The 1109685-nt window shown below is 43.5% G+C and overlaps 2 protein-coding genes and 2 long non-coding RNA genes across 8 annotated transcripts in view; 2 read left to right on the top strand and 2 right to left on the bottom strand.

Moving 5' to 3' along the window:
• Positions 1 to 7610, top strand: part of LOC130360527 (interleukin-17F-like) — a 9575-nt gene extending 1965 nt beyond the window's left edge. Inside the window, exons 2-3 of the mRNA XM_056563043.1 lie at positions 1690 to 1853; positions 6987 to 7610. Of these exons, the coding sequence (XP_056419018.1) occupies positions 1789 to 1853; positions 6987 to 7224 (303 nt within the window). The 5' untranslated portion in view covers positions 1690 to 1788 and the 3' untranslated portion in view covers positions 7225 to 7610. The remainder of the gene's footprint in view (positions 1 to 1689; positions 1854 to 6986) is intronic.
• Positions 7611 to 141872: 134262 nt separating this feature from the next.
• On the top strand, positions 141873 to 849180 carry PKHD1 (PKHD1 ciliary IPT domain containing fibrocystin/polyductin). 5 transcript variants are annotated; one of them, XM_056564010.1, is made up of 65 exons: positions 141873 to 142120; positions 143364 to 143443; positions 145713 to 145790; positions 149057 to 149195; positions 150904 to 150991; positions 165059 to 165116; positions 171497 to 171575; positions 175907 to 175981; positions 176694 to 176758; positions 180452 to 180491; positions 181976 to 182046; positions 184408 to 184509; positions 185908 to 185997; positions 190053 to 190191; positions 193827 to 193941; positions 204219 to 204494; positions 204578 to 204667; positions 204751 to 204835; positions 207181 to 207314; positions 208529 to 208659; positions 209121 to 209290; positions 210063 to 210201; positions 210283 to 210437; positions 215458 to 215642; positions 217462 to 217584; positions 217854 to 217959; positions 223998 to 224276; positions 229631 to 229755; positions 236786 to 236921; positions 238746 to 238941; positions 244220 to 244287; positions 246966 to 248573; positions 252237 to 252383; positions 273388 to 273616; positions 294620 to 294770; positions 377570 to 377723; positions 428726 to 428938; positions 441889 to 442096; positions 444537 to 444691; positions 446057 to 446251; positions 446538 to 446663; positions 447691 to 447824; positions 455488 to 455600; positions 459479 to 459578; positions 468112 to 468246; positions 478547 to 478682; positions 478774 to 479023; positions 482184 to 482361; positions 500894 to 501089; positions 552985 to 553050; positions 553264 to 553386; positions 573244 to 573381; positions 600992 to 601105; positions 604131 to 604218; positions 606414 to 606568; positions 618141 to 618293; positions 619142 to 620020; positions 621847 to 622012; positions 626066 to 626217; positions 754677 to 755655; positions 804796 to 804931; positions 807112 to 807199; positions 811718 to 811825; positions 839781 to 839939; positions 849038 to 849180. In XM_056564010.1, exons 2-65 carry the CDS (start codon positions 143383 to 143385, stop codon positions 849070 to 849072), a joined length of 11565 nt encoding a protein of 3854 aa, XP_056419985.1. In that variant the 5' UTR covers positions 141873 to 142120; positions 143364 to 143382; the 3' UTR covers positions 849073 to 849180. The 5 variants fall into 5 exon arrangements, with proteins under 5 accessions (XP_056419985.1, XP_056419984.1, XP_056419989.1 ...); XM_056564009.1 differs by having other exon boundaries at positions 193809 to 193941; XM_056564011.1 differs by lacking the exons at positions 141873 to 142120; positions 143364 to 143443; positions 145713 to 145790 and adding an exon at positions 148248 to 148307 and having other exon boundaries at positions 193809 to 193941.
• On the bottom strand, positions 747859 to 766548 carry LOC130361247 (uncharacterized). Its single transcript, XR_008890920.1, has 3 exons — positions 766291 to 766548; positions 754730 to 754853; positions 747859 to 748553 (listed from the first exon to the last, which is right to left on the bottom strand). It is a non-coding gene; the product is annotated as an uncharacterized LOC130361247 (long non-coding RNA).
• On the bottom strand, positions 805929 to 814385 carry LOC130361248 (uncharacterized). The gene is made up of 4 exons (XR_008890921.1): positions 814312 to 814385; positions 813132 to 813201; positions 808071 to 808303; positions 805929 to 806116 (listed from the first exon to the last, which is right to left on the bottom strand). It is a non-coding gene; the product is annotated as an uncharacterized LOC130361248 (long non-coding RNA).
• Positions 849181 to 1109685: the final 260505 nt, after the last annotated feature.

Raw genomic sequence — 1109685 nt, 5'->3', positions numbered from 1 at the left:
CTGGGGAAAGAGCGAAGGGTAGGTAAGTACTGGGGAAAGAGCGAAGGGTAGGTTAGTACTGGGGACAGAGCGAAGGATAGGTAAGTACTGGGGACAGAGCGAAGGGTAGGTAAGTACTGGGGACAGAGCAAAGGGTAGGTAAGTACTGGGGACAGAGCGAAGGGTAGGTAAGTACTGGGGACAGAGCGAAGGGTAGGTAATTACTGGGGACAGAGCGAAGGGTAGGTAAGTACTGGGGACAGAGCGAAGGGTAGGTAAGTACTGGGGACAGAGCGAAGGGTAGGTTAAGTGCTGGTTGGGTATTATATCTATATATATATATATATATATATATATATATATATATATGTAGCCTTACCAAAGGATATCTAGAAAAAGTTAAAGGGGTACTCCGCTGAAAAAAAGTTTTTTTTTTAAACAACTGGTGCCAAAAAATGTAACAGATTTGTAAATGACTTCTACTTAAATCTCTTAACCCTCCCAGTATTTATCAGCTGCTGTATTGTCAAGAGGAAGTTCTTTTCTTTTTAAAGTTCTTTTCTGTCTGACCACAGTGCTCTCTGCCGACACCTCTGTCCATGTCAGGAACTGTCCAGAGCAGGATAAGTTTTCTGTGGGGATTTGCTCCTGCTCTGGACGGACAGTTCCTAAAATGGACAGAGGTGTCAGCAGAGAGCACTGTGGTCAGACAGAAAGGAAATTCAAAAAGAAAAGAACTTCCTGTGGAGCATACAGCAACTGATAAGTACTGGAAGGATTAAGATTTTTATATAGAAATCATTTACAAATCTGTTTCACTTTCTGGCACCAGTTGATTTAAAAAACATTATTTTTTTTCAGGGGAGTACCCCTTTAAGGCTATTGATTTAGATAGCTGTCGAATAAACAGCAATAGCTCCCGTTCCCCTCATATACATGCACACTCAACTTGGCTGTGTGTGCGTGTTTTCTGAATGGGCACAGGGGAGTAAGCTGTTGCCAGACTTCTCTGCTGTGGCTTATCTTAAAAAGAACAAAAGCATTGGGCAGTAGAACTCCTATGTGCCAATCCGCCCTCCCCCCGATACCTTGAGGGCCGGGAAGCTACCATATACATTTGGCTAGATGGTGCTGCTGTGCTTCCATCCTAGGAATTTAAAGGGGTTTTCAAGGAAAAAAACTTTTCTAAATATATTAACTGGCTCCAGAAAGTTAAACAAATTTGTGAATTACTTCTATTAAAAAATCTTAATCCTTACAATAATTATCAGCTGCTGAAATTGAGTCGTTCTTTTCTGTCTGAAAACAGTGCTCTCTGCTGACATCTGTGCTTGTCTGGGGAACTGCACAGAGTAGAAGAGGTTTGCTATGGGGATTTGCTTCTACTCTGGACAGTTCCCAAGACACGTGTCATCAAAGAGCACTTAGACAGAAAAGAACAACTCAACTTCAGCAGCTCACTTCTTTCATTTTCCAGAGGCCCTTTTTCAAAAATGAAAGAAGTGATCTGATTGGTTGCTATGGGCAACTGGGCAACGTTTCCCCCCCAATGTGTTCTTTTTTACACTTCTTTTGACTGTGTGAACGTCCCCTAACACAATGGCTGTCTGGGCATGCTGGGAATTGTAGTTTTAATATCTGAAAGTCCACAGTGTCGAGACCACTGGTCTGTAGCTCGTATCTGTGTTGATCCATAATTCTGTCTTTCAGCTCCATCTCTCTTTGCTGCTCCTTATTCTCGGGATTTCTCGTGGCAAAAAATGTCAATTTTCAAAAGAACTTATTCAGATCAGTCTCAACAGCAGCGATATGACGTTTATCAATTTTGCGCAAGACAACATGAGGCTGCGCTCCCTGTCTCCATGGAACTACAGGTAAGGCCCAGTCTCTAATTCTATATTGTAAGACCAATACCCCAATTGCCATCTTGCAGCTTCTCCATGTGTATTTTACAGTGTGTAAGACTCTGTACACACCTGCGAAAAAAACACAGAACAGTGCTAGATCCATTGTTTAACCCCTTAAAGGGGTACTCCGCCCCTAGACATCTTATCCCCTATCCAAAGGATAGGGGATAAGATGTCAAATCGCCACGGTCCTGCTGCTGGGGACCCCCGGGATCGCTGCTGCGGCACTGCGCTATCATTGCTGCACAGAGCGAGTTCACTCTACACATAATGACGGGCAATACAGGGGACGGAGCAGCGTGATGTCATGGCTCCGCCCCTCGTGACATCACGGTCCACCCCCTTAATGCAAGTCCATGGCAGGGGCATGACGACCACCACGCCCCCTCCCATAGACTCGTATTGAAGAGGTGGGCCATGACGTCACGAGGGGCGGAGCCGTGACATAACGATGCTCCGGCCCCTGCATTGCCCATCATTATGTGCAGAGCGAACTCGCTCTGTGCAGTAATGACAGCTGGGTGCCGCAGCGGCGATGCCGGGGGTCGCCAGCAGCGGAACCGCGGCGATCTGACATCTTATCCCCTATCCTTTGGATAGGGGATAAGATGTCTAGGGGCGGAGTACCCCTTTACGGACAAGGCCCATTTTGGCTTCCAGGACCCGACCAATTTTATTTTTGCATTTTCGTTTTTTCTAAAAATCATAACACTTTTATATTTCCATCCACAGACCCATTTGAGGGCTTGTTTTTTGCGTCACCAATTGTACTTTGTAATGACATCACTTATTTTACCATAAAATGTACGGCGCAACCAAACAAATACTATTTATGTGGCAAAATTGAAAAGAAAACCGCAATTTAGCAAATTTTGGAAGGTTTTGTTTTCACGCTGTACACTTCACGGTAAAAATGACATGTTTTCTTTATTCTGTGGGTCAATACAATTAAATTGATACCCATGTTATATGCTTTTCTATAATTGTATCACTTTAAAAAAATCTAAAACTATTTTAACAAAATTAGTATGTTTGAAATTGCCCTATTTTGACCACCTATAACTTTCTAATTTTTCCGTATGCGGTGCGGTATGAGGGCTAATTTTTTGCGCTGTGATCTGTAGTTTTTATCGGTACTACTTTTGCTTAGGTTTTACTTTCTATTAATTTTTTATTAATTTATTTTGGAATAAAATGTGACAAAAAAGCATAAATTTTCGAATTTAATTTTTTTACATTTACGCCGTTCACCGTATGGGATAATTAACAATATATTTTGACAGTTCAGACTTTTAAGCATGCGGCGATACCAAATATGTGCATTGATTTTTTTTTACACTTTTTGGGGGGTAAAATGGGAAAAACTGATTATTTAAATTTTTATTGGGGGAGGGGATTTTTAAAATGTTTTCACTTTTTTTTTTTACACTTTTTATGTCCCCATAGGGGACTATTTATAGCAATAATTTGATTGCTAATACTTTTCAATGCTATGCATAGGGCATAGCACTGATCAGGATGATCGGATCCCCATGGCAGCGCAGCGGGCGATCCGATCATCCATTTAAAGTACCGCACTGCCGCAGATGCCGTGATCTGTATTGATCATGGCATCTGAGGGGTTAATGGTGGAAATCCGCGCGATCACGGATGTCCGCCATTACCGGCGGGTCCCTCGCTGCTGATAGCAGCCGGAACCTGACATGCATGACACGAGCACCGGTCCAGTACTCGCGGTCATGGCAGAGCGTAAATGTACACCATGGTGCGTTAAGTACCACGGCACCATGACGTACATTTACTTCCATTGTCGTTAAAGAAGTACTTCGGTGGAAACAAAAATCACAAATCAACTGGTGGCAGAAAGTTATACAGATTTGTAAATTACTTTACTTTTACTTATCAGCTGCTGTATGCTCCAGAGGAAGTTGTGTAGTTTTTTGTTTCCAGTCTGACCACAGTGCTCTCTGCTGACATCTCTGTCCGTGTCAGGAACTATCCAGGGCAGGGGACATTTTCTATGGGGATTTGTTACTGCTCTGGACAGTTCCTGACAGAGACAGAGGTGTCAGCAGAGAGCACTGGAAACAACTACACAACTTCCTCTGTAGTATACAGCAGTACTGGAAGAATTAGGATTTTTATATAGAAGTAATTTACAAATCTGTTTAACTTTTTGGCACTATTTGATTTGAATACATTTGTTTTCCACCAGAGTACCCCTTTAAAAAAAAACATTGGCGCACTATGGATCCCCAGAGCCCTCTTCTGGTCAAGATAGGTGGTATACAGAGGAAAATATGTATACTTACCTTCCTTGCTCCTCTGCCGCCAACACTCTCACAAAGCCCCAGTGCATCTGCCCAGCCCTTCTGGAAATGGGGTTGGCACATGGACTTGCCCACTAAACAAATCAGTGACCACAGCAGTGTCCCGCCTTGGCCACTGCTTATAGACAATCCCTTCCCATATGCCCTATTAGTGCAAATGGACAACCTATAGAGGGGTCCTCTCCTTGGTACCTCTCAGAGTAAAGTGCTCACATAGCGTCCTAACTCTGGTGGACCTAGCCCATCCATTGGTGGCCCATATATTGGAATAGCTGGCATATTGATGGCACTGGAGGACACTGCAGCTAGAAGTGTTTGAAGGTTATGAAGCTGGGCCCGCAATGATCAGATGATCACCAGGCCGACTTCAATTTACCCTTTTTAAAGCATACACGTCATGATGTCCAGTGTTCAAAACTCCTGGGTAATCTCAAATCCCAAGACTGGTCCCGAGATGACGCGATCAGGAAACGTATGTCCGACATTCCCATACAACTCTATGGAAATACCGGATAAAGACCTCCTGATCCCGTCATCTCGGGACTTGTCTTGGGCTATAAGATTATCCAGGGGTTGTAAACAGCGGACATCATGACAGATACACTTCAGGTTTAGATGATCCCTAAACAGTCTTTGACTTTTGAATTGACTAGTATGGATTACACCAACATTGGGTTACATTGATTAATTCTCCAACCACCTCCAGAAGGAAGCTTGGACTCTGTCAACCTCGTTCTGACAGACACTCCCTTACCAGCCTAGCTGACATCCCATAATGCATTGCTGTCATGCTCTAGATTATGAGAGATGTAGCTTGTCTTCATGAAAATTTCATTCAGGACCTTCTACCATGTCCTACACCGGTGTTTCCCAAGTGCAGTCCCAAGGGTACTCTGCCCCAAATGATAGGGGATAAGATGTCTGATCTCTGTCTAGCACCCAGGGTTCGTTTAGAACGCTGGGTGTGGGCAGAGGGGGGTTGTGGCGTCATGGCCATACCCCTTGTGATGTCACGCCACGCCCCCTCAATGCAAGTCTATGGGAGGGGGCGTGGTGGCTGCCACGCCCCCTCCCATAGACTTGCATTGAGGGGCTGTGGTGTGACATCACAAGGGGGCGTGGTCTTGACATCACGACCCCCGTTGTCCACTCCAAGCATTTAAGTACCCCCCAATAGGTCATGTTTTTAGGATTTCCTTAGTTTTCACATTAGATCTAGTTTTGGTTCGTGCACAGTTATATCACCTGTGAAAGACTGAGGAAGACCTGTTGGAGCTTAGTGTTGAGCGCGAATATTCGAAATGCGAATTTTTACCGTGAATATCGGCACTTCGATTTCGCGAATATTTAGAATATAGTGATATATATTCATAATGACGGAAATGTTATTTTTTTTATGCAAATTTTTATGCAAATATCGGCACTTCCAGGCTGGACACTGATCCCTCCCTTCTTTTTGGTGAGATATATTTGCGCATGCGCACTATGTGAATTTCATTATGAATTTTCGCATGGAAAAAAAACAAACAAACATAGCGAATATGGAAATTTTGCGAACAAAGGACGAATATTCGTCCATATATTTGCGAAATATCACAAATTCGAATATGGCACCTACCACTCATCACTATTGGAGCTTGAGGACCGCGCTTGGAAAACACTGCCCTACACCATATCCTATATAAAAGGTGTGAAGACAATCAGGAACAGGCACAGACATTTTGGGGGGCAGAGACCCAACTAAAGCGTCCAGGAAAAAGGGGAATCTAAGGAGGAGACATCAAAAGGGCAGGGGCTCAAGCCTCCTTTCTAGTCTGTGTGCACGTCCCTGCAGACAATGAATTGGTTGGTGGTAAGACCCTTTAAAAGGGTACTCGGCTGCCCTGCTTCCGCAGCTCCGCTCCCCAGCGTCCGGAAGTTTGTTGTTCCGAACGCTGTGTGCGGGCTTCCATGTTCAGGGCCGCCCCTCGTGACGCCCGCCCCCTCAACGAAAGTCTATGAGAAGGGGGCGTGACAGAAAATCACCATTTGTGATGGGATTGGAGTAGATTTTCTTCTAGATAATAAGAGGGGTCAATCTAATCATCAGTGTTGAGCGCGAATATTCTCAATTCACATATTTATTGCGAATTTCGCATATTTGCAAATATGACGCATATAGCGCTATATATTCGCACTTACGAATATTCGTAATTTTTTTTCCCCACAGAACACATCCCAGTGATCTCATCCCTCTCTGTTTCCAGCTTGTGGTCTAAAGAATGCTGGAAATTATACGTTGTCCATTGTACGTTGAGATAGATAGATAGATAGATAGAAATTAGATAGATATGAGATAGATAGATATGATATAGATTATGAGATAGATAGATATGAGATAGATAGATAGATAGATAGATATGAGATAGATAGATATGAGATAGATAGATATGAGATAGATAGATAGATATGAGATAGATAGATAGATATGAGATAGATAGATAGATAGATATGAGATAGACAGATAGATAGATAGATATGAGATAGATAGATATGAGATAGATAGATATGAGATAGACAGATAGATCGATAGATAGATATGAGATGGATAGATATGAGATAGATAGATAGATATTAGATAGATAGAAAGATAATATGGATAGACAGATATTAGATAGATAGTTAATATAGATAGATAATATAGATAGATAGGTAGGTAGTTATCTACATGCGCATACGTGCATATGGCATATGCCGCTCATCACTACTTATCATGTCTTTTTTCCCCTAGACTGGATGAAGATGAAAACCGACATCCTCCTGTCATCGCTCACGCTATATGTCGCCATGACTGGTGCCTCGACCCAGAGGGCAACAAAGACCTCAGCAAGAACTCCATCCCCATCACACAGAATATGTTGGTCCTCCGTCGGGAGGTCACGGACTGCCAGCAGAGCTTCCGCCTGGAGAACCAGCTGGTTACTGTGGGCTGTACCTGTTCTACACCCAATGTTCAAGTTGTTACATAGACTACCTGGGACATCAATGCCAACAAGGATACCATGAAGTTTACTAAGAATTAGAAAAGAAATTACGGCCGACACTCATCATTGTCTTTAGACTGTTTTTTGTGTCTAGAAAAGGCGCAAAAAAGGCGCCAGCAGGGTTTATTTGGGCCTTTTGGTTTACACATTTTTGCTGATTTTGAGTTGCAATACACTGATTTTGGCAATACACATGATATGGAAGAGGTTTTTGATTTGCGCCTTTTTGCGAAAAGGCGCAAAAAAGGGGCAAAGCAACTGAAAAGTCTCTAAAACTACACTAGCCCAAACTTAGCTTAGATTTTTGGTGTTTGTGAAGAGAAAAAATTCAGAAAATGTGACCTGCACAAAATTTATCAAGTGCTCTGCGACCATTTAAAGGGGTACTCAGGTGAAAACCTTTTTTCTTTTAAATCAACTGGTGCCAGAAAGGTAAACATATTTGTAAATGACTTCTATTAAAAAATCTTAATCTTTCCAGTACTTATTAGCTGCTGAATGCTACAGAGGAAATTCCTTTCTTTTTGGAACACTGATGTCATCATGAGCACAGTGCTCTCTGCTGACATCTCTGTCCATTTTAGCAACCATGCATAGCAGATGTATTCTAAGGGCAGCATGGTGGCTCAGTGGTTAGTACTGCTGCCTTGGGTTCAAATCCCACTAAGGACAACAATAAATAAAGAGTTATTATTATTATTATAATGACGTCAGCAAAGAGCACTGTGCTCGTGATGTCATCAGAGAGAATTCCAAAAAGAAGAGAATTTCCTCTGTAGTATTCAGTAGCTAATAAGTACAGGAAGGATTACGATTTTTTAATAGAAGTAATTTACAAATCTGTTTAACTTTCTGGCACCAGTTGATTTAAAAGAAAAAAGGTTTTCACCGGAGTACCCCTTTAATAAATTTGGCGCTCCTACACATTACCAGCACACAAAAAAGTGTAGAAAAACGCTTCACTTACACCTACAATGATAAATGCCGGCCACAGGCCGGCATTTATCATTGTAGGTGTAAGTGAAGCCTTTTCTAGACACAAAAAAACAGTCTAAAGACAATGATAAATGTCGGGCTATGGGGGAGATTTATCAAAACCTGTCCAGAGGAAAAGTTGTCCAGTTGCCCATAGCAACCAATCAGATCGCTTCTTTCATTTTGCAGAGGCCTTGTTAAAAGTGAAAGAAGTGATCTGATTGGTTGCTATGGGCAACTGGGCAACTTTTCCTCTGCACAGGCTTTGATAAATCTCCCCCATATATATATATATATATGTCTAGATTTCTGTCCAAAATGTCCACCACTAACACCTCCACTAACAAGCGTAGAGCATTAACGAAAGTATTATCAGGGGAAAAGAGGGGCATTTTGCATTGCCTAAGATATTTATTTCTGTTTTAACTACTGTATTTTTCGCCCTATAGGACGCACCGGCGTATAAGACGCACCCAATTTATAGGTGCAAAATCTAAAAAAATAAAGATTTTGAACCCAATAGTGGTCTTCAACCTGCAGACCTCCAAATGTTGCAAAACTACAACTCCCAGCATGCCCGCTGTCCGGGCATGCTGGGAGTTGTAGTTTTGCAACATCTGGAGGTCCGCAGATTGAAGACCACTGCATAGGAGGTAATACTCACGTGTCCCCGCAGCTCCGGACCCGTCACCGCTGCCCTGAATGTCGCTCCATCGCTGTCGCCGTGTCCCCATCGCTCCGGAACGTCTCTGCTGCCGGCCGGGTATCCTCGCTCTCCGTCGCCGCCATCACGTCGTTGACGTGATGACGAGGAAGGAGAGCGCTGGCATACAGGGGATCCCTGAACGGAGAAGACACCGAGGAGGCAGGTAAGGTCCCTCCCGGTGTCCTGTAAGCACTAACCCGGCTATTCAGTCGGGCTGTTCGGGACTGCCGCGGTGAAATGGCGGCGGTCCCAAACAGCCCGACTGAACAGCCGGGTTAGTGTCACTTTCCCTTCAGACGTGGCGGTCAGCTTTGATCGCCGCGTCTGAAGGGTTAATACAGGGCATCACCGCGATCGGTGATGTCCTGTATTAGCCGCGGGTCCCGGCCGTTGATGGCCGCAGGGACCACCGCGATAGGGGTGTATTCGCCGTATAAGACGCACCGACTTTTTCCCCCCCAGTTTTGGGGAAGAAAAAGTGCGTCTTATACGGCGAAAAATACGGTAATAAAAATCTATACTGAATTTGTTTTCTGGTTGCATTTACTGTATCTTCTTTTCTCCATTTGGTTGTAAGGTGGGCGGGCAGTCAAGTGGATTGATTTATTGCAGCAACAGACACCTGATCATAAGAAAATGTCAACTAAAATATTTTATTCTCGCGCTTAAATTTCGAGGGGGGAAATTAACCCCTTAATGACCAAGCCCATTTTCCCCTCAAGGACCAGGCCAATTTTATTTTTGGCGTTTTCGTTTTTTTCCTCCTCGCCTTCTAAAATCCATAACTCCTTTATATTTCCATGTACAGACCCATATAAGGGCTTGTTTTTTGCGTGACCAATTGTACTTTGTAATGAAACCTCTCATTTTACCATCAAATGTACGGCGAACCCCCCAAAAAAAATTTTAGGGAGGAAATTTAAATGAAAACCAAAATTTTGCACATTTTGGAGGGTTTTGTTTTCACACTGTACACTGTACGGTAAAAATGACGTGTTTTTTATTCTGTGGGTCAATACGATTAAAATGATACCCATGGCTAGATATTTTTATATTGTTCTACCGCTTTAAAAAAAATCTAAAACTTTTTGTACAAAATCAGTAATCTAAAATCGCCCTATTTTGACCACCTATAGCTTTTTAATTTTTCCGTATATAGGGCGGTATGAGGGCTCATTTTTTGCGCCGTCATCGTTAATTTTTTTAGATACCATATTGGCATATATAAAACTTTTAGATAATTTTTTATTAAATGTGACAAAAAAGCAGCATTTGTGGACTTAAAAATTTTTTTTACGTTGACGCCATTCATCGTACGGGATCATAAACAATTTATTTTGATAGTTCGGACATTTACGCACGCAGCGATACCAAATATGTTTATTAAAAAAAATGTTTACGCTTTTTGGGGGTAAAATGGGAAAAACGGACAATTTTCATTTTTATTGGGGGAGAGGATTTTTCACTTTTTTTTTACTTTTTATTTTTAAATTTTTCACCTTTTTTTTAACACTTTTTATGTCCCCATAGGGGACTAACTATCCTAATCGTTTGATTGCTAATACTCTGCAGTGCTATGTATAGGACACAGCACTGCTCAGTATTATCGGTGATCTTCTGCTCTGGTCTGCTCGATCGCAGACCAGAGCAGAAGACCCCGGGAGATGGCCGGAGCTAGGTAAGGGGACCTCCGGCTGACATGCTGGATGATCGGATGCCCGCGGCAGCGCTGCGGGTGATCCGATCATCCAATCAAAGTGCCGCAATGCCGCAGATGCCGTGATCTGTATTGATCACGGCATCGGAGGGGTTAATGGCAGACATCCGCGCAATCGCGGATGTCGGCCATTACGGGCGGGTCCCCGGCTGCTGCTAGCAGCCGGAACCTGCCGTGTATGGCGCGAGCACTCTTCCGATGCTCGCGGTCATACACAGGACGTAAATGTACGTCCTGGGGCGGGAAGTCCCGCCAAACCAGGAAGTACATTTACGTCCGTGGTCGTTAAGGGGTTAAAGATACTAACTGAGAAGAGAGTATGTACCTTTGTCCCCATGGTAACACTCCCTGCTCATTTCCTCTGACAGTTTAGTATTTGTTGAAGGGGTACTCCAGTGGAAAAAAAAAATTGAAATCAACTGGTGCCAGAAAGTTAAACAGATTTGTAAATTACTTCTATTAAAAAATCTTAATCCTTCCAGTACTTAACAGCTGCTATATGATCCACAGGAAGTTCTTTTCTTTTTTGAATTTCCTTTCTGCCTGACCACATTGCTCTCTGCTGACTCCATTTTAGGAACTGTCCAGAATATGAGCAAATCCCCATAGCAAACGTATCCTGCTCTGGACAGTTCCTGACATGGACAGAGGTGTCAGCAGAGAGCAATGTGGTCAGACAGAAAGGAAATTCAAAATTAAAAGTACTTCCTTTGGAGGATATTGCAGCTGCTAAGTACTGGAAGGATTAAGATTTTTAATATAAGTAATTTACAAATCTGTTTAACTTTCTGGCACCAGTTGATTTAAAAAAGATGTTTTCCAGTGGAGTACCCCTGGAAAGAAACACCCAAGGCAATCTTACTGCTGAAAAAAGGAGTTGACATTGGACTTCACAAATCCCTCTATTCTGCTGCTCACTCATTCTGACATCCAATGCTAAAGAAGGGACATGTCCGTGGCAAGCATTGATCCCGCCCTCACTCACCCTGCATTCACTTCCTCCCTGAGTATGCTGTGCTGTGCTGGGTCTCTTCATCCAATCACTGCAGGCTGCTCTGTAACCCACTTCTCTGGGTTTTCAGACATCTGCTAGACAGGACAGGACTGAGAACAGAGGAGTGCTAGTCCATCCCTGGACTTTGGGGGGATTTTATCAAAGGATTTTGGGGGTTAGAAAAGTGGGTTAACTTATCGCAGGATCTGTGCTAAATTTGTGATTTTTTTCCTGCATCTGTTGGTTTTACCCAAGAAATCACTATGTGTTACGTCTCTGCTCTGAGCGGGAAAATATACTCAAGTCAGAAGAGATAGAGGCTTAGCAAGTTCTCTTCTGCCATCACTGGAGTCTTTGTGGGCTTCTGGCCTGAGCCAGTGCTGTATGGCTTATAGGTCAAAACCTTTTCGTCTTATGTCCTGTGATAGGGAATCTTAACACAGCCAATCCTGAGTAAAATGTATCAGCCAAGAACATGGTACAACAATGCAACAGGGATATCAACAGAAACAGCATAAAACAGTGCAAACATTCTGTGTAGACAACCGCTTTAACAGACAAGTCCTAAAAACACACCAAGTGGGACACTGCCCATGGTGTTTAAAAGTTTGGGGTTATGTAATTGGGGTTAGGTAGCTGGGATCAGAAATACCTACGATCCAAACTGTTGTAGTGGGATTTCAGCTGTACATTATGTGGTGCCACGCGTGGTGTAAGGAATACCTGGTCTATTTGTGACGCCAGGGCACCGTTAGCCTATACACGGTCCATGGTTGAAGACAGACGGGGGAGTAAAGGAGCCGACATCAAATTACGGATAACTGTCTTTACTGAGCAGGGTGCAGATGTTATTACACTGAAAATCCAAACCCCACAACTGGAAAGAATTCCAGATGGTGGTGTAAGACCCCTTTACAGTGCACCCTCCATTTTAAAACTTAACTTTATTGAATTGCTTTAAAAAAAAAATTCCAAATATCAAAATAATGAGGGAAAGGAGGTGGTTTTAAAAGCCCAGTGTTACGCCGAGCACTCCGGGTCCCCGCTCCTCCCCGGAGCGCTCGCAACATCCTCGCTACTGCAGCGCCCCGGTCAGATCCACTGACCGGGTGCGCTGCGATACCGCCTCCAGCCGGGATGCGATTCGCGATGCGGGTGGCGCCCGCTCGCGATGCGCACCCCGGCTCCCGTACCTGACTCGCTCTCCGTCGGTCCTGTCCCGGCGCGCGCGGCCCCGCTCCCTAGGGCGCGCGCGCGCCGGGTCTCTGCGATTTAAAGGGCCACTGATTGGCGCAGTTGTTTCTAATTAGTGTGTTCACCTGTGCACTCCCTATGTATACCTCACTTCCCCTGCACTCCCTCGCCGGATCTTGTTGCCATTGTGCCAGTGAAAGCGTTTCCTTGTGTGTTCCTAGCCTGTGTTCCAGACCTCCTGCCGTTGCCCCTGACTACGATCCTTGCTGCCTGCCCCGACCTTCTGCTACGTCCGACCTTGCTCTTGTCTACTCCCTTGTACCGCGCCTCTCTTCAGCAGTCAGAGAGGTTGAGCCGTTGCTAGTGGATACGACCTGGTTACTACCGCCGCTGCAAGACCATCCCGCTTTGCGGCGGGCTCTGGTGAATACCAGTAGTAACTTAGAACCGGTCCACTAGCACGGTCCACGCCAATCCCTCTCTGGCACAGAGGATCCACCTCCTGCCAGCCGAATCGTCACAGTAGATACGACCATGGATCCCGCTGAAGTTCCACTGCCAGTTGTCGCCGACCTCACCACGGTGGTCGCCCAGCAGTCGCAACAGATAGCGCAACAAGGCCACCAGCTGTCTCAACTGACCGTGATGCTACAGCAGCTACTACCACAGCTTCAGCAATCATCTCCTCCGCCAGCTCCTGCACCTCCTCCGCAGCGAGTGGCCGCTTCCGGCCTACGACTATCCTTGCCGGATAAATTTGATGGGGACTCTAAGTTTTGCCGTGGCTTCCTTTCACAATGTTCCCTGCACTTGGAGATGATGTCGGACCAGTTTCCTACTGAAAGGTCTAAGGTGGCTTTCGTAGTCAGCCTTCTGTCTGGGAAAGCTCTGTCATGGGCCACACCGCTCTGGGACCGCAATGACCCCGTCACTGCCTCTGTACACTCCTTCTTCTCGGAAATTCGAAGTGTCTTTGAGGAACCTGCCCGAGCCTCTTCTGCTGAGACTGCCCTGCTGAACCTGGTCCAGGGTAATTCTTCCGTTGGCGAGTACGCTATCCAATTCCGTACTCTTGCTTCCGAATTATCCTGGAATAATGAGGCCCTCTGCGCGACCTTTAAAAAAGGCCTAACCAGCAACATTAAAGATGTTCTGGCCGCACGAGAAATTCCTGCTAACCTGCATGAACTCATTCATCTAGCCACTCGCATTGACATGCGTTTTTCCGAAAGGCGTCAGGAGCTCCGCCAGGATATGGACTTTGTTCGCACGAGGTGTTTTTTCTCCCCGGCTCCTCTCTCCTCTGATCCTCTGCAATCCGTTCCTGTGCCTCCTGCCGTGGAGGCTATGCAAGTTGACCGGTCTCGCTTGACACCTCAAGAGAGAACACGACGCCGCATGGAGAATCTTTGCCTGTACTGTGCCGGTACCGAACACTTCCTGAAGGATTGTCCTATCCGTCCTCCCCGCCTGGAAAGACGTACGCTGACTCCGCACAAAGGTGAGACAGTTCTGGATGTCAACTCTGCTTCTCCACGCCTTACTGTGCCTGTGCGGATATCTGCCACTACCTTCTCTTTCTCTACTATGGCCTTCTTGGATTCCGGATCTGCAGGAAATTTTATTTTGGCCTCTCTCATCAACAGGTTCAACATCCCAGTGACCAGTCTCGCCAGACCCCTCTACATCAATTGTGTTAACAATGAAAGATTGGACTGTACCGTACGTTACCGCACAGAGCCCCTCCTAATGTGCATCGGACCTCATCACGAAAAAATTGAGTTTTTGGTCCTCTCCAATTGCACTTCCGAAATTCTCCTTGGACTACCGTGGCTTCAACGCCATTCCCCAACCCTTGATTGGTCCACAGGAGAGATCAAGAGCTGGGGTACTTCTTGTTTCAAGGACTGTCTTAAACCGGTTCCCAGTACTCCCTGCCGTGACCCTGTGGTTCCCCCTGTAACCGGTCTCCCTAAGGCTTATATGGACTATGCTGACGTATTTTGCAAAAAACAAGCTGAGACTTTACCTCCTCACAGGCCTTATGACTGTCCTATTGACCTCCTCCCGGGCACCACTCCACCCCGGGGCAGAATTTATCCTCTGTCCGCCCCAGAGACTCTTGCTATGTCCGAATACATCCAGGAAAATTTAACAAAGGGGTTTATCCGCAAATCCTCCTCTCCTGCCGGAGCTGGATTTTTCTTTGTGTCCAAAAAAGATGGCTCCCTACGTCCTTGCATTGATTACCGCGGACTTAATAAAATCACGGTAAAGAACCGCTACCCCCTACCTCTTATCTCAGAACTCTTTGATCGCCTTCAAGGTGCCCACATCTTTACCAAACTGGACTTAAGAGGTGCTTATAATCTCATCCGCATCAGGGAGGGGGACGAATGGAAAACTGCATTTAACACTAGAGATGGACACTTTGAGTATCTGGTCATGCCCTTTGGCCTGTGCAACGCCCCTGCCGTCTTCCAAGACTTTGTTAATGAAATTTTTCGTGATCTCTTATATTCCTGTGTTGTTGTGTATCTGGACGATATTCTGATTTTTTCTGCCAACTTAGAGGAACACCGCCAGCATGTCCGCATGGTTCTTCAGAGACTTCGAGACAATCAACTTTATGCCAAAATGGAGAAATGTCTGTTTGAATGTCAATCTCTTCCTTTCCTAGGATACTTGGTCTCTGGCCAGGGACTACAAATGGACCCAGATAAACTCTCTGCCGTCTTAGATTGGCCACGCCCCTCCGGACTCCGTGCTATCCAACGTTTTTTGGGGTTCGCCAATTATTACAGACAATTTATTCCTCATTTTTCCACTATTGTGGCTCCTATCGTGGCTTTAACCAAGAAGAATGCCAATCCTAAGTCCTGGTCTCCTCAAGCGGAAGACGCATTTAAACGGCTCAAGTCTGCCTTTTCTTCTGCTCCCGTGCTCTCCAGACCTGACCCATCTAAACCCTTCCTATTGGAGGTTGAGTGGGAGCTGGAGCGGTCCTTCTACAAAAAAATTCTTCCGGGCATGCTGTTACTTGTGGTTTTTTTTCTAGGACCTTCTCTCCGGCGGAGAGGAACTACTCCATCGGGGATTGAGAACTACTGGCCATTAAATTGGCACTTGAGGAATGGAGGCATCTGCTGGAGGGATCAAAATTTCCAGTTATCATTTACACCGACCACAAGAATCTCTCCTATCTCCAGTCTGCCCAACGGCTGAATCCTCGCCAGGCCAGGTGGTCTTTGTTCTTTGCCCGTTTTAACTTTGAAATTCATTTTCGCCCTGCCGACAAGAACATTAGGGCCGATGCCCTCTCTCGTTCCTCGGATGCCTCGGAAGTAGAGGTCTCTCCGCAACACATCATTCCTCCTGACTGTCTGATCTCCACTTCTCCAGCCTCCATCAGGCAAACTCCTCCAGGGAAGACCTTCGTTTCTCCACGCCAACGTCTTGAGATTCTCAGATGGGGTCACTCCTCCCACCTCGCTGGCCATGCGGGCATCAAAAAGTCCTTGCAACTCATCTCTCGCTTCTATTGGTGGCCGACTCTGGAGACGGATGTTGTTGATTTTGTGTGGGCCTGTACTGTCTGTGCCCGGGATAAGACTCCTCGCCAGAAGCCAACTGGTCTCCTTCACCCTCTGCCTGTCCCCGAACAGCCTTGGTCTCTGATTGGTATGGACTTTATTACAGACTTACCCCCATCCCGTGGCAACACTGTTGTTTGGGTGGTCGTTGATCGATTTTCCAAGATGGCACATTTTATTCCTCTTCCTGGTCTTCCTTCAGCGCCTCAGTTGGCAAAACAATTTTTTGTACACATTTTTCGTCTTCACGGTTTGCCCACGCAGATCGTCTCGGATAGAGGCGTCCAATTCGTGTCAAAATTCTGGAGGGCTCTCTGTAAACAACTCAAGATTAAATTAAACTTTTCTTCTGCTTATCATCCTCAATCCAATGGGCAAGTAGAAAGAATTAACCAGGTCCTGGGTGACTATTTACGGCATTTTGTTTCCTCCCGCCAGGATGACTGGGCAGATCTTCTACCATGGGCCGAATTCTCGTACAACTTCAGAGTCTCTGAATCTTCTTCTAAATCCCCATTTTTCGTGGTGTACGGCCGTCACCCTCTTCCCCCCCTCCCTACTCCCTTGCCCTCTGGTTTGCCCGCTGTGGATGAAGTGACTCGTGATCTTTCCACCATATGGAAAGAGACCCAAAATTCTCTTTTACAGGCTTCATCTCGCATGAAAAAGTTTGCCGATAAGAAAAGAAGAGCTCCCCCCATTTTTTCTCCCGGAGACAAGGTATGGCTCTCCGCTAAATATGTCCGCTTCCGTGTCCCCAGCTACAAACTGGGACCACGCTATCTTTGTCCTTTCAAAATCTTGTGCCAAATTAATCCTGTCTCTTACAAACTTCTTCTTCCTCCTTCTCTTCGTATTCCCAATGCCTTCCATGTCTCTCTCCTTAAACCACTCATTATCAACCGCTTCTCTCCCAAACTTGTTTCTCCCACTCCTGTTTCCGGTTCTTCTGACATCTTCTCCGTGAAGGAGATACTGGCCTCCAAGACGGTCAGAGGGAAAAAAATTTTTTTGGTTGATTGGGAGGGCTGTGGTCCTGAAGAGAGATCCTGGGAACCTGAGGACAACATCCTAGACAAAAGTCTGGTCCTCAGGTTCTCAGGCTCCAAGAAGAGGGGGAGACCCAAGGGGGGGGGTACTGTTACGCCGAGCACTCCGGGTCCCCGCTCCTCCCCGGAGCGCTCGCAACATCCTCGCTACTGCAGCGCCCCGGTCAGATCCACTGACCGGGTGCGCTGCGATACCGCTTCCAGCCGGGATGCGATTCGCGATGCGGGTGGCGCCCGCTCGCGATGCGCACCCCGGCTCCCGTACCTGACTCGCTCTCCGTCGGTCCTGTCCCGGCGCGCGCGGCCCCGCTCCCTAGGGCGCGCGCGCGCCGGGTCTCTGCGATTTAAAGGGCCACTGCGCCACTGATTGGCGCAGTTGTTTCTAATTAGTGTGTTCACCTGTGCACTCCCTATGTATACCTCACTTCCCCTGCACTCCCTCGCCGGATCTTGTTGCCATTGTGCCAGTGAAAGCGTTTCCTTGTGTGTTGCTAGCCTGTGTTCCAGACCTCCTGCCGTTGCCCCTGACTACGATCCTTGCTGCCTGCCCCGACCTTCTGCTACGTCCGACCTTGCTCTTGTCTACTCCCTTGTACCGCGCCTCTCTTCAGCAGTCAGAAAGGTTGAGCCGTTGCTAGTGGATACGACCTGGTTACTACCGCCGCTGCAAGACCATCCCGCTTTGCGGCGGGCTCTGGTGAATACCAGTAGTAACTTAGAACCGGTCCACTAGCATGGTCCACGCCAATCCCTCTCTGGCACAGAGGATCCACCTCCTGCCAGCCGAATCGTGACACCCAGCAGTTGTTGCCCTGCTCTATTGATAATAAATAGTGTTGCTCACGAATATTCACAATTCGAATTTTTTTCGCGAATATCGCATATTCCCGAATTCGCGAATATTCGCGAATATAGCACTATTTATTCGTAATTACGAATATTCGTTTTTTTTCACAGTACACATCACAGTGATCATCCCTCTCTGCTTCCAGCTTATGTGGTGTAAAGAAGGCTGTAATACTATTGTGTGAGACTGGCGTGTGAATTTTCGCATATATGAAAATTTGCATATGCGAATTGTCGCATGTGTTAATTTTTGTATATACAAATTTTCGCATATGCTAATTTTCGCACACGTAAATATTCGCATATGCGAAAATAAAACGAGAATATTACGAATATGCGAATATTCGCGAATATGACGAATATTCGTCCATATATTCGCGAATATTCGCGAATTCGAATATGGCCTATGCCGCTCAACACTAATAATAAATTGACATCCAACTGATTGTCTGTATATGGCCCTGTACCTGCAGTATTACAGGGTCACTAGATGAGGACACTGCTGATATTAAAACATATAGAACCTGCCTCCCTTACATGTTTTGTGATACCAGTCACGTCATCAGGGGTGTCTGAGGCATATGCCTCAGGCATATGGTAATGGCGGGATGTGTGGTGCAGGACAGATGTTATTACCCTGGGGCAGATGGTATTAACCCCTTGTGTTCATGATGCCAGGGCGTGGTTTAGCCTTAACCACCCGAAGGTATACCGCTGGATCCTGGGCTAGGCACGGAGCAATGAAGACACTGACGCGAAGTTACGGAAAACGGTAGCTTTACTGAGGGTAGACAGTTTTTACAGTCTATGCAGTACAGCTAGGGCCCAAGGAGGTGCCCAGTGAAACAGAGACCTCGCAGGTTTGCTGGGTCATGTAGTAGACAGGAGAATTTAGAGGCCACGCTGGATAGACAACAGACTTGACTTGACTGACAGGGCTGTGACTTTAGCTTACTGTGCACTTGACTTGTGGCTGCAGGACTTGACTCTTGAGGCCTACAATGCTCTGGACACACACTCTGAGATGTCTTGGCTGCACTGGACCTCAGGATCAAGAGCCAAGCTCAAAGAGAGAGCAGAGCTCAAAACGAGTGAGGCTAGTTCCACCCAGGGTTTATAAGGGGAGACTAGCATGGGGCCCATAAGTCAACTTTGGGGTCTGATGGTCACTAGTACCTCCTGGGTAACAATGACATGATAAATTTATTTACGATACAATACACTAAAATATACAATTTATATACATTGGGGATACAACTGCAAGGGGCTCTGGGGACACGGAGGGACACTGCCTGACAGGACAGGAAGGTACGGGGAAACACCATCCTGTACTGGGCTACCACAAAATCAACTGTGGTAGCAATTATTAGAAAATGTAACACATACAAGACCACTGATAATCTCCCTCGATCTGGGGCTCCACGCAAGATCCCACACCATGGTGTCAAAATGATCACAAGAACGGTGAGCAAAAATCTCAGAACCACATGGGGGGACCTAGTGAATGACCTACAGAGAGCTGCTTAAGCCAGTCCATGTCCAAGCCCATCTGAAGTTTGCTAGAGAGCATTTGGATGATCCAGAAGAGTATTGGGAGAATGTCGTATGGTCAGATGAAACCAAAGTAGAACTTTTGGCTAAAAACTCAACTCGTCGTGTTTGGAGGAGAAAGAATGCTGAGTTGCATCCAAAGAACACCATACCTACTGTGAAGCATGGGGGTGGAAACATCATGCTTTGGGGCTGTTTTTCAGCAAAGGGACCAGGACGACTGATCCGTGTAAAGGAAAGAATGAATGGGGCCATGTATCATGAGATTTTGAGTGAAAACCTCCTTCCATCAGCAAGGGCATTGAAGATGAAACGTGACTGGGTCTTTTAGTATGACACTGGTCCCAAAAACACCGCCTGGGCAACGAAGGAGTGGCTTCGTAATAAGCATTTCAAGGTCCTGGAGTGGCCTAGCCAGTCTCCAGATCTCAACCCCATAGAAAACCTTTGGAGGGAGTTGAAAGTTTGTGTTGCCCAGTGACAGCCCCAAAACATCACTGCTCTAGAGGAGATCTACATGGAGGAATGGGCAAAATACCAGCAACAGTGTAAAAACCTTGTGAAGACTCACAGAAAACGTTTGACCTCTGTCATTGCCAACAAAGGGTAAAAGGGTATATAACAAAGTGTTGAGATGAACTTTTGTTATTCACCAAATACTTATTTTCCACCATAATTTGCAAATAAATTCTTTTAAAATCAGACAACGTGATTTTATGGATTTTTTTCCATATGTCTCTCATAGTGATAGCTGTCACGCCCCCTCTCATAGGCTTGCATTGAGGGGAGGAGGCGTGACGTCACACGCCGCCGGCCCTGTGGTCGCCAGTAATCAGACCCGGAGCGAACACGCCGCTTGCAAGGGGGTGCCACGTGCAATATCACGGGGGTCCCCAGCGGCGGGACTCCCGTGATCAGGCATCTTATCCCCTATCCTTTGGATAGGGGATAAGATGTCTAAGCACCGGAGAACCCCTTTAAGTGGGAGAACTTGCACAATTGTTGGTGGCTGACTAAATACTTTTTTGCCCCACTGTATCAAAATCATAAAATAAAAAATAAAAAGAATTTTCAAAAACATTTGAACTTTTTAACAAAAAACTAAAACAAACATAAAAGTCTCAAACATTAAAATATAACGTTATTCTATCCCTCCATGAATGGCAAAAAATAAAATAAAATTCTAACATCAGATTTGCTGGTTTTTGGTTACCTCGCTTTGGCTGCCTTCACACTTAGTTTTTACATTACGGGTGCCGGATCCGGCTGGGGGAGGTGCAAACCAGGCTCTCCCGTACCCCAGCCGGACCAGCGCTGAACTCCATTTACTTTAATGAGCCGACCGAAGTCAAACGGTGACTCCGGTCGGCTCATTTTTGACCCGTATGCGGTTTCCTGACCGGACCTAAAACTGTAGTATACTGCGGTTTTAGGTCCGGTCACAAAACCAGATACGGGTCAAAAATTAGCTGACCAGAGTCACCGTTTGACTCCGGTCGGCTCATTAAAATAAATGGAGTTCAGCGCTGGTCCGGCTGGGGTACGGGAGAGACTGGTTTGCCCCTCTCCCAGCCCGATCCGACACCCGTAATTAAATATACTCCAGTGACCAGCTGGTGTAGAAATGTGTGTGAGCTTTTCCCCCTTGTTTTTTCACTATACAGGGGCATTCTGTCAGTTGTGCAAATTTATTAAGTGACTTGGGCAACATAACAAATTTTACACCACAGCTGGGAAAACCACAGACTTACACAGCACTACTAGTCTGCACTATTAATAATTAATAAGGTCGCAAAAAATACAAAAGGCACACAGTACATCCTGCCTGTTATCCTACATATGGGTCATTACAATGCTAATGTGTCCCCAGGTTAACTCGTCTAGACGGCTCTAATACACAGAGACTGCCAAGAGATAATGTACAGTGAGCACACTCAGGAGTACAGAGCATGTTTACTTTCTTATCGCGGTTACTGGCTGATTAGAAACAGAAGAACCTCATTTTAATGTATTACAGATAACTATGATTCTTGGGAAAATTTAGCATTTTGGAGATATAAAAAAAAATTTAAAAATTTAATTTAAAAAATGCATTTGCATGCATTCCAAAAAATTATGTTTACATAAAGCGTACCTGTCAGATCATACAAAAAAAACTAAGAAAGAAAGAATATGTTACGCAGTACCTAATCCTGACCATGTACATGTCCTCGTTATGCCTCTATCTCCTATGGTTTAAAAAAAATAAAAATCCCTCTTTTCATTAGCTCACAGTATTAGAAATCCTCCAGGGGAAGGGGGCGTGTCCCTCCCTTGTGGTGGTGGGAGGTGATTGGTGTGTGGTGGGAGGGGGTGTGTCCCTACTTGTGGTGGTGGGAGGTGATTGGTGTGTGGTGAGAGAAGGTGTGTCCCTCCCTTGTGGTGGTGGGAGGTGATTGGTGTGTGGTGGGAGGGAGCGTTTCCCTCCTTGTGGTGGTGGGAGGTGATTGGTGTGTGGTGAGAGGAGGCGTGTCCCTCCCTTGTGGTGGTGGGAGGTGATTGGTGTGTGGTGGGAGGGGGCGTGTCCCTTCTTGTGGTGGTGAGAGGTGATTGGTGTGTGGTGAGAGGAGGCGTGTCCCTCCCTTGTGGTGGTGGGAGGTGATTGGTGTGTCTACTCATGCAGCCTTGTCCATGTGTCATCTCTTATCTATGACTCATGGACAAGCTCCACCAAAAAAATTAACATGTTCATTCTTTTGGCAGAATACCACATGAAATATATTGTCACGTATAGGGACCATCAATGTCCACATTCTTGTGGACATTGATGGTCCTAGTCTAGTCATAGTTATAGTCTTCCCGACCCAGTTCCCAAGGCCCGCCACCCTTTTTTCCTGTTCTATTAAAATGGAATAATATTGGTTACTTTAATGTTTGAGGGCCTTGCAGGAGATATCCAGCCAAAAATGGCTAAAAAAACCACATTGAAAATCCTGCTGAGTCTGCAAAAAACTTCACACACTGGGCTTGTTTCCTGTGTGAGCTGCAGGGAGGGCTGCTGTGAGAGTGAGCAGTGAGGGGAGTGTGTTGCCCTCCAGCTAATCAGGGACACTCAAACTGGACAAACTTAAGCTATCAGCTCTCTGAGCTGATGAGAAGGGAGTGCCAAGTGTCCTCTGCTGTAGAAGATCTCCTGGACTTCCTGCCTGGAGAGAAACAGGGTATGTGCTCAGCAAAGATTACACTTTACATGGCAATGTTATGTAACTTTATCATGTTTAGCTACATAAAGGTAACTTCATTTGGCTGGAGTTCTCCATTACGGACTGGGTTATGGACTACAGGTCTAACAGTAGAAGTTCTGCATCCTGGAAGGGGATAAATGCTTGAAAGTTAGAGGGTATTCAGACTCCCCATTCTGAGCATGGCCTATGCCAACTGGTTAGGTAGCACAGTAGGTCCTGTTGAGTACTTTTATGTATGTATGCATGTTAAGTACTTATATGTATGTACAAGGTAACTCAACCTTTCATTTAGAGTCTTTCTAATCTGTAAGATGGTATTAAATGTGTATGTACGATATAACTAAACACAACGAATTAAAGGGAATCTGTCAGCTCTATCTCCTGCTCAAAGCTCCAGCCATGGGCATATGGCTGATAGAGAGATAAGAAAAATAATACTGGTCTCATAGCTGTTAGTCATTTGTAAAGTTATAAAATTATGTTTTCCTTCCAAGCTCAAGAGTTAGAGAGGCCGGGATGAGCTGCAATATGCACGCATCCTCCCTTCCCTAGCCCAACCTGCCCAGCATGATTGATGTATAAGGCTCAGTACTTGAAGTCAGGCAGAGAGAAATGGGGAGAGAGGTGGCATAAATGCTGCAGCCCAGCCCCATACGACTCTTGAGCTTAGAAGAAAAACGTGACTTCATAGCTTTGCAAATTAACATGTATCATTTGTTTTCACAATCTAGCCATGTCTGCAGCTTTGAGTGTGATATAGAGCTGACAGATTCCCTTTAAAGACGGGACCTTTAACAATGGAGTTAAGAAGTTTCCACCAGATGTGAATGTGAGTTTAGAACATGCCGAGACAAATAACAACACCTCCCGGGCTTTTTTGTATGTTTTGCCTCAGCTTCACCACATCAAAAGTATTGTGGCTTCACAGAAGATACAGAGAACCTCAGAATTAATGAAAAATGCTGAATCAGTTCCTGTGTTGTGAAAATTGCTCATTTGTTGAAAGTGACAATTTATCTAAAAAAAAAAAAAAAAAAAAAAAAAAAAAAGTATGGTTGTGATACTAATGTGGCTGGATGGTGAGATAGCAATAGATACTCAGCTGGCAGGTTGGCAGGTTTGTGACGACAGAAGTAGGGTAATGTATGATGAGGGTTGTAGTATCAGGTGGCAGGAGTGAAGCAACCCTGTAGATAGATGACAGTTCCCACTAACCACTACTTCAATTAAGCTGATATCCATATCAAGGTCCTGGGAAAATAATACCTCAAAAGCCAGGATTTATAGCTAACAGCTTGATCTTTACTTGTCAACACACCTGTAAACAGTTCTTGATATTCATTTGGTAGTTAAGCAGTACTTGGTAATATATCACTGTCACAGTCCTGGAGTAATTCGTCGGACCTGAGAATTGACACTATGTGACTTGTAGCCATCCTGAGATGTAAACTGATTCTCTGTCCTGGGGTACATATAAGACTCACAGTCTTACAGCTTTTTTGGCCTGGCTTGTTCTTTACTCCACCTTAACCCCTTAAGGACCAGGCCATTTTACACCTTAGGGACCAGAGCGTTTTTTGCAATTCTGACCACTGTCACTTTAAACATTAATAACTCTGGAATGCTTTTAGTTATCATTCTGATTCTGAGATTGTTTTTTCGTGACATATTCTACTTTAACTTAGTGGTAAAATTTTATGGTAACTTGCATCCTTTCTTGGTGAAAAATCCCAAAATTTGATGAAAAAAATGAAAATTTAGCATTTTTCTAACTTTGAAGCTCTCTGCTTTTAAGGAAAATGGATATTCAAAATAAAAAAATTTTGGGTTCACATATACAATATGTCTACTTTATGTTTCCATCATAAAATTTATGAGTTTTTACTTTTGGAAGACACCAGAGGGCTTCAAAGTTCAGCAGCAATTTGGACATTTTTCACAAAATTTTCAAACTCGCTATTTTTCATGGACCAGTTCAGGTTTGAAGTGGATTTGAAGGGTCTTCATATTAGAAATACCCCATAAATGACCCCATTAAAAAAACTACACCCCCAAAAGTATTCAAAATGACATTCAATAAGTGTATTAACCCTTTAGGTGTTTCACAGGAATAGCAGCAAAGTGAAGGAGAAAATTCACAATCTTCATTTTTTACACTCGCATGTTCTTGTAGACCCAATTTTTGAATTTTTGCAATTGGTAGAAAGGAGAAAATCTTTACTTGTAAGCACATATCTCATATGTCCATGTAAAGTGTTCGGCGGGCGCAGTAGAGGGCTCAGAAGGGGAGGAGCGACAAATGGTTTTTGGGGGGCATGTCACCTTTAGGAAGCCCCTATGGTGCCAGGACAGCAAAAAAAACACATGGCATACCATTTTGGAAACTAGACCCCTCGGGGAACGTAACAAGGGGTAAAGTGAACCTTAATACCCCACAGGTGATTCACGACTTTTGCATATGTAAAAAAAAAAATAAAAAAATGTTTTACCTAAAATGCTTGGTTTCCCAAAAATTTTACATTTTTAAAAAGGATAATAGCAGAAAATACCCCTCAAAATTTGAAGCCCAATTTCTCCCGATTCAGAAAACACCCCATATGGGGATGAAAAGTGCTCTGCTGGCGCACTACAGGTCTCAGAAGAGAAGGAGTCACATTTGGCTTTTTGAAAGCAAATTTTGCTCTGGGGGCATGCCGCATTTAGGAAGCCCCTATGGTGCCAGAACAGCAAAAAAAAAACACATGGTATACCATTTTGGAAACTAGACCCCTCGGGGAACGTAACAAGGGGTAATGTGAACCTTAATACCCTACAGGTATTTCACGACTTTTGCATATGTAAGAAAAAAAAACACATTTTTTTTTACCTAAAATGCTTGGTTCCCCAAAATTTTAACATTTTTTAAAAGGGTAATAGCAGAAAATACCCCCCCAAATTTGTGACACAATTTCTCCCGATTCAGAAAACACCCCATATGGGGGTGAGAAGTGCTCTGCTGGCGCACTACAGGTCTCAGAAGAGGAGGAGTCACATTAGGCTTTTTTTAAAGCAAATTTTGCTCTGGGGGCATGCCGCATTTAGGAAGCCCCTATGGTGCCAGGACAGCAAAAAAAAAACCCACATGGCATTATATTTTGGAAACTAGACCCCTCGGGGAACGTAACAAGGGGTAACGTGAACCTTAATACCCCACAGGTGATTCACAACTTTTGCATATGTAAAAAAAAAAAAATTTACCTAAAATGCTTGATTTCCCAAAAATTTTACATTTTTAAAAAGGGTAATAGCAGAAAATACCCCCCCAAATTTGTGACACAATTTCTCCCGAGTACGGCGATACCCCGTATGTGACCCTAAACTGTTGCCTTGAAATACGACAGGGCTCCAAAGTGAGAGCGCCATGCGCATTTGAGGCCTAAATTAGGGACTTGCATAGGGGTGGACATAGGGGTATTCTACGCCAGTGATTCCCAAACAGGGTGCCTCCAGCTGTTGTAAAACTCCCAGCATGCCTGGACAGTCAACGGCTATCTGGCACTACTGGGAGTAGTTGTTTTGCAACAGCTGGAGGCTCCGTTTTGGAAACAGTGGCGTACCAGATGTTTTTCATTTTTATTGGGGAGGGGGGCTGTGTAGGGGTATGTGTATATGTAGTGTTTTTGACTTTTTATTTTATTGTGTGTTAGTGTAGTGTAGTGTTTTTAGGGTACAGTCACACGGGTGGGGGTTCACAGTAGTTTCTCGCTGGCAGTTTGAGCTGCGGCAGAAAATTTGCCGCAGCTCGAACTTGCAGCCGGATACTTACTGTAATCCTCCGCCCATGTGAGTGTACCCTGTACGTTCACATTGGGGAGGGGGGAACATCCAGCTGTTGCAAAACTATAACTCCCAGCATGTAGGGTCTATAAGTGCATGCTGGGAGTTGTAGTTTTGCAACAGCTGGAGGCTCCGTTTTGGAATCAGTGGCGTACCAGACGTTTTTCATTTTTATTCGGGAGGGGGGCTGTGTAGGGGAATGTGTATATGTAGTGTTTTTTACTTTTTATTTTATTTTGTGGTAGTGTAGTGTTTTTAGGGTACAGTCGCACGGGCGGGGGGTTCACAGTAGTTTCTCGCTGGCAGTTTGAGCTGCAGCAGAAAATTTGACGCAGCTCAAACTTGCAGCCGGATACTTACTGTAATCCTCCGCCCATGTGAGTGTACCCTGTACGTTCACATTGGGGGGGGGGGGGAGAAACATCCAGCTGTTGCAAAACTACAACTCCCAGCATGTACGGTCTATCAGTGCATGCTGGGAGTTGTAGTTTTGCAACAGCTGGAGGCACACTGGTTGTGAAACACCGAGTTTGGTAACAAACTCAGTGTTTTGCAACCAGTGTGCCTTCAGCTGTTGCAAAAGCTACAACCCACCAGCATGTACGGACAGCGGAAGGGCATGCTGGGTGTTGTAGTTATGCAACAGCGGGAGGCATACTACTTTGGCTGGGGATGCTGGGGATTGTAGTTATGCAACAGCTGGAGACACACTGGTTTGCTACTTAACTCAGTGTGCCTTCAGCTGTTGCAAAACTACAACTCTCAGCAGTCACCGACAGCCAACGGGCATGCTGGGAGTTGTAGTTATGCAACCACCAGATGCACCACTACAACTCCCAGCATGCACTTTAGCTGATTGTGCAAGCTGGGAGTTGTAGTTATACAACAGCTGAAGGTACACTTTTCCATAGAAAAAATGTGCCTCCAGCTGTTGCAAAACCATAAGTCCCAGCATGCCCATAAGGGAATTCTGGGAGTTGTGGTGGTCTGCCTCCTCCTGTTGCATAACTACAGCTCCCAGCATGCCCTTTTTGCATGCTGGGAGCTGTTGCTAAGCAACAGCAGGAGGCTGTCACTCACCTCCTGCTGCTGCTGATCCACGCCGCGCAGGTCAGTCCCGCCGCCGCCGCCGTCGTTGCTCCTGGGGCCCCGTTCCCAACATTAATGCCGGGGATCGGGGTCCCCAGCACCCAGGGTGCACGTCCCGCACCCGCTCACGTCCTCCGGAAAAGGGGCGGAGCAGGTTGCGGGAGTGACACCCGCAGCAGGCGCCCTGATTGGCCGGCCGACGAATCAGGGCGATCGTGAGGTGGCACCAGTGCCACCTCACCCCTGCAGGCTCTGGCTGTTCGGGGCCGTCAGAGACGGCCCCGATCAGCCTGTAATTCTGGGTCACCGGGTCACTGGAGACCCGATTGACCCGGAATCGCCGCAGATCGCTGGACTGAATTGTCCAGCGATCTGCGGCCATCGCCGACATGGGGGGGCATAATGACCCCGCTGGGCGATATGCCGCGATGCCTGTTGAACGATTTCAGCAGGCATCGGGCACCGGCTCCCCTCCGGCTAGCGGCGGGGGGCCGGGAATGGACAGGACGTACTCCTACGTCCTCGGTTCTTAAGGACTCGGAAACGGGGGCGTAGGAGTACGTCCATTGTCCTTAAGGGGTTAAAGGGGTACTCCAGTGGAAAACTTTTTTTAAATTTTTTTTTTAAATGAACTGGTGCCAGAAAGTTAAACAGATTTGTAAATGACTTCTATTAAAAAATCTTAATCCTTTAAGTACTTTTTAGCAGCTGTTTGCTACAGAGGAAAATCTTTATTTTTTTAATTTCTTTTTTTGTCTTGTCCACAGTGCTCTATGCTAACACCTGATGCCCGTATCAGGAACTGTCCAGAGCGGGAGAAAATCCCCATAGCAAACCTATGCTACTCTGGACAGTTCCTAACACGGATAGAGGTATCAGCAGAGAGCACTGTGGACAACACAAAAAAGAAATTCAAAAAGTAAAGAATTTCCTCTGTAGCATACAGCTGTTAAAAAGTACTAAAATGACTAAGATTTTTTAATAGAAGTAATTTCCAAATCTGTTTAACTTTCTGGCACCAGTTCATTAAAAAACAAAAAAAGTTTTCCACCGGAGTACCCCTTTAAGGATAAGACTTTAAACTGAAGACTTTAGACTTTTCTAGACTCATGATGAAGATTTTGTACTAGACTTGTTTCTCCCTTGTAATGCGTTTTGACTTATAGGCTTACGGGTTTCTGCCCTGGCATGTTCCTCATGGTACTCTGGATGCACCTGTCCAAGGTAAGTTAGGATTTGGCAGAAGGCTGAACTAGAGTCCGATGGTTCTGTCGTTGCCTCCTACGCTACCGCTGTAGTGGGACGTGCTAGATTTGCAGCTTTGTGAATTGTTGAAGTGTAAGCAATCTCCCACTAAAGGTGTAAGAGCTGCAGGAGCACTTACTTTCACTTTCCAGGCCAAAGCCAGACTAACTCTAATATTAGCTTTTTTAGGTCCCTGCTCTGTCCCTGAGACCTGGGGTGGAGCTAGAACGGCCCTTTACCTCTATGTGGCTGAAGGGTTGAACTTGTGTCAAACTACTTGTTCTTGTACAGAAAGCAATGACTCCTGGGTAAAGAAAGGAGACACCCTAGTTGGGAAACACTGTTCTACGGGGCCGCAGAACATTTTCGAGTTCAGCGTTTTGGAAATGGCCCCTTAGTAGAATGGAGTGGTGCAATCATGGGGTCTGTTAAGCGCAAATGGCCGCCGGAGCTCTCTTACCTCCCCATGGCGTGCAGGATGGCCCAAATTCTTGTGCAGCATGAAGGACCAGGCTGCACAAGAAGTTCTACCTATCTAGATATAGGGGGAATATAGCTATATTGCCGCTTGCACCAACCATCTACAGCTACTGATGTGCTGCTCTACCTGTGCAGATGAAGGCGGTCAGCAAGCATCGAATCCTTGTTGTAGATAGCCCGGTTAGCTTTATACTTGTGATTAAAGTAGCGACTGGATGCGGTATGCAGAGTGAATAACCCGGCGGCGTTCCTCGTGCACAGGTCGCGCGCTCGGGAGATAGCGCACTGTAACAAATGTCTTGGATCTGTCGGATGATCGCTAGTACTGTTAGGCAGATGTTCTATATTGGCAGGCTCAATATCGCATATTTAGAATCGCTGGACGCGTTTCAAAACCATCCTCGGTTTTTTCTTCAGCAGCGGAACGTTCCGCTGCTGAAGAAAAAACCGAGGATGGTTTTGAAACGCGTCCAGCGATTCTAAATCGCACACTGATCTCTCATCCTGATCACAGGCGTGTATTAACACGCCTGTGATCAGCATTATCGGCGCTTGACTGCTCCTGCCTGGATCTCAGGCACGGAGCAGTCATTCGTCGATCGGACACCGAGGAGGCAGGTAAGAGCCCTCCCGGTGTCCGATCAGCTGTTCGGGACGCCGCGATTTCACCGCGGCGGTCCCGAACAGCCCGACTGAGCAGCCGGGATACTTTCAGTTTCACTTTAGAAGCGGCGGTCAGCTTTGACCGCCGCTTCTAAAGGGTTAATACCGCACATCGCCGCGATCGGCGATGTGTGGTATTAGCCGCGGGTCCCGGCCGTTGATTAGCGCCGGGACCCACGCGATATGATGCGGGATCGCGGCGCGATCCCGCTTCATATCGCGGGAGCCGGCGCAGGACGTAAATATACGGGGTTAAAGATCGATTTTAAGCGACTATCCACAAAGCGCTATATTGTATCACTATATCGGTGGAATGTAGTTGCCACTGGCTGGACAGATACAATACCAATTGACTAACCGTTATCTGCAGCTGCTACATTGTATCTGTTTTATTGAAGAGCTCTGAGAACAGGAATGAACATTTGTACTGTGCTTTTCTACAGGATTAGTAGATCGCTATATTGATCACACAGGCTCAAATCGCAGAATAATTTTACAGTTGTTATTTTTAGTTTATATTTAATTTTAGTTTTTAGTTGCTATTTTTATATTGGGATTATTATATATTTTACTGTGTATTAAATTAATTAGGGGAGTACAAGGGCCCTGTGCATTCCCTATTTAATTCATTTCTCATTCTATATTAATAAATACAAATTATTCTAAACCAGATATCTTTGACCTTTGAGCCCCATTTACTTTTAATATATGTAGATAGATCAATAGATAGACAGACAGATAGATACAGTGGGGATCAAAAGTTTGGGCACCCCAGGTAAAAATTTGTATTAATGTGCATAAAGAAGCCAAGGAAAGATGGAAAAATCTCCAAAAGGCATCAAATTACAGATTGGACATTCTTAAAATATGTCAACAAAAGTTAGATTTTATTTCCATCATTTACACTTTCAAAATAACAGAAAAAAATGGCGTCTGCAAAAGGTTGGGCATCCTGCAGAGTTAATATCTTGTACTGCCCCCTTTGGCAGGTATCACAGCTTGTAAACGCTTTTTGTAGCCAGCCAAGAGTCTTTCAATTCTTGTTTGAGATATCTTTGCTCATTATTCCTTACAAAAGTCTTCCAGTTCTTTGAGATTTCTGGGCTGTCTGTCACGCACTGCTCTTTTAAGGTCTATCCATAGATTTTCAATTATGTTGAGGTCAGGAGATTGTGAAGGCCATGGCAAAACCTTCAGTTTACGCCTTTTGATGTAATCCCCTGTGGATTTCGAGGTGTGTTTAGGATCATTATCCATTTGTAGAAGCCATCCTCTCTTTAACTTCAGCTTTTTCACAGATGGCATCAAGTTAGCATTCAAAATTTGCTGAAATTTTATTGAATCCATTTTTCCTTCTACTCGTGAGATGTTCCCTGTGCCACTGGCTGCAATACAACCCCAAAGCAGCCAGTGGCACAGGGAGTCCTTTTCATAAAATTCTGTTCCCCTTCTTCTCCAAACGTACCTTTGCTCATTCCGGCCAAAAAGATCAATTTTAACCTCATCGGTTCACAGAACTTGTTTCCAAAATGCATCAGGCTTTTCTATATGTTCATTTGCAAAGTTCAAACGCTGATTTTTGTGGTGAAGGCATAGAAGACGTTTTCTTCTGATGACTCTTCCATGAAGACCATATTTGTACAAGTATCTCTTTATAGTGGAATAGTGTACCACAACTCCAGTGTCTGCCAGATCTTTCTGGAGGGATTGTGCAGTCAAACGTGGGGTTTGAATTGTTTTTCTCACAATCCTGCGAGCTGTTCTGTCTGATATTTTTCTTGGTCTTCCAGATCTTGCTTTAACTTCAACTGTTCCTGATGACTGCCATTTCTATATTGATATCTGGAAACGTTTTGCTATTTTCTTATAGCCTTCTCCAGCTTTGTGAGCGTCAACTATTTTCAGTTTCAGATTTCTAGACAACTGCTTAGAAGAACCCATGGTGCTGATTGTTGGGGCAAGGTCAGATGAGTCTGGGCATTTAAAACCTTTGAGATTGACATCACCCGGTCTTCCCAGATAATGATTGAGAACAATCCATGACACTGTCATGTCTCAGCTTTGCAAAGGGGGCAATGAATGCTATAAATTCTGCAGGGTGCCTAAACTTTTGCAGATGCCATTTTTTTGTTTTCTGTTATTTTGAAAGTGTAAATGATGGAAATATAATCTAACTTTTGTTGACATATTATAAGAATGTCTAATCTGTAATTTGATGCCTTTTGGAGAATTTTCCATCTTTCCTTGGCTTCTTTATGCACATTAATACAAATTTTTACCTGGGGTGCCCAAACTTTTGATCCCCACTATAGATTTGAGATAGATAGATAGATATGAGATAGATATGAGATAGATAGATAGATAGATAGATATGTGATAGAGGGTGTGATGCAGGGCAGATGGAATTACCGTAGGGGCAGATGGCATTAACCCCTTGTGTTCGTGACACCAGGGCTTGGTTTATTCTCAATTCCACCCGAATGAATACCGCTAGATCCTGGACTATACAAGGGGGAGGGGGGCAATAATGACTCTGACGCCAAGTTACGGAACAACGGCAGCTTTGCTGAGTTAGACAGGTGGAATAGTCTATACAGCTTAGCCAGGCCCAAAGAGGTGACCAGTGACTTCAGAGACCTTAGGGCTTGCTGGGACTTGCAGTGAACTTGGACAATTTTGGTGCAGGCCACTCTCACTTGATATAAGATGACTTTAACTGACTTGACTGGGACTGACTATACCCCATTGTAGCTTACTTGTAGACTTGTGGCTGCTTGACTGACTTGAGGCCTCCTATGACTCCAGACACACTCCTAGGACTTGACCTCACTGCAACTCAGCATAAGCAGGAAGAGAGAGCGCAGAGGCTCCACCCAGGACTTATATGGGAGAGACTGTGAGGGGTCCCATAGGTCACCCTAAGTTCACATGGTCACTGATACCTCACTGGGTTACAATCACATGACAACTGTTCAGTCACATGACACTTTACAAGCATAATACACTGAATAACATATATGCAAATTAATATAGAAAGGGAACAGGTGCAGGGGGCCCAGGGGACACTGCAGAAGGCTGCCTGACAGGACAGCAAGAGTACAGGGGGTACAACTCCTGTACTGGGCCACCACAGATAGATAGATAATTAGATAGATAAACAGATATGAAATGGATAGAAAGATAGATATGAGATAGATAGATATGAGATAGATAGATAATTAGATATGAAATGGATAAATAGATAGATATTAGCTATATATGAGATAGATAGATAGATAGATAGATATGATATATATATATATATATATATATATATATATATATATATATATATGTATATATATATATGTATATATGATAGGTGAGATCAGAGGTGCGGAGGCACCAGTATCTATTACCAGTACGGTGTAGTAAAGATGAATGTGCAGGAAGTTACCAGAAAAGGTTTGTCTAGAAAGCTTTTACCGAAACTGCCGTGTAAGTGGGTCAAGTGGCTTTCCATTTCTCAATCACATAGTCACATCCTGCGGCTGGTTGTATACATTTGTGACATATCATAACCGTATTGGCCGTCCAGTCCGTGGAATCTGAGCCGCTGTGTTCCCTGTGGTTATAAGTGGGAGCCATCGGATGAATTATCGTGTTGGGCGGGAAAGACGTTACATTGCTTACGTAAGGAGAGAAGATTACAGAAATTCAGGTGGAAATATGAGCGCACGTCTGTGTCATGGACGGACATAATAGTTACTGCCTCTTGTTGGCATTTCTAGCTTTCAGTCACAGAGGTGGCACAGTATTGCCTGACATGGAGAGTGTGCGGCACAGGTTCCCTTTAAGAGGATGGTTGTGGCCTAAAGAGACAAGTCTGCTGAGCGTTCTCACATCTATGGGGGTTTAGTAATCTTGGTAGTTGCAAATCTCAGCTGAGACACACAATTTTAGTGGTTACCTTCACAAGAGACACTTCAACAACCACCATCACTAGTCATTTTTATTTCAGCACAGCTGCATCCATGTTATTATTACTGTAAATGGGTAATGTGATCACCCGCCTGACTCCCACAAGTTACTGTGCTTTAAGGGGTACTCCGGTATAAAACATTTTTTTAAATCAACTGGTTACTTCTTTAAAAAAAACTTAACCCTTCAAGTACTTATCAACTGCTGTATGCTCCACAGGAAGTTCTTTTCTTTTTGAATTTCTTTTCTGTCTGACCACAGTGCTCTCTGCTGACACCTCTGTCCATGTCAGGAACTGTCCAGAGCAGGAGCAAATCCCCATAGCAAACCTCTCCTGCTCTTGACAGTTCCCGACATAGACAGAGGTGTCAGCAGAGAGCACTGTGGTCAGACTGGAAAGAAATTCAAAAAGAAAAGGAGCATACAGAAGCTGATAAGTACTGGAAGAATTAAGATTTTTAAATACAAGTAATTTACAAATCTGTTTATCTTTCTGGCACCAGTTGATTTAAATAAATTGTTTTTCACTGGAGTACCCCTTTATGTTGTGTCAGAGAAAGTGGTCGGTCCTGGTTCAGCTGACTTTCTTTAAACTACATGTGGACATCATAACTTACCAGATCCATTCCTGGTAGCTCCAGGTCCCCCTCCCCACTAATATCTGTCTACTGCTGCTATCTCTATGGGATCAGGATATATAGTAGTTATACGCTTCCCCTCCAGCTCTACCTGTATACTGCTGCTATCTCTATGGGATAAGGATATATAGTAGTTTTACACCTCCGCTCCAGCTCTACCTGTATACTGCTGCTATCTATATGAAATCAGGATATTTATAAATTATATATCTCCCCTCTGGCTCTATCTGTATACTGTTGCTATCTCTATGGGATCAGGATATATAGTAGTTATACGCTTCCCCTCCAGCTCTACCTGTATACTGCTGCTATCTCTATGGGATAAGGATATATATTAGTTTTACACCTCCCCTCCAGCTCTACCTGTATACTGCTGCTATCTATATGAGATCAGGATATGTATAAATTATATATTTCCCCTCTGGCTCTACCGGTATACTGCTGCTATCTCTATGGGATAAGGATATATATTAGTTTTACACCTCCCCTCCAGCTCTACCTGTATACTGCTGCTATCTATATGAGATCAGGATATGTATAAATTATATATCTCCCCTCTGGCTCTATCTGTATACTGTTGCTATCTATATGGGATCAGGATATATAGTAGTTATACACCTCCCCTCCAGCTCTACCTGTATACTGCTGCTATCTATATGAGATCAGGATATGTATAAATTATATATCTCCCCTCTGGCTCTATCTGTATACTGTTGCTATCTCTATGGGATCAGGATATATAGTAGTTATACACCTCCTCTGGGCAAATGTTATTGCTGAAGTTTTTTTTTCTGTCATTTTACAAATATTATGGCAAAAATTTTAATATTTATTACTGCATTTGTGCAAAAAAAAATTCATTTCTACCATAATTTTTGAAAATTGCAGCAAAAACTGTCAAAATGCAGAACAACGGTGTCAAAAATTCACTTTCACCTCGTGGCAATAGTTCTCTAAAAAATCACTTTGAATAAGGAAATGCATCAAAACTGTAAATAAGTAAACTGCTTGAACCCACTTATAAGTCTAATGAGTTCTACCGGGTGAACTGCAGCACCAGCAGCCTAATATGCTGAACAGCAGCAGTGATCAAATGCCACACTATCATTTAGAGGATTCATGAGAAATGTAGGCAGCGTTACAGAATCACTTTAGTGATGGAATTGCAAACCAACATAGAGCCAGTCTCATGCCTGCTGCATTAGCTAAAACAGGTAAACATTAAGCATACACAAGAACCTCTACATTATTCTCTAATAGCCTATGCAGAACTATATAAGCAAAATAAATAAATACATTCATTAATTAAATTAAATTAAATTCTGGAATTCTTCTTTAAAGGTAAAACAATATTAACATAAATATACTGGTCTAAATTGATGGCCATATGTCTTTTATTTAACCATAATAACTATACAACTACATATTCCAATATTCAAACCTCAACTTAGTCTTGGGTCCTTGCTTCATTCACAGAAACCCCGCACTGGACTGTGTTACTTCACACAGAACCAAACTTGTTTCTCAGTTTATGTCCCCTATCTGGCTACTGCTATACTTTACTCTCAATATGTTAAAGGGGTACTCCGGTGGAAATTTATTTTTTTTTTTTAAATCAACTGATGCCAGAAAGTTAAACATATTTGTAAATTACTTCTATTTAGAAATCTTAATCCTTCCAGTACTTATCAGCTGCTGTGTAATCCTGTATGCTTTTTTTTTTTTGTATGTGATTTTATGGATTTTTTTTTCATTCTGTCTCTCATAGTTGAGGTATACCTATTGTCACGATGCCGGCTGGCAGGAGGTGGATCCTCTGTGCCAGAGAGGGATTGGCGTGGACCGTGCTAGTGGACCGGTTCTAAGTCACTACTGGTGTTCACCAGAGCCCGCCGCAAAGCGGGATGGTCTTGCTGCGGCGGTAGTGACCAGGTCGTATCCACTAGCAACGGCTCAACCTCTCTGACTGCTGAAGATAGGCGCGGTACAAGGGAGTAGACAGAAGCAAGGTCGGACGTAGCAGAAGGTCGGGGCAGGCAGCAAGAATCGTAGTCAATAAGGCAATAGCAGGAGGTCAAGTACACAGTATGGACAAACACAGTAACGCTTTCACTAGGCTCTAAGGCAACAAGATCCGGCAGGGGAGTGCAGGGGCAGTGATCAGATATAGTCTGGGAGCAGGTGGAAGCCAATTAAGCTAATTGGGCCAGGCACCAATCATTGGTGCACTGGCCCTTTAAGTCTCAGGGAGCTGGCGCGCGCGCGCCCTAGAGAGCGGAGCCGCGCGCGCCAGCACAAGACAGCAGGGGACCGGGACGGGTAAGTGACCTGGGATGCGATTCGCGAGCGGGCGCGTCCCGCTGTGCGAATCGCATCCCCGACGGCCATGACAGTGCAGCGCTCCCGGTCAGCGGGACCGACCGGGGCGCTGCGGAGAGAGAGACGTCGTAAGCGCTCCGGGGAGGAGCGGGGACCCGGAGCGCTAGGCGTAACACCTATGATGAATATTACAGGTCTCTCTCATCTTTTTAAGTGGGAGAACTTGCACAATTGGTGGCTGACTAAATATTTTTTTGCCCCCTGTATGCAAGCTGAAGGTAAATGGCCACCCTGCTCCCCATCTTTCCAGTCAGCACCAGCTTTCTCGGATCGGAGTCGCTCACTTTTCTCTTTCTTCTCCATCTGTCCTGGGTCATCATGAAGACGTCTCCCGACCACAACTCGTCTCCAGCGAATCTGCCAGACAAACATTTTAGGTTCCTTACTACAGCAAAATCCTCACCTCTATACAAACCGCCATGTATTACACCGCCCCATAAAGTATTAGACCCCCCCTGTGCTCCTGTATAGTATTAGGTCCCAACATTGTCCCCACACAACACTATACCCCCTCACATTGTCCCCATACATTGTAATGACCCCTCGCATTATAATGTCCCTGTACATCGCCCCCATATATAATAATGCCCCCTCCCCTTATAATGCCCCTCTACATAGCCCCCATATATAATAATGCCCCCTCACATTATAATGCCCCTCTACATTGCCCCCATATAAAATAATGCCCCCTCACATGGCTCCCATACATTATAATGCCCCTGTATATTGCCCCATATGTATAATGCCCCCTCCTATTATAATGCCCCTGAAAATTGCCCCCATGTATAATAATGACCCCTCACATGGCTCCCATACATTATAATGCCCCTGTACATTGCCCATATATAATAATGCCCCCTCACATTATTATGCCCCTGTAAATTTCCCCCATAGATAATAATGCCCCCTCACATTATTATGCCCCTGTAAATTGCCCCCATAGATAATAATGCCCCCTCACATTGCCTCCATATATTATAGTGCCCCATATATAATAATGCCCCCCTTACATTATAATTCCCCATACATTTCCCCAATATATAATAACGCCCCTCCACATTGCCCCCATACATTATAATGCCCCCTCACATGCCCCCCCATGCATAATATTGGCGCCCTAAGATGGACCTCATGCACAATATTTCCCCTTTACATGGCCCCCATGAGTAATAATGCCCCCTCACATGCCCCCCCAGGCATAATAATGCCCCTCACATGGCCCCCATGCAATAATGCCCCCTCACACAGCTCCATGGAAAAAACAAAAACACACCACTCACCTCTCGTTCGTTCCCCTGCAGCTCCTGCAGAGCCGCTGCCGCACAGGAAGCCCGGGGCTGGAGTGACAGAACGGAGATGCCGGCTCCTTCCTGTCACGTCAGGCGCCGCAGCTGAGCGCACGTTCAACACTGTGTGTGTCTTAAAGGTGCACTCAGTGTTGACAGTTGGGATCGCTCAAGGATTCGGGACAGGTGTCCTTGATCCGTGGGCGACCTCCCACCCCCCCTCAGGTGCTGGCCCGATTGCAGGGGGTGCGTAGAGGCCCGCAGGTGAAGGGTTCTGCACATGCAGTGACCGTGCCAGCACCAGTCCCAGCATGTGGCAGCCCTAGGACCCCAGGCCTCCCTGGGTGCCCGGGCCCCTTACCGGTTGTACCCCCCCTGATGGCGGTCCTGTCTGTTACTTCTCTCAAAAAAGGCATCATTTTTGGAACGCTTGGAAAAATTCATGCCGCCTTCTTCACTTGCAAGACTAACAACCTGTTACTACTCCCAAAAAAGGGATAATTTTTTGCACGCTGGGATAAAGCCATGGCATCTCCCCATGCCTCTGTGTGCATATTAACGCCAGCAGGAATCTGACGGCAACCAGGGATACTTTATGCCACTTTATTTTGGTGTAAATAAGCCTAAAAACATGGGTGAGCTATAATAGGTAAACGTGTCACCATAACTGGGGTTTAGAGCTGTTAGGCAGATATAAACGTGTTTAGGGGCTTTTTTCATTGCCGGTTGGCGTCGAACCAAGCCTAACCGAACTCGATTTCCGAACTTTTCGAAGTTCGTTGAGTCTGGCGAAGACAGTAAGGGCAAGTTTTAGCCCAACAGACCGAATTATTTATTTATTTATGTATTTACTATTTATTATTTTTATTATTATGTATAACTTTTTTTTTTTTCAAATAGATTTTTCCATTGAAAAAAAAAACTGAAAAAACTGATAGAAAAATTGCATATAGAATTACATTGGCCCTCATTTACTAAGCTGTCGGGTTTGTCGGGTTTTTCTAAATTATTTTGGTGTATAGTGTCTGAGACATGTTTTAGACAGTGTGCGCCAGGAAAATCCAACAACCCGACCTATTTACTATTGAATTTACAGAAAATCCTGTGAATAAATGGCTGGAAATTTCAACCTAGAAAAAGCTACTCAGAAAATGTTCCCGAGGGAGGAATCCTACAAGTCTGAAACAACATTTCATACTAGCAAAAACCCTATACTCTTAGTAAATGAGGCCCATTAGGGGCATGTTTTAGCCCAACAGACAATAATTTATTTATTTATTTATTTATTTATGTACTAGCTGAGTACCCGGCGCTGCTCAGTTTTTCCTAACTAACCTTGTGGGGGAGGAAAAGCAATGAAGGAGGAAACTTTTGTCCTCATATCCCGTCCTCAAATCCTGACCCCATATCCCGTCCTCATATCCGACCTCATATTCCGTCCTCATATCTGACCTCATATCCCGTCCTTATATCAACCTCATATCCAGACCTCACGTCCCATCCCCATATCTTATCCTCATTTCTTATCCTCATATCCCGTCCTCATATCCCGACCTCGTATCCCATCCTCATTGCTAATCCTCATGTCCCGTTCTCATGTCCCATCCCCATATCTAATCCTCATTTCTTATCCTCATATCCCGTCCTCAGGTGGGGCTGAGTTGTGGTAAAGATTTTGTTAGCTTAAAATAAAATGGGTGTGGCTTAAAGGGTGGGCGTGTCTTTGCAAGATGGGGCCAGACTGACGCACTCGCCAAACGATGCAGAGCGAAGCTTGTGGAGAAAGGTACCAGAAGACCCATATACTTGTATGGGACTTGAAACAAAAAACCCATCCTTCACATAAGGGGGTAGGTTAGAGTTAATTTAACTTATATATATATATATATATATATATATATATATATATATTATTTTGTTTTGACATATAAGTAACATGTGACCAGTCGTTTGGAAGTTATGCTGGAACATACACATGTTGAGTTTTACACATATATATATATATATATGTCCGGGCATGCTGGGAGTTTTAGTTTTGCAACATCTGGAGAGCCATAGTTCGGAGACCATGGTTGTAAATCAATGTTTCCCAATCTGTGGCTCTCCCGCTGTTGCAAATGTACAAGTGCCATTTTGCTGATGCATGATGGGAATTGTAGTTTTGCAACATCTGAAGGCCCTCAGTTTGAAGACCACTGATTTAGACCAAAATGCAGTATCAACAGCTTTACATTCACTTCCAGACAGTGGAAGAGAGAGGTTGTGTCTGGTAACTATAAAAGAAAGTATACTAAGCGATTGTCTGAGCTAGTCATTGTGTGTCTGTATACAAGAGTGTGAAGTATACAAGTGAGTGTAAGTATAAAAGTGAGAGGGACTTATAATTAAGGGAGTTTAAATTTTTTTACTGTTAATTTTTGCAATCCCCACATCTAGTATGGCCTCCGTGTTGGAAAAGGCAGTCCGGTGTACATCTTGCACAATGTATGCAATCCTTGAACAGCAGTTTGAGGGTGCATATTGTTGTGCGAGATGTGTGCGAGTTGTTCATTTGGAAGCCCAGATCCTGGATCTAGAGGAGCAACTGGCAACACTGAGAAACATTGACAACTTGGTGAGGAGTCTCCTGCTGACTGAGCAAGTACTCTCTGGGGTAGATGTGGGGGAGGATAGTCGGACGGAGGTGCAGGACAGTCAGGTTAGCTGGGTTACAGTTAGAAAACGGGGTAAAGGGAAAAGTGTCAGGGAGGCTAGTGCTGAACTGGCACACCCCAACAAGTTTGCCCGGTTGGCAGATGAGGGGGATGCCATTTCAGAGCTTACTGTACTGCAGCAGGACTCTGCCTCTGACCGCCAGGGGGGTGTCTGCTCCAGTAAGGAAGGGAGGGAGGAGTGCAGGGAAGGCCAGACAAGTACTGGTAAAGGGGGAATCAATTATTAGGGGGACAGACAGGGCGATCTGTCACAAAGACCGGGATCGCCGAACAGTGTGTTGTCTTCCTGGCGCTCGAGTTCGGCACATCGCGGATCGGTGCTGGGTGGGACTGGAGAGGACCCAGTAGTCATGGTACATATCGGCACCAATGACAAAGTAAGAGGTAGGTGGAGTGTCCTTAAAAATGATTTCAGGGACTTAGGCCGCAAGCTTAAAGCAAGGACCTCCAAGGTAATATTTTCTGAAATACTACCAGTACCACGAGCCGCACCAGAGAGGCAGCGGGAGATCAGGGAGGTAAACAAGTGGCTCAGAAGCTGGTGTAGGAAGGAGGGGTTTGGGTTCATGGAGAACTGGGCTGACTTCGCTGTCGGATACCGGCTCTACCGTAGGGACGGGCTCCACCTCAATGGGGAGGGTGGAGCTGTGATTGGGGAAAAGATGGCTAGAAGGGTGGAGGAGTGTTTAAACTAGGGACTGGGGGGGAGGGAACCTACAACATAGAGGGAGAAGATGGTGTAGATAAATGGGGGACTTATTAATGTACCTGTTGGTGGAGCGGAGGGAGGGGTTAGAATAGTTAATAGGGATAGGCTTCATAGGAAGAAAAAACATACACCATTGAATTACATGATGACTAATGCCAGAAGTCTGACCAATAAAACAGAGGAACTGGAGGGGTTGATGTCTGAGGAGGATTATGACATAGTGGGTATAACAGAGACTTGGTTGGACGATACCTGTGACTGGGCGGTCAACATATAGGGTTATAGTCTATTCAGGAAGGATCGGACAAAACGGAAAGGGGGAGGAGTTTGTCTTTATGTTAAGTCAAGTCTGAAGGCCGCACTGCGGGAGGATATACGGGAGGGAAAAAGATAATGTGGAGACATTATGGGTAGAAATATATGGAGATAAAAATAAAAAAATTCCGATAGGGGTTTATTATAAGCCACCAAACATAATGGAAGAGGCAGAAGATCAATTACTGAGGCAAATAAACAAGGCAGCAAATCAAAGTGAGGTGATAATAATGGGGACTTTAACTATCCTGATATAAACTGGGAGACTGAGTCCTGTGAATCTCATAAAGGAAACCGGTTTCTGACTATAACTAAAGACAATTATCTGTCCCAAATGGTGCAGAACCCTACCAGAGGGGGCGCCCTACTAGACTTAATATTAACCAACAGATTTGATAGAGTAACTAATGTCTAAGTAGAAGGACACCGAGGAAATAGTGATCATAATATAATACATTATAACTTGTTCTTCAATAAGGGAATCTCTCGAGGGGCCACAAAAACAATGATCTTTAGGAAGGCAAAGTTTGATCAACTCAGAGAAGCCCTTAACAATATAAAATGGGATAATGTCCTCAAAGCCAAGAATACTGACACGAAAGGAGACTTTTAAAAATATCTTAAATTTTCACTGCAAGATGTATATACCTTATGGGAATAAAAGGGTCATAAATAAAAGAAAACCAATATGGATGAATAAAAATGTTAAGGGGGCAATAAATGACAAAAATAAAGCATTTAAACTACTATAGGTAAAGAGGAGAGACAGCACCGATCCAATCAGCATGTGCAGGTGATCATTCGGGAATGCCAACCCGGAAAGGCATACAGGAATTCAGGGTGGATACAGCACCAAATAGCTGAGGACTCAGGCTGGTAGATGGAACAAGACTTTATTTGCCATCCATGTGCAACGTTTCGGCAATAAACTGCCTTTTTCAAGCATATCAAACAAAGTGACAATGTGCATATATATAGGAATCACAACATGCTGTGATTGGTTACATAACAGGTGTTATACATACATCATTACAATCAATGGCCACATCCTATTGGCTAAACTGTGTTGTCATAGTGATTCAAATACACAAAAGATATAAATATAAAAAATATGATAAAACAGCCATCTAATACATATATAAGCTTCAGATGTGTTCACTGGGACTTCACTTACACTGATCCATGTCACCGATTGCATCTTCATCACATAGATCGCATGAAAAATCTTGCGTCCGTATGTGACAGCTTCGCTTGTAAACAACCAAACTGCGGCTGCGTGGCTCCACACCGTGTAGTTCCGATCAGCTGACCACTATAGGTCAGCTGATACAGGAGCGTCATAGATGCCCGGGATCAAAACAGTATGATCCGTGCAAGCGCCAACTGCCTGCGCATGCGTATTGCGTCTACATGAGTCACCACACATCAGTGAATCGGCCAGCGCATATCATATGCGCCCGCCGATACCCGAGGAGCACCTGACCAAAGACGCACCGCATAGTCTATAATGCATATGAGTCTGAATAGACTTCCATATATGCACTCATCAAGACAAATTTTCCTTAAACCTAGGCATCTATGTTATTAACAATAAAAAAGTATATCACAAGAAGATGCCATATTGAAACAAGGATCAGTGTAACACAGACTATATTCAAATCATAAGATCTACATTTATACAAAAAGGAAAACATTTTTCAGGAGTCCTCAGTGAATTCATCCTCAGCTGTAATCTTCATATAAGGTGATGATGAATAATAAGTGAAGTGAATCTAAAAAAAATACATAAAAAATATTAAAACATCATCATAGAGAGATATCCAAAAACCTCATGTTGTCACTTATAAAAATTAAATACACGGAACAGGTAGAAGAAAAAAGTAAAAAGAATTAGTGAAAGCAAAAAATGAAAAAAAGAAAAAAAGATAAATTAAAGACCCAAAAAAAAATAAATAAATAAATAAATATGTATAATATAAAAAAATAAATAAAAAAATGTATATGTAATGAAAAATAAATAAATTTATTATTTATTCATTTATTTTTCATTACATATACATTTTTTTATTTTTATATTATACATATTTATTTTTTATTTTATTTTTTTTGGGTCTTTAATTTATCTTTTTTTCTTTTTTTCATTTTTTGCTTTCACTAATTCTTTTTACTTTTTTCTTCTACCTGTTCCGTGTATTTAATTTTTATAAGTGACAACATGAGGTTTTTGGATATCTCTCTATGATGATATTTTAATATTTTTTATGTATTTTTTTTTAGATTCACTTCACTTATTATTCATCATCACCTTATATGAAGATTACAGCTGAGGATGAATTCACTGAGGACTCCTGAAAAATGTTTTCCTTTTTGTATAAATGTAGATCTTATGATTTGAATATAGTCTGTGTTACACTGATCCTTGTTTCAATATGGCATCTTCTTGTGATATACTTTTTTATTGTTAATAACATAGATGCCTAGGTTTAAGGAAAATTTGTCTTGATGAGTGCATATATGGAAGTCTATTCAGACTCATATGCATTATAGACTATGCGGTGCGTCTTTGGTCAGGTGCTCCTCGGGTATCGGCGGGCGCATATGATATGCGCTGGCCGATTCACTGATGTGTGGTGACTCATGTAGACGCACTACGCATGCGCAGGCAGTTGGCGCTTGCACGGATCATACTGTTTTGATCCCGGGCATCTATGACGCTCCTGCATCAGCTGACCTATAGTGGTCAGCTGATCGGAACTACACGGTGTGGAGCCACGCAGCCGCAGTTTGGTTGTTTACAAGCGAAGCTGTCACATACGGACGCAAGATTTTTCATGCGATCTATGTGATGAAGATGCAATCGGTGACATGGATCAGTGTAAGTGAAGTCCCAGTGAACACATCTGAAGCTTATATATGTATTAGATGGCTGTTTTATCATATTTTTTATATTTATATCTTTTGTGTATTTGAATCACTATGACAACACAGTTTAGCCAATAGGATGTGGCCATTGATTGTAATGATATATGTATAACACCTGTTATGTAACCAATCACAGCATGTTGTGATTCCTATATATATGCACATTGTCACTTTGTTTGATATGCTTGAAAAAGGCAGTTTATTGCCGAAACGTTGCACATGGATGGCAAATAAAGTCTTGTTCCATCTACCAGCCTGAGTCCTCAGCTATTTGGTGCTGTATCCACCCTGAATTCCTGTATTTAAACTACTAAAACAGGACGGCAGTGAAGAAGCATTAAAAAGCTATTGAGAAAAATGTAAAATATGTAAAAAACAGATAAAAGCCACAAAAATAGAGACAGAAAGACTCATTGCCAAGGAGTTTAAAACTAACCCCAAAATGTTCTTTAACTATATAAATATCAAAAAGGTCAAAAATGAAAGTGTTGGCCCTTTAAAAAACAATAAAGAAGAAATTATAGACGGGGATCAGGAAAAAGCAAATATACTAAACAAATTCTTCTCCACTGTATTCACCGAGGAAAATGAAATGTCAGATAAAATACAGTGTGATAAGGTAAACTCCCCAGTACAGGTCACATGTCTAACCCAGGAAGAAGTACAGGTCACCTACAAAAAATCTAAATAGACAAATCACCAGGTCCAGATGGCATTCACCCCCGTGTTCTAAAGGAATTAAGTAATGTAATAGACAGACCTCTAATTTTAATATTCAGGGACTCTATAGTAACAGGGACTGTTCCCCAGGACTGGCGCATGGCAAATGTGGTGCTAATATTTAAAAAGGGGTAAAAAGGTGATCCCGGGAATTATAGACCTGTTAGTTTAACCTCTGTTGTATGTAAATTTTTGAGGGTTTTCTAAGAGATGCTATTTTGGTATATCTTGATCAAAATAAATGTATGACCCCATATCAGGATGGATTTATTAGGGATCGGTCCTGTCATACTAACCTGATCAGCTTTTATGAGGAGGTGAGCTCCAGACTGGACCAGGGGCAATCGCTGGATGTCGTATATCTGGATTTTTCCAAAGCATTTGATACGGTGCCACATAAAAGATTGGTGCATAACATGAGAAGGATTGGGCTGGGGAGAATGTGTGTAAGTGGGTAAGTAACTGGCTCAGTAATAGGAAACAGAGGGTGGTTGTTAATGGTACTTAATCTGATTGGGTGACTGTTACTAGTGGGGTACCACAGGGGTTCGTCTTGGGTCCTGTTCAATTTAATATATTGATTAATGACCTTGTAGAGGGGTTGAATTGTAAAGTAGCAATCTTTGCAGATGATATTAAACTCTGTAAAGTGGTAAACACTATAGAGGACAGCGCACTGTTACAAATGGATCTGGATAGGTTGGAGGCTTGGGCTGGGAAGTAGCAGATGAGGTTCAACACTGATAAATCTAAGGTAATGCACATGGGGAGGAAAAATCCGGGCTGGGATTATGTATTAAATGGGAGAACACTTGGGACGACTGACAAGATAAAGGACTTGGGAGTCTTAGTTAACAGTAAATTTAGCTGTAGTGACCAGTGTCGGGCAGCTGCTACCAAGGCAAATAAAATCATGGGGGGCATCAATAGGGGCATAGATGTCCACGACAAGGAAATAATTCTACCGCTGTACAAATCACTAGTCAGATCACATATAGAATACTGTGTACAGTACTGGGCACCAGTGTACAAGAAAGATATAGTGGAGCTGGAGAGGGTTCAAGAGGGACAACCAGATTAATACGGGGAATGGGAGGACTACAGTACCCAGAAAGATTATTAGAATTAGGGTTATTTAGTTTAGAAAAAAGAAGGCTTAGGGGAGACCTAATAACAATGTATAAATATATCAGGGGACAGTACAGAGATCTCTCCCATGACCAATTTATACCCAGGACTGTATCTATAACAAGGGGGCATCCTCTACGTCTAGAGGAAAGAAGGTTTCTACACCAGCACAGACGAGGGTTCTTTACTGTAAGAGCAGTGAGACTGTGGAATTCTCTCCCGGAGGAGGTGGTCATGGTGAACTCTGTAAAATAATCTAAAAGGGGTCTGGATGCATTTTTGGAGAGTAAAAACATTGCTGGTTATGTATACTACATTTATAGGGACAGAATGTTGATCCAGGGATTTATTCTGATGCCATATTTGGAGTCGGGAAGGAATTTTTACCTCTAGTATGAGTTTTTTTTTTCCTTCCTCTGCATCAACTCAGTAGGGACTCATTAGGGTTATAGGTTGAACTTGATGGACTCTGGTCTTTTTTCAATCTTATGAACTATGTTACTATGTAAGGATGACCCCTGGTGGCAGAAACAGGTAGTGAAATATGTTAATAGTATGTGGGAACTGAGCTTTGCATCAAAGTAACAAAGCCTTACCGTATCCATTGGGCTCCAAATCATCTGTGCTGCTGTTTGCCCTTAATACACATTATAATAAAAGCCGTGCCATGGGGTACCACACTATGGGGAAGTGGTAGTTGGAAGGTTGTTGTTGACTTTCAGAACCCAATATGATAGGGATAGGGATCTATACATTAATGGGGGGATTGGATAGGAAACCCCAGGAAGATCTGATATCCCAGAGATCTGTGGGACAGCCACATAATTTCATCATTTGATAAATATGAGATAGATGATGATATGAGATAGATAAATAGGACAATAGATAGACAGGTAGATATGTGATAGATATGAGATAGATAGATAGATAGATATGAGATAGATAGATATGAGATAGATAGATATGAGATAGATAGATATGAGATAGATAGATATGAGATAGATAGATAGATAGATAGATATGAGATAGATAGATAGATATGAGATAGATAGATATGAGATAGATAGATAGATACATATGAGATAGATAGATAGGAGATAGATAGATAGATATGAGATAGATATGAGATAGATAGATGATAGATAGATAGATAGATAGATAGATATGAGATAGATAGATAGATATGAGATAGATAGATATGAGATAAATAGATAGATATGAGATAGATAGATAGATAGATAGATATGAGATAGATAGATATGAGATAGATATGAGATAGATATGAGATATATAGATAGATAGATATGAGATAGATAGACAGATAGATAGATAGATAGATATGAGATAGATAGATAGATATGAGATAGATAGATAGATAGATAGATAGATAGATAGATAGATAGATAGATAGATAGGCATTGTGTTGTGAGATGATGGAATAAACACCACACGTTTTTTGAACTATATTTTTTTGTGTGCTGCCATCTTTATCGATGGATCTACTTGGGATTCCCTGACCAGGAGTCTAATGATGTTGTGCACCTAACTACTAATTACATCTAAGCGGTTGTGCTGTTCCACTTGGATTTCTTTAGACAGATAAATAGATAGATATGAGATAGATAGACAGACATAGATAGATAGGTAGATATTAGATAAATAAATAGAAAGATATGATGGATAAATATGAGATAGATAGGTATGAGATAGATAGATGATAAATGATAGATAGATAGATAGATAGATATGAGATAGATAGATAGATAGATAGATATATATGAGATAGATAGATAGATAGATATGAGATAGATAGATAGATATGAGATAGATAGATATGAGATAGATATGAGATAGATAGATAGATAGATAGATATGTGATAGATAGATAGACAGACAGACAGATAGATAGATATGAGATAGATAGATAGATATGAGATAGATAGATATGAGATAGATAGATATGAGATAGATAGATAGATAGATAGATACATAGATAGATAGATAGATAGGAGATAGATGATAGATAGATAGATAGATAGATAGATAGACAGACAGATAGATAATCTCCAGATATGTCCAGTGACGAGAAATACTTTTGTCAAACTTTAGTCATCAAGGCGTCCCATTCCCCTCTTTGTATGTGTTACTTATATCTATAATCCCATATACAAAGAAAGGAGGAATGGCACTCACGGCTTACTGTAATTTCTTTCTTTTATTCTCCATAAAGTGCAGGTGCTTTAAAAAGGAATTTCACCCAGCCGGGTGTGGACGCCAGTGCGCGTGCTACAGGTAACAATTGTTTCGCTCTGGCTTGAGCTTCAACAGACCTTCCCTTTCCCATGCTCCTTCATTCCTTATAACACGTCATGAAGGATCCACGGGGCGGGGATTACAAGCACAATAGGTTTAAAAAACAGTGTAAAGTGCAAAAAACACATACATTTAAAACCAAAAACTAAGTAACTACAAAAATAATCCTAAATCAATCCTGTCATTTAATCCTCCTAATTCTTTACCGAATTCATTTGTTGTAAAACCTCCTTTGCAGTGTATGCATTAATTTGCACCTGCGGGAGATTTTATATAGGAAGCACTATTCGTGCACTAAATACACGTTTTCGGGAACACACCTGGTCAATAAAATCAGGAAAAGGTTCCCCAAGATTAATAGAACATATTAATTCGGCACACAATGGAGATGCAAGCGTCCTGAAATTTATGGGCATTAAAAGGTTAATTTGTACTCAAGGTAAAGATAATGAAAAAATCCTCCGCGAGATCGAAGCAAAGTGGATTTTGAAAACTGGTGCACAAGAATTAGGAGGATTAAATGACAGGATTGACTTAGGATTATTTTTGTAGTTACTTAGTTTTTGGTTTTAAATGTATGTGTTTTTTGCACTTTACACTGTTTTTTAAACCTATTGTGCTTGTAATCCCCGCCCCGTGGATCCTTCATGACGTGTTATAAGGAATGAAGGAGCATGGGAAAGGGAAGGTCTGTTGAAGCTCAAGCCAGAGCGAAACAATTGTTACCTGTAGCACGTGCACTGGCGTCCACACCCGGCTGGGTGAAATGCCTTTTTAAAGCACCTGCACTTTATGGAGAATAAAAGAAAGAAATTACAGTAAGCGGTGAGTGCCATTCCTCCTTTCTTTGTATATGGGATTCTGGATACTCTTCATTTTCATAAGGAATTGAGCACCACTAACTGTTATGGGACTGACCTGGTTCACATAGGAGTCACGGGAAGCTTGGCAGTGCCGGCCAGCTTTTTCTAATCTAAGTTGTGATTATCAGAACTTTGCTCTCTTTTGACCTGAGCACGCCTGAGAAAGCTTGTGATTTCAATAGAAACCGTGACTTACTGTTCACTTGAGAATGGAAATGGAAACTGCATTGCCGGTGCAGGATAAAGAAGAACCAGAGTCATCATTGCGAGCAGGTAGGCAGGACGCCAGTGCGTTTTTTAAACTTTGTAACACTAAAGATCCATGTCAATTCATGAGCACCAAAACACTTGAGTATAAAATCTCAAACCTTGCAGAAAAAGAGACGCGCCTCTTTTGGACTATAAATTCCCTGGAATCATATCAGGATTGCGAAAGGGTCCCAAGAGGACTTAGAGGTTATAAGGAAGCGTCCCAATTTGCAAATGATCCCACTTTTATGTTGAAATGGACAGAACTGCATAAATCTTATTCCCTTGGCATATTAAATCTAGTGTTAGAAAGAAACACTGAAGAATATAATCGAGTAACAGCTGAATTAAAAGCAGCCAAGTTGGAACTCAAGAAACGTGTGTCTGAACAAACCTATAACGATTTTATGAAAAAATTGGAAAAAAGATTAATAAATCTACAAAAGATATTAAAGGATACAAAAAGGGGTAAATTTTTGCGCGATCGCGAAGATTACGAAAGTGGCAATTTTTTTAAAAAAAGGAATGAAAATGTAAAAAAAGGAGGTAGAAATTTCTACAAAAAGAAAGGAAATAAAAATAAAAATAAAAAATTCTCTGACACCTGGACTACCGAATCTGACTCAAGTAGCTCAGAAGATTTGGAAAATAAAAGGATACAGAGAGAAGATAATGTGAATAAACCCCAAGGTCCATCAAAAAACGGGGAAGCAGAGAAAAATATACAAAAGAAAAAAGAAGGATACGGAGAGGAGGAAGGAAAAAGAAAAAGCTCCTTGAAACACAAAAGGAAGTGGGTCTCTTGGCAGCAGGATTAGAATATGGAGATCCGAGTCCCGGACTTATGGACAAGAACTCTGATTCTACCTCAAGGGACGCTGCAAGCGTAATAAATCTGTCTGGTATTGCATTGAAATCCGGAGTTGAATCGCTACTTAAAAAAGGCTTAAATTTTTGTTTGACATAAAAATTTGATTTTGAAGATTTTGAAATTGACCTGTTCCGAAGTATACGAAAATTAAACTTAAAGAGATTTTTTTCAGATAAAAATAAAGTAGAAAAAGAGGAAAAAAGGAGGGAGGGAGAGGTACCAACTGTGATAGGCCCTTTGGGCTTTAGTATTATGGGAGAGATAAATGATATAGAAAAGGAAGGTCTTAGAGCACTTCTAGATTTAATGGGTGAAGAATCAAATATTCTAGATAAAGAAGAGATCGACACTATTGAGATTGCAGAATTTAGAGGTGGAAATAAGTCAAGGTTCTCACCCCAGTTGACTCCTGGAGGGAACATTGATATTTTCCAACAAAAAGTATTAGCTGAAGTACGAGCTCTAATTTATCCCCGCGTCCCCCCTAATCTTGCCAAAGAAGAATTAGATGCCTTGAAATGGCTAAAGAATCATGACGAAATTATTATAAAGAAGGCAGATAAGGGGGGTAACGCGGTGATATTATCTAGAGATTACTATGAAAAAGAGGCATTGCGCCAATTAAATGATCCGATCACCTATACAAAATTAGAAAAAAATCCCATGAAAATACTGACATCTAAATTACAGTCTTTCTTACGAAAACAGGTAGAAATGGGAATTCTCTCAGAGAATTTGGCAAAACGGTTATTTCCCGAAACACCAAAAGAGGCCAATTGGTATTTTTTGCCGAAAATACATAAAACACTGGAGAACCCACCCGGGAGACCGATTGTCTCCGGGGTGGGGTCTCTAACGGAATCTCTATCGAAATATATGGATTGGTTACTTAGACCTTTATTACAGAATGTTCCTTCCCTCGTAAAAGACACCAATGATTTCCTCACTGCTCTGGATGGCATCCCCTGGCAGGATGATTTCCTAATAGTATCCATAGACGTGGAGAGTCTTTACACTAGGATCCCCCAGGGGCTGGCCGTCCAGTGCATTGAGGAAATCTTAGGAAAAGCAGGAAAAAGTGAAGCCTATATTAAATTTGTCGGAGAATCTCTTTCATTCATCTTAGGTAACAATGTATTTAAGTTTGGTAGCCAGTGGTACAGCCAAAACCGGGGGACCGCGATGGGGACCCCGGTAGCATGTACCCTGGCTAACCTTTTTCTTGCCTATTTTGAGGAAAAATATGTTTTTTGTTTGAGAAACCCATTTCTTAAATTTATACGTTGTTATTTTCGTTTTGTAGATGATGTTTTCCTACTTTGGAACGGGTCTGTGGAGGATTTCAAAGGGTTCATGTCCTTGTTAAATAACAATGACATGAACATGTTCTTCACATGTAAATGGAGTAAAGAGGAATTGGAGTTCCTGGATGTACGTGTGATAGCAAAAAATGGTATTCTGGAAACAGAAGGTTATAGAAAGGAAACAGCGTCAAATTCGTATTTACATTACCAGAGCTATCACCCAACCCATACCAGGAACGCAATCCCATATAGCCAATACTTACGATTAAGGAGGATTAACAGCTCGGATGAAACATTTGAGCAACAAGCCGAGACCCTAACGAAGCGCTTTTTGTTAAGGGGATACCCTCAGACCGTGTTAACTGAAGCATTAATTAGAGCTAGAAAATTAGATAGAAAAACTCTACTCCATAAAAAAACTAACAAACGAAAAATTAAAAATCCCGAAAATGACAGGTTCTGTTTCTCCTTTAAATATAGTCCAGTGGCAGAAATAATAAAAAGTGCAATTTTTTCTAATTGGCATTTAATTGAGAGAGACCCGCTTATGGGGAATGTTAGAAAAAATAAACCAATAGTTACTTTTAAACGTACAAAAAATCTAAAAGATGAATTAGTACGTAGCAAATATAAAGAAAAGGAAAGTAACAAAACATGGTTAGAAAAAAACGCAGTAGTCGGGAATCATAAGTGTGGACGATGCAATTGGTGCGCATATTTCCAACCAGGAAAATGCATCTCCATTGGTGGCCAAACAAAAAATATTACCGAATTCATTTGTTGTAAAACTTCCTTTGCAGTGTATGCATTAATTTGCACCTGCGGGAGATTTTATATAGGAAGCACTATTCGTGCACTAAATACACGTTTTCGGGAACACACCTGGTCAATAAAATCAGGAAAAGGTTCCCCAAGATTAATAGAACATATCAATTCGGCACACAATGGAGATGCAAGCGTCCTGAAATTTATGGGCATTAAAAGGTTAATTTGTACTCAAGGTAAAGATAATGAAAAAATCCTCCGCGAGATCGAAGCAAAGTGGATTTTGAAAACTGGTGCACAAGAATTAGGAGGATTAAATGACAGGATTGATTTAGGATTATTTTTGTAGTTACTTAGTTTTTGGTTTTAAATGTATGTGTTTTTTGCACTTTACACTGTTTTTTAAACCTATTGTGCTTGTAATCCCCGCCCCGTGGATCCTTCATGACGTGTTATAAGGAATGAAGGAGCATGGGAAAGGGAAGGTCTGTTGAAGCTCAAGCCAGAGCGAAACAATTGTTACCTGTAGCACGCGCACTGGCGTCCACACCCGGCTGGGTGAAATGCCTTTTTAAAGCACCTGCACTTTATGGAGAATAAAAGAAAGAAATTACAGTAAGCGGTGAGTGCCGTTCCTCCTTTCTTTGTATATGGGATTCTGGATACTCTTCATTTTCATAAGGAATTGAGCACCACTAACTGTTATGGGACTGACCTGGTTCACATAGGAGTCACGGGAAGCTTGGCAGTGCCGGCCAGCTTTTTCTAATCTAAGTTGTTACTTATATCTATGTAGGTATTTATGTGTCAGGCAGGACTAACAAAACAATGAAAACAAAGTGATAATAAATGGTGTGTTATGTCTGCCATCTAGTGGTAGAATACATTATTACTTCTAATCTGTGTTTCAACCTTGTCTGCAGGACACCCTTTTTTCACACCCACTCTCATTTATCATTCCCAATGTGTAAGAATTTTCTTCTACAACCAACAAAAATATTCACCACAAGCCCATATAATATATTTATTACATAATAAAAAAAATTATAATCATTTTGCAGCTATTGAAAAAAGAAAAAAAAAAAAAAGAAAAGAAAAACAGAATTATACCAGGTGCAATGAGAATGTAAACTGATATATTACAGCATTGTATCACTCGGGGAATCTAAATAATGTAAAAAATAAAAACATGTCACAAAAATATCAATAAACAAAATAAAACATAAAAACAAATAAAGTCATCACATTTCTCATCATCGAGTATCATGTAGGGGCATCATGGCGGTGAGGTGTCTGATGCTGCAGAGTTCAGCACTGCCATAGCTGGTTGAAGGGGACCAAACCTCCAGGGAATTCGGACTTGGTTCCGTTTGACCAGCCCTAGCAGCCTGTAGGGTCAAAGAGATTCCTTACATATTCTATAGATTCCTCCATAGAGACAACAAACCTGCAAAACAAAAAAACTTCTATCAGTGTAAAGTCATCGGTGGTCGTCTGTACGAAAACTGAAAAATAAAAAAATTGTAATTTCTAAGGAACAGACAAAGAGAATAAGGGAAAAAAGACTGGAAATAGAGGAAAAGATTTACAATAGAACAAAAAGGTAGGGAGAAAGATAACCAGATACTACATCAGAGATAATACATGTGTTATAGAAAGATAGAATTTTAAGTAGATATATGTTAGACAGACAGATAGATACAGTGGGGATCAAAAGTTTGGGCACCCCAGGTAAACATTTGTATTAATGTGCATAAAGAAGCCAAGGAAAGATGGAAAAATCTCCAAAAGGCATCAAATTACAGATTAGACATTCTTATAATATGTCAACAAAAGTCAGATTTTATTTCCATCATTTACACTTTCAAAATAACAGAAAACAAACAAAAAAAAAAAATGGCGTCTGGGCACCCTGCAGAAATTATAGCATGCACTGCCCACTTTGCAAAGCTGAGACCTGCCAGTGTCATGGATTGTTCTCAATTATCATCTGGGAAGACCAGGTGATGTCAATCTCAAAGGTTTTAAATGCCCAGACTCATCTGACCTTGCCCCAACAATCAGCACCATGGGTTCTTCTAAGCAGTTGTCTAGAAATCTGAAACTGAAAATAGTTGACGCTCACAAAGCTGGAGAAGGCTATAAGAAGATAGAAAAACGTTTTCAGATGTCAATATCCTCTGTTCGGAATGTAATTAAGAAATGGCAGTCATCAGGAACAGTGGAAGTTAAAGCAAGATCTGGAAGACCAAGAATAATATCAGACAGAACAGCTCGCAGGATTGTGAGAAAAACAATTCAAAACCCACGTTTGACTGCACAAAGATCTGCAGAAAGATCTGGCAGACACTGGAGTTGTGGTACACTATTCCACTATAAAGAGATACTTGTACAAATATGGTCTTCATGGAAGAGTCATCAGAAGAAAACCTCTTCTACGTCCTCACCACAAAAATCAGCGTTTGAACTTTGCAAATGAACATATAGACAAGCCTGATGCATTTTGGAAACAAGTTCTGTGGACCGATGAGGTTAAAATTTAACTTTTTGGCCAGAATGAGCAAAGGTACGTTTGGAGAAGAAGGGGAACAGAATTTAATGAAAATAACCTCTGTCCAACTGTTAAGCATGGGGGTGGATCAATCATGCTTTGGGGTTGTATTGCAGCCAGTGGCACAGGGATCATCTCACGAGTAGAAGGAAAAATGGATTCAATACAATTTCAGCAAATTTTGGATGCTAACTTGATGCCATCTGTGAAAAAGCTGAAGTTAAAGAGAGGATGGCTTCTACAAATGGATAATGATCCTAAACACACCTCGAAATCCATGGGGGATTACATCAAGAGGCGTAAACTGAAGGTTTTGCCATGGCCTTCACAATCTCCTGACCTCAACATAATGGAAAATCTATGGATAGACCTTAAAAGAGCAGTGCGTGACAGACAGCCCAGAAATCTCAAAGAACTGGAAGACTTTTGTAAGGAAGAATGGACAAAGATACCTCAAGCAAGAATTGAAAGACTCTTGGCTGGCTACAAAAAGCGTTTACAAGCTGTGATACTTGCCAAAGGGGGCAGTACAAGATATTAACTCTGCAGGGTGCCCAAACTTTTGCAGACGCCATTTTTTTGTTTTCTGTTATTTTGAAAGTGTAAATGATGGAAATAAAATGTAACTTTTGTTGACATATTTTAAGAATGTCTAATCTGTAATTTGGTGCCTTTTGGAGATTTTTCCATCTTTCTTTGGCTTCTTTATGCACATTAATACACATTTGTACCTGGGGTGCCCAAACTTTTGATCCCCACTGTAGATATGATATAGATAGATAGATAGATATAAGATAGATGGATAGATAGATAGATAAGAGATAGATAGATATGAGATAGATAGATAATGAGATAGATAGATAGATAGATAAGAGATAGATAGATATGAGATTGATAGATAAGAGATAGATAGAAAGATAAGAGATAGATAGATATGAGATAGATAAATAAGAGATATATATGAGATAGATAGATAAGAGGTAGATAGATATGAGATAGATAGACAATAGATAGATATGAGATAGATAGATAGATAGATAGATAAGAGATAGATAGATATGAGATAGATACATAAAAGATAGATAGATAGATAGATAAGAGATATATAGATATGAGATAGATAGATAGATAGATATGAGATAGATAGATAGATAGATAGATAGATAAGAGATAGATATGAGGTAGATAGATATATAGATAGATATGAGATAGATAGATAAGAGATAGATAGATAGATAGATATATAAGAGATAGATAGATATGAGATAGATAGATAGATAGATAGATAAGGGATAGATAGATATGAGATAGATAGATATGAGGTAGATAGATAGATAAGAGATAGATAGATGATAGATAGATATGAGGTAGATTGATAGATAGATAAGATATAGATAGAAAGATAGATATGAGATATGAGATAGATAGATATGAGATAGATTGATAAGTGATAGATAGATAGAAAGGCTTTGCCTGTCTCTTCGCACATGATCCTTGCGGTATACATTAGCATGTAGGTGCGGTATTTGTCATCCAGGCTCACATGGTCACAGTCAGAATGGAGTCACCTCACAGAGTCCTGAGAAAGACAAACCTCCTGCAGCTGCCCCTGGGGTCACAAGCTCCTGTATATATGGCCTATGTCTGTATCTGTATATGTCTTTCATCTGGGGCAAAGAATGTATATATGTATCTATATGTATGTATAGTATTTGTGTGTACAGTATGGGTATGTATGTATATATTTGTACTGCTGTATCTATCTATCTATCTCATATCTATCTATCTATCTATCTCATATCTATCTATCTCATATATCTATCTATCTATCTATCTATCTATCTCATATCTCATATCTATCTATCTATCTATCTAACTATCTCATATCTATCTCATATCTATCTATCTATCTCATATCTCATATCTATCTATCTCATATCTATCTATCTCATATCTATCTCATATCTATCTCATATCTATCTATCTATCTCATATCTCATATCTATCTATCTATCTATCTCATATCTATCTCATATCTATCTATCTCATATCTATCTATCTATCTCATATCTCATATCTATCTATCTATCTATCTATCTATCTATCTATCTATCTCATATCTCATATCTATCTATCTATCTATCTATCTATCTCATATCTATCTATCTATCTATCTCATATCTATCTATCTCATATCTCATATCTATCTCATATCTATCTATCTCATATCTCACATCTATCTCATATCTATCTATCGATCTATCTATCTATCTCATATCTATCTATCTCATATCTCATATCTATCTATCTATCTATCTCATATCTATCTATCTATCTATCTATCTATCTCATATCTATCTCATATCTATCTATCTATCTATCTATCTCATATCTATCTAACTATCTATCTATCTCTTTATCTCATATCTATCTATCTATCTCATATCTATCTATCTATCTATCTCATATCTATCTCATATCTATCTATCTATCTATCTATCTATCTATCTCATATCTATCTATCTATCTCTCATATCTATCTATCTATCTATCTATCTCATATCTATCTATCTATCTATCTATCTATCTCATATCTATCTATCTATCTCATATCTATCTATCTATCTATCTATTTATCTCATATCTATCTATCTATCTATCTATCTATCTATCTATCTCATATCTATCTCATATCTATCTATCTATATATCTATCTCATATCTATCTATCTATATATCTATCTCATATCTATCTATCTCATATCTATCTCATATCTATCTATATATCTATCTCATATCTATCTATCTATCTCATATCTATCTCATATCTATCTATCTATATATCTATCTATCTCATATCTATCTATCTATCTATCTCATATCTATCTATCTATCTATCCCCTATCTATCTATCTTTCTATCTATCTATCTATCTATCTATCTATCTATCTATCCATCTTTCTATCTATCTATCTCATATCTATCTATCTATCTATCTCCTATCTATCTATCTATCTATCTATCTATCTATCTCATATCTATCTCCTATCTATCTATCTATCTATCTATCTATCTATCTATCTATCTATCTCCTATCTATCTATCTATCTATCTATCTATCTATCTCCTATCTATCTATCTATCTATCTATCTATCTATCTATCTATCTATCTATGCTGACAGATACAGACCATTTGCTGCAGTCACTATGATCAAAAAACACAGAAGGGATGAAGAGGAGAACAACTGCAGAACAGCTCAGATGCTCTCTGGTCAGTCACCAAGTCTCTGCTCACACTGGGGTCGGGGGCCCCCCATACCACCAGGAGTGCACCCCACTATGCACTGAGCAAGCTCAATACTTTCCTTTTTTTTTTTTGCAATGATTCCCAACCTGGGCCTCTCCAGCTTTTGCAAAACTACAACTCACAGCAAGCCCTGACAGCCGCAGGCTGTCAGGGCATGCTGGGAGTTGTAGTTTTGCAACAGCCGGGAAGTCACAGGTTGTGCAACACTGCTTTAATGTTATAATTTCCCTTTTCCCTTCAAAAGATGCTTTCATTAACTCCACAGCACCTTCATAGTGGCCATTCACAGTACCTTCATATTGTTGTTCACCCAGCTTTCCCAGATTCCTGAATAGCAAATCCTCCCATGTATTCATTGATACACCCTCCACTTCTGTATTCCCCACTGCTATATAACTAGGAGGATATAATGCAGGTGGTAACTCCTTAGGCCATATTTGGTTGGTCACCTAGCTTTTCAAAGCTCCTGAACAGCACATCTACCATCGCACGCCGTGATACATCCTCCTACTTTTGTATTACTGTGTAACCGGGAGATGTGTCATTCTGGACCCTTAGTAAGACGGGTGACAAGGCCATAAAAGCGTCATAACCTATCCTATAGGTGATCACCAAGCTGTTCCGTAACCCAGAGCGGCAAATCTGCTCCTGTGATTCATTGACCATTTGCTATATTATTATAGAATAAGGAGGATATGCTGCTTAGGACTATTGGAAGAGGTCACCCAGCTTTCCCAGAAACAGATATGACAGACAGAAGGAGACGGCTCAAGGACTTAAACACAGGGGCGACTGACAGTCCCGACTGTGTCAAGTGACCTTCTGCTGGCGTCCATTACTGAGGCGCAGATCTTAGGCCGCACATTCCAAGTAGAACTAAGGGGGGGATCAGGTTTTGGATATTAGAGCGGGGCAGAGAAGAGAAGACAGCTGGAGGACTGACCTTTAACTACGTCCGCACTGACACACCAACTATTTCCTATGTCATGGAGGCCAAGCCAGGGGGAAGGGGGGCATCTGGGTCTAAATAATCATTACCGTATTTTTCGCCCTATAGGACGCTCCGGCAGATAAGACGCACCCCCCGATTTTAAATGAGGAAAATCTAGAATACAATGTAAAGTATAGGTCACAGTGATCTTCAACCTGCGGACCTCCAGATGTTGCAAAACTACAACTCCCAGCATGCCCGGACAGCCGTTGGCTGTCCGGGCATGCCGGGAGTTGTAGTTTTGCAACATCTGGAGGTCCGCAGGTTGAAGACCACTGGTATAGGAGGTAATACTCACCTGTCCCCGCCGCTCCGGACCGTCACCGCTCGTCCCCGCTGCCCTGGATGTCGCCCTCCATCGCTGTCGCCGCGTCCCCGTCGCTCCGGAACGTCTCAGCTACCCGGTATCCTCGCTCTCCGTCGCCACCATCACGTCGCTACGCACGCCGCTCCTATTGGATGACGGGGCGGCGTGCGTGACGACGTGATGACGACGATGGAGAGCGCCGGACATGCAGGGGATCCCGGCACCGAGGAGGCAGGTAAGGTCCCTCCCGGTGCAGCCGGGTTAGAGTCACTTTCCCTTCAGACACGGCGGTCAGCTTTGATGGCCGTGTCTGAAGGGTTAATACAGGGCATCACCGCGATCGGTGATGTCCTGTATTAGCCGCGGGTCCCGGCCGTTGATGGCCGCAGGGATCGCCGCGATAGGTGTGTGTTCGCCGTATAAGACGCACCTTTTGCCCCCCAGTTTTGGGGAAGAAAAAGTGCATCTTATACAGCGAAAAATACGGTAATATATATATGTATATATATATATATATATATATATATATATATATATGTGCACAGATCGGCATCAACTATGGTCGAGACAACTAGGCTGGAAAATATCGAAAATATTCAGGAAAAAAATCTACTCCTGGGAAAGCGTAAAGGAGGTCTGCACCTGCATATAACTTATCCTGCAGATAGGGGATAAGTGTTTGATCACGGGGGTCCCGACCACTGGGACCAGGGCCGGCTCTGCCTATAAGGAAAATGGGCAGCAGCCTAGAGCACACTCTTAATGGGGGCGCTGCTCTGTCCGCAGCAATAAAGTTAGCCAGCATCTGAAGTACCCGCCCATCCAGCTAAACCCTGCCACCCCGGTAGTAAGGAGATTACATGAGGAGGGGGTTTGTTACAGTGTGCCACCCCGGTAGTAAGGAGATTACATGAGGAGGAGGTTTGTTACAGTATGTGACCCTAGTAGTAAGGAGATTACATGAGGAGGGGGTTTGTTACAGTGTGCCACCCCGGTAGTAAGGAGATTACATGAGGAGGAGGTTTGTTACAGTATGTGACCCTAGTAGTAAGGAGATTACATGAGGAGGAGGTTTGTTACAGTGTGTCACCCCAGTAGTAAGGTGATTACATGAGGAGGGGGTTTGTTACAGTGTGTCACCACAGAAGGAAGGAGATTACATGAGGAGGAGGTTTGTTACAGTGTGTAACTACAGTAGGAATTAGATTACATGAGCCGGGGGTTTGTTACAGTGTGTCACCCCAGTAGGAAGGAGAGTAAATGAGGAGGAGGTTGTTAAAGTGTGTCACCCCAGTAGGAAGGAGAGTACATGAGGAGGAGGTTTGTTACAGTGTGTAACCACAGTAGGAAGGAGATTACATGAGGAAGGGGTTTGTTACAGTGTGTCACCCCAGTAGTAAGGAGATTACATGAGGAGGAGGTTTGTTACAGTGTGTCACCACAGAAGGAAGGAGATTACATGAGGAGGAGGTTTGTTACAGTGTGTAACTCTACAGTAGGAAGGAGAGTACATGAGGAGGAGCTTGTTACAGTGTGTCACTCCAGTAGGAAGGAGAGTACATGAGGAGGAGGTTGTTACAGTGTGTCACCCCAGTAGGAAGGAGAGTACATGAGGAGGGGGTTTGTTACAGTGTGTTACCACAGTTGTGTAACCACAGTAGGAAGGAGAGTACATGAGGAGGGGGTTTGTTACAGTGTGTCACCCCAGTAGGAAGGAAAGTACATGAGGAGGGGGTTTGTTACAGTGTGTAACCACAGTTGTGTAACCACAGTAGGAAGGAGAGTACATGAGGAGGGGGTTTGTTACAGTGTGTCACCCCAGTAGTAAGGAGATTACATGAGGAGGAGGTTTGTTACAGTGTGTCACCCCAGTAGTAAGGAGATTACATGAGGAGGAGATTTGTTACAGTGTGTAACTACAGTAGGAATTAGATTACATGAGCCGGGGGTTTGTTACAGTGTGTAACCACAGTAGGAAGGAGATTACATGAGGAGGAGGTTTGTTACAGTGTGTCACCCCAGTAGTAAGGAGATTACATGAGGAGGGGGTTTGTCACAGTGTGTCACCACAGTAGTAAGGAGATTACATGAGGAGGGGGTTTGTTACAGTGTGTCACCCCAGTAGTAAGGTAATTACATGAGGAGGGGGTTTGTTACAGTGTGTAAACACAGTATGAAGAAGAGTACATGAGGAGGGGGTTTGTGACAGTGTGTCACCCCAGTAGTAAGGTAATTACATGAGGAGGGGGTTTGTTACAGTGTGTAAACACAGTATGAAGAAGAGTACATGAGGAGGAGGCTTGTTACAGTGTGTCACCCCAGTAGTAAGGAGATTACATGATGATGAGGAGGTTTGATACAGTGTGTCACCCCAGTAGTAAGGAGATTACATGAGGAGGAGGTTTGTTACAGTGTGTCACCCCAGTAGTAAAGAGATTACATGAGGAGGAGGTTTGTTACAGTGTGTAAATAAAGCAGGAATTAGATTACATGAGCCGGGGGTTTCTTACAGTGTGTAACCACAGAAAGAAGGAGAGTACATGAGGAGGGGGTTTGTTACAGTGTGTCACCACAGTAGTGAGGAGATTACATGAGGAGGAGGTTTGTTACAGTGTGTCACCCCAGTAGTAATGAGATTACATGAGGAGGAGGTTTGTTACAGTGTGTCACCCCAGTAGTAAGGAGATTACATGAGGAGGGGGTTTGTTACAGTGTGTCACCCCAGTAGTAAGGTAATTACATGAGGAGGAGGTTTGTTACAGTGTGTCACCCCAGTAGTAAGGAGATTACATGAGGAGGCATGTCAAAGGGTGGGATCAAGGGGTGGCAGAAATCCTTTCACCAGGCCGTCTGGGACCCCCACAATCTCCTGTACGGGGCCCCGGCTGTGTCGCGGCTCTTACAGTGCAGGAGTCATGTCGGCAGTGCCGAGTCCCGGTATGGGAGAACACAGGGGTCCCAGTGGTCGGACCCCCTGCGATCAAACACCTAAGTTATATACCATTGCAGTACTCCTTTAAAGGGTCTCTCCAGTGGAAAACTTGTTTTTTTTAATCAACTGGTGGCATAAAGTTAAACAGATTTGTAAATTACTTCTATTAAAAAATCTTAATTCTTCCAGTACTTATTAGCTGCTGAATAATACAGAGGAAATTATTTTCTTTTTGGAACACAGAGCTCTCTGCTGACTTCTCTGTCCATTTTAGGAACTGTCCAGAGCAGCATATGTTTGCTGTGGGGATTTTCTCCTAGTTCTTAAAATGGACAGAGATGTCAGCAGAGAGCACTGTGTTCCAAAAAGAAAAAAATTTCCTCTGTAGTATTCAGCAGCTAATAAGTACTGGAAAGATTAAGATTTTTTAATAGAATAAATTTACAAATCTGTTTAACTTTCTGGCACCAGTTGATTTAAAAAAAATAAAAAAAAATAAAAGTTTTCCACTGGAGTACCCATTTAAGTATTGTTTTTCCTTGAAGCGGCACAGTTGGATGCATTGCTTTATGGGAAAAATATATGGAAATTAGTTCTCCTCTAGAAAGAAGAACATTTTCTTCTATTAGCCAAACCAAAGTCTTTTCTATCTAGAAAAAGCTGAAAGAAATCCATAATGGCCATCAAGACAGCTCACAACAAGTAATGACTCAGCTTTCCCAGGTTCCTTAAGGCAACGGAATATTCCAGGCACCGAAATCCATCGGCGCCAGGGCCTGTGCTGTCACTAGTTTTGCAGCACCCTACGGCTGGGTTCACACTGTGAGGGAGATTTATCAAAACCTGTGTAAAGGAAAAATGTTCCAGTTGCCCATAGCAACCAATCAGATCGCTTCTTTCATTGTTAAAAAAGCCTCTAAAGATTGGTTGCTATGGGCAACTAAGCCACTTTTCCTCTCCACAAGTTTTGATGAAGCTCCCCTTGTGTTTTTTGTTTTTCTTTTATGTGTGCGTTCACTTGTTTTGCGAATCAGGCAGCCGCATACAGTGGGATCATTTAACAACCTCCTCCTGCCGTATCCTTGCCGTACGCCATTGATTTCAATGAGCCGACTGGCGTCAGCGAGCATCTCCGGGAGGCTCCTCTTTTGACCATATCCGTTTTTCTGAAACGAGATGTGAATTCACCCTAACATCTACGTTTTTTACACTTAAAGGGGTAGTCCAGTTGTGAAAAACGTATCCCCTATCGTAAGAATAGGGGATAAGTTTCAGTTTGCGGGGGGTCCAACCGCTGAGGCCCCCCGCAATCTCTCTGTACGGGACCCCGACAGCCCGCGGGAAGGGGGCGTGCTGACCACCGAACGAAGCGGCGGCTGACACGCCCCCCTCAATACAACTCTATGGCAGAGCCGGAGCGCTGTCTTCGGCAATCTGCGGCCCTACCATAGCGATGTATTGAAGGGGTGTGTCGGCCGCCGCTTCGTACGGTGGTCAACACGCGCTATCTGGCCAGCGAGCCGGGGCCCCGTACAGAGAGATCGCAGGGGGCCCCAGTGGTCGGACTCCCCCGCGATCTGAACCTTATCCCCTATCCTTAGGATAGGGTATACATTTTTCACCACTGTACTACCCCTTTAAAAGGACAAAAAAAAAAAAAAAAAAAAAACCTATACATTAATTGAGAGTAAAAACCCATGACATACAGCAGCATCTGTTTCATATTGACTTACATTATACAAAAAAATAAAAAATAAAAAAGACGGGGTGCAAATTATACGTTTTTGTGGCATACACAAAAGCGTAGTTGACTAGGTTTTTACATACTGCAAGATTAAACGCGCTGTGACAGAAACGCGGTGTGAACCATGGCCTATATCTGTTGTTACCTGTTGTTAAGGGGGAGATTTATCAAAACCTGTCTAGAGGAAATGTTGCTGCGTCGCCCATAGCAACCAATCAGATCGCTTCTTTCATTTTTCACAGGCCATTTCAAAACTGAAAGAAGCGATCTGATTGGTTGCTATGGGCAACTCACCAACTTTTCCATCTTTGCCTAACATTTCTACAAAGCTGGGGTGACATCCCCCCTAAAGTAGTATTTCCTAACCAGGGCGCCTCCAGCTGTTGCAAAACTACAACTCTCAGCATGCCCGGACAGCCGAAGTACTACAATAACGTTTTTGTTACAATGTATCAGACATGACCTTGAAAAAAAAAAAAAAAAAAACTGTCTGTAGACAATGACTGGGGGGGGGGGGGGTGGGGGTGGGGGTGTCGTTGTGCAAGCACGTGCGTTGGGTACGTCCGGAGGGGCCAACATCTGCCGCAGCTCTCGTTGAAACCACACACTTCCTTACATTCCATAGCTATGTAACGTCATATGGGCATATAAAGAAGCATGTTATCTCAAAGAGAAAAGAGTCTTTGTCACTCCTGACCCTCTTGGCCCGATTCCTGCCATTGCCTCGTGTTGTCTCATGCATTATCCGGTATAAAATAACCATAAACAATACATAATCTGATGTAACATCCCCGGGGTGGGTTAATAATCAAATAGCTTCTATATAACGTGTATAGGCCTAAGAACACAAGGAGCATAATGAGGGAGATTTATCATAACTTTTGATGAGAAAAAATTGTCCAGTTGCCCATAGCAACCGATCAGATCGCTTCTTTCATTTTTGAAAAGGCCCTTTGGAAAATGATTGGTTGCTATGGGCAACCAGTCAACTTTTCCTCTGCACAGGTTTTGATATATCCCCCCCCCCCCCCCATATCTGTGTACATACTGACAAAGGGGGGTGCTGCTATGACAATCAGGCCCTGTAGAGGGAGACAGTGAGCTCTTCATGATAGGAAGCGCTCTACAGCATGCTGTAAAAATTGTCTTCCCGAGGGAAAGCACGGAATGGAACACATGCGTTGTTCTTATACGATTCTTTGGGTTCCCCTGGAGATAAGAGGCCATAGGTCCATGCACCAAATCTAAAACCTAGGCCTCCAAACTGGACCTCAAGCTGTGGCAAAACTACAACTCCCAGCATGCCCGGACAGCCGTTGGCTGTCCGGGCATGCTGGGAGTAGTAGTTTTGCAACAGCTGGAGAGTCTCAGTTTGGAGACCACTGGTCTGGACACATGTGTCTGATTCCATGAAACTCGCAGAAGGGGAAGACAGCAAAACGGTCAGCAATTGGATGCCCTCAATATCGGGCAAGCAGATCAAACGGGATCTTTGCATTTCGCCAAAGAATTGACATACGAGTGACTGCTCTGGGCTAAAGCCATGTTCACACAGTGCATTTTCGGTCATATTTGGAAGCGCAAAAAATATGGTAATTTTTTTTCTTCCTACAATGTAAGCCGTGATGGATGCTTTTCCATGGACTTTCATACAACACATTATTTTGGAATAATAATAATAATAATATTAATAATAATAATAATAATAATTAGAGATGAGCGAACTTACAGTACATTCGATTCGTCACGAACTTCTCGGCTCGGCAGTTGATAACTTTCCCTGCGTATATTAGTTCAGCCTTCAGGTGCTCCAGTGGGCTGGAAAAGGTGGATACAGTCCTAGGAGACTCTTTCCTAAAACTGTATCCACCTTTTCCAGCCCACCGGAGCACCGGAAAGCTGAACTAATTTATGCAGGAAAAGTCATCAACTGCCGAGCGGAGAAGTTCGTGACGAATCGAATTTACTGTAAGTTCGCTCATCTCTAATTATTATTCTTAAATAATAATTATTATTATTAATATTATTGTTGTTATTAATTATTATTATTATTATTACTACAATAATAATAATATTTTGTATACGGTTTGCTTTACACTGTGTGAACATGGCCCTAAGTAGCATAGGTATTTTTAACTGCTACTTTGTACTTATATTTGACCTATTGTTTTAGCCTCTAGCATCTATTGCCTTCTGTAAAAAAAATTTGGACAGCAGTGCAATTTTAGATCTCTAATAATTTATAGAATTATCTCCGGATTGCGGTAAAGCAAACAGTAACACATTCTAAAGCTACACAGAAAAAAAAACAAAAAAAACTCTTCTTCCCCTATAAGACTGAGAGTAGAGCGATGCTACAATGTAACAATGTAACGTACTAAAAATGATTAACTTGTAAAATGTAAAAAAAACAAAAACAAAACAAGAAACTAAAGCAAGTTGTGTTTTCTTCTTTTCTTTCCTTTTACTTGTTATTTATTTTAAGAATGTGGCTTTAGGGTCTATTCACACATACAGTATCCCGCTCATATTTGATGTGCAGGATTTGAAGCTGCAGATTTTTTTTGCTGCAGATTTCAATGTAAAGTAAATGACTGAACACAGCTTCAAATATGCACAGGATACTGTACATGTGAATCTACCCTTAAGCAACGTTCTCTAAGTAAATTTCACGTAAAATGTAAAACGGACAAAAGCAACATTCTGAAAGAAAACAAATAACATAAAATAGATGACATGTAAAAAAAAACAACAACAAAAAAACAAAGAAACTAAAAGTTCTCAAAATAAAAAATAAAAAATGTTAAATGTCAAAAAAACAAACAACAGAAAAGTCCTAAAAATAAATAACACATAAAGTGTAAAAAAGAACAAACAAAAGCAACATTCTAAATCATTAATATGTAAAATTTAAACTTACTAAACTAACAAAGATATATATATATATATATATATATATATATATATATATATATAAAATAATAATAATAATAATAATAACACTGTACATTTACCAGGAAAAGAAGAAAATACATCGAATGCAAATAGTTACCTGTATGAGGACGTCCCGTGCTCGGTGTCTCCTTCTTCTTCTTGTTGTCACCCATTTTCGAGAGCCTGACGTCTGTAAGCTGATAGTCTGCCATGTGTATGTTTTCTAGAATAAGGCCCTGTCATGTCGACTTGTCTAGCTGTGCTTTGCTAAAATCTTACTAAAATTACAATAAAAATAAATAAAAAAAAAAGTTAAAAAATTAAATAAAAGGAAAGTTAATGTAGAATTTTTCGTCTAGTTCTGGCTGTGTCCTTGCTGTCTGTGAGTGATCTGAAGACTGGACAGTGTCGGTGACACCTATCCCTTGCCCACTCTTCATCTAGCTGTAAGTCCTATTTAGCACTAGGCTGAGAAGCATCCCCCCCCTTGCTCGCTCTATGCCGGAGTCCTGGGTTATGCCCCTCTAAGGCCTGCATCCTCCCTTTTGTATTGCCAGTGACCACCCCCCCCAGGCCTCGCCTCACACCTGTCCGTGTCGCTTACAGTCCCAGGCCCTTCTTGTGCCTCCTGTCTATCTCAATCATGGGCCTGACAAGCCAGCGAGTGCTGTAAAATTACACCCCTTCAGCTGTCTCGCTGTATGACGGAATATCTCCTGTGTGTTGGCCTTTTTCAGATGGAGAGGGACAACCAAGCCTTTTGCCATTTATAGGAATAAAAAAGGGCAACTGAGGAGAGTTTAAATAAAAAAGAGGCCAAAGGGGATGTTGTCAAATTAAATTCAAAAACTCAGAGTTTAACATCGATACAGAAAACTCTAACAAAATAATTGGGATCTATTTTTATATTATATTATTTATAGTTTACAATCCGAAGCGGGACCAGAGAGGCAGGCCACAATAAAGGGGTCATATTGCTGCAATAAAGGGGGTCATTTGCCATATTAGACCACATGCATGTCCCTCTAGTATCAAGAACTGAGAGCCATATCATGAGAATTAGTTGACTTTTCCTAAAAGGGGTACTCCACTGGCCAACATTCGGAAGTGATTGTTCCGAATGCTGTTTTCGCGCTGCGTGGGGTCGGACACGCCCCGTGTGATGTCATGGTCACACCCCCTCAATGCAAGTCTATGGGAGGGGGCGTGACGCCCCCTCCCATAGACTTGCATTGAGGGGGCGTGGCCACGACATCACAATGGACGACCCCCACAGCGTGAAAACAGCGTTCGGAACATTTACTTCCGAACGTTGGCCACTTGAGTACCCCTTTAACATGACCGTTTTCCATTTGTTATCATAGGCGATCATTGGAGGTTCTAGTTGCCCAACTCTAGTGAAGACTTAGCTCAAAGTTTCCCAACCCAGTCCTAAAGGCCGCCAACAGTCCAGGATTTTAATTTTTCACTGTTCTATTCCAATGGAGTAAATGGAAACCCGGGAATGTTGGTGGGCTTTAAGGACTGGCTTGGTGACCACTGACCTAGGTGATGGAAAACATGGCAAAGGCTGAGGTTCCACAATGACTGTGCCCTTTAGACTACATGATGCTTAAATATAATCTTTATAGAGAATAAACAAAGGGCTACAAGGGTCAACTGGGCATAATGTGGGCATTGTCTCTTGTTAGTCTCCATATCCAGGGTGGTTTTTAGTGGCAGATGAATCGGGCACTGGGTTTTCTCTCCCCTGGTGGTTGCAAAGGGCATTCTAAGAGTGGAGAGTGTAAACTTTTTCTGCCTTGGGCCACTAGCGACATTACCATTAACCCCTTTAACTCTTTAGGTATTTTATGGCAGTATGAAGATGCGGACATGAAATTTATAGTGGTGTTAAAGGGGTACTCCACTGGAAATCAACTGGTTGCAGAAAGTTAAACAGATTTGTAAATTATGTCTATTAAAAAATCTAAATCCTTCCAGTACTTATCAGCTACTGTATGATCCACAGGAAGTTCTTTTATTTTTGAATTTCTTTCCAGTCTGACCACAGTGCTCTCTGCTGACACCTCTGTCCATGTCAGGAACTGTCCAGAGTAGAAACAAATCCCCATAGAAAACCTTTCCTGCTCTGGACAGTTCCCGACATGGACGAAGGTGTCAGCAGAGAGCACTGTTGTCAGACAGAAAAGGAAATTCAAAAAAGAAAAGAACTTCCTGTGGATCATACAGCAGCTGATAAGTACTGGAAGGATTAAGATTTTTCAATAGAAGTAATTTACAAAACTGTTTAACTTTCTGGCACCAGTTGATTTAAAAGAATGTTTTCCAGTTGAGTATCCCTTTAAAGGGATTGTTCTATGATAGGATTGGTGATAAGTATCTGATCGGTAGAGGTTTGACCAGTACAACCCCCACCAATCCCAAGAATGAGGGTCCTATTTCCCCAGCTTGAATGACTGGAGTGGCGTTTAAAAGTGTGTACTGCCATTCCATTTACTCTGTAAGGCCTGCCAGAGATAGCATGCTCAGCAGCATCACTGGTTTATTTAAGTAGGGGACACCAAACCCCATTGTGATCAATGGTGCCCAACCTTCACCAATTACTAGAGTGGAGATCCAGGGCTTGATAAATAATGTGTCTATTTTGGGATGGATACGGCTATATCTGTGTATCCAAATAATTCTGCCATACTATAGCCATATAATACTTCCCTGATAGCACACACAACTTTACGTCTGGTAGTTTTACATGGATACAGTGTGGGGGTATTATTTAGGCATTGCATTGTGTCATTATGTGGGCTCTGAATGGCAGTACTGTACTGACACTTATTGTACTGAACTTAAAATAAAAAATACGCTTTTTCTCACCTGCTCCCCATCACTGCTGTCCCCGTGGTGCCCAGTCATTTTGACGTGCATGAAATATGTGTTCAGCTAGTCAGCAGTGATAGTGGTAATCCACCATGGCCAGTGATTGGCTGATGTCGAAACGAAAGCAGAAAGTATTTCTCAGCCTGGACCGGGCAACGGGAAACAAGGGCAGGTAAGGAAAATTTTCATTTTTATATGTAAGCCAACTCGAGCCAATAACTAAACATTTTATGGGGCCTGACAACCAGGGGTCAAGTCCTGGGAAAAAAAGTGAGGGAACTCACTCAAGATTTCCACTCAAGGGCTGGTACTGCAGGACTCCTGCTAATGGGAATGGTGATCCTTCTGTGGAAAAAGCGCAGGAACTCCGTTCCCACACGTTCCTGCAGGACTTGAGCCCTGCTGACAACCCTTTTAGAATTGATAAAATTGATAATTTACTTGCCGCCTGGGGCCCTTTTAAAACGATTCCTGTTCATATCCATAGAACCTCAACATAGTCAGGAAAACCTCGGACTGGATTCAGATGACAGTGTCAGGTCATTGGAGTTGATGTCATCAGAGATGGTATGGCGGCATGCACATCACTTGGCAGCAATTGGCGCCATCAGGATTCGGGCACGGGGCTATGTATTCTCTGCAATTGGCCTCATCTATGCACAAATCACTTCAAAGTGTTTGAACCCTTTGCAGACTGACATATTTCATTCACTTTTAATTAGGCCTCATTTCATTTTTTTCTAATCAGGGTAGAAATAGAACTAAAAATATATATTTTTTTTCTTCATTACCTCAGTAAACAACATTTTAAACCAGGGTCTGGACAGGACTGAAACTTCTGCACCCCTCCCAGCGGCTGCAAGGCTATACAGCCTATTATAGAGGGAACTATAGCTGTCAGCATAAGACTCAATTGACGGTCAACTCATAACAGCCATTCTATCCAAGCCCACAGAAGTCTGTCATGGAGATGTCCAATGATTGCTCGCTTCACCTTGTGAAAAAAACATGATGGCTATAAATACAGGCTGCCCTCTTCCTTCCACAGGGCTTCAGTCACACTGCTCTAAAAATAGAGTCTGAAAAAAACAGATAGTGAAGGGCTGCGGGTTTGTTCTCGGTTAAATTTAGTTATGTTGGATCATGTCCAAAGAACTCCTTAGCTGCTAAGGGATCAGCCAGACCAAGAGGCCCCAAAAGTGTCAAGAGTTAAATTCTTATTAGTTGAATATCAATTGACCAAGTGCACTAAATGCTGGCACCATGTCCTTCATCAGGTACGGGGTGCAAAGTATGACCAGGTAGGTGTAGAGTTTAATACATAGATCTTTGTCCAGTTCAAGTAAAGGCTAAGCTGGTCACACATTAAAAAACTGTCAGCTGAACATTTATTTGGAGACAGTTATATCTCCTGACCTCCCCATATATATGAATGTTTGGCATGTTCATGTTTTCCCCATGGGCTTATCACTCCCAGAACAATAGGGTCGGGGGCGCCGAAAATCCAACCCGCCCGACCTTTTTCTCCACTGACATAATTTGCCGATGGAAAGTCAGGAGACCACCAAACACCATATACATTATATTCCAGTGGAGAGTCATGAGGCCACAATACACCTTAGGTATCATATGCCGGTGGAGAGTCGAGGGGGCCGCAACACACCTTAGACATCAAATGCCAGAGGAGAGTAATGAGGCCACAATACACCTTAGGCATCATATGCCGGTGGAGAGTCGAGGGGGCCGCCACACACCTTAGACATCAAATGCCGGAGGAGATTCATGAGGCCACAATACACCTTATACATCATGTGACGGTGAAGAGTTGAGAGCCCGCCATATACTGTAGACATCACATTCCAGTGGAGAGTCGAGAGGCTGCCACACACCTTAAACATCATATGCCAGTGGAGAATCGGGAGGTCATCAAACACCTTAGACATCATGTGATGGTAAAGAGTTGGGGGGACACCATACACTTTAGATGTCATATTCCAGTGAAGAGTCTGGAGACCACCATACACCTTCAACATCGTATGCCAGTGGAGAGTTGGAAGGCCGCCATACACCTTAGACCTCATCTGCTGGTGGAGAGTCAGAAAGTCACCATAAACCTTAGACATCATATGCCTGTGGAGAGTTGGATGGCCACCAACTTAGACATTATATCTCAGTAGGGAGACCACTCACCATGCTCTCCCTCTGTTAACGTGCCGCCATGGTGGTAGCACCCTCTTAACTGTGTTTGCCTTTTCTAGACATGGATACAGTCGAAAAACTATGGCGGAGAAGCGAGCAATGGCTCCCTGTTCCACCTTTCATTCTTATAAGCAAAAGAAGACTTTAGACCTCCATTCTACCAGATGTGTAGGATACAGGGGTGCTGAAATATGACTACATGGTGCCGTGTGCACCACACCAAGGTGACAGGAGGAAGGAGAGTGGTATTGATGATGCCAAAGTGTCTAAACAAACCGGCAGTGGGCTTGGATTCTGACACTCAAGGAAACACTCACTATTCATACAATGGTTCAGGAGCTATAGAAATAAAGGTCCGGCAGTCCAAAACCTTTACCTGTATTCTATAGAATGTACATCAAATTTTATGAAAACAAGGATTTCTGGTTGATCTGCTTTATTACAATCCACTACTTCCTGCATATTTATATCATGTCAGTAACATGAGAGTCACAGCCACCGAACTCATGTCACCTAGGTGTCAGTCCTCCTCTTGTTGATGTTGCACTTATTTAGAGAGAAGATGTAAAAAAGGAGAACAGAGTGGGAGATAGTGATGTCACTCCATATAGTGAGTAGGTAGAAAGATAGATAGATAGATAGATATAAATGGATATAGGCAGCACACCAAAATAGATGAAAAAAATCAAGTGCTTTATTCCAAGGAAAATTGACAACTTTTCAGCGATCTCACCGCCATTTTCAAATGGTTTATAAGTGATACAGGCGGGGTTAAATACATCCTCGGATAAGTGACATCATCAACATTTGCATATGATGTGACATCTGACATATTATAAACAAAGTATAAAATATACAAACCAATAAGTGAAAACATAATCAATACAGTGCATTCAATACAGTAGTGTTAAGTGTATACATTCCTGTATTCCGATCACCATTCACTCATAGGATCGGATAGTGATATGTACATACAGTTATGACAGTGACCGTGTAAACATAATAGTGAAATAAAGGGTTAAAAACATTACCAAATCAAGCAGTCTCGTTTGTTTAGCCGGCCTCTTAGCAAGCGCGCCATGATCCACAAGCCCTAGTCCCACATGGGACGCCGGGATCCACTTCCGGTGTCACCGGAGTTCAACCAATGATAGTAACGGCGTCCCTAGTAGTCATAGAGACGTCCCGGCTTGTCAGACCAGCAGTGACTTGCGCATCGCGGCCAAGCTCCTTGGCTCTCAGCGCATGCTCAGTGTATACATAAGTGATCACCAGCGCCATGTTAGCTCAGGGCAAATGAATAGTAAATCATGTAGTGAACTGCTGGAAAAGCACCTCACTCTATTACCAAATATATAATATAGATCTTTTTATTCCAATATTGTAACCCCGCACACATGCTAGAGAACAGTCAAGGGACCTGGACACTTGCCCTCTGTTATGTACTAGACAGATCTGGGTGCGACTTATGGAATACATAGGGCCCCAAAGTACGCTTATCCCTACCAGATTGGTAAAACCTCACCTCCTGGTTACCAGGATTTTCCATCAGACCATTATTGCCAATACAGAGGTATCCAACGGCAACCCATCAAACACGTGGCAATCATACCAGGGTACAACATTGGTGATAAATATATTTTAGAAAGCATAAGAAATAAGTGTCTTACGATAACCATAATGATGTAGGGGCGCCGTCACTATACAGTGGTCCCTCAACATACGATGGTAATTCGTTCCAAACGACCCATCGTTTGTCGAATCCATCGTATGTTGAGGGATCCGTGCAATGTAAAGTATAGGAAGCTGTACTCACCTGTCCCCGCCGCACCGCTCCCACTGCTGTTCCATGGGCTCCAGATGCTGTCCCGCTGCTCCGGTGTCTTCTTCGCGATCCTCCGGTGTCTTGCGCATGTTCTGCAGGGTCCGGGCCTCGCTTTCTGGTGACGTTATTACGCTGCTGCGTTGGCGCGGCGTGCGTAGTGATGTAATAACGACGCCGGAAAGCAAGGCCCGGACCCTGGAGAAGGTGCGCAAGACACCAGAGGATCGCGAAGTGGACCCGGAGCAGCGGGAATAGGTAAGCGAACCTGCCAGGGATGCTTAAACTGCTATCCGACAGCAGCTTAAGCATTTTAGCTGTCGGATAGCAGTTAATGCGATGGCCCCGACATATAAAAGCATCGTATGTCGATTTTATCATATGTCGGGGCCATCGTAGGTCGGGGGGTTACTGTACTGGTAAAAAAATAATAATTTAACAAAAAAATATAAACAAAATAAATATTGCGGATCCATATTGAGGTACTCGGTTCTTTTCTCCGGGTTGCTTGATTGTAACGTAGATGATTTGTACTTCAAAATTTCTGAAAATTAAGACGACATGTATTAATAAATAGTACCACTTATAAAGTACATAACCACACTGAACATGACCTTACACTAGGACCCCAACAACAATTATCTCATCATCATCTTTGGCGTAACTACAAATTCTACATTCAGACCATTTGGTTTGAGTGAATTGAGGTCATATATCCACCTCAATTCTCTTTTTTGTAGTGCGGAGACCCTATCCCCACCTCTCTTCAATGGTGGGATGTGATCCACCACCATACACTTCAAATCCTGTTCTCGATGTCCCGCTTCCAAAAATGCTTGGACACTGGTAAGTCGACTCTCCCTTTACGTATAGAATATCTATGTTGATTCAATCTTACTTTGAACTCACATTTTGTCTCTCCAATATAAATAAGTCCACAGGGACACCATAAAATGTAGACCACAAACTCACTTTCACAATTAAGATAGAATTTTATAGGATAGGATTTACCTGTCTGGGGGTGCGTGAATGTACTCCCCTTTTGAATGTACCTACAATTCACGCACCTCCTGCAGGGAAAGCATCCTTTGGCCTGTACTGAGACATATTTATGTGTTTGGATTTGTTTAGACACATCCGCTTTTACTAGTTCATCTTTTAGGTTTCTGGCCCTGCGATAGGACTTGAGGGGCATTTCCCTAAATTCAGGAATATTGGGGAAGCTTTCACTGATTAAGTGCCAATGTTTTTAATATTTTTGGGCAATCTGTCCTGATACTTAATTAAAAGTGGAAATAAATGGAATACGTGTTGTCTGATCCCTTTTAGTTCTGGGATTCCTCTGTCAGCTCCTTTCCTCATAAAGCCTCTGTTTTTGTCTCTTAACCAGAGTGGAGGGATAACCTCTGGCTATAAACTGTGTTGCCATTTTATTTACTGCCTGATCCAATTTCTCACTACTATCAACAATTCTGCTGGCACGTAGAAATTGGCTGTATGGTAGTGACTCAATCATCTGTCTAGGGTGGCAAGAGTTAAATTTCAGCAAGGTATTGCAATCAGTGGGCTTATAATATATGTCTGTAGAGAGTCTGTGGTCTACAATGGAAACTTCTGTGTCCAAAAATTGTACCCTATCTTGTGAATAGGTCAGGGTGAATTGTAGGTCCCTGTCAACACTATTCAGATATGTTTGAAATTCCACTAATTCCTCGCCCGTGCCATCCCAAATCAAGAAAATATCATCTATGTAGCGCCACCACCCCAGGCGGTGAGAGATCGCTGAAACGTTGTCAATTTTCCTTGGAATAAAGCACTTGATTTTTTTCATCTATTTTGGTGTGCTGCCTATATCCATTTATATTCAAAGAGGACCGGAGCACCGAGGTTCAAGGGCTTGCACCCAACCATCTGGATAGGAGGTGCCGCTTTATACGATAATTTAGATAGATATGAGATAGAAAGATAGATATGAGATAGATAGATAGATAGATATGAAATAGAAAGATAGATATGAGATAGATAGACATGAGATAGATAGAAAGAAAGATATGAGATAGATAGATATGTGGTGTCCCAGTACCGCATTCTATACGGTACTTATTTATGTATGGGTCCCCATAGCCAGAGTCCCTAGAACGTAGGGATCCCTGTCAGCCAGTCTACCCCTAGTCGCCTCTATTCTAGTTTATAATCAGTAATTTATTCATAGGTTAATGTAAATAGAATAATATGTGTAAATAAACGGTTAACTACTTGTTTCCATTAGCGTTGCAGGACCTGCGGGTCATGTGACTAGGTGAACTCTATGGTATTAGGCTTAAGGACCTTTGGAGGCCCTGTGACGTAAGCAATCCCATCACACCATGTAATGGTGAATGGCGGACGTTCGGACCAATCAGATTCGCCATGCCCCCTGCCCATATAAGGGAGTGGCGGCCATGTTTCTCTCTCTTACCTCGTGGGCTGTCAGGAGAGAAGGATCTGCGCAGCAATTATCGCAGTGAGTTAGGCCTGAGCCTTGCGGCAACGGCTGAACAATCTAATTATAGAGTTTATCACTTCCCAAACACTCTGCAGCATCACCGGACCTAATAACTCCCCTAAATCCGGACAGATCTGCAAAGATCTTCCTAAATTCAGAGACTGTATGTCTAGCTCAAGGTCCGCAACTACTGCCAGTCACTAAGCAACCTAAAGACTGTTTGTATGAGACTGTTACTGTGCCGTGGATATTGCAAGCACTTCAGTAAAAGTTATTCAAGTTCAAGTTCAAATCTCCTTGTGGACCTTCAGTTATTTTATGCACCTATCGTTACTGGGAAGGGCGGCGATAGGCCGGAACATTGATTCAGCATACCAGCCCTCAGCCTGGTGTCACAAACTCTAGGGTTAACATTAACCCCTTATATACCTATACAATACCACCACTACCATACACCCCCCCTCACTGATTAAGTGCCAATGTTTTTAAAATTTTTGGGCAATCTGTCCTGATACTTAATTAAAAGTGGAAATAAATGGAATACGTGTTGTCTGATCCCTTTTCGTTCTGGGATTCCTCTGTCAGCTCCTTTCCTCATAAAGCCTCTGTTTTTGTCTCTTAACCAGAGTGGAGGGATAACCTCTGGCTATAAACTGTGTTGCCATTTTATTTACTGCCTGATCCAATTTCTCACTACTATCAACAATTCTGCTGGCACGTAGAAATTGGCTGTATGGTAGTGACTCAATCATCTGTCTAGGGTGGCAAGAGTTAAATTTCAGCAAGGTATTGCAATCAGTGGGCTTATAATATATGTCTGTAGAGAGTCTGTGGTCTACAATGGAAACTTCTGTGTCCAAAAATTGTACCCTATCTTGTGAATTGGTCAGGGTGAATTGTAGGTCCCTGTCAACACTATTCAGATATGTTTGAAATTCCACTAATTCCTCGCCCGTGCCATCCCAAATCAAGAAAATATCATCTATGTAGCGCCACCACCCCAGGCGGTGAGAGATCGCTGAAACGTTGTCAATTTTCCTTGGAATAAAGCACTTGATTTTTTTCATCTATTTTGGTGTGCTGCCTATATCCATTTATATTCAAAGAGGACCGGAGCACCGAGGTTCAAGGGCTTGCACCCAACCATCTGGATAGGAGGTGCCGCTTTATACGATAATTTAGATAGATATGAGATAGAAAGATAGATATGAGATAGATAGATAGATAGATATGAAATAGAAAGATAGATATGAGATAGATAGACATGAGATAGATAGAAAGAAAGATATGAGATAGATAGATATGTGGTGTCCCAGTACCGCATTCTATACGGTACTTATTTATGTATGGGTCCCCATAGCCAGAGTCCCTAGAACGTAGGGATCCCTGTCAGCCAGTCTACCCCTAGTCGCCTCTATTCTAGTTTATAATCAGTAATTTATTCATAGGTTAATGTAAATAGAATAATATGTGTAAATAAACGGTTAACTACTTGTTTCCATTAGCGTTGCAGGACCTGCGGGTCATGTGACTAGGTGAACTCTATGGTATTAGGCTTAAGGACCTTTGGAGGCCCTGTGACGTAAGCAATCCCATCACACCATGTAATGGTGAATGGCGGACGTTCGGACCAATCAGATTCGCCATGCCCCCTGCCCATATAAGGGAGTGGCAGCCATGTTTCTCTCTCTTACCTCGTGGGCTGTCAGGAGAGAAGGATCTGCGCAGCAATTATCGCAGTGAGTTAGGCCTGAGCCTTGCGGCAACGGCTGAACAATCTAATTATAGAGTTTATCACTTCCCAAACACTCTGCAGCATCACCGGACCTAATAACTCCCCTAAATCCGGACAGATCTGCAAAGATCTTCCTAAATTCAGAGACTGTATGTCTAGCTCAAGGTCCGCAACTACTGCCAGTCACTAAGCAACCTAAAGACTGTTTGTATGAGACTGTTACTGTGCCGTGGATATTGCAAGCACTTCAGTAAAAGTTATTCAAGTTCAAGTTCAAATCTCCTTGTGGACCTTCAGTTATTTTATGCACCTATCGTTACTGGGAAGGGCGGCGATAGGCCGGAACATTGATTCAGCATACCAGCCCTCAGCCTGGTGTCACAAACTCTAGGGTTAACATTAACCCCTTATATACCTATACAATACCACCACTACCATACACCCCCCAAGGGCTACCACAAAGCCTTTTTGGCATTGCACGAACAGGATTCGGGTGTGTGCCTACTATTGCCACTAGTGGAAGTGTACTCCCCCCCAGAAAGCAAACTTTATTCATGTGTTGCTGTGTACAGGAACGGTGCTTGTGGTGCACCATACAAGGGGGCCAAGAGAAAAGTAAGGGGGGAGGCGAAGATTTGTCTACAGTTGAAATGTGTAAACTGCGCAATGAGTTCATGCTGCGATCCTCTGGTCCGGTCAGCACAGGCAGAACCAAACTGCGGCCGGAAAAGCGCGCAAAGAAAGCCCGCGCTGCGCCACGCCACGCCCCTGGGCGTGGATGCCAAGTTGCTGTATCCCAGCCGAAAGGGAACTCAGAGATGCAGCAGTCAATTCTGGAGGGACCGGAAGTCGGGGCTGCACCGATAGCGTCCTTCCTGCCCAGCGCCATTTTGGAGAAACATACTATAAAAGACGCCACGCAGAGCAACTTCTCCAGTCTGCAAAGAAAGCTGGACAATACAGACATGGCGAAGAGCAGCGTTTCACGTGGTCAAGTTGGCAAAATGGCGCCGGAAACACGGAAAGTTGTGGCAGTCGCAGCCCAATATTTTCAAGAGCTTGCTGACCGTCTGCAGCGGTTGTCATTAGATGAAGAGGGGGCCTGCAATCTTCCCCCACTGCCTGTTGATGACGACGATTGGCCAGAAACACCTCCAGCGAACAGTGCAGGGACACCTGGAGGTGCATCACCGGGGAGATTGTCCCCTCACCACAGGACCTGGGGCTCGTGGGCCGAGATCCCGTCGGAGGAGTCTGCTGTGAGTACCCCGCCAGAGGCGGCCTATTCTTCCTCCTCCAGCCCTGAGGTCATTCCTCGATCAAGCTTGCCAAGTGCACGACCGTGCTCACCAAAATTGCCGCAATGGGTTTTCAGAGATGAGCCGGAGCTGATCGTGTACATGCACAGAGTACTTCAACCGTTACCTGGGAAGACACTCCCACCAATCCCAAATGCAGAAAGGGAAAGGGCCCATCAAGAAGCCGAGCTGGCTGAATTGATGGAAAAGTTAAAGGCCTGACACAAGGAACTCTATGCTCCAAAGCACGTACACTTGCCTTATGAAGAAAGAGTGCGGTATCAAGAAAATACCAAAGAAATGGAGGCATTGTACATCCGCAAATGGGATCACCCCCAGAAGGGGAGGAGCCATTGGAAAGGAGAAGAGCAACTGTGACTAAGTTCAACAAGGTCAGAGGGTATGGGACACTCCTTGACTGCCACACTGGGCAGACCATCCTCGTAAACCGGCAAGCAGTGCAAAGGCCATATCTCCATAAGAAGTTCAACACCTTGGAGGTGGGTGAAATTGTGGAGTACACCCCTGTCCAGAGCCTTGGTGGAGAATGGGCTGCAGCGGTCACCAGACCAACAGCCCCAACACAGCTTCCTTTCAAATATTTCCCGTCAACGGATTGGGAGTCTGACCCCCTTCAACTTGAGGCCGACAAGGTCTGCTCCTAAAGCCTCCACCAGCATACCCAAGGAGGAGGAGCCTAAAGAGTCAAGTGCATCATCCTCAACGTACAGCAAAGAACCAAGTTCTTCATCTTCTTCATACCGTCGAGAGTAAAGTTCTGCACAGGGTGAAGAAAACAGGCCAAAGTTGCGGCCACCCAAGTCGGTACCTAGACCCTCTCGGAGCAGTGAGAGTTTGTCTAACCCTTGGGTACCCACAGATGTACCAAGGCCCTCTCGGAGCAGTGAGAGTTTGCCAATTCCTAAGGTACCAACGAAAGGGTCACGGGTTGCTCCTAATTTGGAGATGGTGCTCAAGCCCTAATGTCCCACTGTGATCCCGGCTAATGAGCCTATAACCCCTTCTCAAGCTGCCTTCCACAATTCCATTCTCACCAATGTGGTGTGGCAAAGCTATGTCAAGTCTGATCCTGCCCCTGATGTTGGCAGATATAGGGGAACCAAGAGAGGCACTACAAGAGTGAAGAAGAGCATCTTCTAAAGAAACTCTAAAGTAATGTCTTATTGTTTTTCTGTCTAACCATTTTGTCTTACAGGAACCAAGTTCAAGAAAAGTGCCTAGCAGGACTCTGCTAAGTTTGTTACAGTTTAAAGTTCAGCAATGTAACCACTAAGCTTGTATCTGACTATTAAGTCAAGAGACTCCTAGCCTGTAGGAGATTCATCAAGGACTGTACCCAGCTGAGTTGTGGTTAAGGCTGTGTTCACTTTTCAATTGAACTCCTAATGTAGGTGGACTGCTGATCCTTACACGCCAACTTGTATATTGTCTTGGACTCCTAGTGTAGGTGGACTGCTGATCCTTACACGCCTGCTTTGTGTATATACCACCAACTTCATAAGAACTCTTATGATAAATGTTGCACTTATCGGGTGAATGCACCTGAAATCTGTTGGAGTATTGATAAATGTATAGTAAATTTGTATAAGGTTCTGTACACAGAAGGATGTCCTGGTGTCTGTATACATAAATGGTAAGTAAGGTTTGTACATAGAAAATATAGTCCAATGTGTTACGCCGAGCGCTCCGGGTCCCTGCTCCTCCCCGGAGCGCTCACGGCGTCTCTCTCCCTGCAGCGCCCCGGTCGGTCCCGCTGACCGGGAGCACTGCACTGACATGGCCGTCCGGGATGCGATTCGCACAGCGGGACGCACCCGCTCGCGAATCGCATCCCAAGTCACTTACCCGTCCCGGTCCCCTGCTGTCATGTGCTGGCGCGCGCGGCTCCGCTCTCTAGGGCGCGCGCGTGCCGGCTCTCTGAGACTTAAAGGGCCAGTGCACCAATGATTGGTGCCTGGCCCAATTAGCTTAATTGGCTTCCACCTGCTCCCTGGCTATATCTGCTCTCTGCCCCTGCACTCCCTTGCCGGTTCTTGTTGCCTTGTGCCAGTGAAAGCGTTTAGTGTTGTCCAAAGCCTGTGTTACCTGAACTCCTGCTATCCACCTTGACTTCGAACCTTGCCGCCTGCCCCGACCTTCTGCTACGTCTGACCTTGCCTCTGCCTAGTCCTTCTGTCCCACGCCTTCTCAGCAGTCAGCGAGGTTGAGCCGTTGCTAGTGGATACGACCTGGTTGCTACTGCCGCAGCAAGACCATCCCGCTTTGCGGCGGGCTCTGGTGAACACCAGTAGCCTCTTAGAACCGGTCCACCAGCACGGTCCATGCCAATCCCTCGCTTACACAGAGGATCCACTACCTGTAAGCCGAATCGTGACACAATGTCTATGTACATTGAAAAAACTCAGAGTTGTACATGGAAAATATCGACGTACAGCACGTGTACACTCGATATTAAAATTATATATAATTTTTGTACATACAAATGTATAATAAGCTAAAGAGGTTTAGTAGTAACTCAATAGGGGACACCTCGGCTCCTCCGAGGGTAGTATTATTGCTGTCGCCCATCGCTAACACCTGTCTCAACCAAAAAGGATAGGGAGGATTCCCTTTCAAATAGTACTTGCACATAGTAGCCTAGATGACTCACTTAATGTACTACTTCAAAATTTCTCTAGTACATACACAAAAACAAAATAAATATCTCACTTCAGAAAACACTTAAAGGGTACCTCTCATCAAATAAACTTTTGATATATTTTAGATTAATGAATGTTGAATAACTTTCCAATAGCATGTTAATGAAAAATATGCTTCTTTCTATTGTATTTTTCCCGATCAGTCCTGTCAGCAAGCATTTCTGACTCATGCTGGAGTCCTAAACACTCAGAGCTGCCAGCCTGCTTTGTTCACAGCCAAACAGGCTGTGAACAAAGCAGGCTGGCAGCTCTGAGTGTTTTCCTTTGTGAACAAAGCAGACTGGCAGCTCGTAGTGTTTAGGACTCCAGCATGAGTCTGAAATGCTTGCTGCCAGGACTGGTAGGGAGACCCCTAGTGGTCATTTCTTCGAAGTGGAAAATTAAATCAAAATAAGCATATTTTTTAATAACATGCAATTGTAAAGTTATTCTGCATACATTAATCTATAATATATCAAAAGTTTTTTGATGAGAGGTACCCTTTAAGGAATTGTAGCATATTTATACCCAATTCCACACTTCTTCTCTTCTTTATTCATTGCGTGTGTGAGATGCTCTGCCTGGCCAGTAGGTGCTCTTGCTAATACAGAATTAAACACGGAATTTTAAGAATAACCTGGATAGGTTGTTTTGGAAGTGCTCTAGGGGTAAGTAGCGTGTAGTCGATAGACCATAGCAGCCACCCTTACTGTGACCTAGCTTCCGGCTAGCCAGTATACCCTACTAACTAACAAGTGACTTATTGTTTGGCGCATAGAATGTGTGAGATAATACAAGTGTCTAGTCAGCTTGATGCAAAAGGTAAATAGAGCTGTACTAATGTTTAGCTAGCCTTATGTACAGAAGTATGTACTAATGTTCAGTTTCGCCTCATCAAAATGTGTAGAGAGCTAATAAAAGTGTCTTAGGCAGCTACCTAATTGTCTAGGAAGACCTAATTGTCTAGGAAGACCTAATTGCCTAGTAAGCTTCAAAATGTATCATAAGTTTCATAGATAGCCTTCAAATGTCTAGATAGCATTCAAATGTCTAGATAGCATCAAAATGTGTTTAGTCTACTTAGGATGTAGAGCAAATGTTCAGATCATCCTGTTCTATAGCATCCTTTTCTAGTCCTAGTCCCTCTGTCTCAGGGGACAGATGTCGAGGCCGACTTATCTTTAGTAAGGGGGTTTGTGGTGTCCCAGTACCGCATTCTATACGGTACTTATTTATGTATGGGTCCCCATAGCCAGAGTCCCTAGGACGTAGGGATCCCTGTCAGCCAGTATACCCCTAGTCACCTCTATTCTAGTTTATAATCAGTAATTTATTCATAGGTTAATGTAAATAGAATAATATGTGTAAATAAACGGTTAATTACTTGTTTCCATTAGCGTTGCAGGACCTGCGGGTCATGTGACTAGGTGAACTCTATGGTATTAGGCTTAAGGACCTTTGGAGGCCCTGTGACGTAAGCAATCCCATTAAATCACGTAATGGTGAATGGCGGAAGTTCAGACCAATCAGATTCGCCACGCCCATATAAGGGAGCGGCGGCCATGTTTCTCTCTCTTACCTCGTGGGCTGTCATGAGAGAAGGATCTGCGCAGCAATTATCGCAGTGAGTTAGGCCTGAGCCTTGCGGCGACGGCTGAACAATCTAATTATAGAGTGTATCACTTCCCAAACACTCTGCAGCATCACCGGACCTAATAACTCCCCTAAATCCGGACGGATCTGCAAATCTCTTCCTAAATTCAGAGACTGTATGTCTAGCCTAAGATCCGCAACTACTGCCAGTCACTAAGCAACCTAAAGACTGTTTGTATGAGACTGTTACTGTGCCGTGGATATTGCAAGCACTTCAGTAAAAGTTATTCAAGTACAAGTTCAAATCTCCTTGTGGACCTTCAGTTATTTTATGCACCTATCGTTACTGGGAAGGGCGGCGATAGGCCGGAACATTGATTCAGCATACCAGCCCTCAGCCTGGCGTCACGAACTCTAGGGTTAGCATTAACTCCTTATATACCTATACCATACCACCACTACCATACACCCCCCAAGGGCTACCACAGATTGATAGATAGATATGAGATAGATAGAAAGATAGATAGATATGAGATAGATAGATGTTACGCTGAGCGCTCCGGGCCCCCTGCTGGCCTCGGAGCGCTCACAGCGTATGTCCCCAGGCAGCGCTCCGGCGTCTCGGCGTGTGCGTCCCTGCTCTCTAGGGCGCACGCGCGCTGGGACTCTTAGATTTAAAGGGCCAGTGCACCAGTGATTGGTGCCTGGCCCAAAATGGTTATTAAGGGTTAAGGTTTGTGTGCTGGTTGTACTTAATTAGGCATTCACCTGTGCACTGCCTATAAATACCTTCTCCTCCAACAGCCTCCTGCCGGATCCTTGTGCCTTGTGAAAGCATTCCCTGTTGTTCCAGTGTTACCCTGCCTGTTGTCGACCTGTTGCCCGTGACTACCGCCTTAGAACCTGTGCTGCCTGCCCTGACCATTGCTACGTCTGACTACGCTTCTGCCTATTCCTCCTGTACCGCGTCTATCTCAGCAACCAGAGGAGTTGAGTCGCTACCGGGTGGAACGACCTGGGGATTACCGCCGCAGCAAGACCATCCCGCTTTGCGGCGGGCTCTGGTGAAAACCAGTAATCCCTTAGACTCTGTTCCCCTGGTACAGCCCACGTCATCTCTCCTCTGGTCCAGTGGATCTACCTCCTGCCATCTGACCGGACCGTGACAATAGATAGATAGATAGCAAATAGATAAAGACAGCACTTCAATTGTCCAAAGTAGAAAAAGAAGATTGGGGTGCCCGCATTCCTGGAACCTGGGTCCACTGGTTCCTCAATCCAGAGAAATAAAGATGATGCAGCACTCAACAAGTATGCAAAAGGTGGTTGTTTGTTCCATCATGTGCAAAAACAACGTTTCGCCAGTCTCACACTGGCTTTCTCTAGTAACTGATAGTGACATTAGTGGGTTTAAATAGACCTCCCACAAGGTCATGTGACATAATTAGCATAGATAATTTACATTGATAAACAAAGTGTATGAGTGATCAAATGTGAATTTTGTTACCATCCCATAACATGTAGAACATCACAGTATATAGATGCACAAAACAGTGATCAAATGTCAAATATTCATCATTGTATCTATACAATATAGAAAGTGTTCATACAATATACGTGCAGCAGTGAATATCTTCCGGGGTCCCCGCCATGATGCCTGTGTGAAGGAACGCCGATCCAGCGTGGTATCCGAATTAATCGCGGTTATTAGCATCGCTTCCGGGTAAGGAGTGGGTAGCGACATCATAGAAGCGTCATTGCTACCATAGAAACCTCTCACCGTCACCAGCGCATGCGTAATAGACCTTTTTGGTGTAAGGGAGAAACTGCTCATGCGCACTGTGGGCCGCGTCCTTGGCAACAGATCCTTAACCTAATAGCGTAGTTCCAGGGAGTTGACAGCGGATCCGGTGGCAATGAGCATATCCCTCCTATGTTTGTGTATGGTAAGTAGTTTGACAGGACGTCACAGCTAGTAGGTATTGCGTGATGATATAGAAAATAGTTAAGATTCCCAGATGGAAGATAGGACAGTGGGATACCTGTTCTACCGCCATTGTCTTTAGCAACAGGTGTCCCTGAATAGGAAAGAAGAAGTAGAAATGAATGAGCATCCAATATCTATGCACACATACGGATGTCCAAGGCCTGGAAAGCGCTTCCATTGTGCAGTGTCGATGTGTATGAACCGACCGTATATCCCGTGAACCATCGCTCTGTAATGGAGCTGTCGGTGTGTATGGACCAATCCTACGCTCCAGACCACTGTGTGTGTACTGATACCAGCATAAATCCGCCCTGGGTAGCCAAACTGAAAAAAAGGAGATGTGAGTATCATGGTATACAGGATCACATTATTAGCTCCCACACACAGAAAACATGCATATCTGGGGCATAGACAACCCTGTCCAGTGTGTATTTGGGATAAATTAGGGGGGTGCTTATTAAGAGATGCTCATGGACGTGTGCATACTCAGCACCTAGTCAGGTGGCTGTTGTCGGGGGGGATCTGACTATAGCCTCTAACCGACTGTGAACCCCTTAGCCCACACACTTATGTCGACATGTGTCTATATAAAGCCCACATCCAAAAGAGCAATCATGCCGGAGCCCTGAGAATTGAGGAATGTGGTCGGTACAACACGGTTGGCCAAGTGCAAACGGTAAGGCTGATGGTACAGGAGAGAAAGATATAAGAGGAAAAAAAATGTCCTAAAAGTTGTGAATGTGATAGAAGAGTATTAGATAAAGAGCTCATGTTGTCGGACATAAATGAAAATGAATTACCGCATAATCGGAGGTAAGGAGGTCAATAGAATGAATACTGTGCAGTATATGAAATCCAATAGTAAAGATGATGTATGGCCCAAACCAATCTTTGGCATCATGGCAAGTACCTGGTGTATGAGTGGTCTAAAAACAAAGAGAGTAGAAAATATACACAATATATACAAAATTTGTGAAATACATCACTATCACCTATATCTCGGTGGAGCGACTAAGTATAGAGGGGCTAGGACAATCATCGTTTCAGCATTTTAGGGAGGACTGTGAACTCAACATTAAGTCCTTTAGGTTTCAAACAATCAAGGTTGTGTATCCATCTCAGTTCTCTGGTTTTTAGCATGGTAATACGGTCACCGCCCCTCGTTGGTGGGGGGATGTGATCGACTATCATGCCCCTAAGTTCGGATTCCATGTGCTTGGCTTCAGTGAAGTGTTTGGATACAGATAAATCCATACGTTTTTTCCGTATTGAATACCTGTGTTGATTTAAGCGGGTTGGAAAATCATTCTTTGTCTCCCCACATAAATCAATTTGCAGGGGCACCAAAGGATGTAAATGACATGGTTGCTTTCACAGTTCAGGTAAAAGTTAATGGGGTATTCTTTCTTAGTTTGTGGGTATATGGATGTATTGCCCTTGTTGATATACTTGTAACTAACGCATCTGAGAAATGGGAACCCTTTGATTTAACTGACATATATTTTAGTTTTTTTCTAGGCCCTGCGATGTCTGCTTTTACCAGGTGATCCCTAAGGTTGCCCCCAGATGCCCCCAGACAAAGCGACCAGCGAAAACGCGTTCGGGGTTGGTGAGATGTTCCTCTGTAGGGTGCATGACTGGTACTTTTATTTACATGTATGCTGCCTTTTGCTTTCAGTCTCCCCCTGCTTATCACTTAACCCTTGATCTAACATCAGTTCAACTGTAACCTCCATTCCCCATATTCTGTTTATTTCACTTATTCATTTGGAGTTGGTTACCCTAAAGAACTGATACAACTATTGTGATATGTAATTTCAAACCGATCCCTCGACCAGTATTCGGGACAGTCTCACCCCGCTTTTCAGTATGTGTTTATCTGATCACCACTGTATGCCTCTCGTGATTTTAGCTTGTAATTTTTTACTGACTGTTTAATAAAGATTGAATTTTTTGTATAATATTTTAGCTTTCTAGATAGATAGAGATAGATAGATAGATAGATAGAAGATAGATAGATAGATAGGTATAACATAGATAGATAGACAGACAGACAGACAGACAGACAGATAGATAGATAGATAGATAGATAGATAGATAGATATAAGATAGATAGATATAAGACAGATAGACAGATAGATATAAGATAGATAGATATAAGACAGATAGATAGATATCCTTTCTAAAGATTATAATGGTGTTACCGAAATGTTGCCAGTCTGTGTTGAAAAATAAAGCTATGGTGATTCTTCCTTTTAAATATATAGAACAATATAGATATGAGATAGATAAATAAATAGATAGATAGATATGTGATTGATTAGTTAGACAGATAGAGAGATATGAGATAGATATGAGATAGATATGAGATAGAGAGATGATGGATAAATATAAGATAGAGAGAAATACAAAATTAGACACAGATAGAATATTCCATAGCTAGATTTTAGAAAATTAGATAGATAGACAAATAGATAGATACAAGATAGATATATTGAATATCAGAAAGGTAGATATATATGAGATAGATAGACGGACAGACAGACAAACAGACAGATAGATAGATAAATAAAAAGGAATCCAGCAGCACTTCGGTATCAGGTAAATTAAATATGGTCTTTATTCATCCTGTGTATAAGCAGCTAAGTTTCCGCTGTCTTACACAGCCTTTATCAAGCATTATCAAGGCTTGATAATGGCTGTGTGAGACAGCCGAAATGTAGCTGATTGTACACAGCATGAATAAAGACCACATTTAATTCACCTGATAACGGAGTGCTGCTGGATTCCTTTTTACTCAGCTAATGTGAGCTTCTGACCCAGGCTTCTAACAGCTTGCATCTGCATGAAGACACTATGTAGGAGTGCAGCTAAGTAGACAGATAGGTAGGTAGATAAATAGATAAGATATAGATACAGTGGGGACCAAAAGTCTGGGCACCCCAGGTAAAAAGGCATCAAATTAAAGATTAGACATTCTTATAATATGTCAACAAAAGTTAGATTTTATTTCCATCATTTACACTTTCAAAATAACAAAAAACAAAAAAATGGCATCTGCAAAAGTTATGGCATGCACTGCCCCCTTTGCAAAGCTGAGACCTGCCAGTGTCATGGATTGTTCTCAATCATCATCTGGGAAGACCAGGTCATGTCAATCTCAAAGGTTTTAAATGCCCAGACTCATCTGACCTTGCCCCAACAATCAGCACCATGGGTTCTTCTAAGCAGTTGTCTAGAAATCTGAAACTGAAAATAGTTGACGCTCACAAAGCTGGAGAAGGCTATAAGAAGATAGAAAAACGTTTTCAGATGTCAATATCCTCTGTTCGGAATGTAATTAAGAAATGGCAGTCATCAGGAACAGTGGAAGTTGAAGTAAGAGCTGGAAGACCAAGAAAAATATCAGACAGAACAGCTTGCAGGATTGTGAGAAAAACTATTCAAAACCCATGTGACTGCACAATCCCTCCAGAAAGATCTGGCAGACACTGGAGTTGTGGTACACTATTCCACTATAAAGAGATACTTGTACAAATATGGTCTTCATGGAAGAGTCATCAGAAGAAAACCTCTTCTACGTCCTCACCACAAAAATCAGCATTTGAATTTTGCAAATGAACATATAGACAAGCCTGATGCATTTGGGAAACAAGTTCTGTGGACCCATGAGGTTAAAATTTAACTTTTTGGCCAGAATAAGCAAAGGTACGTTTGGAGAAGAAGGGGAACAGAATTTAATGAAAAGAACCTCTGTCCAACTGTTAAGCATGGGGGTGGATCAATCATGCTTTGGGGTTGTACTGCAGCCAGTGGCACAGGGAACATCTCACGAGTAGAAGGAACAATGGATTCAATAAAATTTCAGCAAATTTTGGATGCTAACTTGATGCCATCTGTGAAAAAGCTGAAGTTAAAGAGAGGATGGCTTCTACAAATGGATAATAATCCTAAACACACCTCGAAATCCACGGGGGATTACATCAAGAGGAGTAAACTGAAGGTTTTGCCATGGCTTTCACAATCTCCTGACCTCAACATAATTGAAAATCTATGGATAGACCTTAAAAGAGCAGTGCGTGACAGACAGCCCAGAAATCTCAAAGAACTGGAAGACTTTTGTAAGGAAGAATGGGCAAAGATACATCAAACAAGAATTGAAAGACTCTTGGCTGGCTACAAAAAGCGTTTACAAGCTGTGATACTTGCCAAAAGGGGCAGTACAAGATATTAACTCTGCAGGGTGCCCAAACTTTTGCAGACGCCATTTTTTTGTTTTCTGTTATTTTGAAAGTGTAAATGATGGAAATAAAATCTAACTTTTGTTGATATATTATAAGAATGTCTAATCTGTAATGTGATGCCTTTTGGAGATTTTTCCATCTTTCCTTGGTTTCTTTATGCACATTAATACAAATTTTTACCTGGGGTGTCCAAACTTTTGATCCCCACTGTAGATAGATAGATAGATATGAGATAGATAAATAGATATGAGATAGACAGATAGATAAATACATATGAGATAGACAGACAGAGAAATAGATATGAGATAGACAGATAGATAAATAGATACGAGATAGATAGATAACATATGTAATTTAGTTACAAGTGCCGCCCTTTGACCTACATTGTGGTATATGGTATACTTTTATATTGCCGGTTTGCCAATGTAATTCAACCAGCAGTCCTTTCCCCTCACATGTCTGGGATCGCCCTAGAACCTGCCAACGTTACTAACATCGTCCAACACTAGGGAACTGTTTTACCCCTTCCAGATTTTTGGGGGAAATAAATGAATCTGAAGCTTTCCCTTTAAATGTATGTGTTGCCCTCCTGCCTGCGCCGTATATATAACTTCTCCTTCAGGAGGCTTTACAAGGAGAAGGCTCATCCAGCCCCATTTGTTGTCTCCAGGAATGTGAAGCCCCCTCATTCCATACATGATACATCTGCGCGGTTGTAGGTTACACACATCCTGTCACTCATTGTAACAGACACACAATTCATACAATGGCTCTGGAGCCGTAGAACGGGGTAGGCCCGGCCCTCGGCCCTTTTGTACACCAACATGTATTACATAGAACGTTTCCACTTATTTTGCAAAACTACAACACCCAGCATGCCCGGACAGCCGTTGGCTGTCCGGGCATGCTGGGAGTTGTAGTTTTGCAATATCTTGTGGGCCACAGTTTGGACACCACTCCTTTATACATCATATAATGTCTCTATTGTATATCGGGCCTCATTCAGAGTCTGCATCCCTGGTGCACAGATGTGTTTGCTGGGGGCAGCTGCAGACGACGGGTCCTTCAGAAGGAAAGCTGGAGCGTGCGGACTGATGTCCATGTTGTTAACCCCTTACTGACCCAGGAAATTTCAATGTTAGCACCATCTTTATTTTTCCTAACCTCTGTATAAAAGCCGTAATCCTATTATCATTCTGTGGTGTCCCGGTACCGTATCCTATTCGGTACCTGCGTGTGTGGGTCCCCTTAGCCAGAGTCCCTAGGACGTCGGGGTTCACATTGTCTAGGTCACCTCTCATTCAGATAGTTATTGCACTAATAGTTTATTTAAGGAGCATGTAAATATGATATCAAAGTCTATAAATAGTTAATTACCTGTCTATAGCGTAGCAGGACCTGCGGGTCACGTGGTCAGGTGAATTCTATGGTATTTCTGCTTAAGGACCTTTGGAGGTCCCTGTGACGTAGTCAATCCCATCACACTGTGTAACAGTGAGTGACGGATGTTCGGACCAATCAGATTCACCCCGCCCCTGCCCATATAAGGGAGTGGCGGCCATTGTTCTCTCTTTTGTTCCCGGGCTGTCAAACGAGCAGGATCTGCGCAGCTGTCTATTGCAGTGAGTTAGGCCTGAGCCTTGCGGCAACAGCTGATATATTCTTGATCGCGAGTGTATCAATCCCTAAACACTCTGCAGAATCACCGGACCTTATCTATCCCCTAAATCTGGACAGATCTGCAATAATAAAAAATTAAAAAAATCTGCAATAATTACCCTAAATTCAGAGACTTAAATATCATTCAAGGTCCGCAACAACTGTCAGTCATTGAGATATATAGAGACTGTTTGCCTGAGACTGTTATTGTACCGCAATCATCTAATTAAAGTTCTTCAAGTTAAAGTTCAACTACTTTGTGGACCTTCAGTCATTTTATTACATGCACCTATCGTTACTGGGAAGGGCGGCAATAGGCCAGAGAATTACCTCAGCATACTAGCCCTCAGCCTGGCATCACGAACTATAGGGTTAACATTAACCCCTCATATACCGATACTATAATCCACTACCAACACTCCCCCAAGGGCTACCACATTTCCATCTGCAGAGCTGCATGGGGCTTGTTTTTTGCGGGATCAGTTGTACTTTGCACAGGAGACTGAGGATGGAGTGTGTAGGGGTGTGTGTGTGTGTGTGGGGGGGGGGCTTTTATTATACAAAATGCCTTTCTCTAATACTGAGACAAACTAGTGCACCAGATATCCAGATGTTGCAAAACTACAACTCCCAGCAAGCCCAGACAGCCAATGGCTTCTTGTGCATGCTGAGAGTTGTAGTTTTGCAACAGCTGAAGGGCTGTCCGGGCATGCTGGAGGAACATTGGAGCAGTCGCCCATACCAACCAATCAGATTCCAGCTTTCATTTAAAATAAAGGCCTCTGAAAAATGAAATGTGATTGGTTACTATGGGCGACTGCTCTATTGTTCTTCTGCACAAGGTTATATAAATCTCCCCCATTATTCTTGCCATGAAAAAGCAACAGAAACCTCCCATAGGAATGGAGACAAGCATTGGCGTGATGTTATTTACATGGGACTGTATATTGGTGGTATAGGAGTGATGTTATTTACATGGGACTGTATATTGGTGGTATAGGAGTGATGTTATTTACATGGAACTGTATATTGGTGGTATGGGAGTGATGCTATGTACATGGAACTGTATGTTAGTGGTATAGGAGTGATGTTATTTACATGGGACTGTATGTTGGTGGTATAGGAGTGATGTTATTTACATGGGACTGTATGTTGGTGGTAGGGGAGCATGAAGAGGACTTACAAGTCTAGGGGGAAAGAGGGTGGAGCAAAGGAATCGAGAGGAAGATTTATATAATATTCAGTGTACAACGTATAGCAGGGCTATATTTAGGTGGTAAAATGTGTACCTGTATTATATTCAGGGGGTACAGTGTGTGGCAATAATATATTTAAAGGGTACAGTGTGTGGCAGTATTATATACAGGGGTACAGTGGTTGTCAGGACTATATTCAGGGGGTACAGTGTGTGGCAGTACAATATTGAGAGGGTTCAGTGTGTGGCAGTATTATATTTAGGTATACAGTATATGGCAGTATTATATTCAGGGGGTACAGTGGGTGGCATTATTATACTCTTGGTAAAGTGTGTGGCATTATTACATTCAGGAGGTATGGTGTGTGGCATTAATATATTTAGAGAGTACAACGTGTGTCAGGGTTATATTTAGGGGTACAGTGGTTGGCAGTATTATATTCAGGGGTACAGTGGGTGGCAGTATTATATTCAGGGGGTTCAGTGAGTGGCAGTATTATATTCAGGGGGTACGGTGTGTGGCAATAATATATTAAGAGGGTGCAGTGCGTGGCAGGGTTATATTCAGGAGGTACAGTGGTTGGTAGTATTATATTCAGGGGTACAGTATTTGGCAGTATTATATTCAGAGGGTACAGTATTTGGCGGTATTCTATTCAGGGGTACATTGGTTGTCAGTATTATATTCAGGGGGTACAGTAATTGGCAGAAATCTAATGATTATTGTCTTTATACAGAGGATTTGGATCTGCTGACAAAGTAAGGAACCAATCATGTCCGGGCATTAGACTCTGCAGAGAAGATGGAGCTGGAAGAAGTCCTGGCATCTGGACCAGATGAGGAAGAAAAGGAAAGGCAACAGACGTAACTCTGGTCACTGATATTGTGTATTCTCCTGACTTTCCCAGCAGAGCTGTAGTCACTGATATCATTGTGTATTCTCCTGACTGTCCCATCAGAGCTGTAGTCACTTGTAAGTTCTGTAGTTATGATGGGTGACACTGTACTCCAATCTGTGGCTCTCCAGCTGTTGCAAAACTACAACTCCCATAAATCCTGAGGCTCTTCAGTCATGATGGGAGTTGCAGCTGTCCCACATCTGGAGAGCCACTTTAACCAAGGGGATTGGTGGGGGCCCCATCAGTCAGACCCCCACCGTAAAAATGGGATGCTTATTTTAAAATGCCTGGGCCTATTTTGGTCCCAGTCCGGCCCTGTCTGTAAGTCACCTAAATCACTGTGTGTTCTCCTGACTGTGTCCCATCTGCGCTGTAGTCACTGATATCTTTGTGCGGCTGAGGCTGAGTAAGGGGGTCGTCAGGAATTGGGAAAGCAGGTCGTCGGGGGGGGGGGGGGGGGTATGGTTAGGGGGGCCCAGGACAATTTTTCGCATCGGGGCCCTGTGGTTTCTAGCTACGCCCCTGTGGCCAGCCATATTGTGTCCTTAAAACAGTTCATAAGGCACCAGGCCTCCAGGATGGCCTCCCCATCGTGAACCTTAGGAAATAGACCATAAAGCACCAAACGGTGTGATAAGTTGTTCCTCGGTACCAAGGGGAAGATTAATAAAAACCTATCCAGAGGAAAAGTTGCTGAGTCGCCCATAGCAACCATTCAGATATCTTCTTTAATTTTTTAGGGGCCTTTCCAAAAATGAAAGAAGAAATCTGATTGGTTGCTATGGGCAACTCAGAAACTTTTCCTCTGGACAGGTTTTTTTTATAAATCTTCCCCCAAGTCTATAAGTACAAGTTCCAGGGCATTCAATAGATCCTGTGCAAAGGGGCACAAAGTGCCAAAAGATGTGCATAGATGTATCCTCCACATAGGGGCACCTGGGGCAGTACCTGGCTCTGCTCAGGCCCACGGGCATGCATGAATGACCTCAGAGACCGTCCTCCCTTGGCCATCCAGAAGGCCTCGAATCTTGTTGTAGGCAGCCGATCCGACCCCCTGAACACCTGTTTAATTTCACATAATGCGAGAGTTTAGATCTACACTCCTCAACATTAAAATTGCAACACTAAGAAGGAAAAGTGGCACAGAATTATGTGAATCACAGGATGGATAGACATGTTAATCATATGCAAAATAAAAAAAATAGAAACAAAACATTTAAATTGAATTTATTCAGTTTTGAGTGTCAAGTGCAGAAATACACACACTTACATGCCTTGGCTTGCTATTAATATGGTTATCAGTGGTTATTGAGGAATGTTCTGCCACGCTGAATGCACTTGGGCACGCAAATCCTCAAGATCCGCTGCTGGCAGCTCCCTGCACAATTGATGATCAATGATATCCTAGATGTGCTTAATGGGGGACAAGTCCTGGAGATGCTTCAGGCCATCGTAGCACGTTTAGGCCACACAGGTTGCTCCAAGTAGCACGAGAATCATGTGACCTGGCTTTGAAAGGTTAAAATATGGCTCCTGGGCCATTTAGGAGAAATGGCCATACCACTAGGTACATGATCAAGTCAATGCAATGGCGATTCATTAGCATACCCGTAATGAAGACCACAGGGACCCATCTACCATATATTGTACCACGCCATACCATAATCCCAGGAGTAGTACCAGCATTGTAGTGTCATAGTGTCATGGTATCATAGTTGCTAGCCACTAACACTGCCCCCAGAACCTTGCCATGGCATCCCTATATGTGTGGCCTCCTAGGATGCAGGTGTACTGTCGGCCATGTTGTTTATCACCCATTTTTCTGAGAAACAGCCCATAGGTGATAGCGTCACGATCAAGCTACGACTTGTCACGTTTACTTAGAACGTATGAGGTGACATTTTTGCAGGATATCTTTTTGTTGCTCCCAGTTGTTCCTCTAGAGGTTTAGACAGCTGCTGGTGAGTCAGGAAAGAGATGGGAGGGGGCTGGTTATGAAGACAGAGCACATCCCTTACAATACAATCCCCTGGGATAAAGTACAGGGGCCAGAGGTCACTCTAGGAGTAAAACAGGTGCACAGGAAGACAAAAGGAATAGTAACACTTTTTTGGGTGTAATATTCCAAGGCTAGCAACATCTTGTCCAGCTTTGATGAAAAAATGTATGAAGCCTGTAATTCAGGGCACATTGGGCACCTAGATGTTATATTTTATAGTATACTAGCTGAGTACCTGTGATGTCCCAGTACGGGATATGCATCCCACAGTCCTATCAGCTTGAGCCCCTGCACGTCCCCAGGGCTCACCTGCAGTGCTCCCCAATAAAGTGTATAGTTGTGTATTATGTGTAAAGGACCTTTGATATGGTTACATGGTGATTAGTCACATGATAATAGTTGTCACATGTTAAAGTCATATGTTTTGTTACCCAGAGAGCACCAGGTGACCAGATGACCCGCAGCTAGCCTATGGGCTACTTGCTCAGCCCCCCTTTATAAGAGGGGGAGGTAATACAATCTCTCTCTTAGATCCTGAGGTCAAGTCCTATCCAGACGTCTCAGAGCCAGTGTCCAGCACATCCTTAGAGCCAAGGAACGTGCTCTCAATTCACCCAAAGTGCAAGAAAAAGTGCAAACGTGTTACACTAAAAAAAACGTGCACAAAGGATGTGGTCTATCGCAAGCCCTTCTCCGACAGGAGAGAGGCCCCCCAACAAACCTTACCCTTCGCCTCCGGCCAAAAGGTACCTGCGAGGTTCCAGGTTCGACGTCCCTTTTCACCAAAGCTTCTAAGGGACTACAAATGCTCCCGGCATCCCCCTTGGCGTCAGCCAAGGTATCTGCCCGCAGAGCCGATAACGGTCAGTACCCTGCCCATGCAGGTGTACCCGGGGTTTTTGCAGGGAGGTGCGGAACCTAATGGCCACACACACCTCCCCTAGACCGCTAGGAGCGATACCCAGAAGGGCTACCGCATCCTAACAATCCTGTGGACACACGACACACAAAAAGTGACACAGTGACAAAATATAAATAAATAAGTGAATGTGTGCAGATATACTGCCCGGACCTATAAAAATTTCTATGATCCTAGCCAGAAGGCCGGGAATCAAGAGGTGAGCACCACAAGGTGAAGATTTCATGGTGCCAGTGCTTCCACTCAGTGAGCCAATACACCCAGTGAGTTTCGGCACCTTGAGGTCACCACTCCCCGAGGTACTAAAGTACCTCGGCTCTAAACCCTCTCAGCCTCATGGCGAGACCCAGAGGAAGCAGGTCACATCAGGACAGCCGTCGGACTGATTCCTCAGAACCAGCCCCGGAACGCCCTGGTACACCTGCCCCCTACCATGCAGCACCCATCCCTGCCAGCTCCCCACCGGTGCTGTGTGGACCACCGACATGAAACTGATAAGAACAGATACTACACTTGATTATAGTCAAAAGGCCGAGAAGCGATAAATTACAGCCACATGTCAGTAAGTCAAGTCATCTCTGTCTGCTGCCACTATCTTCAGTCAAGTCCATTATAGTCAGCGTTCAAAAAGTTCAATAGAGGTCGGCACAGCAAATAAGTGTTGGTGCCCGAGGACCAGGTACATATAATGTAAGAAAGAAAGGGTCCCGGCACTCAAGATTCTTGCTAATCTTTAAGTTTTATTCATGCAATTTGCATAGCATACATCACAGTACGCGTTACGGCTAAGCAGCCTTTTTCAACTGTTGAAAAAGGCTGCTGAGCCGTAACGCGTACTGTGATGTATGCTATGCAAATTGCATGAATAAAACTTAAAGATTAGCAAGAATCTTGAGTGCCAGGACCCTTTCTTTATTATAGTCAGTGTAGCTGTGCTAAAGTCTATCAAAGTCACTGCAAGTCCCAGGAAGCTGTGAGGTCCCCTGTGTTACTGGTCACCTCTCTGGGATCCTGGCCTAGCTGTAAAGACTGTACCATCTGTCTACCTCAGTAAAGCTACCGTTAACCCTAACCTGGCCTTGGACTCTTATTTGCCCTGCCTAACTAGGACTAGCGGTGCTACCGTTAAGGTGGTTATCGGTAAAACCACACCCTGGCGTCACAAACATTTAGGGGTTAATACCATCTGCCCCTGGGCTACAACATCTGCCCCATACACCCTAGCTTCACACCCCATGGCCCACCACATACCCATATCTCTTTATATCCCGTCCTCATATCCAGATCTCATATCTCCTCCTCATAGCCTGACCTCATATCCCATCCTCATATCTCAACCTCATATCATATCCAGACCTCATATCTTATCTTTATATCCCGTCCTCCTATCTCGTCCTCATATCCTGACCTTATATGTTATCTTCATATGCCGTCCTAATATCTCAACCTCATATCATATCCAGACCTCATATCTTATCTTTATATCCCGTCCTCCTATCTCGTCCTCATATCCTGACCTTATATGTTATCTTCATATCCCGTCATAATATCTCAACCGCATATCATATCCAGACCTCATATCTCGTCCTCATAGCCTGACCTCTTATCCCGTCCTCATATCTGACCTCTTATCCTGTCCTCATATCCCATCATCATATCTTTTCCTCATATCCCGACTTCATATCCTCGACCAAGCACTATACTCATATGCATGCTGTTGCCCCATTCACTTGAAGGACAAGGGCACTTTATTCTCATGATTGGAACCGGAAGAAGCGTGGATAACGCTAAACGGTGCTGTTGTTCCTGACAGCCGCTCCCAGTCTCCTTGCCAGGAGCAGCTCCCCCTCCCTGCACCCGGGTGTTTTTTGATATTGTTTCTTATGGAACTCTGAAGACGCTAATAAAGCATATCCAATTTTCTACGGCATGGTGAGTGCGGACATCATTTCCTTCTTCTATTGCGAGTATATTTTCTTATGTTGACACTTGGCAGTATATGTGGCATCACAGTCAATCACATTTGAAAGCCTCCCCTCGGATGATCCTTAACAAAGTCACTTGGAGAGCTCATTTATCAGTGTCATAAAATTAGCAAAAAATATGTTTCTTGATCTTGTAACAAGCTGTAAGAAGTGAATGATCTCAGACCTCTATATGATTAATACTGACAGGTTTCTGACTTTCTGGTACAGTGTGAATTATAACACAAGGGGAGAATAATTAGCAGAAAGTAATCAGACGATCCACCTGTCCCTGTTTTTGGAGGTTGGGCGGGTGAGGGGGTCGTGTGAGCAACATGTGGTCCAACCACAGTACAATCCAGAGATCCTATAAAACTAATGACTAATGATAGTCCTAAGGATTTTATACTTAGATCACAACTGGGTGCAACTTCATGGATAGAAAAATTCAAAAAGTTTCTGCAAGTGGCCTGCAAAGTGTGGTGGATCTGCATTGTATCCTACCCGACCTCTCCTGTCACCTGTCTGTACTCCGCAGGGGTCATCACACATGCTGGACAATGGGATTAGATTGTGACCACTTGGGTGGTCACCTAACGTTGCACGTAGTTTGGAAGATCTGACAGCCATATTGCTTATGACTTCTTATCTGACCGTAACTGTTTATAGGTGGCTGACAACCGAAATGGCCTCCATAACATTGGTTTCATGTAAGCACCATACAGGAGCTATTCTAATTGGCATATATTTCTGGGAAAGTTGGATGACTTGCCATCTCCTATGATGAATGCCACTCAGCCTTCCTAACTGGCCTGCCTAGTTGTTCTAAAAATAGATTCACCTAAAGCTAGCTGGCCTATTAGGTGCCTGGGAAAGCTGGGTAAAAGCCCATGTGAGAACAATATAGTCTACATGGTTGCATATTGGTTGCCACTGCAATAGAAGCTTTTTTTTCTCATGATGTGTACGATCAGCATTTCCATAACTGTATTTTAAACATTAAATAGGGTCACATGCTTTTTATGATGAAGCTTTTCTTTTGATGCTTTATAATATTTCTTTTATTTAGCTACTAGCTGAGCTGAACGTTATAGGAGTGGAAAAGCAACAATTACGCTGTATAGCCTGACCTCATATCCCATCCTCATATTCCGTCCTTATATCACGACCTCATATCCCGACCTCAATCCCAATCTCATATCCTGTCCTCGTATCCCATCCTCATATCCCAACCTCATATCCCGTCCTCATATCCTGATCTCATATCCCGTCCTCCCATCCCAACCTTATATCCCATCCCCATATCCTAACCTCATATCCCAACCTCATATCCTGTCCTCATATTCCATCCTCATATCCCATCCTCATATCCTGTCCTTATATCCTAACCTCATATCTCCTCCTCACATCCCAACCTTATATCCCATCCTTATATATCGACCTCATATCCTGACCTCATATCTCGTCCTCACATCCCAACCTTATATCCCATGCTTATATATCAACCTCATATCCTGTCCTTATGTCCTGACCTTATATCTTGTCCTCACATCCTGTCCTCACATGCCAACCTTATATCCCATCCTTATATATCGACTTCATATCCCAACCTCATATCCCATCCTCATATCCTAACCTCATATCCTGTCCTCATATTCCATCCTCATATCCTGTCCTTATATCCTAACCTCATATCTCCTCCTCACATCCCAACCTTATATCCCATCCTTATACATCGACCTCATATCCTGACCTCATATCTCGTCCTCACATCCCAACCTTATATCCCATGCTTATATATCAACCTCATATCCTGTCCTTATGTCCTGATCTTATATCTTGTCCTCACATCCTGTCCTCACATCCCAACCTTATATCCCATCCTTATATATCGACCTCATATCCTGACCTCATATCTCGTCCTCACATCCCAACCTTATATCCAATGCTTATATATCAACCTCATATCCTGTCTTTATGTCCTGACCTTATATCTTGTCCTCACATCCTGTCCTCACATCCCAACCTTATATCCCATCCTTATATATCGACTTCATATCCCAGCCTCATATGCCAACCTCATATCCTGACCTCATATCCTGTCCTTATATCCTGACCTCGTTCTCACATCCTATCCTCACATCCCGCCCTTATATCCGTCCTCATATCCCATCCCTATATATCGACCTCATATCCCAACCTCATAACTTAACCTCATATCCTGACCTCATATTCTCCTATCCTGGGAAATTAGGACGGCATATGAGGTCAGTATATAAGGACGGGATATGAGGAAGGTATACGAGAACAGGATCTGAGGTCGGGATATGACATGGAAGTAAACTTTTTGACAATATTGGTTGTCACGGGAACAAAACAGAAAGAACAAAAGAACAGACAGGCCGATCTAGGAGAAGAAAATCACGGTAGGATTGTTCTTTTTTTCAAGCGGAAGCTCTTTAATAACCCCAGTGAAATCTGGTAGATATAAATAGGTAATAACTTCCACTATATGGCCCACACATCTTGCCTTAACCTCTGGGAGACTCAGCAGGCAGCATGGGGAACGTCGTCCCAGGACATCCCGAGCATTAAGTGACCTCACTACTGTAACCAGATAACCCTTCAACCTGTTGTAAGCAGCTGGGGTCTGCAATAAATGTGACAATTAAGCAAATCTATTTACTGTGTGAAACAGAACACATATAGCCGGGCAGTGACACCCATGATGCTTGGCTGAAGAGATACTCAATGGAGTGATACCCCAATGCTGTAGTAGAGTAAAATTCATTTCCTGTCCTATCAGAGGGTAAAACTGATGTTTTGTCTACCATTCCTTACACTTTAGCTCTTCTTGTTCCGATCGGCTTTCTTATGGAAGCACAAGCCCACCTCAACTTTTCAGAAAGTAAGTGCATGGAGCAGTGCATGCCCAAACAGCCTTCAGACACAGTGACACTCTTGGTCTCTTATGATATTCCCTTAAAAGGGACTGAGCTGTAGTACCCGACATGGCCTAAGGACAAAAGTGTTGCTGTTTCCTAGGACTATACCCATGGCATAGGGATATACTGAGCCAGTACCAGATTTACGCAGAGGCGTAACTTAAGGCTCCTGAGCCCCAGTGCAAAATTTATTTTAGGGCCCCCACCTGCTGTTTACCAATAATAAGAAAAGATTTTTGTTATGATGTGTCTTTGGGGCCCCTCGGGCATTCAGGCCCAGGTGCGACTGCTACCTCTGCACCCCCTTAAGTTACACCACTGCTTATAGGTCCAAAATGCTTGATGTATTAGGACACCCCCTTGCTAATAAAGACATTATATTTTGATTTGGGAATTTGCATATTCATTTTCAATAGAAAACTGCTGTATTCTTGTAGTTACAGCAATGATCTTCTTAACCAGTAGTAAAATCAGGGTCCAAGTCACAACAGGCCTTACCTTCCCCTAATTCTAACAGGAGAGTTTCCCAATGTGGTAGCCTGGGGGATGTAGGGTATGGGGAGTGTAGCTGTGCGGGTATTAAAGGGTGCTTGTTAACCCTTGCTATTCGTGACGCCAGGGTGAAGGCTCCTCAATAATCAGTCACTTGGAGGCTCCGGGCGGAATTTTTTAGTCCAAAGCTTCCTAAGTGTAAGCCTAGCCTTAAGATGGTGGTCCTTATCTAAAGTTGTTTTTGGCTTTTGGCAGTGAGCACTATGGTCAGACTGGAAAGAACTAGACAGCTTCTGCTGGAGCATACCGCAGCTGATAAGTACTAGTACTAGGGTCAATATTTTTAAATGGAAGTAATTTACAAATCCGTTACTTGAAAACATATTTTTTCCACCGTAGTATCTCTTAAGCTCAGAGCTCAGCCTACCCCTCCCTGTGGAATTACCTTTGTAAAGGTCACAGAGCATGTCCAGTAATGTTCCCATTTCATGTGTCTATTGTTGCCTTTGTCCATGGGACTTGCTATAAAGCAGTGGTCTCTGTGAACCTCCAGATGTTGCAAAACAAAAACTCCCAGCATGCCCGGACAGCCAACGGCTGTCCGGCCATGCTGGGAGTTGTCGTTTTGCAACATCAGGATGTTAACAGTTTGGGAACCGCTGCTGTAAAGCTAGTGGTTAAAAACAGCTCAAGCAAGATGGCCAACCCCATTATATTGTACAACAAACAAACAAACAAAACCCTTAGATTAGAAAAAAGTTTTAGTATCTGTTTTTAATCAGTAAGAAAAATCCTAGATAATTCATTACTCTTAACATCAACAAATGTTATTATCAAATATACGCGAACATTTGTCCGTATGGCTTTGGGTATTTTGTTGTGATCTGTGGTGGGAAAGTCTGGCAGAGGTCTCAGTAGAATTCCATGTATTGCTGGAATGGCATACTGCGCATTCCTCCAGCCCTTCTTGCTCCATCACCTTCTCCATCCTTTGAACTTCGGCCTACACCGAAATCTCCATTATCGCTGGCCGGCATCTAAGTTGCTGTAACAGTTGTTATATATTTCCACGAAAGAAAGAAACGAGATATCCCGACCTGGATTATTGTATAGTCCACGGCAGGAATGTCACCACTGTATGTAGAGTCCAAAGGGCCATCCTGGAGAGGGGCTCTGCCCACCTGTCACCCACTCAGAAGAGGCCCCCTGATTATGTGCACAAAGTATATACCGTATTTTTCGCCATATAAGACGCTCCGGCACATAAGACGCACCTAATTTTAAAGGGTGAAAATCTAGAAAAAAAAAGATTCTGAACCAAATACAATGTAAAGTATAGGACAGTGATCTTCAACCTGCGGACCTCCAGATGTTGCAAAGCTACAACTCCAGGCATGCCCAAACACCCAAATTAGGGCTAGTTTTATATGGTGGGAAAACCAGGCCCTTGTTTCACGCAGGATTATTTTACAGTATATGGCGGTATTATTTGTGAATTGAAATGGGCAGAAACAAAAACTTGTTTATATGTTGTACATCTGGCAAAACATTACCCTTTCTAATATACTTCATAAAAATGTTTTATCTTAGGGGTCCCCATACCATCCAGAACATAATTAATCCTGTCTGGCTGCAGCATCATCTTTGTCCCAGCTGAAGCACAGGCAAGGACAAAGTCCAGGAAGTGAGGGAGGGACTAGCAATCCTCTGTACTCACTCCTGTCCTGTCAGGCTGGAGGATGGAAACACAGAGGAGGGGGTTACAGAACAGCCTACAGTGATTGGATGAAGAGACCCTGCACAGCAGACTCAGAAAGGAAGTGAATGCATGGTGAGTGAGGGTGAGAGCTCAGTGCTTACCTCGGAACCGCCCCTTCCTGAGCAATGAATATCAGAATGAGAGAACAGCAGAACAGAGCAGATTTGTGAGCCAAATACAGAAGCTAGACACATAGAAAAGACATCTAAAGAATCTGCATGACCTAGTGAGTAACATATAGAAGCATTATTTCTTTCTGCGATATCACAGCTTAGCTAAATTTAGTGTATTATAAGGCAATATTAGGTAGTCTCTGGAAGTTAGTATTATTTGGATACTGCACATAAATAATGCACTATATGATAGTTGTACATTGTCTGTATATGACAGTATTATTTTGGCACTATATAGCAGTATAACGTGGACTATAATTACAAGACTAAAATCTAAAAATGGCAAGTGGGGGTCTTACTTTGCTTGTTGTTGTGGTGCTGTTTTCTATTGGTTTTGGCTGTCTTCATTATTTTAATACATATCCATGTTATAGATAGAAATAAGAGCTGCCCTAATACCCCCTCCTCAATGTAATTATCAAAGAAGCCCCCTGGCCCTGTGTACAGTAACACAATCATACTCTTACATCCACACAAGAGAGTCCTGTGTAGATCCAGGCTGTGGCGTCACGCCCCCTCCCATAGACTTGCATTGAGGGGATGGGGTGTGACGTCACACAGGGGCGGAGTCGTGACGTCACAGACTTCTGTTCCGGTGGTCGGGTCTGGAGCAGAAACAGGTGGGTGCCGCATGCTATATTGCGGGGGTCCCCAGCGGAGGGACCCCCACGATCAGAAATCTTATCCCCTATCCTTTGGATAGGGGATAAGATGTCTAGGGGTGGAGTACCCCTTTAACTGGTCATCATAGTAGTTTCCTTCATGGAGCAAAAACCCAAAGACAACTACAACCTTTATTAAACTGGACAGGCACTTAAATAGTACTTTTTCCGATTTTTACTACCTCTCCCACACAAAAAAACCCCTCAAAGATACTTGTGGCTGGAACACTGTGGGTGTGGGCATCTTGGAGGCATCTAGGGTTGGCACTGTGGAATTAAATTGCGACTGGTACAAAGAATAAGGAACTGCTGTGTTAGGCTCTTTGAGGGCATCTCTTGATTACACTCGGGGATCCTTTGGATGGAGCTATGAAGCAGATCGATTACGGGAGGAAAGCCTGTTACATCCATATCCTCTGTATAGCTGCATGTCTAATGGGGGGGAGGCTTCAATAACTGTACGAGCTGTAATGAGGGGCATCATCAAGTTTCCCAACATTTATGAGCTTTTAATATGAAGGTAGATATGTGGTTATATATAATAAACCATGAGGAAGGCTACGTGATGATCAATGATAGAGCTGTGGCAGGTGTAATGGGGGCCTGATTCCTTTAGATTAATTGGGGGAGATTTATCAAAACCTGTCCAAAGGAAAAGTTGCCCAGTTGCCCATAACAGCCAATCAGATCGCTTCTTTCATTTTTAAAAAGGTCTCTGCAAAATGAAAGAAGCAATCTGATTGGTCGCTATGGACAACTGGGCAACTTTTCCTTTGCACAGGTTTTGATAAATCTCCCCCAATGTCACTGAAGCCGATGGCTTCATTTCCAGCTAAATATCCCCTTTGGGTCCTCTCCGCATCAATGGCAATGTGTTTTATCAGAGCACAGCTCCCGGCCAGCCTTATACCAGTTCAAATTTACAATCTACAGTTCTGGAGGAAATCTGTTCAAGTAGAACACAACATATGTCCTGGTATCCACATAATAATTGTGGGTTCTACCATAGTCCACATTGTGCCCAGAAGTCCTCACATACAGAATGGTCTTATTCTTTGGGATTCCACCTCTACAGGGACCTCTCTGAAGGCTACTCGACTTCTGGACCCTGACAGATTCTAGCTGCTGGCAATTTCCTTTGCTGTTATCTGGGCCTTATCCCTCATCAGGTCTTTCAGCTTAAAGGGGTACTCCACCCCTAGACATCCTATCCCCTATCCAAAGGATAGGGGATAAGATGTCTTATCGTGGAGGTCCCACCGCTGGGGACCCCCACGATCTCCCTGCTGCAACCACCCCCTGCAACGCCCCCTCAATGCAAGTCTATTGGAGGGGGCGTGACGGGCCGTCATGCCCCCTCCCATAGACTTGCATTGAGGGGGCGTGGCCGTGACATCATGAGCCTCCACCCACATCACCAGTAACCCGGCACGGAGTGAAGTTTGCTCCGTGTATGGGATGTCTGGGGTGCCGCAGCCGAGTTCGTGGGGGTCCCCAGCAGCGGGACCACCGCGATCAGACATCTTATTCCCTATCCTTTGCATAGGGGATAAGATGTCTAGGGGCAGAGGACCCCTTTAAGTTCCAGGGTATATGCACCTCAAACTGTTAAATGGCACCCAAACAGTGGACACCATGAAGACCCACTATGAAGTGACAACAGGGGTCCTAGGTCAACCAGTTTTTACCCTAAAAGTGAAAAAAGGAGTAGTGTACCTTCCTTTGTGAGCCAAAACAAGGAATAGTAACACCATCAAAGGCAGTGGCCCGCAGCTCTGAGGGCATGCAGACAGACCCATGAACAAACATTGAAAATATGAAACTTTTACCATAATTTAGCAGTATGTATCAATATACACAATCCAGAGGGTGATGTACACCGTGCCAGTGCACCCTCTTATAGAGCTATAACAATGACTGTTTTAATGGTTCCCAGCTTTCTCAGACTCCTGAGTGTAAAGGTGTCCTCTTCTGCATAACAAGACAGATTGGCCTACCAAATTTTTGCTAATTAAAATTTTTGGGAAGGGTCAAACAACAAAGAGAACACATACGATATAGTATATGGAGACCATATAGGCTGCACCATTCTGGTGCAGCCTATATGGTCTCCATATACTATATCGTACAGGACGCATGGGGGGGGCCCTATGTGGGTGACCTTTCTCCCAGCATGGAGGAATCCGAGTGTAAGCTCATCCTGTGGACAGTTGTTCTGCACTTCTTAATTGTCAGTGTCAGGAAGTGATTGTAAGGTCGAGCAGATGCCATCTCCTTCCTACTCGGCCCGTGCATCTTTGATCAGCTGTTCTGTACCTCTCTGTTTTACGCCTACTGTAACCCATCCCCAGCCTTAAAGAACAAATCTGAGATGTGCTATAAATAAACCGCCTCTAGCTCAATGTACAGGCCATTGCTTTAAATGGAGACGGCCTGTAGATATGGGCCGCGCTGTTTACATAACTGTAAAGAGGAAATACGTGCTATTTATAAAGGCTCGGAGCATGCCCGCAACGGCAACAAGACAATCGCTGCCATCTCTAGTGACCACGAACGAAGTAAAAACACCCATTCTGTAACAATAGAAGGCAAAACATAACTTCATATGCATCAGACAAGGGTGTACATAGAAATTGGGGTGGGGGGACAGGAGACCATGCTTGTGCCATCCCTACTGTCTCTTGATACCAGGAAGGTCCTATAACAGATGCTCCTTGATATGGGCTTTCATCCATAAGTTTCTTCATACCCGTTTGCCTTGTAAGACTCTGTTCACATATGCATTTTGACATCTGTCTAGAGAACCAAAAAAAATTTGAGCCAAAAAAACTACCCCAGTAGGTAACTGATCCCACGCTACTTACAAGAGCATAACAAAAGAAAAGAAATGCGTTGTAGAGATCAAACAATACTTTATTGAGTACACAAAATGCATTAAAAACCCATGAAAGGGATTCGAGAAAATACAATGAACATTATGATAATGGCCGCAATGGACCAGACTGAAGAAATGGTGGCTACCAATAGTATAAATATAATACACAGGAATGTATGTAAACAAATCCTTATTATTGGGACTAAACCCACATACAGGGATATAGCATGATAAAAAAGGTTACTCAGATGCTGAATAGATTATAGCAAAATATAAAACAACATATAAAAGACAGTGGGACAGAGTATACCTGGGTAACCAACACCCAACCCAACGTTTCGCTACTGCTTCATCCGGGGCGTTTGCATTTTGACATCTGTCTAGAGGTCACAACATTGTGCCAGTACAACGGACTGTGGTGGCATCAAACAGAACCCATAAACCTTATACTAAACAGCCCATCAAAGCAAAACCACTGTCCATCACCCTGAGTACACCGTCATCACAGTGAAACATGGTGGTGGTGGCATCATGCTGTGGGGAGGCTTTTCTTCAGCCGATACAGGGAAACTGGTCGGGAGGGATGGAAACATGGCTGTAATTGCAGTGTAATTGTGTTCTACCAAGTATTGGGGTGGGGGTTGGTTTGGAGTTGAATACTTATGCATCAGATGTCAACTTTTTTGTTAGCATTATTGTTTGTGTCACAATAAAAGATATTTTGCACTCAAAGTACTATACATATTGCGTTGATCAAATATTAAAAGTCTATTCAAGACCATTTGAATTTCACATAGTGAGGGCCTATTCACATGGCGGAATTTACGCCTCAAATGAAAGCCCAATACACTTCTATGGGATTCCGCACTCCCATTGAGACTTCCGAAATTCCACTTGTGGAATTCCGCAAGCGGAATTCCGCAAGTGGAATTTCAGAAGTCTCAATGGGAGTGCGGAATCCCATAGAAGTATATTGGGCTTTCATTTGAGGCAGAATTCTGCCATGTGAATAGGCCCTAACAGTAGCAAAATGGGCAAAAAGTCCAATGGGGTGAATACGTATGCAAGGAGCTGTATATATTCCATTCAGCAGTCCTTGCTAAGCACAGAGATGGCACAACCACTGACATCCCTGATATGATGAATCATGTCCGTGCCGCACACTTGTGGTTGATTTCAGACACACAACTCCTTTGTGTTCCGTTCCTTCAACAACAGGTGTGGACAGTGTGTAATGCTGCAGGGGTAATGGGGCGTCCCTGACAAACAATAATTGTATTTGCTTCACGTGTCGAGTTATTGTCATGTTTACTATGTAATCCATCGAGTGGTTACATAAGCCACATCAGTAGAAGGTCCTGTCAGCCTCTGCTCCGATAGAACTTATCATTTAAAGGGTCTCTCCACAGTAAGAACTAATGACCTATGGCAAGGATTGTAAGGGTTCCGTGACTCTGAGAATGAAAGCGACACTGATCTGTTTAGGATCCCCATAAGATCAGCCAGAGCAGAGGACAGCTGCAACAGGGTCTCTCCTTCTGGAGGACCAACATGTGGATACATTACACAGAGAGACCACTGATTTTATGAGACCTGTGTAATACTCTATTTCCCCTGTGGAGGTGCTGTAGAAATATTAAACAGTTGCTTTCTGATTCTTTCAAAAATTACGGCCAATGAATAAGAGTTTCAGATTATCATTAAGGAGCACTGTGGCTTCTTCAAGGTTTTTCCAACCCTTCAGACATACATTGGCCCAGATATATCAATTTGTTGGAGGACAATACAGTTTTGCCATTAGCAACCAATCATAGCTCAGCTTTCATTTCTCAATTTACTCTGGTAAAATAAAGCTGAGCTGTGATTGGCTTCACTGTGGGCAGGTCACCAGGATACCAGTTGTACTGTAGATATTAAGTAGAGTATTATTATTACTACTACTACGACTACTACTACTATTATTATTATTATTATTATTATTATAAATAACCTGATGGGTCACCAAGAATAATATAAAATACTGGGCCACCTAAGAACTTATCATACCCAAAACACCACCACGGAAGTTATTAAATTCGCTGGACACCAGAGATATGATTAAACATACTGGTCAACTACAGAACTTAAAATCACCAGAAAGTCAGGGTATTACTGTATACCTTAGGCATATACATACCTTGCCTGGCTCCAGTGTCACTTCCAACCTCGGTTTCCGTGTCTTTCCTTGTGTCAGGATAATGGCCCCGCACATTGCAGAGCAGTTCATCACTGAGTAACATAGCTGTCTGGCCTCTCAGGAGGTTACAGCACCGGGCCAGTCAGCTGTGGCATTGGTGCTCACACCTCCCAGCGGTGGGGAATTCGAACTCTGCAGCTGCGCTATGCTGTGCCGGTGATAGAGATTTTTCCTGTGTTCCTTATACCTGTGATACACCCTTCCTTATCTGTTCTGACCTTCTGTGATCTTACCTTTTGTCTGTGCCCTGACCATTTTCCTGTCTGCTAACTTGTTACTGTACCAATGTCTAGGTTTGACCTTTTGCCTGTTCTGACTTTGTTTTGCCTCTGATTTTGTACTTCGCTGCCCTCTTGGTTCTGACTCTTTGGCTTGTACCCTTTTATTCTTTGCCTGCAGATTTTGTACCGTTTTTGCCTGTGAGTTATTGACCTGGACTGTTTGGCCCCTCTTGACACTCCTGCACTTAGACAGTCACCCAGTTAGGGGCTGCTGTTTAGGGCAGATTGTTCAAGTAGGTAGGGACAGTGGTTGAAGCTAGATCTAGGTCTGCACTGATCTCTACCCCGGACATGAAACTGGGCCACTACAGAATTTATCATACCTATCAGACCATCAGGAATACTATTAAATCAATTGAGGAATCAGGGAGATGATAGCACATACTGGGCCTCTACAGGACTTATCATGACCAGACCACCAGGGATATTATTAAATCCATTAGATTACCAGGGATACGATTACATATACTAGGCCTCTACACATTTTTTCATACCCACCAGACCACCAGGGATATTTCACAGGGTAACTTTTACATTCATTTAGCAACCACTGATAAAACTATTATTCTACCAGGGATATTATTATATCTCCTAAAGTAATTTACAAATCTGTTTAACTTTCCGGCACCAGTTGATTTAAAAGAAAATGTTTTCCAGGGGAGTACCCCTTTAAGGCCCACCAACATTCTGTGTTTTTTCACTTTCACATTGGAATAGAACAGGGAAAATTTCAAATCCTGGAGCGTTGGTGGCCTTGAGGACTAGGTTGGGGACCTCTGATCTGGGGGGTTAAAGGGGTACTCTGCCTCCAGACATCTTATCCCCTATCCTTTGGATAGGGAATAAGATGTCTAGGGGTGGAGTACCCCTTTAAACAGCCAGAGTCTGGGCTGTCATGGATCTAAACTATTGCAGTTCACATAGCCGCGCTATTTCAGTGTCATAATTTTACTTAAAAAAGTACTTACCTCCCCCATAAGAAATGTATGGCATGGTGATGGAAGGAGTTAAAAAGGATTGTCTAAGATTCGGACAATTTCCAAAAAAAATGTAAAACCTATAAAACAGAAAAATACAAAAACACTGCCCTACTTTCTTATGTCAAAGGTTCAAGGCATTTTGGAAAAATGGCCGGTGTTTGTTATGACTTGTAGGCTCAATGGGATATTGTCTACTGATTCATTGTGTTCATGTGTTCAGTTTATACTGGACAGCAGTGCTTCACCTGTTCTCAGCAGCTGGCACCCAAAATGTTGTGTTTGTCACAGCGTATTCTGAATGTGGCTACAATGGTTTATACAGGAGATGTCACAGCAGCGTCACCTGCTCACGTGGAGAACAACTGTCCACACAACACAATCCCCTTGGGATTACCCAGACAATACTCTGCTTTAATGGGGCCGAGGGTTCAGACCTACAAACCTTAATATATGCAAGATTACTTGAACAGGTTCTCTGTTTTCACAGACCCCTTTTGTTAGGCGGGTCCCCTGAAAATAAGCTGTTCAAAATTTGTTAATCAGTTGTGATCGGCAGGGGAACTTGGCAGAAAGGGTTCAATTTTCCTGCAGTGCCACCACAGGTGAAGTAAAGCATTACACGACAATGTGAGACAGTTCATGGACAATACACCAGCTTTCATGCAGGACCTTTTGCTATTAAACATTGTTATGTTCTTATCATATTTCTGGAGGTTCTCGATGGGGTGGGAGAAAGTTTTTGGACTTATAAATGTATTTATAAATTTTTTATATTTTTTGGGTTGGGTGAAATAAAACCAGAGCACTCATCATTCTGCCACTTTTTGGGAGTTAAATCTTACTATATTTACTCTGCAGTAAAAATGACATGTTAATTTTGTTCTGTGGATCAGCGCAATTACACTGATACCCAATGTATATAGTTTATTCAAATAAAAAATACTTTAAAAATTGCTTTGCATTACTCTGTTCTGATCCCTTTTATTTTTCCATTTACTGAGCTGCGCAGGGTTTATTTCTTGGGAGGTGAATTGTAGTTTTTATTGTTACCATTTGGGGTAGATGGGACTATTTAACTGCTGATTAGCTCATGTTGAAGTAACATAGTAACCCTAATGAGTCCCTACTGAGTTGATATCAATCTAGAATCCATAACCTGTAATGTTATTAATCTCCAAAAATGTATCCAGACCCCTTTTAAATTATTTTACAGAGTTCACCATGACCACCTCCTCTGGCAGAGAGTTCCACAGTCTCACTGCTCTTACAGTAAAGAACCCTCATCTGTGCTGGTGTAGAAACCTTCTTTCCTCTAGACGTAGAGGATGCCCCCTTGTTATAGATACAGTCCTGGGTACAAATAGATCATGGGAGAGGTCACTGTACTGTCCCCTGATATATTTATACATAGTTATTAGGTCTCCTCTAAGCCTTCTTTTTTCTAAACTAAATAACCCTAATTCTGATAATATTTCTGGGTACTGTAGTCCTCCCATTCCCCATATTACCCTGGTTTCCCGTCTTTGAACCCTCTCCAGCTCCACTATATCTTTCTTGTACACTGGTGCCCAGTACTGTACACAGTATTTTATGGGTGGTCTGACTAGTGATTTGTACAGCGGTAGAATTATTTCCTTGTCCCTATTGATGCCCCCCATGATTTTATTTGACTTGGCAGCAGCTGCCTGACACTGGTCACTACAGCTAAATTTACTGTTAACTAAGACTCCCAAGTCCTTTTCCACGTCAGACGTCCCAAGTATTTTCCCATTTAATACATGATCCCAGCCCGGATTTTTCCTCCCCTTGTGCATTACTTTACATTTATCAGTGTTGAACCTCATCTGCCATTTCCCAGCCCAAACCTCCAACCTTTCCAGATCCATTTGTAACAGTGCCCTGTCCTCTATAGTGTTTACCGCATTACAGAGTTTAGTATCATCTGCAAAGATTGCAGCTTTACTATTCAACCCCTCTACAAGGTCATTAATTAATATATTAAATAGATCAGGACCCAAGACTGACCCCTGTGGTCCCCACTAGTAACAGTCACCCAATCAGAATAAGTACCATTAGTACCCTCTGTTTCCTATTACTGAGCCAGTTACTTACCCACTTAAACACATTCTCCCCCAGCCCGATCCATCTCATTTTATGCACCAACCTTTTATGTGGCACCTTATCAAATGCTTTGGAAAAATCCAGATATACGACATCCAGCGATTCCCCCTGGTCCAGTCTGGAGCTCACCTCCTCACAAAAGCTGATCAGGTTAGTTTGACAGGACCGATCCCTCATAAAGCCATGCTGATATTGAGTCATACATTCATTTTCATCAAGATACTCCAAAATAGCATCCCTTAGAAAAACCTCAAACAATTTACATACAATGGAGGTTAAACTAACAGGTCTATAATTCCCGGGAGTCACCTTTTGACCCCTTTTAAAATATTGGCACCACATTTGCTATGTGCAAGTCCTGGGGAATAGTCCCTGTTGCTAGAGAGTCCCTCAATGTTAAAAATAGGGTTCTGTCTATCACATTACTTAATTCCTTTAGAACACGGGGGTGAATGCTATCTGAACCTGGTGATTTGTCTATTTTGATTTTTTGTAGGCGGCACTGTACTTCTTCCTGGGCTTTTTTTTTCCATTTAAAACATGATAACACCAAGGAAGAAACATATAAAAAACAAGCTGACGAATTAACCAACAGATTAAGAGAAAGAGAATATCCCAGCGAATTAATAAGATAAAGTAGACAAAAAGCAGATCAAAAAGAAAGGATTTATTATGTGAAAAACTAAAGAGAACCCAGAAAAATGGTTTACTTTTGTGTTCAATAATTCTCCAATGAATAAAACAATAGAAGCTGCAATAAGGAGAAACTGGTACATCTTAGAGTCAGACGGAATATTAAAAAAACGTAGCAATGAGAAAACCAAGAATCACTTATAAAAAGTTGAGAATAGCACATAATAAGGAGCAGAATAGAAAAACTATATGGTTAGGAGATTTGTCCTCAAAAGGGAATCTAAAATGCAGGAGCTGCAACTTCTGCAGTTATAACATGGCTATCAGACATAAAAGAATAGGGTCCATCCATCATACAGTTAATGAATTAATAACCTGCAAATCCAAAAATATTGTGTATGCGATCCTCTGCCCATGCGGCTTCTATTACATTGGGAAGACGCATCGCCAGCTATTCGTGCGGATTAGGGAACATTTTTATTCCATCCGCACGGGTGAGCATGGAGCGCCCCATCTATTATCTCATGTGAGAGAGGCACACGAAAATAACCCTGAAGTTCTCCAGTTCGTAGGGCTCGAAAAAGTTGAACCTAAAGACGGAGAAAATACAGAGAAGATGCTTCTCAAAAGGGAATTGCGTTGAATCATTAGATCCAACGCGACGGGCCCTTTAGGGTTAAATGAAAAAGTAGACAGCAGTGTGCTTGTGATGGTTTCACCTGTACTCTGATGTTACTGATCACGTGTGTGGGTGGTCATTAACGGATATTACCTGCATTTATGGTGCATGTATCCAGGCTAGGTCGAATGGCCGGGAGAAGCACGAAACGGAGCTTGTCGCCTTTCTGTACCCCCCTGTGTATGTCCCCTCCCTATGAATAAATGTGAGTATTTTATCCAATAAAGAAGTTGAAAGATGCAAGATTGATGAGTCGCCAACTTTTCCTCTTTCTTGTCCACATGTGATAGAAGTACTACTGTTGCAACCAGAGCACGGCCACACGTCAGAACTGCAATATATACCCACACCCAAGATCCATCTCCTATTCACCTTGTAGTGCCGGGCTGTCTTGGATTTTCACTTTGTGAACCCAGCCTAAGATGCCAGTTAAGATGAGCCAACTTACAGGAGTAAACCAGTGCTAGTCTTGGGGATCTGCTATGTTTACAGAGCCTTCACAAAGCTCCATCAGTCATGAAGCCCTTTAAAAAAATAATTATTGGCTGCGCATCACCTGTTTACACAAAACAATGTACGGCCGAAAGCAATGATTTTATTAGCCGCACAAAAAATGTGGTCGTCATTGTTGCTATCAGGAACAATACTAGTCCTCTAAGAACTAGCATCTCCAACTATTTTCAAGTCCACCATCCAGACACAGATGGCCCCTTCATTACACCCCCGCCTCTTACTTTCATACTGTGGGGCAAAAAAGTATTTAGTCAGCCACAAATTGTGCAAGTTCTCCCACTTAAAAAGATGAGAGGCCTGTAATTTTCATCATAGATATACCTCAACTATGAGAGACAAAATGAGAAAAAAATCCATAAAATCACATTGTCTGATTTTTAAAGAATTTATTTGCAAATTATGGTGGAAAATCAGTATTTGGTCACCTACAAACAAGTAAGATTTCTGGCTCTCACAGACCTGTAACTTCTCCTTTTAGAGTCTTCTCTGTCCTCGACTTGTTACCTGTATTAATGGCTCCTGTTTGAACTTGTTATTAGTATAAAAGACACCTGTCCACAACCTCAAACAGTCACACTACAAACTCCCCTATGGCCAAGACCAAAGAGCTGTCGGAGGACACCAGAAACAAAATTGTAGAGCTGCACCAGGCTGGAAAGACTGAATCTGCAATAGGCAAGCAGCTTAGTGTGAAGAAATCAACTGTGGGAAGAAATAAATTACAGTGGTCCCTCAACATACGATGGTAATTCGTTCCAAACGACCCATCGTTTGTCGAATCCATCGTATGTTGAGGGATTCGTGCAATGTAAAAAGTGCATTTAATAATCACCTGTCCCCGCCGCTCCGGACCGCATCCTCACCGCTCCCGATGCTGTCCCAGGGGCTCCCGATGCTGTCCCGCTGCTCCGGCATCTTCTTCGGGATCCTCCGGCTTCTTCCGCATCTTCTCCGGGGTTCGGGCCTCGCTTTCTGGTGACGTTATTACGTTGCTGCGCCGGAACGGCATGCGCATGACGTAATAACGACGCCGGAAAGCGAGGCCCGGAAAGAGACTGAATCTGCAATAGGCAAGCAGCTTAGTGTGAAGAAATCAACTGTGGGAAGAAATAAATTACAGTGGTCCCTCAACATACGATGGTAATTCGTTCCAAACGACCCATCGTTTGTCGAATCCATCGTATGTTGAGGGATTCGTGCAATGTAAAAAGTGCATTTAATAATCACCTGTCCCCGCCGCTCCGGACCGCATCCTCACCGCTCCCGATGCTGTCCCAGGGGCTCCCGATGCTGTCCCGCTGCTCCGGCATCTTCTTCGGGATCCTCCGGCTTCTTCCGCATCTTCTCCGGGGTTCGGGCCTCGCTTTCTGGTGACGTTATTACGTTGCTGCGCCGGAACGGCATGCGCATGACGTAATAACGACGCCGGAAAGCGAGGCCCGGACCCCGGAGAAGATGCAGAAGATGCAGTAGGATCGCAAAGTGGACCCGGAGCAGCGGGGATAGGTAAGTGAACCTGTCTGGGATGCTTAAACTGCTATCCGACAGCAGCTTAAGCATTTTGCGCTGTCAGATAGCAGTTAATGTGATGGCCCCGACATACAATGCTGACATGCCTCTGAGAGGCCATCGTATGTCGATTTGATCATATGTCGGGGCCATCGCATGTGGGGGGGTTACTGTATTAGAAAATGGAAGACATACAAGACCAATGATAGTCTCCCTCGATCTGAGGCTCCATGAAGATCTCACCCATGGTGTCAAAATTATCACAAGAACAGTGAGCAGAAATCCCAGAACCACAAGGGTGGAACCTAGTGAATTACTTGCAGAGAGCTGGGACCAAAGTAACAAAGGCAACCCTCAGTAACGCACTACGCCGCCAGGGACTCAAATCATGCAGTGCCAGACTTGTCCCCCTGCTTAAGCCAGTACATGTCCGGGCCCGTCTAAAGCTTGCTAGTGAGCATTTGGATGATCCAGAAGAGGATTGGGAGAATGTCCACCAAAGTGGAACTTTTTGGTAAAAACTCAACTTGTCGTGTTTGGAGGAAAAAGAATGCTGAGTTGCATCCAAAGAACACCATAACCTACTGTGAAGCATGGGGATGAAAACATCATGCTTTGGGGCTGTTTTTCTGCTAAGGGACCAGGACGACTGATCAGCAATTGCATTGAAGATGAAACATGGCTGGGTCTTTCAGAATTATAATGATCCCAAACACACCGCCCGGGCAACGAAGGAGTGGCTTCGTAAGAAGCATTTCAAGGTCCTGGTGTGGCCAAGCCAGTCTCCAGATCTCAACCCCATCCGTGTTGCCCAGCGCCAGCCCCAAAAAATCACTGCTCTAGAGGAGATCTGCATGGAGGAATGGCAGCAACAGTGTGTGAAAACCTTGTGAAGACTTGCAGAAAATGTTTGACCTCATTGCTAACAAAAGGGTATATAACAAAGTATTGAGAGGATCCATTGGGAGACACAGAGACTGTGGGTATATGCTGCTGCCACTAGGAAGCTAACACGAGGCAACAAAAGAAAGTTGGCCATACCCAGCAGCGTAAACCCTGCCTACAGACTCTGAGCTATTAGTTTAGTCCCAAAGCAGTAGGAGAGGACCGACAGGGAGAGAAAAAACAGCAACTGTCCGAGAAAACCACAGACAAAAATTATCCAAACCAACCCTCGGACAGGCATTTGAACCAAGGACATGGAAATGGGTGGGTGTTGTGTCCCCCAATGGATCCTCCGAGAAAGAGATTTTACGGTAAGCATAAAAATCTACCTTTCACATTCGGTTCCATGGGGAGACACAGAGACCGTGGGATGTATCAAAGCAATCCCCAGGGTGGGAGAAAACTCTGGCAACTCAGTTGGAAGGCTGGACCTCGGCCGCCTGCAACACCTTGCGACCCAAACCAGCATCAGCGGATGCAAAGGTATGCACCTGGTAAAACATTGTAAAAGTGTGCAAAGACGACCAGGTGGCCGCCTTACAGATTTGCAAGTCCGAAGCCCAGGAGGCGCGACAGAAAGAGTGGAATGAACTGAGACCTGGAAAGAAGGAGTCTTCCCCTTGCAGTGGTAAGCTTCCGAGATGGAAGAACAGATCCACCGGGAAATGGTCGCCTCCGAAGCAGGAAGTCCCTTACGATAAGTGTTGAGCGGCATAGACCATATTCGAATTCGCGATATTTCGCGAATATATGGATGAATATTCGTCATATATTCGCTAAATTCGCATATTCGTAATATTCGCATTTAATTTTTGTATATGCGAAAATTCGCGTATGCGAAAATTAACATATGTGAAAATTTGCACGCCAGTCTCACACAGTAGTATTAGAGCCTTCTTACACCACACAAGCTGGAAGCAGAGAGGGATGATCACTGTGATGTGAACTGTGAAAAAAAACAAAAAACGAATATTCGTAATTACGAATATATAGTGCTATATTTGCGAATATTCGCGAATTCGCGAATATGCGATATTCGCAATTAAAATTTGCATTGCGAATATTCGCGAGCAACCCTACTTATGACGACCCTCAGTAAGCACAAAGAAAGAGTCACACTGGCAAAAGGAAGAAGTGACCGAAAGGTAAATCCGAACAGCCCATACCACATCAAGACCATGAAGCTAACGTTCCCTGGGATGGGACGGAGCTGGACAAAAGGACGGAAGGACGATATCCTCATTTAGGTGAAAGGTGGAGACCACCTTAAGCAAAAAGGACAGGACCGGACATAAAAGAACCTTGTCCTGGTGTAAAACCAGGTAGGGAGGACGGCAGGAGAGAGACGCCAGTTCCGAAACTCTCCTAATGGAAGTGACTGCAATGAGGAAGGCCACCTTCCAGGAAAGGATACGAAGAGAAAGGTTTGAAGGGAGTACCCTGCAAGGCACTGAGAACCAGATTCAGGCCCCACGGGGCTGAAAGGTGCGGATGTGAGGATCAGACGCCAGGGGACGCTGAAAGAGAATGGAGAGAACCGACACCTGACCTTTAAGAGAACTGAGAGCCAAGCGTTGTTCCAGCCCAGACTGTAAAAAGAAAAGAAGGTATGGGAGGGAGAACACAACTGGAGAAAAGGAGTGAGACTCACACCAACGTAAGTAGGACCGCCAAGTACGGTGATAAATCTTTGTAGATGAAGGCTTGCGCGCCTTGATCATTGTTCAGTTCACTTGAGGAGAGGACCCCATGGCTCTCAGAACCGCGGTCTCAACCGCTTGCCGTCAAATGCAGCGACAGTAAATTGGGGTGGCAAAGGGGACCCTGAGAGAGCTGGTCTGGACGAACAGGGAGGCACAATGCTACGTCATCCACTAGTCGAATCACGTCGGCGTACCACACTCGCCTGGGCCAGTCCGGAGCCACGAGAATGGCGGGAATGCCCTCTGCTTTGAGCTTCCTCAGGACCCTGGGAAGGAGAGGAAGAAGAGGGAAGAGATAGGGGAGGGCGAAGTGCGACCAGGGGATCACTAGGTATCTATGGCTAGAGCCAAGGGATCTGGGGATTTTGCGACAAAGTGAGGGACTTTCTGGTTGTGGTGGGACGCAAATAGGTTCACGTCCGGAGTGTCCCAGAGGTTGCAGATCTCCGCAAACACCTCTGGATGAAGAGACCACTCGCGGGGTCGGCTGAGGAGCGACTGAGGAAGTCCGCTTCCCAATTTTCCACCCCTGGAATGTGAATCACTGAGATGAAGGGAACCCTGAGTTCCGCCCAAAGAAGGATCCTGGATACCTCGGCCATCCGATCCCGGAAAACTCCCCACCAACTGCAATTACTGGCATCTGTCAAGATGACCTGCCAGTGGAGGGGCAGAAAAGATCAACCCTGTTGAAGAAGAGGGGGACCAAAGCCACCACAGGAGGGACTGGCAAGTCCTGGGAAGAAGAATGATCCTGTGATTGAGGGATAGCGAAGTCTTGTCCCACCAGGATAGAATGGCCATTTGCAGAGGTCGACAATGAAACTTGGTGAAGGGGACGGCTTCCATGGCCGCCACCATCTGATCCAGGACTTCCATGCAGAGCCGAATGGAAACTGGGACAGGACGATGGAGGAGGCGGACTCCTGATAACAGTGCACAGTGCTTGTCCGGGTGAAGCCTAATCCGGGCAGACCCCGTGTCGAACTGGAGTCCCAAGACGGTGAGAGACTGGGTGGGAACCAGGTTGGACTTGTCCCGATTGACCACACAGCCGAAACGGGACAAGGTCAGAAGAGTGAGATGGAGACTCTCCTGATTCTGGGCCCTTGTTGGAGCCTTGACCAGGAGGTCGTCCAAGTAGGGAATCACAGACACACCCCGGGCTCGCAGGATGGCAATCACCGCTGCCAAGACCTTGGTGAAAAACCCTTAGGGCCGTGGCCAGGCCAAAGGGAAGGGTGACCCGGAATCTAAGACATCCACGATCCCCCTAAAGCGATAGGAGTGAGGTGGCACGGGTGCCACCCCTCCTATCCCTGCTATTGGTGGTCTAGACGCGACCACCAATAGCAGATCTGGGGCGGAGGGGTTTACTTTCGTTTTCCCCATCCTGCCCACCCACAATAGGCAGGGCAGAACGGGGAAAATGAAGAGGAGCGGCGCCGGAGTCCACTTACCCCTCCGGAGGCTGCGGAGCGACGTCGATCTGCGGGCGGCGACGGAGATCTGCGGGCGGCGTGCGGCAGAAGAGGACGGCTCCCGGATGCGACGGAAGCCGGTGAGTAGTTGCCTAGCAACATCTAGAGGGCTACAGTCTGAGACGTCTATAGTGGTCTCTAGACTGTAGCCCTCCAGATGTTGCAAAACTACAACTCCCAGCATGCCCAGACAGCTGTTTGCTGTGTGGGCATGCTGGAATTTGTAGTTTTGCAACAGCTGGAGGTCTACAGTTTAGAGACCACTGCACAGTGATCTCTATACTGTCCTCTAGATCTTGCAAAACTACAACTCCTAGCATGCCCACACAGCTGTTTGCTGTTTGGGCATGCTGGGAGTTGTAGTTTTGCAACATCTGGAGGTCCACAGTTTGGAGATCACTGGTCAGTGGTCTCTAAATTGTAGCAGTCCAGGTGTTTCAAAACTACAAATTCCAGAATGCCCACACAGAAAACAGCTGTCTCGGCATTCTGGGAGTTGTAGTTGCGTACCTCCAGCTGTTGCATAACTACATCTCCCAGCATGCCCTTCTGTGATCAGTACATGCTGGGAATTGTAGTTTTGCAACAGCTGGAGGCACACTGGTTGGAAAATACTGAGTTAGGTAACAGAACGTAACTGAAGGTTTTCCAACCAGTGTGCCACCAGCTGATGCAAAACTACAACTCCCAGCATGTACTGACAGACCGTGCATGCTGGGAGTTGTAGTTGTGCAACAGCTGGAGGCTCACTGGTTGGAAAATACTGAGTTAGGTAACAGAACCTAACTGAAGGTTTTCCAACCAGTGTGCCTCAAGCTGTTGCAAAACTGCAACTCCCAGCATGCATGTCTGTCAGTACATGCTGGGAGTTGTAGTTTTGAAACAGCTGGAGGTTTGCCCCCCCCCATGTGAATATACAGGGTGCATTCACACGGGTAGGTTTACAGCAAGTTTCCTGCTTCAAGTATGAGCTGCAGCAAATTTTTCGCCGCAGCGCAAATTCCTAGCGAGAAACTCACCGTAACCCGCCAGTGTGAATGTACCCTAAAAACACTACACTACACTACACTAACACCTAATAAAGAGTAAAACACTACATATACACCCCTTACACTGCCCCCCCCCCCCCAATAAAAATGAAAAACATATTGTATGGCAGTGTTTCCAAAACGGAGCCTCCAGCTGTTGCAAAAAACAACTCACAGCATTTCCGGACAGCCACTGACTGTCCAGGCATGCTGGGAGTTTAGCAACAGCTGGAGGCACCCTGTTTGGGAATCACTGGCATAGAATACCCCTATGTCCACCCCTATGCAATCCCTAATTTAGTCCTCAAATGCGCATGGCGCTCTCTCACTTTGGAGCCCTGTCGTATTTCAAGGAAACAGTTTAGGGCCACATATGAGGTATCGCCGTACTCGGGAGAAATTGCACTACTAATTTTGGGGGCTTTTTCTCCTTTTACCCCTTATGAAAAGGAAAAGTTGGGGTCTACACCAGCCTGTTAGTGTAAAAAAAAAATCTTTTTACACTAACATGCTGGTGTTGCCCCATACTTTTTATTTTCACAAGAGGTAAAAGGAAAAAAAGACCCCCAAAATTTGTAACGCGATTTCTCCTGAGTACGGAAATACCCCATATGTGGGCGTAAAATGCTCTGCGGGCGCACAACAAGGCTCAGGAGTGAGAGCGCACTATGTACATTTGAGGCCGAAATTGCTGATTTGCACAGGGGTGGCTGATTTTACAGCGGTTCTGCCATAAACGCAAAAAAATAAATACCCACATGTGACCCCCATTTTGGAAACTACACCCCTGACGGAATGTAACAAGGGGTACAGTGAGCATTTATGCCCCACAAGTGTCTGACAGATTTTTGGAACAGTGATCCGTGAAAATGAAAAATGTAATTTTTTTGTTTGCACAGCCCACTGTTCCAAAGATCTGTCAAACGCCAGTAGGGTGTAAATGCTCACTGTACCCCTTATTACATTCCGTGAGGGGTGTAGTTTCCAAAATGGGGTCACATGTGGGGGAGTCCACTGTTCTGGCACCACGGGGGGCTTTGTAAATGCACATGGCCCCCGACTTCCATTCCAAACAAATGATCTCTCTAAAAGCTCAATGGCGCTCCTTCTCTTCTGAGCATTGTAGTTCGCTCACAGTGCACTTGACGTCCAAACATGGGGTATTTCCATACTCAGAAGAAATGGGGTTACAAATTTTGGGGGGCATTTTCTCCTATTATCCCTTGTAAAAAAGTAAAATTTGGGGAAAAACCAGCATTTTAGTGGAATTTTTTTTTTCATTTACACATCCATGGAGTGTTAAGGCTCACCGTACCCCTTGTTACGTTCCTTGAGGGGTGTCGTTTCCATAATAGTGTGCGATGTGGTTTTTTTTTTGCTGTCCTGGCAACATAGGGGCTTCCTAAATAGGACATGCCCCCCAAAAACCATTTCAGAAAAACTCACTCCTAAATCCCATTGTTGCTCCTTCGCTTTTGAGCCCCCAACTGCACCCGCCGAACACTTGACATACACATATGAGGTATTTTATTACTCAAGAGAAATTGGGTTACAAATTTTGAGAGGATTTTTTTCCTTTTACCCCTTGTAAAAATTCAAAAACTGGGTCTACAAGAACATGCGAGTGTATAAAATTAAGATTTTGAATTTTCTCCTTCACTTTGCTGCTATTCCTGTGAAACACCTAAAGGATTAACACACTTACTGAATCTCATTTTGAATACTTTGAGGGGTGCAGTTTTTATAATGGGGTCATTTATGGGGTATTTCTAACCAGAAGACCCTTCAAATCCACTTCAAACCTGAACTGGTCCCTGAAAATTTTTAAAAATGTTGCAAAAAATTGGAAAATTGCTACTGAACTTTGAAGCCCTCTGGTGTCTTCCAAAAGTAAAAACACATCAATTTTATGATGCAAACATAAAGTGGACATATTGTATATGTGAATCAATATATAATTTATTTGGAATATCCATATTCCTTATAAGTAGAGAGCTTCAAAGTTAGAAAAATGCAAAATTTTCAAATTTTTCATGACATTTTTTTTTTCACCAAGAAAGGATGCAAGTATCGCCGAAAATTTACCACTAACATAAAGTAGAATATGTCATGAAAAAACAATCTCGGAATCAAATTTATAAGTAAAAGCATCCCAGAGTTATTAATGCTTAAAGTGACAGTGGTCAGATTTGCAAAAAATGCTCCCGTCCTTAGGGTCATAATGGGCTCCGTCCCCAAGGGGTTAAAGGGCTGTTCCAGGCAAAACCTTTTTTTTAAATATATCAACTGGCTCCGGAAAGTGAAACAGATTTGTAAATTACTTCTATAAAAAAATCTTAATCTTTCCAATAGTTATTAGCTTCTGAAGTTTTCTGTCTAACTGCTCAATGATGATGTCAGGTCCCGGGAGCTGTGAATGATGGGAGAATATCCCCATAGGAACTGCACAGCTCCCGGGACGTGAGTCATCAGAGAGCAGTTAGACAGAAAACAACAACTCAACTTCAGAAGCTAATAACTATTGGAAGGATTAAGATTTTTTAATAGAAGTCATTTACAAATCTGTTTAACTTTCCAGAGCCAGTTGATATATAAAAAAAAGTTTGGGCCTGGAATACCCCTTTAAGTTGTTGGACGCATTGGCTAGGTCCTCTGGATCAGAGGCAGAACCTGACGCCTCATCTTACAGTTCCCCAGGAGAGTGGGAGCCGGTGGAGGCAGCCTTAGATGAAAGCAAAAAGGACCTGGCACGCAGACCTGGAGAATCAGGACGGCGACCAATAGAGTGACTCTTAGAGCAAGGGCATCCCGGGGCACCAGGGAAAAGGAGCAAGACCTATGAGGAGAGCACCTGTCCTGAGCTCCGGATTCCAGAGAGTAACCAGAGGAGAAAACCTTAGGGCGCTTTTGAGATTGCCCAAAATTATGATCAGGGGAGTGTAAGCGAGCCTCTCTGGAGGTCTGTCGTAAGGAAGACCTCTCCAAAGCCGTCACCATAGAACGGGAAGCCCGCGCCAGGTCTGAAATCAACCGACAGAGGGAGGAAACCCATTCCAGGGGGAGAGCAGAGCCCGCAAGTTCCGACAGAACATCCTGGGATGAAGGACCAGGGGGGGACAGGGCGCGCAGTGGTGCAGGCAGGACAGGTGGGTTCAGCAGAACCACAAGCATTTTAGTTTAGTTTAGGACCCGGACCCAAAGGTACAACCCCAGGCACTGACCGGTGACGAGAAGGGGTTGACAGTGCATAACTTGATGCCTGTGCCCCTTCTTTGCAAATGGGGAAACAGTGAGCGCTATGCTACAGACCTGTGTCTGCCTCCTACGGACACTAAGCTAAAACTGATAGCTCATAGTCTGTAGGCGGGGTATATCCTGCTGGGAGGGGCTGAATTTCTTTTGTTGCCTAGTGTCAGCCTACTAGTGGCAGCAGTATATACCCATGGTCTCTGTGTCCCCCAATGGAACAGAAAAAGAAATACTTATTTTCCACCATAATTTGCAAATATTTTCTTTAAAAATTAGACAATGTGATTTTATGGATTTTTTTCGCCTTATGTCTCTCATAGTTGAGGTATACCTATGATGAAAATTACAGGTCTCTCTCATCTTTTTAAGTGAGAGAACTTGCACAATTGGTGGCTGACTAAATACTTTACCTCTGTCCTCTCACAATACACCCCTTTCTCTTCATTACACACTCCTTTCTCTACCCAGACATTTCCAGGCACAGAATTAAATTTGGTTTCACTATGTCCATTATGTGTCCTGCCAGTGACAGCCAATTACCATACCCTTCACTTGCAGTGGAATTGTGAGTGAGAAACCAGGATTGCTAAGGACTGGATCCACTGGCCAGCGTTCCAAAGGCTGTGTGTGTGCTGTGGGGTCGGCCACGCCCCCTTGTGAGGTCACACCACGCTCCCTCAATGCAAGTTTACGCTCCCCCCACAGTGCGCATACAGAATTCAGAACTAAATGTTTCGAATGCTGGACAGTAGAGTACTGCTTTAACAATGAATTCATGTTGTATATGAGATCCAACTGTGATGTCCCAGTACGGGATATGTTCCTACAGTCCCGTCAGGTTGAGTCCCTGTACCCCCCATAATGTGAATAGGTTGTCTATTTAGTGCAAAGGACCTTTGATGTTGGTCACATGATTGATAGTCCCATGATAATGTTTGTCACATGTTTAAGTCATATGTCTGTTACCCAGAGAGCACCAGGTGACCAGGTGACCTACAGGTAGCCTATGGGCTCTTTGCACAGCCCCCCTTGATAAGAAAGCGAGTAGCTGCAATCACACTCTTTTCTCTCTTGTTTCACGTTCTGCTGAGGTCAAGTCCAGTCCAGATGTCTCAGGGTCAGTGTCCAGCACATCTGGAGACCTCAACGTAAATTGCAGCCACAAGTCAGTAAGTCAAGTCAACTTTATCATCTGTCATCATCTTCAGTCAAGTCAAGTCAATTGTAGTCAGTGGGGCCTGCACCTAAAGTCTCTCAAGTCACTGCAAGTCCCAGCAAGCTGCGAGGTCCCCTGCATTACTGGTCACCTCTCTGGGATCCTCGCCGAACTGTATAGACTGTAACACCTGCCTAACCTCAGTAAAGCTCCCGTTAACCTTAACCTGGCCTTGGACTATTATTTGCCCTGCTTAACCTAGGACTAGCGGTTCTACATTCGGGTGGTTAAACAGGCAAACCACGCCCTGGCGTCACAAAGACAAAAGGGTTAATACCTTCTACCCCTGGGCAATACCATCTGCCCCCTACACCTCACATCACACCCCGTGGCTCACCACACAACAACAGTCACTCATGGCGAGCACTTTAATCCTGCCTTTGCAGTAGAGTGCCTTTGTACAAGAATATAACAACTATAATACTGCCCCTATATACAAGAATATAACTACTATAATACTGCTCCTATATACAAGAATATAACTACTATAATATTGCTCCTATATACAAGAATATAACTACTATAATACTGTCCCTATATAAAAGAATATAACTACTATAATACTGCTCCTATATACAAGAATATAACTACTATAATACTGCCTCCTATATACAAGAATATAACTACTATAATACTGCCTCCTATATACAAGAATATAACTGCTATAATACTGCTCCTATATAAAAGAATATAGCTGCTATAATACTGCTCCTATATACAAGAATATAACTACTATAATACTGCCTCCTATATACAAGAATATAACTGCTATAATACTGCCCCTATGTACAAGAATATAACTACTATAATACTGCCTCCTATATACAAGAATATAACTGCTATAATACTGCTCCTATATACAAGAATATAACTACTATAATACTGCTCCTATGTACAAGAATATAACTACTATAATACTGCCTCTTTTATACAAGAATATAATTACTAAAATACTGCCTCCTATATATAAGAATATAACTACTATAATACTGCTCCTGTATACAAGAAAAAAACTACTATAATACTGCCTCCTATGTACAAGAATATAACTACTATAATACTATAATACTGCCCCCTATATACAAGAATATAACTACTATAATACTGCCTCCTATGTACAAGAATATAACCACTATAATACTATCTCCTATATACAAGAATATAATTACTTTAATACTGCCTCCTATATACAAGAATACAACTACTATAATACTGCACCTATGTACAAGAATATAACTACTATAATACTACCTCCTATGTACAAGAATATAACTACTATAATACTGCCTCCTATATACAAGAATATAACTACTATAATACTGCTCCCATATACAAGAATATAACTACTATAATACTGCCTCCTGTATACAAGAATATAACTACTATAATACTGATTCCTATGTACAAGAATATAACTACTATAATACTGATTCCTATGTACACGAATATAACTACTATAATACTGCTCCTATGTACAAGAATATAACTACTATAATACTGCTCCTATACACAAGAATATAACTACTATAATACTGCTCCTATATACAAGAATATAACTACTATAATACTGCTCCTATATACAAGAATATAACTACTATAATACTGCCCCTATGTACAAGAATATAACTACTATAATGCTGCCCCTATGTACAAGAATATTATTACTAAAATACTGCCTCCTATGTATAAGAATATAACTACTGTAATACTGCTCCTGTATACAAGAATATAACTACTATAATACTGCCCCTATATACAAGAATATAACTACTATAATACTGCTCCTATGTACAAGAATATAACTACTATAATACTGCTCCTATATACAAGAATATAACTACTATAATACTGTTCCTATATAGATGAATATAACTACTATTATACTGCTCCTATGTACAAGAATATAACTACTATAATACTGCTCCTATATACAAGAATATAACTACTATAATACTGCCTCCTATATACAAGAATATAACTACTATAATACTGCTCCTATATACAAGAATATAACTACTATAATACTGCTCCTATATACAAGAATATAACTACTATAATACTGCCTCCTATATACAAGAATATAACTACTATAATACTGCTCCTATATAGAAGAATATAACTGCTATAATACTGCTCCTATATACAAGAATATAACTACTATAATACTGCCTCCTATATACAACAATATAACTACTATAATACTGCCCCTATGTACAAGAATATAACTACTATAATACTGCTCCTATATACAAGAATATAACTAATATAATTTTGTACTTTTCTACATTTATACTATTGTGATATAAATCTTTTATACTTGTAACAAATCCTTTTTCATTACGAGTTGTTATTATTTTTTGTTTTTAATGTAACAGTTAGCACGCACCTGTTCCGGGTGCGTCACCCAGGGAGGTGTGCTCTTAGGGGTGACGCATCACGGAACAGGTAGGGTCTGAAGAAGCGTGATACGCACGCGCAACAGCTGTCACCCAGCTTTCCACTGATGAGCTAGTCCTACCTTCTGGCGTCCGTGCTCCATGTCTCTGCACCGTTGATAAGAAATAAAGAAAATTGCACCGTATTCTGGTGAGTGACGTCCCTCTCTTTCTCCTTTGTGCATACTTTTGTGAATGCTGCATCTTTAAGGGACTTGGAACCACACAGTTTACAGTGCCTGCCAGCACTTCATGGAACTGTAGCGGACAGACTCAGGAACCAGGGTACATACATCTTGCTGCTGAAGCACTAAGGGAGGAGCGCTATTCGGGGTAGAGGTGCCGACTATTCACTCTTGCTGAGTTATTTGCGATATTGCTTATTTCCACTAGTCTGAGCACACCCCTAACTCCCAGCTCGCAAGCCTCATACGCATACCATGGAATCCGAAGATTCGTCTGACAGTATACCAGAGGTGCCGGACGGTGCAGTAGGAGCCGGACGGAAGGATGCTAGGGACTTTTTTCATCAGTGTAATGTGAAGGACACGTTACAAGTCCTAAGTCTTAAGAATCTTGAATTTAAAGTACTTGCCTTGGCGGAAAAGGAAACACGGTTATTTTGGACAGTTAACTCACTACGGTCATACGTGGACTGCGAAAGGGTCCCGAGAGGCTTAAGAGCATATAAAGAACCCTCTCAATTCAGTGATGACCCTGAATTTGTCCACACCTGGAAAAACATCCATCAGGAATATTGCATGCAAATGTTAAGAGCCGTCATAGATAGGAACGAACAAGAATATACAAAAGTAACAGAAGAATTACTAAAGACAAAAACAGAACTCAGAACCCGCTTGGACGAAGAGCAATTTCATACTTTTTCCAAAAAAATGGAAAGAAAAATAGTGGCATTACAATCTATTATCAAGGATCAAAAAAAGGATAAATTTATTAGAGATCGTCTAGACTATGAATCTGAAAAAGTGTTTCCCGTAGGAGGTCCAAAAAAACAACGCCCGAGACGACCCAGAGGCGGACAAGCGAGACGTAGAACAACCGATTATTGGACCACTGAGTCCGATTCAAGTGGGAACGAAGATCAAAATAGAAAGTCTAGAAAGAACGATAGCGAAAAACAAAGAGCCTCAAAAGAAAATCAAGATAAAAATGATCAAGAAACCGCATCAAACACCAAAAAAATGGACTCTAACATTAAAAAAACAAGTGGCCCTTTAGGCGGAAAGCACGAAGGGGACCCAGAAGGAAAAGGAGAAGAGGACCTGGGTCGTCCCAAAAGGAACATCCAGAGGAACAAGAAAGTGTCTTGGAACAAGTAGAAGATGTCTGTTCAGTTATCAATCTTACGGACAGGCCACTCGACCAGGACACTATATCTCTGTTAAATAGAGGTCTCAACTACTGTATTACGGAGGACTTCAACATAGTGGACTTTGAAGTAGATCTATTTAAGTCCATCAGAAAATTAAATCTGAAAAAAATATTTGCTAATAAAAATACAGCTATTAGTCCACTAGAAGGGGAGATCCCAGCAGTAGTTGGCCCTCTCGGGTTTAGCGTCCTCAAAGACGCTACAACTAGCGAGCTCGAATGTCTCGACCATCTAATTGATTTGCAGGATACAGCCGAGGACCCCATAGTCACTGGGGAGCTGTCATTTGAGGACTTTAAGGGTGGGGTTAAATCCTCCTTTTGTCCTCAGGTGACACCGGGGAGTAATATCGATCTCTTTCATAATAATGTACTTCGTGAAGTTAAGTCCCTTATCTATAAAAAAGACCCCAGCAATTTGAGTGTGGGCGAGAGAAGAGCACTAGACTGTCTCAAGAAAAGAAATGATATCGTTATAAAAAAAGCCGATAAAGGCGGTAATGTGGTCGTTATGACCACAGGATATTATAAAAACGAAGCTCTGAGGCAGCTGGGCAATTCTCTCACCTACACCAAATTGCATACGAATCCTGTCCCTAAAATTAGAGAGAATCTACAGGGTCTACTTAGAAAAGCAGTTGAAAACAATATTATTTCTAAAAAACGTGCTGAAAAATTGATTCCTTTGTTTCCTTCTAGCCCGCGATGGTACTTCCTGCCGAAGGTACATAAGACCTTGGAAGCCCCTCCCGGGAGACCTATTGTCTCAGGAAGGGGCTCAGTCACAGAACCATTGTCCAAATATCTGGAGTGGTTACTGCGACCCCTTCTGCAGGAAGTGCCATCGCTGGTAAAGGACACCAACCAATTTCTTTTGTTTTTACAAGATTTAGTATGGTCAGATAATATGCTGCTAGCCTCTATAGATATAGAGAATCTCTATACTAGCATTCCACAAGATAAAGGGGTGGAATGCATCAGGGAGATCTTATCGCACTCCGGAAAGTCTGATAAAGTGACCCAATTTATTTGTGAGTCCTTGGCATTTATATTAAAAAATAATGCATTTCTGTTCGATGAAGTGTGGTACAGACAGATCGGGGGTGTGGCCATGGGCACCCCCGTGGCCTGTACATTTGCAAATCTGTACGTCGCCTCATTCGAGGAAAAACATGTGTTCACCACCTTCAATCCTTTCCTGAAGTTCGTCCGGTGCTATCTCAGATTTGTCGATGACGTGTTCATCGCCTGGGATGGCACCGCGGCGAACTTCAGGGAATTTGTAGAATACCTTAACGAAAAAAATGATATGAATCTTAGATTCACTTACAAAGTTGATTCGAAAAAAATTGAATTCTTAGATGTTCTTATCGAAACTGAAGGAGGGGAACTTCGTACATCAGGTTACAGGAAGCCCACAGCCTCTAATTCTCTGCTTCAGTTCTCGAGCTACCATCCTCAACACACAAAAACCGCTTTACCTTATGGACAATTTTTGCGTTTGAGACGCATTAATGATACCGATGAAAAATTTATTTCTCAAGCCGAAGAACTGAAGCAGAGGTTATTGGCTCGTGGTTACCCTTTATTTATCATTAATACAGCATTAAAAAAAGCCCTAGTACAGGATAGAAACAATTTACTTTCAATTAACAAAAACAAAAAAGCCAAAAAAGATATTAAAGTAAAATCCTCTGACAATCCAGCACCTAGGTTCTCCTTTTCCTTCAAATTTAGCCCCCTCGAAAAAGTTATAAGAAGAGCAGTACATAATAGTTGGTCCTTGATAAAAAGTGACACCGACCTTGGAAAACTGGTACATGATAGACCTCTTATCACATTCAAGCGGTGTAAAAACCTGAGAGATGCAGTCACCAGTAGTAACTTCTGTTCGAATCCAAAAACCTCTGACTGGCTCACAAAATCTGGCCCCACAGGGAACCACAAGTGTGGTACATGTATTTGGTGTCCCAATATGAAAATAGGAAAAAGCACCCTTATTGGTGGAGAAATTATACATGTTAACACCCTGATCACCTGTAGAACCCAGTGGGTTGTGTATGCGATGACCTGTTCATGTGGAAGGTTTTACATTGGTAGCACAAAACGTACCCTGAATACAAGATTTAGGGAACATGTTTATTCAGTTAAAACTAAAAAAGGTGCACCCCGTTTTATCGAACACATGAACAGTGAGCATAAAGGCATCTGTGATAACTTACTCTTTCAGGGACTCGAAGTTATCCGCAGCAAAGAAAATTCAGATAAAAGAAAACTTCTGTTACAAACAGAAGCCAAATGGATAATAAAACTTAATGCTGCCGGCAACCTAGGACTCAATGAAAGAGTGGACTACAGTGTCTTTTTGTAATTTATAATCCTGTGTTTCAGGTTAATGTACAACCCCTTTTTTCTTTATTCCTTTTTCCTCCCTTTCTTTTCCCATTTTCTCTCTTCATAGATACATTTTTATAGAGAGAATAATTTTTGTAATTCTTGTAATTTTTGTACTTTTCTACATTTATACTATTGTGATAGAAATCTTTTATACTTGTAACAAATCCTTTTTCATTACGAGTTGTTATTATTTTTTGTTTTTAATGTAACAGTTAGCACGCACCTGTTCCGGGTGCGTCACCCAGGGAGGTGTGCTCTTAGGGGTGACGCATCACGGAACAGGTAGGGTCTGAAGAAGCGTGATACGCACGCGCAACAGCTGTCACCCAGCTTTCCACTGATGAGCTAGTCCTACCTTCTGGCGTCCGTGCTCCATGTCTCTGCACCGTTGATAAGAAATAAAGAAAATTGCACCGTATTCTGGTGAGTGACGTCCCTCTCTTTCTCCTTTGTGCATAACTACTATAATACTGTTCCTATATAGATGAATATAACTACTATTATACTGCTCCTATATACAAGAATATAACTACTATAATACTGCTCCTATATACAAGAATATAACTACTATAATACTGCTCCTATATACAAGAATATAACTACTATAATACTGCTCCTATATACAAGAATATAACTACTATAATACTGCCCCTATATACAAGAATATAACTACTATAATACTTCTCCTATATACAAGAATATAACTACTATAATACTGCCTCCTATATACAAGAATATAACTACTATAATACTGCTCCTATATACAAGAATATAACTACTATAATACTGCCTCCTATATACAAGAATATAACTACTATAATACTGCCTCCTATATACAAGAATATAACTACTATAATACTGCTCCTATGTACAAGAATATAACTACTATAATACTGCTCCTATATACAAGAATATAACTACTATAATACTGCCTCCTATATACAAGAATATAACTACTATAATACTGCCTCCTATGTGCTGGAATATGGTTATGTTGTGTTTTTCTGTGCTGTTGGATCTGGATATTTTCGGCTTCCATGACAGGTGTTCTTTTTCAGGGGTCGTTCTATCTCCTTAATCCATTGTTAATTTCTTGACCAGCGGGTATGACTGCAGCACTTTCCGTGATCGTGACCAGATGGAGGTCATGTGAGGCGAGAATGTCAGCGCCAGGCATAACGCGGTTATTTGTAGATCATATTACAGGGATTACCATCTGACAAGACATGTGCCGGAGCGGCGTTCAGCCAGGAAACTAGGGGGGAGCCTTGCCATGCCTCCAGCTGTTGCAAAACTACAACTCCCAGCATGCCCGGACAGCCGAAGGCTGTCCGGGCATGCTGGGAGTTGTAGTTTTGCAACAGCTGGAGGCACACTGGTTGCGAAACACTGATGTGTGCGCATCTTCTAAATCAGTGTTCTCCAACCTGAGACCCTCCAGCACTGCAACTCCCAGCAAGCCCTAACCGATAAATGCTCGGAGATGTTAGTTTTGCAACAACTGGAGAGACACAAGTTTGGAAACATTGCCCTAAATTACAGAATAATAAGTCTACAGATATTTTAAAAGCAATAAAATAGTGCACCGCTGCCACCTGGTGGTCATTATTGATAATTGCTTTTCTTAAAGGAACAATGTACCTAAAAGCAAAGCTGAGGCTGTTTCACTGGAAGAGGCTATTTGTTAATTTGCAGACTAGTCTGACACTACTCCATCATGTTATGAAGGAGTGTTTGCCAAACAGTGTGCCTCTAGCTGTTGAAAAACTACAACTCCCAGCATGCCCAGACAGCCAACGGCTGCCTGGGCATGCTGGGAGTCGTAGTTTTGCAACAGCCGGAGGCACACTTGTTGGCAAACACTCCTTCAGAACATGATGGAGTAGTGTCAGACTACAGAAGTGTGCAACAGAGCCCCCGTAACAGTGCTAACCGGCAGCAGTGATCACATGACAGTCAGCCCGCAACATTGCGCCCATAACAGAACTAGTCTACTGCTGCACCATCAGAACATAAGAAGCTGGAAACAGAATCCCCATAACAGAGCCAGTCTGCATTGGTGCCCCCATTCTTGTGGGGACAATGTTGGGAACTTAACTATACAGGAGCCCAGGGGGGTCTAATACTTTATGGGGCGGTGTAATACATGGCGGTTTGTATAGAGGTGAGGATTTTGCTGTAGTAAGGCTGGAGACAAGTTGTGGTCGGGAGACGTCTTCGTGATGACCCAGGACAGATGGAGAAGAAAGAGAAAAGTGAGCGACTCCGATCCGAGAAGACGCCCCCTGTGAGAAGGGAACTAATCATTTATACGGTCTACAGCCCCTGTGTACAGCGCAGATCTTCTCCTCAATAGGGGTTATTGATCTTTTGCACAGTGGTTTTTATTCAATAACAATATAGCAGTATTAGATAGCGGTAATGGAAGTGGTCATGGTGTTGCGGAATTATAGGTTCCTTGTATAGTGGCGTTATTAGTAATACTGGTCTGTGTATAGTGGCTTTCATTTCGTTACAATATGGAGGTATTATTTAGTCACTGCAGAGTTAATATGTTGTCCTGGAGTGGCGATATTATTTTATGTTTCTAAACCTGATACTATGATAAAATCCTGCGTGTGCCGCAGTGAGGAGGGGGGGAGGAGGGATGGGGTGGCAGACTAAAAGCTGTGTAAGGGGCCCCAAATTTTCTGATGGCAGCCCTGACAATGCCCCTAGTGTTAAGCACGATTATTCGTAGTGCAAATTTTTATCTTGAATATCGTCACTTTGCGATTTCGCAAATATTTAGAATATAGTGCTATATATTTGTTATGCCGAATATTCTTTTGTTTTTTTTCACATGCAAATTTTTATGCAAATTTTCCATGCAAATTTTCGCATGGATAAAAAAAGTGAATAAACATAGCGAATATGCTCATTTCGCAAACATAGGACGAATATTCGTCAATATATTCTCTAAATATTGCAAATTCGAATATGGCCCCTGTTGCACATCACTAAGTGCCCCATAACAGAGCCAGCCTGTAACAATACCCCATAAAAGAGCCAGCCTGTAACAGTGCACCATAACAGAGCCAGCCTGTAACAGTACCCCATAACAGAGCCAGCCTGTAACAATGCCCCATAACAGAGCCAGCCTGTAACAGTACCCCATAACAGAGCCAGCCTGTAACAGTACCCCATAACAGAGCCAGCCTGTAACAGTGCACCATAACAGAGCCAGCCTGTAACAGTACCCCATAACAGAGCCAGCCAGCAACAGTACCCCATAACAGAGCCAGCCTGTAACAGTACCCCATAACAGAGCCAGCCTGTAACAGTACCCCATAACAGAGCCAGCCTGTAACAGTACCACATAACAGAGCCAGCCTGTAACAGTACCCCATAACAGAGCCAGCCTGTAACTGTACCCCATAACAGAGGCAACCTGTAACTGTACCCCATAACAGAGCCAGCCTGCAACAGTACCCCTTAACAGAGCCAGCCTGTAACAATACCCCATAACAGAGCCAGCCTGTAACAGTACCCCATAAAAGAGTCAGCATGCAACAGTGCCCCATAACAGAGTCAGCCTGTAACAGTGCCCCATAACAGAGCCAGTCTGTAACAGTACCCCATAACAGAGCCAGCCTGTAACAGTACCCCATAACAGAGCCAGCCTGTAACAGTACCCCATAACAGAGCCAGCCTGTAACAGTACCACATAACAGAGCCAGCCTGTAACAGTACCCCATAACAGAGCCAGCCTGTAACTGTACCCCATAACAGAGCCAACCTGTAACTGTACCCCATAACAGAGCCAGCCTGCAACAGTACCCCTTAACAGAGCCAGCCTGTAACAGTGCCCCATAACACAGCCAGCCTGTAACAGTACCCCATAACAGAGTCAGCCTGCAACAATGGCCCATAACAGAGTCAGCCTGTAACAGTGCCCCATAACAGAGCCAGTCTGTAACAGTTACCCTATAACAGAGCAAGCCTGTAGCAGTGCCCCATAACAGAGCCAGTCTGTAACAGTGCCCCATAACAGAGCCAGCATGTAAGAGTACCCCATAACAGAGCTAGCCTGTAACAGTGCCCCATAACACAGCCGGCCTGTAACAGTGCCCTATAACACAGCCAGTCTGTAACAATGCCCCATAACAGAGCAAGCCTGTAACAGTACCCCATAACAGAGCCAGACTGTAACAGTGCCCCATAACACAGCCAGCCTGTAACAGTACCCCATAACAGAGTCAGCCTGCAACAATGGCCCATAACAGAGCCAGCCTGCAACAATGCCCCATAACAGAGCAAGCCTGTAACAATTCCCCATAACAGAGCCAGTCTGTAACAGTACCCCATAACAGAGCCAGCCTGTAACAGTACCCCATAACAGAGCCAGCCTGTAACAGTACCCCATAACAGAGCCAGCCTGTAACAGTACCACATAACAGAGCCAGCCTGTAACAGTACCCCATAACAGAGCCAGCCTGTAACAGTACCCCATAACAGAGTCACACTTTTAACTGTACCCCATAACACAGCCAGCCTGTAACAGTACCCCATAACAGAGCCAGCCTGTAACTGTACCCCATAACAGAGTCACACTTTTAACTGTACCCCATAACACAGCCAGCCTGTAACAGTACCCCATAACAGAGCCAGCCTGTAACAATGTCCCATAACAGATCCAGTCTGTAACAATGCCCCATAACAGAGCCAGCCTGCAACAGTTACCCTATAACAGAGCCAGCCGATAACAATGCCCCATAACAGATCCAGTCTGTAACAGTTACCCCGTAACAGAGCCAGTCTGTAACAGTTACCCTATAACAGAGCCAGCCTATAACAATGCCCCATAACAGATCCAGTCTGTAACAGTTACCCCGTAACAGAGCCAGTCTGTAACAGTTACCCTATAACAGAGCAAGCCTGTAACAATGCCTCATAACAGAGCCAGTTATATCTGAAGAATCTAAGCCCAGCGTTCCCATAATAATGGACGCTCTAATCCGAGGCCACCCGCCTGTGAATGTTTAATAATCCCTGCAGGACAGAAGCGTCACCACTCGCCTCCTGCACAGATCTGAAAGGAACGTTCAGGTGAATGATTAAACCCCGGGTGCAGGTATGAGCAGGACTCTCAGGACACCAGCAGAAGGGTACGGTGTTATAGGAACCTAACACATTTACTGTGCGCACTGTATAACTGGACACTGGACCCAACACCGTCACCATGAGAAGACCACGCCAAGATATACCACACTAGGAAAGTAATAGTAGCCTGTAACTGTACCCCATAACAGAGCAAGCCTATAACAATACCTCATAACAGAGTCAGCATGTAACAGTGCCCCATAACAGAGCCAGTCTGCAACAGTTACCCATAACAGAGCCAGCCTGTAACAATGCCCCATAACAGAGCCAGTCTGTAACAATGCCCCATAACAGAGCCAGTCTGTAACAGTTACCCTATAACAGAGCCAGACTGTAACAATGCCCCATAACAGAGCCAGCCTGTAACAATGCCCCATAACAGAGCCAGCCTGTAACAGTACCCCATAACAGAGCCAGCCTGTAACAGTACCCCATAACAGAGCCAGCCTGTAACTGTACCCCATAACAAAGTCAACCTGTAACTGTACCCCATAACACAGCCAGCCTGTAACTGTACCCCATAACAGAGTCAGCCTGTAACAATGCCCCATAACAGAGCCAGCCTGTAACAGTACCCCATAACAAAGCCAACCTGTAACTGTTCCCCATAACAGAGCCAGCCTGTAACAGTACCCCATAACAGAGTCAGCCTGTAACAATGCCCCATAACAGAACCAGCCTGCAACAATTCCCCATAACAGAGCCAGCCTGTAACAATGCCCCATAACAGATCCAGTCTGTAACAATTCCCCATAACAGAGCCAGCCTGTAACAATGTTCCATAACAGATCCAGTCTGTAACAATGCAGCATAACAGAGCCAGCCTGCAACAGTTACCCTATAACAGAGCCAGCCTATAACAATGCCCCATAACAGATCCAGTCTGTAACAGTTACCCCGTAACAGAGCCAGTCTGTAACAGTTACCCTATAACAGAGCCAGCCTGTAACAATACCTCATAACAGAGCCAGCCTGTAACAGTGCCCCATAACAGAGCAAGCCTGTGACAGTGCCCCATAAAAGAGCCAGCCTGCAACAATTCACCATAACAGAGCCAGCCTGTAACAGTGCCCCATAACAGAGCAAGCCTGTGACAGTGCCCCATAACAGAGTCAGCCTGCAACAATTCACCATAACAGAGCCAGCCTGTAACAATGCCCCATAACAGAGCAAGCCTGTAACAATGCCCCATAACAGAGTCAGCCTGTAACAATGCCCCATAACAGAACCAGCCTGTAACAATTCCCCATAACAGAGCCAGCCTGTAACAATGCCCCATAACAGAGCCAGCCTGTAACAGCACCCCATAACAGACCCAGCCTGTAACAATGTTCCATAACAGATCCAGTCTGTAACAATGCCCCATAACAGAGTTAGTCTGTAACAGTTACCCTATAACAGAGCCAGCCTATAATAATGCCCCATAACAGATCCAGTCTGTAACAGTTACCCTGTAACAGAGCCAGTCTGTAACAGTTACCCTGTAACAGAGCCAGCCTGTAACAATTCCCCATTAAAGAGCCAGCCTGTAACAATTCCCCATAACAGAGCCAGCCTGTAACAATGCCTCATAACAGAGCAAGCTTATAACAGTGCCCCATAACACAGCCAGCCTGTAACAGTACCCCATAACAGAGCCAGCCTGTAATAATGCCTCATAACAGAGCCAGCCTGTAACAGTGCCCCATAACAGAGCAAGCCTATAACAGTGCCCCATAACACAGCCAGACTGTAACAGTACCCCATAACAGAGTCAGCCTGTAACAATGCCCCATAACAGAGTCAGCCTGTAACAATTCCCCATAACAGAGCCAGCCTGCAACAGTGTCCCATAACAGAGCCAGCCTGCAACAGTGCTCCATAACAGAGCCAGCCTGCAACAATGCCCCATAACAGAGCCAGCCTGCAACAGTTACCCTATAACAGAGCCAGCCTATAATAATGCCCCATAACAGAGCCAGCCTGTAACAGTTACCCTATAACAGAGCCAGCCTGTAACAATTCCCCATAACAGAGCCAGCCTGTAACAATGCCCCATAACAGAGCCAGCCTGTAACAATGCCCCATAACAGAGCCAGCCTGTAACAATGCCCCATAACAGAGCCAGCCTGTAACAATTCCCCATAACAGAGCCAGCCTATAACAATGCCCCATAACAGATCCAGTCTCTAACAATGCACCCTATAACAGATCCAGTCTGTAACAGTGCTCCATAACAGAGCCAGTCTGTAACAATGCCCCATAACAGAGCCAGTCTGTAACAATGCCCCATAACAGAGCAAACCTATAACAGTGCCCCATAACACAGCCAGCCTGTAACAAGACCCCATAACAGAGCCGGCCTGCAACAATGCCTCATAACAGAGCCAGCCTGTAACAATGCCCCATAACAGAGCCAGCCTGTAACAATGCCCCATAACAGAGCCAGCCTGTAACAATTCCCCATAACAGAGCCAGCCTATAACAATGCCCCATAACAGAGCCAGTCTCTAACAATGCACCCTTTAACAGATCCAGTCTGTAACAGTGCTCCATAACAGAGCCAGTCTGTAACAATGCCCCATAACAGAGCCAGTCTGTAACAATGCCCCATAACAGAGCAAACCTATAACAGTGCCCCATAACACAGCCAGCCTGTAACAGTACCCCATAACAGAGCCGGCCTGCAACAATGCCTCATAACAGAGCCAGCCTGTAACAATGCCCAACAACAGAGTCAGCCTGTGACAGTGCCCCATAACAGATCCAGTCTGTAATAATGCCCCATAACCGAGCCAGCCTGCAACAGTTACCCTATATCAGAACCAGCCTATAATAATGCCCCATAACAGATCCAGTCTGTAACAGTTACCCTATAACAGAGCCAGTCTGTAACAGTTACCCTATGACAGTCCAAGCCTATAACAATTCCCTATAACAGAGCCAGCCTGTAACAATGCCCCATAACAGAGCCAGTCTGTAACAGTTACCCCGTAACAGAGCCAGTCTGTAACAGTTACCCTATAACAGACCAAGCCTGTAACAATGCCTCATAACAGAGCCAGTTATATCTGAAGAATCTAAGCCCAGCGTTCCCATAATAATGGACGCTCTAATCCGAGGCCACCCGCCTGTGAATGTTTAATAATCCCTGCAGGACAGAAGCGTCACCACTCGCCTCCTGCACAGATCTGAAAGGAACGTTCAGGTGAATGATTAAACCCCGGGTGCAGGTATGAGCAGGACTCTCAGGACACCAGCAGAAGGGTACGGTGTTATAGGAACCTAACACATTTACTGTGCGCACTGTATAACTGGACACTGGACCCAACACCGTCACCATGAGAAGACCCCGCCAAGATATGCCAAGATAGGAAAGTAATATGGAGAACACATGACACTTCCTGGACTCCCATCATCTCCAATTCTTCAAAACCAGTGAGTATACATTATATCTACAGTCCCTGTCTACAGTCCTACTTATCTTAGTCTAACAGGTGCTGGATTATCAATGGTAAAAGACAGTTCAGCGCCCCTAAGTCAGTGGTCTCCAATCTGTGGACATCCAGCTGTTGCAAAATTACAACTCCCAGCATGCCATGAAGCCAACGGCTGTCCGGGCATGCTGGGAGTTGTAGTTTTGCAACAGCTGGAGGTTCACAGTTTGGAGACCTAGGCCCTAAAGGGTTGTCACCCAGCCATGATCCCAAAGTGAATTGATGAAAAGCAGGAAATCTGTAGCATATGAGGCAGCAAGCAAATGGGGACCACCTCTAACCATTTAACCCTTAAACATAATTTTAGAAGATGCATATATACAGTAAATAGTGCTGCCATACGATGCACAAATAATACAGTGCTCACCATTTAAACAGGTGTCATTTGAAGGCTATATATATATATATATATATATATATATATATATATATATATGTGTGTGTGTGTGTGTGTGTGTGTGTGTGCAGGGCTCAAGTCCTGCAGGAACACGTGGGAACTGAGTTCCTGCACTTTTTCCACAGCAGGAACACCATTCCCATTAGCAGAACCAGCATTTGAGTGGAAATCTTGGGTGAGTTCCCACACTTTTTTTTCCCAAGACTTGACCCCTGTGTGTGTATATATATATTACTGCCAAACAATGTACAAATAATATTGCACTCATATATATATATATATATATATATATATATATATATATATGTGTGTGTGTGTGTGTGTATAAATAATACTGCCAAACAATGCACAAATAATACCACCCTCAACACTTGTAGACCACTTTTACTGTCATTTCAGAGGCTGCATATATAAATAATGCTGCCATACAATACCTAAATAAGATCCCCTTTTTACTGTCCTATCAGAAATTACAGTACATATATAAATAATACTGCCAATGAATGCAAAAATAATACCGCCCTCATCATTTACAGACAGCTTTTAATGCAATTACAGTGGCCGCATTTATAAATAATGCTGCCAAACCTTGCACAAATAATACCGCCCTCACTATTTATACACAGCTTTTTCTGTCATTTCAGAGGCAGCATATATAAATAATGCCGCCATACGGTGCCTAAATAATAGCTCCTCTTTATAGACAGCTTTTACTGTCAGATGAGAGGCTACAGTACAAATATAATAGTACAGTACTGCCATACATTTTATTTTTCTATAATTTTAGGTGACTTCAGTATAAAAAAATGAAGAAGCGGCAGAGCTCAGTGATCTCTATGTTGGTTTCCCAGATGTTATTTGCTCTCGGTAAGTAATAGTGAAGTCTGTGATGGATGACGGGACCTGGTAAGGAGACTTATAATCAGGGCGTACCTACCATAGTGTCAGACCATGAGGCTGCTGTGGGGGCCCTGTCCTGGTCGGCCCTATTCCTTTTTCTATTGGTAAGAAAATGGGCAGAACTCCTCTCTACAGGGAACTGCATTGTCAGCAACATTTATGGACAGGGGTATTGGGCAATTGGCCATGGAAAGTAAGGGGGTAATAAACACCTGTATGTCCTGGTGGAGGGGGGGGGGGGATCAGATTGATCATTCCCATGATTTACCTAAACTCTAAAGAGTAATGTGCCAAGTTAACCCACAGAAGCCAATCTGCTATATTAGCTGGCAATGGTCCCAAAGTTACGGACAAAATAAAGAGATAAATAGATAAATATTAGATAGATATGAGAGATAGATATATAAGAGACAGATAGAAAGATATATAGATATGAGATAGATATGAGATAGATGATAGATAGATAAATAGATAGATAGGTAGGAGATAGATCGATAGATAGATAGATAGATAGATAGACAGATAGATATGAGATAGATAGATACATACATATGAGATAAATATGAGATAGATAGATAGATAAGAGATATATAGATAGATATAAGATAAATATGAGATAGATAGATATGAGATAGATAGATAGATAGATATGAGATAGATAGATAGATAGATAGATATGAGATAGATAGATAGATATGAGATAAATATGAGATAGATATATATGAGATAGATATGAGATAGATATATATGAGATAGATAGATATGAGATAGATAGATATGAGATAGATATGAGATAGATAGATATGAAATAGACAGATAGATAGATAGATGGATGATAGATAGATGATAGATAGATAGATAGATAGATAGATAGATAAATAGATAGATATGAGAGATAGGTAGTTATGAGATTAATATGCGATAGATAGATATGAGATAAATATGAGATAGATAGATATGAGATAGATATGAGATAGATAGATATGAAATAGACAGATATGAGATAGATAGATGATAGATAGATAGATAGATATGAGATAGATAGATAGATATGAGATAGATAGATAAATAAATATCAGCATGTTTTGTCCTTCTTTAAAAAAAAAACTGCCTTAGGGTACGTTCCCACACAGCGTATTTGGTGCTGCGTATTTTCCTACCCATTGACTTCAACAGAGAAAATAAAATACGCAGCAGCAAATACGCAGCAAATACGCCGTGTGGGAATGTACCCTTAAGAAGAGAATCTGGAGTCCCACAGACACATACATTCAATTTCTGTCCAATCCTGCCAAAAATAGGAAGATTTGGTCAAAGTCCATCTGATGTATCCGTCACCTTTAGAGATATTAGAGACTTGATGTCTCCGGTGTTTTGTTTAATAAAATATTTTGTCCTGTTTTGGTAATATCGGACCCTGATATCACAGCAGTCACAGGGGACAATATCTATAAGAAGCCAGTACTGCTCTGGGGATACTGTAGATAGTATTCATTGCTGTGTACTACACTGCCCAAAAACACAGGGAATCAATAGGTGACGGAGCAGGTGGACGACGTGGATCTCTGTTTAAGTAAAAGACTTCATGTATTTACCATTTTAGTTTCAAGAGTTCTGATATTTAAAATAAATAAATATATAAATAAATTTAAAATAAATAAAAATAATAACTCTTTATTTATATGGCAAACACAGATTCCCTGTCCCCATTGGGGCTCAAAATCTAAACCTATCAGCATATAGATAGATAGATATGAGATAGATAGATAGATAGATATGTAGATAGATGATAGATAGATAGATAGATATGAGATAGATAGATAGATAGATATGTAGATAGATGATAGATAGATAGATAGATATGAGATAGATAGATATATAGATAGATGATAGATAGATAAATGATAGATAGATAGATATATAGATAGATGATAGATAGATAGATAGATAGATAAATGATAGATAGATAGATATATAGATAGATGATAGATAGATAGATAGATAGATATGAGATAGATATGAGATAGATAGATATATAGATAGATGATAGATAGATAGAGAGATATATAGATAGATGATAGATAGATAAATGATAGATAGATAGATGATAGATAGATAGATAGATAGATAGATAGATAGATGATAGCTAGATATATTTTTGTAATAAAAATATTACATATATACTGTATTAAAAAGTAGATTTTGAGCGTTTGAATTTTTTTCTTTTTTCTTAAAGCTTATGGTGTGACCTACACTGCGTACCCTCTTGTGGGGAGCACTGCCGGGGGCACAGTGATTACCATCCTGTTTAATGGTAAGTGGGCTTATAGGTAATGCCATTTCCACCATGTAAACGGGTTACGATGCCAGTAGCCAGAGGGGTTTCTGAAAGCCTTTGGGCACTATTGCTAAATCTGAAATAGGGTCTATCCACACGGCAGAATTTCTGTTTGCAGAATTCCGCCTCAAATTAAAGGGGTACTCTGGTGGAAAACTTTATTTATTTATTTATTTTAATCAACTGTACCAGAAAGTTAAACAGATTTGTAAATGACTTCTATTAAAAAATCTTAATCCTTCCAGTACTTATTAGTTGCTGAATACTACAGAGGAAATTGTTTTCTTTTTGGAACACAGAGCTCTCTGCTGACATCACGAGCACAGTGCTCTCTGCTGACACCTCTGTCCATTTTAAGAACTGTCCAGAGTAGGAGAAAATCCCCATAGAAAACATATGCTGCTCTGGGCAGTTCCAAAAATGGACAGAGATGTCAGCAGAGAGCACTGTGCTCTTGATGTCAGCAGAGAGCACTGTGTTCCAAAAAGAAAATAATTTCCTCTGCAGTATTCAGCAGCTAATAAGTAGCAGCTTATAAAAAAAAAAAAAAAAAAAAAAAAAGTTTTCCACTGGAGTACCCTTTTAAAGCCCATAGATTTCTATGGGATTCCGCACACTCCCATTCACACTTCTGAATTTCTGCTTGCGGAATTCCGCTAGCGGAATTCCGCAAGCAGAAATTCAGAAGTGTGAATGGGAGTGCGGAATCCCATACAAGTCTATGGGGGAGATTTAGTAAAACCCGTCCAGAGGAAAAGTTTCTGAGTTGCCCATAGCAACCAATCAGATCTCTGCTTTCATTTTTCAGAGGCCTTTTCAAAAATGAAAGAAGCGATCTGATTGGTTGCTATGGGCAACTCGGCAACTTTTTCTCTAGAAAGGTTTTGATAAATCTCCCCCTATGGGCTTTAATTTGAGGCAGAAGTTTCATGCAAAGTTCATATTACTGGGGCCCTAATAGTTACAGCACTATCAATAGCCCTTGTATTGGTAACAATTGTAAATATATCAACTGCATCTAGGACTTCCGAAACCATTACTTTTCTTAGGCCTCTTTCACACTGTGAAATATCTCCGTTTAGGAACTTCCGTCGGAAGTTCCGTCACTATATCGGCGAAACCGGGCCGTTACAAAACCCCTGACGGCCGCGACTAAATTGCATTGCAGCCTATGGGGTTTTTATAACTGCCCGTTAGCACCCGCATATGCCCGTAATTCATTACGGGCGTTATATAGTGACGTGCATGCAGTAATTTTTCCGCCATGATGTCCCGTCACTATATAACGACCGTAATGAATTACGGGCATATGCGGGTGCAAACGGGCAGTTATAAAAACCCCATAGGCTGCAATGCAATTTAGTCGCGGCCGTCAGGGGTTTTGTAACGGCCGGGTTTCGCCGATATAGTGACGGAACTTCTGACGGAAGTTCCTAAACGGAACTATTTCACAGTGTGAAAGCAGCCTTAGAGTTCCGCTGTAAATAAAGCGCAGTCATTGCCTTTAATAAACTTTGCGTTTCAGTTCCTATGTATCATTAGAATAGTTGTTTCCTGTTAAATGAGACCATGAACACTGAATAGCAGTGTTTTCTAAAAAGCTTGCCAAACTACAACTCCCAGCATGCCTGGATAGCCAAATGGCAACACTAATTTATTTATTTATTTATTTAAATTTCTATTATGGCAAAGTAGTAAAAATGCCCATATAAATTGAGTATGGCTGTCATTGTACTGACCCGCCGAATAACGATTTAATGGCGTTAATTTATAATAGAAAAAAATGAAGGACAAAATCGTATTTTTCACAATTGATCAGCATAAAAAAAAAAAAAAAAGAGTCAGAAAAATTTACCAATAAGACAGATTAACCCCAAAATTTGGCATCAACAAGTACAATTTGTCCTGCAAAAAACAAGCCCTCCTATGGGTTTGTCAATGGAAAAATAAAAAAGTGATGACGCATGGAAGGCGACAACGACCAAATAAAAAAAAATAGCTTGATACCAGGGGAAGGGGTTAAAATAGGTTTTAATTTAAAGGGGTATTCCGACTAAAAGACATCTTAGACCCTATCCAAAGGATAGGGGATAAGATGTCTGATCGCGGGGGGCCTGCCGCTGGGACCCCCTGCGATCTCCGTGCAGCACCCACATTCTATGCGGGCCTGTTGCTCCAATATCGAAAACCTCTATGTTTCCAGGACTGGAGACATGATGTCATGCCACGCCCCCCCTCGTGATGTCACGTGTCACGCCACGCCCCCTCCATTCATGTCTATGGGAGGGGGCGTGGCGACCAGAGGTGTCTCCAGTCTTGGAAACACAGAGGTTTCCGAGACTGGAGCAGCAGCTCCACATAGAATGCGGTTGCTGCACAGAGTTTGCGAGGGGTCCCAGCAGCGGGACTCCCACGACCAGACATCTTTGGCCGGAATACCCCTTTAAAGTCTATCTGTCACCAATTTTAGGGCGTTATCAGCTGATGATATAGGTCTGTGGATCTTTTCCTAACTATAATTTTTTACTTCATAATTGGTTCTTTGTGCCATTTTTTCTTAGTAACATTCACTTTGGGGTTAATCTAAAAGGTCCTTATTCTCGGAATAGTCTAAGGACCTGTTCACACTACATAAATTCACACAGTGAAATTCTGATTGCAGCAGCCTCCTATTGATTTTTATAGGATCCCACTGCACCGTTCACACTGTGGAATTTCCACTATCTAGATTCTCCCGATAGAACAAACATTTTCCATGTTCCTGGGACTTTATTTTGCATGAGGCTTATTTCCCCGGTTAAATTCTGTTTAAAATAAGTGCCGATCCGTGAGTGGGCAAGCAGAATTCCACTCAGAGTGGGACTCCGACCAATTAGGTGACATCAAGGACACATTCGGGGGAGATTTATCAAAACCTGTCCAGAGGAAAAGTTGCTGAGTTGCCCATAGCAACCAATCAGATCACTTCTTTCATTTTTCAGAGGCCTAAAGGCCTCTGAAAAATGAAAGAAGCGATCTGATTGGTTGCTATGGGCAACTCAGCAACTTTTCCTCTGGACAGGTTTTGATAAATCTCCCCCATCATGTATTGGGCATCTATGATAGACTGTATTACCATGATGGACCCAGATGGAAAAGGGCTCATGGAATAGAGGCAGCTGAAGTATACAGCTAAAAATGTTGGATTGACTATGAGACGCCATCTTTTCTCACGCACCATGTCCTTCTCTTACAATAACCAGACAGCACCATGGACAACCAGCATCTGGTCTATATGGGATGCGGAGGCCATCTTGAGGTTCACATGACAAGTCCACAGAGGCCTCCAGTAACCTGTGACCTTCTCCTGTCTTACACGCCTCCTGTCCAATGTAAAACAAGGTATGTTACCTGAATGTATGAAAATAAACCTATATAATGTGACATGAACAAAATGGCAGGAGATTGTCATATGATAAAGTCCTAGAAGGAGATTTATAAAAGCTCCATTTTTTGCGTAAAAAAGTTGCATGTACTCGCGCACGTGCGACATTTCCATACACGCTGCGACTTTTTGATTTTTGCTTATTCCAAAGCACATTTCTGAAATCTGCTCACGTAATCATGCTCACGTGGTAATGTATTCATCAAATGCGATAGTCGTCATTTATGAAGAAAAAAAGTAGCATCTCCCTTTAAAAGTTGCATATGTATTCCAGGTCCAACCTGGCTTACAGAAAGTGCAAACGTCTGCAGAAAAGGACATTAACACTTTAACAACTGTTCTTGTTCTGCATCATGAAACAAAGCTACTACATTAATGTCAGTGTTGCTCGCGAATATTCGCAATGCGAATTTTATTCGCGAATATCGCATATTCGCAAATTTACGAATATTCGCGAATATAGCACTATATATTCGCAATTACGAATGTTGTTTTTTAATTTTTTTTGTTTTGTTTTTTCACAGTACAAATCACAGTGATCGCCCCTCTCTGCTTCCAGCTTGTGTGGTGTAAAGAAGGCTCTAATACTACTGTGTGAGACTGGCGTGCAAATTTTCGCATATTCGAATTTTCACATATGCTAATTTTTGTATATGCTAATTTTCCCATATGCGAATTTTTGCATATGCGAACTTTCGCATATACGAAAATATGCTGCGAATATATTACGAATATGCGAATTTAGCTAACATGACGAATATTCATCCATATATTCGCGAAATATTGCGAATTCGAATATGGCCTATGCCGCTCAACACTATTAATTATAGAAAAAAATGTATTAGATAGCTAATAACTCTATAAATTTTAAGGTTAAATATACTCACTGCACACCTTGTCACCAGATGCGGTACGCCCAATCCCCCCCCCCCCCCCCCCTCCCCGTCACTCTCTAGAAATGCTTTTGGTAATAAAGGGGAGATAAAGAACTTTGGCTATTAAAGGGGTACTCCGGCGCTAAGACATTTTATCCCCTATCCAAAGGATAGGGGATAAGATGCCTGATCACGGGGGTACCACCACTTGGGACCCCCCGTGATCTTCCACGCCGCACCCCGTTAGAATCAGCCCCCAGATCATGCTTTCTCCGGGTCTGATTACTGGCGATCACAGGGACCTAGCATAGTGATGTTACCATCCGCCCCCGTGTGATGTCAATCCCCGCCCCCTCAATGCAAGCCTATGGAGGGGGTGTGACAGCTGTGCAATGTGCCATGCCATGCCCCCTCAATGCAAATCTATGGGAGTGGGCATGACATCCCCTCCCATAGACTTCCATTGAGGGGGCGTGGGCATGATGTCATGAGGGGCGTGGCCGACCCCAGCAGCGCGAAAACAGCGTTCGACGGGTGGAGTACCCATTTAACAGGGCTGAGGTCCTGCAGAAACCCATGGGAACAGAGTTCCTGCACTTTTTCCACAGCAGGCACACTGTTCCCATTAGCAGGACTCCTACAGGACCGGCCCTTGAATGGAAATCTTGGGTGAGTTCCCACACTTTTTTTTTTCCAAGACTTGACCCCTGGTTATTAATATATCAGACTGTGTATATTTCTATGATACATGAATATATATATACAAACCAAACCACTCTCTTTCTGACAGACCAGTGCGGCATCAAGACGACTCCTATGAACTGCAAGTAATCTTTGATGGACAGCCGGTGGTCCAGACCACAAGGATCTCATATAAGGTAAAACGGATGACATCTGACTATTATTCGCTAAAATGATTTCCCTCATGACTATGAGGGAAATCATTGGTAATGTTTGAGGGTTTTGGGGAACCTATTGGATGCTACAGGTGGTGGAAGGAGGAGTATGTTAACCCAAAGCTACCATTACAACACCGTGCGGCTCTATCCAGGACTGGTGCAAGGATTTTTGCCACCCTAGGCAAAATCTAATTCTGCCGCCCCTCGACTCACCCCATTGGCTCCTCCCTTTTACATGCCCCCTTTAATGCAGGGGTGAGACATTAATTAACCTCCTCCTTATGTAATCACATTACAACAGGGGTGAATGGTTGTTATCAGGACCTGGAGGAGACAGTGTGCAATAACTTTCTTGCAGGGGACAGAGTGGCGCCCCCATCAAGAAGGCGCTCTGGGCGGCTGCCTATTTTGTCTATAGGTGGAGCTGGCCCTGGCTCTATCCATTATCACTGTGTATGCAAGTTAAGGGTCCAAATCTTTGTTCCATGGTCGTGGTCTCCCATGCTGTTTATTACCCAGTGTTCCAGTTCTTATTGCATAGTGCTGAAGTCCCTGGTGTGGTGCTACAATGGCGTCAAAGTCTGTAATATGTATGAGTTTAGTTCCACAATGTCAAGATTTCAAAGTTTTACAATCCCCACACACTGGTGTCCAGTAGTTTACAGCATCAATTTATGGTGCACAGTGGTGCTTGCTGTGTAATAATAGTTGCTGTATATTCTTGTCCATTGGGGTCAGTAGTGTATATTACAGTACTTACTCAAAGAGTAGAGCAGTGTTTTCCAAACAGTTTGGCTCCAGCTGTTGCAAAATGGCTGTCTGGGAATGCTGGGAGTTGTAGTTTTGCAACAACGGGAGGCACACAGTTGGATTACATTTTTATAGTAGTTACTGTATATTTTTGTATATAAAGGAGCAGTATTATAGTAGTTATATTCTTGTATATAGGAGGCAGTATTATAGTAGTTATATTCTTGTATATAGGAACAGTGTTATAGTAGTTATATTCTTGTATATAGGAGTCAGTATTATAGTAGTTATATTCTTGTATATAGGAGGCAGTATAATAGTCGTTATATTCTTGTACATAGGAGGCAGTATTATAGTATTTATATTCTTGTATATAGGAGCAGTATTATAGTATTTATATTCTTGTATAAAGGAGCAGTATTATAGTAGTTATATTCTTGTATATAGGAGCAGTATTATAGTAGTTATATTCGTGTACATAGGAGGAGTATTATAGTAGTCATATTCTTGTACATAGGAGGCAGTATTATAGTAGTTATATTCTTGTATATAGGAGCAGTATTATAGTAGTTATATTCTTGTATATAGGAGACAGTATTATAGTAGTTATATTCGTGTACATAGGAGGAGTATTATAGTAGTTATATTCTTGTATATAGGAGCAGTATTATAGTAGTTATATTCTTGTATATAGGAGAAGTATTATAGTAGTTTTATTCTTGTATATAGGAGGCAGTATTATAGTAGTTATATTCTTGTACATAGGTGGTAGTTTTATAATAGTTATTTTTCTTGTACATAGGAGGCAGTATTATAGTAGTTATATTCTTGTACATAGGAGCAGTATTATAGTAGTTATATTCTTGTAAATAGGAGCAGTATTATAGTAGTTATATTCTTGTATATAGGAGCAGTATTATAGTAGTTATATTCTTGTACATAGGAGCAGCATTTTATAGTATTATAGTTGTCAAATCCTTGCACATAGCCGAGATTTCCAAGGCCTTTTTATATGTTTGCGTTGTTTAACATCAGAACTTTTACTACTATCCCATGGCTGTCGATCAGACTAGTGCCTGTAGTTGCCCTATAAGAGCCCACCTCCGTAGCCGCCGCTTCCCCATGTGTTGCTTTTATTCTAATAATGGAGTAACTCTCTGAACAAGTGAGTCTCAAGTAATTAAAGTCCTTGACTCTCTCCTAGTGTTTAAGCAGATTGCCATTCATTCGCTATACGGCAGACTAGTAGCAGCAGCAGCAGCAGCAGCGACGCTTCCAGCCTAAACAACATTAGAGTCACTTTTGTTTAATGTGAAAAGTATTTGCATGCCATAAAGATCTTCTCAGAGCTCTGATTAAATATCGCCAGGGAATAAAGTTAATGAGTCACATTCCAGACTAAAAAGAGCACAATGTGCGGCTTTGTTTCGGCACTTGGCTCCTGCCAGCAGTTTGCAGTTTGCTGTAGGCAGTGACAAGTTTAAACAGCTCACAGAAAGTTTACCTGTCAGCTGGTGGTCACTGCTTATCTCCCTAATGCCTCCCCATTCTCCTGGATGCCACTGACCTCCCCCCTGCATAATCAGCAGCCGCAAAGTGAAGGGTTTCAGGCACGTTTCGATTTACCGTGCTAGAAAACTCCACAAGTTTCTGTTTATTTCTGCCTCTCAGAAAAAAAGCGGGAAAAAAATCTAAACAAAAACAAAACACAAAGGGGGAGATTTATCAAAGCTTGTCCAGAAGGGAAAGTTGCCAAGTTGCCCATAGCAACCAATCAGATCGCTTCTTTCATTTCTGAAAAGGCCTCTGAAGAACAAAAGAAGCCATCTGATTGGTTGCTATGGGCAACTCGGCAACTTTTCCTCCTGACAGACTTTGATAAATCTCCCCCTTTGGGGGAGATTTATCAAAGTCTGTCTGGAGGAAAAGTTGCTGAGTTGCCCATAGCAGCCAATCGGATCGCTTCCCTTTTCAAAAATGAAAGAAGCGATCTGATTGGTTGCTATGGGCAACTTGGCAACTTTCCTTCTGGACAGGTTTTTTAAATCTCCCCCAAATATATCACTTTATCCCCTTCAGGACGCAGCTAATTGTCATTTTTGCGTTTTAGTTTTTTTTTTTTTTTACTCCAGGATGTAACAACTTATCCCCTATCTTTTTTTTTTTTAAAGGGGTACTCCCTTTAAGGAGAGGGGATAAGATGCCTGATCGCGGGGGTCCCGCCGCTGGGGACCCCCGTGATCTTGCACACCGCACCCCGTTAAAATCAGTCCCCGGAGCATGTTCGCTCCAGGTCTTATTACTGTCGATCACGGGGCTGGAGCGTTGTGATGTCATGGCTTCGCCCCTGTGTGATGCCATGCTCCGCCTACTCAATGCAAGCCTATGGGAGGGGGCGTGGTGACCTCACATGGGGGCGGAGTCGTGACGTCACGCTCTTTCGCTCCATGTGTTCGGGATCCGAAGCCTCCAGTGTTGCCGGAAGCCATTGAGGTGGGTGCTGCAGCCGAGATCCCGGGGGTCCCCAGCAGCGGGACCCACGCGATCTGACATCTTATCCCCTATCCTTTGGATAGGGGATAAGATGTCAAGGGGTAGAGTACCCCTTTAAATCAACTGATGCCAGAAAGTGAAACAGATTTGTAAATTACTTCTATTTAAAAAAATCTTAATCCTTCCAGTACTTATTAGCAGCTGTATACTACAGAGGAAACCCTTTTCTTTTTGGATATCTTTTCTTGTACGACCACAGTGCTCTCTGCTGACACCTCTGTCCATGTCAGGAACTGTCCAGAGCAGGAGAAAATTTCCATAGCAAACATATGCTGCTCTGGAAAGTTCTTAAAATGGACAGTGTCAGCAGAGACTGTGGTTGTGACAGAAAAAAAAATCAAAAAAAGAAAACAACTTCCTGTGGAACATACAGCAGCTGATAAGTACTGGAAGGATTAGGATTTTTTTTAAATAGAAGTAATTTACAAATCTGTTTAATTCCTGGCATCAGTTGATTAAAAAAAAAAAAAAGTTTTCCACCGGAGTACCCCTTTAAGGATCTCATGCACGGCGCCCCAGCTCTCTGCACGAAAGGAGCCATTTCGACCACAGCGTGAAGCTGCTGCCAACACTCCCCCCATGCAGCTTTATGGCAGAGCAGCGCTCGTGCTCTCCTATAGAGCTGCATAGAGGGGACGTGCCAGCCGCTGCGTCGTGTGGTGGTCGACTAAAAGTAACGACCGACGAGGACAGCTAGGGGTCAAAAGCACAAAATAACCAAACCCCAGGGCTGAATACAATTGTTCGCACAAAAAACATGCCCTACTATAGCTATGTGGATGGAAAAATAACAGTTACTGTTTGACTCTTAAAGGAGAAGTCCCGCACAGAGTTATCCCCTATTTTAAGGATCTCCCGCACTGTGCTCCGGCTCTCTGCATGAATGGGGCGGGTCGACTACCACATAATAACCAAACCCCAGGCCCGAGGCTTGGGGTAAAAAAAACCTTATGTGGGGACCCACGGTGTATGGCGGGACCACGGGGTGTAGGTGGAGGGGCAAGATGCTATTAACCCCCAAGGCAAGGTGTTGTTAACCCCTAATGTTCGTGACGCCAGAGTGGTTTTTACACCAACGCTATCTCAGCTATTCCAATGGCTGGGCAGTGAAAGGAGAGTCCACAACCAAGTTCTGGTTTAAGGGAGGCTTTACTGAGTTAAGACAGATGTTATTATCTTCACAGCTAGGCCAGAGGGGGCCAGGAACACAAAAGGACCTCGCAGCTCACTGGGACCAATTAGACTGGTAATAGACTTTAAATAATTATCTTGAGGCTTGGCTTTAGACTGGACTTGACTACTAGTGACAGCAGACATAGAATGTAAAATTTAACTTTTATTTAATATTATTTAAAATTCAACTCCAAAGTGACGGTTAAAACTGGCACCAGTACAGGGTAATGAGTAAAATTCAATAATAGATCCGGAGACTTACGGTGTGAAACGGTATATGCGGTACTGAAGTTCACCGCTGATGACATGCCCTGTCTAGGTGTCCCTTTAAAACGTACTAAACATGCCGACCTCTAGGTGTCCCTTTAAAACGTACTAAACATGCCGACCTCTAGGTGTCCCTTTAAAACGTACTAAACATGCCGACCTCTAGGTGTCCCTTTAAAACATACACAACATGCCGACCTCAGGTCGGCATGTTGTGTATGTTTTAAAGGGACCCCCTAGACAGGGCATATCATCAGCGGTGAACTTCAGTACCACATATACCTTATTTTGGAGCGTTAGTCTCCGGATCTATTATTGACTATTACTCATTCCCCAGTCCTGGTGCTAGTTTTAACCATCATTTTGGAGTTAAATTTTAAATAATATTAACTAAAAGTTACAGTTTAGGGTTATAAATATATAGGGGTACGTGGGGTATGTGGTAGTGGACACGCCCCATTCATGCAGAAAGTCGGAGCACCGTGCGGGGAATCCTTAGGGTGCGTTCACACGTCGGAATTCAAGAGGAATTCGAGCAGAAAAAATTATGCCCGAAAAAACTAAATTTAATTTTGCACGGAATTCGTGCGAAATGCGCACGGAATGCGCGCGAAATTACGCACGGAAAGGGGGAAGAAGGAAGGGGAGGGTTTGTAGGAGGGTCAAATCGGCCATTTTATGATTTTGCTAGTCAGAAATTAGTTTCTTAATAATTAATATCATTAGTTTCGCTCATTTTTACCAGATTTTGGAAAGATAGCACTTTTTTCTGCTTCTATCTTGTCCTAAAATTGCTGACGAGTAAAAATTGGGTGGAGTGTGGGGTGGAGAATGGGTGTCATCCTTTTTCCATGGGCTGTCTCTTCTACATTTTTCCGCGAATTCCGCGTGGATTCCGTGCGGAAACGATCTCGGGCGTAAATTTTTTTTCCCATTGACTTCAATTGAATTCTGCTAGCGGATTCCGCTTGAAGAATGAACATGCTCTTTCTTCAAGCGGAACGGAATTCAGCGTCGGAATTCCGCTAGCGGAATTTACGCTGTGTGAACAGGACAGCGGAAATTACATTGCAGTCAATGGCAGAGGAGATGGCAATTTTTTTGGAGCGGATAATTCAAGAGGAATTATTTGAGTAAATTCCTCTTGAATTCCGACGTGTGAACAGGCCCTTAAGATAACTCTGTGTGGGACTTCTCCTTTAAGAGTCATACAGTTATTTTTCCATCGACAGAGCCATAGTAGGGTCGTTTTTTCTGTGCGACCAATTGTATTTTGTAACAACGCCTTTCATTTTACCATAAAATGTGCAGCAAAACGAAAACAAATATTATTCATAGGAAAAATGAAAAATAAAAAGAACACACTTTTACAACTTTTAAGGTTTTTTTTTCATTTTCATTTTTTTTCATTTTTTCCAATAAATAATATTTGTTTCACAGTGCACTCTATGTTAAAACTGATATAAAATCTTTGTTCTGAGGGTCAATACAATTAAAAGATACCCATATTTACATGCCAAATCTACTGTATTATTGTACTATTTTTTCCTTTTTATTTTTATCTACCTTTAAAAAAAAAAAAAAAAAAAATGCTTAAAATTGTTCTATTCTAACCCCTATACTGTAACTTTTTTTTATTTTTCCATATACAGGGCTGTATGAAGGTTTGTTACTTGCTCTGTGATCTGTAGTTTTCATCAGTACTATGCTTGTTTTTGTCATTTTTTATCCAATTATTTTTTTATTATTTGTAATGTGATGTGACCACAAATCTGCAGTTTCAGACTTTGGTATTGGTTTGCGTTTACGCCGTTCACCGTATCGGATCAATAATGTTATAACATAAAGGGGTACTCCGCCCCTAGACATCTTATCCTCTATCCAAAGGATAGGGGATAAAATGTCTGATCATGGGGGTCCCACGATCTCTCCTGCAGCACCCCTGTCATCTATTGCACAGAGCGAACCTTGCTCCGTGCCTGATGACGGGCGATACAGGGGCCAGAGTATCGTGATGTTACGGCTCCGCCCCCTCGTGAGATCCCGCCCTGCCCCCTCAATACAAGTCTATGGGAGTGGGCATGGTGAACATTACTCCGGCCCCTGTATGGCCCGTCATCAGGCATGGAGCAGTTTGCTCTGTGCAGGAGATGACATGGAGGTGCTGCAGGAGAGATCGTGGGGGTTCCGAGCAGCAGGACCCCCACAATCTCTCCTGCAGCACCCCCTGTCATCTTCTGCATGGAGCGAACCTTGCTCCGTGCCTGATTACGGGTGATACAGGGGCCGGAGTATTGTGATGTTACAGCCCCTGCCCTCTCAATACAAGTCTATGGGAGTGGGCATGGCGGCACATTACTCAGGCCCCTGTATCGCCCGTCATCAGGCACAGAGCAAAGTTTGCTCCGTGCAGGAGATGACATGGGGGTGCTGCAGGAGAGATCACAGGGGTTCTGAGCGGCAGGACACCCATGATCTCTCCAGCAGCACCCCCTGTCATTTTCTGCATGGAGCGAACCTTGCTCCGTGCCTTATTACAGGCGATACAGGGGCCGGAGTATTGTGATGTTACAGCCCCACCCCCTTGCGAGGTCATACCCCGCCCCCTCAATACAAGTCTATGGGAGGGGGCAAGGCGGCACGTTACTCCGGCCCCTCTATTGCCCGTCATCAGGCACGGAGCAAAGTTCACTCCGTGCAGGAGAGATCGCGGGGGTTCCCAGCGACAGGACACCCCCGATCAGAAATCTTATCCCCTATCCTTTGGTTTGGTGATAAGATGTCTAGAGGCGGAGTACCTGTGGTTTCTTCTTTATTGATAGGGAAACAGGATGCATACAAAGAATGACAGCAGCGGTGTACATGAACAGGTGATCGTGATTTCGTGCCTGTTGGCACTTCATCAGGTCATAGAACTAGGGTCCTATGAAATTGAATGAATGCTGTAAAGTGAGATCTTTTTTTCATGTATTTTGGAATTGTATGAATTTGAGAAATTATTAGGAAGTTATTAACACCTGGATAAATTCACTACTCGAAGGATATGTCATATTAGAAAAAATTTCCATAAAAAAAACTGAACTCCTGTATACCACATTGCTCAAAAAAATAAAGGGAGCACTAAGATAACACATCCTAGATCTGAATGAATGAACTAACCGTATTAAATACTTTCGTCTTTACATAGTTGAATGTGCTGACAACAAAATCACACAAAAATGATCAATGGAAATCAAATTTATCAACCCATGGAGGTCTGAATATGGAGTCACACTCAAAATCACAGTGGAAAACCACACTACAGGCTGATCCAACTTTATGTATGTTACGCCGAGCGCTCCGGGTCCCCGTTCCTCCCCGGAGCGCTCGCCTCATCTTCGTTGTTGCAGCGCCCCGGTCAGATCCACTGACCGGGTGCGCTGCGGTCCCGCCTTCAGCCGGGATGCGATTCGCGATGCGGATAGCGCCCGCTCGCGATGCGCACCCCGGCCCCCGTACCTGACTCGCTCTCCCTCGGTCCTGTCCCGGCGCGCGCGGCCCCGCTCCCTAGGGCGCGCGCGCGCCGGGTCTCTGCGATTTAAAGGGCCAGTGCACCAATGATGGTGCCTGGCCCAATCTTCCCAATTAGCTTAATTGGTTCCCACCTGTTTCCCTGGCTATATCTAGTCTCCTCCCTTGCACTCCCTTGCCGGATCTTGTTGCACTTGTGCCTAGTGAAAGCGTTCCCTTGTCTGTTCCTAGTCCGTGTTCCTGACCTCCTGCCGTTGCCCCTGACTACGATCCTTGCCGCCTGCCCCCGACCTTCTGCTACGTCCGACCTTGCTTCTGCCTACTCCCTTGTACCGCGCCTATCTTCAGCAGCCAGAGAGGTGAGCCGTTGCTAGTGGATACGACCTGGTCACTACCGCCGCAGCAAGACCATCCCGCTTTGCGGCGGGCTCTGGTGAAAACCTGTAGTGTCTTAGAACCGGTCCACTAGCACGGTCCTCGCTATCCCTCTCTGGCACAGAGGATCCACCTCCTGCCAGCCGGCATCGTGACAGTAGATCCGGCCATGGATCCCGCTGAAGTTCCTCTGCCAGTTGTCGCTGACCTCACCACGGTGGCCGCCCAGCAAGCCCGACAGATCGCCCTTCTAACCCGTCAGCTGTCGGAAATGTCCACCATTTCGCACCAACTTCAGTCGCAACTTCTCCAGCAATCTTCTCCTCCGCCAGCTCCTGCACCTCCTCCGCAGCGAGTGGCCACTCCTAGCCTCCGCCTGTCCTTGCCGGACAAATTTAATGGGGACTTTAAGTATTGCCGTGGCTTTCTTTCGCAATGTTCCCAGCACTTGGAGATGATGTCGGACCAGTTTTCTACTGAAAGGTCTAAGGTGGCTTTCGTGTTCTGCCTTCTGTCTGGAAAAGCCCTGTCATGGGCCGCACCGCTCTGGGACCGCAATGACCCCGTCACTGCCTCCGTACACTCCTTCTTCTCGGAAATTCGAAGTGTCTTTGAGGAACCTGCCCGAGCTTCTTCAGCCGAGATTGCCCTGCTGAACCTGGCCCAGGGTGTTTCTTCCGTTGGCGAGTACGCCATTCAGTTCCGTGCTCTTGCTTACGAGTTGTCCTGGAATAGTGAGATTCTCTGCGCGACCTTTAAAAAAGGCCTATCCAGCAACATTAAAGATGTTCTGGCCGCACGAGAGACTCCTGCTGACCTACATGAACTCATTCATCTAGCCACTCGCATTGACATGCGTTCTTCCGGATGGCGTCTGGAGCTCCGCCTGGATATGGACTTTGTTCGCACGAAGCGTTTTTTCTCCCCGGCTCCTCTCTCCTCTGGTCCTCTGCAATCTGTTCCTGTGCTTCCCGCCGCGGAGGCTATGCAAGTTGACCGGTCTCGCCTGACACCTCAAGAGAGGACACGACGCCGCATGGAGAATCTTTGCCTGTACTATGCCGGTACCAAACACTTCCTGAAGGATTGTCCTATCCGTCCTCCCCGCCTGGAAAGACGTACGCTGACTCCGCACGAAGGTGACACAGTTCTTGATGTCAACTCTGCTTCTCCACGCCTTACTGTGCCTGTGCGGATATCTGCCTCTACCTTCTCCTTCTCTACTATGCTCTTCTTGGATTCCGGATCTGCAGGAAAATTTTTTTTGGCCTCTCTCATCAACAGGTTCTACGTTCCTGTGACCAGTCTCGCCAGACCCCTCTACATCTATTGTTTTTACAATAAAAGATTGGACTGTCTCGTACGTTTCCACACAGAACCCCTCCTAATTTGCATCGGACCTCTTCACGGAAAAATTGAGTTTTTTTTCCTCAGGTTCTTTGGCCCCAAGAAGAGGGGGAGACCCAAGGGGGGGGGTACTGTTACGCCGAGCGCTCCGGGTCCCCGTTCCTCCCCGGAGCGCTCGCCTCATCTTCGTTGTTGCAGCGCCCCGGTCAGATCCACTGACCGGGTGCGCTGCGGTCCCGCCTTCAGCCGGGATGCGATTCGCGATGCGGATAGCGCCCGCTCGCGATGCGCACCCCGGCCCCCGTACCTGACTCGCTCTCCCTCGGTCCTGTCCCGGCGCGCGCGGCCCCGCTCCCTAGGGCGCGCGCGCGCCGGGTCTCTGCGATTTAAAGGGCCAGTGCACCAATGATGGTGCCTGGCCCAATCTTCCCAATTAGCTTAATTGGTTCCCACCTGTTTCCCTGGCTATATCTAGTCTCCTCCCTTGCACTCCCTTGCCGGATCTTGTTGCACTTGTGCCTAGTGAAAGCGTTCCCTTGTCTGTTCCTAGTCCGTGTTCCTGACCTCCTGCCGTTGCCCCTGACTACGATCCTTGCCGCCTGCCCCCGACCTTCTGCTACGTCCGACCTTGCTTCTGCCTACTCCCTTGTACCGCGCCTATCTTCAGCAGCCAGAGAGGTGAGCCGTTGCTAGTGGATACGACCTGGTCACTACCGCCGCAGCAAGACCATCCCGCTTTGCGGCGGGCTCTGGTGAAAACCTGTAGTGTCTTAGAACCGGTCCACTAGCACGGTCCTCGCTATCCCTCTCTGGCACAGAGGATCCACCTCCTGCCAGCCGGCATCGTGACAATGTAATGTCCTTAAAACAAGTCAAAATGAGGCTCAGTAGTGTGTGTGGTCTCCACGTGCCCGTATGACCTCCCTACAACGCCTGGGCATGCTCCTGATGAGGTGGCGGATGGTCTCCTGAGGGATGTCCTCCCAGACCTGGACTAAAGCATCCGTCAACTCCTGGACAGTCTGTGGTGCAACGTGGCGTTGGTGGATGGAGCGAGACATGATGTCCCAGATGTGCTCAATCGGATTCAGGTCTGGGGAACGGGCGGGCCAGTCCATAGCATCAATGCCTTCCTCCTGCAGGAACTGCTGACACACTCCAGCCACATGAGATCTAGCATTGTCTTGTATTAGAAGGAACCAACCACACCAGCATATGGTCTCACAAGGGGTTTGAGGATCTCATCTCGGTATTTAATGGCAGTCAGGCTACCTCTGGCAAGCACATGGAGAGCTGTGTGGCCCCCCAAGGAAATGCCACCCCACACCATTACTGACCAACCGCGGTCAAAACGGTCATGCTGGAGGATGTTGCAGGCAGCAGAACGTTCTCCACGGCGTCTCCAGCCTCTGTCATGTCTGCCACATGTGCTCAGTGGGAACCTGCTTTCATCTGTGAAGAGCGCAGGGCGCCAGTGGCAAATTTGCCAATCGTGGTGTGGTTCTCTGGCAAATGCCAAATGTCCTGCACGGTAAGCACCACCTCCACCTGTGGCTGTTGGACCCTCATACCACCCTCATGGAGTCTGTTCCTGACTGTTTGAGTGGACACATGCACATTTGTGGCCTGCTGGAGGTCATTTTGCAGGGCTCTGGCAGTGCTCCTCCTGCTCCTCCTTGCACTAAGGCAGAGGTAGCGGTCCTGCTGCTGGGTTGTTGCCCTCCTACGACCCCCTCCATGTCTCCTGATGTACTGGCCTGTCTCCTGGTAGTGCCTCCATGCTCTGGACACTACGCTGACAGACACAGCAAACCTTCTTGCCACAGCTCGCATTGATGTGCCATTCTGGATGAGCTGCACTACCTGAGCCACTTGTGTGGGTTGTAGACTCCGTCTCATGCTACCACTAGAGTGAAAACACCGCCTGTATTCAAAAGGGACCAAAACATCAGCCAGAAAGCATAGGAACTGAGAAGTGGTCTGTGGTTACCTGGCCTCTGGCATGCCTGATGAAACGGAGTTGCCGCAAAATGTGATGCATTATGGGTAATAAATCCTTCTAGTCTTTGAAGAGTCCCATTGCCTTGCTTGGTCCTGACCTTTCTCTGGAGGCGTGCTTGTTGGATTTCCTGTTTGCCAAGTCAGGAGCAGCTGTAGGGTCTCATTTGCTCCTTTGATCCACACTGATACCATAGTTGTATGTGGACAGTACAACCCCCTGTTGATGAGCGCCAGATATCTCTGTTTTTTAATATATGTTCTTCAAATGTTATCACACTACAGAGCGATTGTCCCCTCTGTTTTAGTTGAAAGATAATAATAGTAAAAATAATCTAGATAATAATAATAATTATTATTATAATAATAATCATCATCATCACCCATCATCAATAATAATAGTCTGGGCATGCTGGGAGTTGTAGTTTTGCAACAGCTGGGGGCACACTGGGTTTCAATTTTCAAAATAAACAGGGGCACACTGATTAGGAAAAATTATCTAGATAATAATAATAACAACAACAGCAACAGCAACAATAACAACAACAATAATAATAATAATTAAAAAAAGTAATGATATTAATGATAATAAATAATAATGATTTATTTTAAAATAAATTGAGTAAAAAAAAGGTATTGAGACGATTGAATGTCCCTTTTAGCTCTTACTGTTATTTGTCTACAAGATGTCAGAGAGTTTTATGTCCCCCCTGCAGAGATTAGACGCATCCCTTATAGTCTGGGATAGTGAATCTCTGGTGGTCTAGATTTGCATAGGGGTTAATGGTAACATTCCTGGAGGTTGACATTAAAGTGAAAAGTTAAAGGGAATCTGTCAGCGGTATTTGCTGCTAAGATCTGCAGACACTGTTGGATAGCTGGAAGGGCATAAAAGAAAATGGTACTTTTCCCGGATCTGACGGTGGTTGCTAAACTCAGCCAAGTGTCAAGGAGGTGGGGCCAAGTTGGTTATGTGTCACGGCTGGGCACGCCTCCTCGCTCACCTATAAGGTGTTTTATCACACGTTGAATTCCACAGGTGCACTGCATTTTCCAGAGGTTTTAATACATTTTGACTATTTGTGCAGTGAATACAAAATTGTTATAAAAATGATGCTACTGTGATTTCCACCATTGCGGCACGATAACACAATTTTTGCCACAATGTTGGGAAAATGATGGCAAAAACAGAGAAAAATGCAGCAAAAAAACTAACAAACGAAAAAAAAAGCAATGTGTACACAGCCTCAGGGGAGGTTTATAATTACTATAATATCCTGATGCAATAGTGATAGCAGCAGCAGTATGCAGATAGTGCTGGGAGGGGAGGTGTATAACTACTATATATACTGATCCCATAGAGATTGCAGCAGTATACAGATAGAACTGGAGGGGAGGAGTATAACAACTATAAATATTGTTCCAATAGAGACTGCTGCAGCAGAATACAGATAGATCTGGGAGGGGAGGTGTATAACTACTTTATATCTTGTTCCAATAGAGATCGCAGTAGCAGTATACAGATAGAGCTGAACAGAAGGTATATAACTACTATATATGCTGATCCCACAGAGATAACAGCAGTATATGGATAGAGCTGGAGGGGAGGTTTATAACTACTATATATCCTGATCCCATAGAGATAGCAGCAGCAGTATACAGATGGAACTGGAGGGGAGGTTCATAACTACTATATATCCTGATCCCACAGAGTTAGCAGCAGCAGTATACAGATGGAACTGGAGGGGAGGTTTATAACTACTAGATATCCTGATCCCATAGAGATAGCAGACCGATACATTGTTACAAACTACCAGAGTTTTATGGGCCCCTTCTGGTGATGTATTGAGCTCACTGAGCATTATTTCTTTCATATATGTCCCCAGATATATCCATATCCCCTGCTGTAATATGCGCCCACAGAAATACAGTATATTGTGCAGCCATATGTAACCCCAGAAGTATAATATGCTGCTGATGTTCTGTGTTGACTTCTGATATATCTTGATTTACTTGTCCGAATACATGTTTTAATAACTATTCTATTTTTCCCATTAATTGACTTTAATATAGTTCTCAACAGCCGAGACTCCAGAAATTCACAAAGTTGGTCCATCCTGTGGAGCTCCAGGTAATGTTTACACCACATTATGTTATGTTTTGGGGCTAAAATTTGGCAGCAATTGTTTAATGATTACCTCAAACAAAATAAATATTCTGGAAGGCTACATGTACCCGCATGGTACTAGCTGTGTGCATGGAGGCTGTATGACTCCAGGGCCCAGATTTAAAGGGGTACTCCGCAGCTTAGACATCTTATCCCCGCCGCACCCCGTTAAAATCAGTCCCCGGAGTGTGTTCACTCCGGGTCTGATTACTGTCGATCACGGGGCTGGAGGATTGTGACATCACGGATCCGCTCCCATGTGACGTCACGCTCCGCACCCTCAATGCAAGCCTATGGGAGGGGCTGTCGCGATCACACCCTATCGGTCCAGCCAAGACGCTAGAGAGAGTGTGATGGGTGCAAGGGTTAAGGCCACCAGACCTCTGGGTATACACTACTAGTCCTAGCAAGTCACCAAATTAACCCTTAGATAAACGTGTTTTACCAGAGCCTCCTTCAGAAAGGTGAGCTCATATATTTAGAGATCAAAGACCAGAGCTGATTAATTAAACATTTAATCTGATAAAAGGTATCACAGTGATAAATATATAAAAATACAGGAACAAATGACATACAGGTACAAAAATATATAAAAGAGTTTTGCAAGGCAAGTTCAGAAAACAAAAGATGAAGTTCTTACAGCATGATGGAATAGCCATCCTTGTGAGTTAGCTCTTGTCAGCTTTGGGCACAGCCTTGAAGACCCAACTTTGAGTCTAGCATTGTTTAAATATCATATCTGCTTTCTTGGGAGGGAGACTCCATTCCCCCCTCCCCTCTGATCCCACCAGGAGGGCATCTCTGTTCCTGGCCCTCTTATCTGGTTGATTATATGATGGGACCAGAGTGCCCCTTACATCCTGCTGCTTTAAAGGGCCTCTGACTTCAAAGGAGTTACAAACAAACAGCCAGACCCCCAATAAAATGCAATACACAAAAGGATACACCGTCTGAATGATCTCTCACCCATGTCTTGGATAATACATCACACACAGTTATAATTTATAATACACATATAGGATTTTAATAATCAGGCCTTGGGCCTGACAGGGGCGTGACAACTGTCAAGCCCCCTCCCATAGGCTTGCATTGAGAGGGTGGAGTGTGACGCATGGTGTTGTGTGCGCCAAACCCCCCCCCCCAAAAAAAAAACTACATTTTGGATTTGGACTCGAGAAGAGGGGGTGTTTTGCCTTTTTCTTTATAACAAAACCAGCAGATTTATGATCTAACCCAGGGGTTTCCAACCTTATTTAGCTTGGACAAACCTCAGAATTTTTGGAAACCAGTATGCAATTTGCCCCTTTATTAGCTTTCCCCTGTAAGTAGGAAATCCCTGTAGGTAGTTTGAACTCTGTAGGTAGGACCCCCTTTATGTAGCTTGCCCCTTTTATGTAGGACTCCCCTTTAGGTAGGCTGCCCCGTGTATGGAAGACCGCACTGTGGGTAGCTTTTCCCCTTTAATTAGCTTGCTCCCTGTAGTTAGCTTTCCCCCTTAGTTAGGATTCCATTTGGGTAGTTTGCCCTCTTTTATGTAGGGAACATTTTTCCTGTAGCTAGCTTTCCCTTGTAGGTAGCTTCCCCACTTTAGAAGTGACGTTCTTGGTGTGGTAGAGGGTGTGTGATGCAAAGGGCAGATGTAATTACCCTAGGGGCAGATGGCATTAACCCCTTGTATTCGTGACGCCAGGTTGTGGTTTATCCTCAATACCACCCGAAGGTATACCGCTGGATCCTGGGCTAGGCACAGGGGCAATAATGACTCCGATGCCAAGATACGGACAACGGTAGCTTTACTGAGGTTAGACAGGTGAAAAAGTCTATACAGCTCAGCCAGGGCCCACGGAGGTGACCAGTGACTCAGAGACCTTAAGGGATTGCTGGGACTTGTAGTAGATGGGGACAATTTAATGCAGGCCACGTTTACTTGACAAATGGTGATTGTGACTGACTTGACTGATGGCTGACAACACTGAGACTGTGGTTACTTGTAGCTGCTTGTGGCTGCAGACTGGACTTGAGGCCTCCTATGACTCTGGACACTCTCTTGGACTCGACTGCACTGGACCTCAGCAGGAAGCAAGAGAGTGCTAGCTCCTCCCAGGGCTTATATGGGGGAGACTAGCAGGGAGCCCATAGGCCACTCTTGGAATCACCTGGTCACTGATACCTCCTGGGTAACAATCACATGACAACTCACATGACAACCTTCTTAAAGTTATAACACCTTTTTATACATTTTATAATGCAACAAATGGTGAAACATATGTAGATGGGGGAGCAAGTGCAAGGGAGGCCCAGGGGACACTGCAGGAGGCTGCCTGACAGGGCAGCAAGGGAACGGGGTAACACCTCCCATACTGGGTCACCACATTGGCATCTAGTGGCTGCAGACGCTTACGTTGGAAGCCCTGTGCAATGATTATTATAATGTTTTCTCGGAGGAGAATTAGGAGACTCAGGGCTGGTGCAAGGATTTTTGTCACCCTAGGCAAAAGCTGATTTTGCTTCCCCTTGCCCCACCCATTGTCTCCACCTTTTGACACACCCCACCTTATTACTGGGTTGACACACTGTAACAAACCTCCTCCTCATGTAATCTCCTTACTACTAGGGTGACACACTGTAACAAACCTCCTCCTCATGTAATCTCCTTACTACTAGGGTGACACACTGTAACAAACCTCCTCCTCATGTAATCTCCTTACTACTGGGGTGACACACTGTAACAAGCCCCCTCCTCATGTAATCTCCTTACTACTGGGGTGACACACTGTAACAAGCCCCCTCCTCATGTAATCTCCTTACTACTGGGGTGACACACTGTAACAAACCTCCTCCTCATGTAATCTCCTTACTACTGGGGTGACACACTGTAACAAACCCAGGGGCGTACCTAGAGCATTTGGCACCCGGGACAGACCCTTTGTTTGCCCCCCCCCCATACACACAAGCACCCCCCCTTAATTACACCCCCTCCCTCCCCTCCCCCCAGGGGTGGACTGACAACACTCGGGCCCCCGGACCAAAAAAAAGGCAAGGGCCCCAGCTCGTCAATCTTCTGCCACGCTCCTATTCCACCCAAATCCCACACACAATAAATAAAAATGTATATATGTTAGAAACACTTTAACGTAGGTAAATTTCCATGACCAATAATACTGGTATAAAAGGAATAAATACTACAACACAATAACTGGATAATACTGACATATTGTACTGAATAAAACCACTATAAACAGACCAGTATACTATAAAGAATCTGTATACAATATAAGTGATTAATACAGGACCATATGGCGGTAGATATCAGCTGTGCACAGGATGTGTATACCATATAAGTGATTACAGTTACATTTTTGGACTCACAATTACGTCTTTTCTGATCAGCGGCGTCCTCTTTCCTTTTCTTCTCCGTCCGGATAAGACCGCCATGTGGATCTCTTAACATCTGCAGGAAAAACATGTCAGACTCTGAATATTTTCAGTGCCCTCCCCTCTTCTACACAATCTTCCCATCTATAGGCCCACAAACTGTAATAATGCCCTCCTTGGTGTCCTGCACAGTAGAAGGGCAGGTAGATAGGTAGCCAGGTAACCCCCTCTTTCCCATAGGTGTATGCAGAGCTACTCCCCCCTCTTTCCCATAGGTATATGCAGAGCTACACCCCCACCCCCTCTTTCCCATAGGTATATGCATAGCTACCCCCCTCTTTCCCATAGGTATATGCAGAGTTACACTCCCCCCCTCTTTCCCATAGGTATATGCAGAGCTACACCCCCCTCTTTCCCATAGGTATATGCAGGGTTACCCCCCCCCCCCTCATTCCCATAGGTATATGCAGAGCTACACCCCCTCTTTCCCATATGTATATGTGGAGCTACACCCCCCTTCCCCATAGGTATATGCAAAGCTACACCCCCCTCTTTCTTATAGGTATATGCAGAGCTACACCCCCCCTCTTTCCCATAGGTATATGCAGAGCTACACCCCACCCTCTTTCCCATAGGTATATGCAGAGCTACACCCCCCTCTTCCCCATAGGTATATGCACAGCTACACCCCCCCCTCTTCCCCATAGGTACATGCAGAGCTACAACCCCCCCTTCCCCATAGGTATATGCAGAGCGACACCCCCCTCTCCCTCCCTTTCCCATAGGTATATGCAGAGCACCCCCCCTCTCCCTCCCTTCCCTATTGGTATATGCAGAGCACCCCCTCTCCCCCCTTCCCTATAGGTATATGCAGAGCACCCCCCCCTCCCCCCTTCCCTATAGGTATATGCAGAGCACCCCCACTCTCCCTGCCTTCCCTATAGGTATATGCAGAGCACCCCACCCTCTCCCCCCCTTCCTTATAGGTTTATGCAGAGCACCCCCTCTCCCCCCTTCCCTATAGGTATATGCAGAGCACCCCCTCTCCCCGCCTTCCCTATAGGTATATGCAAAGCACCCCCCCTCTCCCCCCTTCCTTATAGGTATATGCAGGGCACCCCCCTCTCCCCCCTAAACTATAGGTATATGCAGAGCACCCCCCTCTCCCCCCTTCCCTATAGGTATATGCAGAGCACCCCCCCTCTCCCCCTTCTCTATAGGTATATGCAGAGCTACACCCCCCTCTCACTCCCTTTCCCATAGGTATATGCAGAGCACCCCCCTCTCCCCCCTTCCCTATAGGTATATGCAGAGCACCCCCCCTCCCATAGGTATATGCAGAGCACCCCCCCTCTCGCCCCCTTCTCTATAGGTACATGCAGAGCACCCCCCCTCTCCCCGCCTTCCCTATAGGTATATGCAGAACACCCCCCTCTCCCCCCTTCCCTATAGGTATATTCAGAGCACCCCCCCTCCCCCCTTCCCTATAGGTATATGCAGAGCAGCCCCCCTCTCCCCCATCCCCATAGGTATATGCAGAGCTACACCCCCCCTTTCCCCATAGGAATATGCAGAGCTACACCCCCCTCTTCCCCATAGGTACATGCAGAGCTAAAACTCCCCTTCCCCTAGGTATATGCAGAGCTACAACCCCCTCTCCCTCCCTTTCCCATAGGTATATGCAGAGCACCCCCCTCTCCCTCCCTTCCCTATAGGTATATGCAGAGCACCCCCCTCTCCCTCCCTTCAATATAGGTATATGCAGAGCACCCCCCCTCTCCCTCCCTTCCCTATAGGTATATGCAGAGCACCCCCTCTCCCCCCTTCCCTATAGGTATATGCAGAGCACCCCCTCTCCCCCCTTCCCTATAGGTATATGCAGAGCACCCCCCCCCCCTCCTTCACCATAGGTATAGGCAGGGTTAAAAAATAAAATAAAAAAGGATGCTCACCTGATATCCGCAGCGATCTCCTCAGCTGCAGGGCCCGCGTCTTCTCCCCTCCACAGTACAGGCACCGGATGAGTGATGTCTCCAGCGCCTGTACTGCGTGCTGCGTGGGGGCGGAGGTCACGTCTCCTCTGTGTAAGCCTTCCCCGTGTATCGCGCATACAGGAGAATGTAGCGCTGTCTGCTGGGGATCTGGGACAAGTGTCCCGGACCTCAGCAGCGGCGATGGGTCAGTCCGCCCCTGGCACCCCCCTTGAGAATGGCACCCGGGGCAGGGGGAGGCCCCCCCACCCCCCTTGGCACGCCACTGAACAAACCCCATCCTCATGTAATCACCTTACTACAGGGGTGACACACTGTAGCAAACCTCCTCCTCATGTAATCTCCTTACTACTGGGGTGACACACTGTAACAAACCCCCTCCCCATGTAATATCTTTACTACTGTGGTGACACATGTAATCTCCTTACTACTGGGGCAACACACTGTAACAAACCCCCTCCTCCTGAAATCTCCTTACTACTGGGGCGACACACTGTAACAAACCCCCTCCCCATCTAATATCTTTACTACTGTGGTGACACATGTAATCTCCTTACTACTGGGGCGACACACTGTAACAAACCCCCTCTCATGAAATCTCCTTACTACTGGGGTGACACACTGTAACAAACCCCATCCTCATGTAATCTTCTTACTACTGGGGTGACACACTGTAACAAACCCCCTCCTCATGTAATCTCCTTACTACTAGGGTGACACACTGTAACAAACCTCCTCCTCATGTAATCTCCTTACTACTGGGGTGATACACTGTAACAAACCTCCTCCACATGTATATCGCCTTACTACTGGGGTGACACACTGTAATAAACCCCATCCTCATGTAATCACCTTACTACTGGGGTGACTCATGGACCTTAATCTATTTGCTGATTTGCTGATATGTATAATGTTATCTATAATGTTATGTATAATGTTATGTATGTAAAGTTTTTTGCTTTACTGTTTATGTTGTAGGGAACATCATTGAACTGTCTGGGAGGATTATGACCAGCAACTATGAAGATTATGATTTTAATGTTGACTATATTGAAGGGTATGTACTGTGTGAGGGTCTCTACTCGTGGTTGTGGTGATGAACATTGCCTTGGACCAGTGTTTCCCAACCAAGGTGTCTCCAGCTGTTGCAAAACTACAACTCCCAGCATGCCCGGACAGCCGTTGGCTGTCCGGACATGCTGGAAGTTGTAGTTTTGCAACAGCTGGAGGCACCCTGGTTGGGAAACACTGCCTTGGACAAACAAAGCATCCTATGCCCCAACCTTATCGACATGAATTTATTTCGTTTTTTTTTATTCCACTTTTGTATAGGATGCAACATAACTGCTGATGTCATTTGGGTACATGATATCATCACTTGGTGGGATACTCATTGTGACCGAAATGCAGGCCGCACAGAATTAGGCCAAAAAGAATGATCATGTTCATTTTTTCCGGGGAAATTCTGCAGCAAAAATTCAGCAACACAATTACGGAATCCCATTGACGAGGAAGGCTGCAGCAAAGCAAATTCCACCCAAAATTTCCAATTGGAAATTGGCCCTAGAAGGTGGACCAGTGATGTAAGCAGGACAGTCGAGGGGCCCTGTTACAGATTTTGCATTGTTGGATGGATCCCTACTAGAAAGGGGTACTCCGGTGGAAAACAAATCTTTCCAAATTGACTGGTGCAAGAAAGATGAACAGATTTGTAAATTACTTCTATTAAAAAAACTCAATCCTTCCACTACTTATCAGCTGCTGTATACAACAGAGGAAATTGAGTTGTTCTTTCCAGTCTGACCACAGTGCTCTCTGCTGACACCTCTGTCCATGTCAGGAACTGTCCAGAGCAGGACCAGATCCCCATAGCAAACCTCTCCTGCCTAGACAGTTCCTGATATGGACAGAGGTGTCAGCAGAGAGCACTGTGGTCAGAATGAAAAGAACTACACAACTTCTAGTATAAAGCAGCTGATATGTACTAGAAGGATTAAGATTTTTAAATAGAAGTAATTTACAAATCTGTTTAAAGGGGTACTCCGGTTGGAAACGTTTTTTTTTTTTTTTTAATCAACTGGTGTCAAAAAGTTAAACAGATTTGTAAATTACTTCTATTAAAAAATCTTAATCCTTCCAGTACTTAATAGCTGCTGAATACTACAGAAGAAATTATTTGGAACGCAGAGCTCTCTGCTGACATCATGACCACAGTGCTCTCTGCTGACATCTCTGTCTATTTTAAGAACTGTCCAGAGTAGGAGAAAATCCCCATAGAAAACATATGCTGCTCTGGTCAGTTCCTAAAATGGACAGAGATGTCAGCAGAGAGCACTGAGTTCGTGATGTCAGCAGAGAGCTCAGTGTTCCAAAAAGAAAATAATTTTCTCTGTAGTATTCAGCAGCTAATAAGTACTGGAAGGATTAAGATTTTTTAATAGAAGTAATTTACAGATTTGTTTAACTTTCTGGCACCAGTTGATTAAAAAACATTTGTTTTCCACCTGAGTACCCCTATAATGATTTTAGGTCAGAATCTGCATCTCATACGGTTTTTACTTTAACATGAAGCACAGAACAGTTCCATAGTATCAGTAAAATTAGACCCTGGATTAATTTAGGCTGTACGTGTGGCGACCCAGGGAGCTGTCTGCTGGGACTAGAAGTGCTCCTAGTATGTAAATGGTGCTGCGAGTGATAAAGCAGTCCCAGTGTATCCCAGCCCTAGATGCACACAGCTTGGCCAATGGAGGGCAGCTTGTGTTGATGCCTCGGGGCTCGTCCCTATATACTGTGCACTGGTGGTGTTGGTCAGGATGCCCTTGGTGTAGTAATGAATGCAGTTAACCAGACACAGGGAGACAAGGAGATGGTGCAATGCAATTTTACTTGCTGCAAGGGTTACTGTAGCATGATGAGGAGAGGTGTTCATTGCAGTGTATAAGTGACTTGGGACATAATAACATAGTAACATAGTTCATAAGGTCGAGAAAAGACCAGAGTCCATCAAGTTCAACCTATAACCCTAATGAGTCCCTACTGAGTTGATCCAGAGGAAGGCAAAAAAACCCTCATACTAGAGGTAAAAATTCCTTCTCGACTCCAAATATGACATCAGAATAAATCCCTGGATCAACGTTCTGTCCCTATAGATCTAGTATATATAACCAGCAATGTTATTATTCTCCAAAAATTCATCCAGACCCCATAGATTGACTTGTTTTAGGAGTTTGGATTCAGCGATCGGACCTATCCCAGGACATGAATTGGTCCCTGATCAGAGTATAGCCTGACATGTTCCTTGACTCAGATATGTGACTAGACTTGTGACATACGTAAAGCCAATGTACTCACTGAAGCAGGGTCTTCTCAGGGGTGTAACTGAGGTAGTAGCTTCACTCTTGCACAGGATCTCATATCAACAGAGTTAAAGGGGTACTCAGGTGGAAAACATATTTTTTCAAACCAATTGGTGGCAGAAAGTTGAACAGATTTGTAAATTACTTCTTTATAAAAAATCTTAATTCTTTTAGTACTTATCAGCTGCTGTATGCTCCAGAGGAAGTTCTTTTTCTTTTTGAATTTCTTTCCAGTCTGACCACAGTGCTCTCTACTGACACCTCTGTCCATATCTGGAACTGTCCAGTTTAAAAGCAAATCCCCATAGCAAACCTATCCTGCTCTGGACAGTTCCTGACATGGACAGAGGTGGCAGCAAAGAGCACTGTGGTCAGACTGTAAAGAACTACCCCATTTCCTCTGGAACATACAACAGCTGTTAAGTACTGGAAGGATTAAGATTTTTACATAGAAGTAATTTACAAATCTGTTAAAATTTTTGGTACCAGTTGATTTAAAAAGAAAAATAAAAGTTTTTCACTGGAGTACCCCTTTAAATATACCGACACGTTCCAGCTGGTGTATACAAATGGCATCCCTTGACTTGGAGATCAGTACTGCTAACTGGACCAGGACAACGAGGCATGCAGCATCTGGTTATCTCTGTTTGCTATCAGGCACTTCGGTTCCAACCTTTCTCCTGAAAGCTCCCGCTTTTAGGTAGTGAACGCTGGACAGCAGAAGGAAAGTCTAGGTGTAGTACTGTACTGGGTCTCTCTCTCTCTCTCTGGTTTTCCACTCATACTGAACTCAAACTCTACTCATTCTAGAACCCAGCTAGGGACCTGACACCTTACTGGGTAAAACACAATAAATCGTATAATAGGATAAAAACATATTGATATAAAACACAAGCATTTATCCACCACCCAGGGCTAAAACTCTTTGTGGAACATGACAAATGGGCAGTGCCTGGCATTAAGAGGCACGGTCTATAAGGAGGAGCCCTCCCTGGAGGATTCCGTCAGAATTGACATTGTGCACTGTCCCATTGCAGTGCGGTTCCTGTCTTAGTCAGTTTTAAGAACAAACATGGTTATTCTTTTGGCAAAATCCAATTCCGGTTCATTTCCAAGTTCTGCTATAGAACTTCTGTCATGTGAACTGTGCAGCCAAATCCCATTGACAGCAATAGGAGGCTGCGGCGGAGGTCAAGGTGCAGGAAGGAGGAGGAGGGGAGCTGTGACCATTAGCTACTGTGAATGGGGGATCGTGTATTATCTGACCCCAGTTTCATAAGAAACATGTTACATGTAGGTGGGACTGGTCGACCATCTTATGTGTATAGAGGCTTATTTGACAGCAGATGTCATTTGAGATAAGAACAAGGCCGGTTCTCCCTATAGGCAAAATAGGCAGCTACCTAGAGCGCCCTCTTGATAGGGGTGCTGCTCTGCCTGCTGCAATAAAGTTAGCCAGTATCCGAAGCACCCACCCGACCAAAGCATCTCACCATCAAGCAGAACCCCACCACACTACCCTCACCCCACCTGTACTATAATAATCAGCTTTTTTCAGCTTGCTGGAAGAGCGCAGCACCCCTTCTGAGGCAGACAGGGGCGATCACTAAGGTCAGGTCTGTCCAACATCCTAACATCGCGCGTGCCTTTTTCTCAGGGAGATAAGCTACTGCCAGAGATGTCTGGCAGCAGCTTACTTCCCTTTTCCCCAATCCATGGTAAATACATGCATCCTTGGCAAAGCATTTATGTGTATGGGTGATCGGGAGAGATATCTCAGCTTACAGCCATCTAATGTATGTGGCTACCTTTAGACCAGTGTCCACCTTTAGACCAGTGTTTTTCAAGCAGGGTGCCTCCAGGTGTTGCAAAACTCCAACTCCCAGCATGCCTGGACAACCAAAGGCTGTCCAGGCATGCTGGGAGTTGTAGTTTTCAATAGCTGAATAATATAAGAACCTGCACCTGAACAGGCAGGTAAATATCTAATTGGAGTTTGACTTATTTTATTAATTATTTTTGCACACAGTCCTGTAATTCTGACATCTGAGCAAGACGGATGGAACTCAGTTTGCACGTTGGTTGACAAGATCTCCGTAAGCATGTGAGTCCTATTTCTTACTAAAGCCACTGTTTTGATCTAAATAAGGTGCAAAGTCTGTGCTGAATATTTTTCTTAATATACTTCTATAGCAATCTCAGTTTTATTCTAATAAAGGGCTCTAAAACTGCTGAATAGACTTAGGTTTAAAATATGGCATTCTAGCTGCCTGCAGCCACCACTAGATGGAGCAATGGAGCTAACTGAATACTGGTTACTGTACATGTGGCATTCTAGCTGCCTGCAGCCATCACTAGATGGAGCTATAGAACTTACTGCATACTGATTTCTGTAAATATGGCATTCTAGCTACCTGCAGCCACCATTAGATGGAGCTATAGAACTTACTGCATACTGATTACTGTAAATGAGGCATTCTAGCTGCCTGAAGCCACCACTAGATGGAGCAATGGAACTTACTACATACTGATTACTGTAAATGTGGCATTCTAGCTGCCTGCAGCCACCACTAGACGGAGATATAAAACTTACTACATATTGATTACGGTAAATGTGGCTTTATAGCTGCCTGCAGCCACCACTAGATGGAGCATTGGAGCTTACTACATACTGATTACTGTAAATGTGGCATTCTAGCTGCCTGCAGCCACCACTAGATGGAGCTATGGAGCTTACTGCATACAGATTACTGTATATACTTTATGTGAAATGTATACATGACATCCTGATTATGCACACTGTTCTCTTTTCATAGTTACCCCATACATGTAAAGGGTGACATTGGAAGACTCAGGTGTAAAACGGAGGGCAGTTACATTGGTGAGTAGTTACCCACATCAGGAGGTTACAATGTTCTTCTAGTCATCTTGGTCCTTCCTATGCCATTCATTCCTAAGGCCACGTGTATATGGATTTAATATCAATTGTTTTATAGCTAGTATGGATATTAGGCCACAGCTCATGATAAAGTTCCCAGCTAGATACCTGATTTACTGGAGAGCCTATGTAGGTACCACTTGGGTATTGACCTTGCCCATTTGTCTAATAACAATTTTCCTCCCCTCTTCTCCTTCACTCTTCTAATGTGAAGAACACTTAGGGGTCTGGCAATTTATCAATTTTTCCACCAGAAAACTGACATAAAAAAGAAAAAGAAAGGAATGGCCTGCACAAAAATGTGTGTTAACACCAGAAAACTGTCTTGAAAGCCTTGATAAATTCCCCTATTGACTCCTCCTCCATTCTTTTTCTTCTATTCGTTTCCATCTTTTATTACGTCTTATACTTCTTCCCCTACAACACTGGTGTCTAGGAAGCCATCATAGATGTTTCCAATTATTCTTGATGGTTCAGGGACGATCCTATGGCTGTGTTCACATATACTTGTAGTGGCCTAGTGGGTTGTATGCTGGGTTTGATGTGTCCCGTCCACAGTGCCAAGAGTGGTGTGGCAGTCCCATGTAACTCATCCCAGTGGTCTGTGTGCTGATGATAGTGGTTGGGATGCCCTTAATGTTTGTTGGGAGTCCAGATAACCAGACACACGGGTAAATGAGGAGAAGGTGCAACTTCAGGGGGTTATCCAGGTTTAATGACATTTTCACTATTGTACCTGTGATGCCAAGTTATGTCTTAAGTGCTTTACTTGCCTTATAAGTGTGGGTTGGATCGACCCCTTTTTGTGATTTCATGGTGTCCCCCCCCCAGGTTCAGCGTTTCTCCATTCTCTGGATGACTGTTGTCTCGAGCCTTTCCCAGGATCCGGTCTGGCTCGAGACAACAGCTGATCACAGGGGGCTTGGCTTATTCTTGCTTTTCCTGACAAGCCAGCCCCCTGACGTGTGCAGTCCATCTGTACGTGCCGCTGCTGTGATCAGCTGTTGTCTCTAGCTGAACAGGATCCTGGGAAAGGCTTGAGACAACAGTCATCCAGACACTGAAGAAATGCTTAACCTGGGACCATGAAATCACAAAAAGGGGTCAATCCAACACACACTTGTAATGCAAGTAAAGCACTTGAAGGGGTACTCCGCTTCTCAGTGTTTGGAACAAACTATTCTGAACGCTGGAGCTGACGCCGGAAGCTTGTGTTGTCATAGCCCCCTACCATAGACTTGTATTGAGGGGACGGGGTGTGACGTCATGAGGGGGTGGGGTTATGATGTCACGAGCTCCCGATGCTGACTCCAGCGTTCAGAACAGTTTGTTCCAAACGCTTAGCAGTGGAGTACGCCTTTAAAACATAACTTGGCATCACAGGCACAATAGTGAAAAGTTAATAAAACCTGGATAACCCCTTTAAGCAGCAGTTTATTTCACAATTCCCAGGCTGTAAACGCTGCAAAGGTTTCTAGGGCATGCAGAGTAGAGGTGTTTGTTACAATTAGAGATAAGTGAGCCAAGCCCGACAACCTGAATTTCAGGGTGGCCATGGATCGCAGAACTTTTGAACATTTCTTGGTTTGACTCACGTGAACTAGGAAATGTGCACGATAATAATATAAGTGATAAGGGACAAATGGCCTATTGGCGCCCAGAGGAAAGGAGGAAGTGTCGGCGCAGGGAGATGACGTCAGAGTAGACCAGGTTATACAATTATATGTTGGTTTATGTGTCAATCAACTCCCAGGCCAATAGGAGAGAGCAAAATGGGCAGGGACTGTCACTGCCGGTATTTTGAAGGGAGGGAGAAAGACAGACAGACAGCATGAGCTGAAGCCAGAGCAGAATCATCCTGAGAAATCCCCCCCCCCCCCCAAAAAAAAAAAACTTTTTGTATCACAAAAACCTCCAGAGCTGGTGGAGCACAAACCCTAATTTATACGATTCCACAGCAAAGTGAGCACAGCCTTAATCTGTGAGCTGATCTCAAGGACCTCCTGTCCCTTTCTGCAGAAGCTACATTGTGCACTACAAATCCCAGCCAGCATTGCTCAAGGCACATACAAATATCTGTACAGCTGAGGGCTGACCTGTAGGATAGCAGTACGTATTTAAGTTAAGTTGCTGGGAACACAGCATAGCCATGTAAAGTACCTAATTTTATATTTATGAGGTTTAATTGCGCATACAGTATATTTACCTGGTTGTAAGCTAACAGTGCAATAAAACTGTGTACATTTATAACATATTAGCCTTCTAAAGTGCCTGTATGTATATATATATATATACATACATATATATGACTTTGACTCATAGGGCACTCAAGCGCAACTTCAATATTGTACACGCTGGTGTAGCTGAGGTAATTTAAAGACTGTAGCATAGGATCCCATACCAACGGAGTTAGTCCTGCTGAGACACTTCCTGCTGGTGCATTCAGATGGGTATCCCTCAATTTGTAATCAGTCTCCTCCAACAGACAAGGACGTCAAGGCAAGAGATGCCTGGTTTTCCTTGTGTGCAATCAGGCACTTAAATAACTTCTCCGGAATGCTCCCTTAACTCTGTAGTGGACTCCCTGTCAGCGTGGAATAGGCTAGGTAAAAAAATGCTTGATTTTTCTAATTTATCTTTGTCCTATTCACCTAGTTACTGGCACACTCTCTTGAAACCATCTTAACCAAATCAGTTTATCTTAGTCTCATCTGACCACAGGACATGGTTCCAGTATTCCATGTCCTTATCCTGCTTGTCTTCAGCAAACCGTTTGCTAGCTTTCTTGTGCTTCTTCTTTAGAAGAGACCCGGGCAGACCAATGTAATGCAGTGTGCGGTGTGTGTTCTGAGCAGTGACAGACTGACCCCCTCCCCTTCAACCTCTGCAGCAATGCTGGCAGCACTCATACATCTATTTCCCAAAGATAACCTCTGGATATGATGCTGAGCATGTGCACTGAACTTCTTTGGTCAACTCTGAAACTGCTGTATGGTCTTGCCCACCGTGCTGCAGCTCAGTTTTAGGGTCTTTGCAATCTTCTTATAGCCTAGGCAATCTTTATGTAGAGCAACAATTCATTTTTTTCTTCAGTTCCTCAGGGAGATCTTTTCTATAAGGTGCCATGTTGAACTTTCAGTGTTCAGTATTAGAGAGTGCAAGAGCAATAACAGCAGAGTGTTCTGAGTCACACATGACCCCAGGTAGGAAAAAATGGCTAATTTGGCCCAATTTGGCCATTTCCACGTAGGGGTGTTCTCACCTTTGTTGCCAAGGTATAGCCATGAATGGCTGTGTATTGAGTTATTTTGAGGGATGACAAGATTAAACACTGTTAGGGTGTATTCACACCACATTTCTGTCATACGGGGACCGGATCCGGCTGGGAGAGGTGAAAGCCGGGTGCTCCAGTTTACCTGTCGGCTCATTTTTGTCCTGTATCCGGACTAAAAACTGTGGTAGGAAAAAGAAAAAATGGTAGAAACTGGTAGACACTTTCTATAGAAAGAGCACCTCTCTGGCATTGTTAATAATCTCCATTCAAGTTTATTGCAGATGTGGACAAGAAAGTCCTTTCTTCTTATCTTGGACAAGACATTTAATAATGTTTTTTTATTTTTATTTCTCTGGATACAGGTTCACAGAACATCACATTTTCCGTATTCAACAAAGGAAAGTATGTTAATACATTATAATGTTTTTTTTTTTTTTTCTTAAAGGGGTTATCCAGTGGGAGGGGGGATGCCCATTGTACATTATATAAAAAAATAAAATAATCCTGTACTTACCTCCAGCCCTGTCAGAAATAGTGACATCAGGGCCCATAGTGTAATACTGACAATCACTGGCTGACTTACCTCTAGGGACTATGGGGGAGATTTATCAAAACCTGTGTAGAGGTGTGGTGCAGTTTCCCATAGCAACCAATCAGATTGTTTCTTTCAATTTTTACAGGTCTCTTTAAAAATGAAAGAAGCAATCTGATTGGTTGCCATGGGCAAACAAGTGTTTCAGCGGGAGGCCCCCTTGTTTGAAAACACTGGCCTATACAATGCATTCAGAAGGTCTTTAGACCTACAAAAAAAAAAAATGTAAATGAAAAATGTCCCCCATTTTTGTGCAGTTAATACCCCATAATAATAAAATGATCACAGAACGATTGAAATCTTTGCTAATTCATTTAAAAGAGATAAGAAAATTTGCGGTCAACCTTTACTATGACACGTGACCTTCAGAGTATAAGCAAACTGTGTTTCTGATCCCCCTGTTAAAGGGGTTATCCAGGAAAAAACTTTTATTATATATCAACTGGCTCCAGAAAGTTAAACAGATTTGTAAATTACTTCTATAAAAAAATCTTAATCCTTTCAGTACTTATGAGCTTCTGAAGTTAAGGTTGTTCTTTTCTGTCTAAGTGCTCTCTGATGACACGTGTCTCGGGAACCGCCCAGTTTACAAGAGCTTTGCTATGGGAATTTTCTTCTAAACTGGGCGTTTCCCGAGACACATGTCATCAGAGAGCACTTAGACAGAAAAGAACAACCTTAACTTAAGAAGCTCATAAGTACTGAAAGGATTAAGATTTTTTAATAGAAGCAATTTACAAATCTGTTTAACTTTCTGGAACCAGTTTATAAAAAAAAGTTTTTTCCTGGAATACCCCTTTAATCATATCCATCAGCATTCCACCGAAAACAGGATGAACATGATGCTGTTTCCAGAAGCAGCGGACCCCATTCACTTCTATGGCCGATCTAAGCCCCCTCCCCCCTCCCCCCCCCCAAGTAACTCCTTTTTCGGATTTATGCGTTATTTCAAGAGCGCAAAAGCCCCCATTGTAAGTCTGCTTAAAATAGCAGATACACCCAGATGCTCACAGTAATGTGAGAACATTCTTTGCAAATGGCGGATGGGCCCTTGGAACAATTTGCTTTAGTGGACCTAAGGGGACCCTGGTCCAATGCTGCAACCCCCTCCATACTCACAACTTGTATTTTATATGACTCTTGTCTTGTTGTTGTTGTTGTTTTTTTGCTCAAATGTTCCTTTAGAAGGGCCCCTAAACCTCAGATATAATTGACCCATCTTTTTGTTGGGAAAAAGCAGGGACTCCATATCATATGCAGTGTCTAATTGCCATTGTGTGATCTTTGTTAACAGATCCATAGTGAGTAAAGAAGCCTGGAGCATCAGTGCCAAACAAGAACTGTTTCTATATCAGACATCCCCAGGTACAGACAAACAATTGTATAGCTAGCTCAAGAAAAGTCCAATTTCTGAGCCTCCATCCATGGAAGCAGGGATAGAAGCCGAGCCGTTTCCTCGGTAGTAAATGCACACAGGTAAGCAGAAGGTGTCAAGCTCCCAAATGAATATATAAAACTTATACTTTTAATAGTCCATATTAAAAAACGCTCAAAGATAAACACCCAATGTGAGTATAAAAACCCAAAACGCCGACACATTTCAGACCATAAGGTCCTTAATCATGGCAATGTTAGAAAATGTATACAGACCTTATATATCCTAAGCACGTGTATGGAGCTTAGGATATATAAGATCTGTATACATTTTCTAACATTGCCATGATTAAGGACCTTCTGGTCCGAAACGCGTCAGCGTATGGGGTTTTTATACTCACATTGTTTTTTTTTCTTTGACCATTTTTATGGACTATTACAAGAATAAGTTTTATATTTTGATTTGGGAGCTGGACACCTTCTGCTTACCTGAGTTCAATCCCAGGTACAGTCTATTCTTACGCTTTAGACAAGACTACTGTATATCATAGATCTCTGACTGTTGGTACATACAGATCTTTTAAATGTTTTTGGAAACTACTTTGTTTTTATTGGCTTGTATACTTAAAGTTAAAGTGTACCTGTCATTAACAAAAACTTTTTATACAATGTAGATAATACCATTATATGTATACAGTATGTGTAATATACATTGATTAATGTCCCTGCAGCAATTGCCGGTGTCTCTGTGAGGAGTCCAAATACAGGAAGTGAGGGCAGGACAAGCAAGGCTCTGTGCAAGCTCCTGGTTTGTCAATAATTTTGATGGGTGAGCCGAGGGCGTGTCACAGAGCCTCAGTGTACAGAGCCCTGCTTGTCCTCAGTGTACAGAGCCCTGCTTGTCCTTAGTGTACAGAGCCCTGCTTGTCCTCAGTGTACAGAGCCCTGCTTGTCCTCAGTGTACAGAGCCCTGCTTGTCCTCACTGTACAGAGCCCTGATTGTCCTCAGTGTACAGAGCCTGGCTTGTCCTCAGTGTACAGAGCCATGCTTGTCCTCAGTGTACACAGCCCTGCTTGTCCTCAGTGTACAGAGCCCTGCTTGTCATCAGTGTACAGAGCCCCGCTTGTCCTCAGTGTACAGATCCCTGCTTGTCCTCAGTGTACAGAGCCCTGCTTGTCCTCAGTGTACAGAGCCCTGCTTGTCCTCATTGTACAGATCCCTGCTTGTCCTCAGTGTACAGATCCCTTCTTGTCCTCAGTGTACAGAGCCCTTCTTGTCCTCAGTGTACAGAGCCCTGCTTGTCCTCAGTGTACAGAGCCCTGCTTGTCCTCAGTGTACAGAGCCCTGCTTGTCCTCAGTGTACAGAGCCCTGCTTGTCCTCAGTGTACAGATCCCTGCTTGTCCTCAGTGTACAGATCCCTGCTTGTCCTCAGTGTACAGAGCCCTTCTTGTCCTCAGTGTACAGAGCCCTTCTTGTCCTCAGTGTACAGAGCCCTTCTTGTCCTCAGTGTACAGAGCCCTGCTTGTCCTTAGTGTACAGAGCCCTGCTTGTCCTCAGTGTACAGAGACCTGCTTGTCCTCAGTGTACAGAGACCTGCTTGTCCTCAATGTACAGAGCCTTGCTTGCCCTCAGTGCACAGAGCCCTGCTTGTCCTCAGTGTACAGAGCCCTGCTTGTCCTCAGTGTACAGTGCCCTGCTTGTCCTCAGTGTACAGATCCCTGCTTGTCCTTAGTGTACAGATCCCTGCTTGTCCTCAGTGTACAGAGCCCTTCTTGTCCTCAGTGTACAGAGCTCTGCTTATCTGCTTGTATCTATCTATCTATCCATTTAAACAGGACTCAAGTCCTGCAGGAACGCATGAAAACGGAGTTCCTGCACTTTTTCCACAACAGGAACATTGGAGGAGATTTATCAAAACCTGTGCAAAGGAAAAGTTGCCCATAGCAACCAATTAGATTACTTCTTTTATTTTGCAGAGGCCTTGATAAAAATGAAAGAAGCGAGCTGATTGGTTGCTATGGGCAACTGGGCAACTTTTCCTCTGGACAGATTTGGATAAATCTCCCCCATTGTTCCTATTAGCTGGAGTCCTGCAGGACCAACCCTTGAGTGGAAATCTTGAGTGAGTTTCCACACTTTTTTTCCCAGGACTATTATCATTATCATATCTCAAAGCAAGTTGGAATGGATACATGTCTACACTCTCTTTTGTCCTACCAGGTATAGAACTGAACAGGTGGAGGCAATAGGAGCAGCCTCTATTTTTGTTTTTGCTATGAAGTCCCTCTTCTCTATAATTATCCATGGTTGAGATGTAGCATTTTGGATCAACTTTATGCTTTTGTTGTAGAAATCCAATACATATATCCAGATGTAGGAAGTGTAGGAGGTGGAACGGACATCACCATCAGGGGAGACTTCTTTACGCATCCTATAAAAGTCAACATTGCAGGTAAACAATTTTTCATTTAACCCATCCAGATACAGGTACGCCCTGGCATCCTGGTACTTAAGGACCCATGGCATACATGTACTCCCTGGTCCCTTTAACGGAGTTTAAACCGTTCTCACTAGCCGAGAACTGGTTAAACCCAGTGGGTCCCGGTTGCTACAGCAGCCAGGACCCATGGCTAATGTAGGGGCTGATGGGGCCAATGCCTTGCATTAACCCTTTCGACGCTGCTATCATGGCATCTAAAATGCAGGGTTAATGGTGCCGGTAGCTCAGTCTTAGTGCATGCACTATTTCTCCCATTACTATCTTCTGTCACAAAATAACGGCCATTATTAATAACGGGCTATAACGGGTTAAAAAGGATAATGTAAAAATCCCATAGACTATAATGTCATTTTCTAACGGCCGTATAGGATTTTGTAACTGCCGTTTTCCAGACGATTTTCAGATGGAACTTCGAACGGAACTTTTACTCTGAGTAATTTTGTAGTGTGAAAGAAGCCTTATAGTTGACAATGCATTTCCAAGCTGAATCCGCAGAAAGAATAGATATGACTATTCTTCCTATGGACGCCATAATCGGGATTTCACAGTGCAGCAGAATCCCATTAAAACCAATGGGACTCTTTTGCAAATTTACGAGCAGAATATTTCTGTGGGGTTCTGCTCGGAAATTCCGCCATGTGAACCTGGCCTAAGACCATCTCCAATCAGCTTGATGTTCCTGTGACTCCAATGTCACACATTAGACAGTGGCTTAAAGGGGTTATCCAGGAAAAAAAACTTTTATATATATATATATATATATATATATATATATATATATCAACTGGCTCCATAAAGTTAAACAAGTTAAACAGATTTGTAAATTACTTCAATTAAAAAATCTTATTCCTTTCAGTACTTAGGAGCTGCTGAAGTTGAGTTGTTCTTTTCTGACTAAGTGCTCTCTGATGACATCTGTCTCGGGAACTGTCCAGAGTAGAAGCAAATCCCCATAGCAAACCTCTTCTACTCTGTGCAGTTCCTGAGACAAGCAGAGATGTCAGCAGAGAGCACTGTTGCCAGACAGAAAAGAACAACTCAGCTTCAGCAGCTGATAATTATTGGAAGGATTAAGATTTTTAAATAGAAGTAATTTACAAATCTGTTTAACTTTTTGGAGCCAGTTGATAAATATATATATATATATATATAAAAAAAAAAGTTTTTTCCTGGAATACCCCTTTAAATCGTACCTGTCATCTGACTTAGATTTTTAGCGAATGTCCTGACTTAATGCCCCTCCGGTAGTAATGCCTTCCATGCACTTAGTAAACTTGTTTTTACATGTATTCTGCTGCTCACAGTCCCATCCTAACAAACCTATATTTTTCTATCTGTTCAATAAAACAGGAGACATCTGCAACATCAAATCCCTGTCCCCACAAGTCATAATATGTACTACTGCCCCTTATGGACAAAATGGTAACGCTCCATATCCAGGTACTGCATGGTTAGATTTTGTTTTCCTTTCTTTTTTCCCCTATATTAATAATTGTTAAACATCTTACATAAAAGTTAAAGCTGTGTAAACTGGATTCTGGTGATGACTATGGAGGACAAGTCACGTGAAAGCCTATAAAGCGCGCAGGTAGCAATAGTACACAGGCCATGTGGCTTGTGGTGCCCAAATATTGCACTTACACTAAATATTATGGTTATACTCTGACACAGTGTCATAATGGGGCTCAGTCCCCTTGAAATATCTGCAGCATTTATCTGATAATCTTTCTTTTCCTGATGGTGGTTTAGTAGTTTGAAGTTCATCCCCGTTCTATCTGTTGGGCCTATTCAGGCGGAATCCGATTGCAGCAGCCTCCCATTGATTTTCAGATGGATTCCGCTTCACCAATTACTCTGCGGAATTTCATTTCTTCAATGGGATAATTTTTTTTCCTGACTCTTATTTCCACAGTTAAATTCTGTGTGAAATAAACTACGATCCGCAAGAATGCAAGAGGAATCCGTCTCAGAGCAGAAATTCTGTAGGATTAACGGGCCTTTTTTGAGTGAAGAAGCAGAGCATCAATTTAAAAGGGTACTCTGCCCCTAGACATCTTATCCCCTACCCAAAGGATAGGGGATATGATGTCTGAACGCGGGGGTCCTGCCACTGGGGACTCCCGCGATCTCTGCTGCGGCACCCCAGACATCCAGTGCACGGAGCAAACTTTGCTCCATGCCCGATGACTGGCGATGCGGGGCGGAGGCTGATAACGTCAAGACCATGCCCCCTCAATGCAATGAAGCCCCACTCATGATGTCATGGCCATGCCCCCTCAATGCAAGTCTATGGAAGGGGGCGTGACAGATGACACGCCCCCTTCCATAGACTTGCATTGAGGGGGCGTGGCCGTGACATCACCAGCCCCCGGCATTGCACCCGACACTCTAAACGTACGCCGGGTGCAGCAAGAAGATTGAATAGGGGATAAGATGTTTAGAGGTGGAGTACCCCTTTAACCCCTAGATAATACAGGGCATACCTGTGTGCCCTGGAGCATTAAATTTCTATAAAGTGAGCGCACCAGTTGCGCTCACTTCATAGGTGGTGAGTCACTGCTATCAATAGACGGGAACTCACCGATAATGTCGAGCAGCAACGAACCCGCCACTGCCCGTTATTAAATGCACTCTGTCACTTAAAAAAAAACTTTTAGCATGTTGTAGAGACATGTCAAACGTTTTGATTGGTCGGGATCTGATTGTTCAGGCTGTGACCAATAGTTAGAACCAGCTGGGAGAAGAGCGCGCTTAGCGAGACAAACTTACAATGTACGTCTTTGGGGTTGTCTCTGTCAGCCACTCTTCTCTCCATGATCATTCAAACAGTTGGCCGGGGTCTGAATTCTGACTGATCAAAACTTTTGACATGTCTGTAGGACAGGTATAAAGCCTTTAGATGCCGTGATCTATGATGAACTCAGCATCTAAAAGAATGAACTGACAGGTGCCGTTTTTTTCTGTGCTCATTCATTTGTTCTGTTCTCATTGGACCCCCGCAATGCAATCATGGGGGTTGATGAGTAAAAATGGCAGTGGAGGTCCTGTTAAGCTCCTCCTGCTGCTGGATTATTGCTCCAATGATACAGCCTGGCAAAGCCAGGCTGTACCCACAGAGCTCCAATGACTCTGTACAATGCTAGGGGAACTTAAAGGGGTATTCCAGGAAAAAACTTTGTATTTTTTTTTTTTTTATTTAAACTGCCTCCAGAAAGTTAAACAAATTTGTAAATTACTTCTATTAAAAAATCTTAATCCTTTCAATAAGTATGAGCTGCTGAAGTTGAGTTGCTGTTTTCTGTCTGGCAACAGTGCTCTCTGCTGACATCTCTGTCTGTCTCGGGAACTGCACAGAGTAAAAGAGGTTTGCTATGGGGATTTGCTTCTAAACTGGGCAGTTCCCGAGACACGTGTCATCAGAGAGCAGTTAGGCAGAAAAGAATAACGCAACTTCAGCAGCTCATAAGTACTGAAAGGATTAAGATTTTTTAACAGAAGTAATTTACAAATCTGTTTAACTTTCTGGAGCCAGTTGATATATAAAAAAAAGTAACCCCTTTAAACAATGTAAAATTAATAAAATATATTGTTTTTTAAATGATATTAAAGCCCCTCTCCTAATATATTAAACCTGAAGATGGGGGTGGCTTTAATATAAATTAGGGGAGGGGCTTTAGTAGCCCCTCCCCTAATATATATTAAAACCACCCCCATCTTTTATCTTATAAAAAATAAACCTATTTGGTATCGCTGTGTGTCCAAAATCTTAAAATATAATGTTTATGATCCCACCTAGTGAAACATTTAAAAAAAAATACCAAATGCCAGAAATTCAGATTTTTGGTCACATCATAAATCAGAAAAATAATTAATATAAAGCCATCAAGAAGTCCCATCATAACAAAAATGGTATAAATAAAAACTATCACGGCACGGTTTAGGGGTCAGAATAGGGCGATTTTAAGCATACTGATTTTGTTTAAAAAATTATAATAGAAAAACTATATAAAATTTTTTTTATAATAGAAAAACTATATAAATTGGTATCATTTTAATCGTATTGACTCACAGAATAAAGATAACATGTCAGTTTTACCACAAAGGGCACTAAGTAAAAACAAAAACCCATAAGTTTAAAAATTGCTTTTTTCTTTTCATTTCCCCCCCCCCCCCCCACAAATATATATTTTTTTAATTTCTTAGTACATTAAATGGTAAAATGAAAGGTGTCATTGCAAAGTGCAATTGGTCACGCAAAAAAAAAAACAACAAGCCCTCATTTGGGTCTGTGGATGGCAAAATGAAGGCGTTATTGCGGAGATTTATTAAAACCTGTCCAGAGGAAAAATTGCTGAGTTGCCCATAGCAACCAATCAGATCGCTTCTTTCATTTTTGATAAAGCCTCTGAAAACTGAAAGCAGCGATCTGATTGGTTGCTATGGGCAACTCAGCAACTTTTCCTCTGGACAGGTTTTGATAAATCTCCCCCTATGTCTCTTAAAAGGTGAGAAGGGAAAAACGAAAATGCAAAAATAAAAATTGGCTGTGTCCTTAAAGGTGTGATCGCGGGGGTCCCGCTGCTGGGACTGAACAAATGCTGGGTTCCCGCGGCAGTGGTCGTGATGTCATGCCACGCCACCTACCATGCTTGGAGGGGGCGTGGTGTAACATTCAGAACTCAGAGATCGCGGGGGTCCCAGTGACGGGACCCCCGCGATCAGACATCTTATCTCCTATCCTTTGGATAGGGGATAAGATGTCTGGTGCTGGAATACAACTGAAAGGCAGTGGTAAACTGTGGCCCTCCAAATGTTGCAAAACTTCAACTCCCAGCATGCCCGGACAGCCGTTGGCTGTCCGGGCATGCTGGGAGTTGAAGTTTTGCAACATCTGCAGGGCCACAGTTTGAGACCACTACCTTAAATGGGCACTGTCACCAACTTTATTTTTTGATATGTTGTAGTACTTATGTACTACAACATATCTGTAATATACTTTTATTTATTTTTTTTTCATTAAAAAGGTTTAATTTACATTTAAAAACCGGCTACTGAAAAAGGACTGATTTTGGAGTGGCAATCAGTCCTTTTTCAGTTAGGCTGCACTCGCTCCCTGCCTGTCAATCAGACAGGCGGGAGCGAGCGCATTGGCTCCCCGGCCGCTGGCTGGGAGGCCACTCCTCCCGCACATCGCCGCGGCCGCCTCGTTGCCGCCGCTGTCCCTGCACACCCGCTGCCGGACTCTGCAGTAACTGCAAGTGTAATGAGGGAACGGGGTATGCGGGGCGGGGGGGAGGAGGGAACGGGCTAGTGCCGTAGCGGGGGGGGGGGGGGGGACGGACTAGCAAAAAAAAAAAATAGGATGGTGGGAGCTACCCTTTAAGGGGTGAAAGCATGGATGGTGAAGATGCAACAACTTTCAGGATCTCAAAAATTTTGCAAAACAAGGCTGGATTTTATTTGTATTATTAAGTGTATTTTGTGTCTTACTACAGGCAACAGAGGACTTCTGTATGAGATTTGGGTTGGATCACACACTATAGATATGGACAAGCCTCCTGTTCAACAACAATCAGTGGTTCCCAGTGCAAGCTCCCCATCAGATGTCTTTGTAGTTCCAGACCAGCCATTCAGGTATCGGAAAAAGCTGAATCTGATTCGCTAGTTGGCACCGTGTGGAAGGGTTCAGGTAACTGGATAATATATGTTACGGAGCTGGATGTGGATCCTCTAACCTGTGTGGCTGATGACTCGGACCGTATCGGGGAGCGGAGTCTAAGGTGCCGCTGGTCTTCATCAGAGCCCGCTGCAAGACAGGATGGGCTTGCTGCGGCAGGCGACACCCAGGTTGCTACCCCCAACACGGCTCGAACACACAGGTAGCTGGGCAAGGCGAAGTACCAAAGGATAAGGCAGTTGCGTAGTCAAACGTAGAAGAAGGTGAAGGTAGGCGGCAAAGGTGCAAAGTCAAATAATGTAGCAGGAAGGTCTGGATACACGGATAAGGCAAACAGGCAATATAGAATGCTTAATTTCAGGCTAGGGGCACTGAAGATCCGGCAGGGAAGTGGGGGAGGTGCAGGAACTTTATAATGTAGTGACAGGTGTGACAGTCATTATGGGCGTAATGGCCCTTTAAACCCTTTTAACTCTTTTCAGAGTTCCGGCGTGCGCACGCCCTAGGAGATGGGGATGCGCGCGCCGGAGCTGAGACACAGAGGAGGAGGCGGTAGCGGAGCATGGTGATTGACAGGCTGGGATTCGCATGCTGGCGTGTCCCGCAATGCGAATCCCAGCCCCGCCGGCAGACGGGGACACAAGGACTCTACGCTCACGGCCGGTGCTTGCGGACGGAGCGCAGAGTGTAGCAATATGCCAATAGCCGCATATGGCAAAAAGGGGGAGTCTGGCACGGAAACAAAAAAAAAGGAAATTGGCTGTGTTCTTGGGGGGGCAAAATGGGCCATGTCCATTATACAAGCTTCATCTAAGGTCACCAACTATGTTACCTCAGCTTTTGTAAATTTGGCAAAATTTAAAATGCATCAACATGCAATTGTTATATGAACACACAAGGTTTAAGGGGTACTATTTTATTTTATTTTATTTTTTCAAATCAACTGGTGCCAGAAAGTTAAACAGATTTGTAAATGATTTCTATAAAAAAAATCTTAATACTTCCAGTACTTATCAGCTGCTGTACGCTGCGGTGGAAGTTGTGTAGTTATTTTCTGTCTGGGCACAGTGCTCTCTGCTGACACCTCTGTCCATGTCAGGAACTGTCCAGAGTAGGAGCAAATCCCCATAGCAAAACTCTCCTGCTCTGGACAGTTTTTGACATGGACAGATATGTCAGCAGAGAGCACTGTGGTCAGATAGAAAATAACTGCACAATTTCCTCTGGAGCATACAGCAGCTGATAAGTACTGGAAGGATTACAATTTTCTAATAGAAGTCATTTACAAACCTGTTTAACTTTCTAGCACAAGTTGATTAAAAAAAAAAATAATAAAAAATGTTTTTCTGCCGGAGTACCCCTTTAAAGAATATTTATGTTGCAATCTAAAGAATAAAACTTGCCCAGTGAGACAAATGATAGTTCATAAAAAATATGAAAAAGGTCCAGCATCCAGAGTAGTTTATAAAAAAAAAAAAAAAAATGAGTTCAAAATACAAAGAAAAAAAAAGAAAAATCCCACCAACACATTTGCAGTCAGTAGGCTCTTATTCATGGCATAAGGAAGGGTCAAGGACCAGAAATGCGTTAATGTTTTTTTATTTTTTTTTCTGTTATTGTATTTTGTACTTTTTTTTTTTTAAGGAATTTGCCAGCTCCAAATCAGGTACAGAGCTTCAGACTTTGGCAGATACTGTAGGTGGTTAGAGAGATGCAATTAACTTCTGTAAAGTTATAAAAGTGCCTTTTTTCATAGCTTAGGAGTCAGACTGTGGGGGGGGGGATGTGCTGCAGCAGCGCCTCCCCCCTTCTTATCTTGACTGATTGACATACAAGTGTGGTGACCAACGGGTGTATGGCAGGTCCACGGGTGTAGCGGTGTGAGTGGTGGGAACAGATAGTATTAACCCCGGGGGCAAGCTGTCGTTAACCCCTAGTGTTCGTGACACCAGTGTGGTTTTAGGGTTCTGGAGCACCACACGCCTGGTTCCTCCGCTATCCCAGTTGCTAGTGGTGAAATGAGAGTCCACAACCAGTTATGAACTACATGCATAAAGATGGGCACCACTATATAGATAAGAAACGAGGTGCTATCAGTAACTATAACAAAGAGCTATAATCCAAAAGAAAAAAGCTAGCCACTATATAAGGATACACACCACAATTGTAGTGTAGAAAGGTATAGAATTTTTATTTTTTTTAATCACACAACAAAAGTACAGACATTTAAAACCACTTAAAAGCATCAGAAAACATGGTAGAGGATGATAATCCAAATAACCACCCAGAAGGACCTCACCGCTTGCTGGACCAATATACTTGTACATAACTTGACTCGAGATTGGACTTGACTTGATTATATGCAGGACTTGACTAGTTTCAGTGACAGCAGACATAGACTTGAGACTTACTGGAATGACTGTAGCCTTTGAGGTCTTCCAGATGCTGATCACTTGAACTGAGATCTCTGTACTGGCTGGTTCTCAGTAAAGGAAGAGTAGAGAAGAATTGTAATGGCCGCCCCTTTATATAGTGGGGGCTGGACTAAAGCCCATTGGTCAAACTCCGGGCCATAGGTTAAGCTGGTGCTCTCGGGGAGACCATGGGACAACAAATCATGTGACTGCATGACATAACATGTGACAAACTTACACAGGTCCTTTAGACCTCCCACATGTCATTTGTACTACCTATACATAAGGATACTGTCTACTCATTAAAGCAATACACACAACATTCTGGAAACAACAGGGGGAGACCCTGCAGGGGAGACAGGTCACTGAGGGTCTCAACCTGTCAGGGCCTAAGGGTAGTACATGACCCTGTCCTGTACTGGGACATCACACAAGGCTGGAAGCTGAGCCCTGTGCATCAATCATAAAGGGCAGAAGAGGTGGGGGAGCTAGATCCTTTGGTGACTCTTCCCCAGCTTTACTGTTTTTACAGTAAATAAGCTTTTTTCTAGCTTGGTTCATGATGGAGTCCACTTGTAATTTGTGGCAACCCGGGAGCTGTATGGCACGAGTCTTAGGGTATTCCACATTTCCTATAAAAATATTTTGATAAACAACAAATTGGACAACAATTTGTTGGTTACCAAACAACAATTAGTATTTTTAGCAAATTTGATTAACATTCCAAATATCATCTACCGTATTTTCTGTTCTATAGTATTTCTATAGGGGCAAGTCCTTACTGCTGTCCTCATTCCATTGGAGCTTTGGAACCATTTCACCAGCAGTTCTTGTTCAGTCCCATTTCATGAATCCCAACATATCCCACCAACAATATTCAACAATTTAGAGGACAACATGACTCCCTACAAATAGGAAGAGAAGGGGTTTCACTGTGGATAGGATCTTTGTATGAATGAGTAGGATTTTTTTAGTTTTATGTGGGACCACTAGATGTAGCCTTCTCATTATACATTCATCATAGACTTTATCCGACCTAGCTTGGTAGCTGCTCGGAATTCTGCAAAGTGTTGGTAAATACATCACAAACTACACTAAAATGATATAGTCGTTAGTAATGTGCTCCGATAGATATTTACAGCCTCTCTGTTTATATACAGTTTACATTTTATATACAGAGCAAGGTTGAGTGGATTCTTTGTATCTCCGGAGACCAACAACTACACATTTTGGTTACAAGCAGACAGTGAAGCTCAGCTCTTCATTAGCCCATCACAAGAGGAGGAAGTCAAGGTAAGATGGGAAGAACTATGATTATCAAACCTGGGTGCTAATAGTGTATTTTATTGTTTACTAAACATCAGTTTACAATTTACTGTATAGAACTATTCTATATAAAGAGGGGTCACTGTGTATATACATTACTTACCCTATACTGATTGTGAGCTACATCCTGTATTATACTCCAGAGCGGCATACACTATTCTGCTGGTGGGGTCACTGTGTACATACATTACATTACTTATCCTGTACTGATCCTGCGTTATATCCTGTATTATACTCCAGAGCTGTACTCACTATTCTGCTGGTGAGGTCACTGTGTACATACATTATATAACTTATCCTGTACTGATCCTGAGTTATATCCTGTATTATACTCCAGAGCTGTACTCACTATTCTGCTGGTGAGGTCACTGTGTACATACATTACATTACTTATCCTGTACTGATCCTGAGTTATATCCTGTATTATACTCCAGAGCTGTACACACCATTCTGCTGGTGAGGTCACTGTGTACATACATTACATTAGTTATCCTGTACTGATCCTGAGTTATATCCTGCATTATACTCCAGAGCTGTACTCACTATTCTGCTGGTGAGGTCACTGGGTACATACATTACATTACTTATCCTGTACTGATCCTAAGCTATATCCTGTATTATACTCCAGAGCTTTTCGAGGATTAAGGTACAGGTGTCGGCGCTACCTAGCTTAGGCTGTGGTTAACTTCCAGTGTGCAGTCACGGTCAGTGCATGGGAGAGACAAATGGGAGCTTCTGTGGGGTGCACTCAAAAGGATGATAGTCCTTGCAATATCAAGTATCATGTAGAAAAAGGAGGCACCCACCACTGTAGATGCTTGCTTCTTTATTTCATGTGCATGCGGTAAAAACAGTGAGATCGGGTAAGGACGCCAACTAGAAGTAGTGACAATATTGTTTCACACCATTCGGTGTATCATCAGATTACCCTAATGATACCCTGATGATACCCTGAGTCTGATGATACACCGGATGGTGTGAAACAATATTGTCACTACTTCTAGTTGGCGTCCTTACCTGACCTGACTGTTTTTACCGCATGCACAAGAAATGAAGAAGCAAGCATCTACAGTGGTGAGTGCCTCATTTTTCTACATGATACTTGATACTCCAGAGCTGTACTCGCTATTCTGCTGGTGGGGCCACTGTGTACATACATTACATTACTTATCCTGTACTGATCCTGAGTTATATCCTGTATTATACTCCAGAGCTGTACTCACTATTCTGCTGGTGGGGCCACTGTGTACATACATTACATTACTTATCCTGTACTGATCCTGAGTTATATCCTGTATTATACTCCAGAGCTGTACTCGCTATTCTGCTGGTGGGGCCACTGTGTACATACATTACATTACTTATCCTGTACTGATCCTGAGTTATATCCTGTATTTTACTCCAGAGCTGTACTCACTATTCTGCTGGTGAGGTCACTGTGTACATACATTACATTACTTATCCTGTACTGATCCTGAGTTATATCCGGTATTATACTCCAGAGCTGTACTCACTATTCTGCTGGTGAGGTCACTATGTATATACATTACATTACTTATCCTGTACTGATCCTGAGTTATATCCTGTAAATCTTTTATTAGAAAAATATAAATCATAACAAACACAGAACCAGCACAACTTTGCCATAATGGAAAACAACAAAATGAAATAACATAAACCCATACTTTTCAAGAACAAAAATCCTGCCTAAACGGCCAGCCCAGCTTTTCCTAAAAATACTAATACTACACCAAACATAACCAAACACACTCACATGCATGCATACCTAATGTGCAAAAACCAAAAATAAAATTGCATATTTAGCTTTAACAAAAAAAAAAAAAAAAAAAAAAAAAAAAAAAAAAAAATATATAAATATTATATATATTGCAAACATAAAACAACCCAAAAAAGTCCACAACAGATTAAAAAAAAAAAAAAAAGGTTCGACTGCCATCTATCACTACTATAAACACTATATAATACACAAACCAAGATATAAAACAAACAAAATTATAATATTTACTATATATACTATATACATACTATATACATATAACCTATATACACCTATAAATATACAGAAAACACACCTACAAATATAATAAAACAACCTACTCTAAACTGTCCCTTCACCCGCACCACCCACCCTCCTGTACATGGGTCAGAGTCCATAGAGTCCATAGTCCTCAATGTCCAGTCCATAACTGACCCATGCCAGGTCCACCAAAACAAACAACCACCACCACCCACAAAAACACCCTCCCAACCTAGAACTCCTCCCACCCAACTTTACCATAACCAGCTTTATAATATACAAAAACAAACAATACAAACCACTTTAGGCCCAAGTTCGGTGCCTGTAAGCCCTACATAACTTTAGCGTCTGAAAACAAAACAAAAAGCTATGGTGCACATGCATTAGCCCACCACCAGGAAGAAGGATGGCAATCCTGATACATACAAAATATTTACATTCTTTCCCTAACTGCACCCTACCTCTCACCCTACCATTATCCCTAAAAAATAAACTGACCCTACTATCACCTTAACCCTGTCCCTACATCACTGTCCCTAACCAAAACCAGGGTACTCTACCCAAAAGGTCTAGTACCTAGGGCACATCAAAACAAAACCCTCTCCATAGGAGAGAAGCCCTACTGGTACCAAGACTGCCATACTCCAAAGACCTGATCTTCCCGAGGTCACCGGTGATGTTCCTACAGACCTCCACCTCGGAGAGGACTTTCCGCTGTGTAGACACTAAACACCGTGCATTCCACGTGTAGTACCTAACCACTAAACTGACTAAGAATAAAGTGCCCCGATCACGGCCACCCAGGGTCCTGAATGCCCCATAAGCCCATTCCGGATAGGTAAGGCCGGCAAGTTGACTCCAGCCGATGGAAGCGCCCACCCGGTTGTAGACCCCTATATTAAAGGGACAATGAAGCAGGAAATGGTCCATGCTTTCCAGCATGTCCCCGCACTCTTCTCGGGGACACCCCCGGTCATCAGATCTCCTACACTTCAAATTGTCCCTCACATATAGCTTCCCCTGAAAGCAGCGCCAGGCCAAGTCCCAAAACTTCTGGGGGATCCTTTTCATGTTTAAAAGATACAACCCCACCCTCAGATCCCGACCTGGGCAGTCCCTGAGCGCCAGAGGCTTCTGGAAGTGGGTCAACAGAACCCGTTTGTCAAGGAACTGCCTTGACTGGGTCCTGATCTCCCACACTCCCAGACCCCACCGACGTATCGCCTTCAGAGTCGGGGTAGCGTAAGCCGGAAGGTATCCATGGGGCGTACGGAGGTCCTTCACTTGCCCTCCTGTCTCCCATTCCTGGAAGAAAGGCCGAAACCACTCCCTGCAGGAGAATACCCACGGAGGAGCCCTCTCTGACCAAAGGTTTGAGATGTTGGCTTTCAAGAAGGTGTTCGTTAAGAACACCACGGGGTTTACTATAGATAAACCCCCTAGTCTCCTCGTGCGGTACGTAACCTCCCTCTTGACTAGGTTCATCCTGTTCCCCCATAACAGATGGAAAAACAGGCTGTAGATCCTAGTATAGTAAGCCTCTGGCAAGATACATACACTGCCCAGATAGATAAACAAGGGAAGCAGGTACGATTTGATCAGGTGTACCCTTTCCCTGAGGGTCATAGACCAACCCTTCCACTGATTCACCTTCTGAGTGGCATCCTGGAGCTTACCATCCCAGTTTTTGGTGGGATAATCATCCTGGCCGAATGTGATGCCCAGAAGTTTTGCTGACTCTTGGGGCCCTGGAAGGGTGTCCGGGAGATCAAACGTGGGATCTCCCCCTCCCAGCCAGAGACTTTCACACTTATCCTGGTTGATCTTAGACCCGGATGCCTCCGAGTAGCGGTCCACTTCCGACATCACCACATCGACCTCCTCTCTCGAGGACACGAAGATGGTGACATCATCAGCGTACGCCACCACCCTCTGGGTGACATCCAGCTCCGCCAGACTCATCCCGACTCCCGCCAACGGCCCACAATCTACCCTCCGGATGAAGGGATCGATTGCGAACACGTATAAAAGCGGGCCCAAGGGACAACCCTGACGGACTCCGGACCCCACCTCAAAAGAGCGGCCAGACCAACCGTTCACCAGTGGGAAACTCTCTGCCCCTGCATACAAGATCTTAAGCCAATTAACAAAAGTACTCGGTAAGCCATATCTCAGGAGGACGGACCAGAGGTACTCGTGGTTCACCCGATCAAATGCTTTGGCCTGATCCAGGGACAGCAAGTACCCCTTCCAGAGACCTGCACTACTCCGCTCCACTGCCTCCCTGACACTAAGGACAGCACTTAAGGTGCTTCGGCCTGGAACAGAGCAGTGCTGGGCCCCCGAAAGGAGCCGGGGTGCAAACTTCGCCAGCCGATTAAACAGTATCTTGGCCAGAAGTTTCCTGTCCGCATTGAGAAGAGCTATGGGTCTCCAATTCTCAATACGGCTGGGATCTTTACCCTTTGAGAGAAGAATCAGGGCTGACCTCCTCATTGACTTCGGCAGAGTGCCCGAGGAGAGACACTCATTGAATACCTCAGTCAAGAGGGGAGCTAAAGACTCCTTAAAGGTCCTGTACCACTCGGATGTTAAGCCATCCGGACCTGGCGACTTCTTAGGGGCGAGCCCCTCGATCGCCAGTCTCACTTCCTCTTCCCTGATTTCTTCTGCCAAAACATCAAGAGAGGGGTCTACCCCTGGCTCAGGAATGGTTTCAGCCAGGAAAGCTGACATCCTGTCTCGATCTAGATCCTTCCTTCCCAAGAGGTGTGAGTAGAAGGATCTGACGACCTCCAAAATCCCTGATCTGGACCGATTCAGAGATCCCGTACTATCAATCAGTCCTGAGACCACTTTACTACTCACTGACATCTTACAGTTTCTGTAAGGGTCGGGCGAGCGGTACTTCCCGAAATCCCTCTCAAAAACCAAAGATGCGTGCCTATCGTACTGACACCTCATCAGCAAGGACTTCACTCTGGAGATATCCTCACGGCTACCTCCAGTCGAGACGAGAAGCTCGAGTTTCCTCCTCAGACCCTGATACAGGCGATACCTGTTCAGGGACCTGAGGCTCGAGAGCTGGCGGAAGAACCCCACAACCCGCTTCTTGAATATCTCCCACCACTCTGACTTACTACTACATAGGTCCAGTAAAGGTACCTGACTCTGAAGAAAATCCTCAAAGGACTGTCTTATCTCCGCTTCCTCCAGGAGGGACGAATTCAGCTTCCAATAACCTTTACCCATCCGGGGGGTCTCTGAAACATTCAAGGAAAAAGAAATCATACAGTGATCGGAGAACTCCACCTCAACCACGGACACTGCAGAAGAGACAGCTTCCTCCTTTAAATAAAACCTGTCTATTCTAGACCTGCAGCTACCTCGACGATAGGTGAAACCCGCGTGGCCTGAGGGGCTCCGGATGTGGGCATCCTCTAGGCGAGCTTCCCTAACTATACTATTGAGGGCTAGGCTAAGCCAACCGATCATTGGAGCCTCTCCTATCTTGGGATCTCGTGACAGTATTGAAATCCCCTCCAAAGATCACCTGTCGGCTTGTAAAAAGAAAGGGCTTAATCCTCATAAAGAGATCTTTTCGTCCCCACTTTGTTTGTGGGGCGTAGATGTTAATAAGCCGAAGCTCTTGCCCCTTCATGAGGACATCTAAGATCAGGCACCTCCCCATTTCTAACTCAATAACCCGTCTGCATTCAACAGGAGCGGTAAAAAGGACCGCCACCCCACTATACGGCTCAGCCGCAAGAGACCAGTGGGAGGGGCCGCGCCTCCACTCTCTCCTGGCTTTTACCAGGGAGGCTAGATCTGACAACCTGGTCTCCTGTAAAAAGAAAATGTCGGCATCAACACGGCCGAGAAAATCAAAGGCTGCGAATCTAGCCGTATCAGACTTTATGCTGGCACAGTTAATAGATGCCAGCGTCAATGGGGTGAGTGCCGCCATCATGGGTGATTGAGTTAGATGGCCCTAACCCCCATTATCTCTGTTTTTTCTTCACCCCCTCATCCCCAGATGAGGAGGCTTCTTTCTCTTTGGACCGTTTTTTGGATTCTGATTGGTCCATTTTTGAATCCCCATTTCCACCTGGCTCCGGTTTGGCCCCATCCCCTGAGGAAATTGCCCCATCAGGACAGGGCCCAGTTCCCCCCGGAGGCTCCCCCACTTCAGGCACCCCATCCTCGACCCCCCCCTCCATGGAGGGGGAGAAGATGTCATCAAGGACAGAGTACCGGTTAGACAGATCAATCAGAGGGGGGGCAGGTAAGCTTCCGCTTGGGACCTGGTCCATAGGACGAGGACTAGAGGGCTCCGACCTCTTCTTTCTCCCTTTACTGCCCTTTTTTTTTGGCCTCTCTTCACCTTCCTCATCCACACTTTCATAGTGGGAGGAATCGGAAAGATCGGCCTTGCTGCCCTCTTCTTTACAGATTCTCCCCATTTCCTCATCCAGCACATTCTCCCCCAGGGCCTCAGCAGTTTCAGGACTAACCTCTGGAGCAGGGCCAGAAGCTACCCCTGCCACATGGGAACTCTCCAGTTCCCTGCTCCTTCTCCGATTAGCCTCCCGCCTCAGCTTGGCGGGACTTTTCCTCTTCACTGACCCTGTTGCACCTTCTCCCGCACTCGTGCCCTCCCCAGCTGAGGCAACATTACTGCTCTCCCCAGCCAAGGTGACCGTCGCACGGGCAAAGGCGCTAGGACAACGGCTGAAAGGGTGTCCTAAGACACCACACAGATGACACCTGATCTGCCTACAGGATGCGGCAAGATGACCTACCCCACCACACAGAGCACAGACCTGCACGGTACAGGCTGCGCTAAAGTGAGTGGGGCTGCCACACCTGTGACAGACCTTGGGCTGCCCCTGGTAGAAAATTTGGATTCTGTCTCTCCCAAGAAAAGCAGCTGATGGGATGTGGGCAACAGTGCTCCCCGAACGCTTAAGTTTGACGGAAAACGTCCAGGCCCCAGACCAGATCCCATGTTCGTCATAGTTCTTTTTCGGCATGTCCGTCACATCACCATATCTGCTGAGCCAGGTCATGATGTCATAGCAAGATAGTGACTCGTTACGTGTCAATACAGTCACTTTCTTGGCCAGATTCTGACGGGATATCGCCTTTACGGCGAAATCCCGCCAGCCGGGCTCGCTTTTCACCACCTCATAGTTCGACCAGAAAAGTTCCAAACCCTCCGGTCGAACGAAGCTGATGTCAAACTCGGAAGTACCATAGGGGTGGATCAGGGCAAAGATGTCACTTGCCCTGAATTCCATCTGGAGGAGGAGCTCAACCACCTTACCCCGAGGCGGACACGCATCTTCGCCCCTCCACACCAAACGGACCACATTCCTACGGCCACTTTCCTGCCCGGATGTTGGGACGGACCAGACCACCTCCCCGTTTTGTTCTCGGAAGGCGTCTAAGCCATGTCTTTCTATCCAAAAAGACAGGTCAACCTCACCCCTCCCCTCTACATGGATTGACCTGTCTCCCCTACGTAGAGCCTCCAGGAGGCGCTGTTGCAATTGACCCCCAGAGCCAGATGGAGATGGAGATCCCCTGATCCCCCGGCAGTGACGCTGGCATAGCTTCTGGGAGAAGCAGCCACTACCGGGGGGGCAGTCGAACCAGAACCAGACCCCAAACCAGGACCCTTGTTCCTAATGTAAGCCTCAGCCATAACACCTCTCTTTTGCATACCACTACCACTCCTCACCTGTATTTCACAAACACCCCTCTCTTGCACCCCACTTGCACCCATCTCTTGCACCCCGCTTGCACCCCTCTCTTGCACCCCGCTTGCACCCCTCTCTTGCACTCCGCTCCCTTCATCCATACTGCTACTACAACTCCTCCCATGCACACTGCCATAACTCACATCCTGCACATTACCATTTTTATTCACATTTTTGCTCTCACTTTCACTCTTGCGTACACTCTCCCTTGATGTGTTACAGGCCGGGCTGGCTGGGTCTATTACTCCAGGTATAAGGGTTGCTGGCTTAATGATTGGAGCTGCACGGCTCTTCTGTCCAGTGTCTTTGGGCACAGACACAGACTCCGCCCCCATCATAGGTGGCCCCGCCCCATCGCACGCCGCCGATTTTGACGGGAGCTGTCCCTCCGGACGCACTCCCGCCCCGCCTACTGCGGCTGACGCGCAGGGAACCTCCTCCTTCACAGTGCCAGGATCGGTACCGACTGCATCACCTAGGGGACCGCCCCCTGAACCAACAAGGTCCGGTGCCCGAACACTCCCCCCCCTCACAGGGGAGTGCCCTGCAGTGCCAGGACCTGTACCGCCCCCCGAACAAGGGAATCTGCCACCATTTTCTGGTGCCTGGGCACCCTCCCCCCTCACAGGAGGGTGCCCTTTTTTTTCTATCGCACCCGCGGCCATTTTGGGTGCACTACTGTATCCCCCATGCTGGCCCCGCTCCACTACAGAAACGGGGTCTGGCAGGTTGGGGGACCCAGCATCCTGAATCGGCTTCTCAGCTGACTCAGACTGCTGGAAAGAAGAAAAGACAAACTTAACTTGTCCTTGCGTTTTCTTCCTCTTCCTGCCCTTCGCTTTTTTATTCTTCCTCTCCTCCTCTGGGCCTAAATCCTCTCCAAAAGAGAAGTTTTCCAGACGGGTGGGGGACTCCTGCATTACAATCGCCCGCAGGAGACCCCCATCTGCCAAGCCGCTGCCTTGACTGCAGTCACTGCCATCATCATTATCATCATCCTCACTGGAGGTAGGTAAGGCCACCTGAGCCGGGTTCACACGGTCTTCACTCAGGGTAAGTGGGGGGTCAGGGGTAGCAGTGGTGTCACGCACAGAATTAGTATCCATATCCCCCTCACTCACATCACCCTCCTCACCTCCTTCACCTTCCTCCATCTCCTCCTCCTCACTCTGGCAATCATCATCATCATCTCTAGAGACCGGCATACCAGAGAAACGAGCACCATGGACAAACTTCTCACGGAAAATTCCGGCACCTTCCACAATGTCAGACCTCATCCGCACAATCTCCTCCACTTTTTTCTTTAATGTTTTTACCTTAGCGGCAAATGCTGCCTTCTTGGCCCTGGATGACTGATCCACTTGGTAGCGGGCAAATTTTAAATCCGCTCTTATTCCTCTGAGCTGCTTCCCAAGCTCCTCATATTGAGCCATCTTGGCCTGCATTCTGGATGTGAATATTGCCAGGGATTCCCTTGGCCCCTTTACCCCCCATTGCTGGGGTTCTGGGGAAACTGAGGAAGATGCCTTTACTCCATTCCTCTGCCTGGATGAGCTTCTTGGCCTGGATGAACTTTTGCTAGAAGCTTTGCAGCTCCCAGCTGGGGATGGGGGAGGGGGCCCCACATTGCTGTGGGCCCTGGTCGATCTTCTGACCCCATCCTGGCTACTGGCCGTTGCATGTTCGCGCACACACCCCTCCGGCCTAGAACGGGGAGCGCAAAATGAAGTCCTGGATTCCCGGGGCTCCATAGCAGAGACCCCTACCCAGGAGTCTGCCACACACCTGGGGAGGGGCGGAAGAAAAGTCTGCTTCTCTGGAAGTTTGCTGGAAGTCACAGGAGCACAGACACACCCAACCTTACTCCAGAGCTGGACTCACTATTCTGCTGGTGGGGTCACTGTGTACATACATTACATTACTTATCCTGTACTGATCCTGAGTTATATCCTGTATTATACTCCAGAGCTGTACTCACTATTCTGCTGGTGGGGTCACTGTGTACATACATTACATTACTTATCCTGTACTGATCCTAAGTTATATCCTGTATTATACTCCAGAGCTGTACTCACTATTCTGCTGGTGAGGTCACTGTGTACATACATTACGTTACTTATCCTGTACTGATCTTGAGTTATAACTATATTATACTCCAGAGCTGTACTCCTTATTCGTCTTTCTCAGTTATACCACTTTTCTTACATCAAGTCAAGTTAAGAATGACTTATTTATGGTCTGGATCCAAGTGGAGCCTGTTATGATCTTTCTATGAAGCTGATAGAGTAGAAGATCACTGTTTTGGGTTATGGTTGTTTGATTGTCCATTAGACTCACCAGAAATTCCAATATGACACTAGAAAATGGACAACATTGTTAATTCTGCTCCTGCTTGACATTTGGCTGACATTGCCCCATATTGGGACCTGTTCATTGCACCATAGATTGAAGTTGCCTCCATACCGTATGGTGTCACCACATGGAATGACCACTGGGAACTGGATTGGGATGTTCACTGGAAGCAGAAGTCCCCCAAAATGGAACTTGTCCGAGGGAAAAAATATTACATTGAAATGTTACAACGTGGAACAGGGCAGAACTCCAACATGAAAATTGGGGTTCAGATCCACAATACGTGGTTAAACCCAGACGTTGTGAACACGTACCAGAGAGAGAAGCATCAGATTGTGGCTCAGGCATTCTGGGTTCCTGATATTCAGGTAAAAGTATCAGATAATATTTTCTTAAGTTTATGACATCACATTGTCACCATGCTGTATGAAGCCGTTGTTATATTCTTCAGAAGATGACTTTTGGTGGCTTCGGACAAGTCCGGTTTTGTTGGGGTAACGCATCCAGTAAAGTCATTGATACAAACAGCACGGCCGACCAGGTGAGTATAACCACCAGTCCTCTCCTGTTCTGAATACAATTACTGATAAGTTAACCTTTCCTCTTGTGTTCTTGGTTTGGTAGATGCAGACCACCATAGAGGACATGCTCTCCGCGCACTGTGATCATTCCCCTGAGGATATATTCCTGTACAGCGGCTTTGAAGAAGGTGAGACATGGACAGTGAGATGGGTCAGGGTCTGATGTGTCTATGGCTTTGTGACCACTTTATGATCACAGACACATTGACTTCTATGAGATGTGATCCTGAGCTGTTTATTCATATACAGTATACACACCAACTGGGATTAGTCAGGAGGGATTGAATTTTATTTCATAAAGCGGTGTAAATACTAGCCTTATTCTCCCCCCTCAGCCTCATATTCATGCCCCATGAGCCTAATTTACCCGCCATCCGCCTTATATTAATACCCCCTGAGCCTGATTTACCCTCCTCAGCTTCATATGTGGTGGCCCAGTACAGGAGTTGCACCCCTGTACCCTTGCTGCCCCGTCAGGCGGACTCTATTTCAGTGACCCCTCTGCCCCCCACCCCCTTTCACTTATGTTCCATAAATAGTACTAAGTGCCTATGTTATCTAATGTAATGTGTATATATTGTTTTGTGCCTTTAAATACTGTTGTCATGTATTATAACCAAGGAAGGTACCAGTGGTCATGCGACTTACAGGGTGACCTATGGGACCCCTCCAGAGTCTCCCCCATATAAACCCTGGGAGGAGCTTGTTCACTCTCTTCTCTTTGAGTCTTTGCTGAGATTCAGTACAGTCAAGTCCTGTGAGAGAGTGTCTGGTGTCCTGAGGAGGCCTAAAGCCTACCCCGCAGCCATTCATTCACAAGTCCACTGCCCCACAGGTGAACGTCAAAACCTAGCTACAAACGGAGGGAAGTCTGTCTAGTCTGATGCCCCCTCCCATAGACTTGCATTGAAGGGACGGGCGTGAAGTCACACGGGGGCGGAGTCCTGACATCACAGACTTCCGTTCCCGGAGTCGCGACTCAGACCTTCCAGCGGTTCCGGTGAAAAACCAGGTGGGTGCCGCATGCAATAATGTGGGGGTTTTGGAAATGAAGAAGGAGTCCATCTTTATTCAGTGAGAAGCATACAGTAAAAACACAATAGTCAGACATGTTTCAAGCGTGAACGCTCTTTCTCGGTCACCGAGGAAGAGCGTTCGCGCTTGAAACATGTCTGACTAGTGTGTTTTTACTGTGTGCTTCTCACTGAATAAAGCTGCCTTCACTGCAGTGCTGGACTCCTTCTTCATTTCCAGTATCCGGGGTGCCTGGCCGGGCACCGGTCCGTGCATAGCACGACACGGGAGGTGAGCTGGACTTTCTTTATTCCTTTGCAATAATGCGGGGGGCCCCAGCGGCGGGACCCCCACGATCAGACATCCAAAGGATAGGGGATAAGATGTCTAGGGTGGGAGTACCCCTTTAAGGAACATTATCAGTGGCAGAGTAGGATATGGTAGTATACAAAATTTTCAATTACAGAAGAAGTTAGGAAATGTATACTTAAATGGGCACTGTCATGAAGTAAAAAAAATGATATGTTGTAGTACTTAAGTACTACAACATATCTCTAATGTATTTTAATAAAAAAAAAGTGATTTTAAACAAGTTTAAAATCACTTTTAAATTCGGCCACTAGGGGTCGCCCTCCTTGTGGCCGAATGCATTCAGCAGTGACGTCACTACTGGATTTCGACTCATTTCAGCCTGGCAATGAGTCGAAATCCAGTCACTGCGGTGCTTGCTCCCGCCTGTCAATCAAACAGGCGAGAGCGAGCACGCTGATAGCTGGGGCTGCACTGCCCACTGTCAGGCTGCTCCACTAGCCTCGCGCGTGGCCCCGCCCCCGTTACCCTGTCCGGAGGCAGCGCGCACACTCATTGCTGCGCTGATCCTCCGGATGGGCAAGTCTGATCTGAGGTCTTATAAGGGGAGCGGAATGTCTTCTTTTTGGGCGGTTGGAGGGAGGGGGTTGTTGCACGGCTGGGTCTGGGGGTGATGGAGTTTGGGGGAGCGGAATGTCTTTTTTGGGCGGGCGGAGGGAGAAGGGTGGGGGGTGTTGCGCGGCGGGGCCTGGGGGAGCGGGATCTGTGGCAGCTGCGGCTGAGACTGTTTTTCACCACAGGGTGCCTACAGTTGTTTCCCCACTACAACTCCCAGCATGCCCTGACAGCCAATAGATGTCAGGGCAGGCTGGGAGTTGTAGTGGTGAAACAGCTGGAGGCACCCTGTATAGTTGAACTAAGGGCGGAAGTCAGGCCCCCCAGCAGGCGTCAGTGACGTCATGCCTGCCGGGGAAGTCTGCTTGGTAGTGAGCACACTACCAGGCAGAAAAAAAAAGCATTTTTTATATAGTAAAAAAAAAATGTAAAGGCAGGGATGTGGTTAGGGATAGATGGGCAATAGGCAGGGACAGAAAAAAAAAGGGATGGTGGGAGCTACCCTTTAATCATACTGTTTTTTTTGTGTCTTTAGGGATGAATATAACTGGTACAGAAGGAGAGCGTTCCTCATGGGCGGAGCCATATTGTGGGAGATACAGTGCCTACATGCCCCTATATATTCTGAAAGGGTCTCAAGCCAGATATGAATTAAGCATGTACCACCATGTAAGTAAGCTCACATCTTCTCAGGGTTTTATTGGCCCTCTAGAACCTGATCCCAAGGGATAAGCCATTAACCCATTGATATCTACACGTATATTATAGTCTCTTTTAAAGAGAGGTATCACCATTTATTTTCAAAGATTTTGAGGTCTTCTAAGGGCATTGCACATTTTACACTTTAAAATTGCTATATAATGCTGAAAGCCCTTACACATCAAATGCATGACTTAGTTTGCAATGACTTTTTAGTTATATTACATCTTATGCTCGGCTGACGTCCAAACCTTTATTCGGAGTTCTGCTGGCTTCCTTTTAACTTTCAAGATCAAATACATTTCTGGATCATTGAGTGTAGAGCACTAAGATGTAAAATAGGATCTAATCTAAGATGGTAGTGATATATTAGGAAGTAATGGGCAAAACCAATGCACTTTGTTATGTTTAATGGAAATGCGTTTCATTTACAAAGTAATGGCCTTGTACAGCGGGAAAAATAAGTATTCAACACATCAGAATTTTTCTAACTAAATACTGTTTCGATGAGACAACACTCCCTGCTAATTCCAGGTCTTTTTGAAGCTCCACAAGTGTCCTTGGATCTTGGAAAACTCTTCTGATTATTCTTCTCTCTCCTCACCTGGTGGAGACAAATTTATGGTGAAATGATTGTCTTTCCACTTCTGTATTGTGGCCCCAACAGTGCTCACTGGAACATTCAGAAGCTTAGAAATGCGCCTGTAACCAAAGTCATAGTTATAATTTACAACAATTAGGTTGTGAAGGTCTAGGGACAGCTCTTTGCTTTTACCCACCATGAGATGTGTCTTGTGTGACACTTAGGCAATGAGAACTTTCTGCCATCAGTTGAACCAGCTGATATTAATTTGCACTGACAAGGGGCTGGATTGACTTTTAATTACTAAAATAATTCAGCTGTCTCTTGGCTTTCCATGCTTTTTTGCACCTCCCTTTTTTTATGTGTTCAGTACTTTTTCCCTTTATTTTGCATTATTACATATAAAATAATTTCTGAGCTTTGGGATATTTGGCTACTGATACTGCGTTATGCTGTGTGCAGGTTCTAAGGTGGCAATGTCATTATACACAGTTTAAAAAAAACACCAAAGAATCCCTGAATCATGCTTCGCCCCTGAGGAACTGCATTTATTCTTTGAACATGGGCCAGTAAATATATTCCATTGACTTTTCTTTAACAGTTATGTTTTGCGTATAAGGGATATTTGGACGACTACTTGATGGTCTCATTGACATACCAGAACAGTTTTCTTAATACAGTGACTAAAAATCTTACTTGTCAATGGAAACAAAATGAAAACAGCCCAAAAGGGTAAGGAAGAAGAACATTTCTCTATAGCTTAAATAAAAAGTTTTAAAGTATTTATTTATTTATTCATTCATGTATGTATTGTTGTTTTTATTGAATTGTAAAATGTCATCCCAATCCAAGTGTTTGGGTACTGTAATATGGGCTGCCACAGTTACAAATGTGGATGAGCAATCTGCATTAATCTCTATGTACAATGCTCTCATGTAGCTGTAGCTCCGTATTGGGCACCTCCATTTGTATAAATGAAGGTGGTAAAAGGTTGTTTTTGCAACCATGTTTATGGGCCCACATAATAATTAGAAAGCATGTTTGCTTTTGGGCTTAGAAGCTTTAAGATCATCTGGCCATTACCCAAATCAGTAGGTGCCTTAGCACATGGACCCCCTGAGAACTTAAATGCCAGTGCCCCGACAACTTCAGTTTAGAATCCTCTTTCATTAACAGAATCCATTTTTTCTCAGCTGGAATTATAATTGTACTAATCTCTGGATATGCCTGGAAGATTCCTTGGAGGATGTACATAGAAAATCATTGATATATGTGAATGAGATTCTACTGCTGCAAACAGAAAGGGAAGAGAAGAATTGGTATTTTATTGATGAAATCATCATCTCAAATAGAAGCAGAACAGGTACGTATTTCGTCCACTTATCCTCAGGGAACGTTGTGATATTCACCCTCTAATACTTAATAAATAAATAGTTAACATTTCAGTGATAATTAAAATGTATCTAAAAAGTATTAGCAGACATAGCAGAGCTGAATGTGTCAGTTTTTTGCACCCTAAAGGGGTACTCCGGCGCTTAGACATCTTATCCCCTATCGAAAGGATAGGGGATAAGATGCCTGATCGCAGGGGTCCCGCCGCTGGGGACCCCCGTGATCTTGCATGCCGCACCCCGTTTAAAATCAGTCCCCGGAGCGTGTTCTGATTACTGTCGATCACGAGGCCGGGGCGTTGTGACGCCAAGGCTCCGCCCCGCTACCACGCCCTCTCCCATTGGCTTGCATTGAGGGGGCGGAGCGTGATGTCACACGGGGCGGAGCCTTGAGGTCACAACGCTCCGGCCTCGTGATCGACAGTAATCAGACCAGGGGCGAGCACGCTCTGGGGACTGATTTTAAACGGGGTGCGGCGTGCAAGATCACGGGGGTCCACAGCGGCAGGACCCCCGCAATCAGGCATCTTATCCCCTATTCTTTGCATAGGGGATAAGATGTCTAAGCACTGGAGTACTCCTTTAAGTTGAGAAGAGAAGATTTTAAGACCAATTGTGTGGTGAATGCTTTCCTCTTGATCTGTCACTGTACATTTTGGGATTTCTTTTATGGAGTGTATTTACATGTGTTTAGAATGTATTCATTTGCATGTTAAATTATGCAGCAATGTTTTCTTTGTTAAGTTCACCGTATAGATCCTAAACCAGCACGGCCTGGAGGTCATCATCTCATCAGCACAACTATTGCTGGAAGTTACCCGTTCTACAATCTGACTGCCCTAGTGGCTAATTGTGGAATCAATCTTCCATTAATAGAGTTATGGTAAGGTGATCTGATTTAATTCTTTAAGTATGGTTAATATTTCAGCCCATCGTAGTAAAGTAGTTCTTTTATTAAATGCAGTGAGGCCTCAATGGAATCCAGTGGAGATCATCACCATGTACAAATGCTAAGAACTGGAGGCGAAAATATACGTCTAGAAGTTACAAGATTACAAGCCGCAAGCCCACCAATTGGTGGCACATTTTCTGTCCATCTATCAGGCACTATCATACCAGGTAGAAATTTTTACACTTTTCCTCATGGTAGATGTGAATAAATGCCCAGTATTCCACCAAAGAATCAGAGCGTGAACACACACCACCGTAACTACAAGATCTATTTCCATATGGGTCTACCTAAGGACCTCACAGAGAATCTGCAGATCCTTCTGTAAATCGGGCACTTTCATTAGATGGGGAATAGGAGAGTACATTGTATTCCGATTACAGCTTCCTTTGCTTATGATTGGCCAAGAGAAATAACTGGACTTCCATTCACATCACTTCTACAGAAGTAGTAGGATAGGCCACATAATAGGTCACATCTGATTATAACACAAAGGTCAGCCAAGAGCACCCACTAGTTTTATTTTATTAATGCATAAATAAATTATCAATGGACAATTTAGACGAGTTCAGTAGGGAATGGCTAACTCAATGTGGTAATCGTTCTTCTTAATAACATGTAAGTGCCAGTGTTCTGTAATGCCTTCACATTATTGTTGAGTAAAAAATTGGATTTAACCATCATGCAAGGTTTTAGATTTCATCAGGATTCCCACCAGTGGTTTATACCTAGAAGCAACCCGTCTGCTGTTTATTTAAGCCAGTGGATGTTAGAGTGAAGGTTACATAGTTACATAGTTAGTATGGATGAAAAAAGACATACGTCCATCAAGTCCAACCAGGGAATTGAAGGGAAGGGTGTAAGGGGATAAGGGAAAGGGATGTAGTTTTATAATTCTGCATAAGCATTAATGTTATTTTGTTCCAGGAATGTATCTAACCCTGTTTTAAAGCTGTTAATTGTTCCTGCTGTGACCAGTTCCTGAGGTAGACCGTTCCATAAATTCACAGTCCTCACGGTAAAGAAGGCGTGTCGCCCCTTTAGACTAAACCTTTTCTTCTCCAGACGGAGGGAGTGCCCCCTCGTCCTTTGGGGGGGTTTAGCCTGGAACAGTTTTTCTCCATATTTTTTGTATGGCCCATTTATATACTTATATACGTTTATCATATTCCCCCTTAAACGTCTCTTCTAAAGACTAGACAATTGTAACTCCTTTAATCGCTCCTCATAGCTAAGATGATCCATGCCCCATATTAGTTTAGTCGCGCGTCTCTGCACCCTTTCCAGCTCCACAGTGTCACTTTATGAACAGGCGACCAAAACTGAACAGCATATTCCAGGTGAGGCCGTACCAATGCTTTATAAAGGGGGAGAATTATGTCCCTGTCCCTTGAGTCCATGCCTCTTTTTATACATGACAATATCCTGCCGGCTTTGGAAGCAGCAGCCTGACATTGCATGCTATTCTGTAGTCTGTGATCTACAAGTACACCCAGATCCTTCTCTACCAGTGACTCTGCCAGTTTAATCCCCCCTAAGACATACGATGCATGCAGGTTATTAGTACCCAGATGCATAACTTTACATTTATCCACATTGAACCTCATTTGCCAAGTGGATGCCCAGACACTAAGTCTATCCAAGTCATCTTGTAACCTATACACATCCTCTATAGACTGTACCGTGCTACAAAGCTTGGTGTCATCTGCAAACATAGAAACAGAGCTGTTAATACCATCCTCTATATCATTGATAAATAAATTAAACAACAGCGGGCCCAGTACTGAACCTTGGGGTACACCACTAATAACCGGGGACCAATCAGAGTATGAATCATTGACCACCACTCTCTGGGTACGATCCATGAGCCAGTGTTCAATCCAGTTACAAACTAAAGTTTCCAAACCCAAAGACCTTAACTTACCTGTCAGACGTCTATGAGGGACAGTATCAAACGCTTTAGCAAAATCCAGAAACACTATATCCACAGCCATTCCTCTGTCAAGGCTTCTACTCACCTCTTCATAAAAGCAAATTAGATTGGTTTGACAACTTCTATCCTTAGTAAACCCATGCTGGCTATCACTTATAATACAATTATCCCCTATATATTCATGTATGTACCGTATATACTCGAGTATAAGCCGAATTTTTCAGCACGATTTTTCGTGCTGAAAACACCCCCCTCGGCTTATACTCGAGTGAACTCTCCACCCGCAGTGGTCTTCAACCTGCGGACCTCCAGAGGTTTCAAAACTACAACTCCCAGCAAGCCCGGGCAGCCATCGGCTGTCCGGGCTTGCTGGGAGTTGTAGTTTTGAAACCTCCGGAGGTCCGCAGGTTGAAGACCACTGCGGCCTTCGACATCATCCAGCCCGCTCTCACCCCCTTTAGTTCTGTACAGTACTCGCCTCCGCTCGGCGCTGGTCCGGTGCTGCAGGACTGTCCGGAGAGGAGGTGGTCCGGTGGGATAGTGGTTCCGGGCTGCTATCTTCACCGGGGAGGCCTCTTCTAAGCGCTTCGGGCCTGGCCCCAGAATAGTCACGTTGCCTTGACAACGACGCAGAGGTACGTTCATTACCAACGTACTTCTGCGTTATCGTCAAGGCAACGCCTCTATTCTGGGCCCGAAGCGCGGAGAAGAGGCGCCCCCAGTGAAGATAGCAGCCCGGAACCACTATCCCACCGGGCGACCTCCTCTCCGGACAGCCCTGCAGCACCGGACCAGCGCCGAGCGGAGGCGAGTACTGTACAGAACTAAAGGGGGTGAGAGGGGGCTGGATGATGTCGAAGGCCGCAGTGGTCTTCAACCTGCGGACCTCCGGAGGTTTCAAAACTACAACTCCCAGCAAGCCCGTAGTTTTGAAACCTCTGGAGGTCCGCAGGTTGAAGACCACTGAGGGCGGATGATGACAAGAGGATGATGAAGGGGGTGTGTGGGATGATTACAAGGGGATGATGAAGGGGGGGGTGGGATGATGACAAGAGGATGATGAAGGGGTGGGGGTGTGGGATGATGAAGGGAGGGTGGGGATGATGACAAGGGGATGATGAAGGGGGGTGTGGGATGATGACAAGGGGATGATGAAGGGGGGTGGGGATGATGACAAGGGGATGATGAAGGGGGTGGGTGTGGGATGATGACAGGTGATGATGATGAGGGTCTGGATGATGACAGCCGGTGATGATGATGAGGATGTTAATGACGGGTCTGGATGATGATGTATTTCCCACCCTAGGCTTATACTCGAGTCAATAACTTTTCCTGGGATTTTGGGTTGAAATTAGGGGTCTCGGCTTATACTCGGGTCGGCTTATACTCGAGTATATACGGTAATCCTGTATAAGTCCTTCAAACAATTTACCCACAATGCACGTTAAACTTACCGGTGATAATGGCAAATGTGCTTCCTGTGCACCCTGTGAAGAAGTCTTGGATGAAACTTATTGAGGTGGTTTCAGCACCTCTTGTATAGAGTGTCTAGGAGCAATATTGATCCATTCGGGGTGATTGCGAAAGGGTACTTGGTAGGGTATAACAGACAGTATTATTGTGTATCAAGCCTATAATACAGTACAAGGTTCAGGTTCATTATACCAGCAAATTATGAGATGGAGGTGGACAACTATACATCAAAGTTCCTCTAGTACTAAATAAAGATATTAAAGGGGTTTTGCAGCAAAAAGTAACTTATCAACTATGCACCTCTCCCATGATCTCCTGAACGGGCTCCGGCTCGCTGAGAGGAGCATTTGCTGGGGACGCCACACATGCTTCATTCATTCTCTATGGGAGTACTGATGAGATCAGAGTGCTGCACGCGCTCCTCTCAGAGAGCCCTAGCCTGTTCAGGAGATTGCGGGGGGCCCAGTGATTGGAACCCCCCCCCCAATTAGACACTCTTTGAACCATTTGTGCCCATTATTGTGAAGAGTCCCTACATTATTGTATTCTAGCTGAGTACCTGGTGTTGCCCGTCTTCCTACCTAAACCTTGTGTGTGGGAGAGAAAAAGCAACAATGAGGCTCTGGTCCTCATATCATGATCTAATATCCCGTCCTCATGTCCCGACCTCATATCCTGTCCTCATATTCCTATCTCATATCCCATCCTCAGATCCCGACCTCATATTTCGTCCTCATGTCCCAATCTGATATCCTATCCCCTGCACTCACTATTCTCTGCACCTACCAGCTGGATGTTTAAACATGAGCAGGATGTTTTAAATGCAGAGTAGAAGATTGACCAGAAGTTCATTAGACAAAAACCACTGCCCCCCAAATGGGGGTTGGTTGAGCTTGATTTAACTCTGTGTATTTAGTTGACATACAAGTAACATGTTACAAGCTCCATTGAAATATCTCCAGTTATTTGGAAGCTATAATGGATCACACATACATACATACATACATACATACATACATACTTACACACATGTAGCTATATATATATATATATATATATATATATATATATATATATATATTGTGACAGTGTGGCAAGGAAAGGGTGCATTTCCCACACTGATCCTGCAGAAATCTCCACCTGTGGACTAATCAATGAGGCAGCAGAAAAGGGAAGGGTCCTTAAAAGCAAGAGAAACAGAATAATCTGGGCTCTCCCCTAGACAGAAGTGGCTGTTAGAGGTGGGAGACACCGTGTCCAGTGCCAGGCGGGCACAGCAAAGGCTGCTGAGGACACAAGCGTGGACTCCCGGAGTGAGAGACGCGGCTCCTGTAACATATAGTAGGTGGCTGTACGAATGGGACTTTATGTTCAAATGTGAACTGTGTCTTATAAGGCTGCAGGACTTATTGTGTTTAAACTGGCAGGGAAAAACCCATCAGTTATTAGTCAGGGCATGCTACATGTGTAGTGAGTGGCTAGACGGCCTAGGAGTTATTTTTATGTTTTGTTTATTTTGTTTATCCTGCACCCCGTTTAACCTGGCGAGGAGCCAGAATTGCAGAAAGGACTCGCTGTTTGCCGGTTTATTGTGGAAAAACGTGTCCTTTGGCTACGGCAAAGGACGATCCCAGAGTGAAACCCTTTACTATATATATATATATATATATATATATATATATATATACTTATGTGTGTGTTTATAGATTAGAAACGGGTTACTTCTACCATGTTAAATTTAAATTGATATCCTACAGATTATAATTAATGCTTCTGCCTTATAGGAATTCCAGTCCATATCTCTTCTAAACATCTCAGAGAATTACTTATCAACAATACAGATGACCTCACTCGTCCTTATGTCAGTGCCAGTGATTTTACCATTACCAAAGACGTAAACACTTGTCACAAAATTATTTGGACATGGACATGGAACAATATGACTGGAGATCTCCCGAATTTCCTTCAGGTATGAATTTCTTGTGGTATGCTACGCTTTTTTTTGCATAAATTGATTTTTTCTATGTTTTCAAAGGGAGACCTGCATGACTGGGGAAGTGGGGTTGGCTGACATTTGGGACTTATGAGCCCATTGTTGTAACTGTATAGGAGTATTGTAGCTGTATACTGGAGACAACATGTGGCTTGTTATAGCTAGAGCATTATGGTTGGCACCACAGCCCTGCCACTACCACCACTGAATATACGAATGTATGGCCAGGTCAAAAGTCCCTGTAATGGGAGAACTGTCATTGATAACTGTTGGCTGCCATGCTGAACAGATTTAGAGCAGATTTGGGGCAAAATCTGTTTGAAAGTTTTGAAAACAAATTTGACAAAAATAATAGAATTATGCACTTTGTCCAACAAGGTTTGGGCCAAAAAAGTGGGCATGGCTTTGCGTAAAAGGTGGCCTGGCTTAATTGCCCCAAAATTGCACAAACAAAAAAACTAAGCCAAATTAAAAAGGTGCAAACTAAAAGTAAACAGTCTTAAGATGTCTAGTCTAAGTTACGATTTAGGCGCTTTCTTATTTATTTCCCTTTTTTGGATGATTTTACAGCAATAACAATGATCAGAGAGGTGGAAAGATAAACCTTAAAGAGCTCCTTAAAGAGCAACTCCAATTTTGGCCCCTTCGCAGGATATGTGTTTAAAATTGCCGAACAACTTCATAGCCGGGACAGATTTATCAGGATACGGATTTACTAGAAGTCTAATGCAAGTCTATAGGCTTCTGGATAATCCATATACTAGTCACTTTAGCAGTGGGCAAATCTGGTACAAAGTTGCCAGCAATTTTAAACGCTTTAAGTCTTAAACACATTTCTATCCTAAAGATCGATTTTTATTTATATATTTTTTTCTCTCATAGTTTTTATATTTTTAGCTATTTGAAGCCTTTTCTTTTGCAGGGTGAGTTGTGTTTTTAAGGTATCCTTTTCTGATTCTATATGTTAGTATTAAATGTATATGATTTTTTTTTTAGGCGTTGTCCACCCTATTGTGAATGGTTCCATCGAGGAATCTGCAATCTGGTGGACTAGTCTATATTTGGTCTTGAGGGTATAATGGAAGACATGACCTATGTAATAGTAGAAAAAAGAGTGGTGACCAGCTCACCGCACAACGGTCTCCACTCACAGCTGCACGGATCCTATGTCCCCGATCCCGGACACTTCACATCTCCTAAAATGAAATACAGTCGGATCCAGCAGGTGCAGTTAAAAAGACTTCACATTTTATTCATCTCGTCCGAAACATCACAGAAATCTGAAGACAGCTGCAACACTAACACATTTCTGGTGCCTAGGCACCCTTATTCACAGCTTCATGACTAAGGGTGCCTAGACACCAGAAACACATCAGTGTTGTGGCTGTCTTGCGATTTCTGTGATGTTTCGGACACGATTAATAAAATATCAAGTCTTTTTAACTGCACCTGCTGGTTCCGACTGTTGTTTGTACTATAAGACATGACCTATGCCCTTTTAATGCCTTTCTCTGTAATCTTAGTTGTCACAGATGTGTAACATTAGGGAGTGCAGAGGCAGCAGTGATAACCCAAGCCCTGGTGCCTGTGCGGGCCTGAATAGTCCTTTTCTATGGAAAAAGACATCAGTATTATCCATGGCATTAATACAGTGCTTGGGGGACATGTTACAGAGTTTGCTTTGGGGCTTAAAGGCTATACATTACACCCCTGAGCAGTAATACAGTATGTATTGTTATGAATATGGAGTTAAATACATTCATTATTAATAAATGTGGTCCTTCTTAATACACAGGTCTATGCTGAGAATCTTACTGGCCTGCAACCTTCTATCATAACAAGGGTGGTCTATGATGGTGGTGTGTTTATATGGCCAGTATTTGGGGACATGCTCGCTTCATCAAACCTCCTGCCTCAGGTCAACAACACCATATTATTCTGTTATGTTTGCTTGATGTATTCTGCCTAGATTGTCATTGTTGTCTGTAGTTTTAAATAGGATTGCAAGTATGCCAATCTATTATCCGTAACTATGTACTTTCAATACAGTACTGTACTGTAGCACCTGGGCCGTATTCTCTTACAGACAGCAATATGATGACCCACAATGGTGTCTTCATGGCCTATTCTTTTGCCCTCTTTTGAGATCACTTTGTGATGTCAGTCTGATATAATGTCTCTCCACAGGTCATTGTCCATGTGAATGACATCCCTGCCCAATGCTCAGGTTCCTGTTCTTTCCAGCATCTTCTGAATGTAACTCCTGTAGTGAGGGATATTCAGTATACCTCAGGTACGCCTAATAAAATATTTCCTTTACTTCCTATGTACAAATATATAATTCATAAATCACTGATGCCTTATAGACAATACAGTATTATGGTTGGAATCTGTCATCAGTTTCATGCTGCCCATACCAAGGGAACGATGCAGGGGCAGGTTCCCTTATTACAATGGTGCATGAGTCCATCTATAATGCTGCATCAGTTCAATTAAAGAATAGTATTAAAACTAGTTAGGAATGGGGCACCGAGTCATCAGGGTATTCTCAGCTGGCTTCCCCTAACCCTGCTATACTTGATTGATATTGATATCAATACCAGCAGGTATAGAATACTGCTCCTATATACAGGACTACAACTACTATAATACTGTCTGTTACGTACCTGGATGCGGATGTCACGGAACAGGTAGTGGATCCTCTACCTGTGTGGCTGATGACTCGGACAGTATCGGGGAGTGGAGTCTAAGGTGTCGCTGGTCTTCACCAGAGCCAGCCGCAAAGCAGGATGGATTTGCTGTGGCAGGCGACACCCAGGTCGATACCTCCAATACGGCTCGACCACACAGGTAACCGGGCAAGGCGAGGTACAGGAGGATGAGACAGAGGCGTAGTCAACGTAGCAGAAGGTCAGGACAGGTGGCAAAGGTTCGTAGCAAAAAACGTAGCAGAAAAGGTCTGGGTACACGGGTATGGCAAACAGGCTATAGGGTACGCTTTCTCTCAGGCAATAGGCACTGAAGATCCGGCAGGGGTGTGTGGGAGGTGCAGGAACTTATAATGTGTTGTCAGGTGCACATACTAATTAAGAGCGCACTGGCCCTTTAAATTACAGAGCACCGCCACGCGCGCGCCCTAGGAGACGGGGACAAGCGTGGCAGAGCTCTGTGCCAGAAGCAGCAGAGCAGGGTAAGTGACGGGCTGGAACTCGCATGCGGGCGCATCCCGTGATGCGAATTCCGGCCTCACCAACAGACGGGGACCCCGGGACAATGCGCTCACGGCCGGATGTAGCGGCCGGAGCGCAGTGCGTGACAGTACCCCCCCCCCCTTTGGTCTCCCCCTCTTCCTACGGCTCAGAAACTTTTTAAGAAGATCTTGGACCAGATTATTGTCCTGAGGCTCCCAAGACCTTTCTTCAGGACCGAATCCTTCCCAATCCACGAGGAAGTAGCGTTTTCCTCTGACCAACTTGTAAGCAAGAATTTCTTTTACAGCAAAAACATCAGAGGTACCAGAGATGGAGGATGGCGTGATGTCTTCTCGAGAAAAACGTTTGTAGATGACAGGCTTCAAGAGGGAGACATGGAAGGAATTCGGGATCCGGAGAGAGGAAGGCAGATGGAGAGAATAAGCCACGGGATTAAGTAATTTTTTGACTTTTGACCCAAAAAACGTGGACCTAATTTGTAAGAGGGAACCTTAAAGCGGATGTACTTGGAGGACAACCAAACCTTTTCCGCAGGAGAGAACTCGGGAGGATGACATCTTTTCCTGTCTGCTTGAGACTTCATACGGTCCGTAGCAAGAAGAAGAGAATGGCGAGTCTTCTGCCAGATGGAGGCGAAATTTTGAACCAGTTCGTCAGCCATAGGCACTCCAGAAGAAGAGGAAGACAAGGGAAGAGGTGGGCGAGGGTGAAGGCCGAAGACCACAAAGAAGGGGGAGGTTGTAGTGGACTCAGAATTCCTATGGTTATAAGCAAATTCGGCCCAGGGTAATAAATCGGTCAAGTCATCATGACGAGCGGAGACAAAATGACGAAGATAGTGCCCCAGGACTTGATTCACCCTTTCTACTTGACCATTGGATTGAGGGTGGTAAGCCGAGGAGAAGTCCAATTTAACTTGGAGGCGAGAACAGAGGGCTTTCCAGAACTTGGAGACGAACTGGACCCCCCGATCGGAGACAATATGAGTAGGTAGTCCATGGAGACGGAAGATGTGAGTGAAGAATAGCTTGGCTAGCTGCGGTGCTGATGGCAACCCTGGAAAGGGCACAAAATGGGCCTTCTTAGAAAACCGGTCAACCACAACCCAAATGACCGTGTTGCCACTGGAAGATGGAAGGTCGGTGATAAAGTCCATTGCTATTTTGGTCCAGGGCAGCTTAGGAACTGGCAGAGGTTGAGGAAGACCAGCAGGCTTGGCACGAGGAATCTTGTCCCGGGCACAAACCGAACAAGAGCGGACGAAGTCAAAGACATCTTTTCTCAGAGTTGTCCACCAATACAGTCGGGAGATGAGTTGCAAGGATTTACGTATTCCGGCATGGCCGGCCAAAAGAGAGGAATGACCCCATTTCAAGATTCGGAGTCTTAGGCGGGGGGTAACAGGAGGCAGGTGCTGAAGAGTTGCTGGAGCTGCAGAAATGAGACGATCGGGAGGTATAATGTGTTGAGTATGTGGTTCTTGGTCTTGGACCTCAGGGAATCTGGATAGAGCGTCAGCCTGACAATTCTTCTCTGCAGGCCGAAAATAAATAAAAAAGTCAAATCTAGAGAAAAACAGAGACCAACGGGCCTGACGAGGATTGAGGCGATGAGCAGTCTGCAGATATAGCAAGTTCTTGTGGTAAGTATAAATGGTAAGTGGATGTACAGAACCCTCCAAGAGATGGCGCCATTCTTCCAAGGCCAACTTAATAGCCAAAAGCTCACGATCTCCAATTGTATAGTTTCTCTCTGCTGGTAAGAAGGTTTTGGAGAAGAAACCGCAGGTTACCGTTTTTCCCTTGGAAGATTTTTGAATCAAAATAGCGTTTGCACCGACCGAAGAAGCGTCCACTTCCAAAATAAATGGCTAGGCTGAGTCTTGTCTTGACCAGACAGGAGCAGAAGCAAAGGCATATTTTAACTGTTTAAAGGCTTCTTCGGCCTCTGGAGTCCAGACCTTAGGATTAGCCGCTTTCTTAGTAAGAGACACGATGGGAGCAACCAAGGTGGAGTAATGCGGAATAAATTGTCCATAATAATTGGCAAAGCCAAGGAAGCGCTGAATCGCTTTGAACCAGAAGGTCGAGGCCAATCCAGTACTGCGGACAACTTGTTAGGATCCATTTGCAGACCTTAACTGGAGACAATATACCATAGGAATGGAAGACTGGTCTTCTCAAAAGTACACTTTTCAAGTTTAGCATAGAGATAGATGATTGTCTCGGAGGCGCTGTAAAACTTGGCGGAGGTGGGAACGATGAGAATGTCATCTAAGTAGGCAGCAACACAGGAGTATAGGAGATCACGAAAAATGTAATTGACAGTCTCCTGGAAGACCGCCGGAGCAGTACAGAGTCCAAAAGGCATCACCAGATATTCAAAATGACCGTCCATTATGTCTTCCATTCGTCCCCTTTTCATATACGAATTAAATTATAGGCCCCACAAAGATCCAACTTGGAAAAGATTTTGGCCCCTCGCAGACAATCAAACAACTCAGTGATCAAAGGAAGTGGGTAGCGGTTCTTAACAGTGATCTTATTCAGGCCACAGTAGTTTATGCAAGGTCGTAGGGATCCATCCTTCTTTTCTACAATGAAGAAACCGGCTTCGGCAGGAGAGGAGGACTTCCTGATGAATCCCTTCTGTAGGTTTCCAGTATATACTTAGACATGGCCTGAGTTTCGGGTACAGATAAGGGGTAGATTCTGCCCCTGGGAGGTGTGGTGCCGGGCAGCAGGTTAATGGAACAATCGTAGGGGCGGTGTGGAGGTAACACCGGCTTGCTTTTCACTGAAGACATCAGCATAATTCAGTAGAAAGTAAGGCAAACAGGGCAGTGGGGGAGATGATGGTTCCAATTTGGTCACCCGTACGTGAATACAATGATTGTTGCAGTGCGGACTCCAGCAAAGGACTTCTCCGGTCTTCCAATCCAGCTGTGGAGCATGGAGCTGCAACCAAGGTAGAGCCAGTAAAAGAGAAGTACAGTGTGGAAGCACATAGAAGGACAAGTTCTCTCTGTGTGAGACTCCGACTTGCATTAACAGGGGTTCAGTGCGGTATAGCACAGTACAGTACAGTTTTTCTCCATTGACCGGGGAGATGAACAGCAGTTTCGGGAGGCGTAGAACTGTCAGGAGATACTTGTGCACTAGAGAGGCATCAATGAAGTTACCAACGGAGCCAGAGTCCAGGAAGGCCAAGAGTGAGAGGTTCACTTTAGAAGGAAGAAGAAGCTGAATCGTCATATTTAAGCGTGGAGAGGAGGAATTCACACCTAGGTTGGCCTCTCCCACAAACCCTAGGTGCAAGCGTTTCCCTGTGGCTGTGGACGTACAGGACAATCTTTGAGGAAATGATCGGCACTGGCGCAGTAGAGACACAAATTCTCAGCTCGGCGGCGAGTTCTTTCCTGCAGAGTCAGGCGAGTCCGATCCACCTGCATAGCCTCCACTGCGGGAGGCAAAGTAAAGGGATGCAGTGGTTGTTGGAAGACAGGTGCCAAGCGAGGAAAGCACTGAGGTCGTACTGATTCTCTTTCCTGACGTTGTTCCTCACGTCTCTCAGAGAAACGGATATCAATCCGGGATGCCAATTGTATCAGTTCATTCAGATTAGATGGCAACTCCCGGGCAGCGAGGACATCCTTTATCTGGCTAGATAATCCCCTCTTGAAAGTAGCACAGAGAGCTTCATTATTCCAAGATAACTTTGATGCCAGGGTCCGGAACCGGATGGCATACAGTGGAGTTGCCCTGGGAAAGACTCAGCAAAGCAGTCTCAGCAGAGGAAGCTCGGGCTGGTTCTTCAAAAACCGTGCGGAATTCCATCAGGAATGCCTGGAGATTAGTTGTGATAGCATCACTGCGATCCCATAGTGGAGTAGCCCAGGCCAAGGCCCTACCAGACAGGAGACTGATGACGAAGGCAACCTTTACTCGTTCAGTGGAGAACTGGTCCGTCATGAGTTCTATGCGCATGGAGCACTGTGTCACGAAACCCCGACAAGACTTGGGATCCCCCTCAAACTTCTCAGGAAGCAACAGATGGAGTTTCGAACTGGTGGCAACGGCTGCAGCAGGAGGCTGTACTGGAGCTGGAGGAGGTTGTGGCTGTGGTGGATTCTGCTGGGCTGATAGCAGCTGCTGCATCATGGCGGATAGCTGGTTAAGCTGCTCTGCCTGCTGGGCCAACTGCTGGGACTGAAGCGCCACGACAGATGCAAGATCTGAATCAGGCAGAGGAACCCCAGTTGGATTCATGGCCGGATCTTGCTGTCACGTACCTGGATGCGGATGTCACGCAGCAGGTAGTGGATCCTCTACCTGTGTGGCTGATGACTCGGACCATATCGGGGAGCGGAGTCTAAGGTGCCGCTGGTCTATACCAGAGCCCGCCGCAAAGCAGGATGGATTTGCTGTGGCAGGCGACACCCTTAATGCCAGAAGCAGCAGAGCAGGGTAAGTGACGAGCTGGGACTCGCATGCGGGCACGTCCGGTGATGCGAATCCCAGCCCCGCTGACAGACGGGAACCCCGGGACACTGCGCAGCACGTGACACTGTCCTATATACTGTTCTAAGAAAATAACTACTATAATATAACCTCCTATGTTCAAGAATATAACTACCATAATACTGCTCCTATATACAGGAATATAACTACTATAATACTGCTACTATATACAAGAATATAACTACTATAATACTGTCTCCTATATACAAGAATATAACTACTATAATACTGCCTCCTATGTACAAGAATATAACTACTATAATACTGCCTCCTATATACAAGAATATAACTACTATAATACTGTCTCCTATATACAAGAATATAACCACTATAATACTGCTCCTATATACAAGAATATAACTACTATAATACTGCCTCCTATATACAAGAATATAACTACTATAATACTACTCCTATATACAAGAATATAACTACTATAATACTGCTCCTATATACAAGAATATAGCTACTATAGTCCTGCCCCTTATTTACAATAATAAATCTACTACAGTATAATGCTGCCCTTTGTATACATTATATTATAACTATAAAATAATAGAAGCACAAAGAATGACATGCGGTTATTTTTGTTGGCACAGGTTTTGGATGTGACTTCATTGTCAGTATTTTAGGATCTGGATTTCCTAGAAATGTATTGGATCTGAAAATAAAGATAAATCAAACTGACTGTACTGTTACTGAGGCCAATGCCTCCAGCATAGTGTGCTGCATTGAAGAAGTTCTACCACTAGGGGAGCACCAAGTCTTTGTTCATGTGAAACCTCAAGGTTTTGCCATTGGTGGAAATGGCAGCAATATTTTTCTGCGTGTTACTCCCAAACTGTTTGCTGTCCTGCCGCCTGTCATTCCACAAACTGGTGAGTTTGGCTTTTCTAATACTGTCACCATACATCAAGGCAGATAGATATAAATAAATGCAGGGGGGCATGTTCTTATTCCCACAAATATTGTGTCTTAAAGGCGTTCTCCGGTGGAAAACTTTTTTTTTTTTTTTTTTTAAATCAACTGGTGCCAGAAAGTTAAACAGATTTGTAAATTACTTCTATTAAAAAATCTTAATCCTTCCAGTACTTATTAGCTGCTGAATTCTACAGAGGAAATAATTTTCTTTTTGGAACACAGTGCTCTCTGCTAACATCACAAGCACAGTGCTCTCTGCTGACATCTCTGTCCATTTAAGGAACTCTCCAGAGCAGCATATGTTTGCTATGGGGATTTTCTCCTTCTCTGGACCGTTCTTAAAATGGACAGAGATGTCAGCAGACAGCACTGTGCTCGTGATTCAGCAGAGAGCTCTGTGTTCCAAAAAGAAAATAATTTTTTTCTGTAGTATTCAGCAGCTAATAAGTACTGGAAAGATTAAGATTTTTTTTTTAATAGAAGTAATTTACAAATCTGGAAAAATTTTAATAGTGATACGTAGCTCTACAACATAAAAATGCACGAGGTTAACTGGATACCTCTCACCCAAAAGAGGAAAAAGGGAATTCATCATAAAAGGATAAAATGTGCCGGTCCTCAGTACATTAACTCATCAAAAAGTTACATGGTATCTGTCTGGTATCACCAAGAAAGGAAATAGATATAGTAATCCAATGAATAGATTTATTATATAAAAAACTCAGTATGTGAGAATTAGCAATAAAATACACTTAAAAAAATGATAATGGTGAGCCCCACGCAGGCACCAATGTAATAGTTAAAATTGATGCCACGAATACACATATAGATAAGTAATACAAGAATCAATATGACTCCATATGGCCACTAATCTACATAAAAGTTGAATAAATCACCATATCTAATGTCACTTGTAATAAAGTGACAACCTGCAACAAAGAAACAACCTGCAACAAAGAAACAACCTACAACAAAGAAACAACCTGCAACCAAGAAACAGCCTACAACAAAGAAACAACCTGCAACAAAGAAACAACCTGCAACAAAGAAACAACCTGCAACAAAGAAACAACCTGCAAATGAATATAAATGCAATATTGTTGATTTCAAATAGCTGTAGTATCCAATAGTGACCATAAGTTCTGTCCTGTAAATGAAAATGAGAAGATCGCGATCTTGATAAGTAATCCTATGTGGAGTTGTGGCCACACTCATATGTTGTCACTCTGCATGAATTAGAATAGTCTTAGATTGTCGTTCTGCCAATTGTATCCACTTTATGATAGTATTGCATATACACTGTATCAGTGTTGATATATCTGTCCCGTATGCTGCACACTCTGTGATTGCTGTATTGTTGCAGCACAATTACTGTAATAAAGTTGTCGTCACTTTCGTGCCACTCACCGCTCCTGGGACCTGGCTAGCTGTGTCACGCTCCAGCTGGGGCGGCGATGTGCGGCCGCGTCTCTTCCAGCGAGCTTCGGAGATCGCAGTTCTCGGCCGGTCAGCGTGGTTCCCAGTGGCGTCTGACGTCAGCAGTCAGCTGATTGCAAGTCAGCTGACTGTTTAGTTGTAAGTGCTCATCCTTTAAAATAGTTAAAGGAGTACTCTAAATCAACAAATTTAACTGCCATTAGCAATCATTTATCAAGTTATACAATAGTCTAAAGGACCTTCATAACCTATATAGCAAGCATACCGTGTTTTCACGTAATCCGGAAGTTCATCCTCTGACTGTGAGCTATGACGCTCGTTCCCCATGTCCTGGCCATCTGTCACCATCTTTGTAACGAAACGTCATCATTTCTGTGATCCTCCCCGCAGTCTGCCGGCCCCCACAAGCCCGAGTCGGTCCCTCTCCGTCTGAATATTCATAACCCCTCTCGTTTCCTCAGCCAGCATTTGCTCTGCTGAGGAAATGCCTCCCTAACCTTCCTCCTATCATGCTGCGAGTTGCGCGCCTGCGCACTCAGCAGCATCTTCGGACCGGGCATGTGATTACTTTCGTCCAGTAATAAAACTGATAGTTACGTCGGCGTAACTATCAGTTAGATTCACAAATCAACTTACACATAATGTAATGGGTAGAGAACAAGTTCCATGCGGATAGGGGTGGTGGTTAGGGAAAGGGGAGGCAGAGAGGGGCGTAGTGCTGAATATTATTTAGGGGTGGGGAGCTACAGTGAAGGAAGGCTTGAGACCAGAGGGACAGGCGATATGAATGCTGGGTAGCGTCAATCATGACGTCACTTTGAGACGTAGAGTACCCGGAAGTAAGAGAAATTATAGCGGGCTGTAACGGGAGAACCGCTGGACCGATTCGGGAGATCAGCACCTCTATTTAAAGGTATTTAGATACCCTATTCTATGGGGACATAGCACCATGTCCCCCTATTCTATGGGGACATGGTGCTATGTAATAAAGCGACAACCTGCACCATGGTGCTATATTTGGATGTCAGATCCCACTGAACTCTATTCACATTAAGCACCCTATCCCGGTGCGCTTTTCCTTTTCCTACATACAGCGCTTCAAGAAGACAACAATTGCCATATATCCACTTAGATCATTGACCGCCTGCTGACTAACTCTATTTAAACAAAAGGACTTTAAAGGAGTACTATGATATTGAAAAAAATTTCCCCATAGAATAGGGTATCTAAATACCATTAAATAGAGGTGCTGATCTCCCGAATCGGTCCAGCGGTTCTCCCGTTACAGCCCGCTATAATTTCTCTTACTTCCGGGTACTGTATGTCTCAAAGTGACGTCATGATTGACGCTACCCAGCATTCATATCGCCTGTCCCTCTGGTCTCAAGCCCTCCCTCACTGTAGCTCCCCACCCCTAATAATATTCAGCACTACGCCCCTCTCTGCCTCCCCTTTCCCTAACCACCACCCCCATCCGCATGGAACTTGTTCTCTACCCATTACATTATGCGTAAGTTGATTTGTGAATCTAACTGATAGTTACGCCGACGTAACTATCAGTTTTATTACTGGACGAAAGTAATCACATGCCCGGTCCGAAGATGCTGCTGAGTGCGCAGGAGCGCAACTCGCAGCATGATAGGAGGAAGGTTAGGGAGGCGTTTCCTCAGCAGAGCGAATGCCGGCTGAGGAAACGAGAGGGGTTATGAATATTCAGACGGGGAGGGACCGACTCGGGCTTGTGGGGGCCGGCAGACTGCGGGGAGGATCACAGAAATGATGACGTTTCGTTACAAAGATGGCGACAGATGGCCAGAACATGCGGAACGAGCGTCATAGCTCACAGTCAGAGGATGAACTTCCGGATTACGTGAAAACACGGTATGCTTGCTATATAGGTTATGAAGGTCATTTAGACTACTGTATAACTTGATAAATGATTGCTAATGGCAGTTACACTGGAGCGTGACACAGCTAGCCAGGTCCCAGGAGCGGTGAGTGGCACGAAAGTGCCGACAACTTTATTACAGTCATTACGCTGCAACAATACAGCAATCACAGAGTGTGCAGCATACGGGACAGATATATCAACACTGATACAGTGTATATGCAATACTATCATAAAGTGGATATAATTGGCAGAACGGCAACTAAAGGCTATTCTATCTGATGCAGAGTGACAACATATGAGTGTGGCCACAACTCCACATAGGATTACTTATCAAGATCGCAATCTTTTCATTTTCATTTACAGGACAAAACTTATGGTCACTATTGGATACTACAGCTATTTGAAATCAATAATATTGCATTTATATTCATTTGCAGGTTGTTTCTTTGCTGCAGGTTGTTTCTTTGCTGCAGGTTGTTTCTTTGTTGCAGGTTGTTTCTTTTTTTGCAGGTTGTTTCTTTGTTGTAGGTTGTTTCTTTGTTGCAGGTTGTTTCTTTGTTGCAGGTTTATTCTTTGTTGCAGGCTGCTTGTTGCAGGTTGTTTCTTTGTTGCAGGTTGTTTCTTTGCTGCAGGTTGTTTCTTTGTTGCAGGTTGTTTCTTTGTTGCAGGTTGTTTCTTTGTTGCAGGTTGTTTCTTTGCTGCAGGTTGTTTCTTTGTTGCAGGTTGTTTCTTTGTTGCAGGTTGTTTCTTTGTTGCAGGTTGTTTCTTTATTACAAGTGACATTAGATACATGGTGATTTATTCAACTTTTATGTAGATTAGTGGCCATATGGAGTCATATTGATTCTTGTATTACTGATTGTTGTATCTATATGTGTATTCGTGGCATCCGTTTTAATTATTACATTGGTGCCTGCGTGGGGCCCCACATAAGGCACACTATTATTATCATTTTTTTTTAAGTGTATTTTTTTGCTAATTCTCACATACTGAGTTTTTTTATATAATAAATCTATTCATTGGATTACTATATCTATTTCCTTTCTTGGTGATACCAGACAGATACCATATAACTTTTTGATGAGTTAATGTACTGAGGACTGGCACATTTTATAATTTACAAATCTGTTTAACTTTCTGGCATCAGTTGATTAAAAAAAAAAAAGGTTTTCCACCGGAGTACCCCTTTAAGAAACCATGATACTTTGCTACTGCTATTTTTTATTTTTTTTGTGATCATGACATGTAAATTAGTGCGCTAAATATATACCACTGGGTGGCGCTGTAGAGTATTGCTGTAGAGTATTGCTTCAAGTGAAGTGCTTTGTTTCATAATTAATACGGTTATAAAAAGACATATGTCCCTTTGTAAAGGGTTACTTCCTATTGACAGCACACCATGTGGTCAGTGTGGTATAAGTCTATTCACTTTTTTTTCTAGGGGGGGTTGGGGGGTTAAAGGGGTACTTTTCCCCTTGACATTTTATCCCCTATCCAAAGAATAGGGGATAAGATGTCTGATCCCGGGGTTCCCACCGCTGGTGGTGGAGCACCGGAAATTTGTGACGTCACGGCCATGCCCCGCTCGTGATGTCACAGCCACACCCCCTCAATGCAAGTCTATGGGAGGGGGCGTGATGGGCATCACGCCCCCTTCCCATAGACTTGCATTGAGGGGGCGTGGCTGTGATGTCACAAGCAGGGCGTGGCCGTGATGTCACAAGCCTCCACCCGCATCACCAGTCATCCGGCAAGGAACGAAGTTGGGTCCGTGCACAGGATGTCTGGGGTGCTGCAGCCGAGATCACGGGGGTCCCCAGCAGCAGGATCCCCGCGATCAGACTTCTTATCCCCTATCCTTTGGATAGGGGATAAGATGCTTAGGGGCGGAGTACCCCTTTAATGATTGATGTGGTCCATTCTAATAATAATTGCAAGTTTTGTACTTTTATAATTCTTCTTGTTGTATTTATCTTTATTTAGGAAGTAAACTGGTAACTCTGGAAGGTGTATCTCTTGATGGTGCAACAGCAGTGGCTTTTGGGTCTCAACTGTGTCCTGTTCATGCTAGTACTTCCACTACAATCACATGCATAGCACAGCCACAGGCATGTACATGAGGAATGATACCGTAGGGAATGTATTAACTAGATTTTTTTCCCCTACTTGGACCCATTTACTGAAACTGAATGTTCTTTTTTTTCTAATCTGTTTCTATTTTCTCATTGTAATTTTTTTTATTTTTGTTTTTTTGTACAATATTATTGGGGCTGAGATCTCTCTTGAACAGTTTTTAACAGCATTTAGTCATATGATTTACAGCAGAAACTATGGTCTATAGATGCAATAGACAGGGCCTATGCTAAATTGAAAACACTACTGGACATTCTCCGTGACCTTTTTAGAGATCATTCTACATTCTGCTGTATTTTTTACAACAAGCCCCATGAACATAGGCAACAGTAGACTGATGCTGTGCAATTCACATGAATGGAAAAGGTGTCCAGGTGTGCTTGCTGACCTTTTCAGAGGTCATTCTACAGGGAGGGGGAGGCTTATGTGTGAGCAACAGCTATTGTTTGCATCTTTGTGATCTGTATACTGGTGTCTACCTTTTCTGTAATCTTGTCTGTGATGATAAGGAGGAGAATGCTGGGAAATAATCTGTAAAGAACAGGAAGTCTTTTAAGCCTAGTGGCCAGAATAGAAACTACAGGATTTCAGGATAATTTTAAATATAGAATTAAGTAAAAGTAAAATTATAATGAAATACAAAAGTTACTAAAAATATTGTGAATTCGGGTAGAAAACAGACATGGTGCACATCTACAATCTTGTATAATGATCTGATTGCTTCTCAGCATAATATCAAAAACTAACAGGTTGTTCGTATACATTTTTGATCAAAAAGTACAAGCCCACTCGCCACGTCAAGGCCACCTATTTAGAGTGGGTCCCTAACGTCCCTAGCATAAAATGGCGTAGCACTGGGCGGCGACCACCACCGCCGCGACACCAGTGCCCACGGGGGGTAAACGACCCAACGGCAGAGCGGCCCCAATGCCACTCAAACCAGTCTATGGGCCGCACCTCCCCGCAGACACGGCGCCACGGCAGCAACGGACGCCGCACAGCACCACACCAGTGTGAACAAGGTGTAATAGCTCACTTACCATGCTCTCCCAGTCAGACTGGGAGGCTGCTAGGAAAGAAATGGCCCTAGCAATTCACCAACAATTCTCAAAACATATGTTTACACCACAACTTGATTTAAACGATAGGTCATTTTCTGATTACACATTCCCTTTAAAACCAGATTAAAGGGCTACTGTTACGCCGAGCGCTCCGGGTCCCCGCTCCTCCCCGGAGCGCTTGCAGCATCCTCTCATTCGCAGCGCCCCAGTCAGACCTGCTGACCGGGTGCGCTGCAATATCACTCCCAGCCGGGATGCGATTCGCGACTCGGGAGGCGCCCGCTCGCGATGCGCGTCCCGGCTCCCGTACCTGACCCGTTCCCCGTCTGTCTTGTCCCCGCTCTCGCGGCCCCACTCCTTAGGGCACGCGCGCGCCGGGTCTCTGCAATTTAAGGGGCCACTGCGCCACTGATTGGCGCAGCAGGCCTAATCAGTGTTATCACCTGTGCACTCCCTACTTATACCTCACTTCCCCTGCACTCACTCGCCGGATATTGTTGCCCTTGTGCCAGTGAAAGCGTTCCCTTGTGTTTTCCTAGCCTGTGTTCCAGACCTCCTGCCGTTGCCCCTGACTACGATCCTTGCTGCCTGCCCTGACCTTCTGCTACGTCCGACCTTGCTCTTGTCTACTCCCTTGTACCGCACCTATCTTCAGCAGTCAGAGAGGTTGAGCCGTTGCTGGTGGATACGACCTGGTTGCTACCGCCGCTGCAAGACCATCCCGCTTTGCGGCGGGCTCTGGTGAATACCAGTAGCAACTTAGAACCGGTCCACCAACACGGTCCACGCCAATCCCTCTCTGGCACAGAGGATCCACCTCCAGCCAGCCGAATCGTGACAGGTACTCTGCCCCTAGACATCTTATCCCCTATCTCAGCTGCGGCACCCCAGACATCTGGTGCACGGAGCGAACTTCGCTCAGTGCCGGATGACTGGTGATGCGGGGTGGAGGCTCGTGACATCACGGGCGCACACTGCTCGTGACATCACGGTCATGCCCCCTCAATGCAAGTTTATGGGAGGGGGCGTGATGGCCATCACGCCCCCTCCCATAGACTTACATTAAGGGGGCATGCTCATGACGTCACAAGCCTCTGGCCCTGAACCCGATGCTCTAAATGAATGATGGGTGCAACATGGAGATCGCGGGGGTCACCAGCGGCGGGACCCCCGTGATTAGACATCTTATCCCCTATCCTTTGGAGAGGGGATAAGATGTCTTGGGGTGGAGTTCACACATACAGGATCTGCTGCATATTTTGGGTAGCAAAATCAGCTGCGGAAAAACAGTAGCAAAATATGAGCAGACCCTGTACATGTGAACTTACCCTAACTATATATTTTATGTAATGGGGATGGAGGACCTACAGCAAATATAGGTTGCCATAACCTTACCATGTAACATGTGAAACATGAACTTTACATTCTGTGTTTACAACAGGTTTAGTAAGGTGTACAGAGTATTTAAGGGATGGAGTGTACTGAACTTGTAAAGAGTTGTCACCTATTCACTTATGTGATTTTAATGAGAACCTGGCTAGAGGTGGCGGGAGAAATCTTGCTGTGACACTTCTATCACATTAACTAGAGATGAACGAATTTTTGAAAAATTTGATTCGGTCAATCCGCCGAATTTTCCCAAAAAATTTGGTTCGGTCCGAATTTATTTGCGGTGAATTGCTATTAAAAATGGCTATTTCGGGGCTACAGAGAGCCTCAATAGGGGTGTAGAACACTTTGCCTTGTGGTAATACGCATTGGGAGTATGCTATTTTAGTGAAATAATACTGTTATTCAGTGGGACATGTAGATCACAGGCATCGCTATTAGAATCAATGCTGCACAGCGGCATAATGACAGAGCCTGGTAAATGGAATGAGCAAACTTTAAATCCTTTTTTGAGGACCCATTGGAGGGCAAGTCTGGTGCCAGCAGCCTCGGTAATTCCAGCTCCAATAGTGTATAATTGCTGCAGTGTATACGTTGCTGCAGTGAAAAAGCTCGCATCTTAAAATCGAGCTGGCAGTCCAGCTACCGCCTGTCCCAGTCCCTGCCTCTCAGCGCAACCCCATGCTCATGGCTGAGTGTCCACTTCAAAAGGGAGGGACTGCAGCCCCAGCAACTTGGAAAGGAGCACATTCAGCTTCTGTGCCGTTGGATTAGTGGGCACATAGTTCTAGAAGTTGCTGCAGTGAAAAAGCTCATACTTGTATCTTAAAATCGAGCTGCAAGGCCACCACGAGGCCAACTACCTCCTGTCCCAGCCCCTGCCTTTAACCCCCCATATGCCCATAACTGAGTGTCTCGGGTGCCCGAAGTGTTTGCTTTGAAAAAATACTGTCAAACTACAAGATCAATATAACAAGAAGATCACATGGCGGCACAATGAATGACAGAGCCTAGAGGTTGCAGCAGCGTGGGTAGACCATAGGGCTGCACTATGATAGAGCCTGGATATGGCAGCAGTATGAGGAGACCATATGGCAGCACAATGACAGTCTGGAGGTGGTGGCAGCCTATGTAGGCCACAGAGCGGCACAATTTTAGAGTAGTGTGTAAGTTTGTACTCTCTCTCAGTGGTGCAGGCCTGACCCGGGAGGGCTACTGGGTAGATCCTGGCAGTATGAAATGCTTGTCAAAAATATCAAGCCATGCACGTGTAAGTAAGCACGGCTGGTACTGCGAAACTGGTATCAAACTTTGAATGTCTAATCAGTTATGGTTTAATTTTCTCGCTCCAACTTGTTTCTTTGGATTCTTGTGGTAATTCCAGAGATAACATATGAGGACTAGCGATGATCGAATTTTATAAAAAATTTCATTTGTACCATTAGCAGAATTTTCAGCAAAATTTTGGGTCGATATGAATTTATTTGGGTCGAAAACATATAAAAAACTGACATAAGCCAGTGGAGACCAAATGGCAGCAGAATGACACAGCCTGGAGGTGGCGGCAGCATGTGGAGATAATATAGTGGCAGAATGACAGCCTGGAAGTGGCAGCAGCCTGACAAAACCATAGGGCCTCATAATTGAAAAGATTAAAGATATATTTTAAAATTTAAATTGAAGATTTTAAATAGATTAACATAAAAATACTTTCAACTTCGGGTGACTATGGCCCCCTCCGCACTAAACACCTGCTCTGATGGCACACTACTGGCCGGGCAGGACAGCTTTTCCAGTGCATACTCTGCTAGTTGCGGCCCCAAATCAAGTTTTGGCTACCCAGAAGTCCAGCGGTTCTTTAAAGTATGTTGGCAGGGTCATGTCAAGGTATGCCACCACCTGCTGGTTCAGGTTCTGCTCCAGGTGTACCTACTGCTGATGAGTTGCTTCACTATGCGGGTGAAGAAAGGTACTCATTAGCGACTGTAGACTCAGGCTGCTGCTGATGGAGCTGGTACTGCTCCTGCCACTCCAGCAGCCATGGCAGTAGAATGTGAGCGCAGAGGGCCTCCCAAGTCTGACCTGCGAGAGGATGGACGATGACGCAGATAGGCATCGGCCAACTGACTACGTAGGATGTCTTTGTAGTAGGTCAGTTTGTCCTCCCTCTCAGTGGGTGTAAAAAAAAGGCCCCCATTTTGTGCCGGTAGCAAGGGTCCAATAAGGTGGAGAGCCAGAAGTCATCCCGCTGCCGAATGGTGACAATTTGGCGGTCACTACGCAAGTGACTCGGAGGGACTCCCTGCCTCCATCTCCACTGCCTACTGCCACGGTGTGTCTGGGTCCTCTGTCTTGTCTTCCTCATCACCCTCTAGCACCTCCGGCTGCTCCTTCTCCTCCTCTCCTGTCAGATGACTATAAAAACCACCCATTTCACAAAACGTAAACTTTGCTCCACTGTCCCCCTCCTCCTCCTCTTCCAGTTCAGCCCCCACAGGGCTCATGTGGCCGTGAGATGTAGGCGCCACGACTCCAATGCCCTGACCAGCCATCATTTCCAACATGTGTTGTAGGAAATGAAGCAGTGGAATGACGTCATTCATCCCGTAATCCTGGCGACTGACTAATAAAGTGGCTACCTCAAAGGGCCTGAGGAAACGGCAGGTGTCACGTATGAGCTGCCACTGGTTCACATTGAAGTTACACAGGGGAGTACCCCATCCGCTTGGATCATCCGCTTTGACGTGTACGAGTGGCTAAAAGTGCATGCAAAGTTTCATTCCCATTGTTAGGATGTCTTGCAGATGGGGGAACACTTCAGGAACCGCTTGACAGCCAGATTGAACATGTGTGCCATGCAGGGCACATGGCTCAGGCTTCCTTGTCGCAGCGCAGACAAGATGTTCTTCCCGTTGTCGGTCACCATGGTACCCATTTCCATTTTAGTGAAGTAAGCCATGATTCGATTTCTTGATGAATGACACAGCCTGAAGGAGGCGGAAGCATGAGGAGACAATATAGTGGCTGAACGACACAGCCTGGAGGTGGCAGAAGCCTGACAAGACCATAGGGCCTCACAATTAGAGAGAAATAAAGATTAAAGATATATTTTAAAATTTAAATTGAAGATTTTAAATAGATTAACATAAAAATGTTTATGTAATGTGCTAGCAGCATGAGGAGAAAAAAATGTGGCAGAATGACCAAGCCTGGAGGTGGTAGCAGCAAGAGGAGACCATATAGTGACAGAATGACACAGCCTGGAGGTGGTGACAGCCTGACAAGACCATAGGGCCTCACAATTGAAAAGATTAAAGATATTTTTAAATTGCATGTGGCCAGGTTAACATCCTCCGGATACTTGATGAAAAACTGCCACACCATAGAGTAGCTGATTTTCCCTCCAAAAGTCCGCACTGACTGATTGCTACTGCTGCTGACTCCAGGGACCCCGACTCCAGTGACTTCTATGGGGAGGGAACAGCATAGGACAGAGGCAATTGTAGGACAGGGACTGCTCCCGGGACATGCCAACTGAGGGTTGTGTCTGAGGAATCCACCGACTGTTGACTGGGGGTGTCAGGTGTCACTTGTGATGAAGTGGATGACCTGCTGAGGTCCAATGCAGTTGTGCCTAGTGTGTGTCCCCGAAGTGTTGGAGGCCTCAAAGTCAAGTCCTGCAGCCACCATCAAGTCAAGTAAGCTAAAGTCACAGCTTTATGAGTCAAGTCAGTCCCTGTCATCTGTCAAGTCAGCGTGGTCTGCATTCAATTGTCCAGTCCTACTACAAGTCCCAGCAAGCCCTTAAGGTCTCTGCGTCACTGGTCACCTCCTTGGGCCTTGGCTGAGCTGTAAAGACTTTACCAACTGTCTACCCTCAGTAAAGATACCGTTGTCCATAACTTGGCATCAGAGTCTTTATTGCCCGGGGGCCTAGCCCAGGATCCAGCGGTATACCATCGGGTGGTTATAGGCTAAACCACGCTCTGGCGTCACGAATACAAGGGGTTAATGCCATCTGCCCCTAGGGTAACAACATCTGCCCTGCACCGCACACCCCGCCACCACACATTCTCCTCTTAACGCAAGGCCACAGTGGGAGGCACAAGGACCCCAGCAGTACAGGATATTTCAGAAAGGAGTATGTTGATCCTGTGAGGACCGGACTGCATGTGATGGGGCAGAGTCGTGAAGTGAAGAAAGGAATGGAGACAAGATAGAAATGATAGGCAGATAGTTATATAGTGGGAGGAGCAGGGGACCACAGCATCACAGAGTATTTCAGGAGGGGAATATCCTGATCTTGTCAGCGGCCACAGATAGTGACGGAGCAATGTAATGGACAACATACTCTGTATGAAGCATATCTCCTGCTCTTACCTCTTACGTCAGTGTTTCCCAACCAGGGTGCCTCCAGCTGTTGCAAAACTACAACTCCCAGCATGCCCGGACAGCCTTTGGCTGTCCGGGCATACTGGGAGTTGTAGTTTTGCAACACCTGGAGGCACCCTGGTTGGGAAACACCGTCTTACGTACTGTGTCCTTCTTTCTCCAGACTGACAACGTGTCCAAGAAGATCGTCAGAATTAAATTCGGGCAGGAATGGATGGCCTTACCCGATTCCATCTTGTTTGATCCTTCCCTCAATCCCCATATTTTATCCATTTCTCCAAACACAAGCAGCACAGCAGGTGATAGGAATCTTACTAAATGATTAATATTCCTTATCTAATTAATATTCATGATCTTGTTAATATTCATGAATTTGGTTGCAAACTGTTCCTACAGTGAAGATAGAAGACGGACTGGGATATCTTGTCTAAGATGGAACCTAATGCAGATAAATTCAATTTTCTTTCCATTTTAACCTCTGGGTTACCTGGGCAGACATTATCAGCTCTTAAAGGGGTATTTCGGCTTTACACATCTTATTTCCTATCCAGAGGATAGGGGGATAAGATGTATGATCGCGGGGGTCCCACCACTGGGGCAGTGGGACCCCCGCGATCATACAACTTATCCCCTATCCTTTGGATAGGGGATAAGATGTATAAAGCCGAAATACCCCTTTTAAAGGGGGTTTTACCACGAAGATAAATAGGTTTAAATTGATGCATTATGTAAAATGTAAAAGTATTTCCCAAATTCTTGAAATATATACATTTACTAATCCCCATGTACTGTCCTTGTTTTGCCCCGTTGCCCTTGGTTAAAACCATCTGAGAGCATCCATTGAAATGGTCGCACATGCTCAGTTCGGCTGCATAATGCTCGTTAGTCTCTTCTGCCTATCGTTGCCTGGCAACAGCAGGGTCACAGTTCACAGAGGAAACCAGGGAGTGATCAGATCCATGGGGGAGAAGAACAATACATGAATGTGGGTCATTTTACCCCTATAGAAAAAGAAGACACATATTTACCTATTTGTATGTGTTGCACATCTTATAATACAACTTTCCTACCAAGATTTCTTCGTGGGAAAAATCGTTGCAGTTAACTCCTTACATGCCGGGATCAAAACATGATCTCTGGTATGTAATGGGACTAAAGGGGTCTCTTACCTGGTCTTGAACCCGGCCTCCATGGCAGCTGGGGTCTTTGTGAAGGGCCCCAGGCCTGTCATGGATAAGTCTGTATAGGTTGCCTGTCAGCTTAAAGGGGTACTCCGCCCTTAGACATCTTATCCCCTATCCAAAGGATAGGGAATAAGATGTCTGATTGCGGCGGTCCCGCCACTGGGGACCCCCGCGATCTCCCTGTTGTGTCCAGCGTTCATTTAAAGCATCAGGTGCATCGTCAGAGGCTTGTGAAGTCACGGCCACGCCCCCTCAATGCAAGTCTATGGGAGGGGGCCTGACGGTCGTCACGCCCCCTCCCATAGACTTGCATTGAGGGGGCATGGCCGTGATGTCACAAGCGGGGTGTGACCGTGATGTCACGAGTCTCCTCCCTGCGTCGCCAGTCATCCGGCACAGAGCGAAGTTCGCTCCATGCACCGGATGTCTGGGGTGCCGCAGCCAAGATCGCGGGGGGTCCCTTTGGATAGGGGATAAGATGTCTAGGGGTGGAGTACCACTTAAAGGGTATGTTCACATAGCGGAATGTCCGCCCAGGGGCGGTGTAGTCCCATTTTACTGATGAAGGTTTCTAAGCTAGGACCCCCAATTTCTAAAGCAGTGGGCTCCAAACTGTAGACCTCTAGATGTTGCAAAACTACAACTCCCAGCATAACCAGACAGCCAAAGGCTGTCCACAGTTTGGAAACCATAGCAGTCCGAGCATGTTGAAAGTTGCAGTTTTGCAACATTAAGAGGTCCCCAGTTTTGACACCATGGCTGTCTGGGCTTGACGGGAGTCACAGTTTTGCAACATGTAGATGTCCACAGTTCGGAGACCACTGGTCTATAGCATACTCGATGGATATTCAATAAATGCAGGGCACCCCTGTAAGTTTTATTTTATTAGAACATGCCATAAATGATGCTCTTAACACTGTATTTTCATTATTCTTTCAGATAATGAGGTCATCTTCATCTACCTGTCACATTTTGAAGAGACACTTCATGTGACAATGGAGGTTACCGTACACATGGCGGTGGCCAGGATTGTAAATGTGACATCTGAAGGGATAGAAGTGATGCTGCCCGTACTTCCTGCTGGAATATATAATGTATCTGTTATAATGAACGGGATCGCACTTGCAGCTAATGGGTAAATACAACATTACTTTTCAACTAGAGCCTTCTATGAAGCTTGTTGGTCCAGTGACCGCTTAAGGTCTGACTGCTAAAATCTGTGAGCCCTGTACAATTACCTGCACATTTGGGGTATATATGGGTATAAGGGCACAATGGAATACTGATGTATACCATGGTGTACACATGCTGGGACCATTGCATCAATATAGACCCGATGTAGTCATTTAGCGATTATGTTTAGTCTCTTTCCAAGTGAAGTCAGCCACACTTTTGAATACTACAAAATAACATTGTATGCTTGGAAATTGACCATGCTTGAGAACCGCTGGAGGGACCCAAACGGAAAGGTAAAAATCAGGTTTGTGGCTAGTAGTAATAAAGTAGTAGTAAACGACGACGCATTTCGAGAGCACCCTCTCTTTTTCAAGTCATAGATATGACTTGAAAAAGAGGGCGGGCGTTCTTGAAACGCTTCGTCAATATTTATTAATAAAACCAATCATTTTTATTTTCATACGCTGTCCACGGTGAATTTTTCTACTAGCAGTGGGCACCTCCAACAAACCTGATTTTTACCTTTCATTCGGGTCCCTCCATCGGTTCTCAAGAATCTCCGAACCATTCCTCTGCTGGTGGATTGAGGTTCGAGGCAGCCACACTATCAACTAACTAATTTATGCTATAAAAGCTCTTAGCCCAACATCACCATGTACTTGAGCATTCAGCTGTGTATGTACCTGTGTTGCCTATGGTAACGGTACAAAGCAGCACCGCGTTTGTTCGCTTTTATCTCCCCATATAACTCTGGAAATTGACCAAACATAGTCACTCACAGATCCTGCATGTAGGCTACTTAACAGATGTAAACACAGCCTTATCTGCATTTATGCATTGATTTTTTATGTGGTCAGAATTGCTTTACAGTAAGATATCTAAAATGTCGCCTGATTGTTATATAACTTATAGACAAACAATCTACCTGGATAACACAAAAACTGTGCTGTTAATGTCTTTTATTGAGTAATCTGAGTAAACATCGATAGTCCAGGGAGAAAAAGTAACTGAATCATTTGGCATTTACTAGATTTTTGCATTGTGGTCAGAAGTTGTAGTAGACATGTTGCCTGTTTTTGTATAAATCTCAGTTATCAATCTAACTGAAGTAATAACACACAAACTGTTGTACTCTCTATGTTTTTATTTTTTTATTGAGCACATTGAGTAAACATCCACAGTGCAAAGAGAAAAGGAAACACCTTGACAAAAGGTGTTTCAGTAAAGGAGATGAGATTGGAAAAGTGGGGTTCAGAATTGCCACTTATTTTTTTTATTATTTTGTAGCTGTATACAGTATGATGATTATGTAATAGTGTCTGTGTTTGAAGTGGCTCTTCTCCCGGCTAAAAGTGGACCTGCCCAATGGGGGTGTGAATACGCACATAGGTAGATATCTGTGGAATTTGATGCTGTAGGAGATATGGATTCCCACTATGTCCACGTGTTAACATTGAAGAAGAGACTTATCACCAAATAATAATAATAATAATAACAATAATAAACTACTCCTGAATATTTTTATTATGTTTAACAACATAAGCAAAAATATAAAGGGTCTTTTTTATTACTGAATAATTAAAAGTGGAAGTTTGAGTGTTCACTTAAATTGACCCTTCTGCCAACTAGTGGTGTCTTAACATGGACGTTCAATGTTTAAACATTTTTGACTTGAAGCACTGGAGCTCTGTGTATAATTCTGACCATGTCATCTCTGTGAACAATTGGTGCCTCAGCTTGATGGCTAAGTAGTTAGTAGGTTTACTTGAAGCAATAGATTGATAGGATTCATAGGTTCAAAGCTAATCAGGTCTTCTCTGTGGATATGAGTTATGGTGACATGGTAGCTCAGTGGTTAGCAAAGTTGACAGAAATCATTGGAGCCCTGGGTTTAAATCTATCAAGTAAGGGTAGGTTCACACCACGATTTTCTATACAGTTTTTGGATACGTTTAAAAAAAAAAAAAAACGTATGCAACTGTACAGAAAACCGTGCCCATAGACTTTCCATTCAAAACCATATTGCATACGTTTGTCTCCGTTCTTCACACCACACGGTTTTTAACTTTTTTTTTTTCTGGACAGAAAACCGTGGCCTACCACGGTTTTTGGTCCAGGTGAAAAATCGTATTGACCCGTATACGTTTTTTTTTTTAAGCATGGGAGTCAATGGAAACCGTACAGAACTGTATGTGTGTACGGTTCCATCCAGTTTTTACCATACGGTTTTTGACTTTGCACAGTTTTTTTTTTCTTGGAATTTCAATCAAACAAGTGAAACTTTATTTATAATGGAGTGAAAAGTTCAAACATATGCGTTTTTTTTCTTAAAAAACGGATGCAACCGGACATCACTTTTCAAACGTATACAGTTTTCAAACGTATACAGAAAAAACTTTGTACACACGTTTTGATAAAGTTTAATCAGGTTTTGAGGAATCCGGTTTTCTATCAAAAACCTGAAAAAAAACTGTATTGCAAAAACGTGGTGTGAACCCAGCCTAAGAGTATGATGGCTCAGTGTTTATCTGGGTTCACATGAACCAACTGGGTTTCAGATTACAATTTATTGAGGACATCTGTGTAAGAACGTGAGCATTGAAATCCTGGGTTTAAATAGAATATAATAATAACAATAATTATTTATATAGCTCCAACTTTACAATTTTGAGGGTACAAAAACAGGACAAATATCAGACATTAAAATATGACAACTAATTGTTTAACCCCTTAAGGACGCAGGACGTAAATGTACGTCCTGGTGAGGTGGTACTTAACGCACCAGGACGTACATTTACGTCCTAAGCATAACCGCGGGCATCGGAGCGATGCCCGTTTCATGCGCGGCTGATCCCGGCTGCTGATCGCAGCCAGGGACCCGCCGGCAATGGCCGACGCCCGCGATCTCGCGGGCGTCCGCCATTAACCCCTCAGGTGCCGGGATCAATACAGATCCCGGCATCTGCGGCAGTTCGCGATTAAAATGAACGATCGGATCGCCCGCAGCGCTGCTGCGGGGATCCGATCATTCATAACGCCGCACGGAGGTCCCCTCTCCTTCCTCCGTGCGGCTCCCGACGTCTCCTGCTCTGGTCTGTGATCGAGCAGACCAGAGCAGAAGATGACCGACAATACTGATCTGTTCTATGTCCTATACATAGAACAGATCAGTATTAGCAATCATGGTATTGCTATGAATAGTCCCCTATGGGGACTATTCAAGTGTAAAAAAAAATAAAAAAAAATGTAAAAGTAAAAGTAAAAAAAAAGTGAAAAATCCCCTCCCCCAATAAAAAAGTAAAACATCCGTTTTTTCCTATTTTACCCCCAAAAAGCGTTAAAAACATTTTTTATAGACATATTTGGTATCGCCGCGTGCGTAAATGTCCGAAATATTAAAATAAAATGTTAATGATCCCGTACGGTGAACGGCGTGAACGAAAAAAAATTAAAAAAGTCCAAAATTCCTACTTTTTTAATACATTTTATTAAAAAAAAAATTATAAAAAAATTTATTAAAAGTTTTTTATATGCAAATGTGGTATCAAAAAAAAGTACAGATCATGGCGCAAAAAATGAGCCCCCATACCGCCGCTTATACGGAAAAATAAAAAAGTTATAGGTCATCAAAATAAAGGGATTATAAACGTACTAATTTGGTTAAAAAGTTTGTGATTTTTTTTAAGCGCAACAATAATATAAAAGTACATAATAATGGGTATCATTTTAATCGTATTGACCCTCAGAATAAAGAACACATGTCATTTTTACTAGAAATTGTACGGCGTGAAAACAAAACCTTCCAAAATTAGCAAAATTGCGTTTTTCGTTTTAATTTCCCCACAAAAATAGTATTTTTTTGGTTGCGCCATACATTTTATGATATAATGAGTGATGTCATTACAAAGGACAACTGGTCGCGCAAAAAACAAGCCCTCATACTAGTCTGTGGATGAAAATATAAAAGAGTTATGATTTTTAGAAGGCGAGGAGGAAAAAATAAAAACGTAAAAATTAAATTGTCTGAGTCCTTAAGGCCAAAATGGGCTGAGTCCTTAAGGGGTTAAACAATTACTGTTTGTAATAACATACAGTCTATCTCCATGGACCTGTGAGTATGGTGGGTCATTGTTACAAAATTGTTGACTTGAAGAATTGGAGTCCTGGATCAAACTTATTTCCTGACCCTCTCCATGGACCATGATGGTTTTACTAGAATTTAGTTCACACTAAACTAGGTGAACTTCACAGACAGTCCTAGCATGGAGGCTCACTGAATAGAAGGATTGAATAGATGGATGCCATCTCCCTGGACACGGGTCTGAAAAAGATGGCTTAGTGGTTACCAAGATTGTCTTGTAGCACTGAAGTTCTGGCTTTTAAAACCAAATCAGGACAACACTTTTATGGATTTTAACTAGGGTTCAGATACCCCATTGAAGGCTTACTTGTGGCTCCTTCAGCATGGTATAGGGCCTACTGGAAACATTGTTATGTTTCTGGAGGTTCTTCATCTGAACTTTTCCATGCACTTGTATGAGTTTTCATAGTTTCCTATGTGATTGACCTTAGAGTAGGTATTTCTAAGAAAAATAAATTTGATTGCAGACCCCGACTGGGACTGATATAATATAATCTAGATACAATAAAGGCCTGAGATAAATAATGGGAAATGAATATATCTATATGATCATTTTGCCCTTGCACAATAGTCATGGTAAGCCAACTCATGTACCTCAAAATAATAATCAGAGCGTTCCTTTAAGACACCTCAAACGTCACATGACCTCCGCCATGCCGCCTTTATACAATGTCACGAGTGCTATTTTTATTGTTGGGAAAAGGTTTTCGGAGCCTGCCGTATTTTCTTCTGAAAGCAACATTAACTCCAATTGAAATGGATCCATTGTATGTGTTGACCGTGTTATGTACCTTCAAGTTCATATGGACTTAGTGCGGGTGGGAGACTTTGATGACTTCAATTATCCTCTCTATCGTTCTATGAATAATTAGTGGAATTAATCAGCTTTGAAAAGCCGTTTGAGTCTGTGATGAAAGGAGTATCCCGTGGAACGCTGTTAGCATTGTTGCTGTTGGCAAGGGCGCTGTTTCTACAAGGTGCAATGTGACCTGCAGAAAAGTGACATCACGTATACAGGCGACAATTATCATTCATAGGCACCCGGTAAAGTTTACTGCGCAGAGAAGTTTCCATCAGCTCCCTTCATGTTTTTCAGGTTTCAGCCAATTATCCGCTATGTCCTGGAAATGTACAACCTGGAACCATGCTGTGGATCCTTTCTGGGTAATGATGTGTTTTCCAATTTTATTAATATTCAATATCTGTGGAAAATATGAGGCAAATAACAATCTCGCTGTGTAATGTTTATCTAAGTGAATAGGATGAGCTTAGCTTTTTTTTTTATATACGTGGTAGAAAGTGACATGACTTCCCCTTCATATTGAACACAACTATTTGGCATTTGTATGGTGCCTTAGCCCCACCCTTGAATAATCTGGCCACTCCTAATGAAATATTCTTTTTCATGCTAGGAGGATAATACTGACAAGACCCAATACTGTGCCACAGCTCCTGGTTTGTCTCATAGTTCACATTATACCTTCACATAATACCTTCCTGAAGAACTCTTAAAGGGGTACTCCACCCTAGAAATCTTATCCCCTATCCAAAGGATCTTGGTTGCGCCACCCCAGACATCTGGTGCACGGAGCGAACTTTGCTCCGTGGCAGATGACTGGCGATGCGGGGTGGAGGGTCGTGACATCACAGTCCTGCCCCGCTTGTGACATCACAGCCATGCCCCCTCAATGCAAGTCTATGGAAAGGAGCATGATGGATGTCACGCCCCCTCCCATAGACTTGCATTGAGGGGGCGTAGCCGTGATGTCACAAGCGGGGCGCAACCGTGACGTCACGAGCCTCCGGCGCTGAACACGATGCTCTAAATGAAGGCCGAGTGCAGCATGGAGATTCCGGAGGTCCCCAGAGGCTGGGCCATAGTGATCTGACATCTTATCCCCTATCCTTTGGATAGAGGATAAGATGTCTAGGGGCGGAGCACCACTTTAAGGTGCCTGTACACCTTAGACTAAATTCAGACAAATTTGCCAACACCGGCTATGTTCAGCCAACTATCTGAGGTGTTTGGCGGCCTCCCGACTCTCCATTGACAGATTATGTTGATGGAAAGAAGGGTCAGGTATGTTGCATTTTTACCACCATACCTTCATACCTTCTTGTTCTTGGAGAAATAGTACTTGCCAGAGCTGTCTTGCTGCGGCTTATGCCTCCCCTTCTCAGGAGACGTTTCATGTTTGGCCAAAAGTGTATGGGCACCTTTAGTTCCGTTTTCCTATTTTGGTTCCTGTTCACAGGAAGATTCACGTGGCTTCCTCTTTATGGCCTATAACATTCCCTAATTGGTCTCCACTACTACCACTTTGCCCTTATCGAGACCTCTGGGTAGATATCAAAAGATCCATATTCAGCAGTATCTCTCCCTACACTCTATGCACTTTAGACATTCGGAGATAAGCTAGTGACTGGATCACCCTCCTGTATGTATCCTTTCCTATTTATAAAATATGGATTTAGGGGAGATTTATCAAAACCTGTGCAGAGGAAAAGTTGACCAGTTGCCCATAGCAACCAATCAGATCGCTTCTTTCATTTCCCAGAGGCCTTTTTAAAAATGAAAGAAGCTATCTGATTGGTTGCTATGGGCAACTGGTAAACTTTTCCTCTGCACAGATTTTGATAAATGTCCCCCTTTATGCCTTTTGTCTCAACCCCATTCCTCATTGTCAGTAAGCTTTTGCGGGCAGGGCCCTCACTCCTTCTGCAAGTGCTACGGAATCTGTTGGCGCTATATAAATAAGATTATTTTTATTATAATAATAATAATAATAATAATAAATATTATTAATATTATGTGAAACTGGTTTTATACCCTTATCATATGTTAAATATTTAACTGTTATATTCCTGGAAATGTAGCTATAGGGTAGCAGAAGAGACAACACGCCGCTAATGCCCAAAAATACTCTGTCAAAGGAAAAACATACTACAATACTACAAATTGCACATGTTGGTAGGTTGGGGTTCATGTTATAGATTTTGCATTGGGGTCCAGGAGCTTTATGCCATATTCTACTTATTCCTTATTTATAGGGAATGTGTCTTCTAGATTTTGTTTCCCTTTAAAGAGCTGGATACTGAAACGTGTTCTTTTTTTTTAAAGTGTTTCTATTTTCTGGTTGCAATGTTTTTTTTTTATTATTATTATTAGGGCTGCCAACTTACCTGAGATGTTTTTAAAAGCATTTAGTGATATGCTGTACTGTAGAAACCATGGGCCATAGACAATAAAAGACTGGACCAGTCTCATTCACATGAATTGGAGACACTACTGGGCATGCTCTGTGACCTTTTCAGAGATCATTCTACACATAGGGGGAGGTTGATCTCTGTTGGGGATGGTGGTGGATCCAGTGTTATCTCTCTTTTGGTGTCACCTTTCACTGTACTCTTGTCTGTGCTTAGAAGAATGGCAATACTGGGAAATGATCTGTGCAGGACAGGAAGGCTAAGCTTAGTAAACATTTCATTGGCTTCTATAACAGCTAGCAGACTTGCAAATGCAGCTCTGCAGTATTATACAGCAGTAACTCTGAACTACTACAATATGAGTAATGAGAAGGATTTGTATTTAGAAGGGTTGTATAGGATTATATAAACATGGCCTGCTCAAACAGGCTCAACCCATGGAGACGTAAACCTGTCCATGGATTAAGCCTAGGATTGGAGCCAAAGCTGCAATACCACTCACAACCTGTGGATAGGTGTGGTGCTGTTGAGGGAAGAAGCAGCCATGTTTTTGTAATCTCGCACAACCCCTTTACTACCAAGATAAAACTGTCTTTCTCTACAGTATATGGGTGTAATCCTCTTCTCTGTTTTAGGTGGCACTGCCGTTACCATCTATGGTGAAGGATTTAGTGGTAACACATCCATTATTTCAGTATCTGTTGGGCAGGAACCATGTGCGCTGCTGAAGACAACACGTGAAATGATCATCTGTCAGACACTACCTTACAAGTTTCTTGATTCGAATGAAGTGACCATCAAGGTTCCTCTTCAAGTTTTAGTCGCAAACTTGACTGTCAAGAAAGTAACTTCTGATTCCCATATCACCGATGATGAGGACCTTACCTTTACTTATCACAGAGACTTCACACCCACTATCGCTAATCTAACTTGGGTTACACAAAACGGAAGTCTCTGGTTATTCCTTTTGGGAACCATTGGGACAGACTCAATTATTCTTTTCGAGAATGTTCAGTCTAAAGTAAAATATGAAATAAGCTACATAAACTTGCAGAAATTGGGCTTTGTAATTCCTCTTGATCACTTCTGTGTTGGAAACTACTATATAAAAGTATATCAGCCCAATCTTGGGTTTGCAAACATATCATCAGAAAAGAAGATGTTTGAGCTTGAACCTCAAGTGTCCTCCTTATCTCCTAGAGAAGGTCCATTGTGTGGTGGAACCATTCTTACTCTTTCAGGATCTTTCTATAATACCAACAATACTTTAATTCATGTGATGCTCTCCAGGGATTATGAATGCATTCTTCTGAGTGTTAGTAATGATATGATCATCTGTATTATCAAAGTCAATGGCAGCGTCAATCTATCAACCCCTGTGTCCATTCACGTATCAGTGATGGTCAATGAAATCTCTGGACTCTGTGGATCAAAGTGCACCTTGACTTTGGTTCCAGAACAGACTTCCACAGTTAATAGTGTTGTTCCAAGACTACAAAAAACGACCTATGTTCTCTATATTTCTGGTGAGAGGTTAAACAGCAACCTCCATATTGTGGTGGACAGTAGTCAAAGGTGTTACGTGGTATCTTGGAATGAAACATTGGTTATATGTCAACTAGAAGAAACAATTTCTCCCGGGACTCATTTAGTTAGTTTCCCTTTTGCAGGAGATGGATATTCCTGTCTGTCAATAAAACCATATAATTTTTCCATAAAACCTCAGATAGCAAAGTTTTATCCTAAGTATTTTGGTATCAATGGTGGTGGCTTATTGACCATAGTAGGGTTAGGACTTCAAGGTTGGAACACTATCCTAGTTGTTTTAGGAAATGGTCATTCTTGTAAGGTAACCACAGCGAATTATACTGTAGTCAGATGTGTGGTCCCACCAGAAAATGGAATCATGAACGTAACAATACAAGTGGATGATGTCACCTTTACCGTTGGAAATGTTGATCTCAGAGAACCATATACACCCATAGTCCATTCCGTTCTACAAAATGGCCTGACATTGAGCTTTGAAGTATCGAGGATCTCAGCTATAGACAATGTTGACTTCAGAGTTGGCAACTACAAGTGCACCAATGTTTCCGGAAATTCCTCATGGGTGAAGTGCTCTATCCCTCAACTTCCAGCTGGAAATTATGGTATAGAATTTCTTGATATCCAAAGAGGTTGGGCGAAGTCAAATATAACTGTGGCATATCCACTTCAGATTACCTCACTCAGGAATAACATTGGTGAGTAAAGATATATTAAGGGGTTTTCTGGGTTTTAACATTAATGTTTAAATGGTTTAAAATGCAAAAATGATGTGCTGTGAAATATCTACAGTGTGACGGTTCCTGCCATGTCCCACTCCAGTAGCCCCCCTGATCCTCTACCACTGCTTGCTGTCAAATTAGCATGATGAAGACGTATTGTCCATAACCACGTTGGGGTTTGTTCACACTATGGAATTAAAGTGTACCTGTTGTTTACGAAAACCTTTGATATAATGTAGATAATACTAATACACAGTATGTATATTAGTAATATGCATTGATTAAAAAAATTGTATAATCATGGATAAAAAAAAATGCTGTCCCTGCAGCTATTGCCTGTGAGATCAAATACAGGAAGCGAGGGAAGAACAAGCAGGGCTCTGTGCATGCTTCTGGCTTGTCAATCATCTTGCTGTGTGAACAGGGGGCGTGTCAAAGAGCCTCAATGCACAGAGCCCTGCTTTTCCTCAGTGTACAGAGCCCTGCTTGTCTTCAGTGTACAGAGCCCTGCTTGTCCTCAGTGTACAGAGCCCTGCTTGTCCTCAGTGTACAAAGCCCTGCTTGTCCTCAGTGTACAGAGCCCTGCTTGTCCTCAGTGTACAGAGCCCCGCTTGTCCTCAGTGTACAGAGCCCCTGCTTGTCCTCAGTGTATAGAGTCCTGCTTGTCCTCAGTGTACAAGCAGTGTACATGGCCTAAAGGTGCTGTCCAGTTAGGAAACCCATTATCATACAATCTTTTTGAAGGAATTCTGGGTCCCCTGTTCATGATTTTCATCTCCTCACCATAGTGGTCAATGGTTACAAAGGGTGTCTCTTGCTCCTGAGGACTTTTTCCTGTCCTGGATGCATTATATAGAGAACCCATTGATTTCCATGGTCACCAGACAATGCTTAATTTCACCTGTGGTGGCGCATCAAGAAAACTGAATACTTAGGCCATGTTCACATGTCGGAATTTCCGTGCAGTATTCCGCTTGGAACTCTGCATGGAAATTTCACTGCAGCAGATATTTGATTCTGCTGGGCTGTGCAAACGGCGGAATTTCCTTGCCAGATGTTTCTAGCAGGGAAATTCCAAATTTTGTATCCCCAGAAAGAATAAATGCATAGCTGTCTTTGAGACAGCGTATTCCCGTGTGTCTCCGGAATGTCTGCACAGAGATTTTCTGTGCATACATTCTGTAGTGTGAACACAGCCTTACTGCCAGAATTTCTCACAGATTACGGCTGATTGATGGGGGTCTCAGCAGTTTTTTCAAGGGAAAGGACTTGTCTATCAAGTAGGGATAAACCACAGGGGTCCCCAAGAAAAACGTAGAAAATCCCACGCATTAGATTAAAGCATAAACAAAAATGAAAAAAGGCGTGTACGGATCAATTTATAAAGCTTTATTGAGAAAACATACATAAAAACATACATTTAAAAAAATGATGACCCATGGTACACCATATGATGGAGAACATGGAGTGGAGACCCAGACAGGATACTGAAAAATATGGCAGTGGGCGCTCAATCAGCTTAAGGTAATACAAAGTGTAAAAGACAAAGTGCATATAAGATGTAGCATTAATTAAAGTGCTGGTATGCTGTAAATACAAGCATACGAAGAAGCCTCCGTGGCGAAACGTCGGGTTGTGGCAGTGTGGACACGCTCTCCTGTACCATCTGGTAATTATGTAATGCACTTTGCCTTGATGTTTGTGATGTTTATACACTTTGTCCCTATAATGGACCAGAGGTTTAAGGCTGTCTGCCTCCTGGTACAGGACTGTATTTACAGCATAGCAGCACTTAAATTAATGCTACATCTTATATGCACTTTGTCTTTTACACTTTGTATTACCTTAAGCTGATTGAGCGCCCACTGCCATATTTTTCAGTATCCTGTCTGGGTCTCCACTCCATGTTCTCCCTCATATGGTGTACCATGGGTCATCATTTTTTTAAATGTATGTTTTTATGTATGTTTTCTCAATAAAGCTTTATAAATTGATCCGTACACGCCTTTTTTCATTTTTGTTTATCAAGTAGGGATGATACACACAATTTGCATAACATAATGGGAAACTTACCTATCCCAAAATTATTCCATATTCCACGGTCTGTCTATATAGAACACATATCTATCAATTTTTAATGGCATTGTAATTTTTGATGTTTTCATTGTAAACGCAGAACATAACAGTAAGGTGTAATAGATAATTTATGAATAATCCCATGGGGTTTTCTTCTGCTGGACCTTTGGGTTTAACATTTTATTATTAAAGCCTTGGCCTAGTGGTGGATCCTTTGATTTCAGCTCTAGTTCCCTTAGGAACGCCGTTCTACCACAAATAGAACTTAGAAAGGATAGGGGGATAAGATGTCTAATCGAGGGGGTCCTGTAAAATTTGTTTTACAGGAAAATATATAAAGGACACCACGTAGGTGTACGTACAGTTTACACATATGAGAGGAGGACTATGCGCTCAGCTACAAACTGTATAAGGCTACAAAAACCAGTGTGTGGCTTTGGCTGGCCTTTCACAGTAAGTAGGCCCAAATTAGTTTAACAGGAAAAAAAGAAACCTACACCACCTATGTACGCACTTATGCACTTACACTTATGAGAGGACAATACGCAACCTGTATAAGGCACTGTAATCGTATAATGGCTTTTCGTGCTCACCATAACTAGCTTTAGAGTTGTTGTACACCCAACTGCAGCAGTGCAGAATCGCTGTGTAGTACAGCCCAATACAGTATTATTAGGCACTAATAGCAGGTGACAATGGCTTTAAGTGCTCAGCCAAACTGGCCCCTATAAGCTTTAGAGTTGCTGTACACCACTGCAGCAGTACAGAATCGCTGTGTAGTAGAGCCCAATACAGTATTATTAGGCACTAATAGCAGGTGACAATGGCTTTTAGTGCTCAGCCTAACTGGCCCCTATAAGCTTTAGAGTTGCTGTACACCACTGCAGCAGTACAGAATCGCTGTGTAGTAGAGCCCAATACAGTATTATTAGGCACTAATAGCAGGTGACAATGGCTTTTAGTGCTCAGCCTAACTGGCCCCTATAAGCTTTAGAGTTGTTGTACACCCCACTGCACCAGTAAAGAGTCACTGTTTATTTTGCCCAAAAGTGTACTTTCTCTCTCTTCCTTCCCTGTCAGTGCTTTTCTGCAGTGATTTGGGCTTGTGCTGAATCGCTGTTGTCAAGCTGTTTTTCTGTGCAACACACACAATGCTCTCTATCTGTCTCTGCAATGAAACGCTCTCTCTGAAATAAAACGATGTAATGGCTGGCCGCAAGATGGCTGCCGATTATGTAGGGCTGTGACATCACAGGGATGGCTGGCTGCTGATAGGCTTCATGCTGCATGTGATTCAGGGTCATCCCACTGACCCTTGTTCCCGCCTTCCCAGAGTTCCTTGCCCCATGTCCTCACATCTGGATCCACCATTTTAAATGCGCTGGAGCCTGAACCGGACTAAAGGGAGTTTAATGAAGCGATTCCATTCATCGAATTGCGGCACTATTTGGATTTGTTGCGAATAAAATTTTTCCTGAAATTTGTAACAAATTCGGATTCATCAGATTCGATTCACTCATCCATAATGAATGCCCCCCAATGTTCTTTTTTTCTTGCTTGCAGACTGCATGGAGGACAGGACTTTGCATATTTCTGGAACTGGCTTTTCCCCCGGAAACACCTTCGTCACTATCTGTGGTTCTCCCTGTACAGTGTCTGACAACTCGACGACAGCCACTGATCTCTACTGCTCCAACTGGAAACTAAACAGTAAGTTCATCAAATACTCACATATTGCAATGGACCCCAACATGGGTGGTGTACTGTACCTTCAACAAACGCACAACACTATATGTGTCCCAGAGGAAGTCTAGACCAAATTGTCTGCAGACTATTTATTTGGGTGGAAAGAACCTTTGCAGGGATTACATCTTTACAGATCTTGGAAACACGTGTTTAAAAGTTAATGAAATGATCAAGGAAAAGAGATTATTAATATTATTTTAGGATAGGAACAAACAAGCACAAATTCCTGTCCAAGGTGATTAGGGGTGCAGTTGTGTTATCAACACCCTAAAAAAAATGTGCCCCATCTTAATCTTTGTTAACCATTGGCCAGCATTCATAACGAAATGTTCCAAACGCTTTTTTTGCGCTGAGAGGGTGGGCCACACCCCTCGGGATGTCACAGCCACTCACCCTCAATGCAAGTCTATGGGAGGGGGCGTGGTTACCATAGACTTGCATTGAGGGGGCATGGCCGTTACATCACTAGGGGCATGGTCGATCCCCTCAGCGCGAAAACATTTAGTTCCGAATGCTTGCCAGTGGAGTACCCCTTTAAATAACTTTAAAGGCAAGAAAAAAATTGGAATGCACTCACCATCCAACAACGTTCTATTCAGTCATATGAAGGTGCAGGTTGGTGCGGCGGCAGGGGCAGGGGCAAACCGGGACAGGCTGTTTCACGCTGGACTGCGCTTCTTCAAGCCGGTGTACACCGGCTTGAAGAAGTGCAGTCCAGCGTGAAACAGCCTGTCCCGGTTTGCCTCTGCCACTGCACCGCCCGCACCTTCATATGACTGAATAAAACATTGTTGTATGGTGCGGTCCCATTTTTTTCTTGCCTTTAAAGACATTTTGGGTTGGGTATTGAGCGTCTGGCCTGGTAAATGTTGTGGATGGAATTGCACAAAGTTCTAAGCACACCTATCTGTGGGTGTGATGGCTGCACTTTGTCAACCTGCTAAGGCCTCTGGATGGAGTGTAACGGTGTTTTGTTTTTAGTGGCGGCTAAATCTGTTGGTGCCACATTCAGATGCATGTGTCCTCTATGTGGATGAGGAGACCTCTTGTTCCCTTCACCCTCAAACATGGTTAAGCCAGGCCCCTTATTGCAGTGACATAGCTTGGCCATATAGACAGAGATTGACCAAATGAGATGCTTTAACATGTTATAAATGGCTCTGCTATGTGAGAGGGTAGGTTGCATATTTTTTATTTTTGTATTTTTAATGGTTGGATATTTCCCCATTTCTGATCTCATGTCTTGGCTAATTCAAGTCTGAGAAAAGGATTGGTACGCGAGTCGTAGTGGTTTGTACATGATGGGAAATAACGCGACTCTGATTCTCTCCCATGGGAAAAAATAACATTGCTTTTTTACTGTGTTTGAACAATGAATTACGTGTTTGGGGTGAACAGCAGGAAACAAACGTCGGCGGCTGCCAAGTACAACACACGTTACACAAGGTTAATTAAAATCAGGTAACGTGATTAAAGGGGCATAAAAATCCCGAGTCTATTCAGACATTACACTATAGCAGTGTATTCCCACAGGACACACACTCAGGTTTATACCAGGATACATTCTACATTACATTACATACTTAGCAAGGTTCTTAAAGACACAGTACTAAAAAACTAAGTTGATAAACTCGTGGACAGTGCAGAAGAGATACAAGAAAATTTACCCTTTCAGCTCTGCTTTAAGACTTGTGCTGTCGGAGCTTTGGACAGTTTTCACACATTTGACATAAACAAGTAAAACCTGAATTGAAAATCAAAATCGTATTACACTTCCCCTCACCATACCCATATTTATCTGAATTTAAATACAGCGACCCCCCGACCTACAATGGCCCCGACATACAATCATTTCAACATACGATGGCCTCTCAGAGGCCATCGCATGTTGAAGGCAGTATCAACATACAATGCTTTTCTATGTCGGGGCCATCGCATAAACGGCTATCCGGCAGCGCAGACTGCTTCAGCTGCCACCAGATAGCCGTTTACGGTGCCCCGTGTGGTCCGCTGACGATCACTTACCTGTCCTCGGGGCTCCGATGCTTCCTCTTCTGGATCCCCTGCATCGTCGGCGCTCTCCATAGTCGTCATCACATCGCTGCGCACGCCGTCCCGTCATCCAATAGGAGCGGTGTGCGTAGCGACGTGATGGCGGCGACAGAGAGCGAGGATGCCGGGGAAGCAGAGGCCTTGCCGGAGCGGCGTGGACACCCCGGGGACGCGGCGACAGCGATGGACGGCGACATCCAGGGCAGCGGTGACGGTCCGAAGCGGCGGGGACACGTGAGTATAACTTCCTCTAACAGTGGTCTTCAACTTGCGGACCTACAGATGTTGCAAAATTACAACTCCCAGCATGCCCGGACAGCCGTTGGCGATCACTTACCTGTCCTAGGGGCTCCGGCGCGTCCTCTTCGGGATCCCCTGCATCGTCGGCGCTCCAATAGGAGTGGCGTGCATAGCGACGTGATGGCGGCGACGGAGAGCGAGGATGCCAGGGAAGCAGAGGCCTTGCCGGACCGTCGGGGACACCCCGGGGACGCGGCGACAGCGATGGAAGGCGACATCCAGGGCAGCGGTGACGGTCCGGAGCGGCGGGGACAGGTGAGTATAACCTCCAATACCAGTGGTCTTCAACCTGCGGACCACCAGATGGTGCAAAACTACAACTCCCAGCATGCCCGGACAGCTGTTGGCTGTCCGGGCATGCTGGGTGTTGTAGTTTTGCAACATCTGGAGGTCCGCAGTTTGTAGACCACTGTCTTATACTTTCCCTTGCACGGATCCCTCAACATACGATGGTTTCAACAAACGATGGTCCATTTGGAACGGATTACCATCGTATGTTGAGGGACCACTGTAATTAGCACATTATAAGTATGACACCAAGCTCTGTACACTCATAGGCATCGTCATGCAATTTTGCAGCAAAGTGTAACGCTTTGACAATGTGCATAAGCAAATCTTGCTAGTGGCTCAAAGTCTGACCCAAGAAGAGTCAAAAATGCACAACACCTTATAAAAATAAAAGGTCAGGAGGTGCAAAGTTCATACAAGTCACACATGCCTATGTAAACAGGCTCATATCACAAAATTGCCAAAAAATGAAGAGAGAACAAATCTCTTTAAATGGGCACTATCAGATTTGAAAACTGTTTTCTATGTTGTACATCTTGGCAAAACATTAACCTTTCTAATATACTTCATAAGAAATGGTATCTCCTTTTTATAAAAATCATGGCTTATTAAAAAAAAAGACCACTAGGGGTCCCCATACCAGCCAGAACATATTCCTGTCTGGCTACAGCATCATCTTTGTCCCAGCTGATGCACAGGCATGGACAAAGTCTAGGAATTTAAGACAGGACTAGCACTCCTCTGTGCTCACTCCTGTCCTATCAGACCGCAGCAAGAAAACAGAGAGGAGGGGGATACAGAACAGCCTGCAGTGATTGGATGAAGAGACTCAACACAGCACAGCAGACTCAGGGAGGGAGTGCATGCATGGTGAGTGAGGGCGGGTTGGCCCTTCCTGAGCAGTGGATATCAGAATGAGTGAGAAGCAGAACGGAGGGATTTGAGAAAAGCCAGACACATAAAAGAGACATGTCAGGAATCTGCATGACCTAGTGGGTAACATATATAAGCATTATTTTTTTTCTCTTATATGACAGCTACACTATAAACATGTGAGTTAAGGTGTTTGGCAGTGATTAGATCTGCAGCTGCTACTCTTCATAGGCCTTTATTAGAAAAAACATCCTGCCTATCAGATGGTAAGAGGGGTGATAGCATGAAGAAAAGTTTCTCTATTGCCCCTGAGGTTACAAGAGGCTTGTACAGGGGAATAAATTATGGTAACAGGCTGGGATGGGTAACATAGTAACATAGTTCATAAGGTTGAAAAAAGACCAGAGTCCATCAAGTTCAACCTATAACCCTAATGAGTCCCTGCTGAGTTGATCCAGAGGAAGGCAAAAAACCCTCATACTAGAGGTAAAAATTCCTTCCCGACTCCAAATATGTTATTATTCTCCAAAAATGCATCCAGACCCCTTTTGAATTCTTTTACAGAGTTCACCATGACACCTCCTCAGGCAGAGAATTCCATAGTCTCACTGCTCTTACAGTAAAGAACCCCCGTCTGTGCTGGAACTTTCTTTCCTCTAGACATAGAGGATGCCCCCTTGTTATAGATACAGTCCTGGGTATGAATAGATCATGGGAGAGATCTCTGTACGGCCCCCTGATATATTTATACATAGTTATTAGGTCTCCCCTAAACCTTTTTTCTAATGTAAATAACCCTAATTCTGATAATCTTTCTGGGTACTGTAGTCCTCCCATTCCCCATATTAGCCTGGTTGCCCGTCTTTGAACCCTCTCCAGCTCCACTGTATCTTTCTTGTACACTGGTGCCCAGTACTGTACACAGTATTCTATGTGTGGTCTGACTAGTGATTTGTACAGCCGTGAATTATTTCCTTGTCGTGGGCATCTATGCCCCTATTGATGCCCCCCATGATTTTATTTGCCTTGGCAGCAGCTGCCTGACACTGGTCACTACAGCTAAATTTACTGTTAACTAAGACTCCTAAGTCCTTTTCCATGTCAGTCATCCCAAGTGTTCTCCCATTTAATACATAATCCCAGCCCAGATTTTTCTTCCCCATGTGCATTACCTTACATTTATCAGTGTTGAACCTCATCTGCCACTTCTCAGCCCAAACCTCCAACCTATCCAGATCCATTTGTAATAGTGCACTGTCCTCTATTGTGTTAACCACTTTACAGAGTTTAGTATCATCTTTACTACCCGTCTACAAGATCATTAATATATATTTTAAATAGGACAGGGCCCAAGACTGACCCCTGTGGTCCCCACTAGTAACAGTCACCCAATCAGAATAAGTACCATTAATAACCACCCTCTGTTTCCTATCCCTCATAAAGCCATGCTGATATGGAGTCATACATTTATTTTTATCATGATATTCCAAAATAGCATCTCTTAGAAAACCCTCAAACAATTTACATACAACGGAGGTTAAACTAACAGGTCTATAATTCCCGGGGTCACCTTTTGTTCCCCTTTTAAATATTGGCACCACATTTGCCATGCACCAGCCCTGGGGAACAGCCCCTGTTACTATAGAGTCCCTGAATATTAAAAAAAGGGGTCTGTCTATTACAGAGAGGGGTAAGAGGGGTGATAACATGAGGAAAGGTTCCTGTGGTCCATGGGTTCATTTATAACTTATTAGGGATGAAGGGACTTCAGACAATTGACCCTGTGAAGAAATTCTTAAAGAGGTACTCTTTAAGAATTTTTTTTACTCACTTTATGCTAGAACGTTATACAGATTTGTAAATTACTTTTATATTAAAATCTTAATCCTTCCAGTACTTATCAGCTGTATGCTCCACAGGAAGTTGTGTAGTTATTTTCTGTCTGACCACAGTGCTCTCTGCTGACACCTCTGTCCATGTCAGGAACTGTCCAGACTAGGAGAGGTTTGTCCTTCTTTGGACAGTTCCTGACATGGACAGAGGTGTCAGTAGAGAGCACTGTGGTCAGACTGGAAAGAACTACACAACTTCCTGTGGAGCATACAGCAGCTCAGAAGTACTGGAAGGATTAATATTTTTAAATAGAAGTAATTTACAAATCTGTGTAATTTTTGGGCATCAGTTCATGTTAAAAAAAATATTTTTTCACTGGAATATCCCTTTAAATTTGTATTCTTATCTCAGTGGTTGGACCACGATGATCCGGAAATTAACGGAATGCACTGCACCTGCGTGGCCACTGCTCCATTGGCTGTCCGGGCATGCTGGGAGCTGTAGTTTTGCAACAGCTGGAGGCGCCTCAGTTGGGAAACACTGATTTAGAAGATAAAACAATTTTTGACACATACCGCCCCCCCCCCCCCCCCCCCATGGATAAAGGGCCTTATATAACTAAATCCTCCATACTTTTAGAAATACATCTCACTTTGTTATCCCCAGAACTATATAAACCCTAAACCCCATAAACCAGACCGTAATCTTCACGTTATCTATGAGTTATGGAGATAATGTTCAATATTATCATTTACCATCAGGTGGCAGTAAAGGAATGTCTTATTTTCACTCCAGTTGGTCTGCTGTACATTATCATTTTTAAGAAACAAAGTGGAACAAAAAATAAAATAAATTTTTTTTTGTGGAATTTTGTACAGAAATCTATATTTTGTACTGCTGGACGAGACAGGACGCGTATGCTTATTATTAGTAGCAGGCAGCTGCTGCATCGTGATGATGGGCATGCTCAAAATGCTGCGGGGACTGTGACTGTACCCATAGGATTAGGAGCGGGACGACGGTAACCGGTGATCTCTACCTTTTTAACCCTTTGAAAGCTGTGAGCAGGGACGCAATCAGGGCCCAAGCCTGCAGGTCTTCAGGGCTATCTGACCATAATCCCTGTTGGTAGGGCAGATTTAGGTATGCCGGGGCAACTGTTGTTAGTACACAGGATGATGATTTTTGTGTGGCGGTGGTCTTCTCAAAGAAAATCCCTGGGAGGTTTCCCTGTGTGCGTAGTTATATATGTACATACTGTATATATATATATACAGTGGTCCCTCAACATACGATGGTAATCTGATGGCCGTTGGCTGTCAGGGCATGCTGGGAGTTGTAGTTTTGCAACATCTGGAGGTCCGCAGGTTGAAGACCACTGGTATTGGAGGTTATACTCACCTGTCCCCGCCGCTCCGGACCGTCACCGCTCGTCACCGCTTCCTTGGATGTCGCCGTCCATCGCTGTCGCCGCGTCCCCGGGATGTCCCCGACGCTCCGGCAAGGCCTTTGCTTCCCAGCATCCTCGCTCTCCATCGCCATCACGTCGCTACGCACGCCGCTCCTATTGGAGTGCCGACGATGCAGGGGATCCCGAAGAGGACGCGCCGGAGCCCCGAGGTAAGTGATCGTCAGCGGACCACACGGGGCACCGTAAACTGCTATCCGGTGGCAGCTGAAGCAGTCTGTGCTGCCGGATAGCCGTTTATGCGATGGCCCCGACATACAAAAGCATTGTTGATGTTGATGCTGCCTTCAACATCAACTGCCTTGTTGAAATGATCGTATGTCGGGGACATCGTATGTCGGGGGGGTCACTGTACTGTATATATATTATTCCACAATTGAATAAAAAAACAATTAAAGCCTACCTGTCATATAACAATTAAAATTCTTCTATATGCTACTCACTATGTCATGTCTTTTTATGTGCATAGCTTTTGTATTTGGTTCATAAATCCCTCTGTTCTGCAGCTCACTCATTCTGACTTCCACTGCTCAGGAAGGGGCCTGTCCGAGGCAACACTGAGCCCGCCTTTACCCACCATGCATTCACTTCCTCCCTGATTTCGCTGTGCTGGGTCTTCTTATCCAGTCACTGCTGGCTGCTCTGTAACCCCCTCCTCTCTGTTTTCGTGCTGCAGTCTGATAGGACAGGAGTGAGCACAGTGCTAGTCATGTCTTTACTTTCTTATTAAAGGTTTTCGATTCGGACAGTGCCCATTGAAGTTGATTAAAAAATCCTTGAAAGATTGGTAGAAAAATATTACCCCCCCCCCCCCTTAAACCATTAACCACTTAAGCCACTATGATAAAGCTGTTTATTATAGATTCCATTACATAAAGACTTGTTATGTACAGGTACATCATGGTCATCTGACAGCTAGAGTCTCCCGCTACTAAAATGGGTGAGATCAGAGAAACTTCTTTTTGACCCATTAGATGCTGCAATCAATAGTAACTGAGATATCTAAGGAGCTTGACAGAGGGGACTTACAAAAGCCCAGGGCTGTATTTGCTATTAGGCACCCCTGGGCCTGTGCCTAGGGCGGCAGTGTTTAGGAGGGCATCACCTCAGAGAGAAAAAAAAAGAAATACTTTTCATGTAGCTGCTGTTGTAGTCTGGAGAAAATAAATCAATTGCCCTCTTTGGTTGAATCCACATGGGTGAGAACTGCTGTAAATTTTATCTGCAGATTTACAACCACAGTGGCTCATAATGTTGTGGATTTGGGATCTATTTCACCATTTTTTGTGTGGATAGGTGAATCTGCAAAAAAAAAAAAAACACATGCATATACACTGCTCAAAAAAATAAAGGGAACACTTTAAGTGGCTCCGGTGGAAAACTTTTTTTTTTTAAATCAACTGGTGCCAGAAAGTTAAACAGATTTGTAAATTACTTCTATTAAAAAAATCTTAATCCTTCCAGTACTTATTAGCTGCTGAATACTACAGAGGAAATTATTTTCTTTTTGGAACACAGTGCTCTCTGCTGACATCACGAGCACCGTGCTCTCTGCTGACATCTCTGTCCATTTTAAGAACTGTCCAGAGTAGGAGAAATTCCCCATAGCAAACATATGCCGCTCAGGACAGTTTCTAAAATGGACAGAGATGTCAGCAAAGAGCACTGCGTTCCAAAAAGAAAATTATTTCCTCTGCAGTATTCAGCAGCTAATAAGTACTGGAAGGATTAAGATTTTTTTTAATAGAAGTCATTTACAAATATTTTTATCTTTTTGGCACCAGTTGATTTAAAAAAAAAAAAGTTTTCCACCGGAGTACCCCTTTAAACAACACAATGTAACTCCAAGTCAATGACACTTCTGTGAAATCACACTGTCCACTCAGGAAGCAACACTGATTGACAATCAATTTCACATGCTGTTGTGCAAATGGAACAGACAACAGGTAAAGATTATAGTCAATTAGCAAGACACCCCCAATAAAGGAGTGGTTCTGCAGGTGGTGACCACAGACCACTTCTCAGTTTCTATGTTTCCTGTCTGATGTTTTGGTCACTCTTTTTTTATTTATTTTTTTATTCAATAAGTTTTTATTGTTTTCAAATCGTCATAAAGCAGAAATAACAGAAGTAACAGTTGTAAACACAGAAATACAAGCATGTCAACTAGCTGAACATATAACAGCCATATAAGGTCTAGTGCTTTTGGAGGCAACGCCCCCGGTTCAGTCTAGACAAACAGGTAAGAAAATAAACAAGGAATCGAATTAAGAGAAGCAATGGAAGAGATAACAAAACAAAAATAAGTTGATAGGATTTTAGGAAGCCACTATGCGACTCATTTGTATGCTAACCAGCTGTAGTATTGATCAGGAACAACCGACAGAAGCCAGTTACCATCAGTAGCAGCGCCAGTCCATCATTTCGAGGGTGTTGTAGGTTAGGCCAGAGGGAAGCAGGCTAACATGTAGCAAGTGTGGTAACTGCCTTGGGGTGTTGTGTAGGTGGGGTGCTGTTGTGTTGGTATATAAGGGGTTAATTTAACCCTTGTCACTCGTGACGCCAGGGTGAGGGTTAATACGCTGAGGTAAATCTTCGGCCTATAGCCAACCTTCCCAGAAATGATAGATGCGTGCATAAATGACTGAATGTCCACAGCAAAGATGAACTTGAACTTGCGTGAAACTCTACTGAGGTATTTACGGTACATCCAATTTAGGGGAGTATTTAGGTCCGGTGATCTTGCGGAGTTAACAGGGATTGAGGTAACTCACAGTTTTTGAGAGATGGCCGTTGCCGCAAGGCTTAGGCCTATTCACTGCTGATGACAGCTGCGCAGATCATCCTCATCAGCAGCGCAGAAACAAGAGAGAGATTAATGGCCGCCGCTCCCTTATATGGGCAGGGCCGTTTTGGATTGGTCCAATGTCAGCTGTCACTCACCGTTACAATGCATGGTGGGTGATCACCTGACTACCTCCAAAGGTCCTTAACTAGAAAACAATAGAGTTCTGCAACGCATCACGTGACCCGAAGGTCCTGCGACACTACAACAAGGTAAGTATACAATATATACATATTTACACTTAGAATTTGAATAATTTTAACTACTAAAGGGGTGACTAGGGGCTAACTATAGATGAGGACCCCACCGGTACCTAGGGACTCTGACTTTGGGGACCTCACCACAAGGTAACGGATGCAATCCGGTACCGAGACACCACACATGTATCAGTCATTCTTTTCACCCCTAAATATACACGCGAACGGGCGAGGGCAATGTGGGGTTGCAAGCCAACTCCCCCAACGCTTGAGAAAGGAGGGAAATTGGGAATGGGCAAAGGATCTCTGGTGGCCACACGTGAGATTCCCCATATTGACCACCTCTATTAAGTTGGGGACCTCCGGAGATCCGCTAGAAAATTTCCGCCTGAAGAAAGGGGTTGCTCTTTCTTCAGGCGGAAATCCTAGCGGAACACATAGCAGTCTATAGGAGACTGCAGTGTCCGCGCGGTCCTAGCATACGGAACTCGGAATCTCCGGGCGGAAATTTTCTGCCCGGAGATTCCGTAGTCTGAACCTAGCCTTACAAATATGTTTACTGTTATCGTAAATCCTTAATATTTGCAATGGCACATAAATACCCCTAGGTACTCATGCTGGGTCTAATGATAACCTAAGCTATCTTATAAAATGAGTAACCACTAGTGTTGAGCGGCATAGGCCATATTCGAATTCGCGAATATTCGCGAATATATGGATGAATAGTCGTCATATATTCGCTAAATTTGCATATTCGTAATATTCGCGTTTTATTTTCGCATATGCGAAAAATTGCGTATGCGGAAATTAGCATATACTAAAATTAGCATAAGCGAAAATTAGCATATGTGAAAATTAGCGTATGCAAATTTTCGCATATGCCCAAATTCGCACGCCAGTCTCACACAGTAGTATTAGAGCCTTCTTTACACCACACAAGCTGGAAGCAGAGAGGGATGATCACTGTGATGTGTACTGTGAAAAAAAAAATTAAATAAAAAAAAATTATTCGTAATTATGAATATATAGTGCTATATTCGCGAATAAAATTTGCATTGCGAATATTCACGAGCAACTCTAGTAACCACCCCAAAAAAGGGCAACCCACCCTCCACACTTGTCGTACTCTGCCCTATGTTCACAGAATAACTCAATATAAGCTGCAAAAGGAACGTACAGGATGAGGATCAGCGAATACAACTTACCGTATTTTTCGCCCTATAGGACGCACCGGCGTATAAGACGCACCCAATTTATAGGTGCAAAATCTAAAAAAATAAAGATTTTGAACCCAATAGTGGTCTTCAACTTACGGACCTCCAGATCTTGCAAAACTACAACTCCCAGCATGCCCGGACAGCCGTTGGCTCCGGGCATGCTGGGAGTTGTAGTTTTGCAACATCTGGAGGTCCGCAGATTGAAGACCACTGCAAAGGAGGTAATACTCACGTGTCCCCGCCGCTCCGGACCCGTCACCGCTGCCCTGGATGTCGCTCCCTCGCTGTCGCCATGTCCCCGTCGCTCCGGAACGTCTCTGCTGCCGGCCGGGTATCCTCGCTCTCCGTCGCCGCCATCACGTTGCTACGCACGCCGACGCACGTACGCGACGACGTGATGACGAGGAAGGAGAGCGCCGGCCATACAGGAGATCCCTGAACGGAGAAGACACCGAGGAGGCAGGTAAGGTCCCTCCCGGTGTCCTGTAAGCACTAACCCGGCTATTCAGTCGGGCTGTTCAGGACCGCCGCGGTGAAATCGCTGCGGTCCCGAACAGCCCGACTGAACAGCCGGGTTAGTGTCACTTTCCCTTCAGACGCGCCGGTCAGCTTTGATCACCGCGTCTGAAGGGTTAATACAGGGCATCACCGCGATCGGTGATGTCCTGTATTAGCCGCGGGTCCCGGCCGTTGATGGCCGCAGGGACCGCCGCGATAGGGGTGTATTCGCCGTATAAGACGCACCGACTTTTTCCCCCCAGTTTTGGGGAAGAAAAAGTGCGTCTTATACGGCGAAAAATACGGTATGTAATTCTTAACAAATCCTCGAGGTCAGTGGTCTCCAAACTGTGGACCTCTAGATGTTGCAAAAATACATCTCCCAGCATGCCCGGAGAGAAAATTAGTCAGAAGCAGTATGTAAAAGAGATTAAAAGGCTGCTAAAGGAGATCTGCCATTCATTTTGTTGTGATTTTTTCTTTTATTACGTACTCCAAAATCAATTCTGACTCCAGACTAGACCCCCAAGTCAATTCTGACAGAATTAAACAGCATTGGGAACTTCTAAAATCTGCTTTTTTTTTATTTCAATAACGATATTAAAAACAATGGTATAAACTCAGTCCAAAGGACCGAGGACAGTATGAAATGCCAACGTGTTTCTAGCTTGGACAGCTCTAAGTCTGAGGTAGTAGTGCGGTGAGGTTTTCTCTTTTGATTGCATACCCCAGAATTCATTTCAATTCCCAGACCATACCCCAAACCTAATCCAGGCCCTATGATTTATTAAAGAGTACATGTCATCAAACCATATTTTCTAAACTAACTCAGATTATATTATACGAACTACTCCTAACACCTTCCTTCCCTTAAAATTTTGTTTCCAAGTTTTAAAAAGCTCGGTATTATACCTTTCCCCTTGCTCACATTGTATGAGCTCCAGGCAGGAAAAAGTGGGTGTTCCCCAGCAGGCGCAACATCCCTGAAGCCTGCGAGTGCTGTGCCCCGCCATGCTCCGCACCCACTCCCTGAGTTTGGTCTCCTGCCAGGCCGGGAGGAGACCAAACTAACTGTTTGACTTGAAGCAAGGAACAGAACGCAGCCAACTAGTGGCCGTTTTTTCAATCACATCGAAAACATAACGGTCGAGAATTTTAACAGCAAGTAAATAGCAAAGTGTCTTATAATTATATAAGGAACAATATATTAAATGTTTAGTTTGTTGACAGGTGCTCTATAATGCTCCACTAGATCAGATCCTAAAATTAATTTAAACTCCAGATCATATCACAAAATTAATTCAGACCATAGATTGTACCCCAAAATAAATTCAGAGAGCAGACCAGATCACAAAATTCATTCAGGTCCAGATAAGGTCCAAAATTCAAGATTCAGACAGTACCCCCCCCCCCCATATTTTATGTGATCTCCGGTTCACGAGGTGTTCCCTCAAATACAAATATTCTTGATAAATACAGTGATCTCTCAACATACGATGGTAATTCGTTCCAAATGAACTATCGTTACTTGAATCCATGGTATGTTGAGGGATCCGTGCAATGGTAATATAGAATGTTATACTCACGTGTCCCCGCCGCTGCGGAGCGTCGCCGCTGCTCTGGTTCGTCACTCTCCATCTCCGTCATCACATCGCTGCGCACGCCGCTCCAATAGGATGACGGGACGGCGTGAGCGGTGACGTGATGACGACGAAGGAGAGCAATGGCCACGCAGCGGAGCATGAAGAGGACGGTCTGGAGCGGCACGGACAGGTGAGTGACACTCACCGGAACACAGCCGGGACACACTGATTGCCATGTGTGCTCCACATAGCTTTGTAGACATTAGTGTCGGCATTAAAGGGGTACTCCACTGGGAAACATATTTTTTTTTTAAATCAACTGGTGCCAGAAAGTTAAACACATTTGTAAATGACTTCTATTAAAAAATCTTAATCCTTCCAGTACTAATCAGCTGCTTTATGTTCCAGAGGAAGTTCTTTTGTTTTTGAATTTCTGTGGTCAGACAGAAAAGAAATAAAAAAAGAAAAGAACTTCCTCTGTAGTATACAGCAGCTGATTAGTACTGGAAGGGTTAAGATTTTTAAATAGAAGTCATTTACAAATCTGTTTAACTTTCTGGCACCAGTTGATTAAAAAAAAAAAAGTTTTCCAGGGGAGTACCCCTTTAAAGGAAATCTGTTATCAGTGTCACCTGGACTAAACCCTCGATACAGACAGGTAGTCCATCGGGTGCACCCCAGTCTGCCGCACAGGCGTTTTTGTTTTTTTTGTTGTTGTTGTTTGTTGCTGTTTTGAAATGATGCATGTAAATATTTCCTAATATTTCCATTAGATATTCATGTGTTGATAGGTCATTCTCCGGGGGAGGATCCTGCATGTGGATGTAACCACACTCACATGCAGAAACCAATGGCCGCAAGAAGTTACCAGTAAAAATTACCGCCAAAATTGTGCAGCCCTCAGCCCCTGCATATGGATATGGATTTGTCCTATGCTATTTCATGCTGCCCGTTGTATTAGATTAGTCCATCTGTGCTGGATTCTCTCCTTGCCCTGTAACAGTTTCCCTAGTTAGGTTACACTACCCACAGGAATAAGCCTGGTGGTGGCAATGTATACTTTGTTCCATCATTGCTAAATGACAGGTGCTTGATGCATCAGTGCACACGACATTGGGGATGACCATGGTGCTAACCTGTTCTTCATTCCCTCATTGCCACCCTGACCTATGCACATTTCACTGCCCATAGGGATAACCACAGTATCAACCGTTGCCAGATCTCACATAGCAGACACCTTCCAGGCAGGGCCGGCTCTGCCTTTAGGAAACATAGGCAGCCGCCTAGGGCACCCTCTTGATGGGGGCGTCGCTCTGCCCACTGCAATAAAGTTAGCCAGCATCCGAGCACCCACTCATCCGAAGCACCTACCCATCAAGCAAAACTCCCACCCCACTTGTATTATATAATCGGCATTTTTCAGCCTGCTGAAGGAGCGCAGCACCACATCTCAGGCAGACAGGGGCGATCACTATGGTCAGGTCCATCCACCATCCTGACATCGCGCGCCTCCATACATCAGTAGGAGCCAATGGGCGGGGTGGCAAAATTAGTTTTCGCTTAGGGGGGCAAAAATCCTTGCACCAGGCCTGCTTCCAGGTCAGTGTTTCCCAACCAGGGCGCCTCCAGCTGTTGCAAAACTACTACTCCCAGCATGACCGGACAGCCTTTGGCTGTCCGGGCATGCTGGGAGTTGTAGTTTTGCAACAGCTGGAGGCGCCCTGGTTAGGAAACACTATTCCAGGTACTTCCACCTTGTCTAAAATTGGTAAAATTCTAATGAACCTATATGTCAATAATAAGACATTGATTGGTATATTGATGAGAATGACACAAAGGAAACAATACTTCAAAGTATTTCCTATACAATAGCACCAGTGTTTTTAAATATTTTTTTTTTAAGACCATTATTATTATAGGGGGAGAATATTTTCCTAGGAAAACATCTCCATGCAATATTTATTAACGTGAACCTGCAAGCGTCATCGGCAGCTGGGCTCATGACAAAAGAATTATCAGTCAAGGAAATCTCCTGTCATCTCTGCAGCGTGCGATGATATGAAAAAGACCCCGGCTGCCAAAGAAAACGGAGCCGCGCGCTGCAGCAGTTATGCAAAATATCTCTAATCCCATTGTTTTCCAGCTGTCTGCGTCCCGACCACAAGAGGTCGGATTGTTCCCACTCCATCTGGACAGAAACGTCTCTGCAGGAGCCGAGGAAACTGTCAGGCGAGGGGGAGAGGGGCGCGAGTAAATAGCAGAACATACATAGTTACCTTCCCAAGCAGCCACGAAGTAAACATGAGATCACACAACTGGATGTGGAATCTTGGAATTTTTTTTATTTAACAGAAAAAAAAAAGAAAATCTGAAATGGAAGGCATGATATGATCATTTTAGACATTCTACAAAAAGAGAAGTCCCTGCCCGTAAGAGGTTACGCTCTACAAAAGAAAGGGCTCTGCCCATAAAAGCTTACACTCTACAGAAGAGAGGTCCCTGTCCGTAAGAGCTTACACTCTACAGGAGAGAGGACCCTGTCCGTAAGAGCTTACACTCTACAGGAGAGAGGACCCTGCCTATAAGAGCTTACACTCTACAGGAGAGAGGACCCTGCCTATAAGAGCTTACACTCTACAGGAGAGAGGTCCCTGTCTGTAAGAGCTTTCACTCTACAGGAGAGAGGACCCTGTATATAAGAGCTTACACTCTACAGGAGAGAGGACCCTGCCTATAAGAGCTTACACTCTACAGGAGAGAGGACCCTGCCCATAAGAGCTTACACTCTACAGGAGAGAGGTCCCTGTCTGTAAGAGCTTTCACTCTACAGGAGAGAGGACCCTGTATATAAGAGCTTACACTCTACAGGAGAGAGGACCCTGCCTATAAGAGCTTACACTCTACAGGAGAGAGGACCCTGCCCATAAGAGCTTACACTCTACAGGAGAGAGGACCCTGTACATACAAGCTTACACTCTACAGCAGAGAGGACCCTGCCCATAAGAGCTTACACTCTACAGGAGAGAGAACCCATAAGAGCTTACTCTACAGGAGAGAGGACTCTGCCCATAAGATCTTACACTCTACAGGAGAGAGGACACTGCCTATAAGAGCTTAAACTGTACAGGAGAGAGGACCCTGTACATAAGAGCTCACACTCTACAGGAGAGAGGACCCCGTACAGAAGAGATTACACACTACAGGAGAGAGGACCTTGTACATAAGAGCTTACACTTTACAGGAGTGAGGACCCTGTGCACAAGAGCTTACACTCTATAGGAGAGAGGACCCTGTCCAGAAGAGCTTACACTTTACAGGAGAGAGGACCCTGTACATATGAGCTTACACTCTACAGGAGAGAGGACCCTGCCCATAAGATCTTACACTCTACAGGAGAGAGGACCTTGTACATAAGAGCTTACACTCTACAGGAGAGAGGACCTGGACCATAAGAGCTTACACTCTACAGGAGAGAGGACCCTGCCCATAAGATCTTACACTCTACAGGAGAGAGAGGAACCTGTACATAAGAGCTTACACTCTACAGGAGAGAGGACCCTGTCCATAAGAGCTCACACTCTACAGGAGATAGGTCCCTGCCCATAAGAGCTTACACTCTACAGGAGAGAGGACCCTGTCCATAAGAGCTTACACTCTACAGGAGAGAGGACACTGCCCATAAGATCTTACACTCTACAGGAGAGAGAGGAACCTGTACATAAGAGCTTACACTCTACATGAGAGAGGACCCTGTCCATAAGAGCTCACACTCTACAGGAGATAGGTCCCTGCCCATAAGAGCTTACACTCTACAGGAGAGAGGACCCTGTCCATAAGAGCTTACACTCTACAGGAGAGAGGACCTTGTACATAAGAGCTTACACTCTACAGGAGAGAGGACCCTGTCCATAAGAGCTTACACTATACAGGAGAGAGGACCTTGTACATAAGAGCTTACACTCTAAAGGAGTGAGGACCCTGTACATTAGAGCTCACACTCTACAGGAGATAGGTCCCTGCCCATAAGAGCTTACACTCTACAGGAGAGAGGACCCTGTCCATAAGAGCTTACACTCTACAGGAGAGAGGACACTGCCCATAAGATCTTACACTCTACAGGAGAGAGAGGAACCTGTACATAAGAGCTTACACTCTACATGAGAGAGGACCCTGTCCATAAGAGCTCACACTCTACAGGAGATAGGTCCCTGCCCATAAGAGCTTACACTCTACAGGAGAGAGGACCCTGTCCATAAGAGCTTACACTCTACAGGAGAGAGGACCTTGTACATAAGAGCTTACACTCTACAGGAGAGAGGACCCTGTCCATAAGAGCTTACACTATACAGGAGAGAGGACCTTGTACATAAGAGCTTACACTCTAAAGGAGTGAGGACCCTGTACATTAGAGCTCACACTCTACAGGAGATAGGTCCCTGCCCATAAGAGCTTACACTCTACAGGAGAGAGGACACTGCCCATAAGATCTTACACTCTACAGGAGAGAGAGGAACCTGTACATAAGAGCTTACACTCTACATGAGAGAGGACCCTGTCCATAAGAGCTCACACTCTACAGGAGATAGGTCCCTGCCCATAAGAGCTTACACTCTACAGGAGAGAGGACCCTGTCCATAAGAGCTTACACTCTACAGGAGAGAGGACCTTGTACATAAGAGCTTACACTCTACAGGAGAGAGGACCCTGTCCATAAGAGCTTACACTACACAGGAGAGAGGACCTTGTACATAAGAGCTTACACTCTAAAGGAGTGAGGACCCTGTACATTAGAGCTTACACTTTACAGGAGAGAGGACCCTGCCCATAAGAGCTTACACTCTATAGGTGAGAATACCCTGTGCATAAGAGCTTACACTCTACAGGAGAGAGGACCCTGCCCATAAGAGCTTACACTCTACAGGAGAGAGGACACTGCCCATAAGAGCTTACACTCTACAGGAGAGATGTCCCTGCCCATAAGAGCTTACACTCTAAAGGAGTGAGGACCCTGTACATAAGAGCTTACACTCTACAGGAGAGATGACCCTGCCCATAAGAGCTTACACTCTATAGGTGAGAATACCCTGTGCATAAGAGCTTACACTCTACAGGAGAGAGGACCCTGCCCATAAGAGCTTATACTCTACAGGATAGAGGACCCCGTACATAACAGCTTACACTCTACTGGAGAGAGGACCCTGTCCAGAAGAGCTTACAATCTACAGGAGAGAGGACCCTGTCCATAAGAGCTTACACTCTACAGGAGAGAGGACACTGCCCATAAGAGCTTACACTCTACAGGAGAGATGTCCCTGCCCATAAGAGCTTACACTCTATTTGAGAGAGGACCCTGTCATAAGAGCTTACACTCTACAGGAGAGAGGTCCCTGCCCATAAGAGCTTACACTTTACAGGAGAGGGGTCCCTTCCGAGAAGAGCTTACACTCTACAGGAGAGAGGACCCTGTACATAAGAGCTTACACTCTACAGGAGAGAGGACACTGCCTATAAGAGCTTACACTCTACAGGAGAGAGGACCCTGCCCATAAGAGCTTACACACTACAGGAGAGAGGACCCTGCCCATAAGAGCTTACACTTTACAGAAGAGAGGACCCTGTCCATAAGAGCTTACACTCTACAGGAGAGAGGACCCTGCCCATAAGAGCTTACACACTACAGGAGATAGTTCCCTGCCCATAAGAGCTTACACTCTAAAGGAGAGAGGACCCTGTCCATAAGAGCTTACACTCTACAGGAGAGAGGACCCTGACCATAAGACCTTACACTCTACAGGAGAGAGGACCCTGTACATAAGAGTTTACACTCTACAGGAGAGAGGACCCTGTACATAAGAGCTTACACTCTAAAGGAGAGAGGACCCTGTCCATAAGAGCTTACACACTACAGGAGAGAGGACCCTGCCCATAAGAGCTTACACACCACAGGAGATAGTTCCCTGCCCATAAGAGCTTACACTCTACAGGAGAGAGGACCCTGTACATAAGAGTTTACACTCTACAGGAGAGAGGACCCTGTACATAAGAGCTTACACTCTACAGGAGAGAGGACCCTGTACATAAGAGCTTACACTCTACAGGAGAGAGGACCCTGTCCATAAGAGCTTACACTCTAAAGGAGAGAGGACCCTGTCCATAAGAGCTTACACTCTACAGGAGAGAGGACCCTGACCATAAGACCTTACACTCTACAGAAGAGAGGACCCTGTACATAAGAGCTTACACTCTACAGGAGAGAGGACCCTGTACATAAGAGCTTACACTCTACAGAAGAGAGGACCCTGTACATAAGAGCTTACACTCTACAGGAGAGAGGACCCTGTCCATAAGAGCTTACACTCTACAGGAGAGAGGACCCTGTCCATAAGAGCTTACACTCTACAGGAGAGAGGACCCTGTCCATAAGAGCTTACACTCCACAGTAGAGAGGAGTTAGGAGATGTAGTAGTAGTAAGACACTAACATGGTAAATAAAAGGTGGGGCCCCTGAAGCTTCAGCTTACACCTTTGCACATGGCTTTGCTTGCTAGAATAAAGCACTGGTTTGCAGACAGTAGTGTAGAGTTTCTCATTGGTACAGCTTTTGGCGAAACCCACTGAAAGGGTTTCCTATTTTTTTAAAGATTGCAAATCTCTCACAAGAGGGTTAATCTTATGGGAGAAGGGGGTAGGGCTCCTGTTGTAGCCAGTTGCCATACAGACGGATGGAGGTGCAGAATATTATGTGGTGACCCACCGGGTGAATGGCGGGACCACGGGTGTTGCGGTGTGAGTGGTGGGATCTGATGTTATTAACCCGGGGGTCAGATGGTATTAACTCCTATGTCTTCGTGACGCCAGTGTCGTTTTTGGGTTCTGGAACACCACACATTATCCCATGGGCTAGTAGTGAATGAAGAGTCCACAACCAGTTAAGGGTAAACGGAGGCTTTACTGAATAGAAGACAGGTGTAATTATCCTCACAGCTATGGCCAGAATTCCCAGAGAGGTGACCAGTACCCAGAGGACCTTGCAGCTTGCTGGACCAATACTTGTAATACACTTGACTTGTAATTAGACTTGACTTGACTATGTGCAGGACTTGACTGACTTCAGTGACAGCAGACATAGACTTGTAGACTTACTGGATAGACTTCAGCTTTGTGGTCTTCCAGATGCTGATCACTTGTCCTGAGATCACTGGTAGCTGCTTCAGCAAAGACTTGAAAGACTTGTTCTCAGAGCAGATGGTAGGGTCTAAGTGAGAGAATTGCAAATGGCCACCCCTTTATATAGTGGGGGTCTGGACTAAAGCCCATTGGTCAAGCTGTGGGTCATAGGTTAAGCTGGTGCTCTCTGGAAGTACATGTGACACAACAAATCATGTGACTGCATAACATAACATGTGACAGGCTTACTCACAGGTCCTTGAGACCTCCCACAGGTCCTTTATACTATCTTTACTATCTTTACACAGACAAGAGGGGGAGACCCTGCAGGGGAGCCCCCAGGTCACTGAGGGACTCAACCTGAAAGGGCCTACAGGTAGTACAGGACCACGTACCTGTACTGGGAAATTACAATTATATTATATTTTCCTCACAATTGTGATCACAATTACACTGATACAGAAACAGAAAAGTTTTTTATTTTGAAATCAATTTTTTGTTTTTTTGTTTTTTTTTTTGTTTAAGAAAAAAAGGTGTTTATGGCAAAAATTACAACTGAGAAGCCTTGCTGGGCACAGGGAGCAGGTGCAGCACAGATTCCATGTGAATATTTCATTAATCTGAATTATTTACTCTCACCTTGGCAGGTTCCTGGTCCTTCCTGTGTGACTTGATGTCTGAGGCTGGGGCACAGTGCCATGAGAAACGCAACACATTCATTCACTGTGATGTAACCATGCGTGTGGGAGCCCTACTGGTGACAAGATCTTTGGCTTATCTTCATGTTTGTCATTGTAACTGGGAGGATGAGGCCCGTTCTGTGCCAGCTGACAATGGAACAGGGCATGTAGCCCATATCACTGGACTCTTTATCAGGTATGAACCTGTTTGTTGCTGACAAAGGATGCAGTATTCTGGGCATTTCAGTGTAATCTGTCCTATCTTCCTTCATGCTGGGGGTAGACAACTGTGGGGTGAGAAGTTTTGTATCAATTGGGGTGCAATAACCTATGTATATATGTAACAACTACCTTAGATGTCAGTGCTCTGACTGCTGTAAATATATATTAAAAATGAAGGAGATATTACCTAGATTAAACTTAGATGGTTTGATTGGTGGAGGGGCAACCTTGACTGGTAGACATCCAACCTTGGTGGGTAAAGGTCCAGCCTTGGTCGGTAGAGATACAACCTTGATTGGTAGACATCCAACCTTGATTGGTAGACATCCAACCTTGATTGGTAGACATCCAACATTGATTGGTAGACATGCAACCTTGATTGGTAGACATCCAACCTTGATTGGTAGACATCCAACATTGATTGGTAGACATCCAACCTTGATTGGTAGACATCCAACCTTGATTGGTAGACATCCAACATTGATTGGTAGACATCCAACCTTGATTGGTAGACCTCCAACCTTGATTGGTAGACATCCAACCTTGATTGGTAGACATCCAACCTTGATTGGTAGACATCCGGCCTTGATTGGTAGACATCCGGCCTTGATTGGTAGACATCCGGCCTTGATTGGTAGACATCCGGCCTTGATTGGTAGACATCCGGCCTTGGTCGGTGGAGACCCAACTTTGATCAGTAGAAGTCCAGCCTTCAACCGCCCACTCATTTATAATCAGAACAAAGAAAGTGAAACTTAGTTGCAGTATTAGGCAAACGTTCACACTACGGAATTTCTGTCAAGAGACATTCTAAGTTCAGTAGGACCCCACAGACATACGTTGTCACCATTCACAGCAATGCATATCCTGTCGAAAGAATGAACACTGGAAAACTTTTTTTTTTAAATCAACTGGTGCCAGAAAGTTAAACAGATTTGTAAATTAGATTCAATAAAGAAAAACATAGGTGCACTCACCGCTTAGCAGAGACTACTGCATGTCGGAGTCCGGTACACAGGGAGATGGATCTCAGCAAAGGAGCAGGAAGTGTGGCGCTCGGAGGCTACGTCAGCAGTTTCGCACGTAAGAAGGCCGGAAGAAGCACGCACTTACGTGCGAAACTGCCGAAGTAGCCTCCGAGCGCCACATTTCCTGCACCTTCGCTGAGATCCATCTCCCCTTGTACTGGACCCCGACATGCAGTAGTCTCCGCTGAGCGGCGAGTGCACCTACGTTTTTCTATTTTGAATCTTTCCGATACTTGATGCTTGTATGTGTGCACCCCACAGAAGATATGAAGATAGGTACCGGGGTTTGACCGCAATCCAGTCCAGGTGATATATGCCCTCAGAGTGCTCTCCCCTTTCTTGTCTTTTAACATGTTAGATTTGTAAATTACTTCTATTATAAAAATCTTAATCCTTCCAGTACTTATCAGCTGCTGAATACTACAGAGGAAATTTGCTTCTTTTTGGAACACAGTGCTCTCTGCTGACAACCTGACCCCAGGGCTCTCTGCTGACATCTCTGTCCATTTTAGGAACTGTCCAGAGCAGCATATGTTTGCTATGGGGATTTTCTCCTACTCTGGACAGTTCTTAAAATGGACAGAGATGTCAGCAGAGAGCACTGTGTTCGTGATGTCAGCAGAGAGCTCTGTGTCCCGAAAAGAATTCCCTCAGTAGTATTCAGCAGCTAATAACTACTGGAAGGATTAAGATTTTTTTATAGAAGTAATTTACAAATCTGTTTACATTTCTGGCACCAGTTGATTTAAAAAAAAAAAAAAAAAAAGTTTTCCACCTTTAAGGTTAGTCTTTTGCAGTGATAATGAATTTATCAACTTAGACTTTTTTTTTTCAATAGTCTCAAAAATACACCAGCCCAGACATGGCTTTGCTTTTTGGTGTATGTGTAGAAAAGTCACAAAGTTTTGCACAGCAAAGTTGCAAAATGTTCGCAATGAATTAACCAGTGAAATTCCAGGAAATGTGACCTGCATAAAATGTATCAAACGCCCGGCAACCATTTAATAAATTTGGTGCACTTACACATTACCAGCACACAAAAAAGTGTACAAAAATACTTCACCTACAATGATGAATCCCCCCCCCTAAATGTTTTTGAAAATGTGTGCTGTGTCACTTTTTATTTTTTTAAATTTTTTTTTTTCTGGCGTAGTTGGTGTAGTTTACACAATACAAATTGGGAACCAGCTGGAAATTTTGGCACCATGGGTGGTTTAGGGAAATACCTTATCACTTTGTGATGCCAGGGCACCGTTATCCTATACACAGTCTGAGGTTGGAGACAGCTTCTCCTGGGCCACACACAGGGAGTAAAGGAACACACCGACGTCAGGTTACGGATAACTGTCTTTACTGAGCTGGATACAGATGGTATTATACAGAGAGTATGGTGCAGAGTGAGAGGATGCAGCTTAACCCTTTGGGAGCCCTGTTGCCTTGCTGGGACTTGAGGTGCTTTCACCAAATAAATTTATACTGACTTGGAAGATTTGTAGATTGATTCTGGTAGCCAGGGTTCTGTCAAGGTCTTGTTGCTTTCTCCGCCAGGGCATGCATTTCTACCGTACAGGTGATCCTTGCAGAAGGACCGGATAGAATCAATTTGATCTGGGTCTACCATTAAGCACACAGCACACCACACTTTACTCAGCAGTGAACTCGAGCAACTCCTCCCCCATTACACTATAAGGGGAAGAATTTAGGGGTTCCCATTGGCAGGCAAGGTCACATGGGGGTCACCTCTCCTCTGCTTAAAGGCACAGTAACATATAAATAACATATATGAGGATAACAGCAACAAAATCAACCATAAAAATGTATCACCTCTTAATAAAGTGCATAACATAATTAATATAATGTACCAAACAAAGAAACGTAGAAATGATGCACTCACCAGGTCTTGAGGTGTATCGCCAGCTCTTTATTTCATTTCAGCATACAGCGAGGAAAATTCGTACAGGGAGAGCAGACAGGTGGAACAAGGTGGGGGAACAAGGTGGGTGACGGTCCGTTATCATGGGGCCTGACGAAGCGCGCAAGCACAATAACGGACCGTCGCCCACCTTGTTCCCCCACCTTGTTCCACCTGTCCGCTCTCCTTGTACGAATTTTCCTCGCTGTATGCTGAAATGAAATAAAGAGCTGGCGATACACCTCAAGACCTGGTGAGTGCATCATTTCTACGTTTCTTTGTTTGGTTCACATCTTGGACTTTTATATGACAGCACCGGGAAGGTCTTCTTTGGCCGTGTTAAGCCTAGCGGAGTATTGTCTTTAGTGGAGTAGCAGTGCTGGGCACTTTCGATATTGGACTGTATAATTAATATAATGATCAGTCTTGCAGTGGGACCAACACCTATGCTGCTGGGCTGCCCAAAGCAGTCTGAAGCCACAGGACAGCCGCGGGTGCTGGGACACCTCAAAATCTGAAAGAAATCTGCCTGTGTTTGAACGGACCCTTAAAGTGATTGTATTTCTTGAATTTAACTTTTTGGGGGCTAGTAATCCTTAGGCCAGTGCCTTCACATGGGCATAATACAGCCACATTTTATTTAATCTTTATTAACACCGTGTATCCTGCCCCGACTGCTTTTCTGATTACCTGCACTGACAGCTGCCAGTATATGGACCATAATATGGACACAGAAATGCAGTTGATGTGGAGAGGGCCTAGGGCCGGGTTCATACAGCTGTAGAGTGCTGCCTCCCCAATCACAAGCTGCCAAAATCACATGTATTTTACCATGAATTTTGGTAGTATTTAAATGCCATTATTATCCTCTCTGTTTTTACAGGTGAAATATGTAAAAAGGAAAAACCTTTTTTTTACAGTTAAAAAGTGCCCGGCCACAGTACAACAAGTGCAGTTTGGCTGCAGGATAATTGCCCACAGTTGCGGAGTCTGGCAGGAATATGGCTGCCAGATACTGAGGTCATAAACCACAGCAGGATGTATACAGCTCCGTGGTCACAGTATATAGCCCCCCGCATTATTACGGGTTCTGTACGGCACCTTTGATCGGCAGCCAGCTCCCTCAGCCGGTTCCAGTAACAATTAGCGCCTGATACTGGAAGCAATTAATTACGGGCTGTAAGTGAGGGAATACGGGGCAGGCGGGATGTGCTGCAGCGAGGGTGGCCGGGCACTGAAAGGGTTACCGCGCAGTCATTAAATACTCCGATTCTAATTAAACGCCGGCTAACTCTAATTAGCCACAAACGAGAGTTAATTAAAACCAGTTAACCCTTTCAGCTGAGCACAGGGAACAATGCATATTGGGAGGGAGCCAGGGGGACGGTATAGTCCTGTCTGAACTGACAAGGGTTGGGAGGGTGGCAAAATTGGTGCGGGGGAGAACCAGACATTTTTTTTTTTAGTTGTTGTGCAGGTAGGAAGATAAACATAGTTTTTTTTTTTTCAGAGAAAGAGGCTACTTGGCACTGCAATGCAATGTATTCCCTTCGGCAGACACACTTCCAGGGATCCTTCTTAGAGGCGACAGGTGCCGTTTCACGCTACACAAGTGCTTCCGCTGGCCTTGCGTCACATCATTAGAGACGTAGTTAAATATCCCCGGGTCTAGGTAGTCATGGTAACCACACATAAACAAAACAGTGTTAATTTCAAAACCATCTCTAAAAACTAACAAACAGAGGGAAATATTATAACAATACACTAAGCTTGTTCCGTTCATTTAGTCCAAGTGGACTTGTTGCATCGAGTCGAATGCGCCCGTCATAATAGTGTGGATAAGCAAATGTGGTGTCCCGGTACAGGACCTTGTCCTGTCCCTGTGTAATGTCCCCTCAGCTAGAGTCCCTCCATTCCACAGGGCTCTCCTGCAAGGCTTTCCCCTTGGTCACCTCATATAAGTGTATTTTTTTATAATGTACAAATGTATTGGACATACCCAGGTCACAAAATATATGATAATGGTTGTATAGATGTTTAGGACCTTCCGGGGTCATGTGTTAATGTCATGTGATGCACTCAGGAGTTCTCTGGGTTCAGGACTTACAGGCTTTGCAACCAATGGGATTAGTCCAGCCCCCCTAGTATATAAGGGTCTGTAGTCGGTAAATTCTCTCTCTTTGTTCCGGACTATCAAGCAAGCACAATCAGCATATCTTCATTCATTTCAACTAGGCAAAAGATGAAAGGACCAGCAGCCACTAAAACCGTGAGTTATAAAGCTCTATCTACAAATCATGTGTGGCTACTATTCTACTCAAATCTTATAATTAGTAGCACAGTGGCCTGCTTAAAGCTAAAGACTATCCGTCCCAGCAAAGCCTGTGAGGAACCTGCATCCCGGTTACCTCAAGAGAAACTGTACAATTGTAAAGACTGTTGCATAAAAGTTAAGTAAAAGTTTCCAGTTATCTCAGAAATTCTGCTGTGGACATTCCGTTTATTATCCCCGCCCTTTGTGTGCCAGTTGGCAGCAGGACCTCTAATACTAAGCAAACCTCCCCCTGGCATCACGACAAGTAAGGGTTAATACCACCAGACCCTGTAATATCATTGCAACACCCCAGTCACCACACAAACATTGCTGCTAAGGAAGGAGCCAAGGTGGATCATAAGACTTGATGCAACAGGTCCACTTGGACTAAATGAACGGAACCACATTGATCTGTATGAGGAATCAAATGATTCCTCCTAAAAGTCCTCAAAAGGGACTAAAAGTGTAATATATATATATATATATATATATATATATATATATATATATGTATATATATATTTAAAAAAAAGTTTAAAAACACACACATTAACCCCTTCCTTATAAAAAATTTTAATCACTCCCATTTTTCCAAACTTCATATTACGGTGTCCATTTTAGGAAATTGTCAGTCGTCAGCTGTAACTCCGTTCCGAGTCAAGCGAAACAGCGCCCCGCCTCCTCCCTCCGACCAATCTCCCTCAGGTGTCAGCTGCAACTCCCTCCTCCATCATCCAAAACTCCCTCATCCGGAACTCTGTCATCCCTAAGACGAAAAACCTTCCTGCCGTGTAGCAGAGCGGAGTCAGTGTCTGCTCTTTGCTATGTGGGTCCTGCTGTATACGCTATTCAGTGTCGGCTCTGCTATACAGACTCTGTAGCACATGTAGTGTCTGTAGTACACTTGCAAGTTTCACAGTATCGACTCTTGTATACATGATGTGCAGCGTCGGCTCTGCTATGCGGCAGGAAGTTGCATCTGAGGGAGAATAGTCTGAGGGATGGCGGCGTTTTGGGCAAGGGAGTTTTGGATGAGGGAGTTTTGGCTGACGACTGACGGAGGATTGGTCCGAGGGAGGAGGCAGGATGCTGTTTCGCCTGACGGGGGACAGAGTTGTGGCTGACAACTGACAATGTCCTAAAATGGACGCCGTACCATATAAAAATATATAAACATAATAAAAATAAACATAGTGGTATCACGTGTAAATGTCTGAACTATAAAAATATATTGTTAATTAAATTGTATGGTCAATGGCGTACGCGTCAAAAAATTCCAAAGTCCAAAATTGCGTATTTTTGGTCACTTTTTCTAACATAAAAAATGAATAAAAAGCAATCAAAAAGTCTGATCAAAACAAAAATGGTACTGATAAAAACTTCAGATCACGGCACAAAATTTGAGCCCCCATACAGCCCCGTAGGTGAAAAAATAAGAAAGTTATAGGGGTCAGAAGATGACAATTGGGTTGATACCGCTCAGCTCCATGACAATACGCTTTGGGACTACTACTCTCATCTTAATCCACATTCAGTGTTTCTGTTGTTATCATACCAGTCCATGAAACAACCTTGTGGAAGCCTTTGTGTCAGGGCTATCAATTGGGACAGTGTGAAGCTACAGGGCCCAGTCTCCCTTTAAAAAAGGACTCTTGCAAACTCACTATTTCTGATTCCTACAGTGCCATTCCCCTCCAGCTCTATTTGTATACTGTTGCTATCTTTATGGGATCAGGATATATAATATTTATACATCTCCCCTCCAGCTATATAACTGTATACTGCTGCTGCTATTTAAATGAATCAGGATATAAAGTATATACCTCCCCTAGCTCTATCTGTATACTGCTTATATCTCTATGAGATCAGGATATATCATAGTTATATGTGGTGTCCCAGTACCGCATCCTATCCTGTACCTTTGTATATAAGTCCCCATAGCCAGAGTCCCTAGGACGTCAGGGTTCTTCTTAACTAGCCCGCCCCTAGTCACCTCTCATCTAGGTTTTAGTTATCTAATAATTCTTCAGGATTTTTATATATATATAGGATTGTACAAGTGTATATAAATGGTTAATTACCTATGCATAGCGTAACAGGACCGGTGAACTCTTGGTTTTATGCTTGAGGATCTTTGGAGGTCCCTGTGACGTTTATCTCCCATCACTCCTTGTAACGGTGAGTGACAGTTGATTGGACCAGTAAATACGTCCTTGCCCCTGACCATATAAGGGAGCGGCGGCCATTGCTCACTCTCTTTCCTCGTGGGCTGTTGATGGAGAAGGATCTGCGCTGTTGTCATCAGTGAGTTTAGGCCTGAGCCTTGCGGCGACGGCTGATATCTGCTAAATTGTGAGTGTGTCAATCCCTAAACACTCTGCAAGATCACCGGACCTTATCTATCCCCTAAATCCGGACGGATCTTCGCAATATTCCCTAATTCAGAAACTTTTATGAGGTCAAGGTCCGCAACAACTGTCAGTCATTGCACTAGATAGAGACTGTATTCCTGAGACTGTTGCTGTTCATTGGATGTACTGCAAGCATTTAAGTAAAATTATCCAAGTTCAAGTACCTTGTGGACCTTCAGTCATTTTATGCATGCACCTATCGTTACTGGGAAGGGCGGTGATAGGCCGGAGAAGTACCTCAGCATACTAGCCCTCAGCCTGGTGTCACGAACTATAGGGTTAACATTAACCCCTCATCTACCAAAACAACACCCCAACTACCATACACCCCCCAAGGGCTACCACAAAGCCTTTTTGGCGTTGCACGAACAGGATTCGGGTGTGTGCCTTCTACAGTCGCCACAAGTGAAAGTGTACTCCCCCCCAGAAAACAAACTTTATTCATGTGCTACAAACCGTGTTGCTGTGTACGGGAGTGGTGTCCGTGGTGCACCATACAAGGGGGCCACGAAAAAAGTAAGATGGGAGGCGAAGATTTATCTACAACTGAAATGTGTAAACTGCGCAATGAGTTCATGCTGCGATCTTTTGGTCCGGTCGGCACAGGCGGAGCCAAACTGCTGCCGGAAAAGCGCGCAAAGAAAGGCCGCGCTGTGCCCCTGGCCGTGGCCACCAAGTTGCTGTGTCACAGCCGAAAGGGAACTCAGAGATACAGGAGTCATTTCTGGAGGGACCGGAAGTCGGGGCTGCACCGATAGTGTCCTTTCTGCCGGGCGCCATTTTGGAGAAGCCCACTATAAAAGACGCCACGCACAGCGACCTCTTCAGTCTGCACGGAGAGCTGGAGAGTACAAACATGGCAGAGAGCAGCGTTCCACGTGGTGAAGTTGGCAAAATGGCGCCGGAAAAGCGGAAAGTTGTGGCTGTCGCAGCCTGACTTTTCCAAGAACTTGCTGACCGTCTGCAGCGGTTGTCATTAGACGAAGAGGGGGCCTGCAATCTTCCACCACTGCCTGATGATGACAATTGGCCAGAGACACCTCCAGCGGAGAGCGCAGGGACACCTGGAGGTGCATCACCAGTGAGATTGTCGCCTCACCACAGAACCTGGGGCTCATGGGCCGAGATCCCGTCGGTGGAGTCTGCTGGTACCCCGCCAGAGGCGGCCTATTCTTCCTCCTCCAGCCTTGAAGTCATACCTTGATCAAGCTTGCCAAGTGCACGACCGTGCTCACCAAAATTGCTGATTGAGTACATGCACAGTACTTCAACCATTACCTGGGAAGCCACTCCCACCAATCCCAACTGCAGAAAGGGAAAGGGCCCGTCAAGAATACCTAGGCCCTCTCGGAGCAATGAGAGTTTGCCTCCTGCACAGGTACCAACGTATGTACCAAGGCCCTCTTCTGACATGGAGAGTTTGCCTGCTTCCAGGGTACCAACGAAAGAGTCATGGGTCCATCCTAGTTTGGAGATGGTACTCAAGCCCTATTGCCCCACTTTGATCCCGGCTAGTAAGCCTATAACCCCTGCTAATGCTGCTTTTCACCACTCCATCCTCACCAATGTGGTGTGGCAAAGCTATGTCAATTCTAAACCTGCTCCTGATGTTGGCAGATACAGAGGAACCCAGAGAGGCACTAGAAGAGTAAAGAAGAATATTCTTTGAAGAGACTTTAAAGTAATGTCAGATTGTTTCTTGTGTTAACCACTTTTATTTTGCAGCAACCAAGTTCAAGAATTGTGCCTAGCAGGACTGTACTAAGATTGTTCCAGTTCAAAGTTCAGCAACGTAACCACTAAGCTTGTGCCTGACTATTAAGTCAAGAGACTCCTAGCCTGTAGGAGATTCATTAAGGACTGTACCCGACTGAGTTGTGGTTAAGGCCGTATTCACCTTTTCCCTTCCATGAACTCTTAGTGTAGGTGGACTGCTGACCCTTACACGCCACTTCGTATATTTCCCTTTAATTGGACTCCTAGTGTAGGTGGACTGTTGATCCTTACACGTCTATTTTATGTATATACCAGCAGCTTCATAAGAACTCTTATGCTAAATGTTGCACTTATCAGGTGAATGCGCCTGAACCATGTTGGAGTGTTCATAATTGTGTAAGTCTGTATAGCAATTATGTATATGGTTCTTGTACACAGGAAGGTATCCTCGTGTCTGTGTACATAAAAAAAATAGGTAAGGTTTGTACATAGAAAAATAGTCTAATGTCTATGTACATAAAAAGTGAGTCAGAGCTGTACACAGAAAATATCGACGTGCTGCACGTGTACACTCAACACTAAAAACATAAATAATTCTTGTACATACAAATGTATAGAATGCTAAAGGTGTTTAGTAGGAAACTCAACAGGTGACACCCCAGCTTCTCCGTGGGTAGTATTATTGTTGTCGCCCATCGCTAGCACCTGTCTCAACAAAAATAATAGGGAAGATTCCCCTTCAAATAGTACTTGCACACATAGTATCTAGATTACTCACTTAAATGTACAACCTCTAGTTTCTCTAGTACATACACCAAAGTAAATGTCTCACTTAAGAAAACACTTTAGGGATTGTAGCATATTGATACCCAATTCCTGCCACTGTTAGGTACACTTCTTGTTCTTCTTCTTTGCGTAGGGGCGGATCCAGAGTCTAGTCTCGGGAGGGGCACTATTAGACAATTTTGCGTTGGCCGACAGAAAATAAGGTGTTTCTTAAAGAACTTACAATATTATTAAATGTATCCAGTATAATAATCAAATATACCAATTGCCACATAATGGGAAAGCGCTAAAGATGTTTTTACAATTTAAAACTACAGCTCCCAGTATGACCTAAGTAGTGGTGAGGGGATGCTGGGAGTTGTTGTTTCACCCATCATTACTGCAAAACTTACAAGTGACTACAGCCCTGATGGGACAGTCAGGACAATACACAATGATATCAGTGACTACAGGTGGCATCTTCTCTATAGTCTTTCCTTATCTAACTCAGATGGTACATACCGCCAGGTCCAGCTAAATATTCTCGCTGCATAACTTGACGCCCAGACGGCTCTTCATTGTGTCAGCGGATTCTGATCCTCTATATGAAAACAAGTATTATTATAATACTGCCAAACACCATATCCTTTGAATATAATTCTGACACACTGTACCCTCAATATACTACAACTCACTTTACCCTTTGAATACAATACTGCCACACACTGTACCAACTGAATATAATACTGCCACACACTGTACCTCTGAATATAATACTGCCACACACTGTACCCACTGAATATAATACTGCCACACATTGTACCCACTGAATATAATACTGCCACACTCTGTACCCACTGAAAATACTGCTACACATTGTACCCACTGAATATAATACTGCCACACACTGTACCAACTGAATATAATACTGCCACACACTGTGCCCACTGAATATAATACTGCCACACACTGTACCCTTTGAATATAATACTACCACACACTGTACGCTCAAAATATCCCTCTGAATACAATACCGTGATGAATTGTGGCTAATGAAAACCGTACTACCCCAGAAATTCCTTATACTCTGTGCCCCTCATATATAGTATTAATGCCTCATCCTGTGCCCCCACATATAACTATGACCTGTCCTGGTCCCCCTCATAATAATAATGCCCTCTGTCCTCTGCCCCTACCATATAATGCCCCTAACATATAATGCCCCTGCAATGTTCCCCTCACATATAATGCCCCCCAATCCTGCTCCCTCAGGGGGCATTATAAGTGAGGGGAACATAACAGGGGGGCATTATAAGACAGGGCACATTATATGTTAGGGGCACATGACAGGGGGGCATTATATGTGAGGGGCACATGACAGGGGGTTCCTCACTTATAATGCCCCCCTATCATGTGCCCCTCACATAATGCCCCTGTAATGTTCCCCTCACATATAATGCCCCCTGTCCTGCCCCTTCAGGGTGCATTATAAGTAAGGGGCACATAACAGGGGGCATTATAAGTTGAAGTACATTATATGTTAACGGCCCAAGACAGGGGGGCATTATAAGTGAGGGGCCCAAGACAGGGGGGCATTATAAGTGAGGGCCTGTTATGTGCCCCTCACATATAATGCCCCCCTGTCATGTGCCCCTCACATTTAATGACCCCTGTCATGTGCCCCTCACATTTAATGACCCCTGTTATGTGCCCCTAACTTATAATGCCCCCTGTCATGTGCCCTTCACATTTAATGCCCCCTGTCATGTGCCCCTCACATTTAATGCCCCCTGTCATGTGCCCCTCACATTTAATGCCCCCTTTTATGTGCCCCTAACTTATAATGCCCCTTCATGTGCCCCTCACATATAATGCCCCCTGTCCTGCACCCTCAGGGGGCATTTTAAGTAAGGGGCACATGACAGGGGGCATTAAATGTGAGGGGCACATGACAGGGGGCATTAAATGTGAGGGGGACATGACAGGGGGCATTAAATGTGAGGGGCACATGACAGGGGGGCATTATACATGAGGAGCCCCCCTGTCATCTGCCCCTCACTTATAATACCCCCCTGTCATGTGCCCCTCACTTATAATGCCCCCTGTCATGTGCCCCTCACTTATAATGCCCCCCTGTCATGTGCCCCTCACTTATAATGCCCCCCTGTCTTGGGCTGCTAATATATAATGTGCTTCGACTTACAATGCCCCGTTATGTTCCCCTCACATATAATGCCCCCTGTCCTGCACCCTCAGGGGGCATTTTAAGTAAGGGACACATAAAAGGAGGGCATTATAAATCAGAGCACCTTATTTGTTAGTGGCACGTGACAGGGAGACATTACAAGTGAGGGGCACATGACAGGGGGGCATTATAAGTGAGGGGCACATAACGGGGCCCTGTCAGTCAGCCGAAAGTGGCCATTCCAATGTCCCCCGCAGGAAGCTCCGTGCAGGGTTCAGCACCCCCTTCCAGCAGACTGCAGGGGCCCTGTTCGGGAGATTGTAGGGGGTCCTAGCGCTCGGATCCCCCACAATCTATAACTTATCCCCTGTCTCGACATCTAAATAGGCTGTAAGTAAATGAAAAATAGATGCTGGCAGCAGTGGAATAGATATGATATAGATATATAGATAGATATGAGATAGATAGACAGACAGACAGACAGACAGACAGACAGACAGACAGACAGACAGACAGATAGATAGATAGATAGATAGATAGATAGATAGATATGAGGTAGAAAGATAGATAGCTAGATAGATAGATATTAGATAGGAGATAGATAGATAGATATATAGATAGGAGATAGATAGATAGATAGATAGATAGATAGATAGATAGATAGGAGATAGATAGATAGGAGATAGATAGATAGATAAATAGATAGAAGATAGATAGATAGGAGATAGATAGATAGATAGATAGATAGATAGATAGAAGATAGATAGATAGGAGATAGATAGATAGATAAATAGATAGATATGAGATAGTTAGATAAATACATAGATATGAGAGATAGATAGGAGATAGAAAGACAGGTAGATCAGTGTTCCCCAACCAGGGTGCCTCCAGCTGTTGTAAAACTACAACTCCCAGTATGCCCACAAAGCCAAATACATGCTGGGAGTTGTAGTTTTACTATAGTTAGAGGCCTCTGCTGAGAAACACTGATAAGAGTCCCCCTTTACCTGTCGCCCGAGCCTGACCCCCCCTCCCCCAAAGTTACTTGCCATGAAGGGCAGCATCAGGGTGGGCAGGGGGGGGGGGGGTCTGGAGGCATTGGGTGGGTGTCCGGGCCTGTGGTGGAGGTGCAGGAAACTCAACCCGGCCTGCAGGAAATACAGAGGAGTGAGAGGGGGAGGAGCTTATCTCTTCCCAGCCCCTGCACTGCACAGTGTAATGCCTGCAGACTGAATGATGCTGAGACCAGAGCATTCTCAGCACTGACAGGCAGCCCGCACGGCCTGCAGAGAATGGTGTCCTGCAGACAATGGTGTCCTGCAGAGAATGGTCCCCGGCGGTTCACACGCTGCAGGTGAGGGGACAGTGCAGCCGGGGCTGACAGCTCCCGCTCATCACTAATATAGTATCGGGAGAGGCAGCAATCTCGCCACTGTCTTTGCGTCTGTGAGATGCTCTGCCTGGCCAGTAGGTGCTCTTGCGAATATAGAATTAAACACGTACTTCTAAGAATAACCTAGTTAGGTTGTCTTGAAAGTGCTCTAGGGGTAAGTAGCATGTAGTCGATAGACTCTAGCAGCCAACCTTACTGTGACCTAGCTTCCGGCTAGCCAGTATAACCTTTCGTGTACTAACAGGTAACTTAATGTTGGCGAATAAAATGTGTGAGATAATAAAAATGTCTAGTCAGCTTGAAACTAAAAGTATAGAGAGCTGTACTAATGTTTAGTTAGCCTCATAAAAATGTGTAGAGAGCTAATAAAATGTCTTAGGAGCTAGCAACTACATGTCAGATAGCTGCCTAATTGTCTAGTAAGCTTTAAAGTGTATAGTAAGTTTAATAGAATGTTTAAGAAGCTAGAAACTAAAGGATAGATAGCTTCGTTAATGTCTAGATAGCATTTATGTCTAGATAGCACCAATTCTAGATAGATTTCTATTGTCTAGTCCAGATACTAGTAAGAGTATCAGAGAATGTAAATGTGTTTAATGTTTACTTAGGATGTATAGCAAATGCAAATTTATAGATCATCCTGTTCTAGTCCTAGTCCCTCTGTCTTAGGGGACAGGCGTCGAGGTCGACTTATTTTAAGTAAGGGGGTTTGTGGTGTCCCGGTACCGCATCCTATCTGGTACCTTTGTATATAAGTCCCCATAGCCAGAATCCCTAGGACGTCGGGGTTCTTCTTAACTAGCCCCCCCTAGTCACCTCTCATCTAGGTATTAGTTATCTAATAATTCTTCAGGATTTGTATATATATAGGATTGTACAAGTGTATATAAATGGTTAATTACCTATGCATAGCGTAACAGGACCTGCGGGTCACGTGACCGGGTGAACTCTATGGTTTTATGCTTGAGGACCTTTTGGAGGTCCCTGTGACGTTTATCTCCCATCACTCCTTGTAACGGTGAGTGACAGTTGATTGGACCAGTAAAAACGTCCCTGCCCCTGACCATATAAGAGAGCGGCGGCCATTGCTCACTCTCTTTCCTCGTGGGCTGTTGATGGAGAAGGATCTGCGCTGCTGTCGTCAGTGAGTTTAGGCCTGAGCCTTACGGCGACGGCTGATATCTGCTAAATTGTGAGTGTGTCAATCCCTAAACACTCTGCAAGATCACCGGACCTTATCTATCCCCTAAATCCAGACGGATCTTCGCAATATTCCCTAATTCAGAGACTTTTATGAGAAGTCAAGGTCCGCAACAACAGTCATTGCACTAGATAGAGACTGTATTCCTGAGACTGTTACTGTTCATTGGATGTACTGCAAGCATTTAAGTACAGTTATCCAAGTTCAAGTACCTTGTGGACCTTCAGTCATTTCATGCACCTATCGTTACTGGGAAGGGCGGCGATAGGCCGGAGAATTACCTCAGCATACTAGCCCTCAGCCTGGTGTCACGAACTATAGGATTAACATTAACCCCTCATCTACCGAAACAACACCCCAACTACCATACAACCCCCAAGGGCTACCACATATACACCTCCCCTGAGGCTGCATTCACACATTTGCAGTTTTAAATTTTTTTGCCATAATTTTCTCAAAATTGCAGCAAAAATGTTGCATTTTATTACAATTGTGCAAATCACCGTACATATTTGTCATTTTTACTGTACATTTGGAAAATCACAGTAAATAATGAAAATTGCTGGAAAAAACTCAATGTCCAAACACAGCGTAAAGACTTCAGGTCCTCATAAAACACCTCAATTGTGATTATAGGTTAACCCTTTAACAACCACGGATGTATATTTACGTCCGTTTCCGACTCCTGATCTATGAAGCATGTTCAGAAGCTGAGTGTGCTTCGTATCTGCTGGATCCCGGTTGCTATCAGCAACCAGGACCCGCAGCTAATGTCAAACATGGCCGATCGGGCTGATGTCCAGTATTAACCCTTTAGATACCGCGATCAAAGATGATAGAGGCATCTAAAACGGGAGAAATCAATGCCAGTTAGCTCAGTGGAGCTGTTCGGGACCACCGCGGTGTCCCGAACAGCCTTTGGCTGTCCGGGCATGCTGGGAGTTGTAGTTTTGCAACACTGCTGTAAAGTAATAGCCTATGAGTATGGTCTCTTTAAACACGTCCAGACTAAAGTGGTCGCTTCTGTAATGTACAAATCGGTGTAACAAACAGCTGGTTGCGTCCCTGCCACCGCACAAATATATCAGGAACTGTAATTTTGCGCAATTGTTTGCCACCCAACTTTCTCAGGACCAGATATCGATTCCAATCAGACCTTCTAAAGCAGTGGTCTCCAAACTGTGACCCTCCGGCTGTTGGCTGTCCGGGCATGCTGGGAGTTGTAGTTTTGCAACACAGTACTTTTGCAACACCGCTGTAAAGTGATATCTGAAATCTGCTGGAAACGAGAACTGTAATGTTGTGCAATTGTTTGCCACCCAGCTTTCCCAGGACCAGATATTGATTCAAATCAGACCTTCTAAAGCAGTGGTCTCCAAACCGCGCCCCTCCGGCTTTTGCAAAACTACAACTCCCAGCATAGGCATGCTGGGAGTTGTAGTTTTGCAACACAGTACTTTTGCAACACTGCTGTAAAGTGATATCTGGAATCTGCTGGAAACAAGAACTGTAATGGTGCGCAATTGTTTGCCACCCAGCTTTCCCAGGACCAGATATCGATTAAAATCAGACCTTCTAAAGCAGTGGTCTCCAAACCGTGCCCATCCGGCTGTTGCAAAACTACAACTCCCAGCAAACCCGGACAGCCGTTGGCTGTCCGGGCATGCTGGGAGTTGTAGTTTTGCAACACAGTACTTTTGCAACACCGCTGTAAAGTGATATCTGGAATCTGCTGGAAACAAGAACTGTAATGTTGCACAATTGTTTGCCACCCAGCTTTCCCAGGACCAGATATTGATTCAAATAAGACCTTCTAAAGCAGTGGTCTCCAAACCGCGCCCCTCGGGCTGTTGCAAAACTACAACTCCCAGAATACCCGGACGGCCGTTGGCTGTCCGGGCATGCTGGGAGTTGTAGTTTTGCAACACAGTACTTTTGCAACACCTCTGTAAAGTGATATCTGGAATCTGCTGGAAACAAGAACTGTAATGTTGCGCAATTGTTTGCCACCCAGCTTTCCCAGGACCAGATGTTGATTCAAATCAGACCTTCTAAAGCAGTGTTCTCCAAACCGCGCCCCTCCGGCTTTTGCAAAACTACAACTCCCAGCATAGGCATGCTGGGAGTTGTAGTTTTGCAACACAGTACTTTTGCAACACCGCTGTAAAATGATATCTGGAATCTGCTGGAAACAAGAACTGTACTGTTGCGCAATTGTTTGCCACCCAGCTTTCCCAGGACCAGATATTGATTCAAATCAGACCTTCTAAAGCAGTGGTCTCCAAACCGCGCCCCTCCGGCTGTTGCAAAACTACAACTCCCAGCATGCCCGGACAGCCGTTGGCTGTCCGAGCATGCTGGGAGTTGTAGTTCTGCAACACGGTACTTTCGCAACACCGCTGTAAAGTGATAGCCTGTGAATATGGACTCTTTGAACACGTCCAGACTGCAGCGGCCGCTCCTGTAATGTACAAATCATCAGAAATCTCAGTGTAACAAACAGCTGGTTGCGTCCCTGCCGCCGCACCGGGATATTTATCTCTCATTTCGTACACAACATCTGGTGACTGCCAATGGGGAAAAATCACAGGAGATGAAAAAGAGAGCAGGCACTTTAATGACAATTATTTATAAGGCAGGCGGCTGGATACTCTTATCATCCGCATGTTCACAAAGTCACCGAGTCCCGGGTAGGAACCATCAATCACCCGCCCTGGCATGTTACCGAGCAGATTTCTCTTCTGGACTGGGAAGGGATTTGCCGTAGCTGCCAGTGACTATTCCGCAGCGGATCCACGACCTGTATTAATTACTGATGAGGCGGTACAGAGCGAGCGCTGCCGTGAGGAGAGGTGAGCACCTCACCCGAGGCGATGGAGAGATCTGGACAGCAGGCAGAGAAACACCGCCATACGGATGTGTGCAGCCAGACTAATGAGCGACTACAGGCCGGTGACAAAAGTCTCCTGTCTGTCATCCGCAGGGGGGCAGTGCTATAGTACTCACATTCATGTACACGAAGAGCACTATTACAGTAGTCACATTCATGTACATAGGAGGCAGTAGTATAGTAGTTATATTCTTGTATATAGGAGCAGTATTATAGTAGTTATATTCTTGTACATAGGAGCAGTATTATAGTAGTTATATTCTTGTATATAGGAGCTGTATTATAGTAGGTATATTCTTGTATATAGGAGGCAGTATTATAGTAGTTATATTTTTGTATATTGGAGGCAGTATTATAGTAGTTATATTCTTGTATATAGGAGGTAGTATTATAGTAGTTATATTCTTGTAAATAGGAGACAGTATTATAGTGGTTATATTCTTGTACATAGGAGCATTATTATAGTAGTTATATTCTTGTACATAGGAGCAGTATTATAGTAGTTATATTCTTGTATATAGGAGACAGTATTATAGTAGTTATATTCTTATATATAGGAGGCAGTATTATAGTAGTTATATTCTTGTACATAGGAGGCAATATTATAGTAGTTATATTCTTGTATATAGGAGACATTATTATAGTGGTTATATTCTTGTACATAGGAGCAGTATTATAGTAGTTATATTCTTGTATATAGGGGCAGTATTATAGTAGTTATATTCTTGTATATATGGGCAGTATTATAGTAGTTATATTCTTGTATATAGGAGCGGTATTATAATTATTATATTCTTGTATATAGGAGCAGTATTATAGTAGTTATATTCTTGTATATAGGAGACAGTATTATAGTAGTTATATTCTTGTATATAGGGACAGTATTATAATAGTTATATTCTTGTATATAGGAGCAGTATTATAGTAGTTATATTCTTGTATATAGGGACAGTATTATAATAGTTATATTCTTGTATATAGGAGCAGTATTATAGCAGTTATATTCTTGTATATAGGAGCAGTATTATAGTAGTTATATTCTTTTACATAAGAGCAGTATTATAGTAGTTATATTCTTGTATATAGGAGCAGTATTATAGTAGTTATATTCTTGTATATAGGAGCAGTATTATAGTAGTTATATTCTTGTATATAGGAGCAGTATTATAGTAGTTATATTCTTGTACATAGGGGCAGTATTATAGTAGTTATATTCTTGTACATAGGGGCAATATTATAGTAGCTATATTCTTAAACACAGGAGGCAGTATTATAGTAGTTATATTCTTGTATATAGGAGCAGTATTATAGTAGTTATATTCTTGTATATAGGAGCAGTATTATAGTAGTGATATTCTTGTATATAGGAGCAGTATTATAGTAGTTATATTCTTTTACATAAGAGAAGTATTATAGTAGTTATATTCTTGTATATAGGAGCAGTATTATAGTAGTTATATTCTTGTATATAGGAGCAGTATTATAGTAGTTATATTCTTGTACATAGGAGCAGTATTATAGTAGTTATATTCTTGTATATAGGAGCAGTATTATAGGAGTTATATTCTTGTATATAGGAGCAGTATTATAGGAGTTATATTCTTGTACATAGGGACAGTATTATAGTAGTTATATTTTTGTATATAGGAGCAGTATTATAGAAGTTATCTTCTTGTATATAGGAGCAGTATTATAGTAGTTATATTCTAGTACATAGGAGGCAGTATTATAGTACTTATTTTCTTGTACCTAGGGGCAGTATTATAGTAGTTATATTATCATACATTAAGCAGTATTATAGTAAATATATTCTTGTATTTCTTTTCTAATAGTAGTGCCAGTCCCATAGCAATGCCTGAACCGTAGAGCTGGCCATGCTGCCTTTTATTTGGGTGGTCTTAGGCTTCTGTAAATATGATTGCACAGGAAAACTAGTGTAATGACATTATTAAATATCCCCTATAGCAGCGATCATACATTACTACGGTAGTTTGTCCCATCCAATGCCTATACAGTACAAGCAGTAGTGGCCTCAACACTGCCACCTACTGGTCACTGTGCTGCAATTAGCTATAATAAGACATAACGATAATTTGTAGACTTGTCAGGGGTCAGAATGTTCCTTTTCTGCTAAAGTAGTGTTTCCCAATGAGTGTGTCTCCAGCTGTTGCAAAACTACAACTCCCAGCATGCCCGGACAGCCTAAGGCTGTCCGGGCATGCTGTGAGTTGTAGTTTTTCAACAGCTGGAGGCACACTCATTGGGAAACACTACTTTAGTGCATTGTATCATGAGTTGTATTGTATCAAGAAATATAGATTGCCTGATACAGTATATATATTAAAATCACCACCCACCTCACACCTCCCACCATACTTAGCTAAAATGCAGCAATCCAAATATGTTCCTCTCTATCCCCCCACCCCCCTCCCTTCTCACTACACAGCATTAAAATCCTTATTTGGCAGAATAACTAGCACATATATCGAATCTGCTTATTCTGGGCTGTTAAGTAAGTTTAATTAAGTTACTAAGTTAATGTTGCACGCTATGCGCCGAGAATCTTATCGCAATAAACTGAGGAGAGGGAATAGGAATCCTAAATTGCCTCATTTTTTCACAGTTGGAATTGGGGGGACCAGTTTAGCCAGTTGCGTCGACGAAAGAATTTCCAATTTTCTCTCCTTCGCCCCGGAGGGATCCAGGTTATTCCGTTGCCGGCAAGAAAGAAAAGCTTAAACACTTGAACAATATTCCCGCAGTATTGATGACGTTTTTTTTAACGTTTTTTTTTCTCTCTCTCTTTTTCGGCACCGTATTACGCTTTCGGCCCTGTAATCTCTCAATTTGTATTTCTCCCAGGCTTCCCGACCTCGAAGCACGTGTTTCTAGTATGTGTGCGATCCTGGCTGATTTGCTAAACAGATAGGAATCGGTGGTAATATATTTTGCGCACATGTGCCGTACAGGGCCTGCAGATCAGCAAAAACAAATAAACGATAAAAGAATGGAAACAAAATTACCGAAATTTGCAAAGTTTGACAAATGGCGGCCTGTACTTGCCACAAGCTAATGGCTCGCAATGATTAATAAGAGCAAAAATAATTGCATTTCATTAAGATTGATGACACCCCGTCCACCCTCCCCTTTCCCTCGTTTCAGCCCTAAAGTGGAAGAAGATGAAGTTCTCATCTATAATGGCTCCTGTAGCATCGCTATGGCAACAGAGGCAGAGATGGAGTGCGAGGCGCCTAATCAGCCAATTACCGCGCAGATTACTGCGATACGGAAAAGCCGGCTCCAGAACACTCAGGTATAATCAAATCTTTTTTTACAGACTGATTCGAACAGTTTAAAAATTAAATTTGTAACAATGTGTAGGTTGTAAAAAAGAAAAAAAAAAAAGAATAACAATAATTTTTGCCGGGCCGCCGGTTAGGGTGATCTGTAACGCCAAACACGGTTGGATTTATTGGGCGACGGGAAGTAAAGAAGTTGTAGTTAAACATCTCGTTTGTGCGGTGAATAGATGAGGGGGATTGTGGAAACTTACTGGAAATGTTTTTGTTTCTTTTAATTAATTTGTGCTTTTTGTTGTATTGGAAGAATGTTTGATCATTGTATTACAATCTATGTGGGAGGAGGTCACGTCTGTCGTAGATGATACATTTATTAGAGGCCACCAATCAAGTTCCATGACAGGAGGCTGTGCATTATTCTTAGAGGTATCTAACTGGGCTTCTGCAGAATCAAATTTTTTTTCTAAATCTCTAAATAAAAGTAACCGCTACCCCTGCAAATTGAGCATGTGCAAAATATGGGGTATGGGTTTCATAGTATTGTAGCCCCCCCCCTCCCCCCCATACAGTGCCAGACTCGACAAGTCCCTCTACAGTGTATTCATTGTGTCCCATCTTACAATAAGCCATACAACCATAATGGGCTCCCCATACATTGCCAGCTGTCATATACATGCAATAAAGTATTAAATTAGTGTATAGTTCCAATAGTTTATTCTGGAGATATACAGTAAATTTCCTTTAATACGGCATCTAATAATCCAGAAAGCCTGATAATCCAGCACTTGTTTTCATAACACAACTGGAGTATAACGGGAGTATAACGGGAGTATAACTGGAGTATAACAGGAGTATAACAGGAGTATAACAGGAGTATAACTGTAGTAGAATTTCCAGAGACTGAAAACATGTGGGAAATTTACTTTTACTTTTTATCTAGAATATTTGATAATCCTGCACCCAGGAGGTCCAATTGATGCTGAATGTTTCTGTATAGATAGATAGAAAGAAAGAAATGTATGGCATAGATAGATAGATAGATAGATAGATAGATAGATAGATAAACATGAGATAGATAGGTAGATAGATAGATAGATAGATAAACATGAGATAGATATGAGATAGATAGATAGACAGATAGATAGATATGAGATAGATAGATATGAGACAGATAGATATGAGATAGATAGATATGAGACAGATAGATAGATAGATAGATAGATAGATAGATAGATAAGAAGAAAATGGAAGCAGCTCAACCCAAAAATAGAAAGAAGATGCCAGGTGCCAGCAGGTCATTGTCCCAGGTAACAGGTTAAATGTAGATACCAAGCAAAAAATTCTGCAGCACTCCAAATGCAGTGAAAAGATGGCGGATTTATTTTGCCCAACGGCATAGCAACGTTTCGGCTGCCCACTTGCTTGAGAAAGGCTGCAAGTGGGCAGCCGAAACGTTGGCATGCCGTTGGGCAAAATAAATCCACCATCTTTTCACTGCATTTGGAGTGCTGCAGAATTTTTTGCTAGATGGATGGATAGATAGATAGATAGATAGACAGATAAACATGAGATAGATAGATATGAGATAGATAGAGAGATAGATATGAGATAGATAGATAGACAGATAGAAGAACAGATTTGCTGCAGCACACAGGGTAGTGACAAGTGGTTTATTTCATTCCAATTGCTACGTTTCAACCGCACATGCGGCCTTTTTCAAGCACGCATGTGCGGTTGAAACGTAGCAATTGGAATGAAATAAACCACTTGTCACTACTCTGTGTGCTGCAGCAAATCTGTTCTTCTAGCGATACGGACCCGGGACCTGGGACCAGCCGCTGCGTGCACCTATCTTCACACTCCTTTGAGGTGCAGCCCACCCTGCTTTTTCTAGATAGACAGATAGATAGATATAAGATACGATAGATAGATAGATAGATATGAGATAGATAGATATGAGATAGATTGACAGATATGTGATAGATAGAAATGGGAGAGATAGATAGATAGATAGATAGATAGATAGATAGATACAGAGAGGAGATAAATGGATGATTAGATAGATAAAAAAAAAGATAAATTGGTAGATAGAATAAATAAGTAAAGCAATAAATAGATTGTAGATAGCTATGAGAGTAATAGATGAATAATAGACTAGTGGATAATGGACAGAAAAAAATAACAAAATATATTGTAGATTGATAGATAGATATGATAGATATGAGATAGATAGATATAGATAGATAGATATAAGATGATAGATAGATATGAGATAGATAGATAGATAGATAGACAGACATGAAATTGATAGATAGATAGATAGATAGATAGATAGATAGACATGAGATAGATAGATATAAGATAGATAGATAGATAAATATTAGATAGATATAAGTTGATAGATAAGATAGATAGATTGATATTAGATAGACTGATTGATAGATAGATAGATAGATAGATAGATAGATATGAGATAGATATGAGACAGATAGATAGATAGACATGAGATAGATAGGTATAAGATAGATAGATAGATATTAGATAGATATAAGTTGATAGATAGATAGATGGATAGATAGACATGAGATTGATAGATAGATGGATAGATATAAGATAGATAGATATATATTAGATAGACTGATAGATAGATAGATAGATATGAGATAGATAGATAGATAGTAGATAGATATGAGATAGATAGATATAGATAGATATGAGATAGATAGATAGTAGATAGATATGAGATAGATAGATATAGATAGATATGAGATAGATAGATAGATAGATAGATATGAGATAGATAGATAGATATGAGATAGATAGATAGATATGAGATAGATAGATAGATAGATAGATATGAGATAGATAGATAGATAGGAGATAGATAGATAGATAGATAGATATTAGATAGACTGATAGATAGATAGATATGAGATAGATATGAGATAGATAGATATGAGATAGATAGATAGATAGATATGAGATAGATAGATAGATATGAGATAGATAGATATATAGATATAAGATAGATAGATAGATATTAGATAGACTGATAGATAGATAGATAGATAGATAGATATGAGATAGATAGATAAATAGGTAGATAGATATATAGATATGAGATAGATAGATATGAGATAGATAGATAGATAGATAGATATGAGATAGATGGATGGATAGGTAGATAGATAGATATGAGATAGATGGATGGATAGGTAGATAGATAATAGACGATAGATAGAATGAAAGAACAACATACAGATAGCTAAATCCAGTAGATATGAGATAAATATAAGTGATCACCGTTGACCACTTGTTCTGATATAAATTGAGAAAACTGGACTTCTAGAAATCCTATAATTTTTCTTTAAATATATTTGCATCTGGACACACTATATCAAGGATAGATCAAGCAGTGTAGCTTTTGGAAGAAGCTGAGGGTGGAGAATCCCTTTAAATGTTTACTATTTGTGTGGAATCCCAGCCTGGGCTCCCACAGTCCTGCTGGGACCTGTAGTCTGTATTTGCTGTGGAGCCTTAGGTTATCCACCTCAGGTCTTCCGGTAGTTGCCTAGCTGCTCTATTCTGCTCATGGTGACGCTGCTCCTTGCCCCACTTGTTGGCGCAGTCCATCATCATCCCCCTTGGACATGACACGCTCCGCTCACCACCACAAACGATTTCATATCCTCCACGGCTGAGGTTTCCTCATCTGTCATGTAGGTCTTCAGAGTAGTAATGATTTTAGGTCTTCATTAATCACCTCAGGAGCATTATTCTACTTTCAGGAAAACTTAAGGGATACACAATAACAGTGTGTCTGAGTCAATAATATATTAGGAGGGAGCCGTCCAGATGGGGCAATAGTCCTTAATGCCAGTCCCTATAGACTATTAGGTTAATTACGGGGTCAATAAACACTGCAAATAATGGCTGTTTACTGCTGCAATTGTCACGCCATGGTGGCTATGCGCTAGATTGTAAGTTCTGTCTGCTACGTCCTACCACATACATGCTCAGATCTATGATGCTTGTGGCCATCACTTTTATATGTTGTCCAGGCAGGGCTTTAGTATGATCCAGTTGCTTGTCCCTTTAAACCAGTGGTCTCCAAACAGTGGCCCTCCAGCTGTTGCAGAACAACAACTCACAGCAAGCACGGACAGCCAACGGCATTCTGGGCATGCTGGGAGTTGGGGTTTTGCAACCTAAGGAGATCCAATGTTTGGAGACAACTGGTTTAAAGGGACCAGCAACTGGAACATACTAAAGCCCTGCCTGGACAACATATAAAAGTGATGGCCACAAGCATCATAGATCTGAGCATGTAGGTGGTAGGACGTAGCAGACACTTAGCTGACACCTCCTCCTCCACTAGACACCAGGGATTATATTATCTTTGACCTCATCTACAGTGAAACCTCTCCAAAAAAACCACCTTTTTGAGAAGACCATCTCATTATCCAGACCAGATTTTGTATCATGGATATTCAGTCCAACATAGCGGCCATTTTTTAAGAAGACCACTCCAATCAAACACCACTTCTCAGTGCAATTTTGGGTGGTCTTCTCATAGACACATTAGACTCCATGGAATATAACACGTCCGTTAGAGACACCAGGGAGCATAATACCCACAAAGTGGAGGATGAGAGGACGTGCTACATTCCCTGGAGGCTAATTTGTCTTTGAGAAGACCACCTAAAAGTGCATTGAGAAGTGGTCTTCTATGGGGGTCTTCTTAAAAAGAAGCATCATAAATCTGAGTACGTTGATGGTGCAAAGTAACAGACACCTAGGATTGCAACACCGATGTTCCTCCTCCTCCACTAGACACCAGGGAATATAATATCTATGACCTTATCTATAGAAAATACATCTAATACACCTCTTTGAGAAGACCATCTCATTATCAAGACCAGCTTTTGTATCATAGATATTCAGTCCACCATATTGGACATTTTTTGAGAAGACCACCCCCATAGGACACTACCGCTCAGTGCACTTTTGGGTGGAGTTTTTAAAGACAAATTAGATTTCAAGGAATGTAAATTGTCCACTAGAGACACCAGGGAGCATAATATCCACCAAGTGGAAGATGAGAGGACGTGCTACATTCCCTGGAGGCTAATTTGTCTTTGGGAAGACCACCTAAAAGTGCATTGAGAAGTGGTCTTCTATGGGGATGGTCTTCTTAAAAAAATCTGATACACTTTATGAAATATATCTTCTTCTTACCCCCAATCCCTATTCCTCCACTGCACAAGGAGGTACTACTAAATGCTCGATGGCAACACAAGCCTTTAAAACTTAAACACACCTAATTCTCCCAACATGTTTCGCTCCTTAGAGCTTCATCAGAGGTCTGGGCTAATGAGGCTAACCTAAGAAGATTGCTGGTCCCTTTAAACCTGTGGCCTCCAAACTGTGGACCTCCTTAGGTTGCAAAACCCCAACTCCCAGCATGCCCGGACAGCCGTTGGCCTTTGTGCACTTATAGTTTTCTGGTTGGACTGCAGCCACCAACAATAATACACCACTTAGAGGCCAGGAACATGTTGTGCTATTAGATCTTATAATTCTACAATAAAATGTTACGTTTTACGGTGGGGACTGTCTAACGGGGTATTAGTAATTCCTGGTTAGGGGTCTTGTGGTTTTGACAGTTTGTACCTTACCTTTATCTCCACTGGGGAATTATGTGTTTTTTTCCGAGAACACAGCCAACACTTCTACCCATTAAGTATTACCAAGCCCTCTTTTGAACCAAAAGGTTTTGCCACCAGACCACCAGGAATTAAATTGTTTTCATTTCTCATGAGCTGTAAACTATGACCCACATTAACCACAGTTTACACCCATTTTATGCATTAAACTGTTCCAAAAAAAGGTGCAAATTGTGGCTCGAGGCAAATTCACGCAGAAGTGACAAAAACGTGTGTGGACTCCAAGGAGGGATCATTTTAGTAGAATTTACTGTTCAAAGTTTGGCACAAATCTAGTCCCACATGTATTATGGTACAATATATTTTTATTATCAATTTGTTATCAAAATAAAAACAACAATACAAACAATCACAATTTCTTTTTTTTTTTTTTACATACAAACTAATAAGTTGGTATAAAATAAAAACATATCCATATCCTCTTTCATAGAAAAAAGGAGTGTTTTTACATCATAGTTATTAGACTTTATCATTCATAGAATATTTACTGGTTAATATCTTTTCGAGGAAAAATTAAGAGAGAAGAAGAGATAACAATACACATAGTAGACCGACAATGATATTTGGGTAACACACAAAGAGGCAAGGGACAGGAGAAGGGGTTTTAGAATATATTTATATATTATTTATTCCTCATATAGTAAATTAGACATAGATATAGAAAAGATTTTTCTGATTTTGAATTCCATTGTTAACACTGAGGACCCTGAATATGACCAGCCCCATACTTGCTGGACAGCCAGGAATATAACTGAGCCCTTTCTGAACTCATTGGGATTGAAAGGTTTTACCACTAGACTACCAGGGATAACACTTTCCTTCTTCCTTATGAGCTGTAAACTAAGTGGTAATGTGAGCATGCTCTTCAAGGAGGTGCAGTTTAAAGGGGTATTCCAGGAAAAAACTTTTTTTATATGTCAACTGGCTCCAGAAAGATAAACAGATTTTTAAATTACTTCTATTAAAAAATCTTAATCCTTCCAATAATTATCAGCTGCTGAAGTTGAGTTGTTTTCTCTGTCTGACAACAGTGCTCTCTGCTGACATTTCTGCTTGTCTTGGGAACTGCACAGAGTAGATGAGGTTTGCTATGGGGATTTGTTTCTACTCTGGACAGTTCCGGAGACAGGTGTCATCAGAGAGCACTTAGACAGAGAAGAACAACCCAACTTCAGCAGCTCATACGTACTGAAAGGATTAAGATTTTTTTTAATAGAAGTCATTTACAAATCTGTTTAACTTTCTTGAGCCAGTTGATACATATATATATATATATATATATATATATATATATAAAAAAGTTTTTTCCTGGATAACCCCTTTAATCCCTTAACGACGCAGGACGTATATTTACGTCCTGCGCCGGCTCCCGCGATATGAAGCGGGATCGCGTCGCGATCCCGCATCATATCGCGTCGGTCCCGGCGCTCATCAACGGCCGGGACCCGCGGCTAATATCACACATCGCCGATCGCGGCGATGTGCGATATTAACCCTTTAGAAGCGGCGGTCAGCTTTGAAAGTGAAAGTGAAAGTGACCCAGCTGCTCAGTCGGGCTGTTCCGAACAGCTGACAGGACACCGGGAGGGCCCTTACCTGCCTCCTCGGTGTCCGATCGGCGAATGACTGCTCCGTGCCTGACATCCAGGCAGGAGCAGTCAAGCGCCAATAACACTGATCACAGGCGTGTTAATACACGCCAGTGATCAGCATAGGAGATCAGTGTGTGCAGTGTTATAGGTCCCTATGGGACCTATAACACTGCAAAAAAAAATAAAAATAAAAAGTGTTAATAAAGGTCATTTAACCCCTTCCCTAATAAAAGTTTGAATCACCCCCCTTTTCCCATAAAAAAAATAAAACAGTGTAAAAAAAAATAAACATATGTGGTATCGCCGCGTGCGTAAATGTCCGAACTATAAAAATATATCATTAATTAAACCGCACGGTCAATGACGTACGCGCAAAAAAATTACAAAGTTAAAGTATAGAAACATGGCAACTGCTTCAAGCTACCTAGTTGTAGGGTTCTTGTTACAATATTGCATATACGCTTTGACAATGAACTCTATTCTTGCTGCCGCAAGATTTTTCTTTCTTTGTTATTTTTATTTTTCTATTTTACTGAATTGAAAATTGTATTGATAAAACGATAAATAAACAGTTAAATAAAAAAAAAAAATTAAAAAAAAAGCGCATTTTTGGTCACTTTTTATGCCATTAAAAATTAATAAAAAGTGATCAAAAAGTCCGATCAAAACAAAAATCATACAGATAAAAACTTCAGATCACGGCGCAAAAAATGAGTCCTCATACCGCCCTGTACGTGGAAAAATTAAAAAGTTATAGGGGTCAGAAGATGACATTTTTAAACGTAAAAATGTTCCTACATGTAGTTATGATTTTTTCCAGAAGTGCAACAAAATCAAACCTATATAAGTAGGGTATCATTTTAGCCATATGGACCTACAGAATAATGATAAGGTGTAATTAATTTTTACCGAAATATGCACTGCGTAGAAATGGAAGCCCCCAAAAATTACAAAATGGCGTTTTTTCTTCGATTTTGTCGCACAATTATTTTTTTTCCGTTTTGCCGTGCATTTTTGGGTAAAATGACTAATGTCACTGCAAAGTAGAATTGGTGACACAAAAAATAAGCCATAATATGGATTTTTAGGTGGAAAATTGAAAGGGTTATGATTTTTAAAAGGTAAGGAGGAAAAAACGAAAGTGCAAAAACGGAAAAACCCTGAGTCCTTAAGGGGTTAAGGAATGTTCGCTCTGTGGAATGGATGAGGAATCATTTTGGTCAGGAAACAGCAAATCTACCATGTTCTGCTTGGCACAGAATTTGGCGCAGTTTTAAATGTAGAATTTGAAGAGGATACCAGAAGAAGGATCAGGAAATGCTGTGGAGGTAGTTCAGCCACTTTTAGGTTTGCTACCACAGATGGATCCGGCTTCAAAAGTGTATTGTACAAATTTTGTTTATTGACATCATATAAAATAATAAAAATGGACTTAATAAAAGCAAGATGGGTTTCGGGAGTAAATTCTCCCTTTTTCAATTGGAGGATTAAGATGTCTATACATGCTAGTACTAGACAGATATAAATACACAAAAGTGGCACCAAATACAAGATGGGGGCATGTCTGTGATGTCATAGGGCATAAAAGCATTCAACTGCATTTTTATCAGTTTATTATTTATATATATATATATATATATACAAGAAACATGTAAATAACATGAACCATACAGTAGATAATACTAGATAAGTGCTAAGATTACCCTGTATCACTTACTGCATGTTTCATGTTATTTACATGTTTCCTGTATCTACATATATATATATATATATATATATATATATATATTTATATATATATTCCAACAAACAATGGCGCAGCACTCCACGGTAGCTCAAGCAAAAAATGTGCTTTTATTCATCACATGTTACCAGCAGCAACATTTCAGCATGCTTGAAAATGGCTCTAGTGTTGAGAAAAAATGTATGTATATATATATATATATATATATATATATATATATATCTATATATATATATATATATATATGTGTGTGTATATATTGTGTTGACTCGCTCTTGCAGATAGGTGCGGTTTAAGTATAGAGGCAAGGAAAGTTCAATGTTTTATTCACACTTGGCACACAGCAAACAGTCTTTAAATGCAGAAGAAAGGAAAACATAACAAAAGTCCACCTGTATTCCTTAGGTGTTTCTTCACACCTGAGTCCATGCCATGCGGCATCAAGCAAGTCTTTTCCAGGCCTCCAGGCAGACTGTTCACCAGCTTCCAAACTTGGAGCAAACTTAGGGAGGAACTCCACATTCAGCTCTCTCTGGCAGTGTGAGCTCCATCTAGCAAAATCCTCCTCAGCTGGTGAAGCAGGCTGCCTTTAACCCCTTAAGGACCCAGCCAATTTTGAGTGTAGGACCCGGCCGTTTTTTGCACATCTGACCACTGTCACTTTAAGCATTAATAACTCTGGGATGCTTTTACCTTTCATTCTGATTCCGAGACCGTTTTTTCGTGACATATTCTACTTTATGTTCGTGGTAAAATTTTGTCGATACTTGCATCATTTCTTGGGGAAAAATTCAAAAATATGCTGAAAAAGTGAAAATGTTGCATTTTTTTTTACTTTAAAGCTCTCTGCTTATAAGGAAAATGAATATTCCAAATAAATTATATATTGATTCACATATACAATATATCTATTTTATGTTTGCATAATAAAGTTGACATGTTTTTACTTTTGGAAGACATCAGAGGGCTTCAAGGTATAGCAGCAATTTTTCCAATTTTTCCCAAAATTTTCTAAATCGAAATTTTTCAGGGACCAGTTCAGTTTTGTAGTGGATTTGAAGGGCCTTCATATTAGGAATACCCCATAAATGACCCCATTATAAAAACTTCACCCCTCAAAGTATTCAAAATGACATTCAAAAGGTTTGTTAACCCTTTAGGTGTTTCACAGGAATAGCAGAGGAATGGGAGAAAATTCAAAATCTTAATTTTTTTACACTGGCATGTTCTTGTAGACCCAGTTTTTGAATTTTTACAAGGGGTAAAAGGAGAGAAATCTTCCTAAAATGTATAACCCAATTTCTCTCAAGTAAGGAAATACCTCATATGTGTATGTCAAGTGTTCGGCGGGTGAACTAGAGGGCTCAGAAGGGAAGGAGCGACAGTGGGATTTTGGAGAGTGAGTTTTTCTGAAATGGTTTTTGGGGGGCATGTCACATTTAAGAAGCCCCCCTGGTGCCAGAACAGCAAAAAAAATAAACCCACATGGCATACAATTTTGGAAACTACACCCCTCAAGGAACGTAACAAGGAATACAGTGAGCCTTAACACCCCACTGATGTTTGACGGCTTTTCGTTAAAGTTGGATGTGTAAATTATAATTTTTTCCACTAAAATACTAGTTTTCCCCCAAATTTTACATTTTTACAAGGGGTAATAGGAGAAAATGCCCTCCAAAATTTGTAACCCCATCTCTTCTGAGTATGGAAATACCCCATGTGTGGACGTCAAGTGCTCTGCTGGCGCACTACAAAGCTCTGAAGAGAAGGAGTCACATTTGGCTTTTGGTAAGCAAATATTGCTGAAATGGTTTATGGGTGGCATGTCACATTTAGTAAGCCCTTATTGTACCAGAACAACAAAAAAACCACATGGCATACTATTCTGGAAACTACAACCCTAAAGGCACGTAACAAGGGGTACATTGCGCCTTAACACCTCACAGGTGTTCAACGACTTTTTGTTAAAGTTGGATGTGTAAATGAAAAAAACAATTTTTTTTTCACTAAAATGCAGTTTTTTCCCAAAATTTGACATTTATACAAGGGGTAATAGGAGAAAATGACCCCCAAAATTTGTAACCCCATCTCTTCTGAGTGTGGAAATACCCCATGTGCGGACGTCAAGTGCTCTGCTGGCGAACTATAATGCTCAGAAGAGGAGGAGCGCCATTGGGCTTTTGTAAAGAAAATTTGTTTGAAATGGAAGTCAGGGGCCATGTGCGTTTACAAAGCCCCCCATGGTGCCAGAACAGTGGACCCCCCCACATGTGACCCCATTTTGGAAACTACACCCCTCACAGAATTTAATAAGGGGTGCAGTGAGTGCATGCTAGGAGTTGTAGTTTTGCAACATCTGGAAGGCTACAGTTTACATAATAAGGAGCCTTGGTGACACATATTGCCCATCCACCACGATGCCTTTCACCTTCTCACATACCCCCCCCCCTTGTTCAAGCCTGAGGGGGTGAACACTTGTGTAACAGTGGACTCGTGATAGGGCATCGGCATTGCCTAGCAAACGACCCGCTCTGTGTTCAACCTTGAACTTGAAATTCTGTAATGACAGAAACCACCTGGTGACCCTGGCATTTTTTTCCTTGGCCTGGCACATCCAAGGGGGGAATGATCCGTCATGAGACGAAACTTCCTGCCCATCAGATAATAGCGGAGAGACTCAAGTGCCCACTTAAAGGCCAGGCACTCTCTCTCCACTATACTATACCTGTTCTCTGCCGGGGTCAGTTTATGGCTAAGAAAGACAATGGGATGCTCTTCACCGTTGACTTCCTGGGAGAGTACAGCACCGAGACCTACCTCAGAAGTATCGGTCTGTACCACAAATTCCCTTTTGAAGTCTGGTGTCCCCAACACCGGAGACCCACATATGGCCGACTTCAAAGCAGAAAATGCCTGCTCAGCCTATTCGTTCCAGCGCACCATGACGAACTTGCATCCCTTCAGGAGGTCTGTTAAGGGCGCAGCCACCGTAGCAAAATGGGGGATGAATCTCATATAGTAACCCACCATTCCTAGGAACGACTTCACCTGTCGGGTAGTGACAGGTCGGGGCCAATTCCGGATGGCCTCTATTTTGTTTACCTGGGGTTTGACAACACCACGCCCAATGACATTCCCTAGGTATTTGGTCTCTTCCAACCCTATGGCACATTTATTGGGGTTAGCAGTTAAACTGGCCTCCCGACGGGAGTCTACTACTGCCTGTACTTTAGGAAGGTAGCTTTCCCAGACTGTACTGTGGATGATGATATCGTCCAGATAAGCTGAGGCATACCAACGATGTGGCCAAAGTACAATATCCATTAGCCTTTGAAACGTAGCGGGAGCACCATGTAAACCAAAGCGTAACACCTTGCACTGAAACAAACCTTCTGGTGTGACAAAGGCTGTTTTCTCTTTGGCAGCCTCCATCAAGGGCACCTGCCAGTACCCTTTGGTGAGGTCCAAAACAGAAAAATACTGAGCCTCCCCTAGCCTTTGAATAAGCTCATCAACTCGGGGCATGGGATATGCATCAAACTTGCGGGATATGCATCAAACATTACAGAACCGCAACGTACCATCTGGCTTGGGTATTTAGACTATCGGACTGGCTCACTCACTCTTTGATTCCTCGATGACATCCGGTTTAACATCTGCTGTACTTCTTCCGAGTTGGCTTGTCGCCGTGACTCAGGTACCCGGTATGGTTTCAACCGTATTTTTACCTGAGGTTCAATGACAATGTCATGGCGGATGACAGAAGTACGTCCAGGAAGGTCTGAGAACACATCGGTGTTCCTACTGACCAACTCCCTGGCCTCCTGAGTCTGTGCAGAGGAAAGGCTGTTAGCAATTTTCACTGTGGCAACTGCTTCCCTCGCCCCAGACTGAGGGACGGGAAACTCCACCCCTAACAAACCTGGCCGGAGGCTGTCATCTAACTAGTCTGCCTATCTTTCCAAAATGTCAACAAGTTTACATGGTACACTTGCTCTGGCTTACTTTGCCTTGGCTGGTGTACCCTGTACGTCACCTCCCCTACATTTTCTATCTCTTCGTAGGGACCCTGCCACCTAGCCAGAAATGTACTGTCGACAGTTGGTATCAGAACCAGAACACAATCTCCCGGGTTAAAATTCCAAACCCGAGCCTGGCGATTATAAACTCTGCTCTGAGCTCGCTGCGCTGCCTCCATATTTTCCCTAACTAAGGGTAACACTGTTTCCATCCGTTCCTGAAACTGAGTGACATACTGAACTACACTTTTGTGCTGAGTGGACTGTTGTTCCCACACCTCTTTAGCTATGTCTAACAGACCACTTGGACTTTCTACCAGGTTGTCCGTCTGCGGGTGTTACACGGAGGTCCGTAACTGTTTTACCTGCAGTACCTTACTGAGCTCTTTCATTACCTTTGACATAAACAGGTTGCCCTTGTCCGTCAATACCTCTTTAGGTAAGCCCACTCGGGAAAACAACTCCATTAGCTCCTAGCTATAAGTTTGGCCAAGGTATGTCGCAGAGGTAGCGCCTCGGGATACCGAGTCGCACAGTCCAGGACTACCAGGATGTATTGGTGCCCCCTAGCGGATTTTGGCAATGGGCCGACAAGATCCATAGCGATCCGTTCAAATGGTACCTCGATAATCAGGAGAGAGACCAGGGGACTACGGTAATGTGGCTGGGGGCTAGTGATTTGGCAGGTTGGGCAAGATTCATAATACTTTTCGACCTCTTTATACACACTGACCCAGGAAAAGCGCTGCAAAATTCGGTCCTGCGGTTTCTGCTGGACCAGGTGCTCCCCAGAATATGCTGATGGGCTAACTCTAACACCAGCCTTCGATATGCTTTAGGAACCACTAATTGTTCCACATTCTCACCCTGAATTTGGTTTACCCGGTACAGCATCCCTTGGTGGACCACAAAACGGGGATATACAGTTTTGGCTCCCTGTTGTTAGATAGAGTTGGGTCCTGGTGCTGTGCTGTAACAAAATTTTCGCCAACTCTGGCCCTGACGGCAGATCCTCCACCATCTCCTACCATTACCCTCAGTGGAGATGACACCTCCTCTTCCACCATAGTGGTAGTCACCCCAACTGCTGTTGTTTCTGACTTCGGTTCCCAGGGTTCCGGGGTCACCCCTTAGTAGGGCCAGTCTATTGTGGACACCCCTGCCTCACAGGTCTGGGGAACTCTTGTCTGGGCCACAGAGACTCGAACCCTGGAAAGTCTCTCCCAAATATTAATTCATATGGCAACTTTGTGGCAACGGCCACCTCATGACTCCTGCAGCCAGTTGCTGTTGGATGGATGATTGGATAGTCTTTTAAGTCAACGTGTATACATAATACTCCTGCCTGTCGTCCCGTGTACTCCATGGGCAGCACCATGTTGGACATCACTAGGGTTACCATACTTCCGGAATCAATTAATGCCTCCACAATACTACCTCCCTCTTTCACGTGGCAGAGGTGACCCGAGTCCCCTGCCCTGGGGACACTGGTGGCACACAGTCTCTGAACATACAGGGACAGGCGAAGGGCATAATTGGTGTCCATCGATTTTAGCCCTTATATGTCCCGGCTCCTGACACCCCCAACATAGCAACAGGGCGGGGCTTTTAGGGCTTTCTAGCCACCTGGGCAAGGGTGGGGACCTCCTGGGTTTAATCGCCCCCTCCCGCAGTTTTAGGGTGGCCTCATACCTTTCTACTAGGTCAGCCATCCCCAGTGCGTTGCTAGGGGACGCCTGGCCAATCCAGCTCTGGAGGGAATAAGGCCGAGCCCTCAAGAACATATCAGCCAAGAGACGGTCCAGCACGGCAATGGGACTCAATACCTCTGGCTGCAGCCATTTTTGCAGGCCTGGAAGGCTCAGCCATTTTATATTCCCACTGACGTACCCGCTGGGCCTGGACCCACACATTTACTCCCAGTCTTGCCAGGATCTTACCCTTGACGACATCATAGTCAGCAACTTGGTTGTCGGGCAAGTCAAAGTACGCCTGCTGGGGCCCAGATGTCAGGAATGGAGTGATGACCTCAGCCCACTGATCTCGGGGTAACTTTTCCCTCATGGCCCCTTTCTCAAAGACCGTCAGGTAGGTCTCAACATTGTCCGAAGGGGTCATCCTGGGGATCGCCATCCGCACAGCTTTCCGGGCATCAGGGGCGGCCCGGGTTGTCACTGCAGTTTGTAGCGCCATCACGTGCTGTAATAGCAGCTGGTTGGTTTCCTGCTGGGGCTTGTTGGACTCCCGCTGTTTCAAGTTGGCCTCCACAAGTGCTTTTACAACAGCCTCCATCTTGGCAAGTCTGCTGACACTGAATCACTGCAGACACTGGAGCACTGCTTTGCCTTAACTCACTGGAGAAACACACCCACCATACTGAGAGTCACTTATTGGCAGGTTTGTTGCCCCTAGCAACAACTCCAGCAGGTTCTCCCAGGCTTGGTTCTTGGCAACAGCGTACTGCAATTCAACTCCTGTCCTCACTGCATTCCCCGCATCCTCCACCAAATGTGATGACTCGCTCTTGCAGATAGGTGCGGTTACAGTATAGAGTCAAGGAAACAGCATTTTTCAAATCAAAGTTCAGTGTTTTATTCACACTTGGATATATTTACAATTTTTTCCACTTACGTGACCACTAATTCCTGGTATTACCATCCACCATTGTATTAACACTTAACTTTTATTGCCTCTTTATAATTAAAAATGCTCCACCATTTCACTCTCAATACGTGTTATTTACACTTGGCACACAGCAAACAGTCTTTAAATGCAGAACAAAGAAAAACGTAACAAAAGTCCACCTGTATTCCTTAGGTGTTTGTTCACACCTGAGTCCATGCCATGCGGCATCAAGCAAGTTTTTTCCAGGCCTCCAGGCAGGCTGTTCACCAGCTTCCAAACTTTGAGCAAACTTAGGGAAGAACTCCACATTCAGCTCTCTCTGGCAGTATGAGCTGCAACTAGCAAATCCCCCTCAGCTGGTGAAGCAGGCTGCCTTTAAGGCCAACAAAAGGCAGCCTGGATTGTGGGGAATGGCCTCCACCCAGCACTTGACCCCTCCCAGTAAGAGCCATCCCGGATTGGCCTTCCAGCCATACTACGGCTATAGTGTCAGTCTGCATCGCAGCACAGACACTGAATAATACCGGCTCTTACTTCACCAAGGCCAGGAGCCTTGGTGACACGTATCGCCCATCCACCATGATGCCTTTCACCTTCTCACAATATATATATATATATATAATCTACTGATAAAAATTTTGCTGAACGTTTTATGCCCTGTGACTTCACAGACATGCCCCCATCTTGTATTTTTTTGCCACTTTTGTGTATTTATATCTGTCTAGTACTAGCATGTATAGACATCTTTATCCTCTTGCAATTGAAAAAGGGAGAATTTACTCCCGAAACCTGTTTTGCTTTTATTAAGTCAGTTTTTATTATTTTATGTGATGTCAATAAACAACATTTGTACAATTCTCTTTTGAAGCCGGATTCATCTGTGGTAGCGCCTGTATAGCAGTATCTTTTTTGTTCTTTTTATCTGGATTTCCACTACTACGGTTCCCTGTCATAGGATACCATCTATTCTACTGCTGGCCTGCAAGCCTTAGATCTCCATGACTAAACCCTGTTTAGAGGAGATTTGCCTGAACCCAAGTACCTCCTAAGGTGAGAGACTACCCCGCAGAGGTCTCCGGTGGGTTTACGATAACCCGTGAGGATTACCTAAGGCGTTGCCCTCTTCTTTCTTTTTTCTGTTTTTATCATTTACTTTTAGGTTTCATCCGTGCGAAAATGTGTCCTACTGCAGGACATCGCTGTGGCCAGCAATTCGCTCAGCTGCAGTAGGACACATTGGGCCCGGGTGCATCGGAAGACGCTGCGGAGAACTGGAGTAGGACACCGGACCTAAAAGTTCCTAAAATTTACAGCAGAGGTCAGCAGAGAGCACTGTGGTCGTGACAGAAGAGAAATCCAAAAAGAAAAGCATTTCCTCTGTAGTATACAGCCCCTAAAAAGTACCTAATAGAAGTAATTTACAAATCTGTTTAACTTTCTGGCACCAGTTGATTTAAAAAAAAAGAAAAGTTTTCCTCCCGAGTACCCCTTTAACACTGCAACACTGAAAAGAAAGAAAGATTATATTATAAAGATTGGAATCTGCCCTGTTAAAGGGTTAATTACCTGGGTGATACAATCTAATTGCAGCTACAAACTTATTTGTAAATATTTTTTCTCTATTTTGCTTTACATTCATTTATTTATTTAATTTGTTTACTTATTTGATTCATTTTATTAACCTCTCTTTTTAATCATTACGTATTGTTTGCTTGTTTTGTTACTTTGTATCTATGTTTTTGTTTATATTGTATTGTTTGTTTTTGTTTGTATTATTTATTTTTTCATTTTGCCTTTGGAGTTGATGCCTTTTTTTATACTTACACACTTTTTAGAATTTTTTATTACACCTGCAGAAACCCCTAACATCACACATCGCTCACATTCAATAGTAAAAACAAAACATAAAGCCCCAAAAATTATTTATCGAACCCCCCCCCCCCCTCACTCCCCACCCCTGGCTACACATGGTTCATTGAGAGGCTATCAACATTAATCAAGGGGTTTACTCTTCACACATCTGCTTTGTCATTTCCCGACAGATTGTTTGTCTGAAAAGTAGCTGGAAATCCGTAGTAACAGTAGGATATACGCAAACAGTAAAGAGCAGCCTTAATGCGACTCACATTAGATTTGGAATAAAAGCCAATGATGCATTGAAAATCAGCACAGCTTCGAAAAAAGGGAAAAAAAATCCAAAACGACCATGAAGAAGAAGTCGGAAAAAAAAATATGGGAATATAAAAATATACATGAAGCCGGGCGCGCGAGATCCATTTAAGTGGTTATTCATTGTGCATCTGCATTTAAATTATAAGTCGTTTAAAGCAAATTGGAATTACAGCTAATCCATAGGGAATTATGACCGGGCGGGAAGCATGGGGACCGCGTGACTTAACCGGGTCATACGTGTTCCAGGTTCATTAGCCGGTTATTATTTTACCTTTTGTAGCTAAGTTTATTAGCACTAAAAAAAAAATCTCTCTAGGATCTCCGAAGTGCCACATTGTATCAGTCGTCTAGGTGAGGTAATTTAGCTTACCACCTGAAAAAAAAATTGCGCTGATTGTCTTTCCCATAGGACTTAATTAGCCGTATGTCACCGTGTGAAGAGGAGACATGGCAGAGCGCTCCTTCAGTGTACCTGTCCACGTCCACCCAGAGCTTTATAATGAGATGTCAATCGCTCCGACACTGATGGGGAGACTTAAAAACCTGCTGAAATGGCAGGAAGAGAAAACTCTTTTTTTTTCCCGTTTTACCCCGGATCAGTCTTTTTAGTTCAACTTCCTCTTCTTCAGAAAGTTTTTTTTTTTCCTTCTCTCCTATTTATAGTGAAGCTGGAGGCTTTGGCAGAGAATGAAGTTAAAGGTGGATAAATGTAAGGTTATGTGCTTGGGCCATTAGAAAGAGGGGTACTGGTGGACTTTAGTGATCAGTGCCAGGCAGTGACTGCCAAGTCTAAGAAAGTCATTAGATGAATCAAGAGAGGCATAGAGGCTCATGACAAGAACATATTGCCTATGTATAATCATTATTTAGACCACATATGGGGTATTGTGCCCAATTTGGGTACCTGTATACAGGGGCTTTGCTAGGTATCCAAAAGACCATGGTCTAGAGCCCATAGCCCAAACCATGCCCCAAACTACACCCTCAGTCACGCCCCTAATCACATCCTCATTTCCCCTCCAATCGCACCCAGCCTCCCCTTAAAGGGGTATTCCACTGCCCCAGTGTTCAGAACATTTTGTTCTGAATGCTGGGTGCAGTCTGCGGGGCTAGTGATGTCATAGCCACGCCCCTCGTGATGATACACCATGCCCCCTCAATGCAAGTCTATGGGAGGGGGCGTGGTGGGTGCCATCTCCCCTCCCATAGCCTTGCATTGAGGGGGCATGGCGTGACAGCATGATGGACGTGGCCATGATGTCACCAACCCCGCAGCCCGCACCCAACGTTCGTAACAAAATTTTCCCAACACTGGGTCAGTGGAATACCCCTTTAATATACTTACTACTACCAGCGGGAAGTCGCACAGTGTGGTTTCAGCAATCACACTCCTATCACCCTCAGATTTGATCATGTACATGTGGTTACCCAGTACAGGATGTTGTCTTGCCCGGTAAACATTGCATCCCACTACGTTGGGCCCACTACTCTATGGTAAATTGTATTTTGTGTTATGCTGCCATTTTGTGTTATGCAGTATTACTGTAACCTTTAGGGAAGTCATGCAAAGTAAAGCATGTGATCCTGATAGCCCAGTGGGATGCTCCCACCTCTCATCCTTATGTAGTGTCAGGGGGTAGGCGTTGTTGATTCTCAGTCTAGCTTCAGCTAGTGTGAGATGAGATATAGTGTGAAGAGGAGCTGGGAGAAGTCTATAATAATCTGAAGAGGCTTAAGGAGAAGTCTAAAATCTACAGCCACCCAATTTCTGAAAACCCCATCGCACAGGTATAGTCTCAAGCTTGGTGATAAGCTAGAAGCTCCAAAGGAATATTCTTCAGTCAGTCTAAAGTCAGCGTGGGTTGTCACAAGTCTAAAGCTAAATTATAAAGACTGCAGCAACCATAATATAGTCAAGCGGAAGTCCCAGCAAGGCAACAGGCTCCCAATGGTTACTCTGTATCTCCCCTGTTCTGATCTGTACTGTAAAGGATTTTATGAACATTCCTGCCTCAGTAAGATAGTTTTCCATAACCCTGCATCTGTGGTCATTATTGTTAGTGATGAGCGGCATATGCCATATTCGAATTTGCGATATCTCGCGAATATGAGGACGAATATTCGTCCCATATTCGTGAAATTCGAATATTCGTTATATTCGTGACGTTTTTTTGAATTGCGAAATTTCGCTATTGCGTATGCAAAATTTATAGCGAAATTTCGCTCGTCTGCGCATGCGCGCTATAACATCATGGGAGGGACATTGCTAAGCTCTGACAACTGTGCTTGCAGAACTCTCATTGGCTCACATGCATAAGTAGCGCAGAATTTCCACAAATATTTGCATTGCGAATATTCGTATTGCGAATATGCGCAATGCGAATATTCGCATGCCTCACAGTCTCATCCCTGGGTCTTTAATGAAATGATACAAGCATTGCATTTATCAGTCGAAGGAGATCCCTACAATGTGCTCAGTTTTTAAAACAGTTTGAAAAAAAGACGAATACCATCATACTTTTACTGACCAACTTTTGTATACTGAGACCAATGTTACCAGTATACAAGGAGGAATATTATCACCATACATATTACCATCTTATTGTTTCTGACCAAATCTGACGGAAATCTTTTTTCTGATTGGCGTTATACTCATTCCTTTTCTTCTCCGTCTTGCTCAGACCACCATGACCTCTTCTTCCAGCCAAAACTTCATCTTTTCAGCATCTTAAGGACAAACATCTTAAACGCCCTATTTCTCCATTGCCCTTCCCACCTCTACACAATCTTCCCATCTATAGGCCCGAACTGTTATAGTGTCCCCCCTTGATGTCCCGTACAGTAAAAGGGCAGGTAGGTAGGTAGCCAGGTAGGTAACTAACTAGGTTTTTATGTAGAAAGGTAGTTAGCTAGATAACCAGGTATTTAGTTAGGTAGCCAGGTATGTAGGCAAGTACTTACTTTAGGTAACCAGGTAGCTAGGTAGTTAGGTACCCAGGTAGCTAGGTAGTTAGATAACTAGTTAGGTAGCTAGCAATGTAGGTAGGTAAGAAAGCCAGGTAGTTAGTTACCCAGAAGTAGCCAGGTATGTTGGTAGGTAGCTGGGAAGCCAGGCATGTAAGAAGCTAGTTAGGTAGCCAGGTAGATAGGTAGTTTGTTAGCTAGTTAGCCAGGAATGTAGGCAGTTAGCTAGGTAGCTAGACAGTTATGTAACTAGGTAGCCATGTCAGTAGTTAAGCAGCTAGGTAGCTAGGTTTGTAGGTAGGTATCCAGATAAGGGAAAATTTTAGGTAGCCAGGCAGCCACAAATGTAGGTAGGTAGCTAGGTAAGTAGTCAGGTGTGTAGCTAAGTAGTTAGGTAGCCAGATGTAGCCAGGCATGTAGTTAGGTAGCCAGGTATGCAGGTAGGTAGACCAAATTATTTTGTCACCTTTTTATCCAAGGCAGTGATCCTTTTCTCTCCATAGAGCATGCACTGGTGAGCGCCATCAGTGTCATTGTGCCTACGCTGTGGAGTGTAAGCCGCAGGCAGCCCAGTGTTTCTTTCTGCAGAGAACTTGCTAAGCTCCATCCCCACTTCCTGTGCTTGATCTCGATCTCTCTGCTGCTAGAGATGAAATTCTCCAAACAGGCAGCGGCTTTCAAGGAAATGAGACACCTAGTGGCCAAGACTTTAGAGTTTATTTTTTTTTTTTTTTTTTTTTATTAGGGGTCTTTTTTTTTAGTAAATAAAATGATTTACAAATAAGTTAGAAATCACATAGACTATTCCATGGTGTGACCACAGGATCGGTGACAAGTATCCGATTCCAGTGGTTTGACGCCCCTCTATTGACAAGAACAAGGGCCCTTTGTTCAAGCCGAAAGGTATCTGAGCATGCATTTTGCCATTGCATTCTTATGATCAGTGATGGTCCCACTTGAATTCCTAGACACGGCTGTCTGGGCATGCTGGGAGTTTGCAGTTTTGCAACAGCTGGAGGCCCACCGTTTGCAGACCACTGGTCTAGACTAAGTATGATATCTATTGCCTATTTACTAGAGCACAATTTACATTATTCCATATTAAAAAACCTTATTGCAGTATTCCAGGCTTTAAAGTATTCCACCAGCCGCCTCCACTACACCATCAAAAAGGCTGTTAAAAAGATGCAGAGTGAAGATGGCTCGCGCCACCATGACCACAGGCAAAGTCAGGAGATAAATGGTTGACCCTGGTCTGTGTCAGGTTAGGATTGATGCCCCTATCAGGCCTCGCGCCTGGCCAATGATTTTTTTTTCTAAATTCTTTGATAGAACGTTTTATCTAGTCGCTGTCATGAGGGCAACAGGGCTCGAGGCATAAAAAAAAGAAAAAAAAAAGGTCATTCCGTGAGGACAATCTTTGCTGGACTAAATGAGAAAAGGGACCTTACAAAAGAAGAAAATAAGAAAAAAGGTAAAGATATAAAATAAATAAATAAATTTAAAAAAAAATTCAGTTGCAAGGTGTGTGAAAAAAAAAGATAAGTATATAAAAAATGTAAATAAATTTTTTTTTTTTTAAATCAGCTGCAAGGGGTCTGAAAAATCTAACTAAAAAAAGATAAATATATAAAAAATTAAAATAAATAAATTAAAAAAAATTCAGCTGCAAGGTGAATGAGAAATCAAACTAAAAAAAGATAAATATATAAAAAAAAAAAAAAAAAAAAAATAAATGAATAAAAAATTCAGCTGCAAGGTGAATGAGAAATCAAACTAAAAAAAAGATAAATATATAAAAATAAATAAAAAATAAATAAATAAATGAATAAAAAATTCAGCTGCAAGGTGTATGTATGGAGATAAAAAAAATTAAGAAAATTGCTTCATTTTTAAATTATTTATTTATTTTACTTAGCTTTGGGCTAATGTAAGAAATAAAAAAGAAAAAGAAAAAAATAAATGTAGCTTTTTTTTTGTTTCTTTTTCCTATTATTACAATTATGTTGTTAAAGTGGATATTTAGTCTTAACTATATCTTATCGGGAAATATTTAAGAAGTAATCGGATTCAATTAACCCCAGAGAGCTGTAATGTAGATTGAAATCCTGTTTTATAAGGAACGGGGGGGGGGGTTCTCCTCGGGGGGGATCAGACGCTCATCTTTTCTACGTCGGCATGGAAGAGATGAGATCACGTGACTGTCTTAGGTTAAGGTACAGAGTGACTTGGAGCCTGCAGGGGCGATAGATATTTTTTTTATTCATTTTTTTTATTCATTTATTTATTTTTTTGCATCAATCCCCTCTTTAATTATGACAGAGATTCTCGCTGACTTTATTAGCACTGAGGCAAAATAGAATAGAATAATAATAAAAAAAAATCTATAGCAATTTTCCGACATTTGTGCTCTAAATGCCCGATTACTTGATCCTATTTAATTTAATTCATTTAGTCAATAAGGAGGCCTTCAGTCTGGAATGAAAAGTTTTAATATTTCAGTCGTTCGCCAGGTTTTAGAAATCAGTTCTCATTTAAATCAGCGAAAATAAACAATGTCGAGGGAGGAAACGGAGCGAGATGTGACGTCCGGGCTTCGGGGGAATAATACATTTCCATTTTGCCTTTGAATTGTGGGGGTGATTATTAATTATAGCAGTTAGTTTTCTGACTTGTTATTGTTGTTATGTTGATTATTATTTTTCTAAGATGATTGTCATAGATCAGGTTCTTAAAGGGGTACTCCGGTGGAAACCAATTTTCCTTAAATCAACTGGTGCTAGAAAGTTATACAGATTTGTAAATGCCTTCTATTTATAAATCTTAATCCTTCCAGTACTTATCAGCTGCTGTATGCTCCACAGGAAGTTATTTTCTTTTTGAATTTCACTTCAGTCAGACCTCAGTGCTCTCTGCTGACACCTCTGTTCATGTCAGGAACTGTCCATAGCAGGATGTGGTTTGCTATAGGGATTTGCTCCAACTCTGGACAGTTCCTGATACAGACAGAGGTGTCAGCAGAGAGCACTGCAGTCAGAGAGAAAATAAATTCAAAAAGAAAAGAACTTCCTCTTTAGTATACAACAGCTGATAAGTACTGGAAGGATTAAGATTTTTCAATAGAAGTAATTTACAAATCTGTTTAGCTTTCTGGCACCAGTTGATAAGAAAAAAAAAAAATGTTTTCCACCGGAGTACCCCTTTAAGATACTGTGAGTTTTTCTCAGCTGAATCAGGGATGGGGGATGTAACACCTTGCAGGATGCACTGAGTGCCCCTTACAAAATGTGGTTGCTTTGGGGATCGGCTGAACGGCTTATGGCTCCTGCTCCCGGCATCCAGTGGAAATGGCTGATTTTGCCGTAAGAAGCTGCAATCAAGCCAGACATTTCCCCCTGAAGCAGCTACGGTAAGGAAAATGTAATAGTACATGGAAGCTCAAAACAAAGAGCAAACGTGAACAGAACCACCTTTATGTGTATGTCCCTATAAATTTTTTTTATATCACAGAAAATGATGCCAATATATGTTACTCACTAGGCCATATAGATATTTTGAATGTTTTTTTTTATGTGTCTAGCTTCTGTATTTTTTTCATAAATCCCCCTGTTCTGCTGCTCACACATTCTGACATCCTCTTCTTAGGAAGGGGCTTGTCCAAGACAAGCACTGAGCCCACTCTCACTCAGCATGCATTCACTTCCTCCCCGAGTCTGCTGTGCTTGATCTCTTCATCCAATCACTGCAGGCTGTTCTGTAATCCCTTCATCTCCATTTTGATGCTTCAGTCTGATAGGACAGGAGTGAGCACAGAGGAGTGCTAGTCCCACCTTCACTTCCTGGACTTTGTCCCAGTCTGTGCTTCAGCTGGGACATAGATTATGCTGTACCCAGACAGAAATATGTTCAGGATGATATGGGGACCCCTAGTGGTCTTTTTTTTTTTATTTATAAACCACGATTTCTATAAAAAAAAAAAACAGATACAATTTTTGAATTAAGTATATTAGAAAGGTTAATATTGTGCCAAGATATCTATATATATGAAACTCAACGTGTGTGTGCATGTATGTATGTATTTGTGTGTGTATATATGTATGTATGTATGTGTGTGTGTGAGTATGTTCCAGTATCACGTCCAAACGGCTAAAGATATTAACATGAAACTTGGCCACATGTTACTTATATGTCAAAAACAAACATAGGATAGGTGATTTAACCCTTACTTTCCCCCATTTGCCAGGGGCGGGGTTTATGTTTAAAGTCCCATACAAGTCCATGGGAAATATATGTTACTGCATAACTTCCAAACGGCTGGAGATATTTCGATAATACTTGGTCACATGTTACTTATATGTCCACTTAAAATATAGGATAGTTAATTTAACCCTTAACTACCCCCATTTGTGAGGGTCAGGGTTTTTGTTTAAAGTCCCATGCAAATCAATGGGATATGTATGTTCTCACATAACTTCCAGATGGCTGGAGATATTTCAATACCTGGTACACATATTACAGGTTGGGATATGAGGTCAGGATAAGAGGTCGTGATAGGAGGTCGGGATAGGAGGTCGAGATAGGAGGACGGGATAGGAGGACGGGATAGGAGGTCAAAATAGGAGGGCGGGATTGGAGGACGGGATAGGAGGTCGGGATAGGAGGACGGGATGGGAGGTCGGGATAGGAGGACGGGATGGGAGGTCAGGATATGAGGACGGGATATGGGGTTAGGATATGACAACAATATATGAGGTTGGGATATGAAGTCAAAAGCTTCCTCCTTTGTTTATTTTCCTCCGCAACAAGGATTAGAAATGAAAAACCGGGCAATGCCGGGTATTCAGCTAGTACAATATATAAATAGTTTTTGATTTTGACAGTGCCCATTTAGGGTTGTGTATGACACACAATTTATACAGAACTATGATAAGGCTGTTTGCACCAGGCCTGTATGTTTGCAGTCCATGCTTAGGGCTTTATTTGACCTTTTCTATCCACACATTAGGGATAGGCTGGGTAGAGATCTGAAGAATTTTACTATTAAATTCACATGCTGCTGTTTTGTTGCTGAAAATCAGTTCTATAGGTGTGAATGGGGTTATATCTGCAACAAGAGTATTTTCTAGAAAGCCCCATCCGCCTTGTGTGAATCAATCCTATAGACCTTTCTGCACCTGTCCGGTATCCTCTTAAAGGGGTACTCCACCCCTAGACATCTTATCCCTTATCCAAAGGATAGGGGATAAAATGTCTGATGGCGGGAGTCCCCCACGATCTCCCTGCTGCACTCGGTGTTTGTTTAGAGCATCGGTGCAGCGTCGGAGGCTCGTGATGTCACGGCCGTGCCCTCTCAATGCAAGTCTATGGGAGGGGGCATGACGGCCGTCATGCCCCCTCCCATAGACTTGCATTGAGAGGGCGTGGCCGTGATGTCACGAGCAGACCGTGATGTCATGAGCCTCCACCCCACATCGCCAGTCATCCGGCACGGAGCGAAGTTCGCTCTGTGCAGCAGATGTCTGGGGTGCTGCAGTCGAGATCGCGGGGGCCCCCAGCGGCGGGACCCCCGTGATCAAACATCTTATCCCCTATCCTTTGGATAGGAGATAAGATGTCTAGGGGCAGAGTACCCCTTTAAGATTTCTCACATAATCTGCATTGAGCTCCAAAAATATGATCAAAAATAAGTATTGTAGCTTTCTGTAGGACTCCAGACGTACACCATCACCTCAATGTTCTGCGATCTGGGTATATAGGAGGGTATTTATCATTGGTTTTACCCGTGTTTTTTTGCGGTATTTTGGTGCAATTGCCATGCGCCTTTCTTTTTTGTGACTTTTGAATGCAACTTTAGCATATGGTCATTTCTGCATTTTTACTTCATTTGCATGGTTCACAGCTATTTAAATGCAGCGGTCAGGAATTCACTACATACACCTTTCTATCTTTGGTGCATCAATGGCCTTAAAGGCCGCACTTTTGTCGCAAATCACCGCCAAGAGTTTTCTGACATTGCAAAGATACATACCGTCAGGTTCCAAGATAGATGCAATTGTTAACGTTCTGAAAGCATTTTATATCTGCTGATTCTCACCCCAGCATTGTTTGGGAAATCAACCCATTTTTAAATAATTTAAAGGGTATTACGGGCAAAAACATCTTATCCCCTATCGAAAGGATAGGGGATAAGATGTCTGATCGCGGGGGGGGCCGCTGCTGGGACCCCCCCGTGATCTCCCTGCAGCAGCCCGCATTCTATGCGTAGCTGCGTCTGAAGTTTTGGAAACCGCCGGGCTTCCGAGACGGGGATGTGACGTCACGCCGCGCCCCCTCCATTCATTTCTATGGGAGGGGGCATAATGGCCGCAACGCTCCCTCCCATAGACATGAATAGAGGGGGCGTGGAGTGACGTCACGTCCCCATCTCGGAAGCCCGGCGGTTTCCGAAACTTCAAACGCAGCTACGCATAGAATGCGAGCTGCTGCAGCGAGATCACGGGGGTCTCAGCATCAGGCTCCCTGCGATCTGACATCTTATCCTCTATCCTTTCGATAGGAGATAAGATGTTTTTGCCTGGAATACCCCTTTAATTTCTCCGAAAAAATAAGCAAAATCATACTATTGAAATAATGAGGACCTTTGGGGTGTCTGCTTCCTCTTAGCAATTTGACCGCTTTGGGCAAAGGAAGTCACAGAACTAGGACGAACGTGAGATTGCCTTTTTGCCCTAGTAGCCATCTAGTTTCCTTTTTAAAGGATAATTTTCGTTTCCTAAAAAATTAGCCACTAATATAAGGAAAAGGGATATAGGTACAATCACACGTGGCTGACCGCTTGCCCCACCACAATCCGATCTCTTAAAAGTCACCAACCTAAATCTGAGCAGACAAAACAAGCCAAAAAATATGAACAAGAAATCAAGGCACCTTACCGGATGCCTCAAGCCCCAAAAAAACATACAAGAAGCTAAAAAAACAAGACTTATGGTTTGGGCTGAACAAATTCAGCCCAGAGTAGAATATGGTGACCGTTCCTGATGAAAAAGCGCTGTGATATGTGGTGTTTGTTTTCCATTCGCGCCAAAATTATTAAAAGCCGTGCGCCAAATTCGGTGCATGTCTGTAAAAACAACACCTAAAAAAAATAAGGACTTAAAAGAGACCCAGGACAGCAGGTATTGATAAATCCCCCCCCCCATAGTTTCAGGTCTAAATATCTCCTATAGCCCAATCGTATATTCCACGCATTACGAAGAAAAAGAAATCAATGTGTCTCCAATGCTCTACAGTACGGAGTCTTCACACAATCTATATAATCTGGTCATGTGAGGGGAAATCAATTCTATGTAGAAATCCAGAATAATAAAGAAAGAAAGATGATATCACTTTACGGAAAAGTATGGAGGTCCCTGTACCTTTAGTTTAGTGAGGAGTGGGGTAACTTGGGGTCAATGGGGGAAAATTTATAAAAATCTGTGCAGAGGAAACGATGACCAGTTGCTCATAGCAACCAATCAGATTGCTTCTTTCATTTTGCTGAGGCCTTTTTAAAAATGAAAGAAGCAATCAGATTGGTTGCTATAGGCAACAGGTCAACTTTTCCTCTGTACAGATTTTGATTACTCATGCCCAATCTTTGGAATCTGGAATAACCTATCCCCCCTAATGGAAGCCATATATAGGAGGAGTGACTGTCCTCTCCAATGAAGTGTATGAGAAAGAGACAGGGGCGTAGCGGGGGCCCTCTGTTCCTTGCCTTGCGCATGGGTTAAATGGCCTCAATTGAGATCGGGCCTGTGGAAAAAGCATGATCGCGACCAACCTGACATGTGAAGGGCGATCTGGACGGAACTAGCACCAGAGCTAAGGATGGGGTGAGGTCTTCTTCTGAGGAGAGAGAGGACACTGTACACATCTGCAGCCTTTCTTGACAGGGTATGTACTGTCTTCTGAGCGGCCTGACTGCTGGTGCAACTCCGAACGCCGGTGTACCGGTCTGCCATCTGTGCTCTCCTCGGCTGCTGTAGTTTTGCTTTGGCTCTGCCGCCTGTAGGAGCATATACCTCCTAGGCCATTAAACTGTGGCCCTCAAGCGGCAGACAAGCTGTAGACAATGTAGACCCCTTTATACCTGTCATATCACAGAAAAAAAATATAATTCTTATATATGTTATTCGCTAAGTAATGCATGTGATTCATGTCATTTTATGTGTTTAGCTTCTCTATTTGGCTCACAAATCCCTCTGTTCTGCAGCTCACTCATTCTGACATCCGCTGCTCAGGATGAGCCTGCCCTCACTCACCTGTTTTTATGCTGTAGTCTGACAGGACAGGAGTGAGCACAGAGGAGTGCTAGTCCCACCCTCACTAACTAGACTTTGTCCCAGCCTGTATTTCAGCTGGGACAAAGATGATGCTGCAGCTGGACAAGATTATGTGCTGGATGGTACGGGGACCCCTAGTGGTCTTTTATTTTTTAGATGCCATAATTTCTATTAAAAAAATCACAAAAAGAGATAACATTTTTTATAAAGTATATAAGAAAGGTTAATGTTTTGCCAAGATGTACAACATATAAAGAATTTATATGTTAAACTTTATTTGAATTATGCTGGAAAATCCCTTTAGACAGTACTCTTTCACTAATATCCTAATAAGTCTCGGTACGTGGTCATGTCTGGAGCAGAGGAAACATCAGATGTACTTTTATAATGTCATGTAAAAACTGTGTCACCGCCATCCGACTGCACCGAGATGAACTGATAATTTGTACACTGTGCTTTTAAGCAGCACAATAACACTAAACGGCTTGGCTGCGGTGAAATGGGATTAGAGTCGTGACCGGGTTAGAGACCGCAGTTCATATTCTGCTATCTGATAAGAGACAACACTGCCGGAACATCGCAGAATGCAGTTTAGGGCACATTAACCCATTGCTTGCTTTAAGGAATTGAGTTATATGCGTTTAAAGGGGTTATCCAGTGAAAAACTATTTTTTTCATATCAACTGCTCCAGAAAGTTAAAAAGATTTTTTAATTATTTCCATAAAAATTTTTTTTATCCTACCAGTACTTATCAGCTGCTGAAGTTGAGTTGTACTTTTCTGTCTGACAACAGTGCTCTCTGCCGACACCTCTGTCTGTCTCAGGAACTGTCCAGAGTAGGAGTATGATGCCTGAGGAAGCTGCGCTTGCCCAGTGAAACGCGTTGCATCTTGGCTGAATAAAGCTTTTTACCTGAACCTATCCATCTGAATTGTCTCTGTCTTGGTCAGCACCATAGAATTCCCTGCCACAAACGAAGTTCACTGGATCGTACAGAGTAGGAGTAGGAACAGTTCCTGAGACAGACAGAGGTGTCAGCAGAGCACACTGTTCTCAGACAGGAAAGAACAACTCAATTTCAGCAGCTGATAAGTACAGGAAGGATTAATATTTTTATTTATAGAAGTAATTTATAAATCCGTTTAACTTTCTGGAGCCAGTTAACATGAAAAAAGAAGTTTTCCACTGGAATACCCCTTTAAGGTATAAAGTTCTATGGCAGTGTTTTCCAAACAGTGTGTCTCCAGCTGTTGCCAAACTATAACTCCCAGCATGCCCGGAAAGCATGTCTAGCAGTCCCCTATCTCTCACAAAAAGCTACACTACCTAATAGTAACCTCTGAGAGCCTATTTTGTATTGCAGTGGGGGACCTACCATGCAGGGGCGTTGCCAGGGGGGCTAATGGGGCTATAGCCCCTGATGTAACCCCAATAGCCCCAGGTCTCGGCACCACTGCTGCTGACTGTATTAAAGCGGCTGCGGCGCAATAACGTAGCGGTCGCTTCAAGGCAGAAAGCCTGCCAGCCAGCCCACGTCTGCCGAGGTACGTCGCGTAAGTGAGGATGTCAGTGATGTCACTCGTTTGGCTGCCGCCGGGGAAAAGAAGCACCACCAGGTGAGTGTGTCTGTGTTTGTGTATCTGTCTATGTGAGTGTGTGTGCGCCTGTCTGTCTGTGTGGGGGGAGGGATACTATGCTACCTAATGTGGAAAAAATGTTACCTAATGTGAAGAAACTGCTACCTAATGTGAGGAAACTATAACCTAATTCGGGGAATCTGCTAATTAATGTGGGGAAACTGCTATCTAATGTGGGAAACTATGCTACCTAGTGTGGGGAAACTATGCTACCTAATGTGAGGAAACTTCTACCTAATGTGGGGAACTATTCTACCTAATGTGGGGAAACTATACTACTTAATGTGGGGAAACTGCTACCTAATATAAGGAATCTATGCTACCTAATGTGGGAAAACTGTTACCTAATGTGGGAAGTCTATGCTACCTAATGTGGGAAAACTACTACCTAATGTGGGAAACTATGCTACCTAGTGTGGGGAAACTATGCTACCTAATGTGAGGAAACTGCTACCTAATGTGAGGAAACTGTTACCTAATTCGGGGAATCTGCTAATTAATGTGGGAAAACTGCTATCTAATGTGGGAAACTATGCTACCTAGTGTGGGGAAACTATGCTACCTAATGTGAGGAAACTTCTACCTAATGTGGGGAACTATTCTACCTAATGTGGGGAAACTATACTACTTAATGTGGGGAAACTGCTACCTAATATAGGGAATCTATGCTACCTAATGTGGGAAAACTGTTACCTAATGTGGGGAGTCTATGCTACCTAATGTGGGAAAACTACTACCTAATGTGGGAAACTATGCTACCTAGTGTGGGGAAACTATGCTACCTAATGTGAATAAACTGCTACCTAATGTGAGGAAACTGTTACCTAATTCGGGGAATCTGTTAATTAATGTGGGAAAACTGCTATCTAATGTGGGAAACTATGCTACCTAGTGTGGGGAAACTATGCTACCTAATGTGAGGAAACTTCTACCTAATGTGGGGAACTATCCTACCTAATGTGGGGAAACTATACTACCTAATGTGGGGAAACTGCTACCTAATATAGGGAATCTATGCTACCTAATGTGGGGAAACTGTTACCTAATGTGGGGAGTCTATGCTACCTAATGTGGGAAACTATGCTACCTAGTGTGGGGAAACTATGCTACCTAATGTGAGGAAACTGCTTCCTAATGTGGGGAAACTGCTTTTTAAAGTGGGGAAACTGCTACCTAATGTGGGGAATCTATGCTACCTAATGTGGGGAAACTGCTAACTAATGTGGGGAATATATGCTACCTAATGTGGGGAATATATGCTACCTAGTGTGCGGGAAACTATGCTACCTAATGTGATGAAACTGCTACCTAATGTGGGGAAACTGCTTTCTAATGTGGGGAAACTGCTATCTAATGTGGGGAATCTATGCTACCTAATGTGGGGAAACTGCTAGCTAATAAGGGAAACTATGCTACATAGTGTGGGGAAACTATGCTACCTAATGTGGGAAAACTGCTTCATAATGTGGGGAAACTCCTTCCTAATGTGGGGAAACTGCTTTCTAATGTGGGGAAACTAGGCTACCTAATGTGGGGAAAGTATGCTACTTAATTTGGGGAAACTGCTTCCTAATGTGGGGAAACTGCTACCTAATGCGGGGATTCTATGCTAGCTAATGTGGGGAATCTATGCTACCTAATGTGGGGAATCCATGCTTCCTAATGTGGGGAAATTGCTTCCTAATGTGGGGAAACTGCTTTCTAATGTGGGGAAACTGTTACCTAATGTTGAGATACTGCTACCTAATGTGAGGAAACTGCTACCTAATGTGGGGAAACTGCTTCCTAATGTGGGGAAACTGCTTTCTAATGTGGGGAAACTGCTTTCTAATGTGGGAAATTTATGCTACCTAATGTGGGAAAACTGCTACCTAATAAGGGAAACTATGCTACCTAGTGTGGGGAAACTATGCTACCTAATGTGAGGAAACTGCTACCTAACATGGGGAAACTATGCTACCTAATGTGGGTAAACTTCTTCCTAATGTTGGGAAACTGCTTTATAATGTGGGGAAACTGTGCTACCTAATGTGGGAAAACTGCTACCTAATGTGGGGCATATATGCTACCTAGTGTGCGGAAACTATGCTACCTAATGTGGGAAAACGGCTACCTAATGTGGGGAATATATGCTACCTAGTGTGCGGAAACTATGCTACCTAGTGTGCGGAAACTATGCTACCTAATGTGATGAAACTGCTACCTAATGTGGGGAAACTGCTTCCTAATGTGGGGAAACTGCTTTCTAATATAGGGAAATGGCTATCTAATGTGGGGAATCTATGCTACCTAATGTGGGGAAACTGCTTTCTAATGTGGGGAAACTGCTACCTAATGTGGGGAATATATGCTACCTAATGTGGGGAATATATGCTACCTAGTGTGAGGAAACGGCTACCTAATGTGGGGAAACTAGGCTACCTAATGTGGGGAAACTATGCTACCTAATGTGGGGAAACTGCTTCCTAATGTGGGGAAACTGCTTTCTAATGGGGGAAACTGCTACCTATTTTAGGGAATCTATGCTATCTAATGTGGGGAATCTATGCTACCTAATGTGGGAAAATTGCTACCTAATGTGGGAAACTATGCTACCTAGTGTGGGGGGAAACTAGGCTACCTAATGTGAGGAAACTGCTACCTAATGTGGGGAAGCTATGCTACATAATGTGGGGAAACTGCTTTCTAATGTGGGGAAACTGCTACCTAATGTGGGAAATATATGCTAACTAATGTGGGGGAATCTATGCTACCTTGTGTGGGGAAACTATGCTACCTATTGTGAGGAAACTGCTACCTAATGTGGGGAAACTATGCTACCTAATGTGGGGAAACTGCTTCCTAATGTGGGGAAACTGCTACCTAATGTGGGGAAACTATGTTACCTAATGTGGGAAAACTGCTTCCTAATGTGGGGAAACTGCTACCTAATGTGGGGAATCTATGCTACCTAATGTGGGGAATCTATGCTACCTAATGTGGGGAATCTATGCTACCTAATGTGGGGAATCTATACTACCTAGTGTGGGGAATCATGCTACCTAATGTGGGGAAACTGCTACCTACTGTGGGGAAACTGCTACCTAATGTGGGGAATCTATGCTACCTAATGTGGGGAAACTGCTACCTAATGTGGGAAAACTATGCTACTAATGTGGGGAAACTATGCTGCCTACCTAATGTGGAGAAACTATGCTGCCTACCTAGTGCGGGGAAACTATGCTGCCTATCTAATGTGGGGGAACTATGTTGTCTACCTAATGTGGGGAAACTATGCTGCCTACCTAATGTGGGTGAATTATGCTGCCTACATTGACCCACATGGTGAAGAGGTGGGGTAGAGGTGTTGGCCACACCACAACCCCACCACCATCTTATGTCCCTCTGTAGATGTAGGAAAACTACAACTCTCAGCTTGCCCAGACTGGGCTTGTTGGGAATTGAATTTTTGCAACATCTAGAGGCACCTTGGTTATAAAAAAAAACACTGCATTGAAAGGCTTCCAAGACAGTGTTCTAAAACCAGGGTGCCTCCAGGTGTTGCAAAACTACAACTCCCAGCATGCACAGAAAGCCAAAGGCAGTTGCAGTTTTGCGACAGCTTGAGGTACATTAGTTGGGGAACGCTGCCTTAGAAGCATTCCAAGACAGTGTATCAGAACCAGGGTGCCTCCGGGTGTTGCAAAACTTCAACTCCTAGCATGCCTGCACCCTGGTTGGGAAACACTCACCCACTGTCATACTGGGCTACCTAACTTATCTATATACATGTCTACCTAACTGCCTAGCTACATACCTGACTACCTACATACTTACCTAAAAAAAACTAGCTACCTAACTACCTGGCTAGTTACCTACCTACCTTACTTGGCTATTTGGCTACCTACAGTACGTGCCCATTTTTACTGTGCGGGACACCAAGGGGACATTTTTTATAGTATGGAGGCCTATAGATGGGGAGATTGTGTAGAGGAGGGCTCTGGCACTGGAGGGCACTGGAAAAATTAGGAGTCTAACATGTTTGTCCTACAGATGCCGAAGAGAAGAAGTTTTAGCTGGAAGAAGCCGTCATGTTGGTCTGATCGGAATAGAGAAGAAAAGCAAAGAGGACCCCGCTGATCAGAAAAGACACCATCTGTGAGTCCCTAGATGTAATTTTATGTCTCCGTTCATACATGCATATTTTCTACTGCAGATTTGCTTTAGTAGATTTTGCTGCCCACTACCTCTATGTGGTCCTGTTTATAATCACTTATATGATATACAGAGTTTGTGAACAGCTGGTATATACCTCTATATGGTCCTGTATATAATCACTTATATGGTATGCAGATCATGTGTTTAATTGGTATCTATTGTATCATTGTATGGCGGTATTATTTGTTCCCACTGGTAATACACAAAACTAGCAGTGTGCACCTGTGCACGTGTTTCATTTTGTTTGGAGATGCTGACAATTTTTTTTTTTTTTTTGTACTGGTATTATTGGTAATATTGGTCTTAGTTTTGGTTAAATATGGTCACTAACGGTATGGCGGTAATATGTATGGTGATAATTCTCCATGTATACTGGTATACTGTGCACGATTGGGTGTAAATGAGGGCATGGTTAGGGGCATGACTGGGGTGTGGTTAGGGCTGTGATTGGGTGTGGTTAGGAACATGGCCTGGTCTATGGGCTCTAGCCCCCGGACTTTTGCAGACCTAGCAATGCCCCTGCATGCATGTATCATTTGTTTCTAGTGTCTTGTTATGCCGCAGAATGCCCTTTGGGCCCCTATAAGAAATAAGTCCTAGCATATTTTGCTTCCTCTTTAACCCCATGGCAGTGTTTCTCAACCAGTGGGCCTTCAGCTGTTTTAAAACTACAACTCCCAGCATGCCCGGACAGCTGAAGGCTGGTAGATACCAGTTGTAGGGTGGTAGATACCAGTTGTAGGGTGGGTTCACACTACGGTTTGTCCCCACGGTTTCCGTGTACGGTTTCATATTTGAAACCATATGCAACCGTATCAGAAACCGTATCCATAGAGAATGCATTGGAAACCATATGTAACCTGAGGCATCAAGTTGCGTGCGGTTTGTTTGTAATACAGTCCCCCCCCCCCCTACTCTAAACCGTGTTCTACCACAGCTTTTGGTCCTGGTGAAAAACCGTATTGTAACCCTATACGGATTTTGTAACATGGAAGTCAATGAGAACCATAGAGAACCGTATGTGTCTATGGTTCAATCCGGTTTTCCCTATATGGTTTTTAACTTTGCACATGCACATATTCTAAATAGAACAATTGAAACTTTATTTAACCCCTTAGTGACTAAAGGTTTTTCTGTTTTTGCACTTTCTTTTTTCCTCCTTACCTTTAAAAAAATCATAATTCTTTAAATTTTGCACCTAAAAATCCACATGATGTCTTATTTTCTGTGCCACCAAATCTACATTGTAATGACATCAGTCATTTTACCCAAAAATCTATGGCGAAACGGCAAAAAAAAACATTTTGCGACAAAGTTTAAGAAAAAAAACCATTTTGTACATTTTGGGGACTTACGCTTCTACGCAGTAAATTTTTCGGTTTAGTTAACAATATAATTTTATAATTCGGACATTTCCGCATGCGGCGATACCACATATGTTTATTTTTATTTACACAGTTTTTTTTTTTTATGAGAAAAGGGGGATGATTCAAACTTTTATTAAGGAAGGGTTTATATGATCTTTATTAACTTTTTTTTTGCAGTGTTATAGCTCCCTCTAGTGTCTAACACACTGCACTAACTGATCTTTTACATCGATCTTTGTTATCTCATAGGATAACATTGATCAATGATTCTGCCTCTTGACTGCTCATGTCTGGATCTCAGGCAATGAGCAGTAATTCAGCGATTGGTGACGCAGGAGGAAGGTAAGGACCCTCCTTGTGACTGCCAGCTGTTTAGGACGCCTTGATTTCGCTGTGGGGGAGCAGCCGGGAGCTGTTTACTTTGACTTTAGACGCGTCGATTAACTTTGAACGCCGTGTCTAAAAGGTTAATAGCGCACGGCACCGTGATCAGTGCCGCGTGCTATTAGCCACAGGTCCCGCCATGGCCTCGTATTATAAGTGGGAGTGGACTCAGGGTGGTACAGGTATGTCCTGTATCCTTAAGGGGTTAAAAAAGAACAAAAATCTTAAAACCGGATTTGCTGTAATTGTTAAAAAACTTATGAAACCACACGCAACCGGACACAAAATTTTCAAACCGTATACGGGAACTTTTTAAACACATGGTTGCATACAGTTTGAGCCGGTTTTGAAGAATACGGTTTTGTGATAGCCCTTGGGGGGTATGGTGTAGTTGGGGTGTTGCTGTGTTGGAATATGAGGGGTTAATTTAACCCTTGTCAGTCGTGATGCCAGGGTGAGGGTTAATACGCTGAGGTAGTTGCTAGGCCTATCGCCACCCTTCCCAGAAACGATAGGTGCGTGCAGAAATAAATGATTTTCCACGGCAGGGCTGAACATGAACTTGCAGGAACTTTACTGATGAATTGCGGCACATTCAGTAACGGTAACAGTCTTAGTAACAGAGTCTATTATCAGCACGGCAGTGACTGACAGTTGCTTAGGACCGATAAGTTATCCTGAGATTAGTAGAATTAGGTTTTGCAGAGATCCGCTGGATTTAGGGGTCTGTTTAGGTCCAGTGATCTTGCGGAGTATTAAGGAATTGAAGTGACTCACAGTTTTGGAATGATGGCCGTTGCCGCAAGGCTTTGGCCTAGTGGTTGTCGATGACAGCTGCGCCGATCTGTCCTCATCAGCAGCCCACGAGGAAAGAAAAAGAATAATGGCTGCCACTCCCTTATATGGGCAGGGGCAGGGCCGTTTTGGATTGGTCCATGTCAGCTGTCACTCACCATTACAAAGCATGGTGGGTGATCACCTGACTACCTCCAAAGGTCCTTGAGTAAAAACCATAGAGTTCTGGAATGCATCCCGTGACCCGCAGGTCCTGCGACACTACAACAAGGTAAGTACACTTTATATACATATAGACAATTAGAATTTGAATAATTTTAATTATAAAAGGGGTGACTAAGGGCTAACTATAGATGAGGATCCCACTGGTACCTAGGGACTCTGACTTTGGGGACCTCACCACAAGGTAACGGATGCAATCCGGTACCGGGACGCCACAGTTTTGACTAAAAAACCTGATAGAAAACCATGGGGACAAACCTTGGTGTGAATCCACCCTTAGGAAGCCCTGTCCTGGGCCCTGTAGTGCTCCAGAAGTTGGGCTTATGTGAGCGCGTCTTGTGTCACCGCTACATGTGGGGTTTGACCTCTTAATTAATTTCCTTGATATTTAAGTAATCTTTTGTTTGACCTAGTTAAGCCAGCTGCAGCCAATTCTCAGGGGACACTTCTCTCTGTCTGTATTATTAATGATATCTTCCCTGATTGGGTCTCAGGTTACAGCCGGCGCTGCTGAGGGCCCACACCTCCTGTACTGGGGCTCATCTCCGTATGTACATGGATGTCCACTATGGAGACTTCACTGGGAAAGGGGTTCACAAAATCACAAATCTATGTACAGTATCTATCTATCTATCTATCTATCTCATATCTATCTATCTATCTATCTATCTATCATCTCATATTTATCTATCTATCTGTCTATCATCTCCTATTTAGCTATCTCATATCTATCTATCTGTCTCATATATATCTACCTATCTATCTATCTATCTAGCTATCTATCTATCTATCTATCTATCTATCTATCATCTCCTATCTATCTATCTCATATCTATCTATCTATCATCTATCTATCTATCTCATATCTATCTATCATCTCATATCTATCTAATATCTATCTGTCTATCTATCTCATATCTATCTATCTATCTATCTATCATCTCATATATATCTAATATCTATCTATCTATCTATCTATCTCATATCTATCTATCTATCTATCTATCATCTCATATTTATCTATCTATCTGTCTATCATCTCCTATTTATCTATCTCATATCTATCTATCTGTCTCATATCTATCTACCTATCTATCTATCTATCTATCTATCTAGCTATCTATCTATCTATCTATCTATCTATCATCTCCTATCTATCTATCTCATATCTATCTATCATCTATCTATCTCATATCTATCTATCATCTCATATCTATCTAATATCTATCTGTCTATCTATCTCATATCTATCTATCTATCTATCTATCATCTCATATATATCTAATATCTATCTATCTATCTATCTATCTATCTATCTATCTATCTATCTCATATCTATCTATCTATTATCTCATATATATCTTATATCTATCTATCTAGCAGCAAATAGGCAGCAGCAACTCCATTAAGGTGCAAAAGAAAAGTGTCTTTATTCACACAACGTGAGGTGACATTTTAGCTTGCTCACCAAGTCATTTTCAAGCAACAAGTGAGTGGACAAAGTGAGTATTTATGGCCACGCAGGACCAATAGAACAATGAATCAATCAATCAACATGATTAAAAAAAGTGTAAATATTTACATAAAAGTAAATAAAGTGACATGTGCATCATTGTCAGGAATATATAAATGACATTCAAATATTCAGAAGTGTGAAAACATATATAAAGAATCTCTCAAGAATTAATATTCCCAATATACATTAATGTTGTATATCTGTGACATCAATCTGTGTTAAATCAGATGGGGGGGGGGGGGGGGAGCAGAATCACTTACCACTTGCGTACTGTATACTGTCTTGCACGCGGATGCCGAGAGTCGGCGCTTCCGGTACGGAACCGTACAAGCCGGATGTGACCTCACTGGTGCCGGTCACGTGGTACAGATACTAGGCAATGCGTCTATGCAGACCGCCCATGCGCCATTATCAAATATCAAGTATCAGCATCATCTTGGAGAAGTTCATATCGTTACCAGCTATACAGCAATCTCCCAGTAAACGGTTCAGCACAAGGCATATCTGGGGTGCGGCATATTAGTGTAGCACACCCTTAAAGGGGTACTCCGCCCCTGGCATCTTATCCCCTATCCAAAGGATAGGGGATAAGATGTTAGATCGACACGGTCCCGCTGCTGGGGACCCCGGTGATCGCCGCTGCGGCACTGCGCTATCAGTACAGCACAGAGCGAGTTTGCTCTGTGCGTAATGACGGGCGATACAGGGGCTGGAGCAGCATGACGTCATGGCTCCGCCCCTCATGACATCACGGTCCGTCCCCTTAATGCAAGTCTATGGCAGGGGGCGTGATGACCGCCACGCCCCCTCCCATAGACTTGTATTGACGGGGGCGGGCCGTGACATCACGAGGGGTGGAGCCGTGACGTAACGATGCTCCGGCCCCTGTATTGCCCGTCATTACGTGCAGAGCGATCTCGCTCTGCGCAGCAATGATAGCGGGGTGCTGCAGCAGCGATCCCCGGGGTCCCCAGCAGCGGGACAGGGCGATCTGACATCTTATCCTCTATCCTTTGGATAGGGGATAAGATGTCTAGGGGCGGAGTACCCCTTTAAGCCTGTCCTGGCACCCAGCAGACATAACCATAGGCAACCACTCCTGGGTACACAGGGTGCCATTGTTTACTATGCGGAAAAGTACAGCATATATTACGTGCATGAAACCTTCACCAAACATTAGTGGAACACATTTAGTAACTGTACAGTTTGTTCTTCCGTGCTTGGCTCTAGGAAACGTGGAATAAAAACAGTGAGTGACCCTTCCCTTCTGCATTCCCATCTGGAAAAATAAACAAAAACAAGACAATTATTAAAATTTATCTACTCATATACATAATGAAAGCAACCGTACCTTATGCGTTATATATGTCTTGTGTTATCTTAAAGGGGTTCTCCACCATAGGGTGATTTTAGTACGTACCTGGCAGACAGTAATGTTGGGGTCTGCGCTTGTCTTGGGGCTAAATGGCTATGTTGTGAGATTACCATAATACTGTGGCTAGCTTTTTGTGAACTGGTATTTCCTGTTGGATTTTTCTTTTTTTTACTACAAATCCCATAATTCCATTTTCCTCCCTTCCACACATCAGCCACCCACCCATTGAAACACAAATGAGCTGTATCCATTCAAAAGACCTGTGGTTTTCAATCAGGATGCCTACAGCTGCTGCATTACTTGCAGATTGATCCCTCCACCAATTGAAGCAGACAGGCTCCCTGTCATCAGCTGACTAGTGATGTCAGGTCTCGGCCACATTGCAAGCTTGGAAAAATCCGAGACAACAGTCATTTTGTATGCTGTTAAAAATAAATATTGGGGTGAAAATCACATAAGAATTGTGAGAAAACCGTCACACTCAGATACAGACACTATATTATGAACTACACTAACTTTACAGCCCCTGTAGCAAAGTCAAATAAAAAAAAAATTCCAGGAATACCCCTTTAAAGTCATGTGGTTTTAATGTGTTGAGTTCATAAATCCACCACAATTCACGTAATTTGAGAATTGCAGTGCGATTCCCCCCTCTTTTTAATGGGGGCACATGATCTACAATAGTGAATGTCAGGTCTTTTTCACTGTGTCCTAGTTCGATGAAATAGTTTGGGACTGATAAGTCTGTTCGTTACTTTCTTATAGAATAACAATGTTGGTTTATTCTGTTTTTTTACCCTTAAGGTGGTCTCTCCCACGTAAAGCAAATTTTATATTAAAATGACAAAATCAGTGTCACAGGTAAGGTAAAAATTGGTCTTGTATCTTTTCTGGGTGCCTGGATGAATAAATTCCTTGCCCTTATGCGTTTATGAGCAGTTTATGCATGTGAGGCATGGAAAAGATCCCTTCCCAACTGTAGATAAAGTGCGTTGGGCAGGTTTTTTAATTGACATGTCCACTTTTACAATTTTGTTCTTCAGATTGGTTGTTCTCCTGAAGGACATCAGAGGAGGATTGGCAAACTCAGGGATGTGCTAATAGCAGCTTCCTAAGATATTCCAATGTTTTCTTATAATGGCAGTGACCTTATTGGGGGCTTCTGAATATGTCTTCACAAATGCTATACGTTTATCTTGTTTATTTGAATGTTTTTTAGTCAGTAATGTTGATCTTTTTAGTGGCAAAACTTTCTCTTTGCTTTCTTGAACCACCTTCTCTGGGTAGCCCCTTTTTTTGAAGTCATTCATCATTTTATTAAGAGCTGGCTCTACTCTATCTTCTATGCTAATAAGCCTCTTTGCTCGTCACCATTTGACTTGTTGGCAATGAACGGATCATGCTCCATGGATGGTGACTATTGTAGCGAAGTGTAGAATTACAATTTTTTTTGTGAAGATATCTGAGGCTAATTTTTGTCCACAAATGGAATTAGTAGTGTCTAGAAATTGGATGGAGCTATGTGAGGCCGTCAGGGTAAATTGGATCCCTGCTATCATAGAGTTTAACTGTGCATGAAAATGATTTAACTGTCCCATGGTGCCTGTCCATATCAAGAAGATATCATCAATGTATCTCCACCACTGCAGCACAAGGCCGAAGTGGGGAGATATATAGATGAATCTTTCTTCCATGTGTGTTACAAATAAGTTGGCATAGGTGGGCGCCACATTTGTCACCATGGCCGTCCCCACCTCATAGAATGTGTCATTGAATGTGAAATAGTTATTGGTTAAGACAGTCATTAAAAGATCAATTATGAATTGCTGTTTTGCCGGTGTATTGTCACCCTGGATCATTGACCTGACAGCCTGTACATCCCCATTGTGAGGGATGGAGATTTAAAGGCTGACCACATCAAATGAGACCAGAATGGCGCCCTCTGGAATCAACACATCATCAATTTTTGTCAAAAAATCTCCCATATCTCTTATATATGATTTTGCTGCATATACATAAGGCCAGAATATAGCATCCAGAAAAATTGAGATATGACTAGTTAAAGACTCCCAGGCAGACATGATAGGCCTACCTGGAGGATCGTGCAGAGTCCTGTGGATCTAGGGTAACAAATTTAGTTGTGGGGTCACTGGATGTTTTACAATTAAATAATCAATGTTTTATGAATTAAGTTTTTATCAAATGCATTTTTTTTACCAATGTTTCAATCCATCGCCCAATTTCCCACTTAGGGGCGGATGACAATTGCCTATATGTATGGCCATCATTTGCCTTCTGAATGTATTTAGATCGGTCCATGACCACAACCGTGCCCCCCTTGTCAGCGGGTTTCACCACCAGGTTGTGGTCATGGACTAATACATTCAGGGCAGCAATCTGTTCATGGGTCATGTTTGGATGAATTAGTGAGGTTACCGACTGTCTTAGTTTTTCTATATAATTCTTAACCAAAGCATGAAAAGCGTCAATAGCAGGACAAGATACATTAGGCATAAAATCACTTGCAATCTTAATGTTAGTATCAGACAAAGAAAAACCATCAAATGTGTCTGCCTTGTTGTTAGACTCAATCTGTGTTTGATTATTTTTATCAGAAAACCACAATTTAAATTTTAGTTTTCTGATAAATTGTTGTGTATCTAGCTCTAGCTGGAACCAGTCTGGATTGTAGTTGGACAAAAATTAAGTCCCTTGGATCACAATTGCGTTTGTGCCGGAGAAAGTGTGGTAGAAGAAATATTTACCACTAATTTTTCTTCTTTGTTGTCGCTGGTTTCACTTGAGGTGTGGCTTTGACTGTTTGTTGTTTCCCTCTGGTGCGCACTTGTCCTTCTGTGTCGCCGGCCTCCTCACCAGGTGAGTTTCCTGTAGATTGTTCCTGTATGCCTAAAAAATCAACATCATGTGTAGAAGCAGCATTAGAGTCACGGTAATTCATATTAATATTAGGCCCAACATTGTTATATATCTCTAGATTTTTTTTTTTTCTAATAGAGGGAGCATTCAAAGCACCCCAATGATACACTTTGCCATTAGAGTAATCATAATTGTCGTGTGCCCATTTTTGTTTTTTTGCATCTTCCTGTTCCAATCACTGTTTGGATAAAAAAGTATTTTGTTTCTCCAGAAGTTTGTCAAAGTCCCCAGACGATAGGGGAAAGTGTTTTACCCGAGGCGCTTGTGAAATAGAGTGGGAGGGGAAGAAAGGACTGGTATTTGCCATTGTGAACTGCAGAGAGTCGTTACCTGAAAGGGCTAACTTGGTCCGGTGTTTCCCATGCACACGAGTGGTCGCAGCTCCACCCCATCAGTCTCCAGCGGTGACGCCTCTTCAGTGCTGCGCGGAGGAACCAAAGAGCCGCCCTGTGTTGCATAGGGGAAGATTTTGCCGACCGGACCAAAACTGGAAATTCCCTGGGCGCAGCCATATTGAAAGCTCCGGCTGCTGCGCTCGTCTCTGCGGTTATCTGTCAAGCACCCACTGCAGCGCAGACTCTGCAAACACCAACGATTGTCAGTATTAAGTCTCCGGTGCCAGCAGCTGCCAGTATTAACCCGTTAATGTCCACAAGTCATGTCGCAAGACAGATTACAACCGGGTGCTTGCAAAATAGAGGGGAAGCATCCATTACAGTACCCCCATTAGTCAAGTCAAAGCTGCTACTGTGCTTTAGCAAGCATCTTAAAGGGGAATGCACCTAATTTCTCATAAAGCAACAGCGCACTCAAAAATCAACAGGATGTCAGAACCCAGCTCTCCAGATCAACCAGGAGGTCATCACCTGCCCCAACAGTCGGGACCTTGCCCGCCCTGCCTGCAGTCAACATCAACAGTCCTGGTGTTCCAGCATCTGCACTGGTATTCATAGGTAACCCTGTCCTCCCTACCTACAATGGAGACCCCTTGCCTTGAGGGATTTCGAAGAGAGGATCCAGAGTTTGTCTTTTTGTCTTTTTCCCTCCTAACCAACATGGGCAATTGCTCACAGGACAACTCCAGGGAGCAGCGTTAGAGGAAGTCCGCACCTGACCAGCCTCCGAGAAGGCGACTGTAGAGCAGATCTTTGAAGGACTGTACCAGGTATTTGAGTCATATTTCCCATCAGAGGTACGTTTCCGGCTGTATGAAAGGCGACAAAAGCCAGGTGTGACTTTGAGAGCATATGCTGTAGTTCTACAGAATGCCCTAGAGACTGTCCAAAAACTAGATGGTATAACTCCTGAGCAGGGCAACAAGGTGCTAATGGACAGATTTATTGATGTGGCTTATAATAAGTGGGACAAAGCCCAGCTGAGAATGTTAGCGGTCCAAAACCCCAACATGTCATTCCCTGCTTTCAAATGACTGGCTATCCAAGTGGTTGAGTCCGGGACTGAGTGAGAGAAAGTTTGCTTACCCCTTACACCCGTTCGAGAGGACATTGGAAAATGCAGAGCTGGGATTTAAACAGATTTCCCCTGAGGTTGAGGACCGCCCCTCAGGAAAACAGTCATCAGGTCCAATCCCCGAACGACTCTCAGGACTCTCACTTTATGTCGCCTCCTGCCCCTATGTAAAAATTGTTGTAGAAGGTGTACCGTTGGAGGCGTTGATAGATACAGGATCGCAAGTGTCTACTATACCTAAAAGTGTTCTCTATCAGCATTGGGATGCTAGTTTATTGTTTGAGCCTGATGATGTTAACTTTTGAGTAGTTGTTGGTAATTGGCAACCAGTCCTCAGACATCGATACTGGGAGCCAACTATTCAGTTAGGAAAGCATGTACTTACCGGCCAGGGAGTGATTGTAACTAATGTGACAGATAAGGGGTCTGCCGAGTTTATATTGGGCATGAACATTATCAACAATTGTTTTGCTGAAATATTAGATGCCTTGCATGCCTTTCTTCCCCATATGTCCCCTTCAGGCCAGCAGGCTGTGCAGCACCATTTGAAAGTCCTACAGGCGGAGCAGAAGTTTGCCAACAAGCAAGGGGAAATCTGCAGATTATGAGTACAAGACATCAGGTCAGTAACCTTACAAGCCAACACGGAGACCAACACGGAGGACAAGAGCAAGTAATTGTCCATGCCAGTCGCAACCTGCGAGGAGCAGAGAAGAACAATGCCAATTACAGCTTATTCAAGTGGAACTTCTCGCCCTGGCGATGGCTACTATTTGGCTGCCACTCCGTCTACTCGGACAATAACCTGTTGGCCCACCTAAACACTGCCAAGTTGGGTGCCATTGAATAGCGATGGGCTTCATGACTAGCCACTTACAGTTTCAAGTACAGAAACGGCAAGTCAAATGTCAATGCCGATGTACTGTCTCGGATGACCCTCGGCGAAGAACCACCTGTCGAAGATGGGTGGGAAGACGTGGAGATGCCCCCATTTTATCAGCGGTTGGTAAACGAGAATGTTGTGACTGCCCTCATGAACGGTGAACCCAGGTCCAAAAAGGTTAATGGAGATGTATCACGGAGAAAAAATGGACAGGTTTAGGTGCATAAATTAACGTTATATAACTTTGTAAATCACTTACATCACCCATGCTGCATGGAAAGTATGTTTTCACTGATTCTTTTGTCAGACAGGTAGCTCAGCAGTTCCGGTTTCTGGTGTCTTGCGACCCCCCCCCCCCATTCACCTCCGTTATACTGGGAGCCGTGACGTTACACATTCCCACAATACCTCACGTAGCCTTCAGTTCAGCTGCCCGCCCAGTGCACGGCCTCTGCCCGCCCCATCTGATAAATATTAATTTACCCCCCCCTCCCCTCCTACGTGGTTAACTGAGCAGCTTTGAATATGCAAGGGGTGGGGAAGGAGAGAAATGTGTGGGAGCGTAATTGAAATAATGAGGGGGTGGAGAAGTGAGGCAGTGTAGGCTGGGCTGGAGCAGTGATAGACACGCAAGGCACTGTGGGAACCGAAGTGCAGACCGGAAGACAGGGAGATACATGAAGCAGGATGTAACGGGATTTTTTTATTTTAAATTGGGGCATGGGATTTCTTCTTTAAGGAAGACCTATACACCTGGAAGACTCTTCAAGACGAAAGTCGAGTCATGGGGGATCTGTTGGATAACTTCTGGCAAAAAAGGTGCCAACCCATCTACGCCGGACCCAGTGTGACTACGAGTTGAAACGTCAGTGACGACAGAGGAAATTGCTGTTCTAAAGGAAAGGACTGTTATATCGAAATTCTTTGGATCCGGTCTCTGGTGATCGACTTCCTCAGATTCTGGTTACCGGAAGAGACGCGGCGATGGTCCTCAACGCATACCATGACCAGTCGGGACACTTTGGAGTCCATAAGACCGAAGCTGCTGGCGAAGATTCTATTGGATCAGAATGTGGAGTGACATTGAGAAATAGTGCCATGAATGTGCAGTCTGTAACATCACCAAGCATGTGCCCAAGGACGGAAGAGCACCCCTCCATTCCATCCAGAGTGAAAGGCCCCAGTGGCCACTTCCAGTCATCTGCCCTCCAGGACTGGGTGCCAAGGACGGTTGTGTTTAAGAGGGGAAGTTTGTTGTGGCCCAGTATGGGAGTTGTTACCACGTACCCTTGCTGCCCTGTCAGGCAGCCTCCCTGCAGTGTCCCCTGCCCCCCCTGCATCTTTTCTACTGTATATTATCCCCTATGTTATGTATATAAGAATGTTGTATCTTTAACCCCTTAAGGACTCAGGGTTTTTCCATTTTTGCACTTTCATTTTTTCCTCCTTACCTTTTAAAAATCATAACCCTTTCAGTTTTCCACCTAGAAAATCCATATTATGGCTTATTTTTTGCCTCACCAATTCTACTTTGCAGTTACATCAGTCATTTTACCCAAAAATTCACGACGAAACGGTAAAAAAAATCATTGTGCGTCAAAATCGAAGAAAAAACACCATTTTGTAACTTTTGGGGGCTTCCGTTTATACGCAGTGCATATTTGGTAAAAAATTACACCTTATAATTATTCTGTATGTCCATACGGTTAAAATGATCCCCTACTTATATAGGTTTGATTTTGTCGTACTTCTGGAAAAAATCATAACTACATGCAGGAAAATGTATACGTTTAAAATGTCCTTTTCTGACCCCTATAACTTTTTTATTTTTCCACTTACAGGGAGGTGTGAGGGCTCATTTTTTGCGCCGTGATCTGAAGTTTTTATCGGTACAATTTTTGTTTTCATCTGACTTTTTGATCACTTTTTATTCATTTTTTAATGGTATAAAAAGTGACCAAAATACGCTTTTTTGGAGTTTGGAATTGTTTTGCGCGTACGCCATTGACCGTGCGGTTTAATTAACAATATATTTTTATAGTTCAGACATTTACGCACGCGGCAATACCACATATGTTTTTTTTTATTTACACTGTTTTATTTTTTTTTATGGGTAAAGGGGGGTGATTCAAACTTTTATTAGGGAAGGGGTTAAATTACCTTTTCTTAACACTTTCTTTTTACTTTTTTTTTTGCAGTGTTATAGGTCCCATAAGTCCTATAACACTGCACACACTGATCTCCTATGCTGATCACTGGCGTGTATTAACACGCCTGTGATCAGCGTTATCGGCGCTTGACTGCTCCTGCCTGGATCTCAGGCACGGAGCAGTAATTCGTCGATCGAACACGAGGAGGCAGGTAAGGGCCCTCCCGGTGTCCTGCAAGCTGTTCGGGACGCCGCAATTTCACCGCGGTGGTCCCGAACAGCCCGACTGACTAGCCAGGATACTTTCACTTTCGCTTTAGAAGCGGCGGTCAGCTTTGACCACCACTTCTAAAGGGTTAATACCGCACATTGCCGCGATCGGCGATGTGTGGTATTAGCCGCGGGTCCCAGCCCGGCCGTTGATGAGCGTCGGTCCCGGCCGTTTGATGAGCGCCGGGACCGAAGTTAAGGGGTTAAGAAAGATTAACATGTGATCACCAGTTGTGAGTTGTGATGTGAGTTGTCATGTGATTGTTACCCAGGAGGTATCAGTGACCAGGTGACTTAAGGGTTACCAATGGGACCCCACCAGAGTCTCCCCCATAAAAGCCCTGGGAGGAGTCTCTTCTCTCTCTTAGTTCCCAAGTCTTTGCTGAGGTGCAGTCGAACCTAAGAATGTGTCTGGAGTCATAGGAGCCTCAAGTCAAGTCTGCAGCCACAAGCTAAAAGTCTACAAGGAAGCTAAAGTCACAGCTTAGTCTGTCTCCAGTCAAGTCAGTCACTGTCATCTATTGTCAAGTCAATGTGGCCTGCACTAAATTGTCCAAAACCACTGCAAGTCCCAGCAAGCCGTTAAGGTCTCTGTAGTCACTGGTCCCCTCCGTGGGCCCGGCTACACTGTATATACTGTACCATCTGTCACTCAGTAAAGCTACCATTGTCTATAGCTTAGCGTCAGATTCCTTATTGCCCCCGTGCCTAGCCCAGGATCCAGCAGTATACCTTCTGGTGGTATTGAGGATAAACCACGCCCTGGCTTCACGAATACAAGGGGTTAATGTCCTCTGCTCCTTGGGTAATTCCATCTGCCCTGCATCTCACATCCTCTACCACATATCTATCTATCTATCTCATATGGATCTATCTATCTCATATTTACCATTTATTTATCTATCTCTTAGCTGTTGTCTATCTATCTATTGATCTCATATCTATCTATCTATCTATCTATCTGTGCTGACCCCAAGTTGTTGGGTGACCAAGGGGCGTGAAGGGTGTAGGTGGATGGGGCAGATGGTATTGCCCAGGGGCAAGGTGTTATTAACCCCTAATGTTCATGATGCCAGAGTGGTTTTTGGGGATTGTTAACCACCTATACCTCCATTATCCCAAGGTTAGGCAGGGCAAGAAGAGTCCAAAACCAGGATATGGCTAACGGAGTCTTTACTGAGGTCAGACAGGTGTTACAGTCTGAGGCCAGCTAGGCCAGAATCCCAGAGAGTCAGCCAGTAACACGGAAAGGGCCCTGTAGCTTGCTTTGGGTTGCAGTACTTTTGGATCAGACTTCCATGCAGCCACTCTGACTATAATTGACTTGACTGGTAGCTTGACTTGGTTGTAGGTAGAGACAGTAGATATAGATGGCTGGACTTACTGACATTTGCAGGCTTGTGGCCTCCAGGTTTACTGGATGTTGGATCTGAGGTGTCTGTGCTTTGCTCTCCTCAGCAGAAAGAGAGTGATTGTAATGGCTGCCCCTCTTATAAAGGCGGGCTGAGCCAGAAGCCTATAGGTCAAGCTGCAGGTCATGTGTTTAACTGGTGCTCTCTGGGTAACATAACAAATCATGTGAACATAACATGTGATACCTGCAAAGGTCCTTAACATAACATGTGATACCTCCAAAGGTCCTTTATACACATAGTACATAACATTATACTGCTATACACAGTAACACTCACTTCAATACTGGGGAGAAACTGCAGGAGAGCCCCCAGAACACTGAGGGACTCAACCTGACAGGGCCTAAGATTTGTACAGGGTTATATCCTTTACTGGGACATTACATATCTATCTAATTCAATTCCAAAAGGAGAATCAGCACTGGATCACCTCTAGTACTATGCAACAGTATCCAATAGCTTGCCATAGTTATAATCCAAACTTTTTCCAACCAAAGATACAGCACCAGTTACGAGGTCCCGTATAATGCACGCTGAAATCTTTATTTTGCTCAGGAACACACGTGCAACATTTTGGCTTAGTAGCCATTTTCAAGCATGACAAATACACCCACAAAGCAATCTTATATATACATAGGATAAACAGGAGTGGTGCAAATACAGGTGATATACATTACATATAAGTCAGTGGAGCAGCCCACCATCCACGATAGGCTAAAAACAGTGATCATGTGACAGGCATGTGTCAAACATATTGTAAACACATATCAAAAGTGCTATATACGCTATTATATAAAGTGCATAACATTGGCCAATCGGACTATAAGAAAATGAGGAGTCCACATGTGAAAACAGTTACCGATCTAGGCTGTGAAGCCGATCAGATCACTTTGCAGCATCTCGTGGGTCCGCTGATCATAAACAATTCATCTGAGGCTGCGCAGGATGTGTCATCAGTATACGTCATCCCAATACATGCGCAGATCTCCTACCTATCGCCGTCTTTCAGACGATCTACAGTGGAGTAATGCGCGTGCGCAAACATTCTGCGCACATCTGCGGATCCCTGTAAGGGTGAGAAGACACCGCTTCCAGAGCGAGCGATGCGCATGCACAGGTAACCCGCGCGTCAGCATACACCCCCAACCCCAGGAATCTGTATATTTGTGGAACAAACAAAAAAAAAGGACATACTACTCATTGTATCAGACTCAGCAGACATTTAGAAATAACAGTTAAATTGAACTCATTATTAATAATACAACTGTGGAGTCCCCATTGAGATTTCTCTATCGATTGGTCCAATTCCAACAAAGTGATGTTAGTGCCTATAAAAAAGTAGAAAAAATCCATAAAAACCTTTTATATTAAAAGCACCTAATTGGTTACATAACAATATTCCATGAGATATATTCTATTATTTACTGTCTAGCAACAAGATGTAACTAAAATAAATGAAAAAAATAGAGAGAACAAAAGGGAAATGGAAAAAAAGAGAAAATAATCTATCTATCTATCTATCTGATATCTATCTATCTATCTCGTATCTATCTATCTCGTATCTATCTATCTCATATCTATCTATCTATCTCATATCTATCTATCTATCTCATATCCATCTCATATCTATCTATCTATCTCATATCTATCTCTATCTATCTATCTCATATCTATCTATCTATCTCATATCTATCTATCTCATATCTATCTATCTATCTATCTATCTCATATCTATCTATCTAATATCTATCTATATCATATCTATCTATCTCATATCTATCTATCTATCTAATATCTATCTATATCATATCTATCTATCTATCTATCTATCTCATATCTATCTATATCTATCTCATATCTATCTATCATCTCATATCTATCTATCTAATATCTATCTATATCATATCTATCTATCTATATCATATCTATCTATCTATCTCATATCTATCTATCTATCTATCTATCTCATATCTATCTATCTATCTCATATCTATCTATCTATCTATCTATCTATCTATCTATCTATCTATCTATCTCATATCTATCTATCTATCTATCTATCTATCTCATATCTATCTATCTATTTCACATCAATCTATCTATCTATCTATCTATCTATCTATCTATCTATCTATCTATCTATCTATCTCTGATCTATATTTCAAACCTTCCTCCACCTCTATCATCCTACCTGTACATTTCCTGTGATCTCTACTTGTAAGAACAGACGATTCCTTTCTTCCCCTTTGTGCTTCATGTCCATGAAATAACATAAAACTTCTATAATGCTCGGCTTAATATACTGCTCAAACCTCTGGTACCTAAAGATGTAAAGACTACGACCCCCATCGTACACCTAGTGGTGGTAGTCCCCATCCATGGAGTGATGAGGCGTGCAGGGTAAAATAATAGCCCCTGGCAGGTGACGTGTGGCAGGAGGCCGCGTGCAATGATTGAGAAGCAGCTTCATGGCCGCCTGAAGCCGGAGCTTGTCCATTGATTTATCATCAGCTGTGCAATACTAATCCTGTGCAGCAACGTGCGGATTCTCATAGGGGCAGAGGCCGCCAGCTCTCATACATTTAATAGGAGTAGAGGGGATGTAGACTGCAGATACACTGAGAGGGGTCAATGTGAGAAAGGTCATCAGCAAATCAATGGGGTCTACTGCACCGAATAACATGTACAGATTATCTGTAAAGGAGTTATCCAGGATTAGAAAAACAAAGAGGATTTCTTTCAATTAAACAGCGCCACCTCAGGTTGTGTGTGATATTGCAGCTCATTTCCATTGAAGCGAATGGAGTTGAGTTGTAATACCACACACAACCAGATTATAGGTGTGTCACTGTGTTTTGAAGGAATTAGCTTTGTTTTTCTATTCCTGGATAATCCCTTCAACACATAGAGATGTGGGCTCCACCTAAAAATCTGTAACATGGTAATGAAAGACCATCCTTACATTACATGGTGCCCTGTATGGTGCTATCTGTTGGTACGGCATTCCCTTACAGTGTACTGTCATACATTTAACCTCTTAAGGACCAGGCCATTTTACACCTTAAGGACCAGAGCGATTTTTGCAATTCTGACCACTGTCACTTTAAACATTAATAACTCTGGAATGCTTTTAGTTATCATTCTGATTCCGAGAATGTTTTTTCGTGACATATTCTACTTCAACTTAGTAGTAAAATTTTATGGCAACTTGCATCCTTTCTTGGTGAAAAATCCCCAAATTTGATGAAAAAAATGAAAATTTAGCATTTTTCTAACTTTGAAGCTCTCTGCTTGTAAGGAAAATGGATATTCAAAATAAAAAAAAATTTTGTTCACATAAACAATATGTCTACTTTATGTTTGCATCATGAAATTTATGAGTTTTTACTTTTGGAAGACACCAGAGGGCTTCAAATTTCAGCAGCAATTTTGAAAATTTTCACAAAATTTTCAAACTTGCTATTTTTCATGAACCAGTTCAGGTTTGAAGTGGATTTGAAGGGTCTTCATATTAGAAATACCCCATAAAAGACCCCATTATAAAAACTACACCCCCCAAAGTATTCAAAATGACATTCAGTAAGTGTATTAACCCTTTAGGTGTTTCACAGGAATAGCAGCAAAGAGAAGGAGAAAATTCAAAATCTTCATTTTTTACACTCGCATGTTCTTGTAGACCCAATTTTAGAATTTTTGCAAGGGGTAAAAAGGAGAACATTTTTACTTGTATTTGAAACCCAATTTCTCTCGAGTAAGCACATACCTCATATGTCCATGTTAATTGTTCGACGGGCGCAGTAGAGGGCTCAGAAGGGAAGGAGCGACAAATGGTTTTTGGAGGGCATGTCACCTTTAGGAAGCCCCTATGGTGCCAGGACAGCAAAAAAAAACACATGGCATACCATTTTGGAAACTAGACCCCTCGGGGAATGTAACAAGGGGTAAAGTGAACCTTAATACCCCACAGGTGATTCACGACTTTTGCATATGTAAAAAAAAAGATTTTTTACCTAAAATGCTTGGTTTCCCAAAAATTTTACATTTTTAAAAAAGATAATAGCAGAAAATACCCCCAAAATATCAAGCCCAATTTCTCCCGATTCAGAAAACACCCCATATGGGGGTGAAAATTGCTCTGCTGGTGCACTACAGGTCTCAGAAGCGAAGGAGTAACATTTGGCTTTTTGAAAGCAAATTTTGCTTTGGGGGCATGCCGCATTTAGGAAGCCTCTATGGTGCCAGAACAGCAAAAAAAATAAACACATGGCATACCATTTTGGAAACTATACCCCTCGGGGAACGTAACAAGGGGTAAAGTGAACCTTAATACCCTACAGGTGTTTCACGACTTTTGCATATGTAAAAAAAATATTTTTTTTTACCTAAAATGCTTGGTTTCCCAAAATTTTTTAATTTTTAAAAAGGGTAATAGCAGAAAATACCCCCCAAAATTTGAAGCCCAATTACTCCCGATTCAGAAAACACCCCATATGGGGATGAAAAGTGCTCTGCTGGCGCACAACAGGTCTCAGAAGAGAAGGAGTCACATTTGGCTTTTTGAAAGCAAATTTTGCTCTGGGGGCATGCCGCATTTAGGAAGCCCCTATGGTGCCAGAACAGCAAAAAAAAAAAACACATGGCATACCATTTTGGAAACTAGACCCCTCGGGGAACGTAACAAGGGGTAATGTGAACCTTAATACCCCACAGGTGATTCACGACTTTTGCATATGTAAAAAAAATTAAAAAAAATTTACCTAAAATGCTTGGTTTCCCAAAAATTTTACATTTTTAAAAAGGGTTTTTAAAGGGTAATAGCAGAAAATACCCCCCAAAATTTGTGCCATGCGCATTTGAGGCCTAAATTAGGGACTTGCATAGGGGTGGACATAGGGGTATTCTACGCCAGTGATTCCCAAACAGGGTGCCTCCAGCTGTTGCAAAACTCCCAGCATGCCTGGACAGTCAATGGCTGTCCGGCAATACTGGGAGTAGTTGTTTTGCAACAGCTGGAGGCTCCATTTTGGAAACAGTGGCGTACCAGACGTTTTTCATTTTTATTGGGGAGGGGAGGAGGGCTGTGTAGGGATATGTGTATATGTAGTGTTTTTTACTTTTTATTTTATTCTTTCGTAGTGTAGTGTTTTTAGGGTACAGTCGCACGGGCGGGGGTTCACAGTAGTTTCTCGCTGGCAGTTCGAGCTGCAGCAGAAAATTTGCCGCAGCTCAAACTTGCAGCCGGATACTTCCTGTAAACCTCCGCCCATGTGAGTGTACCCTGTACATTCACATTGGGGAGGGGGGAACATCCAGCTGTTGCAAAACTACAACTCCCAGCATGTACGGTCTATCAGTGCATGCTGGGAGTTGTAGTTTTGCAACAGCTGGAGGCTCAGTTTTGGAAACAGTGGCGTACCAGACGTTTTTCATTTTTATTGGGGAGGGGGGCTGTGTAGGGGTATGTGTATATGTAGTGTTTTTTTACTTTTAATTTTTTGGTAGTGTAGTGTAGTGTTTTTAGGGTACAGTCACACGGGCGGGGGTTCACAGTAATTTCTCACTGGCAGTTTGAGCTGCGGCAGAAAATTTGCAGCAGCTCAAACTTGCAGCCGGATACTTACTGTAAACCTCCGCCCATGTGAGTGTACCCTGTACATTCACATTGGGGGGGAGAAACATCCAGCTGTTGCAAAACTACAACTCCCAGCATGTATGGTCTATCAGTGCATGCTGGGAGTTGTAGTTTTGCAACAGCTGGAGGCACACTGGTTGTAAAACACCGAGTTTGGTAACAAACTCAGTGTTTTGCAACCAGTGTGCCTTCAGCTGTTGCAAAAGCTACAACCCCCAGCATGTACGGACAGCGGAAGGGCATGCTGGGTCTTGTAGTTATTTTAGCCAAACAACAGAAACGGCAAAACAATACGTGCCGTATGTAGGTCCCGGGGGTACCAATATATAGCCAAAAACAAAGAGACCCACAATACTAATATTATTTCAAAAAGTATAACAATCTTTATTAGACAATAAAAAACAATTTTAAAAATTAGTAAAAGGCAGAGGATGACCTTACGCAGGAGACAACAAGTGCCAGTGGACCTGGTATGGGTAATGTAGGCATTCAGTCAAGAGCATACATAATATAAGGCTGGCATAGCTGCATACTTATGATATCGTAACAATAGATATAATATCTAACATACATTGATGTAACATAGGGAGCAGCAATGCAATATAACAAACATAAATAGGATCCCAAGGTAGGTAATACCTAAAAAAGACTACCTGTCATATACCCAAAGGCCAAGAGCACCAAGCACCAACACCCCAACGCACGTTTCGCGTATGGGCTTCGTCAGGGGGCGGAGCGGAGCGGGTTGCGGGAGTGACACCCGCAGCAGGCGCCCTGATTGGTCAGCCGGGGAACCGGCCGACGAATCAGGGCGATCGTAGGGGACACCAGTGCCACCTCACCCCAGCTGGCTATGGCTGTTCTGACGGCCCCGATCAGCCAGTAATTCCGGGTCACCGGGTCACTGGAGACCCGATCGACCCGGAATCGCCGCAGATCGCTCGACTGAATTGTCCAGGGGGGCATAATGGGGGGCATAATGACCCCTCTGGGCGATATGCCGCGATGCCTGCTGAACGATTTCAGCAGGCATCGGGCACTGGCTCCCCTCCGGCTAGCGGCGGGGGGCCGGGAGTGGACAAGATGTACTCCTACGTCCATTGTCCTTAAGGGGTTAAACATATAATTTAGTGCCCAAAAATAGCGCTATTGTCAGCCAAAATATCACTTCCTAAGTAATATTGCTATACACTGCAAATATTATACACTGTACAGCGCCTAATCATCTTGTCATAGGTGCAGTATTATAGTAGTTATATTCTTGTATATAGGAGCAGTATTATAGTAGCTATATTCTTGTACATAGGTGCAGTATTATAGTAGTTATATTCTTGTATATAGGAGGCAGTATTATAGTAGTTATTGTTACGCCGAGCGCTCCGGGTCCCCGCTCCTCCCCGGAGCGCTCGCTTCTCTCTCGCTACCGCAGCGCTCCGGGCAGCTCCACTGACCCGGTGCGCTGCGATACCGTCTCCAGCCGGGATGCGATTCGCGATGCGGGTAGCGCCCGCTCGCGATGCGCATCCCGGCTCCCGTACCTGACTCGCTCTCCGTCTGTCCTGTCCCGGCGCGCGCGGCCCCGCTCCCTAGGGCGCGCGCGCGCCGGGTCTCTGCGATTTAAAGGGCCACTGCGCCGCTGATTGGCGCAGTGGTTCCAATTAGTGTGTTCACCTGTGCACTCCCTATTTATACCTCACTTCCCCTTCACTCCCTCGCCGGATCTTGTTGCCATTGTGCCAGTGAAAGCGTTTCCTTGTGTGTTCCTAGCCTGTGTTCCAGACCTCCTGCCGTTGCCCCCGACTACGATCCTTGCTGCCTGCCCCGACCTTCTGCTACGTCCGACCTTGCTTCTGTCTACTCCCTTGTACCGCGCCTATCTTCAGCAGTCAGAGAGGTTGAGCCGTTGCTAGTGGATACGACCTGGTCACTACCGCCGCAGCAAGACCATCCCGCTTTGCGGCGGGCTCTGGTGAAAACCAGTAGTGACTTAGAACCGATCCACTAGCACGGTCCACGCCAATCCCTCTCTGGCACAGAGGATCCACTACCTGCCAGCCGGCATCGTGACAGTTCTATTCTTGTATATAGGGGGTAGTATTATAGTAGTTATATTCTTGTACATAGAAGACAGTATTATAGCAGTTATATTCTTTGTACATTGGAACAGTATTATAGAAGTTACATTCTTGCATATAGGAGCATTATTATAGTAGTTATATTCTTGTATATAGGAGCACTGTTATAGTAGTTATATTCTTGTACATAGGAGCAGTATTATAGTAGTTATATTCTTGTATATAGGAGCAGTATTATAGTAGTTATATTCTTGTACATGGGAGGAGTATTATAGTAGTTATATTCTTGTACATAGGGGCAGTATTATAGTAGTTATATTCTTTTACATAGGAGCCAGTATTATAGTAGTTATATTCTTGTATATAGGAGCAGTATTATAGTAGTTATATTCTTGTATATAGGGGCAGTATTATAGTTGAAATTGTATACTTACCGTAATTTCTCTTTCTTCGAGACAGAAGGCAGCACAGAAGGAATAGGCCTGGCCTCTTTTATTCTTCCTAGGACCGCCCACCTAAAAAAAACTCCACAATAGTCAGCCAATGGCATGACAGCATACCTTATAATTAGTCACATCTCATACATTCAAACTGTGTAAATAACTAGACTCTTTTCTCTGATGCTTAATTGATTTTATTGGGTGGGTTATATGTGCTGCCTTCTGTCTCGAAGAAAGAGAAATTACGGTAAGTATACAATTTCAACTTTCTTCTTCGACTTCCGGCAGCACAGAAGGAATTCTCGCTAGCTTAGAGAACAGGGGTAGGGTTTATTGCTGAAATACTGCAGATAGTACCCCAGTGCTAAAGGCTGGATTCTCTGCTTGAAGATTAAGCCTGTAATGGTTGACAAAGGTGGAGGAGGTTGACCACGAGGCTGCATTGCATATATCTGTCAACGGTACTTGTGCTCTCTCCGCCCAAGAAGTAGCAGTGGCTCTGGTGGAATGAGCTCTGATTTGAAAGGGGGGTTCTTTGTTTTCCAACCTATAACACTCCAGTATTACTGACTTCAGCCATCTCGCCAAGGTGTCTTTAGCCGCTTTCTTTCCCTTCCTCATTCCAGAAAATTGAATAAATAGATTTTCATCAATTCTGAAAGATTTCACTCTTTGTAAATACACTAGCAGAGCAGATCTGACATCCAACGAGGAAGATTCGGATGGTAGAAAGGTAGGAAGGAAGATCTCTCTATTGATGTTCTCCATTGAAGCTACTTTTGGGATAAAAGATGGAATTGTACGGAGAAGAACTCCCCCCGGAGTGAACTTGGTGTAAGGGGGATATGCCGACAAGGCCTGCAATTCACCTAGTCTTTTAGCCGACGTGATGGCGACCAAAAAAAGAACCTTGTAGGATAGCCACTTTATTTCCGCTTCCTGTAATGGTTCAAAGGGAGGCAGGGAAAGTCTGGACAGCACTAGAGATAGGTCCCATGCAGAAACCGGAGGTTTTACTGTAGGTCTTAGATTCTTCAAAGCTTTGAAAAACCTAGCAATAAGGGGTTGTCCCATAAATTCTCCATCAGTATAAGCGTTGATGGCTGTGACATGAACACGAAGAGTATTAGGCTTCAAGCCCTTTAGAAATCCCTCTTGTAGAAACTGTAAAATAACAGATACAGAGATCTCTGTCAGCCCCTTCTCTTCTCTCCAGGAGCTAAACTTTTTCCAGAGCTTCGCATACAATAAGTTAGTAGAAGGTCTTCTAGCTGCTAGTAAGGTCTCTATTACTTCATCTGATAACCCTCTCTGTCTGAATTTTTCCCTCTCAAAATCCAGAGAGTCAGATGTAATCTGTCGAGATGTTGGTGATATAATCCGTTCTGCAGGAGGAGATCCTTCTCTAGCGGTAACTTCCAATATTCTCCCCTCGAGAGACGAAATAATAGAGGAAACCAGGCCCTCCGGGGCCAAAAGGGTGCGATTAGTAGAGCTGCCGGCTCGTCTATGATGATCTTGTTCAGAATCTTGTTGATTAATGGAATTGGAGGGAAGAGATAAACAAAGAGGTCTTTCCAGCTCATGGTGAAGGCATCCAGATGATCTGGAAGGTCTGTGCAATATCTTGAGCAAAACTTCAGAACCTTCTTGTTGCGTCTCGTGGCCATCAAGTCCCATACAGGTAACCCCCATTTGCGGGTTATCTGAGCAAAATACTTGGGATTCAGTTCCCATTCGTTGGGATCTAACTTCCGTCGGCTTAACCAGTCGGCTTGATAATTTAGAGACCCTTTTATGTGAGTCGCCATCAGAGAGATGCGATGATGTTCTGCCCAGGACATTATCCTGCTGCATTCTTTTTGTAGAGCTGTAGATCTTGTCCCCCCTTCTTTTTGGATGTAATACACCGAGACCAGATTGTCTGACTGAATCAGAACTGACGCGTTTGAAATCTGTGGAGAGAAATGCATTATGGCTAACCGGATCGCTTTCAGTTCTCTTAGGTTGGATGATAAATGAGACTCTTCTCTTGACCAAACTCCTTGAATCCATTGGGTTCCGAGGTGGGCCCCCCAACCCCATCTGGAGGCATCTGTAGTTATCACCACAGGGTTCTGAGGTTTGAAACTTTTCCCCATATTCAAGTTGTTCTTCTGCAGCCACCAACGTAACTTCAGTCGGGTGTGCCCTGACAATGAGATGGTGGAGTCCAGAGAATTGGGAACTCTGTCCCAAACTGTAAGGATTTCCCTCTGTAAATCCCTCATGTGTGCCCTGGCATAAGGCACTGCGTCTATTGCTGCAGTCATTAAACCCAGTGTCTGCATCGCTCTCCTGATGGATGTAGAGGGAGACTTTATCAGAGTCTTTACTTGAAAGATGATTTTGTCCTGTTTCTCCGCCGGAAGAAAGACTTTCTGACATACTGAATTGATTATCATGCCTAGGAAACGTTTTGTTTTTGTTGGTGAAAGTTCTGATTTCTGGGGATTGAGAATAAACCCAAGCCTGTTCAAGAGATTCAGAGCTGTCTGTAAGTGTTGTAGGAGGAGTTCCTGGGTGGTTGCAACAAGCAACCAATCGTCTAAATATGGTATTATTTGTATTCCTTGTAGTCTTAGGGTAGCTACGACTGTAACTGCGATCTTTGTAAATACCCTTGGGGCCGAAGTCAGGCCAAAGGGCATGGCCCGAAACTGGAAGTGGTGAATTCTTTGGTCTAGGAACACGGCAACTCTCAGAAATTTTCTGGATTTTTCTTCTATGGGGACATGCAAATAAGCGTCCATTAAGTCCAATGAAACCATCCAGTCGTGAGGCTGAATTAGATGAGTAGCGGACCTTACATTTTCCATGCGAAATTTTTCCTTTGCTAAATAGCGATTTAGGTATCGCAGATCTATGATTAATCTCCATTTGCCGTTTGATTTTGGAACGGGGAAGACGTGTGAGTAGACTCCGTAACCTTGCTGTTCTGGTGGAACAGGTTCTAGGGCTCTTTTGTTTAGAAAATCTCTGAGAAGAAGCTGAACAATTGAATTCGCTCTGTTGACGATGAACCTCTCGGGGGGTATCGACACAAAATTTAGACTGTAACCTTCTGCAATAATTCTTAGCACCCACTTGTCTGTAGTCATCTCCAGCCAGGCTGGAAAGAAATTCAGCAGCCTTGCTCCTACTGAACCTGACCCGAGGTAGTCAGAATTCTGTTTTTGGTTGCTTTTGATCCGGCTGTCTTCTCCTATTTTCTTGGAATCTTTTATTGTATCTTCTTTCTTGATACGGTCTTCTTTTAAAACCAGTCTTGCGAAATCTAAAGGGCTGGAACTGCTTCCGCTGTCTGGCGAAGGGAAACGCCAGAGCCTTCTCTCCTTTCTCTGCTTCCAGGATACTTTCCAGTTGTGATCCTACTAGAAAACCAGCTTCAAACGGTAGTGCACAGAAGTTAATTTTAGATGAGGCATCGCCTGGCCATGGCTTAAGGTAGATAGCCCTTCTGGCTGAATTTAATACTGCAAGGTTCTTCGCACATATTCTTGTCACGTCTAGGGGGAGATCACATGCGAAATCCGCCGCAGTCTTTAATGTATCAATTTCCTCCAAGAGATCAATTCTAGAAATTCCCTCCTGAATATTTCTTCCAAGTTGGCTCAGCCAGACTCGAATAGCCCGGGTTACAGGTACAGAAGCAAGGGATGCTTTCATTAAAGCAGCTGTATTACAGTAGGCACGTTTTATCAGAATATCTGTCTTCTTATCCATAGGATCCTTAAGTATAGAAGAATCCTCAGAGGGTAGCAGTGTTCTTCTAGATAACCTGGCTACAGGTCGATCCACTTTAGCAGGGTTCTCCCAGGATTCAGACTCAGATGGATCCAACTTATATACTGCTCTAAATCTAGAACCTAATTCCAGCCTACTGTCTGGTTTTTTAAATTCTTTCTCCACTATAGTTTTTAAGACTGGATGACCTGTCAAAACTTCAGAAGGTTTTTTGGGGAAATAGAAGAGACTCTCCTTATCTTCCCTGAACTTTTGCTTTGAAGATTCCATAATATCTTTTACTGCTCTAATTAATTTTCCCGCATTCTCCTTCTTGAAAAGAAAAAAATCTTCTGTAATAATCTCTTCAGAATCTGAGGAGTCAGACTGAGCTGAAGCGTTTTCTGATGAGGAAGAAGCAGAGGGTTCTGCTTTACGTTCTTCTTTCTTATTTTTCAGACTGACTCCTGAGCTAGAACTAAACTCAGACTTGAACCAAGAAAAAAAGCTTCTTGCATCCTCAAGGAAGGCAGAGGTTTCTTGTGGTTCAGTACATCTTTTACAAACTGTAGAAACTGAGCCTGATGGCAACGGATGAAGACAACTGATGCATAAAGACTTCCGTTTACTCGAAGATGGAGTCAAATGAGATCTGCATATTTCACATAAATCTCCAGATAATTCATCCGGCAGGGGCTGCTGGCAAGAGACACACTCCCTGTGTTTAGTCTTCATCTTCTTTTTCTTAGAGGAGGCGGGGCTTGACATCTAAAAATGTAATAGTACATAATATGAGCAACAGTCCGCACATAAGATCAGAGCGCTCAGCCCTGGCTACTGAGGAGCAGGTCATACCTTTGGAGCAGAGAAATCCGGCTGCCTGCACAGAAAGGCAAGGCACCGCCGTCTCTGCTCCGTTTAAATGCGCTTACCCGCCCGCAAACCAGAGACACGTCACATCCGGTTGCTCCACATCCGCTTCCGGTCTCCGCTGACTGCGCCTGATGCGCGTACTGCCATTCACAAGATGGCGCCCAAACCGGAAGTCCCATAGACGTCCATGCAAATGCCGGGATCGCACGTGAGACGCCTGGTATCCGCGGGAATGGACTGTATGACTGCCGACAATGGGGGAACCGTCACCCCAAGGCAGAACACCTCCTTTTTCACCATACCAGTGATAAGAAGGGAGAAACTTGCAGAAATCTAAAAAGACCTCCTCATATAACCCGGGTTTCCCGCATGGGTCAAAAGGGACTGCAAGACACCAGGTAGGCCAGGGTTACCCACATTGGCCCTCAGATCTGACTGGTGACACTGGTGTAATACAAAACATCAAGGGAATAACATCTAAAATAAAAAAGAAAATATGATTAATGGTGGGCAAAGGTGAATTAACACCTCTGTTATGAAGAAAAGAGGACAGAAAAAAACACAGTTTGAATGTATGAGATGTGACTAATTATAAGGTATGCTGTCATGCCATTGGCTGACTATTGTGGAGTTTTTTTTAGGTGGGCGGTCCTAGGAAGAATAAAAGAGGCCAGGCCTATTCCTTCTGTGCTGCCGGAAGTCGAAGAAGAAAGTAGTTATATTCTTGTATATAGGAGCAGTATTATAGTAGTTATATTCTTGTACATGGGAGGAGTATTATAGTAGTTATATTCTTGTACATAGGGGCAGTATTATAGTAGTTATATTCTTGTACATAGGAGCCAGTATTATAGTAGTTATATTCTTGTATATAGGAGCAGTATTATAGTAGTTATATTCTTGTACATAGGAGGAGTATTATAGTAGTTATATTCTTGTACATAGGAGGAGTATTATAGTAGTTATATTCTTGTACATAGGAGCCAGTATTATAGTAGTTATATTCTTGTATATAGGGGCAGTATTATAGTAGTTATATTCTTGTACATAGGAGCCAGTATTATAGTAGTTATGAATTAATGTATAATGATGAATTAATGTATAATGATCTGATTGCTTCTCAGCATAATATAAAAAACTAACAGGTTGTTAGTATACATTTTTGATCAAAAAGTACAAGCCCACTCGCCACGTCAAGGCCACCTATCCAGAGTGGGTCCCTAACGTCCCTAGCATAAAATGGCGCAGCACCGGGCGGCGACCACCACCAATTCACACTGTGATTCTATCCCCTCCTTTTTCTTTGTTTTAACATGTGCTGCACTCTTCCCCACCCCCTCAGCCCAACCCTATATAAGCAGTAGTTAGCTGCACATGGGCCATTTCTTTCCTAGCTGCCTCCCAGTCTGACTGGGAGAGTATGGTAAGTGAGCTATTGCATCCCTGTTCACACTGGTGTGGTGCTGTGCGGTGTCCGTTGCTGCCGTGGCGCTGTGTCTGCGGGGGGGTGCGGCTCATAGACTGGTTTGAGTGGCATTGGGGCTGCTCTGCCGGTGGGTCGCTCCCCCCTGTGGGCATTGGCGTCGCGGCGGTGGTGGTCGCCGCCCGGTGCTGCGCCATTTTATGCTAGGGACGTTAGGGACCCACTCTGGATAGGTGGCCTTGACGTGGCGAGTGGGCTTGTACTTTTTGATCAAAAATGTATACTAACAACCTGTTAGTTTTTGATATTATGCTGAGAAGCAATCAGATCATTATACAAGATTGTAGATGTGCACCATGTCTGCTTTTCTACCCGAATTCACACTGTGATTCTATCCCCTCCTTTTTCTTTGTTTTAACATGTGCTGCACTCTTCCCCACCCCCTCAGCCCAACCCTATATAAGCAGTAGTCAGCTGCACATGGGCCATTTCTTTCCTAGCTGCCTCCCAGTCTGACTGGGAGAGTATGGTAAGTGAGCTATTGCATCCCTGTTCACACTGGTGTGGTGCTGTGCGGTGTCCGTTGCTGCCGTGGCGCTGTGTCTGCGGGGGGGTGCGGCCCATAGACTGGTTTGAGTGGCATTGGGGCTGCTCTGCCGGTGGGTCGCTCCCCCCTGTGGGCATTGGCGTCGCGGCGGTGGTGGTCGCCGCCCGGTGCTGCGCCATTTTATGCTAGGGACGTTAGGGACCCACTCTGGATAGGTGGCCTTGACGTGGCGAGTGGGCTTGTACTTTTTGATCAAAAATGTATACTAACAACCTGTTAGTTTTTGATATTATGCTGAGAAGCAATCAGATCATTATACAAGATTGTAGATGTGCACCATGTCTGCTTTTCTACCCGAATTCACACTGTGATTCTATCCCCTCCTTTTTCTTTGTTTTAACATGTGCTGCACTCTTCCCCACCCCCTCAGCCCAACCCTATATAAGCAGTAGTTAGCTGCACATGGGCCATTTCTTTCCTAGCTGCCTCCCAGTCTGACTGGGAGAGTATGGTAAGTGAGCTATTGCATCCCTGTTCACACTGGTGTGGTGCTGTGCGGTGTCCGTTGCTGCCGTGGCGCTGTGTCTGCGGGGGGGTGCGGCTCATAGACTGGTTTGAGTGGCATTGGGGCTGCTCTGCCGGTGGGTCGCTCCCCCCTGTGGGCATTGGCGTCGCGGCGGTGGTGGTCGCCGCCTGGTGCTGCGCCATTTTATGCTAGGGACGTTAGGGACCCACTCTGGATAGGTGGCCTTGACGTGGCGAGTGGGCTTGTACTTTTTGATCAAAAATGTATACTAACAACCTGTTAGTTTTTGATATTATGCTGAGAAGCAATCAGATCATTATACAAGATTGTAGATGTGCACCATGTCTGCTTTTCTACCCGAATTCACATTATAGTAGTTATATTCTTGTACATAGGAGCAGTATTATAGTAGTTATATTCTTGTACATAGGAGGAGTATTATAGTAGTTATATTCTTGTACATAGGAGGAGTATTATAGTAGTTATATTCTTGTATATAGGAGCAGTATTATAGTAGTTATATTCTTGTATATAGGAGCAGTATTATAGTAGTTATATTCTTGTACATGGAAGGAGTATTATAGTAGTTATATTCTTGTACATAGGAGCAGTATTATAGTAGTTATATTCTTGTACATAGGAGCCAGTATTATAGTAGTTATATTCTTGTATATAGGAGCAGTATTATAGTAGTTATATTCTTGTATATAGGGGCAGTATTATAGTAGTTATATTCTTGTATATAGGAGCAGTATTATAGTAGTTATATTCTTGTACATGGGAGGAGTATTATAGTAGTTATATTCTTGTACATAGGGGCAGTATTATAGTAGTTATATTCTTGTACATAGGAGCCAGTATTATAGTAGTTATATTCTTGTATATAGGAGCAGTATTATAGTAGTTATATTCTTGTACATAGGAGGAGTGTTCCGCCGAGCGCTCCGGGTCCCCGCTCCTCCCCGGAGCGCTCGCAACATCCTCGCAATTGCAGCGCCCCGGTCAGACCTGGTGCGCTGCAATATCTCTCTCAGCCGGGATGCGATTCGCGATGCGGGAGGCGCCCGCTCGCGATGCGCAACCCGGCTCCCGTACCTGACCCGTTCCCCGTCGGTCTTGTCCCGGCGCGCGCGGCCCCGCTCCTTAGGGCGCGCGCGCGCCGGGTCTCTGCAATTTAAAGGGCCACTGCGCCACTGATTGGCGCAGCAGGCTTAATTAGTGTGTTCACCTGTGCACTCCCTACTTATACCTCACTTCCCCTGCACTCCCTCGCCGGATCTTGTTGCCATTGTGCCAGTGAAAGCGTTTCCTTGTGTGTTCCTAGCCTGTGTTCCAGACCTCCTGCCGTTGCCCCTGACTACGATCCTTGCTGCCTGCCCTGACCTTCTGCTACGTCCAACCTTGCTCTTGTCTACTCCCTTGTACCGTGCCTATCTTCAGCAGTCAGAGAGGTTGAGCCGTTGCTGGTGGATACGACCTGGTTGCTACCGCCGCTGCAAGACCATCCCGCTTTGCGGCGGGCTCTGGTGAATACCAGTAGCAACTTAGAACCGGTCCACCAACACGGTCCACGAAAATCCCTCTCTGGCACAGAGGATCCACCTCCAGCCAGCCGAATCGTGACAGTAGATCCGGCCATGGATCCCACTGAAGTCCCACTGCCAGTTGTCGCCGACCTCACCACGGTGGTCGCCCAGCAGTCGCAACAGATAGCGCAACAAGGCCACCAGCTGTCTCAACTGACCGTGATGCTACAGCAGCTACTACCACAACTCCAGCAACAATCTCCTCCGCCAGCTCCTGCACCTCCTCCGCAGCGAGTGGCCGCTTCCGGCCTACGATTATCCTTGCCGGATAAATTTGATGGGGACTCTAAGTTTTGCCGTGGCTTTCTTTCGCAATGTTCCCTGCACTTGGAGATGATGTCGGACCAGTTTCCTACTGAAAGGTCTAAGGTGGCTTTCGTAGTCAGCCTTCTGTCTGGGAAAGCTCTGTCATGGGCCACACCGCTCTGGGACCGCAATGACCCTGTCACTGCCTCTGTACACTCCTTCTTCGCGGAGATTCGAAGTGTCTTTGAGGAACCTGCCCGAGCCTCTTCTGCTGAGACTGCCCTGCTGAACCTGGTCCAGGGTAATTCTTCTGTTGGCAAGTACGCCATCCAATTCCGTACTCTTGCCTCCGAATTATCCTGGAATAATGAGGCCCTCTGCGCGACCTTTAAAAAAGGCCTATCCAGCAACATTAAAGATGTGCTGGCCGCACGAGAAATTCCTGCTAACCTGCATGAACTTATTCATCTGGCCACCCGCATTGACATGCATTTTTCCGAAAGGCGTCAGGAGCTCCGCCAGGATATGGACTTTGTTCGCACGAGGCGTTTTTTCTCCCCGGCTCCTCTCTCCTCTGGTCCTCTGCAATCCGTTCCTGTGCCTCCTGCCGTGGAGGCTATGCAAGTTGACCGGTCTCGCTTGACACCTCAAGAGAGGACACCGCCGCATGGAGAATCTGTGCCTGTACTGTGCCGGTACCGAACACTTCTTGAAGGATTGTCCTATCTGTCCTCCCCGCCTGGAAAGACGTACGCTGACTCCGCACAAAGGTGAGACAGTTCTTGATGTCAACTCTGCTTCTCCACGCCTTACTGTGCCTGTGCGGATATCTTCCTCTACCTTCTCCTTCTCTGCTATGGCCTTCTTGGATTCCGGATCTGCAGGAAATTTTATTTTGGCCTCTCTCTTCAACAGGCTCAACATCCCGGTGACCAGTCTCGCCAGACCCCTCTACATCAATTCTGTTAACAATGAAAGATTGGACTGTACCGTGTGTTACCGCACGGAACCTCTCCTAATGTGCATCGGACCTCATCACGAAAAAATTGAATTTTTGGTCCTCTCCAAATGCACTTCCGAAATTCTTCTTGGATTACCGTGGCTTCAACGCCATTCCCCAACCCTTGATTGGTCCACAGGAGAAATCAAGAACTGGGGTACTTCTTGTCTCAAGGACTGTCTTAAACCGGTTCCCAGTACTCCCTGCCGTGACCCTGTGGTTCCCCCTGTACCCGGTCTTCCTAAGGCTTATATGGACTATGCTGACGTGTTTTGCAAAAAGCAAGCTGAGACTTTACCTCCTCACAGGCCTTATGACTGTCCTATTGACCTCCTCCCGGGTACTACTCCACCCCGGGGCAGAATCTATCCTCTGTCTGCTCCATAGAGACTCTTGCCATGTCAGAGTACATCCAGGAAAATTTAAAAAAGGGGTTTATCCGCAAATCCTCCTCTCCTGCCGGAGCTGGATTTTTTTTTTTGTGTCCAAAAAAGATGGCTCCCTACGTCCTTGCATTGATTACCGCGGACTTAATAAAATCACGGTAAAAAAACGCTACCCCTTACCTCTTATCTCGGAACTCTTTGATCGCCTACAAGGTGCCCACATCTTTACCAAACTGGACTTAAGAGGTGCTTATAATCTCATCCGCATCAGGGAGGGGGACGAATGGAAGACTGCATTTAACACCAGAGATGGACACTTTGAGTATCTGGTCATGCCCTTTGGCCTGTGCAACGCCCCTGCCGTCTTCCAAGACTTTGTTAATGAAATTTTTCGTGATCTCTTATATTCCTGTGTTGTGGTTTATCTGGACGATATTCTGATTTTTTCTGCCAACTTAGAAGAACACCGCCAGCATGTCCGCATGGTTCTTCAGAGACTTCGAGACAATCAACTTTATGCCAAAATGGAGAAATGTCTCTTTGAATGTCAATCTCTTCCTTTCCTAGGATACTTGGTCTCTGGCCAGGGACTACAAATGGACCCAGATAAGCTAGCTGCTGTATTAGATTGGCCACGCCCCTCCAGACTCCGTGCTATCCAACATTTTTTGGGGTTCGCCAATTATTACAGACAATTTATTCCACACTTTTCCACTATTGTGGCTCCTATCGTGGCTTTATCCAAGAAAAATGCCAATCCCAAGTCCTGGTCTCCCCAAGCGGAAGACGCATTTAAACATCTCAAGTCTGCCTTTTCTTCTGCTCCCGTGCTCTCCAGACCTGACCCATCTAAACCCTTCCTATTGGAGGTAGATGCCTCCTCAGTGGGAGCTGCAGCTGTCCTTCTACAAAAAAATTCTTCCGGGCATGCTGTTACTTGTGGTTTTTTTTCTAGGACCTTCTCTCCGGCGGAGAGAAACTACTCCATCGGGGATCGAGAACTACTGGCCATTAAATTGGCGCTTGAGGAATGGAGGCATCTGCTGGAGGGATCAAAATTTCCAGTTATCATATACACTGATCACAAGAATCTCTCCTATCTCCAGTCTGCCCAACGGCTGAACCCTCGCCAGGCCAGGTGGTCGTTGTTCTTTGCCCGTTTTAACTTTGAAATTAATTTTCGCCCTGCCGACAAGAACATTAGGGCCGATGCCCTCTCTCGTTCCTCGGATGCCTCTGAAGTAGAGCTCTCTCCGCAACACATCATTCCTCCTGACTGTCTGATCTCCACTTCTCCAGCCTCCATCAGACAAACTCCTCCAGGGAAGACCTTCGTTTCTCCACGCCAGCGTCTCGGGATTCTCAAATGGGGACACTCCTCCCACCTCGCAGGCCATGCGGGCATCAAACAATCCTTGCAACTCATCTCTCGTTTTTATTGGTGGCCGACTCTGGAGACGGATGTTGTTGATTTTGTGCGGGCCTGTACTGTCTGTGCCCGGGATAAGACTCCTCGCCAGAAGCCTGCTGGCCTCCTTCATCCTCTGCCTGTCCCCGAACAGCCTTGGTCACTGATTGGTATGGACTTTATTACAGACTTACCCCCATCCCGTGGCAACACTGTTGTTTGGGTGGCCGTTGATCGATTTTCCAAGATGGCACATTTTATTCCTCTTCCTGGTCTTCCTTCAGCGCCTCAGTTGGCAAAGCAATTTTTTGTACACATTTTTCGCCTTCACGGTTTGCCCACGCAGATCGTCTCGGATAGAGGCGTCCAATTCGTGTCTAAATTCTGGAGGGCCCTCTGTAAACAGCTCAAGATTAAATTAAACTTCTCTTCTTCTTATCATCCCCAATCCAATGGGCAAGTAGAAAGAATTAATCAGGTCCTGGGTGACTATTTACGGCATTTTGTTTCCTCCCGCCAGGATGACTGGGCAGATCTTCTACCATGGGCCGAATTCTCATACAACTTCAGAATCTCCGAATCTTCTGCTAAGTCCCCATTTTTCGTGGTGTACGGCCGTCACCCTCTTCCCCCCCTCCCTACTCCCTTGCCCTCTGGTTTGCCCGCTGTGGATGAAGTGACTCGTGATCTTTCCACCATATGGAAAGAGACCCAAAATTCTCTTTTACAGGCTTCATCCCGGATGAAAAGATTTGCCGATAAGAAAAGAAGAACTCCCCCCATTTTTGCTCCCGGAGACAAGGTATGGCTCTCCGCTAAATATGTCCGCTTTCGTGTCCCCAGTTACAAACTGGGACCACGCTATCTTGGTCCTTTCAAAGTCTTGTGCCAGATTAACCCTGTCTCTTACAAACTCCTTCTTCCTCCTTCTCTTCGTATTCCCAATGCCTTCCATGTCTCTCTCCTTAAACCACTCATCATTAACCGCTTCTCTCCCAAACTTGTTTCTCCCACTACTGTTTCCGGTTCTTCTGACGTCTTCTCCGTGAAGGAGATCCTGGCCTCCAAGACGGTCAGAGGGAAAAAAAAATTTTGGGGTGGATTGGGAAGGCTGTGGCCCAGAAGAGAGATCCTGGGAACCTGAGGACAACATCCTAGACAAAAGTCTTATCCTCAGGTTCTCAGGCTCCAAGAAGAGGGGGAGACCCAAGGGGGGGGTACTGTTACGCCGAGCGCTCCGGGTCCCCGCTCCTCCACGGAGCGCTCGCAACATCCTTGCAATTGCAGCGCCCCGGTCAGACCTGCTGACCGGGTGCGCTGCAATATCTCTCTCAGCCGGGATGCGATTCGCGATGCGGGAGGCGCCCGCTCGCGATGCGCATCCCGGCTCCCGTACCTGACCCGTTCCCCGTCGGTCTTGTCCCGGCGCGCGCGGCCCCGCTCCTTAGGGCGCGCGCGCGCCGGGTCTCTGCAATTTAAAGGGCCACTGCGCCACTGATTGGCGCAGCAGGCTTAATTAGTGTGTTCACCTGTGCACTCCCTACTTATACCTCACTTCCCCTGCACTCCGTCGTCGGATCTTGTTGCCATTGTGCCAGTGAAAGCGTTTCCTTGTGTGTTCCTAGCCTGTGTTCCAGACCTCCTGCCGTTGCCCCTGACTACGATCCTTGCTGCCTGCCCTGACCTTCTGCTACGTCCGACCTTGCTCTTGTCTACTCCCTTGTACCGCGCCTATCTTCAGCAGTCAGAGAGGTTGAGCCGTTGCTGGTGGATACGACCTGGTTGCTACCGCCGCTGCAAGACCATCCCGCTTTGCGGCGGGCTCTGGTGAATACCAGTAGCAACTTAGAACCGGTCCACCAACACGGTCCACGCCAATCCCTCTCTGGCACAGAGGATCCACCTCCAGCCAGCCGAATCGTGACAAGGAGTATTATAGTAGTTATATTCTTGTACATAGGAGGAGTATTATAGTAGTTATATTCTTGTACATAGGAGGAGTATTATAGTAGTTATATTCTTGTACATAGGAGCCAGTATTATAGTAGTTATATTCTTGTATATAGGGGCAGTATTATAGTAGTTATATTCTTGTACATAGGAGGCAGTATTATAGTATTTATATTCTTGTATATAGGAGCAGTATTATAGTAGTTATATTCTTGTATATAGGAGGCAGTATTACAGTAGTTATATTCTTGTATATAGGAGACAGTTTAATAGAAGATATATTCTTGTACATAGGGGACAGTATTATAATAGTTATATTCTTGTACATAGGAACAGTATTATAGTAGTTATATTCTTGTACATAGGAGAAGTATTATGGTAGTTATATTCTTGTACATAGGAGCAGTATTATAGTAGTTACATTCTGGTGCATAGGAGGCAGTATTATAGAAGTTATATTTTAATACATGGGAGGCAATATTATAGTAGTTATATTCTTGTATATAGGAGTAGTATTATCGTAGTTATATTCTTGAACATAAGGGGCAGTATAATAAGTTGTTATATTTTGGTACCTAGGCGCAGGGTTATAGTATTTTTATTTTGATACATAGGGAACAGTACTGTTTTGTTTATATGCTTGTATATAGAGGGCAGTATTATGCTAGATACATTCTAGTACAAAGACGCAGTATTATAGTTTCTAATTTATTGTACACAGGGGGCAATATTGTAGTTATTATGTTAAGGAAAATAAAGGACAGTATTATAGTATTTATATTCTTCTACATCTGGGGCACTATTCATTGTAACAATGTTCCGATAGGTAAAATTCGGGTGAAATAGAAATACTTGTTTAATGCAATTCTTCTTCTTCTATTCCCGCATATAATGTAGCTATTTATTTGCTCACTCACTTACATAACACGACATTATCTTATGGTAAATATCTGGAAATACAGACAATAAAAGCACAAGAAAAATCTGATTTTTGGTGGCTGTAAGTGATGCCGCTACCTACCTAATTGCTTCTTTATTAGGAAAGTTGCTTGTTTCCCTGAGAGCGAAATGTAATTAAGTTTTGTTTATCTTGGTATCTTCCCTTATGCCCTCCAGGACGTAATTATTTTCATTGTTGTAAGAAGATGGTGGCCGAACATTAGCAATAATTAGAGCAGATGGCGGGAGGAAGAAAGACTTGTTATAAAAATAAAAGGGGCATCTACAGCCATGTATTGTGTTTCCCATCAACTTTGAGGGGAAGGGTGGTGGGGGGTGTACTTGTGTTTTTCAAGGGGCTACGGAGAACTCACACCGTGCTGTTCATCATGGAGATGAAGTGTTTGGAGTCACGGGTCCCTAACATCGGGGAATAATACACTACATTCCATCACGTGAAATGTTAACCTTGTCATACCGCCGGCTGGGGCCGCGAACACTTGTTTTTTGTTTGATGGTTAAATGGCAATCTGTCAAGGTTCTCCGCTGTGCTGCTAGCCTGCATGTGTCAGCGCAGCACCCTCCATTTTGCCAGTCACATCCCCACTAACCACACAAGCCAGAAAGGAATTCAATCTTTATTATTTTACCTTGAGGTTTGACAATATTGTGGTAACCACTGGAGAAAGTGATGAGGGCTATGCTTGGTGTAGTAGTCCCTGATGCATATGGCAATGTTCTTCTGTGACCCAACCACAACCATTTGTCAGTGAATCAGTTCCCATATACAATGTGCAGGAATTCCATTAAAGGGGTATTCCAGGCAAAAACTTTTTTATATATATATATATATCTCTCAACTGGCTCCAGAAAGTTAAACAGATTTGTAAATTACTTCTATTAAAAAATCTTAATCCTTTCAGTACTTATGAGCTTGTGAAGTTAAGGTTGTTCTTTTCTGTCTAAGTGCTCTCTGATGACACCTGTCTCGGTAAACGCCCAGTTTAGAAGAGGTTTGCTATGGGGATTTGCTTCTAAACTGGGCGTATCCTGAGGCAGGTGTCATCAGAGAAGACAGACAGAAAAGAACAACCTTAACTTCAGAAGCTCATAAGTACTGAAAGGATTAAGATTTTTTAATAGAAGTAATTTACAAATCTGTTTAACTTTCTGGAGCCAGTTGAGATATATAATATAATATAATATAATATAATATAATATAATATAATATAATATAATATAATATATATAATATAAAATATAAAATATAAAATATAAAATATAAAATATAAAATATAAAATATAAAATATAAAATATAAAATATAAAATATATATATTATATATTTTATATTATATATTATATATTTTATATTATATATTATATATTTTATATTATATATTATATATTATATATTTTATATTTTATATTATATATTTTATATTATATATTATATATTTTATATTATATATTATATATTTTATATTATATATTATATATTTTATATTATATATTATATATTTTATATTATATATTATATATTTTATATTATATATTATATATTATATATTTTATATTATATATTATATATTTTATATTATATATTATATATTATATATTTTATATTATATATTTTATATTATATATTTTATATTATATATTATATATTATATATTATATATTATATATTATATATTATATATTATATATTATATATTATATATTATATATTATATATTATATATTATATATTATATATTATATATTATATATTATATATTATATATTTTATATTATATATTATATATTTTATATTATATATTATATATTTTATATTATATATTATATATTATATATTATATATTATATATTTTATATTTTATATTATATATTTTATATTTTATATTATAATATATAATATAATATAATATAATATAATATAAAGTTTTTGCCTGGAATACCCCTTTAAACAACATCTGCAAATCAAATAAAATAAAGTTGTATTGAGATAGCTTGGTAGGTTAGGTAGGAATCAGAAGAATTAATATTTGGTCACTGTCCCTTTAATTAATGCTTTTGTAGCAGCTTTACTGAATCTAGCAATTTTGAGTTGTTTCCTGCCACGTGTACATGAGATGTCTTGTTTGGATGTCTGTGCTTTCTGATTCTCAGTCCAAAGTTACTAAAAATTTCATTTGAGGATCATCACAGGTTAGTTCACTGTGGTGCAAAATGTAGACTTTACTCACTCAGTGCTGGTCCTGTGACAGGACACTTGGAAAGGTGCATCCAGTGAAATTTTCATGACGTGGCAGCACTATCTCTAACTGAAGACCAATTAGTGCAATTTAGAAAGGCCCTTGCTCAGAAGTTTTATCTCTTGCAAAAGAAGAAGTTCTCCCTCTTGGGTTGTAGAACGTTCTCCTCACAGAGTGGACAGGAACAGGATTAGGAATGTTGACTTGATTGTAGACCTAGGTATAAGACGTGGCCTAGGTATAGCTATACTTAGCAAAAGCAGTGGCTAGATAATATAAACTTTGCTGGCTGACGAGAACTCTCAGGACCCAGACCTTCAAGTGGAATGTTTTTTGGCAAAGCAAAGGACCGACCTTTTTAAAATCCAGTATGCCCTATTCTCATTTAAGTATTTATAACATGTATGGGAATATTAAAGCTTTTCAAACATATTAGATATGTGTCGCTGAACAGCCAGACTTGATTGACCCCTAATGTTTATGGTGGCCTTTTAACTCTCCCCTAAAAGCAGATTTTGGGAAGACAGAGATCAGACATTTTTGATTCCTTCTGTTATTTGGGGAGAAAACACATGCATTCGCGAACGGGATTGAGAGAGACAACTGATGGCCAAATTTAGCTGACAGCTAACTTATGATTATGGCCAGTTTAACTCTATGTTCATGTGTTGGAATTTTTGTGGAATGTCCGCCAAGAAAACACAGGCTGACATTCCGCAAACCAGCAAGTGCCGGCAGAAGATGCCAGTGCTAGGACCACTCCAAAATGCACCATCTACATAGAAGGCAATGATTTTCCAAGTGGACTTCACTGAAAGAACTCAATGTCAATTGTTTCGGCAGAATTTGTAATTGACCTTTCCGGGGCAAACATGCATTGAAAGCAAAGGAACTCTGCTGTGACGGAATTTCCGAGCTTCATTTTTCGCCAGTTTCCGCTCGGAAATTCCTTCCTATGTATTTGATACTCCATTGGTATCAACAGTGACATATAAAGCTTATAGTGGTCATCCCATTAGGGCAACCCTTGAACATGTGGAGGTCAACGAGGGTCTCTAGAGGATCCTTCTCTATTAACCAGTATAGATAATAAGGCTAGGTTCATTGTGCTCCAACCTGGTAAGGGTCCATTTGGTTCTTTTTTTATACAACAAACTAACCCTGAATGGGTTGGAGGACAACTGACACCGCTGCGTCCCAATGGATCCCATTGACTTGAATGGAGTCCGTCTGGTGTCCGGTATTTTACAAGAGTGTGACCTTCTTAAACCCGTTTATCAACATAGTGTCAAAGGTGCCTCAATCCCCGTTGCTCAACACTTCCTGGTCTTCTCTTCCTCTACGTTTACACTAAAGAAGGTTTCACCATCATCACAGTCATGGGTTTTTTACTGTAAAAGCAGTGAGACTATGGAACTCTCACATGATGTTGTGATGTCTGACGCAATAAACAAGTTTTTTTTAGAGAGTAATAACATTACAGGTTATGGATACTAGATTTAGGGGGATAGAAAGTTGATCCAGGGATTTATTCTAATGCCATATTGGAGTCGGGAAGGGTTTTTTGCCTTTCTCTGGATCAAAACAGTAGGGTTTTAGGTTGAACTCGATGGACTCTTGTCTTTTTTACTATGTTCTCTTTATGCAAGGAAGTGCCCACTAAGCCAATCACTGCCTGAGGCTGGTCATTGACTGGTTGGGCAAACACTTCCTTGATGGAGACATCACTAAAAAGTGGTGAGCAAAGGGACCAGGCGCTGTTGAAACGACAGCAACAAGGGATCATGGCAGGTGAGTACTGTTTTTCCAGCACAAAAAAATAAAATAAAAAAAACACAACCCTTAAAAATAAATATTCTGGTTTCACTAAATCTAAAGTTATATAATATTTCAATATATTTCAACCTAATTTTTAGAGATGTTTCAAGGCCGCTGATTACAGACATGTAATATTATTGATGTATTATTATTATTATTTGTGTTATGTATTATTATATCATTATTATTTATAATTCCTTCAGTAAAAGAATAGGTAACCCTAGTCTAAGGTCAATGGATTGTGACAGATCCTATTAACTTTTATGGGATGTCAAAGTATACATTTTATTTTACAATTGTTCTTATCATTGGGGTCAGTGGGTGACAAACTTAAAATTGCTCTTTCTAATAAACTTGTTCACCAGTTGCCTATAGCAACCAATCAGATCGCTTCTTTAGTTATTAAAAATGTTTTGATACATTTTCCCCTGTGTGCCGTTTACAGGCAGAATTTAAAGGGGTACTCCACCTCTAGACATCTTATCCCCTATCCAAAGATGTCTGGGGACCCCCACGATCTCTCCTACAGCACCCCCGTATATCAGCAGCACGGAGCTATGTTTGCTCTGTGGTTGATGATGAGCAATACAGGTGCCGAGGTATCGTGATGGCCGGAGTATTGTGACGGATGCTGCAGGAGAGATCGCGGGGGTCCCCAGCAGCGGGACCCCCGCGATCAGACATCTTATCCCCTATCCTTTGGATAGGGGACAAGATGTCTAGGGGCGGAGTACCCCTTTAAGAACACACCTAAAGTAGGTCATAGGCATTACAACAGCACACCATGTGGTCACACATGGTATTACAAGTAAAATATATTTTAAAAAATGTTCATATGCAACAGAATAAGTATGCAGGAAAATGTTGTATGCAGCATGTACAGCATATTAAATGTTCTGCATGATATATCTGTGGTTGGTTTATTTGGTGCCTTAGCAACAGAGCAACTATAAAAAAAATAGTCTTGCACACACCGGTTCTGTTCTGCAAGTTTATGGATTAGGTGGTTTTACATTCCTTCATTGTGTGCGTGGGTATATCTGTGTACAGTGCAGAGGTAGCAGACTCACCCAAAGACCCCTCTGCCACATAAGAAGACACAAGGATTATATATCTTATGTTCCAAATTTTACATTACATACAAATTTTACATTTACATACTTCAAGTTCTGTATCAGGAGGAATTCTATAGTTTTGGCCATGGTTCAGAGGGTAGCACTGGTCCATAAGTGTGAACATGGGCATGCAAAATTTCTCCAGTGTCTTCTTACTCTCCACAAACATCATAAGCCAGGACAGAATTTTTGACACATGAACTACATGCATGCTAAAAAGGACTAAGAAATCTGATTGGTTGCTATAGGCAACTGCACCACGCTTCCTCTACACAGGTTTGGATAAATCTCCCCTGTGTGTTTGGTGTAAATTAGGCTGGACCAGGCAATACATTTATTGAATTATTTTGTATATCTTAGAAAATAGAAAACCTCTTCTCCAACAGTAACAGTGTCATGGGCTGGGTGGGGATCTTCAGTTTGATTAGCCCACTCTATACACAATAAGTGCCGCCTGTTATCTGTTGCTGACACCCGACATTAATGTGTGATGTATCCGGACATTTAACTCATTTAACTATATTGATGCCATGATCAATAGCACTTGTGGCTCAGGGGGGGCTGTTTTCGGCACATCCATTATATAATCACGGGGTACCGATTAGTTGTTATGCCCATTTTTAAGTCTCTATAGCTGCTATGACAAATCTGCTAGTGCAGCCTGTCATACTAGTGTGGTGAGCTATAATGGTGTGTTGTAATGTTAGAGTTGGAGTGCAGCAAACAGACATACAAGCACTCGTGACGCCAGGGTACCGTTAACTACCACGCTCCAAGGTAAAGCAGTTCTCCTGGGCCAGGCAATGGGCAATAAAAACACCAGGTTATGGAAAACCACTGAGGAATTTATTGAGGAAAATTCCAGGCAGATGTTATAACCATATCAGTACAGTCTTTCCACAGCAGGGTAGCACAGAGAGTTGCAGAGGTAGTCAGTAGTGAAATGGTTGGGCACACTGGGACTTGTAGTCTATTCCACTTTTATGCAACTGGACTTGACTGGATTGAATTACTGGAGACTTTAGACTTGAGACAACTGACACTGACTGGAGACTCACTACAGTGCATCCACGGAATTAGTTTACCAACAAGTTCTGACTTTAGACTTTTCGGACTGGAGCTGCCTGAGGCTTTCTACTCTGTTTCCTGACAACTTAGGACATTTCCTGGAATGGCGGAACACCTGTAGGTAGTATTGTTGCTCACTGATTAAATACAGTGGTTATTATTATTATTATTAGCTTACTGTTATGTTTTATCGCCATAACTGATTGCCTATTGATGCATGGTCCATTATAAAGAGAACATTTTTTTCACATCCAGCTTGTGCTGGGCGGTATACCGGTTCATACCGAATACCGAAATTTTTTTCCTGCACGTTAGTAATTTTTCCCATACCGCAATACCGGTTGGGCACTGGCCCCATTTCTGTAACTAATTTAATTTCCTCAGGACAGATCTCTGCTTGCTGTCAGTAAAGAACAACATAGACATTTAAACACAGCGCACCAGTAGCACACAGTGTTCCTTCTTTCAATTTTCTACATTGGATCAGTGCGGGGTACAAAATGTACAACAGGTACAGGGCAGGAGGTAACTAGATTTTCAATAGGGTCATGCCAAAATGTTTATCAGTCTTGGGTGTTCAGAGCTCGAGCTGAGAGAAGTCAGCACTCGCCACCAAGATGGTTTCATAATGTAGGACAGTGGTCTCCAAACTGTCGTCCTCCTGATGTTCCAAAACTACAACTCCCAGCATGCCCGGACAGACGTTGGCTGTCCGGGCATGCTGGGAGTTGTAGTTTTGCAACAGTTGAAGGTCTGCAGTTTGGAGACCACTGTTTTAGACCATAGGAGTCAATCCTGACGCCCCCCCCCCCCCTGCTGTTGCAGAACTACAACTCCCAGCATGTTGAGAGTTGTAGTTTTGCAACATCTGGTGGTCCACAATTTGGAGCATAGACCATAGGTGTCAAACCTGTGGCCTCCCAGCTGTTGCAAAGCTACAACTCCCTGCTTCCTGGGAGTTGTAGTTTTGCAACAGCTGAAGGACCACAGTTTGGAGACCACTGCTCTAGACCATAGGCATCAAACCTGCAGCCCTCCCAGCTGTTGCAAAACTACAACTCCCAGCATGCAGTTGGAGGTCTGCAGTTTGGAGACATGTCAAAAACTTGGCACAGAAGGGGCGTGCCCTCCACATGCGACTGTAGGAACTATTTGCACATGCACACAAAAGCGTAAATTGTTGCAGAAATCCACGCCTGCTAACATCTGGCTGAGATTTCTGCGACTCAGTAAATCCAAGGTGGGGATTTAAATAAGACCCGCATATGAAAACGCACCAATTGGTAAATCTCCCCTCAGAGGGTGGAGAAAAACATGGCTGCTTTCTTCCAGAAACAGCACCACACCTGTCTATAGGTTGTTTCTGGTACTGCACTTAAGGTTCACTAAAGCAGGACTGAAAGAGTACCTGTCATGATCTTGTAAAATTTTAAAATCCTCCCAGGTCACTGCCCCCATTATGATAACCCCCCCTCCCCCTGCCTTTATTTTTATTATTTTTTTAGTTTTCTACCTTGATATTGCTCTGTATTTTCTGCTCAGTCTCAGTCAGATTCACAGATCGGGAAGGGCCGTTCCTCAGCAGGCGTGACATCATCTGAAGCCATACAGGGGAGAACTTCCTCCCTCCCTCTGCTACACACAGCCCAGAGCAGTTCAGTGTGAAATGAGCTATGATTGGCTAAGGCTGAACACACCCCCTGCAGCATTTCCTGATTTCTGACTTCTGCCAGGCCAGCAGGAGTCCAAAGTCTGTGCAAGAGATGGGGAAAAATGTGCTCTGGACAAGTAGGGAGACACCTAGTGGCAGCTTTTTTAAACAGAAATAAAACATATAAAAATAAAAATAAAATAAAAATGTACATTAGAAAGATTTTTTTTATTTACCATAAGGAGTGCAATAGCAAAAAATTTGTTTTAACCCCTACAGGACCCATGACATACCGGTACATCTTGAGTCCGCTCCCATTCTATAATGCTGGGCCACGGCGTAGCGGGTCAGGCCCGGCCTCTAACAACAGCCGGGACCCGTGGCTAATAGCGCGCGGCACTGACCGTGGTTAATCCTTTAGACGTGGCGTCAAAGTTGAACGCCACGTCTAAAATTAAAGTAAACTAATGCCGGTTAGCTCAGGGAGCTGTTCGGGATCGCTGTGATTAAATCACGGCATCCCAAACAGCTTACAGGAGAGTTGGAGGGTCCCTACCTGCCTCCATGCTGTCCAATCGCAGAATGACTGCTCAGTGCCTGAGATCCAGGCATGAGCATTCAAGAGGCTGAATCATTGATCAATGGTTTCCTATGAGAAGCCATTGATCAATGTAAGAGATCAAAGTGTGCAGTGTTATAGCCCCCTATGGGAGCTATAACACTGCAAAAAAAAAGTGAAAAAAAGTGAATAAAGATCATTTAACCCCTTCCCAAATAAAGGTTTGAATCGCACCCTTTTCACATAAAAAAAAAAAAAATGTGTAAATAACAATAAACATATATGGTATCGCAGCGTGTGGAAATGTCCAAATTATAAAAATATATTGTTAATTAAACAATGGCGTACGCGCCAAAAATTTCCAAAGTCCAAAATAGTGCATTTTTGGTCACTTTTTATATCATGAAAAAATGAATAAAAAGTATAATAAGTCCTATCAATGCAAAAATGGTACCGCTAAAAACTTCAGAACACGGCGCAAAAACATTAGCCCTCATACTGCCCCATATGCGGAAAAATAAAAAAGTTATAGGGGTCAGAAGATGACAATTTTAAATGTATAAATTTTCCTGCATGTAGTTATGATTTTTCTCTGATGTACGACAAAATCAAACCTATATAAGTAGGGTATCATTTTAATCGTATGGACCTACAGAATAAAGAGAAGGTGTCATTTTTACCGAAAAATGTACTACGTAGAAACGGAAGCCCCCAAAATTTACAAAATGGTGTTTTTTTTCAATTTTGTCTCACAATGATTTTTTTTCCGTTTCGCCGTAGATTTTTGGGTAAAATGACTGATGTCATTACAAAGTAGAATTGGTGGCGCAAAAAATAAGCCATAATATGGATTTTTAGGTGCAAAATTGAAAGAGTTATGATTTTTTAAAGGTAAGGAGGAAAAAACGAAAATGCAAAAACGGAAAAAACCCCGGTCCTTAAGGGATTAAAGGGGTAATCCGTTGGAAAATGTTTTTTTTTTAAATCAACTGGTGTCAGAAAGTTAAACAGATTTGAAAATGACGTCTATTAAAAAAAACTTTACCCTTCCAGTACTTTCTAGCAGCTGCATGTTACAGAGGAAATTCTTCTCTTTTTGAATTTCTTTTATGTCTTGACCACAGTGCTCTCTGCTGACACCTCTGTCCTTGTCAGGAGCTGTCCAGAGCAGAATAGGTTTGCAATGGGGATTTTCTCCATCTCTGGACAGTTCCTGAGACGGGCATCAGGTGTCAGCAGAGAGCACTGTGGACAAGACAAAAAAGAAATTCAAAAAAGGAAAAAAAATTTCCTCTGTAGCATACAGCTGCTAAAAAGTACTGGAAGGGGAAATATATATATATATACATATATATATATATATTTTTTTTTATAGAAGTCAATTACAAATCTGTTCAACTTTCTGGCACCAGTTGATTTAAAAAAAATAAAAATAATAATAATAATAATATATATATATATATATATATATATATATATATATATATAATAATATATATATATATATATATATATATATATATATATATATATATATATATATATATTATATATTTCCCCCCCCACCGGAGTACCCCATTGAAGTCAGAATTGTTTTCCAAGAGCTGAATGTAACCAAATTTTTTTTTTCACAGCACGCAGAGATCTCGAAAATAGTGACGAATTTGAGGACTCATAAAATTAGATACATTGTTAAACTTTGTTTTGCAGATCACAACATTTTGGCGCAATCTTTGACAATATTGGTCCATGTTTTTTTCTCTTCCAGGTCGCCGCCTTTTACTTCTGCGGTTTGTGGTCGGAGAATTCCACCTGGCCTTCTGGTTCCCCACCACTAGATGGCGACAATGTCACAGTAGAGAGAGGCCGGACCCTTCTGCTGGATCATCGCACCAGTCTTCTCAACCTGCTTCATATCAAAGGTTTTTCGCTCTTTTTTTCCCCGTATTTCTTCGCTTTAAGAAGGAACCTTTTGAGGCTCCGTGTACTGATCCTATTCTGAGGATTTTCACAAGCCGCGGCTGCTGTTTCCTTTGCATCGCTGGACGGCTTTGCCCTGTTTATGAATAATATTGGTTTGAGGTGATTGATAATACTCCCATGCCGCAGATTAGAAATTCACTTTCGCTGCTTGAAAAATAGGATTTATTTGCCCTTAAAGTAAATAATTTACACAGGCGGGATGCAAATTGCATTAAGGGATAGGAGGTGAGGTGAGGATTGTCCTCGCCGCCTGCGTACGGGAGGAGAGATCGTTCCTCCACCGATTCCGAGCGAACGCTCTTAAAGGGGTACTCCACTGACGCAGTTCCAAATGCTGGGTACAGGCTGCGGGGGTCGTGTCGTCGCACCATGCCCCCTCAATGCAAGTCAATGGGAGGGGGCGTGACGTACGTCACGCCCCCTCCCATAGACTTGCATTGATGGGGTGTGACGTCACGAGGGGCGTGGCCGTGACGTGTCACCGCCCCCGCACGCAGCGTTCTGAACGCAGTGGAGTACCCCTTTAACCCCTTCCGGCCAGCAACCGCGATCGGCTCGGGATCACCGCCAGGATCGGGGACGACTCCCATGCCTTTAACCCTTTACATGCCATGGTCAGTAGTGACTTTAGGTTCTCAGTTCGTCACCCTCACCAAGTTCCACCATCCCTTTTTTTAGGCCTTACCTGCGACAATGGAATACAGAGGTGTAGGTGATATTTCTAAGCTACCTCCGTTGGTAAGTATCAGGATTTTGGTCATCTACATATGGTTTCATAGGGGGAGACTTATTTAAAAAAAAAAAAAAATGTCCAAAGGAAACGTTGCCCATAGCAACCAATCAGATCGCTGCTTTCATTTTCGAAAAGGCCTGTGGAAAATGAAAGAAGCGATCTGATTGGTTGCTATGGGCAACTCAGCAACTTTTCCTCTGGACAGGTTTTGATAAATCTCCCCCACCTTAATATAAGAGTAAGATGATTCAAGAACTTGGTCATTGATATCGTCACCACTTTATTAGGTACACCTTTCCCGTACCAGGTCAGACCCCCTTTCACCATCACTCTTGGTGACATTCTTTCTACAAAGCGCTGATAACATCCCTCAGAGATTTCCTCCATATGGACATAATGACATCACACAGTCTTCCATTGTCCAATTTTGGTGACCTGTGTGAATTATAGCCTCAGTTTTCAGTTTTTAGCTGACAAGAGTGCCACCCCCCCCCCCCCAACCTCCGATATGCTCCTTGCTGCGGTAACCCATCTGCTCCAAGGTTAAACATTCAGAGATGGTATTCTGTATACCTTGGTTGTAACCAGTGGTTATTTGACTTACTGTTGCCTTTCTGTCATCTCAAACCAGTCTGCCCAATCTCCTCTGACATAAACAAGGCATTTCTGTCGACACAACTGCCAGTCACTGGATATTTTCTTCTTTAGACCATTTAGACCAATGTCTATAGACCCTCAAGATGGTTGTGCATAGACATCCCAGCAGATCAGCAGTTTTTGAAATATTTCTGAAATGACCATGATGCTCGGTTTGAATTTAGCAAGTTGTCTTGACCACATCTGCATGCCGAAATGCATTGAGTTGCTGCTCTACGATTGGCTGATTAGTTATCTGTGTTAAAAAGCAATTAAACATGCATACCTGATAAAGTGGCCAGTGAGCATATGTCAATAGCATAATGTACATTAGGGTTTCAAATGAGAGGGCAGAACGGACCCATGTTAGGCTGGGTTCATACTGTGTTTTTGTCTCCGTTTACCTTTTTATCTTGCTCTATATCCAAAAATGGAGTCAAGTATGTTATTGTGTGCACCAAAAAACAAACAGAAAATACGTTGCAATCCATTTTTTCCCCTAATGTATGTCAATGGGAAACAGATTCCGCTTCCCCCCCCCCCCCATTTTAGGTGTATCACGTGTATTCTTTAAATGAAAATGTGACCCTGTATGTGATGGGCTGATGATGAGGGTTGTAGTCTCAGAGATGTCAGGTGGCCAGAGTGGTCTGTGTGTGCTCTCGGGTTGTTACTTTTTTAAAGGGGTACTCCACTGCTCCAGCGTTCGGAACATCCAGCTGCGGGGGTCTTGACATTATGGCCATGCCCCCGTGACATCACGTCATGCCCCCTCAATGCAAGTCTATGGGAGGGGGCGTGGCGGATGCCACGCCCCCTCCCATAGACTTGCATTGAGGGGGCATGGCCGTGACATGACGAACCATGCATCCTGCACCCAGCATTCGGAACAAAATGTTCCGAACGCTGAGGCAGTGGAGTACCCCTTTAAAGGGGTACTCCCGTGGAAAACTTTAAATTTTTTTTTTTATCAACTGGTGCTAGAAAGTCAAACAGATTTGTAAATTACTTCTATTAAAAAAAATCTTAATCCTTCCAGTACTTTTTAGGGGCTGTATACTACAGAGGAAATGCTTTTCTTTTTGGATTTCTCTGGTGTCACGAGCACAGTGCTCTCTGCTGACCTCTGCTGTCCATTTTAGGAACTGTCCACAGCAGGAGAATATCCCCATAGCAAACATATGCTGCTCTGGACAGTTCCTAAAATGGACACCAGAGGTCAGCAGAGAGCACTGTGGTTATGACAGAAGAGAAATCCAAAAATAAAATAATTTCCTCTGTAGTATACAGCCCCTAAAAGGTACTGGAAGGATTAAGAATTTTTTTTTTTAAATAGAAGTAATTTACAAGTCTGTTTAACTTTCTGGCACCAATTGATTTAAAAAAAAAAAGTTTTTAACGGGAGTACCCCTTTAAGCTAAGCTGTTCTCCTTAGGCTAAGTTTCCACTTGGGTTTTTTTCTGTCAGTTTTTGGAATACTTCCACTGCAGTTTTTGAGCCAAAGCCAGAAGTGTATTGAAAAGGAATAGGACATATAAAGGAAGGACTTACACTTCTCCTCCCTAAGGCTAGGTTCACACTGTGGAATTTCTATCCAGAATTTCTACCGGAGATCAAGCCGGCGGCACTAGGACCGCGCGGACTGCATTGCCGTCTCCATAGACGTCAATGCATTTCTGAACAGATCTCCCAAAAGATCCACCCAGAAATCCATTGCCGTCTATGGGGACAGCAATGCAGTCCGTGTGGTCTTAGTGCCGCCGGGTAAGTCTCCGGCAGAAATTCTGCCCAAAGATTCCTTAGTGTGAACCTAGCCTAATGGATCCACTTCTGACTTTGGCTCCAAAAATGCCAGAAAAAAAGTGGAAACTTGACTTAGCCTAAGGGTATGTTCACAAAGAGGAATTGGAGAGGAATTTCCACGAGTAATTCTGCTCGCTTTTTCCTCTCCTAATCATTCAGCAGTGAAAATCCCCATAGAGTTGTGTAGAATTTCTGCCCCTCAGTTCACACTGAGGAATTTCCTCAAGCAGAATTCTGACGAGGAAGTCTGTTCCGCTTGAAGAAAGAACATGTTCTTTCTTTCAGGCGGAATCAGCGTCTTAGGCTAGGTTCAGACTACGGTATCTCCGGGCAGAAAATTTCCGCCCGGAGATTCCGGGTTACGCCTGCGCCGTCTGAATTAGTCGGCGCTAGGACCGCGCGGACGCTGCAGTCTCCTATAGACTGCTATGTGTTCCGCCTGAAGAAAGAGCAACCCCTTTCTTCAGGCGGAAATTTTCTAGCGGATTTTTCATCCGGATTTTCCGCTTCACAAATTCCGAAGTGTGAATTTGTGAACGGAAAACCATTCACTACACTATGCAATATAGTAAGCGGAATTTCAGCCGGAAATTTCAAAGAGAAAATTCCGGCGGAAATTCTGTAGTCTGAACCTAGCCTTACTCCCATAAAGATCAATGTTAATTTTTTTTTTTTAGTCAGAATCATTTCCACGTGGAATTGGCGCGGAATTTCCGCATGAAAAAAAAAAAAAAGAGGATAATATACATATATATATATATATATATATATATATATATATATATATATATATACTCTTCTCCTCCTCTGCTTGAAATTTTCATTTCCGCCTGTGGAATTCCGCTCGAATTCCGCGCCAATTCCGCTCGAATTCCGCGCAAAATTCCGTGCAAAATCTCTGTGAGTTCTTTTGGAAAAGTAACAATATTTTGAGGCAGAAAATTTCTGCTTGATTTCCCCCAAAAAAACAACGGCAGATGTTACCGAACCACAGGAAACACTACATTACAATGTTACTTGGACTAGATACAGTTCTTGGTTGGTGTTGGGCGCAAATATTCGCATTTCGAATTTTTATTGCGAATATCACAAATTCGCGAATATTGTGAATATATTCACTCTATACGAAATTGCAAATATTTGCTTTTTTTCGCATATGCGCACATTTGCATATGCGAATGTACACACATGCGAATATTCGCTTCTACGCATATTCATATTTGTAAATATTTGCATATTCCTGTTTTCCAATTAGAATGATGGAAATAGACTTGTCAGAGGTTACGAACAACATCCCTAGCAACCAATAGTAAAGTTGCCCACCCCCCCTCACTGTTTTATTCCGCGAATATTCACATATGCGAATATTGGCATACAGTGGTCCCTCAAGATACAATATTAATTGCTTCTGGGACAACCATTGTATGTTGAAACCATTGTATGTTGAGACCAGAACTCTATGGAAACCTGGTAATTGGTTCTAAAGGCACCAAAATGTTGTCCAAAAAATAGGAAAAAGTGAGAATTAAAGAAAAATAAGTAGATAACTAATATAGATAAAGCAAAGTCCTTACATATAAAAGTAATAAAGATCTGCTGGGAGCTGTAAATCACTGTCTATGTCAGTGTTTCCGAAGCAGGGAGCCTCCAGCTGTTGCAAAACTACAACTCCCAGCATGCCCGGACAGCCAAAGGCTGTCCGGGCATGCTGGGAGTTGTAGTTTTGCAATCGCTGGGGGCTACCCTGCTTGGGAAACACTGGTCTATGTAGAGGAGAGGAGCTTCTTCGGGTTCCTGTACAGAACACGCAACGTCCTAAAAAAGTAACATGGAGTCGCCCTATCCTGGTGTCCAAAAGAGCAGGTAACTCTGGTACAGGTAAAGTGTACAGAACATGTAATACCTCCCTGTACTGTAGGGGGCGCTATCAGACATCAGTCAGTGCATACACTTCAGTAATACAGGTAAAGAGTAATACAGAACATGTAATACCTCCCTGTACTGTAGGGAGGTGCTATCAGACATCAGTCAGTGCATACGCTTCAGTAATACAGGTAAAGAGTAGTACAGAACATATATTACCTCCCTGTACTGTAGGGGGCGCTATCAGACATCAGTCAGTGCATACACTTCAGTAATACAGGTAAAGAGTAATACAGAGCATGTAATACCTCCCCGTACTGTAGGGGGCGCTACCAGACACCAGTCAGTGCATGAACTTCAGTAATACAGGTAAAGAGTAGTACAGAACATGTAATACCTCCCTGTACTGTAGGGGACGCTACCAGACACCAGTCAGTGCATACACTTCAGTAATACAGGTAAAGAGTAGTACAGAACATGTAATACCTCCCTGTACTGTAGGGGGCGCTACCAGACACCAGTCAGTGCATACGCTTCAGTAATACAGGTAAAGAGTAATACAGAGCATGTAATACCTCCCTGTACTGTAGGGAGGTGCTATCAGACATCAGTCAGTGCATACGCTTCAGTACTACAGGTGTTTTACCAGTGAAATGCCCTTTCTGATTGGTCAGATCTTCCAGCCATTGGCAAGTTTCACAGATCTGGACTGTCCGTAACATTGAATGTTGAGTCTGGTTTCAACTTACAATGGTCCAGAAAAGACCATTGTATGTTGAAACTATTTTATGTTGAGGCCATTGTAAGTTGAGGGATCACTGTATAACGAATACGCGAAATTCGGGAATATAGGACTGATATTCATCTATATGTTCGTGAAATATCGCAAATTTGAATATGGGCAATCACTATTCTTGGTCATAGACCTGATAACTTATGACAACACAGAATCTGATGACTATAGTCACTACCCCATGGACTTGGTGCGCTATACTAGCACTTGTAGTTCTACGTGAGGTCTTTGTTGCTGTACGTAGCTTGGGTATTGCACTAGCTGAGCTTCCTAAGTGATTGGGCAGACTGACGGGGTGAGCCGGGGGATACTATATAAACTTCCCTCCATTTCCGACTTTATGGTTGCTGTCACGCACCCGATGGCCTGCTATGGCCCAGGACCAGGACCTAGTGGATAATGGCAGTGAAGTCTGTGAGGTTCTTCCCCTCAATGTTACCCCTGCCTTCTTTACTTTTCTCTTCCAGTGTATTTCTTTGCAGCAGGGCTGGTGCAAGGATTTTTGCCACCCTAGGCAAAAGCTAATTTTGACGCCCCCTTGACTCTGCCCATTGGCCCGCTGTTTGACATGCCCCAATTTACTACTGGGAAGACACACCATAACAAGTCCCCTCCTCATGTAATTACCTTACTACTGGGGTGACACACTGTAACAAACCTCCTCTTTATGCTGCTGGCTGATCGAGTGGTTCTGATGCTGTTTGTCTAACTTTCTTAGGCAGAACGGTGCCCCCATTTAACAGGGCGCTCTAGATGGCTGCCTAGTTTGCCTATCGGCAGAGCCGGCCCTGCCTTGCAGGAGGATTTTCTAAGCAAAAAATACATGTATCTTGATGGTGGATAGGACTAGGAAATGGTGGCCTGACATTGGCTAATCCCAAGGCTCACTTTGTAGCAGTCTCCTCATAAGTAGTGTAGAGTGTGAATATTAAAAATGCGAATTTTTACAGCGAATATCAGCACTTTGCAATTTCGCAAATATTTAGAATATTGGTGATATATATTTGTAATGATGAACATTCGTTTTTTTTCATGCAAATTTATGTGAATATTTATGCTAATTTATGTGAATATTTATGCAAATATTTAGGCCAATATCGGCACTTCACTTCCAGACTGGACACTGATCTCTCCCTTCTTTTAGGTGAGATATAATTGCGCACTATGACAGACATTTATCAAGCGATTTAGTTACATTTTTTTTACTAAAAATGTTGCACAAATGTCGCACCTGCAACTACGCGATTTTTCGTGCGACATTTTGACTGGAAAGCGAGAAAAGCAAGTTTTCCAAAACTTAACTACGTAGTCATAATTTTAAAATGGACTACGGGTAGTCAGGTATTTATTAACTGCGACAGTCGCAACTGCGCAAAAGAAGTCGCAACAAGGTTAAAAATTGACTAAATTTACTCCAGCTCAAACATGGAGCAGAAAAAGCTACTACCAAAGTAAAAAAGGAAAAATTGCTTACGTGAAAGAAAATTATCAACAGGCTGAAAGCAGTTGATAAATAAGTCACACATAAGCAAAAAAAAAAGTAAAGAAAAAATTACTAAAATAAGGAATACATAAGCAAACATTGATAAATGTCCCTCTATGTGAATTTCATAACAAATTTTCGCATGAAAAAAAAGAACGAACATAGCGAATATGTGAATTTTGCGAACATAGGACGAACATTCACGAATTCAAATATGGCCCCTGCCGCTCATCACTAGTCATAAGGTAACAGGAGCTGCAAAGCTCTTCCAACCATGGTCAGAACCATCCAACTCTGACTAGAGGAAAAGCTCCTGCATCTATCCCAGGCAAAGAGGGTTGGAGCAGGACAATTGGCTAAGGGTTGGACACATGACCATATTCTGTGCTCCTAATATTGAAACATATCTTTGCAAAAGCAGTGCATCCTAACTTAGGCTGCATTAATACTTTGTTTTCACTGTACGGGTGCCGGATCCGGCTGGGGGAGGGGAAAACCGGGCTCTCCCATACCCCAGCCGGACCAGCGCTGAAACCCATTTACTTTAATGAGCCGACCGGAGTCAAGCGGTGACTCCGGTCGGCTCATTTTTGACCCGTATCCGGTTTCCTGACCGGACCGAAAACCGGGTAAAAAATGAGCCGACCGGAGTCACCGTTTGATTTCGGTCGACTCATTAAAGTAAATGGATTTCAGCGCTGGTCCGGCTGGGGTACAGGAGAGCCTGGTTTTCACCTTCCCCAGCCGGATCCGGCACCCGTACTGTGAAAACGAAGTGTGAATGCAGCCTTAGCCAAACTTAACCTTCTTCACGCCACAATAACCTAAGAGTGTGTCTAAGAAACATAATGCAATGTAAACATTACAGGAACATAGGCCCTCAACACCCTACAGATACTTTGTGCTGTCTATCAAACCTTGGTGCAAACCTGGTGCAGCCTGCACTGGGCCACCACAGAAACAAAACTTCAGTGTGAACCCAGCCATGAAGATGTATGACACCCACTATGTTGCAGATTCTTTATCCTTCCTTGGAATGTAGATATGAGAGATGAGAAACGGGCACATTTCATGTGGATAACCGTAACAGCCACAGTGCCCCCCCCCCCAAAAAAAATAGCCACAGATCTCCTATCATTGTGACAGGTACAATGCCCCCTTAATGGTGACAGCCACAGTATCCCAACAGTGACATAACAGCCACCAAAAGAGTAACGTACAATGGTCCAATACCAGCTATAGTACCGCTGCAACAGTCACAACTTAAAGGGGTACTCCACTGCCCCAGCGTCCGGAACATTTAGTTCAGAACGCTGGGTGCGGGGGTCGGGATGTAACAGCCATGTCCCTCATGACGTCACACCCCCTAAATGCAAGTGTATGGGAGGGGGCGTGATGTCCGTCACGCCCCCTCCCATAGACTTGCATTGAGGGGCGTGGTGTGACGTCACGAGTCACGACCCCCGCAGCCCGTATCCAGCATTCGGAACTAAATGTTCCGGACACTGGGGCAATGGAGTACCCCTTTAAAGGGCTTATCCTTTTTTATATATATCAACTGGCTCCAGAAAGTTAAACAGATTTGTAAATTATTTCTATTAAAAAAATCGTAATCCTTTAAGTACTTAAGAGCTGCTGAAGTTGAGTTGTCCTTTTCTGTCTAAGTGCTACCTGATGACACGTGTCTCGGGAACCGCCCAGTTTAGAAGCAAATCCCCATAGCAAACCTCTTATACTCTGTGCAGTTCCCGAGACAATGTCAGCAGAGAGCACTGTTATCAGACAGAAAAGAACAACTCAACTTCAGCAGCTGATAATTATTGAAAGGATTAAGATTTTTTAATAGAAGTAATTTATAAATCTGTTTAACTTTCTGGAGCCAGTTGATATAAGAAAAAAAGTTTTTTCCTGGATAACCCCTTAAGGACCAAGGACGTACCGGTACGTCCTTGGTCCTGCTCTTCTGATATAACGCGGGGTTACACAGTAACCCTGCGTCATATCACGGTGGGCCCGGCGTCATAGTGAAGCCGGGACCCGCCTCTAATAGCACGCAGCGCCGATCGCGGCGCCGCGCGCTATTAACCCTTTAGCCGCGCGCTCAGAGCTGAGCCGCGCGGCTAAAAGTGAAAGTTCCCGGCTAGCTCAGTCGGGCTGTTCGGGATAGCCGCGGCTAATCGCGGCATCCCAAACAGCTGACAGGACAGCGGGAGGGCCCCTACCTGCCTCCTCGCTGTCCGATCGCCGAATGACTGCTCAGTGCCTGAGATCCAGGCATGAGCAGTCATGCGGCAGAATCGTTGATCACTGGTTTCTTATGAGAAACCAGTGATCAACATAGAAGATCAGTGTGTGCAGTGTTATAGGTCCCTATGGGACCTATAACACTGCAAAAAAAAAGTGAAAAAAAAAGTGAATAAAGATCATTTAACTCCTCCCCTATTAAAAGTTTGAATCACCCCCCTTTCCAATAAAAAAAAAACGCAGTGTAAATAAAAATAAAAATAAACATATATGGTATTGCCGCGTGCGGAAATGTCCGTATTATAAAAATATAACATTAATTAAAACGCTCGGTCAATGGCGTGCGCGCAAAAAAAATCAATAAGTCCTATCAATGCAAAAATGGTACCTTTAAAAACTTCAGATCATGGCGCAAAAAATGAGCCCTCATACCGCCCCATACACGGAAAAATAAAAAAGTTATAGGGGTCAGAAGATGACAATTTTAAACGTATTAATTTTCCTGCATGTAGTTATGATTTTTTCCAGAAGTCCGACAAAATCAAACCTATATAAGTAGGGTATCATTTTAACCATATGGACCTACAGAATAATGACAAGGTGTCATTTTTACCGAAAAATTTACTACGTAGAAACGGAAGCCCCCAAAACTACAAAACAGGTTTTTTTTTTTCAATTTTGTCGCACAATGATTTTTGTTCCCGTTTCACCGTAGATTTTTGGGCAAAATGACTGATGTCATTACAAAGTAGAATTGGTGGCGCAAAAAATAAGCCATCATATGGATTTTTAGGTGCAAAATTGAAAGAGTTATGATTTTTTAAAGGCAAGGAGCAAAAAACGAAAATGCAAAAACGGAAAAACCCCCGGTCCTTAAGGGGTTAAGTGCTTCAGATACAGCCACAGCGCCCCATAATAGTCGCAGAGCTCAGGTAGCCAGAGTGACCCATAATAGTGAAAGCTATAGCCATAAGGCTGCCACCATAAGGCTGTGTTCTTACATGGTGCATACGCTGCAGATTTGTTGTGGATTTGTTGTAGATTTTGACTTCCCTATTGAAGTTGAATGGGAAAATCCACAGCAAACATGCAGAAAATTGTCCGCATTACTGCCCCATGTGTACTGACCCTTATAAGGTTGGATTCACACAAGCATATTATGAACAGCTGTCAGTTCAGGTCATTAGACCCGTAGTCAGCGCAGGACTTGCGGCTATAATACAGATGCAAAAATGCATCACTGTGTCAGCTTCAGAGGTTCAGCTTAAAAGGTCTGGTCCCTAGTGCACCAAATATAATACTGGTGTCTTCCTATGTGGGACAGTCACAGTGCCCCCATATATGACAGTGACAGTGCCCCCATATATGACAGTGACAGTGCCCCCATATATGACAGTGACAGTGCCCCCATATATGACAGTCACAGTGCCCCCATATATGACAGTGTCAGTGCCCCCATATATGACAGTGACAGTGCCCCCATATATGACAGTGACAGTGCCCCCATATATGACAGTGACAGTGCCCCCATATATAACAGTGACAGTGCCCCCATATATGACAGTGACAGTGCCCTCATATATGACAGTGACAGTGCCCCCATATATGACAGTGACAGTGCCCCCATATATGACAGTGACAGTGCCCCCATATATGACAGTGACAGTGCCCCCATATATGACAGTCACAGTGCCCCCATATATGACAGTCACAGTGCCCCCATATATGACAGTCACAGTGCCCCCATATATGACAGTCACAGTGCCCCCATATATGACAATGACTGTGCTCTCATATATGACAGTCACAGTGCCCCCATATATGACAGTGGCAGTGCCCCCATATATGACAGTGACAGTGCCCCCATATATGACAGTGACAGTGTCCCCATATATGACAGTGACAGTGCCCCCATATGTGACAGTGCCCCCATATATTACAGTGACAGTGCCCCCATATATGACAGTGACAGTGCTCTCATATATGACAGTGACAGTGCCCCCATATATGACAGTGCCCCCATATATGACTGTGACAGTGCCCCCATATATGACAGTGCCCCCATATATGACAGTGACAGTGCTCTCATATATGACAGTGACAGTGCCCCCATATATGACAGTGACAGTGCCCCCATATATGACAGTGACAGTGCTCCATATATGACAATGACAGTGCCCCCATATGACAGTCACAGTGCCCCCATATATGACAGTCACAGTACCCACATGACAATGCCCCCATATATGACAGTGACAGTGCCCCCATATATGACAGTGACAGTGCCCCCATATATGACAGTTACAGTGCCCTCATATATGACAGTCACAGTGCCCCCATATATGACAGTCACAGTGCCCCCATATATGACAGTCACAGTGCCCCCATATATGACAGTGACAGTGCCCCCATATATGACAGCGACAGTGCCCCCATATATGACAGCGACAGTGCCCCCATATATGACAGCGACAGTGCTCTCATATATGACAGTGACAGTGCCCCCATATATGACAGTGACAGTGCCCCCATATATGACAGTGACAGTGCCCCCATATATGACAGTGACAGTGCTCCATATATGACCGTCACAGTGCCCCATATATATGACAGTGTCAGTGCCCCCATATATGACAGTGACAGTGCCCCCATATATGACAGTCACAGTGCCCCCATATATGACAGTGACAGTGCTCCATATATGACAGTCACAGTGCCCCCATATATGACAGTGACAGTGCCCCCATATATGACAGTGACAGTGCTCCATATATGACAGTCACAGTGCCTCCATATATGACAGTGACAGTGCCCCCATATATGACAGTGACAGTGCCCCCATATATGACAGTGACAGTGCCCCCATATATGACAGTGACAGTGCTCCATATATGACAGTCACAGTGCCCCCATATATGACAGTGACAGTGCCCCCATATATGACAGTGACAGTGCTCCATATATGACAGTCACAGTGCCCCCATATATGACAGTGACAGTGCCCCCATATATGACAGTGACAGTGCCCCCATATATAACAGTGACAGTGCTCCATATATGACAGTCACAGTGCCCCCATATATGACAGTGACAGTGCCCCCATATATAACAGTCACAGTGCCCCCATATATGACAGTGACAGTGCCCCCATATATGACAGTGACAGTGCCCCCATATATAACAGTGACAGTGCCCCCATATATGACAGTGACAGTGCCCCCATATATGACAGTGACAGTGCCCCCATATATGACAGTGACAGTGCTCCATATATGACAGTCACAGTGCCCCCATATATGACAGTGACAGTGCTCCATATATGACAGTGACAGTGCCCCCATATATGACAGTGACAGTGCCCCCATATATGACAGTGCCCCCATATATGACAGTGACAGTGCTCCATATATGACAGTCACAGTGCCCCCATATATGACAGTCACAGTGCCCCCATATATGACAGTCACAGTGCCCCCATATATGACAGTGACAGTGCCCCCATATATGACAGTCACAGTGCCCCCATATATGACAGTCACAGTGCCCCCATATATGACAGCGACAGTGCCCCCAAATATGACAGTGACAGTGCCCCCATATATGACAGTGACAGTGCCCCCATATATGACAGTCACAGTGCCCCCATATATGACAGTGACAGTGCCCCCATATATGACAGTGACAGTGCCCCCATATGTGACAGTGCTCCATATATGACAGTCACAGTGCCCCCTATATATGACAGTGACAGTGCCCCCATATATGACAGTGACAGTGCCCCCATATATGACAGTGACAGTGCTCCATATATGACAGTGACAGTGCCCCCATATATGACAGTGACAGTGCCCCCATATATGACAGTGCCCTCATATATGACAGTCACAGTGCCCCCTATATATGACAGTGACAGTGCCCCCATATATGACAGTGACAGTGCCCCCATATATGACAGTGACAGTGCCCCCATATATGACAGTCACAGTGCCCCCATATATGACAGTGACAGTGCCCCCATATATGACAGTGACAGTGCTCCATATATGACAGTGACAGTGCCCCCTATATATGACAGTGACAGTGCCCCCATATATGACAGTGACAGTGCCCCCATATATGACAGTGACAGTGCCCCCATATATGACAGTGACAGTGCTCCATATATGACAGTCACAGTGCCCCCTATATATGACAGTGACAGTGCCCCCATATATGACAGTGACAGTGCCCCCATATATGACAGTGACAGTGCTCCATATATGACAGTGACAGTGCCCCCATATATGACAGTGACAGTGCCCCCATATATGACAGTGCCCTCATATATGACAGTCACAGTGCCCCCTATATATGACAGTGACAGTGCCCCCATATATGACAGTGACAGTGCCCCCATATATGACAGTGACAGTGCCCCCATACATGACAGTCACAGTGCCCCCATATATGACAGTGACAGTGCCCCCATATATGACAGTGACAGTGCTCCATATATAACAGTCACAGTGCCCCCATATATGACAGTGACAGTGCCCCCATATATGACAGTGACAGTGCCCCCTATATATGACAGTGACAGTGTCCCCATATATGACAGTGACAGTGCCCCCATATATGACAGTGACAGTGCCCCCATATATGACAGTGACAGTGCCCCCATATATGACAGTGACAGTGTCCCCATATATGACAGTGACAGTGCCCCCATATATGACAGTGACAGTGCCCCCATATATGACAGTGACAGTGCCCCCATATATGACAGTGACAGTGCCCCCATATATGACAGTGACAGTGCTCCATATATGACAGTCACAGTGCCCCCTATATATGACAGTGACAGTGCCCCCATATATGACAGTGACAGTGCCCCCATATATGACAGTGACAGTGCTCCATATATGACAGTGACAGTGCCCCCATATATGACAGTGACAGTGCCCCCATATATGACAGTGCCCTCATATATGACAGTCACAGTGCCCCCTATATATGACAGTGACAGTGCCCCCATATATGACAGTGACAGTGCCCCCATATATGACAGTGACAGTGCCCCCATACATGACAGTCACAGTGCCCCCATATATGACAGTGACAGTGCCCCCATATATGACAGTGACAGTGCTCCATATATAACAGTCACAGTGCCCCCATATATGACAGTGACAGTGCCCCCATATATGACAGTGACAGTGCCCCCTATATATGACAGTGACAGTGTCCCCATATATGACAGTGACAGTGCCCCCATATATGACAGTGACAGTGCCCCCATATATGACAGTGACAGTGCCCCCATATATGACAGTGACAGTGTCCCCATATATGACAGTGACAGTGCCCCCATATATGACAGTGACAGTGCCCCCATATATGACAGTGACAGTGCCCCCATACATGACAGTCACAGTGCCCCCATATATGACAGTGACAGTGCCCCCATATATGACAGTGACAGTGCTCCATATATAACAGTCACAGTGCCCCCATATATGACAGTGACAGTGCCCCCATATATGACAGTGACAGTGCCCCCTATATATGACAGTGACAGTGTCCCCATATATGACAGTGACAGTGCCCCCATATATGACAGTGACAGTGCCCCCATATATGACAGTGACAGTGCCCCCATATATGACAGTGACAGTGCCTTGGATGTTTCAGACCCTGCAATGCCTGCTGAGCTGTTCACACAGAGGCATATTCATAGTGTAGGGTCGTCCCAAAATAAGATCACCTTACGGTGGTGGGACGGTCCAAGCTATTTGGCCACCAAATTTGCAAGTTAAGTACCTCACTGTTTCATAATTAAATAATTTCATATTTTCATTTGTTACCCTACAGCTGTATAGCATTTCATGTTTTATCTATATACTCATGTTTTATCTATATCTTTGTGCTAGCAGTGTGCTGCTGTATTCTCCTGTTGCTATCTATCTATCTATATCATATCTATCCATCTCATATCTATTTATCTAATATCTATCTATCTATCTCATATCTATCTATCTCATATCTATCTATCTATCTCATATCTATCTATCTCATATCTATCTATCTATCTATCTATCCATCTCATATCTATTTATCTAATATCTATCTATCTATCTATCTATCTATCTATCTATCTCATATCTATCTACCTATCTATCTCAGCTTTGCTATAAATTCTGCAGGGTGCCCAAACTTTTGCAGACACCATTTTTTTGTTTTCCGCTATTTTGAAAGTGTAAATGATGGAAATAAAATCTAACTTTTGTTGATATATTATAAGAATGTCTAATCTGTAATTTGATGCCTTTTGGAGAATTTTCCATCTTTCCTTGGCTTCTTTATGCACATTAATACAAATTTTTACCTGGGGTGCCCAAACTTTTGATCCCCACTGTGTGTATATATATATGTTTATATATATATATATATATATATATATATATATATATGTATGTGTATATATATATATATATATATATATATATATATATATATATGAAATGTAATATGATGTATATAGTAAATGCATTCGGCTCTAAGCTCTGGGGGTGAAAACATATACCGCCATCAACAACGTCAAAGAAAAGTAAAAGGTGTTATACGGTTGAGTGATTTTATTTTATTGGAAATGGAACATACTTCCCTCTGTACAATTAATCTCTATGCCACATAGTGACTGCACACAAAGAAATTCACAATATAAATAAAAAAAAAAATAAGCCTTACAATGTATATATATATCTATATGTATGTATACATTACATCCGCAGTGTGACCCGGGGATACTACATAAAGTGTCATATAATTTGGGAATATGTATTATTGGAGAGATGTCAGGGAGATAATGTATATTCAATAACAGGCATCACAATGGACAGGGCAGGGACTCATTCACACTTTCTTCTGCTGCTTTGTGATGAATTGTTAAATGTATCATTCAATATTATAGCAAGTAATGCGTGTCCCCCCCAATATATTTACCGCCGCCATAACCCATTTACAGCTATATTGTCCAGCAACCATTTATAATCCTCCCCCCCCCCCCATCACTCCAAGCAACAAACTCAGCTCATGCGTTCAGGTTCCCCAGCTATTCCTGTCTCGCTGATGTTGTAAGCTTTTGTCTAATTTCAGCCGTATTCAGCCCTGAGGTGTTTTTGATTTATTCAGCAGTTTAATGGTTAAGAAAAGCAGACACGCTGCACGGAGAGCTCTGTGGGAAAATCCGGTTTTTAACTGCATTGGGGTTTTTTGTTTTTTGTTTTGCTCTTAAACAAATATTCAGGTAAAATAGTTGCAAATATTTAGAATTTCATGTACTTGAAATATGTAAAATGGAAAGAATTAGACTTTTTTTTTAATTCTGTTTTGTAAAAATAAAAAATTAAATAGAATGTGATCTAAAAAATTTTTTTTAAATAGTTTTAATAAGGTATTTACCGTATTTTTCGCCCTATAGGACGCACCGGCATATAAGACGCACCCAATTTTAAAGGTGCAAAATGTAGAAAAAAAAGATTTTGCACCCAACAGTGATCTTCAACCTGCAGACCTCCAGATGTTGCAAAACTACAACTCCCAGCATGCCCGGACAGCCGTTGGCTGTCCGGGCATGCTGGGAGTTGTAGTTTTGCAACATCTGGAGGTCCGCAAGTTGAAGACCACTGGTATAGGAGGTAATACTCACGTGTCCCCGCCCCTCCGGACTCGTCACCGCTGCCCTGGATGTCGCTCCATCGCTGTCACCGCGTTTCCGGGGTGTCCCCAACGCTCCGGACGTCGTCTTCCCCGGCGACCGTCATCACGTCGCTACGCACGCCACTCCTTTTGCATGACGGGACGGCGTGCGCGACGACGTGATGACGTCGAAGGAGAGCGCCGGCCATGCAGGGGATCCCAGCACGGAGCAGACACCGAGGAGGCAGGTAAGGTCCCTCCCGGTGTTCTGTAGGCTGTTCGGGACGCCGCGATTTCACCGCGGCGGTCCCGAACAGCCCGACTGAGCAGCCGAGTTAGTGTCACTTTGGCTTCAGACGTGGCGGTCAGCTTTGATCGCCGCGTCTGAAGAGTTAATACAGGGCATCACCACGATCGGTGATGTCCTGTATTAGCCACGGGTCCCGGCCGTTGATGGCCGCAAGGACCGACCCGATAGGTGTGTATTCGCCATATAAGACGCAGCAACTTTCCCCCCCCCAGTTTTGGGGAAGAAAAAGTGCGTCTTATACGGTGAAAAATACGGTAGTTGAAGAACAGCTTGTAATTTTTTCCCTATAAAACAGAAATCTAAATAAAATGCAATGAAAAAAATGTTTTAGTTAATGCCTCTCATTGTCTATGAATTAATTTATGTAGTTTTTTTTTAAACTTCTTTTTCTAGTCACTATATTTGAAAATATCACAATTTTCGTATTTGGTCCTTGAGAGCTTGTAATAGTCTGACAGTTCCTGTTACAAGTCAACATGTGCTGTGTACTGTATACGGAGTGTAGGGCAACGGTCAGCTCTTCATCATGGGCGAGTATGAAAAGGAAAGGTGGCCATACACTGGGCCGGCTCTGCCTATAGGCAAAATATGGAGAGGTTGAGGAAAAAACTAAGGAGGAGATGACAGCGCTCCATGCCTTTAACCTCTTAAGGTCCAGGCCATTTTTCATTTTTGCACTTTCGTTATTTCCTCTTAAAATCATAACACTTTAAATTTTGCACCTACAGACCCATATGAGGGCTTTTTTTTGTTCCACCAATATCACTTTATAATGACATGAATCATTTCACTACAAAACCTATGGTAAAACCAGAGAAAAAACTATTTGTGGGGCAAGAATAGAAAAAGAAATCCTTTTCTGTAACTTTTGGGGGCTTCCGATTCTAGGCAGTGCACTTTTTGGTAAATATGACACCATATCTTTATTCTGAAGGTCCATTTGGTTACAAGGATACAGAGAATAGAGGTAAGCCCTCCGGCTACCTCCACAGTGGATCAACCCCCGCGATCCACCCCACTGGACCACCAGGGACTGATTAAAGGTCCCTTTAGATGCTGCTGTCAACTTTGACAGCGGCAATCTAAAGGGTTAATAGCCACGGTGATTGCCGCATGTCGGCTATTACCGGCGGCCCCCAGCTACAAGAATCAACTGGGGGCTGATCGGTATGGCACAGGCTCGAGTCAGAAGCCCACGCCATACACTGCTTGCCGTTATAGGACGAGCTGGCTCGTCCTTAGATGGCAACTGGTTAAAGGTAAGTTGCAGAGGTGTATTCCATATGTAGAGGTATGTTACATATGGTAACATCCAGGTAGGTGGAGTGCTGGCCCGCAGTATAATTGACGGAAACCTTGGCAGAGGTCTGTAATCGTATGTGCTGAGAGACTGAGAAAAAATATAACTGCAGTGGTGCTTCCAACCAAGAAGATCTGGGATTCCAGTGGTAGGTAGTTTCAATGGCTCATTTATTGAAAACTTGATAAAACATACAAAAGAAAAGAAAAGAAATAAAAGAAACATGCTTGAAACGACAGGTCGTGGCAAGATGGAGGTTAATCTCCCTTTATCAATTGCCAGCAAAGAAGTCATATACATAAGAGATGGAGGACAAGCTATAAATACAATAAAAATGGGGGCCAAAGGAAGGTGAGTAGGTGGGGCGAATGATGTTATAATTAGCATATTGATAATGGATCTAAAAAAGACCTGTGAAAACAAAGACTACAAAATGCATAGATATACATTAAGGGGTGTAAATGCACTTTAAATTCAACTAAGAAGTCCGTAATTCTAATTCGGTGTGCTCTAAAAATGGGTATAGCCAATCAGGAGAGCTGGAAGCTATGTTAGCCAATCACAAATGAGGTACAAGGTGACGTATGATGTTGGCCGCAAACGACGTATGAGTCTATGGAGTAATTAAGCGATGCCGGGCGGCCAGTTCAGTCACGAGAAAATAGTTCATTCATTCCATTGGCTGCCTCAGATGAGGCGACCAATCAGAGAAGGGACGTATAGTTCAGTGTACTGTACGGTGGAATCCAGTGGCGGGACGGTGTTTGAAGAAGGGAGCCAATCAGATCATTCGCCCCACCTACTCACCTTGTCTTGGCGACCATTTTTATTGTATTAATAGCTTGTCCTCCACCTCTTATGTGTAGACTTCTTTGCTTGCAATTGATAAAGGGAGATTACCCTCCCGAAACGCGTCTTGCCACGACCTGTCGTTTCATGTATGTTTGTTTTATTTATTTTCCTTTATTTTGTATGTTTTATCAAGTTTTCACTAAGCAAGCTATTGAAACAACCTACTACTGGAATCGCAGATCTTCTTGGTTGGAAGCGCCGCTGCAGTTATATTTTTTCTCAGTCTCACAGCAAATAGGCAAAAAAGGCAGCTGCCTAAGGCACCCTCTTGAGGGGGGTGCTGCTCTGTCCGCTGCAAGAAACTTAGCCAGCCAGCATCTAAACCACCCGCTCACAGCCAGCACCACTCCCACCAAACCGACATCCTGACAGTGTGCACCCAATACCAACTCCCTGGAACCATAATAATTAGCATTCTTCAGTCTGCGAGAGGGGCGCAGGTCCGTCCAGCATCCTGACAGCGATTGCGTCTCAAAACATCCGTCTCTCTGCCACCCCCTCACCTCAATAATATGAAGATATTACATGAGGAGGGGGTTTGTTACAGTGTGTTACCCCAATAGTAAGGAGATTACATGGGGAGGGGGTTTGTGACAGTAGGGCGTCAATGGCGGGATCAAGGAGCGGCAATATTATCTTTTACTTAGGGTGGAAAAATTCTTGCACCAGTCCTGGCCACACACATAAAATAACAGTCAACCAAATGCTAGCTAAAGGAGACCTGTAACCATGAAAATGCTATATAATCGGGAGTTAAATCATGCCAGAGGAGTCTGACAGCGGCTTTAACCCCCCCCCCCCCTCTTTCCCCATTCCATGGGCAAACACAGTGTATATGTATATGGAGGGGATCAGGAAAGATAGCTGTAGGGAACCTTTCACCATGAAAATGCCATGACACGCCCCTTACTGAGCAGTGGATGTCAGAATGAGTGAGCAGCAGAACAGAGGAATTTGTGAGCTAAATACAAAAGATAGACACATAAAAAGACATGTAAAGCATCTGCATGACCTAGTGAGTAATATATTAAAGCATAGCAGTGAATGCAATTTTTCGGCTCACCCACAGTGGCCCCGGAACGCACGGACTGTGCAAGGCAGTACCACTTCATACAGGAACAAGGATTTGGGATGTCCAGCGCAATTGGCCGTTGTTACGCCGAGCGCTCCGGGTCCCCGCTCCTCCCCGAAGCGCTCGCAACATCCTCGCAACTGCAGCGCCCCGGTCAGATCTGCTGACCGGGTGCGCTGCGATACCTCTCCCAGCCGGGATGCGATTCGCGATGCGGGTGGCGCCCGCTCGCGATGCGCACCCCGGCTCCCGTACCTGACTCGCTCTCCGTCGGTCCTGTCCCGGCGCGCGCGGCCCCGCTCCTTAGGGCGCGCGCGCGCCGGGTCTCTGCGATTTAAAGGGCCACTGCGCCGTTGATTGGCGCAGTTGGCTTAATCAGTGTGTTCACCTGTGCACTCCCTATTTATACCTCACTTCCCCTGCACTCCCTCGCCGGATCTTGTTGCCATTGTGCCAGTGAAAGCGTTTCCTTGTGTGTTCCTAGCCTGTGTTCCAGACCTCCTGCCGTTGCCCCTGACTATGATCCTTGCTGCCTGCCCCGACCTTCTGCTACGTCCGACCTTGCTCTTGTCTACTCCCTTGTACCGCGCCTATCTTCAGCAGTCAGAGAGGTTGAGCCGTTGCTAGTGGATACGACCTGGTTACTACCGCCGCTGCAAGACCATCCCGCTTTGCGGCGGGCTCTGGTGAATACCAGTAGTAACTTAGAACCGGTCCACTAGCACGGTCCACGCCAATCCCTCTCTGGCACAGAGGAGCCACCTCCTGCCAGCCGAATCGTGACAGTAGATCCGGCCATGGATCCCGCTGAAGTTCCACTGCCAGCTGTCGCCGACCTCACCACGGTGGTTGCCCAGCAGTCGCAACAGATAGCGCAACAAGGCCACCAGCTGTCTCAACTGACCGTGATGCTACAGCAGCTACTACCACAGCTTCAGCAATCATCTCCTCCGCCAGCTCCTGCACCTCCTCCGCAGCGAGTGGCCGCTTCCGGCCTACGACTATCCTTGCCGGATAAATTTGATGGGGACTCTAAGTTTTGCCGTGGCTTTCTTTCACAATGTTCCCTGCCCTTGGAGATGATGTCGGACCAGTTTCCTACTGAAAGGTCTAAGGTGGCTTTCGTAGTCAGCCTTCTGTCTGGGAAAGCTCTGTCATGGGCCACACCGCTCTGGGACCGCAATGACCCCGTCACTGCCTCTGTACACTCCTTCTTCTCGGAAATTCGAAGTGTCTTTGAGGAACCTGCCCGAGCCTCTTCTGCTGAGACTGCCCTGCTGAACGTGGTCCAGGGTAATTCTTCCGTTGGCGAGTACGCCGTCCAATTCCGTACTCTTGCTTCCGAATTATCCTGGAATAATGAGGCCCTCTGCGCGACCTTTAAAAAAGGCCTATCCAGCAACATTAAAGATGTTCTGGCCGCACGAGAAATTCCTGCTAACCTGCATGAACTCATTCATCTAGCCACTCGCATTGACATGCGTTTTTCCGAAAGGCGTCAGGAGCTCCGCCAGGATATGGACTTTGTTCGCACGAGGCGTTTTTTCTCCCCGGCTCCTCTCTCCTCTGGTCCTCTGCAATCCGTTCCTGTGCCTCCCGCCGTGGAGGCTATGCAAGTTGACCGGTCTCGCTTGACACCTCAAGAGAGGACACGACGCCGCATGGAGAATCTTTGCCTGTACTGTGCCGGTACCGAACACTTCCTGAAGGATTGTCCTATCCGTCCTCCCCGCCTGGAAAGACGTACGCAGACTCCGCACAAAGGTGACACAGTTCTTGATGTCAACTCTGCTTCTCCACGCCTTACTGTGCCTGTGCGGATATCTGCCTCTACCTTCTCCTTCTCTACTATGGCCTTCTTGGATTCCGGATCTGCAGGAAATTTTATTTTGGCCTCTCTCATCAACAGGTTCAACATCCCGGTGACCAGTCTCGCCAGACCCCTCTACATCAATTGTGTTAACAATGAAAGATTGGACTGTACCGTGCGTTACCGCACGGAACCCCTCCTAATGTGCATCGGACCTCATCACGAAAAAATTGAGTTTTTGGTCCTCTCCAATTGCACTTCCGAAATTCTCCTTGGACTACCGTGGCTTCAACGCCATTCCCTAACCCTTGATTGGTCCACAGGAGAGATCAAGAGCTGGGGTACTTCTTGTTTCAAGGACTGTCTTAAACCGGTTCCCAGTACTCCCTGCCGTGACCCTGTGGTTCCCCCTGTAACCGGTCTCCCTAAGGCTTATATGGACTATGCTGACGTATTTTGCAAAAAGCAAGCTGAGACTTTACCTCCTCACAGGCCTTTTGACTGTCCTATTGACCTCCTCCCGGGCACTACTCCACCCCGGGGCAGAATTTATCCTCTGTCCGCCCCAGAGACTCTTGCTATGTCTGAATACATCCAGGAAAATTTAAAAAAGGGGTTTATCCGCAAATCCTCCTCTCCTGCCGGAGCTGGATTTTTCTTTGTGTCCAAAAAAGATGGCTCCCTACGTCCTTGCATTGACTACCGCGGACTTAATAAAATCACGGTAAAGAACCGCTACCCCCTACCTCTTATCTCAGAACTCTTTGATCGCCTTCAAGGTGCCCACATCTTTACCAAACTGGACTTAAGAGGTGCTTATAATCTCATCCGCATCAGGGAGGGGGACGAATGGAAAACCGCATTTAACACCAGAGATGGACACTTTGAGTATCTGGTCATGCCCTTTGGCCTGTGCAATGCCCCTGCCGTCTTCCAAGACTTTGTTAATTAAATTTTTCGTGATCTCTTATATTCCTGTGTTGTTGTGTATCTGGAAGATATTCTGATTTTTTCTGCCAACTTAGAAGAACACCGCCAGCATGTACGCATGGTTCTTCAGAGACTTCGAGACAATCAACTTTATGCCAAAATGGAGAAATGTCTGTTTGAATGTCAATCTCTTCCTTTCATAGGATACTTGGTCTCTGGCCAGGGACTACAAATGGACCCAGATAAACTCTCTGCCGTCTTAGATTGGCCACGCCCCTCCGGACTCCGTGCTATCTAACGTTTTTTGGGGTTAGCCAATTATTACAGACAATTTATTCCACATTTTTCCACTATTGTGGCTCCTATCGTGGCTTTAACCAAGAAGAATGCCAATCCTAAGTCCTGGTCTCCCCAAGCGGAAGACGCATTTAAACGGCTCAAGTCTGCCTTTTCTTCTGCTCCCGTGCTCTCCAGACCTGACCCATCTAAACCCTTCCTATTGGAGGTTGATGCCTCCTCAGTGGGAGCTGGAGCGGTCCTTCTACAAAAAAATTCTTCCGGGCATGCTGTTACTTGTGTTTTTTTTTCTAGGACCTTCTCTCCGGCGGAGAGGAACTACTCCATCGGGGATCGAGAACTACTGGCCATTAAATTGGCACTTGAGGAATGGAGGCATCTGCTGGAGGGATCAAAATTTCCAGTTATCATTTACACCGATCACAAGAATCTCTCCTATCTCCAGTCTGCCCAACGGCTGAATCCTCGCCAGGCCAGGTGGTCGTTGTTCTTTGCCCATTTTAACTTTGAAATTCATTTTCGACCTGCCGACAAGAACATTAGGGCCGATGCTCTCTCTCGTTCCTCGGATGCCTCGGAAGTAGAGGTTTCTCCGCAACACATCATTCCTCCTGACTGTCTGATCTCCACTTCTCCAGCCTCCATCAGGCAAACTCCTCCAGGGAAGACCTTCGTCTCTCCACGCCAATGTCTCGGGATTCTCAAATGGGGTCACTCCTCCCACCTCGCAGGCCATGCGGGCATCAAAAAGTCCTTGCAACTCATCTCTCGTTTCTATTGGTGGCCGACTCTGGAGACGCATGTTGTTGATTTTGTGTGGGCCTGTACTGTCTGTGCCCGGGATAAGACTCCTCGCCAGAAGCCTGCTGGTCTCCTTCATCCTCTGCCTGTCCCCGAACAGCCTTGGTCTCTGATTGGTATGGACTTTATTACTGACCTACCCCCATCCCGTGGCAACACTGTTGTTTGGGTGGTCGTTGATCGATTTTCCAAGATAGCACATTTTATTCCTCTTCCTGGTCTTCCTTCAGCGCCTCAGTTGGCAAAACAATTTTTTGTACACATTTTTCGTCTTCACGGTTTGCCCACGCAGATCGTCTCGGATAGAGGCGTCCAATTCGTGTCAAAATTCTGGAGGGCTCTCTGTAAACAACTCAAGATTAAATTAAACTTCTCTTCTGCTTATCATCCTCAATCCAATGGGCAAGTGGAAAGAATTAACCAGGTTCTGGGTGACTATTTACGGCATTTTGTTTCCTCCCGCCAGGATGACTGGGCAGATCTTCTACCATGGGCCGAATTCTCATACAACTTCAGAGTCTCTGAATCTTCCTCTAAATCCCCATTTTTCGTGGTGTACGGCCGTCACCCTCTTCCCCCCCTCCCTACTCCCTTGTCTTCTGGTTTGCCCGCTGTGGATGAAGTGACTCGTGATCTTTCCACCATATGGAAAGAGACCCAAAATTCTCTGTTACAGGCTTCATCTTGCATGAAAAGGTTTGCCGATAAGAAAAGAAGAACTCCCCCCATCTTTGCTCCCGGAGACAAGGTATGGCTCTCCGCTAAATATGTCCGCTTTCGTGTCCCCAGTTACAAACTGGGACCACGCTATCTTGGTCCTTTCAAAGTCTTGTGCCAGATTAATCCTGTCTCTTACAAACTCCTTCTTCCTCCTTCTCTTCGTATTCCCAATGCCTTCCATGTCTCTCTCCTTAAACCTCTCATCATCAACCGTTTCTCTCCCAAACTTGTTTCTCCCACTCCTGTTTCCGGCTCTTCTGACATCTTCTCCGTGAAGGAGATACTGGCCTCCAAGACGGTCAGAGGCAAAAAAAATTTTTGGGTTGATTGGGAAGGCTGTGGTCCAGAAGAGAGATCCTGGGAACCTGAGGACAACATCCTAGACAAAAGTCTGGTCCTCAGGTTCTCAGGCTCCAAGAAGAGGGGGAGACCCAAGGGGGGGGGTACTGTTACGCCGAGCGCTCCGGGTCCCCGCTCCTCCCCGGAGCGCTCGCAACATCCTCGCAACTGCAGCGCCCCGCTCATATCTGCTGACCGGGTGCGCTGCGATACCTCTCCCAGCCGGGATGCGATTCGCGATGCGGGTGGCGCCCGCTCGCGATGCGCACCCCGGCTCCCGTACCTGACTCGCTCTCCGTCGGTCCTGTCCCGGCGCGCGCGGCCCCGCTCCTTAGGGCACGCGCGCGCCGGGTCTCTGCGATTTAAAGGGCCACTGCGCCGTTGATTGGCGCAGTTGGCTTAATCAGTGTGTTCACCTGTGCACTCCCTATTTATACCTCACTTCCCCTGCACTCCCTCGCCGGATCTTGTTGCCATTGTGCCAGTGAAAGCGTTTCCTTGTGTGTTCCTAGTCTGTGTTCCAGACCTCCTGCCGTTGCCCCTGACTACGATCCTTGCTGCCTGCCCCGACCTTCTGCTACGTCCGACCTTGCTCTTGTCTACTCCCTTGTACCGCGCCTATCTTCAGCAGTCAGAGAGGTTGAGCCGTTGCTAGTGGATACGACCTGGTTACTACCGCCGCTGCAAGACCATCCCGCTTTGCGGCGGGCTCTGGTGAATACCAGTAGTAACTTAGAACCGGTCCACTAGCACGGTCCACGCCAATCCCTCTCTGGCACAGAGGATCCACCTCCTGCCAGCCGAATCGTGACAGCCGTGCAAAAATAGATTTCTTTATTGTTAAAAAGCCATAACAGGGGTCAGGGGCGTACCTAGAGCATTTGGCACCCGGGGCGGACCCTTTGTTTGGCACACCCTTCCCTGTAGGTATAGGCAGCAGAGTTAAACCCCCTTCCCAATAGGTATAGGAACAGAGTAAACCCCCCTTTCTCCTTAGGTATAGGTAGCAGAGTCCCCCCACCCCCTTTCCCCGTAGGTATAGGCAGAGTTTAAAAAACCCTCCCCCCCGTTTCCCATAGGTATAGGCAGAGTTAAACCCCTTTTTTCCCATAGGTTAAGGCAGATTCCCCCCTCCTCTTCCCAATTGGTATAGGCAGAGTTACCCCCCTCTTCCCCATTGGTATAGGAAGAGTTACCCCCCTCTTCCCCATTGGTATAGGCAGTTACCCACCCTTTCCTCCCCTTTCCCCATAGGTATAGGCAGAGTTACCTTCCCCCCCCCCCCCTCGTTCCCATAGGTATATGCAGGTACACCCCCCCCCCCCTTCCCATAGGCATATGCAGTTACACCCTCCCCCTCTTTCCCATAGGTATATGCAGTTACACCCCCCCTCTTTCCCATAGGTATATGCAGTTACACCCCCCCTTTCCCATAGGTATATGCAGATACACCCCCCTTTCCCATAGGTATTTGCCGTTACACCCCTCCTTTCCCACAGGTATATGCAGCTACACCCCCCTCTTTCCCATATGTATATGCTGCTACACCCCCCCTCTTCCCATAGGTATATGTAGAGTAACCCCCCTCCCCTTCCCCATAGGTATATGTAGAGTAACCCCCTCCCCTATAGGCATATGTAGAGTAACCCCCTCCCCTTCCCCATTGGTATATGTAGAGTAACCCCCCCTCCCCTTCCCCATAGGTATATGTAGAGTAACCCCCCCCTCCCCTTCCCCATTGGTATATGTAGAGTAAACCCCCCCTCCCCTTCCCCATAGGTATATGTAGAGTAACCCCCCCCGCCCCTTCCCCATAGGTATATGTAGAGTAACCCCCCTCCCCTTCCCCATAGGTATATGTAGAGAGCAACCCCCCCTCCCCTATAGGTATATGTAGAATAACCCCCTCCCCTATAGGTATATGTAGAGTAACCCCCCCTCCTCCTCTATAGGTATATATGTAGAGTAACCCCCCTCCCACATAGGTATATGTAGAGTAACCCCCCCTCCTCCCCTATAGGTATATATGTAGAGTAACCCCCTCCTTCCCCATATGTATATGTAGAGTAACACCCCCCCCTCCTCCTCTATAGGTATATGTAGAGCAACCCCCCCTCCTCCCCTATAGGTATATATGTAGAGTAACCCCCTCCTTCCCCATAGATATATGTAGAGAGTAACCCCCCCTCCCCTATAGGTATATGTAGAGTAACCCCCCCTCCTCCCCTATAGGTATATATGTAGAGTAACCCCCCTCCCACATAGGTATATGTAGAGTAACCCCCCCCTCCTCCCCTATAGGTATATATGTAGAGTAACCCCCTCCTTCCCCATATGTATATGTAGAGTAACCCCCCCCCTCCTCCTCTATAGGTATATGTAGAGCAACCCCCCCCTCCTCCCCTATAGGTATATATGTAGAGTAACCCCCTCCTTCCCCATATGTATATGTAGAGTAACCCCCCCCCCTCCTCCTCTATAGGTATATGTAGAGAGTAACCCCCCCCCTCCCCTATAGGTATATGTAGAGTAACCCCCTCCCCTTAGGTATATGTAGAGTAACCCCTCCCCTCCCCCAAAGGTATATGTAGAGTAACCCCCCTCTCCCCTTCCCCATAGGTATATGTAGAGTAACCCCCCCCTTCCACATAGGTATATGTAGGGGTCGTTCCCCCCCTGTGGGCATTGGCGTCGCGGCGGTGGTGGTCGCCGCCCGGTGCTGCGCCATTTTATGCTAGGGACGTTAGGGACCCACTCTGGATAGGTGACCTTGACGTGGCGAGTGGGCTTGTACTTTTTGATCAAAAATGTATACTAACAACCTGTTAGTTTTTGATATTATGCTGAGAAGCAATCAGATCATTATACAAGATTGTAGATGTGCACCATGTCTGTTTTTCTACCCGAATTCACACGGTGATTTCTATCCCCTCCTTTTTCTTTGTTTTAACATGTGCTGCACTCTTCCCCACCCCCTCAGCCCAACCCTATATAAGCAGTAGTTAGCTGCACATGGGCCATTTCTTTCCTAGCAGCCTCCCAGTCTGACTGGGAGAGCATGGTAAGTGAGCTATTACATCCCTGTTCACACTGGTGTGGTGCTGTGCGGTGTCCGTTGCTGCCGTGGCGCCGTGTCTGCGGGGGGTGCGGCCCATAGACTGGTTTGAGTGGAATTGGGGCCGCTCTGCCGGTGGGTCGTTCCTCCCCTGTGGGCATTGGCGTCGCGGCGGTGGTGGTCACCGCCCGGTGCTGCGCCATTTTATGCTAGGGACGTTAGGGACCCACTCTGGATAGGTGGCCTTGACGTGGCGAGTGGGCTTGTACTTTTTGATCAAAAATGTATACTAACAACCTGTTAGTTTTTGATATTATGCTGAGAAGCAATCAGATCATTATACAAGATTGTAGATGTGCACCATGTCTGTTTTTCTACCCGAATTCACATATGTAGAGTAATCCCCCCCCCCTCTCCCCTTCCCCATAGGCAGGGCTGTTTGAAGGAATTTGGGGGCCCCAAGCAAAATGGACATGGAGGCCCCCCCCCTTGATGTTCACGCACGTCATGCTCTAGGGCCAGCATCAGGACGTAGTAACGCCGGCCCTTGAATTTTGGGAGTGCGATGTGAGCGAATGTCAATACGAGGCCCCCACATTAGGTGCGGCAGTGTTCCCCCCACATTAGTTGCGGCAGTGTTCCCCCCACATTAGTTGCGGCAGTGTTCCCCCCACATTAGCTGCGGCAGTGTTCCCCCACATTAGGTGCGGCAGTGTTCCCCCCACATTAGGTGCGACAGTGTTCTGCCCACATTAGGTGCGGCAGTGTTCCCCCCACATTAGGCTGGCAGTGTTCCCCCCACATTAGGCTGGCAGTGTTCCCCAACATTAGGCTGGCAGTGTTCCCCCACATTAGGCTGGCAGTGTTCCCCACAGACATACAGCCTCCAGCCATATACTGTGTATGGCTGGAGGCTGTATGCCTGTGTACTGCCCCACTTCACTGCTCCGACCACTGCTCGGGACCGGGACCTGAGAAGCGGTGGTCGGAACACCGAAGATGACGTCCCGCTGGTCACTTACCAGGCTGGCCAGTGCACGTCTTCCGCCTCCTCGATGCTCCGGTCTTCTGCGCCTTCGTTGCTATGGGCGCACGCATGGGACGTCGGTGATGTCCCGGTGTGCGTTATCTCCCGGCAGCCCCTGCGTTTTTAAACTTAATGCTGGGCCACAGAGAGTTAACGGGGGCATCCCTGTGTCCCAAAAACATCTTTCAGGACACCAGGATGTCCTTAATAGTGATGAGGGGAATTGCCCCGTCGCTACAGGACAGACAAGCACCGGCTCTGCTTGGGGCCCTGGGCCAGCTCGAGGCCCCAAGCAATTGCTTGGTTTGCCTGTCCTGTAGCGACGGGCCTGCCCATAGGTATATGTAGAGTAACCCCCCCCCCCCCTTCCCCATAGGTATATGTAGAGTAACCCCCCCTCTCCCCTTCCCCATAGGTATATGTAGAGTAAACCCCCCCCCTTCCCCATAGGTATATGTAGAGTAACCCTCCCCCCCCCCCCCACTCCCCTTCCCCATAGGTGTATGCAGAGTTGAGAAAAAATAAAAATAAAAAAAGGATGCTAACCTTATATCCCACGCAGCGATCTCCTCAGCTGCAGGGCCGCGTCTTCTCCCCTCCACAGTACAGGCGCCGATGAGTGACATCACCAGTGCCTGTACTGCGTGCTGCGTGGGGGCGGAGGTCATGTCTCCCCTGTGTAGCTGCAGATGCGGCTCACACAGAGGGGACGCCTTCTCCTGTATGTGCGTGTATCCCGCATACAGGAGAATGTACCGCTGTCTGCTAGGGATCTGGGATGAGTGTTCCGGATCCTCAGTAGTGGTGGCGGCGGCGGCAGCGGGTCAGTCCGCCCCTGGCACCCCCCTTGTGAGTGGCACCCGGAGCGGGCCACCCCCCCCCCCTTAGTACGCCACTGACAGGGGTCAAAAGTAATGCGTTTCAGGCGTGTTAGCACCCTTAGTCGTACATGATATTAAAGCATACATTTATTTTCTGTGATATGACAGGAACAACTGCAACCATCTGGACAGCCACCAATGTCATATTTCATTTTACTGCAGTGACCACTGGGGGCGGCCTGGCTGGTCACAACTTCTCTTCAACAAAATCCACTGTTTTATGAGGGTGTGTCCATTTTTTGATAATGGCCATCTCCCATGAGGCAGTACCTAATTAGTCAAGTTTTTGTTGTCTAATGTATTTCTATTTGCTGATTATATATATATATATATAAATTATTTATTTATTTCACATTAAAATGGTGAGGGGACTTTTTCTCTGAGCTACTTTTAACAGCATTTAGTCATACACTTTACGGCAAGCCCCATGGACATATACATAATGAACATCTTTGTATGGGAGATGTTTGTAAGCATGCTCTGTGATCTGTACAGAGGTTATTTTACAGGAGAAGGGGAGGCTCCTATTGCAGTGTTTTCCAAACAGGGTGCCTCCAGCTATTGCAAAAACTCAACTCGGCTATCCAAGCATGCTGTGAGTTGTTAGTATTACAACAGCTGGAGGCACACTGATTGGAAAACACTGTCATATTGTTTTCACTGTCATATTGTTTTTATTTATACTGCTCAAAAAAAGGGAACACTAAGATAACACATCCTAGATCTGAATGAATGAACTAATCGTATGAAATACTTTCCTCTTTACATAGTTGAATGTGCTGGCAACAAAATCACATAAAAATTATCAATGGAAATCAAATTTATCAACCCATGGAGGTCTGGATATGGAGTCACACTCAAAATCAAAGTGGAAAACCCCACTACAGGCTGATCCAACTTTATGTAATGTCCTTAAAACAAGTCACAGTGAGGCTCAGTAGTGTGTGTGGCCTCCACGTGCCCGTATGACCTCCCTACAATGCCTGGGCATGATCCTGATGAGGTGGTGGATGGTCTCCTGAGGGATGTCCTACCAGACCTGGACTAAAGCATCTGCCAACTCCTGGACAGTCTGTGGTGCAACGTGACGTTGGTGGATGGAGCGAAACATGATGTCCCAGATGTGCTCAATCGGATTCAGGTCTGGGGAACGGGCATTCCAGTCCATAGCATCGATGCCTTCCTCCTGCAGGAACTGCTGACACACTCCAGCCACATGAGGTCTAGCATTGTCTTGCATTAGGAGGAACCCAGGGCCAACCGCACCAGCATATGGTCTCACAAGGGGTCTGAGGATCTCATCTCGGTACCTAATGGTAGTCAGGCTACCTCTGGCAAGCACATGGAGGGCTGTACGGTCCCCCCAAAGAAATGCCACCCCACACTATTACTAACCCACCGCCAAACCGGTCATGCTGGAGGATGTTGCAGGCAGCAAAACGTTCTCCACGATGTCTCCAGACTCTGTCACGTCTGTCACATGTGCTCAATGTGAACCTGCTCTCATCTGTGAAGAGCACTGGGTACCAGTGGCAAATTTGCCAATCTTGGTGTTCTCTGGCAAATGCCAAAAGTGATTCTCTCCCCATCTCCCCATCTATCTACTTGGTGCTGAAGACGGCCCCAAAGACTTTCCATAGGATCACTGGGGGGAGATTCATCAGAACCTGTCCAGAAGAAAAGTTTCTGAGTTGCCCATAGCAACCAATCAGATTGCTTCTTTCATTTTTGAAAAGGCTTCTGAAAGTGATCTGATTGTTTGTTATGGGCCACTTAGCACCTTTTCGTCTGGACAGGTTCTGATAACTCTCCCCCTATATCCTGCAGCAGGAGAGAGATATGCTGAGCACTTCTTCCTGCTCGTTCTAGGGAGCACTGAGGGTCTCAGCACCGAGAACCAAACTGATCAAAACGTTTGACCTACATTACCCAGTGACCCGATTACTAGTGTTGAGCGGCATAGGCCATATTCGAATTCGCAAATATTCGCGAATATATGGACGAATATTCGTCATATATTCGCTAAATTCGCATATTCGTAATATTCTCGTTTTATTTTCGCATATGCGAAAATTCGCGTATGCAAAAATTAACAGATGCGAAAATTAGCATATACTAAAATTAGCATAAGTGAACATTTGCATATGCGAAAATTAGCATATGCAAAAATTCGCACGCCAGTCTCACAGAGTAGTATTAGAACCTTCTTTACACCACACAAGCTGGAAGCAGAGAGGGATGATCACTGTGATGTGTACTGTGAAAAAAAAGAAAACCGAATATTCGTAATTATTCGATATTCGCGAATAAAATTTGCATTACGAATATTCGCGAGCAACACTAAAACTTTCTTTGCATTAGTCTTTATAAGTACAACTACTACTACTACATTGAGCAGAAGTCACTGACAAATAAATAAAAAAATTAAGTATTGCTTAGTTCTTGGCATCAACATATCCATTCTTGTACCTCAGTGTCCTGCATGGCACCGTACATGGTACACCAGATAAATAATTCACTTGTGTGTAGAAAGGAACATCTTTTTGGCAGTCGAGAAAGGTTCTTCATTCCAGATAAATTTTGGAGCGTATGACTATAGAGACGTGTATCCTGAGATTCATACTGCCGTTGGGAGCCCGTGTTATTGCATATACCTGTATACATGTTTCAGGGGCGGACAAACCATATGTGCAGCAGGTTCAACTGCACAAGGGCCCAGCAAGTAAGGGGGCCCACCGCCAGTGGCATAGCCATAGAGGTATCTGTACGCTGGGCCCGGGCCTTGAGAGGGAGCCCCCCCCCCCCGTTAGTGTAATTGTCACTTTAAGAGCAGAGGGGCTGGTGGGAGTAGACGTGCCCCGCACAGGCAGGAAGTCAGCTCCAAGTCCTCTGACCTGTCCCTGCATCAGGCCGCGCTTCATCTCCCCATGTGTAATGGAAGCGCAGGGGGAGAGAATGGAAAGAGGGGCAGGATGGGGGGAATGGAACGAGCAGGGGGGGGGTTAATGGAAGCAGGGGGGTTAAGGGAAGTGGGGATGTATGTGTAATGGAAGCATGGGGAGGGGGTTAATGGAAGCAGGGGGAGGGGGTTACTGGAAGCAGGGGGGGTTAATGGAAGCAGGGAGGGTAATGGAATGAGGGGCAGGATGGGGTGAATGAAAGAAGCAGGGGGGTTAATGGAAGCGCAGGGGGGGGAAGGAGGGGCAGGATGGGGTGAATGGAAGGAGCAGGAGGGGTTAATGGGTGCAGGGGGGTAGTGGAAGGAGGGTCAGGATGGGGAGAATGGAAGGAGCAGGGGGTAATGGAAGTAATGGAAGTGGGGGGTGAATGGAAGCAAGGGGGGGTGAATGGAAGCAGGGGCAGGAGGGGTGAATGGAAGAAAGAGCAGAGGGGTCAATGGAAGCAGTGAGGGGGGAATGGAAGCATGAGGGGGGTAATAGAAGTGGAGGGTGAATGGAAGGAGGGGCAGGAGGAGGTGAATGCAAGGAGCAGGGGGTTAATGGAAGCAGGGGGGGGGGGTTCCTGAACAATAGACATATGGGGGGGGGGGGGCAGGCACATTCTTTGCACAGGGGCCCTCTGCTGTCTGTGTCCGCCCCTGACATGTTTGTTATTAGAAAGATGGATATTTGTATGTCCTACCGTTGTTATTCCTGCTAGGAAACAAAAGAAAACACAACTGCTTGTGACTGGACGATGATGCTGTGAATAGTGGTAGAATTGTGTGGCCATTGGTCATTACATAGGGCTGCTGCAACATGATAGTGCACTATAATACAATCCTATATGGCTGACTTCCCTTTCATGTCTCACACATCTCTTCTGCTGCCGCCATCATCCTCTCCATACCAAATGGTTCTTTGGATCTTGTCCAGTTGTGTACGTGGTCTCTTCTACATCTTTAAGGAACCAGTCTATGTCAGCTGGTCAATATTTCTTTCTGCTCAGAGGTTCCTTATCTTTCCAGAGCAATTGTTGCTCTGGAGGATCCACTAAACCATTATTAGTTCTGGACTTTTCTTTTCAGTTTCCTAGTCACATTCCCAGAGTAGTGTTGCTCGCGAATATTCGCTTTTTTTTTTTTCACAGTACACATCACAGTGATCCCTGCATCCCTCTCTGCTCTTTGCATATGCGCATATTCGCGAATATTGAGCCATCCCTTTCTTTAATGGTATAGGGAACTAATGGGCTAGTGCAGTGGTCTCCAACCTGCAGACCTCCAGATGTTGCAAAACTACAATTCCAGCATGCACGGACAGCCAACAGCCAAACTTTGTTACAGGAGTAGGAAAAAGAAAAGTCATATTTCCCTATAACTACTTTAATATTGACCCTTATGTACGAGACTATATTCTTGTACATAGAGGGCGGTATTATAGTAGTTATATTCTTGTATATAAGAGCGGTATTATAGTAGTTATATTCTTGTACATAGGAGGCAGTATTATAGTAGTTATATTCTTGTACATAGGAGACAGTATTATAGTAGTTATATTCTTGTACATAGGAAGAGTATTATAGTAGTTATATTCTTGTACATAGAGGGCAGTATTATAGTAGTTATATTCTTGTATATAGGAGCAGAATTATAGTAGTTATATTCTTGTATATAGGAGCAGTATTATAGTAGTTATATTCTTGTACATAGAGGGCAATATTATAGTAGTTATATTCTTCTACATAGGGGGCAGTATTTAAGGAGTTATAACCCCTATAATACTGCCTCCTATGTACAAGAATATAACTACTATAATACTGCCTCCTATATACAGGAATATAACTACTATAATACCTCCTATATACAAGAATATAACTACTATAATACTGCTCCTATATACAAGAATATAACTACTATAATACTGCTCCTATATACAAGAATATAACTACTATAATACTGCCCCTATGTACAAGAATATAACTACTATAATACTGCTCCTATATACAAGAATATAACTACTATAATACTGCTCCTATATACAAGAATATAACTACTATAATACTGCTCCTATATACAGGAATATAACTACTACAATACCTCCTATATACAAGAATATAACTACTATAATACTGCTCCTATATAAAAGAATATAACTACTATAATACTGCTCCTATATACAAGAATATAACTACTATAATACTTCCTCCTATATACAAGAATATAACTACTATAATACTGCCTCCTATGTACAAGAATATAACTATTATAATACTGCTCCTATATACAAGAATATAGCTACTATAATACTGCCTCATATATACAAGAATATAACTACTATAATACTGCTCCTATATACAAGAATGTAACTACTATAATACTGCTTCCTATATACAAGAATATAACTACTATAGTACTGCTCCTATATACAAGAATATAACTACTATAATACTGCTCCTATATACAAGAATATAACTACTATAATACTGCTCCTATATACAAGAATAAAACTACTATAATACTACTCCTATATACAAGAATATAACTACTATAATACTGCTCCTATATACAAGAATATAACTACTATAATACTGCTCCTATATAGAAGAATATAACTATAATACTGCCTCCTATATACAAGAATATAACTACTATAATACTGCTCCTATATACAAGAATATAACTACTATAATACTGCTCCTATATACAAGAATATAACTACTATAATACTGCTCCTATATACAAGAATATAACTACTATAATACTGCTCCTATATACAAGAATATAACTACTATAATACTGCTCCTATATACAAGAATATAACTACTATAATACTGCTCCTATATACAAGAATATAACTACTATAATACTGCCTCCAATGTACAAGAATATAACTACTATAATACTGCTCCTATATACAAGAATATAAGTACTATGATACTGCTCCTATATATTCTTTATTTATTTCGGTGCAGCACATAGAAGCATATGTATACCTGACCTCTCTATAATATGTGGTAAGTGTTATTATATGCATAGAGATTTCGTATCTGTATTCATCAGTGTTAAATAATGAAGTAGTAACAATTAATGGGAATAATGGAAGGAGAAGTAATTCAAATTAAAATGGTAACACAAGGGAATCATCCAGTGAGGTTCTGATAATAAGAGATGCGCTTACAGCACTAGCAGGTGGTTTGGGTGGATTCTCATCTTTTTATTTGCACAGCTTTCTGTTGCTTCTATACACAGGATGTTTAATTTCTAGATATATTATATAGTACTACAGTCTGTCTAGTACAGTAGTCTGTCACAGTGGAGCACTGTATGTAGCGGGGAGAGGTCCCATTGCAAGGACCAAACTTGGCTCCCATTATGGTTCCAGGTTGTGCCCTCCAGGACAGCAGTGTCGGGTGTTTGATTCTTTATGTCTTTTCCAAACACTATTTTGCCAGCAGTGTAGAGATGGTTGTACAGTATATATTCTGGCCACCTAATAGAAGACATATTGGATTAAACAGGACTGGGCCTTAGCAGCTATGTTCTTCCCTGATGATATGGAAGCCCTTGGTCGGCCATGACACTTGCACAAACAAAAGTCATGTAGTTCAACGAAGAGAGATATGAAAACGTGACACTAACCACAATGTCATCAAAATCTTTCCCTATTTAATGTGCCATCACAGCATAAACAAAAGTTCACAAATAGCTGCCACGCCAAGGGAGGAGGTGCAGGGGTTAGACAGGCAACGGCTGTTTCGCATCAGATGACTCAAAACGGACGTTGCCTTTCTAACCCCTGCACCTCCTCCCTTGGCAGCTATTTCTGATCTTTTGTTTGTGCCGTGATGCCATGATAAACAGCGCAAGATCTTGATGCCATCGTGGTGATTGCCCTGTTTTCATATCTCTTCATTGGATTTGGTGTATCACTATATGCCACTTTGAACACAAAGCACCTGTAGTGCCTAGTCCCGCTTGTTGCCTGTGTTTTGGCAAATGTCATGTGGCACCACCCTGAAGTACCACGTTTGACTGATCTCTGCTCTCTAGCCTCAGTATAACCACCTGTAAGAATTCCATGGCCGTCTTATCACCTAGCGCATTCATCGCCTCTCGTTCTTCCATGTTAATCCTTCCTCTAATCGTCCCACATTCCGAATACATACTGTATTTCAGTGTTTACTGCAGCAATGTACATCATAACCAACGATTCATGAAGGAATGTAATTGAGCAAGATGATACATTTCCTTAACCAGCCCCCGCCTCCCGTTATTTAATCTTCTTCTTCCCATTTAAAATCTGTTAAACTGTCCGACATTTCCCCTGTAATCCATAATCTAGTTATAGCACGAGACAGACGCCTCTCTGATCATCTGCGGATTATTCGGATCGTTTCATGGAGAAGAAAAACTTTGTTACAGGAGTAGGAAAAAGAAAAGTGATATTTCCCTATAACTACTTTAATATTGACCCTATTGTACGAGACTATATTCTTGTACATAGAGGGCAGTATTATAGTAGTTATATTCTTGTACATAGGAACAGTATTATAGTAGTTATATTCTTGTATATAGGAGGCAGTATTATAGTAGTTATATTCTTGTATATAGGAGGCAGTATTATAGTAGTTATATTCTTGTATATAGGAGCAGTATTATAGTAGTTATATTCTTGTATATAGGAGCAGTATTATAGTAGTTATATTCTTGTATATAGGGGCAGTATTATAGTAGTTATATTCTTGTATATAGGAACAGTATTACAGTAGTTATATTCTTGTATATAGGAGGCAGTATTATAGTAGTTATATTTTTGTATATAGAAGGCAGTATTATAGTAGTTATATTCTTGTACATAGGAGCAGTATTATAGTAGTTATATTCTTGTATATAGGAACAGTATTACAGTAGTTATATTCTTGTATATAGGAGGCAGTATTATAGTAGTTATATTCTTGTATATAGGAGACAGTATTATAGTGGTTATATTCTTGTACATAGAGGGCACTATTATAGTAGTTATATTCTTGTATATAGGAGGCAGTATTATAGTAGTTATATTCTTGTATATAGGAGACAGTATTATAGTGGTTATATTCTTGTACATAGAGGGCAGTATTATAGTAGTTGTTTTCTTGTATACAGGAGCAGTATTATAGTAGTTATAGTCTTGTACACAGGGGGCAGTATTTAAGGAGTTATAACTACTATAATACTGCTCCTATGTACAAGAATATAACTACTATAATACTGCTCCTATGTACAAGAATATAACTACTATAATACTGCTCCTATATACAAGAATATAACTACTATAATACTGCCTCCTATGTACAAGTATATAACAACTATAATACTGATCCTATAAATACAAGAATATAACTACTATAATACTGCTCCTATGTACAAGAATATAACTACTATAATACTGCCTCATATGTACAAGTATATAACTACTATAATACTGATCCTATATATACAAGAATATAACTACTATAATATTGCTCCTACATACAAGAATATAACTACTATTATACTGCTCCTATGTACAAGAACATAACTACTATAATACTGCCTCCTATGTACAAGAATATAACTACTATAATACTGTATCCTATGTACAAGAATATAACTACTATAATACTGCTCCTATATACAAGAATATAACTACTATAATACTGCCTCCTATGTACAAGAATATAACTACTATAATACTGCTCCTATATATAAGAATATAACTACTATAATACTGCCTCTTATATACAAGAATATAACCACTATAATACTGCTCCTATATACAAGAATATAACTACTATAATACTGCTCCTATATATAAGAATATAACTACTATAATTCTGCCTCTTATATACAAGAATATAACTACTATAATACTGCCTCCTACAGTGGGGATCAAAAGTTTGGGCACCCCAGGTAAAAATTTGTATTAATGTGCATAAAGAAGCCAAGGAAAGATGGAAAAATTTCCAAAAGGCATCAAATTACAGATTAGACATTCTTCTAATGTGTCAACAAAAGTTAGAATTTATTTCCATCATTTACACTTTCAAAATAAAAGAAAACAAAAAAATGGCATCTGCAAAAGTTTGGGCACCCTGCAGAATTTATAGCATGCACTGCCCCCTTTGGCAAGTATCACAGCTTGTAAACGCTTTTTGTAGCCAGCCAAGGGTCTTTCAATTCTTGTTTGAGGTATCTTTGTCCATTCTTCCTTACAAAAGTCTTCCAATTCTTTAAGATTTCTGGGCTGTCTGTCACGCACTGCTCTTTCAAGGTCTATCCATAGATTTTCAACTATGTTGAGGTCAAGAGATTGTGAAGGCCATGGCAAAACCTTCAGTTTACGCCTCTTGATGTAATCCCCCGTGGATTTCGAGGTGTGTTTAGGATCATTATCCATTTGTAGAAGACATCCTCTCTTTAACTTCAGCTTTTTCACAGATGGCATCAAGTTGGCATACAAAATTTGCTGAAATTTTATTGAATCAATTTTTCCTTCTACTCGTGAGATGTTCCCTGTGCCACTGGCTTCAATACAACCCCAAAACATGATTGATCCACCCCCATGCTTAACAGTTGGACAGAGGTTCTTTTCATTAAATTCTGTTCCCTTTCTTCTCCAAATGTACCTTTGGTCATTCGGCCAAAAAGTTCAATTTTATCTTCGTCGGCCCACAGAACTTGTTTCCAAAATGCATCAGGCTTGTCTATATGTTCATTTGCAATGTTAAAATGCTGATTTTTGTGGTGAGGACGTAGAAGAGGTTTCTTCTGATGATTCTTCCATGGAGACCATATTTGTACAAGTATCTCTTTATAGTGGAATAGTGTACCACAACTCCAGTGTCTGCCAGATCTTTCTGGAGGGATTGTGCAGTCAAACGTGGGTTTTTGAATTGTTTTTCTCACAATCCTGCGAGCTGTTCTGTCTAATATTTTTCTTGGTTTTCCAGATCTTGCTTTAAATTCCACTGTTCCTGATGACTGCCATTTCTTAATTACATTCTGAACAGAGGATATTGACATCTGAAAATGTTTTGCTATCTTCTTATAGCCTTCTCCAGCTTTGTGAGCATCAACTATTTTTAGTTTCAGATTTCTAGACAACTGCTTAGAAGACCCATGGTGCTGATTGTTGGGGCAAGGTCAGATGAGTCTGGGCATTTAAGAGCTTTAAGATTGACATCACCTGGTCTTCCTAGATGATGACTAAGAACAATCCATGACACTGGCAGGTCTCAGCTTTGCAAAGGGGGCAGTGCATGCTATAAATTCTGCAGGGTGCCCAAACTTTTGCTGACACCATTTTTTTGTTTTCTGTTATTTTGAAAGTGTAAATGATGGAATTAAAATCTAACTTTTGTTGACATATTATAGGAATGTCTAATCTGCAATTTGATGCATTTTTGAGATTTTTCCATCTTTCCTTGGCTTCTTTATGCACATTAATACAAATTTTTACCTGGGGTGCCCAAACTTTTGATCCCCACTGTATATACAAGAATATAACTCCTATACTACTGCTCCTAGATACAAGAATATAACTGTTACGCCGAGCGCTCCGGGTCCCCGTTCCTCCCCGGAGCGCTCGCCTCATCCTCGTTGCTGCAGCGCCCCGGTCAGATCCACTGACCGGGTGCGCTGCGGTACCGCCTCCAGCCGGGATGCGATTCGCGATGCGGGTGGCGCCCGCTCGCGATGCGCACCCCGGTCCCCGTACCTGACTCGCTCTCCGTCGGTCCTGTCCCGGCGCGCGCGGCCCCGCTCCCTAGGGCGCGCGCGCGCCGGGTCTCTGCAATTTAAAGGGCCAGTGCACCAATGTTGGTGCCTGGCCCAATCTTCCCAATTACCAATTAGTGTGATCACCTGTGTACTTCCCTATATTACCTCACTTCCCCTGCACTCCCTGGCCGGATCTTGTTGCCTTAGTGCCTAGTGAAAGCGTTCCCTTGTCTGTTCCTAGCCCGTGTTCCTGACCTCCTGCCGTTGCCCCTGACTACGATCCTTGCTGCCTGCCTCGACCTTCTGCTACGTCCGACCTTGCTTCTGCCTACTCCCTTGTACCTCGCCTATCTTCAGTATCTTCAGCAGTCAGAGAGGTGAGCCGTTGCTAGTGGATACGACCTGGTCACTACCGCCGCAGCAAGACCATCCCGCTTTGCGGCGGGCTCTGGTGAAAACCTGTAGTGGCTTAGAACCGGTCCACTAGCGCGGTCCTCGCCAATCCCTCTCTGGCACAGAGGATCCACCTCCTGCCAGCCGGCATCGTGACAGTAGATCCGGCCATGGATCCCGCTGAAGATCCTACACTGGTCGCCCAGCTAGCCCTAAAGATCGCCCAACGAGATCAACAGCTGGCATACTTGACCTCCGAGGCACTGCGTATTCAGTCACAGATACAGCAGCTGCAGATACAGCAACAGCTACAGCTGCAACTACCATCTCCTCCGCCGGCTCCTGCAACTCCTCCGCAGCAACCGGCCGTTCCTAACCCCTGCTTGTCCCTGCCGGACAAATTTGGCGTAAAGATCGCCCAACGAGATCAACAGCTGGCATACTTGATCTCCGAGACACAGCGTCTTCAGTCACAGTTACAGCAGCTGCTGCCGCAGATACAGCAACTTCAGTCACAGCAGCTGCTGCCGCAGATACAGCAACTTCAGTCACAGCTACAGCTGCAACAACCATCTCCTCCGCCGGCTCCTGCAACTCCTCCGCAGCAACCGGCCGTTCTTAACCCCTGCTTGTCCCTGCCGGACAAGTTTGATGGGGACCGCAATGATTCTGCCACAGCCACAGTCCAGTCCTTCTTCGCTGAGGTCCGTGGTGTCTTCGAGGAGCCTGCCCGAGCTTCTTCTGCCGAGATTGCCCTGCTGAACCTGGAACAGGGTGTTTCTTCCATTGGCGAGTACGCCATTCAGTTCCGTGCTCTTGCTTACGAGTTGTCCTGGAATAGTGAGGTTCTCTGCGCGACCTTTAAAAAAGGCCTATCCAGCAACATTAAAGATGTTCTGGCCGCACGAGAGACTCCTGCTGACCTACATGAACTCATTCATCTTGCCACTCGCATTGACATGCGTTCTTCCGGATGGCGTCTGGAGCTCCGCCTGGATATGGACTTTGTTCGCACGAAGCGTTTTTTCTCCCCGGCTCCTCTCTCCTCTGGTCCTCTGCAATCCGTTCCTGTGCTTCCCGCCGCGGAGGCTATGCAAGTTGACCGGTCTCGCTTGACACCTCAAGAGAGGACACGACGCCGCATGGAGAATCTTTGCCTGTACTATGCCGGTACCGAACACTTCCTGAAGGATTGTCCTATCCGTCCTCCCCGCCTGGAAAGACGTACGCTGACTCCGCACAAAGGTGACACAGTTCTTGATGTCAACTCTGCTTCTCCACGCCTTACTGTGCCTGTGCGGATATCTGCCTCTACCTTCTCCTTCTCTACTATGGTCTCCTTGGATTCCGGATCTGCAGGAAAAATTTTTTTGGCCTCTCTTATCAACAGGTTCTACGTCCCTGTGACCAGTCTCGCCAGACCCCTCTACATCTATTGTATTAACAATAAAAGATTGGACTGTCTCATGCGTTTCCGCACAGAACCCCTCCTAATGTGCATCGGACCTCATCACGGAAAAATTGACTTTTTTTTCCTCAGGTTCTTTGGCCCCAAGAAGAGGGGGAGACCCAAGGGGGGGGGTACTGTTACGCCGAGCGCTCCGGGTCCCCGTTCCTCCCCGGAGCGCTCGCCTCATCCTCGTTGCTGCAGCGCCCCGGTCAGATCCACTGACCGGGTGCGCTGCGGTACCGCCTCCAGCCGGGATGCGATTCGCGATGCGGGTGGCGCCCGCTCGCGATGCGCACCCCGGTCCCCGTACCTGACTCGCTCTCCGTCGGTCCTGTCCCGGCGCGCGCGGCCCCGCTCCCTAGGGCGCGCGCGCGCCGGGTCTCTGCAATTTAAAGGGCCAGTGCACCAATGTTGGTGCCTGGCCCAATCTTCCCAATTACCAATTAGTGTGATCACCTGTGTACTTCCCTATATTACCTCACTTCCCCTGCACTCCCTGGCCGGATCTTGTTGCCTTAGTGCCTAGTGAAAGCGTTCCCTTGTCTGTTCCTAGCCCGTGTTCCTGACCTCCTGCCGTTGCCCCTGACTACGATCCTTGCTGCCTGCCTCGACCTTCTGCTACGTCCGACCTTGCTTCTGCCTACTCCCTTGTACCTCGCCTATCTTCAGTATCTTCAGCAGTCAGAGAGGTGAGCCGTTGCTAGTGGATACGACCTGGTCACTACCGCCGCAGCAAGACCATCCCGCTTTGCGGCGGGCTCTGGTGAAAACCTGTAGTGGCTTAGAACCGGTCCACTAGCGCGGTCCTCGCCAATCCCTCTCTGGCACAGAGGATCCACCTCCTGCCAGCCGGCATCGTGACAATAACTACTATAATACTGCTCCTATGTACAAGTATATAACTACTATAATACTGCACCTATATACAAGAATATATCTATTATAATACTGCCTCATATATACAAGAATATAACTACTATAACACTGCTCCTATATACAAGAATATAACTACTATAATACTGCCTCCTATATACAAGAATATAACTACTATAATACTGCTCCTATATACAAGAATATAATTACTATAATACTGCTCCTATATACAAGAATATAACTACTATAATACTGCTCCTACATACAAGAATATAATTACTATAATACTGCCTCCTATGTACAAGAATATAACTACAATAATACTGCTCCTATATACAAGAATATAACTACTATAATCAAATGAAAAAATTAGAAAAAATACATGAATGACAGTCACCTCTAAAATATTTCATCTTTATTTCACTTAATTAAAAACAGCTGAAACCTGGCAGATTAAAACAAAAAAACGCCACAACCGTACCTGGGTGTATGAAAACATTCACGGTCTTCCCACTTCCCTAGGTCAGGGGAAGCGGAAGCACCGATAAATGGTTCAGTTGACTTTCATACTCCTAGCCAAGGCTGTGGTGTTTTTTCGTCTTAGTCTCCTGGAATTCAGCGTTTTTTAATGAAGTGGAAGAAAGATGAAATATTTTAGAGGTGACTGTCATTCATGTCATTTCTCTAATTTTTTCTTTTGATTATAGTAGCTATATTCTTGTATATAGGGGCAGTATTATAGTAGCTATATTCCTGTATATGTGGTATGCCGGTGCGGAACACACCTGTCTTCCTGACCTGTCAGGTGGATGTCACCTATCGTGTCTGCTTAATGTGTTATAGCTCCCAAGTCTCTTAGAAGTTAAAGAACCCAAGTCAGTACAGTCTAAACATAATCAAGCAAACAAGAAGTCAGATAGTCAGCAAGGACTACAAGTCCCATTGTGTCCTGAAGCAACTGTGATCCCTGCAGAAAACTCCAGCAAACTTTGCCCTACTATATAAACTGTTCCTCTATGTTTTGGGTAAAAATTAGCATTTTCCGTAACCCGGCATCTGAGGTTGTTATTACCCCAGCATTTGGCCCAGGAAGTTACTAACCTTGGAGCATGGGGGTCAATGCTACCCTGGCATCACCAACTGTACTTTGTTATTGCCACACCGTACACATAGACATGGGGCAGCATTATTGAGCAATACAAATGAGGTCTACTGTTCAACTGAGATGGATTTACTCTGTGTGTATATTCTGTTATAACTTAAAAATCCCTTAATAGATTTTTATCAAAATTAACAAAATAATATATTAGCTAAGAGCAGGGATTGACAAATTTGCTTTGAATGTAGGAGCAATAAACAAAGTTAGGGGCCATGTTTTTTATTTTTTTGAACAACCTGCACAGTTTTTCAGTTTTTGTGGCATCAGCTGTAGTTGTTATCAGTACCACTTTTTAGCATTTTTTTCTGGAATGTGATCAAAAAGCAGCAATTTTCCAATTTAATTTATTTTTGCTTTCACCCTGTTTACTGTGCAGACTCAGGAATGGGGTTAGCGGTGGTGACATAGGGTGCTTTCCTCCTAATGTCTCCAAGAGGCATAGGATGCAGTATTATAGTAGTTATATTCTTGTATATAGGAGCAGTATTATAGTAGTTATATTCTTGTACATAGGAGCAGTATTATAGTAGTTATATTCTTGTATGTAGGAGGCAGTATTATAGTAGTTATATTCTTGTACATAGGAGCAGTATTATAGTAGTTATATTCTTCTATATGGGGGCAGTATTATAGTAGTTATATTCTTGTATATAGGAGCAATATTATAGTAGTTATATTCTTGTATATAGGAGCAGTATTATAGTAGTTATATTCTTGTATATAGGAGCAGAATTATAGTAGTTATATTCTTGTATATAGGATACAGTATTATAGTAGTTATATTCTTGTATATAGGAGCAGTATTATAGTAGTTATATTCTTCTATATGGGGGGCAGTATTATAGTAGTTATATTCTTGTATATAGGAGCAGTATTATAGTAGTTATATTCTTGTATATAGGAGGCAGTATTATAGTAGTTATATTCTTGTATATAGGAGCAGTATTATAGTAGTTATAATCTTGTTTCTAGGAGCAGTATTACAGTAGTTATATTCTTGTCCATAGGAGGCAACATTATAGTAGTTATATTCTCGTATATAGGAGCAGTATTATAGTAGTTTTATTCTTGTACATAGGATGTAGTATTATAGTAGTTATATTCTTGTACATAGGAGCAGTATTATAGTAGTTATATTCTTGTATATAGGAGGCAGTATTATAGTAGTTATATTCTTGTACATAGGAGGCAGTATTGTAGTAGTTATATTCTTGTACATAGGATGCAGTATTATAGTAGTTATATTCTTGTATATAGGAGCAGTATTATAGTAGTTATATTCTTGTACATAGGAGGCAGTATTATAATAGTTATATTCTTGTACATAGGAGGCAGTATTATAGTAGTTATATTCTTGTATATAGGAGCAGTATTGTAGTAGTTATATTCTTGTACATAGGAGGCAGTATTATAGTAGTTATATTCTTGAATATAGGAGACAGTATTATAGTAGTTATATTCCTGTACATAGGAGCAGGGCCAGATTAAGACTGCCTGGAAGATGGAACACTTCATTATGTTGCCCCCCCCCCCCCCGCCTTCTTTCCCGTGTTTTCCCCTGCTCATCATTCTCCCCCCCCCTCCTACTCATCATTCCCCGCCTGCTCATCATTCTTCCCCCCTGCTCATCATTCTCCCCCCCTGCTCATCATTCCCCCTGCTCATTATTACCCCCCTGCTCATTATTACCCCCCTGCTCATCATTACCCCCCCTGCTCATTACTACCCCCCCTGCTCATAATTAACCCCCCTGCTCATCATTAACCCCCCCTGCTCATCATTAACCCCCCTGCTCATCATTAACCCCCCTACTCATCATTAATCCCCCCTGCTCATCATTAACCCTCCCTGCTCATCATTAACCCCCCCTGCTCATCATTAACCCCCCCTGCTCATCATTAACCCCCCTGCTCATCATTAACCCCCCTGCCAATCATTAACCCCCCCCCCCCCTGCCAATCATTCCCCCCATCATTGCTCTCCCCTCCTCCAGCTTTTTCTATAGTTCATATTTCCTTACCTGGCCGAGCTTGGCAGGCTCAGGTGATGCGTCGGGTCTTGTGGGCTGTGACGAGTTAAGTTTCCTGCGGCTCCTCTGCACAGGGACGTCACTCGTCATTTCCTGCAGCGCTGGGGTGTAATGAAGAAAACTGTGCCCTGCAGGAAATGATGAGTGACGCCCCTGACGTCATGCAAAGGAGCCGCAGGAGACGTCACTCGTCACAGCCCACATGACCCGACGCATCACCTGAGCCTGCCGAGCGCGGCCAGGTAAGGAAATATGAAAAATAGGAAAAGCAGGAGAAGTCCGGGGCGGGCCCACAGGAGCCGCCGCTGGTCACTGTTTTAAAGTGGCCGCGGCCGGGCTATCGGGACCCGAAGCAGGTGCTCCATGAGCGCCAATGATGATCCGGCCCTGCATAGGAGACAGTATTATAGTAGTGATATTCTTGTTCATAGGGGAACATTATTTTTTTTGGTACGCTTTTTTTTGACAATGTTTTTATAGTATTATCATTGCTAAATAACCATATCTATAAGTAACTTGCTTTCAGAGAAAAAAAGTTACAATTTAATAACATTTAATCTTCACAACTAGTCAGAATATACACGATAATCAAGCGGTATAGCAACACTTCACATATCTGGTTGAGAGTGTTGCCGTACAGCTCTAGCCGTGTTTGTTTTCCTCCACGATAACAATAGTTGATAGATTTTTTTATATAAAATTATCTTAGGTTGCTTGTAGGACATTGCAGCATTTCTCACAGAGCTGTAGAAAACAATTTAAGGGTCAGTGGTAAAGGCTGGAGGCGTATTTGGTTTTGGCTTTTTAGAGACGGGGTCAAGTCCTCTGGAGCTGGAAGGATCTGCTCCTCTGTAAAGCCTCGGCCTTGTCTATTTATTCTAAGTTAAGTGCGCGGTTGTATGTTTGTAGAATTAGCGCGGATACGTCTTGTCTTTCTCCCTGACTTGTTTTCATAATGGGGCTTGTAAATTTACATATGACCATGTCCCCGTAATGCAATCTATCATCTGAGCCAACTGTGTTTTGGCAAGGCGGAAGGTTTTTGAAAATAAGTTCTTTATTGCTTTTTCGTGTCTTAGTTTCTTATTACATAACTATTGTATAGTGAAATCGCATATAGTAACACATTGCATACTTCCTTAAAGGGGTACTCCGGTGAAAAACTATTTTTTTTTTTTTAAATCAACTGGTGCCAGAAGGTTAAACAGATTTGTAAATTACTTCTGTTTAAAAATCTTAACCCTTCCAGTACTTATCGGCTTCTGTATGCTCCACAGGAAGTTCTTTTCTTTTTAAATGTATTTTCTGTCTGACCACAGTGCTCTCTGCTGACACCTCTGTCTGTCTCAGGAACTGTCCAGAGCAGGATAGGTTTGCTGTGGGGATTTGCTCCTGAAGACAATTACAGTCATGGCCGTAAATGTTGGCACCCCTGAAATTTTTCAAGAAAATGAAGTATTTCTCACAGAAAAGGATTGCAGTAACACATGTTTTGCTATAAACATGTTTATTCCCTTTGTGTGTATTGGAGTTAAACCAAAAATGGGAGGAAAAAAGCAAATTGGACATAATGTCACATCAAACTCCAAAAATGGGCTGGACAAAATTATTGGCACCCTTAACGTAATATTTGGTTGCACACCCTTTGGAAAAAATAACGGAAATCAGTGGTTTCCTATAACCATCAATAAGCTTCTTACACCTCTCAGCCGGAATGTTGGACCACTCTTCCTTTGCAAACTGCTCCAGGTCTCTCTTGTTGGAAGGCGCCTTTTCCCAACCGCAATTTTAAGATCTCTCCACAGGTGTTCAATGGGATTTAAATCTGGACTCATTGCTGCCACTTCAGAACTCTCCAGCGCTTTGTTGCCATCCATTTCTGGGGCTTTTTGATGTATGTTTGGGGTCATTGTCCTGCTGGAAGACCCAAGATCTGGGACACAAATCTAGCTTTCTGACACTGGGCTGTACAGTGTGACCCAAAATCCATTGGTAATCCTCAGATTTCATGATGCCTTGTACACATTCAAGGCACCCAGTGCCAGAGGCAGCAAAACAACCCCAAAACATCATTGACCTCCACCATATTTCCCTGTAGGTACTGTGTTCTTTTCTTTGTAGGCCTCATTCCATTTTCGGTAAATAGTAGAATGATGTGCTTTACCAAAAAGCTCTATCTTGGTCTCATCTGTCCGCAAGATGTTTTCCCAGAAGGATTTTGGTTACTCAAGTTCATCTTGGCAAAATGTAGTTTTGCTTTTTTATGTCTCTGTGTCAGCAGTGGGGTCCTCCTGGGTCTCCTCCATAGCGTTTTATTTCATTTAAATGTCGACGGATAGTTTGTGCTGACACTGATGCTCCCTGACAGCTTGAATATCTTTGGAACTTGTTTGGGGCTGCTTATCCACCATCCGGACTATCCTGCGTTGACACCTTTCATCAATTTTTCTCTTCCGTCCACGCCCAGGGAGATTAGCTACAGTGCCATGGGTGGCAAACTTTTTGATAATGTTGCGCACTGTGGACAAAGGCAAATCTAGATCTCTGGAGATGGACTTGTAATCTTGAGATTGTTGATATTTTTCCACAATTTTTGGTTCTAAAGTCCTCAGACAGTTCTCTTCTCCTCCTTCTGTTGTCCATGCTTAGTGTGGCACACACAGACATACAATGCAAATACTAAGTGAACTTTTATCCTTTTTATCTGTTTTCAGGTGTGATTTTTAGAATGCCCACACCTGTTACTTGCCCCAGGTGAGTTTAAAGGAGCATTACATACTTGAAACAATCTAATTTTTCCGCAATTTTTTCAGGGTGCCAATAATTTTGTCCGGCCCATTTTTGGAGATTGGTGACATTATGTCCAATTTGCTTTTTTTCTTCCCTTTTTGGTTTAGTTCCAACACCCACAAAGGGAATGAACACGTGTATAGCAAAACCTGTGTTACTGCAATCCTTTTCTGTGAGATTGACTTAAATTTCTTGAAAAATTTCAGGGTGCCAACCTTTACTGCCATTTCTGTATTTCTGGCTCATATACTTCCATTTAGGGAGCATTTGGGGACATTTATCAAAACCTGCAGCCTTTTAAGGCTGGGTTCACACTACGTTTTTTCCCATACGGGAGCGCATACGGCAGGGGGGAGCTAAAACCTCGCGCTCCCGTATGTCACCGTATGCGCTCCCGTATGTCATTCATTTCAATGAGCCGGCCGGAGTGAAACGTTCGGTCCGGTCGGCTCATTTTTGCGCCGTATGCGCTTTTACAACCGGACCTAAAACTGTGGTCAACCACGGTTTTAGGTCCGGTTGTAAAAGCGCATACGGCGCAAAAATGAGCCGACCGGACCGAACGTTTCACTCCGGCCGGCTCATTGAAATGAATGACGTACGGGAGCGCATACGGTGGCATACGGGAGCGCGAGGTTTTAGCTCCCTCCTGCCGTATGCGCTCCCGTATGGGACAAAACGTAGTGTGAACCCACCCTAATAAAGGAAAGAAGTGATCTGATTGGTTGCTATGGACTTTACCACTCTTCCCCTATACAGTTTTGATAAATCTCCCCTTTTGTCTTTAACCAGATTTAGGGAGTTTATAATAAGTAGTAGCCTTTGTGCCATGTCATATTAGCCGTACACTATAAACAACTATAAACTATAACAACTACACTATAAGCTCCTAAAGGCTGGTGAATATGTTTTTCATATTATATATATATTTTTTTTTCAGGTGGTAAACTAATATTAATAGGATCCGGATTCGTTCATCTCCAGGCCCATTATATACTCATCTCAGATGGAGGGGAACTTCAGGTGGGAACCTCCTCAAAACCATTTAAAGGAACTGCAAACATCACCCTGTACGGGAGCTCCTATTCAGCTCCATTATATCCATACGGAGTAAAGTTTCTAAGTGTTCGTAATGCATCTATTTCGATACATGGTGAGTCTGTATTTGTTTTATTCCTGTTTTCTTTACTGACTCACATTTGTTCAGACCTCCATTCCGGGTGTTCATGACCTTTTGGGTGAAAGGGGTATTCCAGCCATAGACATCTTATCCCCTATCCAAACAATAGAGGAAAATAAGTCTGATCGCGGGGGACCCGCCGGTGGTACCCCCTGCAATCTCCGTGCAGCACCTGCATGCTAGGCGGGGCTGCTGCTACAGTCTCGGAAACCTCTGTGTTTCAGGGACTGGAGACGTCTCACCACGCCCCCTCCATTCATGTCTATGGTAGTGGGCGTGATGGCCGCCACGCCCCCTCCTGCAGACATGAATGGAGGGGGCGTGGCGTGACATCATGAGGGGGGCGCGATGTCACGAGAGAGGCGTGGCGTGACGTCACTTTTCAGTCCTGGAAACACAGAGGTTTCCGAGACTGGAACAGCAGCCCCACATACAATGGGGATGCTGCGCGGAGATTGCGGGGGGTCCCAGCGGCAGCCCCCCGCGATCAGACATCTTATCCCTTATCCTTTGGATAGGGAATAAGATGTCTTTGACCAGAATACAATGCTTTGGTGATTTCTTTTCTTTTTTTATTTTGCTATTTATATTTTAAAATAATCCTGAAATTGTGCAGTTTCAGTTCTGACCACTAGGCGTAATAATAAGCTGAGACTTCCTGTTCTGTACAGATCATTTCCCAGCAGTCTCTTCCTTATCATCACAGACAGAAGTACAGTGAAAGGTGAGACCAGTGTACAGATAACAGAAGTATACATAGTAGATGTTGCTCACAAATCAGCCTCCCTTTCCCATGGATGGCCCTTTGAAATGGTCACAGAGCATGCCCATTCATATGAATAGGACAGCTTCAGTCTGTTGTTATCTATGGTCCATGGTTATCTAAAGCGTATCTCTAAACGCTGTTAAAAACAGTTCAGGCAAGATGGCAGCCCTCATAATAATGTAAATTCAGAATCTGCATCAAGATCCATGAAAATGTTTTTTTTTACTGCTTCCAGAGGCATTTACTATAAAAACCTTTGTGCCCAGAAAACACTTTTTAATTGACCAGTCAGCTCTCTTGTATTCCCCATGACATAACAATTTTCCCCATGACACAAGTGTCATTCCTCTGTTTTTCTACTGTAAAGTTTGACTAAATTGACAACTTTTCTTGTCAGTAGGGTGTGTCCTGATAGACAATGTGTGGTGACCCACGGTGTATGGCAGGACCACGGGGTGTAGAGCGGTAGGTGGTGGGGCCAGATGGTGTTAACCCCTAGTGTTCATGATGCCAGGATGTGGTTGTATGGTGTAGGGCACCGCCGACAACCAACCCAGAAATGGTATATATTAAATGAGTCCCAAGCAGGTTTTGATGCAACTGAAACTTTACTGAAGAATTCAGTGTAATGTTTCTTACAGATAGCCAACTTCCACAGAGGTGACCGGGACACAGGGAACCTCTCAGGCTTGCTTGGACTTATAGTAGTGATAATGATGATGATGCAGCCACTGTGCTACTGTTATCACTTTGATAGGGACAGTAGAGACTTGTAGATATTGAAGACTTATAGATTAGATAAGGCTGCAGACTTGTAGTCTTTGGCCTAGCTGGACTGGACTGAACTTGTACAGGACTTGTGCTCGCTTTAATGTCCACGAAGTGAAGAGAGAAGACCTAGACTGTTGAGACCCAATTAGCTCCTAGCAGGCTATAACTACCCCTCCCCCTTATTACAATAATTAATTAAATAATAACTGACACAACAATAACTAAAATAAATAACAATTTAACTGTAACAAAGACACCGATTGGCTTCTTGCCAACCCGAGAGGTGCTGCCACACTGTCCTGTGTGGAGGTCTACTGCAGGTTGACCCCGCTTTCACCGTCTTCTTACCGCCAAGCTGTGACTTACAATAAACAGAGATACAAAAAGGGAGGGAGGGAGGGCAAAACTCCAGGTCCTGGGCAGATTGAGGGGGGAAGGGAGACACCACAGCTATAAATACCCAGGGGAGGGCCCCTGAAAGCCCGGGAAACTATTAAACCCCTGATTGGTGCACTCCTTCCCCCCTCCCCCCCCCCACCCATGGGACATACCACTATAGTTACCGACAAGTCTTACAAGCGGGGGAGGGAGCTAAAAAACCTTGCCTGTATATTTCTTAACCCCTTAACTGCTCACCAGTCAGGGGGCAAGCTAGTCATCAGCTTTCCCCTCCAGTGTGGAGACTACAGCCCTTTATATATCAGGGGCTAGACTAAAGCCCATTGGTAGCTGGTTGCCTGTGGTTACCTGTGCCTCTGGAACACTGGGTATCAGGTGATCACATCTCACATGACATATCACATGACCATATCCCATGACCATAGGAAGGTCCTATACAGTTTAAACATCCTAATAACCTTTACACATAGCTTGTATTCACTGTACAATACCTGAAATAAACATACAGAATTAATGTACAATAGAAATCATAATAATGACCTAGGGGGATCCTGCAGGAGAGCCCTGTGGACTTGAGGGACTCTACCTGAGGGGACTTTAGGAAACTGTACAGAACCATGTTCTGTACCGGGACACGACAAATGTTAAAGTGTATAAGGAAACGCCCCGTTGACAAGGAGCATAATAACGCTTTTTATTTTCCAGGAGGGATAACAGAGTAGCAGCACAGTATAGTTCTAGGAACCAATACGGCAGTGTTTTTGTTGTTTTTTTTCCACTAAAACATGGAAAGACCGAAAACTTTCTAAAGGGAATGTATGGTATACATTTTTTTTCTGATTAGAGACAGATTCTAAATGATCTTTTTTTCCAATCTGTTTCTATCTTCTAATAGTAATTTTATGTCATTTACTTTTTTGTACACTATTACGGGGTCATCCCTTTTGTCTGAGTTGTTGTAAACCACATTCAGAGATGGGATTTTTACCAAGCCCCATAGACACAGGCGACAGTGGACTGGAGCTGTGCATTGACATGAATGGGAAACATTACTGGGCCTTCTCTGTGACCTTTAATGAGGTCATTCTACAGGGGAGGCAGGTGTAACCATAGGGAGTGCAGAGGTAGCAGTCACACCAGGGCTCTGGTGCCTGAAGGTGGCACCTCTGCCCAATAAGAATATACCAGTATTATAAGTGTCACATGGAAGACATTTTGCATTGGTGCCTAGAAGCTACAAGTTATACCTCTGGCTGAGTTGCTATTGTCTACTCTGTTATCTTTCACTGTAATGTGGGGAAAATCTCTTTAGGACAGCCTGCTCCTTATCATCACCCATAGCCTTATCATCATCCATAGCCTTAGGCGTAGTGGTGAGAATGGGAATTGCAATGTTTTTGGATTACTTTAAAATACAGATAAATAAAATGAAAAATTAATTTAAAAAAATTAAAAAGATTGTTGATTTAATAAATCATTTGTATTTTATTGACACATTCCCTGAACCTGCAGCCTTGGAGTTAATTTTTTTCTTCATCTTCCTAGTACTCGATAGAAATCCCAGCGGGTGAGCCCCCTGCCTGCTCCGACACTTCTCCGGCACAGACGTTCCTGGTTTCCAGCTTCTCTGGAATTCCACTCAATCTGAGAAATTTGTAGCAGCCCTCCCCCGTATCTGAATTAGATTACCACACCTATACAAACATTAGCGTTATCATTAACAGGAGAATTGCAGATCTTTAAACAATAGATTAGGCTAAGAGATACCAGATATTCCAGCAGTCCCTTGCATGCCGTGCCTGAGGAACAAAGGGCTAATTTGCCATATGAGCCTGTTAAAAAAAATAATAAATTCCCAAAATGTTTTTCTTCTCTGCACTGGGCCGATCCTCCCTGTTGGACTGCTACAATTAGAGATCATTGAAAACACTTGCGCCCGTCCCGTGGTTTCGCACTGAGGTAGTGAATAAGTCTAACAGAACGCCGGGCCGGATCTGCATCAAACGCAATCGTTCACCGCTGGTTCTCATTTCAGACCAATTTGGGTCGATGGCATTAGAACAAATTGGAAAGCATGTCCCGCTTTTTTTTTTTTAATATAATCCTATCTCAGTTCCCAATCGCAAAACAAACATGCTTTGAAATTCTCGGCCAGCTTGCCAAATAGCGCAATTTTTTTTTTTTTTTTTTGTGGAAAGTTGCAAATATTCCACAGCCATGCTTGATTTGAGAACGTTAAGCGAGCCGTGTCAGCTGTTGGCTTTGATATGTTAATGTGAGTTTATAAAATAATAAAGAAAAAAATTTTAGCAAAAAATCCAAAATTCTTCCTGGTTACTGGGGGTGGCCGTGTTGCTTTGGGAATTTTTATTTTTTTTTCATATTTTTTTTTTTTATGCCTACGGCTAAGTGTAGCCATGCTGCCAATCAGAGTGCGCCACCCGTAAAGCACACTGCCAATCAGGTGTCACTTTAAAGCAATGTTAGTCTTACAGGAAGGGAAATGGGGGAATAGCTGACAGTTTAATCACGGCCCCTGACTCCAGGATGGAGGACGGCTTATTGATTTATTTGGGAAAAGAAATTTATCACTGTCTCGGTCTGAGCTCCTCGTGTTTCCGCGGACGATAAGTGACAAGAGAACTCAGGGGCGAACGGTGATGTATCAATAGCAATTTCCAACGCTTCACGCAGGAACATGGACGCCACCCGGGAGAGCGGCAGGAGGGGCGATAATCTCTAAATATTACTGACAGGAGGCAAAAGAATTGCGTGTTTTAGATTTTATGGAAAAGTCGCAGCCAGATTCTATTCAACTGCTACTGGTATAAGATGGGAGGAAACCAATATGGCCCCATGCAGCATAAGACAGTGTATTCCCAAACTGGGTGCCTCCAGCTGTTGCAAAACTACAACTTCCAGCATGCCTGGACAGCCTTCGGCAAGGAAATTATCTTTTTACCCAGCTTTTCCTGTCCCCTGACAGAGGATTCTGAAAACTGGGCCGTGGTGACTTTTTCATTAATCTGTAATGGCAAAATTAACAATAGTTATTATTACCCAGCTTTACCTGGCTCCTGAAAGAGAGCCAGTTAGGTGCTGATGCATCCCCTTTTTTCCATATAACGAAATTTGCATATAGAAGTCTAGGAAAATAGGGTGACATTTATATCAAGAGCAGTAATGGCAGCATATTAGATATTACCCTAATTTCCCAGTCTACTTAAAGGGAAACTGTGGTCATTTTCATGCTGCCTGAACCAGGAGTCATCAGAGCAGTCCCCGGTGTCTTAATTCAGCCTTAATTCACAGATCTCTCCAACTTTTGATATAGAGAAAGATCTATGAGTCAAGGCCAGTGTCCAATTCCTCTTTCAGGTGACAGGGAAAGCTGGGTAAAAATGAACTTACTTAGGGATTGCCACCCATCTTTCCCAGACTACTTAGAGGTAAATCTGTTTAGTTATATAACATTGCAGGATAAAGCCATGTATCAGTATATTGGTAAATATCTGCTTTGTTATTGCAGTAGCCCAGGGAGGGCACAATTAAAATAGAGGAACATAGGAGCTGTTGGGAATGCTGAGGGTTGTAGTCCCTTAGTGGTCACATTGGCTGGATCGCTTACACTAGAACTCCCACATTCTTTCTGCCAGTGAAGGGGGAGGTCGCACTTGGGTTGGGTGGTATCTGTAGTACTTTGAGGCACTCCCTGTATGTGGGTCCTGGCTGACACTGTTTGGGGTGCCCTTGATAGTGATGTGCAAGAGAAGCCAGACACAAAGGGGTGACATTATAGCAAGGACGCACAACTCTATTTACAGAAGATCACTGGAAATACATCTTTCCTTAGTGGTATGGACCTGTGTTTCTTCTATTCCAGCCCTGGTTACCTGTCCTTTCTTCCTGGTGCAGGTAGTAAACTGGTGGCCTCACAGTACTTAGTTTCTTTCATGGCAGAGAGGCATGAGATTCAAGTCTGCTTGCCCCCCAGTACAGCACAGGGGCAGGGATGTTCATCTATTCGCCTCACATTGTGGTTTAGAGGTGTGGTGTCCCAGTCCCGCATCTAATGCGGTACCTATATGTTTGTGGGTCCCCATAGCCAGAGTCCCTAGGACGTAGGGATCCCTGTGATGTAGTTTACCCCTTGTCGCCTCTATCCTAGCTCATAGACTAGTAATTTATTTAAGGTTAATCTAAATAGGGTAATATATATGTAAATAAATGGTTAATTACCTGTTTCATAGCGTTGCAGGACCTGCGGGTCACGTGACTGAGTAAACTCTATGGTATTCTGCTTAAGGACCTTTGGAGGCCCTGTGACGTAAGCAATCCCATTACTCTCTGTAATGGTGAATGACAGGTGTTCGGACCAATCAGATTCACCCCGCCCCCTGCCCATAAAAGGGAGCGGCGGCCATGTTTTCGCTCTCTTGTTCCTGCGCCACCAAGCAGTAAGCATCTCTCTTGTTCCTGGGCAAGACCTGCGCAACCATTCTCGCAGTGAGTAAGGCCTGAGCCTTGCGGCGACGGCTAATTAATACTACAACTAGAGTGTATCAATTCCCAGACACTCTGCAGCATCACCGGACCTAATCATACCCCTAAATCCGGACGGATCTACAAATATCTACCCTAAATTCAGAGACTGTATAAATAGCAAGGTCCGCAACAACTGTCAGTCACTACGCAACTTAAAGGACTGTTTGTACAAGATTGTTACTGTGAATTGGATGCATCACAAGCACTTAAGTAAAGTTGTTCAAGTTCAAATTCAATCTCCTTGTGGACCTTCAGTCATTTCATGCACCTATCGTTTCTGGGAAGGGCGGCGATAGGCCGGAGCATAGCCTCAGCATAACAGCCCTCAGCGTCACGAACTCTAGGGTTAACATTAACCCCTGTGGTGTCCCGGTCCCGTATCTGATCCGGTACCTGTATGTTGTTGGGTCCCCATAGCCAGAGTCCCTAGGAAGTAGGGAGCCCTGTAGTATAGTTTGCCCCTAGTCGCCTCTATTACAGCTCAGATATGATAGAAGTCTATAAGGTTTTTGTAAATAGAGTTAAATATATGTAAATAGAGAGTTAATTACCTGTTTCCATAAGCGTTACAGGACCTGCGGGTCATGTGACTAGGTGAACTCTATGGTATTTGGCTTCAGGACCTTTGAGGCCCTGCTACGTCACCAATCTCATTGCACCATGTAATGGTGAACGGCAGATGTTCGGACCAATCAGATTCGTCCCGCCCCCTGCCCATATAAGGGAGCGGCGGCCATGCTTTCGCTCTCTTGTTCCTGGCTGCCAGTCAAGCAGCATCTCTCTTGTTCCTGCGCCACCAAAGGAGAAGCATCTGTATCACAGCTGTAGCAGTGAGTTAGGCCCGAGCCTTGCGGCAAGGTCCGGATCAATCGAAATCTAGAGTGTATCTATTCCCAAACACTCTGCAGCATCACCGGACCTAATAACTCCCCTAAATCCGGACGGATCTGCAAATCTCTCCCTAAATTTAAAGACTGTTTACTAATTCAAGGTCCGCAACCACTGCCAGTCACTAAGCAACCAAAGGACTGTTTGTATGAGACTGTTACTGTGCTGTGGATATTGCAAGTACTTCAGTAAAGTTGTTCAAGTTCAAGTTTAATCTCTTTGTGGACCTTCAGTCATTTCTTGCACCCATCGTTCCTGGGAAGGGTGGCGATAGGCCGGAACATTTATTCAGCATAATAGCCCTCAGCCTGGCATCACGAACTCATATACCGATACCATACCACCACTACCATACACCCCCCAAGGGCTGCCACAGAGGTATTGACACTCATTGCTTGTCTCACGAGTACTACAATTCCCAGCTGCAGGGTGCAGTTATGTTAATTTCACAATGTGGTAGCTATACTGCACTAGGCCTGGCTGGAAGCCCGTTTAGGTCTTATGGGGTTCTTGCTCAACTGTCCATCACAGGCTAAAATTCTCTCTTCTCTACTTCTGCATTCAGACTTAAGGGCAAGGCTTAGATTGTGTCTTTGACTCCTTAGCTGGAGTTCCTAACTCCATGCTATCTTGCTCTGCACTGCTTGCTCACTTATTGACTGCTTTTCCACTCTTCTAGCAAAATCCTGCAGTGGTACGTGCGTATTATCCCTTTACTGTCATGTGGTTCATAACACAGGTACAATTAAAGGAGTTATCCAGCATAAGGTAGCTTTAGTACAGATGTTTTGTGGTTCCTGAACATGTAGGTTGATAGATGATGGCTTTAGTACTTACCTGCAGGACAGTAATGGACATCCTTAGGAAGAATCTGTGCTTGTTTTGGGGCTGGTGTGGTGAGTCAACCATAATGCTGCTTCTTTCTTTTTGAGAAATGGCTATTTCCTGTTAGAGTTTCCAGCCTCCAACTACAAGACCCAGGTTTCCTTCTTTGTAAGTGTGAGGTCACATTTCGCCCTTGTTCACATCAATCACCCCACCCTTTGCAGCTCACCTGAGCTATGCGTGCAGTTTATGAATCTACAATTCCCTGCAGCCCTATAGAGAATGATCTCCCTCCTACTCAGCTCTTCCTATTGAAGCAGACAGGCTTCCTGTTATCACCTGACTAGTGAAGTAATGTCTGAGGCCGCACTGCAACCTGGGAAAAGCTGAGACAACATTCATTTTGTATGCTATTAAAAATAAAAATCAGGGCAAAAATCACATAAGAATTACAAGATCATCCATCAAACACAGGTACAGACACTATATTATGAACTACACTAACTTTACAACCCCTGTAGCATAGTCAAATAAAAAAAAATCCTGGAATAGCCCTTTAAGGCATGTTGCAGAATAAGACACATAGCATCAAACAGTGTAAACAGTACTAGTCATTACAGATTAATAAAGGCACATGCAGCGTCCAAACACAGTGAGCATCATTTACAAAAGGCTTCTCCAAGTAGATTTTGTAGGTTTTTTTTTGTGTCGCATGTGTCATGTGCCAGAATTTACGACAAAAGATCCAAAAAACCTTACTAACCCTACAAAGGGGCGTGACCATCAGGGAAAAGGTCTCCAGAAATAACCTACATTTTTTTAAAGAAACCTACATATTTACTAATGTTTCCAGATAAAATGGGGTGGATTTAAGCTCTGGAAAACCTAACAGCTCTGAGCAGGTGTAAAAGGAGCAAAATGTACAAAACCTGTCGGAAACAAAAACCCACAAAGAAAACTACACTCCACTCTTAGTAAATGAGGCCCAATGTATCTGTTAGGATCCATTACTAGGCAATCTAGGTCCAATCTTACAGCAAGGGCAGTTTTATTTACTCCCAAACATAGGTGTTAGGGCCCTTTAAAGAAATGTTGTGCCAAAATTAAATAAATCGTTTTTTGCTTTCCCATTTTTCATTTGTGAGGATGATTTTTTACTGATGCCGTAATGTGCAATAGAGCAGAGTCAGGCCGACAAGACGGAGAGAAACTTCTACCATTCAGAGAGCAATTAAGATCTGTCTTGTACATTATTTCTGCACCTCCCGGGATATGTAAATCCCGTTAAACTTCTTCATCTCTCCCCCCGCAATTTGCAGTGAACGTTAGAGAGACCTAAATATCCGAGTGGAACATGTTACAAATGAGAAAATATCGGCTTCTCAATTACTCACTCAGTGATCACTTCCCCAACTTTCTTACCAAGCTTTTAAAATTCTCCCTTCCTCGGGGTCGTATGTTTCTTCGGCAAATTGTCCAAAATTGGTCATAATCGGGCACATGCTCAATGTTGTGTAACAGACATCTTCCCATTAACAATAATGCGTAATTCAATTGACAGCGATGAAAATTTACCTAGCAATATGTTGCCGTTATAGCCAACTGCTCTTAGCATCTAAATGATCCTTTCAGTATGTCTTCAGATTCCTGCAGGCAAATATTCCTTGTCTCATTCAATAGCGCCATAGATTAAGTGGCAATAATGTAAAAATGGTGCCAGCTGTATGCGGGGGAACATGGAGGAAAAAAAAAAAGTGCTTGTGTGCGATACGTGACGGAACGCAGGTATGGGGGAGAGGGCTCCTCATTGTTCTCCTGGGGAAATGTCTGGCATACAACGGATATATTCTCGTGTCGGATTAAAGGAGACGTTATCTATGGGTGCAGACTTTTTGGCTTTCTATCGGCCTGTCCCTTGAGAAGGCCAGTGCTGGACCTTCAGGACTCGCATCAGATATTTGTAGCAGTGCTTCTTGGAGGGCATAGTGTCAGGGAAGCGGGATGAGTTTCAGATCGTGAGGGGGTGGGTTCGACCGTTGTGCCCCCTGCGAGCTCCCATAGAGGGCCCCGGCAGTCATCAGCAAGGGGGCATGTCCCACCACCGCATGACATGGCAGCCATCACACCTGCTCAATACATCTGTGTGGAGAGCCAAGGCGCAGCATTCGGCAGTCTCTGGCTCTACCATAGAGATGTATTGAGGGGGAGTGTCAGCCACAGCGTCATGCAGTGGTCAAAACGCGCTATTTCAGCAAAGAGCCATTGGCCCTGTACTGGAGATTGTGGGGGCCCCCAGCGGTTGGACCCCCATGCGATCTGAAATTCATCCCATATCCTTAGAATAGTGAATAAGTTTTCATATCCCAGAGTACTTCTTTAAATGTCCCAATTCTAGCTTTTTGAAATGTTGGCAAGTAAGCCAAACTCACATTTGTAGCCAATATTATAAATGACACATGGTACCTAGGGGCCCTGTGTTGTGGTAATCCTGCAGACTATACTATTTGTTGTAATACTGCTAATTACACCACTTGTTTTAATCTTGCTGACTGTCATGAACGGGGGGCAGGGAGAAGTGAGCCCGAAAGCTGTCCCTATAAACCACTCTCCCTGCCTACTTGCCCATCCGACCTAAATGACAGATCAACAACTTGGAGCCGATCCCTTCTTTGCGCTAAAGTGCATGGGCGAACAAGTCAACAAAACAAACAACTGTACAAAGTCGGGAAACAAGTCAGGAACATAAAAGAACCAACAAACAGGTATATATAAATACAAACAAGGCAGGATGTAGCATACTAACATACAGACCAGAAACCAGAATCAAGATTAACGGCAGATATGATAATATGAATAGTGTTGCTCGCGAATATTCGCAATTCGAATTTTATTCGCGAATATCGCATATTCGCGAATTAATTTGCAAATATTCGCGAATATAGCACTATATATTCGTAATCACGAATATTCTTTTTTTTTTTATTTCACAGTACACATCACAGTGATCATTCCTCTCTGCTTCCAGCTTGTGTGGTGTAAAGAAGGTTCTAATACTACTGTGTGAGACTGGCGTGGGAAATTTCGCATATGCGAAAATGTGCATATGTTAATTTTCGCATATGCGAATTTTCGGTTATGCAAATTTTTGTATATGCGAATTTTCGCATATGCTAATTTTTGTATATGCGCATTTCGGTTATGCTCATTTTTTATATGCTAATTTTTGCATTCGCGAATTTTGGCATACGCGAAAATAAACGTGAATATTACGAATTTAGCGAATATATGATGAATATTCGTCCATATATTCGCGAAATATCACAAATTCGAATATGGCCTATGCCGCTCAACACTAAATATGAACAAAACTGGATATAAGGATAAGTATACAGCAGACAAAACCAGAAGATGTAGGGGATAAACAGGTTATCTCAATGTCAGAACACTAAATGGGTCAGGAAATATAGAACCCTGTTCACACTGGACTCAGAACAAGGAACACAGTAGACACTCCACTTCAAGCATGGAGGGACATCAATGCCAAAGCCAAATAGGCTTTTAGCTAGTGGGCACTCTCCACCGAGTGATCAGGATACTGGCCTAGGAGGAAACAAAAATCTTAAATACATGCAAACACGGTTACAGACACAAGACTCACTCACTCATTGATATACGGAATAGCACAAGGCTCAGAATAGGATTCTATCCTCGGAGTTGCAAGATAACACGGTCAAAACAGGACTGACAAAATGCACAGTGTGAATATAGACTAAGGCAACACAAAGCAAATGCAAGACAAATATATAAAATACTAAAACCCAACAAATGTACTAAATCAAAGCAGGCTAAAATCTATATATTAAACAGGACAGATAACCAACCATGGTTAAAACTCAGGATATGTGCACAGAGACATAGTTAACATGATGTTTACATGATGCCAAAATGGCCAGAATACAGGTCTAATCACCAGCAGAGAGTTCCAGCAGAGCTAGGGTCTAAATAACCCCACCCGGGATGCCATAGGCTGAAAGCATGAACTCTTCCCAAACCAGGGAGAATCAACACAGAAACTGTTCAAAACAATGTCTGAACAGGACCCAAAGCAGAAAATACAAAATACAGAAAAACGGACGTTACACCGACTACACCATTTGTTGTGGTAATCCTGCTGACTATGTCAATTGTTGGTGTACGCCAATGGTTGTGGTTTTTGGGGATAAAAATGTGCAGTAGTGTACACAAAGATGGCTTCCAACCATGTGTATGAATGCAATGGTACATACTCTATGTTATGGCAGACTATCTATCCATCCCAGGCAATTTTGTGGTGATACTGCTGGTGCCTGTGTGGGACAGACAATAATAGTCTATGTGGGTCCTCTCCAGTCCTGCCAATAAGAAACCTCTCTATCTCAAAGCATGGGATTAAAATCCACTATGCCCCACCCATTTGCCCATTCTATTCCCATTCCCTGCTTCTGATTGTCCCAGAAAAACATGGTTTTGGGCTATGCTTACTGTAAAAAAGCAACTTTTTTTGTTTGAAATGAACCCTTCTAGAGCTGGGGACAGCTGTTTAGCCAGAAAATGACTCCTAAATGGGGAATTATGGGCACAAAAGTACAAAAGTACTTTATTTTTCATGTACATAATATTCTTCAGTGATTTTGCATTGGAGCACAGGCTTCAGGTTTAACCTCTAATTTATATTATATCGATCTTTTAGGATGGGTTCCAAAGTTCATTTCCACAAATCTGGCATATCCCGCCAAAGCCAACGACACAGAGCTGACTGTTATGGACCTTGTGGACTGGCGTATAGGGGATCAATTTGTCCTATGTGGTGCAAGTCTTTATGGCCCCAGAAAACAAGAGGAGGTCCTGAGCATTGTGAATATCAGCGGTACATGCATTTCTATCAGTCCTCCCCTGAGGTGAGTCTAAGAATGTCCACACATTATGCTGTTTATGGTGGTTTATGGGCTGATTCTTTTCTTAGATGGTGTTACAGTGTTTTAAGACATTATTGACTGTCTATAGGTACTATCAATGGTGTCATCCATGCTGCCTCCAGATGTGATCAATGTTTCAGGTTCAGGAAAAACATTAGTAGCGTGAAAAACCCTTGACTTAGGTAAGAGCCTACCTGGCACTGGAAGGTGGTGTTGGAGGGATATAGGGGAGTTGGGTTGAGATAATTTATGATGTAGAAAATCCAGTGACTGGATGATGATGTGGTGCCACAGGTGATGGTGGTGGAAATACCTGATCACTTCGTGACACCAGGGCACCATTATCCTATACACGGTCCAAGATTGGGGACAGCTTCTCCTGGGCCAGACATGGGGAGTAAATGAACACACCGACGTCAGGTTACGGATAACTGTCTTTACTGAGCTGGGTGCAGATGGTATTACACAAACAACTGGCTGTAGGTGAGAGAGTGCAGCGTAACCCCTTCACCAAACAGATGAATACTGACTTGTGAGACAGAAAGATTAATTCTGATAGGTAGGTTCCTGTCAAGGTACTGAAGCCATCTTCTGCAGGGGCATGAATTTCCCCCTTGCGAGTAACCCTTGCAGGATGACCAGTTGAGATAAGATTTGAAAAACACAGGAAGAGAGAAGTTCGGCACTGCTTACTTCTGCTCACTCAGGATACACTGTACAGAGTGCTATGTATTTGGAAACTGTCTCTTTGCTTCAGGGCGGTGCTCAGACGTGATGCAACAATGAAATCGGCAGCCGTTGTTTGGCACTAGTTCAGTGCTTTGTCGGGCCTCCGACGAAGCACTGAACTAGTGCGAAACAACGGCTGCTCACCCCCCCCCCGGATAGTCCACCCCCGATACTATGTGTATTTTGTGAATATGTTATTGCAATAAAAGTAAAAAAAGAAAAATTGGTGAATTGGTCGTTAACATTTTTCTTTTGAGATTAGATTTGAGCTAGGCCTCTCTTCAGAGCACACAACACACAGCACACCTGAACCCAACTGTGGCTCAGACTAAACTGAACTGAGGCAACTCCTCCCCCACTAGACTACATAGGGGAGACTTTAGGCATTCCCATTGGCAGGCAGGGTCACATGGGGTTCACTGCTCTCATTTAAGGGTACAGTAACACAGAAAAACATATATACATAAAACAACACTATAATTAATTTGAAAAAAATATCTTACTTTGCAATAGGATGTAAACATAATGAATATGACTATAAGTCAATGCAAATTCCAGACATAACAGAAGAGCGGCCACTCACCAGTAGTGTTGCTCGAGAATATTTGCAATGCAAATTTGATTCGCGAATATCACATATTCGCGAATTCGCTAATATTCGCGAATATAGCACTATATATTCGTAATTACGAATATTCGTTTTTTTTTTTTGTTTTTTTCACAGTACACATCACAGTGATCATCCCTCTCTGCTTCCAGCTTGTGTGGAGTAAAGAAGGTTCTAATACTACTGTGTGAGACTGGCGTGCATATTTTTGCATATGCGAAAATTAGCATATGATAATTTTCGCATATGCGAATTTTCGTTTATGTAAATTTTTGTATATGCTAATTTTCGCATATGTTAATTTTCGCATACGCAAATTTTCGCATATGCGAAAATAAAACGAGAATATTACGAATATGCAAATTTAGCGAATATATGACGAATATTCGTCCATAGAGTCGCTAATATTCGCGAATTCGAATATGTCCTATGCTGCTCAACACTACTCACCAGACTCCTTTAGTAAGGCTTTATTAAATGCTAGTGCAGGATAAAGGCAGGTGCATACAAGCGACATCCGTTTCGCACAGTAGGTGCTTCCTCCGGCAGTGTGAAGCACTTACTGTGCAAACGGACATCGCTTGTATACACCTGCCTTTAACCTGCACTAGCATTTAATAAAGCCTTACTAAAGGAGTGGTAGCCTTACTAAACCACTGGTGAGTGGCCGCTCTTCTGTTCCGTCTGGACTTTGCATTTACATGCACTATTGTGTACGGGCAGAGCACCACCAGTGAAGGCATTGCTTGTGAGCAGTCGCAACTGACCTGAAGGGACAACGGAGACAGCAGATTTCCTATGCAGCAGTAGTGCCAGCAGGACTTTTATTTGTGTGCATGACTATAAGTCACCTTGTGCTGCCAAGCTGCCCGAGACAGTCCAAAGCCACAGGATAGCTATCGGTGCAGGGACACCGCAATGATATCTCGTTATCATCTGGCCCTATAGACTTTCTTAGATGTCAAATCCACGGGTACAGTGAAAGTTTGTTCTACCACATAGTCCTTGGAGTTTTTGTGTTGAGTGTGTACTCAACATTTACTACTTAAAAATTTCGGTGAGCTTCTACTTTATTCCATATCATAGGTACTCCTACGATATACAAGATCAACTTGTCGAGGATGCGTATGTCTCTTTAAGGCCTAAGGCGGCTCTACTAAGCAGAGATATTACTATACAAGGCAACCTCACAGATGAATATGTCAGTCGTCACCAGCGATGTCAGGAGGCCGGAGTCTCAGGTAAAAGTTCCCTCACAGAAATTATCACAAAAATAGTGCAAGGTATTGCAAAAGAATTGGCCCAAAAAGTGACCTTTCTTGGGACCATTGAACTATGTACAGTGACCCCCTCAACCTACGATGGATCCGACATACGATCATTTCAACATACAATGGACTCTCAGAGGCAGCATCAACATACGATGCTTTTGTATGTCGGGGCCATCGCATAAACGGCTATCCGGCAGCGCAGACTGCTTCAGCTGCCACTGGATAGCCGTTTACGGTGCCCGTGTGGTCCGCTGATGATCACTTACCTGTCCTCGGGGCTCCGACGCGTCCTCTTTGGGATCCCCTGCATCGTCGGCGCTCTCCATCGTCGTCCTCACGTCGCTGCGCACGCCGTCCCGTCATCCAATAGGAGCGGCTTGCGTAGCGACGTGATGGCGGCGACGGAGAACGAGGATGCCGGGGGAAGCAGAGGCCTTACTGGAGCGTCGGGGACACCCCGGGGACGCGGCGACAGCGATTGAGGGCGACATCCAGGGCAGTGATGAAGGTCCGGAGTGGTGGGGACAGGTGAGTATAACCTCCAATACCAGTGGTCTTCAACCTGTGTACCTCCAGATGTCGCAAAACTACAACTCCCAGCATGCCCGGACAGCTAACGGCTGTCCGGGCATGCTGGGTGTTGTAGTTTTGCAACATCTGTAGGTCCGCAGGTTGTAGACCACTGTCCTATACTTTACATTGCACGGATCCCTCAACATACGATGGTTTCAACAAACGATGGTCCATTTGGAAGGATTGCCATCGTATGTTGAGGGACCACTGTAGAAGGGGGTATAGCAAAACCTTTCCCCCCATGTTAGTGGACCTTTTTAGAACAGAAGCAAATTGGCTATTTTGGCAATTCTTATGAGTCTATGGCTTGAAGAGGACCATGGAGAGATTTATCCAACCCATGTAGAGGAAGAGTGGTGCAGTTGCCCATAGCAACCAATCAGAGTCCTTCTTTCATTTTTAAAAAGGCCATGTTCCTTAAAGGAGTACTCTGCCCCTAGACATCTTATCCCCTTTCCAAAGCAAAACGTTCACGCCCCGCTCACGACGTCACGTCCACGCCCCCTCAATGCAAGTCTATGGGAGGGGGAGTGACAACCGTCAGGTCCCCTCCCATAGACGTCCCCGCATCACCAGTCATCCTTCACGGAGCCAAGTTCGTTCTGTGCACTGGATGTCTGGGGTGCCGCAGCCGAGATCACGGGGGTCCCAAGCAGCGGGACCCCCGCGATCAGACATCTTATCCCCTATCTTTTGTATAGGGGTGGAGTACCCCTTTAAATGACTAATCATACTCTTCATTATTCTTCATTCCTCCTTCAGATATAACAGAATGCCCCTATGGAAGAAGTGAGAAAACGCTTGGATCTCAGGATCTGGGGATGGTGTTTACCTCTCATGCCTTGAAGGATGAGCCAAGTTTGGTCCAAATCTCAGGAGTCCGCTTCTTGTACGCTGGCCAAGCCTTCACACAGTCACGCAGTGCCCTCAGTATTGTTGGCAATAGACCCATGTCTGGTAGGACGGAGTTGTGTTACATATTAATATCTATTTCTCTCATATCGTAGGAATTGCCTTTAACACATTACATTCAATGTTGAAAGCTGGTAGTGAATTCCTTGTATACTGTATTCTGTCCCATTACAGGAACACAGAACCAAAATAAATAGTTCACGGTGAGGGGAAAAGGTATACATTTCCCATTTGGGCTCAAAATCTATACATTACTGCAATAGGACGACTATATAACTTCTCCATCTGTCTTCCTCCATCATTAGGGTGTTATTCTCTGCCCCACTTGTAGGTTCCTATATACGGGGGAGTGTCGTGATGAACTCATTCGCTCGGGGTATCAGCCTCTCCGGAATTTCACACTTCACAGTGGAAGAAAATATATTGTACAATATTAAAGGTCACGGTGTGATTGTAGGTGAGTGGTTGGGACTGATGATCTATCTCCTATCTATCTATCTATCTATCTATCTCATATCTATCTATCTATCTATCTCATATCTATCTATCTATCTATCTATCTCATATCTATCTATCTATCTATCTATCTATCTATCTCATATCTATCTATCTCATATCTATCTATCTATCTATCTATCTCATATCTATCTATCTATCTATCTATCTCATATCTATCTATCTATCTATCTATCTATCTCATATCTATCTATCTATCTCATATCTATCTATCTATCTATCTATCTCATATCTATCTATCTATCTCATATCTATCTATCTCATATCTATCTATCTCATATCTATCTATCTATCTATCTATCTCATATTTATCTATCTATCTCATATCTCTCTATCTATCTATCTCATATCTATCTATCTCATATCTATCTATATATCTATCTATCTCATATCTATCTATCTCATATCTATCTATCTCATATCTATCTATCTATATCTATCTATCTCATATCTATCTATCTATATCTATCTATCTCATATCTATCTATCTATCTTTCTCATATTTATCTATATATCTCATATCTCTCTATCTATCTATCTCATATCTCTCTATCTATCTTTCTCATATCTATCTATCTCATATCTATCTATCTATCTATCTCATATCTATCTATCTATCTATATATTTATCTCACATTTATCTATCTATCTATCTCATATCTATCTATCTATCTCATATCTATCTATCTATCTATCTATCTCATATCTGTCTATCTCATATCTATCTATCTATCTCATATCTATCTATCTCATATCTATCTATCTATCTATCTATCTATCTATCTCATATCTGTCTATCTCATATCTATCTATCTATCTCATATCTATCTATCCATATATTTACTTATTAATTTATCTTTGTTTGTCCCATTCAGATAAATGGGACAAATTTATACTTTTGCAAAACAATCTGCAGTAAATCTTCACCATATAAACATACCCTAATATTGACTTTTACATATTTATAGGAGAACATTTAGAAAATGGCATCCAGGTGCGGAAGAATCTCCTGATAAGGATTTTGGGAACTGATGGTCTCTCAAACATTGAGACGTTGGCACCAGCCGCCATTTATATCAGGTCTCCTTCCAATGCCATTCAGGTGAGTATACATAGGTAAAATGTAATTGAACGTGTAATATATGAAAGCTTTTTTTTTCCAGTTTTTTTAAATGTTAATGGTTTTGTCAGTATAAGCCTTACCCAGCAGGTGACACCTGCCGGTTAAAGGGGTACTCCGGCGCCTAGACATCTTATCCCCTATCCAAAGGATAGGGGAGAAGATGCCTGATCGCGGGAGTCCCGCCGCTGGGGACCCCCGGGATCATGCACGCGGCACCCCGTTTGTAATCAGACCAGGAGCGTGGGCTTGCATTGAGGGGCGGAGCCTGACGTCACTCGGGGGTGGAGGCGTGACGTCACACGCCGCCGGCCCTGCAGTCGACCTTTATCAGTCCCGGAGCGAACACGCTCCTGGTCTGATTACAAACGGGGTGCCGCATGCATGATCCCGGGGGTCCCCAGCGGCGGGACTCCCGCGATCAGGCATCTTATCCCCTATCCTTTGGATAGGGGATAAGATGTCTAGGCACCGGAGTACCCCTTTAAGGCCAACATCAGAGATCACTCCAATGCCCATCATTTGAATGTTTAGATACTGCAATGATAAACCATTTTAGACCTATCATTGTTGATCTAGTGGTTCAACTGCCACCCCTGCAATGTAACTGCGGGGTGCCGACTGGTTGTCATGGTGGCCCGAGGGTTAGATAGGTCTCAGTGGCTACTGTGACAGATCTACTCATCCACCAGTTGGGCGTTGATTGCATAGATCAATGCAATTTATATGCATTGCAACAATCTATGATAGGAATTGAGAGATTTTTTATAAAAGTCCCCTAGGAGACCAGAAAAAAATATTTGTGAGGTGAAACTGACAACAAAAATGCATGTAAACTTTTTAAGTTTAATTTTATGTGTGTGGTGGTGGAGGAGGGGGGTTGTTCGTTTTTATGTAGTGCATTTTACAGTTAAATTCATTTGCAATTTGTTTTGCCATCTATGGAGGGTATTTTTGTTGTTTTTTTATTACATTTTTTTGTTACACTTTTAGTCCCCCTGGAGACTTGCATGCTTGGACAATATACATGCAAATGCCATTCTCATGATCTACTATTATAGTCTGCCTATGGTAGACTGAAATAGCAAATTCTACACTTCTACCATGGAGGAGGGAACCAATCAGCCTGCAACTGCGATAGGGGTGCCAGGGTGTAGGGGAGAGGTGGGTAGATCAAACACATGAGACACAACCTGCACCTGTCACATAACCACCTAGATGCCATGGTTGCTTTTGACCAAGACATCTAAAGCAGTGGTCTGTAAACTTTGGTCCTCCAACTGTTCCCGGCATGCTGGCAGTTTGATTTTGCCATATCTTTGCAGTTCTTAACTGTTTATCTAGCTTTTAGCCTTGTCCTGTTTGTTTTGTGATCTATCTGTACTTATGGTCAGTTTTATCCTGTCTAGTTTGCGTCTGTTACTTGAACTTGTATTCTGACTTTCTGACCTGTTTGGGTTTCGTACTCCACCACTGTATAGGTCCTGATCCATTGCTTTGTTTTCTTTGCCCATAGCCTTGGGTAATTTACTTCTGTTTAGCCTTGTTTGATCCTGAACCCTTTATTCTCATCTGTATATTGTCCTGACTTCAGTTACCTGTTCACTCATCTTCATTACTCTCATACCTGCCAGATTACTTTGGTCCTAAAACCGTTAGTCAGTACTCTATGTACCTGCCATAATATCTTCCTGATACCTGTTTGCATACTATTTTGCATGTCTGCTGTTATATATTACTCTGATTCCCTGTTTGTTTGTTCTTGCCCTTTCATCCTTTGTATCCTGACCTCTGTACAGTTCTGTTTCTTATTCTTGTGATGCCCCTACACCCTCTGTAATGCAGGGACCGCTATCTAGTTGTGGATCTTCTATTTAGGGCGGATACACAAGTAGAAAAGTGGTTCTGAGTAAGCTCAGGGTTACACTATTCCCTGCCCAATGTGACACAAACATGCCAAACCCTATGATAACATTATAAACATTATATTGTTGTCCTCTATTTGGCATCACAATACCCGACATGTCTACAGTCACTCCCCTGCACTGCACAAATCAAAATGTGTTAACCTAAGCCAACATTTCCACCTAGGAAAAAAATTCCCTAACAAAACAAGAGTATATGAGAGCAGCGCTCCACTCTCCATAGACACATATTTCCAGCAATGCCGAGTTCCCGTGAGTTTGTTCAGGTGAGATTTGATGCCGGTGTCAAGTTTTCCCCGGGCATTGAAAGATTAGTAATTTTCACCTGAAATGTAAGCGGCATAAAGCTCTATAATTCATTGAAATCAGGAACTAAATTGATTTCTACACAAATTCTCTGCTTGCCTAAACCTCCATCACTATGAGGGTGTCCGCCTATGTGAATGAGCTGATTTAATGAGAGGACTCATACAAAGTACAGTCCTCAAGTAGAAGTGCAATTTGGAAAATGGCATAAGGTAATTTTGGGGAGTGCGTTCCTGCCTAAAGCATGAGCGTTGATGTGGAAACAGACCGTGTAAATGACAAAGTTTGGTGAACTCATCGTCATTCCAAGCAGCCGTTATCTGCTCACCAAGGGCTATGCAGGTAATCAGCTGGAAAAAGCCTGCCGTGATTTAACCCTCTGGGTGCCAGGCCTCTTGCTGGGGACATCCCTATACAATGTTCCTTTCAAAATTCATCAACTTGCCTATCTCCGGATGCATACATGTTGTGGAGTCCTGCAAAATTAGTTTACTTTGGCACTAATATAATTAAGGGGGGTTACTCAATTAGGACTTCACTTGCCTGGGAATATGGACTTCAGAGATGGGGCCATGGAGTCAAGTCATCCATGTACTACAGGCAGTCAGCCACTTTTTGTCTCAGTAAAATCAACTGGAGGTCTTGAGAGTGGGACCAGTTCTTTCAGCTGACCGCCACAGCAGCACTTACACTCACTGGCCATAAGGTACACCTTGCTAGTACCAGGTTCAACGTCCTTCATTCTACCGATCATACTTTCTACGAGGTGCTGGAGACTTTCCACAGAGATTTTGCTCCATGTGCACTTGATGACATCACACAGTTCCTCCATATGGACATGATGACATCACACAGTTCCTCTATATGGACATGATGACATCACACAGTTCCTCCATATGGACATGATGACATCACACAGTTCCTCCATATGGACATGATGACATCACACAGTTCCTCCATATGGACATGATGACATCACACAGTTCCTCCATATGGACATGATGACATCACACAGCTCCTCCATATGGACATGATGACATCACAGAGTTCCTCCATATGGACATGATAACATCACACAGTCCCTCCATATGGACATGATTACATCACACAGTTCTCCCATATGGACATGATGACATCACATAGTTCCTCCATATGGACATGATGACATCACACAGTCCCTCCATATGGACATGATTACATCACACAGTCCCTCCATATGGACATGATGACATCACACAGTTCCTCCATATGGACATGATTACATCACACAGTCCCTCCATATGGATATGATGACATCACACAGTTCCTCCATATGGACATGATGACATCACACAGTTCCTCCATATGGATATGATTACATCACACAGTTCCTCCATATGGACATGATGACATCACACAGTTCCTCCATATGGACATGATGACATCACACAGTTCCTCCATATGGACATGATGACATCACACAGTTCCTCCATATGGACATGATGACATCACACAGTTCCTCCATATGGACATTATGACATCACACAGTTCCTCCATATGGACATGATGACATCACACAGTTCCTCCATATGGACATGATAGCATCACACAGTCCCTCCATATGGACAGGATGACATCACACAGTTCCTCCATATGGACATGATTACATCACACAGTCCCTCCATATGGACATGATGACATCACACAGTTCCTCCATATGGATATGATTATATCACACAGTTCCTCCATATGGACATGATGACATCACACAGTTCCTCCATATGGATATGATTACATCACACAGTTCCTCCATATGGACATGATGACATCACACAGTTCCTCCATATGGACATGATGACATCACACAGTTCCTCCATATGGACATGATGACATCACACAGTTCCTCCATATGGACATGATGACATCACACAGTTCCTCCATATGGACATTATGACATCACACAGTTCCTCCATATGGACATGATGACATCACAGAGTTCCTCCATATGGACATGATAACATCACACAGTCCCTCCATATGGACATGATTACATCACACAGTTCCTCCTTATGGACATGATGACATCACACAGTCCCTCCATATGGACATGATGACATCACACAGTTCCTCCATATGGATATGATTATATCACACAGGTCCTCTATATGGACATGATGACATCACACAGTTCCTCCATATGGACATGATGACATCACACAGTTCCTCCATATAGACATGATGACATCACACAGTCCCTCCATATGGACATGATGACATCACACAGTTCCTCCATATGAACATGATGACATCACACAGTTCCTCCATATGAACATAATGACATCACACAGTTCCTCCATATGGACATGATGACATCACACAGTTCCTCCATATGGACATGATGACATCACACAGTTCCTCCATATGGACATGATGACATCACACAGTTCCTCCATATGGACATGATGACATCACACAGTTCCTCCATATGGACATGATGACATCACACAGTTCCTCCATATGGATATGATTATATCACACAGTTCCTCTATATGGACATGATGACATCACACAGTTCCTCCATATGGACATGATGACATCACACAGTTCCTCCATATAGACATGATGACATCACACAGTCCCTCCATATGGACATGATGACATCACACAGTTCCTCCATATGGACATGATAGCATCACACAGTCCCTCCATATGGACAGGATGACATCACACAGTTCCTCCATATGGACATGATTACATCACACAGTCCCTCCATATGGACATGATGACATCACACAGTTCCTCCATATGGATATGATTATATCACACAGTTCCTCCATATGGACATGATGACATCACACAGTTCCTCCATATGGATATGATTACATCACACAGTTCCTCCATATGGACATGATGACATCACACAGTTCCTCCATATGGACATGATGACATCACACAGTTCCTCCATATGGACATGATGACATCACACAGTTCCTCCATATGGACATGATGACATCACACAGTTCCTCCATATGGACATTATGACATCACACAGTTCCTCCATATGGACATGATGACATCACAGAGTTCCTCCATATGGACATGATAACATCACACAGTCCCTCCATATGGACATGATTACATCACACAGTTCCTCCTTATGGACATGATGACATCACACAGTCCCTCCATATGGACATGATGACATCACACAGTTCCTCCATATGGATATGATTATATCACACAGTTCCTCTATATGGACATGATGACATCACACAGTTCCTCCATATGGACATGATGACATCACACAGTTCCTCCATATAGACATGATGACATCACACAGTCCCTCCATATGGACATGATGACATCACACAGTTCCTCCATATGAACATGATGACATCACACAGTTCCTCCATATGAACATAATGACATCACACAGTTCCTCCTTATGGACATGATGACATCACACAGTTCCTCCATATGGACATGATGACATCACACAGTTCCTCCATATGGACATGATGACATCACACAGTTCCTCCATATGGACATGATGACATCACACAGTTCCTCCATATGGACATGATGACATCACACAGTTCCTCCATATGGATATGATTATATCACACAGTTCCTCTATATGGACATGATGACATCACACAGTTCCTCCATATGGACATGATGACATCACACAGTTCCTCCATATAGACATGATGACATCACACAGTCCCTCCATATGGACATGATGACATCACACAGTTCCTCCATATGGACATGATGACATCACACAGTTCCTCCATATGAACATAATGACATCACACAGTTCCTCCATATGAACATAATGACATCACACAGTTCCTCCATATGGACATGATGACATCACACAGTTCCTCCATATGGACATGATGACATCACACAGTTCCTTTATATGCACATGATGACATCACACAGTTCCTCCATATGGACATGATGACATCACACAGTTCCTCCATATGGACATGATGACATCACACAGTTCCTCCATATGGACATGATGACATCACACAGTTCCTCTATATGGACATGATGACATCACACAGTTCCTCCATACGGACATGATGACATCACACAGTTCCTCCATATGGACATGATGGCATCACACAGTTCCCCAGTAGGCAAAATCTATAATACACTCCAGTCATTTCCTGAATATGTAAACCACTCTTTTTGTTATTCTTGTATGTTGGGTATTTTCATAGTGGTAATAAAAGTGGATTTTTAAGGGTGGGTCTTTAGTTAAGGGTATTGCTCCCCTAAGCCCCTCCCCCCCTAAAAAAAAGGGGATTGCTTGTTTATTGTTTATGTGTCTAGCTTCTGTATCTGGCTTATAAATTCTTCGGTTCTGCTGCTCACTCATTCTGACATCCACTGCTAAGGAAGGGGCATGTCTGAGGTAAGCACTGGGCCCGCCCTCACTCACCATGCATTCACTTCCTCCCTGAGTCTGCTGTGCTGGGTCTCTTCATCTAATCACTGTAGGCTGCTCTGTAATCCCCTCCTCTTTGTTTTCATGCTGAAGTCTGATAGAACAGGGGTGAGCACAGAGGAGTGCTAGTCCCGCCCTCACTTCCAGGACTTTATCCCACTCTAAGCTTCAGCTGGGACAAAGATGATGCTGGAGACAGACAGGATTATGTTCTGGATGGTATGGGGACCCCTAGTGGTCTTTTTTTTATAAGTCATGATTTCTATAAAAAGAGGATAAACTTTTTTGTGAATGATATTAGAAAGGTTACTGTTTTGCCAAGATGTAGTTAATAATTTTTTTTTATTATTCTGACAGTGCCCATTTAAATTAAGGCAAGAAAGTATTTGGAAACTTACCGCATATTTTTTGCCACAAATGGCGAAAATCATGATAAAAATTGCACATTTTACCACATTTATGCTAATTTTGTATATTGTGCAAAAATGTGCCATTTTTTTACAGTGGTTTGGGCACATTCCACACTGCTAATTAGCTGCAATGTGTGAACACAGCCTTACGATAGGTTCGGCTGATTGATAAATTTGGCTCATTTGTGTCTCCCAATCAGTGTTTCCCAACCAGTGTGTCTCCAGCTGTTGCAAAACTACAACTCCCAGCATGCCCGGACAGCCAAAGGCTCTCCGGGCTTGCTGGGAGTTGTAGTTTTGCAACACCGAAGCACACTGGTTTGGAAACACTTGTCTAGTTTAGGTTTAGACCCACCCTTAGTTGGCTTTTAAGTTTTCTTACTTTATACTAAAACTGTGTGGCAAAAACATTTTTGGCCGCATTTGTGGTGCAAGTCATGAAAGACTGTTTTTATGTTGCAAATTAAACCAGAATTCTGGCGCATTTTCAATATTAAATCTGCCCCATTGTTTCTATTGATGATGTAATTTGAAAAAAAAATTCTATTGTTTCTTATAATAAGGAAAACATGGTCTGTAGCTCTGGGTATGGATTTTTTTACCACCTCTCACCAGAAGGCCCTTCTCAAGCCCCCTTGGAAAGTTTTTGGAAAAACACAGCTGTTTCGTGTACGAGGTGAGTGACCATCCAGAGAGAGAGAGAGATTATCTTCTATATTGTATGGAGCACATAGTCACACACTAAGACAGTGAACAGACAATTCCCCAAAATAGTGGGTGAATCAAAGTAAATGCAATTGGCAAAGAAACCATGAAGAATGTCTCACCACAACAGTTTTTATCCAAATAGGGCACATAGGCATCATATAGGGGTTGTCTCACTCAAAATAGTGCCAATAGTGCACAAATGGAGTTCTTAAGAAATAGTGCAATACATTACCCCTAGAAATAATGCCATGCACAGCTCCCTTAAGTAATACCATAAATGTCACCTTGAAATAGCACCATACATTGCCCCCTGAAATAGTACCATACATTGCCCCCTGAAATAGTACCATACATTGCCCCCTGAAATAGTACAAAACACTGCCCCCTAAAATAATATCATACACTGCCCCCTGAAATAGTACCATACGCTGCCCCCTGAAATAGTGCCATTCTCTGCCCCCTGAAATAGTACCATACACTGCCCCTTGAAATACTACCATACACTGCCCCCTGAAATAGTGCCATTCTCTGCCCCCTGAAATAGTACCATACACTTCCCCTTGAAATAGTACCATACACTGCCCCCTGAAATACTACCATACACTGCCCCCTGAAATAGTGCCATTCTCTGTCTCCTGAAATTGTACCATACATTGCCCCTAAAATAGTACTAAACACTGCCCCCTAAAATAGTACCAAACACTGCCCCCTGAAGTAGTACCATACACTGCCCCTAAAATAATAACAAACACTGCCTTCTAAAATAGTACCATACACTGCCCCCTGAAGTAGTACCATACACTTCCCCCTAAAATAGTACCAAACACTGCCCCCTGAAATAGTACCATACACTGCCCCCTGAAGTAGTACCATACTCTGCCCCTGAAATAATACCAAGCACTGCCTTCTAAAATAGTACCATGCATTGCCCCCTGAAATACTACCATACACTGCCCCCTGAAATAGTACCAAACACTCCCCCCTAAATAATACCATACACTGCTCCTGAAATAGTTCCATTCACTGCCCCCTGAAATAGTGCCATTCTCTGCCTCCTGAAATTGTACCATACATTGCCCCTAAAATAGTACTAAACACTGCCCCCTAAAATAGTACCAAACACTGCCCCCTGAAATAGTACCATGCACTGCCCCTGAAATAATAACAAACACTGCCTTCTAAAATAGTACCATACACTGCCCCCTGAAGTAGTACCATACACTGCCCCCTTAAATAGTACCAAACACTGCCCCCTGAAATAGTACCACACACTGCCCCTGAAATAGTACCACACACTGCCCCTGAAATAGTACCATACACTGCCCCTGAAATAATACCAAGCACTGCCTTCTAAAATAATGCCATACACTGCCACATGAAATAGTACCAAACACTCCTCCCTAAATAATACCATACACTGCTCCTGAAATAGTACCATTCACTGCCCCCTAAAATATACCGTCCCCTGAAATAGTAACATACTAAACATTGCTCCTGAAATATAACCATACACTGCCTCCTGAAATTGTACCATACACTGCCCCAAAATAATGCCATACACTGCCCCCTGAAATAGTACCAAACACTGCCCCAAAATAATGCCATATACTGCACCCTGAAATAGTACCAAACACTGCCCCAAAATAATGCCATATACTGCACCCTGAAATAGTACCAAACACTGCCCCTGAAATAACACCATTTACGGCCCCTGAAATAGTTTCATACACTGCCCTGAAAAAGTGCCACACACTGCCCCATGAAATAGTGCCATACACTGCCCTGAAAAGTGCCATACACTGCCCCTGAAATAGTTTCATACACTGCCCTGAAATAGTACCAAACACTGCCCCATGAAATAGTACCATACACTGCCCTGAAAAGTGCCATACACTGCCCCTGAAATAATACCATTTACTGCCCCTGAAATAGTTTCATACACTGCCCTGAAATAATGCCTTACACTGCCCCCTGAAATAGTTCCATACACTGCCCTGAAATAGTGCCATATACTGCCCCATGAAATAGTACCATACACTGCCCTGAAAAAGTGCCATACACTGCCCCATGAAATACTGCCATACACTGCCCCATGAAATAGTGCCATACACTGCCCCATGAAATAGTGCCATACACTGCCCTGAAATAGTGCCATACACTGCCCTGAAATAGTACCATAAACTGCCCCATGAAATAGTGCCATACACTGCCCCATGAAATAGTGCCATACACTGCCCTATGAAATAGTACCATACACTGCCCCCTGAAATAGTACCATACACTGCCTCCTGAAATAGTACCATATACTGCCCCCTGAAATAGTACCAAACACTCCCTCCTAAATAATACCATACACTGCTCCTGAAATAGTACCATTCACTGCCCCCTAAAATATACTGTCCCCTGAAATAGTAACATACTATACATTGCTCCTGAAATATAACCATACACTGCCTCCTGAAATAGTACCATACACAGCCCCAAAATAATGCCATACACTGCCCCCTGAAATAGTACCAAACACTGCCCTGAATTAATACCATATACTGCCCCTGAAATAGTTTCATAAACTGCCCCAAAATAAGGCCTTACAAAGCCCCCTGAAATAGTACCAAACACTGCCCCATGAAATAGTGCCTTACACTGCCCCATGAAATAGTGCCATACACTGCCCCATGAAATAGTGCCTTACACTGCCCCATGAAATAGTGCCATACACTGCCCCTAAATAGATACCACACTCTGCCCCCAGGAATAGTGTCCTACATCGGCCCCAGAAATAATGCCATATGTTGCCCTCATAAATAGTTTCATATATTGCCTTCGGGTGTGTTCACACGTGCGTATTTTGGCTGCAGATCTATTGCAGATTTGCTGATGCAGATTTTGCTTCCCATTGAAGACAATGGGCAACAAAATCTGCAGCAGCAAAACTGCAGCAAAAAATACACACGTGTGATTGCTTCCTTAAGAAATACGTTCCCTAAAGTGCAATGTCACATAGAGGAGCTCAGAGCAGAGCGGTCCGGTCAACATGTCCCAAGATGTAGCTCAGAGGCAAGAAAATGCATCTTCTTGTCTAACGCTGCAGCTCAGACATAGGTTTTCTCTTTACATGTCTCACTAGTCCTGCCATTCCCAACAATGGGGTGCAGTACTGTACAGTTTGTGACATGGTAGCCATACTGCACCGAGCCTAGCCCCAAGCCTTCCTAGGTCCTAGTATGAATCTATGGGGTCCTTCTACAATTTTCAGTGGTGTCGCAGCAACACCTGAACCAGGTAAACAGGGCTGAACCGGCTCAACCCTACCTCTACTGTGATGGATTCATGATACCCTAATCTGTCAGTACATGTTATGCAGTAATATACAGCAGTTATAGTCTTTTAAAGGGGTACTCCGGCCCTAAGACATTTTATCCCCTGTGAGCACTGCAGGAAGCGCTAGAGGCTCCAAGTCTTATGCCTCCCGACCACGGGGACGGAGTATCGTGACTTCACAACTCCACCCCTGTGTGATGTCACGCCCCGCCCCCTCAATGCAAGTCTATGGGAGGGGGCGTCACGCCCCCTCCCATAGACTTGCATTGAGGGGGCGGGGCATGACATCATACGGGGCGGAGTCGTGACGTCACGATACTCCGTCCCGTGGTCGGAAGGCATAAGACTTTCTGCAGTGCTCACAGGTGGGTGCTGCATTGTAGATTGCGGGAGTCCCCAGCGGCGGGACCCCCATGATCAGACATCTTATCCCCTATCCATTGGATAGGGGATAAGATGTCCTAGGGCCGGAGTACCCCTTTAAGACCAATAACTCAATACCCTGACTTCTCTTTCCCCACACAGGTCTGGCTTTCGCCTGCACCCAGAATATCGCCCACCCACGGTTGACACCCCGACCACATTCCAAGACTTTACAGCCTGGAACAGCGGAGGTGGAGCTCAGGTACTGTACGATCAGCACCCCGCCTGTAAATCGCCTGTAAGTAGGCCATCCTTTAGTGTGACTGCCTGGCACGGGCTCCACAAAGCGCTAATGTTTACTGCAAATCTCCAAACGTCTTTAACAAATTGGCAGATATAAAAAAGAGGAGAAGAAGCAAGAAACGTTTCTTCGGGAAATCGCACAAAGAAATTAGGAAAATGGCATCTCTCCTAAATGGGGAAGATTAACATACTTTAGTGTAGCAAACAATCTGGTTAAATGCTCCTAATTCTCATTTCTAGCTACGCTTGCAGTTTAAACAAAAGAATGATTGGCTACAGTTCAGAACGGCATTAGGAAAGATTAGTAGAGGCTGGGGAAGATCCCAAATAGCCTGATATGAAGAGCGAGTCCTATACATTGCAGCCTGGCTTACCAGCGAGAAATCGGGGGGATATATTAATGGCAGGCTTATCATTTTATATGATCTCCCACAATGCCGTGCAGTGTTGTACAATTTATATCGTTCTCTTATGGTGGAAGCTTAGTGCTGTACATCCTAAACTTGACTTGAATGCTAATACTGCAGTGTAGACTGACACATACACAGGCAAAATAGTAGGAAAGAAATTGTATAGGTGATAGTTATTTTCCCTTTTAACCCCTTCCTGCAAATGGATGTATATTTACGTCCACTGTGGGCTCCCGCTGTGTGACGTGCCACACGCGCTCAGTAGCTGAGCGCTATCAGCAACCAGGACCCACGGTTAATGCCGGACATCACCGATCGGGCTAATGTTTGGCCAATTAGCCTTTAGACGCAGCAATCAAAGTTGACCGCGGCATCTAAAAGCGGTAAATCCTGTTCCCAGCTAGCTCAGTTGGATGATCGGGACTGCCATGGCGAAACCACGGCATCCAGATCAGATGAGAGGATGGTGAGAGGTCTCTTACCTTCCTCCCTGCCATCCAGTCGGTGCCTCAACCTTGCAGTCAGATATGCTAGGCTGAAGCAATGGAGCAATAATAACATTGATCAATGCTCTCCTATGGAGAAGCATTGATCAGTGTATGCAATCTAAAGATTGTATGTTAGAGTACGCTCACAAGCGCAGATTTTTGCAGCGTATTTAGCTGGGGATCCACTGGTGAAGACCCGCTCTATGCTGGCTTTACATGTGCCTGCTGGTAGCGGCAATACGCCACTACGAGCAGACACACTGCAGCGATGTGCGCAGCATACTCGCACATCGCGGCCGCTCTCTCTGCTCTGAGCTAGGCAGAGAGCTCCCGCGATGTGCGAGTATACTTCGACTCTCACATCGCAGTGTGCCTGCTTGTAGCGGCGTATTGCCACTACGAGCAGGCACGTGTAAAGCCAGCATAGAGCGGGCCTTCACCAGCGGATCTGCAGTGTAAAATATGTTGAAAATCCGCGCATGTAAACGTACCCTTATGGTCCCCTGTGGGTAAAAAAAAGTGACTAAAAAAAGTGTAAAAAAATAAATAAAAAAGTCATAGATATGCATTAACGCCTTCAAAGTTTAAATCACCCCTCTTTTTCCATTAAAAAATAAATAAAATAATTGATAAAAATGTAAATGTCCGAACTATTAAATGTAATGTTAATTAAACTGCACGGTCAAAGACGCAAGCGTAAAAAAAAAAAATTCCAAAGTTCAGAAATGCATATTTTTGGTCACTCCATATACTAGAAAAAAATGAATAAAACGCGATCAAAAGGTGCCATCAAAATAAAGTCCCAATAAAATCTATAGATCATGACACAAAAAATGAGCCCTCATACATATCAGAAGTGGCCAATTTTAGGAATGCTAACTTCAGTACAAAAAGTTCGAATTTTTTAAATTAGAAAATTTGTAAAATAAAATATACCCTATATAAATTGGGTATCATTTTAATCATATGAAAATACAGAATAAAGATAATGTGTCATTTTTACCGAAAGGTGCACTGGGTAGAAACGGAAGCCCCCAAAAGTTGCAAAATGGTGTTATTTGTTTTTCAATTTTGCCCTACAAATACTTTTTTGTTTGTTTAATGTGCATTTGGAGGTAAAATGAGTGATGTCTTTGCAAAGTACAATAGGTGACGCAAAAAAGAAGCCCTCATACTGGTCTTAAGAAGGCGGGGAGGAAAATCCAAAACCTCAAAAAAAAAAAAAAAGCCCAGTTCTGAAAGAGTTAAAGAAGCACTCTAAATTTTTATTTCATTATTTATTCTTGCTTATATGATGCCGCATAGGCTATTATTAGAGAATAATGTAGAGATTCTTGTGTATTCCTTGTGCTTACCTGTTTTAGCTGACATGAATTGCTAATGCTGCCTATATTTCCCATGAATCCTTTGGCTTTGCAAAGAGAGAGTGTGGAGTCTCATCACTACACCTGGTCATCTGACTAGGCTGGTAGAGCTGGAGTCCAGACTGGTAAACTGATTAGAACTGGGTTGAGGTCAGTTTACAGTATGTGCAGATTTGATTCAGTTTTTCATTCATCCTCCCACAATCCCATGCGTTGTTATATATTACTATATTATATATATATATATATAAGTGCAGAAGTAGCCTTTTGCCTTTTGTGAAGTGTGAATAAACAGTTTCCTGTGGAAGGGCAGGCTAAGATGGCATCTTTTAGTACATGTATGGTGTGGCAATAACAACTAACAATCTGTGACGCCAAGGTAGCGTTGACCTTCCTGCTGTCACGCCCCCTTCCCATAGACTTTCGTTGTGGAGGCCGATGTGACGTCACGCCCACCTGTGGGCGTGACGTCACGAGGGGGCGGCCTCGAACACGGAAGCCCGCACACAGCGTTCGGAGAAATAAACTTCCGGACGCTATGAGTGGAGCTCCGGAAGACAGGGCAGCGGAGAACCCCCTTAAACCCTTAGGGCACAATAAAGCATGAAATTGCATTGACAGTACATTACAAGGTAATAACTAACAAATTTAAACCTGAGTAGTGGGCCCCGAGCAGACACGATAGGTGACATCCACCTGACAGGTCAGGAAGATGGTGTGTTCCTCACCGGGACACCGCACTTATACACTTGAAAATTTGTAGTGCTGCTCTTCTTTGAACTTTTTGGATCCTTGGAGTCAGTATTTTTAAGCCTTGCATCCTTCACTTATCTGAAGTATTGTTCCTCTGCCTCCTTTCATTAGTTCTTGTTTCTACCAAAGTAGAAGGACACTGCATTATTGAAAGGCCTAGCAAGTTCAAAGGGGAGAGGTAGAAAAAAATATTTCTAATCTAGTGTCGGGGCCCATAGTAAAGATGGAAATTGGCCTTCAATTATAGTGCCAGGTTTTGCCACCCAGAACAGAAGGGTCTGTTGTTTATTTCTCCACACTGTTTCCTTGACTCTTGGACAACAAATAAGTTTGTCCTACCCCTGCTTGGGACAGTTTCCCACCTCCAGGGAACTTTACACTTCAATTTAGAGATATACCTTGAAGCTCCTTGGTCCTAATGCAAAAAATCAATGGCCATGTATGATACTGGTATCTTCTTATATTACAGCATATAATAGGGACTTGGTGCCACTTTGCATTCTCTGTGGCCCCTGGTCCCTATGTCCCTGGTTCCCCTGTAGAGGGTTGTCCTTCACACCAATAGAAGCTATGGGCATCCTCTGTTAATAGGCCCCTTAGCTGCCTCTATATTATGTTTTTTGGATAGTTTTAGACCGTGCAGGTTTCATATATAATAGGACCAGGACTGGTGTTAGTGCAGTTTCCCTCTTTTCTATAGAGTGAATAAGGCTGTATAACACTTACCGTATATATATACTCTAGTATAAGCCGAGTTTTTCAGCACGATTTTTCGTGCTGAAAACACCCCCCTCGGCTTATACTCGAGTGAACTTTCCGCCCTCAGTGGTCTTCAGCCTGCGGACCTCCAGAGGTTTCAAAACTACAACTCCCAGCAAGCCCGGGCAGCCATCGGCTGTCCAGGCTTGCTGGGAGTTGTAGTTTTGAAACCTCTGGAGGTCCACAGGTTGAAGACCACTGCGGCCTTCGACATCATCCAGCCCCCTCTCACCCCCTTTAGTTCTGTACAGTACTCACCTCCGTTCGGCGCTGGTCCGGTGCTGCAGGACTGTCCGGAGAGGAGGTCGTCTGGTGGGATAGTGGTTCCGGGCTGCCATCTTCACCGGGGAGGCCTATTCTAAGCGCTTCGGGCCCGGCCCCGGAATAGTTGCGTTGCCTTGACGACGACACAGAGGTACGTTCATTACCAACGTTCCTCTGCGTCATCGTCAAGGCAACGCCTCTATTCTGGGCCCGAAGAGGCCCCCCGGTGAAGATGGAAGCCCGGAACCAGTATCCCACCGGACGACCTCCTCACCGTACAGTCCTGCAGCAGCGGACCAGCGCCGAGCGGAGGCCCGGGCTTGCTGGGAGTTGTAGTTTTGAAACATCTGGAGGTCCTCAGGTTGAGAACCATGATGATGACATGTGGTGATGATAAGGGGATGATGAAGGGGGGGGGGGGTGGGATGAGGACAAGGGGATAATGAAGGGGGGATGATGACAGGGTGATGATGATGAGGGTGTTAATGACGGGGGTCTGGATGATGACAGGGGGGGATGATGTATTTCCCACCCTAGGCTTATACTCGAGTCAATAACTTTTCCTGGGATTTTGGGGTGAAATTAGGGGCCTCGGCTTATATTCGGGTCGGCTTATACACTGAGCACTTTGTCTAACAGCGCAGAGAATTGATCAGATGTTAAATTAAAGGGGTACTCCCGTGGAAAACTTTTTTTTTTTTTTTAATCAACTGGTGCCAGAAAGTTAAACAGATTTTTAAATTACTCCTATTAAAAAAATCTTAATCCTTCCAGTACTTTTAAGGGACTGTATACTACAGAGGAAATGCTTTTCTTTTTGGATTTCTCTTCTGTCACAACCGCAGTGCTCTCTGCTGACCTCTGCTGTCCATTTTAGGAACTGTCCAGAGCAGGAGAAAATCCTCATAGCAAACATATGCTGCTCTGGACAGTTCCTAAAATGGACAGCAGAGGTCAGCAGAGAGCACTGTTGTCGTGACAGAAGAAAAATTAAAAAAAAAAAGCATTTTCCTCTGTAGTATACAGCCCCTAATAAGTACTGGAAGGATTAAGATTTTTTAATAGAAGTAATTTAGAAATCTGTTTAACTTTCTGGCACCAGTTTATTTTTAAAAAAATACGTTTTTCAAGGGAGTACCTCTTTAAAGCTTTAGAATCCTCTGTCTCCTGTTCTATACGGGGGTTTTTATGGGCATTCTATGAGAATATTATTTAGGCTCTGTATTTCCGTTTAATGTGATTTTGATTGTTTTTTTTCTTTAAAGAATTAAAGGGGTATTCCAGGCAAAAACATTTTTTTTATATATCAACTGGCTCCGGAAAGTTAAACAGATTTGTAAATTACTTCTATGAAAAAATCTTAATCCTTCCAATAGTTATTAGCTTCTGAAGTTTACTAACTGCTCAATGATGATGTCACGTCCCGGGAGCTGTGCCTGATGGGAGAATATCCCCATAGGAGCTGGACAGCTCCCGGGACGTGAGTCATCAGAAAGCAGTTAGACAGAAAACAACAACTCAACTTCAGAAGCTGATAACTATTGGAAGGATTAAGATTTTTTAATAGAAGTAATTTACAAATCTGTTTAACTTTCCGGAGCCAGTTGATATATAAAAAAAAAGTTTTGGCCTGGAGCACCCCTTTAAGCAAAAGGAACATTTCAATAATGAAGTTGCAATGTAATATAGAACAAATTAGTATAAATTCGTCCATAAAAAGACAATGTTATTAATAATGCATGTGTTGTAAAACCGTTGCATTATATATAAACTTATGATCGTTTATGTCCTAACATCATTTAGCCTAAAGATACTAAATGTTTAACATAAAAAATTACCAATGTTAATCCGTATTTCCCATTTGTATGTAGTACCTCTTGACCTATGCCACCAGGAATACATCAGCCATCGACACTCAGCACCCACTATATGCTAAGAGGTCAATTTTTGGCAATTGCTGGGTGCACGGGGCCTTCTGGGTATGTTTGGAGTGAAGCTGGGAGCTAACCTGATGCATACACCGAATGTGTTCACACAATAAAGTATAATAAAGCTTTAGGCAGCAACATACTTACCATAAGGGAAGGCCACCTAACTGCTAGGAGGGATGCCTGATGCTCATTTCTCTCTCATTCTTGACAGTCACACCATTTACCTGCAGCTATCACTAGAGGGCGCTCACTGCACAAAGATTTTTAGGCCCTGTTCACACATTCAGGATCTGATGATTTGAGATCTGATTCCATGTAAAAATCCTCATAAACTTTACACTTACAACACTTAAGCTGCATTTTGTCTTCTGCTGTGATTTTCTGAATCCTTCAGTTGCGGTAAAATGTCACTGTTTTTGACACAATGTTGAAAAATCATGGCAAAAACTGAATGTGAACACAGCCTCAGGGGAGGTGTATACCTGCTATATATCCTGATCCCATAGAGATAGCAGCAGTATACAGATATGGCTGGAGGAGAGGTGTATAACGACTATATATCCTGATCATAAAGAAATAGCAGCAGTATACAGATAGAGCTGGAGGATATGTGTATAACTACTATATATCCTGATTCCACAGAGATAACATCAGCAATATACAGATAGAGCTGGAGGGGAGGTGTGTAACTACTATATATCCTGATCATAAAGAAATAGCAGCAGTATACAGATAGAGCTGGAGGAGATGTGTATAACTACTATATATCCTGATTCCACAGAGATAACATCAGCAATATACAGATAGAGCTGGAGGGGAGGTGTGTAACTACTATATATCCTGATCCCATAAAGATAGCAGCAGCAGTACACAGATAGAGCTGGGAGGGGAGCTGTATAGATACTATATATATATATATATGCTGATCACATAGAGATGGCAGCAGTATACAGATAGAGCTGAAGGGGAGGTGTGTAACAACCATATGTTCTGATCTCATAGAGATAGCAGCAGCTGTATACAGATAGAGCTGGGGGGGAGGTGTGTAACTACCATATATTTTGATCACCTAGAGATAGTAGCAGTATACAGATAGAGCTGGAGGGGAGTTGTGTAACTACTATATATTCTGATCTCATAGAGATAGCAGCAGCAGTATTTATATAGAGCTGGGAGGTGTATAGCTACAAATATCCTGATCCCATAGAGATAGTAGCAGTATACAGATAGAGCTGGGAGGTGTATAGCTACAAATATCCTGATCCCATAGAGATAGTAGCAGTATACAGATAGAGCTGGAGGGGAGGTGGGTAACTACTATATATTCTTATCTCATAAAGATAACATCAGTATTTATATAGCGCTGTGAGGTGTATATCCTGATCCCATAGAGATAGCAGCAGTATACAGAAAGAGCTAGAGGGAAGATGTATCACTACTATATATCCTAATTCCATAGAAGGAGCAGTATACAGATAGAGCAGGTAGGGTAGCTGTATAACTACTAAATATGCTGATCACATAGAGATAGCAGCAGTATACAGATAGAGCTGGAGGGGAGGTGGGTAACTGCTATATATTCTAATCTCATAAAGATAACAGCAGTATTTATATAGTGCTGGGAGGTGTATATCCTGATCCCATAGAGATAGCAGCAGTATACAGAAAGAGCTGGAGGGAAGATGTATCACTACTATATATCCTAATTCCATAGATGGAGCAGTATACAGATAGAGCAGGTAGGGTAGCTGTATAACTACTAAATATGCTGATCACATAGAGATAGCAGCAGTATACAGATAGAGCTGGATGAAAGGTGTATAACTGCTATATATATATATATATATATATATATATATACTGATCTCAGAGATAGCAGCAGCAGTATACAGATAGAGCTAAAGGGAAGGGGTCTGAGAGCCAGTAGTTTACAGGAAGTCAGCTGACCCAGGGCTGACATACCTCTGACACACATTCAGCAAGTAACTTTGTAAGAGTCAGACAAATAATCACATGACCCAGTTACAGAAACAAAACACATATATGCTGCAGCGTTGGAAAAAAAACAAAAAAACAAATGTCACAGTAGGACTAGTAATAGTAAATGTGCATCATATGGGCAAAAAAACAAACAAACCAATAAAATGGGGGGGGGGGTAAAAAAACAAAAACGGAGTGCTTCTTCAAGGCATCACTTATAATACAGCTTATCCCAGCGGTCTTCAAACTGTGGCCCTCCAGATGTTGCAAAACTACAACTCCCAGCATGCCCGGACAGCCAACGGCTGTCCGGGCATGCTGGGAGTTGTAGTTTTGCAACAGCTGTCCGGGCATGCTGGGAGTTGTAGTTTTGCAACATCTGGAGGGCCACAGTTTGAAGACCACTGGCTTATCCTGTTCCTCCTGGTTCCCGTCAGAACCTCAGTAATTCACTCCCACAGGCCGATCCGTAGAAGAGAGGGATTTTTTTTTTTAGGGTTTCTGTAAATGATCTTTCTATGTTACTTTTCTTTTGGTGTTTAGATCGCAAGATGTGGAAATGTTTCTTTTAAAGACTTCAAGATCTTTTCTTGCGAGGAATTTGGAATTAATATCAGCGAAAGCGCCGGGAATCCTGAAGTTTCTGGTAGTTTATTGCTTGGCCATTTTGATGGGGAGGTAAGTAATGAAATTTAATCTTTCCGTTCGGTTTCGAAGGCATAAATAACCTTTCGACAGCTCCTATATGACCATCCGGTCTGATACAAGATTGTCATACGGAGGGGGGGCTGGGAGGGGGGGGGGGGTAGAAGATTACCAAACTATAGCTTTAAGCTCTGGAAAACAAATTTTATGAAGTAAGATTTCTGCTTTCCCTTTAACTCATGTCTCAATCCTTGAGCATGTTTAATAACCGCCCAAAAAAAAAAAAAAAAAAAAAGGGATATTATGGGCCCCAACTAATAAAAACACCGTGTTTTGTGTCCCGGAGCATATAGGTGATGGCTTCAACTAGATTTCATTATTTCCCATACTCCGGGGATACGTACAATATACAAAGTCTTGGGGATAAGCATAGTGAGCTGAATGCACAATGTGCCTCTATATTATGGAGCGGGGCTGGGATAGTACCTGTTAAAGGGGTACTCCGGTGGGAAACTTTTTTTTTTTTAAAGGTTTAAAAGTAATATGAGGAAGTATTAATTTATTGAGAGAGTAGTGGATGCATGGAATAGCCTTCCTGCAGAAGTGGTCGCTGCAAATACAGTGAAGGAGTATAAACATGCATGGGATAAGCATAAGGCTATCCTTCTTATAAGATAGGGATAAGCATAAGGCTATCCTTCATATAAGAAAGGGATAAGCATAAGGCTATCCTTCATATAAGATAGGGATAGGTATAAGGCTATCCTTCATATAAGATAGGAATAGACATTAGGCTATCCTTCATATAAGATAGGAATAGACATAAGGCTATCCTTCATATAAGATAGGGATAGACATAAGGCTATCCTTCATATAAGATAGGGATAGGAATAAGGCTATCCTTCATATAAGATAGGGATAAGCATAAGGCTATCCTTCATATAAGATAGGGATAGGTATAAGGCTATCCTTCATATAAGATAGGGATAGGTATAAGGCTATCCTTCATATAAGATAGGGATAGGCATAAGGCTATCCTTCATATAAGATAGGGATAGGTATAAGGCTATCCTTCATATAAGATAGGGATAGGTATAAGGCTATCCTTCATATATGATAGGGATAGGTATAAGGCTGTCCTTCATATAAGATAGGGATAGGCATAAGGATATCCTTCATATAAGATAGGGATAGGCATAAGGCTATCCTCATATAAGATAGGGATAAGCATAAGGTTATCCTTCATATAAGATAGGGATAAGCATAAGGCTATCCTTCATATAAGATAGGGATAAGCATAAGGCTATTCTTCATATAAGTTAGGGATAGGCATAAGGATATTCTTCATATAAGATAGAGATAGGTATAAGGCTATCCTTCATATAAGATAGGGATAAGCATAAGGCTATCCTTCATATAAGATAGGTATAGGGATAGGCATAAGGCTATCCTTCATATAAGATAGGGATAAGCATAAGGCTATCCTTCATATAAGATAGGGATAGACATGAGGCTATCCTTCATATAAGATAGGGCCAGGGACTAGAGATGAGCGAACTTACAGTAAATTCGATTCGTCACGAACTTCTCGGCTCGGCAGTTGATGACTTATCCTGCATGAATTAGTTCAGCCTTCAGGTGCTCCGATGGGCTGGAAAAGGTGGATACAGTCCTGGGAAAGAGTCTCCTAGGACTGTATCCACCTTTTCCAGCCCACCGGAGCACCTGAATGCTGAACTAATTTATGCAGGAAAAGGCATCAACTGCCGAGCCGAGAAGTTCGTGACGAATCGAATTTACTGTAAGTTCGCTCAACTCTACAAGGGACTATTGATAGGATACAGATTATTGGGCAGACTAGATGCCGACACATTCTATGTTTCTATGTTTAAATCAACTAGTGCCAGAAAGTAAAACAGATTTGTAAATTACTTCTATTAAAAGAAATCTTAATCCTTCCAGTACTTATTAGCAGCTGAATACTACAGAGGAAATTATTTTCTTATTGGAACACAGAGCTCTCTGCTGGAATCACAAGCACAGTGCTCTCTGCCGACCCTTCTGGGTCTAGGAAACCATTAGGGGAGATGGGAATACCCCTTCAAGCTTTATATAGGACTGGACTATCCCTTTAAAGATGTACTCCACTGCCCCAGTTTTCGGAACATTTTGTTCTGAACGCTGGGTTTGGGCTGCAGTGGATCGTGACGTCACAGCCACGCCTCTTGTGATGTCACACACGCCCCCTGAATGCAAGTCTATGGAAGGGGGTGTGGCAGCCACTACGTCCCCTTCCATAAACTTGCATTGAAGGGGCATGCGTGACATCACAAGAGGCGTGACCATGACATCACGATCCACCGCAGCCCAAACCTAGCGTTCAGAACAAAATGTTCCGAAAACTGGGGCAGTGGAGTACATCTTTAAAGGGGCGTGGCCATAACGTCACGATCCGCCGCAGCCCAAACCCAGCGTTTGGAACAAAATGTTCCCAACGCTGGGGCATTGGAGTACATCTTTCATTTCCCAGGTGGCCAATGGGTGGGTCCAGGTTTCATGACATCACCCTACTCTAATAAGTTATGCGTTCTAAAGTGATGGATCCTTAAATGGGTACTCTGCCCCTAGACATCTTATCCCCTATCCAAAGGATAAGATGTCAGATTGCGGGGGTCCCGCCGCTGGGTACCCCCGGGATCTCGGTTGCAGCACCCACCTGTTGCGGCTTCCGGAAATGCTGGAGGCTTCGGCTCCCGACCACGGTGACGTGAGATCGTGACGTCACGACTCCACCCCCGTGTGATATCATGCCCCGCCCCTCAATGCCAGTCTATGGGAGGGGGCGTGACCCTGTCACATCTTATCCCCTATCCAAAGGATAAGATGTCAGATCGCAGGGGTCCCGTCGTTGGGGACCCCCGGGATCTCGGCTGCAGCACCCACCTGTTGCGGCTTCCGGAAATGCTGGAGGCTTCGGCTCCCGACCACGGTGACGTGAGATCGTGACGTCACGACTCCACCCCCGTGTGACATCATGCTCCGCCCCTCAATGCAAGTCTATGGGAGGGGGCGTGACGCTGTCACATCTTATCCTCTATCCAAAGGATAAGATGTCAGATCGCGGGGGTCCCGCCGCTGGGGACCCCCAGGATCTCGGCTGCAGCACCCACCTGTTGCGGCTTCCGGAAATGCTGGAGACTTCGGCTCCCAACCACAGCGACGTGAGATCGTGACGTCACGACTCCGCCCTGTGTGACATCATGCCCCGCCCCTCAATGCAAGTCTATGGGAGGGGGCGTGACAACGTCACGCCCCGTCCCATAGACTTGCATTGAGGGGGCGGGGCGTGGTGTCATGATCTCCCGTCACCGTGGTTGTGAGGCGTTAGGATGAGAGCCTCCAGTGCTGCCGGTAGCCGCAACAGGTGGGTGCTGCAGCCGAGATCCCGGGGGTCCCCAGCGGCGGGACCCCCGCGATCTGACATCTTTTCCTTTGGATAGTGCATAAGATGTATAGGGGCGGAGTACCCCTCTAGCAATGGCTATGGAGTGGAAGATGGGTCCTATGGGTCTTATGTTATTGAGGTCATGAAGGCCTCCTGGGGCATTTGCCCCTGCTCCATTCCTGGCCTGCAGCGGAGGAGTATCGCTCTGTAGACTCATGATTTATACATGTAATGCACTTCGGTGAACCGCTCTCACCCAGGTGTATTTTTAGTCTTCCTTCCGCTTGTTACCTGCTTTTCTAGGTCACTGTCTTTCCTTTTCTGAGGTTCTGTATGGATGAATTTTGCAAGAAGAGGCCCAGGGCTGGTTTTGCCATTGTTTAGCGAATGGTCGCGTCTAACAGAGGAAAACCAAGAATAGACCTTAGCCACGGATCCCGCAGTTAATATTCCTCTCGAATTTAGCAGCTCACTCGCGGAGCACGTCCCAGACCTTAGGGAAATGAGACATTTTGCTGCGAGTTTTGCCAGGGGTTCAATTATAATTGTTATTATCTTTGTTATCTCATAATAACATCCCCCGTGACATAATTTGCATCTTAATTTATGTAATGCGCCCATTAATAAGGATGTCTACTTTGCATCAATTAGGTGGCAGTGACATTCACGTTTGTGATTTCATCCGCTGAGGTAACACGACTTATTTTAAGATAAATATCTGGAATAAAAAAATAAAGTGCTGTAATGCGCAGACAACAGAAGCGAAATGTTGTGTACAGCTCTCACTTTCCACATTAACAGTAATAAAATTGTCAATGGAAACAGATTACTGGATGCTCTCAAAAAAGTGATCGAATTGACACCAAGCGATCTCTAGAACCGGGTTTACTAATCCTATCGGAAGGGAGGTGCTGTGTGTGCACGCTGCTTGCTGCTAAATTTATTACCTATGGGACTGATGAAGATAGCCAAGTACAGTGCACGGCAGCTCCATTTATTACCTATGGGACTGATGAAGATAGCGAAGTACAGTGCACTGCAGCTCCATTCATTACCTATGGGACTGATGAAGATAGCCAAGTACAATGCACTGCAGCTCCATTCATTACCTATGGGACTGATGAAGATAGCCAAGTACAGTGCACTGCAGCTCCATTCATTACCTATGGGACTGATGAAGATAGCCAAGTACAATGCACTGCAGCTCCATTCATTACCTATGGGACTGATGAAGATAGCCAAGTACAGTGCACTGCAGCTCCATTCATTACCTATGGGACTGATGAAGATAGCCAAGTACAGTGCATGGCAGCTCCATTCATTATCTATGGGACTGATGAAGATAGCCAAGTACAATGCACTGCAGCTCCATTCATTACCTATGGGACTGATGAAGATAGCCAAGTAAAATGCACTGCAGCTCCATTTATTACCTATGGGACTGATGAGGATAGCCAAGTACAGTGCACTGCAGCTCCATTCATTATCTATGGGACTGATGAAGATAGCCAAGTACAATGCACTGCAGCTCCATTCATTACCTATGGGACTGATGAAGATAGCCAAGTACAATGCACTGCAGATCCATTCATTACCTATGGGACTGATGAAGATAGCCAAGTACAATGCACTGCAGCTCCATTCATTACCTATGGGACTGATGAAGATAGCCAAGTACAATGCACTGCAGCTCCATTCATTACCTATGGGACTGATGAAGATAGCTAAGTACAATGCACTGCAGATCCATTTATTACCTATGGGACTGATGAAGATAGCCAAGTACAGTGCACTGCAGCTCCATTCATTACCTATGGGACTGATGAAGATAGCCAAGTACAATGCACTGCAGCTCCATTCATTACCTATGGGACTGATGAAGATAGCCAAGTCCAGTGCACTGCAGCTCCATTTATTACCAATAGGACTGATGAAGATAGCCAAGTACAGTGCACTGCAGCTCCATTCATTACCTATGGGACTGATGAAGATAGCCAAGTACAATGCACCGCAGCTCCATTCATTACCTATGGGACTGATGAAGATAGCCAAGTACATTGCACAGCAGCTCCATTCATTATCTATGGGACTGATGAAGATAGCCAAGTACAGTGCACTGCAGCTCCATTCATTACCTAAGGGACTGATGAAGATAGCCAAGTACAGTGCACTGCAGCTCCATTCATTACCTATGGGACTGATGAAGATAGCCAAGTACAATGCACTGCAGCTCCATTCATTACCTATGGGACTGATGAAGATAGCCAAGTACAGTGCACTGCAGCTCCATTCATTACCTATGGGACTGATGAAGATAGCCAAGTACAGTGCACTGCAGCTCCATTCATTACCTATGGAACCGCTGAAGATAGCCAAGTACAGTGCACTGCAGCTCCATTCATTACCTATGGGACTGATGAAGATAGCCAAGTACAATGCACTGCAGCTCCATTCATTACCTATGGGACTAATGAAGATAGCCAAGTACAATGCACTGCAGCTCCATTCATTACCTATGGGACTGATGAAGATAGCCAAGTACAGTGCACTGCAGCTCCATTCATTACCTATGGGACTGATGAAGATAGCCAAGTACAATGCACTGCAGCTCCATTCATTACCTATGGGACTGATGAAGATAGCCAAGTACAGTGCACTGCAGCTCCATTTGTTACCTATGGAACCGCTGAAGATAGCCAAGTACAATGCACTGCAGCTCCATTCATTACCTATGGGACTGATGAAGATAGCCAAGTACAGTGCACTGCAGCTCCATTCATTACCTATGGAACCGCTGAAGATAGCCAAGTACAGTGCACTGCAGCTCCATTCATTACCTATGGGACTGATGAAGATAGCCAAGTACAATGCACTGCAGCTCCATTCATTACCTATGGGACTAATGAAGATAGCCAAGTACAATGCACTGCAGCTCCATTCATTACCCATGGGACTGATGAAGATAGCCAAGTACAGTGCACTGCAGCTCCATTTATTACCTATGGGACTGATGAAGATAGCCAAGTACAATGCACTGCAGCTCCATTTATTACCTATGGGACTGATGAAGATAGCCAAGTACAGTGCACTGCAGCTCCATTCATTACCTATGGGACTGATGAAGATAGCCAAGTACAGTGCACTGCAGCTCCATTCATTACCTATGGGACTGATGAAGATAGCCAAGTACAGTGCACTGCAGCTCCATTTATTACCTATGGGACTGATGAAGATAGCCAAGTACAATGCACTGCAGCTCCATTCATTACCTATGGGACTGATGAAGATAGCCAAGTACATTGCACAGCAGCTCCATTCATTATCTATGGGACTGATGAAGATAGCCAAGTACAGTGCACTGCAGCTCCATTCATTACCTATGGGACTGATGAAGATAGCCAAGTACAATGCACTGCAGCTCCATTCATTACCTATGGAACCGCTGAAGATAGCCAAGTACAGTGCACTGCAGCTCCATTTATTACCTATGGGACTGATGAAGATAGCCAAGTACAGTGCACTGCAGCTCCATTCATTACCTATGGGACTGATGAAGATAGCCAAGTACAGTGCACCGCAGCTCCATTTGTTACCTATGGGACCGCTGAAGATAGCCAAGTACAATGCACTGCAGCTCCATTCATTACCTATGGGACTGATGAAGATAGCCAAGTACAGTGCACTGCAACTCCATTCATTACCTATGGAACCGCTGAAGATAGCCAAGTACAATGCACTGCAGCTCCATTCATTACCTATGGGACTAATGAAGATAGCCAAGCACAGTGCACTGTAGCTCCATTTGTTACCTATGGGACTAATGAAGATAGCCAAGTACAGTGCACTGTAGCTCCATTTGTTACCTATGGGACTGAGGAAGATAGCCAAGTACAATGCACTGCAGCTCCATTCATTACTTATGGGACTGATGAAGATAGCCAAGTACAATGCACTGCAGCTCCATTCATTACCTATGGGACTGATGAAGATAGCCAAGTACAATGCACTGCAGCTCCATTCATTACCTATGGAACCGCTGAAGATAGCCAAGTACAGTGCACGGCAGCTCCATTCATTACCTATGGGACTGATGAAGATAGCCAAGTACAATGCACTGCAGCTCCATTCATTACCTATGGGACTGCTGAAGGCCCCGTTCACACTACGGAATTCTCGCGGCTGAATTCCGCGAGCGGAGATTCCGCCTGGCGGCCACAGCCGAGGATACTTCAGCGCTAGGGTTGCGGGGCACTGAGCCGTCACCATTGACGGCTATGGTCCACTCGCAGATTCTGCACAAAGAATGAACATGTTCTTTCTTTGCGCGGAACACTTTCAGTGGCGGAAATGTCCGCCGCTGAAACTCCGCAATATGAACGGGTCTCGCGGAGACCCTTTCACACTAACGTTAAAGTTCACACCGCGGAATTGCGCCCCGGAATTCCGCCCGGAAATTCTGCGGCAATTCTGTAGTGTGAACGGGGCCGAAGATAGCCAAGTACAGTGCACTGCAGCTCCATTCATTACCTATGGGACTGATGAAGATAGCCAAGTACAATGCACTGCTGTTCTATTCATTACCTATGGGACTGATGAAGATAGCCAAGTACAATGCACTGCAGCTCCATTCATTACCTATGGGACTGATGAAGATAGCCAAGTACAATGCACTGCAGCTCCATTCATTACCTATGGGACTGATGAAGATAGCCAAGTACAATGCACTGCAGCTCCATTCATTACCTATGGGACTGATGAAGATAGCCAAATAAAATGCACTGCTGTTCTATTCATTAAGTTAGGGTAGGGTCATACTACCATACTACTCCTGTTAATCATTTTCGGTGGAATGCTGATGTATTCGGTTATTGGGCGTAGTGAATCCTATTGATTTCTATGGACAAATGGAGTCACCTAGTGATTCTTTGGGATGCATGAGCTATTTAAAATGTGCAGCACCCGCCGTTTTGAGTCTGCTGAAAATTGTGCATACGTCCCAAATGAAGTCACTAGGACACTCTGTTTGGCCATAGAAATCAATGGGATCCTCTGCTCCCGTAAACTGTATACATCTGCCTCTCTTTTTCGATGGAATGCCGATGGATATGATTAACGTGGACATTAACAAAGTATTAACCTACCCTAATGCAGATACAGATGTCACACAGTCCAATTAGCCTGTTCTCTACTGATGAGACTTACTGTGTTCAATACTTGTACTTTTACTCCTGGTTGCGGCACACTCGGTTGGACATAAGGGGAAAACTTTTCAACGATCCGACAGCAGTCCAGCACTAACTCTGACTGTAGATCACTGAAGAGTATATTGTTTGCAGAGGGGCTCTGGTTCAGCATTATTCTCCTCCGATGAAGACAAAACTCCTTCTTGGAGTTGAAGACTCAAAACACTTTATCCTTTACAGTGTAGACTGGAAATGGACAGTGACTTGCTTGTAGCTGGTTTTACATTAAACTGGATGATTTCACCTAAAAGTAACACTTTGGCCTAGATGTAGGTATGCCTAGAGGAAATTTTCGCACTCTGCTGGCTTGAGCCAGACTTTAACTAACTACACTGACTGATCTGCCCAGCATGAGCTGAGCTTGGAGACATGTGGCTCTGGCAAAAGCCTGATCCAGACTGGTTTTGGGTTCACCCCTCTCCTGGGAAAGGGGATAGGCTAGGGACTCTTTCCACAGCCTTCTCAAGGTTTCTATGCAAAACCATAGGCTATGGAGCATCATGTGACCAAGGCATCATTCATCTGATACAACAGTAATGCAAAATGTAACCCTTACACCCTTGTTTCACCAATGTGTTGGCTATTATTGTAATAAAATGCACAAAAACAGTTTTGCAACTAAACTCATTTGGTACTGGGAAACTACAAGATGATCCCTCTTGACTAATCAGCAGCTGCCATGCAGTGTTCACTAGCCTACTGCTCCCTATTGGGTATTTGGGTACTGTTCACATCTGTCCTGCACTTGGACCTGTTATTTCTACATTTGCTTAGTTAAAGAATGACAAAATAACCGTATTTTTTGCCGTATAAGACGCACTTTTTCTTCCCCAAAACTAGGGGGGGAAAAGTTGGTGCATCTTATATGGCAAAGACACATTTTGCCTGCATTAAAACCCTGTCATATCGCGGCGGTCCCTGCAGCCATCAACGGCCCAGACCCGCGGCTAATACAGGACATCACCGATCGCGGTGATGCCCTGTATTAACCCATCAGACGCGGAGATCAAAGCTGACCGCCGCATCTGTAGCGGAAGTGAAACTAAACCGGCTGCTCGGGCTGTTCGGGACCGCCACGGTGAAATTGTGGCGTCCCGAACAGCTTACAGAACACCGGGAGGGACCCTACCTGCCTCCGTGTCCGATCTGCTCCATGCCAGGAGCGCCTGCCATGCAGGTGATCTCCTTCGTCGTCATCACATCGTTGCGCACGCTGTCCCGTCATCCAATAGGAGCGGCGTGCGTAGCGGCAACGGAGAGCAAGGATCCCGGGCAGCAGAGACGTTTCCGGAGCGACGGGGACACCCCGGGGATGCGGCGACAGCGATGGAGGGCGACATCCAGGGCAGCGGTGACAAGGCTGTCCGGGCATGCCGGGAGTTGTAGTTTTGCAACATCTGGAGGTCCGCAGGTTGAAGATCACTATCCTATACTTTACATTGTATTTGGTTCAGAATCTTTTTTTTCTCGATTTTCCTCCTTTAAAATTGGTTGCGTCTTATATGCCGGAGCGTCTTATAAGGCGAAAAATACGGTAGATGACATTCTAAGAGAGGCAGAGCTTAGTTTATCTTGGTGACATTACAATTCCTTAGCAGTCTTGTTGACAGTTGATATAAGTTCTATGTCTCTTTCATTCATTCAGACAGGCGGTTGTATGACGTCCGGTATAGTTACTCCTAAAAGGTTCCAGGTGGTCATTACCAACACAACCTTCGTAAACTTTGACCGGCAGGAATGCCGCTCCATCAGTACCTGCTCAGGGTGCATTATGGGTCAAGGTAAATTGAAGAGGTTTATTTACTTTTTTCTGTTTATATAAAGTTTTTTTAAGAACTTTTTTAAGACTTCTTTTTTTTCCTTTTTATCTAGGTGGCTTCACAGTAAAAACACAAACCTTGAAGTTCCTGAACTCGCCTAGAAAGGTCTTTTTCCCGTATCCTCACTGTGCGCTGATGAACGACATTGATGGCTCAGTCTCAGGGTCAGAAGGGAGCCACCTGCTGGTTGACACTGGTATACTCCCGGATTCCTCCTGCCGGGCGGTGGATTACGTTAGTGGTGGGGCGTCTGGCCGCGTGTGTAAATCAGACGTAACATTTCACCGCATGTCCATTGCCCTGTAAGTAGTGACAGAAGCTTGGCATCACATAAACATGGAGGCTGATTTTTATGACCCTGCTAATACTTCAAAGTTCCTGTATAAAAAAAAAAAAGGCCAATGAAACAGGAACAGTGTGCGACAGGAGGTCAAAACTTCCAGACTTACTTTTCGAGAGTCACCTTGCAAAAATTCAACTCGTAAAAGTCACCTTACCTCCCAGTAAACGCGCCTGCTGCCAGAGAGAGCGGGATAATCCTTCACCAGTTATTTGTGTAGTAAAACAAAACATAGGGCCTTATATAATCCATTAAAACATGTATTCTCGTGTAAAATAAATGTATAACTGGGAAGCGGTGGCTGAAAATTGTGCAAATAAACACGAAACAGGATAGCAATTAAAACAAATAACATGAAATCTGTGCCTGCGCTACAAATTGCTGTGTAAATTCTAAAACCCCAGACCAAATCCCATTAATCCCACACTTCAAAAAGACAGGTAGAAAGGTAAATACAGTGAATACTCATTTTTTTGCCAAAACCTACACGAAAACCAGTGATAAATTCCCCCCAGTGAGGTTCCTCCTATATAGTTCTTATAGTAATATGCTAAAGTATTATTTTTTAAATATGCATAGCCACTGTGGTGCCCAACACTATGTGGTGCTCAACACTATACTTTCACATGCAAATTTATGCATGGAGCAAAAAGTGAACGAACATAGCGAATAAGCGAATTTCGTGAACATAGGACAAATAATCGTCAATATATTAGCTAAATATCGCAAATTCGAATATAGCCCCTGACGCTCATCACTAGTGCTCCATATAAACATTGTGAAGATATAGAAGTGACATGCCAGCTCAACCAAGGAGATCAGTAGAATGGAGAAGGTCAAATTGCCAAAGAGAATAGCGCCCTCTTACTGTTCTGTAAAGACATAAAAATCTAGAATTTTGGGACTGTAGACATCATGGTTTTTTTTTTTTAGCAGAACTTTGCCAGTTTTTTTCCCACTGAAAATGTCCTCTTGGGCAATGGCAACTTGTCCTGAAAAGTGAAATCGAACACAAGATGGCACTGCCCATGAGGAGCTTGGATAGAACTTAAGTCTGCCTATAGCAGCTTCTATTTACACTCTTAATACCAATTTCCCACACTGAAACATTGTAGTATTGAATCCTGAAGATTATTGCTTCCAGCCCACCACCTGACTGCAATATCTATAAACTATCCAATCATTTCTGTTTCCTGATAACCTGGCAAAACTTTTTTCATCCGCTGTTGGACCCTTCTGCCTTTTCTTCGCTTTCTATTTCATATTATCTTTGGATAATGGAATCAAGCCCAAATTGACCACGCCCACGAGGAACTGGGGCAGAGCTTTAATCTCCCCTCAGGGCTTCTTCTATGGTACATACACCTGTGATCTCAGCACTACTTCTAAAAAATGTAATTCTCCACTCTTTGCAGTTTTGTATCTGGAAGATCAATAAGCCATTTAATCCAGCTGACAATATTTGTTTCCTGATAATCATTAATAAACTTTTTTTTATTTTTTTAAATCAACTAGTGCCAGAAAGTTAAACAGATTTGTAAATTACTTCTATTAAAAAATCTTAATTCTTCTAGTACTTATTGGCTGCTGAATACTTCAGAGAAAATTATTTTCCTTTTGGAACACAGAGCTCTCTGCTGACATCACGAGCACAGTGCTCTCTGCTGACATCTCTGTCCATTTTAGGAACTGTTCAGAGCAGCATATGCTTGCTATGGGGATTTTCTCTTCTCTGCACACTTCTTAAAATGAACAGAGATGTCAGCAGAGAGCACTGTTTTCATGATGTAAGTAGAGAGCTCTTTGTTCCAAAACGAAAAAAAATTCCTCTGTAGTATTCAGCAGCTAATAAGTACTAGAAGGATTAAGATTTTTTAATAGAAGTAATTTACAAATCTGTTCAACTTTGTGGCACCAGTTGATTTAAAAAAAAAAGTTTTCCACTGGAGTACCTCTTTAAGACTAACTATGTAATTCTTTTGAGATACTGTAAAAGTTATTGAGATGACATGCTAGCCCTTTCAAGGATATCAATAGTGCCTTCTAATGATTTTCATTAGGACACTAAAACCCAGCATCTTGGGTCTGGAAGCATCATGGTTTGTTTGTTACCCACCAGCTTTTTTCTTCCCACTGTAATTTCCTCATGGGCAGCTTGTGTTGGAAAGTGGAATCCACTGACACTGCCCATGAGGAACTGGGCTAGAGTTTAACATCTTCTAGAGGCCTTTAACAGCCTCTGGTGTTACCTCTTCTGTACATACACCCTTGATAACAGTATACAATGTCCCACACCGAAATATTGTAGTTTCAGATCTGAAAGATTATTGGTTCTATCATACAACCTCACTATAATGTCTTTAAACTACTCAATAATATATGTTTCCTGATAATCAACTAGGCAGAACTTTTTAATCCACTTTTAGAACCTTTAAAGGGGTACTCCACTGGGAAACACTTTTTTTAAATCAACTGGTGCCAGAAAGTTAAACAGATTTGTAAATGACTTCTATTTAAAATTCTTTACTCTTCCAGTACTTATCAGCTGCCGTATATTTACAGAGGAAGTTCTTTTCTTTTAGAATTTCCTTTCTGCCTGACCACAGTTCTCTCTGCTGACACCTCTGTCCATTTTAGGAACTGTCCAGAGTAGGAGGAAATCCCCATGGCAAACCTATACTGCCCCGGACAGTTCCTGACATGGACCGAGATGTCAGCAGAGAGCACTGTGGTCAGACAGAAAGGACATTAAAATAGAAAAAAAACATCCTGTGGAGCATACAGCATCTGATAAGTACTGTAAGGGTTAATAGAAGTTATTTCCAAATCTATTTAACTTTCGGGCACCAGTTCATTAAAAAAAAAAAAAAATTCCAGTGGAGTACCCCTTTAACCAAGTTTCCTTTTTCCACTGCAATGTCTTTAAAAAATGAAAACCATCACAAGTTACCGCCCATGAGGAACTGGGAGAGAGCTAAACCGTTCCTACAGGCTTATTATAGCTTTAAGGGCTGCTTCTATGGTACATACAGAAATGATACATGCACCATTGGGATTGGGAAAAACTGCATTTAGCCCCATATAGCACTCCAATATGTCTTGTTCTATTGATCTGTTTTTAGAGAACAAGCCCCCGGTGTCAGCTACAACATCACTATCCAAAACAGCAGGAACCAGACGGGCACTGTGAATTATGTCCCGGACACTTTATCTAATCTGCATGGTTGGCAAGCCCTGCTGCTGGATAAAGAGACATACACCATTATATTCCATGTTCCCCATGTTAAAACCACCTTACAGGTAAGTAAATGAGCTGTCATACTGTTACATTCACGTTTTATACTGTTTATACTATACTATTATTTATCTTGTACTGATCCTGAGTTATATCCTGTATTTACTCCAGAGCTGTATTCACTATTCTGCTTGTGAGGTCACTGTGTACATACATTACATTACTTATCCTGTACTGATCCTGAGTTATATCCTGTATTATACTACAGAGCTGTATTCACTATTCTGCTGGTGAGGTCACTGTGTACATACATTACATTACTTATCCTGTACTGATCCTGAGTTATATCCTGTATTATACTCCAGAGCTGTACTCCCTATTCTGCTGGTGAGGTCACTGTGTACATACATTACATTACTTATCCTGTACTGATCCTGAGTTATATCATGTATTATACTTCAGAGCTGTAGTCACTATTCTGCTGGTGGGGTCACTGTGCACATACATTACATTACTTATCCTGTACTGATCCTGAGTTATAGTATTATACTCCAGAGCTGTACTCACTATTCTGCTGGTGAGATCACTGTGTACATACATTACATTACTTATCTTGTACTGATCCTGAGTTATATCCTGTATTATACTCCAGAGCTGTACTCACTATTCTGCTTGTGAGGTCACTGTGTACATACATTACATTACTTATCCTGTACTGATCCTGAGTTATATCCTGTATTATACTCCAGAGCTGTACTCACTATTCTGCTGGTGAGGTCACTGTGTACATACATTACATTACTTATCCTGTACTGATCCTGAGTTATATCCTGTATTATACTCCAGAGCTGTACTCACTATTCTGCTGGTGAGGTCACTGTGTACATACATTACATTACTTATCCTGTACTTATCTTAAGTTACATCCTGTATTAACACACATGTCGGGAAAGTTCTGACCAGCTTTTTATTGGTGAGAATTTTCAGCCATTTATTCACAGGATTTTGTGTGAATTCAATAATAAATAGGTTGGGTTATGAAAACGCCCCTTTTCAGGTCAACTCTGCCCTATTTTCGGGTATGTAGGTTTATTTTGTCACTTTGTGCCAAAAGTACAATAGTGAACGGCCCGTTGATATAATTGGAAAATGTGTAATTATTCATTTCTCCTGCAGTGGCGCTGCAGGGATACTGCACATTTGCTTTCCGGTTCCCCCACAGATTACAGCTGACCACTGGGGCGGCAGAAGTAATAGCTTATCTAAAGAGGACATCCCTTTAAACTGTACCAGTCCTTAAAAAAAAAAAACTTTTGACATCCAGGGAGACTAGTTAAAAGTTTTGACCGATCGGAGTGTCAGTGCTGAAACGTCCCTGATCTGGAGACGAAGCGGGGAAAAGCGCACTACAGGTACACTGTAAGGTCAGACTTTGCTGTGTCCTTAAAGGGTTGAAGCTAAATTGTAATTGACAACTTATGAAAACTAAAATGATGTCATAATTCACGGTGACCCGTCTTTCAACATTTTAGGATTAATTCTAAATCCCCCTGTCAAAGAGATTAAAGGGATCTCATTGTTTCTCCTCGTACCTTTTATAGTTATGGAGAATATAATAACATGTGACTTGTGTGATCTATTTGGTAACATGCTATATATAGTATATTGTGTAAGGGGTGAGAGGAGTCACAGTGTCAGGATCTCTATGCTGCACGCACGTATATACCGGTGTGCAGTTTAGGCCAGGTTCATGAAGTTTAAAGGGGTACTTCGGTCAAAAACAATTTTTTTTCATATCAACTGGCTCCAGAAAGTTAAACAGATTTGTAAATTACTTGTATTAAAAAAATCTTAATCCTACCAGTACTTAACAGCTGCTGAAGTTGAGTTGTTCTTTTCTGTCTGACCACAGTGCTCTCTGTTGACACCCCTGTCTGTCTCAGAAATTGTCCAGAGCAGGAGAGATTTGCTATGGGGATTTGCTTCTGCTCTGGACAGTTCCTGAAACAGACAGTGGTGTCAGCAGAGAGCACTGCTGTCAGACAGAAAAGAACAACTCAACTTCAGCAGCTGATAGATACTGGTAGAATTAAAGGGGTATTCCAGTAATGTTTTTATTTGACTGTGCTACAGGGGCTGTAAAGTTAGTGTAGTCCATAATATAGTGTCTGTACCTGTATGTGACGGTTTTCTCACAATTCTTCTGTGATTATCGCACCAATATTTATTTTTACCAGCATACAAAATGACTGTTGTCTCAGATTTTTCCCAGGTTGCAATGCGGCCGAGACCTGACTCCTTTGTCAGCTGATGACAGGGAGCCTGTCTGCTTCAATGGGTGGAGTGATCGCTTGGTGGGAGAGAGATCAATCTGCAACTAATGCAACAGCTGTAGGCAACCTGATTGAAAACCACAGGTCTTTTGAATGGATGCAGGTCATTTATGTTTCAATGGGTGGGGTGGCTGATGTGTGGGAGAGAGGAAAATGGAATTATAGGATTTGTAGTCAAAAAATAAAAACTCAAACAGGAAATAAAAAGCTAGTCACAGTGTTATGGTAATCTCACAACATAGCCATTTATCCCTAAGACAAGCGCTAATCCTTCCTACGCATGTCTATTACTGCCTGCCAGGTAAGTACTAAAATCACCTTATGGTAGATAACCCCTTTAATATTTTTTAATAGAAGTAATTTACAAATCTGTTTAACTTTCTGTAGCCAGTTGATATGAAAAAAATAAAAATAAAATAGCTTTTTACTGGAATACCCATTTTAAGTGTCCCTGTCACAGAGACATTTAAACATTTTGAATCAGTTGAGACAGTGCTGAGACCTTCACCGATTCGTCACTCCCTGCCTGACAGCTATCGACACAGATGACTGTCAGGCGGGGAGTGAAGTATCGATGGCTTAACAAAACCATAGACTGGGCCATCTTGTAAAACAGCCATCGAGCCAGGGAGTGAAGAGCACCAAATCGGTTGGGTTGTTGACCCAACACTGAGACATGTGACATGTCAAAAGTGATTTTGAATGACAGAAACACTTTAAACTTGCCATTTTACACTATTCACATCACTCCCATAGAGGTTAGTGGGAATTATTTAAACACTGTAGCACCACTAGCCATGCAGCTACTGTCCCTCGGGAGGGTAGCGTTTGCAAATCCCATTACTGTCTTTGAGAGTTGCACAAATTGCATAAAACGGCTGTCTGTTTTTGGCTTTCCAACCATTTCTGGAGACTGAACCTTAACCCCTTAAGGACCAAGGGTGTACAGGTACGCCTTTGCTCCCTGGTACTTAAGGACCAAGGGTGTACCTGTACGCCCGTGGGAATTTCGGTCCCTGCCGCGTGCCGGGCGGGGACTGGACGGGGGTGACTGCTGATATCGATCAGCAGGCAACCCGCGCAAATGCCCAGGGCGGTCATCAGATCCCTCCCCCCCCCCATGTCGGCGATCGGCGCAAATCGCAAGTGAATTCACACTTGTGATTTGCCCGATTCCGGGTCATTACGAGTCTATGGTGACCAGTGACCTGGAAAATAAGGGGGATCGCGGTTGTCCAAGACACCCACGATCCCCCTGAAGGGATAGGAGTGAGGTGGCAGGGGTGACACCCCTCCTATCCCTGCTATTGGTGGTCTAGATGCCACCACCAATAGCAGATCGGGGGCGGGGGGCTTAACTTTTGTTTTCCCCGCTCTGACCACCCACAATAGGCGGGGCAGGACGGGGAAACGAAGGGGACCGGCGCCGAAGATCCACTTACCCTGCGGACGAGGCTGCGGGCGATGATCAGTGTCGGAGATCGGCGCTGGTGGCATGTCGTGCAGCTGGCTCCCTGGATCCGACGGAAGCCGGTAAGTTGCTTAGCAACATCTAGGGGACTACAGTTTGAGAGTGGTCTCTACACTGTTGCCCTCCAGATGTTGCAAAACTACAACTCCCAGCATGCCCAGACAGCTGTCATGCTGGGATTTGTAGTTTTGCAACAGCTGGAGGGTCAGAGTTTGGAGATCACTGTGCGGTGAACTGTGGCCCTCTAGATTTTGCAAAACTACAACTCCCAGCATGCCCACATAGCAGTTTGTTGTCTGGGCATGCTGGCATTTGTAGTTTTGCAACATCTGGATGTCCACAGTTTGGAAATCACTATGCAGTGGTCTCTAAACTGTAGACCTCCAGATGTTGCAAAACTGCAAATCCCAGAATGCCCAAACAGCAAACAGCTGTAGTTGCGTACCTCTAGCTGTTGCATAACTACATCTCCCAGCATGCACTTTGACGATCAGTACATGCTGGGAGTTGTAGTTTTGCAACAGCTGGAGGCACACTGGTTGGAAAATACTGAGTTAGGTAACAGAACCTAACTGAAGGTTTTCCAACCAGTGTGCCTCCAGCTGTTGCAAAAGTACAACTCCAAGCATGCACGGTCTGTCAGTGCATACTGGGAGTTGTAGTTTTGCAACAGCTGGAGGAACCCTGGTTGGAAAACAATGGTCTAAATAAAAATACCCCAATAACAAACTAATGCGATGAAGAGTTTACATTATCCCTTTCTGTATTACCCGCCGTTTCTTTTCGTCTGTGAAGACAGTGGAAAACATTTTTTTTTCTATATTCGGTTAAATCTCCCATTTAGGTTCTGCACTTTTTATTTTTGAGGACATTGAGGGAGATTTATCAAAACCTGTATAAAGCAAAAGTTGACCAGTTACCCATAGCAACCAATCAGATTTTTTCTTTCATTTTTCAGAGGGCATTTCAAAACTGAAAGAAGCGATCTGATTGGTTGCTATGGGCGACTTGTCATTTTGTCCTTTACACAGGTTTCGATAAATCTCCCCCATTAACCCACTCAGTGTGGTCCACAATTAGAAAAATATGGCTGCTTTCTTTCAAAAACAGCGCCACACTTCTCCACAGGTGAAGCTCAGCCCTAATGGAACTGAGCCGCAATACTACACACAACCTGAGGATATGTGCGGTGCCATTTTTAGAAGAAAGCAGCCATGTTTTATCTATCTAGTATATCTATTTTAAGCAGATTGATTTCTAAGCTTGGCTTTCCTAAAGTGCAGTGATATTGTGTCGCCTCGATAGAGACTTTCCGGCTTATCAGATTAAAGGAATTTTACTGTATATACTTTATTCAAAATGATCTGTACACTGATAACCTGTACACCTGCAACCTCATAACAACACCCTATTATTTACCACATGTTCGATTGCCCGTAAAAACAATATATATGTATGCATTTTTTTTTTTACCTAGAAATAAAATGAAGATGTGGTGTCTGGGGTGTTGCAATGATATCATTGCAACATAGGCTTGCATTGAGGGGGCGGAGCCGTGACGTCACTATGCTCCGTCCCTGTGATCCGGGGGCTGATGTTAACGGGGTGCGGCGTGGAAGATCACGGGGGTCCCCAGCGGTGGGACCCCCGCGGTCAGGCATCTTATCCCCTATCCTTTGCAGAAAATCCTGTGCATCAAATCCTGAGCATCAAATCTGCATACGTGTGAACATACCCTAAAAGAAGAATTTTCTCATTTAAATTTAAGATTTATGGTAGCTAGTGCTACCATAAAAATGTTTAGGTAATGTCCCAACAGCATAAGGAGACCATAGGGCCTCACATTCCTTAAGATTAAAAGATGAATTTTCAAATTTAAATTGAAGATTTATGGTAGCTAATGCTACCATAAAAATGTTTGGATAATGTCCCAGCAGCATTAGGAGACCATATAGTGGCTGAATGTCACAGCTTGGAGGTGGCCAACGTATGAGAAGACCATATAGTGGCTGAATGGCACAGCCGTCTGGAGTTAGCGGCAGAATGAGGAGACCACATATGGCTGAATGACATAGCCTGGATGTGGCAGAAGCATGAGGAGAACATATTGTGGCTGAATGGCACAGCCTGGAGATGGCGGCAGCATGAGGAGAACATATAGTGGCTGAATGACAGCCTGGAGGTGGCTGGAGCATGAGGAGAACATATGGTGGCAGAATGAGACAGCCTGGAGGTGGCAGCAGCAGCATCAGGAGTCCTGAAAGTGACCCAGTGACAGAGTGGTGCGGTAGGTGGCTTTAACAGTACCCTGTGACGAAGATGGATGAAAAAAGGTCTAAAACCAAGGAATTTTTGTAACTGGGGAGCAGCGCCTTAAATCTCTTTGGCACTATCCATATTTGTGAAGTGTTGGTGTGGCACCATGGTCAATCTATTCTGAAGCATCAGGCATTGGTGGGTGGAAATCCTGGCTGATCCATGCCTGGCCGGGCAGGACAGCTTTTCCAGGGCAAACTCTGTTAGTTGCGGCCACAAATCAAGTTTGGCTGCCCAGATGTCCAGCGGATCTTCAAGGTGTGTTGCATGGGCATGTCAAGGTATGCCACCACCTGATGGTTTAGGTCTTGCTCAAGGTCTGCCTGCTGCTAATGAGTTGCTTCACTATGCAGGTGAAGAAAGCTACTCATCAGCGACTGTAGACTCAGGCTGCTGCTGATGGAGCTGGTACTGCTCCTGCCACCCCACCCTTGGAAGCCATGGCAGTGGAAGATGAACGCAGAGGGCCCCCCGAGTGAGACCTGCGAGAGGAAGGACGATGGCAAACTGACTACGTAGGATGTCTCTGTAGTAGGACAGTTTGTCCTCCCTCTTAGTGGGTGTAAAAAAGGCCCTCATTTTGTGCTGGAAGCGAGGGTCCAATAAGGTGGAGAGCCAGAAGTTATCCCGCTGCCGAATGCTGACAATTCGCTGTCACTACGCAAGCAACTGAGCATGCATCCTACCATTTGTGCAAGTGACTCGGAGGAACTCCCTGCCTCCATCTCCACTGCATACTGCCACGATGTGTCTGGGTCCTCTGTCTCGCCTTCCTCATAACCCTCTAGCTCCTCTGGCTGCTCCTGCTCCTCCTCTCAGATGACTAGAAAAACCGCCCATTTCGCGAAACCTAATCTGTGCTCCACTGTGCCCCTCCCCCTCCAGTTCAGCCCCCACAGGGCTCATGTGGCCGTGAGATATAGGTGCTAGGTCTCCAGTGCCCTGACCAGCCATTGTTTCCAACACGTGATATAGGAAATGAAGCAGTGGAATGACGTTGTTCATCCCGTAATCCCGGCGACTTATTATTAATGTGGCTTCCTCAAAGGGCCTGAGCAAACGGCAGGTGTCACGTATGAGCTGCCACTGGTTGACATTGAAGTTACACTGGGGTGTTCCCCTATCTGCTTGGATCACCAAGAAATCAGTGATGGCTTTTCTCTGTTTGTATAGTCGGTCCAACATATGGAGGGTTGAAATTCCAACGTGTGGCAACGTTGCAAATCAGACTATGTTGGGGAATACCGTTCTGACGCTGCAGCTCAAGGAGGGTGTGCTTTGTGGTGTACGAGTGGCTGAAGTGCATGCAAAGTTTCCATCCCATTGTTAGGATGTCTTGCAAATGGAACCGCTTGACAACCCGATTGAACACGTGCCATGCAGGGCGCAAGGCTCAGCCTTCCTTGTCGCAGCGCAGACAAGATGTTCTTCCTGTTGTCAGTCACCATGGTTCCCATTTCCAGTTTACGAGGAGTAAGCCATGCTCCGATTTCTGTATGAATGACTTTTAGCAGTTTTTTCCCTGTGTGACTACATTCGCCAAGGCAAACCATGTGTAGAACAGCGTGACACCGCCATGCCCTGCACACATGTTATGCTGAAGGGGCACTGAGACTTGTCTGTGCAGTGGAGGCTGAGGATACAGTGGAGGATGAGGAGGCGGAGTCGCACACAGGACCAACGGCCTGAGAGCGTGGAGGGGGAAGTGGCGTGACCTGTCCAAGTTTGTGTTGTGGCTGTGCAGGAACCACATTCACCCAGTGGGCCGTAAAGGACATGTATTGTCCCTGACCATAGTTACAGCTCCAAACGTGGGTGCTGCCGTGCACTTTGGTACACACCAACAGGCTCAAGGACTGGCCCACCTTCTCTTCCACAAAATTGTGCAGGGCTGGTACTGCCTTTTTCACAAAGAAATGACGGCCTGGGACTCTCCACCTTGGCTCGGCACAAGCCATCAGTTCTCGGAAAGGTGCAGAGTCCACCACTTGAAAAAGGAGGGACTGCAGCACCAGCAACTTGGACAGGAGCACATTCAGCTTCTGCACCATTGGATGAGTGGGCGCATACTGATGTCTCTTGGACATGGCTTTGCCAATGGATTGCTGGCAGAATGACTGACTCAAAGTAGGAGAAGTAAGAGCATCTGAAGTGACAGAAGATGGGTATGACGGCTGAGGTGGCACTGGATGATGCCACTGGGTGATGCAGCAGGTTGGACCACCACATTGGAGCCACGGTTCTTCTAGGCCGCTTTATGATAGCGAAGCATATGTTGACACAGTGCCGTGGTGCCAACATTGGGACCCTGGCCACTCTTCACCTTCTGCCAACACATCTTGCATGTGGCTATGTTAACCTCCTCCGGATACTTGATGAAAAACTGCCACATTGCCAAGTAGCTAATTTTCCCACCAACAGTCCACACTAATTGACTGCTACTGCCGCCAACTCCAGGAATCCCTATTCCACTACCTCCCAGGAAGTTAGGCTGCCCCGATGCAGGTGGTCTCCCCCAGGCACGTTTTGGCTCCAGAATTTTAACTTCTGCCACCATGCTGACTGCCAACCATGCAGCCACCTTGCTGACTCAACTGCTGGCTCACAGGCAACCTACAATCCTCTTCTCCTGATGATGATGAAGCCCCTTCTGCACCCGGCTCCCAATTGCAATCGGCTTCATCATTATCAACAAGTGTCTGCACGTCACTGATGTCCTCCTCAGGTTCTTCAACAGTGTCTGCTTCAGGACCCTGAACACTGGCAACACCACCTCCCACGTCCCTCTCCTCATCACTACTTGCCCGCCTAGCAGAGGAAGCGGCGGATGTTTCCTCAACTTCTTGGCTGGACAGTAGCCGCTGACTTTCCTCTATTAGATCATCCTCACTGAATAGTGGAGTTCCTCTGAGGGTTGTGTCTGAGGAACTCACCGACTGTTGACTGGGGGTGTCAGATGTCACTTGTGATGAATTGGATGATCGATGAAAGCAGATCTGCTGATCGAGATACGACCGCTAGCTGATACCGGGAGCTCAGGCCACTCGCTGCGACTCCTGCTGCCACTCGCCCCTAGTCTGCTGTGACCGCTGCCTGCACTTGAGGAATTTAGGCCTCTGCCACTCCTCTGTGCACGTGTATTGCTCTTCCCTGCCTGACATACTTAGTGCGGGAATACAATACGCTTCAATATGCTTCACTACGCTCAAAACAGTATTTGCCTAGAACAGCAGCAGGTGTGTACTTTTGGTTGGCCTTTTACAGTAACTAGGCGCTTAACACCTTAACGACGCAGGCCGTAAATGTACGTCCTGGTGAGGGGGTATTTAACGCACCAGGACATACATTTACGTCCTGTACATCACCGCGAGCATCGGATGCTCAGGTCATGCACGGCAGTTCCCGGCTGCTGATAGCAGCCAGGGACCTGCCGGTAATGGCGGACATCTGCTATCGCGCGGATGTCTGAAATTAACCCCTCAGATGCCGTGATCAATCCAGATCATGGCATCTGCGGGAGTGCGGTCAGAAAAATGCATCTGTAATGGCGAACGGAGGTCCCCTCACCTGCCTCCGATTGTCTCCCGGTGTCTTCTGCTCTGGTCTGAGATCGAGCAGACCAGAGCAGAAGATGACCGATTTGACTGATCAGCGTTATGCCATATGCATAGCACTGAACAGTATTAGCAATCAAATGATTGCTATAAATAGTCCCCTATGGGGACTATTAAAGTGTAAAAATAAAAGTAAAAAATTAAAGTAAAAACATTTGAAAAATCCCATCCCCCAATAAAAATTTCAATTGTCATTTTTTTCCCATTTTCCCCCCAAAAAGTGTAAACATTTTTCTTTAAAAAAACATATTTGCTATTGCTGTATGCGTAAATATTCTAACTATTAAAATATAATGTTAATTATCCTGTACGGTGAACGGCATGAACGTAAAAAAAAAATAAAGTTCTAAATTGCTGCTTTTTAAATTATGTTATTCCCAAAAAAACATATTACAGATCACAGTGCAAAAAACTGAGCCCTCATACCACCGCTTATGCGGAAAAAGGAAAAAGTTATAGGTCAGCAAAATACAGGGATTTTAAACACACTAATTTTGTTAAAAAGTTAGCGATTTTTGTTAAGCTGTTTATGTAATCATGGGTATCATTTTAATCATATTGACCCACAGAATAAAGAAGACATGTCTATTTTACCGCAAAGTATACAGCATGAAAACAAAACCTTCCAAAATTAGCAAAATTGCGGTTTTCTTATCAATTTCCCCACAAAAATAGTATTTTTTTTGGTTGTGCCATACATTTTATGGTAAAATGAGTGATATCATTGCAAAGGACAACTGGTTTTGCAAAAAAAACAGCCCTCATACTAGTCTGTGGAAGAAAATATAAAAGAGATATGATTTTTAGAAGGCAAGGAGGAAAAAACAAAAACGTAAAAATAAAATTGGGCTGAGTCCTTAAAGTGTTAAGACTTTATCAGGAACAATTGTCCGAGTCCTTAAGGGGTTAAGACTTTATCAGGAACAAAATGGTACAACACTTAGACGTATGTATGTGGTATGCACTTATCAGGGCAGTAGAATGCGCTCCACTACACAGTATTTGTCTAGAACTGAGGTTAGCTCAGTGGGCTGTTCGGGATAGCCGCGGCGAAATCGCGGCATTCCGAACAGCTTACAGGACAGCAGGAGGGTCCCTACCTGCCTCGTCGCTGTCCGATCGCCGAATGACTGCTCAGTGCCTGAGATCCAGACATGAGCAGTCAAGCGGCAGAATCATCGATCACTGGTTTCCTATGAGAAACCAGTGATCAATGATAAAGATCAGTGTGTGCAGTGTTATAGGTCCCTATGGGATAAGAATGATCAGTATAAGAGATCAGTGTGTGCAGTGTTATAGGTCCCTATGGGAGCTATAACACTGCAAAGAAAAAGTTTAAAAAAAAAAAAGTGAATAAAGATCATTTAACATCTTCCCTATTAAAAGTTTGAATCACCCCATTTTCCCATTAAAAAAAACTGTGTAATTAAAAATAAACATATATGGTATCGCCGCGTTCGGAAATGTCCGAATTATAAAAATATATCGTTAATTAAACCGCACGGTCAATGGCGTACGCGCAAAAAAATTCCAAAGTCCAAAATAGTGCATTTTTGGTCACTTTTTATATCATGAAAAAATTAATAAAAAGCGATCAATAAGTCCTATCAATGCAAAAATGGTACCGCTAAAAACTTCAGATCACCGCCTCATGTGCGCAAAAATAAAAGAGTTATAGGGGTCAGAAGATGACAATTTTAAACGTATTAATTTTCCTGCATGTAGTTAGGATTTTTTCCAGAAGTACGACAAAATCAAACCTTTATAAGTAGGGCATAATTTTAACCGTATGGACCTACAGAATAAAGATAAGGGGTAATTTTTACCGGAAAATGTACTACGTAGAAACGGAAGCCCCCAAAATTTACAAAACAGCGGGTTTTTTTTCAATTTTGTCTCACAATGATTTTATTTCCGTTTCGCCGTAGATTTTTGGGCAAAATGACTGACGTCATTACAAAGTAGAATTGGTGGCACAAAAAATTAGCCATCATTTGGATTTTTAGGTGCAAAATTGAAAGAGTTATGATTTTTTAAAGGCAAAGAGGAAAAAATGCTGGTGAGTACTTTTGCCTGGAATTTCACAGTATCTGGGCCCTTGAGAGTTTAACAGGTACAAAATAGTACACCATTTAGATGTAGGTATGTGGTATGCACTTATGAGGGAAGAAAAATGCTCTGCAGTATGCTTAAAAAAGTATTTAAGTACAACACCAGTCGGTAAGTACTTTTGCCTGGACTTTCACAGTATCTAGGACCTTGAGAGTTTAACATGTACAAAATAGTACACCACTTAGATGTAGGTATATGGTATGCACTTATGAGGGGAGAAAAATGTGTTGCAGTACACTTAAAAAAATATTTGAATAAAACACCAGCCGGTGAGTCCTTTTGCCTGGCCTTTCACAGTATCTAGGCCCTTGAGAGTTTAACAGGTACAACATAGTACACCACTTAGATGTAGATATGCATTTATGAGGGCAGAAAAAAGCGCTACAGTATGCTTAACCCCTTAAGGACACATGACACAAAATAGTACACAAAATAGTACACCACTTATATGTACGTATGTGGTATGCACTTATGTGGGCAGAAAAATGTGTTACGGTACGCTTAAAAAAGTATTTGAGTACAACTCCAGCCGGTGAGTCCTTTTGCCTGGCCTTTCACAGTATCTAGGCCCTTGAGAGTTTACCAGGTACAAAATAGTATATCACTTAGATGTAGGATGTGGTATGCACTTATGAGGGCAGAAAAATGTGCTACAGTATGCTTAAAAAACGTATTTGTGCACAACACCAACAGTAGACACCAGTGCTGCAGCAGAGTCGCTGTGTACTACACCTAAAATTGCACTTTCTCTCTCAATCTCACTCCCTTCCCTATCAGTGCTTCTAAGCAGGATTTGTGCTTGAGCTGAATCGCTGCTGTTCTTCTGTGCAACACACTGCTCTCTGTCCCTCTCTGTAATAGATCTCTGTAGACAGTGACTGGGAGGTGAATCGCCGCAGTAAGAATGCTTTTCTGTGAAAAACAAACTGCTCTCTGTCCCTCTGTGCAACAGAATGCTGACTTTACTAGGAGGTGAATCGCTGCTGGAAAAAGCTCAGCGCTGTCTGTCCCTATATATCTCTCTGCAGTGAAAGGATGAAGTGACTGGCCGCAATATGGCTGCCGATCATATAGGGCTGTGACATCACAGGGGTGACTGGCTGCTGAAAGGCTGCATCCTGCATGTGATTTAGGGGAGAAAGTGGGCGTGGTCCCGACAAAAGGTGCGTGGCCCCGACAGTTTTGAAAAATCCCAACATATTTACTAAGGTTTCCAAAGAAAATGTGGTGGATTTGAGCTGAGGAAACCCCAACAGATCAGAACAGTTGTACAAACAAAAAAAACAAAAAAAACGTAGGGAAAAGGAAACCTTAGTAAATACCTTGGGAAAATATCTGTCGGGAATCAAAACCCAGAAAGAAAATTACACAACACTCTTAGTAAATAAACCCCAATGTGTGTGTATGTATATATGTATGTGTGTATCTAAGTATGTATGTGTGTATGTGTATGCATGTATATATGTATGTATGTGTGTATGTTCCAGCATCAAGTCCAAATAGCTAAGATATGAACATGAAACTTGGCCACATGTTACTTATATGTCAACAACAAACATAGGATAGGTGATTTAACCCTTACTCACCCCATTTGCCAGGGTAGGGGTTTATTTTTAACGTCCCATAAAAGTCTATGGGAAATATATGTTACTGCATAACTTCCAAATGGCTAGAGATATTTCGATAATACTTGGTCACATGTTACTTATATGTCCACTTAAAATATGGGATAGTTAATTTAACCTTACCTTACTCCGCAAGCTCCGTTCTGCATTTCCTGGTGAATGTGCCAGTCCGGCTTGCATGCCACACCCCATCTCACAAAGACACACCCACATTTTAAGCCCCACCTCTTTTATTATCTACCCTTTTTGTGCATAGGTCTGGCTTGCAAATCACGCCCAGTCCCACAAAGCCACGTCCCCTTCTATTTTCAGTTTACAATATCTTCATTACAAATCATTCCTACCTGAGGACAGGATATGAGCATAGGACATAAGGACGGGATATGAGGTCAGGATATGAGGTGGGGATATGAGGATGGGATATGAGGATGGATATAAGGACTGTATATGAGGTGGGGATATCAGGTCGATATAGGCGGACAGAAAATGAGGTCAAGATAGGAGGTCGGGATATGAGGACGGGATATGAGGATAGGATAGGAGGTCGGGATAGGAGGTCGAGGTATGAGGTCGGGATATGAGGACGGGATATGAGGTTGAGATATGAGGACGGGATATGAGGAAAGGGATATGGAGACGGGATATGGGGACGGGATATGACAATAATATATGAGGATGGGATATGAAGTCAAAATCTTCCTCCTTTGTTGATTTTCCTCACCAACAAGGATTAGGAAGGAAAAACCGGGCAACGCCGGTCACTCAGCTAGTATATATATAAAACTCAATGGCGGAGATTAATCAAAACCTGTCCAGAGGAAAAGTTGCTGAGTTGCCCATAGCAACCAATCAGATCACTTCTTTCATTTTTCAGAGGCCTTTTCAAAAATGAAAGAAGTGATCTTATTGGTTGCTATGGGCAACTCAGCAACTTTTCCTCATGACAGGTTTTGATATATTTCCCCCAATGTCTGTATGTACGTTCCAACATCACATCCAAACAACTAAAGATATTAACATGGAATTTGGCACACATGTTTCAGCAAGAAACATAGGATCGGTGATTTAACCCTTACTCACCCCCATTTGCCAGGGGCGGGGTTTTTGTTTAAAGTCCCATACAAGTCTATGGGAAATATATTTTACTGCATAACTTCCAAACGGCTGGAAATATTTTGATAATTCTTGGTCACATGTCACTTATATGTCCACTTAAAATATAGGATAGTTCATTTAACCCTTAACTACTCCCATTTGTGAGGGTCAGGGTCTTTGTTTAAGGTCCCATGCAAATCTATGGGAAATGTATGTTCCCACATAACTTCAGTACAGCTGTAGATATTTCAATAATACCTGGTACACATATTACTTGTATGTCAAATAAAAAGATATGATAGTTAAATTAACACTTACATGAGGTCTGGATATGAGGTCGGGATATGAGGACAGGATTTGAGGACGGTATATGAGGACGGGAAACGAGGACGGGATATGAGGTTGAGATATGAGGACGGGATATAAGGACGAGATATGAGGACGGGATATGAGATCGGGATATGGGGACGGGATGTGAGGATGAGCTATGAGGACTGGCTATGAGGTTGGGATATGAGATCGGGATATGAGGTCGGGATATGAGGACGGGTTATGAGGATGGGATATGAGGTCGAGATAGGAAGATGGGATAGGAGGTCGGGATATGAGGTCGGGATATGAGGTTGAGATATGAGGATGGCATATGAGGACGGGATATGAGGAGTGGATATGAGGTTGAGATATGAGGACGGGATATGGAAAAGGAATATGGGGTTGGGATATGACAACAATATATGAGGATGGGATATGAAGTCAAAAGCTTCCTCCTTTCTTGATTTTCCTCCCCAACAAGGATTACTAAGGAAAAAACGGGCAACGCCGGGTACTCAGCTAGTAGTGATTTCTATCCCAGATAATATTATATTGATTATCATAGTTATTTCTATCCCAGATAATATTATACTGATTATTTTAGTGATATTAATCCCAGATAATATTATATTGATTATCATAGTGATATCTATCCCAGATAATATTATACTGATTTTCATAGTGATATCTATCCCAGATAATATTATACTGATTATTTTAGTGATATTAATCCCAGATAATATTATATTGATTATCATAGTGATATCTATCCCAGATAATATTATACTGATTATTATAGTGATATCTATCCCAGATAATATTATACTGATTTTCATAGTGATTCCTATCCCAGATAATAATATACTGATTATTATAGTGATTGCTATCCTAGGTAATGCTAATCATAACATTATCAGATTGGTTTTATAACATGTTAATGAGGCACAAGGGGGTAAAATCAGGGTAAAGAGTCCCTAGAGTCTCAGCAGCTTATTAGTTCCACTGATCCATGTTAGAACTTGTACTGGGGCCCTGGAATGTTACAAGTTGTTCATGTCTTTGGTGGAATTCTCCAAGGCCCATGCACAGTTCTCCGCCCAACTGCAGATTTAGAATGCTGGGGGTGGGCGGCAGGGGTCATGATGTCATGGCCACACCCCTCGTGATGTCACGCCACACCCCCTCAATGCAAGTCTATGGGAGGGGGCATGGCGACCATTATTCCCCCTCCTATAGACTTGCACTGAGGTGGCATGACATAAAGGCACAAGGGGCACGGCCATGACGTCACGACCCCACCGCCCGCTTCAAGCGTTCAGAACAAATTGTTCTGAACGCTGGGGCAGCGGAGTAACCCTTTAAGGCTTACGTTCCAATGCTCTAGGCCAGTCCAGCTGCAGTCTCCTCTCTCTGCATTCACCAGACGCCTGGACTTAGTGCTTGTCTCTATAAAGCTGACAGCAGGTCTTTTTCTGAGCGGGTGCTGTTCTCTGTGCGGCAGGCTCTCACAACTCTTAGCACAACTGTTCTCTGGCTTGTCTTCCTGTCATCTGAGGAGATCAGCAGGACCTATGTGATATCACAATGCGACCGGACTCTCCACCAGTGCTGAATCATCTCTCACAAAATGGCTGCTGATCATAAATCACCTAGTAACTTTTGCTGCAGTTCATTTGTGGGTTTAGTCCACCATCTACTGGGCATTTTTAGGTACTACAGCCCAAATAACAGAGTCCCACTTATTTTTCAAAACAAGCAGTAACAGGTTGGCATTATCAGGGTGGTAACAGCCTTTTTTTTTTTGCTCCTCCCCAACCTAAATAATGCAAGCCTGCTACTACCCAGTCCTAGAGCGTAAGAGAATAAGCAAAAAAGGGTTAGTACATTGAGAGGGTCATTGTCTTGTTGGAAGGATAACCTGCACCTGGTCTGTGGTCCAGAGCGCTCTGGATCAGGTTTTCATTAAGAATATCTCTGTACATCTACTTCTTGGAAAGAATGAGATTAAAAAGAAAAAGCATTACCTTATTTGACCACTAGGTGGCACAATGTTCCTCCATTAGGATGTCTGTTATCTTTTCTGAGAAGAGTAGTTTGTAGACTAGACTATGGCATGATGTTCATATGGAAATTTTATGTCTTCTATCTACACTGTAAATGGTATAACCACATGAAGAAAAGGTCTAGATCAGTGGTCTCTATACTGTGGACCTCCAGAAGTTGCAAAACTATTACTCCAAGAATGCCCAGACAGCCTTTGGCTGTCTCGCCCCCTGCCATAGACTTGCATTGAGGTGGCGGAGCTGTGACGTCACGATCACCGGCCCCGTCATCAGACCCGGAGCGGATGTTCGCCACGGGGCCTGATTAGAGCGGAGTGCTGCGTGCAAGATAACGGGGGTCCCCAGCGGCGAGACCCCACACGATCAGGCAACTTATCCCCTATCCTTTAGATAGGGGATAAGTTGTCAGCACGGTAGTACCCATTTAATATCAGTTTATTCCTTGAGGTCTGATTTCCATTATTTTTTTTAAATCAGATAAGTTTTATTAAAGGTCTTTCAAAGATTTTAAAACAACATACGTACAATAAACCCCCCCATCCACCCCACAAATGAACATTCCGTCTTACCCCTTTGCAGCACAAAACACACTTGTAGTAAACCAAAGGTTTTAGGAAACTTCTGTCCCAATGATTAGTCTCCCTCGCACCACACACTCAGAACTTCAACAAGCGGTACCTACAGGCGCTCCATCAAAACCACCAAAAGAGGGTAGAAAGAAAGATGTGAGTATGAGAAAGAATAGAGCCACATTCACAGATCTCCAGCATGCAGGCCAATCATAGTACGTCAAAGACAGACCGAGGATGTACAATCATCTAGGAATCATTCGATGGGGGGTCAAAGTGGTTTACCCAGGGTCCCCAGATACCATCAAACTTCCTGACAACTTTACGCTTAATATATATCCCATTCTCCAAGCGCACTTCTGCACTCTGATTTCCATTATTATTGCTTTTACATTCTTTTTTCGGCACTTTGGGTATAGTGCAACTCAATACCTCGGTCTGAACTTAGCATAATATTTTAGTGTGCAGCCCCCCATATTCTGTTTTATTTTAGATAGATAGTAGATAGATATTTAAAGGAAAACGGTCAACAGTTCACCCGCACTATAACCCGATTCACCGAATAAGAGACCAATGCAGGATCTCGGACTGCCATACCGACCTGCAGTCCGGAGCCCCGCTCCTCTGAAGGTCCCCCTCTTCCAGCGATGACTTACGCTTTGAGGCGGGTCCGCCGGCTAGATTTAAATATTCATAAGCGCCTGTTACATGAGCGCTCAGTAGGTGACCGTTTTCCTTTAAAGAATACCTGTCACCAAATAAAACTTTTAATCTATTGTTCTCTATGTAATTAGCAGACACTTTCCCATTCACTTGCTTTTAAAATTATCAACATAAATATGTTTACAATGTAATAGAAAAAAACAGCCACTAGGTGGCTCTTTTTTGTTCCCTGCCACAATTAATACAGTGAGTTTGGTCTTCCCCCTGGCCTGGCAGGAGACCAAACTCAGGAAGTGTTTCTCTGCACTGAGCTTGATTGACAGCTGCATAGAGCCTCACTGAAAGCTGCACAGAGCCTGAGGTCTTCTATTCATCACAGCGCTGATATCCTAATATCGGTCATTTTCCCCTCTTTCTTTCTCAGTATTCGACCACCTTCTATGATTTCGCTAATGGGCACCACCTCTATATACAGCACATTCAGCTGCCAAGTGTCCTTAATATTTCCATAACATGTGGATCCAGGGTCGGACGGCCTCACCAGTCTATCCCTTTGCCCACAGAAGACCATGCCTGTGACTGGTTCTATGACAGCAGCCGTGGCATACTGATCTACCTGGGTAACGTGACAATCATGTAATATTTAGTATTGTGTATATGCAGCACACTTCATGTTATTCATGTAACACACCTGGCACTGTATAGGTGATCAGGGGTTGGCACTGTATGGGTGATCAGGGGTTGGCACTGTATGGGTGATCAGGGGTTGGCACTGTATAGGTGATCAGGGGTTGGCACTGTATGGGTGATCAGGGGTTTGCACTGTATGGGTGATCAGGGTTTGGCACTGTATAGGTGATCAGGGATTGGCAGTGTATGGGTGATCAGGGGTTGGCGCTGTATGGGTGATCAGAGGTTGGCACTGTATGGGTGATCAGGGTTTGGCACTGTATGGGTGATCAGGGTTTGGCACTGTATGGGTGATCAGAGGTTGGTACTGTACGGGTGATCAGAGGTTGGCACTTAATGGGTGATCAGGGGTTTACACTGTATGGGTGATCAGGGTTTGGCACTGTATGGGTGATCAGGGATTGGCACTGCATGGGTGATCAGGGATTAGCACTGCATGGGTGATCAGGGCTTGGCATTGTATTGGTGATCAGGGGTTGGCACTGTATGGGTGATCAGGGGTTGGCACTGTATGAGTGATCAGAGGTTGGCACTGTATGGGTGATCAGGGGTTGGCACTGTATGGGTGATCAGGGGTTGGCACTGTATGGGTAATCAGGGGTTGGCACTGTATGGGTGATCAGGGTTTGGCACTGTATGGGTGATCAGGGGTTTGCACTGTATGGGTGATCAGGGGTTGGCACTGTATGGGTGATCAGGTTTTGGCACTGTATGGGTGATCAGGGGTTTGCACTGTATGGGTGATCAGGGGTTGGCACTGTATGGGTGATCAGGGTTTGGCACTGTATGGGTGATCAGGGGTTGGCACTGTATGGGTGATCAGGGATTGGCACTGTATGGGTGATCAGGGATTGGCACTGTATGGGTGATCAGGGATTGGCACTGTATGGGTGATCAGGGATTGGCACTGTATGGGTGATCAGGGGTTTGCACTGTATGGGTGATCTGGGGTTTGCACTGTATGGGTGATCAGGGTTTGGCACTGTATGGGTGATCAGGGGTTGGCACTGTATGGGTGATCAGGAGTTGGCACTGTATGGGTGATCAGGGATTGGCACTGTATAGGTGATCAGGGGTTGTCACATGTGTCTTGTCTGCCTGACTAGTGTATTGCTGTATAGGATATTAGTAGGTAATGCAGAAAATACACAGTGTCACACAGGATCAAATAATATCCTGTGCTCTGTGTAGAGTATACAAGAATGTTAACAGAGAAGAAGTCCTCTGTGTCAGCCTTCAGACCATGCTAATAGAACTACTATACCAGTGGTCTCCAAACTGCGGCCCTCCAGATGTTGCAAAGTACAATTTATTTAATTATTGTCACACTGCCCTCATCTATACCAGCATTAAAAAAGTAAATATATTGCTGAGGTTCCAATGCAGATCCAAAGCAGAAGTCAGGAGCCTCAGTACCTAATCCTGATCATGTATATATACTTGTTATGTGTCTAGCATCTATATTTCTCTCCCAAATAACTTCAATAAAGGCAGTAGCAGAAGCTGCACCAGGTCTCTGAATAACACAATAAAGTACTGCTGGGTGATGGTGAAGCAGGTAGGTAAACAGTTAAACCTTCGACTGTAATGGAGGTGCATAGGGATAAGAAATTAGAACAATGCATATTTCATAAAGTAGAAAGTCTCCAGCACTCACCATAAATATCGGCGTTTCAGTCTTCACTCATAGAAGCAAACAGAGGACCGGGAGTAACTGGTCAATAGTGTGGAGCGCCCCCTGCTGTTACTCCTGGTCCTCCGGCTTCTTCTATGAGTGAAGGCTGAGACGCCGATATTTACGGTGGGTGCTGAGAGTGCTGGAGACTTTCTATTGTATTATATATTTCTCTCGCAAATACCTTCTATTTGTTGTTCACTTGCTTTGTCATTCTGTGCTCTGAAGGGGGTGTGTTCTCATTGACTCATCTTCCTCCCTGAGTCTGCTGTGCTGCTTCTCTTCATCCAATCACTGCAGGCTGCTCTGTAATCCCCTCCTCTCTGTTTTTATGCTGTATTCTGATAGGACAGGAGTGAGCACAGAGGAATGCTAGTCCCACCCTCATTTACTGGACTTTGTCCAAGCTGAAGCACAGGCATGGACCTAGATGATGCTGCAGCTAAACAGGATTATGTTCTGGATGGTATGGGGACCCCTTGTTTTTTTTTACAAGCTCTAATTTCTATAAAAAGGAAGTAGATCAGCTCTTGCGGATTGAGCCTTTTAGGGTGCTCTTACACAGTGCAGTATCACTGCAATTTTGCTTACCATTTTTGAAGCCAAAACCAGATGTGAATTGTAATGAATTAGATAAAATAAAAAACAGATGCTTCTTCTACCTTTTTTTTTCTTTTTTAATCCATCTCACATGGGTAGTATGTTGAAAAAAAGAGTAGAAGTAGCATCTGTTCTTTATATTACCTGATTTATTATGATCTGCACTTGGTTTTGGCTTCATAACTGCATGGCAAACATCACTGTGTTAGGCTCCCATGCACACTACAGAAGTTGTGCTCGAAATTATTCCCAGCGAATTCCCCTTGTGGCAGCCTTAGGCTAGGTTCACACTACGGAATTTCTGATGGAGATCAAGCCGGCGGCACTAGGACCACGCGGAGTGCATTGCTGTCCGCATAGATGTCAATAGATTTCTGAGCAGATCTCCCAAAAGATCCACCCAGAAATGCATTGCCGTCTATGGGGACGGCAATGCAGTCCGTGCGGTCCTACTGCCGCGGGATAAATCTCCGGCAGAAATTCTGCCCAGAGATTCCGTAGTGTGAACCTAGCCTCAGAGTCTATTCAAACGGCAGAATTTCCACTTGCGGAATTCCGCCTCAAATTAAAGCCTATAGACATCTATGGGATTCCGCAAGTGGAGATTCAGAAGTATGAATAGGAGTGCAGAATCCCATAAAAGTCTATGGGCTTTAATTTGAGGTGGAATTCCGCAAGCGGAAATTCTGCCGTTTGAATAGGCCCTTACAATGGGATTCTGTACTAAAAAAGTGGTCCTAAACTATTAAAACGTGCACTGCAGGCACACTATTAAAGAGGTACTCTGGTGGGAAACAATTTTTTTATTACCAACTGGTGTCAGAAAATGATATAGATTTGTAAATCGCTTCTGTTTAAAAATCTTAATCCTTCCAGTACTTATCAGCTGCTGTAAGCTCCACAGGTTATTGGTTAGTACTTTTCTGTCTGACCACGGTGCTCTCTGCTGATACCAGAGCAGGAGAGGTTTGCTATGGGGATTTGCTTCTACTCTGGACAGTTCCCGAGACAGGTGTCATCAGAGAGCACTTCGACAGAAAAGAACAACTCAACTTCAGCAGCTCATAAGTACTGAAAGGATTAAGATGTTTTTTAATAGAAGTAATTTACAAATCTGTTTAACTTTCTGGAGCCAGTTGATATAGATAAAAAAAAAAAATAATTCCTGGATAACCCCTTTAATGGGATTCAGCTTCACCATCCACACGACGGGAATTTCCACAGTGGAAACACCTGCACAAAAAAGAATGGACATGGTGGATCCTTTCTGCACAATCTGCTCGGAAATGAATTTCTGTCTATGGAGACGGCAGTGACATTTCCAAGTGGCCCTAGCCCCGGCATGTTTTGCTGGTGCTTGCTGTCTGCAGGGGTGTCCATAGCCTTAGACGTCTCAATGATTGTGTAGATTTTCTAAATCATTCATTTGGCCCTTTGCTTACATCATTGTTGGCCGCACATGCCCAGTTTGAACACCAGTTTTTTTAAAGGGTGAAAGATCAGAGTGATCAGCTGACATGTAACTGATCGCTCCTTCATTGGCTCCTCATGGCGCAATAATTGGCCTATTCAGCTGATAATCCCCCCTTGTAAAAGACCCTTTAGGGTACGTTCACACGGGTGGATTACATGCAAAATTTCCGCAGCGTATTTACTGCAGAAAATCCGCAGTTGAATTTTGCTACCATTGACTTCAATGGGTCAGCAGAAAATTCGTAAAAGAGGCAGATTTGCAGATTTTCATTCGGACCCATTGAAGGCAATGGTAGCAAAATCCGCTGCAGAAATTCCGCAGGTAATCTGCCGTGTGAACGTACCCTTAGACCAGTGGGGCAAGTGATAGATCAGTGACACAGAGCTTCTGTCTGAAAACTCACCCTATAGAGCGGTCTTTCCCAACCAGTGTGCCTCCAGCTGTTGCAAAACTTCAACTCCTAGCATGCCCGGACAGCCGTTGGCTGTCCGGGCATGCTGGGAGTCGTAGTTTTGCAACAGCTGGAGGTACACTGATTAGTGAACATTGCTTTATATTTACACTACAGCCAAGTTTATGTAAAGCACATTGGGGGAGATTTATCAAAACCAGAGGAAGTGTTGCTAAGTTGCCCATAGCAACCAATCAGATCGCTTCTTTCACTTTGCAGAGGCCTTTTCAAAAATGAAAGAAGCGATCTGATTGGTTGCTATGGACAACTAGACAACTTTTCCTCTTGACGGGTTTTGATAAATCTCCCCCATTGACCTTTCAGCGTGTTTAGGAAAAACATACAAACTCCATACAAGGGGCCTGTGGTCAGATTTGAACCCAGGACCCTAGTGCTAACCACCGCGCCGCCATGCTAAATAAATTACGGTATTTATTAAATTTTTTTTTACATTTCTTTTTCTCCCAGTTTTCAGTTATTTTTAGTTACCTTAATGGTACGATACAATTAGTCGGCCAAAGTAATCCAGTTTTTACAAGCTTTGTAGAATTCTTCAGCTGCCACTCAACGAAAAAGCCCCAGGCCCTTGCATTACTACCCCCACCATGTGACTCAGTCTCCATGACTACTGGCTACATCTGCTGACACCCCGCTCACTATTTACTGCTTAATTAAGAATTTCACGGCTCAAACCTTTCTTTCCTTCTTCTTCTTCTGCCTTCAAGAACAAGAACTTAGTGTTGTAAAAAAAAAAAAAAAAAAATGTCAGCACATGGAAAAATGTTTTTTTTTTTTTGTCAAAGATCTGACAGCGCAAAAGACAGACAATAATAGTAAATGTAAAGCAAACAAATAAACATAAAATGAATAAATATACGAATAAATAAATCAAATAAAAATTGTATCTAATAAATAAATATAAAAAATAAACAAAAAACTAAATAAATATATAAATAAAATAAAAAATTTAATTAAATGATATATAAAATAAATGAATAAATATAAAATGTACAAATATATAAATAAATCAAAATAAAATTAAAGGAATAAATGGAAAATAAATTAGCAAATATAAAATGAATTCAAATATAAAATAAGAAAATATGTAAATAAATTAATAAAGTACAAATACAAAAAGGAATAAATATAAAATAGATAAATAAATAAAATATGAATGAATGAATGAATAAATAAATAAATGTAGAAATAAATAAAATAAAAAATGAATAAAAATTAAGAAATATATTATAAATATATTATAAATATTATAAAAATATATATAAAAATATATTATAAATATATGTGTATATATATATATATATATATATATATAAATAAAATAAAAATAAAATAAAATGGATAAATAGAAAATAAATGAGCAAGCAGAAAATTAATAAAAATATAAAATAAAATATGTAAATAAATATATAAATTCATAAAGTACAAATACAAAAAGGAATAAATATAAAAAAATAAACAGATAAATAAATAAAATATAAATGAATAAATAAATGCAGAAATAAATAAAATAAAAAATAAATAAAAATTAAGAAATATATTATAAATATTATAAAAATATCTATAAAATATATTATAAATATTATAAAAATATATATAAAAAAATTTAATATATATATTAGTAAAAAAATAAAATAAATAAATACATTTTGCTTTTAGCAAGCGAGATGCCACCCTTCAGTCAAAAATCATTAAATGGGGCAGGGATAATGAGCATGCAGGATATCAAAAGAGGGAATGTTAGCTCGAGCCGAGCAGAAGATGGCTGGAAGGGCCATCGCTAGCAGCCCGCAACTTCAAAAGCGCCACGGCCTGCCTTGTCAGCAGGCTTATAAAGCTTCATTTGTTCCCCCGTTTGACTTATGCAAAAAGGTCTGGTATGTTTTAGAGCCCCCATCTTGCAGACGCAAGTTGCCTCTCCCCGGTTTTGTGCGTCAGCAGATAGAGGCAGCTGGGCCCGAAAAACGACATCAGTCAAAGCGTATAATCACTTGACTCGATGTTAACAATAGTACTTGTAGGGGGGCGGCCGGGGGGAGGCGTAGATTACAATGGGAACACAATTATTGCAGCTGCTGGGAGGGCTATAATTCTTCATATAAAAAGCATGAGACCTCATGAGTGAGGAGAGGAGAGGTAGGGGGGGTAGGGGGGGATGAAGGTTTATTATTTATACTGTGACTTTTGGATGCACGGTGCCTTGCCGGTAGGGTGCCAGCAGCTGTTCGTGCTTCTACCTTCCCCAGTAATTGTACGTTCTGTCAGGGGGGTTAAGTTAGTTTTGACCCCGAGTCTTTATGTTGATGAAAGACGTTTTAAGGGATAACACTGTTAAAAAGTGGCAGGGGTGCATTAAACCGCAAACAAATGATTATAAATTCATATCAGATGCTACTTCATTCACAAGTGTGCTTGTAAATTCACACAGACATGCCTCAGATGGGGACGGAGAGAGTACAACAGAGTTATTCACGGAACACGAGCAGCTGAACACGGGGACTTGTTGCTTTTTTTTGTTATGCTTGAAATGGCCAATAAGAGCTGTCAATAGAAAAGGGCGATTTGGGATCCCTCTCTCTCTCGCCTTGGGGAAACGCTGTGTTTTCAGTCAAAGTGAAACTAAATATCAACAGATCAGAGAAAAAAAAATGTTCATGTTCAGTTCTGTCTACAGAGAATTCCAACAATCATTTAGAAAATGTATAAATAAATAAATGAATAGATAATAAAGGTATATAGTAAGGGAAATTAGATGACTGAAGCAGTAAATAAATGCGTAAATTAAAAAAAATCAATACATAAACTGCCTAAAAATAAATAGCTCACAATAACATCACAAATAGAAAAAAGGAAAACATAAATGACTAAAATGGTTCAATCAAGAGTAAAAATTATAAAAAAAAATGTATCAGTAAATAAAAATCACTAAAATACATATACAAATATAGGTAGATAGATAGATATGAGATAGATAATTAGGAGATAGATATGAGATAGATAGATAGATAGATAATTAGGAGATAGATAGATAGATAGATAGATATGAGATAGATAGATAGGAGATAGATAGATAGATATGAGAGAGAGAGAGATAGATAGATAGATAGATAGATAGATAGATATGAGATAGATATGAGAGAGAGATAGATAGATAGATAGATAGATAGATATGAGAGAGAGATAGATAGATGGATAGATAGATAGATATGAGATAGATGGATAGATAGATAGATATGAGATAGAAAGATAGATAGATATTAGATAAAGGCTTGAAAAAGGCCGCATGTGCGGTTGAAACGTAGCAATTGGAACAAAATAAACCACTTGACACTACTCTGTGTGCTGCAGCAAATCTGTTCTTCTAGCGATACGGACCCGGGACCTGGGACCAGCCGCTGCGTGCACCTATGTTCACACTTCTTTGAGGTGCAGCCCACCCTGCTTTTTCTAGATATTAGATAGATAGATATGAGATAGATAGATAGATAATAGATAAATATGAGATATATGGATAGATAGATAGATAGATAGATAGATAGATAGATAGCAACAGAACTAAAGTGCTGGCTGACTTATTCTTTGTCTAGATAGATAGATAGATAGATAGAGATATGAGAGAGATAGATAGATAGATAGATAGATATGAGATAGAAAGATAGATAGATAGATAGATATTAGATATAGATATGAGATAGAAAGATAGATAGATAGATATTAGATAGATAGATATGAGATAGATAGATATGAGATAGATAGATAGATAGATATGAGATAGATATGAGATAGATATGAGATAGAAAGATAGATAGATATTAGATAGATAGATATGAGATAGATAGATATGAGATAGATAGATAGATAATAGATACATAAATATGAGATATATGGATAGATAGATAGATAGATAGATAGATAGATAGATAGATAGATAGCAACAGAACTAAAGTGCTGCCTGACTTATTCTTTGTCTAGATAGATAGATATGAGATAGATATATATAGATAGATATGAGATATATATATATATATATATATATAGATATGAGATATAGATAGATAGATAGATAGATTTGCACAAACAAATAAGTAAATACAACAATGTAATAATAAAAAAAATGTGTTTTTATTTTATTAATTACTTATCTGGATTTTATTGCTATTTAAAATGTGTTCCATTTTTCCTTTTGTTATAATGAGGAGAAAGTGTTACATTTGTTATGCAAGTCATACAATGTCTTTGATTTTTTCACCCCCAAACTTCTGCATATACGGTAGATTTTCTTTTTTTCAGAATTGATTCTCCTCGATTCCACTTTGCCCTTTTTACTCCTTTATAATATCCCGTAATCTCACATTCTTCACAGCAGTAAACTAAGGACTTTGTCAAAAATCACAATCACAAGATTATTGTGGGAAAGGTTGTCATACAATTCTATGAACACTTTTATACAATATTTTGTGTGATTTATTTCTACATACATTTATTTATTAATACAATATGCTTTGGTTAAGTAAACTGTGCATATATAAAATTGGATTTTGGTTGAAAACTTGTTAAGATAGATAAATAGATAGATAGTTCTTAGATAGATAAAAAGATAGATAGATTTGAGATAGATAGATAGATAGATGGATAGATATGAGATAGATAGATAGATAGTTATTAGATATATAAAAAGATAGATAGATAGATATGAGATAGATATATATGAGATAGATAGATATGATATAGATAGATAGATATATTAGATAGATAGTTATTAGATATATAAAAAGATAAGATAGATATGAGATAGATATGAGGTAGATAGATAAAGATAAATATGAGAAAAATAGATATACAGGTAAAACCCAAAAAATTTGAATATTTTGCAAAAGTCCATTGTATTTCATTAATGCAACTTAAAAGGAAAGGAAGCATGAAGGGCTCCAAAATCTCCTGGTAGACGGATTTGGACCAACACCAGCAGATGACATGGCTTAGATGGTATCCCACCATCTTTATCAAGCATCATGCTTGATAAAGATGGTGTGATACCATCGAAACGTTGCACAACATGGGCCAATAAAGCTCACTTTTTTGCACCTTATGCTGTTTGGGTGTGCTGCGACTTTTTTGGAGTAGTTGTCGATGGACACGGTCTGCGACTGGGACCACAGTCATCGCTTGCACCCCTATCTACTCCCCATGACCTGTTGAGATTGTGCTGCCTATCTTGCATTTGTGAGACAGATAGATAGATAGATAAGCACAGATGGCAGAGATAGATGGTTTAAATAGATATATACGAAAAAGAAAGAAAAATAAAGAAAGAAAGATATAAATAAATGTAAAAGATAGATAAATAGATATTATGAAACAGATGTTTGAACAAATAGTTCTACTAACAGTCCTCCTATACACTCTTATACCACAGGAATGCTGTTGGTAAACCATCGCCAGGGAGATCTTCCTCTCACTGAAATACCTTTGGTTACCACCAGACCTAATGTATCTGTCTGAGGACGGGGCCCAGGTATTTCCAATGTGTTTTCTCTCAGTTATCATTCATTACGTTCCTCCAATTTTATGTCTTTTTTTTTTTTTTTTTTTACTTTTGGAGCATAGTTATTTGTAAAACAGTAGGGAACCCTGGAAAATTGTGAGCCCTGTCAAGCAAAGTAGTGTTTCTTCTTATTTTAAGTAAATTTGAGTAGCCGTATTAGTCCAGTGATGCAGATGCAAATCATAAAATGTTGCAGTATCTTGTAATAACCTTTTTTTATTGGACTAGCAGCATTTTGTAGAGACAAGCTTTCGGGATTCCCCCCTTTATCAAGTCCAAAGCAAATCTCAAAGATTTGCTTTGGACTTGATAAAGGGAGGAATCCCGAAAGCTTGTCTCTACAAAATGCTGCTAGTTCAATAAAAAAAAGGTATTACAAGATACTGCAACATTTTATGATTTGCATTCTTATTTTAATAAATAATTATCCATATTTATAATAAAAAAACAAACAAAAAAAACTACTACCAATAATAGAAATAATAGTTATTTCCATTAAAACACTAGATTATTTATTTCAAATTATTTTTCCCATCTTGTGATGGTAATATATTTTTTGTAATACTAAGTATGAACTTTTATTGAACGACAAACTTTTTGCGAGCTTCATGACATCATCTTACAATGCTGTAGCAGACCTTTACCACTAGAGGGAGCCAGAGTTTGACTTCTACACACTTTGCCTCTAGTCCTTTTGCCTGGAGCTATGAAAAATTTCGCCTGGGGCTACATAAAGTGAAGCTGAATGATATCGTTTAGCACTCGATTCCCCAGTAATCTGATAGACCCAGCATGATAACTGGGTGTTGTGACAGTAATGTGAATACGAGGGTCCGGGGTCTTCCCTGGCAGAGGAGAGTAGAGGGGGGGGGGGGGGGGTGTATGTAATCGCTTATTTGTCTCGTAATTATGTGGCCATTTGCCTTGTGTCATGTAATTGAATAAATAATAAATATTATAGATTTCATCATTTGTAAACAATACTTACATTTTAATTTAAATGTAAAATAGGTGTGGCTTAAAGGGGTACTCCGGTGGAAAACAATTATTTTCTTTTTTAACCAATTGGTGCTAGAAAGTTAAACAATGTGTAAATTACTTCTATATAAACATATTAATCCTTCCAGTACTTATCAGCTGCTGTATGCTCCACGGGAAGTTGTGTAATTATTTCCTGTCTGACCACTGTGTTCTCTGCTGACACATCTGTCCATGTCAGGAACTGTCCAGAGCAGGAGATGTTTGCTATGAAGATTTGCTCCTACTATGGACAGTTCCTGACATGAACAGAGGTGTCAGCAGAGAGCACTCTGGTCAGGCAGAAAAAAAACAACTTAAAGGGGTACTCCGGTGAAAACCTTTTTTCTTTTAAATCAACTGGTGGCAGAAAGTTAAACATATTTGTAAATGATTTCTATTCTGCTGCCTTGCAGTGCTGGGGACTTGGGTTCAAATCCCACTAAGGACAACAATAAATAAAGCGTTGTTATTATTATTATAATAATGTCAGCAGAGAGAACTGTGCTTGTGATGTCATCAGAGAGCATTCCAAAAAGAAAAGAATTTCCTCTGTAGTATTAAGCAGCTAATAAGTACAGGAAGGATTAAGATTTTTTTAATAGAAGTAATTTACAAATATGTTTAACTTTCTGCCACCAGTTGATTTAAAAGAAAAAAGGTTTTCCCCGGAGTACCCCTTTAACTTCCTCTGGAGCATACAGCAGCTCATACGTACTGGAAGGATTACATTTTTTTAAATAGAAGTAATTTACAAATCTGTTTAACTTTTTGGCACCAGTTAATTCTAAATTTTTTTTTTAAAAACCAGCCAATAAAGCCCTGTATAATGTGAAAGAAGGAAGTGGAAATGCCGTCACATGTTAAAACTCCAGATTTATTGCAGCCATAAAAACATCAGGAACAAGGTGAAGACAGTCAACATGCACAGTTGACGCGTTTCGGGTCGATGACTCTTTAACGAAACCTGCAGCATGCACGTAGCAGTGATACATTTATAGGAGGAGGAGTGAGAGGTGATAGAAACACCTGCAGGGGTATTAACCCCTTGTGATTCTTCACCAATCACTCACAAACCTCTTACATGCATATTCAGATAAACCTGAAAAAACGCACCATCTGAACTCTACTTACGAAAAACATAGGAAAAACATTTTTCGTATGAAAATCATTGCTAGAAAAACAAAAATAAAAACAGCCCTAATAATGTTAAAACAAATCAGTGCAGTTATTTAACCCTTTTGGTTGGAAGCAATCGAAGCGATATATATCAACAATGTTTCTCGATTTCTGAGTGCCTTCAACCTCGCCCTCTATAACTTGTTTATGGACTTTTTCAATGGCAAAGAAACACATATCGGAAACATGTTCGTGAATATCACAAAAATGTTGGGACACATTTGATACATTTACATTAAAGGGGTACTTCGCTGCTCAGCGTTTGGAACAAACTGTTCCGAACGCTGGAGCCTGCGCCGGGAGCTCATGATGTCATAGCCCCGCCCCCTTATGATGTCACGCCCCGCCCCACCCCCTCAATGCAAGTCTATGGGGGGGGGGGGGGGGGCGTGCCGTTGACAAACTTTTTTTTAATTTTTTTTTATCAACTTGTGCCAGAAAGTTAAACAGATTTGTAAATTACTTCTATTAATCCATTAAGGACTGAACCCTTTTTCACCTTAACCCCTTAAGGACGCAGGACGTAAATGTACGTCCTGGTGAGGTGGTACTTAACGCACCAGGACGTACATTTACGTCCTAAGCATAACCGCGGGCATCGGAGCGATGCCCGTGTCATGTGCGGCTGATCCCGGCTGCTGGTCGCAGCCAGGGACCCGCCGGCAATGGCTGACGCCCGAGATCTCGCGGGCGTCCGCCATTAACCCCTCAGGTGCCGGGATGAATATAGATCCCGGCATCTGCGGCAGTGCGCGATTTGAATGAATGATCGGATCGCCCGCAGCGCTGCTGCGGGGATCCGATCATTCATAACGCCGCACGGAGGTCCCCTCTCCTTCCTCCGTGCGGCTCCCGGCGTCTCCTGCTCTGGTCTGTGATCGAGCAGACCAGAGCAGGAGATGACCGAAAACACTGATCTGTTCTATGTCCTATACATAGAACAGATCAGTATTAGCAATCATGGTATAGACATATTTGGTATCGCCGCGTGCGTAAATGTCCGAACTATTAAAATAAAATGTTAAAGATCCCGTACGGTGAACGGCGTGAACGGAAAAAAAAAAAAGTCCAAAATTCCTACTTTTTTAATACATTTTATTAAAAAAATAATTATAAAAATGAATTAAAAGTTTTTTATATGCAAATGTGGTATAAAAAAAGTACAGATCATGGCACAAAAAATGAGCCCCCATACCGCCGCTTATACAGAAAAATAAAAAAGTTAGAGGTCATCAAAATAAAGGGATTATAAACGTACTAATTTGGTTAAAAAGTTTGTGATTTTTTTTAAGCGCAACAATAATATAAAAGTATGTAATAATGGGTATAATTTTAATCGTATTGACCCTCAGAATAAAGAACACACGTCATTTTTACCATAAATTGTACGGCGTGAAAACGAAACCTTCCAAAATTAGCAAAATTGCATTTTTCGTTTTAATTTCCCCACAAAAATAGTGTTTTTTGGTTGCGCCATACATTTTATGATATAATGAGTGATTTCATTACAAAGGACAACTGGTCGCGCAAAAAACAAGCCCTCATACTAGTCTGTGGATGAAAATATAAAAGAGTTATGATTTTTAGAAGGCGAGGAGGAAAAAATGAAAACGTAAAAATTCAATTGTCTGAGTCCTTAAGGCCAAAATGGGCTGAGTCCTTAAGGGGTTAAGGACTGAGCCCTTTTTCTAACTCTAAAACGCTTTTACCGAATATTCTGATTCTGAGATTGTTTTTTCGTGACATATTGTACTTTATTTTGGTGGAAAATTTTCGGCGTTACTTGCATCCTTTTTTGGTGGAAAAATCTCAAAATGTCATGAAAATTTTGAAAATTTAGCATTTTTCTAACTTTGAAGCTCTCTGCTTGTAAGGAAAATGGATATTCCAAATACATTTTATTTTTATTCACAAATACAATATGTCCACTTTATGTTGGCATCATAAAATGGACATATTTTTCCTTTTTGAAAAAATTAGAGGGCTTCAAAGTAGAGCAGCAATTTTCAAAAATGTCATGAAAATTGAAGGGACAGATGTTACAGAACTACAAATCCCAGCATTCCTGGGCAGTCCAGGCATGCTGAGAGTTATAGTTGGTCAACATATGGAGGGCTACCGTTTGGGCACCACTGTAACAGTGGTCACCAAACTGTGACCCTCCAGATGTTGCAAAACTACATCTCCCAGCATGCCCAGGCAGCCTTTGGCTGTTTGGGCATGCTGGGAGTTGCAGTCTGGCCTTCCTAGTGGTTGCCACAGTAAAGATCACATTACTTTCACTTTCATCTCTCCCCCCCCACCGTCAATTCCCTACCTGAGCCGTGATCTCCGGTGGATGTCTGCGATGATCGCCGGGCCCCACGCATCTGGTCCTCAGGTAAAGGCCTCCATCTCCCCCCCCCCCCCCCCATTCTGCCCGACATCCAGGGGTGGGCAGAACAGGGGGTTTCCATGGCAACCCCCTGTCCTGTGCTGCCATTGGTCAGAACTCAGTTCTGACTAATGGCAGAGGATAGGAGGAGATCGCAGCACTGCGACCTCACTCCTATCCCTCACGATGATCGGGGCTGTCACTGACAACTCCAATCATCCCTATTTTCCGGGTGATAGGGTCACCAGAAACCCGATCAGCCCGGAATTGGAGAAAATCGCATGTCTGAATTGACATGCGATTTTCTCCGGTCGCCGACATGGGGGGTCTCAGGACCCCCCTGGGCGATGTGCCGGGGTGCCTGCTGAATGATTTCAGCAGGCATCCCGATCCGGTCCCCAACCGGCTAGCGGCGGGGACCGGAATTCCCACGGGCGTATCCATACGCCCTGCGTCCTTAAGGACTCGGGATGCAGGGCGTATGGATACGCCCTGCTTCCTTAACAGGTTAAAAAATCTTAATCCTTCCAGTACTTATTAGCTGCTGAATACTACAAAGGAAATTATTTTCTTTTTGGAACACAGAGCTCTCTGCTGACATCATGACCACAGTGTATTCTGCTGACATCTCTGTCCATTTTAGGAACTGCCCAGAGCAGCATATCTTTGCTATGGGGATTTTCTCCTACTCTGGACAATTCTTAAAACTCAGCACAGAACGCATAGTCGTCTATGAGCTGCATCTTGTGCCGGCGCCCGCAGTCTCTGGAATGTCCGCCTGGAGATTTTGTGTGTGGACATTTTATAGTGTGAACATAGCCTGAGGCTTATGTTCATCTCTAAATCAATCTAAGGCGTTTTTCTATGTCTTACTATGTCAAAGAAGGTGTCTATCAGAAAACAAGTTCCCCCTCCTAGTTAAGGACTCAGAGTCTCTGTAAGGGTACGTTCACACTTGCGTATTTTCTGCTGCAGATCTGCTTCTGCAGATTTAACTGCCCATCAACTTCAATAGGGAACAAAATCTGCAGAAGCAGATCTGCAGCAGAAAATATGCAAGTGTGAATGCACCCTAAGGCAGTGTTTTTTTTTAAACAGTATGTCTTCAGCTGTAGCAAAACTACAACTCCCAGCATGCTTGGACATGGATTTTTGTCCTGTTATAATGCAGTAAAATGACAGACTCCGGGCAAAAACCCCAATGCCATTGAAGTCATCTAGTCTCGGGATTTGTTGTGCGGCAGACGGTCCAGCGCCATTTCCTAGTCTTAAAGGACATATGTCATACTTATACCCCTGCGAATAGAGGATAAGTTTTAGATCTCAGGGGTTCAAGCGCTGGGGACCCCCACAATCTCCTGTACGGAGCCTCAGACACCAACCCCCCGGCCACCCGCCCCTCCCATAGAGATATAGCATGGTGGGCCCTGTTTTGAATGGGGGTCATGATCTACCACTCCTGGGGAGAGGGGGAGAGCCGGAGCTTCATACAAGAGTTTGCGGGGGGACCAAGCACTCGGTACCTCCTTTAAACGCACTCTGTAAGGGAGGCCCCGAAGGAGCTTAGCCTTTCCTTTCTTCTACCTATTCAGAGCACATGCACGCTCAACTGAGCCAAATGTTCATGTGTATGGGGAGAACGGTCCCGAATAAAGTTGTATGGGTACATTAAAGGGGTATTCCAGGAAAAATATTTTTTTTTTCTTATATCAACTGGCACCAGAAAGTTAAACAGATTTGTTAATTACTTCTATTAAAAAATCTTAATCCTTTCAATAATTATCAGCTGCTGAAGTTGAGTTGTTCTTTTCTGTCTGGGAACAGTGCTCTTTGCTGACATCTCTGCTGGTCTCAGGAACTGCACAGATTAGAAGAGGTTTGCTATGGGGATTTGATTATAAATTGGGCGGTTCCCGAGACAGGTGTCATCAGAGAGCACTTAGAAAAGAACAACTCAACTTCAGCAGCTCATAAGTATTGAAAGGATTAAGATTTTTTTATAGAAGTAATTTACAAATCTGTTTAACTTTCTGGAGCCAGTTGATATATATAAAAAAGTTTTTTCCTGGATAACCCCTTTAAAGTTTACCTGTCATTTCAGGTGACTTTTCAGGATCAGCTGTCCTGTGCGTGTACATGAGGAGCAGCGCTGTTTATGGCCATTATATAACTTGTAAATTATATTTTTCTGCATTTTTCTGCTCTGCACGCTGCATCTATAATTTGCAGTTCTCCTAGAATTGATGGGCGTGGCTACCTCTTTCCCTTTCTATAGACTTGTATTGCTTGGCTTGCATGATACAGGACAAGACTAAGCTGGTTTTCAGAGGGGAAAACAGTCTTCCAGGATAGGAGGGGGAAAAGGAAAGAAGCTTGATAACAGAAGAAAGAAGCATTTTTGTCTAATGAGATATATTACATAGTTTCTTATATCTGCGAGTTTACGAGTGTCTGTCTCTGAATAGGTCTAATGGGGGTGTCCATGTTTGTAATTAAAGTGTAACTATAAACTTGTTGCGGCGACAGGATACAATACCAAACTCCCGGCATCTCCATAGCTCACTGCTAAAATGAGTTGTCTTTGAAATTACTGGAAGTCCCATAGACTTGTGTTTAATTTCCGGTAATTCCGCTGCTAAAGCACCTGCTCTACCAATTTGCCCAAAGCTCGATCGTGTATCCAGTTGCTGCAACAATTTGATAGTTTCCCTTTAAGTATAACTCTCTTAGTTAAAGGATCTTGTGGCCTGCTGGGAGTTGTAGTTTCTCTAGAGAGCTGCAGGTTGCGGTCTCGGTCTGGGCGCGGTTTGAGCGGCCTCCATACATGTGCGCTGAGAAATTACTTGATAGTTTGTTATAATCTATGTGATTCCTCACCTCCGGCTTTCTACATATTATCTCAATTATACAGATTACAGGGCGGCGGGTGCGGGGCTCAGATCTGCGGCCAGCGCTCACAAGACTTTCCTTATTGTTGTGGAACAGAATTGACCCTTCTGCTTTGTGCTTTGATTGTGTTTGTTTTCACAGTTCACATATAATTATTAGGCCGTCCGCACTGGGTTATGGGTCCTGTATAGATCTCATTACAGCAGAGATGGTCACATGACATATTCAAGGGTCATACAGTGCAGTCTTATCACAGCCTCTATAGGAGTATTATATATAAGTATTCTACACTGAACACCACCGCTATATTGTTACAGTAAAAGTAAAAGAGGAAGAATAATTTATGCAAAGTGTAATCAATAAGATATGCAATGAGTCCACAAGATAAGATGTTTACATAGGAGCAGTATTATAGTAGTTATATTCTTGTATATAGGAGCAGTATTATAGTAGTTATATTCTTGTATATAGGAGCAGTATTATAGTAGTTATATTCTTGTATATAGGAGCAGTATTATAGTAGTTATATTCTTGTATATAGGAGCAGTATTATAGTAGTTATATTCTTGTATATAGGAGCAGTATTATAGTAGTTATATTCTTGTGTATAGGAGGCAGTATTATAGTAGTTATATTCTTGTATATAGGAGCAGTATTATAGTAGTTATATTCTTGTATATAGGAGCAGTATTATAGTAGTTATATTCTTGTATATAGGAGCAGTATTATAGTAGTTATATTCTTGTATATAGGAGGTAGTATTATAGTAGTTATATTCCGGTACATAGGAGACAGTATTATAGTAGTTATATTCTTGTATATAGGAGCAGTATTATAGTAGTTATATTCTTATATATAGGAGCAGTATTATAGTGGTTTATTGTATATAGGAGGCAATTTTTATTAGTAAAAAACAAACAGAAATATTACAGTACACTCGACCAAAAATTATCAAAACAATATCAAATATTAAATATCATACACTTCCATTACAAAAGAAACAATAATGTTAACTTAGAAAAAGCCCATTGCTTTTATATGAGAAGAAAAGTAAATAAATGAACAACACAAAAGCATCATGAAGGTAAATATCATTCTATATACACGTTCCTCCATAATGTTTGGTTCTTCCTATTCCCCCTGACCTCCAAACACTTGATCCACCTCAGCTCTGACATGATCAGGTCTACTGCTCTCCTATCATGGAAGGGTTCATTATACATAGAGACTCGGGTCCTGGTGTGCCAATGATAGTATTTTATCACAGATATGATGATATATAAGGTCTCCCGGTCAATGTCACTTATACTAGATGTTACACCGTAAATTATTTCTGAGTATTTTAGGGTCTGTAGTCTCGGGATTCTTAGCTTGTTGGATATCGTCTGCCATATGTGTCGCCCTCCCCAGCACTCCGATATAAAATGTGTCATGGTCTCCTCCTCCTGACACCCTAGGGGACACTTCCGATCAGACACACTCAGGTATTTTAAATTCCCTCTTACGAACAGTTTCCCGTGTAAGGACAGCCAGGCAATATCATGGAATTTTTTCGGTAGCCTCACACTGTTAAGAAGCCTCAGACTGTCCCGTAAGATGGCAGATGTACAGTCCCTTAGTGCTGGCTGTAAACAGAAGAATGTACTGCACACCCTGACATATAGGTCCTTACGGGTCTTACTCTCAATATAGGACTTCTCAATGCGCCATCTCTTCAGACATCTGAGCCCGTATTCCAGGTACGGGGGGAGGTAGTCACGCGTCCATCTCCCCCTCTTGAGACTGCCGCCTCGCACCCAAGACTCTGCAAAAGGCAATATCCAGTCCCTGATACTATTCGCCCACAGAGAGCTGTTGTTTGAGTCCAGGCAACCAAAATTGACTTTTAGAAACATGGAGTCAAAGAACACCCTTGGATTCAGCATATCCAACCCACCCTCTCTCCTCTGTAGGTAGGTGATCCCTCTTTTTATTGGGTTCAACCTGTTCCCCCAAAACATTTGGAAGAACAGGCTAAAGAGCCGAGCGGAGAAACATTCTGGCAAAGGAAAAACGACAGAGACATACAAGAAGACGGGGACCAGGTAAGTCTTCAACATTTTAACCCTTTCTCTATAGGTCAGCCTCCAGTTCTTCCATCGCTGAACCTTTGCATTTCCGGCTTCCAACTTCTCTTCCCAATTTAGTCTGGCGTTATCGTCCCTCCCGAATTTGACCCCTAGGATTTTAATATAGGTGGAGGCTCTCACAAATAGGGGAAGATCAAAGTCTGGATCAGTATCTGATACCCAGAGAGCTTGACTCTTCTCTAGGTTGACCAGAGACCCTGAGGCCCCTGAGTAACTTCTGATGGCCGCAGACAACATCTCCACCTCACGAGGCTCAGATATCGCTACAGTCACATCATCCGCATAGGCAACAACACTCAGGGGCAGGCAGTGGGGGACCGGCACCCCCTGAAAACCACACTCCTCCAGTGACCTCAGAAATGGGTCTAAGGCAAATACATACAGCAGCGGACTCAGTGGGCAACCTTGTCTCACCCCCGCCTCAACCCTGAACGTGTCACCCTGCCAACCATTGATCAGAGGAAAGCTCTCGGCCTCACAATACAAAGTCTTCAGCCAATCGATGAATTGTCCCGGAATACCGTACTTTGACAAAGTGGCCCATAGATACTCATGATCTACTCTGTCAAAGGCTTTAGCCTGGTCAAGACTCACAACATATCTCCCACACCTCAGGGCTTTACATCTCTCAAACATCTCCCTTATGGAGATCACTGCCCCAGAGATGTTCCGCCCTTTTACTGTGCCATACTGACAGCCTGCCAACAGTGCCGGGGACAGACAAACTAACCTAGAAAACAGGATTTTTGCCAGAATCTTCCTGTCGACATTCAAGAGGGCAATTGGCCTCCAGTTCTTGATGTCACTCGGCTCTTTACCTTTAGACAGCAGAATCAGCGAGGACACTCTCATGGATGGAGGCATCAGGTGACTTTCTAGACAATTTGTGTAAACATCCACGAGGATTGGAGCCAAGAGGTCTCTGAATGTCTTATAGAATTCTGCTGTTATCCCATCCGGACCTGGTGCCTTCTTCAGATGTAACTTATCAATGGCCTCTTTGACCTCCGCCACCGTCAATTCTGCTGTCAAAGGAGAAAAGTCCAAATCATTAGTATCAGGGAGCGGAGTTGTCTCCAAGAATTGGGTCATCTTGTCTCTATCCAAAACCTTCCTCTGAAACAAGTCAGCATAGTACGATCTCACCACCCCCAGGATACCCTCCCGAGATTCCTGCAAAACACCCTGGGAGTCAGTGAGACCGGTGACAGATTTATTTGCCACCCGCTCCCGGCAATTCTCAAAGGGATCAGGAGACCCTAAGGACCCATAATCCCGTTCAAGAACCAGGGAGGTATACCTGCTGTACTGATACTGTCTTATCTCAGATTTCAGCCGGTCTATCCTTTGTTGGTCCCCACCCGCCGAATATAATGACTCCAATTCTTTGCGCAGCTTGAGATACTGGCCATACTTACTCCTCCCCTTTTTAAAGGACAGTCTCTTTAAGAGGGTTCTGATCTCATCCTTGACATCCTCCCACCAGGCGGCCATATCATCATAGAAGTCCACCCGCTCTAGCTGGCTCTGCATGAAGGAATAAACACATTTCTGGACATAGACATCCTCCAAGATACTGGAATTAAGCTTCCAGAGCCCCCTTCCAATATCTGGGCGCTTACTGACACCAAGGCAGAAAGCTAAGGCCATGTGATCCGAATAAGGGACAGTTCTCTCAGTCCTATCACTAATAAATTCTTCAGGTCCCACAAACGCCATATCTATTCTACTGCTCCTGTCAGAACATGTGTATGTTAGTTTCGGTTTCCTTCCACCCTGTGTGAAGACATCACTCAGACCGGCCTGCAATATGATGTTATTTAGGACCCTGGAGTCCCTGGCCACCGCTCTACCTGAGGACCTGTCACCCGATGTCCTAGTGACATTAAAATCCCCGGCCATGATTACAGGAACAGATGTGAATAGATATGGTTTTACCTCATTAAATAGCTGGACCCTTTCTGCCACTGTCTGTGGGCCATAGATATTTATGAGCCGGAGTCTTCTACCTTGGATGGTGACCTCCAGGATCAGACACCTTCCCATGACGACCTCTGTCATCCTATGTACAGTCACATCCCTGGTGGTAAACAGTATGGCCACCCCGGCATAAGGCTCCACAGCCAGTGACCAGAAAGAAGGACCAGACGTCCATTCCCTCTCAGCCTCACGTAAATACCCCGAAGAAGTCAGGCGCGTCTCCTGCATAAAGATGATATCTGTGTCTAGATCCCTAAGATGGTCATAGACTACGTGCCGTGTCCTCCTCACTTTAATACTGTTCACATTACTAGAAGTTACCCTTATAGTAAACCCAGCCATGATAAGAAAGAAGAGCAGAGACCCGATCCCCATTATCACAAGTCAGAATCTGAGTCCCGCTGTCCACCACCTGTCTCCATATCTGACTCTACCTGAGGTTTTACACTCGGGGGTTTCTTTTTTATTGGGGGTTGGTCCCTTGTGTCAACGTCACAGTCATCCTCTATTCTTTTCAATTCAGTGTCCAGATCTCCCTCAGACTCTGACAGGACCTCGTACCTGTTGGACACAACCATCACTCCTGCCCTGTTGTCAGCCCTTTTTTTCACACTTTGAACGATGCTGTTCTCCCCCTCAGGCCTGCGGGAGGACTTGTCTTTTTTCCTCCTTTTATTTTGCTGCATCCTATTCCCCTCAGACACAGAAGTGGACACCCCCGGCTGCTGCTGGTCTTGTGGCACAACCTCCATGTCCCCCTGTGTGCTCTCTGACTGCTGAGGTGTTGGTGCAGTGTTACTCACATCTGTCTGGACCTCCTGTCTGGTCAGTATAGGGTCTGATAACAAAGCCTCCTCCTCTACAGCCTCTGCCCCCGCCACAAGGTCCTCATCAGGAAGCTCCCGGCAGATGTTGTGCCAGGCATTGGGACAGTCCCGGTGAGGGTGACCGATCTCACCACATAGATTACATCTGATGTTGTGACAGTCGGCACTTACATGACCAGTCTCACCACACAGGTTACACTTTACCACGGTACAGGTGTTTGCCAGATGCCCAGGTTTACCACATTTAAAGCACTTTCTGGGCTGACCAGGGTAGAAACAAACGCCCTTCTCTCTACCAATAAAGAAGGAATTTGGCAGATGTTGGGTGATGTTCCCATGTTGGCGCAGCTTCACCAGGACCTTCCACCCTCCAGTCCAGATACCGTCATCATCTCTGTTCTTGGTGAGATCAGACACCAGGTCACAATGTCTGCGGAGCCACACCACAATGTCCTGGGGGGGAACAGCTTCATTCCAGAAGATGATATTGATGATGACGGTATCTGGCTTGGATATGGGAATAAAACTGAATTTACTCCATCCCTCTGCGTCTCTGAACCTAGGGAAGTTGGACCAGAACCTATCCAGATTAGACATTAGCTTAAAGCTGACATCATAGCCCTGTCTATCTGGTAGGTTTATTACCGCCAAGATGTCCGCTGGCACAAACCCCATCTGGTGGCACAGGAGCTCCCTCACCACAAACCTCCTATCCGGAAGGTCCTCCTTGGCACCTCTGTGCCGAAATCTCACCACGTTCCTCCTTTTAAATGCCTGGCCAGTGTAATTGGGGCTGGAGGTGAACGATGGAGCACCACGGCTCCAGGCATTTCTAGGAGGAACCTGGCGGGTAACTGTGTCCTGTCTTACAGGGTCGGGGTCTACTCTAGGGGGCCCTGCCACAGCTGCTGTACTTGTGGGTAAAGGGGGGAAATCCTGCACAGTATTGTGTACCACATCACCTGTCCCATCCACCTCTATATCATTATCAGACACAACACCCCACACAGATTGTGCACCCCCTCCAGCCACCGACCCCTCAAGAACATCACAGTCCGCACCCCCAGTCTGTGCCCCAACATCATCACAGTCCTCACCCCCAGTCCGTGCCCCAACATTAGAGCTCTGTTCCATCACCCCATCACCTTCATACACCGGCAAATGTCCACTGTCCTCCTGATGCACTGGGACTTCTGGGACTTGTAGTGCCTCTGCAGGTAAGTGAGTTGCAGACTCCAGAACAGCTGCAGGTCTCTGAGGTTGCTGCTCCTCGGGCTTATGAACATGCCGATCCTTGAAGGTGAAACTTGGGGGTTTTATAAGGGGTCTTGTCACCTGCTGGGGCTCATCTGGGGTGATGTCTGCTTCCACATCGGATCTAGGCTCTGCACCAAAACTCAGCTGGTACTGGGAAAAGCGTTCCTTGTTCCTATAGGATTCCGCTAAGGGTCCCATCCTCTCCAGTATAGAGTCCATCTCGCTCACTATGGTGGCCAGTTCTGTGCTCAGTGCATACAGTTTATCATCATGCATGGACTTGTACTGTGGGTTCGCAGTCCTTAGTTTGTATATACAGTCAATCTGCATTTGCAGCATTTGTTTTTGGTGCTTCAGCTCCTCCATCCTCCTCACCAGTGCAGGGATCTCCTCCGCCAGCTGTAGCTCTGGTGCCCGGGTGGTCTCTTTGCCCTGCTGGAGGGGTCTGGACAGTCTCTCAGGCTGGGTGAACACAGAGGAGCCTTGGCTGCTTGTATCTCCTGAGGCCCGGTCACATACATTAGGGTCTGGGGCAGGAACAGTTTTGCAAACACTTTCATATTTCTCCACAGATTTCCCAGGTGTCACCTCCATGGACTTGTCAGTATTTTGGCTCTTACCTCCAGCCTGGGATCTTGTGCGGCCTGAGCGGGTCATGCTGGAGACCACCTCTTGCTGCTGCAGGTTCTCCTGTAGTGTTTGTCTCTCCAGTGATGTCCTCCTCTGCCTCTGTGCTGGAGAGTGGAGCTGCACACCTGCTGCCTGTGATCCACTCTGCCCCAGCTCCTGTGCACCTCCATGGCCTCTGTTTGCAGACTTTGGAGTTCCCACAATGGATTCTGTCTTGAATTCAGTCATGTTACCATCACTCTGTACACCATGGCTGGCAGACTGTTTCACATCACATTCCTTAGACATACTTGCTGCTGCTGCTGCTGCTTTCTTTTCTTTACATACATCCATCGCTGTATTTTCCTTCTTTACAATGGCTGGACTTACATGCTCAGTATTCTTCTGTACTGCAATGACTTTAGGATTTACATCCACATTAGAAGAAGCCTGGGAGTTTTCCCCCAGTGTAGGCCGAGAAGCCTGGGCCTTGCTTGGGGAGCTTCCCCGCCCAGGGTGGCCCCGCCCTGGGCTTGCTCCAGACATGAGGAGAACCACAGACACACAACCTCACAGCTAGGAGGCAGTATTATAGTAGTTGTTACGCCGAGCGCTCCGGGTCCCCGTTCCTCCCCGGAGCGCTCGCCTCATCCTCGCTACTACAGCGCCCCGGTCAGATCCACTGACCCGGTGCGCTGCGATACCGCCTCCAGCCGGATTGCGATTCGCGATGCGGGTGGTGCCCGCTCGCGATGCGCACCCCGGCTCCCGTACCTGACTCGCTCTCCGTCGGTCCTGTCCCGGCGCGTGCGGCCCCGCTCCCTAGGGCGCGCGTGCGCCGGGTCTCTGCGATTTAAAGGGCCACTGCGCCGCTGATTGGCGCAGTGGTTCTAATTAGTGTGTTCACCTGTGCACTCCATGTATATACCTCACTTCCCCTGCACTCCCTGGCCGGATCTTGTTGCCCTTGTGCCTAGTGAAAGCGTTTCCTTGTGTGTTCCTAGCCTGTGTTCCAGACCTCCTGCCGTTGCCCCTGACTACGATCCTTGCTGCCTGCCCCGACCTTCTGCTACGTCCGACCTTGCTTCTGTCTACTCCCTTGTACCGCGCCTATCTTCAGCAGTCAGAGAGGTTGAGCCGTTGCTAGTGGATACGACCTGGTCACTACCGCCGCAGCAAGACCATCCCGCTTTGCGGCGGGCTCTGGTGAAAACCAGTAGTGACTTAGAACCGGTCCACTAGCACGGTCCACGCCAATCCCTCTCTGGCACAGAGGATCCACCTCCTGCCAGCCGGCATCGTGACAGTAGATCCGGCCATGGATTCCGCTGAGGTGCCGCTGTCAAGTCTTGCCGACATTTCCACGATGATCACCCAACGAAATCACCAGCTGGCATACTTGACCACCGTGACACAGCAACTGAAGTCACAGTTACAGCAGCTGCTGTCACTGACACAGCAGCTGCAACTGCAACAACCATCTCCTCCGCCGGCTCCTGCAACTCCTCCGCAGCGTCCGGCCGCTCCTAACCCCTGCTTGTCCCTGCCGGACAAATTTGATGGGGACTCTAGACTCTGCCGTGGTCTCCTTTCTGGAAAGGCCTTGTCTTGGGCCACACCGCTCTGGGACCGCAATGATCCTGCCACAGCCACAGTCCAGTCCTTCTTCGCTGAGGTCCGTGGTGTCTTCGAGGAGCCTGCCCGAGCTTCTTCTGCCGAGACTGCCCTGCTGAACCTGGCCCAGGGTGTTTCTTCCGTTGGCGAGTACGCCATTCAGTTCCGTGCTCTTGCTTCCGAGTTGTCCTGGAATAGTGAGGCCCTCTGCGCGACCTTTAAAAAAGGCCTATCCAGCAACATTAAAGATGTTCTGGCCGCACGAGAAACTCCTGCTAACCTACATGAACTCATTCATCTTGCCACTCACATTGACATGCGTTCTTCCGGATGGCGTCTGGAGCTCCGCCTGGATATGGACTTTGTTCGCACGGGGCGTTTTTTCCCCCCGGCTCCTCTCTCCTCTGGTCCTCTGCAATCCGTTCCTGTGCCTCCCGCCGTGGAGGCTATGCAGGTTGACCGGTCTCGCTTGACACCTCAAGAGAGGACACAACGCCGCATGGAGAATCTTTGCCTGTACTATGCCGGTACCGAACACTTTCTGAAGGATTGTCCTATCCGTCCTCCCCGCCTGGAAAGACGTACGCTGACTCCGCACAAAGGTGACACAGTTCTTGATGTCAACTCTGCTTCTCCACGCCTTACTGTGCCTGTGCGGATATCTGCCTCTACCTTCTCCTTCTCTACTATGGCCTTCTTGGATTCCGGATCTGCAGGAAATTTTTTTTGGCCTCTCTTATCAACAGGTTCAACGTCCCTGTGACCAGTCTCGCCAGACCCCTCTACATCAATTGTGTTAACAATGAAAGATTGGACTGTGCCGTGCGTTACCGCACGGAACCCCTCCTAATGTGCATCGGACCTCTTCACGAAAAAATTGAGTTTTTGGTCCTCAGGTTCTTTGGCCCCAAGAAGAGGGGGAGACCCAAGGGGGGGGTACTGTTACGCCGAGCGCTCCGGGTCCCCGTTCCTCCCCGGAGCGCTCGCCTCATCCTCGCTACTACAGCGCCCCGGTCAGATCCACTGACCGGGTGCGCTGCGGTACCGCCTCCAGCCGGGATGCGATTCGCGATGCGGGTGGTGCCCGCTCGCGATGCGCACCCCGGCTCCCGTACCTGACTCGCTCTCCGTCGGTCCTGTCCCGGCGCGCGCGGCCCCGCTCCCTAGGGCGCGCGCGCGCCGGGTCTCTGCGATTTAAAGGGCCACTGCGCCGCTGATTGGCGCAGTGGTTCTAATTAGTGTGTTCACCTGTGCACTCCATGTATATACCTCACTTCCCCTGCACTCCCTGGCCGGATCTTGTTGCCCTTGTGCCTAGTGAAAGCGTTTCCTTGTTTGTTCCTAGCCTGTGTTCCAGACCTCCTGCCGTTGCCCCTGACTACGATCCTTGCTGCCTGCCCCGACCTTCTGCTACGTCCGACCTTGCTTCTGTCTACTCCCTTGTACCTCGCCTATCTTCAGCAGTCAGAGAGGTTGAGCCGTTGCTAGTGGATACGACCTGGTCACTACCGCCGCAGCAAGACCATCCCGCTTTGCGGCTGGCTCTGGTGAAAACCAGTAGTGACTTAGAACCGGTCCACTAGCACGGTCCACGCCAATCCCTCTCTGGCACAGAGGATCCACCTCCTGCCAGCCGGCATCGTGACAGTAGTTATATTCTTATATATAGGAGCAGTATTATAGTAGTTATATTCTTGTACATAGGTGCAGTATTATAGTAGTTATATTCTTGTATATAGGAGCAGTATTATAGTAGTTACATTCTTGTATATAGGGACCAGTATTATAGTAGTTATATTCTTGTATATAGTAGCAGTATTATAGTAGTTATATTCTTGTATATAGGAGCAGTATTATAGTAGTTATATTCCTGTATATAGGAGCAGTATTATAGTAGTTATATTCTTGTATATAGGAGCAGTATTATAGTAGTTATATTCTTGTATATAGGAGCAGTATTATAGTAGTTATATTCTTGTATATAGGAGCAGTATTATAGTAGTTATATTCTTGTATATAGGGACCAGTATTATAGTAGTTATATTCTTGTATATAGGAGGCAGTATTATAGTATTTATATTCTTGTATATAGGAGGCAGTGTTATAGTAGTTATATTCTTGTATGTAGGAGCAGTATTATAGTAGTTATATTCTTGTATATATGAGCAGTATTATAGTAGTTATATTCTTGTACATAGGTGCAGTATTATAGTAGTTATATTCTTGTATATAGGAGCAGTATTATAGTAGTTATATTCTTGTACATAGGTGCAGTATTATAGTAGTTATATTCTTGTATATAGGAGCAGTATTATAGTAGTTATATTCTTGTATATAGGAGCAGTATTATAGTAGTTATATTCTTGTATATAGGGACCAGTATTATAGTAGTTATATTCTTGTATATAGGAGGCAGTATTATAGTAGTTATATTCTTGTATATAGGAGGCAGTGTTATAGTAGTTACATTCTTGTATATAGGAGCAGTATTATAGTAGTTATATTTTTGTATATAGGAGGCAGTATTATAGTAGTTATATTCTTGTATATAGGAGCAGTATTATAGTAGTTATATTCTTGTATATAGGAGGCAATTTTTATTGTGAAAACAAACAAAATTACAATTAACATAAATTCTTACAATGCAAACCAAAAATAACAAGCATTGTACACACAATGACTACTCAACTAGAGCATGTACAGAGTAATATTAAACTTAGAAAGTCCACATTTGCTGGAAAAGGAAAAACACAAAAAATGTAATAAAATAACATGACATCATCTGTGTTAAACCAAAGAGACATTCCTCCATAATTTCCCATTATTTTGGTTCCTCCGTATCTCTAATGATTTTACCCACTGGAGCTCGGACATGATCTGTCTTACTGCTGTGTTGTGATGGAATGGCTCATTGTGTATGGACACTCTAGTTCTCATGTGCCAATGGTAATATTTAATGATTGTTATAATTATGTACATTGTCCCCCTGTCTACAGTCCTGTTACTGGATGGTACAGCGTAGATGATGTCAGGATACGTCAGGTTCTGCAGTAATGGGATGTTCAGCTTACTGGACACTTCTTCCCATATCCTCCTCCCGGCCCTGCAGTCAGATATGAAATGCTCCATAGTCTCCTCCTGCTGACAACCCAGAGGACAGTTCCTATCTGAGACACTTAGATATTTCAGGTTACCCCTGACAAAGAGCCTCCCATGGAGCGACAGCCAAGCTATGTCAAAGAATTTTGCGGGGAGTCGTTTCCCATTGAGGAACTTTAGACTTTCTTGTAAAGTGCTGGTCACACAATCCCTCAAGGCAAGTGGAGAACAGAAGAAAGCCCTACAAACCCTTACGTATAGATCCTTCCTTGGCTTACTCTCTATATAGGACTTCTCAATGCGCCATCTCTTCAGACATCTGAGCCCGTATTCCAGGTACGGGGGGAGGTAGTCACGCGTCCATCTCCCCCTCTTGAGACTGCCGCCTCGCACCCAAGACTCTGCAAAAGGCAATATCCAGTCCTTGATACTATTCGCCCACAGGGAGCTGTTGTTTGAGTCCAGGCAACCAAAATTAACTTTTAGAAACATGGAGTCAAAGAACACCCTTGGATTCAGCATATCCAACCCACCCTCTCTCCTCTGTAGGTAGGTGACCCCTCTTTTTATCAGGTTCAACCTGTTCCCCCAGAACATTTGGAAGAACAGGCTAAAGAGCCGAGCAGAGAAAGATTCTGGCAAAGGAAAAACAACAGAGACATACAAAAAGACGGGGACCAGGTAAGTCTTCAACATTTTAACCCTTTCTCTATAGGTCAGCCTCCAGTTCTTCCATCGCTGAACCTTTGCATTTCCGGCTTCCAACTTCTCTTCCCAATTTAGTTTGGCGTTATCGTCCCTCCCGAATTTGACCCCTAGGATTTTAATATAGGAGGAGGCTCTCACAAATTGGGTCAGATCAAAATCTGGATCAGTATCTGATACCCAGAGAGCTTGACTCTTCTCAAGGTTGACCAGAGACCCTGAGGCCTCCGAGTAACTTCTGATGGCCGCAGACAACATCTCCACCTCACGAGGCTCAGATATCACTACAGTCACATCATCCGCGTAGGCAACAACACTCAGGGGTAGGCAGTGGGGGACCGGCACCCCCTGAAAACCACACTCCTGCAGTGACCTCAGAAACGGGTCTAATGCAAATACATACAGCAGCGGGCTCAGTGGGCAACCTTGTCTCACCCCCGCCTCAACCCTGAAGGTGTCACCCTGCCAACCATTGATCAGAGGAAAGCTCTCGGCCTCACAATACAAAGTCTTCAGCCAATCGATGAATTGTCCTGGAATACCGTACTTTGACAAAGTGGCCCATAGATACTCATGATCTACTCTGTCAAAGGCTTTAGCCTGGTCAAGACTCACAACATATCTCCCACACCTCAGGGCTTTACATCTCTCAAACATCTCCCTTATGGAGATCACTGCCCCAGAGATGTTCCGCCCTTTTACTGTGCCATACTGACAGCCTGCCAACAGTGCCGGGGACAGACAAACTAACCTAGAAAACAGGATTTTTGCCAGAATCTTCCTGTCGACATTCAAGAGGGCAATTGGCCTCCAGTTCTTGATGTCACTCGGCTCTTTACCTTTCGACAGCAGAATCAGCGAGGACACTCTCATGGATGGAGGCATCAGGTGACTTTCTAGACAATTTGTATAAACATCCACGAGGATTGGGGCCAAGAGGTCTCTGAATGTCTTATAGAATTCTGCTGTTATCCCATCCGGACCTGGTGCCTTCTTCACATGTAACTTATCAATGGCCTCTTTGACCTCCGCCACCGTCAATTCTGCTGTCAAAGGAGAAAAGTCCAAATCATTAGTATCAGGGAGCGGAGTTGTCTCCAAGAATTGGGTCATCTTGTCTCTATCCAAAACCTTCCTCTGAAACAAGTCAGCATAGTACGATCTCACCACCCCCAGGATACCCTCCCGAGATTCCTGCAAAACACCCTGGGAGTCAGTGAGACCGGTGACAGATTTATTTGCCACCCGCTCCCGGCAATTCTCAAAGGGATCAGGAGACCCTAAGGACCCATAATCCCTTTCAAGAACCAGGGAGGTATACCTGCTGTACTGATACTGCCTTATCTCAGATTTCAGCCGGTCTATCCTTTGTTGGTCCCCACCCGCCGAATATAGTGACTCCAATTCTTTCCGCAGCTTGAGATACTGGCCATACTTACTCTTCCCCTTTATAACTGACAGTCTCTTTAAGAGGGTTCTGATCTCATCCTTGACATCCTCCCACCAGTCGGCCATATCATCATAGAAGTCCACCCTCTCTAGTTGACCCTGTATAAGAGAGTGAACCTGTCTCTGCACAGAAGGATCCTCTAATAGACTGGAATTCAGTCTCCACAACCCTCTACCTGTCTCAGGACCCTGTGTGACACCCAGACAAAAATATAAGGCCAGATGGTCAGAATAAGGGACGATCTTCTCATCCTTCTCACCAATGGTCTCTGTGGGACTAACCAGAGCTAAATCTATACGACTACTTCTTCCACCACAGAAATAGGTACATTTTGGTTTCCGACCACCCTGCACAAACACATCTGACAACCCGGCCTGTAGAATGATGTTGTTTAAGACCTTGGAGTCTCGTGTTAGAGGTCTATTAGATGTTCTGTCACTAGATGTTCTGGAGGCATTAAAATCTCCAGCCAAGATGACGGGGACAGACGTGAAGAGATATGGCTTCACTTCATTATAAAGGTTAACCCTTTCAGTCACTGTCTGTGAACCATAGATATTAATGAGTCGGAGCCTTCTACCCCGAATAGTAACTTCTAGCATTAGGCACCTTCCCATCAATACCTCTGTCAGCCTATGTACAGTTACATCATTGGTGGTAAACAGGATAGAGACCCCGGCACTTGGTTCCACAGCCAGTGACCAAAAGGATGGACCAGACCGCCATTCACGCTCTGCCTCACGTAACAGTCCTTGAGTATTTAAACGTGTCTCCTGTAAGAAGAAGATGTCAGCATCAATAGACTTTAGATGGTCATATACGACATGTCTGGTCCTCCTCACTCTGACACTGTTCACATTACTGGAGAACACTTTAAGGGTAAAGTCGGCCATCATAACAAAGGAAAGCAGAAGAAGCAGAGATGTCACCCCCATCATCACAGATCTGAGTCCGAGCCCTCCTGCTGACCACCTGTTTCCATGTCCGATTCGGACAGACGTTTTGCTCGTGGGGGTCTCTTTTTTGTGGGGGGATCACCCTCTTGGTCTTCATTAAATTCATCTATCACTCTCTTTAGCTCCCTCTCCATCTCTTCCTCAACGTCTGACTCTGACAACACACTGTACCTATTTGTGATGGTCATGACACCTGACCCGGGGTCTACTTTCTTTTTGGAAGGTTTTTGGACAGTGGTCCATCCCTCCTCAGGCTTACGGCTGGTTTTGTCTTTCTTCCGTCTCTTCTGCGGATTTATTGATGCTGGGGCAGAAGAAGACATGGCCACAACCTGCTCAGTGACCTCCCTGTTCCCCTCAGTGGCTCCTGGCTGGGACTGGTCGGGCACTGTGTCACCAATATTGTCACCCATATTGTCACCGCTAGTGTCACCAATATTGTCACCCATATCGTCACCTCTAGTGTCACCCATGTTATGCTGAGGCTCAGGTTGTGTCACTGCTGACCCTGACACCAACGTCTCCTCCTCCAGGTCCTCTGCCCCCTCCAGCAGGTCCTCATCAGGGAAGTCCTTACAGATGTTATGCCAGGCGTCAGGACAGTCCCTGTGGGAGTGACCGGTCTTACCACAGAGGTTGCAGCGGATATTCTGGCAGGTGGCGCTGACATGGCCGATCTCCCCACATAAATTACACTTCACTAGGGTGCACACACTCGCGATATGACCGGTCTTCCCACACTTGAAGCATTTTCTGGGCTGACCTGCATAGAAACAAACCCCTTTCTCCCGGCCAATGAAGAAAGAATTGGGCAGATGTTGGGTTATGTTGTTTATCTGCCGTAACTTTACCAGGACCTTCCACCCGCCCGTCCATATGCCGTCCTCATCCCTGGTCTTAGTCAGGTCTGACATTAGGTCACAGTGTCTCTTTAACCACACAACAATATCCTGGGGGGGGACAGACTCGTTCCAGAATATAATGGTGACGTTTGCTGTGTCTGGTCTGGAGATGGGGACAAAGCTGAACTTATTCCAGCCATCAGCATCTCTCACCCGGGTGACATGGGCCCAGAAGCGATCCAGGTCAGACATGAGTTTGAAGCTGACGTCATAGCCCTGCCTGTCAGGAAGGTTTATCACTGCCAGGATGTTAGATGGCAGGAAGCCCATTTGGTGGCACAGAAGTTCACGGACCACAAACCTCCTGTCAGGCAGCTCCTCCTTGGCCCCTCTATGTCTGAACCTGACCACGTTCCTCCTCTTGAAAGCCTGACCTGTATAATTCACATTGGACATGAATGGTGACCCGCGGCTCCAGGCATTACCAGAGGAAGCGCCACTACTTCTACCCTCCTGCTGTACTTGGGGGCGCTGTGATGGCTGCTGACCAGCCGTACTAGGGGGGTCTGACACTTGTGTGACTAAAGGGGGGAAGTGTTGTGCATCAGACTGTACAGCCCCCTCCCCACCATCAACCTCTATACTCTGGGGGTCACAAGCCTCTGGAGGCTGAACTAATGGTGGACCTGACCCCAGAGATGACCCCAGATCCCACACAGACTGTGAAGCGCCCCCCTCTGCAGACACATTATCAGTAATATCACATACAGTCATATCAGTGCAGTCACTGGCAGTATGATCCTGCACTACAGAGCCCAGCAAGCCCTGCAGAGCCATGTCCTGTGAACTCTCTGCTGCACTGCTGCCTTCAGGTAAGAGTCCACAGTCCTGCTGCTCTCTACTGCCCCCAGGGGCTTGTGGTGACTGCACAACGGTTACAGAGTTACCTTCTGGTAGGAGTCCATAGTCCTGCTTCACCGTGCTGACTGCTGGGACTTGTGGTACCTCTGGAGGAGTCTCTGCAGGTCTCTGATGTTGCTGGACGCTTGCTTCTGCTTGTCTGTACAAATTTCCTTTTTCAAAAGGGAAGCTGGCTGGTCTGAGGAGTGGTCTTGCACAGGACTGCTGGATGTCCTCTTGTCTTGCACAGGACTGCTGGGTGTCCCCTGGTGAGGCTGAAGACTTAGGTGCAGCAGTAGATGACTTTGGCGCTGGTCTTTCCTTATATCCCTCAAATCGCTGCTGATTTCTGAAGGTCTCAGCGACTGGTCCCATCTGGTCCAATACGTCCTCCATGTCCTGCACAGTGTCAGCGAGCTGCACAGCGAGGGAGCTCAGCTTCTTATCATGTACAGCATGGTTATTGGGGTTTGCTGCCTTTAGCTTGTATATACAGTCTGTTTCTGCAGCTGTAACTTTGTCTTTTTTAAGGTCTCAAGTCTCTTTACCAGAGCTGGTATCTGCTCGGCCAAACACAGTTCAGGCGCCCGCTGAGTATTGGGGGGCCGTGCTGGTGGGGTACTCACAGAACTCTGCTTCTGAGGTGGGATCTGTCTCGGTGCTGTGGTCACTGCTACAGGGTCACAATCTCCAGACTGGGGACTGGGCCCCTGGTTCTTCTCAGTGACCGCACTTGTGGCCCCCTGAAGCCTTCCTGCTGTACTCCCTCTGGTCCCCTCTGGCGTGCTTGTAACTTTTGCGCTGCTCCCGCTCCCGTATCGTGTGCGGTCAGAACGTATCAGGACAGGCTGCTGCAGATTCTCCTGCATGGTCTGCTTCTCCAGGGATGTTCTCCTCTGTCTGACTGCAGGAGGGGTGGATTGCACACCTGCAGCCATTACCTTACTTGATGAAGTTTCTTTCCTCACTTCCACAGCTTTCTTCTCATCTGTGCTTCTTGCTGCACCAGAACTGACAACATTCTGAACATTTCTTACATCCAGAGAAACTTTAGGATTTTCATCCATGGATTGTGGTGTATGGGGATTAATTCCCAGAATAGGCCGAGAAGCCTGGGCCTTGCTTGGGGAGCTTCCCCACCCAGGGTGGCCCCGCCCCGGGCTTTCTCCAGACATCAGGAGAGCTACACACACACAACCTCTCAGCTAGGAGGCTGTATTATAGTAGTTATATTCTTGTATATAAGAGGCAGTGTTATAGTAGTTATATTCTTGTATGTAGGAGCAGTATTATAGTAGTTATATTCTTGTATATAGGAGCAGTATTATAGTAGTTATATTCTTGTATATAGGAGCAGTATTATAGTAGTTATATTCTTGTACATAGGAGCAGTATTATAGTAGTTATATTCTTGTATATAGGAGCAGTATTATAGTAGTTATATTCTTGTATTTAGGAATCAGTATTATAGTAGTTATATTCTTGTATATAGGAGCGGAGCAGTATTATAGTAGTTCTATTCTTGTATATAGGAGGCAGTATTATAGTAGTTATATTCTTGTACATAGGAGCAGTATTATAGTAGTTATATTCTTGTATATAGGAGCAGTATTATAGTAGTTATATTCTTGTACATAGGAGCAGTATTATAGTAGTTATATTCATGTATATAGGAGCAGTATTATAGTAGTTATATTCTTGTATATAGGAGCAGTATTATAGTAGTTATATTCTTGTATATAGGAGCAGTATTATAGTAGTTATATTCTGGTATATAGGAGCAGTATTATAGTAGATATATTCTTGTATATAGGAGCAGTATTATAGTAGTTATATTCTTGTATATAGGAGCAGTATTATAGTAGTTCTATTCTTATACATAGGAGTCGTCTTATAGTAGATATATTCTTGTATATAGGAGCAGTATTATAGTAGTTATATTCTTGTATATGGGAGCAGTATTATAGTAGTTATATTCTTGTATATAAAAGCAGTATTATAGTAGTTATATTCTTGCATATAGGAGCAGTATTATAGTAGTTCTATTCTTGTATATAGGAGTAGTATTATAGTAGTTATATTCTTGTATATAGGAGCAGTATTATAGTAGATATATTCTTGTATATAGGAGCAGTATTATAGTAGTTATATTCTTGTACATAGGAGCAGTATTATAGTAGTTATATTCTTGTATATGTTATGATTCGGCAGGCTGGATGTGGATCCTCTGTGTCAGCGAGGGATTGGCGTGGACCGTACCGGTGGACCGGTTCTAAGTTGCTACTGGTATTCACCAGAGCCCGCCGCAAAGCGGGATGGTCTTGCTGCGGCGGTAGCAACCAGGTCGTATCCACCGGTAACGGCTCAACCTCTCTGACTGCTGAGACAGGCGCGGTACAAAAGGACAAGGCAAGAGCAAGGTCGGACGTAGAAGAAGGTCAGGGCAGGCAGCAAGGGTCGTAGTCAGGGGAAACAGCAGAAAGTCTGGAACACAGGCTTGGGACATACACTAAACGCTTTCTCTGGCACAAGGCAACAAGATCCGGCAAGGAAGGAAAGGGGAAGTGAGGTTAAATAGACATGTGCACAGGTGGAAGCTAATCAGACTGATTGGGCCAGGCACCAATCATTGGTGCACTGGCCCAAATCTTAGAGAGCTGGCGTGCGCGCGCCCTAGAGAGCGGAGCCGCTATGCGAATCGCATCCCCGTCGTCAGTGTCAGTGCAGTGCTCCCGGTCAGCGGGTCTGACCGGGGCTCTGCAGAAAGGAGAACGCTGCGAGCGCTCCGGGGAGGAGCAGGGACCCGGAGCGATCGGAGTAACAGTATATAGGAGTAGTATTATAGCAGTTATATTCTTGTATATAGGAGCAGTACTATAGTAGCTATATTCTTGTATATAGGAGCAGTATTATAGTAGTTATATTCTTGTATATAGGAGCAGTACTATAGTAGATATATTCTTGTACATAGGAGCAGTATTATAGTAGTTCTATTCTTGTACATAGGAGCAGTATTATAGTAGTTCTATTCTTGTACATAGGAGTAGTATTATAGTAGTTATATTCTTGTATATAGGAGTAGTATTATAGTAGTTATATTCTTGTATATAGGAGCAGTATTATAGTAGTTATATTCTTGTATATAGGAGCAGTATTAGAGTAGATATATTCTTGTATATAGGAGCAGTATTATAGTAGTTATATTTTTGTATATAGGAGCAGTATTATAGTAGTTATATTCTTGTATATAGGAGCAGTATTATAGTAGTTATATTCTTGTACATAGGAGCAGTATTATAGTAGTTATATTCTTGTACATAGGAGCAGTATTATAGTAGTTATATTCTTGTATATAGGAGCAGTATTATAGTAGTTATATTCTTGTATATAGGAGCAGTATTATAGTAATTATATTCTTGTATATAGGAGCAATATTATAGTAGTTATATTCTTGTATATAGGAGCAGTATTATAGTAGTTATATTCTTGTACATAGGAGCAGTATTATAGGAGTTATAGTCTTGTATATACGAGCAGTATTATAGTATTTATATGTTTGTACAGAGGAGGCAGCACTCTAGACCCTGCTTACAACTTACTTCTTCACTGAATAGTTCCATATTGTAATTGAGGAATCACACAAATCTACAATCAGTGTATATTTCTGTTATTTGGTACCAACGGTTGGTATTATTCAGTCACCGCATGGCGCTAGGGTCAGTGTTATTCCCCATGTCCCTTATTCCGACAATTTGCTCCTGTTTTTTTTTTTCATTATTGTTTATTTATTTCATACATATCATTCAATGTATCAGCCAAAACCTATAGACCCCCCTAACAGAGATGACCTTAGTTCTACTCTCCGTGCGGTAGGACATGTTATATGAACAGGCATTAAGTAGTTAAGTCTGCCTCTTGCTCACACTTTTGCCTTTTATCTCCTTGCATTGTGGCGCTCACCTCTCCAGATATTCCGCGGGGCGATCGTTTGTATAAATTGAACATCAATCAATGCTAAAATATAATGGGATTCTACAGGAACACTTACAGCCATGATAAATATATGGGTTTAGTATGGGAAATCTCGGTCACAGGACACGGCTCTACCTCCCGGCTTGTTGGGTGAAAAGTCAAATTAAACAATAGGCACCAGGAGGCTTGTCCCAACAATTGCCCCTATACAGAAGACCTGGGGGCAAAATCCTCTGTGCTGTAGAATGTGTGCTTCATCCGGGAACATAAGCACCAACATGATATATTGTATCTTTGTGAAGCATTTAGTTCTTTTTTTTAGTGCTTGCAGACATTACCTCTATGTCCTCTGGATACTGTAGATCAGTCTTTCCGAAGCAGTGTGCCTCCAGCTGTTGAAAAACTTCAACTCCCAGCATGCTCGGACAGCCGAAGGCTGTCCGGGCATGCTAGGAGTTGTGGTTTTGCAACAGCTGAAGGCACCCTGCTTGGGAAACCCTGCTGTAGATTGTAAAGCCATTGAATGTATCATCAATAAATGGTGTATCAATTAACCCCTTTTGGACCAAATGTATTTTGGCATTAAGGATCGCAGGAATTTTCTAATTTTTTGCATCGCCACATCAAAATGCTTAAAGATGAGCGCATTTCTGAAAAATTCTATTCGGACGATTTGCCGATTTAAAAAAAAAATAAAAATTGATTCGATCCGAATATATTTGCGGCAAATTTTTTTAAGTAATGTATTTTAATATTGTGTTTAATAAAGTGTCTGTGTGTTTCACTTTTTTTTCTCTACTTTTTAATTTTTTTTAGGTAGTTCTACTGCTCCCAGCATGGAACAGACTGTTCCATGATGGGAGTAGTAGGACCTTTGTTAATAGACAGATTGCCCCGGGTGTCACTCCTGACACCACATGCGATTGTCCCATCTATTGCAGAGATGGAGCGGCTTTCTCCTGTGCTGGCATCTCTGCACTATACTCCGGCCGGCCAGTGATGTGAATAGAAGTCACATCACTTATTCATATTTCCCCCAGAGAGCTGTGATTGGCCAGATGGTTCCAGCCAATCACATCTCTCTGCGGGAAATATGAATAATAGTTATATATACGGCATATACTCATACTACAGTGTGACCAGAGAAGAGCGGTCGGCTGCATCTATACATTATACAGGACGATCGCAGCGGGTGTCAGGAGTGACACCCACTGTGATCTTTCCTTACATGCAGGTACTACTGCTTCCAACATGGAGCACACTCTGCTCCATGCTGGGAGCTGTAGTACCTGCATTAATAGACAATTCACAACAGGTGTCAGAAGTGACACCCGCTCCGATCTGTATATTGATGCAGGTACTACGGCTCCCAGCATGGAGCAGAGTGTGCTCCAAGTCGGGAGCAGTAGTACCTGCAGTTAAGGACAGATCACAGCGGTGTCACTCCTGACTGTCGTCCTATCTATTGCAGAGATGCAAGCGCAGGAGAAAGCCGCTCTCATCTATACATTATACAGGACGATCACAGCTGGTGTCACTAATGACAAAATTTGTTATTTTGAATTCAGTCAAAGTTCCGATTTGGTCCAAATCAAATTTTTCACGAAATTCGGAGCGAATTCGTCTTCGTCCGATTCACTCATCTCTAGAAATGCTCATTTCGAACTGCCTTTTTTTATGTTTTTTGAGTGGAATGGTGGAATAACAGCAATTCTGCCATTATTGTTTTGTAGTAAGTTATGAGTCAATAACATTGCGGTTTAACCCTTCAAAGACCAAGCCAATTTTGACCTTAAGGACCAGGGCAATTTTAGTTTTTGTACTTTCGTTTTTCCCTCCTCCCCTTCTAAAAATCATCACACTTTCAATTTTGCACCTACAGACCCATATAGGGGCTTGTTTTTTGTGCCACCATTTGTACTTTGTAATGATATCAATAATTTAGTAACAAAATTTACTGCAAAACTAAAAATATATATATTTGTGGGGTGAAATTGAAAAAAAAATTCACTTTTGTTACTTTTGGGGGCTTCTGTTTCTTTTTAGTAAAAATGACACCTTTATTCTGTAGGTCCATATGGTCACAGGGATTCCCAGTTTATGTAGGTTTTATTTTATTTTTATACTTAAAAAAAATTATAACTACATGCACCAAAATTAGTATGTTTAAAATTGTCATCTTCTGACCCCTATAACTTTTCTATTTTTCCACATACGGGCTCATTTTTTGTGCCATGACCTGTAGTTTTTATCGGTTCCAATTTATGTTTTGATGGGACTTTTTGATCGCTTTTTATTCGTTTTTTATGGTGTATGAAGTGACCAAAAATGCGCAATTTTGGAGTTTGGTATTTTTTTACGTGTACACCATGGACCGTGCGGTTTAGCTAACCTTATATTTTAATAGTTTGGGCATTTACACATGTGCCGGTACCACATATTACTATTTTTATTTTTAAAAATGGGAAAAGGGGGGGTGATTTAAACCTTAAATAGGGAAGGGGTTAATTCATTTTTATTCACTTTTTTATTTATACTTTGCTTTTTTTTATTTATTTTTTTAGCCCCCATAGGGGGCTATAACATGCAATCTTCTGATTGCATATACTGATCAATGCTATGCCATTGCATAGCATTGATCAGTGTTATCGGCGCCCTGCTGCTCTAGCCTGTAGCAGGCTTGGAGCAGCAGAGCGCCGATCGGACGAGGAGGAGGCAGGTGAGGACCCTCCTGGCGTTCACCCAGCTGATCGGGAGATAGCGATGCCGCCGCGGATGTCTCATCAGCTCCACTGAGCTACCGGCACCGTTAACCCCGCATTTTCTAAAGGGGTAATGCCCGATTGGCTGTGCCCGGCATTAGCCATGGGTCCTGGCTGCCCGTAGCAACCGGGACCCACCGGGTTTAACCCGTTCTCCGCTTGTGAGAACGGTTAAGACCCCTTTAATGGGAACAGTTAATGGGTACTTAAAGGGGTACTCCCGTGGAAAACTTTTTTTTTTTTAAATCAACTGGTGCCAGAAAGTTCAACAGATTTGTAAATTCCTTCAATTAAAAAATCTTAATCCTTCCAGTACTTATTAGCTGCTGAATACTACAGAGGAAATTATTTTCTTTCTGGAACACAGTGCTCTCTGCTGACATCACGAGCACAGTGCTCTCTGCTGATATTTCTGAACTGTCGAGAGTAGGAGAAAATCCCCATAGCAAACATGCTGCTCTGGACAGTTCCTAAAATGGACAGAGATGTCAACAGAGAGCACTGTGCTCGTGATGTCAGCAGAAAGCACTGTGTTCCAAAAAGAGAATAATTTCCTCTGTAGTATTCAGCTGCTAATAAGTACTGGAAGGATTAAGATTTTTTAATAGAAGTAATTTACAAAACTGTTTAACTTTCTGGCACCAGTTGATTTAAAAAAAAAAAAAAAAGGTTTTCCACCGGGGTACCCCTTTAATACCAGTGGTCTCCTAACTGTGTAGGTTTACATCATCTGGAGGTCCACAGTTTGGAGACCAATGGTGTAGAAAAACCGTATTGGACCACCCCAAACCCATCCAACCACTGTTCTATACAAATTCCCCGAACCATCGATCTATGGACCTTGAGTGAACGGAAAAGGGTTAAATCCCAAATTGTTTTTGCAAAGTTGACCGCATATCACTAGGATATGGCGCCAATGTCTTTAGTGTCCAGCGCCAGTTTTGGTTATGGCCAGAACAAAGGGGCAGTGGTACTAGGAAAGTGCTAGAACAGTATGGAAATGCATCCTCTCCATAGATGGCAATGCAATTCCGAGCAGATTCTGCTGAAAGAATGAACGTGTTGATTGGTTTTGGTGGGATCTGGAAGCTCTGTAGTGTGAATGGTGCAGCAATAGGAGGCTGCTGCACCGAATTTTCTACGGAGCAGAATTCAGCTTGGAAAACATGTAGTGTGAATGAGCCCTAAGGGCAGTGTTTCCCAAGCAGGGTGCCTGCAGTTGTTGCAAAACTACAACTCCCAGAATGCCCGGACAGCCTTTGGCTGTCCGGGCATGCTGGGAATTGTAGTTTTGCAACAGCTGGAGGCACCCTGCTTGGGAAACACTGCCTTTGGGTATGTTTTCATTACAGAATTTACATCCAGAATCCTGCTCACACATTCTGCACCAATTCTTTCTCCTGCTCTGTTCACACTAGGGAATTTATAGGGGGAAGTGTACCCCGCCAGAAGATAGAACATGTTCATTCTTCTGACAGAATTCGCAGGTAGAAGCCCCCTGACTAAGGCCGTGTTCACACTGCGGAATTTCCGACCAGAATTCAGCTTAGGAATTTCAGTCAAAAACGCCGCTGCATGAAGCTTAAAGGGGTACTACCGTGGAAAACTTTTTTTTTTCTTTTGGTGCCAGAAAGTTATACAGATTTGTAAATTACTTCTATTAAAAAATCCTACTCCTTCCGGTACTTTTTAGGGGCTGTATACTACAGTTCCTAAAATGGACAGCAGAGGACAGCAGACAGCACTGTGGTCATGACATAAGAGAAATCCAAAAAGATAAACATTTCCTCTGTAGTATACAGCCCCTAAAAAGTACTGGAAGGATTAAGATTTTTTTTAATATAAGTAATTTTACAAATCTGTTTTAACTTTCTGACACCAGTTGATTAAGAAAAAAAATTTTTCAACGGGAGTACCCCTTTAACATGCAGGTGAAGGAGTTTTCCGTGATCCCATTCGCACTGTGGAAATTTCTGATGGGAATTCCGACACAAAATTAAAATCAACAATTTCCTCCAGAACATTGATCCGTCTATGGGGATGGTAATGTCTGTGCGGTCCTAGTGATGACTGATTCAGTCGGCGCTGGCCACACTCGGAATCTCCATATGGATTTTTATCTGTCCGGAAATTCTAAAGTGTCAACCCGGCCTAAAAGTCAATGGGACCTTACATTTTTTGATGAAATCAGTTTGGAGCGGAACTGACGCAAAATTGAAAGGAATTGTCACTGCATTTCCAACTTACAAGTCAACATTTTCTGATGAGACCTCCTGATTTTCACATTGAAAATACTATTTTCAGTGTGGATTTCCGCTTCCATCCCGTTCCCTTTCCACGTCAATTAAAAGTTAAGCAGAAATTGTCTGAATGGCAGAATTTCCTGACATTCTCAGGTCCTCAGTGTGAACATCCATTATAGTCAATGAAATGCAGGAAATAAGAAAAGCCCATGTGCGCGAAAGTTCCCAGTGCCACAAGGAATTCTGGATCCACCAAATGGACAAGAGTTTCATATTTTATCCATATGCTTCAAATTTGTATCATAAGGGTGCGTTCACACGCTATTACTAGAAGCTGGTTTCCGCTGCGGGAAACCCGCTGCGAGTTACACTACCATTCATTTGAATGGGTCCGCGGACAGTCCGCAAATATGACACTATTGCGGACTGCCTGTGGACCCATTTAAACCAATGGTAGCGTAACTCGCAGCGGGATTGCCGCAGCGGAAACCGGCTGCTAGTTATAGCGTGTGAACGCACTCTTTAACAACCTCTTATAATAAGCATATCTGCCATTTAGGACTCTAGGAAAGCTGTTAGACCATATTGGCTGTCACACAGCTTTCCAAAAAGACATAACAAAGGAATAACTTAGCCACAAACCTGGCTTTACTGCTCCCTTCCTTTAGAGGTGCCGGGGTTCTCAGTAGGGAACCTTTTGTCCGTTTTGGGGGTCTACCCATCCTAATTGGTGTCATCAGCCCATTCTGATAGGTCTCATTGGTCCATTCTAATAGGTGTCACCGGCCCATCCTGATAGGTGTCACCAGCTCACCCTGATAGGTGTTATCAGCCCATCCTAATAGGTGTCACCGGTCCATCCTGATAGGTGTAATCGGCCCACCATAATTGGTGTCACCGGCCCATCCTAATAAGTGTCATCGGCCCACCCTAATAGGTGTCACCGGCCCATCCTGATAGGTGTCATCGACCCACCCTAATAGGTGTCATTGGCCCACCCTAATAGGTGTCATCGGCCCACCATTATAGGTGTCATTGGCCCATCCTAATAGGTGTCACCGGCCCATCCTGATAGGTGTCACCAGCCCATCAAGATAGGTGTCATCAGCCCATCCTAATAGGTGTCACTGACCCATCTTGATAGGTGTCATCGGCCCACCCTAATAGGTGTCACCGGCCCATCCTGATAGGTGTCATCGGCCCACCCTAATAGGTGTCACTGGCCCATCCTAATAAGTGTCATTGGTCCACACTAATAGGTGTCACCTGCCCATCCTGATAGGTGTCTTCTCCCCACCCTAATAGGTGTCAAACGCCTACCCTAATAGGTATCACTGGCCCATCCTGATAGGTGTCATTGGCCCATCCTGATCTTGGTATCATTGCCCCCTGGATTCCTTAATAATTAGGCGTTAGGTTAGCCGGTGCTGATTGTTTAATCATGACATTTTCACCGGGCAGATCGGCATATGCTCCTTACCAGCAAAAATGTAATTATCCGAAAGATTGAAGTCTTCATTATTTCCACTAATTTATTGAACTCTTAGAATTAATGAACCTTTAGACTTTGTTAATGTGCTCGATTACCATGGGAACCCTGGGAAAAAAAACTACACATTCACCAAAAAAAAGATGGATGAGGAATAAATGGGTCTTAAATTATGCAAAATATTAGTCCCGGGACTGCTGAGCGGTGGACAAGATGATGGATCCGGCGGTGGAGACTTTAGTCGACTATTGTCATAATAGGACTTTATCATTGTACTATGGTTTCAAGGGGGTTGTACAAGCATTGGAAATCAGCGCCACAGCTTTGCACTGGCTGTATGTGGAATTGCAGATCAGCTCCATTGGAGTGAATTATGCTGAGTTGCAGTACATTAAACAACCAGTGGTCAGGTGTGGCGCCATTTTTAGAAGAAAGTAGCCACATCTTTCTTATTCTGTACAACCGTATTAAAAGGTGGATGAAGTTTATTATTTGAAAGGGGATAATATGTGCCACCGCCACCTTCAGTAACCAGTTGCAATCTGTGGGTAAACCTGGCAGCAAGTACTTAGTTTCCCTGCAGCGCCTCCACAGGGGAAAAGAAGCATTGCACATTTCTCATTGAAATCAATAGAAAGTCCATGTTATGTAAGAATATATTTAGTCCTCCAAAGTGAGAGACTATGGCCGTGTTCACATGACAGAATTTCTGCACGGAATTCTGCTAAAATGTATTGCTCATACACTTTAATGGGATTCCGCATGGTCATTCACACAGCAGAATTTCTGCTGCGGAATGTTTTATGCGGAAATCCCGCTTTCCATGTTCAGGAAAAATATTCAGGTCTTAGATTTTTCCAGACTTTGGCTGCAGAATCCCATTGAAGTCAATTTAATTTGTGCCGAATTGGTCCGGAATTTTCGGAAACACGTTCAGAATACATGTATTCCATCTTTTTAACTGTGCTGTGGAATCATGCATAAAGTATCCGGATTCCGCACCGGAAAAAGATGCGGAATTTTGCACAAATGCGGATGAAGAAATTGATGCGGACATATGGAATTTCCGTCACGCGAAATTTCTGCATGGAATTTTGCATCAATTTATATCCAATGCACTTCAATGGCAATCCGCTGTCCCATTCACATGGCAGAATTTCTGCTGCAGAATTTCGGCTGCAGGAATTCCACTGAAGTGAATGGAAAATTAATTTCTGCGGAATCTACTGCAGAAATTCTGCCGTGTGAACATAGCCTTAGAGGTCATGTACTTAGGTGTGGCCATTGTGTACAGGCTCTAAAGTAACTCTGGCGGGGGGGAACGGGGTTGGCGGAGTTCAGAGACAAGATCTAGCCTAGCCTTTTAAAAGGGGTACTCTGGTGGAAAACTTTTTTTTTTTTTTTTTTAAATCAACTGGTGCCAGAAAGGTGACAGATTTGTAAATTACTTCTATTTAAAAATCTTAATCCTTCCAGTACTAATTAGCTGTTGAATACTACAGAGGAAATTGTTTTCTTTTTGGAACACAGAGCTCTCTGCTGACATCATGACCACAGTGCTTTCTGCTGACATCTCTGTCCATTTTAGGAACTGTCCAGAGTAGGAGAAAATCCCCATAGCATCCTTAAGGGGCTATATTAGAAAGTGCTATATCTTGGATTAAAGAGGCACTGTCATTGTTATAAACTTTTCATATATTGCAGGACTCATTATAATATGACATTTCACAATATACACCTGTTAAAAAATTTTTACATTTTCACCTGAAATTCAAGCTCAAAATAGCCACCACTAGGGGTCGCCTGTCTTTTAGCCAGACAGACTAGTCTAGATTTTACAGCATACTGGATACCGGCCGTAGAGCATACCGGTATCCAGTATAGGAGATTTCTATTGTGTATGCAAAACTACAGATAAAGGATGTGTGGACATACTGGGAGCTGCAGTTTTACAACAGCTGGAGGCAACACTGCTCTAACACAGTTATTTACAAACATTGCAGCTTCAGTTGTTACTAAACTACAACTCCCAGCATGCTGAAATAGTCAAAGTTTTCTCGGACTCCTGAATGACAAAGAAGTTGATCAGACATTCAGGAGTCTGTGAAAGATGAATGACACACACAGTGACAGCTATGCTGATTAGCATCCAGCTTTACTAGGAGAAAATAAAACAGATAGAACATGTATTCATAAAAATTGCTGTACTTTTATCTAAAAAATCCTTGCACTCATTTTATAAAGATCTATTCTTATATTTATACATTTTATCCTGTTATGAATTCACCATAATGTCTTCTGATTCCTGCAGGCAAGCTCCAAGTATCTTCCTCTGTGTAACATGACACAGCATAAAACCAGAGAGGAAAGGGTTAGAGAGTAGAGAGTACTGATTGGCTGACTGCCCAGGCTTACTCTTGTGAGGGAGACAGACAGACACGCCCCCTCCAGCCTGCACAATCAAAAAGTAACTCACCAGCAGATAAATGCTTATATCTCTGGATATATAGGTCCGAGACACATAAAAATTATATGCACATGATCAGGATTGGGTCCTGAGTAACATATCACTATTTTTTCTTTTTTTTTGCACTATGACAGGTACGCTTTAATCACAATTTTCTGATATCAGAGTGCTCCTTTAATATGAAGGTGAATTGTTATCTCGTGAGTCAGCCCTCCGCTTATATTGTAACAAATCCTCCGCTCTGAACTCCATGATCATTATGTAATCCCAGGGCCCGGCCTCTTCAGCCCGGCGGATCATTCATGATTTCACAGACTCCTGCAATAATCTTATTTGACATTCAAAGTGTTCTAAGATCTGCAAATTGTTATATGTTGAGTCATGTCTTTGATGCTGATCACAGTTTCTGGAGACATCAGATTCTCAAAAATCTATTAAGGATGAGGGCGGAGGGAGGACCAGACGGAGCAAATCATCTGCAGATGGCCGGACACTAGAAAAACTCATATCAAGAGCCGAATTATTATTATTAAAGTGGCTGAGATGATCCGGTTATTATTTTATGGTCCATTTGAACGGGTCATAGCAACGCTTTAAAGGGGTACTCCGGTGAAATCATTTTATTTTCTATTTTTTAAATCAACTAGTGCCAGAAAGTTAAACAGATTTGTAAATTACTTCTATTACAAAATCTTAATCCTTCCAGTACTTATCAGCTTCTGTATACTATCAAGGAAGTTCTTTTCTTTTTACATTTCTTTTCTTTCTGACCACAGTGCTCTCTGCTGACACCTCTGTCCATGTCAGGAACTGTCCAGAGCAGGAGCAAATCCCCATAGCAAACCTCTCCTGCTCTGGACAGTCCCTGACATGGACAGAGGTGTCAGCAGAGAGCACTGTGGACAAGACAGAAAATAAATTAAAAAATGTGGAGCATACAGCAGCTGATCAGTACTGGAAGGAATACGACTTTTAAATAGAAGTAATTTACAAATCTGTTTAACCCCTTAAGGACTCAAGGTTTTTCCGTTTTTGCACTTTCGTTTTTTCCTCCTTACCTTTTAAAAATCATTTTTGCATCGCCAATTCTACTTTGCAGTGACATTAGTCATTTTACCCAAAAATGCACGGCGGAACGGAAAAAAAATCATTGTGCAACAAAATCGAAGAAAAAATGCCATTTTGTAACTTTTGGGGGCTTCCGTTTCTACGCAGTGCATATTTTGGTAAAAATTACACCTTATCATTATTCTTTAGGTCCATACGGTTAAAATGATACCCTACTTATATAGGTTTGATTTTGTCGGACTTCTGGAAAAAATCATAACTACATGCAGGAAAATTTATACGTTTAAAAATGTCATCTTCTGACCCCTACAACTTTTTTTATTTTTCCATGTACAGGGCGGTATGAGGACTCATTTTTTGCGCCGTGATCTGAAGTTTTTATCGGTATGATTTTTGTTTTGATCGGACTTTTTGATCACTTTTTATTCATTTTTTAATGGTATAAAAAGTGACCAAAAATGCGCTTTTTTTGACTTTGGAATTTTTTTGCGCGTACACCATTGACCGTACGGTTTAATTAATGATATATTTTGATAGTTCGGACATCTACGCACGCGGCGATACCACATATGTTTATTAATTTATTTTTTTACACTGTTTTATTTTTTTATGGGAAAAGGGGGGTGATTCAAACTTTTATTAGGGAAGGGGTTAAATGACCTTTATTAACACTTTTTTTTTACTTTTTTTTTGCAGTGTTATAGGTCCCATAGGGACCTATAACACTGCACACACTGATCTCTCATCCTGATCACAGGCGTGTATTAACACGCCTGTGATCAGTGTTATCGGCGCTTGACTGCTCCTGCCTGGATCTCAGGCACTGAGCAGTCATTCGCCGATCGGACACCGAGGAGGCAGGGAGGGGCACTCCCGGTGTCCTGCCAGCTGTTCGGGACGCCGCGGTGAAATCCCGAACAGCCCGACTGAGCAGCCGGGTCACTTTCACTTTCGCTTTAGAAGCGGCGGTCAGCTTTGACCGCCACTTCTAAAGGGTTAATACCACACATCGCCGCGATCGGCGATGTGTGGTATTAGCCGCGGGTCCAGGCCGTTGATGAGCGTCGGGACCGACGCGATATGATGCGGGATCGCGGCGCGATCCCGCTTCATATGGCGGGAGCCGCCGCAGGACGTAAATATACGTCCTGCGTCGTTAAGGGGTTAAAGGGGATATCCAGGAAAAAACTTTTTTTTATAGATCAACTGGCTCCAGAAAGTTAAACAGATTTGTAAGTTACTTCTATTAAAACATCTTAATTCTTTCAGTACTTATGAGCTTCAGAAGTTAAGGTTGTTCTTTTCTGTCTAAATCCTCTCTGATGAAACGTGTCTCGGGAACTGCCCAGTTTAGAAGCAAATTCCCATAGCAAACATCTTCTAAACTGGGCGTTTCCCGAGACACGTGTCATCAGAGAGCACTTAGACAGAAAACAACAACCTTAACTTCAGAAGCTCATAAGTACTGAAAGGATTAAGATTTTTTAATAGAAGTAATTTACAAATCTGTTTAACTTTCTGGAGCCAGTTGATATATATATAAAAAAAGTTTTTTCCCTGGATAACCCCTTTAACTTTATGGCACCAGTTGATTAAAAAAATCAGTGCCACTAGAGTGCCACTTTAAAGCAGTGGTCTCAAACCGTGGTCCTCCAGATGTTGCAAAACTTCAACTCCCAGCATGGCTGTCCGGGCATGCTGGGGGTTGAAGTTTTGCAACATCTGGATCGCCACGGTTTAAGACCACTGCTTTAAAGGGACCTTCCATACGTGGCTACCATCACTTTGTAATTCTGTGCTTATTCCAAAAACAGCGCCACACCTGTCCAAAGGTTATGTCTGGCATTGCAGCTCAGTTTTTCTTTTAAATGGGCACTGTCAGATACAATGGGCACCGTCGCGCCCCCTCCCATAGACTTGCATTGAGGGGGCGGAGCGTGACGTCACACAGGACGGAGTCGTGACGTCACGATACTCCGTCCCCTTGGTCGGGAGGCATAAGACTTGGAGCCTCCAGCGCTTCCTGCAGTGCTCACAGGTGGGTGCTGCATACTAGATTGCAGGGGGTCCCCAGCGGCGGGACCCCCGCGATCAGACATCTTATCCTCTATCCTTTGGATTGGGGATAAGATGTCTTAGTGCCGGAGTACCCCTTTAAGTGGGATACTAGGGTGAAGGGTATTAATTTTGTCTATGAGGGGGATTACCCCAGCCCTACAATTTGCAGGAGGAGATCTGAAGACATGACCAACCTGTGTGTGTTAAAGGGGTACTCCACTGGAAAACTTTTTTTTTTTTAAATAAACTGGTGCCAGAGAGATAAACAGATTTGTGAATTACTTCTATTAAAAAAAATCTTAATTTTTCCAGTACTTTTTAGGGGCTAAATACTACAGAGGAAATGCTTTACTTTTTAGATTTCTCTGATGTCATGACTACAGTGCTCTCTGCTGACCTCTGCTGACCATTTTAGGAACTGTCCAGAGAAGGAGAAAATCCCCATTGCAAACATATGCTGCTCTGGACAGTTCCTAACATGTTCCTAAAATGGACAGCAGAGGTCAGCAGAGAGCACTGTGGTCATGACATCAGAGAAATCTAAAAAGTAAAGCATTTCCTCTGTAGAATTTAGCCCCTAAAAAGTACTGGAAGGATTAAGAATTTTTAATAGAAGTAATTTACAAACCTGTTTAACTTTCTGGCCCCAGTTGATTTAAAAAAAAAAAAAAAAAAGTTTTCCACGAAAGTACCCCTTTAACAACATTGAGTTGGGTGGTCACCCGTCTGGATTACTTTATAGGTTGTGAAATGTTAAGAAAGAACATTTTTAAACATGAAAATTGAAAACAGAACATGTCAAACTAAATCATCATAGATGCTGTTTGCAACTAAAGGTATTAAAAGTAAAATATAGATACTCCACAATGTAAAAGGGACATCTTTTCTTCTCTAAAACATTAGGGTCAATGCTGCATCTGTGAACATAAAGTAAGTCCCTCAGGATTTGACCCGTCTAAGTTCATACAAGAACAGTCATTTCTCATGGGGCATGAGGACTAATTCGCTCATGTGGGTCATTCCACTATGTGGTAGTCAAGACCATCAGAGGTGGCTCTAGACTTTTGGAGGTGAAACTCAAAATTCAAACATAAAGCCACAATATACATTGTATCCCCCCCATACAATGCCCTTATAATGGTGACCCCAGTTCTACACAGGCGCTGCAGAATGTTTGAGTGATCATAGTGCAGTTACATTTAGTGACTCACAGGGGGCGTCTTCTTTGAGTCATTCCCTTTTTTTTTCTTTTTCTTCTCTATCTGGTTCAGACCAGAATAATGACAGTTTTTTTTTTTTTAACCATGACTCAACTCTGCAGAATCAGCCAGAAATACTTGTTAGGCTATACACATTTTACAGCACATTCCTCAACTTTTGCCTACCCATAGTGCCCCAATTAATGCCTTCTTGGCAGCTTGTATACTATGAGTGAGTTGGTAAGTGTGTTGGGGGGGGGGGGGGGGGCAGTAGAGAAATTGGTTGGTGGTGGGTAGATAATTCCCCTACATTAAGTAGTTGCTTCCCTGGGTAGGTAATTCACCACTATTAAGTAGTTGCTTCCTGGGGTAGGTAATTCCCCCTATTATGTAGAAGCTCCAAGTAGGTAGGTAGGAAATCCCCCCTATCAGTTAAAATCCCCCAGTAGGTTGTTAGGTATAGTAGGTAGGAAATCCCCCTTATCAGGTAAAATCCCCCAGTAGGTAGTTAGGGGGGGATTTCCTACCTACTGTACCTAACTACCTACTAGGGGCTTTTACCTCATAGGGGGGATTTCCTACCTACTGTACCTATGAGGTAAAAGCCCATAGTAGGTAGTTAGGTACATTAGGTAGGAAATCCAACCTATCAGGTAAAATCCCCCAGTAGGTAGTTAGGTACAGTAGGTAAGGAATCCCCCCTATCAGGTAAAATCCCCCAAATAGGTAGTTAGGTACAGTAGGTAGGAAATTCCCCTATTAGGTAAAAGCCCCCAGTAGGTAGTTAGGTACAGTAGGTAGAGAATCCTCCCCTATTAGATAAAAACACCCAGTAGGTAGTTAGATACCACAGTTTGAGACCACTGGTATAGATGGACTGTGGACTTCAGAATCATGTCCTCTGGTGGGCCCACCAGTCTACAATTTCATGGCTCTCCGTGTTTGGCGTTTTATTGAATACGTGTTTTCTGTTGCAGTTGCAGGTGAAGGACAAGTAACCGTACAACTCAAAGCAGAAGAGATAAGCATCCAGACAACCCCAAGTGAGTACAAGGAGAAATATCTTACTGCTTGCAGCCACCATTAGGTGGAGCCGTGGAGCTCACTGAATACTGTTTTACTATTGAGGTCAAGGTATGATTAGTATGCAGTAAGCTTCTCCTAGTGGTGGGTAAAGGTAGTTCAGATTTTATAATGTTCTTCTATGTAAGTAGATTTGAAAAGCTGACTAAATGCTATTCATTATTCCTTGTCAGCACCCGCACCCCGTTCCGTTCTTAGATGGTCCTCTCCAGAGTCTTGGGCAGGGGTTGGCGAGGGCTGGGGAGGACACGGTTCCACCATACCCCAGGCAGGAGATGATGTTATCGTCCTACCCAGTAAGTATAAAACATGGAAAACAACAGCCCGACAAGAATCAATCTCAGCCCCGCGCGCTGTCTCTCTATTATGACTAGGAGTCTTCTTGGCTGTGGGCGTCCAGCTTTGCTGTTTAATTTACAAGCCACCCAGTCTCTGCCGCGATTCATCTGTAATATATTATCTCGCACATATGTAGGACGCTTGGAAATGAGCAATAAATTTGGGGGATATGAATCATATCTGTAAAGTAGTTGGCAAATCACTGCAAATCCCTCCCGGCTCTGGAGGAATTAAAGTAGAAAAAGCAAAATGTTTTATCTGATAAGTTACTTTTGTTATTCTCAGAAAATGGGCAAAATGTAATGAGGCCATCATTTCCAAGGGCAGGGCCGAACACGGGTCTCAGGGGGTGCCACAATGACTCAATCTGAGGCATCTGAAGCCTGAAACCAAGGGCAAGTTTCTACTTTGGTCACATTGAACCAGTGTTTCCCAACCAGTGTGGCTCAATATGTGGCAAAACTACAACTCTCAACAAATTCCAGACAGGTTTCTGTTTTTTTTGTCATCAGGGGCCATTTTGATTGTAACCTAGCTGTACCAGAAGTTGCTGAATATAAAATTCTTTAACAACATAACCATATATCAGTGTTTCCCAACCAGTGGGCCTCCAGCTATAACAAAACTATAACTTCCAACAAATTACAGACAGGTTTCTCTTTTTATGTCATCAGGGGGCTATTTTTGGTTGTCACCCAGTCCTCCCAGAAGCTGCTGAATATAATTTTTTTTAACAACATAACCATATCAGTGTTCCCCAACCAGTGTGCCTCCATCTGTTACAAAACTACAACTTCCAGCAAATTACAGACAGTTTTTTTTTGTCATCAGGGGCTATTTTGGTTGTCAACTACCTGTCCCAGAGGCTGCTGAATAGGATTTTTAACAACTTAACCATACATTATAACAGTATTTTCCTACCAGTATACCTCCAGCTGTTGCAAAATTACAACTCCCAACAAATAATTGACAGGTTTCTCTTGTCATCAGGGGCCATTTCTGTTGTCACCCAGCCCTTCCTAGAAGCTGCGGAATAGAATTCCTTGAACAACATAACCATACACTACAACCGTGTTTCCCAGCCAGTATTCCTCCAGCTTTTGCAAAACTACAACTCCAAGCATGCCCGGACAGCCGAAGGCTGTCCGGGCATGCTGGGAATTGTAGCTTTGCAACAGCTGGAAGCACTCTGGTTGGGAAACACTGCATTGCATTATAACTGTCATATATTCTCCCATTGCTCACAGGAACAGGTTCACAGCAAGCAGGTATTCCTTGTATTGCACTGCAGATGCTATTGGTATAATATGGACGCCATATGGCAGTTTTATTTTCATTTTTTTAAGAAATGTGTTACCTATTTTTTTCTTTTCTTACTAGAGGCAGATAGTTGTTTTTTTTACTACTTTGTTTCAATTTTTTATGTTATTTTTTTCACATTATTAAGGGGGTCAGCCATCTTGCCTGAGCTATTTTAAACATCAAAAATCGGTAAGATACAGCTCACCCTGTTGTGTGACTCCTCATACCCCAAATTCCAGGTGCACGAGATGGAAGGCACGGCCACTATGTTCAACAATTTAAAGGGGTTATCCAGGAAAAAACTTTTTATATATATATATATATATATATATATATATATATATATATATATATATCTCAACTGGCTCCAGAAAGTTAAACCGATTTGTAAATTACTTCTATTAAAAAATCTTAATCCTTTCAGTACTTATGAGCTTCTGAAGTTAAGGTTGTTCTTTTCTGTCTAAGTGCTCTCTCATGACACCTGTCTCGGGAACCGGCCAGTTTAGAAGAGGTTTGCTATGGGGATTTGCTTCTAAACTGGGCGGTTCCCGAGACACGTGTCATCAGAGAGCACTTAGATAGAAAAGAACAACCTTAACTTCAGAAGCTCATAAGTACTGAAAGGATTAAGATTTTTTAATAGAAGTAATTTACAAATCTGTTTAACTTTCTGGAGCCAGTTGATATATAAAAGTTTTTTCCTGGATAACCCCTTTAAGACAACAGAAAAGTCCCATATCACAGCATTGATCAGTGTTATCTGTGTTCCATTACTACAGGCTGCTGATGCTGCCTATATTAAGGGCGCGCAGAACGGGACCCTCTGCCCCTCCTCTCAACTGATCGGCACCCTGCCATTTTGCAGCGTTGGTCTCGATCAGCTCCCCGACCTAGCTGGGAATGTTTTTTACCCATTTTATGTCTAGTAAGGGAGAAAAAAACTGAGCAGAGCTTCCCATGGGTCAGTATGTATGAACTTTAAGATGATGTGCAGTGGCGGTGTAGCCTCCCGGAAATCGGTTTCTCGGAAACCTCCTGGCTGATCAAATAATGGAATTCCATAATAAGGGCAAAAAGTTGGGATCTTTTGGCTTGATTGGCGATATCCGGCATAAGCCATGAGTCCCCATTGTGGATAGCAACCAGAACCCACAATGTATGCAGCGTGCTCAGCTCCTAAGTGAGCTTCATACAATGGGAGCAGGACTAGGGCGCTTATTCATGCCCAATGACCTGAATGGGTTAATGTGATTTTGTTAGTCTATGGGAAAGTAGTTGTCTGTGCACAATGGGGGAGATTTATCAAAATCTGTCCAGAGAAAAAGTTGCCCAGTTACCCATAGCAACCAATCAGATCGCTTCTTTCATTTTTCACTGGTCTCTTTAAAAATGAAAGAAGCGATCTGATTGGTTGCCATGGGCAACTGCACTACTCTTCCTCTGCACAGTTTTTGATAAATCTCCCCCAATGTGTACAAAAATACGGAGACCTTTTTGCAGCTGCCTAAATAAGTGACATGTCAAGTGCCTGCTAAAATGGGGACGTATTTTTTTACATACTGGCCCTGATTTACTAAGAGTGTCGGGTTATTTTCGTAGTGTTTTTTTTTTTCCCCGACTACTTTTTCTCATACATATTTATCAATGTTTTGCACATGTCGGGAAAATTCTGTCGCATGATATTAAATTCTGTCGCACGGGGAAAAAAAAAGTGTCGCACAGGAAAAATAAAAGCAAATAAATAAAGCAAAGTAACTCTGCACCAGGACGTAACTTTACATTCATGGTCGTTAATGGCTTAATAATCAAAAAGTAATAAAGAAAATAAAGAAAAAAAAAGGGAAATGAAAGCCAAGATTTAAAGAGAAAAAAAAAAAGAGAGAAACTGCAAAAAAATAAAGAAAAACAATAAAGATTGTAATATAAAAAGCTACTAAGGGGACAAAGTAACAGGATTTTTTTTTTTAAACACATTTTTAACACATTCCCCACACCTCAAGGCAGTCGGGTTTTTAAGTTCAGTATTTCATTATTTTTCTGGCTTTTTTTTTTAAATACAACTGTCGGGTTTTCAGGAACATGTCGGGAACATGCCCCTAATTATGTAAACCACACCCCTTTAGTCGGGTTAAAAAAAATACTCAGAGTAATTAGAAAACCGTCAGGTTTTTACCAGTAAAATGTGTCGCACAAAGTGTTGCATAATCCGATAAAAAGAATCTGGAACATGTTAGTAAATCAGGGCCACTGTGTGCACAGACAACCACTTTCCCATAGACTTACATAGAGCACATTAAAGGGGTACCGTATATACTCGAGTATAAGCCGACCCGCGTATAAGCCGAGGCCCCTAATTTCACCCCAAAATCCCAGGAAAAGTTATTGACTCGAGTATAAGCCTAGGGTGGGAAATACATCATCCCCCCCTGTCATCATCCAGACCCCCGTCATTAACATCCTCATCATTATCACCCTATCATCATCCAGACCCTCATCATCATCACCTGTCATCATTCCCTTGTCATCATCCCACACATCCCCCCTTCATCATCCCCTTGTCATCATCCCACACATCCCCCCTTCATCATCCCCTTGTCATCATCCCCACCCCCCTTCATCATCCCCTTGTCATCATCCCACACACCCCCTTCATCATCCTCTTGTCATCATCCGCCCTCAGTGGTCTTCAACCTGCGGACCTCCAGAGGTTTCAAAACTACAACTCCCAGCAAGCCCGGGCAGCCATCGGCTGTCCGGGCTTGCTGGGAGTTGTAGTTTTGAAACCTCTGGAGGTCCGCAGGTTGAAGACCACTGCGGCCTTCGAAATCATCCAGCCCCCTCTCACCCCCTTTAGTTCTGTACTCACCTCCGGTCAGCGCTGGTTCGGTGCTGCAGGACTGTCCGGTGAGGAGGTCGTCCGGTGGGATAGTGGTTCCGGGCTGCTATCTTCACAGGGGGCCTCTTCTCTGCGCTTCGGGCCCAGAATAGAGGCGTTGCCTTGACCATGACGCAGAAGTACGTTAGTAATGAACGTACCTCTGCGTCGTCGTCAAGGCAACGTGACTATTCTGGGGCCGGGCCCGAAGCGCTTAGAAGAGGCCTCCCCGGTGAAGATAGCAGCCCGGAACCACTATCCCACCGGACCACCTCCTCTCCGGACAGTCCTGCGGCACCGGACCAGCGCCGAGCGGAGGCGAGTACTGTACAGAACTAAAGGGGGTGAGAGGGGGCTGGATGATGTCGAAGGCCGCAGTGGTCTTCAACCTGCGGACCTCCAGAGGTTTCAATACTACAACTCCCAGCAAGCCCGGACAGCCGATGGCTACCCGGGCTTGCTGGGAGTTGTAGTTTTGAAACCTCTGGAGGTCCGCAGGTTGAAGACCACTGCGGGTGGAGAGTTCACTCGAGTATAAGCCGAGGGGGGTGTTTTCAGCACGAAAAATCGTGCTGAAAAACTCGGCTTATACTCGAGTATATACGGTATTCCAGGAAAAAAAAAATTATATCAACTTCCTCCAGAAAGTTAAACAGATTTGTAAATTACTTCTATTAAAAAATCTTAATCCTTTCAATAATTATCAGCTGCTGAAGTTGAGTTGTTCTTTTCTTTCTGGTAACAGTGCTCTCTGCTGACATCTCTGCTTGTCTCAGGAACTGCACAAATCAGAATAGGTTTGCTATGGGGATTTGCTTCTACTCTGGACAGTTCCCGAGACAGGTGTCATCAGAGAGCACTTAGACAGAAAAGAACAACTCAACTTCAGTGGCTCATAAGTACTGAAAGGATTAAGATTTTTTAATAGAAGTAGTTTAAGAATCTGGAGCCAGTTGATACATAAAAAAAAGTTTTTTCCTGAAATGCCCCTTTAATATAAAAAATGTGGGCATAGTTTGCTCGCTATTCTAGGGAATACATTTGTACATAAAATACGGCTGAACATAGCCAAAATGTGAGCCAAGGGATTCCAAAACAAAAAAAAGGTGAAATTATTATATAAATTTTTTTTAAACTGCCTTTTAAAATGACATGTTAACTTTATGCTTCAGGACTACGATTACAGAAATACAAAATTTATATTGTTTGTGTTATGTCTTTTCTGTGTATGTCTACTTTTCAAAAAATAAAAATAGCTTTGCATCTCTTTATTCTATCCCATATACATTTTTTTTCTTTCTCCAGAGCTACCATTTTGGGGTAAATTAGATTTTGATTATTTTTTTATCCATGTTTTTTGGGAGGCAAGGTTACCCCAACACAAGCAATTCTCACATTAATTTTATATTTAAATAGTTCAGACATTTCTAGATGCGATTACATCAATTATGGATTTTTTTAAATGTTTGTTTTCACATAAATAACAGTGCCATACAGTGCCACCCCTGTACACTGCAAAAGTAATATACTCTACAATGACTTAGTAGCAGTCTTACAAAGAATAAATAACACCATGCAGAACTCAAATAATACCACCATACAGTGCGCAAACAATACCAATATACGGGGCATATTGTACTCTATGAGGATACAGGGCTCTAATAATGTCACCATACAGTGCTCAAGTAATACCGATATACAGTGCATATAGTGCTCTATAGAGCTTACAGTGCTCTAATAATACCAGTATACAGTGCTCTAATAATTCCAATATACAGTGCTCTAATAATACCAGCATACAGTGCTCTAATAATACCAATATACAGTGCATATAGTGCTCTATAGAGCTTACAGTGCTCTAATAATACCAATATACAGTGCTCTAATAATACCAGCATACAGTGCTCTAATAATACCAATATACAGTGCTCTAATAATACCAGCATACAGTGCTCTAATAATACAAATATACAGTGCTCTAATAATACCAGCATACAGTGCTCTAATAATACAAATATACAGTGCTCTAATAATACCAGCATACAGTGCTCTAATAATACAAATATACAGTGCTCTAATAATACCAGCATACAGTGCTCTAATAATACAAATATACAGTGCTCTAATAATACCAATATACAGTGCTCTATTAATGTCACCATACAGTGCTCAAATAATACCAATATACAGTGCATATAGTGCTCTATAGAGCTTACAGTGCTCTAATAATACCAATATACAGTGCTCTAATAATACAAATATACAGTACTCTAATAATACCAATATACAGTGCATATAGTGCTCTATAGAGCTTACAGTGCTCTAATAATACAAATATACAGTGCTCTAATAATACCAGCATACAGTGCTCTAATAATACCAATATACAGTGCATATAGTGCTCTATAGAGCTTACAGTGCTCTAATAATACAAATATACAGTGCTCTAATAATACCAATATACAGTGCTCTAATAATACCAGCATACAGTGCTCTAATAATACCAATATACAGTGCATATAGTGATCTATAGAGCTTACAGTGCTCTAATAATACCAGTATACAGTGCTCTAATAATAACAATATACAGTGCTCTAATAATAACAATATACAGTGCTCTAATAATAACAATATACAGTGCTCTAATAATACAAATATACAGTGCTCTAATAATACCAATATACAGTGCTCTAATAATGCCAGTATACAGTGCTCTAATAATAACAATATACAGTGCTCTAATAATACAAATATACAGTGCTCTAATAATACCAATATACAGTGCTCTAATAATACCAGTATACAGTACTCTAATAATAACAATATACAGTGCTCTAATAATACAAATATACAGTGCTCTAATAATACCAATATACAGTGCTCTAATAATACCAAATATACAGTGCTCTAATAATAACAATATACAGTGCTCTAATAATACAAATATACAGTGCTCTAATAATACCAATATACAGTGCTCTAATAATACCAATATACAGTGCTCTAATAATACCAATATACAGTGCTCTAATAATGCCAGTATACAGTGCTCTAATAATAACAATATACAGTGCTCTAATAATACAAATATACAGTGCTCTAATAATACCAATATACAGTGCTCTAATAATACCAGCATACAGTGCTCTAATAATACCAATATACAGTGTTCTAATAATACCAACATACAGTGCTCTAATAATACCAGCATACAGTGCTCTAATAATACCAATATACAGTGCTCTAATAATACCAATATACAGTGCTCTAATAATACCAATATACAGTGCTCTAATAATGTCACCATACAGTGCTCAAATAATACCAATATACAGTGCATATAGTGCTCTATAGAGCTTACAGTACTATAATAATACCAATATACAGTGCTCTAATAATACCAATATACAGTGCTCTAATAATGTCACCATACAGTGTTCAATTAATACCAATATACAGTGCATATAGTGCTCTATAGAGCATACAGTACTATAATAATACCAATATACAGTGCTCTAATAATACCAATATACAGTGTTCAAATAACACTCATATACAGTGCACAAATAATACTGCAAAAGTGCTCTAAAAATACCAATATACAATACTCAAATAATACCAATATACAGTGCTCTAATAATACCAATATACAGTGCTCTAATAATACCAATATATACTGCTTAAAATACCAAATATACAGTGCTCTTATAATATCAATATACAATGCTCTAATAATACCAATATATACTGCTTTAAATACCAAATATACAGTGCTCTAATAATACCAATATACAGTGCTCTAATAATACAAATATACAGTGTTATAATAATACCAATATACAGTGCTCTAATAATACAAATATACAGTGCTCTAATAATACCAATATACAGTGCTCTAATAATACCAATATACAGTGCTCTAATAATACCAATATATACTGCTTTAAATACCAAATATACAGTGCTCTAATAATACCAATATACAGTGCTCTAATAATACAAATATACAGTGCTCTAATAATACCAATATACAGTGCTCTAATAATACCAATATACAATGCTCTAATAATGTCACTTTATAGTGCTTATAAAATGTTAATATACCAAATGCACTAGTAGAATAGTAGTAAACCAACTGTCATACACCTCCCATCTCCATATCTCTGCATTACAGACAGGTTCATTTTTTTTATTTTTTTTTCCCCACAAAAGGCCCTTTTTATTGTAACCCAGCTTTCCCAGACAAATGAATGTTAACTGAAACACAGATTGCCACCCTACTCTCATTTTTAATAAAATAGTATAAGGGGTACATGACTTGTCAACCAGCTTTCCTGAATCCCTGATAGTAAACCATCTGTCATATATCTCCCATCTCCATATCTCTGCATTACAGACGGGTTTCTCTTTTTTTTTCCTCATCAGGGGCCATTTTTGTTGTCACTCAGCTTTTCCAGATAACTGAATGTTTAGTGACATACAGATTTTCACCTAGTCTCCTATTTAATTAAATCGTATATTGAGTGGTCAATCAGCTTTCCTGAACCCCCCCATAGTAAACAAACTGTCATACATTTCCACAGATGCATTACTGTGTATGACAGGTTTCTCTTTTTAATTTTTTTATCAGGACCATTTTGGTTGTCACCCAGCTTTCCCAGACAGATGATTGTTTAGTGACACTTAGATTACCAGCCTACTCTCCTTTTAAATTAAATAGTATATTGCTACATGAGTTGCCACCCATCTTTCCTAAACCTTTGATAGTAAACCAACTGTCAGACATATCCCATCTCCATATCTCTGCATTACAGACAGGTTTCTCTTTTTTTTCCTCATCAGGGGCCATTTTGGTTGTCATCTAGCTATCCCAAACAACTGATTATTTTAGTGACACACCAATTACCATCTTACTCTCCTTTTTAATTAAATAGCATATTGCTACATGAGTTGTCACCCAACTTTTCAGAACCCCTGATACTAAACCAACTGTCCCACTGCTCTCATCTTCATATCCCTGCATTACAGATAGGTTTCTCTCTCTTTTTTTTTTCTTTCATCAGGGGCCATTTTGGTTTTCACCCAGCTCTCCCAGACAACTGAATGTTTAGTGACACACAGATTGCTACCTTGCTCTCCTATTTAATTAGTGTATTGAGTTGTCATCCAGCTTTCCTGAAACCCTGACAGTACACAAACTTGTATTTATTCCCCTCTCAATATTTCTGCATTACAGACAGGTTTCTCTCTCTCTTAATTTTTTATATATTTATTTATTTTTTTACTTCTCATCAGGGGCCATTTTGGTTATCACCCAGCTTTCCCAGACAGCTGAATGTTTTGTGGCACACAGATTGTCACCTGCTCTCCCTTTTAAGTTAAGAGTATATTGCTACATGAGCTGTCACCTAGCTTTCCTAACCTTTAGTAGGAAACCAACTCTCATACATTCCCATCTCCAAATCTGTGCATTACAGACAGGTTTCTCTTTTTTTTTTCCCTCATCAGGGGCCATTTTGGTTGCCATCCAAGCTGCCGGATAGAATTTTAACAACATAACCACACACTCTATCAGTGTGTCCCAACCAGTGTGCCTCCAGCTGTTGCAAAACTACAACTCCCAGCATGCCCGGACAGCCAAAGGCTGTCCGGGCATGCTGGAAGTTGTAGTTTTGCATTATACTTATAAAATTTAATTGTAAATTTTTTTTTTCACTGATCTTTTTTTCCTCTTTCTGACTGGGCTGACAGATCCCAAACACTAAAGCGCAAATCTTCTCCCTCGTTCCACCCCCCCCCCCCCGTGCCCGCTCTCCCTACGCAGATAATGAAAAATATTATTACCGAAGCCCCCTAAATTGCCGAGATGTATTTCCAGATTTTTCAATATGACACATTTCTTACACCAGACGTATCGGCCGCAATGAAAATATGTTCTAATTCTGAGCGAAAAGGAATGTTGTTTTGAAGGGTATAGATATGATATCACGCCGCCTCGGGCGCTGCTTCCGTTTTTCTTTTTGTGTTGGAATTCACTCTGTTATTCATTTTGCGTTTTTCTTTGAACTTTCTCTGTTTGAAGAGATGAATGCCAAAGTGCTGCATCTTACATAATGGCTCCTCTGTTAGACCTGATTTCCATTGAATGGCGTGCTATGATGTTTTATATAGAAACGGCGCTGATCAAAGGCGCTCGTGTCTGTGTCGCAGTCATTAGCAACTTTTTCAAACTCCTCCACTTAGCATTCGCCGTGTACCTGAATTATCATATTAAAAAATGCTGCCGCCGCCACGGACGGCGATGCGCAATTTACAAAGTAAAATGAGTATATCTGTGTACGGATGTTTTTTTTTATTTTAGTATTTATGTAATGTATTTGAATTTTTTTTTTTTTTTTCAAATTTTGTAGTGTAAAATCTTGTTCCGTGTCACGGATGACAGGACGCGTTGCGTAGCGCAGAGATGTCAGGTGTCTCTTTGTATCTGTAGGTAATTAGGTGATAGGAAATGGAGGGGGGGAGAGGAGGGATCGGAAGTAAAGTTATAAATTCAGAGAGAAGCCGCCATTCTGTATTCTGGTAGACAAGTATATAGAAGAAATAGCCTCATATAAGCCAACAATTATATAGGGATATCTATCTATCTATCTATCTATCTAATATCTATCTAATATATATATCTATCTATCTATCTTTCTATTAATCTATCTTTATCTATCTATCCATCTCATATCTATCTATCGATCTCTTGTCTATCTATCTATCTATCTATCTATCTTTCTAATATATATCTGTCTTTCTATTAATCTATCTTTATCTATCTATCTCATATCTATCTATCTATCTTCTATCTATCTATCTATCTATCTATCTTCTATCTATCTATCTCATATCTATCTATCTATCTCATATCTATCTATATATCTATCTCATATCTATCTATCTATCTTTCTAATATATATCTGTCTTTCTATTAATCTATCTTTATCTATCTATCTTGTATCCTTCTCCTGTCTGTCTGTCTATCTATCTATCTCATATCTATCTATCTATCTTCTATCTATCTATCTATCTATCTATCTATCTATCTATCTAGACAAAGAATAAGTTAATAGTTTGGTATCAACTAAAGTGCTGGCTGACTTATTCTCTGTCTTTATTACACATACGGGGGAGTGGCTACCTCCATGTTGGCCTTGCACCCCACCCACCTCTATCAGGTGTGTATATAAGGTGTCTTGGATGTTCCAGATCCTGCCATGCTTACTGAACTGTTCACACAGAGGCATATTCACAGTGTAGGGTCCGTCCCAATGAGGCCACCTTATCGCGATGGGACGGTCCAAGCTATTTGACCGCCGGCGGAGACAAATTTGCGAGCTAAGTGCCTCACTATTTCATAGTTTCACATTTGCATCTATTACACCATAGCTGTATAGCTCTCCATGTTTTATCTGCATGTTCATGTTTCACCTATATCCTTGTGCTGGCAGTGTGCTGCTGCATTCTTCTATTGCTGTATATCTATCTATCTATCTTCTATCTATCTCATATCTATCTATCTCATAGCTATCTATATATCTATCTCATATCTATCTATCTATCTATCTCATATCTATCTATCTATCTATCTATCTTTTGTCTATCTATCTATCTACCTACCTCATATCTATCTATCTCCTGTCTGTCTATCTATCTTTCTATTAATCTATCTATCTTTCTATTTCATATCTATCTATCTATCTCATATCTATCTATATATCTATCTATTTATCTATCTCATATCTATCTATCTCTCTATCTCATATAAATCTATCTATCTATATATCTATTAATCTATCTTTATCTATCTATCTATTAATCTATCTTTATCTATCTATCTCATATCTATCTATCTATCTCATATCTATCTATATTTCTACCAATAATCTATCTTTATCTATCTATCTTCATCTATCTATCTATTTATCTATCTGCAAGCAAAAGTGTGTATAGTCCAGCTCACTCCCTCAGCCCGTTGCGCCAGGACCGGCGTGGGCAGCACCGACTGGAAACAACGAACAAAGGCAAAATGTCCAGCGCGGATGTGAGAAAACAGGATGTTTTATTCCAATAAAAGCTGCAAAGACCAGGAGAACATGACAAGGTGACGTGTTTCGGTCCTAAGACTGGACCTTAGTCATACATTTATCTATCTATCTGAGATTAAGAAGCGTCAGGGGCAGCATTATGCCTATGGCCACTGGAGGCTGGGAACATCTCTGCCTCTGGAGTATGTGGCAGTTTGGCAAGGAAAGGGTGTATTTCCCTTGCTATCTCTGCAGAATGCTCCACCTGTGGCCTGATTAATGAGGTATCAGGAAGGGAAAGTGTGTGTTTAAAAGGAAAAAGAGACAGAATAGTTGGGGCTCTCCCCTAGACAGAAGTGGCTGTTAGAGGGGGGAGACACCGTGTCCAGTGCCAGGCGGGCACAGCAAGGGCTGCTGAGGACACAAGCGTGGACTCCCGGAGTGAGAGACGTGGCTCCTGTAACATATAGCAGGTGGCTGTACGAATGGGACTTTATGTTCAAATGTGAACTGTGTCTTATAAGGCTGCAGGACTTATTGTGTTTAAACTGACAGGGAAAAGCCCATCAGTTATTAGTCAGGGCATGCTACATGTGTAGTGAGTGGCTAGACGGCCTAGGAGTTATTTTTATGTTTTGTTTATCCTGCATCCCGGTTAATAAACCTGGCGAGGAGCCAGAATTGCAGAAAGGACTCATTGTTTGCCGGTTTATTGTGGAAAAACGTGTCCTTTGGCTACGGCAAAGGACGATCCCAGAGTGAAACCCTTTACAATTGGTGGAGGATGCGGGCACACGTTGCTAGGAGCAACCAGTGGTCAAGTTGCAGTGGAGTTGTTGCCGGGAGCAACCAACTGTGCATGTTACAAGCGGAGCAGGACTGAGCCTGTGGTGAAGGCGTTGCTAGGGGCAACGGATCGCAACACGTTGGAATTGTTGCTAGGGGCAACGATCCTGCCGACAAGTGACTGTTGGTGTAGCAGGAGTGTCTGACAAGTGTGTCAAAGCAGCGGTGATCTGTGCAAGATTTTGTGCAAAGATGGGTCGACGTCGCAAGGCCGTTGCTAGGAGCAACCGACAAGGACGGCAACCGGATATCGCCAAGAGGCATGGAGTGGTGAGCACCTTAAAGAGATCAGCGGCAGCTCAGCAAGAAGATGTCTCCAACCTGTGTCTAAGTGCAAAATCATGTGAGGGTGGGGCGCACCTCATGAAGGCTGATGGGACTGTTCACACTCTGCAGGTTGGACTAAAAAAGTCTAGTGAACAGAAAAGGTTGAATGCCGGACTGGGAGAAAATATTGCAAAAGGCCATTTGCATGAGTTAGGTCACGTAGATATGAACTGTCCTGTCAATTCTGAACATGTGCAATGTGATATTGTATTGTGTGAAACATGCATGCCTATGTCTTCTGATGTAATGTGTACTGCTGCCAACTCAGACAGGACAAAAGAAAACCTGTGTGAGCTGGAAATAGAAGGTAAAAAGATGACGGTTTTGTTAGACCCTAGATGTGTAATAAGTCTGGTAAAGTCCAGCAGGAGAAAGCCAGACCCCACTATAATGTCTATGCAGGCTGGTATTTGGGGTTATAAAACGGTTAATGTCTGTATTTCTACTCCCTATGGTACTATAGGTCATAAGGTTGCAATAGAGCCCTCCTTGGAGTATGATGTAGTACTGGGGACGGATTTTCAATTTTTTCAGCAATTATGGGAAGACTGTCAGGTGACTAGAGCAGGAACACCTGATAGGCCCACAACACTTGACTTGCATCACACACTAGAGGAGAGTTACTCAGCAGAGGCTGAGGACGGGGAGTGTCAGCAGTTACTAGATGTAGGTCAGATAGGGGTCTGCCAGACTGCTGGGGGAGCTGAAGACCAGACCGTGAGTCAAGTCCAAGAGGATCCAGTGACTCAAGTGACAAGTGTGCCTCTGACTGAAACAGAATCTTCAGTGAAACCAGAAACGGATCAGGTACAGGAACATGGGTTCCATTCGCCAGCTGAAGATGAGCCCAAGGTGGGGCTAGAGTTGCACGGTCATCTGGAAGAGGTGACTGGAAAAGAAGCTACAGAGATGTCTGTGGATAATGCAGAAGTACTGAAGAGAGTACATGTGGAGCTGGGTGCTGCGCTTACTGTCACAGACAGAGTCCTGAGTGAAGGAGATGTGATGTCTGGACGAGAGATGGATCGTGACCAGGAAGGTCGAACCACTGGACCAGATGTTGTTGCAGACCCAGGAGCCCTAGACCTTTCTGCTGGGCAGCAGAGAGACAGTGTTGAAGTGAAAGAGAAGTCTGCCAGTGAGCAGAGAGACAGTCCAGAGAGACTGTCCAGGAACTACCCTGAAGCCCAAGTGGCCAAGACCCTTGAAAAGGGGGAGACTACTCCTAAAGGTGGAAAAGAGTCTGAACGAGTTTGCTTGAAGGAAGAGACAGGCCAAGCACAGGTGACTGTCAGAGGACAAGAGAATGTCACAAGGTCCAGCAGCGAGAGTAAGGAGACCGCTGTAAGTAAGAGATCTCGGAAAAAACGCGCTGGTCTTGGTAAAAAAAGGGAGCAGATCCAGAACCTTGAAGAAACCTTACAGATGGTTTCTGCTAAATTGTCTCAAAAGGAAGAAGTAGTTCATCACCTGACAGAGGAGAAAGAAAAAACGCTTGCAGACTTGAATAAAGAGCAGGAAGCAACGCTTCAGCTGCAGAAAGATATGGAGCGCCACAAAAGTGAGTTTGCGGCTCTGCAGGATGAACTGTCCCGCTCCCAGGGTCTTATGACCAGCAAGGAGAGAGAATTGGAGATTCTGGCCAAGCAGATCTCATTCAAGGATGAAGAAGTGAATGTCCTGTGTGGGGCATATCTGGCTCTACAAAGTGATCACAAGGCTAGGTTGGTAGCCATGGAAGAGCTGGAGAAGGAGAAAGTGGTAATGGCTCATAAGGTGCAGAGCCTGGAGGCACAGAACGAAACGCATATTAAGTCTCGCGCAGCTGCCTTGGATTCACTGGGTACTCGGCTCTCTGAACAAGAGGCTCAGCTAAAAGTCTATGAGCAGCAAGTGTCCAAGATGGCGCAACTGAATAAAGACAATGAGCAGATGAGAGAACAACTGCTGTCCCTGGAGGATACTGTCAAAAACTTGACAGAATTGCTGGAAAGTGAGAAGAAGAACTCTTCTAAGCTCAAGAGTGAGCAGCAGAAATGTTTAAAGCTGGAAGGGGACATGAAGGTCCTAAAAGAAAGCCGTGACCAAGTTATAGCAGAACTGGCTAACGAGAGGTTAAAAGTGTCTCAGATGGAAATTGAGGCCAAAGCCACAGCCGTCCGTGTAAAAGAAGAAAAACTGCTTGTGAGGCAAAAGCTACTGGAGACAGGGATGCTTTCTCTAAAAAAGGCGGAGTCTGAACAATGGACGCAAGAAACAGTAGAGTCTGAAGACCATGAGAAGAAGCCATATGAAAGGTCCTCTGAAGCTGATACTGAGGTGAAACCATATGGGAAGTCCTCTGAAGCTGCAGAGATATTAACATTGCATGGTGAAAATTCTGAGGCAGAGAAGTTCTCTGAGGTAGAAGTTAAACCAGAGATAACTGCAGAAGCTGCAAGTAAAGTCAGTGACACATCTGAAGGTGCAGGTGAAAAACTGGCTAAAGGAGCCAAGAGTTCTCAGCCTAAAAATGAGCCTGTGAAAACCGGTGTCCCTAAAGAAAGGGCTAATAAGAAAGCAGAGTCCTTAAAAAGAGGTCACTGTGATAGAAGACTGGGTCGTGGTGGAAACCCTGAGAGGCACTGGATTAGAAAACACTGGAAGAAAGTCCGCAGAAGTAGAATTTGGAGAAGAGTCCGTCTCAAGGAGAAGAGGGACAGGTACATTAAAGGGAAGCCTCCTGAAATTGTGGAGGATGACTTAGAAGACCTGCAAATGGGTGATACAGGCTCGGTTGGCCACCAGCAAAGTTTATGCAATGGTCATACCAGTGACAGAAGAAGACAATGGCCTAGAGCATCTGCCTTGTCCGCACCTAGAGTCCAGAGCACTGCACAGACCAAGATGAAGAACCTGGTGTTGGAAAGGTGTGACATGAATGGAGCTTTTTACAAGGAATTTGTCAAAGGTGACCAAAAGTCTTGTGCTCGGTGGCTGATGAAAGTGCGAATGAAAGAAGGGTGCACCATTGAAGTGGTGCAGATAAAATCTACTGATGAAGGAAGCCAAGTGCCTCAAAATCTGTTGGACGTAGTTGTTCAAGGAAAAGGAAAGGCAGTTGGACTCTGCCTTTTGAATACAAGTGCTCCTTCCCGGTGGTCTGAGCAGAGGGGGGGGGATATGTGGCAGTTTGGCAAGGAAAGGGTGTATTTCCCTTGCTATCTCTGCAGAATGCTCCACCTGTGGCCTGATTAATGAGGTATCAGGAAGGGAAAGTGTGTGTTTAAAAGGAAAAAGAGACAGAATAGTTGGGGCTCTCCCCTAGACAGAAGTGGCTGTTAGAGGGGGGAGACACCGTGTCCAGTGCCAGGCGGGCACAGCAAAGGCTGCTGAGGACACAAGCGTGGACTCCCGGAGTGAGAGACGTGGCTCCTGTAACATATAGCAGGTGGCTGTACGAATGGGACTTTATGTTCAAATGTGAACTGTGTCTTATAAGGCTGCAGGACTTTTTGTGTTTAAACTGACAGGGAAAAGCCCATCAGTTATTAGTCAGGGCATGCTACATGTGTAGTGAGTGGCTAGACGGCCTAGGAGTTATTTTTATGTTTTGTTTATCCTGCATCCCGGTTAATAAACCTGGCGAGGAGCCAGAATTGCAGAAAGGACTCATTGTTTGCCGGTTTATTGTGGAAAAACGTGTCCTTTGGCTACGGCAAAGGACGATCCCAGAGTGAAACCCTTTACAAGTATGAACAATGAGTAACATCACCATGGGCATTTGCGGCCTAGAAGCATTTTTTTTTCAGGGGATCCTTATCTATTGGGGGGTGGCAAACTACTTAAGGGGGCGGAGTTAAGAAGGCCTTACCAACAGGGGAGCAAACCTCTTAGGGTGGGTCCACACCACAATTTTGCTATACGGTTTCAGCATACGGTTTCATAAAAAAAAAGTATGCAACCTTACAGCAAACCGTGCCCATAGACTTCCCATTCAAAACCGTATGCACCATATTGTATACGGTTTTCTCCGTTTTTCAAACCATGCGTTTTTTTAACTTTTTTTTTCTGGACAGAAAACCGTGGCCTACCAAGGTTTTGGGTCCGGGTGAAAAACTGTATTAAACCGTATACGTTTTTTTTTTTAACATGGGAGTCAATGGAAACCGTACAGAACCGTATGTGTGTACGGTTCCATCCAGTTTTCACCATACGGTTTTTGACTTTCCAGAGTTTTTCTTTCTTGGCATTTCAATCAAACAAGTGAAACTTTATTCATAATGGAGTGAAAAGTTCAAAACGTATGCGTTTTTTTTTTTTGTAAAAAACTGATGCAACCGGACATCATTTTTCAAACCGTATACAGATAAAACTTTGTACACACGTTTTGATACAGTTTAGTCCTGATACAGGAACTGTATTACAAAAATATGGTGTGAACCCACCCTTACAGGGGGAAAACTATCTTGAGAGAGTCCTACCTACAGGGGGCAAACTATGTAAAGGGGGATCCTACCTACTGGACACAAACTTTACGGGGGTCCTCCCAACATAGGCAACCTACCTACAGAGGGAGTTCTGCTACAGAGGAGGACTGCATTCTGGGGAGCAAACTATCTTTAGGGAATAGCCAACCTACAGGGGGCAAACTACAGGGGGTAAACTACCTTAGTTGGAGGCTATTGACAGGGAGGAAAAACTACTTTGAGGAGAGATCCTACCTACAGGGGGCAAACTACTAACAAAGAAGCAAACTACCTTCAGTAAAGTCCTACCTACAAGGGGCAAACAACCTACAGGGGGAACTATTTAAGGGGTGTTCTTATCTGTAGTGGGGAATTATCTAAAAGAGGTTTCTACTTACTGGGGGCAAACTTCCTACTGGAAGAAGTTACCTACTGAGACACCAGAATACTGGGGGTTCTAGCTTACTAAGGGAACCTACATACATGGTGCACCTACCTAATGGGGAAAAATTCATACTGGAGAAACCTATCTACCTAATGAGGGGCACCAAACTACTCTTTCCCAAAAGACCTACCCACCTTTCCGCACCACTTACTTACCTACCCATTTTATTGTGCGTGACACCAAATGGCAGAATTATTACAGTTTGGGACACTATAGGTGGGGGAAAGGGAAGGAGGGTGCTTTAAAAATGGGGAGACTAAGAAATCATCATGTGGTCTTGGCAACATGGCATGCCTCAGATATATATGCAGCAATATGTGTAGGGTTCTTGGGCAGTTTACGGTATCCTGTAGCCTTTCTTTGAGGCTGTCCGGGCATGCTGGGAGTTGAAGTTTTGCAACATCTAGAGGGCCACAGTTTTAGACCATTGTTTTAAGACATCGGTGATCTGAAGAAGTCATGGTTTGGTGGTCAACACCAACACTGGTATTGCTGCATCTCAATACAAAGACACTTCCTAGAAAGACATCAATTGAGATGTTCCTCTCAAATCTTGGTCTAATCATTGTTGGCCTCCTACCAAAGCCTCATGAAGAGTTTCTGCTCTTGAACACCATGAAGGAAATTCATCAATCAGTTGAGTACATCACTTTTTTGGTGTAATAAAAAAGGTGCAAAGAGCTTTATTGATCATTCAGTCGTCATGAAAAGTCATACAATAAATTACAATCATACAAAGCATGACGGTGCAATATACAGTACAGGATTTCTAAGCTATACACCGTACCACATGTTACACTAACATTCCGCTCCATCACTCATTATAAAAGAAACAAAGTCAAACAACAATACATTACAATCTGTGATCGGGGAGAGGTGTGGGGTCTATGGGGGTTGGGAGGGGCGGATCACAAAGGCCAAACCACTCAGCAAACATATGGGGAGGTGGGGAAGAAGAGGGGCGTTAGTGCAAAGTTTATTGAAAGAGCTTGGGTGACCATTCAGTTGTCATTACAAATGATGCAATCATGGCAGGTTAGAGCACCCTCTTGATGGGGGTGCCGCTCTGCCCTCTGCAAGAAAGTAACCAGGCAGCATCTGAAGCACCCGCCCAGCCAGAACCACCACCCCCAGGAGGTGGTTTGTTACAGTGTGTCACCCCAGTAGTAAGGTGGGGCACGTCAATGGGCGGCGTCAAGGGGCGGCAAAATTAGCTTTTGCCTAGGGTGGCAAAAATGCTTGCACCAGCCCTGCATATAATGAATTGCAACCATACATAGCATGACAGTACAATATACAGCACAGGTTAGAGTAAAGGTTTTCTGTAAGCCCCGTTTTGTGCTAACTTATACATAGATTTTGACATACATTTTAAAGTGTGAGGCTCAGGGAAGATGCCCCAAACTTATTGAGAAGCTTGTGCCTTGGGAATTTTTGATAAACGGTGAACATCCTCTGTCACATTTTAGTAACATGGATTGTAATTTCTTCTTTCCTAGACAGAACCATAGTGGTTGACGTCGCCCTGCCTCCTCTCCGTGGTCTGTATGTATTAGGAACTCTGGAATTTCCAACAAACCTCAGCAATGAGTTTAGTGTTTCTTGTATCCTCATAGCAGGTGGACGGCTAAGTGTCGGTGAGTACATATTGTAGAGTAATATGAATTACTATCACAGATTATCTATATGTGACAATCCATAGACTATTTTGAGAGAAAATGAGTGACCGGGTTATTCAGATTTCTTATATATGGAATATTATCGGGGTAAAAACAATGTTTTCAAATCAACTGGTGCCAGAAAGTTATACAGATTTTTAAATTACTTCTATATAAAACTGTTAATCCTTCCAGTTAGATTTTATTTCCATCATTTACACTTTCAAAATAACAGAAAACAAAAAAATGGCATCTGCAAAAGTTTGGGCAAGTTAATATCTTGTACAGCCCCCTTTGGGAAGGCCCCCTTTGACAGCTTGTAAACACTTTTTGTAGCCAGCCAAGAGTCTTTCAATTCTTGTTTGAGGTATCTTTGCCTATTCTTCCTTTTAAGGTCTATCCATAGATTTTCAATTATGTTGAGGTCAGGAGATTGTGAAAGCCATGACAAAACCTTCAGTTTACGCCTCTTGATGCAATCCCCTGTGGATTTTGAGGTGTGTTTAGGATCATTGTCCATTTGTAGAAGCCATCCTCTCTTTAACTTCAGCTTTTTCACAGATGGCATCAAGTTAGAATCCAAAATTTGCTGAAATTTTATTGAATCAATTTTTCCTTCTACTCGTGAGATGTTCCCTGTGCCACTGGCTGCAATACAACCCCAAAGCATGATTGATCCACCCCCATTCTTAACAGTTGGACAGAGATTCTTTTCATTAAATTCTGTTCCCCTTCTTCTCCAAACGTACCTTTGCTCATTCCGGCCAAAAAAGTAAAATTTTAACCTCATCGGTCCACAGAACTTGTTTGCAAAATGCATCAGGCTTCTTTATATGTTCATTTGCAAAGTTCAAATGCTGATTTTTGTGGTGAGGACGTAGAAGAGGTTTTCTTATGATGACTCTTCCATGAAGACATATTTGTACAAGTAACTCTTTATAGTGGAATAGTGTACCACAACTCCAGTTTCTGCCAGATCTTTCTGGAGGGATTGTGCAGTCAAACGTGGGTTTTGAATTGTTTTTATCACAATCCTGCGACCTGTTCGGTCTGATATTTTTCTTGGTCTTCCAGATATTGCTTTAACTTCCACTGTTACTGATGACTGCCATTTCTTAATTACATTCCGAACAGACGATATTGACATCTGAAAACGTTATGCTATCTTCTTATAGCCTTCTCCAGCTTTGTGAGCGTCAACTATTTTCAGTTTCAGATTTCTAGACAACTGCTTAAAAGAACCCATGGTGCTGATTGTTGGGGCAAGGTCAGATGAGTCTGGGCATTTAAAACCTTTGAGATTGACATCACCTGGTCTTCCCAGATGATGATTGAGAACAATCCATGACAATGGCAGGTCTCAGCTTTGGAAAGGGGGCAGTGCATGCTATAATTTCTGCAGGGTGCCCAAACTTTTGCAGACGCCATTTTTTTGTTTTCTGTTATTTTGAAAGTGTAAATGATGGAAATAAAATCTAACTTTTGTTGACATATTATAAGAATGTCTAATCTGTAATTTGATGCCTTTTGGAGATTTTTCCATCTTTCCTTGACTTCTTTATGCACATTAATACACATTTTTACCTGGGGTGCCCAAACTTTTGATCCCCACTGTATTACCCCTATGACATTGTTGTCTATGGGAAATATTCACATTTTTTTTTATCTCCTACTGTGATCATACTGTAGAGCCTGAACCCCCCCCCCCTGTGTTTCCTGTTGCCACCATCTTTGTATATTCAGTGTGTGCACTTTTTAAAGATGATTTTATCTTGTATATCCTGATTTAGTGATAAAGACTATGGCCCAGATTTATCAAAGTTTGTAGAGATTATTTTCCTGTATATTTGGCGCAACTCCGCTTACTTGCAACTTTTTTTTTTTTACATCCCACAGCTCATGTTGACATCTTTCTCACGTAGATGTTTTTTCACTTTCCAGTGCACCCTGATTTATTAACTGCGACTGTCGCAGATCTAGGCGCATCTGATTATAAAGCTCCAGGAGTCTACACCAGCTTGAACCTTGCTTATGTTTCTGCTTTTCTGACTACCTGATCACAGATCACACTGATTTATATCCCCACCTTGTCTCCCACCCGCCCGCGCCATCTATCTGCTACCTGTTGCAAGACTACAACTCCCAGCATTCAATTACAGTGAGGGAATGCTGGGAGTTGTAGTCTTTTAGCAGGTAGCGGGCGGGAGATGTGCGGTGCGGGTAGGAGACAAGGGGGGGATGTTAATCAGTGCCCCCGTCATTAAGTGATGGTAGCGGGAATAGAATCAGATGGAGTTCGGGCCAGCCGGGGCTCCTTTTAACATACCTCGGCGCCGTGGAGATTTTGGAGTCCGTAATGTATTTTCACATTTCCCGCTGGGTCCCGTGATTAGCCAGGACCGAGCAGCCAATCACGGGACCCGCTGGGAAATTTGATCTTACAGTAGTACCTAGAAAAACTCTTAAGCTCCGTTGTATGTTAAAAGGAGCTTGGTCCGGCATCACTCTGCAGACGGGCTGGGAGATGTGCAGGAGCTGTGCCTGCCATCACTCAGTGGTGCGGTACATGCTGAAAGATGGCAGGGACAGCTCCTGCACATCTCCCAGCCAGCTGCGGGAGTCCCGGGTGACTGCAGAGATTACTGTCATTTCAGATTTCCCACTGGGTTCCGTTTCACGGGACCCGGGGGAAATATGAAATTACAGTGATTTTCTGATCACCACCGGCCAGGGAGCGGAGCACATTACCGCCCGCTTCCCTGGCTTGCATGACTACAAATCCCAGCATGTCCTTACTGTAAGGGCATGCTGGGAGTTGTAGTCCTGTAGCGGGGGGGGGGGTAGGTGACAAGCTTGTCACTCGCCCGTACATCTCCCGCACCACATGACTACTGCTCCCAGCATGTCCTTACTGTAAGGGCATGCTGGGAGTTGTGGTCGTGTGGCACGGAAGATGAGCGGGCGGGTGAAAATAAATGTATCACCCTATTTTTTTATTTCTTTTTTTTTTCTCATTTCAGATCCTTGTATCCTGTGGACTACTTCGGATTCGGTGGACTGCGTCGATGACCAGCGTTTTTTTCTTTCTGTTTAATGTTAATAAAATGGTTAACAAGGGCTTGTGGGGGAGTGTTTTTTGGAATAATTTTTTTTTAAACGTGTTTTTTTTATTTTTTTATTTACTTGACAGGATTAGTAGCGGAAGCTGTCTTATAGATGGAGTCCATTACTAAGCCTGGGCTTAGCGTTAGCCACAAAAACAGCTAGCGCTAACCCCCAATTATTACCCCAGTACCCACCGCCACAGGGGTGCCGGGAAGAGCAAGTACTAACAGGCCCGGAGTATCAAAAATGGTGCTCCTGGGCCTAGACGGTAACAGGCTGGTGTTATTTGGGCTGGAGAGGGCCAGTAACAATGGTCCTCGCCCACCCTGGTAACGTCAGGCTGTTGCTGCTTGGTTGGTATTTGACTGAAAATAAAAATATTTTTTTTTATATTTAATTATTCATGTAAAAAAAAAGCATAAGGTTCCACCTAATTTTATTCTCAGCCATATACCAACCAAACAGCAATAGCCTGATGTTACCAGGGTGGGCGAGGACCATTGTTACTGGCCCTCCCCAGCCTAAATAATGCCAGCCTGTTACCTCCTAGCCACAGGAGTGCTCTTTCCGGTGGGTACCAGGGTAATAATTGTGGGGTAGCACTTGCTTTTTTTTGTGGCTAACGCTAAGCCCCGGCTTAGTAAGGGGTTCCGTCTATAAGACAGCTTCCACTACTAAGCCTGTAAAGTAAAAAAAAGGAAAAAAAAACATGTTTAAAAAAACATTTATTCCAAAAAAACACTCCCCCAAAAGCCCTTGTTAACCATTTTATCAACATTAAACAAAAAAAACACTGGTCACCGTAGTCCTCCGAATCTAAAGTAATCCACAGGACACACAGATCTGAAATGAGAAGAAAAAAATATATATATAAAAAATGAGTTCATACATTTAGGGGAAAATAAGTGGTAAAAATTTTTTTTTTATAAACACATATATATAACACATATTTTCAAAGCGGCAAATTGGTGTTCTGAAGTCATTGATTGGTTTTTGCTTATGTGTGCTTAAAAAAAATGGTATTCAAAAGTGATTTATTGGTTTTTGCATATGTGAGCCAAATTTATCAACACCCTCGTGATAATATGATAAATATGTCCCGCATAAGCAAAACTAAAGCAAAAAAAAAAAAAATGCCTACAGAACTTGCTTACCAAAGTATCGATGATAAATGTTCCCCCATCACTTTTTGGCTATTTTGTGCTGCTGCAATTATAGTTCTTTGTGGGGTTTGTATTGGTGTTATTGCAAGGGGCAGCAACTACTGGGTCCTATACTTAATAGCGAGGGTTACTTAGGGTTACTTACCTTTGTGTGAACCTCCCTACCCTTCATGGCTACATGTTTTGCATTTGATTGGAGTGCTGCCCCAATTTCTGTAGTAAAGGGAAAGAGAAGTTGGGTTTTCCCATATAATGCTTCTCTTTTCCCAAGGATAAGTGGTTCTGAAAGTATCTGGTAGCCTCTTATCTCCCCCTATTTTTAATAATCCTGTATTAATGGGATTTAGAAGACATGATTTGAACTATGGTATGTTTTCTTTAGACAGATTGGTTCTAAAGAATATTACCAATGGATCAGCAGGTTCAACCATTCACATTACAGAATATATGCCTATATACCATATGTTGATAATATAGCATCATATTGACATTTTACTCTCTTATTAGCACCCACCTTTTGTCCCATGTCATTGCTAGATACAGTGTCCAGAGTCAAACACAGTGGGGGAGATTTATCAAAGTTGTCTATGTCCCGCATCAATATAGACCAAACTACAGAGACTATTGTGCGCCTAATTTATCAAAAGGCGCACGGCTCTTAATAAATTCTGTGCACAGACTTCGGGATCTATGCTTTAGGGTGCGTTCCCACAGGGCGTATACGCAGCTTATTTGACGCTGCGCAAAATGTATGGCAGCAGCGGGAAATACGCTGCGTATCCCTTGCTCACTATACACACAGGGCTTTCTGATGGCAGCCCTATGCGTGTAGTGAGTTTTGGAGGCGGGGCCGTGTGCCGGAGTGTCTGTGACACGCGGCTCCGCCTCCAAAACTCACTGCACACATAGGGCTGCCACCAGAAAGCCCTGTGTGTATAGTGAGCAAGGGATATGCAGCGTATTTCCCGCTGCTGCCATACATTTTGCGCAGCGTCAAATACGCTGCGTATACGCCCTGTGGGAACGCACCCTTAGACTGTATTTAATTTATGGTCTTATATTTCAGCGTACTTTCAGCCGATGCGACTTGTCGCTGAAAAGTCGCTTTTGATAAATTCAGCACCAATGCATTTTTCGGTCTAAAATAGACTAGAATGCATTATGTTCTAAAAATCCTCTAAAGCAAAAGTCGCAGAAAAGTCGCACATATTTAGACTGCAACTTTCTGTGTGACAAATTTAGAGAGGAAAAACCAGTCTAAATCCTTAAATCCTTTGATAAATATCCCCCAATGTCCCCATACTGAAGATAGATACAGTGCCCCATATAAGAGGCAGCCATAGTGCCCCATGACTGTGCCGGCCCCAATGATCCAACAACCACGGTGCATATGGTGGAGGGATTATGCTCATAACAGACAGTAGAGCATTGTTGCCATGGAATTAACACTGTATTCCCATATGTAACCAATACGAGGAAGCATTAGTTAGTATACCATCATGAATCCGGAGACCAAATTAGGTTGGTTCTGTCTGGGCCTCAAAAGTTCTCTAAAAAACTAAAACTTAAAGGGGTTATCCACCATAAGGTGATTTTAGTACATACCTGGCAGACAGCAATGGACATGCTTAGGAAGGATCTGCGCTTGTCTTGGGGCTAAATGGCTATGTTGTGAGATTACCATAATATTGTGGCTAGCTTTTTGACAACTGGTATTTCCTGCTTGACTTTCCTTTTTCTGACTACAAATCCCACAATTCCATTTCCTCCCTCCCACAAATCAGCCACCCCACCCATTGAAACATAAATAAGCTGCATCCATTTAAAAGACCTGTGGTTTTCAATCAGGGTGCCTACAGCTGTTGCATTAGTTGCAGACTGATCTCTCTCCCACCAAGCGATCGCTCCAGCCATTGAAGCAGACAGGCTCCCTGTCATCAGCTGACTAGTGAGTCAGGTCTCGGCCACATTGCAAGCTGGGAAAAATCTGAGACAACAGTCATTTTGTATGCTGTTAAAAATAAATGTTGGGGTGAAAATCACAGAAGAATTGTGAGAAAACCGTAACACACAGGTACAGACACTGTATTATGAACTACACTAACTTTACATCCCCTGTAGCATAGTCAAATAAAAAAAAATCCTGGAATACCCCTTTAAAATAAACTTAAACTAAAACTTTCCTACTGGGTTAGGGAAGTAACAACCTTTTTGACACTCATCAAACATTGTTCACAGTTGCTTTAGCTCCACAGTCCAATGGGGTGTAGTGGTGTACATAGAAAAGCAGGGGCCCCATTATTGGTGCCAGGTTTCACTACCCATGACAGTAGGGCTTGGTGTGGCTCTTGCCTTGAACCTATGGACAAGTCTCCACCTCTTTTTCTCTAACTATGCATTTCCTCTAAGTAGGGGATTCCTGCACAGGTTGTATCCAGAGATAGTCTGATTTATGGTATGGTATGCCCTTGTGTGCATAAATGGGACATGTAATTAGGCTCCCCTTACACATCATTTGCCATTTATGTTATAATTTCTAATGTGGGATTGGGGTACATGGGCCATCTCTGACATCAGGTGTGGGTCACCTACACCCACTGAACATAGCTGCCCCATAGCTACAAAATCAACATGGAACCACTCTTTGATGCTGATTCCTGAACATAATCCTGGAGGATTTGTGCCACAAAAAGTAATTTTTTGTTAATAGTTTTCTTTAGTTCATCTGTTGTCTTGCCCTGGGGAATTTTTTGAAAGATTTCTTCTCGATGTGCCATGAACCTGTAGAATTGCATGAAGCCTTAAAACTAATTTCTCTTATGTCACATTCGGTCTTGATAATTCCGCTCCCTGTCCATTATTATATTTTCAAGCTAACTCTATGGACATGTGTTAAATTGTAGTAAGGCAATTTTTCTTTCATGGCTGACTGTTCCAGACCCCCAAGTCAACACTCGGCCCCCATCTGTCCTTGTCCGTTGTTTAAGGCCCCAAGGGGAATTTTCCTTCCGGCCCATCTGTCCAAGTTCCACCACACCCTAAAGAAATCCTAACATAGTGCAGATAATGAGGTACGTTGGTAAACAACTTTAATAGAAATTGACATCCCTATTGGTGAATCCATACTTCAGCCTCGTAGCCCTTCTCCCATGGACGTGTTCGTTGCTGAACTTACCAATGAAACGCGGCAAACATATGACTTTATGACTTAGCATCAGATCCAGAAGGCTAGATGCTGTCTCATATCTCAATCATACAACTGCTGACATGAAAAGCCACAAGCTATATGAAATGGTTCAGACTAGCTTCAAGTGACAGGGGAACAATTTTTTTTATTTATTAATTTTTTTGTTGATTTGCCTAATTATGTTCAGATGGTTGCACAGATTATTCACAATGAACGGAGTTTGAGCAACAAAAATACCATAGTCATCTCAGGTATAACTAGAAAATGGTACGGTCCATCACAAAAAGTCAGGAGGTCCAAGTAGAAACAAAGGTATTTTTGAAAACAAATCTGATGCCAGCTAACAGAGATGATCACTTTTGACCAATGGAAACCTGCCACTCCCTACCATTGCTGTATTTCACAACCATTGGCCAAAAGAAATCTTACTTAGAGAATGCAAAAACATTTTTGTACATTTTTTTTTTTACCCAAAACAATCAGTTAACATGATTATGCTGAGTCATCAACATATAGAGGTCTAAGTGTTAAAAAGTCCAATTGTTTTAAATTATTATTTTTTTATCTGAGTGAAATAGGCAATTGGAATACATTTTTGTGTATTAGTATGACCTTCTTCCAACTCCATAAATTGTTTTCTATCAAGCCTAACGATACTCCTAAATGGACAATTTGCCATTGTCCATTTTCTTTTTTTTTTAGGATGTTCTAAAGGATCAGTTTAGGTTGCTTTCACACAATAGTGCTTAGGAGAAGGGGTGAAAAACACAGGGGGCGCTCCCTGATGAGGTGTATTCACTGGTGTGTACTAGGGTGACCACATTTCCTAACTGCCATTCAGGGACACTTACTTTCACAAGTGCATTTCGTCAAACTTATACTTGAGACTGGCATTGGGCATTATATGTGGAGGCACAAGACAGCCCCCCCGACATATGTCCCTGACTTATAATGCCCCCTGTCCTTTGCCCCTCACATATAATGCCCTGTGACCTGTGCCCCTCACATATAATGCCCCTTGAGGGGGCAGGACAGGGGGCATTATATGTGAGGGGCACAGGACATGGGGTATTATATATGAGGGGCACATGACAGAGGGGCATTATATATGAGGGGCACAGGACATGGGGCATTATATGAGAGGGGCATTATATGTGAGGGGCACATGACAGGGGGCATTATATGTGAGGGGCACAGGCCATGGGGCATTATATGTGGGGGGCACATGACAGGGGGGCATTATATGTTAGAGGCACATGACAGGGGGGCATTATATGTGAGGGGCACATGACAGGGGAGTATTATATGTGAGGGGCGCATGACAGGGGGGCATTATATGTGAGGGGCACAGGACAGGGGGTATTATAAGTGATGGGCACATGGGTATTATAAGTAAGCGGCAAATGTCAGGGGGGCATTATATGTGCATTATATGGGCACATGACAGGGGGGCCCCTGTCATGTGCCCCCACATATAATGCCCCCTGACATGTGCCCCTCACATATAATGCCCCCCTGACATGTGACCCTGACTTATAATGCCCCCCTGTCATGTGCCCCTCACATATAATGCCCCATGGCCTGTGCCCCTCACATATAATGCCCCCTGACATGTGCCCCTCACATATAATGCCCCCTGACATGTGACCCTGACTTATAATGCCCCCTGTCCTGTGCCCCTCACATATAATGCCCCATGGCCTGTGCCCCTCACATATAATGCCCCCCTGACATGTGCCCCTCACATATAATGCCCCCTGAGGGCACATGTCAGGGGGGCATTATATGTGAGGGGTACAGGACATGGGGTATTATATATGAGGGGCACATGACAGTGGGGGGTCCTGTCATGTGCCCCCACATATAATGCCCCCCTGACATGTGCCCCTCACTTATATTTTGCCCCTCTCACTTATAATTTGCTCCCCCCCTCCCCTTTCTCACGCCCGTCACCTTTCTCACACGCTGAGGCTGCTCCATTCCTGCAGTCAGTGAGAGCCGCGGGGACATGATCTCCGGGCGCCGGCGCGATGATGTGATGTCATTGCGCCGGCCTGCCGTGATTGGCTCTCACTGATTGCAGGAATGGAGCAGCCGGGGCTTGTAATAGAAAGGTGACGGGTGTGAGAAAGGGGATGGGTGAGCATGCTATAGTACACTAAGTACAGGAGGAGGGGCAACAATCTTGGGGGTGGGGGGGCAATTGCCCCGTTGCCCCCCCCTCCCTGGAGCCGCCATCCGCTGCTGTGCTGTGACTCAGCACAGCAGCGGTCGGCGGCTCACGGGCTCAGATCATTCCGGGACACTATATCGTCCCGGAATGAGGGTGACCGGGACCCGGGACAGACTCTCCAAATGCAGGATTGTCCCGGGCGATCCGGGACACGTGGTCACCCTAGTGTGTACCCTACACCACACCCAGGCGATGTACCATTCTAGGAGGTAGCTGTGCTGGACTGTGCTGCGCTTGAGAGGGTGGAGATACTTGAGGTTGCTGGCTGCTGCACTCTGATGCCCGATAGAGGACAATAGAAATTAAAATGAGAAAAAAATGGTTCGGCCAGGCGCAGCACCTCGCCGAACCGTTTTTTTTCCATTTTTATTTCAATTCATACGATAGTAGTATTGATACATTTTTAGGTTCATATTGTGGCTGTAACACCTTGACCTCCTGTGTGCTGACGGATCTCCTCTGTCAGTATAAGTTGAGATGCCGCCATAAAGGTATTTGAATGTATACCAGGAGTTCTATCAGGATCAGGGGCCCCAAGACATATACATCCTTCACCTCCCAAAAATATGTTGCAGACAGCATAGCTGCAAAACAACTTTTAGAACACAATTGGCTATGATTCCTTTTTTGCAGGCAGAACCAAGCCCTATACGAATGCCGATCTAGTAAGATAGGTACTCGATTAATAAGCCTAAGGGCTGAATGATTGTGCAGCCAGGGTTGGATGAACAATTGTTGGATCTATTGTGTGGCCCTTTACCTAGATGATTGTTGGCTACAGATGCTCTGTTTACACTTGGAAATGTGTGGCCAACCAACGATGATATTGAGACTTGCACAATCCCAGTGATTGGCCACGGAATGAGCACTTTCTCATTTATGGACTGATCTATGGGCCTTTTACACAGGGCGATTATCATCCTGTCCTCTAATAAAAGGCCCTTTAGATACACCATGTCATCAGTACACAGTCCCTTAATATTACTTTATCATGAAAACTTTAGCCATAGATACATCAGCCCTGCGGTGTCATGAACACTAATCTATATATAACAGTATATCTCTGAAAAATACTTATGCTTTTACCAAACAATAGCCCTGTACAAGGCCACAAAAAATACCTCCACACCAAGACCACATATATCTATTATAAAGACCAGTATAGCCAACAATATTACCATAAAGTGTCCATATAGTGGTCACATACCAGCACAATGCTATGCTGCCCCAATTAGTACTTCACCTGGTACTAGTGCTCCCCTTACTGCCATACACAAAAATAGTGGTTCTTTAGTGCTCCCTCTGTATCCCAGAAAGTAATAACCCCCCCCACGGGCACTTACAGAGTAGTAGTGACCCTTGTATGTCCCTCATAGTGATAGGGCACACTTAGTGCCCCCACTGAGTAATAATGGCCCTCAGTATTTGTGCCTTTTTAATGCCCCCACACAGAAATGGAATGCCTCTTAGTGCCCTCCACTCAATATTAGTTTGCCTTGCTTAGTATTGCTGCCTTCTTAATGCTGCCCACTCTGTATTTGTACCCCCTTAGCACCCCTCCCCACTTTCCTGGTATGATACAGTAGGTCAGTTTGCCCATGAATCAGGGAGGTTACAGTGATGATCTGCCCATATGTTCTATGGGAACATGTGGACATGGCAACCCCACCGCAGTGCCCTACAAACATAGTAACGGTGGGTTTGGCAAATTACACAAAACCATTAGATACCACCACAAACTCAGATTTAAGATAAGAAAATCAATTTATTTGAGCATATAAGAACGATGCTAACCTGACTAAACTATACAACCTCTACGTTACTTTGTTATTTTTGTTGGTGGCTACAGGTAGATAAGGAAGTGTTGTGAGATGGGAATATTTTTGTCAAAAGAAGAGTCTGAAATGTGCTGTATGATCCAGTCCTCATTCTTCTGCTTTCAATAAGGTTTTTTTTCTGTAGACCAGTATAGTGGGTCATATGTAAGGGCCTGTGGCATGTGCAAGACAAGGATACACAATGACAAGGGTCTAACTATAGGGGTACAGCGGAAAATCATAACGCTGTACATTTTGCACCTATAGACCCACATAAGGGCTTGTTTTTGTGTCAACAGTACTTTGTAATGACATAACTTGTTTTATAACAATCTGCGCAAAACAACAAAACGTATTTGTGGGGTGAAATAGAAAAAATGCCATATTGCTACTTTTTAAGGCTTCCTTTTCTATGCAGTGCACTTTTTGGTAAAAATGACACCTTATCTTTATTCTGTAGGTCCATATGGTTATAAAAATACCCAAGTTATATAGGTTTTATTTTATTTTACTACTTTAATAATTTATAACTACATGCACCAAAATTTGTATGTTTAAAATTGCCATATTCTGACCCCTAGAACTTTTTATTTTTCCGCTAACATGGCTGTATGAGGGCTAATTTTTTGTGCCGTGGTCTGTAGTTTTTATCGGTACTATTTTTGTTTTAATTGAACTTTTTGATTGCTTTTTATTCATTTTTTTATGGTAAATGAAGTGACCAAAAATGCAAAATTTTGGACTTTGGTATTTTTTTACGTGCACGTCATCGATCGTGCGGTTTAGCTAACCTTATATTTTATTAGCTCAGACATTTACACAGCGGTACCACATGATTATTTATATTTTTTATTACATTATTTTATTTAACTTCTTAGGGACTCAGCCTATTTTCACCTTAAGGACTCAGCCCTTTTTTGCAATTCTGACCACTGTCACTTTACAATTTAATAACTCTGGGATGATTTTACCGATTATTCTGATTCCGAGATAGCTTTTTCATGACATATTCTACTTTAACACAGTGGTGCATTTTTGTTGTTACTTGCATCCTTTCTGGGTGAAAAATCCCAAAATGTCATGAAAATTTAGAAAATTTAGCATTTTTCTAGCTTTGAAACTCTCTGCTTGAAAGGAAATTTAATATTCCAAATACATTTTATATTGATTCACAAATACAATATGTCTACTATATGTTGGAATCATAAAATAGACATATTTTTGCTTTTTGAAAAATTTAGAGGGCTTCAAAGTATAGCAGCAATTTTCAAAATTTTCACGAAAATTTCAAAATCTAAATTTTTCAGGGACCATTTAAGTTTGAAGTGGATTTGAGGGGCCTTTCTGTGAGAAATACCCCATAAATGACCCATTATAGAAATTACACCCCTCAAAGTATTCAAAAAGACATTCAGAAAGTTTGTTAACCCTTTAGGTGTTTCACAAGAATAACAGCAATGTGGGGGAGAAAAATCTAAATCTGCATTTTTTACACTAACATGTTCTTGTAACCCCATTTTTTTTACTTTTTTTAAAAGTGTTATTAGAAGAAAAAGCCCCCCAAAATTTGTAGCCCAATTTCTCTCGAGTATGGAAATACCTCATATGTTGACATAAAGTGCTCTGCGGGCTCACAACATGGCTCAAGAGGGAAAGAGCAACTGTGGGATTTTTTAAAGCAAATTTTGCTGTCATGGTTTTTGGGGGCCATGTTGCATTTAGGAAGCCCCCATGGTGCCAGAACAGCAAAAAAAAAACAAAAACCCACATGGCATACTATTTTGGAAACTACACCCCTCAAAGAACATAACAAGGGGTATAGTGAGCCTTAACACCTCACAGGTATTTGACGACTTTACGTTGAAGTTGGATGTGAAAATGGAAAATTTGATTTTTAACATTAAAATGATGGTGTTACCCCAAATTTTTCATTTTCACATGGTGTAATAGTAGAAAATGGACCCCAAAATTTGAAGCCCAATTTCTCCCGATTAAGAAAATGCCCCATATGTGGACGTTAAGTGCTCTGCTGGCGCACTACAGGTCTCAGAACAGAAGGAGCGCCATTTGGATTTTTGGAAAGAGAATTTTGCTGAAATTGAAGTCGGGGGCTATGTGCATTTACAAACCTCCCATGGTTCCAGAACAGCAGAAACACCCAACATGTGACACCTTTTTGGAAACTAGACCCCTCCAGGAACATAACAAGGGTTACAGTGAGTACTTACACCTCACAGGTTTTTTAAACAGTGGGCCGTGAAAGTGAAATCATTGATTTTTAAGACTGAATTGTTGGTTTTAACCAATTTTTTTTTAGTTTTACAAGTAGTAAGAGAAAAAAATCTTCACAAAATTTGTAGCCCAATTTCTCCAGAATAAGAAAATACCTCATATAAGGGGAAAAGCACTATGCGGGTGCAAAACAGGGCTTAGGAGTGAGACAACACCGATGAGATTTGAGGCCTAAAGTGGTGATTTGAACTGCAATGGTTGAGGTTCTGACGTAAAATCTAAAAAAAATAAAAACGGCAAGTGACCACAATTTTGAAATTACACCCCTCAAGGAAGGTAACAAGGGGTACAGTGAGTACTTACACCTCACAGGTTTTTTTAACAGTGGGCCGTAAATTGAAAAATTTTATTTTTTTACGCTAAAATGCTGGGGTTACCCAATTTTTTACATTTTCACAAGGGTTAATGGGAGAAATTGGGTTACAAATTTTGGAGGGTTTTTTCTCTTGACTATGGAAATACATCCACATATGGGGTAACATGCTGGACGGGTGCACAACAAGGCTCAGAAGTCATAGAGGTCACTTTGTATTTGTGGCCTATGGCATATCAGTAGCTGACGGTTACATACATTCAGAGGAAAATACAAAAATGAAACACCCACATGTGACACCATTACAGAAAGTACCCACCCTGAGGAATAGGTATAGGGCTAAAGAGGACATTTTGAATGCACGGGTGTTTCCTAAATTTATTTTCCAGGAATGGATGAAGGGTAGCTTTTGAAAATTGCAATTTTCAACCCATACTCTGCTTCATCTTTCTGGGAACAACTAACATGTGACTCTGAATTGTCGCCTGGAAATACAACAGAGCTCAGCGAGAACTCTTCGCATTTGAGGCCGATGTCTGTTACGGACCTAACAGTTACATACATTCAGAGGAAAATACAAGAAAGGAACACCCACATGGGAGCCTATTACAAACAGTACACCCCCTAGGGAAGGTGTATAGGGGTGAAGTGGAGATTTGGAACAGACGGGTGTTCCCTAAATTTATTTTCCAGGATTGGATGAAGTGTACAATGGGGGGGGGGGGGAGGATGAAAATTGCAATTTTATAACTGATATGCCAATTATATTTCCAGAATGATGACCCAGAGTATAGCCGAAAGTAAAAATTATGCCCGCCCCAAACCCTATGCTCTGAATCATCATTCTGGGAATGGCCATCCCTATTCTGTTACCTCAAATGCGCACCCCGCTCAGGTGGGGAGAGAGCGCTGCGCATTTGAGGCAACTGCAAATCCCCAATGCTGTTGACTTTGTGTCCCATGACCCATTTTTTGGGGGAGAAAAAAAAAAACATTATCAGGGGTATTGGAAAACAGTTTTTTTTTTTTTTTTTTTTTTTTTGGGGGGGGGGGGTTGTTTGGCTTTAAAATTTTGAAGACAATGTACTCTGGACTGGTACATTGAAGTCGAATTCTGGGGAATTAAAATCAGGGAAAAGGATTAAAATTTAGTGCTCCATGGAAGTGTGATACTCCCTGAAGCAATCCTTAATGCAGAGGCCAAGATGATCGGGGCAAGTGTCGCATTGAGTGGTGGTGTCCTTACGAATCCCCCTCTTGCGACACACTCTGCATTTTTTCTGGGATCGTCCCTTCTTTCCAGTGTGGGGGACCTCACCTGGAAAGTGTTGGCCGGGGACGATCCGGCGAACTGAAGTTCCAGAGGTGCTCTGACCCGCTCCTTGGCGGTCACCAAAGATGAGGGCCTTTAGAACTATCTCTTGGAATTCCAGAAATGTCTCTGTGTTGCCAGCGTACTGGGACAGTACAAAAGCATTGTACATGGCAACCTGTACCATGTAGACCGCAAATTTTTTGGACCATGACTGTGTTTTCCACATGGCATTATATGGTTTGAGGACTTGATCAGAAAGATCAACTCCCCCCATATACCGATTGTAGTCCAGGATACAATCGGGCTGGGGACCGGTCCCACGGTACCTCGCACAGAGACAGGGGTGCTGCCGTTCCCATGAATATGTCCTTATACCTGACCAGCAACAGGTTTTCATGGGAAAAGGCCCGGGACTCATTCCTGGGGATAGGAGTCTGCAGGGGTTAGGAAGGAAGGCCTCTTTGATTCTTCCGGAATGTCCCACAAGCTACCGGGGATCTGGCAGCAAGGGAGGTGAAGAAAGGGTTACTAGTTGTCACGATGCCGGCTGGCAGGAGGTGGATCCTCTGTGCCAGAGAGGGATTGGCGTGGACCGTGCTAGTGGACCGGTTCTAAGTCACTACTGGTATTCACCAGAGCCCGCCGCAAAGCGGGATGGTCTTGCTGCGGCGGTAGTGACCAGGTCGTATCCACTAGCAACGGCTCACCTCTCTGACTGCTGAAGATAGGCGCGGTACAAGGGAGTAGACAGAAGCAAGGTCGGACGTAGCAGAAGGTCGGGGCAGGCAGCAAGGATCGTAGTCAGGGGCAACGGCAGGAGGTCTGGAACACAGGCTAGGAACACACAAGGGAACGCTTTCACTAGGCACAAGGGCAACAAGATCCGGCGAGGGAATGCAGGGGAAGTGAGGTATACATAGGGAGTGCACAGGTGAAGACACTAATTGGAACCACTGCACCAATCAGTGGCGCAGTGGCCCTTTAAATCGCAGAGACCCGGCGCGCGCGTGCCCTAGGGAGCGGGGCCGCGCGCGCCGGGACAGGACCGAGGGAGAGCGAGTCAGGTACGGAAGCCGGGGTGCGCATCGCAAGCGGGCGCCACCCGCATCGCGAATCGCATCCCGGCTGGAGGCGGTATCGCAGCGCACCCGGTCAGTGGGTCTGACCGGGGCGCTGCCGTAGCGAGGATGTTGCGAGCGCTCCGGGGAGGAGCGGGGACCCGGAGCGCTCGGCGTAACAGTACCCCCCCCCTTGGGTCTCCCCCTCTTCTTAGAGCCTGAGAACCTGAGGACCAGACTTTTATCTAGGATATTGTCCTCAGGTTCCCAGGATCTCTCTTCAGGGCCACAGCCCTCCCAGTCCACTAAAAAAAAAGTTTTTCCTCTGACCTTTTTGGAGGCTAGTATCTCCTTTACGGGGAAGATGTCTGAAGAACCGGAGACAGGAGTAGGAGAAATAAGTTTGGGAGAGAAACGGTTGATGACGAGTGGTTTAAGAAGAGAGACATGAAAGGCATTAGGAATACGAAGAGAAGGAGGAAGAAGAAGTTTGTAAGAGACAGGATTAATTTGGCACAAGATCTTGAAAGGACCAAGATAGCGTGGTCCCAATTTGTAGCTGGGAACACGGAAGCGGACATATTTAGCGGAGAGCCATACCTTGTCTCCGGGAGAAAAAATGGGGGGAGCTCTTCTTTTCTTATCAGCAAACTTCTTCATGCGTGATGAAGCCTGTAAGAGAGAATTTTGGGTCTCTTTCCATATGGTGGAAAGATCACAAGTTATTTCATCCACAGCGGGCAAACCAGAGGGCAAGGGAGTAGGGAGGGGGGGAAGAGGGTGACGGCCGTACACCACGAAAAATGGGGATTTGGAAGAAGATTCAGAGACTCTGAAGTTGTACGAGAATTCGGCCCATGGAAGGAGATCTGCCCAGTCATCCTGGCGGGAGGAAACAAAATGCCGTAAATAATCACCCAGGACCTGGTTAATTCTTTCTACTTGCCCATTGGATTGAGGATGATAAGCAGAAGAAAAGTTTAATTTAATCTTGAGTTGTTTACAGAGAGCCCTCCAGAATTTTGACACGAATTGGACGCCTCTATCCGAGACGATCTGCGTGGGCAACCCGTGAAGACGAAAAATGTGTACAAAAAATTGTTTTGCCAACTGAGGCGCTGAAGGAAGACCAGGAAGAGGAATAAAATGTGCCATCTTGGAAAATCGATCAACGACCACCCAAACAACAGTGTTGCCACGGGATGGGGGTAAGTCTGTAATAAAGTCCATACCAATCAGAGACCAAGGCTGTTCGGGGACAGGCAGAGGATGAAGAAGACCAGCAGGCTTCTGGCGAGGAGTCTTATCCCGGGCACAGACAGTACAGGCCCGCACAAAATCAACAACATCCGTTTCCAGAGTCGGCCACCAATAGAAACGAGAGATGAGTTGCAAGGATTTCTTGATGCCCGCATGGCCTGCGAGATGGGAGGAGTGACCCCATTTGAGGATTCCGAGGCGTTGGCGTGGAGAAACGAAGGTCTTCCCTGGAGGAGTTTGCCTGATGGAGGCTGGAGAAGTGGAGATCAGGCAGTCAGGAGGAATGATGTGTTGCGGAGAGAGCTCTACTTCCGAGGCATCCGAGGAACGAGAGAGAGCATCGGCCCTAATGTTCTTATCGGCAGGGCGAAAGTGAATTTCAAAATTAAACCGGGCAAAGAACAGAGACCACCTGGCCTGGCGAGGGTTCAGCCGTTGGGCAGACTGAAGATAGGAGAGATTCTTGTGATCGGTGTAAATAATAACTGGAAATTTTGATCCCTCCAGCAGATGCCTCCATTCCTCAAGTGCTAATTTAATGGCCAGTAGCTCTCGATCCCCGATGGAGTAGTTCCTCTCCGCCGGAGAGAAGGTCCTAGAAAAAAAACCACAAGTAACAGCATGCCCAGAAGAATTTTTTTGTAGAAGAACTGCTCCAGCTCCTACTGAGGAGGCATCAACCTCCAATAGGAAGGGTTTAGATGGGTCAGGTCTGGAGAGCACGGGAGCAGAAGAAAAGGCAGACTTGAGCTGTTCAAAGGCGTCTTCCGCTTGAGGAGGCCATGACTTAGGATTGGCGTTCTTCTTGGTTAAAGCCACGATAGGAGCCACAATGGTGGAAAAATGTGGAATAAATTGTCTGTAATAATTGGCGAACCCCAAAAAACGTTGGATAGCACGGAGTCCGGAGGGGCGTGGCCAATCTAAGATGGCAGAGAGTTTGTCTGGGTCCATTTGTAGTCCCTGGCCAGAGACCAAGTATCCTAGGAAAGGAAGAGATTGACATTCAAACAGACATTTCTCCATTTTGGCATAAAGTTGGTTGTCTCGAAGTCTCTGAAGAACCATGCGGACATGCTGGCGGTGTTCTTCTAGGTTGGCAGAAAAAATCAGAATATCGTCCAGATACACAACAACACAGGAATATAAGAGATCACGAAAAATTTCATTAACAAAGTCTTGGAAGATGGCAGGGGCGTTGCACAGGCCAAAGGGCATGACCAGATACTCAAAGTGTCCATCTCTAGTGTTAAATGCCGTTTTCCATTCGTCCCCCTCCCTGATGCGGATGAGATTATAAGCACCTCTTAAGTCCAGTTTGGTAAAGATGTGGGCACCTTGGAGGCGATCAAAGAGTTCAGAGATAAGAGGTAGAGGGTAGCGGTTCTTTACCGTGATTTTATTAAGTCCGCGGTAGTCAATGCAAGGACGTAGGGAGCCATCTTTTTTGGACACAAAGAAAAATACAGCTCCGGCAGGAGAGGAGGATTTGCGGATAAAGCCCTGGGGCGGACAGAGGATAAATTCTGCCCCGGGGTGGAGTAGTGCCCGGGAGGAGGTCAATAGGACAGTCATAAGGCCTGTGAGGAGGTAGAGTCTCAGCTTGTTTTTTGCAAAACACATCAGCAAAGTCCATATAGGCCTTAAGGAGACCGGTTACAGGGGGAACCACAGGGTCACGGCAGGGAGTACTGGGAACCGGTTTAAGGCAGTCCTTGAAACAAGAGGTACCCCAGCTCTTGATCTCCCCCGTGGACCAATCCAGGGTTGGGGAATGGCGTTGGAGCCACGGTAGTCCAAGGAGAATTTCGGAAGTGCAATTGGGGAGGACCAAGAACTCAATTTTTTCTTGATGAGGTCCGATGCACATTAGAAGGGGCTCCGTGCGGTAACGTATGGTACAGTCCAATCTTTCATTGTTAACACAATTGATGTAGAGGGGCCTGGCGAGACTGGTTACCGGGATGTTGAACCTGTTGATGAGAGAGGCCAAAATAAAGTTTCCTGCAGATCCGGAATCCAAGAAGGCCATAGTAGAGAAGGAGAAGGTAGATGCAGATATCCGCACAGGCACAGTAAGACGTGGAGAAGCAGAGTAGACATCAAGGACTGTCTCACTTTTGTGCGGAGTCTGCGTGCGTCTTTCCAGGCGGGGAGGACGGATAGGACAATCCTTCAGGAAGTGTTCGGTACCGGCACAGTACAGGCAGAGATTCTCCATGCGGCGTTGTGTCCTCTCTTGAGGTGTCAGGCGAGACCGGTCAACTTGCATAGCCTCCACGGCGGGAGGCACAGGAACGGATTGCAGAGGACCAGAGGAGAGAGGAGCCGGGGAGAAAAAACGCCTTGTGCGAACAAAGTCCATATCCTGGCGGAGCTCCTGACGCCTTTCGGAAAAACGCATGTCAATGCGAGTGGCCAGATGAATGAGTTCATGTAGATTAGCAGGAATTTCTCGTGCGGCCAGAACATCTTTAATGTTGCTGGATAGGCCTTTTTTAAAGGTCGCGCAGAGGGCCTCATTATTCCAGGATAGTTCAGAAGCAAGAGTTCGGAATTGTATGGCGTACTCGCCAACGGAAGAATTAACCTGGACCAGGTTCAGCAGGGCAGTCTCAGCAGAGGAGGCTCGGGCAGGTTCCTCAAAGACACTACGAATTTCCGAGAAGAAGGAGTGTACAGAGGCAGTGACGGGGTCATTGCGGTCCCAGAGCGGTGTGGCCCATGACAGAGCTTTTCCAGACAGAAGGCTGACTACGAAAGCCACCTTAGACCTTTCAGTAGGAAACTGGTCCGACATAATCTCCAAGTGCAGAGAACATTGTGAAAGAAAGCCACGGCAAAACTTAGAGTCCCCATCAAATTTATCCGGCAAGGATAGTCGTAGGCCTGAAGCGGCCACTCGCTGCGGAGGAGGTGCAGGAGCTGGCGGAGGAGATGATTGCTGAAGCTGTGGTAGTAGCTGCTGTAGCATCACGGTCAGTTGAGACAGCTGGTGGCCTTGTTGCGCTATCTGTTGTGACTGCTGGGCGACCACCGTGGTGAGGTCAGCGACAACTGGCAGAGGTACTTCAGCGGGATCCATGGCCGGATCTACTGTCACGATGCCGGCTGGCAGGAGGTGGATCCTCTGTGCCAGAGAGGGATTGGCGTGGACCGTGCTAGTGGACCGGTTCTAAGTCACTACTGGTATTCACCAGAGCCCGCTGCAAAGCGGGATGGTCTTGCTGCGGCGGTAGTGACCAGGTCGTATCCACTAGCAACGGCTCACCTCTCTGACTGCTGAAGATAGGCGCGGTACAAGGGAGTAGACAGAAGCAAGGTCTGACGTAGCAGAAGGTCGGGGCAGGCAGCAAGGATCGTAGTCAGGGGCAACGGCAGGAGGTCTGGAACACAGGCTAGGAACACACAAGGGAACGCTTTCACTAGGCACAAGGGCAACAAGATCCGGCGAGGGAGTGCAGGGGAAGTGAGGTATACATAGGGAGTGCACAGGTGAAGACACTAATTGGAACCACTGCGCCAATCAGTGGCGCAGTGGCCCTTTAAATCGCAGAGACCCGGCGCGCGCGCGCCCTAGGAAGCGGGGCCGCGCGCGCTGGGACAGGACCGAGGGAGAGCGAGTCAGGTACGGAAGCCAGGGTGCGCATCGCGAGCGGGCGCCACCCGCATCGCGAATCGCATCCCGGCTGGAGGCGGTATCGCAGCGCACCCGGTCAGTGGGTCTGACCGGGGCGCTGCCGTAGCGAGGATGTTGCGAGCGCTCCGGGGAGGAGCGGGGACCCGGAGCGCTCGGCGTAACACTAGTATAAAAGTTATCCACATAAAGGTGGTAACCTTTATCTAGCAATGGGTGCAAAAGGCCCCAAACAGTTTTCCCGCTAACACCCAGAGTGGGGGAACAATCTGGGGGTTCAATGCGGGAATCTCGTCCCTCATACACCATAAACTTGCAAGTGTACCCTGAGGGCTTAGCTAAAAAGGAGCCCGGGTTTGCAGCGACGAACTGTTGGGCGTACAGATGCGTCTGCTCCACCATCAGTTTGACAAAGTCGTCACTGAAAAAAAAACTGAAATAGTCTATTTCAGTGAACCCGACGATGTCAATCTTGATTCCTGAGTCGCCAACAAACTCAGAAATCACAGGCTCATGGTCTGCTGGCTGAGTCCAGACAAGTTCGCCGGTACGGGGCACCAGGGAAACTTGGCCGGGGGGCTTGACTAGTATGAGCACCAGGGGGACTCATACCAGCATGGGGCACAGGGTCAAGAGCAGAGGAGGTTTGCGGACCCGCTTGGCGGCGTCTCCGCCGCCTTGGTGGCTCATCATCAGAACTAGATGATGAGGAGGACGAGGAAATTAGTGTTGCTCGTGAATATTCATAATGCGAATTTTATTCGCGAATATCGCATATTTGTGAATTTGCGAATATTTGCAAATATAGCACTATATATTCGTAATTACGAATATTATTTTTTTTATTTTTTTATCACAGTACACATCACAGTGATCACCCCTCTCTGCTTCCAGCTTGTGTGGTGTAAAGAAGGCATATGCGAAAATTTGCATATGCTAGTTTTCGCTTATGCTAATTTGTGTATATGCTAATTTTCGCATACGCGAATTTTCGCATATGCGAAAATAAAACGCGAATATTACAAATATGCAAATTTAGCGAATATATCACGAATATTCGTCCATATATTCGCGAATATTCGCGAATTCGAATATGGCCTATGCCGCTCAACACTAGAGGAAATAAGGAAGGTGGGGTCTTCCTCGTCCGCTGAGGCGCTTTCAGTGTCGGAGGCAAGTATGGCATATGCCTCCTCTGCTGAAAACGCCCTGCGGGCCATTTCCCTACTCTAATGGGGGGTGAAGTGTATAAATGTGTGTGGGGGGAAATTTTATTGCTGTGTGTGCTGCGTGTGGTGTGGTGCAATACTTTTTGCCCTAACCTAACTAAACCTAACAGAAAAAAACCCTAACAGAAAAAAATATAAACTAAAAAGGAAAAATAACTTAAAAAAATAAAAAAGACTTCTAGCACAAAAAAGCCCTGCACCAAAAAAAAGTGTTTGCCTAATCAGTGGTGTGCGCACTGATTAGCGCTTAGTGGCGGCAGGGAGCGCAGAAGTCAGTGGGGGTTCCGGCCACTCATCCCAGAACAGTGGCTGGTGGCACGTACAGACCCCCACTCAAAATACCCAAAAAATAAAATAAAAAAACGCTTAACCCCGAATAAATGCACCCACCTGAACCCCCAAAAAAACGCTGATCAGTGATAAATCACTGACAGCGGTGGGGAAGGCTGCACACAGAGGTATGGTCCGTCCACACAGCAAAGGCCTGCTACTGGTGGCACGGACCGCCTATTGGTGCAAAAAATAAAATAAAAAAAGAAGCTAATAACCCGAAAAAACGGCTGCACCACAAAAAAAAAACGCTGATCAGTACTACGGGACTGATCAGCGGCGGGTGGGCTTTAACTAACGGTGGCAGACCGCTCTTTTATGGCTAAGAGGGCCCAGACACACGTTTAGCAAAAAAAAAAAAAGTCTGCACCCAAAATAAAAAACTGGCGCAGACTGCAGTGACCCTGTAGGGCCCGGGTCACACAGCTAAAGGTGCTGCAGACCCTGGGACACCTACAGTATGTCCCTGCCTAATCTAAAGCTTTCCCTAATGCTGCTGTGCCAGGGGGGCACAGAACAATTCCAGGGGACACTTTTTTGCTCTGAGGGGACACACACAGGACGGAGCTCCGCTCTGATCAGCACCAGAAACAAAATGGTGCTGATCAGAGCGGAGTATCGTGCTCCTGCTCTCCTCCCCCTCCTCATACACTGTGATTGGAGCGGTCGCTACGGCCGCCCAATCACATCTGTACTGGGGGGGGGCAACACTGCTTCCTCCCAGTACAGCTCAGATGACCCAGATGACCCGGAAAGGCTGCAGATCGCCAGCTTGTCTTTGCCTGTGATCTGCGGCCATCGCCAATATGGAGGGTCCTCTGGACCTTCCTCGGCGTACCATTTCATCACCTCGTGCCATTTTATTCCCCCCTTGATCCTTCCAATGCCACTTCATTCCTCGCCCCTTGAATATCCTGTGCCAAATCATTTCCCCCTCTCTTACCCCCTGTGCAACATAATTTCCCCTTGACCCCCCCTGTGCCATTTAATCCCCCCTTTATTACCCTCTATGCAAATGCATTACCCCCCTCTTTACTACCCCATGAGCCATAAAATTTCCCCCTTTATCCACTTTGGCATTTCATTTCCCCTTTATCCTTCGGTGCCACTTTATTCCCCCTTTGCCCTGTGCCAAATCATCCCCCCTCACCACTTGGGCCCCTATTTGGTGTATTTTGCTCCCTATTAGGAGTATTTTGTCCCCTATTGGGTGTGTTCGCGTCCGCCATTGGGAGTGTCCCCTATTCGGAGCTTGCAAATACATAAAGTCTTATGGGACTCTGCCATGGAAAAAAAACTACTTTTCGCTATTGTTAGTCCCCTGTCAGGAGGTGTCCACTAAGGGAGATTTTACTGTATGTATATATATATATATATATATATATATATATATATATATATACAGTCTACGATTAAGCATTATTGCGAAACGCGTCAGACTTCCAGCTTTGTACTGCGATATCTTCAATAAAGCAACAAACAGTTTTTACCTGCAACCACTCTAGTGCCGAACCTCATTGTTCTTTATATATATATATATATATATATATATATATATATATATATATTATAACTGCATTTGGCAAAGAACAGAAAAAGCCTGCACGCTGCCGAAAACAACATGATACTTATTCCCCTCACACTCTACAAATTTCATTCCCATGCTAACCTCAAATTTGTTTTTCTTCCTAACAAGAAACATGTCTATCCCTCTCCTATTGAAATGGTGCGGAAAACGTCTCTTTTCACCCTATTTAGATGTCTGTAGTCTGTACCAGCAAACGAGATGTCTCGATATCATAAGAATTTTTTTTTCCACTTTTTACTCTTTTTCTATAGGAAATATTTTCGTATGTATTAAATATCACAAATTTTTTTTAAATGCTTTTCTTTTTTTTCCCTCCAAGTTTAAAGTTCATTTCCACCAACCCCCCCAACCCCCCCCCCCCCCACCCAAATATATTTATTTCCACGTCTGTTGTATAATGGATTTAATCCCTAACCAAAGGAATGCGAAAGTCTTGTGCTGGACTTTAAATAAATTCCCTCGGGGGAAACACTGTCCTACTTCTCTCTCCCAGCCGCCGCAGTATCTGTTTGGAACATGGCAATGTTAATAAAACTATAAACTAACATCATTGAGATTAAGGAAGTCATAATCATTTTTACTGTCAGGGCTGGCAATACCAACCCAAAGTTATTAGTTGAGTGAATTATAAAATGCACCAGATATATGATCTGCTCTCCTTCCTTCTTATGTACTCCATGAAACTATAATTAGTCATTTTTATTTGCTACGGAAATTATTACAAAGTCTCCACCGCCGACAAATCCCCCCCCCCCCCCTTACGTACCTCCGCTTCTCGTTTTTCTTTTTGTTTCCCCATTGTAGACAGAAAGCTACCGTATTAATATAGATTTGACAAGTTCGGAGCTTAAGTACAGATTTCAACATCCATTTATTTAAGTAGACGCCATTTTTCAACCCTGCATTCCACCCTCGTACAAGATGTTTATTTTTTGTCCTGCGGTTTCGAGCCCAAAGAGATGACATAATGTAAGTGTGATGATTTCTAAAAAAGAAAGAAAACTATTTTTTTTCTAAATTAGAATGAAGATTTATTGGCAACTATACGTGTGTGTGAGCATGCATATATTTGTAAATTCTCTTCTATGAAGTTTCTTTTTTATTCAGATTAATTATGTTATTTTATTCACTTTATTTTAAATATTATTTTTATGACATCTGTATTTTATGTTTTATTTGGGTTTTTTATTACATTATTTCAACAATATTTTACTTCTTATAATATTTTAATGTAATGAATTAATAATTTTAAACATATAGTTTATATTTTTTTAAGCTTTTTAGTCTACTTTAAATAATTTTAAATATGATTTTAATAAACCTTTTATGCTGTAATTTATTTAGTTGTGATGTTTTTTTTCATTATATTATGTTATTGTTATTTTTTATTATTACATTATTTATGTATTACATTATTTAATTTAAAAAGCAAGGGTTTAAACTAAATATGATTAGAAAGGTGACCTGGACAAACAGAAGTGAAGTTTTCATCAGCTTTGCAATTCACTTTCAGTTGGTAGCCTTCATCCACCTGACGGTATGTGGCCTTGTTCCTGCAAAGTATCCTGGACTATTTTTAGAATTTTTAAAAATTTCCTTTTTTTCTTACCTTTTGAGTTTTTTAACTCAATATTAAAACTGCCCTTTATTCAAACACATACATTTTTATGGGCATAATTTGGCACATATTGCAGATTAAAAATGACCCAAGACTGAATATATTGAAAATAGCCATTTTATGGATATAGCTTTTTCCATTGTATTTTGCTGAAAATGTTACCTGTGCAAATCTGCAGCATTTCTGTCCTGTGCTACCAATGAGCAGGGGACTGTGCTGCCAGACATCCTCATGCGGAGCCTTCCTATAGTGAAATAAACTCAGATCAGTAGAACCAATATTGTCTTGGTCGTTATTCAGATCCCAAAAAATTCAGCTGATTCATAGCTGTGTAAAGTTGACAGAAATAAATAATACAGAAATTAAGGTCATAAATAGTAAAAGCAAGAATTAGATTGCTTATACTGATCAATGTAATGTGAGGAGGCGAAACCGGATGTGATCCTTTAGGGCCAACAATAAAATAAAAAATAAATAGAACAATAAAATCTTAGCTTACTCAGCTTCATGTGAAATTGGTAAGGAAATCGTTGATAAAGTAACTTTTCGAAAGTGTAATTTTTTTCGTCTTTAGTTTGTATGCGGTAACATATTTCAAAGCCGTTTGCACAGTTTGTCTGAATTCCCTATATCAGGCCACTAGGGTCAATGTAACCGATTGTTTTGGGGTGTAGGTGACCCACCAAACTCATGGAGAACAAACTCCATTCATATCTTGTCCTTGGTCAGATTCCAACCAAAGACCCCAGTCCAGCAAGGACACACTGCTAGCCACAATGTCGCCCCTGGTTCTCTTTTAACTCAACCAACTAGTTTGGGTGTCAGCTTGTCGACAGGCTTTGTCACTACAGCTGAAAGTGCTTGATGTTCCATATAATAAGTTGGATAATGCATATTACTAGTGTGCCGCCAGCTTCTTCATCCTCTGAAATTGGCAGAAAATATAGTCATCGATTAATTTATTATTCTCTATTTACAGTGCAATTTTAGAAGGTGGTTAAAGGGGATTCTAGAAGACGAGACATTATATCCCATCTACGGGATCAATATGTAAAAAGTACAAAAGTATACCTAAGTTTCAGGGAAAAGATGGTCATACAAAGTATCTTTCAAACCCATTTTTTTCCCTAAAGCTGGTCATACATATAAAATAGCTGTAAAACGGAATGCTTGTTTAGTCTATGACCATATCTCTGGATACAACATACATGTGCATGCTTGACTTGGTTAGAGAGAGGGGTGTGAGACACCTCTAGTAGTGGCTTTTTTTCCCTTTTTTTTGGTCAACATCAGTAAATTGGTTCGATTGTATAGGGCTTGCTTAACACAGCGGAATGGCTCCTTAAACAAGTCAAAATATTCTGTAAAAAGAAAAAAAAAAATAATCCATGGGATATTTTTGAATTTCAAAAACAATAACATGAACTTTTTACTTGTTTCACAGGGACATCTCAACAACCTCTAGAACAAGAGCAGAGAATCCGGATTGTGCTCCGTACATCTACAGGGGTCCACTGCGATCGTCTCAATGGTCTCCACGTGTCTTCCGGAGTTATTGGTAATAGGAGACAAAAAATTCATTCCTAATCGACAGTCTGCTTGACAAAGCCAATATGGTAGCACTCAATGCCCGAATTACTGTTAGCCTGATGACTTGCAAGTATATTATAAACTATCTGCAAGGGCTCCTCTCCCTTTTTATGACAGGATAAAGCATATTTGAAAACTTATGCTCATGTTTTATTTAATTTTTTTTATATTGTATCTAGTCGTTGCCTGACTGTAGTTGTGTCATTTACATAATGATTGCATTAGGAAGCAAATGGGAGATTGGCTGAAAATAGCCCTTAAGCACTTACTCTATTTTAAACTGCTCTGCGTTGCCCCGGTGCCTGATTTCCTACACAGCAGATATGCAAATAAGAGCATAATATCACTTGCACATGTTTGCTTAAAGGGACATACATAAGTCTTGCAAATGTACACACCGCTATATTAATCCCATTGACCATGTGGAGGACCTAGCTTGACTGTCATGGGACTTTGGGTCAAGAGGCTGGAAGAACCCAATAACAGGAATTTGGACTTCAGGGGTTAATAACTTTTGGTATTGCTAAAAATCTGCTTGAAATTCGATGATTCCTACAGGTATGGTATAAATATTTTAGAAAGATAACTCTGTATTCAACTAAGTGACATCACCATCCCTGGGGCAGATATGAAAACCAGTCATGGGGAGTGGAAAATAATCTTCTCAATTATATTACTAAATAGGCAAGGATGTACATACCATTGTGGCCCACCATGCAGGGCTGTGGGGCCCTTGGAGAGAGGGACCCCATCACAGTTGTTACTTGTCACGTATGGGCAGGGAACAGTGAAGCCCTAACTCACCCAAAGCCACTGTCCCTACCTAATGTCTATCCTCCCTAAGTGACGGATCGACAAACATGATGACAAACCCTCCCTGCTTAGAGCTAGAGTAGCTTTGTCAAAATAATAAAATATAAAAACAATAGTAGTCGGTAAACAGCTGGAGGCACACAAACTAACAGATATATACTAAGACACACACACGGTCAGATCAATGTCAGTCTAGCCAAGGTCGGTACCAGGAAATAGTGGAGTTCAGGAACATAGAGCAAGAGAAGAGTCAAGGGAAATGCCAATGATCAATAAACAAGCAGGTATCCAGTAAACAGGAGGTGTCAGATAAGGTATAACCTTCCACAGACAATGAACTGATCACTCCTCCTAGCTAATATAGATAGGTGATCAGCGATACACCTTCCTGATAGGTAGCAGAACTGAGAACCACACCCAGATGACACAGGTGAACTCCCAGCAGCTCCAGCCCAACTAGAGTCATTTAACTCTTTGTGTTCAACCAGAGCAGAGCCAGACGTTACAGTACCATTTATTTTTTATTGGTAACAAACTGTGCAGAACTCCTCTCTTCAGGGAACTGCATTGTCAGCAAATTAATGGAGGGGGGTCTTGTCCAACGGGTCATGAAATGAAAAGGGGAAATAAACTTCAGACCCTTTTCTTCTGTGAGGAAAAACAGGTGCCATAAAAGGAGGTCATTTAGATATTTGCTATGAGGCCTCCCTTTATTCTATGCATGCCAGTATAAATAGGAGTCCTCCTCCAAACACTTTAGGCCCTGCCAAAGGCAATAACCCAAAGCTTCTGAGCGGCATTGCAAACAGGGCCCCTTACTTACCATGCCATCTATAACATTAGTCTATTCTGCCCCTATAGCTACACTCCTAAATACTAAAATATTTTTGTGAATTATAAAGGCCAAATTAAAGAGTTATTCTGTAGACTTAATTTTAAAACTAAATGAGTTCAGAATGGGATGATAAAAAAACAAACAACAAATAAACCTTGTACTCAACTGCTTCCCCCACTGGTACCTTTCCAACGCTGTTGGACTGACAACCGATTACCCACTTAGCCCATCATTCAGTAAGTTTTCTTTATTATGCCATGCTCTTTTGAGAACCCCTTTAAATTATTTTTTAAATATATATATATATATATATATGTATATATGTGTGTGTGTGTGTGTTAAAAAGTGTATGTATGTATATTTTAGCATAACTTCCCAATGGTTAGAGATATTTTGATTAGTACACAGTTTCCTTATATATCAAATAAAAATATAGTAGAGTTTGAGGATGTCGCGATGGCAACAATCTCTGCAGCTCGTGAGTAAAACATTACAGCCCGGACACTTAAATCATACTTTACAATGACGATGGTCCGGCGGCAGGATGTTTAAAACTCCTGGGCAATCTCTGCAGCCCCAGAGTAACTTTATCAGGAGATCTAACAGAAGTCCCATGCAAGTTTTAACTTGCATCTGTATAACCTGCATCTGTATAAACACTGAAGGGGCCACATTGCTTTGTGTACACACGAATGCCCCAGAGTATAAAGCAGATGATCCCCTATACATTTTTTTTCTTTATTAAAATAATTCTAAATAAACGTAGTTAACTATTTAGAAATATTTTCTGAATTGCTTAATTTTATGGCTGTGGTGATTTTATTTTATTTTTACTTTCCATTAATCCACTCTTTTAGTTTTAAGTTCTCTGTAATTCTGTTGCCTAATAGCCGATACGTATCATAATGGAAAACAGAAAACCAGTCACCAACTTCAGCCAAAATACAATAGAAAAATCTGTTTGCTAAAGGTACAAATTATCCAAGGAAGCCAGCGCTTAATGCAATATTTAAAATGGAAATTTGCCAGTATACAAGAAATATCACGTTAACTATTTGCAGATGTATTTATAAAATTTTATGAGTCGAGAAAATAAAAAAAGTTGGTCGCGTTTCTGCTGAAAAGCTCTTCACGTATATGCTATATTAGTATTAGGTGGTAAACAGTGTTGAAGTATTCTCCGGCCCATCTAATGATAATATCTATAATAACGGGGATAAAAGCATTTACAATTAAACACTGTACATCCCTAGTCTGTGACTCGAAGGGTCCGGGCTGTTTGCTCTAATATTTTACCAACAGCTGTTTTCCTCCTGAAACCATTATCTTTTTTTGCTTACCACAGGAGTTTACGGAAAGTTGCAGATTTATAGTGCTTATCCCAGCAGATCATGGACACGTCTCGGGGCAGACATTGCGCCGGGAAATGAAATGTAGGTTATAATGTTGAAAGTTTAAACACAGAATATCTGAACATGTCTTTACACCTGAACCAAAATGCAGTACCCTCCCAACCCCTCTAGGCTGAATTGTAAATTCTTATATATAGATGGCAATATTATAGTAGTAATATTTTTGTACATTGGGGCAGTATTATAGTATTTATATTCTTCTATATAGGAGACACTATTATAGTAGTTAGATTCTTGTATATAGGAGCAGTATTATAGTAGTTATATTCTTGTATATAGTAGCAGTATTATAGTATTTATATTCTTGTATATAGGAGACAATATTATAGTAGTAATATTGTTGTACATTGGAGCAGTATTATAGTAGTAATATTCTTGTTTAGAGGAGCAGTATTATAGTAGATATATTCTTGTATAAAGGGGCAGTATTATAGTAGTTATATTCTTGTATATAGGAGACAGTATTATAGTATTTATATTCTTGTATATAGGAGCAGTATTATAGTATTTATATTCTTGTATATAGGAGGCAGTATTATAGTATTTATATTCTTGTATATAGGAGACAATATTATAGTAGTAATATTGTTGTACATTGGAGCAGTATTATAGTAGTAATATTTTTGTACATTGGGGCAGTATTATAGTATTTATATTCTTGTATATAGGAGACACTATTATAGTAGTTAGATTCTTGTATATAGGAGCAGTATTATAGTAGTTATATTCTTGTATATAGTAGCAGTATTATAGTATTTATATTCTTGTATATAGGAGACAATATTATAGTAGTAATATTGTTGTACATTGGAGCAGTATTATAGTAGTAATATTCTTGTTTAGAGGAGCAGTATTATAGTAGATATATTCTTGTATAAAGGGGCAGTATTATAGTAGTTATATTCTTGTATATAGGAGACAGTATTATAGTATTTATATTCTTGTATATAGGAGCAGTATTATAGTATTTATATTCTTGTATATAGGAGCAGTATTATAGTAGTTATATTCTTGTATATAGGAGTAGTATTATAGTAGTTATATTCTTGTATATAGGAGCAGTATTATAGTAGTTATATTCTTGTACATAGGAGCAGTATTATAGTAATTATATTCTTGTAGATAGGAGGCAATATTATAGTAGTTATATTCATGTACATAAGGGGCATTATTATAGTAGTTATATTCTTGTAGATAGGAGGCAGTATTATCGTAGTTATGTTATTATACTGTACATAGGGGCAGTATCATAGTAGTTATATTCTTGTACATATGAGCATTATTATAATAGTTATATTCTTGTGCATAGGAGCAGTATTATAGTAGTTATATTCTTGTACATAGGAGCATTATTATAATAGTTATATTCTTGTGCATAGGAGCAATATTATAGTAGTTATATTCTTGTATATAGGGAACAGTATTCTAGTAGTTATATTCTTGTACATAGGAAGCAGTATTCTAGTAGTTATATTCTTGTAGATAGGAGGCAGTATCATGGTAGTTATATTCTTGTATATACAAGCAATATTATAGTAGTAATATTGTTGTACATAGGAGCAGTATTATAGTAGTTATATTCTTGTATATAGGGGCAGTATTATAGTAGTTATATTCTTGTACATAGGAGCAGTATTATAGTAGTTATATTCATGTATATAGGAGCAGTATTATAGTAGTTATATTCTTGTACATAGGGGCAATATTATAGTAGTTATATTCTTGTACATAAGAGGCAGTATTATAGTTCTTATATTCTTGTACATAAGAGAAGTATTATAGTAGTTATTGGAAACCGGAGTGATGGGGACCCGGCACTTGCAGGACTAGGGCAGTGTATAGGAGCAGGGAATGGTGTTTATGCAGACGAGGCAAAGTGTGGATGTTGGCGGTGCACCTCAGCATGAGCAACAAAGTGAAACAAAATAGAATCCAAACGGGGTTGCACTCACCATCCACGGACTTTATTCAACAGAGTGTAGGCATATACAGGCGGAGGCAGGGGCACACCGGGACAAGTTGGCAAGTTGTTTCGCGCTAGTTTGCACTTCTTCTGGCCGGAGTATGTCACAAATTGTGTGCCTTATAACACACAATTTTGTGTACACAAGGGGCAGTGTTTAGTATTTTATTGTTGTACTGTGGGAAACTATATTTAGAATTTTAGACCATTGTGTTATATTACATTGTAAGTTGACTTATATTTTATTTGGTAGGATTGCTTTAAATAATACCGTAGACTGGAGACCAGGAGATGAAGTTATTATAAGTTCATCATCTTATGAAGCTCATCAAGCTGAACTTTTTCACCTAAGAGATATATATGGAACAATTGTTCGGATCTGGGGCAGACTGAACTACTGGCACTCTGGTAAGACATATTTTTCCTATGACCATCAATTAGTAGATAATAAATCTACTGTAGCTTAGTAAGCACTGTCCTGTGATCCTGTTTCTGCAGTATGTAGAATGAAATTCTAAGGTTGTGTGCACCTTGTGAACATATTCACCTTCTACCTTTTGGCTATTACTGGTAAATGTAAAGCAAAAAACAAACAAAATGTGGGGTCACTTACCATTTAAATGTGCACTCTCATTAATACTAATTTTTGCAATTGCACTCTTTATGGTAAATAAAAAAATATTTCTGATGTACTTTGTTAAAAAAAAAATAACTTTTCTATTTGTGCTTAAAAAAGCTGCCACTAGGTGTCTCCCTACATGTTCAGAGCACATTTCCAGCCCCCCATCTCATGCACAGACTTCAGATTCCTGTTGGTCTGGCAGAAGTCCAAAATCAGGAAATGCTAAGGGGGGGGGGGGGGGGGGGTGTGCAGCCTTATCCAAACAGAGCTCATCTCACACACTGAACTGCTCTGGGCTGTGTGTAGCAGAGTAAGGGAGGAAGTTCTCCCCTATATTGCTTCAGATGATGTCACACCTGCTGGGGAATGCCCCTTCCCAGTCTGTGAATCTGAGCAGAAAATACTGAGCAATATCAAGGTAGAAAATGAAAAAATAAAAAATAAAGGCAGGGGGTGGTTTATCATGATGGGAGCAGTGAACAGGGAGGATTATAAAATTTAACAAGATCATGAGAAGTACTCTTTAATAAAGAAACAACAAGACACATCCCAGACTCAACATTACCATCCAGGCCAAAGAGAAAAGATCCAGAATAGAAGCATCAATGTGACACATCACAGAATCCTAGAAAACTGTGACACATGGACAGGATCAGGAACAGAAGCATCATTGGGCATACATGTACATTATGAAGAACAGAAATATCACTTAGGAACCATAAACAGGGTGAAGAACAGATGTATCACTGGAAACACATGGACAAAATTAGGACAGAAACAGCATCAGAGACAAGATGAAGAACAGAAGCATCACCCCAGAAACCTGGAAAGGGTCAAGAAAGGAAACATCATTTGGACACATGGATGGGTTCAAGAACAAAAACATCACTTGGGACACATGATAGTCTAAAGAACAGAATCATCAGTAGAAACAAGTGCAAATGACCAAGAATGGAAGCATCACTGGGAAATATGGAAATGGTGAAGAAAATAAATATCACTTGGAAAAATGATAGTCTGGAGAACAGAAGTATCAGTGGAAATGAGTGCAAATGACCAAGTTCAGAAGCATAACTGAGGAAATGTGGGCAGAATCAAGGACAGAGCCAAGAACTGATACATCATTGGAAAAACACATGGATGAAGCCAAGGACAGAAACATCTCTGGGGACACATAGACAGGACCAAGAATAAAGACATCACTAGGATTATATGGACACGACCAAGAAGAGAAACCTCACTGAACACACGTGAACAGTGCCTAGAGCAGAAACGTTGCTGGTAAATCCAAAGACGGAACACTTGGCACCACCCACGTTTCAAGTTGTCTGCTTTAGCCAACCTGACGGCAATCACACTGTATAAAATATCTGAGTGCTACTCCAGCCACTAAGGTAACAACAGCAAAACTGATATGCAACAAGAAGAAGAATGTGGCGAATGCACTCACCTGACAGTTGGACTTGCTTGATTCTTTTATTCAAATGTTGACATACGTGCATAGTAGAGTATGCGGGGGACGTTCACCCTGGCAACGGTGGCAGTTGCCAGAGTTCAGCGTTTCATCAGGCCCCTAAAAGAATCAAGCAAGTCCGGCTGTTAGGTGAGTGCATTCACCACATTCTTCTTCTTGTTGCATGGACAGAAAGATTACTCAGGACGTAAGAACAGGGCCAAGAAGAGACACATGCTAAGAACAAAAACATCCCTCGGGACACAAAGACAGGGCCAAAAACACATAAACAAGAACAATAATGGAAACAATACTGGAGCCACATGAACAGGACCAAGAAGAAAAACATCACTGGTGACACATGGAGTAAGTCAAGAAGAAATACTTCACTGGTGACACATAGCCAGGGCCAATGAGAAAAACATTACTGGTGAAATATAGCCAGGGCCAATGAGAGAAACATTACTGGTGACACATAGCCAGGGCCAATAAGAGAAACATCACTGGTGACACATAGCCAGGGCCAATGAGAGAAACATTACTGGTGAAATATAGCCAGGGCCAATGAGAGAAACATTACTGGTGACACATAGCCAGGGCCAATAAGAGAAACATCACTGGTGACACATAGCCAGGGCCAATGAGAGAAACATCACTGATGACACATAGACAGGGCCAAGAACAAAAACAGCACCAGGGACACATGGACAGAGCACATAGTGAAAATGGAAAACCCTTCACATAAGGATAAACCATGAATATGTAATTGACATCAACAGCCTGAACAACAGGCTATCCAACATAACCATTAGATGTCAAGTTAAAGGAACACCATGAGGACCACAACATGGACACAGCAACAGACATAGGAAGTCTTATTAATTTCTGTTTTCAATGTTGTATGACAAATACTCTGAAAACAATGAAATGTTCTATAGTTGCAACGTATCTTCTTCTACAGTCCCGATTTTTGCAGTGACCATTCCATAAACTAGACAAGTTAGACTAGACAAATTTTTGCAAACCTACCATAAAGTGATTGTTTTAGCGGTGGTCCCATGCAGTTTGGGGGACAGTGATTCTGACGGAGGATCAGAAATGAAGTTCTACTGGTCTATCTGTGTTAAAGGGGTACTCCGGTGAAAATCTTTTTTCTTTTAAATCAACTAGTGCCAGAAAGTTAAACAGATTTGTAAATTACTTCTATCAAAAAATCTTAATCCTTCCTGTACTTATTAGCTGCTGAATACTACAGAGGAAATGCTTTTCTTTTTGAAATCCTCTCTGATGACATCACGAGCACAGTGCTCTTTGCTGATGTCATTATAATAATAATACATCTTTATTTATTGTTATCCTTAGTGGGATTTGAACCCAAGGCCCCAGCACTGCAATGCACGGTTGCTAAAATGGACAGAGATGTCAGCAGAGAGCACTGTGCTCGTGATGTCATCAGTGTTCCAAAAATAAAGGAATTTCCTCTGTAGCATTCAGCAGCTAATAAGTACTGGAAGGATTAAGATTTTTTAATAGAAGTAATTTACAAATATGTTTAACTTTCTGGCACCAGTTGATTTAAAAGAAAAAAGGTTTTCACCGAAGTACCCCTTTAAGGATATGTATGTGTGTGTAAGAATGCAGAATATCAGAATATTTGGTTGCCCAAGTTTTTTTCTTCTTCCTTTTTACATAGAACTGGAGATTTACTATTTCAGTTTAAGTCAAAGAAAAAATTTACTTTTTTCCTGAATTTACCTCAAGTGTCACAGGCTAAGTGATAAATAATTTCACAGCATGCTCTGTGAGCTGAGCCTAGGCGGCTTCACCGGCCTGAAATAAATCTGGTAGCGAATATTATAAGGATTAAAAGTGGCCGTATCAGCTGGATTAAAACTTGTAAAAATCAATGCTCCTATTTCACTCTTGAGTGAGTCAGCCCTCACTATGATAATACCGCATATTAGGGAAACTCTCTTCTTCCTAATCATTTTCTGCTCGTCTTCTTAGAACTTTGTAGGTGACGCTGGGTAAAGTAGTACGTTTCTTTTGTACCAACAGACCTTAGTGCTTAAAGGAGTACTCCACCTAAAGATGCATTCCATTTACTTCAGCTTCCTTGTATGTCTATGTGTCCTAGGCTTGAGGACCTTCCCCTATGAGCTAGATGGAGAGCCGCTCTGGTGGACCCAAGCCATCCTTATACTGTGCTACATGGAGCAAATGGCACAAGCAGGGCCTAAAATTCTTAAAGGGGTTGTCTCACCAACAACACTCATAAGCATATTGTCTCTGACCGTTGGAATCCAAAGTCTAATGTGTGAGTAGAGCAGTGGTCACTCATTTACATTACTGCTCCATTCATTGCCTATGAGAAAGCCAAGTACTGAACTGTCCCATACGCCAGTGTTTCCCAACCAAGGTGTCTCCAGCTGTTGCAATGCTACAACTGCCAGCATGCCCAGACAGTCAAAGGTCCGGGCATGCTGGGAGTTGTAGTTTTGCAACAGCCGGAGGCACATTGGTTCGGAAACACTGCTTTATAGTGTATAGTGCCCTCCTTGTTTCTCTGTATGTTCCTCCATGCATAGTGTGCTGCTAAGTATGTCATTTCTGATTTATCTATAAAACCAGGAGTGCAGTGATATAGTTGGTGATTTCATACAATGATTAGCTACAGAGTTATAAAACTCATGTGAATTACACTGGCTGTCGTGCTATCTGCAGTTTCTCTATGAGATGTGCATTATTTCTGATCTCCATGTTTTCTGCTCATGAGAGCTAACAGGAAGTAACCTATCACAAGTAGACCTGCTGAAACTGCATCACATAAAAATATAATGAGGCCCTATAGTGGTGTTTCCCAGCTGTTTCAAAACTACTACACCCAGCATGCCTGTACAGCCGAAGGCTGTTCGGGCATACTGGAAATTATAGCTTTCCAACAGCTGGGGGCACACTAGTTGAGAAACACTGCTCTATGGTGTGATTTATGGGTGAGATTTAGCAAAACCTGTGCAGAGGAAAAGTTGCTGAGTTGCCCATAGCAACCAATCAGATCGCTTCTTTCATTTTTAACAAGGCCTCTGCAAAATAAAAGAAGTGATCAGTTTGGTTGCTATGGGCAACTTTTCCTCTGCACTGGTTTTGATAAATCTCTCCCATCATCACACTGATCTATCACTTGCCACAGTTAGATAGAGCTTAGTGCTTCAAAATAGATTTGTACTAGTTTATTCCAGTGCAAATTAATCTAAATGTTGATGTGTAAAATGTTGTACATCAGTAAATCTGGCCTTATGTCTGAATGACAAAAAGTGCAGTGATATAGTAGGTGATTCCATACAATAAGCTACAGAGTTATAAAACTCCTCAGATTTACACTGCCTGTCTCTGCTATTCTCAGATTCTCTAGGTTCACTTATGATATGCAGCTTTACACTAATCTCCCTACCTCCTATCACAAGTAGACCTGCTGAAGCTGCATCACATAAGAATATACTGCGGCTCTATAGCGATATTTTCCAATCAGTGCACCTCCAGCTGTTGCAAAACGACAACTCCCAGCATGCCTGGGCAGCCAAAGGCTCTCTAGACACACTGGGAGCTGTAGTTTAGTGTTGCTCACGTATATTCGCAATTCAAATTTTATTCGTGAATATTCGCGAATATAGCACTATTTATTCGAAATTACGAATATTCGTATTTTTTTTTTTTTTTCACAGTACACATCACAGTGATCATCCCTCTCTGCTTCCAGCTTGTGTGGTCTAAAGAAGGCTCTAATACTACTGTGTGAGACCGCCGGGCAAATATTCGTATATGCGAATATTCGCGAATATTGATGCCTCCCTTCTGCTGCTTCTATCAGGTTACACTGGTATACTTGCTATAAAGTGCATACATTTTCACATACGCAAATTTTCGTATATGGGAATTTTCGCATATGCGAATTTACGCATATGCGAAAAAACTTGAATATTACGAATATGCGAATTTAGCGAATATATGATGAATATTCGTCCATATATTCGCGAAATATTGCGAATTCGAATATGGCCTATGCCTCTTAACACTACTGTAGTTTTGCGACAGCTAGAGGCACAATAGTTGGGAAACACTGCTCTATAGTGTGTAGTCCCCTCCTTGTTGCTCTGTATGTTCCTCCATGGATAGAGTGCTACTAAATATGCAATTTTTGCTTTACCTACGAGTCCAGAAGTGCAGTGATATAGTTGGTGATTTCATACAATGATAAGCTACAGGGTTATAAAGCTTATCAGACTTTTCTCTTTGCAACAGCTGGAGGAATACTGGTTGGAAAACACTGCTCTGTAGTGTGAGTTTATGGACAGAAGCTCTATGTCACTATCATCTATCACTTAGAAACATAATAACATAGTTCATAAGGTTGAAAAAAGACCAGAGTCCATCAAGTTCAACCTATAACCCTAATAAGTTCCTACTGAGTTGATCCAGAGGAAGGCAAAAAAAAACGTCATACTAGAGGTAAAAATTACTTCCTGACTCCAAATATGGCATCAGAATAAATCCCTGGATCAACGTTCTGTCCATATAGATCAAGAATGCATAACCTGTAATGTTATTATGCGCCAAAAATGTATCCAGATCCCTTTTAAATTATTTTACCGAGTTAACCATGACCACCTCCTCAGGCAGAGAGTTCAACAGTCTCAGTGCTCTTACAGTAAAGAACCCCTGTCTGTGCTGGTGTAGAAACCTTCTTTCCTCTAAACGTAGAGGATGCCCCCTTGTTATAGATACAGTCCTGGGTATAAATTGGTCATGGGAGAGATCTCTGTACGGCCCCTAATATATTTATACATAGTTATTAGGTCACCCCCTAAGCCTTCTTTTTTCTAAACTAAATAACCCTAATTCTGATAATCTTTCTGGGTACTGTAGTCCTCCCATTCCCCGTATTACCCTGGTTGCCCGTCTTTGAACCCTCTACAGCTCCACTATATATTTCTTGTACACTGGTGCCCAGTACTGTACACAGTATTCTATGTGTGATCTGACTAGTGATTTGTACAGTGGTAGAATGATTTCCTTTTCCTGGGCATCTATGCCCCCCATGATTTTATTTGCCTTGGCAGCAGCTGCCCGACACTGGTTTCTACAGCCAAGTTTCCTGTTAACTTAGACTCCCAAGTACTTTTCTATGTCAATCATCCCAAGTGTTCTCCCATTTAAAATATAATCTCAGACCAGATTTTTCTTCCCCATGTGCGTTACCTTACATTTATCAGTGTTGAACCTCATCTGCCACTTCTCAGCCCAAACCTGCAACCTATCCAGATCCGTTTGTAACAGTGCACTGTCCTCTGTTGTGTTTACCGCTTTACAGAGTTTAGTATCATCTGAAAAGATTTGTACTTTACTATTCAACCCCTCTACAAGTTCATTAATGAATATATTAAATAGAAAAAGACCCAAGACTGACCACTGTGGTCCCCACTAGTAACAGTCACCCAATCAGAATAAGCACCATTAATAACAACCCTCTGTTTCCTATCACTGAGACAGTTACTTACCCACTTACACACATTCTCCCCCAGCCCCAATCCTTCTCATTTTATGCACCAATCTTCTATGTGGCACCGTATCAAATGCTTTGGAAAAATCCAGATATATGACATCCAGCGATTCCCCTCTGGTCCAGTCTGGAGCTCACCTCCTCATAAAAGCTGATCAGGTTAGTCTGACAGGACCGATCCCTCATAAAGCCATGCTGATCTGGAGTCATACATTTATTTTTATCAAGATACTCCAAAATAGCATTGCTTAGAAAACCCTCAAACTATTTACATACAATGGAGGTTAAACTAACAGGCCTATAATTCCGGGGTCACATTTTGACCCCTTTTTAAATATTTGCACCACTTTTGACATGCACCAGTCCTGGGGAACAGTCCCTGTTACTATATAGTCCCTGAATATTAAAATAGGGGTCTGTCTATTCGATTACTTAATTCCTTTGGAACACGGGGGTGAATGCCATCTGGACCTGGAGATATGTCTATTTTGATTTTTTGTTGGCGACACTGTACTTCTTCCTGGGTTAGACAGGTGACCTGTACTTCTTCCTGGGTTAGACAGGTGACCTGTACTGGGGAGATTACCTTATCTAGCTGTATTTCATCTGGCATTTCATTTTCCTTGGTGAATACCGTGGAGAAGAATTTGTTTAATATATTTGCTTTTTCCTGATCCCCATTTATAATTTCTTCTTTATCATTTTTTAAAGGGCCAAGACTTTCATTTTTAACCTTTTTGCTATTTATATAGTTAAATAACATGTTGGGGTTAGTTTTACTCTCTTTGGCAATGAGTCTTTTTGTATCTATTTTAGTTTTTTACTCATTTTACATTTTTCTCTATAGCTTTTTAATGCTTCCTCACTGCCGTCATGTTTTAGTAGTTTAAATGCTTTATTTTTGTCATTTATTGCCCCCTTAACATTCTTATTCATCCGTATTGGTTTTCTTTTATTTCTGACCCTTTTATTCCGTAAGGTATATATCTTACAGTGAGAATTTAAGATATTTTTAAAGTCTCCCATTTAGTGTCAGTATTCTTGCTTTTCAGGACATTATCCCATTTTATATTGTTAAGGGCTTCTCTGATCAAATTTTGCCTTCCTAAAGTTCATTGTTTTTGTGGCCCCTCGAGAGATTCCCTTATTGAAGAACAATTATAATGTATTATATTTTGATCACTATTTCCTAGGTGTCCTTCTACTTGCACATCAGTTACTCTGTCAGGTCTGTTGGTTAATATTAAGTCCAGTAGGGCGCCCCCTCTGGTTGGGTTCTGCACCATTTGGGACAGATAATTGTCTTTAGCTATAGTCAGAAACCGGTTTCCTTTATGAGATTCACAGGTCTCAGTCTCCCAGTTAGTTAATTAGTTAAATAGTTAAAGTCCCCCATTATTATCACATCATTATGATTTGCTGCCTTGTTTTTTTTGCCTCAGTAATTGATCTTCTGCCTCTTCCATTATGTTTGGTGGCTTATAATAAACCCCTATCAGAATTTTTTTTATTTGTATCTCCATATATTTCTACCCATAATGTCTCCACATTATCTTTCCCCTCCCGTATATCCTCCCGCAGTGCGGCCTTCAGACTCGATTTCACATAAAGACAAACTCCTCCCCCTTTCCGTTTTGTCCGATCCTTCATGAATAGATTATAACCTTGCATGTTGACCGCCCAGTCACAGCTATCGTCCAGCCAAGTCTCTGTTATACCCACTATGTCATAATCCTCCTCAGACATCAACCACTCCAGTACCTCTGTTTTATTGGTCAGACTTCTGGCATTAGTCATCATGCAATACAATGGTGTATGTTGTTTCTTCCTATGAAGCCTATCCCTATTAACGATTCTAACCCCTCCCTCCGCTCCACCCCCAGGTATATTACTAAGTCCCCCCTCTATATCTACACTATCTTCCCCCTCTACAGTGTAGGTTCCCTCCCCCAGTCCCTAGTTTAAACACTCCTCCACCCTTCTAGCCATCTTCTCCCCGAACACAGCTGCACCCTCCCCATTGAGGTGCAGCCCGTCCCTACGGTAGAGCTGGTATCTGACAGCGAAGTCGGCCCAGTTCTCCATGAACCCAAACCCCTCCTTCCTACACCAGCTTCTGAGCCACATGTTTACCTCCCTAATCTCCCGCTGCCTCTCTGTTGTGGCTCGTGGCACAGGGTACAAGTCCCTCACTCATAATGAATTTAGCGCAAGTGCGTCAATACATTTTTAACAATTTATTCCAGTGCAGATTATCTTAAGCAGTGTTTCCCAACAGGGTGCCTCCAGGTGTTGCAAAACTACAACTTCCAGCATGCCCGAACCCCCAGGGTACCTCCAGCTGTTGCAAAACTAACTCCCAGCATGCCCGGACTTGTAGTTTTGCAACAGCTGGAGGCACCCTGGTTGGGAAACTCAGATCTAAAGACTGGCGTGTATAATGTTGCACATTAGTAGATCTGGCCATATGTTTAGTGCCACAACTCCTCTCTCGACTGGCCCTATAGCAGTTATATGGTCTGCTTCCACGGTAGGAACCACTTCTCTCAACTCAGTACTCAACTACTCTGTAGCTAAAATATTACAACCCTGATAAAATGATCAGTGCCACATGACAAGAGTGATATCATGCATCCGCTGTCGATGCTTTTAAAGGGGTATTCCGGCTTTATACATCTTATCCCCTATCCAAAGGATAGGGGATAAGATGTATGAATGCAGCGGTCCCGCCTCTGGAGATCTCGGTGCAGCCCCCGGCATTCTGTGCCGAGCGCTGCCTCTGAGACGGGGACATGGCGTCACAGCCACACCCCCTAGTGATGTCACGCCACTCCCCCTCCATTTATGTGTATGACGGCGGGGGTCCCCAGCAGCGGGCCCCCTGCGATCATACATTTTATCCCCTATCCTTTGGATAAGGGATAAGATGTATAAAGCCAGAATACCCCTTCAATGTAGATTTTTGTAGAGTTCCCCTCTTAGTAATGCCCCTCAGTTGACCTTATTGAAGACGTGAGCTTCCTTCTCATCGTATGTCTTCGCCATGCACCACTGCTCCTCGATGGTCTGCCAGAGCACACTCCAAGGAGCACACCCATGGCTTCTTTTCAGAGTTGACTTTGAACACTAAAGGTCTGCTTAGGGATGCGGAATAAAGGAATTGCTGAAGTTAAATGTTCCCATAACAGGATTAATGGACATACAATTGCAGGATATCATCACTTGTATCTATGCATTTTGGTGGAAATACTGATTCAAAGGTCGTAGATACCATAGTGGCAGACCATGTGGCTGCTGTGGGGCCCTTGGGGAGAGGGGGGCCCATCCTGGTTGGTCTCATTCTTTTTTTGTTGGTAAGAAACTGTGCAGAACTCCTCTCTCCAAGCAACTGCATTGTTAGCAAATTCATGGAGGAAGATATTGACCAATGGGTCATGGAAAGCAAAGGGGAATAAACACCAGACCTTCCTGTCCTGGGGCAAGATGTCCTAATAGGAGGCCTGTTTTGAAATTTGCTATGGGTTCCCCTTTATTTTATGTACACCACTGTGGATTAGAGCCTACCTCTGAGCCCTTTTTAGGCATTGCCTATGGCATCACTCAAAGCTTCTGGGCCCCAATGCAAAAACTTTTCCAAGAAGAATGAGTAATGGGAAAACGGTGGGCCATGTTCACTGGGTTCTGGGTACCTTTGGGAGTTGAAGCAAGCCATTCGGCATTAGGCAGCCATCTTGTAGTTCTCACCCCTCGTCAATGAACAGCAAAAGTGCTGGCAGAGGCCTTTGAAAAGTCATGTATTAACCTACAGCAAAACTACCACCAATCGGTGGCATTAGAGATGTGGAACTTCTGATGGAGAGTTATTTTGCATACTTTTTTTTTCCCAAGGGTGCATTTTATGCCCTATAAAACTTTCTGAGCCAGCTTGGTCTCTCCAAGGAGAAACATAACTCCCTCAGACCAATCCAATGCCTTTCCCCCAGCCAGTCAACATCTTGAATTGTACTAACGAGGTGGAGTCTACCGATGAGTGACTCGAATGGATGAGATTCTGTCTTGGCTAATAATCCCTTGTCATGTTATAAGGCTTCTAAAAGGATCAAACACTAATTTACAGGGAAGCTATCTCCAATAGGTGTCACTAGAGAGCAGGTAGTTGAGCTACTTGTCACTGTAGAATGAATGGTTTATTTGGAGACATGCACATGCTATGTTATGATTGTGGTGTGTACTGGCTGCCAGGAGTATTTCGTCAGTATTCATGTGCTTTGTGTATGTAGAGGGTCATATGGTATACTACAGGTACATTTAATATTTCTGCTAAATGATATGGTAATATATTTTTCAGGTACTGTTCATTCGATTGAAGATACTTGGAGAATCCCATTATCGGCAGAGGTCGGCTTGTTGTCCCGCAATGTCCAGATTGACACTGACACACCCTGCTCTGGAAGAATTATGGTTGGCCACCATATTAATTATCTTGGGGAAGAATACACAGGCATGTGAAGAGCTCCTAAAATTTACCATGAAAATGTTTCCAGCATTTTTCCATTATTCTACTGAGCCTCACTGAAAGATAGCATTACAATAGCATTATCAGAAACAAAAAAAAAGCAAGAGTACTATTAAAAACTAACATAAGTAAATAAATAATGTAAAAAATAATTAAAGTTTCAATACAAAATGTTAATAATTTACAAAATAAATGTCAGGAAAACAAATAATTACAAAAAAAATTAATCAAAAAATCTATAAACAATCGTGTTATTGAAAAAATCTATATAAATAAATTGAAAAAAAAATTGGTTTGAATAAAAATATAAATAATTTACAAAATAATAAATAAATAATATTAAATAATAAATAAATAATTAAAACAAATAAATAATTAAAACAAATAATTATATTTTTTTAAAAAAGCAATGGTATCTGCCCCCGTGTGATGTCACTCCCCGCCCCCTCAATGCAAGTCTATGGAAGGGGGCATGAAGGCAGTCACGCCCCCTCCCATAGACTTGCATTGAGGGGGAGGGGTGTGATGTCACACGGGGGCAGAGTCGTGATTTCACGATACTCTGTCTTCGTGGTCGGGAGGCATAAGACTTGGAGTCTCCAGCGCTTCCTGCAGTGCTAACAGGTGAGTACTACATGCTAGATTGCGGGGGTACCCAGCGGCGGGACCCCCGCGATCAGACATCTTATCCCCTATCCTTTGGATAGGGGATAAGATGTCTTAGAGCTGGAGTACCCCTTTAAAGTGATCTGATTTGTTTATATAAAGCTTTTTCTTGTATTTTAGGGAGTTTTTTTGGGCAGTGAGTTGTAACAATGAGTTTCTCATTTCAGGGTCTCTAGAGCTTTCAAACATTGAAATTTCAAATTTTGGATCCTCATTGTTTCCATCAATACATTTTAACAACACCTTATGTAGTTCTTCTGTATCATCTTCGAGCATTCACCACAGTTGTGGAGGTGGTATAAGAGCAACCAACAGTACAAACATTTCACTCCATGCCAATGTATTATATAACAGTGTCGGACATGGGATTCATCTTGATGGTGGTAGCCACATTATTACAGATAACCTTCTCATCTTAATGAAGCAACCTAAAACCCAAGTGGAATGGGTAACAGGAATAAAGATGAATCCACCAAGCCACATCGTCTTGTCTGGTAATTCAGTGGCAGGATCTGAACGTATTGGTTATTACTTACAAGGTCAAAGATGTGACTCTAAGGAAAAATATTGGCTGGAGAATGTGGCCCATTCAAGCCTTCATGGAATTCATATCTACTGGGAAGATGGCTTGATGAATTGCACAAAAATATCTGGATTCCTGTCTTATAAGAACTATGACTATGGCCTTTTGTTTCATGTGGAAGGCAGTGCAGAGGTGGACAGTGTGGTCCTTGTAGACAATAGAGTCGGTCTTTTACCAATTATTTCCCAAGGGCCTATTTATCCATTTAATTCCATGAAACAATACTTCTTACTCCACAACTCTGTGATAGTCGCAACAAGCAAAGCTTTCGATTGCTTACGGGATAGAATCAACCCTTTGTCTGCCAATGTCACACAAAGGGACCGAGCCCCATCTTCTCCATATAAGGGACGAGTTGGCATTCTTTGGCCAGTGTTTACTGCAAAGCCTAGACAATGGCCTGACTTCCCGTGGCATATGCTAGCAAGTGATGGAACTGTCTCTGGTATAATGAAATTACAAGGTCAGTCAAGTTTCTTATTGGAGTAGGACACTAACTTCTCTAGACAATGAGTGTGCTCGTTTCCTCCAAAACATGGTGAGGAGATCATGGTTCATCTATGCTCCTGACCATCAACCCTGTGTTCTGTAATTGTTGGATAGATCTTCCTTTATGCCCTTTCTTGACCCAAGTATAACTCTTGAACAAAACTTGGGATATTAAGTTTTCACTCCTGGAGAAGTAAAATGGCTTTTTTTTCTATAAGGGTAAATAGTAGAGTTCTGAGAGTTCTGCTCGTACAAAGCAATTTTTTAACCAAAGATGATTAACATGCTGAAAGTCCCACCTTTCATTTTTGAAGAGGTTGTCTCTCCAGAGTCTTCCATGTGGTAGATAGAATGGCATACACCTGATCTTTGCATGTCCACCTCCTATTTTCTGGCTGTGGCCATCGAATGACTTGAGTCATCCGGAGAAGGAGCCACTCTCTGCTGTGGTTCAGAGAGGAGGGACCTGAAAGTGGGAGCCTTAAATAGGCACTGCCAGAATCAAAAACTTTTTATATTTTGACAAAACATTAATCTTTCTAATATAAGTTATATATATTATTTCTTAATGAAGAATGTATCTCCATTTTATAGAAATCATAGCATATATATATATATATATATATATATATATATAAAAAAAAAAACACTAGGGGTCCCCATACCATCCAGAATATAATCCTGTCCAGCTGCAGCATCATCTTTGTCCCAGCTGAAGCACAGGCCGCAACAAAGTCCAGGAAGTGAGGGAGGGACTAACACTCCTCTGTGCTCACTCCTGTCCCATCAGACTACAGCATGAAAACAGAGAGGAGGGAGTTACAGAGCAGCCTGTAGTGATTGGATGAAGAGAACCAGCATAGCACAGCAGACTCAGGGAGAAAGTAAATGTATGGTGAGTGAGGGTGGGCTCAGTGCTTGCCACGAACACGCCCCTTCTTGAGCAGTGGATGTCAGAATGAGTGAGCAGCAGTACAGAGGGATTTGTAAACCAAGTACAGAAGCTGCTATATGTGAAAATAGAAATGGAACATGCACTGGCGCACCCTGTGCCTTTATCTCGTGGCGGCAGGTATAAAAAGGTGTGTGTAATATAACTGCTCACCTTGATGTGTTGCGCTTCGGGTGCAACACCGTAGTCAGCCTTAAGTAGGGAGGAAGCAGCAGCAGCCTGTGTCTGTCCATGCCCAGCGTCCTGGGGCTGTCAATGTAGAGGTCCGCACACTCGGTGAGGTTGTAAAAAAAAAAGACACTTTTCTGGCGCTTGCTGGGTTAGGAGATAGAGTGAAATAATGCCAAAACTCCAGGTAGTGATGAACAGCGTTCTTTTATTGCAGCAAATAAGATTTTGACAACGTGTTTCGAGGGGGTCTGCACCCCTCTTCCTCAGGTCAGGGACAGGAAGAGGGGTGCAGACCCCCTCGAAACACATTGGCAATTACTTATTTGCTGCAATAAAAGAACACTGTTCATCACTACCTGGAATTTTGGCATCATTTCACTCCATCTCTTAACCCAGCAAGCGCCAGAAAAGTGTCATTTTTTCTACAACCTCACCGAGTGTGCTGACCTCTAAAATACAGAAGCTAAACACATAAAAAAGACATGTAAAGCATCTGCATGACCTAGTCAGGAACATATATAAGCATTTTTATTTTTCTGTGATGTGGCAGGTACACTTTATTACATCCTATGGACAGCAGCTGCCACCAAGAAAAAACACATTTTAAGGGATACTTTTGCAAATATTAACATCATTTTTAAATACTTATTTTTAAAAATTTGTGTTTATCGCATCAGATGTTACATTTTCTGGATTTAAGAAGAACTGCTATAGTGACGACTTTGACACTTGCATTATGTCTCATTCCGGAAAGACGGCAATAACCTGTCCAATAACAGCTGAGAGGATCAAGATGTCCGACGTAAGACCTGACCACATCTTCTACTTCCATTCACCAAACAGGTAACATTTTTTTCCCTAACTTTGCATGTGGCCCCTAGTACCCCCTTAAAGGGGTACTCTGGTGAAAAAAAAAAAAAAGAAAAAAAAAAATATATATATATATATTTATATATATATATATATATATATATATATTTTTTTTTTTTTATCAACTGGTGCCAGAAAGTTAAACAGATTTGTAAATTACTTCTATTACCACATCTTTACTCTTGCAGTACTTTTTAGCAGCTGTATGCTACGGAATTTCTTTTTTGTCTTGTCCACAGTGCTCTCTGCTGACACCTGATGCCCGTATCAGAAACTGTCCTGAGCAGTAGAAAATTCTCATAGCAAACCTATGCTACTCTGGACAGTTCCTGACACGGACAGAGGTGTCAGCAGAGAGCACTGTGGACTAGACAAAAAAGAAATTCAAAAAGCAAAGAATTACCTCTGTAGCATACAGCTGCTAATAACTACTGGAAGGATAAAGATTTTTTTTATACAAGCAATTTACAAATCTGTTTAACTTTCTGCCACCAGTTCATTTTTCAAGAAAAAAAAAAAAATTCCACCAGAGTACCCCTTAAACCTTTGCCTACTTCAGTACTACACTGGCGCCCATTGTGCCATCCTTCCACTTTGAAAAATACATGAAATAAAAAGTATGGGACGCAGATGACCTCAGATTATAACTGAGCAAAATTGCAATTTCACTGACAATTACGATGAAAGAAAATGTCCGCCAAGCACAAGATGACTTGAAATAACTTTCCTTCGTTTTACTTGGACCCTTTCCTTATTTCCTGTGAATGTTTTCGTCTTCTTTCATTGCAATTTTCTACATTTTATGCTGTATTTCTCCATTATGCTCATGTAAACATACAGTAACTATAGCAGAGCTGAATTTGTCACTGAACCGTTTCTTTAGTGCACCAAACTGTGGACCTCTAGCTGTTGCAAAACGACAACCCCCAGCATGCCCGGACAGCCGTTGGCTGTCCGAGCATGCTGGGAGTTGTCATTTTGCAACAGCTGGGGGTCCACAGTTTGGAGACCACTTCTATACATCTATGTCTTGGTTTTCTTCTTATGTCGGCCAGTCTTCTTCTTCTAGGTTCAGAAATGACTTCGAGCAGTTATGGAGATACTCAGTCTTCGAGATGCATCTTCTTTGTGCTCCTTTTTGTTCTCTCTGCTTCTTTTCTTAGGCTGCATTCACACCACGTTTTTGCAATACAGTTCCCGTATCAGTTTTTTGATGAAAAACGGATTCCTCACAACCGGACTTAGGCTGCATTCACATCTCGTTTTTACATTACGGGTGCCGGATCCGGCTGGGGGAGGGGCAAACCGGGCTCTCCCGTACCCCAGCCGGACCAGCGCTGAACAACCATTCACTTTAATGAGCTGACCGGAGTCAAACGGTGACTCCAGTCGGCTCATTTTTGACCCGTATGCGGTTTCCTGACCGGACCTAAAACTGTAGTATACTACGGTTTTAGGTCCAGTCACAAAACTGGATGCGGGTCGAAAATGAGGCGACCGGAGTCACCGTTTGACTCCGGTCGGCTCATTAAAGTGAATGGAGTTCAGCGCTGGTCCGGCTGGGGTACGGGAGAGCCCGGTTTGCCCCTCCCCCGTAATATAAAAAGGAGATGTGAATGCAGCCTAAACTGCACCAAATGTGTGTACACATTTTAACAAGTATACTGTTAAAAACCTTATGCGGTTTGAAGAATGATGTCCGGTTGCATTCGTCTTTTAAGAAAAAAACATATACGTTTTTAACTTTTCACTCCATTATGAATAAAGTTTCTCTTGTTTGATTGAAATTCCAAGAAAAAAAACTGTGCAAAGTAAAAAACCGTATGGTGAAAACTGGAGGGAACCGTATGCACATGCGGTTCTGTACGGTTCCCATTGATTCCCATGTTAAAAGAAAAAAAATGTATACGGTTTAATAAAGTTTTTCACCTGGACCAAAAACCGTGGTAGACTGCGGTTTTGGGTATGGGGAAAAAATGGACAAAACCGTAAAGGATGCAAAACGGAGACAACCTGATGCATCTTTTGGCATACGGTTTTCAATGGAGAGTCAATGCATACGGTTAACAATTAACAATACGGTTCCGTAAGGTTTTCACATTGAAAACGTATACGGGAACTGTATTGCAAAAACATGGTGTGAATGCAGCCTTACTTGAGAGCTGTCACCAAGGAACGTATCATAGCAATGACTTTAAGATACTTCAGTGAGTTTTTACGTAAATCTCCTGGCTTCGGCGCTGTACTCTCTGTCTGGACCACATTTCAGTTTAGCTGACACTCACTATCTGAGTGCCTGTCCTGATTCCCCAGATTTCTGCTGTTCCTGACCCATTGCCATTTTCCTGCTTCCAGTTTTCATGAAACAAAACTACAATTCAGACGTCCTGGCTGCTGACTTTTGACTTCATGACTTCATTGCCTGTGGCATCAGTTGTCTACTTAAAAGGGTACTCCGGTGGAAAACTTTTTTTTTTTAATCAACTGGTGCCAGAAAGTTAAACAGATTTGTAAATTACTTCTAATAAAAAATCTTAATCCTTCCAGTACTTATTAGCTGATGAATATTACAGAGGAAATTATTTTCTATTTGGAACACAGTGCTCTCTGCTGACATCACGAGCACAGTGCTCTCTGCTGACATCTCTGTCCATTTTAAGAACTTTCCAGAGTAGGAGAAAATCCTCATAGCAAATATATGCTGCTCTGGACAGTTGGACAGAGATGTCAGTAGAGAGCACTGTGCTTGTGATGTCAGCAGAGAGCACTGTGTTCCAAATAGAAAATAATTTCCTCTGTAGTATTCATCAGCTAATAAGTACTGGAAGGATTAAGATTTTTTAATAGAAGTAATTTACAAATCTGTTTAACTTTCTGGCACCAGTTGATTAAAAAAAAATAATAATAAAAAAAGTTTTCCACCGGAGTACCCCTTTAAGCCCCTTTTCCTGTCACTCACTCTCTGAGTGTCTATGTTTATAGTGCCTGCCCTGATTCTTTGACTCCTGCTTGTTCATGACCCATTGCAATTGTTCTGCTTCTAGTTTTAATGAAAGTACGATTGGGGTATCCTGGCTGCTGACTTCTCATTCTAACTGTGGCCTTGCCTATGACCTTGTCTTTCACCGTCTGGTTTGGGCTAGAGTAGACCTTTGTCTTTGCATAAACCTTACTTTGCTTGCTGGCTTTAGTAGAGGAGTTGTCACAAATCGGAGACCATCCTGGTGACTGGAAACTAGGGATGCTCAATGGTGGCTACACCCAATAGAAAGGTTAAAGAGTTGTGATTATTAGATTTTTTTTAGAACTGTGCATGGACAGGTAAGAAATAGAAAAATAACCTATACTTACCTATCTTGCTTCCTCACCATTGCCACCGTTCTCATGGAACCCCAGGTCCCACTGTGAAACACTTCAAGGATCGGGGTCAGCATATTCACTTGCCTGCTCCGTCAATCAATGTCTAAGATCGGACACCATTGTTGCTACTGATTCGCCGAAAAGACAATTACGTTTGCCAACCCCAAGCATAGAAGTGCTTCACAGTGGAACCAGGGGTTTAGTGATAAAGGCAAATGGGGAGCAAGGAAAGTAAGTATAGTTTATTTTTCTACCAGGGTCCACAGTTCTAAACAACAATCCTTGGAATACCTTTTTAAGAATGAAGATTTGGGCCAACAGCTGTTTCTTCTGACTCTACCATAAACATGCTCGCTTAGCTCAGTGTATGTTTATATAGGAAACCGCTACCAGATCCCCATGGGAATAGGCGTTCTATGAATTTCCAGGACTCCTAGTAGTAGCTTGACCTGGCTTTATATCTTATACATTTATTGTTACCTTTATGTTGTTATGTACATTAGTACAGAGCTGTAAGAACCATTAGTGTTTGACACTGGTACATGCATATGGTGGATCTTGTGATGCTACAGATCATCCAAGAACTCATAGGATACTATGTTGCACATCAAGGGACAAATGGCCACCAAACCGATTCGGCAATTACAAGGTCTCCTCATTTTACAGCAGCACCACCGTATGCCCATTATCTGCTGAATGTTCCGGAACACAAGCGGCGCTCTTCAAAGATCTGGATGGCAGTTTTTGGGGTCTTATTCCTCCAGTCACAGTCTTTCCCAAATCAGAACTTGATGCTGTACATCCCTGTTATAATGTTGGTAAGTAAATATTCTTGAGTACTGTACATGTATTAAAAGGTGTTTTCATAGGGGTATTCTGGAGGAACATTTTTATAAAGATTTAGGCTTAGGGTCCTGTAAAATAGAAAAAACATACTTACTTACTTACATGTTTTTTGTATATACTTACATGTATACTTACCTTCCTCCTGCACCCTCTCCTGTCCGTTCAGTAAGACAGGATATTGACACTGATGTTACTTGCTCCCACACCCCTATCTCTCCTTGTTGAGTGACGTTAGGGCCTCAGATTTTAGTGCTCAGCCCTGCTTTCAGATTGCACCTAGAAGCCAAGCCCCCAAAGTCACTCAAGCAGGAACAGAACGAGGAGGCACACGATGCAGCAGAATTTCAGCAGCTTGGTCCCACCTCCTTGACACTTGTGCAGGGTGTCTTTGAAGTTATCAGACGTCCATTAGCTGTGACCCTAGCATTCACTATCATCTACCCAATGCTGACTCCTTTTATGGACGATTCATTGTCTCAATGTGTTATCAGGATGCAATTCACAACCAGTGTGTGGACAAATTCAAGGGGTTGTTAGGCAAAAGAAGCAACCTGTGTATGTTCTCAAAAAGTATAATAATGCAACTTACTAATATAATGTTATTATCTAAACTGCACAGATCTTCTATCAGCTAAGCTGTCTCCATTGCAGCTGTAACATCACATCACACTCTCTGAATGCAGTCTACTCCCCCCTCCCCTCCTGTCTACTCAGGGGGAGACCATTGATATGAAAAGGGGAGCCCATATTACTGTTAATTATATTTAAATCAGAAGGAAGCCTTGCTCAGTCGCAGTAGTTTCTCTCAGACTCACTGCCATCTCATCTGAGAAAAGCTTACTTCTGTCTTAAAATCTAGTGAGCAGTAATAGGACCTATCCTCTTCACATCAATGGTTCCTTCCTGAGCAGACAGGAGGGGAAGGGGGATTAGACTGCATTTAGACAGTGTAACGTGATGTCACAGCTGCAATGTTTGTTGACCTAATGTTAGTACAGTCAACACATTGGCAGTGGAGAAGATGACATAGACACGCCATCATTGGAAAACAGTCAACATTGAGGAGCAATGAAGATGGTTCATGACTAAGTATCTGCCGAGAGTCCAACATCTCTGATAATCTGGCATTTCGCCTATCTGTGGTTTTTAAAGCATACGGCGGACTATCTCCCGGTACATCTGTATTTCAGGTTGCTATTTTAAGTCCTGTATTTCCTGACTTCCCTGCAGAAATCCATCGCTTTCTTGTCTGTAGCTTGAATAACTTCAAACAGCATTATTGGGATCTTACTTTTTTATTATTTTTTTTTCATCCTGAGCGTCTCCATTCTTCAGGACTGACAGGACGCCGGAGATACAGATACAACTGGAAGGCTGACAGAAAACGTGTCTGCCTGTATCTAAGCCTGAATATGCCATTTTCTTGTAGCCCGAGGGGAAATCTCATTTTCTTTCCTAGGCAATTATAGGCCTCAAAGACTGAAACTAGGTATATGTCTCTTTAATCTCTGCAGAAATTTATGTTCTCGCTTTCGACCGCTGATGTCCTGGGCTCCGCAGCCTTCTAATATAAAATACTGCCAGGAATCTGAAACACAAAAAAAATGACAAAAGCGGCAGAATATGGCTCCAAGACTGTTATTTCTCTGACGCCGAGGTTACATAGACTGTCTGTTTATGATACGGGAGATACCGCGTCTATTCCAAGGCAGAGTAATGACGCTATACCTGGGCTTTGTACTGTAAAAGGAAGAATAGGAATGTTCTGCTCTGTACAAATCTGGCCTTAATCTTTTTTGTAGCACAGGTTGAAGATAAATGCTGATCACAAGGGGAAATATCATTATCTATATAAAGTCTGCTGCAAAAGTATTCAACCCCTCAAAGAGTGAGTAGATTTTTCTCCAATTCAAATGAGACGCAGATTACAGAGAATATTCTTATTTTTTTTTTTTTAAACCAAAAACATTATTTGTTAGCTAGTTAGAAACTGAAAAGGGGTACTCCACCAAAAAACACGTTATCCCCTATTCAAAACAGCAGCTTGGAGCTTCCATGTCTATGAGAGGGGGCTTGACGGCCAGTACGTAGCTGTCACGCCTCCTCCCATAGACAGGGGACGTGGCGGCTGGGGTGCCGTACCAGAGATCGCGGCAGGCCCCCCCCCCCGCGATCGGACATCGTATCCTCTATCTTTTAGATAGGGGAGAAGATGTTTTTTCAACGAGTACCCCTTTAAAAAAGCACTATAGGTTTTTTGAAAAAACAAATTTGCCCATATCATGCACACTCACCAGCACTAGTCCTACAGCGCTATTTGTTTCATTCCAGCACAGCTGCATCCATGTGTATTATTACCATTATAGAGTCATTAGTCTGACCCACAGAAAATCACAGTCAAAGAAAGTGGTCAGTCCACAGTAGCTAATACAGGTAAGCACAGGGCATACACAAGAACCTCTGCATTGTTCTAGAATAATAACCTATGCTGCACTATATAAGAAAAAAAATTCAAGTTTGCACAAAAAAGCATATTGTGTTAAAACCTTATTTAATAGGGTATAGTGAATCAATTCAGTGTAAATCAAATTCTTGCCAAACACGTGTGGGATTCAGATGATTTTCCCTACTTAGTGTGGACTAGATGTTACAATTTAGCCGATTCACCGAAGCAGTGACTCTACACCATTGGGTAATACAGGGGTCAGTACTGGGTCAACTTCTTTTCAATATCTTTATCAATGACCTTGTAGAGGGAATTACAGAGTAGAATTTCTATATTTGCAGATTGCACTTAATTGAATAAGGTGATCATCACAGAGGATGATAACATAATATTACAGAGGGATCTGGGGAAGCTGGAGGTTTGGGCACAGTCATGGTAAATTAAGTTTAATGTGGATAAATGTAAGGTTATGTACTTGGGCCATAAAAACACAATGTAGAATTATGTGCTAAATAATAAAAGGTAATTATGTAAAACTATTACAGAAAACGACTTTTGGGTACTGGTGGACAGTAAATGCCCCTGCCTCCTACTGGAGGGGCGTTCGTGATGTTGGCGGACTCCTCCCCACCCTCCCTCTTTTTTCTTTTCTTCATTCATCCATTACAGGGTATGCCCACTAAAGGCGTGCCCTCCGTCGCAGTCATTGGGTACAAATATGACCGGTATGTTCAGTTTAAATGTCCTACATAACAGGTAGGTATGTACCGTTGTATTCACAAGCACGAATGTGAAGCCCCGAACACAAGTAACGTTACTGATCTGATTAAATTTAGTATAATACATACACAGCTTTTTGTACAACTTTAGACTCAGGAGAAACAGAATCTAGTCACTGTCACTTTAAAGGGGTACTCCACTCCTAGACATTTTATCCTCTATCCAAAGGATCGGGGATAAGATGTTTAATCGTGGGGGTCCCGCCGCTGGGACCACCGCTGGCTGCGGCACCAGAGGCTTGTGACATCATGGCCACGCCCCCTCAATGCAAGTCAATGGGAGGGGGCATGATGTCATGAGGCGGGCGTGGCTGTGACACCAGTGTCACATTGCTAGTCATTAGGCACGGAGGAAAGTTTGCTCCGTGCACAGGATGACTGGGGTGCAGCAGCAGAGATCGCGGGGGGTCCCAGCAGCGGGGCCCCTGCAATCAGACATCTTATCCCCTATCCTTTGGATAGGGGTTAAGATGTGTAGGGGCAGAGTAACCCTTTAAGTAAGACTTCTTATGAAGATTACACTATTGCAGACATATTAAAGGGGTATACTGCTGGAAAACATATATTTAACTGGTGCCAGAAAGTTAAACAGATTTGTAAATCACTTCTATTTAAAAATCTTAAAGGAGTACCCTGGTGCAGAGAACTCCTGCTCCATCCTGCCCGGGCTGCAAAAAAAATGAAAATAAACCCTCTCTCACCTTCCTGGGTTCCCACGAAGCGCCACTACAGCTGATCGGTCCTCCGGTCCATCTTCTTCATACTTCCGTGTGAGCGAAGCGTCACATGGCCGGCCGCTACAATGTTCTGCCATGGCCCATAATAGGCTGAGCTCCATGTGACGCTTCGTTCACATGGAAGTATGAAGAAGATGGACCGGAGGACCGATCAGCTGTAGTGGCGCTCCGCGGGAACCCAGGAAGGTAACAGATGTTTTTTTTTCATTTTTTTTGCAGCCCGGGCAGGACGGAGCAGGAGTATTCTGCACCAGAGTACTCCTTTAACTCTACAGTGCTTATCAGCTGCTGTATGCTCCACAGGAAGTTATGTAGTTCTTTTCTGTCCGACCACAGTGCTCTTTGCTGAGACCTCTTTCCATATCAGGAACTGTCCAGAGTAGGAGCAAATCCCCATAGCAAACCTATCCTGCTCTGGATAGTTCCTCACATGGACAGAGGTGTCAGCAGAGAGCACTGTGGTCAAATAGAAAAAGAAATGAAAAAAGAAATTAACTTCCTCTGGAGCATATGGCAGCTGATAAGTACTGGAAGGATTAAGATTTTTAAATAGTAGCAATTTACCAATCTGTTTACATTTCTGGCACCAAGTGATTTAAAAAAACAAACAAACAAAAAAAAAACATTTTGCACCGGAGTACCTCTTTAATTCAGCGCTTTGGCACATGAATGGGAAGATTTAAAGAAACTACCCGAACAAGGATCTAACAGAGGTGACCATGGAAAATGCAGATACGCAGACTGTAGAACTCCACTCCACTTACTTTTGTTGCAAACTCTGACACAATACTCACAAGTGTCTCCAGGTGACGTTCCCCTGACTAAACAGGTGGGCACTGGTCTGACCAGAGGGAAATACAGGATCCAGTGTGAAGAAGACAAAGGTCCTTGTACAACTTAATCTTGCAAACCCCTTGATGAAAAAGCTAAAGACTGTGGCAATAACCTTGGCTTATTCATTGGCATCAGTGCCTACATTGTGTCCTCATCTCTGGTATCTTGCCTCCATGATCATCATATGAAGTGGTTGTAGTCGTCACATAAGTGGAGTCAACACACTGGCAGTGTTGAAGTTGACATAAATGCACCATCATTGGGAAATAGTCTACATAGAGGAGCAATGAAGATGGGGCATCCAATGAAATGTTGCAGCACGCCAAGGGATTAGACATCAATTAGCCCCTTCCTGACCTATGATGTACCTATACGTCATGGGTCGGGTCTACGTCATAACCAGCAGAGCCCCACTGCTATCAGCAGCTGACATCTGCCAGTAATGACGGACAGTGCAGCATTTAAACATTAAATGTTGGTAATCGCTGGGGTCTAGGGCACCCATCTTCACCTCTGCGATATAATCGCTGGCTGCAGATGGGTTGCAGGAGAAGAACAGGGCTTGCATTGAGGGGGTGGAGCATGACGTCACATGGGGCGGAGACTAGACGTCACAACGCTCCGGCCCCGTGATCGGTAGTAATCATACCCGTAGCGAGTACGCTCCGAGGACTGATTATAACGGGGTGCGGCGTGCAAGATCACGGGGGTCCGCAGCGGCGGGACCCCCGCGATCAGGCATCTTATCCCCTATCCTTTGGATAGGGGATAAGATTTCTAAGCGCTGGAGTACCCCTTAAATGCAACTTTGTCAGTGAAAAAATAATGGGTCTTAAAATGTGAGGAACAAAACATTGTGAGACAAAAAAGAAAAAAGTCGTGAAAGGGTTCATGTGATATAATTTTTTTTCACTTATTTTTTCGTGCACGGCACATGTTTAATTAGTGTTTTCATAAAGTACAACATAGACCAGGTCCGAACTCCTAAGATCTATCTTTTTGTTTTCTTCTTCATATTCCACGTCAATAACCGTCTCCTCTAAAACATCCGTGACAATATCCGTAACATTATTCTTCAAAGTAACACGGCACCTCGGCTCTGACCTTTGCTACCGAATCCGAGATTTTCACTTAGATTTTGAGGTTCCTGGAGTCTTATTTTTATCTTCTTTCCCACATGAGGACGATCTTCAAAGGGTCCAAAATTAGACACAAGAAAATCTCTGAAAATTCTTTGCAGGGTCCTTGTAAGAAGAAATTGGAAGCATTTCATCATATTCTGCTCTTCCAAATATTAGCATTTAATGAGATACACATTTCCTTCATTTATTTTGAGTTTTCTCCAAGGTCGGCAAATACCAGAAACTCCAGTGTTATCGTAGGATAGGGATGTTATTGGTTTGTTTTCTTTTCATTCTTTCTGTTTTGATTTGGAGTTTTTTGGAAATCCGTCTGTTTTTGAACTGAAGGAGCCCCACTAATAAGATGGGACTCTGGGAGGAGGTAGAACAATCGTACAATATGTCTACAGATCTTCCAGAGATAGACAGCTGTTTTTCAAACAGGATATTAAAGGAGCCAGATTCCCAAGAACAACGGGATTTCATTCATGAATGTTTTACAGAAAGAATTTTGCTGGCTCACAGGGAACTGCGCTATGGTTCTCAGTGGGTTCGGTGGACGAGAGGAGTCAGAGATGTCACAATATTGTCTTCATTACTATCCCAGTGAGAACATGATCTCTGTAGTAAAGTCATTGCGAGAGGTCCGTTGTTTAAAAAGACAATCCGGACCTTAGATTTTTTGGATGTTCTAACCATGAGCTAATATGTATTCAGATTGGTAACATTATTGGTCTGAATGTAAAAGATTGAGGGGCTTGGGTCCTGCTTGACAATGTCCATACGAGATGGTAAAAACATGGCTTTGAGACATTCAGTGCTGAAGAAAGCCACACACTGAATCATATCTGGAAATGCTGCTGTGCATTATTTTGTGTATATCTATCTAACTATCTATCTATCAATCACATATCTATCTCATATCTATCTATCTATCTATCTCATATCTATCTATCTCATATCTATCTATCTATCTATCTCATATCTATCTATCTATCTCATATCTATCTATCTGTCTATCTATCTTATATCTATCTCATATCTATCTATCTATCTCATATCTATCTATTTATTCATCTATCTCATATCTATCTATCTCATATCTATCTATCTCATATCTATCTATCTCATATCTATCTATCTATCTCATATCTATCTATCTATCTCATATCTATCTATCATCTATCTCATATCTATCTCATATCTAACTATCTATCTCATATCTATCTATCTCATATCTATCTATCTCATATCTAACTATCTATCTCATATCTAACTATCTATCTCATATCTATCTATCTATCTATCTCATATCTATCTATCTAACTATCTCCATAGGCGTGCGCAACCTATTGCATTAGGGTGTGCACCCTAAAGCACAAACTCACTCCGCACACGCATGTGTGTGTATGTGTATGTGTGTGTGTGTGTATATATATATATATATATATATATATACATACATATACACACACACTCCTGCTTGCATAGTGTAGGAGGATTGGGCCAGTTTTAGGCTTAGAGTGGCCCTGGGCAAAATCAGAAGTGGGGTCCCAAAAGTCGTAATAGTGCACTAATCAGATTAGCACATTTTTGGTCACTTCAAATACCATAAAAAATATCTAAAAAGCAAAAAAATTAAAATGGTACCGATAAAAACTACAAATCACAGCGCTAAAACTGACCCTCATACATCCCCATATACAGAAAAATAAAAGTGCTATAGGGATCAGAATAGTACAATTTTATATTTTTGTATTCACATTAGGTTGGCAGCATAGTTCCCCCACATTAGGTTGGCAGTATAAATCTCCCACATTAGGATGGAAATATATTTCCCCCACATTAGGTTGGCAGTATAGTTCCCCCACATTAAGTGCAGTATAGTTCCCCCACATTAGGTGCAGTATAGTTCCCCCACATTAAGTGCAGTATAGTTCCCCCACATTAGGTTAGTAGTACAGTTCCCCCACATTAGGTGCAGTACAGTTCTCCCACATTAGGTTGGCAGTATAGTTCCCCCACATTAGGTTGGCAGTATAGTTCCCCCACATTAGGTGCAGTATAGTTCCCCCACATTAGGTTAGTAGTACAGTTCCCCCACATTAGGTGCAGTACAGTTCCCCCACATTAGGTGCAGTACAGTTCCCCCACATTAGGTGCAGTACAGTTCCCCCACATTAGGTGCAGTATAGTTCCTCCACATTAGGTGCAGTATAGTTCCCCCACATTAGGTGCAGTATAGTTCCCCCACATTAGGTGCAATATAGTTCCCCCACATTAGGTGCAGTACAGTTTCCCTACATTAGGTGCAATATAGTTCCCCCACATTAGGTGCAGTATAGTTCCCCCACATTAGGTGCAGTACAGTTCCCCCACATTAGATGCAATATAGTTCTCCCCACATTAGGTGCAATATAGTTCCCCCACATTAGGTGCAGTATAGTTCCCCCACATTAGGTTGGCAGTATAGTTCCCTCACATTAGGTACAGTATAGTTCCCCCAAATTAGGTTGGCAGTATAGTTCCCCCACATTAGGTACAGTATAGTTCCTCCACATTAGGTTGGCAATATAGTTCCCCCACATTAGGTACAGTATAGTTATAATTGTAGGGAGGAGGACAAGTCTAGAATTTACCATGAGGCTTACTGGACTAATTCTACCGCTGATCTTATATTTGCCAAGGGGTTCAATGGGCGGAGCCAAAGGGTTGTCAAAATTAGGTTTTGCCTAGAGTGTCAAAAATCCATGCACCAGCCCTCACTAGACCTCCCACTTGTGTGTATGTTTGCTGGTGTTTATAGGGAGGCATTTGATGTGGATTTGAAAAAAAAAATTGTAAGTTGAATGGTAAAACTCATGTTTTTCTTTACTTGGCAAACAGAAGAACACTTTTACTATAAGATGGGGGCACAGAGGGGGGAATATTCCAAATAGAATTTTTTTTTTTGCACCAGATTGGTTGAAAATGTGATGCGGCACCCAGCAAGCTTGGAGCAGCGTGCACGTTGTAGTTTTGGGTCTGCAGCTGACCCAAAACTAGGACTCCCAGCATGTTACACCATAATCTAAATTGTACTCCTATATAGTGCAAGATGTGTGGAGTTGTAGTTTTGGTCATCATAGATTGTATCAGGGCATGCTGGGAATTGTAGTTGGTAACTGCACCTCCCAGCATTTCATTCCTTCAAGGAATGCAATGCTGGGATTTGCAGTTACCAACTTCAATTCCCAGCATGCCCTGATACAATATATGGTGACCAAAACTACAACTCCAATTATGCTGCACTTTACTATAATATAGGTTATATGGTGCTACATGCTGGGGGGAGCTGTAGTTTTGGGTCAGCTGCAGAGATATAGGCTGGAATCTGGATCACGGAAATTTCTTGATCCAGATTCCAGCCTATATCTCTGCAGCTGAACCGAAACTACAGCTCCCCCCAGCATGTAGCACCATATAACCTATACTATAGTGCAACATAATGGGAGTTGTAATTTTGGGTCAGCTGCAAAACATAAGCTGTATCAGGGCATGCTGGGCATTACAGATAGTAACTGCAACTCCCAGCATGCCCTGATACAATCTTGGTCTGCTCTGCAGCTGTCCCAAAATTAATGCATTGCTTCCCCAGGACTCAGGAGTATAGTGCAACATAATGGGAGTTGTAGTTTTGGGTCAGCTGCAAAAGCATAGACTGTATCAGGCTGATGCAGCCTATGGTTTTGTCGCCGACCCAAAACTAATTTTGGGACAGCTTCAGAGCAGACCGAGATTGTATCAGGGCATGCTGGGAGTTGCAGTTAATACTAACTGTAATGCCCAGCATACCCTGACCACACCACACATGCCCAGGCTCACAGCTCAGGACTACATTCCCATCATGTATGATTGTGATTTTCTATTATATGTAGCCTACATATAATAGACAATCACACATGATGGGGATGTAGTCCTGAGTTGTGAGCCTACATATAATAGACAGTCACAATCATACATGATGGGGATGTAGTCCTGAGCTGTGAGCCCACATAATGTAGGCTCACAGTTCAGGACTACATCCCCATCATGTATGGCAGCAGGCCAGCAGCCACTTACCGGCACTTGCTGCTGCTGCAGGCCTCTCTCTCCTTAGCCGCCCTCTCCAGCAGCCCAGACTCCAGAGCTGGGGGCACTCTCCTGTGCGGGCTCTCCAGAAACAGTGCGCGCGTGCGTCATGACGTCATGTGCAGCCGTGCGCACTGACGCCTGACCCATCAGCCCTCGCGCTCTTAAAGCGGCCCCGGGTGGCATGTAAGGTCAGTCAGTGTAGGGATAATGTGTGTAGTAGCGGTTGCGGCGCCGAGCGGGGGGTGGTGGGGGGAGTGGTGTGTGGGTGGGGGGTCGGGCTGGTGATGTCGGCGATGTCCAGTGGGGCTGGGGTTTAGTAGTGAGAGAAAAAAAAAAAAGTCCTGTAGCAGCGGGCCGCGGCCGCGGTGATTAGGGTGTGCCTGTGCACACCCAGCACACCCCGTGCGCACGCCTATGTCTATCTCATATCTATCTATCTATCTAGACAAAGAATAAGTCAGCCAGCACTTTAGTTGATACCAAACTATTATATGGACCTGGCCTACAGGTGCACGCTACTAGGCTAGATATACAGCAACAGAAGAATACAGCAGCACACTGCAAGCACAAGGATATAGGTGAAACATGAACATGCAGATAAAACATGGAGAGCTATACAGCTATGGTGTAATAGATGCAAATGTGAAACTATGAAATAGTGAGGCACTTAGCTCGCAAATTTGTCTCCGCCGGCGGTCAAATAGCTTGGACCGTCCCACCGCGATAAGGTGGCCTCATTGGGACGGACCCTACACTGTGTATATGCCTCTGTGTGAACAGTTCAGTAAGCATGGCAGGGTCTGGAACATCCAAGACACCTTATATACACCTGATAGAGGTGGGTGGGGTGCAAGGCCAACATGGAGGTAGCCACTCCCCCGTATGTGCAATACAGACTGTATATCTAGCCTAGTAGCGTGCACCTGTAGGCCAGGTCCATATAATAGTTTGGTATCAACTAAAGTGCTGGCTGACTTATTCTTTGTCTGTATTGCACATACCGGGGGAGTGGCTACCTCCATGTTGGCCTTGCACCCCACCCACCTCTATCAGGTGTGTATATAAGGTGTCTTGGATGTTCCAGATCCTGCCATGCTTACTGAACTGTTCACACAGAGGCATATACACAGTGTAGGGTCCATCCCAAGGAGGCTACCTTATCCCGGTGGGACGGTCCAAGCTATTTGACCGCCGGCGGAGACAAATTTGCGAGCTAAGTGCCTCACTATCTCATAGTTTCACATTTGCATCTATTACACCATAGCTGTATAGCTCTCCATGTTTTAACTGCATTTTCATGTTTCACCTATATCCTTGTGCTGGCAATGTGCTGCTGCATTCTTCTGTTGCTGTATATCTATCTCATATCTATTATCTATCTCATATCTATTATCTATCTCATATCTATTATCTATCTCATATCTATCTCATATCTATCTATCTATCTATCATCTCTATCTCATATCTGTTATGATTTGGCAGGCTGGAGGTGGATCCTCTGTGTCAGCGAGGGATTGGCGTGGACCGTACCGGTGGACCGGTTCTAAGTTGCTACTGGTATTCACCAGAGTCTGCCGCTAAGCGGGATGGTCTTGCAGCAGCGGTAGCAACCAGGTCGTATCCACCGGTAACGGCTCAACCTCGCTGACTGCTGAGATAAGCATGGTACGAGGGATAAGGCAAGAGCAAGGTCGGACGTAGCAGAAGGTCAGGGCAGGCAGCAAGGATCATAGTCAGGGGCAACAGCAGGAGGTCTGGAACACAGGCTTTGGACATACAAGGAAAGGCTTTCTCTGGCACAAGGCAACAAGATCCGGCAAGGAAGTGCAGGGGAAGTGAGGTTATATGAGCAGGGAGCAGGTGGAGGCTAATTAGGCTGATTGGGCCAGGCACCAATCATTGGTGCACTGGCCCTTTAAATCTTAGAGAGCTGGCACGTGCGCGCCCTAGAGAGCGGAGCCGCGCGCGCCAGAACGTGACAGCCATGGACCGGGACAGGTAAGTGGCTTGGGATGCGATTCGCGAGCGGGCTCGTCCCGCTATGCGAATCGCATCCCCGTCGTCAGTGTCAGTGCAGCGCTCCCGGTCAGCGGGTCTGACCGGGGCGCTGCAGAGAGGAGAACACCGCGAGCGCTCCGGGGAGGTGCAGGGACCCGGAGCGCTCGGCGTAACAATATCTATGTCATATCTACCTACTGTATCTATCTATCTCATATCTATATATCTATCTATCTCATATCTATCTATCTCATATCTATCTATCTCATATCTATCTACCTACTGTATCTATTTATCTCATATCTATCTATCTATCTATCTCTCTATCTCTCTATCTCTCTATCTCTCTATCTCATATCTATCTATCTATCTCATATCTATCTATCTCATATCTATCTATCTATCTCATATCTATCTATTTATCTATCTATCTATCTATCTATCTCCTATCTATCTATCTCATATCTATCTATCTTTCTATCTATCTATCCATCCAAAAAACACAGCACTCCAAAAAAATCCAAAGAAAATTGTGTATTTATTCTATAATGTCAAGTCAGCAAGCAACCTTTCTTATCTCTACGGAGCCATTTTTAAGCTTAAGTGACACACAGTCTTAGGGGGTTTAAATACCCAACTCAGTTTTGGATGGATATCTAGGAAAAACCTTGATCCGTTTTTTTGAAGGCTGGCACCCGCTACATCATAACTTGGTTTGATAGTGCTGCATATTTTGTTTCTATATCTATCTATCTATATATCTATCTATCTATCTCATATCTATCTATCTACCTACCTCATATCTATCTATCTACTTAACTCATTTCTATCTATCTATCTCACATCTATCTATTTATCTATCTATCTATTCATCTCATATCTATGTCATATCTATCTATATATCTCATATCTATCTATCTATCTATCTATCTATCTCATATCTATCTATATATCTATCTATCTATCTATCCCATAGTAGTTGTTTTGAGCCTTCACTGCCCAGTTATGATGGAATATGAGGGTAGGGGCTGCGTTATGTAACTAAACATGTCACTATTCTGGAGTTTGCAACCACTGGGTGCCAAGCAGGGACGTAGCTATAGAGGGCACTGAGGTAACAGGCTCTGGTGCCTAAGGGGGCCTCAATCACACCTGCCCCATAAGAGACCAGTGTTATAATTGGCACATGGGACCCTATTGCAGATTTTGGGCCCAGAAGCTACAAGCCATGCTTCTGGTGACAGGTGCGGTGTAACCATATTTGCCGTCACCCGGGCCTCCTAAGTACAGACACAACCATTGTATCTTCTTCACATTAAACCAAACAAATTCCTATACAAACTCACATTGGAAAAATGTTCTCGGAAAGACTCTAGAAGGACATAATAATGGTTTGTAATTCACTGACACAAAAAGCTTTCATTCACTAACACCTCCCGGATATTTATATGATCTCTGCATTTAGAAAGAAAAAAAAAGTGGAAAAAAAGAAAAAACTACAAAACAGAAAAAAAAATTCTGTTGATCCATCTTCATAAATAGACAAAAGAAAACAATCCCGCAGCACTATCTAAAACAAATGGGGGATTGCTTCTGACGCAGCTCCACGCTGAGGCTCCAATCCCTGTGACATGTGACATAGAGAAAAGGTCACGTTGCCCGCATCGGCCCTGCCAGAGTCAAGTTAATTAATGCTTTGTGTTTTTTCTAATTCAAATGGATGGAGCTCCGGGCGAAGGGCTATTTGGAAATGCAGAACAATCCAACTTAGCACAGCCTGACAGATTGCGTGCTTCTTCATGCCCAGGGACAAAGAAGACGCTTTCACTAAAGTCAGAAGTCTGGAGGTTCCGGAATTATCATTATTATCATGATTATCTTTATTTACTACTTCTAGGCGACTTTGCTATTCATCTGTCTCTTTCTATCATGATATAGATAGTGATACAGTGCCTGTGAAAATTATTCACGCCTCCTATATGGACTATTGTATGATTTATCGTGAGAGGGATTTAATTGCATGAGTCTATAATGTCACCGTAAAAACAAATCTCTATGACAATTAATAAATGTATCCTAAACGAACCGCAAAACTATTCACACGCCCGATCTCTGGACAGATTTATAGCTGGGCATTATTCTTTCCATTATTTTAAGCTGCCATGAGAATTATTGCTATGGAATATATATATATATATATATATATGTATATATATATATATATATATATATATATATTTTTTTTTTTTATTTTAAATACTCACCTGCAGCTGATCCCCCCCCTGCCAATGTGGTGCCAATCCCCCTGACATTGTGGTGCTGATTCCCCTGCCATTGTGGTGCCGATCCCCCTACCATTGTGGTGCCGATCCCCTTGCCAGTGTGGTGCCGATCCCCCCTGCCGGTATGGTGTTAATCCCCTGCCAGTGTGGTGCCGATCCCCCTGCCATTGTGGTGCCGATCCCCCTGTCATTGTGGTGCCGATCCCCCCTGCCGGTATGGTGTTAATCCCCGGCCATTGTGGTGCTTATCCCCTTGCCAGTGTGGTGCCGATCCCCCCATGCCGGTATGGTGTTAATCCCCTGCCATTGTGGTGCCGATCCCCCTACCATTGTGGTGCCGATCCCCTTGCCAGTGTGGTGCCGATCCCCCCTGCCGGTATGGTGTTAATCCCCTGCCAGTGTGGTGCTGATCCCCCTGCCATTGTGGTGCCGATCCCCCCTGCCGGTATGGTGTTAATCCCCTGCCATTGTGGTGCCGATCCCCCTACCATTGTGGTGCCGATCCCCTTGCCAGTGTGGTGCTGATCCCCCTGCCATTGTGGTGCCGATCCCCCTGCCACTGTGGTGCCGATCCCCCCTGCCGTTATGGTGTTAATCCCCTGACAATGTGGTGCTGATCCCTCTCCCAGTATGATGCGGATCCCTACTGCTCAATGCTTTTGGTCTCATTACACAGGACATGTCCGCTCAGCCAATCATTGGGTAGGTCACTGCGGTGGACAGTGATTGGTTGAGAGGGTATTTCCTGTGTGTCAAGAGGAAAACAGGAAGCAATGACTAATGGGCACTGGCAGGGAAGCAGAGCAGGTGACTACTTTTTATTTTTTAATTCTACCCTGAGCATAATTAAATATAATAATTATCCAGAAAACTCCTTTAAACCCTTTATGGTTCTCTGACAAATAAGCCACCACCAGAGCTGTCTGCTTACTTATCCTTACTCAATAGGGAACATATAAACGTTTGGCCTGGCCACATTTTCATTTACAGGGGAAGGTTGGGAAAGTTCAGCCAACAGCAATGGAAAGTGTATGGCCACCTTAAAAGTCATTAGACTTAAGCCAATGTTCACTTTGTGCAGTCCTTTAGTTGGAAGAGCCACCAGACCATTTGTCCAGCCATCACAGGTTGTCCTAGAGACTCTAAAAACTCATCCTGATCATCTACAATCCATGAGAGAAACTTGTAGTGAGATGAGACACCTTCACCACAGGAGGAATTAAAGGGGCACTTCGCCCCTAGACGTCTTATCCCCTATCAAAAGGATAGGGGATAAGATGTCTTATCGCGGGGGTCCTGCTGCTGGGGAACCCCGCAATCTCGGCTGCGGTTCATGGAGCGAACTTTGCTCTCTGCCGGATGACTGGCGATGCGGGGCGAATATTCATATTTCCCACAGAGAGATGTGATTGGCCAGATGGTTCCAGCCAATCAAACTCTCTGTGGGAAATATGAATATATATATATATAAACGACAGTGCAGAGGACCATAGAAGAGCGGCGTGCCGCATCTATACATTATACAGGAGGATCACAGCTGCTGTCAGGAGTGACATCTGCTGTGATCTGTCTATTAATCCAGGTACTACAGCTCCCAGCATAGAGCAGAGTGTGCTCCATTTTGGGAGCTGTAGTACCTGCAGTTAAGGACAGATCACAGTGGGTCATCCCTTCATCCCTGAGATGTGGAGTGGCTTTCTCCTGCGCTCGCATCTCTGCTCTGTACTCCGGCCGGCCACTCACCATTCATATTTCCCTCAGAGAGCGGTGATTGGCTGCCACCATCCGGCCAATCCCCACTCTGGGTGGAAAATATGAATGAGGGATGCTCTATTCCCATCACTGGCCGGCCGGAGTATAGTGCAGACATGTGAGCGCTGTATAGAGCCGCTCCGCATCTCTGCTATATTATGGACGATCGCATCGGTTGTCAGGGGCGATCTGTCTATTAGTACAGGAACTACTACTCCCATACTACCTAAAAAATATTTTTTTTAAAAAGGGGAAAAAAAGTGAAAAAACCACACACACACTACATTTTTATTATTCTTAGCTACATTTTTAGTGCCCTGCCCGCACACATAAATTCATCCCTGTTTAAAAAATAATTAAAATGTTGTTATAAAAAATAAACATTTCGTTAAATAAATTTTTTTCCATCACTACGGCATCTTTTTTTTTTGGTACCCCAAATTTTTTTTAAAGAACGCCAAAGGGGCCAATACGCCAGAAAAAACATCAGAAGCAAGAAATTGCACTGGCGTTTTTTTCACACTCAAACAATGCAGGAAAAAGAAAACAAGTGGAAACTTAGCCTTTTTGGCTAGGAAGTGTTTTTCCTGGTCCACCTGGTGCTTTTTGTCCTTAAATGAGTTTAAGTATTTTGTAATTTTATTGTCTAATATTTTTGTTGAACAGATTTACAAGTAAAATTTCATGGGTACAGCCAGCTTTGTGCCATAATGCATATTTTGTGCCAAGGTTCTACAGATCACTGTGGAAACTCCAATCTGAAAAGGGCTATGTATTTAATTATTTTTTCTAGTGATGAGAGCCAGATACAATTGAACTTTTTTTACTGTTTCAAAATATTTTTCCGATTTTTTATTTTTGTAATTATTTTCTGTACATTATTATGGGGGCTGCTGTCTTGCCTGAGCTGTTTCAACAGCATTTAGAGATTTGCTTTACAGCAGGACCCATGAACATATGCAACAATAGACAGAAGCTGTCCCATTCAGAAAAAAGGGATGTTGATGACCTGTTCAGAGGTCATTCTACAGGGAGGGGGAGGCTGAGCTGTGAGCAACAGCTATGGTGTGTATGTCAGTTATCTATAAACTGTAAATATTTGTATTGCTTGTACACTAACAATAGTTGAGCCTATTTGTTTAGAACTCTGTGTGCTTAACTGTTTATCTTTAACATGCATGGGCCGTATTCCACCACTAAATGAAGTAGCCGTCCCGCCCCCTCCCATAGATGTGAGGGGAGAGGGCGTGGTATCAAGAGGGGTGTGGCTTGACATCACATCTCCTGCCCCCGGAAACCCAGCATTCTAAACATACGGTTTAGAATGCCAGGTGCTGCATGGAGATTGTGGGAGGTCCCAGCGGCGGACCCTCCTTTGGATAGGGGATAAGATGTTTAGGGGCGGAGTACCCCTTTAAGTCTGAGGAAGAGGCACCCTGAATGCCCTGAAATGTGTTACTAAATGGACCAATAAAAACCTTGATGGTTTGCACCATGTAGAAGTGTTTTTTCTACCGGGAAGGTATCTGTTCTAGTAGTATAATCGAGGTTTGGGGTAGCGGTTCTCGATACTCAGCTACATCCTCCTTGGTGTGCAAGTGCACAACTCTTCTGCGCCTTATTGAGGATTTATATATGGCGCTAAAGTTGTCGCCTGTTCACATTTCTGCTTTAGTAAATACTTCTGTTATCCATTATCCAAAAATTCTGTAAGTATCTGTTTAAACCTCTGTGCGGTTCCTCTGTTATCCCTCGTGGAAATGTATACCGACTTACTGTATTAAGCCACACCCGATAGTGTTGCCTCTGCTTAAAGGGGTACTCCATTGCCCCAGCGTTCTGAACATTTTGTTCCGAATGCTTGGAGTGGGCGGCAGGGGTCGTGACATCACTCCACGTCTCCCCCCCACAATGAAAGTCTATGGGAGGGGGCGTGGCGGCAGCCACGCCCCCTCCCATAGACTTTCATTGAGGGGGCGGGGCGTGACATGACATTCTAAACAAACGCCGGGTGCTGCACAGAGATCCAGCGGCGGGACTCCCGCGATCAGACATCTTATCCACTATCCTTTGGATAGGGGATAAGATGTCTAGGGGCGGAGTACCTCTTTAATGACCTTGTAGCCATCGGTGGTAGGATGGCACCGCTCCTTTCCATGGACAGACCATTGTTCTATAACAAAAGAGCAGAAATAAGGCAATTTTCCCTGTTATTATTGCATTGAACCGGGCTGATGTCCCGCGCGCCCCTTCAGTCTCCATAGCTTTGCATGAAACTGTCCGTATTTCAACTCCAAAGGCTTCGCGTCCTGTGACCCGTGTGAAACGTCTTTAGATATATTCGGATAAAGCCTTAACGTGACAGAAGATATTGTTTACTGCTAAACAAACATCCAGGACAGAGAGCGGCGAGCGCAGACAATGGAGCTCTATAAGTAACAATGACACCCAACACTCGCTGGTGGCAATGGCAACACTGATTCCGAGCCGCGGATCACAAAGAGATTGTCTATTTGAATATTCCAGCCGGGCTGCCGGGACGAGGCTTCTCCGCTGATTCATTCTGATCAATAGGCTTTGTCTTTTGAATAACATTGAGACTTTCGCACAAACCTATTGACTGTAACTGCACTTGACAAACATTGTTCCTTCCCTGACAAAGACAAGAGACTCAATAAGGAGAATTCAGAGTAGAGGAGATCGAGGGAAAAGTTCTGCAGGCCTTGATACACGTTCCTCACCATATTCATAGTGATATTGCTACCATCATAGAAGAGGTCAAAGGGGTACTCCGGTGGAAAACTATTTTAAAAATAAATAAATAAATTTTATGAACTGGTGCCAGAAAGTTAAACAGATTTGTAAATTACTTCAATCTTAATCCTTTCATTACTTATTAGCAGCTGTATGCTACAGAGGAAATTATTTTCTTTTTGAATTAATTTTTTTCTCGTCCACAGTGCTCTCTTCTGACACCTAATGCCCATATCAGGAACTGTCCAGTGCAGCATAGGTTTGCTATGGGGATTTTCTCCTGCTCTGGACAGTTCCTTATACGGGCATCAGGTGTCAGCAGAGAGAACTGTGGACAAAACAAAAAAGACATTCAAAAAGAAAAGAATTTCCTCTATAGCATACAGCTGCTTATAAGTTCTATTTTTTATTAGAAGCTATTTTAAATCTGTTTAACTTTCTGGCACCAATTGATTTAAAAAAAAAATTGTTTTCCACCGGAGTACCCCTTTAAAGGGGTACTCCCCTAGAAAACATTTATTTTTTTATCAACTGGTGCCAGAAAGATCTGTAAATTACTTCTTAACCCTTCCAGTAACTTATCAGCTTCCGTATGCACCACAGGAAGTTCTTTTCTTTTTTTAATTTCCTTTCTGTCTGACCACAATGCTCTCTGCTGACACCTCTGTCCATTTTAGCAGGAGAGATTTGCTATGGGGATTTGCTCCTGCTCTGGACAGTTCCTGACATGGACAGAGGTGTCAGCAGAGAGCACTGAGGTCAGACAGAAAATAAATTCAAAAATAACTTTCTCTGGAGCATACAGCAGCTAAAAAGTAATAAAAGGGTTAAAATGTTTTAATAGAAGTAATTTACAGATCTGTTTAACTTTCAGGCACCAGTTGATTTAAAAAAAAATATATATATATGTTTTCAGTGGGGTATTCCATGAAAAAAAATTACTTCATATCAACTGGCTCCAGAAAGTTAAACAAATTTGCAAATTACTTCTATTAAAAACTCTTAATCCTACCAGTACTAATCAGCTGCTGAAGTAAAGCTGTTCTTTTCTGTCTGACCACAGTGCTCTCTGCTGACACCTCTGTCCGTCTCAGAAACTGTTCAGAGCAGGAGAAGTTTTGCTATGGGGATTTGTTGTTACTCTGGACAGTTCATGAGACAGACAGAGGTGTTAGCAGAGAACACTGTGTTCAGACAGAAAAGAACAACTCAACTTCAGCAGCTGATGAGTACTGGTAGGATTATGATTTTTTAATAGAAGTGATTTACAAATCTACATAGTATGTAGAAGCATAAATTAATGTCCGGCACAGCACTGGCAAACAAGGGTTATATATTGAAGTGGTAGGAGTGCAGTGAGACCAACAAGGGTGCTAATACGGGGTGGAGGTAAGAAAGGCACAAATCGCTGTGGTATCAGAACAGTAGAAGAAAACTGCACTCATCCGTAAGCTGTGCACCAAGACTTTATTCCGTGAGGACCATGAACATGAACACAAGAAGCAGGAAACCAGCAGGAACGCCAAGGGCACACACACGTGTAGTTACAGCTGTTTCAAGGGACTCAGACTGTCTGACGAAGCGGGCTGAGTCCCGTGAAACAGCTGTAACTACACAAATGCAGCAAGAAATGCAATGTGTGAACACAGCCTCAGGAAAGGTGTATGACTACTGTATATATGTATAGAGAGAGTAGCAGTATGCAGAAGGAGCTGGGAGGGGAGGTGTATAACTTCTATATATCCTTATCCCATAGAGATAGCAGCAGCAGTATACAGATAGAGCTGGAGGGAGAGGAGGTGTATAGCTATTGTATATCCTGATCCCATAGGGAAAGCAGCAGCAGTATACAGATAGAGCTGAAGTGGAGGTGTAAATCTAGTATATATCCTGATCCCATAGAGACAGCAGAAGCCACAGCAGCAGTATACAGATGGAGCTGGAGGGTAGCTGTATAACTACTATATATTGTAGTTTTGCAACAGCTGGAGGCACCCTGGTTGGGATACATTGTATTAGAGGATTGTTTTATCAGAGACGTCTGACGGACTCTCTGCAGTGATCAGCTGACTACCACATGTCTGGATTCCGGTACCCCCCCCCCCTAATATGGCCTATGGACAGGGGAGTTCCACACTTATTTTTTATCCTCTGAATGTAATATAATAGAGAACATTGTATTTGTGATGTTTTACCTATGCCTCGTGCACAATACAATTTACGGATCTCGTAGGTCATCTTGACCACCACCTGGACCAACTTAGAGGAACAGCGGTGGCTGAAGGGATATCCTATATGATCTCTGAGACATCTGCATTCCAAGATCTAATGAGAATAAGATGGTGAAAGAATAACTTACATTCCTTCTAGGATTCGGACTTCTCCATCTGCGTGGGTTAATATTTGTGGTCAGGTTTGTCAGTCTAGGAAGGCGTTCCAAATCGGGGTATTGAGCGGTAAACCGAATATCTACAGCTTATAAAAGAGGAGCCACCCTACAAGATGAGTCAGGGTGCATGCACACCACGTTTTTGCTATACAGTTCCCGTATACAGTTTCAAGTTAAAAACCGTATGGAACCGTATAGAAAACCGTATGCATTGACTTAGCATTGTAAACCGTATGTCAAACGCATCATCCGGTTTCATCCGTTTAGCACCCTATACGGTATTGTCCGTTTTTTTTACCTGTACCCAAAACCGTAGTCTACCATCTTTTTTGGTCTGGGTGAAAAACTGTATTAAACCGTATACATTTTTTTTTTTTTAACATGGAAGTCAATGGGAACCTTACAGAACCGTGTGTGCTTACGGTTCCTTCCGATTTTCACCATACGGTTTTTTACTTTGCACAGTTTTTATTCTTGGAATTTCAGTCAAGCAAGTGAAACTTTATTCAAAATGGAGTGAAAAGTAAATGTTTTTTTCTTAAAAAAAATGGATGCAATTGGACATAATTTTCCAAACCATATACGGTTTTCAACTGTATATGGGTTGAAATTTGTACATACGTTTTGATACAGTTCAGTCCGGTTTTGAGGAATCCGTTTTTCATAAAAAAACTGATAGGAGAACTGTATTGCAAAAACGTGGTGTACATGCACCCTGAGTAGGATGATTCACATATATGTATGTACTGTAGATATCTGGAAATATCTGGAAATTCCGTACGTGAGAGTTGGACATCTTGTAGCACACTTAGGCTAGGTTCACACTGCGGAATCTCCGGGCAGAAAGTTTCCACCCGGACATTCCGAGTGTGGCCAGCGCCCACTGAATCAGTCGGCGCTAGGACCGTGCGGACACTGCAGTCTCCAATGGACTGCAATGTATTCCGTGAGTATTTCTGCCTGAAGAAAGAGCAATGCCATTCTTCAGGCAGAAATTTCCAAGCGGATTTTCCATTCACAAATTCCGCTTCACAAATTCTAAAGTGTGAATTTGTGAACGGAAACCCATTCAATACACTATACATTTTAGCAAGCAGAATTTCTGCCTGCAATTTCAAAGCGGAATTGCAGACAGAAATTTCGTAGTGTGAACCTAGCCTAAGGGAATATTCCCGCTTGCAGAATTTGAGGCGGAATTCCACATGCGGAAATTCTGCTGTGTGAATAGACCCTTTCAGGGGGTACTCCATATATTTTTTTTTTAATCACCTAGTGCCAAAAAGTTAAACAGATTAGTAAATTACTTCTATTTAGAAATCTTAATCCTTCCAGTACTTGTCAGCTGCTGTATGCTCTAGAGGAAGTTGTGTAGTTCTTTCCAGTCTGACCACAGTGCTCTTTGCTGACACCTCTGTCCATGTCAGAAATTAGTGTTGAGCATGCAATTTTTTATCGATAATATCGGCACTTCGCGATTTCGCGAATATTTTGAATATAGTGCTATATATTTGTAATGAGGAATACAGTGATCCCTCAACATACGATGGTAATTGGTTCCAAATTAACCATCGTTGGGTACCAAAAAAAAAATGCCAAAGGGGCCAAAAATTCAATTTCCACACAAATGAAGAAACGTCAGGAAAAACATTGAATGCAGGAAATTGCACTGGCGTTTTTTCAGGTGTCTTTTATTGCGTTTTTTTTTTTTTTTTTTCAAACCAGAAGGCGCAGGACAAAAAAACAAGTAGAAACTTAGTCTTAAAAATGAAAGAAGCAAACTGATCTTTGCCTCTGCACAGGTTTTGATAAATCTCCCCATTATATTTATATTTACCCTTAAATGGTCACTGTCAGATACAAAAACTTTTGATATGTTGTAAAGCATGTATAACCAATAGGTTATGCAATTGCTTTCATTAGAAATTTTTCAGTATTTCATATGGAAAAAGCCAGTCAAACAACTGCCCCCCCACCTGCTTGGACACATACTAGTCCTGCTGTGTCCATGTGTCATCACCTATGTCATGGACACACTTCCTTGATTGACAGCTGTGAGCGCAGGGCTCAGAGCTGGAGGAAAAATCCTCCCACTGTCAGCTTGTGTCCCGCTACTGTCAGTGAGGACAAGCTGGGAGTTGTAGTTTTGCTAATGCTAGGGGAGATGTGAGCAGACAGCATACTGAGGGAGGGGGCGGAGACCTGCACAGTGAGGCCACGCCTCCTCCCTTTGAGAGGAATTCAGACTAGTGAGCTAAATTAAAAGTGTAATAAAAAAACAAATAAAGATGCTAGACAAATAAAAATTAGATGTATCTGGTCAGGATTAGGTACTGAGTGATCTATTAAAAAAAAAGTTTTTTTGTTGGATCTGACGGGTACGCTTTAAGAGACTGGGGCTGACCTAAGATGGTTGCACCCTTCCATGGACCCCGTAGCAGCTATGGATTTTACCTATATGGTATATAGGCCACATGCCTCAAAGCTAAGGTCTACTGTCTATCACAGGCTTACCCTTGTGTGGTGGACCACCAGTGTATGGAGGGACCACGGGTGTTGTGGTGTGAGTGGTGGGATCAGATTGTATTTACCCTGGGGCTGGATGGAATTAACCCCTAGTGTTCATGATGCCAGTGTGGTTTTCAGGTTCCGGAACACCACACGCCCGGAATCTCCGCTATCCCAATTGCTAGAAGTGAAATGAGAGTCCACAACCAGTTATGGTCAAATGGAGGCTTTACTGAGTATGTGACAGATGGAATTATCTTCACAGCTAAGGCCAGAATTCCCAGAGAGGTACCAGAGAGCTTGCTGGACCAATATACTTGTAGTTAACTTGACTTGAGATTGGATTTGACTTGACTATGTGCAGGACTTGACTAGTTTCAGTGACAGCAGACACAGACTTGAGACTTACTGGGATGACTGTAGCTTTTTGGGTCTTCCAGATGCTGATCACTTGCACTGAGATCTCTGGTGGTTGCTGTGCTCAACAAAGACTTGATGCTTTCAGCAGCAGAGCTGGTAGCAAAGAGACAGAATTGTAATGGCCGCCCCTTTATATAGTGGGGGGCTAGACTAAAGCCTATTGGTCAAGCTGCAGGTCATAGGTTAAGCTGTTGTGATAACAAATCATGTGACTGCATAACATAACATGTGACAGCTTACACAGGTCCTTGAGACCTCCCACAGGTCCTCTATGCTACCTATACATAGGGATCCTGTCTAGGCATTAAAGTGATATACACAACATTATGGAACAACAGGGGGAGACCTGGAGGGGAGCCCCCAGGTCACTGAGGGGCTCAACCTGACAGGGCCTAAGGGTAATAAAGGACCATGTCCTGTACTGGGACATCACACTTGCAAACAGGAAATTATGTAACCCCTGTCTACTAAGTGTATGTACCATTCCCTTCAAACATGTTTTTATTAAAGTTAAATAGATATTACATCATTATATCTATGCAACAATTTTTCAAATTTTAAAAAGCAGTAAAGAAATCAAACAGAAGAAACTCAGGTATAGAATGCACTGCAGGCTCCAAGTCCACACGTTCTGAGTATCCGTACTCCGATGCTCCTGTAGTAGGGTAATCAGTTTTTCTTGATTCCCATTGAACCTCATTGACATTTCCTATATATCTAGCTAGCGCTCTCCAATAATTCATCTGTCAGCGGAGCGCACAATGCCTCCATTGTATAGAGTTCACCTTTTATTTGTGGCCCCTATGAGATGACCCTGTGACTGGCAATGAGCGATGCTCCCACGAGAGGACACAACATGTGATTTCTCAGTGACCAAGAAAAAAAAAAATACGCCGGGATCACTAGAAATTTGTCACGGTTATAACACTGGCTCTTACTGATTCAACCCAGAGACGTCTTATGACTCGCACATGACTTCCAAATATCTGACTTTATTAAGCTTTGGACTCTCTCTGATCTACTATATGAGGTTTTGTTTCCTTCCTAATTCCCAGCAAAGTCTGCAGTTATTGGAAGGAAATCGCGGTTTTAATTTTCAAAAGAAAAAAAAATTAATTGCTTAAAACAATCGACCCCAAAGGCCTGAGAAATCTGCCTGACAATTTGCATTAACTGCTGCACATTTTGCTATGAGCAGACACACTGCTCTTCCCCACTATAGCCCTGTGTTTGCAGCTTGGTTTGGGGGTGGGCTCGCGCGTCACAGTCACATGGCAAACTTGGCCCGCCTTCAAACCTTATTGCCCACACAGGGCTGCGGCGGAGAAGCCAAGCGCTATGTGTAACCCTACCCTTAGTCACACTATTGTTTAGAGAAGATAGATGAAGCTCACAGCTCAGCCTACCACTCCCTGTAGAATGACCTCTTCAAAAGTCACAAAGCATGCCCAGACACATTTCCTATTTATGTAAATGGGAAAGCTCCTGTATATTTATGCCATGGGGCCTGCTGTAAAGAATATAACTACCGTATTTTTCGCCGTATAAGACGCACTTTTTCTTCCCAAAAACTGGGGGGGGGGGGGAAAGTTGGTGCATCTTATACGGCGAATACACACACCTATCGGGTCGGTCCCTGCGGCCATCAGCGACCGGGACTCTCGGCCAATACAGGACATCACCGATCGCGGTGATGCCCTGTATTAACACTTCAGACACGATGATCAAAGCTGACCGCCGCATCTGAAGCGTAAGTGACACTAACCCGGCTGCTCAGTCGAGCTGTTCGGACAGCTTACAGGACACCGGGAGGGACCTTAGCTGCCTCCTCGGTGTCTGCTCCATGCCGGGATCCCCTGCATGGCCGGCGCTCTCCTTCGACGTCACCACGTCGTCGCGCACGCCGTCCCGTCATTCCATAGAAGCGGCGTGCGTAGCGACGTGATGACGGCGACTGAGAGCGTGGATCCCGGGGAAGAAGTGTCTGGAGCATCGGGGACACCACGGGGACGTGGCGACAGCGATGGAGCGACATCCAGGGCAGCGGTGACGGATCCGGAGCGGCGGGGACACGTGAGTATTACCTCCTACCAGTGGTCTTCAACCTACGGATGTCCAGATGTTGCAAAACTACAACTCCCAGCATGCCCGGACAGCCAACGGCTGTCCGGGCATGCTGGGAGTTGTAGTTTTGCAACATCTGGAGATCCGCAGGTTGAAGATCCCTGTTGGGTTCAGAATCTTTTTTTTCTAGATTTTGCACCATAAAAATTGGGTGTGTCTTATATGCCGGTGCGTCCTATAGGGTGAAAAATACAGTAAATGCTATTTAAACAGCTTAGGCAAGATGGCTGCCACCATTATAATTATAATAATAATAATTATGTCCTAAAAATAAAATAAAAAATGGGCAATCATGTTTCAACGTCTGTCTCTAATCAGAGAAAAAATCCAGGTAACACAATAAAGGGTTGGAGGGTTGACTTGAGGCATTTTGGCCCCAATGTAAAATCCATAAGATCCCCCTACCATGTGTCCATATAGCTAGACATGTCCATGTTATGAGATTTAGAAGCCTCTGGAATACAGAATTGTCAGAATAATTGTTATGCTTTCAGCTATGTATGAAGCTTTTTGTACTGTTGTGCTTATATTCTATATATATATATATATATATATATATATATATATATATATATATATATATATATGCATACACAGTATATATGTGTGTGTGTTTTTCATAGGTTAGATTTATAGGCCCAGAAGTTTTTCTGGGCTCTGCTGACCAATTCTATTAGCTACAAAGGTTCTTTGACATAGATCCCATTACAATAAGTGACCTTCTGCTGGGACCAAGAGCGATCAGCTATAATCTATGGGGTAATCTATGGGGTAATTTGGCAGCAAATGTTCAGTTTCTCTACAGCGCCGTCACAGGAAATATGAAGCGTTGCACCATGTCTGTTTAAAACAATGGGTTGTCTAAATAGTGCAGAACAGGACACGTGAGGGGCACTCCTTGTAACCTCTCTTCAATGGCGCAGCAATAGGTGTCTCAACAGGCCCCATACTGGATCCTCTATTTAATTGTACAGTGACCCCCCGACTTATGATGGCCCCGACATATGATCATTTCAACATATGATGGCCTCTCAGAGCCCATCGTATGTTGAAGGCAGCATCGACATATGATGCTGCTGTGTGTCGGGGCCATCGTACAAACAGCTATCTGACAGCGCTGACAACTTCAGCAACTGACAGATAGTTGTTTAATGATCCCCGTGTGCCCCGTTCTGCCTCCTGTTCCTCCCATGCTGTCCTGCTAACTCACACAGGCTTCCACTGCGAGCTCCGTGTAAGCCCCGCCCCCCAGTGCCGCCATAGCCAATAGCCTGCAGCATCTTGCTGCAGGCATCCAATGAGCTGCTGGCTGCCCTCCCCTTCCTTTCCTATAGAGCTGTAGTCGGCAGGATGGAAATGGAGGACATTCTGTCCCCCCTGAAGGTATTTAAAGAACTGTACAGTACTGTATGCGATGTCACACATCACATACAATACATATACACACTATACACCCCATACATCAATGTTTCCCTATCAGTGTGCCTCCAGCTTTTGCAAAACTATAACTCCCAGCATGCCCAGACAGTCAATGGCTGTACATGCAAGCTGGGAGTTGTAGTTGTGCAACAGCTGGAGGCACTCTGGTTTGTTAAACACTCCCCATACAATGGTCATCCCAGAACCAATTAGCAGTTTCCCATAGAGATATGTATTCAACATACAATGGTTCCGAGGCCCCAGAACCAATTACCATTTTTACATAGACATATGTACTCGACATATGATGGTTTCAACATATGATGGTTCTCCTGGAACCAATTAATATCATATGTTGAGGGACCACTGTATATGCGTCCATAAAGGGGTACTCCGCCCCTAGACATCTTATGCCCTTTCCAAACGATATGGGATAAGATGTGTGATCACAGGGGTCAGGCTGCTGGGATGTCACGCTTCGTCCCCTTTCTTCATGTCTATGGGAGGAGAGCCAATGAAAGGTTCTGATATATACCTCTAATGGAAGGTTCTGATGTATACTTCTAATGGAAGGTTCTGATATATACCTCTAATGGAAGGTTCTGATGTATACCTCTAATGGAAGGTTCTGATGTATACCTCTAATGGAAGGTTCTGATGTATACCTCTAATGGAAGGTTCTGATATATACCTCTAATGGAAGGTTCTGATGTATACCTCTAATGGAAGGTTCTGATATATACCTCCAATGGAAGGTTCTGATATATACCTCTAATGGAAGGTTCTGATATATTTCTCTAATGTAAGGTTCCGATATATACCTCTAATGGAAGTTTCTCAAATATACCTCTAATGGAAGGTTCTGACGTATACCTCCAATGAAAGGTTCTGATATATACCTCTAATGGAAGGCTCTGATGTATACCTCCAACGGAAGGTTCAGATGTATACCTCTAATGGATTATTCTGATGTATACCTCTTATGGAAGGTTCTGATGTATACCTCCAATAAAATGTTCTGATATATACCTCTAATGGATTGTTCTGATGTATACCTCTAATGGAAGGATCTGAGGTATACCTCTAATGGATGGATCTGATGTGTACCTCTAGAGATGAGCAAATTTTTGAAAAATTTGATTCGGACTATTCACTGAATTTTCTGAAAAAAATTGTTTCGGTCCGAATTTATTTGCGGCAAATTGCTATTAAAAACAACTATCTGTGGGCTACAGAGAGCCTCAATAGGGGTGTAGAACACTTTTTCTTCCCGTAACACACATAGGGTGTGGGCTGTGTTAGTGAAATTATACTGTTATTCAGTATGACATGTAGATTACGGGCATCGCTTTTAGAATCACTGCCGCAGAGCTTCTGGATGTGGCAGCAGGGTCGGGAGACCATATGGCGTCACAATTGAAGAGATTAAAGACATTGTAATTTTTATTTAATTTTATTTGAATTTACTTTAATTTTTTAATATCCTTTCTTGAGGACCCATTCTGGTGAGCATCGAGGCGAGCTACCACATGTTCCAGCCCCTGCCTCTCATTATCGCTCCAACCTGTTTCATTGGATTCTTTTGGTAATTCCGCAGGTAATATATTTCAATGACCAAAGGGCCTCACAATTTAAAAGATTGAAGAGATTTAAAACAAAATTTAATTGAAGATTTTGATTGGTTTAATGTCCCGGGTGCCTGAAGCGTTTACTTTGAACTAATACTGTATGACCACAAACCCAATATATCAAGGAGTCACATGGCGGCACAATGACAGAGCCTAGAGGAGACCGCAGCCTGACGAGACCATAGGGCCTTACAATTGAAAAGACTAAAGATATTTTGTAAAAATTAAATTGAAGATTTTATATAGATTAAAATTTTTGAAGTTTAATTTAATGTGCCAACAGCATGAGGAGACCATAAAGTGGCACAATGACACAGCCTGGAGGTGGCAGCAGCATGAGAAGACCATAATGTGGAAGAATGACACAGCCTGGAGGTGGCAACAGCCTGACGAGACCATAGAGCCCCACAATTGAAAACATTAAAGATATTTAGTAAAATTTTAATTGAAGATTTAAAATAGAATAAGATAAAGTTTAATTCAATGTGCCAGCAGCATGATGAGACCATAATGTGGCAGAATGACCCAGCCTGGAGGTGGCAACAGCCTGAGGAGACCATAGGGCCTCACAATTGAAAAGATTAAAGATTTTTAGTTAAGTTTAAATTAAAGATTTTATATAGATTAAAATTTTAGAAGTTTAACTTAATGTGCCAACAGCATGAGGAGACCATATGGTGGCACAACGACAGAGCCTGGAGGTGGCAGCATCAGCATGAGGAGACCATATAGCAGCACAATGAGAGAGCCTGGAGTTGGCAGCATCAGCATGAGGAGACCGTATGGCAACACAGTGAGAGAGCCTGGAAATGGCAGCATCCGCATGAGGAGACCATATGGCGGCACAATGACATAGCCTGGAGGTGGCAACATCAGCCTGAGAAGACCATATTACGGTTCAATGACAGAGCCTGGAGGTGGCAGCAGCAGCATGAGGGCCATGCCAACTGAGGGTTGAGTCTGAGGAACTCACCGACTGTTGACTGGGAGTGTCGGATGTCACTTGGGAGGAAGTGGATGACCGAGTGAACCAATCAATCACGGCTGCTGGGTTTCTGGTCGAGACACGACTGCTAGCTGACACCGGGAGCTCAGACCTCTCGCTGCTACTGCTGCTGCCACATACCCCTACTTTGCTGCGACCTTTGCCTGCGCCTGATGAATTTAGGCCTCTGCCACTCCTCTGTGTATGTCCTGGCACTTCTCTGCCTGACATACTTATATACCAGCTGAGTGCGTATATGTTACACTTATGAGAGGACAATCCGCTCCACTACGCTTAAAACTGTATTAGACTACAGAAACAAGTGTGTAGCTTTGTCTGGCCTTTCACAGTAACTAGGCCCAAATTAGTTTAACAGGAAAATATATAAAGGACACCAAGTAGGTGTACGTACAGTTTACACTTATGAGAGGTGGACAATATGCTCCACTACAAACTGTATAAGGCTACAGAAACAAGGGTGTAGCTTTGACTGGCCTTTCACAGTAGCTAGGCCCAAATTAGTTTTTCAGGAAAAAAAAACCTATGCACTATGCACTCCACTACAAACTGTATAAGGCTACAAAAACAAGTGTGTGGCTTTGGGTGCCATTTCACAGTAACTGGGCCAAAATTAGTTTTACAGGAAAATATATAAAGGATACCATGTAGGTGTAGGTAGAGTTTACACTTATGAGAGGTGGACATTATGTTCCGCTTAAAACTGTATTAGGCTACAAAAACAAGGGTGTAGCTTTGGTTGGCCTTTCACAGTAACTAGGCCCAAATTAATTTTACAGGATTGGCTGCTGTCAAGCTGTTTTTCTGTTCAACACACCCTGCTCTATCTCTCCCTGCAATGAAACGCTCTTTGAAATAAAATGCTGGAATGATTGGCCGCAAGATGGCTGCCGATTATATCGGGCTGTGACATCACAGGGGTGGCTGGCTGCTGATAGGCTGCATGCTGCATGTGATTCAGGGTCATGCCGCCTACCCGCCTTCCTGCCTTCCCAGAGTTCCTTGTGGATCCGCCATTTTAAATGCACTGGAGCCTGGACCACACTAAATGGAGTTTAACTCCTTAACGACGAAGGATGTATATTTACGTCCTCCGCCGCCTCCCGCGATATGCCGCGGGGTCACGCAGTAACCCCGCGGCATATCGGGTTGGTCCCGGCGGCTATCAACAGCCAGAACCCGCGGCTAATACAGGACATCACCGATCGTGGTAATGCCCTGTATTAAGCCTTCAGACGCAGCGATCAAAGCTGACCGCCGAGTCTGAAGCTAAAGTGAAAGTATCCCGGCTGCTCAGTCGGGCTGTTCAGGACCGCCGCGGTAAAATTGCGGCGTCCCGAACAGCTTACAGGACACCGGGAGGGACCTTACCTGCCTCCTTGTTGTCCAATCGGCGAATGACTGCTCCGTGCCTGAGATCCAGGCAGGAGCAGTCAAGCGCCGACAACACTGATCACAGGCGTGTTAATACACGCCAGAGATCAGCATAGGAGATCAGTGTGTGCAGTGTTATAGGTCCCTATGGGGGCTATAACACTGCAAAAAAAGTTAAAAAAAATGTGTTAATATAGATTATTTAACCCTTTCCCTAATAAAAGTTTGAATCACCCCCCTTTTCCCATTAAAAAAATAAAACAGTGTAAATAAAAATAAACATATGTGGTATCACCGCGTGCGTAAATGTCCGAACTATAACAATATATTGTTAATTAAACCGCATGGCGTACACGTAAAAAAATTCCAAAGTTCAAAAAAGCATATTTTTGGTCACTTTTTATACCATTAAAAAATGAATAAAAAGTGATCAAAAAGTCAGATAAAAACAAAAATGGTACCAATAAAAACTTCAGATCACAGCGCAAAAAATTAGCCCTCAGACCGCTTTGTACGTGGAAAAATAAAAAGTTATAGGGGTCAGAAGATGACATTTTTAAACGTATACATTTTCCTGCATGTAGTTATGATTTTTTCCAGAAGTACGACAAAATCAAACCTATATAAGTAGGGTATCATTTTAACCGTATGGACCTACAGAATAATGATAAGGTGTCATTTGTACCGAAATATGCACAGCGTAGAAACGGAAGCCCCCAAAAGTTGCAAAATTGCGTTTTTTCTTCGATTTTGTCGCACAATTATTTTTTTTCCGTTTTGCCGTGGATTTTTGGGTAAAATGACGAATGTCATTACAAAGTAGAATTGGTGATGCAAAAAATAAGCCACAACATAGATTTTTAGGTGGAAAATTGAAAGGGTTATGATTTTTAAAAGGTAAGGAGGAAAAAACGAAAATGCAAAAACTGAAAAACCCTGCGTCCTTAAGGGGTTAATGAAGCGATTCGTGCTATTCAATAGCGGTGATATTCATATCCGTTGTGAATAAAAATTTTCCTGAAATTCGTAACTAAATCAGATTGGTCAGATTTGATTCGCTCATCCCTATATACCTCTAATGGAAGGCTCTGATATATACCTCTAATGGAAGGTTCTTGTATACCTCTAATGGAAGGTTCTTGTATACCTCTAATGGAAGGTTCTTGTATACCTCTAATGGAAGGTTCTGATAAATACTTTCAATGGAAGATTTTCATGGATACCCCAAATGAAAGGCTCTGATCTCCAACGTAAGGTTGTTGATGTGAGCTGGTGGATGTTGGGGATGTTGCGCTTGGCCTTTTTGAGGAAGCCCCACAGATGCTCAATAGGGTTTAGGTCTGGAGACATGCTTGGCCAGTCCATCACCTTTACCATCAGTGGTGGTCTTTGTGGGTTTTGGGTTAGTTATCATGTTGGCATACTGCCCCGATTCTACATTTATAGTATATTAATTATCTCTACTTGTTCCCAGCAGAGACCAAGGACCTCCATTCTTGAGACTATTTAAATATCCCTGTGGCTAGACTCCACTGATGACACGTGGCATATGTAAGGGATATCAAAAGTAAATGACAAGTGTGGTATAACCTCTGTAATTGGCTATTTCAGCTGCTCTGTGATTGGAGGACAAGCCTTGTTGTCTTAAGTGAACCCCAGCTCACCACCTGAAGTGTCCCTACAGTATAATACAGTGTCACTGGGGTCACTGGGGTCCTGATAGGCAGCTGACCTCCTTTAGGTACATAGTGATGTGATCTATATCTGCAGAGTCACATATTGTTGGGTCATCCCCTCGCCTGCGTTATAAATAGAATCATATATCAGCGCACTGACACGTTTTCTGACTTTTATTAATGGCCAAAGTGCAGGCATACAATGGCTCATTCTATAGAACACATGACGTGTGGGCAATAAAAGGTTATTACTACATTTAGGAATAAGAGCCACATTGTTCCCCAAAGACCCTGCAGATGGTAGTCAGTATAAGTGTACGAATATTAGTGGTATCTATCTATCTATCTATCTATCTAAAAACAAAGTCCAGCAGCACTCACAGGATAAGGGGCAAAAAGTGATTTATTGACCCATGTGGTATCCAGATAATGCATGTACCTTATCCTGTGAGTGCCGCTGGACTTTGTCTTTGAATCTGCAACTGCGACTGTTTTCCTGCTGGCACCCTTGAATCCTCGTATAACCCTGCTCTGGTTGGGCTGCCTTCTATGTGTTGATTTGTATCTATCTATTTCTTTATCTATCTATCTATCTATCTATCTATCTATCTATCTATCTATCTATCTATCTATCTATCTATCTATCTATCTATCTACACTATCTCCAATAAGAGATAGGAGATATAGGAGTGGACTCATTTATGGGAGATACTGTATATAATGTGAGGGGTGGACTCACTTATGGGAGATACTGTATATATAATGTGAGGGGTGGACTCACTTATGGGAGATATTGTATATATAATGTGAGAGGTGGGCTCATTTATGGGAGATACTGTATATATAATGTGAGGGGTGGAATCACTTATGGGATATACTGTATATATAATGTGAGGGGTGGACTCACTTATGGGATATACTGTATATAATGTGAGGGGTGGAGTCACTTATGGGAGATACTGTATATATAATGTGAGGGGTGGACTCTCTTATGGGAGATACTGTATATAATGTGAGGGGTGGGCTCACTTATGGGATATACTGTATATAATGTGAGGGGTGGAGTCACTTATGGGAGATACTGTATATATAATGTGAGGGGTGGACTCTCTTATGGGAGATACTGTATATAATGTGAGGGGTGGGCTCACTTATGGGAGATACTGTATATATAATGTGAGGGGTGGACTCTCTTATGGGAGATACTGTATATAATGTGAGGGGTGGGCTCACTTATGGGAGATACTGTATATAATGTGAGGGGTGGACTCACTTATGGGATATACTGTATATAATGTGAGGGGTGGACTCATTTATGGGAGATACTGTATATAATGTGAGGGGTGGGCTCACTTATGGGAGATACTGTATATATAATGAGAGGGGTGGACTCACTTATGGGAGATATTGTATATATAATGTGAGAGGTGGGCTCATTTATGGGAGATACTGTATATAATGTGAGGGGTGGACTCACTTATGGGAGATACTGTATATATAATGTGAGGGGTGGACTCTCTTATGGGAGATACTGTATATAATGTGAGGGGTGGGCTCACTTATGGGAGATACTGTATATAATGTGAGAGGTGGACTCACTTATGGGATATACTGTATATAATGTGAGGGGTGGACTCATTTATGGGAGATACTGTATATAATGTGAGGGGTGGACTCACTTATGGGAGATACTGTATATATAATGTGAGGGGTGGACTCACTTATGGGAGATATTGTATATATAATGTGAGAGGTGGGCTCATTTATGGGAGATACTGTATATAATGTGAGGGGTGGACTCACTTATGGGAGATACTGTATATATAATGTGAGGGGTGGACTCTCTTATGGGAGATACTGTATATAATGTGAGGGGTGGGCTCACTTATGGGAGATACTGTATATAATGTGAGGGGTGGACTCACTTATGGGATATACTGTATATAATGTGAGGGGTGGAGTCACTTATGGGAGATACTGTATATAATGTGAGGGGTGGAGTCACTTATGGGATATACTGTATATATAATGTGAGGGGTGGACTCACTTATGGGATATACTGTATATAATGTGAGGGGTGGAGTCACTTATGGGATATACTGTATATAATGTGAGGGGTGGACTCACTTATGGGATATACTGTATATAATGTGAGGGGTGGACTCTCTTATGGGATATACTGTATATATAATGTGAGGGGTGGACTCACTTATGGGATATACTGTATATATAATGTGGGGGGTGGACTCACTTATGGGAGATACTGTATATAATGTGAGGGGTGGACTCACTTATGGGAGATACTGTATATAATGTGAGGGGTGGACTCACTTATGAGATATACTGTATATATAATGTGAGGGGGGGGCTCACTTATGGGATATACTGTATATATAATGTGAGGGGTGGACTCACTTATGGGATATACTGTATATATAATGTGAGGGGTGGAGTCACTTATGGGAGATACTGTATATATAATGTGAGGGGTGGACTCACTTATGGGATATACTGTATATAATGTGAGGGGTGGACTCACTTATGGTGGATACTGTATATATAATGTGCGGGGTGGACTCACTTATGGGAGATACTATATATATAATGTGAGGGGTGGAGTCACTTATGGGATATACTGTATATATAATGTGAGGGGTGGACTCACTTATGGGATATACTGTATATATAATGTGAGGGGTGGACTCACTTATGGGAGATACTGTATATATAATGTGAGGGGTGGACTCACTTATGGGATATACTGTATATATAATGTGAGGGGTGGACTCACTTATGGGATATACTGTATATATAATGTGAGGGGTGGAGTCACTTATGGGAGATACTGTATATAATGTGAGGGTTGGACTCACTTATGTGAGATTCTGTATATATAATGTGAGGGGTGGACTCACTTATGGGAGATACTGTATATATAATGTGAGGGGTGGACTCACTTATGGGGGATACTATATATAATGTGAGGGGTGGACTCACTTATGGGAGATACTGTATATATAATGTGAGGGGTGGACTCACTTATGGGAGATATTGTATATATAATGTGAGGGGTGGACTCACTTATGGGATATACTGTATATATAATGTGAGGGGTGGACTCACTTATGGGATATACTGTATATATAATGTGAGGGGTGGAGTCACTTATGGGAGATACTGTATATAATGTGAGGGTTGGACTCACTTATGTGAGATTCTGTATATATAATGTGAGGGGTGGACTCACTTATGGGAGATACTGTATATATAATGTGAGGGGTGGACTCACTTATGGGGGATACTATATATAATGTGAGGGGTGGACTCATTTATGAGAGATACTGTATATAATGTGAGGGGTGGACTCACTTATGGGGGATACTGTATATATAATGTGAGGGGTGGACTCACTTATGGGGGATACTATATATAATGTGAGGGGTGGACTCACTTATGAGAGATACTGTATATAATGTGAGGGGTGGAGTCACTTATGGGAGATACTGTATATATAATGTTAGGGGTGGACTCACTTATGGGAGATACTGTATATAATGTGAGGGGTGGACTCACTTATGGGAGATACTGTATATAATGTGAGGGGTGGACTCACTTATGGGAGATACTGTATATAATGTGAGGGGTGGACTCACTTATGGGAGATACTGTATATAATGTGAGGGGTGGACTCACTTATGGGATATACTGTATATATAATGTGAGGGGTGGACTCACTTATGGGATATACTGTATATATAATGTGAGGGGTGGACTCACTTATGGGAGATACTGTATATAATGTGAGGGGTGGAGTCACTTATGGGAGATACTGTATATATAATGTGAGGGGTGGAGTCACTTATGGGAGATACTGTATATATAATGTGAGGGGTGGAGTCACTTATGGGAGATACTGTATATAATGTGAGGGGTGGAGTCACTTATGGGAGATACTGTATATATAATGTGAGGGGTGGAGTCACTTATGGGATATACTGTATATATAATGTGAGGGGTGGACTCACTTATGGGAGATACTGTATTTATAATGTGAGGGGTGGACTCACTTATGGGATATACTGTATATATAAAGTGAGGGGTGGACTCACTTATGGGAGATACTGTATTTATAATGTGAGGGGTGGACTCACTTATGGGATATACTGTATATATAATGTGAGGGGTGGACTCACTTATGGGATATACTGTATATATAATGTGAGGGGTGGAGTCACTTATGGGAGATACTGTATATATAATGTGAGGGGTGGAATCACTTATGGGAGATACTGTATATAATGTGAGGGGTGGACTCACTTATGGGAGATACTGTATATAATGTGAGGGGTGGAGTCACTTATGGGAGATACTGTATATATAATGTGAGGGGTGGACTCACTTATAGGAGATACTGTATATAATGTGAGGGGTGGAGTCACTTATGGGAGATACTGTATATATAATGTGAGGGGTGGAATCACTTATGGGATATACTGTATATATAATGTGAGGGGTGGAGTCACTTATGGGAGATACTGTATATATAATGTGAGGGGTGGAATCACTTATGGGATATACTGTATATATAATGTGAGGGGTGGACTCACTTATGGTGGATACTGTATATAATGTGAGGGGTGGACTCACTTATAGGAGATACTGTATATAATGTGCGGGGTGGACTCACTTATGGGAGATACTGTATATATAATGTGAAGGGTGGACTCACTTATGGGAGATACTATATATATAATGTGAGGGGTGGAGTCACTTATGGGAGATACTGTATATATAATGTGAGGGGTGGACTCACTTATGGGATATACTGTATATAATGTGAGGGGTGGACTCACTTATGGTGGATACTGTATATATAATGTGCGGGGTGGACTCACTTATGGGAGATACTATATATATAATGTGAGGGGTGGACTCACTTATGGGAGATACTGTATATATAATGTGAGGGGTGGACTCACTTATGGGAGATACTGTATATATAATGTGAAGGGTGGACTCACTTATGGGAGATACTATATATATAATGTGAGGGGTGGACTCACTTATGGGAGATACTGTATATATAATGTGAGGGGTGGACTCACTTATGGGAGATATTGTATATATAATGTGAGGGGTGGACTCACCTATGGGATATACTGTATATATAATGTGAGGGGTGGACTCACTTATGGGATATACTGTATATATAATGTGAGGGGTGGAGTCACTTATGGGAGATACTGTATATAATGTGAGGGTTGGACTCACTTATGTGAGATTCTGTATATATAATGTGAGGGGTGGACTCACTTATGGGAGATACTGTATATATAATGTGAGGGGTGGACTCACTTATGGGGGATACTATATATAATGTGAGGGGTGGACTCATTTATGAGAGATACTGTATATAATGTGAGGGGTGGACTCACTTATGGGGGATACTGTATATATAATGTGAGGGGTGGACTCACTTATGGGGGATACTATATATAATGTGAGGGGTGGACTCACTTATGAGAGATACTGTATATAATGTGAGGGGTGGAGTCACTTATGGGAGATACTGTATATATAATGTGAGGGGTGGACTCACTTATGGGAGATACTGTATATAATGTGAGGGGTGGACTCACTTATGGGAGATACTGTATATAATGTGAGGGGTGGACTCACTTATGGGAGATACTGTATATAATGTGAGGGGTGGACTCACTTATGGGAGATACTGTATATAATGTGAGGGGTGGACTCACTTATGGGATATACTGTATATATAATGTGAGGGGTGGACTCACTTATGGGATATACTGTATATATAATGTGAGGGGTGGACTCACTTATGGGAGATACTGTATATAATGTGAGGGGTGGAGTCACTTATGGGAGATACTGTATATATAATGTGAGGGGTGGAGTCACTTATGGGAGATACTGTATATAATGTGAGGGGTGGAGTCACTTATGGGAGATACTGTATATATAATGTGAGGGGTGGAGTCACTTATGGGAGATACTGTATATATAATGTGAGGGGTGGACTCACTTATGGGAGATACTGTATATATAATGTGAGGGGTGGAGTCACTTATGGGATATACTGTATATATAATGTGAGGGGTGGACTCACTTATGGGATATACTGTATATATAATGTGAGGGGTGGACTCACTTATGGGAGATACTGTATATATAATGTGAGGGGTGGACTCACTTATGGGAGATACTGTATTTATAATGTGAGGGGTGGACTCACTTATGGGATATACTGTATATATAATGTGAGGGGTGGACTCACTTATGGGATATACTGTATATATAATGTGAGGGGTGGAGTCACTTATGGGAGATACTGTATATATAATGTGAGGGGTGGAATCACTTATGGGAGATACTGTATATAATGTGAGGGGTGGAGTCACTTATGGGAGATACTGTATATATAATGTGAGGGGTGGACTCACTTATAGGAGATACTGTATATAATGTGAGGGGTGGAGTCACTTATGGGAGATACTGTATATATAATGTGAGGGGTGGAATCACTTATGGGATATACTGTATATATAATGTGAGGGGTGGAGTCACTTATGGGAGATACTGTATATATAATGTGAGGGGTGGAATCACTTATGGGATATACTGTATATAATGTGAGGGGTGGACTCACTTATGGTGGATACTGTATATAATGTGAGGGGTGGACTCACTTATAGGAGATACTGTATATAATGTGAGGGGTGGACTCACTTATGGGAGATACTGTATATAATGTGAGGGGTGGAGTCACTTATGGGAGATACTGTATATATAATGTGAGGGGTGGAGTCACTTATGGGAGATACTATATATATAATGTGAGGGGTGGACTCACTTATGGGAGATACTGTATATATAATGTGAGGGGTGGACTCACTTGTGGGAGATACTGTATTTATAATGTGAGGGGTGGAGTCACTTGTGGGATATACTGTATATATAATGTGAGGGGTGGACTCACTTATGGGATATACTGTATATATAATGTGAGGGGTGGACTCACTTATGGGAGATACTGTATATAATGTGAGGGGTGGAGTCACTTATGGGAGATACTGTATATAGTGTGAGGGGTGGACTCACTTATGGGATATACTGTATATATAATGTGAGGGGTGGAGTCACTTATGGGAGATACTGTATATATAATGTGAGGGGTGGACTCACTTATGGGAGATACTGTATATAATGTGAGGGGTGGACTCACTTATGGGAGATACTGTATATAATGTGAGGGGTGGAGTCACTTATGGGAGATACTGTATATATAATGTGAGGGGTGGACTCACTTATAGGAGTTACTGTATATAATGTGAGGGGTGGAGTCACTTATGGGAGATACTGTATATATAATGTGAGGGGTGGAATCACTTATGGGATATACTGTATATATAATGTGAGGGGTGGAGTCACTTATGGGAGATACTGTATATATAATGTGAGGGGTGGAATCACTTATGGGATATACTGTATATAATGTGAGGGGTGGACTCACTTATGGTGGATACTGTATATAATGTGAGGGGTGGAGTCACTTATGGGAGATACTGTATATATAATGTGAGGGGTGGAATCACTTATGGGATATACTGTATATATAATGTGAGGGGTGGAATCACTTATGGGATATACTGTATATATAATGTGAAGGGTGGATTCACTTATGGGAGATACTGTATATATAATGTGAGGGGTGGAATCACTTATGGGATATACTGTATACAATGTGAGGGGTGGACTCACTTATGGTGGATACTGTATATATAATGTGAGGGGTGGACTCACTTATGGGAGATACTGTATATATAATGTGAGGGGTGGACTCACTTATGGGAGATACTGTATATATAATGTGAGGGGTGGACTCACTTATGGGATATACTGTATATAATGTGAGGGGTGGACTCACTTATGGGAGATACTGTATATATAATGTGAGGGGTGGACTCACTTATGGGAGATACTGTATATATAATGTGAGGGGTGGACTCACTTATGGGATATACTGTATATATAATGTGAGGGGTTGACTCACTTATGGGATATACTGTATATATAATGTGAGGTGTGGACTCACTTATGGGAGATACTGTATATATAATGTGAGGGGTGGAGTCACTTATGGGAGATACTGTATATAATGTGAGGGGTGGACTCACTTATGGGAGATACTGTATATAATGTGAGGGGTGGAGTCACTTATGGGTGATACTGTATATAATGTGAGGGGTGGACTCACTTATGGGAGATACTGTATATAATGTGAGGGGTGGAGTCACTTATGGGATATACTGTATATATAATGTGAGGGGTGGACTCACTTATGGGAGATACTGTATATATAATGTGAGGGGTGGACTCACTTCTGGGAGATACTGTATATACAATGTGAGGGGTGGAGTCACTTATGGGAGATACTGTATATATAATGTGAGGGGTGGAGTCACTTATGGGATATACTGTATATATAATGTGAGGGGGGACTAACTTATAGGAGATACTGTATATTATGTGAGGGGTGGACTCACGTATGGGAGATACTGTATATATAATGTGAGAGGTGGACTCACTTATGGGATATACTGTATATATAATGTGAGAGGTGGACTCAATTATGGGATATACTGTATATAATGTGAGGGGTGGAGTCACTTATGGGAGATACTGTATATATAATGTGAGGGGTGGAGTCACTTATGGGAGATACTGTATATATATATAATGTGAGGGATGGAGTCACTTATGGGATATACTGTATATATAATGTGAGGGGTGGACTCACTTATGGGATATACTGTATATATAATGTGAGGGGTGGAGTCACTTATGGGAGATACTGTATATATAATATGAGGGGTGGACTCTATTATGGGACATACTGTATATATAATGTGAGGGGTGGAATCACTTATGGGATATACTGTATATAATGTGAAGGGTGGACTCACTTATGGTGGATACTGTATATATAATGTGAGGGGTGGACTCACTTATGGGAGATACTATATATATAATGTGAGGGGTGGACTCACTTATGGGAGATACTGTATATATAATGTGAGGGGTGGACTTACTTATGGGATATACTGTATATATAATGTGAGGGGTGGACTCACTTATGGGAGATACTGTATATATAATGTGAGGGGTGGACTCACTTATGGGAGATACTGTATATATAATGTGAGGGGTGGACTCACTTATGGGATATACTGTATATATAATGTGAGGGGTGGACTCACTTATGGGAGATACTATTTATATAATGTGAGGGGTGGACTCACTTATGGGAGATACTGTATATATAATGTGAGGGGTGGAGTCACTTATGGGAGATACTGTATATATAATGTGAGGGGTGGACTCACTTATGGGATATACTGTATATATAATGTGAGGGGTGGACTCACTTATGTGAGATTCTGTATATAATGTGAGGGGTGGAGTCACTTATGGGAGATACTGTATATATAATGTGAGGGGTGGACTCACTTATGGGAGATACTATTTATATAATGTGAGGGGTGGACTCACTTATGGGATATACTGTATATATAATGTGAGGGGTGGACTCACTTATGGGATATACTGTATATAATGTGAGGGGTGGAGTCACTTATGGGAGATACTGTATATATAATGTGAGGGGTGGGCTCACTTATGGGAGATACTGTATATAATGTGAGGAGTGGACTCACTTATGGGAGATACTGTATATATAATGTGAGGGGTGGACTCACTTATGGGAGATACTATATATATAATGTGAGGGGTGGACTCACTTATGGGAGATACTGTATATATAATGTGAGGGGTGGACTTACTTATGGGATATACTGTATATAATGTGAGGGGTGGACTCACTTATGGGATATACTGTATATATAATGTGAGGGGTGGACTCACTTATGGGAGATACTGTATATATAATGTGAGGGGTGGAGTCACTTATGGGGGATACTGTATATATAATGTGAGGGGTGGAGTCACTTATGGGAGATACTGTATATATAATGTGAGGGGTGGAATCACTTATGGGATATACTGTATATAATGTGAGGGGTGGACTCACTTATAGTGGATACTGTATATATAATGTGAGGGGTGGACTCACTTATGGGAGATACTATTTATATAATTTGAGGGGTGGACTCACTTATGGGAGATACTGTATATATAATGTGAGGGGTGGAGTCACTTATGGGAGATACTGTATATATAATGTGAGGGGTGGACTCACTTATGTGAGATTCTGTATATAATGTGAGGGGTGGACTCGCTTATGGGAGAAACTGTATATATAATGTGAGGGGTGGACTCACTTATGGGAGATACTGTATATATAATGTGAGGGGTGGAGTCACTTATGGGATATACTGTATATAATGTGAGGGGTGGACTCACTTATGGTGGATACTGTGTATAATGTGAGGGGTGGACTCTCTTATGGGAGATACTGTAAATATAATGTTAGGGGTGGACTCACTTATGGGAGATACTGTATATATAATGTGAGTGGTGGACTCACTTATAGGAGATACTGTATATAATGTGAGGGGTGGACTCACTTATGGGATATACTGTATATAATGTGAGGGGTGGACTCACTTATGGGAGATACTGTATATATAATGTGAGGGGTGGACTCACTTATGGGAGATACTGTATATATAATGTGAGGAGTGGACTCACTTATGGGAGATACTGTATATAATGTGAGGGGTGGACTCACTTATGGGAGATACTGTATAAAATGTGAGGGGTGGAGTCACTTATGGGATATACTGTAGATATAATGTGAGGGGTGGACTCACTTATGGGGGATACTGTATATATAATGTGAGGGGTGGACTCGCTTATGGGATATACTGTATATAATGTGAGGGGTGGACTCACTTATGGGGGATACTATATATAATGTGAGGGGTGGACTCACTTATGGGAGATACTGTATATATAATGTGAGGGGTGGAGTCACTTATGGGAGATACTGTATATAATGTGAGGGGTGGACTCACTTATGGGAGATAATGTATATATAATGTGAGGGGTGGAGTCACTTATGGGAGATACTGTATATATAATGTGAGGGGTGGACTCACTTATGGGATATACTGTATATATAATGTGAGGGGTGGACTCACTTATGGGAGATACTGTATATATAATGTGAGGGGTGGACTCACTTATGGGAGATACTGTATATATAATGTGAGGGGTGGACTCACTTATGGGATATACCGTATATATAATGGGAGAGGTGGACTCACTTATGGGATATACTGTATATATAATGTGAGGGGTGGACTCACTTATGTGAGATTCTGTATATAATGTGAGGGGTGGACTCACTTATGGGATATACTGTATATATAATGTGAGGGGTGGACTCACTTATGGGATATACTGTATATAATGTGAGGGGTGGACTCACTTATGGTGGATACTGTATATATAATGTAAGGGGTGGACTCACTTATGGGAGATACTATTTATATAAGGTGAGGGGTGGACTCACTTATGGGAGATACTGTATATATAATGTGAGGGGTGGAGTCACTTATGGGAGATACTGTATATATAATGTGAGGGGTGGACTCACTTATGGGATATACTGTATATATAATGTGAGGGGTGGACTCACTTATGTGAGATTCTGTATATAATGTGAGGGGTGGACTCGCTTATGGGAGAAACTGTATATATAATGTGAGGGGTGGACTCACTTATGGGAGATACTGTATATAATGTAAGGGGTGGACTCACTTATGGGAGATACTGTATATATAATGTGAGAGGTGGACTCACTTATGGGATATACTATATATAATGTGTGGGGTGGACTCACTTATGAGAGATACTGTATATAATGTGAGGGGTGGACTCACTTATGGGGGATACTATATATAATGTGAGGGGTGGACTCTCTTATGGGAGATACTGTAAATATAATGTTAGGGGTGGACTCACTTATGGGAGATACTGTATATATAATGTGAGTGGTGGACTCACTTATAGGAGATACTGTATATAATGTGAGGGGTGGACTCACTTATGGGAGATACTGTATATAATGTGAGGGGTGGACTCACTTATGGGAGATACTGTATATATAATGTGAGGAGTGGACTCACTTATGGGAGATACTGTATATAATGTGAGGGGTGGACTCACTTATGGGAGATACTGTATATAATGTGAGGGGTGGAGTCACTTATGGGATATACTGTAGATATAATGTGAGGGGTGGACTCGCTTATGGGATATACTGTATATAATGTGAGGGGTGGACTCACTTATGGGGGATACTATATATAATGTGAGGGGTGGACTCACTTATGGGAGATACTGTATATATAATGTGAGGGGTGGAGTCACTTATGGGAGATACTGTATATATAATGTGAGGGGTGGACTCACTTATGGGAGATAATGTATATATAATGTGAGGGGTGGAGTCACTTATGGGAGATACTGTATATATAATGTGAGGGGTGGACTCACTTATGGGAGATACTGTATATATAATGTGAGGGGTGGACTCACTTATGGGATATACTGTATATATAATGTGAGGGGTGGAATCACTTATGGGATATACTGTATATATAATGTGAGGGGTGGACTCACTTATGTGAGATTCTGTATATAATGTGAGGGGTGGACTGGCTTATGGGAGAAACTGTATATATAATGTGAGGGGTGGACTCACTTATGGGGGATACTGTATATATAATGTGAGGGGTGGACTCACTTATGGGATATACTATATATAATGTGAGGGGTGGAGTCACTTATGGGAGATACTGTATATAATGTGAGGGGTGGACTCACTTATGGGAGATACTGTATATAATGTGAGGGGTGGACTCACTTATGGGAGATACTGTATATAATGTGAGGGGTGGACTCACTTGTGGGGGATACTATATATAATGTGAGGGGTGGAGTCACTTATGGGAGATACTGTATATAATGTGAGGGGTGGAATCACTTATGGGAGATACTGTATATATAATGTGAGGGGTGGAGTCACTTATGGTGGATACTGTATATATAATGTGAGGGGTGGACTCACTTATGGGAGATACTATTTATATAATGTGAGGGGTGGACTCACTTATGGGAGATACTGTATATATAATGTGAGGGGTGGAGTCACTTATGGGAGATACTGTATATATAATGTGAGGGGTGGACTCACTTATGGGATATACTGTATATATAATGTGAGGGGTGGACTCACTTATGGGATATACTGTATATATAATGTGAGGGGTGGACTCACTTATGTGAGATTCTGTATATAATGTGAGGGGTGGACTCGCTTATGGGAGAAACTGTATATATAATGTGAGGGGTGGAGTCACTTATGGGGGATACTGTATATAATGTGAGGGGTGGACTCACTTATGGTGGATACTGTATATATAATGTGAGGGGTGGACTCACTTATGGGAGAGACTATTTATATAATGTGAGGGGTGGACTCACTTATGGGAGATACTATTTATATAAGGTGAGGGGTGGACTAACTTATGGGAGATACTGTATATATAATGTGAGGGGTGGAGTCACTTATGGGAGATACTGTATATATAATGTGAGGGGTGGACTCACTTATGGGATATACTGTATATATAATGTGAGGGGTGGACTCACTTATGTGAGATTCTGTATATAATGTGAGGGGTGGACTCGCTTATGGGAGAAACTGTAGATATAATGTGAGGGGTGGAGTCACTTATGGGGGATACTGTATATATAATGTGAGGGGTGGACTCACTTATGGGAGATACTGTATATAATGTGAGGGGTGGACTCACTTATGGGGGATACTATATATAATGTGAGGAGTGGACTCACTTATGGGAGATACTGTATATAATGTGAGGGGAGGACTCACTTATGGGGGATACTATATATAATGTGAGGAGTGGACTCACTTATGGGAGATACTGTATATAATGTGAGGGGTGGACTCATTTATGGGAGATACTGTATATAATGTGAGGGGTGGAGTCACTTATGGGATATACTGTATATATAATGTAAGGGGTGGACTCACTTATGGGAGATACTGTATATAATGTGAGGGGTGGACTCGCTTATGGGAGATACTGTATATATAATGTGAGGGGTGGACTCACTTATGGGGGATACTGTATATTTAATGTGAGGGGTGGACTCACTTATGGGAGATACTGTATATATAATGTGAGGGGTGGACTCACTTATGGGAGATACTGTATATAATGTGAGGGGTGGACTCACTTATGGGGGATACTATATATAATGTGAGGGGTGGACTCACTTATGGGAGATACTGTATATAATGTGAGGGGTGGAGTCACTTATGGGATATACTGTATATAATGTGAGGGGTGGACTCACTTATGGGAGATACTGTATATATAATGTGAGGGGTGGACTCACTTATGGGGGATACTGTATATTTAATGTGAGGGGTGGACTCACTTATGGGAGATACTGTATATAATGTGAGGGGTGGACTCACTTATGGGGGATACTATATATAATGTGAGGGGTGGACTCACTTATGGGAGATACTGTATATAATGTGAGGGGTGGACTCACTTATGGGAGATAATGATATATAATGTGAGGGGTGGAGTCACTTATGGGATATACTGTATATATAATGTGAGGGGTGGACTCACTTATGGGAGATACTGTATATATAATGTGAGGGGTGGACTCACTTATGGGATATACTGTATATATAATGTGAGGGGTGGACTCACTTATGGGAGATACTGTATATATAATGCGAGGGGTGGACTCACTTATGGGAGATACTGTATATATAATGTGAGGGGTGGACTCACTTATGGGATATACTGTATATATAATGTGAGGGGTGGACTCACTTATGTGAGATTCTGTATATAATGTGAGGGGTGGAGTCACTTATGGGAGAAACTGTATATATAATGTGAGGGGTGGACTCACTTATGGGGGATACTGTATATATAATGTGAGGGGTGGACTCACTTATGGGATATACTATATATAATGTGAGGGGTGGACTCACTTATGAGAGATACTGTATATAATGTGAGGGGTGGACTCACTTATGGGGGATACTATATATAATGTGAGGGGTGGACTCACTTATGGGAGAAACTGTATATATAATGTGAGGGGTGGACTCACTTATGGGATATACTGTATATAATGTGAGGGGGGGACTCACGTATGGGAGATACTGTATATATAATGTGAGGGGTGGACTCACTTATGGGAGATACTGTATATAATGTGAGGGGTGGACTCACTTATGGGGGATACTGTATATATAATGTGAGGGGTGGAGTCACTTATGGGAGATACTGTATATATAATGTGAGGGGTGGACTCACTTATGGGAGATACTGTATATATAATGTGAGGGGTGGACTCACTTATGGGGGATACTGTATATATAATGTGAGGGGTGGACTCACTTATGGGGGATACTGTATATATAATGTGAGGGGTGGAGTCACTTATGGGAGATACTGTATATAATGTGAGGGGTGGACTCACTTATGGGAGATACTGTATATATAATGTGAGGGGTGGACTCACTTATGGGGGATACTGTATATATAATGTGAGGGGTGGAGTCACTTATGGGAGATACTGTATATAATGTGAGGGGTGGACTCACTTATGGGAGATACTGTATATATAATGTGAGGGGTGGACTCACTTATGGGAGATACTGTATATATAATGTGAGGGGTGGACTCACTTATGGGGGATACTGTATATATAATGTGAGGGGTGGACTCACTTATGGGGGATACTGTATATAAAATGTGAGGGGTGGACTCACTTATGGGATATACTGTATATATAATGTGAGGGGTGGACTCACTTATGGGAGATACTGTATATATAATGTGAGGGGTGGACTCACTTATGGGATATACTGTATATATAATGTGAGGGGTGGACTCACTTATGGGAGATACTGTATATATAATGTGAGGGGTGGACTCACTTATGGGATATACTGTATATATAATGTGAGGGGTGGAATCACTTATGGGATATACTGTATATAATGTGAGGGGTGGACTCACTTATGGGAGATACTGTATATAATGTGAGGGGTGGACTCACTTATGGGAGATACTGTATATAATGTGAGGGGTGGACTCACTTATGGGAGATACTGTATATAATGTGAGGGGTGGACTCACTTATAGGAGATACTGTATATATAATGTGAGGGGTGGAGTCACTTATGGGATATACTGTATATATAATGTGAGGGGTGGAGTCACTTATGGGAGATACTGTATATATAATGTGAGGTGTGGAGTCACTTATGGGATATACTGTATATATAATGTGAGGGGTGGAGTCACTTATGGGATATCCTGTATATATAATGTGAGGGGTGGACTCACTTATGGGATATACTGTATATAATGTGAGGGGTGGACTCACTTATAGGAGATACTGTGTATATAATGTGAGGGGTGGACTCACTTATGGGAGATACTGTATATATAATGTGAGGGGTGGACTCACTTATGGGAGATACTGTATATAACGTGAGGGGTGGAATCACTTATGGGAGATACTGTATATAATGTGAGGGGTGGACTCACTTATGGGAGATACTGTGTATATAATGTAAGGGGTGGACTCACTTATGGGAGATACTGTATATATAATGTGAGGGGTGGACTCACTTATGGGATATACTGTATATATAATGTGAGGGGTGGAATCACTTATGGGAGATACTGTATATAACGTGAGAGGTGGAATCACTTATGGGAGATACTGTATATAATGTGAGGGGTGGAGTCACTTATGGGAGATACTGTATATAATGTGAGGGGTGGAGTCACTTATGGGAGATACTGTATATAATGTGAGGGGTGGAGTCACTTATGGGAGATACTGTATATAATGTGAGGGGTGGGGTCACTTATGGGATATACTGTATATATAATGTGAGGGGTGGAATCACTTATGGGAGATACTGTATATATAATGTGAGGGGTGGAGTCACTTATGGTGGATACTGTATATATAATGTGAGTGGTGGACTCACTTATGGGAGATACTATTTATATAATGTGAGGGGTGGACTCACTTATGGGAGATACTGTATATATAATGTGAGGGGTGGAGTCACTTATGGGAGATACTGTATATATAATGTGAGGGGTGGACTCACTTATGGGATATACTGTATATATAATGTGAGGGGTGGACTCACTTATGGGATATACTGTATATATAATGTGAGGGGTGGACTCACTTATGTGAGATTCTGTATATAATGTGAGGGGTGGACTCACTTATGGGAGAAACTGTATATATAATGTGAGGGGTGGAGTCACTTATGGGGGATACTGTATATATAATGTGAGGGGTGGAGTCACTTATGGGGGATACTATATATATAATGTGAGGAGTGGACTCACTTATGGGAGATACTGTATATAATGTGAGGGGTGGACTCATTTATGGGAGATACTGTATATAATGTGAGGGGTGGAGTCACTTATGGGATATACTGTATATATAATGTAAGGGGTGGACTCACTTATGGGAGATACTGTATATAATGTGAGGGGTGGACTCGCTTATGGGAGATACTGTATATATAATGTGAGGGGTGGACTCACTTATGGGGGATACTGTATATTTAATGTGAGGGGTGGACTCACTTATGGGAGATACTGTATATAATGTGAGGGGTGGACTCACTTATGGGATATACTGTATATATAATGTGAGGGGTGGACTCACTTATGGGATATACTGTATATATAATGTGAGGGGTGGACTCACTTATGGGAGATACTGTATATATAATGTGAGGGGTGGACTCACTTATGGGAGATACTGTATATATAATGTGAGGAGTGGACTCACTTATGGGAGATACTGTATATAATGTGAGGGGTGGAGTCACTTATGGGATATACTGTATATAATGTGAGGGGTGGACTCACTTATGGGATATACTGTATATATAATGTGAGGAGTGGACTCACTTATGGGAGATACTGTATATAATGTGAGGGGTGGAGTCACTTATGGGATATACTGTATATAATGTGAGGGGTGGACTCACTTATGGGAGATACTATTTATATAATTTGAGGGGTGGACTCACTTATGGGAGATACTGTATATATAATGTGAGGGGTGGAGTCACTTATGGGAGATACTGTATATATAATGTGAGGGGTGGACTCACTTATGTGAGATTCTGTATATAATGTGAGGGGTGGACTCGCTTATGGGAGAAACTGTATATATAATGTGAGGGGTGGACTCACTTATGGGGGATACTATATATAATGTGAGGGGTGGACTCACTTATGGGAGATACTGTATATATAATGTGAGGGGTGGAGTCACTTATGGGATATACTGTATATAATGTGAGGGGTGGACTCACTTATGGTGGATACTGTGTATAATGTGAGGGGTGGACTCTCTTATGGGAGATACTGTAAATATAATGTTAGGGGTGGACTCACTTATGGGAGATACTGTATATATAATGTGAGTGGTGGACTCACTTATAGGAGATACTGTATATAATGTGAGGGGTGGACTCACTTATGGGATATACTGTATATAATGTGAGGGGTGGACTCACTTATGGGAGATACTGTATATATAATGTGAGGGGTGGACTCACTTATGGGAGATACTGTATATATAATGTGAGGAGTGGACTCACTTATGGGAGATACTGTATATAATGTGAGGGGTGGACTCACTTATGGGAGATACTGTATAAAATGTGAGGGGTGGAGTCACTTATGGGATATACTGTAGATATAATGTGAGGGGTGGACTCACTTATGGGGGATACTGTATATATAATGTGAGGGGTGGACTCGCTTATGGGATATACTGTATATAATGTGAGGGGTGGACTCACTTATGGGGGATACTATATATAATGTGAGGGGTGGACTCACTTATGGGAGATACTGTATATATAATGTGAGGGGTGGAGTCACTTATGGGAGATACTGTATATAATGTGAGGGGTGGACTCACTTATGGGAGATAATGTATATATAATGTGAGGGGTGGAGTCACTTATGGGAGATACTGTATATATAATGTGAGGGGTGGACTCACTTATGGGATATACTGTATATATAATGTGAGGGGTGGACTCACTTATGGGAGATACTGTATATATAATGTGAGGGGTGGACTCACTTATGGGAGATACTGTATATATAATGTGAGGGGTGGACTCACTTATGGGATATACCGTATATATAATGGGAGAGGTGGACTCACTTATGGGATATACTGTATATATAATGTGAGGGGTGGACTCACTTATGTGAGATTCTGTATATAATGTGAGGGGTGGACTCACTTATGGGATATACTGTATATATAATGTGAGGGGTGGACTCACTTATGGGATATACTGTATATAATGTGAGGGGTGGACTCACTTATGGTGGATACTGTATATATAATGTAAGGGGTGGACTCACTTATGGGAGATACTATTTATATAAGGTGAGGGGTGGACTCACTTATGGGAGATACTGTATATATAATGTGAGGGGTGGAGTCACTTATGGGAGATACTGTATATATAATGTGAGGGGTGGACTCACTTATGGGATATACTGTATATATAATGTGAGGGGTGGACTCACTTATGTGAGATTCTGTATATAATGTGAGGGGTGGACTCGCTTATGGGAGAAACTGTATATATAATGTGAGGGGTGGACTCACTTATGGGAGATACTGTATATAATGTAAGGGGTGGACTCACTTATGGGAGATACTGTATATATAATGTGAGAGGTGGACTCACTTATGGGATATACTATATATAATGTGTGGGGTGGACTCACTTATGAGAGATACTGTATATAATGTGAGGGGTGGACTCACTTATGGGGGATACTATATATAATGTGAGGGGTGGACTCTCTTATGGGAGATACTGTAAATATAATGTTAGGGGTGGACTCACTTATGGGAGATACTGTATATATAATGTGAGTGGTGGACTCACTTATAGGAGATACTGTATATAATGTGAGGGGTGGACTCACTTATGGGAGATACTGTATATAATGTGAGGGGTGGACTCACTTATGGGAGATACTGTATATATAATGTGAGGAGTGGACTCACTTATGGGAGATACTGTATATAATGTGAGGGGTGGACTCACTTATGGGAGATACTGTATATAATGTGAGGGGTGGAGTCACTTATGGGATATACTGTAGATATAATGTGAGGGGTGGACTCGCTTATGGGATATACTGTATATAATGTGAGGGGTGGACTCACTTATGGGGGATACTATATATAATGTGAGGGGTGGACTCACTTATGGGAGATACTGTATATATAATGTGAGGGGTGGAGTCACTTATGGGAGATACTGTATATATAATGTGAGGGGTGGACTCACTTATGGGAGATAATGTATATATAATGTGAGGGGTGGAGTCACTTATGGGAGATACTGTATATATAATGTGAGGGGTGGACTCACTTATGGGAGATACTGTATATATAATGTGAGGGGTGGACTCACTTATGGGATATACTGTATATATAATGTGAGGGGTGGAATCACTTATGGGATATACTGTATATATAATGTGAGGGGTGGACTCACTTATGTGAGATTCTGTATATAATGTGAGGGGTGGACTGGCTTATGGGAGAAACTGTATATATAATGTGAGGGGTGGACTCACTTATGGGGGATACTGTATATATAATGTGAGGGGTGGACTCACTTATGGGATATACTATATATAATGTGAGGGGTGGAGTCACTTATGGGAGATACTGTATATAATGTGAGGGGTGGACTCACTTATGGGAGATACTGTATATAATGTGAGGGGTGGACTCACTTATGGGAGATACTGTATATAATGTGAGGGGTGGACTCACTTGTGGGGGATACTATATATAATGTGAGGGGTGGAGTCACTTATGGGAGATACTGTATATAATGTGAGGGGTGGAATCACTTATGGGAGATACTGTATATATAATGTGAGGGGTGGAGTCACTTATGGTGGATACTGTATATATAATGTGAGGGGTGGACTCACTTATGGGAGATACTATTTATATAATGTGAGGGGTGGACTCACTTATGGGAGATACTGTATATATAATGTGAGGGGTGGAGTCACTTATGGGAGATACTGTATATATAATGTGAGGGGTGGACTCACTTATGGGATATACTGTATATATAATGTGAGGGGTGGACTCACTTATGGGATATACTGTATATATAATGTGAGGGGTGGACTCACTTATGTGAGATTCTGTATATAATGTGAGGGGTGGACTCGCTTATGGGAGAAACTGTATATATAATGTGAGGGGTGGAGTCACTTATGGGGGATACTGTATATAATGTGAGGGGTGGACTCACTTATGGTGGATACTGTATATATAATGTGAGGGGTGGACTCACTTATGGGAGAGACTATTTATATAATGTGAGGGGTGGACTCACTTATGGGAGATACTATTTATATAAGGTGAGGGGTGGACTCACTTATGGGAGATACTGTATATATAATGTGAGGGGTAGAGTCACTTATGGGAGATACTGTATATATAATGTGAGGGGTGGACTCACTTATGGGATATACTGTATATATAATGTGAGGGGTGGACTCACTTATGTGAGATTCTGTATATAATGTGAGGGGTGGACTCGCTTATGGGAGAAACTGTAGATATAATGTGAGGGGTGGAGTCACTTATGGGGGATACTGTATATATAATGTGAGGGGTGGACTCACTTATGGGAGATACTGTATATAATGTGAGGGGTGGACTCACTTATGGGGGATACTATATATAATGTGAGGAGTGGACTCACTTATGGGAGATACTGTATATAATGTGAGGGGAGGACTCACTTATGGGGGATACTATATATAATGTGAGGAGTGGACTCACTTATGGGAGATACTGTATATAATGTGAGGGGTGGACTCATTTATGGGAGATACTGTATATATTGTGAGGGGTGGAGTCACTTATGGGATATACTGTATATATAATGTAAGGGGTGGACTCACTTATGGGAGATACTGTATATAATGTGAGGGGTGGACTCGTTTATGGGAGATACTGTATATATAATGTGAGGGGTGGACTCACTTATGGGGGATACTGTATATTTAATGTGAGGGGTGGACTCACTTATGGGAGATACTGTATATATAATGTGAGGGGTGGACTCACTTATGGGAGATACTGTATATAATGTGAGGGGTGGACTCACTTATGGGGGATACTATATATAATGTGAGGGGTGGACTCACTTATGGGAGATACTGTATATAATGTGAGGGGTGGAGTCACTTATGGGATATACTGTATATAATGTGAGGGGTGGACTCACTTATGGGAGATACTGTATATATAATGTGAGGGGTGGACTCACTTATGGGGGATACTGTATATTTAATGTGAGGGGTGGACTCACTTATGGGAGATACTGTATATAATGTGAGGGGTGGACTCACTTATGGGGGATACTATATATAATGTGAGGGGTGGACTCACTTATGGGAGATACTGTATATAATGTGAGGGGTGGACTCACTTATGGGAGATAATGATATATAATGTGAGGGGTGGAGTCACTTATGGGATATACTGTATATATAATGTGAGGGGTGGACTCACTTATGGGAGATACTGTATATATAATGTGAGGGGTGGACTCACTTATGGGATATACTGTATATATAATGTGAGGGGTGGACTCACTTATGGGAGATACTGTATATATAATGCGAGGGGTGGACTCACTTATGGGAGATACTGTATATATAATGTGAGGGGTGGACTCACTTATGGGATATACTGTATATATAATGTGAGGGGTGGACTCACTTATGTGAGATTCTGTATATAATGTGAGGGGTGGAGTCACTTATGGGAGAAACTGTATATATAATGTGAGGGGTGGACTCACTTATGGGGGATACTGTATATATAATGTGAGGGGTGGACTCACTTATGGGATATACTATATATAATGTGAGGGGTGGACTCACTTATGAGAGATACTGTATATAATGTGAGGGGTGGACTCACTTATGGGGGATACTATATATAATGTGAGGGGTGGACTCACTTATGGGAGAAACTGTATATATAATGTGAGGGGTGGACTCACTTATGGGATATACTGTATATAATGTGAGGGGGGGACTCACGTATGGGAGATACTGTATATATAATGTGAGGGGTGGACTCACTTATGGGAGATACTGTATATAATGTGAGGGGTGGACTCACTTATGGGGGATACTGTATATATAATGTGAGGGGTGGAGTCACTTATGGGAGATACTGTATATATAATGTGAGGGGTGGACTCACTTATGGGAGATACTGTATATATAATGTGAGGGGTGGACTCACTTATGGGGGATACTGTATATATAATGTGAGGGGTGGACTCACTTATGGGGGATACTGTATATATAATGTGAGGGGTGGAGTCACTTATGGGAGATACTGTATATAATGTGAGGGGTGGACTCACTTATGGGAGATACTGTATATATAATGTGAGGGGTGGACTCACTTATGGGGGATACTGTATATATAATGTGAGGGGTGGAGTCACTTATGGGAGATACTGTATATAATGTGAGGGGTGGACTCACTTATGGGAGATACTGTATATATAATGTGAGGGGTGGACTCACTTATGGGAGATACTGTATATATAATGTGAGGGGTGGACTCACTTATGGGGGATACTGTATATATAATGTGAGGGGTGGACTCACTTATGGGGGATACTGTATATAAAATGTGAGGGGTGGACTCACTTATGGGATATACTGTATATATAATGTGAGGGGTGGACTCACTTATGGGAGATACTGTATATATAATGTGAGGGGTGGACTCACTTATGGGAGATAATGTATATATAATGTGAGGGGTGGACTCACTTATGGGAGATACTGTATATATAATGTGAGGGGTGGACTCACTTATGGGATATACTGTATATATAATGTGAGGGGTGGAATCACTTATGGGATATACTGTATATAATGTGAGGGGTGGACTCACTTATGGGAGATACTGTATATAATGTGAGGGGTGGACTCACTTATGGGAGATACTGTATATAATGTGAGGGGTGGACTCACTTATGGGAGATACTGTATATAATGTGAGGGGTGGACTCACTTATAGGAGATACTGTATATATAATGTGAGGGGTGGAGTCACTTATGGGATATACTGTATATATAATGTGAGGGGTGGAGTCACTTATGGGAGATACTGTATATATAATGTGAGGGGTGGAGTCACTTATGGGATATACTGTATATATAATGTGAGGGGTGGAGTCACTTATGGGATATCCTGTATATATAATGTGAGGGGTGGACTCACTTATGGGATATACTGTATATAATGTGAGGGGTGGACTCACTTATAGGAGATACTGTGTATATAATGTGAGGGGTGGACTCACTTATGGGAGATACTGTATATATAATGTGAGGGGTGGACTCACTTATGGGAGATACTGTATATAACGTGAGGGGTGGAATCACTTATGGGAGATACTGTATATAATGTGAGGGGTGGACTCACTTATGGGAGATACTGTGTATATAATGTAAGGGGTGGACTCACTTATGGGAGATACTGTATATATAATGTGAGGGGTGGACTCACTTATGGGATATACTGTATATATAATGTGAGGGGTGGAATCACTTATGGGAGATACTGTATATAACGTGAGAGGTGGAATCACTTATGGGAGATACTGTATATAATGTGAGGGGTGGAGTCACTTATGGGAGATACTGTATATAATGTGAGGGGTGGAGTCACTTATGGGAGATACTGTATATAATGTGAGGGGTGGAGTCACTTATGGGAGATACTGTATATAATGTGAGGGGTGGGGTCACTTATGGGATATACTGTATATATAATGTGAGGGGTGGAATCACTTATGGGAGATACTGTATATATAATGTGAGGGGTGGAGTCACTTATGGTGGATACTGTATATATAATGTGAGTGGTGGACTCACTTATGGGAGATACTATTTATATAATGTGAGGGGTGGACTCACTTATGGGAGATACTGTATATATAATGTGAGGGGTGGAGTCACTTATGGGAGATACTGTATATATAATGTGAGGGGTGGACTCACTTATGGGATATACTGTATATATAATGTGAGGGGTGGACTCACTTATGGGATATACTGTATATATAATGTGAGGGGTGGACTCACTTATGTGAGATTCTGTATATAATGTGAGGGGTGGACTCACTTATGGGAGAAACTGTATATATAATGTGAGGGGTGGAGTCACTTATGGGGGATACTGTATATATAATGTGAGGGGTGGAGTCACTTATGGGGGATACTATATATATAATGTGAGGAGTGGACTCACTTATGGGAGATACTGTATATAATGTGAGGGGTGGACTCATTTATGGGAGATACTGTATATAATGTGAGGGGTGGAGTCACTTATGGGATATACTGTATATATAATGTAAGGGGTGGACTCACTTATGGGAGATACTGTATATAATGTGAGGGGTGGACTCGCTTATGGGAGATACTGTATATATAATGTGAGGGGTGGACTCACTTATGGGGGATACTGTATATTTAATGTGAGGGGTGGACTCACTTATGGGAGATACTGTATATAATGTGAGGGGTGGACTCACTTATGGGATATACTGTATATAATGTGAGGGGTGGACTCACTTATGGGAGATACTGTATATATAATGTGAGGGGTGGACTCACTTATGGGAGATACTGTATATATAATGTGAGGAGTGGACTCACTTATGGGAGATACTGTATATAATGTGAGGGGTGGACTCACTTATGGGAGATACTGTATAAAATGTGAGGGGTGGAGTCACTTATGGGATATACTGTAGATATAATGTGAGGGGTGGACTCACTTATGGGGGATACTGTATATATAATGTGAGGGGTGGACTCGCTTATGGGATATACTGTATATAATGTGAGGGGTGGACTCACTTATGGGGGATACTATATATAATGTGAGGGGTGGACTCACTTATGGGAGATACTGTATATATAATGTGAGGGGTGGAGTCACTTATGGGAGATACTGTATATAATGTGAGGGGTGGACTCACTTATGGGAGATAATGTATATATAATGTGAGGGGTGGAGTCACTTATGGGAGATACTGTATATATAATGTGAGGGGTGGACTCACTTATGGGATATACTGTATATATAATGTGAGGGGTGGACTCACTTATGGGAGATACTGTATATATAATGTGAGGGGTGGACTCACTTATGGGAGATACTGTATATATAATGTGAGGGGTGGACTCACTTATGGGATATACCGTATATATAATGGGAGAGGTGGACTCACTTATGGGATATACTGTATATATAATGTGAGGGGTGGACTCACTTATGTGAGATTCTGTATATAATGTGAGGGGTGGACTCACTTATGGGATATACTGTATATATAATGTGAGGGGTGGACTCACTTATGGGATATACTGTATATAATGTGAGGGGTGGACTCACTTATGGTGGATACTGTATATATAATGTAAGGGGTGGACTCACTTATGGGAGATACTATTTATATAAGGTGAGGGGTGGACTCACTTATGGGAGATACTGTATATATAATGTGAGGGGTGGAGTCACTTATGGGAGATACTGTATATATAATGTGAGGGGTGGACTCACTTATGGGATATACTGTATATATAATGTGAGGGGTGGACTCACTTATGTGAGATTCTGTATATAATGTGAGGGGTGGACTCGCTTATGGGAGAAACTGTATATATAATGTGAGGGGTGGACTCACTTATGGGAGATACTGTATATAATGTAAGGGGTGGACTCACTTATGGGAGATACTGTATATATAATGTGAGAGGTGGACTCACTTATGGGATATACTATATATAATGTGTGGGGTGGACTCACTTATGAGAGATACTGTATATAATGTGAGGGGTGGACTCACTTATGGGGGATACTATATATAATGTGAGGGGTGGACTCTCTTATGGGAGATACTGTAAATATAATGTTAGGGGTGGACTCACTTATGGGAGATACTGTATATATAATGTGAGTGGTGGACTCACTTATAGGAGATACTGTATATAATGTGAGGGGTGGACTCACTTATGGGAGATACTGTATATAATGTGAGGGGTGGACTCACTTATGGGAGATACTGTATATATAATGTGAGGAGTGGACTCACTTATGGGAGATACTGTATATAATGTGAGGGGTGGACTCACTTATGGGAGATACTGTATATAATGTGAGGGGTGGAGTCACTTATGGGATATACTGTAGATATAATGTGAGGGGTGGACTCGCTTATGGGATATACTGTATATAATGTGAGGGGTGGACTCACTTATGGGGGATACTATATATAATGTGAGGGGTGGACTCACTTATGGGAGATACTGTATATATAATGTGAGGGGTGGAGTCACTTATGGGAGATACTGTATATATAATGTGAGGGGTGGACTCACTTATGGGAGATAATGTATATATAATGTGAGGGGTGGAGTCACTTATGGGAGATACTGTATATATAATGTGAGGGGTGGACTCACTTATGGGAGATACTGTATATATAATGTGAGGGGTGGACTCACTTATGGGATATACTGTATATATAATGTGAGGGGTGGAATCACTTATGGGATATACTGTATATATAATGTGAGGGGTGGACTCACTTATGTGAGATTCTGTATATAATGTGAGGGGTGGACTGGCTTATGGGAGAAACTGTATATATAATGTGAGGGGTGGACTCACTTATGGGGGATACTGTATATATAATGTGAGGGGTGGACTCACTTATGGGATATACTATATATAATGTGAGGGGTGGAGTCACTTATGGGAGATACTGTATATAATGTGAGGGGTGGACTCACTTATGGGAGATACTGTATATAATGTGAGGGGTGGACTCACTTATGGGAGATACTGTATATAATGTGAGGGGTGGACTCACTTGTGGGGGATACTATATATAATGTGAGGGGTGGAGTCACTTATGGGAGATACTGTATATAATGTGAGGGGTGGACTCACTTATGGGATATACTGTATATATAATGTGAGGGGTGGAATCACTTATGGGATATACTGTATATATAATGTGAGGGGTGGAGTCACTTATGGTGGATACTGTATATATAATGTGAGGGGTGGACTCACTTATGGGAGATACTATTTATATAATGTGAGGGGTGGACTCACTTATGGGAGATACTGTATATATAATGTGAGGGGTGGAGTCACTTATGGGAGATACTGTATATATAATGTGAGGGGTGGACTCACTTATGGGATATACTGTATATATAATGTGAGGGGTGGACTCACTTATGGGATATACTGTATATATAATGTGAGGGGTGGACTCACTTATGTGAGATTCTGTATATAATGTGAGGGGTGGACTCGCTTATGGGAGAAACTGTATATATAATGTGAGGGGTGGAGTCACTTATGGGGGATACTGTATATAATGTGAGGGGTGGACTCACTTATGGTGGATACTGTATATATAATGTGAGGGGTGGACTCACTTATGGGAGAGACTATTTATATAATGTGAGGGGTGGACTCACTTATGGGAGATACTATTTATATAAGGTGAGGGGTGGACTCACTTATGGGAGATACTGTATATATAATGTGAGGGGTGGAGTCACTTATGGGAGATACTGTATATATAATGTGAGGGGTGGACTCACTTATGGGATATACTGTATATATAATGTGAGGGGTGGACTCACTTATGTGAGATTCTGTATATAATGTGAGGGGTGGACTCGCTTATGGGAGAAACTGTATATATAATGTGAGGGGTGGAGTCACTTATGGGGGATACTGTATATATAATGTGAGGGGTGGACTCACTTATGGGAGATACTGTATATAATGTGAGGGGTGGACTCACTTATGGGGGATACTATATATAATGTGAGGAGTGGACTCACTTATGGGAGATACTGTATATAATGTGAGGGGAGGACTCACTTATGGGGGATACTATATATAATGTGAGGAGTGGACTCACTTATGGGAGATACTGTATATAATGTGAGGGGTGGACTCATTTATGGGAGATACTGTATATAATGTGAGGGGTGGAGTCACTTATGGGATATACTGTATATATAATGTAAGGGGTGGACTCACTTATGGGAGATACTGTATATAATGTGAGGGGTGGACTCGCTTATGGGAGATACTGTATATATAATGTGAGGGGTGGACTCACTTATGGGGGATACTGTATATTTAATGTGAGGGGTGGACTCACTTATGGGAGATACTGTATATATAATGTGAGGGGTGGACTCACTTATGGGAGATACTGTATATAATGTGAGGGGTGGACTCACTTATGGGGGATACTATATATAATGTGAGGGGTGGACTCACTTATGGGAGATACTGTATATAATGTGAGGGGTGGAGTCACTTATGGGATATACTGTATATAATGTGAGGGGTGGACTCACTTATGGGAGATACTGTATATATAATGTGAGGGGTGGACTCACTTATGGGGGATACTGTATATTTAATGTGAGGGGTGGACTCACTTATGGGAGATACTGTATATAATGTGAGGGGTGGACTCACTTATGGGGGATACTATATATAATGTGAGGGGTGGACTCACTTATGGGAGATACTGTATATAATGTGAGGGGTGGACTCACTTATGGGAGATAATGATATATAATGTGAGGGGTGGAGTCACTTATGGGATATACTGTATATATAATGTGAGGGGTGGACTCACTTATGGGAGATACTGTATATATAATGTGAGGGGTGGACTCACTTATGGGATATACTGTATATATAATGTGAGGGGTGGACTCACTTATGGGAGATACTGTATATATAATGCGAGGGGTGGACTCACTTATGGGAGATACTGTATATATAATGTGAGGGGTGGACTCACTTATGGGATATACTGTATATATAATGTGAGGGGTGGACTCACTTATGTGAGATTCTGTATATAATGTGAGGGGTGGAGTCACTTATGGGAGAAACTGTATATATAATGTGAGGGGTGGACTCACTTATGGGGGATACTGTATATATAATGTGAGGGGTGGACTCACTTATGGGATATACTATATATAATGTGAGGGGTGGACTCACTTATGGGAGAAACTGTATATATAATGTGAGGGGTGGACTCACTTATGGGATATACTGTATATAATGTGAGGGGGGGACTCACGTATGGGAGATACTGTATATATAATGTGAGGGGTGGACTCACTTATGGGAGATACTGTATATAATGTGAGGGGTGGACTCACTTATGGGGGATACTGTATATATAATGTGAGGGGTGGAGTCACTTATGGGAGATACTGTATATATAATGTGAGGGGTGGACTCACTTATGGGAGATACTGTATATATAATGTGAGGGGTGGACTCACTTATGGGGGATACTGTATATATAATGTGAGGGGTGGACTCACTTATGGGGGATACTGTATATATAATGTGAGGGGTGGAGTCACTTATGGGAGATACTGTATATAATGTGAGGGGTGGACTCACTTATGGGAGATACTGTATATATAATGTGAGGGGTGGACTCACTTATGGGGGATACTGTATATATAATGTGAGGGGTGGAGTCACTTATGGGAGATACTGTATATAATGTGAGGGGTGGACTCACTTATGGGAGATACTGTATATATAATGTGAGGGGTGGACTCACTTATGGGAGATACTGTATATATAATGTGAGGGGTGGACTCACTTATGGGGGATACTGTATATATAATGTGAGGGGTGGACTCACTTATGGGGGATACTGTATATAAAATGTGAGGGGTGGACTCACTTATGGGATATACTGTATATATAATGTGAGGGGTGGACTCACTTATGGGAGATACTGTATATATAATGTGAGGGGTGGACTCACTTATGGGATATACTGTATATATAATGTGAGGGGTGGACTCACTTATGGGAGATACTGTATATATAATGTGAGGGGTGGACTCACTTATGGGATATACTGTATATATAATGTGAGGGGTGGAATCACTTATGGGATATACTGTATATAATGTGAGGGGTGGACTCATTTATGGGAGATACTGTATATAATGTGAGGGGTGGACTCACTTATGGGAGATACTGTATATAATGTGAGGGGTGGACTCACTTATGGGAGATACTGTATATAATGTGAGGGGTGGACTCACTTATAGGAGATACTGTATATATAATGTGAGGGGTGGAGTCACTTATGGGATATACTGTATATATAATGTGAGGGGTGGAGTCACTTATGGGAGATACTGTATATATAATGTGAGGGGTGGAGTCACTTATGGGATATACTGTATATATAATGTGAGGGGTGGAGTCACTTATGGGATATCCTGTATATATAATGTGAGGGGTGGACTCACTTATGGGATGTACTGTATATAATGTGAGGGGTGGACTCACTTATAGGAGATACTGTGTATATAATGTGAGGGGTGGACTCACTTATGGGAGATACTGTATATATAATGTGAGGGGTGGACTCACTTATGGGAGATACTGTATATAACGTGAGGGGTGGAATCACTTATGGGAGATACTGTATATAATGTGAGGGGTGGACTCACTTATGGGAGATACTGTGTATATAATGTAAGGGGTGGACTCACTTATGGGAGATACTGTATATATAATGTGAGGGGTGGACTCACTTATGGGATATACTGTATATATAATGTGAGGGGTGGAATCACTTATGGGAGATACTGTATATAACGTGAGAGGTGGAATCACTTATGGGAGATACTGTATATAATGTGAGGGGTGGAGTCACTTATGGGAGATACTGTATATAATGTGAGGGGTGGAGTCACTTATGGGAGATACTGTATATAATGTGAGGGGTGGAGTCACTTATGGGAGATACTGTATATAATGTGAGGGGTGGGGTCACTTATGGGATATACTGTATATATAATGTGAGGGGTGGAATCACTTATGGGAGATACTGTATATATAATGTGAGGGGTGGAGTCACTTATGGTGGATACTGTATATATAATGTGAGTGGTGGACTCACTTATGGGAGATACTATTTATATAATGTGAGGGGTGGACTCACTTATGGGAGATACTGTATATATAATGTGAGGGGTGGAGTCACTTATGGGAGATACTGTATATATAATGTGAGGGGTGGACTCACTTATGGGATATACTGTATATATAATGTGAGGGGTGGACTCACTTATGGGATATACTGTATATATAATGTGAGGGGTGGACTCACTTATGTGAGATTCTGTATATAATGTGAGGGGTGGACTCACTTATGGGAGAAACTGTATATATAATGTGAGGGGTGGAGTCACTTATGGGGGATACTGTATATATAATGTGAGGGGTGGAGTCACTTATGGGGGATACTATATATATAATGTGAGGAGTGGACTCACTTATGGGAGATACTGTATATAATGTGAGGGGTGGACTCATTTATGGGAGATACTGTATATAATGTGAGGGGTGGAGTCACTTATGGGATATACTGTATATATAATGTAAGGGGTGGACTCACTTATGGGAGATACTGTATATAATGTGAGGGGTGGACTCGCTTATGGGAGATACTGTATATATAATGTGAGGGGTGGACTCACTTATGGGGGATACTGTATATTTAATGTGAGGGGTGGACTCACTTATGGGAGATACTGTATATAATGTGAGGGGTGGACTCACTTATGGGATATACTGTATATATAATGTGAGGGGTGGACTCACTTATGGGATAAACTGTATATATAATGTGAGGGGTGGACTCACTTATGGGAGATACTGTATATATAATGTGAGGGGTGGACTCACTTATGGGAGATACTGTATATATAATGTGAGGAGTGGACTCACTTATGGGAGATACTGTATATAATGTGAGGGGTGGAGTCACTTATGGGATATACTGTATATAATGTGAGGGGTGGACTCACTTATGGGATATACTGTATATATAATGTGAGGAGTGGACTCACTTATGGGAGATACTGTATATAATGTGAGGGGTGGAGTCACTTATGGGATATACTGTATATAATGTGAGGGGTGGACTCACTTATGGGAGATACTGTATATATAATGTGAGGGGTGGACTCACTTATGGGATATACTGTATATATAATGTGAGGGGTGGACTCACTTATGGGATATACTGTATATATAATGTGAGGGGTGGACTCACTTATGGGAGATACTGTATATATAATGTGAGGGGTGGAGTCACTTATGGGATATACTGAATATATAATGTGAGGGGTGGAGTCACTTATGGGAGATACTGTATATAATGTGAGGGGTGGACTCACTTATGTGAGATTCTGTATATAATGTGAGGGGTGGACTCGCTTATGGGAGAAACTGTATATATAATGTGAGGGGTGGAGTCACTTATGGGGGATACTGTATATAATGTGAGGGGTGGACTCACTTATGGTGGATACTGTATATATAATGTGAGGGGTGGACTCACTTATGGGAGAGACTATTTATATAATGTGAGGGGTGGACTCACTTATGGGAGATACTGTATATATAATGTGAGGGGTGGACTCACTTATGGGAGATACTGTATATAATGTGAGGGGTGGACTCACTTATGGGAGATACTGTATATATAATCTGAGGGGTGGACTCACTTATGGGAGATACTATTTATATAAGGTGAGGGGTGGACTCACTTATGGGAGATACTGTATATATAATGTGAGGGGTGGAGTCACTTATGGGAGATACTGTATATATAATGTGAGGGGTGGACTCACTTATGGGATATACTGTATATATAATGTGAGGGGTGGACTCACTTATGTGAGATTCTGTATATAATGTGAGGGGTGGACTCGCTTATGGGAGAAACTGTATATATAATGTGAGGGGTGGAGTCACTTATGGGAGATACTGTATATAATGTGAGGGGTGGACTCACTTATGGGGGATACTATATATAATGTGAGGAGTGGACTCACTTATGGGAGATACTGTATATAATGTGAGGGGAGGACTCACTTATGGGGGATACTATATATAATGTGAGGAGTGGACTCACTTATGGGAGATACTGTATATAATGTGAGGGGTGGACTCATTTATGGGAGATACTGTATATAATGTGAGGGGTGGACTCATTTATGGGAGATACTGTATATATAATGTGAGGGGTGGACTCACTTATGGGATATACTGTATATATAATGTAAGGGGTGGACTCACTTATGGGAGATACTGTATATAATGTGAGGGGTGGACTCGCTTATGGGAGATACTGTATATATAATGTGAGGGGTGGACTCACTTATGGGGGATACTGTATATTTAATGTGAGGGGTGGACTCACTTATGGGAGATACTGTATATATAATGTGAGGGGTGGACTCACTTATGGGAGATACTGTATATAATGTGAGGGGTGGACTCACTTATGGGGGATACTATATATAATGTGAGGGGTGGACTCACTTATGGGAGATACTGTATATAATGTGAGGGGTGGAGTCACTTATGGGATATACTGTATATAATGTGAGGGGTGGACTCACTTATGGGAGATACTGTATATATAATGTGAGGGGTGGACTCACTTATGGGGGATACTGTATATTTAATGTGAGGGGTGGACTCACTTATGGGAGATACTGTATATAATGTGAGGGGTGGACTCACTTATGGGGGATACTATATATAATGTGAGGGGTGGACTCACTTATGGGAGATACTGTATATAATGTGAGGGGTGGACTCACTTATGGGAGATAATGATATATAATGTGAGGGGTGGACTCACTTATGGGAGATACTGTATATATAATGTGAGGGGTGGACTCACTTATGGGATATACTGTATATATAATGTGAGGGGTGGACTCACTTATGGGATATACTGTATATATAATGTGAGGGGTGGACTCACTTATGGGAGATACTGTATATATAATGCGAGGGGTGGACTCACTTATGGGAGATACTGTATATATAATGTGAGGGGTGGACTCACTTATGGGATATACTGTATATATAATGTGAGGGGTGGACTCACTTATGTGAGATTCTGTATATAATGTGAGGGGTGGAGTCACTTATGGGAGAAACTGTATATATAATGTGAGGGGTGGACTCACTTATGGGGGATACTGTATATATAATGTGAGGGGTGGACTCACTTATGGGATATACTGTATATATAATGTGAGGGGTGGACTCACTTATGGGAGATACTGTATATATAATGTGAGGGGTGGACTCACTTATGGGAGATACTGTATATATAATGTGAGGGGTGGACTCACTTATGGGGGATACTGTATATATAATGTGAGGGGTGGACTCACTTATGGGATATACTATATATAATGTGAGGGGTGGACTCACTTATGAGAGATACTGTATATAATGTGAGGGGTGGACTCACTTATGGGGGATACTATATATAATGTGAGGGGTGGACTCACTTATGGGAGAAACTGTATATATAATGTGAGGGGTGGACTCACTTATGGGATATACTGTATATAATGTGAGGGGGGGACTCACGTATGGGAGATACTGTATATATAATGTGAGGGGTGGACTCACTTATGGGAGATACTGTATATATAATGTGAGGGGTGGACTCACTTATGGGGGATACTGTATATATAATGTGAGGGGTGGACTCACTTATGGGGGATACTGTATATAAAATGTGAGGGGTGGACTCACTTATGGGATATACTGTATATATAATGTGAGAGGTGGACTCACTTATGGGAGATACTGTATATATAATGTGAGGGGTGGACTCACTTATGGGATATACTGTATATATAATGTGAGGGGTGGACTCACTTATGGGAGATACTGTATATATAATGTGAGGGGTGGACTCACTTATGGGATATACTGTATATATAATGTGAGGGGTGGAATCACTTATGGGATATACTGTATATAATGTGAGGGGTGGAGTCACTTATGGGAGATACTGTATATAATGTGAGGGGTGGACTCACTTATGGGAGATACTGTATATAATGTGAGGGGTGGACTCACTTATGGGAGATACTGTATATAATGTGAGGGGTGGACTCACTTATAGGAGATACTGTATATATAATGTGAGGGGTGGAGTCACTTATGGGATATACTGTATATATAATGTGAGGGGTGGAGTCACTTATGGGAGATACTGTATATATAATGTGAGGGGTGGAGTCACTTATGGGATATACTGTATATATAATGTGAGGGGTGGAGTCACTTATGGGATATCCTGTATATATAATGTGAGGGGTGGACTCACTTATGGGATATACTGTATATAATGTGAGGGGTGGACTCACTTATAGGAGATACTGTGTATATAATGTGAGGGGTGGACTCACTTATGGGACATACTGTATATATAATGTGAGGGGTGGACTCACTTATGGGAGATACTGTATATAACGTGAGGGGTGGACTCACTTATGGGAGATACTGTGTATATAATGTAAGGGGTGGACTCACTTATGGGAGATACTGTATATAACGTGAGGGGTGGAATCACTTATGGGAGATACTGTATATAATGTGAGGGGTGGACTCACTTATGGGAGATACTATTTATATAATGTGAGGGGTGGACTCACTTATGGGATATACTGTATATATAATGTGAGGGGTGGACTCACTTATGTGAGATTCTGTATATAATGTGAGGGGTGGACTCACTTATGGGAGAAACTGTATATATAATGTGAGGGGTGGAGTCACTTATGGGGGATACTGTATATATAATGTGAGGGGTGGACTCACTTATGGGGGATACTATATATAATGTGAGGAGTGGACTCACTTATGGGAGATACTGTATATAATGTGAGGGGAGGACTCACTTATGGGAGATACTGTATATAATGTGAGGAGTGGACTCACTTATGGGAGATACTGTATATAATGTGAGGAGTGGACTCACTTATGGGAGATACTATATATAATGTGAGGAGTGGACTCACTTATGGGAGATACTGTATATAATATGAGGGGTGGACTCATTTATGGGAGATACTGTATATAATGTGAGGGGTGGAGTCACTTATGGGATATACTGTATATATAATGTAAGGGGTGGACTCACTTATGGGAGATACTGTATATAATGTGAGGGGTGGACTCGCTTATGGGAGATACTGTATATATAATGTGAGGGGTGGACTCACTTATGGGGGATACTGTATATTTAATGTGAGGGGTGGACTCACTTATGGGAGATACTGTATATAATGTGAGGGGTGGACTCACTTATGGGAGATACTGTATATATAATGTGAGGGGTGGACTCACTTATGGGAGATACTGTATATAATGTGAGGGGTGGACTCACTTATGGGAGATACTGTATATAATGTGAGGGGTGGAGTCACTTATGGGATATACTGTATATAATGTGAGGGGTGGACTCACTTATGGGAGATACTGTATATATAATGTGAGGGGTGGACTCACTTATGGGGGATACTGTATATTTAATGTGAGGGGTGGACTCACTTATGGGAGATACTGTATATAATGTGAGGGGTGGACTCACTTATGGGGGATACTATATATAATGTGAGGGGTGGACTCACTTATGGGAGATACTGTATATAATGTGAGGGGTGGACTCACTTATGGGAGATAATGATATATAATGTGAGGGGTGGACTCACTTATGGGAGATACTGTATATATAATGTGAGGGGTGGACTCACTTATGGGATATACTGTATATATAATGTGAGGGGTGGACTCACTTATGGGATATACTGTATATATAATGTGAGGGGTGGACTCATTTATGGGAGATACTGTATATATAATGCGAGGGGTGGACTCACTTATGGGAGATACTGTATATATAATGTGAGGGGTGGACTCACTTATGGGATATACTGTATATATAATGTGAGGGGTGGACTCACTTATGTGAGATTCTGTATATAATGTGAGGGGTGGAGTCACTTATGGGAGAAACTGTATATATAATGTGAGGGGTGGACTCACTTATGGGGGATACTGTATATATAATGTGAGGGGTGGACTCACTTATGGGATATACTATATATAATGTGAGGGGTGGACTCACTTATGAGAGATACTGTATATAATGTGAGGGGTGGACTCACTTATGGGGGATACTATATATAATGTAAGGGGTGGACTCACTTATGGGAGATACTGTATATAATGTGAGGGGTGGACTCACTTATGGGAGAAACTGTATATATAATGTGAGGGGTGGACTCACTTATGGGATATACTGTATATATAATGTGAGGGGTGGACTCACTTATGGGGGATACTGTATATATAATGTGAGGGGTGGACTCACTTATGGGGGATACTGTATATATAATGTGAGGGGTGGACTCACTTATGGGATATACTGTATATATAATGTGAGGGGTGGACTCACTTATGGGAGATACTGTATATATAATGTGAGGGGTGGACTCACTTATGGGATATACTGTATATAATGTGAGGGGTGGAGTCACTTATGGGATATACTGTATATAATGTGAGGGGTGGACTCACTTATGGGAGATACTGTATATAATGTGAGGGGTGGACTCACGTATGGGATATACTGTATATAATGTGATGGGTGGACTCACTTATGGGAGATACTGTATATATAATGTGAGGAGTGGACTCACTTATGGGAGATACTGTATATAATGTGAGGGATGGAGTCACTTATGGGAGATACTGTATATAATGTGAGGGGTGGACTCACTTATGGGATATACTATATATAATGTGAGGGGTGGACTCACTTATGGGATATACTATATATAATGTGAGGGGTGGACTCACTTATGGGAGATACTGTATATAATGTGAGGGGTGGACTCACTTATGGGAGATACTGTATATAATGTGAGGGGTGGAGTCACTTATGGGAGATACTGTATATATAATGTGAGGGGTGGACTCACTTATGGGATATACTGTATATATAATGTGAGGGGTGGACTCACTTATAGAAGATACTGTATATATAATGTGAGGGGTGGAGTCACTTATGGAATATACTGTATATATAATGTGAGGGGTGGAGTCACTTATGGGAGATACTGTATATATAATGTGAGGGGTGGAGTCACTTATGGGATATACTGTATATATAATGTGAGGGGTGGAGTCACTTATGGGATATCCTGTATATATAATGTGAGGGGTGGACTCACTTATGGGATATACTGTATATAATGTGAGGGGTGGACTCACTTATAGGAGATACTGTGTATATAATGTAAGGGGTGGACTCACTTATGGGAGATACTGTATATAATGTGAGGGGTGGACTCACTTATGGGAGATACTGTGTATATAATGTAAGGGGTGGACTCACTTATGGGAGATACTGTATATAACGTGAGGGGTGGAGTCACTTATGGGAGATACTGTATATAATGTGAGGGGTGGAGTCACTTATGGGAGATACTGTATATAATGTGAGGGGTGGAGTCACTTATGGGAGATACTGTATATAATGTGAGGGGTGGACTCACTTATGGGATATACTGTATATATAATGTGAGGGGTGGACTCACTTATGGGATATACTGTATATAATGTGAGGGGTGGACTCACTTATTGGAGATACTGTATATATAATGTGAGGGGTGGACTCACTTATGAGAGATACTGTATATATAATGTGAGGGGTGGACTCACTTATGGGAGATACTGTGTATATAATGTGAGGGGTGGAGTCACTTATGGGATATACTGTATATATAATGTGAGGCGTGGACTCACTTATGGGAGATACTGTATATATAATGTGAGGGGTGGACTCACCTATGGGAGATACTGTATATATAATGTGAGGGGTGGAGTCACTTATGGGATATACTGTATATATAATGTGAGGGGTGGACTCACTTATGGGATATACTGTATATAATGTGAGGGGTGGACTCACTTCTGGGATATACTGTATATATAATGTGAGGGGTGGACTCACTTATGGGAGATACTGTATATATAATGTGAGGGGTGGACTCACTTATGGGGGATACTATATATAATGTGAGGGGTGGACTCACTTATGGGATATACTGTATATAATTTGAGGGGTGGACTCACTTATGGGAGATACTGTATATATAATGTGAGGGGTGGACTCACTTATGGGAGATACTGTATATATAATGTGAGGGGTGGAGTCACTTATGGGATATACTGTATATATAATGTGAGGGGTGGAGTCACTTATGGGAGATACTGTATATAATGTGAGGGGTGGACTCACTTATGGGAGATACTGTATATAATGTGAGGGGTGAACTCACTTATAGGAGATACTGTATATATAATGTGAGGGGTGGACTCACTTATGGGAGATACTGTATATATAATGTGAGGGGTGGAGTCACTTATGGGAGATACTGTATATAATGTGAGGGGTGGAGTCACTTATGGGAGATACTGTATATAATGTGAGGGGTGGACTCACTTATGGGAGATACTGTATATAATGTGAGGGGTGGAGTCATTTATGGGAGATACTGTTTATATAATGAGAGGGGTGGACTCACTTATGGGAGATACTGTATATATAATGTGAGGGGTGGACTCACTTATGGGAGATACTGTATATATAATGTGAGGGGTGGACTCACTTATGGGGGATACTGTATATATAATGTGAGGGGTGGACTCATTTATGGGAGATACTGTATATATAATATGAGGGGTGGACTCACTTATGGAAGATACTGTATATATAATGTGAGGGGTGGAATCACTTATGGGAGATACTGTATATAATGTGAGGGGTGGACTCACTTATGGGAGATACTGTATATAATGTGAGGGGTGGACTCAATTATTGGGGATACTATATATAATGTGAGGGGTGGGGTCACTTATGGGATATACTGTATATATAATGTGAGGGGTGGACTCACTTATGGGAGATACTGTATATAATGTGAGGGGTGGACTCATTTATGGGAGATACTGTATATATAATGTGAGGGGTGGACTCACTTATGGGAGATACTGTATATAATGTGAGGGGTGGAGTCACTTATGGGATATACTGTATATAATGTGAGGGGTGGACTCACTTATGGGAGATACTGTATATAATGTGAGGGGTGGACTCACTTATGGGAGATACTGTATATATAATGTGAGGGGTGGAGTCACTTATAGGAGATACTGTATATATAATGTGAGGGGTGGAGTCACTTATGGGATATACTGTATATAATGTGAGGGGTGGACTCATTTATGGGAGATACTGTATATATAATGTGAGGGGTGGACACACTTATGGGAGATACTGTATATATAATGTGAGGGGTGGACTCACTTATGGGAGATACTGTATATAATGTGAGGGGTGGACTCACTTATGGGATATACTGTATATATAATGTGAGGGGTGGACTCACTTATGGGATATACTGTATATATAATGTGAGGGGTGGACTCACTTATGGGATATACTGTATATAATGTGAGGGGTGGACTCACTTATGTGAGATACTGTATATATAATGTGAGGGGTGAACTCACTTATGGGAGATACTGTATATAATGTGAGGGGTGGAGTCACTTATGGGAGATACTGTATATATAATGTGAGGGGTGGAATCACTTATGGGATATACTGTATATAATGTGAGGGGTGGACTCACTTATGGGAGATACTGTATATATAATGTGAGGGGTGGAGTCACTTATGGGAGATACTGTATATATAATGTGAGGGGTGGAGTCACTTATGGGAGATACTGTATATGTAATGTGAGGGGTGGACTCACTTATGGGAGATACTGTATATATAATGTGAGGGGTGGACTCACTTATGGGGGATACTATATATAATGTGAGGGGTGGACTCACTTATGGGAGATACTGTATATATAATGTGAGGGGTGGACTCACTTATGGGAGATACTGTATATATAATGTGAAGGGTGGACTCACTTATGGGAGATACTATATATATAATGTGAGGGGTGGACTCACTTATGGGATATACTGTATATATAATGTGAGGGGTGAACTCACTTATGAGAGATACTGTATATAATGTGATGGGTGGACTCACTTATGGGGGATACTGTATATATAATGTGAGGGGTGGACTCACTTATGGGGGATACTGTATATAATGTGAGGGGTGGACTCACTTATGAGAGATACTGTATATAATGTGAGGGGTGGACTCACTTATGGGAGATACTGTATATATAATGTGAGGGGTGGACTCACTTATGGAAGATACTGTATATATAATGTGAGGGGTGGACTCACTTATGGGATATACTGTATATATAATGTGAGGGGTGGAGTCACTTATGGGATATACTGTATATATAATGTGAGGGGTGGACTCACTTATGGGATATACTGTATATAATGTGAGGGGTGGAGTCACTTATGGGATATACTGTATATATAATGTGAGGGGTGGACTCACTTATGGGATATCCTGTATATATAATGTGAGGGGTGGAATCACTTATGGGATATACTGTATATAATGTGAGGGGTGGAGTCACTTATGGGATATACTGTATATAATGTGAGGGGTGGACTCACTTATGGGAGATACTGTATATATAATGTGACGGGTGGAGTCACTTTTGGGATATACTGTATATATAATGTGAGGGGGGACTCACTTATAGGAGATACTGTATATAATGTGAGGGGTGGACTCACTTATGGGATATACTGTATATATAATGTGAGGGGTGGACTCACTTATGGGAGATACTGTATATATAATGTGACGGGTGGAGTCACTTATGGGATATACTGTATATATAATGTGAGGGGGGACTCACTTATAGGAGATACTGTATATAATGTGAGGGGTGGACTCACTTATGGGATATAATGTATATATAATGTGAGGGGTGGACTCACTTATGGGATATACTGTATATATAATGTGAGGGGTGGAGTCACTTATGGGAGATACTGTATATATAATGTGAGGGGTGGAATCACTTATGGGATATACGGTATATAATGTGAGGGATGGACTCACTTATGGGATATACTGTATATATAATGTGAGGGGTGGAGTCACTTATGGGAGATACTGTATATATAATGTGAGGGGTGGACTCACTTATGGGATATACTGTATATATAATGTGAGGGGTGGACTCACTTATGGGATATACTGTATATAATGTGAGGGGTGGACTCACTTATGGGATATACTGTATATAATGTGAGGGGTGGAGTCACTTATGGGAGATACTGTGTATATAATGTGAGAGGTGGGCTCACTTATGGGAGATACTGTATATATAATGTGAGGGGTGGACTCACTTATGGGAGATACTGTATATATAATGTGAGGGGTGGACTCACTTATGGGAGATACTGTATATAATGTGAGGGGTGGACTCACTTATGGGATATACTGTATATATAATGTGAGGGGTGGAGTCACTTATGGGAGATACTGTATATATAATGTGAGGGGTGGACTCACTTATGGGATATACTGTATATATAATGTGAGGGGTGGACTCACTTATGGGATATACTGTATATAATGTGAGGGGTGGACTCACTTATGGGATATACTGTATATAATGTGAGGGGTGGACTCACTAATGGGAGATACTGTATATATAATGTGAGGGGTGGACTCACTTATGGGATATACTGTATATATAATGTGAGGGGTGGAGTCACTTATGGGATATACTGTATATATAATGTGAGGGGTGGACTCACCTATGGGAGATACTGTATATATAATGTGAGGGGTGGAGTCACTTATGGGATATACTGTATATATAATGTGAGGGGTGGAATCACTTATGGAATATACTATATAATGTGAGGGGTGGACTCACTTATGGGATATACTGTATATATTGTGAGGGGTGGAGTCACTTATGGGATATACTGTATATATAATGTGAGGGGTGGACTCACTTATGGGAGATACTGTATATATAATGTGACGGGTGGAGTCACTTTTGGGATATACTGTATATATAATGTGAGGGGTGACTCACTTATAGGAGATACTGTATATAATGTGAGGTGTGGACTCACTTATGGGATATACTGTATATATAATGTGAGGGGTGGAGTCACTTATGGGAGATACTGTATATATAATGTGAGGGGTGGAATCACTTATGGGATATACTGTATATAATGTGAGGGATGGACTCACTTATGGGATATACTGTATATATAATGTGAGGGGTGGAGTCACTTATGGGAGATACTGTATATATAATGTGAGGGGTGGAGTCACTTATGGGATATACTGTATATATAATGTGAGGGGTGGAATCACTTATGGGATATACGGTATATAATGTGAGGGATGGACTCACTTATGGGATATAGTGTATATATAATGTGAGGGGTGGAGTCACTTATGGGAGATACTGTATATATAATGTGAGGGGTGGACTCACTTATGGGATATACTGTATATATAATGTGAGGGGTGGACTCACTTATGGGATATACTGTATATAATGTGAGGGGTGGACTCACTTATGGGATATACTGTATATAATGTGAGGGGTGGAGTCACTTATGGGAGATACTGTGTATATAATGTGAGAGGTGGGCTCACTTATGGGAGATACTGTATATATAATGTGAGGGGTGGACTCACTTATGGGAGATACTGTATATATAATGTGAGGGGTGGACTCACTTATGGGAGATACTGTATATAATGTGAGGGGTGGACTCACTTATGGGATATACTGTATATATATTGTGAGGGGTGGAGTCACTTATGGGAGATACTGTATATATAATGTGAGGGGTGGACTCACTTATGGGATATACTGTATATATAATGTGAGGGGTGGACTCACTTATGGGATATACTGTATATAATGTGAGGGGTGGACTCACTTATGGGATATACTGTATATAATGTGAGGGGTGGACTCACTAATGGGAGATACTGTATATATAATGTGAGGGGTGGACTCACTTATGGGATATACTGTATATATAATGTGAGGGGTGGAGTCACTTATGGGATATACTGTATATATAATGTGAGGGGTGGACTCACCTATGGGAGATACTGTATATATAATGTGAGGGGTGGAGTCACTTATGGGATATACTGTATATATAATGTGAGGGGTGGAATCACTTATGGAATATACTATATAATGTGAGGGGTGGACTCACTTATGGGATATACTGTATATATTGTGAGGGGTGGAGTCACTTATGGGATATACTGTATATATAATGTGAGGGGTGGACTCACTTATGGGAGATACTGTATATATAATGTGACGGGTGGAGTCACTTTTGGGATATACTGTATATATAATGTGAGGGGTGACTCACTTATAGGAGATACTGTATATAATGTGAGGTGTGGACTCACTTATGGGATATACTGTATATATAATGTGAGGGGTGGAGTCACTTATGGGAGATACTGTATATATAATGTGAGGGGTGGAATCACTTATGGGATATACTGTATATAATGTGAGGGATGGACTCACTTATGGGATATACTGTATATATAATGTGAGGGGTGGAGTCACTTATGGGAGATACTGTATATATAATGTGAGGGGTGGACTCACTTATGGGATATACTGTATATATAATGTGAGGGGTGGACTCACTTATGGGATATACTGTATATATAATGTGAGGGGTGGAGTCACTTATGGGATATACTGTATATATAATGTGAGGGGGGACTCACTTATGGGATATACTGTATATAATGTGAGGGGTGGACTCACTTATGGGAGATACTGTATATATAATGTGAGGGGTGTACTCACTTATGGGATATACTGTATATATAATGTGAGGGGTGGACTCACTTATGGGAGATACTGTATATAATGTGAGGGGTGGACTCACTTATGGGATATACTGTATATATAATGTGAGGGGTGGACTCACTTATGGGATATACTGTATATATAATGTGAGGGGTGGAGTCACTTATGGGAGATACTGTATATATAATGTGAGGGGTGGACTCACTTATGGGATATACTGTATATATAATGTGAGGGGTGGACTCACTTATGGGATATACTGTATATAATGTGAGGGGTGGACTCACTTATGGGATATACTGTATATAATGTGAGGGGTGGACTCACTAATGGGAGATACTGTATATATAATGTGAGGGGTGGACTCACTTATGGGATATACTGTATATATAATGTGAGGGGTGGAGTCACTTATGGGATATACTGTATATATAATGTGAGGGGTGGAATCACTTATGGAATATACTATATAATGTGAGGGGTGGACTCACTTATGGGATATACTGTATATATAATGTGAGGGGTGGACTCACTTATGGGAGATACTGTATATAATGTGAGGGGTGGAGTCATTTATGGGAGATAATGTATATATAATGTGAGGGGTGGACTCACTTATGGGAGATACTGTATATATAATGTGAGGGGTGGACTCACTTATGGGAGATACTGTATATAATGTGAGGGGAGGACTCACTTATGGGAGATACTGTATATATAATGTGAGGGGTGGAGTCACTTATGGGAGATACTGTATATAATGTGAGGGGTGGACTCACTTATGGGAGATACTGTATATAATGTGAGGGGAGGACTCACTTATGGGAGATACTGTATATATAATGTGAGGGGTGGAGTCACTTATGGGGGATACTATATATAATGTGAGGGGTGGACTCACTTATGGGAGATACTGTATATAATATGAGGGGTGAACTCAATTATGGGAGATACTGTATATAATATGAGGGGTGGACTCACTTATGGGAGATACTGTATATAATATGAGGGGTGGACTCAATTATGGGAGATACTGTATATATAATGTGAGGGGTGGACTCACTTATAGGAGATACTGTATATATAATGTGAGGGGTGGACTCACTTATGGGAGATACTGTATATAATGTGAGGGGTGGACTCACTTATGGGAGATACTGTATATAATGTGAGGGGTGGACTCACTTATGGGAGATAATGTATATATAATGTGAGGGGTGGAGTCACTTATGGGAGATACTATATATATAATGTGAGGGGTGGACTCACTTATGGGAGATACTGTATATAATATGAGGGGTGGAATCACTTATGGGAGATACTGTATATTGTATGTATAATGTGAGGGGTGGAGTCACTTATGGGATATACTGTATATATAATGTGAGGGGTGGACTCACTTATGGGAGATACTGTATATATAATGTTAGGGGTGGAGTCACTTATGGGAGTTACTGTATATATAATGTGAGGGGTGGAGTCACTTATTGGAGATACTGTATATATAATGTGAGGGGTGGAATCACTTATGGGATATACTATATATAATGTGAGGGGTGGAGTCAATTATGGGAGATACTGTATATATAATGTGAGGGGTGGACTCACTTATGGAATATACTGTATATATAATGTGAGGGGTGGACTCACTTATGGGAGTTACTGTATATATAATGTGAGGGGTGGAGTCACTTATGGGGGATACTGTATATATAATGTGAGGTGTGGACTCAATTATGGGAGATACTGTATATATAATGTGAGGGGTGGACTCACTTATGGGAGATACTGTATATATAATGTGAGGGGTGGAGTCACTTATGGGATATACTGTATATATAATGTGAGGGGTGGACTCACTTATGGGATATACTATATATAATGTGAGGGGTGGACTCACTTATGGGAGATACTGTATATATAATGTGGGGGGTGGACTCACTTATGGAATATACTGTATATATAATGTGAGGGGTGGACTCACTTATGGGAGATACTGTATATAATGTGAGGGGTGGACTCACTTATGGGAGATACTGTATATATAATGTGAGGGGTGGAGTCACTTATGGGAGATACTGTATATATAATGTGAGGGGTGGAGTCACTTATGGGAGATACTGTATATAATGTGAGGGGTGGACTCACTTATGGGAGATACTGTATATATAATGTGAGGGGTGGACTCACTTATGGGAGATACTGTATATATAATGTGAGGGGTGGACTCACTTATGGGGGATACTGTATATATAATGTGAGGGGTGGACTCACTTATGGGATATACTGTATATAATGTGAGGGGTGGACTCACTTATGGGATATACTGTATATAATGTGAGGGGTGGACTCACTTATGGGAGATACTGTATATATAATGTGAGGGGTGGACTCACTTATGGGATATACTGTATATATAATGTGAGGGGTGGACTCACTTATGGGATATAGTGTATATATAATGTGAGGGGTGGAGTCACTTATGGGATATACTGTATATATAATGTGAGGGGTGGACTCACTTATGGGAGATACTGTATATATAATGTGAGGGGTGGAGTCACTTATGGGAGATACTGTATATAATGTGAGGGGTGGACTCACTTATGGGAGATACTGTATATATAATGTGAGGGGTGGAGTCACTTATGGTGGATACTGTATATATAATGTGAGGGGTGGACTCACTTATGGGAGATACTGTATATATAATGTGAGGGGTGGAGTCACTTATGGGAGATACTGTATATATAATGTGAGGGGTGGAGTCACTTATGGGAGATACTGTATATAATGTGAGGGGTGGACTCACTTATGGTGGATACTGTATATATAATGTGAGGGGTGGACTCACTTATGGGAGATACTGTATATATAATGTGAGGGGTGGAGTCACTTATGGGAGATACTGTATATATAATGTGAGGGGTGGAGTCACTTATGGGAGATACTGTATATAATGTGAGGGGTGGACTCACTTATGGGAGATACTGTATATATAATGTGAGGGGTGGACTCACTTATGGGAGATACTGTATATATAATGTGAGGGGTGGACTCACTTATGGGAGAGACTATTTATATAATGTGAGGGGTGGACTCACTTATGGGAGATACTGTATATATAATGTGAGGGATGGAGTCACTTATGGGAGATACTGTATATATAATGTGAGGGGTGGACTCACTTATGGGGGATACTGTATATATAATGTGAGGGGTGGAGTCACTTATGGGAGATACTGTATATAATGTGAGGGGTGGACTCACTTATGGGAGATACTGTATATATAATGTGAGGGGTGGACTCACTTATGGGGGATACTGTATATATAATGTGAGGGGTGGACTCACTTATGGGATATACTGTATATAATGTGAGGGGTGGACTCACTTATGGGATATACTGTATATAATGTGAGGGGTGGACTCACTTATGGGAGATACTGTATATATAATGTGAGGGGTGGACTCACTTATGGGAGATACTGTATATATAATGTGAGGGGTGGACTCACTTATGGGATATACTGTATATAATGTAAGGGGTGGAGTCACTTATGGGAGATACTGTAGATAATGTGAGGGGTGGAGTCACTTATGGGATATACTGTATATATAATGTGAGGGGTGGAGTCACTTATGGGATATACTGTATATATAATGTGAGGGGTGGAGTCACTTATGGGAGATACTGTATATATAATGTGAGGGGTGGACTCACTTATGGGAGATACTGTATCTATGTCATTTCTCAGTAGATATTTTAGTATGTATATATTTATCTTATTTATCATTTACAGTATATTTTTTCTTTCTTTTCCCTTTCTTCATCTTTTATCTATTTATTGTTCTGTCTATCATCAGACGTGTCTCTGCACACGATCAGAACATTCTTCTGCTGAAATGTTCTGTGCTGCTGTGGATATTGATAGTCTCATGGTAAGCACTTTATCCCAGTCTAGACACTGTCCGCCCCTGCTGTCCCCTTTTGTATACTGACCGCTGTCACATTGCTGGGAATGTCTCTGGCAGGGAGAAGGTTATATTTCGCAGACTGCGCCCACTGTAAGTTATATGAGGTCACAAGTTTCCATCTGTGATTGTGAAGGATTGGGCAGAAACCAGACCAAACAAACCCGACTTTAGCCAATTAAAAGTCGCTTTCATCCTCCTGACATAATAGATCCTAATAGAAAATATCAAGGAGGTGATTAGCGTTATTGCCGCTGATCTCCTTAACCTCCAAACAAATCTAGATGTCCAGATACAATTGCATATGATTCACATTTATTTTTCAAAGTCCCCCTGATCCTATTTAATACGTCGGCATTTTTGCCACCAGTAGCTAAGAAAATAGACTGGAATGAAGAGTAAATATTAGGTTTTCTTACAGTCTCTTTTATAGCCAAAGCTTATTAGGGCTTCTATAAGAAAGGGGCATTCCAGCCATATGGTCCTTCTATATGGCTCCTATAGGACCCATGTCAAATATCTATCTATCTCTCCAGAGGCGTAGCTTGTAGCTTCTGGGCCCGATGAATAATCTACAACAGGGCCTCATATGCCAATTATAATACTGGTCTCATATGGGGCAGATGTGCTTTAGGGCCCCCTAACGCACCAGGGCCCCGGTGCGACTGCTACCTCTGCTTCCTCTATAGCTATGCCCCTGTATCTATCTATCTCATATCTATCTATCTATCTATCTATCTATCTCATATCTATCTATCTATCTATCTCATATCTATCTATCTATCTATCTCATCTCTATCTATCTCATCTCTATCTATCTATTTCATATCTATCTCATCTCTATCTATCTATCTATCTATCTTTCTCATATCTATCTATCTATCTGTTTATCTATCTAGAAAAAAGGAATCCTCCGCAGCACACAAATTCTTGAAAACGTGAACATTTATTCCATCAAACAATGAGTGTAGTAAGGTTAGGGCCAGCCCTTCCATGGGATCCAGTGGGACCATTGGTTCCAGGCGGCACTTTTCAGGGCACTTTGCTGTCCCTTTTTTTTATGCCTCCTAGGTTCATGGTAGCTCCGGCCCTGCAACTGCGCCGCCGCTGCTCACTGTTCTAAAGTGGCACAAGTGACTTCCCTCCGCAGACCCACGCAGGAGAAAGTCAGTGAAGTCACTCGTCAAGCTGCCGCCGGAGAGAAGAAGCGCTGCGCAGGCCAGGTAAATGTGTTTCTGTGTGTGTGTCTGTGTTTGTGTCTGTGTGTGTATCTCTGTGTGTGTGTGTGTGTGTGTATCTGTGTGTGTGTGCGTATCTCTATGTGTGTGTGTCTGTGTGTGTATCTGTGTGTGTGTGCGTATCTCTATGTGTGTGTGTTTGTGTGTGTATCTGTGTGTGTGTGTGTCTGTGTGTGTCTCTATGTGTTTGTGTGTGTTTGTGTGTGTCACATACCGGCAGGACTGGTGGTCGATCCTCTGAACCAGAGAGGCGATGGCACGGGTTGTACCAGAGGACCGGTTCTAAGTGGTTACTGGTTTTCACCAGAGCCCGCCGCAAGGCGGGATGGACTTGTTGCGGCGGTAACCACCAGGTCGTGTCCTCCAGTAGCAACTCGACCTCTCTGGTAGCTGATATGGCGTGGTACACAGGGAGCAGGCAAGATCGTAGTCGGACGTAGCAGAGGTCAGGGCAGGCGGCAAGGGTTCACAGGCTAGTATACGGTAGCAAGGGGTTCGGCAACTGGCAAGGCAATAATCACAGTAGGGAATGCTTTCTCAGAGGTACAAGGCACAAAGATCCGGCAAGGGCAGGAAGGGGCAGGTGCCTTTTATTGGGAAATCACAGTGGGAGGTGAGGAACCAGCACACCAATTACCGGTGCGCTGGCCCTTTAAATTTACTGAAGCCGGCGCGCGCGCGCCGGGACCCAGGAGCAAGGAATGCCGCGCAAGGAGCAGGTGAGATGAACGGGGACGCGGCGCGTGAGCGAGATCCAGCCGCCACGCTAGCCGCATCCCTGCTACAGAGAGACCCTCGCTCCCGGTCAGTGCGTTTGACCGGGAGACGCCGGGACCGGCACGGAGGACAGAGGCAACGGGCGCTCCGGTCCGGAGGTGGAGACCGGAGTGCTCGCTGTGACAGTGTGTGTGTGTCTGTGTGTGTCGGAGGGGGACTATGCTTACCTAATTTGGGGAAACTGCTACCTAATGTGGGGAATCTATGCTACCTAATGTGGGGAAACTATGCTACCTAATGTGGGAAAATGTCTACCTAATGTGGTAAACTATACTACCTAATGTGGGGAAACTATGCTACATAATGTGGGAAACTGCTACCTAATGTGGTAAACTATACTACATAATGTGGGGGAAACTATACTACCTAGTGTGGGGATACTGCTACCTAATGTGGGGAATCTATGCTACCTAAAGTAGGGAAGCTATGCTACCTAATGTGGGGGGACTGCTGCCTACTGAATGCTGCAGATTAATGTGAGTTGCAGTGCAATTTTATGGTATAGTACTTTTTTTTGGGGGGAGTGGGCTCAGCATTTCACTCTTGGACCCAGGCAGCACAATGTCTTGGGCTGGCCCTGAGTAAAGCAACTTTGTAACCAGCTCTTCTGGTCTCTCTCAAGCTCAGTACAAATGGTTCACAACACACTATATAAGGATATCAATCAGATATATAAAGTGTTACACATATTCCAATCAAGTGTAAAGTTACACAAAATATAGTAATATAGTGACAAATTCAATACAGTGCATACATGTGACAATATCATAATATATAGTGTATATATATATATATATATATATATATATATATATATATAGTTGCAGTGTATTCATATCAACTCACCCCTTATAAACACCAATATTCTTCAATAAGATCCTGATTATGAATCAGGAACAACTGTGCACAATTAAAAACAGTATCATACAGTTCATCAGGGAGCGCTCACTCACCAGGTAAGGATAGTAATAATCATCAGTGGCATGTTTCATTACAACGTGCACAAGGCACCCGGAGTGCATCATGCAGGAAGATACTTACGGAAGAACACTCAGAACATCTCTGTAACCAGGACTGCACACAGGAGGTACAGATCTTGCGTCACCATATTGGAAAAGGGAATCTCCCATACATAGATGAAAACAAAACAAAACAAATTGAGGAACAAACAATAAAGTAGAGACACTTGTTCTGTATTAGCACATCCGGTCCGATCCGAATCATGGCTGCTTGAAGTGCACCCACACATATTTTGTATGAGTCGGTGTGTGACAGGGTCTGAACACAGGAACATTTAGGTGCCGAGCTCAGACAGCCCCACCAAAATCGGCATCACTCCCCAAGCACCATCTCTAAAATCACACCACTCACCCTTACGGCCAATAACATTTAGGGCATATTCACATTAAACCTACTTGGACTTAGTGTCTGTTACTATTCCAAAACAATTTTAAAAAATTTAACAAACTAATAAATAAAAAAGGTAAAATAAACAAAATAAAAAAAATAATAGAAAATAAATTCTCCCATATTTCCCGTCTCATTATGTGTGCACAAAAATAATTTGAGTAAATATAATTTTATTGTCAACTAGCTGAGTACTCGGCGTTGCCCGGTTTTTCCTTCCTAATCCTTGTTGGGGAGGAAAATAAACAAAGAAAGAAGCTTTTGACTTCATATCCCGTCCTCATTTATTGTTGCTATATCCCGTCCTCCTATCCCGACCTCCTATCCTGACCTCCTATCCCGACCTCCTATCCCGACCTCCTATCCTGACCTCCCATCCCGACCTCCTATCCCGACCTCCTATCCTGACCTCCCATCCCGACCTCCTATCCCGACCTCCTATCCTGACCTCCCATCCCGACCTCCTATCCCGACCTCCTATCTCAACCATAGAGAATGGGCTTAATGAGACCATAGAGAATGTTAAATAACACCTATTTTTCTTTTCCTTTTCTCTCTTCTTTTTTCTTTTTTGGCAACTTCTCTGTGGTCTCATGGTATCCCATTTTTTCATGTGGTCACCTCCACAACTGTATACCAACGATCCATTTTCCCCTTTCCCCCCCTTTTTTTACCGGATTACTCTAACTAAGTGCTAAGTATTAGTAAGTAGTAGTACACATTGAGTGTTTTTTATTTCAATAATTAGAGATCCTGTAATGCCAGTTCGGACTACTGGGGTGGTTCTGATTTTTTCCAGTATAAGATTGTTGTCATGCACCACTTTGTTCTATGTGACATATTTTTATAGATATATATTTATGTAAAAAAGTTTTATTTTAATTGATCCTCCAGCTATTATTATTATTATTATTATTATTATTATCTCTGTTTTACATATAGTTTTATATATATATATATATATATATATATATATATATATATATAAAATGTTTTTAATTTTTTTATATATAATTTCCTATATGTATGTATATAGATGTGTATGTGTGCGTGGACGTGTATATACACATGTGTTTATATATATGTGTATATATATATATATATATATATATATATATGTATATCTGTCATTTGTTACATCCTGACCATATATAGAAGGGGTTGCGTTAACATACATGTGTATGTATGCGTATTTTTCATGTCCCATACATTATGTGCGTTTTTTTCTTTCCCCTATTTTTTATTATTCTTTTTTCCTATTTTGTCTTTTTATTATAGTTTTATTAATTGTTTATTAATTGATTTTTTCCTTGATTAAGTGTTTAAATGTATTTTATGAGTATGTATGCTTACATTTGTATATTTGATGTGAAAATCTACTTTGTCAGGTAGTGTATATAAATCCCTCCCTGAGAAGTGTTTGTTATGCCTGATGAAACCGCGCAAGCGCGGTGAAACGCGTCGCATTGGATTAAATCTGTTCGCTACACACCTGGCTCTATTGTCTTCTCCTTGGTCAGCGCCGGTATTCCCATCTCTTCCGAAGTTCGCTTTATATCTCTCCGCTATTTCTGGGAAGGCTGCAGACCGGGATCATTATATCATACGCACATCTTGGTTGTGTGGGAGTGCACACAACCTGGCAGGGTGAGCCTTCACTTTTTCCCTCCCACACACCTGTGATCCCGTTGGTTCTTCACAAGGGCGCGCCTGTTTTTCTTTTTGTTTTACAGACCTCCTATCCCGACCTCCTATCTCGTCCTCCTATCCCGTCCTTATATTCCGTTCTCCTATCTCGAACTCCCACCCCAACCTCCTATCCCGACCTGTAATATATGTACCAGGTATTGAAATATCTCCAGCCGTTCGGAAGTTATGTGGGAACATACATTTCCCATTGATTTGCATCGGACTTTAAACAAAAACCCCGACCTCACAAATGGGGGTAGTTACGGGTTAAATTAACTATCCTATATTTCAAGTGGACATATAAATAGCATGTGATCAAGTATTATCGAAATATCTCCAGCCGTTTGGAAGTTATGCAGTAACATATATTTCCCATTGACTTGTATGGGACTTTAAACATAAGCCCCACCCCTGGCAAATGGGGGTGAGTAAGGGTTAAATTACCTATCCTATGTTTGTTGTAGACATATAAGTAACATGTGTGCCAAGTGTCATGTTAATATCTTTAGCCGTTTGGACGTGATGCTAGAACATACACACATACATACACACACACATACAGACAAACATACATAAATACATTGAGTTTTATATATATACTAGGAGGAAGATTTTGACTTTATATCCCGTCCTCATATATTGTTGTCACATCCCAACCCCTTATCCTGTCCTCACATCCCGACCTCCTATCCTGTCATCATATCTCAACCTTATATCCCATCCTCACATCCCGTCCTCATATCCCGTCCTCCTATCCCGACCTCCTATCCCGTCCTCCTATCTCGACCTCCTATCTCGACCTCCTATCTCGACCTCCTATCTCGACCTCCTATCCCAACCTCCTATCCCAACCTCCTATCCAATCCATTTAATCCCAACCTCCTATCTTGAACCTCCTATCCTGACCTCCTATCCCGTCCTCATATCCCGTGCTCCTATCTCGACCTCCTATCTTGACCTCCTATCCCGACCTCCTATCCCGTCCTCCTATCCAGTCCATCTATCCCAACCTCCTATCTCGACCTCCTATCTCGAAGTCCTATCCCGTCCTCCTATCCCGACCTCCTATCCTGTCCTCCTATCCCGTCCTCCTATCCCATCCTCCAATCATCCCATCCCGTCCTCCTATCCCGTCCTCCTATCCCGTCCTCCTATCCCGTCCTCCTATCTCGACCTCCTATCCCGACCTCCTATCCCGTCCTCCTATCCCGACCTCCTATCCCGTCCTCATATCCCGACCTCCTATCCCGACCTGTAATATGTGTACCAGGTATTGAAATATCTCCAGCCGTACGGAAGTTATGGGGGAAGATACATTTTCCATTGATTTGCATGGGACTTTACACAAAAACCCTGACCCTCACAAATGGGGGTAGTTAAGGGTTAAATTAACTATCCTATATTTTAAGTGGACATATAAGTAACATGTGATCAAGTATTATGGAAATATCTCCAGCCGTTTGGAAGTTATGCAGTAACATTTATTTCCCATAGACTTGTATGGGACTTTAAACATAAACTCCGCCCCTGCAAATTGGGGTGGGTAAGGGTTAAATCACCTATCCTATGTTTGTTGTTGACATATAAGTAACATGTGTGCCAAGTTTCATGTTAATATCTTTAGCCGTTTGGACGTGATGCTGGAACATACACACACATACATACATACATACATACATACATACACACACACACACACACACGTTGAGTTTTATATATATATATATATATATACTAGCTGAGTACCCGGCGTTGCCCGGTTTTTCCTTCCTCATCCTTGTTGGGGAGGAAAATCAGCAGAGGAGGAAGCTTTTGACTTCAAATGGGGGTGAGTAAGGGTTAAATTACCTATCCTATGTTTGTTGTTACATAGTTACATAGTTAGTATGGTTGAAAAAAGACATACGTCCATCAAGTCCAACCAGGGATTTGAAGGGAAGGGTGTAAGGGGATAAGGGAAAGGGATGTAGTTTTATAATTCTGCATAAGCATTAATGTTATTTTGTTCCAGGAATGTATCTAATCCTGTTTTAAAGTTGTTAATTGTTCCTGCTGTGACAAGTTCCTGAGGTAGACCGTTCCATAAATTCACAGTCCTCACGGTAAAGAAGGCGTGTCGCCCCTTTAGACTAAACCTTTTCTTCTCCAGATGGAGGGAGTGCCCCCTCGTCCTTTGGGGGGATTTAACCTGGAACAGTTTTTCTCCATATTTTTTGTATGGGCCATTAATATACTTATATACGTTTATCATATCCCCCCTTAAACGTCTCTTCTCAAGACTGAACAATTGTAACTCCTTTAATCGCTCCTCATAGCTAAGATGATCCATGCCCCATATTAGTTTAGTCGCGCGTCTCTGCACCCTTTCCAACTCCGCAGTGTCACTTTTATGAACAGGCGACCAAAACTGAACAGCATATTCCAGGTAAGGCCGTACCAATGATTTATAAAGGGGGAGTATTATGTCCCTGTCCCTTGAGTCCATGCCTCTTTTGATACATGACAATATCCTGCCGGCTTTGGAAGCAGCAGCCTGACATTGCATGCTATTCTGTAGTCTGTGATCTACAAGTACACCCAGATCCTTCTCTACCAGTGACTCTGCCAGTTTAATCCCCCCTAAGACATACGACGCATGCATGTTATTAGTACCCAGATGCATAACTTTACATTTATCCACATTGAACCTCATTTGCCAAGTGGATGCGCAGACACTTAGTCTATCCAAGTCATCTTGTAACTTATGCACATCCTCTATAGACTGTACTGTGCTACAAAGCTTGGTGTCATCTGCAAAGATAGAAACAGAGCTGTTAATGCCATCCTCTATATCATTGATAAATAAATTAAACAGCAGCGGGCCCAGTACTGAACCTTGGGGTACACCACTAATTACCGGGGACCAATCAGAGTACGAATCATTGACCACCACTCTCTGGGTACGATCCATGAGCCAGTGTTCAATCCAGTTACAAACTAAAGTTTCCAAGCCCAAGGACCTTAACTTACCTGTCAGACGTCTATGAGGGACAGTATCAAACGCTTTAGCAAAATCCAGAAACACTATATCCACAGCCATTCCTCTGTCAAGGCTTCCACTTACCTCTTCATAAAAGCAAATTAGATTGGTTTGACAATTTCTATCCTTAGTAAACCCATGCTGGTTATCACTTATAATACAATTATCCCCTATGTATTCCTGTATGTAATCCCTTATAAGTCCTTCAAACTATTTACCCACAATGCACGTTGGACTTACCGGTCTATAATTGCCTGGCGAAGACCTAGAGCCCTTCTTGAAGATTGGTACCACATTAGCCTTGCGCCAGTCCCTTGGCACAATACCAGACACCAGAGAATCTCTAAATATCATGAACAGGGGTACAGATATTACTGAACTTGCCTCTCTAAGAACTCTTGGGTGCAATCCATCCGGCCCTGGAGATTTGCTTACATTTACTTTACTTAACTTACCTTGTACCATCTCTACATTAAGCCAGTTCAGTACATTACATGATGTGTTACCAGCACTGACCTGGCCAATGTCAGCTCCTTTTTCCATAGTGTATACAGAACTAAAGAACCCATTCAGTAGCTCCACCTTCTCTTGATCGCCCGTGACAACCTCCCCATTATCATTATTAAGGGGTCCTACATGCTCTGTCCTTGTTTTTTTTGCATTTATATATCTAAAAAAATATTTAGGATTCGTTTTGCTTTCTTTGGCCACCTGTCTCTCATTTTGAATTTTTGCTGTTTTTATTACATTTTTACAGATTTTATTAAGCTCCTTGTACTGTTTAAATGTTATCGCTGACCCATCAGATTTGTATTTTTTGAAGGCTATTTTTTTGTTGTTTATTGCTCTTTTAACATCATTTGTCAGCCATGTAGGATTTAGTTTCAATCGTTTATATTTGTTCCCCTTTGGTATATATTTAGCTGTATAGTTATTTAGAGTTAATTTAAAGATGTCCCATTTACCTTCTGTATCAGTATTTGAGAACACCTCCCCCCAGTCTATGTCCTGTAGTGCAGATCTCAGCCCAGGGAAATTTGCCTTTTTAAAGTTATATGTTTTTGCTTTCCCCGTCTGTCTTTGTTTTCTACATTTTAAGTAAAAAAGTAACTATATTGTGGTCGCTATTACCAAGGTTTTCCCGCACAGTTACATTACCAACCAGCTCTGCGTTGTTGGAAATGATCAGATCCAACAAGGCATCACTTCTTGTTGGGTCCTCCACAAACTGGCCCATAAAATTATCCTGCAATAAATTTAGGAATTTTCTCCCCTTTGTAGTTTTAGCCAACCCCGGACCCCAATCTATATCTGGATAGTTAAAATCTCCCATTATTACCACTGTACCTGCCCGGTCGGCCCTCTCTATTTGTTTATGAAGCCGACCTTCTATCTCTTCAGTGATATTAGGGGGTCTGTAGATTACACCAAATATTATTTTTTCAGTATTTCCCTCCTTTTGTAATTCTACCCACAGTGATTCCACATCCTCAGAATCATCACACACTATGGCATCGTTCACACTGACTTTCATACCACTTCTAACATATAGACAGACTCCACCACCTTTTCTGTTCGTTCTATCCTTGCGAAACAATGTAAACCCCTGCAGATTGATAGCCCAGTCATGCGAGGAGTTCAGCCATGTCTCAGTGACCCCAACTATATCAATATGTTCCTCCAGTATCAAGGCCTCAAGCTCCCCCATTTTATTTGCTAGGCTTCTAGCATTTGTGAACATACACTTTACATTTCCATTAAGTTTTACACATATAGTCTCACTAATGGGATTTTCAGAGTTATTGGGGTTAATGTTATTATTTGAGTTATAAGGGCTAATTGTACTATTTAAGTTATTGGGGCTAATGGGATTTTTTGAGTTATTGGGTCTAATGTTATTATTTAAGTTATTGGGGCCAATGGGATTTTTTGCGTTATTGCGTCTAACGTTGTTATTTAAGTTATTGGGGCTAACGGTATTTCTTGAGTTAATGGGGCGTATTGTAGTTATTGAGGCTAATGGAATTTTTTGAATTATTGGGATTACAATTTTTCGGGCTACATTTATTTTTACAGCTGGTTTGTAACGCATGAATCTCCTTATCCACTGCTCTTAACCTCCCCCCACAGGACTCCTCTCCACCCACCATTATGTCCTGACCCCTCTCTAACCTATCCATCCCACTGTCTGCTTTCTTTGCTTTATTATCCTCCCTCCACTCACCTAGTTTAAATACTCAGCCACCCCTTCCTGGATTCTCTCCCACAGCACGGCAGACCCCCTTCCATTCAGGTGCAAATTATCCGTAGAATAGAGTTTGTACCCCAATCCGTAGAATAGAGTTTGTACCCCAAATCCGTAGAATAGAGTATGTACCCCAAATCGGTAGAATAGAGTTTGAACCCCAAAATGCTTATGCTTGTTGACATATAAGTAACATGTGTGCCAAGTTTCATGTTAACATACATGTGAACATACATACATACATACATACATACACACATACACACAAACACATACATACATACACACACACACATTGAGTTTTATATATATATATATATATATATACTAGCTGAGTACCCGGCGTTGCCCGGTTTTTCCTTCCTCATCCTTGTTGGGGAGGAAAATGAACAAAGGAGGAAGCTTTTTACTTCATATCCCGTCCTCACATATTGTTGTCATATCCCAACCCCTTATCCTGTCCTCACATCCCGACCTCCTATCCTGTCATCATATCTCAACCTTATATCCCATCCTCACATCCCGTCCTGATATCCCGTCCTCATATCTCGACCTCCTATCTCGACCTCCTATCTCGACCTCCTATCTCGACCTCCTATCCCGACCTCCTATCCCAACCTCCTATCCAATCCATCTAATCCCAACCTCCTATCTCGGACCTCCTATCCTGACCTCCTATCCCCTCCTTCTATCCCCTCCTCCTATCTCGACCTCCTATCCCAACCTCCTATCCCGACCTCCTATCCCGACCTCCTTTCCCGACCTCCTATCCCGACCTCCTATCCCGACCACCTTTCCCAACCTCATTTCCCGACCTTCTATCCTGACCTCCTATCCCGACCTCCTATCCCGACCTCCTATCTCGACCTCCTATCTCGACCTCCTATCTCGACCTCCTATTTCGACCTCCTATCTCAACCTCCTATCCCGACCTCCTATCCCGACCTCCTATCCCGACCTCCTATCCTGACCTCCCATCCCGACCTCCCATCCCGACCTCCTATCTCAACTTCCCATCCTGTCCTCATATCCCAACCTGTAATATGTGTACCAGTTATTGAAATATCTCCAGCCTAACGGAAGTTATGTGAGAACATACATTTCCCATTGATTTGCATGGGACATTAACAAAAACCCTGACCCTCACAAATGGGGGTAGTTAAGGGTTAAATTAACTATCCTATGTTTGTTGTTGACATATAAGTAACGTGTGTGCCAAGTTTCATGTTAATATCTTTGGAAGTTTTTGTGGAACATACATATATACACACATACACACATACATACATACATATATACATACACACACACGTTGAGTTTTATATATATAGATAGATTTATACATGTCAATTTATACATATATAATTATGTGTTTCTATAATGTTTCATCCGGGGAGTGAATCTCCCATTCTGTAACTGTAATAATCAATTGTACTGAATATACTGACATATCCGTGTTTCATATCTGGGCTGTCCCAGAATCGTCTCATCTCCCCACAACTCACGATGGTGTTTTAAATTCGAAATTTAAACCACAAGGTTTTAACGTATCATTATATTTTCTGTAACTTTACTCTTGATTGGATTATGTGGGGTTTGGGCATCACAGGTAAAAATTTGTATTAATGTGCATAAAGAAGCCAAGGAAAGATGGAAAAATTTCCAAAAGGTATCAAATTACAGATTAGACATTCTTATAATATATCAACAAAAGTTAGATTTTATTTCCATTATTTACACTTTCAAAATAACAAAAAACAAAACAATGGTGTCTGCAAAAGTTTGGGCACCCTGCAGAATTTATAGCATGCACTGCCCCCTTTGCAAAACTGAGACCTGCCAGTGTCATGGATTGTTCTCAATCATCATCTGGGAAGACCAGTTGATGTCAATCTCAAAGGTTTTAAATGCCCAGACTAATCTGACCTTGCCCCAACAATCAGCACCATGGGTTCTTCTAAGCAGTTGTCTAGAAATCTGAAACTGAAAATAGTTGACGCTCACAAAGCTGGAGAAGGTTATAAGAAGATAGCAAAATGTTTTTAGATGTCAATATCCTCTGTTCGGAATGTAATTAAGAAATGGCAGTCATCAGAAACAGTGGAAGTTAAAACAAGATCTGGAAGACCAAGAAAAAATATCAGACAGAGCAGCTCGCAGGATTGTGAGAAAAACAATTCAAAACCCACATTTGACTGCACAATCCCTCCAGAAAGATCTGGCAGACACTGGAGTTGTGGTACACTATTCCACTATAAAGAGATACTTGTACAAATATGGTCTTCATGGAAGAGTCATCAGAAGAAAACCTCTTCTACGTCCTCACCACAAAAATCAGCGTTTGAACTTTGCAAATGAACATATAGACAAGCCTTGTACATTTTGTAAACAAGTTTTGTGAACCGATGAGGTAAAAATTTAACTTTTTGGCCGGAATGAGCAAAGATATGTTTGGAGAAGAAGGGGAACAGAATTTAATGAACAGAACCTCTGTCCAACTGTTAAGCATGGGGGTGGATCAATCATGCTTTGGGGTTGTATTGCAGCCAGTGGCATGGGGAACATCTCACGAGTAGAAGGAAAAATGTATTCAATAAAATTTCAGCAAATTTTGGATGATAACTTGATGCCATCTGGGAAAAAGCTGAAGTTAAAGAGAGGATGACTTCTACAAATGGATAATGATCCTAAACACACCTTGAAATCCATGGGGGATTACATCAAGAGGCGTAAACTGAAGGTTTTGCCGTGGCCTTCACAATCTCCTGACCTTAACATAATTGAAAATCTATGGCTAGACCTTAAAGGAGCAGTGCATGACAGACAGTCCAGAGATCTAAAAGAACTGGAAGACTTTTGTAAGGAAGAATGGGCAAAGATACCTCAAACAAGAATTGAAAGACTCTTGGCTGGCTACAAAAAGTGTTTACAAGCTGTGATACTTGCCAAAGGGAGCAGTACAACATATTAACTCTGCAGGGGGCCCACACTTTTGCAGACGAGCTGGTTAAAACTTTGCTTTACTACACTCATTGTTTGATCGAATAAGCGTTCACGTTTTCACGGATTTGTGTGCTGCGGAGGATTTCTTTTTTCTGTTCATGTATGGACCCAGGCCTTTTCTCTGCGTGCACCAACATATGGACAAGCATAGTATCAAGATTGTGCTGTTTTTCTTCTATCTATCTATCTCATATCTATCTATCTATCTATCTATCTATCTGTCTGTCTGTCTGTCTATCTATATCATATCTATCTATCTCATATCTATCTGTCTGTCTATCTATCTCATATCTATCTATCTGTCTGTCTATCTATCTATCTATCTCATATCTATCTATCTATCTATCTATCTCATATGTATCTATCTATCTATCTATCTATCTAATATCTATCTATCTATCTATCTATCTCATATCTATCTATCTCATATGTATCTATCTATCTCATATCTATCTATCTATCCATCTATCTATCTATCTATCTCATATCTATCTATCTATCTATCTATCTAGGATTGGGCCCGCTTGCACCCACTTCACTGTGGACATTGATTGGTTGTGCTGCTCTTACTTCTATCTATCTATCTCATATGTATGTATCTATCTATCTATCTCATATCGTATCTATCTATCTATCTCATATCTATCTATTTATCTATCTAGCTAGCTCATATCTATTTATCTATCGAATATCTTTCTTGTATGTATATATATATATATATATATATATATATATATATATAGTATATATCCCATAAGTGAGTCCACACCTCACATTTTTTAAATATTTTCTTCTGTCTTTTCATGTGGCAACACTGAAAAAATGATACTAAGTGTAAAGTAGTGAGTTCATAGCCTGTATGACAGGGTTTTATGTTGTGTTTCCCCAAAATAACTCAACACACGGCTATTAATGGGGTACTCTGGTGGAAAACTATTTTTTTCAAATCAAATGGTTCCAGAAAGTTAAAAAGATTTGTAAATGACTTCCCAGTTAGCCATTTTCCCTCCCAGAAGTCATGTGACTTGTGAATGAGGAGCAGGAGTCCAATGTCCAAATTAGTACCAATGTGTCAACATTCTGTGTAGCCACCATTATATTACAGCACTGCTTTAAGCCTCTTGGACATGGAGTTCACCAGATCTTCACAGGTTGTCACTGGAGTCTTTAGGTGATGACATCACAGGGCTGGTGGATATTATAGACCTTGTGCTCCCCAACCTTCCCTTTGAAGATGCCCCACAGATGGGCCGTAGGGTTTAGGTCTGTAGACATGCTTGGCCAGTCCATCACTTTTACCCTCAGCTTCTTTAGTAAGGCAGTGGTGTCTTGGAGGTCTTTGGGGTCATTTTCATGTGTGAATACTCCCCTACAGTCCGGTCTCTGAAGGGAGGGGATCATGTTCTGCTTCAGTAGGTCACAGTACATGTTGGCATTCATGGTTCCCTCAATGGCCTGTAGCTCTCCAGTCCCAGCAGTATTAATGCAGCCCCAGACCATGACACTACACCTCCATGCTTGACTGTAGGTAAGACACTTGTCTTTGTCCTCCTCACCTGGTTGCCGCTTCACATGCTTGACACCATCTGTACCAAATAAGTTTATCTTGGTCTGATCGGACCACAGGACATGGTTTCAATAATCTACGTGTGCTGTCTCGGGGTACGGTGGTGAGGTGAATGGGGCAGGTGTTATTAACCCCTAAATGTTCGTGAGCCAGGACGTGGTTTTCCCGATAACCACCCCAATGGTAGTGCCGCTATCCCTAGGTTAGGCAGGGCAATAAAAGTCTAAGACCAGGTTATGGTTAACGATAGATTTACTGAGGTAGACAGATGGAAATAGTCTTTACAGCTAGGCCAGGATCCCAGAGAGGTGGCCAGTAACACAGAAGGACCTCACAGCTTGCTTTAGGACAGCCACGCTGACTATAATAGACTTGACTATAGACTTGACTGTAGGTAGTGACAGCAGACATAGATGACTTGAATTACTGGCATGTGGCTGTAGTTTAGGCTTTAGGCCTCCAGATGTGCTGGACACTGACTCTGAGACATCTGGTCTTTACTGTGCTTCAGGATCTAAGAGAGAGATTGTTATTGGCTGCCCCTTTTATAAAGGGGGGCTGAGCCTGAAGCCCATAGGTCAAGCTGCAGGTCACCTGGTTAGCTGGTGCTCTCTGGGTAACAAACACATCATGTGAACACTTTATCATGTGATTAACTCATAGGTCGTTAAAGGTCCTTTATACATAACACATTTAACACTATACATAATATATATTACTATGGAGGTGACACTGCAGGAGAATCCCTAGGACACAGAGGGACTCATCCTGATAGGGCCCAAGTACTGTACGGGACTATATCCCTTACTGGGACATCACATATGTCCTTAGTCTGCTTGTCTTCAGCAAACTGTTTGTAGGCTTTCTTGAGCACGTGGCTTTCATTTGTGGCTCGGTTTCCTTGTGCAGTCAGTGGGGGGCCGCAGTGGTCCGCTTGTCATCTCCCATCCTCTGGATAGGGAACAACATTTGAAGGTGGTAAAACCCCTCATAGAACTTATTGATAAGACCCTTTATGAGGCAAAGATGAGTTTGTCATTCAGCACCACGTACTCTAACAAAGTATATTAATATGGTTTTCCATAGGAATACACAGGGCTGGCTCTGCCTATAGGCAAAATAGGCAGCCACCTCTTGATGGGGGGCGCCGCTCTGCCGCAAGCAAGAAATTTAGACAACTAGCATCCAAACCACTCGTTCAAACAGCAGCATGATAAAGAGGTTTGTTACAGTGTGTCACCCCAGTTGTAAGGTGATGCATATCAAAGGGCGGGCCAATGGGCGGAGTCAAGGGGGCGGCAAAATTAGCTTTTGCCTAGGGTGGCAAAAATCCTTGCACCAGCCCTGGGACTACAGGTAAACCTACAACATTATTTTTAGAGATTTACCCCAGTGCACGCACAACGCCCAGACAACTTCAGCACTGCTACATCTGTATTCTCCACATTCATCCACTTGTAGTGCAACTTATTTGATTTATTGTTAAAGCGCCATGTCGACCCTCTGAGATACAGGGACCTGTTCAGATTTCACATCAATGTTTTAATAGCTGTAGCCGTCCAGTGTCCAAGAATTCCCATCTGCTGGTTATTAAAGACGGTTCCTGGGAACAGATAGGAGGCATTGTCTGGTCCGGTGAGGGAACATGGGAAGCGCCGGCAAATCCGGCATGTTACTGTTGTTCCAATTATCTCCTCCGAGCATGACGTCCACAATTAGGCGGCCTGCAACTAATTACTGTACCGAGAAGAGGTCCGGGATAGACACGTGCGTCCTGGTCAAGGCGGTCAACATTTCAGGTTTCGGGGGCCGTTTATTTTTTATTTCCTATTGTGTAGGCCAATACCATAGGAAATCTTTAAAGGGGCTCTCCGCTTTGGACAATCCCTACTTGTTAAAAGGGTCTTTTGAAGCAGATAACTAGTGACTTTGAGTGATCAGCTGTAATCTTTGAGGCAATCTAAGGTTCATATGATGCATTACAGCAGTGGTCTCCAAACTGTGACCCTCCTGCTGTTGCAAAACTACAACTCCAGGCATGGCCGGACAGCCAACGGCTGTCCGGGCATGCCTGGAGTTGTAGTTTTGCAACAGCTGGAGGGCCAGAGTTTGGAGGCCATTGCATTACAGTGTCCACATAGCAATGTTTTGTTTAACCCCTTGGGGACGAAACCCATTTTGACCTTAAGGACGGGACCAATTTTCGTTTTTGCACTTTCGCTTTTTTTCCTCCTCTGCTTCTAAAAATCATAAGGCTTTCAATTTTGCACCTACAGACCCATATAAGGGATTGTCACCAATTATACTTTGTAATGACATCACTTATTTTAATATTTTAACATAATCTGCAGCAAAACGAAAAAAAAAAAATTACTTATTTGTGAGGTTAAATGAAAACAAACACACACAAAAAAAAAACACCACTTTGTAACTTTTGGGGGCTTCTGTTGCTACACAGAGCACTTTTCGGTAAAAATGACACCTCATCTTTATTCTGTAGGTCCATACGGTTACAAAGATACCCAATTTATGTAGGTTTGATTTATTTTACTACTTTAAAAAATCATAACTACGTGCACCAAAATGAGTATGTTTACAATTGTCATCTTCTGACCCCTATAAATTTTTTATTTTTCTGTAGTTTTTATCGGTCCCATTTTTGTTTTGATGGGACTTTTTTATCGCTTTTTATAATTTTTTTTAATGGTATATGAAGTCACCAAAAATGCACAATTTTGGACTTTGGTATTTTTTTATCTGTACACCATTGGCTGTACTCTTATATTTTAATAGCTTGGAAATTTACGCATGCGGCGGTACCACATCTGATTTTTTTTTTTTTTTTTTTTTTAAATGGGAAAAGGGGGGGGGGGATTCAAACTTTTATTAGGAAGTGGTTAATTCACTTTCATAAACTTTTTTTTTTATACACTTTTTATTTGCCCCCATAGGGGCCATAGCATAGCATTGATCAGTGTTAGGCTGGGTTTCCACTAAGTTTTTTTGGGCAAAAACGCCAATAAAAATGCCCATTCTGCTGCATGGCGTAATTTTTTTGTGGAAAAACTCTGCAGCCAGATGTTAGCTGGAAGTCAATAGGGTACTGCAAAATGCCATATCCACTTAGTGTTTTTCAGTTTGGCATTTTATTCATTTATTTTTATTTTTTTTATCCTTTTGGTATTTTTCAGCTATTTCTTGCTCCCTGTCAGTATTTCAAAAACGACCTCTTGTTGAGACTTGGAGTTTTTTTGGGGTAAAATAGAAGTCTATGTGAGTGCATAAACTCCAAGAAAAACGCCATGTGGGTTTTAACTTTGGCATTTTTGCAGGCTTTTTTAAAGATACCTTTTAAAAAAAAAAATTGTAGGGTGCCATTCAAAAAAAAGTAGTGGTGGAAAAAATAGTATTTAACGAAATTTATATTTTTTCTAACAAAATGTTTATTAATTTTTAAACAGGGATCAATTTATGTGGGTGGGCAGGGAACTAAAAATGTAACCGACAATAATATTAATGTAGAAAGGGGCCATTTAAATGTAAAAATAATATATATTTTTTAAATACATTTTGTTAAAATTTTTAGTAGTAATTAGAGATGAGCTAACTTTTGATAAATTTGATTCGGCCGATTCGCCGAATTTTCCGAAAAAGTTCATTTTTATCCGAATTTTTTGGCGGCAAATCTATATTAAAAAAGGCTATTTCTAGCCTAGAGACAGCCTCAATAGGGGTATAGAACACTTTGCTGTGTTCTAAAACACATATGGAGTGTTCTGGGGTAGTGAAATAATTCTGTTATTCAGAATAACATGCAGATTACCGGCATCACTTTTAGAATCACTGCCGCACAGCAGCACAATTACAGAGCCTGGTGGTGGCATCAGTGTCAGGAGACCATATAGTGACTGAATGACACAGTGTGGACATGTTAGCAGCATGAGGACACCATATAGTGGCTGAATGACACAGCGTGGAGGTGTTGGCAGCATGAGGAGACCATATAGTGGCTGAATGGCACAGCGTGGAGGTGTTGGCAGCATGAGGAGACCATATAGTGGCTGAATGACACAGCGTGGAGGTGTTGACAGCATGAGGAGACCATATAGTGGATGAATGGCACAGCCCGGAGTTGCCAGCAGCATGAGTAGGCACTAGGCCTTCACAATCCCGAAGATTAAAAGATGAATTTAGAAATTTAAACCAAAGATTTTGGATAGCGGGTGCTACCTATGAGAAAATTTGAATTTCCCAGACCCAGGCCCGGCAGCGGCATCAGTAAACCATATATTGCCTGAATGACACAGCCTGGAGTTGGCTGATGCATGAGTATACATCAGGGCTTCACAATCCCCCCCCCCAAAAAAAAAAACAATTTTAGAAATTCTTGAAAAAGATTTAGGTTAGCGGGTGCTACCTATGAGAAAATTTGAAATTCCCAGACCAGGCCCCACAGCGGCATCAGTAACCCATATTTTGCCTGAATGACACAGCCTGGAGTTGGCTGATGCATGAGGAGACCATTGAAATGTCTGTTTTTTTATTTGAAATTTAAATCATACTTTGAGCGTCCCGGACCCCAGCGTGTGGGTACGAAGGACCAAATCCAACAAGCCCCCACAGCGGCATCAGTAAACCATATATTTCCTGAATGACACAGCCTGGAGTTGGCTGATGCATGAGTACACACCAGGGCTTCACAATCCCCCCCAAAAAACACAACAATTGTAGATATTTTTGAAAAAGATTTTGGATAGCGGGTGCTACCTATGAGAAAATGTGAAATTCCCAGACCCAGTCCCCACAGCGGCATCAATAAACCATATATTGGCTGAAAGACACAGCCTGGAGTTGGCTGATGCACGAGTACACAGCAGGGCTTCACAATCCCCCCCCAAAACACAACAATTTAAGAAATTTATGAAGAAGATTTTGGATAGCGGGTGCTACCTATGAGAAAATTTGAAATTCCCAGATCCAGGAACCACAGTGGCATCAGTAAACCATATATTGCCTGAATGACACAGCCTAGAGTTGGCTGATGCATGAGGAGACCATTGAAATGTCAGATTTTTTAATTTGAAATTTGAATCAAACTTTGAGTGTCCTGGACCCCAGTGTGTGGGTACGAAGGACCAAATCCAACAAGCCCCCACAGGGCTCATGTGGCCGTGAGATGTAGGCGCAACATCCCCATTGCCCTGACCGGCCATTGTTTCCAAGACTTTTCGCCAAGGCAAACCATGTGAAGAACAGCGTGACACCGCCGTGTCCTGCACACATGGTATGCTGAAGGGCCACTGAGACTTGTCCGGCCAGTGGAGGCTTAGAACATAGTGGAGGATGTGGAGGCGTAGTCGCACACTGTCACAGGACCAACGGGCTGACAGAGTGTAGCAGGAAGCAGCATGAGTACACACCAGGGCTTCACAATCCCTAAGAAAAAAAACAACCATTTTTTGAAATATTTGAAAAAGATTTTGGATAGCGGGTGCTACCTATGAGAAAATGTGAAATTCCCAGGCCCAGCAGCGCCAACATTAAACCATATATTGCCTGAATGACAAAGCCTGGAGTTGGCTGATGCATGGGTACACACCAGGGCTTGACTATCCTCCACCCAAAAACACAACAATTTAAGAAATTTATGAAGAAGATTTTGGATAGTGGGTGCTACCTATGAGAAAATATGAAATTCCCAGACCCAGGCCCCACAGCGGCATCAGTAACCAATATTTTGCCTGAATGACACAGCCTGGAGTTGGCTGATGCATGAGGAGACCATTGAAATGTCTGGGTTTTTTTTATTTGAAATTGAAATCAAACTTTGAGCGTCCCGGACCCCAGCGTGTGGGTACGAAGGATCAAATCCAACAAGCCCCCACAGCGGCATCAGTAAACCATATATTTCCTGAATGACACAGCCTGGAGTTGGCTGATGCATGAGTACACACCAGGGCTTCACAATCCCCCCAAAAAACAATTGTAGATATTTTTGAAAAAGATTTTTTATAGCGGGTGCTACCTATGAGAAAATGTGAAATTCCCAGACCCAGTCCCCGCAGCGGCATCAGTAAACCATATATTGCCTGAAGCCTGGAGTTGGCTGATGCATGAGGAGACCATTGAAATGTCTGATTTTTTAATTTGAAATATCAATCAAACTTTGAGTGTCCTGGGCCCCAGCGTGTGGGTACGAAGGACCAAATCCAACAAGCCCCCACAAGGCTCATGTGGCCGTGAGATGTAGGTGCAACGTCCTCATTGCCCTGACCGGCCATTGTTTCCAAGACTTTTCGCCAAGGCAAACCATGGGAAGAACAGCGTGACACCGCTGTGCCCTGCACACATGGTATGCTGAAGGGCCACTGAGACTTCTCCGGGCAGTGGAGGCTTAGGACACAGTGGAGGATGTGGAGGCGTAGTCGCACACTGTCACAGGACCAACGGGCTGACAGAGTGTAGCAGGAAGCAGCATGAGTACACACCAGGGCTTCACAATCCCTAAGAAAAAAACAACCATTTTTGAAATATTTGAAGAAGATATTGGATAGCGGGTGCTACCTTTGAGAAAATGAAATTCCCAGACCCAGGCCCAGCAGCGCCATCATTAAACCATATATTGCCTGAATGACACAGCCTGGAGTTGGCTGATGCACGAGTACACAGCAGGGTGTCACAATCCCCCCTAAAAAACACAACAATTTGAGAATTTTTTTTTTTTTAAATTGAATAGCGGGTGCTACCTAAGAGAAAATTTGAAATTCCCAAACCCAGGACCCAACGGCGGCATCAGTAAATCATATATTGCCTGAATGGCACAGCCTGGAGTTGGCTGATGCATGAGGAGACCATTGAAATGTCTAATTGTTAATTTGAAATTTAAATCAAACTTTGAGTGTCCCGGACCCCAGCGTATGGGTACAAAGGAGCAAATCCAACAAGCCCCCACAGGGCTCGTGTGGCCGTGAGATGTAGGCGCAACGTCTCCATGGCCCTGAGCGGCCCTTTTCTTTTTTTTTGTTTTTGTACCTTTGTTTAACCCCTTAAGGACGCAGGACGTAAATGTACGTCCTGGTGAGGTGGTACTTAACGCACCAGGACGTACATTTACGTCCTAAGCATAACCGCGGGCATCGGAGCGATGCCCGTGTCATGCGCGGCTGATCCCGGCTGCTGATCGCAGCCAGGGACCCGCCGGCAATGGCCGACGCCCGCGATCTCGCGGGCGTCCGCCATTAACCCCTCAGGTGCCGGGATCAATACAGATCCCGGCATCTGCGGCAGTTCGCGATTAAAATGAACGATCGGATCGCCCGCAGCGCTGCTGCGGGGATCCGATCATTCATAACGCCGCACGGAGGTCCCCTCACCTTCCTCCGTGCGGCTCCCGGCGTCTCCTGCTCTGGTCTGTGATCGAGCAGACCAGAGCAGGAGATGACCGATAATACTGATCTGTTCTATGTCCTATACATAGAACAGATCAGTATTAGCAATCATGGTATTGCTATGAATAGTCCCCTATGGGGACTATTCAAGTGTAAAAAAAAATGTAAAAAAATGTAAAAGTAAAAAAAAAGTGAAAAATCCCCTCCCCCAATAAAAAAGTAAAACGTCCGTTTTTTCCTATTTTACCCCCAAAAAGCGTAAAAAACATTTTTTATAGACATATTTGGTATCGACGCGTGCGTAAATGTCCGAACTATTAAAATAAAATGTTAATGATCCCGTACGGTGAACGGCGTGAACGAAAAAAATTTTAAAAAGTCCAAAATTCCTACTTTTTTAATACATTTTATTAAAAAAAAAAATTATAAAAAATGTATTAAAAGTTTTCTATATACAAATGTGGTATCAAAAAAAAGTACAGATCATGGCGCAAAAAATGAGCCCCCATCCCGCCGCTTATAAGGAAAAATAAAAAAGTTATAGGTCATCAAAATAAAGGGATTATAAACGTACTAATTTGGTTAAAAAGTTTGTGATTTTTTTTAAGCGCAACAATAATATAAAAGTATATAATAATGGGTATCATTTTAATCGTATTGACCCTCAGAATAAAGAACACATGTCATTTTTACCAGAAATACATTTCTACCAGAAAACAAAACCTTCCAAAATTAGCAAAATTGCGTTTTTCGTTTTAATTTCCCCACAAAAATAGTGTTTTTTGGTTGCGCCATACATTTTATGATATAATGAGTGATGTCATTACAAAGGACAACTGGTCGCGCAAAAAACAAGCCCTCATACTAGTCTGTGGATGAAAATATAAGAGTTATGATTTTTAGAAGGCGAGGAGGAAAAATTGAAAACGTAAAAATTAAATTGTCTGAGTCCTTAAGGCCAAAATGGGCTGAGTCCTTAAGGGGTTAAGAACAAGCGCATATCCAAGAGTCCAGAAGACTGTATAATGCAGGACGGTGGACCACAAAAAGACATTCTTCTCTAAAGTAATGTTTTCTGAATTAAAGAAGCAGAGTTCATCCATCTTCGTATTATTTTTGACAATTTTAATTAAAAAATCATACACAACAAGCGTTCACAGGTGTTATGGTTATTATTCTGGAAAATTCAAGTTTATTACTGAGAAAATTATCATAAAATTGGAAAAAAAAAGTACCCAAGAGGATTTAATAACCCCATACATTGCACCATAAATGTTGAAATTTTAATTAAGCATGTATGCATCTATTTCACAAATCGTAAAATTAAAGACCCAAGCCCAGAAGCATCATGAAGGCACATAGTTCCTGAAAGACACAGGAGCAGTCAGGAGTAGGCATCAGCAGTACCCAAGAGGCTTTCATAACCCCTTACACAGCATGATCAATCGCGAGATTGAGCAATAACAGGTGTGTGATGCCCTCAGATGTCTGGGGCTGCACGCGCGCTACACTGAATGGACCAGCTTGTGTCTATCCTTCATCGACAAGTGCGGGTAACCCGCTCAACCCCGTTCTTGATAGGTATCGGGGATTGCAATTATTTGCCATGAAAGAAGAATTCCAACTAAGTGCGGGTCATAAGCTCGGGTTCATTGAGTCCCTGGCCTTTGTACACACCGCCTGTCTCTACTACCAATTGGATGGTTTAGTGAAGTGCTCTGATCGGCCCTGGTGGGGTAGCCGACGGCCCTGGCAGAGCAACAAGAATTTAAAGATCATTGTTGAAATTAGCATTAAGCATGTATTAGCTACTGCTAAACTTCCAAAAATGAAAGGCCCATGGCCAGAAGCATCAGTGAGGCAAGAAGTTCCTGAAAGACACAGGATGAGTCAGGAGCAACCATTCGCAGTACCCAAAAGGGTTTCATAATCCCTTACATGTAAAGATCAATGTTGAAATTTGCATTAAGCATGTATTTAACTACTGCTAAACATCCCAAAATTAAAGGGCCAAGGCCTGAAGCATCTGTAAGGCAAGTAGTTCCTGAAAGACACAGGATTAGCCAGGAGCAGGCATTCGCAGTACCCAAGAGGGTTTCATAACCCCTTCACTAAAGATCAATGTTGAAATTTGCATTAAGCATGTATTTAGCTACTGCTAAACATCCAAAAATTAAAGGGCCAAGGCCCGAAGCATCTGTGAGGCAAGTAGTTCCTGAAAGACACAGGATTAGCCAGGAGCAGGCATTCGCAGTACCCAACAAGGTTTCCTAACCCCTTACATGTAAAGATCAATATTGAAATTTGCATTAAGCATGTATTTAGCTACTGCTAAACATCCAAAAATTAAAGGGCCAAGGCCCGAAGCATCTGTGAGGCAAGTAGTTCCTGAAAGACATAGGATTAGCCAGGAGCAGGCATTCGCAGTACCCAACAAGGTTTCCTAACCCCTTACATGTAAAGATCAATATTGAAATTTGCATTAAGCATGTATTTAGCTACTGCTAAACATCTAAAAATTAAAGGGCCAAGGCCAGAAGCATCTGTGAGGCAAGAAGTTCCTGAAAGACACAGGATGAGTTAGGAGCACGCCTTCGCAGTACCCAAGAGGGTTTCATAACCCCTTACATGTAAAGATCAATGTTGAAATTTGCATTAAGCATGTATTTAGCTACTGCTAAACATCCAAAAATTAAAGGGCAAAGGCCCGAAGAATCTGTGAGGCAAGTAGTTCCTGAAAGACACAGGATCAGCCAGGAGCAGGCATTCGCAGTACCCAAGAGGGTTTCATAACCCCTTACATGTAAAGATCAATGTTGAAATTTGCATTAAGCATGTATTTAGCTACTGCTAAACATCCAAAAATGTAAGGGCCAAGGCCCGAAGCATCTGTGAGGCTAGTAGTTCCTGAAAGACACAGGATGAGTCAGGAGCAGGCTTTTGCAGTACCAGCGAGGGTTTCATAACCCTAATTGATAATTCAAGAGGGTTTCATAACCATAATTGGGAAATGTTGGTGTAGCAGCATGGTCAATCTACTCTGAGGCATCTGGCATTGGTGGCTGGAAATCCTGGCTGATCCATCACTGATTCATCTTGACAAACGTCAGTCTCTCCACATTTTTTGTGGAGTTCGCCTTGGGGTGACTATGGCCCCGGCCACACTAAACACCCGCTCTGATGGCATACTACTGGACGGGCAGGACAGCTTTTCCAGGGCAAACTCTGCTAGTTGCAGCCATAAATCAAGTTTGGCTGCCCAGAAGTCCAGCGGATCTTCAATGGTTGTTGGCATGGCCATGTCAAGGTATGCCACCACCTAGCTGGTTCAGGTCCTGCTCCATGTCTACCTGCTGCTGATGAGTTACTTCACTTTGCGGGTGAAGAAAGCTACTCATCAGCCACTGTAGACTCAGGCTGCTGCTGATTCAGCTGGTACTGCTCCTGCCCCCCTCCCCAGCAGCCATGACAGTGGAAGGTGAGCGCAGAGGGCCCCCCAAGTCAGACCTGCGAGTGGATGGACCATGTGGCCGATAGGCATCGGCCAACTGACTACGTAGGTCAGTTTGTCCTCCCTCTCAGTGGGTGTAAAAAAGGCCCCCATTCTGGGACGGTAGCGAGGGTCCAATAAGGTGGAGATCCAGAAGTCATCACGCTGACGAATTTTGACAATTCGGGGGTCACTACGCAAGCAACTGAGCATGCATCGTGCCATTTGCGCCAGTGACTCGGAGGGACTACCTGCCTCCATCTCCACTGCATACTGCCACGGTGTGTCTGGGTCCTCTGTCTCGACTTCCTCATAACCCTCCAGCTCCTCTGGCTTCTCCTGCTCCTCCTCTCCTGTCCGATGACTAGAAACACCTGCCATGTCATCTAACCTAAACTGTGCTCCGTTCTGCCCCTCATCCTCCTCCTCCTCCAGTTCAGCCCCCACAGGGCTCATGTAGTCTTGAGATGTAGACGCAACGTGTCCATTGCCGTGACCGGCCATTGTTTCAATCATTTGTTGTAGGAAATGTAGGAGTGGAATAACGTCATTCATGGCGTAATCCAGGCGACTTAAAAATAATGTGGCTTCCTCAAAGGGCCTCAGCAAACGGCAGGTGTCACGTATGAGCTGCCACTGGTTCACATTGAAGTTACACAGGGGAGTAGTCCTCTCTGCTTGGATCATCAAGAAATCGGTGATGGCTTTTCTTTGTTCGTATAGTCTGTCCAACATATGGAGGGTGGAATTCCAAATTCACAAATGTCACAAATAAGACTATGTTGTGGGATACCGTTCTGACGCTGCAGCTCAAGGATGGTGTGCTTGGCGGTGTACGAGTGGCTGAAGTACATGCACAGTCCCCTTGCCATTTTCAGGATGTTTTGCAAATGGGATGAAGACTTGAGGAAGTGCTGGACAAACAGATTCAACATGTGTGACATGCAGGGCGCATGTTTCACACTTCCTTATTGCAGCGCGGACACGAGGTTCTTCCTATTGTCGGTCACCATGGTTCCCATTTCCAGATTTAGTGGAGTAAGCCATACTCGGATTTCTTTAAGAATGTATTTTAGAAGTTCCTCCCCTGTGTGACTCAGTTCGCTAAGGCAAACCATGTGAAGAACAGCTTGACACTGCCGTGCCCTACACACATGGTACGATGAAGGGCCACCGAGATTTGGACGTGCAGTGGAGACCGAGGACACGATGGAGGATGAGGAGGTGGCTTCGCACACTGTAACAGGAACAACTGCCTGAGAGCAAGAGCATGGAGGAGGAAGCGGTGTGACCTCTCCAAGTTGCTGTTGTAGCTGTGCAGGAACCACATTTACCCGTGGGCCGTATTGTCCCTGCCCGTAGTTACAGCTCCACACGTCGGCACTGCCGTGCACTTTTGAACACACAGACAGGCTCAAGGACTAGCCCACCTTCTGCTGATACTGCCTTGTTCGCAAAGAAATGACGGCTTGGGACCCTCCACCTTGGCTCAGCACAAGCCATCAATTCTCTGAAAGGTGCAGAGTCCACCACTTGAAAAGGGAGGGACTGCAGCACCAGCAACTTGGACAGGAGCACATTCAACTTCTGCGCCGTTGGATGAGTGTGCGCATACTGTTGTGTCTTGGACATGGCTTCGCCGATGGATTGTTGGCGGAATGACTGACTAAAAGCGGGAGAAGCAGGAGCATCTGGAGTGACAGAAGGAGGGTTTGACACACAGCTCCCTTCGGCTGAGGTGGTGGAGCCTTGGCTGGATGAAGGAGGGAGCGGATGGCCACTGGGTGATGCAGCAGGCTGGACCACTTCATCGGAGCCACGGTTCTTCCAGGCCACTTTATGGTGGCAAAGCATGTGTTGATGCAGGGCTGTGGTGCCTACATTGGGACCCTGGCCACGCTTCACCTTCTGCCGACAGATGTTGCATGTGGCTACGTGAACCTCCTCCGGAATCCTGTACTTCCACACCGCCGAGTAGCTGATTTTCCCACCTACAGTCCGCACTAATTGACTGCTACTGGCGCTGTTTTCAGGAACCCGTGTTTCACTACCTCCCGGAAAGGTAGGCTGCTGCGAAGCAGGTGGTCTCCCTTGGGCACGTTTGGCTCCTGAATTTCCACTTCTGCCACCACGCTGACTGCCAACCGTGCTGCCGCCTTGCTGCCTCAAGGGCAACCTGCAACTCTCTTCTCCTGATGATGATGAGGCCCCTTCTGCACCCGGCTCCCAATTGCGATCGGCTTCATCATCATCAACAGGTGTGTGCTCGTCACTGATGTCCTCCTCAGGTTCCCCAACAGTGTCTGCTTCAGGACCATGAACCCTTGCAACACCGCCTCCCATGTCACTCTCTGCATCACTACTTGGCCGCCTAGCGGAGCAAGCGGCGCATGTCTCCTCCCCTTCTTGGCTTTCCAGTAGCTGCTGACTGTCCTCTATTAGATCGTCCTCAGTAAATAGTGGAGCTGAACCCACAGCATAAGATACTACACTGGGAGAGGGAACAGCATAAGACAAAGGCAATGGGAGGACAGGGACTGCTCCCGGGCCATGCCAACTGAGGGTTGTGTCTGAGGAACCCACCGACTGTTGACTGGGGGTGTCAGATGTCACTTGTGATGATGTGGATGAGCGTGTTAACCAATCGACGACGGCAGAAGGGTTGCTGGTCGAGACACGACTGCTGGCTGATAACGGGAGCTCAGGCCTCTCGCTGCGACTCCTGCTGCCACTCGTCCCTAGGCTGCTGCCAACTCTGCCTGAAGTATTTAGGCCTCTGCCACTCCTCTGTGCATGTCCTGGCACTTCTCTGCCTGACATACTATAGTGCGTATATGAGGGTATTACAATACGCTACACTACTCTTTAAACAGTATTTGTCTAGAACAGCAGCAGGTGATAACTTATGGCTGTCCTTTTACAGTATGTAGGCTCTTGACAGGTACAAAATGGTACAATACTTTGATTTACGTATGCGGTATGCACTGATGAGGACAGTAATATGCGCAACTATACGCAGAAAAAAAATCTGTATTTTTGTAAAACACCAGCCGGTGAGTACTATTGTTTGGACTTTGACAGTGTGTAGCCCCTTGACAGATTAACAGGTACAAATTGGTACAATACTTGAATGTATGTATGTATGCGATATGCACTGATGAGGGCAATAATATGCGCAACAATACGCAGAAAAATAAGTATTTTTTAAAAACACCAGTAGGTGATTACTTTTGCCAGGAGTCAGGACTTTCCCTGTATCTAGACTTGTTACAGATACAGAATAGTAGACTGTTTGATGTAAGCACTCTGTCACACAATTCTGAGCAGCAGGAGATTTGTGGAGCAAAAAAAAATAATTGGGCTGAAAAACTAGCAGATAAAATGCTTCAGAAAGTTCAGGCAGCTTGGAGATCTGTATGAGGCAGCTGACAGCTATCTGCCCCTCTCTGCTGCAATGCTCAATAACGTGAATAGGAGGTTTAGCAATCAATGATCCTTCTCAGAGTAACAGCAAAGCACTCTGCACTCCTGCCTTTCCCTAATGCTGATGTGACTAGCAGTTGCAGTGTAACGCTGTGGTATGAGCTATTCACACACACGCAGTCCCGTCCTCTCTATCTGAGTGCATAGATGAAATGAAGAGAGGCAAGATGGCTGCCAATTATATAGGGCTTTGACATCACAGGGGTCAATGAATGCTGATAGGCTGCATCTCACAAGTGATTCAGGGTCAGCCCGCCTACCTTCATTCCCGCCAGTGGCGTAGCGTGGGTTGTCAGTACCCGTGGCAAGGCAAGTAATTTGTGGCAAATGTCAGGGGGGCATTATATGTGCATTATATGAGCACATGACAGGGGGCCTCTGTCATGTGCCCCCACATATATTGCCCCCTGACATGTGCCCCTCACATATAATGCCCCCCTGACATGTGACCCTGACTTATAATGTCCCCAGTCCTGTGCCCCTCACATATAATGCCCCATGTCCTGTGCCCCTCACATATAATGCCCCCCTGACATGTGCCCCTCACATATAATGCCCCCTGAGGGGGCAGGACAGGGGACATTATATGTGAAGGGCACATGTCAGGGGGGGCATTATATGTGAGGGGCACAGAACATGGGGTATTATGTATGAGGGGCACATGACAGGGGGGGGTCCTGTAATGTTCCCCCACATATAATACCCCCCTGACCTGTGCCCCTTACTCATCATTTGCCCCTCTCACTTATAATTTGCTCCCCCCTCCCCTTTCTCACGCTTGTAACCCTTCTCCCACGCTGTGGCTGCTCCATTCCTGCAGTCAGTGAGAGCCACGGGGAAGTGATCTCCGGGCGCCGGCGCGATGATGTGATGTCATCGCGCCGGCCTGCCATGATTTGCTCTCACTGACTGCAGGAATGGAGCAGCCGTGGCGTGTGATAGCAAGGTGACGGGCGTGAGAAAGGGGTGGTGGAGCGGGACAGCCGACAGCTCCCGCTCCACCATGCGATAGTTCAGGAAGAGGGGCAACAATCTCGGGCGGGGGGGGGGGGGGCAATTGCCCCGTTGCCCCCCCTGGATCCGCCACGGCTTCCACAGTGGGCGGCTATCCCGCGGCTCGGATAGGATTCGCACAGCCAGCACTGCAGAGAGAGCGAGTGAGCCAGGCAGGGGCAGAGAGCTGTGAGTGCGAGCGCGCCCCCCCCAGATGTTGCGCCCGGTGCGGCCGCCCCCCCCCCCCCTGCACCCCCCACGCTACGCCTCTGATTCCCGCCGCTGTTTCCCACCCTCCCATAATCCCCTGCCCCATGTACTCACATGTGCATCCGCCATTTTAGGTCTCCAATAGCCTGGACCGCTGTAAAATGAAGTTTAATGAAGAGATTTGCGTGATCGAATAGCGGCGATATTTGTATTCGTTGCAAATCGAATATTTCATGAAATTCGTAATGAATTTGGGATCGTCAGCTTCGATTCGCTCATCTCTATATATAATGTGAGGGGTGGACCAACTTAATTCTGGCATTGATGTAAGAAAACATAATGGGGTTGCCTAATTTGGATGGAAATGTTTAGTAAAAAGGATACAACTAGTACTATTAGTAGATCCAACTCCAAATTTATACTAGGCCCAAGTACTGGTAGAACTGACCACCTAAGCCTGAATTGTTTTGGACTTTTTAGATATGGTTGCACTGATCCTTCTTATAGTTTTCCTCTGTTCATCATAGAATGAAGCTATAAAACCTGGAAATTGACAGATGGTGGCAGAAGGGGCTTTTTGTCTCCCTGTAGACTGTATATTATATATATAGGTGCCACAGAATGTCCTAAGTGGACTTTTTTCTTTTTTTCTAGTAATATTTATGGCAGTGTTCCAGCTGTCTTTAGATTTAGCATTTCACAAAAAGCCTTGTGCTCATTTTTGAGTGATGTTCCGGAATTATTATCCCATTGATGATTATTGCTCCTAAGACATTTCATGGTTACAAAGCGATTTGTCAAAGACTAGATAAGATTTAATGAACCTATTTGATCAGATGCTACGGGCCCTTAGTGCACAATCAACGATAGGCCCCACCGACTACCGTGTGATATTTAGAGCATCAATGGCCTATAAGTCTCAACTGGTCTTTATTAAGGACACTTCTCCTTAAAGGGGTACTCCGCAGCTCAGCGTTTGGAACAAAATGTTCCGAATGCTTAGAGCCGGCGCAGCGAGCTTGTGACGTCATAGCCCTGCTCCTCATGATGTCACGTCCCTCCCTCTCAATGCAAGTCTATGGGAGGGGGCGTGACAGCCGTCACGCCCCCTCACATAGACTTGCATTGAGGGGGAGAGCGTGACGTCATGATGGGGCGGGGTTATGACTTCACAAGCTTCTGTTGCCGGCTCCAGCGTTGTTCCAAACACTGAGCAGCGGAGTACCCCTTTAAGTAGAAACATTACCTCTTTAGTTCCCCAATGATAGGCCACTGAGTAGCCAACCAATGCCCTGCTCTTTATTGTCAAGGGGCAATAACCCAGAAACAGATGGGTAACTCGTCTGCAGAAGGGTTTTCTTTCCTCCTGGAGAGATTTCTGGCTTGGCACACATTCCCAGTCAGGTCATAAGACTCTGAGTTGGAGTGAAACATTGACTTTTAAGGAAAAGCTACCTGAACAGGGGGGCGTGAGCGAGCTGCTTTACATATCCTTTCTTCCCAGAATTCAGACCGAAGCATCTTAAGTCTCCACACATCTTTATTACATTCTCCTTAAAGAGCAACATTACCCTTTAAAGGGGTACTCCGATGGAAATAAAAAAAATCAAATCAACTGGCTCCAGAAAGTTAAACAAATTTGTAAATTACTTCTATTAAAAAATCTTAACTCCTCCAGTGCTTATCAGCTGCTGTATGCTCCAGAGGAAGTTGAGTTGTTCTTTTCAGTCTGACCACAGTGCTCTCTGCTGCCACCTCTGTCCATGTCAGGAACTGTCCAGATTAGGAGCAAATCCCAATTGCAAACCTCTCCTGCTCTGAACAGTTTCTGACATGGACAGAGGTGTCAGCAGAGAGCACTGTGGTCAGACAGAAAAGAACAACTCAACTTCCTCTGTAGTATACAGCAGCTGATAAGTACTGGAAGGATTACGATTTTTTGATAGAAGCAATTTACAAATCTGTTTAACTTTCTGGCACCAATTAATTAGAATTTTTTTCCCCCTTTAAGTCCTATTTATAATACCGATGTCTTCTTATGGTGCAGAGAACCCCCTCAGGCACTAGGACCTGAATGTGACTGCTATTTTCACAAACACACATGAACACACATACATATACATAGTATTGCTCGCGAATATTCGCAATGCAAATTTTATTCGCGAATATCACATATTCGCGAATCTTCGCAAATATAGCACTATATATTCGCAATTACGAATATTTTTTTTTTTTCACAGTACACATCACAGTGATCACCCCTCTCTGCTTCCAGCTTGTGTGGTGTAAAGAAGGCTCTAATACTACTGTGTGAGACTGGCGTACAAATGTTCGCATATGCTAATTTTCGCATATGCTAATTTTTGTATATATGTGAATTTTCGCATATGCCAATTTTCTCATATGCTAATTTTCGTTTATGCTAATTTTCGCATATGCTAATATGCATTCGTCCATATATTTGCGAAATATCGCAAATTCGAATATAGCCTATGCTGCTCAACACTACATATACACAAGACATGTTACAGTAGTATAATACCTGCAAGAAGACAGTCCTTTTCTATATGTGCTCTTAGAGGGGCATTCTACCCATGACTCTACTCTGTTAGTTCCAGTAGGAAGCCACAAGCGAGAAATTACTTTAGGTCTGGTGGCCCGGCCTTTCTACTGTATGCATTATATGGTTGACCATTGTATTTTTTGAAAGTTAACTCCCCCCCTTTGTTTTAGATTTACAGTCTATTCATTACAGCTGAGGACTAGATATTAAGATGGAATATGAGGTTGGGATATGAGGTCAGGACATGAGGACAGGATATAAGGACGAGATATGAGGATAGGATACAAGGACGGGATATGAGGTTGGGATATGAGGTCGGGATATGAGGATAGGATATAAGGACGGGATATGAGGTTGGGATACGAGGATGGGTTATTAGGACAGGATATGAGGTCGGGATACGAGGATGGGTTATGAGGACAGGATATGAGGTCAGGATATGAAGTCAGAATATGAGGACAAGATAGGAGGTCTGGATATGAGGACAAGAGCGTCATTGTTGCATTTCCTCTTCCACAAGATTCCAGAAGCAAGACCGGGCAATTCCGGGTACTCAGCTAATTAAAAAATAAATACTGGATTTAAACCCAATATCATTTTCATTAATATAAACATAATAAATAAGAATAACAATAAATAAAAAAATAACTAATTTAGTGCAAATTTCTTTGTAAATCAAATATATATTATCAAGTAATATATTTGTATGTAAATTATGATTATTTTTTTTTACCCATCGGTGATGCATGGACAGCAACATTTCAATCTTTTCCTGGATTGAAACATTGTTATCGCTTTATGACAAATGAATAAATTCCTTACATTTGACTCCTGGAGTGCTGCCTCTTTACCTTTTGTATTGTTGGATTGATTTGATCATTTTTGGATAACCCCTTGGAATAAAAAGACACGTTACCATCACCCATCAGTTTGCCATAAAGCATTCCTCAGATCTACAGTAGTTTTCCCCGATTTGTACAGGAAGTTGTAAACACATACAGGAAGTAATTTGATTTGTTATGATAAGCCACTCCATTCAAAGCATAAAATTTGCCTAAACAGCCGGACAGTCCTCCCATCACACTTTTAGATTTGGCCATACTTATTTAACAATAACTTACAGATGATCCACCCTTGACTTGTTCCGGCAGCTGCAAACTATTTTATTCTTATTTCAGGCCTTTAGGGAATTTTATGTTTCCCATGAAGCTAAAATAATTCTAATTAAAAGGTAAATAAAATAAATAAATAAGATCCAAACATTTAGAGCCTGAGAGGCATTTTTTATTTTATTTTAGATCTGGGTATTTGTTTAAGAGCGACCATTTTTCTGTTTCTTCAGACCTTTCGATCAATGGAGAGAAAAAAAAAAGGAAAATTTATGTTGTCACATAATACAGGTTTATTTTACTTAATTCTTTCACTGCTTGTCGAGCAGTAACAAAATAATGTCTTTCTATTTTCTTCTCTCGTCAGTGCTGTAGGAGCACTTGTGGTGAGCGCACATTACCGCAAACTCTTATGATGCTTGCTGTCAAAGCCATTTATTTATGCAACTGCCTTGGAAAGGCCCGAGGCCTGTAAGCAGCCATGAAAGATTTCAGAGTCATGGTGTGGGGTCATGAGAGGGAAAAAAAAAGAAAAGCACAAAAAAAGTAAAAAAAAAAAAAAAAAAATCCTTGTGCTGGTTATGAGAAAGGATCTGACACAGGAAATAGTCACATATGGCTCTGATTTGTAACGTCCGGGACTTCCCTTTCAGATCTCATTATATCCACAGCTCAGAGCCGAGTGTGGCATTCGTTTCTTGTTCTCCTCGTCCAGTGAAATTACCGTGCAGCCCAAAACAGATGGTAGCGAGGTGATGGCTTCTTCACTTTATGGCGAGAGTCCGAAATTGCATTTGTACATGGCCCGGAAAAGCTGACAGTTTTAAAGCAGCCTGTGAACATCAATACGGCTCTGTTGTGTCCAAGAAATCACATGGGGGTCGGAAAAATAAAACCCACCACTACTGTACCATTCATTTTGTATTATATGGAAAAATTATGTTTTCCTGGTGTGTATTGGTAGTAAGATGTGTATATATATATTTTTATTTTTTTATTTATTATTTTATTTATTCTTTTATTATTATATTTATATTTTTTGTTTTATTATTTGATATATTAATTTACTTATTCTATTATTTGGAACTGGGTTTATTCATGTATTAAATTACTGTTTTAAATTATTATCATCATTGTCTCTTTATTTTTAAACTGAGTTTTACATTATTTTATAGATTTATTTGATTAATTATTCATTTTTATCATCATTATTTAAAAAAAAAATATTGGATTTATACTAGATTATTTGTTTGTTTATTTATTATATTATATTATTTTTTAATAAATATTAAAAAAAAAAATATTTGCCTTAAACTACACCTATGACTGCTGCTATTGTGCAGTTTTGAGTGTTCCTAAAAAAAAACTATTTTTATGACATTTTCAGGATTTAACCCCTTCCCTTTCTCGGGCCATTTTATCATTTTTGCATTTCTAAAAATCAGAACACTTTAAATTTTCCACCTAAAGACCCATATGACACTTGCATTTTGCACCACCACTTTTACTTTGTAATACCATTAATCATTTCAACACAAAATCTACCGCAAAACCATAAAAAAATATTTGTGGGGTGAAATTGTAAGAAAAAAAACACCATTTTGTTAATTTTGGGGGCTTCCGATTCTAGGCAGTGCACTGTTCAGTACAAATGACACCTGATCTTTATTCTGTAGGTCCATACGGTTACAAGGATACCTAAATTATATAGGTTTTGTTTTATTTTACTACTTTAAAAAAATGATAACTACATGCACCAAAATTAGTTTGTTTAAAATTGTCCAATTCTGACCCCTATAACTTTTTTATTTTTCCGTATACAGAGATGTATGAGGGCTCAATTTTTTGCACCATGATCTGAAGTTGTTATCGGGATCATTTTTATTTTAATGGTACCTTTTGATCGTGTTTTATTCATTTCTTTCTAGTATATGAAGTCACCAAAAATACGCATTTGTGGACTTTGGATTTTTTTTTACGCTTGCGCCTTTCACCGGGCGGTTTAATTAACATTATATTTTAATAGTTCGGACATTTACACATGTGGCAATACCACTTTTTTTATTTATTTTTTTATTTGAAAAATGGGAAAAGGGGGGTGATTTAAACTTTTACTAGGGAAGGGGTTAATACATATTTATTTACTTTTTTTTTTACACTTTTTTTTGGTCCCCATAGGGGACTATACCATGCAATCTTTAGATTGCATACACTGATCAATGCTTCACCATAGGAGAGCATTGATCACTGTTATCGGTGCTCCATTGCTTCAGCCTAGCAAAGCTGACTGAAAGCCTGGAGCACCAATCGGAAGGCAGGGAGGAAGGTAAGACAACTCTCTCTATCCTCTCAGCTGATCCGTATGGCACGGTTTTGCTGCAGCAGTCCCGATCAGCTCACTGAGTTACCCGGGAATGGAATCAAGCACTTTTAGATGCCGCAATCAACTTTGATTGATCGGCGATGTCAGGCATTAGCCGGGGGTTCTGGTTGCTGATAGCAACTGGGACCCACAGTGTATAATGCAAGCTTACCCGCTGAGCGCACGTCATACAGTGGGAGCCCGCAGTGGACTTACATATACGTTTATTTGCGGGAATGGGTTAAAGGTGTTTTTTTGTTTTTTTTTTACTTTTTTCATAGACTACTTTATGCTAAAAACTATTTTCAAGAAAAGAAAGACAACAAAAAAAAGTAACAATATGGTCTAGAAACCAAAACAGAGATCCCTGAACAACATCCTGCTCACTTTAGCGGCAAGTTCTACCAAATGAAAATGGTATATGTGTTTAAAGTCGGGTTTTTGCAGCGGTCAGGAATTTATATAAATGTGACTTTTTAAAAGGTGCAAAATTTGGCTCAAACCCTTTAAAAAAGCGCAAATCACCTCCAAAAAAATGGCATTGAAAACTCACATTACAAAAATTGGGTGAAATTACTCATTAATATAAGCAGATCACCTTGTTGTTGAAACATATATATATATATATATATATATATATATGTGTGTATATATGTATATATATATATATATATATATATATATATGTGTGTGTGTACAGGAGAATACAGCAGCACACTGCTAGCACAAAGATACAGATAAAACATGAAATGCTATATTGCTACAATGCAAAAAATGCAAAAATGAGGTACTTAGCTCACAATTTGGCTGCCAAATAGTTTGGACCATCCCACCACGATAAGGTGACCTCATTGGGATGGACCCTACACTGTGAATATGCCTCTGTGTAATCAGTTACCAGGCTTGCAAGGTCTGAGACATCCAGCACCTTATACAGCTCCTGATAGAGGTGGGTGGGGTGCAGGAGCCAACATGGAGGTAGCCACTCCTCCGTATGTATAACACAAACAAGGATAAGTTGGCCAGCACATACTGTATGCGCTGGCCAACTTATCCTTGTTTATATATATATATATATATATATATATATATTTCCTATACAATTACGTTTAACACACAAGGAATCACCTCTGAAAGAGCTTCCTGTAACACTCACCTGTAAGGTGGGTAAATTCACACATATTTCTGAAATTGCACCAAATTTATAGCCCGACTTGCGCCTTTTTGTAAATTTGGTGCAGTGAGTTAAACAGCCACCCATGAAAAAAAGGAATAAAAAATCACATACCACAGTCATTATTCGTAAATACCCCCCTTTATACCCACAAAGACCTAGAGGCTTGAATTCCTAATTTTTTTCCTGCATAGACCAAGACAAGTATGACCGGACAACTTGAATGTTTGCAGAATGGTTTTTCAGAAAAAATGTGTTTCTAAAGCCAAAACATCTACCCCCCCCCCATCTTCTAACATCTATTTCTTGCTTAATATTTCCATGTTTTGCATACAAAAATACAACAAAATACCATGGCCCAGATTTATCAAACTGTGTGAGAGAAAAAGTGATTTTCCCACCACAACCAATCACAGCTTAGCTTTCACTTTACCAGAGCTTGTTAGCTGAGCTGTGATTGGTTGTTGTGGGAAAATCCCTGTATTTTTCTCTCACACAGTTTGATAAATCTGGGCACATGTTCTTGGCGCGCTGAAAATTGTTTTTTAATTTGTTGTTTACCGTTTGACAAGAAAGGTCCATAGCTCCAAATGCGGAGACTTGGTTAGAAAACATGAATCTTTGGATTCAATTTTCTTAACATGAAACAGAATGTAGATCGTCTTGTTATTCTATCAAACATTTCAGCATTCATAGGTCACTTGGTTGAATTCGTTGGTTTTTATCCACTCTGACTGGTCTCTTTGAGGAGAAGCCCGGGGGCGATTTTGCTCCTGCCCTTCGCGTGCTACATTGAGTGTCTCTTCTTCACTCGCATTATGAGAGTCAGCTGTGAGCAGGCCGCGCTATTGTCTCTTTCTCTCGCAGACCTCTTACAAGAACCCCTGCTTGGAGGTTCATGATGAAGTAATCCGATTAGGCCTTTTTGCAGGGAAGAGTACATAGGGAGTTCCTTTTTTCAATGTGCTACTTAGCGGATAAATGTGTTTTGTGGGAAATTGCAAATGACATTATGATTACTAAGGCCAGTGTGGGTTTCATTTAAAAGTGATCAAAATCAACAGGCCGCAGAAAATTGGGATTGGCAGAAGAATATCCCAAGTGAGAGAATCTCTTTATGTAACTACCGAAAACGTGTTAACTGTTTCAGCAGCTGAAGGAGACTGAGCCAAGAAAATTCCTCCGGGAAATTGATGTAAGAGGTTGCAGGTACCTTAAACCGAAGACAAAGAAAAACAAATAGAATAGTCAACTTTATAAATTTTTTGTTTATTTATTTATTTATTTTTTTTCTCACATTTACTTCTTTCAAATTTTGCTTAAAAATTCTGCATGAATTTATAGCCAATACACTTCAATGGGATTCTGAAGAATTACTGCAGCAGGAATCCCATTTAGTAAGTTGGCTATAACTTCATAATGAAATTTTCGCGCAAAATTCCATGCAGAATTCTGCCATGTGAACATAGCCTTTGAGATTTAGGGTGCTCATACACCCTGCAGCTGAGTCACCACACGCAGTTTACCGCTAACAGTCATGTTATGGCGGCAAATAGTGGTAAACTGCATTCTGAACAGTGTACGTGCACCCTTAAAAGGGTATAGCCAACACAATAAACTGATGTGAATCAGACCCAATTATAAAAAAAAATAATATTAATAATAATAATAATAATTAGGTTATCCAAAAAAATGTCTATTCTTGTGTCCAAATGTATCCTTTTACTGTTGATTGCTTGTTGCTTAGGGTTACCGCCACCACTTCGATCTTGCAGTAATGGCTGTGGTTCTTGGGAGTGCACATTATAAAGCCTACAATGCGTAGACCTTAAAGGGGTATTCCAGGAAAAAACTTTTTTTTTTATATATCAACTGGCTCCAGAAAGTTAAACAGATTTGTAAATTACTTCTATTAAAAAATCTTACTCATTCCAATAATTATCAGCTGCTGAAGTTGAGTTGTTCTTTTCTGTCTGGCAACAGTGCTCTCTGCTGACATCTCTGCTTTTCTCGGGAACTGCACAGAGTAGAAGAGGTTTGCTATGGGGATTTGCTTCTACTCTGGACAGTTCCCGAGACAGGTGTCATCAGAGAGCACTTAGACAGAAAAGAACAACTCCACTTCAGCAGATCATAAGTACTGAAAGGATTAAGATTTTTTAATAGAAGTAATTTACAAATCTGTTTAACTCTCTGGAGCCAGTTGATTTATAAAAAAAAAAAAAAAAGTTTTTTTTCCTGGATTACCCCTTTAAGCTCTCACATCAGCATGTTCATCTGCCTCTCCTTCATTATCTTACCTATATTGCAGTTATCTATATATACTAGTACACAGGTAACTTCTGGTCACAAATATTTTTTATTGAACTGCTTTATTGTGCACCAGCTTAGCCTAGCACATTATTCTATTAGTATGGCACTATGCTAGTACCATTGCGTCCGATGCTATTAGCATAGCACACTTGGCTAATCTGGTGCATAGTAAAGCAGTCCTATAAAAAAAATGTATTCATGCCCACCTGAGCTGTGCCCCCTGTCAGCATTTTGTGTGTGTTGCACCATGTTGCGTATAACGGTTGCTACAAAAATAACATAGCATATTAAGCTTTGCACACACAATGCTGACCTACAGTAACAATGTACGCTATTTTGCATAACACTTTTCCAAGCAACATTGCTCCTTGCTCCTCGTCCTGGACTGTAATTGCTCCCCTCCCATAGACATGTGATGCTAGTCGATCAGCAGTGGGAGCATGCATGTTCAGACAAAAATGGGACTCATGACACCAGAGCAACGCTTGCCTGAACTGTTAGGCAGGCACAAGCTTCCCCCCTGCATCCAACACAGTAAAGGCCAAGCAGCATGGAGGAGAGAGGTAAAGGCTAACAATTGGAATATTCCTTTAAGCTGGCCATATACATCAAAGGAGTATTTTGACCCCCCCCCCCCCGACATGTTATGCCGTCTGATCGCGGGGGGGTCTGGTCGCTGGGAGCCGGTGTGAGGTGGTTTTTTGCGCCCCCGTAGATCCATGCGTCCGCTCCTCCCCCAGCTCTCCGAACATTTCTGAAGCTAGAGCTGGGGCAAGGGGAAGAAGGAGGTACACGCCCCCTCCCTCATCTCCCCTCCCTGAGCTCGACCGCTCGGCTGGACGCAGATCTCTACGGCACGCCCCCTCCTTGAGGACATAGATCACCAAGGCAGGTCCCCTCCCTCATCTCCCATCCCTGAGGAAATAGAGCAGTGCTCCCAATGAGCTCTTTGTGTAAAGGGGGACATACTGCATGGGCTAAAGGGGGACATTTAGCCCATGCAGTATGTCCCCCTTTAGCCCGTGCAGTATGTCCCCCTTTAGCCAGTGCAGTATGTCCCCCTTTAGCCCGTGCAGTATGTCCCCCTTTAGCCAGAGCAGTATGTCCCCCTTTAGCCCCTGCAGTATGTCCCCCTTTAGCCCGTGCAATATGTCCCCCTTTAGCCCGTACAGTATGTCCCCCTTTAGCCCGTGTAGTATGTCCCCTTTTACACTGGGTATGTCCTCATTGGGAGCACTGCTCTATGTCCTCAGCTCGGGGAGATGAGGGAGGGGACCTGCCATGGAGATTTACGTCCTCAGGGAGGGGAGATGAGGGAGGGGACCTGCCGTGGAGATTTACGTGCTCAGGGAGGGGAGATGAGGGAGGGGACCTGCCGTGGAGATCTATTCCCTCAGGGAGGGGGCGTGCCGTGGAGATCTGCGTCCAGCCGAGGTCAGGGAGGGGAGATGAGGAAGGGGGCGTGAACCTCCTCCCTCCCCTTGCTCGGCCCTCCCCCAGTTCTAGCTTCGGAAATGTTCAGAGAGCTGGGGGAGGAGCGGACGCATGGATCTACGGGGGCGCAAAAACCACCTCACACCGGAGCTGCGGTGTTCAGGAACGCAGGAGCCAGGGGCATAGACCCCATAGACATGAATGAAGGGGGCGTGATGGATCTGGCACGAAGCAAAAGTACACTCTGTGCATCAGATTACAGGTTGCCGCACCGGAGATCTCAGGGGGTCCCAGTGCCCGGACACCCTGTGATCAGACATGTTATCCCCTATACTCTGGATAGAGGATAACATGTCCTGGGGAGGAGTACCCCTTTAAGGTAATGTCGCCTGAATCTTCCAATTTTAATAGGACCGGTCTTACTTCTAAAGGCTCGTTCACACAGGTTCGCTCGTTCGCTCTGATATATAGAGCTCCGTTGTCGAAGGGGGATTCCAATGAAAACATTTTTTTTCATATCAACTGGCTCCAGAAAGTTAAACCGATTTGTAAATTACTTCTCTTAAAAAAAATCTTAATCCTTCCAGTACTTATCAGCTGCTAAAGTTGAGTTGTTCTTTTCTGTCTGACAACAGTGCTCTCTGCTGACACCCCTGTCTGTCTCAGGAATTGTTCGGAGCAGAAGAGGTTTTGCTCTGGAAATTTGCTCCTACTCTGGACAGTTCCTGAGACAGACAGACAGGTGTCAGCAGAGAGCACTGTTGTCATACAGAAAAGAACAACTCAACCTCAGAAGCTGATAAGTACTGGAAAGATTAAGATTTTTTAATAGTAGTCATTTACAAATCTGTTTAACTTTCTGGAGCCAGTTGATATGAGAATTATTTTTTTTTTTTACAGGAATACCCTTTTAAGACTGGAGCTAAGCGGAGAAAAAAAATACTGCATTTCCTCTGCTCAACTACTGTAAAATACCGGACACCCAAAGGACACCATTCAGAGAAAAATTATTGGGCAGTAAAAATTCAAAATGCTCGAGTTGCGAGTCCAAAATCCAAAATTAGATGGTCGGCAAGTCCTGTAGAACTGGACTGCTCGATCTATTGTTCTTAGGGAGATAAGTTGCCGCCAAAGGAGTCTAGCAGTGACTTTCTCCCCTATCTCCATTGAGAACACATGAGCACTTGGCAGAATGTTCATGGGTATGAGGTGATTGGGAAAAATACTTGTTGGCTAAACAATTTTTTTTTTAACCAAATGTTATGTGTATTGTCACATTTACACCTATCCCTACCGTCATTTGGTAAACACCAATTCATCCGGTCAAGATCCATTCCTGCCATGTTTTTAGTGAAATGCAATTTTTTTTATTTTTTTTTTTGTTGAGAAAACGAATTAGAAAAGATGGCAATTTTTCAAACCATAACTATTTACTTTTATGGTAAAAAAAAAGGAACAGTCAATACATCATTTTTTTTAATTTTTTTATCTTATTAAATGTAATAAAAAAAAGGACCAGAAGCAGAGTAAAACAAATTTGTAGGTTATTTATTACAAAACAAAAATTCTCCGGTGGTAGGGAGTAAAGCTGGCTAAAAACAAGAAGAACTTGTCACATGACAACTATTTCTCCCAACTACGCCATAAATAGGTCCACTCAGGTAGCAATTTCAATATAGGGATATGTCGGCACTTCCGTGGAATCTGCGGTGGTGCACGAGGTAGGGTAAAGCCACAGGTAGAAGAAAGATTATACCCAGCACTCACCAGTAATGAACAGTGAAGATTTATTATGCCATAGTGTAGTACAAGGACGGGTTTCGGCATGGGAGCCTTCCTCAGCTGTCTGCCTATAGGCAGACAGCTGAGGAAGGCTCCCACGCCGAAATGCGTCCTTGTACTACACTATGGCATAATGAATATTCACTGTTCATTACTGGTGAGTGCTGGGTATCATCTTTCTTCCACTCAGCTAGCAATGCCTCATCTCCCATGGAAATAGACAAACTACTCCAACATGCCCCATCCCTTACCCCCAACATCTGACATGTTAAATTGTTGTCCAATCTCACTGAAATAAGTGGTTTCGGTCTAGTTTTATGTAATGTGTATGGACATGACTCCGGACAACCTAAGCTGGATTCGGTCATGCCAATTTGAGGTCTCTAGCCTCTGAGGTGATGATTGATAGAAATGATTGATAGAAACCTTGTTGGTTCCTTTTTGGCTTGTATATGGATGACTGAGGTCAGAAAAACCCTCGGAAAGTGTCCCTACACATTAGAAGGTTTGTTGACCGAACAGCTATTCCTACTGATCCCCTAATACAAATGAGCCTACAAGTTTATTGCATGGGAAGAGGGGAGAAACAGTCTTTCAGACACCTTTGTTGGCCACTTATCTTCCCCCAAAACAATAGGATCAAACATGTTTGAGTCCAACAGTCTGCTCTTTCCATCCCCTGACATCTGCCATAAGGGGTAAGTTAGGACCGCCTCATACACATTACATTGGTGGCGGATCTTGCAGTAATTGCTGGGTTCGGCCAATATTATTCTAGTGTGTGTGGGCAACATAACTTGGCTTAAAGGGGTACTCCCCTGGAAAACATTTTTTTTATTTTGAAATCAACTGGTGCCAAAAAGTTAAACAGAACTTATCAGCTGCTGTATACTATGGAGGAAGTTCTTTTCTTTTTGAGTTTCCTTTCTTCCTGACTAGTGTTGCTCACGAATATTCGCAATTCGAATATTATTCGCGAATATTGCATATTCGCGAATTCGCGAATTTCGCGAATATAGCGCTATATATTCGTAATTACGAATATTCGTTTTTTTTTTTTTTTTTTTCACAGTACACATCACAGTGATCACCCCTCTCTGCTTCCAGCTTGTGTGGTGTAAAGAAGGCTGTAATACTACTGTGTGAGACTGGCGTGCGAAAATTCGCATATGCGAAAATTTGCATATGTGAATTTTCGCATATGCGAATGTTCACACATGATAATCTTGTATATGCTAATATTCACATATGTTAATTTTCGCATACACGAATATTCGCATATGCGAAAATAAAACGATAATATAACGAATATGCGAATATTCGCGAATATATGACGAATATTCGTCCATATATTCGCGAATATTCGCGAATTCGAATATGGCCTATGCCGCTCAACACTATTCCTGACCACAGTGCTCTCTGCTTACACCTCTGTCCATTTTAGGAACTGTCCAGAGCAGGATAGATTTGCTATGGGGATTTGCTCCTACTCTGGACAGTTTCTAAAATGGACAGAGGTGTCAGCAGAGAGCACTGTGGTCAGACAGAAAGGGAATTCAAAAAGAAAAAAAACTTCCTCTGTAGTATACAGCAGCTGATAAGTACTGGAAGGATTAGGATTTTTAAATAGAAGTTATTTACAAATATGTTTAACTTTCTGGCACCAGTTGATTTAAAAAACAAGTTTTCTAGTGGAGTATCCCTTTAAATGTCATTTAGGTCTACAGAGGTGGCATCAACATTAGTATTATGTATTATATTTTCTTCTAGAATGTTCTTAATATCTACATAATTCTTTTCTTCCCAGGGATTTACAAGAAGGATGATCTTTGCTCCTACAAATCAGAATCTCAGACTCACGTATGTCAACAGATCGACCACACAGTTGTCATCCTTGAAGTCCTCTCAGTCGTCACAGAGCCTATCTCTCCAGTCTTATCAGTCACCAGCAACTTCGTCCAAGTGTTTGTCAGTGGACAGAATCCTAAGAACGGGGACAAAACCGGCAACACTTTTTACTCTATCTTACCAGCAAAAAAAATTTCAAAGGTGTGTTTCGGTGGCCCAACTCCCAAGGCAATCCGACTCCGTCTCAATGGTGGTCAAAACTCTACCAGACTTATTTTGGCCCTGTTTTATGATGTCCCAAATAGTTTCTATATTGTGTGGAGGGGCAGGAAATACTCAACAAATTTCTATGACTCTGAGCCTAAACTCCAAAGCAGCGACCAAAGTTTTTTCAGTTTCCGAGATAATTTGTTGTACGTCATTCTTCAAGGAGATGAACCAGTTGAGATAGGGACCAATCTATCCATCCACTTATTTCTCTATGTTCCTTCAGAAACAAACAAAGACCTATACAACCAGCTACCAATGCTGCTGGCAACATTTTTAAGAGTTGCCCCATCTCAGGTAACAATAGTGCAGAGCTTACAAGGACAGGCGGAGACCTTAGAGGCCTTGATGGACAACCACTTTAAGCGTAAGCGGCACTGCCCTAGAGTACATGAAGAGAAACCTAGAGTTAAACGTCAGGCTGAACCAACTCTTAGAGGAGACCATGCTGGGAAAAAAAAAGAAAACCTTATAGACGTGCTCATTGTGGAGATACGTGACATTGTTACACAAGAAGAAAGTGCAATGGCTGCTGCTTTGACCTTCGATAACTTGCAGAAGATTGCAACTAATATTATTGGTGCTTTACAGACTGGAGAGCTTGAGAAGGTCATTCCTATGCATATTGATTCATTGATGGTGATTGAGCCAACTCCTTGGAATAACAGCAGGTACTCCTGAGTATATAGAAGATACATTGATATTTCCATACATCAAGATAATACAATCTGTGCTTCTTTAAAGGGTACTCCGGCCCTAGATATCTTATCCCCTATCCAAAGAATAGGGGATTAGGTGTTTGATTGTGGAGATCCCGCCACTGGGGATCTCCAGACATCCGGTGCACGGAGAGGACTTCGCTCCATGCCGGATCACTGGTAATGCGAGGCAGAGGCTCGTGATGTCACGGTCACCCCCCGCTCGTGACGTCACGGCCACGCCCCCCAATGCAAGTCTATGGGAGGGGGCATGACAACCGTCATGCCCCTTCCCATAGACTTGCATTGAGTGGGCATGGCCGTGATGTCATGAGCGGGGCGTGACCGTGATGTCACGAGCCTCCGGTGCTGCACCTGATGCTCTAAACGAACGTGGGGGGGACGGAACAGGGAGATCCTGGGAACCCCCTTGATCAGACATCATATCTCCTATCCTTTGGATAGGGGATAAGATGTCTAGGGGTGGAGTGCCCCTTTAATGCTCCAGGGTAACTAGCAGATCAGTGACATGCTATAAACACATCTATAACACTATCTATAACAGCATACAGTATATGCTTATACTCATATACCCTATGTTCTTCTTTGAACACCATTTGTAGTTTATATACATTCCATCAGTTATTTGTTACAAAAAAAAACTTTATTTACTTGTACATTCAGAAATCATAAATGTCTGTCTGCAGAATTGTGAGCACAGCTCTGAAGCATAATATAGGTTTTAACTGGGAATCAAGCAATGTAGTGTATTTACAGTACATATGGAATGTTTTCAGGCCTCCTCTGCCCAGTGTGAGGTCCAGAGCACTCTGAATCAGGTTTTCATTACTTTGCTCTATTCAGCTTTTCCCTCAACATTAACCAGTCTTCCTGTCCCAGCTGATAAACAACCTTCACAACACGATTCTGCCCCACCATACTTCACTGTAGGGAGGGTTGTCACGATTCGGCTGGCAGGAGGTGGATCCTCTGTGCCAGAGAGGGATTGGCGTGGACTGTGCTAGTGGACCGGTTCTAAGCTGCTACTGGTTTTCACCAGAGCCCGCCGCAAAGCGGGATGGTCTTGCAGCGGCGGTAGCAACCAGGTCGTATCCACTAGCAACGGCTCAACCTCTCTGACTGCTGAAGATAGGCGCGGTACAAGGGAGAAGACAAGAGCAAGGTCGGACGTAGCAGAAGGTCGGGGCAGGCAGCAAGGATCGTAGTCAGGGGCAACGGCAGGAGGTCTGGAACACAGGCTAGGAACACACTGGGAAACACTTTCACTGGCACGATGGCAACAAGATCCGGCAAGGAAGGGAAGGGGAAGTGAGGTTATATAGGGAAGTGCACAGGTGAATACACTAATTAAGCCAACTGCGCCAATCAGCGGCGCAGTGGCCCTTTAAATCGTAGAGACCCGGCGCGCGCGCGCCCTAAGGAGCGGGGCCGCGCGCGCCGGGACAGGACCGACGGAGAGCGAGTCAGGTACGGGAGCCGGGGTGCGCATCGCGAGCGGGCGCCACCCGCATCGCGAATCGCATCCCGGCTGGAAGAGGTATCGCAGCGCACCCGGTCAGCAGGTCTGACCGGGGCGCTGCGATTGCGAGGATGTTGCGAGCGCTCCGGGGAGGAGCGGGGACCCGGAGCGCTCGGCGTAACAGTACCCCCCCCCTTGGGTCTCCCCCTCTTCTTGGAGCCTGAGAACCTGAGGACCAGACTTTTGTCTATAATGTTGTCCTCAGGTTCCCAGGATCTCTCTTCAGGACCACAGCCCTCCCAATCTACCAAAAAAAATCTTTTTCCTCTGACCGTCTTGGAGGCCAGTATCTCCTTTACGGAGAAGATGTCAGAAGAACCGGAAACAGGAGTGGGAGAAACAAGTTTGGGAGAGAAACGGTTGATGATGAGTGGTTTAAGGAGAGAGACATGGAAGGCATTGGGAATACGAAGAGAAGGAGGAAGAAGGAGTTTGTAAGAGACAGGATTAATCTGGCACAAGACTTTGAAAGGACCAAGATAGCGTGGTCCCAGTTTGTAACTGGGGACACGAAAGCGGACATATTTAGCGGAGAGCCATATCTTGTCTCCGGGAGCAAAAATGGGGGGGGGGGTTCTTCTTTTCTTATCGGCAAACCTTTTCATGCGGGATGAAGCCTGTAAAAGAGAATTTTGGGTCTCTTTCCATATGGTGGAAAGATCACGAGTTACTTCATCCACAGCGGGCAAACCAGAGGGCAAGGGAGTAGGGAGGGGGGGAAGAGGGTGACGGCCGTACACCACGAAAAATGGGGACTTAGCAGAAGATTCAGAGACTCTGAAGTTGTATGAGAATTCGGCCCATGGTAGAAGATCTGCCCAGTCATCCTGGCGGGAGGAAACAAAATGCCGTAAATAGTCACCCAGGACCTGGTTAATTCTTTCTACTTGCCCATTGGATTGGGGATGATAAGAAGAAGAGAAGTTTAATTTAATCTTGAGCTGTTTACAGAGGGCCCTCCAGAATTTAGACACGAATTGGACGCCTCTATCCGAGACGATCTGCGTGGGCAAACCGTGAAGACGAAAAATGTGTACAAAAAATTGTTTTGCCAACTGAGGCGCTGAAGGAAGACCAGGAAGAGGAATAAAATGTGCCATCTTGGAAAATCGATCAACGACCACCCAAACAACAGTGTTGCCACGGGATGGGGGTAGGTCAGTAATAAAGTCCATACCAATCAGTGACCAAGGCTGTTCGGGGACAGGCAGAGGATGAAGGAGACCAGCAGGCTTCTGGCGAGGAGTCTTATCCCGGGCACAGACAGTACAGGCCCGCACAAAATCAACAACATCCGTCTCCAGAGTCGGCCACCAATAGAAACGAGAGATGAGTTGCAGGGACTTTTTGATGCCCCCATGGCCTGCGAGGTGGGAGGAGTGACCCCATCTGAGAATCCCGAGACGTTGGCGTGGAGAAACGAAGGTCTTCCCTGGAGGAGTTTGCCTGATGGAGGCTGGAGAAGTGGAGATCAGACAGTCAGGAGGAATGATGTGTTGCGGAGAGACCTCTGCTTCCGAGGCATCCGAGGAACGAGAGAGGGCATCGGCCCTAATGTTCTTGTCGGCAGGGTGAAAATGAATTTCAAAGTTAAAACGGGCAAAGAACAACGACCACCTGGCCTGGCGAGGGTTCAGCCGTTGGGCAGACTGGAGATAGGAGAGATTCTTGTGATCGGTGTAAATGATAACTGGAAATTTTGATCCCTCCAGCAGATGTCTCCATTCCTCAAGTGCCAATTTAATGGCCAGTAGTTCTCGATCCCCGATGGAGTAGTTTCTCTCCGCCGGAGAGAAGGTCCTAGAAAAAAAACCACAAGTAACAGAATGCCCGGAAGAATTTTTTTGTAGAAGGACCGCTCCAGCTCCCACTGAGGAGGCATCTACCTCCAATAGGAAGGGTTTAGATGGGTCAGGTCTGGAGAGCACGGGAGCAGAAGAAAAGGCAGACTTGAGCCGTTTAAATGCGTCTTCCGCTTGGGGAGACCAGGACTTGGGATTGGCATTTTTCTTGGTTAAAGCCACGATAGGAGCTACAATGGTGGAAAAGTGTGGAATAAATTGTCTGTAATAATTGGCGAACCCCAAAAAATGTTGGATAGCACGGAGTCCGGAGGGGCGTGGCCAATCCAAGACGGCAGAGAGTTTATCCGGGTCCATTTGTAATCCCTGGCCAGAGACCAAGTATCCTAGGAAAGGAAGAGATTGACATTCAAACAGACATTTCTCCATTTTGGCATAAAGTTGATTGTCTCGAAGTCTCTGAAGAACCATGCGGACATGCTGGCGGTGTTCTTCTAAGTTGGCAGAAAAAATCAGAATATCGTCCAGATACACAACAACACAGGAATATAAGAGATCACGAAAAATTTCATTAACAAAGTCTTGGAAGACGGCAGGGGCGTTGCACAGGCCAAAGGGCATGACCAGATACTCAAAGTGTCCATCTCTGGTGTTAAATGCAGTCTTCCATTCGTCCCCCTCCCTGATGCGGATGAGATTATAAGCACCTCTTAAGTCCAGTTTGGTAAAGATGTGGGCACCTTGAAGGCGATCAAAGAGTTCTGAGATAAGAGGTAGAGGGTAGCGGTTCTTTATCGTGATTTTATTAAGTCCGCGGTAATCAATGCAAGGACGTAGGGAGCCATCTTTTTTGGACACAAAAAAAAATCCAGCTCCGGCAGGAGAGGAGGATTTGCGGATAAACCCCTTTTTTAAATTCTCCTGGATGTATTCAGACATAGCAAGAGTCTCTGGAGCGGACAGAGGATAAATTCTGCCCCGGGGTGGAGTAGTGCCCGGGAGGAGGTCAATAGGACAGTCATAAGGCCTGTGAGGAGGTAAAGTCTCAGCTTGCTTTTTGCAAAATACGTCAGCATAGTCCATATAAGCCTTAGGGAGACCGGTTACAGGGGGAACCACAGGGTCACGGCAGGGAGTACTGGGAACCGGTTTAAGACAGTCCTTGAAACAAGAAGTACCCCAGCTCTTGATCTCTCCTGTGGACCAATCAAGGGTTGGGGAATGGCGTTGAAGCCACGGTAATCCAAGGAGAATTTCGGAAGTGCAATTGGAGAGGACCAAAAACTCAATTTTTTCGTGATGAGGTCCGATGCACATTAGGAGGGGTTCCGTGCGGTAACGCACGGTACAGTCCAATCTTTGATTGTTAACACAATTGATGTAGAGGGGTCTGGCGAGACTGGTCACCGGGATGTTGAACCTGTTGATGAGGGAGGCCAAAATAAAATTTCCTGCAGATCCGGAGTCCAAGAAGGCCATAGTAGAGAAGGAGAAGATGGAGGAAGATATCCGCACAGGCACAGTAAGGCGTGGAGAAGCAGAGTAGACATCAAGAACTGTCTCACCTTTGTGCGGAGTCAGCGTACGTCTTTCCAGGCGGGGAGGACGGATAGGACAATCCTTCAGGAAGTGTTCGGTACCGGCACAGTACAGGCACATATTCTCCATGCGGCGTCGTGTCCTCTCTTGAGGTGTCAAGCGAGACCGGTCAACTTGCATAGTCTCCACGGCGGGAGGCACAGGAACGGATTGCAGAGGACCAGAGGAGAGAGGAGCCGGGGAGAAAAAACGCCTCGTGCGAACAAAGTCCATATCCTGGCGGAGCTCCTGACGCCTTTCGGAAAAACGCATGTCAATGCGAGTGGCTAGATGAATAAGTTCATGCAGGTTAGCAGGAATTCCTCGTGCGGCCAGAACATCTTTAATGTTGCTGGATAGGCCTTTTTTAAAGGTCGCGCAGAGGGCCTCATTATTCCAAGATAATTCGGAAGCAAGAGTACGGAATTGGATGGCGTACTCGCCAACGGAAGAATTACCCTGGACCAGGTTCAGCAGGGCAGTCTCAGCAGAAGAGGCTCGGGCAGGTTCCTCAAAGACACTTCGAATCTCCGTGAAGAAGGAGTGTACAGAGGCAGTGATGGGGTCATTGCGGTCCCAGAGCGGTGTGGCCCATGACAGAGCTTTTCCAGACAGAAGGCTGACTACGAAAGCCACCTTAGACCTTTCAGTAGGAAACTGGTCCGACATCATCTCCAAGTGCAGGGAACATTGTGAAAGAAAGCCACGGCAAAACTTAGAGTCCCCATCAAATTTATCCGGCAAGGATAGTCGTAGGCCGGAAGCGGCCACTCGCTGCGGAGGAGGTGCAGGAGCTGGCGGAGGAGATGATTGCTGGAGCTGGGGTAGTAGCTGCTGTAGCATCACGGTCAGTTGAGACAGCTGGTGGCCTTGTTGCGCTATCTGTTGCGACTGCTGGGCGACCACCGTGGTGAGGTCGGCGACAACTGGCAGTGGAACTTCAGCGGGATCCTGGCCGGATCTACTGTCACGATTCGGCTGGCAGGAGGTGGATCCTCTGTGCCAGAGAGGGATTGGCGTGGACCGTGCTAGTGGACCGGTTCTAAGCTGCTACTGGTTTTCACCAGAGCCCGCCGCAAAGCGGGATGGTCTTGCAGCGGCGGTAGCAACCAGGTCGTATCCACTAGCAACAGCTCAACCTCTCTGACTGCTGAAGATAGGCGCGGTACAAGGGAGAAGACAAGAGCAAGGTCGGACGTAGCAGAAGGTCGGGGCAGGCAGCAAGGATCGTAGTCAGGGGCAACGGCAGGAGGTCTGGAACACAGGCTAGGAACACACTGGGAAACGCTTTCACTGGCACGATGGCAACAAGATCCGGCAAGGAAGGGAAGGGGAAGTGAGGTTATATAGGGAAGTGCACAGGTGAATACACTAATTAAGCCAACTGCGCCAATCAGCGGCGCAGTGGCCCTTTAAACCGTAGAGACCCGGCGCGCGCGCGCCCTAAGGAGCGGGGCTGCGCGCGCCGGGACAGGACCGACTGAGAGCGAGTCAGGTACGGGAGCCGGGGTGCGCATCGCGAGCGGGCGCCACCCGCATCGCGAATCGCATCCCGGCTGGAAGAGGTATCCCAGCGCACCCGGTCAGCAGGTCTGACCGGGGCGCTGCGATTGCGAGGATGTTGCGAGCGCTCCGGGGAGGAGCGGGGACCCGGAGCGCTCGGCGTAACAAGGGTATTGTGCAGGTGATGGACAGTGCCTGGTTTCCTCCAGACATGATGCTGCCCCCACCATGATCACTGTAGGGATGGTATTGGGCAGGTGATGGGCAGTGCTTGGTTTCCTCCAGACGTGATGCTGCCTCCACCATGATCACTGTAGGGATGGTATTGGGCAGGTGATGGGCAGTGCCTGGTTTCCTCCAGACATGATGCTGCCTCCACCATGATCACTGTAGGGATGGTATTGGGCAGGTGATGGGCAGTGCCTGGTTTCCTCCAGACAAGATTCTGTTCCCACCATACTTCACTGTAGAGGTGGTATTGGGCAGGTGATGGGCAGTGCCTACTTGCATCATGTCTGGAGGAAAGTAGGCACTGCCCATCACCTGCCAAATACCATCTCTACAGTGAATTATGGTATGATACTGCCCTCATCATACTTCACTGTAGGGATGATATTGGGCAGTGCCTGGTTTCCTCCAGACATAATGCTGTCCCCACCATGATCACTATAGAGATGGTATTGGGCAGGTCATGGGCAGTGCCTGGTTTCCTCCAGGCATGATGCTGCCCCCACCATACTTCACTGTAGGGATGGCATTGGGCAGGTGATGGGCAGTGCCTGGTTTCCTCCAGATATGATTCTGTCCCCACCATGCTTTACTGTAGAGATGGTATTGGGCAGGTGATGGGCAGTGCCTGGTTTCCTCCATACATGATGCTGCCCCCACCATGCTTGACTGTAAGGATGGTATTGGGCAGGTGATGGGCAGTGCCTGGTTTCCTCCAGACATGATTCTGTCCCCACCATGCTTCACTGTAGAGATGGTATTGGGCAGGTGATGGGCGGTACCTGGTTTCCTCCAGACATGATGCTGCCCTCACCATACTTCACTGTAGGGATGGTATTGGGCAGGTGATGGACAGTGCCTGGTTTCCTCCAGGCATGATACTGCCCCCAACATACTTCACTGTAGGGATGGTATTGGGCAGGTGATGGGCAGTACCTGGTTTCCTTCATACATGATGCTGCTCCACCATGATCACTGTAGGGATAGTATTGGGCAGGTGATGGGCAGTGCCTGGTTTCCTTCATACATGATGCTGCTCCACCATGATCACTGTAGGGATGGTATTGGGTAGGTGATGGGCAGTGCCTGGTTTCCTCCAGGCATGATGCTGCCCCCAACATACTTCACTGTAAGGATAGTATTGGGCAGGTGATGGGCAGTACCTGGTTTCCTCCATACATGATGCTGCCCCACCATTATCACTGTAGGGATGGTATTGGGTAGGTGATGGGCAGTGCCTGGTTTCCTCCAGGCATTACGCTTAGAATTGAGGCTAGAAAGTTCTTTGTTTCTTCGGACCAGGGAATCTTGTTTCTCACATTCTAAGAGTCCTTTAGGTGCTATTTTGCAGACTCCAGCCAGCTTTCAGGTGTCTTATACTGAGGAGAGATTTCTTTCTGGTCAATCTGTCTCAAAACCAAGAATGGTGGAGGCTGCAATGATGGTTGAACTTCTGGAAGTTTCTCCCATCTGCACACAGGATCTTTGGAGCTCAGTCAGAGTGACCATTGGGTTACATAGTTACATAGTTAGTACGGTCGAAAAAAGACATATGTCCATCAAGTTCAACCAGGGAATTAAGGGGTAGGGGTGTGGCGCGATATTGGGGAAGGGATGGGATTTTATATTTCTTCATAAGCATTAATGTTATTTTGTTCCAGGAATGTATCTAATCCTGTTTTAAAGCTGTTAATTTTTCCTGCTGTGACCAGTTCCTGAGGTAGACTGTTCCATAAGTTCACAGTTCTTGGTATCTCTCTTACTAAGGCTCTTCTCCCCTGACTACTTAGTTCAGTGGAGTGGATGAAGAGTCCTGGTTGTTCCAAACTACTTCCATTTAAGAATCACAGAGGCCTATAAGCACTTGGGAAATTTCAGTTTGGTTTCCTTCTCCACTTCAAAAACATACTGATAGGTGAATTTAGATTGTGAGCCCCAAAGGGCACAGGGACAGATTTGGGTGATGATAAGTTTTGTACAGTGCTATGGAATATAATGGCTCTATATACATAAAGGAAAAATGTATTATTGTACAGGGTGGGCCATTTATATGGATACACCTTAATAAAATGGGAATGGTTGGTGATATTAACTTCCTGTTTTTGGCACATTAGTATATGTGAGGGGGGAAACTTTTCAAGATGGGTGGTAACCATGGCGGCCATTTTGAAGTCGGCCATTTTGAATCCAACTTTTGTTTTTTCAATAGGAAGAGGGTCATGGGACACATCAAACTTATTGGGAATTTCACAAGAAAAACAATGATGTGCTTGGTTTTAACATAACTTTATTCTTTCATGATTTATTTACAAGTTTCTGACCACTTATAAAATGTATTCAATGTGCTGCTCATTGTGTTGGATTGTCAATGCCACCCTCTTCTCTCACTCTTCACACACTGATAGCAACACCGCAGGAGAAATGCTAGCACAGGCTTCCAGTATCCGTATACACTGCTATATACTACTATATACACCGCAGGAGAAATGCTAGCACAGGCTTCCAGTATCCGTAGTTTCAGGTGCTGCACATTTCGTATCTTCACAGCATAAACAATTGCCTTCAGATGACCCCAAAAATAAAAGTCTAAGGGGATCAGATCGTGAGACCTTGGGGGCCATTCAACTGGCCCACAACGACCAATCCATTTTCTAAGAAACTGTTCATCTAGGAATGCTCGGACCTCATGATGTTGTGGTCACCATCTTGCTGGAAAAACTCAGGGAACGTGCCAGCTTCAGTGCATAAAGAGGGAAACACATCATCATGTAGCAATTTCGCATATCCAGTGGCCTTGAGGTTTCCATTGATGAAGAATGGCCCCACTATCTTTGTACCCCATATACAACACCATACCATGATTTTTTGTGTTCCAACAGTCTTAGATGGATCTATCCAATGTGGGTTAGTGTCAGACCAATAGCAGTGGTTTTGTTTGTTAACTTCATCATTCACATAAAAGTTTGCCTCATCACTGAACAAAATTTTCAGCGTAAACTGAGGGTCCTGTTCCAATTTTTGTTTTGCCCATTCTGCAGCACCTGAAACTACGGATACTGGAAGCCTGTGCTAGCATTTCTCCTGCGGTGTTGCTATCAGTGTTTGAAGAGTGGGAGAAGAGGGTTGCATTGACAATCCAACACAATGGGCAGCACATTGAACACATTTTATAAGTGGTCAGAAACTTGTAAATAACTCATGAAAGAATAAAGTTACGTTAAAACCAAGCACATCATTGTTTTTCTTGTGAAATTCCCAATAGGTTTGATGTGTCACATGACCCTCTTCCTATTGAAAAAACAAAAGTTGGATTCAAAATGGCTGACTTCAAAATGGCCGCCATGGTCACCACCCAAACAGGAAGTTAATATCACCAACCATTCCCATTTTATTAAGGGGTATCCATATAAATGGCCCACCCTGTAGATATGAGCATCATGACCAGATTATAATGACAGCAGGTTGATGGAAACAGCCAAGCAGACAAGTTTTTTTTAGATCTAGAGGAATGGCCATCAACGAGAATAAATGATGGAGACACCATAGTTCTCCAAGTGGTCTAGGTTCCAACGCATGTGCCACTTGTTGAACTATGGGACCTCCACCACCTATTCTCATTAATGGCCATTCATCTTAATCTAAGGAAAATGTCTGCTTGGCTGTATCCATAACTAAGGCAATGACCAAGCAAATACACCTCCCCTATATGTGATTTAGGGATCAGGTGGGATTGGGTGCTCATTGATAGTATTCCACCCATGATGACCCTATAAGTTACACAAACACACAGAAGAATATCAGCAATACATTTCTTAGTGAATCGGTTGTGGTGTGGTTACGAGATCCCCAAAAATCTTTCATGCACTTGTAAATTACAACATGACTTACAGGTCTGTAAAACTCAGCACAGACTTCTTTTTTTTCGGTGGAAAATTTTCCAATTTCTTTTTTCCTCACCTCGTGTTTATTTTTCCTCCACATAAAGATATCCGTACGCCCTGGCTATGGTCCATCGGTGGCTTTCAACTCTTTCCTCATGTTAATCTCCACTTGACATAAAAGAAAACAAACAAAGGATGGATAATGGCTAATAACATGCGGTGTCAAATCTGTTACCATGATTCAGCTCGGCTGGCAGCAGCCACCAAACAGAGACTGGAAGTGTTAATAGTTCACTGGTTCCCTGCCAGGCGGCATGAAGAACATTCTTCTCAATGCTCCCAGTCTGGAAACCAGTGGAAAACACTTTATAAAATGAAAGTTCAGAGTAATAGCTGAAACTTAGGGCTTATGTGTAAGAATAGGTCAGGAGATGCCAGAATTAGAGGGCAGGATCATCATGATCCATAAAAGGCTTAATAGTGCTGTATATGCTATAGAGTGATATTGCAAAGAGATTTTTAGGATTGGCTTAGCTCTTAACCTTATTTGTTACCAGAATTGTATTCCTATCCTTGTTAGAGTAGAATGTGGAGATTACATATTTTCTTAGCTGTGGGAGGAGCTTTTTCTCTACTCAAGATCACCACCTGATGGGTAAGGCTCAGTTAACGTATACATTTTTCTTATTAACCAAAACAGATTTACACTATGAACTATAATACTGCTCCTATATACAAGAATGTAACTACTATAATACTGCTCCTATATACAAGAATATAACTACTATAATACTGCTCCTATATACAAGAATATAACTACTATAATACTGCTCCTATATACAAGAATATAACTACTATAATACTGTTCCTACGTACAAGAACTTAACTACTATAATACTGCCTCCTATGTACAAGAATATAACTACTATAATACTGCTCCTACATACAAGAATGAAACTACTAAAATACTGTTCCTACGTACAAGAACTTAACTACTATAATACTGCCTCCTATGTACAAAAATATAACTACTATAATACTGCTCCTATTTACAAGAATATAACTACTATAATACTGCTCCTATATACAAGAATATAACTACTATAATACTGCTCCTATATACAAGAAGATAACTACTATAATTTTGCTCCTATATACAAGAATATAACTACTATAATACTGCTCCTATATACAAGAATATAACTACTATAATACTGCTCCTATATACAGGAATATAACTACTATAATACTGCTCCTATATACAAGAATATAACTACTATAATACTGCCTCCTATATACAAGAATATAGCTACTATAATACTGCTCCAATGTACAAGAATATACCTACTATAATACTGCTTCTATATACAAGCCTATAACTATTATAATACTGCTCCTATATACAAGAATATAACTACTATAATACTGCTCCTATATACTAGAATATAACTACTATAATACTTCTCCTATATACAAGAATATAACTACTATAATACTGCTCCTATATACAAGAATATAACTACTATAATGTAGGTCAGTAGAAATGACGCTTCAGCACTCACCTATGTTTTAAATCCTTTATTTGGGCATCAAATCCAGAGATAACCGCTGGCCAGGGGTGGGGAGGGAGCGAGGATGGAGGAGGCGACTAGTTTCGCGGGTTAAACCGCTTCGTCTGGCCAGACGAAGCGGTTTAACCCGCGAAACTAGTCGCCTCCTCCATCCTCGCTCCCTCCCCACCCCTGGCCAGCGGTTATCTCTGGATTTGATGCCCAAATAAAGGATTTAAAACATAGGTGAGTGCTGAAGCGTCATTTCTACTGACCTACATTCCTGGATATTGTACATTTTCTGCTTCATTTTGTGCACCCCTATTTTTTCCTTGTACGACGGATATCACCTGTCCTTCCAGTGACTGCGCTGCAGGATTGCAGTGATACAGTGGTGCGGTCTCATCCTCCTCTCTACCACGAATACAATAACTACTATAATACTGCTCGTATGTACAAGATTATAACTACTATAATACTGCCTCCTATGTACAAGAATATAACTACTATAATACTACTACTATATACAAGAATATAACTACTATAATACTTCTCCTATATACTAGAATATAACTACTATAATACTGCTTCTATGTCCAAGAATACAACTAATATAATACTGCTCCTATATACAGGAATATAACTACTATAATACTGCTCCTATATACAGGAATATAACTACTATAATACTACCTCCTATATACTACAATATAACTACTATAATACTGCTTCTAAATACAAGAATATAACTACTATAATACTGACCCTATGTAAACAATATAACTACTATAATGCTGCTCCTATGTACAAGAATATACCTACTATAATACTGTTCCAATGTACAAGAATATAACTACTATAATACTGCTCCTATGTACAAGAATACAATTACTATAATACTGTCTCCTATATACAAGAACATAACTACTATAATACTGCTCCTATGCACAAGAATACAACTACTATAATACTGCACCTATATAAAAGGATATAACTACTATAATACTGCCTGCTATGTACAAGAATATAATTACGATAATACGTATCCCTATGTATAAATATATCACTACTATAATACTGTCTCCTTTGCACAAGACTATAACTACTATAATACTGCCCCCGATGTCCAAGAATATAACTACTATATGCATCGTATGTGCAAGAATATAACTACAATAATACTGCCCCTATGTAAAGAATATAACTACTATAGTACTGCTCCTATATACAAGAATATAACTACTATACTACTGCTCCTTTATACAAGAATATAACTACTATAATACTGCTCGTATATACAAGAATATAACTACTATAATACTGCCTCCTATGTGCAAGAATATAACTACTATAATACTGCCTCCTATGTACAAGAATATAACTACTATAAGGTAATCAAGTCAGCCAGAGAAAGCACCGTCCGGCGCGAAACTAGTCGTGTATGGCTTTTTTTCTCCTCCACGTCCTGTACCTGCTACACCGATCTTATGATCTGAAATAAACCTCCTGTGTTCCCGGCATTTGACAGTGGGTGAGTGTGGTATTAATTTCTTTATTTATATGGATTTATATGAACACTATATTGGTACCTGCACCTCCAGGTCAAGCCTGGATTATAAGTCCGTCTGCACAGACTCGCATTGCATGCTAAGAACCTTTCCTGTTACCAAGGGAGACCACACAATAGTGCCACTCATCTTGTTGGACTATATAACTACTATAATACTGCTCCTATATACAAGAATATAACTACTATTATACTTCCTTCTATGTTCAAGAATATAACTACTATAATACTGCCTCCTATTTACAAGAATATAACTACTATACTACTGCTCCTATGTACAAGAATATAACTACTATAATACTACTCCTATATACAAGAATATAACTACTATAATACTACTCCTATATACAAGAATATAACTACTATAATACTGCCTCCTATATACAAGAATATAACTACTATACTACTGCTCCTATATACAAGAATATAACTACTATAATACTGCTCCTATATACAAGAATATAACTACTATAATACTGCCTCCTATATACAAGAATATAACTACTATACTACTGCTCCTATATACAAGAATATAACTACCATAATACTGCTCCTATATACAAGAATATAGCTACTATAATACTGCCTCATATATACAGGAATATAACTACTATAATACTGTCTCCTATGTACAAGAATATAACTACTATAATACTGCCTCCTATGTTCAAGAATATAACTACTATGATATGTAGCAAGAAGAAAATAAGGCTTCAGCACTCACCCAGATCTATGAATACTCTTATTATCAGTACAACATCAGCATAATGGTCCGCTGGCCGGTGGTGAGGAGGGAGGGAGAAGATGCCACAGCCGAAGCTGCGGGGAAGCAGGCGACTAGTTTTGCGAAGATACCGCTTCTACTGGCCCCTGGCATCACGTACTACCACCACTCCTGCTAGTGGTCCTCACTACGGACTTTGAGTGCAATAGTGGTACGGTTCCTCTCTTGTCTACTATAACTACTATAATACTGCTCCCTATGTACAAGAATCTACTATCATGCCACCCTTTATGAATAAGAATATAATTACTATAATAGGTGTTATGTCCAGGCCCTGGAACCCCAGGGGTGTAAGAAGGCCCTTTGCTCTAAACGACAGTCGGGGGTGGGAGCTGTTATGGTTTTTATGGTTTAGTAGTTTAGTGTAATATTTTATACACTTATACAACCCACATAACACAAGCTGCGTTGAAGCAATGTCACAGTGGGCGCCGTCCTCCTCGCGGGGGGTGTATGGTGTTACTTGTGGATCGTTTGACATCAGTTGCCTTTTCCCCCCCGGGTAGAGTCACATTAGTGTCTGTAAATTGGATAACAATGGCGCAATGATAAATTCAGGTGGCCGCCAATAAGGTGTTTATCCTCTTGCTTTTATATTACAGCGGGGATGTAATGATGTTTCGCCTTCACTTTAGGTTACTGACGACCCCAGTGGGGCCACGCACAGGACCTTTACAAGGCTCTAACAGGATGTCAGGTTACGGGTGTCGCCACGGCAACGGACCAAGGAATCTAATCTCGTCTTCTAGGAACCCAATAAGACTTACATTGTGTAAGTGCGGCCATCATTGCTCCTCAGTAAGGCGAATCAATTAATGCTAATCCTTATCCCACCGTGATATATTGGGATCACTCGCATTGCAAGGAAAGGGGGGAACGGGGTCATAATTCACCCACAATGACGCCGCCCAGGCCGCCGCGGTATTAATTGGGTGTCCATATTAAATGGGAGGATGGTGAGGCGGCAGGAGAGGAGGCTGAATGAGCGACTCTCTTGGCTGTTATTGACCTATCGGGAGGAGACGGTGCCCTTTACCGTAACTTTTATCTATTGCGGTTTTCCCTTTCGCGTGTCAAGTTGATGTACGATTAAAAATTCATTTGGCGACCTTTCACCCCGACCGCGGATTAAGCAATTTCGCAGGGATGGCATCATTAACGGGGGGCCTCTGCGTTTAATGATGATTTCTCTAAAAGGCCACAGAGATTCCATTTTAAGCTAACAGATTTATTACACTATTATAACATATCGTAAAAAGGAAAAAAAATTGCGTTGTCAGCCAACGTTCGGTTTGGTAAAATTGGGAAAGGGGAGGGAGGGTTAACTCTGCAGAGGTTTCTGTTTTATGTTTTAATTCAGGTTATTGTGTAGAAGATCAATAACGTGAGGATTAAAGTTGAAAGGGGAAGGAGATGTAGCAGAGCTGGATTGTGCAGAATAAAATGATACAGAATAAGGTCATATCTTATGTAGACTGTATGGTGAGTTGTGCCAAATGACAAATCCTGATCTGCTACATGAGACAAACGCAACTCTGGGAGAAGTCATCAATCTACAGCACTGCTACATCCAACAAACACAGCACTGCTTTATCGTACAAACACCACTAAAACATTACAACAATAAATCTGTCACTTGTGACAAATCTAACAAAAACCACACCAATAAGTCCATAACTTGTGACAAACACAGTGCTGCTACATCTTTAAAAACAAAAAACACACAACGCTAATAAATTCATCTATCACGAGACAAACACAGTGCTGCTACATCTGACAAACACCACACTAATAAATGGATCTATCCCATGACAAACACAGTGCTGCTACATCTTTAAAAAAAACACACAACGCTAATAAATTCATCTATCACGAGACAAACACAGTGCTGCTACATCTGACAAACACCACACTAATAAATGGATCTATCCCATGACAAACACAGTGCTGCTACATCTTTAAAAAAAACACACAACGCTAATAAATTCATCTATCACGAGACAAACACAGTGCTGCTACATCTCACAAACACCACACTAATAAATGTATCTATCAAATGACAAACACAGTGCTGCTACATCTGACACAAAAAAACACACTAATAATAAATATACCATGTGACGAACACAGTACGAGTACATTTCGCAAGAAAATACACATTAATTAATTTTATCTATGAAATGTGAAAAATACAGTACTGCTATATCTGACACCCTAGTAGTACATCTGACAAACACCATACAGAGTTCTCTCATATGTGACAAACACGGCTCTGCTACAACTGACAAACACCCCAGTAATACATCTAAACACTACACTACTAAATATGACAAACATGGCTCTGCTACAACTGACAAGGGCACACGCTCACAACAGATTTCTCTGTCTGATAAATCAATCGTTAAAGGGGTACTCCGGTGAAAACCTTTTCTCTTTTAAATCAACTGGTGGCAGAAAGTTAAACATATTTGTAAATTACTTCTATTAAAAAAGCTTAATCCTTCCTGTATTTATTAGCTGCTGAATACTACAGAGGAAATTCTTTTCTTTTTTCGAATGCTCTCTGATGACATCACGATCACAGTTCTCTCTGCTGACGTTATTATAATAATAACCCTTTATTTATTGTTGTTGTTCTTAGTGGGATTTGAACCCAAGTCCCCAGCACTGCAAAGCAGCAGTGCTAACCACTGAGGCACCATGCTGCCCTTAGCATACATCTGCTATGCATGGTTGCTAAAATGGACAGAGATGTCATCAGAGAGCACTGTGCTCGTGATGTCATCAGTGTTCCAAAAAGAAAGGAATTTCCTCTGTAGCATTCAGCAGCTAATAAGTACTGGAAGGATTAAGATTTTTTAATAGAAGTAATTTACAAATATGTTTAACTTTCTTCCACCAGTTGATTTAAAAGAAAAAAGGTTTTCACTGGAGTACCCCTTTAACACGCGTCAGGGTATGGGTAGAGGGCACGTCATTGGATTTCTGACATGGATATTTACTCTGATTGACGCAGATTTTGCTGCAGTTTTGGACACAGATAAGACTCATCCGCGGACAATCCACAAGCTGGCTCCTTAAGAATTTTCTGTATGGAATCCACACATAAATGCAGCAAAAAAAGAAATTCCCTTTGATTTCAAAGGGATTCCGCCAAAGAAGTCAGCACATTATTAGACTGGACTTATATTGTTGCAGAAAGCAGAATTTCTGCTATCTGAATGCTACTGCGGAATTCCATTGAAAGCAATATGCACTAAATTACGGCAAAGTTTTCGACAGCATTCTTCCGTGAAATTCTGCATGGAAATTTTGCCGGGTGAACATGTCGTGCCACCGGGTGCAAGGAATACCTGATCACTTTGTGACGCCAGGGCACCGTTAGCCTATACAGGGTCAAGGTTCTCCTGGGCCACACACGGGGAGTATAGAAACACACCGACGTCAGGTTACAGATAACTGTCTTTACTGAGCAGGGTGCAGATGGTATTACACGCCAACAGTATGGTGCAAAGTGGAGAGGATGCAGTGTAACCTTTTGGGAGGCCCGTTGCCTTGCTGGGACTTATGGTGCAATTCACCCAATTGAATTAATACTGACTTGATATCAGACTGAAGATTTTCCAGGTCGCTAGGGTTCTGACGAGATCCTGTGACTTTCTCCGTCAGGGCTTGAATTTCCACTGTCCAGGGGATCACTTGCAGAATAGCTGGATAAGGCCTGAAATGAGATCTGTTCTGGACTTCCCACAGAGCTTCTCCACACACAACTCACTCTTTTACCCCACTTGAGCTCAGGTTTAGCACTAGGGATAGACTAGACTGGGGCAATTTAGGGGTTCCCATTAGACAGGCAGGATCGCATGGGTTTACACTGCTCATCACTCTTAAAGAGTTATTCCACTGCTAAACATCAAAATTATAGGGATAAGAAGTTTGATCGCGGGGACCCCACTGCTGGGCCGCACCATCCACCACGTTAACCTCAAGGTTTAACCCAGGTGAGAGTCCCATCATAGACCCTTACTACCTTCTCCTTCAGGACCAGCAGAATTACACGAGGCGCTGCCCTCATGTTTTTGTCTCTTTCTCCTTACAAGATTAGAAGGTATCCCCTCTCCACTGGATAGGGGAGAACTAACTGATCACTGAGACCCCTACCAATCATGAGGGTTGAGATCCTATGTCCTTGCATGTACGTTCTTGTCATCCCATTTGGGTGATCCCCACCCATCAGCTTGTTATCCCCTATACTCAAGAAAAGTTTAGATTTTGGAATAACCCCTTTAAAGGGGTACTCTGCTGCTAGACATGTTATCCCCTATCCCCAGCAGCCGGACCACCGTGATCTCTGCCGTGACACCCCAGTCATCCGGTGCACGGAGTGAACTCAACCACCACGCCCCCTTCATTCATCTCTATGGGACACGCCATGTCTATGGGACACGGCTGTCACACCTCCTCCCATAGACATGAATTGAGGGGGCGTGGTGTGACGTCTTGATTATGGAAGCCCCAGGCTTCCGTGACTGTAACACTGCAGTGCTGGCCCGGAGATCGCGGGGGGGTCCCCGGGGCCAGACTCCCTGCGATCAGTCATGTTATCCGCTATCCTTTGGATTTCAGTCCTCACGGTGTAGTGTGTTACCAATTGTTCTCTTGGTGACTATGGTCCCAGCTGTCTTGAGATCATTAACAAGATCCTCCCATGCAGTTCTGGGCTGATTCCTCATTGTTCTCATGATCATTGAGACTCCACGAGGTGAGATCTTACATGAAGCCCCCCGACCGAGGGAGATGGATGGTTATTTTGTGTTTCTGCCAGCGGACCAATAATTGGTCTTTGCCGGGCGCTGACCCTATAAAGTGACTGCACTTCCTCTTGACCCCTGCTGGATCTTTGTGCCTTATAGCCATTAAGAAAGCGTACCTTGCAGTGTCCTTTCTATACCATGTACCAGTAAGGTTTTTCTAGGTTTCCTGACCACGTACCTTGCCGCAAGCCCTGACCTTCCTGCCAGTCCCTGTCTCTGAATTTCCTTATTTATTGTATCATGCCTCACCTCAGCCGCCATTGTGGGTTAGTTTTACCTAGGAGTTCACCTGCCACAGCAAGTCCATCCCACTTTGCGGCGGGCTCTGGTGAAAACTCCGTCCTTTACAGTAAGATCCAGCCATGGATCCCACCAAGGTGCCTCTCCCAAGCGTTGCTGATCTCACCACCATCGTGGCCCAACAGTCTCAGCAGATTGCGCAACAGGCGCAACAATTGAACCAGTTATCCGCTATGATGCAGCAGCTCCTCTCCCCCCTGCAGCAGCAGCCGAAACCTGTCCCAATGCCTCCTGCAGTGTCTGCAGCTTCAGTGGCATCCTTCGATCCCAAGCTTCGATTGCCCTGCCATGAAAGTATGAAGGGGACCCAAAATTGTGCAGGGGGTTCGTGACCCAGTGCTCCATGCATGTGGAACTAATGGTCGACCAATTTCCTACTGAGTTTACCAAAGTGGCATTTGTGCTCAGTCTTCTCTCTGGGAAGGCTCTTGCCTGGGCAACCCCTCTTTGGGACAGAAGTGATCCAGTGGCAACCAACCTGCAAGCCTTCCTCTCGGAGTTCCGCAGCATCTTTGAAGAGCCAGCTCGGGCCTCCTCGGCCGAAACTGCTCTTCTGAACCTTCGCCAAGGGGACTCTTTTGTTGGTGATTACACGTTCCAGTTCCGCACTTTAGCCACTGAGCTGAACTGGAATGATTCGGCCCTATGCACCACTTTTAAAAAGGGCCTCTCCAGCAGGGTCAAGGATGCACTGGCTGCACGGGTCCTTCTGTCCTCCCTGAGTGAGCTTATTCTGTTGGTTACCTGCATCGATCGATGTGCACTTTGCTGAGAGGCAGGAAGAACTCCGCCAAGTACGCGAACCAGCCCGAACGCTTCGTATTCCCTGACTGCCCCCGATGTTCCAGTGGCCACCTCAACTTCCTATGCTGAGGATCCTATGCAGGTGGATCATCTCACTTGACCCAGCAGGAGAGGACTCGCCGACACAAAGAAAATTTGTGTCTTCATTGTGCCAGTCCAGAGCATTTCCACAGTAATTGCCCTCTACGACCTCGTTCGGGAAACACACGCACCTAGCACATGTGGGAAAGGCGTCTCTAGGTGTGAATACTCCCTCTCCTCAATTGACCATGCCGGTTCAACTTTCCACCTCTTCCGGATTCTCGTTTCATGCTTCAGCCTTTTTGGATCAAAAAAGAGAAAACAAACTTTCACTTACCTTACTACAGTCCCCCGGAGCTCCGCAACAGCTGAACGGTGGGCCGGGCTTTCTGCTTCCTACTTCCTTTAGCCCAGAACGTCACATGGCGCTTCAGCCTATCACCGGCCGCAGCGATGTCCGGCTTCTGCTGGTGATAGGCTGAAGCGCCGTGTGATGTCCCGGGCTAAGGGAATGGGGAAGTACACAGCCCGGCTGACTGACCAGCTGTTGCAGAGCTCTGGGGGAATGTAGGAAGGTAAGTGAAAGTTTGTTTTCTCTTTTTTTGCAGCCCGGGCAGGATGGAATAAGAATAGTCCGTACAGGACATCTGCTTTAATGCCTCCCTGGTCCATAAATACCATCTTCCGGTCACACACCTCGCTAAGCCATTATAAATTTCTTCTGTCAATGGGAATGCCTGAGCTACACGGTGCCATTTCTCACTGAACCACTAATGTTGCAAGTGGGAGTCTTGCACAAGGAGAGGATCAAGTCCTATGTGCTTCCCCACTGTTCTTCCTTGCTTGTTCTCGCTCTTCCCTGGCTGCAAGGTCACTCCCCGGTTCTTGACTGGCATTCTGGCGAAGTCTCTTGCTGGGGACAAGACTGTCTGACTTGCTGTCTGGCGACTCCACAACTGAAGTGTTCCATGCCTCCTTCTTCTCTGCTGGGTCTGCCTCTTCCATATCAGGACTTTGCAGATGTATTCTGTGAAAAACAGGCTGGAGTCTTCCCCCACATCACCCCTATGACTGTCCGACTGACCTCCAGCCTGGTTCCACGCCTCCGAGAGGAAGAATCTACCCTTTGTCAGCTCATAACACTAAAGCCATGGCAGAGTATAACAAGGAGAATCTCCAGAAGAGATTCATCTGGAAATCTTCTTCCCCTGCAGGTGCTGAATTTTTCTTTGTGGAGAGAAAAAGGATGTGTCTCTTCGGCCATGTATTGATTAACGGGGGCTCAATAAAATCACAATCATGAACCTGTACCCTCTTCCGTTGATTTGTGAACTTTTTGACCGCCTGCGGGGTGCCAAGGTCTTCTCCAAACTGGATCTAAGAGGAGCATATAATTTGATCAGAATACAGGAAGGAGATGTATGGAAGACTGCCTTTAATACCTGTGACAAGCATTTAGAGTACTTAGTGATACCATTTTGTCTCTGTAAGCCCCAGCCTTCTTCTAGGAATTCGTCAAGGATATCTTCCGGGACCTCCTTTATACTGGTGTTGTGGTGTATTTGGGCGACATCCTGATCTTCTCGCCTAACTTGGAAGTTTATTGCACTCATGTGTGCCAGGTACTGCGACGTCTTTGGTGTAATCGTCTCTACGCCAAACTCGAGAAATGTCTCTTTGAGAAGACTAGTCTACCGTTCCTTGGCTATATTGTTTCTAGCCAAGGCCTTCCGATGGACAAACTGTCTTCTGTTCTTAACTGGCCATGACCTTCTGGCTTGCGAGCTATACAGCGCTTCTTTGGATTTGTCAATTATTATCGACAGTTCATACCACACTTCTCTGCGTTGGTAGCACCGATTGTGGCACTCACCAAGAAGAATGGTAACCCAAAATCCTGGCCTGCTTAGGCTGAAGAAGCTTTTTCACGATTGAAGTCAGCTTTTGCTTCCGCACCTATTCTGACGAGACCCGACCCAGAAAAAACGTTCTTTCTTGTAGTGGATGCCTCCTCTGTAGGTGCCGGTGTGTGGTTCTGACCCAGAAGAATTCCAGGGGTAAAACGTTGACTTGTGGGTTCTTTTCCAAGATATTTTTTGCCAGCTGAGAGGAATTACAGCATTGGAGATCGGGAACTCTTGGCCATTTAGCTTGCCCTGGAAGAATGGAAAAAAGGATCTTCTCATCCCATCAATATTTACTCAGATCATAAAGTCTCCTCAGCGACCGATTGATTGAGGTTGCGCCAGTCGACCTTCAGCAAGTAATTTCGGTGAAGTTTTTTTGTGCCTTTCCACCTAAGACTTAAGAGTGTTGAACTGGGGACATTCTTCTTTGCTGGCCGGGCATCCTGGAGTACGGAAGTCTTTTCTGCTCATCTCCCGTCATTACTGGTGGCCGAACCTGGAACGTGATGTTACCGATTTTGTTCCTTCCTGCACTATCTGTGCCCGTGACAAGATTCCTCGCCTTAAGCCTGTGGGTCTTTTACAACCTTTGCTCATTCCGGAGTGTCCATGCACACATATTGCTATGGACTCCATCACAGATCTGCCGTCCTCCTCCAACAACACGTCATTTGGGTGGTCACGGATTGTTTCTCCAAAATGGCCCATTTTGTACCTCTGCCTGAACTTCTCACTGCCCCACAGCTGACGGATCAATTATTTCGGCATATTTTTTGCCTTCATGGATTGCCGTTGCAGATTGTCTCTGATCGAGGAGTCCAGTACGTCTCAAAATTTTGGCGGGCTCTCTGCTCTCGCCTCAAGGTCAAGTATCACCCACAGTCCAGATAAGAAAGTAAAGGTTCAGCTCACCATTAGCAGCATGCAGACCCAGATCACGATGAACTCAGCACACCTTCCAGCGGAAGCCACGGATTGAACAAGGGCCGTGATCCCAGGTACAACAGATGAGCACAAGAGAAAGGAAGAATTCTTCCTATGTTGAATTTTAATATGATACATTAAAGCTACAAATTTTTATCCAGTCTTGGGAGCCGGATCTTCCTTTCTCTTGTGCTCATATCACCCACAGACCAACGGCCAGGTAGAGAGGGTGAACTAAATTTTAGGGGATTGTCTCCGCCATTTTGCTTCTTCATGGCAGGACATTGGGCCAATCTGTTACCTTGGGCAGAGTTTTCCTATAACCACTGGGACTCTAAGGCTACAAGAACTTCTCCATTCTTCATTGTCTACGGTCGCCACTCTCTCCAACCTTTTCCGCTGCCCAATGCTTCTGGGTTACCTGCTGTTGATGATCAGATTCGAGACTTTATTGCTATTTGGCAAGTTCTTGCCTCCTCCCGCATGAAGTCTTTGGCCGATAAGAAGAGAAGGCCACCTCGGTCTTCTCTCCTGGGGACAAGGTCTGGCTGTCTGCCAAATATGTACATCTGAGGATACCCAGTTACAAACTGGGTCCTCAGTTCCTGGGTCCTTTTAAGATCTTGCACCGTATTAACTCAGTGTCATACAAGCTACACCAGCCACCATCTCTTCACATCCCGAACTCCTTCCGCGTCTCCCTTCTTAAGCCTCAGCCGCTTCTCCCAGGGGAATGTCACGCTCACTCCTGTGTCTGGTGCTCCTGACGTTTTTGAGGTAAAAGAGATTCTGGCCACCAAAACTGTCTGGGGGAAACGATTCTTCCTGGTGGACTGGAAAGGGTTCGGTCCTGAGGAAAGGTCGTGGGAACCAGAAGAGAACTTTCTAGATCGTGATCTCGTTCTGAGGTTCTTACGGCCTAAAAAAGAGGGCGACTCACAGCCCGTCTCCCTGTACAGCTTCAGGGATGGGCAGCGCTGAGGCCAGCATGCTCGGCTGTGGTTGCACTCAGTTAGCCGTGGTTACTTACCTCACCACGCTCCTGGCTTCTCTGCTTCCTCTGACTGCCGGCATGCGCATACCCGTTTCCTGGGGCGCATGCGCCGGCTCTCTGAAACTAAAAGGGCCAGCGCTTCGGTAATTAGTCCTTGCCGGGTGCTGATCCTATGAAGTGTCTGCACTTACTCTTAACCCCTGCTGGATCTTTGTGCCTTGTAGCCATTAAGAAAGCATACCTTGCAGTGTCCTGTCTATACCGTGTACCAGTACCGTTTTTCTATGTTTCCTGACCACGTACCTTGCCACCAGCCCTGACCTTCCTGCCAGTCCCTTTCCCTAAATGTCCTTATTTATTGTATCATACCTCACCTCAGCCACCACTGTGGGTTAGTTGTACCAGGGGTAGCGACCTGGGAGTTCGTCTGCCGCAGCAAGTTCATCGCGCTTTGGTGGGCTCTGGTGAAAACCAGCGGCTCCTTAGACTCCCTGGTGAGGCTTTCTGCAGTGGTACAGAGGATTCGCTACTCTGACCGTTACACTAATAATGGCAACAACTGTATAGACTTCTCCCCAAGATACTTAGCGATGGTCTTGAAGCCCATTCCAGCCTTGTGTAGTCTACAGGATCTTGTCCCTGACATCCTTGGACAGCTCTTTGGTCTTGATGGACCATGATGATGGAGAGTTGGGAATCTGACTGATTTCTTCTGTGGGCAGGTGTCTTTTATACAGGTAACAAACTGAGATTCGGAGTGTTCCTTTTAAGAGAATGCTCCTAATTTCAGCTTGTTATCTGTATATGAGACACCTGGGAGCAAAAATGTTGCTGATTGATCAATATTTCTTTTCTTCATTGTGCGAGACGGAACTAAAGAGATTCCCCCTGTTGCACTGGGGAAGACTTTACCAACCGGACCAAACAGGAAGTTCCCTGGGCGCAGCCATATTGAATTTCCCGCCGGCTGCTTCCAGCTCAGCGATATAACGACAAGCACCCCCTGCAGTGTAGACTCTGCACAAACCAACGATCCTCTGCAACAAGTCTCGAGCATCGGTGGCAGTTAGTGTTAACCCTCAGTGCCCAACGAAGTCCACGGGCACTTGCTGCATAGTGAGGAGAACGCTACCTGGAGTGTTCCTGTTAAGCAAGAGTTAAAACGATGCAGTCTATTGCCAAGCATCTTAAAGAGACAGCACACTGAAGCGATGGCGCACTCAAATCTTTTTAAAGCGACAGCGCACTCAAATCTTCTTAAAGCGACAGCGCACTCAAATCATCTTAAAGTGACAGCGCACTCAAGGAGATCGGCAAGATGTCAGCACCCAGCTCTCAAGGTCAACTCGGTGGAAGTGACCCTCCATCACCAGCAGCAGGAACATCTTCTACCCCAGCAGTTGGGATACTGCTGGTCCCGCTTGCAGTCCATGTCAACAATGTGGGTGTCCCAGCAACAGCCCCAGTATTTTTGGGGAATCCTGTCCTTCCTTTCTACAATGGAGACCCCTTCACCCTGAGGGATTTCAAGGAGAAGATTCAGAGTTTGTTTGTCTTTTACTCTTTTCCTCCTAATCAACAGGTGCAGCTGCTCACAGGACAACTACAAGGACCAGCACTTGAGGAAGTCTGCACCTGGCCTGCCTCAGAGAAGACAACGGTAGAGCAGATCTTCGAGGGGTTGTACCAGTTATTTGAGTCACATTCTCCGTCCGAGGTACGCCTTCGGTTGTATGAGAGACGGCAGAAGCCAGGTGAGACTCTCAGAGCTTATGCAGTGGCTTTACAAAATGCCCTAGAGACTGTTCAAAAGCTAGATGGCATCAGTCCCGATAAGGGTAACAAAGTATTGATGAACAGGTTCATTGATGTGGCTCACAATAAATGGGACAAAGCTCAGTTGAGGATGTTAGCCGTACAAAACCCCAATTTGTCCTTCCCTGCTTTTAAGAGACCGCCTATTCAAGTCATAGAGCCCGGGACTGAGTCTGAATTAAGCGGTGCCCCTATGCCAGAGCCCCTGGGTGCGGCAGGCAGCCCTATACCACCATCACCGGCTCCCGCCTCAGTGTCTTATACCCTATCAGCTGCCACAGCCTCAGAATTTGAGTGTCAAACAGGACATTGAACAGTTAGCTCAGGCTGTGAAGGAGCTTGCAAGTCGGGCCGCTCAGCCCAACCATGAGCCACCCCTACATAGGAGACCTGTAACTACTCCTGCCAAGTTAACCCCCGCAATAATCTGCCCAATAGGCCCCCAGGGACCCAAAGGCCCTTTTGTACCCACTGCAACAAATCTGGACATTGGAAAGTACAATGTTGGGATTTAAACAGCTTTCCCCAGCTTTCCCCAGACCGGCCCTCAGGAAAGCAGAGATCAGGTCCGAACCCAGAACAATCTAAGTCAGGACTCTCACATTATGTCACCCCTGCCCATATGTAAAGGTCACTGTAGAAGGTGTACAGTTGGAGGCGTTAATATATACGGAGTAACAAGTGTCCACTATATCTAAAGACATTTTTTACAATTACTGGAATGCTAATTTGATGTGTGAACCTGCCGATGTTGATTTCAGGGTAGTGGCAGGTAACTGGAAACCCACCATTCAACTGGGGAAACATGTACTCAGGGGACAGGGAGTGGTTGTAACTGATGTGTTTGACAAGGGGTCTGCAGAATTCATATTGGGGATGAATATTGTGAAACATTGTTTTACTGACATAGAAAATTCTTTGCATGCCTCTCTCCCCTACATGTCCCTATCAGGCCAACGGGTTGCACAGCACCACTTAAAGGTTCTCCAAATGTTGTTTTTTTTAGATTTTCAGTCTCTCACTGTTCTAATTAATCGACCATTAATAACCATTAATATTATAGACTGATCATTTTTTTGTCAGTGGGCAAATACTTTCTCATTCTCTGTATATTTTTACATCTTTCCATGTGCAGGGCATCTCTTGCCCCTCCACCCCAATTCTGCTCCAAGATCTGCAGCTTCTGACTATGTTATGGGCCCACCCCAACCCCTCTTTGTCTATTTAGATGACATCACTCTATGCTTTACATGTTATCTATATAACAATCAGTGGATCATCTCCTGCTCTTTATCATCCTATATTAGATCTTATTTCCAAAAATTACAAATTTTGATTTTCTTTTTCCATTTCGGTGATTAGCCCGGTGAGGAGACGTGCCTTTCACAATGCCGACTGTTCAATCATCCTGATTATGCATCCGGTAGCACTTTGTCTGATGGAAATCCTTTAACTTTCCCCGCTATTTATGACTTTTTAAAAGGCCAGCAGCAATTGATGGATACAATTGCATACAGTGCCTGTAATGCGTCTGGAGGAAAAAGTTACTATAGTGAATCATTACTGGTCCTTTCCAGTTATCCGCTGTTTTATGAGCTCATTGTCTGGCCTCATTTACAATTTACTCTAATTCATTACATCATAAATGACATTGATTTCCAACCATGGCTTTCGTCTATGGAGTGGGGCATGAAGCATTCTGGGTAATGGGCCTTTATTTTTCAGATTAGGGTGTTAATCTAAAATCAATTTACAAAAAAAGGGGAAAAAAAAGTTTTAAGAACACAGATGTGACTTTATTTTTGCCTGAAAGTGTTTGGCGCACAATATTGCTACAACAACACTGAGACTACTGTGATGATAACATATGGTTAGCTACTATGTATAAGCTCTAACATAATAGACAATCCTTCAATAAAGCTACAACAGCCCGGCTACACTGCACAATTAATCCTGTCCAGCTGAAGCACAGGCTGGGGCAAAGTCCAGGAAGTGAAGGCTGGACTAGCAATCCTCTGTGCTCACTCCTGTCCTTTCAGACTCCAGTCTGAAAACAGAGAGGAGGGGTTACGAAGCAGCCTGTAGTGATTGGATGAAGAGATCCAGCACAGAACAGCAGACTCAGGAAGGAAGTGAATGCATGGTGAGTGAGGGTGGGTTCAGTGCTTGCCTCGAAGACGCCCCGTCCTGAGCAGTGGATTTCAGAATGAGTGAGCAGCAGAACAGAGGAATTTGTGAGACAAATACAGAAGCTAGACACATAACATGTAGTAACACATGTAAGCGTAATTTTTTTTCCGGTGATATGACAGCTGCGTTTTAAGTGTTTACATAAGCAGATAAGCAGGGGCGTGCAATATACAGGGTAGGCTGGATCACTTGCTTTTCAATATCATATATATTCTATGCTCTTTAGGTTAAAATCCACAAACAAAGCCGGATTTACCTTTAGTACTCTCAAGTGTGTGCATTGTCAGATAAGCAGGGGCTTGCACTGTGCAGTTAGGCCCCTCCCCTGCATTTAGATTCTTTACTGACTGGGTTGACATCCACAAACTGAATTGGGTACATCACCCTACCCCTCCTTTTTTTCCTTTCAATACTTAATCGCCAAGTGCTCTTGCAGTGTACTCAGGAATCGCAGATGTCTGCTATGAGCTAACAAAGGCAGGGGCTCACTCTAGGGTTGGTCATCGGTGCATCCAGAGCGTAAAATGCGCTGCGGATCGGTTATGTGACCCTACCCTCAGGGTAGGGTCACACTTAATGAATCCACAGTGTATTTTACGCTGTGGACTCACCGATGACCAACCCTAGAGTGAGCCCCGGCCTGTGTCCGCTCGTAGCAGACATCTGCTTCTACAAGCACACACAGGGATCTGTGCGACTGTCGTAAACTGTGGGCACAGTTTACTCTCGGACCTCGCGGCTGCCTGTCTGTGAGTAAAAACTGCGCATGCACAGTTTACATTAGTTGCGCAGATCCCTGTGTATGCTTTTAGCAACAGATTTGATGGGTCAGGGTCTGACTGTTGAGACCCTGACCAATCATAAGAACAAGCCTGGTCTCATAGACACAGAGTGGGGACAGAAGCCGTGGGTGAAGGTGACAGTAGCTGTGCTCATGCCCCTTCTTAGAACATGCAGAAGTCTTTCCCCCAAAGAATCGGAGTACGGAACCTTTCTCTGAGGTTTGAATTAGTGTTGAGCGCGAATATTCAAATTGCTAATTTTTACCGCGAATATCGGCACTTCACGATTTTGAGAATATGACGATATATATTCGTAATGACAGATATTCTTTCTTTTTTCACAATACACCTCACAATGATAATGTAAAAAAGAAAATGTAAGTGATCATCCCTCCCTGCTTCCAGCTTGTGGTCCAAAGAAGGCCCCAATATTATTTACTGTGTGAGTCGGTGTGGAGCACCAATATTTTGTATTTGCGAATATGAGAATATTCGCAAATATCGGCACCTCCAGAGGATACTGATCCCTCCCTTCTTTAAGCTTGTTGGCCAATGAGAAGGATACAAATACAGGTGTCAGAGGTTAGCAACATCCCTAGCAACCAATAGGAAAGTTGCCCACAGATAGTTAGTTGAAAGATATAATCGCGCATGCGCACTATACGAATATAATTACGAATTTCGCTTGAAAAAAAAGTGAACGAATATGCGAAATTCGCAAACATAGGATGAATATTCGTCCATATATGTGCGAAATATCGCAAATTCGAATGTGGCCCCTACCACTCATCACTAGTTTGAATCACTCCTCCAGTCTGTTCCACTGTATCAAAATGCGTCTCAAAGAGCTTTCCCTGACGGTGTCTTAGCTTCTCTCCCTGCCATTACTCTCCACAGCTCAGCACAGTGGGACACAGATCGGGGATCCTGGAGAGGTGCTTCCAAGCTGTTCTTCGTAGTGCTCTAGTACAGCCTGCAGTCTCAGCACCACCTTAAAGGGGTACACCACCAAAAAACATTTTATCCCCTATCCAAAGCATGGGGGATAAGATGTCTGATTGTGGGGCTCCCATCGCTGAGGACCATTGCGATCTTGGGCGAGCAGTGGCAGCATCCGGAACACGGAAGCTTGGAGCTTCCACATTCGCGACGTCCTGCCACGCCCCCTCCTTTCATGTCTATGCAATGGGGTATGACAGCTAGTACGTAGCCATCACACCTCCTCCCACAGTCAGCCGATGTAAGTGAAATCTAGAGAGAGTGAGAAAGGCGCCTCATGTGCGGGATCAGTAGATCTTGCAGGTGGGGGTAGGGGACGGTAATTCCCAAGCCGCTTACCAAAGTTGGTTGTGCGCCCACACACAACAAGGTTAAGAGCAGAAGAGATATAGAAGAAGGTCCACTGCAGCCCTCCTGGGTGAGAGTAAAATCAAAACCGAATGACCAGGGAGTCAGGAGTTTGTCTGGCGCAGAGAGGAACCATCAGGCAGCCACGTAAAATCAATGAATTTATTAGATGCAACGTGTTTCGCTGCGCATGCGCAGCTTCATCAGGCATGACAAGGGAAGGCTGGTAACAGATATATATACCTCCAGGAATTAACCATTAGAGTACTTTTTGAAAGAGTTGTTACATAGAATTACATATCCACATATAAATGTGACAATGTATGAAAAATATATAAATAGATATAAATAAATATAAATAGGCAGACAAAAGTCACAAAAATAATAATAAAACAACAATATAAAAGCACAATGCAATCTTATAAACATATATATATATAATATAATTATCGCATGTGGTGTGAATATAACACCACAAGTGACTCAAGGAATCACACCGCTTAGTCACCGGTGCGGCATTCAACAACGCAAGTTGGATATTATTTCAAAAAATGTATATGATATAAAGAGATATAGACCTATAAGGTCTTATGTATGTTAAATCAAAAAAAAATTTAATTGTATATCGCTGCCTTATTAAATAAAAAATAAATAATAAACAGTGCGGTAAACCAAATCGCAACTGACCAGAAGGGAAAGTATGAACACTACTTGGAAAAAGTGAAAAAGATGAACTAGAATAACTAGTGCGGTATTGAATACAGCACCCGGCGAAAACGCAGGGTGTGAATATTCGTAAAGAGATCCAAATTTACAAACATTAAATAAAAAATACAGAAGTTTCTATATGCAGAAAGGAAGGGAAGAACAAAAAACGGAACTTGGATAATAAAACATAAGGAATAATAAATACACAGTGGGGCGCTCCAGGGTGAACAGCACAGAAGGAACGAAGAAAAAAATAGATCAAGGTATAATATTTTGGAAATTAATCCATAGGAAAAAATGGAAAATTTTTAAACCCTAATTTATCAGATTATTTAACTGTATCGATACATTCATTAAAACCTTGAGGGTGCAAAGTATGTAATTTGTGAATCCAAAAGGATTCACGATTATTTAATCTTTGTATTCTGTTAGGTAAATGAATGGGGATAGTTTCTAGAATAATTAATTTCAAAGTTTCAGTGTTTTTTTGATGATGAAGAGTGAAGTGTCGTGACAAACTATGCAACAAAAAACCATGTTTTATGTTCCATCTGTGCTTGTTCATCCTGGAGCGCACCGTTTGTGTCGTGCGGCCAACGTATTGGCGGTCGCAACCACAGGTTAATAGATAGATAGCAAACGTGGTGTCGCAATTTAGTGAATCTTTTATTTTAAATGTTTGTTGTGTGAAAAAGGAAGAAAAAGTATCAGTTTGGATGATCCATTCACAACAAAGGCAGCGACTTTTTTTTACAAGGGAAACAATATGGTTTAATGGAACAGGAATTCTGTGGTGTAAGATGTTCGGAAAATCTACTGGGGGCTAATAAATTGCTGAGATTTTTGGAACGTCTGTAGGTGACATAAGGAACTGGGGGAATTATTTGGTTTAGAATTTTATCATTTTGAATAATGGGCCAGTTTTTAGTTAGTATTTTTCTGATATTAGATGCCTCAATATTAAAATTCGTAACAAAGTTATATCTAAAGGGGTTATGAGGCTGATTGGAACTGGATTTTTTGGAAATAGATGTAACCAAATCAGAATGTTTTTTATCTTTCACCTAACCAAGGCATATATGAAGGTGTTATTCTAGTTCATCTTTTTCACTTTTTTCCAAGTAGTGTTCATACTTCCCCTTCTGGTCAGTTGCGATTTGGTTTACTGCACTGTTTATTATTTATTTAATAAGGCAGCGATATACAATTTTTTTATTTTTTTTGATTTAACATACATAAGACCTTATAGGTCTATATCTCTTTATATCATATACATTTTTTGAAATAATATCCAACTTGCGTTGTTGAATGCCGCACCGGTGACTAAGCGGTGTGATTCCTTGAGTCGCTTGTGGTGTTATATTCACACCACATGCGATAATTATATATATATATATATATATATATATATATATGTTTATAAGATTGCATTGTGCTTTAATATTGTTGTTTTATTATTCTTTTTGTGACTTTTGTTTGCCTATTTATATTTATTTATATCTATTTATATGTTTTTCATACATTGTCACATTTATATGTGGATATGTAATTCTATGTAACAACTCTTTCAAAAAGTACTCTAATGGTTAATTCCTGGAGGTATATATATCTGTTACCAGCCTTCCCTTGTCATGCCTGATGAAGCTGCGCATGCGCAGCGAAACGCGTTGCATCTAATAAATTCATTGATTTTACGTGGCTGCCAGATGGTTCCTCTCTGTGCCAGACAAACTCCTGACTCCCTGGTCATTCGGTTTGGATTTTACCTCCTCCCACAGACATGGATGGAGGTGGCGTGGCGGCTGTAGTCACCAGTCATCCGTCACGGAGCAGACTTTGCGCTGGGCACTGATGACTGGGACACCGTTTGGATAGGGGATAAGATATTTTTCGGCAGAGTACCCATGTAAGCCCAATATGATGCTATGACTGCAGGTGTTATCCAAGTTTGAATATTACACTTATTTCCATATGCACACTGCAGCAGAATCCCATTGAAATTAATGGGACACTGTCTCTGTGAAATTTCCAAGCAGAATATCCCCCCCCCCCCCCAAAATTTTGCTTGGAAATTCCACATGTAAACATAGGCTTATAAAAGACTGGAATAGCTTCTAATAATACAAAGGTACACTGCTCACAAAAACTTAAGGGAACTCTTAAACAACACAATGTAACTCCAAGTCAATGACAATTCTGTGAAATCCCACTGTCCACTCAGGAAGCAACACTGATTGCCAATCAATTTGACATGGAACAGACAACAGGTGGAAATGATAGGCAATTAGAAAAACACCCCAATAAAGGAGTGGTTCTGCAGGTGGTAACCACAGACCACTTCTCAGTCCCTATGCTTCCTGGCTGATGTTTTGGTCACTTTTGAATGCTGGCGGTGCTTTCACTCTAGTGGTAGCATGAGACAGAGTCTACTACCCACACAAGTGGCTCAGGTGGTGCAGCTCATCCAGGATGGCACATCAATGCGAGCTGTGGCAAGAAGGTTTGCTGTGTCTGTCAGCGTAGTGTCCAGAGCATGGAGGAGCTACCAGGAGACAGGCCAGTACATCAGGAGACCATAAGAGGGCAACAACCTGGCAGCAGGACCGCTACCTCCACCTTTGTGCAAGGAGGAGCAGGAGGAGCACTGCCAGAGCCCTGCAAAATTACCTCCAGCAGGCCACAAATGTGCATGTGTCCACTCAAACGGTCAGAAACAGACTTCATGAGGGTGGTATGAGGGCCCGACGTCCCCAGGTGGGGGTTGTGCTAACAGCCCAACACTGTGCAGGACGTTTGGCATTTGCCAGAGAATACCAAGATTGGCAAATTCACCACTGGCACCTTGTGCTCTTCACAGAAGAAAGCAGGTTCACCCTAATCACATGTGAAACGCTGTGGAGAATGTTCTGCTGCCTGCAACATCCTCCAGCATGACCAGTTTGGCGGTGGGTCAGTAATGGTGTGGGGTGGAATTTCTTTGGGGGGCCGCACAGCCCTACATGTGCTTGCCAGAGGTAGCCTGACTGCCATTAGGTACTGAGATCCTCAGACCCCTTATGAGACCATATGCTGGTGCAGTTGGCCCTGGGTTCCTCCTAATACAAGACAATGCTAGACCTCATGTGGCTGGAGTGGGTCAACAATTCCTGCAAGAGGAAGGCATTGATGCTATGGACTGGAATGCCCGTTCCCCAGTCCTGAATCCGATTGAGCACATCTGGGACATCATGTCTCGCTCCATCCATTAATGTCACGTTGCACCATAGACAGTCCAGGAGTTGGCGGATGCTTTAGTCCAGGTCTGGGAGGACATCCCTCAGGAAACCATCCGCCACCTCATCAGGAGCATGCCCAGGTGTTGTAGGGAGGTCATACGGGCACGTGGAGGCCACACACACTACTGAGCCTCATTTTCACTTGTTTTAAGGACATTACATAAAGTTGGATCAGTCTGTAGTGTGGTTTTCCACTGTGATTTTGAGTGTGACTCCATATCCAGACCTCCATGGGTTGATAAATTTGATTTCCATTGATAATTTTTGTGTGATTTTGTTGTCAGCGCATTCAACTATGTAAAGACGAAAGTATTTCATACGATTAGTTCATTCATTCAGATCTAGGATGTGTTATCTTAGTGTTCCCTTTTTTTCCTGAGCAGTGTATTTATCGTATTGCGCATTTCCTAGGTGATAAAATTGAACGCCATATCGTTTTTTTCTACGGTTTCAGTTTTTTCGAGGTTTGGGTCGCCACCCGGTTCTGTTTCCTTCAGCTTTCTTTACGTCGGAGTATTAACCTGGATAACTGTATGGGGGTGACACGTGGCGAGGAAGACGCTCATCCCCTCAATGAAGTTTTTCTTTTACGGAGGAACATTAGGATGACTTAAATAGAGCATGTAATGTCTGTGCCAGGCAGAGGAAACAACGGGGTGTAGTGTAGCTGTTGTCTAATAATGGCGCTCCCTGGGTGATCTGTAGGTATGTCTGGATCTGAATGGCACATTCCTGGCACCACCTGGGTAGTGATGTCATTAAGGAGCTGCGCAGGAAGTCGGTCATATTGCAGACCTGTCATGTGGAAAGAAGGCATGCTAAACCGAGAAGTATCGTTCTCTCACTGTGTTATTTCATCCAATATAAGATTGTAAATGCCACTATCTATGTAACATTGGATCAGCGGTCTTCAAACTGTAAACCTTCTGCTGTTGCAAAACTGCAACTCCCAGCATGCCCGGACAGCCAACGGCCAACGGCTGTCCGGGCATGCTGGGAGTTGTAGTTTTGCAACAGCTGGAGGTCCACAGTTTGGAGACTACTGCTCTAGACAGTACATTTACAGGTCAAATGCTGACCAATAGTTGTCTGGGCATGCTGGGAGTTGTAGTTTTGCAACAGCTGGAGGTCCACAGTTTGGAGACTACTGCTCTAGACAGTACATTTACAGGTCAAATGCTGACCAATAGCTGTCTGGGCATGCTGGGAGTTGTAGTTTTGCAACAGCTGGAGGTCCACAGTTTGGAGACTACTGCTCTAGACAGTACATTTACAGGTCAAATGCTGACCAATAGCTGCCTGGGCATGCTGGGAGTTGTAGTTTTTTAACATCTGAGGGGCTGTAGTTTGGAGACTACTGCTTTAGACCATAGGTGTCAAACCTGCGACCCCCAGCTGCTGTGTAGAACAACTCCCAGTATGCTGGGAGTTGTAGTTTTGCAACAGCTGGAGGTCCGCAGCATGGAGACCACTGCACTAGACAGTATACCTAGATAGGACGAGCGCTGGCCAATGACTGTCCGGGCATGCTGGGAATTGTAGTTTTGCAACAGATGAGGTTTCGCATTTTGGAGACCTCTACTCTGAGCCATAGGTGGCAAACCTGAGGCCCCTCCAGCTGTTGCAAAACTACAACTCCCAGCATGCTGGGAGTTGTAGTTTTTCAACGGTTAGAGGTCCACAGTTTGGAGACCACTGCAGAAGACAGTATATTTATAGGGTAAGCCTTGGCCAATGGCAGTCCAGGCATGTTGGGAGTTGTAGTTTTGCAACAGTTGGAGGTCCACAGTTTGGAGACCATTGCACTAGACAGTATATTTACAGGGCAAGTGTTGGCCAATGGCTGTCCGGACATGCTGGGAGTTGTAGTTTTGCAACAGTTGAATGACCATAGGTGTCGAATCTTTGGCCCTCCAGCTGCTGCAAAACTACAACTCCCAGCATGCTGAGAAAGAAATTGAGGGAGATTTATCAAAACCTGTGCAGAAGTGGAGCAGTTGCCCATAACAACCAATCAGATCACTTCTTTTATTTTTTAGAGGCCTTTTAAAAAATAAATGAAGCAATTTGATTGGTTTCTATGGGTACCTGCACCACTCTCTCTCTACACAGGTTTCGATAAATCTCCCCTATTGTAGCTACGTATGGTGGATCGGAATAAAACGATTATTTTTCTCCAGAATAACAAAAAGTTTAGAATAACAAATGAGGTTGAAAAACCAATGCAACGGAATGAAAAATATGTTAAAGGGGTACTCCGTCCAGAGATATCTTATTCCCTACCCGCCATGCCCCCTCCAATAGACTTGCATTGAAGGGGCAGGGCGTGATGTCACAAGGTGGTGGAGCCAGTAATTTGCCAGTAATTAGGTGCGAAGTTCGCTCCGTGCACTAGATGACAGGGGGTGCTGCAGGAGAGATCGTGGGGTCCCCAGCACAGGACCCCCACGATCAGACATCTTATCCCCTATCCTTTGTATAGGGAGTAAGATTTCTAGGGGCGGAGTACCCCTTTAAAGAAAATAAAATAAACAAAATTCTTTGTAATGTGAATAATGAAGAGTTCAAAATAACGAATGAGGTCGAAAAACAAACTAAAAAATGAAACTAAACAAACCGAACCAAATTTTTCCATTGTAAACATGTCTAGTCCTAAGAGCTCACTAACGCAGGTGTCCAAGACTTAAAGGGGTACTCCGCTACCCCTTTGTTTGGAACATTTTGTTCCGAATGCTTGAAGTAGGCAGCGGAGGGTCGTGACGTCACGCCACGGCCCCTCAATGCAAGTCTATGGGAGGGGGTGTGGTGCCCGCCATGCCCCCTCCTATCGACTTGCATTGAGGAACGTGGCGTGACGTCACAAAGGTCATGGCTGTGAAGTCCCGATCCCACCGCTCGCACCCAGAGATCGTCGGGGTCCCAGCGGCCGGACCCCCGCAATCAGACATCTTATCCTTTGGATAGGAGATAAGATGTCTAGAAGCGAAGTACCCCTTTAAGAGGTCAACAAGATGAATGTACAAAGGTACAAACAGCTGATGTTTCAGGGGAAAGCCATGGTTAGCCGATTTTTTCATGAAACTATAGTTTTACATTCTGGCCACTCAGAAGCATGGCCTACCATTTGGACGCCTAAAGAAGGATCCCAAGTCAAGAAACTTCACGTATGACATCTATATGGCCTACTAGGACAAAAATACTTCATGAAGCAACCCTGCTAAGACAGAGGCAGATGTAGAAATTGTTCCACAAGTGGGCATGAAAGGTACATGAGGGCCCCTGATTTTGTATTATAGTCTAGGAGCTCCATGTTATGCCTCTGTGGATGGATATGTGGAAGCCACGGGGTGTTAGGAAGTGTACCTGTTCACATCGTGACGCCAGGGCACCATTATCCTATACACGATCCGAGGTTGGAGGCAGCTTCTCCTGGGCCAGACACAATGAACAAGTAAACACACCGACGTCAGGTTATGGATATTAGCCTTTACTGAGCAGATGGAGGTGGAATTTCATAGACATTTGGTACGAGAGTGCAGCGTAATCCCTTTGGAGCCCTGTTGCCATTCTGAGACTTGTAGTAGTTGAATGAATGAATTCTGGTAGCTAGGGTCCTGCCAATATACTGTAGCTTTCACCGCAGGGGCATGAACTCCGCACACGCAAGTATTTTTACCAGGATAGCGATTAGGGTATAAGTAGGCCTCTCCTCAGAGCACACGACACACAGCACACCTGAGCCAAACTATTGCTTAGGAGTGTGGTAGGGCCTTGGGGGTGTAGTGTAGTTAGGGTGTTGCTTCAGTAGATGAGGGATTAATTTAACCCCTGTCACTCGTGACGCCAGGGTGAGGGTTAATACGCTGAGGTAAATCTTCGGCCTATCGCCAGCCTTCCCAGAAACGATAGGTACGTGCTTAAATGAATGAGGGTCCACAATAGAGTGAACTTGAACTTGTATAAACTTTACTGAGGTACTTGCGGTACATCCAATTAACAGCAACAGTCTTAGCAATACAGTCTCTATGTAGTACGGCAGTGATTGACAGATGCCGCGGACCATTAGCTTATCCAAGAGGTTATTAGAATTCAGGGTGATGCAGAGATCCGTCCAGATTTTGGGGTCTGTTTAGGTCCGGTGATCTTGCAGACTTAAGAGGGATTGAAATAACTCACAGTTCTGTAAGATGGCCGTTGCTGCAAGGCTTGGGCCTAATCACTGCTGACAACAGCTGCGCATATCCTCCTCTAACAGCAGCCCACGAGGAAAGAGCGAGATTAATGGCCGCCGCTCCCTTATATGGGCAGGGGCAGGGCCGTTTTGGATTGGTCCATGTCAGCTGTTACTCACCGTTACAATGCATGGTGGGCGATCACCTCACTTCCTCCAAAGGTCCTTGAACCATAAACCATAGAGTTTTGGAACGCATCACGTGACCCGCAGGTCCTGCGACACTAACAAGGTAAGTACACTTTATTTACATATTTACACATTAGATTTGAATAATTTTAACTATTAAAGGGGGGACAAGGGGCTAACTATAGATGAGGACCCCACCGGTACCTAGGGACTCTGACTTTGGGGACCTCACCAAAAGGTAACGGATGCAATCCGGTACCGGGACACCACAGGAGCTTTACTGGAACTAGACCAAACTAAAGACTGACTGACTCCTCCGCTGTACTTGACTATACAGGGTAGACTTTTGGGGTCTCATTGGCAGGCAGGGTCACATTGGGGTTCACTACAAGATCTCATGGGTAGCACTCTTAAAGGCACAATAACATATTAATCATATTTACTAGAGATGAGCACATTTAAAGAAAAAAAAATAGATTTGGCTGATTCGCCGAGTTTTCCCCAAAAATTTGGTTTGGTACGAATTTATTCGTTGTGAATCACTATTAAAAATGGCTATTTCTGTAGGGGTGTAGAACACTTTGCCTTGCCGTAACATGCATAGGGAGTGTGCTGTGTTAGTGAAGTAATACTGTTATTCAGTATGACATGCAGATTAGAGGTGTCGCTATTAGAATCACAGAGCGGTACAATGACAGAGCCTGGAGGGGGCATCAGTATGAGGAGACTATATGGAGGCAGAATGACACAGCGTGTAGGTGGCGGCAGCATGAGGAGACCATATAGTGGCTGAATGACCCAGCCTGGAGGTGGCAACAGCCTGACAAGACCACAGGGTCTTACAATTGAACAGAATAATTATATTTTTTAACATTTAAATTGAAGATTTCAAACAGATGAACCTAAAAAGTTTTATTTAATGTGCCAGCAGCATGAGGAGACCACATAGTGGCACAGTGACACAGCCTGGAGGTGGCAGCAGCATGAGGAGACCATATAGTGGCTGAATGACACAGCCTGGAGGTGGCGGAAGCATGAGGAGACCATATAGTTACATAGTTACATACATAGTTAGTACGGTCGAAAAAAGACATATGTCCATCAAGTTCAACCAGGGAATTAAGGGGTAGGGGTGTGGCGCGATATTGGGGAAGGGATGGGATTTTATATTTCTTCATAAGCATTAATGTTATTTTGTTCCAGGAATGTATCTAATCCTGTTTTAAAGCTGTTAATTGTTCCTGCTGTGACCAGTTCCTGAGGTAGACCGTTCCATAAATTCACAGTCCTCACGGTAAAGAAGGCGTGTCGCCCCTTGAGACTAAACTTTTTCTTCTCCAGACGGAGGGAGTGCCCCCTCGTCCTTTGGGGGGGTTTAACCTGGAACAGTTTTTCTCCATATTTTTTGTATGGGCCATTAATATACTTATATACGTTTATCATATCCCCCCTTAAACGTCTCTTCTCAAGACTAAACAATTGTAACTCCTTTAATCGCTCCTCATAGCTAAGATGATCCATGCCCCATATTAGTTTAGTCGCGCGTCTCTGCACCCTTTCCAACTCCGCAGTGTCCCTTTTATGGACAGGTGCCCAAAACTGAACAGCATATTCCAGGTGAGGCCGTACCAATGCTTTATAAAGGGGGAGTATTATGTCCCTGTCCCTCGAGTCCATGCCTCTTTTGATACATGACAATATCCTGCCGGCTTTGGAAGCAGCAGCCTGACATTGCATGCTATTCTGTAGTCTGTGATCTACAAGTACACCCAGATCCTTCTCTACCAGTGACTCTGACAGTTTAATCCCCCCTAAGACATACGATGCATGCAGGTTATTAGTACCCAGATGCATAACTTTACATTTATCCACATTGAACCTCATTTGCCAAGTGGATGCCCAGACACTTAGTCTATCCAAGTCATCTTGTAACTTATGCACATCCTCTATAGACTGTACCGTGCTACAAAGCTTGGTGTCATCTGCAAAGATAGAAACAGAGCTGTTAATACCATCCTCTATATCATTGATAAATAAATTAAACAACAGCGGGCCCAGTACTGAACCTTGGGGTACACCACTAATAACTGGGGACCAATCAGAGTACGAATCATTGACCACCACTCTCTGGGTACGATCCATGAGCCAGTGTTCAATCCAGTTACAAACTAAAATTTCCAAACCCAAAGACCTTAACTTACCTGTCAGACGTCTATGAGGGACAGTATCAAACGCTTTAGCAAAATCCAGAAACACTATATCCACAGCCATTCCTCTGTCAAGGCTTCTACTCACCTCTTCATAAAAGCAAATTAGATTGGTTTGACAACTTCTATCCTTAGTAAACCCATGCTGGCTATCACTTATAATACAATTATCCCCTATGTATTCCTGTATGTAATCCCTTATAAGTCCTTCAAACAATTTACCCACAATGCACGTTAGACTTACCGGTCTATAATTGCCTGGCGAAGACCTAGAGCCCTTCTTGAAGATTGGTACCACATTCGCCTTGCGCCAGTCCCTTGGCACAATACCAGACACCAGAGAATCTCTAAATATCATGAACAGGGGTACAGATATTACTGAACTTACCTCTCTAAGAACTCTTGGGTGTAGTCCATCCGGTCCTGGGGATTTGCTTACATTTATATCACTTAACTTACCTTGTACCATCTCTACATTAAGCCAGTTCAGTACATTACATGATGTGTTACCAGCACTGACCTGGCCAATGTCAGCTCCTTTTTCCATAGTGTATACAGAACTAAAGAACCCATTCAATAGCTCCGCCTTCTCTTGATCGCCTGTGACAACCTCCCCATTATCATTATTAAGGGGTCCTACATGCTCTGTCCTTGGTTTTTTTGCATTTATATATCTAAAAAAATATTTAGGATTAGTTTTGCTTTCTTTGGCCACCTGTCTCTCGTTTTGAATTTTTGCTGTTTTTATTACATTTTTACAGATTTTATTAAGCTCCTTGTACTGTTTAAATGTTATCGCTGACCCATCAGATTTGTATTTTATGAAGGCTATTTTTTTGTTGTTTATTGCTCTTTTAACATCATTTGTCAGCCATGTAGGATTTAGTTTTAATCGTTTATATTTGTTCCCCTTTGGTATATATTTAGCTGTATAGTTATTTAGAGTTGATTTAAAGATGTCCCATTTACCTTCTGTATCAGCATTTGACAACACCTCCCCGCAGTCTATGTCCTGTAGTGCAGCTCTCAGCCCAGGGAAATTTGCCTTTTTAAAGTTATATGTTTTTGCCTTCCCCGCCTGTCTTTGTTTTCTACATTTTAAGTCAAAAGTAACTATATTGTGGTCGCTATTACCAAGGTTTTCCCGCACAGTTACATTACCAACCAGCTCTGCGTTGTTGGAAATGATCAGATCCAACAAGGCATCACTTCTTGTTGGGTCCTCCACAAACTGGCCCAGAAAATTATCCTGCAATAAATTTAGGAATTGTCGCCCCTTTGTAGTTTTAGCCAACCCCGGACCCCAATCTATATCTGGATAGTTAAAATCTCCCATTATTACCACTGTACCTGCCCGGGCGGCCCTCTCTATTTGTTTATGAAGCTGAACTTCTATCTCTTCAGTGATATTAGGGGGTCTGTAGATTACCCCAAATATTATTTTTTCAGTATTTCCCTCCTTTTGTAATTCTACCCACAGTGACTCCACCTCCTCAAAATCATCACACACTATGGCATCGTTCACACTGACTTTCATACCACTTCTTACATACAGACAGACTCCACCACCTTTTCTGTTCATTCTATCCTTGCGAAACAATGTAAACCCCTGCAGATTGACAGCCCAGTCATGCGAGGAGTCCAGCCATGTCTCAGTGACCCCAACTATACATAGTGACTGAATAACACAGCCTGGAGGTGGCGGAAGCATGAGGAGACCATATAGTGGCTGAATGACACAGCCTGGAGTTGGTGGCAGCAAGAGGAGACCATATAGTGGCTGAATGGCCCAAATGGAGGTGGCAACAGCCTGACGAGACCACAAGGTCTTACAATTGAACAGAATAATTATATTTTTTAACATTTAAGTTGAAGATTTCAAACAGATGAACCTAAAAAGTTTTATTTAATGTGCCAGCAGCATGAGGAGACCACATAGCGGCACAGTGACACAGCCTGGAGGTGGCAGCAGCATGAGGAGACCATATAGTGGCTGAATGACACAGCCTGGAGGTGGCGGAAGCATGAGGAGACCATATAGTGACTGAATAGCACAGCCTGGAGGTGGCGGAAGCATGAGGAGACCATATAGTGGCTGAATGACACAGCCTGGAGTTGGTGGCAGCAAGAGGAGACCATATAGTGGCTGAATGGCCCAAATGGAGGTGGCAACAGCCTGACGAGACCACAGGGTCTTACAATTGAAAAGAATAATGATTTTGTTATTTTTCAACACTTAAATTGAAGATTTCAAACAGATGAACCTGTGTGACTTCATCTTTCTTTGCTGTATGTTAATTAAGTTTAGCACTATCCATATTTGTGAAGTGTTGGTGTGGCACCATGGTCAATATACTTTGATGCATCAGGTATTGGTGGGTGGAAATCCTGGCTGATCCATGCCTGATTCATCTGCACAAAGGTCAGTCTCTCCACATTTTCCATGGACAGACGAGTTCTCCTTGGGGTTACTATGGCCCCCGCCGCACTAAACACCTGCTCTGATGGCCGGGCAGGACAGCTTTTCCAGGGCAAACTCTACTGGTTGTGGTCACAAATCAAGTTTGTGGTGAGGGTGTGATGAGGGCAGATGGAATTACCCTAGGGGCAGATGGCATTAACCCTTTGTGTTCGTGACGCCAGGGCATGGTTTATCCTCTACACCACCTGAAGGTATAACGCGGGATCCTGGGCTAGGCAAGGGGGTAAATAATGTCTCCAACGCCAAGTTACAGAACAACGGAACAAAGTCAGACATATGCAACAGTCTATGCAGCTTGGCTAGGCCCAAGGAGGTCACCAGTGACTTCAGAGACCACAGGGCTTGCTGGGACTTATAGTGGACTTGGACAATTGGATGCAGGGCCACATTGACTTGAGACAGACTTGACTTGGACTGACTTGACTGAGACTATGACAGACTTCATCCCGCTTGTAGCTTACCAGGTTTTGACTTTCACCTGTGGGGCACTATACTTGTGGATCCGTGGCTGTGTGGTAGACTTTGGGCCTTCTTAAGACACCAGGCATTCTCTCAGGACTTGACCTCACTGTAGTTCAGCAAAGACTACAAAGAGGAAGCTCCACACAGAGCTTATATGGGGAGACTCTGGAGGAGTCCCATAGGTCACCCTGTAGGTCACATGGTCACTGGTAACTTCCTTGGTTGCAATCACATGACAACAGTACTTAAAGGCATACAACAATTATGTACATTGCATTAAATAACACATACATTATTTTACTATTCATGGCGCACAGGTGAAGGGGAGGCCCAGGGGTCACGGAATGGAGTCTGCCTGACAGGGCAGCAATGGTACAGGGGTGCAACTCCTGTACTGGGCCACCACAAGTATGGCTGCCCAGAAGTCTAGCGGATCTTCATAGTGTGTTGGCAGGGTCATGTCAAGGTATGCAACCACCTGCTGTTTCAGGTCCTGCTCCAGGTCTACCTGCTGCTGATGAGTTGCTTCACTATGCGGGTGAAGAAAGCTACTCATCAGCGACTGTAGACTCAGGCTGCTGCTGATGAAGCTGGTACTGCTCCTGTCACCCCACCCCTACCCAGCAGCCATGGCAGTAGAAGGTGAGTGCAGAGAGCTCCCCGAGTGAGACCTGCTAGAGTATGGATGATGGCCCAGATAGGCATCGGCCAACTGACTACGTAGGATGTCTCTGTAGTAGGTCAGTTTGTCCTTCCTCTCAGTGGGTGTAAAAAAAGGCCCCAATTTTGTGACAGTAGCGAGGGTCCAATAAGTTGGAGAGCTGAAGTCATCCCGCTGCCAAATGCTGACAATTCGGTGGTCACAACGCAAGCAAGTGGGCATGCATCGTGCCATTTGTGACTCGGAGGGACTCCCTGCCTTCATTTCCACTGCATACTGCCACAGTGTGTCTGGGTCCTCTTTCTTTTGTTACTCTTAACCCTCTAGCTACTCTGGCTGCTCCTGCTCCTCCTCTTCTGTAAGATGACTATAAAAAGCGCCCATTTCGTGAAGCCTAAACTGTGCTCTACTGTCCCCCTCCTCCTCCTCCTCCAGTGGCCGTATGAGCTCATGTCACGTATGAGCGGCCACTAGTTGACATTGAAGTTACACAGGGGAGTCCCCCTTTCTGCTTGGATCATCAAGAAATCAGTGATGGCTTTTCTCTGTTCGTATAGTCGGTCCAACATATGGAGGGTGGAATTCCAACGTGTGGAAACGTTGCAAATCAGAGTATGTTGGGGAATACCGTTCTGATGCTGCAGCTCAAGGAGTGTGTGCTTTGCGGTGTATAAGTGGCTGAAGTGCATGAAATGATTACTTGGCATTTTAAGGATGTCTTGCAGATGGGGGGAACACTTCAGGGACCGCTTGACAACCAGATTGAACATGTGTGCCATACAGGGCGCATGGCTCAGGCTTCCTTATCGCATTGCAGACAAGATGTTCTTCCCGTTGTCGGTCACCATGGTTCCCATTTCCAGTTTTCGTGGAGTAAGCCATGATTAGATTTCTTGATGAATTACTTTTAGTAGTTCCACCTCTGTGTGACTCCGTTTGCCAAGGAAAACCATGTGAAGAACAGCATGATACCGGCGTGCCCTGCATACATAGTATGCTGAAGGACCACTGAGACTTGTGCGGGCAGTGGAGGCTGAGGACACGGTGGAGGATGAGGAGGTGGAGTCCCATTCTGTCACAGGACCAATGGCCTGCGAGCATATAGGCGGAAGCGGCGTGACCTGTCCAAGTTGCTGTTGTAGCTGTGCAGGAACCACATTTACCCAGTGGGCCGTAAAGAACATGAATTGTCCCTGACCGTAGTTACAGCTCCACACGTCGGCGCTGCCGTGCACTTTGGTATACACAGACCGGCCCTGGGACTGGCCCACCTTCTGTTCCCCAAAATTGTGCAGGGCTGGTACTGCCTTCTTTGCAAAGAAATGACGGCTTGGTACTCTCCACCTCGGCTCAGCACAAGCCATCAGTTCTCTGAAAGGTGCAGAGTCCACCACTTGAAAAGGGAGGGACTGCAGCACCAGCAACTTGGACAGGAGCACATTTATCTTCTGCACCGTTGGATGAGTGGGCGCATAATGTTGTCCCTTGGACAAGGTTTCGCCGATGGATTGCTGGCCGAATGACTGACTCGATGTAGGAGGAGCAGGAGCATCTGGAACTACAGAAGATGGGAATGACAGACAGCTCCCCTCGGCTGAGGTGGTGGAGCCTTGGCTGGCTGAAACAGGGAGCAGTGTGGCACTGGATGATGCAGAAGGCTGGACCACCGCATCGGAGCCAAGGCTCTCCAAGGCCGTTTTATGGTGATGCTGCATATGTTGACACAGGGCCGCGGTGCCAACTCTTCACCTGGCCACGCTTCACCTTCTGCCGACACATCTTGCATGTGCCCAGGTTAACATCCTCCGGTTGCTTGATGAAAAACTGCCACACCACTGAGTAGCTGATTTTCCCCCTAACAGTCCGCACTGATTGACTACTACTGCCGCCGACTCCAGGAACCCCTGTTCCACTACCTTCCAGGAAGGTAGGCCGCCCCAAAGCAGGTGGTCTGCCCCGGGCACGTTTGGCTCCAGACTTCCCACTTCTGCTACCCATGCTGACTCCCAACCATGCTACCACCTTACTGGCTCAGCTGCTGCCTCACGGGCAACCTGCTACCCTCTTCTCCCGATGATGATGATGAAGCCCCTTCTGCACCCGGCTCCCAAGTGTGATCGGCTTCATCATCATCGAGTTGTGTCTACACGTTACTGATGTCCTACTTAGGTTCCTCAACAGTGTCTGCTTCAGGAGCCTGAACGCTCGCAACACCACCTCCCACACCACTCTCCTGATCACTACTTGCCCGCCTAGCGGAGGAAGCAGCAGATGTCTCCTCCTCTTCTTGTCTGGGCAGTAGCTGCTGACTGTCCTCTAGTAGATTGTCCTCAATAAATAGTGGAGCTGAACCCACAGCATAAGATACTTCTGTAGGGGAGGGAACAGCATAGGACAGAGGCAATGGGAGGACAGGGACTGCTCCCAGGCCATGCCAACTGTGGGTTGTGTCTGAGAAACCCCCTGACTGTTGACTGACATATGTCACTTGTAATGAAGCGGATGACCGAGGTAACCAATCAATGACGGCAGATGGGTTGCTGGTGGAGACATGACCACTAGCTGATATCGGGAGCTCCGGTCTCTCGCTGCAACTCCTGCTGCCACTCGCCCCTAGTCTGCTGCGACCACTGCCTGATGAATTTAGACCTCTGCCCCTCCTCTGTGCACGTCCTGACACTTCTCTGCCTGACATACTTATACACCAGCTGAGAGCGGATATGTTACACTTACGAGAGGAGGACAATACGCTCCACTACCCTTAGACTACATAAACAAGTGTGTAGCTTTGGCTGACCTTTCACAGTACCTAGACCCAAATTAGTTTAACAGGAAAATATATAAAGGACACCACATAGGTGTACGTACAGTTTAAACTTATGAGAGGAGGACTATGCACTCCTCTACAAACTGTATAAGGCTACAGAAACAAGTGGATATCTTTGGCTGGCCTTTCACAGAAACTAGGCCAAAATCAGTTTTTCAGGGAAAAAAAAACATACAACACGTAGTTGTACCTGCACTTTACACTTATTAGAGCTGGACAATGCGCTCTGCTTAAAACTGTATAAGGCTACAGAAACAAGGGTGTAGCTTTGGCTGGCCTTTCACAGTAACTAGGCCCAAATTAGTTTTTCAGGAAAAAAAAACTTAGACCGCGTAGGTGTACGTACAGTTTACACTTATGAGAGATGGACAATAAGCTCTGTTACGCAACCTGTATTAGGCACTGTAATCAGGTGACTATGGCTTTTCTTGCTTACCCTAACTGGCCCCTGTTAGCTTTACGGTTGTTGTACAACCAAGTGTTGCAGTACAGAATCACTGTGTAGTAGAGCCCAGTACAGTACTATTAGGCCCTAATAGCAGGTGACAATAGCTTTTACCAGTCTGCCTAACTGGCCCCTTTAAGCTTTAGAGTTGCTGTACTCCCCACTGCAGCAGTGGAGTCGCTGTGTATAACACCCAAAAGTATACTTTCTCTCTCTCTCTGTCAGTGCTTTTATGCCGTGATTTGGGCTTGTGTTGAATTGCTGCTGTAACGCTGTTTACCTGTTCAACGCACACAATGCTCTATCTCTCCCTCCAGTGAAACGCTCTCTCTGAAATAAAAGGCTCATGTGACTGGCCGCAAGATGACTGCCAATTATATTGGGCTGTGACATCACTGCGGTGACTGGCTGCTGATTGGCTGCATGCTGCATGTGATTCAGGGTCCTCCCACCTACCCACCTTCCCAGAGTTCCTTGCCCCATGTCCTCACATGTGCATCCACCATTTTATATGCCCTGGATCCTGGACCGCACTAAATGGAGTTTAATGAAGCGATTTGTGTAAATTGCAGTGATATTTGGATTCGTTGCGAGGCAAATTTTTCCTGAAATTCGTAACAAATTCTGATTCGACAGATTCGGTTCACTCATCCCTAATATTTACATTGAACAATAATAACATTAATTTAGGGAAATATATCACTCTGATATCATAACAAACACGTAATTATTTCAACAACAGTACTTTAGTTGGCCCAATACCTTGTGCTGCCAGGCTGCCCAAGACAGTCCAAAACCAAGGGACAGCCTCTGGTTCTGGGACACAACAGATATGCTTACAAGTCAACCAGTTTTTGCTTTGTTGCTAGTCCTAGTCCCTGAGAAGACAGAGAGGTCAGACTACCACATATTAGAGGTCCAGGGCTATAAATGACACATACTGAAGTTGTTGGGGAAGTAGAAACTTTACCTAAGCTGGCCATACAAGAACACTCATTTGGTCGACAGCTATCTCTCCCAATCTCCACATATCCACTAATTGCATATGTTCTCGCATAGGAGGGGATAAAGGCACTGCCCCTCTCTGAGAATGAAAGGATAGGACACTTAAAATCCAGCATGCCTGACCCTTCTTCCCCCAACATCTGCCTTTGGGGTAGAGCATTAGGAGACCACCATACATGCTACATAGTCCGTCAGTCCCACTGAAATCAACAGGTTCGGCCATCACTTGCCTAATGTTGTATGGCTGCTTTAGTGCCCACCAGTATCACACCATGCTCCTTTATATAGTATTACAAGAGTTCAGCTCTTTGGTTTCCACGTATTATATACCACTACTTCTTTTCTTGTAGATACAATAGCTCCTCAGGAAGCCGCAGTGCAGTCTATGTGAAGCCACACAGGATCCATATTGCAGTTCAGCCGGTGGGAGGGACGGCCGGAGCACCACTTCCTACACAACCTAAAGTCATCTTCTTGGATATAAAGGTGCAGTTCTCATTATTCTATAAGTTCATGTAATATCCTATTAATGTAGGTCTATCATTGTATTCTTTATTAGAAAAGATTTCTATGACATTTTACCTGATAAAGATGATCAATTGGGGGGGGGGGTCCAACCGGGGTTACTAGCACAGATGTGGCCATACACACATGGATGTTTATGCTAGTGTTGTTAGACAGTCAGGGCTGGCATCAGAATATTGGGTCCTCTTATACAGCTCAAGGCCTGGCAGGATGTCTGTATACTGCCCCGCTTCAGTGCTCCAACCACTCCGGTCCTGGGCCTATGGGCGATAGCAGTGAGTCCCAGGCCCGGAGAAGCACTGGTCGGAGGACCAATGGCAGCATGCTGTGCCTGTATTATTACCTTCCAGGCCAGCCCACACATCTGCGATGTCCCGAAGTGGAACACGCTTGTCCACCTGCCCTGTCTTCTCCCGCCCACCGCTCAGGTTTACAGGTTATGTGTGTTAAAATGTATTTTAATGCAAAGTAGTATATTTAATGTCTGTGTATTTTGTTGTTTCCAAGAAAGAGTTAATTTTGTCTGTGCAGGAGGATACACAGAGAACCACATGAGCACTTTGGCCAATCATGGCCTCCTGCCCTGCTCCCCCAGGTCTGTCTAGACGGGGAGAAGCTTGTCAGTTCAGTAGAGGAGAGTATGTGGAGATCCAGTCCAGACCTCTGGGTGGGACCTGTACCTCACCACATGAGGACAGGCCTAAGAGACCTAATTACTGCTACCATATTCATTCCTGAATGACATTACCCTTCTGCAGGATCCTGCCGACCAGGTTGTCCTTCAGTCAAGTCTGTCCTCGTCAATGGTGATGAGCGGAAGGGGCCATATTCAAATTCGCAATATTTCACAAATATATGGACGAATATTCGTCCTATGTTTGCGAAATTATTCGCTATGTTTGTTCCCTTTTTTTCATGCGAAAATTTTTAATGAAATTTGCATAGTGTGCATGCGCGTTTATATTTTTCACATAAAAGAAGGGAGGGATCAGTGTCCTCTGGAAGTGTCAATATTTGCGAATATGTGCATATTCGCATATACGAAATATTCATGCTCCAAACCAACTCACACAGTAAATAATATTGGAGCCTTCTTTGAACCACAAGCTGGAAGCAGGGAGGTATGGTCACTTGCTGTGATGTGTACTGTGAAGAATAAAAAAAAAGAATATTTGTCATTACGAATATATATTGCTATATTCTAAATATTCACGAATTTGCGAAGTGCCAATATTCATGGTAAAAATTTTGAATATGTGTGCTCAACACTACTTTTCAAGTTCAGAAAAAAGTCTGCTTTTGGGGAGAGGCGAGCTGACAGGCCCCATTAGCCAAAAGAGTGAAAGCCTCCGGCAGCTCCGGTCCATACAAATCCACCCTGGCGGTAATCCCTTAACACTGGATTCCACAAGTGAAGTGCAGAGTTTGTGATTGTCGGCTCCAAACTCAAGTTAAGCTTTTCTAAGTCAAGTCCCAATCAGCCAGTCTGTCTAAGGAGGACTAAAAGTCCTATAGTGCCAAGAAGCAATTGTGGTTCTCTGTTGCAGCCTTCAGCCAATATTGCACTAAAGTGAACTGTACAACATTGCAATTTCCTAAAGTAAAATTAAAAGTGGTTTCCCTAATCTTACATTTGTGGTATTTCCTACCCGTCACTTGGCACCAACAACCACTTATCCTTGTAGTGTGATGGTTAACACTTCTGGCATCACGAACTGTCGTCACAGTCACAACACCCATAGTCTACACAACACGCCACCCCTTAGTCACCACATATCTTCCTCACTGCAGCCTCCAGAAAGCCAAAGTGGCCACGGGCCCGTGACAAAATGACCAGGCCATTCCTGTGTCCTGGAAAAATCTTTCAAGACACAGGGATGTCCTGGTTATACTGGATGTGTTGGTGGGCGCAAGCGTTTTTGGTCGCTGCCTGTACCCCGATGGCGGCCCTGTAGGCAGTCCCTATCAACTAGACTGTCAGACATTTCTCAGCTGTGCCATTCAAATCTGGTTCAAATCTGATTTTTTTAATGCATTTCAGTAGAGAACCTATTCTAGGTCAAAGATACTTGTGGTGTCTTGAAGGAATGTGATGTCTATTTAAATGCTGTATTGATTCTATCCTGTGTTTCATTCATCAGGGAAATCGTATCGCAAATTTAGGACATTTCTCCAATCCCTGGAAAGTATCTGTCTACCTGAAGGACTCTTCAGGTGCTCCACTAAAAGGTATTGTATGTGAACTATATAGTCATATGGGATTTCTGGGATTGTAGATATACAGATATTTTTTAATGTTACTCAACAGCCCGACACTTTGTAAACTACCCTTCTTAACACTGCCTTCTTCTGAACCATTATAGGCATTGAGGCAGTGCAGTATAGTCCTTCAGGACGTAGCTTTGGGAATGTTATAGACTTTCTTTGTTTTTTTGTTTGGATCTAAATACATTTTTTTGCCCAATATATCAGAGGCCATAAATAAAACTGCAGGATTGAACTTTTTTTGTCCGAACAGAATCTAGCAAACTTTCTTGGTCTTTATACTAAACCAGTGGTGTATTTAGATTTTGTGCTACCCTAGGCATGAGTAAACTTATGCACCCCCCACGTAATATAAATTTGCCCGTCCCTACTTATTCATGACTTTTACTGTTTACGAATCACTACTTTCTTTGTAAACTCCACCTCTTCCTCTTTTCTCCCCACCTTGCGGGGGGGGGGGGGGGGGCTTGTTGGGTCGGGCTAGTCCGGGGGGTACCACTGTGCAGGGAAGCACTTCTCCAGGAGAGGGCAACCTCAACACATATAACTTAGTTGAATGGTCGCCTCACCCTTACACATCATCCTGGGGATCCAGGGCAAGTGTCCTGGATTTCCTGTTAGCAATTGAGTCCCAACATGGATTAAAATGGTCCAGTAGCCAAGACTGCCTTCATAAAAGACCACCCATGCCTCCCTTTTCCAACAGTAGATCAGAAAAGAAAAAAGTTTTGTCCTCACTGCCGCCCCCTGATAAAGTGTCGCCTTAGGCCTGGGCCTTGTTGGCCTAGTTATAAATTCACCACTGTACCAAACATTGAAGGTAAACATGCCTTACCTTGTTTTTGTACACATAACTTTTGGTAGAGACCCTCTAGAGCAAGGCCGACCCAGCATTCAGTACTTCTCCGTTCTTCCCATATGTATCGGTATCTCATTGTCTTTTACGATACAATTTCCAACACTAAATGAGTCCCGTGTAAGAGTTTCTTTTACATCCGCCTGTCATTTCCATTCCTTACACTTGCTACAATTACACCAGGATAATTGGTTAAGTATTCGAGGAGGAACCTGTAGAAGAAAAGCTAAATTTATCTTCTCTACAGAAAATTTTCCCCAAGGGAAGATTCTGGGAGTCTGTGTTTACTTTCACTACCTGCGAAAATAAAAAAGCATAAAAGAGAGAGAGATTTTTTTTGTTCTACTGCCGGAGCGAGTGCAGAGACGAAGCCTGAGCGAAGCATTAAAGCGCGTGAAGCAGAATAAGGCTCCTCGTGTACATACATCAAGAATATAGCGAGCGCATTATTTCTCATATCCGCGGTGCAACGCGCAGCTGTTGGCGTTCCTCACTTGGCATGAATTTTATGGTGACGAGCCCCCCCCCCCACCAACCGTATTATGACAAAGCTTTAAGAACAGCGAGTGGCATTTAAGGACAATTAGTTAACATGTAAACCATTCTCCAGAACAGAAGCCAAGAGACTTGATGAAGCGGAGTGAAGCCTTAAATTGACTTGCTTCTGTCTTAAATACTATCTTGCATCAAAAAGTCTTCATTAAGACTCTCACATAGATATAAAACCCCGAGATTTAGGAGCATGTGTTTGAGAAATCTGAAATGGTCTTTTGGGAAGAGCAGAACGTTCCTCCGGGGCTCATAAGCTCGGAATGACAATTTACTATGTATTTGAAATCAACAGTCTGATCTATAAAGCTCCCGCTATGGGTTGTTAAACGCTCGAGGTACTGGGGGCTGACTGTATGTAATGGCTGTCGGTGCACCGCTTACAAAAAACGATGCCACCGTTATGGGCGACTTGTCCTGAAAACAGGGAATAAGCACAGGAAAGAAGAAAAAAATCTGATTAATCAGCTTGCGCTTTAAATGAGGTTAAAGAGAAGTGGGGGAAGAGGCAGCGCTGTATCGGTATACACCATTATATAAATAATACTGTCTTCAAATTTAGAGGTGTCCATTGTGTGTTTCAAAATATAAGCCAGTTACAGAAGGTCCCAGTGGTTTTGTTTTATTTTCCTGCAGTGCCCCCACAGGGGATATAAAGTATTACACACTTCTATTGATATTGATCTATACATATAAACTCAAAGTATGTGTGTATACATGTGTATATATATGTTCTAGAATAACTTTGCAACAGCTGGAGATATTTCGATTTAACTTGGTAAACATCATTCTTATATGTCAAATAAACATATAGTAGAGTTTAGGGATGTCCCAATACCAACAAGCTCTGCAGGCCGAGTCAGACAGTTAAATCATACTTTACCATCATAGTTCCGGACGAATCATGCAAATCCTGATCATTTTCTGATCACATAATTAGTGGGCTGTGAAGATTGCCCAGGAGTTTTAAACATCCTGCTGCCGGACTAACCTTAAGGTAATGTATGATTTATCCGTAGGGGAGGAAGATGCAGAGAATAGTTAATGTGGGGGCATGGAGAGGGGATCGGACAGGCCAGGGAGAGAAGATTTAGGACAGACTAAGAGACGAGTGAGGGGGGAGAGAAGACATCAATGTGGGGCAGAAAGAGGGCATAGCAGCACTGCTGCAGTGAAAAGTGCAGGGAAGACAAGCAACCTATCACTACTGGGGCCTCAGAAGACTGGGAAAGCTGGGTGGCATGCAGTATGTGTGCCTCCCAGCTTTCCCAGTCTCCTGAAGAGATCCAATATAGCTGCTTTACCAGACAGATATTCTTTTAAGGAGAATTGGAATTCTGGGTGGCAGGCAGTTCACAATGCAGGACTTACAGTACTACTCCAGCTTTTTCTGTCTCCTGAAGAGATTATCTTTTTGGTGAAGCAGCCATATTGGAGACACGATGAGAAGTAGCAGATGTCACTTAGGGTCCAACCTCTGGAACCCGCCTATAATCTCCGCAGAGCTCCGGCCCCCTCCTTCAGAGATGGGCAGAAGTGAGTAGGCCATCACTCCTGCTTGTCTCTAAAGGTGGGGACCGGAGATCTCAGGAGTACGGTAATTGAGCTGTGAGAACTGGGTCCTGTGCAGGAGATTGCAGGGGGTCCCAGCTGTCAGACCCTCCTCAACCAGACACTTATCTTCTATCCTGTCGATGGGAATAAGTTGTGTTCCCTGAAGTACCCCTTTAATTCATTTTTGTCTTATATTTTACTGAGAGAGCCACATCTCTCCTCCACTTTACAACCCAATGTGTGGCTGTAAAACAACTGGCTGCAGCAGGAGCCTCTCCCCCCTCTTTTTTTTTGTACAGTAGGACAAAAAAGATAAATAAGCCTCTCCCCTTTGCTAAGCTCCTCCCCTGAGGTGTCCCTTTACCAAAAATGAACAAATGAGCAAGATATTAACCCCTGTGTTCTGTGGAGTTTGTTTCATTACCCTGCACATTTACTTACAGGGGGGAAAGTGCATATTCTAATACCATCTCCTGCCAATGAAGTATTACATGTGGTCACCTTAATATCTTTCATGTATGACTTGGTTGCACCAAGATGCCCAGGGCAGGAGACCCCTATTCTCCATAATGCCCATTTGCTCCTGCAGGGCCTATATAAGGAAGGTGATTAGGTGATGTGATACCTATTTAATGGGAGTATCAAGACCTATCAGCTTTTTGTTTATAGGTGAATTCCCCGACATGCTAGGAGTAGTAGTTATGCAACTGCTGGAGGCACACTGTTTGAGAAACAATGGCACAGTCCCTTAAATAATTGGTGGGGCAAGCTGTGTATAACAGGATTGCCCCCTGACTGGAAAGCAGTTAAGGGGTTAATGGTAGAACTGATAGTGGAGCACCCCTCCCCTACCTCTAATCTGCTTAGTAACCAGGGGTGGTAGGTCCCAAGGGTGGGGGTCAGGAGCACTCTATCAGGGTGCTGGGTTTTCCCCGGGTTTCATGGACTCCTCCCCTGGGTATTTATTGAGCTGTCTGCCTAACCTCCCCCTCTTTGCTGCCCTGGACCCAGGGTTTTGCCCTCCCTCCCTTTTTATTTATTTATCTTTTTGTCATGTTTGTATAAGTCACAGCTTGGCGGAAAGAAGATGGAGAAAGCGGGGTCAACCCGGGTTAGACCTGCATACAGGTCGGTGTGGCAGTACCTCTCGGGTTGGCAATAAGCCAACGTGCCTTGTTTACAGTTTTTGTTATTTATTATAGTTATATATTTATAAATAAAGCTGTGGCCGATTCCCACCCAAATATTTTAACTTTGGTTTCAGTTATTTTAAGTTAAGTACGGGTAATAGGGGAGGGTCAGTTACAGAAAACAGGAGGTAAGTGGGTCTCTACAGTCATAAAAGCACAGCTCAGACTTTTTTCTTTTATACCTGTCCTCCATTTATGATGTGGCTTTGTATTCAATAATTGCTACTAGAAGGTGTGAACACAGCATTAATGGAAGACAAAGACACAATGATGACCCCGACTGCGGGTCCTGTAACTGCGCTGTTCTTCAGTCGTCTCCCTTTACCGTTACAGGGGGCACCACGGTGCCGATAGAAGATGGATGGGGAAACTTTACAAACTTGGCCGTCTCAAGTTCTGGATCAAACTGGCACTTAATATTCAACGTTACATCACCGGCAGGTATTTATCTGCTCTCTCTTGTTACCATTCTCAGTGTCTTGCACCCGGTAATATCTTAGCCTTGTGGGCGCCTCCAGGATGAATATATTAATATATTTATTGTGTGAAAGCTCAACAGCAAACTAGTAGAAAAGAGGTTTCTTGATAAAAAAAAAATTATCTCATATTTTATTCCTTTGTTCTTTGTGCTGATAATTGTAAAATTATTTTAATTGAGTTTTACTATGTGATCTGAATATTGCATAAAATTAATAATGATAATGATATATATGAGATAGATGGATATGAGATAGATAGATATGAGAGGATAGATAGATAGATATGAGATAGATAGATAGATAGATAGATATGAGATAGATAGATAGATAGATATGAGATGATAGATAGATAGATATGAGATAGATAGATAGATATTAGATAGATAGATATGAGATAGATAGATAGATAGATAGATAGATATGAGATGATAGATAGATAGATAGATAGATATCCATAGGAAAAGAATGCAGCACACAAGAAGTCCAATAAAGTGCAGTATTTGTGTGAATAAAACACTTTTTCACCCTATTGGAGTGCTGTTGCCTTTTGGATACTTCTATATAGATAGTAGTGTTGAGCGTGAATATTAGCAATGTGAATATTTATCACGAATATCGCATATTTGCGAATTCGCGAATATTGAAAATATAGCGCTAAATATTCGCAATTATGAATATTCACATTTTTTTTTCAAAGTACACATCACAGTGATCATCCCTCCCTGCTTCCAGCTTGTGGTGTAAACAAGGCTCCAATACTGGCTACTGTGTCAGAATGGCGTGCGCTTAAGCAAATTTTCGCGCATATTGATCCCTCCCTTCTTTTAACTCTTTTATCACGAGATATTGTGCATGCGCATTTTATGGTGAATGCGCATGCTAATTTTATGGCACATAGTAAAAAAAAGGCCGTAAATATTGCAAATATGCGAATTTTGCGAATCTATGATGAATATTCCCATATATTCACGAAATATTGCAAATTCGAAAATGGCCTATGCCGCTCAACACTAGTAGATTCACAGATAGATATGAGATAGATATGAGATAGATAGATAGATATGAGATAGATAGATAGATATGAGATGATAGATAGATATGAGATAGATAGATAGATATGAGATAGATAGATAGATATGAGATAGATAGATAGATATGAGATGATAGATAGATTTGAGATAGATAGATAGATAGATAGATATGAGATAGATATATAATAGAATAGAAAAAAAAATAAAGCCCCTGTGCAAATAAATATGATGTCCTACCCTTTTTTTGTATACATCTCCTATGCAGAACCTATAGTCATACTGGTCTTCTTTTCTACTTTCTGTACATCTGTAGATAGATAGATAGATAGATATGAGATAGATAAATAGAATAGATAGATATGAGATAGATAGATATGAGATAGATAGATATGAGATAGATAGATAGATATGATATCGATAGATAGATAGATTGATATACATGCCTGGTTAACAGACAGTAATGTGCATCTTTGTCCATTTCTATTTATTTTATATTATTTTTATTTTTATTTTATTTTTATTTTATTTTATATTTTTTTTATATATTTTTTTATATATATTTTTTTTTATATATTTCTTTATATTTATTTAACTTTAATTTTCTTTCATTCTTAATTTTACTTTTACAATTATTCAATTTTCCTTATTTCACCTGTATTATTTATTTACTTATTTATTTATTCTTCATTTTCATTTCATTTATACTTCTTTATTTTTCTCTATTTCACTTATACTTTATTCTATTACTCCACACATTTTTTCTGTTGAATTTATCTTATTCCAATTTTTCTTATACCTGTTACTTCTAAGACTCTATTCTGACCTCTTTTGCGGCCATTGCGAACCGCACCTAGAGTCACATTGTTGGACATGCGCGCGGACACGTGACGCGGTGGAGGAGGATCATGTGACTTGGCGTGTCACGTGACCGCGCGCGCGGACGCCCATGCTGCATCGCTGGTTACACTGTATGCATGATCTGAATATAACATATAGGGTGAGTGCAACTGAACCATCCCGCCTCCCGTATTGCCATTAATTATGTAACACATGTTTGAACTTAATGATGCAATTACTGTATTATGATATTTTCGTCTGTAAAACGTGGCCTTTGTAAAGTTTTATTGTGTTTTTAACATACACGGTCCACTATGCACTTTATCATTATAGTGGTAGCTTTTACCCTATATCCTATTGCACTTTACATGGTATATACCTCTTAATTTTTTGATTAGTTACTTTATTGATTTGTTTGTGCATTTACATATATATAGCACCCATGTGATCACTGTTTGTTGCTTGAAAAAGGCTGCATTGGCAGCAGAAACGTTGCACTTTTTGTATTGATATGGAATAAACACCTTTTTTACACTCATAACCTTGAGTGCTGCAGCCTCTTCTTGGATGTGTTACCTACCTTGACCTAGGACCCTTTCACCGCTGCCTGCACCATCTACTATCCACTTGGGCGCTGCTCTACATTTTGTTTGCTAGATAGATAGATAGATAGATATGAGATGGATAGATAGATATGAGATAGATAGAAATGAGATAGATAGATATGAGATAGGTAGATAGATAGATATGAGATAGATAGATAGAAAGATATGAGATGGATAGATAGATATGAGAGAGATAGATAGATAAATAGATATTAGATAGATAGATAGTTAGATAGATAGATAGATAGATATGAGATAGATAGACATAATAGAATAGAAAATAAATTAAAGCACCTGTACAAATAAATATGATGTCCTACCCTTTTTTTGTATACATCTCCTATGCAGAACCTATAGTCATACTGGTCTTCTTTTCTACTTTCTGTACATCGATAGATAGATAGATAGATATAATAGAATAGAATAGAAATTAAAGCACCTGTACAAATAAATATGATGTCCTACCCTTTTTTTGTATACATCTCCTATGCAGAACATGTAGTCATACTGGTCTTCTTTTCTACTTTCTCTACATCTGTAGATAGATAGATAGATAGATAGATAGATAGGAGATAGATAGATAGATAGATAAGAGATAGATAGATAGATATGACATAGATAGATAGATATGAGATAGATAGATAGATAGATAGATAGAAAGATAATGAGATAGATAGATAGATAGATATAATAGAATAGAAATTAAAGCACCTGTACAAATAAATATGATGTCCTACCCTTTTTTTGTATACATCTCCTATGCAGAACCTATAGTCATACCGCTCTTCTTTTCTACTTTCTGTACATCAGTCAGAAAAAAGAGCAAACAATTGCATTTTTACATGGCTGCAGCATTGGACTACACAGAGCTTTTGTTTGTAGCCTGTGTGACCATGGTGATACATAGATCTGCATGGGGTATACATTTATTTTATTCATTTATTGTAGATGCAGTAAAGCAATGTAAACAAAAACCTGTGTATTATACTTGTGTACTCTACCAGTGGTCTCCAAACTGCGGCCCCCCCAGATGATGCAGAACTACAACTCCCAACATGCCCGGACAGCCGTCTGCTGTCCGGGCGTGCTGGGAGTTGTAGTTTTGCAACATGTGGAGGGCTGTAGCTTGGAGACCACTGTTCCCTACATACAGTAGCTTGTTGGATCCTCCCTTGGCCCAATGCGCCCACCTTTGTCATAGAAAAGACATAATTTATAGACAAGTCACACAACACACAACTCAGGAAGCAGAAGTCTATCTCCAGCTCTTGCCGTTACGTCGCAGTCCATATACAGTACAGACATGTGTACGCCAAGCTAAAATGCATGCAAATCCGCACAGACATCCTATAAATTGAGTTTTGGAAGTTACAATAACACGTATAAGCCTGTTATGGCCGCTGTTATTTTCTGCTTGTCTCCCCGCAAACAGCCGCGGCTTCCCTGGCTTTGATATTGTTGTATAACTAATTGTGTCTCTTGCGATACTGTACATCTCCTAGCTGGTAGTCCCCCTTCACGTAAAGAAAAGAGCCAGCCGCCCTCTGAAGCCCGGCACATGAGTCTAATTTTCCAATTATGTTCGTGTTACTTTGAAAACTGGTTTATTTCAACAAGTTCAATTTTACGGCTTCCTTACCAAATTATAGAGTGCCGGGGTCCAGAGTGTGCCGGGGAGTTTTTCTTGTAAAAGTGTAACATGCTATAAACAATGCTCGTAAATTCCACAGTTTTCCTCTTTATTAACATCCTTTTTCCTGATGATAAAACAGTTAAGTCGCCAGGGCTTCTTTTGCCCCGGAGGGGGTGTGAAAATTAAGATTTAGGGGTCCTGAACAGAAGCCACAATAGGAAGGTGTCTGCAGAGCTTTCAAACTGCCAGACATGGTTTTATGGCCGCTGTAAATATTATCAGCTCCTACAAAGCCCAGAGCCTCTTCGGTGATGTACGTGCCGAAATGCAACGCAACTGTCGTGATGGATTCCAGGTATGGTAGTCTGAGAAGGACAGAAGCCGAAGAGAAGGTTTGTGGGCTAAAAAGTCTTTGCGATTTGTCGAAGTTGTTCGGATATTTTAGACTTGGCTTGGAGTAACATAAAATTAAGGCAAGGGCTAAATGCCAACTTTGGTCACCTTACATCAAGTCTATAGCAACTGTAAATATTGTCAGCTCTTACAAAGCCCAGAGCCTCTTCGGTGATGTACAAGCCGAAATGCAACACAACCATCGTGATGGATTCCAGGTATGGTCGTCTGAAGAAGACAGAAGCAGAAGAGAAGATTTGTAGCCAAAAAAAAAAAAGTGTTCAGGATTTGTCAAAGTCGTACGATTAGTTAAGACTTGCCTTGGAGTAGCATAAAATTAAGGAAAGGGCTACATGCCAACTTTGGTCACATTACATCAAGTCTAAGGCAACTGTAAATATTATTAGCTCTTACAAAGTCCAGAGCCTCTTTTGTGATGTACAAGCTGAAATGCAACACAACCGTCGTGATGGATTCCAGGTATGGTCGTCTGAAGAAGACAGAAGCAGAAGAGAAGGTTTGTGACCAAGAAAAAAAAGTGTTCGGGATTTGCCAAAGTCTTTCGACTATGTTAGACTTGGCTGGAAGTAGTGTAAAATTAAAATATGGCAAGGGCAATATGTCAACTTTGGTCGTATTACATCAAGTCTAAGGCAACTGAAAATATTATAAACTCTTACACAGCCCAGAGCTTCTTCGGTGATGTACGTGCCGAAATGCAACGCAACTGTCGTAATGGATTCCAGGTATGTCACCTGAAGAGGACAGAAGCAGAAGAGAAGGTTTGTGGCCTTAAAAGCGTTTGTGATTTGTCGAAGTCGTTCGACTATTTTAGACTTGGCTTGGAGTAGCATAAAATTAAGGCAAGGGCTACACGACAACTTTGGTCCCATTAAATCAAGTCTAAGGCAACTGTAAATATTATCAGCTCTTACAAAGTCCATAGCCTCCTTGGTGATGTACAAGCCGAAATGCAACACAACCGTCATGATGGATTCCAGGCATGGTCATCTGAGAAGGACAGAAGCAGAATAGAAGGTTTGTGGCCTAAATAGTGTTCGTGATTTGTCGAAGTTGTTCGACTATTTTATACTTGGCTTGGTGTAGCGTAAAATTAAGGCAAGGGCTACATGCCAACTCTGGTCACGTTACATTAAGTCTGAGGCAACTGTAAATATTATCAGCTCTTACAAAGCCCAGAGCCTCTTCAGTGATGTATGTGCCGAAATGCAATGCAACCGTCGTGATGGGTTTGAAATATGGTCGTCTGAGGAGCAAAGAAGCCAAAGAGAAGGTTTGTGGCCAAAAAAAGTGTTCATTTTAGTGACTTTTTTAGACTTGGCTGTAAACAGTGTAAAATTAAGGCAAGGGCTACACGCCAACTTTGGTCATGTTACATCAAGTATAGAGCAACCGTCAGACATGGTTTTATGGTAGTTGTGAATATTATCAGCTTCTACAATCAGCTTCTGTGATTTACATGTGGAAATGCAACACAACTATAGTGATGGATTCCAGGTATGGTCACCTGAAGAGGACAGAAGCAAAAGAAAAGGTTTGTGGCCTAAAAAGTGTTTGGGATTTGTCAAAGTCGTTTGACTTTTTTAGACTTGGTTTGGAGTAGCATAAAATTAAGGCAAGAGCTGCACGACAATTTTTGGTCATGTTACATCAAGTCTAAGGCAACTGCCAGACATTGTTTTATGGCCGCTGTAAATATAATTAGCTTCTACAAAGCCCAGAGCCTCTCAGTGATTTACGTGCCGAAATGCAACACATCCGTTGTGATGGATTCCAGGTATGGTCGTCTGCGGAGGACAGAGAAGGCCAAAGAGAAAGTTTGTGGCCAAAATTTTTTGGGGATTTGTAGAAAACTTGCATTGGAATTGTTCGACTATTTTAGACTATTTAGTTGTAAAATTGAGGCAATGGCTACATGCCAATTTTGGTCTGTTACAGCAAAGCTCTTAATATTCAGCTTAATTATCAGCTCTTAATATTATCAGCTCTTTGTAGAACCTCTTCAGTTATGTACATCCTGAAATGTAACCCAAATAGTCATGATGGATTCAAGGTATGGTAGTCTGAGGAGGACAGAAGCTGAAGAGAAGGTTTGTGGACAAAAAAAAAGTGTTTGTGATTTGTCAAAGTCATTTTACTCTTTAAGACTTGGCTGGGAATAGCGTAAAATTAAGGCAAGGGCTACATGCCAACTTTGGTCACGTTATATCAAGTCTAAGACAAGTTGCACAACCAAAACATTTTCTCAATTTGTTTGCACTTTTTGTTTTTGTAAGAGCCCAGGTACGTGCACTATTACCTAAGTGCATAGAAAGTACACTAGGATGGAGTTGTCCTAAAGAAGAGGGGCCCACAAAAACCTTCCCTTTCCTTCTGGGTGAAAAGGCATTTGCAATGTCCAGGATTGATGCACCCCTTATGGGCAACCAAAACCGCTCCCGGCATTTACCTGGGCTCGCCCCAATATCAACTTGGGAGCACAAACCATTTGGAATCTCTGTAAAACAGAGATCAAGAGTTGCAGGGAGGGGGGGAACCCTATGGTAACACACAACTGGTCTAGACATCCAGGAACGACACCCAAAAGGGCATTGCACTTTGGAACATCCATGAGTGTCCATCACACTTAAAACGTGGACACACAGGGATATAAATATATAAAGTATAAATAGATAAGCTTCATATAAGAAGTAGCACGGCACTGCGGTATTGGTGGAAATAAACGTGTTGGATTTGCGTTGGTGTAGCTAGATGCTGCTGGTGGTGCTCTGACACAATGAGATATTCATATATTCCAAGAGAAGAGAAAGAAATCGGCAACTCACCATTCAGCTGGTATGTTCTTTTATTGAGGCATACTCACATGAATATAACAAAGGGAGAGGGTAGTGGGGGGATAGTGATATGCGACCGAGCTCCTGTTTCGCACACTAAGTGTGCTTCCTCCGGCCATGTCTATTCCTATCTGTGCTCCATATATATACACAGGTGAGTGCAATGATCATCCAATCACGTCTTCGGATCACAGTCATGTGTCCGACTGACGTGAATAGTGTGAAGGTGTGCTCTGACTAAAAACATGCTGATAGTTCAGTCCTATCGTTTAACCCTATGTTGCCTGTTGCGTGCGTCTTTAGTATCCATAGAGTTTCTGCACGCAATAGTTTTTGGTCGGTGCGCTCAAATTTACTTGATTTTACTCGCTCCAAACCCAAAAACCGCAGGACTTCTGCATTATTACCATGGGTTTCTTTTACGTGGGCTTGCAGACGTGATGCGCCTGGTCTCCCAGTACGTATTGCGTACATATGTTCTCTAATACGTATCTGGAGTTGGCGTTTTGTCTGCCCTATGTAAAAGAAATCGCAGGGACATAGGATAGCATAAATAACATTTTTGGTGCGACAGGTAATGAGGTCCTGTATTGTGTGTTGTACGGGTCCCAATCTTATATGTTTAGTTTCATGGCTATATTTGCATTGATTGCAATTTTTGCATTTATAATTACCTTTTGGTGTAATTTCATTTAGCCATGTCTTTTCTGATGGTTTTTTACTGTTTGTTCTGCCTTTATTAATAGTGTCTCCTATAGTGATGTTTCTTTTGTATGTTATACGGGGTTTTTGTTTAGCTATCTCTTTCAGATCTTCATCTGCCTCGATCAGAAACCAGTTTTTTCTGATTGCTCTTTCCACTGTGGAGTTCATTGGTGAGTTTTGGAATGCAAAAGTGAATCTTTCCTTTGTTACTATTTCTTTGTTTTGTGATTTTTTATCTTTTAGTAACTCTGCTCTATTTAGATTATCTGCTTTCTCTCTGCCTTTTTTAATGATATATTCTGGGTAGGCACGCTGTCTAAACCTGTTCTCTAATTCCTCTGCTTTCTTTTTAAAGGTGGTCTCATCACTATTATTACGTTTTAATCTGACAAATTGTCCATAGGGGATGTTATGTTTGACACTATGCTTATGTGAGCTGTTAAAGTGTAGCAGTGTATTCTTAGCTACAGGTTTTCTATAGCTTTCTGTAACTATAGTTCCATCCTTATTTATCAATTTCAAATCTAGAAATTCTAAACAATTTCCTCCATAGAGGCTGGTGAATTGCATGTTCACTGTGTTGTTATTTAGATAAGCGACAAATTGATTAAACTCTATTTCTGTCCCATGCCATGTAATTATGATGTCATCCACATATCTGTGGTATGATTTAATATGATGGAGAAATGGATTATCATTACTGTACACATATGTATTTTCAAAGATTCCCAGAAACAAGTTGGCATAAGTACAGGAGACCGGGGTGCCCATCGGGGTCCCGGTCTCCTGCTTGTACCACTGTTCCCCTGATAGGAATGTGTTGTTATTGAGAATAAGCGCTAAGCCTTCTGCAATGAACTCTATTATACTTTCTGACACTCCTGCCAGCTTTAATATTTCTCTGATAGCCTGTATACCCGCATTATGTGGGATACGGGTATACAGGCTAGTAACATCTATGGAGCATAGCTTGTAATCTTTTTCTATATGCATGCTGTTAAGGATCTGCAACAAATGTTTAGTGTCTTTTATGTGTGACAATAAAGATCCCTGTAAGGGATTAAGCATCCAGTCGAGGTACTGGGACAGGAACTCCGTCGCTGAGCCGATCCCGGCAACTATTGGCCTTCCTGGGGGTCGGCTCAGCGACTAAATAGATAAGCACTGTGTGATACAGCCCGGACATTCTTGTAGTGACCAGTAGCCAGAAGGCCAGAAAACTAGACGTGAGTGCCCAAATAGGGTGAAAGTGAAGTGCATGTGCCATCTCTCAGTGAAATTCCATTCTCAGTGAGTTCTAGTGTCGCTGGGTCACCACGCCTGGCTGCTTCTGCACATCAGCTCTCTCCCTGCCCACACCTAATAACCAGATCCGGATGCTCAGCTCGCCCCGAGGTGGCCATTGGGCTAGCCTCTGTGCACCTGAAGCTTCTACTCTGTGTGAAGATCTATTATGTCTCAGTAGTCTCACAACAAACCACTGGCGAGAATAGATATTACACGTGAGCTTGTCTTCGCATGACATCACATCTATGTTTGCAAAGTCATGCTCCAAAAAATAAAGGGAACACTGAGATATCACATCCTAGATCTGAATGAATGAACTAATCGGATTAAATACTTTTGTCTTTACATAGTTGAATGTGCATACAACAAAATCACACAAAAATTATCAATGGAAATCAAATTTATCAACACATGGAGGTCTTGATATGGAGTCACACTCACAATCAAAGTGGAAAACCGCACTACAGGCTGATCCAACTTTGATGTAATGTTCTTAAAGCAAGTCAAAATGAGGCTCAGTAGTGTGTGTGGCCTCCAAGTGCCCGTATGACCTCCCTACAATGCCTGGGCATGCTCCAGATGAGGTGGCCTGGACTAAACCATCCACCAACTCCTGGACAGTCTGGTGCAGCGTGGCATTGGTGGATGGAGCAAGATATGATGTCCCAGATGTGCTCAATGGGATTCAGATCTGGGGAACGGGCGAGCCAGTCCATAGCATCAATCCCTTCCTCTTGCAGGAACTGCTGGCACACTTCCAGGTCTAGCATTGTCTTGCATTAGGAGGAACCCAGGGCCAACCGCACCAGCATATGGTCTCTCAAGGGGTCTAAGGATCTCATCTCGGTATCTAATGGCAGTCAGGCTACCTATGGCAAGCACATGGAGTGCTGTGCGGCCCCCCAAAGAAATGCCACCCCAAACCATTACTGACCCACCATGCTGGAGGATGTTGCAGGCAGCAGAACGTTCTCCACGGCATCTCCAGACTCTTTCACGTCTGTCATATGTGTTCAGTGTGAACCTGCTTTCATCTGTGAAGAGCACAGGGCACCAGTGGCGAATTTGCCAATCTTGGTGTTCTCTGGTGAGTGCCAAACATCCTGCACAGTGTTGGGGTGTAAGCACAACCCCCACCTGTGGACGTTGGGCCCTCATACCACCCTCATGCCACTCTCTGGCAGTGCTCCTCCTGCTTGTCCTTGCACAAAGGTGGAGGTAGCAGTCCTGCTGCTGGGTTGTTGCCCTCATACAGCCTCCCTCATGTCTCCTGATGTACTGGCCTGTCTCCTGGTAGAGCCTCCATGCTCTGGACACTACGCTGATAGACACAACAAACCTTCTTGCCACAGCTTGCATTGACGTGCCATCCTGGATGAGCTGCACTATCTGAGCCACTTGTGTGGGTTGTAGACTCCGTCTCATGGTACCACTAGAGTGAAAACACCGCCAGCATTCAAAAATGATCAAAACATCAGCCAGGAAGCATAGGAACTACAGCATGTGAAATTGATTGTCAATCAGTGTTGCTTCCTGAGTGGACAGTGTGATTTCACAGAAGTGTCATTGACTTGGAGTTATATTGTGTTGTTTAAGTGTTCCCTTTATTTTTTTGAGCAGTGTATATTAAGATAAGTATGGAGAACCTGAGCCCACTTTGATCCTGGCTATTAGACCCCTATTTTTGTGCAAATAAATTTACAGTAGGGGTGCAGTCACATTACGGAATCTCCACCCATAAACATTTTGGGCGGTGATTCCTTCTGCAGCATGTGCTGCCCAAATCCATCACGCTAGGACCTACCACCATCACCAGTGACGGCAGTGGAATCCATGCGGAATTCCATTGAATGAATTAACTTGTTGTCAATTCACACCAATGTTTTCTTCATGCAGTGGAATTAAATCCAGCTCAGAAATTCTGTAGTGTGAATGGTCCCTAATAGGGCAGCCTGTACATTTATTAAGAGCTTTATTCAAAGTGAGAGGAAACTTCTGTACTGGTGACCTAAGCATGGGCGGAGCCTCATAATGAATATTCATGAGCAGCATTCATGGATAAGATATACAGATAACACTTAGAAGGATCAGAATGTAAATTATATCTTGGATCTTTGTTAAAAAAAAATAAAAAATTAAAAAAAGATGGCCCAGGGGTCATCAGTAAGCTGTTTTAGCTTATATTGAGGAAATCCATCTAGTTATATAGCAGTATTGGTGTAGGGCAGATATCATGATCGAGAATTTGAGCCCAAAGTCTCGGGCTTCTACCCACAGTATTATGACTCCATTCCTCTCCCATTCTGTGTGGGTGTAGAGATGTGACAGCCATTTAACCTTCTGGATGATGTGATTTTGTATTTTGTATGTGTCACGATGCCGGCTGGCAGGTAGTGGATCCTCTGTGCCAGAGAGGGATTGGCGTGGACCGTGCTAGTGGATCGGTTCTAAGTCACTACTGGTTTTCACCAGAGCCCGCCGCAAAGCGGGATGGTCTTGCTGCGGCGGTAGTGACCAGGTCGTATCCACTAGCAACGGCTCACCTCTCTGGCTGCTGAAGATAGGCGCGGTACAAGGGAGTAGACAGAAGCAAGGTCGGACGTAGCAGAAGGTCGGGGCAGGCAGCAAGGATCGTAGTCAGGGGCAACGGCAGGAGGTCTGGAACACAGGCTAGGAACACACAAGGAAACGCTTTCACTGGCACGATGGCAACAAGATCCGGCAAGGGAGTGCAGGGGAAGTGAGGTGATATAGGGAAGTGCACAGGTGATCAGACTAATTGGAACCACTGCGCCAATCAGCGGCGCAGTGGCCCTTTAAATCGCAAAGACCCGGCGCGCGCGCGCCCTAAGGAGCGGGGCCGCGCGCGCCGGGACAGGACCGACGGAGAGCGAGTCAGGTACGGGAGCCGGGGTGCGCATCGCGAGCGGGCGCTACCCGCATCGCGAATCGCATCCCGGCCGGAGGCAGTATCGCAGCGCCCCGGGTCAGTGGATCTGACCGGAGCGCTGCAGTGAGGAGAGTGTAGCGAGCGCTCCGGGGAGGAGCGGGGAGCCGGAGCGCTCGGCGTAACAGTACCCCCCCCCTTGGGTCTCCCCCTCTTCTTAGAGCCTGAGAACCTGAGGAGCAGACTTTTGTCTAGGATATTGTCCTCAGGTTCCCAGGATCTCTCTTCTGGACCACAACCCTCCCAATCCACCAAAAAAAAGGTTTTCCCTCTGACCTTTTTTGATGCCAGGATCTCTTTGACGGAGAAGATGTCCGAGGAGCCGGAAACAGGAGTGGGAGGAACAGATTTGGGAGAGAAACGGTTGATGATGAGTGGTTTAAGAAGAGAAACGTGAAAGGCATTAGGAATACGAAGAGAAGGAGGAAGAAGAAGTTTGTAAGAGACAGGATTAATCTGGCACAAAATTTTGAAAGGACCAAGATAGCGTGGTCCCAACTTGTAGCTAGGGACACGGAAGCGGACATATTTAGCGGAGAGCCATACCTTGTCTCCAGGGGAAAAAATGGGAGGAGCTCTTCTTTTCTTATCCGCGAACTTCTTCATGCGTGATGAAGCCTGTAAGAGAGAATTTTGGGTCTCTCTCCATATGATGGAAAGGTCACGAGAAATTTCATCCACAGCGGGCAGACCAGAGGGCAAGGGGGTAGGGAGGGGGGGAAGAGGGTGACGGCCGTACACCACGAAAAATGGGGATTTGGAGGAAGATTCAGAGACTCTGAAGTTATACGAGAATTCGGCCCATGGAAGGAGATCTGCCCAGTCATCCTGGCGGGAGGAAACAAAATGTCGTAAATAATCACCCAAGACCTGGTTAATTCTTTCTACTTGTCCATTGGATTGGGGATGATATGAAGAAGAAAAATTTAATTTAATCTTGAGTTGTTTACAGAGAGCCCTCCAGAATTTAGACACGAATTGGACGCCTCTATCCGAGACGATCTGCGTAGGCAACCCGTGAAGACGAAAAATGTGTACAAAAAATTGTTTAGCCAACTGAGGCGCTGAAGGAAGACCAGGAAGAGGGATGAAATGTGCCATTTTGGAGAATCGATCAACGACCACCCAAATAACAGTGTTGCCACGGGAAGGGGGTAAATCAGTAATAAAATCCATACCAATCAGAGACCAAGGCTGTTCGGGGACAGGCAGGGGATGAAGAAAACCAGCGGGCTTCTGGCGAGGAGTCTTATCCCGGGCACAGATAGTGCAGGCTCGCACAAAGTCCACAACATCCGTCTCCAAAGTCGGCCACCAATAGAAGCGGGAGATGAGTTGCACAGATTTCTTGATGCCCACATGACCTGCGAGATGGGAGGAGTGACCCCATTTGAGGATTCCGAGGCGTTGGCGTGGAGAAACAAAGGTCTTTCCTGGAGGAGTTTGCCTGATGGTGGCTGGAGAAGTGGAAATCAGGCAGTCAGGAGGAATGATGTGTTGCGGAGAGAGTTCAACTTCCGAAGCATCCGAGGAACGAGAGAGAGCATCGGCCCTAATGTTCTTATCGGCAGGCCGAAAGTGAATTTCAAAATTAAATCGGGCAAAGAACAGAGACCACCGGGCCTGGCGAGGATTCAGCCGTTGGGCAGACTGGAGGTAGGAGAGGTTCTTGTGATCGGTGTAAATAATAACTGGAAATCTTGATCCCTCCAGCAGATGCCTCCATTCCTCAAGTGCTAATTTGATGGCTAGAAGCTCTCGATCCCCGATGGAGTAGTTCCTCTCCGCGGGAGAGAAGGTCCTAGAAAAAAAACCACAAGTGACAGCATGCCCGGAAGAATTTTTTTGTAGAAGAACAGCTCCAGCTCCCACTGAGGAGGCATCAACCTCCAATAGGAAGGGTTTGGAAGGGTCAGGTCTGGAGAGCACGGGAGCCAAAGAAAAGGCAGACTTGAGTCGTTTAAAGGCGTCTTCTGCTTGAGGAGGCCAAGACTTGGGATCGGCATTTTTTTTGGTTAAAGCCACGATAGGGGCCACAACGGTAGAAAAATGTGGAATAAATTGCCTGTAATAATTGGCGAACCCCAAAAAGCGTTGGATAGCACGGAGTCCGGAGGGGCGTGGCCAATCTAAGACGGCAGAGAGTTTGTCTGGATCCATTTGTAGTCCCTGGCCAGAGACCAAGTATCCTAGAAAAGGAAGAGATTGGCATTCAAACAGACATTTCTCAATTTTGGCATAGAGTTGATTGTCACGAAGTCTCTGAAGAACCATGCGGACATGCTGGCGGTGTTCTTCTAGATTGGCAGAAAAAATCAGGATATCGTCCAGATATACAACAACACAGGAGTATAAAAGATCACGAAAAATTTCATTAACAAAGTCTTGGAAGACGGCAGGGGCGTTGCACAGGCCAAAGGGCATGACCAGATACTCAAAGTGTCCATCTCTGGTGTTAAATGCCGTTTTCCATTCATCCCCCTCTCTGATGCAGATGAGATTATAAGCACCTCTTAAGTCCAGTTTAGTAAAGATGTGGGCACCTTGGAGGCGATCAAAGAGTTCAGAGATGAGGGGTAGGGGGTAGCGGTTCTTAACCGTGATTTTATTAAGACCGCGGTAGTCAATGCAAGGACGTAGGGAGCCATCTTTTTTGGACACAAAGAAAAATCCGGCTCCGGCAGGAGAGGAGGATTTACGGATAAAGCCCTTTTTCAAATTTTCCTGGACGTATTCAGACATGGCAAGAGTCTCTGGGGCGGACAGAGGATAAATTCTGCCCCGGGGTGGAGTAGTGCCCGGGAGGAGGTCGATAGGACAATCATAAGGCCTGTGAGGAGGTAGAGTCTCAGCTTGTTTTTTGCAAAAAACATCCGCAAAGTCCATATAGGCCTTAGGGAGACCGGTTACTGGAGGAACCACAGAGTCACGGCAAGGGTTACTGGGAACCGGTTTTAGACAGTCCTTGGAACAAGAGGGCCCCCAACTCTTGATCTCCCCAGTGGACCAATCCAGGGTTGGAGAATGAAGTTGAAGCCAGGGAAGTCCAAGGAGAATTTCCGAAGTGCAATTGGGGAGGACCAAAAGTTCAATCCTCTCGTGATGAGATCCGATGCTCATTAGAAGGGGCTCCGTGCGGAAACGTATGGTACAGTCCAATCTTTCATTGTTTACACAATTGATGTAAAGGGGTCTGGCGAGACTGGTCACTGGGATGTTGAACCTGTTGACGAGAGAGGCCAAAATAAAATTTCCTGCAGATCCAGAGTCCAAGAAGGCCACAGTAGAGAAGGAGAAGGCAGAGGCAGACATCCGCACAGGCACAGTAAGACGTGGAGAAGCAGAGTAGACATCAAGGACTGTCTCACCTTTGTGCGGAGTCAGCGTACGTCTTTCCAGGCGGGGAGGACGGATAGGACAATCCCTCAGGAAGTGTTCGGTACTAGCACAGTACAGGCAGAGGTTCTCCATGCGGCGTCGTGTCCTCTCTTGAGGTGTCAGGCGAGACCGGTCGACCTGCATAGCCTCCACGGCGGGAGGCACAGGAACGGATTGCAGGGGACCAGAGGAGAGAGGAGCCGAGGAGAAGAAACGCCTCGTGCGAACAGAGTCCATATCTTGGCGGAGCTCCTGACGCCTTTCGGAAAAACGCATGTCAATGCGAGTGGCTAGGTGAATGAGTTCATGTAGATTAGCAGGAATTTCTCGTGCGGCCAGAACATCTTTAATGTTGCTGGATAGGCCTTTTTTAAAGGTCGCGCAGAGGGCCTCATTATTCCAGGATAATTCTGAAGCAAGAGTACGGAATTGTACGGCATACTCGCCAACGGAAGAATTACCCTGGACCAAGTTCAACAGGGCAGTCTCAGCAGAAGAGGCTCGGGCAGGTTCCTCAAAGACACTTCGGATTTCCGAGAAGAAGGAGTGTACAGAGGCAGTGACGGGGTCATTGCGGTCCCAGAGCGGTGTGGCCCAAGACAGGGCTTTTCCAGACAGAAGGCTGACTACGAAAGCCACCTTAGACCTTTCAGTGGGAAACTGGTCCGACATCATCTCCAGATGCAGGGAACATTGGGAAAGAAAGCCACGGCAAAACTTAGAGTCCCCATCAAATTTATCCGGCAAGGATAGGCGTAGACCAGGAGCGGCCACTCGCTGCGGAGGAGGTGCAGGAGCTGGCGGAGGAGATGATTGCTGAAGCTGTGGTAGTAACTGCTGTAGCATAACGGTCAGTTGAGACAGCTGTTGGCCTTGTTGCGCTATCTGTTGTGACTGCTGGGCGACCACCGTGGTGAGGTCAGCGACAACTGGCAGAGGAACTTCAGCGGGATCCATGGCCGGATCTACTGTCACGATGCCGGCTGGCAGGTAGTGGATCCTCTGTGCCAGAGAGGGATTGGCGTGGACCGTGCTAGTGGATCGGTTCTAAGTCACTACTGGTTTTCACCAGAGCCCGCCGCAAAGCGGGATGGTCTTGCTGCGGCGGTAGTGACCAGGTCGTATCCACTAGCAACGGCTCACCTCTCTGGCTGCTGAAGATAGGCGCGGTACAAGGGAGTAGACAGAAGCAAGGTCGGACGTAGCAGAAGGTCGGGGCAGGCAGCAAGGATCGTAGTCAGGGGCAACGGCAGGAGGTCTGGAACACAGGCTAGGAACACACAAGGAAACGCTTTCACTGGCACGATGGCAACAAGATCCGGCAAGGGAGTGCAGGGGAAGTGAGGTGATATAGGGAAGTGCACAGGTGATCAGACTAATTGGAACCACTGCGCCAATCAGCGGCGCAGTGGCCCTTTAAATCGCAAAGACCCGGCGCGCGCGCGCCCTAAGGAGCGGGGCCGCGCGCGCCGGGACAGGACCGACGGAGAGCGAGTCAGGTACGGGAGCCGGGGTGCGCATCGCGAGCGGGCGCTACCCGCATCGCGAATCGCATCCCGGCCGGAGGCAGTATCGCAGCGCCCCGGGTCAGTGGATCTGACCGGAGCGCTGCAGTGAGGAGAGTGTAGCGAGCGCTCCGGGGAGGAGCGGGGAGCCGGAGCGCTCGGCGTAACAGTATGTTATATATATTGTATAACTGTATATTGTCAATCAGAGGTGTCGCTTGAAGCATAAGGGGCCTTGTTGCAAAATTTATACCATGGCCGGCCTACTGTCATGTGCCATTCATAGCCCTAATGTGGGTGTCATACTTGTCAATGACTAAATGAGACAAGATAGGCTTTATTTGGAGTATGTATATATATATATATATATATATATATATATATATATATATATAAAATATATATATATATATATATATACATATATATTTATATATATATATATATATATATATATATATATATATACATATATAATACAAAAAAGAAGGTTGCAGCAGCACTCTTGGTCAAAAAAATTTGGTTCTTAGCGCACTTTTTGATCAAATCCTGTCCCCCATCCACCACACAGAGGTGGCCTCATTTCGGATGGGACCCTAACACTCATTTCACTCACCTCTGCTGGGCATATGGCCTCTGACTGGGTGACATGCTGGATCCACTATCAATTTAAAAACCTAACTCACTGCGATTACTGCTGTACAGGTCTTGCTTGCTTGACAGCCCACGAGGTAAGAGAGCTGTTGCTAGTTTAGCAACCCAGGAACAAGAGAGTGAAAAGATGGCCGCCACTTCCTTATATGGGCAGGGGGCGTGGCGAATCTGATTGGTCCGAATGTCTGCCATTCACCTTACATGGTGTGATGGCATTGCTTACGTCACAGGGCCTCCTAAGCTCCTTAAGCCAAATACCATAGAGTTCACCTTGTCACATGACCCGCAGGTCCTGCAAAGCTAATGGAAACAAGTAATTAACCATTTATCTACATATATGATGCTATTTACATTAACCTATGCATAAATTACTGATTATACATTAGAATAGAGGCGACTAGGGGTAGACTAGATTACAGGGATCCCTGCATCCTAGGGACTCTGGCTATGGGGACCCACAAATAAACAAGTACCGTATAGCATGCGGTACTGGGACACCACATATATATATATATATATATATATATATATATATATATATATAGCAACAGAATGTCTATATATATATATATATATATATATATATAATAAAGCATGAAGGCTGGTGGTGATGTAATGGTGTGGGAGGACATTTTCTTCGCTCACTTTGGTCCCCTTAGTAGCAATCGAGCCTGGTATTAACACGACAGCCTACCTGAGTATTGTTACTGACCATGTCCATCCGTTTATGACCACAGCTAGGAAATATAGAAAAAAATGTCATATAAAACAAGTCACTGGCATCAACAAATGGCGGAATATTGACACAGAGCAGTGAAGACTTGAGCTATATGCAGGAACAGCTTTATTTTTTTAAAAAACAGGACAATGAGATAACACCACTCAGCTATGTGGCACATACATCAAGAACTACAACCCTCATCACTGCCCTTATAATCACCAGACATGCACATTAGATTAAAGTTGGCTTCACATGCAAATCTGCTGGTCAACCATCTATTGTGTATAAGGAACTATCCCTTGGCAGCAGATGTTGTGAAAAGAGACATTGTGCATGTTGGACTTCAAACTCTCTTCTTTCCTCTCACCATTGAGCTCATGCAAACTGAGTGTACATACGTACGGAGGATCAGGTAAGAAAGTTGTCAGCCTATTGAGTATACTGAAATACCGCTGTGTCTGGTCCAGAAGTGAAGGTGCCACAGTGCTCTGCTGATTTGTGGTAGGAAGCAATATTAAAGGGGTTATCCAACATAAGGTGACTTTAGTAACTAAGTGTCATACAGTAATGGATATGCTTATGATCTGTGCTTGTGTTGCTGGTAAATGGCCATGTCCTGGGTTCCCCATTAAGCTGCTGGCTTGGTTTTGAGAACTTGCTACCTTTCGGTTTTTGTGTCCTCCCTCAGACTACAATCCCCAGGGTCCTTTGTTTCAAGGTGAAAGTTGAGTGATTTCCCACTGACACATCAGTTGCCACACCCATTGCAGCACGGTCATGCACCCTTTGATCACGTTTCTTGCCCGACATCACTTGACACCCAAGCTGTGGATCTGTGTGAAGATGAATGCACGCACATGTGTGCCGGTAATGTCATCAGGGGGCTGGCTTCACGCATAACAGAAAAGCAGCCAAGCCCCCTTTCAGTACTGACTGACTTCTGATGTATTGTCTCGGCCGCACAGCAAACTGGGAAAGGTTCGAGACATTACTAATTTTGTAGGCTGCAGCAAATGATCTTCCGGGGAAAAGAAAGACAAAGAAATACAATACCATCCACCAAACATAGGTAAGTGAATTATATTAGTAACTAGACTATCTTTGCTGCCCCTGTCTCACATGCAAAGAACAACCAATCCCAGAATACCTCTTTAAAGGGGTACTTAGACCCCCTAGACATCTTATCCCCTATGCAAAGTATAGGGGATGAGATGTCTGTTCGCAGGGGTCCCGCCGCTGAGGACCCCCTAGCGATCTCCCTGCTGCACCCAACGTTCGTTTAGAGCATCGAGTGCAGCGCCGGAAGCTCATGACATCATGGTTGCACCCCACTTGTGACGTCACGGCCACGCCCCCTATGGGAGGGGATGTCATGGTCAGTCATCCAGCACGGGGTGAAGTTTGCTTCGTGCTCCGGATGTCTGGGGTGCCGCAGCCGAGATCGCAGGGGTCCCCGCAGGACCCCCGCGACCAGATATCTTGTCCCCTTTTTTAAGTTAAAAAAAGAAACCTCTTTAACTCATATGTATCAAATCTCTGCATTGGCAGCCATTATTTCAGGAGACTAACAGATACGGACAGCGCTACAGAATATGTCAGTGCTAATAAAGCGCATTCACTTTTCACTCTTTCTAAGATATCTGTTACACACATGTTTTATTAATACACCTTGTAAAAAACACAGACAAACCTCCAGATGCAGCCGATAATTACATTTATTCCCCCGTCTAAATAGAGAACACATGTCAGAAGGAACATGCGCGGTGTTTAGGATTTCTGTGTATTGTTTGGCTCCTCCTGAGGCTTTCAAAACAATGTACCTCGAGAAAGGCCTTCATTCAATAACTCAAGGGGGTGTGAAATCGCTGGAACTGACAATTACACCGAATCCTTGGGGAGGCTCCGAAAACACTACTGGGCATATTGCGCGATTCCTTTCCCTGCCATTCAAAATAAAAAGGTGGATGTGTTCCCCGAGCATGGAAAATAATCATGAAATTCCCTATTTAACATGTATTATGGAGGAGCCGAAAACAGAATGCATTCATGAAATGTGTCGCATAAAAGGAGAGACGGATTTTATGATGTTTACACTCTGAAATAAAGGGGACTTGTCACCGGCTCATCGCTGTGATGTCCTAGCAAAGCCAAACTAATGGGCAAGATTGTAGTGGGCCACATAAAACAAGTGGTGGCCCTCCTCTTAGAAGATGAACATGTGGTCCATGGTTGCACAGTGATTCAGAGTGTTTTGACATGGGTTACCCTCTGGATAGGCCATCAATATTAGATCAGCTTGGGTCTGACTCCTGACAAACCCTCACCCACCCACACCACATTGATCAACTGTATAACGTTGCCCCAGTGCTTTTGGGAGCACCTCAACCTCTTCAATGTTTAGTAGTACTTGTATCAGCATCACTCATTCTTCATTAAAGGGGTAATGTTTCTCCTTGAAGAGAGCACTATAGAGACATGTGGAGTCTTATACACTCTTCATGTTCCACTTAGAATTCTGGGAAGAGTATATACAAAGCAGCTCTCTGATATCCCCTTTTGGGGGTAGTGTGAAACATTACCCCTTTGGTCCCACGACAATAGGTCTCTCTACACCCCTGTTGTTTACGACAGACAATAACCCTGAAACAGCTGGCTACAGATGCATAACTGTCCTTTCTGGAGAGAGTTAATGATTCGGCCTATTAAAGGGGTTCTCCCCTGGCAGACAGTAATGGACATGCTTAGGAAGGATCTGCGCTTGTCTTGGGGCTAAATGGCTATGTTGTGAGATTACCATAACACTGTGGCTAGCTTTTTGGGAACTGGTATTTCCTGTTTGAGTTTTCTTCTTTTGCCTACAAATCCCATAATTCCATTTTCCTCCCTCCCACACATCATCCACCCCAACTATTGAAACATAAATGAGCTGCATCCATTCAAAAGACCTGTGGTTTCCAATCAGGGTGCCTACAGCTGTTGCATTAGTTGCAGATTAATCTCTCTTCCACCAAGGGATCGCTCCACCCATTGAAGCAGACAGGCTCCCTGTCATCAGCTGACAAAGGAGTCAGGTCTCGGCTGCATTGAAACCTGGGAAAAATCTGAGACAACAGTCATTTTGTATGCTGTTAAAAATAAATATTGGGGTTAAAATCACATAAGAACTGTGAGAAAATCGGCACTTACAGGTAGAGACGCTATATTATGAACCACACTAACTTTACAGCCCCTGTAGCACAGTCAAATAAAAAAAAAATAAACCTTTAATTCCCAGTCATTTTCTAAGGCTTCTTAATGGAGTGAAACATTGACTTGCAGGGAAAGCTACCTCCTAAAGGTATTTTCACTCGGCAGATTTTTTGTAGAATGTCCTCCCGGAAAATTTCTGGCAGACATTCTGTAGACAATGGAACATGCCGGTGCTAGGACCGCTCAGAAACGCGCTGTCTCCATAGATGACAATACATGTCCGAACAGATTCCGCAGAAATAACTGATATGTCAATTCTTTTTGCAGAGGCCGTAAGTGAGACTCTGTTGCAATGGGATTTCTCAGCTTAATTCTCCATTGGATTCCACTCAGAAATTTTGCTGTGTGAACGAGGCCTAAAGCTGGTTTTAGAGCTTTTTTACCCTTATTGAACTGCATTAAAAACATTGGACAGTTCACATGTATAAAACGTGAATAAAATGCTCCCCAAAAGGTATGCTCTGTAAAGCTAAAACCAGTTACAACAAAAGCAATGAAAAAGCTTAAAGGGGTACTTAGACATCTTATCCCCTATCCAAAGGGGACCCCCGTGATCTTGCACGCGGCACCCCATTTGTAATCAGTCCCCGGAGCGTGTTCGCTCCGGGTCTGATTACGGACGACCACAGGGCCGTCACGCCTCCGCCCCTGTGTGACGTCACGCTCCACCCCTCAATGCAAGCCTATGTGAGGGGGCATGATAGCTGTCATTCCCCCCCCGTAGGCTTGCATTGAGGGGCAGTGCGTGACATAACACAGGGGCGGAGGTGTGACGTCACACGCCGTCGGCCCTGTGGTCGCCAGTAATCAGACCCGGAGCGAACACGCTCCGGGGACTGATTACAAACGGGGTGCCGCGTGCAAGATCACGGGGGTCCCCAGCGGCGAGACTCCCGCGATCAGGCATCTTATTCCCTATCCTTTGGATAGGGGATAAGATGTCTAAGCACCGGAGTACCCCTTAAAAAATTCCATTTAAATTTTAAAACAAACACATTTGGGGGCCTCAAAATTAACTAAAAACCCTTTGTGTGAACATAACCTTAGAAGTGTTGGAGAGACGTCCCAGGAAACCTTCAGTGGCTGTAAATATTAAGTGAGGGGGTCAAGGGTCCGTATGGGACAACCTGCTTTCTAGCCCCTCACTGGCTCTTTATGGGGAAATTTTAGTTTGTAAACATTTTGAGGTTCCCTGTAGATGACAAAAGGGGGAGAAAAACTGAAAGGAGCTTTGTAACCTGCCAGTCTGTTTTTTGAGAAATGTAAATAAGGTTTATGATCTGCGTCTTCTCTGCATGTCTGGTGGGTGAGATAAATATTGGCTAAACTGGAAAAATTCTGTGGGACTTGTCAACCATCTAATGTGTATGGGGTCTTCCTATTTATCCCCATGTTGCAGTACATTAAAGGTCACGCCCCCTCCCATAGGCTTGCATTGAGGGGGCGGAGCGTGATATCACACGGGGGCGAGGCCGTGACGTCACAATGCTCCGGCCCCGGGATCGCCAGTCATCAGACCTGGAGCGAACATGCTCCGGGGACTGATTGTAACGGGGTGCTGCGTGCCAGATCACGGGGGTCCCCAGCGGCAGGACCCCCGCGATCAGGCATCTTACCCCCTATCCTTTGGATAGGGGATAAGATATCTTAGCGCCGGAGTACCCTTTAAGATTGGACAGCTGGATTTCAATGGGCCCAATATTTCTCTCAGGTAGGTAAGCCACCGCCAAATCAACTGGTGCCAGAAAGTTAAACAGATTTGTAAATGACTTCTATATAAAAAAAAATATTTACCCTTCCAGTACTTATCAGATGCTGTATGCTCCAGAGGAAGTTGAGTTGTTCTTTTCTGTCTGACCACAGTGCTCTCTGCTGCCACCTCTGTCCGTGTCACGAACTGTCCAGAGCAGGAGAGGTTTGCTATGTGGATTTGCTTCTACTCTAGATACAGACAGAGGTGGCAGCAGAGAGCACTGGGGTCAGACAGAAAAGAACAACTCAACTTCCTCTGGAACATACAGTAGCTGATAAGTACTGGAAGGATTAAGATTTGTATATTGAAGTCATTTACAAATCTGTTTAACTTTCTAGAGACAGTGGATATGAAAAAAATAAAATAAAATAATAAGAATGTTTTCCACCGGAGTACCCCTTTAAGTCTCCAAAGCAGTGGAGGCCAATACCCTGTGTGTCCTCCCTGTAAATGAATAGAGCAATGTAATAATACGAGATTTACATCCTCTAAACCTCATCATGTTATTGTTCTGTGTGAAGGTCCCTGAAAACAATCTTCCTCTGAGAAATACAAAATTCGTTCTATTTTTTTTTTTCTGCTGTTTTCGCTTCTTTTTTTTTTTTTTTTTTTTTCCAACTTCAAAATGTTGGGTAATTACACATATTTTTGTCTTGGGAGACAGTTGTTGATGGTTCTAAGTCATTTCAATATTTGTAATCCAGCAGCAGCTTGTGCTTGAGGCTCCCCGCTTTATTCCTTTGGTAGATCAGAAAATATATCTGCTTTATTTGTATGTATCCTCAGGTTGAGATTCAGATCCAACGATACAATATTTCATGCTCAAAGACAATGCCGTATAAACATGCTCCATGTTGTGTCTTGAAAAGAAAAAGTTTGCACCAGAAAATGTTTAATTTGTCGGGGGGAAACTTTTTATTTTTTTGCTATATTGTTCTGACGTCCATTCAGCTCCTTATTATACCGCAGGAGATTTATATGGAGATGTCCGTGTAGTAAGGATTGTAATATACCGATAAGGGCTTCTGACTATGATTGGGGGTCAATTTGACTAGTTGTAGACTTGTCATATATGGTAGGAGGACAATTTAAGGCGTACCCATTAAGTAAAAAATAAAAAATAAATTATATATTATTAGTACCTACCTAATCCTGACCATGTACATGTAATTTTTCTGCCTCTATCGCCTATATTTATTATAAAAAAATACATCTTTTCATTAGCTCGCAGTGTTAGAAATCCTCTCGTGGAAGGGGGTGTGTCCCTCACTTGTGGTGGGAGGTGATTGGTGTGTGGTAGAAGGGGGCGTGTCCCTCCCTTGTGGTGGGAGGTGATTGGTGTGTGGTAGAAGGGGGCTTGTCACTACCTTGTGGTGGGAGGTGATTGGTGTGTGGTAGAAGGGGGCTTGTCCCTCCCTTGTGGTGGTGGGAGGTGATTGGTGTGTAGTGGAAGGGGGCGTGTCCCTCACTTGTGGTGGGAGGTGATTAATGTGTGGTAGAAGGGGGCGTGTCCCTCCCTTGTGGTGGTGGGAGGTGATTGGTGGGTAGTGGAAGGGGGCGTGTCCCTCCTTGTTGTGTTGGGAGGTGATTGGTGTGGTAGAACTGGGAGTGTCCCTCCCTTGTGGTGGGAGGTTATTGGTGTGTGGTAGAAGGGGGCTTGTCACTACCTTGTGGTGGGAGGTGATTGGTGTGTGGTAGAAGGGGGTGTCCCTCCCTTGTGGTGGGAGGTGATTGGTGTGTGGTAGAAGGGGGCATGTCCCTCCCTTGTGGTGGTGGGAGGTGATTGGTGTGTTGTAGAAGGGGGCGTGTTCCTCCCTTGTGGTGGTGGGAGGTGATTGGTGTGTAGTGGAAGCGGGCATGTCCCTCCTTGTGGTGTTGGCAGGCGATTGGTGTGTGGTAGAAGGGGGCGTGTTCCTCCCTTGTGGTGGTGGGAGGTGATTGGTGTGTGGTGGGAGGTGATTGGTGTGTCTGCTTATGCAGCCTTCTCCATTAGTCATATCTTGTCCATGACTCATGGACAAGCCTGATGCGGCAGCTGGACTGGTTAGTGTCCCAGTAGGCATGGGGACCCCTAGTGGTAGAATTTTCAGGAGCCATTTTCTTTATTAAATATTCAATATTTTTTAAACAGCTATACTACAAAGGTATTTAATGTTCATCAGTAACAGCATATAAAAGGTTTTTGGATCTTACAATGCCAATTTAACAGTCTTATATGGTAAATTCCCAAAACACCATGCATTTTAAGGCCGATAATCCCATTTTCTTCAAGTGGCTTATAAAACGTTGCATGGGAGGATGCCAATCTCACATTTCTCTGAAGGAGAAGACAGTGGTAACTGTGTGGGAGCCTAGGTAAGTATGGTTTTTTTGTTGTTGTTTTTTTAAGCATCTTCTGAGGCGGGTCCTACCTACAGGTGGCAAGCCAACTACCGGGGCTCCTACCTACAATGGGCAAACTACCTACAGGGAGAAAACTACCTATAGGGGGTCCTACCAAGAATGGGCACACTACCTACAGCAGGTCCTTTTTGCAGGGTAAAAAATACCTACAGGGGGAAAATTACAGGGGGTCCTACTTTAAGGGGAAAAGCTACATATGAAGGTGGTCAAACTACCTACAGAGGGTCCTACCTACAGGAGACAAGCTACCAATGCATATAGAGAAAATGGTTGGGCATATGGGAGCACAGAGGAAGAAGGCAGGAAAACTTGGAAAGCTTAATGTCGCCTTAATTGCGCAAAGGGACATATTTGCATACTAGCAATGGAGCCAGTAACTCAAAAATGTAAGTAGGTGATGCATTATTTTAGTCAGTTTCACCCACACTATTACCCTGTTTATTGGATTTAAATGCGAATGGATTTAAATGTGAATTGGATTTAAATGCGAATGTCTGTCAGTTTCCCTTAAGCCCCACCCAAAAACATCCCAAATTCCTGGCAACACCCCTGAGGACTGTTTGCAAGTGCTCTGTGGAAAACAATATGTATTGGATGAAACAGTCACAAGCTGCTGCAATGTAAAACCCTACTGAAAGAGCAAATATAGGCATCCTATACAATTGTATGCACATTAACTGATCCATATACCATATAGTAGGTGAGTGAGCCTGTGAAAAAGGCCTGTGAAAAATGAAAGAAGCAATCTGATTGGTTACTATGGGCAACTGCACCACTCTTCCTCTGCACAGGTTTTGATAAATCTCCCACTTTTATATTCCTAACAGTGTTAGATAGGTGTTTGGAGCTGTTAGGCAGTGTTATAAACGTGTTTAGGGGCTTATTTCATTGCCGGTTCGAGTCAAACCAAACTCGTGATTTCTGAAAAGTTTGGCAAGTCCGGCAAACCAAACTTTTCAAAAGTTCCCTCAACTCTAATTATGAATATTCTGACTTAAAGGGGTACTCCGGTGGAAATTATTATTTTTTTTAATCAACTGGTGCCAGAAAGTTAAACAGATTTGTAAATTACTTCTATTAAAAAAATCTTAATCCTTCCAGTACTTATAAGCTGCGGAATACTACAAAGGAAATTATTTTCTTTTTGGAACACAGAGCTCTCTGCTGACATCATGACCACAGTGCTCTCTGCTGACCTCTCTGTCCATTTTAAGTACTGTCCAGAGTGGGAGAAAATCCCCATAGCAAACAAATGCTGCTCTTGACAGTTCCTAAAATGGACAGAGATGTCAGCAGAGAGCACTGTGCTCGTGATGTCAGCAGAGAGCACTGTGTTCCAAAAAGAACATAATTTCCTCTGTAGTATTCAGCAGCTAATAAGTACTGGAAGGATTAAGATTTTTTTAATAAAAGTAATTTACAAATCTGTCGGTTATCCAGGAAAAAAACTTTTTTTAATGTATCCACTGGCTCCAGAAAGTTAAACAGATTTGTAAGTTACTTCTATTAAAAAATCTTCACTGTTTCAGTACTTATGAGCTTCTGAAGTTGAGTTGTTCTTTTCTGATGACACCTGTCTCGGGAAACTCCCAGTTTAGAAGCAAATCCCCATAGCAAACCTCTTCTACTCTGTGCCGTTCCCGAGACAAGCAGAGATGTCAGCAGAGAGCACTGTTGCCAGACAGAAAACAACAACTCAACTTCAGCAGCTGATAATTATTAGAAGGATTAAGATTTTTAAAAAAGAAGTAATTTACAAATCTGTTTAACTTTCTGGAGCCAGTTGATATAAAAAAAAGTCTTTTCCTGGAATACCCCTTTAACTTTCTGGCACCAGTTGATTTAAAAAAAAAAAAGTTTTCCACCGGAGTACCCCTTTAAGTGCGACCAGTATGTTTTTCTCTTTTCTATAAAAAAGTAAAATTTCTTTACCCTGTCTCTCATCTGTCTTCTCCATGCAGGGGTGGCACTGTCTGTCGAATCCAAAGAATTCCAAATTTCCGTTTCCCTTGGCCACGATAAAGAAAATATCTTCATGTTGGTCATCCTCAGCTCTGCAGCTTCCGCTATCGTGTTATTGCTTTTTGTTTGTTTTTTCTTTAAAAAGAAAAAGGTTGAACGTGAGTATCACAGCTTTATTGTTCTTTTGACCAAGTTCAGTTTTCACTTATGTGTCTTATATCGGTGCACGCGACTGTAAACTGGATAGTGCCAGGTAGCTGCTGCAAAGGCAAAATAAGAAATAAAAATACACATACAAAATTCTGTATAGATTTTTGGGCCCAAGTATTTAAAGGGGCAAGACATCTTATCATTTAGAGCGTCAGGTTCAGCGCCGGAGGCTCGTGATGTCATGGTCACGCCCTACTCGTGACGCCACGGCCACACCCCTTCAATGTAGGTCTATGGGAGGGGCCGTCACGCCCCCTCCCATAGACTTGCATTGAGGGGGCATGGTCGTGATGTCATGAGTGGGGCATGACCGTGACGTCACGAGCCTCCGCCCCGCATCGCCAGTCATCCAGCATGGAATGAAGTTCACTCCATGCACCGGATGTCTGGGGGGCTGCAGCCGAGATCGCTAGGTCCCCAGCAGCGGGTCCCCCGCGATCAGACATCTTATCCCCTATCCTTTGGATAGGGGATAAGATGTCTAGGGGCGGAGTACCCCTTTAATGGAACCAGATAGGGTTCAGAAATAGGCAAAGTGTCAAAGAATTTGACCGATTTACTTGTACAGGAACTGAGCCTTGTGAGAAAGTATTTAAATAAAATAAAGGATTTTGTGACTTTCTTCTCAAAAATGTACTCCTCATAAATACTTAACAAAAAAACACATATCCTGGCGCAAAATGTTTTAACGACAAACTTTTTCTATCAAGTCAGAAACGCATCTAATTGATCAGAAGTATTATATATTTATAAGCGCAGCGTAATCTGTAGGTACTATATAAATAAAATTATTATTATTTATTATGTATTTTTTTTAATCCTTCCCAAAATATAATTTTGTGCGGGCGCATGGATTACTCACATGGTTACTTTTCATTATGTTTTTCTTTTTTTTTTTGTACTTTATCTACTTCTGCTTCTGTCTTCCAAATGATAGGCTCAGGGGCATAATATAAGCTTTATTTTTGTTAATATTCACAAAATATGATCTCTTAAATGCAAAAAGAAAAACTTTCTCAGATTGTCCTAATTTATGCAATACTATTGATTTAGAAATTGTTCGGTATAATCAGCTGGGAAAGGAGCGGGTAAAACACATTTTAATTGGGAAATCTATAAACCTTATTACAAATGTGTAATATCCTCGGACCGATTGTGGACAGTTTCATCTTTGAAACCAACAAAGCGTAGTATCGGAAGAATGGATTAGGGTAGGTTCACACTACGTTCCTGTCGAAAATGGAATGCCGATGTATAATGTTAAAGGGGTTATCCAGGGAAAAACTTTTTTTTATACGGTATATCAACTGGCTCCAGAAAGTTAAACAGATTTGTAAATTACGTCTAATATAAAATCTTAATCCTTTCAGTACTTATGAGCTTCTGAAGTTAAGGTTGTTCTTTTCTGTCTAAGTACTCTCTGATGACATGTTTCTAGGGAACCGCCCAGTTTAGAAGATTAATTTACAAATCTGTTTAACTTTCTGGAGCCAGTTGATATATATAAAAAAGTTTTTTTTCCCCTGGAATACCCCTTTAATTATAACCCCATTGTATTCTATACCCAAGATGTATACACCTGATGACTGAGTCCGGGACCTCTGCACCATTTTAGGCGGACTCAGAAGCACGGAATGCTGAGCTTTTGAAACAGCGCATAGGTCCCAAACTGAGTCACTAGGTGACTCTGTTCGGCCATAGAATTCAATGGCTCCGCTCCCCCCATCACCATTCTGTTTATAGGGCACAAATGTAGTATAAACCTCAATCCACTGATAACATTTAGGATTTGTATTGGCAAAAAATAGTCAAATCTAGTCTAACTTAACAAGCGGTATTCCGGCTTTATACATTTTATCCCCCATCCAATGGATGTATGATCGCAGGGGTCCTGCCGCTGGGGACCCCCGCGATCTCGGTGCAGCCCCTGGCATTCTGTGCCAGACGCTGCTTACAAAATGGGGATGTGACGTCACGGCCAAGCCCCTAGTTACGTCACGCCCCCTCTATTCATGTGTATGGGAGGAGGCATGACGGTCGTCTCGCCCCCTCCCATAGACTTGAATGGAGGGGGCGTGGCATCACTAGGGGGCGTGGTCGTGACATCATGTCCCCGCCAGGGGCTGCACCGAGATCGCGGGGGTCCGCAGTGGCGGGACCGCTGTAATCATACATCTTATCCCTTATCCTTTGAATAGGGAGGGGTAAGATGTATAAAGCAGAAATACCCCTTTATAGTCCAGAGCTGCTTTACTGACCGTTCTGCACAGATCGCTGCGGAAAAACGCAACTGATGCTGAGCGGTACAATTGTACGATGCCCAGAAAGTTCCATGCACAGGCCCTTTTAACGATGAATGGGAGTTGAACGCAGAACTTGTTGGGCACCAAACTTTACTGCCTACAGGGGATCCCGAAGAGGACACGCCTGAGCCCCGAGGACAGGTAAGTGATCGTCAGCGGAGCACACGGGGCACCATAAACGGCTATCCGGTGGCAGCTGAAGCAGTCTACACTGCCGGATAGCCGTTTATGCGATGGCCCCGACATAAAAAAGCATCGTATGTTGATGCTGCCTCTGAGAGGCCATCGTATGTTGAAATGATCGTATGTCGGGGCCATCGTAGGTCGGGGGGTCACTGTATTTCATTGTCATACCCCATTAACATCAGTCATTGTATGCAGAGTGGATTCTTACTAGATGTCTACAAAGGTTAGCAATTAATGTTTAATTGGTGCATTGAAAAAATAAATACAATATTTTATATTGCCCCATTAATGGAGCTGTTGAAACCTTCACATCTCACATTTGTCAGTTAAAGGGGTACTCTACTGAAAAAAAAAAATAATAATCAGCTGGTGCCAGAAAGTTAAACAGATTTGTAAATTACTTCTATTAAAAAATCTTAATCCTTCCAGTACATATGAGCTGCTGTTATGATCCACTGAAAATTAGAATTTCCTTTCTGCCTGACCGCAGTGCTCTCTGCTGACACCGCTGTCCATTTTAGGAACTGTCCAGAGTAGTAGATGTTTTCTATGGGGATTTGCTCCTTCTCTGGACAGTTCCTAAAATGGACAGAGGTGTCAGCAGAGAGCACTGTGGTCAGGCAGAAAGGAAATTCAAATTTTCTGTGGATCATAACAGCAGCTCATATGTACTGGAAGGATTAAGATTTTTTAATTGAAGTAATTTACAAATTTGTTTAACTTTTTGGCACCGGTTGATTAAAAAAAAAAATGTTTTCCAGTGGAGTACCCCTTTAAATAATTGGCCCAGATTGGTTTTAGATTGAGCTTCCTTCGACCCAAGATTTTGAAGTCCATTCTGCACCTACACACAAAACATGATCTGTAAGTAGGGTTTCCCCTGGCCGGTATTTTACAGGCATAGCCGGTATTTTGGCCACCCTGCTGGTATTTTTTATATAAAAAATACCGGCAAGGCAATGGCCGGTGTTTATCCAACCAATCCTCCAACTCCCGGAATGTTGCACCATATACTATACCAGTGTTTCCCAACCAGAGCACCTTTAGCTGTTGCAAAACTACAATTCCCAGCATGCCTGGACAGCCAACGGCTGTCCGGGCATGCTGGGAGTTGTAGTTTTGCAACAGCTGTAGGCACCCCTGGTTGGGAAACACTAATCTATACTATATATATATATATATATATATATATATATATATATATTCTGGGAGTTGTAGTTTTGCAACAGATGTAGGCACCCCTGGTTGGGAAACACTGATCTATACTATATATATATATATATATATATATATATATATATATATATATGCCGGGAGTTGTAGTTTTCGTTTGGGGCAGCTGCTGTATCAGGGCATGCTGGGAGTTGTAGTTATTAACTAACTGCAACTCAAGAATGTAATGAATAAAAAAGCGATTAAAAAGTCACTTCCAAAGGATAGGGCATAAGATGTCTGATTGTGACCCCCACGATCTCTGTGCAGCACCTGGCGTTCCTCTAGAACGCTGGGTGCCAGCGGTGGGGGTCGTGACGCCACATGACATCACACCACGCCCCCTCAATGCAAGTCTATGGGAGGGGGTGTGGTGACTGCGGCACCCCCTCCCATAGACTTGCATTGAGGGACCATGGCAAGACATCATGAGGGGCCATGGCAGTGATGTCACAACTCTCCCCCGCAGCTTTTTCCAAGCATTCGGAACAAAATATTCCAAACACTGGGGCAACGGAGTACCCCTTTAAAGGGGTACTCCCGTGGAAATTTTTTTTTTAAATCAACTGGTGCCAGAAAGTTAAACAGATTTGTAAATCACTTCTACTAAAAAAAATCTTTACCCTTCCAGTACTTTTTAGAGGCTGTATACTAAAAAGAAATCCAAAAAAGAAATGTATTTCCTGTGATGTCATGACCACAGTGCTCTCTGCTGACCTCTGCTGCCCATATTAAGAACTGTCCAGAGTAGGAGAAAATCCCCATCGCAAACATATGCTGCTCTGGACAGTTCCTAAAAATGGACAGCAGAGGTCAGCAAAGAGCACTGTGGTCATGACATCAGAGGAAGCTCATTTCTTTTTTGGATTTCTCTTTAGTATACAGCCCCTAATAAGTACTGGAAGGATTAAGATTTTTTTAATAGAAGTGATTTACAAATCTGTTTAACTTTCTGGCACCAGTTCATTTAAAAAAAAAAAAAAAAAAAAGGTTTTTCACGGGAGTACCCCTTTAAGAGAAGTTTTCACTTATCAAGACCTTTTACCCTGAAAAACTGCTTGAAATATTTTTTGGGAATGATTCATTTTTCTTGACTTTTTTATGGTGGGCGGACGCCCAGTTTGCCGCACGTGCGTTGTTTGTGTTATGTTTCCGAATTAATTACCCGGCAAATAGAGATCCAAGTAAAGTTTTGTCTTATTTCAATTAGAATTCATCAGAAAGACATAAAGAAAGGAAATGCTACAATTTATATGTTTTGATACTTACCATACCACTCCTAAGATAGGATTCAGCTGTGTGTGCCCGAGGATACAGATCTGCTATAAATTCATTTTTATCTAATTTGTCTGAGATCTAAGCTTCCTGTAGAGGTCTGTGATCAAAGAAACTGATTCCGTCTGATGTTGGCTCTGACACGTAATGTGTGCTGACTTAGTTCTGTCTATAAACTCGCAGTGGGAGGCTGGGACTGTCCCCTGACACCTGAGCGCAGTGAACTTTCATTATACCCGGGGATGGCGATAGCTACAGTTCCCATCGGTCATACAACGTAATAATTAACAAGATGCCGGAACGTTGTAGTAATGGTCATTGTTGAGGAGATAAATGCTGAGGAATCAGATGGGGATCAATGCCGGCATCCACAATTCTAGCGATACAGACAGTATTAGGGCCCATGGACGCTACAGAAATTCTTCATCAGATCCGCGCTGGATGATGTGTCGGAAAGAAAAAACTTGTTGACTAATGGACTTGTCCAAGAAAATATCCCAAATAATAAATATGTTAATTGTCTTGTAGGCTGCATTATTGTCTTGTATTGTCTTGTATCAGGCTGCATTCACACCATGTTTTTGCAATGCAGTTCCCGTATACGTTTTCAATGTGAAAACCGTATGCATGGACTCCCCATTGAAAACCGTACGCCAAAAGATGTATCAGGTTGTGTCCATTTTGCTTCCTGTACGGTTTTGTCAGTTTTTTTCCCTGTACCCAAAACCGTAGCCTACGGGTGCATGCACACCACGTTTTTACTATCCAGTTCCCGTATACAGTTTTCCTTGAAAAACCGTACTAAAATGTATTGAAAATCAGATGTATTGACTTAACATTGCAAACCGTATTGCAAACGCATCATATTACGGTTATGTCCGTTTGGCGACTTTCACGGTTGCGCCCAGTTTTTCAGCCGTGTTCGCAACCGGAGTATACAGCGTTTTTAGGTCCCAGCCGGATACGTTTTTATTAACATGGAAGTCAATGAGAACCGGACTAAACGGTATGAGTGTACGGTTGCATCCGTTTTAATCCCTCTGTTTTTATTATTGCACATGCGCAATGCAAGCCGAAAACACTACCCAGCTTTTAGAATGTTCTTTCTGGAAAAACATTATTTAAAAACAAGGCGAACATTGACAGACGTATACGTTTTTTTAGGGTGGAAACGGACACAACCGAATTAAACCGTACATCACGATTCCAACCGGATACAGGTTGATCTATGTGCACACGGTTTAATACGGTTAAGTCCGGTTTTTGCCTATCCGTTTTTTACAAAAAACCTGATACGGGAACTGGATAGCAAAAACGTGGTGTGCATGCACCCACCACGGTTTTTGGTCTGGGTGAAAAACTGTATTAAACCGTATATGTATTTTTTTTAACATGGGAGTCAATGGGAACCGTACAGAACCGTATGTGCGTTCGGTTTCATCCGGTTTTCACCATATGGTTTTTGACTTTGCACAGTTTTTTTTCTTGGAATTTCAATCAAACAAGTGAAACTTTATTCACAATGGAGTGAAAAGTTAAAAACGTATTACATTTTTTTCTTAAAAAACGGATGCAACCGGACATCCTTTTTCAAACCGTATACGGTTTTTAACTGTATATGGGTTGAAATGTGTACACAGGTTTTGATACAGTTTAGTCAGGTTTTGAGGAATCCATTGTTCATCAAAAACCTGATACGGGAACTGTATTGCAAAAAATGTGGTGTGCATGCAGCCTTACAAGGATGAAACAACAGAAGATGTCTGGATAAGGGCCCATGGACGCTACAGAAATTCTTCATCAGATCCGCGCTGGATGATGTTTCGGAAAGAAAAGACTTGTTGACTAATGGACTTGTCCAAGGAAATATCCCAAATAATAAATACGTTGTAGGAATCCTGATCTGTGTCGAAAATTCTGATACAGAACTTCCATACTGAAAAGCACAACTCCATTGAGATCAATGGGATTCTGCTGCATGGGGATTCCGCTCTGAGTTAAATGGGTTCTCCGCCCCTAGCATCTTATCCCCTATCCAAGGGATAGAGGATAAGATGTCAGATCGTGGGGGTCCCGCCGCTGGGGATCCCCGGGATCTCCGCTGCAGCATCCTGCAAACTCGCTCTGTGCGTAATGATGAGCAATACACGGGCCGGAGCATCGTGACGTCACGGATCCGCCTCCTCGTGACATCATGGCCCGCCCCTCAATACAAGTCTATGGGAGGGGGCGTGGCAGCCATGGCTGCCATGCCCCCTCCCATAGACTTGTATTGAGGGGGTGGGCCTTGACATCACGGGGGGGCGGATCCGTGACATCACGATGCTCCGGCCCCTGTATTGCTCATCATTACGCACAGAGCGAGTTTGCTCTGTGCAGAAATGATAGCGTGGTGGTGCAGCGGAGATCCCGGGGATCCCCAGCGGCGGGACCCCCGCGATCTGACATCTTATCCTCTATCCTTTGGATAGGGGATAAGATGCTAGGGGCGGAGTACCCCTTTAAAGGGAAAAAAATGTTTTTAAATTAACCGGTGGCAGAAAGTTAAACAGATTTGTAAATGACTTCCATTTTAAAATCTTAATCCTTCCAGTACTTATCAGCTGCTGTATGCTCCACAGGAAGTTCTTTTCTTTTTGAATTTCTTTTCAATCTGACCACAGTGTTCTCTGTCCATGTCAAGAACTGTCCAGAGCAGGAGCAAATCCTCATAGCAAACCTCTCCTGCTCTGGACAGTTCCTGACATGGATAGAGGTGTCTGCAGAGAGCACTGTGGTCAGACAGAAAAGAAGTTCAAAAAGAAAAGATAAGATTTTAAGATTTTTTAATAGAAGTAATTTACAAATCTTGTATGGAGCAGAATCTACAAATCTGTTTAACTTTCTGCCACCAGTTTATAAAGAAAAAAAATGCTTTCCACTGGAATACCCCTTTAATTCTGAGCAAAATATCCAAAGTATACATGAACTGAATAACCAAGATGTGAATTTTCCATGCAATGAAGTATTTGTGCTAGGAATTTTCCATGTTGCTGTATGTCTTGTTCACGCTTTGACGTGGCCAGTAGAGATGAGCGAATTTACAGTAAATTTGATTCGTCACAAACTTCTCGGCTCGGCAGTTGATTACTTATCCTGCGTAAATTAGTTCAGCCTTCAGGTGCTCCGGTGGGCTGGAAAAGGTGGATACATTCCTAGGAAAGAGTCTCCTAGGACTGTATCCACCTTTTCCCGCCCACCGGAGCACCTGAAAGCTGAACTCATTTATGCAGGAAAAGTCATCATCAACTGCCGAGCCGAGAAGTTCGTGACGAATCAAATTTACTGTAAGTTCGCTCATCTCTAGTGGCCAGTGTATGAATTTCCAGGCTTTGAATTGTCCATGCTAAGAAATGTCCAGACTAGAAATTGTCCAGGCCACAAATTGTCCTTGCTAAGAGAAATTGTCCAGGCTAGAAAATGGCCAGGACGAAGTATTGTCTATGCCAAAATTTTACCAGGTCATGAATTGTCCGGGCTAAGAATTGTTTATGCTATGGATTGTCCAGTTCAGAAGTTGTCCATGCTAGGAGGAATTGTTCAGGTTACAATTTGTCCATGCTATGAATTGGTTATGAATTGTCAAGGCTAGGAGGGATTGTTCAGGTTATTAATTGTCTTTGCAAAAAAATTTCCAGGCTAGGAACTGAATATAGACACCATGATCTCGAGAATGGGGCCCAAGTCTCCTGTTGTAAATAACCAGCAGGTTGTGCATGTGTGAGGCTTCTCCATTTATTGTCTATGGGAGCATGGGGATAGCTGAGTACGGCGCATAGCTTTCCCTGGCACTACCAATGACATCCAGTGTAGCAGCCATATACATACATGATCTGACAGGAGATTCCCACAGGAGGCTCAGGTCTCCATCCTAGAGATCCTAGAGATCCCAGTGATCCGACACCGAAATAGGGCTGGAAGAGACTTTTAATCCAGGTTAGGCAATGACAATGTTTACAATTATTACCTGACTCGTGTGACCCACCAAGATTTTGAAATTATAATAAACTTTTTATTTTATTTTTTCATAGGAATAAAAGAAAACAGAAAGAAACCAAGAAGTTAAATACAAATATAACGATACATAAGAATGGAATCACATAGAAATTGATCTTCATGAGAAAATCCATTTGGTGAATTTTGGAATTTTTTCAAATGTATAAAAACTTCTGTGAACGACTTGTCTTGTATTTCTCTATTTTATGCCTACATCTTCCCTTGACAACCTTGGGCTGAATCTCCTTGCATGGCCCAATCCTCTAGATCTCAGGACCACTGAACCACTTTTTATCTATTTTTCATAATTCTGCTCTGAATGACGTTTTGCGGGTCAGCACGAAAACCTGTGTCAATATGTCCAGTTTTATGGCCTACGTTGTCATGGTGTCAAATGGTGTCTGGGTCACCCATAGTTGGATGTCCTATACACTCCATGCAGGTAAAAGGTCAGCAACCTGCACCCTGTAAAATGTCCCATTACTTGATTCCTTTAGACCGTCTATATTAGGACATTCTCTGTGTCTTCATGGAGAGGAATTCATTGTTGGCCTGACTTTTGGGGTCGTTGCAGTGTCTTGCTAGGAAAACATACACAAGTTCAGAAATTATTTAAGTTGTTGTGATAGCCTGGGGGAGTAGGGTATATGGGGTGTAGCTGTGCGGTGACTAAAGGGCGTCTGGTTAACCCTTGCTATTCGTGACGCCAGGGTGAGGGCTCCTCTGTAATGCTTGTCCTACCGCCACCCTTCCCAAGAGTGATAGGGAGGTATAGAATAATTGAATGTCCACAACCAGAGAGTTTGCTGAAAACAGTTGGAACTTTACCCAAGATTTTATGCAAACTTCACAACAGGAACAGTCTCTATACATGCAAATTCTCTTGGAGATTGGCAAAGGTTGGGACCTTAAACTATTTAGAGTTTTTAGGATGATATGCGCTGTTCCACTGGATTTAGGGGATTAGTTGCAGTCTAGTAGTAACGCTAGCTTTAGCGGGGATTAGTTTAGACCTCACAGTTTAGTCTGCTGAGGCTGGTAGGTTTTTCAGGCCTAGCATGTCTTTGCAAGTTGCGCAGATCCCTCCTGCTAGTCCGGCATCCACGAGAGCAGCAACCCAAGAGAGCGATAATTGGCTACAGCTCCCTTATATGGGCAGGGGCTGGACTAGAGCTAATTGGTCCAATACTTCTGTCAATCACCTTTACAAAGGGTTATGGGTAACATGTGACCGAAGGACCTCCAAAAGGTCCTCTAACATACCATAGAGAAATTAACATAGTCACATGACCGAAGGTCCTGCGACGCTAACAAGGTAAGTACTCTATATATTATCTTTAATACACACCTTATTAAATATATACACATATAAACACTATAGAATTAGAGTAGAAGGAGGCGACTAGGGGCTGTCCCACCTGGGGGACCCTACCTGAACGTAGTAACTCTGACTTTGGGGACCACCATACAAGGTTCGGTATGCAATACGGTACCGAGACACCACAGTGTAAACATTGAATCCGTCTAAAATACAAAATTGAATTTGTGGCCATGTTAGAGGTAGTGGGGATCAGGACACACTCGTTCTTTATAGTTTGGAACCTGCCATGTGTAGATCATTTAATTTTGGGCCTACAACTCCTATACAGACCTATGTGTCTTAGAGAGTACCAACCCTTTCATTGATCCACCACTCCTGATACCCATGAGGCTTTTCTTCACTGTACAGTTGCCTTCTTATCCTCTTACTTTTAAATTATCTTATTTAAATCTATTTCTCAGCTTGGTGATGACTGGTACCCTCCATTACATCTCCCTCATGCATCGTCAGCAATATAGAAATATCTTTATCGTGACAATATATCAATTTGTATTTAGGATAGGCTATCAATATCATACTGTTGTGGTCTGAACCTTGCACCCCTGATGATTAGCGGATTCAATTGGTTTGACCTACAATGAATTGCAATACCAGGCACTGCCACTACAAAATTTATGGAGCTGTTCCTGGTGAACAATAAAGAAAATATGCTACTTGCCAAAGCAGAAGGGTGTCAGTCCTAGGAGATGGGGTCTCACTGGGGCCTGTAATGTCTGCAGGGGTGGACCCCCAACCCTCAAAAAAATATTATAGACTGTGCTCTGGGCCATCAAGCATTGTCCACATTCTCAGTCCACCTCTGGATAGTGACCATAATGGTTGTCATCCAGCTTTCTCAGAAACATATAGTGAGTAGAATACCTGAATGAACCCTTTTCCCTTGGAGGGGTCACCATCTTGAAGAACCTTATGCAATTTACTTTTAGACTTTGATAATGTTTGTGGTTTGACGTCTCTCCCCGGCAATTAAAATACACAAAGCGTTTGTCACGGCACGGGCTCCACGCATTCGCCGAGTATATGGTGACTTTCCTCGCCCTTGTTCGTGTTCTTACAAATTATGACCCCAATTGCTTCAGTGAGAATTACCTAGAATATGGTATGACAGTGATAGAGGTTGATTTACAGTGCTGTAAATGAAGACACCATCAGGAGGCCCTAACCCCCCAAAAAAGATAAAAATGCTCAAGCTTAATGAACAGCTCCTTAGGCGCTTTCTTGAGGAGCTTATTTGCATGTCCCAGGTGGCAGCTTGCGTCCTCTGGATTCCACGTACCGCGCCGTGAATGGGATGTTGAATGCTGTGACATTGTCCTATGAATGAACATACAAGGGCTTTTCCATCTGCCTCCATAGCAGTACATCAATGACCGGTCTGCTTTCATAAAAATAGATGGGAAAAAAGTTTGATAGCTTATCATTTCACTGTTTCTTTCTCTTTGTATAAATATTATGTTCAGTCAAGTAATAATTGTAGAATTACATTTTTTTTTTCTAATTTTTACATTACATGTTTTTTTTTGCATATTTTTTAAACACTTCAACCTTAACCCCTTAAGGACCAGGCCATTTTACACCTTAGGACCAGAGCGTTTTTTGCACATCTGACCACTGTCACTTTAATAACTCTGGAATGCTATTAGTTATCATTCTGATTCCGAGATTGTTTTTTCGTGACATATTCTACTTTAACACAGTGGTAAAATTTTGTGGCAACTTGCATCATTTCTTGGTGAAAAATCCAAAAATTTGATGAAAGAAATGACAATTTAGAATTTTTCTAACTTTGAAGCTCTCTGCTTGTAAGGAAAATGGATATTCCAAATAATTTTCTTTGGATCACATATACAACAAGTCTACTTTATGTTTGCATCATAAAATTTGACGTGTTTTTACTTTTGGAAGACACCAGAGGGCTTCAAAGTTCATCAGCAATTTTCAAATTTTTCACAAAATTTTCAAACTCACTATTTTTCAGTGACCAGTTCAGTTTTGAAGTGGATTTGAAAGGTCTTCATATTAGAAATACCCCATAAATGACCCCAATATAAAAACTACACCCCCCAAAGTATTCAAAATGACATTCAGTAAGTGTTTTAACCCTTTAGGTGTTTCACAGGAATAGCAGCAAAGTGAAGGAGAAAATTCAAAATCTTCATTTTTTTTTGCATGTTCTTGTAGACCCAGTTTTTGAAATTTTTGAAAGGGGTAAAAGGAGACATTTTTTACTGGTATTTGTAGCCCAATTTCTCTCGAGTAAGCACATACCTCATATGTCTATGTAAAGTGTTCGGTGGGTGCAGTAGAGGGCTCAGAAGGGAAGGAGCGACAAGGGAATTTTGGAGAGAACATTTTTCTGAAATGGTTTTTGGGGGGCATGTCACCTTTAGGAAGCCCCTAGGGTGCCAAAACAGCAAAAAAAAAAAAAAAAAAAACGTACCAAGGAATTAAGTGAGCCTTAATAACCCACAGGTGTTTCATGACTTTTGCAAAGGTAAAAATAATAATAATTTTACATAAAATGCTTGTTTTCCCAAAAATTTTACATTTTTACAAAGGGTTAAAGCAGAAAATACCCCCCCAAAATTTGAAGCACAATTTCTCCCGATTCAGAAAACACCCCATGTGGGGGTGAAAAATGCTCTGCTAGCGCACTACAGGTCTCAGAAGAGGAGTAGTCACATTTGGCTTTTTGGAAGCAAATTTTGCTCTGGGGGCATGCCGCATTTAGGAAGCCCCTATGGTGCCAGGACAGCAAAAAAAAAAACACATGCATTATATTTTGGAAACTAGACCCCTTGGGGAACATAACAAGGGGTAAAGTGAACCTTAATACCCCACAGGGGTTTCACAACTTTTGCATATGTAAAAAAAAATACAAAATTTTACCGAAAATGCTTGGTTTCCCAAAAATTTTACATTTTTACAAAGGGTTAAAGCAGAAAATTCCCCCCAAAATTTGAAGCCCAATTTCTCCCGATTCAGAAAACACCCCATATGGGGGTGAGAAGTGCTCTGCTGGCGCACTACAGGTCTCAGATGCGGAGTAGTCACATTTGGCTTTTTGTAAGCAAATTTTGCTCTGGGGGCATGTTGCATTTAGGAAGCCCCTATGGTGCCAGGACAGCAAAAAAAAAAAAAAACACATGGCATTATATTTTGGAAACTAGACCCCTTGGGGAATGTAACAAGGGGTAAAGTAAGCCTTAATACCCCACAGGGATTCCATGACTTTTGCATATGTAAAAAAAAAAAAATATATCACTAAAATGTGGGTTTCCCCACAAATTTCACATTGTTGCAAGGGTTAATAGTAGAAAAGACCCCCCAAAATTTGTAACCCCATCTCTTCTGAGTATGTAAGTACCCCATAAGTGGACGTCAAGTGCACTACGAGCGAACGACAATGCTCAGAAGAGAAGGAGTCACATTTGCAAACTTTGCTGATATGGGGGGGACATGTCGCATTTAGGAAGCCCCTATGGTGCCAGTACAGCAAAATACCCCCCACATGTCATACCATTTTGGAAACTAGACCCCTTGAGGAATGTAACAAGGGGTAAAGTAAGCCTTAATACCCCACAGAGGTTTTGCCACTTTTGCATATGTAGAAAAAAAATAATTCTCACTAAAATGTGTGTTTCCCCTAAAATTTTACATTTTTACAAGGGTTAATAGCAGAAAAGACACCCCACAATTTGTAAATACATTTCTTTGGAGTAAGAACATACCTTATTTTTTGATGATTTAGGCTTGGCGGGTGCACAGCAGGTCTTGCTTGAGTGGGAGCGCAGTCAGGGACCTTTAGCTTGATATGGAGCCAGGATATGGGACCCCCCCTCAAGGAGCGCTAATGGGGGGAGCACTGAGCCCTAAAATAGGGGAACACTATGGGGGACAACGGGCCGTAACTGGGGTAGACAGGTGGGGTACAGAGGCCCCTAATATGGGGTACAGTGGGCCAGGAAATTATAAAACATAATAAAACAGGAAATGTTCCCAGAATGATGACCCAGAGTATAGCCAAAACTAAAAAAAATATGCCTGCCCCAAACCCTATGCTCTGAGTCATCATTCTGGGAATGTGATGTGTGTGGCCGTCCCTAACCTGTTGCCTCAAATGCGCACATGCTCAGGTGGAGAGAGAGCGCTGCACATTTGAGACAACATAAAAAGTCCCCGATGATAGTGACTCAGTGACCTATGACCCATTTTTGAAAAAACACCCCCAGAGGTCTTATCAGGTTTTGTTTTTTTTTTTCCAGGTTTTTTTGGGCAATTTAGTGATTTTATGGGGGTTACATTTTGGAATGTACTCTGGACTTGGTACATTGGTCAAATTATGGAAAATTCAAATGAAAAGGGAAAATGTAGTGCTCCATGGAAGTGTGATACTCCTTGAAGCAGCCTATGCAGAGGCCCGGATTATCTGGGCAAGTCTCGCATTGATATGTGGTGTCCTTGCGCATCCCCTTCCTGAAACACACTCTGCATTTTTTCTGGGTTCGTCCCTTCTTTCCAGTGGGGGGATCACACCTGGAAAGTGCTGGCCGGGGACGATCCTGGCGCCTATAACTCCAGACCCTTGGTAAGTCCGGCCTGATCTTTCCTGGTCGCCAAAGATCAGGAACCTTAGAACTTCTTCTTGGTACTGGAGGAATTTCCCTGTGTTGCCAGCGTACTGGGATAGTACAAAAGCGTTGTACATGGCAACCTGTACCAAGTAGACCGCAACTTTTTTGTACCATGCCCATGTTTTCCGCATGGCGTTGTATGGCTTGAGGACTTGATCTGAGAGATCAACTCCCCCCATATACCGATTGTAGTCCAGAATACAATCGGGCTTGAGGACCGGTCCCACGGTGCCTCGCACAGGGACAGGGGTGCTGCCATTCCCATGAATAGTGGTGAGCATAAGGACATCCCTCTTATCCTTATTCTTCACCAACAACAGGTTATAATGGGTCAGGGCATGGGACTCACGGGGGGGGGGGGGCAGGGAAGTGTGTATGTGGTGCTTGGTGTACTACTTTATATATAACGGTGTGTTATAATTGGGGGGGGGGGGGAAAGGCTGCTGCCAAAAAAAAAAAAAGGATGGTGCACGCAGCTCCCTGATCCCCTAATAGGACCCAGGGTCAGGGATCAGACCCAAATAGGACCCTTGGGGACCTATTAGGGGTCGGGGGGGGGTACTTCTTTCTTCTTTTTTAAAAAAATTTTAAAACTTTTTTAACTTTATCAGTCCTACCTGTCCCTATACACTGCTCTCCCTATTGTAACGGCTCCTGAGGGGCTCCGGCTTCGAGGGGGGGTCGACGGTCTTCTCCTCACTGCTGCACCCGCTGACTGAACACAGAGAGCGGGTACAGCAGCGGGAAGGAGCCGTTAACCCCTCCTTTGCCGCTCTGCTATTGGCTGGACGATCGCTGGCCAATAGCAGCATTGCTGGGGCGGTGACAGTATTGTCACCGCTCCCCAGCAATGGTAGGTGATTGGTGGTGTATTGTACACCACCGATCACCATTTATTTCCAGGTCATCGGGTCATCATTGACCCGATTGACCGGAATCACCGCAGATCACCCGCGCGATTTCTCGGACGATCTGCGGCGATCGTCGATATGTGGGGGTCCCGGGACCCCCCTCGGCGTTTGCCTGGGACGCCTGCTGAATGATTTCAGCAGGCGTCCGGTTTCGCAACCCACCCGTCGCGCGGTGGGATGCGAAATTTGCTGGGACGTATGAGTACGTCCCTGGTCCTTAAGACCCAGGGCGCAGGGACGTACTCATACGTCCGTGGTCCTTAAGGGGTTAAACACCTCAAGGGGTATTCCGGGTGTCCTCCCGGTGTCCTGTAAGCACTAACCCGGCTATTCAGTCGGGCTGTTCGGGACCGCCGCGGTGAAATCGCGGCGGTCCCGAACAGCCCGACTGAACAGACGGGTTAGTGTCACTTTCCCTTCAGACGTGGCGGTCAGCTTTGATCGCCGCATCTGAAGGGTTAATACAGGGCATCACCACGATCGGTGATGTCCTGTAATGTCCTGTAATCGGTGGGTCCCGGCCGTTGATGGCTGCAGGGACCGCCGCGATAGGGGTGTATTCGCCGTATAAGACGCACCGACTTTTTCCCCCCAGTTTTGGGGAAGAAAAAGTGCGTCTTATACGGCGAAAAATACGGTAGTCACATTAACAGAAATACTTGTTTTGGGCAATGCCTAATTGTAAGAAGGTCTCTTGAAATTAAAGGTATCTAAGGTTTTAAGCCAAACCCTATTGTTGTTAGAGCTAATCTAATCCTCCCTATAGACAACACATAAGTGCTCAGCCATGCCAAACATTTATGTGTATGGGGAGGTCTGGAGATAAGTTTGTTCAGCCAACAGTTATTAAAAATATATGGCCACCTTAAAGGGGTAGGGGATAAGATGTCTGCTCAGGGGGGGGGGGGTCCCTCTGCTGGGGCCCTCCGCCACCTCCCATAGCACCCGGGTTCTTGCGGCGGTCGTGACGTCATGGCTAGTGTTGGGGCAAATATTCGCATTTCAAATATTTATCACGAATATCGCGAATAGTGGAAATATATTCGCTATATATTCGAAATTACGAATATTCACTTTTTTCCGCATATGCGCATATTCGCATATGTGAATATTCACACACTAATTCTTTTCACTTGTAGGCCAATTAGAATGATGCAAATACACTTGTCAGAGGTTATCAACAACATCCCTAGCAACCAATAGTAAAGTTGCCCACCCCCTCACTGTTTTCTTCCTCGAATATGCGAATATAACGAATATGCAAAATTCGCAAATATAGGACGAATATTCGTCTATATATTTGCGAAATATTGCAAATTCGAATATGGGCAATGCCGCCCATCACTAGTCATGGCCATGGCCCCTCGTGCCGTCATGCTGTGCAATTCATGTCTATAAGTGGGGGCGTGATGTGACCTCATGAGGGGCCGTGATCGTGACCTCACGATCATGGTCTCTGGCTCCAAACATTCTGAACAAAATGTTCAGAATGCTGGAGCACCGGAGTACCACTTTAAGGTGAATACCAATCTGAAAACCATGGCTTTTACTGTCTGAAGAGAAACCTTGCAGTAAGGTTCTATTTTCCTACAGTGCCACCACAGGGGAAATAAAGTATTACACAGTACCCATTCAAATCAATGAGTTTTCTGTGTAAAACAGGACAGGACAAGTCCTCCAAAGAATGAGACACTCTCTCCAAAAGATGAGAATCTTAAAGGGGTACTCAGGCAAAAATATCTTATTCCCTATCTAAAGTATGTTTGATCCCCGGGCTGGCAGCGGCGGCATCCGGAACACGGAAGCTTGGTGCTTCCTTGTTCGTGATGCAACACCACGCCCCTTCCATACATGTCTGTGGAAGGGGATGTGATGACTGGTACGTAGCCATCACGCCTCCTCCCCTAGACATGAATTGAGGGGGTGTGACGGCTGCAATTGCCAGCCATCCGGCACGGAATGGAGTTCACTCCGTGAACGGATGACTTGGGTTCCACACTGGTCCCCAGCAGCGTCCCGCTGCTGGGGACCAGTGTGGAACCCCAGTCATCCGCGATCAAGACATCTTGATCTTGAAGATGTTTTTCACTGGAGTACCCCTTTAAACAGAGGACCTCTCAGATTTCCCCAGCAGGGTATGTATAATTTGTGTTTCTAAACTATACAACCCCTTTAAGATACTTTTATTATCCGGCTCAGCATATGTTTAAGGAGAATATACAGGGACAGTTCTATTTTCCTATAGTTAGAGCCAAGCGCTCAGATCCTCGGTGATTTTAGATGCAGGATACATATTTTTATTTTCCTGTAAGGTATAATTGGTTCTTTTTGATTGAGCGCACCATAAACATAACAGTGTAAATAAAAGAAGAGAACACCACAAGGAAATACTCAAGGAAAAAAACCATAAAAGAATGGATTGTTGCCGCAGCCCGGGAAATTACCCCCATAACTTGAGATCGCCCCACAGTAGTTTCCCACAGGGCGAGTAAATGGCGAAGAACTTTTCTACCTGACAATTTTTGTTTTATTGAATGGCTGCTTTACATCCTCCAAGTATAAAGGAACATTCCATGCCGAAATTTATGCAGATCATATGCAAAAGTAATATCATAGCGCCGCATACAAATGAGATGCAAACATTATGCAACAAACCTACTTGGAAATTCTCTGAAAACAGAATCATTCATATCAATATCTGTCAAGATTTTTAATTAATCCTTTAATATAAAATTCCTATAATGCTCCACATTGTGTTTACTGAATACATTAAAAAAACATTCTTCTTTTGACTCTACAAAAATGGAACCAGAAACCACCAAATGAACTTTATTCTACATTGTTATTTGCATTTGAAGGAACTGCGCCCATTTTATCATTCCGATCTTCATTTAGTCAGGACGGGAGTGTAGACCACCTGGGGGGGTCCACGTAGTCATCGAAGGAACAAAAAACAACATAAAAGCTTTTGGGAGTGTTGGCAATGGGAAGATGAGAACATTCGCTCTCAGTAGTCGGCTTCTAGGAAAATAGAGGGTTATTTAAGAGTCTCCATTGCCCATATAGCCACTGAAAGCATCAAGAAAAAAATTGTGGCAAATTTTGTAGGATAGGAAAATATTTACTTGGTCAACAACCTCCCCATTTTTTTATATTTTGCTTAAAGGGGTACTCCACACCTAGACATGTTATCTACCATCCAAAGGATAGGGGATAAGATGTCTGATGGCTGGGGAGGGGGGGCAGGCACTTTGGACCCCCACCCCGGCATTCTAAACATTATTTTCAGAATGCTGGGTTTTGGGCAGCCGTGGTCATGACGTCACGCTACTCCCCTTCCATTCTTGTCTATGTGAGGGGGCACGATGGCTTTCACGCCCCCCTCCTATAGACATCAGTGGAGGGGTGTGGCAGCGGCCAGACCCCCTGCAATCAGACATCTTATCCTTTGGATAAGGGATAAGATGTCTAGAGGTGGAGTACCCCTTTACGGCCTTATTTCTTCATTAAAGTTGAAATTGAGACAGCTTAGATCCCATGCACACTGAGGAAATTCCACAAGGGAATTCCTCTGTGGATCTTTGATCTGTTTACACTAGGGAAATAAGATGGAAAATGATGAGTAAAAGCTGAAATCCTCTACTTCAGAAATCAGTGCACACTAAGTAATGTATGGCAGATTCCAACATAATTTTCATGTAGATTCTGCCTCAAAATCTGCCTGGAATTCTGTGGAAATTAAAGCCCAATTGATATAAATTGAAAGTCCTGACAAAGTTGACATTTTCTTGAAGCAGAAAATTATCCTCCTCAGGATTTTCCATTGACATTGATGGGGAATTTCTCAATGTACAAGGCGTGTGTTCCATGGATGACTTCTTTAACATATACAATTTTATTGACCAATCTATCTCAGCATGTAACCATGGACATAGGAGATAAAAGTTACATATGTACCTGTGCAGTCTTCAGCACAGTCTCTGACATCTGAGTGACGTGGCCAGCTTGGCTAATGAGGAGACGCTCACGACTCCTAGCAGTGGGATATTTAAACTTCTGTTTCAGCCAGTGCCAGGGTTCCTATGTGACCTGACCTCTTGCCTGTTCTCTGACTTCGCTCCTGCCAACCGATTTTGTACTTGACTATTCTGTAGGTTTGACCCTCTCATGTCCTGACTTTGTATTGACTCTGATTTTGTACTGCGCTGTCCTCTTGGTTCTGACTATCTGGCTTGTCCCTGTTTATACTTTACCATCTTATTTGGTTATGTTTTGGTTCATGCATTGCTGACCTTTTCTGTTTGACATTTACTGAAGGAGGCAGTGATTCAGGCGAAATTAAGGTCTGCGCAGATCCCTACCCCAGATGCGACAATACATCCTGACTATGAAAGCCAATATCGTGATCCAGCAATTTGATTTTACTTTGAAGGAAAAATTGTTGTTTAACCCATTAAGGATGCAGCCCATTTTGACCTTAAGGGCGCAGCCGTTTTTTGCAAATCTGACCACTGTCACTTTAAGCATTAATAACTCTGGGATGCTTTAACTTATGAATTTGATTCAGAGATAGTTTTTATAATTTTTTTAACTTTGAAGTTCTCTGCTTGTAAGGAAATTGGACATTCCAAATACATTATATGTTGATACAATATGTCTAGCTTGTGTTTGCATCATAAAGCAGCAATTTTCCAATTTTTCATGAAAATTTAAAAATCTTAATTTTTCAGCATCCAGTTCAGTTTCAAAATGAATTTGAGGGTCTTTATGTTAGAAATACCCTATACTTGACCCCATTATGAAAACTAAACTGCACCCCTTAAGGTATTCAAAATGGCATTCAGAAAGTTTGTTAACCCTTTAGATGTTTCACAGGAATAGGTACAAAATGGAGGAGAAAATTCAAAATCTTAATTTTTTACACTAACGTTCTTATAGACCCATTTTTTCCCCATTTTTACAAGGGGTAATAGGTAAAAATGTCCCCCGAAATTTGTAACCCTATTTCTCTCCAGTAAGGAAAAGTTTGTTAACCCTTTGGTGTTTCACAGGCAGCAGCAAAATGGAGGAGAAAAATCTAAATCTCCATTTTTTACACTAACATGTTATTGTAGCCCCATTGTTTTCATTTTTACAAGGGGTAAAGGGTAAAAAGGCCCCCGAAAACTTGTAATTCATTTTCTCTCGAGTAAGGAAATACCTCATATTTGGATGTAAAGTGCTCTGTGGGTGCATTAGAGGGCTCAGAATGGAAGGAGCGACAATGGAATTTTGGAGAGCGAATTTTGCTGAAATGGTTTTTGGGGGCATGTCTCATTTAGGCAACCCCTATGGTGCCAGAACAGCCCAAAAAAATACCCACATGGCATACTATTTTGAAAACGACACCCCTCAAGGAATGTAAAAAGGGGTACAGTGAGCCTTAACACCCCACAGGTGTTTGATGAATTTTCGCTAAAGTTGGATGTGAAAATGAAAAATTTTATTTTTTTCACTAAAATGTTGGTGTTATGCCAAATTTGGAACACAATTTCTTCTAAATATGGAAATAAACCATATGTGGATGTAAAGTGCTCTGCTGGCGCACGACAATGTTCAGAAGAGGAGGAGCACCATTGAGCTTTTGGAGAGAGAATTTGGTTGGAATAGTGCTGCCAGAACATTGGACCCCCCCCACATGTGACCCCATTTTGGAAACTACACCCCTCACATAATTTAATAAGGGGTGCAGTGAGCATTTACACCACACTGGTGTTTGACAGATTTATTGAACAGTAAGCTGTGTAAATTTTATTTTTCATTTTCACAGACCACTTTTTCAAAAATCTGTCAGACACCTGTGTGGTGTAAATGCTCTCTGTACTCCTTATTACATTACGTGAGGGGTGTAGTTTGCAAAATGGAGTCACATATTAGGAGGTCCACTGTTCTGGTAGCATGGGGGCTTTGTAAACACACATGGCCTTCAGTTCCAGCCAAATTCTCTCTCCAAAAGCCCTATGGCGCTCCTTCTCTTCTGACCACTGTAGTTCACCAGCAGAGCACTTTACATCCACATATGAGGTATTTCCTTAATCAGAAGAAATCCGGTTACAAATTTTGGGGGGCTTTTTCTCCTATTATCCCTAAAAAAATGTTTAATTTCTGCGTCGAACTTTAACGAAAATTTGTCAAAAACCTGTTGGGTGTTAAAGCTCACTATACCCCTTGTTATGTTCCATGAGGGATGAAGTTTCCAAAAGGGGGTGATCTTTTTTTTTTTTTTGCGTTTATGTCAGAACCGCTGTAACTATCAGCCACCCTGTGCAAATCACCAATTTAGACCTCAAATGTACATAGTGCGCTCTCACTCCTGAGCCTTGTTGTGACCCCGCAGAGCATTTTACGTCCACATATGGGGTAGTTCTGTACTCAGGAGAAATTGTGTTATAGATTTTGGGGGTCTTTTTTCCTTTTACCTCTAATAAAAGTGAAAACTATGGAGCAACACCAGCATGTTAATTTAAAATATATAAAAAATTTCATAAGGAGTAAAGGGAGAAAAAGTCTCCCAAAATTTGTAACGCAATTTCTCCTGAGTATGGAAATACCCCATATGTGGCCCTAAACTGTTTCCTTGAAATACGATAGGGCTCCAAAGTGAGAGAGCTCCATGTGCATTTGAGGCCTAAATTAGGGATTTGCATAGGGACGGACACAGCAGTGTTCCCCAGACAGGGTGCCTCCAGCTGTTGCAAAACTCCCAGCATGCCTGGACAGTCAATGGCTGTCTGGCATTACTGGGAGTTATTTTGCAACAGCTGGATACTTTGTTTTGAAAACACTTCTGTGACGTTTTCATTTTTTATTGTAGTGTTTTACCTTCTGTTTTGTGTAGGTGTAGTTTAATGTAGTGTTTTTAGGGTACATTCACATGGGCTGGGGTCCACAGTGAGTTTCCTGCTGGGAGTTTGTGCTGTGGCGGAAAATTTGCTGCAGCTACCCTGTACATTCACATGGGGGGTGCGTGGGTGGTGCTAACCTCCAACTGTTGCAAAATTACAACTCCCAGCATGCACTGACAGACCATGCATGCTGGGAGTTGTAGTTATGCAAAAGCTGGAGGCACACTGGTTGGGAAACACTAAGTTAGGTAACTGACTACCGCAGTGTTTCCTCACCAGTTTACCTCCAGCTGTTGCAAAACTGCAACTCACAGCATGCATGGTCTGTCAGTGCATGCTGGGAGTTGTAGTTTTGCAACAGCTGGAGGCACAGACAGACAGTGTTTCCCAACCAGTGTGCCTCCAGTTGTTGCAAAACTACAACTCCCAGTATGCCCGGACAGCTGAAGGGCATGCTGGGAGTTGTAGTTTTGCAACATCTGGAAGTGCACAGTTTGGAGACCACTATACAGTGGTCTTCAAACTGTAGCCCTCCAGATGTTGCAAAACTACAACTCCCAGCATGCCCAGACAGCCTTTGGCTATCTGGACATGCTGGGAGTTGTAGTTGTGAAACTACAAGGCAGCAGTGAAGATCACTTATCAGATCTTCACTGCTGCCTCTGTCTCCACCACCGCCACCTGCATTCTGCTCCCGCCAGTCCTCCCCGCCTCCTCTGCCGCCATCCCAGCGCTATCTGCAGCCGGTAACCGCCGCCATCTTTACCCCACTCTGCCTGGACTTCCAGGGGTGGGCAGAGTGGGGATCCCAATTTTGATCCTCGCCCCTGCCAAGCGATTCGCCAGTCAGTCCTGACCGACAATCGCAGGGGACAGGAGGAGGTGGCACCCCTGCCACCTCGCTCCTATCCTTTAGGATGATCGGGGCTGTCTCAGTAAGCTCTGATCATCCCTATTTTCTGGGCGATCGGGTCACCAGAGACCTGATCAGCCCGGAAAAGCCGTGATTCGACAGTCAGAATTGACCCCCCTGGGCGATATGCCGGGAGGCGTCACCCCGTTCCGATCACCACGTCTGGAGACGCGGTGATCAAGGAACGCAGCGGCGTAAATGTAAGGGACATTTCGCAGTGCCGTACATTTACGGCGCTCATCGTTAAGAGGTTAAGGGCCTTGATAATCCTTATTATGGTGGCCCCAAGACTCCTGCTCCTCCTCACTATCATACCCATGGTGGGAAGGAGTTTGATGAACATTTCCATTCCATAACTTGCATTAAAAGAAACTACACTCACATCTTCCCATCATAATAAAGTCAGGACATGAGTGTAGACAACATGGGGTTCTAATTCACATAGTCATTGAAGGACATAAAAGTTTGAATCTAGACCTCATAGAAGACTTCTTGAAGGATTCATCATTTCAAACAACCTATATAAACATAGTTGAGCTCTGGTAGCCATACAGTTACGTCCTGGCTATGAAAGCCAATATCTTGGTCCAGCCAAAAACTTAAAGGGGTACTCCACCCCTAGACATCTTATCCCCTATCCAAAGGATAGGGGATAAGATATCTGATAGCGGGGGTTCCCGTCACTTGGGACCTCCGCAATATAGCATGCGGCCCCCACCTGTTTCTGCTTCGGAAGCGCTGTAGGGTCTGGGTCCCGACCACCGGAACGGAAGCCTGTGACGTCACGACTCTGTCCCCGTGTGACATCATGCCCTGTCCCCTCAATGCAAGTCTATGGGAGGGGGCGTGACGGCCGTCACGCCCCCTCCCATAGACTTGCATTGAGGGGACGGGGCATGACGTCACACGGGGACGGAGTCGTGACGTCACGGACTTCCGTTCCGGTGGGCTCTTCTAATCACTAGTATGGTGGTCCCAAGACTTCTGTCCCACCTCACTATCATATCCATGGTAAGGAGGAGTTTGTATGATGCACGCTCTACAGGAGTGATGGAAACAACTGAGAGAGCATTCTACTGCCGCTTTACACAACTGCTTTCGTATAGAGAGGAGAACCAAACAACTGGGGACCCCCATACTAGTAATCTGTGACCCTCCTAATAATTATCACTGATCCTGTGCATGATCAACTTTACAAGAAAATATATATATATTTTTTTATCATACTTTATATTTAAAAAAAGTCACGTCCACGTTCTCCGCCAAAATGGAAGCCATCGCCACGAGCGACCAACAGGTGAACGGTAAAGGTAATGTTCCCTTTCAGATGGAGCTTTCCGTTATTATATTAGATGAGCATTATCTGGACCACGGATCATAGAGAAAGACAAAAACAATTGTGTTGTGGTTAATGACAAAAAATGTAATACGAAAAGAGTATTAAGACGAGGTCGTAATCTCCGCTCCGTTATTGCCTGCACAAAACATTGAGCCGGATGATAACATTGCTTCCTAAAATGCGCTTTTTTTCTGAGGTCTGCTTTCCTTTTTGGATTAGAACACAGTTTGCATTTTCAATTTCCATTTACTAAACAGGAAAATATTTCACTGGGAGGGAATAGTATAAAGAGGAAACGATTCTCGGCTCGCCCGAGGCCCAGTGAGCACAGGATTTGATTTGCTGTGTTAGGCTGCAATCTGGATTGATACAGAGAGATGAGAGGGGTCTTTAATAAAATTTACATTTCATTTTCTTACTTGACACCAGTCTCTTGTCACTCACTGACTGGGGGAAGGGACTGACTCGCTTCAAATCATTGTTATTTCTGAAATAGGCTTGACAAAGCCAAAGAAAAAGAATTACTTTTTTTTTTTTTTTTTTTTCCTTATCAGAGAAAATAGTTTTTCTTTCGCAAAGTCGGTCTGTAAACTTTTTGGACATTTAGAACTCGAAACCGTAAGAAAAAAAAAAAAAAACTTAAAAAAATAAACAGTTTTGTCCTTCAGATTTCTTTTCTTTACGTTTTTATTTATTTATTTTTTCTTTTTTTTTAAATCTGCTTTTTGGGAGCCATGATTTTTTTTATTTTTTTTTATTTCTTTTAGTTGGATGAGAACACCATATAATGTAGAAAACTTTTATTATTATTATTACCATTTTATTTCTTTAGGTTTTGGGCAGTATACATGGCCTGTTATCTTTATTCCGTGAGTCCAGTCACTCATTGATGGTTAAATTGATACAACCCCTTTTTCTACTTTTTTTTTTTTTTTTTACAATAAAAGCATCTAAAAAAAAATGTTGTCCTCGCTTTTTTTTTGTAAGTTTATATAAAACAAACCATATGTTTTTTTTTTTTTTTACAAAAACACGGCTGTAAAATTGGGTAAAAATTACTTTGACTTATTAATAATGTGTTGCATGGAAATCTATGGAAAAGCTCCTAACAATACTGAACATTTTCATTATTTGATACCATTTTTGCTCGTACTATTTTAGAATATGTGAGGTTTTTTGAAAGATTTTTTTATTTCATTTTTCTGGGAGGCAAGATGGACAGCATTCCTTGCACTGTTTTAAATTTTTGGCATTTACCGAGCAGGTTATATAACACAAAATCCTTACTGATTTGGCAATATTAAGTATGTTTACTTTTCTTCTTGGAAAAATTGTCCTAAAAGCATCTACGGTAGTTAAATCTATAGATGCTATAAAAATGTGGCAGTAAAAAACTACTATACAGGAAAAATATTGCTCACCTGGTTACTAATTTATGAGACAACTTCTCCACCAGCAATTCTGTATAAACATACATACATATCAACCAAACCTTCTAAAGTGAAGATTACATGGCTGTATTATCTTTTAGAGCATTTCGTTTCTTATTATTACCTACTGCAGTGTGGACGGAAAGTGGACCCATGTGTATATGTATTTATATCCACTGGGGGTGTCCACAATATAATTTGAGAGATCTCTTAAATTTGTTTTTATTCTCTGATGCAATGAGTCAAACAGGTGTTCCCAAGCCCCTAAAGTGCTGAGGGTTGGAATGCCTCCTCTCTCCCCCAGTCATCCATACCCCTTCTTTATTGACAGTCAGCTTGAAGCCGAGCCCTGTTTCTAGATCTCATTCCTGTCACAAGTAGCACTGCAGGCAGACGTGCTGGCTGCAAGTGTGCTCCGGCCCCGTCCTCCCATGCTGCTTCTGCCGCCTTTTGCATAGTGGGTCGCGCCCGCATGCGAATGCCGGGCTCTCACTCTTCTCTTCTCCGCATCTCTGTCCCGTCCACTGTCCCCTGTTGTCGGCGTGCACAGCAGGGAACAGTGGACGGGACAGAGATACAGAGAGGAGAATGAGAGCCCGGCATTCGCATGCAGGCACGACCCGCAATGCAAAAGGTGGCAGAAGCAGCATGGGAGGACGGGGCTGGAGCATGCTCGCACTGGCTTCCTCAGATTTAACCCCTTAAGGACTCAGGGTTTTTCCGTTTTTGCACTTTCGTTTTTTCCTCCTTACCTTTTAAAAATCATAACCCTTTCAATTTTCCACCTAAAAATCCATATTATGGCTTATTTTTGGCGTCACCAATTCTACTTTGCAGTGACATCAGTGATTTTACCCAAAAATTCACAACAAAACGGAAAAAAATAATCATTGTGCGACAAAATCGAAGAAAAAACGCCATTTTGTAACTTTTGGGGGCTTCCGTTTCTACGAAGTGCATATTTCGGTAAAAATGACACCTTATCATTATTCTGTAGATCAATACGGTTAAAATTATACCCTACTTATATAGGTTTGATTTTGTCGCACTTCTGGAAAAAATCATAACTACATGCAGGAAAATTTATACGTTTAAAAATGTCCTCTTCTGACCCCTATAACTTTTTTATTTTTCCATATACAGGGCGGTATGAGGACTCATTTTTTGCGCCGTGATCTGAAGTTTTTATCGGTATGTTTTTTGTTTTGATCGGACTTTTTGATCACTTTTTATTCATTTTTTAATGGTATAAAAAGTGACCAAAATATACTTTTTTGGACTTTAGAATTTTTTTGCGCGTACGCCATTGACCGTGCGGTTTAATTAATGATATATTTTTATAGTTCGGACACTTACGCACGTGGCGATACCACATATGTTTATTTTTATTTACACTGTTTTATTTTTTTTATGGGAAAAGGGGGGTGATTCAAACTTTTATTAGGGAAGGGGTTAAATGACCTTTATTAACACTTTATTTTTACTTTTTTTTTGCAGTGTTATAGGTCCCATAGGGACCTATAACACTGCACACACTGATTTCTCATCCTGATCACAGGCGTGTATTAACACGCCTGTGATCAGTGTTATCGGCGCAGGACTGCTCCTGCCTGGATCTCCGGCACGGAGCAGTCATTCGTGGACACCGAGGAGGCAGGTAAGGGCCCTCCCGGTGTCCTGCAAGCTGTTCGGGACGTCGCGATTTCACTGCGGCGTTCCCGAACAGCCCGACTGACTAGCCGGGATACTTTTGCTTTAGAAGCGGCGGTCAGCTTTGACCGCCACTTCTAAAGGGTTAATACCGCACATCGCCGCGATCGGCGATGTGTGGTATTAGCTGCGGGTCCCGGCCGTTGATGAGCGCCGGGACTGACGCGATGCGATGCTTCATATAGCGGGAGCCAGCGTAGGACGTAAATATACGTCCTGCGTCGTTAAAGGGTTAAAGGGCCAGCGCACCATTGATTGGTGCTTGTCTGGTCCTGTGTCTATTTAACCCCCCTATTTCCTGTCCTTGCCGGATATTTGTTCTCACTAGCCCTAGAGAAAGTGTTCCATTTGTGTGTTAACAGTGTTCCTGACCTCTTGCTCTGTGACCTGACCACGCTCCTGTGCCGCATGCCCTTTGACATCCTAGCTTTGTTCCTGACCACGCTCCTGTGCCACCTGTCCAGACTACAAGTTTGCCTCATCTTACCTGTGCCACGTAACACCTCAGCAGCCTGTGTGGACAAGTTGTATCAGGGGTAGCGACCTGGATGCCGCCTGCCGCAGCAAGAACGTCCCACTTTGCGGAAGGCTCTGGTGAAAACCAGCGGCACTTTAGACTCTGCTCCCTGGTACGGCCCACACCATCATCCACGCAGGTTTTCAGCAGATTCACTCCTCCACTGCTGTTTCAATTCCTGTGCTGTGTCTCTTCACTACCTTCCCACGGACCTTAATAGAGACAAATATTGCTCACAAATAAGAATGGGGGAATTAATTTGACTCATCCCTTTTTACTATGTGGTATCTTTTTAAAGACATCTAAATACATCATACTGTGTGTGGTGCCATCTCAAGAGTTATCCAAGAAAATCTGCAGATTATCTAGAATCATTGGAGCCAAAACAAAAAAAAAAATTGTTTCTTGGTAAAAGAAAAAAAAATTAAAAGGATTGTCCGGTCAAAAGAGTTTTTCTAAAAAACTTGGTCTGGTTGCCTGCCTAAACATAAAAAAAACCTATAATCACCTTCCTTGGTCCACTTAGCCTCCAATATCACTGCTCTCGATCTCTGGTGAACTTATTTTCCTGGTACATCAGATTGCCACTCAGACAATCACTGACACCCATCAGAAAGTGAAGTTCCCTGGATGCCAGGTATAGAGATACTGGAGGATACGTGGACCAAGTGAGGTAAGTACATTTTTTTTTTTTTTAAGTAGCAAACCTGTCCATGTTTGTACCTGGGCAGACAACCTCTGTATGTACATGTAGCTGTGGCAGAAACTTTAGACCCCCTCAGGTGGAAGGTCCATTGTGGGCACTAGACCATAAATTCTTCCTTCAAATGGAAAGATGATTTGAAATTGTTGACAATCCAGAAGAGGTAAAATCATTAGAAAGTTTCTAAGAATTTAGGTGGTAGGTTCGGCATCAAATGTTCATGTGAGATTAAATAATTCCGTTTTAAAACTTCTCTTTAATGTATGGATCACTAGGCTAGATTTCAGAAAGTTATCTGGCGCAGTAAGACGAGGGCTCCAGGCATACAATGTACTCTGACCAAATTCAGGACTGTTGCCTACTCAACGGGGAGCAGTCAGCCGGCCCCGGGCTCTGTCATATATCAGAGATTGTTAAGTGACATCCTACTTGTCGTTAATGTTAAGTAATTCTTATGCACCAGGATACACAATATGACAGAACAGCTATATAAAAATATACCAAAAATGGATTAACATGCTCGAGTAATGCAGAAATCTTTATTATTTGACCGTTTCGAAGAATATATGCTGATCCTATCCATATCCTGTGCTTATATGTACATAAAGGGGCTGCGTCATCAAAACAACCTCTTTCCATGTGCCATGTTACCCCAGTGGCAGAAATTCATGGCCAGCAGGAGCTTGAATGTTATGCAAATACCAGCCGTGAATTGCTACAATGTTGAAACCGATCTGTAACACAAAAAATTGTATTGCACGATTAGGTTAGGTTTACATCAGCGTTCGGAGCTCTGTTCGCTGATGAAAAATCATAAAAAATAATGGGCATCTAATGGAACGCTGACAAAATAAATGGTATCTGTTGGGTTCCATTGGTGTCTGGTGTCACAACCTCCAGCCAAGCCCGGTTATCATTAATTGTAACGGACCTCCACAACATAGCCTTAGAGATGATATAAAAACAGTGAGGGGTTATTTATCAATAAAGGTCTTGGCTAGATCATTTTTGTTGTTTGTCTAGATGTGTTTTTTTTTTTGGGCGGTGCTGCTCAAAATGTATCATATTGTCGCAGTGACCATGATAAATTTCACGCAGATTTGCATCCAGATCATTTTCTACTGCTGCTTTTACTTCACGTCTACCCTGCTTCTGAGGAGCTGGTTTGTCTGGGTGTTTGGCTTTATTTGTTTTAGTTTTAATTTTAAGGCAAATTAATGTCTAAAAGAAAGTCTGCAAAGAGAGTCTCACATTTGAATAGTGGTTTACCTTGCCATAGGCCAGGGGGAAAAAAAAATATGTTATTGTTCGAGAGACGGAGGTTTTAGTTGAACAGTTTTTTTTTTTTTCTACCTTTCACTTTTTTAAATTTTGTTATCACTTTGTATGATATTTTTTTAAAGGGGTACTCCACTGAAAAAATTTTGTTTTTAAATCAACTGGTGCCAGAAAGTTAAACAGATTTGTAAATGACTTCTAATGCTTGGAACTACTTGGAACGCCTCCTCTCTCCCCCTCTCAGCTGATAAGTACTGGAAGGGTTAAGATTTTTAAATAGAAGTAATTTACAAATTTGTTTAACTTTCCCGCACCAGTTGATTTAATATCTCTCTCTCTCTCTCTCTCTCTCTCTCTCTCTCTCTCTCTCTCTCTCTCTCTCTCTCTCACACACACACACACACAATGATAAAAAACCCCTTTAGTTTTAATTTTGTATTCTGAAGTATTATTTTACAGTGGTATTTGTCATAAGACTGGGACTTTTTTCTTATTATGTTGAGGCCTTGCCATCAGTCTACACCCAATACCCTATAATAACAAAGTGAAAACAGAATAGGATGTTTAGGAATGTTTACAAATTTATTAAAAGAGAAAAGTAAAATTGGACATGGACATGAGCATTCAGACCTCTTGCTGTGACACTAAAAAATGTATCGCTGGCTCCTCCCATTTTCCTTGATTATCTCTGAGATGTTTCTCCACCTTGATTAGAGTCACCAGTGGTAAATTCAGCTGATTGGACAGGATTTGGCAAGAAGAAATAACAGAAAATCTCCAAATCCAGGTGCGTAAACCTTGTGGCTTCATCTCTAAGAAGACTGGAGGCCAGAATCCCTGCCAAAGAGGAGTACCCCTTTAAAGTGGTTCTCCTCCATAAGGTGATTTTAGTACGTACCTGGCAGACAGTAATGGACATGCTTAGGAAGGATCTGCGCTTATCTTGGAGATAAATGGCTATGCTGTGAGATTACCATAACACTGTGGCTAGCTTTTTGTGAACTGGTATTTCCTTTTTGAGTGTTGCTCTTTGCCTACAAATCCCATAATTCCATTTCCTCCCTCCCACACATCATTCACCCCACCCATTGAAACATAAATGAGCTGCATCTATTCAAAAGACCTGTGGTTTTCAATCAGGGTGCCTACAGCTGTTGCATTAGTTGCAGATTGATCTCTCTCCCACCAAGCGATCCCTCCACCCATTGAAGCAGACAGGCTCCCTGTCATCAGCTTACTAGTGATGTCAGGTCTAGGCCGCATTGCAAGCTGGGAAAAATCTGAGACAACAGTCATTTTGTATGCTGTTAAAAATAAATATTAGGGTGAAAATCACATAAGAATTGTGAGAAAACCGTACAGACATTATATTATGAACTATACTAACTTTACAGCCCCTGTAGCATAGTCATATAAAACAAATTCCTGGAATACCCCTTTAAGCATCTGAATACTTAAGACCCATAGGAGCCGTGTGTAGGACACGATGATGTACCTCAGTGACATCACTATTGATATACATCTTCCTACACTGTTCAGTGAGGTAGAAAGGACAGTCTCTGTTTGTCTTGTCTTGTCTTTATTTTACTGTATATACCTAGCCATGCCCAATGGGAAACAGAATAGGCATAATAATGGGAGGCCTTCAATATGGCTGACATGGACATAAAGGGGATGACTAGGAGATCGTTCGATACAATGGCTTTCTCACATTCTGAAGCAGGGGAAACATTTTATTGAAAACTGGAGGTAGCATATGACTCAAAATAAATTATTTATCTTAGACACTTAAGACATCTTTACCGTAACTATTGCACATCCCTGATTTAATTGAATATTTGGGGACTAGTTCCAAATGAGGTTGCCTTCTGCAGGACCTGTGGGGCCCTCAATTATGGGTACATTACTGTCTTATAGCTTGGACCCACTGGGGTATCCTTTGTTAGTCTGGTGGTCTAGTCCAACCATGACTGGATGTATGTATTGGAACACTAATACTGTATGATCAGTTGTGTATAGTTGCGCTTTGCTTTGCTTTTAGTGGTTAAAGGGGTTGTAGTTGACTGGCATATGCTTAGCTCCTAATATCACTGAAATATAGCTGATTTTGCAGTTTGAAGCAATGAATAAATAATATTTTTTGCTCCTTCTTACCAAAAGAAAAAAACAGATTTCTCTAAATCTGACTTTTTTTCCCGATTCGTTCTGAGCAAATCGAGCACAGGAACAGGGACTCCTAACAAAGGCACGAGTCCCTGTTTCTGTACACTCTCGGAACGGCAAAGTGCACTGTATACCTCACTGTTCGGTTAAAATTCACTGGGCTGGACATAGAACAATCCAGTGAATGTGTTGGGCCGCTCAGAGGTAACACCTTCCCAGTGTATGCTATACTGCTCAGTGAATGCACAGAAGCAGGGACTCCTGAATTTTGACAGAAGTCCCTGTTTCTGTACGAATTTGCTCATCAAATCTGAATTGAATCTAATGGCTTATTCGAGTAAATATTCCCAATATGAATTTCAGAAGATCTTTAGTGAAGATCACTCTTAAATGGGTACTCCGCCCTTAGAAAACGTATTCCCTATCCAAAGGATAGGGAATAAGACGTCTGATCGCGGGGGTCCCACAGCTGGCATTCATTTATAGCGTTGGGTGCATCGCCAGAGGTTAGTGGTGTCATGGCTACGCCCCCTTAATGCAAGTCTATGGGAGGGGCGTCACGCCCCCTCCCATAGACTTGCACTGAGGGGGCGTGGCTGTGACATCACCAGCCTCTGCCCCGCATCATCAGTCATCCAGCATGGAGCGAAGTTTCCTACGTGCACCGGATGTCTGGGGTGCCACAGCCGAGATTGCGGCGGTCCCCAGCGGCGGGACCCCTGTGATCAGACATCTTGTCCCCTAACCTTTGGATAGGGGATAAGATGTCTAGGAGCGAAGTACCCCTTTAAGATGCCCCTATACTTTAGACAAAAGTTGGCAGATCCTGAGGATTTTTTGTGGCTTTTACCTCCCCATTCCCCCATGACTCCTGTATGATGGCCTTGGGGAGAGAAGGTTGGGGATCCTATTTTTTTTTGGAGCGATAACCTCCTGCCAAAGCTGTCTGACAGTGGCTTACCCCTCCTAGCTGTGCTGAATTTTCATGGATATGGTGAGTCTGACATGCCCTCTGTGACCTCCAGTGGCCCCAGTAGGGTCCATAGACAAGTGTTATCTTCACAAGACAACCTGTTAAACATGTCTAAGGGCCATAAATCAGAACTTTTTGAACACACCAAAGCTGAATCGTCACTTAGGAGAACTAATATAAAAAGTTTGTTTCTAAGAGCAAAGTCTATTTGACGTCCTTTACCTTCATTACTGGTCGATCAATAATTAAGGATATCCAGATCTTTTATTCTTTCTCATGGACATTTTAAGAAAAGAAAAAGTAAAAAAATATATATATATAATAATATCTTGCTAAATAAATGCAGACTGGGTCTTGGCAAGTTGAATCCTAAATCAGTGCATTAAAACCTCTAACAAGTCTATCTGGTTTTTGAAATGACTGGGAGATGAAAGAGCCGAGTCTCATTTAAGGAAGCCCAGCGGAACCGTTCTGCATTTATATAACTGTTATCAAAAGCAATTCATTTGGAGATCAAATAGACTGACAGATAGGACAAACTAGAGATCACTTCAGCCTCGGGGCGAAGCGAGCCAAAAAAGACGGTCTTCTAGCACCTCCACTAATATTGGGTCTAGTCATTGCTCAACTATATTATATGACTTTCAGTGAATGATAATATGAAGTCCCCCCCCCCTCCCCCACCTTCCTGTCTCTCTCTCTCTCTCCAAACACTCAACAATCATCTGCAACCAGGGAGAGCGGGCGATGAGTGATGTGAGGTATTTTCGGTAATGTAATCTAGTATGCATAACATGGATTCTGTGGTTCCTTAACAAAAAAATAATCACATTGAGATGTAGATTTGATAATGCGCCACTTAGGGACAGTATGTCGGTCCCAACGTGACTGTTATCAGGGCTAACATATGCAAATAAGGAAGGCTGTCAGGGAGCTTGTATTTCCTCAAAGCAGAAAAAAAAAAAATCACGCCATACCTTGGACATGATCCGGGGAAAAATAGTGAAAGCTATCTGCATCAATTGTCAGCAGTGGGAAGGGGGCCGCGCAGCGACACTTTAGACATCAGGCTGATAGACTAGTCAAGGGATATTTGGAAAAACACCCCCCCCCCCCCCCCCCCCCCCCCATCTACCATTTCTCCTAATATATAATAATTGCATTAACACTATCTCAATGAACAAATGTTTTTCTTTTCTCATTTCCTGAATGTTCAAGGGGTTATCAAGGGTTTTAGAAATGTATATTGTGCTGGGGTAGGGAGAATATAGGGGGGGGGGGGGGACATACTTACCTAGCCCTGCTCCCCCGCAGCTTTTGTTTGCCTTCGTCCAGTCCCTGGTCTTCTGTCTACTTTCTGGGAGATGAACAGAACTGGCTCAGGGAGCCGGGGCCCCCTCTCATTTAAAGACAAACATAAGCTATAGGATGGGTCCTTTCTACCATTTTTATCAAAGCCCTGGATCTAGCATAAAACAACAGCTTCAAGACTGTAAATAACCATAGGTCAGATAATATCACTCCAATACCTAAATCTCAGTTTATCACCCACCATGATGGCAGCATAGGAACCCGAGGGAATTATCCAGTCCACCATGATGTCACCATAACAGGATGACTTGGCCTTTAAATTCCTCAGATCTCAATCCAATTGATCATCTGTGGGATGTGGTGGAAAAGGAGTCAGATCCATGGAGGCCGCACCTCACAACTTACAGGATCTACTGCCGATACAATAAGCCCCTTCAGATGTCTCCAGACCTGACTGGGTCAGAGCAGTTTTGGAGGTTTTAATGTAATGACTTATTGGTGTATATACCTTTATATATGCTACCATGCCATCTCCAGAATTGTGTATACTGCACTGTGCTGCCACTATAGAAGATGCATAGTAGAAAAAGATGTCACTAAATAGTAGCATAAATAGATCTAATCTTAAAAACAAGACCAAGACTAGGGAGAGACATAAGGGAGAGTGCCAGCCATCGGCAGAGGCAGTGCGATTGGCAAATGTTGGCGTAAAGCATGTCCCAGTTCTCACATGGGTATACCCTGCTGTATCTTCACATGTCAATCACATTGGGGACAACCCAAAACAATGGCAGGTTGACCCATTGCTCTGCCAACTTTGCAAGCTGTCGTTGTTGCTAGAGGGATTATGCCACCTGAGCTATAGATGAAAATGTGTGCTGTGTATTCCCAAAGGAAGATGGATTCCATGCCAAAGCCAATTTCCAGACAGTGGCCTCTCTGTTGCTATCCTGATACTTGTCTTTCCTTGTCCAGAATATAACTCTCAATTTACAGATACATGAATAGACAGCTGTATGTTTTATAGTTCTTATGGAGCTTTTTTAATCCATCAATGTACCAACAATGACAACAGTAATATCAGTAGCACCATCATTGACATCAATAACATTAATATCATAAGTAACGTCAATGACATCAGCACTATCAATGTTATCAATACCATTAGTATCATCAGTGACATCAGCATCATCAATGGCATCATTGACATCAGTAGTACCATCAATGACATCAATTGTGGTGTCCCAGCACCAAAGGCTGCCCTGTGGGCTAAAGATTGCCTCGGGCATCCTAGCTATCTAAGTGTTGAGCCCACTGCTCTATTGTCTAACCTGTAATAATGTGAAATATTGTGTCATGTTATGTGTTAATTTATGCTCTTTACCATTAGGGGTTTGTGGCAGAGTGACCAGGTGACCCTAATGCCCCAATGGAAGACCCTCAAACCTATACCTTATGTAGTGTACGGGGAGGAGAGTTCAGTGGTAGCCTAGTTCAGTGTATTCAGAAGGAGTGTGTCCAGCTAGCAAGCTAAGGAGAAGACTTGGGAGAAGAAGTCTACTAAATTCCACATCCATGCCAAATCTCAGGAAAAGGCCCTGTTGCTCTGATGAATTGTCCAAAGCCTGGCGGTAAGCAAAGCTATTAGGGAAAATCTCTATTTCAGTCAGTCAAGTTAAGTCGTTCAAGTCAGCGTGTGCTGCTAGCAAGGCTACAGGTTCCCCGAGTTCCACTCGGTCCATCCCTCTGTACAAGAGGCTGTATTGTTGAAGATCTGCTACTTTCAGCAAAGTAAAGACAGTTATCTGTAACCCGTCATCAGTGTATTTATTATCCCACGCCTGGCCCAGGAGAAGTTGACATTTCCTCGGACTGTGTAGGTTAACAGTGCCCTGGCATCACAAAGTGATACATCTAACTACCTCGAGTCGTGTACCACAATCTGTCTAACTCCCCGTGGCTGTCACAAACCAGACATCAGGGCTGGTGCAAGGATTTTTGCCAGCCCTAGGTGAAAGCTAATTTTGCCGCCCCTTCACCCCGCCCATTGGCTCCGCCCTTTGATATGCTCCACCTTACTACTGGGGTGACACACTGTAGCAAACCTCCTCCTCATGGGGCAGATGTATGCAGACGCACGCAATGTCAGGACCTGCCTGTCTGGCCTTGGCACTGCGCTCCTCCAGCAGGCTGAAGAATGCAGATTATTATGGTATGGGGCGCTCTAGGCGGCTGCCTTTTTTGCCTTTAGACAGAACCGGCCCTGTTAGACCTGATTTTATCTTGTCAGTAAGGTTTGGTTTCCAGGAAGGTTTTTTTCTGGTGTTTTTTGGAAAAACACCACTGCAGTTTTTGAGTCAAAGCCAGAAGTGTATTCAAATAAAATGGGAAATATAAAGGAAGGGCTTATACTTATAATTCCCACCAGATCCGCTTCTGGCTTTGGCTCAAAAACTGCATTGGCAGTTTTCCAAACAAAAAACACCAGAAAAAAACCTGTGTGGAAACCTGGCTTTATGGAGATGATGCAGTCAGTCTGTCTGATTTCACATTTACAGCCAATAAGTCACTGGGGCCAACAGCTGAAAATCGGGCCCACCAACCACTGTCTATGTGTCATCTGTTATAAGGGGATACTGAATGGCCCCTGCTGCCCCATATAATCCCACCCCCAACTGTAGTGTATTCTTTGCCTTTGTCCCAGTGATCTGCAGCACGGGTACCGGGACACTACAGCATCATTTTATTTATTAACTCATTAAGTCCTCTAGGCCTTATAATTAATACATACACAGCAACTAAGTAAAGAAACCACGGCTGGTCCGCTATAACATAACACTACCAACAAAATAGAACCAGATCATGTAAAATGGTTTTTATTAACACATATGCAAAAAATACATACAATAAAAATAATAAAAAGAGGATAGAATAAGGCACTACAATAGCAGTCACAGAAGATGGGAGCAGGCAAGTGGTGTAGCCCTACATGGAGTACAGGGAATAACTGGTGTACCATAGAAAGTACAAATGTAAACATGGAAGAGGTCACTGGATATTATTGAAAAATGTCTATAAACATATGGGTAACAAATAATGTAACAGTGACACATCAAAGAATGTCCTAAATGGGAAAGAGTACAATATACAGAGAGTAGCCAAGGGAGAAATGAATGAGACACCATAAAGTCCTCCTGCCATGCAGCCACACACCTACCTCCTCCTACCCCAACGTACGTTTCGCCTGTGCTTCGTCAGGGGCGTGCCTATCTGTGACTGCTATTGTAGTGCCTTATTTTATCCTCTTTTTATTATTTTTATTGTATGTATTTTTTGCATATGTGTTAATAAAAGTCCTCTAGGCCTTGTAGACCCATTGAAGTAAATGGTAGTAAAACTTGCAGCAGAATACATGCTGTGAGTTACTAACATGTGAACGTACCCTTGGTGTGTCATAACCCTTGAATATTGCCTACAATGATCTGAATTGCAAGACACATGCAGAAACAAATGCTCGGCAAACAAGAATGTAGGGAAAAAAAAGCTCCAAAAAGCAATAAAAAAAACATCCTGAACATTTGAGGCTTATTTTTCTTGCAAATACAGTCATATTTCTGAATCTTAAAATGTGCTGTGTGAACATAGCCTAAGGGACATTACCACTGCATGGAATTATCAGATAACCCATTAAAAAGAATGACCATAAATGGGGAAAAACGAGAAGGGGCGCATAGGTCACAGTGACACCCTGAGGCCTGGAGGGCACAAAGCCCCTGAGCACATGAAGAGCCCTGTTACAGATTTCACATTTGGGCCCTAGGGGGCCTCTGCGCCAATGTTAGTTTCTTTACCTGTGAAGACCTACAATACCTCACATGGAAATGTAATTTCCGGCCCGGCCAATGTCACGTCCTTAATTGCAGATAATTATCATGTGAAATATGGATCCGCTGACCCTGAAATGCTGCATCGATTTAGCCCCGGCGAATCTTTTTGCCGTTTACAGTCCTGGAGGTGCATTAAGTTCTCCTGTGGGGAAGTTTCCCCGAGACGTATGACCAAATTAGATGAAATACTAATTACGGTGAGATAAAAAGCTTCATCTTTGCCTCTTGTTGCCGTTGCCCCGAGAGACAGAACGCCCGGAAGGCTGTCTCATGCGTGACAAGAGTGAGCTGTCACATTTGAATAATATCCTGCATAGAGATAAACCTTTCCAATTCCACTTAGTTCACTTTTGCAAACAAGAAAATGATAACTAGGAGGTATGTTAATGGACGGATATGCAAATGAGGCCCCAGATTTAAATATTGCGGTAAAAAAAAGGGATCGCAGCTGCAGATTAGAGCAGATTTAAAGAGCAGCCTGTGAAAATATGCGCTGGCTTTATGGCGACGAAACGATGATATTTTTATATATATTTCACAGGGGGAAAAAATATTGAAGTGACTGAGGTTTTATTGTAAATAAGAATTTTGATGTAACGCGGTAGATTTATGCCAGACGGGAGATAATAGAGAACCAATGGGATGAGCAGGGTTCAGGTTCTGGGGACTCGGAATTTGAAATCGAAAATTACTTTTATTACTATTTTATTTTACCTATTTAATTTTTTTTGTTTGGGGGGGGGGGGGGGGCATTAAAAGAACTCTTTGAAATGACAGAGTAATGAGTAATTGTGGTGCCTTGGGGGGGGTGTATGGCAGTTGGGGTGTTGCTGTGAGGTATATCACGGTTATAATTAACTCTTGTCAGTCGTGACGCCAGGGTGAGGGTTAAATGCTGTATGGCTTGGCCTATCGCCACCCTTCCCAAGAGCGATAGGTAGATGCAGAATAAAGTATTGTCCACAACCAGAGCTTTGCTGAAAACTTGCGTAAACTTTACTGAAGATTTTCTGTAACATGCAAATACAGGAACAGTCTTTATAACAGAGTCTATATACAGCTTAGCTGAGATTGACGTATGGTTGGGACTTTTGTATGTTCCTTAGCTAAGTAGGATTTAGTATGTGCAGATCTGCTGGATTTAGGGCTATGTTTAGGTCCAGAGGTCTCGCTAGCATAAGCGGGGAAGTTGTAAGAAGTCACTGTTTTGTTTCAGGTCAAGGCCGGCGGGCTTTGGCCCAGTAGTTGTCTTTGCAAGTTGGGGAGGTCCTACCTCATTAAGTGTCAGCAACCCAAGAGCAGAAGAGATGCTGCTTGCTTGGCAGCGCAGGAACAAGAGAAGGGAGCGTCTATTGGCTGCAGCTCCCTTATATGGGCAGGGGCTGGCCGTTTTAGGATTGGTCGCCACTATCTGTCAATCAGCTTTACAAGGCACTGTGGGTATTACATCACCCGGAACCTCCAAAGGTCCTTTTACCTACCATAGAGACTAAACCACAGTCACATGACCATACAGTATTTGCATTTATTTTAGAAATATATTAACTATATGAGGGGTGACTAGGGGATGACTAAATAAGCAGAACCCCACAGTTACTAGGAACTCTGACTTTGGGGACCCCTAACCAAGGTACAGTATGCAATACGGTACCGGGATACCACATAATGTATGATAGATTTCCCCTTCTTATAAAGTCAAAGCCTTTCTTAAAGCAGCACTCATCATATTTTATCAATGTAACTGGGTCATGTGATCACCAGCCTAACTCTCCAAACCTTCTAGAGCCTAATGTGTCAAAACAGAATGTCAGTTCTGGGTTCTGACTTCCTGTGGAATACTGGATGATGTCATCACCTACCTGACCCAAACCACTAGCTCCATTAAACTATGGCAATCAGCTGTTAAGGCCCTGGCAAGCCATTTATTTTCCCATAAAGCAATGTGTTGTATAAAACCGAAATCACACTGAGATATAATAGGGTCCCAAAAACTTCCATGGGTGTCATATTAGGACTTTGTTAGGATAGATCTCCACTAATGCTCTGGTATAGGCAGAATGTAATAGGAGCGCAGCTCACTCGGATAGGTGGACACCAACTACAACCTCGGACAGGATAAATCGTGAGCTGCACTCGTTTGATTCTTTAGAATGTAATAGCAGATTGCTAGTTTGCATATGTATTGCAGCGTACTGTATCAGTGATCAAGTGCTTGCATGTTTAATTTATGTAGGGAGAATTTCCTTGTTTCAAAAATCCCCTAAATTAATGGGGTATTCCAGGATTTTTTTTTTTATTTGACTGTGCTACAGGGGCTGTAAAGTTAGTGTAGTTCATAATATAGTGTCTGTACCTGTGTGTGACGGTTTTCTCACAATTCTTCTGTGATTTTCACTCCAATATTTATTTTTGACAGCATACAAAATTACTGTTGTCTCAGATTTATCCCAGGTTGCAATGCGGCCGAGACCTGACTCACTAGTCGGCTGATGACAGGGAGCCTGTCTGCTTCAAAGGGTGGAGGGATCGCTTGGTGGGAGAGAGATCAATCTGCAACTAATGCAGCAGCTGTAGGCACCCTGAGTGAAAACAACAGGTCTTTTGAATGGATGCAGCTCATTTATGTTTCAATGGGTGGGGTGGCTGATGTGTGGGAGCGAGGAAAATGGAATTGTGGGATTTGTAGTGAAAAAAAGAAAAGTCAAACAGGAAATAAAATTTCACAAAAAGCTGGCCACAGTGTTATGGTAATCTCACAACATGGGCATTTAGCCATAAGACAAGCGCAGATCCTTCCTAAGCATGTCCATTACTGTCTGCCAGGTACGTACTAAAATCACCTTATGGTGGAGAACCCCTTTAGAAAAGAAACCCCCTCTTTTTCACACAAAAAAAAAAATCTTAGTTCCAAAAAATAAATGGAAAGGAGTATGAGAATATATACTGCAGGACAATATAGCATTGCATACCTATATGTTCCAATTCTCAAAATAACTGCCATGTCCTCTTAATACAAATGAGCAGTTGCTTGGTACCACTATTCCCAGAATGCAATGCTTTCCCCCCACCCAGAGCTGTTGCAGAACAGTGCTCTACAGAGCAGAACGCTCTGCTGTATTCATTCCCTGTCAGCTCCCCTGCTTGTTGCATTGCTCAGCACAAGGCAACATGCTATAGCCACATTTCATTATCCCTTAATGTCCCAATGAAGATATATGTGTATATGATTTTATGACAGGCAGCTGGTGATGTAGTTGTAGGAACTGGTTAGGGGTGATGGGAGCGGGGCTAGAGCTCAGAGACAAGAACCAGCTACACCTCCTGAGACAGTTTTTTTCCCAAAAAAGAGGTGTGGTGGCCCAGTATGGGAGGTGTTACCCCGTAACCTTGCTGCCCTGTCCGGCAGCCTCCCTTCAGTGTTCCCTGGGCCCCTTGTACTTGTTTCCCCCCTGTACATATGTTCTGCATTGTGATGTATTATAAAATGTAATGTTGCTTTAAGAGTTATACCATGTGATATGTCATGTGATTGTTACCCAGGAGGTACCAGTGTCCAGGTGATCCCAAGAGTGACCTATGGGCTCCCTGCTAGTCTCCCGAATATAAACCCTGGGTGGAGCTAGCTTGCTCTCTTTTGTCTTTGGAGATAAGTCTTTGCTGAGGTCAGTCTTGTCTAGTGTGTGTGTCCAGAGTGTTGGAGACCTCAAAGTCCAGTCCTGCAGCCACCATCAAGTCAAGTAAGATAAAGTCACAGCTTTATGAGTCAAGTCAAGTCAGTCCCTGTCATCTGTAGAGTCAGTGTGGTCTGCATTACATTGTCCAGTCCTACTACAAGTCTCAGCAAGCCCTTAAGGTCTCTGAGTCACTGGTCACCTCCGTGGGCCCTGGCTGAACTGTATAGACTTTACCATCTGCCTACCCTCAGTAAAGCTACCGTTGTCCGTAACTTGGCGTCGGAGTCATTATTGCCCCCGTGCCTAGCCCAGGATCCAGTGGTATACATTCGGGTATCGAGGATAAACTATGCCCTGGCGTCACAAATACAAGGGGTTAATGCCATCTGCCCCTAGGGTAACAACATCTGCCCTCATCACACCCCGATACCACAGAGGGAGGAGCTAGTAAGCTGCTGAGACAATGAGAGGGCTACACAACTTCTTGCCAGGGATGAATCACTCAAGTATGTTAACACTACTACAATTAGTGATAACACTGTATTAGTAAGTTATATATCTTGGGATTGTTTAATTACTGGGTATCACTGTTATCATACTCACCCACATAATAAATGTAATAAAGCATTTTTACTAAACAGCATAAAAACCAAACCCTCCAAAAATTGCAGGATCACGTTCATTTTTTATTTTTTTTATTTCAACCTAATAAAAACGTGATCTCAAATCGCTGGAAATGCTCAACCCCAAATGCAGTTGTGCATATATACTGGGGGAGCAGATCCTGCCCTTGTGGTCCATTGCTAGGGGCGATCCCCAGCATAAAATACATACAATGGAGGATGCCTGCAGCGGACTACAAGTGCCACAATGGCATCCTCCACCAGATAAACGGTGTGGACGTGTAACAATTAGAATAATACAATAGTACAGAAATTTTGGTGCACTACTGTGGTAGTAGTAGTGCACCTAAATTCTTATATTGTATTATTCTAATTGTTACACATCCACACCGTTTATCTGGTGGAGGATGCCATTGTAGCACTTGTAGTCCGCTGTAGGCATCCTGTCTAAATTTGTCGCACAGAAAGTCGCAGTCTAAATATGTGCGACTTTTCTGCGACTTTTGCTGTAGAGGATTTTTAGAACATGATGCATTCAAGTCTATTTTAGACAGAAATGCATTGGTGCTGAATTTATCAAGTGCGACTTTTGTGCGACAAGTCGCATCTGCCCAAAATCCGCTGAAATGTCAGACCATGTTGGAGCAGGTCTAAATGCAGTTTAAGCTGTAGACCCTGAAGTCTGAGCACAGAATTTATCAAGGGCTGTGAGACCTTTCATAAATTAGGAGCACAATAGACAGGACACTACCACATACGCTGGTCTATAAGCATACCCAGAATAGACTAGATTAGGAAATGTCCCCCATGTCTTTGTTGTTGTTGTTTAAATCTTATACTTGGAGGTTTATAAACTCCACATTTAATGCCTCGATCACTATTATAGGCAGCATCAAAGGGGTTACCCAGGAAAATTTTATATATATATATATATATATATATATATATATATATATATATATATATATATATATCTCAACTGGCTCCGGAAAGTTAAACAGATTTGTAAATCACTTCTATTAAAAAATATTAATCCTCCCAGTACTTATCAGCTGCTGAATTTACATAGTTCATAAGGTTGAAAAAAGACCAGAGTCCATCAAGTTCAACCTATAACCCTAATGAGTCAAACACCCTCATACTAGAGGTAAAAATTCCTTCCTGACTCCAAATATGGCATCAGAATAAATCCCTGGATCAATCTTCTGTCCCTATAAATCTAATATACATGACCAGCGATGTTATTACTCTCCAAAAATGCATCCAGACCCCTTTTGAACTCTTTTAAAGAGTTCCCCATGACCACCTCCTCAGGCAGAGAATTCCATAGTCTCACTGCTCTTACAGTAAAGAACCCCTGTCTGCGCTGGTGTAGAAACCTTCTTTCCTCTAAACGTAGAGGATGTCCCCTTGTTATAGATACAGTCCTGGGTATAAATAGATCATGGGAGAGATCTCTGTACTGTCCCCTGATATATTTATACATAGTTATTAGGTCACCCCCTAAGCCTTCTTTTTTCTAAACTAAATAACCCTAATTCTAATAATCTTTCTGGGTACTGTAGTCCTCCCATTCCCCGTATTATCCTGGTTGCCCGTCTTTGAACCCTCTCAAGTGCTCTCTGATGACACTTGTCTCAGGAACTGTCCAGAGTACAAGCAAATCCCCATAGCAAACCTCTTCTACTCTGTGCAGTTCCCGAGACAAGCAGAGATGTCAGCAGAGAGCAAGATTTTTTTATAGAAGTAATTTACAAATCTGGAGCCAGCTGATATAAAAAAAAAGTTTTTTAAGGTTTAAGGTTTTAAGGTCCACCTGTGAGGCCGGCAACAGATCAGCCAGCTTGGGTGGGGCTTATAGTCTGCCTACCTCCTCCCACTGTATGTGTGCACAGACACACTGGAGGATATCTGGGAGAAGGCTGTGAGTTGGCCTAGTTCTGCTGTAATTGTCCACTGGCCCCTGGTTTTGCTTATCATGCACAGGTAGGTTAGTGTTACGTCCCGTGCCACTTGAGGAACCTTGGCGTTGGTGTGCGGGCTCAGGTATGTCCTTCATATAAGGATATACCAGCGAATGTCTCAGTTTTGACATCCATCAGTTTTGAGAGTTAGCCAATGTCATTGTATACATCTACCACAGTAGAGCACCTACATTTATTTCAACCCACAAGTAATTTATTATTATTTTTTTTTAATGTTTTCTGGTTAAAATGAAGGATATCTCTAAAATTGGTCCTACAATTGGTCCTACAAAAAACAGAAGCTGAGGGGTTAGAAGAGCTGCATTTATTATTTTAATATAATGTGTCTTCATATCCTCTGTGTTCACCATACACAGTGCCTTACATCTGTGGTTATGCTAAGGAAGGCAGCCTTCTGCAGCTCAGTCCTATTCAAGTGATTGTGCCTGATCTGCAATACCAGGCACCACCACTTCCACATCTATAGGACTAAGTGGTGCATTAGTACTTTTTAGGGTATGCAGGGTTTATAGATCCTGTGTGTGACCCCCAAGGGCCGGTGTTGGAGGGGGGGGGGGGCAACCTGAGCCCCTGAAAAGTTTTAGGACAATACTAACACTACTGCATTTTGCTGCAATTTGCGCAAAATCGCAGCATTCTTGCTGCCATTTTGAGCAAATCACTGCAAAATACAGTAGTGTTAGTATAGCCCTAAAGCTGTCCGGGCTGCATAGAGCCCATAGACAACACTAACAGACTTACTATTGATCTGCTAGGACCTGTTGTGGTAGCCCTTGGGGGGTGTATAGTAGTGGGGATGTTGTATCGGTATATGAGGGGTTAATGCTAACCCTATGGTTCGTGACGCCAGGCTGAGGGTTAGTATGCTGAGGTAATTCTCCGGCCTATCGCCGCCCTTCCCAGTAACGATAGGTGCATGAAATAACTGAAGGTCCACAAGGAGATTTAACTTGAACTTGAACAACATTACTTAAGTGCTCACGGTACATCCAAGGCACAGTAACAGTCTAATATAACAGTCCTTATATTGCTCAGTGACTGACAGTTGTTGCGGACCTTGAGGTATTTAGAAAGTCTCTGAATTTAGGGTAGATATTGCAGATCCGTCCGGATTTAGGGGTTAAATTAGGTCCGGTGATGCTGCAGAGTGTCTGGGGATTGATACACTCTCGATTTAGTATTGATCAGCCGTCCCTGCAAGGCTCAGGCCTAACTCACTGCGAGAATAGCTGCACAGGTCCTTCTCGGTTGACAGCCCAGGAACAAGAGGGATGCTTACTGCTTGGCTGCGCAGGAACGAGAGAGATGCTTACTACTTGGCTGCGCGGGAATAAGAGAGAATAATGGCCGCCGCTCCCTTATATGGGCAGGGGCGGGGGGAATCTGATTGGTCCGAATACCTGTCATTCACTTGCATACGTCAGAGGGACGTCCACAGGTCCTCAAGCAGAAATACCATGGAGTTCACCTAGTCACATGACCCAAAGGTCCTGGTACGCTACGCGCAGGTAATTAACTATTCATTTACATTCATATAACCATATTTACATAAACCTTGCATAAGTTACTGGTTTACTAGCTGGAATAGAGGTGACAAGGGGTAGACTATACAACATGGACCCCTACGTCCTAGGGACTCTGGCTATGGGGACCCATACACATAAAGGGACCGCATAGGATGTGATACCGGGACACCACAAACCCCCTTACTTAAGATAAGTCAACCTCGACGTCTGTCCCCTGAGACAGAGGGACTAGGACTAGAACAGGATGCTATAAAACAGGATGATCTATACATCTGGTGTACATCCTAATTAAACTAAACACATTTACATTCTTTTGATACCTTTCCTAGTATCTGAATTAGGCAATAGAAATCTATCTAGACATTTCAATGCTATCTAGACATTTCAATGCTATTTAGACATTTTAATGCTATCTAGATATTAACAAAGCTATTTATCCTTTAGTTTCTAGCTTCCTAGACAACTTTATTAGACCTATTATACATTTTGAAGTTTACTAGACAATTAGGCAGCTATCTGACATGTAGTTGCTAGCTCCTAAGACACTTTATTAGCTCTCCATACAATTTTTATGAGGCTAAACTGAACATTAGCACAACTCTCTATACATGAGACTATCTAGACATTAGTACAGCTCTATTTACCTTTAGTTTCAAGCTTACTTAGACACTTTTATTATCTCACACATTTTATTTCTTTGCCAACCATAAGTTACCTGTAAGTACACATAAGGTTATACTGGCTAGCCGGAAGCTAGGTCACAGTAAGGGTGGCTGCTAGGGTCTATCGGCTACACTCTACTTATCCCTAGAGCACTTTCAAAACAACCTATCTAGATTATTCTTAGAATTACGTGTTTAATTCTATATTAGTAAGAGCACCTACTGGCCAGGCAGAGCATCTCGCACACACAATGAAAGAGAAAAATAAGTGTACCTAACAGTGGCAGGAACTGGGTATTAATATGCTACAATTCCTTAAGTGTTTTCTTAAGTGAGATATTTATTTTGATGTATGAACTAGAAAATTTTGAGGTAGTACATTTAAGTTAGTAATCTAGGGTACTATGTGTACAAGTACTATTTTAAGGGGAATCCTCCCTACTATTTTTGTTGAGACAGGTGCTAGCGATGGGTGACAGCAATAATACTACCCTCGGAGGAGCCGAGGTGTCCCCTGTTGAGTTATCTACTAAACACCTTTAGCATTGTATACATTTATATGTATAAGAATTAGTTATGTTTTTAGTGTTGCGTGTACACGTGCAGTGCGTCGATATTTTCTGTGTACAGCTTTAACTTACTTTTTATGTACATAGACATTAGACTATTTTCTCTATGTACAAACCTTTACTTACTACTTATGTACACAGACACGGGGATACCTTCCTGTGTACAGAACCATATACATATTTACTATACATTTATCAACACTCCAACATGTTTCAGGTGCATTCACCGGATAAGTGCAACATTTAGCATAAGCGTTCTTATGAAGTTGCTGGTATATACATAAAGCAGACCTGTAAAGATCAGTAGTCCACCTACACTAAGAGTCCAAAGAAAATATACAAAATGGCGTGTAAGGATTAGCAGTCCACCTACACTAGGAGTTCATAGGAAGGAAAAGGTAAACACGGCCTTAACCACAACTCAGCCGGGTACAGTCCTTAATGAATCTCCTACAGGCTAGGAGTCTCTTGACTTAATAGTCAGGCACAAGCTTAATGGTTACGTTGCTGAACTTTAAACTGAAACAACTTAGCACAGTCCTGCTAGGCACAATTCTTGAACTTGGTTGCTGTAAGACAAAATGGTTAGACAGAAAACAGTATTGTTACGCCTAGCGCTCCGGGTCCCCGCTCCTCCCCGGAGCGCTCACGGCGTCTCTCTCCCTGCAGCGCCCCGGTCAGTCCCGCTGACCGGGAGCGCTGCACTGTCATGGCCGTCGGGGATGCGATTCGCACAGCGGGACGCGCCCGCTCGCGAATCGCATCCCAGGTCACTTACCCGTCCCGGTCCCCTGCTGTCATGTGCTGGCGCGCGCGGCTCCGCTCTCTAGGGCGCGCGCGCGCCAGCTCTCTGAGACTTAAAGGGCCAGTGCACCAATGATTGGTGCCTGGCCCAATTAGCTTAATTGGCTTCCACCTGCTCCCTGGCTATATCTGATCTCCTCCCTTGCACTCCCTTGCCGGATCTTGTTGCCTTGTGCCAGTGAAAGCGTTTAGTGTGTCCAAAGCCTGTGTTACCTGAACTTCTGCTATCCATCCTGACTACGAACCTTGCCGCCTGCCCCCGACCTTCTGCTACGTCTGACCTTGCCTCTGCCTAGTCCTTCTGTCCCACGCCTTCTCAGCAGTCAGCGAGGTTGAGCCGTTGCTAGTGGATACGACCTGGTTGCTACTGCCGCAGCAAGACCATCCCGCTTTGCGGCGGGCTCTGGTGAAAACCAGTAGCCTCTTAGAACCGGTCCACTAGCACGGTCCACGCCTATCCCTCGCTGACACAACGGATCCACAACCCGTAAGCCGAATCGTGACAGTAGATCCGGCCATGGATCCCGCTGAGGTGCCACTGCCAAGTCTCGCTGACCTTACCACGGTGGTCGCTCAGCAATCGCAGCAGATTGCCCAACAAGGACAGCAGCTGTCGCAGTTGACCGCCACGTTACAGCAACTTCTGCCTCTGCTACAGCAGCAACCATCTCCTCCGTCAGCTCCTGCACCTCCTCCGCAGCGAGTGGCCGCCCCTAGCCTCCGCTTGTCCCTGCCGGACAAATTTGATGGGGACTCTAAACTCTGCCGTGGATTTTTGTCTCAGTGTTCCCTGCATATGGAGATGTTGTCGGACTTGTTTCCTACAGAACGGTCTAAGGTGGCGTTCGTAGTGAGCCTTCTTTCAGGAAAGGCCTTGTCTTGGGCCACACCGCTCTGGGACCGCAATGATCCTGCCACAGCCACAGTCCAGTCCTTCTTCGCTGAAGTCCGGAGTGTCTTCGAGGAGCCAGCCCGAGCTTCTTCTGCCGAGACTGCCCTGTTGAACCTGGTCCAGGGTAATTCTTCAGTGGGCGAGTACGCCATCCAATTTCGTACTCTTGCTTCCGAGTTATCATGGAATAACGAGGCTCTCTGCGCGACCTTTAAAAAAGGCCTATCCAGTCGCATCAAGGATGTGCTGGCCGCACGAGAGATTCCTGCCAACCTGCAAGAACTCATCCATTTGGCTACCCGCATTGACATGCGTTTTTCTGAGCGACACCAAGAGCTCCGCCAGGAAAAAGACTTTGATCTCTGGGCACCTCTCCCACAGCATCCTTTGCAGTCTACGCCTGGGCCTCCCGCCGAGGAGGCCATGCAAGTGGATCGGTCTCGCCTGACCCAGGAAGAGAGGAATCGCCGTAGGGAAGAAAATCTTTGTCTGTACTGTGCCAGTACTGAGCATTTCTTGGTGGATTGCCCTATCCGTCCTCCACGTCTGGGAAACGCACGCACGCACCCAGCTCACGTGGGTGTGGCATCTCTTGGTTCTAAGTCCGCTTCTCCACGTCTCACGGTGCCCGTGCGGATTTCTCCTTCAGCCAACTCCTCCCTCTCAGCCGTGGCCTGCTTGGACTCTGGTGCCTCTGGGAATTTTATTTTGGAGTCGTTTGTGAACAAATTCCGCATCCCGGTGACCCGTCTCGTCAAGCCGCTCTACATTTCCGCGGTCAATGGAGCCAGACTGGATTGCACCGTGCGTTACCGCACAGAACCCCTCCTGATGTGTATTGGACCCCACCACGAAAGGATTGAGCTCTTCGTTCTCCCCAACTGTACCTCTGAGGTCCTCCTCGGTCTGCCATGGCTCCGGCTTCATTCTCCCACCCTTGATTGGACCACCGGGGAGATCAAGAACTGGGACTCTGCTTGCCATCGGAAGTGCCTCTCCCTCCCTCCCAGTCCCGTCAGGCAAGCCTCTGTGTCTCCTCATGGCTCCCGTCCTTGTGTCACCCTGCCCCGTGCCAAGCTTCACCCTCTGCCCTCCCTCCCCATTCCAACTCCTGCTGTACTGCCTGCCGTTGAGGAAACCCTCCATTCTTTCCCGGTGTCCTCATCCCAGGGGGGGCAGTTACCGGACAAAAAAAAGGGGAGACCTAAGGGGGGGGGTACTGTTACGCCTAGCGCTCCGGGTCCCCGCTCCTCCCCGGAGCGCTCACGGCGTCTCTCTCCCTGCAGCGCCCCGGTCAGTCCCGCTGACCGGGAGCGCTGCACTGTCATGGCCGTCGGGGATGCGATTCGCACAGCGGGACGCGCCCGCTCGCGAATCGCATCCCAGGTCACTTACCTGTCCCGGTCCCCTGCTGTCATGTGCTGGCGCGCGCGGCTCCGCTCTCTAGGGCGCGCGCGCGCCAGCTCTCTGAGACTTAAAGGGCCAGTGCACCAATGATTGGTGCCTGGCCCAATTAGCTTAATTGGCTTCCACCTGCTCCCTGGCTATATCTGATCTCCTCCCTTGCACTCCCTTGCCGGATCATGTTGCCTTGTGCCAGTGAAAGCGTTTAGTGTGTCCAAAGCCTGTGTTACCTGAACTTCTGCTATCCATCCTGACTACGAACCTTGCCGCCTGCCCCCGACCTTCTGCTACGTCTGACCTTGCCTCTGCCTAGTCCTTCTGTCCCACGCCTTCTCAGCAGTCAGCGAGGTTGAGCCGTTGCTAGTGGATACGACCTGGTTGCTACTGCCGCAGCAAGACCATCCCGCTTTGCGGCGGGCTCTGGTGAAAACCAGTAGCCTCTTAGAACCGGTCCACTAGCACGGTCCACGCCTATCCCTCGCTGACACAGCGGATCCACAACCCGTAAGCCGAATCGTGACAAGTATGACATTACTTTAGAGTCTCTTTAGAAGATGTTCTTCTTTACTCTTGTAGTGCCTCTTCTGGTTCCTCTATATCTACCAACATCAGGGGCAGGATCAGACTTGACATAGCTTTGCCACACCACATTGGTGAGGATGGCAGCTTGGGAAGGGGTTATAGGCTTACTAGCCGGGATAACAGTGGGGCAATAGGGCTTGAGCACCATCTCCAAATTATGAGCAACCCATGACCCTTTTGTTGGTACCCTGGAAGCAGGCAAACTCTCCATGTCAGAAGAGGGCCTTGGTACATACGTTGGTACCTGTGCAGGAGGCAAACTCTCATTGCTCCGAGAGGGCCTAGGTATGGTCTTTGGTGCCCGCAATTTGGGCTTGCTTTCTTGAACTTGAGCAGGACTTGACTCTCGACGATCTGTAGAAAATGAAGAACTTGTCTCTTTGCTGTACATAGAAGATGGGGACTTGACTCTTTAAGCTCCTCCTCCTTGGGTATGCTGGTGGAGGCTTTAGGAGCAGACCTTGTCGGCCACAAGTTGAAGGGATCGAACTCCCAATCCTTTGACGGGAGATATTTGAAAGGAAGCTGTGTTGGGGCTGTTGGTCTGGTGACCGCTGCCTGCAACCCATTCTCCACAAAGGCTCTGGACAGGGGTGTACTCCACAATTTCACCCACCTCCAAGGTGTAGAATTTCTTATGGAGATATGGCCTTTGCACTGCTCGCCGGTTTACGAGGATGGTCTGCCCAGTGTGGCAGTAAAGGAGTGTCCCATAACCTCTGACCTTGTCGAACTTGGCCACAGTTGCTCTTCTTCTTTCTAATGGCTCCTCCCCTTCTCGGGGGTGATCCCATTTACGGATGTACAATGCCTCCATTTCTTTGGTATTTTCTTGATACCGCACTCTTTCTTCGTAAGGCAAATGCACGTGCTTGGGAGCATAGAGTTCTTTGTGTCGGGCCTTTAACTTTTCCATCAATTCAGCCAGCTCAGGCTTCTTGACGGGCCCTTTCCCTTTCTGCAGTTGGGATTGGTGGGAGTGGCTTCCCAGGTAATGGTTGAAGTACTCTGTGCATGTACTCGATCAGCTCTGGCTCATCTCCGAACACCCATTGCGGTAATTTTGGTGAGCACGGTCGTGCACTTGGCAAGCTTGGTCGAGGAATAACCTCTGGGCTGGAGGAGGAAGAATAGGCCCCCTCTGGCGGGGTACTCACAGCAGACTCCTCCGACGGGATTTCGGCCCACGAGCCCCAGGTTCTGAGGTGAGGGGACAATCTCATGGTGACGCACCTCCAGATGTCCCTGCACTGTTCGCTGGAGGTGTCTCTTGCCAATCGTCGTCATCATCAGGCAGTGGGGGAAGATTGCAGGCCCCCTCTTCGTCTAATGACAACCGTTGCAGACGGTCAGCAAGCTCTTGAAAAAGCTGCCACAACTTTCCGTGTTTCCGGCGCCATTTTGCCAACTTGACCACGTGGAATGCTGCTCTCCGTCATGTCTGTACTCTCCGGCTCTCTCTGCAGACTGAAGAGGTTGCTCTGCGTGGTGTCTTTTATAGTGGGCTTCTTCAAAATGGCGCTGGGCAGGAAGGACAATGTCGGTGCAGCCCCGACTTACGGTCCCTCCAGAAATGACTCCTGTATCTCTGAGTTCAATTTTGGCTGTGACACAGCAACTTGGTGACCACGCCCAGGGGCGAGGCGTGGGCAGCGCGGGCTTTCTTCGCACGCTTTTCCGGCAGCAGTTCGGCTCCGCCTGTGCCGACCAGACCAGAGGATCGCAGCATGAACTCATTGCGCAGTTTACACATTTTAGTTGTAACAGAATTTTCGCCTCCCCCCTTACTTTTCTCTTGGCCCCCTTGTGCGGCGCCCCACAAGCACCATTCCTGTACACAGCAACATGGTTTACAGCACATGAATAAAGTTATTTTTCTGGGGGGGAGTACACTTTCACTAATGGCGACTGTAGAAGGCACACACCCGTATCCTGTTCGTGCAACGCCAAAAAGGCTTTGTGGTAGCCCTTGGGGGGTGTAATAGTAGTGGGGATGTTGTATCGGTATATGAGGGGTTAATGCTAACCCTATAGTTCGTGACGCCAGGCTGAGGGCTAGTATGCTGAGGTAATTCTCCGGCCTATCGCCACCCTTCCCAGTAACGATAGGTGCATGAAATGACTGAAGGTCCACAAGGAGATTTAACTTGAACTTGAACAACTTTACTTAAGTGCTTACGGTACATCCAAGGCACAGTAACAGTCTCATACAAACAGTCCTTATATTGCTCAGTGACTGACAGTTGTTGCGGACCTTTTTTTGCATCATCAATTGTATTTTGTAAGAACAACTTACATTCTACCATAAAATATATGGCACAACCAAAAGAATATTATTGTGTGGATAAAATTGAAAAGGAAACTAGTGTTGAGCGGCATAGGCCATATTCGAATTCGCGAATATTCGCGAATATATGGACGAATATTTGCCATATATTCGCAAATATTCGCATATTCGTAATATTCTCGTTTTATTTTCGCATACGCGAATATTCGCGCATACGGAAATTAACATATGCGAAAATTAGCATAGAAAAAATTTACATAATTGAAAATTCGCATATGCGAAAATTCGCACGCCAGTCTCACAGAGTAGTATTAGAGCCTTCTTACACCACACAAGCTGGAAGCAGAAAGGGATGATCACTGTGATGTGTACTGTGAAAAAAAAAAATAATATTCGTAATTATGAATATATAGTGCTATATTCGCGAATATTCGCAAATTCGCGAATATGCGATATTCGCGAATAAAATTCGTATTGCGAATATTCGCGAACAACACTAAAGGAAACCACATTTTATCAAATTTTGGAGGATTTTAGTTTTTACGCAGTGAACTTTATGGTAAAACTGACAGATTCTCTTTATCCTGTAGGTCCATATGATTTAAATGATTCTCATATAATATGATGTTCTATTATTGTAGTGCTTTTAAAAAACTCAGACTTTTTAACAAAATAGGTTTGCAAAAACGCCCTCTACTGACCTTATAACTTTCTCTTTTTTCCATATTCAGAGCTGCATGAGGGCTCATTTTTTTGTGCCATGACCTGTAGTACAGTAAGGAGCACGAAGGTGGGCATTATTACACAGGAAGGGGCACAAAAGGGGCATTTGTACAGTGTGAGGAATTAAGAAGAAAACTGTGTAAATAATTAAATGAGCGCTGTTACTGACAAGCAGCACTGAGAAGATCAATGTTATAGTAAATATTTATTAATGACCTTGCAGAGGGGTTGAATAGTAAAGTAGCAATCTTAGCAGATGATACTAAACTCTGTAAAGCTGTAAACACTATAGAGGACAGTGCACTGTTAAAAATGGATCTGGATAGGTTGGAGGTTTGGGCTTGGAAGTGGCAGATGAGGTTCAACACTGATAAATGTAAGGTTATGCACATGGGGAAGAAAAATCCAGACTGGGGTTATGTATTAAATGGGAGAACGCTTGGGACAACTGATGTGGAAGGATTTATGAGTCTTAGTTAATAGTAAATTTAGCTGTAGTGACCAGTGTTGGGCAGCTGCTGCCAAGGCAAATAAAATAATGAGGGACATCAGTAGGGGCATAGATGTCCACGACAAGGAAATAATTCTACCACTGTACAAATCACTAGTCAGACCACATATAGAATACTGTGTACAGTACTGGTCAGACCACACATAGAATACTGTGTACAGTACTGGGCACCAGTGTACAAGAAAGATATAGTGGAGCTGGAGAGGGTTCAAAGACGGGCAACCAAAGTAATACGGGGAATGGGAGGACTACAGTACCCAGAAAGATTATCAGAATTGGGGTTATTTAGTTTAGAAAAAAGAAGGCTTAGGGGAGACCTAATAACTATGTATAAATATATCAGGGGACAGTACAGAGATCTCTCACATGATCTATTTATACCCAGGACTGTATCTATAACAAGGGGGCATCCTCTACGTCCTCTCTAGAAGGTTTCTACACCAGCACAGAGGGGGTTCTTTACTGTAAGAGCAGTGAGACTGTGGAATTCTCTGCCTGAGGAGGTGGTCATGGTGAACTCTTTAAAAGAGTTCAAAAAGGGTCTGGATGCATTTTTGGATGGTAATAACATCGCTGGTTATATATACTAGATTTTAGGGACAGAACGTTGATCCAGGGATTTATTCTGATGCCATATTTGTAGTCGGGAAGGAATTTTTACCTCTAGTATGAGTTTTTTTGCCTTCCTCTGGAAGGGAGGGACTCATTAGGGATATAGGTTGAACTTGATGGACTTTGTTTTTTTTCCAACTATTACTGATAGGTAGCACTGAGAAGATCACTGTTATAGTATATCTGGGCACTATTACTGATAGGCAGCACTGAGAAGGTCACTGTTATAGTATATGTGGGTGCTATTACTGATAGGCAGCACTGAGGAGATCACTGTTGTAGTAAATGTGGACACTATTACTGACAGGCAGCACTAAGAAGTTCACTGTTGTAGTATATGTGGACGCTGTTACTGACAGGCAGCACTGAGAAGATCACTGTTATAGTATATCTGGGCACTATTACTGACAGGCAGCACTGAAGAGATCATTGTTATAGTATATGTGGGTGCTATTACTGACAGGCAGCACTGAGAAGATCACTGTTATAGTATATGTGGGCACTATTACTGATAGGCAGCAATGAGAAGATCACTTATATAGTATATGTGGGCACTATTACTGATAGGCAGCACTGAGAAGATCACTGTTATAGTATATGTGAGCACTATTACTGACAGGCAGCAGTGAGAAGATCACTGGTATAGTATATGTGAGCGCTATTACTGACAGGCAGCACTGAGAAGAACAGTGTTATAGTATATGTGGGCGCTATTACTGACAGGTAGCACTGAGAAGATCACTGTTATAGTATATGTGGGCGCTATTACTGACAGGCAGCACTAAGAAGTTCACTGTTGTAGTATATGTGGACGCTGTTACTGACAGGCAGCACTGAGAAGATCACTGTTATAGTATATCTGGGCGCTATTACTGACAGTCAGCACTGAGGAGATCACTGTTACAGTATACGTGGGTGCTATTACTGACAGGCAGCACTGAGAAAATCACTGTTATAGTATATCTGGGCACTATTACTGACAGGCAGCACTGAGGAGATCCCTGTTATAGTATATGTGGGTGCTATTACTGATAGGCAGCACTGAGAAGATCACTGTTATAGTATATGTGGGCACTATTACTGATAGGCAGCACTGAGAAGATCACTGTTATAGTATATGTGGGCACTATTACTGATAGGCAGCACTGAGAAGATCACTGTTATAGTATATATGGTCGCTATTACTGACAGACAGCACTAAGAAGATCACTGTTATAGTGTATGTGATCACTATTACTGACAGGCAGCAGTGAGAAGATCACTGTTATAGTATATGTGAGCGCTATTACTGACAAGCAGCACTGAGAAGGTCACTGTTATAGTATATGTGGATGCTATTACTCATAGGCAGCACTGAGGAGATCACTGTTATAGTATATGTGGGCACTATTACTGACAGGCAGCACTAAGAAGATCACTGTTATAGCATATCTGGGCACTATTACTGACAGGCAGCACTGAGGAGATCACTGTTATAGTATATGTGGGCGCTATTACTGACAGGCAGCACTGAGGAGATCACTTTTATAGTCTATGTGGTCGCTATTACTAACAGGCAGCACTGAGAAGATCACTGTTAGAGTATATGTGGGCACTATTACTGACAGGCAGCACTGAGGAGATCACTGTTATAGTATATGTGGGTGCTATCACTCATAGGCAGCACTGAGAAGATCACTGTTATAGTATATGTGGTCGCTATTACAGCCAGGCAGCACTGAGAAGATCACTGTTATAGTATATGTGGGTGCAATTACTGACAGGCAGCACTGAGGAGATCACTGTTGTAGTATATGTGGGTGCTATTACTGACAGGCAGCACTGAGGAGATCACTGTTGTAGTATATGTGGGTGCTATTACTGACAGGCAGCACTGAGGAATTCACTGTTATAGTATATGTGGGCGCTATTACTGATAGGCAGCATTGCGAAGATCACTGTTTATCTGTGTGCGGGGACTATTACTGTATAAAGAACAAGGTGACAGTATTAGTTTAGGGCTACATGGCAAAAGTGGGTTGCACAGTCAAAGATCGCCATGTTGTTCTCCTGGAATCGTGCTGAATCTCAGCTAAGTAAATGTGGTCACACGAAGAAAAATCCAGCACAAATCAGTTCTTGCTCATTAGGTGGTTTATTAAACCCTTAAAACAGCATCATAAAATGTTTCCTGTGACCCTGTGACCATACATTTCATGTTGCTATTTTGCGCTGGATTTCTCTACGTGTGTCCTTACAAGTTGCTGTTGCTCCACAGCTTTCTGTGCACTTTGTTCTTGCAGAGGGGGGAGCTGAGCTGATTTATACTAAGTGGGGTCACGTTGCGAACCCCAAATTACCGCAGCCGCAAATTAATCCTGGATGGAATTGTTACGTTTCTCATGTTGTAGTCACAGCTATTTGGGGTTTGCAGCGCAACTCATTTACTTACATTAGCTGAGATGCAGCACAGTTCAGGGAGCGCAACACAGTGATCTGTTGTCATGCAATCTGGGGGCCCCATTTAAAATTTTTGCCCAGGGCCACACTTAGTCTAAAACCAGCCCTGTGTAATTGTCAGTTTGTGATGCCAGGGCACCGTTAACCTACACAGTCTTAGGATTAGATAGCTTCTCCTGGGCCAGGCACATGGTAATCAATACACCGATGCAAGGTTACGGATAACTGCCTTTACTTTGCTGCAGGTAACAGATCTTAAACAATACAGTCTCTAGTGCAGAGGGATGGGCAGAGCGGAACCCGGGAGCCTGTTGCTTTGCTTGGAGTTGTAGTTGCTGTTGAATGCCGCTTTAAAATTATTAGCAGCACACGCTGACTTGAAAGACTAAAAGGGCTACTTTGCCTGGAAAACACTCGTCTTCACTCCGACTAAATGGACTCACACTGAGCTCTGACCAGACACTGAACAGCTCCTCACCTCCCCTACACTACATAAGGGCTAGGTTTGGGGGGTCTCCCATTGGGGCATCAGGGTCACCTGGTCACTCTGCCACAAACCCTTAAAGGGGTTATCCAGGAAAAAAAACTTTTTTTTTTTTATATATCAACTGGCTCCAGAAAGTTAAACAGATTTGTAAATTGCTTCTATTAAAAAATCTTAATCCTTTCAGTACTTATGAGCTTCTGAAGTTAAGGTTGTTCTTTTCTGTCTAAGTGATCTCTGATGACACGTGTCTCGGGAACCGCCCAGCTTAGAAGAGGCTTACTATGGGGATTTGCTTCTAAACTGGGCGGTTCCCGAGACACGTGTCATCAGAGAGGATTTAGACAGAAAAGAACAACCTTAACTTCAGAAGCTCATAAGTACTGAAAGGATTAAGATTTTTTTAATAGAAGTAATTTACAAATCTGTTTAACTTTCTGGAGCAAGTTGATATATATATATAAGTTTTTTTTTCCTGGAATACCCCTTTAAAGGTACAGAGCATAAATTAACACAGAACATGACACAACAATATTTTACATTATTTCAGGTTAGAATAAAATATTTTTTTCAGCTTGTTTTTAGTTATCTTTTTTTTTAGGAAAGTATATAGTAACATTTTATTTAAACATTTTATTAATAATTAATTGGTTACGTTTTTATTAATCCTTTTCCGCGATGCCAGGGCCGGCAGGACAACATACGCTTATGGGTCCTTATTGAGGTTGGTGACTGTATGGCAATGTTATTGGATTCCTACACTCACCATACCATACATGTAATGCATCTTGTAGGAGTTACTTGCCACCCATGACAATTGGGTCCATTTCTAGCTTTTCTGGTGCCTGAGGTGACAACATAAATGGCTGAAAAACCACAAAGTTATAAGTAAAAAAAAGGTTTGCAGGTAGCAAATCTGGAGAGTATAAAAGTACTGGCAAAGTGTACTGTAAACCTCTATATAATAGTGAAATATTCAGTTACCAAATAATTGATGCATTCCCAGCCCGGACTAACCTGTTCCACACCTGTGTCTAGCCGTCATCTGCAGGTCCTGGATTCAATATAGAAGTTTCTAGGAAGTATGTTTTACAGCCGCTCCATGAAACGTGTCGCCCCTCAGGGACTCTGCAATCTACTATCTGATACTGATCATAATGTGGGAAGGGGTTAAAGGAATGTTTTACCAAAAGACATTTATCACCGATGTACAGGTTGAAGAATATTAAATTGGTGAGGGGTTTGATCAATGGGACCCCTGTAGAGTGCTATGGGTTAATGGGGTATTTGGGAATCAGAAAATAGTTTTTAAATAAAATGTTATATAACTTACGAAGGCTGGGTTAACATCACCTTTTCTCCCATACGGGAGCGCAAAGCGCTCCCGTATGGGAGAAAAGGTGATGTGAACCCAGCCTAATACAGTACTTTTACACATTGTACTGGCTTCAGCATGCTTTTGCTTGATTCATCCTTGACAGGAAGTTGTGTGGTCCTCTTATTGTCAGGGGGGGTGTTGTCTCAGCAACACCCTATCTCCTCTCTTTCTCCAGTGATATCTCAGGAAGTGTGTCTGGATCTTGTCTCTGAGCTACAGCCCCACCTCCTGAGTGACATCATCACCTCTGACCAGCTCCTACAGGATACATCATCCTCTCCCTGTCATATACATATATATATATCTTTATTAAGACATAAAGGAATAATGCAGTAGTATTACAGCATGCTGAATTGGGCTTAAAGGGAACCAATCATCAGATTTTACCCTATATAATGCGTGGCAAAGCTTTATATAGGGTAAAATTGTTGTCCTCACCATCCCCGGGGGACGCTCCTGCCCCAGGGATGGTGAAGATATGAAGTTATAAACTAATCACCGCCGCCGCCGTAAGTAGTCACCTGGGCGGGGAGCTCTTCTCACCTACTCCCGTTCTTCGGCCGGGAGCGACGCCCCCCTCCTCTTGATTGATGGGCCGCGTCATTGTTCCGCTCACTGAACAGACGGAGCAGAGCGATGACGCTGCCCATCAATCAAGCAGAGGGGGCGTCGCTCCCGGCCGAAGAACGGGAGTAGGTGAGAAGAGCTCCCCGCCCAGGTGACTACTTACGGCGGCGGCGGTGACTAGTTTATAACTTCATATCTTCACCATCCCTGGGGGGCAGTAGCGTCCCCCGGGGATGGTGAGGACAACAATTTTACCCTATATAAAGCTTTGCCAAGCATTATATAGGGTAAAATCTGATGATTGGTTCCCTTTAACAATGCCACAAGCAGAGGAGCAGACAGGAAATGAATACAGCAGCATTTGAAGACTTGCTGTGTACAGAGATAGTCTACTGTGTAGAGCAATGTTCTGCAGCAATTCTGGGAGGGCAGCTGACAGGAGTGCTGTAGGAGAGGAGTAGGCAGGGTGCGAGGACTGTGATGAGGAGCTGAGGGAAACCATTGTATTCTGGGAATTGTAGTACTGAGCAACTGCTCCACAAGGAAGTAGTGTTATTATCTTACATAGGAATAGATTTTTGGCTGTTCCAAAACTGTGGCAGACAGGTAAGCAAAGCTTTATGCTTCTGCAGCATTTTTCTTTTTTACATGATATCAGAATACCCCTTTAAATATACGCCCATCACTTCCAAACAGGTTAGCACGAATGCTTGACCATATCAACATGCAAAATCCTTGTGATTGGTTGAAGAATAAGTGCCAGGTGTCCCAGGGGGTATGACCCTTACCAATCTAATCTTTACCACCAATCTAATGTAATATTTTGGCTTGGAATACCCTTTGAAACTTTTTATTTTATTTTAATTGAAAACAAAAATTTCTGAACGGGGGAATAGTTTTTCCCCATTTTCAACCCCCTGTGATGTGTTCTGGAAGCGGCCTGTGACACGTGAGATGATCTATTGCGCATTTTATAGACGCTGTCACTTCATCCTCCACAATGCCTAAGCCCTTATGGCACAACCTGCGATAAAATGTAAAATGTTTGTTCTACATTGTTGCCAATCAACTCCAGCGAGTCATTTGCCTCGTATCCTAAGGGGGAGAAACAGCTATGGGGGGGGTTTATTCTTATTCTATATATCTACATTTCCCGAACATATCACTTATTAAAATCTGGTTGTTGTGACCACTGTCACTGCTACTGAAGTCTGCTTTATTTACTCCGAAATCTGATTTGTTTCATTTTATTACTGTGTTTGTGGAGTAACGGATATCAGATTCTGGAGGGTAGGGTTGCTATTTACCAGGAGGGAGAGATGACTCTGATTCGGTCTGCAGACCCGTTTTCAGTCCTGCTTTGCCCCGGGGCATCAGGGAAAAAAATAAAATTACTGGCAATAACTGCTTCAACTGCTTTGAATAACATATACAACTCAGAGAGCATAAAATTAGCATAAACATGGCAATTGCTCTCCACCGCGGATACAAATAAGCAGACTGAGGGCTCAGCTGCGGCCTAAGATCCAGAAACCTGGGAGACGGGAAATTGAATTTTTGTCAATTATCAGGACTTTTAATTATAAAGTGTTGCAGAAGGTAAAACAAGAAATAAACAAATAGAATATTCCGAATTTCTTTAAAGGGGTATTGCAGGATTTTTTTTTTTTTTTTTTTATTTGACTATGCTACAGAGGCTGTAAAGTTAGTGTACCGTATTTTACGCCCTATAGGACGCACCGGCGTATAAGACGCACCCAATTTATAGGTGCAAAATCAAAAAAAATAAAGATTTGGAACCCAATAGTGGTCTTCAACCTGCGGACCTCCAGATGTTGCAAAACTACAACTCCCAGCATGCACGGACAGCCGTTGGCTGTCCGGGCATGCTGGGAGTTGTAGTTTTGCAACATCTGGAGGTCCGCAGATTGAAGACCACTGCATAGGAGGTAATACTCACGTGTCCCCGCCGCTCCAGACCCGTCACCGCTGCCCTGGGTGTTGCTCCATCGCTGCCGCCGTGTCCCGCTCGCTCTGGAACGTCTCTGCTGCCGGCCGGGTATCCTCGCTCTCCGTCGCCGCCATCACGTCGTTACGCACGCCAATGCATGTCCGTGATGACGAGGAAGGAGAGCGCCGGCCATACAGGGGATCCCTGAATGGAGAAGACACCGAGGAGGCAGGTAAGGTCCCTCCCGGTGTCCTGTAAGCAGTAACCCAGCTATTCAGTTGTGGCTGTTCGGGACCGCCGCGGTGAAAACGCGGCGATCCCGAACAGCCCGACTGAACAGCCGGGTTAGTGTCACTTTCCCTTCAGACACGGCGGTCAGCTTTGATCGCCGCGTCCGAAGGGTTAATACAGGGCATCACCGCGATTGGTGATGTCCTGTATTAGCCGCGGGTCCCAGCCGTTGATGGCCACAGGGACCGCCGCGATAGGGGTGTATTCGCCGTATAAGACGCACCGACTTTTCCCCCCCAGTTTTGGGGAAGTAAAAGTGCGTCTTATACGGCGAAAAATACGGTAGTTCATAGTGTCTATACCTGTGTTTCATGGTTGTCTCCTAATTCCTCTCAGATTTTTGCCACAAAGTTTATTTTTAATAGCGTACAAATGAGTGTCGTCTCGGGTTTTCCCAGGTTGCAGTTTGGCCCAAGTCATCACATCAATGGGTGGAGCGACCACTGGGGAGGGGGGGGGGGGGAGATCATAATTAATTGTATTTTTGCTGGTCTTTTGCATGGGATGCAGCTCATTTGTGCTGCAATGGGTGGGATGACTGATGTGTGGGAGGGAAGAAAGTGACATTACACTTACAAACAAAGGATCATGGGACTTGTAGTTGAAAGGAGACAACTCCAACAGGAAATAGTCAGTTCACAAATAAATAGCCACAGCGTTATGGTAATCTCACAACACAGCTATACTTACAAACAAGGGATCCTGGGACTTGTAGTTGGAGGGAGGAAATAGCCAGTTCACATAAAGCTAGCCACAGTGTTCTGGTAATCTCACAACATGGCCATTTAGCTCCAAGACAAGCGCAGATCCTTCCTAAGCATGTCCATTACTGTCTGGCAAGTACTGTACATACTAAAAATCACTTTAAGCTTATAGAATGCAAGTGATGATTTTTTGCTCTGGGCAAAGTAACTTCATATTGTGGAGATACATTGTAATGGGGATAGGTGTTGCTGCCTCTGTGAGGATGCATGGATTCCTGATCCTAATTCTCTCTTTCAGCACTGAGTGCTGCCACTGTCTTAAAGGGGTACTGCACTGTCCTAGCGTTCGGAACATTTTGTTCCAAACACTTGAAGGAGGCGGCGGGTTAGTGACATCACGGCCACGCCCCCTCCCATAGACTTGCATTGAAGGGACATGGCGTGACTAGTGATGAGCGGCAGGGGCCATATTCGAATTCGCAATATTTCACGAATATATGGACAAATATTCGTCCTATGTTCTCAAAATTCGCATATTCGCTATGTTCATTTTTTCATGCGAAAATTCGTAATGAAATTCACATTATATAATAACAATATATAACAATATATTTGCATATTCACAGAAACGTAAAAAAATAATATTCATCATTACGAATATATATCACTATATTCTAAATATTTGCGAGAGAGTGAAGTGCCAATATTCGCAGTAAAAATTGGCATTTCCAATATTTGTGCTCAGCACTAGACTAAATGAACGGTGCTGCACAGAGATCACGGGGGTCCCAGCAGAGGGACCGCGATCAGATATCTTATCTCCTATCCTTTGGATAGGGGATAAGATTTCTAGGGGCGGAGGACCCCTTTAATGAGGATTTATGTTACAGGTGATGCCCATCGTATAATTTCCCGTGCCTAGGCCTTCAAAATGGGATCCTACTCTGAGATCACTCTGGGGGTGGCCTGGTTTCCCAAGTGGAATCTCTCAGCTTCTCCAATGTACTGATTCAAGTAAGATTACATAACACTTTCTCCACCTAACTATATATGACTTGTGTAGCACTCTAGAGAACAACCAAATTCCATTTCGTGTGTAACACTACAGGGCACTGCCATCTTTTCCCTTTGGCCTCTATGAGGCCTATGGTATAATACATGGTACTACTGATTCATGGCACTCTCATGCTTGCCCCTATTGCCTCTATAAAGCCTATGGAACACCATATGATGCTTCCAGCTTCTCCCTTCTGACAATGTTAGATCTATGTAACATTACACATAATGCTAAAACTAAAACACCTGAGTTACAATACATGGTACTACGTAGCGTCACTATTTTGCCTATGGTAAAGGCCTATGGTACACTACATGGTACTTCTAAATCATGGCACTCTCATGCTTGCCCATATTGCCTCTATAAAACCTATGTAGAACCTCATGTTAGTACCATCTTTTCTCTTTTGCCTCTATAAATTCTATGTAACACCACATGGCACTACCACCTCCTCCCTCCTGCCACTGTAAGGGTGCGTTCACACTACGGAAATCGCGAGCGGAATTCCGTGGTGTGAACATAACATTAGTGTGAATGGGTCTCCGCGAGACCCGTTCACACTGCGGGATTTCCGCTGTGGACAATTCCGCCACTGAAATTGTTCCGCGCAAAGAAAGAACATGTTCATTCTTTGCGCGGATTCCGAGATCACTGCATAACCGTCAATGGTGACGGCTCAGTGCCCCGCGGCCCTAGCGCCGAAGCAACAATGGTGGCGGCCGCCAGGCGGAATTCCCGCTCGCTACCAAGCTTCTTCATTGTGTCTCTGTATGGCCTATGTACACTACATGGCACTACTAGCTACTCTCTCCCGTCTCTATAAGGGCTATATAACATTACACATCTATACTAACCCCCCCTACCTAACACTATGAGACATGAATTACATTGCACCATTGCTCGCACCATTTTACCTATTTCGGGCGTTTTACGTAGTGTGTGTGCGGTACCGTGAAAAAGCTGCCAATAAAATGCCAGGTTTTCTGAACACAGTCTCTGGTCTCTGAAGAATACATTAATAATATCTCATATATCTCCTTACATGTGATTTGCATTAGCCCGCCTGAATTTTAAAAATTTTAAATGTTGACGTAAAATGGAAAAAGTCGCCAAACCGAAACCTTAAATATTTTCAAAGCAATGCAAGTGAGCTTTGAAAATGTATGGATAAAAAAAAAATGTGAATAATATTACTGCAACATACAGTAAATGACACAGTTTTTAGAATATGTCCTCCCCCCCCCCCCCCGTAACTAAAAATAATAGTGAATAGTGCAAAGATAGTGCCCCAAAAATGATAGCACTTATATAAGAAGCCCCAACAATAGTGCCATATGCAGTGCCCCAATAATACTGCCATATGCAGTGCCCCAAATTGTACTATATGCAGTGCCCCAACAATAGTGGCATATGTAGTGCTCCAAAATAGTGCCATAGGCAGTTCCCCAACAATAGTGCCATATACAATGCTATAATAATAGTGTCAAATGCTGTTCCCCGACAATAGTGCCATAAGCAATGCCCCTACAATAGTGCAATGTGCAGTACCCCAAAAGAAGTGCCATATGCAATTTCCCAACAATAGTGCCATATGCAGTGCCCCAAAAATAGTGAAATATGCAGTGCCCCAACAATAGTGGCATTTATACAGTCTCAAAGCTTGTGTCTTGTAAACATTACTACATATCAAGTGTACCCAAAAAATAGTGTTACGATCTCCCAGCACAGGACTGGGGCACAATAAGTTCTCTAGTTTCAGATCAGACGATCAGACGATATATCACATGCACACTTATTCGTCTATTCTAGTAACATGACGTGATCCAAAACGTTTCATTTCATCTATAAGAATCCCCACAACATAATGTATCCTTGAATTATTAATAGACTTGGAGTAGAAATGTAACGCTGTATAATTGTCTGTTACACTAATCAGATGCATTTTACAATTAGATTAAGTACAACAAGGACTTTACTTCATTTACTGTGCCGATTGGAAAATCAATTTTACTTGCTCTATAGATCAGAAGGGAGGCCGATGGTGAGAACATATCAGTCCGGGAACATTTCCCATGGCCGTAGATGATAACACCATCCTATACATCAGAGTGACGATACATTGATGACGTCTTTTTTTTTAGCTATTTCAAAGTTCTTCATAGGGGATTTCTATGAAAGAAAGTCTTGTTGTACATTTCTTATCCGTGTCCTATGGAAATTGGGTTGACTACAGAATTTACTGGGAAATTATCGATTTTAATTGGTTAAATTTGTTAATTGGTTAAATTCGATGATACCTTATTGACAAGGCTGAATTGTCTAAGAGAGAGTGTTTACATACCAGTGTGCCTTCAGCTGTTGCAAAACTACAAATCCCAGCATGCCCGGACAACCAAAGGCTGTAGTTGTTGTTTAGCTGGAGACACACTGGCTGAGAAACACTGGTCTAAGTTCTTATGGTGAACTCAATGAACGTATGACTTTATTTGACCATACTTACTATGTTACTATGTAATCAACTGTATTATGACTGCTTTCTTTAAAAACAGTGTCACACTTGTACACAGGTGACGTGTGGTATTACGGTTCACCCGTTTTTTTCACTCTAATGGAGAACTGCAGTACCTGACACAATCCATGAACTGGTGTGGTTCTGCTTTTTAACCCCTTAAGGACTCAGGGTTTTTCCGTTTTTGCATTTTCGTTTTTTCCTCCTTACCTTTAAAAAATCATAACTCTTTCAATTTTGCACCTAAAAATCCATATGATGGCTTATTTTTTGTGCCACCAATTCTACTTTGTAATGACATCAGTCATTTTACCCCAAAATCTACGGCGAAATGGAGAAAAAAATCATTGTGAGACAAAATAGAAAAAAAAAAATTTTGTAAATTTTGGGGGCTTCCATTTCTACACAGTACATTTTTTGGTAAAAATGACACCTTCTCTTTATTCTGTAGGTCCATACGGTTAAAATGATACCCTATTTATATAGGTTTGATTTTGTTGTACTTCTGGAAATAATCATAACTACATGCAGAAAAATTTATACTTTTAAAATTGTCGTCTTCTGACCCCTATAACTTTTGTATTCTTCTGCATATGGGGCGGTATGAGGGCTATTTTTTTGCGTCATGATCTGAAGTTTTTAGCGGTACCATTTTTGCATTGATAGGACTTATTGATCGCTTTTTATTCATTTTTTCATGATATAAAAAGTGACAGAAAATGCACTATTTTGTACTTTTTTCCGCGTACACCATTGACAGTGCGGTTTAATTAACGATATATTTTTATAATTCGGACATTTCTGCACGCGGTGATACCACATATGTTTATTTTTATTTACACTGGGTTTTTTAAAATGGGAAAAGGGGGGTGATTCAAACTTTTATTAGGGGAGGGGTTAAATTATGTTTATTCACTTTTTTTTTTCACTTTTTTTTTGCAGTGTTATAGCTCCCATAGGGACCTATAACACTGCACACACTGATCTTTTACATTGACCACTGGTTTCTCATAGGAAACCAGTGATCGCTGATTCTGCCGTTTGACTGCTCATGGCTGGATCTCAGTCACTGAGCAGTCATTCGGCGATCGGACAGCATGGAGGCAGGTAGGGACCCCCCAGCTGTCATGTAAGCTGTTCGGGATGCCACGATTTCGCCGTGGCGATCCCGAACAGCTCCCTGAGCTAACCGGCATTGTTTTACTTTCACTTTAGACGCGGTGTAAGGGGTTAAAGGGGTACTCTAGTGAAAAACAATGTATTTTAATCAACTGGTGCCAGAAAGTTAAACAGGTTTGTAAATTATTTCTATTTAAAAATCTTAATCCTTCCAGTATTTATCAGCTGCTGTATGCTCCACAGGAAGTTCTTTTCTTCTTAAATTTATTTTTTGTCTGACCACAGTGCTTTCTGCTGTCACCTCTGTTCATGCCAATAACTTTCCAGAGCAGGAGAGGTGGGGATTTGCTCCTACACTTGACAGTTCCCGAGACAGACAGAGATGCCAGCAGAGAGCACTGTGATCTGACAGAAAATACATTTTAAAAGAAAAGAACTTCTGTGTGGAGCATATAGCAGATGATAAGTACTTAAAGGATTAAGGTTTTTAGAAATAATTTAACAAATCTGTTTAACTTTCTGGCACCAGTTGATTTCATACTACCCTGAGTGTATCACAAGGGCCCTGTGATGACACTATAAGGCTAGTTGTGATGATATTTAGGGATGTGAATCGTATCTGACAAATCCGAATATGTTACGAATTTCAGGAAAAATTAGTTTTGCAACTAAACCGAATATCGCCGCGATTCGATTGCACAAATCACTTAATTAAACTCCATTTAATGCGGTCCACATGTCAGGAGGCAAGGAACTCTGGGAAGGCGGGAATATGCGTAGGCGGGATGACCCCGAATCACATGCAGCCTATCAGCAGCCAGCCACCCCTGTGATGTCACAGTCTTATATATTCGGCAGCCATCTTGAGTCCAGTCAAATCAGCGTTCTATTACAGAGAGGGACAGAAAGCGGTGCGTTTCACAGAAAAGCTTTTTTATAGCAGCGATTTACCTCAAGCCCAAATCCAGCCTAGAAGCAATTTTGGGTGTAGTACACAGTAACTGTGTGCTGCAGCACTGGTGTGTACAACAACTGAAAAGCTAATAGTAGCCAGCCAGTTAGGGTGAGCAGAGCACTAAAAGCCATAATCGCCTGCTATTAGTGCCTAATACAGGTTGCGTGGCGGAGCGTATTGTTTTCTATTAAGTGTAACCTGTGCGTACATAGGTGTGTACGATTTTGTTCCTGTTAAAGTCTTAAGGGCCTAGTTACTGTGAAAGGCCAGGCAAAAGTACACACCTGCTGCTGTTCTAGACAAATACTGTTTTAAGTGTAGTGGAGCGTATTGCACTACCCTCATAAGTGCATACCACGCAACGAAATCGCGGCATCCTGAACAGCTGGCAGACACAAGGAGGGTCCTTACCTTCCGCTTGCGTCGCCGAAAAATACAGTGCAAATAGAAATAAATATAAACATATGTGGTATTGCCACATGCAAAAATGTCCAAATTATAAAAATATATTGTTAATTAAACCACACGGTCAATGGCTTACGCGCAAAAAAGTCCAAAATAGCGTATTTTTTTTATATAATCAAAAAATGAAAAAAAAAGCGATCAAAAAGTCAGATCAATACAAATATGATACCAATAAAAACTTCAGACCACGGCACAAAAAGTGAGCCCTCATACTGCCTCGTACGTGGAAAAATAAAAAGGTTATAGGGGTCAGAAAATGACAATTCCAGGAGAACCATCATATGTTGAAACCATCATATGTCGAGAACATATGTCTATGTAAAAATGGTAATTGGTTCTGGGGCCTCGGAACCATTGTATGTTGAATACATATCTCTATGGGAAACTGCCAATTGGTTCTGGGATGACCATTGTATGTGGAGTGTATGGGGAGTGTTTAACAAACCAGGGTGCCTCCAACTGTTGCACAACTACAACTCCCAGCATGCATGTACAGCCATTGACTGTCTGGGCATGCTTAGAGTTATAGTTTTGCAACAGCTGGAGGCACACTGATAGGGAAACATTGATGTATGGGGTGTATAGTGTGTATATGTATTGTATGTGATGTGTGACATCGCATACAGTACTGTACAGTTCTTTAAATACCTTCAGGGGGGACAGAATGTCCTCCATTATGATCCTGCCGACTACAGCTCTATAGGAAAGGAAGGGGAGGGCAGCCAGCAGCTCATTGGATGCCTGCAGCAAGATGCTGCAGGCTATTGGCTATGGCGGCACTGGGGGGGCGGGGCTTACATGGAGCTCACAGTGGAAGCCTGGATGAGTTAGCAGGACAGCATGTGAGTAACAGGAGGCAGAACGGGGCACACGGGGCACATTAAACAACTATCTGTCATTTACTGAAGTTGTCAGTGCTGTCAGATAGCTGTTTTTATGATGGCCCCGACACACAGCAGCATCATATGTCGATGCTGCCTTCAATATACGATGGGCTCTGAGAGGCCATCATGTGTTGAAATGATCATATGTCGAGGCCATCATAAGTCGAGGGGTCACTGTATAAGCCGAGTTTTTCAGCATGAATTTTCGTGCTGAAAACACCCCCCCTCGGCTTATACTCGAGTGAACTCTCCGCCCTCAGTGGTCTTCAACCTGCGGACCTCCAGATGTTTTGAAACATCTGGAGGTCCGCAGGTTGAAGACCACTGTATCAGACATTGACAAGCGGTGATGATGAAGGGGTGGGGGGGGCTGATGACATGTGGTGATGATGAAGGGGGGGGTGTGATGATGACAAGGGGATGATGAAGGGGGGTGTGGGATGATGACAAGGGGATGATGAAGGGGGGTGGGATAATGACAAGGGGATGATGAAGGGGGGGGTGGGATAATGACAAGGGGATGATGAAGGGAGGGTGGGATAGTGACAAGGGGATGATGAAGGGGGTATGGGATGATAAGGGGATGATGACAGGCGGTGATGATGAAGGGGGGGTGGGATGATGACAAGCAGTGATGATGAAGGGGGGGTGGGATGATGACAGGCGGTGATGATGATGAAGGTGTTAATGACCGGGGTCTGGATGATGACAGGGGGGATGATGTTTTTCCCACCCTAGGCTTATAGTCGAGTCAATAACGTTTCCTGGATTTTTGGGGTGAAATTAGGGGCCTCGGCTTATATTCGGGTCGGCTTATACTCGAGTATATACGGTAATTTTAATCTTATGGACCTACAGAATAAAGAGAAGGTATAATTTTTTTACCAAAAAATGTACTGCATAGAAACGGAAGCTTCCAAAAGTTACAAAATGGCGTTTTTTCTTCAATTTTGACGCACAATGATTTTTTTTTCCATTTTGTCGTAGATTTTTGGGTAAAATTACTAAGTCATTACAAAGTAGAATTGGTGGTGCAAAAAATAAGCCATCATATGAATTTTTAGGGTCAAAATTTTAAGAATTATGACTTTTTAAAGGTAAGGAGGAAAAAACGAATGCGCAAAAACGGAAAAACTCTCAGTCATTAAGGGGTTTAAAATCTTCAATTAAAATTTTAAAATATATCTTTAATCTTTTCAATTGCTAGGTCCTATGGTCTTGTCAGGCTGCTGCCACCACCAGGCTTGGTAATTCTGACACATTTTGGTCTCCTCATGCTGGTGCCACCTCAATGCTGTGTCATTGTGCCGCCATGTGGTTTCCTCATGCTGCTGGTACATTACATAAAAATGTTTATGTTAATCTATTTAAAATCTTCAATTTAAATTTTAAAATATATATTTAATCTTTTCAATTGTGAAGCTCTCTGGCCTCCTTCAAGCTGTGTCATTCATCAAGAAATTGAATCATGGTTTACTCTATAAAAGCTGGAAATGCGAACCATGGTGACCTACAACGGGAAGAACATCTTGTGTGCGCTGTGTCAAGGATGTCTGAGCCCTGCATGGCACTGATGTTAAATCTGGTTGTCAAGCGGTTCCTGAAGTGTTCCCCCCCATCTGCAAAACATCCTAACAATGGAAAGGAAACTGTGTATGCACTTCAGCCACTCAAACACCGCAAAGCACACTCTCCTTGAGCTGCAGCATCAGAACGGTATCCCCCTACATAGTCTGATTTGCGACATTTCCACATGTTGGAATTCCACCCTCCATATGTTGGACCGACTATACGAACAGAGAATAGCCATCACCGATTTCTTGTTGATCCAAGCGGATAGGGGGACTCCCCTATTTAACTTCAATGTCAACCAGTGGCAGCTCATACGTGACACCTGACATTTGCTCAGGCCCTTTGAGGAAGCCAAATTATTAGTCAGTTGCCAGGATTACGGGATGTACTACGTCATTCCACTGCTTCATTTCCTTAAACACGTGTTGGAAACGATGGCTGGTCAGGGCACTGGAAACATGGCCCCTACATCTCGAGGCCACATGAGCCCTCTTGGGGTGAACTAGAGGAGGAGGGGGAGGGGGACAGTGGAGCACAGGCAAGATTTTGCAAAATGGGTGGTATTTATAGACATCTGACAGGAGAGGAGGAGCAGGAGCAGGCTGTGGAGCTACAGGGCGATGAGGAAGACGAGCCAGAGGACCCAGACACACTGTAGCCACATGGTCTCCTCATGCTGCTGGCACATTAAATGAAACTGTATCGTAATCTATTTTAAATCTTTAATTAAAATTTTTACAAAATATCTTACATTTTTTCAATTGTGAGGCCCTATGGTCTTGTTAGGCTGTTGCTACCTCCAGTACCTCCAGGCTGGGTAATTCTGCTACATTATGGTCTCCTAATGCTGCTGGCACATTAAATTAAACTTTATCTTAATCTATTTTAAATCTCCATTTAAAATTTTACAAAATATCTTTAATCTTTTCAATTTGTTAGGCCCTATGGTCTAGTCTGGCTGCCGCCACCTCAGGGCTCTGTCTTTGAGCTGACATGTGACTCCTTGTTAGATTGGGTTTTGTGGTCATACAATATTAGTTGAAAGTAAACACTTTGGGCACTGGGACATTAAAATTGTAAATCTAAACAAAATCTTAAATTAAAATTTGAAATAATCTCTTCAATCTTTTCAATTCTGAGGCCCTATGGTCGTCATCATATATTACCTGTGGAATTACCACAAGAATCCAATGAAAGAGGTTTGAGCGATAACAATGAACCACAACTTATTTAATGAAACATTCCACATTCCATTCCACTTTTTCACAGTTGGAGGGGGTGGGGGGGGGGGGTTGCTGAGAGGCAGGGGCTGGAACAGGTGGTAGCTCACCTCGCGGCGGACCGCCAGCTCGATGCTCACCAGAATGAGTCCTCAAAAAAGGATTTTTAAAAATGTAATTAAATTCAAATTAAATAAAAAAAATTACATTAAAAAATCTTTTTAATCTCTTCAATTGTGATGCCATATGGTCTCCCGACCCTGATGCCACATCCCGACGATCGGCGACAGTGATTCTAATAGCGATGCCTCTAATCTGCATAACAGTATTATTTCACTAACACAGCACACTCCCTATGCGTGTTACGACAAGGCAAAGTGTTCTACACCCCTATTGAGGCTCTCTGTAGTCCAGAAATAGCCGTTTTAAATAGCGTTTCGCTGTGAATAAATTCGGACCGAACCAAATTTTTTCGGAAAATTCGTCGAATCGTCCAAATCAAATTTTTCAAAAATTCTCTCATCTCTTTTGATATTATATGCATTTTATTTTTAATTAATATTTTATTTAATTGACAACAATCTAACCTTGAGTACCATATTTTGCATGACCGTTAGAATTTTATTATGACTTACAATTGATCTTGGTTTCCATTTACTTTTGAGTGCAAATTTTTTAAAACATATTCCATTTTATTTTATCATTTTTAGAGGACATTTTTCCTATCACTTAATTATATACATATATATATAGCCTTAAAGACTAGAATACCATTTGTTTTTAATTTACAAATCTGTTTAACGTTCTGGCACCAATAGATTAAAAAAAATTTAAATAAAGGTTTTTCACCGGAGTATCCCTTTAAGAAAATCAGTTATGTTTCCTAGTCCTTCTGAACAACCCTGAGTGATGAACAAGAAATTGAACATTAGTTAAAGAGAAAAGAAATTCAAATCAATTGTTGACAAAAAGTTATACAGATTTGTCAATTACTTTGTTTTCCTGTCTGACCACATTGCTCTCTTCTGCCACCTCTGTCCGTGTTGAAAACTGGAATTTCAAATCAATTGTTGACAAAAAGTTATACAGATTTGTCAATTACTTTTTTTCCAGTCTGACCACAGTGCTCTCTACTGCCACCTCTGTCCGTGTTGAAAACTGTCCTGATAATTTGCTATGGGGATTTGCTCCTACTCTGGACAGTTCCTGACATGGACAATGGTGGCAGCAGAGAGCACTATGGTCAGACTGGAATGACCTACACAACTTTGTCTGGAGAATACAGCAGCTGATAAGTATTGGAAGGATTAAGATTTTTTAATAGAAGCTATTTGCCAAATCTATTTAACTTTCTGCCACCCGTTAATTTATTAAAACATCTTTTTCTCCAGAGTACCCCTTTAGGATGGATGGATGATTTTTTTTTTCTTCATAACTTTTTTTTCTTTATTTTTTTATGATTCAGCGACTCTCCATTATACGGCTCAGCATATGTACACACACAATATACAGAGGTAATTCTATTTTCCTATAGTTAGAGCCAAGCGCTCAGCTCCTCGGTGATTTTAGATGCAGGATACATATTTTTATTCTCCTGTAAGGTATAATTGGTTCTTTTTGATTGAGCGCACCATAAACATAACAGTGTAAATAAAAGAAGAGAACACCACAAGGAAAAGACCGGAAAAGAACGTTTTGTCTCCGCAGTATGTCTCAGTGCTTCCCAACCAGGGTGCCTCCAGCTGTTGCAAAACTACAACTCCCAGCATGCTGGGAGTTGTAGTTTTGCAACAGCTGGAGGCACCCTGGTTGGGAAACACTGATTCGTACAGGATTCATGAAATCAGTCACAAGACGACAGATGACTTTAACTGTTTTCCTTTGACAACAGTGGGACAAATCCTTTATGGTTGCAGACGCAAAGAGTGGCACAATAAACTGGATGGTTGTAAGAACAGTCTTAAAGGGGTACTTCGGTGGAAAACATTTTTTTTTTATTTAAATAAACTGGTGCCAGAAAGTTAAACAGATATGTAAATGACTTCTATTAAAAAATCTTTACCCTTCCAGTACTTTTTAGTAGCTGTATACTACAGAGAAAATTCTTTTCTGTTTGATTATTTTTTTTTGTCTTGTCCACAGTGCTCTCTGCTGACACCTCTGTCTGTATCAGGAACTGTCCAGAGCAGGAGAAAATCCCCATAGCAAACCTGACAGTTCCTGACACGGAAAGAGGTATCATCTGGAAGGGTAAAGATTTTTTAATAGAAGTAATTTACAAATCTTTCTGGCACCAGTTGATTTAAAAAAAAAAAAAAATGTTTTCCACCGGAGTACCCCTTTAAAGGCACAGTACTTGAATGTTGATGCAACCCACTTTCTTCAGCCTGCCCTGACTATGTGCTACTTGCAGGGTTGCACCAGCCACTCAATATTGGTAGATGCTGCACAATGGGACATGCATAGAAGAAAAGGAGCCCTGTAGTAAATCTGGAGATAAGCCTCCTATTATGTCCTCCTATCAAGTCCCATCGTAATAACAGAATCAACACATGGAGCTCTTAGCACTGATGTGAACGAGGCCTTACTGACTGATATCCCATGGTTTTACTCTGGCTTTACACTAATGCTCGGCCTTGGCACTTCCTAAAGTCAGACTCTCAAGCGACCCCCACGCAGCTACTACCTAGGCAACTTGTCCCCTCAAACTAACCCTCAGCCATTCCTACAATGTACTGGCTACTCCAGCCTTCAGCCCATCGTCGTTCTTATGATGGACAAGCCTTGGCCTTCACTTGCCCATAGGCCATAGCAGGTTCTACAGTCACCCCAATGTGGTTTCACAGCGCACACTCACCTTCTAGTACCAAAACACTGGACTGTATAGTTTTCCTCTGGAATTATTATTAGGCTCTTCATGGGCCTACATCTGTAAACTGAAAGCCAGGTAAATGACCATACATACTACCCTGTAACTTTGGCCAGGGCATGGGAGTACTAGAGATTATCATGGTCCACCATCCTCATTTGTGGACAATGTTTACAGAGTGGCTGGAGCTTTAACTTGCGGCCACAAAGAGGGGGAATTGATCTGTACAATGGTTAGGTAGGTGGTAAGTGTCACAGTAACATCCACATGATACCAGGACCCAAGGTTTCCAGCGCATTACCCATCACACTGCCTCCACCAGCTTGTCTTCTTCATACAGTGTCTAGATATCCAACTTGCGGCCCTCCAGCTATTGCAAAACTACAACTCCCGGCCAGGGCTGCTGCAAGGATTTTTGCCATCCTAGGTAAAAGCTCATTTTGCCGCATCTTGACACCACCAATTGGCTCTGCCCTTTGACACACCCCACCTTACCACTGGGGTGACACACTGTAGAAAACCTCCTCCGCATGTATGGAGGTGCACACAATGTCAGGACATGCCTCTCTGGCCTCGGAGGTGGCACTGTGCTCATCCAGCAGGCTGAAGAAGGTAGATTATGGTACCGGGGGGGGGGGGGGGCTATGGGGTTGCGACAGTGGTGCTGGCTGGGCAGGTGTTTCGGTTGAGCGGCGGGTGCTTTGGATGCTGGCTGGCTAGTAACTTTCTTGCAGCGGGCAGAGTGGCACCCCCAGCAAGAGGGTGCTCTAGGCAGCTGCCTATTTTTCCTATAAGCAGAACTGGCCCTGCCACAGGTTGTCCTGGCATGTGGGGAGTTGTTGCTTTGCAACAGCTGGAAGTCAGTCGGTTAAAAACCAAGGCAATAGTGTGGTACGGTATGGCTGTCAATGGCCCATATGGCTGTCAATGGCCATGCTGAAACAAATCTAAAAATCTATAAAAATAACAAGTTCACATTTTTTCAGAGAAAGGAATACCGAATACGCCATATAAGCCAGTATGTAAAAGGATGATATGGCATGAGGGATAAGTTAGGAGAACATGGCATTATGATTTCCTTCTCATATCCTGTATATACTGTCCATGGAATGAAATTGCTGCTTAAAAAGCATTCAGCTTCCTTATGGCTCCTTACATTGTCTGCTGCCACCTACAGGCCGCACCTCACTATTACATTGTATGCAAACATAGGTTGGAAAAAGATAAGGTGAATGTTGATAGAAGTGTTATAATAGACTGCACAAAACATGAGATCATCATAAACAGATTAGACAATTACTTTATTTGGAACTTAATTTAATGCATAAAGGGGGTGCTCATAAATACAAGATGCTTGTTCGTTAATAAAGCAGCACAAAGTATGTCAGCACATCCTTATGTCGCTAGGTGACTGAGTTAAAAAGTGAAGTCTGCTCAGAGGGTCAAGATATGAAGAAGAGGGGGATTAAAGCTGGGACCACAGACATTGCATGTATTGAGATGAGGACAATCATTGGGCACTGACTATTGGGCAGGCGGCTCTCATTGTTAGGAAGGCAGCAGGATATTTATAGCCAACAACCCTTTCTTCTACAAGCCTGACAATGTTTCATTTGTATTCTGTTACTCCCAACATATTTCAGGACTATAGGAGTTGTTTTTGTGTTTAACATCCCCCATAGTGAGAAATTGCAAGTTGTAGGAACTGGAAAAGTAATGGGGAATGAGAAGTGGTATCTGCATTTAGTGAATACTTAAACTATACTCCTATGTACAAGAATATAACTATTATAATACCGCTCCTATGTACAAGAATATAACTACTATAATACTACCTCCTATATACAAGAATATAACTACAATAATACTGCTCCTATATACAAGAATATAACTACTATAATACTGCTCCTATATACAAGAATATAATACTATAATACTGCTCCTATATACAAGAATATAACTACTATAATACTGCCTACTATGTACAAGACTATAACTACTATAATACTGCCTCCTATGTACAAGAATATAACTACTATAATACTGCTCCTATATACAAGAATATAACTACTATAATACTGCTCCTATATACAAGAATATAACTACTATAATACTGCTCCTATATACAAGAATATAACTATTATAATACTGCTCCTATATACAAGAATATAACTATTATAATTCTGCTCCTATGTACAATAATATAACTATTATAATACTGCTCCTATATACAAGAATATAATTACTATAATACTGCTCCTATGTACAAGAATATAACTACTATAATACTGCCTCCTATGTACAAGAATATAACTACTATAATACTACTCCTAGATACAATAATATAACTACTATAATACTGCCTCTTATGTACAAGAATATAACTACAATAATACTGTCTCCTATATACAAGAATATAACTACTCTAATACTGCTCCTATGTTCAAGAATATAACTACTATGATATTGCCCCCTATATACGAGAATATAACTACTATAATACTGCTCCTATATACAAGAATATAACTACTATGATACTGCCCCCTATATACGAGAATATAACTACTATAATTCTGCTCCTATATACAAGAATATAACTACTATAATACTGCTCCTATAAACAAGAATATAACTACTATAATACTGCCCCCTATATATATGAGAATATAACTACTATGATACTGCTCCTATATACAAGAATATATCTACTATAATGCTGCCTCCTATGTACAAGAATGTAATTACTATGATACTGCCTCCTATATACAAGAATATAACTCCTATAGTACTGCTCATATATATAAAAATATAACTACTATAATACTGCCTCCTATGTACAAGACTATAACTACTATAATACTGCTCCTATATACAAGAATATAAATGCTATAATACTGCTCCTATATAAAGGAATATAACTACTATAATTCTGCCCCCTATGTACAAGAATATAACTACTTTAATACTGCCTCCTTTATACAAGACTATAACTACTATAATGCTGCCTCTATATGCAAGGAAATAATTACTATAATACTGCTCCTATGTACAAGAATATAACTACTATAATACTGCCTCATTTATGCAAGAATATAACTACTATAATACTGCTCCTATATACAAGAATATAACTACTATAATACTGCTGCTATATACAAGAATATAACTACTATAGTACTGATGCTATATATAAGAATATAACTACTATAATACTGCTCCTATATACAAGAATATAACTACTATAATACTGCTCCTATGTACAAGAATATAATTGCTTAAATACTGTTCCAATGTACAAGAATATAACTACTATAATACTTCTCCTATGTACAAGAATTAAACTCCTATAATACTGCTCCTATATACAAGAATATAACCACTATAATACTGCTCATGTATACAAGAATATAACTACTATAATACTTCTCATATGTACAAGAATTAAAGTACTATAATACTGCCTCTTATGCACAAGAATATAACTACTATCAAAAACTGCCCTCTATGTACAAGAATATAACATTTATAATACTGCCTCCTATGTACAAGATAACAACTACTATAATAGTGTTCCTATGTACAAGAATATGACTCCTATAATACTGCTCCTATGTACAAGAATATAACTACTATAATACTGGTTCCTATATACAAGAATATAACTACTATAATACTGCTCCTATGTACAAGAATATAACTACTATAATACTGCTCCTATATACAAGAATATAACTACTATAATACTGCTCCTATATACAAGAATATAACTCCTATAATACTGCTCCTATATACAAGAATATAACTACTATAATACTGCCTCCTATATACAAGAATATAAATACTATAATACTGCTCCTATATACAAGAATATAACTACTATAATACTGCTCCTATATACAAGAATATAACAACTATAATACTGCCTCCTATATACAAGAATTTAACTACTATAATACTGCCTCCTATATACAAGAATGTAACTACTATAATACTATTATACAGTACTTAGGATCTTTAGTGTTTAAAAAAAAGAAAAAGAAAAAATAGTATGCTTTTTCTCAAGAAATCCCATACAACAGGTGAACATTCATTGAAGAAACAATAGTAAGTCACATGATCACAGGTAGCGTCGGTTCTCCTTCAGGTGTGTAATACCTGTCAGATATTTGACGGTAACACCTGACATGTCTATCACTGCCCACAGAAGCTCCGCACACAAGTTAGTCTACCACCAGGTAATCCAGGCCCGGGGCTCATTGTAAAGATTGTGATCAGATTTGCTCAGTGAGCCATAACTACGCCAGTCAGGGCTGAGCCAACAACTCCCCGAAATAAAAATAAATACTCTGCCGCTACAGCTGTGCTTCACCGCTCCTGACTGTGCGGTATATAGGGGATGGTATCAGATTGTGTGTGCAACGTAAATGTAATGTTTGATGGCTTAGACCACATAGAGATTTCAAAGCTAAAAAATGTCATGTCATATTATTTCGTCGTGCAGCAGTTTGTGCTCCAGAGCTGCACATCTTAGTGTACCATAACTATTAAGGTACAGTGACCCCCCGACCTACGGTGGCCCCGAAATATGATCATTTCAACATGCGATGGCCTCTCAGAGGCCATCGCATGTTGAATGCAGCATCAACATACGATGCTTTTCTATGTCGGGGCCATCGCATAAATGGCTATCCGGCAGCGCTTACTGCTTCAGCTGCCATCGGATAGCCGTTTTACGGTGCCCTGTGTGGTCCGCTGAAGATCACTTACCTGTCCTCGGGGCTCTGGCGCGTCCTCTTCAGGATCCCCTGCATCGTCGGCGCTCTCCATCGCCGTCATCACGTCGCTGCGCACGCCGTCCCGTCATCCAATAGGAGCGACGTGCGTAGCGACGTGATGGCGGCGACAGAGAGCGCGGATGCCGGGGGAAGCAGAGGCCTTGCCGGAGCGTCGGGGACACCTCAGGGACGCGGCGACAGCGATGGAGGTTGACATCCAGGGCAGCGGTGACGAGCAGTGACGGTCCAGAGAGGCGGGGACAAATGAGTATAACCTCCTCTAATAGTGGTCTACAACCTGCGGACCTCCAGATGTTGCAAAACTACAACACCCAGCATGCCCGGACAGCCGTTGGCTGTCCGGGCATGCTGGGTGTTGTAGTTTTGCAACATCTGGAGGTCCGCAGGTTGTAGACCACTTTCCTATACTTTACATGCGATGGTTTCAACAAACGATGGTCCGTTTGGAACGGATTACCATCGTATGTTGAGGGAACACTGTATACTAAGATGTGCAGCTCTGGAGCACAAACTGCTGCACAATGTATTCATACATATTCAATATTCTACGCAAATTTGATGCGCAGGATTTTCTGCTGCAGATTTCAATGTAAACTAAATGACTGAATGCAGCTTCAAATCTTGCGCAGGATACTGTACATGTAAATAGACCCTTAAACAGAAAGTTGAAGTTAAAGGGGTACTCCGCCCCTAGGCATCTTATTCCCACATACAAAGGGGGTACCACCGCTGGAAACCCCGGCAATCTTGGCTGCGGCACCCAAGACATCCGGTGCAGGGAGCAAACTTCACACCGTACCGGATGACTGGCAGTGCGGGGTGGAGTCTTGGAGGCCATCATGCCCCCTCCCTTAGACTTGCATTGGGGGGCATGGCTCTGATGCCACGAGCGGGGCTCCGGCGCTGCACCTGATGCTCTAAACGAATTCCCAGTGCAGCAGGAAGATCACGGGGGTCCCCAGTGGCAGGACCCCCGCGATTAGACATCTTATCCCCTATCCTATGGATAGGGGATAAGATGTATAGGGGTGGAATACCCCTTAAAAGACACCTGTCTAGAAGCTCCTTGGTCTTCAAAGCCATTAACAGGGTCCCCCAACTTCCATGTGCTATTGGTAATACTGTTGTCTACTTATGGAGAAGTGGAGCATTTGGGTCCCCTCAGGTACCAGGTCTCAGGTGCAACTGCTACCTCTACACCCCCTATAGTTATTCCCTCATCACTAGTCATGGTGCCAAGTCTTCCCTGGTTTATTCTCCCGTTCCTTCTGGATCCCATCGAGGTGACAGTACAATAAGTACTAGGAATTTTGGCAAGAATATCACAATAATTCTCTGCTTCATTTGGTTATTATGCAAAGGGATGACCCTTTCTTAAAGAAACAGACAAATAATGTCCACATTTTCTTCAATACCTATATGTAGAAGCATGGCAAGTTCTCCTCTGAATCATCCAGAGGGTCATTGGAAAACTTCAGATGGGCCTGTAGATGGATTTTGGTCCTTTACAGAGTGTGTTACCAATTTGTTTTCTTGGTGACTATGGTCCCAGCGGCCTTGAGATTGTTGACAAGATCCTTCCGTGTAGTTTTGGGCCGATTCCTCACCATTTTCATGATTGAAACTTCACGAGGTGAGATCTTACATGAAGCCCCCGACCGAGGGAGATTGATAGTTATTTTGTGTGTCTTCCATTTGTGAATAATCGTATCGACTGTTGTAAACTTCTCACCAAGCTACTTTACGATGGTCTTGTAGCCCATTCCATCCTTGTGTAGGTCAACAATCTTTTCACTGACATCCTTGGACAGCTCTTTGGTTTTGGCCATGGTGGAGAGTTTGGACTCTGATTGATGGCTTCTGTGGACAGGTGTCTTTCATAACAATCTGAGATTAGGAGTGTTCCCTTTAAGAGAGTGCTCCTAATCTCATCTCCTTGGCCTGTACAAGAGACTTGCTGATTTGTTGGTTCAAGATGTTGTGACCTCTATGCCAAGAAAAAGGAGGAATATATTTAAAGGAGTTGTTTCTTAAAGGGAACCTGTGTCCATAAAAATGGTAATCAGTCTCTCGGCATCATGGTTTGCCAAGCAGATTGATAAATTCAGTATAACATGTAACTTATTGAACACAATATTTGCTACTGATTAGGACCGCCCACTGGACTCGAATGCCCAGAGATTTCAATCAATAAGTATCAGGTTTTTTTGAAAATTTCCCCCGCAAATTACTTATCAATCTTCTCAGCTCCACTTGTTCTATAATCTAGTCATGGCTGATCATGTAGGTTACCTTTAAAGGGGTATTCCAGCCATAGACATCTTATCCCCTATCCAAAGCATAGGGGATAAGATGTCTGATCGCAGTGGGGCCCGCCGCCGGCGGGCCCCCTGCGATCAGACATCTTACCCCTATTCTTTGGATAGGAGATAAGATGTCTATGGCCGGAATACCCTTTGACCCCTTAGCTCGAGGCTAAAGCGATCAGGATACAGATTTGCCGTAAGTCCTATAAACCTGCACGGGGCTTCAACCTGTATTTTGACCGGTCAAGTCTCTAGCTAGGAAGTTGCCGGGAGACTTAAACAGGTATCCTGCCGCCAGACCAACATCAGAGTTACGCTTTAACTCTGTGTAGTCCTTGGACAAAAAAAATAATAGTAAAATAAATAAATAAACGTTATTATTTGTAATGACTTTATAAAGCTTATAAAAAAAGTTATTAAATCTATACCAATACTAAAAAAATAAGTAAATAAATAAAAAAATTAATAAATGAATAAATAAACTTTATTATTTGTAATGACTTTATAAAGCTAAGAAAAAGTGATGAAATGTATACACATAGTAAAAAAGTAAAAATAAATAAATGAATAAAATAAATAAATAAATAAACAAATTCAAGCCATTAATACAGATTTGCCGTAAGTCCTATAAACCTGCACGGGGCTTCAACCTGTATTTTGACCGGTCAATTCTCTAGCTAGGAAGTTGTCGGGAGACTTAAACAGGTATCCTGCCGCCAGACCAACATCAGAGTTACGCTTTAACTTTGTGTAGTCCTTGGACAAATAAATAAATAAATAAATAAACTTTATTATTTGTAATGACTTTATAAAGCTTATAAAAAAAAAGTAATTAAATCTATACCAATACTAAAAAAATAAGTTAAAAAAATAAAAAATTAATAAATGAATAAATAAACTTTCTGATTTGTAATGACTTTATGAAGCTAATAAAAAGTGATTAAATGTATACACATAGTAAAAAAATAAAAATAAATAAATGAATAAAATAAATAAATAAATAAATAAATAAACAAATTCAAGCCATTAAAAGTTTATCAATTGAAATGAAGGCCTGGAGGGCTCAAACATTAGTCATATTTATAGAAAGCTCTTGGCTCATTCCCCTAATATGATCTAAGTAACATGTTAAGGCGGCCGTGCCGGGCTCGAACGCTTTATACCGGGCTGGAGCCTCTGCTTACTGTCAATGTCTTTGTGCTGTGACACATACTCGGCAGTGATTAGATTAACGCTGGCAAAGCCAATATGATCCTCGGCGCAGATTACCACTGTCAAACACAGTAATTACATTTATTCATTCCCATTTAGCTGAGTTTTTACAAGCAGAGCAAGGGGCCAAATAAGCAATAAACACAGACGCGAGAAATTAAAATGCTGATCTGTTTGCCGTGAAAACAATCAAATAATCATCTCTGGTTCCTCGGCTCATTCATCATCGGAGATGGCCGCGCACTGATGATATGAGCGCTCCCATCCTAATGCTATTACGTGTAAATCACTAACGCAAAATTACTCAGGCCCCATGCAATTTTACTAATAAATTTGGTAATTTCCCTAGTTTTGGCCATAACGATAACCTGGGTGAATTGCTGACTGTGCTTTATATATAATGTTTTCTTTTAATAATTTCATTGATTTATTTATGTTTTTTATTTTCTATTTTAAATGCTGGGTTCTCACCTGCGTTGGTTTGACGGACACGGTTTGGCTAATACATTTTTTAATTTCCTGGTGTTTTAGAAAAGCTGTAATGGTATCAGAATGACTGTACTTTATGTAATATTTTTTTTTTTTTTAATTCTTTTATTTGTTTATGCTTTATTTTTTGCTATTCGGTTGTCACCAGCATTGGTTGGATGGATCCAATTTAACTACTACAGTTGTTTATTTTCCCTGCTTTTTATTAAGACCGTAACATTGCCTGATTAATTTCTTTCTAAACTTTACTTAAAATGTTGTTTTGTTTTTTCAAATTATTATTTTCTTTATTAGTTATTTTAAATGTTTGCATTTGGGTTGGTTCTCACCTGCACTGGCTTGACGAATGCTCATTTATAATAAATTTGTTAATTTCCTGAAATTTTTATAAAATCTGTAATTATACCTGAATAAAATACCAAATGTACTTGTGATTTTATTTTATTAGTATTTATTGTAAACGATTTTAAATGTATTTTTTTTATTTAGTTATTTATTTTTCATATATATATATATATATATATATATATATATATATATATATATATATATATTTTTTTTTTTTTCTCCTGAGCTCAATTCACACCAGTGTTAGTGCTATGTTCACAAACCGTTTCTTTTGAGCTTTATTTCGGACATATTTCTGACTCAAGTTTAACATTTAGGCACACATTTTTCTTATGTAAAACTGATCCAACAAATAGATGTTGCAAACTTCAACTAGACAATCTATGAGCCTGAGTCACTATGATAAATGTATTTATTTATTATTCTGTTTAAAGGGGTACTCCGGTGGAATTTTTTTTTTAATCATTACTTCTATTAAAAAAATCTTAATCCTTCCAGTACTTATTAGCTGCTGAATACTACAGAGGAAATTCTTTTCTTTTTTGAACACAGTGCTCTCTGCTGACATCATGACCACAGTGCTCTCTGCTGACATCTTTAGGAACTGTCCAGAGCAGCATATGTTTTCTCTGGGTATTTTCTCCTACTCTGGACAGTTCTTAAAATGGACAGAGGTGTCAGCAGAGAGCACTGTGGTCATGATGTCAGCAGAGAGCTCTGTGTTCCAAAAAGAAAATAATTTCCTTTGTAGTATTCAGCAGCTAATAAGTACTGGAAGGATTAAGAATTTTTAATAGAAGTCATTTACAAATCTGTTTAACTTTCTGGCACCAGTTGGTTAAAAAAAAAAAAAAGGTTCTCCACCGGAGTACCCCTTTAACGATGCAGGACGTATATTTACGTCCTGCGCCGACTCCCGTGATATGAAGCGGGGTCGCGCTGCGACCCCGCATCACATCACGTCGGTCCCGGCGCTCATCAACGGCCGGGACCCGCGGCTAATACCACACATTGCCGATCGCGGCAATGTGCGGTATTAACCCTTTAGAAGCGGCGGTCAAAGCTGACCACCGCTTCTAAAGCGAAAGTGAAAGTGTCCCGGCTAGTGACATCCGGTGAAATCGCGGCGTCCCGCACAGCTTACAGGACACCGGGAGGGCCCTTACCTGCCTCCTCGGTGTCCGATCGACGAATGACTGCTCCGTGCCTGAGATCCAGGCAGGAGCAGTCAAGCGCCGATAACACTGATCACAGGCGTATTAATACACGCCTGTGATCTGTGTAAAAGATCAGTGTGTGCAGTGTTATAGGTCCCTATGGGAGCTATAACACTGCAAAAAAAAGAGTAAAAAAAAAGTGTTAATAAAGGTCATTTAACCCCTTCCCTAAGAAAAGTTTGAATCTCCCCCCTTTTACCATAAAAAAAATAAAACAGTGTAAATAAAAAATAAACATGTGGTATCGCCGAGTGCGTAAATGTCCGAACTATAACAATATATCATTAATTAAACCGCACGGTCAATGGCGTACGCGCAAAAAAATTCCAAAGTCCAAAAAGGTATATTTTGGTCACTTTTCATACCATTAAAAAATTTATAAAAAGTGATCAAAAAGTCCGATCAAAACAAAAATCATACTGTTAAAAACTTCAGATCACAGCGCAAAAAAGGAGTCCTCATACCGCCCTGTATGTGGAAAAATAAAAAAGTTATAGGGGTCAGAAGATGAAATTTTACTTACAAAAATTTACTACAAAATGTACTACAAAATTAAACCTATATAAGTAGGGGATCATTTTAACCGTATGGACCTAAAGAATGATGATAAGGTGTCATTTTTACCGAAATATGCATTGCATAGAAACTAAAGCCCCCAAAATTTACAAAATGACGTTTTTTCTTCGATTTTGTCGCACAATAATTTTTTTTCCCGATTCGCCATGAACGTTTGGGTAAAATGACTAATTTCACTGCAAAGTAGAATTAGTGACGCAAAAAATAAGCCATAATATGGATTTTTAGGTGGAAAATTGAAAGGGTTATGATTTTTAAAAGGTAAGGAGGAAAAAACGAAAGTGCAAAAACGGAAAAACCCTGAGTCCTTAAGGGGTTAAGTGTCACCTGGGCTTGGTACAAACCAGCAATGTTTTGACAGATTTTTTCATACAGCACTAAATGGCTAGTGCTCAGAGGAGAAGAATGGGGAGGGCCCGGGCCCCGGGATGTCCTAAGGATTTCTGATAGGGACAGCAAATTGTGAAAGATACACTCATCCAAGCTCTGACTCCACCCTACCTGGTGCCCACTCTCTGCCCCCTGCCTTCTGACTGCAGTGTCATTACATGTAGACAGAGAGGAGCAGGGGCCGGGCACACACGTTACAGACAGTAGTGTATGCTCATGGTCCTTCATTTGGACTTGAACTGGACACCACCCAAGTAGGGTGGTTGAGTGATTGTGGGTGCTAAGGAGGGGGGCACAGTCTGGATGGATGGGGAACATGCACACAGTGAAGATGGATGGGGGACATGGTTAGGAGGGGGGACATAGTATGGATGGATGGGGGGACATGGTGAGGGGATCACAGTGACAATGGATAAGGACATGATTAGGAGGGGACACAATGAAGATGATGGTGGACATGTTAGGAGGGAGGACATGGGGACTGAAAGGGGGCACAGTAACGATGAATGAGAGACATGGTTGGGAGCAAGGACACTGGATGGATGGGGACATGCTGATAAGGGGGGACATGGTATGGACACATGGCAACATGGTGGGGGGGAACATACAGTGAAGATGGATGGGGGACATAGCTGGAGGGGGGACACGGTATGGATGCAGAGGGGTATGCTGAGAAGGGGAACATGATATGGATTGATGGCGACATGGGAGGGGGGACACAGTGAAGACAAATGAAGGACATGATTAGGAAGGGGGACATGGATGGGAGGGGCCGGGCACACAAGTTACAGACGGAGGAGAAGCTCCCTGCCCCTCTTTCTCTAGTGTATGCTCATGGTGCTTCATTTGGACTTGAACTGGACACCAGCCAAGTAGGGCAGTTGAGTGGTTGTGGGTGCTAAGGAGGGGGGCACAGTCTGGATGGATGGGGAACATGCTGGGAGGGGCACACAGTGAAGATGGATGGGGGACATGGCTGGAGGGGGGGCACTGTCTGGACGAATAGGGGTATGCTGAGAAGGGGAACCTGATATGGATCGATGGCAACATGTGAGGGGGGGACATGGATGGGATGGCTGGGTGGGAATATGCTGAGGAGGAGTGAAACGGTATGAATGGATGGGGACATGGCGGGGGGGGGGACACAGTGAAGATGAATGAGGGACATGGTTAGTAGGGGGAGCACGGTATGGATGGATGGGAATATGCTGAGATGGGGAACATGATATGGATTGATGGTGACATGGTGAGGGGGGACACAGTGAAAATGGATGGGGGGCATGGTTAGGAAGGGGGACACTGAATGGATGTGCTGAGGAAGGAGGGGACACTGTGTGTAGAGATGGATAAAAGTTTTAAAATATGTACAGTCAGATTGTTATTTTGTTGTATTTGTGTGTATGTGGCATTAGGTTGTTGGTCGACCTCTTCCCTGAGACAGGAAACATCTGTGCCTGTGGGAGATGCCACTACTGTTGTAATTCATGTTTGAAAAATGTATAACCTGGACTGATGGCATTTTTGGGACTTTTCAGGTTTTTGGTTACTCCATCGTTTACTGTGACCTATTTGGGGTAAGGCTTTGCCTACACAGTGAATAAGATTGCTTGGTAGGAATAAAAAAATAAATAAAAAAAAACTCTCCTACATTAATGTTTTACAATATTTTTTTGCAAATTGTGTCCTATCTACATGTCTTGCTCAGGATAATACTTAATGGAGTGAGCAGATTCTTAGACCTGAACATTACAAGTTGTTGTTTTTGTGATTTTTCTTGTTGTTGCATGTGGAGGTTTTATATTAACAAATTCCGGAGTGTATTATAATTCTGTCAGAATTCTGTGCGGAATTTCCCAATATCCTGTAAGTTACAGATGCGCACATTGGCATGAAGATACATTCTTATACAGGGGAGCCTGACAGATTATCTTGTGTCAGAGAAAAGTCAATATTTCTTATGGTTTTTTGCCGCTTGATTCAATTTAACATTGAAGAATTGGTGAAAGAATATCTTATCATGTATTGTGTATAGTGATTGCTGTAAAATATATATATATATATATATATATATATATATATATATATATGTTGCTTATTAGTTATGTTCTCCAGTCATCACATTTTTTCTTGCTTAATAGCAGGTGAATTGAGTTCTATATCACAAAAGCAGATCTCTGTCCAGTATAAAGACTACCCCTGATTTTAGCCATCTACCCTCTATAAAGCTCAGTCCTGGATTCAGGGCGCCCCCAATATAAATACCACCCATGGATTTCACTTTTTTTTCCCCCTAAAGCATACCTGTCATATGGCAGTAAAAAAATAATGCTCATATATGTTAAGCACTGGGTCATGCAGATGCTGAAAGGGATACTCCACCCCTAGACATAAGCCTCTGGCGCTGCACCCGACACTCTCAACGAACGCCAGGTGCAGCAGGGAGATCGCAGGGGTCCCCAGCGGCGGGATCAGACATCTTATCCCCCATCCTTTGGATAGGGGATAAGATGTCTGGGGGCGGAGTAACCCTTTAAGACTGGGTTTACATATGTCTGGCGTCTGGCTCAGTAAACTCGCCGCTCCCAGCCTAAACTCACCGCAACTGATGCCACAACTGATGACAAAGGTGCGTCAATTGTCATCAGGTGTTTAGGATCCGGCGTTTTTTAATTGTGGATGCCAGACAGGGGAACACAGCAAGATGCGTTTCCCTGTCTGGCGCCCAAGTGGCATGTTTCACCGTCCAACTTGAGACGCCGGAATGAATGTAACATGTGCCATTCAAATAATTGGGATCAATTCTACAATTACCTTCCGGTGCTTTTTCTACAGTGTCAGAGGTAAATGCTTCTGAGCGACGTGCATGTGTGAAAGGGGTCTTACATGTCTTTTTTATGTGTCTAGCTTCTGTATTTGGCTAACAAATTCCTCCAATCTGCTGCTCACTCATTCTGACATCATTCTGAAAGGGGCGTGTCCGATGCCAGCACTGAGCCTGCCCTTACTCACCATGCATTCACTTTCTTCCTGAGCCTGCTGTGCTGTTTTATATGGTTCCATTCTCCATTTCTGAAACTTATGTACCATGTTTCATCTCATACCTTCAACCATAGCAAGCAGGAACTCTTTTCCTTACAGTATTTCTTCTGTGGGCCCAAACCAGACTGGCAAGTCTTCACTCCATACACATCAATGAGACCATGGCCCCATGACCCTGTCTAGTTCCCCAGTTGTCTTCCCTTTGGCCACTTTTACAAGGTGCCAACTAATACACACTGGGAACACCTCATCAGACCGGCCATCATAGAGATGACCTGACCCAGTTGTCCAGCCATCAAAATTTGGTCCCCGTCATGGTCACTCATATCCTTACGCTTTCCCGTTTTTCCTGCTTCCAGCACATGAACTTTAAGGGTGTGTTCACACGCTCTTTGTTTTTGCGGGTTTTCCGCAGCATATTAGAAAGGGGCGGGCTCTTCTCGGCTGTCCATAGCAGATTGTCCGCAGCGGAATTTATGCTGCGGAAAATCCGCCGCAAGCCCAATTGAAGTCAGTGGGGACTACGGCGGATTTTCCGCAGCGTAAATTCCGCTGCGGACAATCTGCTATGGACAGCCGAGAAGAGCCCGCCCCTTTCAAATATGCTGCGGAAAACCTGCAAAAACAAAGAGCGTGTGAACGCACCCTAAGAATTGGCATGTTGCCTAATATATACCACCCATCTGGAGGGTGCCATTTTAATTCAAAATGAAAGAAGGAATCTGATTGGTTGCTATGGGCAATAGGGCATCTTTTCCTCTGCACAGGTTTTGATTAATTTCCCCCATGAAGCCCAAAGCAGCGGGAGCGACCTTTTAGAGAACTTACATGCAGCCTACTGAGCAAGCAGAGCTGCAGTATAAAGCTTAGGAGAAGGGCAGATTGGCAGTATGGACCTTTAATGCAGTGTTTCTCAACCTGTTTGCCTCCAGCTATTGGAAAACTACAACTCCCGGCATGCTCGGACAGCCAACGGCTGTCCGAGCATGTTGGGAGTTGTAGTTTTCCAACAGCTGGTGGAACCCTGGTTGGGAAATACTGTCCCAATGAGATTGGAGGTGGACTTCAGAATACGTCAACACCCATTAAAAGTAAATAACACGTAGACCCAATGTATATACTTTTGCATAACCGTACGTGACCCTAAAAACAAGTCAGAGATAACCCCCCCAGTAACACTGCGCCTTTCCTCTTCTCTATTAAGTCACTGATCTGGTTTCTTCAGGGCTTGACGCACGATATCAAAGATGTTTTCTCTCAATAAACATTGACATAAGTGTAACAAACAGATATAGATAAGGAGCCCATGAAGAGTATTATAGGAGACAGTATCAGCGATATGCTTTATATTATCCTCCGCAGGCCGGTCCCTACAGGCCGCTAATAGGCGAATGGTTCCTCTATCCTCTATCATGTTTACTTAACCGTTACATTACGAGGATACCGTCATGTCTCACATATAGTAAACAGGTCTTAGAATATACGTAATAGACCAAAAAGCACAACAAAGTCTATCATATGGAGAGAATTGTCCTCAAGATAGGGGGCAAGATAGTTGTCCATGTGGTCATTGATGTGTTAGAGAAGCAATGGCCGGTGTAAGGACAGGGGATTACGAGTTAAATGGGCAATCTCATTAAAAGTAATCTTTGCTATTGCACTCCTTATGGTAAATAAAAAAATCTTTCTAATGTACTTTGTTTTAAAAAAAATTAAGTTTTCTATGTTTTGTGTTTAAAAAAGCTGCCACTAGGTGTCTCCCTACTTGTCCAGAGCACATTTTCCCCCAACTCTTGCACAAACTTTGGACTCCTGCTGTCCTGGCAGAAGTCCAAAATCAGGAAATGCTGAGGGGGGGGGGGGGTGTTCAGCCTTAGCCAATCATAGCTCATCTCCCACTGAACTGCTCTGGGCTGTGTGTAGCAGAGTGAAGGAGGAAGTTCTCCCCTGTATGGCTTCAGATGATGTCACGCCTACTGGGGAACGCCCCTTCCCAGTCTGTGAATCTGACTGAGCAGAAAATATAGAGCTGGGGGTGGTTTATCATGATGGGGGCAGTGACCTGGGAGGATTATAACATTTAACAAGATCAAGACAGGTACTCTTTAGAGGTTCAAAAGTAGGAAAGTAAAACACAATAGACTTGGTCCTCACAAGCAGGTAGAACGCCCAAAACACTGGACTTGATGGATGGTTGGTTGACATCTCATGTTGTGTTTCCACCCTGTCTCATGGTGAAGAAAGCCCTCACCCACTCACTGGTCCCTTACAGTACCGGTGACCACTCCTAGGCGAAGCACCTGGGGTCCTTCTGTGGTATCTCAGAACCAATGGCTGTCCTGTGGCTTCGGACTACTTTGGGCAGCTTGGCAGTGCAGATGTTGGGCCCACTAACAGACTTCTAATTATATTATTTATGTTTGCACTTTGTTGAGAGATTAATATATATTTTTAGCAATTATTTTGTTATTGTTATGCATCTGTATGTTAAATGTGTTACTGTACCCTTTAGAGAGAGCAGTGGACCCCATGTTACCCTGCCTGCCAATGGGAATCCCTAGATTCTCACCCATATAGTGTAGTGGGGGAGGAGTTTCCCCAGTGTAAGCTGAGCCATAGTGTGATAAAGGTGTGAGGTGTGTTGTGTGCTCTAAGGGAAGGCCTGGCTCAAATCTGCTTAATCCGGTCATTCTTCAAGGATCTCCCGTATGGTGGAAGTTCATGCCCCGCTGGAGAAGGCTACAATACCTTGACAGAACCCTGCCTAACAGGAATCATCTAACCGGCTTTCAAGTCAGTATTGATTCCTTTGGTGAAAGCACCACAAGTCCCAGCAAAGCAACAGGGCTTCCAAGGGGTTATGCTGCATCCTCTCACCCACAATTAACTGTCTGTGTCAAACCATCTGCATCCTGCTCAGGAAAGACAGTTATCCGTAACCTAACTTCGGTGTGTTCATTTACTCCCCATGTCTGGCCCAGGTGAAGCTGTCTCCAACCTCGGAACGTGTAACACCCTGTGGTACCACATTTATATGTCCTTACCAGAACAGCCACCCTCAGTCTCTCTTTGGGGACCTCTCCTGACTGAAGAATCTGTGGTCTCCACTCTCCCTTTTTGCCTGGCTGGGGCTGACACAGATGTTCTAATCCTGGTCCTTGGCAACTACACCGGCCTACATCCCACCCACCCTGCGCCTATCCTGCTCCTATCCTGCTCCTTGTAGTAACTGTGGACAATGAACTGTTCTAGGTGAATCCAAAGTCTCTGTATGCTCCCCAAATGTCTTGGCATGAGTATGTTCAATCTATAAATATATATACAAAACTTTCCGTGTGTATGTATGTGTGTATATGTTTGTTTCAGCATCACTTTCAAACAGCTGGAGATATTTTGATGACATTTGGTAGACATGTTACTTATATGTCCCCTAAAAATAGAGGTTTGTTTAATGAAAGGAGATCTATAGTGTACATTTTTTATAATCCCCTGTGCCCGTGTTGCAAAAAGCTACAAAACAAACTTTACCTCACCCTCCGACGTTCCCCCGCAATGCAATAGTTTGCCCCAACTTTGCAGTCTCTTTCAATGTTGGTCAAAATTGTAGTTAAAGGGGTATTCCAGGCCCAAAATTTTTTTTATATATCAACTGGCTCCGGAAAGTTAAACAGATTTGGAAATTACTTCTATTAAAAAATCTTAATCCTTCCAATATTTATTAGCTTCTGAAGTTGAGTTGTTGTTTTCTGTCTAACTGCTCTCTGATGACTCACGTCCCGGGAGCTGTGCAGCTCCTATGGGGATATTATCCCATCATGCACAGCTCCCGGGACGTGACATCATCATTGAGCAGTTAGACAGAAAACTTCAGAAGCTATTAACTATTGGAAGGATTAAGATTTTTTAATAGAAGTAATTTACAAATCTGTTTAACTTTCCGGAGCCAGTTGATATATATAAAAAAAGGTTTTGCCTGGAATATCCCTTTAACCCAGGAGAAACCAGAAAGTATTGCATATAGTGTTGAGCGTGAATATTCGAATAGCAAATTTCTTATAGAATATAGCGAAATATATATTCGTTATGCCGAATATTCGTTTTTTCTTTTTTCACAGTACACATCAATAATCATGTGCATGATTAAGGGGTTGTTCCCTGTAACGTAGTGCGGCAGGCTGGAGCTGAAGTATTCGTCATCTTACCTGTTTGGGATGTAAACCATCGTACCCCATGATATTTTTTTTGAATATGATTGAAAAAAAAAATATCTTATGTGACCAGAAAGAAATCATGCAAATAAACAAGAAATTAGAGATGAGCGAACTTACAGTAAATTTGATTCGTCACGAACTTCTCGGCTCGGCAGTTGATGACTTTTCCTGCATAAATTAGTTCAGCCTTCAGGAGCTTCGGTGGCTGGAAAAGGTGGATACAGTCCTAGGAAAGAGTCTCCTAGGACTGTATCCACCTTTTCCAGCCCATCGGAGCACCTGAAAGCTGAACTAATTTATGCAGGAAAACTCATTAACTGCCGAGCCGAGAAGTTCGTGACGAATCGAATTTACTGTAAGTTCGCTCATCTCTATAAGAAATCTGCAAGAAGACCTGACGGTGTGGTCATGAGTAATTTACTGAATGCATATTCATTCATGTAGATATGTGCTCGCCGCATGATATCCAGGTATATCTAACCAAGCTTGTATTAATGGTGAACAATAGCACCATTTACCTGTGATGGACTTGATACATGCCTAAAAATACATCTTATATACAAAAATATCCTGTTGCCATTAAAAGGGTACTCTCATAAAAAAAAAAATAATAATAATTATTAAATAAATTATGTAAAAAATATGTTTCTAATATATTTTATTAAAAAAAAAAAAATCATGTTATATGTGTTTTTTTTACATTTGTAAACCTGGCCACTAGGTGTCACCCTATATGGCTCAGGATTACTTCGCCATCCACCCCCCCCGCCCCCCCCAAGCCCCTCATGACATCACGGTCCATCCCCTTAATGCAAGTCTATGGCAGGGGGCGTGACGACCGCCACGCCCCCTTCCCATAGACTTGTATTGACGGGGGCGGACCGTGACATCACTAGGGGCGGAGCCGTGACATAACGATGCTCCGGCCCCTGTATTGCCCGTCATTACGTGCAGAGCGATCTCGCTCTGCGCAGTAATGATAGTAGGGTGCTGCAGCAGCGATCCCCGGGGTCCCCAGCAGCGGGACCCCGGCGATCTGACATCTTATCCCCTATCCTTTGGATAGGGGATAAGATGTCTAGGGGCGGAGTACCCCTTTAAATAACCCTAGATCTCCAAACTGTGGTTCTCAAGCTTATGCAAAACTACTACTCCTAGCCTGCCCAGACAGCCAACGGCTGTCTGGGCAGGCTAGGAGTTGTAGTTTTGCATCAGCGCGAGGTCTACAGTTTGAAGACCACGGCAATAGACCAACATTTTCCACGGAAACATATCCTTGAAGAAGGAGCTGAAGAGGCGTTTGATGGATGCAGATTTATCACCATAAATGGCTGACATTAAAATGCTATTAGGATACATTTCCATCAAATTAGTTTCCAGAATCTCTGGCGGGATCTTGCTGGGAGTTTTCGCGAGTGCTGTTGTCTAGTAATAAGACGCCCCCGGACGGTGGGGGTTGGGGGCAACTGTGCCGTCTTTATCATGTTCTAACAACCCCATAAAGATAACTTATGGTGAACATATGGGCCCTGGGTCACTCATTAGAGCCCTGATGAGGGCAATGAATTTGGTTCCGCTCCCAACAAATAAAAAAAGCAGCGAGGGGAGGTAAAATAATAAAGAAAAGCGTCAATACGAATCAGTAAAGACTCCTGATCACGACCGAGTCAATTATATCACTGGGAGATCAAACGCCGGACCCCTGTAGTATGTTAAATAGGACTAAATGAGGCCAAGCAGGCCAAATCGTGTTACAAATGCATCACCGTGGGCAGCTGGGACAGATAACCATTGATGTCATTGATAAAGGGAAGGCTTTATTAGAAAAGCTTGAACGTAGCCCCGAGGCAAGCTGCTGGCGATGGGACAAAAGGCTCCGCAGAAAGGACACAGGCGACCCGGGCTGCAGAGCCGAGACAAGGAAATGAGAATATCCATCCGATGTCTGCTCCGGGGAGACAGTCAAATGCTGGAATTAAGACGGCTGCTTAACCCCCTCATAGCCTGGGGCGCTGTAACTGTCCACTCACCCCGCAGCGAATGGAGGAAGTGTTCGTGTTAGAGGCCTTTTGTTAGAATCTTTTCTTTTGTTTGTTTATTTAGTTAGTTATTTTATTTATTCATTTATTTATGTCTTTTTTTATTTATTTATTTGTTTGTGTGTTTATTTATTAACTTTTTTATTTATTTATTTATTCATTTTATTTATTTAGACATTTTTTATTTATGTATTTTATTTATATATTTTATTTTATTTCTTTGCTCATTTTTTATGTACCGTATTTTTCGCCCTATAGGACGAATGTGCATAAGATGCACCCAATTTATAGGTGCAAAATCTAAAAAAAATTAAGATTTTGAACCCAATAGTGGTCTTCAACCTGCGGACCTCCAGATGTTGCAAAACTACAACTCCCAGCATGCCCGGACAGCCGTTGGCTGTCCGGGCATGCTGGGAGTTGTAGTTTTGCAACATCTGGAGGTCCGCAGATTGAAGACCACTGCATAGGAGGTAATACTCACGTGTCCCCGCCGCTCCGGACCCGTCACCGCTGCCCTGGATGTCGCTCCATCGCTGTCGCCGTGTCCCCGTCGCTCCGGAACGTCTCTGCTGCCGGCCGGGTATCCTCGTTCTCCGTCGCCGCCATCACGTCGTTACGCATGCCGACGCACGTACGCGACGACGTGATGACGAGGAAGGAGAGCGCCGGCCATACAGGGGATCCCTGAACGGAGAAGACACCGAGGAGGCAGGTAAGGTCCCTCCCCGGTGTCCTGTAAGCACTAACCCGACTATTCAGTCGGGCTGTTCGGGACCGCCGCTGTGAAATCGCGGCGGTCCCGAACAGCCCGACTGAACAGCCGGGTTAGTGTCACTTTCCCTTCAGACGCGGCGGTCAGCTTTGATCGCTGCATCTGAAGGGTTAATACAGGGCATCACCGCGATCGGTGATGTCCTGTATTAGCCGTGGGTCCCGGCCGTTGATGGCCGCAGGGACCCCCGCGATAGGGGTGTATTCGCCGTATAAGACGCACCGACTTTTCCCCCCCCAGTTTTGGGGAAGAAAAAGTGCATCTTATACGGCGAAAAATACGGTATTTATTTTTATTTATGTATTTTATTTCTTTATTTACTTATTAATTTTGTTATTTATTTAGTAAGTTAGTTATGTTTATTTACGTATTTTTTATTTATTTACTTATTGTATTTATTAATTAATTAATTTCTTTATTTAGTTATGTTATTATTTTAAATTTTTTTTCATTATTAGGGCATGCCAGTTTCTATCTTGTTTTACTTTGTACGTCCTACTAGCTACTACCCAAAGCAAACCTTAGATCCTACAGCAAAAAAGGTAGACTTCATAACGACAATCTCAAACAGAGATCCAGTGGTCCCTCAACATACGATGGTAATCCGTTCCAGATGAACCATCGTTTGTTGAATCCATTGTATGCCCTGGATGTCACCCTCCATCGCTGCTGCCGCGTCCCCGTGATGTCCCCGACACTCCGGACGTCTCTGCTTCCCCGGGATCATCGCTCTCACGTGACGACGATGGAGAGCGCCGGTGACGCAGGGAATCCCAAAGAGGAGCTCCAAGGACAGGTGAGAGACCATCACCGGAGCACACAGGGCACCGTAAATGGCTATCCACCGGCAGCTGAAGCAGTCTGCGCTGCAGGATAGCCATTTATGCGATGGCCCCGACATACAAAAGCATCGTATGTTGATGCTGCCTTCAACATGGGATGGCCTCTGAGAGGCCATCGCATGTTGAAATTATTGTATGTCGGGACCATCGTAGGTCGCCGAAGTTGCGGGGTTACTGTATAGGGAGAAATGTATCATTGTTGTCTTTGCAAACTGAATTTTGAAATCATTTTTTTTTTTTTGCTTTAGTTTTGCTTACTATCGCAGGGAGTTTGATAAATTTGGCGCAGATAATCCAAAAAGCAATACATCACTTCAGAAGACCATTTTGCATTTTTCCTCTCCTCTGCAACTTTATGCACAAAAAACATAGTTGCAACTTTTTGTGAGACTTTTATGAAAAGTGTTCTCCAAAGGCCCAAAGGCAGTTTTGTGAGCCAGATCTGACCTGGCTTTGACTTGCGACATTTTGAAGGGGTTGGAGTCTCTTTTTTTTTTTCTTATGCGACATCGAAGTGGTTGTGAATTCATTTTATGAAGTGCCAAAGTGAAAACTGAAAGTTGCTTAGGTAAGGCTGTTTGCTACTTAAAAAAATAAATAAAATAAAAATAAAAGGCGACATTTTGTGCGCCCGGAGTAAGCAAACAAAGAAAAAAAAAAAAAAAAAAAGCTCTAAATACAATGAGAAATATCCCCCATAGATTTTATTAAATACATATAAACAATATATTATAAAACACATACTGTAAAAATTCACAGAAAAAAACCCAATGTTCTTTCTATGCAATATATGTGTTTTATAATGTATTGTTTTTGATTGTTTTTGTGTACTTAAAGGGGTAGTCCATGAAAAAAAAAACTTTTTTTTTATATCAACTGGCTCCAGAAAGTTAAACAGATTTGTAAATTACTTCTATTAAAAAATCTTAATCCTTCCAATAATTATCAGCTGCTGAAGTTGAGTTGTTCTTTTCTGTCTGGCAACAGTGCTCTCTGCTGACATCTCTGCTTGTCTCTGGAAGTGCACAGAGTAGAAGAGGTTTGCTATGGGGATTTGCTTCTACTCTGGACAGTTCCCGAGACACGTGTCATCAGAGAGGTTAGACAGAAAAGAAAAGCTCAACTTCAGCAGCTCATAAGTACTGAAAGGATTAAGATTTTTTAATAGAAGTGATTTAAAAATCTGTTTAACTTTCTGGAGCCAGTTAATATTTAAAAAAAAGTTTTTTCCTGGATAACCCCTTTAATAAAAAACTATAGGGAAGCTTTATTAAATCCTGTGTAGAGGAAGAGTGGTTCAGTTGCCCATAGCAACCAATCAGATCACTTCTTTCATTTTTTGGAGGCCTTTTTAAAAATAAAAGAAGCAATCTTATTGGTTGCTATGGGCAACTGCACCTCTCCGGTACTCCCGTGAACAACAAATGTTTTCAAATCAACAGATGCCAGATAGTTAAACAGATTTGTAAATTATTTCTATTAAAAAATCTTAATCCTTTCAGTACTTTTCAGATGCTGTATGCCACAGAGAAAGTTGTATTTCTTTCTGGAGTTCTTTTCAGTCTGACCACAATGCTCTCTGCTGACACCTCTGTCCATATCAGAAACTATACAGAGTACAAGCAATATTCATAGCAAACCTCTCCTGTTCAGGACAGTTCCTGATATGTACAGAGGTGTCAGCAGAGAGCACAGTGGTCAGACAGAAAAGAACTCCAGTAAGAAATAAAACTTCCTCTGTAGTATACAGTAGCTGAAGTACTGGAAGGATTAAGATTTTTTTAATAGAAGTAATATACAAATCTGTTTAAAGGGGTACTCCGGCGAAAACCTTTTTTCTTTTAAATCAACTGGTGCCAGAAAGTTAAACAGATTTGTAAATTACTTCTATTAAAAAATCTTAATTCTTCCTGTACTTATTAGCTGCTGAATACTACAGAGGAAATTATTTTCTTTTTGCAATTCTCTCTGATGACATCACGAGCGCAGTGCTCTTTGCTGATGTCATAATAATGATAATAATAACTCTATATTTATTGTTGTCCTTAGTGGGATTTGAACCCAAGGCCCTAGCTCAGCAAGGCCGCAGTGATAACCACTGAGCCACCATGCTGCCCTTAGCATACATCTGCTATGCACGGTTGCTAAAATGGACAGAGATGTCAGCAGAGAGCACTGTGGTCGTGATGCCATCAGTGTTCCAAAAAGAAAGGAATTTCCTCTCTAGCATACAGCAGCTAATAAGTACTGGAAGGATTAAGATTTTTCAACAGAAGTCATTTACAAATATGTTTAACTTTCTGGCACCAGTTGATTTAAAAGAAAAAAGGTTTTCACCGGAGTACACCTTTAACTTTCTGGCACCAGTTGATTTGGAAAAAAAAGTTTTCCACCGGAGTACCCCTTTAATTTTTAAATGGGTTATCCGGGTTTAGGAAAACATATTCATCCAGGAGCAACTCCTTTCTTGTCCTCAGGCGGTGTGTGCTATTGCAGCTCAGTTCCATTGAAGACATAGGAAATAAATTGAAATACCACACACAACCAGAAGACAGGTGTGGCGCTGTTTTTGGAAGAAGACAGCTTTTTTTTTTTCTAATTCTGGATAACCCTATTGAAACAATTAAAAATATGATTAAGGGTCTATTCACACGTACAGTATTCTGCGCAGATTTAATGCGCAGGATTTCAAGTCATTCAGTTTACATTGAAATCTGCAGCAGAAAATCCTGCACATCAAATCTGCGCAGAATACTGTACGTGTGAATAGAACCTAAAGGGGCATTACAGGATTTTTTCTTTTTTTTTTATCTGACTATGCTACAGGGGCTGTAAAGTTAGTTTAGTTCATAATATAGTGTCTGTACCTGTGTTTAATGGTGGTCTCGCAGCTCTTCTGTGCCCCAATTTTTGCCCCAATGTTTATTTTTAGCAGCATACAAAATGAGCATCGTCTCAGGTTTTCCCAGGTTGCAGTGTGGCCCAAAACATTACATCACTAGTCACATGATCAGAAAGAGCCTGTCTTTGCTTCAGTTGGTGAAGTTATCGCTTTGTGGGAGGGAGATCATTCTGCAAGGAAATGTAGTTCTGCAACAGCTGGAGGCCCCCTGGTTACAAAACACTGGTCTATTGCATGGAAGGGAACACAGGTATGTTTCAATGAGTGGGGTGGCTGATGTATGGGAGCGAGAAAAGTGACCTCACACATAGGCTGCATTCACACTTTGTTTTTACATTACGGGTGCCAGATCCAGCTGGGGGAGGGGCAGACCGGGCTCTCCTGTATCCCAGCGCTGAAATCCATTTACAGTGACCCCCCGACCTACGATGGCCCCGACACACGATCATTTCAGCATACGATGGCCTCTCAGAGGCCATCGCATGTTGAAGGCAGCATCAACATACAATGCTTTTGTATGTCGGGGCCATCGCATAAACGGCTATCCATCAGCGCAGACTCCTTCTGATGCCACCGGATAGCCGTTTACGGTGCCCCGTGTGGTCCGCTGACGATCACTTACCTGTCCTCGGGGCTCCAGCGCGTCCTCTTCGGGATCCCCTGCATCGTCGGCGCTCTCCATCGTCGTCATCACGACGCTGCACACGCCGTCCTGTCATCCAATAGGAGCGGCGTGCGTAGCGACGTGATGGCGGCGACGGAGAGCGAGGATGCCGGGGAAGCAGAGGCCTTGCCGGAGCGTCAGGGACACCCCGGGGACGCAGCGACAGTGATGGAAGGGGACATTCAGGGCAGCGGTGACGAGCGGTGAGGGTCCGGAGTGGCGGGGACAGGTGAGTACAACTTCCTCTAACAGTGGTCTTCAACCTGCGGACCTCCAGATGTTGCAAAACTACAACTCCCAGCATGCCCGGACAGCCGTTGGCTGTCCGGGCATGCTGGGTGTTGTAGTTTTGCAACATCTAGAGGTCCGCAGGTTGTAGACCACTGTCCTATACTTTACATTGCACGGATCCCTCAACATACGATGGTTTCAACAAACAATGGTCTATTGTTATATGTTGAGGGACCACTGTACTTTAATGAGCCGACCAGAGTGAAACGGTGACTCCGGTCGGTTCATTTTTGACCCGTATCCAGTTTTGTGATCGGACCTAAAACCGTAGTATACTATGGTTTTAGGTCTGGTCAGAAAACCGCGTAAGGGTAAAAAATGAGCTGACCGGAGTCACCGTTTGACTCCGGTCGGCTCATTAAAGTAAATGGATTTCAGCGTGGGTCCGGCTGGGCTACGGGAGAGCCCGGTTTTCCCCTCCCCAGCCGGATCCCATAATGTAAAAACGAAGTGTGAATGCAGCCTTACAAACAAGGGATCCTGGGCATTGTAGTTGGAGGGAGGAAATAGCCAGTTCACATAAAGCTAGCCACAGTGTTATGGTAATCTGACAACATAGCCATTTAGCCCCAAGACAAGCGCAGATCCTTCCTAAGCATGTCCATTACTGTCTGCCAGGTACGCACTAAAATCACCTTATGGTGGAGAACCCCTTTAAAAAGAGGTAAAAGGCCTTAAATCTGATATCCCATGGTAGAGCACTCTAAAGGAACGGGACAGCATGAGATAATTTGGAAAGGGTGAAGATGGAGAATGAAGAATTTGCATAAAAACTTAGGAAGGAAGTAAACAAAGACTAGAAGAAAGTCGTGGTGGGGACAGTATTGTATGGGAGAATATTCGTAGCAGCCACTATGCAAAAACATACACTCTATTGTCTAGTAGTGCTATGGCCTGGCAGCTTTCCCCCATCAAGATGCTAGAAGTTATCCAGGATTAGAAAACACATAGCTGCTGTATTTGAACAACAGCGCCACACCTGTCCCCAGGCTATGTGCTGTATTACAACTCAAGCTCCATTCACTTCAATGTAACTGAGCTGCAATGCCACACAAGGGGGGACATGTATCAAAGATTTTACCCCTGTTTTGTGTGTATTTTTTTGCGCATAATTTGGCGCAAGCCCTTTTTTTGCGCATTTTTTTGTGTGCACGTTTTGGTAAAGCATGTTCTCCAGATGTGGTGATATGGGGTACCTTGGAGTGACATCTATAGTACACATGGATTTATTAACTGTGTACTTTTCCTTTACACCAAAAATTTTGCCGCAAGAGCTGTTTTTTTTTTTTGCGCAAATATAAGCCATCTTGGACTTAACGTAGCGAGATGCTCTAAATCATCGATTCTATTTTCCAAAGAGTGGATTGAGGAGATTACTATATTTACCCGCAATTTATGAAGCTCATTGCGCTTGATTGATAAATTTAGCGCTTCTGCTCATAATTTAGAATTCGGGAAAAGGGGTAAACTGCTTCTACCATACACAAATAATGATACATGTCCCCCAAAGAGTGGTGGTGTGTCTCTGTTTCTAACCATGGACAACCCCTTTAACATTCAGCCAATACAAATCACCAGTGTTTGAAATAGGAGGCCATGATCTTAGATGTATTTCCTATAGAAATGAATGCAAAGAGTTAAAAATGTGTGTTGGCGCCTCTCCATTCAGTTTGGGGTCTGGGGCCCCTCCTTTACAACATAGATGTAGGAACTTCTTGTAGTCCAGGTAGAAACATATTAGATTGACCCAACCTGAAGAACATATCGGCATTGGAGTTATAGGCTATATAGTAACTACAGTCTATAGACAATAATGAAAAATTGTTGATGATATAAAATAAGCTTGATTCAAGATCTCAATTTTGACTTTTTAATATTATTATTATTATTTTAATATATCACCAACATGTACCCCAGTGTATAAAGTCTGTGTCGGCTTAAAGTGCGGCCAATTCTTCACATCTGCCCTCCCAACACTTACCCAGGACTGGGGCCATTAATCATTGGGAAGTGCTGACACAAAAGCTTCTCAGACTGATGATGAATGGGTTAAAAGTAACTTTTCTCCTTAGAACTTCTCTGATCTTTGGTGACCCCCACCTAGAAATAAAATTAAATATCCAAATTGGGGTTATGACCCAAGTACTAAAACAACAGTGTAATGTAGCAGTAGAGCACATAGGTTTTAACCCAAGTTTAAAGACCCCAATTTATAGGGTATAGGCATTCTGGGAAACTGAATGTCTTTGTGCACAATCGCAAACCTTTAGAATCTGATGAAGACAAAATTGGTCTTTACATAATATTTTTCAAATTAAAAAGAAACAAGAAAAAAAGAGCAATTATAGGATTTTAGGCTTATACCTGGTGCACACAGTTGATATGTTATTATCACTACGTTAGGGTGTTTTATAACATAAGTCCTCATTAATAATGTGTCCTGTATAGACAGAGAATATAACATTGATAACATTATCTCCTATGTATATGAATGTAACTACTATAATACTGCCTCTCTGTACCAGAATATAACAACTCTAATACTGTTCCTATTTACAAAAATATAAGAAATATAATACTGCTCCTATATACAAGAATATAACTACTATAATACTGCTCCTATATACAAGAATATAACTACTATAATACTACCTCCTATGTACAATAATATTACTACTATAATACTGCTCCTATATACAAGAATATAACTACTATAATACTGCTCCTATATACAAGAATATAACTACTATAATACTGCTCCTATATACAAGAATAGAACTGCTATAATACTGCTCCTATGTACAAGAATATAACTACTATAATACTGCTCCTATGTACAAGAATATAACTACTATAATACTACCTCCTATGTACAAGAATATAACTACTATAATACTGCTCCTATGTACAAGAATATAACTACTATAATACTGCCTCCTATGTACAAGGATATAACTACTATAATACTGCTCCTATGTACAAGAATATAACTACTATAATACTACCTCCTATGCACAATAATATTACTACTATAATACTGCTCCTATATACAAGAATATAACTACTATAATACTGCTCCTATATACAAGAATATAACTGCTATAATACTGCTCCTATACACAAGAATATAAGTACTATAATGCTGCTCCTATATAAAAGAATATATCTACTATAATACTGCTCCTATATACCAGAATATAACTACTATAATACTGCTCCTATGTACAAGAATATAACTACATATGACTAAGGCCGATCTGTCATCATGCTGTGTTACTGCTGAATAAATATTTTTTGTATTGCTTGGAACCTGCACTGGACATCTCTTCATTTTTACAAGAATATAACTACTATAATACTACTACTATGTTCAAGATTATAACAACTATAATACTGCTCCTATGTATAAGAATATAACTACTATAATACTGCCTCCTATGTACAAGAATATAACTACTATAATACTGCCTCCTATGTGCAAGACTATAACTACTATAATACTGCCTCCTATATACAACAATATAACTACTATAATACTGCTCCCTATATACAAGAATATAAATACTATAATACTGTTCCTATGTACAAGAATATAACTACTATAATACTGCTCCTATATGCAAGAATTTGACTACTATAATACTGCTATTATATACAAGAATATAACTACTATAATATTGCTCCCTATATACAAGAATATAACTACTATAATACTGCTTCTATATACAAGAATATAACTACTATAATACTGCCTCCTATATACAAGAATATAACTACTATAATACTGCCTCCTATATACAAGAATATAACTACTATAATACTGCTCCTATATACAAGAATATAACTACTATAATACTGCCTCCTATATACAAGAATATAACTACTATAATACTGCTCCTATATACAAGAATATAACTACTATAATACTGCTCCTATATACTAGAATATAACTACTATAATACTGCTCCTATATGCAAGAATTTGACTACTATAATACTGCTATTATATACAAGAATATAACTACTATAATATTGCTCCCTATATACAAGAATATAACTACTATAATACTGCTTCTATATACAAGAATATAACTACTATAATACTGCCTCCTATATACAAGAATATAACTACTATAATACTGCCTCCTATATACAAGAATATAACTACTATAATACTGCTCCTATATACAAGAATATAACTACTATAATACTGCCTCCTATATACAAGAATATAACTACTATAATACTGCTCCTATGTACAAGAATATAACTACTATAATACTACCTCCTATGTACAATAATATTACTACTATAATACTGCTCCTATATACAAGAATATAACTACTATAATACTGCTCCTATATACAAGAATATAACTGCTATAATACTGCTCCTATATACAAGAATATAACTACTATAATACTGCTCCTATACACAAGAATATAAGTACTATAATGCTGCTCCTATATAAAAGAATATATCTACTATAATACTGCTCCTATATACCAGAATATAACTACTATAATACTGCTCCTATATACAAGAATATAACTACTATAATACTGCTCCTATATACAAGAATATAACTACTATAATACTGCTCCTATATACAAGAATATAACTACTATAATACTGCTCCTATATACAAGAATATAACTACTATAATACTGCTCCTATATACAAGAATATAACTACTATAATACTGCTCCTATATACAAGAATATAACTACTATAATATTGTCTCCTGTGTACAAGAATCTGATGTTGCTATGTACAAGAATATAACTATTTTAATGCTCTTCACTTTTGTACAAAAATGCTACAATATACTATAATACCGCCTCCTATGTACTAGTACTACAATAATGCCCCATTTGAATAAGATTGGATGACTCTTTTATGTCCCATATGGACAAGATCAGAAGAGGTAGCAGAGTTTTCACATCTTCAGGAAATTGCTCACTAATACATAACATCCTCCATTGTAAGTGCTGGGAGATTTTGCCCATTCAGTCCATAATTTGGTGGTAATGGGCACAAATGACTGTCATTTACTTATTTACAAAGAAATCAATGACCCCTTTCCTGAATAGCGTTTTAGTTAATGCCTGTAATTTTATCTGCAGGGTTTTGTAATGAAGTGCAGCAGACCTTGTGCGCTCGTGGACTTGTAAGGGTAAGCGCAGAGAGGAGATTATACCGTATTCTCTTCATCCATACACACGCTGTTTTCCTTCTGCCAAATATCTCGTAAGATCTTTTTTGGATGCAATAATTTAGGTAAAAAAAAAATGGAATGTCAAAAACTGGTCATATAAACATTTTTTAATGCTGCACAGATGTAGAAATGGGATGTCCACCAAATGGTTGCACTTTGCGTAGAAGATTCACGTATAACCGGCTCTTTCGTGTACTTGGCTATTCTCCTACTCATGATGGACCAGAACTATTATCATGGAGTAACTGACTTTCACAGACTTAAAGGGGTAGTCCGCTGCTCAGCATTTGGAACAAACTGTTCCGAACGCTGGAGCCCGTGCCAGGAGCTCGTGACATTGTAGCCCCGCCCCCTCATGATATCACGCCCCACCCCCTCAATGCAAGTCTATGGGAGGGGGCGTGACGGCTGCCACGCCCCCTCCCATAGACTTGCATTGAGGGGGTGGGGCATGATGCCATGAGGGGGCAATTAAAGGGGCTGAGCAGCGGAATGCCCCTTTAATTTTCATGTAAACTACTACTAGTCTGCTACCAAAATATGGTTCATGATGACTTTTACCATAATCAGGCTCCAACATGTACATGACTATTCTTCTCCTCAGGAAGAACCAGACCTATCACCATGGAGGAAATGACTACCATGTGACTTAAAGGGGTTATCCACCATAAGGTACATACCTGGCAGACAGTAATGGACATGCTTAGGAAGGATTTGTGTTTGTCTTGGGGCTAAATGGCTACTGCTTTCTTTTTTGTGAGCCATTTCCTGTTGGAGTTCCCTCCCTCCAACGACAAGTCCCAGGATCCCTTGCTTGTAAGTGTGAAGTCACTTTTCTTCCACACATTAACCACCCCACTCATTGAAACACACCTGGAACAATTCCCTGCAGCCCTGTGGAGAATGATATACCCCCCCCCCCCTCAACCAGCGGTCGCTCCACCTATTGAAGCAGGCAGGTTCCCTTTTCACACCTGACTAGTGATGTAATGTCTCGGGCCGCATTGCTACCTGGGAAAAGCCTGAGACAACACTTATTTTGTATGCTGCTAAAAATAAACATCGGGCCAAAGATCACATTGTGAGACCATCAGGAAACACAGGTACAGACACTATATTATGAACTACACTAACTTTACAGCCCCCATAGAACAGTCAAATAAAAAACATTCCTGAAATACGCTTTTAATTTTTCTCGACAGTAAAAACTTTCTACTAGTATGCTACCAAAATATGGTTCATCATAACTTTCACCATAACAGGCCACATTTTTTGGATTTGTACCGAGTTACCTTTTCAAGGGGTACTCCGCTGGAAAACTTTTCTTTGTTGTTTGTTTTTTGTTTTTTTTTTTATTAAGCGATGACAGAAAGTTAAAGAGATTTGTAAATCACTTCTTTTTACAAATCTTAATCCTTCCAGTACTTATCAGCTGCTTTATGTTCCAAAAGGAAATTCTTTTCTTTTTGAATTTCTTTTCTGTCTGACCACAGTGCTCTCTGATGACACCTCTGTCCTTGTCAGGAACTGTCCAGAGCAGGAGAGGTTTACTATAGGGATTTGCTTGTACTCTGGAAAGTTCCTAAAATGGGGCAGCGAGCACTGTGGTCTGACAGAAAAGAAATTCAAAAAGAAAAGAACTTCCTGTTGAGCATACAGCAGCTGATAATTACTGGAAGGGTTGACATTTTTAAATAGACGTAATTTACAAATCTGTTTAACTTTCCGGCACCAGTTGATTAAAAAAATATATTTTCCAGCGGAGTTACCCTTTAAGGTTGGTCACACACGCTGGCTGGAAGTTTTTTGATCATCAAACATCACCCACACTGACCCCCCCCCCCCCCCCCATCAACCTTAGCTTAGAGTACACTGATCCAGAGAGAGTGCTCGAGCAGGACCTGCCTACTCAGCCAATCACTGGCTGAATTGGGACACCGCTGTGACCAGTGACCAGCCGAGGACAGGGATGCAGACAAATGGGACCAGTGCAAGGTAAGTATAGCTTTTCCTATTATTTGTTGCAATATTTATCCAAGAGCAGATACTTAAAGGGGTACTCCTGTGGAAAACTTTTTTTTTTTTTTTTTTTTAAATCAACTGGTGCCAGAAAGTTAAACAGATTTGTAAATGACTTCTATTAAAAAATCTTATTCCTTCCAGTACTTTTTAGGGGCTGTATACTACAGAAGAAATGCTTTTCTTTTTGGATTTCTCTGATGTTGCGACCACAGTGCTCTCTGCTGACCTCTGCTGTCCATTTTTGGAACTGTCCCCATAGCAAACATATGCTGCTCTGGACAGTTCCTAAAATGGACAGCAGAGGTCAGCAGAGAGCACTGCGGTCGTGACATCCGAGAAATCCAAAAAGAAAAGCATTTCCTCTGTAGTAAACAGCCCATAAAATGTATTGGAAGGGTTAAGATTTTTTAATAGAAGTAATTTACAAATCTGTTTAACTTTCTGGCACCAGTTGATTTAAAAAAAAAAAAAGTTTTCCACAGGAGTACCCCTTTAAGGAAAGCCAAGTATACACATGAGTGATGGTCACCATGAAAGAGGGCTCATTAAGTAAACTCAAACCCCCTAAATCAGTGTTTTCCAACCAGGGTGCTTCCAGTTGTTGCAAAACTACAACTCCCAGCATACCCGGACAGCCTTCGGCTGTCCGGGTATGCTGGGTGTTGTAGTTTTGCAACAGCTGGAGGAACCCTGGTTAGGAAACACTGCTCTAAATTCTTAGATTTGTTCCAATGGTTGGCTGCTGCTCAGGGAAGAGGAGAGACTGTCATCTGTGATCCCCCTTCAGTGATTACACAGTATCTATGGAGTGAGTGGTCCCTAAACGGACCGATCCATTTTTTTCTTTCACATTTGGTTACATCTTGTTCATTGCAATATCTTGTGTGCCTGTATTTTTTTTCCCCTACACTCTGTCCCCTGATGAATCCCTCTTATTAGTTGTCTATCTATTTGGGGGGGAAACACGTTGGGATTTTGTGTTCATCATAATGTTTACTACATATTTTTGTAGGAAATGATCTAAGTATCTATTACAGGCAATATTGGGTTTAACCCCTTAAGGACGGAGCGTTTTTCTGTTTTTGCACTTTCGTTTTTTCTTCCTTACCTTTTAAAAATCATAACTCTTTCAATTTTTCACCTAAAAATCCATATTATGTCTTTTTTTTGCGCCACCAATTCTACTTTGCAATGACATCAGTCATTTTACCCCAAAAATCTACAGCGAAATGGGAAAAAAAATAATTGTGCGACAAAATGGAAGAAAAAATGCTATTTTGTAACTTTTGGGGGCTTCCGTTTCTACGCAGTGCATATTTCGGTAAAAATGACATCTGATCTTTATTCTGTGGGTCCATATGGTTAAAATGCTAATTTTTACAGCGAATATTGGCACTTCGTGATTTCACAAATATTTTGAATATAGTGATATAAATATTTGTAATGACGAATATTCATTTTTTTTTTGTGAATATGCGAATATATGCAAATATTCACAAATATGCAAATTGGCAGTTCGAACTGCAAAAAAAAAATTTGTAAATAATGACTGATACCCCAAAACCAGAGTGGTATAAATATCCCTTGGTGAAAAATTATGAAATATATACAGAGAGAAAATCACCAATTAGGCTCAAATAATCCAAAATAAATGTACTTAGAGAGAAAAATTGTACAAAAGTGCTGACTCATGGGGAGGGGAGGGGGGGTGATGATACAGGTGAGTGCCTATTCTGGAGACCCTACCTATCTAGATAGAAATCTCCTCAATCTAAGTGGGGATAGGGACAGGAAACAAATAGACAATACTGCGCATATAAATCAGTAGACCTCTCTTGCCAACGCGTTTCGCCCTTTGGGATGTCAGGGCTCATCAGGGAATGAGAGGATACCACATATATACATACAAGACATATGTTAGTATAGTAAATAACAGACCAACACTTAAATGATAAAGAAATAGATAAATAGTACAAATCGTGTCAATGGGTAAGTAGGTGTCTCAACTAGTCACAGTCAGTGCGGGGTCAATGTACACAAGAAAAGGGAGATATAATGCAATATGGAAACAATAGAAAATATACAACACTATTGTTCCTCAATAAATTTTTACATAAATGTTATTCCGCTTCCTAGGGAACATTTCATGAGTGCACAATCAATAAGACTACAGTGAATAAGACCCCCAGGGTTGTATTTATGGACCCACTATGGTGTCTCTATATATATATAGATCAGATAGACAGAACCGCCCTTGAGGAAAAACTGATTGACTGATCACTTGAAAGCAAGATGTAAACTGATGTGAATGCATGGTTAAAGGGGTACTCCGGCGCTAAGACATCTTATCCCCTATCCAAATGATAGGGGATAAGATGCCTGATCGCGGGGGTCCCGCCGCTGGGGACCCCCGTGATCTTCCATGCCGCACCCCATTAGAATCAGTCCCCAGAGCGTTTTCGCTCGGGGTCTGATTACTGGCGATCATGGGGACGGAGCAGAGTGATGTTACGGCTCCGCCCCCGTGTGACATTACACTCCGCCCCCTCAATGCAAGCCTATGGGAGCGGGTGTGACAGCTATCATGCCCCCTCCCATAGGCTTGCATTGAGGGGGCGGAGCGTGACATCACACGGGGGCAGAGCCAGGACGTCTCTATGCTCCGTCCCCGTGATCGCCAGTAATCAGACCCCGAGCGAGCATGCTCCGGGGGTTGATTCTAACGGGGTGCGGCATGGAAGATCACGGGGGTCCCCAGCAGCGGGACCCCCGCGATCAGACATCTTATCCCCTATCCTTGGGATAGTGGATAAGATGTCTTAGCGCCGGAGTACCCCTTTAAGTAATGCCTGCTGCCGATGGATCGATACTTGCTGCCAATAAGCCCTGAGACGCCGCTCTTCGTCATTTCGAGCCAGAGAACACTGATCCCTCCCTTCTTTTAGGTGAAAGTTATAATAGCGTATGTGCACTATGCAAATTTCATTACAAAATTTTCTATGGAAAAGAAAAAAGAACGAACATAGCGAATATGCAAATTTTGCGAATATAGGACGAATATTTGTACATATGTTCTCGAAATATCGCGAATTCGAGTCATAACTTGCTAGTTCATAACTACTCCTCACCTGGTTGCCGCCTCCCACGCTTGACATCATCAGAACCAAATATGTTTATCTTGTTCTCATTGGACCACAGGACTCGGTTCCAGTAATCCAGGTTAGTCTGCTTGTCTTCAGCAAACTGTTTACAGACTTTCTTGTGCTTTATCTTTAGAAGAGGCCTGAAAAAAGCTATGCAGACTAATTTGATGCAGTGTGCGATGTATGGTCTGAGCACTGACAGGCTGGCCCTTCATCCCTTTACCCTCTGCAGCAATGCTGGCAGCCCTCATACGTCTATTTTCCAAAGACAACCTCTGGATATGATGCTGAGCGTGTGCACTCATCTTCTTTGGTCAACTTCCAGTGACCAGTATTAGTGAGTTTGAGAGCGATAACACCAGATTTAAGGCACCTGCTCCTCATTCACACCTGAGACCTTTTAACGCTAATGAGTCTCATGACACCAGGAAGGGCCAAATTGGGGCCAATTTGGACATTTCCACTTAGGGGTGTACTCACTTATGTTGCCAAGGTTTAGACATTAATGGCTGTGTTGAGGGGACACAACATTAAAGGGGTACTCCAGTGAAAAACTTTTTTTTTTTTAATCAACTGGTGCCAGAAAGTTAAACAGATTTGTAAATGACTTGTATTAAAAAGTCTTAATCCTTCCTGTACTTATTAGCTGCTGAATAATACAGCGGAAATTCTTTTCTTTTTGAAACACAGAACTGTCTGCTGACATCACGAGCACAGTGCTCTCTGCTGACATCTCTGTCCATTTTATGAACTGTCCAGAACAGCATATGTTTGCTATGGGGATTTCCTTTTACCCTGGACAGTTCCTAAAAATGGACAAAGATGTCAGCAGAGAGCACTGTGCTCGTGATGTCAGCAGACAGTTCTGTGTTTCAAAAAGAAAGGAATTTCCACTGTATTCAGCAGCTAATAAGTACAGGAAGGATTAAGATTTTTTAATAGAAATAATTTACAAATCTGTTTAACTTTCTGGCACCAGTTGATTTAAAGAAAAAAAGTTTTTCACCGGAGTAACCCTTTAACGACGCATGACGTATATTTACGTCCTGCGCCGGCTCCCGTGATATGAAGCGGGGTCGCGCTGCGACCCCGCATCACATCGCGTCGGTCCCGGCGCTCATCAAAGGCCGGGACCCACGGCTAATACCACACATCGCCGATCGCGATGTGACCTATAACACTGCAAAAAAAAGTTTAGAAAGAGTGTTAATAAAGGTCATTTAACCCCTTCCCTAATAAAAGTTTGAATTACCCCGCTTTTCCCATAAAAAAAATAAAACAGTGTAAATAGAAATAAACATATGTGGTATCACCGCGTGCGTAAATGTCCGAACTATAAAAATATATTGTTAATTAAACCGCATGGTCAATGGCGTACACATAAAACAATTCCAAAGTCCAAAAAAGCGTATTTTGGTCACTTTTTATACCATTAAAAAATTTATAAAAAATGATCAAAAAGTCCGATCAAAACAAAAATCATACCGATAAAAACTTCAGATTACGGCGCAAAAAATTAGTACTCACACTGCCCCGTACGTGGAAAAATAAAAAGTTATAGGGGTCAGAAGATCACATTTTTAAACGTATAAATTTTCCTGCATGTAGTTATGATTTTTTCCAGAAGTGCGACAAAATCAAACCTATATAAGTAGGGTATCATTTTAACCGTATGGACCGTATGGACCTACAGAAGGTGATAAGGTGTCACTATTAACGAAATATGCACGGAAGCCCGGAAAACGGAAGCCCCCAAATTTACAAAATGGCGTTTTTTCTTCGATTTTGTCGCACAATGATTTTTTTTCCCATTTCGCCATGAATTTTTGGGTAAAATGACTAATATCACTGGAAAGTAGAATTGGTGACGCAAAAAATAGCCATAATATGGATTTTTAGGTGGAAAATTGAAAGGGTTATGATTTTTAAAAGGTAAGGAGGAAAAACCGAAAGTGCAAAAACGGAAAAACCCTGAGTCCTTAAGGGGTTAAACACTGTTATACAGGTTGTGCACTCACTACTTTACATTGTAGCAGAGGGTCATTTCTTCAGTCTTGTCACATGAAAATATAGCTAAATGTTTACAAAAAAAGTGAGGGGTGTGTTCACTTATGGGAGATACTGTATATGTCTGTAATAAGTGGAAACTACATGGCGGTATTAACTATTAAGTGTATTTCAGTTTTATTTGTGAACTACAATTCATGGTTGTATTACATGTTACTATATGTCCATATTAGGTGGGAACTATATGGCAGTTTAATCTTTTAAAGGGGTACTCCGCCCCTAAACATCTTATCCCCTATCCAAAATAAAGGGGATAAGATGTCCGATCACGGGGGTCCAGCCGCTGGGACCCCCTCGATCTCTGGTGTGGCACCCCGGTTATCTTGTATACGGAGCAAACTCCGGTCCATGCCAGTTGACGGGCGACCGCATTCATTTCTATGTAAGGAAGCCTGATGGCTACGTACTGGCCGTCACGCTCCCTCTCATAGACATCAATAGAGGGGGCGTGGCTTGATATCACGAACACGGAAGCTCCAAGTTTGCGCGATCTGAACGCCGCGGTCACAAGCCCGGAGATCCTTTGAGTAGGGGATAAGGTGTTTAGCAGCGAAGTGGCCCTTTAAGTGTATGTCTGTATTATTTGGAAACTATATGATTGTATTATCTGTAACTATATATCTGTTTTATGGGGGAACTAGTTTTATTGTAAAGGAAAATAATACATATTTTGGGGCAGTATATAATAGTGTATAATGAGGGCTAGGTATTATCTTGACAATATTTATGAAGAATCCTCAGTCCTACACCATGGTAATAATTTAGTTTTTTACCCCCCCCCCCCCCCCAAAAAAAAAATAGTTGTGCACCTTCATATGGTGGGATGGATAACACTAAGCAGATGCTAATTGTGTCTTCAGCCCGGTGTTAGGCATCAGCAAGTTAAATGAACAACAGTAGTTAAGGTTCTTAAATGAGGTTTTGTATAAGTACCATGAAGTTGTGGAGGAAGCATTAGCTCAAGGACACATTCATCATGGTGTAATTGATACACCCGCTAATGAGACGCGGTCTTGGAGGATTTAGATAAACCTGTGTTATGGGACTTACAGACGAAAGGGCTGAATGCGATGACACGTTCCCGCAGTCGTGAATGACAATGGCCTAAAAGAATTGGAATGCTGGGAGCCATCGTTATGCAAAAAATGTCACTGGTCTTCCTGTAGATCAGTGGTCTCAAACTGTGGCCCTTCAGATTTTGCAAAACTTCAACTCCCAGCATGCCCGGACAGCCAACGGCTGTCCGGGCATGCTGGGAGTTGAAGTTTTGCAACATCTCGAGAGCCACAGTCAGAGGCATAGCTTGTAGCTTCTGGGCCCCGATGCAAAATCTGGTACATGGCCCCATATGCCAATTATAATGCTAGTCTCTTATGGGGCCAATGTATTTTGGGTCCCCTTAGGTACCGGGGACCCGGTGTGACAGCTACCTTTGCTACCTCTACAGCTACGCCCCTGGCCACAGTTTGAAACCACTACTGTAGATAGAAGAAACAAGAGGTCATCACCTGCATAACCACTAAGCTTCTTTTTCAGGACCCACATTGGACAAGGCAACCTGCTAAGAATGCATTGAGATCCCATGCAATTAATCCAAAAGGTACACACAAAAAAAAAACATTAAAAAGTGAAAAATAGATGACAAGGTAATAAATCACTAGTTCTCTTTGCTGGTGCCACCCAAAAGAGTGCTAGATAGAAACAAAAGGTCAACACATCCATATTCGTCAAGCTTTTCTATGACATTGAGCCCCTGGAAGTGGAGTAAATCCTGGACTTGTCCGGGGGTATAAAGGTAGGGTGACATCTGACCTGCTCCTCTTTCTCTTACTCACCCTACCTTTTTTACCCCCCCCCTCTCCCCGGACAAGTCCAGCCTTTACTTCACTCCGAGGGACACAATTTGATGCAATGAGACCCCATCCGATTTATCCAAAAGGTACACAAAAAAATAATTAAAAAAAGTTAAAAAAAAATAGAAGACAAGGTAATAAACCACTAGTCTTCTTTTCTGGTGCCACCCAAAAGAGTGCTAGATAGAAACAAAAAGGTCAACACCTCCATATTCGTCAACTTTTTCTATGAAATTGAGTCCCTCAGAGTGGAGTAAAGGGTGAACTTGTCCAGGGGTAGAAGGTAAGGTGACATCTGACCTACTGCTCTTTCCCTTCCCTTACTCTTCCCACCCCCAGACAAGTTCAGCCTTTGCTCCACTCCGACGGATTCAATTTCGTAGAAAAACTTGACCAATATGGAGGTGTTGACCTTTTCTTTCTATCTAGCACTCTTTTGGGTGCCACTAGAAAAGAAGACTAGTGGTTTATTACCTGGTCATCTATTTTTTTACTTTTGTGTATTTTTTTGGGATAAATTGTATGGGGTCTCATAGCATCAAATTGAGTCCCTCGGAGTTTCTATCTAGCACTCTTTTTGGTGGCACCAAAAAAGAGGACTACTGGGGTTTTTGTGTTCCTGTTGGATATTTTACATGGTGCCTGAATGCATTCTTACCAGGTTGCCTTGTCCAATGTGGGTCCTGGCAAAAAGCTTGATGGTCCTGACCAGGGCTGTTGAGTTGTCAGGATGTTGTGGCCAGCACTGGCTAGAGCTGCAGTGTAATAGAGGAAAGTGGGGAATTAAACTTTTTTGGAAAAGTGGCATTCTGGATTCTTCTCCTACTCAACAACATCTGTAGCATGAGAATTGGAAGGCCACCATATACGCTGGATGCAGAGGCGTAACTTGTAGCTTCTGGGCCCATGTGCCAATTATAATACTGTTCTCTTATGGGGCCCCGGTGTGACTGCTACCTGTGCACCCACACATTTAATGTGCATATTGCCAGCCACCCAGCTTTTTTCCAGTGCTCTGAAGCTCCAGAAGTGATTGGCTGCTCATCCTTCCTGCACTGCCATGCCTCTCCATGCCCCCGCACCAATATTTTCTCTCACTCTTCTTTCAGTCCTCAATAAATCTATTGTCTGCATGAAAACATATTGGCCCTTTATTTACTAAGGCTTCTCCGAGTAGATTTTGTAGGGTTTTCTGTGTCATATGTGTGGTGCACCAGAATTTCCACAAAAAAATCCAAAAATTCCTACTTACTCTCCACTTTATTTAGTAAACATGAAAAGGGGTTTGTTTCCTAAAAACCCTACATTTTCTAAACAAACCTAAAAATGTACTAATATTCCCACATACATTGTGGTGGATTTGAGCTCTGGAAAACCTGACAGCTCAGAGCAGGTGTAAAGAGAGCAAAATGTAGGGAAAATGGCCAAATGCAAGATACAATAGTAAATACCATGGAAAAATTCCTGTTGGAAACAAAAATCTACAAAGAAAACTACACTCCACTCTAGAAGAGGTTCAATGTGTTCATTTCTAATGGAAAGTTAATTGCACCATTCGCTCAACATTTATAGCGGCCCCTATCAGTACTATAATCAGACAAGGAATATGTCTCTGATATAGCTTAAAGGAGTACTCCGGTGCAGAGTATTCCTGCTCCGTCCTGCCCGGGCTGCAAAAAAATGAAAATAAACCATCTCTCACCTTCCTGGGTTCCCGCGGAGCGCCACTACAGCTGCTCGGTCCTCCGGTCCATCCTCTTCATACTTCCGTGTGTAACGAAGCGTCACATGGCGCTCAGCCTATCGCCGGCCGCCGTGATATTCTGCCTCGGCCGGCGATAGGCTGAGCTCCATGTGACGCTTTGTTACACACGGAAGTATGAAGAGGATGGACCGGAGGACTCATCAGCTGTAGTGGCGCTCCGCGGGAACCCAGGAAGGTGAGAGATGGTTTATTTTCATTTTTTTGCAGCCCGGGAAGGACGGAGCAGGAATACTCTGCACCAGAGTACTCTTTTAATGAAACATTATTATTACAAAATATGTATATATATATATACACACAGTGGGGCAAAAAAGTTTTCAGTCAGCTACCAATTGTGCAAGTACTCCCACTTAAAAAGAGAAAAGAGAAAAATGAGAAAAAAAAAGAGAAAAAAAAGAGAAAAAAAATCCATAAAATCACATTGTCTGAGTTTTAACCCCTTCAGGACACAGGGCATACAGGTACGCCTTGACATCCTGGGACTTAAGGACACAGGGCGTACCTGTACACCCGTGGGAATTCCAGTCCCCACCGAAATCATTCAGCAGGCATCCCGTGACAACGCCTGGGGGGGGTCCTGAGAGCGGCCAATCAATTCCGAGATGGTACCTATCACCTTTTAGCAGCAGGAGTGAGGTGGCACTCACGAATAAGGACTCCTGCTGTGGGGGTGTCCCTAACGGCACCTGCTATTCCCCGATCCCGAAGGGCGAGAGCGGGTGCAGGGAGTAAGTACCTGAGTGAGGGCCCAGATTCCCGGCAGCGGGATCGGGGCCCCAGGAGCGGAGTCAGTGGCGGCGACAGGCAGGCAGGAGGATGAGCGCAGCAGCAGGAGGTAAGCCTAGCCTCCTGCTCTTGCTTAGCAGCAACTCCCAGCATGCACAAAAGGGCCTTAATACCCCACAGGGGATTGACAAACTTTCGTTAAATTGGGAAGCAAAAAAAAAAAAAAAAAAAATTTTCAATAAAATGCTGGTGTTATCCCAAACTTTTCATTTTCAAAAGGAGTAATAGGAGAAAATGCCCCCAAAATTTGTAACCTCATTTCTCTCGAGTAAGGAAATACCTCATATGTGGATGTAAAGTGCTCTGTGGGTGCACTAGAGGGCTCAGAAGGGAAGGAGCGACATTGTGCTTTTGGAGAGCAAATTTTGTTGAAATCGTTTTTGGGGGGCATGTCACATTTGGGAAGCCCTCATGATGCCAGAATAGTAAAAAAAAAAAAATCAAAAAATAACACATGGCATACTATTTTGGAAACTACAGCCCTCAGGGAACGTAACAAAGGATACAGTGAAACTTAACACCGCAACAGGTGATTGACAAACTTTCATTAAATTGGGAAGTAAAAATAAAAAAATATTTTTTTCCAATAAAATGCTGGTGTTACCCCAAATTTTTCATTTTCACAAAGGGTAATAGGAGAAAAAGCCCCCAAAAATTTGTAATCTCATTTCTTCTGAGTATGGAAATACCCCATATGTGGATGTAAAGTGCTCTCTGGGCAAACTACAATGCTCAGAAGAGAAGGAGCGCCATGAAGCTTTTGGAGAAAGAATTTGGTTGGAATGGAAGTTGGGGGCCATGGTGGAATGGAAGCCCCCCATGGTGCCAGAACAGTGGACCCCCCCATATGTGACCCCATTTTGGAAACTACACCCCTCACAGAATTTTATAAGGGGTGCAATGCGTTTGACAGATCTTTGGAACAATGGGCTGTGCAAATGAAAAATGTTATTTTTCATTTTTACGGACAACTGTTCAAAGAATCTGTCAGACACCTGTGGGGTGTAAATGCTCACTGTACCTCTTATTACATTCCGTGAGGGGTGCAGTTTCCAAAACTGGGTCACATGTGGGGGGGGGTCAACTGTTTTGGCATCATGGGGGCACATGGCCTTCAATTCCAGCCTAATTCTCTCTCAAAAAGCCCAATGGCGCCCCTTCTCTTCTGAGCATTGTAGTTCGCCCGCAGAGCACTTTACATCCACCTATGGGGTATTTCCATACTCAGTAGACATGGGGTTACAAATTTTGTGAATTTTTTATTTTTCCCCTTGTGAAAATGAAAAATTTGGGGGTCACATGTATGTATTTATTCTTTGCGTTCATGTCAGCACTGCTGTAATGATCAGCCACCTCTGTGCAAATCACCAATTTAGGCCTCAAATGTACATGGCTCTCTCTCACACCTGAGCCACGTAGTTCGTCCGCAGAGCATTTTGCACCCACATATGGGGTCAGGACCGGATGAAGAGCATCATGGGCCTGTTGCTGAGAATTTTTCTTAGCCTTTTTATGAAATGTATCACTCCTATTCTTATATAGTGATCCAGACACTGATGGTGGTACGGTATAACTCCTATCCTTATATAGTAGCTCCCCACATTAGGTGCAGTATAGTTCCCCCACATTAGGTGCAGTATAGCTCCCCACATTAGGTGCAGTATAGTTCCCCCACATTAGGTGCAGTATAGTTCCCCCCACATTAGGTGCAGTATAGTTCCCCCAAATTAGGTGCAGTATAGTTCCCCCCACATTAGGTTCAGTATAGTTCCCCCCACATTAGGTTCAGTATAGTTCTCCACATTAGGTGCAGTATAGTTCCCCCACATTAGGCGCAGTATAGTTCCCCACATTAGGTGCAGTATAGTTCCCCCACATTAGGTGCAGTATAGTTCCCCCACATTAGGTGCAGTATAGTTCCCCCACATTAGGTGCAGTATAGTTCCCCCACATTAGGTGCAGTATAGTTCCCCACATTAGGTGCAGTATAGTCCCCCACATTAGGTGCAGTATAGTTCCCCCACATTAGGTGCAGTATAGTTCCCCACATTAGGTGTAGTATAGCTCCCCACATTAGGTGCAGTATAGTTCCTCACATTAGGTGTAGTATAATTCCCCCACATTAGGTGCAGTATAGCACCCCACATTAGGTGCAGTATAGCTCCCCACATTAGGTGCAGTACAGTTCGCCCACAGACATACAGCCTCCAGCCATAGACAGTGTATGGCTGGAGGCTGCATGCCTGTGTACTGCCCCACTTCAGTGTTCCGACCACCACTCCTCCGGTCCGGGGTCAAAATCTACGGCTGTGGCCTACAGGCCATAGCAGTAGGTCGCGGGAACAGAGGAGTGGTGGTCGGAACACTGAAGATGACGTACAACATACAGGTAACTTACCATGCGTGTGCGCGCGTCCTCCTCCTCGCTGCTCCGCTCTGCTGTTGCCACGGACGCACAGAACGTCAGTGATGTCCCTGTGTGCGCTACCTCCCGGCAGCCTCTGTGTTTTTAAAGTTAACGCGGGGTCCGCCGCAGAGAGGTAACCGCCGGGACATCCTTGTGTCCTGAAAAGAACTTTAGGGACACAGGAATGTCCAGAATGTGATGGGGACCCCCTGCTCTGGTCAGGGCCAGAACGAGGCCCCAACCAGAACGAGGGTTGGTAGAGCCGCCTGTGGCTCTGACTGCCGGCCGCTGTGGCCTGCGAGAGTACAGAGTTGCGAGAGTAGAGAGGATTTATACTCTGTTCTCTCGCGGTCTTACAGCGCGGGCGGCTCCGCTCCTCGGCGGCCTTTTTGGTGGCTGGCTGGGCCTATTTTACTATAGGGGTCTGGAGCTTCAGCTCCATCAGTCCCTACGTTAATCCGGCCCTGTATGGGGAATTTCCGTACTCAGGAGAAATTGCGTTACAAATTTTGGGGGTCTTTTTCTCCTTTTATCTCTTGAGAAAATGATAAGTATGGTGCAACACCAGCATGTTAGTGTAAATGTTTTAATTTTTTTACAATAACAGGCTGGTATAGCCCCTAACTTTACCTTTTCATAAGGGGTAAAAGGAGAAAATCCCCCCAAAATTTGTAAGAAAATTTCTCCTGAGTACGGACATACCCCATATGTGGCCCTAAACTGTTGCCTTGAAATACGACAGGGCTCCTAAGTGAGAGAGCGCCATTAGCATTTGAGGCCTAAATGAGGAATTTGCAATAGGGGCGGACCCGGATACAAGGATGGGGCTTGTCTCCACCAAAACCCTATAGCAGTGTTTCCCAAACAGGGTGCCTCCAGCTGTTGCAAGACTCCCAGCCTGCCTGTCCGGCAATACTGGGAGTTGTTGTTTTGCAACAGCTGGAGGCTCCACTTAGGAAACACTGCCGGTATTATGAGACGTTTTTCATTTTTTATTGGGGCGGGAGGGGGGGACACTGTCAGGGGGTCTATATGTATTTGAAGATTTTTTACTTTTTATTATGTGTTAGTGCAGTGTAGTGTAGTGTTTTTAGGGTACATTCACACAGGCGGGGGTTCACAGTGAGTTTTCCGCTGGGAGTTTGAGCTGCTGCGGAAAATTTGCCGCAGCTCAAACATGTAGAAGGAAACTTACTGTAAACTCCTGCCCGTGTGAATGTACCCTGTATATTCACATGGAGGGGGGGGGGGGGAACCCCAAACCTTCAGCTGTGGCAAAATGACAACTCCCAGAATGCACTGACAGACCGTACATGCTGGGAGTTGTAGTTTTACAACAGCTGTAGGCACACTGGTGGGGAACCACTGAGTTAAGAAACAGACTCTAGCTCAGTGTTTCCCAACCAGTGTGCCTACAGCTGTTGCAAAACTATAATTCCCAGCATGGTCAGACAGTCAGGGATGCTGGACGTGTAGTTCTGCAATATATGGCCCTTCAGATGTTGCAGAACTACAACTCCCAGCATGCCTGGACAGTCTGGGTATGCTAGGAGTTGTAGTTATATAGCCAAAAACAAAGAGACCCACAATACTAATATTATTTCAAAAAGTATAACAATCTTTATTAGACAATAAAAAACAGTTTTAAAAAATTAGAAAAAGGCAGAGAATGACCTTAGGCAGGAAACAACAGGTGCCAGTGGACCTGGTATGGGCAATGTAGGTATTCAGTCAAGAGTATACATAATATAAGGCTGGCGTAGCTGCATGTTTATAATATCGTAACAATAGATATAATATCTAACATACATTGAGGTAACATAGGAAGCAGCAATGCAATACAACAGACATAAATAGGAAATACCTAAAAAAGACTACCTGTCATATACCCAAAGGCCAGGAGCACCAAGCACCAACACCCCAACGCACGTTTCGCGTATGGGCTTCGTCAGGGGGCGTGTCCTGATTCCCAAAAGAGGTAGGTATATAAGGGCTAGCATGCCCAATCAGTATCCGCAGATCATGGTGATGGACACTCGTCAGGGCCAATGATGATCCAGCCGATCCATAAGGTCAGACCAGATAGGATAAGTACAAACCGCCCAATTACCTGTAGGACGGAAAGAAGGAGTGTCTCTCCTCATGAGCCGGAAATCCGGCGCTAAAGAATGACGGCGCTTATGTTTCCGGCATCCCGTGGTGACGCACAAAACATGATCCATAGTAGGCAGGCCACACAAATATGGCGCCCGTCAGTGTGGGCATGGCTTCACAAAAATGGCCGAGCGATTAGTCGAGCGCATGCGCCCAGAAGGGAACGTAGGGGAGCCCATGCCATCGCGCACGCGTCGAATAGCGGCGCACGCGCGATAGGTGTGGGCTCCACAAAGATGGCGCCAGAACGGTGAGCGGAGACAATGAGGCTGTGAGTGGCGATGCTGGGAAGAGACGCTCGGAAGACCAGACAACCCATACAGGATAGCAGCATACATGATGATATATAGGGGAAGGTTAAAAAGGATTAACCTGTAAATAAATAAAGACCAGTAAATAAGAAATAGGGGAGATAAAAAGAAACCACCGACGTGAGAAAGTGTGTGAAAAAAAGGAAAATAAATGAAAATACTGTGAAGATACCTACCACCGAAAGATAAACACCTATAATGGACATAAAAATAAATAAATAGATGAATAAACAAAACACAAATAGTTATATAAAAAAGGGGGAGTGAGTATAAAAAATATATATAAAAAACATAATATGAATAAATTAAGAAAAAGGTGAATTAATAAAAATATAAATATAATGGGCTACATAAAAAGTGTGATAAAACGCACATGTACAGGTTTATTGAAGTGTGAATAAGCATACAAAAAGTGACAAGTGAAACAGACAAAATGACAAATGTGATCCAGGTAAATGGGGTTGAACACCCCGTGTAACAACCATGATAGCATACTACTACATAGTAATATAGGTGTGAAGGATGCGAATGTAAGGGCAATCGTATCAGACAATTAAGATGCAGAGTGCCATAAAGTGCCAAAAATGGTGTAAATACATGTGTGTGAATAGGTGACCAAAAATGGAAATAAAGAGTGACAACATGATAAATGCCAAATGAAAATGTGCAAAACTGAATAAAAAATTGTGATAAGAATATGTAATGAAAATAATTGATAATAGATATTGGTAATAATGATAGTAATTTATATGAACAATATCCCCTATAGTAAATAAAAAGTAAATAGATTCGTAAATAAATTCATTAATAAATAGATTAGACCCCAATATTAATCAAGCGTAGCTAAAAACTAAGCAAAGGTGAGTATACAAAAATTAGTGCTTGGTGGTATCGGCCTGTGGGTATATGACTAGAAGGACGAGTACATCATCATGACCTAGCGGAAAAAAGAAGAAAAAAGAAGAACAGAGAATATAAAATATAAAATATATATTTTCTAATTTTTTAAAACTGTTTTTTATTGTCTAATAAAGATTGTTATACTTTTTGAAATAATATTAGTATTGTGGGTCTCTTTGTTTTTGGCTATATATTGGTACCCCCGGGACCTACATACGGCACGTATTGTTTTGCCGTTTTTGTTGTTTGGCTAAATTGAGTTGTAGTTATGCAACAACTGGGGAAGAACAGTTTGGAGACCGCAAAGTAGTGGTCTCAAAACTGTAGCCCTCCAGATGTTGCAAAACTACAACTCCATGCATGCCCACACTGTCCAGGCATGCTGGGAGTTGTAGTTCTACAACATGTGAAGGGCCAGATATTGCAGAACTACATGCCCAGCATTCCTGACTGCCTGGGCATGCTGGGAATTGTAGTTTTGCAACATCTGGAGGGCTACAGTTTGCAACATCTGCTACTTCAGATGTTGCAAAATTACAACTCCCAGCATGCCCGGTCTGTCATTGCATGCTGACAGTTGTAGTTTAGCAACATCTGGAGGACCAAAGTTTAGAGACCACTACCCAGTGGTCAACAAACTGTGGCCCTCCAGATGTTGCAAAACTACAACTCCCAGCATGTCCAGACTGCCTTTGGCTGGGAGTTGTAGTTTTGCAACTTTTAGAAGGCCACAGTGAAGATCACTTACCGGCGTTCTTCACTGCAGCCTCCTCCACCGCTGCACTTTCTGGCCGCACTCCTCCTCCTCCATTCCGCTGCCACCACCACTCCGATGCCATCCGGTAAGCCGGCCTTGCTCCCCCCATCGCCGCTTGTGTTCCCCTCCGTTCTGCCCGGACTTCGGTCGGTGGGCAGAGCGGGGGAAATGAACTTTAAACCCCCGTCCCCATCTGCCATTGGTGGTCGTACTGACCGACCAATGGCAGGGGATAGGAGGAGGTGGCAGTACTGCCACCTTGCTCCTATCCTTTAGGATGGTCGGAGCTGTGTCTGACAGCTTTGATCATTCTTACTTTCTGGGCGATCGGGTCACCAGTGACCCGATTGGCCCAGAATCGCTGCAAATCGCCGGTCTGAATTGACCGGCAATTTGCGGCGATCACCAACATAGGAGGGGTCTCAGGACCCCCCTAGGCATTGCTCTAGGATGTCTGCTGATAGATATCAGTAGTCATCCTGGTCTGGTCCCTGTGGCTGGGACCAAAATTCCCACGGGCGTACAGGTACGTTCTCTGTCCTTAAGTACCAGGATGCGAGGGCGTACCTGTATGCCCTTCGTCCTCAACAGGTTAAAGTCCAATGCAAATCAATTTGAAATGCAATCCCACATAACTTCCGTACAGCTGGAGACATTTCAATAATACCTGGTACACATATTACTTATATGTCAAATACAAAGATATGATAGTTAAATTAACCCTTAGCTAGATTATATGGGACTTATTAGATTATATGGGACTTCCAGTACCTTACTCCACAAGCTCCGCTCTGCATCTCCTGGTGAATGTGTCAGTCCGGCTTGCAAGCCACACCCTATCTCACAAAGAGAGGAGGTCGGGATAGAAGGTCGGGATAGGAGGTCAAGATATGAGGATGGGATATGAGGTCGGGATATGAGGTCATGATAGGACAGGATAGGAGGTCAGGATAGGAGGATGGTATTTGAGGTCGGGATAGGAGGTGGGGATAGGAGGTGGGGATAGGAGGTGGGGATAGGAGATCGAGATAGGAGGTCAGGATATGAGGACGGTATATGAGGACAGGATAGGAAGTCTAGATAGGAGGATGGGATAAGAGGTCAGGATATAAGGTCGGGATATGATGACGGGATATGATATTGAGATATTAGGATGGGATATGAGGACAAGATATGAGGACGGGATATGAGGACGGGATATGAGGTTGAGATATGAGGACGGGATACGAGTTTGAGATATGAGGACGGGATAGGAGGACGCGATAGTAGACATGTGCAATTCGTTTCGTAACGAACACGGTACGAAACAAATTTTCCTGTTTTCAGATGTTCGTTATGAAAAGAATGCACGAAAAAAAATTTACAAAATCCCGAAAAAGCATACGAATACGAATATACAGTTAACGAATGCATTCGTTAACTAATGTATAATGAATATGCATGTTAACAAACAACGAATGCATTCGTTATCAGTATACCGAATGTCGGGGCCATGCATCAACTGCTATCCGGATAGCAGTTGAAGCAGCCCGGACAGGTTCACTCACCTTTCCGCGCTGCTCCGGGCCTTCCTCCGGTGGGTCCTGGGCTGGTCCGGGACCTTCATACGGGTCTCCCTCTGACATCGTCATGACGCCGTCGCGCACGCTGTCCCGTCATCCAATAGGAACGGCGTGCGGCAGACAACAGAGGAACGGAGAAGACCAGGAGAGCCCAGCAGAGCCCAGCGGAGTACCGAAGAGGACTAGGAGAGCCCAGCGGAGACCTGGGGACACCATCAGGAGCAGCGGGGACAAGTGAGTAGGACTTTACTTTTTTACATTGCACAAATCCCTCAACATACGAATTACCATCGTATGTTGAGGGATCACTAGACATGTGCAGAACCAAAAATCAGAATTAACTAATGCATTCGTTGTTTTTAACGAATGCATCCGTTTTTTAAACGAATGCATCCGAAAATGAAAAAAATAGGAGGTCGAGATATGAGGACGGGATATGAGGAAGGCATATGAGGATGGGATATGAGGTTGAGATATGAGGATGGGATATGAGGTGGAGATATGAGGACGGGATATGAGGTCGGGATATGGGGTTGGGATATGAGAACAATATATGAGGATGGGATATAAGGACAGGATATGAGGATGGGATATGAAGTCAAAATCTTCCTCCTTTGTTAATTTTCCTCCCCAACAAGGAAAAACCGGGCAATGCTGGGTACTCAGCTAGTGTGTATATATATACATGACAAATAAGCCACCCTCATCTATACATTACACAGGACGATGGCAGCGGGTGTCAGGAGTGACACCCTTGGTGACCTGTCTATTAGCACAGGTACTACTACTCCCATCATGGAATAGTCTGTTCCATGCTGGGAGCAGTAGTACTGCCTAAAAATTTTAAAAATATAGAAAAAAGTGAAACACACTTTATTAAACACAGTATTAAAATACATTACTAATAAAAATTTGCCACAAATTTATTCGGATCGAATCCAATTTTTTTGAAAAATTCGTACAATCAGCCGAATTGAATTTTTCAAATATTCACTCATCTCTAGTCCTATCTATTGCAGAGATGCGAGCGCAGGAGAAAGCCACTCTCATCTATACATTATACAGGACGATCGCAGCGGGTGTCACTAATGAAGAAATTTGTCATTTCAAGTCTAAGTTCAGATTCGTTCCGAATAGAATTTTTCATGAAATTTGCAACTAATTCGACTTTATCAGATTCAATTCGCTCATCTCTACCAATGATGAAAATGACAGGCCTCTCTCATCTTTTTAAGTGGGAGAACTTGCACAGTTGGTGGCTGACTAAATACTTTTTTGCCCCACTGTGTGTGTGTGTATATATATATATATATATATATATATATATATATAGGATAGCAACTACAACATTTTTTCATGATCCTCCTCCAAGATTCCAAGCTTTCAAGAACTAAGCCAACCTACAGGCTCAGAAAGTGCTTCCCGTGGCACATGAGAGGTTAAAGAAGTCCATTCCGTATACCACTGGGGAAGCGTCTATTGAATTTAGGGAATCTGTCATTGACACCAAGTTAGAGATGTGTACAGATGCTTAGAGTTACATCAATTTCAAGCCCCAGTGATAAACCCGGTAGGTGGTTGTGTCCATAGGGAGGTCTCTGTTCACATATCACATACAGGTTAGTGAAACTTCAGACCACCAGCCTCTCCGCAAGACACCGGGGCTGTGAAATGATATTAACTCTGCTTAATGGCCTGTAAATATGTCAGGACAATGCCACCTAGAGCCAGTAATGTCTGCCTCCTTGTGTGAAGTCTCGATGACTTAACCGCAGCACGCCCGAGTATAATTACTGCTAATGGGTTTCTTTATGCTCCGCGTACAAGTCACAACACACGGCGCTCAAAGGAGTGCGCCAGGAAAAGACGCTAGAGGAATATAATAGAGGCCGGATAATAACACAACTACCTGTCCGATGCGAGTGTGAATGGTCAGTGGTGGTGTCATCGATCACCAATTCTAGTGATGTCATCACTCTCCAATGCTAGTGATGTCATCACTCAGAGCAAAAGGAAAGGGTAAGTCTTACAGCTCACTGCTATACGATCATTGAAGTAATGAGCACAGAGACGCAGATCCTGGAAGAACAGGATGAATGGCAGAGCCATTTTCTCCGTTAAAGGAGTACTCCACCCCTAGACATCTTCTCTTCTATCCAAAGTATAGGGGATAAGATGTTTGATCTCGGCTGCTGCACCCTAGACATCCAGTGAACAGAGCAAACTTCTGACTGGCGATGCGGGGCAGAGGCTCTTGACGTCACGACCACACCCTGCTCGTGATGTCGCGGCCATGCCCCCTCAATGCAAGTCTATGGGAGGGGGCGTGACGGCCGTCACGCCCCCTCCCATAAACTTGCATTGAGGGAGCATTGCCGTGACATCACGAGCAGGCGTGACCGTGACATCACAAGCCTCCGGCGCTGCACCCAATGCTCTAAACAAATGTCGGGTACAGCAGGGAGATTGCGGGGTTCCCAGCGGTGGGACCCCCTGCGATCAGACATCTTATCCCCTATCCTTAGGATAGGGCATAAGATGTCTAGAGGCGGAGTACCCCTTTAAGAACAAGATGAACAAATGAACATGGTGTCCAGCTTCCAGGGCAAAAGTACTGTATGTTATAAGTCCAAAGTTTAATCAACCATCTTAAAAATCCCGAAAAACAAAACATAAAATCACCAAAAAACACAAAAAAACACACAAGGTGAGTGCTACGTTATTGTTACTACCTGCAACCTAAGCTGTTTTAACCAAGAAAACTGCGTTTTTTATTCAACTCATAAGGTATGGGTTACACCAGGATGCTAAAAATAAAACAACAGAGCCTCCTCCGAGCTCAGAGAAGCTGCGACGGCTCAGTTTCACGGCTAAACACCTCTTGGTTGCATCAAGGCCCAATACAATGACCCTAAGCACACAGCCAAGACAACACAGGAGCGGCTTTGGGACAAATCTGTGAATGTCCTCGAGTGGCCCAGACAGAGTCTGAACCCAATAGAACATCTCTGGAGAGACCTGAAAATGGCTTCCACCAACAGTCCCCATTCAACCTGACAGAGCCCGAGAGGATCTGCAGAGGAGAATGGCAGAAAATACCCAAATCCTGGTGTGTGAACCTTGTGGCCTTGTCCCTAGGAAGACTGGAGGCTGCCATCACTGTCAAAGGTGCAACTACATCATGAATTGGTATTTCTGATTACTTTCACATGTTGGAGATAACAAGTCTCTACACATTGATACAAAATTGCTCAAACGTGGAGCATTCCATAAATTTAGGGGCGGAACAGAACAACTTTCTGCATATTCGAAAGAAGCTCCACCCCTGAGGATGCACAGCAACATAACACAGGGTCACACATAGTTCAGAATAACTTTTTTCTGCTTAAAAAAAATAACATAAATCTTTATCCAGCACTGTAAAGAATCTATATCATGTTCATTTTCCACCATTCTTTCACATCAATTTCTTCAATTTCAACGTACCTGTTAGAAACATGATCTATAGGCTATTATTTCCCAGCTACTGATCCCTATGCTGTCATCCCGGTTACAATTCATTGTATATTTACCATTACAGATAAGCTAACACCATTGACGGGAAATTCCAAACCTGTCAAGTTGGAAAGTGCGAGAGGTTGAAATGTAATATTGTACAGGAAAGATTAAAAAGCGTCATATATGATCTTGGCTATAAGCCATATATATGGAAGGAGAAGGAGAGGGGGAAGAAATCTCATTTAATAGCTTTTTATTCATCTACCCACATAACCTCGCCGAGCTGATTTGACAAATTGTATTGAGAATAATGCGTTTTCATTCATTGGGTTTAATTTTAAAAGAAACAGCCCCCAAAGAAATAAAAATCAATTTAAGGCATGTTCCCAAATTATGTTAAAAGCATCAGATTGCCTTGTATTATTGCTACCGCTGTTTCATGAATAATCAAGCCATGCATGTCCTATTATAGGTATTCCCACATTATTTAAATCTAGTTATTGTTTTCGACGTGTCAGAATACAGTGTCGCTTCCGTTATCGTCTCCAGGCCAATGATAAAGAACTTTTTCCTTAGAAATTCTTTTTTTTTTTTCTTTCTAAAAGTTTCATCCATAAATGTATATGTCTTTGTCTTGTGTTAGAGGTGTACAAAAAGTAATGGTGAGCCCATCTGGGTGTTGGTTTGTACCAACAAGTCCCTTTTTTAGGGCCAGAACACCTATAATTTATAAAAGCAAAGGAGCCATCTTTTTGTGGAGATAGGGGCGCCCTGCATAGGTTGATAACACCCATAGAAGGAGACCACTAATGCTCTTACCCAATCTTACTATTACTTTTTATATATTATTATTTATTTGATATTTAAGGGACCATTTGTGGGGTCACACTGGCCTGCCAGAGTATCAGAGGATCCGCCAGTGGGCCCATGCTATGACACAATTATGGGTCCCAAAGCAGCAGAAGACATTTAGCGGTGACTTTTCAGCCGGTCACTTATCACTAGGATCTTATTTTCATGGAAAATCACAAATAACCTATTAGACCTAGTTGGCTGAGGGTGGAGTGGGGGCCGAACTACTATATGGGGGCAGTGTGGGGGCCTAATAACTATATAGGGGCAGTATGGGGGCCTAACTATTATATGGGGGCAGTGTGGGGGATTAACTACTATATGGGGCACAGGGGGGCTAACTACTAGATGGGGCAGTGTGGGGGATTAACTACTATATGGGTGCAATGGGGGGACTAGCTACTATATGGGGGCAGTGTGGGGGCCTAACTACTATATAGGGGCATTGTGGGGGCCTAAGTACAATATTTATAGCAGTGTGGGCGCCTAACTACTATATGGGGGCAATGGGGGGACTAGCTACTATATGTGGGAAGTGTGGGGCCTAACTACTATATAGGGGCAGTGTGGGGGCCTAAGTACTATATTTATAGCAGTGTGGGTGCCTAACTACTATGTGGGGGCAATGGGGGGACTAGCTGCTATATGTGGGCAGTGTGGGGCCTAACTACTATATAGGGGCAGTGTGGGGGCCTAAGTACAATATTTATAGCAGTGTGGGCGCCTAACTACTATATGGGGCAGTGTGAGGGCCTAACTACTAATTGGGGTAAGTGTGGGGGCCTAACTACTATATAGGGGCAGTGTGGGGGCCTAAGTACAATATTTATAGCAGTGTGGGTGCCTAACTACTATGTGGGGGCAATGGGGGGACTAGCTACTATATGTGGGCAGTGTGGGGCCTAACTACTATATAGGGGCAATGGGGGGACTAGCTACTATATGTGGGCAGTGTGGGGCCTAACTACTTTATAGGGGCAGTGTGGGGGCCTAAGTACAATATTTATAGCAGTGTGGGTGCCTAACTACTATATGGGGCAGTGTGGGGGCCTAACTACTAATTGGGGGAAGTGTGGGGGCCTAACTACTATATGGGGACAGTGTGGGGGGGGGGCCTAACTACTATAAAAGGGCAACATGGAGCCTAAATACTATATGGGGCAGTGTGGGGACCTAACTACTATATTGGGCAGTTGGGGGGGGGGGGGGTAACTACTATATGGGGCAGTACAGGGGCCTAACTACTATAGGCACTCTTATATAACTGATAAAATTGTATAGATTTTGCATATCACCCAGCTTTTCCAGAAGAACATGTAGCTAACAAAATGTCTAATGCACTTTTTAGATACTTGGTAGAAGAGAACAGAGATTATATAAATGGAAAAACAATAACAGAACTGTGATGGTGACCATTTGGTCATCCCCAGCTTTCCCAAAACCAGATGTTTTCTATGCAGTCATATTTGTTGTAAGCAAAGCAGCTGTATAGACATTACAAGGGAGGACAAGTCAAGGATCAACACTGTGCAAGGATTCCTTTTGCAGCCGTACTGCTCGTCACTCAGCTTTCCCAGGATCAGAAAATACTCAGTAATGTCGGATCTCACAATTAAGATAAACTTTAAAAGTCAGCAGAAGGCTGCAAAAACTATAGAAAGTAAATGGAAAAGAGTGTGGTTGTTGTAAAGACATTAAGGATGTACTTTGCCCCATACAGTGAGAAGTCTGAGCTTCTGGAACAAGCCTGTTGACAAAGCCCCAAGGTTACGTTGTGCGGTGGAGAAGTGCGGCTCTCAGTGTCGTAATAAAGCAGAGTGCTGGAGGCGTTACTGTCGAGTGTGTCTCTCCCCTACCGCTCGCCCAAGTCCTCCGAGTTCTGCCTCGATTGGTCTCATTATTGGGGCTTCTGCTACTTCTCTATTGCTTGAAGACAGTGATTTAATATCTCAGATATATAAGTAATACATAAGAAAAAGCAAGAGGACAATTCTGTCTATCTATCTATCTATCTATCTATCTCATATCTATCTATCTAATATCTATCTATCTGTCTCATATCTATCTATCTATCTATCCATCTCATATCTATCTATCTCATATCTATCTATCTATCTCTCTGATATCTATCTATCTATTTATCTCTTATCTATCTACCTATATCATATCTATCTATCTATCTCATATCTATATATCTCATATCTATCTATCTATCTATTTATCTCTTATCTATCTACCTATCTACCTATATCATATCTATCTATCTATCTATCTCATATCTATATATCTCATATATATCTATCTATCTCATATCTATCTACCTATCTATCTATCTCATATCTATCTCATATCTATCTATCTCATATCTATCTATCTCATATCTATCTACCTATCTATCTCAGCGTTTCCCAACCAGGATGCCTCCAGCTTTTGTATCGGCTGGAGGCACCCTGATTGGCAAACACTGATCTATCTCATATCTATCTAACTATCTAATAAAAAAAAAAAAGATAAAAAAGGATAAGTTGGCCAGCACATACTGATACTGATACACAACTATTGCATGGACTCGGCATACAGGTGCAGGCTGCTGGGCTAAATATACACAAGCAGGAGAATACAGCAGCACACTGCCAGCACAAAGATGTAGATGAGATATGAAATGCTATATTGCTGTAATGAAAAATGTACCTCATTGGGATGGACCCTACACTATGAATGTGCCTCTGAGCAGTCAGTTACAAGGCTTGTAAGGTCTGAGACATTCAGTGCCTTATAAAATGGGGGGGGGGGGGGGGTGCAGGAGGAGGGGGGAGTCGCTACTTCCATGTTGGTTCATGCACCCCACCCATTTTATAAGGTGCTGGATGTGTCAGACCTTGCAAGCCTTGTAACTGACTGCTCAGAGGCACATTCATAGTGTAGGGTCCGTCCCAATGAGGTCACCTTATCGTGGTGGGATGGTACACACTACTTGGCCAAATGCTAAGCGAAGCACCTCAATTTTTCATTTTTTATTACAGCAATATAGCATTTCATATTTAATCTATATCTTTGTGCTAGCAGTGTGCTGCTGTATTCTCCTGCTTGTATCTATCTGTCTATCTCCTATTTTTATATCTATCTCCTATTTATCTATCTATCTATCTATCTATCTATCTATCTGTACCAGAAGAGAAGAGAAGCTGCAGGGGACCAATGTGACAGGTGAGTCATTTTTTTTCCCATGTTGCCACATATAGGGACACACAGGGGCCTAACCAGTATATGGGGAACAGTGGGGCCTGCAGAAAGTGGCCTATATTATTTGGAGACACAGAGGGGGCCAAGCTATTATGTGGTGGCACAGAGGAGGCTAACTACTATATAGGGGCAGTGTTGGGGGCGTAACTACTATTTGGGAGCAATGTGAGGGGCCTAACTACTATATTGGATCAGTCTGGGGGTCCACATTACTAAATGGGGACAATAAGGGGGGCCTAACTCTTATATGGGTGGAATGATGGAGTCATAATTAGTGCTGAGCGGCATTGCCCATGTTCAAATTCGCAATATTTCACTAATAATTCACTAGAAGGAACATCCGGGTAAGCGGTTACCATGGACGCGGCGGCTGCGCATCCAATACACAGGAACCCGCTCGCAACCCGGAAATGCGACCGTATTATGCGCCTCTTGCTCTCCAGGAGAACGGATAACATAGCCTGCTACGGACATCATGGCACATCCCCGTGAGGTAATCACAAGCATCACTGACACCACCAATGAATTTGCACTACAAGAATCAGTGGCGATCTGGATTTGAAGCAATATGTAACAGATCGCTATTGCCTATGCACATTTCCATGTTTAGATATGTTGTTTTTTATATATATTTACTTTGTTACACTGGCCAATTGATTTAGGGGTATCATTTCTACGCCCTATTGTGTTGTGATATGCATTTCTGTTTTGTATATGTATCACATGACTGTATCACATGACTGTATGCAAATGCTTTTGTAATTGATCACATGACCCTGTGGGCGGACCCAAGGTGGTCCATATATACCTTCTGTTTGTCACTATTCCTCACTTGATAAAGCCGGTGTGAGACCAGTGAAACGTAGTCCTCTGCACGCTATGGAATAAATCTATTTGTTTTGACTGCAACAGTGGTGTGCTGCATTCTATTTCACCTATTTGGATTGAGGAACCGGTGGACCCAGGCTCCAATTATGCGAGCACCCCATACTGACTATTACCTGATTCTACTTGATGTGCTGCTTCTATTTGGATTTTTTATCTATCTATCTAACTATCTATCTATCTCATATCTATCTCATATCTATATATCTAATATCTATCTATCTATCTGCCTGTTGTACTGTTCACACAGAGGCTTATACACAGTGTAGGGTCCGTCCCAGAATGAGGTCACCTTACCGTGGTGGGACGGTCCACGCTATTTGGCGCCAAATTTGCAAGCTAAGTACCTCATAATTTCATAGTTTCTGTCACGATGCCGGCTGGCAGGAGGTGGATCCTCTGTGCCAGAGAGGAATTGGCGTGGACCGTGCTAGTGGACCGGTTCTAAGCTGCTACTGGTTTTCACCAGAGCCCGCCGCAAAGCGGGATGGTCTTGCAGCGGCGGTAGCAACCAGGTCGTATCCACTAGCAACGGCTAAACCTCTCTGACTGCTGAAGATAGGCGCGGTACAAGGGAGTAGACAAGAGCAAGGTCGGACGTAGCAGAAGGTCGGGGCAGGCAGCAAGAATCGTAGTCAATAAGGCAATAGCAGGGGGTCAAGTACACAGTATGGACTAACACAGTAACGCTTTCACTAGGCACTAAGGCAACAAGATCCGGCAGGGGAGTGCAGGGGCAGTGATCAGATATAGCCAGGGAGCAGGTGGAAGCCAATTAAGCTAATTGGGCCAGGCACCAATCATTGGTGCACTGGCCCTTTAAGTCTCAGAGAGCTGGCGCGCGCGCGCCCTAGAGAGCGGAGCCACGCGCGCCAGCACATGACAGCAGGGGACCGGGACGGGTAAGTGACTTGGGATGCGATTCGCGAGCGGGCGCGTCCCGCTATGCGAATCGCATCCCCGTCAGCAATGTCAGTGCAGCGCTCCCGGTCAGCGGGTCTGACCGGGGCGCTGCAGGGGGAGAAACACCGCGAGCGCTTCGGGAAGGAGCAGGGACCCGGAGCGCTCAGCGTAACAGTACCCCCCCCCCTTAGGTCTCCCCCTCTTTTTGTCGGGATGTCGCTCCACCTGGGACGAGGACATTGGGAGTGATTGTAGAGTCTCCTTCAGGGGGACAGTGAAGTCCTGGGCAGACCGGTCAGAAGGAGTGGGAATGGGGAGGGAGGGCAGAGGGTGAGGCTTGGCACAGTCCAGATAGGCCTTGGGGAGACCAGGCACAGGAGGGGACACGGAGGCCCGACGGACGGGGCCGGGAGCAGGCGTGAGGCATTTCTTGCGGCAAGCAGGACCCCAATTCTCGATCTCCCCGGTGGTCCAGTCAAGGGTGGGAGAATGGTGCTGGAGCCATGGCAGACCGAGAAGGACTTCAGATGTGCAGCCGGGCAGAACCAAGAATTCAATCTTTTCGAGATGTGGTCCAATGCTCATAAGCAGAGGCACTGTGCGAAAACGCACAGTGCAGTTCAACTTGACTCCGTTGACTGAAGCAATGTAGAGCGGATTGATGAGACGGATCACCGGGATGCAGTACCTATCAAGCAAAGAGGCCAGAATAAAATTTCCAGAGGAACCAGAGTCCAAGACGGCCACGGCAGAGAAGGAGGAGTCGGCAGAAGGAGAAATCCGTACGGGCACAGTGAGACATGGAGAAGCAGACTCCGTACCCAGAGACACCAGGCCCACATGAGCAGGTTGCGTGCGAGCATTTTCCAGACGAGGAGGACGAATCGGGCAATCCACCAAGAAATGTTCGGTACTAGCGCAGTAAAGACATAGATTCTTATCCCTACGGCGAGACCTCTCTTCAATAGTCAGGCGAGACCGATCTACTTGCATAGGCTCCTCGGCGGGAGGCACAGGGGTAGACTGCAAGGGATACCGTGAGAGAGGTGCCCAGGGATTAAGGTCTTTTTCCTGGCGGATTTCCTGGTGTCTTTCCGAAAAACGCATGTCAATGCGGGTGGCCAAATGGATAAGTTCATGCAGACTGGCAGGAATCTCTCGTGCGGCCAGCACATCTTTGATGTTACTGGATAGGCCTTTTTTAAAGGTCGCGCAGAGAGCCTCGTTGTTCCAAGATAATTCGGAAGCGAGAGTACGAAATCGGATGGCGTACTCGCCTACTGAAGAATTACCCTGGACCAGGTTCAGCAGGGCAGTCTCGGCAGAAGAAGCTCGGGCTGGTTCCTCGAAGACACTGCGAACCTCAGAGAAGAAGGAGTGTACAGTGGCGGTGACAGGGTCATCGGAGTCCCAGAGCGGTGTGGCCCAAGCCAAAGCCTTTCCAGACAGGAGACTAACCACGAAAGCCACCTTCGACCGTTCAGTAGGAAATTGGTCCGACAACATCTCCAAATGTAGGGAACATTGTGACAGGAAACCTCGGCAGAGTCTAGAGTCCCCATCAAATTTGTCCGGCAGGGACAAGCGGAGGCTAGGAGCGGCCACTCGCTGCGGAAGAGGTGCAGGAGCCGGCGGAGGAGATGGTTGTTGCTGCTGTAGCTGTGACTGAAATTGTGACTGAAGCTGCTGTAGCTGCGACTGGAGTTGCTGTGTCATGGTGGTCAAGTACGACAGCTGGTGATCTTGTTGGGCGATCTGTCGGGCTTGCTGGGCGACCAGCGTAGAGAGGTCAGAGACAACTGGCAGGGGAACCTCAGCGGGATCCATGGCCGGATCTACTGTCACGATGCCGGCTGGCAGGAGGTGGATCCTCTGTGCCAGAGAGGAATTGGCGTGGACCGTGCTAGTGGACCGGTTCTAAGCTGCTACTGGTTTTCACCAGAGCCCGCCGCGAAGCGGGATGGTCTTGCAGCGGCGGTAGCAACCAGGTCGTATCCACTAGCAACGGCTAAACCTCTCTGACTGCTGAAGATAGGCGCGGTACAAGGGAGTAGACAAGAGCAAGGTCGGACGTAGCAGAAGGTCGGGGCAGGCAGCAAGAATCGTAGTCAATAAGGCAATAGCAGGGGGTCAAGTACACAGTATGGACTAACACAGTAACGCTTTCACTAGGCACTAAGGCAACAAGATCCGGCAGGGGAGTGCAGGGGCAGTGATCAGATATAGCCAGGGAGCAGGTGGAAGCCAATTAAGCTAATTGGGCCAGGCACCAATCATTGGTGCACTGGCCCTTTAAGTCTCAGAGAGCTGGCGCCCTAGAGAGCGGAGCCACGCGCGCCAGCACATGACAGCAGGGGACCGGGACGGGTAAGTGACTTGGGATGCGATTCGCGAGCGGGCGCGTCCCGCTATGCGAATCGCATCCCCGTCAGCAATGTCAGTGCAGCGCTCCCGGTCAGCGGGTCTGACCGGGGCGCTGCAGGGGGAGAAACACCGCGAGCGCTTCGGGGAGGAGCAGGGACCCGGAGCGCTCAGCGTAACAGTTTCATATCTTAATTTATTGCATTACAGCTGCATAGCTTTTCATGTTCTATCTATATACTCATGTTTCATCTATATCTTTGTGCTAGCAGTGTGCTGCTGTATTCTCCTGTAGCTATCTATCTATCTATCTATCATCTATCTAATATCTATCTATCTATCTCATATCTATCTATCTATCTAATATCTATCTATCTCATATCTATCTATCTCATATCTATCATATATCTCATTTCTATCTATCTGTTTATTTATCTATCTAACTATCTCATATCTATCTATCTCTTATCTATCTATCTATCTATCTATATCTATCTATCTATCATCTATCTCATATCTATCTATCAATCATCTATCTCATATCTATCAATCATTAGTGATTGCAATTTAAAAAAAATCTGACCTGATTAATGTCATATTTTATTTTTTAAATACTTAAACATACTGTTATATACATTATTTATAGCATCTAGGGGGTCAGGTTGTTCATATATCTGTCTCCACATCTCCTGCAAAGACAATAAAATAAGAAATGAAATTTTAGCTGCCTGTAGCCACCACTAGGGGGAGCTCAAAAAAACATCTACAAATCTTCAATTAAAATGAAAAGTCTGCACCTAAAATACGTTTTATTTCCACTACATATGGTTGTACCTCAGGGAGGATTCATATGCTGAAGTTTTGTCTTATATATCTGAATGGAACTTGCAGAAATCCATGTGCTGAACGGACCACATGCAGAGGAATGGAAATTATTTTTAGCCACAGAGATTTCTGCAAAAAAATCTGCCATGTGTGAATCCACCCTTGGGCCTGAATGTTTCTCATTGCTGAATATAAACAAGCTTGTTTCTATTCACTGACAGGAAGCAGTTTTATTCTATAATAGTGAGGTTCTGAGGATCGCAGTGCATATGTATATATATATATATATATATATATATATATATATATATATACAGGACAGTGTTTCCCAAGCAGGGTGCCTCCAGCTGTGGCAAAACTACAACTCCCAGCATGCCCGGACAGCCAACGGCTGTCCGGGCATGCTGGGAGTTGTAGTTTTGCAACAGCTGGAGGCACCCTGCTCGGAAAACACTGACACAGGGGATCGCCCTCTACGTTTTTTGACCGGCCGCGCAGCCCAAACTTCGTGTCCCTTTTGAAGTTGCAGCATAAACATCTAAATTACCGTCTGGTTATAAAGCTTAACCCTAACCCCATGTGTAATAAACGCAGTAATCCCGCCGTGATATGAGAAGCTCTCCGAGCGATTAGATGAAATTACAGATGAAAACAGAGAAAATAAACGTATCGTCCGACTCTGGAGATAAAACTGCTCCGACCAGAACGTCATCAGAGAACACTTTATCCGTGGCAGGTAAAAATAAACAGGAGTAATAAGCCAATGGTCGGGGCTGAAACCCAACGTATTCACATGCCTGCCATTCCTTCTATCCTCATAGGAAGTGATCATCGGATGTAGGAGAAGACAGAGGAGCTGGAGAATATAGAAGAAGCAGAATACCTGTATATCTATCTATATATCTATCTATCTCATATCTATCTATCTCCTGTCTATCTATCTATCTCATATCTATCTATCTATCTCATATCTATCTATCTATCAATCTATCTCATATCTATCTATCTATCTATCTATCTATCTCATATCTATCTATCTCATATCTATCTCCTATCTATCTATCTATCTCTCTATCTATCTATCTGTCTATCTATCTATCTCATATCTATCTATCTATCTCATATCTAACTATCTATCTATCTCATATCTATCTATCTCCTATCTATCTATCTATCTAGCAATCCAAGGGAAGCAACACCCCAAAAAAACTGGTAGTATGGTGCACGCAGAACCGAACCCCGGTCAATGGTCCATATGTAGATAAATTAGTAGAAATCCGCAGCACACAAAATGATGAAAGTGCAAAAAAGTGAAATTTATTCCATATCTTGGTGAAAGTTACAGCGACGTTTCAACCAGCTCTCTTGCTTGAGAAAGACCAGGAGAGCTGGTTGAAACGTCGCTGTAACTTTCACCAAGATATGGAATAAATTTCCCTTTTTTGCACTTTCATTATTTTGTGTGCTGTGGATTTCTACTAATTTATCTATCTATCTCATATCTATCTATCTATCTCTCTCATATCTATCTATCAATCTATCTCATATTTATCTATCTCATATCTATCTATCTATCTCATATCTATCTATCTCCTATCTATCTCCTATCTATCTATCTATCTATCTATCTATCTATCTATCTATCTATCTATCTATCTATCTATCTATCTATCTCATATCTATCTATCTCATATCTATCTATCTCATATCTATCTTATATCTATCTATCTATCTATCTCATATCTATCTATCTATCTATCTATCTATCTCATATCTATCTATCTCATATCTATCTATCTATCTATCTCATATCTATCTATCTCATATCTATCTATCTATCTATCTATCTCATATCTATCTATCTATTTATCTATTTCTTTATCTCATATCTATCTATCTATCTCATATCTATCTATTTATCTATCTATCTATCTATCTATCTATCTCATATCTATCTATCAACAGTGGGGATCAAAAGTTTGGACACCCCAGGTAAACATTTGTATTAATGTGCATAAAATAGCAAAGGAAAGATGGAAAAATCTCCAAAATGCATCAAATTACAGATCAGACATTCTTATAATATGTCAACAAAAGTTAGATTTTATTTCCATCATTTACACTCAAAATAACAGAAAACAAAAAAATGGCATCTGCAAAAGTTTGGGCACCCTACAGAATTTATAGCATGCACTGCCCCCTTTGCAAAGCTGAGACCTGCCAGTGTCATGGATTGTTCTCAATCATCATCTGGGAAGACCAGGTGATGTCAATCTCAAAGGTTTTAAACGCCCAGACTCATCTGACCTTGCCCCAACAATCAGCACCATGGGTTCTTCTAAGCAGTTGTCTAGAAATCTGAAACTGAAAATAGTTGACGCTCACAAAGCTGGAGAAGGCTATAAGAAGATAGCAAAATGTTTTCACATTTCAATATCCTCTGTTCAGAATGTAATGAAGAAATGGCAGTCATCAGGAACAGTGGAAGTTAAAGCAAGATCTGGAAGACCAAGAAAAATATCAGACAGAACAGCTCTCAGGATTGTGAGAAAAACAATTCAAAACCCACGTTTGACTGCACAATCCCTCCAGAAAGATCTGGCAGACACTGGAGTTGTGGTACACTATTCCACTATAAAGAGATACTTGTGCAAATATGGTCTTCATGGAAGAGTCATCAGAAGAAAACCTCTTCTACATCCTCACCACAAAAATCATCATTTGAACTTTGCAAATGAACATATAGACAAGCCTGATGCATTTTGGAAACAAGTTATGTGGACCAATGAGGTTATAATTGAACTTTTTGGCCAGAATGAGCAAAGGTACGTTTGGAAAAGAAGGGGAACAGAATTTTATGAAAAGAACCTCTGTCCAACTGTTAAAGGGGTAGTCAGCCCCTGGCATCTTATCCCCTATCCAAAGGATAGGGGATAAGATGTAAGATCGCCGCAGTCCCGCTGCTGGGGAACCCGGGGATCGCCGCGGCGGCACCCCGCCATCATTACTGCACAGAGCGAGTTCGCTCTGTGCGTAATGACGGGCGATACAGGGGCCAGAGCAGCGTGACGTCATGGCTCCGCCCCTCATGACATCACGGCCCTTCCCCTTAATGCAAGTCTATGGCAGGGGGCGTGACAACCGCCACGCCCCCTCCCATAGACTTGTATTGCCGGTCGGGCAGAGCCGTGATGTAACGATGCTCCGGCCCCTGTATTGCCCGTCATTACGTGCAGAGCGATCTCGCTCTGAGCAGTAATGATAGCGGGGTGCTGCAGCAGCGTTCCCCGGGGTTCCCAGCAGCGGGACCCTGGCGATCTGACATCTTATCCCCTATCCTTTGGATAGGGGATAAGATGTCTAGGGGCGGAGTACCCCTTTAAGCATGGGGGAGGATCAACCATGCTTTGGGGTTGTATTGCAGCCAGTGGCACAGGGAACATCTCATGAGTCGAAGGAAAAATGGATTCAATAACATTTCAGCAAATTTTGGATGCTAACTTGATGCCATCTGTGAAAAAGCTGAAGTTAAAGAGAGGATGGCTTCTACAAATGGATAATGATCCTAAACACACCTCGAAATCCACGGGGGATTACATCAAGAGGCGTAAACTGAAGGTTTTGCCATGGCCTTCACAATCTCCTGACCTCAGCATAATTGAAAATCTATGGATAGACCTTAAAAGAGCAGTGCGTGACAGACAGCCCAGAAATCTCAAAGATCTGGAAGACTTTTGTAAGGAAGAATGGGCAAAGATACCTCAAACAAGAATTGAAAGACCCGTGGCTGGCTACAAAAAGCGTTTACAAGCTGTGATACTTGCCAAAGGGGGCAGTACAAGATATTAACTCTGCAGGGTGCCCACACTTTTGCAGATGCCATTTTTTTGTTTTCTGTTATTTTGAAAGTGTAAATGATGGAAATAAAATTAAACTTTTGTTGACATATTATAAGAATGTCTAATCTGTAATTTGATGCCTTTTGGAGATTTTTCCATGTTTCCTTGGCTTCTTTATGCACATTAATACACATTTTTACCTGGGGTGCCCAAACTTTTGATCCCCACTGTAGTCCAACATGATGGGAGTTGTAGTTTTCATGTGGGGCAGCTGCTGAGCCACAGGCTGTATCGGGGCATGCTGGGAGTTGTAGTTAGTAACTAACTGCAACGCCCGAATTTAATTTAAAAAAATAGCGCAAAAAACAAGCCTCATACAGACCCTTATAAGGAGAAATACAAAAGTTATAGGGGTCAGAATAGGACAAAATTCCCCCCCCCCCGCATATGTGTATCCTGTGATGTCACACATATATAATTAATTATGCAAATTAGCATGGACGGTATTTTTTTGCTAGAAAGGTGGCAACCCTACCCTCATGACATGGAGCAAAGGCCAGTGCCAGATCTCGCGCATGCGCTGTGCCTCGGTGGGACTGTCACATGGCTTCATGACCCTGCTGAGGGGCAACTCAGATCTGTGGTCAGGTGGGGCTATAGGAGTTGATGAGTGGTCCGGAGGAACTGAGTGAGGACATTTTCCTCGCTAATTCCATAGTGTGAACATACCCTTATTTTTTTCCTATTTTTGGAGAGATAATACAGAGAAAAAGTTTTGAACATTGACTGTCTGTTTGCAATACGAAAGTGAGGACTTATCCATCTGCATATTACAAATTCCTGAAGATCACCTTCTTAGGAGTCACTTTTATTGCATGTCAACTTGATATACTATAAGAGTTTTATTAAGCTTACTTACCGGCATGAAGAATGACAGGCGTCCGTGTTATTTACAAAAAGGTGGTCAAACTTTGAAAGGAGAAATAATCTGTGAGGAAATGTACTCAGCTTTTATTCCAATTTACAGTCATTTCAATCAGTTTGACCATTTGATATGAGCAAATTAATGCAGAACACATTCGGTCCAAATTTCCATCAAAAATCTGCAATTTGACTAATCAAAAGAAGCAAAGTAAAGGTAATGAACTGGCCAAGCATGTTTCCAGACCTGAACCCAATGGAGCATCTGTGGGGCATCCTCAAATGGAAGGTGGGGGAGCACAAGGTCTATAATATCCACCAGCTTTGTGATGTCATCACGTAAGTGTTACGCCGAGCGCTCCGGGTCCCCGCTCCTCCCCGGAGCGCCCACAGCGTTCTCCTATTCGCAGCGCCCCGGTCAGACCTGCCGACCGGGTGCGCTGCGATAATGTTCCCAGCTGGGATGCGATGCGCATCCCGACTCGCTTACCAGACCCGTTCCCCGTCTGTGCTGTCCCCCCGCGCGCGGCCCCGCTCCTTAGGGCGCACGCGTGCCGGGTCTTTGTGATTTAAAGGGCCGGTGCGCCACTGATTGGCGCATGAGGTTTTAATCAGTACCTTCACCTGTGCACTTCCCTACTTATACCTCACTTCCCCTGCACTCCCTTGCCGGATCTTGTTGCCATTGTGCCAGTGAAAGCGTTTCCTTGTGTGTTCCTAGCCTGTGTTCCAGACCTCCTGCCGTTGCCCCTGACTACGATCCTTGCTGCCTGCGCTGACCTTCTGCTACGTCCGACCTTGCTCTTGTCTACTCCCTTGTACCGCGCTTATCTCAGCAGTCAGAGAGGTTGAGCCGTTGCCGGTGGATACGACTTGGTTGCTACCGCCGCTGCAAGACCATCCCGCTTTGCGGCGGGCTCTGGTGAATACCAGTAGCAACTTAGAACCGGTCCACCGACACGGTCCACGCCAATCCCTCTCTGGCACAGAGGATCCACCTCCAGCCAGCCGAATCGTGACAGTAGATCCGGCCATGGATCCCGCTGAGGTCCCGCTGCCAGTTTTCGCTGACCTCACCACGGTGGTCGCCCAGCAGTCGCAACAGATAGCGCAACAAGGCCATCAGCTGTCTCAACTGACCGTGATGCTACAGCAGCTACTACCACAGCTTTAACAATCATCTCCTCCGCCAGCTCCTGCACCTCCTCCGCAGCGAGTGGCCACATCCAGCCTACGCTTATCTTTGCCGGACAAATTTGATGGGGACTCTAAATTTTGCCGTGGTTTTCTTTCACAATGTTCTCTGCATTTGGAGATGATGTCGGACCAGTTTCCAACTGAAAGGTCAAAGGTGGCTTTCGTAGTCAGCCTTCTGTCTGGGAAAGCCCTGTCACGGAGGTCAAGTATGCCAGCTGTTGATTTCGTTGGGCGATCTTTAGGGCTTGCTGGGCGACCAGTGTAGGGAGGTCGGTGACAACTGGCAGAGGAACTTCAGCGGGATCCATGGCCGGATCTACTGTCACGATGCCGGCTGGCAGGTAGTGGATCCTCTGTGCCAGAGAGGGATGGCCGAGCGCTCCGGGTCCCCGTTCCTCCCCGGAGCGCTCGCCTCATCCTCGTTGCTGCAGCGCCCCGGTCAGATCCACTGACCGGGTGCGCTGCGGTCCCGCCTCCAGCCGGGATGCGATTCGCGATGCGGGTGGCGCCCGCTCGCGATGCGCACCCCGGTCCCCGTACCTGACTCGCTCTCCCTCGGTCCTGTCCCGGCGCGCGCGTCCCCGCTCCCTAGGGCGCGCGCGGTCCTCGCCATCCCTCTCCATCCCACTAGCGCGGTCCTCGCCATCCCTCTCTGGCACAGAGGATCCACTACCTGCCAGCCGGCATCGTGACAGTAGATCCGGCCATGGATCCCGCTGAAGTTCCTCTGCCAGTTGTCACCGACCTCCCTACACTGGTCGCCCAGCAAGCCCTAAAGATCGCCCAACGAAATCAACAGCTGGCATACTTGACCTCCGTGACACTGCATCTTCAGTCACAGATACAGCAAATTCAGTCACAGCTACAGCTGCAACAACCATCTCTTCCGCCGGCTCCTGCAACTCCTCCGCAGCAACCGGCCGCTCCTAACCCCTGCTTGTCCCTGCCGGACAAATTTGATGGGGTCCGCAATGATCCTGCCACAGCCACAGTCCAGTCCTACTTCGCTGAGGTCCGTGGTGTCTTCGAGGAGCCTGCCCGAGCCTCTTCTGCCAAGACTGCCCTGCTGAACCTGGTCCAGGGTGTTTCTTCCGTTGGCAAGTACGCCATTCAGTTCCGTGCTCTTGCTTCCGAGTTGTCCTGGAATAGTGAGATTCTCTGCGCGACCTTTAAAAAAGGCCTATCCAGCAACATTAAAGATGTTCTGGCCGCACGAGAAACTCCTGCTAACCTGCATGAACTCATTCATCTTGCCACTCGCATTGACATGCGTTCTTCCGGATGGCGTCTGGAGCTCCGCCTGGATATGGACTTTGTTCGCACGAGGCGTTTTTTCTCCCCGGCTCCTCTCTCCTCTGGTCCTCTGCAATCCGTTCCTGTGCTTCCCGCCGCGGAGGCTATGCAAGTTGACCGGTCTCGCTTGACACCTCAAGAGAGGACACAACGCCGCATGGAGAATCTTTGCCTGTACTATGCCGGTACCGAACACTTCCTGAAGGATTGTCCTATCCGTCCTCCCCGCCTGGAAAGACGTACGCTGACTCCGCACAAAGGTGACACAGTTCTTGATGTCAACTCTGCTTCTCCACGCCTTACTGTGCCTGTGCGGATATCTGCCTCTACCTTCTCCTTCTCTACTATGGTCTTCTTGGATTCCGGATCTGCAGGAAAAATTTTTTTGGCCTCTCTTATCAACAGGTTCTACGTTCCCTGTGACCAGTTCCGCACAGAACCCCTCCTAATGTGCATCGGACCTCATCACGGAAAAATTGACTTTTTTTTCCTCAGGTTCTTTGGCCCCAAGAAGAGGGGGAGACCCAAGGGGGGGGGTACTGTTACGCCGAGCGCTCCGGGTCCCCGTTCCTCCCCGGAGCGCTCGCCTCATCCTCGTTGCTGCAGCGCCCCGGTCAGATCCACTGACCGGGTGCGCTGCGGTCCCGCCTCCAGCCGGGATGCGATTCGCGATGCGGGTGGCGCCCGCTCGCGATGCGCACCCCGGTCCCCGTACCTGACTCGCTCTCCCTCGGTCCTGTCCCGGCGCGCGCGTCCCCGCTCCCTAGGGCGCGCGCGCGCCGGGTCTCTGCGATTTAAAGGGCCAGTGCACCTATGATGGTGCCTGGCCCAATCTTCCAATTAGCTTAATTAGTTTCCACCTGTGCACTTCCCTATATCACCTCACTTCCCCTGCACTCCCTGGCCGGATCTTGTTGCACTTGTGCCTAGTGAAAGCGTTCCCTTGTTTGTTCCTAGCCCATGTTCCTGACCTCCTGCCGTTGCCCCTGACTACGATCCTTGCCGCCTGCCCCCGACCTTCTGCTACGTCCGACCTTGCTTCTGCCTACTCCCTTGTACCTCGCCTATCTTCAGCAGTCAGAGAGGTGAGCCGTTGCTAGTGGATACGACCTGGTCACTACCGCCGCAGCAAGACCATCCCGCTTTGCGGCGGGCTCTGGTGAAAACCTGTAGTGGCTTAGAACCGGTCCACTAGCGCGGTCCTCGCCATCCCTCTCTGGCACAGAGGATCCACTACCTGCCAGCCGGCATCGTGACACCTGTCATGGGCCACACCGCTCTGGGACCGCAATGATCCTGTCACTGCCTCTGTACACTCTTTCTTCACGGAGATTCGAAGTGTCTTCGAGGAACCTGCCCGAGCCTCTTCTGCCGAGACTGCCCTGCTGAACCTGGTCCAGGGTAATTCTTCTGTTGGCGAGTACGCCATCCAATTCCGTACTCTCGCCTCCGAATTGTCCTGGAATAACGAGGCCCTCTGCGCGACCTTTAAAAAAGGCCTATCCAGTAACATCAAAGATGTGCTGGCCGCACGAGAAACCCCTGCTAACCTGCATGAACTTATTCATCTTGCCACCCGCATTGACATGCGTTTTTCCGAAAGGCGTCAGGAGCTCCGCCAGGATATGGACTTTGTTCGCACGAGGCGGTTTCTCTCCCCGGCTCCTCTCTCCTCTGGTCCACTGCAATCCGTTCCTGTGCCTTCCGCCGTGGAGGCTATGCAAGTTGACCGGTCTCGCTTGACATCTTAAGAGAGGACACAACGCCGCATTGAGAACCTTTGCCTGTACTGTGCCAGTACCGAACATTTCTTGAAGGATTGTCCTATCCGACCTCCACGTCAGGAAAGACGCACGCTGACTCCGCACAAAAGTGAGACAGCTCTTGATGTGAACTCTGCTTCTCCACGTCTTACTGTGCCTGTGCGAATTTCTTCTTCTACCTTCTCCTTCTCAGCTATGGCCTTCTTGGATTCCGGATCTGCAGGAAATTTTATTTTGGCCTCTTTCATCAACAGGTTCAACATCCCGGTGACCAGTCTCGCCAGACCCCTCTACATCGCCTCTGTTAATAATGAAAGATTGGACTGTACTGTGCGTTACCGCACGGAACCCCTCTTTATGTGCATTGGACCCCATCACGAAAAAATTTAATTTCTGGTCCTCTCTAACTGCACTTCGGAAATTCTTCTTGGATTACCGTGGCTTCAACGCCTTTCCCCAACCCTCAATTGGACCACCGGGGAAATCAAGAACTGGGGTACTTCTTGCCACAAGGACTGTCTTTAGCCTGCTCCCTGTACTGTCAGTCAAGACCCTGTGGTTCCTTCGATATCTGGTCTCCCCAAGGCCTATCTGGGTTATGCTGATGTTTTTTGCAAGAAACAAGCAGAGACTTTGCCTCCTCACAGGCCTTATGACTGTCCTATTGACCTCCTCCCTGGTACTACTCCACCCCGGGGCAGAATCTATCCTCTGTCTGCTCCGGAAACACAAGCCATGTCGGAGTACATCCAAGAGAATTTAAAAAAGGGGTTTATCCGCAAGTCTTCCTCCCCTGCCGGAGCTGGATTTTTTTTGTTTCCAAAAAAGACGGCTCCCTACGCCCTTGCATTGATTACCGCGGACTTAATAAAATTACTGTAAAAAAACGCTATCCCCTACCTCTTATCTCGGAACTCTTTGATCGCCTACCAGGCACCCACATCTTTACCAAGCTGGACTTAAGAGGTGCATATAATCTCATCCGCATCAGGGAGGGGGACGAGTGGAAGACCGCATTTAACACCAGAGATGGACACTTTGAATATCTGGTTATGCCCTTTGGGCTTTGCAACTCCCCTGCCGTCTTCCAAGTCTTTGTAAATGAAATTTTTTGTGATCTTCTATATACCTGTGTTGTGGTTTACCTAGACGATATTCTGATTTTTTTCTGCTAACCTAGAAGAACACCGCCAGCATGTCCACATGGTTCTTCAGAGACTTCGGGACAATCAATTATATGGCAAAATGGAAAAATGTCTCTTTGAATGTCAATCTCTTCCCTTCCTAGGATACTTAGTCTCTGGCCAGGGACTACAAATGGACCCAGATAAACTATCAGCCGTATTGGATTGGCCACGCCCCTCCGGACTCCGTGCTATCCAACATTTTTGGGGGTTTGCCAATTATTACAGACAATTTATTCCGCACTTTTCCACTATTGTGGCTCCTATCATGGCCCTAACCAAGAAAAACGCCAACCCTAAGTCCTGGCCTCCTCAAGCGGAAGACGCATTCAATCATCTCAAGACTGCCTTTTCTTCTGCTCCCATACTCTCCAGACCTGATCCATCTAAGCCCTTCTCGCTGGAGGTAGACGCCTCCTCGGTGGGAGCTGGAGCAGTACTCCTACAAAAAAATTCTTCCGGGCATGCTGTTACTTGTGGTTTCTTTTCTAGGACCTTCTCTCCGGCGGAGAGAAACTATTCCATTGGTGATCGAGAACTACTGGCCATAAAATTGTCGCTTGAAGAATGGAGGCACCTGCTGGAGGGATCCAAATATCCAGTTATTATATACACTGATCACAAGAATCTCTCTTATCTTCAGTCTGTCCAACGGCTGAACCCTCGCCAGGCTAGGTGGTCGTTGTTCTTTGCCCGTTTTAACTTTGAAATTCATTTTCGCCCTGCTGACAAGAACATTAGGGCTGATGCCCTCTCTCGTTCATTGGATGCCTCTGAAGTGGAAGCTTCCCCGCAACACATTATTCCTCCAGACTGTCTGATCTCCACTTCTCCAGCTTCCATCAGACAAACTCCTCCAGGGAACACCTTCGTCTCTCCACGCCAGCGCCTCAGGATTCTCAAGTGGGGACACTCCTCGCACCTCGCAGGCCATGCTGGCATAAAAAAATCCATCCAGCTCATCTCTCGATTTTATTGGTGGCCTACCCTGGAAGCTGATGTTGTTGATTTCTTGTGGGCTTGTACAGTCTGTGCCCGGGACAAGACCCCTCGCCAGAAGCCTGCTGGTCTCCTCCATCCTCTGCCTGTTCCTGAACGACCATGGTCACAGATTGGTATGGACTTTATTACTGACTTACCTTTATCCCATGGCAACACAGTTATTTGGGTGGTCGTTGATTGATTCTCCAAGATGGCACATTTTATCCCTCTTCCAGGTCTTCCTTCTGCGCCTCAGTTGGCGAAACAATTTTTTATACACATTTTTCGCCTTCACGGGCTGCCCACGCATATCATCTCGGATAGAGGCGTTCAATTTGTGTCTAAATTCTGGAGGGCCCTCTGTAATCAGCTCAAAATCAAATTAAACTTCTCGTCTTCTTATCATCCCAAATCCAATGGGCAAGTAGAAAGAATTAATCAGGTCCTGGGTGACTATTTGCGACATTTTGTTTCCTCCCGCCATGATGACTGGGCAGATCTTCTACCATGGGCCGAATTCTCGTACAATTTCAGAGTCTCTGAATCTTCCGCTAAATCCCCATTCTTTGTGGTGTGCGGCCGTCACCCTCTTCCCCCCCTTCCCACTCCCATGCCCTCTGGTTTGCCTGCTGTTGATGAGGTGACTCGGGACTTCTCCACCATATGGAAAGAGACTCAAAATTCTCTCTTACAGGCCTCATTCCGGATGAAAAAACATGCCGATAGGAAAAGAAGAATTCCCCCCATTTTTTCTCCCTGAGACAAAGTATGGCTCTCCGCCAAGTATGTCCGCTTTCGTGTCCCCAGTTATAAACTGGGACCGCGTTATCTTGGTCCTTTCAAAATCAAGTGCCAAATCAACCCTGTCTCTTACAAACTCCTTCTTCCTCCTTCTCTCTGTATTCCTAATGGTTTCCATGTCTCTCTCCTTAAACCACTCATCCTTAACCGCTTCTCTCCCAAAGTTGTTTCTCCCACTCCAGTTTCCGGGTCCTCTGACGTTTTTTCGGTGAAAGAAATTCTGGCATCCAAGACGGTCAGAGGTAAAAAAAAATTTTGGGTTGATTGGGAGAATTGCGGCCCAGAGGAGAGATCATGGGAACCTGAGGACCACATCCTGGACAAGGATCTTATCCTCAAATTCTCAGGTTCCAAAAAGAGGGGGAGACCCAAGGGGGGGGGGGGGTACTGTTACGCCGAGCGCTCCAGGTCCCCGCTCCTACCCGGAGCGCTCACAGCGTTCTCCTATTCAAAGCGCCCCGGTCAGACCTGCCGACCGGGTGCGCTGCGATAATGTTCCCAGCTGGGATGCGATTCGCGATGCGGGACGCGCCCGCTCGCGATGCGCATCCCGACTCGCTTACCAGACCCGTTCCCCATCTGTGCTGTCCCGGCGCGTGCGGCCCCGCTCCTTAGGGCGCGCGTGCACCGGGTCTTTGCGATTTAAAGGGCCGGTGCGCCACTGTTTGGCGCATGAGGTTTTAATCAGTACCTTCACCTGTGCACTTCCCTACTTATACCTCACTTCCCCTGCACTCCCTTGCCGGATCTTGTTGCCATTGTGCCAGTGAAAGCGTTTCCTTGTGTGTTCCTAGCCTGTGTTCCAGACCTCCTGCCGTTGCCCCTGACTACAATCCTTGCTGCCTGCCCTGAACTTCTGCTACGTCCGACCTTGCTCTTATCTACTCCCTTGTACCGCGCTTATCTCAGCAGTCAGAGAGGTTGAGCCGTTGCCAGTGGATACGATCTGGTTGCTACCGCCGCTGCAAGACCATCCCGCTTTGCGGCGGGCTCTGGTGAATACCAGTAGCAACTTAGAACCGGTCCACCGACACGGTCCACGTCAATCCCTTTCTGGCACAGAGGATCCACCTCCAGCCAGCCGAATCGTGACAGTAAGGACTCCTGTGACAACATGGGAAGATCTGGTGAACTCAAGAAGTGTACCTGTCATTACCAAAAACATTTTATAAAATGTAGAAAATACTATTATATGTATATTTGTAATATACATTGGTTAAAAAATGTGTATATTTTTTGCGGGGAAAAAGTCTGTCCCTGCAGTTATTGCTTGTGTGTCTTTGTGAGTAGTCCAAATACAGGAAGTGAGGACAGGACAAGCAGGGCTCTGTACACTGAGGACAAGCAGGGCTCTGTACACTGAGGACAAGCAGGGCTCTGTACACTTAGTACAAGCAGGGCTCTGTACACTTAGTATAAGCAGGGCTCTGTACACTGAGGACATGCAGGGCTCTGTACACTGAGGACATGCAGGGCTCTGTACACTGAGGACAAGCAGGGCTCTATACACTGAGGACAAGCACGGCTCTGTACACTGAGGACAAGGTGGGTTCTGTACACGGAGGACAAGCAGGGCTCTGTACACTGAGGACATGCAGGGCTCTGTACACTGAGGACAAGCAGGGCTCTGTACACTGAGGACAAGCAGGGCTCTGAACACTGAGGATAAGGAGGGTTCTGTACATTGAGGACAAGCAAGGCTCTGTACACTGAGGACATGCAGGGCTCTGTACACTGAGGACAAGCAGGGCTCTGCACACTGAGGACAAGCAGGGCTCTGTACACTGAGGACAAGCAGGGCTCTGTACACTGAGGACAAGCACGGCTCTGTACATTGAGGACAAGCAGGGCTCTGTAGACACAGGACAAGCAGGGCTCTGTACACTGAGAACAAGCAGGGCTCTGTACACTGAGGACAAGCAGGGCTCTGTACACTGAGGACAAGCAGGGCTCTGTACACTTAGTACAAGCAGGGCTCTGTACACTTAGTATAAGCAGGGCTCTGTACACTGAGGACATGCAGGGCTCTGTACACTGAGGACATGCAGGGCTCTGTACACTGAGGACAAGCAGGGCTCTATACACTGAGGACAAGCACGGCTCTGTACACTGAGGACAAGGTGGGTTCTGTACACGGAGGACAAGCAGGGCTCTGTACACTGAGGACATGCAGGGCTCTGTACACTGAGGACAAGCAGGGCTCTGTACACTGAGGACAAGCAGGGCTCTGAACACTGAGGATAAGGAGGGTTCTGTACATTGAGGACAAGCAGGGCTCTGTACACTGAGGACATGCAGGGCTCTGTACACTGAGGACAAGCAGGGCTCTGTACACTGAGGACAAGCAGGGCTCTGTACACTGAGGACAAGCAGGGCTCTGTACACTGAGGACAAGCACGGCTCTGTACATTGAGGACAAGCAGGGCTCTGTAGACACAGGACAAGCAGGGCTCTGTACACTGAGAACAAGCAGGGCTCTGTACACTGAGGACAAGCAGGGCACTGTGCACTGAGGACAAGCAGGGCTCTGTACACTGAGGACAAGCAGGGCTCTGTACACTGAGGACAAGCAGGGCTCTGTACACTGAGGACAAGCACGGCTCTGTACACTGAGGACAAGGTGGGTTCTGTACACGGAGGACAAGCACGGCTCTGTACACTGAGGACAAGGTGGGTTCTGTACACGGAGGACAAGCAGGGCTCTGTACACTGAGGACATGCAGGGCTCTGTACACTGAGGACAAGCAGGGCTCTGTACACTGAGGACAAGCAGGGCTCTGAACACTGAGGATAAGGAGGGTTCTGTACATTGAGGACAAGCAGGGCTCTGTACACTGAGGACATGCAGGGCTCTGTACACTGAGGACAAGCAGGGCTCTGTACACTGAGGACAAGCAGGGCTCTGTACACTGAGGACAAGCAGGGCTCTGTACACTGAGGACAAGCACGGCTCTGTACATTGAGGACAAGCAGGGCTCTGTAGACACAGGACAAGCAGGGCTCTGTACACTGAGAACAAGCAGGGCTCTGTACACTGAGGACAAGCAGGGCACTGTGCACTGAGGACAAGCAGGGCTCTGTACACTGAGGACAAGCAGGGCTCTGTACACTGAGGACAAGCAGGGCTCTGTACACTGAGGACAAGCAAGGCTCTGTACACTGAGGACAAGCAGGGCTCTGTGCACTGAGGACAAGCAGGGATCTGTGTAGTGAGGCTCTGTTACATGCCCACAGGTCACACAGCAGGGTGATTGATAATTCCGAAGCCTGCACAGAGCCCCGCTTATCCACTCTCACTTCCTGTATTTGGACTCCTCACAGAGACAAACAGGTAATAACTGCAGGGACAGCATTTTTTCACCCAAAAAATATACACATTTTTTAATCAATGTATATTACAAATATATACAATGGTATTATCTACATTATAGAAAAAGTTTTTGCTAACGACGGCTGCAATTTAAGGCAGTGCCGGAAAATATTTGTTGCCATGCAAAATATTGACACAGTTGTGTGCGAGACAAAAGAATTTTACTCCGCCCCTTAGGTACTGCATTAGGTATAATATTGTGGCCCAGATTTATCATCAACCAATCACAGCTCAGCTTTGATTTTAACAGAGCTTTTTCAGAAATGAATGCTTATGCACGATTGGTTGCTATAGGCAAATTAATCCAGTTTTTTGTCACGGACGGATTGATACATATGGGCCTTTAATTTATGCCTAACACCTAAGGGGGTGAAGCGTAGGGTGGAGTATAAAATTAAAATATTCAAAAAACACCAAACAGGCAATTCATGCTCCACCCCTTAAGTATTGCATTAAAGGGGTACTCTGCTGCTCAGCATTTGGAACAAACTGTTACAAACACTGGAGCCGGCGCCGGGAGCTTGTAACGTCATAGCCCTGCCCCCTCATGATGTCATGCCCCAACCCCTCAATGCAATTCTATTGAAGGGGGCGTGGCAGCCATCACGCCCCCTCCCATAGACTAGCATTGAGGGGGTGGGGCGTAATGTCATGAGGGGGCAGGGCTATGACGTCACGAGCTCCCGGCGCCGGCTCTAAGCATTCGGAACATTTTGTTCAAAACACTGAGCAGCGGAGTACCCCTTTAAGCTTAAAGGGTTACTCCACTGAACACAACTTATCCCAGCTCTCGCACTGAACTTACCATTCAGCAGCTACTCTCCTGAGCGCTCTGGCTACCACTCTCGGAGACGCTCATGTGGCTAAACCGATGAACACACCAACATGAACAACTCCGAGGTTTGTGGCCATAATGTTCAGGGGAGAAGCTGATTGGCTGAGCGGTCCATCACTTTTTCTCATCTCCGTGGGTGCGGGCCAGCGCGCTCATGAGTATGGTAAGTTGTGCACGACAACACCTGGCCTCATACAGGAGATTGCGGTAGTCCAGGTTGTCAGACCCTCGCGATCAGGCACTCCCCAGAGTACCCCTTTAACACACTATAACAGTTGTAACTAGAGTGTTCCTTTAAAGTCACAATCATATCACCCGCCAGATCTGGGAATCTCGGTCTCTTTTACAGTCATCCACTGATAAAATCTTCTAAAAGCAAATGATGTAGCGTGAAGAATCCGATGCAGGGAATTAGTGGTGTTGTTGTACCAGCCGGTCGGTGACCAGCCCGGTGCCCACACACGTCCCTGACCATACGGTGAGCGGCAGAATATTTCTGAAGATTATTAGAGGTATTTGATGTCAGTTTTTACAGCTGTGAAGTTGTTACATGTCTTGACAGTTTTTCCTGTTTAGCTGTAGGCTCTGATTTTATGCCGCCTTATTGAACTTAATTTATGAACACTGTGTCACATATATATGAAAGGAATAGCTCCGGCGAGACCGGCCCACCTACATCATTTTAAGAAAATCAGATCTCCTTAATACCGCCAGCAGTCTGACATATTATTGCGAGACGTGAAGGGTCTGTCAGATTTACGCAGGCTGCAGTAATTGCTCTTTATGGGCTTGTTTAATACCCACCTTACTTGTAATACAGTTATATGGAGTTTTATGGCACTCAAATTGTGCCCTGCTGAATAGGTGCCATGCTGGCTCGGTATTTTTTATTGTGACATCGGATCTTAACAGATTAACAAAGAATATGGCACCGTTTCCTTTCCCCGGTGATCCCAGAAGCTCGGCTGTAAATAATTTTTTCTTTGCTAACGGCATCGATTCCTTGTACATTATAATGACGGTCATTTCTGTCCTCGGACTGCACAAAGAGCATATATCTTATTTTTATAGTCTTTTGCCGCATTATGTTCCATGTACTGATGTGAGGCTTACATGGTGAGATTATAGAAGGGATATTTCAACTCCTGACATTAAAATGAATATAATAATGCAAATTATTAACATTACATTGTTATATAGTAAAAGATAACTGCTGTAACACTGTTCTCTATGGACAAGAACATAACTATTACAATGTATGAACAAGAATATAACTACTATCATACTGTCACCTATGTATAAGAATATAACTACTATACTACTGCCTTCTATATACAAGAATATAACTGCTATAATACTGCCTCCTATATACAAGAATATAACTACTATAATAATGTCTCCTATACACAAGAATATAACTACTATCATACTGTCTCCTATGTATAAGAATATAACTACTATACTACTGACCCTGTGTAGAAGAATATAACTATTATAATACTCTCTCCTATGTACAAGAATATAACTACTATAATACTGCCTTCTATATACAAGAATATAACTGCTATAATACTGCCTCCTATATACAAGAATATAACTACTATAATAATGTCTCCTATATACAAGAATAGAACTGCTATAATACTGCCTCCTATATACAAGAATATAACTACTATCATACTGTCTCCTATGTATAAGAATATAACTACTATAATACTGCTCCTATGTACAAGAATATGACAATTATAATACTGCCTTCTATATACAAGAATATAACTGCTATAATACTGCCTCCTATATACAAGAATATAACTACTATAATAATGTCTCCTATATAGAAGAATATAACTAATATAATTCTGCTACTACATACAAGAATATAACTACCATAATACTGCTCCTATATACAAGAATAAAACGACCATAATACTGCTCCTATGTACAAGAATATAACTACTATAATACTGCTCCTATATACAAAAATATAACTACCATAATACTGCTCCTATATACAAGAATATAACTACTATAATACTGCCTCCTATGTATAAGAATATAACTTCTATAATACTGCTCCTATGTACAAGAATATAACTACTGTAAAACTGCCTAATATATACAAGGATATAACTACTATAATACTGCTCCTACATACAAGAATATAACTACTATAATACTGCCTCCTATATATAAGAATATAACTACTATAATACTGCTCCTATGTACAAGAATATAACTACTATTGTTATGATTCGGCAGGCTGGAGGTGGATCCTCTGTGTCAGAGAGGGATTGGCGTGGACCGTACCGGTGGACTGGTTCTAAGTTGCTACTGGTATTCACCAGAGCCCGCCGCAAAGCGGGATGGTCTTGCTGCGGCGGTAGCAACCAGGTCGTATCCACCGGTAACGGCTCAACCTCTCTGACAGCTGAGACAGCCGCGGTACAGAAGGACAAGGCAAGAGCAAGGTCGGACGTAGCAGAAGGTCAGGGCAGGCAGCTAGGGTCGTAGTCAGGGGCAACAGCAGAAGGTCTGGAACACAGGCTTGGGACATACACAAAACGCTTTCACTGGCACAAGGCAACAAGATCCGGCAATGCTGGGAAGGGGAAGTGAGGTTATAAGGGCGTGGAGCAGGTGGGAGCTAATTACACTGATTGGGCCAGGCACCAATTAGTGGTGCACTGGCCCTTTAAATCCTAGAGAGCTGGCGCACGCGCGCCCTAGAGAGCGGAGCCGCGCGCGCCAGGACGTGGCAGCCGGGGACCGGGACAGATAAGGAGATTGGGATGCGATCCGCGAGAGGGCACGTCCCGCTATGCGAATCGCATCCCCGCCGGCAGTGTCAGTGCAGCGCTCCTGATCAGCGGGTCTGACCGGGGCGCTGCAGAGAGGAGAACGCCGCGAGTGCTCCGGGGAGGAGCAGGGACCCGGAGCGCTCGGCGTAACAGTACCCCTCCCCCTTAGGTCTCCCCCTCTTTTTGTCTGTTTGTCCCTTCATAGAAGACGAGACCATTGGGAGTGACTCTTGAGTCTCCTTCCGGAAGAAAGAGAAGTCTTGGGAAACTTCATCAACGGCAGGCAATCCAGAAGAAGTGAAGGGGGGGCAGAGGGTGAAGCTTGCCACGGAGCAGTGTGTTACCAGGAAGGGGGCTATGAGAAGGCAAAATCTCAGCTTGCTTTTTGCCGAAAATATCCAGGTAAGCCTTGGGAGGGGCCGGTATGGGTGGAACCTCAGGAGTTAGACAAGTGGGAGCAGATGTGAGGCATCATTTGTGACAAGAGAGACCCCAATTTTTTATCTCCCCGGTGGTCCAGTCAAGGGTGGGAGAATGACGTTGGAGCCATGCCAGACCGAGGAGGACTTCAGAGGTGCAGTTGGGCAGAACAAAAAATTTAATTTTTTTCGTGATGCAGTCCAATGCTCATAAGCAGGGGTTCTGTGCGGTAACGCACAGTGCAGTCCAATTTTACTCCGTTGACAGAAGAAATGTAGAGCGGTTTGACGAGACGGGTCACTGGGATGCTGAACCTATTAACAAAAGAGGCCAAAATAAAATTCCCTGCAGAACCAGAGTCCAAGAAGGCCACAGCTGAGAAGGAGGAGTTGGCAGAAGGAGAAATCCGCACGGGCACAGTGAGACGTGGAGAAGCAGAATTCACACCAAGGGACGCCACTCCCATTTGAACAGGGTGCGTGCTTGCGTTTCCCAGACACGGAGGACGAATAGGGCAGTCCACTAGGAAATGTTCGGTACTAGCGCAGTACAGGCATAAGTTTTTATCTCTGCGACGAGACCTCTCTTCATGGGTCATGCGAGACCGATCCACTTGCATAGCCTCCTCGGCGGGAGGCACAGGGGTAGATTGCAAAGGATACTGGGAGAGAGGTGCCCAGAGATCAAGGTCCTTTTCCTGGTGTAGCTCCTGGTGTCTTTCAGAAAAACGCTTCTTGATGCGGGTAGCCAAAAGGATAAGTTCAGACAGGTTAGCTGGAATTTCTCGTGCGGCCAGTACATCTTTGATGTTGCTGGATAAGCCTTTCTTGAAGGTCGCTGTCACGATGCCGGCTGGCAGGTAGTGGATCCTCTGTGTCAGAGAGGGATGGCGAGGACCGCGCTAGTGGACCGGTTCTAAGCCACTACTGGTTTTCACCAGAGCCCGCCGCAAAGCGGGATGGTCTTGCTGCGGCGGTAGTGACCAGGTCGTATCCACTAGCAACGGGTCACCTCTCTGACTGCTGAAGATAGGCGAGGTACAAGGGAGTAGGCAGAAGCAAAGTCGGACGTAGCAGAAGGTCGGGGGCAGGCGGCAAGGTTCGTAGTCAGGGGAGATAGCAGAAGTTCTGGTACACAGGCTTTAAACACACAAAACGCTTTCACTAGGCACAAGGGCAACAAGATCCGGCAAGGAAGTGCATGGGAGGAGGTTAGATATAGTCAGGGACCAGGTGGAAGCCAATTAAGCTAATTGGGCCAGGCACCAATCATTGGTGCACTGGCCCTTTAAGTCTCAGGGAGCTGGCGCGCGCGCGCCCTAGAGAGCGGAGCCGCGCGCGCCAGCACATGACAGCAGGGGACGGGAACGGGTAAGTGACCTGGGATGCGATTCGCGAGCGGGCGCGTCCCGCTGTGCGAATCGCATCCCCAACGGCCATGACAGAGCAGCGCTCCCGGTCAGCGGGACTGACCGGGGAGCCGCAGGGAGAAAGACGCCGTGAGCGCTCCGGGGAGGAGCGGGGGCCCGGAGCGCTAGGCGTAACAGTACCCCCCCCCCTTAGGTCTCCCCTTCTCTTTGTCCGGTAACTGCCTCCCCTGGGATGAGGACACCGGGAAAGGATGGAGGGATTCCTCAACGGCAGGCAGAACAGCAGGAGTAGGAATGGGGAGAGAGGGCAGAGGGCGAGACCTGGCACGGGGCAGTGTGACACCAGGACGAGGGCCATGAGGGGACACAGAGGCTTGCCTGATGGGACTGGGAGGGGGGGAGAGGCATTTCCTGTGGCAGGCAGAGTCCTTAATGACCTTAAGGGGACCGGATACAGGAGGAACCACAGGATCACGGCAGGGAGTACTGGGAACCGGTTGAAGGCAGTCCTTGGAACAAGAGGGACCCCAACTCTTGATCTCCCCAGTGGACCAATCCAGGGTTGGGGAATGGTGTTGAAGCCAGGGTAGTCCAAGGAGAACTTCAGAAGTGCAATTAGGAAGGACAAAAAATACAATTTCCTCGTGATGAGGTCCGATGCACATTAGGAGGGGTTCCGTGCGGTAACGCACGGTGCAATCCAACCTGGCTCCGTTGACCGCGGAAATGTGGAGTGGCTTGGCAAGACGGGTCACCGGAATGCGGAATTTATTCACTAAGGACTCCCGAATAAAATTCCCAGAAGCTCCAGAGTCCAGGCAGGCCACGGCTGAGAGGGGAGAGCTGGCTGAAGTAGAAATCCGAACAGGCACCGTGAGACGTGAAGAAGCCGACTTAGCATCAAGAGACGCCACACCCACGAGAGCTGGGTGCGAGCGTGCGTTTCCCAGACGTGGAGGACGGATTGGGCAATCCACCAAAAAATGTTCAGTACTGGCACAGTACAGACAAAGATTCTCTTCCTTACGGCGATTCCTCTCTTCCAGGGTCAGGCGAGACCGATCCACTTGCATGGCCTCCTCGGCGGGAGGCCTAGGCGCAGATTGCAGTGGAGACTGTGGGAGAGGTGTCCAGAGATCTAAGTCTTTTTCCTGGCGGAGTTCTTGATGCCTCTCAGAAAAACGCATGTCAATGCGAGTGGCTAGATGAATGAGTTCATGCAGGTTAGCAGGAGTCTCTCGTGCGGCCAGAACATCTTTAATGTTGCTGGATAGGCCTTTTTTAAAGGTCGCGCAGAGAGCCTCATTATTCCAGGATAGTTCAGAAGCAAGAGTACGGAATTGTATGGCGTACTCGCCAACGGAAGAATTACCCTGGACCAGGTTCAGCAGGGCAGTCTCAGCAGAAGAGGCTCGGGCAGGCTCCTCAAAGACACTTCGAATTTCCGAGAAGAAGGAGTGTACAGAGGCAGTGACGGGGTCATTGCGGTCCCAGAGCGGTGTGGCCCATGACAGAGCTTTTCCAGACAGAAGGCTGACTACGAAAGCCACCTTAGACCTTTCAGTAGGAAACTGGTCCGACATCATCTCCAAGTGCAGAGAACATTGCGAAAGGAAGCCACGGCAAAACTTAGAGTCCCCATTAAATTTGTCCGGCAAGGACAGGCGGAGGCTAGGAGTGGCCACTCGCTGCGGAAGGGGTGCAGGAGCTGGCGGAGGAGATGATTGCTGCTGAAGTTGCGACACAATGGTGAATACTTCCGACAGCTGGTGGGTTAGATGGGCGATCTGTCGGGATTGCTGGGCGACCACCGTGGTGATATCAGAGATGTAAGGCAGAGGGACGTCAGCGGGATCCATGGCCGGATCTACTGTCACGATGCCGGCTGGCAGGTAGTGGATCCTCTGTGTCAGAGAGGGATGGCGAGGACCGCGCTAGTGGACCGGTTCTAAGCCACTACTGGTTTTCACCAGAGCCCGCCGCAAAGCGGGATGGTCTTGCTGCGGCGGTAGTGACCAGGTCGTATCCACTAGCAACGGGTCACCTCTCTGACTGCTGAAGATAGGCGAGGTACAAGGGAGTAGGCAGAAGCAAAGTCGGACGTAGCAGAAGGTCGGGGGCAGGCGGCAAGGTTCGTAGTCAGGGGAGATAGCAGAAGTTCTGGTACACAGGCTTTAAACACACAAAACGCTTTCACTAGGCACAAGGGCAACAAGATCCGGCAAGGAAGTGCATGGGAGGAGGTTAGATATAGTCAGGGACCAGGTGGAAGCCAATTAAGCTAATTGGGCCAGGCACCAATCATTGGTGCACTGGCCCTTTAAGTCTCAGGGAGCTGGCGCGCGCGCGCCCTAGAGAGCGGAGCCGCGCGCGCCAGCACATGACAGCAGGGGACGGGAACGGGTAAGTGACCTGGGATGCGATTCGCGAGCGGGCGCGTCCCGCTGTGCGAATCGCATCCCCAACGGCCATGACAGAGCAGCGCTCCCGGTCAGCGGGACTGACCGGGGAGCCGCAGGGAGAAAGACGCCGTGAGCGCTCCGGGGAGGAGCGGGGGCCCGGAGCGCTAGGCGTAACAGTCGCGCAGAGGGCCTCATAGTTCCAGGCTAGCTCTGAGGCAAGGGTACGAAACTGGATGGCGTATTCGCCTACGGAAGAAGTTCCTTGGACTAGGTTCAGCAAAGCAGTCTCGGCAGAGGAGGCCCGGGCTGGCTCCTCGAAGACACTACGGACTTCAGCGAAGAAGGACTGGACAGTGGCTGTGGCAGGATCATTGCGGTCCCAGAGTGGTGTGGCCCAAGACAAGGCCTTTCCAGACAGAAGACTAACTACGAAAGCCACCTTAGACCGTTCTTTAGGAAATTGATCCGATAACATCTCCAAATGTAGGGAACATTGAGACAGAAAACCACGGCAGAGTTTAGAGTCCCCATCAAATTTGTCCGGCAGGGACAAGCGGAGGCTAGGAGCGGGCACTCGCTGCGGAGGAGGTGCAGGAGCTGGAGGAGGAGGCGGTTGCTGAAACTGTGGCAGAAGTTCCTGCAGCATGGCGGTCAACTGCGACAGCTGCTGTTCTTGTTGGGCGATCTGTTGGGATTGCTGGGTGACCACCGTGGATAGGTCGGCGAGACTTGGCAGCGGCACCTCAGCGGGATCCATGGCCGGATCTACTGTTATGATTCGGCAGGCTGGAGGTGGATCCTCTGTGTCAGAGAGGGATTGGCGTGGACCGTACCGGTGGACCGGTTCTAAGTTGCTACTGGTATTCACCAGAGCCCGCCGCAAAGCGGGATGGTCTTGCTGCGGCGGTAGCAACCAGGTCGTATCCACCGGTAATGGCTCAACCTCTCTGACTGCTGAGACAGGCGCGGTAGAGAACGACAAGGCAAGAGCAAGGTCGGACGTAGCAGAAGGTCAGGGCAGGCAGCAAGGGTCGTAATCAGGGGCAACAGCAGAAGGTCTGGAACACAGGCTTGGGACATACACAAAACGCTTTCACTGGCACAAGGCAACAAGATCCGGCAATGCTGGGAAGGGGAAGTGAGGTTATAAAGGCGTGGAGCAGGTGGGAGCTAATTACACTGATTGGGCCAGGCACCAATTAGTGGTGCACTGGCCCTTTAAATCTTAGAGAGCTGGCGTACGCGCGCCCTAGAGAGCGGAGCCGCGCGCGCCAGGACGTGACAGCCGGGGACCGGGACAGGTAAGGAGATTGGGATGCGATCCGCTAGCGGGCGCGTCCCGCTATGCGAATCGCATCCCCGCCGGCAGTGACGGTGCAGCGCTCCCGGTCAGCGGGTCTGACCGGGGCGCTGCAGAGAGGAGAACGCCGCGAGCGCTCCGGGGAGGAGCGGGGACCCGGAGCGCTCGGCGTGACAACTATAATACTGCCCCTATATACAAAAATATAACTACTATAATACTGCTCCTATATACAAGAATATAACTACTATAATACTGCTCCTATATACAAGAATATAACTACTATAATACTGCTCCTGTATACAAGAATATAACTACTATAATACTGCTCCTATATACAAGAATATAACTACTATAATACTGCTCCTATGTACAAGAATATAACTACTATAATACTGCTCCTATATACAAGAATATAACTACTATAATACTGCCTCCTATGTACAAGAATATAACTACTTTCCATTTCCTCTCCAGACAGCATATAAGGGTTAATAGCTCCTTCCAGTTCATTCCAGGACTCTAGCAGAGAATTAACCTATCACAGGCCAGGCCTGGCAATAACCATTCATTAGAATCCCATCTAGGTTGTGTTTTTTTTCTGTCCTCCAGTTCTGGACAGGTGTCAGGTGTATACCTTGTATTGCTCACCAACTAGTATCTACATGTGCCCATACATCCATCCTCAGGGAAATACCTCAGAGTGGCCATCCAGTTGGGAAAAGGAGTGCTTCACTATCAGATCCAGGCCCTGTCATAAGTATATATTCACGGGGTGGTAGAGCCATTGTGGTAATGGCTGCTTTTCAGCTTCATTTGGATCCATGTCATACCGTAACTGGGCACCTGACTAGCTTTCTCATTAAAAAAGTCATTACCTAAGTATTACTGCTCATATATACACGAATACAACTACTATAATACTGCTCCTATATACAAGAATATAACTACTATAATACTGCTCCTATGTACAAGAATATAACTACTATAATTCTGCTCCTATGTACAAGAATATAACTACTATAATACTGTCTCCTATGCACATGAATATTACTACTATAATACTGCCTCCTATATACAAGAATATAACTACTATAATACTGCCTCCTATATACAAGAATATAACTACTATAATACTGCTCCTATATACAAGAATATAACTACTATAATACTGCCTCATATATACAAGAATATAACTACTATAATACTGCTCCTATATACAAGAATATAACTACTATAATACTGCTCCTATATACAAGAATATAACTACTATAATACTACCTCCTATATACAAGAATATAACTACTATAATACTGCCCTCTATGTATGATAATATAACTACTATAATACTGCTCCTATTTACAATAATACAACTACTAATAATTATATCGAGTCCAGTCCTCTAGAGACAGTAGACTATATATTTGGCTACTGAAGAATGAGACATAGTGTCTTGAAACGCATATATCCGTGTCTATCATTGCTAATTTTACAATATCAGCACATTTATATTATCTTCAAACCTATGGTTCCTGGCTTGACAGCGCTTCAGAACCCCAGTATTTGGACCTCTGTGAAAGAAATCACGTGCGCGATCCACCACGAGGACGCCAGTTCACACACAAATCCAGTGACTTGCCTCTATCTCCAGAGACTCTTTTGGCCGGACTCCTATCCATGCCCGCCTGCACCTTGCTGGGACCGCTGGATCATCTAAGGCCGGACGCTACACCGTGCCAGCTTCGAATATTACATCTGCCGTGAACATCTAATACGCCGGCTACAGTACTCGTGAGTAACCCTATATTGCGGACTGCAGGCATTATTCCTATTCCAGCAATCATATACTATCTCATTGCTGTGAACGCTATGGCAAAACTATTTCAACAGGATTTAAAGATATACTATTTTACCATTACAAACTTACTGCTACAAGGACATTACCACATCGGAACCATAGACTTAACATCTATATTCTCAGACTTTTCATCTAGTCATATTACCATAAAGCTGCTGATTGTACTGTTTTAATTTGAATTCTATTACTATTTTACGACATCTGGTGCAAGGGCCCTGCACGAATGTATGTTGTATCTATTGAATAAATGTCTATATTTTTAATATATGTATCCATCCTAATTCGGGTAGTTTAATCCATTTTTTACATATTTCCTCATTTTTCCATATATCCATTTACTGTATATTCCATTTTTTCCAACCTCATCTTTAATTTTCCACTCTTTCTGCTCCTTGTCCTTTTTCTCTTTTTTTCTTTCTTCTCTTTCTATCTACCCCTTTTTTCTTCTTCCATCTATACTGTCTCTAGAGGACTGGACTCAATATAATAATTATTTATTATATTTTTTTCTCTACGTACCCTTAGGTCTTTGGGATATAGACCTACCCAGTTAACCTCGGGCCAGTGGCTAAGTGAGCTACACAACTTTTTATTTCTTAATAATACAACTACTATAAGTGGAGCTAGGTAGGTTAAGTGGCACTGTGTATAAAGAGTCCCATATGTGTTACGCCGAGCGCTCCGGGTCCCTGCTCATCCCTGGAGCGCTCACAGCGTTCTCTTATTCACAGCGCCCCGGTCAGACCTGCCGACCGGGTGCGCTGCGATAATGTTCCCAGCCGGGATGCGATTCGCGATGCGGGACGCGCCCGCTCGCGATGCACATCTCGATTCCCTTACCAGACCCGTTCCCCGTCTGTGCTGTCCCGGCGCGCGCGGCCCCGCTCCTTAGGGCGCGCGCACGCCGGGTCTTTGCGACTGATTGGCGCATCAGGTTTTAATCAGTTCCTTCACCTGTGCACTTCCCTACTTATACCTCACTTCCCCTGCACTCCGTCGCCGGATCTTGTTGCCATTGTGCCAGTGAAAGCGTTTCCTTGTGTGTTCCTAGCCTGTGTTCCAGACCTCCTGCTGTTGCCCCTGACTACGATCCTTGCTGCCTGCCCTGACCTTCTGCTACGTCCGACCTTGCTCTTGTCTACTCCCTTGTACCGCGCTTATCTCAGCAGTCAGAGAGGTTGAGCCGTTGCCGGTGGATACGACCTGGTTGCTACCGCCACTGCAAGACCATCCCGCTTTGCGGCGGGCTCTGGTGAATACCAGTAGCACCTTAGAACCGGTCCACCGACACGGTCCACGCCAATCCCTCTCTGGCACAGAGGATCCACCTCCAGCCAAGCCGAATCGTGACAATATGTAGAATGACTTTAAATGTTCACGCCACCAGGAGACCAGGTATAAATGCAGGTGCTTGAAGGTGCTGGTCAAGTTAAGTACATTTTAAATCCATAGAAGATGTGAAAAAAATACAAGATGCTAAAACTTTATTAACCTGACATCTGGGATCCAGAGACAGGTGGAGGACATGGAGGAGGAAAGAAAAGTACTAGCCATCACGCCCCCTCCCATAGACTTGCATTGAGGGGGTGATGTCATGAGGGGGCGGGGCTATGATGTCACAATCTCTCGGCGCTGGCTCCAGTGTTCGGAAAAGTTTGTTCCAAACGATGAGCAGCGAAGTACCCCTTTAATGCTATTGCCTCCTATAGTAACCGTGTTTGTTTTGAGATTTTGGAAACAATAGGAACATTGTCCACATGCATGGTTCCTTGTTGGTAAAGTGTTGGATAACCAATTCATGCGATTTTTGAGCATTTTTTTCTTATTTTTATTTTTTGTCCTTTTGATCATGTCTCCTATCTTGTGGTTACGTTTGAATGTAAGGAGTGGTCTCTTCTTAGCCGCTGCAGTGAGGTCTTCGTCCTGCTCTAAAATATGCCAGTGCCAGGGTTTAGTTTAGAGGGTGTTTGAAAAAGCAATTCTGTTTTAGACTGAGTTTTTTCTGATGTTTTTCTGCACGTAATAAATCTTGCCTGTTTTATAATTCTGCTTTCTGATATGTTTGTTCCACGATGGAACTGGACCTCTAGCTGTTAGACGTTTTTTCAGTTCTTGGGCTTGTTGTTGATCATTTTGTTCTAATGTGTTAATTCTTTTAAGTCTAATGAATTGACTGTATGGTAGTCCCTTTTTTGGTGTGGAATGGATGAGAGCTTTTAAAATACAATAATGTGTTTCTGTCCATGGGTTTTCTGTATCCCGTTATTATTAACTGTTGATGTTGTATAGTAATTAATGTATCAAGAAACTCCAATCTGTCATCTCCGTATACAGATGTAAACAACATGTTACATGTATTAGAGGTATTGAGATAAAAAAAACTAAATCATTATTCATCTTTCGATTCAAAATTCATCTTTTGTCCCACTCCATATTACTATAACAACATCTATATATTTCATGATATAGCGGATGTGTGACAGATATGAGTTTCTGTCTGGAAATTTGTAAGCCTCCTCGAATGCAGCTAAAAAAAGTTTTGCAAATGTACATGAGGCCGGTGTACCCATTGCAGTACCAGTCAACTGGCGGTACCACTGGGTCTCATGTTTGAGCGTGTTATTAGATAGCACAAAATGGAGGGCATTTATGCTTAAAATGCACCTGTGATGGGGGAAGAAGTTCCTTGCTGGAACGAAACGGCGTTGCCTTGTCCCTCCTGCGTCTCACCCGAGAATCCCCCAACCTGCCCCGCACTTGTGTACCACTATGCAGTACCTATAATAAAGAAAAATCCTGCTTGACAAACTATAACGGGTGAGTGATCCGTCCTTTCACTTCTGCTTGAATGTTACATGTTACAATGCTCCTATATACAAGAATATAACTACTACAATACTGCTCCTATATACAAGAATATAACTACTATAATGCTGTCTCCTATATACAAGAATATAACTACTATAATACTGCCTCCTATATATACAAGAATATAACTACTATAATACTGCCTTCTATGTACAAGAATATAACTACTATAATAATGCTCCTATATTCAAGAATATAACTACTATAATACTGCCCCTATATACAAGAATATAACTACTATAATACTGCCTTCTATGTACAAGAATATAACTACTATAATACTGCTCCTATATACAAGAATATAACTACTATGATAATGTCTCCTATATACAAGAATATAACTACTATAATACTGCTCCTATATACAAGAATATAACTACTATAATACTGCTCCTATATACAAGAATATAACTACTATAATACTGCCTTCTATGTACAAGAATATAACTACTATAATACTGCTCCTATATACAAGAATATAACTACTATAATAATGTCTCCTATATACAAGAATATAACTACTATAATACTGCTCCTATATACAAGAATATAACTACTATAATACTGCTCCTATATACAAGAATATAACTACTATAATACTGCTCCTATATACAAGAATATAACTACTATAATACTGCTCCTATGTACAAGAATATGACTACTATAATACTGCTCCTATGTACAACAATATAACTACTATAATACGGCCTCCTATATACAAGAATATAACTACTATAATACTCTCTCCTATATACAAGAATATATCTACTACAATACTGTTCCTATGTACAAGAATATAACTTCTATAATACTACTCCTATGTACAAGAATATAACTACTGTAATCCTGCTCCTATATACAAGAATATAACTACTATAATACTGCTCCTATATACAAGAATATAACTACTATAATACTCTCTCCTATATACAAGAATATATCTACTACAATACTGTTCCTATGTACAAGAATATAACTTCTATAATACTACTCCTATGTACAAGAATATAACTACTGTAATCCTGCTCCTATATACAAGAATATAACTACTATAATACTGTTCCTAAGTACAAGAATATAACTACTTTAAGAGCATAGTAGAAGAAGTGGCACCGTGACGAGATATGTTGAATGTAAAATAGCTGTATGCTTAATTGCCACGAGGAGAATGGGTATGTTTAGCACATACTGGGGGGTGCAGGTTATATAAAGTACCTTGTAAATCCGTAGAGAGAAGTGAAAAAAAACGCACTCACCCACTGATGTTTGCTGCGACTTCAATAATCTTTATTCAACCGGGCATGTAGGTGTCCGGGACAGGGGGAGGATGTGGAGGAGACAAGAGGTATGCAACTAGTTTCGCTCCCATGTGGTGGCGCATCAGTTGGAAAAAGCTCCCTAGGAAGCGAAACTAGCTGCATACCTCTTGTCTCCTCCACTTCCTGCCCCTGTCCCAGACACCTACATGCCCGGTTGAATAAAGATCATTGAAGTCGCAGCATACATCAGTGGGTGAGTGCGTTTTTTTTTTTTACTTCTCTCTACGGATATATAACTCCTATAATACTGCTCCTATATACAAGAATATAACTACCATAATACTGTTCCCTATATACAAGAATATAACTACTATAATACTGCTCCTATGTACAAGAATAAAATGACTATAATACTGCACCTATGTACAAGAATACAATGACTATAATACTGCACCTATGTACAAGAATATAACTACTATAATACTGCTCCTATATACAAGACTATAACTACTATAATACTGCCTCCTATGTGCAAGAATATAACTACTATAATAGAGTGTAGAAGGAATAACGGGGACGTCACTCACCGGGATGCAGTACAAAACTTCTTTATTTCAACAGAGCAGACATAGGGGTAACACGGACATCCAGAGCCGCTGCTCCCTATATATACATATATACAAGAATATAACTACTATAATACTGCTCCTATGTACAAGAATATAACTACTGTAATACTGCACCTATGTACAAGAATATAACTACTATAATACTGCCTCCTATGTGCAAGAATATAACTACTATAATACTGCCTCCTATGTGCAAGAATATAACTACTATAATACTGCTCCTATATACAAGAATATAACTACTATAATACTGTCTCCTATATACAAGAATATAACTACTATAATACTGCCTCCTATGTACAAGAATATAACTACTATAATACTGCCTCCTATGTGCAAGAATATAACTACTATAATACTGCTCCTATATACAAGAATATAACTACTATAATACTGTCTCCTATATACAAGAATATAACTACTATAATACTGCTCCTATATACAAGAATATAACTACTATAATACTGCCCCGCCTACATGATTATAACTACTATAATATTGCTTCCTATGTACAATAATATAACTGGGATAAACATGTGCATGGTTTTGTTAGAAACAGAGTGATCTGTGTGCTCTTGCTACTGATATTGACCTCATGAGAGTTTCCCCTCCCATGGTACACAGCCATTTCTCATTTTCTCCATTTCAGGGGCGGGACCAAGGCTATTTAAATTTTTTTGCCAGTAGTGCACACATAGTTACTTCCTCGGTTACTTTTCTGGCCAATCATAGCACAGCACGTTCAGTACTTTTCTCTGCTATGTAATGATATGCTATGCTGGTGAAGGCTGGCATTGTCCTGGGCTGATGATTTGCAGAATGCAGTACTATAGATCAGTTTCCCAACCCAGTCCTCAAGGCACACCAACATTCCGTATTTTTTTTTCAGTTACTCCATTGGAAAAGAACAGGGAAAAATTAAAATCCTGGACTGTTGGTGTGCCTTGAGGACTGGGTTGGGAAACACTGCTATAGATAGCATGTGGGGTTAGAAGGGGGTTAATGATTCACTGGTTTTGAAAGGAGCTGTGAGCACATTACTAAGCATCTGATGATGATGATGTTAATGAGCACAAAGTAAAGGGAGATTACACTGATATAGGAAGTTTGCATTGATATTTCCACAAGAGACAGCTGCCCAGAACTATTTAAAGGAAAGCCTTGATTTACCTTTTCAGAAGAGTTTAAAAATTCTGTAACAGCAAGCTTTCAGTTACACATCCCAGGCTCTCTCCATCTCTCCTGCGCATAACACTACCTAAGCCCCACTACTACTTCCTGTAATTACGTCTTGATCTAGCTGTTACTAAAGAAAGAATTCCCCTAACAACAGGCAGTGGACAGCAGATTGCAGGGAAGGGAGACATCTGGTGGCCAAGACTTTTTTTTTAGAGGTAAGGAATAATTTTGGTAAATGAAGTGATTTAAAGACATGTTAGGAATCATAATCACATCAAATAAAGGGAAGTTGTTAGAAATGACTGTGACTATTATAGCCAACCTGGCCTTGGCACTCTTTGTCCACGAATGGCTAAATGTGCCTATGTTTACCTATTCTATAGGCGATAAACGTGCTGTTATGTGGTGACTTAATATGGCCATATAGTCTTCTAGAAGCATTGCTTTTATGCCAATTATTTTTACTTGGAATCCAACATATGCAATCAGGGGCAATGGGAGTAGAAAGTATTACCCCACAGACTTGTAGGGGGGCTTCATTATGGCTGTGTTTCAGGGTGTGTGGTGCCGTCACAGTAAGGGTCTATTCACAAGGCAGAATTTTCGCTTGCGGAATTCTGCCTCAAATTAAAGCCCATAGACTTTAATGGGATTCCGCACTCCTATTCACACTTCAGAATTTCCGCAAGCGGAAATTCTGAAGTGTGAGCGGGAGTACGGAATCCCATAGAAGTCTAGGGCTTTAAAGAAGTACTCCAATGGAAAACATTTTTTTTAATCAACTGGTACCAGATTTGTAAATTACTTCTATAAAAAAAAAAGTTAAACAGATTTGTAAATTACTTCTATAAAAAAAAATCGTAAATCCTTCCAGTACTTATGAGCTGCTGTATACTACAGAGTAAGTTATTTTCTTTTTAAATTACCTTTCTGTCTGACCACAGTGCTCTCTGCTGACACCTCTGTCCATTTTAGTAACTGTCCAGAAGCAGGATAGGTTTGCTATGGGGATTTGCTTGTACTCGGGACAGTTCCTGACATGGGCAGAGGTGTCAGCAGAGAGCAATGTGGTCAGACAGAAAGGAAATTCAAAAAGTATACAGCAGCTGATAAGTACTGGAAGGATTAAGATTTCTAAATAGAAGTCATTTGCAAATCTGTTTTATTTTCTGCCACCAGTTGGTTTAAAAAAAAAAAATGTTTTCCAGTGGAGTAACCTTTTAATTTGAGGCAAAAGTCCGCAAGCGGAAATTCTGCCATGTGAATAGACCCTTAGTGTATGAGCCCCGAGTCACTTGCCTAGAATCCCCATACAACGGCTCAGTAATACATGTTATGCAGTGATCCCTCAACTTACAATGGCCTCAACATACAATAGTTTCAACATACAATGGTCTTTTCTGGACCATTGTAACTTGAAACCAGACTCAACATACAATGTACAGACAGTCCAGATCTGTGATACCTGTCAATGGCCGGAAGATCTGACCAATCAGAAAGGGCATTTCACTGGTAAAACACCTGTATTACTGAAGTGTATGCACTGACTGATGTCTGATAGCGCCCCCTACAGTACAGGGAGGTATTACATGTTCTGTATTTCTCTTTACCTGTATTACTGAAGTGTATGCACTGACTGATGTCTGATAGCGCCCCCTACAGTACAGGGAGGTATTACATGTTCTGTATTACTCTTTACCTGTATTACTGAAGCGTATGCACTGACTGATTTCTGATAGCACCCCCTACAGTACAGGGAGGTATTACATGTTCTGTACACTTTACCTGTAACAGGGTTACCTGCTCTTTTGGACACCAGGATAGGGCGACTCCATGTTACTTTTTTAGGACATTGCGCGTTCTGTACAGGAACCCGAAGAAGCTCCTGTCCTCTACATTGACCAGTGTTTCCCAAGCAGGGTTCCCCCAGCTGTTGCAAAACTACAACTCCCAGCATGCCCGGACAGCCTTTGGCTGTCCGGGCATGCTGGGAGTTGTAGCTTTGCAACAGCTGGAGGCTCCCTGCTTGGGAAACACTGACATAGACAGTGATTTACAGCTCCCAGCAGATGTTTCTTACTTTTATATGTAGGGATTTGCTTTATCTATATTATTTATCTACTTATTTTTCTTTAATCCTCACTTTTTCCTATTTTTGGATGACATTTTGGTGGCCTTTAGAACCAATTACCAGGTTTCCATAGAGTTATGATCTCAACATACAATGGTTTCAACATACAATGGTTGTCCCAGAACCAATTAATATTGTAACTTGAGGGACCACTGTGTATATATGTGTATATATATATATATATATATATATATATATACTGTACATATGTCTTATGCAGCTTTGACTATTTTACTTTGATATCCTCTTTTGTAACTCATTTTCGAAAACTTGCGGTTGTGAAATTCTAATTCGACATCCCGTAAATGGTATTCAGAAGTCTTTTCCTATCGGGGGGGAGAGATAGATTATAATTTTTTTTTTTTTTTTTTTTTTGGGCAAGTAGTGTTTAATCTAAAATGTTGGGGTTTTAATCAGCTTGAACTATGGACTTTGTCTCCTTGTCGACCAAAAGCCACTAATCAATTTTTCTCTATCTTTTTCCTTTTTTTTTTTTTTTTCGTCTCTGTTTTTCTTACCCAAGGCGATGCCTTTTGTAAAAGGGTATTTATTTTTAATGGATTTTTTAATGAATTTTTCAGTCAACCTATTAATAATGCCATTAATTATGGCCATCTTGTATTAAAGTGAATACTGGCCTCTTAATCCTAACCCCCAGCTATTGGTTTGAAGCTAATCCAGGCTGGTGCTTGGCAGAGAGGTGGAGGCTGCGGCCAGGACGGGGACAAAAAAAAAAAACTGCTTGGGAACTTGACGGAGAAAAGAAAAAAAAAAGACAGAGCGGAGGGATAAAGAAAGAGAATGTATTTAGTCTATGAGTTGCCAGAGGGGGTGAAGTTTAAAGCCATATGATGTGTTAGCGTTATGGGGATAATCCGCGAGATACAGCGCGGTCTACAAGAACATCCCAGAAGATGGGATTGAGTCTCCTGCATGGGCTGGTCTGTTTGATAAACCCACAGGAGCAGGGCACCATCTTACCTGAGGCGGTTATGTCTGACTGCTGCTTCACTTCAATCTACTTAAAGGATCTACATAAAATGCTACCAGAGAGCCTCCCCCCCCCCCCCTCCTCCCAGCGCCGCGGAGATACTATTCTACTGAAAATGCTGCCAGAAATGAGCTATTGGGAAAAATAATAAAAATTATACACACAGTGTTTATGAGAGTGCGTTCTGAATTCGTCCCTCTATCGGCTATTTTTGCATTACATAGGGTACAGGTATTGCTTAAAAGGGAGTTTATGCCCTCACCAATGCCGTATTTTTCGCCCTATAGGATGCACCGGCATATAAGACGCACTTAATTTTAAAGGTGCAAAATCTAGAAAAAAAAAGATTCTGAACCCAACAGTGATCTTCAACCTGCGGACCTCCCAGATGTTGCAAAACTACAACTCCCAGCATGCCCGGACAGCCGTTGGCTGTCCGGGCATGCTGGGAATTGCAGTTTTGCAACATCTGGAGGTCCACAGGTTAAAGACCACTGGTATAGGAGGTAATACTCACGTGTCCCCGCTGCTCCGGACCCGTCACCGCTGCCCTGGATGTCGCTCCATCGCGCCCCCGTGGTGTCCCCGACCCTCTGGACGTCTTCTTCCCCGCGATCCACGCTCTCCGGACCCGTCATGCCGTCATCACGTCGCTGCATACGCCGCTCCTATTGGATGACGGGATGGCGTGCATGATGACGTCGAAGGAGAGCGCCGGCCATGCAGGGGATCCCGGCACGGAGCAGACACCGAGGAGGCAGGTAAGGTCCCTCCCGGTGTCCTGTAAGCTGTTTGGGACGCCGGGATTTCCCGAACAGCCCCACTGAGCAGCCGGGTTAGCTTCACTTTCCCTTCAGATGCGGCGGTCAGCTTTGATCGCCGTGTCTGAAGGGTTAATACAGGGCATCACCGCGTCCTGTATTAGCCGCGGGTCCCGGCCGTTGATGGCCGCAGGGACTGCCGCGATAAGTGTGTATTCGTCGTATAAGACGAACCAACTTTCCCCCCCTCCCAGTTTTGGTGAAGAAAAAGTGCATCTTATACGGCAAAAAATACGATATTCTTAATACAAACAAAAGCTAAAAAAAAATTAAGGAAAACATATCTACCGTTTGGTGCCTACAGCTCCAATGCAGAGTCATGTGTCTTTTCTGATTACAGACTGCTGACATACCCTGTGTAGTCTGATCCTGCATTCATGGGTTGCTCTTTTTCTCTTTTTGCCCCTTTGTTATTGTTTATAGAGTACACATAAAGGTTCACCGCTTAAGGGGTACTCCGGAGACCCTAACTTGTCCCCAAAGGATAGAGGATAAGTGTGTGATTGTGCAGGGTCAAGCAACAACTTTTAGGGATGCTCCCTCAAAGGGGTTAACACCAAAACTAGAAATTCCCCCTATTTAAAACTTCAATGTTTTATTAAATCACTTAGAATGAAACAAATAGAGAACAAATAAGTGTTTGATGAGTATTAAAAACACGACCCGTGCTCAGCTGGTTAACTCTGTGTGTCCACTGGTGTGTCAGACCTCCACTCCTAATATATAGCTTTTAGCTGTGGACATACACTTGTATATACGCTGGCATTATGGTCGCTATTTAAAATAAAGTGCTAGCCATCCGCCCCCCGACGTTTCATCAGCCCACACTGACTTTATCAAGGGTGTCCGGCTAATGGCCGCAAACACAGAATCTCATCCTTATATGTACTATGTCAGTGACGTTTTTAGTGAGCGCATTACTTTGGTCCAATCATGTCCCGCCACGTATGTGCCGGCTGTTTCTGCGGAATGACAGTCTCTCACGTGTTCTCACTATGTGTTGGCGTCATAGGGCATATATGTTATGCGCCGCTCATGCGTGAGAACTTAGAAACTATTCCTAATATATCCATTGCGCATGTGCTGCGCCTGCGCCAGGGCTTTGGTTTTTGCTTTTCCAAGTTGGTTATTTGCGCATGTCCCCACAGGTATGCGCATGGTTGCTGACTTAGAATTGTACAGCCATTCCGGATACTATCTCGCTTGCGCACTAATCCGGGTCATGTGCAGGGTCAGACTGGAAAACTATATGTATGAAAAATCTCGGCCATACACCTGCCCACTTAGTGCATGTTACCTCTCGGCAATAAATTAGGAAAATAATAGGTTGTCACTACCAAGGACTGAGGTGCCTTATAAAATATAGTCAAGCCTGGCCTATCCCGTTTCTGGGAATCCGGGACTTGAGAGGAGACCGCGCCTTCATATGCGGCGTCATGGGGACGGGCCTCTGATGACGTAAATAGGATGCGCCCCGGCCGCATGGAGACGCCAGCGTGTTTACCTGACACGCAGCTACCCCGGACACCGCTCCGGCACTCGCTGCCATTGCAGCGTTCTACGTACATTATCTCCTGAATGGCTCTAAATAAGTGAACTAAAAATTACTAATGCTTGGCTTCGGGTTGTTGTTTTTTTTATTATGTGGCTAGTTTGTCTATGTGCTCTATTAACTCTGTGAGAATGAGGTATTAAGTATGGGCATATTGTTGTTTGCAGTACCCGGCGCTCTCTTATCTCGCACGATCCAGCGGACAGTGAGTAGCTATTTGTCAATATGTGTTGAACAACCGTTGGGGTAAGTTATTCACTGGTTGCTAAGGGAGATGCCTATGTTTTTTCTGTCATTTCAGGATTGATCTAAGACTATGAGAAATGTCTCCACTGATCCCTGGACATAGTTGTTTAAACGGAGAGCCGGGTGTATATTGTTGCTATCAGTCTTTGATGTTTGACTTCTAACTAGGTGTCACTGTTGATAACCAGCCCCCCTATTTAAATAAAAAAGAGGGTGCATACAGTGACATCAACTAGTGTGATATATGACTCCAGAGCACTTGTCTATTGTATACCTAAATTCCCTAAAGAAGTGTAAGGGGTAATTCTGTATACCATACCCCTACATAGAAACGCGTTGGGATAAAGGGAATTTTTATTTATGTTGTGATAACAATTGGTATTGAGGAGCATACAATCACAGATTGGTGATGAATTGATTACAAATTACTGTCATACATCTAAGTAACTTGCGTCATAGTGGGCCTATAACCCCTATTTAAGCCGCAGCTTACGTGCTTTATGCACGATTGTTTTTTAACAATTTTTTGGTTTTCTATAATTGTTGGAATAATATTTTAAGTGATATAATTAAAAGTTATATTTTATAAGGCACCTCAGTCCTTGGTAGGGACAACCTATTATTTTCTGCAGGGTCAGACTGCTTAGACTAACCTCAACCATTCTCAATAGCACTTCTGCCTGCTCCTTCAGAGATTCGCTTATGTTACATCCCTCTCAGCCAATCACCAGCTGAAGAAAATGTCCCTCTCAGCTATTGATTGGATGAGCGGACTATCACTCCTGCTCTTCTCCAAAAAAAGGAGGCAGAAGTGGTCCAGGGACTGTTGAAGGAATAGTGTGGCGAAAAATAACTTATCCGTTATCTAAAGGATAGAGGATAAGTTATAGATCGCAGGGGGTTCAAGTGCTGGGACCCCCCAGCGATCTCCTGAATGGGTCCCGACAGTCTGCGGCCTTTCCGACCCCCACAGGAAGTGGGATACATGGAGGGGACGTGTTGGCCGGTGCTCCCTGTGGGGCCCCCTTCCAGCCAATTGTGGGGGCGCTGTTCAGGAGATCGCGGGAGGTCCAAGCGCTTGGACCCCCACGATCTATAATTTGTCACCTATCATTTGGATAGAGGATAAGTTATTTTTCACTACAGAACTCCTTTAAGTAATCAGGCCTAGTGCAGGAGATCGCAAGGGGTCCCAGTTGTCCCAGATCCCGCAGTGAGCGAGCGCCGCTTTCAACTGTTTGTGCACAATTTAAAGCTTCTCTCTGTGTAAGCTGCACCTCTGCCCCGATGATGACATCACTCATTGGCATATGCATTGTGGAGCGAGAAAAATGCGGGCAGCCTGTGTTGCAGAGAAGATTGCTGCATTGGATATAAGGTAAGCATAAGTATTTTTTCCCTCTCTTACAACTTGGCATATTGGGGGTGGCTTGCTCCCTTGCTAGCTTCTTTGCTGTCTACTTGGCTACCTGGCTTCCTACTTACCTACAAAGCTACATGCCTACCTAAATAGCTACCTTGCTAGCTACCTGGTTTAGCTACCTACCTAGCTGGCTACCTACCTACTTAGCTACCTACCTGGCTTCCTACCGGCCTACTTACCTACATAACTATCTACTTGGCTACCTGCCTAGTTACCTAAATAGCTACCTACCTGGCTACATGTGTACTTACCAAGCTACCTACCTGGCTAGCTTCTAGCTACCTATTTGGTTATCTGCTTACCTACATAGCTACATGTCTTTTTACATAGCTACCTGGCAACCTACATAGCTACCTACCTACATTGCTACCTACCTACTTACTTACCTACCTGGCTACCTACCTAAGTACCTACTTAGCTATCTACCTTACTGGCTATGTACCTACCTACCTAAACACCAATGTATTTATCTACTTGGAAGGAATGACTTCCCACCTAAGGATGTTATTATTTATGGGGGGGGGGGGCTACTTACCTGAGGTCATGCCTGCCTATTGGGGGGACTTTCCAGTAAGAGAACTATCTAATTAATGTGGGACATACCTACCTAATAGAGGATCTACTGTGAGAGATACCCCTACTTAATGGGGGATCTGCTAACGAACTCACTTTCATTATCCAGGGCACCATGGGGGGGGCATTATTACAGTCTGTAGGCCTACAAATGGAGAGAATATGTAGAATTGGGGAGGGCACTGGAAAAATGCAGAGTCTAACATGGTTGTCCTGCAGATGCTGAAGAGAAGAGTTTTGGCTGGAAGTCAAGTTGTCATGGTGGTCTGAGACCGACAGAGAAGAAAAGGAAAGAGGGTGACTACGATTAGAGAAGACATCAATTGTGGGTCACTTAACTGTATGTATATTACTGTGTGATGTGAGGGTTTTTTGGGGGGAGGGGAGCAGGGGAGCAAGGGGCACTATCAACATCTCTTCGTGTCAGATCAGGGGAGTGAAGAGAGGACCTGTGGCAGGAATGATGGAGTTGGGGGCCAGGTCTCTGTAGCGAAGTCTCAAAGTGTAGTGGTTGAAGGGTCTAATGCTAGAGAAGGAAGAGGGAACTGCATCAATGTAAGAGAGATTTACAACTTCTCCTATGTCAACTTTCCCCTCTTTCCCTGCACTAAAGAACTGTAGGTCAGCGAGACCACCTCAATTGTTCCAGACAATAAGTCAGCCAGTGAACCATTGAGCAGGGGCTTGTAGACCGCATGTTGCTCATCAGCCATCACTTGGCAGCCCCATTGTATGTCTTCACATACACAATAATCATCATACCCATCAAACAATATACATAGTGTCCATAGCTGAATAGTACAGAAGGTGAAGATGGATAATTGGGGATGTTCACACAATCTTAACCTCTTAGATTAGGCACATCCTTCAATCATGTTTCAGCTGCCATGAATTACATGACATAATGTTTTTGCTTGTTTAGGAGCTGTAAGCAGCACAACTGGTTGTCTTGTAATAATTTATATGAATGACTCCCCAGACACATAGCAAAATGCTTATGTTCTTCATGAGGCAGTCGAATCATAAAGGCTTTAATCCAGGTACCTCAGCCAGGACCATACAGTGCAGGCAATGATTTTAGAGTTGATATATAAATTGCCCTCCCATATGGGGTGCATGTAGGGATAATGGCCCCTTATAGTGCTTAGTGCCCCATAGGAACTCAGCTCAGGCTGAAATCTGTTATGTAATCACAAGTAGAACCCTAACTTTTCATGTTAATCAGTAGGGATGAGCGAATCGAATCTGACGAATCCAAATGCATTACGAAATTCAGGAAAAATTTGAATTGTAACAATTGACGTGATTCGATCGCACAATTTGCTTCATTAAACTCCATTTAGTGCGGTCCAGGCTCCAGGGGACGGGCATCTAAAATGGCGGATCAACATGTGAGGATTGAGAGTGAGATTGAGAGGGAAAGTGCAATTTTGGGTGTAGTACACAGCGACTGTGTGCTGCAGCACTGGTGTGTACAACAACTGAAAATCTAATAGTAGCCAGCCAGTTAGGGTGAGCAGAGCACTAAAAGCGTATTGTCCTCTATTAAGTGTAACCTATGCGTACATCTAAGTGGTGTACCATTTTGTTCCTGTTAATGTATTAAGAGCCTAGATACTGTGAAAGGCCAGCCAAAAGTACACACCGCCTGGTGTTGTAGACAAATACTGCTTTAAGCATAATGGAGCGCATTGTCCTCCCCTCATAAGTGCATACCACATACGTACATCTAAGTGGTGTACCATTTTGCTCCTGTAAAAGTCTTAAGAGCCTAGATACTGTGAAAGGCCAGCCAAAAGTACACACCTGCTGGTGTTGTAGACAAATAATGTTTTAAGCGTAGTGGAGCGTATTGTACCTCATATATGCACTAAGTATGTCCAGCAGAAAAGTGCCAGGATGTGCATAGAGGAGTAACAGAGGCCTAAATTGATCATTTCGCAGCAGACTAGGGGGGAGTGGCAGTAGGAGTCGCAGAGAGAGGCCTAAGCTCCCGGTATCAGCTATCGGTCGTGTCTCAACCAGCAAACCATCTGCCGTCATCCATTGGTTAACACAGTCATCCACTTCATCACAAGTGACATCTGACACCCACAGTCAACAGTCGGTGGGTTCCTCAGACACAACCCTCAGTTGGCATGGCCCAGGAGCAATCCTTGTCCTCCAATTGCCTCTGTCCTATGCTGTTCCCTCCCCCACAGAAGGATCTTATGCTGTGGGTTCAGCTCCACTATTTAGTGAGGATGATCTACTAGAGGACAGTCAGCAGCTACTGCCCAGCCAAGAACTGGAGGAGACATCCACTGCTTCCTCCGCTAGGCTGGCAAGTAATGAGGAGAGTGGCGTGAGAGGTGGTGTTTCCAGCGTTCAGGCTCCTGAAGCAGACACTATTGAGGAACTTGAGTAGGACATCAGTGATGTGCAGACACAACTCGATGATGATGAAGCCAATTGCACTTGGGAGCCGGGTGCAGAAGGGGCTTCATCATTATCAGGAGAAGAGGGTTGCAGGTTGCATGTGAGGCCGCAGTTGAGCCATCAAGATGGTAGCATGGTTGGCAGTCAGCATGGTGTCAGAAGTGGAAAGTCTGGAGCCAAACATGCCCGGGGTAGACCACCTGCTTCGAGGCAGCCTACCTTTCCGGGAGGTAGTGGAACCGGGGTTACTGGAGTAGGCAGCAGTAGCAGTCAATCAGTGCAGACTGATGGTGGGAAAATCAGCTACTCGGCGGTGTGGCAGTTTTTCATTAAGCATCAGGAGGATGTTAACCTGGCCACATGCAAGCTGTGTAGGCAGAAGGTGAAGCATGGCCAGGGTCCCAATGTTGGCACCATGGTCCTGCGTCAACATATGCAGCGTCACCATAAAACGGCCTGGGAAATGTGGCTCTGATGTGGTTGTCCTGCCTGCTGCATCACCCAGTGGCACGCCGCTCCGTGTTTCAGCTAGCCAAGGCTCCACCACCTCAGCCGAAGGGAGCTGTGTGTCATACCCTCCTTCTGTCGCTCCAGATGCTCCTGCTCCTCATACTTCGAGCCAGTCATTCGCCAGCAATCCTTCTGCGAAGCCATGTCCAAGAGACAACAGTATGCGCCCACTCATCCAACGGCACAGAAACTGAATGTGTTCCTGTCCAAGTTGCTGGTGATGCAGTCCCTCCCTTTTCAAGTGGTGGACTCTGCACCTTTAAGAGAACTGATGGCTTGTGCCGAGCTGAGATGGAGAGTCCAAAGCCATCATTTCTTTGCGAAGAAGGCAGTACCAGCCTTGCACAATTTTGTGGAACAGAAGGTGGGCCAGTCCTTGAGCCCGTTGGTGTGTACCAAAGTGCATGGCAGCGCTGACGTGTGGAGTTGTAACTACAGTAAGGGACAATACATGTCCTTTACAGCCCACTGGATAAATGTGGTTCCTGCGCAGCCACAACAGCAACGGCCCCGAGACGGTCAGAGACGGCCCCGATCAGCCAGTAGTTCCGGGTCACCGGGTCACTGGAGACCCGATTGACCCGGAATCGACTGAATTGTCCAGCGATCTGCGGCCATTGTCGACATGGGGGGGCATAATGACCCCCCTGGGCGATATGCCGGGATGCCTGCTGAACGATTTCAGCAGGCATCCGGCTCCGGTCCCCAACCGGCTAGCGGTGGGGACCGGAATTCCCACGGGCGTATGGATATGCCCTGCGTCCTTAAGGACTCGGAATGCAGGGCGTATCCATACGCCCTGCGTCCTGAAGAGGATAAATATATATATGGAGGCACCAAGAGGGGGGGTCAATAAATATACAGGGGGGCACAGAGGGGTGTACATATATATACAGGGGCACAGATAGGCACAAAGTGGGCACTATTATTGTGTGCAGCCATACATGAGGAGTCTGTAAAGAAGTGGGCATCGTGCTGGAGAAAGGCGCCTAAAATTTTGTCTGGCAGGTTCTTTGGAGACGAGTCTTCATGATGGTCTCTGATCAAAGTAGACGTAGCTTGTAAGTCAGTGAATGTAACTGTAATCCCTTATAATGGCTGCAGAGCTCTTGCTAGTATCGACATCTGTATAATCAGTATGTGGCACTATTGTTGAATTTTTAGGGAAGTTTGACAGTAACTAGATTAGGGTGTATTAGAATATAGCAGGGTGCAGTGCAGTAAAATACTGTGCAGCACAATGTCTGACTGCACTGCACTCTGCTTTAATCGAATTAGAAATATATAATTAGAAAATAAAATAAGATTAGGGACAGGCCCTGGGGACGGATTCAGTGGATGGGCCACGTGGTGGAAGGGGGGCCCAGGTCTTGAGCTGTGTAAGGGGCCCCGAAATTTCTTATGGCAGCCCTGCACATTATTAGTCAGTCGCAAGGATTACAGGATGAACAACGTCATTCCACTGCTTCATTTACTACAACACATGTTGGAAACGATGGCTGGTTAGGGCACTGGAGACGAGGCGCCTACATCTCACAGCCACATGAGCCCTGTGGGGGCTGAACTGGTGGAGGAGGGGGAGGGGAACAGTGGAGCACAGTTTAGGTTTTGTGAGATGGGCGGTTTTTCTATTCATCTGACAGGAGAGGAGGAGCAGGAGCTGCTAGAGGAGCTAGAAGGTTATGAGGAAGGCGAGACAGAGGAACCAGTCACATCGTGGCAGTATGCAGTGGAGGCTTTTAATATTATTCTTAGGATAAAATATATGTACCCAAATTTTTTTTAAATCAAACAAAAAGAAAGGTGTGCAAAAAACACCATGTGCCTCCTACCCCATCAAGTATTGATGTGATGCAAAGATCTCTAAAAGGTGAAAGGGAACAACATATGGTCCATTGTAAGCGGTGGGGGTAAAATCTTCCCCTGTAAGGTCCTAACTTTGCATTATTAATTCCCTTATTGGCAAGTGTTATTCACCCTAAAAAGGGCGGCCCCACACAGGAACCTCTCCCTATTTCCACCAACAAACACTGCCATTTCACAGGGTTTTCTGTGTGGGGCCGCCCTTTTTAGGGTGAGTAACACTTGCCAAGAAGGGAATTAATACTTTTTACCCCCACCTGCTACAATGGATAATACATTGTTCCCTTCCACCTTTTCGAGGAAAGTGTTACTTGTCTTAAAGAGGGCAGATTCACACAGGAACCTCTCCCTATTTCCACCTAAAAACCCTGGGAAATGGCAGTGTGTGCAGGTGGAAATTGGGAGAAGTTCCTGTGTGGGGCTGCCCTTTTTAGGGTAACACTTGCCATGAAGGGAATTAATAATGCGAGAGTAGGGCCTTACAGGGGAAGTTTTTACCCCCACCAGTTAGAATAAACCATACGTTGTTCCCTTCCACCTTTTAGAGGTCTTTGCATCGCATCAATACTTGGTGGTGTAGGTGGCACATGGTGTTTTTTGCACACCTTTCCTTTTGTTTGATTTAAAAAAAAGTAATTGGGTACATATATTTTATCCTAAGTATATTATTAAAAGTTAGCTTTTACGTAATGCATATCCTCAATACTTACTTGTGCACAAAAGAGACCATTTTCTTCTGCCTACCTGCCTCAGCTAATATACTGATCCTGCCACCGACCTGATGCCACACATCTGATGCCAAGTTCTCCTTTGTTCACCCACCTATGTCACCGGGTACTGGTATTGCCACCCACCGCCCCACTATGTCACCGGGTCACTTTCAGGACTCCTGATGCTGCTGCTGCCACCTTCAGGCTGTCTCATACTGTCACCATATGTTCTCTTCATGCCAGCTCCAGGCTGTCTCATTTTGGTCTCCTCATGCATCTGCCACCTCCAGGCTGTGTCATTCAACCACTATATGGTCTCCTCATGCTGCTGCCAACTCCAGGCTGTGTCATTCATCCACTATATGGTCTCCTCATGCTTCTGCCTCCTCAAGGCTGTGTGTGTCACTGTACCACCATGTGGTCTCCTCATGCTGCTGGCACATTAAATAAAACTTTTTAGGTTCATCTATTTGAAATCTTCAATTTAAATGTTAAAAAATATCTTTAATCTTTTCAATTGTGAGGTCCTATGGTCTTGTCAAGCTGTTGTCATCTCCAGGCTGGGTCATTCAGCCACTATATGGTCTCCTCACACTGATGCCACCTCCAGGCTCTGTCATTGTGCTGCTCTGCGTCAGTGATTCTAATAGGGATGCCTGTAATCTGCATGTCATACTGAATAACAATATTATTTCACTAACACAGCACACTCCCTATGCGTGTTGCAGCAAGGCAAAGTGTTCTACACCCCTATTGAGGCTCTCTGTAGGCCAGAAATAGCCGTTTTTAATACAGATTCGCTGCAAATAAATTCGGACCGAACCAAAGTCTTTTGGAAAATTCAGTCAATCGGCCGTATCGAATTTTTAAAAAATTTGCTCATCTCTATTAAGCAGTCCTGAATAGACTAACTATCATGACAGTCAACACTACCTTTGTTTTGTTGGCACGGTAACAAGGAAAGGGGGGTAAAAGTATTTTTATTTATACACTAGGTGGCTTTAAAACTTGTGCGTTCAAGAACAAATGCTAATAAATAAAAACTAAACGAGACCACACTCATCATTGAATGCCGTTTTATTCGGTCATGTAAAGTTGCGGGTGGTGGCTGGAGCAAACTGGAACAGGCTGTTCCACGTATGAGTGTGAAACAGCCTGTTCCAGTTTGCCCCTGTCTCCATCGCCGCTCCCGCCCGCACCTTTACATGACCGAATAAAACAGCGTTGGATGGTGAGTGCAGTCTCATTTCTACTTTGCTTCTTAGTCGTTATAACCTCTTGTGGGCGATGCACCTCCAAGACCAACTCCCTTTCGGGAGACCCCAGTCCTGTCCCTTGTTTGCAATTTATATATCCTAGCCCTGCCAGTTCTGGGCCATCACCTCTTCTATTTTACAAACTATTAAATACAAAATAGCACTTCACAGAAACCACAACCAACAAGAACAACCAACACCTGAGTTCAGATTAACCAATCTAAGGGTCACCACCCTACACAGGTCAACACTCCAACTACTCCTATACTCTGTCCTTCAACTGAACTCCACTTACATGGGTCAACCCACCAGGTTCATTCAGGCCTCAGCATTCCCATTTTTACACCCAGCACACCCCACTGGGTCCCAGCATCCATCCTTACCAGGTTTAAACCCAGTTTTCATAACACAGACGAGCCTTGGTGTCCTACAGCCTGAAATACTGAGCAGCCTGCAGCAAGTCCTGAAAGCTATAACAGTCCGCACAACTGGTCAGCTCACCGTCCTCTTCTGTGACACTTCACAGACCACTTCAGTTAAAGACTACCTCTCATGATCATGTAAAATTTTATAATCTTCCCAGTTCACTCCCCCATCATGATACTTCCCCCCCCCCCCCTGCCCGCCTTTATTTTTATTATGTTTTAGTTTTCTACCTTAATATTACTCTGTATTTTCTGCTCCGTCTGGGATAGGGGGTTCCCCAGCAGGCGTGACATCATCTGAAGCCACACAGGGGAGTTATCTGCTACATGCAGCCCAGAGCAGTTGAGTAAGTGAGTAGAGCTATGATTGGCTAAGGCTGCACACACACCTCTCAGCACTCCAGACTCCTGGTTTTGGACTTCTGCCAGGCCAGCAGGAGTCCAAAGTCAGTGCAAAAGATGGGAGAAAATGTGCTCTACACAATTAGGGAGACACCTAGTGGCAACTTTTTTAAACACAAACAAAACATAGAAAACTTTTTTTTTTTAAACAAAGTACATTAGAAAGATAAGGAGTGCAATAGAAAAAAAAATTTTAATGAGAGTGCCCATTTAACTCATCTTCTCCACAAAACAAACACTGCATCTTCTCCACAAACCTAATATCACTCTCACCACCTTGTTGTCCGCTGATTTTGTCAGTATTCATCCACTCCAGCCACTTAATGCAGCCAGGCTCCAATCAATCATACCAATACAGGCTTCCCACTACCACATTTTGGTAAAGCTTGTAATTCCTTTTTGTGCCAAAAACACTTTCACAGCTCTTCAACCAGGGTTGTGACATGAGGGTCACTACAGGCCCTCCCTATAGGTGTCAAGCAGTGTTGGCCAAAAGCTGTTGATTAGTGTTGCCTTGATACAAAATTGGGTTATTTACACTACACCGACGGGTTTTCGGTCTTAACAACCCTTAGTCAGTAAATTAAACCAATCCCCCCCCCCCCCCCGTCCCACCCACACACACACACACACCAAATTTTGTTGATGTAGCAGGGGAAAACAACTGATTGTATATACAAAGAAATATAGTCTTGTCTTCCTTAAATGCAAAGGGATATAAAATGAAACACAAAGTCCACGGCCTTGAAGAGTGGCTTCTCATTCTTCTCCAAATCAGGTTGTCTTCTGCTGCATCTTGGGGGCAGTTGTTGTGTATTGGGTTAAAGGGGTACTCCACCCCTAGACATCTTATCCCGTATTCAAAGGATAAGGGATAAGATGTCTGGCCGCGGAGGACCCCCACGATCTCCCTGCTGCACCCGGTGTTTGTTTAGAACATCGGGTGCAGCGCTGGAGGCTTGTGATGTCACAGTAACACTGCTCATGATGTTACAGCCACGCCCCCTCAATGCAAGTCTATGGGATGGGGTGTGGCGGCCGTCACGCCCCCTCCCATAGACTTGCATTAACCCCTTAAGGACCGGGGGGTTTTCCGTTTTTGCATTTTCGTTTTTTGCTCCTTGCCTTTAAAAAATCATAACTCTTTCAAATTTACACCTAAAAATCCATATGATGGCTTATTTTTTGCGTCACCAATTCTACTTTGTAATGACGTCATTCATTTTGCCCAAAAATCTATGGTGATGCGGGAAAAAAAATCATTGTGCGACAAAATTGAAAAAAAAACGCTGTTTTGTAACTTTTGGGGGCTTCCGTTTCTACGCAGTACATTTTTTGGTAAAAATGACACCTGATTTGTATTTTGTAGGTCCATACGATTAAAATGATACCCTACTTATATAGGTTTGATTTTGTCGGACTTCTGGAAAAAATCATAACTACATACAGGAAAATTAATACGTTTAAAATTGTCATCTTCTGACCCCTATAACTTTTTTATTTTTCCGTTTATGGGGCAGTATGAGGGCTAATTTTTTGCGCCGTGATCTGAAGTTTTTAACGGTACCATTTTTGCATTGATAGGACTTATTGATCACTTTTTATTCATTTTTAAATGATATAAAAAGTGACCAAAAATGCACTATTTTGGACTTTGGAATTTTTTTGCGCGCACGCCATTGACCGAGCGGTTTAATTAATGATATATTTTTATAATTCGGACATTTCCGCACGAGGTGATACCACATATGTTTATTTTTATTTTTATTTACACTGTGTTTTTTTTTTATTGGAAAAGGGGGGTGATTCAAACTTTTAATAGGGGAGGAGTTAAATGATCTTTATTCACTTTTTTTTTTCACTTTTTTTTTGCAGTGTTATAGCTCCCATAGGGAACTATAACACTGCACACACTGATCTTCTATGCTGATCATTGTTATCCCATAGGGACCTATAACACTGCACACACTGATCTTCTATGTTGATCACTGGTATCTCATAAGAAACCAGTGATCAACGATTCTGCCGGATGACTGCTCATGCCTGGATCTCAGGCACTGAGCAGTCATTCGGCGATCGGACAGCGAGGAGGCAGGAAGGGGCCCTCCCGCTGTCCTGTCAGCTGTTCGGGATGCCGCGATTAGCCGCGGCTATCCCGAACAGCTCGACTGAGCTAGTCGGGAACTTTCACTTTCACTTTTAGCCGCGCGGCTCAGCTCTGAGCGCGCGGCTAAAGGGTTAATAGCTCGCGGCGCCGCGATCGGCGCTGCGCGCTATTAGAGGCGGGTCCCGGCTTCACTATGACGCCGGGCCCGCCGTGATATGACGCGGGGTTACTGTGTAACCCCGCGTTATATCAGAAGAGCAGGACCAAGGACGTACCGGTACGTCCTTGGTCCTTAAGGGGTTAAGGAGGCATGGCCGTGATGTCACGAGCGGAGCGTGACCGTGACTTCACGAGCCTCCGCCCCGCATCGCCAGTCATCCGGTGAGGAGCAAAGTTCGCTCTGTGCACTAGATGTCTGGGGTGCCGCAGCCAAGATTGCGGGGGTCCCTAGCGGCGGGACCCCTGCGATCAGACATCTTATCCTCTATCCTTTGTATAGGGGATAAGATGTCTAGAGGCAAAGTACCCCTTTAAAGGTGTATTCCAGGCAAAACCTTTATATATATATATATATATATATATATATCAACTGGCTCCGGAAAGTTAAACAGATTTGTAAATTACTTCTATTAAAAAATCTTAATCCTTCCAATAGTTATTAGCTTCTGAAGTTTTCTGTCTTAATTGCTCAATGATGATGTCACGTCCCGGGAGCTGTGCATGATGGGAGAATATCCCCATAGGAACTGCACAGCTCCCGGGACGTGAGTCATCAGAGAGCAGTTAGACAGAAAACAACAACTCAACTTCAGAAGCTAATAACTATTGGAAGGCTGAAGATTTTTTAATAGAAGTAATTTACAAATCTGTTTAACTTTCCGGAGCCAGTTGATATATAAAAAAAAGTTTTGGCCTGGAGCACCCCTTTAAGTCCAGTTTGACCTTGTTTGATCGTCCAGGTTGACCTTGTAACACTTCATACTGTATATCAATATCTTTTTTCTAATTGTAAAACACATGATAAATAGCATTTATTTCAGAGGAGCACACACTGCTACGAAGTTCATGTAATTCTAGTGCTACAATTTAACAAATATTTGTACTAGTATTCCATTTAAATGATTTTCGTATCATTTCTTCAACTTAAACAACCTTTTTTTTCAAAAGAAAACAAAGGATAGAAATAAATTATAAATAAATAAATATGTAAAAAAAAATATAAAATAAATAAATAAATAAAATAAATAACTGCCAATAACATTGCCTACCTTATAAAAGCAATTATGTTTAGATATCAGATTCAGAATATATAAGTAGTGATAGAACAAATACCATTTTCAGGTCAGAGAAAAGGAGTTGTACCGTTAAACTTACCGGGGAAATATACATTTTAATTTTCTTCAAAATTCAGCTGAAATTGAAAAATTTGCATATATATAACATGATGTTAACAGCACAATAAAAATCACTTTATGAAGGATAGTACGCGGTGGCATTATGTGGGTCCCAGGCCCCCTTGGGGACTGCAAGGGTTAATGAAGTGGTCCAACTAGTTTGCCATCCATTTATCATGTACGAAGTAGTATGGCTACCAAATCAGCTAAATTATACCAAACATAATGATTCGGTTTAACCTATAAAAAATATAGGAAAAAATAATAATAAAAATTTAGATAAAAAAAAAGATTTAACCCTTTGTTGTCTTGAGATCTGCGGAAAATTCTACAATGAGTACTAATAAGCACATTTTATAGATATGTGCACTTAAGATCTGCAGTAGCATCTGCACTGAAAAAAAAAAAAACAATAATTGTATTTTTACTTTTAGAATGTATTTCTGCATTTTACAAATATTTATACCTAACAGGATTTTTAAATTAAAACTTTTAATGTACTATATTCTAGTAATTTTATTTTTCTCTATGACGACACCCTATACCAGTGTTTCCCAACCAGGGTGCCTCCAGCTGTTGCAAAACTACAACTCCCAGCATGCCCGGACAGCCTTCGGCTGTCCGGGCATGCTGGGAGTTGTAGTTTTGCAACAGCTGGAGGCACCCTGGTTGGGAAACACTGCCCTATACTGTTATCCGTTCCCCTCTATAGCTCTTGTTCTAAGCAAATAGTTAGTACGGTCGAAAAAAGACATATGTCCATCAAGTTCAACCAGGGAATTGAAGGGTAGGGGTTTGGCGCGATATTGGGGAAGGGATGGGATTTTATATTTCTTCATAAGCATTAATGTTATTTTGTTCCAGGAATGTATCTAATCCTGTTTTAAAGCTGTTAATTTTTCCTGCTGTGACCAGTTCCTGAGGTAGACTGTTCCATAAGTTCACAGTTCTCATGGTAAAGAAGTCGTGTCACCCCTTTAGACTAAACCTTTTCTTCTCCAGATGGAGGGAGTGCCCCCTCGTCTTTTGGGGGGGGTTTAACCTGGAACAGTTTTTCTCCATATTTTTGTATGGGCCATTAATATACTTATATACATTTATCATATCCCCCTTAAACGTCTCTTCTCAAGACTAAACAATTGTAACTCCTTTAATCGCTCCTCATAGCTAAGATGTTCCATGCCCCATATTAGTTTAGTCGCCCGTCTCTGCACCCTTTCCAGCATCTCTGACATTAGTAACACGTATCCTATATACAGTATACACTGGTCACTTTCTCTCGCTCCTTTGTTACAATATGTTGTATTGTTAACTGATCCTGCTCTTTCACTTTCCCACTTGTCTCTATTCTGCTCCGCCGTTCCATGCTCTTGTTACATACAGTCCGTAAGTAAAGGGCAGGTCACTTTCCAGGGCAAAATCAACACGTGCTACTGCCGATGCTGTTATCGTTTCTTTTATCTCAATGGCTAGAGGAATCTGATAGGAGAAAAATATACACACAAAGTAATGGGAGGAGATACAAAAGGTATTTTGATTCAATAGTAGTAAATAAACTTTAAAGGGGTTAGAATTGAAAACCAGAGCTAATTTCTTTCAAAAACAGCTCCACGTCTGTCCCCAGGTTGGGTGTGGTATTACAACCTGGCTTCATTCACTTCAATGGAACTGAACCTGGAAACAGACAGGGAGTGGTTTCTGAAAAAAAAAAATTAGTTCTGTTTTCTATTCCTGGATAAACCCTTTAAAGAAGTGCTTTTTTACCCATACGATGCACACTCGCCATCACTGGTCCTGCAGTGTCATCTGTTTTATTCAGACAAAGCTGCATCCATGCTTTCACTGTAACTGGGCCGTGTGATCACCAACCGGACCCACAGAAAATCACAGTGCTGAATGGAAGTGGTCAGTTCTGGGTCGGCTGACTTACTGTGAGCTATTGGAAGACATCTTCACCTATCAGATTCCTCCTGTTAGCTCCTAGGCCCCTCCCAGCTCTGTCGTATACTACTGCTGCTATCTCTATGGGATCAGGTATATATTAGTTTTACACCTCCCCTCCAAGCTCCATCTGTATACTGCTGCTTCTATTCCTATGGGATCAACATATATATTATACACTTCCCCTCCAGCTCTATCTGTATACTGCTGCTTCTATCCCTATGGGATCAGAACATATATTATACATTTCCACTCCAGCTGTATCTGTATACTGCTGCTTTTATCTCTGTGGGATTAGGTTATATAGTAGTCATACACCTTCTCTCCCAGCTATATCTGTATACTGCTGCTGTTATCTCTATGGGATCAGGATATATATAGTAGTTATGCACCTCCCCTCCAGATCTATCTGTATACTGCTGCTGCTATGTCTATATGATCAGGATATATAATAGTTATATACCTCCCCTGAGGATTTATTTACATATTGTATCTTTTGCTAAATTTTTTGCAATAATATCTCTATGGGATCAGGATATATAGTAGATTTACACCTCCCCTCCAAGTTTTACCTGTATACTGCTGCTATCTCTATCAGAAGATCTATCTGTATACTGCTGCTGCTATCTCGATAGGATCAGGATATATAGTAGTTATACACCTCCCCTGGGGATTTGTTGACATATTGTATGTTTTGCTACATTTTTGCAATGATTTTCCAAGAGTAACAGTAAAACTGGGGCCATTTTATCATAATTGTGCAAATCATGGTAAAAACAAAAACAGTTGAAATGCAGTAAAAAGTTGTAAAAAAATGCTGTTAAATTTGAGTCTAAAGAGTTTATAGGCGTGAAATCCAGCACCAATAGCCTAATTAGATAATCAAAGATAATAAGGTAGCCTAATAAAATAACCAGGTGCAGTGATCAAACACCACACCCTCAGACAGGAGATTCATAGGAAATGTAGGCAGCATATGGAAATCCTTTCAGTGATGAAATTGTATCTAGTATAGCTACATACCTATGCCAGCCACATCATCTAAAACAGGTAAGCACAAGGAATACACAAGAAACTCTACATTAGTTTGTAATAACAGCCTATGCTGCACTATTTAATATAACAATACCACAAAGTGGCAGCCAAAAAACAACGTAAGAGAATGTTTTCAGTAATCGTAGACCTGCCAAATTGTACGTTTCTGTGGTTGAGGTTGACAACGCTCTCTGGTACCTCCTTGGGTTATTCCCTCTTCCTTTCCAGATTCATTTTAATCAGTATAAGACATAATCAGCCTCATGAATCATCCTGCAGATATTACTGAGTTTGTTATTTCTTTAGGTAATGATAAAGGGGCTGGGTTATCCAATCCATTCCATGTCAGGTTTGGTAGACCAAGTGACTACTACTGGTGCCCTCTGGTCTGCAAGGAATTAGACCTTGAGGTTTAGTGAAAATTAGAAACTTTACTGGTAATTATTAGTCATTTGGAGGATTTTTCTTAAGTAGTTAAGTAGTAAAGGGGTACTCCGGTGGAAAACAAATGGTTTCAAATGATCCGGTGCCAGAAGGTTAAAGGGGTACTCCGGTGAAAACCTTTTTTCTTTTAAATCAACTGGTGGCAGAAAGTTAAATGTATTTGTAAATTACTTCTATTAAAAAAATCTTAATCCTTCCAGTACTTATTAGCTGCTGAATGCTACAGAGGAAATTCCTTTCTTTTTGGAACACTGATGGCATCACGAATACAGTGCTCTCTGCTGACATCTCTGTCCATTTTAGCAACCATGCATAGCAGATGTATGCTAAGGGCAGCATGGTCGCTCAGTGGTTAGCATTGCTGCCTTGCAGTGCCGGGGACTTGGGTTCAAATCCCACTAAGGACAACAATAAATTAAGCGTTATTATTATTATTATTATCATAACGTCAGCAGAGAGAACTGTGCTCGTGATGTCATCAGAGAGCATTCCAAAAAGAAAAGAATTTCCTCTGTAGTATTCAGCAGCTAATAAGTACAGGAAGGATTAAGATTTTTTTAATAGAAGTAATTTACAAATATGTTTAACTTTCTGCCACCAGTTGATTTAAAAGAAAAAAGGTTTTCACCGGAGTACCCCTTTAAACAGATTTGTAAATTACTTCTATTTAAAAACCTTAATCCTTCCAGTACTTATCAGCTGCTATATACTACAGAGGAAGTTGTGTAGTTCTTTCCAGTTCGACCACAGTGCTCTCTGCTGCCACATCTGTCCATGTCAGGAACTATCCAGAGCAGGAGAGGTTTGCTATGTAGATTTGCTGATTCTCCCGACAGTTCCTGGCAAAGACAGAGGTGTCAGCAGAGAGCACTGTGGTCAGACTGGAAAGAACTACAAAACGGATGAGCCTTTAAAGGGGTTATCAAGGAAAAAACTTTTATATATGTATATATATATATATATATATATATATATATATATATATATATATACAGTACAGACCAAAAGTTTGGACACACCTTCTCATTCAGAGTTTTCTTTATATTCATGACTATGAAAATTGTAGATTCACACTGAAGGCATCAAAACTATGAATTAACACATGTGGCATTATATACATAACAAAAAAGTGTGAAACAACTGAAAATATGTCATATTCTAGGTTCTAGCCCCCTTTTGCTTTGATTACTGCTTTGCACACTCTTGGAATTCTCTTGTTGAGCTTCAAGAGGTAGTCACCTAAAATGGTTTTCACTTCACAGGTGTGCTGGTGTGGAGGAGGAGGTGTGCTGGTGTGGAGGAGGAGGTGTGCTGGTGTGGAGGAGGAGGTGTGATGGTGTGGGGGGGGGGGGGGGGGAGGTGTGATGGTGTGGAGGGGCTTTGCTGGTGACACTGTTGGGGATTTATTCAAAATTGAAGGCATACTGAACCAGCATGGCTACCACAGCATCGTGCAGCGGCTGCTATTCCATCCGGTTTGCGTTTAGTTGGACCATCATTTATTTTTCAACAGGACAATGACCCCAAACACACCTCCAGGCTGTGAAAGGGCTATTTGACCAAGAAGGAGAGGGATGGGGTGCTGTGCCAGATGACCTGGCCTCCACAGTCAGCGGACCTGAACCCAATCGAGATGGTTTGGGGTGAGCTGGACCGCAGAGTGAAGGCAAAAAGGGCCAACAAGTGCTAAGCATCTCTGGGAACTCCTTCAAGACTGTTGGAAGACCATTTCAGGTGACTACCTCTGGAAGCTCATCAAGAGAATGCCAAGAGTGTGCAAAGCAGTAATCAAAGCAAAAGGTGGCTAGAACCTAGAATATGACATATTTTCACACTTTTTTGTTATGTATATAATTCCACATGTGTTAATTCATAGTTTTGATGCCTTCAGTGTGAATCTACAATTTTCATAGTCATTAAAATAAAGAAAACTATGAATGAGAAGGTGTTTCCAAACTTTTGGTCTGTACTGTATATATCAACTGGCTTCAGAAAGTTAAACAGATTTGTAAATTACTTCTATTAAAAAATATTAATCCTTTCAGTACTTATGAGCTGCTGAAGTTGAGTTGTTCTTTTCTGTCTAAGTGCTCTCTGATGACACCTTTCTCGGGAACCACCCAGTTTAGAAGCAAATCCCCATAGCAAACCTCTTCTATATAAGTTTTTTCCTGGAATACCCCTTTAATGTCATCCGTTTGCATCTGTTTCGTCAATCCGTTTTTTGATCAGTTTTTTCTTTTTTGGGTTTATTAACTGAATAATAACGGATACAAATGGATAAAATCAGTTTGCATCCGTTATTGTCCTTTTTTTTTTTAAAGTCCATCTTTATTTTTGACGGGAGAAGACGGGTCTAGATGGCCATGTGAACGCAGCCTTAGGCTGCATCTTCTAACATTTTACTTTAATTTTTTTTCCCAGCTGTGATCCAGAGCAGAGACATTTTGGAAAGACATATGTGGCCACAGAGATAATCAGGATGGCACTACCCACTGTCCCACACGGGTATTCAAATGAAAATGGACTCCCGCTTCACAAGGTAAGGGTGCGGACACTAACATGCAGTCCGGCGGCGGTGCTAGGAAGTATGAATAAACAGACTTCAATGATATGCAATGATACTAGACTAAAGGCATCACGCACTCACCGCAAAGTGATGGACTTGATGCTCCTACATGGACGACACCGATGGATCAGGTCTCAGAACATCCGTGGGCGCTGAGCGCCCACGGATGTTCTGAGACCTGATCCATTGGTGTCGTCCATGTAGGAGCGTCAAATATTGGAAAGAGCAGACCCTTTTCTGAAATTTACGTTTGAAAACCGTCCACTAGGGGTCTCCCTCCTAGTGGCCGGCTGCAGCCTGGCGTGACGTCAAGCCTGAATTCGGACCGATGCCGGCCGGGAAATTGGTCCGAATTCATTTAGGCTGCCCTCGCTCCCCGCCTGTCAATCAGACAGGCGGGAGTGAGCGATGATAACAGAAGAAGCGCGCATTGGCTCCCCTGCTCCCTGGCCTTGTGCGCCGGCCCCGCCTCCCGGCATTCCGTCGCTGCTGTCCTGCACTATGATATGTCGTCTTTGGGGGGAGCAGGTTGTGCGGCAGGGTTCGGGTAGGGGGGTTCGGGGGGGTTGGGTTCCGGTCAGGTTTCGCGTTGTGCCGCGGCGGCGGGGTTCGAGTTGCGTTGTGGCCATGGAAAGGTATTGTTTTTAACACAGGGTGCCTCCAGTTTTTTCCCCACTACAACTCCCAGCATGCCCTGACAGCCAATAGATGTCAGGGCAAACTGGGAGTTGTAGTGGTGAAACAGCTGGAGGCACCGTGTGTAGATGAACTAAGAGCGGAAGTCGCCCCCCCCCCCCCCCCCCCCAGCAGTCATCAGTGACATCGTGCCTGCTGGGGAAGTCTACCCGGTAGTGGGCACACTACCAGGCAGACAAAAGGCATTTTTAATATAATTTAAAAACAATTTAAGGCAGGGAGGGGGTTAGGGATAGATGGGAAATAGGAAAAAAAAAGGATGGTTGGAGCTACTCTTTAATCTTTCCGGTACTTATCAGCTGCTGTGTGCTCCACAGGAAGTTGTATTGTTCTTTCCTGTCTGACCACAGTGCTCTCTGCTGACACCTCTGTCCATGTCAGGAACTGTCCGGAGCAGGAGAGGTTTGCTATGGGGATTTTCTCCTACTCTGGACAGTTCCTGACATGGACAGAGGTGTCAGCAGAGAGCACTGTGGTCAGACAGAAAGGAAATTCAAAAAGAAAAGAACTTCCCCTGGAGCATATAGTAGCTGATAAGTACTGGTAGGGTTAAGATTTTTATATAGAAGTAATTTACAAATCTGTATAACTTTGATTTTGAAAAAAAAAAAAAATTCCACCGTAGTACCTCTTTAATACCAGCGTGTAATACTACATGTCCCCCGCGGTGGCGGCCAGTTAAAGAATCCAAATCAATGTCGATCAGTGAAACATTGATTTTCCAAAATGGAAATCAGTCTAATTCTATGGGAATGGTGCAGCCTGCAGATCAATTCCTCCATCTCCAGTTAGAGGATCAAAGCCGGGCGCAAAGAAAAAAACAATTAATGTGATGATTCATGAAAAAGTCCAATCTAGGACACCCCTCCCCCAGCTGAACGCTTCCCATCAAATGACTCCATGTCACTGTTTGTCAGCGTTTATTGTGAATGCCTGTATTGAAGCCGAGTCCCTGGACGCCTCCATCCTTCAACAATGACAAGCATTCAGCAGGAAGTAGGTAACACCCTACTTTAAGGTTAAGTTGTCCTTCAATCTTTTGTAACCAAGACAACTGTGGACAGGAACATTTCTGGTTATTTGTGGCATCACGTGGTTGTCATGTAGCTATGAGTGATGGGGTCTTGTGGATGTTTTAGTAACGTTCTTAAGAAAATTTAAATAATTGAATAAGAAGCGTTTTCTTATAATCTCTTAAAAAGGTGAAACTTTGACCATGACGTGTAATGATATATATATATATATATATATATATATATATATATATGTAGACAATTATCAAATGGTCCAGCATGGTTCTCGTACTTAAATGGTCACTGTCAGAAATATAAATGTTATACCATATTTTTCGCCGTATAAGACGCACTTTTTCTTCCCCAAAACTGTCTTATACAGCAAATACACATTAAAACCCTGTCCTATCGCGGCGGTCCCTGCGGCCATCAACGGCCGGGACCCGCGGCTAATACAGGACATCACCGATCGTGGTGATACCCTGTATTAACCCTTCAGACAAAGCTGACCACCGCGTCTGACGCGAAAGTGACACTAACCCGGCTGCTCAGGTGAAATCGAGGCGTCCCGAACAGCTTACAGGACACCGGGAGGGACCTTACCTGCCTCCTCGGTGTCTGCTCCGTGCCGGGATCCCCTGCATGGCCGGCGCTCTCCTTCGTCATCATTACATCGTCGCGCGCGCTGTCCCATCATCCAATAGGAATGGCGTGCGTAGCGACGTGATGGCGGCGACAGAGAGCGAGGATACCGGGCAGCAGAGACGTGGGGGACACGTGAGTACTACCTCCTATACCAGTGGTCTTCAACCTGCGGACCTCCAGATGTTGCACAACTACAACTCCTGGCATGCCCGGACAGCCAACGGCTGTCCGGGCATCCAGGGAGTTGTAGTTTTGCAACATCTGGAGCTCCGCAGGTTGAAGATCACTGTCCTATACTTTACATTGTATTCGGTTCAGAATCTTTTTTTTCTAGATTTTCCTCCTTTAAAATTGGGTGCGTCTTATATGGCGAAAAATACGGTATATGTTGTATATCTTGGCAAAACAATAAGTTTTTCTAATATACTTCTTTAAAGGGGTACTCCGGCCCTAATACATCTTATCTCCTATCCACTGGGGACCCCTGCAATCAGTCATTTAGCACCCACCTTTGGAGGCTCCGAGTATGAAGCGTGACGACCATGAGTCCTGAGTATCGTGACGTCACGACTCCAACCCCCGTGTGACATCACGTCCCGCCCCCTCAGTGCAAGTCTATGGGAGGGAGCAAATAAATCCGTACTGAAACATATTTTGGGGAAAACTCAGCGTATAGTCCGTATTGAATTGTTCAAAAAATCTCTAATCACAGTACAGGCAAGAAAGGGACACCCCCTCCCTTTGAGACAATTGAAAAGACATTGGGGGAGATTTATTAAAACCTGTACAAAGGAAAAGTTGCCCAGTTGCCCATAGCAACCAATCAGATCACTTCTTTCATTTTTCAGAGGCCTTTTCAAAAATGAAAGAAGTGAGCTGATTGGTTGCTATGGGCAACTGGGCAACTTTTCCTCTGGACAGGTTTTGATAAATCTCCCCCATTGAGCAGTGTTAATATGCAATTTTTTAGTGAAATATGGGTGATAGAGACATAAAAATTACAAAAAGTACATGATCAGGATTAGGTACTAAGTAACATATAACTGATTTGTTTTTGTTTTTTTGCGGGATCTGCTGACAGGTACGCTTTAAGAATTTTAAGTCTATTCCATTATATGAATACAAATCAGGACAAAGTAGACAAAAAGTTACAGATATGAAACAGATCCTTAATCATACTTAAATCCCAAAGGAACAACCCTTTCTAAACCCTTAAATATTAGTATGACTAAGGGTGTGTTTCACTTAATGGAATAAAGGTCAACTTAGCCAATCACTGGCCAACATGGACATTGTTATGGGCAGGGATTGGCTTTTCGGAAGGGTCTTGCTCCAAGTGCTCATCTCTGAAAACGATTGAAGAGAAGAATATTGTAGGATCGGAAAAAGAAGAACGGGAGCTGCAGTGTGACAAGCAGGAGAGCAGGGGTAGGTAAAGATAGGTAAGTATATATTTTTTAAATTATAATTATGTAATATAATTATCTTAATATTATCTTTTTGTGTATGTAATAAACGTACCATGCCCGGCTTCATTGCCTTGTCCATTACCTTCTCAGCGTGCCCGGCTGCTTCCTCGGTCATGCTGACAATGGCCCTGTGTGCCACAGGGCCATTTGTCAGTGAATGAAGCCCTGGACATTGCCAGGCCAATCAGCTGAGGCTCCGGTACTTATGTAAACTTGCTCTGTGTATTCAACTGAACCGGTGATAGAGGTTCTTCCCATCACTTACGCGCCTTGGACCCTGTGCCTGTTCATCCTTGCTGACCTTCCAGTGACTTAAAGGGGTACTCCGGTGAAAACCTTTTTTTCTTTTAAATCAACTGGTGGCAGAAAGTTAAACATATTTGTAAGTTACTTCTATTAAAACATCTTAACCCTTCCTGTACTTATTAGCTGCTGAATACTACAGAGGAAATTCTTTTCTTTTTGGAATGCTCTCTGATGACATCACGACCACAGTTCTCTCTGCTGACGTTATTATAAGAATAATAACGCTTTATTTATTGTTGTCCTTAGTGGAATTTGAACCCAAGTCCCCAGCATTGCAAGGCAGCAGTTCTAACCACTGAGCCACCATGCTGCCCTTAGCATACATCTGCTATGCATGATTGCTAAAATGGACAGAGATGTCAGCAGAGAGCACTGTGCTCGTGATGTCATCAGTGTTCCAAAAAGAAAGGAATTTTCTCTGTAGCATTCAGCAGCTAATAAGTACTGGAAGGATTAAGATTTTTTAATAGAAGTAATTTACAAATATGTTTAACTTTCTGCCAACAGTTGATTTAACCTCTTCAGGATGCAGGGCGTATGGATACGCCCTGCATTCCGAGTCCTTAAGGACGCAAGGCGTATCCATACGCCCGTGGGAATTCTGGTCCCCACCGCTAGCCAGTTGGGGACCGGAGCCGGATGCCTGCTGAAATCATTCAGCAGGCATCCCGGCATATCGCCCAGGGGGGTCATTATGCCTACCCATGTCGGCGATGGCCGCAGATCGCTGGACAATTCAGTCCAGCGATCTGCGGCGATTACGGGTCAATCGAGTCTCCAGTGACCCGGAATTACTGGCTGACCCCGAACAGCCAGAGCCAGCAGGGGTGAGGTGGCACTGGTGCCACTGGTGCCACCTCACGATCGCCCTGATTCGTTGGCCGGAAGACCCCGGGTGCTGAGGACCCCGATCCCCGGTGTCACTGTTGGGATCGGGGCCCCAGGAGCGACGGCCGCGGCGAGGGACTGTCCTGCGACGGAGCAGCAGCAGGAGGATAGTGACAGCCTCCTGCTGTTGCTTAGCAACAGCTCCCAGCATGCAAAATGGGCATGCTGGGAGCTGTAGTTATGCAACAGCAGGAGGCAGACCACCACAACTCCCAGCATTCCCTTATGGGCATGCTGGGACTTATGGTTTTGCAACAGCTGGAGGCACATTTTTTCTATGGAAAAGTGTACCTTCAGCTGTTGTATAACTACAACTCCCAGCTTGCACAATCAGCTAAAGTGCATGCTGGGAGTTGTAGTGGTGCATCTGCTGGTTGCATAACTACAACTCCCAGCATGCCCATTGGCTGTCGGTGACTGCTGAGAGTTTGAGTTTCACAACCAGTGTACCTTCAGCTGTTGCAAAACTACGAGTTTTTTTTTACCTAACTCAGTGTTTCACGACTGGTGTGCCTCCAGCTGTTGCAAACTACAACTCCCAGCAGTCACCTTACACCATGCACCGTACATGCTGGGAGTTGTAGTTTTGCAACAGCTGGAGGCACACTGGTTTTGAAACACTGAGTAAGGTCACAAACTCAGTGATACATAACCAGTGTGCCTACAGCTGTTGCAAAACTAAAACTGTCAGCATGTACAGTCTGTCAGCGCATGCTGGGAGTTGTAGTTTTGCAACAGCTGGATGTTACCCCCCCCCCCCCATGTGAATGTACAGGTTACACTCACATGGGCAAAGGTTTACAGTAAGTATTGGGCTGCAAGTTTGAGCTGTGGCAAATTTTCTGCCGCAGCTCAAACTGCCAGCGAGAAACTACTGTGAACCCCTGCCCGGGTGACTGTACCCTAAAAACACTACACTACACTAACACAAAATAAAATAAAATAAAAAGTAAAAAACACTACATATACACATACCCCTACACAGCCCCCCTCCCCAATAAAAATGAAACACGTCTGGTACTCCACGGTTTCCAAAACGGAGCCTCCAGCTGTTGCAAAACAACTACTCCCAGTATTACCAGACAGCCACTGACTGTCTAGGCATGCTGGGAGTTTTACAACAGCTGGATGCCCCCTGTTTGGGAATCACTGGCGTAGAATTCCCCTATGTCCAACCCTATGCAATCCCTAATTTAGGCCTCAAATGCGCATGGCGCTCTCACTTTGGAGCCCTGTCCTATTTCAAGGCAACAGTTTAGGGTCACATATGGGGTATCGCCGTACTCGGGAGAAATTGTGTTACAAATTTTGGGGGGTATTTTCTGCTTTTACCCTTTTTAAAAATGTAAAATTTTTGGGAAAAGAAGCATTTTAGGTAAAAAAAAATATTTTTTTTTACATATGCAAAAGTCGTGAAACGCCTGTGGGGTATTAAGGTTCACTTAACCCCTTGTTACGTTCCCTGAGGGGTCTAGTTTCCAAAATAGTATGCCATGTGAGTTTTTTTTGCTGTTCTTCTGGCGTTGCGACCGGGGTGCGGGGGGTGCGGCCCGCACCGGATGACACCATCCTGATGGGGTGACACCAGGTACGCCGCCGGTCCTCAGTTGCGCTGCCTGTCTCCATGCTAGCATCCCCCCACGGCCCCCACTTGCGCTGCCTCTGTAAGAGCATTCCCCCCCCCCCGGTCCTCACTTGTTGCGTCTCCGTACTAGCACCCCCCCCCCCCCCCGGCACCTGCACAGTGAACCGGCCTGCGCCCCCACGTCTTCTGTTGCGCCGGTCCGACGTCCCTCCACAGGGCCGGCGCAGGAGGACGTGACGTCACTCGCAGAGCGCCCAGAGAGAGGGAGCGCTGCGCTGGATGGGTGAGTGAGTGTGTGTCTGTCTCACTCTCTCTGTTTGTGTGTCTCTGTCTGTGTGTGACTGTGTGTGTGTGTGACTGTCTGTGTGTGTGTGACTCTCTGTGTGTGACTGTGTGTGTCTGTGAGTGTGTGTCTCTGTGTGTGTGACTGTGTGTGTCTGTGAGTGTGTGTCTCTGTGTGCGTGACTGTGTGTGTCTGTGAGTGTGTGTCTCTGTGTGTGTGACTGTGTGTGTCTGTCGCAATCTCTGTCTGTGTGTGACTCTCTGTCTTTGTGTGACTCTGTGTGTGTGTGTGTGATTGTGTGTGACTCTGTGTGTGTGATTGTGTGTGACTCTGTGTGTGTGTCTCTCTGTGAGTGTGTGTCTCTCTGACTGTGTGTGTGTGTGTCTCTCTCTCTCTCTCTATCTATCTGTGTGTGTGTGTCTCTGTGTTGTGTGTGTGTGTGTGTGTTTTTTGTGTGGGGGAGGGGGGGTTTGTTTGAACCAGTGATCTAATGTGGGGAGACTTTGACCTAATGTGGGGAGACTTTGACCTATTGTGGGGAACATGCAAGGAAACCTGCGGCCTAACGGGGGGAAACTACTACCAAATGTGGGGAATCTATGCTACCTAATGTGGGGAAACTGCTACCTTATGTTGGAAAACTGCTACCTAATGTGCGAAGGCTGCTACATAATGTGGGAAAACTGCTACCTAATGTGGGAAATCTGTGCTACCTAATGTGGGGAAACTGCTACCTAATGTGTGGAATCTGTGCTACCTAATGTGTGGAATTTGTGCTACCTAATGTGGGAAATCTGTGCTACTTAATGTGGGGAAATAACTACCTAATGTGGGGTAACTGGTACCAAATGTGGGGAATCTATGCTACCTAATGTGGGGGAACTGCTACCTACCTAATGTGGAGAACTGCTACCTACCTAATGTGGGGAACTGCTACCTACCTTAAGTGGGGGAACTGCTGCCTACCTAATGCTCCCCCCTGGCAGTAGCACCCTCATCATCCTCCAGCAACACCTCCCCAGTACTAGCACCCCCATCATCAACTAGCAACACCACCAGATTTATATTCAGAGGGTACAGTATGTGGCAGATTTATATTCAGAGGGCACAGTGTGTGGCGGTATATTCAGAGGGTACAGTATGTGGCAGATTTATATTCAGAGGGTACAGTATGTGGCAGATTTATATTCAGAGGGTACAGTATGTGGCAGATTTATATTCAGAGGGTACAGTATGTGGCAGATTTATATTCAGGGGTACAGTATGTGGCAGATTTATATTCAAAGTGTACAGTATGTGTTGGTATATTCAGAGTGTACAGTGTGTGACGGTATATTCAGAGGGTACAGTATGTGGCAGATTTATATTCAGAGTGTACAGTATGTGTTGGTATTCAGAATGTACAGTGTGTGGTATTATATTCAGTGGGTATGGTGTATGGAAGGTTTATAATCAAAGAGTATAGTGTATAGTAGTATTGTATTTAGAGGATACAGTGTCTGGCAGGTTTATAATAATTATTGTTTTCATATAGAGGATGAGAATGCGCTGACATAGTGAGGAGACGTCTGGGCGTCACATTCTGCAGAGAGAAGATTTAGCTGGACCAGGCGGTATGTTCCATCTGAATTAGATAAGGGAAGACTATAGAGAAGACGTCACCTGTAATCACTGATATCATTGTGTATTCTCCTCACTATAGAGAAGACGTCACCTGTAGTCACTGATATCATTGTGTATTCTCCTCACTATAGAGAAGACGTCACCTGTAGTCACTGATATCATTGTACATTCTCCTCTCTATGTCCTATCAGAGCTGTAGTCACTTGTCAGTTCTACAGTTATGATGAGTGAAACTACAACTCCCAGCATAACCTCACCACTGCATAAAGGGGTACTCTACTGGAAAAAAAATTTTTTTAATCAACTGGTGCTACAAAGTTAAACAGATTTATAAATTACTTCTACTTAAAAATCTTAATCCTTCCAGTACTTATTAGCTGCTGTATAAGTGATTCACAGGAAGTTCTTTTCTTTTTTAATTTATTTTCTGTCTGACCACAGTGCTCTGTGCTGACACCTCTGTCCATGTCAAGAACTCTCCATAGTAGGAGCAAATCCCCATTGCAAACCTCTCCTGCTCTGGACAGTTCCTAACATGGACAGACAGAGCATTGTGGACAGACTGGAAAGAACTACACAACTTCCTGTGGAGAATACAACAGCTTATAAGTACTGTAAGGATTAAGATTTTAAATAGAAGTAATTTAAAAATCTAGAAAGAACTCCGTCCGGCACCAAGGTATGGGGTAAAAAAGGCTTGTCTTTATTTATTCCACTGCAGGATACATACAGATCAAGATGTCTGACGCGTTTCGCCCTTTACAGGGCTTAATCGTGAGTCTACGATTAAGCCCTGTAAAGGGCGAAACGCGTCAGACATCTTGATCTGTATGTATCCTGCGGTGGAATAAATAAAGACAAGCCTTTTTTACCCCATACCTTGGTGCCGGACGGAGTTCTTTCTAGCATAAGGAGTTGCCGGAGGCGGTGCCGGCAGTCCACAGCACAGGTGTGAGAGGTGTCCAGCGCTGGTGAGAGCGGTATCCATATTCCATTAATTTAAAAATCTGTTTAACTTTCAAGCACCAGTTTATAGAAAAGAAAATGTTTTCCAGTGGAGTGCCCCTTTAAGTAATTCTGGGAGCTGTATATTTAAATGGTGAAAACTTCTTTAACACTTTCCCATTCTGTGGCAACTGGTATATCTGATTATTATACTGGAATTTCTCACAATGGGCTACAACAGTGGTGTCTGTCACAACAGGCTAAAAACTTACTGAGGGTGGAAAGGTATGGGGGTGACACCATTTTCTACCGCACCGGGTGACACCAACCCTAGCAACGCCACTGCATAGGGGCTTCCTAAATGCGGCATGCCCCCAGAGCAAAATTTGCTTTCAAAAAGCCAAATGTGACTCATTCTCTTCTGAGACCTGTAGTGCACCAGCAGAGCACTTTTCACCCCCATATGGAGTGTTTTCTGAATCTGGAGAAATTGGGCCTCAAATTTTGGGGGGTATTTTCTGCTTTAACCATTTTATTTTTTTATTTTTTTTTACATATGCAAAAGTCGGGAATCACCTGTGGGGTATTAAGGTTCACTTTACGCCTTGTTATGTTCCCCAAGGGGACTAGTTTCCAAAATGGTATGCCATGTGGGGTTTTTTGCTGTTCTGGCACCATAGGGGCTTCCTAAAGGTGACATGCCCCCCAAAAACCATTTGTCGCTCCTTCCCTTCTGAGCCCTCTACTGCGCCCGCCGAACAATTAACATAGGTATGTGCTTACTCGAGAAAAACTGGGTTTCAAATACAAGTAAACGTTTTCTCCTTTTTACCCCTTGCAAAAATTCAAAAATTGGGTCTACAAGAACATGCGAGTGTAAAAAATGAAGATTGTGAATTTTCTCCTTCACTTTTCTGCTATTCCTGTGAAACCCCTAAAGGGTTAAAACGCTGACTGAATGTAATTTTGAATACTTTGGGGGGTGCAGTTTTTATAATGGGGTAATTTATGGGGTATTTATAATATGAAGACCCTTCAAATCCACTTCAAACCTGAACTGGTCCCTGAAAAAAAGCGAGTTTCAAAATTTTGTGAAAAATTGGAAAATTGCTGCTGAACTTTGAAGCCCTCTGGTGTCTTCCAAAAGTAAAAACACGTCAATTTTATGATGCAAACATAAAGTAGACATATTGTATATGTGAATAATTTTTTTTTTATTTGGAATATCCATTTTGCTTACAAGCAGAGAGCTTCAAAGTTAGAAAAATGCTAAATTTTCAATTTTTCATCAAATTTGGGGATTTTTCACCAAGAAAGGATGCAAGATACCACAAAATTTTACCACTATGTTAAAGTAGAATATGTCACGAAAAAACAATCTCGGAATCAGAATGATAACTAAAAGCATCCCAGAGTTATTAATGTTTAAAGTGACAGTGGTCAGATTTGCAAAAAATGGCCGAGTCCTTAAGGTAAAAAAGGGCTCAGTCCTTAAGGGGTTAAAAGAAAAAAGGTTTTCACCGGAGTACCCCTTTAACCTTTGCCTCTTCTCTGACATTGACTTTACCTGTTAATTTTGTACTTTGCCACTGTTTAGGCTTGATCCATAGCCTGTAGTGATTCTTTCTTTGTCTTTGTGATTTTGTACTTTATCTTCCTGTGTTTTACCGACCGGGTTTGCCTGACTATTCTGACTACTCTTACGCCCCTGCATGAATTGCAGCGCAGGGACTGTCACCCAGTTGAGGGTGGATGGATCAGGCAAATAGATAGGGAAAAGGGTTTAGGGCAAGCAGTAGGTTGCACTCTTTTCTTACCCAGGATGTAACAATGCCCCTTTAATATAGTAAGCTTACCTGCTGTCCTGTGTATAACCAAATAACACATCATATTATCAGTCTGACATCACATGACACAATTGGCTTGGCTATATCTGTAGCTATAAAACTACAAAGATCTGTAGAATGGAGCTTGCAATGTTATGTTATCTTACCTGGCAAACCCTTAAATAACAATTTCCAGTCCCTATAAGGTGCCTTCAATAAAGATCCTAATTTCATAAACTATTTTAAAATGTTTTTTCGTTTTTTAATTTTTTTTTATCTCACATTTTAATTTGTCCATGGCGGAGATACATTTTCAATTTTTGAAAGTAAGGGGGAGCAAATCTTGCGGTGCCTTTCAGTATGTAAATCAGAAAACTGGTCTTCTGCTTCTTCCCCGGTCTTGTAATACTCGTCCCCTTTGGGTAAAATATTTTAGCTTTGATAATGATGTGAAATTTTCTTAAAGTCTAAGTTTGTGTGTGCCAACGGCAGCTGTCAAGCCTGGTGACAGACACAGACCTCCAGCTACATTGCCGTACGCCGGTAACAAAAAGAATTCCAACAATTGTAGCCCAATTTGGGGGATGTAATAGAAATACCCCTATCCTATAGTGCCTTGGTCTTTCTAATGATATGCAGAGTCTCCTGGTACTAGCAAATCATTAGCAGGTTTCCTTCTCAGAGGGCAAAAAGTTGACTTAAGTTATTACCATGCATGACACGAGATTTGGTGGATGGGATCTGATACTTTGAATAGTACTAGAGGACTGTGAAATTGATTGATACTTTAAATAGCTCCTTATTAGATCCTGTGAAATCCCTCTGTGGCATCTCTGGCGCACGTGTGCGAGAGCGAAGACTGAGCTGACTTGTGTATTCTATTGTGAAATTCTGGCAGGTACCGTGAAGAGCTAGGCCATTACAAAAAATATAAATTAGACCGGACAACCATGAACACTTGCAGAAAAATATAGAATTTTTGTTTTTATATTTGCTTCTTTAAATTAACTTTCAATTTTAGGTTACTTATAGGTCGTCTTTTGAGATATACAGTCTCTGGTCACTTTATTAGGTACCTGTTCAATAGCTTGTTAAGACAAATAGCTAATCAGACAATCGCAAAGCAATAACTCAATACATTTAGGCATGTAGATGTGGTCAAGACAACTTGCTTCAGTTCAAACTGTGCATCAAAATGAGAAGTAACGCGACATGGTTGTTAGTTCCAGATGGGTTGGTCTGAGTGTTTCAGAAACTGCTGATCTACTGGGATTTTATTTACACAAAACCATCTTCAGGGTTTATAGAGAATGGCCCAAAAAAGAAAAAGTATCCAGTAAGCAGCAGTTGTATGGACGTCAATGCCTTGGAAATGTCAAAGGAGAATAGACAGACTTGTTCAAGAGGATAGAAAGGCAACAGTTACTCAAATAACCACTGGTTACAACCAAGTTGTGCAGAACACTATCTCTAAATGCACAAACGTCCATCTTTTGAGCAGATGGGCTACAGCAGCAAAGACCACACCAAGTGCCAAACTGAGGCTACAATTAACACAGCCACCAAAATTGGATAAAAGACTGGAAGAACATTACCTGGTCTGTTGAGTCTTGATTCCCGCTGCAACATTCAGATGACAGGGTCAGAATATAGCATAAACTACATGAAAGCATGGATCCATCATGCCTTGTATCAGTGGTTCAGGCTTGTGGTGGTGTAATGGTGTGGGGGACATTTTCTTGGAACACTTTGGTCCCCTTAGTACCAATTGATCCTGGTATAAACACCACAGCCTACCTGAGTATTGTTGCTGACCATGTCCATCCCTGTATGACCACATTGGACCCATCTTCTGATGATACTTCCAGAAGGATAATGTCCCATGTCACATGACATCATCTCATACAGGACAATGAGGTCACATGACATCATCTCATACAATACAATGAGGTCACTGGACTCCAATGGCCACAACAGTCACCAGATCTCATAGATCCAATAGATCACCACTTGGATGTGGTGGAACTGGAGATTCTCATCATGGATGTGCAGCCGACAAATCTGCAACAACTATGTGATGTCATCATGTCCTTATGGAGGAACTGTGTGATGTCATCATGTCCATAATGAGGAACTGTGTGATGTCATCCTGTCCTTATGGAGGAACTGTGTGATGTCATCAAATCCATATGGAAGAACTGTGTGGTGTCATCATATTCATATGGAGGAATTGTGTGATGTCATCATGTCCATATGGAGGAACTGTGTGATGTCATCATGTCCATATGGAGGAACTGTGTGATGTAATCATGTCCATATGGAGGAACTGTGTGATGTCATCATGTCCATATGGAGGAACTGTGTGATGTCATCATGTCTATATGGAGGAACTATGTGATGTCATCATGTCCATAATGAGGAACTGTGTGATGTCGTCATGTCCTTATGGAGGAACTGTGTGATGTCATCATGTCCTTATGGAGGAACTGTGTGATGTCATCATATCCATAATGAGGAACTGTGTGATGTCATCATGTCCTTATGGAGGAACTGTGTGATGTCATCATATCCATATGGAGGAACTATGTGATGTCATCATGTCCATATGGAGGAACTGTGTGATGTCATCATGTCCATATGGAGGAACTGTGTGATGTCATCATGTCTATATAGAGGGAAATCTCTAGCAAGGTGTACCTAATAAAGTGGCCAGTGATTGTATATATGTTTTGCAAATGGTTGACTATTTTTACTACTATTGTATCACTGATAAAGGCCATATACATGTTGCGGTCATGTTGCCTTTTTTCCCCATAATTTTTTCATAACTGATTTAAATTCCAACTGTTTTTCTGCAGTTTCAGAAATATTGCAGTAAAATCTCATTCTAAACAAGAGCAAACTGCTTTGCACAAGTTTTCTAGTTTTAAAAGATGCAGATTTTGGCATGAGCCTGTGACACCTGGTGCAATTAAAACTTTGGGCAACAATGATAATAATGATAGTAATGCTTTAACTGTAAAAAGTAAAATTGGCTGTGTCCTTATGGGGTTAAAGAACAGTTTACATAACTGGCTGTCAAGAGCCGCCTAAAGGATTGCTGAATCGTCACGTAGCTCTTCACTTTCTATATTATTGGCTGCACACAACCAGTCTATATACCAACAAATGAGGATTTTTAGGCTGGCATGATCCAGATGAACAAATGTTTCTGTTTGTCTGAATCATGCCATACCAGTGCCTCGTTCCAGCAATGACCACATTCTCTCCTCTCTTTGGCCGTGGCGTACCTTGGTGCCGTGACGACTGTCCTGCAAGATGTATGGCCAATAGTCATGGAGTGACGTGCCTTGCAAATTAGGAGACATGGATGCCAGCCCAATCACCATAGGTTTTGGTGACCTGAGGTGGGCTATTTAAATTTTGTTCATTCCCCTATGTATTGCCTGTGATAGAGGTTAATTCCCTACACCAGCGTTCTATTTCCCTGTCTTCCTACAGGAAGACAGGGAAAAAGAATATGCTTCTAATTTATTGTGACCTGACCTTTGCTTGTGCTTTGACTATCCCTTTATCTACTGATTTTGTATTACATAACTATCTAGGTTTGACATATTACCTGTCCTAACGCTGCTCTTGCCTTGTGATTTTGTACCTTTTGCCTTGTGATTTTGTGTGGCCGACTTTGTCTGACTATTCTGACCAGTGTATGAACCATAGCCCAGTTGGGGTCAACGCCATTTAGGACATAGGGACAGTTTTTTTAGCAAATGTCAGGGCTGCACTGTTTCCTACCCCGTACGTGACAGTTTCTCGCTTTGGCCGATAACTCCAACAAAGTTCTTCATTAAGCTTATACTGTTCATGCAGGTACCATTACCCAGTCAGGGGTGCCGGCGTTTAGGGCAGATTGTCCAAGTAGGTAGGGTCAGTGGTTTAGGCAAGCATCAGGGCTGCACTGTTCCCTACCCCGGACATGACAATTTCTCGTTCTGTTTGGCCAATAATTTCAAAAAAGTTATTTATTTAGGATAAATCATTCAAATAGGTAGGGACAGTGGTTTGGGACGAGAAAGTATCTTGTTTTGCTTGGCCAATAACTTCAACAAAGTTTTTCATAAAGCTCATACATGGAAGCTCCCAGTGTATTTCTTAAATATACTCATAAGGCTCCATTCATCCAATGGAGGCCATAACAGTGTCCTGTTGGGCTGATATACATTGGTAAACAACCAATGTATAAAATATATAGAATGACATAGGCAACTTTTCTGTGTAAAGTTATGCCGTATGAAACGTACACCTGTATGCCTACACCAGAGCCTTTGGTCAGAGTTACACATCAGGCAATACTCTTTATTCTGGCAGGATTCCCGAATTTAACCCAAAGAAAAGAATTTACAACTTTTGGCAGGGAACGTTTTACGCCGATGTTAACACATTTCGAGTACAAAAGACGAGACCCTCTCCTCATTGAACTCCTGCGCCGACCCCCAGGAGCAAACAACGACCCCCATTGAGAAAGCCTAAAGTCAATATGATAATGGGCTCCACATTTTTACAAGATGGAAACCCAACACCCAGGTATAAGGCTTGAAAAAAAAATTCCCCCTTGTTTAAATGAAATGTAACTTAAGGGACCTACACACAGTTTCTTTTTTTGTCTTTTTTTTTTTTTGAAGTGCGCAGAGTTGACATTTTTCCCATACAGCGCTGGAGGTCGGAGGCTTAAATTCTATTTCCACCTATTTTAAATAAGATTATCCCTTTTCTTGGTATTAGCACTTGAAATGGGCTCAAATTCAAATTGCATGTACGGTTTTCGCTAAGCGCGTTGGGATTTAGAAACAGAAGCTAATATTCTGTTGACTTTGGTTTGATAGGACGGAGAACCAATCCCCCCCCCCCCGAGCCCCCACCACCCTACCGCTCTATTGATCTTTAATACTTTCCATATGAGGAGTTTTAAGCCAAGAGATGTTTTTCTTTACTGCATCTCGTTTATAGATACTACGTTCCAGAACAAGTTCACAACGCGTTGTTATAGGTTTGCACGCCTATTCTATAGGTCAGTGTTTGCCAATCAGTGAGCCTCCAGCTGTTGCAAAACTACAACTCCCAGCATAGGCATGCTGGGAGTTGTAGTTTTGCAACAGCTGGAGGCACACTTGTTGGGAGGAAACTTGCACTCCAGGTTTTGATTATTTTTTTTGCTTATATCATGCACACTCACCATCACTTGTCCTACATTGCCATCTGTTTTATTCCAGCACAGCTGCTTTAATGCATTTTATCATTTTATTACTGTAACTGGGTCATGTGATCACCAGTCTGACCTACAGAAAAGCACAGTGCTTAATGTGTCAGAGGAAGTGGTCAGTTCTGTGTCAGCTGACTATTTGTTAACTACAAGATGACAGCATCATCTACCAGATCCCTCCCATGTATAGCTGTATACTGCTGCTATCTCTATGGGATCAGGATATGTAGTAGTTATACACCTCCTCTCCAGCTCTATCTGTATACTGCTGCTATCTCTATGGGATCAGGATATATAGTAGTTATACACCTCCCCTCCAGCTCTATCTGATCTGTATACTGCTGCTGTTATCTCTACTGCATTAGGCTTTATAGTGGTTCTACACCACTCCCAAGGCTGTGTTTATACATTACATTTCTTGCTGCCAGTTTTTACCCTGATTTTCCCAAAGTCACTGCACTGTAAACATGTAAAAATGCAATTGCGCCACTCACTTTAAAAATAGGTAATTTTTCACAGTGATTCTGGAAAATACGTTTTTGTCACTGTGAACTGTAATGAAATCTTTTTTAAAACTATAGGGCGTGCATTGCAGCATTCTTTGGCCCTCATTTTAGGGCGTGATGCTTTGCCAATATCTTCTTGGGAAAATAGCCGTAGTCATTCACTGTTTTACACAAACCCCCGCATTATAGATGTGTCAATAAATAACAGAAATTTGGCCACTGGATACCCAAGAAAAAAAGGGGCGATCACCCCTGTGGGTGCAATCGTGGTGCCCATAGAGGTTTTCACATAGAAACTCTTATAACAAAAAAACAACTAAATAGAGTATTTAACAACCTGCCAGAAGAGAACATCTCACAGACTTATATTTATTGCATTTTTTTTTCTTCTTTTTTTTTTCTTTCAAGGGGGCAAATGCCCTTAAGGTGCATGAAATACCTGAAAGTACATTCAATGGAGATGTATATCTGTCACCTGGTGGAGACAGCATCTATTGTTGACTTTCTCCTAATCCACCCGAAGTGCCATTCCGGGAAATCAAATGCCACAAAGATTAAGTATCACTTTCTGCAGGAAAAAATGCTATAAACTGGGGGGGAGGGGGATTTCTTCATCAGTCGAATGAATTGTCGTCGAGATTTGGTTTTCGGCTCCAGAACTCTTCATTAATGCTGAAGAATTAAATGCGAGACTCCGGCTAATTAATTACGGTTTGATCGTTTTGACATCTCTAAATGATTCAGCCACGTACCTTGAAGCCTTGTCAACTCCAATGCATCTTTATGTTTTTTTGCCCGCAAACCCCCCGATGAAGACTAATGCTGCTCTCTCCAGTTTTCAATCACCTCTACAGAAGTCTTCCCCTGGCGATGTGCAAGGCCAGACCTAATTAATCGCTCATCTGCCCTCCGTTGTGTCTATACATCACGCTGGCAGTCGGAACTGCTGCCTGTTTTAAGGCTATTTCTTGAAAGAAACACTCATTTGTTTTTCAATAATTTAACCACAGGTGGTGATTTGCAATTAGAGAAGGCGATGAATCCAATTTTTGTGCCCCCCCTCCCTATTCTTGTTTACAGAATAAATAATAAAAAGTGAGATGGGAGATTCGATTTCGGACATTTACGAATTCCCATTGGGAAGAATGACATCTCCAACTTTTCCCAGTGATGGGTAATAGAGTTGGATTACGGTAACAGAAAAATGATGTGGAGCTGAGTGCAAGATTTGATGCAAGAAGAGAAAGGCTTTATTTCAACATTCACAGATTGTGCGCAAAGCAGGAAAGGGAAGGAAAAGAACAGGAGCTCCACGGAGCTTGTGGGTCTTACTGTCCCATTTCGCGGCTGAGCAGTGTAATGGGACCGCCGAACCCACAAGCTTTGCAGAGCTCCTGTTTTTTCTTTGTTTTTCCTGCTTTGAGCACAATCTGTGAATGTTGAAATAAAGCCTTTCTCTTCTTGCATCATATCAGGCTGAGTTGCAAAACGGGACCATTGGACCCACAAGCTCTCCGAGGAGCTCCTGTTCTTTTCCTTCTCTCCCCGATTTGTGCACCCTCTGTGAACGTTGAAATAAAGCCTTTCTCTTCTTGCATCATATCAGGGTTTTAATAGGGTGTGGAGGAAGAAGGAGAAGAGAGAAAATGGAGCAGTGGGTAGAGGAGGACAGTCCATCGGGAACAGTCAATGGTGCCAGAAACAAGGCAATGGTGCCAGAAATTAGGGCATTTGCGACTCACATACAGTGCCTGGTACAACAGGACTTATCTATTAACCAGACTAAGCCACCTAGGCAAGGGGGGGAGAGGAGGTATCCTTCCAGATCATCACCACAATCTTGCGTGGACAAGAAAAGCAGAAAACAGATCAGTAGATGCCTATGGGAACTAGAAACAACCCCATTAATAACACCCATCAGGCCCACCACAGGCATCAGAATAAAGGGAAGTCCAAGTTATCAGCTAAAAATCCCATCACTTCCCTCCAAAAGGGGGCAACAACAGGACAGTCCCAAACAGCAGTAGCATCGAAAACACACATCCGAAGGGGAAATACCTATACGCTTCAATTTAGCAGGGGTATAATACAGTCTAAGTACATATCTAGATTGAATCAACATATCTCTACTACTAACTACAATAGAGTAATAAGAACCCTCCACCTCCTTCCACTGACACACAGTCAAGTCCGGGATATCCATCACCCATTTATGATAAGCCAAGAAAGGACTAGGCCCCAATGACTGAAAAAGAGCATAGGACTGAGTAAGAGGTTTAGAAAGGTCCGTGGTGCCCAGGAGAAGTTCCACTTCATAAAATGCAGGAGTAAATGTCAAGGAGCCAAATTGCGCCTGAACCGTATGCAGAAGATAGGCATATGAAAGGCATTTCCAGGGATGCCATAACGTTAATTCATGTTCAAAAAGGTTAATAAAAATTGATCCTCTCCCAACAGGTGGACCACAAACTTGACTCCATGAGTCCCCCAGAAGCAGGCTTCCTGTAACCCATGCATGTGTGGAAAATGCACATTCCCCCACAAGGGTGCCCTAGGAGATACCTTGGGTTGCGGACCACACATTAGCAATTGTCTGAAGAGGAAGGAGAAAAGAAGGGTGAGTATGGTACCTGTAGAGTGAGTTGGTAAGAGCTTTGTAGGAACCCATAAGCGCATAAAGCAGTAGCAGAATTTGAAAGATCCAGGTCAATCCACCACACTGCATAAACCAGTTTGGAGGCAAAAAAATAGTTATAGACATCAGGGGCGGCTAGGCCACCATGCTGTTTAGGGGCCTGTAAGAGAGCCCGACCAAGTCTGGGAGGCTTGCCCTGAGGAGCTAAATGGAACAAATAAAGAAACTTAGGAAGGTAAATCATTTAAAATATGTTAATCCTGCCGGCTAGGGACAAGGGGAGCGAGGACTAGGCATTCAGTCTTTCCACAGTAGAGCTCAAAAGTAGTTCTAAATTCAGGGAAATATACTCCACAAGGGAAGCAGTAACCTCCACTCCAATATATTTAAAATGAGGAACCACCTGCAAACCCACTGGGAGAGCAGAGGGAACCCCAGGAGCAAGCACCATCAGGGAAGATTTAGCCCAGTTGATCCGCAAGCCCTAAATCGAGCCAAACTATGTTCACTATCTGTATCTCATGACTTTTATCTGAATAAATGGGACCCTGCACTGAAATATCCTCTGTTGCTTCTGCTTCTATTTCTATTGGACTCTTGGTGTTGCCGTACACCTGCCGTGCTGTGGATGGAATACACCTGTGGTGATCTGGCTTACCTTCTCTACTAAAACCGGTCAAGTATGTCAATTAAAGACAGGAGAGAAGCCTCTGCAACCGCCAAATACACTAAAGTATCATCAGCATACAAGGATACTTTTTCAACAATAGAACCCCTGGGAATACCACATATAGTGGGATCCGTCCGTATGGCTGTCGCTAAAGGTCATACCGCAAGCGCAAATAGGAAAGGGGACAGGGAACATCCCTGTCTCGTCTCACGACCTAGGGGAAAGGATGCAGATACATCCATATTTGTGTGAATGCGGGCTCTAGGGTTATCATATAACAGGTGGACCCAAGCCCAGAAACAACGACCAAACCCAAGGGTTCCCAGAATCTCCCAGAGATAGGGCCATACTACAGAATCAAAGGCTTTGTAGACATCTAAACTAAGCACCACTCCAGAAGGAAATCCTGCACATAAACAGAGACAAGAACAAAGGAAAAAGAACCCAAAGAACAGTGCAATACCACAAATCTCCCAAAGTGGTCACAAGCCAACTGGGAAACAACCAACGGCAAAGATTTAGTAAGCAACACAGAGACACCCCTAGCATAGTCAGAGTAAGAGGCATGATAACCCCGCGCTATCCAGGCCCTTTTAAGGGCAAGAACCTTTTGGCCTGTGATATGAGTCTTGCAGACATATAATATGAGGAGACTGACGTTTTACAAAGTCTAAGCATAAGGCCCTTTTCAATTTGGAGTTAAGCCCCCGCACATTCCAGCTAACAACTTTGAGAGTCCCCATCATTACAAGCAAGTAAGTGCAAAGGCAAGAAGGACCAAGGGAGGTTCAGAGCAAGTAAGGAGAGAGCACCGGGACGACACACACTGCACTCAACCAACATAAAAACAGACAGGGCACAAACAAAAAACACAAAAATAAATTTGAATAAGCATAAACGAAAAATTCCCCAAACTTCACTGTCTAGCACTAAACGGACAGAATAAAAACTATGCCCTAACACATTGCAGACCTACATCCTAAATACAACTACCACAGGGTGTTAGAAGAACGCCTAGTAAACGAAACACCAACACCAGAACCCTCCATCCACCCCACCATTAACACTAAGTTGGCCGGTAACTAAGGAAGATGACCCCAAGAGAACCAAAAGGAGAACCGTAACCTAGGGAGAATCACAGGCAAAACTAGCTCCCTAACCACTAACTAAGGGGCAAAGGAGGAGAGAGCAGTCCTGGGCAGGACAGTCAAGTACAGTTCATCCCGGAGGTCTGACAGGCAGGACCGCATCAACCCAGTGAAGAGCCTCAGTCGGAGATCTGAAGAATTTAGTGGAGGCCCCATCAACCACCCTCAGTCGAGCAGGATACAGCATCCAGTAGCGGTAGCCCTTTGCACATAGCTTTTACCAGACCTTAAAGAACTGAACCCACTGCTTGCTTAACTCCACGGAGAAGGATACTCTGCTTCCATCACAGTTGACATCCCCCTTGATTTGGACTGCACGGAAAACAGCATCCCTGTCCCTGAAGTGGAGAATTTTCACCAGGAAAGGGTGCGGAGGAGCACCAGGGGGAGGAGGCCGAGCTGGTACTCTGTGGGCCCATTCAATAGAAAAATGAGAGAAGGTATCCACTGGAAGAATCTCTTTCAGCCACGTTTCAAGGAACATCACATGGTCATTCCCTTCCAGCTTTTCAGGAAGGCCTATGAGGCGGTTATTATTGCACCATATGCGGTTCTCCATATCATCCATACGGCTCAAGACTCCCGTCACCTGGCAATGAAGAGAAGCAACTTGATCCGGCAAAGGATGAAGAGCATCCTCCATGGTAGAGACCCTGCGCTCCAGCTCCACATATCTTTTGAGTCTCATTTTGTAAGATAACAAACTCCTGCCGCAGTTCATCCACCTTGGACACCATAATCGTTTGACAGGAGGTAAAGGCAGCCAAAAGTTCAGAGAACTGTTGGTCCATTGTGGCAGCATCATATGCAGGCCTCTCAGGGGAATGTTGCTGTGGAGGAGTTGGAGACCCCACAAACAATGACAGCGGAGGATCAGGAGAGCCGCCCATTGGACGGCCCAGATTTGTAGAGAACTGGCTCAGCGCTTTCGCCGTCTGCAGAGAGACTTTAGCAGCAAGCGGGACCTGAGCATCGGGGTCCCGATGGGAGGGACCACAGGATCGGGAGGACCCATCATCAGAGGAGGCATCCTCATCAGAAGTCAGCTGAGAGGCTGCAGCATTTAGTTTGGATTTCTTACTTCTATTGCTACCACGGGGCCACCCATGGCTGACAGGGTCACACAGAGAGCAGGTAGAAGGTCACTAGGAACACAGTCCAATGAGCGCAGGTCACCCCAATCAGTAAAGCAGGCCCCAGCAAATGTGTAATGCAACACAAGTCCCAACAAGCCCAGATGCAGTCCACAAGGGTACTCACAGTCAGAGAGCAAGGCAGCAGGCAGTCCAGCTATAAATAAAGCAGAGGAGACCTCCTGAGGGGGGCACCGCTGGGTGCACTGCAGTACGTAGATAGCAGCAGGAATATGAGGCTAAATGGAGTGCTGGGTATTGGGTACACCACAACAGCAACCCAGACAGTCCCTTTATAATTCAAGGTAGCCTTTTTCTTTTGGAGGAGCAGTAATAGCCGATGTGTACTTTTGCTTGGCCTTTCACAGTATCTAGGCCCTTAAGACTTTAACAGGAACAAAATAGTATACCACTTAGATGTACGTATGTGGTATGCACTTATGAGGGGAGGAAAATGCGCTCTAGTACGCTTAAAAAAGTATTTGTGTACAAAACCAGCAGTACACCAGTGCTGCAGCACACAGTCGCTGTGTACTCAGCCCAAAATTGCACTCTCTCTCAATCTCACTGCCTTCCCTATCAGTGCTTCTAGGCAGGATTTGGGCTAGAGGTGAATCACTGCTGTTCTGTACAACACACTGTGCAACATATTGCTCTCTGTCCCTCTCTGTAATGGAACACTGTAGTGACTGGGAGGTGAATCTCTGCTGTAAAAAAGCTTTTCTGTGCAACACACACTGCTCTCTGTCCCTCTCTGTTACATAACACTGATGTGACTAGGAGGTGAATCACTGCTGGAAAAATGTTTTTCTGTGCAAAACACAGCGCTGTCTGTCCCTCTTTATCTCTCTGCAATAAAAGGCTGAAGTGACTGGCCGCAAGATGGCTACCGATTATATAGGGCTGTGACATCAAAGGGGTGACTGGCTGCTGAAAGGCTGCATGCTACATGTGATTCAGGGTCATCCCACCTACCCTTGTTCCCACCTTCCCAAGATTCCTTGCCCCATGTCCTCACATGTGGATCTGCCATTTTAGATGCCCTGGAGCCTGGACTGCACTAAATGGAGTTTAATGAAGTGATTCGTCAGATTCGTCAGATTCGATTCGCTCATCTCTAGTCACTATAGGAGAGACACAATGCATACACTTCTCTAGTTGTTACGATGTACACTTGTACGTTCATGTTTCTGGATCACATGCAGGCTAAGTACACAGTGTCACCACTAATGTATGTATATATTTGAGTAAACCACACAAGACAATAGGATGGGCACTATCAATCAGTCCACTATCAGAACAAAGGTGCAATGGCGTTCAGATGCGCGGAGCCAAAATAACGGGAGGTGCTCCAGCCTGTAAACAGTCCTAGTTCCAAAAAACGATCCACAAATAGAAAAGGCGAGTCACTCACCCAGCTGTACAGTTGTAATAGCCAACGGCGGACGATCCGTTTAGTCCATCGTACGGGAACGGGCAGAGATAGAACGAGGCAGGGGAGAGCTCAGACGCGGCCACGGACCGTTACACGCCCATTGGCGCTTCATCAGGCCGTAATACGGCCATTGTGAAACACCATTATTAGAAACAGCAAGACTCCAGCTGTTGCTTAGTTGCTCTTGTTTGGAAATGCTTGTTTATGGATGTTTGCCCAAAGGAAGGGGGCCATAAACGTACAAACCAATTTCCGTGTTTTTTTTTCCTTCTCATTTCAGATCCGGGTATGCAGAGGACATCTTCGGATTTGGTGGATTACGTCGATGACTAGTGTTTTTTTTTTTTTTGTAAATATTAATAAAATGGCTAACGAGGGCTTGTGGGGGAGTGTTTTTTGGATTAAAATTTTTTTTTAAGATTTTTTATTTTTATTTCCTTTACAGGCTTAGTAGTGAAAGTCGTCTTATAGGGGAATCCATTACTAAGCCGGGGCTTAGCGTTAGCCCCAAAAACAGCTAGCGCTAACCCCCAATTATTGGCGTTCAAAAATGGCGCTCCTGTGCCTAGGCAGTAATAGGCTTGCGTTATTTAGACTGGGGAGGTCCAGTAACAATGGTCCTTGCTCACCCTGGTAACATCAGGCTGTTGCTACAGGGAACCCTATGCATTTGTTTTGTTTTTTTCAAAAATAAAACAATAAAAAAAAAACGCATAGGGTTCCCGGTATTTTCATTATCAGCCAAATACTAACCAAGCAGCAACAGCCTGATGTGACCAGGGTGGGCAAGGACCATTGTTACTGGCCCTCCCCAGCCGAATTAACGCCAGCCAGTTACCGCCTGGGCACAGGAGCTTGGGGCACAGATCTTAACAACTGACTCTAGCATTGTTACATATTATATATCTCCTTTTTGGAGGGACTCCATTCCCCCCTCCCCTCTGGTCCCACCAGGGGGGGGGGGCATCTCTTATCTCATATATGGGACCAGAGACCCCTTACATCCTGCCACTTCAAAGAAACTCGTGACTTCAAAAAGAGGAAAATAGCAGACAGGCCCCAATTGACTGCAATACACAAAAACAAAGGATACACCGTCTGAATGACCCCTCACCCCCCAGGTCTTAGTTTATACATAGATGCAATTATAAAACATATGTATGTTTCCATAATCAGGACTTGGGCCTGACAGTATGGTACTTACAGAGTCGACTACAGGCACATTGGTTACCCAATGTCCTCTCACAACTACAGGCACGATGGTTACGCAATGTCCTGTCACGACTACAGGCATGATGGTTACGCAAGACCTGTCACGACTACAGGCACGATGGTTACGCAATGTCCTGTCACAATTATGGGCCAGATGGTTATGCTATGTCATGTCACAACTACGGGCATGATGGTTTTGCAATGTCCTGTCCCGACTACAGGCACGATGATTACGCAATGTCCTGTCACAACTAGGGGCAAGATGGTTATGCTATATCCTGTCACGACTACGGACATGATGGTTTTGCAATGTCCTGTCATGACTACAGGCATGATGATTACGCAATGTCCTGTCAGAACTAGGGGCAAGATGGTTATGCTATGTCCTGTCACGACTACAGGCATGATGGTTGCATAAGACTTGTCGCATTTTTGGGCAGCCGTCGGGTCTACGGCTGCAATTGGTCATGTTAGCATAGTTAAGTATACAGGTATGCAGGCTAGATGGCTTCACAGGGTTTGAGTAGTGCTACTATCGAGTAGTGTAAGAATTTTTCCTCAAGGAAACACTCAACTAATTCATCACAGTTTATCTGTTTCATTCTGTCACGCTTATCAATTAAGGTATGTCAGGATGGCACCAGGTGTTCATGGAAGCCATTATGTTACCTACCTACTCAATTGTATTTTGCCACTTAGATTTCAGGCTATTGAGGTGAAGCAGTCATCTACTTCTAGAGAAGGTATTCGGATCATCTTGTGTCAACACCATGTCTGTCACGATGCCGGCTGGCAGGAGGTGGATCCTCTGTGCCAGAGAGGGATTGGCGTGGACCGTGCTAGTGGACCGGTTCTAAGTCACTACTGGTGTTCACCAGAGCCCGCCGCAAAGCGGGATGGTCTTGCTGCGGCGGTAGTGACCAGGTCGTATCCACTAGCAACGGCTCAACCTCTCTGACTGCTGAAGATAGGCGCGGTACAAGGGAGTAGACAAAAGCAAGGTCGGACGTAGCAGAAGGTCGGGGCAGGCAGCAAGGATCGTAGTCAGTAAGGTAATAGCAGGAGGTCAAGTACACAGTAAGGACAACACAGTAACGCTTTCACTAGGCTCTAAGGCAACAAGATTCGGCAGGGGAGTGCAGGGGCAGAGGTCAGATATAGTCTGGGAGCAGGTGGAAGCCAATTAAGCTAATTGGGCCAGGCACCAATCATTGGTGCACTGGCCCTTTAAGTCTCAGGGAGCTGGCGCGCGCACGCCCTAGAGAGCGGAGCCGCGCGTGCCAGCACATGACAGCAGGGGACGGGAACGGGTAAGTGACCTGGGATGCGATTCGCGAGCGGGCGCGTCCCGCTGTGCGAATCGCATCCCCGACGGCCATGACAGTGCAGCGCTCCCGGTCAGCGGGACCGACCGGGGCGCTGCGGAGAGAGAGACGCCGTAAGCGCTCCGGGGAGGAGCGGGGACCCGGAGCGCTAGGCGTAACAATGTCATAGGGAATGTAAGGACCAGGTATTGGTAAGTAAGTAGCTTGTTGTTTATGAAGGTTTTGTGCGTATGCTCTTTGTACACAGAGTAAACCATGGTCACCCCTTTCTAGGTCCTCAATCAGGCTATTGCAGTTACACATTGTACTATGTCTGTCTAGTCATGATAGTCTCCTGATTAGATGGTTACACAAACACTGTCACGTCTACAGGCACGATGATTACGCAAAGTCCTGTCATGTCTGCAGGTCATTAGATTCCTTCTGTAGTTATGTTGCTACTAGGGACAGGCTGCAATCCTCTGAGTTTTGTATTACTTTATGTGTTCAGAATGCACGGGTGATGTATTACTTTCAGCTCCCGCTGGATTTTGGTTCATTGGAGCATGTCAGTATCACTTAAGAACTTTTCATAGGTAGATAAGGGTTCATGGTGCAGGTTCTAAGCTTTCTTTTTTAATGCTTTTCTAACTACCAGAAATTTAAAACATATATCTTAGCTAAAACATTGGGTTATAAACCTACTTCTCTTTCGGTGCATTCTTTCTTCGATTTGGTGCCGCTTCAGCAGCGTCACAGCACAAGGTTCCAGCGCATATCATCAAATAAATGGGTAGATGGAATTCGTCTTGTTAAGCGAGATATGTTCCGAATCTTCGGCTTAAAATGTCAGAGGAGCTTAAGTTTTGGCAATGTAATTAAATGTTTATTATACCTATTTGTCTTGCTCTTTGCCCTCTATAGGTCTGCCCTCGTTTGCCGTTATGGCACACTTTAGCTGCTTATTATGTTTGTGGTATTTATGTGTTATGGTAATGTGGTTACAGGTGAGTAGTCACGTTTTAAGCCCTGAGCACATATATGTGCGAAGGTTAATTGACTGAGTCACTTAACCTGTGTTTGTGGGAGGGGCGGTACTTGCGCTTAAAAGCCGCGGCTCCCTGTGTTCAGTGCGCCGCGGCTCTCGCGTTGTTTGGATTCCGTGACGTCAGACGCCGTGGGGAGTCTCTCCAGCCTCGTGTTCGTTCCTGTGCTCTGCTGTGCACGTCATTTCAGGTTAGTTCAGGTCCGGGGGAGTGACTGCAGGAGTCTGGGGGCTCGTGTCTCGTATGAGTCCCCCGTGCCCTGCCTTTAGCATGTTGATGTTGTTGTTCAGCAGCCGTAGCGGGCTGCTGAGCTACGTTGTGCGCTTCCGGCGCATGTCGGGGGGTTTCTTTTCAGATGTTTGGTGCTGGCTGGGGGAGGTGACAGCAGGGAGTTACCTTTCAGAGCATATGTCCTTCGGAGCTCCGCGGTATTCTCCCGTCCCGTTCCGCTGCCTTACGCATGCCGGCTTTCTTATTCGGTCACCAGTCTCAGCCGGCAGCCAGTTCGTTACACACCTCCTGCGGCTCAGCTCTGCATGTTGGGTGCTTGTTTGCATACTGTAGGTATTATAGTCTTGTAGTTCCAGGTGTTAGTCTTAGTGTCAGTACACGTTGTCTACTGGTCACGCTTCGTTAATGTGTCACAGATGTCCTGCGTTTGTTCCACAGTTGCCTCTCATATACCTAATCTGTTTCATATTCCATGTATTTTACACTGTTGCTTCTCGTATCTACACTTCGGCCGCATACATTGGTCCGTATTAGTCATGTTTTAACTCATGAGTCTGTTGCATACGCTGCTGATACACTACCATTATATGCTCCGCTATTGTCTGGTACTATAATTCTGTTCTCACATGGTCAATTTGCCTTCCGCTGTGGTATTTATTGCTTCATGATATTTATTGCTAGTCGTAGTTATTTACTTTGCTCGTTGTTTGGTACCGTTTTACTCTAACTTGTTGTGGTGGTGAATAAGGCGGTTGTTCCTAAATTAGTTTGCCTGGCTTGTAGCATGGTCTTCAATGTGCGCTGCTGTTCTGTTGTTCCTGTGCTCCTATGGTTACTCTTTTACCTGGTTAAGTGTTTTTTGTCATGTTACTAGCTAAATCCTTCGTCATAGACTCACCAAGCGCCTTGTAGGTGTTGATCCACACCTGTACCTGTTCAGTTATGTGGTGGGTTTACCTTTGCCCTTGTTCTTGTTTTCACTTTCTACCTCCTTCATTAGACTATCGTCTTACTAGCTCAGTAATGCTGTGTGGCTGTCTAGGCTCAAAGTTCATCTTTACGCTACTTCGCTGTCCTTGGCTCGGTCGTTTTTTAGGTAAAAGAGATAAAAGAGTATATTTGGAATTTTGCATATATGTATATAGGTGTTAATTTAAAAAAAAAAATAAATTTATGTTTATGCAAGTTGTTTTTTCTTCCCCCAACTCGCCCTTTGGGGCTCGGTTCGTGTCCTTTCCACCGACTCAACTCGTCTTTGGGTCCTCGTGTGGATCTGCCTTAGCCTGTGTGTTGTTAAGTTATATGCCTGTGTGTTTTATTCAGCAGTTGTCCACGCACGCTCTTGTGGCTTATACGTCTGCTGTCGTGAACTTCGTGTTGGCTTATCACCCTCAGTACAGGTATGTGCAGTCCATTTTTGGGTTAGTTACAGTAAACATTCTCTTCATACGGTTCTCCTTTAACTCGCAGTGTTCATTCTGGTGGTCTCGCCTCGCTTCAGCTTCTACGTTATTCCAGCCTTTCCACCGACTCAACTCGTCTTTGGGTCCTCGTGTGGATCTGCCTTAGCCTGTGTGTTGTTAAGTTATATGCCTGTGTGTTTATTCAGCAGTTGTCCACGCACGCTCTTGTGGCTTAAACGTCTGCTGTCGTGAACTTCGTGTTGGCTTACCACCCTCGGTACAGGTATGTGCAGTCCATTTTTTGGGTTAGTTATAGTAAACATTCTCTTCATACGGTTCTCCTTTGGCTCGCAGTGTTCATCCTGGTGGTCTCGCCTCGCTTCAGCTTCTACGTTGTTCCAGCGCCTGTTCGTGTCGAGATTGACCGTCATAACCCAGTTGTCAAGGTGCGGTCTGTTTTAGGCTTCAGGAAGCCCAGGTATTCATGTCTTAGTTCGTTACCCATCACGTCCTTGGGTGTACTCTTTATCCCCTGCTCATCACGTCTTTGGGCCAAGGGGTTCATTAGTCACGAGTAACTTTACGTGTCACGCTGTTAGCATGTGTCTAGTCACCACTCGGTACTCTTCACTTTCTAGTCTGATTCTGTGGTGGCAGTGGTTTTGATTTCCGGGTTAGTCTTGCTCTGACAGGTGTATTTCGTTTTTTTTTTGGTTGTTCCTTGGGTCAGGATTTGATTGTTGTATATCTAATTTTCAGAAATGTCTCACGCATCAGACATTGAAGATGCAGCTTCTGTTCTGGACAATGTCGCTAGAACATCGAATCTGGGTAGCGTCCCATCTCTTCGTAACTGGACTATTCCTAAACTGACGGCTGAACTCGCCCGCAAAGGCATCCCGTTCCCGGCTACTGCCCGCAAGGCGGAACTTTATCGTTTATTGGTCTCTGAGCACTCGGGACCCTGCGATCAAGCAGGCCCTAGCAGTGAAGAAGTGTCCATGCAGACACTCAATACGTCCATCTTGCAGTTGCATACGTTAATTAACTCGCTGTGCTCTAGAGTTGATACCTTGGAATGTAAGAGTTCGGAGGCTCCCGCTCCGGCCCCAGTGGTGGGTTTGACTTCGGCCATTCCACACACTTCCGTTCCCCCTCAGGTTTCTGCTACCCCGCAGGCTTCAGTATTACCGGTTGGACTTAATATGCTCGTGCCAAATGTCGCGCCAGCTCATTTTATCCCGACTAATCTGAAGAAGGACATTCTTGATGGTAAGGATGTTAATCTCGCTTCCTTGCTTATTGCGTCTCATGATGTTTCCGAGAACAAGACTATTGCTTGCGGTGAGGTGTCGGTCATTCTGAAAGCAAAAGATGTAAGGTTAAGTCGCAAGCTTACATTAGCTGAATTCAGTATGGCGTTCGCCATTTATCGTGACGTTTTATGCTCAGTCAAGCCAGAAAGACGTGAAGAGCTTGACATGTATCTGTACAAAGTCACAGAGTTAGCTCATAAATATGGTGGGTTCACGTTTTATGATTATCATAAGTCATTTTCAGCTAAGGCGGCGGCAGCTCTAGTGCAGTACAACTATACAGTTAATTGGGCGTTGGTTGACACCGAGATTTTCTGCAATCATTTTGCAGGTCTTAAAGCCCCCGTTTGCTCTCGGTGTCAGTCCATCGCCCATACCACAGAATGGTGCAATACTGTTAATTCCCCATCCGAGGTAAATCCCGGCACGTCTTCACCCACATTTCAGCCTAGGAATCAGAAACACTCGGGCTTGATTGACAAGTTAGGTAGGCCCATCAAGTATCTTGGTAAATCTCAAATTTGCAATAATTTCAATTTTGGGTCTTGCAATTATAACCAGTGTAGACTTTTACATGTCTGTGCATTCTGTTTCAGGGCCCATCCTAAGGCCAGTTGTCCACAGAAGTCGAAAGCATGACTAGCAGTGATAGACGTGTTGTGTTTAGAACATTTTCTTGCTGATCATCCAGATAGGTGTTTTGTTCAGTTTTTGATTAATGGATTCCGGTCAGGTTTCCACACAGGTTTCATTACTTTACCCTCTGCTACGTATGAGTGTGACAATTTACGTTCTGCTCTAAGGGACCCTAGGGCTGTAGATACCCTGATACAAGCTGAAATAGACAAGGGTTTTGTTATTGGTCCGTTTGATGAGCCCCCCTTTGACGTTTGGAGAGTTAGTCCATTGGGGTTGGTGGCTGGGAAATTCAGTAATAAACTTCGTTTAATTTATGATTTGTCCGCCCCTTACTCTGCACACACACCTAGTTTAAACTCTCTTATTCCCGCTGAAGAGTTCTCCCTGAAATATGCTTCCATAGATGAGGCAATAGCGGTCATCCTGAGCATGGGCGGTAACACGTGGCTGTCCAAGATCGATATTTCCAATGCCTTTAAGCTCCTGCCCATTATGCCTCAGCTATGGAAGTGGCACGGTATTAAATGGCGCGACAAGTATTATTTTGCTGTTAAGTTAACTTTTGGTTCCAGGAGTAGTCCTTGGTTATTTGATAAATTTGCGCAATCCCTACACTGGCTCCTGGAAAACAGGTTTGACTGTTCCCATGTCATCCACTACTTGGACGACTTTTTGTTTATTGAGCCAGGTAACGTGTGCCCCAGGGACTTGACAACCTCGTTAGCAGTATTCCAGCAACTGGCGGTTCCGGTGTCAGACAAAAAAGTTGAGGGCCCTTGCAAGTCACTGACTTTCTTAGGTATTGTTCTAGACACACAGGTCATGGAAGCCCGGTTACCGCTCGACAAGCTCTCACGTATTAGACAGGCCATGCATGATCTTGTCAATTCACTCCGGGTGACCAAGGTACAGCTGCAATCCATTCTCGGCATGCTGAACTTTGCCATGCGTGTAATTCCACAGGGTAGGAGTTTTCTTTCCAGGTTGTTAGACGCTATGAATTCTGTGCCTGGCCAAAGCGACGTAGTCATATTTGATAAACAAGCGATTGCCGATTTTGCTATGTGGCATACGTTTTTGACTAACTGGAATGGGGTATCCTTTTTCACCCCTGGTATCGATAATGCTTCTCCTTTAGTTTTTTCCGATGCTTCCTCCTCAGTGGGTTTTGCAGCCATTTGGGAGAATCATTGGTTGGCCAGTGCTTGGCCAATTGAGGTATTTCAGTCTCCGGGTTTTAGCAGGTCCTCAGCATTGTTTGAGTTGTACCCTATAGTTGCAGCTGCCAGTGTGTGGGGTCACCTATGGTTCAGGAAGTCAGTACTGTTTGTTTCTGATAATGAAGCTACGGTGTATATTCTGCTTAAAGGTAGATCCTCGTCCCCACAGGTCATGTCTTTGATGCGTAAACTGGTATGGTTATCTTTGTTACATAATTTTCACTTTTCTAGTGCTCATATAGATGGTGTTAGGAACACGGCTGCTGATGCACTGTCTAGGCTCAATTTTGCACTTTTCTTCCAGGTAATGCCAGAGGCCGATCCATCAGGATGCATGGTTCCAGCGTTCCACGATTTGATTTTGAATTAAATGCCTATTTGTCTGTAGGTCAGGACTTGATTAATAGTTCACTTTCCCGTAACACTCAGAAAGTTTACCGTACGGCCTTTAATCTGTTTACTAAGTTCTGTCAGTCTCACCCGCATAACGATGTCCTTTCAGTATCTTTTATTTTAGCCTTTATAGGGTTTTGCCACTCCTCCTTACGGCTAGCATATAACACCATAAAGATTTATTTAGCAGGCATACAACACTTTGTTACTTTGAAGTTCCCGGATCGGGTATCATTGTTTACCATGCATGCAGTTAAGGCTGCCCTTAAGGGGGTTGCCAAAAGTAGAGTACCAAAGCCGCCAGGCCGGCAGCCCATCTCGGGGTCGCTGTTTAGGGAGCTGGCAGATGCCCTGGATCACTCCCCGTTTGGTCTAGGTAATAGTTTAACGCTAAAAGAAGCCCTCTTCTTATGTTTCTATGGCTTTCTGAGGCCGGGCGAGTTCACGAGTAGAACTAGTACCGCTCCATTTCTCAAGTTGGGGCAATTGCAGCGAGCCACGGATCATTTCACTCTCGTTCTGAACGACACTAAGACATCGCTTCCCGGTCAGAAGGTGCACGTCAAATATTTTAAAACCTCTCACAAATGGTGTCCGGTCTTGGTCTTTAACTCGTTACTTGCTCTTCGTGTTCATGACAGTCCAGAATGTCCTTTGTTGTTGTTTAATAACATTGCTCTTACTTCCTCAGTTTTTGTTCGTTATTTACGTGTTTTAGTTAAGTCCTTAGGCCATGATGCTTCGGTCATATCCGGTCATTCTCTACGCATAGGGGCAGCCGCGTCTGCCTCTCGTCATGGTGTTCCTGCTCATGTTATCAGGAAGTTAGGTCGCTGGAAGTCCAGTGCGTACATACGTTATGTTCCAAACCCGAAATTGGAGATGCAGTGTGCTTTTGAATCGCTTGTGTTGTAATTACTAATAAAGCTTGTTCTGATTTCTGAGTTGCCTGTTTGGTGTGAGTTTTGCCCTCTTATTTTACAAGGTGTACCCTTACGCGGCAGTATATGGCACAGTTCAGACTGCCTAGCCATAGTTGAGTTAGTATTAAGTAGGTAGGCTCGCTATTTGTAGCCCCGAGCACAAGTGCGAAGGTTAATTGACTGAGTCACTTAACCTGTGTTTGTGGGAGGGGCAGTACTTGCGCTTAAAAGCCGCGGCTCCCTGTGTTCAGTGCGCCGCGGCTCTCGCGTTGTCCCACCCTGCCCTCCCTTCTTTTCTTTTACTTCTTCCAAGGTATGCCCTCTTATTTTACAAGGTGTACCCTTACGCGGCAGTATATGGCACAGTTCAGACTGCCTAGCCATAGTTGAGTTAGTATTAAGTAGGTAAACTCGCTATTTGTAGCCCCGAGCACAAATATATATATATATATATATATATATATACTGTATACTAAATATATAAAATACTATTGGTATAGAAAAATTCCCCCATTCCTCCTCTATGCATCCTGATAGTATTAACAAAGTTAATAAAAGAGGAATGCACTTATCTATACTAAGGGTAGGGTCACACGTACAGGATCTTCTGCATATTTGATGCGCACTCTTTCAAGCTGCAGATTTTAATGTAAACTAATTGACTGAACACATCTTCAAATCTGCAGCTTCAAATACTGTGCATCATATATGCAGAAGATTCTGTACATGTGACCCTACCCTAATAGTATTATACCTATATTTAAGGGGTGACAGAGGGGTGTACAAGGGTGACAGAGGGGTGTACAGGGGTGACAGAGGAGTATACAGGGGTAACAGAGGGGTGTACAGGGGTGACAGAGGAGTGTACATGGGTGACAAAGGGGTATACAGGGATGACAGAGGAGTGTACAGGGATGACAGTGGAGTGTACAGGGGTGACAGAGGAGTGTACAGGGGTGACAGAGGGGTGTACAGTGGTGACAGAGGAGTGTACAGGGGTGACAGAGGATTTTACAGGGATGACAGAGGGGTGTACAGGGGTGACAGGGGGTGTACAAGGGTGACAGAGGAGTGTACAGGGGTGACAGAGGAGTGTACAGGGATGATAGAGGGGTATACAGGGGTGACAGAGGGGTGTACAGGGGTGACAGAGGAATGTACATGGGTGACAGAGGGGTGTAATGGGGTGACAGAGGAGTGTACAGGGGTGACACAGGGGTATACAGAGGTGACAGAGGAGTGTACAGGGATGACAGATCGGTGTACAGGGGTGACAGAGGAGTGTACATGGGTGACAAAGGGGTATACAGGGATGACAGAGGAGTGTACAGGGATGACAGTGGAGTGTACAGGGGTGACAGAGGAGTGTACAGGGGTGACAGAGGGGTGTACAGTGGTGACAGAGGAGTGTACATGGGTGACAAAGGGGTATACAGGGATGACAGAGGAGTGTACAGGGATGACAGTGGAGTGTACAGGGGTGACAGGAGTGTACAGGGGTGACAGAGGGGTGTACAGTGGTGACAGAGGAGTGTACAGGGGTGACAGAGGATTGTACAGGGATGACAGAGGGGTGTACAGGGGTGACAGGGGGTGTACAAGGGTGACAGAGGAGTGTACAGGGGTGACAGAGGAGTGTACAGGGATGATAGAGGGGTATACAGGGGTGACATAGGGGTGTACAGGGGTGACAGAGGAATGTAAATGGGTGACAGAGGGGTGTAATGGGGTGACAGAGGAGTGTACAGGGGTGACACAGGGGTATACAGAGGTGACAGAGGAGTGTACAGGAATGACAGATCGGTGTACAGGGGTGACAAAGGAGTGTACAGGGATGTCAGATCGGTGTACAGGGGTGACAGAGGGGTGTACAGGAATGACAGATCGGTGTACAGGGGTGACAGAGGGGTGTACAGGGGTGACAGAGGAGTGGACAGGGATGACAGAGGAGTGTACATGGGTGACAGAGGAGTGTACATAGGTGACAGAGGAGTGTACAGGGGTGACAGAAGGGTGTACAGGGGTGACAGAAGGGTGTACAGGGGTGACAGTGGTTGACAAAGAGGTGTAGAGGGGAAGGAGTGCAGTACCTGAAGCTGAGTAGGCCTCTTTGGATCCCGGCTCCATGCTCAGCGGCGCCGGACCTGCTCTTTCCCCATCATTTTTCTGGGGGACCAGGGAAAATCGCCCGGACATATGGAGATCCCCATCCCAGAGCGTGTGCACCCTAGGCAAAAGCTAATTTTGCCACCCCCTGGACTACACCCTTTTGCACACCCCACCCTGTAACAAACCTCCTCCTCATGTAATCTCCTTACTACTGTGGTGACACACTGTAAAAAACCTCCTCCTCATGTAATCTCCTTACTACTGTGGTGACACACTGTAAAAAACCTCCTCCTCATGTAATCTCCTTACTACTGTGGTGACACACTGTAAAAAACCTCCTCCTCATGTAATCTCCTTACTACTGTGGTGACACACTGTAAAAAACCTCCTCCTCATGTAATCTCCTTACTACTGGGGTGACACACTGTAACAAACCTCCTCCTCATGTAATCACTTTACTACTAGGGTGACACACTGTAACAACCCTCCTTCTCATGTAATCTCTTTACTACTGGGGTGAAACACTGTAACAACCCTCTTTCTCATGTAATCTCCTTACTACTTGGGTGACACACTGTAACAAACCTCTTTCTCATGTAATCTCCTTACTACTGGGGTGACACACTGTAATAAATCCTCTACTCATGTCCTCCTTACTATGGGTGAAACACTGTAAGGGTACATTTAGACGAGCAGATCCACTGTGTATTTTACGATGTGGTTCCCCCGCTGAAGGACTGCTACATGGTGCCTTTAGATGTGCACCCCTGTACAATATGCCGCTTTGAGCAGGCACACTAAAGCAATGTGCAAGTCGCGCGCATGTCCGATGTACTCGCATACATCGCGCCCGCTCCCCCTGCTGCTTGAGCTAGGCCAAGAGCTGCTGCGATGTGCAAGTGTACTGCACATGCGCGCGGTGACTTGCACATCGCAGTGTGTCTGCTCATATCGGCGTATTGCTGCTCCGAGCAGGCACATCGAAAAGCACCATGTAGCGGCCCTTCAGCGGTGGAAGCGCAGTGTAAAATGCACTGTGGATCCGCTCGTCTGAACATACCCTTAAAAACCCTCTCTTCACGTAATTTCATTACTACTGGGGTTACAAACTGTAACAAACCTCCTCCTCGTGTAATCTCCTTACTGCTTTGGTGACATGGAGGTGCAGATTGCACACACAAGTCATCAGGTGCTTCATCAACCATCCTAAATGGCTGAGCTCCGCCTGCTCACATGATGGAGACATCATCACAGGTTCTTTATCCACAGGTCCTACAGCAAACAGTAAGTCCCAAGGAGGGGAATTTTTTTTTTTTTTTTTATAATATTGTTCTCACTGCAGTATCCCGGGGGGGGAGATTTTATCTACCTAGATGGGGGGCCCCGCTTCGCCACTGGATGGAGGTGCCAATGGGACTGGGCATGATGATACACATTTCCTAGCAATGCCCCTAAAAAGCTTTGATTTAGACCAGTGGTTCCCAGGCCAGTCCACGAGGCCCAACATTCCAAGTTTTGTTCGGTAAGATTTTAAAAAGACAGCGCTCCATGGTGTTATATCATCGGGACCCATGCACATAGGAGAAACTTGTGCTTACCAAAGATAGTTACACTCCGCTAAGTGTAACAATGGAGATAGCATGAACATAAAGGTGGCTGCAGCCAATCCATGTTAAATCCAAATAACACTCTCTGTAGTAAAATTCATCCAAAGCAACAACGGGAGTAGAATGGCGCTGAACACACAAACAGAATAAGAGAGTGTGATGTTTCTTTCAGTGACTCCATTGGAATAGAACAGGTCAAAATTCTAATTCTGGACTGTTGATAGGCCTTGAGGACTTGGTTGGGGACCATTGATATAGACCAGTGAAAAAATTATGGGAAGGAAATTCACCATTGTCCCCAGCTCGTCTCTGTCTGGCAATGGTCCCAGGTTCCCTAACCAAGAGCTTGGTGAGATTCTGTTTTTAGCAGATGAAACGGTGACTATAACTGAATGGTTTTGGAAGATAATGCACCTCAAATGAATCGGATCTTGTGGGTCCGACAGTCCTATTTCAAGGCTTTACTTTATATGATGCAAGAAGAGAGAGGCTTTATTTCAACGTCCACAGATGGCTGGTAGATGCGATATAGAGATTGCCTATCTCGCCCCTGCACCTACTCCCATGGCGTAACAGCCAGTCTGGTCTTCTGTATTATTTGTGATGCTACAATAAACCTACAACAATCAAGATGACATTGTGATCAGTGCCATGTTCTTCATATTTTCTTCTTTGGCATGTTTGTTTTACGAAGTATCAGCTATTGACATTGAGTACCCCAGAGTTTGGCTGGCGGTTTAACCGTATATTAGTTTTTCGTGATCATCAAGCTTAGATAATGGGGTACTGCAGCCGATATTTACTTTTCCCCTATTCACAGAATAGGGGATAAGTAGCTGATAGCTGGGGGTCTGACTGCTGGGACACTCTGCAATCTCCAGGACGGGACTCTGTCTTGCTCAGTGAGGAGCGCGTACCGTCTATCGCACCTGCTCCTCAGTCATTACCGGGGCCATTCCGGTGAATGCAGGTAACTTAACAATTAGTTGTTTCTTGTTTCCATTTCCGGACCAACGAGAATTTGCATACCCCTTAAGGTGCTGCCTTCAGACTACAGGAAAGGAAAATTTCAGGTAAGGTAAATTTTCCACTTATCCGGAGGAAAGGTACTAAAAGTTTGATAGGTTGGAATGAGACACCTGGTACCCCCTATGTTTATGTCGTATGTATTTGAAGTTGAGCATGTGCACTACACACCATCACTCCTTACAACTCCTCCTGGCAATGGATGTCTATGTAAAGGGGGGCTGGGAGGGGGGGGGGGGCTCTTTATTCTAGTGATGGTCCTCCACTGATCTTACATTTCTCTCTTATCCTGTGCACAAGTTAATGTTGTGGAAAATGTAATTGTTAGTAAAAAGACTTTCCTACCACAATCCTAATTTGACCCTCCTATATCTGTGAAGCCTATGTAAACAATGTAATGTGTATGTATACAGACAGAGCTGTTCCAGATTTACCCCCCCCCCCCCCCCCCCCTCTGGCCACATGAATGTCTCGAGTTGCTGCGTTCTCGCTGTTCTGCTGGGATACACTTACAAGGCACCAGGGCATTGCAGTTACAGAGGAAATGAACACGCTTGTTTATTTTGCACACACACGTAGTAAAATGTTAAGTCTTTTCCACTTGTTACATTACTTGTATTCCTCTTTATTGCATCCTACTCTTGATGTGCTGTAATATATTTACGAGAATATTAACTTTTATTTCCACAACCGCCATAGCCAATAGCTACGGTCACATTGCTGCCTGCGTATAAACGAATAAGACAGAATCTTCACCAGGCTCTAAAAGAGCAACTAAAGTCATATATGGAAATCAGCCATGTATACAGAGTTATACCGCAACCAGAAATAGGCGATAATAAAGTACATAGGAGGGAGAATTATAGTATACTAGCTGAGTACCCGGCGATGCCCGGTTTTTCCTATCTAATCCTTGTGGAGGAGGAAAAGTAACAAAGAAGGAAACTTTTTGTCCCCATATGATGTCCTGAAATCCTGACCCCATATTCCCTCCTCATATCCCATCCTCATATCCCATCCCCATATCCCATCCCCATATCTGACCTCATATCCCGACCCCATATCCTGCCCCCATATCCTATTCTCATATCCTGTCCACACATCCCATCCTCCTATCCCTACCTCATATCCCGACCTCTTAACCGTCCTCATATCCCATCCCAATATCCTGTTCTCATTTCTAATTCCCATTTCTAATCCTCATATCCCGTCCCCATATCCCGTCCTCTTATCTAATTCTCATTTCTAATCCTCATATCATGTCCTCAGGTGGGGCTGAGTTGTGATATAGATATAATAAACTGGAAATAAAAGGGGTGTGGCTTAAATGGTGGGCGTGTCTTTCCAAGATGGAGCATGGAATGCGGGGAGGGTGTGGCTTGCCAGCTGAACTGACGCATTCACCAGGAGATGCAGAGCATGTGGAGTAACGTACCAGAAGTTCCATATACTTGTATGGGACTTGAAACAAAATCCCCATCCTTCACATAAGGGGGTAGGTTAGGGTTAATTTAACTAATATATATTTTTATTTGACATATAAGTAACATGTGACCAAGTATTGTCGAAATATCTCCTGCCATACGGAAGTTATGCTGAAATATACATTCCCCATAGATTTTCATTGGACTTTAAACAAAATCCCTGACCCTTGCAAATGGGGGTAGGTTTTGGGTTAAATTAACTATCCTATATTTTTAGTGGACATATCAGTAACATGTGACCAAGTATTATTGAAATATCTTCAGCTGTTTGAAAGTTATACCGTAACATATATTTCACATAGACTTGTATGGGACTTTAAACAAAAACACTGACCCTTGCCAATAGGGGTGGGTAAGGGTTAAATTATCTATCCTATGTTTGTTGTTGACATATAAGTAACATGTGTGCCAAGATTTATCGAAATATCTTCAGCAATTTGGAAGTGATGCTGGAACATACACACAGTACATACTTTACATACACACATTGGCCCTGATTTACTATTGAAAAAGGGGCGTGGCCACAGGTAAAAGGGGGCGTGGGTGTCGAAAAGGGAGCGTGTCCCCGATATTTTCACAAAAAAAACAACATATTTACTAAGGTTTCCACAGAAAATGTAGTGGAATTGAGCTGAGGAAAACCAGACAGATCAGACACGTGCAAAAGAAGCAAAATGGAGGGAAAATGCAAAATGTAGGGAAACTTTAGATAAATACCAGGGAAAAAATTGTAGGGAATTAAAACCCACAAAGAAAACTATACTCTTAGTAAATCAGGGCCATTGAGTTTTATATATATACATATATATATACATATATATATATATATATATATATATATATATATACTGCTCAAAAAAATTAAGGGAGCACTTAAAGAGGCACTGTCATTATATACATTTATTTAAAAAAATTCAGTTTTACAAAAAAAAAAAAAAATTTATAAAAAAGCAGCCACTGGGGGTCATTTGTTTTTTCATGCAGACAGACCACTCTATATTTTGCAGCATACTGGATACTGACCGTAAAGTGTGTTGGTATCCAGTATAGGAGATCACCATTGCACCACTACAGCCTTCAGCTGTTCCTAAACTACAACTCCCATGATGGGAGTTGTAGTTTTACAACAGCTGGGGGTAGAATCTTTGTAAAACTCTGTTTTAGAGCTGTGTATTCTCCAGCTATGTATTCTCCAGCTCTGTGCCTCCAGCTCTTGCAAAACTACAGAAAAAGGATGTGTGGGCATGCTGGGAGTTTTAGTTTTGCAACAGCTAAAGGCAACACGCTCTAACACAGTGCTTTATAAACACTGCAGCTACAGCTGTTGCAATGCAAAACTACAATTCCCAGCATGTTTGAACAGCCAAAGCTTTCTCTGACTACTGAATGACAAAGAAGCTGATCAGACATTTAGGAGACTGTGAAAGCTGAATGACACACATAGTGACAGCTATGTTGATTAGCATCCAGCTTTACTAGGAACAGATAGAAAATGTATGAATAAAAACTACTGTACAGTGATTTGCAGACTGCCAGGCTGCTCCTAGACTCAGAGCAGATGAGTCATCACCGTGAGGGCGAGAGATGGACACACCCCCTCCACAAGGAAAGAACAAAAAGCAAGTAAGCAACATATAAATGCTATTTGTTAGGGATATATAGGTCCTAGACAAATAAAAATTATATGTACATGATCAGGATTAGGTACCGAGTAACATATAGCTTTTATTTTATTTTATTTTTTGCATTATGACAGGTACGCTTTAACCCCTTAAGGACCAGGCCATTTTACACCTTAGGACCGGAGCGTTTTTTGAACATCTGACCACTGTCACTTTAAACATTATGTTAAAACATATGTTTTTTCGTGACATATTCTACTTTATGTTATTGGTAAAATGTTGTCGATACTTGCATCGTTTCTTAGTGAAAAATTTCAAAATTTGCTGAAAAAATTGAAAATTTTGCATTTTTCTAACTTTGAAGCTCTCTGCTTGTAAGGAAAATGGATATTCCAAATAAAAAAAAATAATTATTCACAAATATAATATGTCTACTTTATGTTTGCATCATAAAATTGGCGTGATTTTACTTTTGGAAGACACCAGAGGGCTTCAAAGTTCAGCAGCAATTTTCCAATTTTTAACAAAATTTTCAAACTCACTATTTTTCAGGGACCAGTTCAGGTTTGAAGTGGATTTGAAGGGTCTTCATATTAGAATTACCCCACAAATGACCCCATTATCAAAACTGCGACCCCCAAAGTATTCAAAATGACATTCAGTCAGCGTTTTAACCCTTTAGGTGTTTCACAGGAATAGCAGCAAAGTGAAGGAGAAAATTCAACATCTTCATTTTTTACACTTGCCTGTTCTTGTAGACCCAATTTTTGAATTTTTACAAGGGGTAAAAAGAGAAAATGTATACTTGTATTTGTATCCCAATTTCTCTCGAGTAAGGACATACCTCATATGTCCATGAAAAGTGTTCGGCGGGCGCAGTAGAGGGCTCAGAATCGAAGGAGCGACAAGGGAATTTTGGAGAGTACGTTTTTCTGAAATGGTTTTTGGGGGGCATGTTGCATTTAGGAAGCCCCTATGGTGCCAGAACAGCAAAAAACCCTCACATGGCATACCATTTTGGAAACTAGACCCCTTGGGGAACGTAACAAGGGGTAAAGTGAGCCTTAATACCCCACAGGGGTTTCACGACTTTTGCATATGTAAAAAAATATATATATTTTTTCACTAAAATGTGTGTTTCCCCCCAAATTTCACATTTTTGCAAGGGTTAATAGCAGAAAATACCCCCCAAAATTTGTAACCCCATCTCTTCTGAGTATGAAGGTACCCCATAAGTGGACCTGAAGTGCACTACGGACGAACTACAATGCTCAGAAGAGAAGGAGTCATATTTGGCTTTTGGAGAGCAAATTTTGCTCGGGGGGCTTGTCGCATTTAGGAAGCCCCTATGGTGCCAGGACAGCAAAATAACCCCAACATGGCATACCATTTTGGAAATTAGACCCCTTGAGGAACGTAACAAGGGGTACAGTGAGCATTTACCCCCCACTGGTGTCTGTCAGAACTTTGGAACAGTGGGCTGTACAAAATTTTCAATTTGCATAGCCCACTGTTCCAAAGATCTGTCAGACACCAGTGGGGGGTAAATTCTCACTGCACCCCTCATTACATTCCGTGAGGGGTGTAGTTTCCGAAATGGGGTCACATGTGGGTTTTTTTTTTTGCGTTTGTCAAAACCGCTGTAACAATCAGCCACCCCTGTGCAAATCACCTCAAATGTACATTGTGCACTCTCCCTTCTGGGCCTTGTTGTGCGCCCCCAGAGAACTTTGCGCCCACTTATGGGGTATCTCCGTAGTCGGGAGAAATTGCATTACAAATTTTGGGGGGCGTTTTTTTCCTTTTACCTCTTGTCAAAATGAACAGTATAGGGCAACACCAGCGTGTTAGTGTAAAAAATTAATTTTTTTACACTAACATGCTGTTGTAGACCCCAACTTCACCTTTTCATAAGGGGTTAAAGGAGAAAAAGCCCCCCAAAATTTGTAACACAATTTCTCCCGAGTACGGCGATACCCCATATGTGACTCTATTATGTTGCCTTGAAATACGACAGGGCTCCAAAGTAAGAGCGCCATGCGCATTTGAGGCCTGAATTAGGGATTTGCATAGGGGTGGACATAGGGGTATTCTACGCCAGTGATTACCAAACAGGGTGCCTCCAGCTGTTGCAAAACTCCCAGCATGCTTGGACAGTCAACGGCTGTCCAGCAATACTGGGAGTTGTTGTTTTGCAGCAGCTGGAGGCTCCATTTTGGAGACAGTGGCGTACCGGACGTTTTTCATTTTTATTGGGAGGGGAGGGGGGCTGTGTAGGGGTATGTGTATATGTAGTGTTTTTTACTTTTTATTTTATGGTAGTGTAGTGTAGTGTAGTGTTTTTAGGGTACAGTCACACGGGCGGGGGGATTACAGTGAGTTTCCCGCTGCGAGTTTGAGCTGCCGCGCAAGATTTGCTGCATCGCAAACTTGCAGCCTGATACTCGCTGTAAGCCCCTGCCCATGTGAATGTACCCTGTACATTCACAGGGGGGGACCTCCAGCTGTTACAAAACTACAACTCCCAGCATGCACAGTTTATCAGTGCATGCTGGTAGTTATAGTTTTGCAACAGCTGGAGGCACACGGTTGGGAAACACTGAGTTAGGAAACAGACAATGTTTCCCAACCAGTGTGCCTCCAGTTGTTGCAAAACCACAACTCCCAGCATTCTCAGGCATGTTGGGAGTAGTAGTTCGGCAACATCTTTAGAGCCAGATGTTGCCGAACTACAACTCCCAGCATGCTGGGAGTTGTAGTTTTACAACATCTGGAGGACTACAGTTTGCAGACCACTAATACAGTGGTTCCCAATCTGTGCCCTTCCAGATGTTGCAAAACTACAACTCCCAGTATGCCAAAACTGTCCAGGCATGCTGGGAGTTGTAGTTCTGCAACATCTGAAGGGCCAGATGTTACAGAACTACAACTCCCAGCATGCCTGCACAGTAAGGGCATGCTGAGGATGTGTAGTTTTGCAACATCTGGAAGGGCACAGTGGTCTCCAAACTGTGGACCTCCAGATGTTGCAAAACTGCAACTCCCAGCATGCCCAGACGCCAAGGGCTGTCTGGGCATGCTGGGAGTTGTAGTATACAGAGTCCCATTACAGCAATACATGTCGCTTTACGGCGACGTGCAGTGCTGTAAAGGGCCCGACCGCGGCTGAAGATCTACTCACCTGTCGCCGCCGCCGCCATCTTCCTCGCCGGGATCCGGGTCTTCAGGGACGAGGTAAGTACCGGGGCCGGTCCCCAGCACTCCCCCGTCCCCCGCCGCGTCCTCCGGTCTTCCTCCCGTCCTCTCAGGACTTCAAGGGGCCGGGCAGGACGGGAGGAAGTAACCGCCCCCCCCCCTTGCGATTGGTCGGTTAGGTAACCGACGGATCGCAGGGGATCGGAGGAGGTGGCCGGCTTGCCACCTCGCTCCTAGGCTTCAGCATGGATCATGCGAAATTACCGGGCGGTCGGGTCCCAGAGACCCGATCAGCCCTGTATCGCCGCAGATCGCCCCCCTCGGCGTTTGCCCTGGATGCCTGCTGAAGGATTTCAGCAGGCATCCAGTTCCGATCTCTGCCCGACGAGCGTCAGAGACCGGAAATACAACAGGACGTTCTCTAACGTCCTTGGGCATTAAAGCCCAGGTAGTGGGGACGTTAGAGAACGTCCTATGTCCTTAACAGGTTAAACAACGCAATGTAACTCCAAGTCAATGACACTTCTGTGAAATCCCACTGTCCACTCAGGAAGCAACACTCATTGACAATCAATTTCACATGATGTTGTGCAAATGGAACAGACAACAGGTGGAAATTATAGGCAATTAGAAAGACACCCTCAATAAAACAGTGGTTCTGCAGGTGTGACCACAGACCACTTCTCAGTTCTTATGCTTCCTGGCTGATGTTTTGGTCACTTTTGAATGCTGGTGGTGCTTTCACTTTAGTGGTAGCATGAAACAGAGTCTACAACCTCAGGTAGTGAGCCATCAAGTGGCTCAGGTAGTGCAGCCCATCCAGGATGGCACGTCAATGTGAGTGGTGGCAAGAAGGTTTGCTGTGTCTGTCAGCATAGTGTCCAGAGCAAGGAGGCACTACCAGGAGACAGGCCAGTACATCAGGAGATGGGGAGGAGGCTGAAGGAGGGCAACAAGCCAGCAGCAGGACAGCTACCTCCGCCTTTGTGCAAGGAGTGCAAATAGGAGAAAAAGAAAGGGAGAGGATAGCGCATCATGTAATTCAGTGGAATAATCCCGGTCCACAACCCCAATGTCAGTGGTACTCACCTGGGGTACGGCTTGATATGTGCATATCACCCCTCCATGAGGGGTCAGATGATCTCGGGTTGCCGCCTGAAGGTTCCAGCCGGGTACTCGGTAAGAGGCCGGCAGAAATCTTGAGAATGGTGCAAAAAGTGCAAAAATGTGGTTTGCTGTGGCGCTGCCTTATGGAGATTGAATAAGGCAGCGCCACAGCAGACCACTTTTTTGTACTTTTTGCACCATTCTCAAACTTTGTGCAAGGAGGAGCAAAATGACCTCCAGCAGTCCACTCAAACGGTCAGAAACAGACTCCATGAGGGTGGTATGAGGGCCTGACATCCACAGGTGGGGGTTGTGCTTACAGCTCAACACTGTGGAGGACGTTTGGCATTTGCCAAAGAACACCAACATTGGCAAATTCGCCACTGGCGCCCTTTGCTCTTCACAGATTAAAGCAGGTTTACACTGAGCACATGTGACAGACTTGACAGAGTCTGGAGACATTGTGGAGAACATTCTGCTGCCTACAACATCCTCCAGCATAGCCGGTTTTCCGATGGGTCAGTAATGGTGAGGGGTGGCATTTCTTTCTTGGGCCACACAGCCCTCCATGTGCTTGCCAGAGGTAGCCTTCCTGCCATTAGGCACCGAGATGAGATCCTCAGACCCCTTGTGAGACCATATGCTGGTGCGGTTGGCCCTGGGTTCCTCCTAATGCAAGACAATGCTAGACCTCATGTGGCTGGAGTGTGTCAGAAGTTCCTGCAAGAGGAAGGCATTGATGCTATGGACTGGCTGCCCGTTCCCCAGACCTGAATCCGATTGAGCACATCTGGGACATCATGTCTCGCCCCATCCACCAACGCCACGTTGCACCACAGACTGTCCAGGAGTTGGCGGATGCTTTAGTCAAGGTCTGGGAGGACATCCCTCAGGAGACCATCCACCACCTCATCAGGAGCATGCCCAGGCGTTGTAGGGAGGTCATACGGGCACGTGGAGGCCACACACACTACTGAGCCTCATTGTGACTTGTTTTAAGGACATTACATAAAGTTGGATCAGCCTGTAGTGAGGTTTTCCACTTTGATTTTGAGTGTGACTCCATATCCAGACCTCCATGGGTTGATAAATTAGATTTCCAATGATAATTTTTGTGTGATTTTGTTGTCAGCACATTCAGCTATGTAAAGGTGAAAGTATTTCATACAATTAGTTAATTCTTTCATATCTAGGATGTGTTATCTTAGTGCTCCCTGTATTTTTTTGAGAATATATAATAGCTGGGGTAGGGATATCATTTTAATGAAGGGGATCCTGTCTCCCATTGAGAGAGGGCGCTTCTCTCAGACAGATATTTTTTTCTTTAGGTTTGAGAATAAAATGTAAATTAAAATGTAAATTTCCAAAAATATTCCTGGCTAAGAAATGTGTGTTGATTGCTTAATTATTTTATTTACCTGTGACCAATCCCTCCAAGAACAAAAAAAATAACATACAGATAAAATTCAAATGTAAATAAAATATTTATTTTATAATTGCAGAACGGTTTGGGCAAATATTAATGTAAATAGAAAATAAGACATTTAAAATTAAAATAAAAAAATAACCAAAATACAACTTCCCATATTTTTTTTTCCTACACCATTCTATGATAGTTAAAGGGGTACTCCGGCGCTAAGACATCTTATCCCCTATCCAAAGGATAGGGGATAAGATGCCTGATCGCGGGGGTCCTGCCGCTGGGGACCCCCGTGATCTTCCACGCCGCACCCCATTAGAATCAGCCCCCGGAGCATGCTCGCTCCGGGTCTGATTACTGGCGATCACGGGGACGGAGCATAGTGATGTCACGGCTCCGCCCCCTCAATGCAAACCTATGGAGGGGGAGTGAAAAAAAGCCCTCATATGGGTCTGTAGGTGCTAAATTGTAAGTCTTATGATTTTTTAGAAGGTGAGAAGGAAATAGCGAAAGTGGAAAAATGTCCCAGTCCTTAACCCCTTAAGGACTCAGGGTTTTTCCGTTTTTGCACTTTCGTTTTTTCCTCCTTACCTTTTAAAAATCATAACCTTTTCAATTTTCCACCTAAAAATCCATATTATGGCTTATTTTTTGCTTCACCAATTCTACTTTGCAGTGACATTAGTCATTTTACCCAAAAATGCACGGCGAAACGAAAAAAAAAATCATTGTGCGACAAAATCGAAAAAAAACGCCATTTTGTAACTTTTGGGGGCTTCCGTTTCTATGCAGTGCATATTTCGGTAAAATTACACCTTATCATTATTCTGTAGGTCCATACGGTTAAAATGATACCCTACTTATATAGGTTTGATTTTGTCAAACTTCTGGAAAAAATCATAACTACATGCAGGAAAATTTATACGTTTAAAAATGTCATCTTCTGACCCCTATAACTTTTTTATTTTTCCATGTACAGGGCGGTATGAGGACTCATTTTTTGTGCCGTGATCTGAAGTTTTTATTGGTATGATTTTTGTTTTGATCGGACTTTTTGATCACTTTTTATTCATTTTTTTAATGGTATAAAAAGAGACCAAAATACGCTTTTTTGACTTTGGAATTTTTTTGCGCGTACGCCATTGACCGTGCGGTTTAATTAATGATATATTTTTATAGTTCGGACATTTACGCACGCGGCGATACCACATATGTTTATTTATTTATTTTTTCACACTGTTTTATTTTTTTTATGGGAAAAGGGGGGTGATTCAAACTTTTATTAGGGAAGGGGTTAAATGACCTTTATTAACACTTTTTTTTTACATTTATTTTGCAGTGTTATAGGTCCCATAGGGACCTATAACACTGCACACACTGATCTCCTATGCTGATCACTGGCATGTATTAACACGCCTGTGATCAGCATTATCGGGGCTTGACTGCTCCTGCCTGGATCTCAGGCACGGAGCAGTCATTCGTCGATCGGACACCGAGGAGGTAGGTAAGGGCCTTCCCGGTGTCCTGTAAGCTGTTTGGGACGCCGCGATTTCACCACGGCGGTCCTGAACAGCCCGACTGAGCAGCCGGGTCACTTTCAGTTTCACTTTAGAAGCGGCGGTCAGCTTTGACCGCTGCTTCTAAAGGGTTAATACCGCACATCGCTGCGATCGGCGATGTGTGGTATTAGCCGCGGGTCCCGGCCGTTGATGAGTGCCGGGACCGACGCGATATGATGCAGGATCGCGGCGCGATCCCGCTTCATATCGCGGGAGCCGGCGCAGGGCGTAAATATACGTCCTGCGTCGTTAAGGGGTTAAAGGGGCACTCCGGTGAAAACCTTTTTTTTTTTTTTTTAATCAACTGGTGCCAGAAAGTTAAACAGTTTTGTAAATTACTTCTATTAAAAAATCTTAATCCTTCCTGTACTTATTAGCTGCTGAATACTACAGCGGAAATTCTTTTCTTTTTGAAACATGACCACAGTGTTCTCTGCTGACATCTCTGTCCATTTTAGGAACTGCCCAGAACAGCATATGTTTGCTATGGGGATTTCCTTTTACTCTGGCAGTTCCTAAAATGGACAGAGATGTCAGCAGAGAGCACTGTGCTCATGATGTCAGCAGACAGCTCTGTGTTTCAAACGGAAAAGAATTTCCACTGTAGTATTCAGCAGCTAATAAGTACAGGATGGATTAATATTTTTTAATAGAAGTAATTTACAAATCTGTATAACTTTCTGCCACCAGTTGATTTAACAAAAAAAAGTTTTTCACCGGAGTACCCCTTTAAGGGTTTAAACAAAAAATAAAATTTTTGTTTTTATGACCCTATAAAGCCCATATTTTACTAGTGATGAATGCGGGTTACCACCATCATCTTCCTCATCTCAGCTTTCTTAAAGGGGTACTCCCGTGGAAAACTTTTTTTTGTAAATCAACTGGTGCAAGAAAGTTGAACAGATTTGTAAATGACTTCTATTAAAAAATCTTAATCCTTCCAGTACTTTAGGGGCTGTATACTACAGAGGAAATGCTTTTCTTTTTGGATTTCTCTGATGTCACGGCCACAGTGCTCTCTGCTGACCTCTGCTGTCCATTTTAAGAACTGTCCAGAGCAGCATATGTTTGCTATGGGGATTTTCTCCTGCTCTGGACAGTTCCAAAAATGGACAGCAGAGGTCCACGGGAGTACCCCTTTAAGCCCAGTGGGTGGGATACCAGAAGAGTATGGTATATTTATTGCATCAATAGTCAGTGGTTCCGTCCGTATATGTTTATTCCACGACATACGCAGGTTAACCTCTGTCGGATTCATTTAAAAAAAAAATATTATTTCTAGTGAAGAAATTGTACTTGTCGTGTTCTAAGGTCCCAAGTGCTTCTTATTGTCACAAGGTCTGTTTGACTTTTCTTATGTTATGACAAAGCGTCTTGCTAAAAGACAATGCTCCGCCGCGGAGTGTGGAGGCCACCGCTCTCTGACAGATCCTGTCAGGCAGTCACTGGGCCGGCTCGCAGGTGTAAGGCTGACCTATTACTCTGAATGGAAAGTGACAGAAGGGATTTCTGCTGGAGATATGGAGTGCTGGTGGGAGAGCAGTGACGTCTGTGGGGTAGAACCAGCGCGCACAGATCTGTCACATGAGATAGCCAGGAAATGGATGAAAAGGTTTACATTGTGTCAATACCATTTTCATCCGGCTCGTCAGAATTCTGCCACCAAAAAAAAGTCAAAATTTTTATCAAGCAAACAACACAAGGTTTTATCAAAGAGGAATATTTTTGGAAATTTTAATTTTAAAATCATAACACCTTTGCAACAGATACTAGTAAAAATAATATAAAAAGATTTTTTTTAAAAAGTAAAAATAAAACAAAGAGCAACATAGTTTTTTCATCCAAATCACTCTACAATGATGAAATTAAAATATTCAGCTTAAATTTGAATTTTTTTCTGGATAGGTTTTTTTAAAATTATTTTTATTATTAAAAGTGTTTTGTCACCAGAGGAAAACAAAATCATTAAGCAATCAACACAAATTTCTCAGTAAAGAATATTTTTTTGAAAATTGAAAGTTTTGAAGTCAGTAACAATAAGGGTCTATTCACATGTACAGTATTCTGCGCAGATTTGATGCGCAGGATTTCAAGCTGTATTCAGTCAATTCTGGCAGAATACTGTACGTGTGAGTAGAACATAATAGTATAACTAGATAAACAATAATTTGAATAAATTGTAAAAAAAAATAATAACCAAAACGCAATCTTTCTACAATGATAAAATATTTCAATTTAACCATTTTTAGAATGGTCTAGGAAAAAAAAAACATATGGGAAGTTGTATTTTGGTTATTTTATTATTTTTATTTTAAATGTCTTATTTTCTATTTACATTAATATTTGCTCAAACCGTTCTACAATTATAAAATAAATATTTTACTTAAATTTTAATTTTATCTGTATGTAATTTTTTTTGTTCTTGGAGGGATTGGTCACCGGTAAATAAAATAATTAAGCAATCAACACACATTTCTTAACCAGGAATATTTTTGGAAATTTACATTTTAATTTACATTTTATTCTCAAACCTAAAGAAAAAAATATCTGTTTGAGAGAAGCGCCCTCTCTCAATGGGAGACAGGATCGCCTTAATTAAAATTGTATCTCTACCCCAGCTATTATATATTCTCAATGCATCCCCTACTTGGATCACTAACACCTGGTTTGATAGATTGGACTGCATTTTGGGGAAATTTTTATGGTGAAGGAAAGGGGTAAGGCTTAAAGGGGTACTCCGGTGAAAAACTTTTTTTTTTATATAGATCAACTGGTGCCAGAAAGTTAAACAGATTTGTAAATGACTTCTATTAAACAATCTTAATCCTTCCTGTACTTATTAGCTGTTGAATACCACAGTGGGAATTATTTTCTTTTTGGAACACAGTGCTCTCTGCTGACATCATGACCACAGTGCTCTCTGCTGACATCTCTGTCTATTTTATGAACTGTCCAGAAAAGCATATGTTTGCTATGGGGATTTCCTTTTTACTCTGGACAGTTCCTAAAATGGACAGAGATGTCAGCAGAGAGCACTGTGCTAATGATGTCAGCAGACAGCTCTGTGTTTCAAACAGAAAATAATTTCCACTGTAGTATTCAGCAGCTAATAAGTACAGGAAGGATTAAGATTTTTTAATAGAAGTAATTTACAAATCTGTTTAACTTTCTGGCACCAGTTGATTTAAAAAAAAAAAAAAAAGTTTTTCACCGGAGTGCCCCTTTAAATATACAGTCCTATGTTTACATGACAAAGATGGAGGGTTGAGCTTACCCAATTTTAAGTTGTATTTTAGTGCTCGAATTCTCACATTAATAAGGAAGCACCAATAGTTAAATACTGTTTAAAACGTACACATTGGCCGTCATTCATCATTGTAGGTATAAGTGAAGTATTTTTCTACACCTTTTTTTTTTGGGTGCTGGTGATGTGTAGGAGCACCGAATGTATTAAATGGTCACAGAGCACTTGATACATTGTGTGCAGGAAACATTTTCGGAAATATCTCTCTTCACATACACCAAAAAGCTAAGCTAAGTCTGGGCTGGTGTAGTTTTAAAGACTTTTTAGTGGCTTTGTGCCTTTTTTGCTCTTTTTCACAAAAACGTGCAGTTGATAAAACCCTTCCATATCATGTGTATTGCCAAAATCAGTGGATTGCAACTCAAAATCAGCAGAAATGTGTAAACCAAAAGGCGTAAAAAAAGGCACAAATAAACCCTGCTTGCACCTTTTTTGCACCTTTTCTAGACACAAAAAAACAGTCTAAAGACAATGATAAATGTTATAACTACAGTGGTCCCTCAACATACGATGGTAATTCGTTCCAAACGACCCATCGTTTGTCGAATCCATCGTATGTTGAGGGATCCGTGCAATGTAAAGTATAGGAAGCTGTACTCACCTGTCCCCGCCGCTCCGGACCAAGTCTTCACCGCTCCCGATGCTGTCCCAGGGGCTCCCGATGCTGTCCCGCTGCTCTGGTATCTTCTTCGCGATCCTCAGGCAGCGGGAATAGGTAAGCGAACCTGCCCGGGATGCTTAAACTGCTATCCGACAGCAGCTTAAGCATTTTGCGCTGTCGGATAGCAGTTAATGCGATGGCCCCGACATATAAAAGCATCGTATGTCGATTTTATCATATGTCGGGGCCATCGCATGTCGGGGGGTTACTGTATATAGATATTTTCTCCTTATTGGAGTCAGGTCACCCTAATGTGATCAATGGGAAGGGATTCACATAAATGGGGATTTTTTAGTAAAGCATGGTTATGGTTAAAACATTTACTCAGAGTTGACAGTTCACTTCATTGTACACCTATATGGCACAATTATAATTTGCAAGAGTTTGATAAGATTGGGCAAGAAGGGTTTTGGAAAAGAAGGGGTTTGATTGGTATAAATAATTTATATAAAGACGCTGTTATGAGAGAATATAGTGAGTTGCAGAGGGAATTTAAATTAGGGATAGAACCCAATCTGTGGTTGATACAGTTGGCACAGGCAGATGAAGCAATTGCTAACCGACACATATTACAAGTCACGGAAAACACTTTTATTGACTGGTTGATTAAGAGGGGGGGGAAAGGGTAAATAAGTGCATGGTCTATATTTATAAATACCTTAAGGAAGTGGTAGGTAGGGATGGAGGCCATAGAGTTAAAAAGAAGTGGGAAAGAGTAGGAATAGAATTAGAAACGGGTCAGTGCATAGAAGCATTTAAAAATATTAATAAGGTTATAACTAACACAAACTTTAGCATACTTCAATACATGTGTTTACATGATCTGTATCTCATGCACAAGAAGTTACTTAGGTTTAAATGTAGGAATGACTCTAAATAGAGATGAGCGAATCGAATCGGTCGAAGTCAAATCCATTCCGTATTTCCTGAAAAATTTGATTCGTACCGAATCCGAACTTAGACTTGATTTGAAATAACAAATTTCTTCATTAGCGACACCCCTGTGATTGTCCTGTATAATGTATAGATGCGAGCGGCTTTCTCTTGCGCTCATATCTCTGCAATAGATAGGACGATCGCAGTGGGTCTCCGGAATGACACCTGCTGTGATCTGTCCTTAACTGCAGTTACTACTGCTCCCAACATGGAGCACACTCTGCTCCATGCTGAGAGCTGTAGTACCTGCATTTATAGACAGATCTCAGCGGGTGTCACTTCTGACACCCGATGCGATCGCCCTGTATAATGTATAGATGCGGGCGGCTCTTCTCTGGTCCCACTGTAGTATGAGTATATGACGTATATATACCTATTATTCATATTTCCCGCTGAGAGCTGTGATTGGTTCCAGCCATCTGGGCAATCACAGCTCTCTGCAGGAAATATGAATAAGTGATGTGAATTCTATTCACATCATTGGCCGGCCGTAGTATAGTGCAGAGATGTGAGCGCAGGAGAAAGGACAATACCATTGTGTGTCAGGAGTGACACCCGGGATGATCTGTCTATTAGTACAGGTTCTGCAGCTCCCATCTGTTCCATGCTGGGAGTAGTAGTACTACCTAAAAAATTATTTACACTTTATTAAACACATTATTAAAATACATTACTAAAAAAAATAAAAAAAATAATTATAAAAAATATATTATTTTTACATTTAAATGGCCCCTTTCTACATTTTTATTATTGTCAGCTACATTTTTAGGTCCCTGCCCTCCCATATAAATTGATCCCTGTTTAAAAATTAACATTAACATTTTTTTTTTGTCTTTCAATCTTCGGGAGCAGGCAGGGACCAGAAAATTCAGTGCTCAATATTAAAAATAAATGAAGTGTGCATTTCATAATTTTTTTTTCTAGTATTTTTTCTAAATCATTATTTTTTTTTTAGTTTCCCTTTTCTTTTTTTAGCCCCATAATGGGGCTAAAAAAGTAAAGTGAAAATAAAAAAATATGATCGTCCTATCTAGATGTGAGAAAGCCGCCCGCATCTATACATTATACCGGACGATCGCAGCGGGTGTCAGGAGTGACACCTAGGGCGATCTATCTATTAGCACAGGTACTACTACTCCCATCATGGAACAGTCTGTTCCATGCTGGGAGTAGTAGTAGTACCAAAAAAAAAAAAATAATAATAATAATAATTTGCCAAGAATTTATTCGATTTATTTGAATCGTTTTTTTCATTATTTTTTTTATTCGGCTAATCGTCCGAATCAAATTTTTCTAAAATTCGCTCATCTCTAACTCAAAATGCCTGAGATGCAACTTAGAGGATGCCAACTTCTATCATAGGAGATTGGGATGTCAAGTAATCCAGAGATATTGGGAGAAAATATTTGCTGAGCTAGAGAAGAAAAGTAACATAATAGACACTTTTTTTCCCATCCTGTGGGGGAAGGGAGGGACTAGGGGAGGAGCTGCGATTATAATTATTTAACACGTTGTGTGTATGGATTATTTATGTTGGAATAAAATAAAACATTATGAATATCATTTCGCCCCTGTAACAGATACTAGTAATACAGACAGTAAATAGAAAAAACAACAACAAAAAATATATATAAATAATGTTTTTGCCTAATTTATTCTACAATGATGAAGTAAAAACATTTTACTTAAATTTAAGGGTACAGTCCCACATAGCTCTTATTCAGCGTATTCACACTGCGTATTCTCCAGTATGCTTGCACACAGGACTACCCGGCGGCAGCCCAGTATGTCCAGTGAGGTTTGAGGGCACTGCCCCACCCCCAAACTTCACTGAACACACAGGGCTGCTGCCGGGTAGCCCTGTGTGCATGCTGATCGGAGAATACGCATTATATTTTCTGCTGTGTAGCACATTTTGCGCAGCGTGAAATACGCTGCATTATCGCTATGTGGGACTGTACCCTCAATGTTATGTCGTCAGCAGTAACTCCATCAGGTGAAACAGCGGACCAAACCTGCGGACCAATCTCCATCAGGCGTCAGATGCAACTCCCTCCTCCGTCATCTGAAACTCCGTCGTCCAAAACTCCCTCATCCCTCAGACGAAAAACCTTCCTGCCATGTAGCAGAGCCGAGTCAGTGTCGGCTCTCTGCTATACGGGTTCTGCTGTACATGCTATTCAGTGTCGGCTCTGCTATACAGACTCTGTAGCACATGTAGTGTCTGTAGTACACGTGCAAGTTTCACAGTTTCGAACACATGCTGGGCAGCGTCGGCTCTGCAATGAGGCAGGAAGTTTTGTCTGAGGGAGAATCATCTAAGAGATGATGGTGTTTTGGACAAGGGAGTTGTGGCTGACGATTGACGGAAGATTGGTGAAAGGGAGGAGGCGGGACGCTGTTTCGCCTGACGGACAGGGTTACGTCACTGGAGAGATGAGTGATTTGCACAGTTGCACAGTTTTTTACCAAAAGAAAAAGGAATCAGACCAACCAGGAGAGGGCCCCATAGGAGCCGCATAGTCTGCCATTGTGGTACGCACAACCTTGGCCATACCCATAACACTTTTTCAGAGATAGGCACATCCCAGATGTTTGCAGAGATATGTACTTTTAGGACCCCATTACACAGTGCTGTATTAGGGGATTTATGGCTAAAGAATGATGGGAGTAAAGGGACACATGAACGGTCCAGTGACTGGCCAGGGGCCATTTGTGTGGCCCTGCCTGTAAGGCTCTTTATATGAGCATCAAACAACAAGATGGTTGCTTATCCTGTGGTAACTAGAGATGAGCAAACTTACATTAAATTTGATTCGTCACAAACTTCTCGGCTCGGCAGTTGATGACTTTTCCTGCGTAAATTAGTTCAGCCTTCAGGTGCTCCGGTGGGCTGGAAAAGGTGGATACACTCCTAGGAAAAAGTCTTCTAGGACTGTATCCACCTTTTCCAGCCCACCGGAGCACCGGAAAGCTGAACTAATTTATGCAGGAAAAGTCATCAACTGCCGAGCCGAGAAGTTCGGGACAAATCGAATTTACTGTAAGTTCGCTCATCTCTAGTGGTAACAGTTGGCCCATCAAAAAGGATATTTGTTTTGCTTGCTTAAAAAAAAAAAAAAAAAAAAAAAACATTTCCACACAGCAGGTTTTTTTGGGGGGAAAAATATCACCGCAGACAGATGTTAGCTGACATTAGGGATCTCTGAAGCACATTTTTGCTTGTGGCAGTTTTGGGCCCAGTGGCAGTTTTCCAAAATTGCAGCATGTTGAAACATGGCCTTTTTTTTAAACAAAATCCTGGCATTTCTCTCCCATAGAAGTCTATGGAAGCCCACAATGTGCGCCGTGCATCAGAATCCAATTGAAAACAATGGGACTCTGCTGCAAAGGAATTTCAAAGTAGAATATTTCCATCGGAATCCTCTTGAAAATTCTGCCGTAGTGTTCACTATTCAGAATCACTAACACATTTTTTTTTCTCTGCAACATGTAGACAGAATCCATTGTCCTTGTTCTACCTTGTCCTATGACCTACACAACTGAAGGTAGGAGAGGTATACTAGATGGAAAGACATTAGGAAGGTCAAAGTACTGTCGAAATTACCTACAGAGTTTCTTGACACTTAGTGACTTGGAAGATACAGTTTGTCCTTCGCTGCCTGTCTTGTCTTGTTAGGTGTCAGTCCGCTCTGGACATGTAATGTGGCCAGTCAGCTGTCAATCATGATTAGTCTTACAGAGGCAATGGAACTTACATTACATCTAATAGCAAAGTTTTGTCCTTAAAAGGGATTTTGATGTACCTAAAACAGTCACCCATACATTGAGGAGTATTTAAGACTGATGCATCTGGACACCTAGGAAATACTATTTATGGCTTCTTCAGTGACGACTGCGGGATATACTTTATATAGCTTTAGGTGTAGCAGACAAAGTTTGTCTGAAGAGCTATGATTTATAGACTAACGTACAGTGGATAAAATATTATCAGAAGTATTTTCTTTTAATGGAATATAATAATATTTTTTTTAAATATCAGCTACTATCTCTACTTATAATTTTAATAATAATAATAATAGTAAATTATAATACAATAAATAAATAGAAAAATAAATACATAAATAGTCTAATCTTTGCTCTCTGTTTGGCACCTCCACCAATCTGCTGATTGGCACATTTGCAGTGGAAAAATAGAAACAACTGTCTTTGGCCAGAGAAGTAAGTAAAAGGAAGTCCAGGTGTGAGCATTTCTGGCTCATACATCAACTAAGCTCCTGGCCCACCCCCTGAAATGGAGAGAATGATGGATTAAAAACTTTTCAAATTTTTTTTACTGCTAGAGAGTGCTGCATTTAACTTTTGCATTTTGTATTTTACTTCAATCAGGTGGACCTTATCCCTTTTCCTCTCTCCTTGCACCTGCACTTCAGTAACTTCAGTGGTAACTTTGTGTAACTGAGCTGAATGTGGATCCTCTAACCTGTGTGGCTGATGACTCGGACTGTCTTCACCAGAGCCCACCGCAAGGCAGGATGGGCTTGCTTTGCTGCGGCAGGCAAGAGTGTCGCTACCCTCAACATGGCTTGACCACACAGGTAGCTGGCGTAGTCAAACATAGCAGAAGGTCAAGGCAGGCGGCAAAAATGCGGAGTCTTATAATGTAGCGGAAGGTCTGGATACATGGGTAAGGATAACAGACTATAAGGGTCACTTAATCTCAGGCTAGGGGCACTGAAGATCTGTCAGGGAAGTGTGGGAGGTGCAGGGACTTTATAATGTAGTGTCAGGTGCAACAACTAATTATAGGCATACTGGCCCTTTAAATTTCAGAGCTCCGGCTCGCGCGTGCCCTAGGAGATGGGAACGCGTGCGCCGGGGCTGAGACACAGAGGAGGAGGTGGCAGAGGAGTATGGTGAGTGACGGGCTGGGATTCGCTTGCGGGAGCATCCCGCGATGCGAATCCCAGCCCCGCCGGCAGTCAGGGATTCAGGGACCATGCGCTCATGGCCGCTGCTTGAGGCCAGAGCGCAGTGTGTGACAGTACCCCCCCCCCTTTGGTCTCCCCTCTGTTTTTGAGGACAAGAACTTGTGGATAAGGTCATGGTCTAGAATGTTGTCCTGCGGCTCCCAAGATCTTTCCTTTGGGCCAAATCCTTCCCAGTCCACAAGGAAAAACTTGGAATCCAGAATTTCTTTGACGACATAGACATCGGAGGTACCAGAGATGGGAGTAGGAGTGATGTATTTTTTTAAAAAACGGTTATGGATAACTGGTTTTAAAAGAGATACATGAAAAGAATTCTGGATCCGGAGAGAGGAAGGCAGATGGAGAGAATAAGCCACAGGGTTTAAACGTTTTTTGATCTTGTAAGGACCCAAATAGCGAGGGCCCAGCTTATAACATGGTATCTTAAAGCGGATGAACTTGGAAGACAACCACACTTTGTTCTCCCCTGGAGAGAATTTGGGAGGATGGCGTCTTTTCTTGTCCACTTGCAATTTCATACAAGTGGCGACATGCAGAAGAGAGTAACAAGTCTTTTGCCAGATGGAGGCGAAATTCCGCACTTGTTCATCGGCCATGGGAACTCCAGAGGAAGTGGATAAGGGTAAAGGATAAAATCCATAGACCACAAAGAAGGGTGAAGATCCAGAGGATTCAGAATCCTTATGGTTGTAGGAAAATTCGGCCCAGGGTAGCAGATCAGCCCAGTCGTCTTGGTGAGTGGAAACAAAATGGCGGAGATAGTCACCCAAGACCTGGTTAACCCTTTCGACCTGTCCATTGGATTGAGGGTGGTAACCTGAAGATAAATCTAATTTAACTTGAAGGCGTGAACAGAGAGCCCTCCAAAACTTATGTTACGCCTAGCGCTCCGGGTCCCCGCTCCTCCCCGGAGCGCGTACGGCGTCTCTCTCTCCGCAGCGCCCCGGTCGGTCCCGCTGACCGGGAGCGCTGCACTGTCATGGCCGTCGGGGATGCGATTCGCACAGCGGGACGCGCCCGCTCGCGAATCGCATCCCAGTGCCTAGTGAAAGCGTTTTGTGTGTCCAAAGCCTGTGTACCAGAACTTCTGCTATCCACCCTGACTACGAACCTTGCCGCCTGCCCCCGACCTTCTGCTACGTCCGACCTTGCTTCTGTCTACTCCCTTGTACCGCGCCTATCTTCAGCAGTCAGAGAGGTTGAGCCGTTGCTAGTGGATACGACCTGGTCACTACCGCCGCAGCAAGACCATCCCGCTTTGCGGCGGGCTCTGGTGAAAACCAGTAGTGACTTAGAACCGGTCCACTAGCACGGTCCTCGCCAATCCCTCTCTGGCACAGAGGATCCACCTCCTGCCAGCCGGGATCGTGACAGTAGATCCGGCCATGGATCCCGCTGAGGTGCCGCTGCCAAGTCTCGCTGACCTTCCCACGGTGGTCGCTCTGCAATCGCAGCAGATCGCCCATCTAACCCACCAGCTGTCAGAAGTGTCCAACATGGTGCAGCAACTTCAGTCGCAACTTCTGCCTCTGCTACAGCAGCAACCATCTCCTCCGCCAGCTCCTGCACCCCTTCCGCAGCGAGTGGCCACTCCTAGCCTCCGCCTGTCCTTGCCGGACAAATTTAATGGGGACTCTAAGTTTTGCCGTGGCTTTCTTTCACAATGTTCCCTGCACTTGGAGATGATGTCGGACCAGTTTCCTACTGAAAGGTCTAAGGTGGCTTTCGTGGTCAGCCTTCTGTCTGGAAAAGCCCTGTCATCGGCCACACCGCTCTGGGACCGCAATGACCCCGTCACTGCCTCTGTACACTCCTTCTTCTCGGAAATTCGAAGTGTCTTTGAGGAACCTGCCCGAGCCTCTTCTGCTGAGACTGCCCTGCTGAACCTGGTCCAGGGTAATTCTTCCGTTGGCGAGTACGCCATACAATTCCGTACTCTTGCTTCTGAACTATCCTGGAATAATGAGGCCCTCTGCGCGACCTTTAAAAAAGGCCTATCCAGCAACATTAAAGATGTTCTGGCCGCACGAGAAACTCCTGCTAACCTGCATGAACTCATTCATCTAGCCACTCGCATTGACATGCGTTTTTCTGAGAGGCATCAAGAGCTCCGCCAGGAAAAGGACTTAGATCTCTGGACACCTCTCCCACAGTCTCCATTGCAATCTGCGCCTAGGCCTCCCGCCGAGGAGGCCATGCAAGTGGATCGGTCTCGCCTGACCCTGGAAGAGAGGAATCGCCATAAGGAAGAGAATCTTTGTCTGTACTGTGCCAGTACCGAACATTTTTTGGTGGATTGCCCTATCCGTCCTCCACGTCTGGGAAACGCACGCTCGCACCCAGCCCTCGTGGGTGTGGCGTCTCTTGATGCTAAGTCGGCTTCTCCACGTCTCACGGTGCCTGTACGGATTTCTCCTTCAGCCAGCTCTTCCCTCTCAGCCGTGGCCTGCCTGGACTCTGGTGCCTCTGGGAATTTTATTCGGGAGTCCTTGGTGAATAAATTCCGCATCCCGGTGACCCGTCTCGTCAAGCCACTCCACATTTCCGCGGTCAACGGAGCCAAGTTGGATTGCACCGTGCGTTACCGCACGGAGCCCCTCCTAATGTGCATCGGTACTCATCACGAAAAAATTGAGTTTTTGGTCCTCTCCAATTGCACTTCCGAAATTCTCCTTGGACTACCCTGGCTTCAACACCATTCCCCAACCCTGGATTGGTCCACAGGGGAGATCAAGAGCTGGGGCACCTCTTGCTTCAAGGACTGCCTTAAACCGGTTCCCAGTACTCCCTGCCGTGACTCTGTGGTTCCCCCTGTATCCGGTCTCCCTAAGGTCTTTATGGACTCTGCCTGCCTTAAGAAGTGCCTCTCCCCCCCTCCCAGTCCAGTCAGGCAAGCCTCGGTGCCTCCTCATGGCCCTCGTCCTGGTGTCACACTGCCCCGTGCCAGGCCTCGCCCTCTGCCCTCCCTCCCCATTCCCACTCCTGCTGTACTGCCTGCCGGTGGGGAATCCCTCCATCCTTTCCCGGTGTCCTCATCCCAGGGGAGGCAGTTACCGGACAAAGAGAAGGGGAGACCTAAGGGGGGGGGGTACTGTTACGCCTAGCGCTCCGGGTCCCCGCTCCTCCCCGGAGCGCGTACGGCGTCTCTCTCTCCGCAGCGCCCCGGTCGGTCCCGCTGACCGGGAGCGCTGCACTGTCATGGCCGTCGGGGATGCGATTCGCACAGCGGGACGCACCCGCTCGCGAATCGCATCCCAGGTCACTTACCCGTTCCCGTCCCCTGCTGTCATGTGCTGGCGCGCGCGGCTCCGCTCTCTAGGGCGCGCGCGCGCCAGCTCCCTGAGACTTAAAGGGCCAGTGCACCAATGATTGGTGCCTGGCCCAATTAGCTTAATTGGCTTCCACCTGCTCCCTGGCTATATCTGATCTCCTCCCTTGCACTCCCTTGCCGGATCTTGTTGCCCTTGTGCCTAGTGAAAGCGTTTTGTGTGTCCAAAGCCTGTGTACCAGAACTTCTGCTATCCACCCTGACTACGAACCTTGCCGCCTGCCCCCGACCTTCTGCTACGTCCGACCTTGCTTCTGTCTACTCCCTTGTACCGCGCCTATCTTCAGCAGTCAGAGAGGTTGAGCCGTTGCTAGTGGATACGACCTGGTCACTACCGCCGCAGCAAGACCATCCCGCTTTGCGGCGGGCTCTGGTGAAAACCAGTAGTGACTTAGAACCGGTCCACTAGCACGGTCCTCGCCAATCCCTCTCTGGCACAGAGGATCCACCTCCTGCCAGCCGGGATCGTGACAACTTAGAGACAAACTGGACTCGGAGACAATATGGGAGGGCAATCCATGCAGGCAGAAGATATGGCAGGAACACCTTGGCAAGCTGTAGTGCAGAGGGTAATCCCGGTAGAGGTGCAAAATGAGCCATTTTAGAGAATCGGTCCACAACAACCCAAATGACCGTATTTCCACCAGAAGAGGGGAGGTCAGTGATAAAGTCCAGTGCCATATCGGTCCAGGGCTGCTCTGGAACTGGTTAAGAATGTAGTAGACCAGCAAGCTTTGTCCCGGGCACAAACTGAACAAGATTGGACAAAATCAACGACATCCTGTTTTAGAATGGACCACCAATATTGTCAGGAGATGAGCTGTATGGACTTACGAATTCCAGCATGACCAGCCAGTAGAGAGCCATTTCAGGACTCAGAGTCTTAAACGGGGAGGTACATAAGTCTTCCCTGGTGGCAAGTGCTTAAGACACGCTGGCGCTGCTGAGATTAGACGATTAGGGGAAATAATATGTTAAGAATGGGATTCCAGGCCTTGAACATCGGAAGATCTGGACAAAGCGTCAGCACGAAGATTCTTCTCTGCAGGACGGAAGTGGATCAAGAAGTTAAATCTAGAGAAGAACAGAGACCAACGAGCCTGTCAGGGGTTGAGACGATGGGCAGACTGGAGATAGAGCAAGTTCTTGTGGTCGGAATAGATAGTAAGTGGGTGTATAGAGCCTTCCAAGAGATGACGCCATTCTTCTAAAGCCAACTTAATGGCAAAGAGCTCGCAATCTCAGATGGTATAATTTCTCTCCGCAGGGAGAAGGTTTTAGAGAAAAATCCGCAGGTTAAAGTTCTCCCCATAGAAAAAATTTTTTGTGAACACTGCACCTGCTCCAACTGATGAAGCATCGACTTCCAAGAAGAATGGCTTGCTAGGATCAGGTCTAGATAGAACAGGAGCCGAAGCGAAGGTGGACTTTAACTGTTTGAAAGATTCTTCAGCCTCAGGAGTCCAAATTCTTGGGTTAGCAGTCTTCTTGGTAAGCGAGATGATGGGGGCTACCAGAGTGGAGTAATGTGGAATAAATTGCCGATAGTAATTGGCAAAGCCGAGGAAGCGCTGAATTGCTTTCAAGCCCGAAGGTTGAGGCCAGTCCTGTACTGCGGACAGCTTGTTGGGATCCATTTGTAGACCTTGACTGGTAATAATATACCCCAGAAATGGAAGGCTGTTTTTTTCAAAAGTACATTTCTCTAGTTTAGCGTAGAGATAATTTTCACGGAGATGCTGTAACACTTGTCAGAGGTGAGAGCGATGAGACTGGATATTGGGCGAGTAGATGAGTATCTCATCTAAATAAACAACAACACAGGAATATAGGAGGTCATGAAAAATATCATTGACAAACTCCTGGACGACTACTGGAGCATTACAGAGTCCGAATGGCATCACTAGATGCTCGAAATGTCCGTCACAAGTATTAAATGCGGTCTTCCTTTCGTCCCCTTCTCATATACGAATCAAATTATAGGCCCCACAAAGATCCAATTTAGAGAAAAATTTGGCACCTTGCAGATGATCAAACAACTCCAAGATTAAAGGATTTCGGCAGAGGTTCTTTACTGTATTTTTATTTAGGCCTCGGTAGTCGATGCATAGTCGCAAAGACCCGTCTTTTTTTCCCACAAAGAAGAAGCCGACTCAGGCAGGGAAGAGGACTTCCTGATAAATCCCTTCTGAAGGTTCTCATGGATGTAATTAGACATGGCCAGAGTTTCAGGAACAGACAAAGGGTAGATTCTGCCCCTGGGAGGTGTGGTGCTGGGTAGCAAGTCAATGGGACAATCAAAGGGACGATGCGGTGGTAACACTTCGGCTCACTTTTCACTGAAGACATCAGCATAGTCCTGAAGAAACAAAGGCAAACCGGGCAGTGGACAAGATGATGGTTCCAATTTAAGCATACGTATGTGAATACAGTGGTTGTTGCATTGCGGACCGCAGCGAAGAACCTCTCCAGTCTTCCAATCCAGCTGTGGAGCATGGAGTTTCAACCAAGGTAGGCAAATCAAGAGAGGAAAAGTGCAATGAGGGAGAACATAGAAGGACAAGTTCTCCTTATGCAAAACTCCGACCTGCATAGAGAACGGTTGTGTGCGATATAGCACAGTACAGTCCAGTCTTTCACCATTGACCATAGAGATGTACTGTACAAAGGCTTTAACAGGCGGGACACTGGCAGACGATGCCTATGTACTAGGGAAGCATCAATAAAATTTCCCGTGGAGCCAGAGTCCAGAAAGGCAAGAACGGAGATGATCTCTTTGGAGGATAGGAAAAGCTGGACTGTCAAATTTAAGCATGGAGAGGTGATATTCACACACCTTACTACCCTAGGTGCGAGCGTTTCCCTGTGACTGAAGATGCAGAGGACAATCTTTGAGGAAGTGATCCGCACTGGCGCAGTATAGGCATAGATTCTCTTTTGTCAGTGAGTTCTATTCTGCAGGGTAAGGCGAGACCGATCCCCCTGCATAGTCTCCACTGCGGGAGGCAAGGGAGAAAGTTGCGATGGTTGCTGGAAGACAGGTGCCAAACGAGGAAAGCGCTGAGGTTGTGCAGACTCCTTTTCTTGGCATAGTTCCTCACGTCGCTTTGAGAAACGGATATCAATCCGGGATGCCAACTGTATAAACTCATTCAGATTAGATGGCAATTCCCAGGCAGCGAGGACATCCTTGATTTAATTTGATAATCCTCTCTTGAAGGTGGCGCAAAGAACTTCATCATTCCATGATAACTCTGATGCCAGGGTACAGAAACAAATGGCATACTCGCTCACAGAGGAGTTTCCCTGAGAAAGACTCAGCAATGCCATCTCAGCGGAGGAAGCTCGAGCAGGTTCTTCAAAGATACCCCAAAATTCCACCAGAAATGCCTGGAGATTGCTTGTGAGAGCATCACTGCAATCCCACAGCGGAGTTGCCTAAGGATGAAGGCCATCTTTGCTCATTCCGTAGGGAAATGATCCACCATGAGTTCACTGTGCGTGGAGCACTAAATCACAAAACCACGACAGGACTTGGGATCCCCCTCATATTTCTCAGGAAGAGACCGGCGGAGTTTTGATCTGGAGACAACTGCAGGAGTGGGAGGCGACACCGTAGCAGGAGGAGGCTGTGGTTGTGGCGGTTGTTGCTGAGCAGTTAGTAACTGCTGCATCAAGGAGAATAATTGGCTTAACTGCTGTGACTGCTGGGCCACCTGCTGTGACTGTATGGTATGGGGAGTGACGGGCTGGGATTCGCATGTGGGTGCGTCCCCCGATGCGAATCCCAGCCCCGCCGGCATTCAGGGATTCAGGGACCATGCGCTCATGGCTGGTACTTGCGGCCGGAGCGCAGTGTGTGACACTTTGTATCTCTCTACTCTTTCTTTCTATTTCTTTCTTTCTTTTTTCTCTTTCTTTCTTTTTTTCTTTCTTTCTTTCTTTTTCTTTCTTTCTTCTGTTCTCTCCACGTACAATGTAATGATGTTTGCAGTATGAATGGCCGCCATCCCCTGTGCAGTGGGCACTTAGTAGAGAGTGTTTGATATTTATAGCAGGAAGCTGCCAGTCATTCGCCCCCATTCAGCTCTGTATAGCACCCCCCCTCCTCGCTCTATAACTAGGAGAACGATGAACAGTAACCCTGTGTGCTATTGAAAAGCTCCAACCAAATCATTTATTGAGGCTGAATAATTTCTATGTGAACCTTCAGCCAGAGGATGATTGGCGCTGCCCTTTAATATAGGAGGCCATTCAGTCTGGCAGACTACATAGTATTTACTGTGTTCCGTGTTCCAGCTCTTTCCTTGCCACAGAAAATGACCTAGTCAGACGTACTTACAAGTGTCTTACAAATGACATACAGAAACTTTATTTTTATTTTTGCCCATGAATTGATAAAATACAGCTTTTCCTGAAATGCAGTTTCTTAGACACAACTCTTGTGTCGGGGCTAATAGGCATGAGGCTGAAAACTTTGTAAAGGTTGGTGAATTTTTTTTTCTTCAAGGGGTATCCAGTAATAGTGTTTTTCTATTTCTACATAACCCCTTAACCCCTTAGGGACTTTTTTGTGACATATTCTGCTTTAAAATAGTGGTAAATTTGTATCGTTACCTGCATCCTTTCTTGGTGAAAAATCCCCAAATTTCATGACAATTTTGAAAATTTTGCATTTTTCTAACTTTAAAACTTTCTGCTTGTAAGGAAAATGGATATTCTAAATAAATTATATATTGATTCACAAATACAATATGTCTACTTTATGTTGCCATCATAAGTTGACATGTTTTTACTTTTTGAAGACATCAAAGGGCTTCAAAGTTCAGCAGCAATTTTCCAAATTTTCACAAAAATTTCAAAATCTGAATTTTTCAGGGACCAGTTAAGTTTGAAGTGGATTTGAGGGGCCTTTCTGTGAGAAATACCTCATAAATCACCCCATTATAGAAACTAAACCCATTGACATTCAGAAAGTGTGTTAACCCTTTAGGTGTTTAAAGGGCTACTCTGGCACTAAGACATCTTATCCCCTAGCCAAAGGTTAGGGGATAAGATGCCTGATCGCGGGGGGTCCCGCCGCCGGGGACCCCCATGATCTTCCACGCCGCACCCCGTTAGAATAAGCCCCTGGAGCGTGCTCGCTCCGGGTCTGATTACTGGCGATCACAGGGACGGAGCATAGTGACATCACGGCTCCGCCCCCGTGTGACATCACGCTCTGCTCCCTCAATGCAAGCCTATGGGAGGGGGCATGACAGCTCTCCATAGGCTTGCATTGAGGGGGCGGAGCGGGACGTCACACGGGGGCTGAGCCGTGACATCACTATGCTCCGTCCCCATGATCGCCAGTAATCAGACCTGGAGCGAGCACGCTCCGGGGGCTGATTCTAACGGGGTGCGGTGTGGAAGATCACAGGGGTCCCCAGCGGCGGGACCCCCGCGATCAGGCATCTTATCCCCTATCCTTTGGATAGGGGATAAGATGTCTTAGCGCCGGAGTACCCCTTTAACAAGAATAGCAGCGAAGTGGAGGAGGAAAATCAAAATCTGCATTTTTTACACTAACTAATGTTCTTGTAGCCCCATTTTTTTCATTTTTAAAAGAGTTATAAGGAGAAAAAGCCCCCCAAACTTTGTAGCCCAATTTCTATCGAGTATGTAAATACCTCATATGTTGACATAAAGCGCTCTGTGGGCTCATAACATGGCTCAAGAGGGAAAGAGCAACTTTCGGATTTTTTAAACAAATTTTGCTGTCATGGTTTTTGGGGGACATTTTGCATTTAGCAAGTCCCCAGGGTGCCAGAACAGCAAAAAAAATGACATGGCACACTATTTGGGAAACTACACTCCTCAAGGAAAGCAACAAGGGGTATAGTGAGCCTTAACACCTCACAGGTGTTTGACAAATTTGCGTTGAAGTTGGACATGAAAATGAAAAAAAAACTTTTAACACTAAAATGATGGTGTTACCCCAATTTTTTCTTTTTCACAAGGGGGAATAGCAGAAAATGGACCATAACATTTGAAGCCTAATTTCTTCCGATAAAGAAAACGTCCCATATGTGGACGATAATTGCTCTGCTGGCGCACTACAGGTGCAGGAGGAACGTCATTAGACTTTTGGAGAGAGAATTTTGCTGAATTGAAGTCGGGGGCCATGTGCATTTACAAACTTATGGTGCCAGAACAGCAGAAATCCCCCACATTTTACACCATTTCGAAAACTACACCCCTCCAAGAATGTAACAAGGGTTACAGTGAGCACTTACACCTCACAGGCTTTTTGAACAGTGGGCCGTAAAAGTGAAACATTTTATTTTTCACACTATATTGATAGTGTTACCCCAAATGTTTCATTTTCACATGGGGTAAGAGGGCAAAAGGACCCCAAAATTTGTAGTGTAATTTCGCCTGAGAAAGAAAATACCCCATATGTGGATAGAAAGTGTTCTGCGGGCGCACAGCAATGCTCAGAATAGAAGGAGTGCCTTTGGGCTTTTGGAGTGAAAAGTTTGTTGGAATTGAAGTCGGGGGCCAGGTGCTTTTACAAAGCCCCCATTGTGCAAGAACAGCAGAAACCCCCCACATGTGACACCATTTTTGAAACTAAACTTCTCAAGGAACATAACAAGGGTTATAGTGAGTACTTACACCTCACACGTTTTTGAACATTGGGCCGGAAAAGTGAAAGAATTGATTTTTAACACTGAATTGCTGGTATTAACCAAATTTTTTTTAGTTTCACAAGTAGTAAGAGAAAAATTGCTCCACAAAATTTGTAGCCCAATTTCTCCAGAATAAGGAAATACCCCATATAGGGCCAAAAAGCACTATGTGGGTACAAAACAGGGCTTAGGAGTGAGACAGCACCGATGAGATTTGAGGCCTAAAGTGGTGCTTTGCACTGCAATGGTTGAGGATCTGACATAAAATCTAAAAGAAAATCCCAGCAAGTGACCACAGTTTTGAAACTACACCCCTCAAGGAAGGTAACAAGGGGTACAGTGAGTACTTACATCTCACAGGTTTTTTGAACAGTGGGCCGTGAATTGAAAATTTTTATTTTTTTACACTGAAATGCTGGGGTTATCCAAATTTTTACATTTTCACAAGGGGTAATGGGTGAAATTGGGTTACAAATTTTGGAAGGCTTTTTCTCCTGACTATGGAAATACATCCACATATTTGCATTTGAGGACTATGACATATCAGTAGCTGACGGTTACATACATTCAGAGGAAAATACAAGAATGAAACACCCACATGTGACACCATTACAGAAAGCACCCACCCTGAGGAATGGGTATAGGGGTCAAGAGGACATTTTGAACGCACGGGTGTTTCCTAAATTTATTTTCCAGGAATGGATGAAGGGTAGCTTTTGAAAATTGCAAATTTCAACCTATACTCTGCTTCATCTTTCTGGGAACAACTAACATGTGACTCCGAATTGTCGCCTGGAAATACGACAGAGCTCAGCGAGAACTCTTCGCATTTGAGGCGGATGTTTGTTACGGACCTAACAGTTACATACATTCAGAGGAAAATACAAGAAAGGAACACCCATATGTGAGCCTATTACAAACAGTACACCCCCTAGGGAAGGTGTATAGGGGTGAAGTGGAGATTTGGAACAGAAGGGTGTTCCCTAAATTTATTTTCCAGGATTGGATGAAGTGTAGTTTGGGGGAAATGAAAATTGCTATTTTAGTACTGATATGCCAATTATTTTCCCAGAATGATGACCCAGAGTATAGCCAAAAGTAAAAATGATCGCCGCCCCCCATACCCTATGCTCTGAATCATCATTCTGGGAATGTGATGTGTGTGGCCGTCCCTATTCTATTGCCTCAAATGTGCTGCGCATTTGAGGGAACTGCAAACCCCCAATGCTGTTGACTCTGTGTCCTATGACCCATTTTTGGAGAAAAAAAAAGATATTATCAGGGGAAACCCCATGGGATTGGTCCTCAAGCCCGATTGTATTCTGGACCACAATCGGTATATGGGGGGAGTTGATATTTCTGATCAAATCCTCAAGCCATATAATGCCATGCGCAAAACATGGCATGGCACAAAAAAGTTGCGCTCTACTTGGTACAGGTTGCCATGTACAACTCTTTTGTACTGTACCAGAACGCTGGCAACACAGGGACATTCCTGCATTTCCAAGAGGAAGTTCTAAAGGCCCTCATCTTTGGTGACCGGGAAAGAGCAGGTCAGAGCACCTCTGGAACTACAGGCGCCCGGATAATCCCTGACCAACACTTTCCAGGCGAGGTCCCCCACACTGGAAAGAAGGGACAAACCCAGAAAAGATGCAGAGTGTGTCACAGGAGGGGGATTGGGAAGGACACCATCACTCAGTGCGACATTTGCCCCGATCATCCGGGCCTCTGCAAGGATTGCTTCAGGGAGTATCACACTTCCATGGAGCACTAAATTTTGATCCTTTTCCCTGATTTTAATTACCCATAATTTGACTCCAGTGTACCAGTCCAGAGTACATTGTCTTCCAAATTGTAAAACCAATATGCCCTGCGTCCCCAAGAGGTTAAAGGGGTAATCCTGAGGAGAAAAGAATGTTTTCAGTTAAACTAGTGCCAGAAAGGTAGATGAGTACAAAGCAGCAGCACACTCTGGGGGGTTGGTGTTCCACTGAAGTTACTAAAGTGCAGGCGCAAGCAAAGAGAAAAAGGTATAAGGGGGGAGATTTATCAAAATCTGTCCAGAGGAAAAGTTGCTGAGTTGCCCATGGCAACCAATCAGATTGGTTCTTTAACCCCTTAACGACGCAGGACGTATATTTGCGTCCTGCGCCGGCTCCCGCTATATAAAGCAGGGTTTCGCTGTGACCCCGCATCACATCGCGTCTGTCCCAGCGCTCATCAATGCCCGATACCCGCGGCTAATACCACACATCGCCGATCGCGGCAATGTGCGGCATTAACCCTTTAGAAGCGGCGGTCAAAGCTGACCGCCGCTTCTAAAGTGAAAGTGAAACTATCCCGGCTAGTCAGTCGGGCTGTTCGGGACCGTCGCGGTGAAATAGCGGCGTCCCAAACAGCTTACAGGACACCGGGAGGGCCCTTACCTGCCTCCTCGGTGTCCGATCGACGAATGACTGCTCTGTGCCTGAGATCCAGGCAGGAGCAGTCAAGCGCCGATAACACTGATCACAGGCGTGTTAATAAACGCCAGTGATCAGCATGAGAGATCATTGTGTGCAGTGTTATAGGTCCCTATGGGACCTATAATACTGAAAAAAAAAGGAATTAAAAGTGTTAATAAAGGTCATTTAACCCCTTCCCTAATAAAAGTTTGAATCACCCCTCTTTTCCCATAAAAAAAATAAAACAGTGTAAATAAAAAAAAATAAACATATGTGGTATCACCGCGTGCGTAAATGTCCGAACTATAAAAATATATAATTAATCAAACCACACGGTCAATGGCGTACGCGCAAAAAAATTCCAAAGTCCAAAAAAGCTTGTTTTTTGTCACTTTTTATACCATTAAAAAATGAATAAAAATTGATGAAAAAGTCCGATCAAAACAAAAATCATACCGATAAAAACTTCAGATGACGGCGCAAAAAATGAGTCCTCATACCGCCCTGTACGTGGAAAAATAAAAATTTATAGGGGTCAGAAGATGACATTTTTAAACATATATATTTTCCTGCAAGTAGTTATGATTTTTTCCAGAAGTACTACAAAATCAAACCTATATAAGTAGGGTATCATTTTAACCGTATGGACCTACAGAATAATGATAAGGTGTCATTTGTACCGAAATATGCACAGCGTAGAAACGGAAGCCCCCAAAAGTCACAAAATGGCGTTTTTTTTTCCGTTTCGCTGTGAATTTTTGGGTAAAATGACTAATGTCACTGCAAAGTAGAATTGGTGACGCAAAAAATAAGCCATAATATGGATTTTTAGGTGGAAAATTGAAAGGGTTATGATTTTTAAAAGGTAAGGAGGAAAAAACGAAAGTGCAAAAACGGAAAAACCCTGAGTCCTTAAGGGGTTAATTTCTGAAAAGGCCTGTGAACAATGAAAGAAGCGATCTGATTGGTTGCTATGGGCATAGTATGCGCAACAGAAAAGTTAATTGCAGCAAAAAGAGACTGCTGCATTGAGACAAAGAGACTGCTGCATTGAAATTGTATTTGTTTAAGATAGATAAACAGATATGATATGATATAGATAGATAGATGGATATGAGATTGATAGATAGATAGATAGATAGATAGATAGATAGAGGGGAGGTATCCATATCTGTGCAGATGAACAGTTGCCCAAAGTAACCAATCAGATCACTTGTTTCATTTTTCAGAGGCCTTTTCAAAACTTAAAGGAGCAATCTGATTGGTTGCTATAGACAACTCAGCATATTTTCCTCTGGACAGGTTTTTACCGATATCCCCCAATGTATTTTTGTCCTCACTACCATTACATAATAATATTAGGAGAAGTAATATAGATATGTGTTAGATAGATAATAGATAGATAAATAGATATTAGATAAATAGA

The sequence above is a fragment of the Hyla sarda genome, chromosome 3 (assembly GCF_029499605.1).
Source record: "Hyla sarda isolate aHylSar1 chromosome 3, aHylSar1.hap1, whole genome shotgun sequence".
NCBI classification, from domain to species: Eukaryota; Metazoa; Chordata; class Amphibia; order Anura; family Hylidae; genus Hyla; species Hyla sarda.
Note: the sequence above shows the minus strand (reverse complement) of the source record. Positions and strands in the feature narration are given on the sequence as shown.

Bases quoted from the DNA above. Each gene is read 5' to 3' on its own strand.
- PKHD1 (XM_056564009.1), top strand. From the start codon at position 143,383: ATGAAGAAGCGGCAGAGCTCAGTGATCTCTATGTTGGTTTCCCAGATG. The intron at 150,992-165,058 runs GTAAAACGGATG...ACTTTAATATAG, and splicing joins CCACAAGGATCTCATATAAG to TTCTCAACAGCCGAGACTCC. The intron at 446,252-446,537 runs GTAGGACGGAGT...CCCCACTTGTAG, and splicing joins TGGCAATAGACCCATGTCTG to GTTCCTATATACGGGGGAGT.